A 1,153,433-nucleotide genomic window follows, 5' to 3' on the forward strand; every position below is an offset into this window, starting at 1 on the left:
GCCTCGAGCATTCAATCTCCAAAGTTTTATAAGTAATTTAGGAGAAATAACTATTTTATATCTCAGAACTCAGTTTTTCCAGCAGCTTATCTATGCACAGAAGTGATGTTTCTGTAGCCATGAAAACCAGTTGTGGAAAATCAAGGAAGTTAGACAACTTTGGATTGAAGAGTACTGAAGGTATTTTGGCACAACCACTTCTGAAAAGAGAAGATTGATTCAATTTTACATAAAATAACCATTAAAATAGTTACAGTCCTAACATATTTCAAAACACACATGTGTATATATGTAAAGAGAGATTTTGGAAAAAACTCAGAAGTCAATTTGTTGAAATCAGAGAGAAGCAGCCAGGAACATTTTCCATCCTCTGTACAGCTTCAGGACTTATTTTGTTTGTGGTTTGCTCTGAAAAGATGAAGCTTAATTGCTCTCAAGGCAAGAAAAGACACAGAGCTTTTCAGAGACTGGAAGTCATGTGTGTCTCGATCAGACATTGATTTATTTATTTTTCCTTCCCTAAAAAAGCAAGGGAAAAAAAAAAGGGGGGGGAGGGAAGCAAACTCTTGAGACAGAAGGAAATTGCTCTAGAAGATGAAGACAGGCTCCCACAAACATGTACACAGATGAATTTCGGGTAACTGAAGGTCCTGTTGTTGCATGCATGTTTCAGCAAATCAGTCACAGGCTTTCTTGCCTATCCACATTTTTATAGTGTTTTCCTCTCATTCCGATTGTTTTTGTAAAAACTGACAACATAGTCAAAATGTCTTTTGGAGCCAACCCTGCAAGTTTCAACAGTTTCACTGCCTGTAACACTAAATGCACTATTGGTTGAACACGGCTTTGCCACTTGTTTTAGATCCTGACCCTCTGATTGCGACTGCAAAAGTATCCCACACCCTTGGTTCAACTCTGCGAGAGCATTAATTGTCCCCAAAAATAAAAAGGGAATTTCTTGCATCTTCAGACATCAAAGACAAACCAAGGCAAGAACAGCACTGAAGGGATCTATGAATTACCATCTCCCTTGTTGGTGATCGCCTGTAATAGGTGATCATCAACAAGCTAAATTCTGTCTCTTGCTTGGCTCAGAAGATGCAGAAATGCGCCTTCCTAATACAGAAGGACCTCAAGAACGCCCTTCTGTGCGGGCCCTTATCAGGATAACTAAAGGGTAACACAGTCAGTCCATGACATCTAACATAGACAAAGAAGAGGAGGACCAGTCAAGGGTGGAGAATGTGCAAAATAGTTACACACCCGTTTCCTCCAGCTTTACTGTAAAAAAAAAAACCCAAACCAGCAAACCCAAACCCAGCTGATTTGTAGAGAAGCATTTGTCCTCAGATAGTCTTGATAATAGAGAGCCACTACTAGTTTCAAAAAGCAGGAAAAAAACGCAACAAACCAGAGCTAAAGAAAAGTTGTTGTGACCTGGTGAGGGTTTCATGGGCTGGCTGCCAGCTCTAAGTCAGTCTCTCAACATTTCCCGTGTGCTCTTTAGCAGCTGATATCAAAGTAACTGGATAAGGAGAAAAATAAGTATGTGTGAGGGGAACAAATGAAAAATCAGTGGGATTGAGGTTCAAAAAACAAGACTCCAGTGTAATGAATAACCTGTGTAATCATTACAAAATGACTCCATTTTCAGACACATTTATTTAAGAATAATTTTGCTTTCATCAAGCATAAATCCGGAAGTGGATTATACTGATCTGGATTAAGGGACTTCTTTTCCTCCCCTCCCCCAGAATAAGATTATGCTCTGAGGAATCATCCAGATACAAATATCGCAGTATAAATCCACAACCTACCTTAGTTTTCATATGTAGACCTGTGCTTTGTGGAAGGACAAAATCAGAAGTGATTGCTGTTATAAATGTTTTCAAATTATACTTTAGTGGCTGCATCTTAGTTAATGAACATGGCGATGGGAATAATTTGGAGGCTTGGGGATTTTCCATCAGTTGCCAACTATTGCTTAGTTCAGCAGACTCAGACCAGGGTGTAACCAGAGTGACACCACAGGGAAGGCTACAGCGGCTTTCACCTGGTGCAGAGCAGCACATCAACAGATTTATACTGACATATTTCAGATGCGTCTGCAGACTATCGGGATTATATTTAATGATTTGGTATTTTGTTTCCACGCAGCCCAACTTGGCCATCAGCATAAAGGGAGAGTGGCCCGGGTAGCCAGGGGTGCCCACATTTTTGTTTCTAGATGTTCACCCATGTGTCCAGCTGGAAGGTGGTCTGGGCCAGACTAGCAAGGCCCATGATGGAGGAGACTTTCTTTCCCCCTGCCTCGGTCCTCTTTATTGTCTGTGCCCCTGAAATATTTATTTGATAAGGCTGCGCCGCCTGCTTAACCAATCGCATCTTTCAAACTTATTTATGAGGGATGACAGATGGGGTTACAGTGCAGGGGAAGACTGATACATGATGAGAGCATATTACTGTGCCAAGATAGCATAAAATAATTATTCTTTGATTATTGAGAAGGAAGAGGCCTCTCCCAGCATAGCTAAACACACCCCGTTATCTGCTGCGTCTCCACTGTCATCAGTGCACGAGGAAGGACTGCCAAATCAGGGAAACGTTATTGCTAATTTGCATTGATTCAGCTTATAAAAATGCATCTACTAAAGCTCAGAGGTCATCAAGAATACTTATTTACAAGTCCCTTGGCAGAAATATTTTCTTTTTCATAGCATACCTTTCAGCGGCAGGCAGCACCAGTGAAAGTTTTAAACACTTCATCCCTTTGAGCGTTTAAACCTCTTTCTAATAACTATGTTAGTTCAGATACCACCCAGGCCACTTCCACAGGCTTTCCTGTATGGCTCAATCCAGATCCCCAGCCTTGCCCTTGCTCCAGTGGATCTGGATTTCAGAGTGCATCCAGCAATCCACCCACCCCCACCTCTGCATCCTCTTAGTGAAGCAGATGCTGCTCTCCCACCTCTCTTTAATCTCCAATAGCAGCTGGGCCTGGATAGGAGCTGGAAAAGGGCGATCACCCCACTTATAATGAAAATATACCTTTCTATGGCACCGCAAACAAGGGGTACTGATTTAAAATCCCAAAACAGGGTCAAGCAAGCTCTCCCTCACTGGGGCACGCAAAGCCTTTTGCAGTGCAGCGGGAGGCAGGTGCTTTTGGAGAGGAGTCAGGCTGCCTCTGCAAGGAATGGAAGCCTTTACCTGGCAAAGGAGGGACCCAGGAGAGCGAGTTGCCCGTCCTCGCTATTTCACAGGCCAAGCAGCTGAGCATCAGCCTTGGGGGCAGCGCTGGTTCATCCACGAGGCGCAGCAAGCTGAAAGAAGGTAGCTCCTCCACTTGTCAGTGACCTTAAATTTAAAAGGAGTGAGGCACTGAGCTCAGGAGGAGCAAGAAGATCCTGTGATGGGGGCACAGGATGTCCCTGCAGAGCCATCAGCTCAAGGGATAGACTGGCACTTGCAGCCTGGCCATTGTGGCCTTGCTGGGACACCCCTGCAGCACCATGGGATGGCAAATGTCACCTCCTCCCTGATGAGTGCATCCCAGCCCTCCCACCCACTGGCTTGGACAGGCAATGCTGCGGGTCCATCTTTAAAGGGTGATGCCAGGGGTGTCAGCAGCTCTCCCACCAGCATCTGCTTGGGTGGATGCAGAGGCACATCCACGCCACGGAGGCACCAGGGCCTCTCACAGAGTGACCCCACTCCAGCATTGTTTCTTTTATGTGGTTTCACCCTCACAGGCCTGCCAGAGATGTGATGGGGTGGGGGGAGGTGATGACTTCTGAGGTGGAAAAGCTATCTGCAGCATGTGCCGGCAGAAAGCATCCTGCTGCGCTGCATCAAGCGTGATGAGGTCTGGCAGGGAGTCGCATCTCCTTCCTCTTCTGAAGGAAAGTGCCTCAGAAATATCAGGCTAAAAGCTCTCCCCCCTCCCTTCCTTGCCATTAACAGCAATTTTGTTTAGCTGTTCACCCTAGGTGGACATCTTTTCATGTAACTTAACATACTCACTGCCTGAAAATAAGCTGTAGAAAAGCTGTTTTACTTGCTACGATGACTTCAGGACCGTATGCAGGGGCAGTGTGCCCATTCATACTTTTGTTACTATGGTCCTGACTCCCAGTATAACATGCCTGGGCACTGTACTGGTGATGAGCTCACAGAGGGATGTGATGGGACTGCCAAAGCTGCAGTGAAATACCGCTCCATCCCCGGCACACAAAGCAGACCAGTTACTGGACAAGGTGTCAGTGTCAACACCCTTGTCCTTGCCATTTCCAGCAGTTTGGTTATGTCTGAGCGTCCCTCATCTTCTCCCTTTGACCATGTGAGCAGCAGCCTTTGGTTGAGCCCCTGCATAAGAACTCAGCAAGTGGGAGCAGAGACATTTCCAGAATTAACACAGAAACAGGTAACTTGGCCAGCAAAGCATTCACTATCTAGCAATAGCTGCCAGGCACCAGTGCCCGATCTGCTCACTGTTGATTCATTCCCTTGTCTTCTCCAGATGAGGCATTTCAGCTCCTTTCCTCAGGGTCTCTGTCTACCACATTTGGACTGAGAGCCATTCAGTGGCTCAAGGGACACGTGGCCATCACAAGGTGCTGCTGCAGCATTGCAGCCCCTGCACCGGCACCACATTAGCTTTCAGAGTGATTAGTTTCATCTTATTTATTTTCCAAGGCTACTCGAGGAACTGTTGCCAGATGCTCCTTCAGGCTTGCCCTCAGCCCTTGCAGCACATGGATGTTTCTGGTGTTGGGGTCTTCTCTCCTGCCTCCATCAGCAGCTCTGGCCAAGCTCCCATGTCTAACCACAGCTCAGAGACTGGCCACTCACCCACAGACACCACAATGACACCGCACACCAGTGCTGGAGGAGGACTTTAACTGGATTGGTCTTTGTAAAGCAGAGCTGCCCCCTTGGGCAAGCCCAGCTCCTCCTGACAAGGGGGCTTCCCACCCGCCTGGGCAGCCCCCAGGGCTGGGAGACAGGCACCGTGTCTGCTCTTCCACCATGTCCCAGAGCCTGGCTTCTGGCTGTCCACAGACCATCTGACCCAGAGCCTGACCTCTGGTTGTCCACAGACCATCTCAGACCTTCTCCTACTCCCATGGGAGACCACAGCCACAGTACCACATTGCCTCCAAGGACCAAAGACTTGCTTCATCTTCAGTCCTGTCCAGTTTTTAATTTCTTCCTCATTCTTCTTGCTAGAAGGGACACGCCACCCTCCCAGCCGGACAGTCCCTCTAGCCCTTTGCTACCTAATCACTGTGTTCATCATATATCTTCCTGGTGAGGAAAGCTGTTTCTGCATTACCTCTAACATTTCTTTTTTCTTTAAATATAAAATCCCTACCATAATTTCCTTTTTTATTTTTTAAAGCTCAGCTACATTGTTAAGATCGGGAGCGTACCTGGAATCATGAAACTTCATTGTTAATCAGCCAGTGACTTTGGCTGGGCTGACATTTTCCTGGCTATTTTTAGAGTATGACTCAGACACTGCGCTACGGAGCCTGCAAGATCCCTGTGGGCTGATACCGAAGCCTCATTCAAAGCTGTGCTGAAGCATCACACGAGAGGGGAAGGGAGAGTCAAAGCGGGCAAAGGCTTTTGTTCACCCACCTTTGGGGGGTCTCTTTAGAAAGGCAAGTAAACATGGCAAACAAGGTGTTATGGCAACATAACGGGATATTAGGAACTGGAAGGGAAATCCTCTTACCTGGCTCTCACAGGAACATTTCCATCACAAATTATTGAGCTGGTGGAAACAAAACTGGAGCATTGTGAGTCCCTGCTCCTAGATGCGCAGCTGAAAACCCAGAAGAGAAAAATCTGAGGGTTGGTTTTGTGGTTTTTCCCCCCCCACCCCCCCCTCTCCCCACAGGCAGTCCTACGGGTAACTGAAGCCCCGTCCTCTCCGCCTGTATGAAAGTCCATTGCTCAAGTCTCCCTAGGAGTTGTTGTCATGAAGAGAAGACCCACAGACCCAATTAGTGACTCTGGTAGGGTCCATGGATACAGGAGCTATTGGGGTTGGGTGGGAGGAAAGGCTTTTCTGAACTGCCTTGTTCTCATGCATAACTTTGTTATGCATCGCTTGGGAGAGGGCTGATGGGGTTATCCTTGGAGGGTAGATTTTGCACCTTTTTAAATCCCTGTGTGATCTCTGAGACCTGGCTGTTGAAGCAGCGCATCACCGGAGGAGAAGCTATTCCTGCAAGCTGGGTTTCTCTTAAGGATGATGACACCTGAGCCTCCATTGATCAGCTTTAATGCAAGGCAAAAGTAGTCAAAACTTTCCAAGAATCAAATCCCTGGTTCCTGCAGTCCCTGGGTTTTATTTCTAATTTTTTTTCCCCCTCTTTCTGCTAGCAGAAAGTGTATTTGGTCTGAAGTGCAATGGAAACTCTGGCTGCCTGCCGGAAAGAAACCACCTAAGCAGTTATCTATTGCTTAGCATGAATGCCCTCAAGAACGTATCTGACCTGAGTGCAAGCAGGCAGCGAGCTATCTTTGTACCCAGTCTAGACACGGGTAGCCAGGAAGCTCCATGGGGGCGGTGGGGCCAGGAGCCCACCCCCAGCTCCTGAAGAGCCTGACCCTCTCTGTAGTCTGAAATAGGAAGAAATAAAAGCTATTGTAGGGGCATCCACAATACTAAGGTGCTATAATGCAGGCAGAAACAGTGCTTAGGGAAAGGTCGAGCTGTCTCCTTCCTATTGCCCGTCCCCCAGCTCTCATGCTTGCTCAGCCTGCTTGTATCCGTCATCTGGGTTTGCTGGGCTAGTGATTGCAGCCATGTATTAACTAGGGCTTGAAATTAAGAAAAATGCTTTCAAATGCAGCTCTGTAACACACTGCAATTAAAATTAATCATTTACTTAGTGTCACAGTGCTCCTGATTACCCCCTGATTGCAAATGGGTGTCACCTGTACACATCCAGGTAGCTGCCAAGCCATTGCAGCCATCCTGCTGCTTTGGGGGGTAGAGGCACCGGCAGGAGAGGGGCTGTTAAAAACATTGTCCCTCCTGCTGCCTTCCCAGCCTGCACGGCCACACGAGGCACCTTCCCTGCTCCCTTAGAATCAGAATTGTCTAGGTTGGAAGGGACCTTTCAGATTGAGTCCAACCATCAACGTGACACTGCCAAAACCCATTACTAAACCATGTCTCTAGTGCCTGCTCCCCTGCTTTCTTCAAGGAGCCAGTCTGTTGTTTTTCCCCCCCCTAGCAAAAGCAAGGGTTGCCTTAATTTCTTACTTCATTTCTTGGGCATCTTCCAATCTTATTGCATGTGTGAGATCCCTACCAGTGCTGGACTGGGAGGGAGGGAGCTGACTGAGCCTGCAGCCAGCCCCGACTGGTGGAGCCTTCCTCTAAAGTCAGTGGCGCTACATCGATTTCTTTCCGCCAAGGGCCTGGCACTCAGCCTGCCCGAGGAGATGTTACGAGCAACTCTATATCGAGACATAAAACATTCATAGCACGTGTAACTAGGCACTGCAGAAATAACGCACGGATGGCAGAAAGAATTTCACCTGGGCCCCACCAGCCAACAAGTGAGCAGCAGAAAGCTTTACGCCTAAGGAGCTTGTGTTTTTTTTTGTTTCCACCCTGTAAATATTTTAATTCTAGTTAGTACAACTACAAATGTTACTTGTGGCACCATCGTCTTAAGCGGCAGCAAATCCCACAGATCAATAGGATGTTGCATTATGGTATTTCCTTTCATTGCTTTTAGGTTTCGTGTCTTTCATGCCTTTTATCTCAGGCCAGGAGTAAATAACTACATGATTGTTTTCTGCAATGGTATTTTACACATCCCTTAAGCTTCCTGCACAGGCCGAGTAACACACATTTTGATACCCGTCTTTCATGGGGGTAGAAAGTGCTTTGCATCCTACAAAATTTATGACACTCTGGGTGCTTCTTATGGCAGATATCAGTTTTCCGAGGGCTGACTAAAAGTGCCCAAAGCAGACGCAGGACTGAACAACAGCTAAGATGAACCCCGGTGTGATTTCCAGCATCCCCAAGCAGCTGGGTCGGCAGGCAGCCATGGTAGCTCCCAAAAACAGGCTGCAAGAGGCACAAACCTCCGTATCCAGCGAGCTACTTCCCTTGCTAACGTGCACTGACAATGGGGGTTTTATCTTGTATCCCTGTAGGGGAAACTTCCCCACCATCACGTTGCCCAGGAACCCAGGCTTGTGATGCTCTGAGGGTGCAGGCAAACAGATGGTAAGTGAAGGTGGGTGATAACCATCACTGCAAGATGGTTATCTCAGCTGGGCCTGAATTTCTGTAGGTACAAACTGTAGAGAGATTCCCCATAGCCAAAGAGCAAAGCTTTTTGTGTTTGCATGTGTGTAAATAATAATAAAATCACAAACCAAAAAAACCACCCACCGCATTTCAAGCTCATTCAAATACATCCCAAACACAGAGAACCACCTTGTGATCAGCAAGAACCAGGCCAGGGTTGCGTGAGCACAGCCGACACGGAAAGCTGCTGCTGCAGAAAATAGCTCCTCCCGTGTGACCAGAATAAGAACAGTTGAAAACTTGCGCTAAAAGGATAGAAGGAAAAGAAAAACGCGCTGCAAAAATACATCAAAGTGACCACCGCTGCCTTTTATCGGCAATTTGCTGCCAACTCCTGGCCCAGGATCCCTCAGAGGGACACCGCAGAGCGGACTCCTGCCCTCCCCCTTCACGTACCGCCCAAAACGCTTTCTAGGGATTGCTCCCTGCAAAGGAAAAGGGAGTGGGAAAGGCACTGGGAGGCCTGTACAGCACCTGACATGCCCTGTTGGACTGTTTTGGATGATGCTTGTGTTTATCTGGTTTCCCAGACATGGGCATCATCCGGAGGCCTGACTCAAGGGGAACGTTTTTCCCTTGGGCTGGGACACGGGGAGGAAGATGAATCCTTCCACATGGGGCTTCAAGTATCCCCAAGGGTGGGTGAGCAACTTATTCAGGGCTCAACCCTGACCACCAGCTGGGGCATATTCCCTGCTGAAGCTGTCGCGCACACATCGGTACTGCTGGGGTGTAAAGAAACAAGGAGGCTGTGTCATCCGGCATGCCCAGGACCTGCACGGAGGAGGTGGCTGTCCCCTTCCAGCCTCAGCGGCTGCACGCCCAGCACAGATGCTGAAGCAGCACCAGCAGCAGAGACCAAGGGAGGCCACCTTCACATGCTGTGTCCTGGAGGACCAGCACCTGCTGCGCCCATCAGCGCTGCCACAAAGGGAGAGGGGTGTCCCTGAACCACAGTGGCCGTGTCCCGGGTGATGCTGCTGGGCTCTTTGGTAAGAGCTGTCTGTCACAGCCTCCTTGCTCCATGGTGCGTGGAAAGAGGGGTTTGCCTTCCCCCAGCGCCACAGGGGCTCACTGACACCCAGGGGCTTCCCTCCCTGCCCTGGCAGGGCTGAGGCCACCGGTTGAGCCTCCTGGATTTCATGGCCATTGCTCCCCAGTGCTGAGCTCTGCCTCCACGCTGACTCCAGCCTCTGGGATGGGCTGGGGCTGTGTGGTGGTGCAGACCTTACCCTGGGGCCACACTGCAATGTCAACGGCAGCCAACATTGCTTTAGTTACAAGAGCAGCAAGCCCAAATTTGCTCTTGTTTCAGTTGCAAGTGCAGCGAGCTGGGACAATCTGGCACTTTCCGACGTTGCCTACCGGGGCAGTGAGTCAAGACAATCTGGTACCTTCTTGTCCTGCTGCAAGCACCATGTGCTGGGACAACCAGGCACTCCCTCACCGCCCCTGGAACTCTTGCTGCCAGGGAAGCGCTCCCAAGACCCTTCCTGCCCAAAGCACAAGTCCACTCAGAAAGTTGCCAAGAATATCCGACAAGAATTGTGGCCACAATGGAAAAGTACTGACCAAAGTCAATCATCTTGCAACACTATAAATATCAATCCTATAGTGAGGCCCTTTGGAGCTTTCCGAGATCGCAGCAGGCTGCTATCCCATATTTCACAGTGTGATTCAGACCACCCACCAATAGAAGCTGACGAAGGAATAAGAGGTAGGAGTTTCAGACTGTCCGCTGTCAGAAGATGAACCGAAGAGAATGAGTATCGTTCAATTTCAACCATTGGGTACCAAAATATACTATAATCTGCAGAAAAGGAAACATCTTAATCATATATGAACCTCTATATCTCTTTGTGTGTGTATGTGATCTGATTTAGGAAACTCTGTCCTAAGTCTCACGTGAACCTCACCATTTTAAAGTCTTTAACCAAGTTACTGTGTTGATTATAGCAAATTTTGTTAAATCACTCCCATAATTGGCTGATGATTAAGTATTGTTAAAAATCATACAACCTAATCCTGTCTTAATAAATCTTAAACTGCTGCTACCTTAAAGTTGTGCAGGATCTTAAAATAACATTCGCGCCAGCCCCGGGCCCAGCAGTGCAGCTCTGCTGGAGCACAGGGCAGAAGTCAGGCAGCTTCCTGGGATGCGGCAACTTCTCAACCTGGAGAAGAGAAGGCTCAGGGGACACCTTATAGCCCCTTCCAGTACTTCAAGGGGGCTACAAGAAAGCTGGAGAGGGACTTTTTACAAGGGCATGTAGGCGATAGGACAACAGGTAATGTCTTCAAACTAGAAGAGAGTAGATTTATATTAGATATCGGGAAGAAATTCTTTACTCTGTGGGTGATGAGACACTAGAACAGGCTGCCCAGAGAAGTTGTGGATGCCCCATCCCTGGAAGTGCTCAAGGCCAGGCTGGATGGGGCTTTGAGCAGCCTGGTCTAGTGGGAGGTGTCCCTGCCCAGGGCAGGGGGTTGGAACTAGATGATCTTTAAGGTCCCTTCCAACCCGAACCGTTCTATGATTCTATGAACTTGCAAGTGTGGGTGCTGTAAAGCTACTGCCATTTGGTTACATTTTCTAAGCTCCTTTCCTAATTTTCTTTTCATAACTGTCCCGTGAATGCACACACCCAGAAATGCTCTGGAGTCCCTTCCATACATGAAGCCAAACACCTGCCTGAGTTGAGCATGTGGCTCTGCTGCTGCTCTGGGCTCAACCCACCATCGCCTGGGCAGAAGCACCCGCCCCTAATCCAAACCACCGCCCTGACGGACAATTCTGCAACCTCTTCGCCCTACCCAGTCAGTTCACGTGCAGCAGCATCACCTCTCTGCCATTGGCACATCCTGCCCCCTTCTTTCCTCCTTATTTCTTCTGTTTTGCAAGCTGGACTATGTTAGGAAAGGCACTGCGTAGATCAGATATTTCTGAATATCCCACTCCACTGTAGTTATTTTTAAGAGGCCTTTCTTTAAGGCATAACTCATTTGCAGCTGTTTCCATGCGATAATTTGTTGCCACAGGATAAGCTCAAAGTCAGGTCAACCTGAACTACAGCATTTACATTACATTAATACTTACATTAATATGAGTTACTAAATTACAGCACTAATGGAGAAAAAGCATGCTCAGGAGCATTTCCCCTCCTTCCCTCAAGACTTCTGCAGAATCATAGAATGTGTTGGGTTGGAAGGCACCCTTAAAGGTCATCTAGTCCAACCCCCCTGCAGTAAGCAGGGACACCTTTAACTAGATCAGATTGCTCAGAGCCTCACCAAGCCTTGAATGTCTCCAGGGATGGGAAGTGAGCAGTAAAGGAAATACAAGCATAACCTGAGGAACAGAGGGCTGGATTGCAACCTCACTGAGAGTCAGGAATAAAGCCATCAACACCTGTGGGGCTGTAACTGCAAACTGGGTCTGACCCAGAGGCTCCAGGCTGAAAAATCATGAAAAGGAAGGGAAGTTTAGGTTCCCTTAGGTTCTACTGTTGGGTCTTACATGTGCGGGAGACAAAGGCGCCAGCAGGTCTGCAAGCAGCTCGTAGGTCTGTCTCCTGCTGCCTGCTCCTCCATCAAACTCAAAGTCCTGTCCCATGGGTCTCCCACCAAGATACTGCCCCAGCCTGAGACACTGGTTGTCTCCGGCCACCAGCATCCCTCCATCAGGAAAGTCCCAAATGGCACCTCCCACACAGCCCTGCTGAGCTTGTGCTCTCACAGCTCACACCAGTGGTCCAAGATCATCCATTCCCAGCTCCAACGGTTTCCATTTAAAAAAAAAAAAAAAAAATATCGCAAACACTTCTTCCTTAATACAGACACAACATGCACAACACTGAATCCTCCCTCCAACCAGCTGAACCCCTGAGATCTTTATAAAAAAAAATGAACTATTGTAACATGTTGCTTTCAAAAGTGGCTTTTTCTTTCTTTTTTTTTTTTTTTAAAAAAAAAAAAGGAGGGTCAGCAGTGTCACCTCCTTCTGAAGGGGAGAAAGTGGAAGCAGGGGTGCTGTTTGAGCTTTAAACACTTTAATACAAACTCTCAATCAGGTCCTTGGAATAACTGCAGTTTCTGCAGCCCCTGAGCGGTGTCAGAGGACCACAGCCCTTTGAAAGGGGGTAAACCAAGTTCGTGAGAAGGGAGCAACAAGGATGACCACATTTACAGTAAAGTACTTAAAGCAAAAGAAAAGCATTTGACTCCCTGGCCTGTCAGCAAGCATTCCATAAACAAAAAGGCAGGAGTAATGTCTGTTTCCATCCAAATTAGAAAATAAACAAGATAGATAATATTTCCTAACACCAGTAAGAGTAACTGTATTTAGGAATACTTCTGGAATTACAATCAAGGGCAAGCCAAAGCAAGCTAACACTCTTCTGCTAGAAAGTCAAAAAATCATATTTATACCCCACATGCAGTTTGTATTTAATGTGTCACTCATGTGGCATCAGACTTCATATCTCAGAGATGGTCGAATGCGTTTCTGAAATGCTCCGTTTAACATCTCAGATGCTGGAGGAGCGAGATTCAGCAGTGTGGGTTCGCTCCTTCACTGGCAAAGTTCCATCTCGAGGGAGATGATCTCACCGCTGCGCAAGATTGGCATCTTCAACGCAGGAGAGAGAAACTCTCGCGGTCAGAGCGAAGCTGCTTCACCACTGATGGAGCCTGGCTGCCAATAAAACACGTGTACGGCGCTCAAACAATAACCCCTCCCCCCCAGGACATTAGCTGCTTCTGTGCCCTTTATCTGAGGATGCGCTCAGCCGGTTCACACAACGCTCCAGCAGCGATTTGCCCGAATTAAGCCCACACTACGCAACAATTGTCAGAGGTCCTACAGACCCCAAAATTGAGATGGGTTTGATGTCCTCAGGGCCTTTTAACACCGATCTGCCTGGGAAAAGCGACGTTGTGGCTCTCGCCCCTGCCCACACAGCCCTCCTGCATCGCCCACATGTAGCACGAGCATCGCTCCCGAGGGCATTTAAGGCTGAGCGGACACTTCTGCTGTGGACTTCATCCGCCGGACCACCTCCAGAGGTGGATGTCTCCCTCTTGGGTAGTGGGAGGGTTGGGGGAATTCATCAGGCTTCGCAGAAACGTGAGTGAAACCCACCTGCCCCCTTGCCCCCTACAGCCCTGCTCCGCAGGGGGGGCCGGGGAGGCACAGCTCAGCCTCATGGCCAGCCCAGGGGAGTCCTGCAGCCGAGCAAGACCCCAGCTCAGAGAAACACTTCCTTCTCACCCTGACAAGGAGCCAGCCACCAGGGACCCCCCCACCCCAAGTTATTTTGGGGGAAAAAGGTTTTCCCTTTGAATAAGGGATGCACAACAAACCCAGGCAGAGCAAGGGGTCCTTGGTAGCAATACACCAAGCACACTCACTCATAGAGCACTTTAGACCACAACCTGGGCAAACCACTCCAGCAAGGGAAAACCAGCTTCAAGGAAAAAAAACCCAACACATTTTCCTACCAGTCAAAGCACAGGCGAGTCCTTTCTTCACACCCTGAAGAACAGCTCCCCAGCGTTGCTCTGAGCCCTTTTCTTCCCCTCAAAAGAACACAAAAAAAAGCTTCTAAGGCACAGCAAGTGAAAGGAAACAAAACAAGCAGCACTTCCCCCAGCTCAGGGGGTTTGCTTTATACCACCAGCCCCCCCCCACCCAGGTCTTGCAATTGCCTTCCCTGCTTCCCCCCTCCCGCACACCTGGTTTAGCGGGAATGACCTGGGCTGGGCATTGCAAATGAGTAACCACACGCAGCCAGGGAGCTTTGGCAGCTGCAGGTATTTAGGGCTTCTCTGAGCAAAAGCAAATAGAGAAGTTTTTTTCCCTTGGCACTAACAACCTTTTCAGAGCAGTTTCACAGCTGAAAGTCAGTCAGGGTCAAGTCTCCATAATAAACCCCCCTTCTCTATTGTCCTTTAGTACTATTATTTTAAAAACGCCACCCTAACCAAAACAGCACCGTAAGTATCACACCTTTGTGCGATTCTCCTCAGCCACTCTTAGCTATTTTCTGACTCTCACTCCCAAGCCAGGCTGAAAGCAAAACTCATCTCCTGCCTTCCCAAAGCTCCTCCGGAGCCACCGGCGTGTGAACAACCCCCCCGCTGCTCCCAGGCAGCGCTGCTGGGAGGAGAAAGCATCTCCCCAGCATCTCTCTGCAGGTGAATACACACCAGGGTGGTGGGGGGGTAAAGTAATTCACACCCTGAGGCTGTACCGCCAGCCTGTGTTGTACCTTGCAGGCACGAAACAGCCTGGGTAGGTGAGGACAACAGCCCGAGCTGATGAACGGTACTGAAGCCGACCTGGATTTCATCTGAATTGTGTCCAGTTAAAGGTGTCTGTGTACAAATGGGGGTTTCTCCTGGTTGGGCTGGAATAGGACGTGAGATCTGGCACCCTACAATGGGCATCATGCTTCAGCTTGTGGGTTTTTTTCCCCACCCAAAGCCCTGCAAGTTCAAGTGCATGGTGACTCTGTCATGGTGACCCCAGGCCGGGTGACTCCGGCAATTCGTGCCTACGTCTCTTCCTCCACAGACCAATCCATAGCCAAAGCCATGACAAAATAACCCTTTTAAACGGCGTGGCCGTGTGCACAAACAGCAGCTTGCTTTAAAAAACACTCCTTTAGCTAAAGCGTGGCTGAAACGTGTCCCCTCCTTCACCCGGGGGTTGGGCTCTGGTGGGGGCCGCAGCGCTGGCCTCCAGCCCCACTCCTGCTGCTGAAGTCACCCTCACCAAATGCCCTCGCCGGGCTTCACTTCGTTTTCCCCTCTCCATGAACCGGGGCAGCAGCCCTGCTCCCCTTTGCCGAATCTGCTGGCCACCAGGCCAGACGGATGCGCCAGCGGCCACAAACCCAGTCGCCCTCACACCTTTCCTGGGCTTTCCCGCAAACGCCCCCCGGGGGACCTCTCCAAGTGGCTGTCAAGGGCTAATTGCAGCCTTTTAATTAAGCGACCCTCCGTCCCCGTCCGGCAGGGTGCTGGGCTGCGCCCCAAACCCGCAGGGGCTCGGGGCTTTTAGGGGGACGACCCGCCGCCGCCCCCCCCGCGCTCCCTCACGCCCGCGGAGGAGGGAGGGCGCGTCTCCCCGGCGCGAAGGAAGCCCCCGGGTGCCGGCGCAGGCCCGGCGCGGCCTATGGATTGTCGAGGCGGGGGAGCCTCCTGCTGGAGAGACCCGGCCAGGGGAAGGCAGGGATGGAGCAGCTCCCTCCGCCTTCCCGGCAGGGATAAACGCCCTTCCTCACTCTTTTTTTTTTTTTTTTTTTTTTTTTTTTTTTTTTTTTTGTGGGGGATGTGTGTGTGGGGGGAAACATTTCTACCTCAGCCATACCTCGCCCTCCCTCCCCTCTAACCCTCGTTCCTCTGCCTCCAGAAGCAGAGGCTTGGCAGACAACATGGGATGTCACAAACATCGTGACAGACAGGGGGTGGACTGGCACCCCCGGGCACCCCCGGCCTTCGGGGCTGGGGCGCACCATTTGCACTCTGCGTTGGTACCATCCGAAAGCCCATATGGGGCTGGGAGTGTTTCCCATCGTAGCGCCGGGTGATACCTTGGCTACGTCCCCATCTTCATCCTTCCTTCCTGGTGTCGTGCTCCGGTCGGGAACCCCCACACTGTCCGGTTAAGGAAAGGGCAGCGGGGTCTGGAGAAAGGCAGCGAGAACATGGAGAAGAGAAGGCTCTGGGGAGACCTTATTGCAGCCTTCCAGTACCTGAAGGGGGCTACAGGAAAGATGGAGAGGGACTGAAGGAGTTTAGTGATAGGACAAGGGGTAATGGTTTTAAACTGAACGAGGGGAGACTTAGATTAGATATTAGGAAGAAATTCTTTACTGTGAGGGTGGTGAGATACCAGAACATGTTGCCCAGAGAAGCTGTGGATGCCCCATCCCTGGAGGTGTCCAAGGCCAGGCTGGATGGGGCTTTGAGCAGCCTGGTCTAGTGGGAGGTGTCCCTGCCCATGGCAGGGGGTTGGAACTATATGGTCTTTAAGGTCCCTTCCAACCCAAACCATTCTATGATTCTATGCCAAGGCACAGAGCAGCATCCCACAAACACGACAGTGTGAGTTCGGCCCCTGCAGCTGGGAAGCGTTGACACCACAGGGATGTAACAGACCTCTCCAAAACCAGGAGTGGTGTGGATGGGGGCCACTGCCCTGGCGTTACTCCTTTGTGGGCATCTGGTCTCAGTTGAATCAGACACAGGCTCGTCGGGCTGCTGGTCAGAGCCTGCACAGCTGTCCCAAGCAGGGACTGAGGAACAACTTAATCTGAGCTATGGGCTCTGGCAGATGAGCTCTGGGGCTCTGACAACACATCTAAGGCGTTACCGCTCCCAGATGGCTGCTCTGTCCCTCTGCCAAGAGCTACCATGCTTCCTAGCTGGAGCAGGAGGAGGGACATCTGCCTGGGCTTCAGCCACCATGAGTCACTGCCAGCCTCTCCATGCAAGCCTGCCTTTGCTCTCAGGTGAGAGGATGGACCATAAAGCCAAGCTACTGAGATGTAAATGTCCAGGAGGATGTCCAGAGGAGCGATGTGGCAGCCTGCAGCAGAGGGTAGTCCAGGCACATGAGGGTAGTGACACTTTGCCCGCCTCTGCCACTGTCAGGGCTTGCTGGCAGCTTGTTTGCACGGGGATCAAAAGCTGAGGAACAAGAGTGTTGCAAAACTACACCCTCGCTTACTGAGCACTGATTTCCTATGGCTTACCTATGGTAAATACACCAACCCATTAGCTTTCCTTTGGGCCATGAAGTCCTCTTCTTCCCCCTGGGATCCCACCAGATCTCCCTGTGTTACAGAATGTCTTCTCAGAGTGTTTTTTCCAGAGTGGCTCCCCAAGACCCAGCACAGACCACTGTGTCTCCCCTTCGGGCACCCCACAGCGTGCAGCACAAAGCTTGCTTTCTTTCCTTGCGTGGTTTGGAGATCACAGGACAGAAGTGACCCTGGGTCGTGCAAATCATCGCACAGTGCAAATGGGGAAAAATTCCCTTTGAATCCCGAGTCCTCTCCATTGGCTGTGACAGGTGTGAGGGTCACCTCCTTGAATCACAGGAGTAAATACTATTTGGCTTATTCCTTCTGGAGAAAAAAAAAAAAGCAAAAAACCAGCATAGAGCAGCCCAGCTTTATTTGTGTATTTTGCCCAGAAGTGAATCCCATATACAGCAGAGAGTGACGTAACCCAAGCCCTAAGTATGTGCTTGTATCCTGGAATTAATTGCCTTACGCCCCTCGTTATTTATAGCCCTGCTGCCCTTTCCAGCAGCTCCAGTCTGCGTTCCTTCTGCTGCCTCCCGCCGGATCTGCAGCACGGGCGGCAGCTGTGTTGTGTGTGCAGATCACATTGCAACTGCGCACAGCTGCCTGCCAAGGAAAACCCGCCCCGCTCCCTCGCTCCCCTGCCCCGTTATTAAATGAAGGCAGAGAACAAAGCGGCGGGCGGGGGGGAGCCATGTGGGGAAGAGCGAGACCAGATTCCTTGGCTAGAAATACCTAAAATCTCCCTCTACAAGCAGCCCAGGGTTGGTTGCGGTGCGGAGGGCTTCTGTGCTTGGAGCAGGGCTGGTGGGACAGGGAGCTCCAGGCTGTGCCGCGGGTTGGGAGGGGAAAAATAATTCCCAGTGTTGCTGATAAAACCACGTTAAGTCACATGCGGTTTTCCAGCCCTGAGACACGTTGCTGCCCCTCCATCATGAAGAGCCAGAGCAACGCCCAGCAGGAGGGTGGGCGCACGGGAGCAAGGGGATTTGGGGGAAGCGGGTGTGATCCATCCCACGGCTGCTGCCTTCCTCACCCCTGGGTGGAATCCGAGTTAGAGCCCCAGCCGATTTGGCACCTCGATGCCTCGAACACATTGCTGCGGCTGGGGGAGAGGCATCTGTGCTGGAGGCACCGGCCAGCATGCATGAAATGTGGGCCAGGATGGGGCTGGCCAGGCTCCCACGGTGGGGGGGCTGTGGCTGGGGCCAGGATTTGGCCCTCCTTCAGGGATTCCTGTCTGCCGCCTTCTGCCTCTGCTGGAAAACTTTTCTTTAAGTCTCTTAAATTTCTTTTAGCAGGATTTTCACTGTGCCTCGAAGCTCTTGTAAGCAGCACACCTATGCTGGATGGCGCTACAATCCCTGGGGCTCTCCCATGTCCCCTCGCTCCCAGGGACATGGAGCAATGGCCGATCAAAGAGCAGCCAGATGACCCCTTGAACGGCGGTGCCATTCCTACCGAGGCATGGTGGAGCCGTCTGTCACCTTTTAAAGCTATTTTGACACATCATGCCCAGCGTCTGGGATGAGGCTGCAGCTTTCCCTTAGGGAAAAACTTTTACCTCCCCCCCGCCAGCCGCTGCTTTCTCATCAAAAGAAGCTGAAGGACAGAGGGGACCAGGGCAGTGACAGGCTGGAGCGGTGGCACGGAGGCCAGGCTGCCACTCGGGTCCCTTCCCCCTGTAGCTTCTGCCGCCGGTGACTGCCAAAGTCTGCAGCGTCTAAGCTCAGGATGAAACAATCCGCAAGTTTCACACATCAGGAAATGCCAGTTTCACACAGCCTGTTAGAAAACATGTACGCCACAGTAATCAGATTCGTTTTATTAAAAAACTTGCAATAAAATTCCTTGGAATTCACCATCTTACCTTCGAGAGTTGCAATATTTTACTAGTACATAATAACACAGTCTCACATATTTACATTATAATCCTCTATATAACAAAAATAGCCATGTTGTACTACTGAATAATGCTTCCAAATATTAGCCTCAACATTTTGGTGCTTCCCCCAGCTGAGTCACTGTCCGTGCTCTTTAGCATTTACAGTATATAATGAAGCAAGAAGGAAAAAAAAATTGATAAAAAGTGTGTGCCTCATAATTTCAGGCAAATCCCTTTAGGATGGTAGTTCTCCGACTCCCACATTTTTCAAGAGAGATAAAGTGCATTGGGGGAGAAGATGTATACGTTATAAAATATCAGCAAAGAGTTAAAGTATGTTTGCAATACTGTACAGAAAGTAACGCTAGGAAAAAAAAAAAAAAAGGCTTGCTTCACAAACTGCTACCGCGCTGTTTTGGCAGCAAGTCACAGGTAGTGGGGTGTGGGGGGGAAATAAGCTAACTCCAAGAAAAAGAAGTGCCTGTGCAAATGCCACTGTGTGATTTTGCCATGGTCTTTTGGTAGGTGTTTCACAAACCAAAGCGCAGCTGGCTGGAGAAAGAAATTTCTTTTTTTTTTTTTTAAACGTGGAGATGAAGGGTCGTTTCCCCAGTCAGAGGAAACACAAGATGGTCAGCCTGCAGAAACCCACCGCCTCACCAGCAAAACAGTTTCCGTCAAAAACAGGCTGCCATCCTGAGGGAGCCGCAGCACGGCCAGCGCCGCAGTGCCCGAGTGTGACAACCCTGTCACCCCCCCAGGCAGGGGCAGGGCCGGCGGCCTCCCAGTAAACCCACAGCAGGACTGACCAACTCGGAGAATTTCACTGGGACAGACCATTGTCTCCGAACTGGAAGTTATTTCGGTAGCTTTGCACTGATCCATGTGGTATTTGTTTCGTACGGGATTTTTATTCCCTTTCGAACATCGGCATTTGCTGGTATGGCTCTGCAGCGGCTGAGAAGGGGCCCAGCTGGAAAAAAGCTCTGGAGCCATCATCGAAAACCAGGATACTTCTGCTCTGTTCATGAACTGCCTACAAATGGGATGCCACATTTTTTTCTGTTTGCTTAGAAACTACTCTAAATAAAAATAATTCTCTTTTGGAAATGGATGGAATGTATATTTTGACAAGTACAAAACCATTTTAAATGTTCACTAAATACAAGGAACATCTTGCTATAAAAATAACAGACCCTCCCACCCACTGTCCCCTCTTTACATTTCTAATTATAAAACAGTACAGTCATTTCAGGTTCCTAACATGAAACAAGAAGTTAACGATGGTATTACGCACACAGACAAAACATTTAGATATTCGACATCTGAAATAACTGTATACATTCAGAGCAAACAAGCATCTTGATCTTGCTATTGTTCTTAATGCTACACAGGACTCAAGAATCAAGAAATAAACAAGAAAGGGAAAACGTTATTTCTTTTTTCTTTTTTTTCCTCTCCCTTTTTTTTTCTTTCCATTCACTCCAGAAAGAAATAACTTCCACCGATTCACAATTAAAATAGTTGAGAGAGACAAGATTAATTTCAGATGGAAAATTCATCTGTTGGCTTTACATTCAGAATCCACAACATCTTTCATTCATCTTTCTTCTCTATTTCTCCCTTTGAAATACAGCTCCAGCTCAGAAGGTTGGGGTTTTTTTTTTTGTTTTTTTTTTTTTCTTCCTTGAGAAAGAAGTGCCAAGGAAGGGAAGAGGAATGGAGTGGGTTTCCAGCTCGGCAGGGGAAGCGTGCGGCAGAGGGCAGCCGTCTCCCTCGCTCGCCGTCCCAGCCCGCCGCTGCCATCTGCTACGCAAACAAATCCAGGCTAAAAAGTCCATCTGGCGTTCCTCTTTCAACTGCGAAACTATCAATTAGTTCAGGTAACAGCTTGGTAAAATAAAAGCAGCGCTTGTGTTGGATCAATTGTCCCTGTTTAAAAAGTCAGCTAAAACAGCACCTCCACCCTCATTTTCCCTCGCCTCTAAAATATTTCGCGACACTGTTTTTCCCCGCTTGCGTTAACCAAGCCCATTCATTTCTGACATGCCGGTTGCCCCATATACGCTCACACGTTCTGCATCTATATTTGGCTTCAAATTGGAAGAGGGGAGATTTAGATCAGATATCAAGAAGAAATTTTTCACTGTGAGGGTGGTGAGACACTGGCACAGGCTGCCCAGGGAAGCTGTGGATGCCCCATCCCTGGAGGTGTCCAAGGCCAGGCTGGATGGGGCTTTGAGCAGCCTGGTCTAGTGGGAGGTGTCCCTGCCCAGGGCAGGGGGTTGGAACTAGGTGATCTTTAAGGCCCCTTCCAACCCAAACCATTCTATGATTCTATAAAACAAATCAGTCAATGCTCGGTGCTCTTCAACGAGGCAGCAGTCCTGGTCAGCACTGGATATGAAGCAGCTCGGCTGCCCTAAATCTGCCAAACCCCCATGGCCTATCTTTCATTAAGCCCTTAAGCCGAACTTTGGCTGGCTCCCTTCCCGCGTGCTGACACAGAGCAGTCCAACCTGCTACAAGAGACACAGGCAGCACGAGATGCAAGAGAGAAGCGGCGCAGCGTTAGATCCCATGATCCCCTTCCCCTGCAGCAAAAGCTCACGCAAGAGCAAACATTTGTGAGAGGGGCTGGGGAGGAACTGGCTGAGTTTCTCCTCCTCTTGACTCCTGCAAAATGGATGCATCCCAACAGCAAACCAAGCCCTCCCTCTTCTGTTTAGAGACTCGGCTTGTCCTGGCCCCTATTCCTAGCAGACCGGTAACTTTGGCCGTGCAACAGGGATCTACAAGAACAACAAATGGTTAAAAAAGTCCATTATTTCTAACAAACAGAAATCAATAAATGACTGTTGGTTTCCTTGGTTTGCACAGCCTGTAAATTCCTATTCCTGGCTTATTTCAAACTATATGCTTAGTCATGAGCTTTCCTACAGACAGAGACCATGAAGGAACGAGCCTCTTGTAAACAAAGCCTGGGAGATTCCCAGCTGCCTGGGCTGAAAGGCATTTCCCGCTGTTAGGCATAGCCTCTATCCTCATTTCAGCACAGACCAATTGTCACAGCAAGGACCCGCAGTCCAGAGATTTCCCTATAAAGACTTGTGCCCCGATCTTTGCCTTTTAACCACAGAATCCGCTCAAAGGGCTGGGGCATATATTCAAAGGGAAAAAGTTTGCAAGGCAAAAGTCTGCAAAATCTATACGACAACCGCATTCCAGGTTTAACAAGAATGGCAAATAAAACAGACTTCATGGAAAATCTGTAACTGTTGTTAAGCGATCTGCAGATACCTGCCAGGGCAACCCGTCCATATGCAAAGGTCTTCTGAGTTAGACGTTTTTCAAATTGGACAAGCATTTCTTTTTATTTAGCAGGGGGGGAAAGAAGGTGGGTTAACAGGTTTGACAACAAAACCTTTGGATCACAAAATGCATATTCTTTGAGAAAGATTAAATTCAAGAGCCGGATCCGTCTCTGGTGCTTGGGTTCATTTTGTTAACGAAGTAAGAATGTATCCCAAACGAGTCATTCAGCAAGAGACGAAGTACTGTCCTCCTTGCAATGACTTCCTCTGGACCTGATCCAGGGGTCATTAAAGCGGTGAGATCCGAGGGACCTCTTATCATCATATGTGATTTCAATAATTTTTTTTTTTTTCAAATTGCCTCTACAAAGCCTTTTTCTTTAGTGCCACAATCTCCCTCCTATAAAAAGTCTAAAATTGGCAGCTGCTTCCGTTTCCACTACAATACAGTTTCCATAGTCATATCAATGTACTTTTATATGCATACATGGCAATTTAATTCTATGGAATGCTTAAAGAATTAACTGCAGTGCTATGATTGTCCTGATCCTGGGTTTGAGGCTCTAAAGCAGTCATAAAATAAAAAAAAACAACACCAAATCCTCAGCGAGTGACAGATCTTTATCCCCACCAGAAAGGGTCAGCTGTGGGGAAGGGATGGAGAGGTGGTGCCTTGCACACCTGCATGCAAACATCAGGTCGTTTGCAAGTGCAAAATTCTGCCCATGTAACTTTTTACATGTCCTACCTATTGAACAGACCGTTGGGAAGGCAGTTTAGTGAAACCCATGAAAATCAAAGGACACTGAGAGTGCAGTCTCCGTCCATCCAAGTTTCACCCTGCAACCCAGCCTGAGCGAAGATGAGCGAATGCTTCTCTCACCGACTACTTGCTCATGGAAAAGAAAAGAGCCTCAGATGACAGGAGAGGAGGAGTTTGGAGAGACACAAGATCAACTTAGTGACAAGAGCATCTTTCTCAGAGAGCTGCACCGTCCCTGGCCCACCGGCCCTGTGCAGGAGGTGCCCCTCTGCCCCACCACCAGCACCGTGGGTGGGCAATCACAGCGTGTCCGCAGAATTATGTGCATGAGCACTTACTTGTTCGTCAGAGGGCACCAGAGGATTTTGGTTTTTTCCTGGCTGTATGCTAAAGGCTGCTTTCCCTTCTGAACAGGCAGTGTGCTGTGTCCCCAGCATCTGAATCCCACATATTTAATGCCGGAGCCCAAGCTCAGAGGGCAGCGGTACCGAGGACTCGCACCATGCTCAGGATGGGATTGATGTTGCCCAAAGCTGCAAATTGGGAAGTTTAATTTTACCCTGTGGGGAATCTCAGTGGAGAGACTTATGTAAGCAAAAACGTGCATGGGCACGCAGATCTGCAGAATTAAGGCTTTCATACATGTTACAAACATACATCTAGGGGTCTTAATATTTATGAAGCACCTCAAATTCCCAAGGCATTTCACAGGTTATATATACGAAGAACATTGTCAGCCAGGTCCTGCTTTAGGAAAACATTTCCATTTGACACAGGGGCTTAATTATGCTCATAGAAGACTTGTTGAAAATAACCTGATTTTGGTACAAGTCCAAAGTGCTTTGCTGAAGAAGGACGGAATAAAACATTTACTTAAGTGCTTTCCCAGGTTCTGGCTTCAGTGATGTGTAACCTGGCTTTGCACTCATTATCGCTTAACAGTGCTCAGAGCTGTAGAACACCTGAGGACAGGGACGGAAAAACATCTTTCCTGAGCGAAACTGCAGGTAGAACTGGGTAAACAAAAGCAGACAGACTCCTGACCCAGATTTGCCAGGAGGCCTCTTTTGAGAGACCGCAGTATGGTGATACGTAAAACCGTCTCAGCCAGCCTAGCACCCCGCCTCTGCCAGTGGCCACCTGTGGACCCCGAGGGACCACATCTGCTATGCGATACGTCAGAAAAGAGCATGCACAGTGCGAAATCCTTCACTAACTCCTAGAAATACAGGCAGGGTTTCCACCTATGTGATGCCCCTCTGAGCACAGCTCCCATTAATGATTTTGCTGGGCGTTTCACCTCCTCCCTTGCTTTTCCGCGGACCTCGCTTGCACTGCTGTGCTGTGGGTGACTCCGCTATGGCAACAGATAATTGGTCAATCTATCCATTGAGATTAACTTATTTAAGTTTGTGAAATGAAATGAAGGCTTCGCGACAGCTCCTCCGAAACCCCAAACAGTTTGGCCAGGAGTTTTTTGTCTGTGTGTGCTGGGCCGCAGTGGACGGATGTTAAAGCATCACTGACAACTTGGACATCGTGTTCGTGATGTTCCTGTGACATGTAGCACCCAGGCTCCAGCGCTGGAGAAGAAATTGTACCGGTGTGTGTACTTTCCATAGAGAGACCTGACTGTGTATAACCAGCTTCACTCTTTCCCCTGCAGTCATTTGAGATTAAATTCATTCCCGTGTTGAAGGGACAGTATTTGGTGTAAACATCACTTAAATCCCACTTCAGCATTATTTCCAGAGCTTAGGTGGAGCTGGTGCGGTACCTTGTGCAAACTCTCTTGTGTAGGGGTGAATTTCAGCATCGGTTCCCTTGACGTTGTGGGCCTTTCCCATAGCAGCAAGGAATAGAGAAAACATTAAAGAATAAGGAAAAAATAATTACAGAACCACAAATATTGGCAAGACTGACCTAGCTGTGCCCTCTGGAAAAATCTCTAACTTTCTTTTTAAACCAAGCAGATTTCCAGCTGCCTGTATCTCTTTAATTAAAAAGAGATATCCTTTCAAATGGCTTATAAAAATGTAACGGCACATTTCCAGATCGTGGTTTTGAAGGATGATTACGCTGTGCTCCTTTGCCTCAAAGTTACCCTGCAATTCAGAACATCCCTAAGAACATAAAAAAAAATAAGCTATAAAATGAACTGAGTTCTAACTGGACCAAAAAGCATGGAATATAATTTTTCCTTCTTCCTGTACTAAAGAAGCAAGTTGGCCAAAATTTTAGGGATAGTTCTAAACACATTTGTTCCTGAATAAGGTCTGACAAACCCAATTTTGGCTGGAAGCTGGTTTCCGCATCTAACGAGTAAATCCACAAGGAGATCAAATGCAGCAAGAACCCTAATAGTTGCATTTTGAGATGCTGCCATGACACCATCAAGTCAAAATGTTTGACCTCTCCATGAAATTTCGATGTAAGATGAATTGTTGATTCTATGGACTTACTCAGGAGGCAGTAATGTGATTCAAATCATCTGACTGTCAACGGAAACCATTTACTCTTGTATAACAGTAAGCTAAAAATGCCTCTCCACAGTTGAGTATTTTGACTGAAGAACGAAATCATACAGTGAACAAGTAACGATAACCTTTTCCCTGGAAAGCAGAGCTCAGGCTGAACTAAATAATCATCACAGGTCATTATTATTTAAGTGTTCCAATTTATGTTAGTTCTGTTTATTTTCAAATTCCCTCCCCTCTATCCAAAATATTTTGGTACATATACCTATATACAAATCGCAAGTATGCCATTATGCTTGCGACAATGTTGACAGGGATTCTGGAGGCCGAGGAACGACCTGAACTCTTGTGTTGGATAACAAGCGGGCAAAAAGTACCATCAAAACATAAGAAGTGAAATGCACTAAGAAGAAAACCCCAAACAAACCAGAAGTAAACATTCCAACCAGCTGCCTCCTGCTTCATTAGCAATTTCTGACACTGATCTCAGCATCGCCAGACCCTTTCTGAGAATATTCTCATCATTCGTGTACTGCACAGCTGTCAACAAGCAGCCTCTGGAAACCTCTCAGACACTCCTTTAGCCTACCGGTCAGATTTCGGTCTGTAAAATTAAGAAAAGACATGATGTTACACTAGATCTTCTTTTTCAGCTACTGAATGGTGACTTGAAGGAAGGCCATTAATGTACTGACAACTGCTAATAGCATAAAATATAGCAAAGGACTACAAGGACGGAGTGAAGCTTTAAGCTTTTCTTTCTCTCTTTCACACTGTACAATACTCGTCTATAGCAGAGCTCTAAGTAAAAGCCAACATAATGAAGTTTTAACCCAAATCTCAGCAATCTCTGTTAATTCATAGCTCTTTTACAAATAAAGGCCTTCAGAATGCACCATTTCCAAGGCTCCCACTTAATGGGAGCAGGCTTCACATTAATGCAGGGTGCTGGTGCACCGTCCTTCTGAAGCCACGTGTACTTCACGCAGAAACAACAAGGCAATGATAAATCCTGGAGTCAGATCATGAAGTGACCAGTGAACGGGAATTCAGATTTCTGGATTGAACTCTTGAAAAAGCTGGGGTCAGTCAACAAAAACAGAGCGTCCATCCATTACAAACTATAAACAAACAAACAAACAAACATAACAAACATACGTCTTTTCAAAAAAAAGAAACAAACCCCCAATCAAACAAGTGTAGAAAACACTCAAGCTGTCATTTCAGTTGCGTATTTACGAGCCACTGAAGAGTTACATGACTGCTCTCAAGCACGTGGGTAAACTGGAAGCGTTCATCTCCCATGTGAACAAAATGAACGTATGTAGATGATGAAACCGCATCCAGGCAGACACAACTGTTGCTATTGCTTTTCGTGACCATCTCAGAATGGAGTGTGCAGGAGTGACAGTGCTCTGGAGGCATGTGCATGACTGGTCCAAATCCTAGAAAGCTGACTCGGTCCCTCCCTGTGACCCTCCCCTGTAGTTTAGTGTTGGATCTCTGTTTGTTTTTCAAGACTTCACCTCTTCGCAGTCTTGATCAGTGGAAAGCTCCACATCGGACAGTCCAACCTCCATTGCCATAATCAATGAAATATCTGAATCACTGCTGACTGCTGGCTCCTGTTCATCTGTGAGGGTAGAAAAGACAGGAAAAGGGCATTATGGTCACATCTTGATGTCAACGTATCACTATTTTATAGTTCTGCAGATGAAAGGTTTCTCCACCACTGAGGTAGTGCTTAGGTTCTGAACTTTGCTCTTACTCAATATCCGTCTAAAGTATTTAAAAAATATCAGAAAGTTCAAGCCATTATTAGCGAGAAACATGATGGCAAGGAGCCTGGATGGGTAACACTTTCTTCCCCTCCTAATCCTCACGGGGCTCTCCATCCAGGCTCTTTCATCTCCACAACCTTCCTCATGTTGCCTGAGCACTTTCCTCCCCATTCCCTCAACATGGCATCATCATACTCTCCCCACAAAGGCAGCAACTTAAGGACAAAGTCACAGGCACCTGGTGGAAAACAGGAAAACATTTCCACCAGGAAAACATTTCTAATGGGAAAAAAATCTGCCCAAACTCTCATTAGGTGACAGAATCTCTGTTAGCAGAGACTTTTAAGAGCGCACTAGTAGGCTAATGTCTGGAAGGAGCAACAGGGTGTTGTTAGTTCTGCCCCAGGACTCAGGACCAGGCTACCTGCCCCCTCAGGTGCCTTCTCTCGTCCTTTTCCAGTCTCTTTTCTATTCACCCTTTTCTCTGATTTGAAGATACCTTGCAGGTTCTTGATCCAGGCCAAAGGGATCCACCTTAATCCACCATGATCCCAAATACAGTAAGAGTCAGATTATTGACTTTTGCCAAACTACAAGCGTAGGAGTAACAACTTGTTTTTGTTTTGATCCCACAGCCCTTACTACGTGTGTATTTAGTAGCAGATAAAGTCAACAGATTTTAAAGGACTAAAAGCTAATTTTCTTTCAAGAACAATCAGGAGAAACAAAGCACAGTGGATCTCTGGGGAGATTTTCAAAGGCACAAAAATCCCATAGGTGCCTGAGTCCCTGAGAGAAAAAGTTGATGGTTCATATTTTCAAGTGGCTTAATTACAATGACGATATTTATACTGTAACAATACAATGTATTTAAATCCGTGGCAGCTTTTCCTTTACATATTTTATTTTTCAGACAATAGAAGCAGAGCTTGATTGATGCTAAAAAGTCTAAAAGTTGAATATCTAAGAATTAATAAGTAAGAAACATTACAGAGGAGCCAGGAAAATAATAACTCCTCACAGTTTAATTATTCACTTGAAGCTAAGTGAGCACAATTACTCTCCTCTCAAGAGCTGCATGATTTTTAAATCTGTTTTACAGAAAAAAAAACATCTATTTACTTGTGCTGGGATTAGACCTCATGTTCTGCAGAGAATGCTTGAGCGGGGTCTGCATTATTCAAACTGAAAGAGCCAGTGCTTTCCTTTACAGCCCTGGATTATTTTTATACTCTCTTGATTGCAAGATAAATAATTAATGCACACAGACTCTTTATATCTGTTTATTTTTTTCCCCCTATCAATATGACAGTAGTAAAACATTTCAAGGCATTGCTTCTGACTATAAATGTTTCCACTGGAGGTGGAGGAAGTACGAACTGAGTATCTCCTGCACACTTCAGTGGGCTTCAATTACATTGAACCATCAGGTGAACTGCTGGATCCAAGAGTACAACAGTGCATCACATACACCTCCAAGACCTAAAACGTCATCTGTAGTGGTAACAGCTCCCCGAGCCAGAATGATGTGGTTCCAAACCACTGGATTATTTATCCTTCCTCTGTAACTAATAGGATTCTTAAAAACAATGAAAATGATGCTTTAAATGTTGACCTAAAAGCAAATTTACATTTGCGTGACACAGCTCCTGAGGCTTAGCCACGTTAAACAACTGCTTGGAGCACTCTTGAGAGAAAGGTGGTGTTCCTCCGAAGTAGCTGTGCAGGGAAGGAGGACTGGCTGAATGATGACAGCCACATGCATGCTGAAGAGGCAGGCTGAGCTGCCAACACCAAATGTCAGAGCATCAAATGAGAAGCCTTTATGGTGCTGGAATGGTATTTCAAGAATTGTTGTTCCTTCTAGGGTTGCACAGCAGAAAAAAAAATCTCAACTGAGTTCAAGAGAGGCAGATAGAACAGAAGCAGATTTACGGCTCACCTACCAACTGTCCAACCCATGTACAGGAGCAGCCGCTTTCCAAACCAGCAAACCTGAGTTTTACGTTAAAAATCCCATACAATTATTCAAATTCTTGGACCTCAGTCTTTCCGAAGTGTAGGCTTTGTAGTTTGTCTTCTTTAGGACTGAAGTTTAGGTCAGTAGGAACAATGAACATAGGACCCTAAAAATGCCCATGTCTCTGCCCTGGCACTGCTTTTCCAGTGCTGCAAAAGTGCCTGGAAACACGAACGCTCCACCTTTCTTTCTTGCTAACAGTTCCAAATCCTAAAGCTACAGCCTGCTGCTTCAGCAGAGTGGGGAGAAAAACTTGCGGACATCCCTGTCCCTTACACCTTCCCTTTCAGGGAAAGGGTCAGCATTGACCTTTCTTTGGAAGCCGCAGACAGCACAAGGAAATGAATGCATCCCTCAGCACTACCTGCTTGCTCTTGTGAACAGGAGTCCTACTGCTGACCCCAGCATGCACGGGATGCAACTCTGGGAAGCTGCAGAAGTGACACCAGGTACAGATCAGCTGTAGGTAACTCTGGCTGTAAGGCCTACAAACTGCCTCGCCGTGGCTCCCCCACGCAGCACAGGCTTTCTAGACTGTGGTGGCTTTTTGTTTTTAAGCCTTTTGGCCAGCTGCTCAATACCGTGAGCCAGCACAGTTAGTGACATTTGTTAAAGGCTAGCAAGCCTCAACTAAACTGCAAGTGCCAGGAGCTTAGCCTGCACGTTGCATCCCTGCTTTTTAGATCCTATTTACAATGGCAAAGCTTGTACAATCACACAGCTGCTACAGAAGATGCCTGACACACTCTTAAGAACTTTTACCACCTTTTTGCAAGTTTTATGAAATTTGCTGTTTTTCTTAAAGCCCTGAAGGAAGGTGAGGATCTCAACTTTCAGCGAAGATCTCAGTTTTCACTTAAAAATAGATGACTCTCAAGATGTAAAAAAGAAATAAAGAGTTTATAAAAACACATCCCTAATTTCTAGAGAGGTTTTATGTTGGAATATCTGACTTGTGATTTTAGATGTTTGAGACTGGCAATCCTGTCTAGCAACACACGCTTTAATACTTCCACTGTGTTTCACAGCACTTCATGCCACGGGCGTAAAGCCTTTTGCTTAATGAAGCAAAAGGCACATCCCAAGCTGCTTTTCAGCCTGAGTGCTAGTGCCTAGAGCAGGCAACTGTAGACCTTGCTGCCACATTCCTCTCATGTCAGCGAAACGCAATACACCACAGCACGCTGCCCACTTCCAGACAAGACTTTTTCCACTCGCTTATATTCCCTGACACACATTCGTTTGAGAGGCGCAATAAAACAGACTCCTTCTCTAGCCAGTATTACTTTAAATTTAATTATGCTGATGCAGGAAGAGTATCACCACGTAGATATGGAACTGCCCTACATAATAGTGGTACAGCCCTTACTTGCGGCAAAGTTCATTAAGTGATGTTTATATTTGAGTATAATTGCAATCAAACAAGGATGAAAATAGCTAATTACTCTGGTGCTTTAGAAACAGTAAGACTGCACACTAGTAATAGTTATCTACTGCTGCTGCTACTCCTGACACTTTGAGTAAGTCCGGAGCTGTTGTACACTAATAAATATTCCAAAAGAAAAAGCTCAGACGATGGGTTTCTAAGAATTTGATACTGTTTTTAAGAGTCTCGGGAGGGATCTAAGCATTCAACAGTGAGTGAAAAGTGCATTTACAAAAACATTCATCTGCCATGCATAGGTAAGCATACAGGCAGGGCACAAATCGAGATACACTTGTAATGACCCGCTCAAGGATGAGGAACAAGCTGGTCTAACTGTGGTGGGTTTTGCACTCATGGAGGCCTCACTCCTGCTTAGCCCAGGCTCCTCCCAAGAAGGCCACATCTGTGCTCTGATGTTCCAAGGACATGGGCAGTGCCACAGGGCTTTCCTAAAATTGCTCCTGCTTGCCCCAGAGGCTGAGATTTCCCTCAGGCTCACGGAGCTGGAAAAGCTGCAGAACCCCATGATTGCCCTAAAAGTTCCACAAGCAATTTGCACCCAGGAAATCAGCAGAAAAATAAGAATACACTAGAATGTTATACAGCAGAAGCTTCTCAGCATTGAATGCATGTAAGGTTTCTCTAAGATGACAGACTTTTTTCCTTCTCTGGACCTTCAGGTAGCTCTCTGCTATTACAGCCACTTGTGAGTAAGCAGAGAAGTATCGATCACTACATGTCAAATGAGAGCTGCCACCAAGTGTGTAATTCATCTACTGAAAGTGTAACTAAAGCCAGTCCTCCTATTCTTGTGGATTAAAAACACAGGACGCAGCAAGAAACTATTCAGTTGGGAGTCAGTCTCCCTTCCCTCATTTATTATCAACTCTCCATGAAATAATTCAGCACGCTCAGTCCTGCTCCACACACAATTAAACTGTTGAAGAAAGCTGTGCAGCTGCTAATGGTTTTTTTCATCTTATGAGAGACACAGGAATCAGAGGGTAAGGAAAAGCTGCTACCGTGCTATTGACTTAGGTGTAGCCTTTTGCCAAGCTATAAAGGTGAGCATTTAGCACAAAAAGCAAGTCTTGTTATGTGCAGATCTTCTGTTCCTGATGGTAGATGCACAGCTTTGAGGAGAAATGAATAATCATGGATTTCTTCATCTAATGAAAAGCTGGGGAAAATTTATCAGTTACTATCCCACCCTTAGCTGGCAGAAATTGTATCGCAGACAATGGGACTCTGCCTAAAACCTCGTTTTGACAATAAATATACAATAAAACTTGGACTTGATTTCACTATTCATTTCACATTCTCACTACTGTGAGATATACCTTATTTCAGAAATCTTCATTTTCTGAAGATAGAACTAAGCCAAAACCATGAAATCCCTTGTGACAGGTATGCTCTCAGATCTAGAAAAATATCAAAAATTTATGTGTTGGTGTGAACCTTATTCCAGTCTGGGACTCACTTCTACTAAACAAACATTGCCCCCAGTCACATGTGTCTAGAAGCATTTTGCTCCAGAAGAAGCCAGAAATATGACCATCTCCTGGAGCTCTGAGGACCTGAGAAGAAAATCTACCCAGGGTCATTAGAGGCATTGATACAGGACCTTTATCAAAATGGATTTTGTTCAGCAGGAAGCCACAGCGAACTGCCAAGGCAAGCAGTGTTACTCAGATTTTGTTTCCAGTATCAGAACAACCAGAACACTATTCATCACATTTGATTTATGACAGGGAGAGACATTTCTAGAGCCCTCTATTTATCTTTGTCTGCCCAAGAATGCACTTTACCATTACAGAGTTTATTGCTCCCTCCCATTGCAGCCTTGCCACACCATCACTTTGCTGCTTATAGTCTAGGAGGAGGAGCATGGTCCTAGGAAGTTTGTACCTCAAATGGCAACTCCTTCCACAACAGTACCAATCAAGTTTATTTTATAGCTAAGACCCTCTTCTTTAAGAAAAAACCTACCAACTCTTAAAATCATTCTCAAATTAACCATCCAACACTTCTTGTTGGATCATTTTATAAGTAAGTCTCAAATTCCTTCCATATCACCTTGATAATCGTAACGCTTTAGAACAGGCCATAACTGCGCTAACAAAACAACTGAAATAAAGCACACGGAAAAAAATGCCTATAAAATCTCTAATGCAAAAGAAGCAGTGGGAATATGTTTGAGAAGAAATGGTTATAAAAACCCCGTTCCTAGCGCGGTCCTTTTGTACACAGGGGCTAATAAAATGGATGAAGAACTCTGGCTGGCTACAATTGAGAACAAAGTACCGGGGAAATATTTCATTGCAGTTCCTTAGCATCAGAGAGAGACTTATCTGAGCAGCAAGGGGAAAAAGTACTTGAGCATGGTAACTGCTTTTGGAAGAAAAGGTTAGTCTTTTCCATAACTAACAAGCCAGAGCCCTGTGAACATGCTATCAGCAACAGGGCTTCATCCAGAGGATAATAAGGCAGACAACATTGGAAATATATTGCAAAGAATGCCGAAACATCATCACACCAGGAAGAACTAAATGTCATGACCTGGCGAGATTCATTTAAGCCAACATTTCAAAAATGTGTTTAACTGGATCAAACCCCTAAGCGGTTGAGAGACTTGATAGATGGGCCTGGATATGACACAAAAGACTAGAGTACCTCCCAAAGCAAACTTGCTTTTTTCTTCTTATTGAGTGAAAAGGCAACAAACTTTCTTCCCTTAATCTTTCTCTAGGATATATGTTTTGGGAAAACATACAGCATCTCTTAATGGAAAACAGCCAAAGACATAGCCTTGTCTTCAAGCACCCTGCAGTATATGAAGGGGTAACATCCTCATCATTCTAGACACGAGCTACTGAGATGGAGAGTCACGACTCTTCAAGGCATTCACTGATTCTGGGTACCCAGTTAAGACACCGTAAACCTGATTTTTCAGTTACAGCATTAACCTGCACATTGCATGCCTCAAGCGTATCTTCTACTAACTTCAGCTACAGCTGTAAGTACTCAGCACTTCTGGAAATCATATCCCAGTACCTCAAGTCAAGCATCAAAAAACGAAAGGGAAATTATTAGTAATACGACCAATTTTCTGAAGCCTAAATTTGGAACATTTTGCACTTAAGCAATGAACTTTAACATCAGTTACCTGAGAAGACATTTTATGTTTTGGCAAGACCAATAAACTCATTTTCATAAACAGCACCGAAATGCTATATCCAAAGAAAGGAAAAAAATATCTGTCCAAATAAGGCCATATGATATAAAACACATGGAGCCAATAGCAAACACATTTGCAGAAAGCTGAGCAAAAGGGGAAGAACGCATACCAGATGTTATTGCATGGAGACGGTTGGACCTGATTGGCTGGAAAAGCAAAGCATTTTTTTCATTTTACATTTATATCTATATCTATCTCTAATGAGTATGTACTAGCTCCTTAGGATTTTGTCCATGAGTCAGAACACAAGGCCTTTGAAATTCACAGCACGTATTAACATTATTTTGGGAGTCAACACTTTGGAGATCTGACTTGTCTCTCTGAGAGGCTGGCTGACATTTTGGGAACTCTTGATCAGCTGTCTTAGCAGGGAGCTGCCAACCCTCTCTGTGATATAATGAACATGCCTCTGCCAAGTATGACACAAGAAAACCTAGTATTTTTGCTTTCAGTATACTTTCCTCTTTCCCGTTACTCTTACGGGTCAAGCTCATCACGTTCCTGCCCTGGGACCAGCAGGGAAACTCCTTCTCTGGCCTAAATGCTGCCATATCTTTTTCTCTTCCCATGACTAGTCTTTCCTCTTTCCTATTGCAAACTCAGTCAAAATACAATCAGAAGGATTACCTGAACAGTCAAGGGAGTCATCACACTAAGGTCTCTTGCACCAATCTCTACGCTCTCATATCAGCTAATCCCCATATTCAAGGTCTTTCACAGTTTATCTGCACATCTGGTCTTATTCACTACAAAGTATTTTCTTCCATCTTTGGCTGACCCCATTCTTCACTCCCACACTCTCTCCTTGTTTGATCACCAGACAAGAACCACCCGACTTCCTTCACAACAGGACATCCGTCCCCTTAAACCTTTGCCAAGCTGCTTCTCCCTTCTCCCTCCAAGCCTTCCCACCGTCTGGGAGAGCGACAGCGGGATGCTGCTGCACACCCTCCTTACCCTTCACCACTGGCCATCCTCAGTGCCCAAATACTGCCCCAGGTGCACCTCTGGTCAGGACAGCATGGTCTTCTGAGCCCACAGTAAGTTTCAGAAATAAATCTGAATGGATTGCATTCAATGTACAGCCTGTTAGAAATAATTACTATTTCGATCATGCAGAATTATTAATGAATTTGATTGAAAATCAAAAAATGAGATCTCCCATAAAAAGAGAAAAGATTCAAAAATACTGAAGCACAGAGCTGTAACTACATGACAGTTTTGATTCTCAAGTACCTTAGTTACCTTTGGTAATACATTAAATAATCAAAGATCTTTAATTCTGAAAGAATTTGGCTACTTCCGGTAATATCTTTCTATTCCCTACACTACTCCAAGAGTCCTAAGGAACATTAAATTAAGTTTTCCATTTCATATTAAACAAAAAATCTAATTCAACTCTTCACCAAACTCACTCACAAAAAAAGTCTCCTAGACCCAGACTGAACTAAAATCACTATTATCGTGCAGTCCCAAACACTGCTACCAACATTTCATGTGCAGGTATTATCCTCAGATCATTTCTATTATTCTTCCATTTCATTTCTCGGTATGCAGACCAAGTTTCTGACTTAGCTGAAGTACAGCTCCGTGTACCAGCAGCATGACAGAGCCAAGCAGTGGAAGTCCAACCCCCCCGCCCCACCTCACCCTCCTGCCATCCATCCTGAGTCAGCTCTGCTATTCCTTTAATTGGCCCGGGAGTTGACTTAATTTTAAAAAATGTCTGCAGACTACCTTGGCAACGCTTTTTGCTAGGCTAGCAGCTGAACGGGCTGGCTCAGTCACAAGGCGAGTACTGCAGCCAACTCCAGGAATGAAGCATTCAGAAAGAGGGAAGGGTAAAGGGACCCCCCCTTCCTGCCTTGCATTCAACATCTGCAAGCTGTCCCTGCGGCGCCATGATGTCATACGTCTAAAACGTCAGGTGTGGCATGGGGACTGCTTTTTTACTTGCTTTTCTTAGCAGCTGCCTGGTGCTTAGTATCTCCTTGGTGTTACTGCAAAACAAACAGCATTGAGTGATAAAGTTAAAAACCATCACGCTTCATCACATTAATGGTGTGTAAGGGATACTGCAAGGATTCTTACAGGTGAGACGTCTGAGAGATACACCCTTTGAGCAGCGAGCAAACACCTTTAATCACACTGCCAGCCATTTAAAAATCTGAAGGAACAGCAGGTATGTGACAGAAGTCGAGTTAAATGCTGTCTGTACTAGCATGTGTTACACGCTACATGGCCTATTGGCAGGCTGTCACAATAAAGAGGGTTTTACATCCAAGAAGTATAATCACATAATTTAATCATCTGCATCTCAGTTTCCATAGGCTATACTGGTGACTGCTATTGTGACTGAACTTTCTTATTTATATTTGAAAAACCCGTGTCAGCAGTGTGCTCTGCTTCCTGCAAGCCTGAAAGGAGAAGGAAATTACAGCCTGACTCAGACACATAATGCGCTGGATTGAACGAGCGAGAGTGTAATGGTAAGAGAAACTTCAGTTCTGTTCTGTTCTTAAGGAACATAAGGAAGAAATGTCCTTTCACAGGGTGATTTACAGATGTACTGGCCAACACCACACAAATCCCTCAGAGCAGTCACACTGGAGAGGTATCGCAATACCCCCAAGCATGATACAATATTAAATCAGAAGACTCAAATGTAAGCTAGTGGTTTCCAAAACCTTTTTGTCTGGTCTGATCATGCCGCAGAGGGGGACTCCACAGCAGAAGCAGCTGCACAAAGCCACCTGAGATGGCTGCTTCTCAGGACTGGAGATCCCTGTTGACCCCACCTGCACAGCAGCTCTGCTTCGTCCTCCTACTTTGCACCCTACTCCTGACCAGAAGGAATGAGAAAAGGGATGCTCAACCCACAGGCATCCTCCTTCCCTTGGCGGCAACTGAAGAGCCCGTCCCACAGCACCTGCGACTGGGTGGTGGCCAAAGCTTCTCATTCCTGCATCAGCTCATGAGAAAGGTGGCTACTAGCCAGCGAGAATCTGCGCGGGGGCAATTAATTCTGAGAACTTGATGTGAAACGTAGGCTGCTGTGACAAGCAGAAAGAAAACCATTTCTGCCTAATCACTATGAACTGCTTCCTCAATTACAAGCATGCACACAGCTGTAACAGTAAACAACAGCTTGCTTTAAAGACAACTCCTGCTAATTTTCGAATGAGGGGGTTGGAAAAGCTCACGTGAGTCTGGCTGAGTTTGACTGTCATGGCGGCATGTGCGTGATTTTCAAATCTGTCTCTTTAAATGCCTTTTACTGCATAAGTTCTCAAAAACCCTAGGTCACTAGCAAAGCACAGTACTGAGGAATCATAAACTGAACCTTCATGAGCAGTTACAATGAACATCCTTGTGCAAAGACATCACAAAAATGCCCGTGCATGTATTAGACGATTTAATGAGAAGGAGGGGGCTGAAAAGCTCGACAGTAGTGGAATTACTTGAATAAAGTGCATGTGTATCTTCAGAGAATCATAGAATGGTTAGAGTTGGAAGGGACCTTAAATCTAGTTCCAACCCTGCTGCCAGGGGCAGGGACACCTCCCACTAGACCAGATTGCTCAAAGCCCCATCCAACTTGGCCTTGAGCACCTCCATGGGTGGAGCATCTTCTCTCCCTCTCTCTCACACATGGTCCTGCCTTCCTTTCCAAGGCTGCTAACACTCGGCCCCATCTGAGATCTCCAGGCCATTTGCAGGATAAAGGGACAAGTCATTAGCCCAGCATTCCTGGGCTCTTGATTTCTGTGCATGTCGCTAGGATCCCCTTCCTCACCACGCATCTGGTGATGGTAATGCTTGGCTGAAATTGAATTCCATTAGCAATGTCCAGAATAAAAATTTCACCCAGGGATGTCTTCTCATTAGATATGAAAAAAAAAAAATGCACACAGTAATGAAGCCAAAAGAGAAAAATCCCACAGTGGTGGTGGAGGAACCTGCATATTGGATACGTCCCTTTTACTGCTGTCACTAGCAAAATACAACTTTTAACAGTGTAACTTTTAGCTTAAGGGGAAAACAGTCTTCCTTTTTTCAGTAGAAGGAAACAACATGCCTGAGAACCAGCCTGGCTCTGCTGCAGCAACATCTCCAACGCCTGAAGCAGGGCGCAGCTGTGGGACCACTGTGCCTGCCAAGTCTGGGCAGATCAGTCCGGCATTCAGTGGTCACCCATCCACACAGCTTCAGCATCCTCCACGTTCCCCAAGGGCTGCCCACAAACAACAGACATGTGCAGAGACCATAACATTGTGTGTCACACTTCCCCCCTCCGCCTGCCCCCCCCACCCTCGACACCTTGCAGTGGAATCAGTGTTTTGCCTCCCACCAGCCACATGTGGGCTTGCAGGATTTGACCCTTTCTAGTCTCCTGTCACATGCTTACACTCCGACAGGACTGTCAGGTACATGCCCCCAGAAACCTGGGAGACATTTGACCAAAGTAACATTGCTTAGGTTAAAGATCAATTGTCACAAGTCCATAAAAATCAGAATACATGACAGAAACAGCACAACAACCCAGAGAACATATGTTCTTTTAACTTTACAGCACTGTCTAACCTGATTTAAACTGGACGGCTTAATTATATGCTTTGTCATAGGCCATGGCTTATCTACTTACTGTCGTTCAAAAGATAAAGATTGATTTATAAGCAATTCAACTGTAGAAAAATGTCTTTTAACAAACAAGCAAAAAGTAGAATCATGGAGCCTCAACCATACAGTGCCTCAGCGACGCTGTAAGAAATCCCTCATTTAAAGGCAAAGCACATGCTTTTCAGCCTCACAAACTCCACCAGGTACTGGGAGATGTAGTTGTTTGTGATGGCGTGGCATCCGCAACAGCACAATATTCTGCAGACAGGTCTGACGCATGTATTGGAACAAAGTAAGAATCTGAACAGATGACTACAGCCATACCCTATAGTTATACCATTTCTGCTATGCCAAGACGGGCACATGGGTAAAGAGACATTTTTCTGTCTACATGGAGCGGATGGTTCAATTGGTTAGCCAGGCATTTTTTGTCTACACAAAACATTTAAGAATTACTAGCATGATCAATTAAATAAGAACATCCAGTTTTCCATACCGAAGCAACAATTTCAGCCATTTATATGTGCATTAGCAATGAAGAAAAATAACGTGACAAGCTGAAGTGTCACTCCTTAATTTCATTAGAATTGCAGCAGGTTTTTTTAAACACATTCTAGATGCTTTCAAAGTAACATATTCTACTAATTTGAATCTCCTCCCTACGGGCTTCTTACCACATTCATACACTTCTCTACTGAGGAGCCTAGGATAATTTAAAAATTCTGCAAGGAAGCTTTCTTTAATATCCAGTTTCGCAGAATCTTTACATAAGGAAATTTTACCCTAATTGAAAACAGTGTACACTTCATTTCTAGTGCCCTGTGTTCAGATGTACTCTTGGTAGGTACTCGTGTCTGATCCTCCCTCATACACACAAAGGACAGCCCTGACCTTCACTGAGCACTGGGAAACACTTAAGATGAGTCACCACCAACTGCTGGAGCTACCATAAATGTCTCCTTTAAAATCAGTAACCTGAAATGCTTCCCTGTTTTCAGATTTTTCATCTTCTCTGTAGTCTAAGTGATGATGCTGCTTTAAAACAATAGCAAGGAAGGGTGGATAGTGCAGAAACCACGCTTCACAATAGCTTCAGTAGGACAATTAATTTAACACATGGAGTATTTCTCTTTACTTAAAGAGGAAGCCTTAGGACACCTGCACTGGAAGGGATGTCCTGGGTAGTTGAGTCTACTCTCCACGATTGTAGTGGCTGCATGACATAATCCCTTTCAGATTTGCTAGCAATTAGCATCATTCACTGTACAAGGTCCCCAGCTACTTAGTTCATCGCTTTGCCAGCACAGAACCGCAGCCGGATATCAGTTAAAAGCTATAATACCTGGTTTTCAAAAGAACCCTTCATGCAACACCAACCCACAAAGATTTAAATTATATATATATATTTTTTTTTTTTTTTTACATCCTACGATGACAGATGAGTTCTGCTGTTAATGTTCCTTTCTCTTAAACCTCAACAAGCCTATCAAACCTTGCAACACGTTTTACATTCCAGTGTATAATTATACAGTTTTTGAAGAGGAATTATTCCAGCACTGATCTTCCCTGCAGCCTACTCCATAGTTTCACTATCAGTAACATTTTCTACCTATGGTTGTGGCCGGTTTTCTGATTGAGAAGTGAATCTCACCATGGCCACAAACAAAAATGTGAACTTTTGTACTTAAGACTTCCTAAAATGAGAGCTTCCTGCTATTTGGATGCTCTTATATACCAGGAAGGTCCTTGTGTGCCACCGGGCAGTTGTAAGCAGAATGTACCTTCTGCCAGGCTGTGGGTCGGCATTTTGCACCCTCAAACCACTGCGGACATTCATGAGTTAGCAGGTGGGATATGACATTGTCAGCGCTGGTGCAATCTATAAATCTTTAACTGTGACTGAGTACTAGCAGGAAGAGTAAAGTAGATCTATGCAGCCAGAAACAGCCCACAGTTTCCAGCAGGAACATTTCCCAGGACTTCCTGCAAACTAATTTAATCTGTCTATGCGTAGTTGTTTTTATGAGAAACGTGGCTCTTCCAGCTTAGAAATCGGGGGGGAAAAACCAAACCCAAACAGAGACTGTATCAAAACCTTTTCTTTTTGGAAAAAATAAAACCTCTCCAATGTCCTTTGGATCTCCTTTAGGTTGCTTTCACAGTTTGCATTAAGGATCTAGCAATATTTTTGATGTAACCAAAAGCATTCTGTAGTAAAGAAAAATAAGTGCATTTAAAACTCATCACAAGCGCGTGAAATGGGGATTAAAATATGACTAGGAGGTACACAGAACCTCCTCCTAAAACTGTTTGTTTGGAACAGAAATGTCCAAAATGGTATTGTTTCTTGCAGCGGGGCTAGTGCACTAGATAAAATTCTAACAAGCTAGGCTGTGTATATTAATGCACATTCGCAGATAAGCAATAAGTACAGAACAACAATTGAGCAAAGCATTCCTAAAGAAAAAAGGTCAACAGTTTCTCTCTTGTTATGTTCATTTAAGAAATTTTAAATCAGTTGATGCCAATCTCCTTTTAATTGGAACATTTCTTTGACAATGCTGCAATAGCTCAACAGTTTAGGTTTTTTCCCATTAAAAAATAAATCTTTGATCTGCCATTGTAGCAGGCCTGCTATATTCAAATCTTGTCTGAAAATACATTTATAAAAATGGCTTATGTAAAGAAGAAAAAAAATCAGACTTTATTAAGACTGAAACCAAACTAACATGCATTTTAAGTTAAAGATTTTAAATTAATTTAATGTGAGTCTCCCTCTGATCCCGCCTCCTTCCTGCCTGTCTCCCTTTCTGCCCAAAACGAGCCTTTATGAAAAAGAACATAGCACAGTTTTACTTGACCTGACTCCTTGATGTGAAACCAAGAGTTTTGTCTCACCAGCCTAAAGCAAGAGTGCAAGATGCTCCCTCCGTATTTAACTAGCTCCTTTTGCTTCCCTTGCTCGTGGTTCACACAAGTAACATCAGAAAAAAGGTGAGCTCCATTTACTTGCTTACAAAATGCTAGATGTGACAATTCAAACCCAGAGAGGGGCAACCAGGACAATAAGCAGCAAAGCTAACACTAAAGAGGGAACTCAATCTCACCTAAATGCCACTGAAGGCCCCTAAGGGCACCTCAGCCCTAGCACCCAGGGTAATTTCTGCCCTTGAAGGCCTGGGTCTGGCTGGTAGGAAACCCAGCAGGGACATCCATAGAGACTGGTCTTAGGCTATATAAATCTAGGGCCATTTAGCATTTCCTTTCAAATAAGCTTGCAGTCACGGTCTAGTTTCAAGTGAACAACTTTTGGCATCAGAAAATCCCCTCCAAGCCACTGCTTTTATCAGGGACTCTTGCTAAAATGCTCACGAGAACATGAGAAAGGCCAAGATCAAGGCATCTGTTTTCAGTTTCTTCTCGGTCCAGTGTGCGGGGAAAGGTCAATCTAACTTTCAGCAAATTGCAATTTTACTAGAAAATATCCTCATTAGGTCACTTGGACACCGCCACTACTATCAAGACCTCCCTAACGCTCTACAAGTGAAGCTCAAATTGGAACAGTTATTTTAAAACACTGTTTCTCTGTGCTAAAACATTTTGTCTCTGTTTCAATGTTTTCAGTGAATATATACTCCCATTCCACCTTCTTTTGAGTTCTGAGCATTCATACTCTTCAGAGAGGCAGAAGAGATATTACCCTGTGCACCAATATGTACCTGGAAAAGTAAAAATAACAAAAGCTCTCTGAAAACCGGGAAACCAACTGTATGGCTTCAAAAGAATGTAAATGACTTTGCACTGGTTCATTATTATTTCCCTGGGGAACACTACTGTAAAGTTAGATTCAAAATTTTGTGACATTAAGTTCAGTTTTAACCCCTTCTGCTTTTCCTTTTCCATTCAAGTTCTTCACTTTCAACTCCTCTCGTTGAAAAGTGGTAGTTTCCAGAAGGTTCCCAGGCAGTTCCAGAAGAATATTTAGACCTCAGGAGCTTTTATTAAAAATTAAAGTTTAAAATATTGTTACATTAGTTATCTAGACTGGAAAGAGGGCTTTTAGAAGCAAAATATAAGTTTACAGCAAATTTTCAGTAGGAATGAATTACTGCAAACAAATGTAATCGTTTCCACCCTGTGGAATATGCAGCCATTACAGTAGTTGAACAAGGCACTTTTGAGGGTGAACAACTGAAAATATGATCTTTCTATCATAGCTTTTCTTCAAAACCGTTTTCTTTGAAGTGTATCTTTAGGCTGCAGGTTACTCAGCAGCTGGGAGCACAAGTTACGTCTCCCAGACCAGGCTGGCAGAGGGTCATTTTTCTAAAAATCTCCTACTCCGAAACTATTTTGGTCTTACAGACTGATAGCTTTTCATGCACAGAAGGATAATCTGCTGGTGCCACTACCTTTTCAAAAAGCAATTATAAAGAAGGAATAAAGTTTAGCAACATCTCAATTGAATTCAATATCCCATGCACATGAGGGCAAAATCTGAAGCGAAGTGTGTCGTATGTACTTGACAGACCACATTTGCTGGCTGTCTCCCAAAGAAACCTTAGCAGCTGAAAACGTTGTGGTATTCAACTATCTGCATAAGGAACTGGCAGATTTTAAAGCTCCTTTGTGTGATTTTTTTGCCCCCCACTGAGATGCTACAATTTAATAAAGCTATTTTAGCTAAGTGCTTTTCATATCCTGACTTCACCACTGGTATCTTTGTTCTATACATTTTCTATGCAATTTTCCTGCAGGAGTATGGTTTTTCATTGTCGTATAGCACTATGGTACCTAGACAGTGGACAAATTGACCACAGAGATCTCCAGGTAAGTTGTTTTGCACATTAATATATTCATTAACATAGGGTTTAATTGTTGCCACAACAGAGCGTATGTTCTTGCCTGCTCTCTGAGTGCCTCAGATACGTTAACATGAGTTAAAATGAAAAGAACAGTCAAAAGTATTGTCACTTGCAGAAGACAGTCACAAGAAAAGGCCAAGTTGGGTGGATACTCCATCATATATCTTCTGGATATCCAGATATTCATTAATGCAACTCTGATGCTACTGCGCACTGTGCTGAGTACCGCCTGAGTATACTCCTCAGGATATCAGCCTCGTCACTGGAGTGGCAAAGATGACATCTAGTTGGGTTAGATTATAACCACGTGGGTCCTATTTTCAACATCCCAAAATGCAAGGGCTTACCCACCTCTCCTGTCCCCCACAGGCTAAAAAATCCTCTCCTAACACTCATGGCCCGTAGTTGGATATTTCCTCTTGGATGCTGGGCTTGACCTGTTACCTACTTTTCTTCTCATCATTCATGTTTTCTATAAACACTCATAAGCCAGTTTCTCCATCTGACCTGCCCGTTTCAAAGCACCAGTTTCTGGCACTATCTTCACTTGAAACTGCCCACATCCAGCATAATAAAGAGGTAAGTTCAACTACTAAAGATTTAGTGAGAACTCTCACTTCTAGACGAAGTGACCTGGTTACTGTGGTAACCCTAAAGGAGCCCTGAAGCACCCTAATTTCTACTGAAGTCAGAGGTAAGTAACAAAAGAAAGAGTTGTTTCAAAAACACACTGGGACACGACTGATATTTTATGAGCAAACACTACCACCAAATATTTTTATCCAGGCTGAAATCATAAGTACTAGACACTGTATGTGGAAATCTGAGCTGTGGCCCCTAGAAGGATCTGGAGAAAATTTAAGCAGAGCAGTTCTGGATGCTTCTTGCAGGCCAAACATCCCCTGCATTTATCTATCAAACAAAAAACATCAGACAGGCACAGACCTCTTTCACCTTACCTGCCTCTAAATGCAACTCTCATGCTTTTTGAGAAATCAAAAGTGCTGGTTACAACACAAGAAGTACATGTGTACTTTTCAATACTTGTGAGAAACCAGACGGCTTCCATGTGCAAATGATTCTCTTACAGGTTCACAGACTCAAAGCCCAGATGAATAAGGAGAAACCCGTATATACCCATAACTGGAAACAGTACATCAAGCACAGCTTTTGCCTGGCTTACTTCTTTCATTTGAGTTACCTTCAAAGCGGTCATGACACTACGGGAGCACTAAGGCAAACGTACGCTCCGTTCTGAAGCAATGCAACCAGAACAAAATCCACGCAAGCAGAATCAAGGGCGACTGCTGCAGAAATGGCACTTCTTTCTATGAGCACCTCCTGTATCTCAGCCTCGTGTCTTACCCTTTCATAGGCACAGCTGCCTTTTCACTGTCTTCCCGCTAAATTGATTAGGTTTGTTTGCTTGCTATAATCTATGAATTTTTCAGAAGTGGGTCCATCAATTACTATCTGTGTACGTGACGACTGGTACAGCAGAGCCTGACCCTGGTAGGGGCCTCTGGGGTCTGCGCAGTACAGACAATTGTTACTTTGGCATTGCTTATCTGTCTGAAATAAGGGCAGCAACCAGCATCACTGACCCTGGACTCCTGCCTTTCCTCTGCCTGCCTGGATAGAGAGCTGTTGCTCAGCCTTACGTCTTAATTCTCACTCTCAGGTGCTGATCCAAGCTGGATCCTCGTGTCTCCCATTTGCCTTTGTTCCTGAATTGGTCAGAAAAAGATTGAGAATCACAGTAGCACATTGTATCTTAAACAGCACTTCTTGACAATTTTGGTGGAGGCTTGTGTGTAAAAACTGATGAGAATAAAAACTCCACAGACATCAGACGTGAGAATGAGTCCTAAATAATGAAGCAGATTGTATGCAAGATGCTGAACATCTCTCGCAAGGCAAGGCTTTCATTCTCAAGCATAAATCGAAGAGATTAGCTAGTATTAAGTCAACTGGTCTCTCTGCAGTTCAGATTTGTATTTCATTCTACATTATTTGTTCATTTTGCCTTAAAAGATTTCTTGTTCAATGTTTTATCCCACTGTCTGCTTAAGGCAGTGAAGTATAACGGAAGATATAAGCTATGTTACCAGTGATCCCAGTCCTCAGATCCCCTTTTCCCCTGCATGCGTGCAATGCACATTCAGAGCAATTGGGAATGATGTATCTAAGGACACGCTTGTGTACCATCACAGCTTTTACAACGGCACTTTTCCTTACTGAGTTACATCGTCATAGATAATAAACCGCTTACATCTCTCATATTCACTGACCATTAATAAAATGCCTGTATGCTCAGATATGAGCATTCAAATCAGATTTGAAACTTCATGCTTACTTTGCCTATTTGTTTATCCTCATTTCTGGGCAAAACAGACAGCTGTGTAGGGTCTAGTTGTGCTTGAGATAGCGTGCTTGCTTTTGGCGATAGTGTTGTGAAAGCTGGCTTATACGTCCCTCTCTTTGCTTGTGCTCCGTATTTCTTTCGTCCTGTTGTACTGGCACACCTACTTCTGGATTTCTCATCAGGGAACTGATCCAAATGAAAGAATACAAAAAACCCCCCAGGAAGAAACTGGTTAGGTTCTGGACTGGGCTCACACAGTAGCTGCACAACACGAACAAGTCATCTGGGACAGAGGGGGGCAAGCTGGTAACTGCCAAACATTCTATGTAGAGACAGACTTATAAATGGAGTTTCCACTACTGAAGGAGAACATTTTCCTCTAAGTCTCTCCCTGGAGTGTACCCACTGTGCCCCCTGACAGGGCCATAGACACAGCTCAGTGTGCCTGCAGGGAGGGAGGAAGACTGGGGAACCGACGGTTTTATCTTTGCTCTGCACACAACGTCAATGTACATAGCAGACGTGAAATAGAAAACAAAAACAAATTTAAACTTTAAATTTGCTCCTTGTTTCACAGCATTTTTGTACATCCCTTTTTGCAATTTGCTGTACAGAAACACCTCGCCTGTACTTCACATCTTAACATATGGAAAAGAAGAACAGTTTTATAACAGGAAAACTTCACTGTCTGTTCACAGAGCCTGGCAGGAGTCTTGTAGGTACATGCAATAAACCAGAACACATTTTTAGTGCCAGTTAGGTTTCGCTTGGTGACTCTTTCAAACCCTTGCTGGCCTTTCAAACCACCAATGCTATGTTGGCACTGGTGTGAGTCTCAAAACAAATCTAGGACCTCAGCTCACTGAAATGTTCAGTCCATGATAACTATTTAACGCAACATCCGCACCGGCTTTTAATAGAGCCACCAGGACTTATGTCATACTCCAGGCACATGGGACCCAATCTGCTCAATCTTTAACTAGGTCCCATCAGTATTCTGTCTCCAGGACAGTGTTAGGTGCTAATGCAAGTGTTAATAACTTTCCATATTAACTACTGTCTAGGGAGTTTTTCCACCTTTTCCTCCCCCTTCATATTCTGCCTAAAAAAACCCTATTAATAGCAAGGAGGAACAGTTAAGTAGTTGCAAGACATCAGTGGATCAGATTCTTATCATGCACTTTCATCCACTTCCAAAGGCTGATTATTCTCCACAAAGACGTTCTAGACATATACAGATCAAAATAATTACTTGATAAGTTATATTAATAGATTTAATGAAGAGCTATCAAAGAGACTTGAAAGTGTCCTAACAGTCACAATGAGCTATATGTTGACAGGGTTTTATGAAAAGAAGAAAATGAGAGGCAGAAAAGGAACCGCCGGTATTATCTAGACTGTCCACACTGCTGTACAGCCAGCCAAACTTGGTGGACTTTGCAGGCGATATGACACCTTAGGCGAGAGTTTGTGGTTTTTCATAGTAAAACTCCTGCCCATGCTTGCAGTAGGATTATTTATGGATCTTCCTCCAACTACAGAGACAGTGCTGGTGGGATTTCTGAGGCCTTATGCAGTGTGATGAGACATCCTGCTGAAGAGAATATAAAAGCTTGTCTAAATTGAAAAACTAGAGGTATTAACCAACCGAGAGCAAAGACTCGGGCAGTGCACATTATCTGATGCAGAAATCAGGAATTGTCCCATGGGCTGAGGGAGATGAATGGCCACGGGTGCTACACAAAATTAAAGAAAGTAGTAACTACTTTTTTCCTTGCAAGTGTCATCGTACAACCTATAAAATACCTAGGTGCTACTTTTCATCAGACTACCTTTTAAAAACATATCATTCAAACCCAGCTGAGCCTGACCCAAAGAATATTGCAATGCCCTCCTCAAATCCCAAATCCACCTTCCACTCTTCCAAAGCTGGCGCAGCTCAGAGCTTCTTCAAGCTCAAATCTAGCGAAGTCCAGCTCACGCTCACATCATCTGCAGAGCAGGAAATTCCACCTGCACTGAAATTTCCAAAGATGTTAGTATTTTGTATAACTCACTGCTAAAAATCAGGCAACACAGATTGCTACGATGCATTATTGTGGGAAAAAGATCCTTAGCTTATCTTCTTTCATACCCTCTGGAGAGCTGAAAATGAACAGGGTCAAAGCTGAGATGAACTCATGTATTTCACACAATTTTTTCACCCCACTCCCCCTTTCTTTTTTCCCAACTCCAGTTTTTCATTTTTTCCATCCATCCATTTTCAGCAACTGATTACAGAAATATCAAATTACAAGATACTCTCCCAGGATCCTGCACAAAATCCCACCACAGAGAGCAAACAGTAAGGAGTAAGTACTGAACAGACTTTGGGCTGTAGATATGCCCAAGGGACATGATGAAGGCTTGGTAGAAGCCAGCTGAGAGAAACCGCTGGTCCATTTTTAAGCGCTCAGTCCTACTGCACAGGAGACGCTTGGTTTAGCAAGGAACCCTAGGGATGGGCCTCCAAATGAAGTCCCATCCAGATGTTCACAGTACACCATGTCGCTAAGGGTCCCACGGAAGACATTATCTATTCAGGAGCATGGGGAGAAAAAGGGAGGGAGAGCAAGGAAACGTCTGCTGAGCATACACACGGAAATAAAAAGAAAAGCGCTGGTTGAGTTCCAGAAATGAAAATCTGGCCCCACTGAAGTAAATGGGAGGTTTGCCACCAGATTTCAATAGAGACAGGATTTCAGCCGATGTGAACAGTACTCTGGAAATATCCTCCCTCCAGACACACTGTGGGAGCTCTTCTGGCTCTGAATACGCACTGGAAACTCAGAAAGGGAAATTAAACCCAAAACACGACAACAATACCAGAATGATTAATCAACAAATAAAAAGGATGTAACAACAATTAAGCAAAAAGCATTGCAGAAGTGGGTGGAAAGAAGGCGGCAAGTCCTTTACCTCCTCAACCACTGAACTTTGCCAGGAATAAGGAGGGATGCAGGACTCGTGGTGCTGGGTACAGCGTGCCATGTCAAGACTGCACTGGAGGCAGTCTGCACAGATTCAATATCAAGAGGAAGAAAAACTTCTAGCACAAATTCAGCCTTAGAGTATGCTCCCGTCACTAATGCTATATAAAGAGGCCAGAACTTAGCAACTTCAGCAAAGATTCCTAGGAGCAATCAGCGTCATCGCTCACAAATTCCCAGGCAGACTAGTTCACAGAAAGGACACACTCAGCAAGCTCTGGCAGTTGTGTAACTATTGAGGATTCTGGAAATGAAAAATACAATGCCTGAATACAATAAACAGACACAATGCCTATAAAGCCCCATCTATATGACAGCTATGACCCAGTTACTTAACCTACAGTTGCTCTCTGATTTAGTTAGCATTTGGTTTCACACCACAACTATACAGTGGTGCTGGATGTTCCCCTTTCACTGGCTTAAGAGTTCAGGCTGCCAAAGATGCTAAGTCCTACCTTTCAGAGAACCTGAACACCCCAAATCCACGTAAGGCAGCTGGAGGGACTAATACCCATCACTGACAGAACTCAGCTCCTAACTCCCAACCAAAGACCTCTTTGCTGCAGGTCTCATGCAAAAAGGGACCAAACGGCACTGTTTCTGGGAACTACTGCAAACTGGACTACTTTGGATGTGATGATGACAGCACGTAGACTTGCACACCTGCCTACCGCTGACTAATATTCAAGTATTGTATTCCACTTTGAGACGAGAAATCCAGATGAAGATTCATGTCAACCTATCAATGATGGGTGAGTGACAACAGCTAACCAAGCATTAAACCAGAGTTACCTGAGTGGCTGTGTGTGACAGGCACAGTGTAGGCAGGCACACACCAGGGTCTGGAAGCTCCTAAGCTCCTTTGAGCTTTTCTCAGGACTCCTCTTTCTTCACAAAATAATGGGAAAGTTCTGTTTTAGGCAGCGGGTCCCAGCTGCTCCTGTGATGACGTGAGGCTCACAACTTTCACAGAGCTCAGGCCATCCACAAGTTTCCTCTCCCTGCTTTCTTCTCCCTCTCTCTCTCAAATAACCAGGGAAACCCCCTTTTTCACAGTCCTTCCCCAGACCATGTGGCCAGCCTCTTCAGGTGATGGAGATCTCCTGAAGCTCCACGGTTTGCTGACTCATTACCCGTGTGCCTGGACTGACCACTGGTCTTGGCGCGAGTCCCTTGTCCATGGGCTCTGCTGTCAGCCCCCAGGATTGCCTGGCATTAGTGACTATTGCCCAATGTCACTAAAAGTAAGGGCAAAACCAGATGGCACAGAGGCAAAACAAAGCATCTCGGCAGTACTCTGCTGGCTCAGAGCAAGTTTTTCACCCGGTCACTTGGCTGGCAACTTGGAAAATGAAGAACAAATGTGTTTGGACTGACACTGATCCTTCCACAGACTCTAGAAACAAAACTGGAAGGGAAGAGAGTGGCTGGAGAGTTACCGAGCTCTTGTGCTCCCTGGCTGCCTCAACACTATTGTTACCCCCGATGACAAACCAGAAGAACTGCTTCTTGTTGTGCCAAAATCCTGGGATGAAAAGCACGGACTACCCCTAGCGCTGGGCTTTGCACCAGGCTGCTGGCTCCTCTCAGCATGTGCCATGCAGCTGTGGGTGTAAAGGGCACACCACAGCCCTCCTTCCCAACTTCAATAGCGGACCTTGTAAAGAACAGCGGGACAAAGATAATTATCTGCCAGGGGAGCTACTCGCTTCAGGAGCATTAAGAGGGTACAGCCCAGTCTTTAGTCGCATTGTGGTACCATGAAGCAAAATCTTTCCTTCATGGTTTAAATCAGCCTCAAATGCATTTAAAAACAATTACTGGAAGGAACAAAATAACATCTCATTTTGAACAGCTCTTGCCAGCACTCAAGGAGGCTTGAGAAAGTTGTATGCCACCAGCTGACGGGCTGGCCACAGATGACAGCTGGGCCTATACCTTTGCTGCTCACCACTTGCTGGACCCAGGACTTAGACTGTAAAAGGACCAAACCTGAAGCCAGTACCTAATCCACAAAGAGAGATCTTAAAAATCCACTGCTGGGTCACTTGTCGCTAAAGTCGCAAGTCCAGCATTTCCAGAAGTTACTTTCACTGCCACGACACTGTCTGCAATATGAGGGAAAATGTGATTATCAAGTCTCTTCACAGAGTAAGGAGACTAATGTAAAATCATTTCAGCCTAGTCCCCTCATCTCTCTCCTACCTTTTACACATCATATTATTACTTGCCTTCTTTTTCACGCCCAGGCCCAGAGTAGTACCTAGAAATGATTGAAAATGTATAACTTTTTTCCAGGACCTATACTGACTCCATATGCAAACCTATATTTTATCACATTCTTCTACCTCCCTTCAAGTATATCTGATGATTTTCTACAATAGTCCTGTCAATACCAATACACCAACAGATATGTATTTTCTACTGATCTGCTATTTTACCTAAAAATAAGCATTTTAGATTAGTACAATCCTCACTCAAAACATCTGACAACATTCTTTTTAAGCTGTCAGAAGTAGGTTTTCAACAAAGAACATCATTTTCAGGAACAGAGACACGTGCAGATTTTTTGAGAGTTACTGGTTCAAATGGTGCCCCTTAAACAAGTGAAAACTAAACACATTGAAAACATCCAAAATTCTCTTTTTGTACAAATTGTCAGCGTTATTTCACTACGCTCAGGTTTTCAAGTACATGAACTCTGACCATCAGTCCTTCTGAAATGAGAAGGTCAAGTACGATTGAATAACCACATGAGCTTCACCTGATGTAAAAAGATAAAGGAAAGGCAAAACCAGAATTCAACATTCTTTTTCTCTTGACTGAAGTCAGTAAAAGTGGTTGCTGTGTTCACTATTTATTTTATAAGCCCAAAAGAATAACTTCCACATGCTAACAGGTAGCCCAGTGAGGAAAGACAGGCCAAAAAACATGCACTAATTTGCTTCACAAAGAATCCAGGTGATACATGACAGGTTATCGTGGTGAATGCGATCACTTACTATAAACAATCAATCTGAAGACAACTGTAAGTTTATATTGTTTAGTGTTGACTGAAATAGCTTGTTCTGTCCACACAGGGGACTCCAATCACAGTTTTCTAGTCAACACACTGATTTGCACCCAGGATGGAAGTGTTTGCGTACAGCAGAACAACATGATGCTTAAATTTACTTACCCTGTAGATTTCCGCTGGGCTTAAAGTAAGGCCATTGCTCCAGTGAAAAAGCCTTCAAAGGCCATGTTTCCCCACACTAGAGATTGGTTTGTGATTCGGGTTTCTAAACATTTATTTCAGTGCAAATTCTGCCAGAAAGAGGAACTTACTGCCTGTTGTGAAGTTCCCCTCCCCAACCTGGGGAAAGGAGTCTACGTCTTGGATGACTTGTAGTACTCCCACAGTCCGCACCGGGGGATCCAGGGCTACAGAGCTCTCGTTCACTGTTATATCGCTGGCTCCTGTTATCTGGTTGGTTGGCGGTCCTCCTATGGACGCTTCCAAGTCTGGAGGTATATCATCCATGCAATCTGCATTTGGCTAGTGCGAAGAAAAAGAAGAAAACTGAGCTTTTACCTGATAAAAAGACTTAATTTACCCGTTCCCACTTCTTTAGGGTTGTTTCCACTTTCTTTCAGTACTGAAAATGGCAACATATGATGAATAAACATGCACAGTTTGTTTGTTTTCATGTACATTCTTTATACAATCTGTTGCAAGAGAGACCCAAAGTATGCATTGGAAATAGTCAGTATTAAACCGTGTCACCTACAATCTCTAAATGTTCTTATTTATACTTTTTAAAGTGTTTGGGAGAGTGCATATTAAAAAAAAAAAAAAGGTAACTCACTTATTGATATGATCTGCTTGATATAGGCAGATTGCTGAGTCAGATTAAAAATGTAAACAGAGACAGTAGCTGAAGGGCAATGACTATCTTTTCCCTAAATATACATTTTATAGAGTCAATATCAGAGCTTTCAGGAATAGGAACTCAAGGGAACTGCCTGTGGGGGTGCATCTATGTGTGAGGTGCAAAAAATAGAAGCTAAAGCTGTTTATCAGACAAGTCTTTCAACATCATATAGCTAATAGCTAGAATTGATGCTATATTTCCTACAAAATAAAATTATGAGAAAAGAAAGACACAAGTAATAATGTGTATTTGAAGAGTATGATTCAATTAATAGCCTTTCTTGCTTTCTAATTCAGAGAGACCAAGGACGGAATCCAGTTCTGGGGTATTTAGGCACTTCTCTCTTGCAGTTACATAGTGAACGCACCAACACCTCCAGAACGAGCTGAGCTCTTCAAGCTTTCCATTGACCTTCCAGGGAAGCAATGAGAGGGGGCTGCGGTGCCTACCTTTCGCGCAGTATCCTTAGCATTCAGCGCCTGTTCACGAAGAGCACTGAGACTTCAAGTGGGCATTGGGCACCAAAGAGGATTGTTTGTCCAGAGACGCTATATCCAAGGCTATTTTCTACCCTTGATTTCTCTGGGCCTGTTTTAAGCAAGATGCTCTCGTTCATACAGCAGTGATTTCTATGGAGCTCCCCATAAACGTTGGTGACAAACACGCGAGTAAAAAAGCGCTTTTTCCTCTGAGAAGAAATAGATTCTTGTACCATTTGCCTATAGAACCAGGGGTAGTTCTCCCCAAGGCATGGAGAAAAATTGTTTGCATAACTATTCCAAGAACTGGGTTTTGAAGTTTTAACATATTGTAACAAAAACAAGGCTAAATCAGAAATGAGGATGCTGTTTTTCAGGGTGCAAAGCTTCCAAAATGACAAAGGGACGTAGCAAGGTTGAGCTGTAATTACGCAGATACCTTGTTAAGTTAGGAAACGTGAAGGTAAGTTGTTCCCATGTATCTTTATTGTCCAGAAGTCACACAGCTAATCGGGATCAGTCACTTAGGTTTTCCTCTAACTTCAGCGGTTGGAGTCAATGTCTCTATGTGATTCATGCCACCCTAAGGCAAGCGGTATGAATTGCCCCCTCTGCCTTCCCACTGCTCAGCACTAAGCAGAGATGGGGCTTAAGCTGCTAGACTGGAAATCCAACGTCCGGATGGCTAAAGTCAGAGGAGATGTACTCTGCTGCACGGATCTGATTTTTGCTATGCTTAGTTGTCTCACTTGTTAAGGCAGTTTTGAAAATCTCACTGACTGCCTATCTCCAACAGCAGGCACCTAGAAACTAAGCAAAATATGATACAGTGAGGGCTTAAACAGAGGCTTAGCTTTAAGCACAGGAGTAATCCCTTTGAACTCAGTCATAAAAGGTTACCATATGCTTACATTTTTTTGCAGAACCAGGAATTTAGCATGTTTTCTTTTTTCCCATATATTTCCTGTCTGATTGTTGCCACCTCATAAATATTTTTTCACAAATGTTCCTGATGAAAAAGGCAGGCATTTTAAACAATCCTCAGGTGACTTGTATCCACAAACTGAAGTTTGGGGTGAAAATTAGAATTGCTGTTGTCTGGCTCCAGCCTAATCCACAAGCAGCGAGAGCTCCTCAGAACCAGGATAAAGGCACATTCGGCTATACCAGGTTTTAATGAAACTCACTGAACCTGTGCTTTTCTAAGTGAAATACCAATCATTTATCTGTAGGACTTGGATGCAAAATTATTCCTTAGATCTATCACTCTTTCCCTTACCCTTAGTAGTTATAACAAATGCTTTCAGAATTTCATTTTTAACTGAAATTTGGCTTTGATGGCAGTGTATCTTAAAGAAAAAAAGCCGTTTTTTTTCTTTTCTACTCTGGAAAAAACCATTTCAAATTTTTTTCAGGGGGTCAGTTGTCTGTCCTTTGCTCTGATTCCAGTTATTCCTAGAATGGGCTTGTTTTTTTTTTTTTTAACTTTTAAACCTTTAAAAATGGGGGATTATAATTGAAAGCCAAACCAAACATTAAAGATGCAAAAATAGCAATGGTCGATACAATTAATCCCTTTCCTCCTGAATCATTTTAGTTGGAAAAAATACCCCAAACTAAGCAGCATACTATAAAACTAATGATATGAAACACTGATCGAAAAAAATACATTATGGCTTTTGCTGTCAGAGTGACCCAGATACATTTGCTAAGTTTAATTATATTGGTTTCACTCATTCCCTGCATGTAAGTGCTTTGAGGGCACAATTCCACTAAAGTCAAGGGAAGGCTTTGTATTGACTTCTGAGGGCTTGGCTAAGGCTCTTAGTGAATAGCTTCAAGTCACCCAATCTGCTGCCAAAAATGCAGCTGTCTGCACATCCAGCAGATATTTGCAGAAAAGGGGGAGAAGCAGAGGGGAAACTATTTTACGCGATACGATCATGCCAATAGCAATGTAGCTTTTTGAAAGTGAAAGACACTTTCACTCAAATATTACAGCCGAAAGAGGTAACAGTCTGAGCTGAATTCATCAGCAAAGACACAGTGGAAAAGGTTACACCAACCATTTGCTGATAGATAGCTAGTTAATACTCCTCTGTAGCTGCAGAGAGCCACGGTGAAAAGTGCAGATGTCGGGGTGCTCAGCTACCGTGAAAATGAGTGCAGTCATTTTGGTGCCTCACAGCAGCCTGGGCAATCTGGTTTTAGGGCAGATAATATTTGAAGTCTCTGTTACAAAGTAAATGGAGAGTTTAGATGTGAACTGAATTGAAACATTTAGATATTTGGGTTTTAACCAACCATCTCCTGAACAATCCTGAGTCTTCCTGCTAGATGAAGCACAATATATCCGCTGTCACACGAGCCAGCTCTTTAATAACAACCATAGGACAAAAATGCAGCTGGCATGAAAAAAAACCCAACATATTATCCCTGCCTATGGTAAGATTTCCTCATTCCTTCCATTGTAAAAGTCTGCAAAAGGACTTTGGCAAATTTGCGCTCAAGTCTCCCATCAGAGACTGCTGCCTGCCTAAGGCTGCTTTCCTGTGTGTGGAAATTTCAGCTAAAATGGCTCAGTAAGATTCAAGATTATGATTAGGGAATGGCATTTTGCTTTATCCACTCTACAGAAATGTTTGCCACCTCTCACTGAGAAGCCCTAGAGCTTTACAGCTTCTTCCAGGGAAATGTCCTTTCCCACAAGAGCCTACTGACGTCTGGCTAAGTTATGAGCCTCTGGAAATATCACTTCATGTGTGCTGACAGAGGCTGGTGGCTTATTCGGGACTGACAACCACACTCTACAAAGAGCTTTGCGTGATGCCGGGAAGCTCACGGTGGCACCAGAAAGCCCCCCACAGGACCGATGCTCACCCTGGGTTGCCCCCAGCTGGTGCTGGGCAGCGAGAAGGGTGAGGACACATAATTTCTGGATGGGTGGAGAACGCGTCCTGTGAGCTGAGCAGGGAGCATGAGCAGTGACACCAGGGCAGGAGCTCAAAAGGACAAAGGCTGGGCAGGAGGGGTTACGCAGAGGAGAAGCAGGAAAGGGGATGAGGTAGGACAGGGAGAGTCAGGAGCTGAGACATATTTTAGAGAGAGAAGGCAGAAAAAACAGAGGAAGAGGAGCAACTGACAGCAGTATAAGAATACTTAACCCCCAAGCTACCAGACGCTCTCAGACTCCCACTCCCTTTGCTGTCAGCCAGAGGAAACCCCTGACACGAAGGCTACCATCTGCTCCCAGTTCCCATGGACAACAGCTCCCACTGTAAGTCACCTCGAGGGGTAAGGCTCTACCATGCCGCTCGCCCTTCATGAACCTAACTGATGATCCGTGCTAGTGGGAGCCAGTACGCTTCCTCCAAATGATGGAGCGGGCTGTTTTCAGTTTGTTGTCTTAGACAATCTAGGGAGATTTTTACAGGAATTCATACAATAAAATCCCCTAAACAAACTTTGCCAGTGGACCATTAACATCCAAGCACTTGATTTTTAGTGTTAAGATAGACCAGCACTAAGGCTGAGTCTGAAATCTCATTTTGACCCAGTCGTTTATGTTGGTTACAGCAGTATCTTTAATTACATGCCCAGTACAATTATTTCCACAGAAGCTCCATGCAGAAAACCCTCAGTGCAAGGAGCAGAATGGATCCCCCTTCTGCTACGCAGTACAGAGAGAATGAGAGAGGGAGCTGAGAGAAGAGAAACGATGGCTGAGGAAACTGAATGGCTCTTTTAATTATTCCTGGCAATTAGGTCCTATACTTGCCATTACAGAGCTGTTCATATATAGTAAAAGCCAGTCATGTAAACCAAAACCTTTACACATGGCCTCTGGGTGTGTTATCCCTTCCCCTCGAGGTAGCCAGCCTCAGACAGCCTGTGGACACGCTGAGCCTTCAGCAGCTGTCAGTGTAGTCAGTGAGAGCTCTATTCGGGATGTAAATACTATCAGGCAGTACTCAACTTTCCGGAAAGACCTTAATATCTAACCACAGGCCTCCAAAAAGTGGAGGTCTGATTTGTCGATATCTCCTGAATATGAATCTGGATGAAGAGCATGTTAATGAAGTGCTTCGGTGAAAATGGGAATGGACCAGTGAGAACGCAGAAATCGTGTGGTCCTGCATGGTGAAGGAGAAAGCCATGGAACAATATACTGGGTAGGGAGAAGAAGTGTCAAAATCCTGGGTAACTGCTCACTGGCAGGCCTGTGAACTGAGACATGGAACCTGGGGAAAAATTACCATATCTGCCTACTCCAGTAAAAAAATACTTCATCACTTGCTACGGAAGCTCTTCTGCAGCAACCTGCTTGGCTTCCTAGTCTCCATAAAGACGAACTCTTGGGGAATGGCTGCATCATCTCCCCTAATATGTACACATGAGCTATTTTACTTTATATAGCTCTTTCATATGTGAGCTGGCATGTCACCATCTGTAACTGGGGAGGATATTTACAGCACCTGTTAACACACGGACCAGTGGTGTTTCGGTATTGAACTTCACTATCACATGGCAAGCCTCGCACGGTGTGAGAAAGTGACTCACTTCTTCCTGGAGAAGCCCCTGCGGTTCATAAACTGTATGGCAGCCAGGACATGCACTATATGAATGTAAACATGCAACTTAAAAAGATCAATTGCTTTGGCAGCTTCTAACCACATCTGAATGTTCCAAATAACAAAGAGCTTAACAATTTCTTAATATGTCATGTGGTCCGCCACACACTTAGTTACTGGGAGAAAGGTTCCCTAATTGGAATTAGGAGTACAGAGCTTGCTACAGATACCCTTTTAAGAGAAATCTGACAGAAAAAAGATCTGGCTCCCCAGAATGAGCAATTAGTTGTCCTCAACTAGTATAGCAGGGAAAATTTTATTTGCAGACCTTCTGCTTTGAGATTTGAATTAAGAGCGTGATTAAAAAAATAAATCCAGTTCCGATTTAAAACACAAACAAAAGCCATTTGAAAGAATCTATAGATCCACCGGAACACCAGTAAACAATCCTCTGCTCCACATAGCAAGCAACCAGAGCCACAAATCCCAACACCCAACTGACCCCCATACAGACACTCTTCCTTGCTAATAAAAGTAGGGTGCAGGAGAAAGGTAGAGTCAAAGATTTCAGCTTGTTCTCCCCTTAATAAATCAATGAATAAATCAATAACATGGCAAGAAGAGGAGGATGAGAACAGACAGGCAAAGGGCTGGGAATACATCCAAGTGGCTGGTGTTCCCCTTCTGCCCCAAGCGGCTGCTCTGCGAGTGCTTACCGGGATCCCTAGAGCTTTTAGAATATTCATTTTACACATTGGGCAGGTACGATGGTCTAACAGCCAGGGGTCTACGCAGGACTTGTGGAAAAGATGCCTGCAATGAAAAACAGGATATTTTAATTCAAATCCACCACAGCCCAATTTAACACTTAATACCAGATGCTTCTTCTGAATCCAGTAAAGTGAGAGTATTTCAAATGTGACCTCTGCAAGGACTGCAAAACTATATCCTATGTGCACAAGGCTAACATTATTTCTGCAGCATTTCAAGCACAGTGCTACTCAACTCAGTCTGGAAAAGACATGTACATAATCACAGAATTAGGAAAAATACACAAAAATGCATCAGCAAAACCCATATTCTTTAAATGTTAAAGGCTGCCAGTAAACAAAACCTGCTTGCTGGTAAAGGTAAAAATCACATTAGTGTTTCGTGATGGTTCTACAGACAAACATGATTACACATAATCTAAATGTGAAGCCAGTGGGGGTCTGGTATTTTTAGGCATAAGGAAATAAAGTGAATTAAAAAAAAATAATGCTACTTTTTATTTAAATGGAAAAAACCAGGATGCCGCTTTTTAGAACATTCTCCCTGACTTTCCTGCTCTATAGAAGTTGCCCATCAGCGTGAGCTCCTAAACAATTCCAGCCCTGAAGGGGTTTTTGCCAATCCTGTGCTCGGTCTGAAGTGACCACTAAGCAACTACCTGAGCCCTGTGGCTGCTGGGGGCCAGTTTTCTTAGACATTATCCAGGTGAAGGAACTGAAAGCTTCTTGCCTAGTTTCGCCTGACACAAACTGAGATTGAACATAGAGATATTCAGTATGTGTACCTGACTGACAGACTGTATTTTCTCTTGTGAACGTATTCTGTTACCCTGTGGTTATACAGGACAAATGTTATAAAACACCGGAATGTGGGGCTCGGGATTTAAGCAATGCTGTTAAGTGGGCCGAGCAGAGCAGTGAGGACTCAGCCCAAGGCAGCGAAGTTTGTTCAGCCCCACTCCTTCTGAAGAAAAGGAGGAAAGTTTCCGACCATGTACACAGCCTCAGAAATTATACTGGCATCTAGGAAACTGAAAGTTGATTTGCCTTCCTAAAAATCTTTTTCATAATTAATTGACTAGAATAGAACAGTTCAGTTAGAAGAGACCTTAGTCCAACTGCCTGATACAATAATAACTTAAAATTGGAAGAGAGTATTTAATTCTGAAATATGAGGCTCGATATACAGTCTTGAAGACTAATTTGCTTGTTTTGAAACACCACATAGATCAGTTCTAAATTTCCTTTCTAAGGCTTGCAACAGGTGTCCCACATTCTACTTGGCAGAGCCTGAAAGTCACGTTTCAGTCTGCTTCAGCTTCTACATTTGAGTAGTCCCCAGCCTGCCTTTGCCTGTGCTGCCACTGCCCCAGGTGCTCGTTGCCCCTTATCCTGTTCCTGGGTACCACTGAAGTGTCTGCCCCATCCTCTTGACACCTGCCCTTTAGATATTTATAAGCATCAATGAGAACCCCTCTCAGTCTTCTCTTCTCACTTAATGCACCACTTAATCACTTAAGAATCACTTAATGCACCAAAATAATTTTAAATATTTAAGTGGTACGTATTCAGCTGAATGGGTTGGCTGGTGTACTGTGTTGCTGCCTCTCTCGCACAAGAAGATACACACGGCTTTTCAACTTGATGGAAGATATTGAGGTGCACTTTCATCAATATCAATTTGCAACCCTGGCTCTTACTAACATATCAGCCCACATACTAGCTGGCTGGCTTACTAGCTGGCTTCAGTCCTAAATAACGCTAGAAATTCAAAGCCAAAACTGTGTGAAATCTCAGAATCTTATTCTTCTCACTGTGATGTTTTTTTTTCTCATTACTTCTAGAAGAAACAGGTCCTTTGTGAAACAAAGCTCCATGGCAAATTACCGCATTCCTCTACTTGGTCTGACTTCGCACAACTATGGGAAAGGGCAAATCTGTTCTTGGAAGTTCGACCTAGTCTAATTACATCAGTTGGCTGCAATACCAAACTTTGTCAAACCTCATCTGATCCTGTATGTCAACATGATTAACGCAAATGAAGTATCGTGATATTGGAAGTTTAAACCACTGCTTTACGAAGGCTACTGAAGTTCACAACCCCCCTTCCAAACAAGACTAGTCTTACTAGATAAAAACACAATGCACCAAATTTCGGTCTCCGTCCTGCATAATTCCTCCTTCCTTTTATGTCGGGAGGGACGTGTTCAGCACATCATGAGGCAAGCATTCTCAACAGGTGAAAGCATAAAGATACAGTCCTCAGGCATATGTAATTTTACCCTTAGAAGTCTAACCAACAGAATTCCTTGGGTGTGTTAATTCACAGAGGGTACCAAAAAGTCAATGACTTGCTTTTCAGCCATTTGAAATAACTATGAAATTCTCAATAGTGATTGCTTTTCTTTAATTATATACTCAAAATCATAAAGAAGGATGTTTAACTGCAAACATCTGAAGCACATTTATGCCAAAATAATCAGTACATTTACAAAATCTGAGAGACTTATTATTCCCTTGAAGAAAAAAACAGATTTGCAAAATCTGTTTTGGATAAAAAAAAATACGTAACTTCTATCAAGCCATTTTATCATAGACTAGAAAGCCTCCTTTTGTTTTCAAGTTGAAGCTTTGCAAGCCTCAGTCAAGCTGTGGTTCATATTACAGCATTTCATAATGTTTGTTAATCACCAAAAGCTTGCAACTTTCATGCCTTAAAAGACTTTAAAAACTGAAGTTTAGTGTTCCTAAAGTTGGCTTCAAAAAACAATATTCTAAAATAAATCCTACCAATGCTGAGTAATTTAAATAAATGACAGATCATGTCACTTTGCACTTCTCAATACTAAATTAGCACAGTGTATTATGGCTCTATTAATTTCAGATTTAATATGTACAACAGAAGGAACTTGATTATTTGACAGAAATCTACCGAAAAATGGAATGTTACTGAACATCAGATGAAGATTTGCATTTTCAAATTTTTGTACTGCATTATACAATTAGAATGCTCATAATATCTATTTTTGAACATGTAAACATTTGTGCAGAGAAGTGAGATGGCTGGCCTTGCAGATTTGGATTTGAAAGTTTATTTTATTCCTTATTAGCTACAGCACTATATACATGCTTATGGCTTTCAACAAATTTTGAATTGTTTGATGTCCTGATAAGTTTATCATCCAAAATCAGGCAAAATAAGGGTCAGCACAAAGTAAGACGAGAAAGCAACGGCAGTATTTCACTGTCACATGGTATGACAAAGATGTGAAAAGATCAACTGCAACAAAAATCCCCTCTCCTTCTGCAGTTCTGCCTGATGCAAGTTTTAAAAGGAAGGAGGGGGTAGAGGCATCATGGATGAGTTCAGAAGAAATGACCCGTACAGGGAGACAGTAAGAGGGATGTTTCAAGCACAGGCTCAGGACATGGCTTTGACAATTAAAGTCAGAGCTAGAAAAAATACGGCCTTTTTTTTTTTCCTGTTGTGTGCAACCACATGCATTGCAAAACTACATAGATTTGGAGGGGTTGGAAAGTTTCTCAAAAGAACTGCACTTGATTAGTTGAGGGAGAGGAAGGCAAGAGGAGAGGCGATGTCGTAACAATCCTCATACAAAACAAAGGCTTCCATATGGAGAAAGGAAACAACTGTTCTTCACCTCTCCTAGGGATAAGCAACACAATGATGAGTTTAAACTGCAGCAATCGAGATCCAGGTTGCACAACAGGAAAAGCTTCACCACAGTCAGGGTAGCGAAGCACCGCAATAAATTATGAGGGGAATTTGCAGAGTTTTCATCCCGGGAGACTGCAGAGTGTGTTGGAAAAAACTCCCAACGACGACACATGCACGGCCAGTGCCCCTGTGCCGATCAGAGGCGGTGGCCTCCTGGGATGCCTCCTGCACTCTTCTGCCACTGCACACGGCTGCGTAAAGCTCACAGAGCACAAAGAAAGAAAAAGAACCTCTAAATCCCAGAGTCTTTCATCTACTACTACCTAAATAGCACTTCGTATTTTTTAACTGGAGATTACTTTTGTTTGAAATGTGTTTAAATTTTCTTTAAAGCTGCAATTTTAAATACACAAGAAAAAAAATTTTCATTTCAGGCTCAGCCCATAATTATTATAATAATAACTCGATTGCTGTAAAACTATTGTAAAGCTTTCAGCTTGCCAACAATTTTGAGAAGCTTTTTTTCCAGATTAAGGGAAACTGTTCTCCTCCCACCTTCTGCTCCTAATCCCAACTTTCCCAACTGCACGCAAACCTAGCAGTCATGTCATTTTTCTCAGAAGAAAAGTGCGAGCTAAGAGAGAATGAGGCAAAAGCAGAAAGAGGTACCTCCCTAGGGACCCTGGGTAAGAGCATCAGTTGCCTGGATCAGACATAGGGCTGCAGCAGAGGACTGAGAAGGGTTTTGGTGAGAGACTGAGCAGCACCGTAGTATCCAACAGGAAGGTTTGGGCTTTTGGGGGTGCATGTACGGTATTATTTGTTTACTTTTGATGAAGAAGGAAGGACAAAAGAAACGACGAGGGCAGGTAAGAGGAAGGAATCAAAGGGACGAATGTGTGTGATGAAATAATTTTCACAGAAACCTGATGAAAAGAGAAAGAAGGAATAAAGCAGTCTCTGAAATCACAGTTGTTCATGGAATGAAGCTTCAGGGGAAGGGAACAAGCTGGAATGGGGTCAGAAAGCACATTTATTGGTGACAGGAATGAAACAACTGAAAAAAGAGCTTATGAAAAACTTGGTAGAGATGAGGTTGAAAGAATTATTTTGTGTCTCTGTACAAGTTTAGTAAAGTTAGTAAAAGTTTAGTAAAAGGCACACACTGGGAGCAGCAGCACCAGTAACTTCTCCAAAGACAGAGCAGAAAAGACAAAGGCGTTTTGAAGCTAGAGATGGAGGACAAGCAGAAGGAACTAGGGCTATGACAAGAGATGTCACTCCGGGAACAATGAACTTGGTTACATTTGATATTGTGTCAGTGGCCTCAAAGATAACTTCAGTGACGCTTGCTACCATTAAACATAAAACCAGCTGCAAGCCAACACTTTTTTTATCAAGTGTCAGTCCTTATTTATTTAATACATTCTGCAGAGTGAAGTTTATTAATTCAGTCAGTTGTGGGAGCTGGCTGAAGAGGACAGAGAGGAAGAAGCACAAGTTAACTGGAATTCTCCTCTTAGCTCGCCAGAGCAGGATACGTAACAACAGGCAATCCCACCGCCTGCTCTCTGCCAACAGAAAAGAGAGGACATTTGGGGAAACAGCACAAGTACTAGTAGACATAGAATCATAGAACGTGTTGGGTTGGAAGGGACCTTTAAAGGCCATCTAGTCCAACCCCCCTGCAGTAAGCAGGGACACCTTCAACTAGATCAGGTTGCTCAAAGCCTCATCATGCCTGGCCTTGAATGTCTCCAGGGATGGGGCCTCCCGCACCTCTCTGGGCAACCTGTGCCAGTGTCTCACCATCCTCATTGTAAAGAACTTCTTCATAATGTCTGATCTAAACCTACCCTGCTCTAGTTTAAAACCATTGCCCCTTGTCCCACTGCTACACGCCCTTGTGAACAGCCCCTCCCCAGCTTTATTATGGGCCCCCTTCAGGTACTGGAAGGCTGCTATAAGGTCTCCCTGGAGCCTTCTCTTCTCCAGGCTGAACAACCCCAACTCTCTCAGCCTGTTCTCATAGCAGAGGTGCTCCAGCCCTCTCATCATCTTCGTGGACCTCCTCTGGACCCGCTTCAACAGGTCCATGTCCTTCTGAAACGTATCTATATGACTTCAGAGCTCACCCACTGCAATATTGGCTGATGGGTTTTTGGCCCTAATTTCTTAGGCAACTCAGGCTCCACCAGCCTTAAAAAGAAATCTCAAGAAAAGCAGGGCTTTATACAGAGTGTGCCTGCTAGCACTGGTTTTCCCAGTACTACCCGTAGTACAAAGCAGCATCTTTCACATGCAGCTCTTGGGGCACATTTGTCTTTGCAGGTAAGAAGTTCTATGTCTTGAGCACCTCCTGGATAGAAACACTAAGGTCAGCCAGCACTGGAGTCATACGGTGCTGGCTTCTGTAAGGCTTGGTGAAATGCCAGCCTCTTATTAAACAGCAGTCTGATGAGGTTCCCACACTAGAAACTGCATACAGTTTAACTGAGGATGCTGGAGGAAGAAACCTACGGAGTCTGTAGGTCTTTATCGAGATATAACACTCTCCTACTCACGTAACAGAAACAGAAATTAATCTTTTTTTTTTTTTTGGATGAGAAGATGAGACTTAAAAGAGCAGAAAGAATCATGACTACCATTTCCTGTTTTGGAATTCCAAACCCATGTGAATGTGTAAAATACTGCCCTCACAATTCGTGTAGCGGGAAAGCCAGGATTTGTGAAGTAGCCGCTTGAGAAAGATCTTTGATTTCTTATAATTCAAAACTGCTGAGGCTCAAACTGTGAGTATTTTACAAGACAGTTCTGCTGCTGCTACCCTTTTAGCATGAGTCATTTTCTAGGCGACCTTTTAAGTCAGCCAAGAACTGAACATCACCTGTTAACTATGTGTTTCCTATTCACTCTGCTTGACTCAACGCTGTGGATGACAAAGTCTGACTGGAGCCTCATTGAATTATGAGGCGAGACACAAGTGAAAGCTAGAGCTCAGACATATTTTTTGCTGTTGTATAACTACCTCCAAAAACTGCCTGTCTCTATCATGCAAAATTTCCAAGCTTTATTATGCTTCTATGAAAACGGGCTTGATGTCAAACCAAGGTCCACATTTTCTGGTAATTTCTCATTTTTCTGTATTTCTGCTTCATGAAGTGATGCGTTTGTGTCTGTTCACAGAAAAAAAAAAAAAAGAGTTCACATGCAATTTGTCATTGTGGGGAATTTACAGTAGGTCAAATTTATGATTAATCTGTTGCTTTTTGTTTGCCATTTAGTGATGGCAGTAAACAGATTTAATGAGTCACATGAACAAAACAGAAATGGACAGCTTGTAACATTCAAATATCTACGAGGGAACAACACAGCAGGAAAAGAAACAAACATTTCAGTTTCTCAAGCCAGTGAATGTGTCTGCAGGAGAAGAAAGAAACTCTATTGAAAGGAAAAATAAATCTCTGCTCTGTATGTACAGAACTTGAGATTCCTATTTCTAGGGAAATGAAACACTTGTTCTTGCTCTCCTAGGGGAACCAGTGTTCCAAGGAAATTTCCTCAGAAACTGATTTCCTTAGAGAAATCCTTCATTAGCTAGCACTTCGCAGATGACAATACAATGACAGAGAGAGATGAATACAGCTGTTACAAGTGGCAAGAGGCTGCGCTCCTGTGTCACATCACTGTTAGTGTATGTGCTGCACAGGGCATGTTCACACGAGCGCAAGAAAAGAGAAAGAACAAGCCCAAAAGCTCTTCTTGTCACCTCCATGTCCCACATCCCTGAGAAATCTTCGTGGCAGCAATAGATAACGTGGTCTTTGTAACTTTTCCTTTTTGCTTTACTGTTTCTGCTCAGCACATCTCTTTTTATGGCTGGGGTTTTTTTTGGATAGAAGTCATTCCTTCCTCAGTGCCTCAAAATGGCCCAGGAAAGCAAAAGAAGTAGCTCCATGGGGAGCAAGAGCCTGCTCTATCCCTGGCTGCTGCACCCAGGGCTCACCTTGAAGTCAGGGGCAAATTCTTCCAAGGCATTTATTCTGGACTGATATAAAACCAGTGAGGAAGACAGAGGAATCAAAACCTTTAGTTTAAAAATCCTACTGAAGACTTTGTAATAGGTCCAGATCAGACAAAATTTCTGATTATCGTGCTAAGCTCAGATTCTCACTACCATTAATACTACTTTCACTTCAGGTTGAATAAAGAGACATTTCAGATATCTTTACCAACAGATTTTGAATAAATCAAAATGATAAACTCACCCAAGCTCTCAGGTGATCTCATCAGTGTGATAGCACGAGAACAGACCCCGTCTTGAAGCAGAGAGACTATCAGAGCTAAAAGCACCTTCAGCCTTCAACTTACCTGCAAGGCAAAATTCTGACAACATCATTGGGCTTGTAGCCTTCAATACAAACAGCGCAGTTATCAAAGTCTGGCTCAGTTTCCTACAGGGAAGAGAACATTCATCATTCTCATTTTTTGATTTTGTCAGGTAATTTCTTCATGCAAGAGCCTATGCGACAAAGTAAAATGGTCACTGACGCATGCTGCAAATCCAATAATGCATTTCAAGACAAGCATGTCAGATTATCCAACATTTCCAATTGGAAACTTGCCTTGGGAAGCATGCAGATTTAGTTAGCATGTTTTAACTTTCAGGATTTTCTCCATCTACACAGAATCACATTCTCCACTCCATTCCATCTTTAAATTGCTTACCAGTATTCCTCCCCCTGCTATGTGCCTGAAGGACACATAAGTAGCTAAATAAGCAATTGCCTCATTGTCCCAGTGGTCTGAAGGAATCCTCAGCACAGAGTTTCATTTGGTAATGAGCAATTTGAAAAATTACCTTATCACCCTTCCTGATTGTTCTGACTTGCAGCTTGCTGATTGCTTTCTTTGCAGCATCTCCAAGCCGGCGCTGTAACAGAAAATTTGCTCTTAAGCAAAGAGAATCTCTTCATGCAGAAATCATCACCTTTTCTCCCTAGGCTTCTTAATAATCTGAAGTGACTGTGCATGAAACAGGAAAGTGCTGTATAAATATAAACAGATGAGGTCAGTCATACTGTTATTCACAAGAAGGGCACAGTAGGTATTCTAGGCTCGCTGGCAACCCACGGCCGATGAGGCAAAGCTACTCCAATGGAGTTCCAGTGGAGACTGTGTGTGAGCCCATCACAACGCTACACTGCCTTTACTATTCCAGTGAGTAGCAATGTATGTAACAAGTCCACTATTTGGGTATCCTACCCTCTCTTTTTTTAATGACACTTGTAAAATATACATTATTAAATGAGGCCTGGGATAGTAAGCAGAGTGAACACTAGACTTAATATTCAGAAGATTTTTATTCTTACATTGTTCCAGAACTATTTCATGATCTTCGGCAAGACATAAGTGCTGAAAGTGAGCTGTTACTTTTTTAACCACGAAAAACATGAATAATCTTCTTTGCTGTTCTCTTTTCCTGCAATACAGAGTTGCCTACTTTATAGGAGGCGCGCACGGTATAAAAATGAGGTGAAAGCATCTGCAGTTTCTTACAGGTAAAGCACTATATAGCCCTGCAGTAACATCCTATCCATACAAAACAATTTGCTTGTTCTTTGCCTTTCTATCTTTCCCTCCAGTGGACCATGAACTGCTTACCACGTGATAACTGTTCTCCTGTATTTCCAAAACACTGTTACTGTGCTGGCAGGGTCACAGACACTTAGGATTAAAGTATGTAATAACAGCCTGACGCAAAACACCCTGTTCTCAAATGCTGAAGATGGAGATGCCTGCCTCTTGCTAGAGGCTGAGGACATTACGGGGCAGTTCACACAACCACTGCTCAGCAGAGCTACCTCTGCACCCTGTGCTACTGGGCTTGTGCCTGTATCAGGTCTCCAAGGACTTGGCTGCTCACTTGTGCTAACCCAACATCGAGGTGATCTGGAGACAGACTCACAGACTGGAAAGGTCTTTGAGAGGTCATGTACTCCCAACCCCTCCTCAAGGCTGGGTCAACTTCAAAGTCAGAGCTGTGTCCAGTCAAGTTTCTAGTATCTCCAGGAAGGGAGATTTCACAACCTCTGTGGATAATTTGTTCCAGTGCTTAACCACTCTCGCAGTCCTTTCTTTTTTTTCAAACATACAAATGGAATTTCCCTTGTTGTAATTTGTGACCATTACCCTTGTCCTTTCTCTGTGCACCTCCGAGAGTCTGACTCTGCCTCCTCTCCAACCACGTGTTTGTTATGCAGCTGAAGGCTGCAAGCAGAGCCCTTCCTCCTCCTCTTCTGCTCCCCTCCCGGCTTAGCAAGCCGAGCTCCCTCCGCCTCTCTGCAGATGTTGTGTGCTTCTGTCCCCACACCATACTGGTGACCCTCCTCTGGGCTCCCTCCAGTTTTTATGTGCCTTTCTCGTACAGTTTCATGCAGCAACACCTAGTCTGATGTCCTCTGGTCAGTTTTACAACAGTTCATGATATAGCGCGTCCCAATTTGCCACCAATAAATGACTTAAACTCTTCTTTTCACCACCCCCCCTCCCCATCCATGTTTCCAGCCATGTGTTGTTAGACAGGAGGGAGAGTTAGGAGCTTTGGTGACTCAGAAGACATTCAACTTCTCGGGCTGGGAACACCGCCTCTGCTGGAATTCAGAGGGGCCTGTCAGCAGGAAGCGTTTCCAGCTGGAGGGGGTGAGAGCATGAAGCCAAAAATGGAAGGAAGCTGGATTTAGTCTGTAAATTGAGACCTAATCACCATAAAGATACGATTAATAAATTACCACTTTGTTCTTCAGATTCAATTAAAATCACTGAATTAAATTCAGAGAGTAAGCTTATTGGATTGGAAAGACATGGGAGCCTGACAAAATGCGTGCAAAACAGAGAGCAATTTCAGATCTGGCTAAGGAGGTGAAAATGATCTTGGCTATCATATGAGAGTTACATATGAACTCTCCAGCATAACTAATAATTACATGTGAGGGAGTATCTTGTAGTTATACAACATCTTTTCTGTGGTACACTTTTCTCGCAGTCTCCCTTAAATAAAGGGATCAGACGAGAGCTGGAAACATTTCTTGCTAGCTATTTGTTTCTTTAATGTAAATCAAAGACAGACTGATAACACACAGAAAGACAAGAGGCATTAAGTCCTGCTTCAGGAATTGCTTGCGATTCCTTTCTATCATTATTATTACTTAAACTAATGAAATGTCTCAGTTCTTTTTTACATGTTCTTAAAGGGGAAAGGACAAGATTAAAGACTCGTGTACGTCTTTGATCTGCTTGTTTTCATGTTTGCTTTCTCTTATCTATCTTAAATAGACAAATTCATGACTTACATGCAAATGAGAATAATTTAGTTTTTGAAAGAACAGGAACATGTTGGAGTAAAGTCATACTTTCAGAGCATTCTTCTATTTGAATGAAAGGCATGCTATCACTAACCAATGATTTCCCCTAAAAGATAAGAGGCATTACAATAGTTTAAGGGTTTAAAGTGAGGCTTAGAGATTTACAATCATAAATCTCATAATCTCATTAGCAAGGCTGAACATTCAGTACCGGACTGGAAGGAGTTAAGCATATCAGATGCAGTGGTCCTGTGGAGATGGTGATACTAGTTAAACAGAAAGGACAGTAGCATGGAAAGCATCACTTGTCTCTTCCTGAGCAAGTAAATGACCGTAGATGCCGTGGAAGAGAAATTATGGTAAGTGCTTCTCTCTTAATGGCCTTACTAAATCGACACCTTTGCAGGGAGGAGATGGCCTTGTGCCTTCACAGAATGAAGTGCACCATCAGGATGACGTATCACACACGTCTTCTGTACCACAGGTAAAATTTCTGGACTCTATCATGGGAAGCATCTTCCCAAGGCTGCTTCAAAGATTGACGCCTCTATTCAATGGCCCAAAACTCTCATTCAAAGCCACAGCCGGCAGTCTTCCTTCTCAGATAACTTCTTGACCCCCTGCATGCTGCCAGTCACATACTAAAGTAGGTCCTTCACTGCAGGTTAACCCGGGATGCACAGCACCCTCCTCGGCCCCAGTGCAATCACTGCCTGCTTTGGCTTTCGCTATCCTGCAAAACCCACAGGCCCCACCAGGTTTCAAAATGGCTTTACGGAAAACTTAACAAGAAACCAATGGGAAGAAATGACATGGAAGAAATACGGTCAACAGGTCTGGCACTTACACATCATCCCCTTGCCATCTTCCCGTCTCATGGATGACAAAAAGAGAACTCTACTCTTACTTGTGAAATATGAAATCTGACACACTGACAGGGTGTCCTGGCTGTTACAGGGCTGAGACAGCAAGTCACATTTTGCTGAATTATCTCCAGGACTTAACTTCTAATGTAATTCCAAACTGCTTTCAATTAGTTCTGCAACCCGATATCTCTTGATGCAAAAAATTCCCACAGTCTTTCACAGAGAAACTCTCTCATCTTCAGGAGGGCTCCAGGAACAAGCCGCTGAGAAAGCACATTGTCTATGCTTCCCTTACACTAATTTAACCTCTTCGTATCAAAAAGGTGCATCATCAGGGCCACCAGCTACTTCCTGGACATCTTGTTAGGTGGGGAAAAAAGAGGCAGCCTTGGATTTTCACCCACATGAATATTACTACCTATTTTCTACTTCCACATGTACCATACAGTTATCTGTGCTAGAGATACTCTTAAAAATTAAATGTATTAAAATCAAAATTGAAATCTAACCATATTGGTAGCTGACACCCTGGCTGCAGGTGCACAAGCCCATAATGAAAGACAGTTTTGCGCTCCACTGCATTAAACTCCCAGGCGTGTTGGGACGAATGGGCCAGGGCATCCAGGGAGAATCCTTGAAGTCCTGATTCTCTGCTCATCAAAATCAGGCACCTAACTGAAGTGAGCCGTGTCTCTTCCTTTTGGCACAGGAACCTGGATTTGCACACATGGCGAGGAAAAGTGGTGGCTGAAGATGTACATGCTGTATGTCCAGGTTACATCTCACTGCGGAGTCACAGGAAATGATTCCAGGAGATTCTTCAGTCTTTCTAGCTGCCTCTTACTAGCTGGACTTGTTGCTTTCTTGATGGATAATTAAATCAGTTCCTTCTGGGTATACTGCTTAATCAGCAACTTATGCTGTGTGCAAGAAGGCAAATGGACCTGTGATGGAGGGTCACCATATAAAAGAGGACCAGGAGGCAAAGGTGGTTATGAGGCTTGACAAAAGGACACATGATGTTTTTCATGAAAAGAAGTTGTAATGGGTCACCTTGGAAGAGCCAAAATGGAAGATGACTTAAGGGGACTTGGATGACCAAGGAAAGATGTTCAGAAATCTTGCTTTCATGTAACTGTACGACACCCCTCCTTGCTCAGAGATAATGGCTTTTTCTGCCAATCGTATTTTGCGGTCAGCCACATTGTCCCATTCCCTCAGCACAGTGCCCAGACTACCAATCCAGAGGAGCCTGAGCTGCTCCTGGTAGCAACTCCAGTATCAGCCAAACCTAGGAAGGGTATGCATGACAGAGGTTAACAAAGAGGCAGGCATAGGTTCTTAATTGACACAGAAAACACAGGCCCTCACAAGCCCTTGTTTTAAAACTGTGCGATTTTAAATCATTCAGATGTCAAAATTAATTTAAGCGTTTACTTTTTTTTTATTATTTTTAACTGAAGTCGAATAAATGAGTCACAGTTTTTCGCACTTTCAGAACAGGGCAGTCAGTCTGCACAGTTAGATTTTATCGCACTGTGGGGTAGGAACTGATAGCACAACTTTCTCTGAATAGGCCATCTGATGCTCTGTTTATCCAAACATTTCAACCTTTGGATAAACTTTAGCTTGAGTACATTGAATACAAAGAGAAGGAAGCATCCTTCTTCAAGCTGGCCAGCAATGAAGGTGCTTACAACACATAAAAGGCTTTCCAACAAGTAAGCACAAACTCTTCATACAAACAGCCACATGCAAGTTATAATGCCAAAAGCTTTTGAGCGCAATGACAAAAGAATCTTGCTCCAGCAAAGCAACACAGTTTCTCTTATATATATCTGAATATCCGAGATATTAATATAGAACTTTGTGATCCCATCCTTGTGCTACAAGAAAATGTGTCAAAGAAAAAAAACAAACAAACAAGCAAGCCGAAATTTAGGGGAAGAAAGGATCCCTCATGGAAAGGGCAAGAACAAAGTGAGCTCTTCTGAACATCATTATATTCCATATAATTCCATATATTCCAAAAAGAAAAAAAACCAACAAACTACCGCAACTCATTAACACAAATGGTTGAGCTTTTTCTGTATATCGCTATCATTTTTCATATGAGAAGAACGAATAAAGAGATTAGAGTAGATGTCAGGCAAAACTGGATGAAGAAAGCACATGAAGAAATTCTAGTTTGCCCCATATCATTATTACAGCTTCGGCAAAAAATGAATAATAAATAATTGCTGAGGAGGCATGCTTTCTTACTCTTCTGAAGAACAGAACTAGTATAACAACAAAGTTATTAAAACCTCTGCGCAGGACAACTGCTTGTGCACATGTTAGTCTCGTTCAAACTTGGGAAAGAAAATACTGTAAAGGAAATCTGCTTGAACATATAAACCTACCAGTTCCAAACTATAGCATAGTACCTGAACGAGCTTCTTATTTTGCTGGGTTTCATGTTTATATGTTCTATTTACACTGCTAATCTGCCTGTATAATTATTTGATTGAAAGCACACTTACGGTACTCACATACATAAATTAGGCACACATGTGCTTTTGCAGCCAAAGCATCTAAAAATTACCACAGCCGTCACAGTCACAGCGAATCTGCTGCCAGTGATGTTTAAATTCCAGCTGGGATAGTCTCATTCTTGCTATCCAAAATTTCATGCTGTATATTTAAAAGGAAAATATATTCTTTCTGTCTGTAAATACAGAGCAGCTGCTGTCTATCTCAGAGGATGCCTAAATTTCAGTGGGGAGGGTGAGGGATCCCTATCCGTTGAGTATATATTACAGAGTGTGTGGCGGTACTTTTCTCTACAAGATGATTATTAACACTCTCAATTTTACTTTTTCTGCAGAGCAAGCAAGGCAACCCTCCCCCTGCCCCGACAATAATTTATTAAGGGTCCAGAAACATCTCTGAATTACACTACATTTTTTTTCCTGCAGTAAAATGGTTATCTCCTCAGATTTCATACATTGATAACATTTTCTACTGTACCATTAGAATGAAATGTAGAAGCTTCAGTTCTGCTGATGCTGAGATAGTTGCATCCAGACAAGAAAAGATTAAATTTATTATTATCATTGCTATTATTATTCATTGCTGAACTACCATAAAGATGCTCAGTGCTTTATAAACCCAGAGGGCCTCGGGACCTAGGGCTCATTCCCGCTGCTGTTGACTTCTCTCCAGCTCTATAGGTTTTGCATTTCTTTCAGGGGGGTCAGACAAGACAAGATGCCAAAACCAAAAGCAATGGTTTAATAATATCAGTGGCTATCACTACAGCACTTATATGTTCAGTGATGACTGTCAAATGAACCGGGACATGTTTGCCTTTCAAGCCCAGGACCCTTCTAAAGAAATATTAAACCGAAAATACTTTCTGTTCTTTTTTTCTTTCTTATCGCAAACCCCGGTTTCACACACAGACATTCACACACCTCGCTATATTTTCATCATCATTTTGATCTCAAGGATTATTAGTCATATATATTTCTATGTCACTTCGCTATATGTACCAAGGCAATCTTTTCACTAATAAACATTACCAACCTTCTATTTATTTCTTGTGTGTTTTGCATGGGAGAAAAACCCCATAATATATACACTGTATTTATTAATTTATTTTTTCCCAAATCCCATCTTTATTGACAGAAGTCTGGATTTTCCCAAACACAGGCATTTTTATATCCCCATTCTTTTAACTTTCTTGGTTTTTTGTTTTGGTTTATCTTTTTACCACACATTCACAATTTCCTCAACTTTTAAGCTGAAGCCCATGGTGATTTTTTGGAAACACAAACTGCCATTCCAACACTGCTCACCTGATTTCTGTCTCTGGCATTTGCGTAGCGGAATCGCTGGATGTAATAGAAGACCAGCCACGCCAGCGAGATGATCATCAGCACAATGAAGGAGATGGAGACGAACACCACAGAGGTCCGGCTGACGTACTTCTGCAAGTTGCGTGTCCCGATGGTTATGTACATCATCACAGTAATGTTCCTCTCCAGGAGGCTCACTATCTCTTTTCCTTTGGGTTCAGGGATCATTATTGCTACAACATCTTCTAGGCCTATCAGACAGGGGAGAGAGATAAAGAAACCTTAAGTAAATAAAGTAAACGGCCAGTAAGTAAGTAAACTTCCCAGAGAAGTTGTGGATGCCCCAATCCCTGGAAGTGTTCAAGACCAGGCTGGATGGGGCTTTGAATTTTTTTAGCAGCTTGGTCTAGAGGAAAGTGTCCCTGACCATGGCAGGGGGGTTGGAACTAGGTGATCTTTAAGGTCCCTTCCAACTCTAACCATTCTATGATTCTAAAACAGGCGAATGCCAAAAAGCAAAACAGTAACAAAAAAAGCTCTCTAGCTCTCTTTTCTCCTGATTTTCCTTCCTGCCTTTCCCTCCCTGCTTACCAAGAGGTACGTCAGATGGATGTGGTGAATGTTTCAACTGGAACCAGTTACACAATGTGTTCCTGTAAACTAACCTTGGTGAGATACGTAAAATGTGTTTCACGGGTTGACATAAACACAGATTTCCAGCACTACTGAGGCTTATCTAGACGATATTGCTGTAAGCACTGCAGAAAAGGAGACATGCTGCAGCCAGCATCCTTCCATCCAACACTCCATATATGTAGCCCGTTTTGCAGGGTCATGAGTCTGTCAGAGAAGCCCCTCCAAACTCCGCGTTCAGATCAGAAATACTTTCAATCACAGATCCCCCCATGGTTTCATTGGCCCCAAGGTGCCAAAGCATCACCGCCCTCGTCCAGGGCTGGCAACAGAAGCAGCCTGCAGGGACAAGAGCAGCTCAACACGTTCCCAGCTCACCTGCTGCCCCATGCCATCCAAGGCTCCCCACAGCTCAAACCCATGCAGACATTTGGGAGCCCCTCCTGGGAGCTGGACTCACCAACTGATGTAAGTTTAAGGTCTGAAGCAGTGTTTTATTCCAAAAAAAAAAAAAAAAAAATGCTACTGCAGCCCAGATCAGCCCCCGACACAATTTGCAGCATGGCCCCACAAGGATGTGAGTCAGCAGTCAGCATAGCCAAGGTGGCAAAGGGGTGTCCACTAATGGCATGGGACAGGGACCTCCTACAGTCCTGTCAACCCTTCTGAAGCCACGACTCTGTGAAACGGGCCCTCCACCAATCTATCAAGCCTCGACGCTGCACCAGCTTTCCTTTCTGTACAGTGCCACTTCATTTTACTTGCATCATGCACTGCTGAAACTATTTTTCTTTCATAATTTTATGTCCCCTATGTACATGACACATATAGTCTGAAATTACCTGGGATTGGGCAGCTTGTTAAATGCCTTTTCTGGCTTTATAAATAAACTATCACTGCTTTATGGTTTAATATTAGGGATATTCTGTTCTTCCACTCACAAAACAAGCACATAGAGAACTTTTATACCTAAACTATGTTTTGCAATAATCAAATCTGGAATTGTACTAAGCAACTAAGAACAAACAGGATGCAGTTTAATCTAGAAACATGCTAAAAACAGCAGCATTTGAAATGATCAGAAACTGGCATTTACAAAGAAAGGTACAAACTGGGGGTGCCTGAAGTCAGAGAGACGACGCTGGGGTGGGGTTTCAGAATTTCAGCTGAAATCCCAGGAAATCAGCCAGCATGTTTTTAATCCCACAGCTACCTCCATTTTGGCTGTGGCAGGAGGACAAAGTGTGGCCCACCTTGGGACATTCATGGAGGTGGGAAGGGATTGCTCCACCACGAATGGAGACATGAAAGGGCGACTTGCGTTTCCAACGGCATCCTCCTCCAAGCTGATATCCAACGTGAGCTTCACCGGTGCAGCACTGTGTCCTGCTCCTCATGGTCCAGCTCAGACATTTCTCCACCAAAACCCCCTGAGAGTTATAAACCAGGTTTTCAAAGGTATTTAAGATGCTGAAGACCTGGAGGTCTCTAGTATGATTTCAGATATACTAAAGCAGATAGGTGGGTGACATTCACTGGAAAACGCTAACCATGGTGGAAAATTTACCAAATTCTGCTGGGAGCCTGGATCAACTGGAGGTACTAAAATAGCTGTGACAGACTGCTGCTACTCACACACAAAACCTGCTGCAAAGCTGGGAACTGAACCCTCCTCTCTCAAGTTTTGGAGCAGAAGTGCAAACACCACCAGTCTTCCTCTCGTGAGGCTTTCCATCATAGCATCTTCCTGATTACAAACAGGCCAGTCAATGAAGAGGGGGAGCTTTGGATATCCATGATAGGAAACTTAACCTTTCTGCTGATACTATTCTATAAAGCATTAATAATTTTCACCCATTTCCCTTTATTCATCTAGTAAGAGCTCACCTTCAGCAGCCAAGATAAATCCACCTTTGCAACTCTTCTGCTACCTGTTTATTACAAAAGGCTAATGCAAACATTACCCTAACAGCCTAGGGGGAAATTGCCAAGTCCCAAAGTGGCTGCGAAGGGCACTGGTGCCATGCCAGTAATTTTCCTGCAGTCAATAAGACAAATTGTCTGGAGCAGTGCTTAGCTGTTCACATGCCTGCCTTTGTTCTCTTCTCTTTCTTTAAAGAAAATTAAAATTTTAAAATCACTCTACAAGAAAACCAAAGCAAACCCCTCAAACATAGCCAAAAAGAACCCGCAGTCAAAAGGCCCACAGCCGCAAATACTTCAACTCCTCTCAAAAGCCACCATTCTGATCCACTCATTCGTCCAGTACGGACCTCTAACATCATCTTCAGCACAACCTGGGACACTGTTTGAATGATGTTACCTGAAAGCCTATAAAAATGGGAGATACAGACAAAAACATTTTCAGTAGAAAATATAGGTAGTATCTTAACTGTTTAATTATCTTGAATCTTAAAATTTCTTTAAAACTTTAACATGTTTAATTATTTTTAATTCAACTGAATATAGCTTAGTATATTTCTGGAAAACTGTAAATAAGGGGCACAGGCCAGATTTTTTTTGGAAATAATAAAAAAATCACATTCATTATTCAATTATGAAATTAATATTTTTATAATAATAAGACAGGCACCCCACAGCAATGTCCTAACTTTCTTTAACAGTAAAGTAATGAAAAAGAGGGAGAAAAAATTTGTGATCTCCTGCATAGGTTTAACCTCATTCCTGTTCTTCATCACCTGCCTTTCTGATTAAGCTCCAGTGCAGCACTCTGGTATCAATTCATGGTGCAAACATAACTGGTTTTGAATCAGTGTGCAGCCGCATGCCTCCCTTCTCCGCTCTCTCTTCCTTATATCTCTCTGCCAGGATGGTCTACTGCCACCTTGGGCCTGGGGCCTTCTCAGACACTTTAAAAAGCACAAGATACTAAGTAAATTGCCATGGATATATGTTAAGTAAAATTGCGTTTAGAAAGGCAAAGCAGAAGACACAGCTATTGCAAGAGGAAAGCAGCTGCTTTTATTTATTCAAACCCTTAATGTATTCAAATTTCAGGCTATCTGGTTATTTTCTTGGAAAACATTACCATTTGTAATAAACCATTCTTGGAAAAAAATGACCAAATCAGCAACAAATAATAACCATGAATTATTTTTTAAACATTTTATTGAGTTTATGGTAATTTCTCCAAGGCACTATAGAGAATGCTATTTGATCAATCAAGTCTTAAGCTAAGTTTTGAATCTCACATATGCTCAATATTGGGAAGAAAATTAAAAATAAAACAAAGAAAGAAAAAGTAATTTACTTGTCTTTCGTCCCTTATACAACAATATGTTTGTATTATCTCAGTTTCAGTATCTAATGACGCACAAGAAGCTCTGACATACATGAAATCTACAGACATTAAAGAGGAGAAATAATGTAATGAGACATCAATGTTAGAGATGCATTTCTACGCCCAAGTACACATTTGTTCAACAGACTTCAAAAAAGAAAGTATCTGGTAATCTGTACTGATGTCTCCCTGGCGAGTTAAATGCTAACGATGCCTTTCATTAAACACACCCACAACGGTAACTGCATTTTGTGGCACTCTTGTTACCTAACACACTTCTTTTCTTTTTCTGGCCAAGATTAATGCCGAGTTTGACATGAATTTTTAAGTAGCTGTCAGGATGAATCAGAGATTCATAAATCAAAGGTATTCAGGCTGCAGTGAATGGATTTTTTTTTCTTCTTTTTTGGCTTAGGAAACATTTAACATATCGGTACTCTCTCCTAACAAGCCAATAACAAAACAAGTAAGGTAGAACTTACAGGCATTTGGGATGATTTAAGTCACTTTAACTTGCTGAAGCATATTCGCCTAGTCAAATATTTCTGTGTGGAGAAAATGTGCTGCTGCTCTTCAAGAGCCTATTCAGCTTCTGGGCTCTGCACCCCATGACACTGCGCAGGAGGGCCATCAGCACAGTCATCGGTGGGCGCTGGACCATCCTGGCATTGGTGGCTCCAGAGGGGCCATGGCAAGGAACTGTGGACAGGCTCAGTTTGTTTCCCAGTCACAGGGCCAAACATGTAGCCCTGTGGCCAATCCGTTGACTGCCAAACAGCCGCACCAAGCTGTGGCTGCTTTGTTGGCTCTGGAATGAATAGTTCTTGACATACTGAATCTCCCAAGCACTACACCTTCCTGTGTGGGTCATCCTGGGCTCTTCCTCACCTCAGCCTGCAGGAGAAGGAGCCCCATTCCCTTAACAAACTGCCAATAGCAGGAGGAACTGCGGAGCGAGGGGAGATGGAGAGCGAGCCTGCAGCAGGCACCAGCCGCCCGCTGACTGCTACACGTGGCAGCGGACGGCAGAGTTGCGGAGCAGTGATGAAGTGAGAGAGCGTTTCCAATGGCAAGACGCACACTTCGGGGAAAAAGACCTGGAAGACCCTCTCCAAACCCTCATCCTCCCCACACTGCTTGGCTATGGAAATACACTTCAGCTGGGATGCCTTCTAGGCCAGATTGCGAACTTTTTCAAGTGTAACTATCTATTCACTGGTGACAGTGGGGAAAGAAAGCCTTTAAGTTCTGTGACAGTAGCTTTTGTAGAAGAAATGAGCTGATTTTACAGCCAGAAGATGTACGTAAATTCTCCACCTTGTCTACAGGCTGTGCTGACAAACCTGTGATATTTCTTGATTTTGCTCTGGGAGTTTCAGGGATGATACTGAAAACAGTCCTCTGTTCTCCTAATTAGCAGTCAGGCCCCACAGTGGCAGGCTGATGCTTTAATGCTTTGTCAAGTTTTGATGGAGGGTCTAAAAAGTGGTATGTTTCTGACACATCTTAGAAGAGACAATCTAATTCTTCATGCTTGGCAACTGCCAGAAGTCAGTGAGAGAAATAATTAATTGAATTATTTGAGTAGAATTCTATTTTCGAGACATAGTCTTCTCCAAGATACCCTATCAAGATGTAAATAAGGATTTCTCTTATGTTGTACATCAAATTCTAGTACTAAAGTATTTCTTTTTACAGGTTTTGTAACTGAAAACTCAAACACTATTTTAATCTAAAATAGAGTTCAAAAACTGCCCTGATAAAACAGTGTTCATTCCCGCTCAGAGGCCAGGAACAGAACCCCCACAGGAGGGTGAAAGAACCTAAGTAAGTCTTCCTTTACTTCCCAAAGAAACGATTTCATTTTTAGGAATCAGTTTCAATAACTACCAGCTATTGGAAAGAAGCAAACGAAATACAGACCTAACCAATTCCATAGCTGTCCCATGCCCCATGAAATTATATGGGAAATGGTATAAAGGTTAATCAGATGGCATTTCAATTGAATTTTAATGCCATATAAATTGTTCTAATATTTTCATAATTGCAACAAGGGTTTCAAGTCTTTAAGACTATCCAATGAGAGTTCAGTCTCAGTTCTTCTGTTCTGTATGGTGCAAATATAAATTGACCGGAGTATCAGCTGTTACCTGGCTTTCTCCTTTAACAATAAACATAGGCTTAAATTACATTTTATTTGAACTCAAAAATTACTTTTGGAAACCAAAGCAATATTTTAGAAAAGCTGACTTCTGAGCTTCACCCATTTCAGAGAAGCTGCAGTGTAATATTGTTTAAACATCCTAGACTCTTACGTAGGCCAACTGGGAAGCACTACTGGTAAGAAATCAAACTGGGTAAAAGGACTGTTCCCTGGGGGGATTCTGCTTTATGAGGCATTCATGGCATTGGTCTCAAATTGAAGTATCAGTAAAAGAGAATATAGAAAAAATTGGCAAAGAAAAGACCAACACATAGTAAGTAACAATAATACATAGTCATCACATCATATATCATAGGTGAAATGACTACAGACTGTCATCTATAATCTCTTGCACAAACTGTCTCAATGCCAGAGGACTAGAAAGGACACCAATTTCTAATGAGCTTTCATAACAGATATGGGCAACTACACATCAGGTTGTCCAAAGTTATTCAGTGAGGTTTCTCACCAAAGACTCTTAAGCTTAAAAGGTGCCTCCGAATAAAACAGGAAGGGTCTCACATGAGAAAATAAGGGGTTAAAATACAGGATCTTGGTGTTACAAAACATCAGAAAGCCACAGAACACAAAAGACACCCAGGGACCACAGACTGCTGGAGGCTGGGTGAGTGATCCTGGGGAGACAGGACTAAACATTCACCCTGCACTTCTACTCTTTCCCACACAGCCGTTGTTTGCCATTATGAGAGACACGATGCCGGGACAAATGGACCTTTGGTCTCAAACCATAGACTTGCTTTTACATTAACTGGGAACTGAAAGTTGTATCTCCCCTATAGAGAAGATTAAGTCAAGTCATGACAGTGAAACAACAGGGCCAAAGTCAGAGGTCTGATTATGCCAAAAAGTCCCTCTCTGAGTTGGAGTGGAGAAACCGTACCTGTTTCTGTGGCCAGTGATGAACAAGAAAGGACTAGGGCTGAGGCAGTTGGTGCCTTTTGCTTCTCAAAGCCCCAGTTAGGGCTTGACCCAAGGTAGAGGGGTAGTTTGGTGGCTCAGAGCTGTGCACCACATATGTGAGCATCAAGTGTTCAGCTGCCGCCACAGGGATATGAACATGTGCACAAAGCAGAGGAAAGCAGCAGCAAGATGGGAGATGCACCTGCCAGCCTGGAGAGATGGACTGCTTCACCCTCCACAACACACCTGGGTCCTGCAGACGGGCCCCTCCACCTCTTCTCTCAGTGCCTACCCCAGAAAGGTACCACTGGTCACCACGGGCAGGGGATTGGCAAGGTTTTGGGCAGGATTTCACCCTACAGTGAGGGAAGGCTGCAGAATGGGATGCAGAAGTCTTTGCCCACCCACTCGTGGTGCTCGCAGGCACTGCCTGCCCCCAGGTGCCCCCCAGGCAGCAGCACCCCTCTGCACTCCCACCCTGCCAGGTGGAGGAGGAGGGCTGGAGCCAGGAAAGGAAAGCGGGAATGTGACTGTTCCCTGTCCCCACCGCTCAAACTGAGACACGCCAGGCAAGCAGAGATAAGCCCCTTCTGGGGTGCCCAGGAGGAAAAAAATGAGGGGAAAAAAAATGCAGGGGAAGGCCAGGAGCAAAGACAGCACAGCAGCACGTAGCCCCGTTTTTGTGGCTATCAAGCCACTGAAGTTATCGGAACACGAGTTTTCACCATATGATCTTTTTTCTTTTTTACTCTGGAGCCCTTGCTTTGCAATGACGTAGGTGCTTTCATCTCCCCCCGCCCACATTTCCAATTTGTTTTCATTCTCTGTTTAAAAGCAGAGAGATATTTCCTTCAACTTATCCTCTCCCTCATTTCCCGCTTCTCCTTGGCACCGTTAGCACTTGCCTTGGTCCTTTGCCCATCTTCCAAAACATTTAACTGTAAATCAGGTTTCCTTAAAAGGCAAATGCATCAACCACGGAGAGTGGAGCGACACCTTTTCCCTAGAGCACTTTTCCCATTTGTAAGAGAAGGAAACTCTTTTACGCAAACTATTTTTTTTTTTCTTTAACACAACCTTATTGTTATGAAACACTTTTCATTGCAGAGGCACAAATATCTAGTAGGATAATTAAGTGAGCTGGAAAGAAAAAAAGACCTATTGATGTTAATGACTGGGTACAGTATTTAAGTAACAGATACAAAAGTTTTCTATTTGGTCCTGAAGCGAACAACAATAACCTCCAGCAGAGCTGCTCTCGGTTCATTTCTTTCGATGCTAAAACCAGGAGAGGCAAGATGCTTCTGGCTGTGATCTTTCCTGTGAAAAGCAGTCTCAGCCACTGTTTATTACTGTTTAGGGACAAAGAAATTTCTGTTCATGTTTTTGTAATCAATGCTGATCTTGCCAAGGCTGTAAGAGCTCAGAATATATTGACTTCCTCTGATTTTATGCAGAAACTGCAGCAAAGGAAAAAGAAGTAAAAAGGTACAAACCTCACAAAATCCAATTCAGCATGATAGCTGCATTTTTCCTGGGCTTGGTTCCCACAGTGTCAGCTCATCAATCTGCTGAACCAACCAGTGCAAATGAACCAACGTGGTGTTACTTATCCGCACTTCATTACAGAATACGGGCGGTTCTCTGAGAGGTTTCCTCAGACCCCAACCCAGCCCAAGGCACAAATTTTCGAGACTCCGTTATCATAACCAGGATAGTATTTCATTATAACTGCTAATCATTTGTTCTGAAGACCTCCCCAGAAATCTCCCTTGGTTTCTAAACAATATATACGGTTAATGGCATATGCCACTTGTTATACATTCTCTGTTCTGGAACATGCACTGCAATGCTTTAGGATCTTTTCATGTACAGGGTGGCCAGATTCCTTCATGGAGGCCTTACAGCTAAGATATGCTCCAACTCATAGCAAAATATGCTATGGGGGTAATTTATTAGTGAAATACAACCTTTTCAGAGTTGTGGCAAAACACACCCACTGTCTAAAGCAGAAGCTGCTTTGCTATCTTCAGAGGAATTGTGCCAAAAGAAAATATGTCTTAAATAGCATCTTACGTAGTCAGGGTAAAGTACAACGCAAACACAAGCTAGTTACTGAGCCTGGCACTCTTAGAACACGTATAAATATATTTTCATTTACAAATGGGGAAACTAGGGCAAGCGCGTTGAACGACTCAGTAAAGGTTCATGAAAGATAAGGGCAGAGCATCTAAATCCCAGCCTCGTCCCCGACAGGCAAGCAGTGCCAATGCTTCTCCAAAAAGGTCGGATGAATAAGCAGAAGGGTTGGAGCAGCTCACATCTTCCCTGGAAACAGGGGCAGGGTTCAGCACAGCCCTGCCTGCCCGAGGTGCCCTTCCCTCTGCTAGCAGGGCAAGTCATCAAGAGCCGGTAGATACTGTTATTGTCCACTCCCCGCATGGGGACACGCACGCCGAGTTTGTCGCTGTATCCCCTGATTTAAACCCTCCCCCCTTCAAACTATGGATCCCTCCCCCGGTAAGCCCGGTTTTAGGTGAATCAGGATGCTTGCACAGCATATGGCATACAACCAGTTGGCGGATCACACTGGAATGGCTTAGGAATGCAGTACCCCTCGCAGTCTGTGACTGCTCCCAGAACACACCGCACGGGGAAGTGCCGGTGGCAGGAGAGGCTGGAGTTGGTGAACCCTGGCAAGAAGCACAGCTTCCAGTTGCAAACACCGGGCCAGCTACCTCCAGCACAGCTAACTGCAGCAAGGACCTCCAACTCCTTCCAAACTACAGATGGGATATGCCAACCCCACACACCTTGGCAATACATGAGCACGTTTGGTAGAACTGCAACTTCGAGTTGTGCAAAGATGCAGGGAATACTCAAAGATAAGATGAGGGAAACAAATTAACGATACCGGAAGCAACTGGAGCTGCTGTTTGAGTAATTAAATAACCTGGGTGGAATTATGTCCTGCTAATAGAGTTACGTGCTGTTTGCGTTTTGCAAACTTCATGAACAAAGAATATTGAAAACACACAGAAAATAAGGAAATAAGCATGAGACTATACACAGAAAAAATGTAGTCATTATTATGCAGATTAATTACAGCTTTTCATCTATATTTAGAGACAGAATAATTGATTTTTTTGATGTATTGACAAATTCCGCCCATTTACTCATAACATCAGAGAAGGCATTAAAAAAGTATTAGTGCTATATGTAAAATAAACAACATTTGACCCTAGAGAGTAACGTATCATTATGAACTTTCAAAGCCGTTAAAAAAGGAAAAAAAGAGAGGTAGAGAAAGACACGTATGCAGAAGTCTCATTTCAACTGAAATGCCTGACTTCTAAGATGACGTTTCAAACACTTTTAACACAGCTGAAAATACCTCTGAAACCCACGAGGCTTCATCTGCAACTCTTGCTGAAAACTATTCATTAAAAGAACTAGATGGGGACCAGATGAGGTTTTCTTAATCACCAGTTCTCATCACCGGTCCCCATGACTGGGACTGCATCCGTTCCCAGAGCAAGTCCGAGCAGCTTCAAAGGCGCTGAGGTACGTGTGGGGTGGTGAAGACCCCCAGGGCACCGCAGAACCCCCAACACGGTGCCGCTCTGACCCTCGATGTCTCCTCCCCATCTACCCCAGCACCTCCTGGGTGCAGCAGGTCACCCTGCCATTGAGCAGAGCTCCTACTGAAGTTCTTCCACCTCAGCACTCGCATTATTAGACAGGGACAGCTCGAGGCTGCCTTCATTTCTCCGCAATCCCCATCTCCGCCTGTTCATGCTGAGTCAAGGACTGGGCACCACAGGCTGCAGGCTGGAGGAAAAGGGACATGGTCACACTGTCTGCTGCTTGGAGAGGCACCACAGTGAACATCCTCCTCCTGCACCATCAAACCTGACAGTCAGAGTAGTCTTACACAGCACCTGTTTTTCTCCAGAGAAGATGAAGCTTCACAGAAGCGGCCCTCGGACACCCTTGCCTACAAATCCAACACAGAAAATCCCCAAACCAAGAGATGAAGACAACTCCAGTTGAAGTCACATACTACATCCCCGGTGGCTCTGCATGGACTGGACCGGTTTGTGGTTTAAAAAGCACAGATGACTGAAAGAGTAAAGAGCTAGAAAACAGCACAGCACATCTGGTGTGGTTTTAAGCAACATTGCTGGGCACGTTCCAGTTCAAGTGACCCCAAATTAGCTGGGCAAGGAACAGGTTTGGAGCAGCAATCTGGGAACTTTGTGAAATTACTTCAGGGGATTTCCACTCTCCTCACTCAGATAAAACTTCCCCCAAGGTACAAAACCACTAACTGCTTTTATCACTCTCTGCAGGGGGATGGGATTAAAAATAACTGATAAGAACAACAAATTAAAATGGAGCAAGAGACACACAACAGTGAAACTGAATGTTAGAAACAAAACAAAAGGACAAACAAACCAAATCTCAGGCAGAGGGCCAGGAACACATCAGCGGCATGAAACAAGCCCAATCTGAGGCAGAGTATCACCAAGACATTGTCAAACCCTCCAAAACTGCTGAACATCCCTCAGTGCCATTAGATTTTTGTGGGAGTTTTGTCGACCTCTACAATATGTGCCCTTAGTCATCTCTTTTTCCAAGCTGAATGATCCTCATCTTACTCAGCAGCTCCTCATATGGAAGCCAGTCCACACCTTTGAACATATTTTCCCATATAGGGGATGGGTAGGTTTGATTAATAGTGAAATGTTTGCCAATGCTTTTTAAGTTTGGCATCTTAAAGACTTTCCCAGGAAGAAAAACGGCTTCAGTCACTATGCTCAAGGTAAGTTGTAGCCACAAGCCTGAACCTTCTTCTTTTGTCACCTCATGTTAGTGTCATAGGGATGACCGATGACACAGGCCTTCATACATTATGCTAAAGTGGTAGTCTAGCTTTCATGTAGAATTAGCCCTTATTTGGTTTTGATCAGTGATAACAAAATCATTCAGAAAACCGCAAAGAAATGTGGAGGTGTCCTTATTTCTCAGTTCAAGTAACCCTTTGGTAAAACATACACTCCTACGGGTCCAGCAACCGCCTCACGTCTCTCCTGCAAAGCCACCTTTCTGCACACCAGCAACCCAGCACCGCACGTCTTCCAGGTCTGGGGAGAATGGGAAAGAAATTATCCTCTGCATGCTGAGGCAAGAGGGGTGGAGGAAGGAAAGGAGGGGAAACCTGCAGCATGGTGCCAGCTGCTTCCCTCGAAATGTCACCCAACTTGATGGCAGAAGGTTTCTTCACTGCCCCCAGCCTGGTCAAGGCCTTACACCAATTAGAGGGGAACATCTGTAGCCTCTGTTTATAAGCTATTAAAACCCCAAAAGCCAGTGACTTCCTGAATTAAACAGAGAAACAAAAATCAACCAAACACCTCAAAATAGAGAGGGGCACGTCTTACTTCGTTTTACCTCAGACATAAACAGGAATAATAAAGTCTCTCTTGTTTTTGCTGGAGAGATCTTGTTTGCTCAAGAGCCTTGTCAGGGAAAACTTCCATCCTGAGGATGGGGCAGAGCTGCTGAATCTTTGGCCTTCATTTTCAGGTAGTATGGTTAAAAGCCACTTAAAACTGGAGAGTTATTCCCCATACTGAAATCAAAAAGGTAAAACTAGTATAAATCAGACAAAAATCGGGGCAAAACCACATTATTCAGATAATAAAATTCACCCCCTCTCTCAAGAAATCAAGTTTTATTTCATTGCTCTCCAGCACTTTTAGTTTTGCAATTCTCCAGCTGTCCCTACGATCCCTTAGGGTAAACAACACTTAAAATGTCTAATGAAAAAAAAAAATCAAGTAGAAGATAAATGTTAGGTCTTTCCTACATTATTAACAGACATAAGCTTAATTAAAATTGGATTTCAAACTGATATAGTTAAATTGCCTACACCAATACAAACCAGGTTAAAATAATTTTTAAGGACATTAACTTCAGAGAATACGAGAGCTTTTAGAGTAAAATAAAACTCTCAGGACCTCTTCGTACATCGTGGAAAAGGTCTTGCAGGCAACAAACTCCATTTTTTAAATACGGTGACAGGGTTTTCTAAAGACAAAATTCAGTAACAGTTTGGTTTATATGATTAAAAAAAGAGAGACTGAATAACAGGAATAGAGACATAATTAAGAACAATTGAGATGAAACTGAGAACAAGCCATGTAAAAATGCTTGTTTTGGGGCGGCGAGTGGTTTGCTTAAGTATACTTCTAGATTTTTGTTTTGGTTTGGGTTTTTTTTGCCCAAGTGAGCTATCTTGGTGTTAGTTAATATTCCTCTGACTGATTCAACTGTCAGCTCCGTAGTCTGGGGTAGGGATGATTTAACCTTGCCTGCTACTGTTCAGTCGAAGTAAATAACCAACCTGAGCCCAGACTCACATCGCAAAATAAGGTCTGGAAGCAGCTAAAATTCTCTCTTTACCATCACAGCCACTGAGCTCTCTCTATGCCAGTGTTTAGCAGTACCAACAAGTTGAACTAACCTGGCTAGCACCATGGATTCTGCTTTTCTGCATTTGACCCTGTCTAGAAATGATTGCTTCCGATCCCACCAAAAGGTTGGATGTTATTTTCTGCAGCTGTACCACCACCATCTTCTCCCTCCAGTGGCTGTAAAGTAGTGGGTAAATATTATCAGCTTAGAGTGGGGCAAGGCACCCAAGTCATAGTGAAAATCCACAGTGGAGCTGGGAATCATAGAATGGTTAGAGCTGGAAGGGACCTTAAAGATCACCTAGTTCCAAGCCCCCTGCCCTGGGCAGGGACACCTCCCACTAGACCAGGCTGCTCAAAGCCCCATCCAGCCTGGCCTTGAGCACTTCCAGGGATGGGGCATCCACAGCTTCTCTGGGCAGCCTGTTCCAGTGTCTCATCACCCACAGAGTAAGGAATTTCTTCCTAATATCTAATCTAAATCGACCCTCTTTCAGTTTAAAACCGTCACCCCTCGTCCTATCACTCCACGCCCCGATAAAGAGTCCCTCCCCATCTTTCCTGTAGCCCCCTTTAGGTACTGGAAGGGGCTATAAGGTCTCCGCGGAGCCTTCTCATCTCCAGGCTGAACAACCCGAACTCTCTCACCCTGTCTTCATAGGAGAGGTGCTACAGCCTTCTGATTATCTTCTTGGCCCTCCTCTGGACTCCTCTGGAATGTAGCTCTGGGTTCCCCGACTCACCCACGCTCTAGTCTGCAAGTCCCACTTTCTGGCTCCACTAAAGCACAGGAGAGAGCAATCCAACTCAGGAATGACTCAATGCAGAATAAGGAGTATCTTCTGATACGGTAGGTCTTACATTTACTTCGTGAAACTCCCCAACACATATCTAGTAGTGTTCCTGAGAAAAACCCAGCCGAGCAGTGCACACCACAAGAGAGCCTGTTTTTTACATGAAATAGCTTAACGAAGCAGACTGAATGGCAGGGAGGGTTGTCAGGGATCACCTGTCCCCCTGAGGCAATACACTTTTCTTAATACACGCCTACAAGCGAGGTAGTGATTCTAGGCACCAGGAAGCCCTACTGGGCAAACAAATAAGGGGTAAAAGGAAAAAAGAAGAAAACAGAAAAAAAAAAGAGACTGAAACCTGGAAAGCAGTTCTTCTGGCAGGATAGCCAGCCAAACACAAAAGTGCCACATCAGGATGGAGTTCAAGGGTAACCTTGTGGCAATAAAAAAGTACGATCCTGGGATTTATAAACAGGAAACGGTGAGCAGAAGCAAAGAGCAACTGAGAGGAACAGCAGAACAACACAATCGCTCATGGCTGCAGAGAAAGCATTTCAGGGAGACCTGAAGAATGCCAGGAGCTTGGTTTATTGAAAACAGGACCAGGAGGTGACTTGATTATACGTATACACATCTATCTCTTTCTCGCTCCGTACACATGCTTTGAATGAGAGAAAACAATGGTTAGTAAGAGGGCCTTTGTCTACCTGGAAAAAGGCATAGCTTGAATCAATAGCCAGAGTCTTAAGGTCATCTTTTCAAATCAGAAATAAATTACAAATAAATCAAAAATTTTCAAACTGTGAGGGTGTTTAGACAGGGGGAAAAAAGTTTAACATATTCAGGCAGTGCAGGAGAAACTGACTGAAACTTGATTCTGTAGTAAACAGATCAAATGTGAAAAACATAAAAATCACTCCGACATTTCTTAGATGTGCACCCCAGCTTCTCAGGACCTTTGAAACTTAGGGATGGTAAACTTACTTGGTCTAATTTCAAACACACTCAGCTATTAGGAGAACAAAGTTTGACCAAATCTGAATTTTCCTGGGTTTCTTTCCGGGTGGACAGAAGTCCAAACAAGCATCCCGCAAGGACACGTATGTGCGTGTGTTTATTCGGTACAGTCACCAATACCTGCCATGGCAACTGTAACTCCCATTTGCATTTGGGCTTAAAGTAGCTCGACTGCTGAAATGAGATCATTTGATGGGAAGTTCAAGATCGCCAGACGTTGCTGTTCACACGCGACAGTCTCACTAAAGAATTCCTTAATACTTATTATTGAATTGGTCATCCCTGGCTCCAGGAGTGAGACTAGAGAGGCACCACAAGCTGCACATTACAAAACACACACGACCTTTCATAAGGTGATGTTCCAACTCGAGCACAGAGCAGAAATCCTAATTCAAAACAAGAAAGAGAACAAACAAAAACAAACTGAAAAGAGGAAAAAGTCCACAAATGAAACACAGGAGAAGTGTTTTTTCAGGCTTCAACTAGACGAGTGAACCATGTGAACCCAGAAATAGTTGGCAGTGTTAACCAAACCTCAAGCTCTGCAAGATACACCCACCCTTAGCTAAAACTACACATCAAGCCTGAAAATGTTTTGAATATGCAGGCCTTCTCACAGCAGAAAAAAGAAAAACAACCCTCAACAGCATGTGAAACTCCAAATGTCTTGGAGAAAAATATTTATACTTCTACAGAGCCACACTCTTTATCTCTCCTGATTTCACATGGAGAAAGTCGCTGGAATGCTTTCTAATGCAATACAGAAACAATTACGGTCTGGGACTTTAAGATTATTAAACCTATGTGGAGCTTGGATATGCAGCTTCTTTTAAAAATCTTTACAATGCACACCTTACTATGACAGTAATAGAAACACCTCAAAAGTGCACTTATAATATATGAAAAGCAAGTGTCTTATAAACCTTATTTTCTCACAACCAGTGAGGAAAGGTACGTGCTTCCATTCAGAAGTCACACACCTTTTCTCGGTAAGGCCAGTTTTCCCTGCAATGAAATGAAAGTTAAATCCCAAGCTGGCTTAAAATGAGGCAGAACCAGACCTTCAGTATGTAAGGCCAACTATGTAAGGCCTACATAAGAGAAGGAAAAACACCTACTATCACTGAAAAACCTGGGGGTATTTATACACTGCTCTTTAGACAACAGGTTTTAAAAGACTGGCTCACGGGCCTCATTTTCCTAGCACAGGATATGAGCAATTCCTATTGATTATATATGGAAGTTACAGACATCCTGGAGAAAGGGAACAGGGCCCCAGATGTCCTGGCAGGTGTAAGAGCAAAACATTTTCTTAAAATGCTACAGTACGTCCCAGCATTTTACGGGCTGTCATTGTCAGCAAAGTAGAACTGCAGGCTTCATGAAAAGCCATTTTAACCAGCGTCTGAATGAATCACTGCCAGATATATGCCCTGGCTAAAGCAACTCCACAATCTCATTTCAGAGATGTTATTTCCAAAGAGTTACTTAAAAGGAGTTATAATTATTGAAGAAAGTTCCCCCTGCAGACAAAGAAATCCCTCTTCATCTGTTCAGCGAATCCTTTTTCCGCTGTCAAAAGCATGTGGGCATGATGAGAAGAAAAGGGTTATAGCTCTGATGTGCCTTTCAGATATAACATCTCTCTATTTCTTTAAAGATACCATTATTTTTATGTCACCGTTATCAAATCCTCTAGAGCTGTATGCTTCATAATTGAATGATGCAGAGAAATTAATCTTCTTTACGCTTACACGCAATGCTGCTTAGCCTTTTAAGTATTCTCACTGGAAATGCAGATTTAAGAAAACACACTATTCAAATCAAGTTGAAATATCTCCAACCATGCTAGGATACGCAGCATGTACACACAACTGCATATTTCTGTTGGTATATGCTACATTGGGCAAAGAAAATCTTGTGTTTCTTAAAACCACTATTTATAACACTAGGGCAGCTAAGAGTAATCTCCTTTAGTGGAAATACCAGCCAACAATTTTGTTTCAAGCATTTTTCTTTGCAAACATTTTTAGTACATTTCTCCTGGAATTATCTTTATTCAGAGGCTCTCAAGATATTTACAAAGCAAAGGCTAGAAATGAAATCAAGAAATAAAACAGTATTTCCTGCCCCATGGGGAGGCACTCTGGACTAATCGGGCAATTACTGCATCACTTGAATCTACTACCAGGGATTAGCTTCGTTTCGCGAGAAGAGTCATCACCTCATGGAGGAAACACCTAGTCCTCATGTAGTACTTGAAGAGATACAAGAATCTCAAAGAATACAGATGATTCTTCCATGCTTCATTTGGAAATGTAAAACAAAGTCTGCAATTATCCTCTGCAAAAACCTCGGCATTATTCCGACAGTTAATGTAAAACGCTCAAAAATATGGCTTCTATGGCATCATTCTGCGCCTGCACAAGGCATGGGTGCACAGAGTGGCTGCCGAGCAGGCAGAATGGATCGCGTACCACTGGTGCGAGCAGTGACACAAGGCCAGGGCAGCAGAAACCAAGGAACGTGTGGCCACTTTCCATCAAAGCTGCTCCTGCATGAGGTGCCAAAGCTCCTGGAAAGCAAAACCGATTTCCTGAGAGCCCACATTCCTAAAGGATGATAATTCTGAGAATACAAGGATATGGTGGTTTTTTTAAATGTAAAGTTAGTGTATTATATACACATTTAACAATGATAATGTTGCTGTCTGTGTGCTTTGGTGTTTAAATCTGTGTCATAAGACAGCAGTACTGTTAACCTTCAGTCTTTCCTGCTATTTTTTCCCGATTCTGCTTAGGTTAGGCATGGCTTTAAAGCAGCCCACCAGTTCCGTAATTCTTGTAAATGTTTTGGGTTTCTTAGTATTTAGGGCCGTGCCTCAAAGTGCCACTTGCCCATGTTAATGTCAAGTTTGAATAAATCCTCTCTCACTTCCCTTTTTGTTCCTGTTCACCCAGTCTTGAAGCAATTCTTGCGCGGCGATTTAGCAAGTTCAGTGTTATTTATGACATGAAATGAAGAAACTGCAGAAATAAAAGAGGGAAATACCAAAGACTTTAAAGGAATTTAGTCAAAAAGCAACACACTTTATGTGATGCTCCAATTATATAAGATTACCCCAGAAGGCAAGCCTGGCAGTCTCAAAGATTGGTACATTCAAAGTCAACACGTACAAGTCTTCTACACCAAAAATATTCTCCAGACACTTAAACCTGGGTCAGCCACTTCCAGAAGTCAAAAGAGAATGAATAAGAAAGACTCAAAACTGAACGAAATTCTTCTCTTATCCAGACTTTCAGCGGTCATTTTTAAATGTTCTTTCAACACAGCACTGAGATGCAAACAGAGTATATCAACAAAGATTTCAGGTTTGTTAGTGCATTCTTTTAGACCTTCTTTCCTCCCTGCAGACGGACAACTGCTTTGCTCTATGAAGCACTGTCAGGTTACTAACAATATAAGATGGAGTCCCACGCATATGGTGCAGCCGTTTCAGACAGCATTTATTCCATCTACAAACATAAATTAATAATAATTAATAAATTATAATTAATAAAGATGCAAACCAAACACTTGTGCCCCATAAGAACAGTTGCTTCTACCTTAATGTGTACAGAGATGGCCTAAATGACTTTTTGACATCCTTTCCAATGCTATTTTTACATGATTCTCTCAGTTACTAGTTTGTAGCACTTACAAGCACCACGGTAGTTCCTAAAAATATTTAGTGGAAATGTACTTGCCAAAAAAAAAAAAAAAAAAAAAAAAGGTAAGAAAAAACCAAACAAACATAGAAACAATGCATTCTGCTTGAGACACTTCTGGAGATCAGTTGTTTGTGAGTTTCATATGAAAACCTGAATACAGCAATCTAAATGTTAGAGGATAGATAAAAAAAACACAGAAAAGTTAAACCTAATACTTCAAACATGGGATGCCTCAGGTTGGATGAGTCAGTTTCCAGAAAAGGAAAAAAGGGTGCTCAGGTGTGCTCCCATCAAAATCAATGAGCGGTCTGATTGAAAATCACAACATGGAATTAATGTCACCTCAACTCAGTTGGTAACAAGTTAGCTACCTCACGGCTCTTCTACACTCAAAAAAGATGAGATATTCACCCTCTGCAGATGCCTTCCTCTCCTCTTCGACAATAAATGGAGCCCACCTGACTCATTCAGATTAGTGGCCTCACTTTTAGATAACTTTGGTTAAAGAGAAAAAAAGGATGAATGCCCTCCAAAGCAATCCACCCACTGTCATTAAACAAAATCTGCGGGAGACCAAGGAACTTGATCTCCACACACTGAAGGCTGCCCTGAACCACAAAGCTGTTCATCTCAGAACAGACTTATTTGAAAAGTGGTCACAGAAAGCCCTCAGGGAATAATGACCATGCTAGTCAACACCTATTTGTTTACAAGAAGTGAGAGAAAGACCCAGAATGGAATACTTTTTTTTTATATCCGTAATCAGAGGTCAAGCAGAAGTGCATGTTGTTAAAACTACAGGCTTTGTCAAGGATCCAAAAGGGAGGTCACTGGGCAATTACCCCAGTGAGCCGCACTGACCTAGAAGTCTGAAATCTATGCCAGTTCATTATATCTTTATTCCCTGTACGTGTGGAGGTACACAGCCATCCAGAAATACATAAATACAAAAAAAATGCATGCAAAGATTTAAGGTCGTCTTCTGTCTGATTTCTTCAGACTTCGTCCTATTAGGAAATATTGGAGACAGCTTTTCAATCAGTTGTTCTATGCCAGGCAGATTAGACAGCAGAAAGCAGAGCACAAAAGGACAAACAAAAGCTGACTTTCGCGTAGCCCCAGAGAAACTGGGCAGAGCAGTCACCCCAGGGCAGGGAGTCCTGTCTCTGCCCGGAAGCTCTAGCCGGAGCAAGCTGGTGATAGCTGCTACACAAAGGTTGACTGAGAGGGCTACCAAAAATACTAAAGGCCAGTAGGACCTTTCACAAAAGAAAGCAGTTCAGCTATCACACTGAAGATCTACATCAGCGGTTTTTGCTGGGATGGTGATTCCCATTTCAGATTTAGCTGTGAAAAAGGTAACAACTGAGCCAAGTGATGCAAAGTGACTTCCACGGATCAATGACATTAGTCTTGGGACTTGGAGCAAAGTTTGGTTCACTGGAGCCTTGATTACAACATGAAGTTTTTAGAGCTCTCCGTTTTGTCAAGACCCTGGGAAGAAGTCACCCTAGAAGGAACTGGAACTCTCATATCACTATTATGTGATAACTACAACGCTGATTGAAAATAAGCCAAATGCTGCCAGGTTGTATATCGGTAACAGCTTCTGTAGTTGCTAACACACACCACTGCTGCAGCACAGTGAGTTCAGACGTTCAGTTTAGAGATTCTTCTATCACTACTCCTGACTGGGAAAGTGAATCCCAAAAGGTTTCAGAGGTTTGATAAAACTTTCTTGCGTTGTAGGAATAGAGGACTGCTGTATTACTCTAATGTGCTTAACCGCTGAGGTATTATCAATTCCCTGCCTTGTTTCTCCCTCAGATACACTTCAGTGTTAAATACAGTGTTCTTCGCTCGGCTGTAAATACCTGTGTGCATTAACAAGATGTCTGGATTACAGCAAATGCTGCCCTTTTCAGTTTCCTTATTTATTAAGCCACTCAACAGTTCATGTACATTACGTGAAGTCTTCCTGGGGAATTTGATTTTGAATTATACATGACTCTTCACATTTCTAGTCGCAAATACAATGCTTTTTACATCTTTCAGTACTTGTTTCTTTCATTAACTCCCTAAAACCACCTTGTTTACATTAAAAAGTACCATTTCTGCTCTGGCTAGCCTGTATTTTCTTCATTTTTAGAAAGAAACAGTTGGTAGAATTGAACTGTAGCTGTCAAAAGTCACTACTGAAAAGAACCTGTAACAGAAGCAAATAATAAGTATTTACATTCCCCTCACACACAGATAGTTAATCTTCAAAATGTCTTTGTTTGGCAACCATATTAGCCAAATGCTCTGATGGAAAAACCTTACTGGTTTTATTGGAGTTACACAAGTCTAACTAGAAGGAACTGCAGAAACTGCCCCTAAAGAGGCAGAATCCTGGAACTGTAAAGAAAGAAAACTTTTGTAGTCCTGGATCTTGGGCCAAGGTAGACTGATGCTGGGCTTCAAAATGAAATACAATTGGTGCCTGAATCACACAGGGCCAAAGGGGCGCTTTGTTTCAGTGGGGTTTTCAGGGCAGCTTGCCGAATCGGAGGGAATGAGGGCTGGGGCCGGATACCATGTGGCACTGCACAAGGTGTCTCTCCACGTTGAACACTTCAGAATGACAGATTCTGACTTAGAAACAGATTGATTGACTATGCTAACCAAAGAAGAGTGAAAGGGTTACATTTACAATAGGCCTAAGGGTTGGGGCAGGAGTCAAGAGTCATACATAGGGCAGACCCAAAAAATAATATGGGGAAAAAAAGCAAGCTCAGAGAGGACAAACAGAAGATTCAAGAACCTGGGCTGCTCAGGCCACTGCTGTTAGCCATCCTGTGGAAATGGAATGGAGAGGAGATGGCAGACTGCCACCTTTGATCTCAGACAGAGAAGGTTTCTCTGTGACCTTTCTAGCTCTTTGTCTGGAAGGTAAAAATCCACCTGTATTGATCCCATAGTCCACGGGGACTCTTTTCTGACTATGGAGGCTCCCAGATTACTCACAGCCCCAGACAATCCCTGAAGCCATCACGTTCATACCGGGACGCTATGCCCTCTCTTTCACCACCAGATTCAGAGTTTTTCCCAGTATTTTGCATCACTGAGACCTTTCAAAAGGCTTCTCTCAATCAATTGCCTTTAGGTTCTTCTAAATACCATGGTGAGAAGTATCATGCAATGTGTACACTCTCCATGGACAGAAATATCCAGATACAAATAACATAGGTATATAATGAGACAGGATGCTTCCCTACAGTGGTCAGGACAAGTTTAGCAGGTCCAGCTAAGCAAACACAGCATTCCCAAACAAAATACACACACTATGACCCTGTGACTCCACGCTGAGGTTTCCTGTTATCCTGGCAAGATTGGCTAGTTCTTGACTTGTCCCCTATGCTGTTACTAGTTCAGCCCTCTCTGTACTGGCTGAAATCTCGTCTCTGTGATGTGAAAATATGTTCTTACACCATTTACATACAGACTAAAGTGAAATGTAGTTCTGGAAAAGGCACAGTATCTGCAGTTTTAGTGCCTATTACCAGGTTCTGATTATATCTCAGCTTCCCCATAGCACCCACTGCAACCTGTGAGAACTGCACATTGTCTTAATTTCATTAGGCTTCTACCTCCTGACAGTTGCTACACATTAGCTAACATAATTTGTTTTCCCCTTGTGAAGAAGCTTTGTGAAAGCTGAAGCTGCAGAGTCTGGATTCACCCTGCACGAACACACTGCAGTAATCTATACAGATAAAGCACTTGGGGTCCGCACCAGGGTGCCCTTGTGATGTGCTCCTCAGCTGCGACAGTAATATGGATAAGAGACAGCAAAGCCTCTGAGCAGCATGTACTAGACACAGATTCATTCACTCTAATTAGACTTAGGTCTTCTCTGCCCCCCTCTACTGTCATGAAAAGAGAGAAAGACGACTACAAGAGGCTTCACCATTCAGACATTATACAAACTACCAAGCACTATATAAATTGGTACTCAGGAGCCATATCAAGCTCTACAGACTAATGGATTTAACTGAAACAAGGGAAAGTGCAATAAATTTTGACAAAACAAGACGTGTATTCCCACCTTGCCTCTAGGTGAGGGGGAAATAGGCTTGCTGCATAGTGTGAATATGGATGGTTACATACACACATATGCATAGAAATAATAATAGTAGTAGTAGTAATAATAATAATAATCTGTCTGGAAAGGAAAGGGGTTAACAGTAGCATAGATCAATTCCAGCTCATTTCAGAACTATTCTGTGTATGCTGAAAAGAAACGCACACAGATACAAAGGAAAAAAAAGGAAGGGGATTGTGAATTTAACCACCCAGGTTTTGGTCAGTATTAAAAGGTGATGAAAAAGGGTAATCACAGCCTTACAAGCTGGTCAAGGGAGACTGATGGTGATAAACTACAGCTCTGTTTTTTTTCCGTAAGGGAAGTTGAGGAGAAAAGCTAATGTGATGAACACGTTGGCTGTTAATGCCAAGTTCCATAGGCAACAGCCTGAAATTTAATCCTACGAATCACTGAAAGGAAAATGTTTGGTTGAAACAGCTTGCTCTCAAAAGTGCTCCCCCCTCCCACTCCGAGTCTGTTCCTGAATGAGCCGCTGTCGCTCAGCACATCAACAAAACAGATTAACTGTTAGATACTCTGATTTATGGAGGGGGGGGAGAAAGCTACCCACTAGCCATGCCACACTCTGTTAAAAGCACATGGCATAAAGGGTCAGAAATATAAGGCTGTACAGTGTGGTCCTCTTCTTGCCTTCGCACTGAGTTTGGAAGCATTTCTTCTCCAGCCACAAAAGGCAGAAGGATTTCATGTGGTGACAGTCAGCTCTTTGCCTAAAATGCCCACATAGCACAGGGGTGCTGCTCTCTGATTTAAGAGATCATTCTAGACCTATAAGCAATGCATATTATAAAAACGTGCCTTAAAAAAACCCAACCAACCAAACAACAAAAAAAAATCAAAGCAAAAACACCAAGCCAAAACCAAACCACCAAACAACACCTTTCTTTACTCTTAAATACATAAAACTGCGTGTATGCTTTTTGTGTTTTCTGAAGTATAGAGTTAAACCCTGGTAGCATGTCTTTTTTTTTTTTTTTTTATTTTGCTTTCAGCAGCTTTTTATTAGTTAAGCCTATTCTTCTCTATCCTTGCTATCCTTGCAGTGATCCTTTTCAATTGGTTTTATTTCTTGATGTCAAGTCAGTGTAAAGGGCTGTTGCTGAGTTAGAGAGATCTGCTTTTCTCCACCCGAAGAAGTGATTTAAATCATAAAGCACCTTCCAGGAAAGAAGCAGGCAACGAAGCAGAGCAGCTGCCGCTTTTCCGGAGCAGCTGGACAGCAACAAGCGGAAAACATCACAGCAATACACTGGCTTTTCAAAATTAGGACCTCAGTTTGCTTTTCATAGTATATCACATTCACATAGGTGCTAAGAATCTTGTTTGTTTTGACTAGGCTTCAGAAACAAACTATTATTCTGTGTGGCTTTAAGTGTTTTGTAAGTATTATAAAGTAAAGTAAGGTCTACACTCCTAAGTGCAAAAGGGAAAGGAGATGCGCATAAACATACTGCAAAGTACTGGATTCTTAAAGTCATACCCCAGATTACCCCAAACCACATTTCACGACAGAAGAACTTTTTATGGATTTAAGCAGTCATTGCAGAATTATTTAAGTGAAAGTTTCACCTTATTGATTTTTATTTCAACAACTCATTTATTGTAATCCTAAACTGAGGATAAGGGCCACTGCTTTTAGCTCACTAAATGTCCCATTTATTAGTTTCCTTACCGGCAAGCGACTTGCCCGTAGGCTGTGCTTCCTGGATTTCTTTGTTTCACTTTTATGTCTCTGGCTTATCTGCATTATAATATTAAAGCCAAACATTTTCACAGGACTGCCTTCCTGCTGCTTTGCACCTGAGGAAAGCTGTCAGTAAGAGGCCCTGCCCTGCTCTGTCTCTGTCCTGAGGACTCAAGCAATGACGTCTTCACAACCCAATATTCTGGGGCTTCACCTTTGAAGATCCCTATAGCCAGGAGACCTACTGCTACACAGGCGCACAGGAGCCTGCATTGCCAGCGCAGCGTGACACTTGGCTCTCTCTGTAGAGCAACACTCTCTGTACATCTGCACATGTAGGTTCTCTGTGCAACAAAGCTGCACGCTTGCTGGAAATCCCCCAAACACCTAGGAAGGCCCCAGCCTAAATTGGTCCACAGGAACTGTGGAGATGAGGGAATTTCACTCTATAAGCTTGTTCAGCACCTTGAGGGCAAAGGCAGAGCTTAGCACAGATACCTTAACCGTCATGGCTGGGTGGAGAATGGATCGAGAACAGCCCTGAGAAGGACTCTGGGGTGTTGGTGGATGAGAAGCTCAACGTGAGCCGGCAACATGTACTTGCAGCCCAGAAGGCCAACCATATCCTGGGCTGCATCAAAAGAAGCATGGCCAGCAGGTCAAGGGAGGTGATACTACCCCTCTACCCTGCTCTGGTGAGATCCCACCTGGATTACTGCATCCAGTGTTTTGGAGTCCTCAGGACACGGACCTATTGTAGTGGGTCCAGAGGAGGGCAACAAAGATGATGAGAGGGCTGGAGCACCTTTGGTATGAGGACAGGCTGAGAGAGTTGGGGTTATTCAGCCTGGAGAAGAGAAGGCTCCGCGGAGACCTTATAGCCCCTTCCAGCACTTGAATGTGGCCTACAGAAAGATGGGGAGGGACCCTTGATCAGGGAGGGGAGCCATAGGATGAGGGCTAATGGCTTTAAACTGAAAGAGGGGAGATTTAGATCAGATATCAAGAAGAAATTTTTCACTGTGAGGGTGGTGAGACACTGGCACAGGCTGCCCAGGGAAGCTGTGGGTACCCCATCCCTGCAAGTGTCCGAGGCCAGGCTGGATGGGGCTTTGAGCAGCCTGGTCTAGTGGGAGGTGTCCCTGCCCATGGCAGGGGGTTGGAACTAGATGATCTTTAAGGTCCCTTCCAACTCTAACCATTCTATGATTCTATGATCTGTGCAGGTTACAAGGGTGAGATCTGCACTGACAGGGCTTGGAAGGGCTATTTGAGGCCTATTCTCTGCAAATTTCATTTCTAGACATGGACTGTGATTTGTAGAGCACCTCCTCCCCGAGCTTGCTTCCTTGCAGTGGCATTAAGTCCATCTAAAACCAGAAAAGTAGTGATCCAGACCCTAAATTGTCAGTGCAAACTTGTTTGCCTTTGTTTAGCCTGTAATGTTATGTGCTGGAGGGGATGTAAGGCATCTCAGAACAGAATCACTGAAATTCTGAAGAACTGACAAAAACTGACGAAACAGTTGACTACATTGTCTAATACAGAGCAGTAAGTACAAGAAGAATTTAAGTACAGCCTAAGGAACTGATTTAGTGCATACGCAGGGCCACTAGATTACAGCTGAATAATAGCACTGACATCCTGTTGTGTGCATGATGTGCCCAGATGTGTGAAATAAAGTGGAGCTGCAGGAAAAACGACCTTCAAGCTAAAGTACAAAACAACTGGCCATGAGAACATCATCCATGCAACATATTGATGAAGAGACTAGAGCGAGAGGTGAACAGGTGCACATTTGGCACTCATTAAGAGTTAGTGCCTGCAATTAGTCAGAATCCTTGAACATTAATCCCAGAAATTCCCTGTTACAAAAGATGTCCAGTCATTTGGCCAGATGTTTCTCACACAGCCTTTAAGAGGAAGGGCCCTATGTCTGCATCGTAAATATTTGACTGTCTTAGTCATTCAACAATGGAAATTTATTTAGCCAATGGCTTGTTAATAAAAAGACAAACAAACATACAGCTTCCTAGGGATGTTTTGGTTCTTTGCCACACAAAAATTACAGGCAACATTCAAAGAAACAATACAGTTTCAGGGTTTTTTGGTAGGGTAGCCATGCATTTATACTGTCATAAAACCATCTCTGAAATCAAAACAACCTTCTCTTTAGTTCGAGCTAAAGTTGTGTAAATAATTTTCTGTCCGATGCCTTTAGTAATATAGAAATATATTCTTGGAATTATGTCAGGCAACTAAATAGCTCTTTAAAAATTAATCACCACCCCACCCAGTGTAGCATATATATTTTTTCTAACTATGCCAATAATCATTTTGAACAAAAAACCCAAAAAGATTCAGAAAGTGGAAGCAGACATTATACTAACTGGAAAAAAATCTCTAACAATGCTCCACAGAGTTCAAAATCTGTGAGACACTCTTTTCCAATGTTGAAAGGAAAACCAAAACAGATCCTATTCTTCTTGCAATGAAAATGCATTAACTTCAATGGAAATACAGTCAAGTTCCATGTGTGCATCTTTTCTCCCACTGCAGTTTAACTAGTGGGGGCCTGGCTGATTTCTCCATAAATACATAGTTCAGTTGTTCCTGGCTGCAAAGAACCTGCAAAGTTCCTGCACTTTTGCATCATTAACACACAAAATGGGTTCTGAGCCAAATCCTTGGATCTGGACACAATCAGCCTCTGAGGATTAAGTCCTTATCTAAGCAGAAAGGAAAGGTACCACCTACAGGGCCAAACTTCCAAAGATCCCCCGAACTTATTTTAAAAGCTAGTCAAAACCAGTCTTTTTTATGATCAAATGTCATCTGCAGTCAAGATGTTCTTATGTCATTTTAGACATATCTGTTGACCCCCAAAATTTTAGCTGGGGTTCTTGTCCAACATCTTCTTGGACAAAGAAGACTTTAATGCTAATTTCAGTCTAAGCCAGGAGAAATCATGAATGAACCCCTACTACACATCTGCCATGTCACACACCACGCCTCAGGCACAAGGTCTCGGGCATTCTGCATTTGAGGATCCATACGTAAGTCACCGTTGCCAAAAAGCACAAGTTGCCATTTGACTCCTCCAACATCTGTGTGTATGTGTGTGGCCTTCAAGGTTTTCTATACTATTTTTTCTTCAAAACATTAGCATGCGACGTCTCAGATACCTCCAGTCTGGTTAAGGCATTGCATTTTTTTTCCTGTTTATAAGGTGATTAACCAGCCAAAACTCTCAATGAAATCAGGACCACCACAGGTAGAAAAACTGCCGTCCTCTTCTCTTTTAAGCTAAGGAGATTTATTGCACGTGATTCTTCATCCCCATAAAAAGTTACTTTTCCTCTATAACACACTATAAAAATCTTTCAGTGCTGAGGCTCCTTGTATGTGAGGAAAGCCAAAGGGAGATGCAAAACCTAATAGCAAAGAAGCATGCCCTTTTAATGAGGTCTCAGGGAAAGCGTTTAAGTCCCTCGCTTTCAAGGCACTAGTTCAACAGAAGAGAAAACTGGGAAGAGACCACTTGGCTTCCCAACATCATTTCTTCAGTTTCCTCCTCCTGTCTGAACTGCCTAGCAGGACAAAGCAGGTAACTAGATGAGAGGCAGCTGGACTGAAAAAGAATTTGGACCACACCTCGTACAAAATGTCTTACATTTTCATCTTTTGCAGGTCTTCTTCATAATGCATTTCAAATAAGTAAATGCATGAGGCAGGAGAAAAAAAAACAGGTGGTTGCTTCTGTGCCCACTATCTCCACACAGAGCTTTGATATCAATAAATGAAGTTTTGTTAAAGTCAGGAAATGGAAGGCTGAGAGAAGTTCTGAGACAGAAAGGGTACATTTTATGAAAGATTTACAAGAGATATAGTCAATGACATTTTTCATCACATTGTACTCCACTGTGTTACACTATGCTCTCCAAAAACATCCACTGTAAATACGATGTTTTCTGTGTTTTACTTTTTGAAGCTTCTTACAGTGCTGCTTAGGAATCTGGGGTGTAGGAGGTCCACTGTTCCCTAGAGTGCAAAAGGCCGAAGCGCTGTGCACAGCAAAGACTTTCCCAACTTCTGCTAAGCTGCATTTGATAGATCACCTTGGTGTCATATCACTTTGGCCACTGTCAATAGCCTTGTTCTCCTCCATAACCACGTAAGTATTCGGTGGAGTTTACAATTTCAATACCCTGTATTAAAATACACAGTCTAATTATTCTCTCTCATAACAAACAGTTTTAAAGAAAGAACTAGTGATGTAGGCTGAAAATACCAGATGGATCAACTTCCATTTAAACCATAATGTTGCAGCTAAACAGAGCATAAGGTTGTCATTCAAATTTTGGGCCTAATCCTGCCACCTCTGCTATGCTACAGGAGGAACCTGACTGACAGTAACTACTGAGCATGAAGCAGGTGGTAAAATATGACATTGTATGACTAATAAGTAGGAATTTATCCTACCTTTGTGTTTCTTTGTCTGCTACGCTACTGTTAACTGAGTAATGGAAGGTACTTCTGCACACGTTTATTTTCCTAGATTTACTATACAAGCAACAGAAATCATTTTTCCAATGTCCAGTAAACAATGAACAAAGAAAACCTGTATACTTCCCATTTCTCTGACTACTTTCATCCCACAATCCTGTTATTAGTAAGATGGACTTAAAGGCTAGTTTTCTCTGGTGGGACAAAGCACAAACCAAACATTTCTGCACCATCCAGGCATTTCTGACATAGTCCATTTATAAATCAAGGCTGCTCTGCAGGGTTACAGCTTATTGCATCCAGAAAAGAGTATGGGAGAAAGAAAGCATCATTTTGTGGGCATTACCACACTAAAAAGAACTGGCAACAAACAACCCCTAACTCAGCTACTGGTACACATGTAGCAAATTACATTATATTAGAATCATATTCCATGTTAATGGAACATATAGGTGTTATTTAAGTAAAACCATCATTTTTTCTCCTAAGCAGATTTCAAGTATTAGTATATTCACTTCCCTGATGTCTGTTCTCATACTGCGTTTAGGCATAAGTAATTTCATTACAGTTTATTTCATAAAATTCGTTAAAACTTCTATCATAATCATTACAGGGTTTTTTTTGACACGAACAGTATTCTTCCTTCTTCTCTAACCAAAAAGTGGCTCAAGTCTAGGAGCAGAAACAACTGATATGAGGATTCATAGATCTGATGACAGATCAGACAACTAAAAAATTGTTCCCTGTAGAATGAATCATCCATACATTGATAAAAACAGTACTTTAATTTTTATTTAAAATATTAATGAAATATTACTGGAGAGTGAAAAATGAAACTTTCTGCAAAAAGTTCTATGAAATGTTCTGCCATTTCCAAGCACTTTCCTATCAAAAAAAAAAATCAATCCGCACTTGATGTGTTTTTTGCTTAAAAATAATCTCAAACAAAGTGTTTTCCATGTTCTAGATTAAAAGAACATTAGTCCAGCTTCACTAAATAATTTAGCCTTCAAAATAAGATGCAGTGGATCTTGGCCTTTTAATACCAGCTTAGATCAGGCTTCTCAGAGTGGAGGACAAAAAAGGAGGGGATCCAGACAAAGAAAGCAATTATGGGAACTGTACTGTAATTACAAAGGTCACTACTCACAATGGACATATGATCCACATTAAATATACAAATTAATATTATAATGGTTCATCACATTATGCTCTAATGGCAGAAGATCTCTCCTGAATTTTGAGTCTTGTAACTGAAGTACTCTGAAAACGTTGAGCCAAAAATATTCATGAGATTAATGAGAAGAAAAAGCATTTATTGTAAAATTACACCAAGAAGGAAAATAACTTTCTGCACTGTCTAGAATCAAGTCCTCTAGCAATATTTTTACATTTACCATGGGACAACTTCTTCAGCAGAAGGAAAAAAAAAAAAGGCAAGGCAAGGCAACTTGCAGTAGGGTTCAGTAGCAACAGGGCTCCCTCTCAGATACCAGGAATTTTCTTCACGATCAGCTTGAATAATAGTTAAGGGCCATAAAATTGAAAAGGCCAAACGTATCATTTATGAGCTGAAGAGATTTCAGGGTTTTTGTGTTAGGAGAAATAAAATCCTCTGTGCCTTTATTTTAATTTCTGAAGCACACACACACAAAAAATAAAAAAGCAGGGTGGTACAAATGCTGACAACTCTCTAAAGCATCACATTTGAACCTTGAGACTAATTTACATGCAAATGCAAAAAAACCTGCACCAAGACAAAAACTTCACAATTTATTTTATTTTCAGTGATGACTTTTCTTCCACAATAGCTCTTTAGAGTAAGAGAAGTCAGGTTGCCATCAGAAATGATACTATAAGTCAAGACAAGTAAAAAAAAAAAAACCAAAAAAAACCCCAAATCTTTTCAGTTTCTTCCCCTCCCTCCCTGATTTCCTAATTCTCCTATTTTAATGAAGTCTTAAAAACATGAGGCATCATATGTGACGAAACCAAGCATAAAGTCTCAAAGTAAATACCCTAAAAGACTGCTCAATCATCAAGCAAGCTCTTTTGAAATTAGCGCTGTATTGGAAAAGTTGGTCGCAGTAGAACGACAGAGATTTCAAGTGGGCAGAGTTATTTGCTTTCCACTACCATCATTACCTATCACAGGTTTCTACATGCAAACACCACAAAGCAGGAAATAAGAAAAAAAATGAAGACAAATAAGGGAATAAAAAAATAAAGAGAAAAGACAACTATAGGTCGGCAAAATAAAAAAGCTCAGCTTCTTTCCACTGAATTGGCCCTTTTATATTCAACATGTAAGGCTTACTATCGAATGTTGATTACCACTAGCTGTGTTTTTGAAGTCAATGGCTCCTGCACTTAAAGCACACATATGGATTTTCCCAGGATCACATATTATATATTTGATAGTGCTTATTCACAGACCTGGATGTATGTATCACTTCAGGACTTTTTTTTTAGTAAAAAGCAGTGCAAAATGAAAGTCTAGGGGAATTCAGGTATTCTTCCTTTTTATGCCTTGTTTTCGGAGAGTTTTGAATGAATAATTCATTAATACTCCACTGGGGAGAAAAAGAAGAAAGGAAAAAGGTACAAGAGCTTTTTCCTAGCACATACAAAGTGCGAAAGAGTGAGTTTTCAGAGCAAAAACAACAGCTCATCTTTCAAAGAACACATATATCCATAACACAGCAGAACTGTAATAAGTTATTTGTTGAAAAAGGACTATTTCACACTTAATTTGGAAGTTTCATTTCCTCAATGTAGAAGATGGTTTAAAAAAAAAAAGCTTCAAAGAAACACATGAAATGACTGAGAGGGAAAAGGCAAGGCTGACAACACAGTACAGTTAGTGTCTTAAATTTCTGTTGGGATTCTGTAACAAGTGCAGTTAATCTTATGACCTTGAATCATATTGTGGAAAAGTAACGAAAAGCTAGATTTTACCCAGAAATTCCACGTATGGGGCTCGATTAACTTCTTATAAACATAACTGGAAAACCCGACTGTGATGGAAGGTCTGAGTAGGGTTGGAAAAGTCATGAAAGTATATAACAAGCTGGTGGTTTTGCTTTCTCCCTCTTGACTTTTGATACGTGCCCATCCGTTCCACCTACAAACGTCATTACAAAGCAGACCAGAGGATACATAGCTCTGCAAGTCCTTCCTGAAATAAAACCTCACCGTTTTAGTATCCCACCTCAGAAGCCGTACATCCTCACACCTTGTTGTGTGTACACCTCAGGGTAGTGCCTGTGGGATGGATGACAAAGCATCAATGGTTGTGGGATGCTCCTGGTATGGGATGCTCCGTCAACCTCTTAAAACAGTGAGGGTGCTGGGCTTGTCCATAGACAGTGATGGGGCTGAGATGAAGCCATTCAATCTTTTCTCCTAAATTAAGTCCTCAGATAAAAGATGATCTGGATGTCAAGCAGCTAGATAAAAGTGCTAAGGGGGTGAGAAGACACTATGGAGGAAGGAAAAATTAAATAAAACCTCAGCTTCCCTTAGAAAATGTTTCTGAGCCTCAGAGTTTTTTCTGTGAAAAAAGAGGAAAAGAAAAGGCTTAAGAAAAAAAGCAAAAGCTTGAAATGACTACACTTCGAAGTCCCGCACAGGAAAGTGACAAGGAAAAAACCTACCACACTTTTTTGTCTCAGAATTGGAAACAGGAACTTAACTGATAGAAATTTGACTGCTGAGGACTGAAAACATTGCACTTTCAAACGGTTGGAGGCCTGAAATATGTGAGGATGTCTAGGGACGTGGTTTGGAGGTGGTTTTGTCAGTGTTAAGTTGATGGTTGGACTCGATGATCTTAAAGGTCCCTTCCAATCTAGACGATTCTATGATTCTGTGAACTGTAAGAGCGTAGGTAAAAGAATATTTGAAATAGACACAATAAGTGGATTACAGTAAAATTTGTAACAGGGGACTGAACTACTCACAGTGGGTAAGGAAGGGAGAGGAACATTAAAAAAATAGTTTTCACCTTTTCTCCTTTTACTTTCTGACGTCCCTGTGCAGTTATTCACCAGGAAAAATCATATCTTAACTTTTTTCTTTCTTTAAACAAACTTAACTATATTGGAATCAGAGCTCTTAGTGTATTTTAAGGAGGATTAATTAGTATCACTACTACTTCTTCCGTTTGGGGAGAACATTCAACACCCATAGTTCAGAGGACTATCACAACAGTTTTGTCCTCTGCAACAGGGATCCTAGTTTCTAAAAAGATGACATTACAGCAGCTTCCCTTAGCAGTGCTGAGGGTGAAAAAAGGCTTCTGTAAAGCACCGAAATGGAAAGTTCAAAACCAGTGTGAACAAAACAAGAAAATAGCTTATTTAAAAAAAAAAAAAAACAAAACTAAACAAGCAAAACGAAAAAAAAAGCAAAACATCCTCTGTGCAAATACTTGTGTTTCCGCCAGTGGAAACTGGGAGAGAGCTCACCGTTTAGTTAACCTGTCTTCACACCTGCCTACTGTTTCTATTCATGGTTTGTTTTTTTTATTCTTTCATACCTTTAATTGCACCATGAACTTCCCAGCCATGTCTTTGTTCTGGCAGGTGCATATCTCCCTCCTCCTTCCAGCTCAGACTAATGCTGGTTAAAATGCATGTGAGTAAATTCTTAGATGATGAGATAGGAGCATGTACCACAGGTCTTCTCACCTGACAGCAATGATCAGTAACAAGCAGACAGATATACTGATACACTAATGTTTTGGTAGCGCCAGACTTCATCTCCAGACATCTTCTCTTACAGGCTGTAAATGAGTCTTAATAACTTCACCTTGTCAAGGACAGGAACAGAATCTGTAAGTGATATTTGTCCATGACTGTAATATTAGCACAAAAAGGAACCTGAAGTTCACAAATGACATGTCAGAGAGGCAGTGGCTGCAACAGCGAGCTCTTCTGCAAGGGTTTCTCAAACAAAGCAGGGAAGTAAGGGTAACCACTAGGAAGAATATGCATGAATATGATGTTTGTGTTTAATGGGGGGAAAAGGGAAAACTGGAGAATGTAATCAAATCAGTCAAACATCCATGGCCATCTAAGGATATTAAAGATTTCTCTCAGTGTATACCTGCAACAAACGAGATGCCTAAATACCAGGCAAAGAGGGTAACAAATGATGCAGAAAAGGCCTATGTATAAAAATTAACAAAGTCGAGTAAATTTAAAAGACTATTTAGAAAGGATAAGTATTGTATGGTCAGCTTCATGCTGATCCTCTGCAAGTTTAGCGGTATAAAAAGTATAAAAGCGGTATATGGAATGTATTAATGAAAAAATGAAAAGAATAACAGCATAACAGATTTAAAGAAACATGGTTTGAAAAGCGGTTACATAGGCAGAACTGATTTTTATGGTATCACAAGGTTAGTAATGCCACTGATCTGCAAATATTAGACACTATCTAATACATGTTTTTGTCAAGAAACAATAGCACTCAACAATATTAAAACTATCCTTGCAAAGCAGACTCAAAAATCAGTCATAGTGTCTTTATATTATCAAGCAATATTCCCAACAATATTTTTTTCTGTGATCTACAATTAGCATAAGTTTTGTGACATACTTATTTATGGATCTTGATTGGATACTGATTCAATGTGCTAAATAACTAATTTGATTGCAACAGTTTTAGTCCACCTTTCTTCCTCATGGCAAAGTCCTAATTATTCTTCAGCCATGATACCTTTACTAACACCAGCCTTTGTAACACCCATTTCAAGTATGTGTGTCCATATACTTTGCTATTTAGAGCTAGGAAAAGAAAAAAAGATGAGTCGAGGGCTGCAGCACCTCTCCTATGAGGACAGTTGAGGTTGTTCAGCCTGGAGAAGAGAAGGCTCCGCGGAGACCTTATTGTGGCCTTTCAGTACCTAACGAGGGCCTACAGGAAAGATGGGGAGGGACTCTTGATCAGGGAGGGGAGCCATAGGATGAGGGCTAATGGCTTTAAACTGAAAGAGGGGAGATTTAGATCAGATATCAAGAAGAAATTTTTCACTGTGAGTGTGGTGAGACACTGGCACAGGTTGCCCAGAGAAGCTGTGGATGCCCCATCCCTGGAGGTGTCCAAGGCCAGGCTGGATGGGGCTTTGAGCAGCCTGGTCTAGTGGGAGGTGTCCCTGCCCATGGCAGGGGGTTGGAACTAGGTGATCTTTAAGGTCCCTTCCAACTCTAACCATTCTATAACTCTATGATTCTATGACCCTGGGGCCTTGTACAAGCATATACTGCACTGCCTTCAGCCAAAATGACTGATACTTTTCACAAGAGCTCCTAAAGTCACTGACTCCAAAGAGCTGGACCTAAATGCAGAGAGTTGGACCTAAATGCAGACTTGGAGAGACTTTGAGTACTCTTGCTCCCCATCACTCAGCAACCTCCTCTCCAGCTGCCCTGTGCCTGCTCACCGTGTCGGCACATCAACTCACTGCACACGCCTGGATGAGATTTGACACTTCTCCAGGCACTGAGTTGTCAGCTCCTGGGCATATCCCACAGCACCTGAATGCCAGTGGCCAGGGACCATTCACAAAACAAAATGGGCTTGTTTTATTTTTCACTTCCAGATACTGGAATAGGAAGATTCGGCTCCTACTGCAATGGCCTCCTTTGGTGAAAGAAATCATCATCTTCCCATTCTGTAAAAAGCTGCAAAACTTTAAGATGTTATTTTGTAGTCGATGCTATAACTGAAAAACACCACAGAGGTAAAGGAGAACATTAAGGGATATGGCAGCACTAAAAAGGAAATTTCTTTTTACCACCAGACGAAACACAACTTACAACAATATATTCAACAGCTTGCTTTCATTACAAAGTTAAAAATAATAATTCAAATGTACTGACCATGTGTTGCTGGCTAAGATCCGAGCTAACCTAGCTCTTGACAACTCGTTAAGAGTAATAATGAGTAACCTGGAGCCAGCTCTAGGCTTAGACAAACCAGTCAGATGCCCAAGACGGCGTTAGGTCAGGGAAGGGCAGAGCCAGGCCAGCTGTATGGTGACTCGGCAGCCAAGTGCTACACAAGCACCGGCCTTTTGCAGCTACGGCCCTGCAAAACACTCTCACTGGGGTCTTTGCCTCTTTGTTTTCACCCGCTCCCTTCTTGCCTCTCCCTTTTGGGGGCCCCTCGCTCAGGCTGGGCTGCCACAAAGCTCAGTTTTGCCGGCCACACTGAGCAGCGCTGACCTGGCTCAGCTGCCCCCCAAGCGGTGCTTGCCTTCAGCTTCTGGCCACAAAGCTGATTTGCTCCCAGGTCATCCTGTCTACAGCCAGATTTTTAAATGCATGAACTTCTTTAAATTCATAAACCTGGCACTCACTTCTCAGTAGCTTATCTAGATATTTCTTCCCGCCGCAGCATACATATGCTAGATGTCTTTCCATTTGGATTTTTTTTTTTTTTAAAGCGTGGCCTAGTTAGTGACATCATTGCTAATGACTCTCCAGTCATGGCTCTGCCGCATATATTTTCTTTACCTCTATTTTTGGCTTTATACTTCCTTGAAAAATCTCTCTTTATGCCAAGACCAATCTACTGCAAAACACTTGTGAACCATCAATTTGGTTCATATTAGTCATGTACAGTATTGACAAATAAGTGAGTGTGCAGACTGCAAACCCTTGCGAAAGGAATTTTGTTAACAAACCTAATGCACAGAACAGCAACGTATTATACCCAGGAAAAGATCTACAGAAAGACAAATCCACCCTGAACTACTTTTCTGTTACTGCAGGAGGAAAGTCGCTAACGTGATTTTCTGTCAAGAAACACATGTCAATGTATAAAAATCAGGCTCCTATATTTTAAGTTTCTTTAATTATCTGCCTGCTCCTCGGCACCTATACTCTTTTTATTTGCCTCACTCACATCCCCCCTTATCATGTGCTCTGGCTGTGCTTTCATTGCTGCCCAACACTCCTGGCATTTCTTAAAGAAGCCCCCCCCCCACGCCATTTCCTTCTGCCCCCAAATTCAACAGCCTGAAGAGAGGTGCCCAGTGCCGCTTTACATTCCTTACATATGTGACAAACCTACACAGGGCCAGCAGGTACGATGCAGGACCTCTGGGAGCCTAGTGGGCAGCAGAGTATGCTGCGACACCCACAAGGGTACTAGAGGTCTCTGATTAAGTGGCCGAATCTGCCTCTCAAAGCCAGGCATTTTTGCCTTGGAGAGTGGACACTTAAGTAACCCTGGTGGCATGCTTTCCATCTGAGGCTGCACGCATATAACCCATGTTTTCTGGCAGTACAATGCCCTTTTAATGGTTTGTCACCTGGTTTTTTTTTGGGTGTTTTTTTTTTTGTTTGTTTGTTTGTTTTTTTAAGATCCATGCCTTTGCAAAACTACGGAATCATACCACCAGTAAGGGTTTAAATGCCACTCCAGATGCGTAAATAGCGAAGCAAAGCCTGGCAGAGCAGAAAAGCAGGTCCTTTTGGTTCAGTGAACAGATGCTGTCCCATCTCATTGGGATCTCTTTTTCAGGTACACATTACACAACCATGCATAACTCTGGGATATACATCTGGAACTTCTGGTTTGTATCTTTAAACTAGTCTCCGTGCTTTTGTCTAAAGCATACCAATTGCAAAACACTTTCAATTATTTTAAACTTACCTATTAAACTGCAGCATTTCCATAACTGAAGCCTCCTAATTGTCACTTGAGAACATCAATTAGCACACAAATATACAGGGATTCAAGAGACAGAATGCTAGGAAACAGGAGTATATTGGAGGCTTGCTATTAGTTACTAATTATCATTCTCTTCAGAACTACAGAAAAAATACTCATCAGGACATGCCTGTTGGTGTTAAGCAACTGTGACAGAGACGCACTGCTCATGGAATGGGGGTCTGAGAGACAGTTTCCCCCATCAGCACACTGCTGCAATTCTAACGTCAAAATCCTGAGGAACCTCTCATCCTCCTGCCCCTCTAAAAGGAAATGATGGAGTGCTGGACCTTGGAAATTTCTCAACATTCTTCTGCGAAGCGTGTATGCACGTGTGTGTGCGTGCACACAAGGAGACAACAAAGTTACAAGGAAAGCACAAAGACACAAGGAGAATTCAGATAGCAGAAAACCGAGAGAGAGAGCAAGAAAAAAAAAAGATATCTGATAATCTTCAAATGAAACAGAACAGTAAAATAAATTTTCATCCACAGTCATCTCACTGGTCCCAGGTAATGTATTATTCAGCTTAGACTCAATTATTTTTCAAAACAGCAGTTACTTTGGTGTGGCACAACAGCCAAACAGCCTGATTCTTCCAGTCACACACCTATGAACCTTGTCCTTTTTTCTGACCTTCACAGACTTCACCAGCACATCAGTCTGCCCATGAGATGGGTTTCTGCTTAAGCACGAGAGGAAGAGTGTGACCTATTTGCAAAGGGGGCACAATGAGAACTCAGTTACAAAAGCAACCAGGAAAATACATGTAAATAAGCATGATTCCGGTTGGAAAGGAGAGGCGAATCACCGTGTGCACAAGATGACTCTAATTTTCTGTTTGTACCAACTCCCACTGCTATCTTTCCCCAAATGGAAAGTGGCAAATAGTGTGGCCCAGAAACCAGCAAGACACAGTGAGCGTTACCTAGAAGAGCTGTGTTTCGTTTCCAAAAGGCTGCAGGCATGTTCCTCATAGAAGTGTCTATCTAAAGCTTATACATGGAACAGGAGGCCAAATTCTGGGACTGAGACCTACCTCATTAGTGGAGCTATATATCAAACCACAGAAAAAGCAGTCCCATAGACAAGCGCATCAATTATGTAAGTATCCTCCTGGCAGCAGTTCAGCCTCTTCTGCTTCCACTGTATTTATATTCAGTTTATTTAAAAACTTCCTGTATGTCTATGTATATTTCTCCATGCATTTCTTATGCATAATTGCTGTTTGCTTTATGTTAGTTAGCTTTTGTGCTCTCCTTACCATGACCTGTTTGTTATTTAAAAAAAAAACAACAGAAAAAAACAACAACAAAACTTGCGGAGTGTTTAAAAGAAAAATATCTATTCATGGAAGGGGGAAAAAACACCATGTATGCAAAACAGTGTGGTGAAAAATACATGAAATTATTCTGTACTCTGTCCTGTAACTGCCTTTGTTATCTAGCTTTTGAAGAAAAGAAGCAAAACAGAAAGGTGATCATTCTAAAGATCACTCCCAACAAGAGTGAAAATGAAACAAACCCAGCTTTTGCAGCCAGATTTTTCTTATCAAATCCTTTTTTTCCCCATCAGCTTTGCCACATCACTACCAAACACGCTCATTTCTTTCTAAGACTCCAGGCAGAGGGAATGAAGTCCCTCTCCACCGTGTTCAGATTTAGCTGGGAACGGCGACGAACCAGCATCTCTCTTCTCTGCCCCTTCATTCCCAGTACACTGCATCCGAGCAGATTATTCTTCCAGTGGATGTTTTTCAGAGAGTCTTTCCTTGCAATGCTTTTTTCTGGCAGAGGCAGCGATTGGTCCATCCAAGCGCCAGGAGACGAAGCAGCAGTTAGGCAAAAACGTGATTGCAGCTGGCAGAGCGCAGCAAACAACGCAGGCCCATGGCACGCTGTTTGGAAGACAGTTCTCACAGCTTATGCTACTGTCAAATTTAGATTAATGATGCATTTTATTTTCTAAACAAGCTAAAATCCCTCCCTCCTTCCCCTCTCACTCGTACACACATACAGATGCTTCCATCGCACAACTCCCTGTCTCATTATGTACAATTTAGCTACAGCTCATCTAGAAGCTGATCAAGCAATCTTTTACACTGAACTGAGGAATTTGATCTGAAATAGGCTTTCAGAGAAAGGAGGAGTACTGTGCCTTTATACCTGACTACTCAATCTTTGCTTATTAAGCAGTACTAAATAATCTCTGTTTAATTCTATGAACTCAGATTAAACCTTCATCCAGAGATACCTTTCTGAGGGAAACGCAACCTCTTCTTTAAACAAATACACCTTCACAAGAATTTAAAAGCCAGATGTGGTTAAAAATATTTCATCTGCTTTTAGAACAGGAGAGGGGAAGATTGAAAAAAAGGGTTTTAAAGGGTGATTAATGAAACATTCCAGTAACTATACTATTGCATTGCTGAAAAGACAATGAAATTCAAACGTTTCCCAGCTGTGCTGAAATCACGGTACAGACACGGAGGCAAACCACTGCCACTATTGGAGTCTGCTGTCCCAGTTCCACCTTACGACCTGCTAGGAGAGCCTCTTGATTGTACCAGAAGCTCTGTGAACATCTGCAAGCTCTGACATGAAAACAGAGATCCAATATGAGAGATCCCACTTTAACAACATCATCCAAATTGGATTTTTGGACTGCAGATCTGTGTAGTTGCCAGCCTGAAATCTCTTCTTTTCCTTGCGTGCCCTCCTGCAGTACTTAGTTCCCATGAGCTAAGCAGCACTGAGGTCTTCTGACTGATCTGTATCCAGCATATTTCCCAATAATACAAATGAGTTAAAAAAAAAAAAGTCACTCCATTAAGTTCTAATAAATAAAAATGTATCTCTGATTTTCCTCCCAGTCCTCACCACTGGCAAGTGTACACTCACCCCTGGCAACTGGGGAGTGCGTGTAGTACAACTCCAAATGAGGAATACTGGCTCTCCTGAGTCGACATCTCCCTGATTCTGGTGCTCTGTGAGCTACTGGTTACAGGCTACAGCCGAACTGCCCAAACTTTTCAGAGGAATTATCAAAGTGCAAAATGAACGGGTATCAAGGATCCATCACTACCATCAGACAAATTACCCACCAGTAAAAACCTCAGAGCATGTCTTCGATGTTTTCAGAGAAGGCTAGATCCTTTACCTCTATCTTCCATTTTTTCTATTTTAATCCTGTTTAAAGAGTGTTATAAAAACAGACTCTTAATACACCCAAGACGTTTATTCCTGACCATCAATATATTGTACATCTCTTGCCCAAGTTCTCGTCTCATCTGTGTCCTGTCCTGTTGATAATCTTTTCCAGATTCATCCTTACCATTTCAAAGTACAGGATATCTCACGAGGGAGCTCAGTCTTACAAGGTTTTAATTTTATCCCACTGGGACTCGCAATCACTTAGGCACTTTACATGTTATTCAAATCCTCAGTATGCAACAGAAAGAAGTCTGAAAATGGGACAAAGCTATTGCACTGGAAACTCTCCAAAACCAGATCAATAAGTATTGGGAAGCTCTTGGTGTTCACTCTACCGCTTAAGGGACTGCAGGTCAATTCATTATGACTGCTATGATGTTACAAGTGTTCTTGGTACCTAGGCCTCCGTACTACTAATGAGCCTTGTTGCCTCTTAAATGACAACTCTCACAGAAACAATAAGCACTGCACATCCCCTGGACTTGGTAAAGGCTATTTGGTTGATGCTAAAATTAAAGAAAAGGGACAAAGCAAAGATGCAAAGAGTCCATAACTTAGTGATTTACAGAAACTCTTCCAACAACAGTATGCCCCTAGTCAAGTTAATTTTCCAACTTTTCACCACCATTCTGGTCTCCTGTTAACTGCACTCCCCTTTTAAAATTTATTTTCAATGCTCTGTGAAGCATAATCTCATTAATTTGAGTAAACAAAAAGATCTTTTGCCTGCTATCATCCATTCTTGCTTGTATTTTTGGCTTTTAGCTGCCTTTGCAATGAAAGATGAAGAAAGTGAATTTTGCTTATTTATAGGTATCTGTATATGCCTCTGAGTAACTTTGAATTAAAATTATTCCATTGCTGTAATAACCTCCTTAATAGGCCTGAATCACGGAGCACACCGTTATAGATAAGTAGTACTAAGGAAAATATGCTCAGGGATGAGAAAAAGGAGTCATTTGATCCAAATGGTGCAAAGGACTAGCTAGAAAAACTTCAAGCCTAAAATGCTTTTGCTGCTCAAGGTTTGGTATTATTAAACTCATGGTGATGTTTTCTGGGAGAAGGCAGCCTGGGGATGTGCTATAGCATATTTCAGGGTCAAAATCATTCTGATTGTTGAAACACTCAAAACTATGCCCTTAATTGTACACTGAAGCATTTGCACAGAGATAATCACCTTTACTTTGTTAATAGGTCTGAATTATGTCAAGAAATGGGCTTCTGAGGATCACGGCTACTTTCAAGTAGATCTGTGACATGCTTTTCAGATGGCCTGAGTAGCCACTGTTTCCACTAAAGGAAAAGAAGAGCCGCAACTGCTTAGCATCTCTCAAATAAGACCATGCATGCATCCAAAGTTAAATCACTGGAGGTCACAGCTGTTAACTATTTGCAACTTTTCATATCAAATTAGAGCATGCATAATAATGTAAATCTCATTAAAACTGACACAATCTGGAGCAGTGGTATGCAACAGAACGAACTTGCTATGGCTCAATGTGGTTAATGCAAGCAAATGAAGATTCATACCTATGCAAAAGGATGTGTGCTTAAAATGTAAAGCTTATTGCACTTTCTTTTTTTTTAATTTATTTCAGCCAGTACTGAAAAAAAACACACAGAGAAAACTGCCAAACTTTTAAGCTGAACTTGGCCACAGCAAAACCAAACTATTCCAAATACCTCATTACTAGATTTCTGTTCCACAGGACAGAGCAGTTTAGCAAAAGAAAGTATTCCTGATGATTCAGTTCAGAACTGAACAAAAATAGCACCTATATTATTAGCACAAACAGGTTTCAGCCCCCAAAATGTGCCATTTTGTCACCTGTGGTGAGAGGCTGTGCTGCATGCATCGTACTGTATACCCCCTTCTAAGTGATTGCTGAAGAGCACTGCAGCATCCTTTCGGAACAGCATGCCCTACCTGACTCTGCCCGTTCTCTGTAAGAGATTCAAGAGTAAATTCCTTCTTCAATGGGAGCTGGTGAGGAACGGCCTGTGCAAAAACTTACTGCGTAACTAGAAAAAACACTCACATTTATGTCATGAAGTATATGATACAGGTTTGTGGATTATTTTTCTCCTCAAGCTATTTGCGCTGAGGTAACTCGCTGTATTTTAGCTGTTCCTAAAAGACAGCATCAGTTACTCTCTGTTACACAAGTTCTGCTCTTGATTGTCTCTTACTTTAATATTTCTTGTTCAAATTCTCCAAGCGTGTTCATTTCTTAACTTGAGACCCCCGGTTGGGACTGGAAGGAGGAGGGTAAATCTGCAGAAGTTTCTGCCCTCAACTCCACTTGCATTTTTCCTGGTAATTTTAGAGCGGATGTGAGCACAACACGGTCAAGCCGGGCATCGATTACTATGGGACAAGTTAAACACTCATTTTATGAAAAGCATACCCTGCTCTCAAACATACTTCTCCATCAAGAAAATGAATATTGCCATTAAATAAACACACAAAACCAAACCAAACAACAAGCTCTCTGCTTGTTTAAATGCCTAAAAGGATAATTTCTCAGAGACAGAAGTCACCGTGCACTCCAATTTCGACTGCACTAATCTGCAGCACTTCATTTTGTATCTCACTGCATCAGCGATCATTTTCTCTACATTCCAGCAATCAACTAAAGTGAAGAGATAGACAGGATCTTTTTATGGCAAAGAAGTGAGTGCACTGGCATTCAGACAGTAAAGCTTAATCTGGAATTAAAGTCTGCGAGCGTGCCTTAAATGCCACTTCCACTGTTCGTTCACATTATTTTCTCCAAAGTTTTTCCTCTGAAGCAAATAGAATATGATTTTGAATTGTCTACCAGCATGTCAGAGCTAGAGTTAAGTGCACTTGGTTTAGATCGGGTTTTTTTGTTGCTGTTAAGATGTGTTCCGATCATTCCAGAGCTAACTAGTGAAACCATCCTAAAATAGCACTGTCAAGAGCTTACAAGGGCAGACGGTCATTGCTGCAATAAAAAGGACTTGTTGAAGAGCATTTCTGATTGAAGCAGAATTCTCAATTTATGCTAGACAAGGCACTTACACTTTGATTTGGAGCCACAGGTGCTTAGCACCTGAAAAAATTGTTCTAGTTAAGCACGAAGGGGGCGGGGGGAAGAGGGGGAAGATACTCTGGCTTTCATTACCAGATTAAATGGCATTCAAAAATAGATCAACAGTGTTGACAGACTGCCGAATTTCATTTTAGCTCGTGATCAAAATATATCCCACCGTTATTTTTATCCCAGAGCCCAGATATGGATTATTTTTTCAGGTCTGAATTTGATGAAATGTCTGATAAATAATACTCTTACATACTTTAATCTATTATAGCTATGTATTATTTTATAGGTACTGCCTTTCATGTATTTTTTAAAAAAAGTTATTAGATCATGAAATAGATATATATGTAACCAACAGTGTTGACATTATTTATTTATTTTTAAATAAAAAAAAAACCCTCTGCAAACCAACCACAGACCTACACAAACACACCAAGGCTGCTAGGCCATAGAAATGAAAAGCCCATAGTAGGTCCATGGATTTTCTAAGCAAATTGCTTTCTTTGGCTGTTACAACAGAAATAAATACTAATGCTAATACTAACATTTCAGACCGCAGTAACAGACTAGTTTTTACAGACAGTTCTATCCTGCAAGGAATTTCAGAGAAAAGAGACACATGAAGTTTTAACTAGCTCTTTTCAATAACTTGCATATCAAATGTTCTTAATCTACAAGTAAAATTATATCTCACGTTTAGTAAATAGGCAAATGGATAAGTCAAGCTTTTTTCTAGCTGTTAAGTCTTGGGAGACCTTCAGTACTCTCCAGTTTTCATACGGGGCTTCAAAGGACAATTAACTGTTCACCACCACAATAACAGACAGGGGCTTAAGCATACAGGCAGCCCCAACTGAACTTACTACCGCAGACAATTACCATCTGCTATGTTCATTTTTCAAAACCTTACAGAAAACTACTATAAGCATGAATTAATTTGACTGTATACAGGGAAGATATGTTTAGTAGAATAAGACGTGGCACCAAAGCTACTTTACACAATAGAGGCTCCCTTCGAAAAGCAGAATGGAATACTTTCTCTGCCTGTCTTGTCCCACACACTGACCTGCCTATTTCCAGGACTCAGCCACAGTTTTTACAAACTCAGGACTATGATTAAATGGAGATAGGATCTCAGTATCTTAAAACTGCATAGATTTTGAGATGCAAACTTAGTATCTTAAAATTGCATAGATTTCAATGTAGCAAATTAGCCCATCTTGCTAAAAAGCATTGCTGTTTTGACACAAGTAGTACAGGAAGTTGCATCAGGTTGTAAATATAAATTCATGTAAATATAAATGTAAATAATAAACTTCAATTGCAATTCTAAACTATCAAAAAAGCAAGTAAAATGGAAATGTTTTCTTTTTAGTAACTGAATTCTTTAAAGTATTTGAATCGTGATTTTTATCTCAATATGCAAATGTATACATAAAACCTGGGCAGAGGTTTTTTTAAGTTCAACACATGAACATTTTCTTGTGAGGCCCTATTTGCAAAACAGATTTTTCAGGATCACTTATACAACTTAGGAAACAGTTTATTGACTTTGCTACCAATTACATCATTTTTTCAGCAAAGCAGTTGCCTCCAGAAATACAATAAAAATGCCAACTGAAATTTTATGCTTACAATTATGGATATCACAATTCTTTCATGATACTAAGTACTCTAATTTCGCGTATTTCAGAAATGTTAAAAGACGGAACAAGACTATTATTCTTTAGCTAATCATAAACCTCCATTTCTAAAAGCCAGAAGAGCTCTAAATTAGCCAGGTGGGACTTCAACCAATTATCAAGAGAAATTGAGTTCTGGACTAAGAATAAGAGTGACAAACTTGAAGCTTAAAACACATTTAAAAAAGCTACAAAAACCAAATACAGGGGGATTAATGGAAGTGCCTTGTCTACCCTATTGTACAGACAGCATGATGTTGTAACTAGGACTGTAATTCCAGCCAACAGGCAAAGGACTTTTTTTGTGCCATATACTGAATTGCTGTTAAACACATTCACTCAGAGTACAGTAACTGGAATTGTAAGAGGTTATAATTGGAGTTCTTGTTCATCTAAAATGAAAACCTATTTCACCCTATTAAATTCTGACAGTACGACATTTGCATGTACAGAGAGGCCGACAGCTGTAGCATTAGAGCACATCTCAGAGCCCTCCATCTCTGAAGTATTGTGTGATTACCTTCTTTTCATATTTCACAGGGAAATTCAAACTCATTTTCTTCTTATTAACAAAGGCACAATGTTATAGTTACAAGCGCTGCAGAAAACGAGGAGTGTGTGATTGGCCCACACTGCTATTTTGCATAGAGGAGATAGGAAATAACCTGAAGAGGCTGCTGTTCAGGATTCTGCTCTAGCTTTATGGAAATGCAACTTGCAGCATTTTCTTCCTCACTGAGGACAATGCACGCCTTCCGAAGGTTTCTGCATCAGAGGACCTGTCTGCACCACAGCCCCCAACAAAGGCTTCAGCAGGCACTAGATAGGGTTCTCCAACTGGCATGAAAAGTACAGACAGGGCTGAATTAAAAATACTGAAGACTGGATCCACAATGCAGACAGTTCCATTACTTGTGCTTTGCCTTGCTCAGGGTTAAATCACGACCCGGGGGACCATTTCATAGCATGAAGCAACAGCGTGAAGATACGGTTAAAGAAAGAGCAGAATGGCTAACAGATGCCTGTGCTCCCTGGCACTCCGTGGCTGCTGCAATGGCCTCCTTTTGCCACGTTTGTGGCTGGGCAAGCCACAAAGGTTGCCTAGAAGTGGGTCTGCATAGTGACATGAAGCTGCCTACTTGTCAGGCTTTACTCCAGCGAGCACAAATAACAGTAACACTGAAGACACGGGGAGTGGGTGTTAGTGTGCATTAGTAAACAGAGTAGGAGAGGCCGGGAGTACACAGTCTTGCTGCTGATGCAGGCACTACTGATGCTCTTGAGCACTCACTGCTGTTATCCCCAGTCCAGGGTAACGCTGCTTGGCCTCCGCAGTTATAAACGCACCTCTGTTTTCTAGGTGAGCAAACCTTAAGCTGGCTTGCGGGACGACGCTTGGCCCTGGTTTGTCGTTGCGTATTCATTATATTAGTGTTACCTCTGCATATGCAGAGCAGAACTTAATTCCATAGATCTAGGGAAGAACAGGTGCTTTTTTTTAGAATAGTGGTTAAAAACCCAACTTAAAATACTTGTAGAAAATTACATTTCAAATACGCCAGACCATCAGCTTTCCTTTTCTACTGAATGTTATGAAACATTACAATAAAATAATTCTATATAAGGCTATAAACTTATGATACTTTTGCTAGATCACAAGCATTCAGCTGGGAAAATGAGTATAAACAGATGTAAAATCACCTTATCAAAGATAATCAAATCACCAAACTGTGGTGAAACAGAAAAGACCTTAGGAAATGCCATAATCCACTCATGGTCTGGTGATGATTCCTGTCTTGACAAATACTTCAAATCTTTTTCCTTCATAAGGATTTCTACCACATCCCACACTCCTGTATTTCTCTTCCACTTATTTTTGCTGTTATCTGTTCTTTCTTTGGCAGCTCCTGCGTTGGTCTTCTGACTCTCCAAACATCTGTAGCTTTTTGTCATTTCTATTTCTATTTCCTCTTTCTCAGCACTCATCCTGTTTGGAGCTCTGAATAGCTCCATAACATGCACGCCTGCCTTTTCACGAGCTTGTTCTCCTGGCAGTAACAGATGAAGCACAGTGTTGGCAACAAGCCTCTGATGAGTCAATGAAACTGTGCGAAATGATGGCACAGCACATGTAATTTTGAGACAATGTGCTACACAATAAAGAAACCTGGAAACTTGTTATTAGCCTCTTTCAGAAGGCTCCCTGTCATAGGCCCTGATACAACAGGGTACTTGACCATAAGCCCAACCTTAGAGACAAGTTGTGTCTGACTTCAGACGGGACTATTTCAATGCTCAAAGTTGGCTGTGCTGCAGGTAGCCTTACTGAGCTGAGCTATGTATTGGACAGTCAACTGTAATAGTGATTAAGTTTAAACAAACAAAAAATAAACAACTGCCTTGAGCCATAAACCGCTCTCCTGTGAGTGGCCACCAGCACTGCTAGCACTGTACGCGATGCCTTTGATACATGTGGCACTTAGAAATCTAATACTGGAAGCAGAAGTGGAATAAGATCACACCATACATTTAACTATGTTCGCCTCTCGTCTCTTAATGTGGTAACAAATTCTTTTTCTTCTAGAGCCAAAAACAAGGAATGCGCTCTTCTTACATTAAGATAAAATAATTGCAGCCAGAGTACGAGCTGCTTAAGATTTTATGACAATAGATATTTTTACTAACACTGCTTTCTAGCCGGTGATGAACAGCTTGACAATAAGCCTATACTGATACTAGAATCCAGTACCAGCTTTTTACCCCCCCAGCTATCCTCGCTGACCTAAGAGGCAAAATATTTCTCTCCTAAGCTGTACCTGATCTGTAACATTTGATGTACTAAAAGCAACATTTAATGAAGGTAGCTGCTATTCTCTGCTGTCTATCACAAACCTTTTGGTCAATTTTCCTAATACACAAAAACCCCATCTCGAATGCAATGCAAGCACATATTTTAAATGTAAAGGATGTACTGGACTCTGTGGGAGTCCAAAAAAGCCAAAAAATAACAATCCATGTTTACGTAATACTGAGGCCAAGTACTCTGATGCTATACAGATCTTCTGCTTTGCTTGATGTCTATTCAAATGAGATGTGGAAGTGTATTGAGTTGCATTTTTAGCATATTACATCTCCCATCTTCAAAATCAAATAAAAACCTTTTCATTTGCTGAGAAAAATGCTTTTCCACTCTTTACTGCGGTCAGTGAATACCTTCATTTTTATCTCCCCTTTTCAATTGCTACAATTTTCACCTCTGCCAAAATTACAGAGAAAAATCATGTTAATGAATTAATAGTACATCTGTGACAGGGAGACAGCACAGGACTAAACATAGAGTCTATAAAAGGATTTTATCATTTAAAAGGCATTTAAAGATGTCCAGAATCTTAACGAAAGATAGATTTATTCACCAAGTCATATTAAAAGTTGGATATCTCCTTTAGAACTAGATTTTCTATTTGTTTGCAATGATTTAATATCCGTTCTGTTAACTTACAAGAAAACTCACAAATAGAGCTGTGAAGAAATGATAAGGAGAAGATGCTGTCCACTGCCTAGACAGTGTGATACAGACAGAAACTTCATCAGATAATATTAGCAACAGATGTGCAGTTGGGTACTAAGGTACTAGACTGATCAGATACATCTCCATAAAATATGGTCTACCTTCTTATTACCTATACCTCTGAAACAGTTCAGGTCTATGCAGAAGAGAGTGCCAACAACTCTAGGTCAGGACTGACCTGGACTTTGAGTTTCTGGCAGCTTTTCACAGTTCTGACATGATTTACAATGTTCAGTTTCCACTCTTTAAGTGAACTTCTGGTAGGTCTGAAGAGCATCTGCTGATCTATAGCGGCTGGTGACTATAGGAGGGTGGAGCAGAAAATCATAATGGCTCCTTGAAGGTAAAACAAGGAAGTAAGTTATGTGCAGGAAAAGAAATGCTGAAGAAAACTGTTTCTAATTTTTCATTGGAGTCATAAAGGACAGAAGGAAGACGCATAGAGAGAAAGATGCAATTTTTAGCCTCAACCAGAAAGCTTACTTGGAAAGAGTTGCACTTACTATACAACTTATAGCTCCTACACATTTGACTGGGTATGGATAGGAGATGAATGGCCATGCAGCCATGTCATGTGAAAAATGAGCATGAACCCTGCATTTGTACATGCTATTAGGAATTATTAACATCCCCACCAGCACCAAGAAGCCACAGGCAGATTTACCTGAGATGCATTCACAGATTTTCCAGCATAAGTCACTGCTCTTCCCTGACCTCAGCTACCTTTCTTTGAAAATCTCCCCCTGCCCCTTAAAATGTTTTGGATAGAAAGACAGGCATTCTGCATTTAGCTCTACTCCATGTCAGAATATTACAGCTGTTCCAACAAGCTGCAGCTACTGAAACTGTGCAAGAAGATTAGTGACCACCTTTAGGAAAAGCATTGATTAAACATGATAAGGCAAGCACATGGCTAAGAGAGCAGACACATGCCCTGTAACAGTGTGGCATGTGACATGGCTTGAAATCACAGTCAGAATAGAGAAGAAAGAGACTGAAAGTGAGGATGAACTGCTACGGGACAGGAGGTCATCAAGAATATGATAGACATTCTACAGGATGAGACAGCTCTGCTGCAGCAGGGAATATCATCAAGCCAGCCGAACCACAGGGCATGCCAAGGTCTGGGGAGCGGGAAGCTGCGCTGGTGTGATAGAAGTGCTGTCAAAAAAACCCAACGTGAATGGCCTAAGGATGTATGGCAAGGAAGCTGGGGCATATATGTTACATGGACAGTCCCACACCCACATATGACATGAAAGTTATTTGCACTAATTTCAGTTCTTTGGTCCTCTAACAAAGCTATCAGCTGCTTTTCTGTAGCCCAAACCACTTCAAATGGCATTTGAATATAGAGCAGATTTATGTACAGGGTGTTTCTCTAAGCTGGAAGTTGAATGCAGAAACAGTGGAATCCTTTCTCGACTGACCTCAGATTAGGAAGCCGCTAAGGGGTTTTGAGCTTTGCCTGCACACTACTGCTCTATTTTGCAGACAGTGTAATAAACACAGCTGCACTTGATGCTCAACTTGAGACATAATCCATATGCAGTTCCACCATGCACTTTCTTTGGGAACAAAGACATTTTACAAAGTTATGGGCCCTCCTTGCCAATAGCTGCTTGTTCCTGCCACAGCCCCACCACTCACCTGTTGTTCAGCTGGGCCAACACCGTACTAAGGGACTGCAGGGTCAATCAGGCGTCTGATATGATCTAAAAACCAAACAAGACACTTTTCTTTTTTAATTTTTAAAAATCTTTTTAAAGCCCAGCTCATTTTGGAACAGCTAAGAGGGCAGAAAACTGCAGTATGGGAGTGGGAAACAAGTAGCTTGGAGGAAGACAAGGAAGGAAGAGATCAAGGGAGAACGGGGAGAGACCCATAAGACATCTGTGCGTCTGAAGAAAATACACTGGGTCATTAACACTCCTGTTGTCTCAGGCCTTCTGCAGACAAGCTGCGGAATATGTCCTACCTGGGGTCTTCATGAACACAGGAGAGCAGAGACTGAGAGCAGACACTGTGCCACGGACAGAAGAGCAAGAAAGACAGAGTAGACTAATGCAAAACTTCTAACAGTATTAAAATACATGCTTATATATGAACGTCTTGAAAAAATTTAAAAGTTTATTAAAATCATCTTGCAGATTTTTTTCAAAGGACATTTTCCGTTTCGACTCAGTCCTCTCAGAACAGTGACAAAAATTTTTTTCTATACAAATGTATACAAATTACACTAGAGACAGAGCCACTGCAGTGAGTGCTATGACTAAAGAGGCAGTATTCCCTTTTTGACTGCTTCCCTGTAACTTTTAGTGTCTCCTGAGTTAGAACCAGTTAAATTACCATTAGCTTAAAACCAGCAATCAGCATCTCATAGCATCTGGCTACTTGCAGAGTCACGTTATATGCAGTTCACAAGAAGCTATATTAGAACTTGACATGGATTTCATTCACGTTACAGAAATATATTAATCCCCCCACCTTGAACTCCACATGCTGAATCAATGTGCTAAATAGTTCTGATCGAGTGGCAGATTTGTAATGCTAATAATCCTAGCGTTCCTTTGATTCAATCCCAATCTAGTAATTTATCCTGTTAAAAGTCATAGAAAATACTTTGCAATCATTGCGCCCAAATAAATCACTGTATTTTCAAATGCTTTTAAAAGTAGCAAACTGCACAACAGAAGTCCGCCTCCTGATACTTGCTGCACAGGAAAACAAAACAAAACAAAAATCCCCGTACTTTCTGCCTGGACTCGCAGCGAGCTTTTTTGTAACCCTCCCAGAGCTGGCTGAAGGCATCCTTACACAGTCCTAATATCTGCCCCTACAAGTGTTTAAAATTAGCCATTCTAGGTGTGTTTTTGTGTACCAGATGCCTTTCACAAGTATCAGAATATCAGCAGATGAAACACCATTCAGTTGCTGGAGGCGTCGAAAAAAAATAGAGTGTATTATTCAAATTTTGTATTTAACATAAGATCTATTATTTCAATAGGAGGGGAGAGGCACAGGGAAATGCATTTGCTCCCACACTAGTTTAATGTAAGCATTCATTGCCTGGATTATGTTCCCCCTTCACAGCTATGGGTTGGGTTTTTTTGAGATTTATAAACCTATGAATTGGAAATGCATGAAGTAGAATTTCAGAATATATATTAAAATGATATTTTTTTTTTTTTATAAATCGAATTACAAGGATAGCTTATGGAAGAAGCGAATACAAGTAGACTTCAATTAAGCACGGTGGAAAATTTCAAAGAGTCTTATTGTAAAAGAAATCCAGACCAATCTTGGTGGGAGTTCAAGCACATGGAGAGAACCACAACTAGCAGAGAACAAGCCTGGAGCGGCAAGGTGCTGTGGGGATGGGAATGATCTACTACTGCTGAGAGAAGGGGACCCTAGAAGGTTGGAATCTGCTCCTGACACACGGCAAGATTTGGCTACGCAGCCCCTTTTGTCAGTTTCTCCATTCTTAAAATTGAAATTTTTTTATCCTTGTAAAGAAAATTATCCAAAATTTTAAAAAGAAGTAATTAAAAACAATTTGAAAAATTCTATTAGTTACAGATCCTGCTTGCAGAGAGATACCAGTAAAAAAAGTCTTTAAGTATTGTATTAACAATTGTGAACATCTACTTAATGAAGTATATTTGTTTGCTACCTGGATACTTGTCTGGCATTGTGGTCTGCCATGTGAACTGCTGCTCATACACGCAGCCCAGGGAAATTTAAGGAGCACCATCTGGGTACAAATATATACCAAGTAAAGCTATAAATAGATCAAGCAAGTTCATTACATGCATGAGGTACTTGCCCGCATGAGTATTTTCAGCATGAGGGCCCAAGACTGTTAAACTAATCTCTACAGTTTTCCTACAAACAACCTTGTCTTTTTAGCTGAGAAGCTAAACACTTTAACAGAATTTTTTAATTTCATATCTGAGCTTATCATGCAGTATACATGTCCAGATGGAGAAGAACACAGAGACCACTTTCTGACTCATTTCTAATCAAGCAGTTGGAACAATATGGGAACAACATTTATTTTATTTTTTGTACCCAGAAACTATGAGAAACTCATCTCCAGATGGAATCTCTTGCTTCGAGTACTCTGAAATGCTAACGAATAGAAGACAAATGCCCATCCCCCTTCTGTTACACCTATGCATACACAAGCTGCAGGACAGCATTATGAGTTGACTGTATAATGCATTTTATTTAAATTCTAAGACCTGAAAGGTTAAGGACTAGACCTGGCTGAGACATAGTTTTTCTTCCTCCCTCTCTCCTCAGTCCCTCCCAAGTCAGAAAAGCGCACAGAAAAAGGACTTCTTTAAAGCAGTCTAGACATTAAAAAAAAAAAAAATCCATTTTTTTCATTTTTTTCCGTGTTTTGCACAACTGCACTTGAAATGAACCCCATGCCACGTAGACTCAAAATAGGGCTGTTTATACCTACATTAATTGGCAAAATAATATATATATCAGATATCTACATGCCTTGGCTGATCTGTGAGTTCAAGACCAGGTGCGGGTTATCCGCTGTAGCCAATCTCCCTGGAGGAAGTTACTATTTTTAGAGATACATGTGTGTGAATAAGGAGACATAGACATACACTCACATCCGTATCTAAAAAAAAAAAAAAAAAAAAAAAAAGGTATTTAGATACCTAGATGGAAGTTATGTGCACAAATGGGTCCAAATCTGTTTTAAGCAGGCAGAGAGGCAGAGTCTTTTCTCTGTTCTGTTCCTTTTATAGGAATTCAGTCAGAAATAAATTCTTCTTAGCACACACTTCTCAGGCAAATTCACAATGCTTTACTCAAACGATCCCTTCAGTGTGTTGCATTTGCTCATATTTCTAAAACAAAGCATTTGTCAGAGTTGCCTGTCAGTAGTTGCAGGCTTCACGTTTTTGCCCACACTACGTTTTGTACAACTGTGACTGATGTTGTTATATGGTTTGTTATACGGTTACCACCATTTCTCTGTGAGATTTAGGCAAGCTTTGAGGATGATGAAAACAAATGCATGAAACATAACGCTGATACCACAGTACATTGCTAATTAGATCCTTTATTTTTAATACTCAAATGAATACCAGTGCAGCTCTCTTTATAGTACCTGCTGATCATAAGGGTTTTCCATGCTGGATCTATCTGCAATAGATAAGGTAAGTGCTATATGCCCCTACTGAAATCTGATTATCTGAACATGTACCAGGGCCAGAAATTTCAGATTAGAATTTTAGACTGAACGTGAATTTCATAACTCTTTAAATTACTTGAAACAAGATTTTGATATGAAATGCTCCAGATCTAAGATGTTCAGAAACTTGCATCAAATTTAGCAAATTTTAGTACACAAGACACAGCTGAAGATATGAAGGGGATGTATTTAAGTTGTACAGTTGACTCCAAGGTTTATTTTAAGCCAATCTTCAGTTCAATAATAATTTCTAGTTATTCTCTGAATATACAACTCAGATGCTGTATCATGCTGTTATGGACGTTTACATGCTATTTCATATGCCTGTTTCCCTTCCCCTTAAAAAGAAGAAAAACCAAAACAACCCCCCCCAAACAACAACCAAAAAACCTAACAAACAACAAAACACATGTAGACTCCCAGGGAGGAATACTAGTCGTTAACTATTGGAAATTTCCCTCTGCTGGTAATGTTCCTGCTGCTCATATATTTCTATGTTCAGATTGCATCAGAGACCAATTCTGCCCATATGTGAGAGGACGTGAAAGGAGGGTAACTCTATTTACCTTGGTTCTTGTATGACAGCTTATGTTCTCTCTCTTCATTTAGCTTTTATGCCTTGGATGACTCAGTGCCTAAGTACAAGCAGATCAGAACTACCAGCTTAAATTATGAACTTCAGCTACCCTGTTATTTCTATGCTGAATCACCTATCTGGATCTCTCCTTTGATTTCTGATACTTTTATGTAATTGTAACATTTCTATTAAGCATAGCTGTACATTTGATATTTCTGTCCGCATTTAGCCTCTTACAATTAATATGGATCAAAGAGATCAAAAGGCAAAGTGTCTTTAGGACACAGCAATGCCTATGCTAAGAGACAGAGATTCTCTCATTAGCAAACATCTCTATTAGCAAAGAGATTGACTGTGTTGGGGGGACTGTACTAAGGCATACTGAAGACTTACAAAGGGGTTAAACAGTCACAGATTGCCAAAATGAAGGTGCAGTGAAAACTGGAAATAAACCATTTGCAGTACAAATCACACCATTCAATATCTTGTCATCAGACCCTGAAAAGAGAGAGTGATCTGAAGCACGTTACAGGAGCCAAATGAGATTAACATACCAGTGGTTTTGAAAATCCCACAAGCTCTCAAAACACATCAGCATCACTCAAAACACAATGTGCGTGTTAGAACAAAGGCACTGAAATCGCCATGCAGTATTGCCTGCACTGTGGTCTCTTCAGCTGAACAGTATTTCCAGGAAAATTAAGAAAAAAGAAAAAAAAATAAATTCACCAACCAACCACATATTCCAAGATCTAATACGTAATCCTCTGTTCAGAATAAATTCAGTCTGTATTAAATGCCATCCTAACTTGGCCAGACTGGAAACAGGTAAGGAATGACCTCTGGTAGGCTTAATGTGGCTAGACTTTGTTTCTCTAACTATTTTTGTGACAACTGTCCACATCTGTTTGGTATGTAGGTGGAGGGTGTAAAACACAGATTCCGTTCCTTCATTGGAAATTGCAAATACTAATTTTGAGCATTCTCCTAACAGCCAGCACTGAAGCACTCCCCTCGTGATAAGGCTGTCATCATTGCCATTCCTTCTGAGCATACCAGTTAGTCAAAGAAAGGTGTGAAAACCATACTGCTCTCACCCTCCAAATATAGGGCAGGTCTTTCTGCAGGGCGTCCAGCCAGCACTTCTTGGAGATTTAGAAGCTTTTATCTCAACTATGACTTCTGTCAGGCAGACACCTCTCTTGCAGCTCTTGTGGACACGGCTGGTCCCTGCTCTGAGAGATGAGCTAGCAGGCACATGCATCTTGCAAACCAAGCTTTTCAGCCTCTTCCTGCAACGCAGCTCTAACACCAGCACCCCCCTCCCCTCAGATTCCTTTCATTTCACACAAAAGCCGTAAGCCTTGCAAGAACTAAATTTTAGCTGTCAGTAGATTTCAGAAAAATTTGTTTTGAAGCCCGCTGTCAGAAACACACACAAGACATGACCTGCTATTCTCAACCACTTCAAAAGGTAAGAAAATTAACTTCTCCCTATATCATAAATGCAGCAATGGCTACATAATTTATACAATCACTCGAAGCCAGGTGGACCTTTTATTAAATGTGCTGGAGAACTACTTACAGCTTCAAGGCACTCACAGGCTAGCCCATAATTTTATTCAAATATAAAATGACCTTAATGAAGCCCTGGTGTTGTCTGTCGTGCAATTCACGTGAAATGCAGACTGTTAATACTTCACCGAGACCGCCCGTGAAAGACTGGTATTATTTCTGGTGGGTTGTGATGAACGGGGCTTTTCTGTACTTGACAACAATGCGTTAAATGCTATGGGGGCAGCAGAAGATATCTAATGAGTTCAGGTATTTATTTTCTTGCTTTAACTACTTGGCAATGAAATCCTTAGGAAGTTTTGGCATTGACTCCAGCAGGGTTAGGATTTCAGAAGTAGAGGTTACAAATTAACGGCATAGGTAAGTGCATTGCTGGCAATCATCAAACTTATAACGCTTTTTCTAAAGGAAAGATTTGGGCGTTGGAATTTTACAGAATGGTTATTGGTTTTCTCTTCATTACACTAAAAAAATGTAAATAAATGAAACGGGGACTTGGGAGACTCTTAAAGTAATCATGACTAACCTGAAAGTTCAGAAATTAGCACATGAGCTGGCCTGAAAGCCATCTGCATAAAGAAAATATGGCCTGTGAAAAGTCAGTTTAAAGCCCAGTCTAATCCCAATACCCCATGTAAAAACTATGGAGACCATCATACTGGTGCTGGAGAATTTTTTTTTTCCCTGTGTACTTCTTGTGACTTTTCCAGCCAAACCATTTGCGTGCTTCTTCAAAGTAGCTAGAGAAGTGGATCTAAAATTCATCCACCTTCATACATTCTTTCAGTTTCCATGACACCAAGCATAGCATCCTTCCACAAGAAAAAGGTACAATCTCTTCATTGCTATAGCCTGAGGGTGCTGACATGCTGTGAATATTATCCCTTTCAGTGATAGGAATATTGCCATTATAAAGATGGAAAACAAAAATGAAATTTTAATTATTTTTTTTGGTAGCCGACTGAATATTGTGCACTTGAATAAATTCGACAATGCACTCTCAGATCCTGAAACTCTTGCCAACAGGTGGAGACAACTGTTGGATAACAGCATGAACATCAGGTTTATTTTCAAGTTAATCAAACCTGCAATAATTCTCCAATGGATGGATTCAAATTCTGTTTTATTAAATAAGGAGACACAGGAGAAGACAAGCTCGGGCCCGGGCCTGTGAAAAGTATAGCACTCACAGATGGATACTAATCACCTCCACTCCCACCAATGTCCATTCACATTGAGATTATGGAGGATCTTTGAGGCTTGTGCTGGTAAATACAGATTTGCAGAGCACTGAAGACACTACTGAGTCACCTCAGGTATTCATTAATACTTTGTGTATTATACATTAGTATTTGCCTGGTGTGGCAAGTCTTACTGTGATGTTAACACACTTATCATGGGGCATCCTTACATATTTAAAAGGTTGATAAAAGTCAGTATTGTATTATTTCCAGGCAGATCTCTTTAACTGAATATGGCAGTTAACTTGTTAGGAACGTCTAATGAAGGAATATCCATTCATTTTACACTTCCCTCCTCCTTGGTTACAGTTTCCCATCCTCTCAACATACCCTCAACAACTGCCCAAGTGGCTGCAAGGTCTCTTCAAGGGATGATGCAAAGTTTTATCTACTGGAACCAAATCTGCAAAACATTACAATAATTACTCCCAAACTGGAATGGGCGTAAGGTATGGAGCTGCTATGTATCTGATAGGCCTTAGGTATGCACATATTTCCAAATTAGGCAACTCCCTGATTAGCAAGAACTGTTGGGTGGCTATTCTAAATTACAAGAACTCCTCTAGCTCACCTAGCAAGTACAATTGACTAGTTGCTATAAATCTCTAAGCCATCTGCAAATAACTAACCAGCTGTCCACACTTGTCGCAGCTGTGATTGTTCCTCTGCATGCACTGGTAAAAGACATCAAACAAAACACAGTTAAGAACATACAGCATCTGGGTTTTACAGCATTTGGGTGGTCAACTCTTTCTCAGATCGAAGGGGAACAGTGTTCACTGAAAGTTGAGAGAAGCGACTTTGGTTCTTGCTGTGACGCAGACACGTCTGATAACCCAGAACTATGCGGAGAAACGTAAAATAATGAAAGCATCTCTTTTAATAGGCATTTACGAAGCACCTGTTTTATGAAACATATGAAGTATATATCTTGTATTTACAATAAGGCATTTTTATTTATAATTGTAAGGACCTTGACTATTCACGGTGCAACAGGAGGGCATAAAATCCCACAAGATTACCACAGTAACATTCTTAGTAATAAACCTCTGGGCTACATCAGACACTTCTACCTCTTTCATAGAAGACATTTTCTCATAAAACCACTTTCAATGACATTTAGTCACAGTGCTCAACTTCTGGCCCATTCTCAGCAAGAACTAAACATGATCTTAACTATAACCATTTGTGTAAACATCATCCCAAGCTGGGATATGAAGCATTCTCCAAATTACCTTAATATAATGTAGACATCAGAAATAATGTCTATCCTGAATTTTAGAATACCTACTAGTGAGTTTTATGACAGCAAAATCACTGCCTTAGTAAAGTGAAAAGTGATTTTTAAGTATCAGTCTCATTTGCAAATAAGAGATTTTAGGAGTTGCCGTATTGATCTAAGCACAGGGTGAGACACAGTTATACTTGCCTCCTTGCTATTATTACTACCAAACAGTCTACTGTTTTACACATGCACAGTAGCTCCAGTTTTGCAGGCTAATCCACAACAGATTGGTCTAGTCAGAAACAAAGATAACAGCCTTGTGATAAAGCTAGCAGAGTTATCTTTGCATTGGCGAAAACTGTTTCTGGTCTATGGACATAAAATAAATTGTCCAGAAAAGACCAACAGCAATCATTGGGCTGACTCAACACAGAATTGGCTAAGAACTAAGAACAGATTCTACACATTGAACGTACAAGATAATCAATAGAAGATATTCTATACTAAAAATTCATTGCTTGCTTTGTTATTTGTCATAAGTCTAAGAGCAGAAAGATGGGTATATAAATTAGTTAATGGGAATGATGCCTTTAATTATTGGAGAAAGAGTGATAGATCATGCATATTTAGAAACCAAATAATATCAATTATCTGTTGCCACTGAACTGCTAACAATTAGAAATTATTAATTCAGAAAAAAATAGTTATACAGTCATATTTTTTATTAAAAATAGGCTATGGGCTCTCGTAACTTCCATCTCAGTAAGTGCTGGTTAGTAGACTAGGACAGAAAAATAAAAGGAAAAAAAAGACTGACTGGGACGTAGATGGATAAAGAAAAGAGAATATCTCTAGAGGAAAAAAACCCAACCAAACAAACTATAGAACATTGAAATTTTCCTATGTGCTTTCTTAAGCATGGGTTAGCAGGCCAGGGAAGTAAAAAGGACAGATGAGTTCCCTGAAGAATCTATATGCACTAGAGGATCTCGACTGCCTTAGACATAGCTCTTTACTTTGCCATACAGTTAAGCTGTTTGGTAGCTTTCTCTAATTCACCTATGGATCTAGCTGGGCAATACTCTGTGAGCAATACAACCCTCCATACTCAAACACCAAGCAACACACAAAACTGCTAAAGGCAACTAGCAAACGCACAAGCTCAGGCCTGAGCACAAAGTGACTCCCTCATCATCTCAGGGAGCATTCCCACCACCTGTAAAGGCAGCAAGGAAAGACTGGAACCAACAGCAATGGGGCAACAAACAAAGATATTTCAAAGATCATGACACTGGGTACCAGTGAGAAATGGGTGTCAGGGCAGAACTGAGATGGGGATAAAGGTATATGGATTAGTCAATTAAGTTTCATAGTCTCTGAGAGGAAGAATGTCTCCCCACTGATGACGCCACAAGGGTCACAAGCTACTTCCATGGCTATTATCAACATGAATTCACTTCTCCAGGTTTCAGGTTCGTTCATGTGACTTTCATCTAATGGCTATTTTAGCCATTTCTCTGGCAAAGTCAATGATGATACTATTGGCTTTTGAAGTATTTCATCCCTACCTGTGATAGCTTTGCCACTCTGGGTTGCATTTAATCATGATATTCCCTTTTGCTGGCACTCAACATTTAAACAGAAGTTTTGGAAGAGAAAGACTTTCAACTTCTTTTACGATGTGAGACAGATGCTCCAGCAAATGCTTGTTTTGTGGAGGCTTACAGGCAGCTCTCTGCATTCGTTGGCTATCTTCAGGCACAAAAAATAGAAGTGGCTCTGACTACGTTTTTCTCGCAAGTGCCTTTTCTTGCAGCTTCCTCTTCTATAAACAACAGTCACAAAAAGTAAAAAAACCTGACATTAGTTCATCACTGTCACCCAGCTAAGTTCTTCCCAGATGATAAAGGACACGGTATGCAGAGATCCCGTCTTGAAAGCTGACGCTTCAGGCCATAGGGTTTACCTCTGCCTACTGTGCAGCGCTTCTGCCAGACCTGTTTTGACAGTCTCCAAGTGTGGAAAAGAGCTGGGTGGTAGTTCCAGAGAGGTACCGTCCCCAAAACCGTAAAGGACTACCACGATCACCTTCTCTAACCTTCCTTGTACACATACTACCACAATTTTCCCAGAAAATAGGATAATTTTTCCAGGACGTGACTTTTAGAGAGCTAGCCAAGCCCATTCAAATAACATTAAGTTACAGGCAATCGTTTAGGAAATCGCATCTTACTACAACCCTGAATTTGTCTCACTTCCACTGACAACTACTGATCCTTGTTATATCTTTGTCTGTGATGGCAATCTTTATCTCATACCAAGTACCATTCTCGTGTGTATCTAGACACAGTGCTAAAGTCATGCATATACACAGCAAGGGCCAAAGATCTTATAGTTTAGGGACCACACTATGGGAAGTCAGAAATCTGTTGGCACACTATCACAGGGAGAAGAAATCCAGCATTACAAACTTTAGTTCAATTTCTTTAAATATAGTTGTCATCAAATACACGCACTGATTCCTGCAGAAGTGTAATATTTGAGTTGGGAAGAAGTCAGGTCTGTGCTCTAGGGTGGAACTAGCATCCAAAGCTGGAAGAAGCTGATTAAAATGCAATATATCATCAAAAAAGGAAAGGGAAACCAAACTGTTTCTGAACCTGAAATTCTGAGACATGAAAGGTTTACTAAAATAAAAACTTTCTTCAAACTCAGAAATGCAAGATCTTTTCTGGAGAGCAAAAACTTTCCAAAACAGGGTGGTTTTTTTTGTTGAAAATCCATTTCACTACTAAAGAAAAAACAGTTTTGATGGAAAAATTCACAGTCAGGTTTTCTAGTACTCAGCAGCAGGAATTTAATCTTCTTCTGCAAAAGCATGAAAGAGCAGATCTTCCTCTTTACATAGAGGGGACCATAATTTAGTCTTTTAAGAATTCATGAAAAAGACTTAGGAGTGTTCAGCTCAAAGCCATTCTATGCATAGCAAATGCGCCGTGCCTGACTGGCAGTCTTCTGTTCATAAACGACACCGCCACACTTCCCGATTGCTGGTGTCCCACCTCTCCAAGCTGACCCCGAGCAGCAGACAGCAATCAGCAGATGTTCTTTAAACCCAGAGTCAGAAAGAGCATAATCCTACTATGCTTCCCCTTACTTTGTATGTAAAGCAATAGCCTTTGGCTATTTTTGTCAACATGGTAAGGCGTGGGGAGAAAGGAAAAAAAAAACAACAACCTAGAAGAGAGGAAATAGGTGCAGAGCACATGAAAAGAGATGTGAAGACAAAAAAATAGGTGAGAAGTCCAAGAGAAAGATTTATTGGAAGTGTGGAAAGTAAAGAAATTATACCTCCCCGAAAAAAAAAAAAAGAGAGAGAGAAAACTAAGTAGGAAATGAAGAGGCTAGAGGATTGAACAAAAAATAAGGCAAGACATCAAAGGCAGTATTTAACGAGACATAATGGATTTTACTCAGACAGCTCCTCTTCTCCAGTGTGAAGAGTCTTGATATAGTATTTAGTAAAGGTATGAATTTCATGGACAACCAGATGGTATTTCAAACACATGGACATATAAAGAGCGATAAGAGACCAGGCACAGAGATTACACAATCTCGCAAAAGCCGCCTCACTCAAGGAACACGATACTGGCAGGTAAAACTAGAAGACAGGGAGTGTATAATAAAAGCTTAAAAAGGCACAAGAGGGGAAAGCGTATTCTGTACAAGAAGCAATCATGAACGAGACTGCAGCATCAGACTGTTCTGTTTTAAAGATTTATTTTTTTTTTTTGGTATAAACACAGACGTGATTTAAGAATCTCTATTACAGAGTCTTCTGAAAGGGCAAAGGAACAGAAATGTATTTCTGTCTTCTAACAGAATATACTGAAACGGAAAAGGAAAAAGCATACTAACATTTTAGCTAGCATCACAGAATGTAAAACCAGAGAGATCTTTATCAGGTACTGATACAGAACTCTTGCATAATTGGAAAATCCAAGAAATCTTTTATAGTGAAACTTGTTAGACACCCAGAGCTTTGATAATAAGGGACTGGAATTGCTCTGCTAGTATGACAGTAACAACTAGGTGTAAAAGCTTCTCAAGTGCTCCACAAAACAATTTAAAGAAAAAAATAAAACCGTACAGCTTATTGTACTGGGTCTGAACCCAGCCAACCCATAACACATATACAACTAATAACAACACATTTTACACTAATCTTAAGATTAGACATATATGTTAATTAAAGGTGGATTCAAGAGCCTGGTAGGTAGATTCATTCTTAGTACTGCTGTGTAATGTCAGACACATTCAACACAACATAACAGTGACTGTGCTAGAAATTACTTTTTTGACAAGGACTGCAAGGTGAAACAATAAATAGAAGAGCACAGTTTAATGATGTGTGATTTACAAAGCTGGAAGCCAGAGATCAATGTGATGTATAATTCTTTTTAAAATACATATATTATCTGGTGAGATACTCTTACAATGACTTGCAGAAACAAGATGCCTTGTAAGGAGAGATTTCAATAGTAAGAGGCAAACCAAAGAGCATACAAAAAGGGAGGAAGCCCAATGGATGGAATAAATTGTGGGGAAGAATAACATCCTATATAATTAAGCCCATGTTCAGGGACAAACGATGATGGTTCATAGACAAATATGTCAGTAGTAGGGGGCTGTCTTGGCAGAGGAGCATACAGAGATATACTTTGTTATGGAGCACCCCAGTGCCAGGGGTCCCCTCCCATGATAAAGGCTTCAAGACACTATGGAATATAAATTAATTTTAAAAAGCTATTTCTCATTATGTGTGTAGCACAAGGGAGCACTCGACAACTCATCCTATTCCATGTATCCCTGGAGGAACTACATTCCTATGCAGATGTAATGTTTAAGAAGTATACAAGATATACTCAAACCAGGACTCCAGAGAATTACAAGGCCACAATTTACGTTTCTGTGCTTTGGGAACTAAAAAGATGAACATTTTTTTCCTCCAGTTTTGTCTCAAACTGAAAATAAGGTTAAAATAAATGGTCTACCTTTCCAGTTTACAGCAGGGGCTATTACATACATAGACACAGTTAAACACATCAAATTTGAGACTGAAACTCTGACAGACCCTTAGGTCTAGCAGTATAATTGAATATCACTATGATTATACTGTCAGAAGCAAATGAACAGGCACTTCACTTTATTGATGTTATTTCCAAGTCACTCTTCAGAGGGAAAAGAAATGAACAATTATTTGAAAAAGCTATTATATCTTTAAGTAGCAAAGAATCAAAGATGTTAGCTTTTCATATTTCAATGTAGAATAGCAATAAAACAAACAGGTTAATCTTTTCATCATCTCCTTCACTTCTCCTCAGTTCAGTTTTCTAAGGTTTATCTCAAATAATTTACTAAGAGGAGCCAAAAAATAAATAATGCCCTTGTTAAGCCTCTCTTGTAAAACACAGCTGCTGTGTTTTGTTTCATAAGCAAAACAATCTTTACAACCTTTCTCCACCTACTAGAACTGGTGAAAGAGGTGTTTCCACTCATCCATTTTTTGAACTAAACCCCATTGTTTCCACCAGCATGGTAAGAACCTAAATCAGTAATTTTCAACCTATCCTGGCTGGGGAATTACTTCTAAGGGGTCCATGAAATGCACTGAAGAACAGTAAGCCTATTATTGATGAGCCTCAATTCACAGCAGATTCATTCGCCAACTCGTAGGTTTATGAAGCTTGGCATCCACTAATATGGGCAGCGGGTCAGAGAGTACATATAACGCTGGTAGATTTAATACAGTAAATTTTAAAAATTGAGGTTTCACTCAAGTGATTTGGGTTTTCTCCTCCAGATAACAGAACCGTAGTTCTTAATAGAACCTTCTGAGATGCTACATCTAAATGCAGTCATGAACAAGCAGGAAACCCTGGGGGGTCTCTAACCCCTGCTCACCCACATTCAGGACCTGGTCAAACTGTGCAGTGGTTGACCTGTGGCCTACCCATCTAGTTTTCTTTTCCAGAGAAACCAAAAGACTAGGGAGGGAAATGAGGAGTGAGCTGGGCACAAATGAAGTCCTGGGTCACATCCCACTACGGAATCAAGACACAGCAGGGTAAGCCTGTTTGGACATAACATAAAGTTACAAAATATTTTACCTCCTCTTTCTTCTTGTAGTTGCCATATACTGCCCTAAATTGTGTGGTACCACAGATACAGTTGGTTTTAAACCTTATCCTTTAGCAGTTACGCCTCTGCCAAGATGACTGTGGAAGTTATGAGAATTAAATATTATTTCAAGATATAGTATTACTATTTAATATCCTCTTACATTTTACATTTCTTGCCTCAGCACCATTCTGCTGCTTACATAGACAGCAGTTGGTTCTGAAGCACCCCAAGATTCTTTCCCGTGAAAGGTTCTTTTCTTGTGAAAGATTCTAGCACTGTGAGGGTACTAGACGATAACGCTGTAGGATGCAATCCTGCATTAGTAAGGTGACAGATTACACGGACTACTCAGTCTTTTCTAGATCTGATTTCTATGAGTCAATGATTGTATTGTTCTCTCCCTTCTGTACCAAAGAAGTCATCAAGTGACCAGTACTCAAACTCAACTGAAAGGGCAGAAGTCGGGCTTGTCTTGAATGCTCTTTCTGTGCAGGTTAGCTATGCAGAAGTTATTGGGAAGTGGAGAAATCATTGGGCTATCCCTTCATAAAGATCTAACTCCTCATCAGCCTGGCTCATGGTGTAAGGAGGCAGAGGTCACTTGAAACTCAGTCATCTCACATGATAATGCGCTATGAGCTCCATCAAACAAGTGCGGCAAAATAATGGGTTCTTTTAGTCCTTTGTTTACATGAGAAAAGTAGAAAGTGCCCTCACCTCCTACCAGGAAAAGTGACTCTTAAAGTGCCAATACTGAACTAACTGTAGGTTTCTCTCCCCTTTTGCTGAAAATGTTCCTGTACTCTGTGGGGTACCATGTATGGGGGCAGCACAGAAATGTATCTGCATGAATCAGTGAGCTACAATGGGGTTAACATGCTAGCCACAGGCTGCCACAGTATTCTAAGAACCCAAGGTAACACATACCATTTTAAAGCCAAAACACCAACGGGACTAGAACAAACCACCACTTTATCAAAAGCAAGCCATTCTCCTAAGGACGGCATACCAAAAGGAGGTGCTCCAGATTCACGGGCAGCACTGAGAATCAATGCTGATACCGATTTGTTTCTGAGGAAGATTTTCTTCTTTCTGTGTCACTTCCTACTGCAGAGATCTGAAGATAGCACCTGTATGAATATCGTTGCAAACAAATGCTGACAATAACCAAAGAGCATGCAAAAAATCTAACTGCTTTTGCAATCAGTAAACTTGGAGGATCAATGCAATCTTCAATGAATCAATACTTCACCACTTTGAAGGGAAAGCTGTACCTTATGACTTGATCCAGAGCTCAGTGGACTTGCTGTCTTTCCACTGACTGCAAGCCAGTCGTGAACGTGAAAGAAGATGTGAGATTCAACAAGGCAAAAAGCATCTTATCTAACGACAAAACTCAGTGCCCCAATGCTGAAGTGGTTGTGCAAGTAGTGCTGCAGACTAAGGTTATTTTGTTGTTGTAGTTCCTATAGGTCAAATTCATCCTTTTAAATTTAGTTAAAGCTAAACCAGTCACCTAACATCACAAAGTCCCCCCACCACTTGGCATAACTGAACACATCCGCAGAAATGAAGTCTAGCACTGAACCACAGCAGAACTCGCAGGCAGAAGTGTGGCTCACTAGCAAACGCAGTGGGACAGCTTGTCGGCACTACTGCTGACTCTAGCCGATGTTATAAATCCTTGATTTTGATAAATATCGAGAACCAGTTTTTGAAAAACTACCGAAAGCCAGGCCTACATGATGGATCCAGGAGCTCCTCTGAGTTCCTAACACCTCCAAGTTCCACACCCCAGCCACCCTTCAATTTCACGATGGATAAGGCTCAGAGATGCACTAATCTCCATCTCCCTCCCCCATTGAGTCGCTTTCTATTAGGAATGAATCCTGGGTGCCTGGAACGGAACATAATTATGGCAGGCCCTGGAAGCCTGAAATCTCCAACCCTTGATTAATTGACACTTATCCATATGTAAATTCAGTGTGAATGCTCTCAGCACATTTTCCTCATTAGAATTCAACAGAAGTTTAGGCAAACAATTGTTTTAGTAAAGGAACAAATGTAGCTACAGTACTGAATTAAGTCTGTAAAGAGAGAAATCTTCAACTTCAGTGTTTAATTTGCACATCAGTACAAATCTACAGGGGAGCCCAAACCCAAAACTACTACCAAAGCATCTTAAAATATGTAAAAGGCAAGCCCAAAGTCATTGATCATGGAACAAAAACCTGAGTACAAGGGAAGAAACTGTTTTTGAACTGAATGCGCATAGATCAAGGCTGGCCACAGAGTATGTGTGGAGGGACACACCGGGTTTCGCAGTGGGATGGCCATGCCCTCCTCATGCAATCTGGCACGGACGTGCTGCACTTGAGGGCCAAAGAGGGAAGGAAGAAGTCAGAGTCATCTTAGGCCACATACAAGATTCATGTCTCAAAGATACAGTTGACACTTGCTGCCAGTCTGTACGAGCCATTACAAAAAACGAGGCATCTGCCCCTCATTGAAAACGGGCTGGTCATACGCGCAGCACGTGCATTGAAATTTGTGATGGCATGCCCTGGAAAAGCAGAATACGGAGAATGCAAAACCGCCTGACTCACACATGCTTCTGGTGCAAAATACTCAGGGTGCAATTTACTTCGCATAATAATCATATCCATTCTGTGAGATACTCTGCTGCACCCCAGGATTCAAGCTGAATATTACAAACTGTATTGAATACTAAAGATTTGACATTTACCCACATATGAATCATGTGTACAGTGGCAGTTACCATCCCTCCCTAGCCCCAAGCACCTGATAGATGCCCATGTTAGAAGTAGTCAACCAAGGTTCCCTCAAATAAGAGCTGGAGAGAGGGAAGTTCTCACCTTGACTCATCTTCTGGAAGGCTCCCTTACTCTACGGATTCAGAGCTGGGAGGAAGTGTTAGGACTTGTGCTACAACAGGTAGTAAGAATACTTCCAATTGATGCTAAGTTATTAAATGTAGACACTGTGGCTAGAGCCTTTTCAAACAGAAATAAGAGCTAATTTGTTCTGAATAAGAAAAAAGACCAATCAGAAACCCTAGCCAACATCATGGATTATTCCTCTGGAGAGAAAAAGAACATCCTCTATATTATTAGAGCACTCTTCTACTAGAAAAGTTGATTTTGGAGAAATAAAAAGCATCTGAAACAAAAATTCCAGATGCTTTTGTTCTTTCTCTGGTTAAAGCCCACTTAGTCAAGAAGCAAACAAAATTGGACTCACTGCTCTGATACCATACTTCAAACCAATAAAAATAAAGATGCCGGTTTGCAAAGGCTGTAGCAGATGATGCAAAAGCAAAGTGTGTCCTAGCACGAGAACCACAGAGCTCTGCACTCCCTGTCAATGCACATGTCACAACTCTGCCTCGCTCTTCTGGATTTGCAAGCAGTGACCTAAGTACAAGCTCCCTGAAAGCAAAGGCTTTCAAACACGGTGACTGAACTGGTTCAAATAGCACACTTTGTCTGTTCTGTCTGGTACACTATAAATAAATCCTGGAAAGCTGTATTTGAAGATTTCCACAACAAGCTCCGATATAATTCCAACCTGGTTTTGATTTGGGGTTGGCAGTGTTGTCAGGGTAGGAGGTCTACCAACCCTCCTTCGAATTCAAGAATGGTATCTTGCTACAGTTGCCTATAGGTTTTAAAATCAGGAGGCACCATGTTAGCAAAGGGTCATTGGCATGCACTGTAGCAGAAAACAGGAAATATAATTAAGCATACAGCTGTGAGGTAAGATCTTTGGCAGGAGAGAGTGAGCTTTGGGAAGAAAGTGGCAAGGGCAAAGCACTATGAAGTAGCACAGTAACGCGGTCAAGAAGGGGAATGAAGCATGGGGTAGAGATGAAGAGATGGGTGTGGAGGTGGGAGGAGCAGATAAAGCAGCACAAGGCGATAAAATGACAGTAAAAGAAAGAAGGCAAAGCATACAGAAGAGAAGAACGTATGTAAGGAAAAACATCTCTCTTAGGAGTAATAGTTCTTTAGTAAGGAAAGGAACCACAAGGTTACGCAACAGGATATACTGTTTTCTGTATAGAAGGAGTTTATTTAAGCTTATATGAAACCTCAAAAAAAATCTGTGGGAGAAAAGAAAAAAAAAAGAGAGAGAGAGTAACATCATATTTCTTTCGACTTTTAAATTGCTCTTTAGGTCATATTTCACCCTCCCCTCCCACCCCCCAAGTATTTTCCAGGATGGAATTTTCTTCTTCCCACTCCAGGATTTGGCGTGGGCAGAGCACCGCAGATGCTGCTGAACTCAGAAACCAAGAGCCTGATTCATTCTTCCCTTGAATCTTGTGCTATCATTTAGCCTGGGACCGAGCAAACGGCAAAGGCTGCAACTCAGAAAGATAGTTTTACACAGCTTGTACGTTCACTTTTTCTCAGCATAACGGTGGTACAAGAGGAAGAGTAAAGATAAATCCAGTTCTGAATCCCTGCTAGTTTGTCAAGTATTTAAGACATGTTTAATTATTTTCCCTCCTGTTCCAGCAGACTTATGTTCTAAAACTCCTCTGAGTTTTGACTGTACGCAGAGGGCACGTTTTCCCTAAGGTAAGGCCAACAACTATTTTTCAACTTCACAGAACAAAAATCCTGAAAATGAAGACAACCTCATACAATCAATCAAGTCCAGATTATTTTCTGCGAGCTTCATTTCAGCCTCTGGTACTGTACAATCACACTGCTGGGTAGCAATCCAGTACTCAAAAAGGATTCTCAGAATAAACTGTAAGGAGTCATATGACATAAAAGAAGCTGCCCCCAAAATAAGTGATACAGTATTTGCATTTTTGAAGGCTGAGGCCACTTTCAGTAAGAAAGATTTCCTGCTTACTTCATTTTAGACTTTAAAACAAACAAAAGCTCTAACATTTTAAAAGGTTAGACACATTTTTTACTCCCACTGTTTCTTAATAAAACACCATTTGTGTGGGAAACCAGCTTAGTGCATACTTTAAAAACAGGCAAACCATTAATTGATCCAGCATGTTGGCAGTTTTCGAGAAACTCACTAGACAAGAAAAAGCAATGCATCTTAAGTTTGGAAACAGCCTGAGATTTACTCTAAGGGTGCATAAGTATGCCAAGCTCCTACTACTTTACACTGCTTAGGATATAATCTGTGATACTTAAAGTACCAAGAAGTATAATCTGAACAGCTACTAAACCATGTGCAGGTTATAAAGCACAGTTTTAAAAAGCTCAAGAGGTTATGAGTTGCTTGTCTCACAAAACCAATGGAAAATACTAAAAAAAACCCCATCTTCCACCAGTCCTACCAAAGAAATGTGAATTTGCCCAAATAAACGGTTAATCTCTTAAAGAGACTGCACACAAGAGGTTCCAAAAGCGCTACTTTTGCATCAGCAGCATTACAGTGTTATAGTTAGGCAACAAATTGTTTTTCAGCATATCCATGCTAGCTAGTTTAATGTGGAAATTTAAAATGTCATTAGAATAACATCCTGTTTTTGCAGCCTTTCTGTGTTTCAATTTACCCCTAACTCTGCTAAGATTCAACTGGCATGAAACAGCTGGGCATGATTAGTTACTGGATGCAAACCAAACTGAGATTTCACAATAAGTGGCATTTTAGTCTCCATGGCATAGACTGCCGGTATAAAAGACCAGTGACCCCTGGCAGAAAACACCATCCCTACATATAAATGTGGCGATATGTTTTTAAAATAACATTATTTCAGATCGAACATTGGTACAAACCCAGCTTTTTCTGTGGGCATAACCCGAGGTTTGGGTTGTTTCCAGTGACTGGATTTCTGCTCGGTTCTAGTAGACGTGCACATGCTGGGACCTGAGCACCCATGTGCTGACACCGCGAGCACAAACTCCATCAGACCGTTCACGTGGGAGAGTGAAAGCCCCCTCAGTCTCGGACAAAATATCTCGTGTTCTAACCAAATCAGATACTAGGCATTCCTACTCGATCCCACAGCTTTTACACCATCACAGGCAAGACACTGTGTTCCCTCTTTATTGCACCTCCTGATAAGCCTGCACCATAAACACTATGCTTCTCCGCTTCCAAAGGTTTCAATCATACCCGATCCCACACGGCACCTGCCAGAGGATCCAAAGGACACAACAAAACATCGGTGTCCCACAGCAGGCTCAGGGTCCCACCCATTCCTCTGACTAGACCCAAACTTTACATCTCCCAAACTTTTCACCCCTGCAGCTCCAGCGTGCATTGCTGCTAGCTGCACATCCATCCTTCGCCACGGGAGCACGGAGAGGTGCTCCATGGCCCCTGGCATGGGCACTCACCACCCGGCGAGGCCCGCAGCCCACCCTGCTCCCTGCCAGGAGGTGTGAGGACACCTTCCACCCCAGCAGCTCCCACCCCAGGGATGAGGGACAGGAGAGCAGGCTGCCACGCACAGGAAAAATAGGGCCCGGCTGCCCACCCAGCAGAGACCTCGAGGTGCGGGCAGGGTGCCGGGGCTCACCTGCATGGGGCATGGTGATGGTCTCGTTGGCATTGCTGGAGCCCACGTTGTAGATGACCACGGCGGAGGCGTTCTGGGCGGCGGCGTGGCGGATCTTGTCCTTGTAGGTGCAGTTGCCCCGCGGGATGAGGGCCACCCAGCTCTTGCCCGGCGCCGGGGCGTTGAAGCGGGTGCCGGGGTCGCAGGCGTAGCGGTCGGCGGGGGAGGCGGAGAGGGCCACCTGCCCGCGGGCGTCCTGCTTGGGCGACTGCTCGCCGTAGCGCCCGCACTCGCTCTTCTCGCTGCGGAGCTCGGCGCTGCCGGCCGCCGGGTCGGCGTAGGTGATGTTGACGAAGGCCGTGTACCACTCCTCCTTCTCGGCAACGGTGAAGTCCAGGCACAGCAGATGCACGAAACAAAAGGACAGCAGCCATGTTGAGAGAGCCAGGCTGCGGCACGCTTGGATCACAGACATTGCCATCTTCATCTGCCGGAGCCCCCCCCACCCCGGCCGGCCCGGCCCGCCCCCGCCGCCCGTCTGTGCCTGCGTGCGCCTGTGGCGTGCCCCGAGCCGCCGGCTCCGTGCGGGGCGGCGCTGCTCCCGCCGCCGTGCGGGGAAGGGCGGGGGAGGGGGGAGCCCTCCCCTCTGCAGCCCGCTGCCTAATTCATCGCGGGGCCCTTTGATTTTCCTCGGGCTGGCCCCGTCTCCGCCCTCCCCCCGCCTCGGTCCCCCCCGCCGCCGCCGCGCTTCCTCCTGCCCGCACAGCTGCCTCCCCCGCTGCTGGTAGCCCGGGCGGGAGGAGGAGGAAGGCGGGGGGGCGGGGGGGGGAGGATTTACACGCACACGCAGAGAGGCGCGGCGCCGGGCCCGGCCCCCCCGCGGGCGCCCCGGGGGTGCGGGGCGGCGGGGGGCAGCCGGCGGCGGCGGCAGGAGCGGGCGGGGCGGCGGCGCCACCTGGCGGCAGAGCCGGGGGGAGGCGGCGGGCGCGTGGGGGGGGGTTAACATTTGGGCTCCACGGACACGGGTGGAAAAGAAGAGGTTAATTTTGACGCGGTGAAAGCCCAGGTTTGGGGATTTTTAATGACTAAACCACACACACCATCCCCCCGCCCAAAAAAAAAAAGTTTTGGCCAAGGCTCAAATGCCTTTCAAAAGGCATTTCAAACTCTACTTTGTGCAAGTGAGTAGCAAAAATTCTGCTTTTCCATAACTATGCTCAATAACAAAAGGATGTCTCACAAGATTAATATATATATATTGCCTATTTCAGCCCCCTTATTATTAAAATCTGCTGCTAGAAATACCATTCCCTTTAATTTAGATGAGACGCGTAAGTATCTCGCTAGTGTCAATATTTGCCAGTTCCCAGTTTATGTTCATAGGAACCACTGAAAAGAAACATTGAAGGAAAGAGATGACAGCCTTAACCACACTTTGCACACACACACGCTCCTTTGAAAAAGTTATTTCCCCGAAGCTGAAAAAAATGAATTTGGGAAAAAAAAAAAAAGTATAGGGGAATAAAATAGAGACGTTTACAGGGAAATACGGTATGTTGCCAAAAATTCTATCATCAAGCAAGAGGATAACCTTCCTTGAAAGCCCATTCCTGGAGAAGTGAAGTCAGCAACTAAGAAGAAAAAATTACTATGTAGGACTAACATTGAGAGGTGAAAGTAGATGGCGATCAACATTTATTAGAAAGTGTTGAGATTTCATAAAGGGAAGCAAAAGCCCTAAGGGGAAAATCCATGCCTGGAAGGGCTATGGGCAATAAAGCATTTGTATATTTGGAAGAAGTATTACTAGAAAAGAAGGCAAAAAAGGTATAAATGACCAGTAAATAGTTCGGGTTTATATTTGGAAAGAAAGGGAGGATGTGTTTGGCAGATTATTGACTCATAAAAACGAGGTTAAGAAGCATCTCCCAAGAACGTACAAAAACCAGCAGACCCGGAAAAATGGCACACATGAATCCCAAAAGAGTGGGCGGGAGGGCGGAGAGAATAACCAGCTCCCTGATGCTACTTCAAGTAAATCTTGCCGTAACAGGAAAATCTTGAAAGATTGAGTGTTTGGTTTCCTGGTAAGATCCAGAAAAACTAATTACGGTGACCAGGTAGTTAACAGGCCAGTTAGCCTAATGTTAACCATCCCCAAGAAAAACAAGAGAGAAAAAATCCAATCTATGGATAAAGTTTGTTTTTATGGGAAGTGGCCTGCCAAGCAAACACGACTTGTGCTTTTGCAAGGAAATTATCAGCATGGTTAGTAAAGTTACACAGCCATGGCCGTAACAGGTTTTTGTAAAGGTGTGGTATTCAATGATAGATGACATTCTCATTGCACGTGTAAACTATTAAGGACGAGATAAGATGAGCTTAGTTGAAACAGAACATGTTTTAATAGAGTTCAAGGCAAAAATACGATTCCAGGTGACCGAAACTGCCGGCCGCTCCGGAGCAGAGCTGGGGGAGTGTGTGGTTTACTCTGCACACAGGGGAGGATGTGGGGGTCAGAGTAGGCAGGAATTGTGCTATACTCCTAGGGAAAAGGGGCCTAAAGAGGACGCGCTTACCCTCAGATGTTTCCAAGGAGTAAGAAGTAGGAGTAGGGAAGCAATTTTCTCTCCGGATGAAGCATCAGTGAGACAGATACCGGCAGGTGTCCGGTTTTGGTATCTGCATTTTAAAAAGGATATTGAAATAGTAGAGAAGGTTAAGAAAGGAACCCTAAAAATAATTTGAAGTAATTCCTCTCCGGGGAGAGATTTCAGCTGCTCAATCTATTCAGCTTTTCAAGAAAAGAGGCACTGCGTAAGTATCATCACAGGGATATAACAGCAGGTACTAAAAGGCTCTTTCAGCTAGTGGATAAAGGCGTAACAAGAACGAAAGTTCAGACTTTAGTTGCAACTTTTGAGCAAAAGTAGACAATTAAACAGTGACTGTCCATTGGAGAAAAGTGAAACTGTCCTGGGAAGTGAAGGACCATCTATACTCATATTCAAATTAAACAAACAAACAAAAAAATACCACTGGAAAGCATGCTTTACTTAAATGCAAGATGTTAACTTTCTCACAATTAATTTATAATCTAGGGGTTGCTTCTCACCTTAAAAGTACTCCTGAATAAAAACAACAGAATATTTGATTACTTTTGTTGCTGAAAGCTGAACTATAATTAACTAGGTCAATGCTTTGACTTATAATCACCCAGCTTCGTGTAATGGTCGATGGTGGTTCTTCCCATATTATTTGTTTCCGTTCACAGGAACATCTGAGGTTCTCCCTTTGCCTGGCTCCCCAGAGCTCTGTTCTAGTCCTGGCACAAGAACATCGTACTTTCAATGAACCACCAAGCAGCTGTAAACACGTTTCCTTTCAGGCCAGCAAGACATTTGCCACCACCTTACCCTAGCCTGTGCTCTCTCCTTCATAAAAACCAAACCCTGTGACTTTTGTCCCGCTCCAGCCTCCACAGCGGCATACAAGGCACTCACCCAGCCTGATCACAAATCACCTTGCCTGGAGTACAGTGAAAAGCACACTCTCTACTTTTATATGCTATTGAAAATCACGTTACAGTGTCTGTAGCATTGGGGTAAGGGGTGTGTCTCCAAATTTTGGATGTTATATATGACTTTAATAACATATTACAAATTATCCTCCCCATGTTTCTGAAGGGAGAATAATTCCAGATGAACTATACCTTGTAGAAAGTTACAAGACCATCACATTCAAACTTCAGCATGTGAAAAGTGGTCAGAAAGTAGAAGAAAAGCAGCACGTGGGGAACTCCAGCTCCAGATTCTTGATATACAGAAACTCATAAACTGGATTTAGGTAACAGGTGATAATGAGCAAATGACACATTGAAATTCACTATATGACTACCTCTAGTTTGTGCCACAACGCTTTGTTAGATGGCCCTTTCACAAGGTAAAATTAATTATTTTATACCCTTTTTCGTTTATAAAGTAACTTGTTATGCTTAGATTGTGTTGTATTGTGTTTCTCTGCACACAAAACTGCAAACAATCTCAAAGGCAACGGCTAGAAATTGCTTCAGTTAATGATGAGGAATCTCCTCCAGGTTGCTAAGCCCCTCTGTTACGGAATCTGATGGTGACCTCTATCTCAGCCTGTTGGGACAATTGGTGCCAAGAGGTAAAATGGCAAAAGGTTTAAAAGCTAGGCTTTTAAAGACTAGGCTGCCTAAATTCTGCTGAAGTAGGGATTTACCTGGAAGTTAAGAATCTTAATCCAGAAGAATATGGAAGATGGCATTACATGGTATTGAAAAAGCCTGAATTAGGTGCATTGGCTGCCTTTACCATTAATGGAAAGATCCTCCAGCAAGCAATTCAGAGCATGCAAACTCGATGCCTTATTGTATATAGGACCTAGATACCCCCGAAGGTCAGTGACTCTGTGTTGAGCTGGGCACAAGAAAAAGCAAACTTATGGAAAAAACACACTACGGGGAAGGTCAGAAATCCCACCTCTCTCTCTACTCTCAGGAGGTTTCGGTCAGCAGCTCAGTTCCTTCTGCACTGAGTGTGATGAGTCCCCACAGGGGCAGGACCCCAGCAGGTGCCGGCTGGGAGAGACTTGGGGTCAGTGCTAATTTCAGTGCAGCCTGAAGGTTTCTTGATGCTGATGGACAGCAGGGAAAGTTTACTGAAAGACAATCTCTCTGCAGGTGCTCAGGAGAACGAGTTCTTTTGCCTTCCCTAGCTACGAGACTGAAACTGATTCTTGTTTACAGCTGGAGAAGAACAGAAGAGATATTAACACTGGGAGACCATACAAAGGCTAAAGCAATACCATCGCCTCACTCGATTGCTGCCAATACTGTGCTTTGAGTTAAAAAAAACCAATAAGTTTGTTCATTTAGAGAGTTAATTGAGCAATACATCTTTTCTTGACCTGACATTGTTAATACTCCATCCATCTTCTTATTCATATGCTAATAGCTATATTGCCTGTCGCTTGCTTTATTACAGAATCCTGCCTTAGATTGGAATACTGCTTCATTCTTCTGTAATATCGTTTGAATTACTATAGTTGCTAGTGTAGTTCTGGTTTCATTTATTTAGGTCAATTTAATATTCTTGATAATGCTCTGATGCTTTAAAGAAATCTTCAGAGTAAAGTTCCAGGAAAAAAACCAAACTGTGTTCCAACCAAGATAAACTCCTCATGGGAGCTATAGGAAACATTCGATAGAATTTACAGGGAAAGTGACATTTTCATTTAAAAATTATGAAAAGAGTTGAAAGGAGCTTTATCTTGTTTGATCCTTATTAAGTTTTCATAGTGAGATGGTGCTCCCTGTGTCCCAGAGGCAAAAATTGCCATGCCTTATCATGTTTGTTTAGTGTCTGCTTTTGTTATAGGATTTTTTTGTAAACTACAAGAACCCAGGAGACTGATGCTGACGAACATCTTTCTGCCTCTTCCTTCTTCTATTACAGCTTCTTAAAAACAAAGAACATCTAAAAGAAACATGTCTCCTTTCTGCAATTTCTTTCTCTTTGTAATAGCTCACTCAGCTCCCTTAAACCTTTACCATTTTCCACGTTTCTCATTACTCGCGTGTAGAGGCTTACTAAGCCCTCAGTCAAAATATTGGCTTTTCCTTTGCAACATAAAAATATCAAAAAGTTAGTTTTCTCCTGTTACTAGTTTATTTTCCTTGCTCTCCTATAAAGGGAGTTATTTAAACGTCTTACCCGGAGAAGAAGTGAACTGACAAAATGCAGCCCCAGCTCCGCGGGGTAGGCAAGGTGTCAGCACTGAGCCAGATGACATTTGCTGCCATCCCAACCGGGCGGTTTCTCTTGCCGTACACCAGTAACTTGATTACAAGTGCTCACCTTACTTACTGCTCCTTTCCTACCTGTCTCCTTCTAAAGCCGAGCACGTGTAACCAAATATATCAAAGGTCTACCAGGACCTAACAAGCTGCTGTTATTAAGCTTACCATCTTCCAGAGCCTACAGCATGGGGCAGAAGGGAGGGAACCACTGTCACTAGCATCAGATCCAGGCACCTCCATCTTCTTCCTTGAACGGTCAGTCAGACTGACTGGAGACAGCCTTTAGCTTAAGTATGGGATAAGGCTCAAATTTGTATCTCTGCACCTGTGCAAGCTGTTCTGGTGCTGGCAGACACACACGGAATGAAGCGCAGTTCTGCTGAGGCAGAATTTCTTAATGCACAAGAATTCAAGCTCCAAAACGGTGCCAGTTCCTAGTATTTTAATCATCTTCCTGGGGAAATATTATGAAAAGCCTAAAAGAAGCTGTAACTTATAATAGAGATTCTTTCCAAAAAACCAGACAAATGGGAAATGTATTAGACAAGACTGTGTAAAGAATGGAACTTGCTGCAGCAGCTGCACAGAAATGTGTGATTAGAGATCATCTGTGCCTCATGCTGGAAGTTCATGTGATCTGGAATGAAGAGAGTCATCCTAAGTGCTAGTGAGGTGTCTCATAACTTCTGTGGTACAATGATAAATCTTGGAAGTAGAGGTTGCCAGCTACACATCATTCTCTAATGCCTAAAAGAAATACAGAGTTCAATCTCTGTGCAGAAAAAGACATCGTCTATTGTGGACAGCATATATTAAATATTACTGCAGTTTTCAAATTAGTGGCAGAATCCTGCTTCACATTATTTTGGTCGAAACATATCAGTGAATATGCCGCAGAAGAGGTAGTATTCACACGGACAAAGTTACTTGCTCAACAGACATCCTGCGCCTTGCTCCTTAAGTAATCACCAGTGGAAGAGCGTGCAGAGCTACAAAATACAACTTCACCTCGCCAAGGCTACACCTCAAGTTCTGGCATAGTCACACTGAAAGATTTTCTAGTGGGAGGCTCAGCTTTTGAAAGGACATTTCGTTGCCGAAATGAAGCTATTAATTGCCAGCATAGTAGGCGTGTGAGAGGGTCAAGTTACACGTGCACATCCTAGCTAAGATTCAGAGACTGTGCTTACAAGTGGCATTTCCTTCACAGTGTTACAATTCCATAAAGCTACCACACTTGGATCAAAAGTTAAGTGTACACAGCGACGCTGAGATGCTAATGTTTGTCAAGACTTCCACCAACAAGGCTCTGAATGTAATAATGAAAAATAGATATACCCAGGATAATGGTAGGAAAGTTTATACGGCCCAATTCCGACAAACACAGAGATTCCTGGTCTTGCTTAAGAGACAGGAAGCATATACCTGAATTAATTGGGTGTTCTTCTATACTAATACACCTTGCTGATAAACTTCCATAGAGCATTTATACAGTGCCACGCAGGCAGCAAATAGAGACGCTTGGCCAAATGGAAGACAGTAATACATTCTGCTGAAAACAGATGTGTGAGGTTACTAATTGAGGTTTTCCAAGAGTGATTCCTGGGATTGATCATATTTAATATAATCATTAATGAGCATGGTGCATGCAAACAAAATGGGAAATTCATTGATGACCTAAAATAAGCTGCCATTGGCAAAGGAAAGGCAGGCATGTATGGAATACAGGAGAACATAATTGATCTGATTGAGAGAGATGTGATGAAATTCAATAGTACATAATGCCAGGTAATGGATTTACAGACTAAAAATACATATTTCTGCTCTTAACTGGAAGGTCATTGGTTGGGATACTGGTTGATGAGGATGTCAATGTCACAAAGATCCCATTAACTGCCACCCCCCCCAACCCCCCTTCAAATGTGGCCTTAAAATGCATTAGCAGACAGATCAGCAGTCTGGGGGGCATACTAATCTTCTCACGAGACCACAAGAAAGTCCACCTGGAGTTGGTGGTAACCACCAACCATAAGAGGAACCACACTTGAAGAAGACGCAGAAAAGGGCAGGTAGGAGAGTGAGGGGACGAAGAATCATTCATGAAAAAGTTAAAAGCTTGGCAACAAGGGAAAGGATGAAGGGGATATGACTGCTCTCTGTTGGTAATCAGGAAGACGAAATGCAGTGAAAGGGAAATAGCAATTTACGATTTGGTACTTTAGAAAAAGACTGCGAGTTGATCATATATAAATGAATACACCAAAAATGGAGGAAAGTTTTAAATTAACAGAACTGTGAAATTTTCTAATTACCTAACTGGAATTACAGAAGACACAATAAACTGATGGGTAGAAATTATTAAATGAGCGCATGCAACAGCAAGGTTTGGACTAGATGATCAAGGAAATCCCCTTTGTCTATATCCAAACCTAGCTTTAAAAGTTGACAGGATATTTCTTTCCTTTCCTTCCCCTAAAAATACCATAAATAGTATTATTGGAAGACACCAGATGGTGCTGTCACAGAGAGTCTTACAAGCTCAGTACACCCAGACTTTCATTCTTCCAGGTTATGGCTGAAATGCTGTGCAGCTGTGTCACATTAAGCATATTTTATGATGTTCCTGCATATGCTATTAAAGTTTGTTTGCTGCTCAGATCTGTGACTGAACAGGTTCTTAGAAGCAGCGCTACTGCTCAAAGGAAGTACTTTCATATGTAGATATTAAAATTCCTCTTCAAATGGTATTTTTACTACTGGTTTGAATAAAAATTGCACTGAATCCTGTGGATGCCAAGCACATGAAAAAGATGAGAGCCCAGGGTTTTGCTGTCTCATTTTCTTACTTCCTTCATTGGATCTTTCTTTAAATTCAGTGAAAGGATATTTGTTACCTGGACTGGGACTTAGACTACAGCCTATGAAGACTTCGAACACCGAGTTAAGGGAAAAAGTACATATAGTTGTTACTTAAAAAATTGATAGAGCTCAGATGGGTTTTATTAATTTTGGGCTATTACCATTTCTCATCCTCTTTGTGCTTTAGAACTCTGTCCTCCTATATGGCTAGTCTTTAAAAATTGAGTGTTCTGAATTCATCACTCAAATACTTCAGACATTACATTTAGAATTTAGATAATAGCCCTATCCTTTGTATCTTTTCCTCTTATCTCATACATTTATAAATTGTTTACCACTACAATTAGAATAACAGAGAAATGGTCCATGCAGGGTAAGAACTGATGAATGATTTATAAGTACTTTAGCAAAAAAGTCATTCAAGGAAGTTTGCTCATCAAGTTCTAGTTCCAATCTCTGATATGTTTTTGTTTTGTTAGTTTGTGTTTTTTTTTCATATAGAATTGAGCACAGCATTTTACAATAACACTGCTCTTTGTCTGACAGAGTTAAACTCAAATTGCTCAAATCCCTTTATTACATTGCACCTTTATTTGGCATACGCCTTAGTCAATATCTTGTCTAAAAGCTTCTTTTTGTGAAGAGACTAAAAGTTTTGTTGTCGTACAAGTCAATGTAATGGTTCATTATAACATCGTCTTGGGAAAAGAAAAGGTTTTTCTGGAGTCAGTATGGGTTTGTTTGTTTTTGTTACAGATTGCAAAGACTAATTAGGATTCCTGTAAGAGGGTCCATTATGCTCACCTATTCTGATTTCCTACAACGCTAATGATGTTATTAACATTTAAATTGCAATATTGTTTTTAATATCAGATATCATTCCTAGGTCCGTGTTTTATGAGACATTAAAGAAAAAAAGTATTTTTTCAACTTGTTAGCATTTTGAGAATTTATATGGGCTTTTATATTCCATTATACTTCTCAAACTTTACAAACTAATTTTTGATCTTCAAAGTAAGTTTGTAGAAATTCATTAGTTGACTCCTAAGCTAACCATGAACATAGGCAAAAGTTACTTCCACTATAAATCATTTTCCTCTTGCTATCCAGAACGTCAATAAAAACTAGCGAAACGTTTCAATAGGCGGTAAGGCTGCTCCACTCATGTTGTAGCTGACAAAAAGTATACGTAAATGCAAAACAAGCATTTAGAAAAGAACTAAGGTTCTTTTCTGTAGGCATAGTATAGCCTTTTTCTGGTTTCTTTACCTGGAATACTTTGTTCCTAAATGGAGTGCTTGGTTGTGTAATTGAATGCAACTACCTGTTCTGACACTTATGGGCTAACAAGAAGTTTTCTCCCCACATGCCTTCTTGCTTCCAAATAGCCTGGAGAGGTCGAAGAGAAATATTTTATTATATTCATCAAATATCAAGCTTTCCACAGTCCAGCTTTCAGCAAATCAGCCTCTAGGCAAGTGTCTGAAAGACAAGAGGCTGAAATGATTTGTCAGGAAGCCCTCAACCCTTTAATCTGTTAGGACCTCCGAGGTAGTCAGAGAAAGCAAACAGAGACTTTCTCTTCACCTTGAGGCAGGAGAAGCCTCACAACCTCCTCTCCTCACCATGTGGGGGCAAGTTAGGGCTCTGCGCCGCAGAGGCAAAGGGAAGGGAAGGAAGAAAGAATGTGACTGAGAAACACTACTTTACACTCTTAAGAGAGTGGTAGAAGATCACATGATTTGGCAATGTGTGTGTGTGCAATTACTACAGATAGCTATACTTGAGAGTTTTCTGCCAATGTTCTGCTTTTTAAAAAATCATTATTTATTATTATCTTTTAGGGGGGATTGGGGGATTCATTTGGCACCTTTCATGTTGCTGAAAGGTCTTCTGGATGAGTGTTCTCTCTTTGAGCAGGAATCATCTGTATCTTCCTTCTCTATTTTAAAGCAGAAGGAAAAATGCACAAAATGAAAATGCTCCGCTTCCTCTGTAAATATATTTAAAACTTTTAGGGCGATTATGTGGTACATGGTAGCTAGCGATCCCCCAGTACAAGGAAGCCCTCAATAGACATCCTCAGAGTTAATCTGTGGCCGTGGGTCAGCCCCCTGAGGAATGGACTGCTCATATAAGTGACTTCAGGCTGCTCTTGTGTTTTTGGTGCAGACCTCAGAGATTTGACCAATATTCCCACACAGTATTTTAAATGAAGATGGGGGCTTACAAGCAGTAGCCACAGTGCAGCATTTCTCTGCCTTTCAGAACTGGAGGGCTACTGACTCCTGGGGGAAAAAAAAAAAAGAGAAAAAAAAAAAAGAAGAAAATCCATCATTTGTATCCCATGCCTGTTGGGCACCTGAGGGTAGGGACAATGGCGTCTGTCGCTGACATGGGTTAGGAGCAGATTATGACAATGTTTGCATGTAGGCACTGCTTCATGCCTGATTGACTGTGAAGTAATGTGCACGTGTGGTGCTTTCTGAATTTGGTTTTCTTGCAGATGTTCTCATGTCCTGTGGATACTGATTAGTCCTGGACAAAAGGCTAGGTAACACCACTAGAATATTGTGCCCACTAACCACGGAGATACAGCAACCAGTGTAGCTGGAAAATAAACATATTGCATACTTGGTGTGCTGCAATCATTTCAACGCTATTTAGTTGTTGCCTTCACGCCTATCAGAGTGATTTGTGCCGAAAGAAAACTGCTTTCTTCTGGTGGTCTATTTTTTTTCTGATACTCGACCTAGTGATTTATTCATAGGACCTTGGAAATGGATGTATTTTTGCAGACATACAATCTATGTGAATCAGCATCCCACCTCTGAACGGTCAAAACAAGTAAACACATTGGAAGGTACAAACAGCCCTATGATACCTCTCATCATTGCCTCCAGCTCATAGTATACTGCCTTCCAGAAATGACTGTCTTAAATCTTGAAGCACAAGGTCTTTGTTTTGTGCCAGCATCAACCACCAGAAAGATGCACCCTGCAATACCTCATAGTCCAGTCTCTTGAGTTTTCCAATACTCTCAGTGACAATGACAGCTCATGGTAATGAAGTCTGTATGTTTCCAATCAAGCCTTTCTTCCCAAGGTCATTGAGAAGTTTAGATGTGCTCCTTCACGGATATACTGAGATTAGAATTTTTTTATATTGACTTCCCAGACTTCAAGCTACAGAATTCACATTAACGTTGTCAACGCATAACAAAAGAATGACATACCTTAGGTCTGTACGCAGCCACTGAGGGCTACTTACACATTGCATTTCACAGCATACTGCACTACCTAGCAGAGGCAGAAAGGAAGTCTAGCAATAATTTTGATGCTATACAAAAGAGACATAGTTTCCTTCCTCAAACCCACTGGTGGTTTAAATCACATTTCAAGTCAGTCAGAAGATTTTAAACTTTCAGACCACGGTCGAACATAAACAATTTCAACTTAAATAATACAAGCTTTTTACATGATCAAAGGTAATTTTGGAACTCTAATGGAAAATTGTAAGCATGAAGTATCATTTAAAACACTAGCCGATGTGAATTTAAGTTGGATTATTTACAAGAAAGTAATTTCAGAAATACATTTTTCACCAGCTGATGTAGAATGTTTAGTCTCTGTACTTCAGTCAGCATAAACAGGGAAAATATGGTACTTCCCTGTATACTAGCACAGTGCCACAACTTTTGGGTTGCACACATTTAGACTGATAGGAACATTTACCTAGAAGGCTTTAATTGCACAAAGTTTATTTGAGTTTTTGTTTCACTTCCATTGATTTAAAAAAAAAATCCCATTTCACTTAGAACATTAAGCCCAACATGAGTGAAATTCCAGCAAAGAGGCAAAACTGTACTGAGAGCTAGCTTGTACTCCCCACTTAAGTAAAGGACTTAAATAAGAATAGGTAGTGCTACAGCCAATGTTGCGACTCTCCCTAATTTAATAAAAATTCGAACTCCTTTATACATGGGACAAACCTGAAGCTTTACTAGATAACCACAAGAGGTCATCACTGCTCCATTAGAACAGTTTCTCTCCAGTCTAGTAAGAAAAACATTGATGTCTTCTCAAGTGTATTGGATTTTCTCAATATTTACACGAGTTAAAGAACTAAACATAAGACTGCACAACTAAGATTTTTTTGCCTTCTTCATTAAAAAAAAAAAGTTCCTGCAATAAATGTAAAGCAATTTCTTAAAATATGTGCCTTTATCTTTAATACATCTTTTCTCACTTGCCTTAAATTTCTTTCTTGAACCTTTCCACACACTCATAGCTCAACTTTAACACAAGAATCAAGGAAGAGAATATTATTTGGGACATTTTTCTTGCTAGGAGAAACAGCTACTTATCAGTCCAAAATAATGTATGGTAAAAAAATCACAGCTCATGTCCTTCCTTAAGAGATCTTTTGACCTTCTACAATCAACCCTGTCCCTTGTCCCATTCTCAACTTTAGAAAACAGTTGAAATATTACAGAAATGCTTCTTTTCTACTTTGTTATCTGATATGAGGCTGTCTCACTAACATAAGGAGGTAGAAAAGTTTGAAAACTGTTTTATACTCAGAGCCCTCCAAAGATTCTCTTACCCTGATTACATCTAAAGCTTGCCAATTTCTTTTCACATTATGTCTTGAAAATTACAGATTCTCTTAACCACACTTGCACCTAAAAATTCTATCTAGGAACCCATCTCATGTCTTGACAGGAGCTTCACCCATCTCATACATTTACAGGAGCTTCTTTTTGTCTTGTCCTGGCAAATGCAATCTTGCCATATTTAGGACAATTCGGAGTACTGCTAAAATAAGATCATCTTATCTTGGCCCTTTTCCACCCTTTCTTTATTTTCCTCCACTAAGTGGGACTAACTGTCACACCACAGTTTTGCTACCAACTTTACCTTGATGGGCATCACAATCTCTTTTGGGTTTTTCACTGCTGCATCCTCACCCACCTTGTCATCCCTCTACCCATGCTGCCAGTTTCTGCTGCCCACTCAATTTCCAAAAAGCACTGCCACGCTTTCTTCCACCTGCTTCACACAGAAGAGTGAATGACTGTCTTCCTTCAAAAGCCTCCTTAAAAACAATGCCAATTATTCAAATGGCAAAATATCAAATCCAATGTAGTCAGGCAACTGTTTTGCTTTGATCACTGCCAATTCTCCTTACCTCATTCTTTCCCACTCTTTTCTCACAAGCTCATCTGTATCCACCTGTAAGCTCTTTGAAGGGGAACCATCGTTCTGTATTTTCATCATCCCTTATGCAATGTTGTCTCACTCCATTCTAATGGCTCCTATGCAATGAAATCAAATAAGCACAGATTAAGTATTTAAGTTATGAGGGAAATGGCTTGCATAACTTATTTAATGTGTAGACACGGTCAGTCTGGGAATGGGTATAAATGTCAGCAAAGTCCATCTGGTTTCGAGCAACACAGTGAAGAGTTTAAAACAAAAGTATTATCTTGACTACAGACTGCCTTCATTTGGGACCTTTACGACTCCAGAGCATGTCTCCAAACCCAGTCATGATAGAGACAATATCACATTCACTGAAATCAACAGCAAACTCCCATTGATTTTCAGCAGAGCTGGGATTTCATCCTCAGCTAGGTAGGCAGTTTAGAGTCACATCAGCACAAAGAAATTGTTGTAGTGGCCATAGTCTCATCGGGTGATATCACCATGGAAACCTCATCACAGATCAAAGCTAACAATCCAGTACCATTCAATTAGCACCAGTGTCAGGCTACTCTCATGAGCAGCTATGATTTATTGAAATACTAAAAGCTTGCATGACAGATACTGCAAAAGGAAAGAAAACCAATTCAGTAATTTCATGGATATATTACAACATGCACATTTTCTAGCTATAGAGTATATTTTTCATTGTACTTTAAATAAAGAATTCCACAGTAAATATTTATTTCATATTTTATCCATGGCTGTCCTCATCTCACTTTTCCCAACCAGCATTGCTGCTAACTAACATTAGAGAAATGGAGATTCAAACTGAAAAATAATTATGTTGGGGAAACAATACAGACAAAATGTGTTAGATATTCTGAATAATTGTATACAACTAATGTATAAGAAAAACACAGTATTGTGGCTTACATTTGAAAGCTGTAATATACCGACTAGCTCTATCAAATAGATTACTTTTTCCTCACATAGTGTAAAAAAAAATAACCACCTCTCTATGTGAATCATAGTCTAGCACCCAACTACTCTGAATACTCTAATTAGATTGCTAGACCTGACAAAATACATTTTATGTTACGTCAAGAGGAATGTGATAAAAAATATACTGTCTAAAATTTTCTTATTATGGCTACTTCCTGTAGTGTAACAAAATCATCTCCAATTGTTTTACATCTCTATTGTATTTCCCATGAAAATTGCAACATACTTCACACAGGCAAAGTTCTCTTAATTCTTATACCAAATATTAGCTTTAACATAAGATTTCATATCTTCCACCTTCCATCAAATGAACGTTGTCTGCTAAATCATATTATGCGTATGCACAGATATTTTGTTAATTAATGCCCAGGTGTTACAAAGGTACACTAGCTTTCCTTACTCTGCTAAATCAGTTATTTTATAGCCAGAGAGACGAATCCAGCACAGTTCTGCAGTCAGTAGTAAATCTAGGCCCTTTTAGGTAGTTCAAAGTTCACTATTCCCTGCACATTTCATGAAATGAGGAAAAATTGATGACAGAGTTTTCACTCTTTTTTATTGACAAGTCCTATACAAAACCTTGATTCCTCCTGTGTTCAAGGGAACCCCCAAATTTCTCTGCTTCAATCCAGCACTTGAACCCAAACACCTCCCACCCAAAGTAACTGCCTTTCTTGTAGCTGTATCGAGTAATCCTTTGTCACATCTTCTCTCAGCTTATCTGTTCTGTCTGCTGATTCCCTGCAGATGGCTAGATAAGGAGCCAGAAAGTGCAGCTGGGTTTATCACTTAAAGCCACACAAGCTTTCCCTGCATTATCAAATTCTACAGGCATAAAAACTAGACGAGGGAAGGTGGCAAAGAATCCCAAGTGATAAGGGAAAGGGGTGCTATAGAGACTACACCATACCCTGCTTTATCTAGGGTCACTTTAAGAAATTGTGTTTCTTCTTCTTCTGCCTTACTTTATGCCTCCGTTACAGGACTTGGCTAGTGCAGACATGCTACATGAGGCCGTGCTGTACCATGGTACGTGCTGTACCAGCTGGCTGCCACGTACCATGGTTTTAGGCTGTTGCCTCTGCTTTGAGTGGTGCGCCTGCTACATCAGCGACATGTTACTCAGGAATACGACTTCATGAAGCCATTGCAAAGGGAGGGGCTGGAAGTCCCATCTGTTAGTGCCAAAGATTTAATCCAAAGTATTCAGAAACAAAGGGAAAAGAAGTCTCCTGCTTGCTTGCTTTCTGTGTGATGACTTTCCACAGCTGAGATCTTTACATGTTCCCCAGCTCGAGATGACAGGGGACTGCGTATCTTGCCCTTTTCTTCACACAGCTCATAGAAGCACTCAAACACTAAGCATTTTCTGGGGACTTCCTTTTCTTTCTTTCTCTTCCACAATTTCACTTTGCATAGTTTTGTTGAATGAATTACTATTCAAAGCAAAAAAGTAATAATAAAAGATACTTAGGAAGTTGAATTTCTTGCAGAAGAACAACTGCATTTTTACTTTTCCTCCAGATTGTAGGAATCAGCTCTGAAATCAGCATGAAAGGCATGAAAAGCTGCAACAGGAAAGGCAAGCACAGCTAGCAGATGAAAATGCAGAAAAAGGATTAGGCATGCAGACCAACAAGTGACCAGGGATTCACCACTACAACTCTATAACTACATGGACTGAGAGGGGACTGAAGTGCCAACCTTAGGCCATGCAATCAATCTTCCGCACTTGTTAGGGCCAAGGGCTGGAGCAAGGTTGCATCGCCAAGGACCCACAGCCAGAAACAGAAACCGAGATACCAGCCAAGTCCCATGAGCTCAGGACAGAAACCAGGATGCGAGCCAACAGACATGGCACAGCCACCACAAGCTCCAACTGCTGCCCAGCCAGAAGACCTCTCGTGCCTGCCCTGTAAGAGCAGAACCCCCCCTCCACTGCCAGTCACAGCGGGCGTACCCCTGGGATAACCCAGGGCTGGCTGAGAGGTTTTGCTCATCAGTCAGCTGCCAGCAAACCTCAGCTAGGGAAAACCTCGCAGTGCTGTCAGTCAGTGATTCGGTAGGCTGCAAGGATGTTATCTTTCAGTCAATAATGAACAAAAGCTTTAGAGGGCTGCTAATGTGCATTAGGCTACGGGAAGCGCCACCTTGTATCAGAGGATGAAGGTGGAAGGTCTGTGTGTGTAAAATTCCCCAAAGGAACAGCAATAAGAATTGTGTGGCAACCCATTTCCAAGCTGGATAATTTTATTTCATGTTTATCTGCATTTATCTCTGCGTCCTTCTTTTCCGAGGATGTCTGTAGTATTCCCGCACCCTATTTATTAGCTGCTCCACAAGAGATGTAGCTGCACAACAGAGACAGGGCAGCAAACTCTCTGCAGATAATATTTGACTAGCTTTCAACAACTGCTTTTATTTCAGCACTTTAGCACCTCGGTTCCAGCTTTGTTCTTAGATGGGCTGTGTCACACAGAGCTCCCTGTAAGCCTCTAGCGTACATTGCTACACAGGAAGGATAAAATATCAGCAATAAGAAAATTACTCAAAACTTTACATCAGCTTCACCTCAGATGCAAACAATGCCATCTGCCAGCTACCCAGACATTTGGATAAGATCAGCACCAGGCTGAAGAGCAACTGTTGAAATTGAATCCAAGGAAGTCTGATGTAATCAGAAGGGGTTACTGAAAGGAAAGAATTTATAATGTCTTTAACTTTCTTTCACAAAGAGATTCACAGCACAGATATTTACTTAACGCTTGTGGCTACCAAATTACGAAAGGAAAAACATTATACTATTCTCTAGCAAGTACTGCTTCAAAACCTGTATCTTGGCTTCTCAGGGTCAAACTCTGACACGCTCACCAACTTCATGACACCCATGGTGAAAAAAAACAGCCTTTTAGAAAAGGTCTGGTAAGTTCATAGCAGAGGTCCATTTACTCAGAGCTCAGCCTGCTGCAAGCATACCACAGAAGTACCTGCGCAGAAGTTCCCCTGGGCGCAGAGGGTGACTTCAGAGCTCAGATTCCTATTGTGAAAGCCCTCCGTGGGAAAGGGCTGTGACAGAGGGGACCCAGCACGCCCCGCTGGGGACAGCCGGGCTGGCTGCAGTGCTCAGGCCTGTGTACAGCCTGCAAGTGTTGCACCGTCTCTGCTGATTCCACAGATACCATGGTAACTTGTGTTTGAAGACCACTGTATAAACCTTTCAGCCATTCATTTCTTCCTAACTTGACCTCTGTGGATAGCCTGCAGGTGGCTTAATTCTTTGTATTGTATTAATTCCTGGAATGTCTTTACATTCATCTACAGAACGGCCTACTCACCTCATTTAACTTCACTTGTGCCATGCCATGGTGGGGTGGGAGTGATGGCATCTGAGAAATTAAGATGAAATGACAGACCTGCAAGCGGGGGAGGCTGTGACACAAAGGTGCCCTTGGGTCCCAACGCGAGATGGATATAAGGCAAGGCCAGGATGACAGTGGTGGCAGTGAGGCACAGAGGCAGACTGGGCAAGCGTCTTGCTGAAAAGTGCCAGGCTCAGTAGGCCTGTGTGAAGACACAACTAGGTAAAGTGTAATGTGAACATATGCTCAGCGCGTGAGCTCTGAAATTCTCTGCCTTGCATTCTCCCAGTACCTTCAGCAAGTATTTGCAGGCTGTCACTCACATTTTACACATACTCTCCTCATTGCCAAGTACCTCCAGTTCTCAACCCACCAATGGATGAACGTTACAGTCAACACCCGATACTGTGCAAAGCTAGACAGATCCACCAGTGACCGTGGAAATGCTTGTTGAGCTTGAGAGCGTCCCACAATAGGGGATATGCACACAGGACTCTGAACACATCACTTCTACCTTTCACAGAAGCGATCCTGTTTTGGTTTTACATTTTTAAGGATCTTAATTACAGGTCTGTCTTTGATCTTCCCAGGAACTTTAAAAGACCTGGGAGAAACTGCTGGGATGCTGAATTTACTTTAGTCCCTAGGACCTCATGAATAAATTCAGCAAGCTATGTTTTCTGACAATCCAGTTATTTGATAGCCTTGATTAAACCTTTTTAGAATGACTGGAGGCTCTGGATGTTATTTATTCATATTCAAGCACAGAAACAGTCACTCATGCATAGAAATCCTCAGTGACTCACAAAACGATGTGCTTACTTATGCATAGCAATCCTCAGTAACTCACAGACTGACACACTCCTGCCCAGACATACTTGGTAACATGCACAGTGACAGACTGGCCCAGAGCACTTATTTTAGAAATCCTCGCCGGCTCTCACAAGGGCCTCCTCTCCCTTGAAGCTGAAAACAAAACTCCCCAGCGACTCCAGCCCACGCTGCCAAACACGCTCATCCACCTCCTTCTCCGAGTTGAGCCGTTTCTCACCACTGTGGCATTTCCCTGCTGAGGGTTCCCCTAAGGTCGCTAATGCACTTATGAAAGGAAATCTCATTTTCACTACCTTCACATTTTAATATCTTAATGCCAAAGAGCTGCTGTTCTGCTTTTCGGGTTTTATTTTGTTTTGTTTTATATGGGAAATTTACATTAAACAAACATTGCATGACAGTCAAGGGGATGAGATGGCTCAGGGGATCAGTAATGGGCTGTGAAGCCTCTCCTTTCTAGGCCAGTGCTCCAATTCATTCTAGGCTGTTTTAGCTGGATTTAACATAGGGGGAAAAAAGCATGCTCACTTAAAAGGTCTGAGCTCTCCGAAACGAATTAGATTTAAAATGAACTGACCAGTGACAAAAATACCACTATGCAAATAAACTCCACCAAGCAGCCACTTGAAAAAAAACAAATAGAAATAACATTTTACTTCAGCTGGGTAATGATATAAATGGCAATGCTCTGGAAACATACTGACTGCCAGGGGCATCTCATCCATCTTCCAACCCAAATCTGTTGCACAACTAGCTTTTGTAGGATGCCTGGAAGGTCTTCAAGCTCAGAGTGGGTCAGACCAGGAGAAGCTGGCAGTGACCAAAAGTTATTGCTATCTAACTTCACTCATCATCATGCAAATAGCAAATTCATAACCTCAAGGCCTTATTCCTTGTAGACAAATATTGAACTTCATATAAAATACATAGCCGCATCCTAGGTGCGGATGGCATCAGACTGTCCAGTGACATGACAGCAGCAAGAAATATAATAAAACAAACAACCCCTCAAACACCTTGATGATACTTCCAGTGACCCATCAGACATGCTCTCAATGCAGAGACTGCGCATCTACAATGAGTTAGAGAGAACTCCATCTTGTCAAAAAGCACTATAACCCAGTAAAAAATAGCAAAGAAACCAGATGCCAGTCCAGGATGTTGTTTTCAGAAACCGCCTGCTTTTTTCTCGTCCTTCTTTTGCAGTTTTAACTTAGGTACATCAGTGTTGCAGTTTCCACCAGTGCTTTAAATAATAGATAAATACAATAAAATAATTGAAACAAATTCTTCAATTCCCCCTTATATTCCATCAAAAATGCTTTTCCTCACCTTTTTAACACCACCAGCACACTTGGAACACTTATTATAAAATGAAAATGTATTTCACAATATATCACCCGTTGATAAGCTCTAGCTCAGAGTAGGACTACAGATTCATTACTCCACAATAAATATAAATAAGGAGTTTAGTGAACATTGTAAGCACATGACTATTTACAGTGACACTTCAATAACTCTAAATGTACAGGTACTTGAGAAGCAATAGAACTGTTATTACAACTTTGTACTCTAAATGAAATCTTCCAAATGAGAATGAATAGAAACTATTGTCAGAATACCAACTAACAGCAGTGGAACATAACCAAATGGGTTTTCTAAATCAATCAGAATATTGGGGACTGATGCCCATGCCTAGAAATGGTTCCAAGTCTTGTTATTCATAGTGCCATAAGCATACGATTTGACACTCGATTACCTGCATTCAAATATCCTATTTATAATACAGGTATTACATCATCTACAGTATGAAGTTCAGTATGTGATGAATTGCTGCATGATGCTATCATAAAAAATGTAATCCTGTTCTTTATCCACAATGCTTTTCAAAAACACAGTGAGGACAAATAAGACGGGAGCTTGTTAAGTTTGTGAAAGAGATGATAAGAGAGAGCTCCCTGCAATATCAGGGAAGTGAACTGGTGATGCAAAAATTCTCTTTTAGTCCTTTGAACCGACAGCTAAACCACCCATGTTGTGTGCCATAAAGCAAACAATCTGTCCTTCAGCTTTCATTAGCTGAATAAATTCAGTATTTAATCCAGCCAGTGCTCAGTACCACTGATACTAGTCTCATCTAAATGGAGCTATAATTAGACCGGAAAACCATTCAGTTCATATTTGCATAAGATTTCTACAACCAAATTTTACTGAACAAGGAAAAGCCATAATTAAAGGAGAAAAATTGCTATCTAGATAAGAAGTGACACAAAAGAGGAAAATGTCACACGGCTCAATAACTGAGGAAAAACGAGGAACAGCTGAAATGCTGAATTTGTTAGCACAGATATTTCAGAAAAAAGATAGCAAACAAATACTCTGCCTCATCTAGGCCACAATCCAACTGCCTTTGAAGTCAACAGGATCCTCCTATTTAGGATCTTTGCAGGGAGAGTTGTTAAGCCTGGGAAAAGGTTGCCCGGAGCAGTTGTGCAATCTATCCTTGGCAACATGTAAGATTCAGCTAGACGAGGTCCTGGACAACCTTATTTGATGTGGAAATTTTCAGCAGGGGGCTTTGCTAGGTGACCTCCAGAGGTCCCTTCCAATCTAATTTATTGTGTTATTTTAATAATATCCATTCTAAATTAGAAGAGAGTTTCTTGTCATCAATGTACGAGGCTCCAGCACGGCTCTTCCATTGCTTAACCACTAGCACTCCAAACATTTTTTTTCCATATACCAGTCATAATTCCCCTTGCTACAGCTTGTGACTGTTGCCTCTCATGCTTTCACTGTGCACCCTTGAGAAAAGTCTGGCTCTGTCTTCTCTATAATTTCTCTTTAGGTTCTTGAAGACAACAATTAGATCTTTTCAGCCTTCCTTTCTCCAGATTAAACAACCTCAGCTCTCTTCATACATCACACAACCAGAGCCCCTGGACCTTGACACTCTCCCACTGTTGTTATCTCCCTCACACCATGTGGTCCCAGGCTGTAAACTTTCATACCCATTTGCTCTTGTGCCAGAATGGGCTTTTTCCTCACCCCCCTTACTTGCCACACTGATGGAAACCACCCCTACCCCATTTTGACCTTTTATTTTGCTAAATATAGCACATCTTTTTAGCTTCCTCCTATGTGACAGGCTGATTAGTTTCCTGATCACCTTCACAAAATTTCCTTCCACCTGGCTTTCTGAACTCTTTACACTGAATAAGGATAAATGGGTATTAACTGGTCCATGCTCATAAGTGGACTTGCAGGAAGTCCACAGGAATTTCAGCCCCTCTTTCTCCTTCCTCTCAGCTTTAGCATCCTCCAGTGTAACACATCTCTTAACTCATGGGGTACGGCTGCAGTTGTGCAGCCCCCACTTTAGATCAGGGCTGAACTCAGATAACTGTACCAAGTATTCTAGATAATGTCTTGTGAGACCTTTTTGGTACCACGCTTCCCTAGCCCTGGTGGAAACACCTCCTTCGGTATACCCTAGAACCTTATTTTCTTTGGCACCGACAGCTGGTGGGCACCCTGGGCAGGTGTCACGGCACCTAGCTTTAACTGTCTGAAAAAAGTCATCATCCTGTCCTCAGTGAGATGGTTGACCCCCTTCGGGTGCCCATCTCTCTAGAGGGACAGGCTGGACAACAAGCTCAGACCCACGAGCTCATCATCACACAGCTGAAGTTAGGTGAATTAGTCTCATATCCTGTCGCCAATTAAAGCATTCACATTTTTCATTCTCCTCTGTCACTTCCATCTGACAAGCCTCCAACACTACAAGAGAAATTCTTGTCATTAGTCATCTACTCTCTGACCTTGGGTTTTTTGTTTTTTTTACTTTTTCCATTTCTGTCACACAGGTGCTCCTATTTATTTCTATCAGGCATCTCCCTCTTCTTCACACACAAAGCCTCCCAGTGTCACATATGCAGCAAATTTATCACCACGTGCCAGCCTTTTGATGGGGTCACAGGGAAGAGAAACAAGATAATTTGCAACATTACAATCTCATAATGGAAATGCAATACTAATAACTTGCTACCGGCCAACAATTTTTTTCCATCGCAAATAACCATTGCTTACCCCTTTCATTAGAAAATGAGTAACTGATTAGTCTTGCACTATCCCCTCACCTCAGCAATCTTAATTAACATATGATAATTAACATAGGATACCTCATTAAATGCATTACCAAAATTCCAGCATTAGTTTTACTGCATCTCTTTCACCTTAAAAAAACAAAACAAAAAAGCCCCAACAAACTACCATGATAAAATGCTGGTCCGTTCTTTGCTGAAGTCATGGAAGAAATGTGAAAACATACAAGTTGAATATCATAGGAAAGATTAATAGATTTTAATAAAGAAGTTGACAATTGGGTGCACTCCCTGAATCGGGACTCTAATCACTTAACAGCAAATTCTTTTTCTTTTCTCTCTTTTTTTTTTTCCTTTCCCTTTTGATACATTTCACAAATGTTGACCAAACAAAATAATAATTCAGAAATTCCTTGGGCAATAATTTTCCAGGGCTAACGCTAGTGATTGTAAGCTTCCTTTATAATAGCAGGGGGAAAAGAAAACATGCACACAAAAAATGTTTGCAACACTTAATTCAAGGTGGCCTATTTTGGAATATTATATTTGGACACGCCAATTCAGTAGACGTCAGTAAAGATTTTTGCCTCAAGTTCTTTTCTTTGTTTCTCTTTTCTTTATGTAGTTAAATCAGCAAGGATAAATGTCTACAGACAAAATTATCTTACATCAAACAAATATTGACATGACTTTTAAGGTCAGTTGCTGCAAGGCCAGGATTTAAAAACAAATTAAATTTGATGTATGCCGTTTCAAAGGTCAGTTAGAAAGGTATATGCTGCACCCATTTTACAATGCAACCCCCGGGGAGGGAAACATATTGAATGCTGTGAGGAGACATTGCAATAATGAAGATAATTATGGTAATAGGTAGGTAGGCAATAGGGGCTTAATTAGATCAGAACAAGCATGTTATTTAGAGAAAAAGAAATTGCAGTGTATTAAATTAAAAGTAAATTACAACAACTCAGGTCAGTATTTATTTCAAGTTGATAGCTAACATGCTTTATTGTACCTTTAAAGGGACTGAGATATTACAGCAAAAGGCAGTAAAAATGTTTCATTGTCATCCAGCACAGTCCAGTGTCACCGCATATGAAGGTCCTGTCTCTCCCAGAATATTGCCATTCTGATAGGCTGTGCACACACTTCATTTCCTGATTTTCCTTTCTGATCTCAATAATTTTCAACACTAGAAGTGAGGTGGCATGAATCCTTTGTTATTACTTGAGTAGTAGGAATAAATAAGTGTCCACCCCCAAAATGTGCCCTCACTGGAAAAGAAGACTTTCTATGAGATGAGGAGACGAAGGAGTGAGTAAGGCAACTCTGAAGATAGTGTCCACATGAGCTGCTACACTGTGCTGCAAGGGTATTACTCAGCTTTGTCACTTGAAAAAGCAACCCCCACCTTCCCTCAGACAACTGTTCCAAGCACTTCTTCTCGCTGAATTATTCCTATTTAAAATGTTTGTGAATTTACTGCCTTAAAAATGTTTCTCTGACCAGCAGTCAGTATGTAATCCATACTGCTACTGCTCTACCCTGCCACATGACTCCAAAACGTGAACAAAAAAGGGAGCGAGGTGGAAAGAGATTGCCCAAAATTTTGTTGTTCTGCACCCTAGACAGCAATTTATTTTGGAGGGATTCTGATTTCTTACCATCCCATGGCCCTTTGCACAGTGAAACTAACTTTATGAGATGCATGGTGGTGTAGCAGACTAAAACAGGAGTGAAAAACAATGCACGCTGCAGGGTATGCCTTTAATGTGTAAATATCAACAGAGATGGCTGTCATTGCATCACTTACTTTACAAGAGTGACTTTCACTTCCAGTTCTCTTTAGTCTACAGCTTTTACTCTGCAGGTAGCACAGCTTAGGGTTAAGACAGTCACCGATATATCTGCTGTCATGCAAGCTCCTGACTAGACAAATACCTTTGTCAGGCAATGTAGGGAGGCCCTCATGGAATCTCGTGCTGTTTTCTGAGCTAGACAGACAGTGGCCATTAAACAAAAACATGACCGTTCCGATTCTCTGTAAGGTAATATGAAATGATGGTAGTTCAGAGACACACACACACTGTCCTTCCATGGCTTCTTTTACAAAGGTCACTGAAAACACCTTTAAAAATGAGGGTGACTCCCACTACTTTCTGCATGTATCTTTGACAAACAACAATAGCCCACAATAGTTCCCCAGAGAGTAGCCCAGCATTGCTAACGGAAATTCTATAAGCTCTAAATTGGCTATTGTCATCTAATTTTTTTTTATTCACTTATATTACAGCCCTAGGCCACTTTACCAGTTCTGAAAATAAGATCTTTTAGTGCTCATGAGTGAAGTGACTAACTCCTGCCATCTAGAGGGTGGTTTCTGGAACATAATCAAGGCAGATAACAGTTTCACAAGATAAAATAAAATAAAAATAAAATAACTGCTTAAAAGCCATTTAAGTGAGACTAAGATAAAAATCTTGTTTTTTTTCTAGATTTTTCCCTCTTTTTCACACGCGTTTGTTTATGTAAAAATGCCCATTCAAATGAAATTGCCACGTATATATATGAGTTCTTTCTTCAACAGTTCCATTCATTCATTAAAGTAGATTAGCTGACTAGGATAATTACTCTAAAATAGATTAAAGCATTCTGTTCACATTTTTTTCCAATGCTATATCACTTATTCTCACTGTGTTCTTGCATTCATGGCTGCCTAAAAAAGACTAGAATGGTCACAACCAGAATAAAAGAATATTAATGATTAATTGCATTCATTAAGAAAAGTGAGAATGGCACAAAAAAGCTCTAAGGTCTCAAAAAAGATCATATTTTCTACTTAAGTTGTTAAATAGCATGCAGCCACAGCTACTGACAATAGTTAAAAATTACGTCTCCACATGCTTTCTTACACTGGAGAAATGACCAGTGCTTAACTAATGAACTTATCACGAATTTTTGTCTTAAACAATAATGCCGTTTTCTGTGTGTCCCACTAATCTCGTGTGAAGATTACATCTTGAAGGAAAAGCATGACAAGCACACAATTTGTTGTGGGAGATACAACCCTGGCCTCCCAAAAGTTACGAGAGTTTTCCTGGAAAAGCAATAGTGGCCAGCGAATACCTGCCTCTCCCATTAAGCCAAACTCACATTCCTTAAGTAGCAGCCAACTTCAGTAAGAAGTGCATGATCAAGTACAACAAGAAGCAATACAACCACCTCACCTGAGTGAATGGATGATCAAAGCACACAAGAAATAAAACAGTGCCCTAGGACTTATTTATATGAAATATGTATCAAACACTTCCGAGGCAAAAGACTATGGAATACACAGGAATGTAACTGCTTTGTGATCCTTGCATTCATCTTCATTTAAATATCTATACGATACATCATCTAATGATTTTCACAGAGGGTTTTCTAGGCAATATGCACAAGAGCAATAAATATGCTTGTAGAAAGAACTTTTGATATTAAAATGAATCAAAGACATGCTTATGTTTCTACTTATGTTGTATGCCATTTATGAGGAGTTAAACAAGGACGCATCGCACATACAAAGAAAACAGACCAGCAAGTCCATACAGCTGTCTTCACCGCATACTTCATACTCCTTCACGCCCTATGTAGTATCTTTCACGAGTGCCAACCAAACCACGCTCCAGAGCTCACAGCTCTTGCAGAACTCAGGCAAGCACTGCTAGGTTACAGACCTCTAGGTGGCTGAGTTGGGAAACGAGCAGAAATTGCTGAGGAACAGACTGAATTCTCCTTCCGAAAGGCAAGTCGATCTGTGACAAAGTACGACTTGCATAAACTCAGGTGAGATAGAGCTGTGTACAGGGTTTTTTTTATGGGACAGATAATATTTCCCCTTTTAAGCTACATTGTATTCCTACCATTAAGATTAAACACTGTTTTGAGAACAGATGGAGCCACTGATGAAAGATTTCAGAGATAACTCTTCAGGTGCTAACCCATATGAACTACAATCACAACTATTTGTTGCAATTACTATGCCCTAACATTTGGTCTCTGTCAGGTGAAAGTCGTGGGGCAATCACTATGACAGCAAACCAAATTTGAGTATGGAACAACCACTGCACAGTAACATCCATGCAAAACATAAAAACTTTTTCAATGATTTCCCAAATACAGTGAAACCAACAGTGTATTTTAAGTGAGGAGAAAGATTACATTAATTAGGACCCCCAAAATAACACCAAAAGGGAATTTTGGGGATTTTTTTTTTTTTGTAATTCTCTCATTCTCTTCAGGACACAGGCATTCCTGGGACGATAACAGTTATGGTGTTTTTGGTTTTTTTTTAATCAAAGAAGATGAAACTGCATGCAAATGCAGTTTGTGTTCTAACACCAAGTACTTAGTAGCACACAGGACACAGGTGCTACCTACTCTTGCTAAAGAGTGCTGTCTTTAGTATCTATGTATTTACCATTTGTTATGATGTCTCCTTCCCAAACTCCGGCAACACCTTTTTCCCTGCAGAGTGGAAATTGTGCCCTTCCCAGCCGCTTGACATCCAACCCATGGACATTGCAATTCTGTGAGGACAAAGTGCAGATTTGCTATTTTGGCACTCGCTTCTCTCCCCGACTCCCGTCAGACAGAGCCCCAGCGCGCTTCCCGGCTCCCTGAGTCCCCATAGAATCACAGAATTGTCTAGGTTGGAAGGGACCTTTAAGATCATCTAACACTTTCAAATCAACCTAACACTGCCAAAACCACCACTAAACCATGTCCCTCAGCACCACGTCTACCCGTCTTTTAAATACCTCCAGGGATGGCGATTCCACCACTTCCCTGGGCAGCCTGTTCCAATGCTTGATAACCCTTTCGGTGAAGAAACTTTCCCCAATATCCAATCTAAACCTCCCCTGGCACAACTTGAGGCCATTTCCTCTTGTCCTACCACTTGTTACTGGAGAGAAGAGACCGACCCCCACCTCTCTACAACCTCCTTTCAGGTAGTTGTAGAGAGTGATAAGGTCTCCCCTCAGCCTCCTTTTCTCCAGACTAATGTTTAGGCAGGATGCTGTTGGCCTTCTTGGCCACCTGGCTCATGTTCAGCCCCATCCCTGCTTACTTCCCGCTCTGCCCCTTCGGCCTCCCCTCACCCCCGGGCTGCCTGCCCGACGTGCGGCACTTCTCACCGCCAGGACGGGACAGGCAGGACGGGAGAGGGCGGCTGCCCGCCGGAGGTTTGAGGTGCACGGCGACCTGAGGAGACCAGCCCGTCAAACGGCCGCCCTCGGAACCTTCCCGCCGCGCCGCGCGGGGCCGGGCGGGCAGCGCACCGCGCCGCTTCCGGCTTCCGCAGGGCCGCGGGAGGCAGGTGGGCGCTGAGGGGCGGCCCCGGCCCGGGCCCGGGCCACCCCCGCGGCTTCTCCGTCTGGGCAACCGACAGCGGTCGCTGGCTTCCTCAGAGATAAGTGCCGAGAAACGCGGAGCGCGGCGGGACAGGTTGGAAACGCGTTGCGACACGGTTTGGGGGGGCGGCGGCGGCGGCCAGGTAAAAATGCTAGAAATAAGGTAAAACAGCGAAAGCTGAAAATCCGCCATACGCGTGTTTTTCCAAAAGCTGATCTGCTATGGGCCTTTCACGGAACAGGCTTGAACCCGGTCGTGAGGGAGCGTCGGCCTCACGCTCGGCAGCCGTTACCGGCGGGACCAGCCGTTACCGGCCGGGCCTCAGCCGTTACCGGCAGAGACGAGGTGCGTTTCCAGAGGAGGGATTCAGTCAGGGACGTGCCTGAGGAAACCTCTGGGCATCTGTGCCCTCATCAGCGCAGCAGTCGCAGAGTATTTCACCACCTTGTCACTGAAAGAGGGACTAAGTCATTGAAATCACGTTGCTTTGAAAATTATTTAATTATTAGGAGGAATCGTGGGCTGGAGAGATATAAGTATGAAATACGGCTAATACAGCTTTTTCTTTAATATTGTAATCTTGTCTAATGCTTGCGAAGTGGTAAAAGAGATCATGTTGAATTCTGAATGAAATCAGATGTGACCCAGCAAATTTACACCGATTCCTCTTGAGATGAATATGCATAAGCTAGAAGCTATTTGGTGGTCAAGTACAAGAAGTCTTAAAAATACGGAAAGCCTCTTTTGGGTGTTAGTATTTGCTTGGCATGACAAGAATAACCCGACAGTTCCCCTGCCCCCCAAATGAATGGCTTGTTACAGCTGTTCATTATACTTGTGACAGCAGGGTGCTTAGCATATCACATAAGACAAGATAATATGACGCAAGGGAATGTCGTGCTCAGCACAGAAGATCCAGAAATCTGCTGGTGCAATCTGCTTTCCTGTCTGCTGCAAAACTTAGTGTGTGTCTTTGGGAACTCATCAAGGACAAGCTTCAAGGGAGGGGGGAAAGATAGTGGCATGGTATGAATTTAGATGCCAGACATTGTTTATGTATTTTATATAGCACAACCATCAGGTAAAATACACAAGGAACCATTGGAGCTGTGGTGGGAACTCTCCTGTCCTTGCCTGTATTTACCTTAGCAAATAATGCAGAAAGTGAGGAACAGTAGGTGAAACTTACAGTATGCACACAACACATTTTGGGACTTTTCCTTTGAACTACTGCTTACCTCTACACAGCCTCCCGATGTCTGAACTCTGCTTTCTTTGCCACAGTATCAACCATTAACCTGGAGGGTCACACTCACTGCTGCTGCTGCTCTGACCCAGTCACTCTGGGGCAATTTGCTCCGAAGTAGAAAACTTCAGATGGTGAAAAGCCCCTCACACAGAGCTGCTCGCAGTTTTGGAGTTCAGATGCTCTGTAGGGCAGCAGGGTCATACTTTCTGGGGCTGAGGAGGGAACCGGGCATGGACCTACTGTGTCCTGGGGAATTTCTCTTACAACAGCATCATAGATGAAAAGGAGGGTGCTAGCATGGCCGTAAGTCTCTGCCTTCAGCAAAAAGACTCTGTTTAAGCAAAAGGTTCACACTGTCTTTCCAGCAGGTGGGTCTTAAGCGAGTAGCTCACTGTAGGCATTTCTTTGGTAACTGGACCTGTTGTTTTAGGTTCTCCAGAGGCACTTTTCTTAGCCATGCACCTGCAGGGGAGCTGAACTGCATACAGATTCCTCTGGGTCTTTCCTGTCTGAACGGTGTTGTAGTGCCTAAATACAATTTTGGGTCATCCATCAGCCTCAGATTACAGAAGCGTTGCTAAAAGCAGAGGTAGAACATACTGCAGAGGCATTTGAAGTACTGATTAGTACCTTTAGAGGTGCGATACTCTGATTTGAAAGGAATTGCAGGTAAACAAAGTTTTTACTATAATAATTTCTGGCACCGTAACACTATTAAGCTCTAGTCAGAAAATAAAAAGATGGTCAATTCCCTAAACATTTAGGACTCGGGGCAAAGACAACAAACATCTTTAATGGAAGCTCAGAAGGAGAAAGTGATAGAATATTGATGTATAGGATGTTGTTATTTATTGGATGATGTTTGAAAGCCTGATGACTTGATAGCTTTGTTAAGAGGACCTGACATTGCAGTTTAGTTATTGACTTTAGTGCAACCTTCTAAAAACTACCATCTTAAAGATTTCTCATAATCTGTGTCCTCAGTAGTCATTGCGACAGTGTTTTTCATGAAAACAGTTTGTCATTTTGGTGTTTTCAGTTATGAGGTAATGTGAAGTCGTCAAGGTATAATACTAACCATTAGATTCTGTTGTTAAATTGGCATTTGAGCAGTTTGAAAATTAGTGTGCAACCTCATATTGGACTCCCAGTGTCAAAAATGTCACGCTGTAGAATAATGACAGTTGCCAGCAGGCAGCTCAGCAATACAATTTTGACTACAAAATATGACACTAATACAATTTAAACATGGTGCAAAATGCTACAGGATGAGCAAACTGATTTATGTGTGCTATCAAAAACAAATTTTAGTATTTGGTCAGGACAATATATTTCATTAGGAAAGTTAGGATTGTTTGGCTTATTTTATAAGACCTTTTGAACAAAAATACTAATCTTTCTTTCAATCTTAAGCTGCTACAATTCACTGCCTGTTGATGCTGCAGCTCACCTTACAGATGCCAGCACGCATGTCTACATGTCTGCTTGGAGTTAGGGATGAGGCTGGGAAGAGCAGGTACCTCCCATTTCCTCTGGCCAGTGGCCCCAGTAGCCACACATAGACCTACTGGAATCAGCAGAACCTTGCTTGGGCAGAGCTGTCCCATCATGTGGGCTGGTTTCTGCCAAGCCCCAAGTCTGTAGTGATTTTCTTCAAATTCCGTAAGTGGGGATTGAGATTTTAAGATGACACTTGAGTGTCAGTTGTCAATGGCTTGAATCTGCAGTTTGGGAAATCAGAGGCAGAGCAAGGAGCACTGTTAGATGTACTTTTAGCTAAAAGAACTGTGGGTTAGTTGTACAGTGCAATATATCTTGGGGAAACTTGCTAGAGAGGCCAGATTTTCAAAATGGAAGCACTGTCGTGAAGTACCAAAATAAGTGCTAAACACTTCCAAAAATTCACCCATCTTGCCATCTGCAAGGAAGTATGGTTTGGTAGCTACAGCTCGAAGAAGCTTGTCTGTCTGGTCCATAGACTAGGGAGTGTTTTTTTTAGAACTATGTTCAATAAAGCATTTTTTTTGTAGTGGAGAGATCCTTGCCTCTTCCTTAGCTTTTTTCTTATTCCCATGCTTGCTAAGCACATACCCCTGCTGCCCCTTTCGCTGTCTTCCCCCATCAGATTGTGCTAATCTGAGTCTTGGCGGTGCTTGTTGGGTTGGGTTTTTTTGGTTTTGGTTTTAACCTGTATCTGGTTTAGAATGTGACACCAACAACAGTTACATCAGCAGAAATGGGGGGATGATAAAGATGGAGCACAAGGAAGCGTGTCTGTCTTGAGTGCCTGTGTTGACAAGAGAAATTCTAACATCAGGCCACACCTTTAATCTCTCAGTTGTTCATTTCATGAAGTCGAGATAGTACTTGCCTAATTTATTATAAACACAGAGTAAACTAAGCATACGTGAGTACTGCACCGTTCATTGTAGAGGTGACAAGAGAACAGTGGTCTGATTGATTGCCTGATGGTCTCACCACTGTATTGCATTGGTTCCCTCCTTGAATGTTAAAATAGACCCATGCGTTGAACCAGATGGAATTAAATTAGTGTAAACCCTCTTGGAAAACAGTGGCATCTTCAGAGCAATGCATTTTTATCTCTTCATTATTGCTAATGTGCTAGAATGATAAATAAGCACTACAAACATCCCCTTTTCCTAGCTCTAAAATCTATATAATGACATTTTGTTTTCTAAGCCTTCATGAAGTGTGAAATTTGCATTTTTGCAGTACACCACAATTTGCTTACCTGAAAAATGCTTTTTGAGTGACTGAAGTAGTTAGTGAGCATGAGGAGAGAAGCAAAAGAGAAAGCGAGACAAATATTGTCCTGATTAAATAGACAAGCAAACCAAAATCAGAGAGGCCCATCACAAATAAACTTAATAAACATGTTTTTTTTTTTAAGGCAAAACACTTCAAAGATAGTTAAGCGTAAAGTTTAAGACAGCAAAGTCCTTTCCAGATCACAAGATTCTTCATGATTCATCACATGATTCTTCCTAAGGGACTGTCTCCTTATTCTACATTTGAAACGAAACTTTCAGAAAAGGAAATGAATGGAGATGAAGCACAATTAACATGGGAACTCCAAGATCCAGTTTTAGTGCTGCATGTGTCATGTATCCATGTATTTACAAACAAAGATGTGTGTGCGTTCATTACATACCTATTCTTTTCCCCCCCAGATAGTGAAAAATGCCTAAAAAGAAGACTGGTGCTCGTAAGAAAGCTGAGAACCGTCGTGAACGTGAAAAGCAGATAAGGGCTTCAAGAGCCAACATAGATTTAGCCAAACATCCTTGTAATGCTTCAATGGTAAAATAACCTGAAGTATTTTTTCTTACAATACTTGATTTTAAATTACGTAAAACCAGTGATAATACATTGACTATATTTAATGCCACTAGAATGTCATTCTTCCTACCATCTTTCCTTTATATTTAAGGTTACGCTTGCATCAGAAGTATAATACTTGAATAAAGAGTTTGGTTCCTAATCAGAACTTAATTCAGAGTCCCTGCAGGGTCTGTAAATTTTATGTATTTTACCTAGAATAAAAATAATTACCAGCATTTTATGTCTTTTCTTTAGGAATGTGATAAGTGCCAAAGGTAAGTATTTTTCCCCTTCTAAAACCAGTAGTTTAATATTAATTGGTTTCAAAATTTTACAGGTCTTTTTTTAATGCCTGCTTGCCTTTTTTTTTTCCCCTCCATATGCCTAGACGACAGAAGAATAGAGCTTTTTGCTACTTCTGTAACTCTGTTCAAAAATTACCCATTTGTGCACAATGCGGTAAGTAGAAATAATGAAGTAAAACATGCTATCCTCAGTCCCATCTGGGGGGTTAAACTCTCAGCAGTTAGAGTACCTTTGTCTTAAAGTACCTGTGTGATTTTTGAAGTAGGCTCTTTTAAAACTGTTGTGAATTTCCTCCTTGAGAGGAGATCTTGCTTGATCATGCGCTAGTGCGTATGCCGCTGACCCCCAGAGGTTTGCAAGTCTGGGTCATGGGCTTGTCTTCAGTATCTGCTCTTCAGAAAAATTTGTCTTGCTGCCTTTTAGGATTGAGAACATCTGTTGAGTGTTGCTTTATAACAGCAGCAAACTTAAAAAGGCTCTGACTGCCAGCAAGGTGACAATAAATACTGCTTTTTTTGGATAATATAATTTCTCATCAGTTTACTATCAGTTATAGCCACAGCACATTATTCACCTTGCATGGTTTTGTAATGTAATATGCTATTCATGTTATTTATGTGTGCTAGAGGGATGATGCTTTGAAGTCAGAAGAGAAGGACTCCTAGTGACAGAACTTGGCTCTGAATCAGGCTACAGTGGCCTTTTTTTTTTTTTTTAAACAGCTGCTTGCTTGAAGGGGATGTAATAATCATTTCATATTTTGAGGTGAATTTTGTTGTTTTACTGTTTCAACACAACCTTGCAGATTTTCAGTTTGTCATTAAGCAATTTGGCTGTTTTGTAGTTGACTTTCAGAGCTGCTGACACCTGCAGCTTCCAGTGCCTTTATTGGGACCTGCAGATACTGAGCATTTCTGGAAGACGGGTTGTTAGTGTGCAATGGCAGCGTGTCATCCTCCATAAGTCTTCCTTCTGTCATCAGGCAGTGAAGTACTAAAAACATGCTGTCTATCTTACACTATAATACACGTCTGAAGTTAACTCCTGTGCGTCGAATTTATCTTAATCTGCAGTATGTTTCTGGAGGAAAAGCGTTCCTGATAACAGCCAGAGAATTATGTTGAGTCCCAGGGTTTTCCAAGACAAAGACCATTAGAGCTGTTTGGTGCTTAATCAAGCATTGGGGATAGCCCCTATAAACCAACAGCATCTCTCTTGGAGAAGTCCCTAGGTAAGGTAGCTGTGCTGCAGTGCTCCAGACCCCATAATACTCCCCCCCCACTTCACGTTGCCTAGCTCAGCCCACCACCAGTCCCTTTTCCCTTTTGTTGTTTTCTCTAAGCAGGCAATAACAGAGACACCAAAGGGGTCTGTGGCATGGCAGCTTAAATCAGTGATGAAACTCCATTGCAGTAACCTGGGCTATCTACAAGATTATTATTTTTTTTTCTTGTATAACTGCATACAGAGTGTGAATCTTTCTGGTAAAGGCATTTATGTCAGAGGCAAGGAGTAGGGGAAAGTTGTCACCCTACTGCTTGCTTGTGTCAGAATGACTTTTAAGTGCAGACTGTGGCTTTTTCTCCCACCTGTCACCTGCATTTAAAGGGAATTATTTTGTCTAGGAAGTAATCTCTTTTATGGCTTTAAAAAAGAAAAAAACACAACACCAACAGCAACCAAAAAAGCAAGTATCCAAGTACCTGTAAGTAATTAAATCATCAGTTGCGCGTGTTTTGTTTTTTTTTTCCCCAGAGGGCTTCAGCCTTGTAGACAGCACATGTTGCTTTCATGGTAGCACAGAACTAGCAGCAGTTTTAGATGCAACTTTTTAAGATGTCACTGCTTGACTTTCACCATAATTTTGTTCTTTGGTTTGTTTTGACATTTGAAATTCTTGCCAATGCCTCAAAACACATAGCAAGACAACACATTGCCTCATTATCTCAGCACTGGAGCAAGAGATTTTGGCTGAAAACAGACAATAATTAATTTGATCTAAGGGTGATGTGAGGGTGGTTGCAGACATTTGTTTGCATTATTTTTACATAGATTTACAATTAAGTACAGGCATTTGGTTAAGAGTACTGTTCTTACGTGAATGTTCATTCTAAATTGTTTTGATTTTTAGATAATTTTCTTCTGGTTGCTTGCCTTTTTTTTTTTTTTAAAAACAGGAAAAACCAAGTGCATGATGAAGTCTTCAGACTGTGTTATAAAACATGCCGGTGTGTACAGTACTGGACTAGCAATGGTGGTATGTAGACAAAATTACAGCCTTTTTTGCACTATGAGGTCATTCTATGCAAGTCTTTCTGAAAAAATTAAAACAGAATTGAATGATAGCATGTACCATGCCAAGATTTTTTTTCTTTATCTTACCATCACAAACTGATTCTTCCCTTATACTAGAAACCCAAATTTTGCTTTTTTAGATTCAACTCTTGCAAACTGTGAAACACATCCTAGATGCTAACAGATCCGTGTTGGTGGCAGGCCCTAAGCACATGCGCTAACAGCGCTGGAGCTTCCATGCCCCGTAGCCAATTCTCAGTCTTCATTAAAATCTAGGATCATTCTATAGAAACCAGTGGACTTTTGCTGTCTTCTCAGTATTGCAGAGACCATCAGCATCACAGAGGAATCTGTTGCATGGCATTAGGGGGGAATTTTATTTAAAAAGAAGAAAATCATTTGGGCTCTTAGCAGAGATAGTCATTGCTTCTGGCCTTTGAATTTTTGTTCTTAGAAGGACAAGTTAATTACTCTGTCCTAGAAAGCAAGGTAGGACATGTCATAGCCTCCAGATTGTGTATGGACTAAACCTCTGTCCTGTTTCTGCCTCCATTTGTCAGTCAGCTTTTCTCAGCAACACAGCCCACCTTTCCAGTCTGAAGTTCCTAAACTCATTCCGTGTGTTCACTGATGCAGTATTTTCATCAACAATTAATTTGGATTCATCATTGTTTTCTTAGTTTTGCATGTATTTAATGCACACGGTAGCTTGTTACATATGGGCTGATGAGGCTTCTTAAATGCTACAATTAAGGGATAGTTGTAGTTTAATAAAAATGAAAATTAAAGAGTCCAACTTATTTCTAATGAGTTATTTCACCTTTTCTCCCTGCAGAGCTTGTGTTCTAATATAACATGGTTTAAAATCCAAATGAGCAGTTTCAGCTGTAAGAATCTCGTGGCATTTTTCAGATCTTTTTTTGAAATTGCATTTCTGCCAGAACATTGTTATCATTTATGGATCTCAGGTTTCAGCTGGAGGACACAGTTTTCATGCATAAGATTTAAGATAGGAACTGTAAAAAAAACAGAAAAGGAATAAGACAAGGTATTTTGCATTGTATTTAATCCTGCAAAAATGAATATCAAACAAAGAAGATGAACTGTGGAGCAGGTTAATAGGCATAGACATGCAGTTCATACTCTCGCTCAACTGGAATGAACCTACTGAGAGAAGAGATACTTGCATACATTCAGGGTTATAGAATAACAGTCTCACTCTAGGTATTGCAGAAGTCCCAAGATGATATCTTTCTGTAATTGCAGGGCGCAATCTGTGATTTCTGTGAAGCTTGGGTGTGTCACGGGAGGAAGTGTCTCAGCACGCACGCGTGTATCTGCCCTCTCGCGGATGCAGAATGTATTGAGTGTGAAAGAAGTGTCTGGGACCACGGTAGGTTGATCACACTTAAAATTAAGAACATCTAAATGATACTTTTCTCCTCACATTGCTTAGGTTACTGTACCTATAGTCTTAACATAGCATTTTAAATCTTCCCTGATTAGTCCTTACAGTAAGTTTGTTCAAAGCAAAGCATTCTCCCCATTTTCAGAGTAGACCTTATGCAGAGGGGAATGAAAACAACCTGCTCAAGAACATACCGTGCTCAACTCAGAAATGGTTATGTAAACTATTAACTATCTATCAGCTGAGTGCTTAACATAATTAAGCACTGCATCAGATTGTCAACACACAATTTTCTGCCATTCCCACTGTTTTCTTCTGCATTAGTATAGGTATTTGGATTCCCAGTTGCTTAGCAAACTGTACTGATCTTTGTTTGTGGAATCCTTTAAAGTGTTTCAGGTGTGCATCAGAGGTGAGGGGGTGGGAGGGAGGGAGACTGGGTAAGAGAGAATGTGATTTAAGAAAAATACTTAGTGCCATATTCAAATTAAAATGAAGGAAAGGACTAGAAGGTAATACTTGCTTTATATTTATGCTGTCTTGTATTGTAGGATACGTGGTATTTTTCAGTGTAACGATGGATGGCAATGTCTAATTTAGGACTCTGTTGAAGTATTTGTGACAGAGGGGAGAACTGTTCTTCAGTCAGAAGTACTGCCTAAATTGTTTGCAGAGCCAAACTTGATGCCTGTGCCTGTTGATGATTATTTAAATTGTTTGCAGAGCCAAACTTGATGCCTGTGCCTGTTGATGATTATTTTGCCTTGATAAATCTTTTAGGAGGCAGAATATTCGCCTGCTCTTTTTGCCACAATTTCCTCTGTGAAGATGATCAGTTTGAACATCAAGCCAGCTGCCAAGTTTTGGAAGCAGAGACATTTAAATGTAAGTTCGTTATTCATAGTCCTGTTCACCACAGCTAAACAGACTCTCCAATAGCTTCCTCTGTGATCCAGAATACTCTCCATCGCTTTTTCCAAATAGCTTTTGCCACCACTGGAGGAGGGGGCCTCTGTTTCTTATGTGCTTGCTCTTGATATCCCGTTATCTAGACTGGAGTTTTTCTCTCCGACCTTCCTCCATGCCAGATTGTACATGGCAGTCATTTTCCTGCCTGGCTGTTATAAGGCCTCCCCGGGAAGTTGCCTTTGCAAAAACCAGCCGTCTCTAAATTTGCAGTGTTGGCAGTGGCCAGGACTGCAGCAAAACTCCTGGAACTGCTGATGCTGCTGTTTAACTCCACAAAGCTCTGCAGGCGAGAAGGAGCTCTCTTCCACAATTCTGACCATATGATGAGCTATTTCTAGATACCTGTTCCTCATGGAAAACTGCTGCCCTAAATAACCTGTGTTAGTCTGGCTAAACTTTCCCAGATTGCTGTGGATGGCCTGTGTGTTGGTGAAGGATTAGCATCTGTTGTTTTTGCAAAAGAAGCAAGTCCTGAGGACGGGCATGACTCAGGAAGCAGTCAGCGAGTCATTCAGTGAGACAGGGTGAGCACAGAAGGAAGTCACAAAAAGAGTGTTCATCCAGAGCACGAACTCACTGTTGGTTTCTTCACTGACCAGTGGACATGTGTGTCAATAATGTGTCGAATGTTGATACACGTCCACTTTTACTGAGTGAAGAACAGGTAGCTGAAAGACTTTACGTCCTTTTGCACTTCAGTTCGTTGCGTGGACAACACTGAAACTGGTATTTGTAAAAGGATACGATGGCCATGCCTGAATTTGCTAGTCCATTACTCATCTCTGGCTGAAACACAGAAACTTCAAGGGTATTTAAAAAAATAAACCCCAGACCACAAACCAAGCCTATGCATGTTTGAAATAACTAATCTTTTGTAGTATTTCTTTTCTACCCACCATTAACTACTGTTTGGTTTATCCCATGAGGCAAGCGTTTATCCTTTCCAAAACTTGTATGCATCTATTTTGACTATTAAAACATTTTCAATCCTTATTATAGAAACTCAAAGTGTTCTTTATCATGTATAAGACTGTTTTTCAGAACTAACTAATCTCTTGTCCTCATCGATTTCTCTCAATTCAGAATATTTTTTGATTTCAATGTTATAGTCTGTCTCTTCAGAAATCTCTTACCTCCTTTTCATCTGCCATTGTTTTTTTTTTCCCCAACCAGTTATTTTCTAAGCCTTGATTAGCTTCCCTTGATGTATTCTGCCAGAATATCTTCCTGCATAGCAATATTGAAGCAGCAACAGCTGTTCCACAAGAATGTTTTTTCAGTGATTGTTGGAAGCTTTTAATTCACAGATGTGATGTCACACCCTGAATAAAGAAATGGCTTTTCTGAGGGTTTTCGGTGTGTTCAATGTTTCATGGCACAGTGCAGTCTTGATAGAGAGGCAGGACTTTCGTCAGTGTGTGGTAACAAGATTATGAAACCTGAACTTTTACAGTATACGTGATCTTTAAATGCAGTCATGCAATTGTAGTCTAAATCCCGTTCTAGCTGTGAAAAAGGTTCTCTTACTTTCCATCACTATCTGAGAGAAGTTTTGTTTTTTGTTTTTTTTTTAAAGTGGAGATACTCCAGAAGTGTTTTAATACATATGCATTAGCATTTCCAATTCTGTCTTTAAACACATGACAGACCACTAAATCCCATGGCTGTCCTGCTCTTGTGGAAAACTCATGATATTTATTACTTTGAATTAAAAAACTTTGTGTCACAGAGGGAAGGCAAGGTGGAAGGGAATGAGTACTTGCACAGACTGATAAAATACATATTACTGCTTCTTGAGGAGTAACTATTCACCCAACTTCCTGTTGCTCCCAGTTCCTGTATGGTTGCCTTTACTGTACTCCCTCTAGTGGAGTAAAGAAACCAGTTTGAAGCTTCAAGACAAGTTAGATTTTGAGCACCGATTCTGCTCTTTACAGTTTATGTGCCAGCTACAATTCTTTAACACAGTTGAGTAGATTTTCATATGAAGTCCCGTGCAATAAAGTACATTTCTAGAGGACATGACAGAAAATACAGAACAAACCAATTGTTCTAGGTTTGGAAGTTTGTGAGCTTTAAGGTCTCACATGTCATTTAACTCAGATACAGGTATTAAGGCTGCCATGCCATTGTTTAAAGTGACTGTAAAATGCTAACGCCCCTTCTTTTGACATTGCGAGAAAAGGAAAAGCAAGGCAATCACTTTATACCAAATTGGTTCCGAAACATCTGTTTTTAAAACTTTGGAAACTCAAGAAATAGTTAAACCTTTTCCCCTCTTCAACTTTTACTTTTTGTGTTGAGTTACATTACTGCAATGAGGTTTAGGCTTGGAAAAAAACTATCTAGTAAAATGGTACTGTATGGTAAAATGACTGATGCATGTTGCCAAAGTGCAGTTGTGTCAGGGAATTAGAAATAAATGCCTCAATTACATTATTACATACTTTTACAAGGTTTTAAAAACATCACAGATCCGTGGTTTCCAAGTACTGAATTTTACACGTTGATTTTCTCCAACAGGTGTTTCCTGTAACAGGCTTGGGCAACATTCGTGCCTGCGTTGTAAGGTAAAGAGTAAAGACAGTTGCAAGTAGCTATGATTTTAGACTTGTTCTCCTTAGCTTCCAAGGCTGATATCAAGCCTTGTCTTGTCTTCCTCTACGTTATTAAAAAGAATATTCATACTTTTGTATTAGTTTCTGAAGCCTGGGGCAGACTTATGGGGGACAAAGGGCTTTTATCTGTGTTTGCCTGTTAACCGCAAGCCAGTGTTGTGCATCCTTATGCCAGGTGGGGTGATCTTCATTTTGTCTAGCCCTCTGTGTTTTAATTGAGGTATTACCACGTTTGGGCCTTTTTGAAAAAAAGCCAAAAACAAATCCCTGGTCTCAAGCAGAATCCAAGGCTATGGAATATGTTTTGATCCAGCATAGAACTAAGAAAATTTTTAAAGTTTTTTTTTTAAAAAAAAAAAACAAAGTCAAGTGATGATCTGACCAGAAAACATTGCAGCTTGGATCCAATAGAAATAATCTCCATAGCTAATCCAGTTTTACACATGCACAGGCTAATTTGTTGATGTCAGGCCTTTGGTTTTACATACTCAGAAGTAATTTTGTATGAAAAGTTCCACCTGCTTCATTGTCAGCATTGCCCAGATTTCTGCGGGTGCTGGTTTATTGCCTGCTCTTACTTTTCTTACCCTCCATATGTTTCCCTGCAATCTCCCATGGCACTGATTTCATATTCCAAATTGTTCCTTTCTCCCGATATCTTCACTGGCACCCTGGTGCTCAACGTGTGAAATTTCAATCTCTAATTCTTGCCTTCAGGTCACTGCATAGTTATGTTCTGGCATACATCTCTGATTGTATTTTGTTTAAGCTTGTCAACGTAAACCAAAGCTTGCCAAAGCTCCTTGTGGCAGCACTATAAGTCCAGCCCTTGAGTATGTTACTTTCTCTGCTTGTTTATCTGCACTTTTATCCACCCTCTTCCCCAGGAAGCCATGAAACTACATTCAACACAAAAGTGGTTGCTCTGTGCACAGACTCCAGTTCCACTGCAGATAGAGCTCATTAAATTTTAATCCCAACTAGAAAAATCCTGCTGCTGTTAGATACTTTTTTGCCTGCTTCTTGCTGAAGAGTGTGCTTCTGCGATTAAAACATTTAGCCTTTTTATTCTCCTTTCACCCCATAGGCTTGTTTTTGTGACGATCATGTGCGAAGTAAGGTTTTCAAGCAGGAAAAAGGAAAAGAGCCTCCCTGCCCTAAGTGTGGCCATGAAACTCAGCAGACAAAGGATCTGAGCATGTCAAGTAAGCCTGCTTCTCTAGCTAACAAGCTATACAAGTACCACTGGTGACTACTTTTCTGCATAGGAACATTGAGTAAAGGCCGATTACTTTCAATTGTTTGGCAAAGCTTTGCTGCATTTGTTTGGGGAAGAAAATTTGTGTTTCTTAGTCCTAGAATTGAGCAGGCTCTCATTCTTAATCATTAATTGATTCCAACACAGTGAAAACTTTTGTTTAGTTTGAGGTTTTAGTTACGGAAAAATTGCAAAAAAAATAATCATTGCTTAAGCCTTTATTTCATCTACAAGAAGCCAGTTAATGAATTTCAAAGTGCAATTTGATAACATGCATACAGTCTGCCTCAGCCACTCTTGAATACAGTATGTATTGTGCCTGCAAAGCCCATCCAGTTAAAACTTTCCTTGGCTAGAGTACCAAAGGTTTATCCTAAAACCTAAGTCATGCTCTGAGGGCAGTTATTGTTTGTACAGACATGGTTGCAGAGGGACAGACTGCGTGTAGCAGAAAGGTTCTGTCAGAGCAAGCATTAAATCTGAAAATGTCAGATTTAGAAAAAGGCTGTCTAACATTGTATGCTTTTCTCTGAGTAGTGAGAAAGGACAGACAAGAAGTGTCAGATGCTCTGCACAAATTGCTGTTGAGGATTGAGAACATCATGATTTTTCTCTGCCTGCAGCACGCTCTTTGAAGTTTGGCCGACAGACAGGAGGTGAAGATGCAGATGGAGCTTCTGGTTATGATGCCTACTGGAAGAACCTCTCCTCCAGCAAGGCTGGAGATGCAGGTGACCGTGAGGATGAATATGATGAATACGAAGCAGAAGATGATGATGAAGATGACAATGACGAGGGAGGGAGGGATTCCGATACTGAGACAACAGATGTATTCAGCAATTTGAATTTAGGAAGGACGTATGCTAGTGGGTATGCACATTATGAGGAACCAGAAGATTAAGCTTAGTATGCTGGCAGGCTAAAAACACTTGGAAGGAGCCAAGCAGTGCTTCACTTGAGTTGTGTGCGTGCCAGTAGGATAGCTCTATCAGGTACTTATATATCAAAGTTAGAATAAAGAGTGTGGGACTTCTGCAGTAACTCCAGGTGAGAGGGTTTGTTTGGTTTTTTTTTTAAAGTATCAACCAATATTGGGTTTGAGACTGGGGGAGAAAACAGGAATATTTTTATTGCCCTAAGCAACTACAGTGGTTTTGTCCTTGAGTTACTAAGTATGATGGTTCAATGCCATTTCCCCCTATTAATACGAGAATATAGAAGGGCTGTACAACTTGTTTCCATTTGCTCATCAAAAATTATTTTTTACAATAATTTTTTTAACTGATTTCATAAAATTAATGTAGTGGTGGGTTGGTGACTGCATTTTTTTTTGTTCTTCACAATAAAAGTAAACTGCATTCTCTAATGAATTGGCATAAGTATTGATCTCCTTGAATAGTTGAAAAGCAGGTTGTGTACAAAGTGTAAATTGACCCCAAGATAACTTCCTTGTTTACTTAGGTAAGGCAGATCAATGTAGTTCTCTATGTACTTGAGCATTACTTTTCCAGCATTTTTAGTATTAGATGTTAATCTATGGGGCTGTATGCAGTCATTACAAGTGCACCCCAGATAATCAAAAATTCTATTGCAATAAAAATGTTGGTGTATCCTCACTGCTACTAAAATTTGCAAGACGATTTCTTCCTAGATCAAAAGGAGACAGGTTTCTTCTTTGCCTAAGCCTTCAACTCTTTCCTTCGCACACCTTACAAAGAAAAAAAATTGATAGGAAACAACCCCTGTATATGAATTGATACGGTAAGAAGACACAGGGGAGCTCAAAATAGAGGGTTCAAATACTGTTCTGTGCAAACACGCTGGTATAAGGCAGGTGATCAGCACATCTGAGCTGAGGAGGCAACACTTGCAGAAGTGTTTACAGTGATTCCAATTTGAAAATCAACATGTTAATTACCAATCTACACAGCTGAGTGATAGTATTTAGTTTTCTCCTGTAGGGAAATGTTGAGCCTGGTGATTTTAACAGCAGACAGATCAAGATTCAAGGGCAGGCACCTGAAGTGTTACTCCAGCTTTCTAAATGCCATGCTTGAATGCAAGAGCGCTATATCTTGTTATCTGTCGAACATCTGAACTGATTATAGAATTATCTACTTTTGTGGTGCTTCCTCTACTGTTTCTTAACAGCTAAAGGTCATATGCTGGCAGAGCATACCCTATTGAGAATAATTTTTAATGATGTTAGGATTGCCAAATGAGCATTTTCTAACAAAACAGGATTGAGGAACCTGGCCTTGATACTTCCCTCCTAAATGCCTTGCATCAAACACATGAAAGACATGAGCTGGAATGCATCCAAGACAAAACCAAACTGATAAACCGCAACTTGGTTATGGCAGCTGAGGGAAGAAGCTACTGGAGGGAGGGGCATGACCTGATCAGTGCTTGCCTTCAGAACGGAGGGGAAACCAGTTAATGCACTGTCTGAAAGCCAAATCCCCTTCAAAAACTGAAACTCTAGGGCCATCCAGTTTCATGTCCTAGCAAAGGCCTACCCATCTTAAATTATGTACCTGATAGATGTCTTGATTAGTCTTTTGCAAAAGCAAACTCGAAGTGAGGGAAGTAGGATGCCTGCCAGTTCAATAGTGATTACTTATTTGTGAAATTGGCACTTGTGATAGAATTTCTGCTCAACTTCATGCGGTCCAAAAACTTCCACGGTTGAGTCCATCTGTGGCTGGTCAGTTCCAGCAGCAATGCCAGTTTATTTTGGCTGATATTTCAAATACAAAACAAGTATATAGCAGTACAAAGTCTTACATAGGATTGAGGAAAGTATGTGTGTTTCTGCATATACATAAAATTATAGTGTTTGTGTGTCATTTATTAATATAATTACTTAACTGCACAAAAGTCCCCTTTAAGGTTCTTGGCTCTTGAATTAGATATTTCTCATATGAAATCTGCTGCTGTCACTGTCTGTGCCAAAGGCTGCTGACGTAACAGAATTAATCACCATAATCAGAGTAAAGAATTACTCGTTTTCTCATTGAAATGTCCTCGTGCTGATCCTTGCAATATCAATCCTCCAGAGCTAATGCATGTTCCTATGATACTGTCATAAAGGAAGGCCACAGCACTGCCCTACAACATCTCGGGATACCTGCTGTAATGTAGCAAGGTCACCACCCAATGGCCAGAGGCGTTTATTTGCTTTTTCTTTATACTGCTGCTCGTGCCACTGAAAAGGCCTGGCAATAGGGCCAAGGTATAAGACCTGCGGTGGCTGGTCTTCAAGGGGTCAAAACAAGCAAGTTTTAAGCTGCTTTGTAGTAATCCGGTGGAATTCAAGCTACAACAGACAAATGTGACCACGTTTTCTACTAATGGAGTTGGTCAATTTGTGACAGGACAGGCAGGATACGATGCTAGGGGTTGCCCTTTCTCATCCTTCTCTGCTTATTTAGTAAAGTTAAAAGCATGTGGTCTTTGGGGGATAGGTCCTTCTGCTTTCACAGAAAGTACATCATTTTGGTTGTCTTAAGGTAAATGGCAGGAAGAGGATGAAACAGAATGAACATGGATCCTGGCTTTATTGTAAAACAGGTCTGGGACAAACTTCCAATCTTTGCTGCTCCATTTTTCTTCATCGCCATTAGTCTACTTTGAAGTGTCTTGGAGGAGTGTTAGGAGGGCACTATTGCCATCTCTACACCTAAAATGTAAATTAGTGCTGCCTTTACTTGTTCTGCTGAATTCAGCAGCCAAGCTAGCTGTTGCTAAATCAGAAGGTGGGAATGCTGTGGTACTGATGATGTACGTTTTACAGCTCGCAGCATCTCAAGCTAATTCAGACACTGCCACAAACCACCAAGTACCTTCAGGTGACTGCTGAGCTGCTTCTGTCAGGGAGAGATGATTTTTTCAAGCCACTGGAGTCCAGGACTTAGCGCCTTGGCACACAAAAAACCCCCAGGCATAACTGCATGTTTTTAAGACTGCAGTACTGTGGAGTGCACTTCCTGGCTGGGCAAGAGTCAAATAAATATAATCATGAGATTGTACATGACATTGACTTTTCCTTTGAAAATCCTGTGCCTGATTAAGGGAAAGTCTGAGCTGAGTTTCAACATGTAGTCAGGAGTGCTCGGGAGTTACATGTAGTACTCCAGAAAACTGAGATCTTGATAAAGTTTTATACTTCCTTTAGTTTTTTTCCACCTCCTTGATAACCATTTAAATAAAGCTTATGTTGAATTGGAATCAAAATCACAGTAATATTTATGGTGCCTGTAGACCCTCAAAAAGAAGAGCTCTGGCCCCCTCTGTAAGCTCTTTTCTGGCCTTAGTTTGTTCTGGTGACAGCACCAGCCCGTTACAAATTCATTGGGTGCTTATGTGGATTTAATGCATTTCACACTCAGGTGTGATTTAGCACCTGTGACTGGGAGTCTTTTGGTCAATCCTGTTGCAGGGTTGCTGGGTTTTGTTTCCAGCAAATTAACATGAAGATCATTGTGATGTACTGAACAGCTTCACTTGCCAGTTGATCAAGTAGCAGGATGTGTATCGCTGAGAACTAGAGGACAAGCTTCAGAAGTGCTTAGAGCCCTGTTTGTTCAGGCAGAAAGCATATTAGCCTGTCTTTACAAGATATTACATGCATCTATCCAGGTCCTGATCCTATTTCCAGAGGAACCAATGGCAAAGCTCCAATTTATCCAAGTGGGAGCAATTTCATGATCTCTGGTACCTACAGTTCACCTTAAAATGTCAAGAGGTGTTACGGAACAAGCCATGAGGATAAGCTGAAGTGAAGAAGATGGAGCAAAGCTTAACATGAGGTTAATGTGCTAGCATTAGCATAAAAATATTTGTTCTAAATTTCAACAATTCCACTGGAAATTGCTTTCATGACTGAAAGAGGAAGCTGTTTAAAGCAGGAAGAGAGAAGATTCTGCGAAACACACTTAACAAGATGTAGAAATATAATTACTCATCTCCTGAAATTCTGCACGTAGTCCATAAATATTTGCTAAAAGCTCAAGGCAATTAGGACACAGACAAGTTTTATCATCTCTGCTTTGTAGGTACGTAAATAGAAAACACAGTAATTGACAAAAATCACAGCCTGAGCCAGCCAGTTGGCAACAGCCCTCTGCAGCTTGGACTCTCCATCTCCTACCCATGAAACTCTAGAGTAAACATATTTTATAACTAGTGACACTTCTTTATTAAGATTATGTTTACTGTAATTAGCTACCACACATCTGAAATGTGAAGCAGGGCCTAGTTTTTAACTTCCATAGCCAGGACAGGAAAAAAAACAAAACAGCAAGAGAACATCACAGATGTGAGGATCATTCCATGGAAAAGCCACTGGCTTCCCTTTGCTAAACAAACAATAGGCTCACAGGCCTGTACTTTGTCTTCTTTACTTGGTTAGATACTCATGTGCAATATGGGGGGGAATCACATTTCAGTGTCTCACCAAATTAAGCTACTACTAATAAGCACATAGTTTTGCTGTTAGTTTACAATCATCCCATTTTTAAGCACTGCACAATATTTTTTGAAAAGGAAAGAGAAACAAATTGAAGCACAAGAAAGCTTTTTATACCTATCTCTATTCCCTTCCCACACTAAAGTATGCTAAGGTGTTTGCTGCGTTCTTTTTAACCCCACTCCTGATACCAGTGATTCTTCCACAGTGTTCCCCAAACTTAACCTTAATTGGAAACTCACTTTGATTTCCTTCTGAACCGAGAAGTACTGAGTGCCTACAGGGCCTGAGTAATAGTTCGACTTCATCACGATGTTTCTTGACATCTGTTGTAGATTTACAAAACCACTGACTAAGTTTTATTTTAATTTTTTATTAGACAGTTAGAATGCCAAAGACCCACAATGTTTTTTAGCGGGTAATACAAGTATTTTACTGCTGTAGGTGCCCGTTGCTCTTCCTACTGTTTTATTTTTGGCATAGAGAAAGAGGTTGACTCTTTTGAAAGTGAATCACTGCTAGTCAGCCACATAAACCCTTGGGCGGCCTCCAGTCTGATTTAAATTCAGCACCTTATTTTGACAGCAGAGACAAGGATGAGCCCCTTTGAGATTTTCCCACCAGCAGGAGAGATGCTCAAGGACCTCACCTTTGGTGTCGGCATCAATTCAAAGTGGTGTCCTCTCCTGCCAGTTCAAGGTGGTAACAACTGAAATGTGACCTTTCACTAGATTACTTGGGAAGCCTGCAGCAACCCAAACACTGCAGCCTCTGCCTCCCTTTAAATGTGTAGCGGCTGGAAAAATAACAACTACCAAGCTGAATCCCTTGAAAAAGGTATTTTCACCCTACTTCTTCCTCAGGGATAACAGAATGTATCCACAAGCTTATACAGAAGTTATTATTACTGGTTTTTTCCTTACTAAAAAAATAATAATCTGTTCAGTGTGTATTTCAGTGAGAAAAAGAAACAACAACAGAAAGATAATAAAGATGTTACCCTACCAACTGCCGAACAACAAAGGCATACTGAGTGCTTTGGAAGAGGGGGATGCACAGACAATACCATATGCTCACAATTGGCTTTTTCTGCACCCTCCTCTTCAGCCTGGCAATACAGGCCAAGAAAGCATTACGCAGAGCTTAACCTCGGGGTCTTTGTTTGCCAAAGCATTAGCAGTTCCAAGGGAGCTTCAGAGGGAGCAAGAGGATTTCTTACCAGGCATGTAGTGCACACAACCACTGCGACCAGATTTAGAACATTAAGAATAACTTAGATGATAAATTGCATTCCTTGCATGTTCTCAGCACTGTCTTGATGTTACATATATTTCAAAGACGCCATCATGACTTTTACACGATAATACCACGGAAGTAGCACACTCCTCTGATCTACCATCAGAAATCATTTCTACACCAATAGTGCCAACATAAAACACAGCAGGTACCATCTAGATTTATTGCACCTTCAGAACACTGTTCTTGTCCAACACTTCACAAAGCCAGCAGCAAATTAACAGCTTAAGAAACCTTCCCAGCAAGCAATGTTTCTTACCTTGGTTTAGGTCAGACAGTTTTAGTCAACTGAGGGTGGACCTTGCACCCAACATACTGCCAGTACCAGAGCACAGATGCACACCCGCCGTCCCCTGGGCTCCATCAGCACTGCCCCACCACAGGATGCTCAAACCCTGCCCCGAGCTCAGCTACAGGGTGCAAGGACACAGGCACAACACCTTCTCACAGCCCTGCGTGGCCACCCTTGAAAGCGCCAGAGCTCCCTCACAAGGGAAACCTCTCCCCACCGCAAGCATTCCCCCTCTTCTCCAGGCCTGCGAACCATCTCCTGTTCTTGCCACCAGCTGCACCTGACCATCACCCTTCCCTCATAGAGAAAGCTGAATTCTCACTCACCCCACAGGCAAGAAGACCACAGACCAGGGTACCAGCCAACACTCCCCCACACCAGAGATACTCCAAGTTCCCTCCCCACTCCCGTGTTTATAACCTTCCTCCCCACCTGCACCCCGTCAGCAGGGCCCGGCTGGTCCCTCCCTGACGGGACAGGAGAGCGTGGCCTCTCTCTGCAGCTGGCCTTCGCCATCAGTCAGCCCCGTAACTACCGCAGCCTTTACCCGTTGCTGGCAGATGAACGGCTGTGGCCCCTCTGCACATTTGCAGATGCTGCGTGATCAAATACTGAGCCCTGCTACGTCTTCCTACTGCTTCAAAAGATAAAATGTTGCAGCATAAAGTATAAATAACATTTATCCTATTTAAAATGTGACAGATCTCCTATGCTATGCTATTTTATTACACCTAAAATGAACTTGCAGATGATGATATATATTTTCTACTGACCCTGGATGTTTTATCATTAAAATACTAGCACTCTTGTTACAATACCTTCATAATATATTTATATGACTATCTCAGCTTCTAGAAAACTAAAATATAACCTCATGGTCTTTTATATGCTGTAAATTGTCTTTGGGTATTAAAAAACCCCACATTCTAGCTGTATCAGATTATTAACAGCAAAATTGAGCCACAGCCCCTATGGTGCCATTTAAGCATATCTGAAAGTCTTTGTCCTGTTGGAGATGTTTGGTTCTCAGATAACCAGCTTCCTTCCAGCGTCATGGAGAAAGTTAAGAGGTCTTCCCACTTGCTCCATTGCTGGTCTCAGAAGCTGCAGCCCTTCAGGAGAGCATGTCCCGGGGTGACAGACGTTGCTGGAGCTGACAGACGTAGTGTTCAGCCCAAGCAGTGATCTGACCCGTGAAGCTGCAGGACACGGTATTTTGTTTCCAATGAAGTGCAGGTCCTTTGGTGAAATGTGCTAAGGTGAGAACAGAAGTCAAATGATCTGTTATGCTCTTTATGGGACTACTTCTAGTGTCTGCATTTTGTTCTAATATACAGAATATTGTCAAACCACATTATTAATAAACCTGAGGGAGGGTTTTCCTCTACCTGTCTCTTCTAGCCCTTCAGCTCCCCGTGTGCTGTGGTCCTTTGCTCATCTCAATCTCTGCACTTCTCCCTCCTGCCAAAGACCCCTCTGCTGCCCTCTCACCGTCAGGTTCAGTTGAACTGCAGGAGCTGCTGTCTAGCGCTTGGTGAGCCATGGCTGCGTCAGGATGAGCTGGGTGCCAGTGAGACACTGCCTGTGGACTGGGCGAATGTGGTCTTTGGACAACCTCCTCCTCTGTCTGAGCCCGCAGGACCTGGGGGGGAGGGTTGCCCACTCACTCCCAGCTGGGCGCAGACAGACCTCTCTGAACTGCGGCAGGGGCCACACCTTTGTGTTGCCCTTTTCCCGATGTTAGTGTTCCTTCTGGCACTAATATTGATCACCTAGTATGTGAAATCAAACATTTGAAGCCTTCTAAGTTGCTTTTGCAGTATGGTGACGGAGAGCCCAAGTACAACTCACTTTCATTTACCCAGAGCTGGCAGCTGGGAAGAGCAGAAGGCAATTCTTCTCTCGGGAATCTCAGCCCAGCACCAGCCACTGGTTTCCAGGGAGCCATTTCTGCCTAAAGAATCGAGTCTAATCAAGGACCAAGGCAAAGAGCACAAGCTCCAGCTGCTTGCGGAGCCCATGCTCCCCCGAGCAATGCCTCTGCACAGAGCCTTGCAAACCAGGGCTAACAGCACACCATATTTCTGTCTGAAGCTGAACAGAAAGACCAGCACAAAAAGCTGTTTGTGCGCTTTGCTTTTCTGCTAATGACAGGACTTTCCTACCTTCAGAGACTCAATATTAATGAATATATGTAAACGTAGCAATAGTGGCTGTGGTTTAAAACCCCCCTCGCTTAAGGCTCAGGTCAGATTGCCTCTGTGTTTGGTGTAGGAAGTAAGCAAATGATAATTTCCTGTCACTTAAATTAAGGGAGCGGTGCAATTGATCCTGGGGAAGTTAGAAATGTGCTGAGATACCAAGTATCCACTTCCGATCGTTGCTATATGAGCAACAAAATACCTTACATTACATTGCTTCTGAGGGCCCAATCTGAAAGTAGCTTTTCTAAACTCAGCTTTTGCATAGCGTGAGACCTCTATTGCCATCTTAACTGGAAATTTATGGCACCCTGGCTGAACTGTTTGCTATTACAGCCACACTCTGCAGGGAGGAGGAAACTGATACAATGCCTGACTGAAGGAATACCTTTTGAAGATGTGGAAGATTAAGTAGAGGTGCCAGGAGAAGGAATTCCCAGGTCTATGGTATACTGCAATATATTTTGAGGTGTTGGAGTTGCATGCCATCCTTAGTTCAGATTAATCCTGAGATCTGGGTGCAACAGAAACCCATGGTCTTCATTCTGATTTCTGCCATGGAAAGAGAAGTCTTTAATTTCACTCCTGCGTTCTGTTAGCCACTGTGAAATGTTTCATCGTGGCCGAAATGGTGAAAGCTGTTTCTCCATCTGTGCCTGTGAGCCATGAAAGCGCTAGCTTTTAATATAAATAAATGCGAGTTCTTTAACACTTTGAAGATCCAGCAGCTTCATAGAATTTTCTGCTTTTACTAATGCCACTAAACCAAACATTAAGATTCCATGTTTATCCCATTGCTCCTTTATCGGTAGAAGAGTAGCTTCTGACCAGATGGTCTTAAATTTGTGCTCCTAAATGTTACAGAACTTGCACTGTCAGGAAAAGAGGCCCTTTGTCCAATTTGCACGGAAAACAGTCGGTTTCTTGCTACAGGAACTGTATCACTGGCCAATTGAAAGAGCTCACGTAGTATTAATCTAGTTTCCGATGCATCCAGGTGATTACACGATAACTCAGGTATTAAGCTCCCTTTGTGATTTCAATTACCTACTCTTTATATGCCTGGAAAGTAACTATAAAGTTATCGGCATAAAGCTAATAAAGCAGAGAGTTCTATAAAAGTGGCAAGTGAGTTATTGCAATTGCTCCAGGCAACGTAACCTACTTCTGCATACAGTCGCAGATGGGAAAGGTTTACTCATTGCCTAAATTTTATGTGCACAGACAGAAAAGCAAAACACAAAAGCAATCCTGCTTCCTCTCCAAACTCAGTTTTTCCTTCTCCTCACTCCCAGCAGCCAAGAAAAATCAAATCAGTTGCTTTTAAAGGAAAGGAGTCTTGATGGGACTATACTGTAAGGTGAAAGAGGTGGTTATTAATTAAAATTATATTGGAGCTTAGGGGAGAAAAGTAACAGCCTAAAGATGTGGTGAATTTCAGAAAACCAAAATGTAGCCATTTTAAATTGTATTTTTATATTTGATTGATCAGGAAAATGTGTTACTTTAGAGATAAGGCAAAAGTTATCATATTGAGAGATGGTTTTTAGCCACACTATCATCTAGTTAAAATGATGCAGCACCCAAGGGCTCTGCCTGTTTATTAAAAGAATCTCTTTTATTTCCAGAAGAAAAATTAAAAATCATTGCTTCAAAAGCTGTGTGACAGAACTGGAAAGACAGAGTTACTTTAAGCCTGTGAAATGACAGGGGTCCTCACTCCGTCCCTTACGAAATGTGCTTGTTGGTCACACCAGCGGACCTGCTGACTTCGCCGTAACTCCTTTGCTGCCTGAGAGGTACTAACTGGAGTACGTCAGCTCCACGGTTCACATCTGGGGGGGAGGCTGGCTTTTGCAAACAAACACGATCGAGCTGTGAAGTGGTAAAAAAGCCAGCCCAAAGCCCATGGATGAGCCGCCAGCCTCCCCAGCCCAAGATGCCTCAGCGGCACCCAGCACCCGAACCAGGTGGGTCGAAGGTCCTCTGGGTATGTCTGTACGAGACGGCACAGGGGGCCTTAAAGCCACGTTGTGTGCAGTAGGGCCAACGTTGCCTCTCAACATCTGGCCTGATGTTGCAAGTCTGACAGCGTGGCTTCCTGACTTATTCACAGCAGAGGCTGAAGCCTCCCCTAAAAAAGCCCGAGCAAGGCCCGTGCTCGCTGAGCACGCAGCGCTTCGTTGTGGGGGGAAGGAGAGCAGGGTGTGTTGGTCTCGCTGCGCGGGACCCACAATTTTGAGCTCCAAGAGCGCATCGCACATGTCAGTTTTTGGAAGCATCAGACTTGCTGCACCTCCAGAGTGGGGGTCATGCGGGAAACCCCAGGTCAAGGCACGGTAACCTTCACAAACAAACTTCTTGCTGTGCTTGGGTGAGACTACTCACTAGGGCAAAACTCTTGCCAAGGTCTTACCTTTTCTTGAAGCAACAATGAGGAGAGAGCCCTTACTCTGGGCAACCGCTGCTTCATAATTACGCTGCTTTTTAGATCCCAGTGTGCCAAATGCAGAGGGAAAGATGGAGAGGTACCAAACGCTCTTCAGATGTGTTTGGTCTCCCCTGCCATTTCACAAAACCTGAAGACAGAATACTGTGAAAAGGGGATTTGAGGACTGGGTTGCCTTTCTTTTCAGCAGCATACTGCCTGCTTTTAATGTTTACTAAGCTTTTGGCTGTCAAAAATGTACCTGGCTGAGAGGTTTCTCTTGGTCTGTAGTCACTGCCACAAAGGAGTTGCTCCAGGCTCCTTTACCTTCCCTCCTGAGCTTCTCACAGACCGCTGCTGCTGTCCCTGGCAGCAGACCAAGGGGAAACAGCTTCAGTTAAAGCTCTCCTTGTAGCAACAAAACACCATTGATCAGCCACGTTCTGTCGGTGCCAACAACTTTTTGAAGCTGGCACTTTTTTAATGCCTGGTCTCTCTTTTTATTCAGGTTTCAGGTACGCAATGTAAAGAAAACCCCCAGAGAGTTGTTTTTCTTCATTTCATCCTTTGAGTTGTTTGAAAAGGAAACCTGCTGCAGCTGAGCACCCCTGAAAGCACCAATTCAGATCCAGCTCAGGCCAAGCCTGGGAGGTCCTTTCCCTGCCCTTCAGGTCTGTGGTCAAAGCAGAAGAAAATGTGCTGGAACACCAACCGAATAGCTAAACGCCCAGGAGAGTGAGCAGAAACTGTTCAGCAATGCAACCACAGAGTCAAGGTAGTCGGTAGATGTAGAAAAAAGGCAGCAGCACATCAAGATACGTACTGGTGAAAACTGGTAATCCATCTGTTCTGCCAGGACAGAGTGAAACGCCATCCTTAGGTGCTAGACCTGTGGGCAAAGTGCTAATGACTGAATTTTATAAATGCTGTTTGCAGAATAATAATGCAACCTCCTTTTCCCACTGAATGGCTATCGTATTTTCTTGAAAGGGTAAGCAACTCTGTGCCATAGGAATAAATCATAGAATCACAGAATCATAGACTGGTTTGGGTTGGAATGGACCTTAAAGATCATCTAGTTCCAACCCCCTGCCATGTGCAAGGACACCTCCCACTAGACCAGGCTGCTCAAAGCCCCATCCAGCCTGGCCTTGAACACACTCAGGGATGGGGCATCCACAGCATCTCTGGGCAACCTGTGCCAGTGTCTCACCACTCTCACAGGAAAGAATTTCTTCCTAATACCCAACGTAAATCTACCATCCTTCAGTTTGAAACCATTACCCCAAATCAAAAGTCACTCAGAAAACTACAGTAAATCCGAGTGCTGAACAAGGTACCCTTCACTGGGAAGTGGGCAGAAGGAGTCCGTGGTGTCCTACATTGCTCCCGTATCAACACATCTGCAGAAGTTCTCCGTACCCAGGCCAGCGGGCTGCCACCAGCTGGTTCACAGAATTGGGCACACCGGCCTGGAGACACCCAAACTGGGGATACAGGCCCTGGGTTAGTCCTCAGCTGCATCGGTGTGAATTCAGAGCAGTTCCTTTAACTAAACTGGAGGTATTCTGGATTTATACCTACATGCTTACTGGCAGGGCTTGGCCCGTTCCAGTGAAAGATCATAATCTTGCTTTCATCCCCATGGGATATTGACTTTAACAAAATACTCTATGCTTCATTTCTCAGCGTTGCAAAACAACTTAATGGATCATATACTTAGGGGAGCATTTCCATTAATTTCTGGCTTACATTCTCACTCTTTCACAACGCCAAAATGTCAGTGGCTTTAGCCTTTTCAATACTGTTTCCTCCGAGAGCACACAAGGAAAAAAGAAGGCAAAAAAAGCTCTTTTATTTAGCTAGAGCCATCCACATATTACCTTTGAGCATGGAGGAAGAGTTATACAAAGGGCCCTGTGCTTACCTTTCCTCTGAGCAGGCTGAGAACCCCACTTATTCCCTGATGATTGACATTTGTTTATTTCGCATGACCCTGATTCTCTTCTTGCTCACACATTTATCAAGCACGAAGGTTTGCTATAGCTGACGTCAGTGGAATTTGATCAGCCTAAAAGCAGAAAAATGTAAGTACAACTGACAGAAGAGGCAGCTTCTGAAAGCAAAAATATGCATTTGCTGTTACTGAAATGAGAGATGAAACTTGTCTATTTGCAGCTATATCCCTTTGAAGCATTACAAAACCCCATGAAAATCTAGATGTTAGAGACTGTATAATCACTTAGAGAGTTAATGTGCATAAACACATATAAAATGATTGTTTGCATTTTTTCCGCACAGCCTTTTTACTGTATTACTGTATAAATCAGACCTATTTTATTTTCACTTGCTAAGCCTTGTACTCTTTATAAAGCATCTCAGTGAACGAAATACATATTTCCAGATCCTTACAGCCTTAAAAACCAAATTTACTTGTATTTTCACGGAAATGCCTTCAAGAAATTTTTCTACAAAGCATATTATTCGAGATAGGACCAGGGGATTTAATGGCTCAGGATGTGATTTCCAACCTGTGAGGTGCATGACAAATCTGAGCACAAAAGATCACGTCATAGAAGAATAGCGAGTCTTAAGAGGAGAACTCGAAGCTCACCGGCCCTGTGCTGTTCCGGGGGCAGCTGCGCTAATGGCAGATACAGTTCTCTGAAGATCGTAATCTTTTTTCTCGTGCTCCTGCTGGTACCCATGAGCATATGGCCATCACTGCATGGATGAGATGGCCACAAGTCATACCCGGGCAGAAACTAGAAGAAAAATCACCCTGATCATTGGAAGCATATGGATCCAACGAGGCTTGAAAGCTGGGCTGAGCAGAGGGCTAAGGCACGCTCCGCTGGCAGCGAATGATGGTGTTTCTCAGAAAGGGGCGATCCTGGACTGGAAACTGATGTCTCCCTCATGCCAAGTGCAAGTAAAGGCTGGTTTACAGGGAACAGGACAAATTGGAGAGAGTGATACGGGAGATGCTGCTGCTGCAGTACTAAGCTCTGAATTTGGCAATCTCCCATGGAGAAAAGTCACTGACAGGTTAGGGAGAAGTTACGTGGCAGAGAAGAGAGGTGTGCTTTTTCTTCTAATTGATTAGAGTTCTATTAGACAGCAAAGCTGCTTTGCGGGCACACCGTGTCTTTTGTCTGCAGCAATGCCTTTGACTGCAGTCAGCAGAGGGGACTGATGCTGGGTGGGCAGGTGGTGAAGAGGTACCACCCCTCTCCACGTAAAACAGACAGTCTGGTCGTTTTTACTTGCTGCCCTTCCATCAGTCACGGCTCTCTCGGTTGGCCCGTGCATATTTGCCATTATTTACCCAGCAGCCCCGCAGATGGACGTTCTGCCCTCAGAGACCACGAACGTTATGAGCACAAGCGGTGCCAGGGAGGAGGGACCCCACGGTGTCCAAAAGTGATTAGCTCTACTTCCCAAAATGCGTTACAGCCCTTGGTCCTCGCCAATGACACAAAAGCTCTGGCTGTAATGTAGATGTCTGTCTAATGGGCACTGGGCTAAGACCAACAAAATACAATTCATACAGGCCACTGAACAGCTTCTGATGTTAATGACTTTCGATTACCACTGGCCCGAGTTGCATCTGTATTTTATTAACACTGTGTACAGAGTGAGTTGAATTCCAGATGGAGTACAAAGTACCTTTTTTCTTGTTTTGCCCATAATTGCAAATGCTAAAATTGTACTTGTAGCTGTTTTATGACTTGACATTGACCTTAAACTCTGTGCACTTGCTACAGTGGAATATTGCAATTTCCAGGGAGTGGAAAGATCATACAGAACTGGTCGATGCTCCGTATGATGCAAATAAAAATAGTACCATGAGTGTTCAAATAAATATTTCTTTCCATTTTGCCTTTGCATTTTTATTGCTTCCCCAGGTCACTTGAAATGAAATTGTCCTTCACAGGTCAAGCTACGGTTGGTTTGCAGACAGCAAGACGACATTGCTTTAAGATCATTAGAACCCTGAAGGTGTTAGAGCAGTCCAGATGATTTGCATTTCTGAGGGAAAGGCTTTTATTTCTGAACTGTTCACCTAGTATCGATTGGAAAATGTACCAGTTTTTTTCCTCATGAAAACGCCTGAACTCAGACTTAACAAAAGACATAGCCTTGATGTGCCACCTCTCTGTCAGCTCCCTGACGAGGTGCCCACCGCACTTTGGGTGGAAGTGGTGACAATGGAGAAATGAGCACTTTGGGCTGCTCAGTGGATAACCGATGCAGAGAGGAAGGAGGTGGGAGACCGCCATCTGCTCCGCACCACACTTCCCTCATGGGCAGGCAGTCCCTCCTGCTCAGGACCATTTTTTTTCCAACTTGCTGCTCGCTGCCGGCGTGCAGAGCTGCGCAGCCTCCTCAAAGTTTGAACCCGAAGCAGGTGTTTTAACGAGGCGCTCTCACATCCCCATCAAACGGGAGACCTCTGTGCCTTAACTCCCTTCTCCACTGTCCCCTTCAGCGGGGACGTGACGGGGACAGGACGGACGCTCGGACCACGAACGCTTCAAGCCACCAGACGCGCGGCGTGCCGCGGGGGCTCGGCCACCGCCGCCCTTTCTGGCCTCCAGCGAACCTGGGTCCCGCATTTTGCCTTTCTGCTAGGTTCCCTCTTGCCGAGCAGGGACCCTCGCCCCCGGGGACAGGGTGGCCGAAGGCGGGGGGTGCTGCCCGGGGGAGAGCTTCACTTCCCCGGGAGGCCTTTAGGTGTCTCCCGCCCGCAGCGCTTGCGGCGGCCGGTGCGGCGGAGCGGGACCGGGTGATGCCCGGGCAGGCAGCGGGGCAGGGAGGGAGGGGGGGCTGTGAAGTTGGAAGTCAGGCTCAGGGGACGAACGAGGCTGTGTGAAAACAGTATATGGCACAAGTTAATGGAAAAGAAAGAGTGCCTCATCGCTGGTGGAGACGTTATTACGTTTTTTTAAGGCGTTTATGAACAAATAAAATGCATCTACAGCTGGGGAAAGAGAATTGGGCCCCCCCCATGTTCCTCTCCCCACCTTTCAGCAATCCCCGTATTAGAATTTCAACACCGTTTTTCTTTGAAGTACAACCTGTATTTTAGTTACATTATTTCTGTTCAGGCTGTGGAAATAAAACTTAAGACAGTGTTGATTTCTCAGATCTGCTCAGAGTCTTTGAAATTTGCATTAGATTATCCTAATCACTTAGCCTCATTGTATATATTTATGCAAGCACTTTTGATGTTTAAACAGACCACGCTGTAATGAGATGTGCAGGGGGAAATATATACCCCAAAGAAAAGGAATGCTCTTTTTTCTCAGACCACATCTTAAACTAGAAGTTTTCAGACAAAACAGTGGGTCAATGCCTTCGGGACCCGAGAGGAACGTCCGTAAGGCTGGGAAGATGGAGGGATTGGCTTTGCCTTCAGCTGCAGCAGGCAGAGATGGAGTGGGGCTGGGTCCCTGCGAGTGTGAGGAAGGTGGCGAGGACTTGTCTTCTCACACCCTTCATCGTCACTGCACTCCCGGCCATCCTGACAGAAGAAATTGTCCAGCCTGACCCGTGATATCCAGACCTACAGATGCAAGTTTCTGTGGACCGAGCACAAGGAGCAGCTGTCAAGTCCCTACTCTACTGAATTCAGTGGGAATAGTAAGATATCCTTTTTTGGAGACAGCAAAAAGCCTGGGACTGCGGCGCAGTTGTGCTAGCTCTGACCATGACATGCACGCAAGTCTTGCAGGACCTGTGCTCCTGCAAGCTGGAGGCAGGAGAGCTGGGAAACATCGCAGCCCTATGCTTAAGTCAATTAATTTGGTCTCGGCGCTGGCTCTATTAGATCCAGAACGAGAGGCGACAGTGGAGACAGAAGCAACCCTTACATAGCAAATGTGACCAGGAAGAGGTGGTAGGGCAAGCCAGATGAAGGAGAAACATGTCTCTTGAGGACTGAAAAAGATAAGGAATCTTTCTGTAAGATGCAGGAAATTGCCAGCTATCTCACATGGAGTTTAGCTTCGCAAAGGCTAGGGATCATACTTCTATTTGCATGTTAGTATAGAAAGAACATTTGCAATTCAAGTAGTGTAAAGGAGGAATATTCTGGATGACCCTGTTGTTAACTTGATCTTACAATGAAATCGGTAGCAAATAATTCAGTATCCAACATAATACCCTAAAGACTGTAAAAAGCATGGTAAACTGTGTCAACAGAGTATTCATTTTGTAACTTGAGATAGTGAAGTTTGTGTGTAAGGACCTTAAAAAAAAGATGAACCGGTTCCAAGAACATACGCTTCCATAAACACAATGACAGATGAGAGCGGACTTTCTAACTCACACGCTGAAATCAATCTATCCACTTAGACATGCAAATGTCATGTTTTGAATAAGTCTAACATTTTGAATTGTCACCAGTGAAAACAGCTTTCTCCAAACACAAGCTGGATTTTTCAGCTATCCTAAGCTTGTAAACCATGTAGAGTCAAGGAAAAAAATAACCAAGAAAACTAAAACGTTCTGCTTTACGAGGATTTGGTGATCCAAAGAGTTTTTTAGGACAACATTTACCACTTCATAATCTTTTCACAAGCAAATATTTATAGAAGCATAGCTCCCTCCCTGCCTAGGACTAGATAGAATGGGGCAGCCAGGGCCTCTTGCCTGGGCTGGATGAGGAATGGACTCGTTGCCAGCGCTGGATGGGCCGTCACCAAACACGCTCACACTGCCGTCTGAGGACGCAGCAGGAGGAATACCCCAGGGCTTTCATTCCAACCGAGTTATTTCGTCCTTATTCTACACTTGCAAGTTATATGCCTTGCTGCACTGGTAACGAGATGCTGTGACCCATGTGAGGCACAGTCAGGAGAGGGAGAGGCTAATGGTCCTTTCTCACCTTAAAGGACACGAATTTGCGAAGCAATCAGAAACACCAAGAGATGATTAACTTTTCCCCCCCACAAAACTATGACAAAACATAGAAGACAGCACACGCAGCAGGAATCATGGGTGGGTTTTTTTTCCTCTCAGAGGCAACTGATTTCAACAGGACCATTTTGACTTACACCACAAGTACTGCTTCAGCTCCATGTCTGTAGAGGGAGAGGGAGAAATGCATTTTGATGCCTATCCAACATTAGCAGAAATCTCCAGTGGTGGACAGGTTCATGATAAATTAGGGCTAAAGCCTCTTGCTGTCACCTTCCAAACCTAAATGGGATCTCCTAGCGGTTCTACCCTGAAGTCTCACGTGCAGCCCTAGAGCAGCCTTGCAGCTTCCTTGTGACAATCAACTCTCTGTCTTGACCACCATGATCTTACTCAGATAGTCTAGGTGGTGCCCTCTCCTTTCCCACTAACAGATAGGCACCTAGCCTTGCATTTGGGATGAAAAAGGCGAGGTGCTCCAAAGCTCACGTCCAACTGTAAAAGTGCATTTCAAAGATGATCCTCATTCAAATACAGAAAATCTGACTACAAGCTGTGTGAACTCATACTGCTGATTTTTAGTGGCGACTTCTGTACATCGAGGAGGGCAAATGATTATTTTTTTCAACCTCTTATGATCTAAAGGAGTCGGAAGACTGCTTTATTTTTATGTCTGACAGTGTACAAAACAACACAGAGAAATCACACCTCACCTTGGAACTTTATCACACTGTTATTCTTCTGGGAGATGTTACAGTTTTTTCTACAGTTAAAACCTACAAGCTGCTAAAATTGCTGCCATTGTTATATGCTACTCAGACATAAAACAGGTCTGTGGTTATCAAAACTGGGCTGTAAAGTCAATGGGTGTGAAAGAGCTAACTAACTGTGAAGCTCTGGCTCTAGGTTACTTTCCAGGTTTGTCATGGAGAGGATGAAAGAAACATTTCTATTAGCAGTTCAAGTCTCACCTAGGTGTGTTAAAGCTGAGAATCATTAGCATGTTAAAGAACTGTGGTAATTAAGCTTTGAGTTCTAGTTCAATTTTTGGAAGAAGCAAATTCTTAAAACAATAAATATTTATGACTAGGATTAAAAGATGTAATGAATGGACAAGTGCCTTCAAACAGTTTCTGAAGATAGGTTTGCTCAACTTGCTTATTCCTAATGAGGACAAAGATGATGCCTGTACTAAGGAAGAGTGAACTGAGTGATTTGCTTGAGAAGTTTCCAAAAGTATTGATCCCTTTTCCTAAAATAACCTAAAATGATATAAAAAAAATCCCTTTCCTCTTAAAAAGAAACATATCAAAAGTGCATGTTTCAGCATATTTTCTCCCTGAGGATTTCTCAATCTAGAAAAGCATGGATGTTTTTTCCAATTGCCTTCAAAAGGTTTGCACGTCTGCCAGGTGGTTTGCATCTGATAGTCAAATGCTGCTGCAGAGAACCATCAATTCCTTCAAGGACTTGACACTGCATCCAATTTGTATCGCAAGTGACTGTAAAAGGAGGCGACTGCAGCTATTATTTTGTTAGATTTAGTCAAAACATCCCCAGAAGAGGCAGGAGGGCATGCTGGGAATTGTTTGATGAGCCTGCTGCGAGAATAATTACATGGCCAGCAGTTTGTTCACTTCATCTTTTGTAGCACTTTCTTAGCAGATTTTGTGTGGTTGGAGCACTCAGCTTTTTGAATTAAAGAATCTTTACTGCCATTGTCTCTTTAGCTAATTCCCGGATTATGCAGTCTCAGATAGGCATCCCAGGGCTGCTTCTGTGTTACATGAGGTATTAGAAAAATTAAAATACTTTTTTCAGTATTCCCATTCTTACTTGAGATGAAATTTTCTGCACCATAGCTGTGATTGAATTACAAAGAGTTGCCTGTTCCAGTTGCAATGCTTACACAGACCTTAGGCCCATTCGTGTTTTAATCCTCCTTCATTGAGCAGGATGAACGTCAAAATTTGCAGTTTCAACACCCCCTTCTTTTTTTTTTTGTTAACATTGCACATATAAACTTTGCATTTTTTTAAATGTAACAAGTTAAGCTTAAAGTTTTCAAGAGCAACTTAGGTACCAGGGCACCAAAGACCTGTTAGAATTTTAATTTGACTCAGCAGCTTTTGAAAAAAGAAATGGGTATGAGCCCCTGGAAGAGAGTACGTGAAAGTATTACCAAAATATTAATTCAGAGTTGACAGGAAATTTGAAATCTATGAAAGGAATCACATTAAAAGCTAGAAGCTGCGCTTATTCAACTGACTACAAGGGATCCATGATAGCTGAGGGTCTCTTTTATAAGGCAGGTAGGCAATTAAAAAAAAAGGTGGTACCAGCAAGCCCAATCCAGCAGACCATCCTGCCGAGAGCAGCCCAACTGGTCCTCTCTAGACCAGTTCTCTTCTCAGCTGCTGCTCCTGATAAAATAGATCAGCCCGAATATATCCTAAGCCAGCCCAACTCCCTGGTTTTCTCTGGTGGGTGTAGCACATACGCATTCATTCTGGAGAGCTGAAAAGCACATACACAGCTGTGCGTCTCTTGCTTTACGTACATTGAGATCACTACAAAGGAAGGAGGAGAAAAGGAAGTAAAAGAGGTAAAAATTACCATATCAGAGCCTTTTGGTGATGCATATACGGATAAAAATGTATTGCTTGTGACTGCAGTGAAATGAGAATCTGCTGTAAGAGAGTTACTACAATCTATCTCGTTTGTGCACTTGGGGACTTCAGAAGACTAACTTTATTGGAAAGGAGCTGGAAAAAATTGGATTGTTGGCCAAAGCTTAAAAAAACCCCACACCTCCTTGCTAGCGAAAGAATATTAGTATTCTCACAAAGAAGGTTTTATAGAAACAAGAAGCATATTTTTAAAGCAAAACTTCCTTTGATGTGAATCCTGCACAAAGCACAAAAAATATAAAAGGGCCTGTGGGATGCTATTTTCTTCTGTGCGCACTTCCCAGTTCCTCTCTTTGCTAATGGGTCACATGGGATGTGTCTTCTTTCCAGTGGCTGAACTAGGGCATCTTAGGAGGACAGTGGGGATAACAAAGATTTCCTAAAAGACATGCCGGTGCTGTAACCGGTTTCTCAAAGGGGGAAATATTTCTGTTTCGTTTTCCCATCTTTTCTGTTTCTGCACCGTATCTGCTTCACCTTGCAATTACTCGCACAGCTGAGTGTAACTTGACTTACCAGCCAGAAACAGCCTGCCCCTGACAGAAATCTGTAGAAAAATCCCAAGAAATTACCGTACAGGCAATGAAGGAATAACAGGTATATACAGTGAAAGTTTATTTTCTTTGTCCCATTCATTAGAAATTGTGCTTAACTCTGTATGAGCTAAGTAGTAGGGAAGAAGTATGAGAATTTATATCCCTTTTAAGTGTTTAGTAAATTAAGGCAATCCATATCTTTTTGAATAGTGAATATCTGTCAGAGGACAATGATGTGCTTTGTGTTCCTCATAGGATTATCTTCTCTTATGGTTTTAACTCCTGATCTTTTGAGTTCCCTTTTATTTTCCATTAAAAAGCCACTCTAGCTCAGGACTACATTACTTAAAACTAAATTTAATTATCATTTTATCTAACTTCTTTTATATTGAAGCAAGTCTCACTGATCTTCAATTTACAGTGACTTTAATTAAGAAAACCACCCAAAGCACAACAAAAAGAACGCCTAAAATCCTTTTGTAAATAATAGCTAGCTATAGCAGGATTGCAAATAAAAGTGTTTTGGTTTTTTATTGGTTTTTTTTGTTGTTTCTTTTTTTTTTGAGGAGGAAGGTTAGCAAGTTGGACATTTCATCCTTAACTTTCCTCAGAATTCTATTATTCGTCACTGTCCTATTTACCAGGTTCTTTTAGTGTCTTCTGCTGATATACCACACTAGCTAACTTTGCCTTAGTTCTATTGCTTCAATTCAAAGTTATACCTTTTAATATGCTTTGGAACACAGTTTTAGGAAGTGAGGAAATTTATTTCTATACAAAAACGGTCCTTCAAGTCACCATTACAAATATACATTACTGTCTGTTGGATTTTCCACTTTGTTTTTAAACTCACATGTTTATGAGTTATGCCCCCTCCTCTTACGCACTGTTCAGTACAGTCAATACTTAAAAATAACAAATGATAAAATTTGTCCTGGCGGAAGGAACATATCAAATATAAGCTGGCTAAATACTTTGTCAGCTGCTCATGTCAGCAGTTTCCCAAAATTGTACAAGAATTTCCATGAGAGAACAGTCTTAGTGATACCGCTTCACCTGAACTTTCCTCCCTTTTACAATCTTTTAATGTTATTCCTGCACTTGGTCATTTTTAAGGTGTTCAGATATCACTCAGAAATGCAATCTTCAATCTTCAACATTAAATCTAGTTTTGAGAAATGGTGAAAATTTGGGTTCATATGGTGCTTTTCTTGAGCTTCCTCTAGACTCAGTAATGCATTTTTCTGATCTCTATAGCCACGAAAGTCAGAAATTGAGAGAAAACATGCTGGGACTTCACCGAGAGCAGAATGTTTTGAAGATCCAGCTTAGATATTTCAGCGAGTGAGTCGTGAAGTTTAGCAGCAGCTCAAACAGGTCTGTGGCAAGGTATGTCCTCTTTGCATCACCCACACCTTGTCTGATTGTCAATGGGTGTTTAAATGTCTGTGCTTTCATTAGTTAAAAGGCTTTTGCAGTCCACGCTGACTTATTATTTCACAAATCTCTCTATAGTTAGCAGCATTTGCTGTTTTCTTATACGTTTTATTGATTTGGAAACCCCAATTCCAAAATACTCTGTGGCACAAAGACTGTGGGAAAACAAAAAACAGCATTTGGGGCAGCATGAGCCTCATTAAAATTCTTCAAAACTCTGCTTTTCTGCTTATCTCTGTCCTGCTGTTCACTGAAAAGCAGGCCTTGGCTCAAATTTTAAGGAATTATCTTTGATATCTGGGAGATACTGTATTTGTCATCTTCCCATGTTGTTTTTGGAAGGTCAAGAGCAATAGAAGAATGTTACATATAGATTCCCTGGTGGTGCAAAAATGACGTTTGAGCCAAGAGCATTGGAATAACAACTATGTCCCATGCCAATAACACTTTGGAAGTCAATTGGGATTTATTTTGTAAGCAATAAGTTGTATGCTAGCTGGAATAATTTCAATACAAGGAAATTTCTACATGAATCAACCAATGAAAAACCCAAACCCACCTTGTTTTTCAAGCTCCCGTTTTGCTTTTCTGAACAGTCTTACAGCAACGACAGCAAAATATTCTCATTGACCTTATGCTTTGGCTTGTTACCTAGAAAAATGACAAAAGCCATTCAGTTCCATGGGAAAACATGAGCAGAAATCTTCAGGACTATTTAAGGTTGAAATCTTCAGCTTATTTAAGGTTTATTTTAAGCAAAATTAAGCTTTTTTTTGTAAAAAAACCCACCCCAGCCTCTGATTATGATGTCTGAGAAGATGATACCATATTTTGTTGAGGTAGAACTTTCACAGCTCCGTCCTTGACTGTTTTCTTGCCTATTCTCATACCTACACTGAAGCTAGAGGTGTGCATAGTCTCTAGGTACTTCTAAGAAGTTTGAGGACACGAGTAGGGTGGCATTTGTCCTGGCATGCAGTAATGGAGAAGGAAATGGGTAACAAGGTCTAGCTGCAAAGGTTAACTTCCCCAAGATAAAATACCTCATTTATCATCATGGTCTAATACTGATATCGCAGTAGGTGAAAGCTAGACCCTGTCAGCCTTCTGAATTTTCAGCTGCATGGTGCTCAGTGAAGCTACCAGGACAGAAAGGCAAAGAAAAAGTGGTACAACTGCTGACGATGGATTTTGCTGTTCCCAACTCGAATAAGATCTTCTCGAATGAGCAGGGGTGGAGCGCAGAGCAGCTCACCTGCTCTGCACAACACACTGATACCAGACCTGCTTCCACAGCCCCATTCAGGTTCCCCTAAAGGTCTATTTGGGCCGTGCTGGTTAAGCGGTGAAGGGACAAGAGGCTCGGCTCAAAGTGCTCGGCTACGCAGCCTCTACACTGCCACCTGACAGGGAAGTGGCCCTTTGCTGGTGGGTGCGCTCCTGTCAGTGATGCTGGAAGTCAAGCCCACACAGCACGCAGGCAGATTTGTTTTGTGTAAATTGCCTCTAGGGTACATGGGCAGGCAACCTAAGCTGAAGTCTGTACCTCCGAGCAGGATCTGCGTGGTACCCCATGCTCCCCAGGAAAATGCCTACGGGCATCAGAAGCCAAAGATGACATGGAGAAGTAGGGTTTTCCTCAGGGATTTTCAGGGACATACCTCCATCCATTCTCCAGATGGGAAAGGTGCCAGTATCTTTCTTCCACAAACTGAGCATCAAACAAGTCTCTTTCAGCTGGGGGTGGAGAATCGCGAACAATGGAGTGTTCCCATCAGTTCTGGGTGAGCTAACGCCCTCAGGAGCGGGAAGACCCTTGTTTAAATCCTCCCCTCCTCTGCTACAGAGGGACTTGAGACCACATGTTCTCCTCTATTATCCCTCGCAGGCAAGTTTCTCCACTGAAAAACAAGAAAAAGAAAATAGGGTCAGAGTAAGAAATCAAGGAAGGGAAAATTACTTTCTTGCCTAGGGATGGGGAGATACTATACTAAGACTGTTTTTACTAATATAAAGCTAATAGCAAAAACAGAGCAGGGAAAAAGAACCAGAGGTCCCCTGAGACTGGCCTCTAGCAGGCTGAGGAATGACATTCCCCTTGTTTTTCTTCCTGACCAAATACAGCTGGACAATGTTATGAGGATGGTGTGAGTAAGAATGTGTTGATGGTTCCCATGCATTGTTTCTCACACATTTAGGTCTATAGGGTGCCCATATTCATAAGCATTCAAATGACCTAAAAACAAAAGAAGGAAAAATTACTGTAGGAAAATGCCAGTTACCCACAGGCAATGACTGAATAACACTAAATCAAACTCATGTCATACTGTAAGTAGGCTACGTTTCACTTTGACAGGCAGCCTTTTAATTTTTCACTTTGGGTTTTTGCATTTTTTTTTTTTTTTTAAAGATGTCAGATGTTTTTTACTGGTAACAAAGGAAAAGCTTACAAGGCTCTGTGAAGCCTCCCAAGAGCCATCTGTACATGGTGAGTTACACCAGAAAGCTCTGATTTAGATTCTTGTATGATTAAACACTACACTGTATAAACAAAGCAACACAACTTCATTAAAAGGTATTAATAATGAAATCCCATTATGGAAATTAATTCACATAGGCAGAAAAATAAGATTTTATTGCCGTCTAACAAGGATTTGCACAGGCAAGATTTTTTTCTTCATTCAACAATGTAGAAGATCACATTTTCTTGCTTGCAAACATAGTTTTGAAAACAATGCTGTAGAAATCACTGCCTCATCCAGGATAAAGCAACACACTGCTTCCAGGGGATGAAATACCACCCATATAGCAAAGAGAAATGTGTTTAGTCGAAGGTCAAATCAAAAGGAATGGGGTGGAAAGATTTCGTACTCGCCAGCAAGAAGTAAGTTTAATTATTCCACACTGCTGCTCATCTCATTGGAGGTAATGAGCTCCATGACAGTTCAGTAGCAGACAAAAGGAGATTCTCTCTTCCAAACAGAAAATTCAGATAGGATAAAAAAGAAATGGCATATGTTAAAAAAAAAAAAAAAAAATCAATGCAGGGAAAATTTAATGGTCTAATATCTCCACATTTAATGACAGAGATATTTACTATTTCCTTTGAGAAGTTACAAGTGCAGATCAAGTTATTTCGGACTAAAAATTTTTGCAAATTTATTCTAAAATCATAAACTTGCCAAAAATCCTACATCAGAAACTAAACAGTAAATCCACATTCTCTAGGTTGCTATACGCTGGGATGCGACTGGATGCGCACCTAAGTCTGGGAGCACAGGACAATGCCCAAGTTCTACCATTCAGATACAGCCTAGTTCTGTAGCAGTATTCTATGAATAACAACCACACAGAAGATGTGAAAAAGGTGGTTTCAGGTGAAGTGAACTGTGAAGTGTGAAATAAGCTTTAGAAAAGGCAATGTCTGCTGCAGGAGAGTTTATTTTCAGAATTAGTTTCAACATGCACAGGCTTACATACCTAGAGTGTCTGTTTATACAGATGTTTATCCTGGTGTGTTCCAACTTTGGAGACTTCATCGTGATGTCAAAATCAGGGGGCTGGGCTCTCAAGCAGGGAGAAAAGGGTTCCTCTGAAAGGTAATTCAGAAGAGGAGTCTAGCTTAGGTGGTTTCTATTCCTCTTTACAAAAGACCCTCTTCTCTGTTAATTAAGAAAGGGAGCTTTGCTCAGAAATGAGTGAAAATACCTTCTTACATGCCCATTTACTGAATCGCAGTATTCATTATTGTCAAATCACCAGGTGCTACCTAGCACAATACCTTACAGATTTTTATATATATATATATATACACACACACACTATATATATATATATAACTATAATAGACTTTGAAAAGAAGACATGCAGCAAGAGAATTTTGTACTGCAGATTGCAGCTGAAAACACAATCATCAAATGGCTTCTCTGTTCTTCAGTTCTGCCATTATTCTCAACAGGACTTCCTAAGTACTTGGGAACGTATTACCCTCTTGCCTTTATATTAAATAGTAACATGCCCAGATACCACTTAGCAGAGAATACCGTTTCCACAACTTTGATTCCTGGTAGGATCTACCTTTTTTGTGGAGCTTTGCCAACATAATTTAGAAATATGACCTTCAAGAAATACTTAGAAAGGAACAAGAGAAATGGTGTTTTCAAATGAAAGAGGTTCTTTTGAAATGAAAACCAACATGGAGTAAGCTGCTCAGAGAAAATACAGGCAGTGGTACAAAGCCCTGTACCCACAAAATTGGAAGAATCTGTAGTATAAATAGAAGTTTTAAGCCCTTTATAGCTCCTACAGGATTGCACCTCTTAAGGAAGATAACAAATCCAGATGCATTTTTTTTTTCTGATGGTGGAAAAAAAAATAATCAGATACCAGGATGCAATATAAAAGCACTAGAAACTAACATTAGGACCTTTAAAGGGTCAGTAGTCTTTTTTCCCCTACCTTATCAAAAGAGAATGGCATAAAAGAATACATTCTAAATTTGTCCCCCCCCAATTAATTTCCATATGTCTGTGATATATGAGTCAAGATAACATTATAATTGTGAGGCAAACAAACATTCTGTTTTCATAATGGGAAATTCTAATAGCTTGAGACTTTTTAATCAGAGCATTGAATCTCTGCTGCAGTACCAAGGCTCCTTCTACCAGTGGACAGCTGATTTAGTGACTATCCAGGCCTTTCCTGCATTTGTTAAATCAAAGGTAAAGGAACCTTCAAGACTATTACTGAAATTTGATCTCTTTAAGGAAAGCAATAGTGAATTATTTTCCCCTCTTTTATAGAATAAGTTTTATAGGTAATTAAACTGAAGTATGATTTTGGACATATTTACATTGCAGTGCTACTGGCTGCTGTTGTTGCATATGCTGCAACTGCTGTAGAGGGCCAAGAGATGCAGCCGCTCTGTCGACAGAAGCGCTGCAGTAGTAATGACAAATGGGAAATTTTCTCTCAGCCAGGGCACAGAATGTGAGTATCAGTGGCTGCTGCGCACTTTAAGTTATACTCAGGTGCTTCCTATTTAATCCCTGCCAAAGATAAAAAAAATACTATTATTATTTATTTACTTGATCTGTTATCCCATTGCTGGTTAACTGGCCAGAAACCACAAAATGCTGGCCTGGCTCCCCAGGATTTGCTTGATCAGCATTGCAGACTATGAGGCGGCGTAACTTTTTTCTCCCATCTCTGCATAAGGAACATGAAGCACATTCTTATGAAGTGAAGCAAACCCTTCAACCACCTCTAAAGCCAGGTTTTAAACTGCTGAAGTTATTGTCTTCTAATAGAACTATTTCTGAGAAGCTGGGGAAAAATGCAGAGACAGCGAGATCCCATTTTACTTCCTCTAGAGTTTTCTTCCAAGAGAGCTTAGTATGAAGACAGTGACTTGGTACGGACTGAAGCAGGTTTGCATGAGGGATTGTGTTTTAGTGTATCCTCATCACAGATTCAGCTATGGATACTTCAAGATTTTATAGGAAGAACAAGAATTCCAGAAACATGGACCTGTCTTAACATGAAGAAGCAAAGTAAAAATGGCTTGAATTCACACAGAAGAGTAGGCTTTCTACGCGCATGTTTGATTTTCTATATTGCCCTCTGTTAGCAGAAAGGTGCATTACTGGCAATGCATTACATTGTGCAGGAAAGCTGAAGGTACCTACATCCTAGGGCTAAAAAATTTCCAAACAGTCATGCTCACAGCACTCAAAAAAACCTACACAAAAATGAAACAAAACAAAACAAAACAAAAAAAGAGTCCCACACCTCAAGACAGTATTAAAACTACAGCCTGGTAAGGCAGCCTTACTTCAGCTCTATGGCCTGTTTTACACTAGCTCTGTGTGCTGCTTGCTACGGTATGATCACAGGTTTGTTTTTCCTTAATTGGAAACAAAGCAGCCCATTTTTAGCTTAGTGGATCTGAAGGTAAAACATAAGTCATTGCTCTGGTATTTCTCAGTTCCCACCTTCATCATTCTGAACCTGTGGCCAGCTGCAATTACCCTTGAAAGAGATGGAAAAGTCTCTTGTATGTTATCTTTCATCATGTTTTATGAAAGTAGGTAGTCAGGAAAAAAAGAATGCTATTTGTGCACTTGTTGAGGGACAGCCTTCTTTAGACACTGGGGAAATTATGCGCTAACTCTCCCTGGGGACAGTATTCCACAAAAAACCTGTGCTCAAGGTACTCCACATCATTATTAATGAGTTTGATAATAATTGCTGTTCACAGATCAAAGCTGTACTCTGCTGGGTTTTGTACACAGGTAATCTCTGCTTCACACCTTTCGTAAAACACAAATCAACAGATGGTGAGAACAAGAGACAGCAGAGATCGGTAAGGTAGGCAGTTCCGTGGTATGTGGCCTGCTATCAGTGCTTTTTCAGGCATCACCACAAAAGAAAATTTTAAAAGGGGACAAAACTTTTTATTCTCTTCTGTGGGTCACTTTGTGTAGTGAAGTAGAGCTGAAGAGACAGAACACTGATGCGTTCCCTTTTGTCTGAAACCTCACCAAGTCAGCCACCACAAACGGGGAACACCTAGGCACCTATGGTTCTTCCATGTACTGTGCTTGCAAACTTCAAAGTCAGTGACCTGTACTCCTTTGTGGTGACCCATTTAGCTTACATTGATGGTGTTGTGCCTAATGATACTGTTCCACTATTTCAAGCTCTATCCCTCTCTCGGGAAAAGAGAAGCACTAGAAAGGTTTTGCGTTAGGATAGATATTGCCCCGCAGAATTAAACACCCCCCAGGCTCTCACTCTTTCAGCCTGTTATGCAGAACCAATCTTGTGCTTGTTTTAGGTCTGTTTTGCCCATGCTCCTTTCTCAAGTCCACTTAGTGCACAGGCTTCCATCAGCAATAGTGCTGCATGCTGTCTACAAGTGTTGGGCAGATAAGAAACGAGAGTATCTAACATGGATAAATACAGACGCATATAAAATGGAATGGTAGGAGGAGGGATAACAAAAAAAAAGCCCCAACCAATCACAGACTGTGTACATTTTGGCAAGTTAGCAATAGCGTGTACACCTTCATCTGTCCTTTACGCTGTTTGAATGTTTTGTATGTTGAGAAACTGTTACCAAAAGAGCACATCAGCTGGAGGCATCACTTCAGGCATTTGCCTGAAGAAGCTGTCAAGGGGATACCATCAAAGAGGACTGGATGCTACCAAGAAAAAAGAAAGGGTTGGTGTGGGAATGATTAGCAGGGAAGAAGAAAACTGGAGAAAGAGACTGCATTTCAAGAAAGAAAAGAAACTGTGCATGCAGGGAGCAGGAGAACAAATATTTTCCTCAGTTTGATTTAAGTTTACTGAATGCCCTACAAGTGGATGAAAAACTCATGCAGAGGAATAAACACAAGTAATCCAGAATGCCTTGGGCTGGTTTCTCTGAATTTGTACCTCTCTTCTGCTAATTATAAAATAATTCATTTCTGTACCTCTCCTGAAGCCTGTGCATCTGTTTGGGCTGGCAGCACCATGCCCATGAAGATGTGACCTTTTGAGTCAGCGCAGTGACAGAACAGCATCTTGGGAACCAGCAGCAGCAAATGGAGCCGCTGTTCCGCATCCCTGTTTCCTGTGGACAGAGTGTTGGTACCAAGAAAGTGAGAAAAGCTGGAGCTCGCCACACAGCTGGATCCTACTGCCAGAGCACAGCAGGGATGGAGGCAGGCAATACCACCAACAGGTCCAGGCATCCAGCATGCTCCACCACACCACAGGGGACAAACTCCTCTCCTCATGGGCACAGTGAGCACAGCGCCCATTAGCAAGAGGCTCCCATGGCTAATTGAAGCTGCTGGTATCATTTTTGCTCACCCTTTTTTGCTATTATGATGACTGATGTTCAGTATCAAATTTATGTAAAAACTGGGCGTAGCAGGTAAGATAAGATTGCCTCAAACGCCTTAGTGCTTTTGAAAGATTTAAACCTAGAAGACAAATCTTACCTATGTTCTTAGGGAGTTATAAAATGTTACCTTTGTGGCTTTTACTTCTTTTTACATGCAAACTAGAGTAACACACTATTTTCTACCAACAAGTAAGGCTGAATTAACTGAGGACATAAGTCCCTGGTTACCCTGAGCAAATATAAGGGCAGACTGTTGTCAAAATGTGCGTCTGTCTCTTGGGCAGCAGCCTGTGCTTGCTTTGGTACAGAGCGATTGCAGAATCACAGCCTCACCTTTATTCATCTTCCCCAAACTTGTATTGTCTGGTGAAGACAAAAGAGAAACTTCTGACCCTGGCTTGCGGGCATGCCTTTATATGTTACCTTCACTTCCAGAGCCCCATGTTTCAGTCCTATTGAATATTTTTATGAATAGTGTCATAATATTGTCATTTGAATCCTCAGTCTCAGGCCCTGGCACAAGGAGTAAGGCTGTCTTGTACTATCTTGTACCTTCCCCACATTATTCCCTTTTCCCCTGTAGTCACCGGGTTTCCACATCTATGCTTTTCACCAACAAAAACATCATCACAACCTGGGGAATTTCCTTTCTGTCTGAGAATGAAAAGCAATACAAAATACTCCTTTTTGTTCATTCCTCACCCAAAGTTGACTTGTGTTCACATCTTGTTAAGAAACAAATTGCTAAACCAAACAAAAGCCAAAAGCATCATACTTTTCTTCCCTAGGACAACTCACTTGTTGACTCTTCTCAGCACTGACGTCCTCCAGGAGAGACTACTGGCTCCAGGTGCTTACAGTTCCTCTGGCTAATCTGTCCCTCTGGCATGGCATGTCCTGTCACCTCCCCTGTGCTATCAAACCAGAGGGGTTATTTCTTTCATTGTAGGTTACACATAACAAGGATGAATCCAACAAAACTACAATTTATGCTAAACAGAGATTGTAACAACTACACTCGGAAAACCCTCTGTAATGTCTGCTCTACTGGAAAACATCTCTTCTGTACAGTAAGGTAAAACAGGGATTCTATAGTCGAGAGTTTAAGCAATTGGTTGCAGAGAGAACTTTTTCTTTTTTTTTTTTTTCCCCAGCAAACCTGGATATTAGCTGGAGAAACATAACAGATTCCAATTTTTATTTGTATTTCATTTTTAAAAAGAGTGTCCCTTAACAAAATTATCATTATGGTGCACAGCAAGCATTGGTTTTTGCTCATATTGCACCCATCTTTAGGATTCTTGAAGTAAGCTTGGTATTATCAAGGCTTTCACTTTACTCAGATCAGGCTCACCGACATGAAAGGAAGTATTTCCATGAACGTCAGTGGGAGCTAGATCAGGGTTAATTAAAAAAGCCCAGCAGTTGTGTGAGCTTTTGCTTTTAGTAGCGAAATAAACAAGAGGATAAAAATTGAGGAACACAGTTTAGGTAGTCTTAAAATTTTAGGTTCCTGAACAAAAATCTTCTCAGAGGATTTCAGCTTATATGGCTTAGGACAGAACTATGGAAAAATACTGTGCAAGCTGGGAGGACTTTTATGCTGACATAATGGTTACATCGGGAATAACGAGTGAAACAAAAGTTGCAAAAGCTTGCAGATTCTAGCACAGGAACTAATTTCAACAATAAGAGGAACCAAAGCAGAGGGAACTGAAAGAATTAGATTAGCTTCATTGTAACCATTTCTAAATAACGACAGGCATGGAAACGCTCAGTAATTTTGGAAGAGAAGTAACCTGTGAATGGCAAAAGCAATGTTCTCTTTAATGCTCACAGCTGGCAAGAGAAAAGGCAACCTGTTCGACACAAATCACGTTCATTCTTCCTGCATACTGCCTTAGAAATCTGGCTCCTTTTTCTTTGGTAAATCTCTGGTTTCTGGTCTTCATTGTCTTACATGTGCACAATTGAAGCTTCCTTTTCCTGGTTTCAACAAATCTACTTTCTCTCCTTGCAAAACTATTTAACACATTGCAGTAAAAATTATCTTGCTGACTTACCACCTCTATTGTATTTTCACATACTCTGCATCCCTCATCTACCTCTTTCTTCTCCTAACGCATCAAACAAGCTCTGTACCTTGCTACTACCCGCTTCTCTCAAAGCACAAGCCGGTCAGCACTGGCTTGCAGCTGACCAAGAAGATGAGAGAGGTTCTCCAGCTGCTGGTGCTCTCCAATACTGCTCCTTCCTCTTTTGTCACGTTCCTTTTGCAAATGAAAAGCTTCCCGCAAAGAAAATCTATGAAGTCACTTCAAATCTCCGCTTAAGACTTACTGATGCCTTCCCACGCACGTAACACCTGACTGTGACTCATTGACCCTGTGCTGTCATTACTCCCTTTATACTTTTTCCAAACTCTCAAGCTCAGCTCATTTTCTTAGCACATACTCAGGTTACAAGATCTGTGAGGCGAGGGCTGGGCTTTGTTTCCTACAGTCCGTGACTGCTTTAGAAATGCTCCATTACGAGATGAGAGGTTAAGCCTCTCAGAGGCTTGTGCACAAGATCTCAGCTCGTGTAAAGCCTGGGACAAACGTGGCTGAAAGCCAGCTTCCTCATGTGCCCCGGAGAGTGCTGAGCCTGTATTTAGTTTTGAAAACATCCCTGGCTTTTCCCTTCAGCTAGGATAAAGCGATATGCTCCCTGGCCAGCTATCTCAGGGAGGCGGGAATGGATCACTCTGATACCCTAGGTTAGGAAGAGGTCTGTGAGCAGGCAACTGCTAATATCCTTTTGGATCATTCTATGAGAAAGAACTAAAGTCTTTAAAAGGATCAGGGACAAAAAGTGACAGTGCTGTATTTCAGTCCACTTTATTAGGCTGATATGCCTAAGGTTTAGTTTCCTCTCACTGCCTGCAGTCATTAGCTGCAGAGGCACTGCCAAAGCGCTGCAGGGTTCGTCACAATAAGAATTCTCCTCATTGCACCTTTTTACTCATGAAGAATTGTCTTAGGCAACCACTTGAAAAATAAAATAGTTGTGTAGCTCTACAAGGAATGGAGTTTGTGCACCTGGTTTTCTTCCCAGAGCCAAACCGCAGTCACCAATCTCATCACCGAGGGAGACGTTCATGCTGTGGAGTCTGCAGTCTCCAATCTTGCCACCGAGGGAGATGGTCATGCCTGTGGAGAGTGACAGCAGGAACAAAGAATGACTTTTGTGCGACAGGGAGAACCAGACTTCTGGGTAGCCTCAGCTCCTCCCTTTGCAGTCTTTTCAAACTTTTGGGGCACATATTAAGAGCTAGCAGTAGATATATAGGCAAATTTGTCACCAGGTGAAAGTTCTCACGTGACCAATGCAAGTTTTCTAATAAAATCCAAGATTTTTAATTTAAACGCTCTCATCGTTATTTGTGGAAGACTCAATGCAGCTGCACAGCAAATCACCACCCATACAATATTCATTGACCTCAGTAATTTTCAAAGAAACAGTGCCATGCAAGGTGCTCTCCTCTCTCTTAGAAAGGAAATAACAAATACATGCAACTAAAGACAAAAATACTAGGAAGAGTGCGTATATGCTGCTTTGGTGTGATCATCATTCTAATTAGCCGGGGACTGACAGTAGACCACACAACACTGAAATCATGGAGGAAAAAACTGAGTAAATGGCAAGGTCTGTTGCTGTTTTTTACAAGTCACTTAAATTCTGTGTGTGTGTGTGTGTGTGCGCACGCGTGCGCACACACATGTAAAGCCATATCCTGTGAAGTTAAGCAGAGAAAAGAAAAAGGAGGAGGAGTGGAGCAAAGCATCATTGCCAAAATGAAAAAGAGGTTTAGATATAAGAAAACAAAGGCCAGCAAGCAAGGACTTGGCCATCAAGCAGCAAAGGCTGCTTCTGAACAAGTGGTGACAAATTGCTCAATCTCCTTCCTTTCAGACTGAAAGGAACGGATGGCAGGGGGCATTGGGGAGCAGGAGATACGCCCTGTACAGATTTGGCAGAGGCCACAAGATCTCTAGTCTGCAGCACTTGCACATCCAGGTCACTGCAGAGTGACACACTGCTGACAGTCAACAAAAAGAAAACTATTTACTTCAGAGATTAGCCCTGGAAAATGGGAACGACCATCCAGGACCCAATGGCCTACCACAAAAGCAACAGCATTTCTCATTACTGGGCTCTTTCATGGAGTAATTAATCTTTTCAGAAAGCTTCTAGGCAGCGGACTCTTAGACCTGTCTCCCCTTGTCCCTGCTGAACGGCCTTTTACCAGGCAAGCAGCCCAAATCATCTGAAAGAGCGCGGCCTCTCAGAAATCACGGGCTGCTCAGGGCGAGTGAAGGTGGCAGAAGCAAGCCCTGGCAGTGCTGAATCCTGCCTGACCTCACAGGAGCCGCTTCATTTATAATTGCCTCCTCTTCATTTTCTGAGACTTAAATTATCACAGTGCATTTCTTCCTGACGAACATTTTAACACTGACATTATATTGCAATGTTAAAATTGGAATGTCGTTTCAGAAAAATCTACGGCCACCCATGAAAGAAAAATAAAAACTACAACAAATAAAGAAGTCAACATGAAAAATTTCTTGGGAATAATACAGAGGTATCTGTAAATAATACAAATACAGGTTTAATAGAAAACAGTCACACACAGAGATTGCTGAAAGCAACTACGAGAAGGCTGATAAGGGAAAAGATATGAGGCTACACATATAAATACTGAGGAAGAACAAGGACCTTATGATGTGACATACTCAGAACAAGCATATCTCTATAGCAGTGAATTTGGTAACATCTGTCTTAATCTGTTATAAGGGGTTTCCCTCTTTCCAAAACATCTGGGCCAGTGTTTACCATTTCCCACAAATCTGTTGCTTTCAATTATTTAAATACTAATCAAAACACAACACTATGGTACTTCATGAAATTAGCCCAAATGTCACAGATAGGTAGTATTTGGAAAAGGATTTTGTTATGAAAACCTCCTTTCCCACATCATCTTTTTTCATTCAGTTTTACCTTTCATTTCTAGTTAGAATTTCTCAAGATCCCTCTTCCTCTCACATCAAAACAAATTACAAAATATTGCACATAAATTTTCCAAAGGCTTCACCAAAGAATATTTCAGGTCATTTTTTAGGGAAAAGTGCAGTCTTCTCTTCACACCCTTAAAAGCTGGGTGCCTGGCAAGCTATGGCTGAGCACCCAGGGCCCAGTTGGTGCAATCACTTATGTTTTCTGAATTATGATGCTCTAAGGTTAGCATCCAGCACGGAAAGCATCCACGTGAGCTTTGTACTGCCGCCCAAGGGGCAGCTAATGGCAGTGTGTGGGCTGCCCGAGGCACAGCCCGAGAGCCCCAGCCAGGGCAGGTTGAGGGGCAGCGCTTGGGTGCACACCTCAGTTCCCAGGCAGGTGTTGTGCGTTGGGCTCTTCTTAGCCAGCAGATTTACTCCTCTGTGTTCCACAGAGAGCAGAGTCTGTAGCTGTGCTGCTGAAGCATTCCACATAAAACAAGGCACCATACACTGGGCAAAATTTGGGAGTCACTGGGGTCAAGACCACTTTTTGTCATCTTTTCAGTCTGCTAGAGCACACCTCCAGAATTCCCTCTGCTGCATGACCCAGACTGAGGACTCCAGCATCAGGGATGGTTAATCCCACTTTTATCTGGTACCTTTAAAGGCTGCATGAACCCTGACATTTCTTGGCATTTCTTTCTCACAATTAGAGCTCTTTTTTCTTTCCCCCCCCTCCTTTTTTTTTAAAGCAGCTGAACTGGAGAGAGGAGTCCATTTTAAAATGTGGCTACCATTAGGTCTTTTGGTGCAGGAAGATATGTACCACTGCGTATTCTTTCGTTCTCTGAATGACCAAGAGCCAGCCAGCAGTAAAAAAGATCAGCTGCACAGCTCCAGTAGTGACACGAGTTGCTTCAGTTGGAGCCCTTCTGACCGATATTTTTCTCATGCTTTCTGATTTTGCCTGTCACCCAGGACAGGCATCTTAAAAGTACAGACGGGCTTTAATACAGTATAATCCACGTACTATGAATTGTCCCCTGGATCTATCCAGGAGGTTGTTAAGTGATATGATCATTAAAAGAGAGCGACAGCCTCATACAAGATGGAGCACTGGGGAATATCAAGACCTAGGGACTGTCTGAGAGTCCTCCCTGACCCAAAAAGCACAATAGCAGGTGAGTGGAGAAATGAAACTAAGGAGTATCCCAGATTCCTTATTTTGATCTCTTTAGTTGAATCACTTGTACCCCACTTTTTGCTCATCACCTTGACTGCAGGCCAGGCCTGATAAACAAACCGGGTGACTCATTTATACACACACGTGGGAATTCAGTGGCTTAAGCAAAGCCCAGAACAAAAGATGGCTTAGATATTGCCACAAGAAACCTGGCTGCTCCAGGCCTGCACTACTTTCTGCAGCAGTGAATGCAGCAAGGACGAAGCACCAGCAAACAGCTCAGGGGAGAATTAAGCAGCTTCTTTATTTGGCTTGGGATATAGGTTTTACCTGTCTTACAGGGAATCAAGGCTTTGCTGGCAGACAAGGCACCTGCGTACCAGCAAATACATTCTCTGTAATGGTTTGTATTGGCATATCCAACACAGAAAGTCACCATGCTTCACAGTGGACAGAGCTACGATGGATCCAAAGCAGAGGCAGAGAAAGAGCTGGGAAGAGCTTCAAACAGGTCCACCCTAAATAACAGGCGATAGCTCTCTTACTGCAAGAACAACTTTCAAACTCAAAGGCCATCCTTTCTGAACCTCTGAGCCAGGTATCCAGAGAGCCACTGGACAGACCTCCATCCCTTCGAGTGCCTAGAGAAAGAGAAGGACATGCCTCTGTAAGACAGATCTCAGCTGAATACGCAGCTGAGATCTATGGCAGCTTTCCAATATTTCGTGGCTCCCTTTCTCCTACAGAAGGTGGGACTCAGCCAGCAGACCCGCTCTGACACTGCCTCACTGCATTTGAACTGCATGAGAGAAACCGAATAGCTATCTCAGCTTAGGGAACAGTCCAAAACAGTTCGAGTGCCCACAACAAATTACAAGCAGGTGTGCAAAGAGATGATACTTAATAATGCGTAGCCTAAACTATGGGCTTTGTAAGATTAACAGAACAGGGTGGCTATGTCTTGTGGATTCAAATATCTCTTGCCAACACATGGGTGCCTCATAAACACAGGAGCAGGCAGAGAAGGGACAGTGCCTAAATTTTCATTCCGCAATGGCACTCAAATCACAACTCCTGTCACTGACATCTGATAATGACTGATAGCCCATGCAAATTAGAATTCTGAACACAGAATAGGTTGTAGGGTTTTGTTTTGTTTTTCCTTTTTTTATTTTATTTTTTTTAAATTTCCTCAGAACACTGACCTGCTCTGAGGGTTAGCCCTAGGCAAATTGGTAATTTATCAGAGAAAAAAAACCCCAGCCTTTTCCTTGAAGGATATAGTTAGGGCACATTTACCATGGGAAAATATAGTTCTTATTTCGGTAAGAGATCCAGCAGCACACAGCGCATCAAAATGGAACTCTGTGATGTGGGGATGAGAAAAGGAGGTGCCTAAGCAATGTTATCTCCTCTATGTTGTCTTGAGATACTCTTCACTCTGGACTGCACCTATGGACAGTGTAAGAATCTCGTCTTAACTTTGGTCTACTCCTCACATGTTTGTAAGTGCTGTAGGGGAAAACCTCGGCAACAGGGGCCATTCTCATGGCTTGGGGTGGACTCCTGGTCTTCAAATGCTGGAAACAGCCAAAGCTACACAAAAAGTAAGGACCAAGTGGGAACCATTTCCCACAGAGGCCAGAGCCAAAACAGTCTGCTGGCTAAGGTGGAAAAAGAAAAATGCTAATTCTGTGGCTTCAAAGGTTTTTGGGGTTCTCCAGCCTCCCTACATGGCATTAGCCATGGCTTGGACAGACCAAATAGCAACACCTACTGCACGAGCTCTGCCAAGAGCTCAAGAGCACTTACTATTAGATATTTGTCAGTGCACGTCCACAGCCAATAACGCCAGGGCTGCGCATGATCACCCAGCAGTACTAATTTGATCTGGATCAGGCCATGGTAATTTTGGCAGATTAGCCAGGGTACACACCGCAGAGTGCTTTTTATGATGGTTTTGTGAGAATAAGCAATACCTGATCTGATATAAAGCATGCTAGTACAACATTAAGCTGTTGAAACTACTGCTTTTAAACAAATCTGAATTTTCAGGGTGAGCTTACGCTGGATCACTGCTGTGCATCATGCAGCCAGAACCTCTCTGATCCCAATTTAGAAGTTCTAAAGTTGGATTTACTATATAATCAATAGATGGCCTCAGCTGAACTCTTTAAAATGAATCTGTTCAATGCCCTGCATGCCACCCAGTATGCCGCTACTTAACTATGTCAGTAGAGAAGTATGCTTCACTGACAGCAGGAATTTCCCTAGCCCCTCTCCTCCTTGCCTCAGCAGTAGACAGAAACCCAGTAGGGTGAAAAAGGATGAGCATATGGCTAAATCCATTACCAACATTCTTATAGCATTTAACTTCTGTCCCTGGGCTTGTTTCAATGCAATTTGTGGTGCACCTCCTCTTTTTCCCAGCAAGGACAGCTAAGATGGAACATGTACACAGGCTAAAGCTAAAAGAGATCCAGTGGAAACGAGGGACACAAACTGAGGATGCATGTGTCAAGGGCCAGGAAATTGTCTACGGAAACATCATACCTCATAAAAAGATAAATATGCAGCTGAGAGGCAATGATGCAAGAGTTACGGGAAACAGCAGTTCTGGGGCCTGTTACCACAGCTACCTCAAGAAAAGAAAACACTAATTCATGTTATGAAGCAATATAATGAAGGGGAGGTTGTTCATGATGTGACTAATGCCTGCAAAGATACTCGGTTCACACGCGCACAGGCTACAGAAGCTGGCTGCCATTCTTGCAGCCAAGGTGTATAAACAATGGGCAGCTGATTGCAGCTGACATGTAATCTCAGGAGCACTGATAAACCAGCAATATTAGACTCTATAATTAGATGGAAGAATTAGCCTCATTTCGAGGCTAAACAGCAATTGCAGTGGCCAATACGACAACTCAGAAAAGCAAGTCATGCCATCATTTAAAACATATTATGGCTGATCTACAGAATATCAGTTGCAGCTGGCCAGCAGAGCAGGGCAAACCACAGGCTTTAATATTGAATTAAATACCATATTCCATTTGAAATACAAGGTGGAAGAGAATCAGGAAGTCTCTATTCTCTCACAAAGATCTCTCTAAAAAGCATCTATAATTTTAAGGAAAACTTTCTAACTTGTCTCCAGGACAGCAGATTCAGTTTAGAAGCAGACCCCTCTTTGTCTATCAGTCAGTCCAGCCTGGGCTGCCCAAACACAGGATTCACAACATGGAAGTTGGTCAAACCCAGGCAGAGATGCAAAGAAGAGCCATTGAAACTAGCAGCAAATGCTAGTTACAAATACTTCTCCAAAGCTGGTGTCAACCCAAAGCCACTGAGCAGCATAAATAACTGAGGTCACTCCACCTGACCAAATAAGGCTTCCTACTTCATACACCTGCGGCACCTGCAATATCAGGCAGAGTTTCTACTGTGACAGAAGATACAAATCAGACGCTCAAACCTTTGCCACATCACCAGGTACAATTATTAATGGAAGACAGGACTTCAGCTGCCTGCCAAGGGACCCCATGTCAACTGAACCAGATCCAGAGAGACTCATTGTCTTAAACATCACAACATCCCCACCTGAAAAGAGGAGAGGTCAAAAGAGAAGGTGCCAGGGTGTGACAACTATTAAATGTGCTGGGAATGGAATATTAGACTGAATATTCACACAGGCTGCAGGTGAGCAGGAATGAAATCCCCTAAACATTAGAATCATAGAATTGTCTAGGTTGGAAGGGACCTTTAAGATCATCTAGGCCAACCATCAACCTAACTCTGACAAAGACCATCACTAAACCATATCTCTAAGCACCACGTCTACCCGTCTTTTAAATACCTCCAGGGATGGTACCTCAACCACTTCCCTGAGCAGCCTGTTCCAATGCTTAATAACCCTTTCAGTGTAAGAATTTTTCCTAATATCCAGTCTAAACCTCCCCTGGCACAACTTGAGGCCTTTTCAGCACATATTCCCCTCCGGTGGAACCAAAGTTGAAGTTGTGCATAAGAGCACTGCACGTGGATGGCAGACAACAGGTACCTACTATACCAGAATGAAAGTGTATCTTCTCAAAGCTCCCCAAGCAGTATGCTCCCTGTGCACGCACACAGATCTGTAAAGAAGTCTGCTTTGCATCACACCGACGTGTGGTATGCACCTAGGACCAACACCTGGTGCAAATTTCCCACAGGTGATAAATATGCCATGCGAATATATGCTCCTAGATGTGTAACAGACTGCACAAATAAAATCCTGGTTCCTTTCTCTTTGCATTTTACTAGTCACTAAGGCACCAGACTGTCCCTCAAGTTCTTGGAATCATAGAATCATAGAGTCTTCATGGTTGGAAAGGACCTTTGAGATCATCAAGTCCAACCAAACAACCTACAATCTCTGCCACCAGAGCATGCCCTGAAGTACCACATCTAGACATTTCTTAAATACCTCTAGGGATGGTGACTTAACCACCTCCCTGGGCAGGCTGTTCCAGTGCCTGACCACTCTTTCAGTAAAGTAATTCTTCCTAATATCTAACCTAAACCTCCCCTGCCACAACTTCAGACCATTTCCTCTGGTCCTGTCATTATTCACCTGGGAGAAGAGGCCAACACCCACCTCTCTACAACCTCCTTTCAGGTAGCTGTAGAGGGCAATGAGGTCTCCCCTCAGCCTCCTCTTCTTCAAGCTAAACATGCCCAGCTCCCTCAGCCTCTCCTCATATGACCTGGTCTCCAGACCCCTCACCAGCCTGGTAGCTCTCCTCTGGACACGCTCCAGCACTTCAATGTCCCTCTTGTACAGAGGGCCCCAGAACTGAACACAGTACTCGAGGTGAGGCCTCACCAGTGTCGAGTACAGAGGCACAATCACTTCCCTACTCCTGCTGGCCATGCTATTCCTGATACAAGCCAGAATGCTGTTGGCCTTCTTGGCCACCTGGGCACACTGCTGGCTCATGTTAAGCTGGCCGTCCACCAGCACCCCCAGGTCCTTTTCTGCCAGGCAGCTTTCCAGCCACTCTTCCCCAAGCCTACAGTGTTGCTTGGGGTTGTTGTGACTGAAATGCAGGACTCGGCACTTGGCCTTATTAAACCTCATACAGTTGGCTTTGGCCCATCGATCCAGCCTGTCCAGGTCCCTCTGTAGAGCCTTCCTACCCTCAAGCAGATCAACACTCCCACCTAGTTTGGTGTCATCTGCAAATTTACTGAGGGTGCACTCAATCCCCTCATCCAGATCATTGATAAAGATACTAAACTGGCCCCAAAACTGAGCCCTGAGGGACACCACTGGTGACGGGCCACCAAGAGGATTTCACCCCATTAATCACAACTCTCTGCCCACAGCCATCCAGCCAGTTTTTAACCCAGCAAAGAGTACACTTGTCTACACCATGATTCGCCATCTTCTCCAGGAGAATGCCGTGGGGGACGGTGTCAAAGGCCTTACCAAAGTCCAGATAGACAACATCCACAGCCTTCCCCGCATCCAGAAGGCGGGTCACATGGTCATAGAAAGAGATCAGGTTGGTTAAGCAGGACCTCCCTTTCCTAAATCCATGCTGGCTGGCCCTGATCCCTTGGCTGCCCTGCACTTGACGTGAGAGCTCAATCAAGATGATCCTCTCCATGATCTTTCCTGGTACCGAGGTCAGGCTGACAGGCCTGTAGTTTCCTGGACCCTCCTTCCGACCCTTCTTGTAGATGGGCGTCACATTAGCCACCCTCCAGCCATCTGGTACCTCCCCTGTTGACCAAGACTGTTGATAAATGATGGAGAGAGGCTTGGTGAGCTCTCCCGCCAGCTCCCTGAGTACTCTTGGGTGAATCCCATCTGGCCCCATAGACTTGTGTGCATCTAGGTGCAGAAGCAGATCATTGACTACTTCCTCCTGGATTATGGGTGGGTTGTTCTGCTCTCCATCCTTATCTTCCAGCTCAGGAGGCTGAACACCCTGGGGATAGCTGGTCTGACTATTGAAGATGGAGACAAAGAAGGCATTAAGTATCTCAGCCTTCTCCTCGTCTTTAGTTGCAACTTCCCCCCCCGCAACCAGTAAGGGATGGAGATTCTCCCTGGCTCTCTTTTTGTTGATGTATTTATAAAAGCTTTTTTTGTTGTCCTTAACGTTAGTGGCCAAGTTGAGCTCCAGCTGGGCTTTTGCTTTCCTAATTTTCTCTCTGTATAACCTAACAAGATCTCTGTACTCCTCCTGAGTTGCCTGTCCCTTCTTCCAAAGGTGGTAAAGGTATCCTTTGAGGAACTGAGAGCCATTTAGTATATACTCACAAGACTTCAGCTATTGCATAAGACTTTCGCAACTTGTGAAGCTTTTAAAACAATTGGTTTACAATGAATACTGTAAGGTAAGAATAGACTCAAGAACTGGAATTTGTAAAAAAAGTGAAAAAAAAACAACCCACGCCACACTATGAGCGAGACATCAATTTTGAAGTATTACATCCTTTACAACAACTACAGCACCAGTTCTGTGCCCCAATAGGAGTCCGAGGAACAGCAGCACTGATGTAAAACTAATGGTCTATAACATACATGAGCAGATAAACACGCAAGTGCGCACGGGTGGAAAAAGTAGATATAATCTGTGCTGTTGGGCATGGAGCAATTCTTTTGCAACATAAAGCGGATACATGGTCTGCTCTCAGCAAAACATTGCAAGTGCACTGAGCGGAGACAGTGCATGTTGTAGCACTGGATATAGCACAACGACAACCGAGCAGTTCACTAACTGTAGCAGACAGGCATAGCAGGCACTGTTTCCAGGGACAAGCACTACCCCCAGATGCAGTGCTAAAGGCTCTGTAGAACTGTGAGCACACTCTCAACATATAACAGTATCTCTCCATTGGGCTTTCACTGAGCCAAAACACTCACAATCCAAGGTTGGCCATGCTGTCAGCAGTAAGTGCCAGAGACTGCTCTCTAAGGAGTAAGTAGCTGTCTAAGCAAGGTAAGATTTACTTAAAAGGGATAAAGTATAATCCGGAAAATTATGGGTTGGTTACTTCCCACTTGGGACTTCAGACACTTTTTGGCACTTCAACAACAATACTGGACTCAAGATCAAGTAGTAATTCTTCTGAAAGGAGCAAGGTGTTTACATAGTACTGCCCTGTTGCCAGTTCTTGAACTTTGTTGTTTTGAAGTTCACGTTGTTATCCCAAACATAATTTATTAGAAGAGACACTCCTATTTCCCTCCTGTATTTATCATGAAGACTCCGCCAAAGAGTAACATGGATTATCTCAGTTTTAGCAGCTATTGGCACATGTCTCATCTGAGGAGGACTAAACTCCAAACAAACTTTCCACTATTCTTTCAGGTTACTTACATGATTTTTGAACTACATTTTTTCCCAGTTGATACCGACAAGGTATGACACTAAGGTTTTTAAAAAGCTTTCTCAACAGCATTTTATAGCAGAGCTGTCCAAGACAAGAAATGGCACATTAGTGATGCAAAAAGCTTCTAACTCAGTAAAATGCTGCTCTACAAAACATTCCTCCTTCTTCCTTTTTTTTTTTTTTTTTTTTTTCTCCCATCCAGAAAGTAGCCTCTATACCCTTTCTGACTCTTTGTTGGTCTCTTCTGTTTCAAAGTTAATTTATGCAAGGTATTTGTCAAAGCTTGTTTATTGGCTTGCAATCCATGGAAATATTACATGCTATTAAAACCAGGTCAACACTGATTTAATAGTCTCTCTGGGAACTTTTATGTTTGGTCCCAATCTCCGCCACTGTCTTGCAATAGTAGCCTTGTTTCAGATCAGTGTCTGAGGCCAAAAAGGGAAGGAAAGCTTTTTACCCCTGAAACATCTGGAGTGGAGCCTTACCCACTCTCTCCAGAGTGCTTTGCAGTAATAGCGAGGAGAGATGAATGAAAGGGACTAACGAAATGTTACTCAGAGATACTTCTTTTGCTTGCATAGTTTGGGCAGCCCTGCAATTTAAACCAGAGCAAACTATCTATGCCCAAACTGGTCATGGAGGTCAGTGGATTTACTATTAGAACTGCAACTTCCAGGCTTGAGGTGCAAAGGTAGCCTAGAGTTCTGTTAAAACGTCTCTTGTAACTGTCTAGTGCGAAAAGCTTTTGATGCCCTCCTGAGAATCGAGATACAAGAATCCATTTAGGAGTCTCCCGTACGTGCAAGACCAGTCTTTCTCGCTAGGACCTGAAAAAAGAGCTACTTCAGCAATGCTGCAGAGCAGAAGGAAGGAAGAAATGGGGGTACGGAACAAAAAAGATAGATGGAAGGGCCTAGAAAGCACAGACCAGCTACTGATACTTATACCAGTCACTGTCAGGCGCTGGTGAACCTGGCTGCCCAGCTCAGCCTGCTGATGCTAAATGAGGTTGGTGTTTTGCAGAGGGAAGGTGCCGGCTCTTTCAAGATTCCAGTAAGAAAGGAAACGCTCAGAAAATTTGCTAGGACATCATTAAATCTTGTGTCCCTCCTGATGCTGGGAACCCTGATACGATATAGTACCAAACAGACCTCTGCTAAGGGCATGCTGATCCCTCAGGTGGTGATGTTCACCCCTCTAGGTTCAGCAGTTTTCTGATGGGGTCTTGCTCACAAAACAAATTCAGTAGTCATTGATAGGAATGAAGCCTCAGATGGAGACTTAGCTTTGAAGAGTCCCTTGGACAACACACTCTAAATATTATAATCTCTTTAATAAAGCTAAAGTTTCTGAACAGATGCATATAATATTTCAAGTGGGCAAGACAACGCACTATGAGTACTCTTGTGATTAAATACGTACTGACTACATGTACATTGACAAATTATGCATTGACTATGCACACACTGGTCATTTATACACAAAGGCATACCCCCAGATTAGCCATTATGTGGATCAGTAACTACACGTACAATAGGCTTGGAGAGGGGTGTGTGAATACCATAGTTGCCTTCACGGGTTTCATGAATTAAGCATTATGCGTTATCCTGGTTGTCTACTTTGTCAATGTTTTTCTTTTTTCCTTACGAAGATGTTATTGAAGCCAACTGACTCACGTTTGCATGTTGCAAACATTAACCCGTTGCACACTAGGAAACTGTGTTTAATATTAGAAAGCTTATGTGTGGAGAGCTCATTTTTCTCTCTTCTTTCTTTAATATGGTGTCATCTGCTATTACCAACTGATTTGTTGGTACGAAAGAAGAAAATCAGCTCATTATGTCCAGAAAGCTTAGACTGATTTCCTACATTTCTCAAGCTGCATTTCAGTAATGGCCCATTTAAATTTGCCACTGGTCCCTGTTACTGCCAGCCTAGTCATGGAAGAACAGTTTTCTTAAACATACTGTTGGAATCAAGAATAGAAGTGTGTTTCCCAGTGTAACCATGATGCTATGTATGTTTCAGTGGCCTAGCAACAAAAGTCAGGATCCTGTAGAGAACTGTCCATAAAATGTCCATCCTACCACAGACAGGCACAAATGGTTCAAGCAAAAATCCAGGCAAACCTCTCAACAAAGAGGCTACAAAGACAGGAGCTGTAGAACTTGGTGAAAGAACAGGGAAGGATTCAGAAAAAACAACAAGAAATTATAAACTACTTACTCATGCCTAAAATTGCACCTGAAGCACTTCTGTAAAGACGTGTGTAGTACCCCATGAACCTTCAGTCAGCTCATTTGTGTGAATGATTGAGCTCCTCAGATGGAAAGTTTGGCATACGTACAACACACATCTGAGCTTCAATTTGGTTTAAGTATATACAATTTTAATTTTTATCATACCTGTTCCTGGCTTTCACTTTTAGTCTCACAAAACCATTGACTTCTCCTTTTCTTCTGTTTTCCCAATTTTCTTTTCAGCTTTAGTTGAGTCTATGGGATAATAAAACGGATAGTGGAATAAGTGAAATATAGATATCCAAAGCAGTCCAAACTGGCTATACTTCAGCAGCTGAAGTGCAATTTGTTGAACTCCCGCTGAATTTTGTGCAAACGTATGCAGAAAGTGTGTTTCTTGGCTGATTAAGGAATGTTTCACATGAACCAGGTTAACTGCTTATAATACAAAGCAACCAGCAACAGTAACACCTGGGAACATTTCGTTTCTAATGCATGTTGAAGGAAAATTGGTTGAGCTTTAGCTGTGGAGAAGTCTGTAAGCAAAGGTTTTACACATGCTTTACCCCAGTTACAGCTTCAAGAATGCAGCTAAATATGTTGGAAATGAACAAAAAAAAAATAATCTGTGCATCTGTAATAGGATTCTTAGGCGGCTCTGACCATTTGGCTCTGATGAAGCAACATTTGTAAAACATTAGGGAAATGCCTCAGGGATAAAGCTCCTTCTCTGGTAGTCTTAATTTTCAAAGGGCACAAAAGAGACCAGAGACTGCTAGAATCTGTTGTCTTCAGTATCTGTGTTCCTCTTATACACCTTAGACTGCTGTTGGTTTTTGAAGGTTATCTTAAAATGAAGATCCTTCTTTACAGGAAAACATTCAAATGCTTCAGAGCTTTAAGCAAACGCACTACAGGGCCTCCCTTGGAGTGGACAGTGCTAACTGAAAGTAGATATGCAATTAGAAAGGAGCTTATGATAATACTGACTATACAACACAGTAGACTGTAGAATGACCCGGTTCAGGAAAATGATACAGCATGTACTTCATTAGCCTTTTTTTCCACTGAATAGCAAGATAAATGCCGTCTGAACGCACAATATTTTTTAACACCCCAGTTTTGAAAGCCAGGTCCTATGCTAATTTTTACCTAGAATGAGGTTAAGGAGAATAAGATTTATAAGGCTCAAAAGGTAGGACTTCTTTTGTTATGAGTCAATGAATGTTATCATTGGTTTTTTGTCTATTAATTTTTCATTTGATGGTTTTCCCTTTTAGGGATGACTTCTCACTGAGACATCGAACCAGTTTTGACACTTACATTATTGCCAAATCGTAAAGATGGTTAAGGACACGGTAGACTGACCATGAAAGTGAAAGAGCTATTTTGCTAAGCAGAAAAAGATGGCAGGAAAATCTTCTTAGACTATTCCCACTCTCTTTGAGATTGCACTAGTGGTCACTCTATTAGTCTTTGAAAAGCATTAAAATATTGGTACTAATCTAAGACCTTTAGAATACAGTAGATTACCTGTAGAAATGAAAATTTTCTCCCATAATATCATAATTTTTCTTCTCTTTTTTGTTTTTTTTTTATTTTTTATTTATTTATTTTTCAGATGACAAGCAATAAAGCTACATTGCTTTTTTCCATACAATTGGAAAAGAAGAAATCTAAATATTCCATTTATGCATCCTGAAAAAAATGTAAGCCAAAAGAGTGTGTTGTTACTTTATTTAACTCCTCAAACTTCATACTGTGGCAGTTTATCAACAAAACGCACTACAACGCTAACAGTTGCACAATAGCAACTCATAGTTCAGGAAAAAATCAGAAAGATAAGTCCACTTGCTTCAGACCACTAGAAAATTTTTGTTTTGTTTTGTGGAGGTTTTTTGTGTGTTTGCTTTTTTGTTTTGTTTATTTGGGGGGGGTTGTTTTTTGTTTCGTTTTTTAAGAGCCTGGTGGCAGTCAACCACCTGATATATTTTACTTGTAAGAGACAAAGCTCTCATATTGTGCTAGTAAGTGCTTCATTACTAAAATGAATTTGCCCCAAACCCATTAAAATCAATGGAAAGAAAAGAAGGAAGCGGGGGGGGGGAGGCAGATATTTGATCGATTGGGCAGAATGATGTGCATCTAACTATTAACCAGTTGTCAAGCAATTTTGCTGCTTTTATTGATTTCAGAGTCACATTATCATGACTACTCTTGGCCTCATACCATCTGCAAGGCAGCCTGGACACTTAGCTTCCATCCTGGCCTGTACAGCACAAACTGACAGATTACACATTAAATTGTACAGTTATGTGCCAAGAGCATTGTGCAAACCTACTGTTAATGTTGGTTTGTTGGAGGACATCAGAGAATGGTGTTTGATTCTGCAGAGGCATTGAAGTCAGCTGGGCTGATAACACTAGCCAAGGATCCGGTTGCACGTATGAAGAATACATCTGACTGACTTCAGTGAGGGCAGATCTCTCCTTGATCACTCTCACAAGGACTGAAGTTTGTATTACAGTTCTAATAATAGAAGTAAAAGTGAAGATATCACTAGTGCTCCTGATAATAACAGTTCTGCTCACATATTGGGTCAAGTTAATTTCTGAGATAATTCTAGCTGAAGCGGTTCAGACTACAACAGGCATTAATTTAATCCATTAGATTCGTCCATTACCTGCTATCTTGGGACATCCTTATATTCTGGCTGACCGGCATGAGATGTAACACATGCTGTTAGGAAAATAGCTGCTAATAACAGTGACTTTAGGGAAGTGAAAATACACGCTAACTGAATTCCAATGCATACAGGAAAATATGCTGGTAATTGCAGCAACAACACAGTAACTGTGCTATTGTCATACTGCAATGGCTGTGACAACACAGAGCATAAGGAACAATTGGAAATCTAAAGGAAAATTGAAGATACCGCCCCTGAAGAGGAAATCTACAGAACAATACACGTAGCTCCATAACACCACTTTACACCAAAAGCACACAAAAATATCTGGGAAGTACAACCAGGTACCTCATGTCACCATTTTTCTCATAGGCACTGAAAAAAACACTTATAAATCTCACCTCATCCATCTAAAGAGATCTCGGTAAGTACTCTACTCTGAAGGATGGATAAGCCTTTGAAGAAGTCATTTGCGCGCTACAGAGAAACTTAGCATGGGGCAAAAGAATAAACTGCCACTAAATATGTAACTCTGATTCTCATGTTCTACCCTAAACTGTAACTTTATAATATAGTCTGAGCTAGAAAAACATCATCATGTGAAAGAAGTATCCCATAAACCTCTCTCCCAACCTAAGGAAAATTGCTGCTGGTGGTCAGGTCAGACAAGTTTCTGAGTTTTATTTATAAATTTCCTTCAGGTCATTTGCTGATGAGGCTTCCAAACTATTGGTGCCATTTTTATAACTCTGTCAAGCTTTATAAAGGTAGCTACAGACTACCGGGTTGTTCTCACAAACGCAACCAGAACGGGAGCAGCACTTGCCAGTACCGATTGTCAAAAAGAATAGGAAGAGAGGACTCTGGAGTCAGGCCACAACAATGAAAAAGCAAAAAGAGCAAAGGGTTCTTATTATCTGCTTTGGGGATTTGTAAAATATGTAAATTCAGAGCAGCTAGAGATGTAATATCCACTTTCAGAGCATATTCGGTACCTGAAAATGAGGATCAGCTTTTTCCACTTAAAAAAAATAATAATCCAACACATTATACTTCGGTCCTGTTTTGAAAGAGCAGACGTTTAATCTCTATTGATTTACTCTACTAACCCTTTCCTTGTGGGCATTTGCTCAGCACTTGTACTCGGTTACAAAAGTGCTTCTTATATTCTAACACTTACGTTTCTAGTACTTGTGTTAAAGTGCTTTTTAAAAATATAGCAGTATCTCTTGTGCTTTTAATCAGACATTTGCATGGCATGACCCACTTAGATCTGCAGTTAATACTGTCAAGTATTTTGTTTTTTCAATTCTCCAGGGTAAGCAGTTACAGAATGGCAAGGCCACCTACACCACAAAACACCTGCCAAGCATACTGCAGAATCACTCTCTCTCAAGACACTTGAGCTGGGCTGAAGGAGGCAATAGCAGACGCGCAGCGCAAAACTGCTCAACATTGGCTGAAAAACAGTCAAGCAAATATTTCCATCCGTACTCTCCCTGACACATGGATTATTGCTAAAGCTTAAATTCTGAGACTCAGACTTAGTGATCGGTGGCACTATACAGGCTGCACCAGCTCAGCATTTCTAACACATAACTTCTCAAATCTTGCCAAGGGAATGCCATCTAAGTCTAAATGCCTCTTTGATTTCTTTAAGTTACGTATGAGCAGTAAAACAGTGAGAGAGTGAAATAACTTCCAAAAAAAGATTCCAGTTCATTTGTTGAGACTGACTGGAAACAGCCAGAACCATATCATGTCACGTTAGCCATTCCAAAGGCTATTCCCAGAAACACTGCCACCCTATTGCAAGACACTGTTCACCTTTGTGAGATCTTGGTCAACTTAATGCAATCACGAAAATCCATCATCAGGACAAAGTAAATGCAGTACAAGTACTCTAATGTATCATCACGGAGCTGCCACGCCATGCACTGATGTGCTTTCTCACTTTCAGGTCTTTTGGTGACACAGTCTTCCTGAAAAGCTGCTTCTGGCCAGCACAGGATTTCTAGAAATGTGTTCAATGCAACACATAACAGAGACGAGACAATGGATGGCTTCTTGGTGCACAAAGGAAACCTAATGGGAAGAGCAGTGTTTTGATGTTATTTCTAGTCCAGCAATTCCTCTGTTCCAGTGCTGGCTCTCATGGTTTCTGGGAAAGTAATGGAAGGATCAAGACTCTACTCAAGAAAGCTGGCAACACTAGAGTTGTTTGTGGCCAAGGTGGCCTAACACTATGTTCCTTTTCTCCTTTTTATTATCCCACTGTTCTCCACAAGTGCAAAATACACTTTTCTCATGAATGGCTTCTTCTGGCAACCCGGGACAGCAGTTCAACCTGGGACAGCAGTTCTTAATCTCTGCTAGATTAGTTTGCTGCCTCTGCTTCGGAAGAGAGGGCCTGGACGCTTGCTCCACCTTTTGCCTATACCAGCTGATCTAAGAGAAGATACCGCTTCTCCATGCAAACCTTGCGACTTTTATTCTGTGATAAGAGTCTCAACCAGACAGGGAAAAAGCTAAGACAAGGCATGTTCTACAGTATCCCCAGCAAGCTATTATAGATTGACTATTTAACGTTATTGATTTATACGTGTGCAAACTTAAATATAGACTTTATTAATAAGTATTTTGGTATCAGTTATGCAATAAAATCAAAGACTGCTATTAGTCAATGAAGCAAGCAAGCCCATTATATAGTTTCTGATTACAGTCTATTTAAGCAGACCATGATGACAAAAGCAGAGGGGCAACTAGTTTTGATCTACCTCAAAGTAATTTAAAAAACCTTCAAAATACCACAAAACTGGTATTGAAACCTGGACAAATACGTTAAGAATAGACCACCTTTAAAACTGATTGACTAACATCCATGTTTCTGTAGCAATTTCAGCAAACATTTCCAAAATCAGTGCAATTATTAAGTACATTTTCACTTTACACCCATATCTTCCCCCCCTCCCCCTTTTTTAAAGATGAAAAAACAAGAGCAAAGTTTTCAAATGACAAAATATTTCCTATGAAACAGCACAGACTGCAAAAAGTCTTCCAGAGAGTTTTTTTGGAGAGAAGCAAAGTGGGTCATTATTCATGCTTTTCTGGAAAACTGGTTTTATGAAAAAACTGTAGAACAATTACCTTATATAAAGGGACAAGATAAGGCAGGCTGGAACTGCACAGATATGAAAGAGAAAAATATTGATTGTCAAGATTTTGGTGAGTGCTTGACAGCTATCATTCAAACCCATTAAGTTAGCATCCACTTTGAGAAAGCAGAAGGAACGTTTCCTATAGGAAGCTTATTCAGAAGAAGAAATATATTTTGTTTGGATTATGAAAACTCCATCCAGGGACTCCTAGAAGAAGGCCACATTGCCAAGAACTGCGTGGGGCACGCATCTGCAACAGTAGCAGTTCTATGCTCGCTAAAGAATATAACTAACAAAGCACAGAGGTTGTAAGCTAGGTATGGGTGACAGCAGGAAAGGAAGTCAAAACTTGCTGAGAAATCTGTGCTACCATTACCCTGTCTCAAACCAGCAGTCTGGCAGGTGATCATGGAGTGTCATTGCACAGAAATGTAGCACCAATCAGCTGGAAAGACTATGGAAAAAAAAATAAAAATAAAAAAAAAATCAAGACAGTGTTTGTTGTAGCTAGAAGGTAACAAGTAGCTTATCAGTGGCAGTTTCTATGCCTGCATTTAGACAGAAGAGTTCTAATTTTATGTTATCAAAAAGTACATGAAGATATTTCTGTAAAACTAAAAATCGATCTAGAAGCACTAAAAATAATTTATCTTACAAAAAAAAAAAAACAACACAAAAAAACCAGAACACCACAGCTCTTACGGCTGCATTCAGTAAATATTCTACAAGAAGAAAATTCTCTTAGGATGTCCAAGGAAATAAGGAATATTAAGCAACATGGAAAAAAGGACTTTCATATAAAATTTCATATCAAGATCACTGAAGACAGTGGGGGGGGGGGAGACCTGTTACCTCCAGTGACGCCAAGATCATTCACAAGATACCTATGTTTGATTAGTATTGAAACAGGGTATTTGGAAACAAGCTCTGAGCTGGGAATCAGAGAGAGTGATCTAAGCAAGAATTTGTTTTTAATATACAGTGATGTTTTAAATGCTTTCAAATACTTGTCAATAAGCTTTTTCTTTTTGTGTCTTTTTTTCTTTCTTTTTCAAGGAAGAAGGTGTATTTCCTAAAATCTTTTCAGCCAGCTGGCTGCATATTGCCCAAAGTTGTCTCCATATATCTTATTGCTCTGGCTTTGTATCATATGGCTTTACAAACATTTCCAAGGTAGCAGAAATATGTGTTGTGAACAACCTCAGATAATTAAAGCAACACGAAAGAAAGTTCATTAAAAAATTCTCACAATACATCAAAGAATAATAGCAGTAAGTGCAGTGATAAAGTACTGCAGTCAATGTCACTGGATAGCTTTCCCTGCTGGATCCAAAAATTAACATTACTATTTCTGCACTGGAAAGTTCTAGAATTATTGGATTTAAACTGTCATTATTTTTTTGGAAAAGTCTAAATGAGCCAATATGAATCTCTAGCAAATAGCTTCATATTTGAAAGAAATTTAATGATAGGAGAGATAAAACATAGTAAAATAAACACAAAACAAAACAACAACTCAGCAAGTCACTGGAAGCAGGCTACTAGCGATGGACAGGCAGTGTCCACAATATTTTCCATTATCAAGTTAATTTCTGGTTTTTAAAGAAGGTTACAGCTCCCAGGTTCAGCCTTCTTGGGACACTGTAGAAGTAAACACCTGGATTAATTCAGTGGTTTGCACACATCAAGGAACAAATTTCACTTCCATGAAGTTGAGAGAGAAATACCCCTTAGCAGACAGAAAAGTATGATTGAAATTTTAAAAGAAACTACGAACCTCAGCATTTTTGTTGTATCTCTACTCTTGTCTCTAAGTTTATCTTCTGAACTATGACTTGTCAGCATCTTTTTTTGAGCTTTGTTTAGGACTGTATCGCACTGGCAACAATCTGACTTAGTTTTCTCCCTACTGCTCTTGTATTTATGAAGCTAGACCCAAGAAAAGGTTAACACGAACAAAAATGATACTGCAATGTAAGAGTTGATGCCCAAAGCTGTAATTAATACATCCCCACATTCTTTCCCTCTGCAGGCATGTTGCTGCTAGCCAGTATTTTTAACACTAATATTCATACGTCCTTCTTTTCTTGACTAGACTTGACTTTACATTTCTTCAGGCATTTCCAATTAGATTTCTGGACATACACTAAATTGCCATTCCTAATTCTCTATCTGAGCCTAGCTGGATTTCACAAACAAGATGGAAATTCTCCATCTAGTAGATGTTCTCACAGCACATTCATATGCCAAAAACCCCAGGTCTCTGCAAAACATTACGTTAACCTCATTCTTTTCAAATTGGACATTTGAGCTCAAACCCAAGCCTCCAAGAAGCTCAGGTTTTCCTTTGCTGTTCTTCCTCTGGCCAGTAGCAGACAGATTATTTAAGCATGCTTTTTTTTCAGTCTGTGCCAAAAGCTTCAGGCAGCACAGGCGTGGAATTGGGAGCAGCCTGCTGTATTTCAGGCAGACTTTATTTTCCTTCTTCAGGCAAGAGTCATAAACAACATTGGGTCTAGTTTACCAGTTAAAAAATTTCATTAGGGTTATTATACCTGTCTCTGGTTATACATATCACCTTCTAGAAAGGACACAATCACGTAGGAACAGCTTCATGAGGGAATGTGTCACCTCGATCTCAAAGCAGTCCAAAGCCAAGGCATTAGGCACAGTAAGTGTGAGGCTTAGAAATTCAACCGAGGGCTCACGCTGTACTCTCTACATCTGGAGCTACAGTATTAACAGGGATGCCAAACAATTAAGTTTGAATAGGAAAGAGTGACACTGTGGTTTTTATTGAAAGGAAGGATGCAATTAACCAAACTCTGAAGGGCTCAAAGCTGTGGCTTTGGACAGGGAGAGGTGCTAAGAAAAGGGATCCAAATGGCCTAAAGGGCCAGAAGCTTAAAATCCCCTGTCAGCAATTCAACATATATTCCTGCCCAAGAGATAGAGAAAAGTAAATGACATACATATAAAGAAAAAATCTCTCATTTTCAGAGGTTATATAAACATGTACAGACTTATTCATACTTAAAGAATCAAAGAGAAGTTATTAGTTGAAAGTTGAATAATATTGGACATCTGCACTGAATGCCAATAGGAATTTAGGTACACTCATTCCCCCCAGCCAGCACCAGAACTTTAAGGACAACCTTGCTATGTGTTCCCAAGATAAGAAGAGTTTAGAAGAAACGATGCACTAATCACAAGGTGACTAAACGCTTTCACACAATTTATTTGATCCATTCAGCTGGAAGTTAGAAAGGTCTTGCAGCATCTAGTAAAATCCCTGTTAAGAAAGGTTTTGTATAGGAACTTTTCTGGTCGTTTATTCTGCTGTTTACACTTAGAAATCGTCAAAAGAAGCAGAAAAAACTTCTCTAGCTTGTGTTGGAAGAGCTGCCTTTGTAGCACCAACAGTGAGAACTCCCACACAGAAAACATGTTCATGGTCAGTGGCGTTTCTCCATGTCAATATTCATTCGGAAGAGAGAACAGGCGAGGGCCACGTACAAGCTGTGCTTATGGAAGGGCTGATGTTGGCCTGTATTTAGTTACGTCCATTTCTAAATCCTAGATCTAAGCCATTCCCGTGTTCTCAGTATTCCTCTTGGTAATCAGGAAAGTACCCCATGAGAGAGGCAGAGATGCAGAGAATCCTGCTTTTAGATGCCTAGTTAGTTAGAATGTCTCTACAGTGCACTGCATCATTAAGGGATGAAAATACATGTTGCACTGCATGGTTCTCCCTGTCCTTGGCTATCACATCATTAATTGGAATTTAGGGTACTTAACACCTTGAAATACCTGTTTTTCAAAGTGTCAATTCCCTTAATGAGTCTGTCTGAAAGAGAGTATATCACCTATGCCACCTCCAAATTACACTCTAAATACCCAGTTAAACGATCTATTAAATAACGCTTCTTCTGGGCACACTCCACATTAAGGAACAGGGAGGGAAGAGGTGCTACAATAAATTTCACAAACAAAGACATATTGTCCAGGAAGGATTTCCCACATGAAACATTTGCTGTCCAGTCCTCTGTCTGCTTGCCTCCCCTGACTGCTGAATGCTACAGTGTTCCATGGACTGAACCCCAACCAGATAAGGTTCAAATTTCTGCTGCAAACTGTGACAACTTTTTTTAACTCTGTTCACAGTCAAGCTATGCTTCATGCACATTCTCATTTCTTTTTGGTAATAAAAGAAAAATAAAAGTCTATTTGAAAAGTTATTCTGAAAGCTGGGTAACAAATGCCAGAGGATTCATAAAGCTGGACAAAAAAACATCTTCTAATATACACAAGACAGAGTTAGTGTCACCAGACACAAAAGTGATCCATCTTCACATTTTGTTTTTGAAGTTTTAAGCAATAAAACTTGTTTGTAAAACTAGCATGGTTCAAACTATTCTATTTCTTGCTATTGAATTCAGGCAAACTTAACAGATACGTATGTATCAAACTGACATCATACTGCAGGAGTTTCTGAGATACTGCTTTTTTACCAATCCCCAATCCACCATTCTTCCTGTCATTCATAATCCAGATATGTCCCTTTTACTTACTTTTGAGCTGCACTGAGGATTAATTTTATTCATTTTATTATTCACATCTCATCCTAGCTCCTATCTGCCTTTAACTTTCACAGCTACTCTTCATTTCAATATGTCTAAAAGCACATTCGTGTCTCCTGGTTCCAGGAAAGGCTTCTGCAATTCCATCTGCCTCTTGAAGGCACTCAACTTTGCAAGATACTGACAGCACCTACAAGTACGGTGAGAAACAGCTGCAGACACAAAGCTATTCTTCCTGAGCCTTTGCTAGGGAATGCAGGAGTTAAGTCTTTCCCATGTCTTAAAATTGTCCTCTGGCAACGTATGCATCCCAGTGGATGTGGTAAACAGGGACAAGGGACAGATAGTAATTTAGGATACTTTTTCCACACATCCCTCTGAGATGACATGGAGCTTCTTTGCTGGGCTGTTTAGCCTGGAAGAAAGGAGGCTGAGGGGAGACCAAATCGCTCTCTACAACTACCTCAAGGTTGTAGAGAGATGGGGGTTGGTCCCTTCTCCCAAGTAACAAGTGATAGGACAAGAGGAAATGGCCTCAAGTTGCACCAGGGGAGGTTTAGACTGGATATTAGGAAAAAATTCTTCACTGAAAGGGTTTTCAAACATTGGAACAGGCTGCCAAAAGGAGTGGTTGAGTCACCATCCCTGGGGGTATTTAAAAGATGTGCAGATGTGGCACTAGGGACATTGCTTCACGGTGGACTTGGCAGTCTTAGGTTAATGGTTGGACTTGGTGATCTTAAAGCTCTTTTCCAACTTAAATAATTCTATGATTACTCACAGGATCTACTGTAGATGATACACTTCTTTATTACTATACTTGAAGTTAAGAAAAAAAACCTCAATGCTGTAACATGAAAGACCTACTGGGAAGAGGCATTGGAGTAAGATCAATATTTCTGAAGAATACATAGAATTACAATTAATATTTTAAATAAATGTTAGATCAAAAATTAGTAAGCCAAGAGTCTGGGAAGAAAGATCTACTGAAATGCATACTGATACAGAACTAACAGAAAACACAGAACAAGTAAAAGGAACAAAGTCACAGGAAAGCCTGTTTAAGGATAGGGCTGGAAGTGCAGGGGAGTAATATATCTAGTTTTTAATGCTGTAGTCCTGCTGCAGCTTTACAGGCAAGCACAGAAAGGGTATTCACACTGTTAGTTCTGTACAACTGTGTGAGGTGTTACTCTGACTCCTAAATTTCACCCTGTCAGATCCCTGCACAGTCACTGCAGAGGAATAAGGACACAGATGAATGCTTGGCTTGGTTTTTAGTAGGCAGAATTGATGAGGACAACTCCCTGTAGAGAAGAATACGGAGTGATGATACTTCAGCTGGCCTTCAGAAGCTAGCGGGAGTGATGCAGCTGTGCTAGAATCCCTGCCAGGTAAAATGAGCCCGAGGAAAGCTACAGAATAATTGTGTCTGGTACATGAGTTAACTTAGTGCAGCGACCCACATTTGTGCCACACAGCCACATTCTTGAGTCTTGCCTGCCTTACTGTCAAAGTCAATAGACAGCCCCCTTTGAATATCAGCCAGTAACACTAGTGCCTAGGACACCTCTCCTCTTTCAGCCCTTTTCCCTTTGCGTGTTTTCAGACAGATAAAAAGGAATATGATTCCTTTGAAATGAATGATATGAAATCATAATGATTTCATACTAGGACTACAAGGTATCAAACTTACAAGATGCTCCCCTCGTTATCTACCCGTTTGATTCTACTTTCAGGTAATATAATTTTAAATTATTCCTATTACCTCAATAGCTAAAAAAAACGGTTTTTTTTTTGTGGTGGTCATCCAAATTATCTCAGTTTTTATATGTACTCTATAAAATGCAGAGATGTGGCTTCTACTTTTAAAATATTGTGATATAATAATGGGATGGGTGTCTGTTGGCATTAGATGAAAAGCTGGTGATCAAACAGATGGAACAGTGTATTGAGATATCTATTGAAACTAGCGATGGAGCATACACATAAAATGTCCTGTTGGGTGGTGCACGATGGTCTCTCTGCATCTAATCCCTCCTGTGTAATCTGGCACTGTAACAGCATCTCCTGTTACATCCTTCCCCTTCTCTGCATAATGCAGAGAAGCATTACGTAGCTTGGACTAGAAAGAACCACTGCCCCGAGAAGGCTCTGGTACCTCAGGGTAAGGAAGCCTCTCCAGAGATCTCCTGCATACCAACTGTCCCTGCACAGTGCAAAATGCTATATTTGCACAGACAAATTATTAGTGTAGTTTCAATTTTATAGAAAACAAAAAGCAGTAATCTATTTTCCTGTGGCTTTAAGCAAGTTATTTACAAAAACAATCAGATGGGAGAATTTCAGCTGAAAAGATACATCTTGCATTCAGACCTACACAGTGAAAAATTCTTGTTACCCCCACTAAGTTTCTTCTAGTATTAGCGGGAGTGCTTCCGGTTCTTGAAGAGGAACGTAGCTTTAGCTGAAATCAGAGTAACACAAAGCACTTTCTCCAATTCAGTGAGCGCAGACAGCAAGGTCCAAATTTCAGTAACAGAAGCAACTGTTAACAATAGAACACAGATGCAAGGTACTTAACCCATCACAGCTAAGAAACACAAGCTGCAAACACAGGCGTAAGCTATTTGTTTTCAACAAGCAGGAAATTAATTAAGTGTGTGAAGTTGAGAAGCCGCCAGACATGTGTCCATACCTGTAAGACAGAAGGTTTCTGGCATGGTATATCAGGAAAGCAAGAGAAGTTGTTTTTGTATGTTCAGAGAAACAGGACTTTGACATACACAGGTTTATCTGACACAAGTACGTCCAGGTAAAGTCTACCTTTGTGCCATCAGTTGTCATCCCAGAAGCAATCACAAAAGGTCATAAATATTAAGCACTTAGGTCAAAGGGAACAAGTACTTATTTTTGTATGTAACCTAATGAAGTTACTTTAAATTACCTTCTAGAAATATTAGAGCATATACTACCAATGTGTTATTTGTATCTGGTACCAAGGAGACCCAGTCAGGACCCCAATATCCTCAAAAATAGCATCCCGGTTTGTATCAGAAATAGTGTGGCCAGCAGGACTAGGGAAGTGATTGTCCCCCTGTAGTTGGCACTGGTGAGGCCACAGCTCAAATACTGTGTTCAGTTTTGGGCCCCTCACTACAAGAAAGACATTGAGGTGCTAGAGCCTGTCCAAAGAAGGGCAATGAAGCTGTTGAAGGGTCTAGAGAACAAGTCCTATATGAGGGGCAGCTGAGGGAACTGAGGTTGTTTAGCCTGGAGAAAAGGAGGCTGAGGGAAGACGTTATTGCTCTCTACAACTACCTGAAATGTGGTTATAGTGAGGTGGGGGTCGGTCTCTTCTCCCAAGTAACAAGCGATAGGAGCGACAAGAACAAGCGACAAGAGAAAATGGCTTCAAGTTGCACCAGGGGAGGTTTAGATTGGGTATTATGGAAAATTTATTCACCAAAACAGTTGTCAAGCATTGGAACAGGCTGCCCAAAGGAGTGTTTGAGTCACCATCCCTGGAGATATTTAAAAGATGTGTAGATGTGTTGCTTAGGGACATGGTTTAATGGTGGACTTGGCAGTGCGAAGTTGATGATTAGACTCGATCTTAAAGGTCTTTTCCAACCTAAATGATTCTATGAAACTGTTCACCAGAGGTAAGGGTGACGTCGGAGCCTAGCAGCAAGATTTATAGAAGTCAGCAAGCCGAGTAGAAAGCTGTGTATTACACCTTTGTGGTGTGTAACAAAGGGAGGTAAGCAAGATCAAAGCAGTGCTCTGGGACGGAAAACCCTGTCTTCCTCTTCCCTCCCTTGAAATCTCTGGATTTGCATCTGCTGCAGAGAAGGAAGCCTCTAGAGACGTTTTCCTGCCTCAGTCTCTTTACCACTTTGGAGTTATCTTACTTTACCTGCCAGCTGTGGGCCAGTGACCCTACGAGGTTGTCAAGAATTTTGCTCCTTCAGCTTCCACTTCTGCTTTGTGATCACAGATTCTCCCCAGCACAGCCCACTATTGCTGCCTGCAGCTTGTCTTGTACTTACAGCTGGCTTTTCCCTCTCACCTCCAACTGTGAAACTGCATCCCTTCTTCCCCTTCCTTTACTTTGCTGCATCTCCCAAGTTCAGCATGGCAGCTACCTTCTCTGTCAGGTCACTGGAATACCTCCAATTCCTCCTTCATCAGCCTCTACATACTAAACCATATCTGAACTCTAGGCAACACCCTAAGAGAGCCATAGGATTTTCCAGAGCATAGTCAAGTTTACTGCCTCTCTTGAGTCAAATAAGTAGTCTAGGATGAAGGTGTCTGCAATTGCCTCCAAATTCACAGAAAGACGGTTGGTATTGGAGCAATATTCATCACAGCAATTTGACCTTATCATTTAGAGCCCACTAAAGAAGCTGTGGAATCCTTATTAAAGTAGGACTGTAAGGTATAACAAACTTTTCTTCAGAAATAGTATTGATTTAGACAGCCTCCTTGAGGAGGATGGACTAGGTGACCTACAGCATCTCTTTCAATCTTACTTCTCTATGATTTTCTATAATCTCATGGAGAGATTCTTTGAAGGGCTTTAAATTTGTGTGGGCTAAAAAGACAATTATTTTTAATGAGAGCCATGATTCTAGTCTCACTGTGCAACTTCAAGGGTGCTGCATAATGCTAAGTATATTATTCAGGTCCTGTGGAGCCTTCCCAAGTTAAAAAATACTGCAATCACTCCCTACCTGAAGTTATGTCCGAATGGCAGCATGGAGTCACTAATGACACTGACAGCTTTGCCACCCCTTTCTCCTGCTATTATCCTTCTATGTAGTGTTGGTTTTTCACTGTGTCTTCAGCGTACTTAGAAAAAACCCTAATGCTTCTACATATTTGCACAGGTAGGGAGTTTGACCTTTCATGGGGATTTTGCCTTAATTAAAATAGTCTGAAACAAGTGAAACAAGCTCCTTTTCAAAGTAATTGGATTAATGCAAACGTTTTCAGTGCCTACTTCAAACTAGTATAAATAGTCTGACATTAAATGAGGTTAAAAAGTCCCCTATAAACTACCACCACTGTTATTAAATTTAATTAAGACAGAACAGCAGGCAGTTTAAATGGGAGTGTTGCACAAAAATGGCAGCACAGAAAAATGACTCCAATGTTGTCATTAAAGCTAATTGGAAGCAAGGGTTTCTAAATGACAGTGTAATTAACAGGCTAATGAATACCATATTAGGATTGTTATTAACAATGAAATTTGCAAACATACATGGAAAAATAGTTAGGGATATCACACCATTAGAGATCTTACAAGGTAAAAGTCTACAAACAAATTATACAGCACTTTATCTGATGATGATACAATGCTCCAGCCATGTAGCAGTAATTAAACCTTTTGCCCTCTCACCCTCCTCTTCTACCAAATTAAGTGATAATTATTGTAGATTAGCTATAAAATGTATGCTTTGAGAAATTCTGCCATTCTAAGATTCTGCATAAAGCTCACCAAACTAACATTGTTTGATAACGCAATGATCAAAGTTGGGGGAAGGCCAATGATTGCATGCAGCCCACGCCCTGCAGCTAAAAACAAGCCACCTTTGGGATTCACCACTAAACAAATACTCCACACAGTTGAACAAGAAGGGTTCTGCTAAATTAGGCTAATGTAGTTTTATGCATAAATGAAATTATTTCCACTTTTAATAGGAGTATTTGGGCTGGCTACTTTACAGGAACTTATGCTAAATAGCAGATGGAACGGTGCTGGCTCAGATCTTGGAGACTGTCCTTTGCGCGGCTGTTTGTCACCATTTCAGTGCTTGAAGTGAAGGTTCAAGGAAAGGGCAAGAAGGATGAGAGTTCTTAGTGAGGAGGAGACCATAACGAGCAATGTAAAAGGTGATAAAATGAACAAATTACCTGATGGTGGTTTAAGATGTCTTGTTCCAGAAGAGCTTGGATGTGTCCACAGTGACCTTAAGGAACCTAGCATTCTTGCTGGCTTGAGACAGTCTTACTAGAAGATATTACAGTTGAACAAGCATTAGATATACCAGGCCCTTCTCACTGGGCATGGTTTGTGTTTCATTCTGTTGCTGAGGAATGCATTGCCATTTTTGAGCATGAAAACCACATTTGTAAGTTTGGGCTTAGGCATGTAACAATAAGTCCCACTTGTTCTGAGCCTAATTGTTCATAACTGATATTACTACTTTCAGTCAGGAACAGAGGCTCTAGAAAGCCACGTTTTGATTTTATAGGTTTTTCCATAATGCAAAGATAATTGGTTAATAAGACAGTAATTAAACAGACTTGTGACAGATCTTTGCCTCCGGTTGGTTTCTGCAACATTGTTATTTTTATATGCATTTTACAGCACACTCTTAGCAAGATGGGTTTATCTTCTGTTAAACTTGTTGACGTGAAGGACCAAGTAAAAAGACCTGTCTTTCAGAAAAGACAGACAGATATAATCTCAAAGTGCTTAGCATATTCAAATAAGTTAATGTTGTGTTCCCAGAGGCTACAAATGGACAAACATATAGGCCTGAAAGGAATATAAAGCCTGCATCAGAACAAAATTGCAGGATTTTAAAAGAAAACTGAAAGGAAAAAGGTCAAGTGCTGAATAAAAACTTAAGACCAGAAATTCAAAGAAAGATTTTACTTAACGAACAAACATTAGATAAGAAAATATGATGCACGAGTAAAGGAGTGCTTACAAAAAGGAAGGAAGAAAAGAATAATAAGTACTTTCCAGAAATTGTACCAGAATTATTTTCTTAGAAGACCTTGCAAAAACTTCATTTTATAAGCATTTTTACAGGTGAGAAAGGTTAAACTTCCATCAACAAAAAGATTTTTGAATGGTCAGATCTGAATATTCAGACTTCTAAACTAGAATATAAAACAGTATCATAAACAACAGGCTATTGAACATACACATGAAAAATTACACAATTTCCTCTGCCTCTACAAATAAGCATTTCTAGATAAACATATATCTCAACCTTAATTGGTCCATCCAAACAAACTGAAGCATATTGAACAAATTATCAAAACAGATCTTTGACTCAAATATATTTAGTGGAAAACAAGAAAATCAAAAACATCTGGAGGAGACAGCAAGAGAAACAAAGACAAGGGCAATTTGTAGGAAAATATGGTTTAAATAAATCCAATGTTTATGTCATGCCGCTTGACTCAAATATTGTAATTGCTGCGTATTCAAGATTTTTTTCTTCACAGTAACCATTGTGACCCAAAGAAAATTTTTCAGCAGCTACTGTTTTAGCAAGATTGAAAACATCGTCATCCTTTAAATAAAGATCTCTCTGCATAATCCTTGCTTCACAGTATTTGGTGGAGCCAGTAAGCTCAAAGCCATACTCAGTTGTGTGGACAGAATGAAACTCTTAATACATCAACAAAACTGATCATATTGAACCCTGAAGGAGACTGCATCTTGCAAGATAAGAATTAGATTATTTCAGCAGTTCCCAAAATGACATCCTGTCAAAAGATGAAAATCTTTGGCTGGCACATACATTTCTTACCTGTACTCCCTTGAAAGGGAAAGGTATACCTTTACTTTTAGGCTGCTATTGCGATCTGATCTAGTCACTTTATTACCAAATGAAGGCAAAAGAACACAGGTGTTAAAAGTCTTCACTTATGCAAATTACTCTAATTGCTTTGCTTAGTTTTCTGAATCTCTCGGTGTAGAGAAGCTCTTATGTGGGTTAACATCAAAGTTGTTACAACATGCTCAAACTTATGTAACACACTTTTTGGTTGTTGATGGAAATGTTAAAAAAAACGCACATTCACGCTACTGTGAAGTATGGCCTAAAGGAATCTTCCTAAAACTGGCAGCAAAAGCAGAACTCATAATTCAAACAACTGTGTTTTGTGATCGAGTCTTGATGCTCCTCAAAACCAGTGGGGAAAAAAACACTACTTGTTTCAATAGACTATAAAACAAATGCTTTTCATCCTTACCTCTGAGTAAAGAACCAGCTTAATCATGATATTGATAGAAACAAGATATGGGTTTATTTGAAGTAGTCAATCCTGTTTCTGTTCTGCTGTAGATTGCTTTAGTTGTCTGTAAGAGATTAACTTTTGTACAGTCCAGAAAACACATGCAGACACTGTTTTTAGCTAGCTTTCTGGCAGACAAGACACTTTTCAGCAAATGTATGGCTACATGGGGTTATAAGCATTATATCACACATTCACAGGCACAGAGTGGTCCTGCTTTTCAAATCACAGTATGTCCCAGTACTGTTGGCAATGTTCACCTTGGTAATGAAAACAACAATATGTCAAGAAATTGAGCACTTCCAAAGGGTGAATAGGTGGCAACTGCGTTTTGAAACTTCTGTGTCCACCCCTTGTGTGTGTGTAGAGTCCCCAGTTTTTAAGCATGGTGGGAAGGGACAAGGGGAGACGGAGAAGGGACTATGTCTGTGTTCCCCATCGAGAAATGTTTCCCTAGTACGTGTCAACCGATAGACACAATAGCTAGTTCTGTCTGCTGGAGCCACCAGTACTATAGTACAATTTACATTTTCTTCATACTGTTGACTAGCTTGAAAAATCAGTGATAAAAAGTATAGTTCACACTACTCTTTTCCTTATTGTTCAAAACACTTTGCTTCCTCGACAGGCTGCGAGAGTTGGGGTTGTTCAGCCTGGAGAAGAGAAGGCTCCAGGGAGACCTTATAGCCCCTTCCAGTACCTAAAGGGGGCTACAGGAAGGACAGGGAGAGACTCTTTATCAGGGAGTGGAGCGATAGGACACAGGGTGATGGCCTCAAACTGAAAGAGGGAGATTTAGATTAGATATCAAGAAGAAATTTTTCACTGTGAGGGTGGTGAGACACTGGCACAGGTTGCCCAGAGAAGTTGTGGATGCCCCGTCCCTGCAAGTGTTCAAAGCCAGGCTGGATGGGGATTTGAGCAGCCTGGTCTAGTGGGAGGTGTCCCTGCCCATGGCAGGGGGTTGGAACTAGGTGATCTTTAAGGTCCCTTCCAACACGAACAATTCTGTGTGATTCTGTGATTCTGTGAATATCCCATCAGTTACATCTAGTTAATTTATGGAAAGTTCTTCTCAGACCCTTTAGGCAATGAAGCCTTGACAAAATAAAAGCTTAAATTCTGTAGAATAGATCTCTATTAACTGCAGAATAATGCACGGTGTATGGATGTAAACTGAGCAAATAAGTGAATTCTTCAAATATGCAGCTTTTTGGTTTAGTATTCGTTAATATGCCTCATTTGACAATGGTTTCATTTACAGATGTGCAAGGGAAAACAGAATTGTAAGATGTATTTAGTCAAGGAGAGGAAGCTTATAAAGGTCAGCTCATGGAAAGAAAGAGGTAACTACATTATCACATAGTTTCATGTACTAGTCACTATGAATAGCATACAGTAAATAAATAGTAATGTCTAGGTTTTATATAGTACTCTTCAGTTCCACATGAAACAAAGCTAACATTTGAATTTGCAGTGCTAGCTCCGAATACATAAAAGAAAGTAATCTTAACAAAGTCAAGATTTGTTCACAAATCACAAAAGAATTTGATTTATGATGCAGTTCTTCTGTAGCAATTGTAAACTCATTTTTCGCTCAAAAGGTTAAGGAACTGGAGTTTCTGCATCTCCTTGAGGCGGGTGAGGAAATAAAAAAAAAAAAGGATGGGAAAAATAAGCTGCTAAATTTCTAAAAACCCTAACCAACCCCCCACCTGAAAATCTATTTTATCTGTTCACTGTGCTATCTGGCTAAGAGAAGTTAAGATACTTTTAATTAACTGGAGCTTGTCTAAAAACTTACAAAATTTAGTGAACTATCTTGAAACATTAAATCACCAAGCTCCTCTCACCGTTTACCCTTTTTTCAACTTGGAAATAATCTGTTTCCATTTCCTTTCAACATATCCTTTTGCCCTCCCTTCCTTTTTGCAATAACGCTCGTATATTTTACTAGAATGGTCTATCATTTCATACTGTCCCACACTGACCAGAGTCAAAGGTTCTAGGAAACCAATTAAGTTCATTGTGGCTTTTGGAACACAAATCTTTTTAAAGCTTCAAAGATATCATCTGCATATCTGCTAACTCCCCTTGCTAATCTACCACATGGAATTGTCTTTTCTTTAAAGTCAGCGCTTTCTCGTATCCTTGTGATTCCTAGATGTGAAGATCTTCCATAAATCCTTCTCAAGAAGTCCATGTTAATGGTTTCACCCAGAGGATCATCATCTCTAATCTTGACTTTCATACTTTAAAAGTACCTTCGTCTTTCTACATGACAGTTAATACAAAAGTGAACTTTTTCTAAGTGAAAAATTATCTTAGAAAACTGACCCTTTCTTATAAGTATCTATTCCATATATGCTAACTAGCATCCTACTGTTTATTTGTTATAACACCATGAGCCATTATAACAACAGAGAAGGAAGTTGTATGATATTTTGTTTTGGGTAGAAATGTCGTTTCCCTAGAAGTGAAAATTTCAAAATCCTCTATACTGGTAGACAATGATCATGTAGTAGCAAAACAGCAGGCTGTACCAATTTATACCAGCTGATGTTTCCTTACCTGACATGTGGTTCAAATCTCTAATGATTAGCAATTTGCTGGGGAAACATGTGAATTACAGAAGATTGCAGCAAAGTAAATTAGGGTTTTTTTTCAGTTCTTTTCAAATATTTTGTGGTATACTTTCCGCTGTAAACACCTAAATCATACTTTGAAAAGTAAGTTAAGAGTCATTATAAAGCTATAAGCCACATAAGAGAGCTTAACTGCTGGAAGAATAAAAGTGTACTGAAATTTTTCGAAAGCTTAATTAAAAAATCATCTATTGAAGTTGCCATATTTATCACTTAACAGCATCCAGTACACACTCAAATAAGTATATAAACAAAAAAGATTAGCCTGGGGGTGGCATGCCAATGGTGTGCTAGCAAGGTCCTTCGGTCTGCCAACCCAGCAGAGGTAGGGGATGGAGATCCACGTGGCAGTAAAGACAAAATGGTGATTGATATGTTAGAAACCAAGAAAGTGCCTGAGAACAGTCACGCAAGAATCAGGGCTTCTCCCCCCACAAAGGTGGAAGGACCAATAGCCCAACCGAAGTGCATCTACCCCAATGCATGCAGCATGGGCAACAAACAGGAGGAGCTGGAAGACACTGTGCAGCACGTGGTGGGATGACTCACACAACTGGAGTGCTGCAATGGATGGCTATAAACTCTTCAGAAGGGATAGGCAAGGAAGGAGAGGTGGTGGGGTAGCCCTGTATGTTAGGGAGTGTTTTGACTGTCTAGAGCTTGACAGTGATGAAAGGGTTGAGTGTTTATGGGTAAGAATCAAGGGAAAGGCCAACAAGTCAGATATCACAGTGGGAGTCTGTTACAGACCACCCAACCAGGATGAAGAGACGGATGAAATATTCTGTAAGCAGCTGGGAGAAATCGCATGATCGCTAGCCCTTGTCTCATGGGGGACTTCAATTTACTGGGGGACTTCAATCTGCTGGAAATACTTGGAGAGGAAACAGTCTATGAGGTTCCTGGAGTGTGTGGAAGATAACTTACTGACACAACTGGTGAGTGATTCAACTAGGGAATGCACACTGCTGGACCTGTTGTTTGCAAACATGGAAGGACTTGTGGGTGATGTGATGGTTGGAGGCCATCTTGGGCATAGCAATCACAAAACGATAGTTTTCAATTCCTGGAGAAGTAAGGAGAGGGGCGGGGTTAGCAGAAACATCACCTTGGATATTTACATACAAAGGTTTAATTGCTTCTGAAAGTGCAGCAGAGATATATCTAGGTAAGCATTCATGAACCAAATGTACACTCAGGGCCAAACTGAGCAGTGATACAACGAAATAGTTCTTTCCACGCCTCTGGAAGAATTGTACAAGGGACATAGTGCATTTACCACCAGATGCAAAAGGAGGCATTACCATAATTTTTAGGTACATGTATATTTTAAAAATAATGTACATTCACTTATCAAGACACCACGGCTGAAAATCACTTGGAGCTTCAGTGATAACATTTGAAAGTTTAACTTTGTTTATGACAGAGAACAGATCATGTCACCAAAAATAAAAAGTAAATTCTCATTAGCAGGAAAAGCGTAGAGAACAAATAGTGAAAAAATAGGACCAACTGTGAACAAAATGGGACCCCTGTTTAAGATCTGATGTGAGTGATTGTGACAGCTTGCAGAGCTTTTTGCTGCCTGAAAGAGACAAGCTGTCTGAGAGATCTTTGGAGGAAACAAGCGTATCACTGGGGAAGGGTCCATGTGCCCTCGCTCTGTTCTCATGCTCCCCATGTGCTTCTGGCCAGAGGACAGCAGGCAGGCTGCATTCTGGGCTACCAGACCTTTGGTTTGACTGTGTATGGGCTTCCTACCTTCTTCCCTTCCAGAAACTTTGACTGATGTGCTAGGATCCGAGGTGGTAGAAAACAGGCGCAGAGTAACTGTCCTCAAGATGGGGGCAGAAAGAGTGAGGGCACTACAGTCCAGACAGGTAGCCTGCCATGCTTGAAAAATCTACCAGAAGAAACTCTAAGGGAAAACGGAAATTGGAGGAAGAAGCAGCCCACACATTTTGTTATGGGCAAATTATGACAAATTATTCTTTCTTTCATGACTGGATAACAAGTCAAAATGATAGAGGAGAAGCAGTAGCTGTCATGTCATCTTGACTTCCGTAAGGCTTTTGACATGCTGTCATGTGAAATTAATATAAGCAAGCGAGGAATCTGCTATTATGAGGGGGCACAACCTGTTGGAAAGGTGGACTCAGGAGTGCTGTTCACAGAGGAACTTGTGTAATTGAAAGGAAGGACTGTGGGTAGGTCAACCAGTGTTATTCAAGCACTTTCACTTGTAATGCAGCTATCAAATGAAAGCTCTGCTGACAAAAAATCAGACAGTACTAAACAGAAGGAATGAAATGTTTTGGAAGGGAAGAGCAGATTGCAAAATAATCTTGAAAAACTGGAGAAGTGGCCCAAACTGCAACACACCAACAATGAGTGTAAAATCGGAGTAGTTAGATGCTTGAAAATGACATGGGGATAACCAGTTATGGCACAGCTACTGGAGAAGACAGCCAGTCACAATCAGCCATATGCCGGCAGAGTTGTGCAAAGGAAAAAAAAAGGGGACGAAGAGTAGCCCACACACAAGACAGGAAGAAAATCTGCTGCTCAGCTAGAGGCCAAAGGGCAGTCAATGAATCATAAATAGTACCAAGAGATTCTGAACAGCTCATAAAAATGCCCAAGGCATAAAAATACCCACATTTTCAAATTAACTCAGGATGACTAGGTCAGACAGAATGGATATTTTAAACACACCTTCCTTGCCCACTTATCCTTGCATGGAGGAACATCACTTCTGGTTCTGAGTTAAAGCATATAGTGCTCACTTTCCTCTGGTCTTCTAAAAGTTCTTTTCGCCCACCCCTAAGACCTGTCTCTCTGCTACGTGTTTTCTCATTCTCTCAGTTTGCCTGCATTTGCCACAGGATCCTACCTTTGCTGTGCACCTCTCTTGCATGCCATATTAGGCCACATCCCTGTGAAGTTCTCCAGCACACAGGAGGTTTTGAAGAGCACTTCAACAAAGTATCCACTAAGTGTGGTTTAGGCACACACGCTCATGCCCTGGTGCAGAAGGATTGACTAAACGACGTCACAAAACCCTTACAACTCAATTTTTGATCTTTTTAAACACAGATAACGTTAAAAATATAAAAAGAAGGTGCAATCACAGATGAAAGACCCATCTAAATTCGAAGGGCCAATCTCCTTATTTGGAGAAGAGGTGGGAAGGAGAGAAAGTAAATAATGGAGTACTTGATAAAAGCTCAGATCCTAACAAACACTTTTAGACATGAATATCCAGCATTACCTCCAGAATTACTATTTGCATGGCACAGGAAGCTTTCTACTCCCGATCAATGTTTATGAAGAGTGAAGTTGCTTCCTTATGGTAGCAGTGCTTGTCTTCACCTGGGGTAGTATGGGTCAACATGACCATGAACTCTAAATTTTGCTTTGGAAGGAAAAATGGATAGGTGGAGACTACTGCTATAAGAATGGAGTTATTCTTAAATTATCAGATGAATTATATTAGTATTTCTAGTACTTTTAAACTCTCAAGTTACACTACCTGTCCCTCAGCAATCACACAGTGGTCATTTACAGTCCCTAGGCAGCCTTGAGAAGGCCACCACTTTCATATATTCACTCTGCTTCTGAGAAATGAACAAATTAGCAAAACACATCATTTTAAACTCCTATTTCAGCCAAAGTAGAACATACAGGATTTATTAAAAGTTGATGAATACAGCTATTGCTAATTGGGGTGAATGGCAATGAACGGCCCCTGAGACCTTGTGATTTAGCATGTTGTGAACTTGCACCATCATCAAAATTTCAAATAATTTTTTTCAAATACATTCAGTGCAAAGACTTAGCCGTTCCTCCTTGCCAAAGATTAAATGGATCTCTTGCTCCTCTGGGGTGCCAGAAGACAACTGTGTTTATCAGATTCTTAGGTCTAAGCTTCTATTGATATGTGTATAAGAGTAGATTAAAATTGATTTCATACAGTCACACAGGAATGAAACAAGTAGAGCATGCAATTTTATGTATCAGCCACATGTAATGTAAATCTGGGAAATCACACCATTTCCACTGGTATAAATACACGGAAAGGTTTGCAAGAAAGTATAATATCAGCAGGAACTCAATTCTGTCCCTTCCCTAAGCCACACAAGATTCATTTTAAACTCGATGCTCTTTGGTGAATTCAGTGGGAGTCACTTCAGAAGGAATCCTGTGGTAAAAAAAAGCAAATGAGAAGATGTTGCCAGTAATTTACATATCTGGGAAGTGACAAGATATGTCAGAGTTTTCCATATCTGAGATTTTGGAGAGATTTTATGAGCCTTTCTCAGGTGACATCAAGTCCACTGATCTTCTGGAATATACCTACAGTGACTACTTATCCATGTCTTGCAAGTTCACTACTTAGTATCTTCATTACGCAGGATTTATGGGCTAGCATTACTATGTGTAGTTGCATTCTCACAAACTGAAATCTTTTTGAGGCAATGTATTTTCTCGAGTTTAAGCTTGATTTGTTTATTAAATACACACATGAAACCTGATGTCCACTTATCAGTACTTGAATTCTTAATTGCAATGTCCTCTACAGTCTCCTTATCTCTTTCATAGTGGTATAGTCTCAACTTTGTTCCAGTGAAAAAACATCCTTACTTCTAGTGATTAGAATTCAGTATATATGATTTTTATTTATATTTCAGCTATTTCTGGATGCTACTGTTTGGTTATATTTGACAAAGTACTGTCCAAGTAGCTTCTGGAGACACACAAAAATAGGCAAAGTGAGCAGCAATGGGTGGTTTGAGTCTCATCTCTTCAATAACGCTTTTTTACCAAAAAGTGCTTTTTTTCTGCCACGTTTTCAACTCTGCAGAGAACACCATAATCTATTGAGCACCTTTCATCTTTTATTTTAATGCACAGGAACTTTGATCCAAGCATACTGACAAAAGTTTTTGGCTCATTGTCAGTTTCTCCAGTTTGCACATTATTGTGGTGGGAATTTAAAGGGCTGCTGCTGCTTTACGCTGCCTGCTAGGACACAGCCCAGACGTCACTCTTTGGTCTTTCTCTACTTTGAACAACCTCAAGCAGACTGCAAATCCCCTTGAATAGTAACAAGAACTGCAAGTCATAGATCTGGGGTAGCTGGACATGCTGATATTAGGAGACACGGGCATTTTCACACTGCTAGAAGTCACTTCATACGCCCTGTATCTCTGGGAGGCAGGGACCTTCTCGCTTCCCTGTGGATGGGCGTGGCCAGGGTCTGAGCAGCTGCAGTGTCACTCTCAGCAGTCTCTGCTTCTGTGGGCAATTGTTTGCATCTGCAAGCCAACTCCATTTTGGACCTTGATACAGACAATTCATCTGAACTGCTGACAAACAAGTAGAGTTCAGTGGCCTGATATACCAGAAATACTGTCCATAAACATCTTATCTTCAGCTGTTTTCGGGGTACAGGAAGTACATACAGATAAATAAACAGGGAAATGGAGAGGACTGGAAATGCCCTGTAAATATGTCCTGCTACATGCCATTGCATGGTTTCCTACAATGAATTTCAGTGACTTAGGCCAGATAGTCACGAGGCAGAGGACAGAAGAATTCAGAGCGAGCAGTGGAGGTTAAATATGGGGAATCTCTATTCTTATGCATATAGAACACCTCTATGTCCCACATGGTGCCAGCAAAAGCAATGGCATACCATTCAGAGGAAGCTGCTGCTTCTGAATAACAGGTGCACTGGGGAAAGGTAAGAAATAACAGATGGGAAATATTGCTGGTCTGAGGACAATAAGCTATCAAAAAAACTCGGGACTGAAATGACAAACGACCAATTATTGATAGTAAATTTCAAAACACTATCTTTTCATCAACTAGTCAACGTTTTGATAACTCCCAGTGCATTCATCCTTTCAGTACATAGTATGTCACATATTAAGATTCCCTACAGAAAGCGCATTGATTTTTTCATGTAAAGGAGTGAGCAATATATTGTGGGATGATGTGGGAGTTTAATATTGCACAAGTGTGTCGTAACAAATGAAAAGGCTCTTTATATACCCTAGTAACCTGAAAGTGATGTGGCAAAACTAAAGACAACCTTGAATTTGGTATGACTCTGAATTTAAACTACTTGGAGAAAGCCCTTTCTTTCCTTTCAGCTAAATACAGTATGTTGTGCAGAGGCTCTTAAATTTCAAGTGTTTAGAATACATTCTCTCCTCGTGGTAGCTAAATATCTTTTTTTTTTCTATTTATACAGAAATTACTTTCCACTGAATGATTTCTACCTTTGCCACAAAAACTCTGACCATTAAAGAGACCAGCTGTATTACAGTATAATGAAACTATAAAACAGTATTATCAAAAGAGAAATATCATACATATGTTATGGTTACTGAGGAATAATCTTGATGGAATGCACATCATTACTCAGTTGCATTCTTTCCTCTTTCAGCCCTCTCTTTTGTATGTTATTTCTTATTAGTAGAACTAACTTACTTGGATTGTCACAAGGGTTAGGATCTAATTCTCCTGCCTTCCTGAAAGCTCCAACTCCAAATGGCAAAGTGAGCCTCAAAGCAGGCTGTTAACCTCAGAGAGGGTGTCTACGTGGACTAAGATTGAGAGATCTCGAGAAATTGTTTTGATAAATAAGTAGCTTTGAGGAAAAGAACCCCCCCTCCAAATGACTCAGTTTCATATTATAATGTAACATTTTGATTCTTCAATTCGCTGTTCTAGAATTTCTGTTAAGAAACACTTATAAAATGCCTGTCTAGTTAAAAAAAAATAATTGACTGACACGTGTTTTGGATGCTGTGCTTTAAACTGAGGTAAGGCACTGCTTTCAGGGGAGGATCCTGAGCTATGGATTCTGGTTGGAGGCATGGTCAGTGCAGCCAAGGGCACTTAAGCCCTCAAAAGGCTTTTCCCAGCCCTGCTAATTGGCTAATAATTTAGCCAGTGCCCTGTTCAGCACGTGAAACCTAGCAGCTAAATGTGCCTGACTCCCTGCACTGGGCTCCAGATACCTGGTTCAGAAAGTGCTCAGACGTCTGAAGTGAACTGGCACAGCGCTTAACTTCAAAAAAGCATTTGAGTAGAGAATCATTCCTATGAGAACTAGCTGGGAACTTAAATAAGGATTAGATTCACCAAGACTTTTGTGGATTTGGCATGTAGCTCTGTACATCAGAGACTACTGAGACAGCATTGACCGCAAGAGTTTTGTGGTCTGGCTGCTCCACGCAGGGCTGATTAACACAGAGAGAACTAACACAAGTATAACCTGAGAGATCCACTATAGTGAAGACATGCCTTTTGGGATGTTAGGCAGCTTTTTTGTTCTCATATTTATTTTATTTTTTGAAGGATTGTCTGCATCTATCATGCAATTTATGGAGCAACTCTTTTAGGAAAACTTTTAGGCTGCAATACTGCAAATATTTTGTCTAAATAGGATAGTGCTTGTTCACAAGGCATTAAACAAAACACTTCAGATTATCGGTTCCTCACATGACTCCAACTAAGAGCTGCACATTTCTCTGTGTTAGCTTCTTCCACAGATTCAGAAACATATACCTACTTATTTTAAGCATTAAATGCCCTTCCCTTTGTTTTGTTTCTGCTAACTTAGCAATTTATATGGTTTTGCTTGGAAACAGCCTTTAAATAGGAATAGTTCATGCTTAGTAACAATAATTGATAAATTATAACATGCCAGAAATATTGTGTATGCTTCTGAAAGGCAGAATATTAATGTCTCTCCAGATGTATCTAGAAATTAAATAGCATTTTTGAGATGCCAGAAGTTTTTCATAACCCATCTGAAGAGTCTATAATTTAAGGTACATTATAATTTAGTATGAAAAAAAAAAAAGAGACAGATTATCTGTAGTCCTATACCAGCCATGAAGCAGAAGTTACCTAGATTTTCCAAAGGCACACATTCCCACCTAGTAACACACTTAGTATATTACATGTTCTATTACAGCAATGCCTCCACCATAGAATTATTTCAAACTTGAATATTGGTTTATGTGTTGTTACAGCACTGGTGCAGGACAGTTCCCAAATTCAGTTACGTGTATGATTTGCTGAAGATTATAACTCCCAGAAATGCATCTTCCTAGCATAGATCAAAGACAGATTTATGTAAGTCCCTCATGATACAAGTTCTCCTCTGTCCTCTCCTGCTCAGGAGTAATGCCCTCTGCTGCTGGCCACCGTGATTAGAATCAAGGCTCACCTTAGTTGAAATAACACGCAGCAATGGTGAACGTTGGTGGGACAACCGGGATGTGACTCCTCAGAGGCAGAAGGCTGTTTCCTCCTGAGTCAGCTCCTCAGGATCCCACACTGGGAGCAGGGGGAGTCAAAGTTGTACCTGCTTATCCGCTCTTTACATCCATTCTGTCACCTAGAGGAAGAAAACAACAGTTCTTTCATTTTCCTATGCAGAAATTTACGAGGTCGATAATTGAGGGTGTAGTCATTCAGCCCTGCAGCAAAATTCAAACACACCAGGAACATTATAATAAAAAAGTATTTAGGGGGAGACGTTATTCAAATTGCAATTACTGTCCTCTGCGTCTGCCTGTACGTTTGGGTTCAGGTTCTTTAAATATTTTGGAATTCATTTAAAAAATAATTAAAATCACTATGCTTATCGGAGCATAATGGCTTATCAGAGCCCACACCTTATCAGAGAAGGCCTCCATTTCAAGACTTTTTGTTAAAAGAACTGATACCGAGACAGTAGGTGAGAAGACCCGTCTTTGAGCACTCAGAAATTTAGCAAAGAAAGTTGGCTCTGAGCTGGGTGGGTTGGGGGCCACCCTGAAGGCTCTGCAAGAACTGCCATTTTTTTCCAGACTACCTTCAGAAAATACAACATTTTTGTATTACAAACCACATCATATTGCTCTGGAAAAGCCTTCTTCCCTCCCTCTTTTTCACTCTTGCTCCTATAGCAACACTTCCTCTCCTGGTGTTCATCGACAAAACTAACACCAATTCCAAAAGAATTAATTTCATGAGAATACAGGCAAATTTTTAAGAGTACAGTAAACCCAAACCTGCTGACCATCGTGCAGCCACACAAATGGTTTAGGCAATGTTGCTTCAAATCAGGATGGTCATATTTGAATTTTCAGTTATCCTGTTTTATTTTCAAAATGACACTCACGCATCTGTTTTTACTTTACTCTTTCCATGATGTAAGTTATTCACATTCTTTGTCACTGTACTTATAATACTAAATAACAATTTAGTAGCTCATTAGTGACAGTAATTGCCAATATCTTGCCAAATAGCCTGTGTCCACTATAAATGAAACTTGCATAAATCAGAAAGAGATATTTTGCTTGCAGGAGAGCATGAGGATAATTTATGCTATAAATAAACACCTTGATGTGACTAGTAATGTTTAGATTACTATAAAACATCCCTTGTGTAATTAGGAATCCCATTTTTGTGTAATTAAGAAAATGAACCGGAATTGAATTTTCAGGGAATGCAGGTGGTATTGCCACCCTATTGCAATGTAATACATACTGACACTTATATTATTTTTATATACAACTATAATAGGAACAGGTTTTATATTAAGCTAGAAATTGATATATTTTAACTGCAGAAATGCCAGCAAAACATAGATCTTAAAAAAAAATAGAACAAATCCAAAGAGGTAGTTTAAAAAAAATAAAATCCACCCTATATACAGTATTTTCATTTTGCAGTGTTCAAAGGAAACTACTTGGAAAGTGATTTTAAACAAAATTTAAATAAGAGATTCTTCCCCTTTTCCCAGAGAATATAATTCGTGAATACCTAAAGCTCTGTGTGCTTGTTTTTGACTGTTTGCTTATAAATTTTTCCTAGTTGAGAAAATTCTGACAAATTTTAGTATAGCAAAAGTATCACATCAAAAAGCAAAGACAAATGGGAAACAATTTATTTTCTTTCAGTTTTTAACAGGGACAAATATGAGAGACTTTGGGATCCCCAGTACAAATACATGTATACATGTGTACTAAAAACCTTTCACTCTCGTTCTTTGGGCTGGAGTAAACTGAAGAAACACAGGCATTTGTGACCACTTTTGTCTTAGAAGAAGTGCCCTTATCACAAGGCAGCTAGTAAATGAGTATGTTCCTTTGGTTTCAATATTTATCTAGGCTGGTGTTTTTTCCTGCAAGGCTGGTACCTCTTTTTCACTTGCATTTTTGTACCATTCCACAGCAAGAATTCCAGCCAAGTCTGTACTTTTATTTTCTCTTTCAAATCCTGCACAAGTTTCTAATGCTTGTCCCATGTCTGTACAACTGCTTAAGAAGTGATATTAACACTCTATACGGAGACAGAGTACAAGGAGAGTGAGAAGCTGCTTTTCTAGAGACACAGTATCACGTGAGAGCTGAGAGTCCCTGGAGAGCTTGAAAGTGGGAGTTCTGCTTTTTTGTCATGTGTTAAATTGCTGGAAGGTTCTTTGCAGTGGTAGCGTCTGCAAACCAGATCCTGCACAGGATCTAATCAGCATGGCTGCATTTCACTTTGGTACCTTCTCTGCAGAATGGATGCTGGACCCAAGCATTGGACCACAGGATTACGGTGCACACCGGTGCTGAGAAATGGCAGCAAGCTGCCTCATGTAATGAATTCGGCATGCAGCCATCTAGAACTACTCTCTGGAAACACTCAGTTCCAGTCCTTGTTTCTCTCTCTTGTATGACAGCTGTTCAAGATACAGAAGAAGTCTTATTTAGGTCCTTAAGTAGATTTTCTGAATCTAGCTGTAATAGAATATCCCAACACAGGGAACTAACTGATATTGTTCACCAAGTGTTCCTGATGAAGTGTTGTTTCACTGAGAAACAGGAAGGAAACGCCCAACTCTAGAAACTCAGTAAGGAGACAGAGCCATTTCTAAAACACTCTCATTTAGCTGCAGAATATTTTTACCACCTCACAGAGTGTGACACGCACAGAATAACAACGAGCACCCAGAATAACACAGAAGAAGACAAAAAGAGGATTGCACAGAGAGGAAGTACTGTTTTCCCTGTTGCCTCTGGATTGCATGACCCTTACATAGGTAAGTGATGGTTCCTGGAAACCTGAGAGTACTCCTGGGAGCTGCTGAGCCTCATCTTCAGGACATTGAAGTTTAGCTCAAGGTAGAAAGGTTTTTCATCGTGAGGTGTCTAAGTAGGACTTTAGAATTACAGCTGCCAAGCCTTGTGATTATCGTAAGCACTAAACACCCACTTTTCTTAACAGATAAAATCTATAACTTTTGACTTCAGTGCAATTTGCACAGTATTTTTTCAGCTCCTTTACAAAGATCCTCTTCTGATGTCTCCTGGTCTTATGACACCTCTCTGTGCTGTATTCCCACAGAAAGCCAGGTGCTGTGCCTTTTGGAGAAGCTCTTTTCTGTCCTGGCAACCCTCTTCCATGGCCGTGCTCTTCTTTCTTGGTGTTGCTCCAACAGGCAACTTCTCTTTCCCTCCTGTGGCGGCAGCCCCAGTGTAACACCGTTCAGGCTGCAGAGAAGAGGAGGAGTTACAGCATAAAGCTACAGCGTTTGCTTTCAAGGTAAGCAACTCTCTGGAGCTCTGGTTGGGAGGATACATTTAAGCTACACAGCGGGTAGAGACTGTGCAGAGACAAGGGCACAAACTGTGCACTTTCTTCCCTTTATGGAGGGATAAGAGGTAGCATGCGTAAATGTCACTGCTTGGGGCAGCAGGCAGATGCCTTTTGTGTTTGTCAGTCACTTGCCTTCTAAATCACAGGCATATGCCTTTCCCCACGTTTTCTTTTGGGTTTTTTTCCGAATTTGAAAATTGCTCAGGAATAGCAGCAGGAAATCCCTATTCTCCATTATTTGTGGTGAGGATAATTTCCACATTGTAGTAGGTACAAACATAGTCCTGTATTATTATATAACAACTGAAAGTAAAACAGGACGGAGGAGGGGGTGGAGCATTTGCTGCTGTCACCAGTACAAACTTTATCCCAACTTCTGTGCCAACTTGCTGCACAGTTTTTCCGAGACTTGTGAGTATTTTACAACTTTTTAACATCCTCTTGGTTTTCTTTCTTTCTTTCTTGTATTAGAAAGATGAGGGAACTCATACTGCTTAGCTTCCAATTATTTAAGGTTTCTAAAAATCGTCTTGTAAGATTTGTTATCAATATAAAAGACATTGTTTAAGTATTGTATTTAACCTTCTACCTGGCACCTCTGCTTCTGCAGTGTGAGAGACATCAGCAAGTAGGGAGAACTGGTGCTAGCCACTGAAAATTTGTCATTGTTTTCTAACAAATTCACACAGCAAAAATGAGGAGAAAACGAAGATACTACTGTGAGCCTAGTTAACATAGCAAGACAGCCCTAAAAAATGGGAGAAAAGTTATTTACCAGCTTAGTGTATACCCTTGAAAGAGCATTAAATGTAGGCAGGGAACTGAAAATCTGCAGTCAAGTGGAATCCTACTGAAAATAGTGATACAGAGATACTGTAGCTGAGAGCAGTATAATAGAGAGGTATTGGGCAGCAGTAAACCTGAGTAAGCAAATGCATTTATGAGTCTGTTGTTAAAAATATGACTTTTCCCTCAATGAAACCAAAAGGTAGGAGTAAAAAGATATGTGGGGCAGAAACCTGTGAATGATTTTATTGTCAAAACCTGCAAAATTATCTCTGTAAAACCCAGTAATAGCAAATTTTCCTTACTGTGCCGAGCCTCTACCTTGTGATTCCTTCTGCATACAGCAGGTATATTTGTTCTGCTTACTTCTAAGAGTCTGGTGTTGCAGAACAAATTCCTGATAATTATCACAATATGTTTTGCAATATTTTCCAAATAGTCAGTAGCACAGCACTTCCTATTATGAATGTGTTTATTTCTAATTACAGTTACCAATTTATTTGACACGTACTAAATAAATGGAAAGGTATCACTTGGTTATTTTATCTTGGAAGGAGATACTTAACTATAGATCAACTTGGTACAAACAAATTATTGATCAATAGAGGCATTAAATTCATCCTTTGTGAGCCTACTGGACTGTTGTAAACTCTAAGAACATGTGGTACGACTTTATAGCTTGTCACAACCATTTTAGCTCTGCGAACTCACACAATAAAGGTCAACTTTGCCAGCTTTTTAGAGTGTAACATTATACCTTGCTGCCTTTAAGAATGTTTGAATTCTTTGGGAAAAAGAATATTACGGTGAGATCCATTCTGAGGCTTCTAGATTTTCACTGAAAATAGAGAGGGATAGCAGGGGAGAGACGTACAGGCTGATATGGAGTAATTGGATAGTGTGGATAACATAATGCTAGGTTTTCTTCTGAAGAGTGAAACATTCCTTCTCACTTCAGCTTACAGTCTTTTCCAGGCCATGGCCAGTAATACGTTTGAGCCAAACTTTCCAATATGAGGTGCAGGGTTCTGTCAGCTGAATGTTTCCCTCTTCTGTGCTCAGGGAGCTCAGCGTGCTGCAGCCAGCATAGCAGGGAGAAGGACAATTTGGAACAGGCCCTCTGTGACATATGTTGTTCTATCAAAACAATGTGTTTTGTTGTGTAAAGTAGACCACTGTTCTGCAAGCCAGCACTGTGTTATTGCTAGCAGGGAATAGTAAAGCACAGCAGTCCAAAATCAGTTGTTGGAACAAACTTGTTATAACGTCTGCATAGAAGTACATATTTTATACCTCTCCATGATGCGATCTTGTTGCTATATCCTCTATTTCGTCACTGCACCATCAGTAGGAGCTGAAACCCGGGAGAGTAAATACCCTTGCATCCATGTTTTTCATGAGGCCTTTCTGTGCACTTAAAAACTCATAATGGAAGATAGTGACTTTAAAGGTTGTACAGACTGTAATGCACTGCCATTCTCATTATTATAATACATTTCCAATTGTCTACACCAAATTACAATGTGTTAGGCAAAGCAAGAACATCTAAAACATGTCCATTTGCTGCGCATGCATGCGAAAATATTTCAAATTTTCAGAAGTATTTAAAAAGTAATTGCTCAGAAATGGAGGAGGGAAATTCCTACTATCAGTTATCTATTATCAGCTACTTATTACTCAGAGAAATGTGTATGAAGCAAAATCTTTTTTCTTTATAAGCAGTTCCCAAATTTAAAGACATTTTTCTCACTCAACTCAGATTTCTGATTCCCATTTTACGGGCTTTGATAGGACAGGAGTTTGTGCCGGGAATAAACGCTGACATATTAACAAACAAGCTGACATATTTGTCTCTGCAAAGACCAAACTCTGGTAGAAAGCACTATTAATAGGTCTTCGTGGAATATAGACTTAAAACTCCTTTTGCAGCAGGAGTTCAAAGGGACAGGACTATGTTGGAGGTCCTCAGTACCTAGACACACAGATTATTCTTTCACAGACAAAAGGACTTCCAATTTCATATCATTAATCCCAGATGAATTTACCTTCTCACTGCTTCTTTGCCAAACACTGAACCTTAGCTGTTGGTGCCCACCTCAAAGGTTTCTGTGTACTGAAGGCTGCTCTGCTCTTGCTGGGCCAGTGCCTTTCCCAAGGTGGATGCTGTGATCCAATGCTCAGAATGAACCTGAAGAAAGGACTATAAGAGAAAGATGTTTCATCCAAGCTGCCTGTACTGTATAAATGCAAGCAGAGATCCCACTTGGCCAGGGCTGAGGGCCACCTTCAAAATAATATTCTGCACATCTCTGTGAGAAGTCCAGTCTGGGATTATCTCCACATCCTTTAGCCAATCTGGGGCCTGTTCTGCACCATCCATCAGGATTTATGGGCAGCTGGGGCTGGATTTTTGTATCAGGATGACAACACAAAGAATTCAGGCACCTCAGGAGCTAATAAAAGCTTTCTGTCTTCCATTCATAAATTAATGTACGAGTGTAAAATAAGGAGACTGATTCTTTTTTATCTAAGAAATTAGTGAAGAGCAGCAGAAATACTTGGAAGCCAGCAGGAGATGTACTATATAATTAAACTGTTGTCCTTGCCGATAGGTTATTATCAGCAGGTAACAAGATATATGCATCATTACAAACCATCTTACAGTATTTCATGCTATAGCAGATGAGGTATGTCTTTACTGCTAGCACAGGGTGATCACTCAGACATTGTTGCCATTATAGCCGCTATAAATTGCAACTGAACAGTTTAATAGTTTATCAATTAACTCTAGTGCCAATGCTTAAAAATTCTTTACCAAAAAATGACTTATATTTTCACTCACTGAGGAACTGTTTTTAAAAGCCTGCTTTATAAAAGTACCTGTAGACTAGAAGTGTTGCCCTCTGTGACAGTTAAAAAAATCTTCTACCAAAGTTGCTAAACCAGCCCACCCATGACTTGAGTTTATCAAACATTTTAGGGTGCCTTTTTGTAAGCAAAACTACAAGTGAAGCAAATTTACTGGCTGTAATTTCCTTTTGAGTGGAGGGATTGCCGTATTCTAAACATCTAGACAACAATGGCTCCCACTGCACCTTTCCCTGGATGCAGTCTCTGCCAGAAGGCTGAGCGTCAAATGCTTAGTAATTTTCTTCCCTAGAGTTTAAGCTATAAACAGGGACAGTGTGGAGAAGTTTATTGTCTCTGCTGGAGAAAGGACTTGAGCTCATCAGTGATGTCAGGTCACCGTCTGCCAGAGATCCTGTTTGTGCAGATACAAAATATGACGATGCAGTTGTTGAGCTAATGATCTTGTGAACAACTCGTGCAGTAGAAGACCCATTTTATGTAAAGGAATAACAACACTGATAAGGTTTCACTCCACATATCTTATCTTAAATATCATATTCACTGTTAATATGTTGTTAACTATTATTAACATAGCAATTTTGTAACAAACATGATGAAAAATTAGGCATGAACTCTGTGGCCTCTTTTGATCCTGCACTGGCTAATTAAGAATTATGTACCAGTGGTGCCTGTGTGTATCCTTGGCAAGTGACAAAGTGTCACTGTCAGTCTTCCTGCAAGGGCAAGTAGGAACCTTACCTGCCCTTCCAGGACTAAGGAGAGGCATTGCAGGAACATGGAAATCTATGCACCTGACATCTGAAAGCTGCAGCTGGTTACTGCCACCAATCTGCTTGTAAGAGTAAAAGGTATCAACATAAGCATGTTTGTTCAAAAATAGCTCATTATATCTGTTTGTATAAGCCATACTGGCTCTCTCCCGAGTCGTGTAGCCTCAGTTTGAATGTCATTAAAATAATAGACATCTGCATACCTGTTAAAACTGAGTGCACACATTGTGCTTTTAAGAACACAGGAACAGGAGTTACAGTAATTCTCGCAGGCTTACATATTGTAGCCTGTGCCAGAAAAACAAAAATTGTGGTTTGTTTCCATGCTAGTGTACTTTGGTAATGGTATAGTTGCTAGGTGGAGTTTTTCTTAATGCTGCTTCTTGGCAGAATAAATGCTTCAAATAGCTTTTCGCATTCCTGAGGACAGATTGGTTGTGATACTAGAGTTAACATCATCAGTTGTACTCAGAGCTGCCACATGCAGCGTAGATCACCACCGGGCAGCAGAAGGAACAGGAAGGAGGGTGGCACTGGGAGCCCATCTGGGATTACACTGGTCCCTCTTCTGAACCTGGGGATTCCGGGTGCAATGACCAAGATGGGATGCTTGTGATGGCTAAAGTAATCACATAGGGGTTTACATGCTGCCTTGCTGCTTACAGCTTTCCTTCACTCATTTTATTTAATTTTAAATCTTTTTTATTTAATAAAAAAATGTCTACAGCCTTAGTTACACTACCGTATAGTAATTAGTTACATGGGCACAAGAAATGTGATTTTACACTAGCTAGAGTATTTATATATACAAAAAAATTAATAAAACTGAGGAAAACCAGGAAAAGCAGGTATTCTGTATTTCATGTATACTTCTTTTCCATGGCCCCCATATCTGATTTACTGCACATTCCTTGCACCATGTTGCAAAACCAGAATAATTAATTTTATCTTTTTTGGCCTCCCTTTATGGCACTTACCAGTGTAGCATCCAGTGCTTCTTGAACATGAATTAGTTCATTTTTCTCAAAGGTTCTGAAGGATAAGATCATGGGAATTTAACTTTACAAATGGAAAAAGATTGGAAGAACCTAATGACTTTGTGTCCAGTATGTGATACCTGGAGATGGATTTTTTTTTAAGAGATTTAGACAATCCCTAGGATTGTCTGTTTTCACATACAGCACCCAGTTAGTTCTGGGTGCTATACGTGAACATAGACAGCTGTGAGAACTCAGTGCTTTTTTGAACTAAGCTCTGTAGGGGGCACTCATTCCTTCCAACTGTATCATCTGCACTGGGGAAACATGCATCTGAGCTAGCTGACTGTAACAACTAGAAAAATATGTTTGGGGAGCATGAAGGATTTCATCCTAAGGGCAGATATACAAAGCAACCTAAAGTCAAGATTTCTTGTAGAAGGGAACTCAGAAAATTATTGTCGCTTTTGAAAAATCTGGGTTAAGGAACTTCCCAAATCACAGGGAGATGGTGAGATGAAGGCAGGGACAGGACTCTCTTCCTCAGGGCTGCATTCAGCTGCCTTTGTCATTGAACCCATACTTTTCTTTTTGTGATCTTCTTCCTCCATTTCTACACAGCTTCCTTTTTCAAATAAGGACATTTATGCAGGTGTTTTTTTTCAGGAGCTTGGTCCATTCGGTGAACAGAATCCATTTTGTTCATAAATCCTGTGAGAGAAAAAGGAAATCATTACATCATACTGTGATTAAAGATTTAATACCTCTTTAATATTATGAATTCATGGGAAGGCAGTGAGCATGGGACTGAATTTCAAGTTCTCAAGAAGAATATGCTTTAGTGTTCATAAATCCTCCCGCTTCTGCTACATACATTTCCTCCTTCCTTTCACCTCCACTCTGTCTTAATTCTTTGCTGTGCTCTCCATTCAGTCATGCTACTCAAATTCCACTGCTGTATACCAGCAGCATCACTGATCTCTGTTCCTAAGCCTTTAGCACACTGTTCCTGCAGGAAGCCTTGTTTTGTATACAAAGAGTTCTGTTTGCCTCTGAAGCTCTGACATGGAGTATGTTCATTGTGAAGAGACTGTGGGAGACCAACTGCACAGTGCCAAGAAATGTCTTCTGCAATTATGTAAACCAAGCCACTCATGACTTGGCCAAGTTTGTGCAGGTTTTCTAGGCTGCCAAACTGAAACACATTACTAAAAAGCACAGCTTTAATTAAATGTTTATAAAAATTTTCTTTATATGAAAGAAATGCATATTTCTGCTCATTTGTTTGTGGAAATGACTGAACTACTCTTGATGGAACTTAAAAGAAAATCACTAGCCGGAATAACTAATTCAGTGTAGGAAATTTCAGCTCTAACAATTTCAGCTTGACCAAACTAAAAGCAAATGAAATGGAGTCTTATTGTTTGAGACCTAGCTGCGGGAGGCCCTAACAAAACTGTAGGCAATAGCCCTTTGCATGTATAGAAATAGGACTGTTTTCCCAGCTCATATCTTTGAAATTATCAGTGCTTAATTTAATTTGCTAAGAAAATAATGCTTACACAATCACACATCTGTGCGTGTTTGCATATTTCTACCTTCCTCCTCCATCACATTTTTTAATTCTAGGCCTAAGTTCATTGAACAATTTAGATTAGAAGAGACACCTACAGATCACCTCTTCCAGCCTCCCACCTAAAGCAGTTCTAATGTCAACATTAGAGCAGGTTGCTCCAGGCTTGGTTGATTTGTTAATACCTCTGAGGATAGAGTTTCCACAACTTCTGTAGGCAGCCTCCTTCACAAACTTATTTTCTTGCAGATTGTGTCAGGAATCCTTTTAGGAAAAATACTGATATTAATGTCCAAATAAACTGTTCTGTCAACCTGCCGTCACCATTTTCTCCTGTGTCTCTTCAAGCTCTTGCTATGCATAGAAACCCAGTTGTCAGAACGAAACTTTTTCTTGTCTCTCCAACCCAAACACTTGCAAAATTTGAAAGCGAATCTAGGGGGAAAAAAGTTTCTAAAAGAGAAGGGAAACATTCCAAATAGGTATTATTGTATCATCTGTAAAAAAGTAATAAAAAGGGGAATGAGCTGGTTAGACATTTGCCATGATCCTTACTATGAAAACACTGCTTAAATGGAGGTGGTATACTGGATTGCTGCTGACTTGACCTTGGTTCCATATGGTTTGCCTCATGTATTCTCTTCTAATTTATTTTATAAAATAGGGGAGAACAAAAATAAAATTGCATACCTGGACTGCACTCTGTCTACGTAAAACGCAACTATTAAAAGCAATTGTCATGCTGTGTTGTAGTAATTAGGGGAACTCTTCCAGCCCTTTATAAAAAACCAGAATTTTGCTGATGTTAATGACTTTAATACTAGCTACCTGGACTACCACCTCTCTTCTGATTATTATCAGAAGTCACAAAAATTTTTCCTTTGATGACAATATACATTTTCCAGAGGGACCCTCTCCCCCCCTTATATTGCAGATTTCTATTTAGGTAAAATATCAATTATTATAGTGTCTCTATTATCTAGGTTAAAATAACCCTTGAAAAAAGTCTGTATCTTGTGTTTTCCATTAATTTAGAAGATTTATAGGGGACTTGCGAACGTTACTTATGAAATTTCAGCAACTTCCTGCTTTGAATGCTCTTAATATATGGGCTGAGGGTCACTCAGAATTCTATCGCAACATTACATATACTTATTTTTTCCATGTCTAGGTCCTACAATGTACTTTGCTGATCCAGATTCTGTGCTTCTGTTCTGAGTAATGTTCCAGCAGGCAGGATGCCGGGGATCGCATCACCAACACAAAACTCTGCTGGAGCATTGAGCAGGCTGAAGACTCAGGTGTGTGTCACTTAAACAACATGACATTTTAGGAAATTTCAGCAAAAGTTTAAATGTTATTTTTACAGACCATCAAGAAAACTAGGTAATACAGCAAATTTAAGGCTTGTAAACATTTCCAGTATTTTAGATGAGATCACCAGCACCCTATTATTTTCTGCTTTGGTTTTTCTACTCCTTGTTGTTCACTTGTACCAGAATTACACAGTAAATAGGTCTGGATTTTTTCACATTTGTGTTTTTCACAGTTTATTTGTGGCACAGCAAGTTCTAGCAGACTTTCCCTCTTGCTTGGCCATAATGCCTATGCCTAGCTGACCTTTTGCAACATGCCAGGCCATAACTCCTCTCCCTCAAAGATGTTTAATACAAGAGGAAAACCCTTGCTCATACTTGAAACTATAGCTTGTCTTTTCTGCTGGCTTACCAGCTGCTTTTCTGCATAGTCATAGAAACAATTAGCTCAAAACTGAATTAATCATTGATTACCCAATAGCTTCATATGACTTCATGGAAATACCAGAGTGATTACATCAGAATCTTAGCTTTTATTAAAAGCAGGAAAAATATAGCCCTCCTGATTATGGAGAAAAATTTGGAACTCAAACCCCACCACATATCTATGGAAAGTTGAGAGGATTACAGCAGACAGCAGCTGTTTACGGGAGAGGTGAAGAATATAGCCTAGCTAAATCACACACCCAAATCTCTCTCACGTATTGAGAGTCACTTGTTATAAGGTTTGTTTCTCACATTTATCTAATTCCTTACCATTCTGCTGTTCATATTCTGCTGGGAGACTGGGGTAAAAGTTAAAAGATCACTCTTAGGAGATCATGGTATCTTCCTCGTGTTGGCTGGCTTCAGTTGCCTGCAAGTACAGTGGTCTAGACTACTGCATGGACCTACTTATCACAGGCCTTTCAAAGTTACGCCATGTTACAGTGCTCCCACTTCTACACCTCCTTCTTTCTGGTCTACACTTCTACCATACCCTGCATCATACTCCGTCTCTCCACACCAGACTATAACTCCTGAGCCTTTGTCCTTACATTTTCAGTCTCCTGCCCATGTTCTCATTATGAAAAAGCAGGTCCTGGCGCTTCTCAGATGGTGCTGAAGATATGATATAGGATAATGACAGGGCAGGTCATGAGCCACTGCGTTGAGTAGATAAAAATTACTGCATGCTAGTTCTTCCACAATGATCACCTGCAGCACATGTGAGTCAAGTTAAGGTTATTTACTTTTCGAAGTCTGTAAAAACAAAAATCAAATGAATCACAAGCAAATAAGTTTCTATTTATGCTGAGCATTTCAAATACAAATACAGCCAGTGTTGTTTTGACTGTAATATTTCCCCCACTGCTCTTAAAGAATATAAAAAGTCATTACTCATGTAGCAAGATGCAGACAGAGGATTGTGTGACTATCTCAGTAAGCAAGCTTATTTTGCCCTTTGGTCATAGCAATGTTGCCTCTGTTATAACTTACCTATTTAATCTCCTTCATCCTTCATGATAACTTAAAAGAAGTCTTATGTCTTCTGGAAGCGATTCTGTTTGCTTCCAAAGCCAGTGAGTATTTTTAATACAACCGTACCACTACCCCTTTTAAAGGTGTGTACAAGTTTGTTTGTCTGGAATTTATGCTGTTACTTTATCATCTCTTAAATTAATCATTTTGTGCGGTTTCTCATATTTATACACACTGAATGATGTAGCTATGAAGGTACAAACAAAAAACCAATATCGTTCCCAATAGGACTTAGTATCTCAAACCAGGTGTAACATATAGCCATTAAAATCTATGTTGTGCCTGCTAAAAGAAATAAAAAGTGCAGATAACATGAAAATAGTAAATCATGGTAGAAGAGTCTACTATGAGGAAAAAACCTGAGCGGAGAGTGGATTCCATCCACTGAGAATATATTATTGTGCACTCTGTAATAGTTTTGTAAAGCTTTTTTTCCTTTAAATCTTTAATGATCAATAAACATTTGAACTGGATGATGATTTTGTAGTTGAGCTATGTTCTCGCTTATTTTTAACAGAGATTATATATAATATTACCTTAGAAACTACCACACAAAAGCTAAGACTATTCTGATAATGTTAGAAGTTTCAGAACAGTTTCCAGAGATCAGCTCAAAGAGGTATCACTCACTGCAGAACAGACAGGTAGCTACAACATTACCAGAAATTTAGGAACCAAGGTTCCCAGTCTGTCAGATCAGCCTTCCATTACCAAAATGACTTTGAGTAACAGAATCTCTGTCTGTTGGCCACTTTGCTATGAGTTATCTCTATGTGCTAGAAGAAAAGATGCCATAAACTAGAAGTTAGAATAGAGTAGCTGGTCCTTGGGAACTTGCAGGGGAAGCAGTCAAAGATATTAATCTACAGGCTCACAAATAATTACTTATCCTTAGTGTACCCAAGGGTGCTTCTGCATGCACTGAACTAGCTCCTGTCCGGTGCTAGCCTGTGGGCTGTGGTGATGCTCTCAAGTGGTGTTGTAGAAGGTCGTTATTAAGGAGGTTGATGAATAAGAGTTTATTCCTGACATTAATCTTTAATATAAACAGTTACATTAACATAAAAATGAGAACAAATAAATAAAGGGGGGAAATATACATTTCACCCAGTGTCTTGCTACACTAACAGCTACTAGTACAAGCAGAATTTTTCGTTCTCTTAAAATTTCTACAATAGTTTACCATATGATTTGAAACTACAAGTTTAGATTAAATTACATGTTAGCTGATTCATTATTCCTAATATAAGGTTCTCCAGCTGAATTTGAAAGTTCAAAGGCTGTGATAAGAGGATTCCCTCCCTCACCGACATCAGGGGCCTGAGGAAAATTTCTCTTTTTTTAAATTTTCTATGTCTTTCAGAGAAAAGGAATTAGTTTAGTCATTTCACTAAAATGTATTGTCAGGTATGTTTGCAGAGTTACACATGCATTTACTTTATCTCCATATTTTCGTCGCATTCTAATGATACCAAAATGTACTTTTTAAAAAAGATCACTGAAATGCCACCAGTACATCTAATTTATTCACTCGCTCATGAAAATGAAATAAATCAGCTCCGATCTTGGTAGTTAATTAATCTTCTCTGAAAGGTGTTAAAATGCCTGTTCTTTTCTCAGTTGGGTCAATGAAACTCTGTGCCAGTTAAAGTTAGGGATAGTTAGGCGTATTTACCTACTGAAGGAATAAAACTCACTGCACACAACCCTTGACTTCTGATGTTCAGGATATGTAGTTCTGTGAAGGACAACACAATGCCATTGAGAGTGCAGCCTTTTCAGTTTCCACTATTCTCTCCTGTCTCACTTTCCATCATCAATACATTAAGCACTTCTTTTTTTTTTTTTTTTAACACAATCAACTTTAGGTCTACAACTGGAACACAATTTCAATGCTTTTATTAGCTAATTTATACATTTGTATGAAGTTTCATATGCAGTATTTTGTTACACCTTTGTAATCATGTAGCCAGTTGTAAACTAGATTTATTCTGCTGTACTTTAAGCCTACCAAGGTTGTTGGGCAAATGAAAGCCTCCAAAAAAGCTCCAGGCATATTCACTCCCCTTATTCCCCCTCGAAGTTATTTTTAAGACAAAACACCAGCCATATAAATCTTCAGTATAAGAGTTAAAATTTCAGGATCAAAGTCCTGAAAAAAAAGAAACTAGAAGTGAGCATGGAAATTAGGGTGTAACTTCAATGGGCATTTCTATGAATTAATGCATAATAAATTTTCAATTATGTCATCTTGGGAAGTGAGATAGTTAGGCTAGAACAGGGTGAACATGCTTATTATGAGAGAAACTTCCAAGAAAAGCCAAAGCGATCCAGGGGAGTGTTGCTCTATTTCCTTTATGAAAAAGCTGCCTGTTGGAGATATGTCTCTAAGTTACAGCTTTCCTTCAGTATTTAGAGTAGGCTGCAGACTTGCCTTGTTCTGTCCTCGCTCCAACATCTCCAGTCCTTCAGTCAACTCAACAGCCTAAGCCTGAATTAGGCCTTTTTTGCAAAGCTGAATGAAGATGCGTTCTCTCTCCAAGCTTTCTAGATGGTGGCAGGAACAAGGGAAAACCATGGAACAGACATTCCAAACCTGATGAAAAATACAACTTTCATCATTGTTGCCAAGGAGAAATGGATATAATATTAATATATTCTGTTCCCTAGTTCCTGAGTGAGGATAACAAAGTTTCTTCCATAGAGAGGACCATTTTCTATTTCAGAACAACAGGCAAATCTCTATAGAAAGATTAATATTCCTTTTCTTACCTGCTTTGCTCACCATCCATTCCTGTAAAGATCAATTCCATTATCATATCCTGAAGAGGAATCAAACAACAGAAAGAAGAGAGAAACCCCTATGAAAAAAGGGAGAGGCATAGAAAATTGTCAGAAGACAGTACTGAGAAACACAGGAACATCCAGAAACAGCTGTTGGAGTAACTGAAGAAATGGTTGGTCCTGCAGGAGAATATTCCAGTTAAAACTCCAGAAAAGCCTTAGAACCTAAAATTAATGACATGCTGAGAGTATGCAAGATGAATCACTGACAACTGCACCTCTTTTTCTGTGTATGTCAAGGTCAGCAGATAGAAATACTATGTTTATTGTAGCAGAGTCTAACTCAAACCTGTGGCCTCGGTACCTGCAGGCATGCCCGCTACATCTGCATTGTTACTTTCAGTGAAGTTTGAAATATTTATTCTTATAGCATGAACTTCATGGTGTAAGGTTTGCATTGTTGGTATTTTGCTTTTGCTTTTTTTTTCCTGGTAAAAAACATTTATATTTGACAAAGGCTTAATGAAGCATCAGAACTTGTTTTTTAAAGGGACAGCTGCATAGAACCCTTCAGCTTCTGGCTTCCTTGCAGACTACCCTGGTGCTGTGCTCAGCTAGCAGGCGGGATTAAACTGCATGAATAAGAAAAGTCTCAGCGGTTCTGCTTCCCGGCCACTGCGGAAGTCCCCTCCATTGTTTTTGCTGGTATTGTGTCAAATAGGGAAAGTTTCTCAGGCACTTGAGGCAGACACTGTCTGTGTGTTACTGATTAGCCTCATAATTAACCATTGCAAACTCCTTTTCTACCTACCAGCAGAAAACTTTTTGGTCATTCTGCAACTTCTTGAGATCCTCCCTCCTATCCATTTTGCCTGGCGACTGGATCAGGGGCAGGGTAGTGGGGTGTAGTAAATGCTTGGGCCTTGGAACATTATGCAGATGGACTGCGAGACCTGAAGGGTTGTGCAGACAGGAGTCCTGACGGTCTTGATGTATGTAGCTTGGCAATCCAAACTGTGCAAATCCATCTGTCGTCCATGCGTTGCAAAATTTTGTAAGCCAAGATTTCAGTATCCACTTAACTGATGTAATCTACTCATCTACAGCCTTGGTGTTTGATCTGTCCTCAGCAAAGTGGTGAGCTAGGCATTAGTAGTAAACTATGCCCTGAGGTGGAACTATTTCCTCAGTATACCCTTTTAACTTCTAGATTGTCTCTAAGCAGATATTTATGATAATAAACTTCATTTCCATGCCACATAGTCATTTCACTATCATATCATTATCCGGCACAGCCTTGTTGTGAATCACCATTCTTTCCCAATGTTCACTGGTAGTTTCCTGAGCCAAGAAATAATGCTCTCCTGAATGAATTTGCTCCAGGAAAAGTTTATTCACAGCTTTTTTGCTGGAGGAAAGAGAGGAAAATGTCAGCATGGCAACTTACTTTCAAATGAAAGCAGCTTCAAGTGAAAGTGTATTAGCACTTCTTTTTATGAAGAAAACAAAGCTCCCTCCCTAAATACTCTAGAACTTTACTTCATCTCAAGACAGGTGATTTGTGAAGTCCCTTTGGAGGGAACATGGAATTTTGTTGGGTTGACTACAACCACAAACCCTCAGTGGTTTCTAACAGATATCCTGCGGGGGGCTGGGAGGGGAGGAAAAGACCTCATGGTGCCATTTGCATGTACTGATTTAAACAGCTATGGAAATAACAGTGAATTCTGTTATTTATAAATAAATAAATACAGATATATATTAAAAAGAGATTCGCCATGCAGATATTATCGGTCAGTTCTCTTGTCTATGCTATCAAGCAATTTCCAACTAAACTCAAAAAGCACAGGCTGCTATGAAAGTAATTGGTTCTACTGCTACATAACACAATGCACCAGACCATTTATGTCTCATGATACTCTTTGCAAAAGTAGATTTGGCAGCCTTTATGTCTTGGCTACATTCTTATGTGGGTAAGTATTTTCCTGCTCTCCTGAATGCCAAGTACGTGTTTCTTCATGTCTCCTTGTCACACCTTCAAGCAAACTTTTCAGCAAAGAAAGATAACCTTGATTTGTATGCTTTGTACGCCTTTGTTTCCTTAATTGCTTTGAAATTTTGCTTATTTAACCAGTTGTGTTCCCCAGAAATAGCTAGCTACCTAAAAGTAGTGAGATGACTCCTGTGACTTACAGTTTCCTACAGAAGCTATCTGGATAACTGCATGATTTAACTTTTTTTAAAAAAAATATTTATTAACATGTCCAGACAAACACAATATTATTTAATGGATTGCAGCTTTGAGCCTGCAGTTATGCTTATTTTGTTTCATACAAAAGAGATGTTTCTCACCTCATTATCCTGTTCCACATAATTAGAGAATGGCCCCTTTGTCCTGCTCTTTTGCTTCTATTCAGAATGCTGAAAGGTTGTGCCATGTTTTGGCCGATCTTAGACTTTCCCAGCATATTTTGGTGGATTTAGTCCTTCCAAGATACAATTCTGTGCTACTAAAGAGGTTTGATTTTAAAGTTCTTTGTAATAAATAATGTGAATTTCATTTTGCATCATGATACTACTGCAAAGGAGAGGTGACCAAATAATATGTCAGAATTAAGATCCTGAATCATATTAATCATCCACAATACTTCTCATCTCATCTGCTGTTCATTTGCAGATAAACTTGCCAATGTAATTTGAGAGGTATGCTATGGCATTTTAGACTTAAGTAATTTCTTCCTGTCTTTATTTGCTTTACAGCAGAATGTGCCTCTCACTTCGCTTAATATCGTTAATTAATTAGAAATAATTGGTGCTTCCTCTTCCCAGCTACCATTCTTCTTTCAAACATGAAGTGAGTTTTTTTTCCATTGTAGATATCCCATCACTCTTTTTCTCAGCTTTCAATATTATGACCCCTCCTTAGAATAGTCAACAGATGATCTTACCACACAGGATAGCCTGTTTGTTGGCCTCAAATCCTATATCTCATATCAGCAAATACTACATTATCTTCCTCATATTTAGTGAGCCCCAACAGACGTTTTTTCCTCTGCTCCAATCTGCTTCTGTTTTTTCCTCTGCTTCAAATTCTACTCACTCTGTCACCTGGGAGCATCAAGGGAAGTAACCAACAGGCCTGGAGATTACAGGAGATATCTGTGGCAATGGCAGATGAAGAAAGAAGCAGGAGAAAAGAATACATTCTCTGGATTGTAAAAGTTTGAGTTTGGCCATTTTATCTACCAGTCTTTAACAAAAAAATCCTCAAAGTTCCAAATAAATTAGGACTAAATTCTTGTTTTGTCAGCAGAAAACAATTGATTCGGGCAGTAGCAAGATCAGGCATAATCCAAATTTGGTGGTATCTTTTACTTACCCATTCTGCCCAGAAGCTCCCTTTTCAGAGGTTCTTATGAATATGCTGGCAACAGGCAATGATTAGATGTCCTTGAAAGTTTATCTTCTTTTTCATATCCTTTTCCATTTTAAGAAGGAAGAGGCCACATGCTGTTACTACAAGAGATTAAGCTGTGATATGCAGTTGTCATATGAGACAAATAGCTCCCTAAGAACGTTGAAGAATCTTCTCTAGAAGTGTTAGATACCAGGCAAAAAAAAAAAAAAAAAAAAAAAGATATTGGCATTTGGTTGTGTCTTGGAACTAGGAATTGGACTCCCAGAAGCCTCTTCCACTCTGTGACTAATATTACTGCATAATAAACCAATGCACTGAACAGTGAAACCCGGCCTAGGTGTCACTGAGATTTTAGCTGCAAAGTGTGTGTTTCAATAGCCAGTCTCTCAAGAACAATTCCACTGTGTGAGCACAGCGGAGAAACTAATGTAATTCCTAAGGAGCAGGATGCTTGTTCACCTGAAAATCCACACTGGCATTCAGGAGAATTCAGTTCACGTTCTGAAATCTGCACAAATTCTGTGTGTGACCAGGGGCCATTAAAGCAACGTTATTGTGTCTCAGTTCTCCAGCAATAAAAATGACATAACAACTAGAGAGAATACAGGGAAACCCTAGTGAAGAGCTATGATGCACTGGCTCTGAATTCCCCATGGGCACAAACCCAGTTGAAAATTCTGTTATGGGTACTTGCTGTTACCATTTGCATTCTCTCTAGCTGATCAGAACACAAAATGTGGCTCCTCTCTAGCATTCCAGCAGTTGGACACCTATAATCCAGGCAGCTTTACTGGCTTTCCCACTCTCTTCTGTTATTCCGTACTCAAAAACACGTGACTTGTGCGTTGTACTCAAAAAACCCTATGCTACTAACAATTGTTATCTTGGTAGGGGTTATCTAATAGTACCTGAACATATTATAAATATATAGTGATACAATAGAAATGTCTAGTGCATGTACACTACTGATACATTTACTGTTCAATTATCTATGAGACTTTTTTTTCCAAGGGAATCTTTGTGAAACTTTTCTCAAGTTCTACTTTTGAAGCAATTCCTTCTTTTTTCTGTCTTCGCCCCCTCCCTTTTTTTTTGAAGGACAAAATGCCCACTCATCTCCTGCCCTCATGTAACTGAAAATATCTCTCAGATTCATAAGATTTTATGGATGCCTGTAGATTATTTTGCATAATTTAAATGACACATGAATATTTCAGGTCTCATTTTAAACTGTGTGTGATTTCAAGATACATGGGTCATAGCGAGGACAAAGTAGTTTTCTAGTAGTTTTCATCCAGCTAAAGATGAATGACCTGACAATAATGCAAATTTATGTGCTGTGCATATGTGAAAATTTTTAACAAGAAACTAATAATTTGACCACCACTCTGAGTAAGGTACAGCATTGAAAGTGAACTGATGTATAAATGTCGAGAAGGCCAACTCAAGCTCTGTATTACACTTAGTGACTTTTCAACAATAACGTCATCCAACAAGATGGCTACTGGTGATCCTTTGTGCTTCCTAGGGTCTGAAGGTTTTTGTCAGTACTTTTCCTAACAGCTCAGTGCTTATACCATATCAAAACTATGGTACAGACTGATTTATCTCAAAGAAATTTAAGATACCTATTTTGATCTGACTTAAATATCAGCAAAGAAAAAAACCTTCATTTAAATCATGGATCTTAATTTCGATCTCTCTTTATACTTCAACTATTTTCTAAAGAAAGGGTCATTTTCTCTATTTCACATGACTACTAATAGTTTTGGCAAATTAAAGAAACCTTTACTTTAAATGTACTACCTAGTAATTCTAATGAGAAAAAACATAACGTGCCATATTTCTTAAGCAATTTCATAAGTCATCCACTCATATTCTTAACTGTGAGAATGTTTTTATCCTGTAAGATTATGAATTATGACTTCTTCGCTTGCTAGTTTGTTTTGTAATTTGCTTACAAATTTTGTCAGTCTTCATTCCAAAGAAATGGGAATGGAAGTAACATGCTCAAAGAATATTTGAATCTTGTCTTGGATGAGTTAAATATGAGTAGCTAAACTATTTCTGATGTAGAAGAAAAAAGGAGCATTCTCAGAGTAATAGGTTATTCTTTTTGCTCAGTATGCCTCAGATTTTCTGAAGGACAGGGAAGCACCTTTGGAAAAAATATGCAAGGCATTTGAGTAGTATAAATGATTCACTCTTACTTAAACTGGTAGAATAAACTGGTATTTATCATGCCTTCAGCTGACTACAAGTTTGGGTCTATGGGATGCAACTTTGCCATGTGCTCTGAAGAATTCTCTGCGTGCCTGTTTTGGTGCCAGAAGTAATCTTGAAAGTATGGTACACTGTCCCAGCTATTTAAACTTAGTAAATTACAGCCCTTCCATGTGTTTTTTTATTCATAGTTTGCAACTAAGAAAGAAGAAAGTTTGTTTTCTTGCTTTCAACTAGGTTGCTCAGTTTTGAAATAGCTATTTCAAATGATGAAAATGTTCTCACAGTGCCTGGTGAACTGAAACAAAAATGAATAGATTGAAACCACAAAGAAATGAGATACATTTTTTCAGGAAAAGGGTAAATACTGGCATTTGTTCTATTGTAATGTCTGGAAATAATATGTATCTTTACTCAAAGTAGTGACATTGTGACTTTTAGAAAACTCAAGCTGACCTAAAAAATGAAAGATACGTTCCCTTAGGTTATACAAGTTTGTAAAAGCAGTACACTTTAGAAAATTACATTATGAAGAGGCCTCATTAATTACCATCATATTTTAAGTTTAGAATTTAACATTGCCTGTCAAAATTGGAAAGGTAAGCTGAAAAAAATATTTACGTAGAAGAAACTGCTACATAAAATTCTAAAAAATCCATTAAAAAGCAGATATTTATCTATACTAATAAACAGCAGGGAAAAAAGGCTAGAGGAGTTATAAACTTGAAAACACTAGCCCCAAATGACAAGCTTTATCTGCATTCTCTTTTACTGGAGACAAGATATGTCAGGGAGCTATCAGTACGCTCTTCCTGTGGCATCCACAACTGGCTGCAGTTGCAGACGTCAGGCCTAGAGGCCTTTTGCTTACAGTCAGTTCTGCTATTCCTAAATTCAATGTATTTCTGTAATTCATATCAGGGCAAGGTACCTAATTTTTAACGGGCAAGGAAGAAAACCCTTTCTTATCTGCCTATTACAACTTACCCATAAGGTACCCATACTAGCTAGAGACCAGCAGGGGCTAATGAAGAGTTGTTATGTGTGACATACTTCTTACAACAGGATTTTCTGCAGGCATTTGAGTGTCCAGAAGCTATATAAAGAAGCTTTAATATAAAACAGGTTGTCAACAAGATGACTCCTGCATGGCTACTCCGATGCAAAACTGTTATTGGCTGCCTATACAGACAAAGATCAGTAATGTCAGTCAGGCTCTGAAAGCAAAAGGTAGAAAACCCAGTGGGAAAAGACCAGACACAGCAACTTGCAGGCTCAATACACATAATAGTATTAAATCTGGCCTAATTAATTTGCAAGAAAGACTTTCTGAGATGGCATACAGCAGTGGTACTGTAGAGTGGCAGGAATGGATAGCTTGCGTTGGAAAAATCAAACAGATGTAAAATTTTGAAAAAAAAAAAGAAGAAAGTTTTGTTTTCTGGGAATGAAATGGTGCTGGACCTGTTATTGCAAAAGTGTTGAAAACTTCTAGGTGTGTGTTCTCAGGAGGAGGAATCTAGTTCACTAGTTCAGAAGTTCAAGACAGTTGGAACAAAAATCAGTGAGCTCAGTTAGAAAAGTAGAAGTTCCTGATTTTAGGGAAGGAAAGTGTAAAATTCTTCAGTATACACATTTCAACCATACTTTCTGCTACGCTTATTATCCAGCTTGCATATCTTATGGAGAGGACACTAGCAACGTTGGTGAAAGAGCCTATTGTGCCATCTTGATCCTTAGAATAACTGTTTGCAATGATGGCAACCCTGGTTTTGGTTTGGGAGTTGCTGTAATCTCTGAAAGTAGTAAGAGTGTGCCAGTGTGCCCATTCTGACCTGAGATAGGTGTAACACAACCTCATTTTGTTCTGATTTTGTTCCCGTGTGGAAATAGGCACCCAATGCTATCAGTTAAGGTTTTAAAAAAAACAAAAGAGAGGAATCCTTACGTGGACAGTCAGCTGGTTCCTTGGCCTCTTGAGGTCCCACACTGAAATGCCCAGAGATTTATTATTAATAACATGAGTCATAGAGAATGCAATAATAAGACTTCCGTATAAAACTAAGTCTTAAGGTCTTCAAACATTTAGTCAGGGAAGTTTCAGAGGCCAGGTGGCCGCTTGGACTCATCTGTGATAATTCATGTGAATTTTCCTTATTACTTTCATTACAGTTGCATTCTGCCACATGTCTCTATGTGCAATATGCATGATGCCTATTCCGGCTTAAAGACCAGAAAGTGCCAGGATGTATGTGAATGGTCGTCTTTTTGGTGACTTATAAAACTGATTCTAGCTTTACCAACCATGTGGACCTGACGTGGTATTGGGGTGAACATCTGCCAGAACCAAACTTTGTTAGCTGTTCAAGAGAGACAAGAAAGTAAATTAGTTTGCAGTGTTGTGCTTCCATTCAGGACAATTAGATACCTTCCTTTGGCAGTAAGCAAGCAATAAGCAGGCGTGGTGGGAGAGCAAAAAAAAGCCTATATGAGACAGCAGGGCTATATTGGCTTCAGCAAACAGACTATTGTTCAGGCAAACAGCATGACACACAGTTATTAATATCTTCAGTAATTTTATATTTATTTTTTTTTTAAAAAAGAGACTATGTTTGTGAGGCAAATCAAACACTTTATCAGCCCTTGCTTAGAATGACATAGAACTAATTTCTAGCTTTACCATTCAAAAGTGGAGAAAGAAGCTTGCTTGAAAAAAAGATTATAGGGAAATATTATCTTTAGCTTATTCTCCTATGCCTTCCCACAAAATGGATGTAGCATGTTTACTAGACCAGTTCCCTACAGCTGAATCAGGCATTTATTTCAGTGGGAGCTGCTGACAAAAGTCCGTTTTGAAAATGAGGCTAATTTTTTTTCTATTTTATTGTTTGAGGTTGATCTAAAGATGTGCACTTTCCAATTTGTAAGAAGTATTAATTTTTCTGGCAGGCTGCATTATCTCCCAAAATGTTTCTTTTACTTAGCAAGATGAATCATAATTCTGTAAATAATACATATATATATTAATTTAATAGAATTGATTGACTTTTTGCAATGTGGTCATGGGTTAAACTTACAATGTATATTTCATTTCTTACAGTTTATCTTGTTTCTTGTATGAGCATATTGGAAACATTTGTTATCACTTAATTACTGTCAACAAAGTGAGTTGCTTTTGGCTTACCATCTTGTATGTTAAATCAATGAAGTAAGCAATCCCAGAGCGCAGACCTGCAATTTTATCCAAGAATTTACTCCTTTTCGATAATGTTGTTCCACCTAGTTTTATAATATAAAGGCAGCCAGGGATTTATTTGTGCTTTGTAGTATTGCCAATTATTGTATATACAACTGCTTTTAACATCCCCGTGAAGTACTCTTTTCAATCTTTTTAAAAACACTTTTGTGTAAATTAATGTACCGGCTAGTAGATTCATCTTACCCTGTCTGAAAGAATATTTGAAGTTTTTTGGATGAGTGCTGTGCTGCGCTGCGCTGTTAAGAGCTATGACTACCATTTATTCTTTTTTAATAGCTACGATACAGAAACCAGCTTAATATAGTATTGTTTCAGCTCTTGTTAGTTTGCACACACACAATCTCTTCCATTCCTCTATACGTTCTGTGTTTGGCTGCCAAGAAATGAAGAAAAACCTTCATCCATACAAACAGAAGAAACCTCAAATAATGACAACTACTGTATTGCATTCACCACTTGCATACATGTAGAAAAAGTGGTTCAGAGTGCCATCTCATGATTTGTTACGTTCCACAAAAATACATTGAAAATTTACATGAAAGGGGGAGGTTTCTGTAGCACACACTGGAGCTTTTCCAATAATCAATTTTCCTGTATCCTAAGGCAAGAAACTTAGGATGATTGCTCAGTTGCTGTAAGTCTTACTGCACTGTTATTTATAAATGATTTAAAGTAATATAAAGCAGAAATAATTTCCTTTCCAAATTTGTCTGCCTTTCCTATGCAGAAATATGAAACAAATCTATAGTTGCGATGTTTTGTTCTTCTTTATTTGAATCCTGATACTAATTTTTTCTGCCTATTGATCTGTTTATAATATTTCTTTTGGAAGTTTGTGTGCTGCTTTCCTCAGTTGTTCAATAAATCTGTTTTTCCCAGGTTAACATTTGATCAAACTCTCAGCCACTCTGGAAATGGAAATAACTTCAGTGGTTTCAGTAAAGCTATGGCAATTGACACATTAGGATTTCATTCTGCTCTTTAAAGAAGAGTAACAGCACAAGAAAAAGTAGAGTATTTCAAACTACATCCTACCCGCTTACTTCAGGATCCAGTAAATTCCAGTGAAAGTATCACTGTAAGAGAGGGTCATAGATTAAAATTTTCCTTTTAAAAAAAAGCTCTGAAAATACTGCATTACTTTACCATTTTGCGAACTGCAGTTGCTATTTTTAGTCTTCTATCTGTTACAAATGTGTTACAGACCTCTATTAGCATATGATATTATTCACAGCCTCAGAGCTGAGTATTCTGCTAAGTCTGAGATATTATTTGCCCAGCAGTTGCTCCTGTGATAAGTATTTTATGGTGTCAGGGTTTCCAACTTTTATGTATCAGTATGACATCCTTTCTCTTTTTCACTGTTTAGTTTCTGTGTTTGGCTCTGTTTTAGATGATAACATCCTACCCCTAAATCCACAAAATTTTTTTCCCTAATTATATTTTCATTCCTTGTTGGATATTTGTTGGCATGGCATAAAAATACCACAAATAATATTTACAGAGAGTGCTTAATAGCATATATAGATCAGGACACATTTTGCTAAACAAACTTCATCACTGACTAGTTTTGCCTCTTTTTTTTCTGGTGTTTTATTAATGTCCATTACGTTTCAAATCTCCTGTGATTCAACTGCTTAGTAATCCAGGAGAGTATACCCTGAAAGGCCTTTTCACTAATTATTGCATATTGCACCCCAAGGGGGGCTCTTTGGGGATAAATGGTCAAAGCTAACCATCTGTGCCCTACAAATGAGTTTTTTGCTGTGTACTTCCTCTTTACTTTACTAATTATTCCTTTAACTCACTAATTTTGCCACTACCAAAACTTGGGACTTCCCTATTTATCAATCACAGTGTTTGTTAAGCAAACCTAGCATTACTGTTGTGTGTGCTTGCATCAGGACAACATTGGGTTGATCTTTCATAATTTAATAAGTGATTGATACCTTGAGAAGACTGACATTACATGGAAGGAGTACAAAGAAAGACGCATGTATTAGCTTCATAATTTAATAAGTGATTGATACCTTGAAAAGACTGACGTTACACGCAAGGATGTAATAAGAAAGAAGCTTGTATTAGCTTTCTTTTCCGGCTGGATTTTGCCATCTTGCAAAAGATGCTTAAAGAAAAAAATCCGTAAGAGAGATCCTGAACTGACAGCAACAAATGGGTAAGCAACATGTTTGATGTCCTGGTCTCTCAATCATGTCAACCGGGACCTGGCGCCCCTATTTCGAGCAGAGCTATTAATGGAAGAGGCCTGTTGTCATGCAGTGTGCATTTTGCTGAGACTGTGACTGACAAAGTAGTGAAAGCAGACTAAAAGTTAAGCTCTTAATTTATATTATTCGTACTTATATTCAACTTGTAATATTTATCCCGAAATACTGCTGCACTTCTGCTGGTTTTCACTGCTACTGTGACTGTAAGGTTCTTTGGAAAGGTATGAAATCTTTCTTTGCACCAAGGACAAACTTCCTCTCAGGCCTATAGCCAAGTATAAGACACATCTTCATAAGGCAATGGTATGAGCCCCAGGCCTCAAGCATGTTTTGCAAAAAAAGGTCAAAGGAGATATTTAACTTCTTACATTTCAAATTCTTATGTTTAAGGTATTGAGTGGAATAGCAATGACTCTGTGACCTTTTGGCAAAATTTTCAAACAGGCATTGCAAACTTTACTTTCTGGCATAAATGCCAGTTAGCAAGAGCATATAGGAGAAGGAAGTCCTACTGGATGACTGTCAAAAGCAAATCAACAAGTATTTAAGCAAACCAAGAACATATAAATGCAAAACTTATTAAACTGAGTTTCCTGCCGTGCTGGTTACTGAGAATACTCTTTTGAAGGTCAACACTATTCACATACAGGCACACTAAGTTAGGAGAGTCACCACTATACAATAAAACCAAGGAAAGCTCTAGTTCTAGGGGCAAGGGGCTGAAAGGGAAGTAGGAATAATATTTAAAGAATGTCCAATTTTAAAATGACAGCTGCAAAAGTGCTTTAGCCTGCCTGACTAGCTAAATACAAAACTTCTTGGAAAGCACTTTAGCTTTGTGAAATAAAGACTTGAAGACATAACAATCTAAGGCATGTTTTGGCTCTCATCCAGACAAGCATTCAAGCATGTGATTTGGTTTAACACTCAGTAATTCCACTGACTTCCTTTCTGGATCAGTAAGTACAAGCTAGACAGAAATGCAGAAAACTTGCTCTTTGCCTTCAGACCTTGAGGAGGAGAGCTGCTGGTAACACCTGGTGGAGCTTGAGGGCTGATTTCCTAGCCTTCTATGCAAAGATGGGTAGGAAGGGAGAAGAGGAACTAAAACAGCTGTGGAATCATAATGGATTGGGCACCATGATAGCAAAGAAGCAACTTTTAAACATTTGCTTTATCAAATGGTGTTCAGAACAGAATTTACCAGAGCTGTAAAATATGTGTCTTTGATAGGTGGGACTAGCCTGTAGAAATTGGGAAAGGATTTAAGGTCTTGGTACTAGATTCCTTCATAGGAAAATATTACTTTCTGTTGATATTGGTGACACACAAATGAAATTACTCTCAAGGTGTGTTTAGATGGCTGCACCTATAGGTAGCATCTGCTACAGAGTTTCTTATTGTCTCAGAGTACATTAATGTGGTGTTTACCTCTGCATGTGTTTTTATCTCTGAATTCTATCCCATAAGAATAAATACATTCTGAAATTAATTCACATTCAGGGTTTTGTTTGTTTTGTTTCTCTTTGGTTGTTCCCTTTAAACTGTCTAGAGGAATTTAGGAATGAAAGAGCAGAGAGATCCTTCAGCGAATGTGCTCCTTTGACTTGCAATGTTTTCCAGCATTTACTCCATAACCAGGCATTAAGAACAGGTCTTTCCTCTAAAACTTACTCATGATCCATGAAAATTTGATTTCAAAATTACTTATTTAAGGGCTCAACACTGAAACCTCTGTCTATTTCAGAGGTATTGCTTTCTTTATGGGCTCCATTCCTTTTCTAGTCACTTCCATTAGTTTCTGGAATCTTTACTCTCCATGGCTTCTCTCCTGAAAAAAAAAAATCTAAAAAAAAAAAAAGCGCTTCTTTTCTAGAAGACTACGATACAAATGGGAAAAACATCTGATTTTCTTCCCGATCTTACAGATTCTGACATTAACAATGCTCTCTATGCTTCTGAGCATAGAGAAGGAGCTTGAATATTATGCACAAAACACAACCTTAAATACATGCAGCACTCTAGTTGTGCAACACTCTGTCCCCTTGAAAGGGATTTCCCTAGCACAAGAGGACAGAACAATTAATGAGAGTATCCAACAAACAGAGAACAACAGAATAAGTGCCACAGGATGAGATTTTGTTGGGGGAGGAAGCCAAGTTCTCTAAAAGGAGGCTGTAATTATTGTGGCAAAGGAGACCGCAGGAGAAGAATTGCAGAAACCATGCAAATGAATGGGTGTAGAGCTCAATGATGCATGATGTAGACAGTCCTTGAATATGTATTTGAAAAAAACACTGTATGCCTGAGATGTTGCTCAATAAAACTTCCAAGGACTAGAAAGAGTTGGAGGTGATGGTACGACTTTTAGAGGGAAATTTGCAGCAGTAACAGAGAAAAGAAGAGAGGATTTATGTCCCTTTACTTCACAAGAAGTCAAAGAGAAAGCGTTGAGGACACATATCTGTAGAACAGGGCAGAAATAGAGACTGACTAAAATAGGATAAATAATGTGTAAGAATAAGTCTATTGCACTACAGAATGAAGATGAGAAATGGGCAAAACCAAAACATTCCATGGCCACCAATTAGAGAAGAGCAACATACCATACACACAAAAAAAAGAAGGAAAACAAGAAGCCAAGGATGAACAAAAACGGAATAGAGGTTATTACAAGAGAGAACAGTCTGAGGAGGATGATTTGCTTACAGGAGTAAGGAATGGAAGGACTAGTGATGCCTATCAGCAAAATTGAGACCAGCCAGAAAGCCCAGAGGCAACGGGAGAAAAGGGCTGATCAAGAAAAAAGCTGTGTGCTAGAGGTCAAGAAGTTAGGGAAAAACTGAGAGTAAACAAATATTAAGCAAGTTAGACTTTGGGGGTTTTTTGGTTGTTTGTGGGGTTTTTTTGTCAGGAGAAGGCTTTTTGCAAATAGTGAAAGATTCTTCATACATTCCAGGATTCTGAAAGAATTGGACATAAAGTTCTGGCAGGGGAACACATTATTGAAGTATGAATGAGGCACCACTGTGATACAGTCATGAAAAAAAACACTGGCACTAGCCAGTTCCCTATTTCGCATGTAAGGTGAAAATACTAGCACCAGTTTCTAAAATCCTTCATGAGATCTTAGTGTGTTGTATATGTCTAGTCCCTTGTTTTCCAGAACAATGAAGCAGATGAAGATTGCTAGGAAGATCACAGAAAAGGAGGCAACTGTATTCAAGAGATTGCATTGTATAGTTGTAGTGGGTTGACCCCCGCTGGCAGCTAGCTGCCACTCACTTGGTCACTCCCTGCCCCAGTCAGACAGGAGGGAGAAATGGAAAGGGTAAAACAAAGAAAAACTCAAGGACTGAGATAAAGACAGTTTAATAAGTAAAGAGAAAAAAAAGGAAAAAAACCCCAAGTAATGCAAAAGCAATCACTCACCGCCTCCCCCCAGCAGACTGATGCCCAGCCAGTCTCCGAGCAATGGTTACCTCAGAAAAACTTCCCCCCTTCTTTTAATGCTAAATACGATGTTACACGGTGTTGATGTATCTCTTTGCTCAGTTTGGGTCAGCTGTCCTGGCCATGTCGCGTCTCAAACTCTTGTGCACCCCCAGCCCACTCCCTGAGGGTGTCAGGGAAGAGAAAAAGAGAAGGCCTTGCAAGCACTGTTCAGCAATAGCTAAAACATTGGTCAGTTATCAACACTGTTTTGGCCACAAATCTAAAACATAGCATCATACCAGCTACTATGCAGAACTCCATCCCAACAAGATCTAGTACAATAGTCTAGCAAAATGGAGGCTGAGAGCGGACTGCTGCCTACTTACTTATTAAAGAGACATCCTAATGAAGGAAAGCGCCGTTTTAGACTGAGGAACCGTATTGAAATTGTACACACACATAAACAAGTGGTGGCCAAGGACTTGTAGGTTCAGGACCTACATTCTCTAAGAATAAAAATACAGTTCAAAGTCAGCAATAAAAATAGGACCTTTGTAGATAACACCAACTTGCAAAGGAACTAAACTTTCTTAGTTGTGAATATCACATCTCAAGGTTTCACTGACAAATTTATAAGCAAATCATAAAGACATTTGGAAATATAGTATACAGGCAAAGACATGTGATTTTAGCTTTCAGTACTTTCCTTTGCATAAATATTGTAAAGAGCTACAAATATTTTCTTTTGACTCATGTATTATGGTTAGATTATAGTTTCTGTGACATCCAAAACAGCAAAATCAGCAAGTGTTTCTGCCTTGTTAAAGAAAAGTTTTGTCATTTGCTTATATGTTTTCTTCTTTAAAAACAGTACTACTGTGGCTTAGCTTTCACTCAGTGGTAACTGCTCTTAAAGCACTTGATTTTACTGTCATTATAGAAAACCAGCATTCCTTTACCAAACAGATTATTGTGTATATCATAACAGTTGCATTTTGGAATAACACAGGCTTTAATCCTTAACCTAGATTTGCAGGTTATCAGGACACAAGCTACAGATAAGAATATGTATGTATTTAAATATGAGCCGCTCCCTTGTCCAAAGTTCAAGCTTCCATAAAACAAGGGTAAGTATCAGAGACATAATGAATACAGAGAGCGATTGGTTAATGATTAAAGAGTAAAAGTGAAAAATTGGCAATAGCCAAAGAAATTTTTTACATTACAACAATGTGCGTTCAAGGCAGAAGAATAATTTTTCAAAGCATGTAAGTGAGCTAACATTTCTTACGTTGTTAAAGAATAGTGGATGAAATAATTAAGACATTCAAGTAGAAAATGGCCCTGAATTGTTGAAAGGAATGTGTTAGGTGATCTACTGGACATTAAGAACCTCTTTATAAACAAATGGAATACCCTTTAGAGTATGCATGTAGTATATTTTTTATACATTTTGCAATCAGTGAAGTTCTCTATTACTTATAAAAACTAAGCTTTTATTTTAAATTGGCAATGATTATTTCATTACAATAAAAAAGTTACCTACCATATTTAAGAAAACCAAAGATCAAAGTAACTACATTAATCATTAAGAACACAGTGTTCTATTGTCATCACAGTGAACAATTATTAAAAAAAGAAAACAAATGACAAACTAATGATAACCTTGGCCCATTATTCACTAGGTACTATAATGTATTATTTTCCTCACCTTGAACACTTTGTTCTACAGCATAAATTTGACAATGCATTTGGACTGGAACTCCCTCTCAAATCAGCTTTTTAAGGCTCCATAATAATAATTATGAAACACACAGCTGGTAAGTGCTTATGGACAAAACATAAGTCTTCTGTATTTTCATTTGTAGCCACCTCATCTTGTTTGATAAAAACCAGCTTGTAAAATGATCACAGTGTTTATCCACTGTAAAATATTTCTAATACATTTTAAATAATTTTGTTAAAACATGTTTTTAAAAATTTAACCATGGGACTAAAACATGCTTTCTTCAGCTGTATCCACCAAATCAGATTTTAAATGTTTTTAAATGTACTTTTAGTTTCCCCATAAGGCTGCTTTTGAACTTCAAATAAATTTAAAAGAAAAATGCCAAAACCCAAAATAGGATTTTTTTTAAGGATTGGCAAATTAAATCAAAAGTTAGTATGCAGATTAAAAAAAACACCAAAAAAACCCCAAACCAACCAAACAACCAAACAACCTCCCCCCCAAAAAAAAATAAACCAAACCAAAAAAGCCCCAAACCACAAAACCAACACTGTGATGAATTTCAGATAAAACAATTGTAACTGCGGAAAGGTTAGAGCCATTCTGGCATACAAAACGATTTAGCTCTTTTCACCATAGCCAAGCAGTTAATATTTCTTTTCCATTACATTCTTGTAAATTTGGAAAATATATATTTATATATGCTTAATATTTTCATTTTCATACTCACGTATTTTCAATTTCCATTTGTTGTGGAAACAGTAACAGGTTGAGTCTTGTTTTTAGACATACTTTGGGTAACAATAACGTGGCATGTTCCATACTGAAATAGTTCAGAAGATGGATATTACTTGCTCTGGTCTTACTGTAATTTAGATTATTTATCTTCATTTACATACTTCTTATTTAATAGGTGTTGGACACACACAGGTCATAAAAGGGTCTGGCACTGCTTTCCATTATTGAGTGTGGAATTTTATGTAATGATTAGGTTATTACACTATTTTAGCTGTATCTGTGGGTTTTGTAAACAAAATAATTGCAATGTATTTAAAACATTTTCAATTTAAGAGAATAACAAATATTTGTTACAAATACTCTTCAGAAGTCCCCTGTGACACATGTAAGTATTACTCTCCTGCCTTTGCCAGTGGATACTTTAATAAGGTGGCTTTCAGCAAGTTGCAAACCTGACAATGTATGGATTGACCACCCATTTTTGTATTTTTACTACTGTGCAGTGCTAGCTCTTATTTATTACATTCTCTGGACCATTTTTTAAATATTCACTTGCAAGTTAGTATGTAAATAAACCACTGATAAAGAAACATCATTTGAGTAAGTGAATATAAAATTGTTGCACATATGATAAGAAATAAAACCTTGGATCAAAAGCATAGTTGGACGATAATTAACCTAGCTCTGTGAAGGAAGTGTATCAGCTTAAAGTAAAGGGCTTGTGACTTTGGAACCAAGGTTCCCAGGCTGCACACAGTGAAACGTTTGCTGACGGTCAATGCACAGCTCACAACTCCTCCTTATTTCCAGTTGCCATATTCCACTGTCAGACTTCTTAAATGCATCACTTCTCACTATTAGATGTACATACACTATGTAATGAAGTATAAATATGTACTATATCTAAATATTGTATTTAAGATCAATAGCTATAACATTTGATGTATTTGATGCAGAGTTTCATATATACGCAACCACAATGTTGCAGGTAATGTTATAGGTTATTCACAGAATTTGGGTGGCAAAAGGTAGCCAGGAGAAAGGTCTCCAGGACGGAAAACAAAACAAAAGTTGTTTACTACTGTCCCTGCATTAAATTGCAGTCTGCAGTAGGAAAAGATAAATAACTAGGTAGTCCAGGATGAGTTCAGAATTTTGCAGCCTGTCTTCAGCATCTGATTTTCTATCAGCTGTTTTGTAAAGTGATTATATATTTCTGCAAGCTACGAATCCGTTGGTCTTTCAATCTACACAAAACAGATAGTCTTATTTTGATTGGATGTCTTGTCAAACGGGTTAATTAAGTCAGTATTAAGGCAAAATTCTGTGAAATCACATTGTGACAAGCTATTGTCTTGGTTGTGTCTTTCAGAAAACACACCTGAAAAGTATTTGTCTGCAATATCAGCTGTATCTTCTTCTGAACAGCCATTTCTTTTGCCTTTTAAAGACTGAGATGGGACTAATCATCTTCTTCCTATGGTAACTACAAAGGCAATGCTAATTAGACAGTAAATTTGAATTATTTATTTTTCCTATTACAGCTGTTACTTGCCTCCAGTTGCTTTAGAGAGTGGACCCTCTCCTGCCACAATATGCAGTCCCCCATTGCTTCACAGGCCACAGTCCCTTACTTTATTCTGTCTTTGGCGAGGCTCAATCTGGTCAAGAATGCATCTTGGCCCTCATCTCCAAGACAACCCGCAAGTTGTTGGAATTGTTGCATTTAAAGACCTCCATCAATTTCCATATGTCTTTGTAATGAAAAAACACCACCTGTGAGCATTTTTAAATATGTATGCTGAATTATGTACATGACACGCCTCCTTCCATTCTCACTCCAGTTCCCTGACTCAGAAAATTGGCCCTGCTTCTAGGGGCTACATGCCCCACCTGTTTTCTCCTTGTGCCCCTTCAGTCTTTACTAAGGTCTGACATTTCTCTCTCTTCTCCCCTGGAAAAAACATGGTAAGTGTCCTCTGATTCTTGTTATAACCCCCACCTTTTTTTCCTTTCCCAAAAATCTTGTCATTTTTGAGCCTTTGGTTAATGTTCAAATGTTTAATAACTGCTTGTTTTAAGCCAACTTCTGAAAACAGTTGGTCTGCCTTTCGCTATATTGTTGTATATTATTTATAGTACAGCGGTACTGAAAGGCATCCAAATTAAGGATCCAAGTGGGGATACATTAAAACTGCAATTCACATTCCAAAAATCTTCCAAGGAGAAGGAAATCTTACTTCCACCCTTTAGTGGTTCACTTTGAGCCCAGTCTTATCCATAGCAGGAGGAAGCTTTCCTGTACACAAAAAATTACATCTAAAATGACAAATAATATTTCTATAGGGCTTAAGGTAGAAATTCCATAGCAGCAGGGGGGAAAATTTTAGTATAAAAGACTTTGAAATTTGTGATTTTTTTTGTATACTTTAAAAGAATTGAGGTATTTTACATTAAGTAGTTGAACCTTTCTCTTACATTATGTTCTATTAAACTGGCCTTTTTAAAAAACAAATTGACTGTTTATATGGTGTGTGACTGAGATACGGTTTTTATGTATCTATATGATTTGATGATTTGTCAAATATACTTGCCCCACACATTTACCATAGGTATATATATACATGTAAACAATATAGCTATAGCATCTTAGTAATCTCTGACCTTTTTTCAGCATAAACGTTGTGTATACCTACTGTTTAGCCTAATGGTCATTGGATTTCTTCTTTTCTAGTGCTTGTGTACCAAAGACAGCAGCAGGTCATTGCAAGTGGGCAGAAGTTCTGAAAGATTTGGAGCAGATCAAGACATCCAAAGTAAGTTCATAAAAAAGTCAGCATTTCATATAATCATAGGAGCAGACGTAATTAAATATTTAGCACTCTACTCTGCTAAGAGTCAGTGACAGGGAGCAGGAAAAGGGATGGTGTTTGTATAATGCTGTTTTATGGGTGGAAGCAAAGGAATAGAAGGTTAAAGGGAATTGGAGTTGACCAAATACAGCAGACTCTAGAACTAAATATCATTTTCTTTCTCCCTTTTCCTAAGAAAAGGGGCAGTGGGCTTGGAAGTTAACTCCTTCAGAGAAAGTATTGTGGGACTCAATTCTGATGAGTCCTGCTCACAGTGAAGCCCATCCTGCAGGCTACTAGGTGGATCCCCTGACTTGCTGACCCCCAGTGCCCAGATGGATTGGGCCTTTGAACTTGGAGCTAATACGTCTTGCAGAGTTAGCTTTATTATCTCTAAATCTGCTAGTTAATGTCCATAATTCTAACTCTTGTTTTCTTTTAGGATATTGATGTCAGTTTATATACTGCAAATACAGATGAGGATGTAAGTAAACTTAAAATTTGACCACAACTGGTCTGATATGGTGGCTTCATTTCTTTACTAACAACTTTCTTCTAAGGCAGCCTTGGTCTAATTTGAGAAAAGTTTCAGAAATCAAATAATTTGCCTTGGAAGGAACAGTTCTGTTAGTTAAAGTGCTTATGATAAATTATGTAAGCAGATATTAATTATTTTTATTGAATCACCTGCTATAAAAATTAATCAATTTAAAGGGATGATCCAAAATGATCCTATCAAAGCAAACACTGCTAAAATAATGTTAGTATTTGTTTGTAATTTGAGGGAGGAAAAAAGTGACAAATACTTTGACAAAGTGACAAAGGTAGTTATTTAACACCATGCACTATTTAGTAGAATAAAATACTGGAGAAGCGGAATATGGAGAGTAACTGTCAGCATCTACCTGTGCATTTCTCTGCTGTTGTCATTCCTTAGCTTAGCAGCAAATACCTAGGTACTCTGAAGGATTTAGATTTCTAATAGTTGCAGATTATAATTTATTCTGCAAAGGATGAATTATGTTAATTGGTCAATATAATTCTTAATAAAATCAAGGAAATCTACATAAAATATAATCACCTTAAATGCAGTTTCCATAAATTCATTCCTGAAGAGACTTTTTCATGATCTGTTTTCATAATTCTCAGTCTGCACTCCATGGGACACATACATCCGACCAAGAAAATGAATCCAGCCAATAGCCCAATCTTAGCAGTCACCTTTGGTACAGCCCTGTCAGAATTGGCAGGATTCATTGCTGTGGTAGTAGCCTGCTTGTGAGACATTGCTTTCCTGACAACATAAACATTCACACAAGGACTGTGCAAAACACAGATCATATATGAATCCTGCACATAAAGAGTTAATGAAAGATTTCCTAGAAATGATGGACTGACTACCTCAGTGCAGAACAGACTCAGTGTGCATGCAGAATACAGCAATGCTGATATGCTCAGTGGATCTGGCAAGCTTGAGAAAGCAAGAGCCTCATGTGTCTGTACAGTTAGCCCTGTACATGACAGGAAAAAAGGTCGCAAAACATGCATCTCCACAGCCACACACACATTCTCTTAACAGAACTGAGCCAAAGAGGTCAATCAATTGTAATGGCTGATTTAATACCTGGTAATGTCAGGAAGATTTTCTAAAAGTGGGACAGTCTGCTATGCAAGTCAGACAACTTCAGACTTATTCTTGGGTTTATTGTTGACTTGATGGAGAAATTAATTCCTCTGCTTCTTTTTCTTTAATTTGTGAAATACAGGTAATATCTACTTTTTCTTATCCCCTACCTATTCTGAATTCAGATCTCTGAATGAAAGTGCTAGAACTAAGAATGAGACTAATCTAATTCCACTATGTTTAGCTGTCTCGCAAATTTCTATCCTAATTAATTATTTTCCTGTGTTCTTCACCGAGACACTACATTTCATCTCATCTTAGCAAATTGGATGGCCTTTACATTGTCAGCTCTCACAGCCAATCTTTGCCAATATTTAAAGTATTTGAATAGAAAGAAGACATATCCAGTAAATAAAAATGAGCCACTTCATGGTAAATTATATCTTACAGTCACTTACTCCTTTTTAATTGTAAAACTATTGCAACTTCTTTTTTTTTTTTTTTTCAGAAAGAATGCCAAGAACCTGTAATGAGATGCTTTTTCTTAGAGACAAAAGTGATTCTTCAAGAATGTCTTATCAAAAATTGTAGTAAAACACAGGATGTATTGAACATATGGAAAAATGGAAATGCAAGCTTAGAAAATAACAAGGTAAGTAACACCAACAGTCTGTGGAAAAAGGGCAAATCAAAAGCGTTTCTTCAGTAGGAGAAATACCTCTTTTGTTACATAAAAGGTGGGATGGTACAGGTGAAAGCAAATGGGATCCAGTTACCTGTACGTATGACAATGAAAAAGCTACACATATAGCAATGAAAAAGCAGAATTTAGTGGTTTTTAGAAAAACACTTTCAGGATTCTCATCAAAGCAAATACTTTTTACTGTGTACACGTATATAAGTCAGGGTGTTTGAATGTGTAAGTGTATTACAAATAACAATTTGTAACTTCAGTGTCTAAAGTCTGGTATGCTCAGACACATACAGAAAAGTATCCTAATTTTCAAAGGGACAGCCACTTGTATCTCTCACTGAAGTGTATCTTTCAAAGCTGATCCTACTCAGAAGGCAAGCCAGGAGCTGCACAGACCATAAGTACCATGGCAGCCTCCAGTAATGCTTTGCATAGCCATTGACTGCATTGGAGTTATTCACAAACCCAGGACAAACAAGGGTTAGTTTTCTATCACAACAAACAGATCAGTATCCTGCTTTACTACTGCATTTTCTTTTTCAGTCAAATTCCACAAGATCAGCAAAATGCAAAGAATGTGAAGAGTATGAAGAAAAAAATTTTACAGAATTTATACAGAGTTTCGTCAAGGTTATACAGAGGGAATGCAAACACTGACCAAAAGACAGAAGTTGGGAACTAAGATTCTTCCATGAACATCCTCAGAGAAATTACGTTATCACCAATAAAATGAAAAGAGCATCACTGACAATTCTACTTACATAGCAAAACACGTAAACAAAGAATAATAAAATCCCTGTAATTCACAATGTATTTGTAACCAAATACGTACAAATGATATTACTTATGAAATAAAAATGAAAGGAATTTAACAGGGTTTAAAGCTTCTTCTTGACTTAAAGTGTCTTTATTTGTAAGTCCACTGGAAAAGAAATCCTGCCTAATTTACCAACCTTTCAACAAAATTCTTTAAGAAATCTATCTCCAGCGGGAACCTCCTCAAGAACATCAGTTCAGGGCTAACCGAATGTGGTTTCAGAGAAAAGCTCTTCTTTTATTATTATTAATATAAAATCATCATACCCTGTTAAAGCATTTGGCTATAGCTATTTTTGTTATCTGAAATCTATCCCTTTACCATCTGTGCTCCTAGAAGATCCTAGCTCATCTTTCACTTCTGTTCTTATTCATGACTGACAATTTTCCTTGCTATTTTTTTTCTCATTAACATTCCTTCAATGAACTGGTGTCAAAAGACATGTTGAGGCCTATTTGTCTTAAAGGTCTATCGGTTATCTCTTAATATATTTATTTCTATTATGGTTTCAGGTAAACCCAATTACTTGTTTTGCCTAAGAATTCAAAGTAAAAAATTAGAATATTTATTTCAAGATTCTTTCTTGCCTTTTTTCCTTTTTATACAGTGGTAGCATATAGGTATTAAAGATTATCTCCAATCTTCTCAACAGAAGGTAATGCTGGTGCTTCGTTCCACTGTTCAATGACAGGACATGCTTTGTTACTTCATTTGTTACCTCTGACACAGACACTACCTCAGTCATTATGGTAATTGCCACAGTTCCTTTAGCAATTACCAAAGATTTCAACATAAACTTCAGCCAAAGAAAAGTAGCATAAATTTCATTCTCTCAATAAAGGAGGTGACCAAGTCTCTTACACACATAATTCTATGTGGTAGAAATCTTTCCTATGTAGTAGAGTTTGTAACTTTGGTCCCCTTTGGGGCTAAGAACTTCAAAGGCAGGAATCACTTTTCACCAGTTATTGGAAATCATGATAACTGTATTTCTAAGACTCAATGCAGTCACCCGTCCCCTGGTAGTTCTGAAATGTTTCATAGTCTTCTTTCAGCTCTTTCTAAAGTAACTGCTTTCTTCGTGATTCATAACCATGTCATACCAACTGCTATCCATAACAAGTAATTCTTTTCTCCAGGCACCTCCATTTCTCCATCTTCATTAGATAAATGGCTGAGTGATTCAGCTGTCCACTTACCAGGCAGGAGGTCTCAGTCTCATTATGGCAGCAAATACAGTGGCTGGCACTCCGTTATTGGTGGGTTACTCCCAACAGTCCATCTTCAGCACTCCGAGGAGCTGAATCTCCAGTAAACTAGAAGAGAACGAACACAAATGGGAGCACAGTGGATGTCATCTTCCAGGTGACTTATAGACTAACTGGTAAAGTCATAAGCACATTGATATCAGGATTAAACACTGGCAGAGGTATCACAGAAGAAATGAACAAATTATTTGCCACTGCAAAACATCAATGAAAGAAGTGTTTATTACATAGTTTGAATGGAGTAAACTGGTCCAACATTTTAAATTTTTCCTTAAAACAATGGTATGCATTGAATATGATTTTCTCTTATCTGATGTCACATGCACAGGCAAGGTAATACCAAGTTACAACTGTGGTCTTTATCAAAAGAGATAAAGGGATTTTCCTTATTTCTAGTTTTGAGGGACCTCCAGCAGTATTCATGATGGAAGAAACAAACAGCCCCTTTGCTCAGGTAGTTTTCTTTATCTTGGCCATTGTGAAAATCAGTTACCTGATTAATTTTACCCTGTTTTTCATTAAATCATTTACCAGTTGCAAGTATGTTAAATACTGAGAATTTGTCTTACCAGAAGAATATTGCTAACTCTGTGATCACTCTGTTAGCCACTTTTTGTTGGACATTGTCCATATCTCTTTTATTTCATAGAGCCAGAAAAGGCCATTTCCTAATCTTGTTCTCCAGTATTTCTCCTGGGGTTTTCCTTTTCCTGAGAGCTAAGCTGCCAACTGAAAACTTTACTACATCTTGAGTCCTATGGTTATAAGAAATGATCTGATCAGTATAAAGGATGGACTAAATTAAGGTCAGGTTGGTATTTATTTATTTAGTGAGGGAATTCATACGTGTCCTGAAGGAAAATATTCAATATGACAAAGACATGCATGAATCTGATCTGACTTGTTAATACTGCAGGTAGAACAGTAAAAACAATTCAGGGTGCCTACTTTTGAAGTAAGCATCCGTAGGTTGAGGAAGGTATTTCTTCTACACAAGGTCTAGTCATTTACTACCTAATCTTTTCCACCTGCTGTTGGTAAATGTTAAGAAAAAGATTAATACTGTATTTTCTCCAATTAATCCAACTCAGTTTGGGACTGAGGTGACTCATAGCAGAGTGTTTCTATGTTCAGAAAGAAAAATACCTTTTGACACCAGAAGATAAGAATAATGCGCTCTCACAAAAGTTTTGAACTACATAATTCTGTGTTCCTGACTTTGTAATAATTTAAAATCTATTTTTCCTTTCCTGGTATTCATTATCCATATTTCTGTCTATATTTTAACAGGATAATCCAAGTAGCACTAGTGCAGATGATGTCTGTCCAATGTACAGTGGTAACTGTACTTACAAAGGAGGGCAAGCAATATATTTGCTATATATATCAACAGGCATTCTCTATAGCTAAAGCAGTGTTTCAACTGATTCAACCCTTCAACCAAGGGTCCAGATCCAAAGTTTAATAGAAGCCAAGGAGGCTAACTGCTGTAGAAGCCAGTACAGTGTATGTTGATTTAAAGTCCTGAATGCAACAGCCTGCTCTTTCTTTGTTTTTCCTGCTGCAGCTTTCTGAACAGGCCCAACAGAGATTTCAAGAGAGATTCAGGTGAGGTTTTTTCCAAAGCTTAGTTCAGCACCTGAAAATAAGTGATACTGTTACATGCCTAAACAGAAAATGTCACTGAGTTACCATTGGCTGCACATTTTGCCAGCTATATTTTTGAGTACTGAATAACTGTTCCATTTCTCAGGACTTCTGCCTCTCAGTAGGAATGCAGGTGCAGCAGGTATAGGGATTCAAGTGGCTACGCTGGAGCAATAATATTAACCTCCTGTCACACCAGAGGATCAGTGAATCTTTCCAGAAGTATCATCTATTTTGTAAAGCAAAATAAAAGACATTTACATTTACAAAGAAAATTACTGCCCAGTAGGTTATGGTCTCCAGAAAAACTGACTAGGACAGAGGCATGTTGCAAATTAGCTCTCCTACGACACATAGCACTAGATAATCACATTACTACTGATTCCAAGTATGTAAATTACATGTACAATTGTCAGTCAACTCTTTTGTCTAGACAGCTGCATCACATACATTGTGGTTGTACTGTCCACTAAACCCAAACTAAGTGTCCTGTCATCCTTGTCAGTCTCTTTCTCTGCCTGCCATCCTTTCCTCGTTTAATGTGGGCAACACCACAACAGGATGGAGCTATTAATTTTAATTAATAATAAAGTTACCTAAGTTTAGCCTAGCTGTAATTATCGGTAACTCCAATATCATAAGTTTTGCTTTTCTCACAGTAATACTCAAAGGTGATTGAGTTGCCAACCTCTTCTTTGCAGCATCGTAAAGACAGGAAAAATGAAACATGCACTACAGGAACAAAAGCAAACAGGAGAAAGGAAAAGAAGTGAGAGGCACCTTAAACTATAACAGTGAAAGCAAAATTATTCCAACTCACTGTGAATCTACTGCATCAGTTCTTTCTGAGTAGTAGAATTTGGCAAGGGGCTGGATGGAAATAAGGATATGCCTACAATTTCAAGGTTAAACAGTAAATTTCAGAGTACTTCCCACAACTGCAGTCAAATCATTCATGTCTTCTCCCTAACAGGCACCAAAGGGGGCTTTTGGAAGACTTTGGAAATTCCTGAGACAAGGTCACGATGTGATGTCTTTGCAGGAGGATTAAGAATGTGGGAATGAACTAGCTGCTCACAAGCCAAAGCAAGAGACACAAACTTTACTGTATCCTTAAGTCAGTATTGGTGCTCCTGAGAATAGAAACAGCATTAATTTTTATCCAAAGTGGCCTTCACTTGCAGCTCATCCATACGAAGGTGTACCTTACGAGCAACAGAAACAGCATTGCATACCAGAATTTCTGTACAACATCAGGGACTGATCAACATGACACTGAACTGTACTTAAAAGGGGACTATTCCATAGTGTGTAAAGAGCTATACCTTTTCTAGAGGCAGAGAAGAAACAATTAAACTTTGCTACTATGCTCTCTATGGAATATTATTCACGCGCACTTAAGGAGGAAAAGAAAGCCATAAATGTATGTTACGTATTTTGCAAGGATAAGATCAAATCAGCATCTCTAAACTGTTTCCTTCCAACTGTTTTCCTCCAAAACCTGAAAATGTTGGAGAATTCTCATCTCCTTATCAAGAGGCTTAATTAGTCCGATAATCAACACCTTAAATAAAGACATAAAGAAAGAAAAATCTTCCAAAACCTCACTCCCTTCTGAATGCTTATTAGAGGTGCTATTTTCTTGGTCAAGTCAAGCTGACGAGGAATCAATTGGATTTGTAAAAATGGGGGAGAAGGTGGGCAAATACAATAAAGAATGAAACATCTGTTTAAATGACTGACTTATCTGAACCATGGCATAGGCAGACCACTACCTCTGAAAGTGAAAAATGTATACAGGAAAAAGGGATGAAGTTAGAACATTTCTATGAAATTTCTCTAGAAATACCTAAAGCTAAAGCAGCTTATTTTAACTTTAGCATACAAATGAAAATCTTATCCTGGTTCTCTTCCTTCCAACTCTGAAGCAGATTTTTCAGAGATGGATGGTGACTAACTATTAAGTAAAAGCTTTAAAGTCTCAGATGGATGGTGAATGGGGGGGAAGCAGTTCAAGAAATGTCAGGAGTTATCTAAGGTGTGAGACATAATCTTTAGAACATGTCCTTGTGGACGAAAGAAATGAATTGATGTAAATACGTTCATCCTCAACTAATTTATTAGAGTCCATTTGGAAAGCATATGCCCAACAGAAATGCATCATGAAAGAGTTCCTATCAACTGTGACTCTAAAGCTATGTCACCCAAGAAAAGAATTGAATCTTTCGTCCTATTCCTTCAAAATCTAATTTCCCTGGGGAGCACAAATGGGTTTATATTCCAATGGGATGTCCCCACAGTTCTTTCAGATTTCTAAACCCAACTATTTATTTAAAATTTGTCTTGTGATATAGCTAGTCTCTCATCATATTCAAATTCCCTAGGCAAGAAAAAACAACAGCATCGTTTCACCTCCAGACTGTAATCCCACAAAGCCCTGAACCGCATAAATTCTGCCCCTTTGTCTCTTTTCCTAGTGAGACTCAATACTCCTCCAGGCTTTCCAATTCAATATGCACAGGTCAGAGTCCAATGTCCATGTACAATTACAGAAAATCTGTAGTCACCCAGATAAACCAACCTGTTATGTGGCTTAATATATCCTCCAGCAACCTCACTTTCCTTTCGTATGTCTCACATCAACCACTTTTACAGCATAAAAAGGAGTATCTGCACTTTCTGTTGAGCAGAAGAGTGTTTGTCAAAGTTACAGGCTTTAACAAAGTTTGCAGCTGTCTGACACTCTTCTGCCTTACATCTCTTTTCCCTGTGCCATTAACTTCTTCAGCATAAAAAGAGGTTCAGTAACTCTAATTTCCTACTTTGTGATTACACTTTTATACAAAATACTACCTTCTTTAAAGCTGATGAATTAGAGCTGAGAATAAGCCAAAGTTTGTTCAGTGCCAAAACTTCCGATATCTTTCTGTAAGTGATTGTGCCTTTCTAATTAAATAAATGTGCATAATACATGATATGGAAATTATCTGATGCTCAGGGGGTAAACATTAATATATTTATAAAAATTGTATTTTTTATATATTAAAAAGCATATCTCTCTCTATATATAGATATGCTCTATTTTGTTTTGATTATTCAATCTTCCTATGAATCTGTATTTTCTGGCATTTTGTTTGCTCTATCCAGATGGTAAATTTACCATTATCTAACCTGCATTTATTTTTTTTTCTAGTAAAAAGAAATCTTTTTTTTTTTTAATGTTCATAGAATCATTATGGTTGGAAGAGACCTTTAAGATCATCAACTGTTAACCTAGCACTGCCAAGTTACCACTAAACCATGTCCCTCAGCACTACATCTACCCGTCTTTTAAATACCTCCAGGGATGGTGACTCATCCACTTCCTTGGGCAGCCTGTTCCAACGTTTGATAACCCTTTCCATGAAGAAATTGTTCCTAATATCCAATTTAAACTTCCCCTGGGGCAACTTGAGGCCATTTCCTCTTGTCCTCTCAATTGTTTCTTGGGAGAAGAGACCAGCCCCCACCTCACTACATCCTCCTTTCAGGTAGTTGTAGAAAGTGACAAAGTCTCCCCTCAGCCTCCTTTTCTCCAAACTAAACAACACGAATTTCCTCAGCCGCTCCTCATAAGACTTGCTCTCCAGACCGCTCACCAGCTTCGTTGCCTAGTGCCGAGTACAGGGGGATGATCACTTCCCTAGTCCTACTCACCACCTACTCACCACGCTATTTCTTATACAAGCCAGGATGCTGTGCCCTTCTTGGCGACCTGGGTATGCTGCTGGCTCCCATTCAGCCGGCTGTTGACCAACACCCCCAGGTCCTTTTCTGCCGGGCAGCTTTCCAGCCACTCTTCCCCAAGCCTGTAGGGATGCATGAAGCTGTTGTGACCCAAGCGCACGACCTGGTACTTAGCCTTGTTGAATCTCATGCTATTGGCCTTGGCCCATCGATCCAGCCTGTCCAGATCCCTCTGTAGAGCCATCCTACCCTCAAGCAGATCAACACTTCCACCCAACTTGGTGTTGGCAAACTTACTGAGGGTGCACTTGAACCCCTCATCCGGATTGTTGATAAAGATATTAAACAGAACAGGCCCCAGTACTGAGCCCTGGGGAACACCACTTGTGACTGGCCACCAAGTGGATTTAACTCCATTCAGCACCACTCTTTGGGCCTGGCCATCTAGCCAGTTTTTCACCCAGCAAAGTGTATACCCATCCAAGCCATAAGCAGCCACTTTCTCCAGGAGAATGCTGTGAGAAACCGTGTCAAAAGCTTTACTAAAGTCTAGGTAGACAACATCCACAGCCTCTCCCTCATCCACTAAGCAGGTCACCTTGTCATAGAAGGAGATCAGGTTTGTCAAGCAGGACCTGCCTTTCATAAAGCCATGCTGACTGGGCCTGATCACCTGGTTGTCCTGTACGTGCTGCATGATGGCACTCAAGATGATCTGCTCCATAACTTTCCCCGGCACTGAGGTCAGACTGACAGGCCTGCAGTTACCCAGATCCTCCTTCTGGCCCTTCTTGTAAATGGGCATCACATTTGCTATCTTCCAGTCAACTGGGACCTCCCTGGTTAGCCAGGACTGCTGATAAATGATTCAAAGTGGCTTGGTGAGAACTTCCGTCAGCTCCCTCAGTACCCTTAGGTGGATCTCATCCAGCCCCATAGACTTGTATGCATCTAAGTGGAGTAGCACTAAGTGCTACTCACTAAGTGGAGTCCCATTTCATCCTGGATTATGGGGGCTTCATTCTGCTCCCCATCACTGTCTTCCAGCTCAGACGGCTTGGTACCCAGAGAATAACTGGCCTTATTATTATATAAATATGCACATCTCTTTTATATGATGATACATTAACAGTGTTGCTTTTGAATAGACACTGGTCAAACTCTAGTATGAGGCTCTGTGCCAGAACATATTAAATGATGAGAACTGTCGTTATGTTAGAATATAATAACCATATTGTTTATGACACCCAATATAATCATAATCTAATAATAAAATAATGTTTTATTAAAATACAATCACATTGCTTTGTGTGTTCATTCCTATAAAGTTTATTTTCAATAAAATTCCTAACTCTGCTTGTTCAACCAATGCAAATTTTTTTTGTGGTTTGCACTGCACATCCAATCTATGTTGGCAGGTACATAGGATGAGCACTAGCCACATAAAAAATCCAGATGTTATCATTTTTGTGATACAAGTAAGGTAAAATGTTCCATCTACCACTTGTAATAAAGAGACATTTTTATTTATATCTGCATTTCACAAAAAACCAGGTATTGCTTTGTGAATCAAGTACTGACTATGAGAAGTTAAATAAGCAAAATTAAAAGATGGTTTGGTTTTTAAGCCATTGCAAATTATTTACAGCGAGTGTTCTAGCCTTCTAGAACATGCAGATTTACCAGTAGATATCTACAGGCTCAAATACACATAATATATTTGCTGAAATTACCTACTCATATCTTGCATTCCAAGCACTTTAAGGCAGGGACATTATTTTTGTTACAGACTTCGTTAGAGTCTTCAGGTGTAATCAGAATTTATCTAGTTCTAACTGGAACAGCTTAGAGCTTATCCACTTTCCTACATCAAACAGGTGAGCTTATTCATACACTACTTCTTATTTTACGTGTGTGAGTGTGTACAGGGTAGACTACCATATACCCTGATCAAGAGATTTTCAGCTTGCAGTCCACAGGACACCTAAACAAAAAGTAACAAAGAACAACAACCCTATTGTCCATCAGAAAATGTTCAATGGTCATCAGAATACAAAGGCATGAAAAACCCCATAGTTCTAAGGACTGCCCCCAGTAAAAATAAAAACATTTTAAGTACTCTGAATGCACTTTTTTCAGAAGTTGCTGTTGAGGAAAACAAAGAACTACAACTAAATTTTTATACATCAAGTTCCTTTCTCAAAATAGAGTTTTAAAGTACAGTGACAGTATTGCTGAAGGAATCTGAATTAGACCCGAACACAGTATTTCTGTTGTGAGATGAACAGAAGTTACCAGGTTGCAGCTTTGTTTATTCAATGCCTTTCAGGAAGCAACCGTACTGGGCTTTTCAAAATGAAATATTGCATGTCAGTAATCATTACATAACGTTAATAGCTGTTCTACCACAAATGACAGATCTCATTAAAGTGACAAAAATAGAATTTAAGAAAAATTTAAAATATACTTACATCACTAGAATGTATCTAATATGGCACAAACAGCGATAATGTTGTATTGTAGTGGTGTGCTATCTGTGCCATAGGTAAAACTGAGAAATCATTCTATTTAAAAGTTGTCTTTCCCAGCTTTTCTAACACTCATATACTTTCGGTTAGCTTGAAATCTATAGTCTTGCAGTAATATAGTAATATTAGTAATCCCAGGTTGCATCTTTGAAGCCATCAGTTTCCCAATGAGCCAAAATTCTCTCTCCCACCAAAAAAAAAAAATCCTAATATTTCTTAAAATTGATAGAGTCTACTGTTTTTAAGTGGAGTACAGAGAAGTCAAACCATGCTTTTGGCCAAACTCAAAGCATTCAAGTTTCTTAATATTTATTCAGTTAGCATTACCTGAAACTCCCCAGTCCTCTAAGGCTGCAATACTAAATAGCAGGTGTTCATCATCACCAATTATGACAGCTGGGAATTTCTTCTCCTCATTAGCCTTAATTATGACTTTTTACATCACATTTTGCAAGAATTCTTTTTTCTTCTTTTAGTCACGAGATAACAAATGAGAGATTAATCTATATTTCCTTTGGTTGTTCCTTTGGCAAGTGTGCTACAACTATTTCAAAGAAAATTAGATCATTATGAATAATTTCTGCAACTTTTTTCTGTAACAAGCTTCCTGCTTTCATGCATCATTCAACATTTTAAATTTTTTATTGATGTCTTCAGACAATATTTGTCTCTCTCACACTGCCTGCCTTAGGACAGTGATGGGGATTCATTTCACCCTAGACAATATTCCTAGCAGTAGGTATCAGGCATTTGGATAAGGTAACTTAGACAAAATCCCTTGGCTGTACTGTATTTTTATCACTTGACATAATTCCTTTTTAGGACCTCATCCTCTAGTACTTTATATCACTAATAAATTATGAAGATCTACCTGGGACAACTTAGAATTCATTGAATTTCTTAAGTTGTTCGTAAGTTTTGAGTTCTTTAGCTATGACATATAAGGTGCAGATGTTAACTATTTGCTTAAAGACTTAAAGTGTTTTTTGTCAGTTTAATGTCCCCCTTTTTCCCATCATGATTTTCTGGGATATTTGAAAGCACTGGTAACTCTGCATAGTCTATGTTTTGTTTCAGCACTGGTGAAGGAATCTCAAGCAGATAAACTTCCACAACGCAGGTATCAATTGCGTCAACAGGTGGGACATAAGCTTTTACAGGTATGTGCTTGTACACGATTTCCATTGTCTGTTGACTGACAGTAAGACCAGGCTATGCAAAAGATGCCTTTTCCTCCTCAATGGACAGGAAAAGGACACAATCACCAACCGCCAATGGTTCCTGAAACAGTTCTTTGGAAGTCACAATTTTTGACTCTGCAGCGGCACTTCTAGAAGTCCCATTAGCAACTGAGCACGATGGTGATGATAGATACCAGGCTATCATAGAACATGGGGTTTATGCAGATAATTTTCTTCTAGGCAAGTTGCCTTAAAACAACAATTCCAAAGTCATGTTCTCACAAATCTATCAAAGACCTCTATGCCTATCCAAATAAGCTGTCCCCAAGGCAAACTGTCATCACATCACAGCTTATTTGGGGGTGACCACGTGAATGAATGAATCTGCATCTAGTGCCAGAAAGCACGGAATATTTTTAAGCTGCAGTGACATTAAGGGGCAAGACAAAAAAGATAGCACTGCTGACAAATATGCTATAAGGAGTCACAAGGAAGGGGTGAAGGCATAGAAAGTAATATTTTTTTTTCCTCTGGTCCTTCAAGTTATTGTAACCACTAAATATTAAAGCTGACAAGATTTGGAATTCAGACACACAGACACACACCTGTGACTCCTCTTGCTAAGCTGTTAGCTACATCTTCCAAACCTGTAAATCATGACCAACTCAAGGTATACTGCGTGTTGAAAACAGAGTCTTCTTTCTCCCTGCCCAGCTACAAGTAGCATTTCAAGTGCAAGCTACCTTGGTAATAGTGATCTCTAACACCTGAAGGTACTCTGTAACCACCACACTCAACAAAACCCTGGGAAGCAGAGATACAAGAGTAACACAGAGAGTGAGAACTAAGTAGCATATGCATTTAGACAGTTTTCAACAGCAACCCATGCCATGAATACCTTTGATAGTGAACAATATGAAACAAGATCTGCCTTTACCTTTCCCACACTGAAACAGTTTCTGGCTTCATGGTAAAAAATGTTGTATGTACTTAATTTTACAGCCCTCTTCTCCTTAAGGGTATCACACTTTTATTTTCCTCTTATTAAACGCCCAGGCTACACTCATCTCCAACCTAATTGCTGTCAATAGCAAGACCACCCTAGGTTTTGCAGCTGAAGCAGTGCTGAACAAGAGACATATTAAATCTCTTGAGATGCATATGTGCTCCTTTCTTTGTGCCATGTGTATCCCCATGCGAGATAAAAATTTCACTCAGTTCCATCACAGTGAAGTCCTTCCAGACTGCATCATTCTCTCACTGCCAGACTGATTTAATGAAGCCCTCCAATATTCACAGTAGCTATGCCTAAGACAGTGAATACAGCTTCAGTGCAGGCAAATCTCCTTTGGATATGAAATCTGTAGTGCTTAAGGTTGTCTGTGCATTCTTGGTCATCAGAGTGAGTTTTGTTGAGCAAGCCATTCCAGAAGGGCATAATTATAACTCCAGGCAACCCTAGCTCTGTGTCAAAGTTTTCTGTTAATAAACTACAGTGTATCAAATAGATCAGTTATAACTACAGTTATAGCAAATAGATCTTTGAATTATTTAGTAGAACAAAACAAAAAGCCTTACAAATGTCTTTTATCATCCAAAAAGGCAAAACAATGCTCACCCAAAAAGTTGTTTCAAGTCCTCAGATGCTACCAGAAAGTATTCCAGATCAGTTTTTGCACAATAGTTAGGACACTGGGACATATGCTGTAACTTGAACAGTGCGGCTGGACATTTCTGCAAGGAAAAGATGTTTACCTCAAACAATATTCACTCACAGCTGTTCCTACAACAAAAGCATATCAACAGAGCTCATAAATCTATCCACGCTGGCTGTTTTCTCATTGTAAGCAGAGTTGCAAATTATTTTTTTACTTGAAAATATTTTCTAACAGAGAAATGTATTACATCATCAGAAACAGTCTTTGAAGCAACTTCTTAAGTTACAGCTTATAAGACTACTGATGTCCTTGTGAAAAGAAGATAAAAAATGTATGTCAAAATATGTGTGTTGAAGTAGTTTGCATTTTTCTCATGCTCTAGGAAAATACTGTGTGGGTTATTAGCACATGTAAAGAGTATATAGATTACATTCTCAAACTTTCTCAGGACTTCAGGGAAATTGAGAGTGTTTTTTATTCTGTATTACACAAAGAATTACTGGAATTTTCAACTTTCACTATCTAAAAAAAAAAACAACCTAAAGTTAATCTGAAGTGGCTCTCAGTCAATCCAGAAAATCAGCTCAATAGTAAAAATCTTGGCTATATCTAAAGTGATGAAGAATTTTCCAAATGATGTTCTTTGTGTAAAGGTAAAACTACAAATTCTTTTAAATACAAGGCAGTATTTCTGTGTAGTTTTTTTCAAGATTGCTCAAATACTACCTGATATGTACCTTTTGGCAATAATTTTGCAATCAATTGTACAAACTCATTCTTGTTTTGCAGTAATGGTAATAATGGTAAAACCCACGTTATGCTTGAGACTATTTGTATTTTTCGTTGATGAAAAGACCTGAAAGTGTCTTTTATTTATTAAAGTCAGAGTTGAGTTGCCCAAAATATATACAAGTGATTTTAGAATCAAGGGATTTTTTAACCTCATTTTTACCCCATTTAAAAATACTCAAAACTTTTTCAGAATATGTTCTAACAGGGAATATTACTGGAAATCTTAGGTCAGAATTTCTATAAATTCACTGTAAGCATCCCAGCTGTTAGCAATTAAATACATTTCTGGGAAGAAACCCTACAACATTCTGGGTGAGAGTAGAGGGTTAAATAAACAATAAAAAGAAAATATAAAAAAACTTTTGATAAACAAAGTATCAGATCTCAACTTGAATATGAGTCAGATGACTATAATTTAATTTTATTATCTTGCATTTTGTATGTTACTTTTTTGTCTGTCATCTCCTTTATACCCTCCCTTCCTGCATTTCTTTCAGTTAGGGATTAGGCCTTTAAAGAGGGCTCTTAAAATGGATAGTTACACCTTCAGAGTTAGACTGTATCTCCAGGATACAGACTTTAATTTGGGTTGTAGAGAATGACAATATCCTGCTTAGCATAACAAGGAAGATGTAGAGCAGTGAGGTGACAATTCCTTGGGTTGAAAAGCAGAATTGACAGAAGAAAAGAGAATGAGAGACAGTAACTGAGATGAGACGCTTAAGGTTACATTTCATCCCGAGATACAACTCTCAGTCAAAAGAATGATCCCTACAGAGAACTGGGAAACTCACTGATGGCCAGCCTCTTGATCCCAGGATCAAAAGAAAAGACCACTAGTATTTTCTTTAGTTAAAATAATCCTATTTTTCTTTGTTATTTAACCTCAAAGATATATAGGTCTTAAGAGCTTATAAAGGTCTTAATATGACATTTACACTTCGACTTCACTAGACAAAATTAGTCATCTTCTTTGTATCTCTAATAAAACAAATAATTTTTCTAACTTATTCTAATAGCCCTTCTTTGCAACATAGAATTGATATATGTGTAACATTTTTTCTTAGGGATGTATGTAAACATACGTGAGAGTCAATGTTAAACAATAGACAATAGATGAATAAAATACTAGAAGTTCTTGCCAGCTGTATACTAACTGTAGTCAACCAACAAAGAACCACTGAGCATCTTTAATCCCCTGCTATTGAAAATACCTAGCTAGCCCTCCAACCATCCAGCTAGATAAGAACCTTTCAGGTAAACACTTTTTTAACTTAAATTCAAATCCATTGTTTAGCTATAAAAAATGGCACTAAAATCGCTTTTATACTAGCACCAAATTTAAAAGCTGGCATTTCTGACCCAGCTGTGCTACAAATGGAAATTTCAATTACTGGATGGAGGAACTTCCCCGTTTTTTAAGCTTAGGGCTTGCTTCTGAATCAAAAGGCAATCATACAGGGCAATACTTCCATGGTGGGAACTGAGTGGATAACCTGCAGAGCATCTTCTAAGTATCCTTTCTGAGCCCATCTGTATGGTTCTCAGGCAGGACACAACTGTTCCACTTCAGCTTTTATCTTGGGAGACCATGGGAAATCCCAAGGGAACAGCACCTAAATTTAATCTCATTCCTTCCTACCTTTGCAACTTCTCAGCTCTTTCTCCACAAATACTCTCTCTGCAAATCATGTGATCAGCCTAAGTGGGTTATATGCATATGACAGCTGCTGGCTAGCAGTTCAAGGGCTGCCTCCCTTTGCTGTTATAGAATGGTTAGAGCTGGAAGGGACCTTAAAGACCATCTAGGTCCACCCCCCTGCCCTGGGCAGGGACACCTCCCACCAGACCAGATTACTCAAAGCCCCATCCAGCCTGGCCTTGAGCACCTCCAGGGATGGAGCATCCACAACTTCTCTGGGCAACCTGTTCTGGTGTCTTACCACCCTCACAGTAAAGAATTTCTTCCTAATACCTAATCTAAATCAACCCTCTTTCAGTTTAAAACTGTTACCCCTCATCCTATCACTACACTCCCTGATAAAGGGTCCCTCCCCTGTCCCTTCCATGCCTCTATAGAGTGGTAAAGCAAACTAGGTATGCAACTTGCACACAACTTTGGTTACACCAGCAGCACAAGCACTCAATCTATAGAGATTTTCTCCACCTCTCTGCAACTGACCCACCAGAGGCTGACCCCATCAGCCAAGAGTGCAGCAACTCTCTGAAAACATATTTAAGAACTGGCAAAAAAAAAAAAAGTCAAACAGAGAGAGGTGTGGCAAGAACAAAAAGAATGAGAAACAGCAGAGGAGAGGAAATATCAAGGACAGAGAAGGAGGAGGTGCTCTATGGCACTGGAGCAATATTCCCTGCAATTCATGGAGGACCCTGCGCTGGAGCAGCTGGATGTTTCCTAAAGGAACTGTAGCCAATGGAGAGCCCATGCTGGAGCATGTTTTCCTGAGGGACTGCAGCCCGTGGGGAGAGTCCATACTAGAGCAGGAGAACAGCGTGAGAGGGAAGGAACGGCAGAGAAAAACCACCATGCACTAGCAATCCTACCCTCCCTTGGTACCTTCCCTACTGCTACTCAGAGGTGGATGTAGAGGAGTCTAGAGTGATGGAATAAAGTTGAGCATTGTAAAGGGGGGACAAAAGGTGTTTTAAAGTTTTTATTTGCTTCTAACACCCAAATCCATTTTAATTGACAATAGATGAGATTAGTTTTCCCTAGTTTGAGTCAGTTTTGCCCTTTACAGTAATTGGTAAGCAATCTGCCTACCTTCATCTTGATCCACAAGCTTTCCCATCCTATTTCTGTCCCTGCCCTGCTGAGGAGAGGGAGTGAGCAAGAAGATGGGGTGGAGTTTGGCCCTTAGCTGAGGTTAACCCACTGTACTCATGCTATGCACTTTCAGTCTAGAACTGTTGCCAGTAGATATCTGAGCTTAGAGGCATGCAAATTACAGAGATCCCTAATCATACTTCACTGTACACAAATGACCTTTTAATTTATTATTCCATCCCCGACATGTACTACTCAATATATTCAGTGCATTAAATACATTTGGGAGTTGCTGTGGATTAAAGATTAGCTGTGACAAACTGAACTTTTCAACCAAGTAAGCAAGTAATTAAGCAATGCTGCAGCTCCACACAGACAAAGCATGCCTTTGAATAGCTATCCAAACTACACGGCCAGAAGTAATTCGTAGGCTCTACTACTAGGTTGGCAAAGTGAATAAGGATTCCCTTGTGCCCCCATTTCTATGTGCATGCAGTCCCAAAGAGGGTTTCTTACTATAGCCAGAGAACCAGGGTTAATGAACAAATGTGTAGAGACTTTTCCTCCCTACAGAGCCATCATACTACCACAGAAGAAAACACAAATGAGTTATGACTGTGAATGTCCTCCAACTATCAAAAGAAAACCTACTCTGGGAGATTAGTCTATTGTAGCTCTCAACAGTATTTGAGACTTAAGAAGTTGCACATTAGACTTTAATATTTTACTAGAGCAGTTGAAAAAAACCAACAGTGAATTACTGTGCCACATTCTGGCCCTTCACACGCTGGAGGATTTCCCAAACAACTTCTAGGATATCAAAGGGGATTGGCCAAATTAACAGCAGCAGTAAATACAATCGTAGTCTAGCTAGGTGAACTAATATAATGTCTTCTTGTAAGTGTTCAAGGGATACCAAGTTTATTAACAAAACCTCCTTGCAACACATGCAGTTGTGTGACATCTTTCATGGAACAGGCAGCATACGATAAATGATAATATTAGCTTAAATCACAACAGTATCTCTCTTTAAACCTGAGGCATCCCTAATACAGTTGTTAGAGTATCTGTTATTCAAGGAAAAAAAAAAAAGCAGCACTAACAAAAATAAATAAATAAATAAAGACGGCATGACAACAGTGTTAGAGCATTGGTCGACAAGGCAAGAGGAACTGACATAATCTACCTGGACTTGTGCAAGGCATTTGACGCTGTCCTGCATGACATTCTTGTCTCTAAATTGGAGAGACACCGATTTGAAAGATGGATCGCCTGGTGGATAAGGAATTGGCTGTATGGGTGTGCTCAAATACTTGCTGTCAATGACTCGAAGTGAAGACCAATGACAAGTGGCGTTCTTCAGGGGTTGGTACTGGGACCAGTGCTGTTTAACATCTTTGCTGATGAAATGGACAGTGGGATTGAGTGCACCCTCAGCAGTGGTGCAGTTGACACACTGGAAGGAATGCCATCCAGAGAGACCTTGACAGGCTTGAGAGGCACGCCCGTGTGAACCTCATGAAATTTAACAAGGCCAAGAGCAAGGTCCTGCAAGTGGGTCAGGGCAATCCCAAGCACAAATACAGGCTGGGCGGAGAATGGATTGAGAGCAGTCCTGAGGAGAAGGACTTGAGGGTGTTGGTTGATGTGAAGCTCAACATAAGCCAACAATGTGTGCTCACAGCCCATCCTGGGCTGTATCAAAAGAAGCGTGACAGCAGGCTGAGGGAGGTGATTCTGCCCCTCTATTCTGCTCCGGTGAGACCGCACCTGGAGTTCTGTGTCCAGCTCTGGCGGTCTTAAAGAAGGACACGGACCTGTTGGAGCAAGTCCAGAGGAGGGCTGCGAAGATGATCAGAGGGCTGGAGCACCTCTCCTATGAAGACAGGCTGACAGTGTTGAGGCTGTTCAGCTCAAAGAAGAGAAGGCTCTGGAGAGACCTTACAGCAGCTTTCCAGTACTTGAAGGGGCCTACAAGGAAAGATAGGGAGGGACTCTTTATCAGGGAGTGTAGTGATAGGACGAGGGGTAATGGTTTTAAACTGAAAGAGGGGAGATTTAGATGAGACCTCAGGAAGAAATTCTTTAATTCTAGCTCAAACCCCCTGCCATGGGCAGGGACACCTCCCACTAGACCGGGTTACTCAAAACCCCATGCAGTCTGGCCTTGAACACCTCCAGGGATGGAGCATCCACAGCTTCTCTGGGCAACCTGTTCCAGTGCCTCACCACCGTCAGAGTAAAGAATTTCTTCCTGATATCTAATCTAAATCTACGTTCTTCCAGTTTGAAGCCATTACCCCTTAGTCCTATCACTAAATGTCCTTGTAAAAAGTCCCGCTCCAGCTTTCCTGTAAGCCCATGACAGGTTCATTCATGTAAGGTTAAATAAAATCTGATTTTTAAAAACTAAACTAAACACCTTTTTTTTGGACTGAGGACTGCTAGTGCTTTTGTCACAGACTAACTGATTTTGTACTTTGAATTGTGGGTTATGACACTGTCTCTTCAGCATTGTTAAGTTTTTCTTGGAAAAAGATGTGGTATTGGGATCTTTAAGGGCTATAGCTTCCCAGAGATAGGAAATCTACAGGGCAGGCACTGCAGAAGAGCACATATTATTAAGCAGAGGTGGTACAACAGTATAACTGAAATTAAATTAAATGCTGAAGTTATCCTTAGAAATTGTGCCAGAGTGGTAAGCACCAAATATTGTGGTGAGCTGTTTTCAGAGTTATTGGTATATCTCTGCTTACAGAAAATTAGATTAAAAGATAAATTATCAGTCAGCAGTAATAGCCATTTTTCTTTTAAATTATCTGCTTTCCTGCCTTGTGACATTTACATGACTTACAACCATAATCATGTTTATTACCCAATCCCCTATTCAGAAATACACTACATTGTTACCTTCTCTGTTGCACTTGGCTACAGACTTACTAGAGCAGTTATTGAATAATTATAGACCAAGATATTTTGATAATTAAGTGATTCTCAATGTATATTTTTCAGAGCACAGTTTGACTCCCTAATGACGAAGATGTTTTGCAAATCACAACACCAAATTTAAGATATGTATGTCTCTGAAGAAATTTCTGAAAAAAGAAGTGGGAAACTTCACGGCACATTCATCACCAGTAGGTCTCTCTTACCCCAGAGATGGCATTGGGAGTTCCATCATCACACACACTTGAAAACCCATTTTACATGCACACAGCAGTATTTCAATTAGTAAATGAAAATCATAGCTTTTCCAGCACAAAGCTGCATTTTCTTTGATATGATTATCTCAAAAACATCCGCTCTATGCCTTAAAGTTTATCAGATTAAACTTTTTTCAATAACATCTAGACCTAGGATAGGGATCCCAAACAAGAATTGTCACTTTCTGGAGTTTTGTCTTCCCATGGAATCTATGCCTGATAAATAAACTGTCTTAGTGCTTGTTTTGGATTTCAACAAAGGGATCAAAATTCTCCTTGAACTTACATCTATAAGTCAAAGACTGAAAATAACCCTTGTGTTTTAGTGCTCTCACACTTTGTCCTTTCCTACTATCCCATTTTTAGTGTACACCTCAGATACTCCGTGATGAATTCCCAAAGGTGCATGTAGTGTTGTACTGTTGTACTTACTAGGAGTAGTATACTTAAGAAGTTTCATTTCTGGACTGGATTTCTGCTAGATCAAAGATCCAATGAAAATTCATTTAAGATCATAAAGAACTTTATACCTCTATTTTTCTAACAAATTTTAATTAAAATTAATAAAACTACATTTTTTTTTCAGTTGTATTGGGCAGGCAATTTAGTTGCAATAGTTCTTTAGCAACATACAAGCCTTATAGTTCTGCAGCTGTAAGTAAGCCTCAGAGTTGAGACTACTTTTTTGTCTGTAGAGCACCACACAAAGATATTGTCTATCTAATAAAGTATGCAAAGGAAGCAGATAACTATCATGGGATTGGACAGCAAAGATTTATACATTCAGTAAAGAGTTTGAAAATGCCATGAAACATTTGTCTGTTAGCCTTCAAGCATAACAAACACTTATCTTTGAATTCCATTTAGGTAAAGGCTTCATCCTCATAAATTCCGTTTTAGGAATCACAGAATGGTTGAGATTGAAGGGACCTCTAGAGGTCATCTGGACCAACCCTGCTGCTCAAGCAGAGTCATCTAGAGGGTGTTGGCCATAACCATGTCCAGTTGGCTTTTGAATATCATTTTTCTTTAACTGTAGCGAAGAAATAATTACAGCTGCTAGTTGATGGTGTCCTGGTTTTGTTCTGCAGTGATCACCAAGAAATGATTCTCTTCGTGCAGGACAGGAAAACAAAGTGTTAGTTATACTTTGTGTAAAATTTGTCCTGATTCCTACAGCATCCTGACTCATTGTGGTCTTTTAATTTAGACTGCTAAGAACAATATGCCAACATTACTATGACTGCGGACATGATAGTATATATGTGTGTGTATGGGTTATGTACGATATGTGTTGTCAATCTTAAGGAATGGTTTAAAAGAGAACTAATTTTTTTCATATCATGTTCTACACATTTTAACTAGATTGCACATCTGCTTGATGGTCAATAAAAGCTAGTATAAAGCATTTCAGATTTTAATTGTCACACCTGGATTAATATTTTGATAGAAGACTGCAACATTTTAAATGTTAGGGTAGATCAGAAATTCCCTACTTAATAGCTTTGTGTACTCTTTCCAGATTCAGCCAAACCCCCTTGACTCTCTTAGGTACTTAACAACAATACAGACAATTAAGCAAAATGGAATAGTACAGAGAAAATAGCTCACTGTGCATTAAAACACAGTGTAGGAATTAAAGACAGATTGATCTATAATTTCAAGATGATTCATTACTCGAATGTAACCAACCAACAGTTGATACTTTATATCTGATAATGGAATATTTCACCTTGGCATATGTTCCTCTAGCTAAGCACTGGAAAGAGTTTCCTTTGGGATCACATGTAAGATCGCTCCCTTTGTTCAAGTACTTTCTTTTGAACAAGCTTGAAAATACTTGAGCATGTTTCAACATAAGATTACTTTCCAGTCATACCCTAATAAAAAAAACTATTTACTGTTCAGCAAACGCTCACTGAGCAAACAAGAAAAGCCCTTACCCTTCACTAGCACTCTATTTCCCTGAAGTCTGATTTAAAGAATGTTGATGGAATGGGCAGTTCTGTGTAGCATTAAAGTGTTTTTTCAAGATCCCTATTTAGAATTTCAGAATTAAAGGAATGTCAAATAGTTACTTTCCCTATAATTATAATTACTTTCCAGCTGGAAGTCTGTTTGTAACTCCTTCTTTTCTCCTATCAGAATGCTTCTTATAGTAGGAAAGAAGTTGACAGAGCGTTTTAAGTATTATACATACTAACAACATGATGATTCCCCACTTAAACTAACGGACTATCTTATACCAGAGAAGACTAAAAGCTACACAGCTATGAAAGCAAAATTGAATGTTGCTGTCCTGAGGCAGAAAAGGGATTGTATTTTCAGGGGTCGAAGAGATGGCATGGGGAGCTGGAGGAGGGAAGAGGCTGGGAGAAGGCAGAAAAGTATTAAGATGGTACTCAGATTTAACTGAGTAGGCCTAGGCGCAAGCAGTTAGATATGGGGAAAGACTATACGTAAAAATGGAGGTTTAGGTCTTGTGCCTGAGGGACACTTTGAAAGGTGCAGAGCGGGACAGGGATCTTTCCCTTCCTCCTTCTTCAGCCTGCCCCTCTTCTGGCATGTTCTCACTCCACTCCACCTCATCCCATACCCCCCAACACATTCAAGACACAGAATTCCATCCTCCTCCCCACCTCCAAAGGCATCTTCTTACCTTAACATCCACCTCCTATTCTCCACCTCAGATAAACTAGTTTTCCCTTCCCAGCACCTTCCCTAAAAAAGGAAGGGCAAAGACAGACTCTTGATACTACAGGTCGAGTACAAGACAGGACCAGAAGCAGCACCCAAAGGATCTGGGGATCCCAGAGAGTGAAGCTTTCTGACCCTTTCCTGGCAGCCCTGAGGCAGATGTGGTGGTAGGGACAATGTCTGCTATGGACTGGGGCTACTTACACAGGCTGCTATTCTCTTCCTCATCCTCACGTAAGCAGACCCTCTCTAAGCAACAGCAGATGGGGTAAGGATGGATTGTTCAGACTCAGGCACAAGATAAACAGGCAGTTTGCAACACCCTACAGGCTCACATTGTAGAAAAATGATGATATAACCTTACCTGGGCAAGTTGTGTGTATACAAAATACTGTTTTCATCCTGAAATACTGTTAACTGTCCTTATTCTATCTTGAAAGAAGTTGACTGTTGAAAAGCAGTAGTGCATAGAAATTTGATATCAGCTGTATCACATTTCAGCCCGTAAAGGCAAACATGCATACAAGTGCTGTTATTATTAGAGGAGTGTGTTATCATAGAGTTCACCTTAGACAGATACTGACAGATGTCATACTTGCTTCATCAGAAATAAATAAGGGACATCAAAACCCATTAACAATCATAGACAGACATATATGCTTATGTTAAGTGTCCTTGGCAAACACAGATTCTTAAGGCTTGAAGTCCAATCTGTGTTACTCACTCTGCATTGATAGCCATTGAAGATCTCTGCCCTAGACTTTCCTGGCTATTCCCTTTGATAGCTGGCTATGCGTGTGAGCCTGCATTCAGAGTTGCAAAGAGCTCTGGGTTCATCCAATCTCTGAGTCAATTTTTGCCCTGTTCCTAAGTCTTCCTACCTAGGGAATCAGCTGATTCAGCCCAAACTAAAGCTAGATATGGGGCTAACATGCAAATGGCAAGAATGGCAAAGAGGCTGTGACCTGAGACACAAGACTACATGACAGCAAAAGTGTTGCCTCGATATCACTGTCAAGTCCCTTTCCTAAAACTGTATAGCCGCACTTTACTTTTCTCTAGTGACTGAAAGATGGAACAACATCATTCACTTCAGCAAGGATGTTTCTGTATTGCACTGAACAGGCTTTTCAAAGATAAGTTTGGATGTTTTCCTCTCTCACTCACAAACACTTGACAATATAAAACTTCTTTCTTAGTATTTTGAAAATGGTCCATAAGTGGCTGCTAAAGCACCTCGTAGAATGTGAAGAAAGCACCAGATTCCCATTAGGGCAATTTCAGATTTCTTTGGTTTGCTATTTAATTAGGATAAAGATTACTGCAACATAGAAAGACAACTGACAAAGAAGTTAGAGAAGCTGGTTTCAGGACGACGTGTAGGTTTAACACTTTTGCTCCTCATTCTCTCAGACCTTGTTTCCCACCTGTTCACCTGCGTGTCTTGCCCTCCTCTCTCCAGCACTTACAGCTCTGCTTCATAACATGACATTCTCCAGTCTGTCCGAGCACAATTTCAGGACAGACAGAGAAAGATCTCACCAAATCTGGAGCAGGAATTAATAAGGCATCTAACTTGGGAGGTCCTGCAAATTTTAAATATTCGTCACTGAATATAATACTTCACTGAAGGGGGAAAAAAAAGACAGTGAGGCGTAAGAAATTATTCTTTTTGTGGGGGAATAAAAGAGACATTAGTAACAGTAATGTCTCTACAGTACTTTGAATATTTAAAATGCTATATACTTTAGGTATTTATGAGGTTGATTTCAAAAATCACAAGCACAGGAACAAGTAATGGGAATGTGGTTTGCAGACTAATCTTAAAACTTGGCAGTCAGATTCCGAATGTCTACAAATTGTGGTCTGAGTCTTGACTTCATGTCAGTCTCCTATGAACTTCCTCACCACAGTACCAACAAGACTACTTGAATAAGGAAATATACTCCTATTTCATAATGATTACATATTATTTATTGCTATTATTGATGATCTTACTGTTATAATTATGTAAAGATGTTCATGAATTTAGAATTCACTATTTATAGTGATGATATACCTATTTGGAGCTAGTAGGCTTATTTCAAATGTATTTGTGTCCAGGCTTCCACAATAACCTTCTAAAGTTCCGTATCAGTAGAACTAATGGTTCATTACCTAGTCCGCTAATGCCCGCAACTGATTTTACTCACCTAAGTGATATAAGTGTTAGACATTACTCCTATTTCAAGACCGCACTACCTGCCACAGAGCCACATCAATTATAAATAATAAATGGCCTTTCAAAGGTCTTAAATTTTACTTTCATCAGGGGACTCCCTTTCAGAAGAAAGAGCAGTGCTTCTTGTTGCTGTCATTTCTCACATTATGGCTAAGGCAGTGATAATTCTGAGTCTTGGTGATGTTATTTTGTGAACTGTGACAAAACCGATTACAAGAAGAAGGAAATATGGAATCATAATGATGTTACTTATTTTGTATTGAGATAGGACTAGGAAGGCAACGAAAAGTAGAGGCACGTTATGCTATGCATTGTACAAACACAACGTAGTAGACAGATTGAAGAGATTACAGTCTCAGTAATTGACAGAGATTAGAGAGTAATTGATACTGAGTACTATGATTCTCTTTCTGGATTTATTGATACAGGGTGACTGTATATCTCACCTAACTTATTTTAATTGATGAAGAAATACTTCAAATCACTAATGCAAAGGAAGGAATCTTTGGTAATCCAACAAAGCCTAAACTTCAAGCTGCAGTCAACATTTATTAGGAAAAACGCTGTTTCTCATACAGAACAGTTACTGTATCTTCCAGTTTCTATTCAGTGGTGAATACCTGGGATCTGTGCTTAAAATACCTTAACACCATCAGCTACAATTAATGCTTTACATGTTTAGCAGACTAGAAGAGGCTCAACATGAAAAAGTTAATAGCCCATTTCACACACCCCTGTCATAAAGAGAGACAAAATCAAGCCCAAAGGAACATTGCTAGTCTCATCAACCCACTATCATCTGTAAAAAGACATTTTCTATCCCTTTTCTGTTACCCCTAGTATTATAAACAGCACTGCTAGTACAATAAAGGCCATGTTTGGTTTGAAGTGCAAATAGGGAAAGGTCAGATATTTTTTGTACAGGGAGTTTAATCAATGTTTCATGTGTAAAGGAAAACAGCCAATACTGCAGCTGCAGTCAGATTAAAATGTTGTTAGACTTCTTGAAGATCACAATTACCCCAATGAAATGGTTTTTCCCTGTTTCATATCTCAGTGTTTTCCTCATGAGCAAAAAGCAAACAATGTGAGCAGTTGGGCCTGAGCATGCGACCTTATGGTCAGTGGGAACTTTGCCACTGACATCAGTGAGCCCAGCAGGAATAAATCCAATACACACATTATTTCTGATGCTTTTCACTCTTCACTACTGGATCTGCTGGGATCTCCTTAAACGCCATACAAACATGAAACATTGATTTCCTTCAGTTCCTAAGTCAGCATCTGTAATGACTTAATTACAAACTTACTCTCTGAGGAGTTTTCTGTTGGTGATGATATCCTCCCACTCTGTTGTTCCTCTTCTTGCTTCTTGAACTGAATAGAGACCACATCAATTCAGCAGTTACTGTAGAAACCTAAAGAAAGCAGTAACCTTGGACTTTTAAAAATGGAATTTTCTAACAATTTCATCATTCTCTATTAAATCAAATTTAATCTTCTATAGATGTTGTTTTGTCTCAGATAGTTCAGGTCTGTACTGAGCAATAAGGTTCTCTTCCTCTGACTTATCTGCTTCTGTTACCTACACACGGCCTAGTCACCATCTAAGGGTAACAGTTACAAACAGCCCTATCTCAGTCTGTGGCACTATGCATTTTGTGAAACAAGTGAAAGATGAAAACTTTGCAATTTGTACTGTTGTATCTCTCAACCTCGATTGCCTTCTTTATTTTAAAATATGTTTGACTATTTTACTGGTATCAAATCATCATCATATCAAAGATACCAAATTCAAAAGAGCGAAGAGGCTGTGAATAAGCTGCATTGCTTTGGTTTTCATGTGCCCACAACTGAATTCTTTGGAAGGTCTCAATTTCAAAGTCAGGCTTAACCTCTGCCCTCATTTATGTCATCAAACACAGCTGGGTCAAATCCAACATAAAATCTTTATTTCATCCCTTTTGAAAAAGCAATGTGTGAGAAAATTAGGGGATGGTTTAACTGCAGTTTAACCTAAGATTTCTCAGCAAGACTAACTGGAAAAAAGTTATATAGTCAAAAGCAAAAATCAAATTGCCAAAGCAAAACATGTTATCTGATATGGAATGTTCTCATTGGAAGCAAAAAGTTTCCATGGTTGCCAATGCAGTCACATTTTGAAGGAACACAAAGTGTTTTAAATTGGAATATAAGGGAAAACCTTGTCTCCACAACGTCTCTCTCCCCTCACTGCCAAATGTGTTTGTTAAAGCTTAGAACAAATTCTAAAAGAACAAACTTGCAAAAAATAGTTGTTATTATCTGGAAGTCCTATGAAATGGTGTTGAACTGTATAGCAATCTTTGGGGTGTGTTGGTTTTTTTAGCAGAAGTATTTCTTTTTTTCTGTCACTAACAACTTAAATCAATTAACAGAAGTGTACTATCTTGTATGTTTGAAAGACTATACTTACTTAATAAATCCTCTTCTGTAATCCAGAAAAAAACCCAAATATATGTTTTCAGAGAAATTAATTCCTATGTCATGTCATGTCACGGTTTGGGGTTTTGTTAGTAGTTTCTAAAGAATACAGTTTTTAAACGTTGTCTATAAAGTATATCATCAACTCTGTGTGTGTGTTACGACATACATGCTATAATGCGCATAAAAACATGCATGCTGTAATATATAGTAGTGTGTCTTTATGTATAATGCCTATATAATAGTATGGATAGATAGACAGCAAAACATGATAATCAGTGTAATGTTCTAAAGTATTGAGTATTAAGCCTGAATGTTTCTTCTAAAAGCACAAAATCACAGACAAAAGTCTAAAATATGCAAAAGACCTGCATATGGGTTGCATATCAAGAACACATAAAAGCTAGAATATTTATTCAATTATGACTCCTATTTCTTCAAATTTTCCCAAAAAACTCACAAAGGAGCAAAAAATATTCATGTGGGATGGACCTAATTATGAATGTGAAAAAGCTCACATTGGAGGTAAAACCTACTCAGTAGTATCTCTCAAGGCCCTTTTATCCTACGCCCTGCCTGTTGGGGATAGAGGCAAAGCATCTTAAGGGGAAAAGCAGTCCTTTGAATTAAGTTGAAGGACCAGCAGAGTACCTTCTTGGGAACTTTGCCATTAAATATTACCACGGCAAAAAAAGATTATGATTAAAAATTGGGTCATTGGTCAATCAAGTAAGCAAGTGCAAAAGCAGAGATTAAGTGAGTAGGAAGTGATTTAAATCACTTCCAGCTTCCCTAAGGAGAGAACCTGAAGAACCCAGCTACAGCAGAAGGCATATGTTCAAAAGCTGGCTTTGGCCGGTCCTCCAAATGCTTAGGATCTCAAGCTGATGGGACAATGCAGAGAAAGTCTTTGCTTCCAGCACAGCTGTTGTTTCCTTCTTTCTCCAGTGCCCAGAACATGATTCAGAGCAGAAGCTACTCCAATTATTTGTAACAGAAACAGCAGATAGATCGTAGACACTGCTCATGGTTTAGAACATTAAAAACATGACCAAAGACAAAGAAGTGCATGTAAATGCACATTAGTATCCCTTGCTTTCTTTTAGCATTTTTTTCATAAACCGAGCAAGAACAAACTGCAGGCTCAAAGACTAGTCCCAGTTTGAGAATTTTTTAAGCTGACATTTGAAACTGTAGATCTGGTTCAAATTTTCAAACAAATGTATTTTGTCAAAAATACATTTAACTCTGATATTTTTCACCAAAAAAGTCTTTTGGAAAAAAATGTTTCTGTGGGTTGTTTTTTTCAACTTGTTTACAATCTTTCAATGTATGAAATCACATTATGCAACTGAACTTCAAATGCTTGAAGTGAAAAACTGAAAATACACATATGTCAGAACCATACATCACTGGAATTTATTAAATGAAATCAAGATTTATATTTAGTATTTTGTCATCTAACTCAATTCAAAACAATTTTTTGGTTGCTCAAACCTTTAATGTGACAGAGTCTGCTTCAAGACCCACTGAAAGTAGTGGATCTGATCCAATCTATTTCAATGAGGCTTCCACCAGATCTCATATACTGTAGAATTATGAGATATTTTAGTTGCTCAAACATAAAAAACCTCAAACGTTTCTTTTTGAAATGGAAGGAAGGATTCATTTCTCTGCCATGGACAACTCAAAGCATAGCCTAATTTCAGTTGTTCCTTGACTGAATAGAAGTCCTCATTTCGTTCTTTACACATTGTACACTGTATAAGTAGACCCCTTGTAGGCACAATTACACATTAATTGACTCATTTTTATTGATATTTATAAAGTCATAATCGATTTTTTTTGTATTGCTTTTATATACTACGGTGACAAGTCACAAATTTTTTATAACAAAAATGTGAATTTATTTTTTTCTAACAGTTTAGTGTTATTCAAATTCCTCTCCTTCTACAACAAATATGACTTTCACTGATGCCCTGTTTAAAAAAACAAAAACAAAAAATCCCACACAAACCCCCCACATCAATGTATGAGCAGGAGGGCTCTGAATTGGCTCCCATTATCTCTGAACTGGTAGTTTCTCTTGTGATAATGGTACTTACCTGGCTGGAACTGCATATCAAGATATCTGTAATCTGAAAAAACTGAGCTGTGAACTACATTAATCCTGTATTTCCTCCTATTGTTATTGAAATGAAACAAGTAGTAAGAAGAAGCCTTCCATCCCTAAGGAAATGACAAAGAGCATATTTACGATACATTAGTAAAAAAGCATATTTATTCATCTTGCATTCTTTTATGATACAGTAATTGCTTCTCTGAGCTATTGCCAAATTCTGCTGGAAACAGACTGGCTATCTGATCTCTGAAGTTCCCACAGACTTTGGGTCCATGCGTCTCTCTGACTGAGGTCTTGATCAAGTTCGTTCACTGGATGACTACTAAAAGGTAAGTTTTGCACCCACATCTGAGAGGTTAGTGAACGGTAAGTCCAGCCCTATTTTGAGTCAGGTATCAAATCTGAGAGGAGAAGCAGTAACTCTCACTTGAGTGGCAGTTAATCTAAACTTCTGCTATAATGGACAATGATGTCATATCCCCCTTTAGGGCTAAAAAAGAGGTTAGCTGAATGTCAATGATACTAGCCTCATACTATCCTTTGGTACGAAGACCTTCAGACAACAGATCTCTGTCAGGAAGCAATGTCTAGTAGCTGATAAACAGTAGGAAACAGCTTCCTAACATCTGCCACCAGAGGAGACCTTCACATGGACATATGAAGGGGCCAGGTAGAGTCCATGTGAATGCTGCAAGTTCTTGTGATGAACCTGTAACTACACTTAAGGTCCACATCATCTTGCAACTGAGCACTGGCACATTGATGCTAGAGATATGTCACACACAATATTGTAGTGATACTCAGACATCTTGGCAAGTGATAGTCTGTGAACCGTATTACTGCTCTATGTTCCTACTCTGTAAATGTGTAAATGTAAACACTGTGTTTTCACGGGTGACATGTTTTCATGAATATACTCTACAGAAGAAGTACAGTCAGTTCAGTCAAGTCTGTATTCAGAGAAAGCCGTTTACATAGACTACACTAAATCACTTGAAGCAAGCCAATCATTTGAAACCTGGTGCGAGCTACATAAACTCCATACCACAGAGGATCAAGAAGGTTTCCAGCATATCGGTCTCTTACTTTCTAACCCCCACAGCAGGAAATCTATCCAAACATCTTGCTCCTAATCATTGAAATGCCTGTTCTCTCCAGGTAAGGAGAAGGCAGAATACAGAGTATAGAGGAACCTCCATTTTGCTCCCAGAAACTGCTGTTCTCTATGCTCTGTCTTGAATATCACAACACGTTCTAGGTTAAGGTCCTCAAACTTAGAGAAGCCTTTGACCCTGCCTTACCCAGAGGTTGGAAGGCGCATCACATTACAGACAAGTTTGACGTTGTAGAGCACACTGTCGTAACAGCAGACAGGACATAAAATAACTGTAAATAACTTCCCCGCTTCTAATGATGACTGTGCTGATTCTGTGCTACCTTTCAAGTAGAAAAGTGATGACATTCCAGAAATAATGTACTTTCATGGTCCCTGAAGGAAAGACAAAAAGCCTCATAGAAAACAGACACTTTAGAACAATAAAGGTGATCTGAATTATTTGCAGGCCAGTTTTATCCTTTGCAACTTTCCAAGATAAAGATAGTAGGAGAGAGACCTATCTCCAGCCTCAGACACTCAGTCCTGCTTACATTGATCTTTTGTGCTTCTGAGAATCTGAAGTTCTGTCTCTTTTAACTGCCTTTAAAAATAAAGTCATTAACTTTATCTCATAAGGAAGAAAATGGTTACGGCTTATTTACGTCCTCTAAGGATCTAGCCCAACATCTTGTCTAAAAAGTTCATTTCATTCTGCCTAGTTGTCGGTCTAAATTAGCTCTAATTTTCTTTGTTATTTCACTGCTGAATATATTTTCCTATGAAGAGATGGGGTTTTGAGCATGGATTTTTTTTTCTTCTTTGTTCAACTAAGTTCTTGCTAATAGCAAAGTATCTGTTCCATCTGGTGAGAACCTAGAGGAATTTAGGCAGTAGTAAAGACAAGGGTCACAAGTTTATGCATCAATTTTATTTTTAAGAAAACAGTTCTCCTGGAGCTGTTTTCTAAAAATTAATACACATCAAATATGATAGCTGAGGGAAATAGGGAACATTTTTTGAATAACACCAGTTTCTCTTCATTTCTGTTTTACACATAGATGTAATGCTCTCTGACACTATCGGCTCTGAACTGTACTTCTGTAGTATATAATAAAAAGTCATTTAATGATGAAAGTTTAAATTGCCTTCTGGAAAAAAAGACTATTGTTGTGAAAATGAAGGGGGTCTTTAAAAAGGAAGGTTAAAAGGCCATTGTGTTATGCTCCGGAATAATCTTAATAATCTTAATTTTCACCATTTTAGTGCAGATCTTGAGATTCTTACACTTCCCTCTCCATTCCTTTTTCTCAGAATTACTCCTTCCTGTGAAGTTCAGAGTCCTGGTGTGTTTTATCTTCTACAAAATTCATTTTTTTCCACAAAATCCTGTCACAGCATAGATAAGCATATTTTCAGAGCTTAATTAATAGAATCAGGATAACAAGTATATAGATCTCAGCAAGACAGATACTGTACCAGAACGGCCCTTCAGAAACCTGATCTAATGCTTTCCTTTTTTCCTTTACTTTTCAGAAAAGTAAAAACCATGATACCCTGAGGACATGAAAACTCTGGGAGTTTCACTCCCAGAAGGCTTCAAGCAGAATGGCATAAGCCCTGCATCAAGTCATCCTTTAAAGGAGCTCAGTTTTAATCTACACCAGTCAGATTCTTTCCTAACATAGCAACCACATAAATGCGATGCATTGTTTTTCTTTTAAAATTTACCATGCAATTGACAAATCTCCTATGTGAAGCCATGACAAAAAGAATAATTATTGTGTTGATCAATTTTTTTTTCTCTCACTAGAAAAAACAGATGTTACACCTCTTAATCGGAATCCCGGGGGTTTCTTTTTTTTTTTTTTTTTTTCTTTAATGTATTCTTCCAAGTGCAATAATGGCTTTTCTGTCCTGATCTGTGACTATTCCATACAGGAAACAAGGAGGACTTAGGCTAGGTGTATCTTGTCCTTGTCATGCTCAACTGCTAGACGCTGTCTTAGTACTGCGACGCACACAGCCAGTGACCCCATCTCCAAAATACTCAGCTGGGAATGCAACAGGAAAATATTTCAAAAGTACATACTCCCTGCTTCCTCACACCCTCTCTCCCAGCTTGGGATTGTTTCACTCCTATCTTTCTGTTCCCCAACCTGCTTATCTAACATAAAATAGTGTTGGTACCCCACAGCAACATATTAAAACAATCTGCTTTCTGCTGCTTTCATGGATAGTCCCCAGCTCTGATGAAGATTTTAAAAAGGGACACACATTCCTTAAGACCATTGAAGGAAAGATGGCTGCCATTCCATGCAGGAGGAGGACCTAGGAACACCTCTGCCAATTCTCCTTGGAAGAAAGTATTCCCATTTAGTCCCTGACATTTTGGAAGGCAAGGAGCAGCCTTTCTAAAAGACACCTGGTACCTCTTGTCCCAAGTGGTAGGTTCTTTTTCAAAATCTCTTACAGTTTCAGGAGTGGGAAGCTGGATAAGTCTGAACTTTCACCAGAGATCCATCCATCGTACCTGAAGGAAATTCTTCTGAGCTCTAAAACCTAGGAAAGAAATTTAACAACAGATTAATCTGCCAGCTAGAAGCATAATCAAGTTAAAGGCAAACTCCCAACTCCAAGTCTTAATTACAGTGTTATGAGCTGCAACTAAAGTCTCCTGAAGACCCTGCTGGAAGCACTGTGAAATTGCTTTCCCACCAAAATGGCAGAGGGATCTAAGAATATAACAGTTAGTCTGTCGCATATCAGAAGCCCCAGTCATAGAAAAGCGATATTGGCACTGTGACTGTCTTCATTACAAAAATAACTCAGTAAGAATCACCTGCTAATTAATTTATACTACAGCTGTCTGTGTTAGGCTTCCAGAAAAGACCAAGCTTTGTGGGCTTTTTTCCACTCTCTTTATTTACAAATTAAGTAGACACTAATGGAGCTGCAACATGCAATCTGACAACATCCTGTCGGCCAATTCTAAGAAAAACTTTACCTCCAACACATGGCTAAAACCTAGTAACATTTTCCTTTATATGTAGCAAGTCTCTTCTCTTTTGGGTGGTCTCAACTTCTAACTTCCTACCTGTCCGTTTAAAATTCTAACTGGAGCAGTCATTGTCACTTTCTGACATAAAGTGGTCCACAGAGCCAGTAAAACGTTACACGGTGACCTACATAGAAAACCTGCGGAGCCAGCACAAGGGCACAGCTGAATGCTTTGAGATGCCTGTGTCAGTTCTTGTAAAGGAATTCTTGGTGTTACCACTTCACATAGAGTTAGCGTTCTGCAGAAGCAAAGCTGTACACATAATGCAGAACTGGGAACAATCTCTGTGGTGAATTATTATTCACCTTTGCTTACCTTAACTGAAAATCCTTGCTCGATGACCTGCTGGCACTTACACAGAAAAAGAATATAGGGTAAGACCTCATTCAGCCATCCCTTTTCAGAATCAGGTATGTTTAAAATTGTAGGGAAGAGCAGACCTCTGTTGACAGTTACAAAAAACTAAAATGAATCTTCAGTGAACCTTTTCTTTTCACTTTTCGACAGGCACACAACTTGAAAGGAATGCTAGTGCAGCCTATTCTTTTCTGATGAAGTTATTTGTGTGACACTCCTTTTCCAGTTGTCAGCTTCTCATGTGTCAGAGGAAGTATCATGTATAAAGGACGCACGGATGGTACATTTGTGGGGGATTACGGGCAACCCTCTTTGCTTTAATGCTTTTCAAGAATGTGTATTTCTTTTTAGAATATTCATCGGACTTGGGGAAAATCCAAAACTATTTGTCAGTGCCTTCAACAAGGTGTTTGTACTGAAATATTCCTTTTCTCTGTAATCCTAGTTTCTATGTGAAAATGATATATGAAACCGAAAAACTCCAAACCCCAAAACCACACACTAAACCCTAAAACATATATTAAACATTGAAAGGAAAACGTTTTCTTTGTTATTCTTTTATTGATTGTCAAACTTATCTACTAACCCAGTTTAGACAGTTCTCATTCTACTCTTAAGGGGTCACCAGCAGAAATTTTTGTGCACTGGTCAGTCATACCTACTTTTAGAAATCTTTAGTGAAATCACGCAACAAAAAGAAGCTACCTATAAAATAAAAATCTTTTATGTATTACCATAGGTAAATTAAGATGGATTTTTACATCGTCTACATGGAATCCTTTCTAAAATCAGTAGGTGTCAGAGAAACACACATATTTAGTTGCACAGATTTAACATCAAAATGGAGTCCCAGCGCTAGCAAGCAGAGAAAAGATGAAACCACGTTTTTTCTGAATGTTACTCCACTTTCAGTCCTTATTAATTAGTAAGGAGAAATACAGCATTTTTCAGATATTTGTCATTAAAAATTGTTACCAAGATTTCTGTAGTGATAGGATCACATGCTCTTTTTTCTATTACACTAGTAGCTTTTGTATACCATGTGTTATATTGATTTTCTCCTGAGAATATATATGTGGTAGGTTTGGTATGACATTTCATTGCACTGATTTTGAAGATAATGTGTAAATGAATGGACAATGATTTGTTTTGTCAGTGAACCAAGGCTGAATGATTTACTAGTCTTACTAGGATCCAGAGAAGATTTGATGTAACATGTTAGGTGATTATTTTCAGGAACAAATTTTCTCACCCATATTCTTTTCTAAAAAGAAAATAATATTTTCTAAACAGTGATAATTAAATGTGCTGTATCAGCTTAGCATGTTTTGTGAAAAAAAAAACAAACCATTTTTGCCGAGAGAATCAAAAGTTATCAGTCCAGTAAGCCATAATAACCAAATGGACCTCAGTTGATTAATTTTCATTTTATGATCAAGCGTGGCACTTTGCGTGGCTAACACAGTTGTTTTGTCCCCTCAGTTGTAGACATGGTACTAAGTGATGTTTTCAGCTACCATTAGGGAATTTGCCTTGATAGATCCAAACCTTTCTAGAATATAGCACATTCTTCTTTTAAGTGCTGCAACCTTTGAGACATGATAGAGAAATTTCAGTTTGAAAAAATTAATCCCAACAAATCCTTTTTTATTGGGAAAATAGATTTTCATATTTATCGTACTTCAGGATCACAAGACAGATATTACTCTAAGAACAGGCTTTGTTAACTACATGAGAAAGTCCTATTGTATAACCAATGGTGCAGAGACAGGATAAACTGCATAGGAGAGCTTTTGCTTGAAATTTAATAAAGCCTTGAGGACAATTCCAGATCATTAGACCCAACTCTTTCACATGCCAGTGAATTACATATTACAGAAATGACTTGTAATGTGTCTAAAGCTTCCAGTTAAAGCAAGAATGTTAGTCCTTAAAAAGAAGGACTGGTCATGCTGTTGGTAGGGAACAGGAAAAACGAGATCTTGAAAGCCTTGCAAGATTAGGAATTTGCTTGAGATATACCAAGATAATCCCAGAAAAGATACCACATAAAAAGCCAAGAGCAAATAAATAGCTCTGTGGATGAGATACGTATCTCTTGGATGTATTCCTTGGTGTCTGCTACAATGTCTGCCGCAGACAAAGTTCTCGCTGGTGAACGCAACTTCTGCCACTGCACTAACCCAGGTGCCCAAAAGCCACAGAAGCTTAATGTCTCTGACACTGTGATTTTTCTGTCATTTCACTAAAATTAACCAACAAATTCTGAGCTTATTGGAGGCCAAAACCAGACATGACTACATAGACCTTGTTTACTTCAGACAGCAGATTAAAACATTTTTAAAAGCATCTGGTAGTCTGACCTGTGGAAAAAAAACCTAGCTCAGGAGTTCAAGATCACTGGGAACATATTAGTAGGGCATACAGTCAAGGCATTTGAGAGGGGCCTCTACACCATCTCCCAGCTTGCTTGCCCTATTCAGTGTGCCATCTACAACTCTAAGTTATCTTATCTTGGATGTTTCAGAGAAAGGAAAAAAATAATGCCAGAAACCAAGTTAAGCATGAGAGGAAGAAGGATTGCTTCAGGGACCTGACTGAAGTCCTGACACATGACAATTGATTGCAGTCAATATTACAATTGATTGCAGTCAATATTTCAATGTGGAGACGGAAGAGTTTCATCCCTGTTCAGGACCCGTGAAGAAAGGGAATGAGCACAGCTACTCAGATCCTCCATACATACCAATCGAAGGACCATTTTATCCTCTGTCCAATATGAGAAATAAACGTGTCTGAGAGAGACCAATAGCCAGCAAGATCATTACATCACTCTGCAGCTCTGGGATATTGCTAGGCTCCTGCTGAAAACAAAAAGCCCATCCTTCTCCCTTGCCCTACTGTAACATATATTGTATCTCCATATTCAAATACATCTACATATAATAAAATTCTATCCAGCCTTATTGACAGACCTATTGAGAAATGAAGCACATTGAATTCCACAAAATTCACATAGCTTGTCTTCTGCCTAATCTATGTAGCCTATTGTTTGAACCCTCCTTTCTATTAATTTCCATTTTATGCAGACACAAGAACTGAGCACCGTATTTTAGTGGCAAGTGTATGCTGTGCATACAGGCAATGCACTTCCATTGTTTCTACCTAAAAATTTCTTATGTGTTCATTCCACGATGGCAATCGATCTTTTCCCAGAGCATTGCACTGAAAGCAAACGTTGAGGTGATTACCCACAATGTACTAAAGAGAAAAAACAAAGCAAAACCAAAAAACAAACTAAGTGTTTCCACACACCCTTTTGCACAGTTTAACACTGCAGGTTTCTAAGATGATTCAAGGAATTCATGCAGCACATTCCTGTTCAGACAAGCCCTTTTCAAGTCCATGACTTCAGAACAATACAGGTCACAATAGGCAAATAACAAACTGAAGAAAGATTCAAACCTGCAGAAAGCATGTCTGCCATTCATTATCACCAGGTGCCCCTGCAAGACAACATACCTGATTTTCAGTTATGAAAATCTTTACAGCAGTTACCAGAGTCAAAACCCCACTGCGCTGGAGAATGTGAACTTTATTCTGCTATATGTTATACTGAAATCAGTCTGTTTCTAGGATATGTGCTTTCAAGAAGACAATGTATTGAAATTAAAAAAACGAAAGAGACGTTAAGTACTTTGTGTTGACATTTTACTAGTGAAAGGGGAAAATGTGTTAAACATTTCACTTTTATACCCGAAAAGTTTGTAATATTTTCTTAACTTGGATTCCTCTGGTTTGGGATCTATACCAAGTACTTGTGTACCATTCATTGTATTAGTATCTGAGAGTTCCCCCACCCCAAGAACTTTAATCTTAAAATAGCTCTGAGAGTAACAGAAGAGTCACACCAGTGGAAATGCTGGCACAGAAAAGTCTATCTGGCGTAAGCTTGCAAATAGGAACAAAAAATTTGAACCTAACACACGAGGTGGGGGGGCACAGTGGCAGGACATAGTAACAGAGGCAAGAAAACAAGAAACTCAAGGCACAGTCTATATGGTAGCACTCCAGCTGTATGAGCTTAGGAGCTGTGTAATACTGTTCTGCTGCAGATTTCTTATAGATTTGGAGGCAAGACATGGGAAAAGATTGTTCCTTTCAGCTCAGATAGAGCAACACTGAATGGTTTAATTGTCTGAGCTGTAAAACAGTCCTTTTGTCAAAGCCACTTCTCACTAATTACTTGCCTGCCAAAAATATATTGCTCATTCCATTCTTTGTCAGATGTAATTGATGCAAATTCAGTTTTATACCAAAGTATTTGTTGTATATATTTTGTGACATCTCAGTTTGACAGCATGCTATTAAATGGCAAGTGCTGTGATGTAAAAAGTATAGTTATAATGAGTATTCATAACTTCTGTATAAACTTACATCTGATGCCTTATATTTCAGAGGACATGAAAGTATTCTTCTTTCACCTTCCTCCCAGCAAACAGGTCTGAGCCAGGTAAGTAGCCAGAGTCACTGCCACAACTTGTCAAGCAGAGGTTAATGGACTCGAGGGCACTTCTTGCACTCAGCTGACTGCTGCTATGAGGGCTGTCACTTGGAAAGTGTACTGTGATGATCTCTAAACTTTTTTGTCTCAGTGTGTCAGTTCATGCTTGGCTAGGACTTACTGCGCTGTTCAGGGCACTGCGGGCACGTTTCCCATATAGCATCCTGCCCTCCTTTCAGTGACTATTCTGGGTCTGGCGTGCCCTTAATTTTTTCTAGGTCTCTTTCTAATCTCTCTGTAGCTATTCTCGTCCCATGATTTCAGACCTTAATCTTTTCCTAACACCCACATTTGATTTTAAAACGTTCCACTTGGCACTTGCCATCTTTTGAAGAATTCTCACCTGCACTGCCTACAGCCTTCTCATGTCTGTTTTATTTTATGCATCACCTTCCACTCCAGAGAGTAATACTATTAGTGCAGTGTCTGGATAAAGCTTCACTTTGATATCAAATGCAATGTTTTATTATACTGTAATTTTGTCGATTTCTCTGCAGCACTTAACAGTTAAGAGGTATCTCTTTTTAATCTCAGTGTTGGCTGAACCATTGGAGCTTATTGAGCCCCCTGGGTGCCTCCACAGGTCTTTATATTCTGTTATTTCTTGGCTGGGGCATTTCAATATTCTATATTTTTTCCTATTTGCAACCACTTGATCTTCTTGACACTTATATTAAGTATAGTAATCCAACTACATGGATTTACTGCCCAAGTTGAATCCAGTTTTCTAAGAATTATCACGATCAATTAAATGTGTCAACTGGTTATACTCCAGGATTGTCTAGCTTTAATAACTGGAATAGAAGGCTAGAAAAAGAGGAGAGTATAAGCCAAGTTCCTAGCTGGTGAAGGGATTTCATGAAGTGAGGGGGTGAGAACAGGGTACAATGCAGAGTTACATTTTTTGTTTTAGAAAATGAGGGTTACACATGTCCCATAACAAGAAGAATCAATAGCTGCTGCTGTTACCAGTGTAAAAAAATATCTATGCAATCTGAGTCTAAGGTTTCTCTAACAGCTCCTACAACGTCACATTCTCTAACTCGTCCACATTTCTCTTTCTGTGTATGTCCTAATATCACATCAGATAACATCGTATCACACCAAGCTTTTCAGCTGTTAACTGATTTTCCCCTTCATGGTTCTAGTGCCCCTAAAGCTATTTCTTATAGTTTTTTATAGCAGTAGTGATCTTATGCAGAAAACACCCTATTGCTTTGTTATTTCTATAACACACCCCTCTTGACTTTAAATGCATCCAGAGAAACAACCAAGATAGCAAACACCTTAATCTTCATTCTCACTTTTAATCTAATTCACGGGTCAAATCATGACCCTGCATTGTCTTACACCTGTCCCCACTATAAAACCAACCATAACTCCTTGATAATAACTTTCATAACTTTTAAAAAGTATTAATACTTTATAGTATTAATCCTATAGACACTTGTATAATTTGCATCAGCATAGACACTTTCCACACAGTTAGTAGCAATGTTGCCTTTATCTAGCCACCCTCTACTACTTTCTGATCTTTACCTATTTTATTGCCTGAATCCTTTATGGGTTTTTTGCCAAGGTGTTATGTTCCCTATACTCCAGTAGTGAGGTTCCATTCCTGCATTAAAAGATTCATCAACCTCCGTCAGGCAGAGGTGGTTTGGGCCTCTTGTTTCATCATAGGAAGCAGTGGGTTTTGCGGAGAAGGATTAAAAACAAATACAGGAGCAGGTACATGTGATCCAATGCTTTGCTAACATTTATCTAACTGGTTTTTAACAATTCAGCTGTTTTGTTCTTGTCCTGTTTTTAACTTCTCCCTTGCCCTTTCTATTCTTTCTTCTGACAGTGGAGCCATATTGGCAGCTGTTCTGTGCGCAGACTGCTGTGTTCTTCTAGCTGTACAGCAGTAATTCCCCTTCATCTCGCAGAAAAATCTTACTTTTTGTCAAAATAGCAACTCCTCTAACATTCAGAGGAAGTCTTTCTTAACCAATTGCATCACTGACTAACATATGTTTCTATATAGTCTAACTTTTTGTATAATGTTTTAAGATCTTGATTCCTTTCTTGTCTCCTCTAGTCTGTTGAGCACCAGCTTCTCAGCATCAGCTTTGGTGGACCAAACTCTTTGGCTTCTTTGCAGCTTTGTACAATGTTTGGGGAATTTTCACTGCCTCAGGAATGCTCTTTACTCATTATTTGTGTGGTTTCTTCCCCATTTGCTTCCTCTGCTATATTTTGTGTCAGACTGCATGTTTTTATAACAATGCATGCGTTAAGAGCAATGAATTACGCTTTAACAAGTTAGTATTCAAAATGTCTGTGCAATGCTGGTGGTAAAACAGGCATTACCCTCATTGTGCAGGGAGGCAGCACAGGTGTTGAACTAAGGCTGGAAGGTGATAAGGTAGACTCTACACGGAATGGATAGCGGAAGCACAACGGGAATTTGGAACCTCCTAGCTGCCAGCTGCCCGCTTGCTCTGACAAGCCACAGTGCTTTCCAGCTATACTGGGTTACCCTAGGGAGACTGAATGGCATTGTTAAATCGTGTACAGTTGAAGCAACCATGGGCCAATTACCCTCAGCTGCCAAATCTTCCAGTACAGCACGTCCTATCAGCACCAGTTCACACATTAGCAACTTCCCAGGAAGGAGGCAGAGAGATCTCCTCACATGCTATCCTCTAAAAGAGAAGAGGGGGCGGTGGGCAGTTATGAGTACCTCACATCCCCAGAAAAGAAAGAAACCCCAAAAGTCAATCTGAAAAGGAAGGTTCTTACAGTCATTTTGACACCTGCAGAATACATGCTGTCAGCACAATCACTTGTAACTGAAAGCATCAAATACAGTCTATACTAGAAATTGTAATTCCATGTCACAGCCAGAGTTTTGTCTTTCAGTAACGCAAAATGGACAAGTAATTAGCCTGTCATTTTTTACGTTGAAAGGTATTTACGAGGCAATCACTTCATTTAATTAAAAATGACAATGTTAAAAATAAAATAAAAGTCCTAAAAGTATGAGATTATTTGTCGAACACCTGTTTCTCAAAGAAAAGAAAACCCTGAAAATGAGATTAAATCAACCAGATTTTTTTTTTCTAATGTTAAGAAGTTGAATGTTATCACACAGGACTTGGCAAAAATTGATCATTTGTGAGTAAAGACTTAGTAGCATACAGAACAGAAAATACAAAATAGATCCTGTTAGTCCTGCTGCAGACTGGAAAACCAGAGCTAGTTGTTAATTGGCCAACTTGAGGAATTTTAGAATTCCAGTAATTCCAGAAGTCACTTTGGTGGCTAGTCATATTCCAGGTTAGATTTCTGATATCCAAAACCATAGTCTACTACATAAAATACAGTTGAAAATTGATGGTCAGCCACTGAGAAAGATGATCTTATATTAAACGATTTGATAGCAGGTTACTTGAAAAAATGGGTAACAAAGCAGTAGGATATGGAAGAAAAAAAAAAGAAAATAAAAAAGACCAATGACCAACAATGTTGCATGCCAAAGTTCTCCAGCCTGCATTAAGAAAGGCTGTTTTCTTCAGCGTTCAGCTGAGCTGGTAGAAGAACCCTGAAAATAATCTGGTGTGGTTGTCTGTAGACTCTGTAAAGTCCTTAATTCAAAATACAGTTTTAAACATTAAGAAACTAAGATAAGCATGTCAGTGATACAGGTAGCTCCTGAGAAGAGAAGTTCTAGACTATACACCATGGAAGGGAAGCATTCCAAAAAGTTCAGAAAAATACTGATCTTGAACTTCAGACCATTGAAAAACACACTTACTTATTAGCTAATTTGAAGATACTTGAATTTGGAGAATTGGTAAGGGACTCCCTGTTTTACATATAAGCCACAGAAGAGTTATTCCAATCAGAAAATAGCATAAAAGTTTGTTCAAGACATGCTGTGCTGAACGTCTGCTACAAGCACAAAGATTATTGCTTTCTCCAGCAACATAGAATCATAGAATCGCTGAGGTTGGAAGGGACCTTTAAGATCATCGAGTCCAACCTTTAACCTACCCTGACAAAAACCACTTCTAAACCATGTCCCTAAGTGCCCCATCTACCCTTTTTTTAAACACCTCCAGGGATGGTGAATCCACCACCTCCCTGGGCAGCCTATTCCAATGTTTAATAACCCTTTCAGTGAAAAAATGTTTCCTAACATCCAATCTAAACCTCCCCTGACGTAACTTGAACCCGTTTCCTCTCATCCTATCACTTGTCACCAGGGAGAAGAGGTCAGCCCCCATCTCTCTACAACCTCCTTTCAGGTAGTTGTAGAGGGTGATAAGGTCTCCCCTCAGCCTCCTCTTCTCCAAGATAAACAACCCCAGCTCCCTCAGTCGTTCTTCATAAGGTTTGTCCTCCAGACCCCTCACCAGCTTTGTAGCCCTTCTCTGGACACGCTCCAACACCTCAATGTCCTTCTTGTAGCGAGGGGCCCAAAACTGAACGCAGTACTCGAGGTGGGGCCTCACCAGTGCCGAGTACAGGGGGGTGATCACTTCCCTAGTCCGGCTCACCACACTGTTCCTGATACAGGCTAGGATGCTGTTGGCCTTCTTGGCCACCTGGGCACACTGCTGGCTCATATTCAGCCGGCTGTCAACCAACACCCCCAGGTCCTTTTCTGCTGGGCTGCTTTCGAGCCACTCTGCCCCAATCCTGTAGCACTGCATGGGGTTGTTGTGACCCAAGTGCAGGACCCGGCACTTGGCCTTGTTGAACCTCATACCATTGGTCTCAGCCCATCGGTCCAGCCTGTCCAGATCCCTCTGCAGAGCCAACCTACCCTCAAGCAGATCAACACACCCGCCCAGCTTAGTGTCATCTGCGAACTTACTGAGGGTGCGTTCAATCCCTTCATCCAGATCATTGATAAAGATATTAAAGAGAACCGGCCCCAGCACCGAGCCCTGGGGGACACCACTTGTGACCGGACACCAACTGGATTTAACTCCATTTACCACCACTCTCTGGGCACGGCCATCCAGCCAGTTTTTTACCCGGGGATAAAACATCTCCAGGGATACTTGCAAACAAATGTCCTGATTAATCTGCTGTGAATTCTATAAGAAATTTAACAGCGACAGAAACCTGAAAGATTCCTCCTCATTTTGGGGATGTCATTTGGATCAATCCATGCTCAGGCATAAATGGGACAAAAAGGCTAACTGTTCACCTGAAGAGCGTTACATCCTTTCTTGTTCCTCCCACCATAAATCAAGGAAAGAGTTATCTGACTCCTACTTTGAGACCTCTGTACCCAGTGGTAGTTACAGATACGTCAAAAGGTAAGTATGCTTGACAGAAAAGGACCTTCAGGGAAAGCAGTCAGCTGTATCCTGACAAGTGTCAGATCGCTTATAAAACTCTTGGGTATGCCAGATCTATGCATTAATTACCTGCAATGGACATCTGCTTCTCAGAGGTTCCAGCCTCCTTCCCTATCACACTCTCCACAGATTTTTCATAAAGCCAAGTGAAGGAAAACAGAAATAATTGTATCTGCTGTTATGTTGTTTCTCATCATAACGGTCCAACAAGGAACAAGAGCTTTCCTATGAACTAACTACCATCTGTAAAAAGGATAAGCTGCTGAGCGGACGCTGCCAACAAAATCAGTTTGCCTGAGGGAATGACAATGTTAGAAAGCCAAAAGGAGTATAAAACATCAGGACTTAAATACAGCCTGATCAACACTGAGTCTCTCCAGGTATTTCGTTTAGAGAAAACACTTGCTCATACTATTAGCTTTGGCTTACTATTTTATGTAGAGGTGGCAGCCAGGAAGTCCAGAGAGCTACATTTCTCATAAGGAAAAATCCACCTTTTCTATCCTTACCCCTTGAAGCCCTGCTTCCCCTTCAGGCTGGGTAGCGATGGAGGAGTTTCACACATGGGTTTTCAAGATGGTTATGCAGATCTTCAAGGAGATAGCTTTTCAGCTGGTTCTTGTTAATAGGCAGAACATTTGTATGTCAAACAGAGCATTATGGTATTGAAGAGTTTCCGAGGTGCAAGCCTTCTACCCATTTAACTCAGTAGAAAAATAATTCTCACTGCTGGAAAGAAGACAGACTGTTGCTTTTTCCAGTGCTGCAAAGAAGGCAAGACTGGTGCTTTTACAACTCCATTATTGGGTAAAAAATGCCACTGCTTACAGCAGTTAATCTACTGCCAGTCCCACTTTGTCTAAGAAGATGGAACACATAATCCCAGGAACCTTCATTTACCTAAGCAGCTTTTTGGAATATATTTTTTAAATGCCATAACAGCAAGAGGTGAAATAGTAGAGTTATGCATTATGCTTCCAATGCAGGAACAAAGCATACAAAATAAGGGAAAAATTCCAAACAGCTCAATACAATTTTGGGACAGATCCAGTCCCAGCATTATCATTCTGAAAGCAAAAGATTTTCCTTGTCCAGCATCAGAGGCATGACTTCTTTTTTCTCAGAAAATGTTCAGTCTACGAAGGTAGAGCTAGACTCAAGTTGCTCAGCATTTCCCAAAACCAGACATCAGGGAAACAGTTGCCAATTTGCACCAGTTAATAATAAAGGACCCATGGATTCATTCACTGCTCTGTCCTTCATACGTTATGGCTTGCAAGTGATTCTTTGGAAAGGTTTCTTAATCCTCCTACCTTTCAAAGTACAATTGACTCCACAGAGCAATGGAGAGGGGTTAATTATGAAGTCCTATGCAAGCATTCGGCTGTTTTATGAGTCTTTAATGCACATTCACCTTTGAAATTATTTCAAATGCAGAAATATCCTGAGCTGGATTTTAAGCGTGATATTTTGATAAACCACCGAGTCCTTTCTTCTGGCATCATTCATGCCATTTATTTCATAATCTGCATGGAAGGGCAGTGTGGCTCAAGTGTAGGCCATCTCTGACACCACTTACTGTCAGCTAGACATGGGGCTATGCCCAGCCCTGTGAAATTTGCCCTCTGACACTCTCAAAGCCTGTAACCCCTGCACATGCTCCCCAGGTCTCAAGAAAGGTCTCAAGCTGCACTCAGGCACTGAGTTTTCATGCCCAGTGCTGGGGTTTGAGTAAGCTTATTATTTCAAGAGTATTAACTTGGTATTAGTATTAACATTGTGATTACTCCTTAGAAAACCTTCCTTTTCAATACGCTGAGTCTCTGTTTGTGGATTAGTCTTTCTTTACTACTATTGTCGCTGCTATGGACAGGACTATTTAATTATTTTTATTAAGTCTCAATCTCAAAGGTCCATAGAATACCACAATAAACAAATAACACAATAACAGTAAATCCATATACTATTAGGAGCACACGATACAAATTTGGTTTATGTCAGAACATAAACCAGTGTGATATGAACAATTAAATTCTGGGATTCTTTTCTAGATTCTCCAGCATAGGAAAGCTCTTGTTCTTTTCTCCAACATACCAGGGAAACTATTAAATACAGGGTTAATTTATAAGTACAACTCTCTCAGTGTGGATATTACAGTCAGTGCGAGCTATATCAGACAACTATGGATTTACTGTCAGAGGACTAGAGGAACACAGTCCCATTTCCTGCCTTCCACCACTAGGCACAATACAAACCTGGTTATGAAACGGGCAACTAGTCTGAGACAAGAAAATGGTCTTATGAAACCAAAGTTCATAAGACACTGATTGACCCATTTCATGAGATTTACAGTTTGCTCTCATCCCTTCCTGTTAAAACTCAGGACTTGTGGAAAAAAACTCCCTAGCCATAAAACGCAAATAACACCCCCATCCCCCCTTACATTCAAGTACTGAAAAGGTACTCCAAGGTTTGCAAATTCAGCACAATGTATATTTATTAATCAATAATCTACATGGAAACTGTAAATTCTCATATAAGCTTCTGGACAATGCCACAAGGCATTTTGTAAAAGCCTACAGCTATGAACTTTTCACCCTTCATTCCCCTAACTTTTAAATGAGTATATCAATTTTAGCACAACATATTTTCCGTATTAATTCTTCTATGTAACCTTTGAGTGCTCCATACCCAAACTTTGTATTCGCTCTATTTTATGGCATATGGTGATTCCTTTCTACTATCATAATATAATCTGAGAGGAAGTGAATACAAATTTACTTTCATGAATGCTGAGAAATGAGGGAACCAGAGCTTGACAGAAAAACACTAACTACAACACAACTCACGCTAAATTGCAAGAACTCATTACACTTGGTCTTTAAAAAAAAGCCACCTTAAATATAGAAGAAAGGCCAGATTAGCAGAACTGTGCTCAAATGCGCACAGACCATACCTGTTCTATGCAGTTTCATGCTCTTTGATGGAGAGAGTCTCAAATCGTCCTACAAACATGCTTCCCTGTGAGGAACAGAAAAGTCATCATAGCACTTAGATGAAAGGAGTCCTGAATTCGGTATTTGTGTCACACTTGTGCAAGATGCCCCCTTCAGCTTTCTGTGATACTTGTTTTTGAGGGGGAGGCAGAGTGGGGGGGAAGAGGAGGGAAATTCTTATTTATTTGGTGCAGTTACACTCCTTCTAGTAATTATTACATCTGGTCAGTCACTTCACCACGGAAATCCATCCTACAAGTGCTTAAAAAAGCAGTGGATAGGATTATAATACCCAAAAAGTGCCTGTCAAACCACTGCCACTTAGTTTGGTTTGCGGCTAAACAAAAAGTCATACACAGGCAGGGTGATGTGTCTTTCTATTATTCTTTATCAAGTGTATGGTTATAAAAAACCAATGCCTTTGACAACTCAGAGCTAGGGAAGTAACTTTTACAGGTAAAAATTGTTATGTATCAGTTTCAAAATAAATACTTTGAAAACAAAAATTTATGAAAGAATGACAATATTTCCTTCTATTATAAAACATCAACGTAGACTGAACAAGAGGAAAACTTCACCCCAGTGTTGGACACTATGACCAGTCAAGTCACTTAGAACCTGGCCTCACAATCCAGTTTATTTTAGCTTCATTTCTGCAGGCTTTTTGGTACAAGGGCTCTCTCTTCATTACACATAAGTTCACAGTGGTAGGCAGAGAATTATCAATTTCTGAGCAGATCCAGTAGGAGTTATCACCACACAAATAAAAGCAGCTGAATTATCTTGGGGGAAGAATGGTGGCATATTCCTCTGGAGTTCAGTTGATTATTTAGTTATATTTTATTTAATGCTGGAGCATCTGAAACTCAGAACCAAAGAATTTTCAACTGGATACTGCCCAGACATGGCTACTAATAGAGGGCTTTTTTTATAGTCTTCTTTTGTGGATTCAACAGACGCTTATATCAGACTTAGCTGGCCACCACATAGACAGTTTAACACCCACGCAGCTCTAGAGGTTTTATATGTCTATAGCTTATATTAACAGAACCTCTATGCCCACAGGTTCTGGGAATTCTGAATTTACATATATGACTCCTGAGAAATTACACCATACTGTAAATAAAAATCCTAGTCCCAAAAAACCAAAGAGAAAATTCTATATGGGAAATGAAGAGCCAGGTTTTACTGTTAAGAATAGACTATGAGAAAATGCTGCCCTGAAGGGAAGCAGCAGTTGATACAGAGTACTAGAGACTCTGGGAAAGAAAGTGGAGTAAAAGGACCCAAAGATAGCACTGACATTACAAACTGTCAAAACTCAGCAGCTTCACTGCACAGACAGTAACTGCTACAGTGAATAACTTTGTTGACAGGTGACTTCCTGAAGAACACGTGAGCATAAGGACAGCTTTCCTTTCCAATCTCCTTGTTTTCCTTCAGTCTCCCTCTCCTTCTTACTAGAACTCTGCTAAATGATCGAGGGGTGGGGGGGGTGACAGAGGAGGTAGGCAGGAATAAAACAGTCAAGAGAATATACTAGTTGTATGTGTTCTTACCTTTCTTTTTTACCCTTGGAGAATATTTATATAAAAGAGGTTTCTCTTTGTTCCAATAATGGCAGCACTGCAATAAAAGTATATAATGGTTCTACTCTGTCAAACACAGTGTAATGTATTCTCATTCTAAAAAGCCCTCTCTGCTTACAGTTCTCCACAAAGTCTTTGCTAATGCTATCCATTTCATACAGACCATTAAAACTCTTGATTGTCAAAGCATAGAGAACCTTCAAATATAGTGTTTGTTCTTAACTAAAAATAATGTTTAACAGCTTAGCTTATTGTGTGGTTCCACTTCTGCCGGTCAAATCTTTACATCCTTACTCACAAGATAACTCATTAAAAGCCATGATAAATTTACATATAAGCTTTAAAGGTAAAAGATGAGATCCTGATCCCCTTAGTAAATTTTTATTCACACTTTATTCAAGAATGACACTGATACATAAGTGCAGAAGAAAAAAAATCTGAAACAAGAATTAAAGAAAACAGACGAATCACCACAGAAAATCCTACTTCCTTGAAAACCGTTCTAATTTTGCCCCTATATGTTTTTACTTACTGATCTGAAACAAAAATAAGTGTGGCTTAAAACGAGAGAGAGTCCACACAGCCTTTACAAAGACTTATCTATACTGGTTAAAGCAGTGCTCCTGTTGAACGATACAATCTGTGCAGGAATAAATGCTCAGGAGGGCCAGTAGTCTGTTCAGAAAATGTCCTATTTCAAAGTGAATGCAGAACCTGAGGAAAAGAACTTGCTTGGCTACAAAATTTCAGCAGCATCAGGAACCTGCCTGGTTCCATCTGTGCGCCTGCTTAAGCCCACACTGACAACAACAACATAACTCAGGGAGGAGGTTTAGTGCCACCGACAACTCCCCACTCTCTGACTGTCTGGTAGGCTCCTACTTTTGTCCTATCCTAGAATCTGATTTTTATCTCTGACACACTTAGGTCCTAAAAATGACTTGATTGCTTTGTGCCATGCTAGGACATTTGTGCCCTGATCTTCCTTAGCGTAGGCTAGAAGGGAGAGGGAATCAGGTGCTCCAAGACAAAAAGTTATACTCGCATTTTACAAGGAAACATTACCGTTAGTAGGTTATTAGGGCTTATGCACTGAAGAATAATAAAAAGTATACCTAGAATAATGTTGGACCACATTTAGAGCAGTTTATTTAGTTCAAAGAAATCCAACTTAAATTGTTTATTCAGGAAAAGCTGTCAGGAAAGAAAATACTTAACTATACACACCATTAACAAGTATCTTTTAACCAGCTCCAGTTGGCAGCAGTTAGAGAATACCAGGGATATTTTTATTGCCATTATTTATTCCTGTAAGGGAACAGTAAGCTCAGAAAGCGTCCTGTCGCAGTCTTCTCTGCTTTTAATACCCCTGAAACTAGAGTGAACTTTCTTGCAACATATTTGGTGTATCTTGCGACAGCTGAGTAGCAACATGGAATGTGACCTCCTGTGCTACATCTTCCCTCCAAACATCCTTCCCAGACCACTACTGCTGCAGCTCATTTGTTTCCTGAAAGATTCACTACCTGCAGCGTTCCAGAAAGATTCAAGTAGACATTAGGAAAATCCTTCCAAGATTAAAAATAGGAAGTCACTGGGATAAATTTGCCTGGATTTTTGGGCGGGGAGTGAGGAGAGAGGATGCATTGGATTTTCTTCCTTCTGGAACCTCAGTGGTATGCCAGCAAGTTAAACATCACTCAGGAGTGAAATAGGGAGGGAGCTGGCCTCTGTAAGCCCCAGTTTTCTATGATTCAATATGCTCTCACATCAAAATGAGAATTTGTTCAAGGATGATTCACAGCTTCTTACGAAGAATAAAACCAGGCCAAATCTGCAAAAATCAGATCCATAACCTACATCCTGCAAAAGCTAAAGTGGACGAAGATTCAGAAATCAGGATTCAGGGATCCAGCTCTAAGAAAACTTAATTTTTATATAATATTAAGTGCTGCAAGTGCTAGTATCAATTCAATGGAAAACCTGAAAGTTGCAGGTAATGGACATATTTTTATGGCCTAGAACCAAGTAGGTAGAAAATCAGACCATTCCCAGTGGCCCTAGATATAAACGATGAATGAGCTGTGCTAATTAGCTTTAACTTACAAGTGCAAATCAGGTTAATTAAAAATAAACTTTACTACATTACAACACTGAACACATCCCTTTTCTTAATTCAAATACAGATGAATGGATACAGCAAATTAGATCTATATGCGTTCACTGGGTTAATTAAAAGTCAGGCATTCATCTCCAGAACCAGACAGAATTTTTTATTTCTACAAGGGCTGTTGGCAACTCAGGATTAGGAAAAAAAAATGAAGAAGAAAAAAAAGCAGCTGATCTCTGATGAAGTTAAAAGGTTCTTTACACCAGGTAATCTAAACCACCGCTGACGTGAGAAATGTTGACTCACAAGCAAAGGCGCATTAAAGCCTACCACACCCTGTCCTCTGCACTGTCTTTTTTTCTCTGGAGATTACTGCATCGATAGTATGAACTTCAGTCTGTTGAAGCAGCCTAATACCAATGTAATTTTACCTTTAATACACTGAGCTACAAACTGCAGAGGTTCAGCTGCATGGCATGCAATTAAGACAGCCTGGTCAAAGGGAGCTCAGGCCAGGGACAGGGCAGGCAGCTGAACACAGTGCCATCAGCCCCTCTGTGGCTATGGGCCGTTGCTGAGACATGTCACTACTGTCCATTTGAGGAAAATCTATGCCCAAACCTCAGCCTTTTAGCTATAAACAGTCTTCTCGCCAGGGTGCTGCAACTTATTAGAGACTCCAGCGTGCAGCTGAAGCAGATTAGCTACACTTTGCTCTTATTTCTGCACCACGGGCGTTTGCACGCAGACAGGAAACCATTCCTGAATAAGTTTATTATCAGCCTCTTGTTTAGGAAAGTCAGCGGCACTGGACTAATGATTAATTCTGTACCTAATTTTTAATATGTTCTTGTTGGCAGAGGCTTTAAATACCCCTTCAGAAGTACTGAATTCTCTCTCACCTTTCCAGGGATATTATTTTAAGAGACTACAAAAGATGCATTCCCTAATGTGTGACACAATCTCTTCATACGGGAGCTGTGTGTCAGGAAAAACATTAGGCAGACCTTGTCTATGTGGGGAAGCCCATAAATCATCTTTTTTGGCAAAAATTGAAGTACAGCCACATCTTAACTAGCCTCACGGAGGCTCTTCAAGTGAAACCTGATCCAACAGAGGCAGCAATTTTATTATAATTTTTCCGCTTCCTTCCTCCACTAAGTGCACAAGATAGCAATATAGATGCAAGAAAACACAATCTGTATGATGTAATGTTTTTCACAAATGCTTCCTCTGTAACAGTTTTGGCAAATGTAGTGCTGTGCACTCACACTGATGGCCTCCAATGCAGTGCAAAGCAGAACATCTGAACATTTCTGGACAAAGAGGCTGAAGATGGGTGGATAAACTGCTGCTACCTAGGGGCCCTCAACTGCCTTCAGTCCCATCAACTCACTGCAACAGCCAAAATGTCAAAATTCACACCTAGAACTGGACAAGGTCCATTCTTGCTAAATTTGTGCCATTGCAATGTGAAAAGATGCTCAAAGTACACGAGAACTGGAAATCTGCATGAGGTGAATCCAGTGAGAGAGCAAGAAGTTGGCATCTGTAAATTCTATCCCAAGCTTAGTTATTTCAGTGGACTATGAAATACAGTCAAGGATGAGGGCTCTGTTCTGACAAGGCTACAAAACCTATGTTGGTTTATTCGTAAAGCTGAGATAATTGAGCAATAATTCCTTTTATATTTCAGCCACTACTTTGCCTGTAAAACCAGTTGATTAATTTAACATACCCCAGAATGCAGAAAACTGGGGCAAAACATGCTTCTTTAAAGTTGTACCCTTCACTTGAAGGAAAATTGTTGGGGAGTATGAAACTAATTCTAAGTGCTAAGTACAAGTGAGGAATAAACTTTAATTATCTCACTGTTATAGTTTTTAATAGAGATTTATTAGCAATCAGTTAGCGTGACAGCAGGTTCCAAATCTTTCAATGCTGATATGAGGACAAGGAAATGTAAAACCTATTTCATTGCAAGGGAAAGAAGAGATTTTTAAACAAAACCATGGATCCAGAATACCCTGCATACCCACATACTGAGTTTTCTTTAAATAAAAAAAGACATGGATGAGGCAACATAGTCTAACTGCAAGTACCTTAATCATGAGGATACTACAATTGTGTATTTATCATTAACAACCTAAATTTGGTAACCTACAGCTTAGTAACCTAAAGGTAAATAACGTATGTGTTTTTGCAGCACTTGTTTTGAGGGAGAGTCAAACTTTTTGGATTTGAACTTTATCATATTTCGGAGACAGATCGGATCATAGTTTCAGATAAAATCTTTCCTCATCAGAAAGCACCTGACATTCCAAATCAACTTTGTCTCAGATTACATCAAGTCAGCATTCAGTGCTGAATTGTGAGTTGTACAGAACCCATCACTTCAATGCCAAAACAAAATCACCCAGCTGGGTTCCTCCTTACAGCAAGTGAGCGAGTCTGAAAGTGTTCTGAAAAATTCACTGTCAGCATATTTTGGCATTAATAGACAACTCTTGTTGAAGATGTTCTGATTTCCCTTCTCACTCCCATCTTGCTTTTATGTCAGATGAAGAAATATGCCACTGATGTAGTCAAATTGGTAACCATAACTTTGTTTTGAAGGGAGCGAATGAAAAGCCTCATTTTTGTTCAGGTTACATGCACTTCTAAAAGACAAAGAAGCCACAGGAACCTACATAGTCTAGCCACTCTACCTGAAAAATCTATAAAGAAATAAATGTTGCAATTTTTTCAGGTGACAAAATTACAAATATGTGAAGAAATGAGCTATTTTAACATGTTTTAGGTTGTGGGTTTACTTGAAACAGATTCTTATTTACCTTTTCATATGCAATCACTTGGAACTGAAAGATGGAAGAGTTTGGTTCAGTTTGCGTATGCCACACCGCTGAGGGCTGATCACGAGTAGGAGAAAGGAGGGGGGGAAATGTATAGGAATATGTTCTCCTCTTCCATCCCTTGGAAGTTTTAATACATATTTTAACACTTTAATTAAGCTTTACTGTGTTTCTATTATACTTGTATGCTCATTTGCAGTCTTGTGCTGAGCGGTTCCATTTGAATCTTCCACAACGGTGATACCTCCTACAGTATCAGAGTATTACCAAGTATTTTGCTCTCATTAAAACACTGGACAAGGGTTTCAGTGCCATTTCATCCAGCTGGTTGGGAAAAGCAAGGGGAAGTTTACCTTTACCTCCTCCCATTACTGTCTACTCCCCGGATAATTTGATCTTGCTGGAGTTGTCCCCCTAAAACTTCTCCTGCTGGAGACAGCAGCATAAGGTCCTATGGGAATCAGTCATAGCAAAAAATATTCCTCCCACACATTCACCTCTCTGCAACATGCAGGCCCACTCTGTGCACCTCCGTTCTGCCCCAGCATTTGGTGGAAAGAGTGGGGTGTGCTTTCAGATGGCAGAAGAGCAAAGATGGAGCACACCCCATCAGAAGCACCCTTATGAATCCTCTGTTGAAGTGGAGAAGACGTACAAGCAGCATTGTCCTCCTCTGAGAAGGAAGTGGTCAAGGAAGAGGCAGAGAGGAGAAAGGCAGTGAAAAGCAGGGACAAGAAATGGATATCGGGATATCACTGGCTGCAAGTGCCATTGCATACTGGTTAGAAATTTAGAGCTGCAGTACTTTATGTAGTGGTGCAATATCAATACTGCCACACTCCACTGGTTTCCTAGAAGAAACTTACTTAGTTTATGCAACACTGAAATCTTCACTGACATGGGGGGAGAGATATATGTGAAGCAGGCGACACACATGAAAATCCTGACTCTACTGGAGTTAAGGATACCAAATTCAGACCTTAGGAGACACTAGAATTTATTTTTTGTTGAAATAGTTGGAAAGATGCTGTAATATACAAAAGATAGAAATACCTTAAAAAAATTACTTCTCCATCTATTTTTTTTCCCAATATAAAGAAATCTTAGTTCAGAGAGAGACAGCTAGGAAGTGGAGCACACTATTGGTCTGTCATTATTAATTATGCCCACTTCTGCTTCAGTGCGAGAGAAGTGTGTGACAGAGCACTGGCAGCAGTTTTGCTCTTTTAAAATAGCACTACACAATTTCACTAGGTTAAAGAGCTCAATAGCATTTAAAATACACACACATTCACATTTATTTCTTAAAGTATTTCCTTGCCAGCCAGGTTTTTCTCAACTCTAATGAGGACTTCAGAAACAGTTACACAGTCTTTATGAAAGCTTTATGCAGAGGGAAAATGCCAGGAAAGGTAAACTTAGGTCCTTGGTGTGAAATTAGCTGCTAGACTGCAGCCATGGAACAAAGGAGAAAGTAAAAGTTCTAGACAAAATTAATTGTCTCTTAAATGCAGTGATCAAGGATATAAACTCCATAGCACCAGGTGACAGAAAATTTCAAGCTAGTGGGAGCAAAAAATATAATGATTGTAACTGCTAAAGACATGTCCACCTCTGTACGTGAAACTTAAGGCATGAAAATCAGTGCCTTAATAGCAGCTCACTCTAAGGAGGAACAGTCAATACCAAACTACGCTATGTGTCAATTATCTGCTTAATTGTCCCATATGTGTCACCACACACACCTTTTAAAGGGTTCCAAACAAATTTTTGCCAATTGTTTTCCTCAGCAAACAGACCTGTCTATGCTCACAATGCATTTTTCCCTGGTTTTCACTGCCTTTTTATACAACATAATAGTTAAATTTTGTAGCTCAGGTGACTGCTTCTTAACTTCTCTTTCCTCCATGGCCAAGAGCAAATTCTTCATTACTTATACTTGATAATTGAAACAAGCATCTCCACACTATTGTCTGTTAAGTACAGCAACACATATTGATCTATAATTGAAATAAATGAGTCAATTTTGCTTTGTTTGTACAGATAAGTAGAACCTAGAACTCTTCTGAGAAAAGCAGAAAAGATTTTTAAAGGCTATGAGAAAAACAGTTAAATTGTCCCCTCAGGACACATTGCAGCTTCTGAAAATACTCTTGCACTGCTAGACTCAATAGCACGTTGTAACAGATCTCTGCACAAGCTCCATGAATTTCTAGCTGTGTAGTCTTAAACTATTCTGTGCATGGAGCATGGAGAGTGCACAAAAACAAGGGTGAACAATACATTTTGTGGAAACATTACAGTGGCCACTTCTGGAATGTAGCGCACCGACAATGTTAACATGCACTTCCCCTTTTCCCAAGATGTGTGGGTTTCCACTTGAAAATATTGTCCATCGTAAATGTCTGTGTTTGGTTTGCACCTCTGGACCTGAGGCTGCTCTATCCTCAATCAAAAATCCTGATGCTACAGTGCCAGTGCTGTACAGTAATTGTGCATGTGTCTATTAATGTTGGACACAGCATCAAGAGCTTTACACGCTTTAAAGACCTGTATGTCTACAGCTCACCTTCACTATGTAAGTACGGACATACACACGGAGTCACGCACTTCCGGCACAGACAGTGTTCATTGCACGTTTGTAATAAAACTGCTTTATCTGATAGGTTGGGTAAGCATGTCACAGTGTGGTCAAAAGGAGAAAACCATTTTCTAACTAACTCTAAAATGCCTTAACTTTGGCATTAGAAACCTGGTGGCATTATGGGACTATTTCATTCCCACGAAAAGCCATGGTGTTACACAGAGTCCTCAGACCCAACGCACCTGAGGAATCCTGTCATTCTCTGCTGAACTCTGGTGACATTGCCAGAGCCCCTGTAGTCCATATGACTAAAAGTGATTTCAGAATCTTGGCCTAAAAGTAGTGTCACACATCGACTGATCCTACCTAACTGCAGAACAGGAGATTTTCAAGAACTTCTGTTCTTTATCGTGTCCTCAAATTCCTCAACTGCTACCACAAAGGAGTATCCAAAGTCTTCATTACATCAATGTCCTTAGAAAAAAACTAAGATAAGATTGCTTCCAGATGAGACAGGGTTTACAGCCATTTCATGGGAAAAGAAGCGGACAGATAGCATGATTCTGTTGAATATACCATTGCATTGCAAATTCATTTTTATCACATAGCCCAACAATTATTTGGAACACAAGAATCTTAACTTGTGAGGATGCTTAACTTGTATGGTAACTGCTGTCTAACTACAGTGAATTATTTGCTCTTATGCAGTCATGACTCATGGCCTGTGAATAACAAGAATCAATAGCGTAAGAAACTTCTAGTACATTGCTGTATTGTGCACCAGAATACAAGCTCTGGCCTCCAGCCCTGGCAAAAGTTCATCTCATTTCAAATAAAAGCCAAACATTAAGCCTTAAGTATTTGTTTTAGATCCCATATATGTCAGGTCGTTACAGCTTGTACATCATACGGTAATTTAATAGACTGTATATGCGAAAGAAAAGGCACTGCTACACAGAGGTGTTTACTAAATTCTAGTGCCTGAACAAACATTTTATATAAGTTTTACATTTGATATGTCACATGTGTATTCACCTGAGGCAATATGTCCAGGAAATGTGAAAAAAACAGTATATCAGTGTTGAAAATCCACATACCTTATCAGGCATCATTGATTTTGTAACCAGGCTTACAAGGAACTGAAATCTGAGGACCACTGTTGCCTGAAGAGACAGATATGGCTATTTAAATTCCACATGCCAAAGGGCCTGATTTGGTTCCTGACAAAGAGTTATCAGGAAGGTGGCAATAAGGCAACATTGTCCTCTACAGTGCTTGCTGCAATATGATACCCTTCTTAAGCTACAGAACAAGAGGCTACAAACAGCAACGAAAGAAAATAGGCAACAGTCTGATCCAAAAAAGTCTTTGCCCAGTGGTAACTTTTCTTTGTCTTGATGCGTAAATGCTAAGTGAACCCCCACCAACAAACTCAAAAGAAAAACTGATTCATCCAGGTAACACCCACAATGACTCTCTGCGTTCTAGAGTTCCGTGAACTCTGGAAACTCCAAGAGTATGAAATTGGGGTGGAAAAAAGTTACAAACCTATAGATTTTTAGGCACCCATTAATTGTTAACAATAGTTTCTTTTGCCATTTTGTATCTGATATTTGTTGGGTAAAGCAAATGTTTAAAAAGCAGGGTGCAGACAATGCCAAGGAGGCAACATTTGCAGTTTTTACTTCCTGAGGTAGCATATTTGAAGGAAAAGAGCCCATGGATCCTAGAAGAACAAGCCGACAGGTTCTGCTGCAAGAGCCAGCAAAGGCTGTGACCCTGCAACGGCCGTATTTCGTCAGTTCAAGGAACTTAAATGCTGCTGGGTTTATAGCCAAAACCACTACCCACCTATAAATATCCTGGAATCTGTCGCAGGCAGATTGTTCTCAATTGCTCTTTTCATTCTGTAAAGGGATCTTAGAAAAGGAAAGAGAATTAAAGGTGCTTACGTTTACACAAAATGAAGGACTCTGAAGTTGCGACACTCATACACGGTGTTGCCATCCGCGACTGTGCTGCACAAAGAGGATTGATGTGGTCCCCTTTGGAAATGCGAACCGCTGGCTAAAATGTCCCATCCTCCAAGGCCACGGGGAAGGCACAGTGTTCTCCCCTGAGGCAGAGCAGCCCCTGCACCCCCCCAACCAGCCCCCCAACCCTGCCATGGCTCTGAAGGGGAGCTGCCTGTGCCTTCCCTCACACAAACACATCACAGCAGTGGGAGACAGACCTCGTGCCACAAATTTCACTAGAAAAAGCTGGGTAGTTTTTTTTGGTTTGTTGTTGGTTTTGGTTTTTTAAGTAGAAAGTATACTTAGAGCTCTGATTTTTAAGGCAAAAGCAGGAAAGAATGTTGAAATTGGATCTCCCTGTCCTGCCTAGCCCCTCCTGACAAGATGGAGTCTTCCCCTCAGGGTTCTCCTCAACTCACCAACAGGCCAGGGGGTGGTTTCCTGGGTGGAACCACCACACAGCCCTCCCAGCCCCTCCAGGGAGAAGCCTTCTTTCTGTCACGGCCTCAGGGGCTCCAGCTGTGTGTCCCCAGGCCTCCTGCAGCCCCCCCGAGACTGTGACCTCCTTCAGAGGAGCTGCCTCCCACACACACGCTCCAGAGATCCGGCCCCCCCCCCCCCCCCGCCCCCCACGGTCTACCCACGCCTTCCTTCCAGAAGGTTCTCCCGCCCCTGCAGCGAAACAGCCCTGAGGAGCTTTGGCAAGAGGGTCCCAGTCAGCTGTGCCCCCCCTCAGTGAAGAGGACTAAGACTGAGCTTTGGAAAACCCCCTCAGTCCGTCCCTGACACACAGAGAGTCCATCTTTGAGGAGGGTGGGTCAGAGAGCTCCCTGCGTAATGGCGGCCGCACCCTGAGCAGTGTCAGCTCAGAGGAAGGTGAGGTGCCGGCTTTCACCGGGAGCTTTTTCTTCCTGCTTATCTGATTGCCTGTCAAGCTACGAATTAATTTACCAAGGTATATGCGAAAGACATCAATTCTCCAGATATTAATGACGTTCCTTTCTGCCTACATACGCGGCTCTCCGCGAGGCACTGAGGAAAGTGCCTGGATCGATGGCTTCCCTCCGCTGGCACCGGACCCAATGTACTCTGCTTCGCTTACCATCGGAGGAATTAAACTCAAGGCAGCTTTCATAGGTGATTAAATTTGAAATGTATATGGAAGGGCTGAGAAACTGAAAAAAAATAATAATCACCAAACACTGCCCCAACAAAAAAACAACCTTTCTGTGTTCAATCCCAAGAACATTCCTAGGGGGAATTGATTTTGTTTGGTTGCTAAAACCCTCTGTTTAAATAGCTATTCCACTGCTGTTCCAGTTCTTAGCGTTTAAATGACAGAGAAGTAGAGGTCATTAAAAGAGGTTTCTCAGAAGTGCTGAATATTCACTATTCCACTGACAGGCAGCAACCTCCGAAGAGTGAATCTTCCTTCATCTTCCTTCCTTCGAGAGGGAAGGAAGCCATTTTGTCAGGGTGCAGGCCAGGGGAGATGTGCGGCAGCCAACCTGCTGCCGTATATTCGAATGCCATTGCTTTTTATGGCTGTGCAGATGTGAAAACTGCCAACAAATTTCTTGTCGGCACTGCTGTAAATAGTCTGTAATTTCAGTGCAAGTCTCGGCAACTTCTTACACTTCCTCGAGACACAGAGAAGCAGGTCCTTGAGGAGAAGCCTTCAATATTCGGTATTCATGCTGCTGCTTTATTTGACACTTTAATCTCACAATCTGGATGTTTAAAGCAATATGGCTGCTCATTCTTTCTCTTCAAATGGCGGGCTTGCGTTCCCTCCCACAGCCATTTGTGGCCACGGGGCTGGCAGGTGTCGAACTGATGGCCGTACTTGCTGTCTGTCCGAGCAGCTTTCAACAACGATTTTTTTAACCTTTACAGGTTTAAAAGCTCAGCATTACAACTCAGCACATGTTTTGCTATTGAATCAGCACACAGAGAAGGAGCCAATAAAGTCCCTACATGAAATTGAAAAGTGCATATTTTATTTACCTTTCATTTTGAAACTTCCTTTCACAGAATAAAAATTCAAAGCAGATAAGCAGTTTGACCAATAGCCAACTATCAATATTACTGTCTTGTCTGCAAATGGATTAAGGACTACAGTCATAAATTACTTATTTTTAATGTCACTCCAGAGTGAATATTGTTGCTGGCTAAATGCAAGAAGTGCTTCCTGATTATTAAAAAGCATTTTTACTACTGAATTTTTGCAGACTGGCAACATAATGCAGACTTATCCAGACGACCCCCTGTTCATTTCCTTAAAAGCAGTTTTTATCTTGCTTTTGCATACCTTGAGGATTCTTGGAAATTCCTATTCTAATACACATTTTAGGCCCCTCCTTGCTTTTTTAACCAACAGGGTTTGTTTTTTTTTCCCCACAGATGAATGACACTGACAGCTGGCAGCTGCTCTGGCTAGGATTCAGACACCCTAACTTTGACTGTAGGTGTCTAATCTAAACTATTTTCCAGAACTCCCCATCTAGTCCCTTCCTAACTAGAGGAACAAACAAGAAACTGCTGCTGGTTTTGCCTAAGATACTTGGATACATGTGTAAAATTAAATCCTTTGCTTTTAATTTATGTTATTTTATCAGTTGTGATAGGATCCAACATGACATAGAACAAGTGCACAACTTTTTTTCTGATATCCATCTTTTTGGACTACTGTTTGTCTTGTTGTCTTGCTCTCTCTGTGATAAATTCAGATATAAATAACCTGTTATAAAACTTTCTGCAGGGAAAAGAAACAGTGAATGAGTTATCAACTACCTACAAATGTAACTAATAAAATATGGAAGTACAATAAAGAAAATATCCATCTTAAACCACATAATTTTAAAATTTGGTAGTCTTCATGATACCTAATTTATCAATGAAAAAACGCAAACATCTAATTTCCTTTTGGAAAACATATATTGATGTGTAGAATTCATCACAATTCCTTCAGATGATCAAATGAAATAAAGCGGCATTAGATTTAGATGGCAGTCTCAGAACTGAGATGGCAATGCATTAGATCTTGCATCATTTGCAAAATCTCAGTACAGTTAGCAACTTGGAAAACTGTGATCAGTAGTATTTTCACTGCTGAAGTCTATGTCTCAGCCTCAAGAATATATCATTGCAATGATGGTAATTTGCTGTAGAATAAGGCACAGAGAAAAATGTGTGATGTCTCTGTATTCCCACTGGTGCAGAATATATATATACATAGTTATGAAGAAAAATATATATTACTGTGCACTACACTGATCCCCTTATACTTTTTGCCCTTTTGCTTTATGTCCTTTTCTAGACAGTGGAAGAGGATGAAAATTATCAGCCAATAAAAACTGTAGCAAATACCAGACAAAGTAACAGAGGAGTTTAACATACAGCTGGCATTCCAAGGTCAAGCTCCTGTGACACAGATTGCCTTAGGAAAGCAAAGGTATGTAAGTACGAACATCCAGCTGCTTAAAACAGGAATAGATATAACACACTTCTGTCTACCTTGTGTGCTGAACTAGAATTTAAGTTGCGTTAATTGCTGTTCGTATTCATTTTGGTGTTTCAATAATATATTACATTAATAGCAGATATTATGACACATTTCCTTGTCAAACATAGTCTTGTACTGAGCAGTGCACTGGGAGAAAATGATTGAGAAAACTGTTGAAGTGGAAAAAAAAGTCTTTACTACCACGCAAGAGAGCTGAGCTTGCTGTTCTAGTTTTTAAGTTTTAAGCATGCTGATCAAAAATGCCAACACCTAAGATACTGAAAGTTCCTGACAGATTTGGCTGATTTTCCTAACTTTTTTCGTTTGTTTAATATCTGATTTCTGATGGAATGAGAAGTGGGTTTTTTTCCCAAATAAGAAGTACATTAGGTATAAATTCTCAATTGACCTATGGCTCTATCACAAATTGAAAATAAGGAGTCTACCAGAAAAACCATAAGTTGTCCCCCCCACACAACCCCGCCCCAAAATAAACCATACTTTCCAAAATGAAATTTAGGGCAAAATTAGAATACTGAAGAGTGACATACCTTGTGTTCCAATTAATCAATTACTTGCTTGATTAACTGATTTTAAAATTTACATAATGACTTCACCAAAATCCTGGTTTGGATTGGATTACAAATAATATTGTAAGAATGTTATTTACAAAGCACATTTTTTTTATTTTCCTGTTTTCATATTTATTGTTCTATTTGTGTTCCATAAGCTTAGATTAACTTCATATTTGAGGGTGCACACTTTATTCTTACAGCATGTGTTACTTCAAAACTTTATTGGAGGACCAGGTAGTTTTCTGCTAAAGGGTAAATGAAGCATGTGCAGCCATAAATGTGAAGTTTATCTATGTTCATGCTGCCTTGGATGCAAGACATAAGCCTGAGTTAAAGAAATCGAACAGAAAAGTCAGAACAAAATGTGCTCTATACCTGATAAACAAATGCGCATTTTGAAGAAGGTAAGTGGCAATTATACCTGACATTTCCTGAACTGCATTTCATTATCCTGCAGACGATTAGGTGGGTAGTTTCTGATCTTTTTGGCTCATGTTTAGAATAATTTTGTTACGGGTTCCAGGCTTTGGTTCTCTCACTGGAATCCACATCATAACTTCGCCTTCTTAACAAAATTTCTTGAAAACTCATTTTAAAACATAAATTTTTCAAGCCTTGGAGAAGCAGATGTTCTACTTAACATAGCCTACATCTGAAAAGGCTAATCTGTGATATTATCCTCACTGTGTAATAAAATCTGAACTGATTTGAAGAGCCTACATTTTACTGAAGTCGCCTATATTTGCAATTGGCTAGGCATATCAAAAACAAAGCTGTCATGCAGAATTTTCTCTTCGTGAATCTCATTCCTGCTTTGGAGGTGTCATCTAGTAGCATGACTTGCACATAATATTCACTGAGCCTGCATTTACTTAATTTTTAGAGTACTCTATTGAGCAGTTCTGCAAGTGCTCAAAGGGCAAAGCTTGTACAACATTTCTCCTAATCCAATTATCCATCCAGATTCCCAAATTTGTAAACAAGAAACAAAGGTGGGAAGGCTAGATTATAAAAAAATCTGGCAGAGGAAAACTAGGTACAAGAGGATTCAAGTGGCGTCATATCTCTGTATTGCTGATGGTGCTTGAGTTTTACTGAAAGATGTATGAGTCAGATTCAGACTCACCAGAGTATCTATTCAAAGGTGGCACTTCTCGTATCTGGTTATCTTTTGTAATACCATCCCTTCTGAGAACACGAACTCGTATCTGCTTGAGTAGATCATTAACCATTAATTAAAAAGAAGCCAAGCAAGACAAAAAGGTCAGGACATTTTGCAGACCACAGGATTATGGCAGTTTTTATAATCCTTGGAGGCACAACCACAGACAATGAAAATATTCAAAGATTATTGGATCCATACAGTTCCAGGCCTAGCTAATATGCCACTACCCTGAATGAGGCATGCAGAGCAATTAGTTAACCTGTGTTTGAACACATGATCTTGTTTACTACCATTACTGAGGCTCCATGGCATCAGTGGCTCAAGGGCCTTATGCAATCCATCAGCCTTTGGGGTTATTTGAACCCTTGGTGCTCGAACTGATGCAAGGATCTACATGTGGATCTGGCTGCTGGAAGTGGAGCACAGCTATGAGAACAAAGATCTCTTCATAGGCCCATAACTAAATAGCACTGAACTACTAGTTTTCTAACTGAAAAAAAAAAATAAATCTACTAAAGTAGATCAAGAATTGAAATATTTAAAATATTTTATAATTCTCATCGCAGAAAAATGTAAGCAGCATGTCCTAGTCTCAACGATGTGCATTATTTGTTTAGAAGACACTTTATACCAGCTTCAAGTAGTAGTCAGCTGGAAAAAGAATCCATAATTAGGAAATGTGCCTTTCAGGGCACTAATCATTGCAAAGGATAATTTTGAGCCAGCATCATTGTAATTACAAGACAAATCTATTGACTCAGTCACAGTAGCTTCCCTTCAAAACCTATCACTTCATAGCGGTCTCTTTCTCCGGACACTTAACAGCCTTGGCAACTGGAAGTTGCACTTCAAGCACTGAAATTAGTGAGAGTTATCTGCGATGCTGGCTTTGCAGAAGTCAGTATCAAGTATGTAGTCTGCTTCAGGCTCTTGAACAGAACAAGTGAGCATTTTTCTTAACTCTAAAATTCCCCTTTGTACCAATGGTTATTTTGTGTGCGTGCATGCAGACGGTTAATAACTTGGCAGGCATTTGTAGTCCCTTAATACTGCTAGAAGTCGTAGTATTTTCTTTTTAATGATGTCCAAACAAATTTTCTGTTAAAAAAAACTGCGTAGTAGGACAGTGGGAAATGGAATTTAGCAGGGAGATCAAAAGGAATTAAGTGCCAGAGCTCTGGCCTATGTGGTCGTAAAAATTGATTTGACTTAATAAGTTTAAGGCAAAAGGGAATTGCATTGTGTTTCCTGTTGATTTTTAAAAAAGTTTGGGAGCACACCTTCCCTACTGATGTCCATTAACTATGCCCATGAATACATAAATATAAACTGGGTGCTTCACCTTTTTTTTTTTTTTTAACTCTTATCAGCATTTTCTAGCTAAGGACACTAACTGGATTCACACAAAAAAACTGCTAACAGCTACTACTTTCCACTCATACGAAATGCTCACTTCTTTTTCCCATATTGATATTAAAAAAGGAAGCGCCCTGATTTCTTTTTAAATTTTTTTTTAATGAACTTCTGTTTCAAAAAAAGCATGGAGGTGGTGTATCATTAGAAGGTAAAGGTAGCTGTTAAAAGTACTGTTTAATATTACTTAATGGCATTTTTTGAGTTTTGGGGTTTTTTCAGGGTGAAAATTAGCTTGGTTTGGATCAAAAGCTTCTGTGGAACATTGCAAATATTTAACTTATCTAAACATGCAAGTACTTTCTGTTTATATTAGGTCTTGTAATCAACCTCTAAAGGGTCTTTTAATCTTTGGATGTAAAATCCAGAGACACAATCATAAAAAAACGATTGCCTTGACGCATTCTTGCACTCCTTACCTTCTCAGTTAAGCACTGTCTTGGTCCCTTGCTTTTGCGAGAGCATAATAAGCGGTATGACCATTTTTCTGCAAAATCATTTTGCCTGTATGAGAACGTACACGCACGATACCTGCTTGACCGAGCAGCCACAGCTCTTAAACAATCCCATCATTTGTTAAAGGACATTTTTCATATATATGTTGATAAACTGGTAGTCTATTTCCATCATAGCTGCTACCACAGTCACAAAGCAACAAGGTATTCCAGCTCCAAGAATATCTCAGGTGGAAACATAAGCTGAATGCAGGCTAAAATGCAGAGCTCAGGTTAAGACGTGACCTTTCTTATCTGTCCTTGACTAGTCAGAGCTCTTTTTGCTCCCTGATTTTATTACACCTGTTTATCTGCCAGGTGTTTGATGTACATCCCCCTAAACTTAACTCTGAATTCCTTGCATAATCATCTAGCCGTACAGTTGCTATATGTAATGAGAATCCAGGTGCCATGGTGCACTATGGGGTGGGGGGGTGGCTGCACTTGCCTGTTGCTCCCCAGCACTGAAACATCATGCATGGAACTGAGCGGTAAGAAGGCTGGGAATTATTGAGAAGTTTCCTTTGGGATTACTGAGCTCCAGTTGAGCCTGGTTGAGAGCTGCCACATTACAGAGCAGGCAGCAGAATTTGGCTGCTGGAAACAAGTCCTGTGTGTGTCACACATTAACACCATTCTCATCTTTGTGACAAAGGCTCTAAGTCTCCACCTGGAAACAGAACGAGGTCAGATGAGCCAATTTATGAACATGCGTCTGACACATCCTTTGTCACTATTTCCTGATATTCGGGTCTTGTTTGAAAAACACTAAGAGCCAGGCTATGGCATTTCATTAACTTGGGCTCCTCTAGCCTTTCCCTTACCACCCAACATACCCGAGAAAAACTAAATTAAAATAGAATGTGTTGAGAATCTACCTTGATTTATCCTGTCCTGACTTAAGTAGTACCGGGGAAAACAGAATTAAGATGTTATTTATGCAATGTATTTTTTCCTTTATAAGTGCCCAGGCAGGCTGGAAACCTATGTCTTACTAACAAAACCAGACCCCATTCAGATGCTTTTGAATATTTTACTGCACATATCCTTTCTAAAGGGACCGCGTTAAAGGCGTATATTTGCTTCTGTGTGCAAGTTCATTAGAGAGTTAGCCATATATTACAATAATTCACAGGAAACTGCCATCAACTTTTATGCACACTGAAAGAATATTCACAGATCATGGCTATGAACAAGCTCTTACTGTGTGGGGCCTTGTACAAACAAAATGGTTTTGCCATCACTGTTCTGAACCAAAGTCCAGGAATGTGAATGCTTCTGAACCCTCTCAAAATCTGGTCCTTGGAGTTAGTTTCTCACCTGAAGTGCCCCATTTCTGACCCTTCACTTGTGAATAATGACTTCGGGATCAGACCTTAAAAGCTTTTCTCTGTTTCAAAATTTGTTAAGCTTTACACTGCAAGAAAATCTCTAAGGAGTGATATCACCCAAGGGGCAAATTCTGCTGTGGCAATCAGCGCTTATGTATGACAGTGTTCTAATTCTGTTCAAGTCAGCAGTTTAAACTGCTTTGTCCTGTAAATTACAGCAGTCACAAATTATTCTTGCATGAAAAATGGATATCCATGTGGACTTTTCTGCAGAAAGATGAAAGGAGCCTAGCAGTACTTTTCGCTTATTCTTATGCTGTTATTCTCACAGCCTTGCACCTGCAGCCCAGCACTGTTGTGGCTGGCGCTTACGGGAACTGATTGCCACTGGCACAGAATTCATCCCTTTATTCCCCCTCTTCCTGCCCCTCGGTTGTAGCCTTTGATTTTCATTAGAGACCCAAAGACACACATGCACAAAGCCTTACAGCCTGTCAGCAGACAGAACTGCCCTGATGGAGGCCCACTTTGATCAGTGCCGGCAGCGTTATGAGCAGGAACAACCAGCCAAGGCTGGAGCTCTTAGCGCTCCTGACAGGAATGGCAGACTCAGTCCGGGAAACACCTGCCTCCCCAGTGAGAGCTGCTGGGAAACATCTCCCCTTTCCTTTTTCTCTCTCTCCTTTTGTTATTTCCATAGAAGCAACTTTTACCGTTTGAGTCAATATATGCCACCAGGCACGGTACAGGCCCTGCTAAAGCTTTGCTCACGTGAACCTATCTTTTGTGCAACACTTCCAATAGCAAAACTGTATCCAACTGCTAGAAATATAACAAGTTCAGCTTTTGAATTGATCTTCTTTAACTGCCTTTTCCCATCCTACAGTATATAAAAAATATGCAAGTGTATATATAATATGCATATGTATACACATATATACACACATGAACAAAATCTCAGCTACTTTTAAAATTCAACTTCTTATCCCAGTTTATTTAGAAGCAGTTTACATCTTCACTAACAATGCCAAAAAGCTTCCCTGCAGCAGAGCAAGAGTACTTCTCATTTATATACTGGGTTAGACAGCCTACACAGAAATGCATAGAGTCTGTTTATTTGGGCAAAGCAAGCAGCACACACTTCAGTTTGCACGTAGAACCTATTGCCCTTAATTCCATTAACAATGATTGTCACAGAACTATTAGGGGCTGCGATCCATACAAGACTCAACACTAAGTGCACGGGAGAGCTCCTGGCAGAAGCAGCATTTCTGTACATAGGTTCTCAGTGCCAACAATGGACAGCCCAGTGTAGACCACTGAAGACTATGGTTCAGAAACACCAGGACATACTTCTACTCAAATATGCCCCAAAGTAACTTTGGAAAGGGAATTGGTGAAAACATATTTTAGTATCATACTACTCTACCACCTCAATACAGCTGTAGGTTCTTTCTCCTTTTCTCTCTTACATTGTCATGAGAAAAAAGTGGTTCCCAATTGACATGGAAGATAAAATCCATAAGCATGCAAAGTGAGACAAAGTATTTTTAAAAGACTGTCGCTTTTATTAGTAAGAGACAAAATTCCTAGGCTGAATGCTAACAGCTTTATAACTTATTACCATTACTACCACAATAACTATTAGTTCCTGGTGCTTTCTAAAGGTTATCAAGAACCTTGCAGGTAATTAACTCTCATCGAATATATCACAGTAAAACAGATAAACATACTAACACATAAACAGAGAAAGTAAATTATGCAACAAGCTTCTAATCATAGTACTGATAATACAGAGGGTGAAACACATTTTATTATATACTCCAAAAGAATTTCTATTTGCTACATTTCAGCCAACCATGGAGAACTTACCTTTCCTTGTGATGACAGATCATACAATACATCTAGTTATCAACAACAACTCAAAATAAAAAAGCACAGAAGCAACTCTTACTTATTTTGCAAGGTCTAGAATCCGGCATTAAGGTGGTGAAGGCAAAATACCAGCCAAAGCATGCTACGTTGCCTTTTTAATAGCCTTCATTATGAAAGACATTGATTCCACCTCTGTTACACCGAATAACTCTATGCAGATCAATAGTTATGTGAAAGGGGTTTCCTTCCTTACGGGTATGTGAATGTTTTGCTTGTTTTCAATTAGAAAACGCAGGACTCACCTGGTTCTGAGACGAAAGCTGTAGTAAGACTTGGAAAAATAGAAACAACTAATTTATGGTCATTGCAGACTTCTTGCTGTTGTGTTGGAGCTTTTCTTAAATACTTGCTCCTAGCAGTGACGGGAACTGTGGGTGGGCTTCCACTGCCTCCTTTAGGAGAGAAACCGCTCTCAGCATCATGCACAATCTGCCCTCTGGGCAACACCACCATAATGAAAATGAAAAATGAATAACAAACAAAAAAGTCAGAAACATAAAAAATAAACATCACATTTATTTAAATAAAAATATACACACAGTGTACAATGGACATGGCTTACAGACAGCAATGAAACAAAAATACTAAATCCTGAAATATAAAAAGAGTTGAATTGCTATAGTTGTGCTTCATTTCTCTGAACAAACACACACTATGGACTGAAGTCCTTTTAGTGTTACTTATACATAGCCCCATGTGCTCCAGAGTGTGAGACAGGAACATTACAAGGAACAATTACACAAAATGAAAACAAGTATCAAAGTAACATGGGATTTTAGAAATTTTGAAGTCAGACCATTCATAAACAGAAGTGCTGAAAACTTTTAAAGTACTTTGCATGCATGGAAAGAGTACAAAATACCACTGCCAATAGTTGGAGACCTAAGTAAGAGCAGCATGGTCCAAATCTCACCACTCCAAACCCCACAGAGATCCAGGGCGCTCTATTATCACAGTCAGATTTCTACCATAACTCTTTCTCCCTGTCAGCACACAAACCCCAGGCTTTATGTTTCATCTCTTTGGAATACGATTACATTAGTTCACAAGTGTCTTCTATTTTTATTTATTCAGAAGTATTAAGTTTCACATTTATTTGAGCAAATGCAAGGTTTTAATCTTGGATCATGAGTATTGTGCTGAAAGTCATCGTTGTTACATTACTTATTCAGTAAATGCTATGAGAGAAAAGGCAAATAAATGTTTGAGTGCTGCAGAGTGTAAGCTGAATGCTCTGGCAACACAACAATCAATGTGTTACGTGACCAAGGAAAAAACCCCAATGTTCTAGAGACTGAAGTCTGGGAATTTTCTTTTTTTTCTTTAAAGAAGAATTTGTATGATTTTTTTTTAAATGTGCAATTTAAGCACTTTGATTGTAAACATCTGCTTTTAAGCTGCAAATATGTGAAAAGCAAGATGCAAATTCATGTCTCATGGCATTGCCTGTACAGCACACTTCTTTACAATAAAAAAAAGCATAAATATAGATACCAATGGTTTCCAGTTTACAACATAGCCAACTGACACAATATATGTTGTAGATTGTTAATTGATTACATACGCAAGTAATTTTGCTGCATAGTTTTTAATGCGATTTCTTTATTACAACAGTTGATGTTCGGTGCATTTTCAGCTTTTTCTAAGTGGACCATAGGATTTCCTGGAACTTGTGTTTAAAGTAGAAATAAAAATAAGCTTATTTTCTGAAGCTCATAATAGGCATATTATACAGTGGACTTCAAAATGGTACGTTGCACTTCTTTACACTTAAATTACTAGCGATGATTTAGAATACCATTACATTTTACGTCACCTCAAATAAGTGAATTTTCATCAGGACTGATTGACTTAGACACAGGAAGTGTTTTTTAATTTCCTTATTTCAGTTATATAATGCCAAAATTCAGACAGTACAAAAATTAACATTGCAAAGGACTTCATTAAGGCTCTTTCTCAGTTAACATTTTGTTTCTGCTGTCCTCCTAGATTATTTGTTCTTTATAACACATAAATTGCTCGTATTCCAACAAAATACACAACTCCACATGGACAAAAAAAAAATAATCAGATAACATAATTAAAATGTCTGTTTCCTAATTGCTCCATAAAAGCCGAAGTATAAACATTAACAAGAACATATTTTAAATTCCCTCAAAGAAGACTTCAGAAAAAAAGACCTGCCTGCTTAATAATGTCAGGCCTACACATGTTATGTATTATAACAGTACTACAATCATCTCTGAGAAAAAATGATTTTAACTTTCCTTTCCTTATTTTTTTGACATTTTATACTAGCTCTTTATTTAGACACTAGTCTGTGGTACACCCCTCCCCATATAAGTGTGTAATGCACTGTACAGATATTCAAAGCTAGAAGCCCTTATGTCAGGATTCCTCAAGGCAGATCCTGATGACCTTATTTCTACAAATAATATATTCGGTGAGTAGGACCGGATTTGGCTTTAGATGCCAGATACATTTTTGAATGTTCATCTTCTAGCCCTTGAGAACTGCTCTCCCCTCAAAGCAGATTATTTTACACCTTACAAAAGTTTTAAGAGAGCAGATATGGAACCATCTTCTGTGAATCCACCACCAAGATCAGTATATTTCCTTTAACGCTTTGCAAAACAAATGGTGTAGATTGCTCATAAAAATTCATTTGCTTAATTTTACTCCTCTGATATTCACAGTGAACTATAACGATATGTGCACGACCTCACGATTAGACTTCTCTGTTAGGCATTCAAACAATGCACAGGGCTTGAAGCAGCTCCTACAAAGAGTAAATGTACTCCAAGTAACATAACTACCAACCTGCAGCAAAACCCCCTTTGTTTCTTCATAAAAGACCAACCAGAAAAACCACTAATTTTGAATCCATGCTTAGCTGACAACTCAGCTTTGACAACACAACCTTTGCCTGTATGAACTGCAGTAGCCCACAGCAGGCAATGACCAAACAAGGAAACATCTGAGCCTGTTTCAGTACTGAAGCAACAAGGCTCTTCTAGGAAAATTGGAACTGCGTCAGCGGGTTTTACAAGGGTCTCATGACCTACAGAATGATGTTCCAATCAAAACATTGGCTTGAAAAAGTTCAGCCTTATTGAGCACAAAACCCAGACTAGTCTGCTGTAATGGCCCAAGCTCAATGAAGTTTCACTGCAGCACACTGATGTGGGTTTTGCTTTTCTTTCTTAATTATCTTTAATAAATAACAGATCATTTAATTTCACAAGAACATACTGGGAGTGGCTGTTAAAACAAAAAGGACAGTAATCCAATGCCTTTTTTTTTTTTCTCTCCTCCAAAAATGTGGCTTCAGTGTAGAAAACATCTTCAATACAAAAGTAACATGACAGTGACAACAGCAATTTAGAATCCAAGTGGGATTAAAATGCTGAGGTGAGATCTTGAAAGACTGTTTTCCTGATGATAAGAAAATCTATAGAATTTCGTATTTTGAACTTGACAGAATGCCTATGGGACTAAGATAAAGAACTACAAGAATCTATAATACCCACCAGTGAATACCATCCCCACATAGACTTTTCCAGATTGTTTCAGAATTACTGTAGGAAGGCCAGCATTCTCTATTGTACATCTGTGGGATTATTACACAGGTACATGAGGAATTTATGACTATTTCTAAACCGTACATGTAGGGCTTTTTAAGCTAATAATAAAACATGGCAGATAGTGAGGGCTACTGCAGCAGTCTGACAGAACAAAACATTACTTTGCTAAGAACATTTATGCTACATAAATCCACAAAAAAAGTTTTTTACAGATCAGCTACGTTTTAGTTGAAGACCCAAACACAAATTTATGCACACGTCCCCCCACCCAATGAGTAGTGTCCATTTCTACACAACAGGAAAAAAAATCAAGGCATTATATTCTCATCTGCCTGAGCTTATCTGTGATGCAATGCCAACTCTTCTGACTTCTGTTGTTGAATACATTCCAGAAGAACAAAGAAGTCATTCATGTTGGCACATTATATAATAGAAATATACAACACATGCACCAAAACGCTATTTAAAGGACCTACTTTACTTTGGAAAAAACCTCCCAATTAGTTAGGTAACTACATTGTATACGTGAATTCCTGGCTTCACTGAAGTCAATGAATATTGGAACAAAGATCTCTCCCTGATGTTCTCCTACTAGCCCCAAAGCCTGATCTTGCAAATATACAAGATGGTTTAATTTCATTCACAGGACAGATAATTTCTGCGTAATCGCCCAATCAGAGTTTGCAGAATCAGGCTCTTTTAGTAATTTTACTATTATTTTACTAGTAGTTACATATTTATACCCAGTAATGGGCATTAATGGATTAAAAAGAATAAATTATAACTCAGCGGTGCATCAAGATTTCTTTGACTTCCATAGGAGCAAGCAAACATTAACTTCTTTATCCATGGCAATTACAATTTTCTACAAATGGTCAAATTCCCCGTGCAGTGTCATTAGGATAAAATTCTCACACTTCTGCTCTAGCTATTTTTTCCTCAAAATGAATGCATTACATAAAGGTCAGTAAAGAGTGAATATTTAGGGTTTTTTTAATTGTATTTCTGTCTGGCAGGCAGAAGGCAGCAATAAATAGATACAATTAGAAAACACATGTTCTTTGCAAGGCAAAATTTCAGGACTAACACAAGCTGGCAGAAGCATTGACATTCATTTTAAAAGCTGACAGTTCTTCATCCTAGAGGGTCTACATGCAGCATTATAAATTTGATATAAATCAGCTGCAGTGGATAACTAGTCCTAATACAGCAAGTTACTCATAACATTTATCTTAGGCTTTGTAAAAACATACATGTTTTTATAGCCTAAAGATACATTAAGTCTTGGATATACAACTCATTTTCCCTACCACTAAAGAAAATTTAGTTTTAAGGGTTTACAGTAAACAGGAACATGACAGACCAAATTCAGGTCACCTTACTTGAAGAATTAATCCCCCTGATTTCAACGTGATCTATGTGAAAGTGAAATAAATGGTATTTGGCTGTGGTACAGAAAGCAAAGAGTGATACATCCAAATGAACTGCAAGAAATCAGAATGGAATTACTGAAATTACGGCTGTAATTACTGAAAACATATTATGAAGTTACCATGCTTATGTAAAGTAGCTAAATGTAATTAACAAAATTATATTTAGCCCAGGTATTAACATTAGCACCTTTCATAAACACTTCTGTGAAGGATTTAATTATTAGTGATCAAGACCTTGGTGCTGTGCTGGTTCCAGAAATCCCTATTTCCAGCAGTAAAGACCCCTTAAATCAAATCTCAGGTTCTGGTTCAGAGTCAGAATGCCACCTTCCAGATTGCTAACCTCAGTTCCTATAGCAAATGACATTTCCCTTTTTAATCTTTGATCAAACGACCCAAAAAACTAATTCCAGCTGGCTTATGAGTCATACTAAGCATCAGCTTCACAAAGAAAAGTTGAATATATTTGGTTTTGAGACTATTCAGTCCACTGCTTTTTCATGATATTTTATTTCATAACGACTAATTGGAGTTATTTTAATGTAAAATAAAAACCTGATAAAAATAACACCTCAACTGGTTACACATTCCCAATTAATAAGTCATAAACAGCGATTTTTATATTCACTAATTAGCGTGATGTATGTTCCTGATTACGTTTTTGTTAAACTTAGGTGTCAGCTTTTCCATATGTCCCTTCTGGAGGTCTGTAGTACTTTGGGAAAGCCATCAGCTGTATCATGTTGAATGCATACTTTCTGCATTTGACATTCTTCAGTACATTCTCTATGCGGCATCCTTCTCTAGTGAAAGGGGGAAAAAGTACAACTTCATGAAACACAGAATAAATAAATATGCTTTATTTGTTCATTGCAGAGTTTCAGCAACAGTTGAAGTAAAAATAACAAAGATTCAGCTCTACATTTTTGTTTTCCACAAGTGATGATACATCTTACAAAATTAAATCCAAGGCCAGGCCCAGTACAGTTATTGCCCTCAGAAATAGGTGATAAGATTTTTTTCCCCCTAATATATTTGCCCTTGAGGTTTAAAGTTTAGTAAAAAAAAATTAAATACTTTAATGATACATTTTCTTCTAATTCCAGAAATATATTTGCCTTTTAAACCTTCTTATACTTTTTTCAAATTGTTTACTATATGTGTGAGAGTACACGTTGCCCTAAAAATGTGTATTCTAGAAATAAGGCATTTTATTAAGTCTGGCCATAGAGATCTGTGAAGGAAAAGTTTCATCTCTGCTTCATTTCCCGTATGTTCGGCTTTGCAATGAAAAAAGGAAAGAAAAAAGAGAGAATGGCTTTTCAAACAGCCCAATCCAACTCTCTGCTTTATAAAGGAAGGATGTTTGTTCACATACAGTACAAAAGTCACAAGTGCCAAAGTGGTGCATCAAGACATAAACAGGACTTTGTTAAAAAGAATATAAAAGTGTCTTGAAAGCAAAAGCAACTAAAGCAACAATTACAAACAGGTTAATTCCATTACAAACCAGAACTTACTCTATTCCATTTAGTTACTTGACAGAAAAGGGTTAGTTGTAGCAAAGTAATAATCATTTGTTAAACAAAAAGATCCCATCAGCTAATAACAATGAAAATAACACAATGAAAGTTAAGTCTCACAAACCACCACCCTGTAATATTTATCTAGGGGTTAGTTTGTGCTGTGCAAATTGTTTTTTTTTTTGTTTTTTTTTTTTTGTCAGACTAATTACTCTGGGAAGAGGGTTCAAGCATTCAGGATTCCACATCTTCTTGTATACAGTGACAGCATTGTAAATGGGCTTTCTTTGAGCTAATTACAGTGGGAAAGCTTTATCATGAACAGAAAGAGCAAATCAATTCACTCAATGCATAGTATACTTCTTAGAGTTCAGAAAAAAAATAACAAAACATAGTACATTTCAGACATTTGTATCTTAAAGACGAATTCTTGGGGTCTGAGACTGTAGAAATATTACAGCATAATTCCTTTTTCTAAAGTTAGTTTGTTGCTATTTGTAGAAAAGAAAGGAACACAAGTGAAGTTTATTGATATTTGGCTAATAGCAAAGCAAGACTTAAAATAAGCCACACAACCAGCAAGTGTGAGCTGACAAGCAGCAAGGCGACAGGATAGAAGTGTCGAGAAGTTGGCTTGTTATCAGTTAGACAGCCTGTTTCGGGATCATCCGATTCATTCAGTGCTCCCTGGGTTTGTCTGCTGTTAAACAGGGGAAGTTAGGAACAAATAGAACAGCATTTAAACAGCAAAGAAAGCCAACACGTAGGTATTTTGACAAAGTGAAAGTATATAGCCATTTTGATGAAATAGATTTATGCTAAGTACTTCCAATAGATTTATTGTGTTCTACAGCTGACCTGGGAAGCACGATGACTAGGTGGCTAACATGTTATTAAGCCTGCTAGGTGCCTCGGAGTAGTATTCACAAGTTAAAATTAAATAACTTATGAGATGAACTACAGTATCACTAAAATGAACATACACACTGAACAGAAATTAAATAAGGAAGTTTAAAAAAAAAGTTAAGGAAGCAAAGAAAAAAAAATCACAAATGCATCACAATGCAACACTGACAAAAGAGTGTCTCCATGGTGTTCAGAAGCTTTTCAGTCCTGTTTCACTATCTATTAGGAAATATATAGGCAGAAATAGAAAGAGCACGTGCCCTTATTTGAAATATTTAACAACTATTCTAAAATAGTTTTAAATGACGGTAAATTGACTTCTTCAGAAGTTCATCAGTGATGGCGACTCAATTTTGAAGTCAATAGCAGTTCTTCGTATTTAAAGGCTCACACCTACATTCCCATAAGAAAGTTATCTTGTAGTTTGTTCAGTCAACTCGGTTAGGAACTGATCTGCTTACAGTGAAGTTCTATTGATTCACTGTAAGCTGTGCGGTCGTTTTCCTGCCAAAGCAGCAGGGATACTTTCAAATCACTGCCAGCCTCTTCTATTGTAGTCTTGGTAACTTCTCTAACAAGTAGAATTATGCATACTTTAACTTTACCTCTTCAATCCCTCTGAACGTAATTTTATTTGCATACACTCAGGAGTATGGACTGTTTATGGACTTCCTTTGACAGTAAGGACTGATAAGATTTTTATTTTTCTATTTACTATGAATATTCTGGGATGGAAAGGTAACTCATCATTTTTCTCTGTTGACTTAAGAATATACAAATATATGAGTTTACAACACAGTGCTTTTTCAGAAGCACATGTCCCAGGTATGCTGTTTTTTCGAGAAAGAAAATGCTGTCAGACCATAAAGGGGCTGTAAGACAGTGAAGGTAATATCACACGGCCGCAGGTAAAATGAGAAGGGTACATCAAAGACAGCAGCAGTCACTTAATTTTACAGAAAGCCTGCCTTCTGACTCAAGCATTAAAAGACAATGTTGAGTTTCTTGAGTTTGAATAGCAAGAGAGGCGCAAGAACTGCATTTACAGGTGGGATCCTAGCAAAGGGGCTGATCAAAACCATACCTTGCACAATTTTCCTTTTAAAGAAGCCTTCCATAAGTTAATGTTTCTTTGCTTTGAACATTCAAACTGTATGTTACACTAAGAAAGAGGACAACCCATACTACTTTAAATAGAAAAATAAAAGATAAAAAATAAAATCCCTAATATTTGAATCTAGGTCAAAGCAATTACTGGTGTCAGTGTGTCCGCTGCTTTTGGTCTACAGTTTTCAAGTGTCTGTGGATACAACTTGGACAGAACTAAACTATTTTAGACAAAATCCTCTCAGAAATTGTCAAGGAACAAAGCTAACTGTAGGTCATGCTGGCATTGTCAACACTGTGATTTACACTGAAATAAATAATTTCTGTGTTCTGTATCAGACCACTCCAGTTAACACCTTTGTCCTAGGGTCCACCCCCAGAGTTTCCTTCCTCATCTGCTCACAGTGATAACATTACCATTTGTGATCAGTTGCGAGGACTAACTGTATTGCTCTTTGTTAATTTTCTCCTTTATCATATATTTCTACATACTTTTAAAAACATGCTGCTTGCTGTTTTTCCTTTCTTAATCTCTACAGGATCCCACAAGTCTGCCTCTTTGACCTTTTGCACTGTCCTCTCACCCCTTTTCTACTCTTCAAGGTGAATCTGCTGGTTTCAGCTTACCCCCAAATTATGCCCACAATCAAGAGCTGTAGCTCAACCCTCACAGTCCCCATCTATTCCTTCCCAGGCACAGAGCCCAGGTGCTTTTTGGACTGTCCTTATGGGTGTCTTCCATCACAGACTTCTTATGTGCCCCTATGGCAGAGTGGATGCAGAAACTGAATTCTTTTTTCTCTAAAAGATCCATCCAATTCAGCATTCAGTGAGCTTGCACAGACACTGCATTAGCCGCTGTTAGGTACTTCATTCCAGAGAGCCTTAGCTTTGCGTGCCAATAGTTAATTCTAAGCAGGCTGAGTTCCACGCTTGCAGGTTGCCCCTACAGGGATGAACCCTCCTACCTCTGTGGTGTGCCTTGTTCTGTTTTGCTCCATATCTCATTGACAGTGTGACTGTCTTTTATCTATGTTCCTACAAGTCCCATTAGTATCGGTGAGATTTATTCAGATGTAATGACGGAAATACAGATAAAAGCCATTTGTTCTTTTTTTTTTTCAATAGAAAAGCCCACAGTACATTTGTTCTTTGATATGCTGAAAAGAATGATCAGTGTCTTTCAACATAGAAAGTCCTATCTTCCCCCCAGGAAAACCACAGTGAACAGCTGATGCACAGGGACTTCTGTTCCACAAATTAGTCACATCATTCTATGCATGATTCAATAAGACATCCTCAAAATAGAGCAAGAGGATCCAACGCCATTGTTAGCTACCTAAGAACAGGCTGAGCAGAATACCTAAACATGCTTTCAATTTAAGAAGAATATTTGATCACGGTCAGATGCCTTGCTAAGCTCTGGTAATACTTTTCAAACCACTGCAGTGACAATGTCTTCTAACATATCTTAAAGTGTTCTCCGCAGTGACTAATGTATCTAGTTAAACAAAGCGAGGCCCTGCACCCAGCTGTCAGCAGCGTGACAACGCTGCTTCCCCTGGCTCATCAAAACCTGTAGAAGTTTTACTGCAAACAGCATGAATCCAGCTGGTGCCATGTCATCTGGATTTATTTGGCTTCTGACTGACACTCAGCACAACCAGAACAGAGCGATACCTGACCCCATTATGGGGCGAAGGTATAGCCAGAGTTTTGGATGTTCTCTCCATCACAAAGCATACTCTAACAGCTCTGAACTCACACTAAAGGAAAGGAAGACGATGCCCAAAATATCCAGCAAGTTTTTATTTTACACACACACACAATTTCAAGAGGAATAGTGAAAGCTTCTAAATCTGTAACATCTGGGGTAATGAACACCTCTCTAACCTATGGTACTATTTTTATTCATTTACTTTTGAATTGTTCATTTGAGGCTTACAACATAGCACAAATACATCATAACAGCCAAGGGTGCTGTAAGTTTAATGATGATATAACCGTTTCAGCCTGCCTTCTATCTCACATGGTGTTTTATCATCTTAAACTCCTATTGGGATAATGCTGCATGCCTATCAAATGAGACAAAGGCAAAACAGCAGGTATCTTCTGTTGGTTTTAAATTCAGATGATAAATTGTTTGAACCTCTTAAGCAGTGGAGCAGAGACAACGAAAATGGTGTGAGGAAAAAAGAAGCCTCTCAAGAGTCCTTATAAAGTCAAGCACACATACGAGGGCACACTCTGGCTTTTGATTATCAATCACACTGACACCCCTGTGCAAGATTTTTGGATGAGATGCATTTTTACACTTTGGGATATATGCTTCTCTTGTTAGAACTTTTCCAACTCCAGCTATTAATTATACTGGAAATGCTGAAATGTCCTAGACCAGTGCTTCAGGTAGAACAGATAGGCAGCCTTCTATCAACACAATGATCCCGTGTGCTATCAGTGACTTCAGTCTGAATTCATGTCTTACAGCACATGGAGTGAATTCTCCTTTTTTTTTGCAGACAGACTCAAGCAAGCAGTTTCTGGGCCTGCTGGGTTTTTCTTGTCAAACCCCAGTGCCAGCACAGAAAAAATGGCACAAGTGAGATACTTCTTTTTAACCCCATCCAACAATAGCAGCACAGACGTTTCTTCAAATAGAAGGGATCGCTAACAGTTCTCAATCTTACACAATTTTGCTTACTTACCTGTTCTTTTCATTTAAAACTATCATAATAGTCTTAATGTTTTAAGAAGCAGCTTCTCTAAAGAGTGTTTTCAGCCCTCTCAAAGATTATAAACAGAATACTGTCTGCTTGCTTTGTTAAAAAAAAAAGTTTTTGGAGTGAAAGCAGGTAATTTCTACGTTGTACATGTTACTGTGATTCACTGAAATGCTTCAGAGAAAAATCAACTTATTTCAACACACAGCGCTACAGTTCTAGAAGGTAGCCTTAACTTTTTCAAAGGGGAAAGATGGAATCCTTGTGAACATCTCCTGGCCATTATGAAGATGCTGCACTGTAACATCTAGAAGAACAAAAAGTGATTGAGAGGGAAATAAATAGATCTCAGCCTAGCACTGGAGGATTGCTGAATCAGAGCAGAACTCAGATAAAACATATAAAGGAATATTGGGCAACAACCTTTTATGTTGAAAGATAAAGTTGATACAATAAAACCTCCATCAATTTGTAAAAAATAAAAAATGTTTCTGCATTGTTTCAAAATGGAAGATATAGGAAGGAAACCATCAGAGACATTTTCTGTGTATCAACGATCTTTACAATAATTCCTTTTCTGATGCATATTGTTGCAAATACATTACACATTTTTCCTCAAATCTTGATGATATTAAAAAAGTAAAAGATGCTAGAAATCAATTTTTGCTGGTTATATGATCCTATAATCTCTGCTCTGGTTCAAAACAAACAACTGGCATTACTGAAATTGATGATCAGTCTCAGATTTACCTATGCTGATTAATTCAATCAGTTATTTGGAGACAGCTGCTATTTAAACATACACCAAACCATACAAACAATCTAATATGTTTATCAAATTGTCACACTACCCCCTTCTTCTTTTTGTTTTACCTTTTGTACTGCAAATTTTTCCCCCATTCTTTTTGCTTTAGTGAGCATCCTCTATTTCCCTACTCCGTTCTTCTCTCCCTTGTTTGGTTATAACACATTACTTTCCTAATGCCATTATTTAGGCAATAAAGAGGAGAGCACATCGTATAACATGAGGCTTGTCCACTGAGTTTGACCAAGCAGCAGATTCATGATGTAGTCATGAGGACATGACACCTAGATCTTTAAAAATAGTTAATATACAGTAATTCAGGTTTTTTGCTGTTACTATGGGTTCCCAGTCTGAGAGGAAGACATTAAGTTAAATCTGAAATAAAATTTAGGAAAATATCCATACTTTAAAAAAAAAAAAACAAAACCAAAAACCAAAACAGAAAAAGGGCACAAAAGCATGTGCTCATCTATTGTTTACTAGTGTGCAATGATAAAACATCAGAGCACTATTTGTTTGTTCACATGATTACAGCAACAAAAATAGTTCCCAAGTTAGGTGTTTTGTTATTTACCAAAATCGGAGAATATAGAAAGAGCTCAATTATTGCTTGGCATATAATAAATTTCCTGAAAATACAGTACAGGTTAAACGACATCAGTCCATACCTGACAGTTTCATTCCAAGAAGGGGAGGGTCTAAGATAAATATTTTGACTACTTCTTTAGGAACACAATTTTTGTTTCAATATTGCCCTATGTTAGAGAAAGTTAAAGAGAAAGTGCTGAAATATTAAATGCTAGGTTAAACATTTTTAGTTTGCTTAGACAGCATTTCAGACAGATCTGAAAAACAGAAAAATTTCCACTTTGGTTCAATCTGTCCCAAAATTGTTGACTCACCAAAGAGAAAACCCCCTACTGTTTACTTTTAACATACCATTAACTCTGAAGAACAGATGAAAAGGCAGCTTCAAGCTTTATAACTAATATGCACAAAACATATGCTATTTGATAATATACATCTTCATCAGTGTTAATCCCAGCCTTCAGAAATCTCTGCTGATTGCAGAAGAATTAATATTTTCCTTTGTGACTGATAGAAAACACCTGCAGGAATGTTTTTTCCCCACAACACTGAAGAGCAACTATGTGGTAAAATAGTAACACTGACAAAATTCATACAGTGAAAATATAATAAAAATAAACAAAACATTTCAGTTAGAATCACAACAACCCATTTTCCTCACTGCTGCTTTTAAGACACCTACATTAGCAGTTTGAACCCACCCACAGCACTTCCCTGCCACTGCAGCCAAGAAGCAAAACCAAGTTCATGTTACATGCCTATGTCCTCTTATCTGCCAAAAGAGTTTGCTGACCAGAGGCCACCTCGTGGGAACAGTCCTTTGGTCGTGCCAACTCCCGAACTGCCCAGGAACCACCTAGGAGTGCGCTAAAAAATCCACCAAAATCATACCAAGAAACATTTCATAATTTCTCTGTATAAAATCACTGAGATCATGTCCTAGAAACATTCCCCAGTGGTTTTTAATTTACAAGCATGGGCTGAGGCTTCAAGTCCTGCAAAATCATTCTGGTAACTGTGTGAGGGATTAGCTTCAGAACTGAGAAGTGATGGGTTTGCGGAAGAGATTCTTTTTTACCTGTCAAGACAGCTGAGTGGTTTTTGAAACATGATTCTCACCTCTATTATGCTCTAGCAAAGGATTTGCTGTTTCATTCTACTATTTACCAATACTGCTGTGCAGTATTACACATCGATTCGACAAAGGCTTCTCTTTTTATCAAAAAATACGAATAATCTTCACAGACACTGGTTCTAATAATCTTCCCAGACACTCTTCCATAAAGTATTAGGATTACATATATGGGAAATTCTCAGGACAAGACTGCAAAATCTTTCCTGACAAACATCTCTTGCACGATTTGAAATTCAATCCAATGTGCAGCTAACATTAAAGCAACTGTGATCTACACCTTTGTGCAGGAAAACAACCAAACCACAAGCCAAATCTCAGGTTTCTTAGTGATCTGAGCGTGTGTGAAGTCATGATGACTACATCCTTCACGTAAGTTCTGAACACACAAGACATTTCCCTTCCATAAGGTTATGGCACTAGTATAATTGGCTAGTGAGTCACGCTTATTTCCAGTCTGTTTCTGTCATAGCAAGGGAGTTTTACTAAGGATGTGATTATACATTCAGCTCACATAGCACAGTGAAACATAAACCCATGGTAAATTCTCTCTTCCATATGTCTAATCAGGTTTTAAATACTTTCTGTTGACCATGAAAAATCTTCATGAATCATCCCTTTTCTTTTGGCAAAGGCTTTTTTTAGCCTTTTTTTCCCCATGGTGAAGGCAAGTGGAAAAGCTGATTTAAGAGGTAGAAAAGGTTTGCTGTACAACTAAACAGTCATGTGTGAAGAATGATGCTTGAAATCTGACATTAATTTCTAGATGTTCAAATCTATGGGTAGGATGACAAAATTAAGGTCAGAGAGAACTGTTGGTGTAAACAGGGGATCACTTAATCTATGTTGCACTTGTAATTGGAGTCATTTTAAGCAAGGAGGGTGTTGAACAGCAGTAAGTATAAATTTGAATATTTTGTCGTAGCATTTTATACCTGCAACTTTGGTTTGAGATACACAAAAGGAGGAATGTGACTGCTTCTGATTAATGAAACCAATTCACATAATCTCTTCACGGGATTAACCAATGTGTGAGTCATAAAATAAATGCCAGGAAAGATCTGAAAACTACTCTTCCATTTCAAGTAAATAATGCCAGTTCATTCATTACTTTCAACCAGCATACTGATACTGTTGGTTTGTTTTTTTTTTAAAACACAGTTTGAGATCTAATCTGTTCTGATCCCTGCCATTCTTTGAGCACTAGTGCCACACACAGCACGTAGGTGTATTTATAGGGAGTTTAGTGCACATGTAGATTCTCCAATCACAAAAAAGTCCACCTAAATCTGATTTTAGCTAGTGCGCAAGTGCTGGTACCAGGAGCACTAAATACAGCAAAGAAAGCTCCCCTACTTAGGACGACCTAGCCAAAAGCGCATAAACTGGGATGCAGACTGTAACAGTCTGGAGATTGCACCCCAACAGTCCTATCAATAAACCACCTTCCCTTCTCTTTCACGGGGTGATTTTAGTCATAACTAAAACAGTTCTATAAAATGCAAGCAACATCCTATTTGAATCCCAAATGCACTATATTTTTCATCCACTTCATTCAGAGCAAATGACAAGGCTGGGCTGAAATTCTCATGAAGTGCATTGAAAACATTTGTTGCCCTTTCTGGTGATAGGTAATATGTAGAGACTTCGAAGAACAAACTCTTTCTATTGGAAATTACAAGAGTGAATGTGACTGTTTTCTCTTTACTAGTTTTGGTACACCATCTATTTAGAAGATGGACGAAGTTTTTTGGAGCCTGTAGTAGCAGTACTTTTCTTCCCCAAGTAACAAGGAGAAGGACTGAAGCTGAAATCTTGTAAAATATACAAATGTGCTGTTTAGAAGCTTTTTCTCTTTGTTGTCACTACTCATGTTTGTTAGGAAATTTTTATGTGGAATGCTGCTGCCAGTTTCTCAGTAATTCAGACGTGCTCTTCCAAACTCCCTTCATCATCTCGGAAAGTGAATATTAGCATAGACCATCACTTTATAAGCAAAATAGCAAAGCACTGATGGGGAGAGTGAAGAGATGAAAACCCATACAGTTTTGCTTCTACAACTTCCAGAAAAAAATGACCTTTTGAAGATTTGAGATCACTATAGACTAAAGATTCAATAAGCAGTGTATTTACCTCCTGCATCCCTAAGCCTTTACTAGCAGCAAGGAGTAAACAAACAAATTATAAACTCCGAGCAAATATCTTGCTCTCTATAATAATGCTACATTTTCCCCTACTGTTACAAAGAAATGAAAGATATGGTTTGGCTCGTTGCAGTCACAGCAATTCACAGTTTGCCAAAGATCAAAGATGCAGCTCTCAAGATATGCTCGAAGAACTACGTTCAGGACTCCCTGAACAGAAAAAGAAGAGCTCACTACACTGGCAGTATCACTTAATGATGAGGTAAGTCACTGACAGATGAAAAAAAAAATGCCAATTTACTTCTTGACCTGGATTGAACTATCAGATACATATAATTTATTTTTTTAAATTATTTTTTTCTATATTGCAGACTGTATTCTCTAAAATGTGCAATCAGTAGTGAGGAAGCATTCTCACCAGAGTTATCACTACAATGCCTTGGGAACTGCAGCTTGTGAAAAGCTACAGAAAACGGACAATTCCTGCAGCTTTGGCGTCTCTGAGATAAGAGATATGTGAAGAATGAATGTCCCCAAGCACATCGCAGCAAGCTGCATGTGGAAGTGCAAAGCAGTACAGCAGTGGGGCTTTCCACTAATTGTGGTAATTGCCATCACCTTCAAACAAGCAGAATGTATACTTTTAAAAAAATGCTTATAACTGGGGGAAAAAGGGTGTTCTACTATGAAAATTCCAAAACATGTAACATAAAATTGGAAACATCCAAGATTTTGTGGAAAACTTATCCACTTATAATCTATTACTATTTTCTTCTGAAGAAGCGGCAAGCCAGTAGCAACATTTGAGTATTTCCTTCTTTCCTTCTCCAGGATGGGACATGGAAGGTAGCAGGAGGGTATAAACCTTCCCTCACTGAGATGGTGGAGAGTTATCTCAGTCTACAGTGTGTTCTACTCTATTGTGTATGCTGGTTATTTTGCATGCTGGAAGGGAAACAGTTTAAGAAACATATCAGTAAGACAGCATCTCATGGTGCTCCTACTTTAGATATACACTGCATCAATTTTCCAGAAAAAACCTGTCTTGAAATAACTTCAGTGTCCCTAGAACACAACACTGAATGAGAGTGTGCTGGAGGCAATTTCAGTACCACCTCTTTTACACTCTATAAGAACACAGTTCTCAACCCAGTCAAGTCTGAGAGATGTTTAATCCTGGTATTGCTTATGTTTCTGGTCACGTTTTTCTTTAATCACTAAGAAAAACTGTAACACTTATTCACATGCGTAAGTGTTTGGCTTGAGTAACTGCGAGCCAGAGGCCAGGTGGTCAAACAGAAAAATCTACAGTGCAGCCAGAAAGCACGTAGGTTGTTAATTGGAAACACTTCATCCTCCCCAAATGCCCGTTACCATGGCAGGCCTTAAGAAATTCTGCTTCCCTTTTAATTTCTAATAAATGCTAATGCCCTTCAATTATCTTGTAACATATCTCACATTAACCTCCCTGTGAATGATACTGCCTTTCCGGGCCCAGTGAGATGTGTCAGCATTCACAGTCCTCTCTAGCGCTTGCTCATGGCCAATGAACTATGAAACAGTGCAGCCATCTACTCTAGCCTGAGCAGGCTGCTGCTCTCCTTGTCTTTTGGCTAATACTGCATTTCTGTGGCCATTGCACAGCATTTACCGGCTTCTCATAACTAAACAATTTCCCTTTTCAGCATACATTTACTGCACTGGTAAGAACACGGCAGAGATCAAGACTTTTAAACTGCTTAAATTATCCTCTGCCATGAACACAAATATATATGGACAGGTATGCAATGTTCTTTTAAAAAAAGATCTCAACCATTCTCATAGTTTTACTCTCAATTAACCTTTACTAAAAACTAAATCAGGTTCACATCACCTCACCAGAGCCAATACATGGAAAGGATGCTGGAATCATGCTTGTCTCATTTTATTAGGATTTAATTCTGTGTTAGTTAGAAATAAATTCTGTAATGTGCTATTAATGCACTGCTACTGACAGCTTAAATACAATCAATAAAACACAAAAGCTGCAATTAAACAACGAAAGCAATTTTTAAAAATTATCACTGCCAAGCTACAGGCATCTCTTGTTCTCTCATTAATATACACAGGGGGCAGAGTTGTCTCGTGCACAGTCTATGTCCCACCAGGTTAATAATATCCTTCCTACTCTCTTACAACATGGATAAAGCAAACATGTAGCAGAAATGTTCTAAACTATTTTTGTTCAGTTTTGCTCCTTGCATGAACACTTAAGGATGGCAGATACGAGATTCAAACGAAGCTAAAGGCATGTGACTGCAGGTCAGCAATTGCACTTGTCAGATGACTATGTACATCAGTGCAGACTGAATATTTGGTGCATAAAATAATGACATTTTCACAGGTATGGTACATAGTAATGAAATACCTGCAGAACACTGTAGAAAATTTAAAACACCATAATACATCCTAAACTGGAATTATTCTGAGCTAGTGGAAATTTCAGTAGAAAAATTACAGTTTTACACTGGCCCAATAATGTTCTCTTGAGTTCAGAATAATTAACAACTGAAGTAGTAATAGACAATCTGAGGGTAAGGGAAGAGTTATCTACTAAACATTTACTTCCCTAAAGAGGAGATTACTTAGAAAGCTTTCTCTCCCTCCAATTCATTCAAATGATTAGCTGCATATTTTGACTAAAGAATATTAGCTGTAAATAAGTTCTTTTTCAAAAATAAATATATCAGATCACGGTGGTATAAAAGTTAGAACAACATTTACTGAAGAGGTTTTGAAAAAACAACTTCTACCCATCTGTCTACTTAAAATGGCTAAATATTTGCAGAATTCATAGCATTCCCAAAATTCTGTAAGCTAAAGTAACTATGTGTCCAGAAGAGCTATCAAATTAAAAAGTTAATATATAAAAATACATACAAACAACAATTTATGATAATGGCACTTTAAGTACATTGCTTAATGGCTACTGCTGTCTATATAAGCCAGGAAACTAACAAAAGTGGACTTTTACTCCCAAAATATCAAAATATGCAGTAGTTATTTTATTGTATAAACTAAGCAGATAAACAAAGGAAGCATTACAAATGTTGTAGTGGCTGAAGGTTAAACAGCAATTTAACAATGCACTAGTAATTTCTTCTACTTTTTTTTTAAAAAAAAACCAAAACAGCAAAACCCTTCTGGCTTCCCTGACCCTCATGATAATACATAAATCGTTGTCCAGTGACAAATTTATGTTTAAAACACAACTGGTAGTGTGCAGATGCCAGCAAAATCTCCCCCATGCTAAGTTTTGCCCTCCTACCTTTATTTTACCTTCAGTTGTTTACTGCGACAACAACAAAATACACTACCAAGATCTGATCCAAATCCTTCAAAAGGCAACACATCATATACTCCCTAACCCAGACTGGTGAGTCTTTAGGTGCCAAATTTTACAGCCCAGGCTTCCCATATGTCTACAGAACATCGACAGGATGATTCAGAGCACCTAAATCAGGTAGTTAACCATCCTCCAAGGGGCATACCAGGAACATGAATTCTTAACCTAGATATTCATACGATAGGTATCTAAAGTTCTACGATAGAAACAGCTTGATTATGACCATTGCACTGAATTCAAAGGGCTTTGGAAAAAATGTCTCCAACAGTTAATTGCCTAATGTTCCCCCTGCCCCAGTCTTTACAGAGCATTATGATCTCCAGCCCATACTTGCGCTACCACTGCATCGCTTACAAAATGAACCACACAAGCCTTGGATTTTCTTTCCACCACCATAAATACAGCTGAACACGATGGCTAACAACATAAACTTTCAAGCTTACTTTGACTACTGACTATTTTTAAAGGACAGTCTTGATTTTTCTCTGTAATGTGAATAAAAGAAAGATTTATGAGCAAGCAATTGTCTGTTTTGGGCTATGTTACAATGTGGTACAGAACATTAAGCTTTGCAATAAGATTAAATGTCTTTTTATTTCTCTTTTGGCATTTCATACCCAATGGAGTATGGATAGCAAGTTTAGAGTTTTTATTTTTGCCATAAAAGATCACTTGACTTTTTCCTCTCCATTGTAACGTGTATTTCATTTAATAAACTTTATAATTAAAAAACCCCTACTAAAAACACTTCTCTATTCAAGGATTACAATTCAGAGGGGGTTCATTTAGTTCCATTAGTTTTAACATCTGTGTTTTAAGGTGCAGATAGCTTCAAAAGTAGCTACTGAGGTAATACATTGCTTCATTTACAAAGGAAATTGGATGCTTAATGCATTTTGTAATGCAGTAATAACAATGCGGTGGTATTTGCATAAATCAGCCCACTGTAACAGCAGGTGTTGGTCCTGTCTGGGAAAAGGTCTTTTGACTTCTACGAGCCCAGCGTGGGCTCATTATTCCATCTGTTTATATTTTATCATAGAGATCAGTGAAGTCCCCACTGCAGAAAGGCACATTTGGGGAGGTTTGTTACCTCATCTGTGCCTAGAAAAGCCAAATGCACGGGCAGAGGATACTTTTCAATTTAGCTAATTGCGTGGACTGTTAGTGAAGAACAGACTGGCCAGAAAGGACCGATGACAGCATTCTAAAGATCTGCATTCCCTTCCGTGCTTGCGATGCGGCTGCTCAGAGCGGAACATGGGACAGGGCTCCCCAGAGACCTCTGATGGCAAATTTCTAGACAGCTGTAGCACAAACCAGTACTTTCGAAAAGACATACTTGTCCAAATTCAAGGACTTTGAGGGAGATGGTGGCTGTTATCACCACAGTACCCAATGGACTGCACAGCTGGAATTGTGAAACACGTTTTTGAGTTTTGCTTCCTAAATGGTTTTAATTGGTTTCATCATTCTCTGTTTCAGAGGATCAGTCTCTTTGTCTTACTAACTCATTATTTGCTAGAATTATCACATCATGATAGTTACAATGATTATATTTTCTTCTTTTGGGTATGTATTTAGGTAGGTCTTATTCAAACCTAGGAGCTGAATTCCAAATGTTCTTACTATAGTAACTGTAACGGCAAGCAAAGCAGAAAATTTCAGTTTTTAATCTGCTTAAGAGACAAACACTCTCAGAACAGAACCATGTCTGGAAAATACCTGTACTGTGTCTAAGCGCTTGTATAAGCATGCAGGAGATAATCAAAACTGTGAGTTCAAGTTCATTACCACCTCATTTTAAGTTTTACCTTGGAATTAAACTTAAATTGAGACTGAAATGAGTTTTGTTATCCCTATCATGCTGCACGGAGGAAGATTCTTCATGACAGCAGGAAGAATGATTGCCTTTGGGACTGAAAACATAGAATTTGAAATACCTCTGTCAAAAAATAATTTAAAGAAAATCAGCTAAAACTACAAATACCTTTCTGGACCACTGTGCTATATGTTTTCTCAGCACCCTCTTACCAGTGAATACCCATTGTCTGAAAGCGATAAAAAGTGTCTGATTTGAAAAATACTAGTACACTCAAGTTTCATTATCCTCCCTGAAAAACCAACAGTAGCTCTATCACATTATATGAAGTGAGCAAATTTTCCCAGCACTTCTACCTCACTAGAATCTTCATCTACAAACAAGTATCTTCATCTAAAGAGAGTAATCCTACAGGGCAAACCTACAGGACATGAAGATCTCAGGTCTTTTAACTACATTTTAATTGACAATCAAAGCATGCAAAACAACCAGAAACCACAGTGACGCAGAAATAAACTGTTTCTTGTATTGGAAAAATATTTGTAAAGTTTGTAAGCCATTTTTTAAAATTCAGTTAAGTCACGTATAAAACAGCAACTTGTGACAAAACGAAATGCAATGATTCCTATGTTTCTACATTGTCTTTGACTATAATTGTGTGTGTGTGTGTGTGTGCGCGCGCACGTTATGTGCTATACCACACAGAGTGACGTAATAAGAAGGCAAAACTTTGCTGTATGCAATGTTGCCTTGTAAAGGCACCACCAAAAAGTGATTTCAGTCCTCTTATCCAGAAAAATATTTTAATTATTTTCAACCTACCAGATTAAAATTACACAAATTACAGCGAGACAGACAATAACCTTGGTCACAAAAAATATTCTAATACTTCAGTAGAGCAAACTAAGCATGAAGCTTAGCCATGTCCACCCTAAGAGTTTCATGAAACAATGTCATTTTCCCTTCAAGAAAGGGCAGAGGAAGTAAGTCGCAGTAAGAACACAAGACAGTATCTTACAGAATGCAGCAAGGCAGGTTAATGGGGGAAAACCAATCCTACAAAAGTAAAATGAATAACCCTCTACTTGGCAGCACCTCTTGGGCCACCTCCACTGCACAAGAGGGAAAATAAACAGCACAATAGAATCATAGAATTGTTAGGGTTGGAAGGGACCTTAAAGATCATCTAGTTCCAACCCCCCGGCCATGGGCAGGGACACCTCCCACTAGATCAGGTTGCTCAAAGCCCCATCCAGCCTGGCCTTAAAAACTTCCAGGGATGGGGCTTCCACCACCCCTCTGGGCAACCTGTTCCTGTGCCTCACCACTGTCATGGTGAAGAACTTCTTCCTAACGTCCAGTCTGAATCGACCCGTCTCTAGTTTTAATCCATTCCCTCTGGTCCTATCATTACCCGGCATCCTAAAAAGTCCCTCACCAGCTTTCTTGTAGGCGCCCTTAAGATACTGGTAGGCCACTATAAGGTCTCCCTGGAGCCGCCTTTTCTCCAGACTGAACAACCCCAACTCTCTCAGTCTGTCCTCATAGGAGAGGTGCTCCAGCCCTCTGGTCATCCTCACGGCCCTTCTCTGGACACGTTCCAGCACGTCGATATCTTTCTTGTAGTAGGGGCTCCAGAATTGGACACAGTACTCCAGGTGGGGTCTCACGAGGGTGGAGTAGAGGGGGAGAATCACCTCCCTCAACCTGCTGGCCACGCTTCTCCTCATGCAGCCCAGGATACGATTGGCTTTCTGGGCTGCTAGTGCACACTGACGGCTCATGTTGAGCCTCCCGTCCACCAGCACCCCCAGGTCCTTTTCTTCAGGGCTGCTCTCAAGCCAGTCACTGCCCAGCCTATATCGGTGCTTGGGATTGCCCCGACTCAGATGGAGGACCTTGCACTTGGTCTTGTTGAGCTTCATGAGGTTGGCATGGGCCCACCTCTCCAGCCTGTCAAGGTCCCTCTGGATGGCATCCCTTCCCTCCAGCGTGTCAGCCGCCCCACACAACTTGGTGTCGTCAGCAAACTTGCTGAGGCTGCACTCTATGCCACTGTCCATGTCACTGACAAAGGTGTTAAACAAGAGCGGTCCCAGTACTGATCCTTGAGGGACTCCACTTGTCACTGGCCTCCACTTGGACATGGACTCATTGACAGCCACTCTTTGGGTGCGGCTGTGTCCTGGTTCCGGTGGGGATAGGGTTAACTTTTCCTGGTATTCCATGCCATGTGAGCCACGCCCACCCTGAGCTGCCGGGGGAGGGGGCAGGAAGTTGCTGCTTAAAAGCGGGCTGGGGCGGCCCCGGTCCGGCCGGCGAGCGGCGAGCGGCGGGGGGAGCGGCGGTTCCGTAATCGCGTTTGTATATTCCCCTATCCGTGTTGTTGTTGTTGTTGTTGTTGTTGTTGTTGTTGTTGTTTGCCTGTTCCCTTTGCTGTTCTGTTAAACTGCCTTTGTCTCAACCCAAGAGTCTTGCCTTTTCTTACGATTCTTCCTGTGTTTGGAAGGCACGAGCGAGCGACACGTGGTTCTTTGTTGCCATCTGAGGCTAAACCACGGCAGTCCTTTTGGCGCCCAACGTGGGGCTCGAAGGGTTGAGATAACGACAGAATCCAACTAGAACGTGGAAAAAACGGTTTTGGGTTTTTTTTTGTATGCATTTATTTTATTAGGTAAGTAGTCACTGGTCATCATGTTGCTTGGTTTGTTCTCATGGCTGTGTTACATAAATTCCTATATGGCTTATGTACTCCCTGCGATGCTGTTTACCATGTCTGGAACAGGGATGAGGATTATCATTCTGCTGTCCTGTGCGATATCTGTTTATGATATGATAACATCACTGTTCAGACGGCTATTTTGGGGTGTTTATGCGGTTTTGCTGTCCTGTCCGTACATTGGACACCGTCTCTCAGAATTTGTTAATAATTTCCCCAGCCCTTTTGCCTCCCTTTTCTCCTTCGGGTCAGGTATGACAGCTTTTGAGAATTTTGAATATCCTTGGGATACTCAAACTAGCGTGTTCGTAGTGCTATGTCTCCTGAATACGTTCCAGGTCTTGTTTTGGGTTAAGCGACTATTTAAGACTACCACCCGGAGATCTGCTCCGAGGCTGGATAGTCAGGGGTGGCATGGCATGTGGGAGAGCATGGGCAGGTACCTAGAGAACTACTCACCTCCAATGGTCTGGGACTTCACCCCTGAACAATTACAGGACCCTGATAAAGTGGTAGAATATTTGAAGGGAAAATGCTGTGGCTATTCTAGAGAGGCACAACTCACCGCGCTGTGCTGGGCCCTGGCCAGTATCTACCAGGCACTGCTCAGAATTATGCAGCACCCTCAAGGGGAAGAGATGGAAACCAGACCTGCGGCGGCCCCTGCGGCTGCTGCAGCCCCTGCTGCAGCCCCTGCGGCGGCCCCTGCGGCTGCTGCAGCCCCTGCGGCAGCCCCTGCGGCGGCCCCTGCGGCTGCTGCAGCCCCTGCGGCAGCCCCTGCGGCAGCCCCTGCGGCGGCCCCTGCGGCTACTGCAATCCTTGCGACAGACACTGCGGCTACTGCAACCCCCGTGGTAGCCACTGCCACTGAACCAGGGAACCAACCCATGCCAGTATCAGTTGCCCCCATACAGAAGAAGAAGTACACAAAGAAATCAGTTCGCTTAGTAAGAGATGATGATGAACCAGGGCCATCACGAGAGCAGGAGGAAGAGGCAGAACCAGAGATAATTACTCGATCCCTATCCTTGAGTGAGCTGCGGGATATGCGAAAAGATTTTAGCCGACTTTCAGGCGAGCACATTGTCACCTGGCTGCTCCGGTGCTGGGATAATGGGGCCAGTAGCCTGGAATTAGAGGGTAGGGAGGCCAGGCAGCTGGGATCCCTGTCTAGGGAAGGCGGCATTGACAAGGCGATCGGGAAAAAGACCCAAGCCCTCAGCCTCTGGAAACGACTCCTGTTAGGCGTGAGGGAGAGGTACCCCTTCAGCGAGGATGTTGTATGTCAGCCAAGCAAGTGGACTACCATGGAAAGAGGTATCCAGTACCTGAGAGAATTAGCCGTGCGGGAGATGATTTATTATGACTTGGACAATGCAGACTTACCCACAGACCCTGATGAGGTGCGATGCACAAGGCCCATGTGGCGGAAGTTTGTACGGAGCGCACCATCATCATATGCCAACTCCCTGGCAGTAATGGAATGGAAAGGTGAAGAGGGACCAACGGTGGATGAGGTAGCTGGCCGGCTCCGGCGATATGAAGAAAGTCTCTCTTCCCCCCTTGTCTCAGCTGTGGAGAAACTGTCGCGGAAGGTCCAGCAACTTGAAGAGAATATGTCCTACTCCCCACCTGCACGGGCCAGCATCTCAGCTATTAGAAGCAGGCATTTCCCCACTCAAGAGAGAGAGTACAGAGGGTACACACCACGAGGCACCCTGTGGTTCTACCTGCGGGACCACGGAGAGGATATGAGGAAGTGGGACGGACAACCTACTTCGATCCTGCGGACACGGGTACAGGAGTTGCAAGGAAGGACAACCACAAAAGGGGATCCCTCCAGGAAAAGTGCCGCCCCAGTTTCCAGTGGGCCGTTCCCCAGACAAAGCAGAAGGCTTGATCTTGCTTCTGATCCTCTTGAAGGAACTTCCAAGTCATTTATGCAAGAAGTGAGTAATGGATACTATGACCAGTATTAGGGGGGCCCTGCCTCCGGCCAGGTGGAGGAAAGGGATAACCGGGTTTATTGGACGGTGTGGATTCGATGGCCTGGCACATCAGACCCACAGGAGTATAAGGCTCTAGTGGACACGGGTGCGCAGTGTACTTTAATACCATCAAGCTATAGAGGGGCAGAACCCATTTGTATTTCTGGGGTGACAGGGGGATCCCAAGAGTTGACTGTACTGGAGGCAGAAGTGAGCCTAACTGGGAATGAGTGGCAAAAGCATCCCATTGTGACTGGCCCAGAGGCTCCATGCATCCTTGGTATAGATTACCTCAGGAGAGGGTATTTTAAGGACCCAAAAGGGTACCGCTGGGCCTTTGGCATAGCTGCTTTGGAGACAGAGGAAGTTAAACAGTTGTCTGCCTTGCCTGGTCTCTCAGAGGATTCTTCTGTTGTGGGGTTGTTGAGGGTCAAAGAACAACAGGTGCCGATTGCTACCACAACGGTGCATCGGCGGCAGTATCGCACTAACCGAGACTCTCTGATTCCCATCCATGAGCTGATTCGTCAACTAGAGGTTCAAGGAGTGATCAGCAAGACTCGCTCACCCTTTAACAGTCCCATATGGCCGGTGCGAAAATCTAATGGAGAGTGGAGGCTAACTGTAGACTATCGTGGTCTGAATGAAGTCACGCCACCGCTGAGTGCTGCTGTGCCGGACATGCTAGAACTCCAGTACGAACTGGAGTCCAAGGCAGCCAAGTGGTATGCCACGATTGATATAGCGAATGCATTTTTCTCAATCCCTTTGGCAGCAGAGTGCAGGCCACAGTTTGCTTTCACTTGGAGGGGCATCCAATACACCTGGAATCGACTGCCCCAGGGGTGGAAACACAGCCCCACCATTTGCCATGGACTGATCCAGACTGCACTGGAACAGGGTGAAGCTCCAGAACATCTGCAGTACATTGATGACATCATTGTATGGGGAAACACAGCAGAAGAAGTTTTTGAGAAAGGGAGTAAAATAGTCCAAATCCTTCTGAACGCTGGTTTTGCTATAAAGCGAAGTAAGGTCAAGGGACCTGCGCAGGAGATCCAGTTTTTAGGAATAAAATGGCAAGATGGACGCCGTCAGATTCCAATGGATGTGATCAACAAAATAGCAGCTATGTCTCCACCAACTAGTAAAAAGGAAACACAGGCTTTCTTAGGTATTGTGGGTTTTTGGAGAATGCATATCCCAGATTACAGTCAAATTGTAAGCCCTCTGTATCAAGTAACCCGGAAGAAGAATGATTTTAAATGGGGTCCTGAGCAACGACAAGCTTTTGAACAAATCAAACAGGAAATAGTCCATGCAGTGGCCCTGGGGCCAGTCCGGGCAGGACAAGATGTTAAAAATGTGCTCTACACCGCAGCCGGGGAGAACGGCCCTACCTGGAGCCTCTGGCAGAAAGCACCAGGGGAGACTCGAGGTCGACCCCTAGGGTTTTGGAGTCGTGGATACAGAGGATCCGAAGCCCGCTACACTCCAACAGAAAAAGAGATATTGGCAGCATATGAAGGGGTTCGAGCTGCTTCGGAAGTGGTTGGTACAGAAGCACAGCTCCTCTTAGCACCTCGACTGCCGGTGCTGGGTTGGATGTTCAAAGAAAGGGTCCCCACCACACATCATGCAACCGATGCTACATGGAGTAAGTGGATTGCACTGATCACGCAGCGAACTCGAATGGGAAACCCCAGTCGCCCGGGAATTCTGGAAGTGATCATGGACTGGCCAGAAGGCAAGGATTTCGGAATGTCACCAGAGGAGGAGGTGACGCGTGCAGAAGAGGCCCCACCATATAATAAACTGCCAGAAAATGAGAAGAAATATGCCCTGTTCACTGATGGGTCCTGCCGTATTGTGGGAAAGCATCGAAAGTGGAAGGCTGCTGTGTGGAGTTCTACACGACGGGTTGCAGAAGCCAGTGAGGGACAGGGTGAATCGAGCCAGTTTGCAGAGGTGAAGGCTATTCAGCTGGCTTTGGACATTGCTGAGCGAGAAAAATGGCCAGTACTTTATCTCTACACTGACTCATGGATGGTGGCAAATGCTCTGTGGGGATGGTTACAGCAGTGGAAGCAGGGCAACTGGCAGCGCAGAGGCAAACCCATCTGGGCTGCTGACCTATGGCAAGATATTGCTGCCCGGATAGAGAATCTGGTTGTGAAAGTACGCCATGTAGATGCCCACGTACCAAAGAATCGGGCCACGGAGGAACATCAGAACAACCAGCAGGTGGATCGGGCCGCTAGGATTGAAGTGGCTCAGGTGGATCTGGACTGGCAACATAAGGGTGAACTATTCATAGCTCGGTGGGCCCATGACTCCTCAGGCCATCAAGGGAGAGATGCGACATATAGATGGGCTCGTGACCGAGGGGTGGACTTGACCATGGACACTATTGCACAGGTCATCCATGAATGTGAGACATGCGCTGCGATCAAACAAGCCAAGCGTTTGAAGCCTCTTTGGTATGGAGGGCGATGGCTGAAATACAAATATGGGGAGGCCTGGCAGATTGATTATATCACGCTGCCACAAACCCGTCAAGGCAAGCGCTATGTGCTCACAATGGTGGAAGCAACCACTGGATGGCTGGAAACATACCCTGTGCCCCATGCCACTGCCCGGAACACTATCCTGGGCCTTGAAAAGCAAGTCCTGTGGCGACATGGTACCCCAGAGAGAATTGAGTCGGACAATGGGACTCATTTCCGAAACAGCCTCATAGACACCTGGGCCAAAGAGCATGGTATCGAGTGGGTGTATCACATCCCCTATCACGCCCCAGCCTCTGGGAAGATAGAACGATACAATGGACTGTTAAAAACTACACTGAGAGCAATGGGTGGTGGGACTTTCAAACACTGGGATACGCATTTAGCAAAAGCTACCTGGCTAGTTAACACCAGGGGATCTAACAATCGGGCTGGCCCTGCCCAATCAAAACTTCCACGTATTGTAGAAGGGGATAAAGTCCCCGTAGTGCACATGAAGAATATGCTAGGGAAGACAGTCTGGGTTAGTCCTGCCTCAGGCAAAGGCAAACCCATCCGTGGGATTGCTTTTGCCCAAGGACCTGGGTGCACTTGGTGGGTGATGCGGAAGGATGGGGAAGTCCGATGTGTACCTCATGGAGATCTGATTTTGGGCGAGAATAGCCAATGAATCAGATTGTGTGCTGTTATAGCAGTTTCCTCAAGATCTACATCTTCAGCCTACAGACTGCGTGCATGAGCCACACCAGGTGCACCAGTCACAAGCTCCGAAAAATACAGCATGCAACAGACCAGCACCACCCAGCATCTCACCTGCCCTGAGAGACTGTTCTAACAGATGGAGCCCAAAGCCGTGGATTAAAAGAACTCAACGGACACTTTGGAGGGATGACCTATAAACTAAGGGTATTATATGTGTGTATATATATATATATAACAGGGGAAAGTGGTGGCAATTCATTGGAACCTGCTGGGCATGGCATAGATGGTATGGAATAAGGGGTGGATAATGTCCTGGTTCCGGTGGGGATAGGGTTAACTTTTCCTGGTATTCCATGCCATGTGAGCCACGCCCACCCTGAGCTGCCGGGGGAGGGGGCAGGAAGTTGCTGCTTAAAAGCGGGCTGGGGCGGCCCCGGTCCGGCCGGCGAGCGGCGAGCGGCGGGGGGAGCGGCGGTTCCGTAATCGCGTTTGTATATTCCCCTATCCGTGTTGTTGTTGTTGTTGTTGTTGTTGTTGTTGTTGTTGTTGTTGTTTGCCTGTTCCCTTTGCTGTTCTGTTAAACTGCCTTTGTCTCAACCCAAGAGTCTTGCCTTTTCTTACGATTCTTCCTGTGTTTGGAAGGCACGAGCGAGCGACACGTGGTTCTTTGTTGCCATCTGAGGCTAAACCACGGCAGGCTGTCAAGCCAGTTCTTTATCCACTGAATTGTCCATCCATCAAACCCATATTTTATCAGCTTGGAGACCAGGATGTCATGCGGGACAGTGTCAAAGGCTTTGCTCAGGTCCGGGTAAATGACGTCAGTTGCTCTGCCCTTGTCTATTGATGTTGTGACCTTCTCATAGAAGGCCACCAGGTTTGTCAGGCACGATTTGCCCTTGGTGAAGCCGTGTTGATTGTACCCAGTCACCTCTTCGTTATTCTTCTGCCTCAGCAGTGCCTCCAGGAGGATCTGCTCCATAATCTTACCGGGCATGGAGGTGAGACTGACTGGCCTATAGTTCCCTGGTTCCTCCTTCTTTCCCTTTTTGAAAATGGGGATGATGATTCCCCTTTTCCAGTGAGTGGGGACTTCACCAGACTGCCATGACTTCTGGAATATAATAAGAGAGCGGTTTAGCAACCTCATCCGCCAGTTCCCTCAGTACCCGTGGGTGTATCACATCCGGTCCCATGGACTTGTTCACTTTCAGGTTTATCAGACGGTCACAAACCTGATCTTCACTTACAATGGGCAGTTCTTTCCAACCCCTGTCCTTGTCTTCTGTGACTCTGGGAGTGTGGCTGGAGCCCTTGCCAGTGAAGACTGAGGAAAAGAAGTCGTTGAGAACCTCGGCCTTCTCCATATCACTTGTCACCAGCTCTCCCGTTTCCTTTCTGAGGGGGCCCACACCCTCCCTAGTCTTCTTCTTACCATTAATGTACCTATAGAAGTTTTTGCTGTTTCCCTTGATCTCCCTGGCTAGGTTTAATTCTAACTGAGCTGTAGCTTTTCTCACCAGGTCTCCTGCTGTTCGAACAGCTTCCTTACATGCCCCCCATTCTAGCTGTCCTTTCTTCCACTCCTTATAAAGCTTCTTTTTGTGTGACAGTGTGTCCAGGAGCTCCCTGTTCACCCATGCAGGTCTCCTAGCATTCTTTCCTGCCTTCCTCTTTGTTGGTATACTTCGCTCCTGGACACAGAGAAGGTGATCCTTGAATACCGACCAGCTGTCCTGGGCCCCCCTTCCCTCTAGAGCTTTGTCCCAGGGCACTTTGGCCAGCAGATCCCTGTAGTGGTCTGACATGTACCAGTTCAATTTAAGAATGAATTCAAGTAGCCTCTTCACATGGCAAATGATGTTATGTGACACTGAAATGTGTAACAGAAATGTCGAACTATATTTAAAGCAGTTGTGTACAAATTTGCTGATAATACCATTGTAGCAGCAAATTTTCACAGAGAAAGAGGACATAGGGAGCAACACAGTAAGAAAGCAAGAGCGGACTTTATTTGGTATGATGTTGAGGGAGGACTAGCCACCAACACCCAGGCAGTATCACACCAGCTCAGCAGTGTCCAGCAGGCAAAGAGGCTTTAACTGCGCAGCCAGCACTGCTGCACGTGGTATGTCAGCATGAACCCAAGTAGCAAAAAGGAGTGGGAAAAGAGAATTATTAATGTGCAGAACAGTGAATGTCAGCAATGAACCCAATTTGTAAGCATTGCTATTGCACATTCAAGTACAGCAAGGCAACTTTTATTTAAAAAGAAAAAAAAACCAGACAATGAGAAGAGGAGAGGACTGTGTGGTCATGAGTAAGTGACTTGACATGTCTACAGCCTGTTTCTTCCACTGAAAAGGGAAAAAGATACAAGTGCATTTCTTTATCTCACCCTTTGCTTGTCAATTATAAGCTTTTTGAGTCAAGAACATTTGACATTAAGAAGTGTTTGCACATCTGCTGCAATCTCAGCTCTTGACCTACTTCCAATACATTTAACTAGTGATTATTAAATGAAAGGCGTTTAGTACATATGCAGCTTACCACATTAGTAGTTGCTACATGGGTGAGAAAGTGAAGAATACAATACGAATAAGAAGTGATAAGGTATTAGAAAGTTTCACATTTTCTTCAGGAAATGAACTCATGATACATCTTTTTTATTATAAGATGAGAGAGGAGACATCTTAGAAATACCTAGCAACATAAACTAGTAGCAACATATAAGTAGGATAGAGCATATTTTAAGTGCACACTGATGACAACAAAAGTTGAAACAGCGAACACTGAACATGTCAGAGACTGTTTAAAACCTCATAAGTATTCTAACCAGTTATAACCAATATTATCAAAGCAGACTGTTCTGGAATTCCAAATCATGGACTTTTGAGAGTGAGATATTATTGTAACTGCTTGCCTTTGCCTGATGCTACTTCGATGATTTCAAAAACCAGCCAATAACGCCTTTGACAGAGTGCCAGTTTAGCCATTTTTATTAGCTTTCCTGAGGCATTCAATGTAACAGCCATTTTATTAGCTGAAATAAACTTAGAACAGAAAACTTAGAGGTCATGCTAGCCTTAGGTTAAACTAAACGAGCTACAAAGAAAAACCAAAACTCAAACTAAAAACCAAACCAACCTAGACTAAAGGTGTTGATTTTTATTTCCTGGCTGAAATGTATTATGAAAAACATTCCAGAACAACCTACTGTGGACACTCCTATCTTCTGCTTATCACACTAGCACAAGGCAGTTTGCTGGAAGTTGCTCAGCAAACCTTTCTGTTGCCAATTACTTGGTATTCTGTAGATGATCCACTGTCGACAGTTATGAATGAGTTATAAGTAGATTTAAATCAAAAAAATAAATCAACAACTTTGGAGCAGTGAGGAGCAATTTTTGCAAAAAGCATATAAAAAAATCACATTATTTTGCCAGGACTTGCCACTTTACTCAAGACACAACCTGTTAATCAGATGATCCTAGAGCAAGGTCTTTCTTATAAATATGTGACTATGTGAGCAGATCGCTCCTTAATGCTTTCCTTTTTTTAGTAATCTAAACAAGTTCTTCCTGTCTGACAAGGTTGACTGGTGTGGGTCTGTGGCTAAGGAGAAAAATATTTTTTTAAAGCAAGGCGCAGGTCATTGATCTGCTGCAGATGAAAATTAGCTGCTGCCTTTTCAGTCTGTCTTTCTATAGAAGCAAAGGTTACATGTTAGCGCTTGGTGTGAGGGGAAGGAAGATGCATTTGTGTATTCTCGCAACCTTTGTGCACATTGACCGAGTTCAGCTAAATTCAAACGAGGGATAAGAAACCTCAAAGATTATTATGTTCTCACCAGCATAAGGAAATACACACTCAAGCTGCAGAGAGTCGTGGTAAAAGGGGGAGGCTGTAGCATGAAACTGAAGCTGCTTATACATCAGGAAACCCGTACGATGAATGAGGGGAGTAGAAAGAGAAGGACATTTCTTATAAATGCTCAACTGTGGAAAAGCTTCAGTTGGACCTCAGACAATCATTCCCCAAGACAGTCTATAGCCCATGAAAGGATACAGAAAACTTCAAACCACCCTAAAAAGAGACACAAACCTGACCTCATACTCCTTCAGTGAGCTAACTATATCAGTATGGTAAGCTTTAGTCCTGCCAATAACAGTATTTATATTAAAATTACAGATGTTCAGAATCTTTCAAGAGTTATCAAATTACTCCCCAAAAGTGCTATTCTCTCATTTAAGGAATAAAAAAAGGAAGGCTACAAATAACTGATTCAAAAAAGAATGATAGTTCTAATACCATGATACTATGAAATCTTTTACACAAGGGTAAAGTGAAGCTTCTGAGTACCACAGGCAGAGGTATCTCCTGCCTCATTAACAGGTAATCTAACTAGGAGGCTGGTTAGAAATATGCCCCACATATTTCATCCCATGACAGAAATTACAGGGAACAGTGATTCTCATCCTTTGAACCCCCTGGTCTACGGAACTTGAACCTTGGCTAAGCCTTGCCTGGGATCCCAGGACCCTGCACAGGTAGAAACTCTGCTCTAGCACCTTCCTGGGGCATTAGGAGCACCTCCAACAGAGGAGAAAAGCCAGGTGCTTCTCCCACTGCTGGAACACAATATGCATGTGGCAACATCTGGGTTGGGGAGAGAAGATAAGCTGGCAGGGAAATAAGTTCACAGCGGGGCACAAACACAGCACTGCAGATGCACAGCCAAACCAGCGCCCAGTCATTTTGGCATTAGGTATGTTTAGGCACAATACAACTACAGCACCACTAAGCCCCAGGGTTGCAGAAACCACTTTAACTGTTATAACGGTGGGAGTCAACAATGGAGTGATTTGGCTGTGCATTTTGGGAGGACTCCAACCTTTCCTTTGCATTAATTCCCTTATGAACACATACTTCCTATTTATACAGATTATAGTAGAGGCTTAGGCTATTAAGAATGCAAGTTCCCAAAATTATCTCCCAAATTTATCTCTGAATGGTCCAGAGAACAGGATAGCAATATAATGCTGCTGACTCTGTTATTGGGTGTAGTTCCTGCCAACTACAGATAACATTGTGGAAGTAGGAAATCCATAATAAGTACATAATAGCCCAAATGGAAACTCCTTTGGCAACTACAAACAGCTACCAGGACTTGTACTGCAGGACTTGTACTTGTACTGAGAAACAACTTGTTGCTGCTAGTTACGCCAGGGAAAGTCTGCCAGTGCTTCCTGTAATGATGAGGACACATTTATGAAATGTCACCCACGAAAATCAGGGCTGCCACAGAAAGTCACAACTAGAAGCCACTACTGAAACTCCCTCCTGAGCTGAGCTGAGCAAGGCTACTGTCAAAGGAGTTCTTCAAAATATCATATACCAAGGTGATACTGCAGGAGAGAAAGAAACAGGGAAGCACTCACAGGAAAGAGGAAATAGAGCAGCAGACCAAAGGAAAAAAATAATTAAAAAAAAAAAAGCAGGGAGCTTATGGAAAGAAAATGGAACAGGGATGCTAGATGAGAAGAAGATTATCTGATCAGGGAGTATTCCTACAAAAGAAACTAACCTGGATTAAAGAAGCCTAAAACAAGAGCAAAAATATACCTAGAAATGTCCCTGTTACTTGTTTTCTACATAAGCCAACCGGAGCTGTAGCCCAACACTGCATCCTCTTGCTCCTGAAGAAATGCAGAATCTTCTACTACAAAACAACCTTTCTGGAATAGCAGCTAGTTCTACTCTTTTCTGTGGCCCCTCCAACTTCTCCACAGTCTGTACATGGCTGGGACTGCAGGAAGGAAGTTACGAGCTCTCCCTGCCCGTGTTATGTTATTCTGAGAAGAATATAATTTCAGAGGCAGATAAGTTCTTGGAGAGATTGGATCCATGATAGTTTTAACCAACTATTGTATACTATTATTACCTGCTTATTCTCATTTCCTCCTCCTTTCTTATCTAAATTTTAGACTTGGCAGTGGGTTTTTTTGCCTGAGAGATTTAGCTGTACACCATCAAAACCACAATAATTCAGCAGTGGCACATGGAACAGATAATAACTATGCATACAGGACTTTTGCCCCACTCTTTCCCAGAAAATCTTAACAGAAGTGAAATATAACAGGAAGAAACCTAGTATTACTCACTGGTGAGTATAACACATCTAATTTCTGATTTCAGGTAAGACCTAGTCTTTCATGGAAGTTCTGAATAAGCAAAAGTATAAGCACTAAAACACCAAATGAATGAGGCAATTAATGAAGTCTTCGATAAACAACCAGAAGAATCTCAAAAGTGAACACCAAACAATATTTTCAGATAATATAGATGCTAGATTTGCCTGACCATGGCAGGTGAAGTCCAGGAAAACTATGGTCCTGTCATCTATGTCACTGACAGAAGAGCTTTTTTAGGAGTGCATATAATATAGCGTAATCACTTTTTTTTTTTTAATTAATCAAGATGCAGCGTTAAAATTGAATACTGCACTATTAAGCATCCAGACACAGACTGAGGTACTAAACGGGAAAGCAGATTTATTGGATAAGGTTTTTTTGTTTGGCTCATTTTGAAAACTAAGCAATCATGCTGTGCACTTGGCAATTAATTACACATCTTTCTCACTATCTATACTGAATAATTAAAACATTCACTGAGAGGGAAGGCGTAGCTCAATTCCCTATATTCTCATTTGGGTCAAGATACGGCAAATACTAAATATGGGCTAGTTAGCAGATCGTTTACCCTGTTGATATCTCAGTGAGAAATAAAAAGTACAAATCAGAGCAGGGTGAGTTTTTGATAGGAATTCCATTAAATCTAGTTCTCCTTTGGAGAACTGTGTCATATACATGCTTAAGTCAAAGGGCAAGGTCTCCCTTCAGCAAAAAGGTCACAAGGAATCAAGATTTCTTGTCACAAAGACAAAACCCAAACATGGACAAACATTTTCAATGGAAAAGGAACATTATTTTTTTTCCTGTAATACGCCGCAATTGATTTATCAGTACGTTTTACCACTTGGTAGTTCAAATTTACTGTCAGGTTCGGAGTCCTCTTGATTACCCACCTCTCGTACGTCATCAATGAAGGAGAAGCAGGTGCATTTCAAGGACTCACCCACATAATGCTGGTGTCAAAAATTAGAGACAATACAGATTGCTCATGGTACTACCTTCCCTCCGCGGACTGATAGGAAAACTAAGCATTTACTTCAGAAATTCTGGTTTACTGCCTGCTGAAAAGCTAAGTGTTTCGGTGATGTAGCCTGGGTCACATCTCTAAATATTCCTTGCAAAGAGTGGCAAAGGTTTTTACTTTTTGCCCTTGAACACTCCCTTCCTCCCCAGTGATTAGTCCAAGAATATTATTATAGGTTCCAGGCAAAGGGCAACTATAATTAAGGTTACACAATGCTTTCCATTAACATTCAATTGTTAGTTCATTTTGAATGGATAAAATTTAAACTTACAATGTCATTGAAAGAAGAAAAAAAATACAGCTGCTTTTTATTTTATTAATTATTTTTTTGTGAGATGATTACTAGTACTTCCATGCTGAAGACCAGGGTTTGATATTCTGCACCAAGGCAATAAAGGTATGAGAGATGTAACTACTGTACGAGCCTGCTCCTGCAAGAATCTCAAATCACCTCTTCCTAACAAAGACTTGTTAAAATTCAGCAGGTACAAGCTTTGAGGATTCAATCTATGCTGAACGTCTGCCAGGTCAAGGGGTTAGACAAGACTTTTCCTTGCTGCTCTCCCAGGCAGATGATGACTGCTGTAATATGAAGCAAAAGCAATGAGACAGGGGGACTGGCTCTGCTGTTCTTTCCGTATGGTTACTGAGGCTAACGCCCCAGCTCTGAAAAAGAGACAGACAGAGGCAGCCACACACGCCTCGGAGGAAGGAGCAACCAGAGGAAAATATTCAAGCAATACTCTGGTGAAAAAGAGGAAGATGAGAGAGTTCTCACAAGAGAGTTCTCAGGACTCTGACTGGGGTGCTGATCAGAAAGAAGTCTGAAACTAGTATTTGGGAAGAAGTTGGAGAAACGAGGTCCAGGAGAAATGAAACTTCTGTAGTCAGCTGGAGAACATTCTCCTGCAAAAGACAGACTTGAACATCTGACCCCAGTGAAACAGACAAAATGCGTGAGACTATAGTACAAAACAACTGCCAGTTTTACTTAATTTGCCCATGCAGAAGCCTGAACCACACTGAAGATCTTCCTGAGTCTGCTATGGTGCAAATAAAGTGTGTTTGCATTTCCTCTTTCTTTCTTGGCTTTTTTTTTTCCTTTTAAGTCTTAAAAACCAGAGAATTGCTTTAAAGACAAATTATAAAGATCAATGTTGTGAAATTGTGTACTTGTATCAGAAAACTTGAGATTTAACTCAGCCCTTACAAGCTACTGCTTGATACTTTGTCTGCAATGGTTGTCTGCAATTGCTCACCTCCTTCCAGAAGCGTGATCTTTATTCTAAAAACCTTTATTCTAAACAGACCTTTATTCTAAAACAGCCAACAAAGTGCCAATTGCATTGATTCTTATTACATCTTCTGACCATCCCTCTCCATTCTGTTTTCTTTTCCTCTGCAAACTGTTGCTATTTAAGGAGTAGTAATTTGGTTTTAGAAAACAAAATTTATAGTTGTTCAATGCACCAAAATTGGACCTTACTGTTACTTAATGCCAGGCCTCTTTCAATACATTAGGTAATGTAAATCTTTCCATCTAAAGACTGTACCTCAAAATATAAACGTTAAGTTTCTAAGTTTCTGAAGAACCATAGAATGATGGAAAAATACATGTTGGAAGCCAGGCTCTCCATTTTTAAGTTTTGTTTCCACTGTGCTAATACTCAGGAAAAAAAAAAAAGACGGGGAGGGTCAGATAGGCTGGAAAAAGAACAGGTAAGAGAAGAACATGTGCTAGGTCTTCTGTGTGACCCGTCACACACTGCACCTATTGCCACAAGCTCGCATGGGCAGGGTGAAAGCTGGGAGATGGCAGAAAGGTGAGGAAGACCTGCACGTGGATTCCAGTCTCTCATCCTGACCAACCCTTTGCTCCTGCTTCCTAGTCCACGCAGCAATCACAACACTGTGGTCTTTGGTACAGGCCCTTCCATGGCCAAGGTCCATCTCAGCCTGGACCTATGGATTCTGTTCAGAATATCTGAAAGTCCCTGATTAAAGAGCTATTAATCTATCTTTCCTTTTCAACTCGCACAACTTAAAGACGATCTTTAAGAAAATAGGGCCTCAAACATCTATTTGCTTCATAATTGGGCTATCAAAAGCCCACATCTCGTTGCCCAGACCATTCACTCTTTGTGTATTTGGGCTTCAGTCATATTTTTGGATAGGCAATTTATCTAAAATAATCTGAAATATCCTTGACTGCTGTTTCAGGTGAAAACAGTGTGTCCTGCATTGAATCAAATTTTGTATTCAAAGTCTGAAATATCTGACAGGTATCGTGCCCTGCCAAGAATGATGGTACAGCTGAAAGCCTGGAGGCTTCACCATAGACAGTGGATTTGTCATTTCTTTTGCTTGCTTTTTACTTTTGAGGCTTTATTGGAAACATGCTCAAAACCCAGGAAATTCTGAGGTTACTTGCTATGCAAGGCCTCCAAAAGGAGCCCTGTCACCGAAATATTAAAATTAAATAGGTTCAGAAAAGAAAGAAAAAAATATCAAATTAGTTTTGCAGAACTGTTTCATAGTGTGCTGCCTACCACGGTCCAACCTCCCTTAAGCAATGGCCAGCTCTAAAGATGAAAAATAGAATCGTGTGACAGATACTGCAATGAACTTGGGTAAATCAGTTTTGTCTCTCTACTGTCTCGTGGAATACAGTTAACATTGAACGACAGAAAATATTCACATATTGGTGAATGAAAAAATAAGAATATCGATGATAGCAAAAAATGATGATTTGAAAATGGCAGCAACATTATAAATACGATTTTAGTATGCTGTGAATTGCAAGCACTTCATACAAAGGGGATAATATATGGATTTTCCTCATTCTGTGCTATGCACGTCACTAAGATCAATGGAACTCACATACATATACCAAGGAAACTATAATATATAGAATTATTTATGGAATAGCCGCTTCCCATACACATCAATTGCAGCATCATAATGGCTAGAGTTATGCTCAGAAGACAAAATCATATATTATATATTGTAAGTGATAAAGCTTGAATTCCTATTGTCATTTCACCACATTTTTCATAAGCAACAGGAAAACTAATGGAAGGTTTTTTGCATAGCTTTTTTTTTTTTTTTAAAGAAGCAATAAACATCATATGCTTTATCACAAGACACTGATTCCACTTACAAACTAAGTCATTAAATAACAGCTACCAGCAGTATTTTCCAAAACAGTGCTGTGCAATGTACATTGAAGCAAAAAACTGAAACATCTGAAATTGCCTCTGGTTTGCCCAAAATCCTAGGGACATCAGAGAAGCCAAAAAGCAGCAGCACACAGAAGTCCAGCATCTCCAAACTTCTGGTGGCAAGAAAGCACAAACCCATAAGCACATGCTTCCCTTTTAGAACAGTCACCAAAGCTGCGTCAGCACCGGCAGCAAAAGAAGAAGCTTTACAACTACACAGGCACCTTTATAATTTTCATATCTCAAAATTACGGCATTTCCAATAAAGGCTGCTTTTGAATCGCCATTTACTTTTACAACTCACTTTGTTTCACAGTACTCTCCATCTCCTACTGTTAACTCTTGAAAGAAGCCTTTCAAAGATCAATCCAGTCTGTTAGGATTCTGGATGTTAAAATTGAATTTTTCTTGTCTACTTGTTCTCTTGAAAGGCTTAAAAGTGATTTGTGGCAATCAGCATACAGGGATTTGAATGACAGAGTTTAAGTAAATGATCTAGAAAAGATTCATCAGGGGAAAATTGCTAAAATTATAAATTAAACAGCATAGTTTTTCTCTGTCTGCTCTTAAAACAAAATAGGTTCTTTTAGATGTGAAAATCATTCTAAAAGCTTCTGCAAGTAGTCAATGAAAAGCTTAGAAATGCACAGCATAATCTGTCAAATAACACTCTGCAATAGTAATCAAATAAAAAGAAAGGATAAAAGGGCAAGCATCACAACAACTACCAAACAAGTCTGTTGACCTCATTCACACAAACCTCAAAAACGTAGCTGCCAAACTTCCCTCAAGTAAAATACAGGAGATTTAGTTGAAACACCATTATATCTCTTCCTGCGGAAATTATGGCTTTTTTCCCCCCCTCTCTCTTTTGCCTGGCTGTTCTTTCCTTCCCAGATTACTCTCTCAAATTGCCTTTTTTCTGCAATTCACCTTTCTCCACCTGCCTCTGAGAAGAGAGCCCAGCTGGAGGGTCCGTGCCACGCTACCCAGTCAGCGGTGGAGCCGGGGGGAAGCCTGCCTCGCTTCCGGCTCTGCTCCACAAACACCTCCAGCAACAGACGGGCAGTGGGGAACGGGAAACAGTCCCCAATGAATGTCTGTAGCACCAAAGAGACCAAAAAAAGTGCCCAAAGGCAGCTCTTAAAATTGTCTGACCAACTCTCAATGGGAGTCCCATAGAGTTAAGTACTATGTCTCCGCACTTGACATTTTTATTCTTCTGTTTTGCATTTTTGGGCTTTAATTCACCAGCTCGTGAGGAAAAAAAAGTTGGCGGCTCTTTTTAACCTTCAGTTGCGTGAACAGTATTATACAGACAGAAACTAGCATAGGTAAAAGATCTATTTATTTATTAACGTGACGGTACAGGTTATTTTGTATGCTACCACCACTACTTGCGAGTCCCTTGCGTTAAGTCCTAGACAATCCTACCACCCAACTCAAAATTATTACCTTCCATCCAACACAGCATCTACTTCAGTTCAAGGCTGTTTTGAATTCATTTACAGGATATTAGCAGGATAAAGCTTTTCTCTGTTTAAAACTATAGCAAAAACATAGCATTAACATTGTTGTGATGGGGTTTCAACGTCCTAAACCCATCTGCTCATTTATTTTTTAAGTTTTCTCCAGATTTTCTGGGCTTTCCACCATTCTTTTGTGACTCCAATTTATTGTTACCTGCAAATATAACTACTGTGCTAATCACCTCAGGTTTCAGATCAGTTATATGATATAAAAGCTTACACTTTAGTCTACAAAAACCTATTACAGTTTTGTATTAACAAGTAAGTTTGTATAAATATCAGGTCTTGCTTTTTTAAAATGAGGTTTATATCTGTGAAACTTTTCCAATCTACTAGTCAATGCTATTCTAACATAATAATGATTTTATAGAACCAGTTTTCCTGTGTCTGGTAATTTACTGTAGCTTACACACTTGTGTATTTACTGGAGACAAAAAAAAAAACCAAACATATTTGAAATGCCAACACAAATGAAATTTAACATGGAAAACTCAGAAATTTTTCAATAATGATAAAACAGGTAGTTATGAAAGACTGCAGACAAGTCATTCACTCACTGAAATACTGCAGAGACTGTGGGATTTATGCAAGTTAATGACACATACAAGATTATACATCTCGGTTTAATACAACACACTACACTAATACCTTGCAAACCAACTCCGCATCTGAGCCATCTCGCTCCTCGGCTCAATTACTCTTTGGAAACATTACGTTTTTTCTTTAGACTATCTATTGTAGCCAAAATACAGAGGGACCCTACATGTGTAAACGTATGGTATTAATCTAGACATTAAACCACTAATCTGACAATACTAAATATTAAGATCAAGAATTATCAATTACAGACTTTAAACATGATTGTTTTTCTTTGCAAATCCAACATACAAGCAATTTTTGTTTCATATAAGTGCAAGATATGATTCATTTACTTCTTTACAGGCTGACCAGAATATTTTCTATTAGTTTAGCAATGACCTTTGTTATATATTAATTTGAATGTTGTGGATACATTTTTTTTTAAACTCTTATAGAAAATATAATGCAGTACTCATTAAAGCCAATGACGAAATTTTCCTCAGGGAATATAGCATCTGGATTCATTTTATGATCAAAACTTGTTTGCTCAATTATTTTTTTTTAATTCATCAAAGATTCAGATAATCAGAAATCTTTACATCTTTTAATTACACATTCCTAATAACATCAGCCTCAATTTCTGCATAGTTGTAATTTAGAATGAAACATTTATTTATTTAAACACAGTAAAGATTTTATCAGATATTAGTGGTAACCACCATCAGTCCAAGCCTACTTGGGTGTTTCTTCTATTTTTAATAACATGAGCTAATAAGAATAGCCTTCTGTAACAAATGCTTATTCTGCTTTCAGAATATTTGTCTAAATTTTATACAAATGATTTAATGAGTATGTAAACATTTTAAAAATTATTCTTAAAACAGAAAATAACACACTTTTTTTATACGGTCATAGAATGTTGTTAAAATTTTAAGCTTTATGAAAAGCCTAAGAAATTGTTAAAATAACTCCTGTTGGTCAAATTCTGCAGTCAGTGAAGTGACGCTTAGGAGGTTTCACATATCTATCTCAGAAACTGTTAATTAGTGATAAAGATGCAGTTGCAAAGACGTTGCATGCACAAGTGACTCACCAGCTGGCATGCTGCTGGTCAGTCCTCTGCTAAATCGGGACTGGGGTCTACTGCGCATTTGCAACCGGCTTTAGGCCGTTCTGAGCCGTAGTTCCTGGCTTAGCTCAAAACGCGAGGGACATGCAATAACCTCCACATACCTTCTCATACAATCCAGCGCCCGAATAAAGAAGTCTTTGTGAAGCTGATGCTCATCCCTCAAGATGGAGCACTGCTCCAGCGTCACCGACATGGATGTCCGGTCTTTGGCACTTTTGCAACAGGTGAAACGGACTCCGTTCAGCTTGCGGCAAATCTGAAACACAGGCGGACGTCAAAGCGTTGCCCTTTTCACACCTTCTGTTCTCCACACACTAGGCAGACCGTGAAACTCCCACAATTTTGCAATCACAGGCAATGGATGCAGCAGACTACAATACTTCTCAAGAAGAAAATAGCTTTTAAAAGGTAGTAACTCTAACTTGAATCACACGGCTGCTGATGTGTGTCTTTGCGGTTAAATCAGTTATTACTGCTGCCTTGGGGATTTTCATATTCCAAGGATTATGCCCATGCTGGCCTAACACAGTGCCACAAAAGGTGAAAATGTGCTGAAAACAACAGGGAATTTATCTTTTGTTTAAAAATTTGCAGCAATAATACTCTGCAAAAATGGCACCAAAAGATTATAGCTGCTGATCTATAGCCTAGTTCTGATTTGTCCAAAGCACTCATTTTAAAAGCAGATCTTCGGGGCTTTCATTAGCCAGACAAGCCTACAAATAACCTGCCCACTGAGGAAAAAGGAGCCCTTATTGATTTTAAGAGAGCGCCGCACACAATCACGTACTGCAGTCTCCATCAGGTGTCTCTCCCGCCCACTCCAACACCACCCCCCAGCCAAGTGAAGCAAGAAACCGACAGTGGATGCAACAAAAAAAACACAGCAACAAACCAAACCTATTCTTAGTCCTAAACATTTTAAGCAAGTCACTAAAATGTCTACATGTACTACAGCTTACCAAACCATTGCATTGAATTTCCTGAACTTGAAATAAAAAGGTATTTGTGTTAGTCTAGACTATAAAAGGGAAAGTTTCTTCATTTTTTCCTCACTTGAGGAATTTTTTCTTCATTTTTTTTCCTCACTTTGTGACAACCACCCAATTTTCAACGGGTAAGCTGTTCAATCTGTGACTCAGAACAATTAAAGCTTAACAGAAATGACTGCCATGGAGTGTCTACTTTCACTGTACATTTTGACAGAATTATAGGGGAAACATGACATATTTTTAAGGATAATTTCTCACCTTAAGAATCCATCTGTGGTTGTACCAGCCCATTATTTTATACTTTGGTTTCAAACAGTATTTTAATACAGAAAGAAAAATCTGAAGGAGAGCTGGTGTGCCCAAATGTGGGCTTTACCTTTCCCCTGATATAATCTGTCCTGAGAAAAGGTGGCACTTTGTTTTGCTTGCTCCTATGCCTGGACAATCATAGCTATAACTATCAAAAAAGGAAACAGTTACGAGAATAGGGCAAGGCAATAAATCAGAGCAGTTAGGCCCCATCCTAAGGAACTTCTCAGCTTGGCCATCAAGTTTTCACTTGAGATCTTGCAAGATGAAATTGGAACGTGATCTTCATAATCTCACTTCAGAAAATAAGCTCTTTTTTATCTGTTAATTGCATTCTCAGAACTTCTATTAAAATTGATGGCCCAGACAGCACTTAAAGTCTTTAAGGTCTTTGCAATATCCTGGTAAGGACGATCTCAAAAGTTGAATCCAGGGAATTAACAAATTGAATCTAACTTTGAGCCCAAAGAAGTACAGGCTAGTAAAGGAGAAGCCGTGAGTGTTTCTTCCCTCCCATAATTCAAGATTTTAAAACTTAAATCTGTTTAAAAATTTGGAAAGTTGCATTGGGATTTAAATAAAATGCTATGAGACATTTTTTTAAAGAAAGTATCAAGCAGGTCTTAAAACGCTGTGAAAGAAGTTAACTGCTTAATTGAAGAGATTAATTCTCTTTACACTAGTCTCTTTTGAAGTCCATGAGTCATTGTGACTATTCAAAGTGAACGAGTCATAAGAAACAAACCAGGTAATTTATTCTGGATGTGTGATGGCCTCTGATGCAGGGAATGGAGACTAAATCCCAAATCTGGACTGACAGCGTACATATAGAGTGCTGGCTAGTGAGAGTCAGTTTGGAACCGAGAAGAATTCTAGGCACAACAACCGAATGACCATAACCACAAACTTATTTTGCATTGAAGTTCGGTACAAACGTCTCAATCATTTTAAAGTGGATTAAATAGAAAACAATCAGTCAACTTAAATAAACAATTAAAAAAATCCTTAGATTCTGATTTAAGGAGAAATGTAGGTTAACCCGATAGGCTGGCACAGATAAATCCTCAGAATGACTCAGTTCAAAGTAGCAGCAGTTAAACAAAGTAAATAATTAAAATGGGCCAACACAATGATCTGGTGCTCTAGAAATCTAATAAGGGACGATACCAAATGTATCATCATATCAGAACGCATAGTTTACAATTAGTGTCCAGCCTGAATTTTATCCTCGATTTTGCTCACATCTTCCACAAATATATTTAAGATATAGGAGGAAGAAAATAGACTTAACATTTATTAGAGCTTTAGAAGAAAGTCTCCCTTAACGAACACAGATTTAAATGATTAGGATTGTGATTAAGTTTAAAGTGGGGATGATAAAAGGATATAAAACCGTGAAGACTAAACCAAGGATAAATCAATACTCTGATTATTTCTCCTGATATAAGACAGAAGATGCAGGCTGAAGCTTAGGAAATAAAAATACGTAACATTGAAATCTCTGTCCCATTATATTTAGAATAAGAAATGTTTGTGATACCAATTTGCAAAAGTTGACTTTTAAAACGCAGATGTTTTCTCACAGTCCCATTACAACGGGAATTACATGCAGGTGCAGATATATACAAGCATATCCATGTATAATCTCATACATCTACTGCAATAACAAAGTGATATCCATGCAGCAGGGAATCATGCCTTTCCAATAAACAAATGTAACATAGCATTAGCAGTGTGTAGATCAATGGCTCCAGAAATACTAATTTCAGAAGGTTACAGTAAGGTAACATAAAGAGAAACAGAATACAGCAAAAGAAAAATCTGAAACAGTTTCTACGCCCAAAGAATAATACCCTTTACCCATGAAACGATTTTCAGGGAATCCTGAATAGATGGTAGAATACAACTTTCTATACCCAAAGATTAAGTAAATTCTGCCATATTCTTTGTAGCTCATTTTACACTATCCTGTACTGATTTATCTTCTACTTCTTTAAAAAGCAATGTTTCATAGTAATTGCAGAACTGGTACTGCAAGAAAAGCTTATATTTTCACTCACAACAGATTTATACTGCAACAGCATGTGATAATATTTATTAACCACAAGGCAAAATGTTATTAGCAATATAAAAAAATTACACCGGTGTTATTAATACAAAAACATAGTTAATATTGTCTTGTTCCTGGTGTTAATGAAAAGTCATGGAAAATTTTATAAATATTTTGTATGAGACATTCATTTGCCTTGAAGGGTATATGCATTTGAAAGTTCCCCAAAACACAAGGTCTTGCTTCAATTTCAGTACTTACCAAAGACTCAAGTCTTTGCTCGTATAAATGGGCAGAGACGCCAAGGGTACTTTTCTAAATCTAAGACAATTACCTGGTTGAATTTCACATTCCTGAAAAGCTTGAGCTCTTTATAAATATCTGGAGGATGTTTTGTTGTTTTTGGGGGTTTTTTTAATATGCATGTGCAAAACCAACAGAATTGGGCAACAAAACGGAATTATGTGAATAAAGCAAAGTCAGTACGATTCGTTGTTTGATAAACATTTTTCTTTGTTCTCCCTGTGCCCAAACATCTGCTCTTTGCGTATCTAGCTTATTTTGTGTTGCTATCGGTTCCCTTGCAGTGGCTGTCATGGTGACACTGGCTAAAAACACCCATAAAATTTGACTGACTAGAAGTTGTACTGATACAATTAAATACTTATTCATAAAACATAAGTACCCTAATTAAAGAAATTCAAAAGTTGAGTGCAGCAATATTAAACAAAAGCCAGAGCAAGTAATCATGTTCTGCATCATTCCTCAAGGGTTACGGACACTAAACAACAAAAGGAAGATATTTTGAATAATCAAATTTTATATTATCAAAGAATGTGTATGATTTTAAAAAAAAAAAAAGTTAGTAGCTGAATACCGTCTTCCCTCTTTCATACGAGGTGGTGTATTTACAGCTATGTGTGATTGTCCAAGGAATTCCTCTGCCTAAAAACAGGCTCAGTTAGCTAAAGGAAAAATACGCTCCAAACAAAAAGCAAGCCTCTGTTACCCTGTTACACAACTTGCTGAGATAAATAAAAAATCCTGCATCTGTGACAGAAAAACACCAAGCAGCAGCACAGGGCACAGACTGCCTGGCTAGAAGCTCTGCAGAAAAGGGCCTGGAGAATGTAGGGGACAAAGCGACCAAAACCATCTCTTGCATTGAATTCTAGCCAGTTCTACCAGTTAAAGTGAGAAAAAGAAAATATCTGTAATTTAAGTGTAGGAAGAAGAGATATATTCATGAGTGGGATGACAGGCCATCAGAACGGAAACGTTAGAGAGCCATTTCAGCATATCTATCTACTTTAATCATTGAGTTTTCCAATCATATCCTTAGAATCCATTACACTCAGACTATCAGCAGGCATGTGAAAATTAGTTCATCATGTGAATGTATTTGAAAGAAGAGAGCTTACCGTCGCAGCCAGCCACATGATTTCTACATTCTTTCTCTTTTTGGCCTGGATATTTTGATGGAGATTTTCTAGCAATCCCTTTAAATCATTTTGTTCTTGAAAATGTGGTAGACCTGGGAAAATAGGATGATAAGGTTGCTCATTTTGGTAAGGTTGATGGTAGTTATGCTGAATAAAGAATGCCCATATTAAACAACAAGTCTATTATTTACAGCCTTATTTTGGAACACAGGATGGAAAGTACATGCTAAATATTTAGGGAATAAGCAAATCTTATTTCTTTCTAAGTATTGGGTAATTATTGTCTTCCCTAAGATCTTCACCATGGAAAATTAAACTGTCTTCAACTTTTATCTTATAAATGGATGCTGAAAACATTCAAATCTCTGCTATAGTTCTGTTCATTGACTATTATAGACATTCAATGGAAATGAGCAGAGAAATAACTGAGTGTATTAAAACCTGCTTTGATGAGATGATTTTTTTTATTTCAATAAAAAATATTTTGCTTTCTTTTTTCAAAATAGAACACCTCATTTTTGTTTTCAAATGATGTTTTTGTTCCTAAAATAACATAACAGGAGGGTTAAACATCACTAAATACACCCCCCAAAAAACCCCAAAACCAAACCACCTAACAAAGGCTATTTCTCCGTCTGAAATTAAGTGGGACTTTAATTTTGAAATAATAATTTCAGGTTTACTTAAAATCCAAAATTTTACCTACTTTCCCTGGGTATGACAGCTGAGCTGAAATTTTATTAATCATAGATGTCTAGAGGGAATTCAAGAATAGACAATTTAATTTTCTCTTCTGCTTTATGTGATTATTTTTTTTTTTATAGGAGGGTTTTGTTCTAATGTTACCTTTATCTTCATTTTTGAAAACAAGTAGAAAGAACCAAAACCTGTTTTTTCAAATTATTTCTTCTTATGGTAGTGAAGCAAAAAGAAATTTAATAATAGTTATCACCAAATAAAGGCTCAGAACCAGTTGAAACCAAATTAAACCAAACTGCTAAAGTGATACATTTTTCAACAAGAAAAAAAATAGGACGTTCCATCCAGTGGGGAAAAAAAATCCCACCCAACCCAAGTCCCAAACCCTAAGATTTATATTCAATTCAAAGAGTAAAAATGAGGCAACTACTAATGCAGGTCAAAATCCATTCTCCTAAGCTGATCACAGCTGGAATGATCCCTCTTATCAACAGGCTTTTACCTTTTATCTCTAATGAATTCTGCAGTTTCCCTTATCCATCATTCATAGTAAGAAGTGATTTAAATATACTCAAAAAGAACTATTCTAAAAGTATCTAAGTTGCCTTACCTTCATAAAGGTACTACCAAAAAGAAAAAAAAATGCAGAAAAAGTACATTCAAACTAGTTTTGTAATGATCTTAATTAGGATTGTTTTACCTGTGTATTACAATTCCTGATCATAACAATTAGATGATGCAGAGCATATCTGCTCCGCCTGGACGCGTTCCTGTGTAACCTGCTCTGGGTGACCCTGCTCTGGCAGGGGGTTGGACTAGATGATCTCCAGAGCTCCCTTCCAACCCTATGATTCTATTCTATGATTCTATATAAAAATAAATCACAACCTGCTAAGACTATTATACTGCATCTGCCTCTAAAACACATAGCATACAACGAGTACTCTAAAAGGATGCTTCCAGATTATGAGAACGTATCACTAGGTAAATGTTCCTTCAGTTCACAGCAGAAAACGCATCATCTCAGAGAGATGACCTCACCGTAGGTAAAACAAGACCCTCCTAATTTATAATATTGCCAAATGAGCTGCATCTTGACTGGATGGGATCGATTGCTTAAATTCCTTGTGTCACAAAGTAATATTAAGCTGTCAAATCATTCTTGCAGATTATAAGGGGGAGAAGCCTGGAAGTTCAAAACAGACTCATAGACTTCATGTTGAAAATGCAGGTACTGCTACATGCGTTATGATGCTATGGAAGAAAATTTTTATTTGCTTGCAGGATTCCTAAACCTGGCATGCATCCCTCGTCTCACATGGGGCAATACTTTGCAACACCGATTTGCTGCGGGTGTTAGGTATCAAACCAGCAACACCAAATATCACTCACGACATAGGTTTCTCTGATTTTATGCTTTCAGCTGCTTAAATTGAGTTCTAAGCCATTCTCTTCAATTAGTACTAAATACTACTAAACAACAATCATACATTTTTGTACCCTTACTATCATTAGCTATTCTATAAAAGCAACACTATTTTGATGCCTAAACCAGAACTACATTTGGTTGGCATTTTTGGTAGGAATCTTTCTGGAAGCACATTGTTATTTATTGTTTTCAGAATTTCCCATTAGAGAATTAAAGAGATTCAGAAACAGGAGAGTGACAGAGTGCATATTTATCTAAAAGATGACAGGAAGTCATTGTTTGGCATATGTAGTTACACGCAGCTGAAGACTTTTAACAATTGGGGAATAGAGCGAAAGCTAGGATATTACTGGCAATGGGAATTACAGAGATGAGAGAAAAACTAATAGCAAAGGTGGCAATACCTTTATGAGAGTGGAAAATAGAATTTTTTAAAATGCAATATATAAATGAAACTGCAGGTAAGTCAGGCTGCCTAAGGATGGTGGATGCAATAGCCTGGCCTTGCAAGTCCTCAAATTCTGTCTGGCTTTACGAGCACTATTTGTAACTACCAGCTTTGTGAACCGGGTTCTGCATTTATTTTATAGCACAGATCTGGCACTACAGGAAACTGCCTGGAAAGGTGTGACAAAACCATCAAGGAGCCATCAATATTGAATGGCTCTCACTTGGCTACAATACCAGGGCTGCTGGCAGCTGGAATGGAGGTTTTCTTCCTAAGAACTTGAGCACAGAGGTGGGGGAGCAGAGGAGGAACTGAAGTTCTCCCCCAGCTGAACAACTTGGAAAGCTTCACTTTTTTCCAGGGACCTGATTTAAAAGGCACGTTCCTCAAAGCCCAAAGAGTGACTCTGTATAATGGCAGGGAGCTACTGGGAAGGGACATGGAACAAGGGGCTGCTTTGTGTTCCGTAAAAATTTGGACAAAGAACAGACTCAGATCTTAGAGGTAGAGAAAAAGCAAGAAGGTAATAATAACCAGAAGAGACATGATGAATTAGACAAGCACAGTTCTCAAAAGCCTGCATAGTCTGGAAGAAGGCCAGGAAGCCTGTGTGGCTCACTAATAATCCTTCTGCAGGAAGACAGTACAAGGGTTAGTTGCTGTTAATGAAAAGCAGCCAATACTATCTGCATGCAAATTTTTGCTTTTATATAATCAGATCCGTTTAGGAGGTAGCAGATCTACCTTAGACCTAACCCCAGATGAGGTTAGTTTTTCAGGATGCTTTCTTGGCAGGATTCCCCTAAATTAATTACTAACTTCTTGTATTAATTTCTCTGTAGAAATCCTAGAAATACTACAGATGTGGGTGGATGGGTGGATGGGCATACTGCCCACCATTTAGTAACAGAGCTTTCACTTCTGTCAAAATTATTAGCAAATGAAAATCATCCTGATATAAAAGATAAGCATGTACACATATACAACGACACATTACATATAACTACAAGTACACACATGTAATGGATAATTTGCAAAAGTAATCAACCCAAGGTGTTCGGTAAGAGAACAGAAGCTTTGCAGCAGTATTCACTGTGAGGAGTTACACACGTGTCCTGTAGGATGATAGATCTTTAGATTCAAAAGATTCACACACAGCCCTCACCCAAGAGGAAGGAGCAGAGACCTAAATCCAAGCTATTTAAAATCAGGCTGTAAAATCTGCAACATTTGGGAATACAGTTTTGGCATTAAGACTGCTTTATCAGGATTAGATTGATACAAATAGTCTTTTCAGTGTTTGCTTTCAACAAAGTAACAGAACAGTAATGTTTATGACACCAAATTTCTATAAAATTGGAACATAGGGCCTATTCTAATAGAATCATGTTATTAATATCAGTGACGTTATGATGTGGCTCGCTGCTTGCATTTCCATCTGCAGATTTCTCAGTGGTTTGCCATACCTTAATACATATTCAAAATAAGAATAGAGGGAATGACTGAAACTGATGAAAATTCCCACCGAGTATTTCTGTACAAATATAGTAGGTACAGACTGTCCTCTACTTGAAATATTAAAAAGCATATTATATTAATAATTTAAAAGAGCTGTTTAGTTCATCATTACTCTGTTTCACTCTCCCTGTAGTTTCTGCTATGGCCTTGGGCCTGCAATGGCTACTGACTTCAGCAGGGCTCTGTACAGGCACAAAGTGTTTAACTTTATGAAAAAAGTTATGGGATTGAGGCCTAAATCTAAGAGCTGCACCCTAGTATTGTGCTAATATTACTATCTTAGAATCTTTTGCTTATCAGACTTTTTCAAAGCCATTTGGCTATTGCATTACTTTGTACTCACAATCAGGAGGCATTTTTTCTGTAAACAGCTTGTAATATTCTTTTAGAAGTTCTAAGTTTTCCTGGTTAATGTTCTCCTGCAACGTGGTATCTCCAAACCTGTAAAAAAAACCATAGTAAAATGATGAAAAAAAACCAACAAAAAAACCCCACAAAAAAACCCCAAACCAAAACAGAGCTACATTATTCTTCAGAATGATTTCTTTGCATAACGAAATAACTTTTTTTTTCCTAGTGTTGAAAGTACTAGGTTTTTTCAAACGTACGGTTGCTGATCTTTCATGTGCTTTGGAACTAATATTTGGGAGCGAAGTCATCACTCATGGATAATTCTTCCGAAAACTTATGGACAAGTAGTCCATTTACAGACAAACATTCAATGAAGCACATATTCTTTGTCCCTTCACAAAGCCTGAATAAATACAAGGGCTCTTTGTGGGAACTTCAAATGGCACCACAGGCAAGTTACACCAACCCCTACCCCTTTTGCTGCTGCTGTTGCTTAGGTATATTAATTTCTACCAGAGCTGGACAATGCTGAAGCCACACAAGTTGGAAGAGATGCAAGTGTCAGGCGGAAAACCTTCTGAAGAACCAATTTCTACTCCGGTCTGAGAATATTTGCTATAAATTGATTACTTCTCTGGGCCCTTTCTGCCCTACACTGCTCCTGAGTTGTTAGTTATCTTGGTTTCTTGTGTCTGAAACTAATGAGAGAACCATTTCTCTGCTGTTGAGCAGTAATTTCACCATTAAGCTTCACAGAGCTGTGACCCTCAGGCCACCGGACTTCAGCTGTCTGCATTTAAGCTTGCTGCAGCACACAGACCTCAGCGGTTGCTTTGCAGTGCTGCAGCTGGCTCAGGAGCATGTTACGGGGGGCTTCTTGCAGCAGTCAAGTCTGCTGGGAACACATCACCCAAATCCTCATTATCTTGCACCTCACAGAAAACCCGGACAACAGCAGAATGTCGTTATGCTTATCCATGAACTGCCTATAGCTATACGGGCAAATATCTTTCTCTCTGAGATCAAAATTTCTACAACAGTCAAGTTTCACATATGCTAAAAAAAAAAAAACAAACAACCCCAAACCCACTCTCCTGGTACCTCTACTACGAGAGATATGAATGAGTGCAAAGACAGGAATGTCCTTTAGGCAGTTATGGCCAAGTTTTTGCAAGTCATCTTTAAAATAGCATTGAAATGAAGAAAAGGAAGACAGAAAAGGAAATGGAGGAGTACAAAGAGAGAGGCACGGACAGGTTAAATGAGAAATTCAGGTAGACAAAAGGGGACACAAATCAGAAGATACTAAACACACTGCTACACCATGCAGAAGGGAATAAAATACTTAAATGGACCAAAGAGGGAAAAGACTCAGCTACTTCCTCAGTAGCCGTTGCCGCGCTGCGTCACGTGAGGTGAGATATATTCTCAACTGTGCTTTACTGAAAGAAGAGATGTTTGCATCTAATAAAGTCACATTTTCTAGAAATTTATCACAGAACCTTATTTCTATTCTCATATTCATTTTCCCACAAAAAAAGCGCCTTTTACCAAAAAACATGTGCAGTGTTTCCAATCTCAAAGACAAATGCGCAGTTTTAGGAGTTAAGCAATAATTTTTAATTAAGTCTAATGTTTACACCTGTAAGTGCATGCGGACAAGCTGTTTCTGCATGGAATAATCCACCTTGCTTTGCTTGACAGGTATAGGTATTAATATATATCTATATTTATAGGTATACATATATTAATTTTTCATTCATGGCTTTCTTTGTGCACAATGTAAAATCACCACTGTGAACAATGCCATTTTTCCAGCCACTCCACCTGGAAGCCAGACATCTTTTTACACTGACTCCTCTACAAGTCCTGGTATACCCAGGCTATTTCTACATCTTGTCAAATCTTTCTTCAGGACATTTGTGACATATATTCTTTCCTGCCTATCCCGACCATGTATGCTCTCACAAACTTGCTTCTTGGTTACTGCATACTCCTTTTCTCCAATTTTGGAAAAATGTGACATTTCCTAGTCACAACTGTTATGACTGATTTTGTTGGTTTTCTATGCCATCACTTTAGCCATGTCACTCCTCTCACAGCATCACTTTTCCCTTCTTTATGGCATCAAGAACAAGCTATTTTCGTTTTCAAGAATGTTTCAAGATCTCTAGCCAACTACTCAACATTTTCACTAGTAAAATGCCAGTTTTTAGTGCCTTCTGATTCAGCCTGTCTCCCATTTCAATTTTCTACCTTAATTTTCTCACACATCACCACTCTCAACTCAGAGAAGTCTCCCATAAACATCCACAAAGTTACCCGATGGCACTCCTTAGAAGTCTTCTGTAAAAGACTCCTTTTACTCTCCCGTCTATAGAGAAGAGGACATGAAACTCCTGTTGTATTTAACTTCTTGCCTATTGTCCAAATTAATGGTTTTTCACTGTCTCCCTCTATTTCCCCAGCTATGCTTTTGCTTCTGAGTTTGTAGTGAATGCAGTCTAAAGATATGTGTTATGTCTCTTGGATGCTCTGTTAATAAAACCAGTAAAAAAAAAGAAGTAGCTGTCTCATTGTTGATGTCTACCTTACAGTTTTAGAATTGCACAAACTTGGTAATTTACACATGACCAACAGATACACTTCTCTTGGAAGAGAAAATTAATAGGTTGGTGAAACTTTGATTATTATTTTACTAATTAATTAGTTTCCGACAATCTTTTCAGAGGAGCAATATTAACACATCAGAACTTTAACATCAGCCTTCACGTTTCTACAAACATATTACTAACACAATTCCCTATTGTTAACTACCACTCCACAACCCTGGAAAAAAGCCCTAAAAAGCTGAGAAAAATGTCCAGCACCTTCAGCCCCACCTTTAATAATAATTTCAAATTTTCAAACTCACGTTTGAGAAGCCCAAAGTACTGTATATGAACAAACTTCTACACTCATGAAATAGAAATCCATTTTATATTTGTACACGAAGGAAACTTGGAAACTGTGTGGAATAAAGTCCTGCACATGGTCACATCTTCACTTGGACTTTTTCATTATTTTGCATTGCTTCATAGCTTGTGCTTATTTCCTTTAATATATTTTAAAATACGCACCGAGTCAATGTTAGATGGTACAAGAGCAAATAACAAAAAAGATTTATTTTTAATCCTGAGAGATATACTGTACTAGCACGGCATACCTGGACAGAAAGCGGAACATGATTTTTTCTTACCTCTCTGCAAGTGTTTGCTGTTCATTGATTCCAACATTAAAGAGTACTGGATACATGCGAAGTAGCTTTCCTTCTTTAATCTCTTGTGGCAGCAACTCAAACATCTTTGCTGGAAGCTGGACCTCTATAACATAATGTTCACTAGGAAAAATAAAAGTAATAAGGATGGGAATATTGATTGTTTTGCTTGAAATTATAACCTTTCTAAATTATAGAGAACATGTAGATTTATAAACCAGTTCCTCCCTTTTCCCCTTAATTGTATTGAACCATAAAATGCATCAATTCAACTTGCTTGTTTTAAGAGCATAACCAAGCTATACAGAAAAAGGCAGGTATATATAATTATACACTGTTGATACTGACTTCTTTACTGAAGTGAAAATAGGACTAGAGATGAAAACAGTAAAAAAAGTTTTCTGCTACTGAAATACCAATGAGAACACCTCCACTCTTAAAATGCATCTTGCTGAGTTACAAAAACAACTTCCTTTCAGAAGTCACAACTCGATCCTGCATCCACTCTAAATGTAATATGAGCAAAAACCTTTCACAAAAGCCCAAAGCAAAATTCCCATTTTCTTCAGCGGCTGGATTTTCTCCCTGGGGATACAAAGCATCACCAATAACAAAATTGACTCTGTGAAGATAATAATTGAAGGCTCATTACACAAACATGAATCCTATTTTAGGTGAAGTGATATGATATATAGCAGTTCTGGTTTTATGTTTGTGTTTGGTTTGACTTTATGAAAAACATGTCACTTTGGCTGCCAGTCCAAATTCTGATAATGTGGAACCCTCAAGTCGAATTTCACCTGTCTTTGAGGACTGAGGCCTCACCCCCACAACAGAAACAACAGCATGCTGTTAACTTCGTTTTTATTAGCTTTCTCTCTGGTACTAGAGCAATTATCTAAGAAAAAAAGAACAGACTAGAAGCGAATCTGTTTGACCCCAGGATTTGTCATTTTAATCATCCAAAGAGGCCCAACTGATAACGAAGACTGAAATTTTCTCTCCTGCATTTGGTACACCACCAAGAAGGAAGAGTATTATAGCAACAGGAGGATCTATAGGCTACCTACAAAAACCAGGCCTAGGAAGTCACACAGCTTTTGCATGTAAACTTAAGATGGAAAACTGTACTTATTAAAATAATCTATCATGAAGTCTCTCCAACGGATTTTAATCAGTCACATGCTTGCTAAAGAATCAAAATACGATCTGGATTACCCAAGTGTAGAATTTGGGGGAGAAAAGGTAGAAAACCTTGAGGAAAAGGGGCAGTTTCTGCAGTAGCTCTGACACCCTTGGCAAGCTGGAAGTGTTCGGATAAACAGCTTCAGCTTAGAAGAGCTGCTGGTCATGTTTGAACCTCTATCCTGCCCGTATATCTGAGAACTAAATGAAATGGATCCAGTACAGACTTGCGACTGCAATCTATTTATAATCAGCTTGGGCAACAGCATATGCCTTGGTACGGGCTGGAACTAGTGTCTAATCTTTGAGCAAATGCCAGATACTCCCTACTGAGGGGGGTTATCAGTTTTGAATGGAGGATACATCTCTCAGAGGAGGGGGGGAAAAAAAAAAAAGGAAAAAAAGAAGTAGTTCTACTCCCCATAAGTCTATTTGGTTTGTGTTTTGTTTAATTAATTCACCCATTTGAAGGAAATAGGAGAGCTTAGAGGATGACATTAAAAAACTCCGTGCAAATGATCTTTGCACAGCAGCATTCATTCTCAGCCTGCAAGTGAGCACTCCCAGCTGCTGCCAGGCGCTATCAGAACATTTTTCTGTGATGGAGTGCTTTCATGAGGTTGAGAAGAAATGTTGGTTTAGTCTAATTCAAAGAACATACACTACTGAACCAAAATGCCACCAAATCACTGCATTGCTACATTTCACACCTCCAAAATCACGACAAATCTTTCAGTGTGTGAAAGAACATTGAGAAATGCTGACCTTTAGACATGATAAATTAACATCGGTACCATTCGAGAGCTTCCCCTTGCCCATTTTTTTTTTCTTTTCCAAAACGTTTTTTGAAGTCTCAGAGATAATCCTTAGTAACTTTTAAAAATCTGTAACCAATTGCACAATGAAAACCACCCACTTCTGATCATGTAAGGAAAAGGCTATAAAACTGTGACAGAAAGCTGTCTAGGAAGTCCAGGAATGGTACCGAAGTTGGGTGGGGAAAAAAAATGAAACATGTAGTTTCTCTCTTTTATGGTTAGACTCAGTGCAGAGAGATACCAGGTGACTTTGGCATGAGATGGATAAGGCAGCTACAACATTTTCCAATGAGAAGGAAAAATCACTACATAATTTTTAACATCTAATGATCTCTCAGGAAAACAGGGTAGAGAAATCCAGCATGCTTAAGAGAGTAAATAATAAATCATCATCTCTTTCAGAATGAATTGTATACATTTAGGTATTAAATATTTAAACGTATATGATTTCAGTAAAACAGGACTGCTTACGAATATCCCTTTCTTTGACTTTATTTGCCTTGTTCTCTGGTACTTTTTATCATCACATATGAAGACAAACAGTATCATCACATATAGAAAAACACTTGCAGTCCTGTTAGAAGGCTTCTAAGGATTACCCCCAACCCAGCTGCAGGTCATGGACCCTGCAGCCTTTTGCAGTTGGCTAAAATCACACACTCTTAGTTCATTGCAATAAACACAAAACAAGTCATTTACATGCACCTTTATTTTGCAACAGAAAAAAAATGCACACATGGTCAGTCACTGTATCTCAGCTGGGAGGTGCTTTACCCAGCTGCTTCTTTCAGTGACAACTTTTTAGATCACTTCCATGCGGCTGTAAGTGCTAGTCTGATCGTGGGCTTCGCTGAAAACACGCTATCAAACCTTGTGATGCCTCAAAGTTCATGAGCACAATCAAATCCATTCTATCAAAGAATTTTATAAAAGTAAGTGTTAACTACTTTTGCCTATAATAAAAGCACCCGAGTGCTTGAACAGAACTGCACTTTGCCTGGATGGTGGGGGTCAGCCACCCACGCCAGCAGGGGAGTGCAGTGCTAGCCAACGCCACACTCCTTGGACTGACCTGTTTGTACACACAGAATCTCAGTCTCAAGCACTTCCCTAGAGAAACAATTACAAGTGAATACCCTGAACTCTGCAGGATAAGAACTTGTAGCTTAATTTTCTGTCTGGCATTTCTACAGTCTTTTAAGTCTCATTTTATTGAGCCACACCATATAGTAACTAATATGATCTAAAAATTGTGGAGTTTTAAAACATTAGTTAGACAATAACTAGGTTTGCCACTGTCTTCTCTTTTTATGGTTGACTTCCAATACTGTCTGATAGGAACTGCCTCATCACAGCTCTAACAGTAACAGCACTCCTTCACAGAAGCCTTAAAGATTTTTATTTTTTTGGTCTGATACCAATTCCACCCAGTGAATACCTGCCAGTAAGTACAGTACAGCAATCACAGGCTGTAACTCTTCTTCCTAAAGACTTGACTACTCCAGCAATCCAGAATGCCTGAGGCAGCTTAAAGCTCGAGTCTCTTTCAAACCCGGGACCTCCTAGTGTGACAGTTCAGCGTACCACAGTAATGGCAGCATGCCAGTAAATGTAGCCGCTGGATTTTTCAAGATTTTTGACTGCTGTGATTTACAAAGGATGTATTTCTTCTGTTTTATCTACACACCATAATTATTCTTAATTATTCCCAATGTGTTGCCTATCATACTCTGGCCTTCCTGCTATTTATTTCAATCCTTTCTTGGAAGGCCTACAGGATGAGAGTGAATCATCCAGAATAATTAAGTAAATCGGTGGTGAAAGCCCCCTTCAGAGGAGACATATCTTTTCTAAAAGTTGCTGCTTTGAGCGGAATTTAATTTACAGTAATCTTACAAATAATGATACTATTAAGGAAGTGATTTCTGCAAAACAAAAAAACATTCGGAGCTTCACACTGGAATAATGATGAAGATGAAAAGCCCATTCCTCCTGTGTAACAATCTTGTTAACCCTCTTATAGCCACAATTAGTGAAGTATTTCAGTTTATATCCTGATATTCAGCAGTGCTTATGTGAGACGCGTATTGCATTAGTGGCTTTATGCGAGGATTTCTGCAGGTTGCGTCCAGTGTGATCTTCAGGAACTAAGATAGGTTTCATTTTTCAAAAGTGACCACTAAGTTTTGGCATCTGAGTTTTTCAAGTTTCCATCTTAAGACCATCAAGGTCTAACTCTCAGAAATGCAATTTCATTTGTCACACTGAAATACAAGTTCTGGACACCTCAAAAACAAGGTTTCTTCAGTCAGAGGCCACTTTTGTAAATACTGACCTTGTCACTTCTTTTTGATTCAGTATCTATATATGAAAAATGCAACAGGAACTCTGCACAAGCCAGACACTGCTTTGATTAATTTGTATTAATAATTGGAGCTTTTAGCTTTCCATCAGGAAAGTAACCCAGAGTCCATATTACTACTAGCTTTACAAATCCCTACTACCTCATTACACCTCCATTCGCCTCATGAAAAGTAAAACTACTGCACTTTCCATCTAATAGAACTCAGCAACAAGAAAATCATTATCTGGATTTTCATGTGCTACAGATTAAAACTACGTGCCATGGACTCCAGGAAACAAAGTTCTTACCGCCTTCCTGTTATAATAGGCAAAAAATCTTCTGATTTGGCTTCAATGACTTTAAACATTACTTTCTGCAAATCTGAAATTCCCACAGCCATGTCTTCTAGCATCCCCGCTTCTTCACCTATACGAAAAGATTACAGAGGTTATTAAAGAGTAGACAGATCAGTCACTGAATAGGCCATAGCAAAGCAATATGGGGATTATATTTTCCAGTCTGTGCATCTAAAAATCACAGCCTTAAATCCACATTAAAGTAACCTACATAAAAGCAGACTGATTTTTAGAACTGCTGACAATTCTCTGTGGCCTAAATGACAACTATGAGTATTAAGCGCCTCTGAAAATCAGCCTGCTCTATATGTGCATAGAATAACCTCAGAAAAGACATTTTCCTCTATTCTGAAAGTGTTTTTAAAGACTGTCCTGCTGATGGAGGACAAAGGTTTTGAGAATAACAACAGCGAGTATCATGCAAAAGGGAGCCAGACTGCAATCTCCAAGTGAGGATCTGCAATTGCCTGTGCATTAAAGAGCTGCACAAATGCTAAATCCGTCTACTTTGGTCAAAATCTCTAATTTGGGGAAGGTTTCCAATACACGCAGTTCAAAGCATTTTGAAACATACGGCAGTTTCTGCCTCCAAATTTCCTTTTTAATACCTATCAAATGATGGCATCTGTAACAAACTAGGAATTAAACCGTTTCCAAGCTGTCTTCACATCACCAATACTGGCACAGTCAGGGCAGAGGCTGAAAGAATCACTAATTGTTTAAATCTGCTGTTTGGGTTAGCTTTATAAACCCGCCATTTTGGGTCAGGCCAAATGCCTATACAAATGGAGACAGTTTTTATTAAAACAAAAAGTTCCACCAGCCGCACTAAGGAAGGAGTCTTCTGTATTTAAGACAATGCAGTTCAGCACTCTGCATGGAATAATTAACAACTAGTGTTCTCAGAGGAACTGAGAGTAAAATATATGAGTAATTTTTGATGCAGAATCCACAACACAGTATCAATGACTTCAACTGTGCTATGATATGGAAGCCTGCTCTCTCCTAAGGATAATATTTGTTGATTCAGTCAGCCAAATTACTGGAAGCAGAACAGAGATTAAAATAAGAACCTCCTGGGATAAACTTCTGGTCTGGATGCATAAGGAACTTAGTCCAAGAACAATACTTACTATACGTACTAAGGAGTCCTTCATATTGCACAAGCAATCCAACAGTATGAAGCTGTTGTAAAAATCCTTGATCGTGTAAACCCGTGTGCAATTTGATTATAAACCCACACACCAATCCAGCAAGCTATAAAGACAGCGAAAAAATGTGAAATTAACAGATGTGCTGCTACAACATAGTTGAAATGAGGCTTGCTATTATTATACACAACAGAAGTAATATTTAGATATTTGAGAAAACAGCATAGATATTTCTGTTTAGTGACTACATAGATAATTTCATATTATATATTATTGAGGCATTTTTTGCTGTAAAAAGCAGTGAAATATTCCCTTATTTTACATTAGATAAGCTTCATTTGTTTTGTGGGGTTGCATGTTATTTACACTGACATAAGTGAGACCAGAATCTCCGCCGGCAGGCTATAAACACACAATGCTGTGAATTACAATGGATTTGAAAGCAGTTAGACACCTAATGCAACTGAATCTCCTTGGCAGTTGCACCCTCACTCCTTAATTACTTTAGGAAAAACATATAACTTAAGGGAGAAAATTAGATGAATCATTTAGAGAAAAATCTATCTGGAAACAATGATCTACAGGAGAAGATCAAAAGAACTTCAGTTATTTACCAAGAGAGGACAAGTCTGAGAAGAGACATGCTAATAGTCTTCAAACACATAAAATACTGCTACAAACTGAAAACAAATAATCTGTTCTTCATTTCCAAGGTGACCAGGAGAAAAAAAAAATACCTAGCCGGAATAGCAGCAAGGAATATTCAAGGCTAGACTTGAGAACTTCACCTATGGGTGAGGATACTGGCATATAATCTAGGAAGACTAAAAATACTTTACAGCTCCTTCTTTGTGCAAAAGGGAGATTAGGTAACCTTTCCCAGTCCATTGCAGACCTAATTCTCTGACTCAGTGATACAGTTACTATGGATTTCCATTTACTATTAATTTCTCTATCGCATTACAAAATACATAAGTGGATGTAATGGAAAATATATGAAAAAGTTGTGTTAAATTGGACAAAGAAAAAAAATCAACAAAAAAGAAAACCAAAAACACCGGCATGAATAGTATACTTAATTATAGCAACAGTAGGAGATAAGTGACAGAAGACAACATACTGCTTGACTAAAGACGATGTCTCTTCTTAGGGTCAGCATCAAACATTGTGGCAAACCACAGGCAAGTTCCTGGAGCAGAACAAATGCCATCGATTGCTTCGCCCTGGTCACCACCTCTCCCATGCAGTCCTTCAGCGTAATCACCAGGGGATAAAGCTGTTCATACCAGTCACCTAGAACAAGACAGACCATCCGTTCCAAAAGGGAAAACTTGCAGTGAAAATTCTTTCCAGAATGGAAAAAGGGCTGCAGTGTCTGTGTAGATTGTCCTATACTTTAAAACAACCCCGCAGCTCTATCCTAACCGTTGGTTGAGGGAAATGCCACCGGATAATATGCTTAGAGGTAGGACTCAAGCTTACCGCTGAGACTGGGGCTAAATCCTTGGTCTGAATCCAGCTATATCCGGAGACGGTGACATTTTAACAGACCTAACTTCTCTGTAAAATTCGCATTGAAGTGTCATAAACAGAGCACGCAGGGATACATGTGAAAACTCATTCAGCACAAGATAAACACAGTGGAGATGAAGATCTCCTGTTCTTTCCAGCACTGACAACTTGCTATCTAAACAAATGAAGTACCACAAAAAAAAATGGGGGGGGGGAGGGGGATGAGCCTATATTTAAGAAAAAGTGGATGCTGGAAGGCAAAACAAGAAGAAATAGATATCTGGAAGGATATTATCTGTTTAACGTACAGGCTGGAAAAATACTAACCTTCAGGTCACTTTCCTTCTTCTTTTTAGCTTCTCTCTATATTGTTCTCTTTAAATATTTAGAGATATTGAACTCATTATTTTTTTAGTTACTTTGAGCAGAGAGATTTAGAACTATTTTGTAATACGTTTTGCTCTGTTAAAGTATATGCTAGGAACATCAGAAAAAACAAGCTAGTGAAATGCTTGAAAAATGAGACTCCTTAATACATTACAAATGAAACAAAGTGATAACTAGGAAGGGAGGAAAATCAGAGCAGCTTACTCAAACTTGCCCAATTACCCAAGCTTTTCCTGAATTTTTCAGGATTTAATAAAATCAGACCTGCATTGTAGTTGCATATGGTTTTGCATACCCCTCTAAGCTGAGCAAATAATAATTAAAAAAATCTCACCAACCCTCAGAATCTACATCTCAGTTACATTGTTATAGTTTAAAATGAAAGAGAAATCAACACTCCAGAAGAATTTATATAAAAATAGGGAGTGTAATCAACTTAATATAGTCCATCACTGACTCATATTTTCTGTAGATTAGTGCAATTAAGAATCAATGATAATTAAAATCTGTTCAATTTAAATTGTAATTAGGTGGAAGATAGCAGCACGTTGTTTCAGGTAACATTCTCAGTCAGGCCAACGGAAGACTCATTAGTACTGAAGAAGTTCTTTAGGCAGGAAGACGTAGCTGCCTGTTTCAAAGTCAGTTTGGCTGGGATGCAGATAAATATGTAAATGAATAAAACTGTAGCCAAGAGGACTGGAGAGAACTTTGAAGGCCAGGAGAAACTGCAAAAAATATAAGGTGCAAGAAAGAGGAAACAGGAACAAGGACAGATCAGTCACAGAGAACAACTTGGATTCCTTTGCAAATAATGTCTTTGTGGTCAAACGACGCGTTTTAGCACAGTCATACATATTTAAGTGTGAGTAATACAGATTGAAAAACCGTTCCCTGGAAAACGGCAGTTATGAAGTTGGAGCCATTGTGAACAAAACAGAACATAAGCCATCCCCAGTTTCATGTTCCAGCAAAAAAGAGGTGAATTTATACATGCCATTGACTAGGAGAGTGCTGATACACTGCATGCCAAGGTCTGGTGTACACGTTTTAAAGAGACTACTGAAAAAAAATGGAGAGCTTGCAGAGGAGAGGTACAAAGATTTAGAGTTTAATCTCCTTAAGCCTATGAAAAAGGCTGAGCAGCAACTTGATTTCCCCTCTCCATGAGGAGAAAATAACAAGTACTAACAGGGATGTTTATTCTAGGGAATAAAAGCAAAAGAACAACCAAAGGTCGGAGGCTGCTGTGAGACAGTCAAATTTAGAAATAAGGTACACAACAAGGTGTGACATTACTGGAAGTCGGACTAGACAGACCAGACAATCTAAACTCTCCTATCGAGTCTTAAATTGTAGTACTTTATTAAATTAATCAATAAATAAATGTCAAGGAAAGCAACTGCAGCAGAATAAAATCAAAAGATGTAATGCATACCAAACCAGTGAACAGGGCTGTATGTGATTAGAATGGAGTTCGTTGTCTGCTTCTGTTTTGAGCAAATAATGAAAAAGATCATATCTGGCCACTTTAAAGTAGACATCAAGGTACAGCTAATAAACATCTGTTCCACTTTCATGGGAAAGCAGAGCTGGATACAGACACAGCCAAGGATCCTGTAAGTACAGTGACAGCCAGGGCAAGGGAGAAAAAGCTGAATTTCTAGAATTAGCCACACTTCGTGAACCTGCTATTACAATTTTAGTTTACGTGGATAGGGCTAAAGAGCTTTACTGATACTCTTTTCCATAAAAGAGGGGGTCACATACTGTCCATAAGACACATAACACTTGGATCTGTTTCTACTGAGCGGCCACTTAACCACTCAATCTGCGCTGTGTATTTCTGCTCCTTTATGAACGTAACTTTGTATTTGTCCTTACTGAACTGCATCTGAATACTTCAGTGCTCCATTTTATCAAGATCCATTCTAATCCTGCTCCCGCATCATCCATATTTCATAAGCCAAGTCAGTAATGAAAATATTGAATAATACCGGACCCGGAACAAATGTAAGTGGATTCTACTTCGTGCAGCCCTCCAGATTGGCAGTAAACAACTGATAACTACCTTCTCTTATGATTTTCCAAATTATTTTGCACATACCTTGTAGTAGCTTCAAAATCATTTTCTCACAAGGATTTTTTGGGGGAGACTACATATTTGGAATACTAACTTACTAAGATAAATAATTTTTGTCAGTCGTAGTTGCATTAAGAAGGACTTTGATGATTTGAAATTCTCAAGACCATTTTTTTCATTAAAGGACATTCATGCTAAATATATGAAAAATAAATCCTATTGAGTATTTAATGTCCTAAAGAATACAGAGCTTTTCTTGCATATGCATTTTGTTTTGTAGAAAACAATAAAAACTGTAAGTTTGTAGGAAATCTTACCCTAATGACTGAGGAAAGATAAATTGTTTTATTATAGACTATTAATAGAATTGTACTTGACAAAAGGAAAGAAGACAAAATTACACCCTCATGTGATTAAGTTATCCATAACAATCTTCTACTCCTTGCTCACACTGGAAATTCTTGTTTACAATTAGTAAGGATGTCCGATCCCCAGAAGGTGGAGCTAGTTAGCAAATCTAAGAGGGGGCTTGCATCGTTTCTTGAAAACAGTATATTTATGAATGGACTAGTATATTCTCGTGTTTATCCTTCTATTTTAAAGCAAGTTTAGCGTGTTAAGATCAAAATAAGAGGTGTATCTCAGACTGAGGTCTTGGAAGAAACAACTCTACAAAAAAACCCTATATAGCTGCTCAATCTTTGGTCTGTTAAAATCGCCATATGTCACTCGTTATGCAGGATATCTTGTTGCAAACACTGCAGCAAGAATATAAACATTAACAGTGCACAAGGCTCCAAACACTCATCAGAAGCACACACTTATAGCAAATACTGCAGCTTTTAAGTTGCTCCTTGAAACTGAAAAGCACTGTAAAACTGAAGTTTGTGAAACCAAAAAAAAAAAAGCATTTTATTTGGAAGCTTACAAGTAAATTCAGTAGAATTTGGAAAATAATTTTTTCTTGTATGCAAGGTATAAATATGGAATACTAATAAAATTCATAAAGAGGTATTATTTGTAAAGGGAGCTTTAAAATCCCAGTCTAAATTCAGGTTTATATTATCCTGACCTAACTTGCCACAACATTGCTGATACGCAAGGCTACTGTGTGGTTACGAGCTACTGCTTACGTGTCTAAAAGAGTTTGGAGAGAGGTACAAGGTGCCCTACAACTCCTCCTTCATGAAAAAACTGGCAGTCAGCTCACAGTCAGTTGTTGCTGGAAAGACGACACAGGGGGCCCACCATGGCTCAGGACCTCTAGTCCTACAGAGACTGATGACACCTTTGTAGAATTCACTTCAAGGACTTACACGAGTACCTTTTAAGTTACAAGTGCAAGATTTGCGTCCTCTACACAGTGGAAAAAGAGGGAAGAATTAACTGAATAAGCAATCATCCCCAAAAAGACATTAGAAGCAAGAATGGAAGCAACAAGGAGACAACATGATGGCTGTTAGGTTGCTAAAATGACAAGGGCAGCCTGTCCTGTTTGGAATATTTAGCATCCAAACAAAAGAGTCAAAGCCTACTAATGAAGCAGGGAAATGCAATTCAAAAATTGTGCTAGTCAGCCACTAGAAAGGAAATTAAAACAAGGAATAAAAGCCAAGCACATTAACATGGAAAATGGAGGGATGAAATTAAAAGAAGCAGTATCACCACAATGCAGTTAGTGTAAGATTAAAACAAGAGTATGTGCAGCAAAGCATTGAGTAAATACTCCACTTACATTGCTAACAGAGTGTTGTGGGAGTTCAGTTTATGACAGGATTTGCCCTTTGCTTGCTGGAAAATGCCCTTCAGTCCCATGTTCTCTTAATCAACACGCCTGCCCAGGCAAATGACCTGCTTAGCACCCAACTAGTCATTTCTACATGCTAATATTCAAGTTGCAATATGTCAAACTCCATGTTAAATTTGATAAAGTTTGACAGAAAAGCAAGCTCCTGCTCTTTTCAAAGACAGGCCCATTGAAGTGCTTATTAAGATGTGCTAGTAATCAAACAGGAAAAGGCCTAAGGCTTTGGATTAGCACTCACTCCTATCTCGTTTTGCCCTGGCGACACAGAAAAAAGTCACTTGTGTCACTGCTGTCTGCACCACCTAAAAATCAGTGTATATCTTTGATGGCTTCAAGTCACCTCAAAATATAAATGGTATTAAGTTAAAAACTAAATATGGAATTAAAAGTAGAAGAAAGCATAACGTCATACTCTTAAAGGAACAGAGTATGTATGGGAATGAATGTAACAGCAACTATCCACGATTTAGAATCACAGAACAGTTTAGGTTGGAAGGGACCTTAAAGATGATCAAGTTCCAAGCCCCTGCCCTGGGCAGGGACACCTCCCACTAGACCAGGCTGCTCAAAGCCCCATCCAGCCTGGCCTTGAACACCTCCAGGGACGGGGCATCCACAACTTTTCTGGGCAACCTGTGCCAGTGCCTCACCACCCTCACAGGAAAGAATTTCTTCCTAATATCTAATTCTAAATCTCCCCTCTTCTGAATTTATTTTTTTAAGGGAGGTTTAAAAACTGACTTAGTTCATGTATTCAACTTTGCACCATAAAAAGGTCAGCTTCCTACTTCATCTTGCCGCTCAGCTTTTGGAGTTCAGTTTAACTCAGTATGAGGCCTCAGCTCTTTGAGAAAGGAGGAGGTTTTAGCTCATAATTCTGCAGCATTTCTCACAGGAACACCAAAACCCTGCAAAAGTCTTCCTGGTATTTCTGCAGTTAATATAATAGCAGTCTACTTCGCATAGTTTGAGTGTCCAGAAAAACAAATTTGAATTCTTGGGGATATATTATTGTAATTCTCTGAGATTTTCTATACTGTTGCATGAATTAATAGTGAAAATGGAAACCATCTAATCATACCAGTATCTCAGCAGCTTTAGTCACAATGAAAACAGAAAAAGACGACAACAGCAATAACAGACGTAAAGCTGAGGAAATTTAATATACTCAAAACATAGGAGTAATGGATAAACCTTGCTATAGAAGCGTTGTGCAACTAAATATTCTGATGTCTTGTTTAAAAAATAGGTTTTTTGGCTACATATAGCCTAGTTAAGGACCCTATCAAAAAGAGAAGGATGATATAAAAGTAAGAAGGAAAAGAGAAAAAAAAAAGTGCAGAAATAGAGTTGATGCAAAGACAAGCTTAAGAGGACAGGAAAGAAAAATGCGAGGAAAAGGAAGGGAAGCGAAAGTTGCAGAAGTGTTTTTGTTTCCTCAAAATAAATAGTGTCTGCTACTCAAGCGAACACAGACCAAGGGAGAATTTTTCATCTTCCTGACTAAATGATAATTTACAGTAAAAGCTCTTCTTCTGAAGATGCAAACAAAATGAGAACACAGTTTTATTTCACATTTCTACCAGCATTGCATTGGGAGGGATGCACTGAAAGGATACAGTGTCCATCCCTACATCACTGAAAGACAAAAAGGTTTAATCTAGACTTATACAGTCCCCACCAGCTATCAGGTTATTCAAGAAAAATTAACCCACGTATGCCCGTAGCAATGTGGCTATGAACAGATGTTTTGAAATATGGCAGCATTCCCCAGGTGCTCTTTGCTATCGATGCTGAAGGTCACCATTGGCCAATTCATCTGCCCAGCAACACAGTTTATGATTCCGTAATTCACTTGAGGCAAAATCCAGGTGCAATCAGGCTGCCAACTCATATTGTTTGAGATAATGTGGTGGATTTTGTATGTAGCAAATTAGGGAGTACTCACCCAGAGCCAGTGGAGGAATGGCTGGGTGATAGTTGTGACGGTGCGGTACAAGGAGCAGATGGAAACAACAGCCTCTTTAAGCAGCACAGCTAAACATGGGGATCTGTCAGGGGCTGTGTAAGCATAAGAGCAAACTACTGTGTTTCACTGGCACCTCTAATGCTGCAGGACAGACTTTCACATTCTGACTCCCATGGAAAATGAAAAGGCAAAAATAAAAAGAATTTAATGTTGTCAAATAGTTCTCCAAGGCAAACCAGCCTAGAGTTAAAATAATAAAAAGACACCCCTCTTTAAAATCCATCTGCTCTTCCTGATTTATCCTGTAGAGAAATCATAATCCTGCCACTGATGAAACCATAGCATGTTACCTTGGTAACTGATAACTCAAATTCAGTCTTAAGAATACACTCAAAGGTCATATTGCACAAAAAGTTAGGCTAAGGAAGGTATAATTCATGTTGAAAGGTAAGTACAAGAAAAAAGTGCCACCGATATTTCTGATTACAAAGATTCCATACAATAAATATAAGCACGTTGGGGAAAAAAAGGATAAGATCACACGATGTCAACACTGAGACTGCAAATAAAAACTATCTTAGGAAGCTCTGAATATACATTATGACAACATCTATACTTACAGGAATGTGCTATTGCTCAAAACCATCAAATTATTGTCATAACATTTTCTACCATGTGTGCATTCTTTGACATCTTTTTCATTGTTATATGCGTGAAAAAGAATTGTATTAAAGCAGTTAGGTTCACTAATATAAGCAAACATTTCATCTCATGCTTTAGGGAATACTTTTCAATGTTTTGGTCAAAACCATGGTTATTCCCCATTTTTCTTACTAATGGCAGCACAACTTTTCTTTGGATCAACTCCAGCACTGAAGCAGTTTCAGACTCAAAAATCTATCTGTGCCCAGACATTTGCAGTGTTAATTAAATAGATTATGCTCAAATTATGGTATAATATACAATCGTCAGATATGGCAAGCTTTTCATATATGTAATGCTTGTGAATTTTGTGTAGCATAAAATTCTGTAATTTTAGAAACGTAACTATGGGTGTAAACACAGTATGATTTTATATCTAGGAAAACGTTATGAACCCATACAACCAGGCTTCAGATATAAAATGGAGCAGAATAAAGGCAGAATCTATAACCCTAAACTTAGAATCTCAACCTCTATGTAGGTGCTTCATGGTGCATTCTCAGGGCTTCATGTCAAACTTAAGAGAGGGAGGTGCAGAGGAAAACAAACATATAAAACCACACTCTCACAGCGAAGTGAAGCATGAAAAATTATGGCCCCAAAGGTTTTGAAAAACCATTAGGCAACCACGTTTGGCACACACCTGGACGGGTCTTCAGAAAGCTCCATCTTTTAAGTCCTATAAAAGAAAGCAATTTTAAAACACCTCCCTTTCTACGTGACCTTGAAAGTAGCCCTATAAGCTGTCAAAGACACTGCATGATGCTCTCATGAAAACATCATTAGGAAATTATGTCTTCCTCAAAAAGCTGAACATGAAAACAAAGCCATCTGCCCCACAAATCTCCTGCAGTTCCCATGTGATGGTGTGTTGCAGAACACTCAGCACAACTCAACAGAAGCACTGACTCTGCTCTCACAGAAGGGCACTTGCACTGATTCAAGAGAAATAGGGAAGGCCCTCAAATGAGGGAAAAAGACAAGAATTTATTTCGGTGCCGTAACATCTTGATATTTTTTGTGTCCTTGGCCTGTCAGCTCCAGAAGGCAAGTCCTCATCTGAATGAAACACATCTATAATTTTCTAACCGTTACAATTATCATTATTGCTTAGCAAGAGGTACCTTTCATTCTATTTGATGACTACTTTTTATAGTACTTAAAAGGAAGTAACTTTTAAGTTTCTTTGGCTTTGTGAGCTAAAAGCTCTAAGCAATATTTCATTTGCCTGGGTAGGGTGTGTGCCTGGATCAAAGGTAGCAGCACACTTCTTTTGTAACTACAATCAAAGACTCAAACGGACCGGTTAAATACATTTCACGGCTTATACAGAATAACAGAAGTCAGGAGGCTGAAGAGAGCGAAGGAAAATCTGTAAACATTCACGTTGCTAAGCATGTCAGAAGGCATCCAAAAAGAATTATCCTAAATCATGACTTTTTTCAGACTGGGGAAGGAGGGGGAAACCTGAAGTTTTGCTCCATAATTATGGACTACAGATAAAAAACAGTACATGCGTTTCCATGTATACACATACAAATGCACTGCAGCAACTTGGGGGAAGTTTGTGTGAAAGTGTCCTACTGCTTTACCTGCAAAACATTGCTAACAGACATACTGGATTTCTGCTTACAATAACAGAAAAACCTATTAGTACCAGGGGGAAGAGAAGGGAATTACACACAAGAACAAATATTCAATTTTGTTCTTTTAATCAAAATCAGTGTGCTTGGGCTCACTTTCTAAAGATTTGATCAAGTTGACAACTACACCTACCTCACTGTTGAATATCTGTACCTTCTTATCTGAAAAAGGTCTGAAAAACGTAGAAAGTTAACTGTGTGGATACTTTGTACCTGCAAACAAAGATAATATCGTATCTCTCTCTAACATTATAGGGATACTTGCCTGCTAGATAGAAACTCAGAGAAGCAAACAGGTAAGAAATACTCTGGTGTCTGGACTATTCATACAAAAACAAGCCCAACACATCTAGCACTGAAAACAAGAATTCCAGTATGCCAGCACAAATCTCTCATACTGGTAAAGATGCTGTTGTTGCAGCTGCATTAAAAATCAATAGTACAACCAAAATCTGTTGCACAAAACTCAGCAGTACTACACAAATAATATATAGCTAAAAACCAGTTTAATTCTTGTTATGTAAGAAATGACAAATGAGTTTTCTCATAACTTCAGAACTCTTGATATAAAATTATGACATTAAAATCTGAGGGGTGAACAGAGCATGTGAAGGAAAACATAGGATAAAATACACAATTGAAAAACACAGCCAAAATTACACAAAGCTTCATGAAATAAAGTGGTTGTACGGGGGTTGTGTGTTGTGTTTTTAACTGGAGTGTGGCAGAAGAGTTGGTTCTGATTTCCTTATATTTGGACTACCATCATTATCACTAAGGAGCTGTTTCATTTGTTGCAACATGCTTGCATATCAGAAAGTCTCGTCAGAGTTATGAAGCAGATCTCATCCACGCTTAGAGAAAGCAACAAGGAATGTAGCCATCGGAGAAGATAAGAAGATTTAGCAACATGGACCTGCTGTGGACAAAGTTCTCTTCACACCATCTCATGGAATCACTCTAATTAGCCTTCAGTATTGACACAGATTGACAACTGTATTCAGGGAAAAATGAATCTTAGCAAATCAGAAAACAGAAATCGGTATATCACATCAGAAAAGTGGAAGAGAATGACGCTGAAACAGAATGTTCACCTTCCCTTACAAGTTTCTTATGGGGTAAGACACGCTCCAGCTTTTTTTTCTCAAAATGTTATATTCAAGTAAAATCTAAAATAAATGAAACTACATCAACCTTCAAAGGAAAACACTGTGGTTTCAAAAGGTTTTCATTGTAGCACAAAAAAATTGATCATGGCAAGCCATTTGAGCACACAATGGAGCTGTAATTTGATAAATAGCCTTCCATCATTCAAAGCTACACCTGTGCAAAACCTCACTATCAGCACTCTCATCAAATATGCTATTGACTCTTCTATATATCATTTTTCTGTGACTTTTTCCATTTTTATTTACTGTAGTCAATGATTAAAAAAAAAAGTTCCTTACCGCCTGTATGCAACACCTTGCAATCTGCTGCTGAAGGGTCATTTTCACTCTCTTTACTGTTGCTGACGTCTTTTTCAAGCAGTCTGTCCACCATGGCAATAACGCAGTTTAAACTCTTCCCCACATTGGCCCACACTCTGTCCTGAAAAGAGTATAATTATCACTGCACATTACTGAAGAAGAAAAAAAGAGACAATACTAACTTCTTATTAACACCTTAAAGCGGAGACAGAGATGTCCAAATTACTAGAAATATTACTAGAAATATAAGGTGTCAGCATACTACCATTTTTCTCATTCTTCAGCCTACTACCAGCTTAAGCCTGCAATGTAAATGACGGAACTGAAACTGGGTTTTTCATACACTGTGCTTCAAACCCTATACGAAAATGCATGCAAAGTTTCAGGTCCAATGACAAGGAACTGAGCAGTTTGTTTATTTGAAATAATACAGTAGGAGCGTAGACATTCAAAGCCTCGCCAAATCAAATCTCATGTGCAACTGCCAGTTTTGCCATAGTACTTGACAATCTCTTTTTGATGATTTAACATACCCTCTATTTTATCATGACTTACTCTGTTAAGGTGAACATAAAATTAAAGGACTAGAATTAGAAACTTGCTATCATGACATGTTTATTAGGTAACACAATCTCGATTTCATTCTTAACCTCTCACACAAACTGCGACCATCACACTTAACTGAGTTTATAATAAATATGAGAATTACAGAAGTAATAGAGCTATCGAAGAAATTCTACGCAAGTGGAGAACAAAAGAAATAATGTGAAATGAAAGAAAGAGCCGTTATGGAACAGAGATACAGGAAGGGTCCTTCAGGTGCTGGATGCTGCAGAAACCAAAGCTCTTGCACCTACTTTTGTGGGGCTGAATAAGAAAAAGGAGAAAAAGGCAAACAGTACAAGAAATGAGGCTGTACAAAAGTCAAGGCAATCAGACTAAAACCAAAACATCACAAACTCACAAAAAATGTGTTTTAATGCTGAGTCATTCTGAAATTAATGCAGAGTAACCAGAGTTTGCTTGAGGGTCAAAAATGGGAAGATAATTTCACTGCTCCTCTTTCTACCTTATAATAGCCAGAAGCATTATGCATACATCAGGCCTTGAGGCATAAAAACAGAGTTGCAAGAGACAAGAAAAGAGGTTAAAGAAAACTGAAAACTCAGAGAAATACCATAGTTCCATATAAATGGTAACACTTGGAAGTTGGGTGAAGGCAAAGTTAGAACTACCACGAAGACAAACATTTAATCTAAGATTTATTTTTAACTATATGACACACTTAGGCCATTATCCTGACTAGAGCGGATCTGATCTTTCCCTGTTCTCTCCACTTAATGGCACACCCTGTGACAAGCGGGCATCCTGCCCTGAGGGACATGACACAGGCCTGCAGACAGCAGCCTGCACCTGCTCAATCTGTACAGCAACACAGCTGCCCAGACCCGATTCCTGGAAAGATCTTGTAGGGCTGCCTTAAGGACAAGGGAGCATTCAGTGTTACAGGTGGGTGGATGTGGAAACTACGGCTTCATCCTCTCCCCAGATAAACCCATGCCTTAATCATACTATGGAAAAGCTATTGTTGATTTAGAAGAGGCAAAAAGCTGGTCACTCTTATGCAGAACTGCATTTAATCCACAAATTTTATTATTTTTAAGTACTGCTGCACTTTTAAGTACAATGCAACATGTGGAAATATCTTCACCTGTACGCCTGAAACAAACCATTAGACACATGACTATCTGATATTCACATGTGTAGATACAATTTAAAGCCAAATATCTGATATTCACATGTGTAGATACAATTTAAAGCCAAATATCTGATATTCACATGTGTAGATACAATTTAAAGCCAAAGACAGAGGACAGGTATAGATTCCTTCAAAAGTTCATCCTGTATGTACCTCAAGCGTTCCTGAAAAATATTTAGAATATGGGTGAAATGATTGATTTCCACCGCCCACAACTATTGTTTTGGGGAGAAGGATTCTACGAAGAGCAATGAAACACTGCAAATAGTAAAAATTCTAGCCCGAAATAGCTGCGAGGTTTACCAGAGTAGCAGGGAATTTCAGTCTTTCTAGTCACTGGAGTTGCTGAGGTATAGGAACTCAAGCTGCTCAGCGTGGCTGCAGCAACGTAATTTCCCTTCCTCCCTCTGTTGGGGGAGTTTAATCCCAACACAAAGAGCGTTAAACTCTTAATGAGCATCTGGAGTTATTGCACAAGCAACACAAATATGAGCCCTTGTTTCACTTTGGAAAGAACGCTTTTCTCTTTTCAAACCAACTATTAACCCAGCATCAAGATGATGTCTATACAATATTCACATAAACATTCCCCGAGGGTTTAGAAGCAAAATTCATCAACATCTGTTGACGGAAAGCTCACTCTTATTATTGTATATCTGGCTTTTTTACAGATGGGCAAGTGAGAGGGAGCAAGGGCTTTGGCATCACGAAGCTGGGCACTTTTCTTAGGAAACTTAAAAATAAACCTGTAAAATAATTGTCTTCATCCACCCAATTCAAAAAATGTAATTAATTTCCATCCACTGTGAAAATATTACTAAAAGGCAATTCAACTCCCTCATTTCAGAGAGCAGGCGTGGAAACTATTTTCTTGTCATTGCACCTGACTGGATGTCATCCTCCTAAGCACTGCACAGCGGAGCCCCAGAGCCTGTCTTTTTGTTTTTACAGGATTCTCAGGCTTTCTAAATTCACTACAGAGCTCCTCAGTCATCTCTTGTCCTTCCATATACACCACTACATTTGCGTGCTTTACTTGTGCCAAGTATCACACAGCAACCACATTCCCCAGTGCTCTGAAGATACGGTGTCTCCTTCATGCGGGTTGATAGACATATACTAACTTAAGGTGCTTTTGAAGTATGCTCATAGATAACGCAAATAACTAATGTGCATGATTAACACCCTCTTGTGATGCGACAGTGCTTTGGAATGGAATATATCATACACAGGTCAGTATTTCAGACCCGCGCCCAAGTACCGTGTCAGGATTTGCACACAGCTTATTGGAAATGCCATTTTATCTGTCCTTTGTAGCTCCAAACACATTAACCAGTCAGTCAGAAATGTAGAGCAGAAACGTCTCCAAGTGGCAATGGGCCCACCTTTTCTTGTATTATACATGACAACATGCTGTGTTCCCTCCTGCAGGGAGGTTCTAGGATAGCAGAAGCAGCTGGCAAGAGGAGAAGAGAATATCTACCCAGAGGCACTGTAAAACTCTCAAGTTAAATATTTTTCCTTCAACGGTAATGCCTACTGCCTACGTGCAGTGCACCAATATAAATACTGCTGTCAGCTATTCTGGGATGAACATTTGTACTTGGTATCAAAGAAGAGAGGTGCAACACAGTATTGCTATTGAGAAGGTGGCTTTTTGGAAAATACTGGTCACTCAGTGAAAGGGCACTCTTCAGTTAAGAAATTGGGAGTTATTCCTTAAAGGTATATTTGGATGCCAGGGAAGGGGGTGGATCTCACCTAGTTTTTAAACGCTGCCTTGAATTCACTTTTGTGATGGTGGTTAAGATAATGCAGTCATTGGAAGTGGAAGGAACAGGGTCAGCTTAGAGAGTTGTTGGATGTCACTGATTTAGATTTTGGGCAAAATTAAAATTGAAATTCCAATTGTAAAATGCAACTCTAACACTTATTAATAGCGGGAGGGGGACACACCCCAACACTGTGCATACAAAGCAATGTATCGCAAAGTTTTTCTCCTTTATAGTTGACTTTCAGAGTAAACTAAGCATTTTTTCAAATTTTACATGTGATTATTCTTTCTTTTTTCATCATGCTAATGACAATTTGATCATTAAAGGCTGCATTATTCATTCCCGCCATTGAGAGAAAGAACTGAAAAATAATGGAAGCCTACTCTTTCAAATTTACAAAAAACCAAAATTTCTCTAAGATTTATACTGCCTCACGTTTGACAGTGACTCTGACTCAGTTTAACTCTGAAAATACTTAAAGATACACTTAATTTCAATCAAGCAGGTAATCTTACTAATTCAGTGGAAAAAATAGGTAGACTTCAAAATAATGTGCTTATATGTTTTAATAGATGAGGACCAAGCACCCAGTAGAAACAAAATTTTTAAAAATTCAATAATGAAATACAGTAAAGCTAGCTTCCCTGCAGAGACAGAAGTACTAAATTAAAACACAACTGGCACAAAAATTCTATTTCTCCAATGCTCCGTTTTAACAAATCTATTGTGATATTTATTTTCCTGAATGTTTCAACAGTTGGAAACAAATATTTTGGCTTTCATTTCAAGGAAAGAAGAACCATTCTAGCCCCTCAGGTTGTTGAGAAAACATGAAAAAGTGAATTCAAAGTTCTAAACTCAGAACACAAATAAAAGAATGAGTTATTTATTTATTGTTTAAATCTCATGACTATTCAATGCATGGGGTTGGAGATAATTATCTTTTCTGTAGAATAAATAGATTCTTCTTCCCTTATTTGTGATATGGATAAAAATCACAGTTCAGGTGCAAGCACTGTGGCTCACACATGTTATTAATTATTTACAATAGAGATTAATATGCTGGCATCCTTTACGTTTATGAGAATACAGGGATGAACTGAAAGTATGAGCCTGAACTGAATAAAAATAGCTTGAGTTCAGGGTCTATATAACAAAGAAGCAGATCTATTATGAACACATCCACCAAAATAATTAATGTATAAAATCTCAGCCATATAAATAATACATATCTTTGAAAGATATGCTAAGAATGTTAAAATCTAAAAGCCATGATTCATTCTTTTATGCAATCTCAGACTTCCTCTAAGAACAGAGTTTAAGGGAAAACAGCTCTGTTTTGCTAAGGATTAATTCATGTGTATTTAAACTATTTATATTCAGTCTTAGGGGAAAAACAAAACAAAAAAACCCTCTCCTCATAATAGTGTATGCCATTCCAGTCTCCTTACATCTGCCTAACTAGCAAAAAGAACTCAAGTAAGAGCAAAGAAAGACTATTTTCCTGTCTGGGCAAGCAGATACTCATCATCCTCACTGTTATATGCACAACCAAGCAGTCACGTAGAAGCACACTGTACTTAAGAAAATTCTTTCAAGTTAGTTTCAAAATATACAATGCATCTGAAAAATATTAGTTCACGGTTTTGCAGTCTTTCCCCCCTCCTCCCCCCTACAATAAAATGTACACTTAGGGCTTGTATTTGTTTATGCTGATTTGTAGGGTTTAGGATTGCATACCAACGAAGAAATTCTGACTACTTACCCACTCTTCCTCATCATACTCGGAATGATGGGGTATAGAGTCCTGTCTTTTAATCTGAGAAGGATGGTCCTGATGCTGTAAATCGCCCCCCTCCTCTGCGCTGTTCCTAGGCACGGCTGGTTTCTTAAGGGGACAGCCAGGCCGGGCCGTGTATAGTGCTAAAAGGGCACTTCTGACCAGCTGATCCTTAAATGCGTGCACAAATAACTCTGTCTAGAAAAAAAACACAAATGAATGAAAAGGTTAGACCAAAGAATGCAATACTGCAACATAGCTATTATAACACTAAATTACCCTTAGGCAGAGTGGATATTTGTTTCAGGCCAGCCTGAGAAGCAGAAAACAAAGTAGACCAACAAATAATGAGGAAAAAAATCAAGGATTTTTGGGACATCATCACATTCTACAATCCCATTGTTCTAAAGATTAACACAAAAGTACAGTATCTGTCATAGAGATCATCATCTTTTCACACAATCCTATTTTATTAGAGTTTCAAATTTTGCCTGCAGAGACGAGTCTCTACAAGAAGCAGTTCCAAGAGCAAGCAACCACTGCTCAATAATTTCTGACTATGTGTCAGATAAAACATAACTAACAAATTTAAGGATCTTCTTAACTAACAACACACTACTCTGCTGAAATTGCAGTATCTGCAAAAGCAGTGTTTCCAGAGATAAATTTTGGTACGTGTAGGTATCTACCCAGGTATCAGGGCAGGTGATGACGCCTGATTTCTAGCTTTATTTTACTTATTTTTAAAGAAAGGAATCCTTGAAGTAGTTTTTCCAGGCTCTCTGAGGATGTTATTCAATCACTATATCATTTTTCTAAACCCTTCTTGTTGACTCTGACAGCTGGAAGTTTACCGTATTTTTAAAAACCTCCAGCCTCCCTGCATTATTTATTTCCCTTCCTCCCCAGTGTGAGGAGGAAAATGCTTGCTGTATATGGTCTTTAGCATCTCAAGACTCTGTCTCCACGTAACAGCACTTGTTGTTGCCACCAGTCTGCCACACGTGCCCATCTCCTGCGGTCACACACTACGTTAAACAGGATTCATCTATGGGAGTGGGGAGAGCACGTACCCTGCCACCATACCCCATCCAGCACATCCCACCCAGACTGCCAGAGCTCCTCTCCCCGGTCACAGGCCCCGGTTCACAGGTGACGATGAAACACTGTTCCACATTTCCTTCACAGCACAATTGCCTGCATTTATTTACCCCAGGTCAGTGAGATTTACTTGCCTTCCTATTTAACCCAGAACATAGTGGACTGTCACGTGCAGATTCAGATGCTGAACTGCCTTTGTGCACACAATCCTAATTAAACAGGAAAAGTAGGTAGCTAAGAGTCAGAGCAACCAGCCTAAGCAAGCAGTCACACAAAGCTAGGAAATGCTAGAAATAAAGGTTGTCCAGCCAAGCTTCGTTCAGCCCCTTCATGCTTCGTATGCAAAACCGGGAGGAGAAGCAGCAAAAAAGTCCCAACCAATCAAGTTTTAAGTGTCAGCATCTATCTTCCTGGAAATCTTTCTCCCAGTGTTTGCACTTCTTACTCCTATTCTTATTCCATCCCTTTTTGCTAATACTTGCTCCCCTTTTGTATGCCTCTGCTCCTACACAACTTATTTTTCTTGCTTTCCTGTTTCAACACCCCCCAAAGGTTTAATGACACTTAGACCATAATGCTCTAAATAACTGATGGTTTTCTTAAAGCTTCAGCTTCTGGGTTAGGGACCTGCTTGAGAAGTTTCTGCCTTTTACCATTTTTATGATGTTTAGGAAAAAGCTAGTTTTGATCCTTAGTGGTTGCACATAGAAAGGCTAAAAATTTATTGCAAATAAAACTCAAAAATAAGAACCTTAGGGATATCTAAGCTAAGTTACAATTTTTTAAACCAACATCAGGACTTCCTTCAGACCTAATTTAGGATTCTTTAGTGATTAGGCTTGGCAACACGATTCATCTCCCCGGCAATTTTACCAGACCCATCCTGTATCCTCCTTACTAACTTGGTGCCTGAGGGAAAGGGTGCTTAAACAGAGACAGTTTTCTTATATGCAGCCCTTCAGGTCTGCCTCATGGCAGTCCTGAACTGCACTATAGGACAATTTCAGTTTTCTACATTTTCAGCCTCCACATGGTGCATACTCAGAGAATATGTAGTCTTTGGAGAACATTGCTAGCAAATCCTACCAATCTTCTATAAAGAAGAGGTGACTTGAGTCTTGTAGAGTTGCCTTTTCTTGCCTGGTAACAGCAGAGCTCCCCTTCAGGACTCTTCTACAGTTCTACGTCAAGAGAGTGCAAATGACTTTACTTGTCTGTCCTTAGAAATGACAACATCAAGGTTTTGCTGAGGTTTTGTACCTCCCCTCGCCCTCAAAATCTGCTTGAGATCGTTTCAGGTCTCTGCATCAGACATGGTAGACTCAAAAAAGCCTTAAATTTCAGACAATTGTATCGGACAACTTAAAGTAAGGAATGCCCACTATGATTGAAATATATATTAGGTAACTATCTGAAAAGTTTAAGTAATTTAATTTAATATAAATATTTTACAGGGAAAATTAGTTTTAAAAAGCAAACTGCCATGGGAAGCAAACCTCCGTTTTTCCATATAGAGACTAAAATGCTTCTGTATCAAGGATTCCATTGGTTTAACAACAATCTACATTTTAACTACATTTTCCTACAGCTCAGTACAGCTAAATTTGCAGAACATCACTATTTATAAAATTGTATTGAAATCACAAAACAAGTCTATACAAAGGAATGGAAACTTTGCAAATTCTTTTAGATACTTGACTAAAGAATATTTCTGCAAACAAAGACAGGCATAGCTGGAAAATGAATTTATCAAGCCTTCTGCAAGCTGCAAATGCTGATACACTTGTCGACAGCTACAGGCTTCCTTAATCAATTAACAGAAAGTGTTGATAAAAGGTTAGTCTCAGGAAAACACAACAGTAAATTGCAAATCATATATGGAGAAGTAAAACCATGATTAACATGAGAAAATAAGCTCAATTTAAGAAGCAGCAGTGGAATTATTTGATTTAATTTTCCACTTTCAATGCATGCAGCCAGTCCTTCCATTTCTAACAGAAATACTTAACTGTAATTCACATTATTGATAGCTCAGGTATACTCACTGCTACCTAATGTTTTTAGAAAAAATTATTCGATATATCAAACTTAACATTATCTTAAAATAAGAAGTGCTATGCTTTTTAATAAATGAGGTAATGAATCACCAGGCAAATCATTTTTACAACTTCTTCAAACAGCTGTTTAATTTCTAAATTTCTATCAAGTTAAAATGTAACAGAACATTTCTTTTTTACATATAAAAAGTATACAAAATGTGGGAGAGCAGAAGCACCTCATACGCCTCAAGAATACAGGTAGGCATAACATAATTCTATGCAGAAGAGCATGGCAACCTACCTTAAATATAACCAGGAACATGCTGTTAGCCTTGGTTCTCCCATACCAGACTATATAGAGAGGTTTTCTTAGGATATTGAGATGATGCTTTGTATTAACCGTGAGTGATTTAATTGCAGCACTGTGTGCGTTCACTCAGTGTAGGTTTTTGAAACTTAATATCAACCTTCCCTGAAGTGGTTTCTTGGTCTTTCCTCTCCTCCCCAACTCTCTTCCCTCCTTTACAAGCAGCTGTCCCTCCACACCAGCTTCCTCAGCAATGGTCCCACCTCCTTTCTCAATTATCATCTTCTCCTCAGAGTACGTTTGGGAATAGACAGTGAAGTATTCAACTGTTTATGCAGCAGTTGCTTAGACAATTCGATTAATCTCTTCCAGCAAAAGGTAGATTGAAACTATGGGCTGTCAGGTGGACTATATCAGTTGACACTCCTGCTTCCACTTCTGGAAGCCTGTGCTCATATACTAACCAGCAATTTAATCCTGGCCCTGAAAAGTTAATATGAACATACACAACTGAAACACCAGCTATAAATTTAAAATATCTGTGACTTTTCCAAAAGGAATGGATTGTCTTTTTTGGCCCTTTTCTGTAGTCAGACTCCTCAACGGGCTATGGTTCAAACACTGGGTTAGCATCACAGCTGCCTGCAGCTACCATCCACTCCTCCTGCCCAGACAGGCAAGGGTGGTGAGGGCAAATGGCTGTAGCTAACATACAGATTCCTTAGCAACCGAGTCTCGAGGCTTCAGAGCAAACACTTCTTAGTTTGATTTGCTTTACTTATGCACGCATATTTCTTTGAACTAACCACTAACAGAGCACCCCCACTTTTTCTCTGCACAGCTAAAAATTACCTCCTTCAGTACTACATGGAAAGGTATGCTATAATTGCCACAACCGCCCCCCCTGCTAAATTCCTCCCCTTCATTTCCAGGCTGAATTCTACTTTCCTGTATATTCCTGACATTCATAGTGACTCCAGTGTTCTCAGCGTTACTGTGGATTTACACGTCTGTAACCGAGAGCAACATTTATCTCCCCCATGGCTCCAATGCAATGCCTTCACAGTATGTGGCTGAGCTCAATATTCAGATTTGAAGCTCTCCCAGTGAACAACGTACTGCTGGGATAATAGTGCTCAACAGACCACAGGGGTTGCCACTTCCCAATAGTTGAAGATATATGGAAACGGTTATTGACAGTGTTATTAAGCCACATTGAGATCACATTACAGAAGGTATGGCCCATGAAGCGATGGGAAACTTTTTTCAACCCCTCTGGTCTTAGCCATAGTGCTTAATATTTTTATAGTATAACATATGCTTAAAGGTACTTCAGACTTCAGCTAATCTCCAATATCACTCTGTGAGACAGGTGGAAAATATTATCTTCCTTAACTTAGAGCTAAAGAAACTAAGATGAAGAAGGGCCTACAGCTACAAAGGAATATAACAGGAGAAAGAGGATTAAAATTGGAGACCTCCTGGCGCCAGCTTCCTAGCTTCTCCTTCCAGACTGCATCACCATTTCTGATCACGCTATTATTCTAAACCTTACGCATAAACCTGGCTTGAACTACCTCCCACAAGCAGTAGTTTGAAGTATCACAGAAAAAGAAATAAAATAACCTTTTATCATCCCACGAAATTATTTACAATAATCTATTTTTGATAAACCCCAGTATGTGGCCACTAGAGGATAACAAAGACATATGAAATTAAATTAATTATACTTTCAAATAAAGACAACCTTTATAGATTTCATTAATTTTCTACATGGAAAGCCTACAGAAATGCTAAGTAATATTCTTTTTCTGATAAGCAACATTTTGAAGCTTATTTTAGCAGAGCTTATTTAACATTTCCTGATGCTGAGAAAGTCAATTTATGCAGAAAAAAAATCCCAGCAGTTAGAGACTTGGTTATTCCGTTTTCCATTGCTGTGAAGATTTGAATCTTACTTTTTCTGAAAGCATCTTTAAAGAATTCTTCAGGCTGTCTGGAGAATGCTGGCTTGCGGAGTTAAGCAGCAGGTCTGCATGGCTTGATATGAGAGGTTGTAGATGATTGATGTTGCTGAGAACTTCTTTTGCCTTGGCTGTGTTTTCAGGTGAATAGTAAATACACTGGTATCCAGTACTGTAATAACAGAAAGAGTCACATAATGTCAAAATCATTTCTGCTACTAATAACAATGCTTAATGTGATAAAAATCTTACCACTAGTTTTGTAAAAAATACCTGAACTTCACCAATATCATTGAAATGCTCTTTCCTTTAAGGGTAAAACCAAATCCTTGCTTGAATACTAGAGGATAACAGACTGTCCACCACTAAACTCACCAAGTAGTACTGTTCAACCTAATCATCGCTTTGAGTGATTGATCTTAACATAAGAAAAACAGATTTTTATTTATTTAAAAACATGTAATTCTGGAGAAATGAAAGGTTTGACCAAGTCAGGTAGTAACCACAAAGAGTCTAAGGCTCCTTATTTTTCCAGCTGAACTCCCCATCACACTATTATAGAATCACAGAATGGTGAGAGTTGGAAGGGACCTTAAAGATCCTCTAGTTCCAACCTCCCTGCCATAGGCAGGGACACGTCCCACTAAACCAAACTACCTTACTAATCGATCAGTGGCCCAGATTATATTTTTATTAGCATCAGTGATGTCCAGGAAGTTAATAACCAGAGTTATTTCCAATAAAAACCATGTGTCTAATTTGCAAGAAAAGACACAGAAATGAGGTGTGGGAGTTAATTACTACAAAAACACACAAATGCACACTGCAAACTTCCTACTTTCCTTTCAATTGTTCACAAACTACTGCAGTTCTTTTGCATGACTTCTTTTCCTAACCCTCATTTTTTTCCCCAACACTTACTAATTATGCAATATCCTTTTCTACCATTATTCCAAAACACCATTTTCAACAGCATGCATACACCTGCTGGTTCTTCTCTTTAGTATACATCTCCCCACCTAAAACTCTTGTACATAATTCTTCCCTTCATAAAGCCCTCCTGCAGTCTTTCAGAGAAACTAACTAAAATCTTTTGCAGTTTCAGATTAACCTGTAATGTTAACACAGGAAAAAATATAACCAAGCAATTCCTGGAATATTACTAACGCCACAGCAACGTACATAATACTCCCCAGTTGTTTCTGTATGTTATCTCCCTTTTCTCTTGTGTATTTTCATTATACTTCCTTCAGTCTTTCCACCCTTTACCCACTGATTTAGTTTTTTTCTTAATTTCACATATCAAGACCTGAGTTTTGACACTCATGCAATCCTTTGAACTTCACGCATTGCTTTTCATTTCAGTCTTCTTCCAGATCTTTTTACTCCCCCATTTCCCCTTTGTGTCTTCTAGTGTCCCTTCCGGTTCCTCCTCATTAGTTTTCTACGAATTAGAAATTAAATTTAATTCTATAAATGACACATGCACATTCAGAAGTCCAAATGAAGTCACTTCTATAAAACTTAACAGGCTTAAGTCTTTTTGCAAATAAGGATAGTTTCAAGCAGTCTTAAAATTAAGCCTCTTTCTTAGATACTTTCTGAGTTACAGTCCCAAATTCCACAATACCCCATCCTGTTTTTCTGTCTTTCACCAATGTCTCCATTTTTAGATACAATTCTTTGTGAAGCCAGTCAGGGTGAATGGCATTTGAGTCAATGAAACTTCACCATGATCAGTGATGCTACCAGCCACACCAAAATTACTCTGCATCTCCAATTTGCAGTCCACTACATGAGTTGCTAGACTGCTCAGTGCAGAGGTCAGAATTCTGAATATTTCAACAAAATGAATCATATAAACTGTCTCTTCTAATGAACCGGGCAAAAACCCATCCCTCTGAGAAATGAGGAAACAGCCTGTCATGGTTTAACCCCAGCCAGCAACTAGGACCACACAGCCGCTCGCTCACTCCTCCCACTCCCCTTCCTGCCTGTAGGATAGGGAGAAGAGGGAGAAAAGGAAAGGGGGGAAAAAACCAACCAAACCTCATAGGTTGAGATAAAGACAGTTTAACACTAAAGTAATGGAATAGGAATAAGAATAACAACAACAGTGGTAAAAGAATATAGAAAATAAAGAGATACAACACAAGATGCTCTCACCACTTGACAATCAGCTGCCAAGCCCGTGCCAAACAGTGATCGCAGATCCCCATCCCCTGGCCAACCCCCATTTATATACTAAGCATGATATCTATGGTATGGAATATTCCTTTTGGCCAGCTTGTCCTGTCTGTGCTCCCTCTCAGCTTCTATTGGAAGCTGAAAAAGTCCTTGACTAATGTAAGCATTACTTAGCAACAACTGAAACAATACGTGTTATCAACATTATTCTCATATTAAATCCAAAACACAGCAGCCACTAGAAAAAAAAAATTAACACAGCCACAGCTCTACCTTCAAGGTGGCAACACTATCAGTGAAATGAACTTCCAAAGTTAGATCTACCTCTACATTCACTGCAACTCTCAAGCTGTCAGTACACAAGGCAGGGACAAAGAGTAATAGTCTATGTTAATTGTAGTGAAGACATAGTCTTCAAAGTCTTGAGACTTCACAGTGCTGAATAATCTTCTCTAATTCCCTTTCAGGTTTCTCCCTCTCTTTATCAAACAGGCTTTTTGCAGGCTGAATCTGGCTAACACTGTTATCAAGCTCACCATGCACATACTCCTTTCTGGGATTCCCCTCAGCCTTTAATTCCCAGATCATTTTCACTGATCTCCCACCGCTCTAAGCTTCACTGAATATTGCAAGAGAAAAGTCACAGACAATGCTATAAGAAAAGAAAGAGGGAAGAGAGATACTAAACCTGTGGGTAGTTCTCATTCTAATAAAGTCAATCATAGGTTTTAAATAAAGGAAATAGTGAAGAGAGAATGACTCTTTCTTCAGAATGAAGCGTTCTATGAGACCTCATTATTTGGCTAATTTTAACATTTCCTGAACCCCGGAAAGCATGAGACGACTCCGAATATTCAGTTTCTTGCAGAATTTGAGGGCAACTTCCCCTCTTGCCCCCAGAAAGATAACACATAATTATTTTTCAGAAACAACATGTTTGGGAGTACCTGAAGTTTCAAATTGTTGTCTCTGGACACTTTTGCACCTAAGACTAGCCTGAGATTTTCTATGGCTTTACCATTCATAAAAAGACATTACTACTTCCAATTCACTGAAATTAATTTCCTTATAAATAACTATTTTCAGAGCTTGCTGGTGCATATAGCTATGGTATATAAGTAACATTACTTAATAGAAGCAGCTGCAAATAGAACATATGGAGAAACTTTTCACAGGTGTCCTAATGCAGATGAAGGGAATTACAGGTACGAAAAAACTTTTGCATTAGGGCAAAGGCCACATGGGTAGGTCCTGTGTGTGAAATCAGCAGCACTATGAAAATCTACCTTTGATACATAAAATATATTATTAGTCATGTACCTTTATGAAAAAGCCTGTAATAATGTCTTCTGGGTTTAAGTTTCAAAGCTTTCACTAAGCATATAAAATCTCACTTAATCACTTCCATATATTGGCACCATCATTAGCTATGTACACATGACTGTCAGTGGTCATTTCAGTTTTAAAATTGCTTTAATGACATTGTCATGTAATTTGAATAAAGATTACATTGACTACATCTGCAATTTTAACTAAGTTAACAACGTTTTTGCCTGAGAATAAATACTGCAATATGCTAAATGTCTAATTTTTAATGACACTCTGAGTAACTCCACTCCTGCTGTTAACTGAGTAATTTGTTTGACTGAGTTAAATTGTCACCATCTGGGACTGGGTTAAATTCTTTCAACAATGAACATTTGACCTCGCATTTTTCACGGTCAAAACTGCAGACGCTAACATCAAGACTACAGTTAAAGCGTACACAGCAAGAACATCTACCTCCAAATAACCTCAAGCTTATGTACATTACTGAAGATACCAACTCAGTGGCTTATTTGTGCATCACATGCATTCTGTCTAAAGTGGGAAGTTATGATCAAAAATAAATTGATTACATATAAAAAAATCCAGGACAATTCACTGCCTCAGGAAATAAGACTAAACCATATGATCAGTGCTGACGTTTGGAAAACAGGCCTGAGAGACATCAGAAGTTCAAATGAATTTTTAAAGTTTCCTTACGATTCCCTTGCAAACTTTGAAATTCTAACTTTGAATACTGAAGAAAACGAAATTATGTTATTAGTTCTGTCTAATCTGCCTTTACATGTGAAAGTCCAAATCTCCACAAATCCTCACCTTGAAGCAGCGGCTGAGGCTGTAATGCACAGAGTGTCTCTTGCCGCTCTTCTATTTCCTCTTCATTCCTAGCTGACCCTTGAAATAACTCTACATCAATGCCTTCAACTGGTAAAGGGACATGAGTTTCAGTGAAAAGGAAGGTCAAGATGCCCTTCGATAGCCCTCTAGAGACCTAAGCAGAACAGATGCCAGAGTGGCATAGGTGAATCTCATACTGAATCTTCTGAGGAAGACACTCCAGGAAGGTTGAATGCCTACAGAAAGCTTTCCACTGTTCTTCAAATTAATTTTAGAGTATCTTTACATTGGTGGAAAGATGCAAGTAGCCTTTAACACAGGGGAGAATCTTTTGCAGGGGAACCAAGCATGGTTCTTATCAGAAGGAAAAAGGTACTGTGCCTCACTGCAGGCCTGAGGCTAAATGGTGCCTTTCAGTGGAGCCTTTTCCTGGCAGCCTGCTGAAGTCCGCATTACAAGAAACGCTGGCAAAGTCATGGATCCAATCTCCCCTTGCTGCTCCTAGAGTCCATCTATACGGAACAGTTTCTTGGTCTCTAAAACATGCAGTCTTGTCTAACTTTTGCATGTAAAGCTCTCCCAACTCCTTCTTCCCTTCTTTTTCCAGCCCCAGACCCCTTTCTTTTACACCTGCTTAAGGAAATCCTTCAGGCAATTCTGTTCAGAGAACCCAGTGGCTGGAAAATACTGTGATGAGCTTTTTATACCTCAAGGAATAGCACAAACTTTGGCAGTTTCTCAGCGAAAAACCTTAATACATTGATTTTATGGTCAGCGAAAAAATGTTCGTCTCCATGAACTCTAGTCTTTCTCTCTCACACACGCATAGATATAGGCATACACACTTACATACACAAAAAAGGGGAAAATTAGCAAAGAATAACGTCTCAGTGAAAAGTGCGATGCATGAGAGGCTGTGGTTTCCCTTCGAGAATAAAGGTTACCATCAGATCAAACAGAAATCATTATTATTTCAACATCTCTGGGATCTTCTGTGAAACAGTATCATTTCAGGTTCCTTGGAGAATGGAAATGGGTTGAACGTTACAAAACTTGGGTAACAGGAACCCTGAAGATCTCAGCATTAACAAAATCTCTGGTAATGAGTATGTTAGCAAAGGAGTAGACCTCACACCTTGTCAAAAAACCTAGGCTTCATCAAACAAAAAAAGGGTCTTTTTCGACACTTCAAACCCAAATTAAATTATTATGGCTTAAAAAAAAAAAAAATCAACAGAAAATCCTTTGCAGTACTATTCCAGCTTTAAGCTTGTGCTAATTTAAAGCAGGATTGTTTCTAAAGAACTTACTAGAAATGATGTACAAAACCAGAGTGAATCACAGCACCTAATGCAGCTTGTGGGACACCTCTCTTTTTCTTGATGGTTAGTACTGGGGCGTTAAAAATCTTGTAATCATAAGTCTAAGCATTTTGGCTAAAGCACAGATCATCAAATTAGATTTTAAATAAGAAAAAAACGTCCTTGGTGCACCTTGAAAGCAATTTATGAACATTTCAAGCAGTGAGGCATTATATGGGTATAACTTACAGAATGTCTGCCTTAAACGTACCTGCCCAACTGAGGTCTAAAAATAATAATTTGCTGTACCACCTAGACTGATGAGAAGACAAGCCCTTCCATTTGCTGGAAGGAGAAGCAATCTATACTAGCAGGACATTAGAAGACTGAATCTGAACGCCTGACTTTCTCTTTTAGTTAGAAATAAGGAAGGAAAAAATAAAAAGCAAACCAATACTGCATCATGAAAAAAACAATCTAAAATAAATGTACACCATACAGAGGTAATTAATATTCTGCAATGATTTAGCATACCTTAATCATCACGCTTCAATAATTTCAATTTAAATGCTATCATGCCTAAACAAGATTAAAAAGAAACAATCCATTTTTCTTACTGGTCTTATGAAGTTCAGTACTAGCTAGTAAAGGGACAGACATATCAGAGTCATGCCTTAAAGACATACCTGATGTTTGCAGTGGTAAAGCCTTTTATTTGCCTCTTTTTTGCAGATAAAGAACAGTACAGATTGTGAATGGGTTATAAAGCAATGGACCTGGCTTCAGATCACATACCACTAAGTCTTATTTTTCACCTGAAAGAAAAACTTTTCTGCCTTTTATTTGAGATCATATTTTTTAAAAATTTACCTTTTTTTTTTTTCTTTTAATATGACTCGCTTGGTGGTAACAGATGAGACAGGAATTGCAAAAATACTGTATTTTTAATAAATATTATACAAAAGTGTATATTCTCTGTAATAGAAAATATGCCAAAGCTATCTTCAGATACACATTTTCCACATTCTTCTTGTCTTGACAAACTTTCACGAAACATATGTTTCACTCCTGTTTTGGTTTGGCAATTGCAAATGCAATTACGCTTTTGCAAAGTGGGACATAACCTTGCTACCAGTTAACAGTTCCTCTTGTCTTTTAATTCCACAAGTATAGGTTTGAACAAGGAATATTGTGTGATACGCTGACACTGCTGAATATTTCAATAAGCTGTTCTAATAATCAGCCTGAAGGTCAAAGGCATGCAAGGCATTCTGTCACGTGCACTAACAACGTCTTGAAAGCTACTGGGATCAGCTTGAGAAATAATCTCTTCCCACATCTTCCTCTAGGTCTTCAGCTCAGGTAGCCTACAGGAAATGGCTGCTTAATCTGCATTTTTTTTTTTCTCTTCATTTTATATTCTGTCTGGCATCTCAAAGTGTCACTTCTTCCTTCAACCGACTCTTCAGAAAAGCTGCTCCCATTGTAAAACAGAAAATTTAAATTGTAAAAGCTGCCCCTGGAAATGTTGTGTCCTCAAAGCACCCTCATGCAGTTAAACAAACAGGTGCATACAAAATAAAGTTGTCACTGCCACAGCAAAAGAAATTTCTCTGTGGTAAGAATGAGAATGGTCCTTTCTTGTATCTATTTAAAGTAGACCCACTCTTGAATATTCAAATAAGTGAGATCATATTCAGAGCTTGTTTTCTCCTGTCTTTCGTCTCACACAAGTTTTTCTAGTGGAAGGAAAAAAAAACAACATGTGGAGTTCTCTTTGAGCTGCCCTCAAAGATAGAAGATGAATTTTGGAGGTCTCCTTCTTACTACTTTGTGGGAATTCACACACTAAGTGACCATTTCTTCAGGTCTGGTAAGTGATTCACTAAAAATTGCAGTCCCTTGCTTTTAGTGCTCAAACTTAAATTTGCTAGACTGACTCAAGCTCTTTTTTTTAGGAAGATATAACCAGTTAGCCTGGTTATATCACCCTAAAGACAGACTTCTGCTCTCCCAGGGGTACAAAGAAACACAAAGACTGCTCTGGCACAGTAAAAGTCCAGTATCCTGTCCTTGAAAGTCACCAAAAGACAGGTGCTTCTGAGGGATGCAGAAAAGTCTAAGAAGCAGGGCAAATATAAGCTGACGTGTAGGCACTTTGAAATAGGTATGAAATGCCTTGATAAAACCTGCACAAAGCTTTACCCAGTGCTCCTGAACACAAACCTCTATCAACTTAGAGGTCTACAATGGTTGAGACAGTGAAATAAGAGTGAATCAAAACGAGAAGAGGCTGTGCTGCACCAAGTATCCTTTGCCATCCTAGCCTTTTGACATGTAACATTCCACAGGATCCAAAGAAAGGAGTCAAGCCCATCATCTCCCCTCCCCTGTAACGGGCAACTAAGAAAAAAGGTCATTGTCTAGTCATTCTTATGAGATACTAGGTCTCTTGCCCATAAGGTATTTTCCCTTTTTTCTCCAACAAACAGAAATCACAGGTGATAATTTCAAGTTTGCCTCACAGCTATCCTTCATTTTGGGAAATCACATTCTGCCAATGTGGATATGCTGCAGGACCGTGCAAGTGAGAAACGGTTCATTTCCTGAAAGCTGAACACTCTGATGGCTGGAACGGCAAAGTTCTTTATATCACATATGACTTAATTTTCTTCTTACGAAATACAATAAAAAACCCCATTATATACTATTGTAACTCTATTAATCAGATAGTTAAGTAGCAGAGACTTCAGAAATGTCTTTAGACATTTTCTCCATCAGGAAGCATGTACTTCATAAGCCTCTATATCATGGGCATAAGGCTGCCTAGAATAGTCTGATAGCAGAATAGGTACCTGCTGTTAACACAAAGTCCATTCATGGGTCTCAGGTAATCAATGATATTTGTGTTTCATTGGCAAGTTTTGTCACCAGAGGTGGCCAGGGAAATGAAGGATTTTAGAAGATTTAATGGGGTTTTTATATCATGCAGTGCAAACAGAAAAAATAATAATACACTTTTCAAAGCAAATATATCTGCTGGTTTTCCTTTGGTTTTAGCATTGATGTAAACTTTTAGTCAACCCAGAAGTCAACAGTAGATTTTTATGATTTCTCCTTTTATTCTTTATGATATTGTACCTGTGAAACTTTTTTGAGCATTGAATATAACGGAATTAATTTTCTATGGAGAGTCGGGATGATTCAGATCAGCATACATACAGTCCTTCCTGCATTCCCTTTCGAAAGCTGTGCCACTGATCGCACGGGGGTGGCACAGTCAGTCCAAGTGTGGAGCAGTCTCAACTACGGGTGCTGCCAGTGACAGCTGCGGCTGCTCAAAACTTTTTAACAGCCATAGTAACAAACACAAGCACGTCCAATTCTTAGTTAGCAAAATATGCAACCGACACTTTTGTACATGTTCAGTGGTTAACGAAGCATTTGAGTACAGCAATAAACTGAAAACCCAGTTAAGGCCTTTATCTTTGCTTAGTCTCATTTTGGCTTTCTGAAGAATAAGAAAAACAATATTTTCTTATTTACTTCCCAGGTGTGCTAAAAAGATTTTTTTGTTAGCATATGCCCAGGGCTGTCAGAAATGAAGATGCTACCTTAAGTTAGTGTTTCTTTATTGAAAAATTGTCTATAACTACTCTCCACTTAGCACAAGAACTACCAAAGAGATATCTCATTCTGAACAGCATGTTTTCAAGCACTGATATTCCTCAAGCTTCATGAAATACAGGAAGAAAGTTTCATAATTCTGAGTTCATGTTCAAAATAAGCCTTGACATTAAAAGTAAATTGTGCTTCAATTTTGCAGTCCAGCAAAGCAGGGAAGATAAAGGAAATATTTCATGAATTAATTCTTGTCCAGTCCTACTAGATTTTAGTCTTCCATGAATTCAGCAGGGTAAACTGTTTTGCTACTCAGTGAGCTCATAATATTTTCACGTAACCTTAAAGATATTTTCCTAGCTACTTACAAAAATACTTACTTTCGTCTTTCTGCTTCAAATTTACTCAACAGTTTTCGGAGACCACCATTCTTAAATCCTTGGAAATGTGCTGCCGGGGCTCCCACAGTGATGACATCATAGAGAGCATCTGGAACAGAAACAGACAACAGGGAGATTTCATGTGCCTATGCCCAAGGTATGGCAACACAACCTCCACTCTACAAGACATGAGGATGAGTAGTCTATATTATTTCCAAGGAATAATTGAGAATCTGTGTCTCAAGGAAGCCCAAGAGTTAATCAATCTTTCCATACAGCCACCTGCACACCTTAGAAAGTTTATCTGATTTATTGTTATGTCTAAATTATATGCCACAGCGTAGAACAATATTCTAGCTCTGCAGTTTACAAAGCTGCCAAGTAAATTGGCCCTTTGTGTATTTCACTTTATTACCTCTTCCATTATTTAACTTCTAGTCATGTTGAGATGCACAGATTCATGCATTTTGGAGTCAAAAGAGACCATTATGATGGAATAGTCTGACTGCCTGAATAACACAGGCTACAGAATTACAGCTAATGATTCCTGCATCAAGCTTATGTCTTCTGGTTGAGTGAAGGCATCTTTTTTTTTTTTTAAAAAAAAAAAAAGGAGACATCTGATCTTGATTTAAAGACTTCAAGTGACAAGTTTGATTTTGTTTAGCTTCCACTTTCCAATATAATTACCTGTTTAATGCTAAATTGAAGAGCCTTCTTCTACGACAGACACTTATTTTTATATATGCTCATGAACACAGAGCAAGTCAGTTGTTTTCAGTTGAAAAGCTACCAGAACAGGAAATAAACTATACTATTGAAATTCTTGCTGAGACAACAAAGTGTTGTTACTCTCTGTATGTACATTGTGACATATGGGATGAACTTTTTGCATAGGTGTATGCTTACAGAACTGGAGAGGCAACACCTTTTTAAAAAACTGCCTCTCATTTTGAGCTTGTGATTGATTGTCAGTGCAGAGATGAAGATTTAATTACATCCCAAACCACAATAACTATTCCTTCAAAGTTTAAATTTACATTTGAAGAATTTATGTTTGCACTAAGCAGTACTGGTTTTGTGCTGAAGCTCACTGAAGATATAAAAATACAGGTCAGAATGTCTCATTCTTAAAAAGTATTTCTACAGGAAACAGTAGAGGAATTTTTTATGTGTGAACTATTTTATCCATCAGGGAAGCTTACCATGTAAATTAAAATCTAATCCTCTCCTAAAATAGAACTTTTCTTGCATTCTGATGATAAATATCCCTAGAAGCAAGAACACTGTACAAATGATTCACAGTTAATGAACTATGTTTTACTTCCAGAGCTGAATCTCAAAGCATATTCACTCAAATTGATTTGAACTCTAATGAATTGGTGAGTCTTCCATTTCCACTTAAAAGGAAAAGTGACATAATTTCATTAGCCTCAGGTGAGCTTCGAGATTCTTAAATAGCCCATTCTTTCAGGTCTTCATAGAGATTTATCCATAATACATAATCTTGGGCTATTAGAGCTCCACCGGTACTTGACAATAAGTAGTTCTATTGCTTTAAACAATGGTGGCTTGAAAACAAAATAAGAGATGAACCCGCCAGGTTAACCGAATAATGGCTTCTGACTATGTTTACAGATAACTCATGAAACTACAGGAAAACATTTAAAAGATTAAACCCTGGTGCTTTTCCCAATTCTGTTTTGAAAATAAATAGTGACCCTGCTTATAACTACTCTTCTCAGCATGGTCAAGGAACAGCTGATTGAGACACAAACACACTCGGAACTGCTGAGTGCCTACCCCATGCAAGCAAACATGGGAAAGTGAAGATGGGAAAGTGAAGATGGCAAAGAAGAAGAAAACATCTACGACCCTGGTGATGGGCATGGGGCAGTCTCACTCCCACTCTCCAGGGCATAGTACACTGGAAAGCACTGCAAGACTCAGGAGGAATGCCTTGTGATGTGCTCCATGTACACATCAATGCAGCTCCTTGTGAAGGACATGCAGTGTCAGCATGAGTGCACTGGTACAGGAATGCTCCAGTAACTCGGAATCATCATGCACCTCAAGAACTGAGTACTGCTGACAACTCTCTACAGTGGAGACAAAGCTGAAAATGCAGCAGAGTGTTGTAGGAGCTGTATCATATTGTCAGCGTGCTCCCCCAAAATTATTAATTAACAGATGTTCAAAAAACCCTCAACCCTTCCTCAAATAATTACTTTGGAATTTGAAGGAAGAAAATGCCGAAGATTAGAGTGTAAGGAAGTTGAGCTTTATATCAATCATTATTTCATACTAACTATTCTGACTCAAAATACACTCACCTCCTACTCATACAAGTGAAACATTAACACCAGTTACACACTCACCAAAAAAATAACAATTCCTTCACTGTGCAGAAATATAAACTACCTGCTCATCGCTCCTTCCAGAATAAAACACAGAGCTTTTGCAACATGGTGACAACCACAGCAACACAGTAGAAGTTCCATAAACCTAAGCTTTATCAGACCAATTTAAAGAGTTGGGGGATTTTTATGTCAAGGAGAGCTCAATCTCAAATTTGAAGCAACCTGCTTGCCTTCTCAGGAACCTATTTAGTATGTAGAGAAATTAAAAGAGCTTCCCATAACCAAGGTGTCAGTCTTCCAAAAATACGTGTAAGCAGAATTTCCCTGATTTTAAAACAAGTTTTTTTGTTAGCATTTTGCAATCTCTAAACTTGAGTGTAACAAGAACAGTGTTATCTAATTCTCATGTCAGTGAGCATCAGCTAAAGAAAAAAGGGAGAGTTTTATAATTTAAACAAAGTTCTAAATTTAGAAGATTTATCTCTTTCTGTACCCTTTTTAATTATGGATTAACCATATGCCGCAAGCAAAGTGGTTTTGGAGAAGAAAGGAGAAAATTCATTAAAAACAAACCAAAATTCAAGTAGTGTAAAAGTTGTGGGTGATTAAGTAAGTGGCATTTCATTCCACTTTTTTATTTAGCAAATAGACACACAGTGCCCTGTTCCCAGAGAGGTTTTCTTTCAAAGACATAAAATTAAGGTTCTGGCCACCTGTAGTCATTAGAAATCTCAAAATGCTCTTGAGTTAATTAATTAACTTCAAAACATTAGCTAAATTAAAATTTGTGCTGTCATTCTGTCTCTATAAATCCCCATCTTGTTAAAATGTTTGGAGGCACCGTTGTTTAGTAAAAGAAATAAGAAAATATTGAACTAATACAATATCTAACAGACAATCAGAAGTCCCCATGTTCCAACTTGGAAGTGGATGAACATCAGCAGTACACAGGATAATACTCCGATAATTATTGTTTGTACTTACTGTTTTACAATCTGCTTAGATGCAGAGCGTATTCATAAGGCAAAAAACTTACAAGAGTGTAATTTCCATGTTTTTTCAGTGACAGCAAATTTAATAGATCTCAATTTATCAACAAATTATTCACTGTACTATGATTTGCTCACATATATGTATCAATATAATCTTTTGTCTGTAAAGGATGCTCCTAAAATTATAGGCAAGTAGCAGCAACAGAATTCTGTATTAAACAGAATCAGAGAAGACATTACAGAAAATTATCCCTCTTTCCAGAAGTTATTAACGTTCGCAGTATTTTCAGCATAATTGGTGAGATATTTTCACTTAATACTAAGCAAATGCTTACGTGGTACAGGATAGCACTGAATAGGCTGATTTAGTCACAAGCAGCGCTGGGCTCAATAAGCTTCCTAAAAAATAGGATATATTAAGTTTAGAGGTAACACTGTTCTTAATGGAACCATGCAACTCGCATCCCCTAGGCTGGTGAGTTCATCCCAGCAATCTCTGGGAGGAAATGTATTGTGCTCTATCACTATCTCTGGTGGTACAACGGGGAAAAAAACCCCACCTTAGAAACAAGACAGGTAAGACTGGCTTTTACACTCCACTGACATTACGGATCATAATGAAAAATTAAGCCGATGCCCTAGAAGGACGTGAATCTTACTGAACATTGTGCAGTGTGTCAGTATGAATCATGACAGTATTAGTTCTGCACCACTACAACAGAATATTTTTAACCACGCATAGGTTACCAATACATTTCAGTGAAGATATATTCTGCAGTTACTTATTTGTTTGAAGCTTCATAGAAACAAAATGAGCACAAGACACCCTGGAACTTAATAGAAATTTTGTTAATCACGCCTTAGTTTTCCAAGATCTGTAGTCAGTATCCAAAGCTTGTGGCTTCAGAAGATGAGGAAGAGAAAACCCTTGCATAGCTTTAACTTTGGACCTGATTCCTAAGTTTCAGCACAGACTCAGGACTTCTGATCAATCTCAGCGGCAGTGTGTCTGGCTGCGGGTTTCAGAACTTGTACAGAAATGTGAAGAATGGGCAAGCTGGTCACTTCTTTGATCTCATGATTTACTTAAGTGTAGTCCTCTATGGACAGTACACACTCAGTTGCTCTAGAAATATTCCAAACAACGTCCAAAACTTGGGGTATAGAAGCAGATGCACAGGCCGGAGAGAATGAAACCAAACCCATCAGGAAGACAGGCAGGTTCCAGATACGTAGACAAAACACAGGCAGGAAATATCCACACAGAATGTTTCTAGAGCCCACTAAACAAAGTGAAAAATTAAACACTTTAAGTACACACAGAAGTACAGATTTTTAAATAATGAAGTTGGAAGCTTGATTTTGATTTTCTTAAAAAAGCCAAAACAACCACAAAACAAGCCAAAAACACAAGAAACAATCTAGTCATACAAGAAACCTCCTGTATCAAGCCATACTGCATGAATCTTACAAACACGCTAACACTGTACAAACTTCACTGATTGGCAAAACACATGCAACACGATATGAATCTCAGGATTTTCCTTAAAAGTCCCTGTATTTTGTGTGATATTCTTTTCTCCTCAGCACTATTCCAAATCCATGTAAGCCCAAATTGCACATAAATTTGCTAAAAATTACAAAAAAAAAAATAAAATCAATTTAACGCTATTACTTTCCATACTTTTTATCTGTAGCATTTTTATGTCCTACTTACAAAGTTTAACAAGACTGTTGCCAGTCCTATCATTAAGTGAAAAATTCAAAGTGACCAAGATTCAACTCTCTAAACAGAATACCTTTGAGTTCTATTGTGGTTTTAACATTCCATCTGAAAGCATGTCCACCTAATGTTCACCCTTGAGACCAGATATATAAATTATTTACATCTTAAAAAGGGCTAAAATGGAAACCATACCTCTCAGTTGCAAGTTTAATTGTACTTCAAAGCATACCTTGTCACACTTAGGGAATTTCTCTGCAGATTATACTTTACCTTTCAATCGAGGACTATGCACGTGCATTCTTTGCAGATGAAGATTTATAGGGATGAATTCTAGTGTTTTTTCTCCTTTGCTACAGCTTGATTTGAAGGAAGAACCTGAAAAACAAAAGTTTAAAGAATCATTATCTTAAGCACCCAGCAGATGTTTTGTCTTCTTTTAATGTGAGGACAATACTTGTATGTTAGGAGTCTTCTTTAATTTACTTTTAATGTGTAATTGTATATTGAGAAGAATGGTTTGCTAACCGACTCTCAGCATGTATCCATATTGGAAGCAACAAAACAGCTTTTAATTCAAAGAACAATCTAATTTTTTATTCTAGGTGCTAGACTTTTTTTCCTGCTGTCTGAAATCGGTCTGCAGTCTGCTGGAAACAATGTCACAGTTAATGTGCATTATGTTTATTCTGTGCTAAAAACACAGGGGTACCACGCTATGATGGTACTACGTTTTCATCCAGCAACATTTTTTTCTTAAACCAAAAATACTACATTGACTATGCGTTCTTCCTAGGAAGTTCAAGTAAAGAAACATAAACTACCTTAAGAAAAGCTATAAATTAGTCTTCTTTCTAAAAAGCCAGAATCACAAGAAGCACAATAGTCTGGAAAAAACTAAAAAAATCTGGTTGTGTACTTCAAAAGTATGAGATTATGAGTAACTCTATGGTGGTATAAAGGAATATAATTAAAGCCTAAGGGTAGGAAAATGTAATTTACCTGGAGATATTTGATACAGCATATATAAAATAAAAGGGTATAGGTTAGGAAAGAGGTGGTCCTACCTTCTCACTCAGGCAGACCAAGATTTACTTAGACCATTTTTTCAGCACCCTATCATTTTGCCAACTATTAATAATTTGGACTAAAATTCCTCTCATTCAAATAGTATTAAAAAAAAATATGTTTGGGAATGTTCAACCTTTTCTTGAAAAAAAAAAAAGATAAAGGAAATATTTGAAATTCTTCTTTTTGACTTGCTCAATCAAGATTTGCTAGAGGTTATCTATTGAAACTGCCATAGATTCCAGCAGGACAAAGCATTGAGCCTCCCAATGCAAACCACATTGCCAGAGGGCAACGCTCCAGACAAGCCAACCCTGCTGAGGCTGCTACTTAAGCTTAGTAACTTAAAATAATACTTTAACAAAGACTAAGAGCAAAGGTAGCAAGAAAAACAATTGACAGGAGTCAAACATTCAGATTTGATAGGAAACGTGGGGATGCGGGCTGAAACTAGGAGTCATTGATGATGAGGAACAACAGTGGGAAACCTGCATCTGGAAAGCGCAGAAAGAAAAAATTATGGGAGCAGTGAAGGGAACTCAAACTGTAACAGAAAGGAAATGGGAACAGCACAGGCGAGGAGACTGTAAATCATTAGGGAAGAAAACAAAAAGGGGGCAGATTATTTATGAGAATTCAGTTGAGACCAAGATCAAAGCTTAAGGAGTAATAACTGGATCTGAGACACGGAAACACTGGCAGACTAAGAGAATAAGATGACAGTGGATTAAAAGGGACAGGCAAAAGAAAAGTAGGAAGGAGAAGAGCCTGCTCTCCCTGGACTACACATCTATCCTGAGCTGGAATAGAACACATGCAGCACTGCTGAGTCTCATTATTCTTTTCAGGGAAGACCTGTGAAGCAAGAATTCCTTCCCGTCCCATGCCAGAAACGCATGGGATAATAACCACCTATTGCTATCAGTTATTCTCAGGTTACTCAGGTATGAGAGATCCATGCAGTGGAACTAATATCTCAATCTGCATTTCCAGTATCATCCATGTGATAAAACTAATTTTGAGTAGAGTTAGTTTGTTTGTTTTTAAGTAACTTGGTAAATTGTATTTAAGGACCAAGAAAACTACATTCCCTCTATTAAAATAGTTGTTAGTATTGTTGCAAGATTAAACTCTTCAAAGTCAGGAAACACCAGAATATAGAAGCAGCCTTCATCTGACATCCACCTGACGACAACCTGTGAACCAGACTTCAGTGACATATCACACACTAGCTTTTTCCAGCTCATTGAGTGTTTAGGGTCTTTGCTGCTCACCTTAGAAGCATTTTGTTTCCAACTTCTACTTCAGTATCTGGATTCAAATATATTGCTCAAGCCTCCCACAAAGACAGGATTATTAATTTCCTCAAACCTGTCTACTGCATGCATCACTACCGTTTCTAAGGGCTTTGCAAATATTTTTAGAATAAGCTTAACTGGCTGAGCAAAAGGGTTATAATTTTATCCATTGTAATGGCAGAGAATAACTTAAGGTCGAAGCACTTAAGAAACAATGCATCAGTATGAGATATGGAGGATCTCATTCTGCAGAGTAGGAATTATAATGCAACATCACATTCCATTTTGGAAACACGGCTCCCTCTGAGCTGAATTACACCCGTAAGTACTGAGTACTCCTGCAAAACGGCTTGCGGCTATTGCCAGCCTTCCAAAAATAAGCATACAGCATAACCACTTCTGCAGTCTGACTTGCCTAGTGTCACATAGGAACTTTGTGACAGAGATAGTGCCCAGTTCCCCAGAGCAATAATCAATTGCCTCAACCTCAATTGTCTTTTCTTCTCCTTTTGGATAAATAACGAATAATTTTCAGTTTGATGACTGAAATGGGGAAAAAATATATATAAATAATTGGGAGGGGTGTGTGTGGGGAGAATAAGTCACTTCAGGTCAGACTAAAACAAACAAAAAGAGTTTCAAAGTTCTACTCCCTCCCCAAATCACAAAATTTGTGGTTTAGATCAACCTGAAATGATTTGTTTTGATGTTACCTAACCCTTTTAAGATTCCTGTTATTATGTTTCCTTAAAATAAAAATACTTGGCTTTCTCTAAAATTCTGCCCCATTTTTGAGGATAAAAGTGTTTGCCAAAACAACTCAAATTTGACATAGTATTAACTTCCTTAAGCCTCCATTTTCAGCAAATATGCTACTAAACCAAAATTGCTGTCAAACACTAATGCAGTCTCCTGATACTTTCACTGCAATCTCTCAATTTTAAAAAGAAATTAAGTGGTCTGCTAACATTCTTCTCCATTAAATTCCACAAATAGCTCAGCTGAGCCTGAAGCAGGTATCTCTCGAAAACCCAACGTGTCATTGTATATGAGGAATGTGGAAATATTTTGGAAAAAAATTATTTACAGATGCTATCTCCCCTTCTGTACACTGCTTACGAGTGAACAGTCTTCCCTAGTGCTGATATAAAAGGAGACTGGAGATATTTGCACCTAGGTGACTTACAATTGTTGGTCCTTCACAATTGTTTGTGACAAGATACAAGTAAAAAGCCCCTTGTTAAAAGAAAGTAATTGTTCAGCAAGTAACAAAGCAAAGATGGTAAACACATTAACCTTAACCTTGCTTCTGATGTATCAAGGAAGGAGAAGAGTGTCAATGAGTTGGTGCTTCCACATATCTCCGTCTGCCAACATGGCAGTGAAGCAAAGGCAGAGGCAAAAGCACTCCGTGGCTTTCTAAGAGGAACATGCCCAGTTGGCCTTGTCTTGAAACAAGGCTTCCCAAAATAGCAACCTGACTCAGGAGTTCTCCATCTGAGGCCAGATCTAGTTTAGAAAAATCAACCTTGTCGAGTTCTTAAGTAGAAGTACTGCTGATCCCAAACTACTGCTGCTAGGATGGGTGCCTGTTTCCAAGCAGATCCGGATCTCCAGCGCAGATGCACAGGTACTCCTGAGCACTGCAATTTTCAAGCTGTTTCAGAATGGAGAGAAGCACCTCAACCCAAAGTCAGGCAACAAGCTGACTAAGATGAAGTGAGAAACCTACAAAGGACGAACCATAAAGCAAAATCTTTTTTGGCGTGAATCTCTGACAATGGGTAAGTAAAGACTGTGTTGAAATATGTTGACCTGAGAAGTCTGAATTAAAGTTGTACTCACATCTCTAATCATAGCATTTTCTACCTTGTGGGTACTGAAATTTCCAGTCCCTACAATGTTCTCTCAACGTTATTTTTTGTGCAACTACAATATGAAGTCAAACCTATGTCTGTCTTGCTTTCTTATCAAACACTATAATCTCGTTTTTTAAAGTTATTATGTATGCTGTTTATAGAGAAGAACCATCTTCAAATGGGAATGGAAGAGGAACCAGGACATCTTAAAACATACAATAAATTTATCTGCATCCATCCTATTCCTTTGGAAAAAAAAGCAGTAGGGACAAACTTCTGAAAACTGTTGCAAAAGAGATTAATCTCTGTTTCATAGAGAATTTCAATTACTTGTTGTAAATGATCTAGGAAGCAAAAATAAACTGGTTAAAGGCAAGTTACAGACAGCAGAAGCAAATAAGAATCTGTTCTAGATTTTGTTTTACTTTTGGGCAGCCAAATCCTACATTACCTAAAGGATCAAAATGCAGATTTGAGGTTTTAGGCTAGCTCTACACACATATAGACAGTACATTCAATTGAAAAAATGTTAGATCTCTATGGAACAACTTTAAAGGGACACTCACTACTCAGAGGATTTATCATCTAATTTAATTTGTGATTTAATAAGAACAAAAATATGATAGCGCAGGGTTAAAAGTAAATATTGTCTTCATTAGAAGAACTGTGCCATTATTTGGCTTTAGAATGTGCACATATCCCACTGATGACAATGAAATCAGTTTTCGAATGTTAAAGTAACTTTTCACACAAGATGTAAAATCAGTGGATTTCCAAGTATAAACAAGTATCTTACCGGCACCATGCTAGTAATGGGCGAAAAAAAGCATTGTTGAAGAAATGAGATTTAAAGCATGTACCTGAGTGTTGGCCTCCAAATTAACACCTCCTCATTATTTCTCATCTTCACTACAATTATTATGTTGCTTTGATTTCTGCTTTCCTTTGTTTTTGGATAAATGTTCCTACTCTTTTTTTTTTTTTTTTTTTTATATGTGCTGGTTCTGTGCTCCTTGATAATCTCAGGTTCCCTGGTCTGCTGCAGTTCTCTCAAATCACTGTTAAGATAGGTCATTTAACATCACCAACCCTTTTCAGATTCACTTGGCACAATACAGGCCTTGCAGGATTTACGTTTAATATGTTACATTCTCTTTTTTTTTAAAAAAAAACTCAAAACGTCATTTCAATATTTTCCTGCAAGTGATAATTATTACATTGATTCCTTCACAATCTGTATTTATTGCCTTGCATATGACACTTTATGGAGTGTTTTCAAAATGTAATTGGCAAGGCATTAAAAAAAAAAAAATTAGTTAAAGCACAGAAACATAGGAAGTGTCATAATGGATCAGACAGTAGTCTGCCAAAATCAGAACCACAATAATCTGATGTAGTAAATACAAAAATTACACTTTTGCAACAAAAATGCAAATTTTTATACATTTAGTGTAACAGATGAGCTTCCCCCCGCCCTGCATTTAAGTAGATGATCAACTGCTCCCAAAATGGTTAGTTTCAGTTAGAGACTGTTGTTTGCTCATAAACTAAACCAGGCTTTCTCTTTTCCTGTGACCAAGAAAGCTGTTGCAAAGCAATCTGGAATGAGAAATACCACGCTCAGTCCTGTATTACAAGATGATGGATAAATGACAGAAGTACAGTTTTAATGCCTATTTTGGAAGGGAAAGATTGGTGTCTCGCCTATTAAATGCAGCAGATTCATTACAATAAAAGTAAATGCACCCAATTCTCTATAAGAAGAAATCATTCTGCTATGCGTTTTGGTTGTATATTGAACTAAAACCTGATTGCTCTGTTTCTCAGTATACACAAAAAAAGTTTTGTTTGAACTATGTAGAAAGCTACAAATAATTAAGAAAATACTGCAAATTCTCCACAAATATATACCAGGTATTTCAAAAGATGTTATCATCGTTTTTACCTCTATTTTTACAAATATTCATAACTATAATGTATCCCTTTTTTAGAAATATTCTAGGTTGCAAACTTATGTACATGTAACACAATGCACAGTGTTTACCTCGGACACGCACACACACACACAACTGCGGAGTAAAGCCATAGTGGGAACATCTAATGGTGAGAATACCGGGCGAAACAGCATATCCAAGCAATAATGGCAGCACGGTCATCAAAAACACGTATTTGAGATAGTGAACGTGAGGAATGGCGTTAGAAATATGATACCAGCAAGAAAGCAGCAACAAAAACAAGGCCTCTGTAGTGATTCAGAACAAATGCGCCCATTTCCTTCCAGGACATGTCAAAAACCAGGGGGAGAGGGCGGTGTGCACGAGCAGGAAGAGGCAGAAAGGCATGCTATAAACAGACAGAAATCCTTGTTTGCTCAAAGTACAGTGTTACTCAGGAAATAATTCCAGCAGTCTCACAATATAGAAAAGAATTCTTCTAAGTTCCTTGAATGATTTGCGAACAATCAAAAGAAAAGACATTCAAAAGAAGAAATAATTTGTTCTGCAGTCTTTTCGTGTTCTTTTTACAAGTAAGAATTACTACAGGAGGAAAAGACCAGCTGCCTTTTCTGCCCATTTGTCACTGATGCTGTCTTATCCCACTACAATACATTATAGTCCCTGACCAGAGGACTCCGGCAGATACTAACTGAACAAGCATCCAGCACACATCATAACGTAAAACCACATTTCCAGATGAAATATTAAAACACGGCAGCACATACTGCTATTTCTGGACGGAGGACAGACTGCCCGTCCCACATTAATTCTGTGCTTTTCTGGCACCATGTGGGCAATGACAACTACTACGCTGAGGATATGCAAAGCATAGCTAGATGTTACTGTGTCTGTTAAATGCAACTTATGTTAGGTTTCAACAAAACCTAACAAAACTACCTCGAAAGCTGGTTTCAATTGGCAGGTGGTATTCAATACTAGCAGAGCAGTATATTCAAGGAAACAGGCAATTAAAACACACCCCTCCACTTCTCCAATGGTTTATTTTTTTGGCAGCTGTGTAAACATGTACCATGTTAACTGTGAAAAGCTGATGAAGTGCATGAAAAAAATTTAGATGAGGAAATAGGGCACCTGCGAGTACTTCAGAAATAAAATTACTAAAGATATTTCATTTTTCTGTGTTTTATTTCTGCTGAATATGCCACTATTTAATAACAATCAATCTAGTTAATTCTTAACTGCTCTAGAAGAGGAGAACCTACTTTCATAGAACCATCGATTTGTACCTGTATGCTTTCCAAGCTCTGCAAGAGTATCCTGGTACATGCTCAACATCTGATCACAGTGAGCAATAACACTTTTGCGCATGTTGTCCCAGTGAGGAGCAAGTTCTCCCAAGTCTTTAAGTTCCTGATTCCTGTATTAAAAGGCAAAAAGAGAAGGCGCCAATTAACTCATTAATCCATTAACATTAATCCAATCAATCCAAAACCAGTTTGTTAAAAAATATCAAAAGCACTTCGTAATTCAAATGAAATCTGTTTTCATGACACTTGTAAAATCTGCTGATTTCAGCTCTGCTATTCAGCCCGACAATAAAGAATGTCAAATCAGAGAATAACACAGTAATTTGTGTTCAAAACTCATCTGGTACAAATGCAGTGGCCTGCAAACTGAAACATTATTTCTTCCCTGGAGGTAAGAAGGCTTCCAGGCTCCAGAGAGCTGTGCTCACACAAGTAACTTTTTCTAAAGAAATAGTAAACACTATTGTAGAGAATACAAAGTTTGCTTCTTTTACAATTCTTGCAGCGTAGCTGTTTTGATACACTCTACTCTTGGATACTTTCATACACATCATAAACACAGTTTTAGCAGCGTTTCTACAAATGTCGGTGTAACCAAGGCACCACAAACCAAAAAAACCCCACCGGTCCCCTAAGACTTAATCTTCAGCCTTACAGCTGTGTTCATCAGGCCAAAATAGCAGTGTTATGGTAACCAAACATGTCACTGAAAATCCAAAAGGAAATCCTTTAGCAAATTATCAGTTTTCCTGTACACGCTTGAGAGCTGACCCGAGTGAAACACAGATCACTTTAATTTCCTACACAAACAAGCATAGTTACAGTACACCGAGCTTTCTGTTTGTTTTCCCCACTTGCAAAGCAAGTTCATCCTACATCTATCCCCCAGAGCCCCTTTGGGGGACCTGCTTTTAAAGAAACTGAAAGGGAAAGATCTCGAGTCTTGTAATTGTGAAATCTTGGAGAAAACTTGTGCACCACAGCCAACTACTTTTCCTCATTTTCCTCAAAGTATCAAGCAGACTGTTTCACTGCAACTCTCGTAAGTCTCAAAAAAAGACTCCTATGAGGACAGATCTTGCACATAAAAAAAATCACTGAAGAGAAACGAAAAACAGAGGGGGCAGAAGGGGGGAGACAAAGACCAATGAGACTGCAGCACAGGAACATAGAGCTACACTTACTGCAACAATTCTGACCACTAGCCAAAAAGTCTTAAAATTATTTCTTAAACAGAAAAGCCCCACACTGATACACTGATTTTTTTCCCCGTCATTATTATCTCTGCATTAGAGCGAACAGAATTAGAATGAGCTATATGGTCACAATTCTGCTCCTGGTTAATATGACAATCAAAATTAAACAGATTGCACTGGAAGCAGAATTAAGGCATTTTGTTTATACGTGTCCTTGAAAGCATCAAAATGGAAACAAAGATTACAATACGTGAACTCGTTGGGAGTTTACTAGTGACATATGATTACTTTTTTCCATTTCATTCAACCTGAAGAACAGAAGTAGGCGAAACAGTTCAACTTTCCTCCATCAATATGAACTGGTAATGCTGTACCATAAGAATCATCAGCAGGGAGGACAAACCCACCATCTTCCTTGCAAGTTTTTAGCAGCTTAAAATGAGATATCCCATTAAATGAAAATCTCAGGGCTTCCTCCTAAGAAAAGCTCATAAGATTTGGCAGGGTATCCAATTTTATTTATTTGCAGTGAAGATATTTTGGCCCTTGATATTTATGTTGTCTTATTTAACAGTTTTAGGAACAACGTTTGGATCTAGGCTGAGCTCCAAAACTCTACTGCTCCTTGTATACAGGAATATAGTATTCTGCAGAGGCTGGAGAAACACTATACAGGGAGTGGCGGGCACATCAATATGCCACATTCAGAGCCCTCCGTCCCATGAAAAACCCACTGTTGGGGCTCTGTCCCCTGCCTCTGTCTGAGCCCCCTCCTGGAGCTGTTGGTGCCATGCCCAAGCCAAGCAACAGCAGGAATAGAAATCCCTTATCTCAGACTAAATTATCCAACCAAAACCCAAAACTGGTTTAACTGGCTGACTATGAGTTAACTGCATTGACACCAACAGGCACGGAAAATTCAAATCCCACCACATTAACTTTAACATGTTTTCAAAGATGTGTTTTCCCACCCGATTGTTGTTGACAAGGTTTGTATTTGTTTCCTTTCAGAAACACATACATATCACTGAAGTCAAAATACAGCCACCTAGTATGTCATAAAAAGACACATCTTATCTGCAATGTTTTAATAAAGGAAGCGTGCAGTTTTATAGTAATCTTGAGCATTTTTAGCACGGAAATTTTAAATACTACATTTTCTAAATTTATTTTCATTTAAGAATTCAGTAAAATCAAAACCATGAGATAACAAGATTATACAGCATAGATACTATTCCTCAAAAAATAGCCTTCTTTCACATTTTATATCTTTTTTTCAAATGCAAATATATAAGACACAGGATTTAGATACTATTTGTCTTGTGATTTCTTACTATTTGTCACTGCTGTTGTTGATTCAGTACAAGTCTGAGTTATGGCTGAAAAAAGAATCATCTTTCCTGTAACTAAGCTCCATCAACAATATTACATAGTACCAAGCTTTATTATCATTATCGTAAAGGCCCCTCCCAAAAGTTAACAGATTGAAGAAACATAATATTTTTCACATTTTGAAGTTTATAGTTCATACTAATAGGCAAAACAATTTTTTAAAAAAAATCTTTAATTTGTTTTAGTGTTACTATAATACTTACACCAGAACTTATTTCATTGAATAACTTTAAAAAACACACTTCAACCAGCAAACCTGTCAAACAATAATCTTGCTACAAAAGAAAATTAATATTTATAATACATATTGGTTCTACAGAGGGCAAATCGGTTACTGATTCACCTTTTCAATGCGGCCATGGAATTTTGAATAGCTTGTCAACAGAGCAGTAAGCTCAGAGCAAACTCAATGTTGTTAAAATAGAGCTATTTATCATCTTCTTCCCCCGCTCCAAATCCCCTCTCAGAGCCTTTTCCAGGTAATTGCGCCCATCACCATGACAGATCGTTCGCTCAACATCAACTTCAACCCTTCTTACAGAATCAAATCCAAGCTTTGTCTACTACATCTTGCTGTTCAGCTCCTCAAACTGTCTCCTGTCTCATGCTTTGCTTGAGTTTTGGGTTTTTATTTTTAAGAACACCTCAATTCTGTGAGGAGTACTTTGAACAAGTGTTCAGAAATTATTTGAAGAAAGTCCTAATGTTGAAATCATGTTCCCAATGAACTTGTTTTTGCAAAACTACCACTAGCTTCAACAGTCCAGACACCATTGTGAAAAGCACAATAAAAACCTGTGGTCAGTGACAATAAAATCCAAATAAAGCAAAAACCACCAGCAAGATATTAACATGAGCAAGATGAGTCACAAGGGGACATTCCCTCAAAGAACTTTTTTGGATCTGATTATTCTGTCTCAGAAAAGGGAACATCAGGAATAGCCATTTGTATCATTAAAGACACAGCATAAATCTTCACAAATTCAAAGATGAAGTTGAAAAGATCAGTGTAATTATATGAAGAAAAGATAATTAAGAGGACATACCATGAAAGCACATAAACCACAAATGCTGTATGAAGACAAAAGTAGTAATTTTTGATTCATTCAATTTCAAATATCCAGTGATGCACTTCCCAGAGAAGAAAACATGACAAATTCGAAACTGCAAAAAGGAAGTGATTTTTGCTTCCACCAAGCAAAGTTCGCTTCTGAAATCCACACAAAACCTCAGACGTAAAGTGCTTAGCAGGATTTAAAACAAGATCAGACATTTCTGCAGATTATATTTGCAAAAGTGTTATAATATTATAAAAGTGACAAAGTTCTGAATATTTATCAAACAGGAGCTTTGGAGTAAATATACACCATAAGCCTTGGGGCATGACTCAATCACTCATAAGTAAAGGAAGCTCAGAAGCTTCCTTCTAAGGAAAGGAGCACAGGAATTATTTTTCCGAGTGAATTTTACTTTAAAGTGTACATGTTTATGGATAACAATTTCATCTCTTTTTTTTGTAGACTAGAAGCAGATAAAATTACTCTCATTTTTCTTTACCACAAGTTATGGTCCTGTGATATACAGGCAATAACCCATCAAAACAATATAACATTCTCTCCAGAAATAAGAATCACAGCCTTTTTACTATAGCGTTTCTAAACGAGACAATTACTAAGGAGGATTTAATCCCTTCTGGGGAAGCTATCACAAAAATGAATAAAAGGATATTTTTCTTTCTTTTCTAATAGTTTTCATTTACAACCTTTGAAAACAGTTGCTGTTTTTATCTTCTTACAGAATTTCCCAAAACCATTTCAGGTTCTGGTAAGCCTGCCCTGACAGGTAACAAAACCCTAAAATGTAGGTTTTGCCTGCCCTTTGTGTGCCTTAAACATTTGTTTAAAAAACAAAACAAAAAACAAACAAAACCAAACCACTCAAAAAAACCAACCAAACAAAAAGCTACCAAACACATTAAAAATCTTTTAAAACCTGTTTCTTCTATGTATACGTGAAGAATACACTGGGATTTGCAAAGGCTTGAGAACAGTTTATACTGTTCCCAAGAGCTGGAGACTTTAAGTTCCTTTTACATTTCTATCCACCACCATCGCCTTTTATTATCCAGAAGCGTAGACAATATATAAACTAAATTAAACCCATTTCTTCCTTCCTGCATTAAAACACTTTCCCTTCCTTGGATATTTTATTACCTGGGTTTATATCTGAAAGACTCAAGATCTTCAAACAGCATGATCATTTGAGGTTAGTTCTATGATTCACGTTTAAGAGCAGAAGATAGTTCTCCTGCACACGACTGCAGAGTCTCAAATACAATAACAACCAGAATGGCATTTGTGGAATTTACACTTTAATCCTAAATTATATTTTAGTAATTAGTAACGTAGTATAGAATTGGTTTAGGTGTTTTTTGCTTGATTGTTTTTTAAATCTTACTATTTCATCAGGAAACACTAGAATCAGCTTAAGACAATGTTGCTTCAGCTCTATCATATAAGCAAAACCATTTTACTCTCATAGTTTATATTTATAACTTCCTTTCTTTCTCTCAACTTGGAATGATATATGTGGCAAGACTAATCACATTATTAATTGCATGATTGCTCAAGCATTTAAATAGTTTTGTGGGTTTCTGTTTTCTTTTTTTCCCCAGTTTATTAATCGGAGTGCCTCGTTCAAAATAAACAGTGGGGATCTTTATGACACAAGCAACATAATAAAACTGTACAAAGTTTTTAAATCGCCTTAACACCTCTAATTTATATTCTCTGCACCCCCACTGACATGAACTGACAAAATTACACCCAACTTAGTGCTATTAGACCCATAAATACTGGTAAGTGCAAAATCTCTAGTTAACAACATAAAAATTCAAATGCTTTTTGTGATGACAGAATTTGAGCATGTTAGAATAATTATAATCTTGAGAAAAAGATTATTTTTTGCTTTGGCTTTGTATTGTCCTTCACTATATTGTGGGAGGCTCTAAGGAAACCTACAAGTTATATCGTTTGCTCGACACGGACTTCTTTGAGAACGGGGCATGCTGTGCACAAAATATAACATCTGGAAATTTTAGCAGCCAGTCTCTGAGAAGCATTGCTGACTGGTGCAGGATGATTTTCTGCAGTCTTAAAAGCTGGGTGGATTTTGCAGAAAACATCAACAAAAAAACCCAAACCTCTCAGACAGGACAGTCCGTAGGTAGGTTAACATTTCACAGCTTTTAGCGCTGCCGAATAATCACTTATGTTATGTAGAGGTAACTATCACAAGGCAAGTCATGTAATGTTGCTCCATTCCAATGCACTACAATTTGAAACACGCAATAACTAGGTAAAGTCCAGCAAATTTTACTTCCGTAAGTCTGATATGAAAACTCCTCTTAGATTTCCACAGAGAACCATCTTTTCCAAAAATTATTTACTAACAGTGAAATTAAGATGACAGAGAATTGCACAGTGTTCATACATTACAATATATTTTATCCTTTAGTTTATAAATTTATGGTTTTTAGCCTGAGCATGTTTGAAGGAGGCAATTGCCTAAACACTACTAACAAAAATTCAGGTTACACTTACATTCATATACTTGTATTCCTCTACGCAGTAACTGATGGGAGAATAAGAGGAGGAAGGTTTTGCATCCTTTTTGATGCACAATGGGGTAAATACTGCATATTCATGTATTTGAGCTACACTTTACTGACAAGTTTGGGGATTTTTTAAGTGTTGAAAAAACGACTTTTTTCAACATTTTGTGCAAGGTAGTTACTTAAGTAATGTTTTAAAAGTCCTTAAGTGGACAGCATATTGCCAGTGCTCATCTAAATGTGGTTGGTTCAAAGAACTTCAAAAGCCCTAGTAATTTACTCAGAATAACTTCTTTTTATGCTATTACCTCTTATCAATACAAAGCAAAGGTTCGGAAAAATCAATGCCTACTCCCAACACATGGCATTTCTGCCTGGGTCTCCATTTGTCTATAGAAGTTGTGTATTAAAAGGTAGTAGAAAAACATACATCTTTCAGACAGTCTGAACTTTGTCCTCATTCTGTAATGTTACAAGAAAGAAATCAAAAAACATGCAACCAGCAGAGATTTGCACAAGAAAAGGTTACTGGAGTTCGGACAGAAGAGCCATGCCCAATGCAGGAGGAAGCCCAAGTGTGCTTTGTACTCTGGAGAGAGGGTTCAAGGGAAGTTCAGCAATTTATCCTTGAAATTTGTTTATGGGTTTGACAACAAATGCCATGGGCCAAATTCAGCCATAAGTAAGAGGAATTTCAGGCAAAGCCAAATTTGATTCCAAGAGACTCAAAAGAGCTTTAGTGGCAAATCTGAAAGACACATACAGATTCTACTATAGCTTCCTAAAATCTCTTGCTGTGCTCATCTAGTGCAACACAAGTTACATCTACAATTGCAAGCTTAGATTATATGGGTCAACCAACTTTCTGAACAATTACTGTAAACTACCAAGTCTTTTTTATAATCATTAGGTTCGAAGAACTACTTGGCTAATCCTGCATGAGAGATGCAAAATATCTGGACAAGATTAGTGTAAAGAAATATTAAAACCAGGGAAAAGGACTCATTGGAAAACCTCGAGGAGGAAACAGATATAATTTCTTAATAAAAAACAGCAAAGCAGACTGTATGACCCTTATCAGAACAATAAAAATTACCACATAGCTCCTATTTAAAGTTCTTCCAAGGTTTGAAGGACAAAATCTTTAATGCATACGTATCTTTAAAAACGTTATTTAATGCTGAAAAACAAAGCTAAACATCCTTAGAGGTTACATATTTCAGAGTATCACTTCAATAAAGTTTAGTTAACAATGAATACTGTAGTTTTACCAAGAGATAAAAAAAAAATCTTAAGAGCTATGAGAAAAGGGAATTTAAATTACAATTTAAAATACAATACTGAATGGGATTAACACTTGGATATTTTTTGATAGGCAATTGCTTCAGACCCGACCGTATTGAAGCCACAACAGGAATAAAATAAAACAAGCTGAGGATGATAAGAAGTGGCCTCTGAGACAAAAATATTTATTCTTTTATACTAATTGGGGAAAAAAGATGCAGAGGAGAATACTTCACAAGAGAATAGCCTCAGGATGGTACAGCATAAGTTTTGTATGAGTTCCAGAACTAATATAATAACATCCTCCTAACATTGTTTTACTACTTTAAAAACGTAAGGAGTCCACAGGAGCACACATCCTTGCAATTATTTTAAAAAGCAAAGCCCATACAAAGCTGAAGCTCCAACCTACATGCTTATGCAGTGATACACAGATGCCCCTATTCCCACTGTCTGCTAGGTATTCTACCACAAGTAGTTGCTCCTCTTGGTTGGTCTTACCTCCTTCCTCAGACTGATACAATTACTTTGGCTCTTTCTCTCGCACCCACACTTCCTACCAGGCTTGAAATGCTAACCACATCGGCGGCCAGGAAAATCAGAACCACTTGCCTCAATCTTTGGGCAGTGTTTACTTCTGTTTCTTCCTCAAAGCTTTTCTTTGTTTTGCTGACTATTGAATAATCATTAAAAAAACAAACCACGGTGATTCTTTACTGTGACTTTATCCGAGGAGGTGAATCCTATGATGTGAAATAACAGCAAGTGCTATTACTTGCATTATGCCTTTGGAGAGAATAACGCAGTAGTAGTAAAAGTGGTTAAAGTAATCCCCTAATATTTAAAAGGCATTTACCCATGGGGCAAATGAAAATCTGGGAAGTGGATGAACTGTGCAAGTCATCATAATCCATTTTTATTGCTTACTAAAAAAACTTACACATTAGTATTCTCAAACAAGATCAGGCCATAAATGCCTAAACTTTATTTTATTCATTTAATACAGTGTATTATAACAATTCATACGATTTTTATAACCCATCATCACCATGCATAAGTATTTATCAGTCCATTGACTTTATTAAAAGCAAGATTCTGGTCTCCCCACATGCTGTTCTGTTGGCATAAAAAGATCATACAGAAGCAGTGGATGGGGTGAATAAAAAAGAAAATAAACTCCTATTGCAGGACAAACAACCACTGTAAACAAACACAGGCAACTCCCTCTGATGGAGGGAGTTGCCTGAAAGCACACAGGACAGCTTTGGGATGCAGCACTAGCTCCCAGTGTTACTCTTATACATGAGACCAGATGCCCATCTATGAGTGAGGCAAATTTCATGGGGAAAGTCCTTCTTCTACACCATCCATTATGACTGGAAAAAGAAGATATCTCTCAGGGAAGCCCTGGACTGCTTAAAATATTGCTTTTTACGGCAGTTGTATCAGCACAGCTTACAAGTATCCAAGGACAGGCTGCTATTTTAGTCGCTGCAGTGGGAATTTGGACATACAAAGGATTTTAGGACATTTGCGCTCCCTTATCCTCTTTTTTCCCAAGCCATAAATATTGTAATGATCCTCAGATGTCCCTCCTGGTTACAAGGCCAAACATGAACAAAGGTTTCAAACTTACATAACTTTGGTATCCTTTTCTTATGCTAACTAATTTACATTAGTTAGAGGAATGTGGTTTATATTCTCATTGCTTCTTTACTAACTACAAACATGTCATTTTCCATTGCTTGCATAATGTTTGTCTGTGATATTAGCACTGCCCAGACACAAAGCCAAAAACACTACAATGTAGTTCATGCCCTTGTCACGTGTTGTTTCTTTATAAAACGCTAACTTTTCAGAATATTTATATTGTTAACCTAATGTTGATGCTTACACATTTAAAGTCATGACTGTGCTCTAGCACACTTCATCGCTCAGAACTTAGGAAGTCACTGGAGTCCTTAAAATTCTGAGCAATCAATTCTGTTGTTCAGTTACAGCTGTAAATTCTTAGCAGCCAAAAAGATCATTATGTTTTGCCTATTTCAGACTACAAATTAATATTTTTACCTCATCACTTACATTATTCCAACTCAGAAAAATAAAATTTAGTATTTACTATTGCTACTTCTTCATCCTTACCTTCTCATATCCTCCTTTATGTGCAGATTGATCAGTTCTTTAGGAACATGGAAAGAGAGGGTGGTCTCAGCCATCTGTTCCCGGATCCGCATCCACTTGTTGTCAGAAGTAGGGAATCTATATAACTTACAGATCGGGTTTTTTAACACTGTGGAAAGGAAAAATTATATCATTGCTTTACTATGGTCATGCAACTCCGAAAATTTATGACAACAATTTCATCCAAAAATAATACATTATTTCCTCCATGCTTCTAGAATTAATTTTAGAACCATTAAAATTCTATTAAAAATATTAAATTTTTATTTAATTTATTATAGCAGCATGTGGAGGACAAATTATTACTAGCACAGTAGATAAATCACATTTTACCCGCACAGTAGGTATTCTGTGAATTTAGCATTTCAGTGTAGTGAGAATGTAAATTGTGTTCTCTATTCTTACACTTAAGATACAGTCAGGAAAAACGGAATGCACAAATAAACAATGAACTCACAATACTGTCAATGCTATCCCTTACTGTCTGCTAGAATCACTCACGTTCCTAATAAATTGCATGGGACAAGTGAACAATGCCTCAAAGTTTATCTATAACTGGTGCATCTTCTCCATGATATGCACACACGGAAGTTGTTAACACAAATAGATGGTGTGCATCTACATTAAAGTAAAATTGACCATCGTCATCGTCAAGAGGATGCCATTTCAGAGTCAACTTGATGACTGACATGGTCAAGAGACTGCCACTACACAGAAATAAATATAATAATCCTGTAAATACCTGACACACACTGTGACAGGAAAAATCACTTTACTTGATGTCTTGGAAGGTTATGTTTAAAACCCTGTTTAACACTGGGGTTTTTTATTTTAAAGCTCTAACATGTTGGCTATGTTTCCATCCAGATCTTACAATAATACTCTATGATAAAGGTGGGAAATTTATACTCTCTCCTTTCCTTCTTCCCCGCCCCCAACTAATTTTCCAGAAAGAGAAAATGGGGGAAAAGCCAGGAAAGAAAAGTTTTGTTTGACTACGTTGATAAGCTTACTTGGAGACAAATGATTGTCATTTAACACACACATCCACTGCTTCCTAACTCAGAATGACTTTGGACAGCCATCCAAATCCTCCAACAGTACCCTTCTATCAGCCTTCTGGAAAAAGCTGCCTTAGAGCAGGCTCCCATTGATCTGTCACGGAATGGTCTATAACTCAGAGGAATGCATTTCCCATGTGCGCTGTGAGGAAACTGTTGCTGTCAAAATGACATCTACTAATAGAAATTTCAGCTTCACAACCCACTGCTACCATTATTGCCTATGTAGGCTGATTTATAGAGAATGAAAAACACAGACTAAGTTACTGAAGATACACAAACTGTCTTGTCTATCTAATCAAACTGTTTTTTAACAGAAGTCCTTTAGGAAAGGCCTAAAACAAGACCACAGATTCAAAGATATCTGTAGTAAAACAGTTCTTCGTAACCCATAAAGAAAGGAATGCTGTAAATAATCATGTTTAAGCAATTGCAGATATCTTGTTTTCTATTCCCATCATTCTACCGAGATGTCTTTAATTGTCAGTCTTCGATGAGAAACTGGAAACCTTTTTAGGGCTCATTTTGCCTTTTTTTATTAGCGATTTCACTTACAAAAACTAAATTCTGATTTACTGTTATGAAATAAGCCTAATAGATGCTTGATAGCTATAGCAAATGAGTAACAGCATTTTTTTATTTACTACTAATGCCCAAAATACCTCAATGTTCAAGCATCTTTACACACATTTTACAGCTTGAGAATCCTCACCACACAGACTTAACTATTGTCCACGACAAAAAAAAGCATCTCCAAGTCCTATGCCTATAATCAACTTACAGCCAGTGTCTGGGCTTTATCACTTGATTGAAACATGCAATGGTTTCCTATTTACCTCCTCTTTTGCTGAGATTCTTCTAATTAATGAAATCAGTTTTCTCAATAACACTAACAGCCTCTGTCAATCCACAAAGTAGCTATATGGCACAGATCATCTTCCATCAATAAGACAGGGAATGACAATCTTCAGATGTCACAGAGAGCTCAAGAAACTAAGGCATAACTCAGGTCTGTGCTTAAACAGAAACCTGCCAAAACAGATAATAATTTTGGGTTGTTTTCTTTTTTTTCGCTTGTTTAGGGTTTTTTTTTAATTTTTTTCAATTTTCTTTTTTTTTTTTTTTGTAGTGCCAGCTGTTCACTAGGAAGCAGGCTAATACTTTTTATCAGGACATTTCAAATGATGATACCCCAAGACACAAGAGGCTCTTTTCTCTATTTTACCTTTTTATATCTACTTCCTAAGAAGTTATCAAAGGATGTTTTTCCAAGAAGAGCCTTTAAATTTGCACTCAGAATCTATTACATTCAAAAAATTCACATTTGCCTATGAGAACCTAATGCACATACGTAGCTCTGCAATCTCTTTTCCTCCCATCTCCCCACTATCACTACCACCATCCCAGGAAAAAAACCAAACCAAACCAAAACCCCAACATGACTGCAGCATAATAGCAAGGGAGACTAGGGATCACTTTGAAAATGGACCCAAAGTTGTGACTTTTTATCATTGTTACAATTATTAAACTACTCTTTGGGTACTACCTCCAAGTCTGAATTTTCCGATGGGGATAATCTCAAGCATGTTGCAAGTTTTAAAAAATGGCCAGAACATCTCTCCTTCGGTTTATGAAAAAAATTTCATTTACAAACTCAGAAAAAAGTCTGGGAATTTTGTTTTCACAAGGAATCCAAATAGTTCCCATTTGCAGTACTGCTAAAGCTTGAGATCGTCAGTAAGAGCTGCACAGTACTTTATGTTTTTCTTATAAACAGAAATATTGAATGCATGTGATTCCATAAAAATCTCAGATGTATTTTCCTTTCCAATTGCAACAATAATTGCTTTCTAATTACAACAAGCTGTCTAAAAAAGAAATGCAGAAGGCATGTAAAACCACCCAAACAGTAAGAATGGCAAGATGCGATTTGACTTTTATAAAAAGTAGTTATTAAAATGAGTGAATGTTTCCTAAAGGTAATGCTTCCTGTATTTAGACAGTGATCACGAAAGGCACTGAAAAAGAATAACATCCAGACGAACTGCAGTGGTTAAAAAGAAACAAAAAACCAAACTATTTTAAAAGCTTTTCTCCATAGCATGAAGCCTAAAAGCCAATATATTTAACCATCCATATTTTTGTACAGTCTCATTTTTAAATTTAAAGACACTGTGCTTTTTATTCCATGCAATATCCTTCACACTGCTTCTCCTGCAAATAAAATAAAAAATTAATAAAAGACTGAATACTCTGTTTTCATTTTTGTTCCATAACAAACATAGATCAAAGCATAACGTTGCCATATACTAATTTACTAAGTGTTTCTATTTATATCTTCCTTTGTATCACAGGTGTGTTATGTATATCATCTCAGGAAGAATAATTTCAACTTTCTTAATTTTTGCTAAATTTCAATTGCTTTTATTCTCTTTTTTATTGTAAAGTGCAATATGTTTACATGCAAACAATTGGCAAACTCTCCAGTGTTATAAATAAATAACTGAATTTTGAGACATATAAATTCAATCTCTTGGGGTATAAATGGAATAATGATAAGCCTTTGTGAAATATGATACTCATTCCTACTCACTCGGTAAGTGGCTCGTAACTCACTTGAGGGCTGCGAGTTCCTTATATTAAGATTTAAATTTCAGAAGAATGCTACTGTGCAGCTATGCCTACAGGCTTAGAGATTCACATAGGGGTATTTTTTCAGTTCCATAGTTTTGAAGGCCTGATAAACAACACGAGACAGAAGGAACCAGAAATCTTTACAACCATATACACATGTACTAAATGCATATGTATATGGAATATATACTGTACTGTAGGTAGTTCTGTATGTAGACAGCAGGGAAAGTAGTGCAGGCAACGTTGATGTTATTGCTTCTGCTGCATTACTGATATTGTTCCTTTCCCTTCAGTCCTTGTTTTTGCTTGCCTCTAATTTTGCCACACTGAAATTTGTCTGGCCTAAACTGATTATTTTTTTAAGTTTTCAGTTAAGATGGTCCAGATGCACAGAATGCGGCCAGGAATCTGCAATTCTGTACTTTATAAACTTGATTTCTGACAGTAAATCTTTTACAGAGATGTGCATTTTACTATTATCTATGACAATCTACCCAAGATCTGACAACGACATAAGCCTTGGAAAAGAAATCTCAGTACGTAAAAACTCAAAACTTGAACTTAACGCCTCATACATGCACCAAGGGTCTACCTTTTTTGAAAATTCTTGCATCCTTACAACCAACAAAACTGTGCACGTGTGATTCATATGTTTTTTGGGTGGAGATGTGTGTGGCACAATACCCTTAAGATGAGCACTGGTACCCATATGAGAAAGCCAGTCCCCAGGCAACACAGAGAACTTTGACCCACATGAAGACCAGTCATAGAGGCATGCTGAGGAAGAAGTCTGAACGTCTGGGCAAAGAGGCTGAGAGTATAAAAGAAGAGCTAAAATTTTCTAAGAAAAGAAATTGTGAATTCAATAAAAAGAGTGGGATTGACAAAACCTGTAACTGGTGCCAGGTGTCAGCAGAGAAGTGGAGGCAATGCTAGGGCGAGAAGAGGAAGTCACAAGTACAGGAAACAGACTGAAGAATAAGTATCTATTAGAACACTCTTCCTGTGACTGAAAACTCTTTCCAATATCCTGCCTGCTGTCATTTCTTGTATATGCATCTGCAGTTTTGCTCTTTCCCCTCAACTCTTTTCAAAAACAAAAAATGGCAAAAAACCTTTCATGGTATGTTTGACTTTATAAACCTTAGCAATGCTGGGTAGGGTGGGGGTTTTGGTTTTATGTTGTGTGTTTGTATATGAGGGCAATAAATGTAGAAATGTTAAGAGTTGTCTAGATATACTGTAGAATCACGTGCAAATACTCATGACAAAGTAAGCTAAACTTCACCGTTCACAAAACTGACATCTACCTTGGAAGTTCCAACAGTTCCAACAAAGTACATTGCCCAAGCTCCATCATTTCCTCATCAAAAAAAAACCCAACAAAAAAATCGCAATCAAACCCACCCAACAAAGGGAGCAAATTGAAAAGAAACAATTGTGAATCAGTAACATTTTGTCTGAACAGAAATGTCATTTATTTAAGACCCACTTATCTGGATGACATACAGAATCAGAATCAAAGAACGGCTGCACTGAGTTAGACCAAATGGTCCAACCGGCTCTGTACCTTGTCTCGAAGAAGAGACATAAATAGATACCTAGAGATGCAAGATACTCCCCCTGCCTCCAGCTGTTTTCAGTTCAGGAATTTCCAGAGCCAGATGTAGTTCCTGTGCATTTAGTAATTCTCAACAAATATCTTTTCCACAAACATACCTAGTCTCACATTGAATCAATGAGAAGAAATGGCAGTTCTGAAGAAAAATTTTTTTCCCTGCTTCTGATCTAGTCTCAACAAATCACAGCAAAAAACTTACAGCTTTCATACATACATGGAAAAACCTATTTTATGGAGGTTTCTAGTGCTTCCTGCAGACTGCAAAGCTAGTCTAATAAGTCTGCTGTCCTATCAGTGAAGTCATATGAAAAAGTTTCAGTAAGGGTTTTAAAAGGTTTCAAAACTTCAGTAACATTTCTCTTCAACTGTATGCAGCAAATACCCAGAATTCCTGACAGCGCTGTGGTTTCAGATGACCCATATAACTTATTTGTGACATTGTTACTGCAGAGTAATGGAGATTCATAAACTTGGGCTAATAAAACTTTTATAGTGCAGCATATCAGCATGTAATATTTCTCAGTATAATGAAAGAGAAATAGATCTATTCAACACTACACTCAAGCCCAGAGTTGACCTAGAATTGAGAATGCCTTGCCAACAGCTTCCTTCATTTTAGAACATATAGCTTCCAGTTCAAACTGAAATGGCCACTTCATCAGCTATGAGAGAGAGATTAATTCTCCCGGGTATTCAGTTGCAAATAATGCACAATTACTTTAACAGGACGTCATGCAATGACATGACAAAAACTTATGAGGTTAATTCCATGCCCACCGAAGTCACTGGCAGTCTTGAAAATCATGGAACAGTAAAGACGTTGTAGTGGGAGATTTTAGCAGAAAGCATAATTGACATTTCTGAAAGTTTTCCTCATGTTTCTCAGGTACTGTCAAATATGTATAAAACATTAAATATTAAACTTTAAAATCTGTGCATCATTTGAAGAGCCTTTTAAGAGCTCTGCCACAAATCTTTGTGATTTTTTCAGGATCTGACATAGTGTTGCAATAGTCATCTTTTACAGATGTTAGAATACTTACCTGCATTTAATGAAGGCAAGTTGTCTTTACCACTTATGCCTTCAGTGGCTGTACATTCACGAACCAATGCACACTACAAAAGAAACGCAACTGTAAATGTAACACATTCAGGTGTTAGAAGGAAATTCATAGCAGGTTATAAATAGCAGACTGAAAAATATCACTGATAATATAACTTCTCAATCCTTAATTATAATTTACATTTTTCTCTTTATATTTCTTTTCCAATATACAGTAACACAATCAGAATTATAGCAGAGAAAATGGCAAAATATGATCAGCTATTCCATAATAAAACAGGTTTCCTACCAATACAATGGCAGAGGTTAAAATAATTTTTGACAAGTTCTGTGCTTTCTGAGAGGTTTTTTGACACGGCAGTTTTCACATGCACAGTGTCAGAAACCACTCCACGAATTTTTAAACAAGGGAAAAGTAGAAACCACAAAAAAGTCTTTAAAATGTGCTTGCAGTTTGTGATTAAAGTCATTTGTTATACAAGTGAATTGGAAGATTTCTTTTATAAGATTAGTGTACAAGAGTATAAAAAGTTTATGGAAAAAATCAACCTGTGTAAACCTATATTAAATGTACTAGGATGTATATTTTTAATGCTCCTCCTCCCCTCACTCAGAAGAAAAAACCCAGATAGCCTCTAAAGGTGATAGGGAGCTCTGTTCTCAGGGCTTCCCCAGTTTATAGATGTCCTCTTGCAGAACTCTAAGCAGAGACAGACATGATGTACTGTCTACCAGTTGATATCTCAGATTGCATTTAACTCTCATTTTAGTCTTCTATGAGGAAATCCCTGGAAATAGTTTATCTATTAGCAAACCTAATTCAGAACTTACTTCTTTGAAGTAATTCAATAACTCTACATTCTCACAATTGCATCCACACTATGAACATAGAAACTAAGACTCCATTACGCAACACCATGATACAACTAACCCATAAAAACTAAGGACTCCTTTAAAGACCACAGAAAATACAGCTCTCACAAGGTTGGTCTTTCTTGACAAGTATCAGAACCCCCTAAAAGATGTTATTAAAGCCTTCTGGCTCCCCTAAACTAGACAGAGCTCAAATAATTGTGAGAAGTCTCATTCCACATTTTGGAATGGAAGAAAAGCAAAATGAAAGAGAAGGCTGAAAAAACAGTTCACGCTGCATATCTAGTATGAGGGCTGCAGAGGCAGAGATACCATGAGGAGGCAACTCTGTACAGGTCTGTCAGTTGCCATCAGTCAGGGATCCAGTTAAAGAAACCTTTTCATTAACTGCAAGTCATTCAAGCTCTGATTTTCTCGTTCTGAGCAGTCATTTCTGAATCTCTCCCAAGCCCAAACCTCTTGTCATCATAAGAGACAGCCCATCCATTCCACCCTCCCTCCTTTTGGTTCTCTGCTCCTCTCAAATCCACTCCCCATATCATCTCCAGCTCCAGTCTCCACCGCTTTTGCCTGCAACAACCTGTCCTACTTCAGAGCATTTTCGCTCTTTACGAGCCCTTCTGTCCCTGCTCTTGTCCCACACCGTGAGCACCCCAACTCAGAATCCCTAAATACAGCCTCTGGTCAACACTGCCCTATGCTAGCACCCTGAGGCACCATTGCTGCGCCATCCCTCCCGTTGATTTTCCCCACCACTGTGTGCTCCTATGAAATGCAGCTGAACCTGCCCCTTCGCAAGGTTCACCTCTTCTTTGGCTTGTCTGTCTGTCATTCTGTCCAGGTTTGCAGTGTTGTGGGCACAGGTTGCACATAAAAATCCACGTGAACAGGACTTCAAGGGCAGAAAACAGAGGAACTGTCCAAGGGAAAAAAAGGTCAGATTTTATGGTGTCTCTATGGACAGTTGTTTGATCAGGAGTGATTAATTATGGTCAGTTGAGGTCAAAATCAGCTCTTTTTTTCCTAAAGAAGGGGAGGGACCGAGAATATGAGGATAGATTATTACTCTGTACCTTTTGTTGAAAAACTATATTTAGTTTAGGGAGACTAAGTTTACATAGTAGTTTATTCCAGATATTTTTGATCAAGTCCTTAGCCCAATTTGGAATTAGTAATTTAGGCATTTTGTACAGCTGATCATTCTAATTAATTTTGTGCAGTGAACTGAGTTTCTACCTTTTGGTCCTGGGCATCAGTTGTGATGTGGTCTGTTTCCCCATCCTCTAGCTCTCCCATCTTCACAAGATTGACTTCAATGGTACCAACTGTCTTTCCACCATCAGAAGTCCTGGAAAAAAAACCCATAACATTGGGTTACCTGCAGCATTGCACTCCTTCAGTAAAAATATTGTCTGTAAACATTTAGTCCCCTCTCCATTCTGTACAGCTGCAGTCACCTGTTATTTACAATCACAAAGGAAATGTTAACAAAGGGAATATTGTATTTTCTGCAGATTCTTTATAGCAATGAAAGTTTTCATCACGAAAGTAAGGATGAGTAAGTGCTATAAATGGTGGAAGAACCCAAAAATATTGCCAAGTTTTCATTCTAGACATTATTCTGTCTGTGGACCGTCAGAGAAAGGGCTGTAACATACCCCACTTACGACCTGCAGTCTCACTGCACAGTACACTGCTTTGTTTCCTAACTTAATCTGCGAAGAAAGGACATGCTCAGTATAATAACAAACCTCCTGCTAAACTGAAATAATGACACTAATCTGAATGTCACTTTTCCTTTTGTACTCCCTCTACAGAGTAATTATTCAGAATCAGTCCCATTTCTTTAACTATATGACAGAAGATAATATAGTTTCAGGTGAATTCCTTTATCATCATCTCCACAGTTTACTTCCAATGAGGCAAAAATAAATAGCAATTTGGATTTATATCTCCAATCAAAGAGCACTGCTCACTACCTTTTGAAAGAAATAAGGGTTTAAACTCCAAAAAGCTACTGAATGCTTTTTCAGTAGTATGTTTCAGTACCAGTATTCAGTACCAGCTTTCACTGGTAGCAAAACACAAAGGTTAACGACACATTTCTCTCCCCGGTTTATTCTGAACCGCTGGATTTTTTGAAAGGGAGGAAAGAAGGGCAACAGATCATTTAATAATAACGAGGAAAATATAAAAACAGTCACCAAGCAAAAATCAGCAAAAGGAAACGACGAGAATAAGTTTAGCAGAATTGCAAAAGCACAGAGAAGAAGAATGAAAACAAATGGGTCTGGGGCAATGCTGTGTATAATCTCAGAAGTGAAGATGAAAAGTGATGAAGCCGTACAAAGGAATACAGAGAAGAGGGACTAGAGGGCTGGCAATAAAAAAGAAAAAATTACTTTCAGAAACAGTAATAATCCTTGCTGCAGAAAAACATAGAATCATAGAATGGTTTAGGTTGGAAGGGACCTTAAAGATCATCTCGTTCCGACCCCCCTGCCAAGGGCAGGGACACCTCCCACTAGACCAGGCTGCTCAAAGTCCCATCCAGCCCAGCCCCGAACACCTCTAGGGATGAGGCATCCGCAGCTTCTCTGGGCAACTTGTTTCAGTATCTCACCATTCTCAAAGTGGTCCTTCCACCTGGGGGGCATGAGCCAAGCCCTCTGGGAAAGCCTGCACGTGGCAGAATGCAGCAAGGCAAAGCTGAGCTGGGGCTGCCCTGCCCAAGAGTGGGAGACAATGCTGCATGTTGGCATGGTGCTGGCTCAGGGGCTCTCAGTGATGGAGAGGCGCAGGGAAGCTGTGGATGCCCCATCCCTGGAAGTGTTCAAGGCCAGGCTGGATGGGGCTTTGAGCAGCCTGGTCTAGTGGGAGGTGCCCGTGCCCATGCCCATGCCCGTGCCAGGGGGGTTGGAACTAGATGATCTTTAAGGTCCCTTCCAACCTAAACCATTCTATGATTCTATGTCCCTTTCTTTGCATTGAGCTTCCACGATTTTACATAATTTGCATTTCTGCATGCAGCATAAGGCCTTAATTAAGTCAGACTATGCCAGCTCTTTACACTGAGTAAAGTTAAGCACATACGTTAGTCTTTTCAGGCATGAATACTTATTTATCATGCTAAATCAAAACTTCCCTTTTTTTACAGTAAAGTCTCAAAATATGGCTACCCCCCAAGCTTCAAATTTAAATAATCATTTTGGTTGCAAACCATTATGCTTTAATATGTGACTCAGTAGAATACACTCATCTTGCAACTATACAAATTAAATATGTACTTATATAAAACCTTACAAAATAAACATAATTCTTCATATTTTACATGTGCCACTACTTCCTTTGCTCTAAGCCAAATTCATTACTGACAATAAAATAAGGGAACAATTAAAAATGAACAATTCCAGACAGCCTTGCAACCAAAGAAGCCTATGTTAATTAACAAAGTATACAAAAGAAAAGTAATAAGGAAGAAGGGTACCATGTCCAAAGGGTGTTTATAAGCAAAAATACATGATAATTTTGAAATGCATGAGAACAACTTAGGTGTCTTCTGCATGAAGAACATTCCCCTGAGTTGCTACAGCTTAGTGGTTTGACTTCATTTGTTTTCTCCTTCCTGTGGCAAACCAGTACACAAACAAATGGACTACAGCATTTCCAAGGAGAAATGTATGTACACCTTTAAAAATCAGAGTAAACGTGTGGCTGTAAGACTCAAAATTTTTCAACAGCTTAACACGTCCTAATCAAAGTGTCAAGTGGATGACCTCATTACCAGGCTGACTTAAACATGCAACAGCACTTTGCTGTTACCCTGGTCTGAAAGGAAAATATTGCACCCATTTGACTTCCAGAAGTAAAATCCTACCTATCCTTTTTTGTTTGGAATACATTTTTCTGAGGCCAGAGAGACCTGCAAGTCTAAGACTGACCTACATAAACCAGATCGGATTTAAAATTACATCAGGGTAAATTAGGAGTATAAACAAATGTTGAGCAAAACGGAGCTCAATTTGCAAATGAACTGATACAAGCCAACGAGGCATGTTGCCTGAGTAAAAATGAAATGCCAGTTACGCTTTCACAGCCCTTGTCTCCCTTTTCTTTAGAGCACTACATGTTTTCTATCGTTGGTATTTTTAGAGGCTTGGCCTCAGTACAGCAGCGAGCACTGCACTGCCTGCCCGCACAAGTAGCCATATGTGTTTGGAAGCTTTCTCCATCCACGTTTAAAAAACATGATTGACCTAATTTCACTTTATATCATTTTTTTCAAGGATTTTCTTCTCCAAATCACTCCTGTTCTGGTCTAATACACATGTAGTATTACAATCTGAAATACACAGTATCTGCAAGAGAAGGTAATGCAATATAATAGAAGTAAGCAGTGGGACTGTTGCATTGTAGCGGTACTCTTTCCTCTATTTCTCTTATCTGTCCACATGGAAATATGGAAACACAATTTAAAAACAAACAAACAAACAAAAAACCCCACAAACCAAAGCTTCTTTTGAATGCCACAGGCACACAAATCAACAAAAAGCCCTATAAATGTCCAGGGAGAAACTGTCATTAGCTGTGTCAGACACTGTGAATTTAAAACACCACTGGTGCATGAGAGTCTTCAAACAACAGACATGTCAGGCATTTAAAACTTTAAAGCAACATCGTGAGCTTAAATTTTGCTTGAAAGAAAATTAAAAGGGAGAAACAGAAGTGATGCAGCAGGAAAAATATTTTAAAAAATCCTAGCAATCACACTTAAATAAGACAAAAATATGTATTATTTTACTTTGCACTAAGAGAAACGGTATGGCATATATACACTTCATACCATTTGCCTGGACAGACAGAAGAAGACAATCTCACACATACACACTGTTCAACAGACCATCAGGGGAATAATTAGTTGGTTTTAGGATACTTCATAATGCATTAGGATAGAATCAGCATATTTGCTGTGGTTTAATAAAACTGAAAAGTGCACTATGCTCTCGCATGGTGCAGTGAAGATTGTCCCTGCATCAAATTGCTTACAGTCATGAGACAAGATGTACTATAGACCCACAGGACAAAGGATTGCACCTTGACAAACCCGCATAGGGACATCGGGGGAATACAGCAATAAGAATTTAAAAAGTGCCAATGTGAAGAAGCCCACATATGGCTCAAACTCCAGCTGGCTTATGGAGTTGAAAAATTGCTGATTATTTTTTTAACAGCCTGGGACAAGGAATACGAATGGCCTGATATCTGTCCACAGATCATCTGCACTTGGAATATGACCAGTGAAAAGGAAACACAGTGTTAGAGGAGTGATTTCTAAACCAGATGTAGAATCCAGTGCCATAGGGTGCAGGCTTTGGCAGCAGAGCTGACGGTGTTTCCATTTATCCCTAACCATCCAGTCCAACGTGACTGAATACTGCAGTGCTCACGCCACCTACCACAGCTATAATCCTGTGACACTCTGCACGCACCTAAGCAGCAGTCACCAAGGGCCCATATTCTGATGAACCTTGTGGGGGTGATGCCGAGGGAAACAGTATGTTTTGAACTTTAAAAAACCCCAAACTTCTATCAGTCTTAAAAGCAACATTGCTGTTCTACTTGCTGAGCCAAACCCAGCGACTTTTGAAGCCGTCATGAAATCTGCTCAGGTTTAAAACCACAGTTACTTAATAATACTTATAATATGAATTTAAAGTTTATTATACACATGGATTTCCTTACCGTCCCAATTCCTTAAGGATCACCAGGTCAGTATCAGTTCCCTCAAACGTGAAGCCAGCACCATCATGAGCGGCAGGAATATGTGCCCACTTCAATACTTCTGGCAATAAAAGATTGACCCCCAGGCACCCAGAGAGAAAGAAGGCAACAAGCTGGTGGTGGAAAAGCAAGTGAGCTACATGAACTGAAAGCAGCAGCCATTTGTCTCCAATGCTGCTCTCATCAAGTCTCACTGCTGCATGTTGAATATGCAAATTTAGGCCTGCTAATTGGTTCCCATGGCCATACCTTGCTTCCAAAAAAAAAAAAAATGGCTCAAGAACACAAAGAAAAAGAGAAGCAGACTGTGTATTTGCATAGCTGTGTTAATAATAAATGACAGAGTGACTGCCTGAAAAGCAAACATTCAGTCTAGCAGGCAGCCCCTTTCTCCAATGCATAACACACAACAAATGCGATTAGTACAGACTAACATGCAGATTCTCATAAAATAGTTTTCTCTGCTGATGCAATAGATTTTGAAATGTGCAAGCACAAAACTATTGTAATTGCATAGAAATGCTTATTCTGTGAATTCACAGTGGAGCTTATTGCAATCTATACCGTTTTTTAAAAAGGCCACTGGTAAATAACATTGTATTGCATTCTAAGGTAAATAAACAAAGTTTTGCACTGTTCAATTCCTTCTCAGTTTTCATGATTTCAATGTACTGTTGATTAAGCTTCATGTCAAAACAAGTTTTGCCTCAACTGCATGGGAGATCTTCCTGCCTTATAAAGCCAAGCTGTTGCTCACCTGCTTTCTGTGGTGGATGACATGACATGAAGCAAACAAGGAACAATTTCAGGATGGAGACCAGTAAAATGCATTGTAGGCAGACTTGTACTGAATTTTAATAGGGAAAAGTAGCTAAATATATAGTATTTTATAGTCACCACTTTCTAAGGAAGTTATATGTACACAAACTACTGCAAATCTTAGTGTGCTGCTTTCAAATTCTCTCTAGTTAGTTAAACATTGTGAACATAACTACTACTGAAGTGCAGCTACATGTCTTCTGGCCCACTGAACCAGGAAATAGGTTCAGTCCTGAACAAGACTAATGAAAATAAAACAGCTAAAAAAAGCAGATTGACAGGCGAATAGATATTGTCCAAGAGGTCAAGTACAGCCACATGTCTAAGGAAAGTGTGTAGAATACAGGATTGACAGACATCCACAGGCACGTTCTCTGAGATAACCTGGATAATTCATGCACTTCCATCCTAGTTGTTCTTTTTGAATGGTTAGCACCATCACTATAAAGCTCCTGCTTATAGGGGCCAAAGGATGTGAGTGGTATTGATATTACCCTAGTTTCGTATTGAAGTAGCCTACTTACACTTTTGGACTGTCTACTAAAAGGAGCATCTCAGACAGATGGACCTTATTTTTACAGAGAGCACAGAAGAGCACTATTACCTTTTTCCTTTGCTGCTTCTTCCATGTAACTTACTGGAAATCATACCAAAATCACCCAAGCTAAAGAGGACTTTGCTGGAAAAAAGGGTAAACTACCACCACAGGGGATGCAGTTAATGGAAGTACTACTTGCTGGCCCTATACAAAAGGCCATAGGCCTCAACCAAGCAAAAAAACCCAAACATTAAGTTGTTCTTAAAAGAAAGGCATGGCAAAAAGCTCCTCTAAACTGAACTTAAACTGTAAATCAGCTAAAAAAAATAAAATATCAGTATTAATTACTAAAATGGCAATCAGTATACCTAACTCTTATTTACAAAGAAAAAACCATGTGTGCTTACCTTTTTTTTTTCTTTTTAAATTGGATACACTGCAACATATAGTCAATATTGAGAACTATTTGCTATTGAATATGGCTTTTGTTTTATTCAATAGCCCATTTTATCCTGTTCATCATCACAACCCTATGAGAAAGCTGGAAGCAAGTGGTATTGCATTACCATTGCAAAATGAAACATCCAAATCTATAGAAGGCTTTTCTGGTTTTATAAATTTCATATTGGAAACTGCAATCCCAAGTCTCTAGTAACTAAATTCCTCTGCCAACATCAGTTTTGTACCTTGTCAGCACCGAAGCAGTTCTACAAATTGACCTGTTCAGGTTTTGATGATTAGATACAGGACCACACATCTACAATAAACACTCAGTCATCACCTTAGGGCAACTCTATTGAGAAGAAAGGACAACCAAAATAAAAACTTCTTTTGTTTGTAACTTGTGTTCCTAATCACTATTTAAGGCACAATGGTGGGGAGAAGGAAAAAGGCAGAGCATGGTATGTCAACAGTAAGGAACTGTTGTATGCCAAGATGTATGCCAGCCCTCCACAAAATAACTGAGAAAAATACAAGAATATGCCTTTAAAAACACTTTTATAATATTACATTGTACCTCAGAAAGACAATGTCAGGACATAATAACCGGGAAAAAAAACAGTGAAAAAGTAACCAGATTCTATAATTACGCCAATATTTACAGGGCACACCAAAGAGCTATTTCCGGATCCTTAAATCTCTACTTCAGATCTAACAAAGGAATAACTCTAAATCACAGGCACTCCCTAGTAAACTCCCATCCAAAACAGGAATTAAACAGAACTGCATGCTCTGACAAGCCCGTTGGTATATCCCCTATTCTCCTGCAGGGTGCTAGTAATAGTAGGGCAATCAGAGTAAAGCAAGTTTAGATTACTAGACTGCTCTGGTTAAACTGCCATTGAAGAAATGCGGATAATTTCTACTGATTTTGTGATGCTGAATAGCCATTATCAGGAAACAATCCCACATTTAAAAGGTTAGGATTTTTTCTTAAAAAAAAAAAAAAAAAAGAAATCCAACCAACTAAAACCTACCCTTTAATGTATCTGCAAATTAATTTGAATTGGTATGATATTTTGTCTTCTAGCATTAGCTGCACAAAGAGAACAGACAAGACTAAAAATATTAATTTAAAGCAAATCTGAAAAGGCTTAGAAGTTCAGCTGAGGACAACCTGTCAATCTGTCATCTACTGCTTATTCGTTATCCATATGAACTTTTTGTTTACAAATTAGATAGGTTAGGTACAAAATACTTACTCTTTTCAAAGTTTCCTGAAACTTTACATTCTGTCAATCACTGTGGCACCTGTCAGACATGTTCTTTCAGATCAAGTTTTCAATATGTCAGAGAGGCAAAGTTGTCCCAAAGAACTTGAGACAACTTGAAATTCTCTTAAGAACAGACTCTTACAAACACTGCTAGTATTTGTTTATCTAGCCATACATTTCCATAGAGAGTAGTCAGTTCACATTTTATCTGATCGGTTTTGTTTGTTAGAAAACAAAGTTATCTGCTTGTTAGGCACAGTATTTTCTATGTTTGGGAGAAATTAAAATCGAGGCATTTTGTTAACTTTGCCCTGTAAACTACACACATGTATGCAACTACTATTGTTATAATAGGAAGGCAGGTGCAGTAATAAAACCTAAATACTTCAAGAAGTTTCCGTTTCAAAAAAATGCAGCGTCCTTGACATAGCGACAGTACCACAACATCACTGAACAAGTTGTAATTTGGGCCTTCAGCCAAATCAAGGCTGGCTTCACGTGCACAGGGTGAAGAGCGTAACACAACTTCTCTGCAGTAACTATGTACAATATTTCAGGCAGAATATATACTAGCATCTCAGTTTTCCTAGTCACAGCTTCTTTTGTCCCATAATTTAAGTAGAAACATGGTGAGTTTGCGTAGTTATCTGTGAAGCCTACCTGTACCTATCCAGTAATCCCAAATAAGCCTCCATTGTGCTTGCAAAAATCAGCCCAACAAAATCCCTGCACTATATAAAGTCCAATGAATTCATTCTGAAAAACACCATCTAAAAGGTTTCCCCTAACCTTCCAAAAGTTTTGATTTGTATCTTGATTCACCTTAAGCCATGCAAGTCAGTAGCAGGGGTGAAAACTGCATTTTTTTTCTTCAGTGCACAGCTTTAAGAAATATCTGTTCTGCCCAGCCCTAGTTCTTGAACACTGGCTCCAACTCTCCTGCAGCTCTGCACCCTGTGTCACTAATTAACATCGTACATCACACACACTGCCATTGGAGTTTGGCTGCATGTAACAATAAGTTTAGGAGACTGCAATCGATTTCATGAGAGAAGCCTTGAGTCACTAGGTCCACCATCTTCAAACATGCCTAATAACCAAACCAGCAAACTTGTACAGTGTTAATTCTTTAAACCACACGGATTAAATGAAAATGAAAACCTTATACTCCTTTTTAAAGGAAACTTTGAAAGAACATCCCCTACTTCAAATTCCCCGCAATTCTTCTGTAGGTTATCGCACCAAAAAACTACTAACCTTTTCTAATCTGATACATAGCAAGCTCCAGCTTAAAGAACTGGTATCTCATTTTGACTTTGCGCATGGCAGAAACAAAAGCACTTCAAGTTGACATCCAATATACCTGAAGTAATACGGAGTTTCAAACACAGTCAAGCAGCAATCATCAAATGCCACGGGTTGTTAATTCAACAAGGTTTACCATAGAGGAAAACACTTACCTGAGGGTAAGGGTCAACTGTTGTTCCTTTGACTTTACCAAGTCTCCTACTCGAAAAGTTGTACAGCCCAGGAAGCTTCGCTACAAAACAAAGCAGAAAGAAAAAATAGCACCTCTATTAAGTTTTGAATTGTTATTTTTTTTGGTCTCACACTTTGAAATCTTTCTTTGGTAATATTATATCCTAATATACTAGTTTGACACACTATCCACTAGAAACTTTTTATGCATATGTAGCGTGATTATCACGCTAAACTCTGGTTTTATGGGCAGAAATGCCTCTCTGTTTCATTACAAACAGTCTGACAACCTGACAGGTTGTAAAATGTATAGCCATAGGAAAATTTTTGTTCAGTACAAGCATTTGCATTTTGCATCTTTTTCTTTCTATATTTCTAATTTCTAGATTACAAGAAATGCTAAGTTTTCAGTGTTTCAGTTTCTTGCTACAGTTTTTCCTCAAGGCACTACCACATATGTATTCCAAATATGAATGTATCTGCGAAGAAGGTATTTTTACATTGAGTTCTGTGCAAGTTTATCAATAGAAACGTTGCATTCCTCTAGTTTATGGCAGTATTTGTAACTACTTGTTTCCTTTATTTCCATTGTAAGGTGGACCTATTCGTTGCAGTACAAGTGCAGAGAAATGGACTAATGAAACTAGAACATCTAAAGTTAAATTAAATTAAGTTGTATCTTTTCCTTCTATCAAAATCACCTTCACACATTATCAAGAAAATAGCGCAAAGAGGAAAACAAATTCATCTTCTTTTGCTTTTTGGTTATTTTTTACCCTCTGATCATATCCTGATCATATCCTCCTATCTCATTTGGTCAACTTTGGCCAACAGTAGCATTCTTGCCCTGGGAACAATGGGAAAGAAAATAACACTCTACAGCCATCCTTCTATCCATTTATCTTTCAAATATCACTTGCTCTTAATAAATTATAATGAGATCATAAGATTATTGTTTTATTACAAAAATTCAACATAAGTAGTATATAAAGTTCGTTTTTATTACATCATAGTAATGTTACTCTAGTGTTGGAATGGCAAAGTAAAATTCCAGGGTAAATTATATGTGCTTTTGGATATACAAATTCAAGAAGAATCAAGTTGCTCTGAGTCAACACATGCTGCATGGAGAGAGCAACTTTCCCCTTGAGGGAAAAAGAGAAGAGAATTTGTTGCTACTGAGAAGCGTAACTTCCTCTGGTAAAAAAAACCCCGCAGCCTCCTTTCTTTCAAGACGACCAGCTGGATATTGAGTATTTGGATGCTAATAATAAAGGTCTACACTAAGATAGGTTTTATTGCATATAAAATGCACAGTTCAAATCATGATTCTCAATTCACGTAAGCACCAACACTGGTCTCCAATTTGGTAAACTATGTCATCAGTTATAGCTCATTCCTATCAATCACACAGGCTTAGATTTCCTCCGCTTTGGCACTTAAGCAGCAAAGGAAAAAAAGCATCAAGCTGAGAGTCTAGGGAAGGCTGGGAAAACTGGATTTGGGAAGTGCTAAACGGGAAGTAAGTAAGGAAAAAAAAGCCTATAGGAAATACATAGAGAAAAATACTGCAGTCATACCAGCAAAGATCATGGTTACTTTTCACTACCAAAATGAAACATGTACTTTTACAAGAAATATGTCCAGGTGTGATGCACCGCCCTGCAAGAGTGAACATACAGATAGTTCTCTCTTCCTTTAGATCAGTCAAAATGACACTGTTTCTTCACTAAAACTCTATGGTGGCAGGGTTAGCTCAGATTAATTATCTTCTTACAAGAGCATAACCTTCTCAGTACAGCGAGAACACATTCTGCAGCACAAAGTCTAGATAGCAGCCTTTATTATATTATATTATTCTGGCTTTTCATGGCATTTGAGTGCTTGTATTTGCAACCTTACTATTTGGAAAGAGGAAGAGGGATATTTGGAATGAAACTGATTAAGTTGGGTCACTTGGGGCTTCTTTTTGGAGCATGACAGAACTATAAATTCATTTAAGAATCCGAAATCGGAGTCCTCACATGATGAGGGCTAAGAAGAAATTACACTGCTCTCACAATCTAGGAGCCTTGGTCATTGTACCCACTGACCATCTGAGTGTCATATCTAGTTCTCCAGGGTCATGAAATTAAAGGTGAATAGGTTTATGGGCTTAAAAAATTCTACTAATTTGTCTGTTTCATATTTTTATGCTGATTTAGAACAAATTTTCTTCACCTGACAATGCAATTAGAAGTTATTTGCAAAATTAAATAAAATTGTGAATGATGCCATGACCCAACTGAAGAGAGTTATGCTAATGTTCAAGGGGTCTAATTTCAAACAATGCGGGAGAATATTTTCCATACTGACTTAGATACAAATAGTCTACCCTGGGGCCTGAACTGGCAGTCTGCAAACCAATCTAACTTTGCACATGTGACTTGGAGAGGCTTGAAAAGTAGGCTTTAAACAGAACTGCTGCTGTAATGCTAATTACAGAGTAATGTTCCTCTGTAATTTTGCTAGTGGGGTACTTACGATTATAAATCCGAAGATATGTGCCTTGAGTAGTTTGATGAATAATCTCAGCTAGCCAAAAAGAAAAGTCTCTATAATAGCTATATGAAAAGTTGAAACACATCGATTATTTCACTAAGATTGAACTTACTGCCAAGCTACAGATTTTTTTTCAAACACTAGCTAAAGTCCTGGAAACTATGCCAAGGAAGCCCTAGTAATGCAGGAAAGTCACCCCAGGATAAAAATTTTAAAATCCAGTTATTTTAAATGTTCACAGACATAGATCTGATACCTTCCCAGATGCTGTTTGGTCTTTCATTCAGCTCTAGCAGGACCAACATTTCCCACCCCCATGAGGCATCCATATTACCTGGGATTTTCTTGCCTTCTCAGATCCAGAAATTGCAGCCCTTTGCTGAAAGTCCTCCAGACCTTCCCAGAAAAATAAGTCCTCTATATGTCACCAGTGTAACTTCTTAAAGTGAAGCCAAAGGCAACTCCTACAGTAGTGTGTTTTATACTCTGCACATGAAAACCAGAAGGTGACAGGCCAGGCCCATTGAGGCAATGTGATTCCAAGCTCTCCATCTCATCCAGTTTGCTTGTATGGCAGTAGCTGGAAGTCTAGATAGTTGTGTTTGCCTCAGGATAATTTCAGTTGAAAAGGATTTTCGAGAAATATGTGAATGCGATTACATCAATCACTGAGACTATTACTCCTGCCTTGACTTTTTTATTCATTTAACCTAACTTCTGCTATTAAAAAAGCTCGCCAGCTCCTGTTTAGCAGTTAGGTAGAGCCTCATTTCTCTTCATTGGCTGTCTGTGTCTGCTGATGAGGTGAAAAAAAAAATAAATCAATAAATGAAAAAAAAAATTGCTTACTCCAACATCTGCTCTTGGCTCCTTGTGATCAGGTAGGACACTGGTGCGGACCTGAGAGAGGAAGGAAAAAAAAAAAAAAGACAAACCAAACATTACCTTTTTGTTGTTACTTGCCAATAAGAACAAGAAAAGTGCTCATGCATTTTTTCCTCATACTTTCTACGTTTTGGAGATAAATTTAAAGGGAGGTACACATGTTTATATAATTTAATTACAATAAATTAATATTTTAAGCACAGTATCTTGTGGAGATAGTGTAGAGAAAGTCTCTCACCACTACTCATTTATCATTCTGAACTTTCATGATTCTGTAAAGGGAGAAAGGCTGTGCTCAGTTGTTCCTCTCCTAAAATCAGACTCTTTGGCTCTAACTTGAATGCCAGAATGCTTCATCTAGAGTTGTTACCTGGAACCAAAATTTTCAACCACAAATGAAAGAATACAGTACACTAAAAAGTTAGTATTTTCTCCAAATAAGTACTTGCCTTTGCAGGTTGATCTGCAATAGACATCCTGATCCCCAGTCTCACACAATGTATGGCCCTGTCTCCTCCTACCACCTCCTGAGCGTCTTTAAGGTGACGGGTATCTGCAGTCATTCATAGAAGGGAAGTCGCTGTAATTCTCCCCTACACGGGACCTCCAGTTGTCCCTGCGTTTTCTGCAGGGTGGAGCTGCCGTTGTACACAACCGCTTTCATTTCACAAGAGAAAGTATGGGACAACCTGACTCCCTCTTACTTCTGTATTTCCCAAAATACAGTACAGGTTTTGGCAGGGTGGGCTTAGTGTCTATATAATTTTATTGTTGAATGTTGGTTGAGAACAGAGAACTGATTAAACCATAAAAATGAGCTAGAAAAGGTATAAGAAAACCTCTGTAACACCTCTCTAACAAGCCTGCCTGAGCCAAACTAGCCTATTGGATTAACTTGCTGGTAAAAGGATGCCAGCTTCAGCAACACGCAAGGGAGGCATGTACTGAGCATTCACATCTGCTCGATTACCTAGCCTAAATAACAGATATCCATTTACAGCACAGCCCCCTAAGGGCAAATTTTTGGCTTGATGTCAAAGTAAAACTCAAACTCATTTTGCAAATCTGTCCACAAGAGATGCGTTTTGTCCCATGCCCTCAAATGAGACCCTTAATTCTTTTACTCTAGCTGCAACTTACTATACAAAAAGAAAACCCTCCTTTAAATCAAAGATTGTTGCTATCCTAAATACAACGTGTTGTGAGAAAGGGCCAAAAGTCCACCCCAGAGACATGACCAAGTAGCACCATAGCTTTTCTCAGTCAGCTCCCTTGATTCTTTACAGTGAGAACAATTTTTTTCCACAAAAGCCTGAAGATAGTAAAGAAATGCTACAATTAATTTAATGAGGGCCAGCATACTTTAGAAATCCATGGGAGTCTTCACTTGGATGTAATTTTACATTTGGGATTTTTTCCACTAATATAACATTAGTAACTCCAAGGCATTTGGCTTTATAAGGAACACTAGTACAAAATTTTCGACACAAAATTCCTATTTAAAATTTACCTGTAAATACTTCAAGTCACAAATGAAAACAAAATTACTGATATTTCTTTGTTGGTGATACCTGTCTTACCCTTTATGGGGCTGGGGAAATAACTTACAGCAGATTGTTTCTTAAAAGAAAGAAGGGGTATCAATGCCAGACCAAAAATTCAATGTCATTTTAAGATGCTAAAAAGCTGCTCTATATGCTAGCCTCAGACAGGTAACATCTGGGCCAACATGGAACGCAGGTATTTCCATTTTCTAATTATTATGGATATTTATTCAAGAAATACAAACAAATAATTTAAGAATGAACCTTCCTCTTCATCACTGATTTATAGGAAGATGCATTTGTAAACCAGAAGCAGTTCAGCAAGCACTTGAAAACATTTGTAATTGTTTTTGCAAGATAATAAGGTGTGCTTTAAAGCAAGAGGAAGCCCAAGTATCTTTTATGCTTATTGAAATCAATTTTATTCATTCCTTCTTTTGCTGGATAAAGTCTCAGCTCAGGAGAACTTATTTTTGCTTTTCTGACCCAGCAGAGAAGTGGAAAGGGATGTCAAAACCTGACAAACCTACAGGATAAGCCTTCCATATAGCATAAACACATTTTGTAATTCCTAATGCAGTTAAATAAGGAAAAAAATTTCTGTTCCTTGTTTGCAGTTCCAAGCTCAATTTCATTAGTGTCACAACAAAAGTAGTAGAAAAAGTATCCACAAGCTTCAGGTTTCAGTTCTAAAATACTCTTCGGTTCAGCTACTTGGTTTTTTGTTTGTTTTCATTTGGTTTTAATCCCTTTATAACCAGTAGTCACATAGCCAAACGTACACAAATACTGCGTTTGGTGGGACTGGCATGAGATTGAGCCTCTCTTCTCTCTGAAATGTATTCCTTTTGAAAAGAAACTGGATTTTTTGGCCCAAGTGCATGCGTTTTTACTTTTTTTTTTTTTTTGAGAAACAGTTTTAAAATGTTAATTAAAAAGAGAAGTCGTGTATGTAAATACATATATGGGAGCTATAGTCTCGTCCCTTTCATGTTGTCTATTGGTTGAGTTCCCAAACTTACTTAAACTCTCAGAATACTGCAATTATCAGAGTCCCATTACAAGATGTCCACATAGGCCCAGGCAAGCATTATTACAAACACAAAATCAGACTGTTCACAACCAAATATAAAACATAAGAAACAACTCAGCTCTAGTCCCAATCCACAAAACGAAAGCGGGCGGGGAGGGGAGAGAAATACAAAGCATTTGAAAGAGCAAATATTCTCCCAGTACTTTACCTGATTAAACAAGCTGCTATACTTTTTAAAGCCTTGTCATAAACCAACTTTCCCCTAATGGCCCCAATAGCATTCTAAAAACAACTACAAAATATAAATACAAACAAAAAGGCAGATTTTAATCCCAAGTATCCATTATTCTGTTAGAACGTCAGTTTTCTCATTATTTGCTCTAAGTTTTCCTGAGCAAAATGCAAACCCCTGAACAGTGGGTTTATTCAGAACTGGGGTAAGATTGAACTTCCCTGGAATAACACATGTTACAGCCATGATTTAGTACAGCCGTGATGTAGTAATATAATACAGCTATCTTGTATACACCACAGCTTGACGTATCAGGAAGAACACTAGTGCACTAGAACGGATATGCATGATATGTTTCTTTTTCTTTAAATCTCATATAGAGCTATATGCAATGAGTAGCTATTCTTATACTTTCTAGTGCATTTATCACAGATGTATCTAGGTGTCAAATTTTTCTAGGCCTAAATACTAAATTCAGCTTTAATTAACTGTCCTTTAGTATAAGACAGCTTTATATGATTAGAAAGAACATTTCTTTCAGTCATTCATGGCAGACTTAGACACATTCACACACGCTGTCAAAGTTCAGCAGACTGAATCATTATCATTACTGAAACTTTTGTGCCTGCCCTTAATTAAAGCCTTTGCATTTCAGTTTATGATCAAAGGCCACATTTGGAAGGCACTTTTTTTGCAAAGAAATAATGCTAGCTCCTTTTCTCAGTTACTCTAGAATTACCTCATCAAATCACCAGTGGCTTCCGCTGACTTGCCAGTACTTATTGCTGCTGGCTGCTCAAATGCACTGTTCTGTCACCACTGTTACGTGCTCCCGACATCTCACAGTAAGTAGGTATCCACCACATCAGGCAAAGAGCACAGGATAAGAGGGACTACTGAAAGCAATCACTGAAAAATTGACTTAATGCTCTTTCAATATAGTATCTTCCTGGAAGGCATTCACAGCTCTGCTCTCGCAGTATAAGAACACAACATGTAAAGAGAATTTTACCTTTACGTTACCTGGAGGTGCTCTGGGACAGTGACCACCAGCACCTTTCGTACGCCACAGGCCATTTTGCCCAGAAATCAAGCACTGAGCTCTGCTAACACAACCTGCCCAGCTCTGCAGACAGCTGCTATGGATGGGCAGTCCCCACCCTCACCACCACCGCCTGCCCGCCAGCCAGCCGTGCTGCACCACCCGTCTGACTAGGGGAGGATAATTCTTGTTAACTTTTCCGTCAAAGAGGTTTTAGCTTCACGTATATGGGCTGGATGAGCTGAAAGTGCTGAAATGGCTACTAGGTTCTGCAACGATACCAAACAGCTTTTATAGGACAGATCCCATTCCAGTACGTGCAGCAAATTTATTTTTAAAAGAAGATATTGATGAGACACTGCACGTTTACCAGCTATTTATTTTCACCATATAGATTAACAATTTGCTAAATAGTTCGATCAACGTAACGCAGTCAGCAAAGTAAAACACTTCCATCAATACTTTGCTGGATACCTGCTTATTGGATGGAGGACATAATGCTAATACAGTCATTTTCCAACTTTTATTGCATAATTATTTCTAAGAGTCCATATAAAGCAAAAAAGAAAAATCTTTTACCAATAGTCAAACATGTGGTATTGCAGGGTTTACCATGCCAATGGAAAAATTGCTATGCAGAGAAACTAACAAATGTTAAAATTAAATTCAAGATGAACACAAGTAAAGGGAACTTAAGCTATATCAACTTTACTGCAACACTTTTGCAGTAGTATAATATACATATTATGTTTATTATATAATGTATTAATAAAAATAAAATAAATAATTAAAATATTATATATACATTGCCCTACTATATGTGTGCCCCTATTATTTGCTCTATACCAAGTGACAGTTTCAGCTGTTTATTTATCTAAAAGGGTCAAATAGAAGGGCAGGTGTATCTGCATATGGTGGGATACTTTTCATAGACAGTGTTTGATCATTTGTGCAGCTCTGTACTACAGGCAGGCAATCTTTTCAAGAAATAACATGAGGATAATGGAAAATACGAACTGTTTCAGTCTCTAGCAATAATCATAAACTGCTTTCCTTTCCAACTTCTCTACAAGTGAGTATTTTTTTCTTCTCTCTGTAGGCTGCATCTTTGTATGCTTTCTAGAGAAGAGTACCAACACATAGTACAAGATAAGCACTATGAGATGTCTCCAAGCAAAGACTGAGGTTAACAGAATTTAACAGTTTATGTAGGTGCATAACCAGCTGTATGAATAACCATAGAATCATAGAATGGTTTGGGAGCAGAAGAAAAACCACAAAAGCTTTAAGTATTTGATTACAAATACAGCTTTGTTTATTTTTACAGCTTGGGCATATGATCAGAATTGCCTTCAAAAAAACAGATAACCACAGTTCACAAACAACAGATTACTTAGCTCTCTCTGTATTGAGTGCATCACAAAAACCATGCCACCTCTGCAAACATCCAAATAGAAGCTGGAATAGACCAAATGACAGAAAAAAAAATCTATATGTTTTGAGTACTCTAGGACATGCCACAGAGTGTCTGATGAGATTTACCAAGGCTCATTAACTCAACATGATTGCCAGGCATACCAGAGCCGTACTATCTGGCACTGTGCCTCTACGCCAAACACCACCAACCGCATCCATACAAAGGCCACTGTAGCTCAGATTCCAGGAGGAGGTGACAGCTTGGGAACAAGGCCTGCTTCAGCATGGCTCACACCTTCAGCTGCTGGCACTCAGTCTGAAAGTTACCAAACACAGCTAAGCACTGACTGTACTGAAGATGTGCTAGGAGGAAAAAAAAGGCAGCTCTTGTTAATGCTCTTTCCCCCCAAAAAGCACTAACATCACATACGTAGCTTCTTCCCCAGTATGCTCCAAAACTGAAAGACACAAAGCTGAAAATCACACGTTTGAAACACAGTTATAACATCCTCCCTATACCTAGGTCTATTCTCTTCCACTGCTATTCATATGATAAATAACTAATCCTTGAAGCAAAGTCCTAAGTTTGATTTATCTCTTGGAGTCAACGTAAATATGAAAAAGCTGTCAAATCTATCCATATAAATCTAAATAATCTTTAATACGTTTTCAGTGTATGCAATGAAAAAATAGAAGGAAGAAACTGTTTATTTACCTTGTTAATGTACAAGCATGACCACTAGATTCAATTTTTTTTAACCTATTTGAAACAGCTTTTTTTTCCACACTGAGAAAGATCTGTCAACTGTAAGGTTATGTGAGAGTAAAAGTGACAAAGAAAAACAGTCTTTATAAATTAGAGATAATTAACATTTGAGTCTTAGCACCATTAAAAATAGATGCTCTTCTGCTACGAGTAATTAATTTGCTCTATATTGAAACTTGGGGTACACATACTCTGTCAGTATCAGTTGCTCTAGTGCATTGCTTTTCAAGGAGAAGAAAAAGCCATGTATTGCTGCACGCAGTTAACTCAGCGAAGAGTTAATGCAGACCTCTGCTGCAAAGCATCCTTCTTTTGCATGGTGAGATCACTGTCACTCCCCTCCTGAAGAGCTGCTAGCCGGAGATGACCTTTGCACTGTGCTTTCAGTTTGCGCCCGTGAAGCGACACCTACAAGTGATGGTTCAAGCATCGCAGGAGTCTGAAACGCCATCTGTTCCCAGCTGCAACGCATCCAGCCGCGATAGGGAAGCGACACAGCACAGAGTCCCCGCCAGTGATAAGTCCTGACTGACAGAGGCAGCATGGCACTGCGGGTTGGTTGGTTGCTTATTAGTCAACATTTTTTTTTAATTTTATTTTTTTTTAAGAGGTCGCATTTTTGCAATCATTATAATAACCACTGGTAGTGAAATAATGAAATACAGGCTTTTTCCTCCATGTCTCAGTTCTTTTGAATAAAGCCCAACCATGTGAAGAGACCTTCTGTAGTCTTATATAGGTACTGAATAGTCTAGGCATTTCCTCAGTTATAATTGTTATATAATATAACACCATGTTCTATGAAGACAGGCTGAGAGAGTTGGGGTTGTTCAGCCTGGAGAAGAGAAGGCTCCAGGGAGACCTTATAGCAGCCTTCCAGTACCTAAAGGGGGCTACAGGAAAGATGGGGAGGGACTCTTTATCAGGGAGCGTAATGATAGCATGAAGGGTAATGGGTTTAAACTAAAGATGGTAGATTTAGATTAGATATTAGGAAGAAATTCCTTACTGTGAGTGTGGTGAGGCACTGGAACAAGTTGCCCAGAGAAACTGTGGATGCCCCATCCCTGGATGTGTCCAAGGCCAGGCTGGATGGGGCTTTGAGCAGCCTGGTCTAGTGGGAGGTGTCCCTGCCCACGGCAGGGGGGTTGGAACTAGGTGATCTTTAAGGTCCCTTCCAACTCTAACCATTCTATGTTTTAAGTCCTTAGTCATTACAAACAGCCAGTAGGCTGGTTGCTCTTTCTCCTGCACCCCCCACCTCCATCATAATTTCCAGGAATCACCCCTTTAAAGTGTTGCATACTGGGAACAATCCGCAAAATCTGAAGAGTAAAAATCCCTCTCAAAGTGCTTGTGATACCTGCTCTTCCCTGCTTGCTTTCACTGTGAAATAAAAGTCACAGAAGGCAAATTCTAGCTTCTATCAGCAAGCTACTGATGGAGCATTCCTAAGCTTTTTTGACTATTCATTTATCTGGGCCAGCCAACAGGGAGCAGTTACTTGCTCAAATCCGAACACCTCAGGCTGGTTATTACAATTCCACTATCCAAAGATCACCGAGACAGACTCCACAATCCAAAAAACACCAGCAGTTAACCGCAGCCAGGGAAACCCAGATGGTCTGACAAATTACATCCCAAAGAATACTCACTCCAGACTGATTAAGAAAATAGGATGTAGAAATACATATATAGGCTTTTCTCTCACACTTTTCTTCCTCCCTGCCCCTCATCTAGCTGTGCATATTGCTTGGGCAAAACATGACTATCTGGCAATCCCTCAGTCTGTCTGTTTGAGCATCTTGCTCCCCTGGAGCAGCAGACTATCACCCAAGTGTTCAAGCTGGAATTCCAGGGAAAAATGCCTTCCTAGAATGAAAGTATTCAGCACTGCTCACAGGGCCTGAGGCAGCTGGATGGGGGGGGGGGGCGAGAAAAAAAAAAAAAAATCTCATTTCCATATGAGTATCAGAGAATCTGTGCCAAAAAAGCATGCTAGAGAAGCCAAGGAAAGAATTTGTACTCTAACCACTTATTTCAGGGGACACTTGAGAGGATACAAGCCAAGGGTAGTGAAAAGCATACACAGTTGTCTGACGAACAGCCAGTCAACACAGTCTCACTTCAGTATTATGATGCACAACATAAATTAAGGCAAATATGGCTTGACCAGTCAGATGATGAGTTCAATGGCAATATAAAATTACCAGAATGCAATCTTCTGCATCAAAACTTGAGTAAAAATTGCACTAGGACTCTGAATATCTTGACAAAAGTGAATTGAAATTCACATTTTTTTCTTCACTGAATAAGCAGTCTATTTTTTGAGTATGCTTTTTATTTTTATTTCATTGAAATGCTTCTGCATTTCATAATTTGTATCTATTACCATAAAAATCAGATTAAGTTCTTCAGAAATCTTACTATAAATTGAACATGACACCATTTACATTGATGAACCAGTTACCTACAAGAAACAAAGTTTGTATTTGCATTCAGTATAGGTATTTTCAACACGCCAACAGATTGCAACATTTATTCCAATGGCAGAAGGTTATTCACATATTAAACACCAAAAAAAAAAAAAAATCTTGCTGCCCTAAACAAGTCCAGACCTTTCAATACTCTATAGAAAATACACCTTGGTCTTCTGACTCACAGGAGCATCTGAAAAGGAGAACTCAAGATTTAACACCCTCTGCAGCTGGAGCAGTCCCCAGGACATGCCCTCCACCCAAGTTCCCTCTAGAAGCTGATTATTATCCCTCTGCCAATACCTGACTGCGTTGCCTGCTGGGGACCTTAAGTTCAGTATTTGGAAGGAGTTATTTTTATGTGAGGTACAGAACTAACCAACTACCAGCTCCCACAGAAGCAGAAAATTGTCACAAGATTACCCAAAAAGAAAGTTAAAGATTTTATCGCCCCCCACCCCCGCTTTAATGTAAATTTTTAACTTGAGTTTTTAAATTTTCAAGTGAACATTTAAGAGCAGTTCTGCTCATCTGGTCAATCGAGACTGACCAGCTTCGTTTCCCACCGGGTGTCACCCTCAGGGAATTCCAGTAGTGGATTTTCCCTGCAGTTACCGCTACACACAGCTGCAGCAGTATCACCACCAGAAAGAACTTTTGTGAAGAGTTAAAATGAATAACAGCGTTTCCCTCAAGTCTGTGCCATGTTTACAAGCAATGCCCATCCGTCAGTATCCTGGACATCTATAGGAGATGTTGAGAGAAGCAGAGAAAGCTGCTTCAGCTCTACCATATGAAAGAATATACACAGAGTACATAATTTCCAACTAATCCCACTCCCCTCAAAAGTGGTCATAAAAGTTTAAAAAGCAATCAAGAGCCCAATATTTTAATAAAAAGAAGTATTAGCAACACAGGGCTGTAAGAACCTCCAAGATCATTTGTTCCAATGTTTTCCTGTCACAGACACCACCTACTAAAACCCCCTTCACAAATTTTTGAACTACACCTTGAAGTTATTTGAATTTCTTCTCCCACCCTTCTGACTGGAAGGTCATTCCAAAAAATGATTGCTATAATAGTTCAGAGTCATTTTCTAATTTGCAGCCCAGCATTATTCATGGAGAGTTTATACTCATTTGCTCTTCTGCCAACACGGTCTTTTAGCTAAGTAATTATTTTCTGTTCCTTATACTGGTCTCCTGATGTATTCATAAGAAAGGAATCATATGCCCTCTCATACTTCATTTTGCTAGGATAATAAGCCAAGCTTTTCCAATACACTGTCATACAATAGGCTCTCCATTCCCCAGATCATCCCATCTGTTGCAGACCTAATTCATCTTTCTTGAACACAAACGATCACATTACTGACAGCTTTCCAGAAACGGCCTAACGTGTATATATTGAATGTAGTTCCCTGGATTCATCTGGGAATCCTGTTTGCCTCTCTCCGCTGCATTAGATCCGCTTCTCAGTCATACTTTCATCAACTAATTTACCTGCGTGTCCTTCATTTAATTTGTTTCCAATGCATGAAGTCTTAGTTCATCCAAAAAGTTCACGTTAGTAGAAGATATACTTGGACACTACTGCTTTTCATCATATTTCTATTCCAAAATGAGTGCCTTGAAGCAGCTCTGTGGGTAAAGAATTCTCTCAGCTGGCAACCCCTTTTCCCTTAGGAGACCGGGAGCTTTCTGCACGTACCAAATTTCTCTCTAATAAGTGGAAGTCTGAAGGACTCTCACATATATTTCCAGAAAAAGCACAGAAAATAAGATTTATCAATAAGGCTTTTTCTTTTGTTCTTATGTCAGTTTGTGGTAATGTTTGAAAAATAGTGGAGGCTAAGGTCTGGTGGAGGGATTACCTAACAGATGGTAATTCACTTCTGGTTTGGGGAACTCTGGGTAAAATTGCTCATCAGATTTACAGTGGTAGAAGGCATAAATATAGGTTAGACAGATGAGAGGGAGTACATAAATATTTTTTTTTCGGGTTTGCTATGAGCTCTATTTTCTTTGCCTTAGTAGACAGGATCTATCTATTAATAAAAGTCCGTTTTAGCAAGCTTCTAGCTGTACTTGCCTAGAAATTGGCCCCTCCAACCTGTAGAACAGCAGTACTGTCGTGAGAATGATTATTGTGTTCAGGGCTCCCACATGCTTTGTCCGCATTGCTAACAATCCATGCTTGAAAGGGAGCAAGGAATTTTCTCACAGGAACCTCCAGAAGTTCCTGGGAAAATAAACATTCCCAACTATCCAAATATAAACATTCCCAACTATCCAATTATAAAAATTTCCAAAACTACAAAGAAAGGCTGTACAAATTCAATTTTTTCATTTGAGAAAGCATTTTGTTCATGGACTAAACCAGTTAAACCTGCACAACTGGAATTAAGTTCTTAAGTATATAAATACTCAAACAAATAACCTATTGCTCAGCCATCTCTAAGCAAACAGACAATCTTTGATAGTGCTCTGACCTTTGCACAACCACCCTCTCGTCTGAGATGAGAAACTGAAAGGGTATTTATTTATTAAATAAATTCGCTGCTGGCTTCAGAAGTGATTTCAAGATAGACGTCTCATCTCTCTCACAATCTATATTATTTTCTGCTTTAAAGGCAAGAAGCGGGTATCACCGTGGGCCTATTTTACTCTGCAGCAACCTAAACATAGTTTTGTACCTACAAGACAAGGCAGAAAGCAGACATATCACACAGTTCCTTTGCTTCTCAATACAAACTTGTAGCAGAGACAAGTTTACATTAAGAGTACTTCATTGTTTTATCAGTGAAATTGTATTCATAGTCACTTCCACATAAAACGCACATGATTTTGATCTCAAAACCACTTTACAGAAAGACTGGTTTTCCTCACCTGAGAATGTGTCACTGTGCTTAACTGCCATATTAAGATAAACCTTCCCCCACACGCATTGTCTTTTTTTTTTTTTTTTAAAGCATAACTGCAATCTGCAAGACATGGCAATCCTTCCCTATAACATGATCAAGATCTTGCAGAGCTCTAGTTAAAACCAAATAAGCTATGAGCTTATTTTGGTCAGAAAAGTTGATAGTAATGGCTGCCTCTGATAAGTAATTAAATTCTGATTCTGATGAATCACAAACTGTTAATAATGACTTTAGGTAACTATTTTAAAGTAATTGTTTCTTTCATAATTTAAATACTGATGACGCAAAAAGATCCTAAGGCTCAAAGTAAAACTCCAAATATATTTGAATATCTTCACTACTTAAAGAAGAATAAAATAGATTAACTTTTCCTAAAACTGAAAAGTGGTAATTGTAGGATTGTTTCAATCATGCTTTATCAGCAAATAAACAGGAAATATGAGGAACAGCATTCTCAGAAAAGATGTTTAGGTCTGAAATTTGACCATGCTTCTGTTTCTAGAAGTCAGTTATAGATTCTTTCTTGCTTTTATCTTGCAACTTCCTATTTGGAAATTCAGCAAGATAACGTTTTCTGGGAAAAAGAGCATCTGTTATTAGATGAGCTGATACAAGATGGAAAGAAACACACAGCTTCTTTTGGCACACAAAGTCTCTGTCAGGAACACAAGAAAGCTTGTGCTCCTGAAAACTGCTTTCCTCCATCATATCTGCTTGTCAAACAAAGGGCTACCTACTCTTACGGACCCTTAGACCACCCCCAAAATTACCATAAGTTCTGTAAGAAAACAGACACTCCATGATCTTTTCTAATGTTTCAAAGCCAAGCTCTCTGCATTCTCACCCACCAGACATATTTTCAGTCAGATATCCAAATGTCAGCCACAGCACTACAGCTTATTAAATGCAGTTGCCACAACCAGGAGACAGGAAAGTTACAGCACAAACTCCGGTGACAGCTTTCCTCCCTTTCATATTTTACACGCTGCTCTTTCACTTCTGGTGCACAGCATAATTTTTCACTATCGCATCCTTTGTTGCTTCCAACAGCGCTTTGCTGAGATGACATCGCTTGCTGACTCACCCCTTACTTCCTCAGCAAATGACATGAAATACTGTAGGGTGCAGAGATTTAAAGTCAGTGTCATATCTCAGGATACATACAAATTGACACCAGAAATGGGAACTGGAAATTTCAAAAAGGCCCGTATTTCAGTGCCAGTGAAGAGAAACTCCAGTTTTAAAAAACACTCTGCCAGCAAACACCCTTAGCTAGTTTACATACAAAACCAGTCAACTCATTAAAAATTGAGTTGGTTTGGGGAGCTGTATGAGGTTCTATTTAATTTGGGTCCAGTACTAGGTAAACTAGCTTATGGAAGATACCTGCATTTTTAATCATTAACAGTTCTCAGAGAAATCAAAATTAATATTAGAAATTCACTAGAAAGTGAGCACACGAGTAAGGGATAAAAAAAAGCACACACACACACTTTAGCAGGGATGATTTTATGTCATGTAGATTAGATGACACAGATTTGATTTCTGTCTAAATAAATCAAAGGAACTGATATATCTTGCCATAGATGATGTAAATGTGCCTAACATTAATGGCTGACTACAGATACTGCAACACCTTGAGAAGGAGTTTTGAAAACAAGTAGGAGGTTCTATCTACTTAATAAACACCACATAGGCTATATTTCTAAAAATGTATTAGTAGCCTTATATATCAAAATAATTTTAATTCATCAGCTTTGCATGAATGGCACTAGTTACACTCAAGCACAAGTAACATAGCAAAGCTCTGCAAATGCAGGGTTTAGCATAATGAAGCAGTGTTCATTTTTGCTTTATCCAAGTAGAGAGCAACTTACAATTTCTCCTCACTCCTTCCTCCGACACTCAGTAGAATCTTTTCCCCTGACACAGGGAATAATTATTTATAAAAGAAAAGCATTTTAATACAAGATAAATTGTACGAATGGTAGTTATACATGTAAAAATATGGTAATCTCTTCAGCTTGAGGACAGGTTGTGATATAGCGCCCTGAATTGCACAGCACCCTATGTGCTGACAGGATGGTGGTAGTTCTAGAAAATTAATGTTTAGAGGTTTACACTTCCACAACTCATATCTAAAAGTGAAAGAGATATATGCAACAAAGAACAGCTTATATGTGAAACAGTGTGTATTCATTGAGCATCTTCCAACTCATACAATAAATTCTGTATAAATTATTACAGACCCTCTGCATCCCGCGTGATTATTATAATAGCTGCCTGAACTCAGCCATCTTGCAGATGGGACCTTTAAACAAAAATTAGAAGCAAGACAAAAACCCACTGGATAAAATGCATGAATCTTTATTTAACTAATTCTAGCAAGCATTTCAAGACATGAACTAATTTAGCATGAATGTCAAGGCTCTTGTGCTGAGTGTTCTAATAAAACCCATGCAATTTCCAATGTTAAAAAAGCCACATCCAGCAGCTGAACTGTACTATTTAAATTCAGAAGCAAACCCCCCCAAAAAACCCCTAAAAGTTCAAAACAAAACCAACCACGAACACTCCCCGCACGCATTTATGATTATTATTTTTTTATGCTACAGGGAAGCAGCCAGGATGCTTATCTAGAACAATAAACAGCCACATTTACAAATGACAAAAGAAGAGTATGGGACTGTAATGAGCGCAATGAATACTGAAGGTATTGGGATCAACTCTGCTTAATGTCTGTAATTTATTCCATCTATGAGTGGAACAAATGAGAAGAGGATAAAATAGCTGACAAGAAAGTAGATATATGGAAAATTAAATTCAGAATCAGTCATGTTAGAGTAGTTATACGACTCGTGTGTCATACTTGCACTTCTAGCATCAACTACTTGAAATGCGTATGTACGTGTGGGACTAGCTTATTTTGATATTACAAATTTAGTCTGTCTCACCAAGTGATACGCTGTTATTTAGTAATACTCCATTTTCTTTATTGCTGTCATATCATATCGTTTTAAATTACTAATAAAATGCAAGAACAAATATTTAATTGCTATTGTGCTACGGGTAATGTTAAATATTGTATTAATCAGTAGCTTTTTCCCAACAATTCCCAAAACAATTTTTTAACTGAAGACCACAAAGAAATCTGGATATAGGATAGGTAAAATTACCAGAGAAGTAGGCTACAAAAAGCTATTTGTATTCCAAACAAAAGTTGAGGAACATGAGAAATGGGATAAAGGAGGCGAGGAAAGAAAGGTCCTGATTCAGGAAAGCATTCTATTTTGAGGTATCATTTCCATGGCTCTCTAAACACCATTGCTACCCCCAATGAAAGCAAAGGAGAACTTAAAACTAAAAAATTAAAACAAAATGTTTCAATTTTACAGGCAATGGATTAATCTGAATGAAAAAACTTGATACTTTTTAAGAATATACATAACATCGTGGAAATAGAGTGTGATTTAACAGACATTTTATAAACATTATTTGAAACTGCCTATATAACAGGTTATTACATCTTTCTGAAGACTGAAAAATCCCATCTTCACACGTATTCCCCAACTTGGTGATTATTTTGCACAGCACTAGTACCATCAGAATTTGATTTAAATGAATACTAAAACTTTTCCCCCTATTTCAAAATCTCCCATAAAGCAGGCCTAGATTTATTCTATCATTTATTCGCAGTAATTTCTCAAAAGAATATAAGGGGTCAAAATGCACTTCAGTATTTTGACTAACAAAACTTTATTAAATAGGAAAATATTTTAAAAATAGAATGGGTTAAGAATTTAACTGCAAAAAAAAAAAGTCAGCAAAATCAAAATAAATATTTCCATACAAATTTGCTAAAATTTACTATAATTTCTTCTATTTGCACGTAAATGTGAGCAACACAAGAAATCGTCAGAGGTACAAGAATGAAAATGAGAGGTTAAACCAAAGCATACACATTCTTTATTTATACACCTTCAGTGGACACAGCCTAAAAGAAGTTAATTTCTTTCTATTGCATTCTGTGATTTCATGAAGTCATTCTGCTCAGTTTTAAGCACTACAGATCTTGAAATAATACCTAATTTAATACTGTTGCAAGAACCTTAACTCCAAAATTGTCAGCATAAGCATCATCACAAAGCAGTTAATAAAAAGCATTTTATTAAATTCTGTATCTCCTGTTTTTGAAAAGATCAGAGTGGAATAAAACCAACATTAATGATCTTCAGTAAATCACTCCCTGCAAAAACTAATACTTGGACTTGTTTGAACCTCCACATCTAAAAATAGCTGAATATTCTTTTTAAAGGAAAGCCCAGCATTGATTCAAATTGCATGTGAGGTTTTAGCTCCAGATAATGTTTGGATTAACAAAATGTGCATGACAGGTCTGATTTAAACACTCCAGCTTAAAATTCTCATCCTCCTACACAGAGATCATGGCACAGGAAGGCAGCGAATTATGCACCACTCTCTACACCATCATCGCTACACAAACCTGTGAGCAATCCGCAATTGCACGTATCTCAAGAGGGACAGTTTAAGGGCATATGAAGGTCCCACAAAATCACAAGAAATCTCAAGGTTGCTCTGAGTTAACGATGCTTGCCTTCTGTCTTGTATACGAGAGAAGAAATCAAGACCCCATGAATGAAATTAATGAAGAATGTTTCACAAACACAAGTGTGACCAAATTCCAGACCCCTGTGGGGAGAGGGGAAGCCTGCTCATCAGGCAAAATAGCAAGTACTTAAAATCTAGAAGCATTTATCTCATAGAAATTATTTCCTGATCTACATTCACCTCTGGAAAGACATCTAACTTCTATTTAAAACTAAATCCCTGTGCCCTCCAGAACTGAGGACCTACGCTACTGTAGTCCATACCATAAATTCCCATTGCCAGTACTCTGCTCCCCATGTCCTTCCATTTCTCTCATGGTAACTTTTGGTTTCTGCCATCACAATTTAATTCAGCTGTTAATTTCCTTTCCCACATAGCATCTTTGTTCTCAGCCCATATCAATTTCTTCCCACGACAACTGCGTACAGGAAATGCTGCCACAGTGAAACATGCAGTTCCTGAAACCGCGTCTTGCTTAATAGCTCACCATCGCTCACGAGAAGACACAAAGAATGGTATTTTCAGCCTCTGTCAGAGAGAGAATCAATTCAGATTCCACGATACCCAGAAAACACCCAGACCCTGCTTTTCTTCAAAACTCATATTCCAGCTGCAGTGTATCTACTTTCTGGGGTCTTTTTCTCCTAGAGGAGAGAATGATTTTCCTTCCCTCAACAATGAGATGAACACAGAGAGCTGCAAGTCCCTGCAGAGGGAAGTTGATATTTACATCTCAGCCTTGACAATACTAGTAAGGATCCCACACCAGAAGCAATTTTCCAGGATTTATGCACTCCCCCGACTGGAAAGTTTCCTAAGCTGGTATGCCAAACTTTCACTCTTTTTCATTCTTCACTACCAAGAATTTAACATAGACGTTTGCCGCAGAAGTTTTCTTTTCATATAATTTATTGTGAAGTTTTACAACTGATGTGTAAAACGTATTAACCTATTTTATATTACAGGCATAAAAAGAAAACACACTTAAATAAATCCCTTTATTAAAAAAAACCCCAAACATCACCATTTCCCCTTTTGCAGTTTTATTTGTAAACACAGCTGGTAGAAACCTCCAGAAAAGACTCACTGATGCTGAAGGACATGCATCAGAGGACCTACTTTTTGGTGCATCGTTTGTTACTTCCATGGATTACCCAAATGACAGAGGCTATTTCACTTCTAACTTCAGTTTCTACAAATAAAATACTAGTACTCCATAATTTATATTCAAACAAACTTAGTTTTTCCAAAGGCAATGTTAAGAAGCAGCAGTTGGAGGTGTCAACATCACCATTAGCATCATTAGTTTTGTGGCCAAAGAACCGCTATTAATCCTTCTCTGTTCCTGTGTGGATTGAAGATCACTTTATAATCATGCACTTCACTTGACAAGTGCCTACACTCAAGAGATCTCCTGCCAGTACTACAGCTACCATCAACACCCAAATAAAACTCCAGAAGAAACGGTTCAAAAAGTCAAATCTGGCAGATTTTTATTTTTCTCCTGCTAAAAACACCACTCTTTAAAGTGACAGAGAATTATGCATGTTTTTAACCTTTTGTTAATCCACTGTGTTAGAGATGCTAAAGATCTCTCGAGAGCAGAGCTACAAACTATTCTTGTTCCATTTAATCCAGAAAAATAAAGACAGTATCATCTCAGTAAACTGTTCTTTCCAAGAAAGAAAATCTGCAGACTGACCATCATTTTGTCTTGAAAACATTTCTCTGTAAAGACAAGCATCAGTACCTAATGAATATAATTTAAGCAAACCACACTTCCTGAGCAGAGGCTCGGTTTGTTTCCAGCAGTGCCTCCATATAGAACAGCAACAACAAAAGCTGCTTCCAGTTACGCAGTTCAATTGTATTAACAGCAATATTTTTTCCTCTCACTTTTTTCTCCCCTAAATTTCCCACATCCTCCACTGATAACAAACAGTCCCAACATATGCTTTATAAATCCTGCTCCACTGGCAACCCATGAATCAACTGGCAAAATAATTCCTCTTGCATGCAGGGCACAGCTAAAGGTTGCCCTGTGGCACAGGGCCAACATAGTTTATATGCTCGTTCTTGAGACACTAGGAGTCAGCATGGTTACACTGAACCCCTTCTCAGAAAAGAGCTCTACTCCTTTCTGCATTTTTTTTTCTTTTTTAAGTAACCAGGAATTGAAGTAGGCTCTGTGCTTGACTTACAGCACCCAGTTCGTGCTCATCAAATTCACATCACAAAGGAAAGTCCTCTCCGCTTTTCTAAACTTTCACATTCACAGCCTTTTTCTATTAAAGCCTTTGCAAACTGGATCTGCAGAGTTTCAAATTCAAAATGATGAAAATTCACAAATATGCCTTCCAGATTTCTTTTAATACTCGCACAGCATGCGGCCAAAAATATTCCTGGGTGTTATATACCAGCATTTATAATAGGGTTCCATAGAAATTCTTTGTTGCACAAACATGTAATTGCCGTACTTATAGTATATATGTCATTTTTCATGAAAACACACACACACCCCAATCTGAGTTAAGTGATTGTTCTGTAATCTAGTCCTGACTTTCCTGCTTTTTACTTACAGAGAATAAGGTCTGTTCTCTCCACGTATGAAAAAAGAACTTCTCACAAATGGCTTTGTGCTTGTGCAAATTACAGGAATTCCTGTACAACTGATCAGGAGAGTCTGACACCCACATTTCAGGTTGGTTTTGTTTTTTTTTTTTTTTTTTAAAAAAAAGTCATCTTCACATGTTTGCATATTAAAATGCACACCACCACCACACTCAAAAAAGTGAAAACAAGCCACACTAAATAATCAAGGTGAAGTCCCCAGGGGCTAACTGGCAACAAAGTAGGACAACACAAAATATTTCAGGGAAGGTTATACGTAGTAACATTTAATTTAAAGGTAGCTCAATTAGGTAGCTAAATTAAATGACAGGTCAAATCACATTCCTCTTCACCTTCCATAGGAAGAATCTGTGGAACTCCCACCCCAAAATATCCCTTCCTGCCACAAAAGGTTAATAAATCCAGAAGCTACATCAACGCTTCAGGTACCAATTCTTTGTGACAGACCCCATTCATTTCAGCCAGATGGATGAACTCTAGCCACAAAACCATTAAAAGAAAAATTCTCTCCTTCTACTAACTTCATTACCGTGTGCTTTTAAACCTTTGAGGAAGAAAAGGAAACATGTTACGGTCTTGTTATTTGGTTTAGCTGTTGAGAAACTGGTTTTCAATTATAGCATTCTTGCTCCATCCCAGTCAGCACTCTGCACGTAGAACGGTCGGGGGAAAATCAGTAATGTTCCCTTCTGCACACACTCCCAAGACTGCCAGAGATGCTAAATTCCCCATAAGTAATTTATCGTTACAAAAAAAAAATTAAAATATTCCTTTCTGACACTTTTACAAGGAATGTGAACAGTGCCATTTCAAGACTCCTCACTGGCCAATGCAGTCAGAAAGCCACCTTTTGGCAGCAGCATGCACACGGCGTTTAGGAAGAGGTGAAATAAAGTATGCCCAGCCAAGTGCAAATAAGTTGTCACACCAGGATGAGAACTCAATTCTAACACCACTGGCAGCCCACTGGCATCCCGAGGAAGAAAGAAGAAACACTTAATTTTCCCACTCAGTTAGAATGCAGATCTTTAATAGCAGAGTAGCTATCAGCATTACCTAAAAGCAGGGATATCCTTTAACCGGGAGCAAAGGACTCAAGCTGAAGTTTTAGAAACATCCCAGACTCCATGCAACAACTGCATGTGGGAACAACCAAACAAGGCAAGGAGTAGTGTATTAAGGGCTCCAAACTGTTCTAAGCTTCTCATCATTCCTCTGTTTAAAATTATTAATGACAATAAAAATGACAGACTTTTGTTAGACGAGAGAGTTTCCTTGCAACCAAGTATTGACAGAACATGAAAAAGTGTACACCTCTGTGGCATTTTTTACAGTATCTGCTGTTAAAGGGGAAAGTTAACTATATAACACCTTATTCATTTCTCTAAAACACCTCGGTATTTCCCCCATTTTATTGGGGCAAAAGCTCCTCTCTATCTAGCCACTACATTGGAGCTCTGCATCTTCAGACGTTAAGCTTGGTTACCTGACACACTGATCCTAGCAATGTACACAAACAGATTTAATCTCATGCACTGGGGGCAATTCCATAAAAGTCAAAGTCTCTGCAGAACAGAAATGAAATATTTGTGACTTGTCTGTGATAACATAGCAAGCCTGGGGCAAAATTAAGAGCATCGGTTCTCATCTCCCATTCCACATACCACAGGATTACTCAGCTTCCTTCCTCTGTTCGCAGTTGGGGGTACCCCCCAACAAACACATTTATGTATTCCAACTACTGTACTATTTTAATACCTCTTCAAAGCCCAAGACCTAATTGAAACCATCCAAAAAAAAATATGCATCTCAGCCATACAATCCAGCTGGGCAGGGCTACATTAAAAGCCAGGCTCTTCAGAGACTTCTGATGTGTAATTCCCATACTGTCGCTCATCCAGCAGGCTATTCAAGTGATTTATCTCCTCAGAGGATTTAGAAATATGGTTAGCAAAACACAATGGGCCTCTCAGAGCTATGAGCATCTTCTTCTTCTGAAGAAAAAAAAACGGGTGCTGCCTTAGGACAGAAGATAGACTATATATGAAATTATTTAAAGAGCCACAGTTGCTTAACCACCTTTCTTTTGTAACCTCAGATCCTGTTAATACACTAAAACCAGTTTCTTAACTAGTTTTACTACTAAACCAGTAGTTAGTCTAGGGTTTTTTAATGATAAATTTAAAATTATTTTGGAAAACATTGAAGTTAGATTCAGTGAAAAAAATTGTTATGTTGTACATCACTTTTTCAAACTTTTTTATTCCAGTTGTACAATAGAAATGTTTTCAAGGAAGATAAAAATAATATTTTTAATTCACAGTTCAAAATTTTGGGATTGAAAGCTGGGTCCCACGCCTATTGGTGTCAACAGAAGTTTTTGCACTAGCTGCATACTTCATTTCTGTTCTCCAGTAAAAGAGCAGGAAATAGAAAGTCAACACTTTAAGAAGTGAGAAATGTCTTCATTCCTTGTATTTAAGAAGGCTCTTTTTGATGTTTCTTTTATAATAATGCCTCTTTTTGGCACGTCCACACTAAATTGAGCATCTTAACACTTAATTTTACTTCTACCTCCCAATTCCCTAAACTCAATGCCAAACACCAAATGATGCAGCAGCACCACTGTCATTGAAACAAACCATGCAACTGCAGTTACTTTACTGCTAAGGTAACACACGTGGTTTCTGCAATGGTTTTGATTCTAGGAACACCAATATACCAGCATCATCATTTCTGCCCTAACAATGTCTAGGCTGCTAATAGCTATTTTCTTCAAAGCTAGCAAAACAAGGGAAAAAATATAAAAGGAGACAAGAAATTGATGCCAAAACTTCAGAATTCCTAGACCATAACAAAAAGAATGAAATCACAGTATCATTTTAATTAACTGTGATACACTTAATTGGGAATAGCCCTTTCACCAAGATACCTCATGGGAAAATGGATTCAGCTAAATGCTGGATGGCAGCAATTTAGTAAGGGACGTACAGTCTGAACGAAAATTATTCTTAACAGGGAAAGAGTCAATAAGCATAATGAAAAAAGTGCTGTTTAACAGGCATTTTCCAAACATGCATATAAATACCTCATGCTTTTTGTAAAATAGGTACTGCCTAAAACAATTAAGGGCAGCTCATAGATGTGTGAATGTGAATTAGAAGCAAACCCAGGTCACTGAAGTAACACCACTACAAAACCAGGGGCTTCAGGTCTATAAAAGAAAATCTAGTGTAAAAAGGAACTTAATCGAAATTAAGCCAAATAGTAAATTTTTATTTTAACAGCTGAAAAGAAGTCTTATTTTCATAGCTTAAAACGGCTTAACAAAATTGGGGGAAAAATGGAATTGAATTTTATTGCGATATCCAGTACATTTACTGAAGATGAAGTGTATAATGCCAAATCACAACAGAAATTGATACAATAAATTGTTGGTCTGTGTTTTCAACCTCATCTTAAGATGAGGTTTTGTTACTTCAATGCTGTATCTTACATGAAAAAGATTTTCTCACTAAGCAGGCAAAGGGGGAGGACACATTCTGAGAACCCATGATGAAAATTCAGGAGTCTGTTTTCTTAAATGATGGGTTTACCTCTCAGCAAAATTGACCCATTCTTTCCTTTAAGTGCAAGAGCAGAATCTTTGTCTTTGAGACCTCCAAAACTGTGAAGGAGAAATGCTTTACACCAGAAATCTACCTAAAGCTTGAAACCCCTATTTTCTCTATAGAGAAACGAGTACCTGTAAAACACGAGAAAAATTATGCAACAAACTGAGACCCCATGAAATGAATTTTTCTGCAGATATTGAGGTGCTTCCTGAGCTTATTAAAAAGTTTGTTGTTGCCCCAGTTTAAAAAGCTCATGAGAGAACAGTGTTTCAAACATACATAAGCCAAATTTGATCATAATAGTTTTGTTATTTCAGGAAGACAATGTAAAGTTAGGATGGTCCAAAGGAGATTTTCTATCACTTGACCAGACTTCCAGCAAAAAGAATGCGATTCTGTGCTTTAAAGAAATCTGTATCACTTTCCAACACATTATTCTAGCTCAGTGTTAACACCAAAGCTGCTTAAAGAATCATAAAACCGAGAAGGGGAAAAAGGTAAAGACTGAACAACACTGATATGTAGCAGCATGTAAGACCACCGCAGGGTTTTGATCAACTGTGAGCCACCTAGAACCACCTGCTGCCATTTGGAATGCACCAACAGGCTGAGATCCAAACAGATTTAAAGTTGCTGTCAGAAACACTTTGCAAATAAACTGTGGGAGGTACTAAAGGGAAATATAGCTACGTTGCCCAATTTAAAAAGAAAACCAAAACAATGAGTTACATGCCTAACCTGGAAAGTATTTGGGAATATAAACCACCAATTAATATAAAATCATGAAACCAGAAGCTAATCCTGCCTGTTAGACTCTTAAGATTAAAAATGTAACTGTAGATCTCAGAAAGATCTCACAGATGTCAAAACCTCTCAAATATGCTAAAGGAGAAAAAAAAACACAAAAAACCACCAACCCCACGCACCACTCCAGAACCCCATCAGTTACAATCCAGACCGTTGCAGTTCTGGATCTTCTTTTTCCTCAAGTCCCATCAGTTCACAGCGTTTCATGCTCTTCATAGTTAGACTTCTCCATCATCAGTAGGCTGACAACGATAGTGGATAGTCTAGTTGGCATCTTACTAAAAGCTGCAAGTTATTCTACACCTCTCCAGTAATTTAAGATTTAGTCATGACTTTGCATTCCACTGACTGGGTGACTGTGTTACTGATGGTTGCCACAACATTTATACGTACATATATTCTTATTAGAAAAATACATGTGTTCATTAAATGGAGATCAAGACGACTGATTTTTTATTTCCTTTCAATAAGATAACTGATCGTTTAGACAAAGGAAATGCAGTAACTCTTATCTTCTGGACCTCAATAAAGCATTTGATATAGTGCCTTTTCAAAAATTATTAGTCAGTTGGAAAGAAATTAGAGAGATTAACAGACTGGCTAATCAGGAAATGGTAGGGTTGAAACAGTAGTGAGGAGTTCCTTGAGACTCAGTGGCAGGGCTAATTTTATTTCAGATTTTCACTGAACACTACAGCAAAAATTGTAGAAGCTTTATAATGAAATTTAAAAGGCAGAATCTATAACAAGTAAAACCACAATGGGATACGGAAAGAATTACACATGGAAGATGTGGGTAACAGAAACATAACCGTATTAAGTACAAGGTGATGCATTCAATTAGTAACAACTAGCACTTCCTCTACAAGCTAGAAGCACATTAGTTCAGAAAACACAGCAGCAGAAAGACTTCAGCGTATCATTGATAAGCAGGCTGAGTATGGAAAAACTGAAAAACAACTGAAAAAAAGCAAATATGCTTTTCAGATATATCAGGAAAGGTATTTCCACTTTATCAGCAATACTGTGTGCACTTGTCAATATTGAAGAAACAGGATTAAGAATGCTGGTGAGAATGGAGCACCAAATTTAGGTATGAAGACTAAAATTTATTTAGGATCAGAAAACAAGAGCTAAAAGAAGGTATGATTATTTTAAATGAATGCAACCATGCGTTAACATCAAAGGAAGGAGAAGATCTATTTAAACTAAGGCAGTATTTCCCAGACTTTAAAACTGGGGCTGTTGGATATTAGCTAGAGAAGGGCAAGGGACCTTCCAATTTTATGTTCTCACTTATATTTGACACAAAATACATTCTTAGTACACACTGATAAAATAGATAAAAGTCACTGTCTGGACACTGGATAATACCAAAACCATTCAACGACAGACCACCTTGTGACTCAGCATAATTCTTTCTCTTTCAGAAAAAGATTAATTTTCAACTTAACTGAACACTCCCTTCCAAAAGACCATATTTTTGAATGTAACTGAAAAATTGTAAATCCCCTTTGAGCTTTATTCCTCTTGAATTCTTTTGGGCACTGCTTAACAGCATTGCCCTGAGGGCTATGACTGCTATTCTGGACCAGAGTAGAGATACGCTGCTCTGAAGCCTGCATCATTTTTAACCACCTAGCCTGTGTGCATCCAATATTCAGTAGGACAGATTCAGAGAAATCCAAATTCCTGTTTGGTCCTGAGGTGCATGAATGAATATGAGTATTGTTCTCCTGTAATAGTTAGAGTATTGTTGTGTTAATTACATACATCCATATGATTGCAGGATCAGTATTTTATCCCCCACGCAACTTTCCTCATTTCTTCTTATCAGCTTATTCTCCCTTTCTAGTTACTTTAAATAGAAAGTAAAAAAAAAAAAAAAAAAAAAAACCAACCAAAAAACCCCACTCCCCCAACAATCTAAACCATCACACTCGAGCACCTAAAAATGACTACCTAGTTTTACAATTCATTAAAAATATATTCATTTTGACATATATTCATTCTGTCATAATAAGAGATTCCTGCATCAAAATCCTCATATACTTGTAAGAGTTTAGCGTTAAATCTTTATATATTTAGCCTGAAGCCAGTTTTTATGCCCAACAAAACTCAGAACAGGAATTTAGAAAGGACATGCTGACAGAGCTGAACTTTCATAAATGTATTCTCCCTGCTGCATTAAACACTTAATTTCCTTTCCAGTGGTCCTGTATAACAAAGATTTAGAAGCAAAGGATCACAGCCTTCACAGACTTCCCTGTGACTCTAAGAACAGGAGTAATGAAGACATTAGTTATATCTCAGTTCAAAAGTTTAACTGCTAAGCTTGTTCATTAAAAAACAAGGGCACAGGTTTAATCCAAATTTACTAATTGCCTTCAACCCTTTTATTTTTTAAAAACCCCCTTTGTCACATATTTACTGATGCTTCCCTTCTTTCAAAACAAAAATCTTCATTCTTTTTCCAAGACTGAAAAATCATTCAGATTCAGTGCACCTGTTCTCACTGTTCTGAATGGTCAGTTCAATTTTAAGATGGTTTTAACCCACTGAACTAGCCAACATAAATCTTCGTTCCCTCTAGAAAACAAAACCAAACACAGTGTGAATACACAAATTTTACACAGCATAGTAAAAAGAAGCAAGGTTTTGAACTGCACAGTTCACGTACAAAATACAGAAGACATTATGTTATTTCTCATTGTGAAATTAGAACCAAATTTATCAATTCCCTTCTCTTCAGGCTTATAAGACATTATGTTACAGTAACCATCTGTGCATTCACATAAAAAGAAAGGTAAACAGATTTTTTTGAATGACTGTGAGTGACACAGTGATATCTACTTAGTTTCCCAACAGAAATGTGATAGAAGCTGCATATCACATCAGTAGTATTTTGGAATCGAGTCCAAAATGTTTCAATAGAAGCCGTCTGTTCTGCTGAACTACTACTTCATTACAGTTATGGCAGCTTTTTTCTAAAAAGAATTTATCTTGATGCCAATGTTGCTGATTGTCTATAAACCTGCCAGACATGGGTTTCCAGGTTCTATATTCCAAAGGTCCTCCTACCTGATCTTCAGTCCTCACAGTATTTGTCTCACTGTACCTGGTACGCTGCAATAAAACCTCAGTTCCTCCCCTCTTTTTTTCAGGGCCTATCAACCATATAACTGAATTTCTTCAACTCAATTTCATAAAATAATCACCAAGGCTGGTCACTGGATGCTGAGACACCTGTCTCCCCCAGTCTGCTCCAAGTCCCCCTGAAAGCATGTTTCATTGTGTAGGCCAATATATCCCCCACCACCATCTGACTGTAGAAGCGCTGTGATCTATTTTTCTACTAAAAGCAACTGTTCGGAGTGGGTCTGAGGAGTGGTCTGATGGCCAGGAATGTGTTCCATCCAGACCATTGGTCAATTAACTCTTGAAAAGGTACTTGGCCTCCATCTTGAAAGTTCATGGAGCACATGGCTTTTGTGTTGGCACGTGAACACCTGTACTCTAACAGAGATGCTGCAGCGGCCACCAGTCTGGAGAAGTTAGGGTCACATTTTTTAAATGTATGTTAAGTCTGAAAAAGGTGCTGACAGATTTCCTCAGGCAGCTTTAAAAACGCCTCACTAGGTACAGGGAGACTAAAAAGGATCTCAAGTAGTTAAAAATGGAAAACTGGATGCCTAACTTGATTAGAATCCATACAGCAGCCCACCAGCATCTTTAGGTGTATAAATATCTGCAGTCTGAATATCTGTATAAATTCAACCTGTAAGCCTTACCTTAATCTTCAGCTGCATTGAAAGTTCTAATATGGAGGGTAAAAAAAAAAAATTAAAAACTCATGTCTGATTCCTAAAAAGCACCTTAGACAATCTGGTACTGTTCCGGACCTTTCAGGTTCTTTCCAGTCCAGTGTATAAGCTATGATTTCCTCAATGACTACTAGAGCATATGTCTAAGTAGGTTAGTTGCATTCTCTATCTCATATCAGGAAAACTGCCTCTTTTTTTTTTTTTTTTTTTTTTTTGCACTGATGTGGTACATCTATGCCAAAACACAAAAAGTAACAGATAAAGTGACATGAAACAAACGGAGCCTCTCACAAATTACATAAGTCTAACCCTCAAGGTGAACAAAAATTATATAAGAATCAACTCAGTCTCTGCAGCTGCCAACTGAACAAAAATTATTCCATGAAATCCATGCCAAAATATTCTCTTTTTTTCAAGGGTAACATGTCTTGTGCTTTAAAAGACAACCTAACAAGGTAGGACCATGAAACAGAGGCTGTCACAAACTATAAAGCCACTGAAAAAAACCCTGTTGTTTTTAAAGCACTTTTTAGAAATCTAGACATTTTCCACCGGACCAAATAAAGCTGACTAAAATCCTTCTGTGACGTTTTTTAGCTCCTCTGACAAGTCTTTAGAACTACTGCTTCTGCAGTGCCAGCTTCCTGCCATGCTGGCTGCCCCCGTGCAAGCTGCATTAGTCAATAGGGGTGCTGGGGAGGCCATGGCAAACCAGGTTTCATTCACCATTGAACTAACTCTCCAAGTTGCTGGAACTGAAAGATAGGAACTCCCAAGAGCAAGCAACACGAGCAAAGCAAAAGTTCATAGGGAATTTAACAATTTCCATGAAGATCAGTGAGGCATCCATCCTTCCTTTTTCTCTTTGATTTTTTTCAACAAATTCCCTTTCAGGACAGACTGCTGATTAAGTATCCTGTTATTTCTGAAAACACTAGATTCAAATATTATTTCTGAAGACATAATTAAGTAAATTTTCATATACATTTACGGTACAGAAAATTTTCATTAAGATGACATTTTCAGAATTAAATTACACCCAGAGTACAATTCAAACGCTATAAAATTACTAACAGCTCTGGGGGTGTAATGCATCCTACTAACGTAATGCAAACGTCATTTTCCATCGTAAAAGCTGCTGCAATTAATATTATCTTTAAGACTGCCAGGAGAATTCAGTTAAACAGAACGTCACTGCTCATTCTGGAAGCATTTTACTTCAGTACATCCTCGCTCATTGTGAGGATTTACTCCTTAAGCAGGAGTCTGGTTCCCTGTGTTTTGGCCACGTTCTTGACTCAAGTAGTTATACCTGTCTGTCAAAAGCCTCCCAGTACCTTCAGTAAGGTATGACTTCAGCTTATCTTCAAGCAGTGTGTAGTGTTAACAACAGTTTGACTAAGAGATGGCAACTCCAGAGATGAGTACACTTAAGTGTATCTCTCTCTTTCCATATAGAAACCTCATTCACACCTGACAAGAGGGACTGTTTCCCTGGTGCAATACTGCCGTGAAGACGCACCTTCTGCTGGAGGTCTGACAGCATACTGAAGACAATGTCTCAGTTTGCAAAATACTTCTGAGAGTTTTCCTAAAAATAACAAGCACTGCACATAAATCTAATTTACTGATGTGGCTGGGTCTCTTCAACAGAAATTCTAACGGACTCACCTGCTTTCCACGGTGTAAGCACATTAACCCATACTACAGACAGGCTTGTCTGAGGTCTGAAGCTGCCCAAACAGATCAAGCATGAAAGGAAAAGCACTGTGGCCTTTTCTCCAGGCACACCCCCCCCTCAGTAATTTGTGTAGCACTGACTTTTCAAGCGTCACTGTTGGAAGCTACGTGGGCAGGAGCTGAAGAGCCATGAAGATCATGGGTTCAGCATCCTCCAGCTTACTCCAAAGACATTTCATTCCCTTCGAGCCTACACGTTATATATAAGGATTTACACAAAATTGAGTACAGAACGCTTACCTTCAAGAGGCACGCACTTGGCAAACTTTGCAATGGTGCTACACACAAGATAGAATGTCATAAGAACAACCAAAATTACAGATAACTAACATTTGGTTATATCTTCAACATTACATTAATTACGTGCTGCCATGAGACTTTTATTTTAAAAATAGAAGGATATGCATGTGGCTTTCTTCAGACTAAGAGGGCAGTCACTGTCCTCTGCACAAATATTTTCCAGTCAATAAAGTTAATATTCGGTATCAAAATATTCTGAACGTAGTAACACTTTCATAGAACCCCAGAAGAGACAAGTGGGAGCACTCACTGCGTGCAGCAAACAACTTTGTGTTTGGACTGATACCACCAGAGAAATACTGCAGTCACACATCGCCTCCACTTTCAAATTAGAGACATTAGAGAGAAGGACTGATTAACAAAACTGGTAAAATTCCAACTCTGAATCTGAAGCTAACCAAATGTAACAATAAAAGCTGTACTACTTCAGTTTTCCTCTCTAAAAATGGAAAGGTTATGGAGAGACAGTATACTTAATTAGTGGTTACAAGGACTGTATAGATTTAGAGACAGAAAAAAAAAGCACTAACAAATAAATAAGTAAATAAAGATACCCGATATGGTAGCCTACAGTTCAGCTTTTTGCTTTAAACATCCTGAAGAAACTATATCTTGAAAAGTAGCACCTTTTCTAAAAGGCTGCGTGACTGTAAACACATGTGTATGCGTTCCCCCTGTATACATAGGAACTCTTTTATTAACATGTCGTAGACCTTCAATGCTATTCAGAAATTCTGTAGAGAGTTTTCACTTTCCTTCAGATTTTGTTCTATTAATTTAACAGACAACATACAGAAAAAAAGAGCACTAAACAGCACACACTGCTCTTTTAGACCATGGGGAACAAACTCCAATCTTTTCACCCAGCTTATAAAACAAAACACTGAACCAGAGTTCTGAAAACCAGGAGGAGGAAGAGATGAAAAAGGAACCACTTAAGCCCTCTTCTAAAAATGAATTTTAAAAACTTCATGTAAATACATGCACCTTTCAGAACTTCAGCCTTCTCTCTTGCAAATGCTATTATTGCTCAGGCATTAACCTATATCCCAGGCTGCAAGCAGCATCCCGCCCTCAGGCTCCCTGCCAGCCCCAGCTCCAGAAATCATGCCACATGGAAATTTTGACTCACCCAGCCAGCTAGACCTGGCAAGCCGAAAGTACCATCAGGCCAAGGACCTTACTAGAAACAGTCCCTTTCCCCCTAAAAGCATCCCCCCAACAAAACCAAACCAGAACTACTTCAAGAGAAATCGAATATACAAGGTGACCATTCTTGGGTCTTTTTTAAAAACACTTAAAGGCTGCTTTGTCTAATATAACCTTTTAAAACAGGTTTCATTTCATGGAAGACAAGAAAATAAATTAACTTTAGAAATTTGAGCCAAAAAACAAACAGCTCCACAAAAACACTGTACTCTTTGGGAAGGTGAGAAGTTATTACAGGTGAATGGTCTTACAGCATCAGCATAGGCTAATTTGGGAGAAAGTGTTTATCTGCTTAAAATAAGTGCTAATAATAGTGTAGCATTATTACATTAATTCACAACAGTAATTAAAACGTTTCCCTCTTTGAAAAAGGCAACTTAAATATTTCATTGAAAAATTAAGTGGCTTTAATAAAGTATTATAGGCTTTCTCTCATAGTTTGGACTAAAGCTGAATGAGCCACAAATAAATCACATTAAAGAAAAACCACAAATAAAATGAAATATAGTTATTTGAAATTACTATTTTGGTGTAGGTAGGCAAACTACACACAATTCAACATTCTCTGAATATGATTTTTTTTTTTAAAACATAGTAAGAAATACAGTTGCATAACTCATCATTTTGCACTTGCTAGTGTTACCAGTATATATCGGCTGCATTTTTCTAAGGAAAACAAAATACATGCTTTACTTACAATTGTTTTAGCTACTAATGCTCTAAGTTCGATGTTTATAGAGGCTGAAATTGAATTTGTTCCCCCTTCCCCAAATTTCATACTCGACATCACACATACAAAAAACATTACCAGTTATTATATTCAGTGTTACTATATTAGCGACTGTGGAAGCAAATGACACTACCACCACCACTTAACCTGAAAGCCTCAGGCACAGAAAACAAGAGCGTGCAAGTATACGGTGTAATTACATGAACTCTGGAAAGCAGTTGTAGGGAAACATGTGGTCACCTTCGTTTTACCTGAGCTTCATACTTCTAATCTCACAACTTTTTAGTCTTTGTATCATTCATATTTTAGGTAATCCTGTATCTTGCACTACGAACTCAAGTGCACTACAAACTCACTCTTGAGGCTGCACAGTATTGATGGGTATTTCTCCACTAACTCCTTCCATGGCCTTATGTGTGTCATTACTCCTTCTAATAGCTAATATCAAAGGAATTAGGACTTGAAGCCCACTTCAGAGATCCATCTCTATTTATATGTAAACAAACAAATCCAGTTCTAACTGTATGCAAACCTGAGACAGAAAGGGGTGGGCTATTTAAGTTCGTAACGTATCAAAGTTTGGCCACACTTTCTACTTCAATCTCTTGCCTCTGCCTATGAGTGTCCCTCCCCCCAATACTTTCTTCCTGTCTCGTCTTTACTAATCCTTTTGCTTGTCCAGCTGCTTCCTGTCTCCCACCCATCACGTGTCCAAATCATATTTCAGCAGCCATGAAACAGAACAGCCAAACAAATTACTTCAGTGTGGTGTCCCATCTAAGATAGCAACGATGGGACTACTTTGCTATGCACTATTAGGTTGGTCCTCTAGAACACAACTAAAACAGACCCTGAGATTCTTCCTAGCATCTGCCTCCCAACAGGCACTTTGTGTTGGGATGTTGGCCAGACACTTACTACAATCTCTTTCTCCCAAGTTTCCAGGGCTGGATAGCAGTGGAGGACGACGACAGGATGTTACTGCAAAGCAGTCCAGAGGTTGCCTCAGCAGCTCATTTTCAAAATAAAGTTGCTTATTTACAAATTTTTGTGCTCTGCTGATTTGGTGGGGGAAATGGTAGAGAAAAACATCTACACGCTCCCAAACCACATATCCTTACTTTTATCATCTCTCATTTAGACTTCATAATAAATGTTAAAACCACCTGAAAATATATGTTTGCTTTTCTTTGTAAAATAAAGCTTTGCCTTTTATTTCTAATAAAGCTATGCAATTTGTTTCAAACATATAACTTTTTCCAAGTCTCTAAACCCATATTAGAATCACAGAATTGTTTAGGTTGGAAGGGACCTTTAAGATCATTGAGTCCAAGCATCAATCTAACGCTGACAAGTCCATCACTAAACCATGTCCCTAAGCACCACATCTACCCATATTTTAAATACTTCCAGGGATGGTGATTCCACCACTTCCCTGGGCAGCCTGTTCCAATGTTTGATTATTAAACTAGTTGCCATTGCTTGATACTAAAGTACCTATTGCATCTGATTTCGGACAGTGCAACCTCAGTTGTGGAAAATGCCAAGCAGTCAGGATGCAAATCGCCTGGTCTTAAACAGCCAGGACTTACAGCACTGGACTCCCAAACTCAGAACCAGCCACCTCCATTTTAATCAAATATGAAGTGTAATGCTGTGCAGGTTAACTTACAGCATCTCAATAAGCTGCTATAAATGACAGCCACTCACTAAAGCAGCAAAGAATTTATTTTCCCTTCCATTTGCAATAATTCAAACACATCAACAATTATAACCTACTCAAAAGAAGTGTCTAAGCTATACAGCCTCGTTAGATTCACAATTGTATCACAGACGTAGAACTAGTAAATACAAATTTAATGACAATTTCTCTTAAAAAGGAGATTGACAATCCAGAATACTTTATGTTACTTTAGCTAAGTGTTCAGGTCATAAGAGGTATGAACTACTTTTCAGTTTTTCCTTTGTAAATGACAGATTACTCATATTCAATAGTGTTTCAATGGATATGTCCAGTATGTCTAACTAAAGGTGAAAAAAAAATGAGGTAACTCTAGAAACAGCTTCATCCAAGATTTTCAGAAACACTAAGAAAACAGCATGGTCCATCTCAGGCACAAGAAACAGGCTGCACTTCTAACAGAAAACCAAACTGCAAGTCTGGGGGAAAAGTGAGCTGGCAGGAAGAGGGGCAAAACAAACCAAAACAAACACAAATAATAGTTTGCTTTTTCAAATTAGATGGTGTCCCTTCACTTCTTGTTCCTCTCTCTCCAACTCCAATAGATAGCTCGTGGGTTTTGGGGGAAAGATTTAAGGCAGATGCTAAAAATGCCAGTATCCTACTTCTGTGGAGCTTAATGCAACTGGAGCAAACAGGTTTTTTGTCTTTGTACTGAATGCACTGCTGATTATGGTGTTTCACATGTCTGACTAAAAACAGACGCGAAAACTTTAAGCCCTCAAGTCCTTCCTACAGGAGGCTGTTCTTGGGGCCATTGAGCAACTACCTGAGGAATGCTTAAGAAAGGAGGAAGGGAAAGGAATCCTCCACTGTACTACTACAAAATACTCCGTACTAGGGCTAATTCAAAATCCGCCAGGAGAGGATTGCTAACTGATAAGGCCAAGGTTGTCTTAATGGACAATGAAGCTCGGGCCACAAGTCTCGCACAGTATCGTACATACACAGAAAAAGTCTTTCAGAAAGCCTTTTAGGAACACGACGTATGTACCTATACTTTAATGTATACCGCAAGGACAGTCTTTCTTCTGCCATACCCAAGCCTGAAAGCCATTTGGGCACAGTTAATTATTCAGAAACTTCCTTGTCACAGGGGTGATGTTATTTCAGAAGAGGGTAGCAATAATTGGGCAGTAACTGTCCAGAGCTTCCACATTCAGAGATAATTTCTTGAGCGAGAGCCTTGCAATTACTTCTTTTTGAAAAGCTGCCAAGTTATTCCCCAGGAACGGAGGCAGTGAGAATCTATAGCTATAACAAATCAAGGACCTCCATGCTCGATTTCACTAAGGCTGCTGTGTGTCAAAATCCAAGCCTTCCGAGCATCTCAAAGACATACTGACTGCTGCCTTCTACAGGAAATAAATCACATTTGTCCCACATGATGCAGATTTTCTGTCAGGAAGCAGACAATCCTGGCTGAAGTAAACTCAACAGAGAAATGGTTTTCTCCCAACCCAAACTTACGAATCTGCATTTTAAGACAAAACAGATCCATACAGCTGCTCATAGTGCAGTTCCTGTTGCAATCAAAGGAATTAACTTTTATTTCTCAATGCGTACAGAAAAAAAGTTTATACTCTTGACCACTTCTTGACAAGCAAAACTTCTGAAGAGTAAAGTAGGGAACATAAAACTGAGGAGCTGTGATCCAATGCTGCCTCTGGTCCTGCTTCCAGATTTTGGTGGAAGTAGCACAGACATAAACCCACTAGATAGTAACACCCGCATAATTTTGTGCTAATAGATCCAGGAGAGAGAAAGTAGTACACTCCGCTCTTACTTCTATTCCAGAGAGATCCAGTAATTTTCTTTGTATCGCCTATCAATAATATGGTGACAAATGCCCATAGTCTTACTGTAGAACTAAAACCCAGAACAATGTACACAACCATACCTAACAGTCAGACACACAAAGTAAGACGACTTCAGCCTCCACCAGAAACGATTGTACATTCCAAGTCAGATCAATGTAATACACACATCCTGAAAAGACCTTTGTCTTATCTCACAAGAACACATACACTAGAATTGGTGCAAACTTACTACTCCTTGGTGCGTATGACAGCATGCCTGCCTATCAACTTGTAAACAAAATGTATTTCTCTATTTTCTCTCCAGTGAGAGCCTTTTGAATTTCATTTGAAGATGGCTCAGGTGTAACTTTTACAGTCAAAACTGATAGAACAGTCTTTGCTTTGTTTTCGCTCTGAACTAAGCTACCTTGATAGCTCTATGAACCATTACAATGGTTATGTTCCAAATGCTGTGCCTTACTGAAATACACTGAAGCCTGCAGAGAAAGCTGGGGAAGAAAACCAAAACTAGGGGAAGGAAATAAGTAAAATAAAAAGCCATAGTGTTCCCTCCTCTGAATTGCGGGGTGGGGGGGAAGAAAAGAAAAAAAAAAAGAAATCTTAAAGTGGTTCGGATAATTGTGACTTGCAGCTTTTTCATTTCACATTAGTGAGACTGCATATATGACAAAGGATTTAAGGATAATAAGACTGCAAGAATAAACACCAACAGCTGCATGGTACTGTAAAAATCTTCAACTATTCTTTCTTTAAAAATACCATGACTGTGATGAAAAGAACTCCAGAGAAAAAAAAAAGAAAAATCCATGACATTCTCAACACCCCAGAATGATTAAAAAAAAAAAAAAAAAACACCACCAAAAAAACTAAGTATAATCATACCTAATGTCACTGTGCCAGTCACTCCTTGGTAATGATCCGTGATCTCAACAATAAGTAATAAATTCAAGGTGAAGGAAGTCAGTTTACTCCTCAGTGAAAGGAAATCTCTTTTATATGCCATAAAGTGCCATAACACTACAAAGCAGATGCTACTCTGTTCAACACAGTAACTGCTTTGGACACTGAAACCTTGAGTTCAATTGTTGATGTTCATAATGTTCATTCAATGTTGAGATTTTGAGAGAACCAAATGCACTAATTTTTGACCACACTACAGACTATATTTGTCCTTCGTTCTCATGGCTTTGTAGCCATCACTACTGAAGCTGCAAACAGTTTCTTAAAAAACTGCATTTTAGAACACAGGGTGGTTTTTTTTTCCCCCCCTCCCTTCATGATCACACAATCCATGGTGAATAGGACAAAACAAAGAACAGATCAAAACAAAATTCTCATTTCTGGCATGAAGAAAGCCAAGCATGGAAAATTTCAGCCACTTGGGAATTTGTTTCTGTAATATACTGCATAATGATTACATAAAGAGCCTTTGATTACTGTAAAATTCAATGATACATGCATTTCTAATGGCACTGGAATTCCTAAATGATTACACAAGCCTTTCATGTTTATTCATCAAATATTTAAAATACAACATAATACAAAACATTTAACTAGTTTACTCTGAGAGCAATTTAACTATGCTCTTCTGACGAAAACTTGCTCAAGAAGATAAAGCCTTGCATTACATCCAGCGCATAAGATTCTTACTTGATTTTTAAATAGAATTATTTGCTCAGCTTTACTTTATAAGTACAAATGCAAACATTTACTGGTTCAAGCATATCCACAACTGTAAAGAACACTTTTGTGAGACACATGGTAGAGAGAGAAAAATCTGTTCTAATAGAGTGAATTTGTTCTGTTTTCAATTTCCCACAATACGCACCCCAAAACTTTAAAAGAAAAATCTGTTTATTAGCTGATTGTAAATGCCTACTTTCATAACACAAAAGCAAGAGCAGACTTACCACCACTCCATATACATTTCTTTTCATCCTTTCAATCCTTAATGCATTTAAATATATTAAATATTATGCAGAAATATTTTTGCCACTGAAGGACAAGATTTTTAAATATACTGTACCTTCTATTTTACATCAATATTTATAAGTGCCTTTCTATGAAGGAAGATAGCTGAGAGTATAAGAACCAATGTGTTTGATTTTCAAGGCGCTAAAAAATTAAGATAAAAATATTATAAAATAAAAATCAAAATAATTTCAGGAAGTCATTGAATTATTTCCCTTAGTACTGAACCAGGCTTTTAGAAAAATGGAAATTCCTTAGCAGAGATTGAGAGGCAGAAGCTACACTATTAACATTTTTTTTTTTTTTTTTCCCCCAACACTTAAAACAGTTTCTACAGTTAATGAATTTCTATTAAGGTACAATTTTGGCTGCAAGTAAAGAAGGAGGCATGAACATTTTTCCTGCAGTATAAAGACGATTACTTGTAATAGAGTATTCTAAAGCCTTATTTGACAAAAGCACACAAAACATGAAAAATTAAACAGAAGTAGTTCACAGTCGTGATTTTTCAAGGAGTTCAATGTATCCACTTAAAGTTAGAAATGCTTTTCCATCAACAAGAGAGGCATCCATTTGAGGGATTATTTTCCAGCTAAAGAAAATACCAAAAATTAGTGCAATAGGTACAAATGGAGCTTTCCATACAGGAAAAATAATATTCTTAAGTCTTTTGCTTTTTTTCACCTGCAGGAAGTGCCTCTCATTTTTAAACTACCCATCAACTATACGTAAACATGCCGACTGTTGTGTGCATAATCATTATAAGTAGCAACAGCTAAAGGCAAACGCATCACAAGTTTCTTGAATTTGATTTCCCTTTTTGTACATTTTGGAGTTTGTGCTGGTGATGGGACTAGCTGATCATTCACCTGACAAAAAACGGAAATCACCAATGAGAACTGACAAATCTCAGGCTTTGAGTCTTTCAAATGTTCCCATGTTGCTGCATTTAGCAAAAGGAAATCCTTCATGCTTGCAAGTGCCTGGGCTGCCCATGAGGGCCCACCCCTCCTGAGATGCTGCTCCTCCAGTGCCTTGTCCAGGGGATGCCCGGGACAAAAGCACTGGGAAGGAAAGCAGATAAACCTTTTGAAAGGACAGAAGGGTATTCTTCAGCCTGAGGTCATGTTTTCACAGCCAGGTGAAACAGCCGGCTTAGTTAGCCACACTAACTAAAGAAACTCTTCCTCTATTCACTGCAGTACACAAATTTCAGAGGCAAACATCCCAGCCTTCTATACTAGGCACCCACACCTTGAACCCTAAAAGTTGTCATTAGAAATTATAGGGCAGTGCAACAACCACCTTGGATTTGTTTGACTATTCTGGTGTGCTCTGTGCTGGTCTAGTCAGGGAACGAGAAATTAAGGATATCTGAATACGCACATACAAAGTATTCATGGAAGAATGATGTACTTGCAAGCTTTTTGGACAGTGCTACAGAGATTGGAACAATCTTGCCTATGTTACTGAAATCCTGAGCTGGTTAAAATAAAATCACACAAAAATGTTATCATTTACTATTTGGTTCCCTTATTTCTAAGCAATTTCCAAGGCAACCCTTTACATTTTCGCAGAGTACAATTGGTCTCATCCCTATTTAGTTTTACAACAGTTTTCCAAAAATCACCTCTTAGAGCAAACCTTTGCCTGATGTGAGGCAGCAGTAGCATTTGATTGATGGAGTAGGTAGAAAAGGAGAAGAAAATGGAAAATTGATGAACAGTAGATTACAACTTTCCCTGAAGATACAGCAATAGGGAGGGGTTTGCCTCAACTAGGAAACAAAATAATAAAAGGGTAGGAGAAAAAGTAGGAAGAAATGTAGGATGCTCTCAAACAGAGGAAGATTTTTACAAAGTCAAATCCTCCCATTGAATTTTCAAGGACTGGGCACGAAGAGCACTAAGGCTACAAATGGACTTTAAGTCTATACCTGTGATTTTCCTGGTCTTGACACTTATCCTAAATTCTCTTAGAGATACACTAAGACACATGAAACCTTATTATAACCTCAGCCACTTCAAAGAAAGATTTTATTTCAATATAAGCCCAAATGAAAGTCAGCAGTTTGAATTTTCCTTTATGTATCCGGACTTTTACAAAATACTGAGAAAAACTGACAACAATGCTCCAGGTGGATTCCACATGCACATGCCCAGAAGAATAAAAAACATTCCACCACACACACCTCTCTAATAATGGCACTTAGTAAGAATATACAGTTTGACACAAAAGGAAAACTAAATCTATCATGAAGTATATATTTGTGAAAAAAATACATTACTTTGAAAAGAAACACGAATCTCTAAAGCTTTATTGCAAGTATTCCTATGGGTAGGACTGTGGTACTGTACACCACTGCTCTACTTGGAATGAGGTAAGAGTTTCTAATTTAAGGCAGTATTTCTCTACCAATCCTGCAGAGATGATAGTGAACAGAACTGAGAAAAGGAAGAATTTGAAGTGCTTTTTCTTTAAACAGAGTAGAGCACTTTCAACACCACTTCAAGTTTTAAAGAAAAAGAAAAACAGCTTCAGTAGTTTTAGTGTTCACAAGAGTGAGGGACTAAGAGCACTCCGGTACAGCCAGCGTGCAGGTAGGTGATGTACAAGTTTTCACATTTATCTCTGCTAATGCATTTCACATACCGCTCTGCAGCGTCCCTAATATTCAAGCTGTGGGCCCCTTCAGCAGAGAGGGCACACCACACTAAACTGCGTGGTGGTTTCGTGATACAGATCGATGCCCACAAGGGAACGCAGAATGCTGTCACTTCAGATTTGGCTTCACGACTGAACTCAAAATGCCTCTTCCGTGACAGACAGTCTTCATTTCCCACTTACCCTAGTGCAATTTAGTGTTAACAGGGATACTTGCAATATCAAGAAACACACAAAGAAAAATATTCTGTAAATTTTCATTCATAGTGAGCAAGTTTAATAGAAGATCCAAACCTCAACAGTTAAATGCCATGTAATTTGAAGCCTAAATAATCCAAAATTGTCACTTTATAACATATATTCCCACATCCAAAACTACACTTTATCCCTACTACTTTTAAAATTATCAAATTAATCTAATTTTATTTTCAGTGATTAAGAGAAAATTTAGGAAGTAACAAATGCAAGAGCAGACCGTAGAACGTGTAATATTTCAACTGCCTTATATACATCCCGTTTCTCCTTGCTCTCAGGAGACAACACTAGGGTAGTTTTTTATATCTTCGATATCATATGTGAATTCCAGTAGTTATATCCATCCAAAGGACATTATATCTACTACCTGGTCTTAAACAGCAAAAGTATTCATTAAGTCTCTAACCCTCGTTGGTACACGAAGTCTCTGTTGTTGAAGCTTCTTCTCAAGCTTCCTAGTTTCCATCTCCTCCTAAAGGTAAGGGCAATCTGTGAAGGGGTGATGCAGAGACCAGCTACACAAATTTGTCACCGGCTACAGAAAGTTGCTCCTGTCCTCACAAGTGTCCAGCACTTCTCCACGTGTGGATCAAAAGGAGATGGCCCGACTCACTACATCACAACAGTGTTTACCTCAAAATCTTGTTGTATTAAAACAAACACAATCCCGTCATACAAGATGCAAACATTTTCAAACTCACTTTACAGATGGAAAAGTCGGTGTAGTAAGAATTTAAGCTGTAGGTGTAACTGCATTAAACACAAATTAGATGTAGATGTGGCAACAGAAGAACCAATCTCAGAAAACAAGCAAACAAAAGCCTCACCATAACTAAATGTTACAGTACTTGCCTAAAAATACAGTGACACTGCTCTACACAATGAAGTTCAGAACACTTTCTGCAGGACACAAGTACATATATTCTAACCACAGAACAGAAAGACCGCTGCCTCCCAAATTAGTCACTAGACATTTCCTCCCCTTAATGTAACACAAATTCACCTATTTTATATTTTCTGTGGGTCTGTCATGTGGCAGTGGTACCTGACTTGCGCAAAGCGGTATTTTCAAAGAGAAGAAATCCAGCTTCACCTTTAAAGCTTGCTAGACCAAACTGGGCAAACCTACATGCTTACCGGAAAGATAAGAATAGCATGGAAAAATGGTACAGAGCTAATATTTTATCAGCATAAGAACCTCTAATTCCAATTTTCTTGGACAATGACTTAAAGAAGAGGTGCAGCCCCAGCATTAAGACAAACCCCAACTATCTAAAAAAAAATAATCTTAAAGACAGTGCAGCTCAAGCCAGTGAAACATAAATTTGCTTATGGCAGTATGGGAAGAAGATCTTTGTGATGTGGAAACAGATGTCACTGTACATTTTTCAGAATATGGCACTATGCACTCCTTTGTATGCATGGCTTCACTGGATATATTTAAATTTTATTTCATAAACACACTCTAACTTCTTTAGTCCAACTATATCAAAATAAAGTAGGAATAGCATGAACACTTACCGTAACCAATCACCCTAACTTAGGAAGACTAGCCAAAACAAAAAATTTGTGTTTCATTATATTAGAAAGCCTCAATTACAGAAAGCCTGCCACAGCCAAGATATAATTATGGTCATCATCAGACAGACATACATAAAATGTGAAAAGTGCAGTTAGAGTATTCAGTGTGTCAAGCACAGTGAATGTGACAGCAGCTGCACAGTACTTTAATATAATTAAACTGCACTTCTTATATCATGTAAGTTAAAAGACAGACAACAGTGAAGTTAACTATCTGCTTTCTGGTACAGGAATTCAAGCATTGCAAGGTTATTTTAAAATCTTTTTTAAAAGGGCAGCACAAGTAGCATGTCAACAGCTCCAAAAAAAGTTCTGGTTGTCTCTCATGGGGGAGCACCTCCTTTCACTTCAGCATTATGACCTGTGTGCACAAACCAAGCAGCATCTAATGATTTTTGAATTATAGCAAAAATCCAATGGGTTTGAAAATGAGATCTAATTCTCTTCTATTGACAGAGGCAGGTTTAGGCAGAAAACAAGAAAATGCTTTACCCTGTGATGTACCCACTGCCCTTTCCCCGCCTTCTCTACCGGCTTCTATTTGTGGCAGTAAAATCCTGCTGAGTTTAATTAATGCACAGAATTCACTTCCTTAAGTTTAATTTTAATTACAAGAGAAATAAGAAAAGAATAATTATATATTTGTGACAAGGGATATTAGTTACTTTGAACTAGTTAACTGAAGTAACCAGGAGTAGTATAGCCCTGATGTGGGATTTCTTATTACTGTAGCTTTTTGCCCAATTTCTGCAAAAATATTTTGCAGTCAGATCCAAGGTTTATTCTCACTCCCATAAATGCTCACTTGTATGAGCTGGTGGCTAGTCTGGGAGCACGGCCTAGAAAAGCAGAGCCTACCTAATAGCCTTGGATTCTCCTCCACCCCCAAGTGGATTACCTGTCTGTTTGGAGGAATAGTGGGGCGACCTGTTGTGGCCATAAGCTGTGGCAGCAATTTTTGAGGACCAAGAAAGCCAGCTTTATTGTAGCTTGGATAATCAGAGCTGTGAAGCTACAGCACTTGGAGCAGGCTTGCTGCCAAAGCGGCACGTCCCATTCCTTGGGCCATAAAGCAAGCACTGAGGTCTGCGCAGCTGCAGCTATGCTGGTAGCAGCATTAAGCTATAGCTCATTTAAACCTGACTTTTAGGAATCTATATATACCTCCAGACTCAAAAAAAGTCACCTGAATTAACAGAAAAGTGTGATGCCTTCCAATTATAGGAAAGAAAGTCAAGCCATTAGTTTTATCGTCACTGATATTCTAGGATGTAAACACAAGTCCAAATATTGCCACAAATGAAGTCACAACCTTGGTGGCCTGGGGTCATTCACACATGCTACCTTCTACCTTGACTTAAATCTTACAGCTCATTTAATTTTTTCTTACCTAAATCTAGTTTTAAAACAGCTGAATATTAAAAGAATATGTAAACCAGAGCTGGGATTAACATTTCTGCCTACAAAAAGGTACTATAAACTATAGATCTAGAATGTTTTACATAGGAACTACATAACTGCTGTGACAAAAGAGGAAGGTATTCTCTCTTCTGACTTACAAGCTACATTAAAGGGATTCTCTGGGAGAGACTCCAGTTCTGTACTACAATTGTAAGGAACAGTTATAAAACGTTCTTAAAGTTTGTAAAAACTTATCAAATTATATTCATTCTCTAGGCTAGATCTTGCCCTGTATAAGAGGCATAGGTCTGCAACCAGAAGAGGAGTAGTACAGGAATAGCTCTATGAATCAAGTCCTCTTTTTTCGCTTACAGATAGGATATTATTTTCCATCATCTGTCAGTCACAATAGAAACTGGAAGGGAAGGGACAAAGCCAAGCTCCTTTCACTCAATTCCTTTGTCTGTCTGCAGGTGACAACTATTGAATAAACAGCAGATCCCATTTTAAGCCCCTGTAGTCTAAACCATAACCAAAAATTAACACATACACATTGTGAAAATGTGTGTACGTGCCCCTTCCCTGGTTATTCTTAAAGAGAAAAAAAATACGTTACTCTATAAACTGAAAGAAATCCAGATTCTATGTCTAAAATTTTCCACACATTCCCATTAAAAAGTACAGTGAGGAGATGGATCCGGTCTGGTCCAAAGTTTAAACAACCATATCAACTATTTTCTGCCTGAAAAAAAAAAATAAATTAGAAGTCCTCTAAACATAACTTTACCTATGTAAACAGTTCGAAGACAGTCTCAAGTTGTTAAGTTATGCCTTTAATTTCCTTCTTATGGATTACGAATACATACGCAGTCAGGACATGAGCTTGCATGGTCTTTAATCGTACTGGGGGCCAATTACAGATATGTAAAGAGCAATTCAGCTAATTAAATACAGGTGCCAAGGACCATTTTTGATGCCCAAGAGAAAACTATCAGCTGGACTCCATCCACCACAGAAGAAAAACACATATCTGCCACAAGTCCTATGACATTTCCTAGCTCCATAAGGCTTAGATCACCTGGAGCACATCAAAATGGCACTCAAGGTCTATATTTGGCAGTTAAATCACTCAAATAGTCCCATTGACCTCCATATATCATCTTCAAGTGAGTAACTGTTTCTCAGCATAAAAAGCTGACAGTGTAACCAAAAATGTACAACACTGATTCACCTTTAGCAATGACACAGAAGATCTTGGGCCCTTACAAATCAATAATAGCAGCAGCCACAGGAGAGCGGCGGGTATCACCACGCAAGAGATTAAAATAAATTATGATTCTCTCTCTCAAATATCAGGTTACAGGCTCTATTATCATTCTGGTTTGGGCATATAAGAAAAATATTACCAGAAACATATTTCTGAAAAATTATTCACAGTGCTGTTATACCAGCCTATTCCATTTGTTCTCTGCCATGAAAAAAAGCATGCAAGAGTAATCTTTTATTTGCCAGGAATACCTGCGCTGATTCATGTAACCAATTAAACAATAGTAAAGGGTCCATCTTAAGCACATGGTTCTCTATTCTCTAGCATAACAACAAAAAATAAAGTACATTTTAGGTATAAGAGAAGAGCAAAACCAATTCTACATAAACCTATTTCCCCAATTTGCAAGCTTGCTAAAGAGAGTCAACAACATGGCAAGAAACTTAATCCTTAGTACAATTTAGGCAAGAAAGGAAGCCAAGCACTTACCGTGTCTTGAGATTTATCTTTGACATCATAGACTGTTAGTTTTATTTTAGTCTCCTCATAGATGGGGTATTCCGGTGGGAATGTCACACCAGTTAAAAACAGTGGATCTCTTGTACCCTGTGTAACATGAGTAAACATTCAGTAAGGTAACAGCTGTGCAATGTCTAGTATGCCATTATGGATGTACAGGAACTGTGGGCTCATTAAAAGAAGTTCGCTTTCTATAGCGGAGAGATGTGAAGAGCTAGGTATTATCCAATCAATAAGAAAATAGGACTACTTTAAAACTTTGTCAGGAAAGTTTAAAAAAAAACTTCCAGGATTTTTTTTTAAACTGGAAAAGATACTAAGTGCTTCTGAAACAAAGCCTAGCAACATGACTTTAAACAGCTCAGCCAGCAGGTATCAGTATCTGGAATATAACCTGTAATAAACAATCCTTTTCTTTCTCCCACGATACTGTCTGGAAGTACCACAATTTCTTATTAATTTAAATGAACTAAAGATATAACTTACACACACATGAAAAAAAAAAGATACCTTCATTAAGTCACAATAAAATGTCTATAGAAACTCCCTGTATTACATTAGGGATACTGATTGCGGGGGGAGGAATTAAAATAACTCTTTATTAGGCAGTAGTGGAGTAAGATCATTTTCCTGTGCTTCAGAACATTATGATTACATCTAAAAGCTGTACACGTAAGTAACTATATCATAGCTTCAGACATACAAACACTTAAGTGAATCACATAGGGTGCTGTTTATAATTTCTTAATGTTTAATTATCCTTAATTTCCAAAGATTACCAGGCTAGTATCCTTAAATTTTCTATTAAGTACAATGAAGGATTTTGCATGATAAATGTAATTTCTCTTGAAGAAAATAACTTTTCTGTGCCCCTGCCTTCCCCTCCCCCAAAGCTTGACTATGAGGCTGTGAGCCTTGACACAACAAATTCAGGGATTTATTCAGATCTAGGACATTGTGTTAGGAAATGCAATTTCTATTAAAAAAAAAAAAATCAAATATCTATTCCATCTTCTGCACGACATCATTCCAGACAGTCTGCAATGAAACATCCTGATCAGATACAAGATATTTGAATTAAGCAGTTTCAGGATGGTTGATGGCTGAAACCGTAATAATTTAATTAGTAGTTGGTTGAAACCGATTGTACAAAAAGCTCATGTGTTTAATAGTTAAAACAAGCCTTTGGCAAAATTGTGTGTGTGTTTACTATAAGACTTCCCTGTTCTTAATGAGTCTCTCCAGTAAGCGAAGCAAGTTACACCTACATTGCCTACTCACACTTAATTTTCTCTGTGAACCATTTTTGCTGTTTCTGACACTGATGCTTACAGGGCAAAGCGAAAACTAGCAAAGCAGCCTCAGACAACTTTTGCTGTAATATGTGATGCAAGTTACTAATTATTTTATATAAAGTCACAGACATTACATACACACACACTCTTTTCCCTAATTATAGAAGTAGGCTAATCTTTTTCAAATTGCAAAAGCATCAGCTTTCCATTGGAAAAAGAATAACAAGAAACAGATAGGGTAACAGACCACATACTGCACATATGCTTGTCTGTAATTTAAAAATACTTTTCAAACTCACTGTACTTTTAATTTAATTTTACTTCGCATTGCCTTGTCCTTTCATGAGACCAAGTATTCCCTGTTTCATTCTAGACCTATGTCTGGAGAACCGGAGTATTCTCTATGCCTCTGCTTGGAACAACAGAGCTTTCATGAAAAGCCAAGTTCATTTCTAACTGTTTATCCTGGTTAAATGCCAAGAACTACAGAGCACTCTTAGGTATGCTTTACTAACGGCCAGAGTGCGCTTGTCTTACCTAAGACCATGCACTAACTTGTTTCATTTCTCATTCACTTTCTATGGAAGAAACGAGCAATTCATTAATCTACATGTTAATTGAATAAGAAAGACTCTCACCTCCACGATTTCAGTGCTTGAATACCTCGTCAAAATGTGCTCTGCTGGATGTACCACTGAGACTTGTATAAACGTATTCAGCTTCCGATCACGGGTAGCAGCCACTAGATCCTTGCATGCTGGAGACAGTACAGAATAAAAATAAAATACTCAAAAGAAAATTCTGGGAAAACGCTGTCACAGACACAGGACGAAACAGACTACGCTCCGGCTCCAGATCAAATCTCTAGAGACAAGCCGATTTTACAGAGGAAGTCCCTTGGAAGTAACTTACAGAAATAGGAAGTCACATGCTGCAGAACTGCACTGAGATTTCGTTTCCACTAAAAATACTTGCAGCTTCTGCAAAGCTCCCTGCCAGAGGCTCATCAGCTCCGGTATATGAATGTGCGTGCGCATACGCACACTCTTACACACACTGCAATAGTAGGTAATTTTACATAAGCGCTCATTTAATTTGCCACGAAATCACTTAGCAGCCTAACTTGATCATCTCTTGTCTGACAATTTTCTCAGTACACGACCATTTTAAATACATTCTAAACCAGTTAAATGCTATCAGTGATTAGGTTAGTTTACATAGTCTGAATCTCATAGTCTATATGAACTTTTTAGTAGAATTCTCATTGAATAAAAATCTACATACCTAAAAGCAGACGGCAAAATAACCACTTCTTTTGCCAGTGACTGGTATATAAACGAGAAGAATAACTGTATTCTGGCTATATGACATCATTATTAAAACTCATTCTACCTAATAGAGAAATTCAGTTCTTATTTAATAATTCATTTTTATCCTGGGCTCACAGTCATGCAGGTGACTGAGTTTGCTCTTTAGACCGGCACACCTCATGCCTTCTAATCAAAGGGATGAAAGCACCAAAGGAAAAAGGGAAGGAGGGGGAAAGAAACAAATGCACCATTAGCTGCTCTGCAGAAGGGACGTGGACTAACGGGGCATGCACTGGCTCAAAAGCAAATCCCATTCACCTTACATTCTTCAATAAGGAATATGCAACGCTGGATACTGTGACAGGATCTACCCGGTGCTTCCTGCAGCGCATCAAACTACACTAGGATCTTAGAAGCCTGAGGGAAGAAAAGAAAAGCCTACGGTTTCGGAGAGGCTAATTGTCAAGAAAGAGCTGAGGACATTTTCCAGGAGTCGTTGCCAACTGGGGGCTTCCTCAAGTGCAGCTGACCTTTAACATTTTAAAAGGTGAGTCAGATTATCCTCACAGCAAGCAAACCTGGTCTGATGAGAAGCCAAGGCAAGGAAAGCTCCAATACATACAAAAAGCCAACTCAGCTTGGTTTATACTTTTATTTTCCTTTGGGCTTTGGACCTGCTGCTTGAGGAAATAAAAGGAAAACTGGATGTGGCTTTTTTACCACTCTTCCATAACAGTTCAAAAGGAACAAGAAAACAATTAAGCCTAACCTTCCCAGAATATTTTGAAGTTTTTGCTTTATCCAGAATTGCCAATGAAATCCCTTGGTAGACACTTTCAAACTGACCCTATCATAATTTGGTGTGGTACGACTGGGATAAGAATAAAAGTTTGTGGATGATGCAGTCTTTATGAAACAGCTGACATAACAGCATCAGAATTGAATAGCAAGTTGCCAGCAACTCCTTGCTACTAAGGCTCACCACATTATTGAAATGACTCTAAATATTAGCACTACTTAATATGACCTGAAGAATTATATGAGCAGATTTACTGAAAAGCAGTTACCAAAGCACAAAAGGTTGGGCAGATACGTACAAATTTGAACTATATCCTCTCTAAAGCTGACCACAGACACAGTACCAGATCATTGAAATTTCCAGATACAGCCATTTCCCCTCCACAAACCCTGATCTGATGCCACCACCCAGTCTTTAAATGTTCTGCTCTATAATCATGTTTTTAGAGTATAGCACAGTAAAGTAGTTTCAGAGGAATGGTGAGAGAGCTCATGTTTACTACCAGAAGCTGGAACACTGACAGATATGGTCAAATTTTTCATACGCACCACAAAGGAAGGCTAGCCAGCTCAATGGACCTCCAAAGATGATAAGAATACATCAGAAGGGAAAAAACAGAAAAAGACAGAAACTTAGGAAAAACAAAACGAAATCCCCCAAAAAAAACCCCACCAGTGACTCTGTCAGGAGCCCTACAGCTGAACAATTGTAAAAAGTACTTCTGCATGATAAATGCAGGTAAATCCCCTGTAAATAAAGGTTTGATTTACTTGCGGGATGTCTCAAAGACATTAACTAGATGCGACTAATTCTTTTAGCAGCCAAGAGCACGGGCTTTTATCCTATTGATAAACCTTTAAGAATAGAAAGATGATTTGGTCACCACCTTGGTGATATCTGAGTACAAAAGACAATTAATTTCTGTGATGGGGAGGCAATCTAGTCATTAGATCATTTTCCTGTAAAAGGCCGCTTAGCAACATGATCTTGAATTTCATTAGGTAGAGTTGGCATGAATGCAATTCATCTGCGTATCTCCAATAGGGAGGATCAGCACAAAGTATCAGAACTCTTTGGGAGATACCAGTGCAGAAGGATAAATGAAATAAAACGAAACCTGCATCTACTTTGATGACAGAGTCTCTAATGTGACATTGGGCTGCTTCATTCACAACTACTGTTTTAGTCAGAGAGGATATTCAATAAGGTTGTTGCTGGCAGAGAACTGAAGATTTGGTGTGACACAGAATTTGTCAGCTTGAGACACAGTGCCTCACTTCCCTAAAACCAGTTCAACTGAAATGTTTAACATAACATAAGTACTACTTTTAAGCTGATGCCAAATAATAGAAGTTCGTTACAGCCTGTTCACAGCCTGGCAAGCTCCACAGCACCACATTGCATTGTTGCCCTTTGAACCATTTTACTAGCAGTATCTTAGGTCTTCTCAAAGAAACAGTCAACACCCTTTGGATAAAGTGAAACATAAGGCTGTGAAATAGATCTGTTGGGCATTGTTGACGTACTACTCAAAAAGAAAATGATGAAAAGACAAACATGAAAGGCATGCTAAGGCTGTTTTCTTAACTGCAAATGTAACACAGTGAAAGCAGGTAACAACATCAATACACCTTCCATCATAACCTATGCCCAAGCAGACCATACACATAGGTCACATTTCTTTTCAGTACTTCACTATGCCTGAATTAATTTTGGACAAATTCATCAACACAACTTAGTGAACTGAAGTGACAGTTTGTACTTACTTGCCAAAAATATGTGAATGTACTCATTGTGACTGTTGACTCAGGGTGTAAAAGCCTGAGTCATCCATTCCCCTGGTGATCCCATCTCTGCTAAGCCTATCAGTGTACAGTGAATGTTTAAGGAAGAACTGTATTAGGAATAATTTATGCTTTTATATCAACAAAGAAAAAAGTTAAGATATCAGGAAGACACAACCGTGCATATTAAGCAAAGAAAAATGAGGAAAGACAGCAAAGAAATCACTATGTGTAGAGCACGATGAAAGGCTGCAAGGAAAAAGAATTGCTCTAAAATATTTTTACAAATACTTAAAATATTTTGCAAAATTCTGCAGTCTACATATAAAACTGTCTTACCATTTAAAATGCCTTAAAACAGATAACATTTAATCAGTGTTATTCTTCAACACTTATTTTCTAAAGAATAAAAGCAAAGAGAATATTAACTCTCATTTTGTTTGCATTACTGTTGTTGTTCCACTACTAAAACGGTAATATTATTCCTACATGAATTGCAGTAAACAACTGCTCCATCAGTCATGCCTGTACGTTGTCCTGTACATTCCAGTACCACGACGAGGCACACAAATCACGTGTGCTGGAAACGCAAACCGCACAAGTAGGTGCTTGATTCTCGAGTTCTGCCACATTCGATATTTCACTGTTCCCTGTGCTGCACTAACATGCTGGCCGTGCTCTTCATCCTCCTGTGTGCATGCATGCACACGTAAAGACAACAGAAAGAGTGGTTACTCTTTCCTCCAAACCAGGCTATGCTGTAAACACAGTAGAATCTTGCTTCACAGTTTCAGTGACCGATTCATGGGATCAGGGAGAACTTTCTGAAAACGTTACCTATATGGAAGAATAGCTCACAGAGAGAAAGACTAAAAAAACCCCTAAATTACTATATAAAAATTAAAAGGAGAAAAACAAACAAAAAAAGCCCCAAAAAACCAAAACAGAAATAGTCTGGAAATTCATTATCTACCTTCCCTGAAACTATAACAATTCTGACCAGGCGTTGAAGCACTGCTCCAAGCACTAAGCTCACTGGGGCCAAAATAAATTAATCTGGCAGAGAAACAGGGAGATGCAGCATCTCCCAGAACTGCAAAGGATCCAGCAGTTGGAACGAGCAGCATGGGCAGAGGGACTGAAAGACATCCTCAGCTCAGAGTTCACAGAGTTGTTTGGGAAGGAAGCCAAGGTCTAGCCCAAAAATTGGGAAATGGCACTGAAATTGCAATGTTTACTTTTGTTAGTGGGGGAAATTACAGCACATTGGTGAACATCTTCCCAGACTATGGATTCACACAATATGTGAGCATTAGCCTACATGGCAATTTGTGAGGTAGCTTTTTGTCTAACCAGTGACAGAAACACCATTTCCCACAGCTTTGTTCCTTCCTGTTTTCCAAACCAAAAGAGTTTCCAAGAGGCCGGCAAGGGAATTAACCACCATAGCCCTGTTGTCTCCAGGGAACGCTATTTTGTATGTTCCCAAAACAGAACAGCAAATTAGTAGTATCTAAAGACAAGGGGCATGGGAGAAGAAGCCTGTGTGTCTCATGCACGTATATATGTGAACATAACATTCAAAATTTTTCTTCATTTCACTGGCATTGCAGCAGCATTATTATCCCAAAGCAACTTAGTTTATAAATAATAAGGTACAGTCTGTCTTGATAGACTAATTAACTGAGGTGCAGCTATTCCTTAGTGGGCAAAAGCACACATTAAATAAGAGAACACTACTTTCAGACCCGTGCTACATGCAGAACACTAAAGAGTACACAGTTTTCTTTCCTCCACCCTGGGGGGGTGTTGAGGAGGTTCTCATGAGGCACATGAGAAAAAAGCGCACATCACTGCTGCTTCTGCCTCTGCTGAACACACAGCACTAACCAAGCTTGCTGAAAAGAATACCTTCAAGTCAGGGACACATAAGGGCTTAGGAATAAACCAACTTCAGAACATACGGGAAAGCTTTGGCCATACTTTCGAATTAGGAGCGTAAATGCAACTGCGAGAGGGATGAAAACAGGACAGAGATGTGCCCTCTGCATGGCAAAACATGCCCAAAAGCAAATGAGACAAATGTTTGAGGACAGGTATTAGCACAGAATGGTGTAAATGAGCACCCCTCCAGCTAGCACTCCATTAAAAAATATTATTAATTGGTTTATCATAAATGCTACTGATTAGTTGTCCCATTCATGTGTCAGCAGGAATGCTTCTGTTTGCTGGTGTGTAAAGAACACCTCTACCTAGGGACCAAAAGAACAGAAAAGTAACTCCCACAACAATTTGCATTGTGGACTCCCAGTAAAATTCACCATACAACACTAAATATCAAAGGATGCAGCCACAGGAATTATAATATCCAAGTTATTGCAAAATGAGGGCACAGTTACATAGTCATGAAACAAGTACGTACTAGGAGGGACAGTCATTAACAGTAGTGACTAAAACAGATGCTCTGACTCAGGTAAACTCTGCAATGAAAAGAATCTCTACAGAAGAGAAGACTACATTTGGACCACATATCCACTGATTTTTACCTAAGAAAAGGTCCAAGATCACTGTTCCAGTCTGAGAGGCTTATATAAAATACATAGCTGTTCTCTGGAATGTACAGCTGGTTGCTAAAGTAACCTAGTTATATCTCAAGGAAATGCACATACATAACAATTCATATCCTTTGGGGGATGCCTGTAATTAGCAGCAGGAAGAAAATTTCTACCAACAGTCCAAGGAGAAAGAGATGACAGAGAAGTCTTATAAGATGAAGCATAAAGAAAGATATCTCTATGACATCTCAACAAATACAGGTTTGGTGAAAAAAAACCAACAAAACACACCACCACCCATATTAGCAGTACTCACTGTAAGCGATATATCAATATGCTGTCCAGAAAAACATCAATCATTACCCACTTAATTTGCAGCTAAAAGAACACAATTATTTAGGAGTCACTGAAACGATACATGAGTGCTGCTGGGGGAAAATGCTGTAGGCCAATGGAGCGTAGGGACAAGTGATCGTGCCCAGGAGTTGAGGTGCCAGCTGCACTCATCATCCTATTTGCATATGAAGTGATAAATCCAGTTAGAATTACCACTGTGAAAATCAGAAGTGATCTATTTCAGACTAAGTTCTGCCCACCCTGGGTTTTGCAGGACTAAAGAAATTTTAGGTTTTGTGTCTTTCGTGTTTTACTGAAAGCCTCACACTGGACTAAAGCATTAAGTAGAGCACTTTCAAACTGTGTCCTTCTGCTTTCTCCAAGAAGTTGAAATAAATGCAACGGCTTAGACTGTAACTTTGCATTGCCATTACCAGCAACAATAATAGCCATTTCCTGAGTGTGGGTTTCAATTCTTCTGACGTGTTAGAACAGGCCTATTTCATATTGCAGCTTTGCTATTCAGCCTGGACAACCCCAGATATTTATAGAGTTTAAGTATGATAGATGCAAGAGACTCAGGAAAGTGACCAACTGGATCACCGTACAGCTCACAAGCGTCGTATTTCCACTGCAGAAGTGAACGCATGGTTACATGTGTTAACCATCCATTCAGTACAATTTACATTTTGGTAGTGCGTTAATCCATTGCTAAGGTTCTGTCCCATCACATTCACTGCTAACGACCATGCTCCTCCAGCTTTATTTACAATTGTGTATAACTGACTTTCACCACCTCTGTGCTCTAGACTTAAGCTACACAACGGCAACGAGGTCACAGAAGTGAATTTCTAGCTTTGCTCAGAACAGCTGGCTTAATTTAAGAAGTTATCAAACAAATTGCCCTTGATCAGTATTTTTAAACTCCTTTAGTTTTTTGAAACTATATCTGAGAATGTCTCTCTGTGTACCTTTTTCATGTAGTGCTATATTTAGTCATAAAAATGTAGTTCTTAAAAAAAACCAACCCTGCACTTCCTTACTGAGCACACTGTGGCTTTAACAGCACAGACAGCTCTGTTTTTCTGAGATGCTGCAGTAGTCTAGTGACAGCAAAGCAGAGCTCCTGCTGTTGCTTTAGAGTCTCAATTATTCTCTTTGCCTTCTGTCCAAAACTATTCTGCTCATGGTACTGCTTGTTAATGGTATTTATGCTCAGATTTGAAGGTGACTTCTGTTCTCTGGTGAGAGATAATAAGGAAAGAAGAAAAAAAAATGCTTGAAGCCTTACAAAAACTTGCTATACAATACTACACTCCAAAATATATTCATAACAAAAAGGATTTTGATACTGCTATTCCAAGGCTGTAATTTATTTTGGTATTGTTGGTATTTTAGAATACCAAGAAAGAGTTTACATCTCCTGGAAACAGAGATAAATACCATTTCCCTCTTCACCTTTTCCCAATAGTCTCATATCAAGTATTTAATAAAGAAGTAAACTTGCCGTAATTTCTTTCAGAGATTTCTCACTATTCCGAAAATAGAGTGGTTAGAAGTTTAAGTACCAGCTGAAGGATTAGAAGAATAGCAAATGGTATACAAACTTTTTCTTTGTACTATGAGTTTATTTATACTATAAGCTCATAGCAAACATCTAGAACCTGTAACAATTTCTTTCAGATTTTATAAATAAAACATATTCTGCTGGTTCCTAACTTTGTCCATCTCTTCAGAAATAAAATAAATGTACAAAAATATATCAGCAATACCACAAGAAGATGAAAAAACCCAAAAGTGACAAGCCTCTCTCAAAGTTTTCAGTCTGCCACATCTGTTTTTATTATAACAGCATACATTGCTTCCTTTGACATAAGCATTTATACACTGCTATACCAGTTGTCAAGTGAAGCATTACGTGGTTTTGATCCTCAGTGTGCAGTATTACTTTACAACACTGTAGAGACAGTTTTTTTCTCTAATATGTAAAGAAAATTCATCTGTTGCGTAGCCTTGCTCCAAATCCATGTAATCATATACATCTTTACAACATACATTCAGGTTTGGTGAGGAAAGAAGCTTCCCTTGCAAAATAAAGGAAGGCTGTCAAGCAACACAGAGTCCAGCAACTAGAGCAGACAACAAGCTTCAGAAAGAACTCTAAACAACCTGAAATCTTTTACGGTGCTTCTTCACTGCAGTATGGGTGCTTTGAGCAGCTGTAAGTGAGCTACTATGGCTTCTGGGGAGAAGTCTACCTACAGGAGCCCAGACTACAGTAGGGAGCAGTCCACCCTGCTTCTTTGGCATGCCCTGCAGCCTAGACAAGACTTCAGGGTCCCACAATTATGCTGCTATTACTACCAAGCTAGCTGATGTTAACATTGACCTGAGTACCCCTGAACAATAGTGCAGTTTCAAAGGCTGCGATAAGGATGTCCCTTTTACATAAGCTTCTCTGGAGCTAGCTCTCTAATTAATCATAAACTAATTGATTATGTGGCCATAGCCCTGTTGCCCATGAGATACTACTAGTGAATAAAACTATTAATTTCTTCTTTAAGTGAAAATGTTACATAGTAAAGGCAATCCTGACGAAGGTGCCAGGACAAGATGCAGTAGGGAGTTAAACAATAGTAACTCACAAAAGAAAAGACTGACAATAGTTAGACTTGCAAGCAAAGCTATTGCTCGACTGTCTAATTGAACATCCTTTAAGATTCATTTGTCTGAAAAGATTTGTGTTCCTTCCTTTACCATATGCCAAGGATGGAGCTTCCAGTGAAGGGCAAGGAAGCAATGTAGTGTTGATCAATTTCACAAAGATTCACGAAAAATAACACCACCCAAGGGAGCACGGCAGAAAGGTTTGAGCACTGCAGTACTCTCCATGTGTAGCGTGCAAACGAGGCACAACACGGCCTTTAAGAAAAGTAGGCAGGGTATTAATCGAGCTGCATGATTGTACTATTTTATTTTTTTTTATTTCCCCCTCCCGCTCCTCTGTTGGGATGCTATACACTAGCCTGATTCGCAATTGGTTCTTGTTGCACAGGTGCCTGTCAAATGTTGAGAATGGACTAGTGAGTCTTTGTCTAAAAAGAGAGTCCTCTACAGAAAATAGAAAGCAAAGCGCTAGTCCCTCCAATATACCAGAGGCCATCTTTTAGCAAAACAAAAAACACACTCTTTGACGTGTCTAAAAGGAAACCAGACTAAGACGTACGTCAAAGTCAAGGCAAATAAGAGCAAGACACAATTTTAATCAAAGGAGGAAATAGATTTCTGCAATCCGGAACAATCACTTTTAGCCCTGTAACGATTAAATTTCCTAGTCAGGAAATGCATGATAAATGCTCAGTAATCTGCATGCAAGCTGTAGTTAAAAGGAGAAGATGTTCTAATATAAGACGGACTTGTCTGAAAAGGTGGCAATTCTGGATTAATACCTAAATTAGAGATCCAAGTAAGGGACAATGCTTTACTCCTCAAGCGATTTCGAGACAGCCATTCTGACATATAAATTAAGATCGCTTTAATAGTATGAGACCTGCATGAGATAGCAAAGTATAACCTCTTCATAAGGAATAAAAAAAAAAAAATTGTATTTTTTTTTTTTCACATAAATGACAGAGTCCAGAAATAATAAAAGCTCACAGATCAAGGGTTGTGTCAGAGGACAAATTTCAAGGAATCCACCTCCCATGTTCATTTTGTATTCATTTCTTCACATATCCTGAAGAAATAACCTTTAATCCTAAACTTCCTCAAAATGTACATCTCAACCATGAGAACTCTGTTGGAACAGACAAACAGCCTTTAAAAAAGTACAGAGTAACAAATACCATACTGACTGTAGCTGTTGTGACACTTAGATGTCATTTTAAATTAACATTTTTAAAGCAGCATATACATTTGCATTTCCAGTTTCTTCAAAATCAACACTGAGCTCATCTCCTCAAAGATATTGGCCTGTAATTACTCTAAATTGTTAACTCACATATTTACACAAGGTCTGCAGCTTGTATTTGACACAGATCTAAAAGTGGGAGACACTAATGACTTCTACAGAGCAGCACAGCCCAGCATACCCCATGCTAAACCAGAAAGGTGGATCCTTATACTATAAATTTTGTCATTTCCAGCAGGAGTTTCTTCAAAGGTGAAAAACGGCTGTTTACGCATGTTACAATAATATGTTTGAAACTGCCTTAGTTTTGATGTGTTAACATATGTAAACACATAGAATCATAGGTTGGAAGGGACCTTTAAGATCATTGAGTCCAACCATTAACCTAACACTGGCAAACCATCACAGGGCAGCCTGTTCCGATGCTTGATAAACCCCTTTGGTACAGAAATTTTTCCTAATAGCTGACTTCTTGCCAGAGAAATAGTTTTAAATTATTTCAACTCCTTTGTACAAAGACATTTTAGTTAATGATTAAAAGGAAAAAAAAAATATAAAAATCCTTCACTTGTCTCTGTAGAGAGACTCCCTGGCAGATTTGAGATTTAAATCCAGAATGACCTAGGTATTGCTGCTTTTTATCGCAATGGGAGCACGTTCAGATCTCAGAGTTGAAAACAGTGCTAGCTCATTTTAGTTTTTAAATGTAGTTCATTTACAGTCCTGCAGCCAACAATCCTCAGCTTCTTAGGTGTGAAGAATTCCAGTCTTCAAAGAACTCTAAGACCAAATTCTTCTTAACTCATCGTAATGAATTCTGTACTCATTCAGTCTCTCAGAAATCAATCTTAAATGCAACAGGATTTCAGATTAAAACGTCAGCTTTAAGACATTTTGAACATTTGAACTATATTTCACAAGATAGTCAGGCATTTTTTAAATTTAGTTCCATTTATTTCATCTCAGTTTCATATTCCACACAACAGGAAAAAAAGCACAATAAAGATATGGTTGATCACCATTAACTGTACTAGAAACTTTATTATCCACAGGAAGTGGGGATAAAACAATGAAGAAAAGCATTCTTAAGCATTTTGTTTTTTACCAAAGCCCTTCCAAGCACATCAGGTCAGCCTGCTTGTCATGCTGCATCAAGTGTCATGTAAGATTTTGTGGTGCTGCATTTAGGAGAACTCTGTTTTTTTCAGGGCCTGCACGGGAACTTCATTTTCAAGTCAAACCTCACCACAGGACATGCATTTCAAAACTCCCCAAAATAAGTGCAGCTGTAACTAATGTGTTCAAAAGGGGACAAGGACTTCAGTCCTCATTATTTAGATGCTTTGCTTTTTAAGGAACTTCTGTTTCCACATATGAGGATTAAAAAAAAAGTCCATTGGGAAATGTTTTATAACATCAGCAGGTTCGCTGATGATACCAAACTGGGTGGGGTGGCTGACACCCCAGAGGGCCGTGCTGCTATCCAGCGTGACCTGGACAGGCTGGAGAGCTGGACAGAGAAGAACCTAATGAGGTTCAACAAGGACAAGTGTAGGGTCCTGCACCTGGGAAGGAAGAATGTCAGGCACCAATATAGGCTAGGGGTGGACCTGCTGGAAAGCAGTTCGGAAGAAAAGGATCTGGGGGTCTTGGTAGACAGTAAATTATCCATGAGCCAGCAGTGTGCCCTTGTCGCCAAGAAGAGCAATGGCATCCTGGGCTGCATAGGGAAGAGTGTGGCCAGCAGGTCGAGGGAGGTCATTCTCCCCCTCTACTCTGCACTGGCGAGGCCATGACTGGAGTACTGTGTCCAGCTCTGGGATCCCCAGATCAAGAGGGACAGGGAACTACTGGAGAGAGTCCAGCGTAGGGCAACAAAGATGATTGAGGGACTGGAGCATCTTCCGTATGAGGAAAGGCTGAGAGAGCTGGGACTCTTTAGCCTGGAGAAGAGAAGGCTGAGGGGAGACCTTAGTAATGTTTACAAGTATCTAAAGGGTGGGTTTAAGGAGGATGGAGCCAGACTCTTTTCAGCGGTTCCCAGTAACAGGACGAGGGGTAACGGGCACAAGCTGGAACATAGGAAGTTCCAATCAAATATGAGAAAAAAAAAAAACTTATTTACAGTGAGGGTGACAGAGCACTGGAACAGGCTGCCCAGGGAGGTTGTGGAGTCCCCTTCTCTGGAGACTTTCAAGACCCACCTGGATGCAGTCCTGAGTAATGTGCTCTAGGCAATCCTGCTCTAGCAGGGGCGTTGGACTAGATGATCTCTAGAGGTCCCTTCCAACTCTGAAATTCCATGATTACTGCAATTATTTCTATAGGCATATTTAGAGATGTATTTAACAACTGCCATTTGAAAGATAAATGTTTAGTTAACGCAGTGCAGTACCATTAGAGTCAGAGAAGAGCTATCAAGCTTTGAATTGCTTACAAATGTTTCAGTTAATATATTATCGGCCTAAGAAAACAGAATTGTTTCATGTCTGTTTAGTTATTACCATTCTGCACAACAAGAAGCATGAACTACATGACTACTGCAATCTGTAAATAATTGGCTCACTTTTTGTCTCCCAAATAATCTATAGTATTTTGCAATTATAAAGTGACTTTATCTTGAAGAAGACACACACAGAAGGAAAGAGATGTGAGGAATTCTCCAGACAATTCTTCATCAAGTGTTTTACAGACTGGGCTAACGGTTAGAAAAGATCAACTGCAAAAAGTGACAGTAAAAAGTCAAGCGGTAAACACACAAAAAGACAGAGATGTCCATAAGTGGGTTTTAAACAGAATACTCTCAGCCTCCACACACCTGCTACCTAGCTTTGGAGGTATTTAAAGTCTCCAGGTATTTAAGCTTTCAGCTGTAAGAGGTCCCTACATGCCTGCAGGTTGGCTTCTGGGCACATCCCAATTGCCTCAGCCTTGACAATGCTGAGCAGCTCCGAGCCCATCTACAGCCTTGTCAGGATGTGCAAACCACAGACCTATCTTGACAGTCTCAGGCTGGCAGGGCACGGCTGCTAGTCCACACTCCGCAAAAACATCACTGCCGATTTCCTTCACAACAGACCCAGCGGGAAGGCTGAAGGAGGAATGGTGCCAGTGCCCCTTTTAATTCGGTAGAGCACTGGACCAGAAAGAGGTCAGCCACAGGGCAGATCCACAGGTTTATCATTCTGCCCACCTCTAACAGCAGCTACAAACCACAAAAAGTTGCCAATTATCACACAAAAGTGCATACAGATACTCAAGTCTTGCTCTTGAAGCTGTAGCACCTTGATTTAAAAAAAGGAAGACTTACTGGCAGCAAGTGTAGAGGGGACAAAAGGTAATTTGAAAGATAATATCTATATTTTACATACATTATTTTACATTCAGTTGTCACTGAATTTGGGTCACTGTCCACAGTCACTCTAGAACTCAGGTCCACCCCACTGGATCAAGGGCACTAATCACTAAACAGTCACCCTCAGCTTCTTCTGCCTTTGACACAAATTCTTTTATTTGTGGAGAAAGGGGGAAGAGGTTCAACTCAGGGGAAAAGTGTCCATTTCAGTTTTATTCCTGTCCAACACCACTGCTGCAAATAAATATTCAGTAAACATTCTACTTTAAGCTTGCATTTTCCAAGTATTCCCACTAGTAAGTCTTCCCTCTGAGAACACACAGAAAAAAAATAAACAAAACTTTGCACGCAAACGTACACAAAAAACCCCATAAAAGTGAGCACTAATAAAATATTATCCCAGGCCAAGAGCATTCACAAAACTTTAATTCCACATTTTATCAACTCTTTCCAGGCCTAACTCATTCTTTGCCCAAAAAGCAAGGCAATTCAGGCTGCTGTCACATCCTTATGTGAAGCACACCAAACACACCAGAAAGGATTCAATAACAATGCAAGAGTGGAAGTTCCCTAAAACTGCTCGAGTCCACATAGATGGCAATAATTTTAAACAGTCTAATTTCTACATAATTATGAGGGATTATTTAGAGGTCACGAAGAATTTCTAGATCAAGCCAATAGATATTATCAACATACGGTACAGTATATGACAAGAGTCCATTGCAAACCAATCACTAACAGCAAGCTCGAAGCAGCCTCAAAAATCCTCTTGGGAAGTTACATGACAAATCCCTGCCACACAGATCACAGAATCAGCCTTGAGTTTATCAATTCCAATCCCCCTGCCCAACCAGGGTCAGCTACAGCTAGTGGCCCAGGACTGTGTCCAGTTGGGGTTTGACCATCTCCAAGGATAGAGACTTCACAACCTCCCTAGATCATCTGTGACAGTGTTTGACCACCTTTCTCAGTAAAAAAAAGTTGGTGTGAGGGGGATGTATTACAATTGAATTTCATATGTGTTTAACTTCAGTCCATAGTCTCTTGTTCTTTCATCAGGCATAACTGAGAAAACTCTGGCTCCCTCACCTTCAATTTCTCCCACCAGGTATTTATAGACACATGGATAAGATTGCCCATGAGCCTTCTCTTCTCCAGGCTGAGCAGTCCAAGCTCTCTCAGCCTCTCCTCACACGAAGGACGCTCCAGTTCCTTAATCTCCAGTCCCTTAATCAAAAATGTTAATTCTGGCATCCCAACTGACTCTGTCCAATAATTCCAAAATACAAGCTATTTCTCATACCTGCCTAGAAGAGATCCCAGGACTGTAACGGGCATTGGACAGCAGCAGAGAAAAACAAGATTTCGGTCACAGAAGCATAAAACCAGGAATACTACAATTGACTCTTAAGCAAACCTAGTGGTACACATGTTTTCTTCTTTAAGTACAAATAAAGTTTAAAATTTTAATGCTACCTGACATTGTAGTTTGATGAAAAAAAAACCCAAAATACCAAAACACTGCTACCAGGAGAAGCAGCGTCATTTTAAAGGATTTATGAAAGTTTAGTCTATTCTTAGTAATGAAGCTGTGGAGTAGACAAGTATCTATTGCTGAAAACATTCTGCAGACACTGTATGTCTTCTAAGCCTCCCTGACAACAGCATGGTTAAGGAATTAAAAAAAAAAAATTAAAAAATCAATTACGTCCTGAATAGTTAAAATGTCAGCTTCCTGGGAGGTAAGGAAATGTTGGAAGAAAGCAGCAGTGCCAGGACTGCAATCCAAATCTCTGTTGTAGGTAAGGAAGTCTTATAGAGTTTTCTGTAAGAGCAAAGGAATAACTCATCCTTATTTGGCTTGCTGCTCTGTGTATAAATGTCTGCAATAGAAATGACTCTCAATAAGGACCTAAATAGTCCTCCTCATTCAGACCAGTTTCTTGGATCCACTGAGGAATCAGTCATGGACTCATTATCTATCAACTAAGCACGAAGCAATCAGGTCATAAAAAAGCTGTACCTGGGGACATGTTGGTCATGCAATGGGAGAGTGGGCTCAGCGCCAGCCTCATCTAGGAAGATGCTGCCATAAAACTTCCATAGCAGAGAACTGCTGGGTAAGCCATTGTTCTCACCTTCCCAGCTCAGCCATTGAACTCACATACACCTCTGCCACTCGCTCTGTTCCACCACTCTGGCACCCTGAAGACTAAAGGTGTAACAGGCTCCACGCATGTCTACACACAAACACACATCCCCCCTCAAACCAAGTCTCATAGTGTGAGATCTAAGAGACCTACACAGGAGGCATGCTTGGGAATGTGAAGAGATTTCATTGCAGTGAATGAGGTTCAAAAATTGAACTGGAAAGAGTACACAGGTTGGCAAGACAAATAGGAGAAAGTATGCACAGTAGGAGTATATTTTGGGGGAAAAGCAGGAAGAGAAAAATAATGAGGAAAAAAGAGCAGCAGCATGTGCCAAAAATAACTTCTCTCTAACTTGATGATCTCTAATCCTATATTCCTATGAACTAGGTTAAAAATACCCTGGAAACACAACTTTTCAGTTTCATCAGAATAATTTAAAAGTTTATGCTACATTCACCAGAACACTCAATACTTCAGAAGCCAAGCGTTACGCTTGTAAAAAGACTGAAGGACAAACTAAGGTACCTATAAGTTGTTTGCTTGGGTTTTTTTTTAATGTCCATGTGTGAAAAATTAATAAGATAGCCCAATTTTGACAGAATTGCATTAAATCTCTACCTACATCTATCAATACTTAAGTAACTCTGGAACCCTTTTCCTAAGTAAATTTCAAGAAGGCTTACAAGTTCTCATAAAGATTTCTGATTGCTTTGACTATTTTACCTCAGAAACTAGAATTAGTTCGGGCAAAGCAGCACGCGTAACCTTATTGGCAAGGAATGAGGTAGATGAACCCATGCTAAGACTGAAGTGTTGTAATTAATCCGTAATTAACCTTACTGGGGCACTGAAGCAGCACCCAGCCTCACAGAGAATATTGCAGCTTTCAGCATAGACACAACCTCATCCCTTTGAAATTTTGGATAGAAGGAATTTTGCAAACACGAGACATTTACAAAGTCTATGAGAAAAATGTGAAGCAAACACAAAAATATAATTTTCAATATCAAGAAGAAACTAATTATACTAAGAAGCCTACCAATTTTATTTTTTTAAGATTTGAAAAACAAAAATCCCTCCTAGTCTTATCTTCCTTTTTCCCTGTCCTTGTAAGTGCAGCAGTTTGCTAACTCTGACAAGATTTCAGAATTTGTACATTTCTGGCAGAATTTAATCCTATTATCTGCTCCATCACTCGAGCACTAAGGTAATAAAGCCCTGTCTCTCAGAATGGTTAAATTCCAAAAATCCCTTTCAACTGTTAAATAGCTTTTCAAATTCACGTATCTACAAACTCCTGTCTAAACAGATTAGCCATACCTATTCAAAATTTATCTCTAGATAAGTGCTTATATCAAAACATGTGAGAATCTTTATTCTGTTAGATTTAAAAGTTTCCCTTAGTTACAGTCCTGATTTACACACATTTGTATTTAACAAGGCTGTCATCCACTTTCTCCTGGTAGTTCAAATACAGGTTTTTTTTCTTAAAAGCAAAAGCTTCCAGAAAGAGAAGCTACTTAAATTTCATACAACAGACTGGAAGAAAACTGCCTGAAACCCAGTTTGCATCCGGGTTTACCAATATTAATACCCCAAAACATCCTCATGCTACTTACTAACCAAATAAGTACATCAGTGGAATCCTCTACTCCATCACACTGGAATATGCTCAATCAGTAATGATTTACTCCCTCATGCTGGTTCATCATGTGCTCCAACCCACTTCAGAGCAAATAAATATCCCTGCATTTAATGAGCCCACTGTGGTGACTAACTGCTACATATCACAGTGTAATGTAGAATTTTAATTTCTAGAACCTACACAGAAATTGAATTTACGCAAGCCATAGCTATTTAATGAATACCATTAAGTAGCAATGGATACTGACAAATTGAAAATATTTCTGTGACTACTTCTATCAAGAATTACTTCTTACTGACACAGAAACTAAGTAGATAACTCATGCAGTTAACAAGAATGAGTAACGCTACACTAGATATAATGGATTTGCAGCAATGAAACAAATTTTCATATATGTGAACTACATATATAGAATAGATATCTATAGAACTCCATATACGGTTACACAGATATTCTTCAAAGAAATATATTTTATCTGTAAAGTATATTATATTATAGATATAATTTTTCAGATTCTCTCAACGTGTGAGAAGCAGAAAGAACACTAACTGAACATCTTCCGAAGTTTCATTACCGGGGATTTTTGAGTCCTTGTATATTCAGCAACACAATTAGTACAGATTAATATTTAAGGTTTGTGACAGCATGCTGCTTCTCTAGCTGCAATGCAAATGAAGAAAATCCCTGCCCTAAAGGGATTGAAGGGTAGATTTCTAAAATTATAGTAACGCTTATGGATACAGATTTGAAAATCTGGCTTAATTCTCTAGGACTCAAACCCAGCATACCTGGAAAAAACTGAACAAGGACTGAGTTTTTGAAAGGACTCTGGTTTTGAGCTTTTTGTGTCCCCCCCCCATTTTCTGGATTTCTTTTTTCAAAATTTTTTCCCTGCATACACAACACATTCTTAAAAGAGGGTTTAATGTAGTGAACATTGTAGGTTAGCAAACCATGATGGTATAATACTTTATGCATAAAGCGAGATGGAATATAACGAATGAAATTGGAAAGACAAATAGAGAATGCAGGCTGACACTGTCCCATGGAATGGGACAACCTTCTGCAAGAAGGAGGCTGAATATGCTCATAAACAGAAGAGTCATGCAAGACTAAATGAAGGCAAGATTTTAAAGGGAAAACATACCAATATATTCCCTTTGTATATTTAGTTACTTCAGTAGTGGCATTATGACTACTTTATTACAACAAAACGGCCTAAAATTACCGAGTCATAATGGCAATATCCAGACAGTTCAGGCAATACCACTGAAAAAGACGACAGTCTTTTTCTCCGACAGGGTATGCAGCATGCAAAATTCAGGAGTGATGCTTTACTTTATAGAGGTGCATAATGATGAAATCTCTAAAAAAACCCAGTTACTTTCAGTTTGGCTATGACATAAGGGCTATGACAGAATCCCAAAAGCCTTCTCAAAAGTTAACAAAGTACTGCAGGAGAAGAGGTGGATAAAGACGCATGTGGAGTCCTGGCAAATCCATCCTCAAATCACTTTTCAGCAGTGTTCACATAATGTCTGCATATAATAAAGAAAGCTTACTATGAGCGCCACAGAATGCAGAAGCACAGTAAGGTGACCTTACTCAACTCAGGGACACTAATCTAGTGTCTAATCTAATCTAATCCATCACTCAACTCTAGGTGATGCAATTTATCAATTTGCTTGATATGTCTTATCCTGTTCCACCATCAAATGCTGCCGAAAGAGAGAGGACAGTATGACATCAAAAGTGACGGGCATTCACTACCTTAGAACATTTTTGGAAGGTAGTTTCGCTTGTTTTAACTGCACTGAAATCGACTGAAAGTTAGATCAAGTTCACCTACATAAGGTGGGGGAAAAAGGAAACTAAGTCAAAACCACTCAAAACATGCCAACACAGACTGGGCTGGAAATTCCTACCCCTTTGGGAGGATCCTTTCTGTCAAAAAAAGTTCATCCTAGCAACACTGAGCTGCTAAGAATAAAATGCATTTACAGCATCTTATGCTGCAGTGAAGAAGTCTCAAAACAGGCAGAAGCCCAATAAGCGGTTCCCAGGGGAAAAAGATCATTCTTTCCAATCACATGATACCTTTTCTACTTCCTTAATTTCTTCTACCCAATTTAACGTATCTTTTATCTATTTTTTGCTATTGTTGGGAAGAAACAGCATCTAATATACATCAGTAAAACTAGGAAAAAACCCTGACTAGCTAGTTTTGTGGAGGATGAGATTTGTGTGGGACCAGGAAAAAAAAAATACAGCAACAGTTGCAGTTTGATTCACAGAGAAATGATCACTTTTCTTTTTAAATTTACTCAAAAGTGTGACAATGACTTTTTTTTTTTTTAAATTTGGCTAATACAACAAAGTATCAGTTATTCACCACCTTGTAACATGATGAAGCAGAATAACTGAGTTACATGGAAAATTTTTCTACGATCAGGACTGTGGCTCCAAGTTTGTGGTATGAATAAAACCAGTATTTCTGCTTATCACTCTTCTAGGCACAGCTGCTGCCGAAAAAGCTCCAGATTATGTTTCAGAATGGAAAAAAATCGTTTAGTCATGGTCTTTGAGCAGCATCGATACACCATTTAGGTTCAGTATGCAAAGTTAAATTTGCTTCAAGACCTTTTCCAAGGGATGTCATCATAATATTACTCAGGGAATAATAAGACAGTGAAGAATAAAAACTTCTGCATTTAGAAGTAGACAGCTTGTGTATCAACCCACTGTTTCATAAAATGAAAAAATACATACCCTAAAAATTTTAATTTTTAATTCTTTCAACTACTTGCTGAAGTCTTCTATGAAGCGTGCACTATTTAATGAGATTTTGTAAAAGGACATAACCGTCAGATTTACATTATTCCATATCTTGAAAACTATAGAAGGTTATGCCACAAAAAGTCCATCAAGTTTTACTGCCCAGACATAGTTCCCAAGAAACTGAAAGGTTGTGGAGGTGCTAGACAGGTGCTCTCATTAAAATTAGTACCTGAATATGCCTATGACACATGCAGAGACACTCTGTTCTATACAGTTATCTAGATTATTACACTACACCCACAACTGCAATATTCTTTGCTCTCTATTCACAACTCTAACCAATTAGACAAATTCAAAAACACTGAAATGTGTCAAAATGAATTCTACTGGTCATTGAGGGAGTATCAAGCTTTCCTTTTAGACTATTTTTTCAAATGTATTTCTCCATATTAACCTCATGTTCATTACCAAGTTCATGTTTGAGCACTTTGACTACCAACTGTGCCTCCTGCCCTGCTCCCTCATTTTTCTGATTGAGTTTCTTGTGCTGCTTTGTCGGTTCATCTGACATGCAAATACCTTCGGAGGTGAAAGCTCTTAAAAACTTCACAATAGTGTTCACCAATACTCATAATATAATTTATTTTCCATAGCTATTACATAATGCTTCAGCTAAGTTCACATATCACAAAGTAGCTGAAATGAATGTGAAGCCAGGAACCTATTCCATATTTAGTTAGATCTGGGACTCAAGGGCTGGGATATTTTAAAGATGCAACCAAGAACAGTAACTCCAAAACAAACATCTGTTAAAAGAGCTAACCCTGTGCACTTCAAAGTCATGGGAAAGATTCTGATCAGCTTTGCTGTTTGATAGACTGGTTTGTTATTTAGGCCCAGGATCTGTTTTTATTCCTTTCACTCTCTTCCTCCTCTCTACTCAGCACAGACTGACACATGCTACCTCCTAGTGCTTGATAAAACAGCACGCAGAACAGAATGACTTGAAAAGCCAAACGACAAGATAAAGTTTTAAAAATAAAACTTCCCAACAGTCACAAGGTTCACAACCCAACCATATTTCCAAAGAGTCCTCGGGAATATAAAAATCAAAAATCTTGGTCTAAAGGAAGCTCTGACTCCAAAACAATATTAAAAGATCAGACACACTCCTGAAAATATTGAGTGTATTGCAGTAGAAAGCTATAATTCAGAAAAGTTTTATTGTTTGCTTTAACCTCAGCTTTACTGAACTTTAAAATAAAATTAAAAAAGGCAATATTTTGGACATTTTATAAAGAGAACACTTTCCAGAGTGTTACAGATAAAGAATGCAGCAAGTTAGCTACCACAACAGAATACAAGCCCCTAGCAAAACTTCTAAATACCATTGTTTCAAAATCTAGTCATCAGAACTTCAAACATTGAAGATCAGTATTTAGATATACTATCCCTAAATAAAACTCATAATATTAGGCAGCACCCAGGTATTATTAAAAAGCTATATTCTGGTTTAGTTACTGGAGAGTTCCATTTCTGAACGTTATTTATTGACCAGCTAGTGACAGAAGAGTTACAAAGTACATTTATGTGATAACTGACAATTTTTTTTGAATCTAGTTAAAAACATGTATATGTTAACTGATACAAGTAAATGTCTATTTGCGTACATATATATGCTACTTAACTAATATAATATTGGTTTTATAATGCATATGAACAAAATTACAGATATAAGCCATTCTTTCAGGGCTAGAGACCAGTTTTATAGGTTATTAACTGTTAGATTTGCCTTCCAAATTCTAAATGCCAAAGACCAGTCTAATCAAGATGAAGCACCTCTATGGAGCCCTAAGATTTGGTTACCTATGGCAGCAGTCTTCTTGCTTGCAGCAAATCTCTCTCTCATCGCTGCTTACCATGCTTTGGTTCACCTCACAGAGAGATCTTTGACGTCCTTGGTAGCTAAAGCTAATGCCGAGTCTTTAATTCGACATAAACCAAGGCTTCAAAAGGTGGAATCAGCCAAGCAGTGCCCTTGGCCTGCCAAGCAGCCAAGGGGCAGCTATCCGGTTCAACTGGCACGGCAAGGCAGTGCATGTTTCCCCAATGCACGGACCAGGCTGTCAGAGCGAGAGTCCCTTCCAGCCCCAGCAATAACCAGGTGAACAGCACAGAAGACATCTTGACTGGCTGCCCTCGGGAGAGGCATTTTAACCGGCTGGTTGAGCCAAACAGCACATGCATCCTTCCCAGAGAAATTATGCATCCTTCCCAGATAAGTTGTTCCTCTCACTGATCAGCAAGGGGTATGGTGATATTCCAGTAAGAAGGATAACTGTTACGATAAAATTGAAGTCTTTGATAGACCACTCAGTCACTGAAGGTGGATACTCCTAATACAAATGCGTTATGCTTAAATATTCAGTATTAATTTTAGGATCAAGACACTAAGAATCAGCTTTACATAACTGCCTACACTGCCAAATATCCCTGACAGGCAAGACACGGACCTGTTGTAGTGGGTCCAGAGAAGGGCCACAAAAATGATCCTCCTGTGAGTACAGGCTGAGAGAGTTGGGGTCGTTCAGCCTGGAGGAGAGGAGGCTCCGAGGAGACCTTATTGTGCCCTTTCAGTACTTAACGGGGGCCTACAAGAAAGATGGGGACAAAGTTTTTAGCAGGGCCTGTTGCAATAGGACAAGGGGTCATGGCTTTAAAGTAAAAGACGAAAGATTTAGACTAGATAGAAGGAAGAAATTTTTTACAATGAGTGTGGTGAAACACTGGCACAGGTTGCCCAGAGAGGTGGTAGATGCCCCATCCCTGGCAACATTCAAGGTCAGGCTGGACGGGGCTCTGGGCAACCTGATCTAGTTGGAAGATGTCCCTGCTCATTGCAGGGGGGTTAGACCAGATAGCCTTTAAAGGTCCCTTACAACGCAAACTATTGTATGATTCTATGACATTGGCCAGGAATACCAGTCAAAACCAAGAGGTTTACACTGTTACTCTTGCTACCTCAGCAGCAGCAGAAGTCAATGTATAAGATCACTCACAGAGCAGCAATGACTCAATCAGTAATGCCGCAGAACAAACCACAGAACATAAATTCCTACTAGAAACAACCAAATGCAAAACACAAGCACTGACACCATGAGTGAACAGAGCTCCATCCGACACGAGCCCAAACAAGTCTGAAAATGGCTTTACATCATTTTTATGCTTGTGCCTGCTGAGGCACATTTATCACTGAAAGCAACTTCTCCTGAAGTACGGCTCATCTAATTTGCAGTCACTGCCTGCAGCACCATCCTCCCTCTCCTACGCCACACCAGGGTCATTCTGGGAGTTTGTTATCGCTGGAGCATAGCAATTACTAGCCATGCCCAAATACTACAGTCGCATCACCTATAAAACGCGTATAGAAAGGCACAGAAAAGTTAAAATAGCTCTTAATTATTATAGCATGGTAATTCCCCAACAGAGAACTAGGCCTTTCTTCCATGCCAACATCTAACAATTTCACCAGAAATAGTCCCTACAGGAAAAAAAACTACTCAGAGTTTTTATAATGCTGTAACTGTCTAGTTTTTTAAAGGCATACAGGTAAAGCTACCCAGATATAGTTCAGGGAATCTAAAAATGATTGTATCAGACAGAAGTTCATCAGCCCCAAAGGGCACAGTGTTAGGGTATCAGTTTTTAAATCAGCATAGCTACAAGCAGCACACAAGCCAAGCGTAACCCCGTTCAAAGGACAGGGCCAGGAGACAGGTTACCACGATGGAATGAGCAGGGTGAGAAACTGCAGGCACGTCACTGATACCATATTTTTTGCTGTGTTGGGGGGGCTTCTGAGGGAGATTTGCTGGTAGATAATTTAAATGCTCCAAATAATGGAGTTTGATTGATTTCTATATAAAACCCTGCTGACGAATGTCTCTATTTTCCCCTGCCTCTCTCTCACATACACACACACTCTTCCAATAGATGTTTTAAAGTGTTTCTATCAGAGTAAATATAACAGATATTGAATAGCACTGAGTAAAAGTTTCTCAGAGTACAGCTGTACAACATGAGATGCATATTAGCAGGTTATATGAATGCAAAAATCATAGCAAATTGGAAAAGTTTTAGTCATTTTGGAATGTACGCAGCATATAGCATCAAATATTTCAAAAGATACATTATTTGCAGCTGTGTTATTTTACCAGATACAGCAGCTGTGAATAATCATAGAATCATATAGGTTGGAAAAGCCCCTTAAGAACATCGAGTCCAGCCATTAATCAACTGAATCTAGCTATTATGCTGTATACCTCTTAATAGAGAGGGAGGCTTCAGCTGAAAGAACACCTCCTAAAACAAAGTTCTCTTATATTATATACTATACTAATATATAGTTCTCATATGCTAATTACTTATACTAAGTAAAAAAAGAGAAAATCAGGTAAACATTTATATTGACTTCTCTACAAAATAATCAATGATTTTAAATAAAAGTTTGTTCTAAAGGGACAGTACTTCTAGCTGAAAAAAAGATATAATTTTAAAACTCCATCTTAAGTGCCTTGCCCCAAATAAATAATATTTCATAAACAACATTCACAAAGCTATTGGGTAGGTTTTCAGTTTGGAAGAGCAGCGTAGCATTAGAGAACTCAATAGATCTTTAGCCATTTCAACCAATTAAGAATCTACAGTCATCATTTTGAAGACATGCACAGGCACACCTCCTAAGGAAAGGAATCAAGGTTCTACTTTTTTTAAACAGGTAACATGTTCCATTGTATAACTATATGTGTATACACACACACACACACATATATATACACAAACATATATATACACACACATATATATACACATAGATATAGATATAAACTCTTCATGCACACAGGCTGTTGCAATTCCAAGAAGTCAAAATTGTATCTTACCAAGACTGAACTCCAGCTTTGGCTCATTTGCAATTCTCTGAATACCTTTCAAGGTTAAGGAAAAAAAAATAAATTAGAAATAATGTGATTTCAATGTCTAGCTTTTTAATACCTAGTAAAACTTTCACGTGCCTAATTCATACCTCTAACTACCTGCCATTGCCACGGGAGTAACGTTTTATGTTACAAACTTATAGTGAAAGAGACCTTTGCGTAAAATACTTGCCTAGAAAATAAAAAAAGACTACTTTTGAAGAATACCTCTTTCTTTTTAATAGAAACTTTCTGTTGCTGGGAAAACTAAACAGCCTTTCATGGATGGGTACTTGCAAGATTTTCGATCACAACAACTAGCTATTTATCTGTTTAAAAATATTAAATCCAATAACTCTTTTTTATGTAGGTATATCATCACATTAAAAATGGAAACGAACCATGTGTTCTGTGAAAGTATGTAAATCAGGTCAATATAGCAAAATATATCTCCATGTTATTGACCTACATACAAATTGTAAAGCAACAAAACTAACTTCTTTTTGTTGGAAAATAGCATGTGAATTCCTTTTCTCATATACCAAGGACAATAAGAACATTTTAATTCCTTCCATTGTGGAATTATGTTCTAGTATGTATTTTACTGCAAAGGACAGTATTTTCTTATTGTGCTAGGATAAAGGAGCAAACCACAGAGCTGCAACAAGAGAAACATAGGAAGGATAGTTAAATAACACTGAGCTGTTCATCCTCTGCGGGATGTAATTGGATCACAACTGCAGTTCCAAGGAACCTTGCAGAAATTAAACTGACTGTTGTTGACATTTATGTATTGTCTTCAGTGAGCATTATTTAGTATTTTTCAGTGTTGAAGAAACTGGTCAGATGGGAAGGACCAAGCTGGTATTTGAACTGGACCGCAACATTTTTGTTAAAAATTAGAAGTAATTAAAAAGAAGATAAAAAAACCAACATAAAACTCCCCCACCAAAACTAGCTGGTTTTGCTCCACGAAAACTTGGTGTTGCTGAATAGGTCTAGTTTCATATTGTTCTTATTACTGTAGCTAATCACTCAAGTCTGTGCAACAAAAATTACAGCTGCAGAGCTTAGAAATGCCTTCGTCAGTAAGAAACAACAATAAGATATTTTTATTTTCTTTTTTTAATGAAGTCATAACAAATTTCCAAGTTGAATTCTGCCACTAGCAGTCAGCACCCTGGTCTGAAACTCCTTTATGAATATGCTGGATACAGACTTGATTAAGTAACTGAGCAACTGAAATGCAGCGCACAGACTCCAGTGTGCCAAACATGACTCAACATATGGCTTCGTGCTTTCAAATCCCCAGAGTGCTTTTATATCACAAAGAACAACTCTGTGATACTAATTTAAGCATCACTAAAGCTTTATACATTTATCAAAGCTTCCAGACTATATTTTAAATAGCAGTCCATACAGGACAAAAGGAGAAAAGAATATTTCTAAGTAAACAATTTCTAAGTCTTATGAATAAAACAGATTAGCGAGAAAAAGTCAGAAACACAGTAATCACACATTTGTTCCCCTGAATGTTACCTGTATAAATCAAAATATATCAGGTAATGATATTTAAAGATAATCTTAATCAGTTTGCTTCCTCTACAACTGCACTTTGTCAAGCAATAAGTTAAACACGATTATGTACCCTGTTTGTGACCCTATCCGTGTCACAGAGAGTAGGCCATTTTTATTGAACCACTCAATAAAATGAGTATACACACTTACTTGTAAACTGTGGCTCTCCTAGACTGTCTATTTGGGATGAAGGAAGAAAATGCCGTGCTTCATCTGATGATCTCTCCTCTTTGATTTCCATGATCAGCCTCCGGAGCTGCTGAATTTTATTCTGCAAACCTTCCGAGTTTGCCTCTCCCAGTGCCACAGCCCAAGATTCACAGTCCGGCTTTGATGCAGCTTCAAGGTAAAGATCCGGTTCTCCACTCTGAAACTCTGCACTCAGAAAACACAAACACAGTTTTTAGGAACTCTGATTCAAAAGGGGGAATCATGAAAATATTGATGTCACGCATAATTAAAACCACCACACACACATTTCTTTTCATGGTCACAGAACCATGCACCCCATCCACCTCTTGAATCAAACCCCTGTTCTTTCATACTCAGTGCAGTACTAATTCTATCCACAGAGTGGTTCCAAAAGCAATTAACATATTGCTAAACTAGGTGGCAGAATCAAACGGAAATGGGAAATCCTTTTTTAGCACAGATTCTGCAGTCTAGCAGGTAGCTATCAGAGCTGCTCACAAACAAGAATTTGATTTAGCAGGGGCAGCAGACATGGTTCTGACAAATAGCAGGATTCACCAGAATGAATATGTCCATCATTTCTTCTGTTAGAGCACTCCGTTATGCTCAGCCTCTCATTCATCCTTGCCAGAATACTGCTCACCAACACATGCAGATAATTTAGCATGACATAGCTCCTCTGTGAAGACTCAACAGGTTGTATGGGGGAGCTTCTGACCTCATTACTATCCACATGTTTTTTGCTGTTCTGCCTGAAGTCAAATTGTTTAATGGTCAAATTTTCTAAGAACAAAAGAAAAAAGGGGGAGAGAAAAAAAAAAGCTGAAACTCCCAAGGAATCCAGGTAAGTAGCAAGGGTCAGTGGTTTGATTAAAATTAGCCCAGGAAGAAAAAACACCTCTTAGGCATTTAAAATTCTGTGGTATAGACGGCTTCACAGAGTCACAAATTCAATGTGACATTTAGTGAGACACACACTGAGAAGAGCAAACTGGGAAAGAAAGAAAAATCAATGCTTCTTTAAAAGAAGTTACCAACTGATTTAGAAACATAAAACTCTATAAAACACCTGTGCTATTGTATTAATAGGGACTGCAGTGTTTCATTGGACATCAAAATCATTTTGACCTAAATAAGCCATAGATCATATTACTGGATGAAACAGAACACTTAAATGTTTTCATACTTAGTTCAAAATCCAAGTAACGTAGAAAAGTTTTTTTCAATACAAAATGAACTTAAATTCCCTTTTACTAACTTGAGTATTTAACCTTGGGCACTTACCCACATATGTTATTCTAAACCTGTTTGCACTTCATAAACTGAGCATCTGCCACTTACAATTAACTCTACTTTTATTGTTATGGGGGGAACAAAAGATGCAAACCTCAAGTCTAGAAGCCTCTTAAAACTGTACTGGCACAAATCCCTTTAGAGGTGGGACAATTGTTCTGTCTGAGGGTGGATCTAAGGAAATCTAACTGTGTGCCTGCAGCTGCTGCTAAGAGTGCTGGATAAGATTTCACATACCAGTTGGACTACAGAATTCAAGAGGAATGACTGGGAAGAGCAGCAGAAAGTGGGGGAACATCTTTCTGGCTTCACAGGCAATTTACGAAGTGCTAATAAGAATTCAAAGTCTCACTTCTAGCCGCGGTTGAGTCAGAAAACAAGGTATTCAGTTCTTGAGACAAGAATATTTAAAATCAGAGGGAACTGCAGATGTTCGTCAAATCCTTGTTTACACAAAATACATACTTGTCTTGAGTGACCAAACCTGAACAAGCTGAGCTTTACTGTTTGTCAAAGATTAATTTAGAGACATAAAAGTTTCAGCTGTAAGGTCTCGTATGATCTGCTACTGCATCTGAGCCATGAAGGCAGGAACCTTCAAGAAAATTGGTCATTAGAAAAGCTAATAATTTTTTGGCTTCTCCATTAAGATCTGCAACTGCACACTTGTCTACTTTTTTCTGTCACTGACCCCCATGACTCAACAAGTTTGTTTTCATTTCGTAGTATTTTGGAACTACCAGTGGAAAAAAGAAAGAGGGGGAGAAAAAAAAAAAAAAAAAAAAAAAAAAGAGGCACATAGTCAACCAGCATCAAGACCAAAATTAACCAGCAGTCATTCTAATAAAAAAAAAAAAAAAAAATACAGGCATGCAAAGCACCTGCTTGTACCATTCAGCCTTTAAAAGCACAGACAATTTTAATAGAAGCAGTTTGGATATCCAAGATACCTTAGCTAAGCAAAGGCTGTCAGACAAACAAGCCTACGCTTAACAAGCAAAAATACAAATATATAAAGGTGTTCTTTTCTTTTTGCTCTTTATTTTTAAACGTAAATAGGTACGGTGATCTTGCCTTGAAATATCCTACCACTAGCTAGATAAAACACATCTGCTTTGGGAGGAAATCGATATTTTGCAATTGAAATCATGCTATTTATATGTACCTCAGCTGTGGAAATCAGACTGCCAAGCACAAAAGGCATACTGAATCACCCTTAATGTGCATGGAACCAGAAATGGATAGTGAAATGCAGTAGGAGTGGGCATAATTCACTGTATTCTAATCTAACAGGTGCCAGTTTTGAGATCTGGAAATTCATTCTAAACTATCACTTCAAAACACTACAGTCTGCTATATTTAGATCTTTGGAGTACTCTGACGGCTAAGTTAAATTCTGAAAAGCATATGAAAATATCTGAAAAATATTCATCACTGCAAATGTAGAAAGTTTTATTCTACAGATCCAACAGTTGGTTATAGATTTCCCATACTGTTTCAGTGCATGTAATGTTTATGCACGAGTTCACATACTAGAAGAAACATATAGAAATTAACATACATAGAAGAAACATAACATTGGCAAAAATGTCTGCTGCAGTAGAGGATCACACAGAAAATAATAATAAAGATCATTATCTCTTTGCGTTTCTCTCCCAGATTGTTATGTTATTTTACATCAGACGCATATAGTAAACCCTAACAACCTTAGACATTTAGTTCCAAGTTTCAGTAGGGATACAAAATTTTTATTTTCAGAAAGACTCATTTCAGCTAACAGACCCACAAATATAATGAAGGCCTCACAAGAATGGAGGACATATCAGCGGAATTATGTTTGTATTGAAACATCCTCAACACAGGAGTATTTCATGGGTGAACAAAAGCACTATATACTTTACAATTAAGGAGTTACTGTAGAAAATACAAGTACACAAGCATCCTTTGTTATGCTCTCTTACTGCTGACATGAGTTACCATGAGTTAGTTTTGGAAACAAATCTTGACCTTTTGAGGACACTTACTATTGACTTCAGTGAGACCAGTTCTTTTTCTGGTGTGCATTCCTAGTTTTACTGTTATGATATAGTTTTTGAATAAAAGGATATCACGGAATCACGGAATCTTCAGAGTTGGAAGGGACCTCTAGAGATCATCTAGTCCAACTCCCCTGCTAGAGCAGGGCTGCCTAAAGCACATCCCTCAGGGCTGCATCCAGGCGGGTCTTGAAAATCTCCAGAGAAGGGGACTCCACAACCTCCCTGGGCAGCCTGTTCCAGTGCTCTGTCACCCTCACCATAAGGAAGTTTTTCCGTGTATTTGAACGGAACTTCCTATGTTCTAGCTTGTGCCCATTGCCCCTCATCCTGTCACTAGGAACCACTGAAAAGAGCCTGGCTCCGTCCTCCTTAAACCCACCCTTTAGAAACTTGTAAACATTAATGAGGTCCCCCCTCAACCTTCTCTTCTCCAGGCTAAAGAGTCCCAGCTGTAAGTCCCAGCTATGTGTAAGATCTAAGAACATACAATACTAAGAAAATTTCCTAGCTACTTGGGAATCTGCAACAGCAGAACATAATTTTCATCTTAGTGCTGGACATCCCTAGTGGGGTTTCAAGTCCAGTGGCATAAACCCAGGGAAGAAATTCACAGTTAAACACAATGGTTTTCTTTGCAAAGCATTCAACTTACTAGCCCTAAATTCAAAGCAAAATGGTATATAGTTCTGTCTTCCATCTCCTTTTCTTCTGGAACCAAAGGTGGTCTACATAGCTACAAGAACCAACGTAGGATCTTTTGATAGCTTGCATAAACTCAAAAAACAGAAAGAAAGGGAAAGATTCCAAGATCAGACACCGGGATATTGATGTAGCCTACAGTAATCCAATAGTGCTTATCCTGATAGTAGGTTTGTATATATCTAATTGAAATCACTATCTAAATCAATATTTTTACAAAGCTTTGTCCTCAGCTACTCCCAAGATACTTCATTTGTTTCCTGGAACCTAGCAGAGTACTAAAAAGCAAGAGTACAGTAAGTAGTATAGTCTAGTTGCATTACTACAAGAGCAAATCTAAAAATGGGTGAAGCCAAACATACTCTTCATATTTGCCATTAAACACTAGTCTGCAATTGAAATATATAACCAGCTATCAAAATGTTTCTACTCATATCTCTACACTGTTAGTTCAGTTTTGAACTGTCTAGTTGAAAATAAATTAACAGTCACAACTACTAGCCTCAGGACAGGTGGGAAAAAAAACCCAAACCACCAAATATTACTAATTCTAATGCATGGAGTAGCCTCTAAACGTTAGCACTGACATGGATGACTTGGATAACACAACTGGCACTTGGATAACACATCAAAAGCAAGCTAACACCGAGGCATCATTGGTGAAATTTGTGGAAACAGATTCTATGGCAGAGCATTCCCCATTTGCTCTACAGCAGCAGGATGTAGCGCTTGGGACTATAACAAACTCACATCTGCTTGCCCAGTAGTGTTGCTATATGCACATTTTGAAGGAAAGTTTTGTAGTCAAGAAACTGCCCGACTTCCACAGTGTTTAAACATGTTCAAACTTCCTTGACTTCCCATCCCTTGACACACAAAGTGGGCAGAAACAGACATCACTTAGATTGACATTACAGAAAGCTACTGTGGTCCAAAGGCTATACTGCTTTAGGCACCTTCTTAAGTGGAGATACCTCACCAGCAGGTCCTTGACAGCCTTCCAGCTGCTTGCCCACCTTGCTGCTTTTCCTTATTTCAGTATCAGAGACTCAACCGGAGGCAAGAGATGAGGAAACAGATAGCAGAAAGCAAACACACCTGTTCACAAAGCCTTTTCTGATCAGGACCCTGTTCACCAATGACTCTTTTACTGAAGCATGATTTCAGTAAGACTTTCTCCCACAGAATCCAGCATAGAAAGTTATGGTCCCACAGGACTTCGCAGCTCAAATAAAGCTCAAATTCAACCTCCCAGCTCAAAGAGGACTGCTGTCAAGTAATGAAATAGCACAAAGAGAAGCTGAGATATTCCCAATGGCACTGGAAAGCCTTTTCTACTCTAACCCAACTGTCTAAAGTCGGAATTGCATTTTGGTGTTAGTTCCATCACCCTCAAATAATTTTTTTGTTGTTCCCATTATTTTGTAATGATACTTAAATTTCCCAAGTCTTTCAGTCTACCAATAGCAATTGCCTCTTTCCTCTTTGAGAAAAAATGCAAACAAATTTCTTGTTAAAAATGTCTTAATGATGTCCCTCTTAATTCCTAAAGTGTACTTGATTGTATCTTTAATTGTAATCTCTTACACAGAAACTTGGGCTTCTATGAAACCAGAAATAATGAATTGAGTCAACAAAAAAAAGCGTAGGCAGTTACTGGAGTTAACCCTTGTCTTTCAAAAGACTGCAGTTTAATGGAAAAGCTTTTAAAATATAAAATAACAAAATAAAACAAACATATTTCCAAGGGTAGGGAGAAAACACTTTGGTTCTAAAGCTTTTGCGTTGGTTATTAATTTTCATTTGTTTCTTAAGATGGCTTTATTGTTATATTTTGCTAAACATGTAAAAGTAATAGGAAGACTGATACTCTATGGCTTGCTTGATTTTCATTAGTGAGAGTTATAAGCATAAAATAATGTTTAACAGGGTAAAAAAGAAATTACTGGCAAGATTTAAATAAAAACAAGTACGAAGCACATCATCAATGTCCAGGATGAAAGCCTCTCCTTTTCTAGAGGATCACTATTTTTTCTCCTATCCCAATATGCAAAGTAAAGAGAGTTCAAAAAGGTTAAAGGCTGTGTCTCTTTTCACACACACACTAGCAAAAAGTAATTCAGTTACCTCAGCAGTGGAAAACGGTTGAGAATATCAATAAGCCACCGCCACTCTAAAATAGAAAGCACCGTCACAGCTAACCACTATATGCTGTAACAAAAGTAGAATGGAAGCTTTGATACGTAAATTATATCCGCAGGATATTTCTAATACAGACATCAGAGGCTTTTAATTCACAAAGCTGACTGAATTCTATATGCTGATGCATTTCATGTTCAAATTAGTAGTGATGAAATCATCCCATGGTTACTCATGATGCTATGTTAATCTTCCTTTGGAAGTTAAATTTTCAATCAAAGATAAAGAATTTAATTAAAAATTTTATCTTCAGTGTCGGCTTTTTTTTTTATTTTGCAGTGCTGGAATAGACTTATATAAAAGTTGTCATTATGATCTCCATTTAAGTCCCCACAGAAGCTCACAAAGAGCCTGAGGTATCCGAAATGAATATAGCATGATACCTCAGGTTGACTACTGCAGTATAACACCTTGTTTCTTTTAATATCTGCAGGCTTTCACACACTCCACATTGCTTTTCCCCTTTCATTATATAAACACCACACCTATGCTGGAAGCAAAGCAGACCACACAAATATTTCAAGACCACAATACTGAAAAACTGCAGCATTCACCAAAAGTACCAAGTGCGGCCTTTGCGAAGCAGTAGACCGCTCTTGGTGGAAGGAAGCGTATCACATCACTGGCTGCACCATCAGTTTACCTAAAAAAAGGCAGGATTCGGAGTTCTTGATTCTCTGCCTAGATCTGCAAGAGTAACTTTAGCCTATGCCTCAGCTATTCCATCTCTAAAACCATGAGTGATAACTGACCTGCCTTTCCAAGGCACTATCGAAGGAAACAAAAAGCTCCAACTTAAGCGGTTTACATACTGTAAATAGCTAAGAAGAATGCCTAAGGGTATTCCTATACACAGGCCTTTTTTTTCAACCTGATGCCCTCCAATATGTTTGAGATGACTGTGACGTTGCATCAAAAGCTCTGTTTTCTTCCTCTCTTCCCTCCCTTTCTCCTCACGGCTGACCAGCCCTGCTTGTACGTTAGAGCTCTTACCTCCCTAGTTCTCACTAAGGGACCACACAGTAATGCAATTAGTACAGTCTTAAAGGAATCTCTTCTCCTGAAATACAGAAGAGATATACAGACCTCCTCCTTCACCCTCATGCTTCACCCCTGGGGCTGCAGCATGGTGTCTCTGCAGGCTGCAGGTTTCATGGGGGTTTCTCCAGGAGCTGCAGGGAGATTGCTGCTCAAGCGCCTGGAGCACCCCTCCCCTCCTTCTGCTCTCACCCTGGTGCTCGCAAGGCTGTTTTTCACTTGTTTTTGCCCCCCTCTTGCTCCTCAATGGTGGGCTGCATTTTACCCTTCCTGAACGACGCATTCCCTGAGGCGCCTGAGGCAGCCCGGGCCGCTCCTCACAGAGGCCGGCCTGCAGCCCCCACTGCCAGCACCTGGGCACGTAAACCCAGCAGAGTAACCACCTTTAAAAGGGTTTCCAAGGTCCAGTAGAGACATAACTATTCTCTAAATAGCTATGATTATACATGTCCGTGTCTGGTGAGGCTACAATGCCTGCCCGTATTGCACAAGGTGCAAGCTTACATGGCGCAAACATGGCGGTATTGCTGAGGAGATTCCAGGGCAAGGCAGTTAACATCGTGTTGCTCAAACATTTCAGTGCACGGCAGCAGCTTTCAGGTTTAGGATCCTTTAGGACAAAAGGTTTGAAATGCTCTCCTTATCACACCTTCCGTGATTTCAGGAATGAATCGCGCTTCTGTGAGCTGCCACATTCAATCAGATCCATCTGACACCAGTGTTTGGTCTGTTCTGCTAATAGCAACTAGTTCACATTACAAGGGCGTGAAAGCAACCAGCCACATACAGAGCCATAGTTCACCTAACAAATCCTTCTCTTCCCTTCCGTGGTCTGCTTAGAAAGCTTTTGAGCCTGGCTACTTTGGGAGCACTCCACTTGAAGCACTGACAGGATTATCCGCTGTGACTGCCTGACCTCTTCCATACTCCCCTTCTGTTTCAGTGCCCTCACCACCCCGAGGCAACAATCAGCTCCACAATATCACTAGACATTGCATGAAAACATCCTTCTCCCTCCATGTTTACTCCACTGCCCTTTAGTCTCCAATTAGTCTCCAATTCTCACTCTTACTCAAGTCTCCTAGGATTCAGACCACCACTCAAAGAAAGATGGAGACAATCAGCCAAAAGCTCAGTCTAAAACCCCCCTCATGTTTCCAAGTTGAACCCCCACCTGATTTTCTTCATCTTGCAGCCTGCAAGACGAAGAAAATGTCCCTTCCCAGCTGCACCACAAGTTAAATCTCACAGATCAACTTTGCCTTCTTCCTTGGAGCTTCTGCTGTGTTCTGGCACAGCTCTCCTCCATCTGTTCCACAAGGAATTTGACATTGTAAGCAGGTATGTCCTCCTATCCTGCTTTCACCCAAATCCTTTAAAGTCCCAGATACAGATTTTAGAGCTTTTTTTGGCTCCCAGTGGCCAATGGATATATTCTTGTGACAATGCAGATAGTTTTTCATGATTGAAACCCCCATTGACAAAGATCTCTCTTCTTAGTTCCTGGGTTTTGCTTTTGTCCCCTCTTTTGTCTTCAGAATTTTGTTCTCTCCTACAGTACATGGGTTATTATTTCACTTCTTTTGGTATTTTATCCTCACTCAGTACACAGTATATCATTTTCATTTGTCTTCAGTTTTGTTCTAATACATTGTAATAGTCTGGCTTGCCTTTTCTTTTCCAGCCCAACAAATCATCAGCCAGGCTCTTGTCCTTGGTCTCCAGCACAGGAAGACTGCCAAGTTTAAAATCCATTTCTCCTCTACCTGTCTGACTCTTCCTCTATCTTCTGTTGTTCTTCCTTTGGTCACGCCCCAGGCACTGATCATCATTTGTTGGCTCTGCATATCTGGAGTTTTCTGTACTGTTTCCTCTTTTCTACTTTAAAATGTTTTTAGAGGTGAGTCAGAACGCCACCCTTATCTCAAACCAAACTACCAACCTTCAAACTTTGTTTTAGAAAGGAAGAGAAATTGCTGCCTGAGAGAGAGACTAACTACGTAAGTATATTTCTCCCTCCACACGTATTCACAGTCTTTTTCTCCATAGGCAGCCTGAAGTGTTTACTCAGTACTCATTGTTGTCTACTTCCCCAGCTTTTGGACTTAAAATCTGCCAGTCTCGCTGCCACAGAAACTGTCCCATTTGCAAGCTTCAGAATTAATTGAAAGAATCCTGTCACCAATTACAACTGTATTCTTGGTTCAGTTCAGCAGCATTATATTCAAGCAAGAAGGGAACTGACATGACTGTCTTTATACCCAAACTGTAACACCACTGCCTCATAGAGCTGATGATTCCAGTCAGTGAATTGGAATCAATAAGGGCATAATTAGAAAAGTCTCAATTTGAGAGCCAATGGTAATCAATCAGCTGTTCTAGTTCAGCAAAGCAATGCTTCCAAATCCAGAAAGCAGTCCTGTTTAATGCAGTGCCTCAACATCGGGCACAAGACATACAATTTAAGTCCACTGCTAAAGACGCAGTATTTGAGCTATTCCCCAGAATACTACCCAGAAAGGGATAAAACCCACAATGAATGCATTTTGAGTCACTGCCTTCTCAAATGTGACCAAACACTTAAGAATCACTTCAGCAGGTGAGGACAAAAGTTAGCATTAATGCAACATTTTCCTTAAGGGGACTGGAGATTCTGGTGAGTACAAAAAGTGAAGGTAGGAACTTCTACTAAACGTAAAGCTGGCCAGCAAGCCCACAAACGCAGCATAACCTTTTTTCTCCCCTGTAGCTAGTTTTACTAGCCTACCAAAACTGCTCTTAGACCATTACAGCTGACATAAATGGGCAAATTGATCTAAGGACTTCAAAACTCTGCAGTGGTATCAGTAGGAATCTAAGTCATAACAAATTTCTAACACAATGGATATTTGAGTTGTTCCTGCAGAGAAAACTCTATGTCAGCATTTTTTCCAAATAAATTCTTTCCACTAAAATACTGATTCTGATTTCTATGAAAGAACTAATTTTTTTCCTACTGTTTTTAACAATTTTATTAATGAAGAGTTGACAGAAGCTGAGAAAAACAGGAACCCCTTCATTTAATAGGGAGGTTGGCAATGATGAATCATTCAAGAATAAGATGAACTGGCAATGCATCAACATAAATCCCATATTGTACACAATACATAATGAACCAGACGATTAAACTTCTATTTATTGTCAGAGGAAGAAGATGACATAAGACTTTCACTTGATTTTAGAAAAAGTAAATCAAAAGCTTTTAGGATTTTCTTTTTAGGCATGAATTCAGAGAGAAGCAGTATTTAGATGTACGCATCTAACAGACAACAGGATATATTTTAGCAAAGTTTTTAGCGAAGTTTCACGTCTGGGTGGTTGGTTTTTGTTGTCATTTTTGTTCACAGAAATAAAAAAAATTCACACTGAACATACTGAGCTGTGTTTTACTTACTGAGAACTATTGAAACATCTGTTTTACTCCTGAACTCCACAACCCAGCAGCGCTCCAGGATTACCACTTCAGAGGCTTCAGAACTCTGCGAGACATAAAGATGACAAAACGTTAGGATTTGGAACCTGACGGAGAAATCCTTGTTTGGCGGTTCACATCCGACGCAATTTGTACATGTAAAGACAACAAAGCATAACAGTCACTAGATGGATACAGGCATGCGTTAATTACTGATCTGTGCCATCCTACTTCAGCTCAATGAGCTGGAATGGAAATAAAATGTTAGAAAAGACCATGCAGGAAACTAAGAAAAAAGGAACTCAATAGTTTATTTTTTTCATATCATAGGTATTCAAAAGTTTAGGTGCCACTTCATTCCTAAGCAAATCAGACAAGCCCAGCTCATTCCAACTTCCATATTTACTAATAAGTCCGAATCAAATGTTGTCTTCTATTCAAACAGTAGGATGATTTCAAGTGAACAAAATAACATGCAATCTTACAGGAGGCATTTCTCTTCAATTTTCATTTAAAAGGGATTTCTTTGCCGTCACTTGAAACTTTGAATGTTGTCTCTAGCTATGCAATTCAAATGACATTAAGTGATATGGACCTATTGCAGAGCGCAATATGATACAAATTACCGCTATCATTTTTTGTGAGTCCTCTGCAGAGAAGATGCAGACTCTTCTTCTAGTTTAGTAAGTGTGACTCATTTTTCAGAAGAGTGAAGCTATCAATCTCTCCCTCAGAATTAATCTTTTTTCCCTTAAAACTTTTATTATCCATTTTTTATCCCTAACATCTAGTAACAAATAACCCTTAGAATATGCACCCATACACTTCCTCATTGCAGGTTCCCAATATGAATGCCGCAGAGCTCATTCTCTACTTCAGTGAGTTTCTGCAGGGATGAATGTAAATTCTTGTTTTAACTTTCCTTCCTCACGTACTTCTTTATTCCAAGTGATCCTAAAGATAAATTTTTTTTCATATTGTAGATCGATTTTACCAAAAGCATGAACTTTAGTTCCACATATTTGACACTTAATGAATGACTTCATAAAAAAAGTTCATATTTCTAACACCTGCCTAATACACACAAGTTTTCTTGTCTGCCTCTTTCTCTGCATTTATACTGTGTTATTTGGCCTGCCAGAATCAGACTCAAACTTTTTGCCAGGAGTTTCACAATCATTTTTAAACGGGTACACCTTAATCCTGCATTTTCTCACAAAAAGGCCCTTTGCTTACCTAGTAATAACATTGTCTTTCATGAGCAAAAAAGTGAAAACTTAATACAGTAGGACTGTAAGACTGATCAGTAACAAACAGGTAACATTTCAGAAAGTCTAACAAGGATGTCCTTGAGAAAGTCTATATTTATTCCCTCCCTCCCACCTTTTACCACTTACTAAATGAATACTCCAAACCCAGTTATCAAAGCACAAATCAACATCCAAAGCTGACAAAAGGTTAAAATAAAACACAGGCGTGGGGAAAAAGCACACAATGTTATATTGAAATATGCCAGAAGTCAAGACAGAAAGTTTAATAGACTAAGAAAAAGCAATCAGATTTCTCTAGAAACCACTCGTACATTGGCTTCTTTGAAATATTATTCAGGCTGGGCTGGTGTAAAAGGGATGTATTGTCCTGTAGACTGAAAAACAGCTAATTGATTGGTTTTTAAAAAAAGAAAAAAGAAAAAAAAAAATGGGACAAAGTGGTGAAACAGTGCAGTGAGTCTGGGGAGAAATACCAGTGCTACATTGGGAACTTTTTTATTTACAGAATGCAGCAAGTCAAGCATACATGGTAACCCAGAGGCAATTCGCAGGTGCTCTCAAGCGAGGCGTTCTTTGAGGTTCTACCAGGGAAAGTAAAATACAATAAAGTCTTTATGAGAAACAGCTAAAATCAGCTTGAGAAAATAGGCAATAATACTTCAAAAAAAGAAAAAAAAAACAAAACAGCAGACTAATTAGGAAGAGTTCTCTGCTGCAATGATGCTGATTTTAATTCTTTAGATTTTGAAGCAAGATATCAACACTGATGTAGTCTCCCAGATAACCCTCACCTGTAAAGTGGATAATGCAGCCCTATTCCTCCAAGAGCTGGCAATCTTTCAGAGAAGGTATGACCAAAAGAAGGGGTTTATTGCAGAAGTTAATAAAGGTCTGAGACAATTTAACACTCAGCTGTGAGTATGTGAAAGACTCCCATCCAGTCTCTGTCCAAAAAATAGTCAATCAATTCTAACAGCTTCTCCCGTTTTCATCCCTACATAAAATAGTTCCTCTGCTGACATTCATGCCCCACAAACAAAACATGCAAACATGACAACCCCCTAGGCTTAACATTTCCTCCAAAACATGTATATGCAGTAAGTAGAAGCCTGTCAGTATATGAAAAGAAGCAACTCCCTGTTGGATGGCTTTCAGACAAGCCAGGTCTTCGGAAAGGCTGGAATGAAGAATCAGAGTTTCCATGCAGTTTGCTATAGTTGCCAAGACTTAAAGGCTTGATGTTTGGATTTGTATATGAAAGGCATACATATAATACAAACAAATTGGCAAGTGGTTAGCAAAAAAAGAGCTATCAAAGAATTAACAAGGATTTGTGTTCATAAGGTTTATCTCACAATGTAGTTGACGTACAACAGCCAACTACAAACACAAGAGAGGACGGTTCGGAGTATTTCAAGCTTTCTGCATTTTAAGACACTAGATGCTGCAGCACAAGAGCCTCTTTAGAGACAAGTTACTCCACTCCCTACACCAGTGGAAGCTGGAGTGAAACAGTGCTGCAACTTCAAATGAATCTGAATGCTTTTCCAAGATACACAATCAAGTACAGTGATCAGAGGATATGCACTTATGTTTTCTGTATGTGAGGGGGAACAAGAAGGGAAACAAGAAAAAAAGATGAAAGAGCATAAGGCTGCCAGAAAAGAAAGTACATGTTGCTGCAAAACATCTCCCACACCCTGACACAAAACCGGAGAAAAAGACCTTCAGAATTTCTATTATTGCAGACTTTTCATCATTTAGATGAGCTATGCTCTGTCTGTCACACAAAAAGCTAACAAGAAATTTATTTACAAATAAAATGACAAAATTGCAATCAAGGGAACTGTTACGCGTATATGACCGAGATCAGCTTTGTTTTTCAGTATCTGAAGAGATCCAAAATTTCTCTCTCACTTTAAGTGTTTAGTATGAGCTTTTTTGGACTACCTATTATTTTATTCTTCTAGGTTTGATTTTAATAAAAAGGTAACTTCTAGTGATCTGGTCTTTATGCATGGCAAATAAGATCCAAATGAGAGCTGTAGTAATGTGTTACAATCCAACATACCGGGTTCTTTCTTCCTACCATTGGTAATTTTGGATAATTTTTATAAAAAACTTACTGGATCAATCCAGATGCCAAACAGCAACTACACCCTGAATTGTTCCATCTTTCTTAAAATACTGACAAAGTCTACAGGCAGCAGAACCCACCCCACCACCCCCCAGGTCAGCAAATTATTTGAGGAGGAAATTAAATGATTAATGATCTAACTTAAATATCCTAGTAAAACTGCTAAAGTAGAAGAGCGACCAAAACCTAGAATGAGCAGAAACCCTTTCAATTCACTGCCAAATGATTTGCCAAGTTTTGCTATCAGCGTGCTGTTATAAATCCAAAGTACTACTGTACTACCAAATCCACTAATGTCTACTGTAACTGTCATGAATTTCAAATCAGAGCAGTGAAGACATCCCTGTTTCTGCGGAATCTGTGCCTAAAACTGAAATAAGAGACAGTCATACCAAAACACATGAGCAGGTGTCTGCTAACTGCACATTCATACCTACATAACTGTACACAACTCCTTTTAATGTGAAGAAGCATAATTATATTAAACTGGCAACCATCACTCGAGTACCTAGCACCAGATTCACGAGCAATCTGAAGTGTACACTGTGCACAAGATACACATTTTGAGAAGTTTTCTGAAAGAGTAAAATGCAGCATTTTTGCAGTTAGAAAGCGTAAAAATGAAAATCGCTTTCCACAGCAGTGATGAAAGCACACAGTATTTGAAATTACATTGGTACATTTTTTTTTTTTCAGTTGTTTCTAACTCTCTGCACCAAATTTGTAACTACACTATTGCAGATTGCAGCCTGACATTTTTCTTTGGACTGGGAAGTAAAAGGAGCTTTAAAAAAAATGAAAGCACTGAGAAACTTTTAAAACTGTCAGAGTGGGATGTTTGAGCTATTTCTGAATTCTTGTAGATCTGACTTGATGTACCTTTGCGGGGGGGGGGGAGGAAGTGTGTCATTATGAAAGGGTTTTACAATAGCAGATTTCTCGCGGGGGGGGGATAAAAAAAAATAATCAATCTACTGTTAGCTATATCAAGTCAAGAACTAAACTGACAGCTAAAATGAGAAGCGACATTCCAAGTAACTCCTCTGTGTTAAAACAGTAAGTAGAAAAGTAAAGCTACAGCATTGTAGAAAAAAAACAAACACTGCAGAAAGTAAAAATTCTTCCCATAACACATTATAAAAAGCCTCCACAGTCAACCAGGGGTAGGTAGGGGCATGTGTGAATTTCACAGTTTAATTTTTTAAAAGCTTATTTTTGCAAACTTGAAATAATTAAATCGAAAGTCTTATAGAGTAGGGATGCTACATACAGCAATATACTTATCTTGCTTTTCAAATCAGTTATTTTCTGACTGCATTTATAAGTATTCATACAATAAAAACAAGTTAAAGAGAAATTTTACAGAAAGGTAACAAACCATAAATAAATGGACAAAATTATAGTCACACAAAAGTAATGCAGAAGACTATGCTATGGCACAAAAAACCCCATGAAAATACTTTCAAAATGCGAATGATGAGAGTTGCTTTCAGTTCCTGCTTTTATTAAAGAAACTATTTGCAATAGAGGAGTTTGCCTGAAGGGACTGCTAGCAGCAGGTGAAGTTTATCAAAGTCGTTTGAACCCACGTCATCTCTCCCCAAAATTGCAAAGTCATCACTGTCCACCACTTATTAGAAAACATATTTAATGCCTTCATTGGAATCCTTAGAGGAAAAGTTGGTGACTGAGGAAACCTGAAAGACCAGGTATTTGGATACCGACAAGGCTGCTTTCAGTGACATACAGGCTAGGTGCCTAACTTGCAAGAATGGAAAGCAAAGTGAAGTGCTTACTCCTCAACGTGGACTCTTTCCTCATTCCACCATGTACCTACTTCCCAACTGTGAAAACCTGACTCAGAAAACCTCAGTTTCCTCAGAATCCTACCAAAGGCTGGCTTCCCAGGAGGAGAGTCAGAAGACAGTGAATAGGCACGGCCGCTATCTCTTGGCATGCCTACAGTGCAACCAAAAGTCTGCAACACACACACACAACATATAATGGTATTAACCATTATATGGTTAATATAATGCATAGCCTAGTGTTAGCATAACTAGCTCTGACACCAATAGCAGCAAAGTCCTAATGGCATTAAAAATGGCACAAGCTGTACAACTTGCCTATGATCCTCAGTTTTTACAACTTCACAGGTACTGGCAAATGAGCTAGTCAGATTGATACTAGCTCAATAATGCATGCATGAGCTCAGGTCCCGCTTCTGACTGCGCTATAAACATTACCACCTACATTTGCTATTTCAGTGTTAGCACAGATAAAGTTCATCACTCGACAGTTAAAGCACAGCTTTTTCATGTATACGAGCAAGAAAAAAGCAACAGTAATTTCATTCACAAATAGAAAAGCTAATAATCTTAAAATGTAGGCAGGTACGATGTCTTTTTACAGCAATATGTCCAAATAGATCAAAATGCACTGTTCTAATTTTGAGGTATGAACAAATGACTGCATGATATATGCAAGCATATAATTTGCAGAATTAAAAACACCCCTTTAAATGTGGTCAAGCAGTATTCAACAATCTGAAATCTTCTTTAATATTATATATTCTTCTGCCATATTAATATTCCCACTCTATGTCTCTTAACTATCGCAAAGCCTACGACCCAAGCTTCATTATAAGGAAGAACGTGCTTCCTGGGCATCTGATGAGGTGCTTCAATTATTCCAGACAGGCTGTAACCTGGTAGTTCATTGCAACCACCTTTACAAACGGTCAGATGACGGAAAGAGACTCAAATTGTCATTTTCAAAAAATGCCTGACCCCCTATGATTAGTCCATCATGCAATGCTACCAGATACCAACTTCATGCTGACAATATAATACCGCTAATCTGCATTTGCTCTGGAAAATGTTGTTGATTTACATCACAGAACAAATCCTGCAGAACAGAAAAGTACTTTTAATAGACTATTACCTTTAACAAATGTGAATACCTAACCAATAGTAATTTTCTTTTCAGTTTCAAAATGCATTAGTAGTAATAATAATAATGTACAAATACCCATTCTCTTAATTCACACCCCACATTCACTCAGTTTATTATGCATGAGCATAATTAAAAAATGAAAATTAAACACTTTCTACATTCTAAACACAGCTTGAAACAATCTCAAATTACCCTTCCTACCTAAAAAGTTAATTATATACAGTTCAGATACGAATTAGTTAAGTTTTTCGAAGTTATATTTTGGTGCAAGACTCCAGTCCTGTATCACAACACATACCTCGGATAATATGCTTTTTTTTTAAAAAAAAAATTCTCCCCCTTTGTTCTACACTTTTTGGCTGTCATTTAAAAATGGTGTTATTAATCTCTGGCTCAGTTCCAAATGTATTGCCTTTTTACTTCAAAAATAGCTTAAAATAAGAATTAAATGTTAACTGTATTTTAAAATTAGGTATGACAGCTTAATTACAGCTTGTATCATTTTCAGCAGTACCAGGGAAGGAAGGAAGGCAGAATACAAAAACAGTATTGCTACAGGTATTGGGTGTTTGTAAAATGCATTATCTTTGGATATTTAAAAGTGGACAATGAAGGATGATTCTTTCCACTGGTAAGAATTCTTACAATTCTTACCATTTTATTGCAAATCTTGCAACATCTGGCATAACTTTCAGTAACTCTTGGTTTCTGGAGCCACAATATCACAAGATTTTACTCTAAATCTCAGGCTTCCTGCAGGAGGGGGAAAGTATTAAAAAACAAAAAACAAAAAACCCAAAAAACCAAACACACACACACAACCAAACCACACCCCAAGCACCCTAAACACAATGTTTCCAGAGATGTTTTTATTGCTTTTTAAACAATGTGCATGATTGTTAAGCCAAACTCCTAAATTTTCAGGGCCATGACTTAAATCTTCAGGTGGTAATACCACCCTTATGAAAGAGGTACAAACAAAATTTCCTTGCCAAAGTCAATTTGAGTCACAAGAGCTTATATCTCTCACATTAAAAGAGGTTCAGATGAAACACCTGATTATATAAAATTACCCCCTTTCTTCAGGAAGCCCAAGGAGTGAGAACGATGGGAAGACCACCAGCCACTCCTTGCGGACAAATTCTCTGCCAAGTTCATTGGGCCTTATTGATGCAGGGAGGTATGCATACCTCTGCAAAGTAAAACACAGCTTGAAGAAATATTTCAGAAGAATGCAATTTTATTGTCTGCTAGAGGAAGAAAAAGAGATTTCACTGAAGCGTTTGAGAAAATAAACGTTTTACTGGTTTGGGTACGGTTGACTAACAAAAGATGACACATTTTTCTTGATATTTAGAATGCATAAAGTAAGCTTACTAGTAGCCAACATATTATTACTTCCTTTTAAGTAACAATTTCCAGTTGTGAGTAAGCTATTAAAAAAAATAAACTTAAAAAAAATAGATCAATGGATGTACTCATTGCACTCCCTACATGAGAACAGAAGTCCTACCTAAATGATTAACAAGCTTTATTTGGTCATTTCAATTCAGTACCAATTTCAGCCCAAATGATATTGTTCCAGCAAGACCCAGTTAAAAGAAACATCATATTTAACACTAGGAGAGTTCTGGTTATTTGTCTTCAACACGTGAGAAATTGCAAAAAAAAAAAAAAAAAAAAAAAAAAAAAAGAAGCATTTCACACACCAGTAGCCAGGCCCAAATAGATCTCAGTGGAAAGCCAATGCACATATAGATCTGTTAGTCCTCTGGCAAACTCTGCTGAGCAAGATTTTACCAGGTCCAATTGCCAAAGGACTGAAGAAGCACAGTAGGATAATTATTGCACTCCATTGCTATGCTGTTCCCCTTGGTGTTGAGAAGAACAAACATGACACAGGACTTCTAGAATGAAGGCACCAATGAACCACTGGAATGGGACCAACAGGCAATACAAAGTCCCCTCCGCAGCAAGCAGAAGACCACTGTTATGAATATGAATATATTTCAGTAAGCAAGTAAGAAGGAAGTGGACAAAATCCCAAGAGCTGAGTAGACCACTAGGAGCAACGGTTCCCTGATGCAGGGTCTGAACATGGGCTGTGAAGCCCCTGCAATAAAGAAAGTGAGAAACAAACATCTTTTCTGGCTTGCACTGAGTCATAGAATGGTTTGAGTTGGAAGGGACCTTAAAGATCATATAGTTCCAACCCCCCTGCCCTGGGCAGGGACACCTCCCACTAGACCAGGCTGCTCAAAGCCCCATCCAGCCTGGCCTTGAACACATCCAGGGATGGGGCATCCACAACTTCCCTGGGCAACCTGTTCCTGTGCCTCACCACCCTCACAGTAAAGAATTTCTTCCTCATATCTAATCTAAACCTCCCCTCTTTCAGTTTGAAACTGTTACCCTCGTCCTATCATTACACTCCCTGGTAAAGAGTCCCCCCCGCATCCTTCCTGTAACCCCCTTTAGGTACTGGAAGGGGCTATAAGGTCTCCTTCCAGAGAAGGCAAACTCTTCTCTTCTCCAGGCTGAACAACCCCAACTCTCTCACAGCCTGAAGTCCCAAGCTATTAAACCCATGCTGAAATTAATTTAGCTACAAAAGCGCCTAAAAAAAGACTCATATCAATCAGAAAGGGTCGCTGTTTGCAGTCCCCAAAACATGACAGGCACAGAAAGGTGAGACAGCAAGAGTTTATGAGTAAGGAAGAGAGGAGGGAAAGGAGCACGTGCTGGGTATAACACATCTAGCCCACAGCCATAACAACTTCCTTCACTCCCTAGCAGTTCCAGCTAAATTATGGTCTTCATGTTTCTGAAACTGCTTGCTGAAAAGCTAGAGGATGCTTGCCACTAAACTGTATCAGGGAGGGGACAGAGCTACACCGTGTGCCTGACCAAGGCATCCTGATGTGAAGAAATTCAGAAATTGGGGGGTACTATGACCACTCTCCACTCTCTTGGGGATAGGTGATTTTCAACTAAAGGAAACCCTGCAGAATGCTCAACACAAGTTCATGAAAGGGACATTTTGGACAATGAGTGTTCTGGAGACAACAGTTTTCTTTACCTAAGCTAGTTTATGTTTTCCTCACAGATTTGAAATCTTCACAGTTCAGATATTTAATTCTGATTTAATTCTAAAACAGGGTACCTATTTGCCAGAAAGTGTTTAAACAAGAGATGATCCCAAATTGATGGACAAAATGAAGAAAAAGGAAATGGAGAAGGGGAAATATGTACTTGGACTAATTTTATTTAGTAACTTACACCCCTTCATTGTAAAGCAATCATCCTTCAATTGCCATAATTTAAGTTATTAATTTCCCTAATTAATTCAAAAAAGGAGTTTCTTCTGGCTTTTTTACCTAGCTCTTTATTCTGAATTTGGGTCACACAAGTGGCAGGCATGCACTGAACTCCATCCAAACTTTCTTACTTCTCTGCGTTACTTGACTGCTCTTCTGAAACACGAGCCTTAAATAAGAACACTGGCATAATTCACATTTAAAGATACAGACCGAGACTGTTTCTTCTGCCAGTCTCTGACAGACAGTCAAAATACACCAATTTTAAAAAAAACAAGCTATCTAGAACTTTAGGAAGACATAACATTACAAGTGGCTCAAGCTATCAGCAGCTCTGATGAAGGCTCTGTATTTTCAGATAATGTGTTATCAATGCACATAAAACCAGTGTTGAATAGAGCAATCAGTAACAGTAAGTTACTGCAATAAGTAACAGCTTTGTACCTTTATTATTGAAGATAAATAAAAGGTCATCATTTTCTTTTTCAGCGACTCTCCCCATCAGAAAACCAACTTGCAAGCATCCAATCATAAGAATTGGACGTAGTCTAATACTTTTACTTACAAACAATTACAGTTGTCTCCATGTTTGACTGAAGTTTATCACAGAATGGTTGAGGCTGAAGGTGGTCTGGTCCAACCCCCCTGCTCAAGCAGGGCCACCGAGAGCCAGTTGCCCAGGACCGTGTCCAGACAGCTTCTGAATATCTCCAAGAATGGAGACTCCACGGCCTCTCTGAGCAACCTGTGCCAGTGCTCCATCACCCTCATAGTGAAAACATGTTTCCTGACGTTCAGAGGAAACCTCCTGTGTTTCAGTGTGTGCCCATTACCTCCAGTCCTGTCGCTGGGCATCACTGAAAACAGCCTGGCTCCATCCTCTCTGCACCTTCCCGTCAGGTATTTACACACGTTGTTAAGATCCCGCCTGAGCCTTCTCTTCTCCAGGCTGAACAGTCCCAGCTCTTTCAGCCTTTCCTCATGTGCCAGATGCTCTAGTCCCTTAATCTTTGTGGCCCTTCACTGGACTCTATCCAGTATGTCCATGTCTCTTGTACTGAGAAGCTCAGAGCTGGACATCAAGCCCAGAACTGGATATTTCTTATATTGTAACAATTTCATAGTTTAAATGATTTCATGACTTACATTACTGCTATGATTTTACTGTACTTTATGCAGTGGCTTTCAGTACTGCAAATGCCTGAACTGTCAGCAGTGCTGCACATAGTTTGTCTTTTTTTTTTTTTAAAGGTAGAACACAGGTTTCAGAAGTAAACTAGTAATTTAACCAGCATAATATGTTATCACCATTTAACAGCTAAGTCAATACTGTGAGTTAACAGCCTCTCTACCATTACATTAATTATAACATAGCTACTGGCTATGAAGAGACCCCTCAAAACCCCTCACCTCTGGATTTCAGTGTCAAGATGCCCTGACCACAGATTTGCCCCCAGATGTTTCACAGTAACCCTGTGAATTCTGTTATGTCCAAGCCCATGCATACTTGACATAAAACCCTACATGTAATGTTTCCAAGAGAACAGCTGTATCAGACCAAAGACCCGTTATTCTGCCTAGAACGAGGACCAAAATAAGCATTCAAGGAAGAGGAAAAGCAGGGTAACCACATGCAGTACTCTCTCAGCCCCTGGCTGTTTCACATCAGGTTTTTTCCTCAGATTCACGTTCCAGTCACTAACTCTCAATGATGCTCCTCTTTCTGGAGAGCGCCAAGTATTTTTTCAAATACATGTCTATTTTTAGCATCTGCAGCATCTTATAGCAAGCAACTCTGGTATTTCCACTCTGTTTCATAAAAAACCACTGTCTTTTGTTGGTTTGTAACCCAGTTCCTATTGCTTCGTTTAACATCCCAAATTCTTGCACTGGAAGAGACAATGAACTGTTAATCCCTGTCTCCTCCTTCAAGCTGATCACGATTTTGCAGATTACAATCAGAGACTACCTTAGTCACCATTTCTTTCCCAGGCTGAATAGCCTTTCTCTGAAACTTTCCCAGCTCCTCTATATTCTGTAAGTTGAGGGGAACTGAGCTGCATGGTGGATCTCTACAGAGTTCTCTGCTTTGTTCTCTCCTTCCCAAACAACTCCTAACATTCAATTTACTTTTTGACCACAACAGATCATCCATCTCATCTTCTCAGACAACTCTTAACTCTGCACAGATCTCATCTGGAGGAAAGGTGGGGGGAATTATCTTAAAGCCCATTGATTCTATGGGAATTTTTTATTATTTTTCTTCAAGTGCTGCTTCACATTTAGTCGTGTTGAATTTTATCTGCTACTTTATTGCCTAATAATTTAAGACTTCTATGGTCATTCTAAAACTACTCATCCTTGGCCCCCCTGACTTAACTATTCGGGAAGTTTGTATCATCAGACTGTCTCACCTCATTGCTTACCACCTTCTCAGCGTTTATGCACACGCGACAGGACCAGCCTCAACAGATATCCCTGCTGATGCACTCCACAGCAAGAGCTGGCCAAGTAGTTGTAGTTTCTAGATTTTGTATTTTAGTTCAACCCGTTACCATGCTAGACTTCCCCTCTCCTATTACAATGTAGTAATTGTATTATCTGTATCAGGAGGTGAAAAAAGCTACATTAAAAGGCAAATGAAAGTTGTAAGCATATATAAAGTAAACAGATACCGTTGCTTATGTAATCATTTTGCATGCGCTCTTGGGAGTGAAAGATGTTTTCAGGGATCATACAGATCATCGATTTAAATGATGCACAAACTGCATGTGCTGTTATTCAAATACACTTAAAATATGAACATAAAAAACACCACAAATGACAGCAAAAACATGGTATTTAAAAAATATTTCTAAAACAAGACCAAAATGCATTCCACTGGTTGGCATCCAACAAGTAATATGCTGTGAAAATTACAATGCTTTACTCAAGACATAGTTTCATGATCCACAGAACTCCAAAAAAACCAGCCTCAGGATAGAATTTTAACCCTTCATAACAAAATACCTTTCTTCATAGTACCTGTTTCTTTTCAATGTAAGTCTATGTTTTCCCCCACAGGTTTTCCCAAAATGAAAAATCAATGCAAAATTCCCTATATGCTATCAACTTTTCCCACAACCTTAGAATAAAAAATTGGAATAAAGCCATTGCAAAAGTTAAGTGGTTTGAATATTTTTAATTATAAACTGTAAGTGCTAATATATCCAATGTATGTATAGTAAAGATAACTCCTGCTATTCCAATTCCTTGGACTGCCCATAGTGATGCTCACTTTTATTTGAAAGCAAGCTATGCTTTTCCCCCTTGAGCTTTAATCTTCTGCACAGTGCATTTGAAAGAAGCAAACAGAATATTTTTCAAGATGCTCAAGACTCAGTAACTCAGTGTGCTACAAGATGGGTGTTGTGTGATTAGCTATAGTCCCTAATAGGATCAAAAGAACTCCTAGCACACCTGTAAATTGTCTCCAGGTAGCCCTTGCCCAACATCAATAAATTCCAACTTCTAAACAGAGAAACAAGTAAGACAAGCCTTTTCATTCTTTTTTAAGCTGCTTCATTTTAACTTCCTCTTGCGTCCTCCAGCATTTGTTTTTCCTCTCCTCTCTTTTTTTGAAGCTAAAGGAATGGCAGCCCTCCAGCTCACTCCCAAGCTCAAAGGGGTGTAACAAGGCATGCCAGAGTACAGCTCTGCCTTTAACCTGCCTCAGCAGCCACACCAGGACCAGGCACGTCTGTGTTCTTTGTAAGAGTGGCAAAATTAGGCCCTTGGTATTCTATATGCACATCTGCTCTATTTTATGTTTGAGGAAAAATAAAACAAACAAAAAAACGCAGACCACATAGGAACCCAAACCCGTTACGGCCACCGAAAGATAAGGGTTTTTTTTTCTCCCAGAGAAACTTTTCTTCTCATATTCCCTCACAACCGCTAAGTCACTGGACATAAAAGGCAGAGTGAGCAAGCAATTCATGTGTGGGCACACAGAGAAAAATCATCTAGGTTATAAACTCTCAATTTAGAAAAATTACATCATACTCTGTGAAATGAGAGAGACTTACTAAACCTCATTAGTTTTAGTTTAAAAGAAAAACCACTCCCTGCCTTACTGATTAACAAGATTATTTTATTTCAGACATGGTGCTGACTCTCTGATCTTCTGGATTACGTCTCAGGGAGTCTCTCACTAAATGGGATTTAGTAAAATATTCGTGTGACAAACTGTAGAAGTTAGATGCTTGGGAATTAGAAGACAAACATTGGAAGCAGCAAGAATAATTTTTAGTCAGTTGAATACTAAAGGAAATGGTGGCATCTCACAAATATTAAGCCCATACTACTTTATTCTTAATAAGCAAATTTTGTATATAGATTTTGAAAAAACAAATAGCTCTGCTCAAAAAAATGTTTCTTGCTTTGCTAGAACATCATGTATTCCTATTGTAGGATATTTGTAAGAATGGTAACTAAGCATGAACAAATGTTTAAAAAAAAAAAGTATATTCATGCAGCCTATTGATTGAGGAAAAAAACCATCCAGGTACCAGCAGGACACTTCTCATAAAATAGCTGCTTCATCTTTAATCTCTCAGGCCATCCTCAAGGGAAACCTACGCACCACTTCTCAAATATGAGCTTCAGAACGGAGGCTGCAGTTTTGCAGGCAACTAAACTGACGTAACAGCTAAAATTCATAACTCTGCTAGATACCAAATACATCCAGTGGGCCATAAAGTAAAAGTTATGGGCTCAGTGTGATCCCTCCCTCCACAGCCAGCTCCTCACACTCCACCAGCTATAAACTGCCTGTCTCTTCCCTTTAGGAGGCGACTGCTTCTCATCACCTCCCTCCACCAAGAACACCCTATATACTCTTCTCCTGCCTCCCCTCCTAGGAGCTACCTTTCCTTTCCAAGACGGTAAAATTGATCCACATTTAATTGACCAATGGTCTTCACCTTCTATTTAACTTTGAATACAGATGTTTTATTTTCAGACCTTGACAAAGGCATTTGTGATCAAGAGCTTGTCACTTCTCAGCTGTCAGTTGGTCTAATAAATTCCATACGCTCTAGCTACTGATCTTGATTATGTTCTCACATCATCACAGACACACCACTGCTATCATCACTCAGAGTAACACGCACAAAAAGAAAATGGGAGTCATGAGCCCATAGAAAGAAGTTTTACGAAAGACATTTTTAACAGCTAGGAGAAAAAGATCAATAGGTAAGTATGTGTGAGCAAGAAGCATACCTACTTGTTTGAGAGGGCACACCATAGCACGTTGAAATTCAAACTTGATGTACAGTGCAAATAAAGTTTTCAAAGATACCTATCAAAGTGTAGCACTGGGGTTTCTAACCTATTTACCAGAAACTCTTTTTTAAATAACGATCAGTAAGTACATTAAAGCAAACTTTTATCTATACTTAGACCTATCCACCTGCTCTCTGCAAATAAAATCTTTTCTTTCTACACTTTACAAAAAAATCAAAGTGTATTTAAAAAGAAAACCATAAAATTCAGCCTGAGCCCATGACTGCAAACTCCAGCTATGCAATCACTACTTGAAGAACAAAAAAGGCCATCTGCAGAAGCTACTATCGGTCTTCCAGATTGTCAAATATCTAAGTGTCACATTCTACACTCAAAGCAGAAGCAACACCAGAGGCATTACAAGGTTAGTTTACTCCAACGCAATTATCCAGAAACCGTCTATTGATTACAGCACCAACAGGCCCTAAATATTTCTTTATTTACATCTAAATACTATTTCAATACATTTCATGTGCCTCGATATAGTGTGGAAACTAGGGTCTACAGTACTGGCTACGTACTGGCTATAAACAGCAAACGTAGAACTGATAGTTAAAATTAATGGTGAGTGACAAGTTCTAACATGCCTTAAAACAAATATCCTTCACAGAATCATAATAAAAATATTCAAACCACTGATCCAACACATAGGTATTCATAATCTTAAAAAACTAAATTTTTACTTCCATCTTCTTAAAGCATTCTGCTTTAAAGATGGAGGCTTTCTTCAAATCGATCTACTAATTAAAGTAATTCAGGTTGTTATACTCATTGGGAAAACACAGCTAAATGATTAGTGCTTTTACTTCCAGACAAACTTAAGTTTGTGGTGTTATAAATGACTTCATTAAAAGTCTGTGAAGCAGTTCCCATTTAGTAGCACGTTTATAGTGACACAAACAAATTTAAGTTTTGAGTTGTAAAGAACTACTGCATTTCCTAAAATAACATTGCATGTAGAGTTACGGTTTTAAAGGAAAATATCGTGACTGCTACAAAAGAAAACCTGGATTTCAAATGAAAATAAAAATCAAACAAACAAAAAAAGCACCCACAAAACCAAAAAACTCCACCCACCAAAACCCAAATCACAAACAAAAAACCTCAACACCTTAGTGAAAGTAAATTTAATGGAAAAAAAATAGTAAAGAAAAATATAATAATTCCAGAAAATCCAGTAGATTAACTAGTTCAGCTCAGAGTTGTCCACACCTTCAGCTAGAAGCATATCAGCTTATTTCCAAGGTACATGTTGATACTTGTGCACACTAAGTAGATTTTAGACAGCTGACCTGGTTATCTTTACTTCAAACAGTAATAAGACAATTTAGAATAGCCCATCTTTCACGTAGGTGAAAACAGAGCATCAGTCTTCTCTCTAATCCATTTTCATCAGTCTCTTTAAAGGCCACTTTTACTGAACATTCTTAAATAGAAGTAGTTGACAGAAGTGGAAAATCTTCCCCAGCAAAGTATATGGAGAAGAAACGTGGAGAGGAGTCACAGAGGTAAAAGTTAACATGTAGAGTCAAGAAACACTTGCTTTTTAGAAGTAGAAATGGCTTTTTAGAAGTAGAAATGGCTTTTTAGAAAGTCACTTTAAAAACAAAAACAAAAAAACACCTGTTGTCTTTAAATTCCACCATGTGGAGCTGAGGAAAAAGTAAAGCTATTTCACAAGGCTATCTTTGGGTACTAATTACGCAATGAATGTCAGATTTTACCATCACTGAGATAATTGTCTCAATTTGCTTCTAAATTTGTTCCAATTGCATACATACTATACTAAAAACACTGCCTAGTAAAGAAAACAGAAAAGAATAGAAATATTTTGAAATCTTAGCTGTCTTCCAGGGAAACAGTATTGCTTATCACCCCAATTATGTCAGTATCTTGCAAAAATTCAAACTGTTAATTTCCTAACCAGATCACTTTGACAGAAAAAGAACATTTACATCACAACATAACTCAGAAAATTAAACTTAAAAAATACTTAAATAAATAAATAAACTACACAATAATTGTTGCATCTGCGCAAAGGCCCATCTAGCACAATATGCATCTATGACGGTGAACAAAAGCAAATAAGGAATTCTTTAAGAAGAGAGCAAGCACATTGTCATGTGCTATCTCCAAGCTTCTACCACCCTTGTTCAGGCACTTTTCTGAACAAATGGGTAATTGTGTTTAACGAGTTTGTATCGATTGCGTTCGCCAATATGTCCACTTCTTCTACATTTTATAGAAATAGCCTCGATTTTTTTCTGGCATTACCTTTGATTTTATTTTAAATAACCATCTACAAAAGCCATTCTTCTAGTGTGTTGTCCCCCACAACAACCACCAGAGAAAACAAAAATAAAATCCCCAGTAAAACCATGTTTGAAAATACTTGCAAATATGCAGAAAGCATACAACACAGATACTCTTCATGCAACACAAAAGGGCAACACAGATGAGTAAAAAGTTCCTACAAAGAAGCTACAGAGATTCCTTCCATTTTTACCTCTGAAAATTTGAGCTTGGCTACAAAACACAAATCAAACTATTGCAAGAACCCGATCCGAATTTGTAGGAAGTGTTTTAACCCTGTGACACATTTGCTAAGGCATGCTGTGCGACCTTGTTTGGAGAGAGCAATTCCAGTGGACTGCACAGCAGACCATCCTCAAGGAAAAACCGAGCTTTATGTACAACGTACTGATACACAGTTCTCAAGAGTCTGTGCATTTTAGCAGTCCAAAGGACAAGTCACAGTTTGCCAACAAAACTATATATAAACAAATATTCATTGTAAATTTCATGACATACTATGCAGAATTAGGTTAAAATTACCTCACCATAAATGAGAACTGTTTTCAAGACTAATCACAAATGCATTAGTTTCTTGGGAAAAAGAAACAAAGCAACATTTTAGACATCGTAGCATAGTAGACTTGCTAAAAAGTCTAAACATACTTGCTAAAATTCACTTTCCTTTGGTGTTTTTTGCTTGTTCCCTCCCCCCCTTAATTTTTTCTCCAAGATGTTGGTTCATATTGCACTTGCAGGTCTTTACACAAAATGTTCTAAACTCTTGCTTGCAACCAACAATGATTTTACCACATGCTCACTGAGCAAGCATAGGATATAATAGCCTTCATCTTGCCCTTCTGCTATTTTCCCCCTTCTTTGATCATAAAAAGACAGCTTCAAGTTTCTGAAACAATTATTTCAAATATTTAATTACAGATTATAGTAATTAACTTCCCCAAAGTCTTTTCAGAACAAAATTAAAATACATTCATGACTGTTATTAAAAGAAAGGTGCAGCTGAAAGCAGTGGATTAATGATGATGAAGCTGTATGGTGTTCCGGAAATGTCAATGCTTATTGCAACAGAACAGCCTAGAAACACTTTCCAGAAGCAAGTTCAACCTTCATCTGGGCTTCTCATTCTGATTTGAAGCTGTAATTACTGGTCTCAAAAAGGGGAGGGAAAAAAAAAAAAAAACCCTAGATGTCATAGTTTTAGCACTGATCTCAAACAGCAAACCAAAACCTTTGCAATGTATGTTATAAATGATTAAGTGCAATTGCAGCCACAGTACCCTTCCTCCTCCCCCCCCCCAAAGAAAAAAAACCACAACCCCCCCAAAGAGCCAAATGCAACGCATTTTTTTTTCCTTACGGACGTTGAAACAAGCCGTAATCCAATTTCAAAAAACTGTTTCCAAACTTTGTATAGCTTTCATTTGTGTGCAAACACAAGGAAATACGTCCACAAAACACTGCAACTACACATGTAAAGTATCCACCTGCAAACAGATCCATATAGGATGCTAACACATTGCGTTACACGTTTGACCCTTTGTGGTTTTAATAAGATTGCTCCTTTGCAATGCTGCCAAATCCTTCACAACGGAGTTTCACAAGCAGTTCACATGCAAAGCAGACACTTAGCAAGCAGCAAAGCGAAACGCTCTCAATATAAAATAAGTTTAATGTTATTTTTCATGTTTCCACTTAGTAGTTTTATTTATATCTAGAGCAAAATAGAAAAAAAATGGTTTCCCCAAAAAACCTTTACAAACAGTTCTCTCATTTAACAGCCTCATCACTGCTTTGGCATTTAACCACTCCTAGAAGCCATTTAGCGCTTCATATACCATCTCACTGTAACTGGTGTGCCTTAAACACTGAGTGAAGTATTAGATATACTCCAGGAAACTGATCAAAATGACATAGCATAAAGGACAACCAACAATCTAGGGTATAATAAAATAACAGCACATTAAAGAATTAGTACAACATTTATACTCAGTTGCATAGAAACCCCGTGAAACTACTTAGAATGCTGACTGCAGTACCCAATATGCCCATCGTATTACTACTAATTTAAATGTCAAAGTAGCTAACAGTGACTTTTCAAAGTGTTACAGAAGATGTGTGTTTACCATAATAAGGTGCCGTAATCACATTTGATGAGGGATGAGGAGAATTACCAGCTGAACATTTAATATACACAATTAATGAAACCATTTTGTTTTCTCCTGTCCACCCCTACACTTTAGGACATTGTAAGCTTGCGAACAGGCTGGTAAAATAATATGGTAGGCACAGCAACACTGCTGCACGTGCTTTTTCAGTTCTCTTGGTCAAACAACTCTAAATCCCCACGAACCAGCACCCAGAGATGAATGCTCTCATGTCTGTGTGGTCAGTGGACCAAAGGAATACAATGCCCAACTATGGTCTGATATTCCTTCCTGGAACTCTACTCAGAGTGGGAATCAGAGTGGGAATACAAACTATTTCCTTCTCTTTTGAAATTTTAAAGAAAAGGAAAATAAAAAAAATTAAAAAAAAAAGAAAATGTAGAGAACTCCTACAGATCTCTTCCAAATTCCTGTTTTGGGGAAGCCGGCAGCCACCAGTTCCTCTCCCTTTATCCACTGAGCACATTAGCTCTGGGGCCCTGTTTCCATAAGTCTTCACAGGCCACAGGTCCTGGCCCCTCTGCTGCCTGCATCTTTGCGGAGTTTGGGGCAAAAACGTGAACAAAGATGAGTAATGTTGACCTTGCCAATGAAGTCCTCAACTCAAAAAATTTTTTAGGAAACAATAGCTTTGACTAAGCAGATACTTGTCCTTGTCACATTGGCATTGCCATGGACTCAAATCCAAACTAAACCATCAAAAAATTAGCTAACCATAGTTGACATTTGGTAAAACTTCTAAAAATAAACTAAAAGGAGATAATTGTAACTCCGTTCAGATTTTCTCCTCTCTAATAGTCTTCCTCCTGCACAAGTCTGTTATTAGTACTTATCGTCTGTAACAGGCAAAAGGGAGACTTGATAGTCCCACAAGTCCTACCTTCTTGCATAAAACAAGCTTAGCATCGCTCTGGACAAACGCAAAGCAAGTATAAGTCAAGGTACAAGTGTTGCAGAAAGAGGAGGTAACATGACCACGCAACCAAACTACATTTTGACTACCTCAACGTACAAGACTCATAGACAAAGATCCTGGGCATAAATGTTCACGAAGAGACCAGCAGGAGAGGAACGGAACCGACACAAAGCAATAAGCTCAGAAAAGTATTTCAAAATTGAGCACTGGTGCTGTGGCTGACAGTAGTATTTGTAGTCAGGGCTGGAGAGAGGGAGGGGGTGTCTGCACATGCCTCTTCACCAGTACCCACACCAATCTGTGTGCTTTAGGCGGGGGGGGGGGGGGGGGGGGAAGAAAAAAAAAAAAAACCCAAACAAAAAAAACCAAACCACACACAACAAACTTTCAAGCTGGTGAACATGAAACAATGTATAAAAATTGATAAAGATCAAGCAACATGGGATCAAAGAACATTTTACCTGTGCACTTTTTTTTCTCTTTACAATTTGAATTAGTCACTACTAAATGTGTGCCGTAAGATTAATAAAAGAATCCCATGTGCAAAACTAAATTATACAGGACAGAATATTACTTAAAAAAATCTGACTTTAAGTGTCATTTCCAGAGACAATGAAGCACATCTGAAGGGCTTTTCTGTTTCATTTTTCTAAAAATATCAATAAACCAAAGAAGAGAAACCAAATTTAGGACTTTAAGCATTTTTAAGCTTGTAGCTATAATTACTCTGTTCTAAGGATTCAATATAACTGCAGTAATTTCTGAGAAAAAGAATGAAATTAGGCTCTTTCCACCTAATCTTTCTCACTATTGCCAAGGATACAGACGATCAGGTCTTTGTTAATCCTTTACCACAGAACATCTCTTGAGATAAGTTTCTCACACAAGCAAGAAGTCCTCAAGTAAGAGAGAATCAGCTTTCAAGAACATCTTATCCAATGCAATATATTAAAAGATGAGAACTATGGCTAACATTTAACCTCTTTTGCTGCTTCTAAATTGACACACACTGAGCACTTTCTTAAACGCAGCTAGAGTTTAATCCAGGCAAGTGGCTAGGAATATTAAGCAGCAGTATCATATCCATAAGTTTACACACATAACACACAAAAATAAACCTAAACTTTCAAGGCCAACTCTTTTATACTCTTCTGTCAATAAGAACAGCATTGGTATCCCAACACTGAAAAAGGACCAGGAAAACCACCAGAACCATGTGTGATTTATAAGAACTTTTCCCATTAAGACATTTGTCTTTTTCCAGAACTAAAAAATACATATGTAAATAAACTTTTCAATAGTCACATTAACATAATGGACTGTCTTTTTTTTTCACTGGGCTCTCAGAATCAATAGTTTTCTTGCATACACACTATTTAAAATATGTTTTGCTAGTATTTCCTGGCTATGACATAATAATAATTACCCCAAATAAATGAATCACAAATTATTATGTTTCTTGTGCCAATTTGAAGATTCTTGCATCAGTTTTGAATATGTATTATCTGGAATTAAACTCTATACTATGTTTTGATTCTACCTCATTATTGTTCGGGTATTTTTGGTTTGGCTTTTTTTTTTTTTATTAAAGGGAATGCCTAAAACAACCTATTAGATTTTTTGCAATTTTGGGTTTGCTATTGCAATATAGCACCCTGCAAAAGAGTTTCACATAGTTTATTTATCTTCAGGCACAGGATTTATCCATCATGTCTTTAGACCTTAAAACAGCTGAACTCTGTGACAAACAATGGTAAAGGCCAACTTGAGTCTCGAATGCCAATGATGGGATCCTCCAGCCTAACATTATCACTACAACTATCTCGCTCTTTAACTCAAGGTCACCAGAAAAGCCTAACAAATTTTACAAACACAACTAACGTCAAGTAATATTAATGCAATACCATCCTAGATGATGAAGAAATAAAGGCTAAATCCAAGCTTCAGCTGTCTTTCTCTATTTAATTTCCTGTTTGCATTTTCATCTTCTGAAAAGCATACTATATTAGTGAGGGAATATGTTGAAATTTTACTATAATTATCACTAAATTAGTTTACCCAGCAAGTAACACTGTAGTAGACAGAAATATGGAAAGGCTTTTTCTTTTCTTTCTTTTTCCTCCCCTTCATGCTAGTGACTGGATGGTAACACAAAGGGGTAAGGATACAGGGGTACATAAAGCATACTGAAGGACCCAGGAAGTCTCCTAGACGTGTACAACTCCCATCACAATTTCAGTTCCTATCCTCTACTGAAAGAGATGCATGAAAAGGCCACAAGGAAAGGAAATGCAAGAGAAGAGAAGGAGCTTGCTATACGACATGTGCTTTCTAACACTTCCCACAAGCGAGTCCAGAGGAGGGCCATGGAGATGATCAGAGGGCTGCAGACACCTCTCTCCAAGTGCTCTCCAGACTCCAGCCAGACCTTGTATTCCCTTCCAGTATCTGGAGAGGGCCCTACGAGAAAGCTGAAGAGGGGCTTTTTATAAGGGCGTGGCTACAAGAACATAGGACAAGGGGTAATGGCTTTGAACTGGAAGAGGGTCAATTTAGATTAGATATTCAGAAGAAATTATTTACTGTGAGGGTGGTGAGGCACTGGAACAGGTCGCCCAGGGAAGCTGTGAATGCTCCATCCCTGGAGGTGTTCAAGGCCAGGCTGGATGGGGCTTTGAGCAGCCTGGTCTAGTGGGAGGTGTCCCTGCCCATGGCAAGGGGTTGGAACTAGATGATCTTTAAGGTCCCCTCCAATCCAAACCATTCTACAATTCTGTGATCCTCCTCTCCCTGGGCTGCTACCAAATGCAGTCTTACCTTCAGTACTAGAAAACATAGAAAGCCTGGTGGTTCATATATTCCCCAGCAACTGCTGCTGCTTTGTAACAGCCTAGCTTAGTATCAACGCCACTTTCATTTGAGTCTGACAAACTTCCAATGCATCAACCTGGAAAAAAACCCAAACCCCACACATTCATTTATATAATACTTAATTTAATGGGCTCCCTTCATTAACCATAGATAACAGTTATGTAACTACTTGCCCTATTTGGCCTTGACGTAGAGTGTGTAACGCGGAATGTAAATCTTACCATCTTGCCATTAGTGAAGGCATCAAAATTACTTGAAAAGTTAGGTTGATAACTGAAAGTACAGTAGATGTTGTGAAATGTAATTTCTATAACAAGCTCATCATGAAAACATATACCCGCCCACATTTTACATTTTAAACGAAAACATCTCTTATGCAAGTATAAGAGTTCAAGATCAGCGCCCAAGCTCAAGATCGGTGCATCCCTATGAGTAAGAAATGAAGCAAAGAAGGCAGGAGACCTGCATGGATGAGCAAGGAGCTTCTCGAAAAACTCAAATAGAAGAAAACAGTTTGCAGAATGTGGAAAAGGGAACTGGCCACTTGGGAGGAATATAGGAACATTGTCAGAGTATGCAGAGATGCAATGAGGAAGGCTAAGGCCCATTTGGAATTAAATCTGGCAAGGTATGTCAAGGACAAGAAGGGCTCCTTCAAGTACACCAGCAGTAAAAGGAAGACTAGAGAAAATCTGGGCGCCCTGCTGAATGAGGTGGGTGCCCTGTTGATAGACGATACAGAGAAGGCGAGTTACTGAATGCCACCTTGGCTTCAATCTTTACTGCTAAGGCCAGCCCTCAGGAATCCCAGACCCTGGAGGTAAAAGAAAAAGTCTGAAGAAAGGAAGACTTGCCCTTGGTCGAGAAGGATGAGGTTAGAGATCATTTAGGAAAACTCAACAGCCACAAATCCATGGGCCCCGATGAGATGCACCCACGAGTGCTGAAGGAGCTGGTGGATATTACTGCTAAGCCACTCTCCATCATCATTGAAAGGTCATGGAGATCAGGAGAGGTGCCTGAGGACTGGAGGAAAGCCAGTGTCACTCCAGTCTGCAAAAAAGGCAAGAAGGAAGACCCAGAAAACTACAGGCCAGTCAGCCTCATCTTCATCTGTGGAAAGGTGATGAAACAGCTCACTCTGGATGTTGTCTCTAAGCCATGTGGAGGAAAAGCATGTTATCAAGACTGGTCAACACAGATTCACCAAAGGGAAATCATGCTTGACCAATCTGATAGCCTTCTATGATGGCACGACTGTCTGGGTAGATGAGGGGAGAGTAGTGGATGTTGTCTACCTTGACTTTACAAGGCTTTTGACGCTGTCTCCCATAACAAGCTCATAGGTAAACTTAGGAAGTGTGGGTTAGATAAGTAGACAGTGAGGTAGATTGAGAACTGGCTGAATGGCAGAGCTCAGAGGGTTTTGATCAGCAGCGCAGCCTAGTTGGAGGCATATAATTAGCGGTGTTCCCCAGGGGTCAATATTGAGTCCAGTCTTGTTCAATATATTCATCATCAACCTGGATGAGGGGACAGAGCGTACCCTCTGCAAGTTTGCTGTTGACACAAAAGTGGGAGGAATAGCCGCCATACAGCAAGACCTAGACAGGCTAGAGTTGGGCGGAGAGGAACCTAATGAAGTTCAACAAGGGCAAGTGTAGGGTCCTGCACCTAGGGAGGAATAACCCCATGCACCAGTATAGGTTAGGGGTTGTCCTGATGGAAAGTAGCTCTGTGGAGAAAGACTTGAGAGTCCTAGTGGACAACAAGTTGACCATGAGCCAGCAATGTGTCCTTGTGGCCAGGAAGGCCAGCAGGTGGAGGGAGGTCATCCTCCCCCTCTACTATGCCCTGGTGAGGCTGCATCTGGAGCACTGTGTCCAGTTCTGGGCTCCCCGGTTCAAGAAAGACAAGGAACTACTGGAAAGAGTCCAGTGGAGGGCTATGAAGATGATCAGGGGACTGGGGCATCTCTCTTATGAGGAAAGGCTGAGAGACCTGGGTCTGCATGACTGAGAGGGGATCTTAGCAGTGCTTGTAAATATCTAGAGGGTGGGTGTCAAGAGAATGGGGCCAGCCTCTTTTCAGTGGTGGCCAGTGACAAGACAAGGGACAACGGGCACAAACTGGAACACAGGAAATTCCAACTCAACATGAGGAGGAACTTCCTTCCTTTGAGAGTGACAGAGCACTGGAATAGGCTGCCCAGAGAAGCTGTGGAGTCTCCTTCTCTGGAGATATTCAAAACCCATCTGGACATGATCCTGTCCAACCTGCTCTAGGTGAACGTGCTTTGTCGGGGTGGGGGGGTGGGGTGGGGGGAGGATTAGACTAGATGATCTCCAGAGGTCCCTTCCAACCCCTGCCATTCTGTGATTCTGTGAAGGCTGGAGACAGGTTTTTCACCTCTGAGCTACTTTAGGAAACTTTTGTTTTAAACTGATGGGTAATGCAAGCAACAGACTCCTTGGACATAGCTGAAGAATCTGTCCTGACAGGCAACCACAATATAAATGGCAAGAGTAACTGCAAAAGCCACAGCAACTTCACATTAGGGTGCTAATGCATGGTAACCACATAACACCACCAAGGGGAGAAAACCCTGCCTCCACCTCTGTGAGTACTGCAGAAGTAACAGCAGAGCCATCCTCCTAAACGTCACCTGCCACATGATGCACACCCCACACTCACCAGAAGGCAGAGTCTCAAGCAGCAGCGCCTGAGCGTGACGCTGGAGCACAGACAGAGGTGAGCTGATACAAGGACGTGGACAGGTCCAAGTACAAACAGCCCCATAAAAGATGCACATTATGGACATGTCCCAACACAAATGAAAGTGCACATCCTCCAGAATCTCCGCTGAAGTCATTCTATGTGACACGGAAAAAACCTCCCTCCAGCACCTCACAGTAACTTTGTGGCTAATTAGATTTACAGTAAGTATAGCGTAGCCCTACAGCCAGCACAATCACTACCACTAATGAGGCGGTGAACACTAAGAAAAGGGCAGGACTTCGTACTAGCAGCTCCACTTCTGAGGAAAAAGTACATGGAGCTGCATCCTTAATGGCAGACAAGGGCAGAAAATGCAGCATGAAACAAATTACTTCAGTACTTCCCTGATTTCTTCTTCCACTTAAAGCTCCGGAGCAGCACAGCAGCATTACAGACAGCTGAACGTAACAGGAAGTGTATGTGCCGCTGGTTTCTATTACAATTACTAACCAGCACTAAACACCTGCAATTCTCCCCAATTTAAATAGCCTCCGTATTTTAAGCTTCCCAGGTTTTCAGTATAGAGGCAGAACTTTGCACCACGACTGAAGACAGGCTGTCGCGCCCAAACAACTGCAGGCAGCTGTGCTGGGCTCCTTCCAGCTGCTCTCAGCTCTGCATGAATGCCACTCCTGATAAATCCTCTCAAAAGTGGTGCCAAACTCTATTTAAACTTCAAGAGGTCATTCATTGCTAATTCTTTGAGTGTACCAGAATTTCAGCCTTAACTAGAGCCATGCTGACCTACATAAGGCCCGCACTTTGGCATAATGACTGTAAGTTACTTGATACATGGATATATTATAATTTTTTTCATTTTGCCAGGAAAAAAAAAAAGGCATGTTTTACAAAGTAATTGCCTTGTGAAATCACTTTTCTTCAGTACATAAACTGAAACAAACTGTGCCCAAAACACAAAGACTTAATCTTAAATTACTAAAATTATCATCACTGCTATAACTGAAACAGTTTTGCTAGTTTGCAAAGGCCATAAAAAGATGGTGTTTTTCTGAAAAATTATTTATTATAGGTAAGGCTACAGTACAAGAAGGTGGCAAGGAAACAGACTCACAATCATGTGTTACCACCTTCTGTAAGTTTTTATTGGTATATAAAAGTTGTTAGGAATAAAAACATTTGAATCAAAGATGCATGCTAGAATTTGCTGCTGTTAAGCAATTATCAAAGATCAACTATGCCAAAAACGTGAAAAGATAAATGAGAAGTCCCATTTGGTATTTCCAGTCTGGGTGAAACAACCTGATGTGATTTGGCAAGTGTAATAAAATTCTGTCATATTGAGATCACTCTGCTTCTGCATCACTGGGTACAAACTCCTGTTAAGCTTTTAGGCTCCCTTCATTCTAGGTGTTAATTTTGACCCAGTTCCAGCCTCATTAAACACAAGTCTCCAAATGCTCTTTTTTGTGGAAAAAAAAAAATACAATTCTCATGTACAAGATGAAGAAATAAGCTCACTCTGGTTTTCAAATTAGTAATAAATCAGCCACGCTACATTTCAATACAGTGTGGTGACAGACAAACCTTTCTAGGATAAGCCTCTTGTTCCCATTCCTGCTCCTTTGTGTTGGGCAAATAGGCTGCAGCAGAACGAAAAGGCCCTAAAGGCCAACATCCAACCTGTAAGAGACATTTCCTTCAAACAATTGAACACATACCCAGGAGCAACAGTCCTCAAGGGTTTGGAGGTTAAACTTGCGCACTTCCCCGATCTGCCCAGGCTAAACTACTACCAGTTTGACAACGCCTCCATAAAAGCTCATACTAGACAGGCTGCTTTCTCTGTCAGCCTGACTTCAGACTTAGCAGCAAGAAGACAGTTCGAAGTCTTGATCCTTGATGGTGCAGATCAGGAACACATGGCACTCAGTCTTCCCACGTGCAGAAGATGGGATGATAAGAGATGACAAGAGTAAGAGCTTTTCTGGGACTTAAAAAAAACCACATTACAACATTCACCAGTTTTGTTGCAACTAAGAAGCTCATTTTGCTGTTTTAACTTCTACTGCATTATTCTCTGTGAAAACTATTGCACAAGGAACTTAATTTATTTTTTATTTTTTTTTATTAAAGGCCCTCATTTTTTCCAGCAGGGAACGTGTATCATCAAATGAGGAAACTGCTTTGGTCTTCACAAGAACCCTCTGGAAGTATAAAAAAAAAAAAAACAGGTACAGAGAGCAAGAGGGCCAACATACTGTTACGCTTGGAGAAAAATTACTCTATTAAAACAGGGAAGATGCAAAAAGAGAACTTAAACTACAGCACATCAAGTTCTGTGAAGCATGAACATTTACACATACACGCACACTTTGCAATAATATAGATATACTTCGCAAACCTACGGATTTGTTTCTCCAATTATTGGGCAACTTTTTGAAAGAAAGTTGTAACAATCCTTGAAGCCTTCAGTCTCGAAACTGTTAATTTTTTTACCAAGTCATTTTTGCCTTTTTTTTCTTTTTATTACTTATTTTTACCACAGTACCACAACCAACCATTACATAACTCTTCGAGGGCCAAAACTCCAGTTTATACCTGTAAGGGTGGCAAAACTCCCAGCTTCATCTGACAGTATCCAGTGTAGTCCAGGACCAATTAAGAAAAACAAACCAACCAACCAACAGGCACCCACACCAAAAAATACCACACACAACATACAAATACAAACACCACAGTTAAATTATGATTAACACCACTACTAGCAAGTTTGGTTACTCTACTACATGATCTATATTCACATTTCATGTCTTCAAAGCTCTCACTATTAAACATCTAGAAGAAGCCCTAGTGTGACCAAGGGCCAAGTAGCTCTTGAACTAAGGAAGCCAGAGATTATTTGGAATGAGGGATTTTGGAGCTGCCTGCCACAAAATCCAACAAATTCAGGGTGAAGGAAGCAATGCAGCTGGGCCGGTATAATTATCATCCATACGCAGGTATATCACAGTATCTAGTTTTTCCTGTCCTCCCAAATAGTAGTCTCCTCCCCCTGTACTGACATCCTATTAAAAGAACACCATCAATTAACTAATGGCATTAAAGTAGTTTGAGTAAACTTTTCTGGGCAAACAAAATTAAAATAAAAAGTAAATGAAAGACACCAAACAAAGCAGAAGCGCAGTAACAGACACAAAGCCTTGACCAACACCTTGTACTCCTGGCTGGAATAACCACCACCTCTATTCCCCCGCAGCTGCCAGCAGTTTCTGAATGCACGATGCAGTCAGCTGCTTCAGTGAGATCTGAGGCTCTGCAAAAAAAGTACTTCTTAATCCCGATGGCTGCACGATGTCATTGTAAATCCAAAGAACATCTGCCCCACTGCTCGCTGAACAGATACACAGTTTCATTGTGGTGCAAGGTAATGTGAGCTTGCAATCTGCTTCTGGCGTCACCTGTTTTTCTTCAGGAAATAATCACCGTATTAACATTACGAACTGCCAAAACATTTGCATAAAACAACAATTAACTTTAAGAGAAGACACATGCCAATGCTAAAGTTGACAGTTATATGATTCCACTATGTTGCAGTGGTAAGACTTGGATTGAGACATGAAGACAGACATGTACGATTAAAGACAAAGATCACGGAGCATTCTTAGTAGTATGTTTACTTTATGTTTACTTTAGAATAAATCCCGGATATTACATTCAAATGCCACCTACAGTGGTAAAGCACTTAATTGATTTGTATAATAATTTAAAATAATTTTCCATGGAATATTTGGAATGACAACTCTCCAGATCCTGTAAGGCTAACTCTGCTTTACCACTGTTTAGAAATTCCCCACAATATAGAAACAAAAGTTCTTTAATTTTTATAGAAAAAAAAATAACACATTTTATTTCACTTAATTTTTAGAGAGCAGAATAAAGCCAGTATCTTCAAGTGAAAAAAATCCACAAAGCTTTTAATGGTGTAATCAATAGAAAGCATTCAAATCCAAGATCAGTCCCAAAGAACGCACTAGTAACTACAAACTCATTTCAGTTTAGAGATTGCCTTCTGGAACTGTGCCCACACCACTGATGATGTCCAGGAATGAAGAGGCAGCTTAACATAGTAGAATTGCAGCAAACAGAAACCAGAGTCCTTACCCAAACCAATATAAAATAATTCAGGTTATCCTATTATTTCATGAGGACAGCTATTGAGATTATGAACAACCTTTTCTAGAATCTAACAAGGTGTTAAGCAGATGCTCCAAGTGAACTAATTAAGCAACAAGGCTCCACTTTACTAGATAACCAGTTAGAGATGCTGGCTGATTTTCACAATACCTAAAGGTTCTCTTCTTAAATACTTGACAACTTGAGCCCTTGAGACAGCAATCACTACAAGCAATATAATCGTCACAGTTCAGTTTAGATAAGTAGCTAGTGACAGCAGTGTTTCAGCAGAGCAACTGCTATAATCATGTTTCAGACCTCATTCAAACAACTTTTCACTGGAGGTGAAATCGCAGCCACACGCAGCAAAACCCAGCTCTGTCTGAAAACATAGAGAGGGGTCTCCACATATTTTCAAAGTTCTTTTATATGTGCTGTCTCCCACCTAACCAGCATGCTGCAATTACATAATACGAACCAGCTGCAAGCTCATCAAGCATCTCGTGTCCTTCACAAATCAGCTTCCGTACAGCCATCAAATCAGAGACTATTAAGGTTTCAGTCATACAGTCCTGCCGTACCACCAATCTTTCTCCCAATTAGCTCAGAAACATTACAGATCTACATTCCTTTAGTATCCCCAAAACCTCATTAATTTTTCCATCTAGACTAACACCTGTCTCCCTCACACCTAAGAAATCTTTATTTACAACATTAAATACTTTCACTGTTATCTAAGGGTAAGAGGAGTCAAAAAAAGTCCTTCTGTTTGTTCAAAATCACAGAGCAGAGTCACTGCCACTGCTACGGAGAGATCCAAGTGATAACCCACAATATGCCTGAAGAGAAAGCGAACAGCTCTACCAGAGAGACTTAGACCAATAAAAAATAGATTAAAATCTGGAGGATGCCTTTGAAAGGCTTAGGAAATTGAAAACCACAGGGGCAGGACCTGTTATTTGAGAAGTTGAGATCAGGCACTCCTCTGGGAAGATCCTCCCTTGAGCAAGGTTCATAATTCACAAATTCAAATCCAATCAAAGAAGCAGGGAAGAACTTTTCTAGAACAATTGATTACTATTAAGCCTCATTCTTGCTGAACCTGGCAGACTCTCATTAGCAAAACCTCCACTCTATGATCACTCAAGTGATACTAGCTTTTAGAGGCGTCATTCGGCTGTTTTAAGTCTAGTTACTTTCAAATCTGTTCATAGAATCATAGAATCTTCATGGTTGGAAAGGACCTTTAAGATCATCGAGTCCAACCAAACAACCTACAATCTCTGCCACTAGAGCATGCCCTGACGTGGCACTCAGTTTGGGTTTGTTCTTTTTTTACTATAATCTTTAAGACTATCCTACATTTTCTAAGACAAAAAGAGGACTCAAGTACAAATCCCCAAAACTTACACAGTTTTATTGAATAAAATTGTAACCTCTTAAAAAAAAATTCAAATAAACCAAAAAACCCAACCACCAACCTCAGAGTCTGACAAGCCATTTTCCATTAATTCATGAATTGAGGTTAAACAGTGTATCCTTCAATCCTACTTACTAAATTGTCTGATTAGTCCTTAAAAAAAATAAAGTCATAGAAGTAACATGACATAACTATTCTAAGTAAAACAGGTACAACAGTTAAAAGCCTGCTTTGTCTCCTGTTACATTCTCATCAGCCCTGTGTCACTGAATTGTTTTGCCTTTCTATCAGTTCCTCTGTATATCCTACCATCTGATGTATATTGGTGACTACTTTTCCTCTACTCCACCCCTACTTGGCCATACCATTGGGGGTTTTTAAAGCAGTACCATTATTTTGCTACATGACCATGTGAGCTTTCTAAAGTAAAGATACTACTCACTTCACATGATGTGCAGTGTAAAGATACTAAATTGCACGGCACATTTTCAGACCTAGAGTCAAAGGCCAAAAAGAACTACAGCTGTTAACTTTCTTTTGAAATATGCTTAAAAAAATAATTTAAAAAAAAAAATCAGTAATTCACAATGAAGTCTGAGGCTAAGACAGAAACTTCATAAAGGCCTACACTGTACACAAAAAAAAAAAATAATTCAACTATTCTATAGAAACATAGATCTGGTTCTTTTTTCTTTCTAATTATTATTTTGATAGGTTCACAAATGGGGAAAAATTTCCACGTCCAACTCAAGTTCACAGCACAATGCAGTACTTAGAAAAACAGTATCTCTTTTTAGAATTCAAAAAGAAGGATTTATTTTAAAAATCCAGCTGGTGCTTTTGAAAGAAGAATAAACTGCTTTCAGTTTCCTGATACAACTGCTCTTCAGCCCAAAGCAACAAGACCTAATCTTCCCACAAACTGGCCTGTCCTTCTCACATAAGAAGAGGAAGTCTCTTATGTCTCTACATGCCACTATGGGTTCCACAAAATCTACTGAGGTTTGGGCTGAGAATTTGATTAATTTTTGCAAATATTCTAAAAATTCATGGAGCACAGCTATAAAGAGAGCACTGCAAAACAGAGAATATTAGAACAACACTAGCCAATAGTAGCCCCCAACAAGCGCACAGGAAAGCAAAACTGAATGAACTGCAGGTGTCTCATTAGCTTACAAATTTAAAATCAGCCCCACTGTGAATATTCTCATCCTCCTCAGGCAGGAAACTCTACAAAACTAAGGACATTTCTAGTCCTGAATGAAAAGCGTGCACATGACAGTTCACCTCATTTGTAATAAGCAAATGGGGGGGAAAGAACAAAAACCACTGCTAGTTTTCTTTCTTATACTTGACCTCGGTCTTTCAAGTGACTGAAGTTGATACCTGCATGAACTACAGCAAAAAAAATTAGCCTGAGTGTCTTATAAGTAGAGAGAAAATCTTTTCCTAGTTTCACAGCATGACCTCAGCCAACATGAAGTATATGGAAGCTCATGGTAATGCTACTAACAAACTACCACTGGAAACAGGCCTGAAAAATCAAGGAACTATGACCTACTTTTGTAAATAAATATCTAATGTTTCTCAACGTCCCGACTTAACAACTCAATAAGATACTTTTGTGCTCAGAACAGTATCAACTGAGAGGCTTCTCTAAAGTATATCTTATAATCCTGAATAAAACATGCAAAGCCAGCCAATCTGATTTCTAGCTTCCAGGAAGCATAAGGTTTCTCAGATGAACACGGAATTTTGAGGAAAGAATGAACACAGTTGAGTTCTGCAATTCAAAATTAAGAAGTTAATCCTAAAACAAACTGGCTGTGAATGCGTACCTTCAGACACTCAGTACCCAAGGTCTGCTCTGACCAATAGTCTTTGATGAAGGTTTAGTCAACTTGGTTCACTGTTTTGTGTTACAACACTCCACCTTCCAGACAGGACTTCAGTTCTCCCTCTTAACAGACACAACTGATGAAAAGTAATCAAGATTCAAACGATTAACAAAATTTTAAACATAATAAAAACAAATGGATAAGTATATCCATTTATTTAGAACACAAATAAGTTAGCCTTGTATCTTACCAATAACAGATCCAGCTATCTCATAACACTACCTTAACTCTCAGGGTTTTTCTTTCACTGCCTGCTTCATCAGATAAAATGCTGTTTATGTTGCTTGGGCATCATAACTTGAAATCCACTGCAGCTCTCCCATATGCAAAAACTGGTATGAAAGACTATTCATCCATTGTTGTAAACTGCTTCCAGATCCTCTTTCAGATGAAGACATTCTGAAAGAACAGACTACTTTTTAGGTTTGGGGAGGGTTGTAGAAGAACTGTTCAACTAGTTTTATGTAATATCATTCACGGAGTTTTTCTGTGATATCTAGCCAAATCTTCTCATCTTGCAGGAGAATGTGACAAAGAGTAGTACAGACACGAAAATAACACCTGTAGTTTTGAGAAATGGATAATCTCTAGATAGACCTACAATTCAGAGAAGCTGTACCGATCTAGGACTATACCCATCTGCAGTCACAAATTAAGATATAAAATATTAAAGATTTAATCCAACAAATAGCTACCAAATACATTCTAAAAGCATATCAAAACCAGGCTTTCCTTATGCAAGCAACTATTAATATATCCTACCAATTAATTCGCATTCCACTTGAACAGGAAAACAACCAGAGACACACATACACATGCAAAGTACTGTTCTAGGGCTTTTTTCCTGAATCAGACCATGAGTGCACACATGAAGTAGGTGAACTGTGAAACTATCTTGTTGCTCATCTTAAACACAAAAAGAAAGTGCAACAAACAAACAAAACCCCAAACCCTTGCAGTGGTGTTTTGCTATTAAAAGTTGTCGTTTTCTACACCGTCAGCCAAAGAAATTCTGGACACCATGTAATATGAAGTCCCTGAAGAGTCAAACACTGAAAACTTGACCTAATTCTGCCACTGGCCTGCTGTGACACTGTGGCTACCACGCTTCCTACATAAGCTGACAAGATGAGAGTTGCCATTGCACTCTACTAAAGCAATTAAGGTTTATCCACTATTGTGAACATACTGCAAGGAGGTGACACCTTCCCTAGTTCTGCAACCAAAAGAAACTTCAGAACTGCATTACCACCACTATTGCATTTGGGGATTTGCCACGATGAGTCCTGTTGCTAGAAAGAGAAACTTCAACCTGAAATCTAAATTATGGGGGAGGGCTCTACTGAGCTCGGCTCCTCAGTGGAACCCTGCCCGCTATTGCTCCCCCTGGGCTGAGGCAGGAACATTATTACCTTGCACAGAGGGCAGAAAAACACGTAAAACAATTCTACCCAAGTTGCTATGTTAGTGCTAAAGCTACTTCGGAAAGAAAGCACTGCCTAAATTCTCCATTACACATGCGGTGCCGGGTCACACAGATTTGCTAGGCAGAGGACTGCTCTTTGTATATGAAGATACAGGCCTAGGAGCTGCTAATATTCTGTTGGCACCATTTGGTGAAAAAAGCTGGAAAAGAGAGCATACAAAATACTCTAAGAATGATACGTTGTGTGCTCACACACAAATGGCCTTTTCTGACACCCTGGTCCCCTAAAATACTACTACCTTTAATAAAGAAAAACATAACTTAAGTATTCACGGTATTAACAGTGACATCACTTTTCACCATTTTTACTGTATCCCACCACCTCCTCCCTTTACTTTCCTCCATTGTCAACATCCAACTTGTAAATTTCTTTATTGTTTCAAGGTTAAAAATTTCACTTTTGCAGATAAGCTTACCCTGCAATGCAAAGATAATAATGGGATTTGCAAAGTTTTCAGCTCTGAAGTGAAGAAACTTTGACAGACCTTACAGAAATATTTATTTCATTCATAGCCATAAGAGAGCTAATATAGAATACTAGTGGGAGCACTATTGCCAATGTAAGAAAGAGGCTGAGAACCAGAGCTCAGTGGAAATTAAAGGGATAAGATGCATGAAGCAGAAATAAAATTAAATCCAGCTTGAATACATGTAGAAAAACACACCTGTGGGAAAAGAACCCAAAATATGAATGTACTTGCTAAGAACTATTTCTTAGAGATTATGAATAATGACAGAATTTCCAATACAAGTATTAAATGCACCGTACTATTATGGAAGCTAAATGATTTGTCCGATAGGTAAATGGGACATTTACCTCCCTTTGGGGCTGTAACAACAATACAAGTTTCCTTTCATGCCCTTTAAAACAGTCTCTCTGCCCTGGAGAAATCATTTTCAACCATTCATAAAATGTTCAGTTTTATTCATTTTACCACTCTCCTCCTACTATTAAACAGGATCTTTTCGCTTTATCTCCCTCTTCTCCTGGTTCAAAATATACTGTTCTTTCCTTCAAGGGATAGACGCTTTCCCTTAAAAGATCATCAGCTCATCAGAGCTGAGATGGGAATTACTTCGAAAATCATCACGACCTTCCATAAGACAACAATAAAGGAGAAGTAAATAGAACATCCAAGAATGAACTGCAGATGATTACCCAGTGACTCACAGGAGTATAATCAGACAGAAAAGCCAAATTCAAACAATTTGGAAGAGCAGTTACAATCTTTCCGAAGTGTTTGAACTTTACGACCGGTATTTACCTTAGGAAAAAAACAAAACAAAAACGGTCTTGTAATTATATTCAAGTATTTTGCATCAAATTATAGAAACTGTATAGCAATTATCTGACAATTACATCTAAAATATCTTTGAGCTATTTTTTTAACTTTAACTTTTTAACTTATTTTTTCCATCCTTTTCATACAGTCTTTTAAGTTATATTAAGAATATATTCACCACCTTATATGACGGATTTTAAGCTACTCTTTAAAGATCCTCTTTTTGTCTTGGAAAAAACCCTAAGTGTGAAAAGTATTCAAATTTTAGTGACATTTGGCTATATGGGTCTTCACTTTCATCACAGTATCATTAAACATTTATTGCCACACCGACCAAATTTCCTTTTCTTTTCTGAAGACATAATTGGAAAATCAGCCCTAAGTTCTGAATGAGCAGCCTTCCCCCTCTCCACTTCAAAAGTGGAAAATAATCAGACTCATTGAAATATACAGCATGCCACTTAAAAAAAAAAAATCCAATGAAAGGTAACATACTTGAGCTAAAATATGCTTGGCACATATACAAAAGAATCCAAAGATTAAGAACAAGAAACTAAAATGGAAAGAACATAGTTGACTAGAAGACTCAAGTTTCTTAATTCTCTCTCATTTAAAAAAAGATGTCTGCATGCAAGGTACAAACTGATGAAGAGAATTGTTCCAGCAGCAGGTACAGTTGACTGTATGGTTCCAGAAAGCTTCAAATCCCTGGTGCCGTGCCACTGCTGTCACATTGTAATACAAGAGCCAACCTTGCAACAACAACAAAAAAAATCACTTAGAGCAGAAAACCTTTGAAAACTATAAACGTTAAAGGGGTGTGACTGCAGATAAATAAGCCACCTTGAAATATTCTTCAGTTTTCTTAGGATGGCACCACCTCACCACTGGCCCCAGGTTCTGATTTTACTATATTGAAATGATACCCATTAAGAAGCTTCAAAGCTACTTTGAGAAACAAGCCTAAAAAAAAAAAGTTCAAAATGGTTATTTCAAGTCTTCTTCCCAGATGACTTAACTCTGGAAAACATGAATGCCTGCTTCTCTACTTAAATGCATTGGCTGGACTCCCATACAACTCTGCTGCAGTTAACAAAAATAGGAAATCACACTTCCATTTTTCATCTCTTTCATGAAGGCTGCATTCAGAGAGACAAGAAAAAGAGAAATAGAAAGAAGAAAATCAGTTTCAACACTTCTGTAATGACTTGTTCCAAAACATGGGTTTAGACTACATTTGCTTGAGAACATAAAATTACTTCTCTTGTGCATTAAAAGCTGTATTTATACAGTTAGCCTGCTTATAAACCCAATGATGAAATGATGAACAGTGCCTACCAGGCCCAATTTTACACTGATGTAGAGCTTTGAAAACCCTTTAAAAAAAAAAAAATTCCAAAGAGGGTGCATTAAGAAGGATAGAACCATAAGGTATACTGAAAAATACTACGGTCCATTCCACAAGCCTAGCCAGGTTTTCCAGCTGACGACTTCATACTCGCTTTTGTCACAAGAGACCAGTATATCGTATACAAACATCTGTGGGTCAAACATATCCCTTGCAATTCTTCAGTGACTTAGGAATTACACTAAGAATGAATTAAACCTCAGACTTCAAATTTTGTATCAAGTTACAGTCTGTACATTCAGTAGAATTGCTGCTAAAACACAGGCTGCTATTTTGTTGTAAAAATTCTTCTAGGATGGAGACAGAAAGACAAGATAATCTTATAATACCGTTAGCTATTCTACACTTTACAGTACATAAAACAATTTTCTTCCTTTTATAACTTCAGTTGATATAAAAGCATAGCTATTAACAGAGCGCCTTCTTGCCAACAAAGATTTCTACTAGACTTACATGAAAGTCACTAAGTGATGAAAACTAAGCCAATAAACTTTTTTTAAGGTTACATACACCACCTATCAAAAACAACTACTCCACCTCAATAAGTCGCCTGTAATATATATCCCTTATTATAGGGTTACTGTCACCCCATCCAACAAGACACCAGCACAATGCTTGCATCTTTCCAGCTGTGCAATGCGGAGGAAGCCAACCTGAATCTACAAAAGTTGATAATGTCCAAATCAAATGAAGTCCATCGTCTCGCTTTGTATTTTCCACTTACAGTATCCGATTTCTGTTCCTCTATGGTTATGAACAACCTCTGTAAAGCAGGTCCACGTACCCTCCACTGGCTTTTCCTGGAGAAAGTTCCAATGTCTAGCTTTACCCATCAAGACAAAATCATTAGCCAATTAAATTTACACATGAAGCCATTAAATACAGAACACCATTTTCCTCACATAGCCAAATAAAATATTAATTTCTCACATTAAAACAGGAAAAGAGGACTTTTCTTAGAAGCATCAAAAACTGGGGTAAAATGAGGAAATAAAACAGTGGAAAAAAAAAAAGTTGAATTCAGACTTGGCATAACAAGATTTCTGTCTCTGTATCAGCTAAGTCTACCTAGAAGAAAAATTGCAAGAGAAAGAAATGGTTCTTATAGAGGCAGTCTCTCTGTTCTTTAGAAAGCCCCGCCTTTCAAATTATAATTTATGGACAGGAACCAAGCAGTAATTCCTCCAGAGGTTTGAAGAGTGGTTCTGACAAGATTTACATAATTTAGGATCCCTTTGGCTATGACTTCAAATTTAAATAGACTATTTCAGAAATGTGACAATACAGCACAGTACAAGCTGGCACCATAATAGAGATAACTACTTCCACTGGTTGAACAGAAGAATCTTAGGCAACAAAAAGGCTTAAGGGAGGGCTTTTTGTTGGGGGGATGGGGGCGTGTTGGTTGACTGTTTTGTTTTGTTTGGTTTTTTTAAAGAAATTTTAAGCAAGTCACTACCATAAGGTTTCAAGACCACATTTACACTAATACACAATTTTCCAGTAGGGGTAGTTCAGTGGAAGCCTTAAAACAGATCTGAAAACCTCAAATTCTAGCCAAATCTAAAAGGCTATCTTATTGAATTGTCTTAAAAGGTGGTTTCCAGTTCCAAAACCTAAGGTTAAATACTAATAAAAGAATTTGAGCCACCCTACCTCAGCATGCAGTTTTCAGTCTCCATAATGCCACATTTGCTGTGTCCAGTTCTGAATGGCACATAGGGGTCCGTTTTTAATTCCCACAGCCGCCAACAAGAATACCAAAACACAGCACCACAAGCAAGTATAAAATACAGATACTCATCCCTTGCAATAATTCCATATATCATCTGAACAAACAGCCACAACGAAGGTATTTTGTACGCCTCAGTGAAATCAAACAGCAGGTGGTAAAGAATTCAACAATCCACACAGAGAACTCCAGCATTTCATCCTTTTCTGTATCACCAAAAGCAGTATCACCACAACCTTCAAAACCCACTAACATGTCATCAGCATGACCAGTCGTAGCAGGTCACACATATTATAGGTGAAAATTGCAGTACCTCAGATTAACCATGGACAATAATTGCAAACCGCAGCTGATACAAAACATCCGTATATTCCAAGGATCCATCTTAGCTTTAAAACCTTCCCCAGAACTGAGAAAGGTGACCAAAAAGTATCTCTGTTACATTTAGTACAAACTTGCCATTTTAAAAACAAGACACACACACGGTTCACAAAGCTGTATACAGATTTGTGGGGTCTGCATACTCTTAACCCAAAAGGTATAATAATAGACTAAACGATGTCTCCAAATTACAAAAATACAGGCAAACATTGGAAATTTAAAGCTTACAAAATTTCACATGTTTTGACATATGTTTATGGCACACCTTCAAAAAAGGTAAGGAAAAAAAATCCTGCTTTCTAGTAGGCGGTATTTCCACTTGAATTTGGGAATCTATTCCCATGACACATGAGAACGCCCTACATCCATCACAGCCCAAATATCTTGATTTATTTATTTTTTAATTAAGAAACTCAACTAATACAGCTCTGATACATTGGTTTTTCATTCTGAATATTTTCTCTTTATTTTAAAAGACATCTCTCATTCATTCACATACACAACAGCATTTCAGAACCTTTCAACAAGAATGATTTAGATTAGCTACTCAACAGCTGGCCAACCCCATCACATGCAGGCAACAACCACTTTAATCACCTCATTACAGGAATTCTAAATTCACATAATTGTGAATTCTATGGCCATTTTACCTTAATTATTCATGTTATGGTCAACAAAAAACCCACAACCCATCAATGAAGGGTTACTAGCAAAATTAAAAAACTCCTGTAGGTTAAGCATTTCCGTTCTAATACCTAAGCAAATAAATACTACAAAAAGAGGACTTTTTCATGTAAAGATTTTAAAACTGACACAGTTCAAAGGACATACTACTTGAACATGGGATGTTGCCAACAGTGCAGAGGAATCTGCAATCAAAAGAGAATCAACAGCTTCAGAAAAGCAATTTCCAAAGCATCCACTGATACTACACATACTGCATTTCAAAGGCCATCACAGTACTCATTCGCCCTCAACAGGGTCATTCAGCTTCTGTCTCAGTGGAAGTTGAGAGCAGACAAGCAGAACACTAGAGTTACTGCCAAATGAACAGGTTATGGACCAGTATCGCCTCTTTCAAATCAGCAAGGTCCTCATGTACCATTTCACAGTGAACTTGAGGTTACAGAGAAACAGAACTCATTTCTCTCACAGCCTCTGCCACTGCTTCTAATGATTTAATATCGCACTTGATTAACTCATGTGAAGTCTGACCTTAAGAATTGCCTGGTGACAGAGGAAACTGGAAGATGATCTGGTCTAAATCAATGGCCACTATTTCTCCCCAGACTTCTGCTTTTCATTAGCTCACCACCTCTGAAAAGTCAAAGAAAATTATTGTACAAGTTATGCCTACACTGTTGGTGGGGCATGGATTCAAGAACATGTCTGGTACGTCCCGTAATTCAAACTTTGCATATTCACGTGGCAGCACAACTGAGTTTTTTCTCCACCACCACGTTCTGTTCCGGGGCTTCCTCAAAATCTGCACTTCAGCGTATTTGTGAATCCCAATGGACTGAAGCCAGGCAATTTGCTCAAAACACAGCAGACATGCACAGAGGGGCTAAATCAACAGTTGCCTCTGCCAACAGAAACCTTGATCAGACTTTTTAAGACTCTCTTGACTGAAGGTGTCGGTCTTCAAAACGAGAGCCCCAGGAGAACAAAAAGGACTTGAAATAGCAGTTTTACAGTAGTTAAAAACCTGAAATGCATTCAACCATTAATATCCTTAAAGCCACTTGTGATATTAAAAAAAAAAGCTATGAGCAATTTGGCATTATTCCACGATTAAATAATTTAAATTTCTTATCTCATTTGGAATATTATTTTCCTACTGCGTTTAGTGAATAAAGTTTCTTGAAAGCAGTGACTGCCTGTCTGTCTGTCTTTTAAAGCTCTCAGACAGCTGAAGCTCTTCTTCTTCTACAAAGTTATTTTGTAACTTTGATCTGGGGAAATAATATGATCATAAAAGCAGTCCGCAGACTACAGAAACATTCTTTAATAACAGTCTCAGTCATCCGGCATGTAAAGAGCTTTCAGGATTTTTATTTTTTTTAATAGTTTTTTTAATAGCAAGCAAGTTGACATTATGAAGTACGTTACGTTTCGCTGTCTTCTGTATAGCAATTCTAATTTTCATTTCTGTTATTTCATTCCCACCATAATTTCTCAATGTTGCACAGAACTGTGTTACAGAAAAGGTGAAATAGCAAATATCAGTATCTGGCATCAGGGACATACTGTTCAGATCACAGGCAACCACAGCTAGATCCCCAAAAGCAATACTTAAGATACATTAGACAGCTACATATTTATTTAGCCAACAGAGGTTAAAAACAGAGACTAACTTCCAGTAAGCAGCTCCATGTACTAACTGACTTTAAAATTACAATGCGCTACACTGATTTAAAAACAAATAATATAAAGTAATAATTATAATTAAAAAAACCACAGTCTATGACAACAATCTAATGTTACTGGTGTTTAAATCATACTAAAGACCCCCAAGTATGATCAGAAGAGTTTTGACGGTTCCTGGTCTCAGTAGCAACCCACATATATACTGTTGAAGACTCAAAACTGTTTAAAGTCTAACTCAGAAGCACAACAGATGCACATCAGAAAGTCAAAAGCTAAATTAAATACAGTTTCTTCCAACCAGGCCTCGTGAGAAACCTCAATGTCCCAAACTATTTTTCAGGGCTCAACTAAAAGATGAGTTAGAAATCCTCTGCTTCTGTTTCTCTTGACCTTAAATAGGGTTTTGTGAAGAACACTGAAAGCAGCATCTTTTCAGCCCCAAGCCTATCAAGTGGGGTATGTATGTGAAGTGACATCTAACCAAAGATAACAGGACAGTTCCACTACTTACCACTGTGGTAGATAAATATATCATAATTTTTAAAGATTATAAGGAAAAAAGCAAAACTTCCATACTCTGGAGTTAACCCTTTTGAAATCTCCACTAACAGAGGTAGAAAGAAACACAGTCTTTTATACACAAGGGAATCCTTCCTTTAAAAACGGAAGTACACGTTACCTAACTGTGAGAAATTCATCATTTCTGAAAGAAAAATCTATGCAATTAACAATTCTTCACAAGATAGATGAGAACACTCCTCTGACCTAGGTCAGAAAAATTCAACAGACTTATTGTAATGGTTCGTATTTTGGAAGGCTAACAAAGACAAGAGGGAAAACACTACCTTGGGACTGCATACAGTGAAAAAAGTAATTTCATATTCACAGAGGTTATACAAAATAAACCAAAGCTCATTTATGTCACTTGGACTCCCCTTAAGGCCCCGTGCTGCTAAATGCAATAAAAGTACCTTTTAAATTTCCCTTCCATACAGGGGAGAAAAATATAAAATAAAAATAAAAATAAAAAATCACTTCCATCTACTCGCTTGAAGCAGGTTGTCTTCCAGCCATGCCCACCCTTCCCTCTCCTGGAGGCAGTCTTTGCTCATGAGGTACCAACTCTGCATATGCTGGAAGAAGAATATTACCCTTTTCTTCAGATTGTTGCTTTTAGATATTTAACCTGAATTTCAAACTAATTACTTTGATCAAATAAATTAAGGTTTCCGTTTGCTAGTTCCAAGGCCAACTCTATCCTAAATTACAAGACTCAATAAAATAAGTATGAATTTGTATGAATATTTGTATGAATAAGTATTATATGAATTTTGATAACTATTCTATGAGAAAACACTATAAATACACACTATTTAAAGACAGCCTGCAGAGTTTGCACTCCTGGGCAATTTACTCACACAAATTAGGAGAAATTCCAAGTTCTCACCTAACAAGCAACAATTGCGGTTGTACAAACAAAGCCATGCAGGGTGGTGACACTGGTAGGGAAGAACCTTACAGAAGAGGCCAGTGTGTATAATCTTAGAGCAAAAATGAAGGTCATCTTCCAGCTGCAGCCTTCTAGACAGCTAGCGTAGTCAGAGAATGCAAGAGATTCCTCCCACTTGCTCTGCTCAGTCTAGCTCCAGATCTGCTCAAATAGCTGTTTCCCTATTCTTTCAGCTTGGACAAAGTCTTATTCAAATCTCACAGCCCCACATAACATGTTTGCATGGAAAATTGAGGAAAAAAAAAAAATAATTTCAAAGTTACAGTTTAAGATTTAGAAAGTTCTCAGTCGATGAATGCAGGATTGCCAAATGCAAGGCAGATCAGCAGTTTTCCCTTGAAAGCAAAACTTGTGATGCAATCTAAGATAAAACAATAGTTTGCGCTATCTTAAACAAAGGAGAAAACCCTATATTCTTCTCTGACCCAAACTTGGAACAAAGTGCAATTCATACCACTGTTGGACTAGTAATTTTGAAACATAGTGTTTTCTCTACTAGAATACAGCTTTCATTCTACTCAAATCATTTATTCTCTCACTTTAGCAGAGGATTAATTGGAGGAATAGAAGAAAGGGATATTTGGGGGGTTTTGGGGACTTAATTAAAAATGTCAAGTACATAATAGACAGTAAAAGCATTCATAATTAATGCCTATAGTGGTGACTTGGTTGGAACTTATCACAAAAGTTAGGGCTACTGCACATTTTCATTACATTTAGAATTATTAGTCTTCCGACCCACAAAAGGAAGACAAAGCGTGCCGCCCAGCTGAGTGCCACAGGGAAAGCGCAGGTGGGCGACCGACCGAAGGACTGATATTACATTGGGGCACACATTTGGGCAGAAGTCTTTTCACTGCACCAGGTTCTGCTGGTTTATTATTAAAATCTGAAAGAAATGGCCCTGGGATCAGCAATTCATTTCTACATGCCAGGGTATTATTTGATTTGTATACGTAGATTTCCAGGGGTGATTTCCCAGCTATTGTCAAGGCCATTAGACACCATCTTTCTTCACTACAGTGCAGGTCTATTAGCATAGCAATATTCTTATGAATTCAGAGAGCCAAATCATGTGGAGAGCTGATTCCTAACACTAGCTATATTATTTCTATTATCTCCTTACAAAGAAAAAATATCTTATTATATCCTAGCTAAATCTGTAACTACTGGAACTGCTCCCCATTTCTTTTTTAAATGTATCCATCCCTTTTCCACATGCAAAGCCCACAGATGTAATTATTCAATACCCTGAAGTATCCTGAAGAAAACAAGCCTGCTTGCACATTGAGAGCTCGACCTAACGAATTGAAGTAGGCCCTCTCTCTTAATATTCTGGTGTTCTCTGAAAGGTTAGAGAATAGTCCGCCCAAAACCAGATTGGGATACCTAACCTGTGCCTAGGAAACTGCTATGTGGGTAATTTTTTCATTTCCATCTGGTCATTTTTAGAATCTCCCTTTAATTCTAAAACAGATTGCCTCCAGAAGAACGAAAAAAAAAAATACCTCTGAAGGTAAAATTTACTAGTCGTCAAAATTACCTGGCAACTATAAAATTCTTGGCTAATGCTTTTCCATTTTACAGTCCAGTGAACATGACAGAAACCATACACGTACATACATGTATTTGCAGAATCCTTAACCAACTCTCCTCAATCCCTCCCACAGCGCTCACAAATGGGCCAATTCTTCTCTTAACACATATTCTTCTCTTCTGCTCACCTATTCTACTGTAAGAAAGAGGATATGACTGAAAAAAATACAGTACTTCATCATCACATATGTGCATTTTAAAGTGAAACTCATTACCTTCACTGAAGTCACAGCAGTTACTTTGGTATCGTGCCAGCGTAGCACAGAAAGTATTTGGGCATAAAGGCATGGAGGAACAGTAGGTAAACTATACTTTCCATTGATCAGGTCTGTACAGCAGACAGCTGGCAGCATCTCCTTCATCTGAGCTCCTCAGCTCCACAGAAATAAATTAAACACTGCTATAGAAAATGGGATGGAGGGTTGGTGGAAGACATACCCAAGCAAAGCCCTACCCTTGACACAAATCACTCCTCCACTCCCCAGCATACCACCTCATCTACCTGAAGGAGGAAAGGCTGACACAGGTGGGGTTTTTCAGGACAAGTGAACTTCCAGAAGAATTTTCTTCAGTGCAAAGGAAACACCGCTGCCGTGTCCTCTATCAGAAGGCAAAGTACAATAAGGACTACACATTATTTCAAAAAAATGAACAATTACTTTAACAGCATACACACCTGGTATTCAGCATGACCCAAAGCATTTAGATATTTTGTTTAGATAAATACTTCAGATAGTTTACAGGGGAAAACATTCATGTTAAAATGTACACTTAGCAGCATAAATTTGAGAATGTCAGTTAACTGCCAGTACTAAGGTGGAGAAAGAGGCAGGATAACTATTAAGGTTAAAGCAACTAACTTTGCCAGTAAATTATGAGAGTGTACCAAGAAACAGGGCAAACTAAACATGCTTTTAAAAAAAAATTTAAAGAAAAATCACTACTCTGCCCTCAGTCAATTACAAATAATAGATTAAAAAAAAAAAAATGTATGCAGCACTTGCCATCAACATTTTAGAAGCCTCAGCAGAACAACAGAATCCCTTATTTTTCAGTGCCCTGAAAACTACGACTGTGGTTTAACTACACAGCATCTTGAGGAACGTGTAAACAAAATAAATTTTAAAAAATTCACACTGGAGTGCAAAAATGCTCACAGTTGGTAGCGCATGTTAACATCCTTGACCTTAATCAGATTATTTTAAGCCACTTATGAACTTGGATTAAAGGAAAAACAGTAAATTACTCTTCAGAACGTGTTTTGAAAAACAGTAAAATACTGGCTAGTGTAGGATAAGGCTGGGGTGGTGCTTTTCAACCACCCCCTCTACATTACACGGTGGATCCCAGTTCTGTCACTCAGACAGAAAACAATAAATGGGGAGCTCTGTGGCACCTCTCACACACCTAGAGAGAAGAATAGAAACAACTTTGTACTATGCACTGTGTGCCGTATATTGTTCTCCTGTAGGAAGATTATTCACTCGCAATAATTTGGGAAGTTTGAATGTGGGTCTGTGATGCCTTCTCCCCATTTCCCTCACAGCACGTCCTTATTGGTACACACATGCGTGCACGTGCATGCATACACACATAAATTCAAATACCTGACTCGAAAAAGCAACATCTCGAGATGCCACATGTATTTTTTTCAGGCAGCCATTTAGTACAGAAAGGGAAAGCAGTCTGCTGCATGCTTACAGAACCTCATGCACTAACCGATCTAGGGAAAATAATCGGTTACACTAATCTAAACACTTAGAGCGAAGACAATGATTGTCTCTAATGTAATCAGCATGCTGCTTAGAGCACAAATTTACTCTGGTACTTGTAGCAGAACAGAAAGAATTCATCCACAGTAGTATATACCCAAATCACTGTTTCAATTTAAAACAAAGATTTCTCAAAACAAAGTGACCAAGTTCCAAGAAAAGTTTCCAAATTATTGCTTTTCTGATTTTTGGGACATTTAACACTGATTTTTTCCACTTCTAAAATCCCGTTACCATGAAGATTGAATTTATATTGATTTGTTTATATTAAGAAGTATGTGATGAAGACATAAGACATGGCTTAATTAGATATATAGGGATTTTCCATGTTTCCAATCTCTACATGGTGCTTCTTTGCAGGCGTAGAGCTCTGTGCAAGAGAGTAGAGGGGAACAACAGACAGGGTAGATCTAGAGCAACTCTTTGGGGCTAGAAGGTGCAACACAGCAGATCAGAGACTGTGCAAAATCATACGGTTAGTGCTTCTTCATGACCTGCTCGTGATACTAAGGATACTACAAACAATATAAATGCTATCTTCATTCCCACCTCTGTCCTGCACAAAACACTTGTATTCCAAACCTTGAGACTATCAACTCAAAAAGCGCTCAAAGAAAAATTAACCTATATGAGGTTATTAATCACCACATGAAAATTTTTTCTTCTCTCTCCTAAAACTCCCCAAATTAGAAACATGTGTAAATGCCAAATTTCAAAGAGGAGAGCTGGGGATGCTTTCAACAGAATAAGAACTGAAATGAGTGAGGAAAAAAAGTTGATATACTTGCCTGCCAATTTATGAAGACTTCACGTATTACAGTTACATCATCAATGGCCTTTGCCTATTATGCCAGAGTCTCACGTGGCATTAACAGATGCAGATCTGCTGGCTGAAGTCAAACTGAACTAATTTAAAACCAGTCAAGGTTCAGCTGCTTTTATTGTCCCCTCACACTTTTGGAGCATTTAATCCTTTTGGATGATGGTGCAAGATGGAGGGCATCACTCTATTACTGCTAAGTCTACAAAATAATAAAACTTAAAAAAACCAAAAACCCACAAAACTAAAACCAAAATGAATAAAGCTGAAAATATTAGAATTTGTTTTAGAATCCACAGCAAAATAAATAAATCCATCTGTTAAAAATATTATCACTCATAAAAGTGTCACCTGATTGAGCAAGCGATTTTCACCTGGTATAGTAGGTGACCTTCAAGAAAACCCCCACCTGTCATATCATATTTGCGCCAAACCTGCTGTTCAATACAGCAACCGTACAAAATACTGCTGGCAATCCAGGAGTCGACCTTTTGCTTTAATCTTTCACTATTATTTTTCTATATAGAATACACTAAGTAGATACAGTTTTCCATTCCAAATCCTTTTTTTTTTTCCCCTTCAAATAAGGAGTTTTTTCTGTGTTCAGAAACAGCATTGTTTTGTTTAGTGGGTTTTTCTCCCATCTTTATATTCTTTCACATCCATACATTTATAAACTGCATACTAATGACTAAAGATTGTTTAATAAAACAATCAGTAACAAAGTTACACATATCAAACACCTACTTATTCATGGCCAGATTAGAGTATGAATTTTGTTTCCCACAGAAGATTCCCAAATTGCTTTGTACATCAAGTTAGAGAACAAAATTAAAAATAAGTGCAGTTGAAGAGACCTAAAGCTATGAAATGATTGTTGAAAGCAGTTGCCAAATTTTCTGTATTGCAAACAACTAATGCTTCCATCCTAGATGGATCAAAGAAAACAAATAAAGAGGCTTTTAAATAACAAAAGCAAAACAACAAAAAAACCCACTCACAAACAGAAGGAAAGCTGGATAACGGACATTTCTTCACTCATTAAGTTTGTACAGAATTCCTAGAATTGTTGGGGGGAATTGGTTTGGTTTTGTTTTTCCTGGAGTTTCTTCTGCAACATCTAGCTCATGGGTGGAAGTTGCAGCTTGTTACCTTCTTAGCCATCCATGGCTACATACTGTCTGCCAGGGTCTGGCATCGACAACCCGCAGTCCTGGAGCCCCACGACTGCCTTTCTCTTACTTTCCATTTATTTTGCATTTAAATTCCCATCCACTGCAGCAAAAGCATTCTTTAAACATGCCAGTTCCCCAAAACAGATCAATTCATGACTCTGATTTATGTTTTTGTGAGCAGTTGGAGGGCTTTTGTAACTAATTTATTATTTTGACAGGTATTTACTTGACAGCTGATTTGCATCATGATATTTCTTACTTTTAGCTGAAAAGAAAAATCTTATTTACTGTATTTCTTTCAAAGGGTACTGAAAGAGAACTGATCAAGACAAGAAAAGCCAATGCTTCAGCAGAGGCATAAGCCCTGGAGAGGAGGAGAAGTTAGTCCCAGTGTAATCTTTGACAAACAGGTCAACACAGAGCCTTCGTGTAACTAAGAGACAGCTGTTCCATAGGCTTCCTACCTTCAGGGAAACAGCAGTGGGCTCCAGAGTGAGTACAAGGGCAGCTCTTCCAAAAACACCCTGGAGGGCTGGTGGAGCAGATGCCTCCCACCTGCCCCGCACACCTTCAACCCTGCCCCACCCCAGGGAAAACTCAGGCAACCAAAGAACTATCCAACTCGAGGGATGACCTCAAAGCAAAAGTTTGCCTTTCTCCCAGACAGCAAAAGCCAAACACCGCTCCTCCTGCACTGCCTGCTTGGCTTAGTCTTGGTCCCAAAAGACCTTTTGGACAACACTTCTCAAACTTTAACTTATACAACTAATTGAATAAGATGGGCAAGCCTGATACTACATATATCTTTAAATTTAGTGTTTGGGGAAGCAGGGGAAAAAGGGGGGAAAAAAAAAAGAAAAAAAAAGGAATGGAAAACCCACACACTTTCTCTCTGCAGCTCTTGCCTTCTGGTTATAAACAAAGCATAATTATAGCCCTCTTCTATAGAGGCTGGGTGAAAAATCATAGAAGTAAAACAAATTAGCACAGAAGACAAGTATAATGTAATTGCATTTATACTGCAGAAAACTTCAGCACCTTGAATTTTTTGGCTAATATTGAGCAGAGTTTTAACACAACACTGTAATTTGCTTTGAAGCAGCAATAGCTTTAAATTTTTAAACAAGTTTCCTTTATTGAAAATTAAATTTAGGAGTGTACTAAATTTGAAGTACCTCAGCTTTTGAGTTATCATTAAGTGCAGATTTAATTCCATACCCTGTATTTAAACTGAAAGAAACTCGAGAGCTTACTGTCAATAAGTCAACACAAGTCACAGCAAGTTCTAGCAGTAAAGTCACTGTCAATGCACACAGAATTATATGCGACAAATTTGCATTCTTTTAGCAGCAAGAAAAACTGCAGTAGTCTTGCAGCTGTAGCCCAATATATCTTCAATTCCAAATATTAAGAAATGCTCTACTTAGAGGTGAAAATTTGCTGGCATTATAAGTTAGGCTACTGATTTAGCTGGTTTACTGAAAAATAATTAGGCTCAAAAGGTTAAATTGGGTGCAAATTGTTAAAGTTTGATTTAGGAGGCACAGTATTTCTTATTGCACGGTGAACGATGAGTGGGTGTTGAATTCATTCAACCTATTGAAAAACTGGACTCTTCAGTGGATGGAAAAAGCAATCACAGTTTGTTAACTGAACCATTTCAATGTTTCCCATCCTTACAACATCCTTTCTAACATACTTAAAATATTCCCCACATAACGTAAATAATAATTTACTTTAATAACATGGCAAAGAATTAATTCATTATATTAGTTACTAGTCTTTCTGCCTTGATTAATAGTTAGGGATAATGATATCCCTAATGATTAACATACAATAGTAAGAGTCACAAAATATGTCAAGTTTAATGGCTTTTTAAAAATTGCAACATAATATTGATATGCCTCATAATGCTGAAATTTTATAGCATCTGAAACATGGATCACATGAAAAATAACAAAAAAGGCCAGTAGAAAATGAAAACAGAAGACGGCTAATCCAGAAAAGGATGTTGGGATGAAAATGGAGAAACTGGACAAAATAGGAGAACAAAGAGAGCTATAGGGGAAAATAAAACTAGGAGGCAGATGGAGAACTGGGGTTTTCACACAAAACTGAAAGAACCAACCTTTCCCTCAAGAAACAGGGAGAAAAAGCCAACAGAGAGATGAAAAGAATGAAAATGGCAGAAACAAAAAGACCTGACTAAACTAAACTACGTTAAGTCCCAGATGAGGCAACCAGATTAAAAGAACAGCTGAAACAGATAATATCCCTGCAACAATTTGACAAGAATGAAGCCCATGGAAGGGGCTAAACAACTTATATACTAGGGTAGAGAAAATCCAGTTTGAAGTGTTCAGGAAACAAATGACCCTGGCATCTGAAAAAAAAAGGACGATCAGTCCAATATTGCCTATATGGTCAAGTGCTTACCACATGGATGGCGCATTCCCTTAGGAGGTCTTCATGCTTAGCGCCTTGGACACAGGAGTCTGGAACACTGACTTCCTCTCAGTCCCTTTAATGAAAGCAAGCCCACACACAGCAAACTGCATGTCCAGCTCTTACTTGTAGAAATCAGGAAGAAATTGAGACACAACAATATACAATATCTGCCAGAATTTATTTTTTTTTTCTTTAAAGAGCGACCTAAACAAATGCTACAATGAAGAATTAATTATAGCAGTCATTGCTCTAAAGGTCTGATCATCAAATTCTGGACTGCAGGATCAAACTGGTACAGAGAGAGTGACCTATTCACCAAATCAGAGCCAACTCACCTGCGATTTCTGCAGTTTCTTAAGAACGAAAGGTCATTTGATTCTACTGAGAAAAGTCAGTATGCAGAGGGCAATGCTATTACAAGAGACAGCAGGCTGCCCTGCTACTGGAGAGGGAAAGAGAACCACAGAAGGTAAAGCACGTTCTGTACATTTTGAAAAAGCACGCCTTAAGACACATATATTCAAATTCTATCTAAGCATGAAACGAATCCATAGAAAGGATTTAGATATCTTCTTTTATATTCATCACCTTTAAAGTTGCTGTTTCTCTAGGTGCCATTCTTCACTGAACCTTACTGATCCTCTTACCCTACATTTTACATTAAGTAACACTAGTCCATCTGTGTTCCTACCCACAAAACAAAATATTTTCTAAAATATCCAACAGTCATGATCGTTGGAGCGTGATTTAACAGCACATTCATCTCCCATTTGGGAAACTTATCTACTGAAGGAGCACTTTCTCATCAACTACTTCTACTGTGACAGATACTGTCTCCATATCATCCTAGGAAAACCATGGAAGAGGAATGAATATCAGCATTCAGTTCCTGGAAAACAAACCAATTCTGTTGTTTGTCTTTCATTCAGTTGCAGCAGCAAAGTAAAAGTACACATAGTACAGCTGCATGTATTCGTAACAAGGAAGAAGAACAAGAACAAGACCATTTCAAAACCTGAAAAGGTTCGGTCAAGTTGCCACCTTCCTGAGGTCTGCAAAGCACAAAACAAGACCTACTACAGAAGCATACCACATTCCTGTACTGTGGTAATCCTTAATTAATCCGCAACTGATATCTGTGCAGAAAACACAGATCTGTATCTGAAATCTTACGTTAGTATTGTTGTAACCATCACAATTATGCAATCTTAAGGTAGCTCTGTTCCATTTTACCTTTGTTCCTTCACCTGAAAGATGGTACTCTGCCCTGCTGTTGGTAGATTGCAACGAAGGATCTTTTTTCAAGCTAGTGAGATCATCAAGCAGGATTTTCAGTGCTTTTATAAACAAGTTCTCCCCTCAATAAAGGGGAAAAAAAAGCACAGTTTACCACTATTGTCATTAATAAGCCTAAAAACTTGTCCTGAGAATTTACAAATAGTCCTGAGATGTTCCTGATCTATCCAGCCAGATACCAGATTCCTAGCTTAAGACACAAAAAAATGTCCTTTTAATGATTTCAATATGCATGATGTTCTTCACTTATCTTGATTAGCCACCTTTCTCATTTATCCTTGATACATTCAATGTAATAAAGCACATTGAATTTTATCTTTCTGTTCAGTACATATTTTTAATCTTTATAAATATATTCAGCACACACTTTATTTTCCATTTTCCAGTGCTTTAGAATTGTCTTAGCCTTAAAGAAACAGCTTCAATTCTGTTATTTTATCAGTTTTATGTCATTTAAAAACAAGTGTTTTCATGATGTGGAAAACTGTCTTTCATCCTGTTAGCTCATTCTATAATTTTAACATGTCTTATACTATTTGGACATTTTTCCCACTGAAGAGAATATTTAACACAATTAGTTTGCATACAGTATGTGCATATCTCACTCATCTAAGAAATCAATGTAACACTTATACAGCAATGTTGAGTTTAAATTTGAATTATCTCATCTCAAATGTTTCATATATTAAGGGCATAACCCTAAAAACATTAAGCCCACAGTACCCTCAGTGAAGTCAAAATGAATGACATATGGGAATAGCATGGAGAGCCTTATCCCTTATCTGCCTCTCAGTTATTGTAACCTCTATTACTGGTAGACAAATACAAAATTACACACAAAGTTTAAACTGACATATTGCTGACATCAAGTTATTAAATAAAAATCAATTGGTTTTCTTTGGTATGTAATTTTAACTAATAAAACAAGCTGGACCGCGCTACAAAACTTTCATCTTAAGTAAGACTATGGGCAAACATAACTACACATTTGTATACAACTCAACCACAAAATCTAACGTCACCAAAAAGTACAAAAAAGACAAGATAGTCTGAAGCATGTGATACAGTCATCTGTAACAACATGAAGGAACACTATTTTTGGCAGCATGCACTATTCCAAATAAAGTTGATGGACCACATTTGCTGTACTGGGTTATCATTCAGCTCTATAATTTGAAAGTATGACACTAACATACACTATTCCTTTAAAAATTTTCAAAGAAAAAAGTATATCAACACTAACTGCAAGATAAAGATGCCTAAATTATACCTTTGGAGAGCTCTGCTTAAACACAAATGTTTGCTTAATGGAAAGTTAAACAGAACTAGACTTGGAAAATTCAAAGTTTGCTTGACCTATATTATCTTTTAATTAGAATATAATAAATATACCTTTTGCATAACAGAGCCTACCAAAACAGTCAGTATTATGGAATTCCAAAAACATACTCATTCATTAAATAAGAAATAAAAAATGTATATGCATTTAAAAAAAAAAAAAACTCTCATGTGAAGTATGTCAAAGGATACTTTTTGAAAGTAAAAAAGTTACTACAGTTACTATATAAAGATTTCTTTGCACCTATGGACTTTTGAATCTCACTCCACCTACTTTCAACATTTAAGTTGTACCAATTAAAGGGAAATTTCCAAATAGTGAACTCGGTGAACTTTTAGAGGCATCCCGACCAACAGAGTAATAAGATCTTAAATTGATTATTGAATTGGAGGGACATGCCGTTGTCTTCCTTTGCTAAGAACCTGAAAGAGTTTAAGGAATTTTACTGAGGTGTTTGCTCTGGAGCATGAACTACAGTCCTATCTTGGGAACTGAAGATAATTGTTAAATTTAAGATAAGAAAGTTAATTTACATGGCTAGCTAGTACTTGACAAGTCATATTCTATTTAGTGCTGTAGACCAAGCAGTCTCTAGTGTGAGTCAAGCTGGGGGGAAACAGAGTAAGGCAGGGGCAAAACTGCTCCTTTTTTTCACACCCTTGTCACTTGCTCTTCTCTTACCCCCTTCACCTGCACAAGATAGGACAGAATTAAACCCACAAAAGATCCACAGAAAAAAATTCACACTTACTTCTGGAATTAACATACTTAATTCCTACTTCAAAAGCAGGCAATATACATTTTCACCCCTAGGCTTCCATTTTTGTCACAACAGAGTAAGATGAGTAACATTAATTAGTAGTAATATTTTAAACAAAATTAATACATCATATCCATCATATTTGTTAAGTTTATGCATATTTTGAACAATCACAAACTGATATTCAGCAGCATTGCATAGTTTAAGTACTAAAACATTTCAGAATGAGCACTACCCTCCTTCGGACGAAATCAGAACTAGCAGTGTCTTACGATCAGCTCGTTACTCTAAAGACACCAGCATTCATACAGCATTTCTGCCTTAAAGACAACCAAGTCTGCAACCACTTATCTGATGCATAAAGCTCTTCTCAAAAATTCAGTAATTACCATCACCAATTCCTGCTGTATATAGTATCAACACCACCCTTTGCCCTGGCTGACTTCTCATTTACACCTTTCTTTTTATTTTTTAAACTAAATGGAGGGATCCAGATGCAGAAGATCATGTCATGTAGAACTGTTGTGATAGCAAGTCATGTAGAACTGTTGCGAGAGAGGCCTTCCTCCCAATTTCTGATGTATGTTTGCATAGACACACACAAATACACAGTGAAATGGCCATCACGCTCCTCGCTTTTTACACTGGTTTGTTGAGAAGGTTAGAAATTGTTAGAAAGCAGCTTCCCTTAATCTCCTCCTAGAAGTACAAGGTACAAGTGTGTTAAGGCTACACTTCATCAGAGCTAATCAGAATTAAAGCTATGTTACAATCTGCCAATCCGGGGAAAGCAAGACACCTCATGAAGACAGTCTGGCAAGTTCCAGCTAGAGCCCATGGCTTCCATGGGTCTTGAAAGGTGGCCTGGCCTAAGGCCAGCAACATCTACAGCCTCCAGAGCTCACAATCCAAAAAACAGGTAGTAATGTGGAAAGAGCTGCCCAGGAAAAAAACAAAACAACAAAAAAAAAAAACCCCACCAAAACAAACACACACACACCCCCTCCCCGAAATCTTTCAAGGAAAAAAAAAATAAAAATAAAAATCTATCCAACCAATCTATCCTTCTGTTACTAGTTAATTGAAAATTCTGTGTTTACGCCATTTTTACAGAACACCTCACTAAAATTCTACTCCTTTTGTACGTGTTTGCTTACTTATTGGACCAGAAAATGTTCTTATTTCAGGTTGGGTGGAAAAAAAAAGTTTTGCCTCTCTAATTTCAGTCTTTTTTTTTTATTTGAAATGTAAAAGGTCATTCACAACACAGAATGCTGGCAATATATTAATGCAAGGGAATGAATCAAAATGGGAACACCTGACTCTGAACATTTCTAAAGTTTAATTTATTTTAAACCACTGCCAAAAAGTAACATTTTTTTCCCTTGATGTTATTCTCCAGTTCATACCTAAGTATGTCTTTTATAATTCTGAAAGGCATAACAGCCAGCAATACATCAACGTGAAAGCCGCAGTTTCAGATATTCCATTTCCCTATTTTACAAGCCACAACAATATTACTTAATAGGCAAGAGCTGGCTTCCTTCAAGTTTTCTAGTCACTTTGGATAGGAAAACATATATTCCTCCACAAGTAGAACATTTGAATATTTATGGTTTTGGAACTCCTGCATGACTGGAAAGAAAGGAGAAGGAGCCAGCAACATTTTAGGACAATACTTCATTGAGGAGATATATTCACCCTGTTCCATATTTCACTGGTTGTTCTAAGGAGGAAAAAAAAACAAAACAAAAAAACACACCCACAAACCCGCTTTTTTGCAAAACAATAAATATTTAGAGATTCCCCTTGTGGGAAACTTTAAGCAAAAAACAAAGATCACATACAAGACTTGATACCAGGATATTTTTTGTAGCTGCATAGCCCTAAAAATCACTTCCAACTTTAACAGAATATGCTTCTATTTTTAAATAGGCAAAGTTTTAAAAGTGAATGGTGATATTTAGTCTTTCCCGTAGAAATGGGAAGAGGTGTGGAAAGTCACATTTAGAGATCTGAAGCTGTCATCAGCAAGATTCCACTGTTCCACCATTCCACCAAGAGGGTAATTTGACATTGTTGGCAGGTTCCAGCCTATATCTCTGGGAGTGTCCTAGAAGACAGCAGTCACAATTTAGGTAGCATCTAGCATCAGGAAAAAAAAACAAAAAACAAAACCACTATAACCTTCTTTCAGGGATGGGAAGTCCTTGCTGATAAGAAGCAAGAAGGGCAGAGGTAGGAATAATAACCTTAAATGGGTGAAAGGCAGAATTCAGGGCAAAACTGCCTTGTCTTTAGTAGCCTCTCCCATGAGGCAGGGAAGCAATAAACCCACTTACAGCAGCAACACCTAGACAATCCTGATTCATGATACACAGCAAGAAATGAAGCAAAGACCAGAAAGCATCTACTAAAATATCATGGAAACACAGTTCACGTTTCCTTAATCAAAATTACTAGAATACATAAGCTCACTTCTGTTGATAACTTATTTTACCCTGTAATGCTTACATACAAATCATGCGGTTTTCTTCATAAGAGGTAAGACTTTGCTTTCAGTTTATGTTTTTCTACAGGGTGAGCAGGGAAGAATGTTTTAAGATGTGTGACTACAAATGTCTAATTTAGGAATACAGCTCAGCACTGAAAGGATCACTACAGAGATTCTCTCAACTTTGAGCTTTACAGTCAAATATAAACACCTTCTAAAAGGAAGGTGGAGAATAAGGCATATAATCAAAAAATGGCATAAGCAATTAAGAAATCAAGTAACAAATTCATTATAGTTCCACCTCCTCCTCAATTTATCTACTTTGTATAAATTAAAACACATAGTCAAAACCTCTTTTGAAAAAGAATGAGAAGAATATTCCTCCATTCAACAGAAAAACATATGTAGGATACTGTAGAATGGGGCTGAAAGCAAATTACCTTGCATGTATGCAAAGAAGATTTGGCTTCCCTGTTATTTAAGCGATGGCTAAAGAAACCACTCTGAAGAATATTCCCAGATGCTTTCGAGTTTTGGAAGATGACAAAATTGTTAGCATTAGCAGGTCAGACACATGCACAACTTCTTTCCAGCACCAAGCAGAAAGAGAATGAAGACATTTCTCTCCAAACAGCAGTCTGAACTAAGTTTTCAAATGCAAAAATAGTGATGTAGAGGCTAAAAGTAGAGAGGGTTGGCAGACTTAGACAAAAGATATTTTCATCTGGTATGGACTGAGGGTGTTGGGGAGCAGAGACACTGAAAAAAAATCAGTGAACATACTTAGAAGACCAGCTTGTGACCCCACGTCACAGAAAAGTGGTCAGACTAAAACTATCGATAAGGAAAGAAAAACAATACACCAGGGAACCAGAATGGGAACAGATGCAATTAAAATGCACCTCTACAGGATAAAAACCCAGTTTGGGTGGTCACTGCCCTCTCCGGAAAGCTTTACTCGACTTCATGGATCAAACGCAACCAGACCATATAAAACATGACCTGTGGAAAACCAGCCCTGCACATCTTTTAGAGTTATTATATGCAATCTTTCTAAAGCTTAACATTATGTCAATGCATGTAATAGCCTAGAGCAAGCAACCAGGTTGGTAGCTACCCTGGATCATCAGGTCAAGGGGAATTTGTTCAGGCAAAATACAAAGCCTTTGTATCTCTATTCAAGAAATACACATTTTAATCCAAATTCAGATCAAGATTTTAGATGTTTCCTTGTGCCATTTCTGGCACTGTTCGCTAATCAATAGTTTTTATTAAAGTTTTTAGAATACCTAAAATAGTCATGCATTCATTTTATGGTAAGCATGCAAAAATAAAGTCTCAATGCCTTTTTTCCCCAATTTTTCTCTACCGGTACTGAAAAATCTTTATTCTTTTATCCTAGAAAATAAACTATTTGTTCTGTTAATAGTAATATATTTATCTGAACAGTTTGCTAAAAAAATAAAATAAAATCAATGGATGAATATAATTATTTTTTAATAACAATGGAAGAGCCATAGCTCAACGTTAATCTTATGTAAAATTAGTTACAGTGAAGCAGTCTCTGAGCGTGCAAAGTGTGAATGAGCATCAGGCTGAAAATCAAAGGGAAAATCTGTTATATCAGGAAATGGCAACATGAATTGTATTGCCCAGACTGGATCAAAGACTACCAGGTAAATCCACGAGCTCTGGCTGCAGCCATGGGAGCGTAGGCCATGACGGGAATCTGCCTAAGCAAGACAGCTAGCAAATTAGAGGACAACTGTGCATGAGGATTTTGCTCTACTACTTGTCCCCATGAACTCTAAAGTAAAAAATAAAATCAAATTAAAAAAAAAAAAAACACCAACAAAAAAACCTGACACCCCATACACACACAAAGCCCTGTATGCCTGCAGATTCCCAGAAGCAGAAGCCTGCCCTAGATGTTTTTCTCTTCTCCCCCAGCTCCAAAGTTTCCAGAAGCAGTGGAAAGCTATACTGACAGAACTCGTGTCAGAATAGAAAGGGCAGAGGACTGGGTCTTCATGTGTTCTATGACATGGAAGGACAAGAAATTCTGAACTTCCTTCCAGGTCTTGCATTTCTGAGTCTGCGACGCGATTTGGATATTTCTTGTAATTTCAAGATCATAAATTTTAAAATCTGTAGGATTTTGCCAATCAAAATCTACTATCCACTATTTTGGAGGGGAGGGGGAACAAAAAAAACCCTGAAACCAAAAATCGTGCGAAAGCTTTATGCTTTATTAGGAAGATGAGTTAAGGGGAGAAACTGTATTCTCTTCCTGGTTTAAAATCTGCCAGATAAAACTTAGCCTATTTATCTGTATTGCCTTTCTTAAGAATAATCCTTCTCTCTGCAGAGAATAGTTTAACAAAAATAATTTTCATTTCAGAACCGAGCAACACATCAAATAAAAGCAAAATAAATAAAAAAAAAAATTGCTTCTCTGCAGGCCACAGCCTGCGTAAGTTTTCTAGCAGAGGCTATCAAGCTTCCTTACAAAGGTCAAACGTCGGTGGTATTTAAACCCTCTGATTATTATTAATAGCCTATGACTTAGCCCACGGTGCCTTTGCTATAATGTAACAGCCCTTCCCAGCACTAACTCACAGTGCCACACAGGACACGTGTATCCAGCAGTCCAGGTGGAGGGCTCAGACGGCTTTCCACTAAGAGCCCACAAGCTTGCCCAGGACTACGGGTGAACACCTGGTAGCTGAAGCCCAGGCTGCTAGAACTATGCTGCCACCATGTCAAGCTAGGCAGCTACGCTTACGGTCACAAAAGCTAAACACAGACCTTTGCATTGCAGCATAGACAGAGCGTCACAGTTTTTCAGGCTTTTGGTGGCACAGATTTAATTCCCGCCTGCAATTCTCCCCAGTCTTGATTATTTAGCATTTCCAATAATTATTTAAAGTGTCTAGCATTAACACATATTAAAAAAATAGTCTTTTCCCTACAATTCATGTATTTTTGTATAGGCTAGAAAAACACCTAAGTTTTAATAGTGACTGTTGAAGTGTTAATTATTTTTTCGCCACAGGAATTCTGTTTGTGTCCTAGTTTCTCAGCACAGTCCTCAGCCCTAAAATTACTTCAAAACATTAATATTATAGCCTACAGAATGGTGTTGGTTTATTTCTTTTTCCACATGCAAATTAACTGAATCTGTGAGAAAGAAGTCCTGCACAGCTTGTTCCAACCAGCCCCAGAAAAAGTTTCAGATCCTGCCTTTTTAACACAATCATACTGTGATCACTGGGGACCACAAAGAGAGAGATACCAAGACAAAACAAAGCAAGCACCAATAGTTTAAAACCATTTTTAAAAGTGTAAGATAGGTCTTCGAAGTGGTCAGTGAGATTTGCAGAATCAATTAGAAGACTTTGCCTCCATATATGTCCACACAATGGATCAGAAAAGAATGACTGGCAGAAAAAACCCAAAACTCAGGGAACACAGAAGTACTTCCCATGAGCCTGACAAAAATTTCCATGTTCATTAAAGAGAAATGCAGAGGAAGTTACAGATATTCTAAAAAAATAACTTGGCTTCTGCTAGCTGCCATGTGTCCAGCATTCCAGACATAAGTCCTAACTACTTAAAGTCTGTATAAAATTTCCCAAAAGAAGAAAAGAAAACAACAGGGTCAATACATGTAAAAAGAGGAAGGACACATCCAGGAAAACCTATACCACCCTAATGCTTCTTTCTTCCCATTTTATTCTGTCTCTTCAGCCCTTTTCACCTTAAAAAAAAAAGTTATAATTCCTTATGGCAGCATATATTTCAAAGAAATAATCAGCTTATTAATAAACTTTGGAGTTGCTTGAGATGGCCATACATGGCTATTAAAATAATGTTGAACAGAGTGGAATCTATCAAAGCTTTGACAGAAGCCAGAGCAAGTTCATCAGACCATAGATAAAAAAAGTCTTGCTCCTCAAGCATGGAAAATCTCATCAGTAAAAACTGATCGTACGCTGTATTTATTTCTCTAAAATCCATTTTAAAATGCCAAAGATGTTTGCCTCTTACTGAATCCTATTATGCCCTTCGACTACATTGACATTAATCCTCAAAACATCCCATTTGAGTTTAAATCTGTTTAACCTTCCTATGTATCCAGGAAATATCCACAGAATCAAAGACTGTGTCAGCTAAAAGCAGTTCCACCTACTCATTCTGAAATGGGGGTGTGTTCCTGGCTATTCTAGGAGAAGGGGGGAATATTATTTTTAAAGGAACAAATTATTTTTTTTTTTCCTTTCTCCTCAACTTTGTAGCACATCAACAAGCCACCATCATCAAAATAACTCCTGCAAAAAAGGAGACCGACTGAACAGCTGCAGATTCTTCATAATCACTAGTAAATCTGTTCAACAAAGCAGTAGTGCTGCATCCCGTAGTCCCTACTCCAATGAAATCAAACCACCTGATACCGTTAGGACACAGGAGCTTGTCACTCAGGTACCATGCTGCGGTAGTATCTGCAATGCACTTTAACAGAAATAGAATTAATTGTCATCCTCAAAAGACTTGATCCATTAGCACTAGCGTGTTAGGCTGTGATAAAAAGGAGACATCATTGGCAACGCTGAGGCTTATCTTCTCTCATGGGAATACTTCAGAGCGTTCTTATATTAGGACAGCTTTTATACCCTTCTGAAACAGTACCTAGATATCCATTTTTGTTTCACAAGCTTTTGTGTTCCACATTTGTTCCATTCTTTATAAATATTGCTCTAAAGGAAAGGTCAACGGCAAAAGTCTACAGATACATTCAATATCAGGCAGACTTTTCAAATAGTCAAGATGAGCCAAAGCCCAAGAACTTTAGTAAGTCAAGAACAAACTAATACACCACACAAAAAACCCACATCACACAAAACAAAAACACACCCACCAAAAAAAACCAAAAACACACGTTTGGCAAAACACATAACCACTTTTATAACACTGGACTTAGAATTAGCTATCACCACTTGGCAAAGAAGCTCTGGTGGCACTATGGAGAATTCAGCTCAGTTCTCAGGGTTAGTCAGAAAAAGAAAAGGGAATAGTAAATAATAGTGCTTAATGAAGACACTGAAGGAGAAGGCACTGTTTTGTCCTTAACAGTCATTAGTAGCTGCTGACAAACCATATGTGAGGCTAGAATAGCACTCCAGCCTTTCTTATAAATTAGAGTCACTCAACTAATTCAGGGAAAAAGAAAATAACATTAAATCTTGGAGTTAGAGATAGGTATAAAACCCAGAATTTTTCTTCTTGGCACAGCCAGGAGCCCGTGGAAGTGCAGCTACTCTATACCACTATCCAGCTGACCTCCTCTTTCTCTCCCCTTCTGGTCCCAGTGTGACCAGGACCTTGTCTTCACCACGCTCATCTCCATGCTGATACCAAGATGACACACAGAAGTCACCCCTCATCCCCGCCGTAACCAAGTCACGGCAGCTGGGTTGTACAGTTCGACCCTCAAGAGAGGAAAACAGCCCCTCCTGGAAGCACTTTTCAGCAGCCATAGTGCATTCTCCTAAGTCAACCCTTCTCAGGAGGGCAGAAAAGAAAGGATGTGGGCAGAACAAAACAACCCTTTATGCTTCAACGTCCTCATGGGGCAAAGCGTACAGCATAGATGAGGCTGCTCTCAAACTTGAGAGCCACTGCAGTAGAAAAAACTAGAAAAAAAAAATGCTAGTTAGGATCACCTGGGATCCAATCTGAAGAGCAGCTCCCTGATATACATGTATATATATGCACGTCTTCTCCTCCCTTCTGCTAAATACAGCCTTCACAGATGAGTATATGGTGGGGCAAGCATAGACTAGCCAGAAGATCATCTTTGATGGTACAAGGGGCTCTACCCACGAATCCCTTGGTCTGGCTGGCATCAATCACTTTGCAGCTGCAAGATGACTCTAGCTGTACATATACTCCTCTGGTTTCCCTTCTTCTCTCATCATCCTGCTCATAAAAGCCTCAACTGAGGTTAATCAGCAGCCCCTGGCTTCAAAATCCTGCTTTAGGCCAAAAATAAAACCAAGTTTTGCCCTCAGTAAAGTACTTCAGTGGAGTGTTTTTTCTAAGGATTAGTTAACATTAGCATAAGACGTTCATTTGGCTGGTAACCTAAAACCATTATCTGAAGAGATTGCTGCTGCCATCTACTGACAACTTCCATTATAAACAAAATATAAAGCAACTTAAAAGAGAGGTTATATTCTAAAATGAGCCAAACTGTTTCAATAGAAGAGCCCAGCATGCACAAACTGGCAGCCAGGCTACAACAGCTATCCAACAGGATAATGAAGCATGAATAATACTTCATAACAAGCACAGACCCCTTTCAGTGAAGGCATCATTTAGCAATAGTACCCTGACAAACTGGTTTACTGTCTTGTACAAAAGAAAAGTGATGCAATCCATTGGGTTTGGGGTGGGGTTTTTTGTTTGTTATGTTTTTGAAATAAAAGGTGGGTGGTTTCTTTGACTAGTAGTCACTCAGCACTAAAGAAATGTAGGTATACCATTTCAAAGATCAGCCTTTAAACTTTCTTTCACAACATTTTCTTTTAGGAGTAATATCCCAGTCCAGATTAACATGATCAAAAGTGCCAGTTCCGTGCTTGGCTTGATACAGTTTTCTCTTCCCAAGGGGCTCTTCACTGGAATGCGCTGTGAAGCGAAACAGTTTCACAGGGCAAGCAGCTCTTCCAGCTACAGCCCACACCAACTTCAAAACACAAACCAGAACATTTCTGTGATTCCCTTCAGTGCAGAGTCACAGATTGCAGCAGGAATCGTCTCTTAATGTAGCATGTTAATCCACCGGTATTATTAGAAACCTAAGGATGGAGGAAGACTTTCACATGTTAAGAGCTAATATTCAATGAAGTAACTGCCAAGTATTTTAGTTGGAGTTTACTCAGCTAGAGACTGCTACACATTGTCCGCTCGGCACTTGCCCACAGAGTTTCAAAGCCTTTCTTGTTTCTAATACAGCTATCAGGTCTTCTCTCACCAAAACCAGACAGCTTTAGGAGTCATCTCTAAAAACCGAAGCTTGCATCATAAAAATTCTTGCCCAAGTCTCCCAAAATAGCTATGGAAGCTAATAGAGTCCTGATCCTGCAAATTTACCTCAAATAGTGAGGGCCTACTCAGCCCCAGGACTCTCTCCGCAGTCACGCGTGAAGCTGCCCAAAAAGAACATCTACCAGCCCCGACACTCTTTGAGAACCACCACAGAGTTCACTGCAACACCAAATACAGCAAGAGCCAGTGAACCAAGGCAGAACCGCACAGGTATGCTCTATAACCTTTGTTAATTACAGTTATCTACCCAATTATCTATTCCAAACAAGAATGGTGCTTGATTACTGCCAATTATGTTATTGTAGCGTACACAATTCCATATATTACACAATTATAACATACCAATTGCTGCAGGAACAGTGGAGAACACCAAAAACTAAATAAAATAAAATAAAAATAAGATGTAGCTAATTCTATTAGGTAACACTTACAAATTCAGTTATTTGCTCAGATCACATGATTATATACATCGCCAGAGCATTTACAAATGCAGATCAAGGACCACAGGACCCTATGATATCATCCAGTGTATATAGAACAGATGTTAAACCACAAGAAAGCCAGAGAGTTTACACAGCACAGACATGCAAGCCCACATCTGCCTACATGACAGCCCGTCAACATTTAAAAAAAAAATAATAAATAAATGGCATTATCATTGTAAACTTCTTGTAAGCATCATAGTAAAGAAGATTTGTAAAGGCAGAACTTAAAGGCAGATAATGAGATTACACTTTTTACTAAGTGCCTTGTTTCAGTACTTCCTTGTTGGTTTCAGAGATCTATGAAAGCAGGCACTGTGTGCTGGACTCAGCTCAGAATCAGAACTTTAAACAAAGAAAAGGTAGCGTACTGGAGACTAGGAACTATCTTAACAGTGAAAACAACGAGCTTACAACAGGAAGGATGCAACAGTCAGATGCAAAGGAAGGAGTAACAGTCAAAAAAAAGCCTAGGCAAATAATTTTTGCAAGAGCATTAATGGATATAACAAAATCTCATCTTTCCCAAAATCAGGAGAAAGATATTTCAGTAAATGAAAATGCAAAATAAGATTATCCCAGTCCAGAGTTTTAGGTGATAATGACATAGAAAGCATGGTCTATCTTTAAAAGAACCTACAAAACACAGACATAGACAGAGCGTGAGTACTCAGAAACACATTCCTGTTGAAAGCAATGCTAAAAATGGTACAAGCAGCAGGAAGAGAAGTGATGTTTGCTTCAGCCATCAAAAGCAATGGGAGGAAGAACTTGACAGGAAAGATTAAGCAGCTACTGGATTCCTGCTGAAACTGAATTAATAGCTAAATGCACAGGAAGAGGTCTCTGAAAGGCAAGATGATAGCCTAGATTGGACAAACAGGTATTGACAAACTACATGCAATTTAGTACTAAAAAATATGTGGTTTAAGTCACATTTTTCTCATATATGCTTCAACTCTAGATACAGCACATCATGGAGCCCGCCAAGAGAACCAAAGTCAAAGGAAGAAGTTGAGAATGACCAGGAGAAAAAAGGAGTCACAGTCAGAGGGTGAGTTGGCGTTAGAAATGGCAGACAGTTGCATGAACAAGAGAGATGTTTCTTAGTTCTCATTTGGAAGAGGTTATTCAAAGGAGATCAGTAAAAGACTGATCTGTAGAGTGCAAGGGACAGCAATGGGACCGGGGAGGAAACTGGGATGGAAATGTAATGGGTGACACTGTAAACAAAGTAGTAACAGACTTCAGGTATCAAAGACAGCAATGGGCACAGCTGGGGAAGCAGGCAGGTCAAGGACAGGTAGACACAAAAAAGGAAGGATTAAAGCATGCTTATGCCATGAAAAAGCTAAAGGAAAGGAAGAAGTTATGGAATGAGTTAAGCAAGAGATGAAAGCAGACACAGAAGAAAACCAGAAGACAGAATGGAATTACCAAAGCAAGCACAGGTTATGAGAAAAGTCTGTCTCCAGACTTTGGAAGGGAGGGCTTCGCTACCTGGAGAGCAAGTAAGGAACATCTGGAGGCAGAAACAGAAGCAGCAAGATAAGTGAGGGAATTAAAGATGGCAAAAAGGCAGTAGGGCTTGTGAGGATCCTGTTAAGCTGAAAAAAAGAGATATAAGATCTTTCAGTTCATAATAAAAATAGGTGCAAATAATTATTCTTGTTACTTGATGGTTATAAATTGTATTTTCAAGTACTGTTGCAAAGTAGACTGCAACAACAGTCAGCACATATACCTTACTGGTACTGCACAGACTCTCAGTAACAAAAGCTCAGCATGCCCTTGCTATCCCACAGACACACACTGTTCTGGTGTCACTGGGCTTGCAGTGGTCTGCAGAACTCCTAAAATATATGCGTCTGGGTCAGCACTACAATTGCTTTGGAGGAACAGCTACTAAGGCAACGAAGGGTTACACTTGTCTACTTACTGTTCTGCCCCAACTATTCCAAACAACTTCGTGCTCCCCACATTATCTCTTCAAGAGCAGTGTGAAGACAACAGCTTCCTCCCTTCTAACACTACATTGGCATTATGTACATCACGCTTAGGGGGGTTTTAAGGCTAGAGTTGACAGCACTTAACTAGCACAGAGTTCTCTGCATAGCATTCTTCCAGTCCAATATGGCTAAAAAACATCAAGAAATCTTGAAAAAAAAAATAATAATCTATTATTTAAATTAAGGCATAAAAAAAAAAAAGGAATTCTAAAGTGCCTTTACAGTACAACATAAGGGGCAACACAACTGATTATTTAAAAATAGGCCGGACATAAGTAAGGGACTTTAAATATATAGAAGATATCTCACTGACTTGAATGCATGACTACGGTAACAGGACACGATACCTTACTAAGGCAGGTTAAAAAGCCCACATTGCAACATGCCCTCTCTCACCACAACCAAATTCATTTGAGTTCTTAACTGAACACTGCCTGATACTTAACCTATGCATATGCACATGTGCGTATTGTTATATACATACAAAAACCTCATTCTAACAGTAAGAGGACAACCCACATCTCAATTAAGTGGAAGCAGAAGTACATGCAGGCTTGGGGCTGAGGATGCTCAGGAACACACAAAGGCTTTTGAGCCATGTAAGGGGTGATACAGCTTCCAGATCTGCCTATGCTACAGTTTGGTCATTTTCTGCTTCCTTCTTTGTTTAGCACACTTCCTACTGTAAATCAAAACATTACAAACACAGCAACAACATATTTCATTGAAGCTTACTGAAGGGATATTATATTACAGACATAGATTCATTTACCTGCTTATCAGCTTACAGAATTTGCAAAACATGGTCAGAACCAATACCATACATGCAGTATTTAGCCAAAAAAAAAAACACATCAGCAATGACATTCAATCCCAAAGCAATAATACATAGTGTGGCAACACTTATTCTGGCTGCTCAGACCTTCACACTTAAACTGATACAGAGCATGCTCTAGAAAATTGAAATCACTGCTGAAAAATGGTTTATAAAAAGTACATCCTTAGCCAGAAGAGACACTTTTATTTCAAGATGCCCTGGAGAGATCACTGACTTACAGAATGCTAAACCACACACGCAGAGAAAACTCCCACAGTCCAACAGACCAGAAAAGGCTCCACAGCTTCAATATAAATAAAGCAATCTTGATCTGTAAGAATATTTAAAAGATATCAAACTGGAAAGGAAAATATTAAAGCTATACAGCTATGCTGAAATGATGAAAATACATTGTGTATGCCTGTCTGACTGCAGACAAGATTCATTGATACATTCTCACAATTTTATGGCAGAACTTACATACAACTATGCCACGAAAAGCTGAATAACATTTTCACAGCTGCATTACAATGTAATTCACATCAGAACCTCAGAAGTATGTCATTATTCTATTATTTCTACCTTGCACGTGGTTCTCCGGTTATTGATTTATGAGTCAATCTGAAATCTTACTTTGAGGCTTTTCTGCCAACTGTTAATAATACATTATACTTGTGATAAATGCTGTAACAACATAATTTACGTTCAGCTTTCAGAAACATTGCAAGAAAGCTTGTGATTATTGACAGCACAACCATTTAGATTTGCTCATTAATCTTGTCTACAAAATCTTAAGCCCAATAATGCGTTTGGTTTAAGGAAAGGTAATTCATTACAAGAGAAATCTGAAAATATTCCCCGCATTTTACTTAATTCTCTCTGGCATTGGGTATATTATAGCACTCCAATTTACACCTGTGTAGTTAAGGCTGTTATTTCTTCAACATTAATCCCTTGGTTTTAGGGGATTAGGAAACAAGCATATAGATTGACTACAGTATGAACATGCCATACAGGTTTGCTACCGCAACATTGTTTAGATTAGAGAGAAAAAAAAAAGACAGGTTTATAACTTTACGTGTGAAATATGACTGCTAATTTAAGGTACTTTCAAGCACTCATAACAGCTTTTATTTTAAATACGGTCATCCGTATAACTAAATTTCTTTCCTTCTATATGGTAATTTTGAAAAATCAATACATCATAAAAGTCTTAAAAGGCAGCATTTCACACACAAAAGCAGCAAGAGTTTATCGAGCCAGTGCATGGACAAACTGACCTAACAGATTGGAACAGTTACCTCCACAGGATCATTAAACCACAAACTAAAAGATTTACACAATAGACACTAATGACTCTCCTAGAGAATCCACTACAGACTATTGATCAAAAATCCATTTTTAAATAAATTCCTAACTACATATTCAAAAATAAGTAGGAATGTCAAAATGTTTATTCAATAGAACATAATAGGCCCTCTGGAGCTATTACTGAGGTACCAAAAAGTAATTGTACTTTTTAGTGTATGGTTTTATGTGTAGATTGCAGAGTAATTTACAAAACCAGCCGAGTATCAGCATTACTATTTGGGAATATTTGTATATGGGGAAAATGAACCATAGATGGGTAAGGCAGGTTCATTCTTTACTTCAGTAGCAATTACTCCAAACTCACACATATATAGCAAACAAAGTTTAGGGTTTTTTAACCACAGGTGTTGGGGCGGAGGCGAATCCAGTCCTGAATTGTCATGAGAATTAGAAGAGATTGAGACAGGTTAAAGTAATCTGTTTGCTTCTTTCTTGGGGGGGGGGGAGAACCAACAACAACAGAAAATTATTCCGAAAGATCAGTGAACAGAAAACAACAAGGAAGTGACACAGCATGACATTTGATATAAAAATATGCACTGTTCTTTAAAAAAAAAAAAAAAAAAATACCAGAGAAAACCATTGCTATAAATTCTGACCTGTAATTAAAAACAAAACCAGTAGACAATACTGCAATCCCCAAAGAGATTGGAAACTTCTAATCAGAAGTCCCCTCCTATGCCAATGAAAAAAAGCACATAAATATATAGTAACTACTATACGCATTAGCAACTGTTGCCCAGCAATCTTCCTGTTTCCCACTCACATGAGTTCTGGAAGAAACTACCTTCCAGGCTGGAATTGGGTAGCATCTAAGTAAATAAGTAAATAACCCACACACTTGAGGTGAGGCACGTATCACTTCCTAGTTTCAAATGTTAACTGTTTTGAAAACACTATCTAATAATACGATTTTTAAGTATTTTGGACTAGGATCCATTAGAATTGCTCCAAAATTAGCATGATGTCCAAGTTTTCTCTGGAAGCCCTGTCACACACTCTGTTCCCCAGCCCAGGCACACGGCTAACCACGGCTTTAGGGAGCACAGTTTCAAAACTACTGCCTTCAAAAGCATCATATACTGACTGTGTTTCATAGGATGCAAATCCACACATCTTGCTGCTTCCTGAGAAGTGGGCAGAAAGCCTACACATGTAAACTCGACGTTTTAGGACTTCACACAGGAAGGTATTAACAACACACAGTTCCCACAGGGGATCGTATCTGTGGCTGGTTGACCTTGACAGGCTGCCAGCCACCCACCCAGCTGCTCTCTCACTCTCCCTTCTTAACAGGGCTGGTGGGGAAAATAAAATTTAAAAGCTTGTGGGTCAAGATGAAGACAGAGAGATCGCTTACCAATTACCATCACAGGTAAAACAGACTCGACCCAGAGAAAATTTGTTCAGTTTATTGCCAATTAAAATAGAGCTGGATGGTGAGAAACAAAAGACAAGAACTAAAGCATCTTCCTCCCACCCCCATTTTTCCTAAGGCTCAACTTCACTCCTTCATTCTCAATTCCTCTGTCTCCTCCTCCCTACCCTTCAAATGGCACAGGCAGGATGAGGAACGGGGTTGTGGTCAGTCTGTAACACTTGCTCTCTGACACTCCTTCCTCCTCACGCTTTTCCCCTGCTCCAGCATGGGGGCCCTCCCATGGGCTGCAGACGTTTAAGACCTGCTCCAGTGTGGGTCGTCTCCATGGGCTACAGTTTCTTCCAGGAGAATCTGCTCTGCCATGGGCTGCAGATCATTCTGGACATATCCACATGCTCCGGCATGGTCTCCTCCACAGGCTGCAGAGGAATGTTTGCTCCTGCACCTGAAGCAGATCCTTCCTCTCCTTTCCTCTGACCTTGGTGTTTGCAGGGCTGTTCCTCACACTTCCTCACTGCTGTGCAGCATTTTACTCTTTCTTAAATACATTTTCGCAGAGGCACCACTTGCCTTGCTGATGGGCACAGCTGTGTCCCATGGTGGGTCTGTTGCAGAGCCTCCAACCTTTTCTCACAGAGGCCACTCCTGCAGACCCCTCACTACCGTAACTTTGCCACCTACAACCAATACAATATGGTAGGGACTTAATCTGTAAAAAAACCACAAAAAACAAACCCAAAACCAACCAACCAAAAGAGTCACACACACCCCCCAAAAAACACAACCCAAAACCACCCAACTACCCACACACCACAACAAAGTCTACAAAGGAAAAAAATTTCACTAACAGATGCTGAATTGTGCCTCAGGCCTACAAGTAGGTCTACTTAACCCACTCAAAGTCCAAAATAACCAACTCCATTGCTAAACTAAAGAAAATAAATGTCCTTAAGATGCCTAATGGGTTATTCTGCTGCATCCAAACATGATCAAGGGGAGGAATAAGCCACATTTTTTCCCTACACTGAAAACGTACTGCCACGCTACTTAAGATTTGCGGCACAGATAAGTCGGGAAGCATCCTTTGCAATTTCTTAGAGAAGATTCTTCTTATACAAATAGTATAATTTATGTACATTTGAACTAGAATGAAAGTCTGTCATTAAGCTTTAAGCATTTGTATACACAGACTTGCACGTGCCTCTGACAGCAATTAATGAATAGCAGCAAATCAGTCTTCATTTCATGACAATGACTTCTGGAGTTAACTGTTCAGCATTCAGATGAGCTTCTAAAACACAAGAGTTCCTTTTCTTCTGTGCCAAGCCATGAGCAAAGTCAGCTTCCAGCAACAAAAATAGGAACACGGCTTCATCAGCGCTGTTCTGGGCACAACTTTCACACACTACATTACTTGAATTAGCAAAGGTTTCAGTAGGTTATTAAAAAGCAGAAAGTTGGTAACTATGCTTATTAAGATACTTAATAACTTTTATAAGACTATTTTTGGTTATTATAGTGGCAAACTTCACTCCCAAAATTCAAACTATGATTTCCTGTTGCAAGAATCTGCTTCAGATTGGATGCCTGTTCATTTCTAGAATGAGATAAGGAAGAAAGAAAAGAAAAAAAAAAAAAGGAAATACAGGGTGCGTTCTTTTCTGTCCTCACAGCACACAAATTGCTTTGGTTTTACTTAGTATGCCTATAAATTGCACCCTTTGAAACAGGGATTTGAGACTCAGGAGAGATCAGTCTTTGTCAAAGAAGCTATCCTTTATAGTACCCAGCAGACGAAGCCTCTGAAAAGGACCATTTCACAAATTCCTAGGACATAAGCTGACTAGGAAGTGCTACACCATTTAGTTTGATCTATTGTAAGACACTGCCCTTTAATCGCTCAGTGGTCTCTGTACTGAGCCTAGGAAGTTGTGACATTTTAAAACAGCACCCACTGTATCTCACCACACTTGGGTTTCGGTGGCCCATCATCCTGTGATCATTTGAATTTGTCCAACTTCAATGTCCTAGTTTTTCTCTAATTTCTCTTCCTAATTAAAGAAAGTACCTGATAAAACCAGATATTGAAAGCACTTTGACATTAATCAAGTTACTGGTCTTTTTGATAAGCTAAAACTTGTCAAATCTTCTGGTTCCTTCCATTACTTCTGCAAATTGTGCAAACTTCTTTAAACAAGGAAACCAGAATGAGATGCAGTTTTCTAGCACAGATCTAGACATAGAGATAAAAATCACCCGTTTCACACAGTTCAGTCAAACCACAGCATTTCAAGGGGAATCCACATTTATTTACTGCAAGCCTAAATTATTTCAGTAACAAGCCATTAATTCATGTCTCATACTCCAAGTTTCTCAAAATACAGCTTTGCATTTGAACAGCCTGAGCGGACTTAGTGGGTTGGTTGATTTGCTAGTCCAACTGAGATTGACTCAGTCCATCCATCTACACATTAAAACAAACAAAAAAACCACCACACACAATATGAACCTGAGTACCAATCCATACTAGTATAGCAACATTAATTTTCTAAATTTCCAGAGCCAAACTGAGAGCTACGATTGATTTCAGCAAAACTCTCCTACTCCTCTCTTCACAGCTGCAAAGTTGATCAAAGTATTTCCTGAAACTGCTTTAAAAATGCCAGAGGCTCCCATGAAAACAGGATGCCTGGAGGAACGTGGAGTAGAAGAGAGTAATTTGAAACTTAAAGCCCTTTACTAAAAATAGTTTCTACAAGACGTACAGCAGAACAATGATATATGAGGGTGCGACAAAGGGGTGCCTTGAGCTTGCTTTCATCTACATAAAACTTGTTGTTCCTTTTACCACCCAGAATGCAGCCATATGAAACTCAAGCCAGAGAAACCTGTACATCATACTGTCGCGTTTTGTTTGCATACATACAGAAATCTATCACATGCTCCTGAACAGTGCTTTGAAAGCAAATACTGCTTTAAAAGTATACCATATGTACACATTCATCACTATAGCAAAATCAGTCACTATATCACGTTGAAAAATCTTTCAAATAGAATATACAATCTGTCAAGCAGTACTATCATTTCCATCCAACTGCTGGTTCATACAGTGTAAAAATATCCTAGGAGCCAATGCTACTGTTACCAGGTAAGCATCTCAAGCTCCACACTACTCCCTAATTCTTTACAATCCAGTGCTATTTTCAGGCAACTACAGAAGCAGTGTTCGTAATATCAGACAAAAAGGGTAAGAAAAAGAGCAATTCCACACTTTGCGCTTATTCCTTCCAGAGGATGCGTGGCCTCAGCTCCTAATAAAGCCAATGGCAAATGAGGGCACTCAGCAGCTCCTGCAAGACTTCCATTGCATGTCAGGGTCACACCCTATTTTAATGGGCCCTTCATTTTAGGCATATAATTGCTCTTCACAACAAAGGAAGGGAAAATAACACGACTCTTCATAACAAATTTATTTACAAAACCACCCTAAAAAAATTGCATCTTCAACATTACAACAATACCTCATTTAGCTGTGAGATTTTGCTTTCATTGTTCCAGTAGATTTGGTGGAATAATTCTGGATTTAGATCCGTGTATGTTATGAGCAGAACCCAGCCATAGACTATTTATGATTCAGCTAAAGGATGTTGATATCATGAAGAATACCTAGTGTTATAGAAGGCAAACAATGGATTTTTTTTTTCAACTCCACTATTCTAATAATAGTGATTTATTTTTTTTCATCCCTAAAAGCAAAATGCCAATAGTTATCATGAAAAAGGATTACTCAAGTTGTTACAGATTAGACTAACACATCAACAAAGTCAGTAGGAAAATGAATTACCTTATTTTTCATTAGAAAAAGCAGATTTCCTTTCAGTCGGCACCATCTCTCCCTCGGTTCTGTATGCAAAGAAGTAAGAGATTAATAAAAACAACCCTTTGTCTTCACACATTAAATGCTTCTTAAAGAAGATGCATTAGTTATAAAGGTCAGAAAAGAAAATCATTAACAACCAAAAAAAAGCCAGCTTCACTCAGCAGCTGCCTATGTACAACATGCTGTTAAATGCCAAATAACTTCCCAGAAGGTTTCTTCTACTCTGCAGCTGAGAGAATTGGTGACTGCGGCATACACTCAACAGTGTTTTCTCTGCTTTTCTCCCTTTTCCTCACATGGGAGCAGAAACAGCCACTTTAGGATGGAACGGCTTTTGCTTTCATCATGTCAAGAGATGAAATATAATCCTTGTTAAGACACAGAAACATTTACTATTCCACTTCAATTAGAACATGTTAATCTGAATTTGCAACTTTCAGAAAATAAAAAAATGAGCAAACGAGACCTAAATATTTACAGTCACTTTGCTATTACTATTTTACTACACTTTTTTAAAGTGCTTAAGAACAGGAATAACAACGTATTTGTGTTTATACACACATGCAGGCACATAATCAAACTTTCAAGAACAGGGAATGTTTCAGAACTTTAGGGTCAGTGAGTAGGTCAAAAAACTTTAAAGAGTTATTCTTCCTAAACTAGCCATTTTTAAAATGGCATCATTTTTCTTTTTTAAAAAAGCACTTGTAAATATATATATATATATATATATATCTCTGTAGGTACAGACAGATACCTATTATGGACGTATGCAGATATCTATTATAGACATATACAGATATAGACCTCACAGACAAATGTCTTTTTAGACATTTCTTTAGGTCTTAGGGTCTCTTTAGACAAACCCTACATCACTTCTTAACAGAGGAAGGAACAGGTGTTTGGTTTTGGTTTGTTTGTTTTGGGGTTTTTTTTGTTTTGTTTTGTTTTTTTTTTTTTTTTTTTTTTTTTTTAAACACAAGATGTATTCTTTTTTATTTTTGAGAAGGCACATGAAACCCCAAGTCTCCAGACAGCAGCCAGCCTCAAATTGCTAAGGAGCTGGAAGAACAGCTGTACCCTAAGGTCATGTTATTCCACAGTTGCCTCTGTGAAACTCTTGTACTTCCCTCAAAGCTGGCCACCACTAGAGACATAATATTGACCAGAGGGATGTCTTATTAGAGTAAATAAATAAAATTCTCTTTTACTCTTGATAATTTCAATTAAGATGTTTGAAACATTTGAAAATCAGAATAGCTTTTCCCCCACAAGAAACTAGAAGGTTGGACTGGACTTACAATAACTGTTTTCAGTTATAACATGGGGTGGTTTTGGTTTTTTTTTAGAAAAGGAATTAAAGTTCCTGGATTTTCCCAGACCTACTAAAGTGCAAGAACGATACAGAAAAGAATGCAATATAAATTGATGCACATCCGCCAACTGAAAAATCTAAACACAGCTATCAAATCTGAGTATGTTGTTTTACAGTACAAGTACAGGACTCTACTAAGACTAAATTCCATCCTCCAGAAACCTACAGGCATCAGAACAAAGGAACCCTATCACATTAACATTGCAGCGTTTTCTAATAAAATATATTTTTATATAGGATTGGGAAAGTCACTACCTCATAAATGTGAAAAATAAGCAAGTCCAAAGATTAATCAGACTAACGATGACAAGTCTATCAGTGGATAGTGTATACAGTGACAAAAACGCCTCGAGAGAAATGACCCTTCTCTCAAGGGGTCATAATTTGATTGCTAGGAGCCAGGTGTGACTGGGCAACAGAAACATCCTACATATGCCTAGTTCCTTAAAACACTTTCACAGAGTCTACCACCACCGACCACAGCACAGGCAGCCCATAATACTGGGCCAGATGACTGTTTGGTCTGTCTCTGGTCAACCTAAGGTTTTTAGCAACAAATATTAGCACTCAACTTATTGGTAAGGGAAGAAAAATTCAAAATGTCCTCATAAACATCAGATAATGACTGGACAGGGCTTGATATGCTGCCTTCGATGAGAGCACAGGGAGAGAATCCTGTTGAGGAACCCCAAAGCAGCCAGAAATGGACGCTCACTGGCACTCCGCCCAGGAAGTTTGCCACATCCTCTACAGGGAACTCTAGCCGTTTCTCATTATAAAACGTATAAAATATTCTGAAAACATGGCACAAAATTTTCTCAGCCCCTTACTATAATTGAGTCTTTGCTGGTTTGAGGTGGGTTTTTTTCTTAATAAAATATAAGTAAATATAATCACAATGAAGATCAACTGGGACAAATGAAAATAAAACATTTGCTATTGCTGAAATTATTGTATTAGGACTAATTTTACAGCTAAACAGGAGCTATTTCCTAACAGCTACCGAGGGAACAGACATTTATTCAAGTTTACAGGAAATTGAAAGACATTTAAAATATGATCATAAAAGCCTGAAGAAACCTGCAAAGGAGGTGGGAAGCAAGCCATGGAAAAATCTATAGTAATAACACAGTTTTGAAGGGTGGGTCCCGAGGAACTAGATATCTAAACTTTAAAACATGGCAACTAGTCACTGGTGACTAGCAATCACTACTAGTAAAAAACCCAAGCTTTCTTTACAGAAAAAAATATTAATAATAATAATGTCAAGGACTGAGTACTGTTTCTCAGGTATATGACAAAGGAAACTTGAAAGCTTGACCAAACTAAAGAGCTGGCTTTAAACTTCTTTATTTAGAAAGGTATTTAGCACCACTCAAGCATCACTAATGAAGAAAACTGAAAACTCAGAGGCGTGTGCGATTAGTGAAACTGTAAGCTGACAATTGCAGAAAACATGCGCATCAACCACGGGTAGTTTTCAGTGAAAGTCATTTTTACCTATTAATTTTTCATCCCCGACCACTCTGCAAATCTTCAGTTTTCCTTCCTTGTCAAAACAACCCGACGGTCGCCTGGCCAGCAAAGCCAGATCTTTGGCATTGAATTTCATGAGGTTGCCAGGGAAGAGGATGAAGATGAATAAGAGATGGAGGAGGACAATGATGATGCTAGTTAGTTTGTTGAAGCAGAGCAAAATCTAGGCAGCAGATATGAAGGTCAACTGAAATATTAAAAACAAAACAGAAAAGAAAACAAGAGATGCTGCTGTTTATTGTGATTTCCACTCTGTTGTGCCCTCCAAACGCTGTACTTTCTTTCATAGTACAGAGCAGAGCAAGTAATAAGGAAAAACCCCAAGGTTACATAGGTGACACCGTCTCCCCACACACTTTTTAAGAAAAAAAATAAAATGTAGTTTTGCTTCCCAGTGCTTTTATAACCTCATGCAGAAGATGCAATTTTCTGCAGTAGTTCCACAGTTTATCAATGCTACTAAAAATATATTTTGTCTATTGGCATATAAATAACTAGAAAGCTCAAATATGCATTCATGGGGAAGGGGAGGAAGATTGCTTTGTACTTCTGTCTCCTTCACAGGAACAATAACTCTAATAAAATACAAAACGTTAACTATAAAAGTTCATCACATACTCAAGTATTCATGTTTTGCTATACTAACATATATTTGTTTGCAAACAAATATTTTTGCCCAAATTGCAGTTAATACTTAGTTAATTGCAGTTAATTTTACACTGCTGCAAGGCTGAGAAAATAAGTCCAGAAAAGTAGTTCTAAATAGATCTTCCTTTTAATGCCCAAAATATTCTATGCTCTTAATATCCAACCCCTTTGTAAAGGCCTTTCTCAAAAGCAAGTTATTGCAATCACCCTTATACAACCAAGCAACAGAAGTTTGTCAGATAGCTTTTAGTATTCCTATACCCTTTAAAAAAAAAAAAAAAAAGCACCCAGTCCTCAGCACGTGGAATTCAGAAGCCGGTTTCTGTCTCGAAATCAGAAGCCTTTGTTCTTCAGAAGACAGCACTCACGTCTTTATCTCACAGAGATCTACAACTCTTAACAACTCCCGATCAAGTTCCTTCCAACTGTGGAGCTGAAGGACAAGTTACATCTTCGGCACTGTATCTTGCTGTGGGCCATTTCATTCCTGCTTTTCCTTTTATATTCACTTTCTTTGCTCAAGTTTATCCCTCAATCAATGACTGCTGCTGTATCCTTTAATTTCCAATCACCAACCACAGCCAATTCCAATGGCACTACAACAGTGAAAGCAGACCAAGCTTAACTATTACTTTGTACATATGAAATATGGCGGAGCCATAAATATGATGCTCAGAAGACAAATCTCCAAGTAATTTTTTCCCCATAGGAAGGTTCTAGAATTCTGTGGAGAACTGCCATAAAGCTAAAAGCTCTTTTAAGTTTCCCTTTCGTTATCAAATACCCTTGTAAGCAAGAAAAAGAATACGTGCAAGCAGTTCCAACACATATCTAAGCAGTAGAAGGTTGCAGCTTCGACTTTTCCATTCATTCCCGCACATACACCTTCTTTCTTTTTTTCCCCCTTTAGCATCAGCAGCCATACTTGTTCTTTTAAGCCCACCTTCATGCCTTTGACTCCATTTCATAATCTTGCTGAAATTATAACCTCTTAACCACAGAACCTGACCTGCAATTCACAACATACAAGGATGCTACTGTGCCCAAAACGAGCTACTGACTCCGACATAGGCTCCATGCAGGTGCAGCTGGCTGCCTAAATTGACTACAACTGTGGAAAGATGAGTCATACAGCACTTACAAAAAGAATATTTATCATACACTGTAATCTAATACTACAAGCATATTCAGCATTGAAGAACAAATCCATCGGGAGGGCAGGGGAAGATGCTGGCTTGGCCACATGATACAGAAAACCCAGCCACGATGACCCTCGCAGAAGGCTTACTAGGGCATACAGGGATGTTGGGACTGGCAACGCGTATATTCCTACCAGCCTCTGTATGCCAAGTGGAATTCTTGGTTTTATTTTACAGCCACAGACGGTATTTTTAAACAACACAGCACACAGTGTTTACAACACGCCTATTTGTTGTTAAAAAAAAAACAAAAACAAAACATAAGCTTGGCAAGGTAAATATTTTTAGTGATCTCCAACTGTGCACTGGGTTTGTTATCAGCTGGTCCAATTTTTGTGATCTCCAACCGTGCACTGTTATTGTTATCAGCTGGTCCTCTCTCAGGCAGATATCTCACACACCTTTCACATAGCTCACTGGTAGCCTTCTTGTTTTAGAGAACACAGTTCTAGAAATTCAACTGCGACCTACTTAGTTATTGGTTTGTGAACTAATCAGTTCCAGTCCATTTCACAAACCCCCTATAAATCCACCCTAAACAGCATCTTCAGCTACATACGGCTACTTTAGATTGCTTCAATCTTTTTGAGTAGCGTGGAGGAAGTCAGACCCTATCAGTATGGTCCCAGACGGAAGAGTCATTGAAAACCATTAATAACAGAATAAAACATATGCTATCAAAGCAATGAAGCTTACTGGCTAAACTCTAATTATGCTTAAATGCAGTAATTACTGTTAATACATGGATATCTGTACTCCACATAGAACTGCAAAACAGAGAAGAGCAGGGGACAAGACAAGTGGTAAAACTGCTATTAAAAAAAGCTTTTGCTTTCCAGCAATGGAAAAAACAGAGTCAGGTAAACAGAACATTTTGGGCTTCTGGAAAGGCTACGAAAAGGAATAAAGAAATTCCAGGAGGAGATGTGCATATTGATTTTGTTATTTTTTTCCCCCCAAGGGAGATGGTGTGTCTCTTGCACTCATCTATCAGTAAAGCAATAAAGGTCTAGAAATCCCTTTTATCACATCTGTGCATCACTTGCTCTGCATATGAGCCATAACATGTAAATCATGTGGGCCAGTAAGAGTGGTACACAGCAGTTAAAACCCTTGAGACCGCATGCTTCGGTACATATAAGCCAGTTCCAGTCTTGAAATGCAAGGCAGCTGGGCCGGCAGAGTTCCACAGTGATAATAATCAAGGTGCCTGTTCCCTGGAAATCTGCCAGAGAAGCTAAACTAATCTAACGATGTCTGAATATTATTCAGACCTAAAGGGCATAAAAGATCATGAGATTCAAACTTGGATTTAACTTAGAAACTCGATGACCATCCAAAGGTGATCACAGCCAGTGTTGACACAACAATAAAATTGAAGGTAAAAAAATAATAATAATAATAATTAAAAAAACAATAGAAATGTCTGTCTACAGCTGCAGCCCTGGGTCTCCTTGAAGGAGCAGAAAGACTTTTTAGCTCAATAATCTACTTCCCTTCTGGCTCCATTTCGGAATAAAGCTGTCAGTCAGGGAAACTACTTAGTCATATAGTGCCTTTAAATGTTTCTCCCAGCTAATCTCTTTCCTAGCATGAACTCAGATAGGAAAGATAATATCTCCAGTTATTTAATACTGGTGGTTCAAGAGACAGGCATTATTTAATACTTGCGGTTAGAGAGAGGCATACTGAATCTAAAGTCCCTCTCAACATTTTTCCCCACACCACCACCACAACCATAATTTATAAGGAAACCAGACCAGTCAATTACTTTGTGAGTGGCCAGGAGAGAAAGAGGTGGAGGAGTCTACGTCCTTGGAAGCAATAATTTTAGAACAGAGGACAGTTTTGACAGCTCATGGACCACAAAATTTATGAAGTCTGTTGGATGTCCCCTGTTCCCCCACATTTGCAATTATAGTTTTCATGATCACTTTCTATGGACATGGAACCATCAAAACTATTTGATTCATGTGATGCAGAAAAAGAGCAGATAAATACTGTAACTGTTAAGCACCAAAGTTGCACATTTTTGATTATCACAATGAGAGAAATATACATTTTTAATCACTTGAAAAAAAGATGTAAACCCATCTCTTACCCTAATACATAAATATTAGAAGGCAATCAGAACTAGTAGCGCGTTCGAGCAATCTTAAATTACAAGGAAGTTTTATCTTGCAAGACGTGCACAAAATTGACTTGAGCGCATACCACTAGCAGGAAAAAAAGCTATACATTGAAACAATTTGCAACTGATCTCCAACTCTTGCACCCTGCAGGACAGCTACTAAGAGGTATTTTGTTAGTTTCAGATAACCACCAAGCTGTAGGTGTTCAAAGCAGTACGCGCAGGAAATCACTGATGCCAATAAGAGAGAGTAACCACCTTCACGACTGCATACAATGCCCTGAAACAACATTTTCAGCACTATCTTTTAGGTTCCAAGGTTTCTTATGAATCTTAAGTGCAGTTCAACATTAAAGAAATTAGCACATACCACCTTGCAGCTTTCATTAGTATTGCATTTAATTCTAAATATTTTGGTAAAAGTGTTAAAACACAGTCTTTGTAATGACGCCATCTCCTAAACCTCTAAAACAAAGTCAATAAAATTGGCTGCCCAATTTCACTAGTTTAGCAATTTCAAAAAGAAACACACTAGAACTCATGTCTGCAAGTCCTCAGAGACCCTGCCAAATACATTCTAAATTTCCCTTCTCTTCCTTTGAAAAGATACAATATTTTTAGTTCACATCATTTTGTATTAAGAACTTCTTTAATCTTTGGAACACACACAGTGCAGGAAACAGCCTTCAAAAGGAAAGCTGCAAATTTAGTCCATGATTTTGTCTTTGAGAATGATATTCTTTTTAAGCAAAGTGTTATTGCTAATTCCACATACTGTCTCTTTATCTCACCCATAAAGTAATTACTAGGCCATGAAATATAAATAGGACACATTATGCCCCCTCCCATTAAAATTGTCCATTCTATCACTGATCCCTGCACAGTCAAACAAAACACTGAGTTTTCTATCTTGGGCTGAGGAAATAAGAGTGCTATGCAGAGTCAGCAAAAAGAATTAATATATGGCAGGAGTTTCAAATATGCAGATATATTGATATATCTACATGAAAAGTTTGACAATCTAAACTGTATTTAAGTTTTACCTTGAAAATTATTACCAGGTGATTAGGGAAGCAAACAGCCCTGGCTTACACAAATTCAGAGACTCTATTCCAAAGAAGGTTTCAGGGGATCTGCAGATGGGAAACAACACAATGGGATAAAACAGTAGAGGAACATTTGTCTTAGAACAGAATCTTCCTTTTAGTTTTGGGGTGGGTTTTTTTCCCCCACTAAGGTAAGATAGGCAAGATCTATATAACAAACATCACTAAATGCTAGGTTATCTACAGAAGGTATCTATTGGCAATACAAAGTTATTTCTTTCTATATGAAGTTAAAGACGCATATCAGCCAGCTGCACACAGTCAAGCTAGCTGATTGTACCCGTGGAAAATTTCAGTTTATTTCTAACTTTTCAATCTCGTCACTACTGTCTCCTGGCTATCTTATTTCCTACTAGCAAGATCAAAGCTAGGCTGATCATATATTGCTTGTAATTTTCACTTGTACTTTGGTAAGCTGCCAGTACTGTTGTAGTTTATTTGAACAGATTATCATCTTAAATTAGTTCAAATGTTGCTTCCTATCATTATCAGCCATTATGGCCTTCCAAAAAAAAATTGGAATAAAAGATGACAGGTCAGCCATATTTAGCAAGTTTATCAGTCATGTCACTTCCTAAGACACCCTCAACTGAGCTTTCCCAGCTTGCATAAAACAACAGTAACCTAGAAAAACAATTTTGAAATTTTTTTTGTGTACAAACAGAAGGTAACAGAAACTTTAAATAGTTATCTCTTTTCTCCCCAATAGTACCAATGTTCAATTGTATTTTATGCTGAAACACACGCATACCATACTGTAATAACTTTTATGCGTTTATCCTCCCTAAATTCTCACATCTGTCACCCTTATCTCACAGTGCCCTAAAAAAAATAACTGAGGATCTCCAGCCAACAAGAGTCTCCCTAACCATAGCCGGCCCTTCTTCCAAGGGAGGCATCACCTTGCAATGGCGTAACACAGTACCACATAAACCAACCAACACCCTTGTATCAGTATCACTACTGTCTGCAAGCCCCTTTTAAAGTCTTAAAACTCACAAGACTTTAAAAGCAAAGTATCTATTGAAAAAAGCTGTGAGAGGTGAGCTATTCTATTTGGAGACAGATATTTAGAAATAAAATGCTGACTTGGATTTAAGGTCTTTCCTTCAGATGAAAAAGAAAAAAGAGTAACCTCACAGAACAGCTTTGTCTTCCCTTCAGCTGACAGACTCCCCAGTCAAGCAAATTCATAAATGATTCATGCAGTTTCCCAGAGTTCAGGTGTGACCTTTCAGAAGAAGAGATATTCTTGAATTTTGCTACCCCTAAAAAAGGTAACAGAAATAAACACTTGCTGTGAATAGGTGTAACCTGGCACACCCACTGAACGACGTACTTCTAGCTACTGATACTGATCCAACTGAAAAACATCTCTGTGAAAAAGAAGTCGTTTATCAATTGTGGGAGTTGCCCCATGTGGTTCACGGCTTAACAAACCCTGCCATGCAAGGTAGAGGATTGAACAAGAATGATCCTGCTGCTTTCGCCAGCGACTCAAAGTCTTCAAACTGCACCTTCCGTCAGGCTGTGCTTCAGCAGCCACCATCCTGGCACTGGCGCAGGCTCCTGGGGAAAGGGAGCCCTTCTTCCCCACGGCAGCACTAGGACCGGTGTAGCCACACAGTCAGCTTAAGGAACTTATCTTGAGAAACAACCCCTAATCAAGCTGCTCCCTGATCAGACTGCCTACCTGGCTGCAGAAATGTCAGTGCCAGCCCATCACAGAGGACAAAAACGTGCACCCGTAGGTAATCTTTCTGCAGATGACCACAGATGCGTCAGCTTAGTATGATGATATAACTGCGGCCTTAGGACAAAATTCACGTGTAAAGGACTTTAAATGTAGTCCTTACGCAACAAGATTCCTGGCAAATCCAAATTAATCCAGGAGCTTTTCTCAAATCTCCAACTATACTTTCAAGCAAAACTGTCTTAAATTCCTCTTTCTCCCATGTCTGCTCAGGTGACTGCCTGCCCAGACACTGCTGCAGAGCCAACTGCACGGGCTGTAACTTTCTCTTGGGCCTGCAAGAAAGCTAGATTATGGAAGTTATCCATCTTAAAACCAACGCTTAAAAACAAATACCAGAAGATTAAGTCAGTCTTCCAAAACCCTATTGAAAACTGACGACATCAATTGATGTTTCAAAGCCATCAGCTACGCAAAAATGACTGTTAATATGAATTCAGCCACTACCGTGAGACTGTGGTTTCAGAGCAGGTGGCCTCCAGCTAAATATTAGCATTTCAGTTACTACTTAGTTACAAGTTTATTTACGCAGCAGATTCCTTTTGGGAATGGACACATAAACCTTTTGTAACCTGCCATTTCAAACAAAACGAAGAGGCAAAGCAAACCTGAGTATAGCATAGCTTATTTCACCAGGAGCTCCTATACATGTGACAGTAGGTAAACCAGCCTGGAGGAGGTAGTGAGCTGGGACCACTGATCCCCTAAAGAAAGGGATGAGAGGAGGACACAGTAACCGGCTTCAAAAACATGTTGCACTGTATTAAAAGTGGCAACATGCTCCATTCTGCAAGATACTGTATTTGAGTAGCAATAACTGCAACTGTTGCCTCTAAAAGACTTATTTCCTCTCTTTTCCAATATCTATAAAGATGCAAAAGGTAGAGGTAAACTTAAAATACAGCACTGCTATAACATCAATTTTACTGGTCATTTTTACTATAACAGACAAATTACTGTACTAATACTGCAGCTTGTACTCTGTAAAATACAGAGGGGTGTGATTACTATTTTTTTTTAAATCTTAAAAAGTTTGCAATCGCGAAACAATTTTGAATTTCTTAGCCTTTTTTGCTTTGCCTCATATCCTAGAGCCAAACAACTTCGACAGTCTTGGCATCTAAACTGACAGCAAGAAAAAAAAAAAAGAAAAAAGATTACTACATTGCTGAGAACACATTGCTGAGAAAATATAGCAATGAGAGTTTCTCTCTGCTTCTCCTCAACCCCAAAATTTATGGTATCTGAGGTTTATCTAAGCTATAAATATTAAAAAGATTTTAACAGAGGGTTTGAGAGATTTGGGTGGGGTTCATTTGAGCTCTGAAAAGATTTTAGCTACAAGACAGCTGAGTCAAGTCGCCCACAAAGTAAAATACAACATAATGCCATATTTTAAGATTAGAGGTATAAAGTGCTTGGAACAAAACCCCTTGGCTGAGTTTCAGACAGCTCCGGAGTTCACCATCATCTTTCTTTTGGTATTAACAGGAAGGAACCCCTCTTACTTTTTATAATTGTATCAATTCTGCTTTGGCTGTCTTTTACCAACACAGTCTTCAAGAAAATAACAGAAGTGTTTTTCCTTACAGAAACTTCAACGCACCTGTGAAGACCCACCAGAGGCTTTGATTTTACTATTCCAGAGTTAAGGAGAGACCATGAGCTCTCCTGCTCCTGCACTTTCTAAGGGAAACAGATTACTGGGTTTCCCTCAATTACCTCTAAACTGACAGAAGGAAAGCATTGAAAAGTAATATTTGATAACGATAATTAATTTGAATAATTGAAAGTCAACAAAAATACCAGAAAAAAAGATAAATCTTCGTATGAAGTACGTTCCCTACTTAAATACACTGCTCCTGAAAGTTCACAAATATCTGGTTACCTGCGTTTCTAATTAAAAAACTAGTATCACTGTTGAGAACATAGTTGCTGAACAAATAAATCTAAGAAATGGTGACTTAGTGTTGTTATGTTAAGGAAGAGCAAGAAATCATTTTAACTGTGTCTCAATGATTTAATTTTTATATGCAATGGAAGTCTCAGTTCAGCAGAAACTATTATGTCATCTGGAGGCAAAGCAAAATTACAGAGCGAAGAAATGCAACAAAACTCATGGAACACGATAACCACTACGGATGTTACTGCTTTATGCTGATCTGGCAGCTACAGCAATTACAAGCCATTAATTGACCTTTTGCCTGAAGATCAACAAAATATCCTCAATTAGCAGATTGGAATATAGTTTATATATTTTAAAGAATCAATAAGACATATCAAGATGACTTATAAGCTTCAAAATTATTTTTTTTAAACCAAGCTGCTGCTGAAATCTCCCTGAATTCATCCAAAGTGACAAAAGGTTAGAAGAAAGTAAGAGGAGATAATTTAGAACGACAACTTGAATCCAAGGCCAAAGAACGATACAGAAGGCAATCAAGCTCTCCCTATTCAATTAAGATTAGGACTGCTCAACCCGCATATTTGCAAGTACAAAAGCTCTCTTCCTTGGCTTACTCCATGGTGACCTATGTGACTGCTGATTTTGTGGCTGCAGAATTCCTCACTATTACAACCTTCAAGCAACACAGACACCATGTGTGGGAAGTCAAAACCTACTAACACCTTCCCATGCAGACAGGTAATTCAGGAAGTGTAACACTTCACTCAAACTTAAATTTCCTATTTTTGAATAAACATCATTACACTACCTGTTTTCACTAATATGCAACTTTTCACTAGCTGGGAACATCGAGAAAATAAAAAAATACTGGAAAATAAATGAAATCTTAAAGTTAGTAATTGGGCAATAGAGTCATATATTTAACTGGATTTCTGCATACAGTTATCTACTCTGTAATATATGACACCCTATTCTGTTCAGCTATAAGTGGTCACGGGCAAATGTTCTGCAAATATTTTTTTAAACCATCTTAGTCCAAGAAGCTAGAACTGACAAATAGCCCAGCTACATAAAACCCACCAAAAATACATGTTTTTCAGATTAAACACCTCATGCAAAGATAATAAGTTCACAGCAATAACTTAAAGAAAAAGAAGGCTGCCACAGTTATACACAAAATACAAAATTAAAGAATTGGTTTCATAAGATATTCATGCTCCTTATGTACAGAATTATTCGGGTAAAGAGTCCGTGATATCAGTGGTATGATACAATTACTACAAAACAGGTATGTCTGAATTAAAGAATGGCTTTGCAGTAAACATGAAGCATAACTATGATTTTCACTAGAGGCAGTCCAGTGCTGAATGTTTCTGTGATGAAAACCGAAGGTGCACAGTAGTACAAGCCAAGCCCCTTGACACAGAAACCGAGCTTGCCTCAGGACGTGAATGGTTGGTAACAGGCTCTTTTCCATCCCTAGTAAAATTGTACTCGATTTCCCGGCCTGGAAAAGCTGCTCAACATCTAACTGAAGGATTGTCACTTACATTTTAATCAGACCTACATACTTTGAAGGATTCATAGCTTCTAAAAGACTCTCCGGGCAAGAATAAACAGGGAAACCAGCCTGAAACAGAGAAACAGAACTTAGAAGGGGACCAACAAACCCAAAGTACAAAAAATTTGACTCTAAAAAGGCAAAAAAAAAAATAAAAAAAAAAGAATATCCCCCAGAGCTTCAGCTTGCAAAGCTTTGAAGAGGTGATTACAAACAGGCTATTCCTTGGTCACACTTGCATTGTTTGCTTTCCTGTCATCCCGTCAGAGGCAAAGGAGAACACCTACAGCCTGGCCAGAGCTTTGAGTAAGCTCCTCTCAGTCTGGGTAATAGTAAGCTTCCGAGACCTGTTTGCAGCAGGCAGCGATGCAGCAGCCAGGTCTCACAGCCTCGGAGAAGGGTTTCACACAATAAGAACAGTCTGAGGAAGATGCCTTCCAAGTAAAAATGGGGAAAACATTATTTTATTTATTAATAAAAATTATTTTATTCCAAAAAATTGACTAAACTCCATCCCAGTCAGGACTGGAGCAGTTATCAGTGCTTACTAGTGACATACAGCCAGATATTGGAGAAGAATATACTCATGGAGTGACTATATAACAGTGCAATTAATTCAGCACAAAAATAAATTTGAATAATACCATAATGAACTATCTTCCTCCTCCTCACTGCATCATTCCAAGACAATTTTATTGCATCACTGCAGACTTGTAGTTATTTTCATCTTAACTACATTTGCATACATTAGCAGGATGTGAACCTCTTAGGATTTAAATCTTTCAGAATGAAGGCTTTCTTTTGTATTAAATAAGCAGGAATATTAGGTAACTTATGAAAGAAAAATGTTTCTCAAGAAAGTGAGGCTAAAGCATTTTCTAAGAAATGCAGTTTGAGAACATGCTTCAAGACTGTAGACTTCATAGAAAAAGCCACCAAAGAATAACAGCTGGACTGGGACACCACAACAGAGAGGAATGTTTGGTGACAGAGAAAGAAAGAACCAAATATGCCAATGCGCTTTAAAGGTGACAAGCAGGAGAAGTATCAAAGTTAATGATCAGAGCTGAAATAGTGACCCGGTCTGGCCGGGAAAGAGAAATTAGAGTTGGTGGGAACAAGAAGGAGTGAACATATGTCAAAGACCATGGAGAGAGAGCAGTTTGTGGGAGCCGCTGGCAGACCTAGAAGGGTAACAGAGAGGTAAGAAGGCAGCACACCCAAACTTCTGGGTCCAGGCCAAAAGAGACAGTTTTATGATCCACCCACATCTTCTTCCAACTCTAAAGAAACCCAGGTGAGGTGGCTGCTCGGTGGATCAACTGCTCTGCTGCAGCTGTTGGAGGGGAATACTGTCTGCAATTGATGCATTACAGCCTTAAAACCGTTATTTCAATTAGAACATCAGTTGCTTACAGGGTTTTCTCCTCGCCCCCCGTTCTTGAATTTTCAGACATTAGACTAAACTATTTTGTTCACCTTGCTTGAAGGCAGAAGAGCAACTTGTGCAGGGATTTAGACAAAGAAGTTTAAGGAAACTTACATTCTGCTCGTAAATAGCTGTTGCCTTTGCCTAAAAAAAACTTAAAATTTGCAGATTGCAAGCATGTACGCACACAAATAGTATTTTACAAAAGTGTTCCATTCAATTTACCCAGCATAGGTTGTTGTGGTTCCCTCCACCACACCATTTCACTGTGGTGTATCAGTACCTTACAAGCGAGACAAAAAAAACATACCCATAAAGGACTTGTAAACTGACTCCTTCCTTAATTTCCTTCAAGGCAGTCAGGCAATTAGAAGTACGTTAGTTGGAGGATATGCACAGTGCCACGTTTCTCTGGTTGTTTCTCAGACTTAATTGTCTCCTTCCCTTGCCAGCACACAGATTTTTAAAATCAGTAAATACAAAAAAAGGAAGACTGAAATTTTGCGTTTTGATTTGGAATGCCACAAAGACGGCACTTTCTTTGTACCTTCTAGGTAAATATGACCAAAACTTTAATTTCTGCCCAACATTTCTCTTTGGGTTTAAAATATTATTTCCACCACCACCACCCAAGGAGTAATGCAGAGCCACAAGACTTCTTTATTAAGCCATTTACTGTTTATTTGCTTCCTCAAAAAACACTTTGCTAAGCTTAATTAGTCTATGGATACGTCAACTGATTTCTCCTGCTCTACCAGAATAGGAAGATTCAACCTCTATTTTACTCTAGCAGAATAGTATAACATTAACTTAAAATCATGATGTAGAGCGATGCATAGGCAACTCCCTTGCCATTAGCACAAGCATCAAGACCAGTCACATCAGGCTCTTTGTGCAGGTGGACAGAAGAGGTGTGAAGTCTGGAGGGGCAGCAGGTAAAGGAGGGGTATTATTGTTGCCCCTTTTTTTTTTTTTTGCTGCTCCTTTTGAAATGTGTGAGAATTAAAGACTCTTCCTACGATTACCTTTCAAGCACAAAAAATTACCGAGGGTCAGAAACCTGTCAGTTATAACATCATCTGTTTTAAAGGTCTGAAGTCCTATAAAACATTTATCCTGACATGGAAATGAAAGGTTCGGGGGCAAGTCTTTATGTAAGTGTTGTAATGCGTTTCAACTTAATTGGATTTAATCCTCAAAAGAAACTGTAGTAAAAAAGTTATTCCTTGTAAAGCTTGTAAAGATAATCCAAAGAGACAAATTGACTATAACCAGTTACTTAGGGTTTCTACCAGACACCAGTCAGTCAATGGAACCCAGAGAGCACACGCTGGGGACACAGGATTAGTCCAACCACGCTAGAAAGAGACCTCTGGGTTATCAAAGCTACTAATAGAGAGCAACATCAGGCTCTAATCCTTTTCACAACATATATTATTGGGCTCAAACCTAAAAGCAGCTAGCTAGCTTTGTCTCGATATCCCCAAAGGAATATTGTTCCAGCACCAGCACATGACTGGTTTAATGGCAAGAACCTTCTGTAATTTCCAGACTAAATGTCTTAATGTCAAAATTATCCACATTATTACATCAACACTGACCTTTACCTTACATTTATGTTCTCTACTTTCCCTTCCTGGAAGTGTCAAAGCAAGCCAAGTTTTGGGTTTGTTGTTTTAATTCTTCCCCTGCAGGGAATGCCTTCCAGTCCTCACAACCCTTCCCTAAACCCACCTCAGGAAAACATACAGGACCAAAAACATATAAATACTCAGGATACACAAAGTCCAAGTTAAAACTACAGTGCTCAAAACCAGCCCCAGCTGTTCTTGGCCCCATGATTTATTTTCAAATTTAAAAAAGTGTTAGACCTCCCACCCAAAGCATCTTGGCCTTACCTACCATTATCAGAAAGAGTTGCTCTCCAGCTGATATGCATGAAGGTAATCTCTCACAATACATCAAGTAATTTTAACCTTTACACCATTACAATTACCCATTTCCAGATCCAGCGCTGCATCTACTTCAGAAATCTACCAACACCCCAGCAGAGTCTCTTACCACCTTTCACTAAACTGACATCAATCTAAGCAGCTTCTGTTTCACTTACATTGCCTCTAAATTATTAGAGCAAAGCATCATGTATTATAGTGCTATTCGATAACCTCTATTTCTAGCTTTCCTGAAAAAGTTGTATCCTTCAATATTCATGTTCTGTCATGACTGCTATGCTACTATCTTATGGCTGTGGTATCCAGTTCAGTATTCTGCAATTCAAATTATTCTATTTTACACCCCAGGCTCCAGGTATGTGCACAGAAGTGTTTCAGCTTTGTTTTCACTTCAGCTAATACAACCTTAACTGCATTCAAAGCTGGCATAGTCATAACCACTGGTTACATTACCTGACTACTATCCTCAGAAATATTTATTGCACTTAACTTTTATTCTAATAATTGCCCACTCTTCTGTACAGTTACATCGCTGCTGCTGTGCTGTCCTGAGTTTCCTACCTCTTTTCACGTATACTTTAAAAAAAAAAGTTATATGCATGCAAATCTAGCACATTTCTTAGTTTTAAATTCTTCTTCAGCAATGGCACAAATTCTCAATGCCAGCAAACTGTTTCTCCAGGGATTACAGTTTGAGTTCATCTTTTAAAAGACTTCTCTTCTACTAGATGCATTTTATGTGCTCAAAATTCCCAAAGCCTTTGTGCAGGACCAGGTCTCAAGTAATCCATGACTTTGTTATCCTGCTACATCTCTTTCTTTCACGGCCTGGGAGAATTCTGTTCAGTGCCAAGTGAGCCTCCACACGTCCATGCAGCTTCTCCAGTCCACTGGACTGTTCCAAAAGAAACCTTCAATATTTCTACTGTCTGCAGAGTCACAACATACATCTGACATTACCCTTCATTAGCCAGATCTCTCTTCAGCCTTGTTTTATAGAGCCACAAGCTTCCACTGGTATACTGAATAGACACGTCATAATGAAGTGGATTTACCATTTTGTCCAGCACATCTGCATTTGTATGTATCCCCATCTCTCCATTCCTCCAGTATGTGACTTCCAGCCTGTATGCTTTTTGTCTACTCATGACAGAGCACCACATTAAACAAAACAGTTAGCAAGCTTAGAAAAGAGACACATTGCAACTTAACAGTTCTTTCATCTTCACCGCGCCCCCCCCAGAAGTAAAACAAGTTATTACCTTCACTGCCATCGGTTACCTGAAGCTTCTAGTGGCTCATTTTCTAACCATTAATAAGGAGAGGAAAAAAAAAAGAAAACCAAACTCTCACAGGAAAATACAGGGCAGGCTTATTTCTAAATATTCTCTCTTTTTAAAAGTTACTAAACGTATTCCTCTGGATAGCAAAAAATCCAAGTATCCTAAAAGAAACCGAAGTTAGAAAACATTCAGACTGGAAATGGGCTTTCATCACTGAAAAGTATGAGACACTTCAGTTCTATATTCACAGCAAAGCAACACAGTCTTAACTTAAAGAGCTGCAATGGTACTACCATAGTAAGAAAGCTCTGAATCTCAAATGGTGGCTTGTCACTTTTCTTCTATAACAATGAAGAAAATCGTGACAGTGCATGAAAGCAGCAGCCACAAATCTGTACACTTCCACACTCCCCACACGTAAAACAAAGTCAGAATAAGAAACAGTAGACAGCACTACCTCTGTCACTAGGAGGTATTGATAGAAAAAACAAGCTCTACTTACTAAAAGAGAATGCGAAATGAAAAACTGTGCAGAATATAAGCAGCAAAGACAAAAAGTTGCAGTTTCTCATGGCATAGAACAGAAAAATTTAATGTAACAACTCTGTTCTGGATCCTTAAGACAGATTTCTAACCAGTCCATGTAACACTCTAAATCCTTCGAGATGATACTATTTACTAGATGCTTTACATAAAGTCCAGAAAGTTATGATGGAACACTAATTTTATTGGGCCTATTTATGAATTGATAGTACTTTCTTCTATGAAGAGAACAGCAAATCAGAACAGCATGTATTTTCTGAAGATATTTGGTCTTCATGTTTTCATTAGGAAGAACAAATGTTATTCACACATACTTAAAGTAAATACAAATATTTTTCCTCATTTTACATGCCACTCAATCTCAGTAACATAGTTTGTAATAATAATATATGACTTTTAAAGAAAAGCAGCATATGACTTTTAAAGAAAGACAGCATCTCTCCTTGGAATCTTTTCCCTTAAACTCCTTACTGTATCTTCTTTCTACCACTATGTTTTGTTTAAAAAAAATAGTGGAGGGCAGCTGCATGTAACCGTAACAGTACAAGTTTGGTTTTACCAGCACTTGGCTTTACATACAGAGAAGATGCAAACAGGAACACTAGCAAAACACTACATGGATTCAATACCAAATGTATTTTGGTACTGAATCCAAACTTTACGGACCATGAATTACTTTAGTGTTCCCCCAGCTTAAGCCCCATATTCTTGCTGGAAAACTAAATATATGCAGATACCTTTATCAAAAAGCTTTGAGTCAAATTATGTAAAATACTGAGCCTGTTCTCTGGATACAGACTGTATCACAGAAACCTAAAACCCTAAAACCAGAGTTACAATTGCATCTTTTGATGTACTAGAAGTGACAACATTCGTTATCTCCACTTACTTCATAGCATCTAAGAGCTATCTATCTATTCACAGGACAGAATCTCACCCATTTTACAGAAGGAAAAAGAAAAGCCTGTCATCTTTAATAAATTTGAAATGCAACTCAGTCACCACTTCACTCATCAGCAATACAGAAACGCAGTAACTGCTACAAACACAAGAGGGAACACAGCTTCTACCACAGCTGCTGAAAGGGCACAACCGAAATTCTCCCAGGGTGTTTCATGGCCACCAACTCACTCCTTCAAGAAAGCCTGGCCGTACTGCAAGCAGTAACATAACCCTATTACTTGTCTACTCAACCTCACTTTTCTAGCAGTTATTTAATTTCAGGCACAGTGTAAGCCACAGGTGCTTCACCCTGACAAAGTCTGAATAACTTGCCTATAATATATAATCAGACAAGTCTAGTTAAACAAGAAGAGCTGCTTTGATGCACACTAGACTTTTCTTAAAGGTAAAATAATAATTCTACTGTAAGTTATTTACATTTGGTTTCTAAATTATTTTTCAGCAAATGACAGAGCCTGGTTAGACGTACCACTTCTCCTTGAACACACACACACACACACATAAATAAAATACACTTACCTAACTTCTTACTAGCAACCTTGCTTCTTGTCATTTTTAAACATCTTACTATTTTAAATGCAGTCTGATAACCCAGATACTGGTTACATTTATAAGCACACAGGTCAGCAAGCTTCTGGTCTGTCTTTGACTATCTGTATTATTAATTCCTTTTTTTTTTTTTTAATATTTAATTAACCCTTTTTTTCCCCTAATCTGGTTGCAACTTTGAGCTTACTTTGAAGACAAACTTGGCAACTTGTATTTCACAAAAATTATAAGAGATGGAAGTTCCGCACAGACATTATGCTCAGACTACTACCAGTTCTCTATCCAGAACTGTTACATACTCAGATCTAGTTCACTGACGCAGGTACCAGACAGTCAAATGATAGGCAGGAAAGAAGCTGCATGCATGAATTGATGGGGTTAAAGGAAAAATGATTTACTGAAAACCTAAAGTAGGATTGATCATAGAAAGGATTAGTGGGATGTATAAACACATCTGATATCTAAATTAATCCATCTGGGATTAAGAGACCAACTCACTGACAGGAATTCTGGGTAGTATTAGATGAATGACTGAAAAATCATTCTGGATTTAGCCTGGCATTAGATGGCAGGTAACCCTCAGTATGCCTAACTCCATCTGTATTTTTTCAGACACAACAGGAACCAACTTGTACTGGCCTACAACTTGCTTATTATGAATCTTATAAATTTCAGACAACACTGAACAACCTATTCGACTGCAAATGGCCCTTGTGACAAAGGGAGAAAGTCTGGAGTCTAGATGTATATCCTTAAATGGAAACTAATGAGGATTACTGGTAAAACCTTTAGACTTCCTAATCACTTTAGCAGGTTTTGCATGTATTACAGCAATTTGTACTTCAGCCTATAGAGAATGGTATATCCTCAGAGGACAGGAAATACTAAGGCACCAAGTTCTGCTATTGAAAAAAAGAAGAAAAAGACAAGCTAGTCCCAAAATAAAAGGATAGATAAGGAAAGGTATTAATTCAGTGCTCTCATAGGGACACAAAACCAAAGAGCTACTAGGAAAAATAAAAGAATGGAGATAATGGAGGGGTTATTTACAAGTAGACAAAGTACAAATCCATACTTTAACTTATGAGCCTCATCAGTAAGTAAGGTATAGATAACTCAAGATTTCCTTCACTGTAGAGCTCTGTAGATGCAAACAGGACAAAAACTTGCATATTGCAGGATTTATTTTTGTTTTCTGTGGAGTAAGGCGAAAAAAAAAAAGGCACAGGGGAAACACAAGCCCTGTGTGACAAGAAACATCTAACAAATAAATCTAACATGATGCTGCAATGGACACCTACAGTTATTTTCACAGGACTTGCATAGATGAAGAATTAACGTTAATACTATTAACAGTCTTTTTAGAGCTAGCTTCAACAAAACCAGCAGATTTTTCATGCAATAGAAGACCCCACTGATGTAGACAGCACATATTTGCCATAGTTCTCTTTAGGCTGCTACACAATATAAAACCTATATTCCACTGATGATTGCTCCATAAGGGCAGACAGCTTTTAGATACCTCTCAAAGCTTCCTCTTTATGAGCCAGGACCAGCCAGAGCATAGAAACAAAAAGAAAAATACTGTGACTCAATACATAATAGTCAATAATTACTTTTAAAGGGAAAAAGATTACACCCAACTACCTTATCTGAGCTTAGTGCGTCAAGACACTGATGTTGATTGCTTCTGCTTTTTCCCCTCTTCCCTGAGATTTTTATTTTCTACAAAGCTTACTCTCTCCCTCTCAAATAGGCTTTGTTGAATACAGCAGTAACAGTGTTAAATTGTAGTACTCCTAGTTGCCTCTCCTCCCTGCTCACAGAAGGCACCATCCCCACAGCAAACAGGACAGAAATAAAGATCTGCTGACCCTCAACAACTGTTATTCAACACAAATGAGCACTGGTATCAACACAAACTAGAACACCTGGCTGAGATCAGTAACAGCTGAAGAGACAGAACTCCATTTGTTTCTGCTGGCCAGCACTAATGACACAATAAACCAGTAAGGACAGTAGCTTCCCCAGCCACTTCAGCAAGACACAGCAGAGCTCCTCCTCTGCTTTCCACTCTTATTTCACATTCCCCTGTACTAAACCAAGGGGCAGGGATCTCAGGATGTTGGGTAATAGGACTTGGGTTTAATGCATGAATGTTCCCTTTAAACATGGATGAATCATAATCCCTGCAGGTTATGGTTTTCCATACTTGCAAAACCGCTCCTGATGGGATTAATTCTTGTAATAGCATAGCTGATCACTGCCATTAAGCAAATAAAAAAACAAAACACATAAGAAAGCAGATAAATGTATGCAAATAAACAATTTCCTAAGACCTGAAGGGACTCAGTGCCATGTTGAGAGGATGGCACAGTTTTATTTCTTAGCCTAAAATTTAAGCAAAGCATTCAGAAACAAACAAATCTCTCTGCCCACCTGGAGTACTGATTATCTAAGTCCAGCTGCCTCAGTATCTAGGTTGTTTTCCCCTGCCAATCTTCTCCAGACACATTTCCTTTATGGGAGCACCTAATCTGACCCACTGAGTCTGATTACAGACTAGATGTGGCTAACGACGTGGCTAACTATAGACTGGTGTCACCCTGTTGGCAGTAAACTAAATCATTACTCAGCAGAGGTCTTTACAAGGTGGCTCTATATTCCTCAAAACCTTAGTAGATAAAACAGGCCCTGGAAATCACAGACAGACGATAGTGCTGCGATCCTGCAAATGCTTTGCCTTTCAACGACTGATCAGTCAATGTACAACTTCTACCCACTGTACAAGACTGTACAACTTCTATCCACTTTTGCTTCTCTTACACCATAGTTCTCCACCGTACATGTTTTGGTTAACTAGGAAAAGAAAGAAAACCACCTAAATCCTACTTCACTTTTTGCATTCAATCAGCCAACGCATGGTATATTTGTGGAGCAAATATTTCAGACATATTAGAAAGGTCAATGATATACTTAACGAATTGTGAAACAGTTCTGTTTACTCACAGGACTTTCATTTCAAAGGGACAAAATTCTGGTCCTACACATTGAGCCTTGGAAGAATCACAGAGTTCTTGGACAGAGATTATAGGCCTGACAGCTTGATTTATTCATTTTCTTAAAGAGTTGCAAAGGCATTAGATGTGTCTGAATGCTCATGCCTTCCAGAGGAAAAGTAAAAGTAATTTTCCATTTCCAGGATGAAAATGGCACTATAAGTAGTATGTTCTCCCACTTTGATGAAGAAATTCGTTTCCGTACAGACTGCCCTGACTGGAAGGATAAAAAGAATGGAATAGCTAACTAACAAACACTTCTGGTCAGGAGACATGCACAATCAGCAATTTATTTTTCTGCTCCTTACATTCCACTGCTGCTACCAACACAAATCAAGCTAAGCTGAATGGATAATGAAGCAAAAAGCAACAACTGATCAACTTGCTGAAATTTTCTTCAGAAAGAAAGCTTATATCTAAGTATTATTGATACAGAACACAAAAAAACACCATGAAGAATCAGTCAAATTTTATTAAAAGGTTCCATCTAAAGAAAAAGTGGAAGGTTAATTTTGAGAACATTTCCTAGTTAAATTCACATTCTCAGTAGAATATTCATGCTACAGTTTCACTTACAGAGGTGAGCTACAGTTTCACTTACATTTGAAAAAACAATTAAAACTAAAATTGTGAGTTAAGTATTCCTCTTAAAAAAGTGTTCTTAAAATCTGGGGAGCATATTGAATTGTGTATTATGTATTCTCAGCAGTAAGGAGATCAAAAATACAGGCACACAATTCAAGCAGTCTAAGAGCTTTAATGGACTCACCCCTGTGATAAGATAGAAAGGGCTTCTGGGCACCTACAGCTCAAAAGAAAAGGTGAAAAGCTGATAGTTTCATAGTGGCACAGCATGGTCTGACACTGGGATGAACAAATGCATGACAGCTGGTGTTAAGAGTCTAAGTAACTAAGACTTGCCTTTCATTAATGGCATTAATTATGGCATCCTGAGCAAAATCTACATAACTCCAAGATACGTATCTAGAATTTCCCATGCAGTTTCAAATACTGTTCTTCCCTTTGTCCTTAATGGTGGCTATGTAGTTCTGTTAAATGGCTGCTGCATTTCATCCCAACATAATAAAGATAAATAAACAAATAAAAATCCAGCAACAGAAAAACTGTCACCTACTAGTATATAGCCCAAGTATCTGGTTGCACGGTATTTGGAACCATTTCGAAGAGAAGGGGAAAGGAGGGGAGCAGTACCTAAATTAAATATTTCACTTCTCTTTTCTGGGCTAATCCTTAAAAGAAGCCATAATGTGGCTGGCAGTAAACTAAACCCTCATCTCCTCCGCAACAAAATGGTCCTACATCCCTCTTCACGCTAGGGAGAGAGGTGCTGGAAGCCAATCTCAGCATGAGAGGAGCAATTTACCCAAAGCACCTTATGCTTGGACTAATCTGAACAGCACAGAGACTGAGGCATCAGCTCAAAAGGACATAAATTAGAGCAATCCCAATTGACCCTGAAGAGAGAAACGTAACAGTTTAATCTTCCACTGTCCCAAAATCCAGTACTGTACTTCAGATCTTGCACTCTGGAGATGATGATCAGTGCTGGGACATCTATTTAGCTAACAGAAAAAGAGCCCTGAAGACAAAACATATCTCAGGTTTCTCAGTAACCCTCTGCTGCCGACAGCAGTGCTAGACTGACTTGTCACAGAAGACAGCTGTGTCACCAGCTGCCATACATCAGAGGTGGGGGACACAGTTCTAGGACATTTCATACATCTTAAGATATACCAGCAGCATTTATGCTCTCTATTTACTCTGAAACAGAGCATTTAAAATAAAAAAAATTCAGCAAGGATAGCTTACCTCCTAATACCTACTTTGCAGTTACCGTGTTTTTACTACAAGTCTTTGCCATTCCTGGCCAGAGCTGAGGTTGTCTCCTCTAGGTCTGATGCTGTCTGGCAGTCAGTTTGCTGGTTTTCTTACATGGCAGCCATCACTCAAGATGATTTTACTGAGTGCTTTGTTCATTTATTTTGTTTGCATTTACAAGTCTTCAGGTTAAGTGAAAGGCTAAGTACAGATTCAAGCACGCAGTCCATATCTATTTAAATATATGTCAAATTTTTGAAATGCTATCATACCAAAATGCTTCCATCAAATCCTTTATCCATAGGAAAGGAAATAAAAGGAGGCCTAGCCTGAGGTCAAATTTTACAGTCATTAAATGAGCATAGCTCCCACTGACAGCTGCATTCTCTCCCATTTTATTTCATTTCCACAGATGCTGATAAAACAACAGATTTGACTGGTAATTTGCATATTAAAACTAAAGGAAGAAAAACACTGTAAAAAGTGGTTAAAAAAAATACAACAGTTAATTTTTGATCCATAGATCATTGGCCCAGGAAAGTATAATTTGCCTTTTTTTATGTCATCAGGGGACTCAATCCCATGATACCAGTTCTGCCCCCTTCCCTTGTTGGGTCTGCTAAATTATGCTTCAAGGAGTGAAGACTACCAGTTCACCAGCAGCCGCCGGCAGATACATACAGATTCCAACTCAGCACTGCACCTGATATAAACTTAACCTTTTTTTTTTTTTTTAAACTAAATTATGTATTCCAGTTACAGCATTCAGGAAAATTTGTTGGGTGACAAGTCATCCAGGACAATAAATACACTGCTGTCCTGTATCAAGTGATTAAACAATACTCCTATCACTCTCTTATATCATATGGTGGAACTCAATACTACCTGTAAAGGCTTTGCATGCTCTTCTGTGTCACTTGTAAGAAGTGACAAAACAAGAGAAACTATTACAAATAAGATCTTGTTATCACCTTCTCATGGCACTGGGTTACTGGACCCAGACTAGGTAGATCCAGTACAGTCCACTTAGAGTAGGGGAAAACACAGCAACCAACCTTCATTTAAGAAGATACTGACTTTAGCAACAAAAAAAAGAAAGTGTAAGCTAGTGACTACCAGTAGATTATCTTTTATTTCATGCCTGTCTACAATGCTTTTCTAAGTCTTCTGATATTCTGATGATCAAATTTTCATTTGTTCATAGAATAAAGCTTTCTCTCCATCTAACAAATTATATACCACTAAACATTACTGCTACCCAAGTGCCTTGTAACCAAACTCTCCCAGTAGGATAAGAAATCAGTCTTAATTTTACAGATTAAGATTGCATAATTAAAATTATTTATTCCTGCATTGGATCAAAAAATTACAATTACTCCCCACTCTCTGCAAATGGAAAAGGGTAACTGGATTGTAATATTTTTTTTAATTAGCATTTTGATTACAGTTTGCACAAGTTATTTTGATAGTCATGATGCAATTTATTTGTAGACTATCCAAAATAAATTGCATTTTATTGATAAACTATATTAAAATTTTAAAATGTTTTATTTTATATTTGAATGTCATTTCTACACAGGCATAGGAATATAAGTTGAAAACAAAGGACTGCTTTTGACATGCAATTGAGAGAGGTTTTTGTTTGGGCTTTTCTTTTTAAAAGGAAGAGAAAAAAAAAAAAGAGAACAGTTATCTGTCATGCCCTGAAGTAAGCTACACTTAAGTTTTATAAAGAAAAACAAAGGCAGAAACTAGGAGAAATACAGAAATGTCATTTTTCCCCTTGTTCTCCCAGCATTTCTGTCATTTCTCATTTTTCTGGTCTAAGAGTTTTTCAAACTGCCCAAAGGTTTGTGCAATCAACTTATTTGCAGCTGCCCTATCACCATCAAAAGCAGGAGACAAGACATATAATGAGACAGTTTATCTAAACTTTGTTACTTTTCATTTGATTTCCTTAGTCTAAAACAGCATGCTCAACTACACTTCAAACTTTCATCTTCTTTTCCTCATCACCGAATTAATAGAATTTGTCAGGAAAACAGCCTCAAAAACTGAGGAAGAAAACAATTAAGACAGCAGAATGAACAGAAGGGCTGTCAACTTCACCTCCAGCTTTCCAGGCTATCAGTGCCCATCCTTTTCATCCTTATTAAAATATTCTCATCCTGATCCTTCTTACCTACCTCCTCCTTCAATTGTCCCTGGCTCTCATTAAAGGAACTACTTAGTCTTTCTTCCCACAAAGCTAGATTTCCACCATTTCCAACATAAGCTTTCTCTAGAAAAAACACTCTATTCCCAAATCTTTCCCAGATAAACATGGTAATTTTTTTCCATATAGAGGCAGAAATTCTCTATGAGGCTGTACCTAAAATGCTCTGGAACAGTTTTATGTACTCCACTAAAAAAAAAAAAAAAAAGGCAGGGGGGGAGACATTTTCCAGCCAAAAACTCTATACTTTTGCGTTGAAAAGAATTAAACCTCCTCCATTCAGTGTGAAGAATAACATTACATTTTAGCTTAAGATAGGAAAATACCAGTTTAAAAGACACAAAGAACAAAAGGAAGAAATGCTGAACGCATCATTTCATTATATGGCAATACATAGTTCTAAACAGGTCATTAAATAATTCTTAATGATACTGTGTAACAACTAAGCCAAAAAATAGGAAACTGGGCTGTCAAGCAGCTGAGAGCACAAACAAAAGTGCTCCAGCACCTTCAGGGGTGGAGGCACGGGAGAAATCAGAAGAAATCTTGCAAAAATTTCTTCAAAAAAGACATTCAAATCACAACTCACAGAAAGACATTTATAAAACCACCTGTGTGTTCTGGTTTTAATAAGGATCCAGATTTAAAACTGAAGACCTTAACCGAGGTCAATCTCTTGGTCTGATCTGCACCTTCTGTTCCAGTTAAGTCATCAACTATGACCAGCAAACTGCCCTGCAGAGTGAAATTCTTATGAACATACATCTAAGGAGACAACTTGCCCACTATGTGCTACTTCTACTTATGCACTTCTGTGAATGAAGAATAAAGCTGTAAAGTATAGAGTGCCAGGGACAGACCAGCACAGAAGTATGAACTGTGACAACCCTGAGTTTATTGTAGTGCTGACACAGAAGAGAACTTTCAGCTTTATTTTTCAGGATAAAGGTAATTTTTAAATCTACAAATATAGATCTTAATCTAAATTCCTTCCAACTCAGTGTTTGTTTAGTTCCAATGTAATCAAACTTCTGTCAGACACATACAAAGGAAGATTTTATACCTTAACCTTTAAGCAAAGGGTGATTAATAAGCACCAAAACTCCAAAGGAACTATGAGAGATATCTAACCTACCTCATCTGCAAAAATGACTTCAAGCTATTTCTTATGACACTGAATTAAATACTAATGTTCCTTAATATTACTCTTAAGAATTCTCACGTTTTAAGTATTAAATCCACAACTAAAAGTAAGATCGGAAAATTACTTGCAAAAAAAGTGTTAGATAACTATGCCCTCTAATAACATGAATTTGAAGTTGAATCTAGTTGCTATTATCAAAAGTAACCGCCCCAGTGAGCTAGAAGAGATACACATGCACATGCTTGGACTCAAAACATTTACAAAATGATGTGAGAGAGGCACAAGGTAGTGGTACAACCAGACACACCAGGAAAATTGTTACATACTGTTAATATAGCGTAAGCACAGCAGCAGAAGCTTCTTATGAGAATGCCCATTTCTCCCTGTTGGTCTCACAGGCATGCCTATGTTTTCTCCCTTGCTGGCCTTCGGGCACTCAGATTTATATATGTTCATTTATACATGAGCACTCAGTTCTAGCTTTTTCTCCCCAACTACAGTAAAACAGTCAGTGACTAATGCATCTACACAGACCAGTAAGAATGCAATTAATTTATGAAGTAATGCTGCTATTTGCAAATACCACATCGCGTATTCTGTAACAATTTAGGAAACCAAGTACAAGTAAAAACGTTACTTCAAACTGAAAGCTTAAAGTATTACATTGATTCATTCTGAATTTTTAGGCTAATGGTGATTTTAAAGTTTTGGATTTGGCAGCCCTAGTTAATAGTCCAGCCTCAAGCCCGCACAAACACTCATCCTTACTTGAGCAACTGAGTGTTTCCCCAGGCAATCCAGCCATTTCCATACACTTCCCACATGCTAATGAGTATTTTCAGACAGTAATGCTGTAGCCACGATGGTGCAATAACAGACAAGACAAGGCTTGCAGGCCAAGATGGCATCCACACCACCATAAACTGCATAAACTAGCGTTTGCTTGATTGCACAGACGATGTCCTGCTCAAGCTCACTCAGAGACGAGTGATGACTGTCCAGAACAACTTTATTATTTTTTTTTAATAATTTATCTATTAGTTTCTATGAATATTTTGAAAATGTTGAAAGTGCTGGACCTGAAATCACACCTACTGAGACTATACTTCATACAGAGCTTGAAGGCCTCACCTGCCTCTTCTCCCTGATCTTCTTTCCTGCCCTTAAAAAAAAAAAAAAAAAGCAAGCAGCAAATTTCCCATCTGATGCTCTCATCCATTCACTTCTTATTCCTCAGCCTTAATTATTCTGTATAGTAAATTACAGGAGGAGGATGTCTGGCTTTATCCTATTATCCCAACCACATATGGTATTATTTTATCTGGTCATAACATGCAGACTAGTAAGGATGCAGACTAGTAAGGGACGACAGAAATTTATCAGGCCGTTCTGAATCCCCTAACCAAATCCCTGGATACATTGCGGAATAAAAATCATAGTAATGCTGCCCAGGTTAACTTGTCTGCTGATTAAAACTCCTATTCCCGGTGGAGTTTTGAGGAGACTGAATGCCACAGGAGTTACTAGGAAAAAAAAAACAACTGGATTCACACTAATTTTGTAACACTTTCAGCTTTGGGAGCAGATGTCTCTCTCAACACAGTAACCAAGGGGAAATATGGCAAAAAATATTCTCAGATTTTTGTATCTCAGATTAAAAAACCCTCCATATTTTCCTCCCTTCAAAAATAATTGGTCCTTTCCCTCTCACATTGCCTGATATTGAAGAGCCATTCATTCCAAATCGCATAGAATACAAACCAGGGCAGCTTCAAGCTTCAAAACTGTTGGCTTCACAGTTGTCTAAATTCATCCCCTACTCCAACATGGCACTGCAGCTCACAAAATGCTTCTTGAACAACAATGCATTTTCCACGTGATTTGGGATTTGTTCTCTGGTATGCTAATATAAGTTAACTCTGTGATTCTCAAATGTCTGTCTGCTTTTACTCTGCCAGTTGTAAAGTTATTTGTATCTTTACTATGGACCAACACTTTTTTTTTTTTTTTAATAATTTTCCAGACTGTATGGTGACTTGCTTACTATTCATTCTTTCCTAGCCCAATTAAAAAATGATAAAAAATCTCCACTGGATGCTGTAATTAGATAAAGAAATAAATTCTAGAGGTTGGGTTGTGGTTTTTTTCCTTAACTTTTAAATACCTAAGCATATTTTCTAGCAGTCAATATCTCATTAAAATTACCATTATCCATAAATGAGATAAAATATTTTTTTTTCAAAGAAAAAGCCTTATCAGACTCATTGGTAGAAGTTAGAAAAAGCAAACTTTAATTAGCTATTTATCATCAAGACCAACAGAGAGGTAGTTTTATACCTGTGGAGTACACAGTAAATACTAACAAAAATGTCGTAAGGTATTTATCTTCCAATAAACAGAAGAAAATGCAATTCCTGCTACAGATGTCAGGTTTCTCCTTATTGGGAAAAGGAAAATTAAATATTTTATGATGATAAAAAAGGAATGAAGTACCAGGTAGTTAGGATAAAAAACCAACAGCTTTTGCACACCACACTCTTTGTACATTCTTAAAGTAATGCCAAAGAAACTTTAGAATGTTCCCTTTCTGAAATGTTGCACTTATAGGCAAAGTGTTAGTGTCTGTAGAAAGACTAATGGTTTTCCAACATATTTCTTTGATAAATGGGTTAACTTAATTAGATTTTTTTCTTTCTTTTTTTTTTTTTTTTTTTTTTTTTAATTAATTTGGTCCCTTGCCTGGAGCAGCCAGCGTTGTTTACCCACAATGGCCATGAAATTCCCTGTGTTTGATGGTTTAATTATCTCCTCCTTGCCTGGTAATTCTTTTAAGGCATTTCTTTTTTTTTTTTTTGTGCAGCATAGCAAACAAAAAGAATTATCTGTCTGTCTTTCTCTGCTCAATCTTATGAACTTACTTACACTTTGCGTCCGCCTCTTGACATATGATGACTTTTAAGGTGATGGACTAAGGCAGAGTTTATTTTAAATATAGTATAAATTACTTATTTTCAGTTACCTGAGCCACTGCAGTCCACGACCAATACAGACACCTGCTACTCACCGATATTACAAGGTCTGAATTTTGTTTACTCACTTGGTTCATCGTCTGTCAGATAGAGAAAATTCTACCGAGAAGAGCACGGCAAGTTACATGCAACTCCCACCTCAACTCTACGTCCTGGCTTACACTGTCTGATTCTGTTAGTAGTCTGGGTATGATAAGAACTAGGTCTGAAAGCTACAAATATCCTTCACAGGGCTAGAATGGGAACGACACTACTTGGACAGAAACAGAACTAGTTGAAATATCACCATGTATGAAGAAAGAGCAAAAACCAGTATCACTGATGGTAATAAGAGGGTAGGTTAACTGTAGTATGTCAAAAACTTTACATTTACAATTTTTCTTCACTAATGAACACAGGCATGCCGAACACTTCTTCTTAAGTTCCAAAAAATAACTATGTGCACTTTTCATCAAAAAAAAAAAAAAAACACAACAAACAAACAAACAAACACACCACAAAAAACTGTCTGCTTAACAGTGTGTGAGAACAGGATTTATTTTAGTTCAGGTCTGCTTGACCAACAGTAGTTCTACATATAAAATTTCAATTACATCTTCATTAAGAATTGAAAGAAACTAAACTTGTTATTATGAACAAATTAGAACAAACTAAAAACTTTCTGTCTATCTCCCAAATACCCATCAAGACTAACACTATGGGACAGTTTGCAAAACAAATCCTGATCACTGAATTACCAAATGGTTTGGATTGGAAGTGACCTTTACAGATCATCTAGTTCCAAACTGCCTGCCGTGGGCAGGGACACCTTTCACTACAACAGGTTGTTTAAAGTCCTGTCCAACCTGACCTTGAACACTTCCAATGATGGGGCATCCACACAACTTCTCTGGGCAACCTGTGTTGCCCAGTGTCTCACCATGCCCGTGGTAAATAATTTCTTCCTTATGTCCAATCTAAATCCACCACCTTTCCACTTAAAATGATTACCCCTTGTCCTATCACTACAGGCCCTGTTAAAAAGTCTTTCTCCACCTTTGTTATAAGCCCCCTTCTTATAAGTATTGAAGGGCCACAGTAACGTCTCCCTGGAGCCTTCTCCAGGTTGAACAACCCCAACTCTCTCAGTCTTTCTTTAGAGGAGAGGTGTTCCAGCCCTTTGATAATTTTTGTGGACCTCTTCTGCACCTGCTCCAACAGGTCCATATCTTTCCTGTGCTGAGGACTCCAGAGATGGATGCAGTGCTCCAGGTAGGGCCTCACCGAAATGCGAGTCCGAGCCTCAGCCCAATGAGCATTTTCAAGATTGGACCTATAGTTTCTTCCAAGATCTCTGACTATCCTGTCCCTTCTGTGCATTTCCAGAATCAACACAAAAAGGGCTAGATGACTAGTATTTTTTTAAATTTAATGTTTATATTTAATTTGTAAATTTAAAATTTAAATTAAGAAAATTTTTTAGAAAACAAACCCCAAAAGCCAAGATCTTACAAAGTGGTTCCTTGAGCTTCAGTAAACTCAGAGCACTGCAAACGGGGTCAGAATCTGCTCCCATTACTTAGGGAGGTGAGAGATATGTGACATTGCTGACTATACAAAGGCTCTTTTGAATTATTTACTACAGCAGAACTAACAAATCATCTGGATGTAAAGGCGCAACACTGCTCCAAATACAGAAATGAAAAACTACGGCCATAACTGACAGGCTGGTATTGTCTTTTAAAATTGCTCTAAAATATATCTTCTGCTATGTTTTCAGTATTCTTGCACTTTGTAATTCAATTTTCTTAAAAATATTTCTTCCTTCACCTTCAAACTATAGTTGGAGACATTGCTCTTTCAGAACACAAAAACAGATTCTCAAAGATGATGTTTTTCAGAACTTAGAAAGTATCTATCAAGAACATAAATTCCCACAAATGTGGGCTACATCAGTATTTTATTTTAAATAGGCAAAAGGTACGTAAGTTTTGGGGTGTTTTGGTTTATTTTTTTTCCCCCAACCGAACAGTTCATGAGGACAAAGCTAGTCATATTTTTGTATTTAACAAAAAGATGTAGCCACAAACATCAGGTAAAATTCCACTTTACCTGTACTATGTTGTTTTGATGAACTAGATCAGACAGAGGAGGAAAAAAAAAATTTGATCACTGCTTCAGGCAAAATGCCCAAGCATGCCATTCTATTGTAATACACCAAAATTGATTGTTAAGGTAATTTCAGCACACTGAAAATGAGTAACTGTAACTTTTCTTTTGAAAAAGAATACAGTTTTCCTGCATTCTCTGGTTGATATAAATCTTAATAAATATTCACAGATAACTCTAGGACACCTCATTAGCAAGCTGTTCAACAAGTTGAGCAAGTGCTGAATTAGGTATTTTAAATAATTATTATACATGTATCTTCTCATACTAATATGGAAACAATTGTAGCATATTTCCTAGTGGAACATCAGATTTATTTAAACATGATAGCCAACAAATGCTACCCCCTGGAAGAAGAGCGCAATGTTTGGCTGTACTAGAAAAATAAGTGGACAACTCCAGACGGGTTAGCTTCCCTTTGTCCCCACGGCTCAGGTAAGAGGTGATTTGCTCCCAGGAGCTCCAGAGGCTTAAATCTGGGACTCATCACCTTGTTTCCAAGATCAGTATCAGCAATTCCTCCAACTCGCACCCATGACCACAGGTAACAGAAAAGAAAGCTTTATCTGCAACTGGCAACTAAATCACCTAAAAAAAAAAAAAAAAACCAGAGGAATTTTCTCCTACACGTGCAAAAAAGTTTTTACCTTCCTTGTAACACCACACTATGAAGAACCGTAAACTTGGAAGGTTACTTCAGTAGTCTAATGCATCTTTGGTCACACAGCATGCCACAGGCATGATACACTCAGTAGCATCCTAAACACTTAGACAGCCACGAGATCCATTCTCAGGAGTAAAGTTTCAGAGAACAAGAGAAAAAGCACATGGTCCTCAAACGATAGCCAAGTGCTAACCCAGAACAAAAATATCAGGAAACTGCATGACGAACCTCCAGGTTGGGGAAGGGGGCGGGGACTGCTACCATCACTCCTGCATAGATCAAGCCTCCTCAGCTCTTTTAAGAAATGCAACCCTAAAATGGACAAAGGGATTTCAGTTTCCCATGATCACAGTTGGAGGTAAGAGCATTGGACGCCAGATCACACAGTTAATTTCTGGAGTATTTTTATAGGGGTCTAAAATAAACTGCCATTTAATCTTGCTTCAGTGTCTGTACTCCTTTCGCCCTGTGAGTCAGTCGGTGACTTCTCACAGTATGCTTTTGCCAGGGATCTGCTCTGTCAGGTTCCCAACACCTCTAGAGCAGTCTTCAGCTGCAAATTGTAGGACAACTCCTATTCACATTAATATGGGCATCCACAACCTTTTTTTTTTGGGGGGGAATAAACTGAAGTTTAACATGCTTTTTCTTTTGTGCAAGGTTACCACAGTTTGTCATTCAATTAAGAATGTTAATCAAAACAAACAAACAAACCAACCATCTGTGAATGCCGAGCCAAAAAGATCCAAACTGAGATGTGGTATCTCAATTTACACTTGGAGTTCACGCAACAACTAAGATTCTGAACTGCCAAGGAGCATTTACACAACATTTGCTTTGCTGCAATCTATGAATGATAAAAATTAAAGCTGAATTTTCAAAAGACTAGATAAATGTAGAAGGACACTTCTTACTGTGTCCCTCAAAGACCCGTATACACACATGCAGTATGTCTCCAAGCATAGGTTTGCTGGAACAGCTACATCTTCTGCTGGTAAATCTTTCACATTATCTTCAAAATACTGATATTACAGCTATCAATGGTACCTAACATTTTCTTCTGACAAAAGGATTACAGTAGTAGCAGCAAAGCAAGGAACAGGAAGCACAGAACACTCCTACTGTTTTACAGTACTTTTCTATCTTCTACTTAAAAGGAATCATTATCAGAAGTTGGGATTTTGTACAATATTCTTTCCTCAAACATATTTAGCATGTCCTGACTTATACCTTAAGCACGTACAGTCTTCCTAACTTACCACTAGATTGATTACTGATCAATTTTATTGCAAAGTTCTACGTATATTTACATATATATTTTGACAGTCTGAGTACAGTTAATAATCCCAGCATGTGGATAGCTTTGCTTTTTTCATATGCAGTTCCAAAGAAGCTATTGTGACTAGGCTTTTCATTTTTGTCAGAGAAAGAAAATCCAATTTATAAAAACGTAAAGCTTTCACAGTGTTACATCAAACTGCTTTCTAATTTCACTTGCAAATATATAACAAAGCAGTTCAACAACTATGCACACAACCTTTATAGGTTCGGTCCTCTCATCCCCCTTGCTTTTTATGCTTTAGTAGGGAAATCTATCTCTAGGCTATCACATTTGATGGTACAGAAACTGATTTAAAGGTTTGTTGTAAATGTTATTTTCTTCACCTTGATCAGAATTTTTGTATAGTCAGACATTGCTAAAGGAAAACTTTGAAAGCACTCCAAGGTTTACTAACAAAGGATGTACTTTGCTCACAAACAGCTATCCTAACGCCCATTCTCACTGAAGCCCCCTTGCAATGCTTGATTAACATTAAGATGCGTTTGGGTTTTTTGAGACTCATACATTGTACCATTTTCAAAAAGACTGACATCACAGCAACTGGTTTTATATATATCACTTCACACACATAGACACTTTCTGTAAGGGAAAGAAAATAAATGGTAACAATACATGCAATATGAGATCAGTAATTTGCCTTGGAGATTATGTACAATCAAATTTATTTTATTTTAAAAAACCCAACATATACATACCAGATCATCCTAGGTGAATGATAAATAGTCACAATACAGCTATAAAATATTAAAATGAACTCTCACCCATTGTTGTTTTATTAGTTGATGGCTTTTGTCCTACAGTTTTAAAATATACATCTCAAATAACATTTAAAAAAAAAAAAAAAACCACGTGGTTTTCCTAATCCATAACTAACTACAAACACAAGCCAGCTAACCAAGACTAAACTGTAGACTGAATTTACAGTATGCCAGCTATCTTACAGTAACTGCCCAAACATATTCTCTTACTCAAAACAAGGTAAATTCAAGAGAGACTTAGACCATGAGAAATAAGTGACCTCATATTTAACAGGAGTACATGCAGTAAAAATACGCTTATCTATGAACTGAGACATAAATGTGGCAGCTTCTACTGGGTTTGTTAAGAATTCCAAATGTCTTAGAGCTTCTTCATATTTTACACTGCCATCTAGTGTAGGCTATATTCATACATTCCAGGCTTCCAACTGTCAGCAGCTGAGGTATCCAAAACCAAAAAAACTTCCATAAAAACAGCAGCCACCGCTTTTGTTTAAATTACCTAGAAGCTACCAATTCCTAGAAGGAAAAGGCTACACTAGCCAGATGAAACAAAATACCAAAACTTAAAGCTATCTGACACCAACAGTAGGAAAGTCAAAAAGAAAACCTAGAGATACAACAATTAACAATAATATACATATATTTTTAACTAGATGGTTAAACAATTATCCAATATGATTCATTTGAATGGGGGAAGAAATACTCAACCCACACACTTACTTGGCTAAAGCAAAAAGGCACTTTTCATACACACTCCAACTTTTAGATTATTAATTTGAAAAATTAAAGATCTCATCAACCAAAAGTATATTTTTAAAACTATAAAAATAGTAGACTGACGTTACTCTGAACATCAAATACAGTATTTCCTACTCTTTGTACCAAATTCTGTTCTCATTTACAGTACAAACTGGAATAACCCATTCAAGCGATATATTCCAAAATTATGTCACTATAGCAGAGAAAATAATTTCATCCTATGAAACTCAGATCTACTGATACCCGTTTTCTTTAGCCATTTACACATACACAAAGCAAACAAAATCCAGGCAGAGCAGTGATGTTACTGCTATAATAGAAACACTGTACAATACCAAAGTGTTGATGCATTCTGCTTAATGCTCCATTTGCACAGCAGTAAATACACAAGATACCAAGTCGCACTTAGCGCCTAGACTTTTATACCCATTTTCATGTTTTTGAGACATTTTCATAACAGAAATATGCACCCTAGGTTCGGTGCATCTTACTAGCATTGCTATAATGTGCTAATATCATAGTTTATAAATAAACAAACAATACAAAAACCTGATGGTACATGAGAAACTGTCAAAATACAATAAGAGCTTATTTCCCACAAGATTTTCTCCCTCTTAATTGTCCATTAGACATCCACCTCTTACAATTACAATAAAAAGGGAGTTTTTTTAGTGCCTCATATTTGGCACTATTTGCCAAATTAGCATTTTTGCAGCAAGCAAGAAACTCCTATTGACAAGTGTACAGCTAAGAGAATGAAAGAAATTGATAAACGTGGGAAGTGTTTTAGTTATGTATAAATGGTAAGTTTAAGAGAAAATGCTCCCCAGACAGTCTTAGCCCAGACAGACTTTATTACTGTACTGATGATAAATTTTCTCTGAGGTCACAAGCATAGCGTGAAATTTCATAGAAACAGGACATACACCAAAACAAAAAAAATCCACCAAAAAATAACAGATGGATTTGATTTTTAATGTCATGGCACATAGTAGCAGAGCACAAACTCAGCCTAACAAGAAATGAACTTGATAAACAGCATCACATTAAACAACTTTGACACCGTACTATGTCAAGTAAGCACCATTAGCTTGTGTTGTCTTCCATATTTTCATTAGATAGAGCCTTCTTCAACATTAAGAACAATCTAAAGGAACCTGTGGGGCAAATTCACTGACAAACAGGAAGAGGCTTAGTTTGTCAGGGTGAGGCAAAAAGCCTATTAGCATCCTAACCTATGGAAATCAGTGTTGAAACCTCCCGTGCAACTACAGAGTTGAAACTACTGTAAATGGAAAAACTGTCATGCCCAGTCTCTTCTGGATTCAGAAGGGTAGTAAGTTCTATAAAACTTCGATCTCAAACACCTTAGAAGCAGAAATAATTCTACATTTTTAAATAGTGCCACTAAAGACATTGACATCAAACAATTTAAAACCCATTGCTGAAATGTGTAAGCAAACTTTATCATTGTAAACTTGAAAAACCTACAGAGTAAGCAAATACAATTTGTTCTATTCACTCCCTCTTAAAAGGCAAATTAATAAACGTATCGTGTACAGCATAAGATGCCCACTTCACTTTTCAGTATGTTGTCTCATTATACCTTGCCAAAAAGGTATACAAGACTTGGAAGACAGACAATATATCCTGTCTCCTAACAGCAATTTTCAATAGTAAAATGCATTGTATAAATCTGATTTGCTGTTTGAGATTCTGCCCATCTTTAGATAACTTATGATGACAGAAGAAATGGGAAAAACACCTCTTCCCTGAAACGCTCTGCTATTGACCTGAACAAATTAACTGAATCTACCTTTGCAGGTTATGGGGAAAATATACTGAAGAATCCTCCATCATTAATTTATAGTTTTTTCACTTCTTAATACTCAGCTGGCAAGCAGTTAACATAGTCTTCCAAAGAGCAGGAAACTAAAATTCACAAACCTTAACTCCTTTTTAGCATTGCCAGCGTCGATTTTGTATTAAGACAAGCAAGTCTTTTTAATTAAAATCCTCTATCACTGTGAAGGCATCTACGAGCTAGAGTCCAGCACCACCGCCCTCAAACCTTGCACAATCCAGCTGGCCTTTCAAGGTTTGTCTCAGGTTTTCTGTAAGAGATCAACTATCCACAGACAGGAGAGCCTGATAAGCTAACTGACCAGATCCTTACCTGGATTTTACCTGGATTTTTTAAGAAAAAATTCTAAAGGGCTGCAAGAGCAAAATCAACTGTGACTGCTCCTAAAGAATGAGATGGAGAATCTGGGACAAAATTGCAGACAGACTACCAGATTTACAGGTGAAATTAGGAAGCGTGGGGAGGACTCCTAAACCCTGGGTAAGTAGTAGGAAAAGACCAAAGGCTTGGTGAGGCCAGGACTGCCAACTCTCCCCAAATAACATTTCAGCCTTCCGTCCACACCATGTTTTGACACATGAAGTTAGATTTCCAAGTTATTTTAAAAAACCAAGGAAAAGTATTTCATAGAATTTGATTTATATCGGTCCAGATTACTTCGGAAGAAGGAATCCTTCCTCAAAAGTGTGATAAGTAACATTCGTCATTCATCAATGGAAACAACAAAATATTAATGTAACGCAAAAAATTTTATAAGCCAAACACAACTAGCCCTTCCTAAAAATTTCTATCAGTCAGAGCATTTGGCATACAAGAAAGGTTATGAAAATATAAATTAGGGAGAGAAACATTGCTAACTGCCCAAGTGTTTAAGAATGCTAGTTCAAGTTATCATAAATTTTGAAGAAACATTAATGTTGGAAGTAATCGTCTGCCTTTCAGTTTGTCTCACTTAGCAAACTTTCTTACTTTCTCCTGTAAATCAGTTACATAAATCCAAAAAGTATTGTTTTTGTATTTCTCTGCAGGAGTCATATGCTAAAAATACACATCCATAACAAGCTAAATAATTCAGCAGACATATCAATCCCACTACTGTTCCTCAAAATTCATAGTGAATTCAGGCCTAGGCCTATTCAAACAATTACTTCACTTGCAAACTATCTTCCAGCCTCCACTCTTTACTGCCAACCAGCAGCACTGTCCTCCACAGACTGACTTCAATGCTCCAGGCAGGTGATCTACTCCTGGGTTTTTTTGGTGGTTTGATTTTGGTGGATTTGTGGGGTTTTTTTATCTCCTTGTAGTACAGTAGACCAGGTGCTTCCAGATACAAGCACAGTATTAACCATGCATTTTGATTCACAAAACCTTCACTTGATGTTGTGAAATCTTCAGGTCGGATCAGAAGATAAGGAGACAGTCATAAGGGAGGATCTGTAGGAGGCACCTGGATACACCTGCTCAAACTGATATACCTTAGCCTGAGGAAGACAGAACTCTTTGATCAAAAAGAACTAAGGCAGCCTCACAGATAAGTCTCTCCAGAGAAACCAGAGCAAAAGAGAGATCAGGAGCACTTGCAAGGTTTGAGGAACCCATGGAGAACTGGAACTTGAAGCTTTAAGTAGTCCAAAAGAGCCAGTAAAAGAAAAGCTTCATTTTAAAGAAAGATTTAATCTTATCTTGAGCACTGTAGAAACTGTCAGAAAGCAGAGGAAAAAAAGCAAAAATAGGGCTCTGAAGTAGTAACACCGCCACATGCTCCCACTAATGTGATCAGGGCTGTAAAAATCTCACGGGGCTAATTTCTGCCCATATTAATCTTGTGGCTTGTATCTTAATTTTAGTGGAATTATCAGAATATGTGAAGTAAACAGCATTCAGTCCTGCATGGATAGTTACAGTAATGAGGACTTGCATGCACAAACCCTATCCGATATACAGGTTCACAGGACAAAAAAACCTAAGATACCGCAGGGCTTTAAAGCTAATTCAAATTTAATCAAGTAAAGTAAAAATAACACTTAAAAAAAATAATCAAATGGCTGAAACACTGCCTTTTTAAAGGCTTCACACTTATAAATACTTATCCAAATATAAGAAGATTTGTTAGTAACCAATTATTTACATAAACTCTTGCTTTGATACAGACCAAGAAACAGACATTTTCCCCCATCATTCTTGCGATGTAGACATCCTTTAAATAGAGATAGAGAGTGTCTGTAAACCAGTGAAGACTGAAAATTAGTCTCGTTTTTGAGACTCAAAGCCAGATTTAAACGGCATATATATGGACTGATTTTAGGATATCTATTTTAACACATCATTAATGGGTAAATAAACAAGTAAATTTCTTCTGGCAAGGAAGAGAAATGGAACCATAATTACGCATCAGATGAAGATATAGCTCCACAAAGACTTCATCCTATTATTTTTATTCCAGATAAGGCACCGGGTTCGATTTGGGGACCAGGCAAGCAGATAGCACAAGGTCTGCCATCCATGCTTCAAAATCTGAATGTCATTTTGGGAAACAGAAAACAGAGCTCCACTTGAACACAGTTCAGAAATTAAATATCATCCCCCATCCCCCCTTCTCTGGCTGATACAATTTCAAGTTACAACTCTACACAACTTGTAATTATATATAATACCTTTCTTGTGGTTTCCATCACATTTCAGCAGCCGCGGTTGTTTGCAAGATGGGGATGGGTACCCTATAGCTCAATTACGCTACCGAATTAACCCCTTGGCGGCACCTACGGAGCCTGCCGCCCGCCTCATCAGCCAAGTACCCCCGACTTTCAAACATGACAGAAAAACCTTGCAAATAAGGTCCTGCAGCCCCCCCCACAAACGCCCCCTCAGAGGAGCCCCTGCTGCCGCTGGGCGGGGGGGCGGCCCGGCACCGCGGGCACTGAGCTCCCCGTCAGGCAACACCGCCGCCGGGGGAAAGCGGGAGAAATCCCCAGCAGGTCCCAGCTGGAAGTTTTCCCGGCAGCCCGGGACCCTCCGCGCCCCTCGCTGATGCCCGGAGAGCGGCGGCAGCTGCAGGCTGGGCTGGGCGGGGGTTCCCCAGGGCGGCCGGGCCGCCTCCCTTCCCTCAGCCCCGGCCCCGAGGGGGCGCGGAGCCCGCCCCGGAGGCGGGAGAGTGGCAGCCGCCCTCAGCGCACCCCGGGCCGGATCGCCGGGCTGCGGCGGACCCCGACGAGAGCGACTTAGCCTTCTGCCGGGGCTGCGCACCCCTCGCGGGCTGTATAACCTTAAGAAACTTGATAAGGGAATAAAAGGGAGGGACTCTGGCGGAACAGAGTCCCGGCTTTTAATCTCTCCTGACGCGCCGGAGCCGCCGGGGAAATAAGGAAACAAAACCCCCGCCAGCGGAATGAGCCCCCGCGGCCCGCCCGCCGGCCCCGAGCGGCGCTTACCTGGCTGGCGGCGGGGCGACCGCCCGCCCGGCGGGGCGACCGGCGCGACACTTTCCCCCGGTGCGTGCGTGTGTCGTTCGGTGGCTGGCGAGCTTGCTATTTATAGTCCGGAGCCTCCAGCAGCGCGACGGCGAGAGGAAATGAAGGGCTGAGCGCCCCGGCAGCCGCGCCGGGCAGCCAGAGCCGAGCCCGCGCGCCCGCCCGCCGCCACCGGGAGGGCGAGTTGCGGCTGGCTGGCGCTAGCCGCGGGCACAGGCGCTCCCGCTCCCCCGGCGCCGCCCTCGGAGGAGTCTCCTCCCAATGTCACCGGAGCCCGGCGGCGGCTCGGCGGTGGCCCCGCAGGTAGCGCCGGTCAGCCCGCGGCGAGGAAGGGAGAGCCGGCGGCTGCCTCCGTCTCTCTGGTAGCCCTGCGGCGGGCAGGCAGCGCGGCGGGGCTGAGGCGCGCAGAGGTGACCCGCTGCTGCTGCTGCTGGAGGAGGCGAGACCGACACTGGGGTGTGGGAGGGAGAAGCCGCCGCTTGCCATTCACCTCCTGCCGCCCAGAGGGAGCCCGGCCTCCGCGGCCGCCTCTGCCGGGAGCTGGGAGGCCGTGGCGGGAGCCCGCCCGGCCCGAGGGGACGGCGGGACGAGACGGGGGGTCCCTCCCGGGGTGACAAGCCCCTCACCGGGCTGGAGAGCGCTGGGCACGGTTCCTCAGGGGAGCGCAGCATGACCGGGCGGAAACGTTAGTCACTTCCCCTTCTTGGAGCTGAAATAGGTGGTCCCCAGGAGGCTCCGGACGGGCTCCCTCTGAGCTTCAAAAGTTTGGGGGGCGGGGGATGAGGGAAGCCCCGTCCTGTCAGCGAGGGGGGTGGGAGCGCTCCAGGAAGTGCTAATAAGCATTGAATCATAGAACGATTTAAGTTGGAAGGGACCTTAAAGGTCACCTAGTTCCAACCCTCTGCCCTGGGCAGGGACACCTCCCACTAGACCAGGCCCATCTCTTGAACACCTTCAGGGATGGGGCATCCACAGCTTCTCTGGGCAGCCTGTGCCAGTGTCTCACCACCCTCACAGTGAAAAATTTCTTCTTGATATCTAATCTAAATCTACCCTCCTTCAGTTTAAAACCGTTACCCCTTGTCCTGTCACTACACTCCCTGATAAAGAGTCCCTCCCTGTCTTTCCTGTAGGCCCTCTTTAGGGAAGAGACTGTAAGGTCTTCCCAGAGCCTTCCCTTCTCCAGGCTGAACAACCCCAACTCTCTTCGCCTGACCTCCATAAAGCTGGCCTTTGGCCCAGAGGGAGCCACAGCCCCCTCCTCCCAGCACCGCAGGCACAGGGCAGAGCCCAGGAACAGGCCCCATTGAGGCAAGGCGGTGACCTCTTGTGCTTTGCTCCTTGTAAATAAATGACTTTGCATCAAAGCTGTGCTGGGCTCTGCGTAGTCAATCCAGTTTCCTCATGAAAGCCACCTCAAGAGGCCCTGATGGCAGAGCTGACCCTCAGCCTGCACGAAGCTCAGCTAGTAAGTGCTGCATCTCTGGGACATTGTCTGAAAATTGGTTTAGTGTGTAAGGCAACAGAGGAATTAAGACAAGTAATATGTAATGCATCTTACTCACTTGATAATAATCTTCATATAATCCAGTTTTTTATTTCGCTCGCAGTTAGATAAATCCCACTATTTCAAACTTCAATTAATCCTATTGAGACTACTTGTGCGTTATAGCGGGACACCGTCGGGGATTTGAGCTGCGTAAGCAACTCCTACGCCACCATACACAAACAACTGAAGTTAATACAAATTAGATAGCTACTTTAGCCTACTCAATATCACGTGTTACAGGGTTGGATTTTAGGGTTTCCTATATTTTAATTACTGCAGTCATCTACAGCATACCAGGACAAAGCCTGACAATGATCTGTGCAAAGCAAGATCGATTTAGCTTCAAGAGTTTGAGGTCAAAACAAAGTTATACAGAGAGACAAAATTGGGAGCAGAGGGGAGCTAAACAAATACTTACATTATAAGCTAGGTAAAAACTGGAAGGAAAACTCCAAGGCACAAAAGAGAGAGATTTAGCCTCATCCAAACAATTAAACAGAAGTAATACACAAAAACCTAGCTTGATGGAACTACCCATTTATGTAAAGCTGTTCATGCATAAATGTTTGCAGAATCAGGCTCATATTGAACAAACCATTGTAATGAAGGAAAACTGACTTTTAAATTAAGAGATGAGTCTCTCGAGTATCTCTCATGAACAATATTATGCTTCTCACTACAGGAATTTCTTCATAATCTTCCTTCTTGTTCAATTTTTAATGTTCCGTAGCATAACACATAGCAGAAAAGATCCTGCCAGCATAGGAATCGATACCAGAGTGCCACCAATGAAAATCCAGCTTGTGAACAGGGAACTTGCAAAACTGAGCTAGATGTAATTCAGTAGCGTAAGGCAGTTCTGTCTCTCTGCTCCCTTAAAGAGCTGACTACTACTCAGGTTTAGTCTGCAGTTATTTTTCAAATGAAAGCAATCCCAAGCTCTTAGATGTGTTCAGAACTGAGGACAAAGTCTGTAAAATTGACGTCCTGTTAAATTTGGAAGGAATTGCTGTGAGAGCGCCTGCTTACTTATTTCAGTAATGAAACCTTAAATACGTATAGCACCGAACATACCAGGAGCAGTTATCAGAAGTATCATGTTGAAGTAGACTTTTTCTTGGGCAATGCTTTGTTGTACAGCCGGTCACACTGCAGACCACAGGAAGGAAAAAGGCTCAATTTTAGATTACTCTTATGTTAAGATGCAAGATGTTACTGGAGGATGCCTGTTCAGAAATTTACCATATGTCAGTATGGAAAAAAAGATAAGATAATCAGAATTTTATCCCCCTCTGAAATGTTTTTAAATGGATATATAGTCTAAAACTCTCTTTCATCATACAGTAAAAATTTTCAGAGCTTGAAATTACACTTAAGCAGAAAAAATGTCATCTGATGTTCAAAACTACTGAGCTCAAAGATATTTCAAATGTGTTTCAATACTCCCTGGCTCTGAAAATCACATTTCTTTAAGTGCCTAGATATGGATTTAGGGTTTCTAACTGCATTCACTCAGGCTTGAAAATTTTAGCCTACATATATCTGTGCTTCATAATAAATGTATCAGAAAGCTTCAGACAAGCTATAAAAGCATTCTCAAAAAAGCAATGCAGACTTGAGCCATTAGAAGATGAGACACCAACCTGACAAAGTATTTGGCTGCATAATTCAACTTATTCTGGTATATGGAAAGTAGCATCTGAAGCCTGGGCTTTAACAGACTGTAGTAGCAGGAGAAAAATTAAAATGAAACACCTACTGGGGCAGTTTTTTCCTGTTGCTCACTTACTTACTGGTATTTCCCAACATTTTCCAAATCAACATGCCTCTTTCTTTAAAATCTCCTTTTCTGCAATCTCCCCAACTTCTACGTATGACCTCCTATATTCCACCTTATAAATATTAAGTATATGTAAGCTTCCTGGTGTGTTACTATTCTGTTTGACTCTCAAGTCAAATCAAGAGCCTCTCACTTAGTGAAAAAGGTGAGGATAAGAAGATAAGGGAGGGAACAAACAATAAATTAAACTGTGACAGGCTTAAGACTTCCCAAGGGAACAGCACATGGAGCTATTGGAGAATATCCCTGCTCTGCTACCCAGATTCAGTCTGGCGAGCAAGGTTTATAATTTCCAGGCCAAGGCCCGGGATCAAAGAGAACATTAAACTATTAAAGAACTTGAGGATGAGAAAAAGAAGTAGGATTTAATGGCCTGTCAGCAGCTGGAGTAGAGCCACTCTGATGGAGAAGCTCTAGCAAGCTATCTGAGTCTCCCAGTGCACAGGGTGAAATCGCAGGTTGATAGGAGCTTACTAAACTTTCAAGGAAAGGCAAAGGTTTAAGCAAGAGAAAATGCAAATCTTTATTGTTATAGGCCTTTGCTCAGAGTACATTTCGAGGGATAAAAATGGTTTGTTTTCACAAAGCTCTTTTGTGTTACCTTTAATCAGCGTTCTGTATAACAGTTTACCAAGGGACAGGAGTTAACATACACCAAACGCAACTGGGTCTGCCACGCTAACCTTGTTAGGAAGCAGGGCTGTGTCAGCCAGAGTAGTTCAATTTAGGCTCAGTATCAAAGGGGGACTGAAAAGGATCTAAAGTATTCTGTATTCCCAAGCACCGAAACATCTTTGAAGGCACAGCTAGGGTAAAACTCCAGGGCTGCGTGTTCTCAGGACAGTTAGTACAAATGACTGCATAGCATAATTGCATTGCTTCTCCATACTAGCCACAATACAGCAAAAAATATTCGATTTATACCTGCTTTTTAACTGCAAGGAACTAGGGAATCAAAAATTAAATCCTAATGAGAGCATAAACTGTTCCTGTATCAGTGGCTGATCACTCCTTCCCCTTAAAGCCGCTGTCCTCCTCGTTGTGGAACCAACAACCCTGCCTGAAACCAAAGGATGCTTTGGCACTGAGACAAAACCTAAAGCACCAAATGAAAATCAGCAAAAACACATCCTAAGCAGGACTGAACTTGACTGCTACAGCCTCCTGCATAACAGCGTCACTGTAGATTACTGCACAAAATTGAAGTCTGTGAACTATGTCAGGCTCTTAACAAACAGAATCAGTGACTGTGAACTACAGTTTGGCTCTCAGTGCCTCACACTTTGTTACTTACACTAATGACAAATATGTGCAAAAAGTTACCCTGCTAATTGAATCGTGATTTATACCCAATATACATATTACAGTGCAGCTACAGAATGACTGCAAAAGAAGCAAGAAGATGGTGAACTAGGTCCTGTGAGGGGACTGATAGCCATGCTTTACTGAACAAGTCCAAGTCTTGACTTCACAGGTTGCTCTGCGTGGGCAATCAATCATGCCCAGTGGCTCCAATGGGGCTTGTGCAGGCCACTGCCAACATAAAACAACTTGCAGGATCAACACCCGCCAGAGAAAGAGTTGTATAACTAATGTAACGGATGTGAAAGTGAAATTGAGATAAATACCATACTACAAAAGACTCAAGAAAACAATGTCACAGGAAAACACTTCCTCAGTTATCTGAAATGATCACAGACTTTTCATCAAAAGACAATGAGGAAAACCAATACAGAACTGCTGGAGAAAACGACTGCAGAGATAGTATCATACTGTGTACCAAATGAGAGATGGGTGGTAGTGTAAATGATAAAAAATCCCAAACCAAAATGAAGTCTTGTGCTGAGTAGATTGCACCTCCTGCTGAAAGGCAGATAGATTTCTTTCCCTTACACTTTGGCAATGTTTGTTGTGTTTGTTTTACAAGTAGGGAATGATTGTAACAAACGGACCCAACTCAAATGTTTTTCTGTGCGTTGGATATATCATGCAAATATTTATCATCAATGCCAATCTGAACAGTAATTTCACTTTTTGCCCCACTGTCAGGAAAAAGTCAGTCTTAGAAACCCCAGACAAAGCACTATTGCACTATTATTGTTCTCTTTTTCAATAGCAGTTTCTCTGAGTTTCATCACCTACTACTGTGCAAAGTTTACATAAAACCAGAGTTCCAAAGGACAGCAAATGTGATTTTATTACTAATATGACCTTGGAACTATTATGACACAAAATGCTGAACAGCATAAGCCCACTCTATTGTTCAAAAAATGATAATGGAGTGACTTTATTGTAATAGCCTCTGCATCAGGTAGCCTCTCATAAAGCTTGTATAACCACCGTATCACATGCTCTGGCCACTCTGACAACAATGCTGTTGTGTGCCCAGGCCCAATCTGGATGAGATTTGCCAGGCAAGACAGACATAGACATATGCAGATCCTGAATTAAAGACTGTGGAGGCTGCAGCCAAAAAAAAAAAAAAAAAAAAAAAAAAAAAAAAAAAAAAAAAGAGAGAGAGAGAGAAAGTTTTAATTTAGTTTTCTGCTCACTTTGCACCAACATGAATGACTACATGGCATGGAAGGCTTTAAATTATCAAGATCAGCGATTAAATTATTGGTCCAGTTCCATTAGTACAAACTCTGTAGACTTTAGGGATCTTTTTACTGACCTCTACGCAGGGCAGAAGCCACAGTTTTTATTAGGTCTACTAGTACTGTATGCCATCTTTCAGGCCAAATACGCTGTTACTGGATGTTGCACACTTAACCTCTGCCAAAAAATCACACTGCTCTATTTTATCTCAGAAGGCAAAAATACTTCAGCATCTTTCAGCAATACTTGTTTGGGACAGAAGGTGAAAGGCCAAGCCAGCACTTAGTTTACTGTCTAAAACAATAAAGTCATCAGACAAGCTAAAATGGAAGCAATACATGATTCCCTACTTGCTAACAAGGCTTCGCCATTGCTTTTTTCACATTCCCTACATAGGCTAAATTTCAAGGAATGTTTGTACAATGCCAGAACAGAGCTATTTTAAAGTGTTGTGTTGATGTCCACCAGAAAACAAAATTAGCTGTCAAGAAAATTTCACAAAAAAAACCCCAAACCCAACCTCATTCTTATGGCTTTAAATGCAGTTTCATGGTACTTTTTATTTCCCCACAACCAGTTTCATTGTTAGAACCATAACCATCTCCTACTTACAAAAAGAGTATTATCAATCTTCTCCTTTAAAATTCTGCCAAAAACTCATGGGAATTTGGTTTTATGCTAAATTTAATCCCATGTTCCCTTGCCTCACCATTCAGAGACAAAACTGTCCTCTAGGATAGCAATGCCTACAAGAAGAGTGGCCCTGCCAATGGCCAGCTGTTCCCAATTCTCTCATTTTCCAAAGGGACAAATTGGCAGAAAAGAGTTGAGTTCACATTTGCATTGCCCTTCACTGGGGTAATTATTTATATCACATTATATTGAAGACAACTTTCTCTCAAACCATGATGGAATTCTTTTTTTTTAACTTTGCATGGTGAAAAATAAGAGGTTTGATGCGATAGAAAACCAAGCCCTTAGAGCTTTCCAGTGCTTTTGGTGGAGTAGTTCACACAGTAGTTCACACCCTCCTTTGAAATAGATTTTGGCTCCATTTGTGGCAGCTGGTTGAAGATGAGCAACATCTAAAAAACTGAAAATTCACAAATGCCTGCCAGATTGAAGTAGCGTGATGATAGGATACCTTATCATCAGTAGCTTGATAAAATGATTATGTGAACTCCGTTCTCATTTAATATGTATTTCTTTTTACAGCTGCATACATATATCCTCTAATGCATACCCTGCAAATTGATAGCAAGAGGAGCACAACAAGATACCACACTTGTCTAAAGAAAACGAAACACTTGAAAACTAAACAAAATAATCTAAGCTGAAGCTTTAATAGATACTCTTCCATATAAAAGCAGGTTTCTAGAGCTTGAGAAGAATGTTCAGAAATAAGGTGTGAATGCAAATAGAAAAATACTGTTTACAAGTTGCATTTTCTTCCATTTACTGACCATTCCCTCTTGCTCTGGAAAGCGGTCCAGGCCTGCGTGCCAGGTGGAGCTGATAACAGAGGGAGTGCTTTGTGCAAGTCCATTACCTTGTTGAGCAGCAGATTTCTGAAGCAATTTTTGCCTTTAACATAGACCTTGACCATTTTCCCAGGGCATGGTGCATATAAATAAAGCCTGAGGTGGTAAATTTCACGGCTCCTGGCTGAATTTCTGACATGTATAATGACAAAACCTTAGAGCTGTGGGCAAACCTCATGCCCTGTGCCACGACACTCCAACCCCCTCACATCCCTGCAGAGTAACCACTGGGGAACTCACTCAGATAAACTAACGTAAAGCTTCCAGCATGCATTTTTCTCTCACCGCATTTCATCCGTGTATCAAAGGGAATGTCATTGACAACAAAAGTAGATTAACTACATCAAATACTGACAGGCGAAATCAAGGACTCATAAGATATATCCAGTGTTCAAGTCAGCGAGCAAGCAGGTTCGAATAGCACGTTGCTGGCTGATGCAGGTACGGCATCTCAAGGGAGACATCTGAAAGAGGGGCTGGCTCACAGCTCCATGGGAATTCCAGAAGCAGGGAGCTTCTGTCTGTCTGCCACAGAGGTAAGATGCCACCAGTCAGCTAATTGGCAACATCTCATCTCTTGAAGAGGAAACCTCCTCTTGGTCTTGCTGAGCTTTTACTGAGCTCCTGCTGTCACACTTTTCCTCTAATTTAAGACAGAAAAATACAGTTCTAACACCCCTTGTTTGAAAATTTGCTAGCCCCTGTTCTAATCAGCTAACACTTAAATCACAGCCGTCTTGATTTCTGAGAAGTTTTACTTGTAGCATAACTTTCTATCACCATTTTGTGTTGGCTTATTCATGTACCTGCAAGGCACCCAGGCCTGTGTTGGACAATGATTTTCCTTCTGTTTCCTACATGTTGGCAGACCACATGCAGACTTTCACCCCTGATCTTTTTATACTGGTCACAGCAGTACTTTAAAAAGGATATATTTTACTACCTAGATGAGCAATCACTTCCAAAACCCTTTGCAGCGTTTTCCTACCCAGCGTGGTTCAATTCACAATTTGATGCCATTCAAAAATAGCAGTCTCTTGTCTGTGTATGATATTGCAGCCTGTCTTAGGCTAAATTAAATGTTTAATCTAAAATCATCACTGCTTAATGGTCTATTCTTTTCACTGTACTGCAATTTAAAACACTAATACAAAGAATATTTTGGAGAGCTTAATATATGCCTAGCTGATTATGCCCCTCACTTCTCATCTCCTGATCTTTGATATATTTTGGATTTTGACCCTGTCTGTCCTGTAGGAACTTGTATGTAACATGAATCGACTGGCTAAGAGCTAATGATGTTCACTGCTTAAAGTGGGCCGTACATTCTGCTGGCCAAGGTCTGTTTCTTCCACGGTGTTTGGAAAGAGTATCTGCCTTGCGTTGTAAAATAAATGAAATAAATGGAAATAATTAGTACTTGGTGATTGATGGTGAGGACAGTGGGTTTTAGTTCCAGCGTTGTCACAGACCTGCTGCATAATTTTAAGAGTTTCATTTAATTTGTCTGGATCTGACCTACTTGTAAAATAGCTATAATCTCCCTCACTGACCTTACAAGCTACCGTTAGATTTGGGCCCAGGCTATAACTGACCTTTCAGCACTTGTGTGCCATTCAGGGTATAAAAAAGCATTTTGCCTTATGTCCCTTATTTTGACCAAGAAGAATTCATTACTTTTGGGGAAGTGTCAGGGGGAAACTCTTTTCCTTTGTGTGCCGCAGGGCAGTAGATTGCCTCAAAGAGCTTAGGAGACAGTGGCATCATATGGAATTGCTGGCCTAAAACGGGTCACAAAGCTTAGGAAGGAACCATATTTTCTTTGAGTCTTTCTCAGACTGTTGCCTGTTTCACTCTCCATGCCTAGGACAGATTGGCCTTAATTGAGGCACTTAGCACAAGTTAATATCCTCAACCAACAAAGTCTACACAAGAGCAAAGTACTATTATTATTAATTTTCAGATGAACATATTTAAAATAATTTAAGTCATGTGTCAGGTCACGTGAGAAGTCAAGCCCATTTTTATCAGGAATTAATATCTCTCATCTTCTCTGGTTAGCAGTAGATTGATTTCAAGAACTACACCCTGCTCCTTCCTGAGTTTTATCTAGGTCATCTTGATACATGCAATGCAGTATCCCACTGAATTTAGCAGAGTTACTCTCATGAAGTTTTAGGACCTCTTTCTGCAGCTCAACAATAAGAATATTTAGCTCTATGCTTCATGTATTTGTCTGCAAACATTCTAATATCTTGCTGATATCATGAAAAATAAAGGATTCTGTGTCCACATAGAGCAGATAGCTATATAGCACATCTAGTTAGAGCGAAACATTTTTTCTTGTTCATTCTCAAAAAAATATATATTTAGTAGGTAAGTAACAGTAACTCCAGAGTGTGTTAATTTGCTTGGTTGACTGCCTATAGAAAAATGTCTTCAGAATAAATACTCTTTCAATTGTTTCAGGGTTAATTAACTGTCTACCACTATTTTTGTAAAGGCTACTTAATAAAAGGTAACTTACTTCCACATTAAAAGTAAAAATCCATTACAATACAATGTTTGCATTCATGCATTTTATTTTTTTTTTGTCTCTTTTACTAGTTAACTAACATTAGTTGCTAAGTTGATGTTAACTTTAGAGTTATAAAAGCACATCACATGCTCCTGGAAAAATATTTTAGCAAGTGTAGATGGTGTTAATATGTAAAATAACTCTGTAACCACTTCCTCCCTGTTATTTTTAGGGACAAAGTGAGATTAACTGGTGTACAGATATATTGCTTGTAAGTCAAGCAAGAAAAGAAATACAAAATACAGCTTCTTATAGAAGTTTTAAGTTATCTACATTTCATACATTGTGTCAGAGCCTGTTTACTTTTTTTTTCCTGCGACAAATTCAGAAAAATTCTGTTGGATCCAGCTGAACTATTCTGAAACTACAGCAGTTGACTGAGAGCAGGATTCACCCACACTATAAGAGATGTCTATGTAACTGCCTGCCAACCAATCACAGGCGGGATTTACCTTGCACCTTTAGCATTTCTTGTTAAAATTACACAGCAGAACCTCAGGAAACGTGAACCAAGTCGCCTAACGCTGCGGTGTGGGCTGGGGAAGGAGCGAGAGATGAGCTGAGAAGGAAGGATGGGGGTGGGCAGCAAATCAGAGGCAAATGCTCCATTGCTCCTCCACCCTCAGGCCAGTGTGACAAGTGTTGTGGCTACCTTGTCTTTTCTCTAGCGTTATTCAGAGCTCGTACGAGCAGCCCCTGTTAGAGGGTCTGATGTTGCTAGGATGTTGGGGCCAAGGGAGGAGAAAAGCCTGTGCTGCACAGGGCACAGGGGCAGTTTTGTGGAGAGACAATAATCCTTCAAGTCAACCTCAAAACATTTTGTGGGGAATGAAAGGGTAGAGTAAAAGAGGTGAAGCAAACGCTGGCTTCCACTGGGTGATTGCCCAGCAACCTTTGCCACGGGAATCTGGGGGACGTTTCCTTCTTCTTTCTTTCAGTCGAAAGAAATTCAGGTTCTCATAGAATACTTATATTCCTACTGCAATGTATATTGGGGCAAATACTGATTTTCTTTAGGGTTTCCCAAAAATCTCATTCCAGGATATACATATGCTTTACCTTTCCTGCCTTTTGTGTCCAAATAGTGGTCTGCCCGAGGAGGTTGCTTTCAATTTACTTTAAATGAAGAAAGAAAAAAAAAATGGAGAAGAAACAATGGCAAAGAAAAAACTATGTTGGAACTATGGAATTCTGGGTTTGTATATTATGTATTTGGAGACAAATTCTCCTTTAGGTGGAAATAATCCCCCCAGATGAGAAATTTTTTCCAAGCATTTATTGGATGTAAGAAATAATGGGTATAGATTAAACAGAGTCCTTGAGTCAGGGCTGGTTCACCTCTGCCATGCTCAGAGGACATGCAGAATAAGCTCCAACGTGCCAGCAAAAGACAGGGTGTCCCTTGTGGCTTGAAGAACAAAATTAACCTGCATGTGAAACTGGCTAGAAAGGAAACATATATACTGGATAACATTTATACCACAATGCTACTTCTAAGTTAGCCATTCATTTTCCTCTCCTTAACGAGGGCAGGGGTTAAAAGACAGAGAATGAACAAGCATTTCACAATTAGAGGTGAGAGTAGGACAGCAGCGTACAAGGAAAAAGCCTATGAAATTGCTACCAGTAATGAGTCTCCAAGAGCTTGAGTCTATCGCATGCTGCCACTAGCGCTTTACTTTCTAAAGGAAACTGCTGAATGCCGTCTCTCTTGATTACACCTGCAGAAATGGATTTCTTTTCATGCTCATTTTCATATTAAATCTTAGAAAGCAAGGAGAGCTGAAGTATAAGACAACAGATTTCATGAAGGAAGGTGGAAGTATGTCAGGGCTTCTTGCCATTCACTGTTCAAATGTTTATTTTTCTTGTAGATTGAAACTTTCCTTTGTATAGCTGACATTAAGGCAATCATATCAAAATTTGGGAAAGTGATATGACTGCAGAGATAATCTGAGCAAGGACTGAGAAGCACAATAAGATCTGATGCTCTTCTAGGTGTTGCAGTCCTTCATTTAGCATTGACATTTATTACCTGAACAGCTATTGGCAACAGCATCTTCACTTTCTTGCCAGATGCATTCTGGTGCACGATATTTTCCTTGTGACAAAACTTGTTATAAACCAAGGAGATGGAAGATTAAAACAATGACCATAGTCTTATCAAGGGATTCCTCCCTGAGACTATAGGCTTAGTTACTGTGCTGTTAAACTTTGTATAAAATGTAATAGGATGCTTTAAATCTCTGAGTACAATTTCTGTAACTATGTTTGTTGGAAAAGAGAATACAAAAAGCTATCATAACATGAAATACTATCAAAACATGGTAGTGTTGATTTAGATACCAAGTTTATGCATTTCAGCACAGATGTAATCTACTCTGATCGGCACTGAGGCATTTATTCCTCTTACTTTAGGATTTCTAGAAGAAATGGTGTATAGAACAGTAGTAAACAAGTCTGCTGTTTGGAAATGGTACTCGGATAAATCCACATGCCACTACAGTGCTGTTAACAAAGGTAATAGTGTAATAATAAAAAGGTTAAAATGTCAGGAAACATGTCAAAATGTTTCTTTGAAATTAAACCTGTAGTCGCTGATTGGGTACACGCATTCTAGCATTTTTCTCACCTGACGTTTTGTTTATGCCATTTTCCAGTCTGTGAGATCAGGTAGTATGCATATGAAAAATATTTATTGCATTCTGTGGTGCAATATATCCAGGCAATCGAATCACTATGTGTACATTCCAATAAAATAAGAAATACATTCCTGAAGTTCCTTTATTTACCAATCAAGCAAAACTCCTAAAAATGCAAGAAAAACAAACCATCTCCAGATAAAGTAGTAGTCTAAAATCTCTGATATGTAGTGTTACAGCAAAACCAGCTTGTAAAGAAAAACAATTTTCTTTTTTTATAAATGGTGGATTTAGGGAAAAACCAATTGTCATCTCCTGCACCTGGTGGTTGGACTGAAATACCTATTTTAATTATATTTGTGGATGTTCAGAAATATTGGCAGGGATTTAAAATACCCATAACTGAGCAGAAATGCTACCTTTGATGATGGCCCAATTTTGGCCCATATAAGATGATGGCATAATGGCTGTAGGAAATATTTATAATTCCTTTCAAAAATCTGAAATAACATGAAACCCGTCTTGGTTTCCCTGCATTACTGTGAATGCGGGTCTATCAAAATGTTCAGCCTGGGCATATTTATTGCTTCACATTCAAGCATGCAGGATTTACCATTTCAAGATGAAATGCAATGTTTATATATGCCACTTCAACTGTTCTTATTTTCTCCTCATCGGATTTTCAAGGAAAATCCAAAAAGAAGTTCGGAGAGAAACAAGCTGAGAGAGAAAGCAACCGATCTTCTGTCCCCCATGAAGGAGGAGCACAGCAGCTTGTTCAGCTTCGGTGTGAGCTGTACTGCAGTGTGGGGTGTCCCTCCCTTCTACACGATTTCCCAGCCAGCAGTTGCCATAAACAACATTGTAATATTGTCGTGTTGCAAGCACGCTAATCATGTCACACATTTGGATGATAGCGCAAACAACATAAATGTCTGTTATTGCCACAATAACAGTTTCAGCGTAGGAGCCAAGACAAGGAAGAATAGAAAGTGAAGAAAATAAGGCTGTTATACAGAGATCATTCTAGTTACCAGGTGAAGAACCACGTCCAAGAAGCTGCTTTTCCCTTCACAACAACCTAGGCAAACCTTCACTGCCTCTTGTTGAGGCGTATTTCTACAGCACCATTTTTCGTTCTGCTCTAAATTGATGATTTCGTTGATTTATCTGGCTTTTTGATGTGACTGGCATTTATTAGAATAGTGAAGAGATATGGGACTAGGCAGAACAATCAAGAAGAGGAGAGGTGAGAGGAAGTGTGTAAAAAATAATAAAGCATTTTATGGAAAAGGTTCATGGAATAATAAACTATTAAAAACTTCCCTGGGGTATTATTTTTATACATACTGTACAGTTTAATAGAGAATTGTAGTGTATAATACAAGTCAAAAATCTCATAGAAATAACACGACTCTTTAGTGGGAATAAATGTTTTGTTAGAGCAATTTCTAGGGCATTCTATTTAATTTCTTTAGAAATGAAGTTATTTTTCAGTAATGAAGAAATAAAACTCAAAAAAATATACATCCAACCATCTTGAAGTATGTACCCATTAATGGTGCTGAGCAGACCAATGCTAAGCAGAACATTTTTAGTTGATTATTATCACTTTAACGGTGTAAACTTTTTAGTGCATTTTGTTTGATTTGAGTTACCGTTACATATTATGAATAGGAAAAAAACAGACATATAACTACATGCAGTTGTGTAGTCAAGGAAAAATGCCAGTCAACAGAGTGAGTCTTCCTCTAATTTGGCAAAATAGAAATGACCCACTTCTGCCTGCCTTACCACAAACCACCAGATTTCAAGTATAGACAACACTTCATTTTACCGCTGCCTCACTGACCATAATTCAAAGAGGTAAATATATTTTTGCCTCTTTAACATAAAAACTAGGCAAATCATTTTCCTCTAATGTCTCTGTTCCTTCCTGGTCCCATCGAAATAAACAAGGTAAGTTTGCTATGAAGTATTCCTTTTATTTGCTCTTCAGCTAAACATTTACTGGTATGTTGTAACTTGACCATGCTTAATTAAAATGACATAAATGACTACATAAAGACCAGTTTGTTCAACCTGTTCTTTGGAGATGAGATCATAGGACAAGGAGGCAAATTTTGCCATCCTTTGTCATGCTAAGTAGTGCCTCACCTTGTTCATCCTCCCCTGGACATGCAGGGGATCAGTGGCACCGTAGCAGAGGACCAGGAGCAGCGGTGGCAGGACACAGCTCTGCACTGCGACTTCCTGAGAAGTCCCAAGGAAGCAGGGAGAGGAGCGCTGTGGAAGGAGGAGCCTGGGAAGGAATGGTGTCTGACAGTAACACTTCCTTTCCTATAAAACATGCTTTTTCAGCCAGTTCAGCTCTTTTGTCTGGAGCAGTGTTTGCAAGCTGGGTGTCACAGTTTCCCCAGTCTCTGCTGAAGGGGGGTGGCCCTATAGAGCCTGTCCTCCCTACACACTTCCAGCTAAATCCAGACTCCTCATTTAGGTAATCCTTGCAAGATTTCCCACAAAATAGGCATTTATACATTGTCCCTGATGGATGCCTCTGCAACCCAGTGCTAGATGGGTAGATGCAAATGGATACAGAGTTTTAGTAATGTGTTAATAAAAAACCCAATTACGATCAAAATACTTTCCACAAGGTTAACATAAAAAGTGATGTGTTGAGTTAAATTACACTAAGGAATAAATGGCAAATGCCTGCTTATATCTGTAAGTGGGGCTTTCATGAATAATCCAGCATGCTTGCTAATGATAATGAAAGTGCCTGTATCTTATATATGAGAATTACTTTCCGCCTAGTCTCTGCAGGCTAAAAGCTTTGCCTATTGTTGCACACCATGGTAGGATGAAGAACCGCTAAGGCAAGGCTTGATTTTTATGTTGATAGCCTACTGCAGTTAGAGGTAAGTTCTTGTTATTTGCTTTCCCAAAAGCCCACAAAAAATGGTACTGCACACCTATGTCACAGTAAAAAAGATGTTTTATATTTCTCAGCTAATGAATATCTTTTAACAACATATATCTAAAAACTAAAACCAGCCAAAAATGTGTAAAAAGCAACTCTGTTGGTTACCTCTATTGTGCTGGCCTGGTGGAGTCATTACAAGGGGAGGCCTGGTTTTCAATGCAGAATTCAGCTGATACATGTAGTACCACACTAATTTTAAAATTTACATCAGGAGGTGAAATACAGAGCTGGTGGGGAATAATCAACTCTTTTTATAGAAAAATTATACTGACAGGAATAACCCCCCTGAATTACAAAAGTGAAAGCAGCGTGGCCGTGGGAACAGATTACTGGTTAGTCAGTTTATTAGGGCTTCTAGAATTTGTAGCTTACCCAAGAGACACTGTAGTTACAGGCTAATCAACTGGAAAAGATATTTGAAGAAAAAGGATATCCTACTTGATATAGTTCACAAAGCATTAGTTAAGCCTCATGAGTCTGATGGACAACAAATTATTGTTGAAACAGCTCAAATCTAAAGAACATTTTTCTGTGTCATTTGTTTCAACTTGTTCTTCTTTGTCACCTAAGATCAAGGAAGTCGCTCTGCAGCACACATTTATGGGCCACATCAGTGACAAGTTTATTCTCCTACCATTTCACTCGTACTTTTTTCCCGTCTGAAATAAAATGGGCAGGGACTACCTCTCTCGAACAACAGCAGATTTAAACTGGAACAGCCTGCTGCTCACTACTCTAAGACCATTTTACATTGCTCTGGCAGCATAAAAGAGACTTAAATGGATGTAAAAGGGTAACTTACTTTAATTCCCCCATTATAGTGCCATTGATGTATAAAGCGGCTTCACAGTAATCAACAATCCAGACCTAAATGTTAACTGTTACAATTTTATTGCATGCATCCTATTGCTACAAATCTGTGACTTGGGATATTCGGTCCTGTTGCCAAGACACAGGAAGATTTACAAATTACAGCATGGTCTCTACTGTATTATCTCTATCTATTATGTGGGGTCAAAGTATGCAGAAACTTTGTATGATTAGCAAATTGTGGCTAAGCATTTTAATTCAATATTGGTCTGTCAGAAACTCTCCAAGGCACAAGATGACATGCCAGGGTTTATTTGCTTTGTTTGCTAGACAAAGATTTCTCTGTGAATTGCTCTGGATATATATTTTAGCCAGAGGAGCTTCAGAAAGGCTTTGAGATTCATATTGTTCTCAGTATAGGTTTGGCTTGAACCTCCAAACATAGCATGGCCTGCAACAAGAAATTGCTTTGACCTGTTACTGATATAATATTACAGAAGAACTTAAGAAAGCCATACAGGATTGGACAAAAGATCCAGTTAATCTAGTATTCTGTTTCCACCCAAGGTCAAACGTGGATGCCTGAGGAACACGATGAACATACATGGACCTCCCGTGTCTCTCCTACCCTTCAGCCTTTGGCAGCTCAGGCGATTCCTGAACCAGACTTGGTTCCTGGGCACTGAGCAGGCCTGTTACCGATTGCATGAAAACCATCTCCTTTGTTTTGAATTTGTCTTCTCTTTGTTCTATTTGATGCCTTTTTGTTCTTGTAGTGGAAGAAACTGTGAACAATCAATCAGTATCCACTCTGTCATGTCACTCATTGGTTTACATACCTCAGGCATCTCTTTTTTCAGTCTGAAGGATTCCCATCTATTTAATCCTGCCTTCAACTGGAGTTGTTCCAATAACTTTGACAAGCTTGTTGACATTTTATGAACCTTTCCAGTTCTCCTACATCCTCTGAAACGCAGGGACCAGAACAGTGTGCCGTATTCAAAGGTGGGAAATGGTTCTCTGTTGTGTGCTCAGTTCTTTTCCTCACAATTTCTAATTCTAGATTAACTTTTTTTGACTGCAGTTGGGCACTGACCAGAAATTTTCATAAGACTGTCTGTTACAAACTCAAGATCTCATTCTAGTGAGTGTCACTAGTAGACACAGAGTTTGTGTAAACATAGGGTTTTTTTTTTCCCTTTTACGACTGAGTTACATTGAATTCCAATTGCCATTGTGTTGTTAATAAGATAATGGGATTTTTCACCAATATTTCTTAACTGGTTAGTATTATCAGCAAAGTTTTTCATCTCACTGCTCATCGCATTTCCCAGATTGAATAAATTGCACAGCATAGATCTCACCATTGATCCCGCAGAACTCTCCACCGGCTCTCTCCACTGCCAAATCATTCACTTACTCCTATCCCCTGATAACAGTTGTTAAATAATTTTTTACCCACGCAAAGATCTTTCCCCTTATGCCATTGGTTTCATTAAGAGACTTTATACATAACCCAAAATCTTCTGGAAACCTGGAAACCCAGGTGGACTGCATCAACTCAATCACCCTAAACTGAACGTTTAGAAAACTCCAAGAGGCTTGTGAGACACGGCTTCTCCTTACATCCACCATTGGTTCTGAGGGAAAACACCACTTCACTCATTTGCTTCTTAGGTTAATGATGCAAACTCTTTTCCTGCATGTTACAATTCCAAAAACAACAAAAAGAAATAATGCAAAGGAGCAATCTAGATATTTCTTTCCTGTAATCGTTTCTTTTTTCATTCTGCTATGGGAAGGAGTGATTTGGTCCATGGACAGCAGAGGAAGGAAGGGCTTCAGAAAGCTCTCATCAGTGGTCCAGCTCAGTTTCCCCTGAAAGAGCTGAGTCTGCTGAGTCTACTGAAAGCAGCCAGATGATGAGCACTTTTGAAAACACCACCCTACACATCTTTTTCTCAGACAGACAGTTGTGGAGCAGGGCATAAAATGTCTGAAATTTCCTTTCCCTGGAGGAAAGTCAGCAAGCCCTGTCTCTCAAACTGCATTGAGGGACAGCTCTCTTCTCCTTTTCTCATTACCATACCCTGATTAGAATTCAGTGTAAAGATCAGTGATAGCAGGACTGGTTCTGGTTGGACATTTTTAGGCCACAAATATGCTGTTACATAATCAGATGATTTAATCTTTTCATAAAGATGCATTTCTTTATCATAAGAAGATACAGGGTTTGTTTGCTACAAGAAGTAATTGTTATACTTTAATAATAGAAGTCTGGGTTGTTTATTCAGAGTCAAGGTTTTTATGACTCCTGAGCCAGTGATGCCCAGTAATTAGATCTGTAGCTTTTCGCTCCTTATTATTCAGTGCTGCTGTATTAGAAGGATTACATTTATATATCGGTGAGCCAAAGAAGATTTTTCTTTTATGAATACTGAACTTCTGAGAGGTTTTTTGAATTAATAACAGTGGAATTAATGCTTTGAAGGCATTTTTATTAAAATGGTGATCTCAGTGGACACTATGCAGTAGCGTTGGTTGAAAAGTAGGACATACGTTAGAGAGGAAATTCAAAGATTTTTTATATTTGTTTTAAATACAAGTCAAGGCAAAATGTCAAAAAGCTCCCTATTTTTCATGAACCAACATATTATAAAATACTTAGAGCTGATAAGACTCAAACTTCTCTTTAAGGGTGCAAAAGAGTAAGCGGCAAATTTGAAAGAAATTCTTTTGTCCCTTCCACAGCAAAATGTTTTCATTAAAGCACCTTAAAGAATGTGATGAGGTTGATACATTGTCCTGCAATGTTTTAATTCACTTCAGACAGCTCTTTCCAACAGAAAAAATCTTTGAAAAACTTCTGAGCAGTTGTGTTGTGCAGTGAAACTGTGGCTCACTCTTGCAAAGATGCCAAATTCAGAAATGTTTCGCTTGAGATATGCTTCTGCCAACCTGTGCAGCATTACCATTGTGACACGATACCACAGGGTCGAGCCTTCACTGAACTAGCCACTTCTCTGCAGAAGACAGAGACTGCCCCATCCCAAGCAGCATGCAGTTTAAATGCGGTCTTTCTCAGTACATAGAAAACAAAGTAAAGTACAGCACAGAGACAGCAGATGTGAAGGCAGGAAGTCTGTGGCAGAGCAAAGACATGAACCTGTGCTTACCCTCAGGTCAGTGCCTTGATCAAAATACTATTCTTCCACTTTTCATTCACTTTCAAGTCATGCGGCTTGTTTCTGTTGAACTTCAATTTTGGACAAAGCTCCCCTCATTTTTAACTGTGAGTCTATCAGAAATACTTATTTCTCTAGAGATTATTTTGGTTTATTTTTCCTAGAGCACTGGAAACTGCCATTCACCTTCTGAGGTTAGTGAAGAATCATAAAATGGTCCAGATTCCCTTAACTGCTTGAGTCTTACTGCACAGGAGGTGATCAGAGATCTTCTAATGGGGATCTAAACCACAGGGGATTAGGTGCCTTGAGATATTGTTATGGACACGTCACAGACCTTTGATTTATAGAAAGTTCCAACAATGGATCACACTATGTGATAAATATGCTGTTCATTTTTCATTAAAAGTTTTGCTACCATATGCAGAGTCCAAGTGCTTAATAACTGTTTTAATCAGGTGCAAAAACGCTTCTCTAGGTCAATATTCTTGATAATGGTGAACTGACAGATACTTCCTCCCTTTATAAATATTATCACTGTTCAATTTTTTTGGAGATTTTATGATCCTATTTGTTACAGAGAGTGTGCATTCTTGGGCAAAAGAGATTTCCCTAAGGGCAGGATAACAGCTAAATGAAATGTAAATGCAGGGATTGCATTAAGATATCATACAGCACAATACTATAAATATTTTAAGGCAGTCTACATTCTATGTTATGATGTGTGTGTGAGGGAAACTGACCCAAATTTACACTGTTTTAATGAAGAATTATGTGATACTTAACAATTTATTGATGCTTAACAAATACGATATAGTTCCAAAACATGCATAATACCCAAAGAGAGAATATTATTTCCGGACAGCATTTCTAAACCAAATGGCAAATGTGTACATTTCCTCTGCATCCTACAAGTACAGAAATAAGGAAACTGTTGCCACTTACTAGTCTTGCTGTCTAATGGTACATCCTTGGCCATAGCTTTTACCTCAACATAAGAGATACTACAAGTATTTCTGTTTTAAAACAATGTGGAAATAAGCTGATTATTGCATCCAGAGCTAGCCAGGGTATCTAGGATATTAGTGTGGATGCCCAAGTAAGAGAATAGTGTCTAAAACCTCCTTTTCTTGGTCACTTACACATTTAAATACACAGATTTAGATACCATGCCCCAGATCTGCCATACCTGGGGCCTATGCGTTCATCCATGACTAGCAAGGACAATCAGCAAAAGACACTTTCTACAGTTACTGAGGAGAGAATAGGGGATGGTAACTTCTGCTCCTCCATCTCACAGCTGTTCTTCTCACCTGTGCTTAACCTCAGGAAAAAAAACCCAGAATATAACCTTTTTGTGTTGTAAGAAACAACCCTATATATTGTGCAACAAAAGGTTCAAATATCCATGACATTTCCATGTATTATTCAGGGCTTTCTTTTTCCTGATTAAATTTTCATCTCTAAGACCCTGATTTCATTTTGCTGGATTCATGTATTTCAAAACCCCCAGTTGTTTTAAACAAAGATACAGATAACTTGTCCTTTTAAAAATACAGAGCACATATGATCTGAAACAGTCCACTTTTCATGTTTCCCAGAGCTAAAGGCTTTTTTACAACTACTTAACCTCTTCTCCTGATTTACATAAAACGTTTATATGCCACCATCTAATTCCATGGCAATTTATTTTTCCTTCTATATAGGAGTAAAGTAGTAATCTTTTTCTTTTCTTTTTTTTTTCTTTGAAAAATTGAATAACAAATCTGTGTTTCTGTGCTATGAAGTGAATAATCTGGCTGATTGCAAAGGCTCAAAATGATTCCTTAGGAAATTCTGTATACTTTTTTTTTTTTTTAAAGAAACATCCCTTTTCTACAAAATGGTCCCTCCAGATTAAAGTAGTATTGCTGCAGTGGTTTTGGACATTGATTTACAATAGAGCTGTATATTGTTTGAAAGAAGGAGGTCTAGAGGGCAGAACTCACAACAAAGCTGCTCTGGCTTTTATAAAGTCAATAACATGTTGCAAAAAGCCCTGTGCTACAGAACGGCTTGAGTTCCCTAATGGGAAACCCAGTGGCTCTCAATCTTGTGCCTTAATGTACCTGATATTTGAACTTCTCTCTCCACACCTTAATCATGAAGGCAGTTTAAGTCAACGCATATTACCTTGCAGGTGATTAGTGAGGAGCATGTAGGGACAGTCAGCTGCCATGGCTGAGCCACCACAGGAAACCGATCACTCCGAATCATCTCTCCCAGCATGGGTAGTCGAGCCTGCAGAGGAAGGATGCCAAGGAGGTGACGTTCTACTCGGGATTTGCCTCCCACTTCTTTCAACACAATCTCCCATTTCCCTTGTAATCCCCACACTGGATTACAGATGGAAATAGTAAACCTAAATCTATTCATTGTACAAGTAGACTTTCAACCAGCTCATTCCTCTTGCTCACAAAAACCTGCACCCCCAAAACACACCAAGAAGGGGAGATGGTGGGCCTGTGGCATAGACATCTCTTCCCCATCTAGCCCTGCCTTCCTCTTGGCTTCTGCACTCGGCAGTGCTCCCCACCACATTGGTATGCTTCAGTGTCCTTATCACATTAACTGAACATAAATGACTACAGAGAGGAATTTAGGTGAAACAAAGGATTTCCACCAACCTCATGAAAGGAACGGAGAGAGGAGAAGTTTTGTTTGTTGAGTGCTCTGCCTTCACACAAAATCTGGAGGCAGTCCGCAGCTGGGAAGAAGCAAGCCCAGGGCCTTTGTCCAGCAGCTACCTCTGTCTTTAACTTCCCATCTCTCTCTGTGCCGCTGTTTATGAAATTGTAATGATAGTAGTAAAACAAACGCAAATAAATAATGGATGGATGAATACATCTTTGGATGAATAAATTATGGGAGTCACACTGACTTTCAAGAGTAAGAGTTGTTGCAGTTCATGCTTGAGAGGGGCTGTCATGGGGGGATTTCTCCTTGGATCCACCAGCACTCACACTGCTGTGCTGCAGGCACCAGGAGCAGGGTCTGCCAGGAGGGAGCAGCCCATCTGCAGGGGCAGGGACAGGGACAGGGACAGGGACAGGGACAGGGGCTTGCCACCAGAGTACACGGCAGGCAGGACAGTGTGAGAGGCAGTCTCCTGCAGCCAAGGCCCTCGTGGGAGGTAAGACTCCTGAGCAGAAGAAAATATGCATTACAAGGTAAAAAAAATCCCAGTAATCTACATTAGTCCAAAGTACCTCTTCATTTGCTGCTGGCATCCAGAGGAAGCTGAGAAAGGCACCTGAAATCAGTACCTTCCCAGCCCTCCCAGTAGCGCTTCTCCTAACTGTATGCCAAGCCCTGCAAATGAATTGCTTCACTCTCCCTTTTTCCCTATGGGGTTTTCCACCTCTTTCCTTGTAGCTAAGGAGAAAGCTTCAGACTCCCTGCTAATGTAAAGTGTCATAGCCCCACAAGCTTCAATTTTTCCCAGCAGAGGATCAGATGTTGATATAGCAATGCCAGAAAAAATAGGATCAGATTCATTCCCTACTTGGAGATGGCAGGAGCTGTTGGGGAGTCTCTGATAAGGGAGCTGAATGAAGCACAAACTTCAAAATGCTCTGGACTGCCTTTTTTTGCCTCAAAATGGGAATAAGTCTGAACCAGTTTCTGAGTCAAACTGCAGCCAGATATGAACCAGAACAACTTCAGTCACAGATAGACCTTTACCATGAGGAACTGCAATATTAACTGGTTCAACTCTCTGCCCATGGAAGAAAGTCTGGTGAGGAGGTTTGTGCTGGTGGGGTTGGGTAGCTATGCAGAGAGCAGATAGCAGATTGCTACGGCAGTCTGTGTCAGGAGGGTGCCAGGGCAGTTTGAAGGACATAAAACTCACGGACTCTCCTGAGAGGCACCACAGGTATCTCTGGTGCTGAGACACACCACCACCTCCCTTTTCCAGCAGCAGACGAACCACGCTGTTGTTTAGGGAAGATGTTATATGATCTTACCCTTGTCGAATATGCCTCCAGCATATACCAAAATACTGAACAAATTGCCACCAGTACAGAACCAATTCAAAAGATGGACCTTTTAGCTCTTAGCACAGTCTAAATGAGTCAGTGGTGGACTAAATCAGTTTGAGCACCCAGGCAGATGCCCCCTTTCACTGCAGTCCAGAAGCAAGACTCTGTCAGCAATTGCTGGTCTTCAGGAGGGACTGGCAAAATATTGCATCATCCCTTATTGTATCCAATCTTTTGCTGAAATCCACCTGGTTGCGCTGAAGGAAATACATTACTCAGTTATCTGACATACTCTCAACTGTTTCCATTTTACTAAATTTACTAAATTCTTACTAAAAATTTGGGAGCATCTTAACAAAACATGCTTGTCTGCATATGCTCCCTTCAACAAGAAAAATTCTATTCCAATTCAAATTAATATACATACTAAAATATATGCAAACTTTTAATGGTAGATTCTTCTGTTAACCATTTGTATAGTTATATAGAATGCATATATAGTATATTTTATATATAGTAGTGTGTATAGTATCTATCATAGATCTAGTATGTTATAGTATACTATATATACTCTATATAGCATATACTATGTATAACTATGTATCATATATATAGTTAACACAAATTTTATGTAAATATAATACTTTGAAATTATTTGTATATACTGTATGTACTGTTTGTTAAGATAATTCAATATTTAAATTGATAGAATTCTTTGGCAAAGCATAAACATGCAACACCGCTTTCTGCAGAATCATAAAAGAATAATTGATCTTTCAACGCAGATCTATCGTAATTGTCACAGAAATCTCTCTAAAGCATGCAATACAATATACAATAAACCAATCCAAATGTAGTGAAGCTGGAATATTAAATAAGATATTAAATTTATAGTAAAGGAACTCAACCTAACAATATTGACAATATTGCTATCACGAAAAAGAAGTTTTAGCCAAAATGTAATTACTAAAATGGGGCACAGAGGCAATAATGTATTTCAAGAAAATGTGTTACTCTTTAAATTCAACCTTTTCTTTTCCTAGCTGATCTCAACTTCAGGTTCTAAGGCCTCCATAATTGCTAAAGGTTATTATGTTTTCTTATTGCCTGATAACAAACATTTAATTACCTTGGTGATAATTTCAGCACAAAATGCTTTAGAAATGCAAACTGAATGAATCATCACTAACTCAGACTGTAAAATAAGTAGCTAAAAAAATATGTATTGCTTTAAAATATAAACCAGCAAGTTGCAGGTCTCTTTCAAAGGCAGACCAAAGAGAATTTTCAGAAAGCCAACAGTAGCTAAAGCTCAACTTACAGCAGGCAGGCAACTTTCATTTTACATAACACGAAAAAACTGTAACGGGTTTCGTGATGTATGTGGTTCCATTTTTACAGGGAAAATACGCTGCTAAATTATGTCTAACCTGAGGCTCAGATGTGCCTCCATGCCCTAGCCACATCCTGATTCCTCTTTGTTAGGCTGTGCCTCCATTAAGCCCTAGATCCCTTGCTGTGTCCAGCATTTTGGGGAATGAAACTTAGGTACCTGAGCCAAAGGGAAGAACTGTTATACCCGTTACACTTTAGATGTCCCTAATTTAGACACCTGAGCAATCAGGATTTCTCAATGTGCATAATTCCTCACAGTCTTGATAAAGCTGAGGTTTGTATCAAAAGGTCCCGCCACATGTCCCAGGTTTTGGCTGTAGTCTGCACAGATTCCCTGCAGTGCATGAACTATGGACATTACTCTTTCTTCTATGCAACCCATAGGCTGAAACTTATCTTTTATTTACATTTTTTGTATGTTACATTGGTTTATGTGGAAACTGGTCTTCAAGACCAAGCTGTGTGTATGTACCTCTGTGTGTATTTTCCATTCCATTCCTTCAATACTATTTTCATGTCCTGACCACAGTTAATCTAACGTGAATAAGGTTTCTACAAGTTTTGTTAATATAGACAGCCAAATAGAAAGGAAATCCTACTCAAAGCCTGGACTGAGGGAAAGGCAACAACATGCATTCACACATTATTAGACACTGGAGAATCTATGTAGGGGACAGAGAGAGACTGGGATACTTTCAAATGACACTACAATTGGGGAAACATCCCATTAAATTTACACCTCCTAAAATCTATGCTAAAATCAACCAATTATGATTGAAACCCAGACTTCATTAGTTTCAGTGCTCAGAGAAGTCATTGTTGTCTCCCCTTGGATCCTACTTTGTCTCCTCCATCCATGCCACACAGGGACTTCCAGAGAGGAGCACACAGCTTACCAATCAAGAACAGTGAAATTATTGAATGGAGGGTAGTTATACTCTACAAAAATACTCTACATTTATGTAATCGACTAGCTCACTCATGAGCTTTGTCCTATTTGTTAGATCTACGCTTTTAGCCAGAAGAGGTGCTGCTTTAAAACTAAATGACAGATTATTGTATGAGAATTAATACAATTAATACACTGACCAGAACAATGGTCTCAGTACCTTGTCCATGCTCCTATGATATCCATGTTCACCTCACAACTTTTATTTTATAACCATTTCTACTATGTTGTCATATTCAAAACAGAAAAGGCAAACTAATTTTTGTCACTCTGTAGTATCTTATGAGCTTTGACATTGAACTCAAAAGGATTTACCTCTTAGCTGCTTGTAAACTCCCCAGTGAATTAAGAAAATCATTTTGTCTGGAGAAAGCCTGAAGGCCTTTAAACTACTCAGTGCATTCCAAGACACTTGTTTAGTTTCTCCTGGTAGCTTCTTTGACAAAAAGATGCTGAATTTCAAGAAGGCAAAAAGTGATTTAAATTTGCTGATCTTTTTGGTGGGAATTAAGAATGCATCATCACAGTTGCTATTTTAGCTGTAAGTCTTCAAAGCTCATGTCTTTAGCATCATAGGATCCCTGATCTAAATTATTTTTTCCAAGTTCCAAGGTCCAAATTTCACCCAATGCAGATTCACAGTGAATATGACTTCCTTGCATGCTATATGTGTTACTAAGAAGACAATAGTATTTGTAATATTCATAAAAATAATATAGTAACAAAAAAAGAGAAAAATAATCTTTAACAGATGCTCTGTAGTAACTTCAATAATTTAAAAATACCCAAATAGGTTACCTTTTGCTGCAGAAATATGTGATATCAAAACTAGCTCCAAGTTAATCTCTGATGCAATTCTGATTACATCAGTTAATATGCATCAGGGATAATTTGGCTCATAGCATTCTGCAGTTTCTAGGCCCTTAATTACAAAAAGACTGCATAAAGCTAGACCTATTAAAAAAAATGTCTGCTATTTCTGAACAGCAGAATTTAGTTTCAGAAGGGGAGCAAAAATTATTTGTAAATGTTCTTCAATACGCCACTCACTGGTCTGAGAATACTACTCTTCAAATTTCTTATTAAGAAGCTGATATATTGTGATCCCTACTAAAAACATTGATACAAAAGGTGATTTCCAGTTAAGATGGCTGCAATCTTTGTGACCTGATATGTTTGCAATGTTAGATTTTAAATACTGGAAGAATTTCCCTGGGCAGATCAGATGATTCAAGGACTGATTATGAAATGTCAGAGAAATAGCAGGTTTTAACATGGTAATGGCTGATTGTGCCTGCTTCATCACCAAAAAAAAAAATAAAATTAATATTGAAGTTGATCCTGAATATTTCAAATTTTTCTTGTTTTACTCAAATGGTTTAGACAGGAGGTAAGTATTAAGCAAAGATTTAAGGAGAATACAACATCCTAGATCTGTTACACCAGTAAGGATTTTAGAAAAAAAAAATCAGCTTATTTCTTTATTTAAGATGTGTATTACTGCTTGTCTGTTATCCAATGCCAGAGACTACCAGGTCTAGAAGTGTTTCATTTGTTTCAGTCAAGGGCACTAGGTGGCTTCTCAGCTAAAGCTAAAGCTGAGAAGCTGGACTGCTTGCTTTTGGGTGTAAGCTTCTCCCTGCCATCATGTGGTGGCTGGGGAATGAGGTGGGGTGCAGAACAGCAATGCGTGCCCTTGTCCCTGGGCACACAGCGCTGCTTCAGCTCTGTCTGAGGCACTGCTGGCTACCTCGCCACCACGCCAGCTGGCCCTCAACACCAGTGCCAGATGAGAGAGGGCTACCGTGCGCTGTCTCTGCCCCCTACCCAGCCCAGCGGTGCCAAATGGGAACATCCCATTTTCTTGTACTGTGCATCATTTATTATGTGCTTCCTTTAAGAGGAAGCTAGAGTTTAAGACACAAATATGGGGGTTTACCCCTGTTTGCTGCAGTTTCTGGAGTACAAAAATGCCTAAGTGGAGCCCAGCAGCCTGTTTTTCTTCAAACAAATGCTGACTTAAGCTGGTAGCTCACACATAAGGATTGCTTAATGATGCATCAAAATCTTTTAAGAACAGAGGCAAGATTGGCAGCCAAGTATGCTAGTGATTTTGTGTTGGGGTACAGGCAGGTGAACAAGATTATTCATCTCATCTGACACCTACCTTCTGCCTCACTTGTATATCGATTTCTGCATGAGCTATTTCTAAACTAAACCAGCTACCATGTGTGCATTTGCACCCCACACCATAGAGGCTCTCTTCACTTATCGTCAGATTTTCTAGAGACCACTCAGCCTGAGTATGCATTTTAGTTAAACCAGCCATTAATGCAGATGGAGAATGAACTTACAATGGTGAGGGAAAGTAGAGTCTGTGATAAATGCATCTAGCACTTTAGACACTTTAGATTCCTCTGGGACAGCTGCAACATCTTTGAGTGATCACCGCATCATCAAGCTGTGGATCATAGGTTAATTGGAAAGTTTGCTAATGCAATAGTTGTACTGGGGCTATGAAGAACAGCACTGCTTCTTTGCACCATTTTACTTCAGATACTCTAACCCTTACTTTCACTAAGAAAATCCAGTGACATCCAAAAGCTGAAACAAAGTATCATACTTGTTGGTCTATTCTGAGAGCTACAGGGAACTGGTTTCCAAAACTGGTTACAGATTTTAGGAGTCTTTTGTTCTTTAAAGTCACCGGACCAAATCCTGCCTTCCTTATTCAAATTGATTAAACAGATCAAATGCCCATCAAATTAAGTAGGAATTAAACATGAGTTTCGCCTCAGCAAAGAAGGAAAAGACAACAGGACTGAGCTCAACAGTAATTCAAATCCCAGGTAAAAACTAAGATGGTTTTCCTGAGGGGATTTTCTTTATGTATTAAGCAAGCAAACTGTTTAACAAGTTCTGACGTGTATGTTAGTGCCACATACCTGCACAGCTGGCATACTTGCCAAACAATCAGATGCTTTTCTTGTACTGGGCTCAGTTTATAAGAAAAGAAAAAAGTAGAAAAGTAGACTTTCAGGCTTGAGCTTTTGAGGTGCAAAGGACCAACAAATGATGATGACCACCTTGCAGGGGGGTTCCTACACTTCTCTACACTGAGTGGCTTTCCCCTCACTGGAGTTCAATTACTGTAAAAGAGCACAAGTTTGTCCAGCCAGCACAGCACAGCAGTGCTGAACGCTGTTTGCCAGCAAGTCAGGAGCCACAGGTTTTGTTTCACCTGTTCTAACAATAGTCATCAGCAACTAAGTTTAAATGCAATCAAATTGGACCAGATGCAAGAAGATGCCTCTATGCAAGAAGAAGAGAGTGTAAATGTGTGTGACTCAGATATGTCTTTATTTAGATGCACCTCTACCACAAAAGTGGTTTCCTGAGCATGAAACAACTAATTTTCTGAGCTCTGCAAGGTACAATGACTATTACAGAGGCTGGAAAATGCACAGCATATTGAAAAAAATTAAATTACAAGTCCACACAATAGTAATTCAATTTTCATTTTAATGTAAAACAAGTGGTTAAAGGCAAAGGGTACACATCTTAGTATCTACTAGACTCTTACTGTAGACTCTTATTCCATTACTTGAAGCTGTGAGTTCTTAAATGTCTTCTGTGAAGGACAAAAAACCTGCATGTCTGAAGATATCAAATCCCTTCCTTTGTAGGAAAGAAAGGTTTATCTGAAGAAGATTGTCATGGCAAATGTGACTGATAACATGTCAATACGCACAGCAAGTTGGCCCAAAACAGTGAAAATAGAAATCCCCTCCCAGACAGTGGTTTGCAACAGGCTCCTCTCTGCTCTCATTCCTCACAGTAACCCAGGATTCTGGTTAGCAAGAGGTTTTTGAATTCTGTAACAAATTCATAGTAGATGGTTTCCACTGTGGGATATAAGAAAGAAGGAGAAAAATGATAGCTTGTATAATGTAATGGAATATCCCTTTCATAGTAACACTTCTTTCTTGCAGATGTGCTACAACCTAAAAGCATTTGCATCAAGGGTAGATCAAAGGCTGCTGGTGACAGAGATTGCTATGGAAGGGGAGAGACTGAGTACAAAGGCTCTTTCTCCACAGCTGTGTCCACTACTCTACTAAAATAACACCACTGGATGTACCTAGCCAGCCTACACAGCCCAGCCTTGGGTTTTTTGCCCATCAGTTTGGTGCATATGACAAATGATCAGGAGAAAAACGTAGGTGGGAGGTCAGTACAGGGCTTTGTTTCTAACAGCACTTGCAAAACCAAGTGGTTTCTCAGAAGTATGTGGTCAGGGCAGGGGGTCAGAGCCCACCGCAGGCAGCTGAGAAGCTCCGGGAAAGGCGCCTGCCTAACCACATAGCAAGGTTTCACATGTGGAGAAAGCTCACTCCTTGTCTCTGACTGTCTCTGACTGCTCAAGTCAGTAAAAATTACCATGTTTTAATTGTAATCTATCACAGCGGTCAAAACATATGGCCAATTAAATCTGGGATCCCTGCTGTATATCATAGCAGGAACTCTATGCATCTCTTTCTTACTGAAGTGTCTAAAATGATAATCCAGACTCTGGCCGGCTCCATCCCCTTTGGGCTCCTGCAAAGAAGAGACACTGAAAAATGGACCAACTTCCCTAGAGAAGAACCTCATCACAGGCAGCCTTCGGTAGGCAGAAAGGTGCTGTAGCCTACGTGCAGCACAGTATCTGTACCAAAAGCAGGGAAAAGTGGGATAGGGCTGTGCTGCACATCAGGGGAACCTCGCTGGCATTAGATATGAGCAGAACGGTTTCTGTTTTATACCTGAAACTAGTCCTGCATCCCATGGACAGAAAGAACGATGGTCAGAAAAAGTTTCCCATTATTACAGTTATTTCTTTATAATAATCATGTTTTATTAAAATTGTATTATTTTATTATATTTTTATAATTATTTTTATTCGACAAAGGGTGTGTTTCTGTAAATGCCCTTGATTGGTCATCTTTGTGTTCAGGGCTTTTTAAAAAGTGATAAAGTCATTCAGATAAGGTTTCTATTTATTGTTTCAGCTGCCTTCTATCTAAGGTAATAAATTAATAATGATTTTGATTGTCAAAACATACAATACATACACATATGCAAACATAAATCATTTCAGCAACCATATTATTGCTAAGCCACTATCCAACATATTTGAGAGGTCGTGGCAGACCAGTGAAGTTCCCACTGACTGGAAAAGGAGAAACACAACCCCCATTTTTAAAAAGGGAAAAAAGGAAGACCCAGGGAACTAAAAGCCAGTCAGTCTCACCTCTGTGCCCGGCAAGATCATGGCACAGATCCTCCTGGAAACTATGCTAAGGCACATGGAAAATAAGGAGGTGATCTGTGACAGCCAACATGGCTTCACTAAAGGCAAATAATCTCTGACAAATCTGGTGACCTTCTATGATGGTCTTACAGTGTTGGTGGATAAGGGAAGAGCAACTGACAACATCTGCCTGGACTTGTGCAAAGCATTTGACACTGTCTGACATGACATCCTTGTCTCTAAATTGTAGACACACAGATTTGACAGATGGAGCGCTTGTGGATAAGGAATTGGCTTGATGGTTGCGCTCAAAGGGTTGTGCTCAATGGATCAATGTCCAAGTGGCAACCAGTGACAAGTGGTGTTCCTCAGGGGTTGCTACTGGGACTGGTGCTGTTTAGCACCTTTGTTGGCAATATGGACAGTGGGATTGAGTGCACCCTCAGCAAGTTTGACAACACCACCAAGCTGTATGGTGAGGTCAACATGCTGGAGGGAAAGGATGTCATCTAGAAGGACCTGGACAGGCTTGAGAGGTGGGCCTGTGCAAACCTCATGAAGTTCAACCAGGCCAAGTGCAAGGTCCTGCACCTGGGTCAGGGCACTCCCAAGCACAAATACAAGCTGGGGAGAGAATGGAGTGAGAGCAGCCCTGAGGAAGTCAACTTGGGAGTGTTGGTGGGTGACAAGCTCAACATGAGCTGGCAATTCTTTACTGTGAAGGTGGTGAGGCACTGGAAGAAGTTGCCCAGAGAAATTATGGATGCCCCATCCCTGGAAGTGCCCAAGGCCAGGCTGGATGGGACTTTGAGCAACCTGGTCTAGTGGGAGGTGTCCCTGCCTATGGCAGGGGAATTGGAACTAGGTGACCTTTAAGTCCCCTTCCAACCCAAAACATTCTATGAATCTATGATTCTATGACTATTTTTTACTACTCTACTGTTAAAAATAATGCTGAAAATTTATTACAAGAATCCATATGAAAGCAATAAAGTAAAATGACCATAAAACAAATCACATATTTTATAGAAAATAGGAGTATAAACTCACTTTGTGTGAGGTTTCTCTGCTGCAAAGCAATTTTTCATTTAAGAAAAGACAACTCTCTGCTGTGTTTAAGCATCTAATGTGTTCAGGTTCTTGCGACCCATGCAGGAATGGGAATAGGTTTTATTATTTTCAATTTCAAAAAGCTTTACTCATCACTGGTCATGCTACCACAATCTTTCAGTGCCTGTGGTAGAGTAACTTCCCGGTTCTGGTAAGTTTGCAAAAGTTATCCCTTCCCTTTTACATTTTGAAGTTTCAGGCATTTTGCATACACCTTCCTTTAGCTATATAATATCTCAATTTCCTAATACCCTAGGGCTACTTCATTGATCAAACTTTTGGGATGTGCTCAAATGTAATGCATAAACCCCACAATTTAGGAAATTAAAAACAAATTTAATGCTACACTGCTTTAGAGAGACTTTCAATTAATTCAACTGAGGTAATATTTCAGGTGTTTTCTTTTGAAGAAGCAACTTGGAGCTCACACACTTCACAAAACACTGAAGTGTGACCTAGGCTCCTTTTATTCACCTTTTATAGTCCCTGATTTATAGCATTATTTGATTCACATTACAGGAAATATCTATGAACATCTCTTGGCAGTAAATTCAAATTAGATCAGTCATGTTATTCCAGCTTATTTTCCCTATTTTATTATAGGATACTGAACAATGCAAACATTCTTATTTAGCAGCCCTATGCTTTATCGTATAATTCTGTCCCTAAACATATGTTTGCTATCTGAAGTGGAATGCTCCTGTAGCCAACTGCATAAGATCCATGAAATACATCATTGCATCTTCAGAGGACACTACACCCTTCTGAGTCATTTTTATGCAATGTAGTTGAAGGGAATTTTTTCTGTCCAAGCTCTACTCTTGTAATAGCACGTGTTGTTATTTTAAAAATGCATATAACTATTCATCTTGACAGGCTAATAAGGTGCAGAACTAAAACCCTCTAAAATTCTTTTGTTTTACAGTATTTAGTGGGCTACAGTTCTGTTTATTACTAAGCTAATTGTACAGTATTCTCTACAATTAGAGAATACCTTACTAATAAACAGTCCTGCAGAGCACTTGATCTACACTTCCTTTTTAAAGTTGCAGACAGTGACAAATTAGACGGAAGGAGCTGTCACTTCTAACTTGAATTCAGTAGTCATAGACAGCTACAAAACAGTTGGTATAACCTGTTACTGGGATGGGGAGAGGAGAAGTGAGCACAGGAGGAAATAACGCAAAAGGAACCAGAGGTGCAAAACCTTTCCCTTCTCATCAAATAGAAGTAACTGTTGTTCACATAAAAGCTTACTGCTTTAAGGATATGAATATCAGTCCCAAGGAATTTGTAAAAATATCAGGCTAGAGCATACCTTCTTTGAAGCTCAACATTTAGAGAATGTGTTTTCTCCCTTCACTAATTTTCTTAGCTCTTGGCTGTCTTCCCAGGCAGTAGTTTCTCAGGCTAGTGTGTTGTGATCTAAATGCTAGGCTGGGTTGTAAGCTAACTTAAAATGCAAAGTAAAAACCAGTGCTTTAAAGTCAGCATTTTCTACCTATTAAGTGTACTGTTTCTCCTAAACAATTTGTGAATTTGCTCACAGCAGTCACGCTGTTTCCCTGTGTAATTACTCCATTAGTGTTCTGATAACAGACCTATGTATAGTACTGAAATCCTTCACTCTTCACCAAACTCCCTGTTGGAGTCTCTGGAAATTTTGCTTCATTAATGTTTTTTGGTTCAAACTCTTTGCAGTCAGTTGTGGGTTTTTTTCCCTTTTTTTTTTTATTTTTTTTCTGAACCATCTCGTCTGATAACCTGAACACAATTTCTTCCAGACTCTCTCAGGAGAGTTTAAGCAAATGTCTGTTTGTCTTTTTTTTTTTTGCACAGAAATAGTCACAATAATTTAGTGACCTGGTTACACTGCCATAAATCTGGACTTATTTCATTGCTTTGAAGGAGCTAATCTGCATTTACCCCTGTATTACTGAACTGAAATCCAGCTCGGTGGGGCTACTCATGTGGAGGATTTGGTCCTTGTAAAATCTCATAACATTGTTTAGCAGCTATCACATAAATAGGAATGAAAACATAATCCTGAGCTGAAATCTAAGCAATTGACAATATCTTTCAGCATCATGCCATAGAGCAGCAAAAGGATTTCGTTATAGCAGCTGGGCCAACTGTCAAAATGACAGGATGCACTTGATTTTAAGCTTTGGTTTCACACACTAATCAAGCTGTATTAACACAACGACTGCTAGTCTTTCGCCTTTTCCCCAGGTCTAGTATATGGATGGAGCAAAAAGAGATAATGAATTTGGCTGTCTGGTATAAACAAACCAAACAACAGATACCTCTACAAAGATTTGTAAGGGTCAATGTTTCATCTTCCTCATCAGAGAGATCATAACTCCAAAAACAGATCAAAAGGTTTGGTGAAAAGTTCAAAGGGAAAATATGATTATTTTCTCAGTTTATTTATTTACCTTTTAATCCTTTCTTCTCTCTTTTCACTGCAATCTCTCTTTTCTCCCTATCTGAGAGTTTGTTCTGGAAAAATGTCCTTCTGTGGAGGTCTTAACTGAAGGGCAAATCCTGAGAAGTCAGGGGTCAAAACTCATTCAGCTCTCCTCTTACCAGATTTTCTGTCTAGCTTCAAAAATATTATTCCCTTAGTATTTGAGAGTCTAATTATTGTCTCTTCCAGCAGTTTCTGGGGCACCTGTATTTTGGATGCTTGTCAATACCTGCTCCACTCTTATGCAACTGAGAGCATGGCAATCCCCAAGCCTTGCAGGTGGGGACGTATCTTTTATTTCATCCACAAAATTTCAGGTAGGTAGAACAGGTCCTAAATCATGGCTGTGGTAAGTTCACAGCAGCACCAGGTAAAAAGCATGGGGAGCTCATGGCTGTGCAAACTGGGAATGGCAATTACATATCTAAGAAAAGAAATATGAGGCAGTAGTAAATATAGGTCAAAAATGGATATAGTACCAGAATCCCTTAACCACCCTGATAGTTACATCTCTGCCTGTAAGCAACAAATGAGTTATGCACAGCAGTGCTAAATAAGAGAACAGCTAAAAGCTAAGAACATTTTGAGAAGGGCAGAGGAGGATAAACTGTTTCAGTCTTGGAATGCAGACTCCTCTTTATTTCAATACCAGTCAGACTTACTCCTTTGCTCACAGAATACTGAAAACAAAACACAAGGTTTCATCTCCTTGATCAGGAGCTACTGGTGTTAGAATACATAAGACGAGATTAAATTGCCATGAAGGAGCAAGAGAAAGTGCTTTTTTATTATTTTCTTTTTTAATTCATGTAATACTACAATGTAGATAAAAAGAAGGAAAAGGTTTATCTGGCATAACAGGCTGAGCACTGGATGTTTAAGGACAGCACTAGGTGAAGTGCAGTCTGCCTTACATCCCTCTTCCTGTAGGTGGTAAGCCTGGTCCTCAGGCAAGTCTTGCAGGGATGCTGGAGAGACTTCAGAGAGAGAAGCTGGGTGGGATCAGAGGAAGAAACATGAAGGAAAGACTCTAAACAGCAGGCAGACACAAAATGGGACAGTCTGAAATTTCAGGTGTCCTGTGTGGTGTTTGGGGTGGGATGAGGGTCCATTTCCTTGTGGAAAGCCCTCATGGAATTAAGAATAACAGAATAAGTCTCCCCATGCATGTTTAGGCCAGTCCCAGCATGCCTACCCATATTTCCAGCTAATGGTGTGCAGCCCAGCTCCATCCTGGAAGACACAGATCCACATTAATGCGGCAGGCCCAGGCTAGGTCTATGGGATAACATGGAGTTCCTTGTGGTGGCAGGTGCTGGTCACCATCCTCCCAGAATGGCTCCCTGAGTGATCTCTTTGGTTTGCTGGTTTTCCCAAAGTAGTTGATTTCCCTCAATAGAAAGTTGATTTCTGCCCCACATTCACTGGGGTAACGTGCTTCCTTTTGGTTAGGCTGGCTTAGGGTTCAACATTGAGGGGGAGTCAAATCTGTATTGAACTATGGCTGTGAAAATAAAAGGAAAGCAATACCAAAGAGGAAGCAGACAAAATGCTACAGCCTCTGACACTTTCAGAAAACAAGTAGTACAGCCATTTGCACTAATGCTAAACTGGTGCAGAACACATATAAAACTCTATTAAATCTACGTGGTGTCTTTTAACACCCACTTCTAAAACAGACTAGAGCAATAGTGACCTGAATCTTTCCTGTCTTTTTCTCCACACAAACTACAGTGACTGAAATGGACTCTCACCTTCTTCTCCATTTACCTAAGACCCCTTATAAGATTTCAGCTAAGCCGTCAACATTCTGTGTTTGTACTTATTTTTTTATGTTCTCTAAAATCCTACAACTTGTGGGATAGGAACCTGCTACTTGGCACATATCTGCTGCAATGTGCTCTGCACAAGCTATTTCAGTAATTAATATAAAGAAGGGAAGAAAAGATCCCTTCTGCTTAATGGCTGCTCGGCCCCAGATTAACTGTGTAAAACATATTAAGACCACCACAGAAAGTGAAATCTAGCCAGAAACAGGCTAGCCCTCCCTGAATTATGAGTGATTTTTCTCTACAGTCACTTTCTCAAACCAATAAGCTGTTCAAATGAAAGTCTTCTTACTTAATGGGGCCGGGGGGCGGGCAGCATTTATCTACCATTGCCAAATAATGAACACTTGAGAACAAAACGGAAGTATACCAGGATGCTAAATATACAGATAATCTCGACAGCCCACTGTTTATTCTCCTTCATAAAATTAACTGGTAAGAATGTGATTACGCTCTAAGTACATGACCAGTAACAGGAGGAGAAATATCGTTGACTGCATACTATAAAAGAAAGGATTTTTATGCTTCACAGGGGAGGTAAATGCTACTGACTTATGTACCAGTTGAGCGCGGGGAAAATGAGTCAGCATATTGGAGGAATGGAGCTCTACTCGCCATCATTCAGTGCTTGAGGATGCTGGGTGCAAGATTGGAAGTAAGCAAAAGCTCCTCATTTCTTGCGTTTGTGCAAGAGAGGCAGTCCCATGGCCCACCTAGGAAATATTCCTAATAGAAACACCTCTGTAAAATAGCAAAGAGACAATATATACTTCAGCATAATATGGAAATTACTTTAGTAGAGAAAGTTTTAAGTAAAATGGAAATTGTTATTATAAGTCATAGTTAGACTATTTGAGGGGAAAAAAAAAAGGGCTGCTCAAAAAAGAGTCCTTACTGTTTACATCCCAAAAAGCCAGAATTAATTGCCTTCCCTGTAGGCAATTTAAGTAGAAAGGGCAAGGATTCAATAAACATTGTGACTGAACTGCCCTTTAACGTCTCAGAGATGGTGACTGAGCATAAAGGCACTTTGAAAGAATTGTCTAGGGGAAGTGAACATTGTCACTGCCTCTGCTGAATATCTTCTGTCAGTAAAGGAATTCAGTCTTGAAGCCTGCTACCAGCATCTTTTATTAACTTTGGCGAATAACTGAATACAATGTTTATCAATCAGAAATAGAAAAAAAAGCATGGAAATATATATATATATATATATAATGCTGGTACTATTGCCTACTGGCACATTCAGGCACTATGATCCCAATTTTCAGTGCCTGCATGTATAGTTTCCTACTGTTTTATTCCTTCTTCTTAGGCCAGACATGTCATACATTTGTGAGTCATCTTTTAGAGCAGCTTTCAGACTGTCCTAGCATCAAGTTGCAACTGAGAACATCACCAGAAACATGCCCTGATAGCCTTAGCTCTGCCATCCTGCACCCAGCTGCACTCTTGGAGTCCTAGAAGTGGCAGTGAAGCTACATTACCTGTGCTAAACCATGGAGAAGTCATCTCCTATATAGACAAAAAGCTCTTGGAAACACTTGTGCCCATGATGCGGGATCTAGCATGAAAATATAATAATTTTACAACTTAATTGCAATAAAGTGACCCTGAACTGATTGCTTTTTCAACCCTCTCACCTCTCTCCCCTGTCCTAATTTAAAAATTAAGCACCACCCTCACAGGATCAGCACGATCAGCCAGAACCGATGAGCTGTGAAGTGAGGGGCATGGGTGCAAGAGCCCATGTGGCAACAAGACCATGGCACATGCGTGGCACTGCCATGGTGGGGGGGCAGGGTGCCATGCTGTACCCTGGCCCCAGTGCCCGAGGGCAGGGGGATGCACCGGTGGAGGAGATGGGGCCCAAAGTTGACCTAGCAGCTATCTGGGGAAGCTCAGCTGCTTTGGCTCTTCCATAAGAAATTACTAACACTTGAAACATTTTAGTCTTCTGTTGGGGGAAGGAGGGTGTACCGCAGTGGCCAGGGTGCAGAGTACCCATTGCATCGGGAAATGAGCGTCTGACATAAGCCTGTGTTTTTCCAGCAGTTCCTATAAGCAAGCTTGATTTCAGGCACTCATCTCAAAAATGAAATGAAAAGCACATTTTGCACACTCCTGTCAATGTTTAAAGGGCTCTTTTTATATTTACACTTCCCGATTACAGTTACCTCCGTAATAACTTACATTCCAGTTCTCCCAGTTTCAGCAGGAATGAGACACCTCACAGGAAAAGGAGGTTTCAGGAAGTGATTCAGAAATTGGTATTATCGCTTGTATCTGTAAAGGCTTGTTCTTTCAGCTATATGTTTGGTTTTGCATTCTGGCATGTAAGTGTCTGCTAAGTATCATCTCACTTTACCAACATGGTTGGAAAACACAAGGAAGGGGAGAGGAGTGGTTTATAGTGCCGCATCTCTAAACAGTAACAGAAAAGATCATTTTACGTGTGAAGCTTTCTGCAGCATGCGCGCTGCCCAGTTGAGAAGACATGACCCAGATGATTGTCCCTACATTCAAATAGCAAACCCTCAGATTTCTAAAAATATTTTTAGAAATTTTTCCCCTTGCTGTTTTAAATTGTTTTTAAATCTTTTGCTTCTCTGGTTACATTAGATGTCTGCCAGCCTCACTAGAATTCTTGACATGTTTCTCCAGAATGACCTTTATCTTATACTGAACAAAAAGCTTCAGAGAGTAAATATAAGGTCTTCCTTACCATTTCCGTGTTTATTTTGCTGCAAGCTACATCTGATCACAAAACTGACACCACCCTCACTTCACAGGAATTTTTCTTATTTAGAAAAAGAGCAAATAAAACAGCACAGAGAAATCAAGTCATAACAGATACCGACTGCACAGTGTCCTCTCTCCCAGTCAGTAATTAATCACTTCCTCGGTGCTGTGAGAAAGGGGCATCGAGTTGCTGAAGGTGCCTGATTTATAAAGAAACCAACTAAGAGATATGATGCCATGCTGTACTTGCTGGAAAGGTCCCATAAAACCAAAAGATACAGAAATTTATATGGCTAATAGTTGCTTTTATTTTTTGCCCTACAGAGCCTACATCATTTTGGAGGCTAAAAATTAAATCTAGAATAAATGAGGGCAAATTATAAAGTACTCCAAGTTCCAGAAGATCACCCCATGTGACCTGCAGACTACTGTACACCTCAGAAACCCTGTGAGGTGATGCACAAGGGCTTTACTTTTTCCCTAGACCACCTCCTCTGACTCCCTCGGCATGCACATGTTGATGGGGACACTCCGCCAGGTCCCTTACCTTGGGCCTGTGCCCCACAAATTGTATTTACTCCTCTGGCCCTGATGGGTCAGATAGTAACGAAAGAAAGAGAAAACATCTGCCCCAAAGTCCTGAACCAACAACTAGTGTTCGTTATTTTATATTTTATTAAGGGTAAGCAGCCTAGCACAGGTACCCTGATGTGCTGTAGCTGGTGGGCCTGTTCCATCTGCAGACTGAAGTGGCTGTGATGCTCCTCACCTCTGTCTTGCACAGTTATGCAGTGAGGCTGTGAACTGTTAGATTTTACAATGGCTACAGTACAGTGGAAGATTAATTGTGCTACGCATGTAGTTTGTATGCTAGTTCTACAGGCAGCCTGTTCTTACATTAGCTAAAGTGATGACTCCTTCACCATAGATATCAGTGGAATGGAGATCAGACTCTGTGTTTGCAACTTTTGCATTCCTCATGCTGAAATAGGCCACGTACAGGCAGTGTTGTCATTTCTTATTAATCACAGGTAACATAATTCTGGTCACTGCTATAGGCTGTTTTGTCGCTATATATAATCTTGCAACTTTCACACAATTTTTGCAAAGCAAAATAAGAATAAGGAACTAATCCCTCTCAAAATGTCTTATGGCTTTGAGGAAGAGAGCTTTATCTACGTGTCTAGAGGCTAATTGTTCAGGTCCCAGCTGTTCTGCCAACTGTGGTTAATATTTTTCTGCCCTTCACAACACAAGACATTACATTCAATAGCACAGTAACTATTATTCTCCAGTTCTGCAGAAAAAGGAAGTCTAAAAGTCATTTAGACAGCATTGAAACTAGGACTGACAGGCCAGTAAGGGATCTTGCATAGGTTGAGAAGTCAAATCAGATGCTTCTAGAATAATTTGCTCCCTATATGTTGAATTAACATATGACTTCAAAATTTGTACTAATATATCTTTTATGGCTCTACATTTCTTACTTCAACTGACAGCATCCAGTCCTTTAAGTACGAGTTGTGGTGCCCTCCAGGCTTAGCTGAGACTGTGCTTCTCAGGCTGCAGTGTGCACTCCAGCAGAGGAAGGCCAACCACCCCAAACCAGTACACCAACTGGCGTGCAGACTGGTGCTACTGACAAGAGTGGCACGCAACAAAAAGGAAGAAATAACATTAAGCACCCTTTGTCCTAAGCAGCTTCACTTGTATTCCCAGAAACAAGGTGACTGGGTCTGTGCAAAATCCAAAAAGATTACGGCTTAATATAATAAGCCTCTTCCCAAGACACGAAGTGTGGCAAATGAATGATACAGCCTGTCACCTCTTGATACCAAATGAAATCCTGCCCGGCTCAAGAAAGGATTAAAATTTATTCCCAGCTAATTGATGTTTGGAGTCACCGCACTAGATTAATCAGTCTCAGCTCCAGCTTCTGCTTCATGTATTTGCCTGTGCAGCTTTGAGGTAGTTTTTTAGGTCAGGCACAAACTTTCACTGTGTGTTTGTGCAGGGCCAAGCACTAGAGAGTGCAGAGGCCCCCGGAGAACTCCCAGTTGTAAATCCACTGTGGGGGGCTGCAACCGATTCGGTCTGAATTTGGAAAGGCTAGCAAAATTATAATGATCTCCCAGGGCCAGGCTGGTGGGAGTGCACAGAGCAGCAGACAGACAAAAAAGACAGGGATTATTATCGTTTAGTGTTGTGGGCTTTGGTATAATTTTGTGATAGCCAACATTTTGCTGCTGTTGGTGGTATAAAATAGCGAGCTGCCATAATCAAGTATGTCCTTTGTCCCAAAGTACAACAAACCCAAATGTAACCACAACTGATGGAAACTACAGAAAAGGAAATAAATTTAAAGAGGCATCCCGGAGAATTTCAGTAGCTATTATGCCTATCCATTTCCATATTTCTTCTTTCTAAAGTAAGAGTACATAGTGGTGACTGGAAAATAAAGTGGTTTAATTCCAAGCTGGGAGAAAAAGGCAAATTATTGTGATTTTTTTAATTAATCAAAATTTTTGTAACAGAAGTTCACAGTCAAAACACGTCAATAAATTATAAATGTTTCAGTTCTGTTAATTCCTGCAAAGACATTTTAAATAAGAGCAAAACCCAAGACACTTAATTCTGTAGCTGTTAAACAAAACATTTAAATGTTTGTTGTGGTTTAACCCCCGCCAGCAACTAAGCACCATGCAGCCGCTCGCTCACTTCAGCCCGGTAGGATGGGAGAGAGAATCAGAAGACAAAAAGTGAGAAAACTTGTTGGTTAAGAAAAAGTTTAATAAGTAAAGGAAAAGCCGCACACACAAGCAAAGCAAAACAAGGAATTCATTCACTGCTTCCCATGGGCAGGCAGGTGTTCAGCCATCTCCAGGAAAGCAGGGCTCCATCACGCGTAATGGTTACTTGGGAAGACAAAACACCGTAAGTCCAAACATCTCCCCCCTTCCTTCCTCTTCTCCCAGCTTTATATACTGAGCATGATGTCATATGGTATAGCATATCCCTTTCGGATCAGCTGGGCTCCTCTGTCCTGGCTGTGTCTCCTCACAACTTTTTGTGCACCCCCAACCTACTGTGTGGTGTGGGTGGTGTGAGGAGCAGAAAAGGCCTTGACTCTGTGTAAGCAAGCCCTGCTCAGCGATAACTCAAACATCCTGTGTTATCAATCAACACTGTTTCCAGCCCAAATCCAAAACATAGCCCCATACTAGCTATTATGAAGAAAATTAACTCTACCCCAGCCAAAACCAGCATGATGTTTTCCAAAATATTTCTCCTCACTTTAAAATAAAGTTTCTTCAAAGTAAAAGATATAATGAGGAGGGGAGAAGAACTACCAGATAGAAATTTGTTTCTTTATAAAAACTGTTTCAATAAAACGCTTTTGATTGATTAGCTTTAAGTACACGTGCTTCTTTGAAGTTATCTGGAGAAAAAAGATGGACATCAGAAGGATTGAATGATATCAGAATAAAATTCCAGTTAAAGAAGGACAACAGGCAATTCTTTCTGATTTAGAGGTAGGAGTGCATTAGTACCATTCTCCCCTTTGGGGGACTGTTTACCTTCAACCAAAACAACCCTGTCTCAGTTTATGAGAAATTCAGGATGAGCTGCCATAACAAACTGCCAATTGCAATTCAGTCAGGATTTCATCCTACTCCAAAAAACAGCCATCGTAAAAATTTTACATTAGAAAATACATCCTGTTACGGTGCTTCAGGGTTTCATATTATTCCAGCTATTTCTTCCATTACCAGCCCTCAGTCCACCAATTCTGCCTCAGCAGCCTGCAAGCGAAGTGTCTCTCAGAACGTCTCCATGTCGTACCTAAAGTGTTTCCAGAGCAAAAATTATGTCTTTCTGGGCCCCATTTGGAATCTGTAAAGTGTTTCTCCCTGCACGCTCACACTTTATGGCCATTACACATAACTCTTCCTGCACTTCCATTAACATAGTAGACAGAGCCACTTACAATGAAAGGGACAGCTGGTACCACCTGAAGTCACCTTTCCACGTCCTCAGAAGGGCACTGCATTCACGAGTCACACTTGAGAGATATTCTTTGTATTCACCAGGATTATGTGTATCTGTTAACATTTCCTAAGTGAACATTGACAACTCTATCTCACTGTAGAGCTCCAAAAGATGGGGCTGTGGGCACACATCTGTACCACCCATGCTGTAATCCTACAATCAGTCATCACATAAAGGTGGTCACAGCAGCAGCAGCTGGTTATGTGAAGGAGGGTTCCTAGGGAAGTATTCAGTAGAGTTTTAGTGGTCTGAATTGGAAGTAGGAAAATGTGATTGTAGGCAACTGCAGATAAGCTGGATTGTATGGGTCGTGGACTAAGAATTACTGGCAGATTCCAAAAATAATAGATTTGATCCAGTCGTACTAAAAGGTTTACAAACTACCTCATGAAACTTTAATTTTTAGAGTCACTCAAAAATGTAAGGACAAGAAGAAAAAGTGAGTTTTCCTTGCAGTCTCTCACCCCTTGAAATCTGTTGGGAAATGTGCAGGTATTTCTTTCTCCACCCTTCTGAGAAGGCCAGGAAAGGGAGAAAAGGATATTTGTACCAAGGCTGCATTCTTGCTCCAGTACCAGCTTTTCTAACAGCTAATGCATAATACAAAGTTTATCCTGACAAGTTGTTTGAATATTGCTCTCTGAAAGCATGAAGTACTGCAGTTAAACCTACAGCATTGATAACATTGCTGTGTGCGCTGGAGCCAATTCCCAGCTGCCAGAAGCTCTTCCAGGAGGTGCTCCTTCAGTGTATTTGTAAACACCTACACACACCACTGAAGAGGATTACGGAGATTTGTGAAAGGGGAAATAAAATGCCTATAAAAAGAAGCATTTTCTTATTAGATATGGTTTTTTTTTCCTTCTAGGGTTTTCATTTCTGGATAACATAAATAGAAATATGGTAAACATACTTCCTTGATTAATCGACTCATGCCTGCTGGCAGGTAAACTCAGTTTCTTTCATCCATCTGTTCTATCATCTATTATGACTACTATAGCTATGCTCCGTATAATTTAAGGAAATTTCAATATATTTCCTTATACTGAATTTTTTTGCTGGTAAACCAGCAACACGGGACATTGATTAATAAGTATTTTATAATCCTCAGACACATTTAGTAAACCACTCTTCTACTATAGACTTCCATCAGACAAATAAATAGAAAGAACAAGGGAAACTACACATAGCATTTGTAATAAAATCATTCAAATTACTATAATTTAAAATGTTTATATAATACTAATACAATGGTTGATCATGAGACAAAAGGAAAAAATAAACTGTCACGAAATTAAGAAAACCCAAAAGGTCATAAAAATTAGCCTTCATATACGAAAACCTAACTACATCACACAAAAAGGATTGTGGTGATAAAAAAAATGCATCACAGATTATTTGTTCCATCTGTATGCTATTTGCCACTAAGCACTCTATCAACATCATGTGGTAATATCACACTGCTGCAGGATTATGACTTAACTCTGCTAGACATTTACAACAACAGAACAAAAAGTAGCCATTGTCTCAGCCCAAAACCTTGCTGATGGGCCAGGTAGTACTGGCTTGGAGGTTTCTGATGCAGCGTCAAGATTTTCTTGTTGGAGGAGAGATTACTGTGACCAAGGTATTTTCCAATTGTAATTATGTACATTGTATCCCGATTTGGTAAGTAACAGATCTTCGCTTACTATTTTCTAAGGAAAAAATCTCAGAACCCTATGTTTCAAAAGAATTAAAACAGAATTTTCTTTCTGGACAACTTTCCATCCCTATCTTGTGTTCTGTTACCTGGGAACCTTGCTGTCATAAAGCGTCACCTCTGTGCCCAAGTTAGTAGGAATCAATTAAAATGACACCCCAAAAGTTAAATACATCAGTACCCAGCCGCTCTGTAGTATAAAGGAGGCCCTCAAGAAAGGTTCAACATGGCAATTATCCGCAAAAGCCTCTGAAACATGTACAGCTCCAGCTGATTTCAACAGGAACCCGGCTTATTGTCTCAAAAAAAGTTTGTATCAGATGTGTTTGTTAGTTTATAAATTAAAAATATTTCTTCTCCTCTACCTCCCCTTCTCTCCTGCCACCCGAATTACAAGACCCTTTGGACAGGCTTAGGAAACGTTAGCTAGGTTATCTTATCTTCTTCTTCTGCACCATGACCAGTATATGGGCTTTGAAGGCCAAGCTACATTTCATGGAAAGATGACTGAACTGGGAGAAACAGGTGTACTGCACTTTTTCCTATTGAGATTCAAATAATATGTCATTTGCACTCTTAGAAACAGATGATGACATAAGCAGTGTTTGATCTGATGTCCTTTTAATGGAAGATATTATACCAATCGATCCATGTATTTATAAAAATGCACACATTCCCTTTCGATTTTATTCAGCACTCACTTGCAGAGATATGCTAAAGGGAATTCATTTTCTATATCAAATATACAAAAACAGTATCTTTGGGATGTTAGCACCGAGAACCATAGAAACATGAGCTCTTTCCCACCATAAAAATACGTCTACTTTGCCAATGTTAAATAATTTCTAGCTTGGTTCTCTGAAAATGGGATGACAAAAATAGTTCCTACTTCAGCAACAAATTCACTCCTGAAGAGTCACATCTGCTGAATTTTAGTGATAAAAGCAAGTTTTCTTCATGTCAGACCCTGGCGCTGTAACAGGTAAGAGCATGTGCTCTGAAATCCAAGGACAGAAGTCTGATATATTTTTAAATGAAATAGCAATACTTACTAAAGAGTGGTGCCCGTAGGGCACTGAGAGCCCTGTGCTCCCAGTTCATGGCAGTGGCAGTGCAGGCTGCCCAGTAGTGCAGGAGTGTCACTCGTTAGACATCTCCGGCTGCCATTTGTTACCAAGCAGAGATATATGCAGTAGAGACTTTGTTAATTAGTTATAAAGGTTACTTTTCCACACAGACACAGAATGAAAGTATGCTTATTTACCTCTGATTGTATGTATTATTTTTCAGTGTGCCAGTCATAGCTGTTAATTAAACACAGCAGCTCTCGTAAATGCAAAGATGGGAACTAGGGCTCCGGGGCTACATATGCACACATTTTTGTAGCTTCTAAAAAAGCTATGTAAGAACTTCACTGAATAAGCTAATGATTACAGTAGAGGACTGCGGGGCCTTCCTAAAACGATCTTCAGCAGTGAGGGAGGAGGGAATCCCCTTCGGCAAGAGGGAGCTCCGGAGGGAGAATAGCCATAGCAGCTCTTTATTTAACAGCTTTTTAGCCTCCAAAACTCCCTTAATTAACAAACTCGGGGAGAACGAAAGAAGTTACAGAGCTACAGCCAACCTTCCCACCCTTGGGCTCTAATCCCTTTATTCTTCTGTCAGCTGGCTAGTCAGGTGAGAGAAAATATTTGCCATTATGTGTAAAATCTGAGTCCTCCTACGCTCAGCAGAACTCTCACCGTCTTTGATGGGATCAGGGTTAAATTTTGATTGCAAATCTCAATATCTGGTCTTAGGATGATCAGAAGCCAACCATTCAACTTTGAAAACATAATAATCAGGAGAGCTCTTGACTTGCTTTTGAGTCACCATGAGTCAGCCACCAATACTCTGGCTCAAATGAAAATGGGAGCCTCTGTTTCTGCACAAAATCATGGAAATAAATGCTTCTGCATGACACTCGGGGCCTTTCCTTCAGCATGCGTCCAGCGCAGTCCAGTCCTGCTGGAAGTACTGGCTGGGGAGGATTGCCCTGGAGAATCCTTTACATCCCACAGGAAGATCAATGGCGCAGTGACCTTGATGAGCATACACCTTCTTTTCAGAAACTCTTCTGCTGGCAATGGAAATAGGGCATCACCCCGAAGAGTGAAAAAGAGCTCAGTTTCACTGCCTCTACACAGGTGGTGGTATTCACTGGTTTAACCACTAAACCATAATCACAGACACAGAACCATAAACATAAATATCTGCTGGAAATACTACACTGGAGTTTCATTTTAGTAACTGCTGTTTGGCTGTGTTCAATGAAGTAGATTAAAATTACTTTTCAGTAGTCATTTCCCATTGCTTCCAATGCCTTTGTCCCTCATTCAGGATCAGAGAAGTAGTAACGGCGTTGATGGTAATGCTTTCACAGTTTGTATGGCATAGAGAGTTTTCATATAAGGAAGAAAGGAAGTATACATGAATAAGATAGTGAACGCTCAAGGGAAAGGGAAGAGGAAAGTGATTTAGCAGAGCATTTCAAATGTTTTAATAAATCATAAATTTACACTGAAATGTCACTTCAGCAAGTTTCCCTTACGCTGATCACTGAATGACAATATATTCTTTGTCTGTGTGTATATGAAAAGCTGTAAAGTGCTGCTATGTTTGCACAGCATTTCTGAGGAAAAAATACTGATTGGAGCATAAATATTTCCAATTTCTACTACTACAGGTCTTTTCACATAGCCTCTCTTAGTTCAGCATAAGAGTATTGTAGAAAGGAAAATGAAATGTTACAAATGCACAATATAAGGCAGAGATCTCATTCAGAGTCCCTAAAAATATGAAATCCAGAAAAAACAGGATTCCTATTATGTTGAAAATGGAACAACTTTATGCTCTACTGATTCTTTAATGCAGCAGATCTTGGAGAGAAGATGTAAGATGATGCCATGCAGAGATGCAAGAAAATATTTTTTGAAGTGGAAGAATCAGATAAATCATGAATCACCAGTGTCATTGCTAAATCTGCGCATGCTCTCATTGCTATTTTTAGATCACTGACCACCATCCTACCACCCTTGCCCAAGGATTTTAAGTACTGTTTTCAAAGATTCAGAAACAAATGAGACAATCAAACAAGAGAAATCAGCATAATCACCACAGTACTTTCTGACTTTCTCTTCTGCTCTGAGCTGCAACTTTACATTTAAAGCACTATTCCACCCCAAAATTTAGAGTTTTAAGACAGAAACTATTTCAGATTCAGCTACAAAACAACTGATGGATGGATGGATGGATGGATGGATGGATGGATGGATGGATGGATGTAAAAATCAATAGGAATGTGTATAAGTCATCAGGGATAAGCCGGCTACCAAAGATACTGAAAATCCCATCTAGTTTTGCTTCCACAGAAAAGATTCAACTGTGCCAAAAGCAGATATTGTAATTAGCACATTTGATGTTGTTTTACAGATAACTCTCTTTGGAAGATAGATTATAAATGGTTTATCTTTATGCATGTTCCTGCTACATTTCAAGATTGCATTGCTCTGTACAGATCTATCTCTTAATGATGCTAAATTCAACGAGATTCAAGAAAATGCATGCTAAAAAGACCAAATACTTTAAAAAAACCTTCCTTTTTGAAATGTGCTTCCATTGTACTACTGTAAGCATTGTGTATCTGAGGCATCTGGACATAGCATAATTTTCTTAAACTTTATGAAATAGCCCAAGACAGAATTTCTACTTTGTCATCCCAACTTGTCAAATGTTTTATAACCACAGAATCAGAATGATGTAGGTTAGAAGGGACCTCTGGAGGTCATTTGGTCCACTGCACTAAGCAGCACCAACTTCAAATTCACACCCAGCTTCAAAACTAGACCGAGTTACTGAGGGTCACATCCAGTCCAGTGTTGAATATCTCTAAGGATGAAGACTCCACAACCTTCCTGGGCAGCCTGATTCAATGATTGTCCAACCTCATTTTTTTTCCTAGAATCTATCTGTAATTCCCCTTGCTGTACGTTGTTCCTTCCTTGAGTCCACACACTCTTTTGGTTCCCTTTAACAGGGATTGAGGTGAAAACTGGGTACAACACAAGACCACTTTTGTTGCTTTAGACAACCGTGGCATTGCAATAGTCCTTGCTACTTGCATCCAGAATTTCTTACAAAATATATTTTTCAAGTACATAATCTTAAGGGCTTTAAGTCACCTGAGGCTTTGCTGAGACATAGACTTCATGACTGCATAGTGGCATCTTTGATCAGCCTGTTGCAAGACACATACCTGGTTGGCAGGGAAACAAGTTTTCATTGCTAATACTGAGATCTACATCATTTAGTCTAAATTTTTTAGCAAAGAGAAGATTAAGATAACTTAATCAGTCTGAAGTCCCTTGAAAGAAGTTCATGAAAGAAGTTAATGCCTATCTCAGAAGACGAGAAGAAAAAACACTGGTTGAGAGTTGGTAAGTTATTTTCTGCCTAAAGCTCGTATAGCCCAAGGGAGAATTTGGAATGGCGGCAGAAGGGAATGGCTGTTTTTAAAAGAAAACATTGCTGACGCAGGACTTCACACGACTGAGATTATAGCTTAGAGTGGGTAAGTATAGATCTTCTCAGATGTTACTGTGGCAAAGCACCACCTAGATAATTAAGTGAAAGAGTCAAGGAAAACTCAAAAAGACATGGGACGCACAGTGTGCTACTTCATTGATCTCTGATCTTTGTCACCTGGTTTACACAGCAATATGAATGACATCTGAATGAGAGTTGTCCTCTACATTTTCCATGGAATGTTTGGTTGCTGTTTCTGTAAGGGAAAAAAAATAGGCTCTAGGTATTGGCAGTTTGACATAACAGTTTAGATTAGCCATTGCACCTTGTAAAATAATTAGCCTGGAAGTGAAGAATCAAGCTCAAGAATGTGCTAAATGGAGCAGTCATCCAGCAAAGTGAACAGAGGAAGGATTTTGCCATTATAGTGGAAGAATCATCGAAACATCCATCCGTCCAATAAAGAAGGAGGCAAATGAAATATTATGTTTCTACATGTTCTGCTGTGTGATCAGAATAAAACCAAGAAAGCTTACAGGATATACTGTGTAAGTTCCACTTGTTGCTGTATGGGGCATCATGACTTTTGAGAGCTACTATAGCAATAAAAATAATACCAGGTCTCAACACCATAAGGCAATTTCTGTGGAGCTGAAGATACACATGTATGAATAAAGAAGACTTCAGCATGGCCTAACAGAACTAAAAGTTGTGAATGGGACTAGTAAAACTGATATAAATAAAGTTTTAATGCTAGCAAGACATTTACAAGCTAGGGGAGATAGCTCCACGTAGCCTACTCATTGTTTGACTAATGAACTCAGACAGCTATTCCATTCAAACACCAGCAGTCATACAGAATAAATTACCAAGTAACCTAAAGCAAACATAAAATGAATTCAGTAAGTGCAAGTGATGGCTTGTTTATTTTGGTGAGAAGGCAGAAAACACACCTAATAAAAAAGTAATCTGCACATGCAGACCTCTGACTGTAGCTAACACATCCTGGGGCAGCACTGAAAATGCTCAATTTCATAGTTATGAAATAGTCAGCAAGCTGATTAGTAGGAGACAAAGATTGTATTTAAACAAAGATTGGCTTATTGATTCTGACCAACCTCTCATCAGTTTTATCTCAGGCACATTCAGCAAGCAGGCTTTCTTGCTAGTGGCTCCTTAAAGTAACGCTCTGCCCTGCCAGTAGAAAGGTCCTGTCCTCCAGGATTACACAGGACTGCTGTCCCCTCCGCTCTGTCATTTGGACCAAAGTACAGTGTGCAGGGACAACTGGCAGGAGATTTTCTTCAAATGCGCTCCCCTGATCTGTGCTAATGTAATGCTTGTGCTAATGTGGATGTACTCAGTGTATCTAAACAGCTCCTGTTGTGCAGTACAGCCCCATCTACTGATGCGAGTATTCCCTAGATAACAGGACGATTCTGCTGCCTGGGTTTAAGCAAACATTTCTGTTTCTGTAGGAGTGCTGGTATCATTAGAAGACATTCAAGGAGAGGAGCACAAGGAGCAGGAATGTGATGTTAAGAAGCCTGAAAAACTGTAGCTCCAGTTTACACAAATGACAAAAGAGGGTGCTCAAAACTTCTTCAGGAGCAGCATGACATAAACTTCTGAGTAGCCCTAATCAAAGGCAAAAATCCATCTGTTAGCACTCTGTCGAAGTCACACCAAGGATGAATTTGACCCCTGGTGGAATGGGAGCATAATCAAAAGACATTAAGGGAAAGGGCTTTAATTAAGTAACGCTTAACAGTAGTTATACTATTTTTATTGTATTACTGTATTTTTGTTATGTATGACTTATTCTTATTCATTCAGTGTTATTATGGTAATATTGCCTAAGTTGTATAAGATTTTATTAGCACTTTGTCTTATTTGACAGCTTTATTCATGCACCAACTCAAGAGATTTTATAATTGTACTTTCCAGTACTAATATATTCCTTTACGAACACCGGAGTACGGAGTTATAACAATACAACTGAAGGAAAAAGAACCTAATTTTCTTTTTACACTGCAGAGGTGATTCTGCTTCCAGCAAGTATGAAGAATATCATAGTTCAGGACCTCCTACAGAAACACAGAAAACTTTTTCAGTGGTCTGCTAAGTCCCACATTTCAGACTAATGCCAAAAGAGGAGGAACAACTTTTAATGATCTTGATGATGATGCTAAGGTCCACTAGTATTCCTCAGGGAATGATATTCAGCTGCCCCAGAGAGCTACCTCAAACCCTCAGGTTTTCCTGTAAACTGAAGGAAAACTATTTGCACCCTGCTCTAACCCCCACTCTCAGAATCAGGCTCACATAGGGTGCCTGATGTGGAGAACTGCTATTTTGGCACCATACATTCAAGCAGGCGCATGCTAACTTCACAATAAAAATGGCTCTATCTTCAAACCTTCTGTGCTGAAACATTCATCAGAGTAGACAGGACTACCATTTTTAGTAGCACCCCACAAGCAAGCAGCCAGGTAGGTGAACAAAGGAAGGCAGTTGACAAGTAAAAGTTTCCAGTCAGGTTTTCTTCCCCCAGGTGCAATGACACTGAGACCTATGCGTGGACACAGGGGTGGAAGGGGAAGACACATTGTGTGCCTTAGCTTTGGCTATGCTGGCTCTTCTACCATCATCCCCGAGCAGAGGTACAGATAGACCCTATGCTGAGAAACCCCAGATGCAGTGGGAACGCTCCCTCTCTTCTCCATCCTTGCAGAGAACAAACTGTCTTGCAGGTTCTTGGAGACTGTCCACAGAGTCTCAGAGACTTGTTTATCCCCCAACGCACTGCAAGTGCTCAAGTCCAGACTGTTAAAGCCTTGGATTATATTTTCCATCATTCTTTGGGATTTTCATCTGTTCTTTGAGAAACAATCATTCCAGTCTTGCCCAAAAGATTCTCTCTTTCTTTATCCTACAGAGATATTTTACCTTTCTACAAGAAATTAATTGCCCCCTTTGTACAGTTTACTCTTTAACTGGGGAAAGACAGCGGGAACCTCTTCACCTCCTGTCTTGTCTTTCCCGCTCATGCACTCATGCTTGACAGGCTGGCATTTAGAAGCCTACAGAGGTCTCCTGGTGATGACCTTGCCAAGCAGACAAGCCTATGGTCATGTCCAGCAGATTAAACCATTTGGAGCTTTCTCCAGTTAATTCCTGTATTGTCTTCCCTATGGCTTCTAGGTGACGCTTTTTGCTCCTGATTTTTAACCACGCTTCCATGATGGGCTTATTTTACTCAGTGAAGTCAGACAGCTCCCAGCTAGAACTGGATTTCACACATCAAAACTTTTCAAGCCTCACCTTTAAAAGGAAGACAAATTTTATTTTCTTTACATAGTCTTTCCCTGTAATTATTATTAGCAGCAAAGAGCAGTTACTTTAATACAGTCAAGCTGAATAGGCAGGTTGTTATATATTTCTCCTGTGAGAAAAAAAAAGACATGAGTATATCTTTCATTGATAGATATTTGGTTTTTAGATGTCACCGTGATTTCCAAGCCTTTATTCTTTGGGTGGCTTTTTTTGAGTGCAGCAAGACCTGGCTTCTCCCTTAGGAAAGGAAGCTGGGGGCAGTGGGGGCTACCCACAGGGGGTCTGTCAGGGCAGGGTCTGTCACCCAGGGCCTGTCCCACCACCCCAGCCAGGAGCAGGGCAGCTGTGGGGGGCTGGAGACCAGCCTAGCTGGGGTATTGCTGGGGCAGCGGCTGTCCTTTCCATGAAACAGCCCATCTTCCTCAGTCGGCCACTGCTCCTGTGGAGACTGATCGTGGAGACAGACAAGCTGACTGATGGAGACAGAGAAGCAGACAGTGGAGACTGCCCTCAGCCCCCCCGCGGCCATTCTCAGGAGACCTGGGTCTCCCGTGCCAGCTCACGTTTTGTTATATTGTCTGTGGACAGCCTGCAGGGGGGAAGAAAGGGAGAAAGACAAACCTCTCCTTCCACTTGGGGAAATGAGGTATGCAGAATCCTCACTCCAGACTCAACCTGAGATGGGAAAAGGCTCAGCTTGACAAATTAAATGTCATCAGTGCTTCAGATGAACACATTCATCAGCAAAAGTGTTTTTCTGCCAGGTGCTTGTACACTAGACTTTGGGGGAAAGCAAGGGGAACTGAAGAGACAGATATGAAAAATAGCGTTTTTTCCATGGCTTTGCAGTGGCAGCAACATGCAGACATGTGACCGCAGGACTGGCCACACCACTGATCAGCTTAAAAATTGGCATTGTGGTACCTCTAATTCTGCAACTTCAAAACATGCAACCAGCTTACCGGTGCTGTTTTGGACAATGTTATTTTCCTACCAGACCTGCAATGGAAAACCATGGATATCCCAACCTGCTCCACTACTCCTCAGCCACACTGGAGAGGGATTGCATGTAAGCACCGGTTCCCACTACAGCCAGCGCATGCTGCATTGGAATGAGAGAAGCGTAACGAACTGAAAAAGCTCACAGCTGCATGGGCATCAGCAGAAGAAAGTATGCCATTAAGTAACAAGTTGATACGCTTTATTGGCTAATGTCTAAATTTATTCCTACTCAAACGGACAAGTACCTGCATTAAGTAAAAAGCTTAGTGAATACATTAAATACTGGAAATAAAACACTAATATTATTTACAACACATGGTGATGTGGCCTTATTATTTTAAGACAGTAGTGGCTTTTCTGCTAAAAACTTTGTGACTATTACAATTTCTAATTCCCACACTATATCTGAGTTAAATTATCATGAGTCTCAAAAACTCGTGAAATTAATTGGAGGAATTTACAGCCTCAAAAATGTGTTTTACATGTCTAGACAAATCTGATTATCATCATGCCCTTCAGAAATATGTTATATATTCCCAGCATGTCAGATTTTACATAGCATTAGCATTAAATGTGGTCTAACTTCAGCTGACAAGTCAGAGAATAATGATTAGGATGGATCTGGTAATTTATTTCAGTTTTAAGAGATTAATTATGCTAATGACAAGCAAGGCAAGGTATTCGGACAATGGCATTAGATGGTTCTGGATAAAAAAAAATCTTCATTTTATGTCAAATATATTTCCAAAAATTATTTTCAGTACCATAAATAAGTAAGGTAAAATAAAAACCAAAAAAAGAGGAAAAGTTCTCATTGCACGGAGTCTTCTGAATTGGTAGTATCATAGAATCATAGAATCTTCATGGTTGGAAGGGACCTTTGAGATCATCAAGTCCAACCATACACACACCAAAAAAAAAACCCAAAAAACAAAACAAAACAAAAAAAACCCCACAAACAAACAACTACAATCTCTGCCACCAGAGCATGCCCTGAAGTACCACATCTAGACATTTCTTAAATACCTCTAGGGATGGTGACTCAACCATCTCCCTGGGCAGGCTGTTCCAGTGCCTGACCACTCTTTCAGTAAAGTAATTCTTCCTAATATCTAACCTAAACCTCCCCTGCCACAACTTCAGACCATTTCCTCTGGTCCTGTCATTATTCACCTGGGAGAAGAGGCCAACACCCACCTCTCTACAACCTCCTTTCAGGTAGCTGTAGAGGGCAATGAGGTCTCCCCTCAGCCTCCTCTTCTTCAAGCTAAACATGCACAGCTCCCTCAGCCTCTCCTCATATGACCTGGTCTCCAGACCCCTCACCAGTCTGGTAGCTCTCCTCTGGACACGCTCCAGCGCTTCAATGTCCCTCTTGTACAGAGGGGCCCAGAACTGAACACAGCACTCAAGGTGAGGCCTCACCAGTGTCGAGTACAGAGGCACAATCACTTCCCTACTCCTGCTGGCCATGCTATTCCTGATACAAGCCAGAATGCTGTTGGCCTTCTTGGCCACCTGGGCACACTGCTGGCTCATGTTAAGCTGGCCGTCCACCAGCACCCCCAGGTCCTTTTCTGCCGGGCAGCTTTCCAGCCACTCTTCCCCAAGCCTACAGTGTTGCTTGGGGTTGTTGTGACTGAAATGCAGGACTCGGCACTTGGCCTTATTAAACCTCATACAGTTGGCCTTGGCCCATCGATCCAGCCTGTCCAGGTCCCTCTGTAGAGCCTTCCTACCCTCAAGCAGATCAACACTCCCACCTAGTTTGGTGTCATCTGCAAATTTACTGAGGGTGCACTCAATCCCCTCATCCAGATCATTGATAAAGATACTAAACTAAACTGGCCCCAAAACTGAGCCCTGAGGGACACCACTGGTGACGGGCCACCAAGAGGATTTCACCCCATTAATCACAACTCTCTGCCCACAGCCATCCAGCCAGTTTTTAACCCAGCAAAGAGTACACTTGTCTACGCCATGATTCGCCATCTTCTCCAGGAGAATGCCGTGGGGGACGGTGTCAAAGGCCTTACCAAAGTCCAGATAGACAACATCCACAGCCTTCCCCGCATCCAGAAGGCGGGTCACATGGTCATAGAAAGAGATCAGGTTGGTTAAGCAGGACCTCCCTTTCCTAAACCCATGCTGGCTGGCCCTGATCCCTTGGCTGCCCTGCACTTGCCGTGAGAGCTCACTCAAGATGATCGTCTCCATGATCTTTCCTGGTACCGAGGTCAGGCTGACAGGCCTGTAGTTTCCTGGACCCTCCTTCCGACCCTTCTTGTAGATGGGCGTCACATTAGCCACCCTCCAGCCATCTGGTACCTCCCCTGTTGACCAAGACTGTTGATAAATGATGGAGAGAGGCTTGGTGAGCTCTCCCGCCAGCTCCCTGAGTACTCTTGGGTGAATCCCATCTGGCCCCATAGACTTGTGCGCGTCTAGGTGCAGAAGCAGATCATTGACTACTTCCTCCTGGATTATGGGTGGGTTGTTCTGCTCTCCATCCTTATCTTCCAGCTCAAGAGGCTGAGCACCCTGGGGATAGCTGGTCTGACTATTGAAGACGGAGACAAAGAAGGCATTAAGTATCTCAGCCTTCTCCTCGTCTTTAGTTGCAACTTTCCCCCCCGCATCCAGTAAGGGATGGAGATTCTCCCTGGCTCTCTTTTTGTTGATGTATTTATAAAAACTTTTTTTGTTGTCCATTATGTTAGTGGCCAAGTTGAGCTCCAGCTGGACTTTTCCTAATTTTCTCTCTGTATAACCTAACAAGATCTCTGTACTCCTCCTGAGTTGCCTGTCCCTTCTTCCAAAGGTAGTAAACCCTCCTTTTATTCCTAAATCCCATCAGAAGTTCCTTATTCATCCAGACTGGCCATTTTCCCCGCCCTTTAGACTTGCAACACTTTGAGACAGCCTGCTCCTGAGCCTTTAAGATTTCCTTCTTGAAGAGTGTCCAGCCTTCCTGGACCCCTTTGCCCTTCAGGACTGTCTCCCAAGGGACTCTCTCAACCAGTGTCCTGAACAAGCCAAAGTCCACCCTCTGGAAGTCCAAGGTTGAGGTTTTGCTAACCCCTCTCCTGACATCGCTACGAATTGAAAACTTGAACATTTCATGATCACTAAACCCAAGACGACCTCTGACCACCACATCTCCCACTAGTCCCAATAGTCTACTACTCCCACTACTCCCACTAGTAGAGTATTTTGAGATGAAATGGAATTCCTACTTAGCCAAAAGCAATTAGGGACACAAAATTCATAGTAAAAGTGCAGACCCAGAATCTGCAGAATTATAAATTTGCCACATTAATGGAGACGCCTGTGGACATTATAGGAAAAAGTGGAGCTAAGTCTGATTCCTGAAGAAGGTATGAATTTTGCCAGTGATTAGTGTGAACAAGACAGATCTTACTAAATACACCCAGAGAGAAGCTCAGGTTATCACTTGCTGTTTCCCTGGTTTGCACCTAAAGCCAGGATGGCTGGATTCCTATTGTCTTCCCCAAAAGGTAAAGCTGGTTTCAAGGTTATTGGTACACTTGTTTGGGGCTTTTTGAGAAAGTGGGTTATTGCTATTGCTCCAGATCCAGAAGTGAGATTGAAGAGCTCCCTCAAGAAACACATTAATTTAATCCAGCTGAAACTGGGCAAGGCACAGCAGCCGCTCAAAGCAGAGGGCAGGTTGTAACAGGCAGCTTGAGACCTGGATCGCACTCGATCACCCAGACTAGGATCCAGTTGTGTTAGTTACTGAAAGCTCCTGCCAGTAGGACTGTCTCATTATCTAGATAAATGTGACGCACAAAGCTATGCCAGAAACATCATATGACATAATTCTCAATTTCATGTGAAAAAATAAGGTACAGAGGGCTTAAATGTTATGCTAGTGGTTACACAAAATGAGAATTGAACGTGCATTTCCTATGGGCAGTGAGCTCCTGCCCCATGTCACCTAACATGCAGAGAGGACAACAGCTGGGATACGAGCACTTTACCCACGCAATGTCTTAGGTACAACGCAAAGTGCTCTGCAATTAGTAATTCTTCCAAATATTCTGCAATATTACACTCACCTACCACTCACCTGTGTTGGTCAATGCCATTCAGAGGATATTTTGTTGGCTACATGGACATGAAAGGAATTATGTTGCACATAAAAGCAGTTGTGCCATTATGCATGCCCTAAGCTTTGTCCTGTCTCAGTTTTAATTAATATTAACCAATGCTTTGCAAGGACAGGAGTAAAGCTGCTCTTCTTTTGAATCCCTTCTTTCTGTAAATCTTTCCTGTCCCAGTTAAGCTAAGCAACATTCTTACAATGCTTTTTCATATGAAACTGTCACTATTCCTTAAATGTGTTACTATCTACCAATTACCATTTTTTACCGCTCATAACACTTCTTTCTTTTTCATTAGCACTTTAAAATATTCACACGTTCTACAATATCTCATTAAACTGGAATCCTGATTATTTCTATTGTGCTAGCAAGTGTGTCACTGGCCCTATAATGGTTATCTTCTTCCTATTTTAACTATCCAAATGAAGCAAAAATCAGTTTCATTTCATTCTTTCCAGATGAATCCCAACTCCTTTTATTTAAACATCCCTATTTATACTTATTTCCAATGCTACACTATTCCACTGTAATGAAACATCTTTTCATGGCATGTCCTCTGCAATCCATCAGGACATAAGCCTGCATACTACAGCAAAACTAGGAACACTATGATTTGGTAATCTCCACCCCATTCAGAAGCTCTTCTTAGCACCACAGTAGCAAACAGTCGCTGTGTGGGTGGCGTACTTACATGTTGCCAGACGCACCTATACTCATGTAGTGTTCACTTACTTTTTCCCTGTCATGCAAAGTTGGTGCATAATTATTTTGTCACTGCACTGTGAAGCAAGCCATGCCCTAGTACATGCTGTAAAAACACAAAATGGAAAGAGTAGTCCAGTTCTTGAACACCGAAAATGTGAATATGAGCCAAGAGAGAAGAGATAACAAATACATGGACCGTGGAGGTAATAAAAGACAATCAAGGCCAGTAAAACAAAGAACAATCACAGAGAGCACACTGGAGCTCTTCTGTAGGTATTAGATCAAGAGGTAGTTTGACAGAGAGTCACAAAAAGAGAATGAGGTGGTTTTGCAGATATTTATGAGGGTGTGTCAGATGGAGCTTCATCAGGAAAAGTGTGTTTACACAGGAGGATTTTCAAAAGCACCTAAGTCATTTTAGAACGTGCACCCTATTGGCTTTTAGTAAGCCTGATACTCATAAAGCACTTTGAAAGTGCAGGGTGTAATTTCTTGTTCTCCTGATACACTTTTAAAATACAGATAAATTATAATATAAACAAAATCAAATTGCTTTACCAGATAATGTCAAGCATAAATCTCTGAGAGTCCCAGGTGTTGTAAAATTATTTTGCAGCCTTTGGTGAATCATTTAAACTGTCTACAGTGATGCCTATTTCACAAGCAAGTTGTGGGCCACAATGAATCTTTCGCAAGGGCTTTTATGTTCAAAAGCATTGGGATTTGTGGAGTATTGGTAGAAAGCAGGACTCACAAGTACCCAGTAGTGCACATTCAGGCATGGATGTCTGGTTTGGCAGCACTGCTTGAACACAGGTAAAGGTCAGCTGGCCTTAACCATTCCCTTATCATGGTGGGTTGAAGGCAAGAGGATGTTCATGGGTCATGGTTCAGTTTTGAAGGAGACCTGTCTAATACTGATAGGAAACAAGAATTTGAGTGCTCTGTGCAATCAGATGTTGCCTCAGAGGAAGGGGTGTCTTGGCAATCCCTTCCAACCTGCCTTGATCTACTCTGAGAGGAAGATACTTCTCCAGCACTAGCAGAAATATGAATGCACAGCAGGTAAATACTAGCAGGAAACTCGGGAAGCGAAGCATGAGCTAGGAAGCTGTTACTCTTACAGTGATAACAAGCAGTGCAAGAAACAACACGAGACACAAATCCTTATGTCAGAACCAAGGCTCTGACTGGTGAGATGCTGGACTGGAAAGTGACTGGCCTAAGGGAACAACGAGGGTAGGAAGTACCTTTGAGCTCTCCCCAGGGGACCGACCTAAGCCAGATCTTTGTTGAAAAACTGAAATGGCAATTCTTTTTATCAGAAAGAATGCTCCATGTATTTGTTAGGTGTCTGATTTATATTAAGCTAAATAAGCATTAACAAACCAAAAGCAATTTATAGTCACTTAAATAAAAATTAATTTTCCTCTCTGTTATCCAGATTTTCCTACAGTAGTTTATGACACTATAAACCTTCTGTGATTCTCTTATTGCCTTTAAATCATTCTAGGAATACTCAAACACATGTAACAACTACAGGAAAAAAAAAGGATGCATCTTCTTTTTATTTGGATAAGTTCTATATAAAGCTGTCAGTATACACAATGTAATTTTTAAAAAGATGGGGCTGGATCTGCCTCATTTTTTAAAATGTTTTGGGCCACCGTAATGTGTTTTCTTTTTTTCATAATGTAGATAATAGGTAGTAGAGAATTTTGTCTTCATTTAAAAAAAATAATTATTTTTGTAGATGTATTTATGCTTTGCATGAAATGAACTTCTACTTTAAATGGGTCCTCTCCCAGAAGAATGAGATCATTGAAATCAGGGCAGAAAAGTCCATAGTACACCCTGACACATGATTCAACATAAATAAGCTCTACAAGCTTAGTATATTTTCCCAATCATATGTTATTTATAACATTGAACATTTGCTTCTACGCTGCACTGTTCAAAGCATTTTCTTTCCAACCAATTTCAGTGCATACAGAGCACCAGAAAAAAATCTGTACTTCCCTCTGATTAAAAGAAATCTGACACTGAAACTGGAACTGATTGAGACTGCGCCCAACTGTTCAGAGAACCAATTATTTCACACATTAACCTAAGCTCCCCTCACTAGCTACTGTAAGCAAAGAACATGTCAGATCCTGGTTTAAGATGAAGACAAAATACCACCGCTGTTGAATTATCACAGGCTCCATCTGTGCCGAAATTTAAAATGGAATCCAAATTAAAATGTGTTTACACAATTTCACATTTCAGAGTATACATCTGACCCTGCATTGTTTTTCTATACCCCACAATTCTTTTTTTCATGGATCTTAAGTAAGCCTGAGGTAAAGAAAATTTTCTTAGTGATCCAAATTTTTACTAAAGAATTCAGCAATTCCAAAAAATGGTTACGATCCCTTTTGTTGTTACACATTTGAATTAGTGCATGCAACACTGCACAAAGTGTCAAAATATGGACAGGCTGGCTTATTTTGGAAGATTATCACAGACTCCAAACCAAAATACTCTGAATGAGATATATTACTTCGTGGCGAAAAATTCTTCTGGGGATTTGAATATTGGAGCTGAATTCAAAAAGCAAAAAAACCCACAATCTAATAGGTAAATGAAATAGCAGCTGTGCGAACTCTTCTAAAAAATCACTAAACTGCATTGACATTTCTGGCAGAAGATAGAAACTAATTGTACATTCTGATTACCAGTGTGACTAGACTGTGTCTTAGGGCTAAATTACTCCTTGTGATCTGCTCACTTAAGTGTGAAATCTTCGAGGATGTCTGTACAAGACCAACATAATGCACTTCTTATGCTGTCCCTGATTTTGGAGGATCTATGCTACTGGGTCTGCATCTGACTTTCATTAAACATGTTTTCACGTTTGCACAAAATAGTCTTTATTTTCTGTCCCTTGTTATTGTCCAGAGCTACCGAGCTCCTTGTTTCACAGTACTTCATTTCTGGGTGAACTAATTCAGTGTACACAATGTGTATGATATCTGCAGTGTTTCAGGATTCCTTGAGCTGGAAGTCAAACACCTTTGCTTAGTGTTGCAAGGAAACAAGGCGTATGTGGCCACGTCCATGTGTCTGCCCTCCTCTTGCTCATCATAAGCACTAGAATAGAAGGGCTGATTTCACTTGAATTTGACAGGAGGTAGAGATGTCAGAGATGTAATGCTTTAACACTGCAGGTGGACTCTGAAAGCCAATTTGACCTGATCACATAGACTTTCTCCGGGCAATGAAGGACCTATCTACCCCACAACAAAGCATTGTGCAGTGTCAGAAGCAGCAGTAGCCCAGCTGTGCCCCTATGAATGAAAAGATTGCATTGCTTATTATTTGAGGCGGGGTGCAGACACACCTGCTCAGGCTGAAACTAAGCTGGGTATCTCCACCATGCAATGTAGGTTAGATGCAGTCAGAATGATGACTGAGGATGAAAGGGACCTCTGTCAGACATTTTTGACACAGAGTGTTTACTGAATAATTCAGAGTATTGTGAGCATAACCAAGGAAATATTGAGTTGGTTATCGGCACTGACATTCTTTTAAAAATGAAACATGAATAAATTAAACAATGATTCTCTTCAAAACTGTAAGCAACAGCCGCCAGGAAAGAGGAAAGAGTCAGAAGGGAGCTAATGTGAAACTGTAGACATCTGAAGTTTGCCTTAAGGTCCAAGAAGTATATTTTTAAATAGAGACCCAAAAAAAGATGGTAAGAGAAGTTTATGACAGATTTACGGCTGATGAGCCCATCTTGGATTTTTCATGGCTTCTCAGGGAGAAAGAAAAATCGTGGTTACGACCAGCGACAAAATTCTCAGACCCTGGGAAAATCAACACTTAATCTTTGGCAAAACAATTAGAACAAAGCAAGTCATACAGTCCATGAATTGTATTAAGCCTGACCAATGGTATTGACAGCACTATGCAAGTAAGAGAAAATTCAGATTCTATGTATGCTATAAAAAAACCAAACAAACAACAACCCCCCCCCCCAAAAAAAAAAAAAATGAAGAAAAGCACCAAGACCTCAGAGTTTAAAAGTGGTGCGCAGATCTTATATGCTGTAGCAAACGCAAGGCAAACGAAGACACAAACCAAGATGCAAAACATAGTGGATTACTTCACTTAGAAGGGTCTGCACATGTCAGTAAAGACCCAGGCAATGATGACAGTTGAGCATTACAGCAGTCCCACTGAAAACTGTAAGACTTCTTTTGTGCCACATTATCAGGCATATACTGAAACACTTTGCTTTGTTAGCTCAGGGCAAAGGATTTCATACAAGCCACAATGCTGGGTTAGTGAAAAAAATGTTATAAATGTTAGGTAACAACTAGAAAAGGTACACAGAGGTGCCTGATTCCTCACAGGATGTATACATCTCTTAATACTGGCAAATCCCCAGGCTCCAATAAGGTGACGCACCTCTTTTAAGGTACACACCAATCAAGCAATGGTCATATCTCTCAGGGATAAACTTTTTGTTCTGTGATACTTAACTTCCTACTTTTTTTTTTTTTTTCTGGATCCCCCACGTATTTTTGGATTTGCTTTTAATGATAATGAGCATTTGGTCTTCAGTTATTCCTTCAAATATCATCCATAAAATGTATATCCAGAAAATCTGATAGCATGAACATCTTTGATATTTGGTCTTGGACAAATTACATTCTTTCACAGTATCCTTTACAATGCACATGGATAATATATGAAGAAGGAGACAGCAGAAACCCGTAAGTCTGAAAGGTGATTTGCACTCCTCATATGAAGAAATGGCAATAAAAATAGGAGATTTATGAAACAATTTCCTCCTTCATTAAGCAGCAGACATTCTAAGTGTCAGCCAATGGCTCTAAGGATTTCAGTACTGGTTCTGCCTAGTGTCTCATTAAAAACTGATAAAAGAAATAGCAGTCTAACTTAAGCTAAACCCGCTACTTTCCCAAATGAAGTGTGCTGTCATATTTTTACAAATTTGAATATATATTTATTTGGATGCATGTGCAGCTACTGAACACTTCACTAAAATTTTAGAAATATCACAGAGTGAAAAACTTGTTAAGTCAGTTCTGCATAAGATGCAGTGCAGTACGAGGCTTAATATTTTCTTCACCTACTGAATCTTTTCTTTCTAGAGAAAGGTGTGATATCTGACACACCTTTTGGGGCAGATTCAATGAAGTATGCATCTCTGACATAGCCTCACAGCTGACTTCTGCAGTCCATATTCTGTCTAATTTCTGAGTCACAGATGACCTTGCAGGGAATCTACTTTTATTACTTTCTGTCAGATATCTGGGCTGATGTATAACTCCATTTCTACAAACAGGCTATTTCCTCAGCAGGTATCTGAATTTTATCAAATGTATCATTTCTCAATGGAAGCTCTTCATATAGGCACAGTATTTGAAAGACACAATCACCATTACAAATTCTGTTCCTGAAAATAGTATGTATCATTGCATATAAATTCCTACATAATGCCACATTTTCATACGAACACACTCAAGTTGCATTTGTATTGCAAATGTATGCATGCGAAATAGGCATTTGCACAAGCAAAATAGATAAAGGATTGCACAAATTCAAGGGGTTTTGGCATAACTTAGTCTGATTCTTCATATTTAAACATCTAGCCTTACACATTCTAAACATTATGCAGTTTATGTCAACTTTAAAATCTGGGACATTTACTTTGAACATTTTGTGTCATGCAAGAGAAGAGACACAGAGTCCCCAAAAGTTCACTTTTTAGACTGTCAGGGCTTTGAAAAGTTATGTGCATCTTACCGGTGAAACATAAGCTGTTGGGATATACATTGCCTCTGGGTAGTTGCTGTGAATGTCTAGGTACCTTAAACCTTCCTGACCACTGTGGGTCTTCACTGATGTAATTCTAAATTTCACAAAGACATCAGTGAAGAACCATCAAGTAGAGTCCAATACACAGCTAAGTTTCCAGTTGTCAAAATATCAATTAACCACCATTGTTTCACTGTGTACATTCACTTTCTTCAGGGTGTGCAATGAGATAGACATCAGTGAGAACAGTATATTTCGTAACAAGCAATTTTTGTTTATTCATGTAACGGAGATTTGAAAGAAAGATCTTGTACAAAAATTGCCAGTTATCCTTTTGAGTAAAGGAACTTAATACAAAATACACTCATCACAGTGGACCGGCTGAACCCCTTACTGAGACAGAGTACTTAGTAAAGAAGGCAGATGTATCTAGCAAAGAAACCTAAGTCTAAACACAGTATTTCAGCCAAACTAAATCTGAGCCATGCTGAACCACAGAGATGCTTCTTATTCCTGGAAATTTCCAGTGGCAGATGCAGTCTATCAGTTTATCTCATTTGGATGTGCCTGCCTTTGAAGACATCAACTTTTTGGTCCCCCAGTCCACACTGCATGTCTTTTAATCCCAACAGAGGCCTGAGCCTCCTCAAACTTTTAGTGTCTCAACCTAGCACCCAGGCGGCTTATTGCCACATGAATGCTGAGGAGCTACCTGGATCTCGTACCACTGCTGGACTGCTGCCTTTATTCACAGTTGTTAAGTCTGTTACTTGGCTGTAGCTACAGATACCCCTCGTTTTCAAGGCAATTACTACACAGGTCTTCTGAATACCAAATGCAATCTCTGCAATGCCTTTCTCTTACAACAAGAAAACTAATACAGAATTAGTAATAAAGTCACATTCAGTCAGCTGCTACTCCTTGACATGGCAAATATATATATTAGATATGCAAAACTGAATCATGACAAATTGTATCCACAGGAGACAAAACAGCTCTTTCAAATCAAAGCTTCTCTCCTCAAAAATAAATAATTGCATCGTGATAACCAGTTTCAGTAAGACATCAGGGCCACATGCTGTGCTGTCTTGATTTTTGGATAAATAAACCTGTGCCCTGTTGTTTACTGGATGAATAAACCTTTGCGACACGTGACTGTACAACTAGAACATGATGACTCAACATTCGGGCATTTTTAATCAACACTTTGAAAATTAAAATAATTAATACCTGGTAAACATTATCTAATTGAACCTTAGAGTACTCTCAAGTACCTAGCTATTACTATTTAAACTTGACAAATATCGACCCTGCAGTTAAATAAGCTGCTTGCAGCCACTGATGGAGTTGATATCAGAGCCATGATTAGCGCTCAGAAGCTCCTGACTCATGGTGCAGTTTCATGTTACGGTGAAACTGATCTAACAGCAAGTCGTGACTGAAAAGGGAGTCCTGCTCGCCATCTCTTTCAGGCTCCTGTTGCCCGTCTTACACTAGATTTAGCAGTCATGCAATCAGACAGCCAAGCCACGTGACACTCAGTGTCAGCCACCCTGAACCTACTGCAGATATAGAAACATAGAATCATAGAATGGTTAGAGTTGGAAGGGACCTTAAAGATCATATAGTTCCAACCCCCTGCCCTGGGCAGGGACACCTCCCACTAGACCAGGCTGCTCAAAGCCCCATCCAGCCTGGCCTTGAACACACCCAGGGATGGGGCATTGACAACTTCCCTGGGCAACCTGTTCCAGTGCCTCACCACCCTCATAGTGAAAAATTTCTTCCAAATACCTAGTCTAAATTGACCCTCTTCCAGTTTAAAGCTGTTACCCCTCATCCTATCACTACACTCCCTGACAAACAGTCCCTCCCCATCTCTCCTGTAGGCCCCCTTTAGGTACTGGAAGGCTGCAATAAGGTCTCCCCAGAGCCTTCTCTTCTCCAGGCTGAACAACCCCAACTCTCCCAGACTGTCTATATATATATATATATATATGGGGATCCTACCTCTTAGGGAGCGTGAATTCACTCTACACTTAATCTGGATATCTCTGTACATCAACAGGAAGTCCAGCATGTTAGACCTGTTCCTGTGGGTGGCATAAGGAATGGGCAGATGTTGCATCTGGAGCCTCACCAGCCCTTAGGATGGCCCTGCAGGATGTCCCCCTTACCTACAAAATGTTCTGCTGGAAAGCAGTCATCTTGTGCGTAAGGTATAAAATGTCTGTAGGCTGACAGGGTATCTTTAATCCAGGGTTCTTAATAAAAAGTTTCCTTTCTGCCTTACTGTTTTTAACATTTCTGAGTTGTTAAGAAGATGCCACCATGGTTAACCTTCTGCTGCTATTTGTGCTGTTTCACAGTAAGAGTAATTATCATTCAGGTTTGCCAATAATCTTTGGTTTTCATGAAACATGACTGGGTTTTTTTCTTTTTCAGAGAAAATATTTTGAGATATATTTTATTCAGTGAAGAATTCACTTATTTTTCATTTTGTCACAACTTAGTAATATATTTATATATAGAAGTTGTATTTCACAGAAAACAGAGGAACAGTCTGTGTTCGAAAATTTAGCTCATAAGCATATATTAATAATTGCATATCTAATAGTAAGGTGGTAATTAGTATCATCCCCACAGATCAGGTTATTCTTAGCTCTGAGGTCATAATCATAGTCAGTGACTCAATCAACCAATCGTAACTCTTAACCACTTTGTTTTCATTGCTAGTTCTATTACTTGAAATAAGTTCATTAAATAAGGAGTATGCATAGATGGTCATCTGGATGCAAGTAAGAATACTATTTCCAAGCTCCTATGCTAGAGGTACCCTACCCTCCTTCCAACTATACAGCTCCAACCATCACTTTTAGGTTTTCTCAGGGTTATAGATTTTCAGACCTTTCTGTGGCATTTTTTGAGAAATGGCCTCATCTATGCAGCGACTGCTGTGACCAGGCTGCTAGGCAAAATGCTCCTGGACTGTCAGGAAGACTGTTCCCTCACCCCAAGCAGCAGGCACTGCCTCCCCTACTATCCACAATGCTATGTAAACAAAGGACAGAGCACTGAAAATCCGCTCAGACCTTTGACCTCTTAGCTCACTGGAGCCTCTGATCCTGCTAATCTGCAGCTGCTCGTGCTTTCTGCATTCCCCGTATCTTCATGTGCCTGCAAGCCATCCGTATGTCTCCAGATTTTCAGATGGCCATTCCAGCTCTTTCACATTTGCTTCTCTGCTATTCATGGCAACTGCTCCTCTCGTCATCCCTGTGTTTTTCCTATGCCACTGTATGCCCCATGAGCCTGACATACCACCTGCCTTTCTCCATTTCTCGTCCTTTATTCTCTTTCTCATGCACCCTGACATACCTGAGCACCTTTGCAGCTTCTGACGCCTCCGAGCTTTATTTCTCCTTCCATTATCCACATGATCCTCTCTCCAGTTAAGGTCTCACTTTACCCCTTTCCATATACGTGTCTCTGGCATCTTGATTTCAGCCCTTCCCTTTACTTTCAGAGTTCTGGTTGGGCTCCTGAGTGGACTCCTCTCCCCTTCTGGCTTCAGAAGATACCATGAATAGTGCTATAAAAAAAAATAAATTAAAAAAGAGAGTTTGTACTAGTGAACTTAAGAAAATTAAAACATTCCTGGTACAGGTCATAAAAGGCAAAGCATTAAGCTCCACAGGTATACAAGGTACATAATTCAGCACCTTCTTCAAGGTTAATTTTTTTATGGATATTAACTACAAAGTCCTTTTGGGAAAAAAAAAAAAGTTAATTTAGATATCATTCCAATACAGTACACTTTACAAAGATAATTTAGATAATTAATATATTGGTGGCAACGGTCTCTGACCTTTGTAAACTTCTCAGAAAAAAAGCCCTTGATCAACACAATTTATGCTGGAAGGTAATGACTCAGCACTTGCAATTTCTTTTTGTGCACACTGATTTCTGGAACTAGGCTTTACATATGTAAAGAGCAAACAGAAAACTGGAGCACAGCGGAGCAAAGTTAAAGTTATCTGAGCACTTTAACTGAACCTTTGAAACATTTTATAAACAGTGGACTCAATTTTCAAGTTAACTCTGAACTTCTTGGTTTCATGTTTTGCTTTCTGACAGCTGTATTATCTTACAGCTGTCCCTGTAGGGTTTGTGGGTATCTTTTGTTACCCTTAAGTTAATAGTATCTGTTGGCAACCTAAACTCCAGCTCAGGTTCTGCACCTGTTACACATCAAATAAAATCGGGGATTAATTAGGCTCATTTTCCATACTTTCCTGATGTTGAATTACAGGTATTAGTGAACCACATAGGACAAAGGTGTTTGTACTGAGAGGACCAAGAAGGCTCTGCCACCACACCCAGTTTATGTGACCAGTGAGCTGGCCTAAAGGATTTTATTTGATCAAGGAAGTCGAGTTTGGCTTCCAGTGTGCTTACAGCCAGCGATGGTTTTGATTCAATTTTGTGACCTTTCTTGTTACCTACTTCTCAAGAGATAATACTCAGTCCTTGGAAACTGCAGAACTCTTTTTTTTTCTCATGCTGGAAACGTATTCTGGTATGAAAATGCAAGGTATACTAAGAAAATTTGTGTGTTCAAAACCGGAGCTAAACTGGTTTAAAATGAGGGATAAGCAGGCTTAAATAAGGATGGGAACACTCTCACAGTATGTACACACATACATTGACAATTGACGGTGACTGCTACTCCACCTGTTAAACAGCAAAGGCTTCTCTTCAGAAGCGCTGCTGGTTACAAGTGCGCTTACAGGCGAGCATGAGTGACAAAGCAACAAACGCCAGTCCCAAGCGGAGAGGACGGGCTGTGCACGCAGACTAACGGCGGGACAGGCCTGGCCGCTACCTCACCACAGGGAGGGGTACCCCCGCGACTGCAGACTGAGTGATCTGGGGGCCGGCCAGACCTTACACGCTGGTAAAAGCTGAACGGCACACACTAGTTTCAAACCGTGCGGCTCCTGGAAACCCTTCGCCGTGACCGAGCCGCCGCCATTCCCTCACGGCCGGCACTCCCTGACGGCCGCCCGCCCCTCACGGCCGCCCGTCGCCCCGCCCCCTGCCCCGCCCTGGCTCCCCATTGGCCGGCGCCTCAGCGAAGAGGCGGGCGTTCCTCCCTCGACCCCCCAGCGCATGCGTAGTAACCTCCCCCATGCCGGTTTCCTGTTTGCGCCGCTCCACTTCCGGGTCGGCCGGGGAGCGTTCGGTGACCGCCGTTGGGACCGTGGCGCTGCCTGAGCCGGGGGAGCGGGGCCGCCGCTGCTGCCGCCGCCGCCCGGGCGAGGGGCGGCAGGGAGGGGTGGCCGCCGCCGCCCAGGCGGCATAGCGCGGCGGGGCGGGGGGAGGGCCGCGGGGAGGCGGCGGCGGCGGCGGCCTCCTCCGCCGAGGCCTGGGCCGGCCCGCCGCCGCCGCCGCTCGGCCGATGCGCCCGGAGCGCCCGCCATGGACAAGATCCTGGAGGGGCTGGTGAGCTCGTCGCACCCGCTGCCGCTGAAGCGGGTGATCGTGCGGCGGGTGGTGGAGTCGGCCGAGACGCCGCTGAGCCAGGCGCAGTGCCGCGCCATGTTCGCCCTCAGCACCCGGCTGGTGCTGCAGGGCCCCGACCCCTTCCAGCGGCAGGTGGGGCGGCAGGTGCTGGAGGCCTACGGCCGCTATCACCGGGACGAGTTTGAGGCCTTCTTCAACCGCGGGCTCGTCCTCGGCCTCCTGCAGCGCGGCTACGGCGAGCTGAGCAACCGCGACCCCGCCATCCTCGACTACATCCAGGCGGGGCTGCGCCTCATCATGAGCTGCCCCTCGGTGCTGGAGCTCTTCGAGCTGCTGCAGGTGGAGGCCCTGCGGCTGGTGTGCGAGCGGCCGGCCCCGCCGCTCTGCGCCCGCCTCTGCCAGCTGCTGGGCGACTTCCCCCAGTGCCTGCCCCGCGGCAGAAAACTCTCCCTCGCCTTCTGCCAGCAGCTGGTCCGCAGCATCGCCCACTTCCAGAGCCAGGGCAGCCGGGAGGCCGAGCTGCGACTCTACGTCTCGCAGGTGACTCAGGTCAGCGGGCTGCTGCGGAGCGTCTGGAAGGCCGAGCCCGACACCCTGCTGCCCTCCTTGCAGGAGCTTTTCGCCGTCATCTCCGCTGCCGGTGAGCGCCGGGAGGGAAAACGGGAGGGATGTGGAGTAACGCGGGCAAGTGAGGAGAGCCGCAGGAAAAGCCCTGCCGCCAGTGTCTGTCGTTTTGCAGATATTGCCTTGGAACCATCGCTTCCTCGCCCAGATACTAAAATGTAACTTTTTGGCCGCCAAGAAAGCAAAGCCTTTATTTTTATTTATTTTTTTTCCTGCAAAGAAAAGCTAGAGGGGAAATGGAGATATATTTAGCTGTAAAACAGCGTGTTTTTTAGAAAAACTTCTGTTGCAACACTTTAAATCACACACTGGAACAGAGTTCTGGGTGTCCTGTTAGAAAAAACTAAAACTCTTGGTATCAAAAGCTAATCATCCTCCTTGCTCCCTCCAGAGGGGTACCATAGGTCTTGGACCTGTTTAGTCTATAAAGCTGGGGTTTATGTAAGGAACATATAAAACTTGGGTGTTGTAGGGAGGATTCACTGCCTGAGTAATTCAGATGCAATTGTAAATAGGTCCTTTCTGACCTCAAAGATCTATGAAGTACTGTATTAGCTCACATTGGAAAGTGCCTTTGCTGTTGGGGCACCTGGGAAACTTAACATTATATCTTGCCTTAACTGGTGTGGTTAGCAGACAGTTGTTGGGTTGTTAAGGACATGGGAAATATCAGCTGCATTAGGCTTAACATCAAGTATGATAAACAATTGCATGGTACTCCTTTTTAGAAAAAAAAACCCACCTCTGTTCCAGTGAGGGTGGAGGAGGAAGTTTGCAGATTGTCACTTTCTTGTATGGGTATTAAATGAACGACAGGAGTTTGTAATTCAGCACTATTCATTGTACTTAATCCATTGAAACTTTTTTGTTTTGGTTAGTGATGCTGTAATGTTAGTTGTAGGATAGACTCATTGTTGCAGAACTTTACAGCTAGAGTGAAACTGTAAAATAGAAAATAAAGCTTATTTTCTCTGTGGGGTTTTCTTTTTAGGTTCTTATGTTATGTTGTGTTCAACTGTTACAGATACTTCATTTGAACCTTCTGTTGCACTGGCAAGTCTTGTGCAGCACATACCATTACAGATGATTACAGTACTCATCAGGAGCCTTACTACAGATCCAAATGTGAAAGATGCAAGTATGACTCAAGCTCTGTGCAGGTATCGTATTTCATTGTAAAAGGGGGGAAAAGTCTCTTTTTCTTATTTTTGCCTTTTTTGAGGTTATTTGTCACTTAGGTTCCATTAAAAACAAACAAAACTACTTCCTTTTAAAATGGTATTCTAAGATATGTTCTTTAGCATATGAAGGTTATATATATTTATGATGCTATGGATGTTACTGGTATGGTTTTAGTTTAAGGCTGCTGCCTTCATTGCTAATGTGGCTTCTTTCTCATGCTTTGTTGGGTGGATGAAGAGGGTTAAATAAAAACTAAGAGGAAGACAGGTGTGTTCCTTTTACATGACATCTTATGTTTAGATCTCCTATCTTATGGGAGGTGGCATAAATAGGAAACTTCATGGGGTTTATGATCAAGCTGAGAAATAAGGCCTTGTTTTTAGAAGATCAGCCTTTCTGCTTTTCCAAGAAGCAGAGGGGCTCTCTCACGATTGTCTTACCCATCATCTCCTCTGAAGAGAGGAGATGCTTAGAAATGAGTTTTACTGCTTAGTTTTGAGGGGGTTTTTTCCTGCTTAGATATCTTCATGGCTTCTTAGTAGTAGTCACAGGGGACAGCCTCTATTTCCATCTTCACTCAAGCCTCCAGAGGTTCTTTGGATGTTCTTTGAATAATAGAATAATAGGAATGATGTAAAAACAATTGGATATTATGCTTCTTTTCACTAATCTAAACATGAGTAAACATTGAGATTAGTAGCACTGTTAACAGAACACCAATTCGGAATTACAATCTTCGTTAGTATCTTCAGATATATGAATAATAGAGGTGCAGAAAGATGTCAGTGGGATAAAGATGAAGACCTTGAAGTTTTTTGAATTATTTTTTAATTTAATAATTTAATTTAATTTAATTTTAATTTTTTAATGCCTGTGGTGGAAGCTGTTATTGAGAACTGAAGGGTAGAAGAATAAGTAAAGCAGTTAAACAGGAGGCTGTTAGAAATTTGTATTGTTTAAAAAAAATAAATTTAAAGTCTTGCAACTAAAAGAATTTAATATCTGCTATATTATTTTTTTTAACCACATCCATTTGAGTGTAGTGTAATACTTACACGTTCATGTAGTGTAGCACTTGCATATCTTGGTGAAATACTGAGGTTTTTTTCTCACTGAAAACATTCCTTGTATTTACATTAAATTGAGAGGCCATATTTAATTTGAAAACATAATTAATGAGAAGCAGCAGCATTAATATTGTAATTTGGGCTAAGACATGTTGTTCAGGGACTTTAAAAGAATGTGCTTGACTGAACAGATTTTAACAAAGCTGTGTGCCCAGTCTAAAATTCAAAGCTGGGAAATTCAGAAGGATTTGTGCATACTAATAATTTGCCAGTAATGTGCTGGTGATTAATTTTCGTGTTAGTGTAATTTTACTATTTGTGTTATTACCTGCTTCAACACGATGTGATCGTATAATTGTAGCTTCAGAATGCCTTTTTTGTATGCCTCTGCTAGGGAAGTAATGCAGTACTGAGCTTTGGGTATAATAGGAGCTGTTGTTATCAAATAAGTGCTCTTTCTTAATAGTAGCTGTGTGGTGGGATTTTTCCTGTTGTTTTTGAAAGGGGAGTGCAATCTTGCTTGCCTTGTTCATTCTTTGAAGTAATACTTGATTTTAAGACCCCCTAGTTCTGTTCCATGGAACTTACATTTAGGTACCCCTTGTTATTTTTGTTTGTAGATACTATTATGTCAACACCGTATCCAGTTTCTTTTTGTTCATCTGTCAACCCTTTGCAGTAATTACTCTCTTCTGGCTTAGAGGAGTAATTGTAGAGAGGATAATGCAGCTGGAATGTCTGGAGCACCAAGTGACAATGTTGTCATCAGGCTTGCATCATTCCCTGGAGATGCAGAACTCCAGGCACAACAAGGTCTCCTGACAAGAGCCAGCAGAGCTTTGGTGACTGCAAATTAGAGATCTTGTTGTTCACTTCCTAAGGGTAACTTTCATGACGCTGCAGAGTCTGTCTAAAGTAGAACACAGATTAGTAAATAATCTGTAATTAGAAGACTAATAAATTGAATCTGTTCAGTGGGGGGTTATATTAGGCACAGGTTCATGTAAGAAAGGATGCTTGCTTTTTGGCATCATTGAGCTGTTCTTAATTGGCTCAGCTGTTTCATGAAACCTTATGTGAAGCATCAGTGAGGAAAATCAGAAAATTGTTGAATCTATTCTGAGATATATGACTAAGGGTCTACTTCAGAGGTCTTGAGGAAGCTGACTGCCTATACTCAGTCTCTTTACAGGTATAATGCTTGTTTTGCTTTAACCCAAGTATCTTTGTTCAGAGAAACTGAAAATTTTGCAAAGAAAAAAATCCATATGAGACCAGGCCCTCTGCCCTGTTGATAAAAATGTAAAATGTTGTAAAATATGTTAATTTGGGGGAGGGTGGGGTGCCTGGTAGTCTGAGGATCATCTGTTGTTGTTGTTTTGGTTTTTTCTAATCTTAGGGATTTGCACCTGAGCTGCCAGATTCTTTGTCAGATGTGGCTAAGAAGATATTTTTGTGAAAGAAGTTACTGTCTGAGGTTGCACAGCTAAATTTTTTTCTATCCAGAGATATGAGAAATACGGTCCTTATGAGGCACATATATGGATAGCAGACCTCATTTTAGGGTGATATGAGGCAGAAAGTCCTCTTGAGGCCTTTAATGTTCTCTTAATCTGGCCAAACACAAAAAAACATCTTCTGGGTTTTTATTCATGATCATCATGTCCCATATTAATATCTGCCTTTGTATTACAAATGTGACTATTGATTGCCAACAGAGCAGGAGCCAAGTAAATGCAATGCAGACGATTTAGTGACCAAAATGTCTAATCTTCACCTACCATGTCTCAGATTTGTTGCTTTTTCAGACAGTTTAAAGCATGTCTGCAAGATTACTTCTGTTTCTTCTTCTGGCTTTTGTTTCTGCTTTTAAGAGCAGAAACACATTTTAATGATGGTAATTCCATCTTATCAATTATCCAGAGACTGAGTCTTCTCTTCACAAGGTTAATCATACTGAAATGATAGCTGTTGGCCTATTAGTAACAATGTTGAATAGTTTAGTAGTTAATTATACTGACTAGAGATGACATGGGATGGCCCATCGTGTAACCAGAGCAATGGGGTGGAACGTGGGAAGACCCAGCTCCCACCCAAAAGCACTATTTTTCATTTGGAGCTTGTTGATCAGTGTGGTTGAAAGTGCATGTACTATAAAGATGGTAATCAGATATTTTAGAACAATGGTTCTAATGTAGGGCTCTACAGAATACACTTTACTAAAAAGTTAATTAAGAAAACTGAATATATTGTCATTAGGCTTAAATTAACTGCAGGTGTTTGTGCCACTGTTGAAAAACAGCAAGCCTACAAAATGGCGGCGGGGGGGCGGCAGTGAGGGGAAGTTTAAAGATGATAGAGCTATGAGGTTTGGGAGCTTTTTTTTAGGTTAAGGTTAATTCTTTGTAGGCAAATGCAGTTTGGGCCTACTTCTTTGATTCCCCCTTTTAGAAAGTATATGGAAAGGGTGCTCAGAATGACCATGTTTGTATTTAACATCTTGAGGTAATGAGAGCTTTGAGTAAATTCAGAGCAATGATTATTATGTCATGTTTGGTTTTTGTAGTAATATGGAAGAAACCCAGTAGGATCTGTGCGTGATTGTTCAAAAGGCAGTCCTAATGATTCCTTATTTTAGAGAAACCTTTGAATGTTATGTGTGAAGATAGTACATAATTCTAAGATATATAAATTTTGGAGTGTGTGAACTACACATTTTTCAGATCCAAATTATAAACTCTATGTAAATTTTAGGGTGTTTTGGTAATACGATATGCCCAGAATGCACGTCTGGTGTTGCTAAAGACTGTGATTTTCTTTTTAGTTTGGAATCTGAAGACTGAAACCTTGATTTCAGTCTGTTTAGAGCTCTTTTAATCTCCAGGAAGAACATAGGGGCAGATACTTTTCCTTCAGTTCAATAATCACTAAATATGCCTATTTGTAGTGATAGTGACTATTTATTGGACTGATTACTTATAACCTGCTCAGTTCTGTGCTAGAATTTAGCCTCTCAATCTTTATGAGAAGCTTTTTCAGAACAGAAATAAAGAAATATACTTCTAACTTCCTGTTTCCATTGAATTATAGAATAGAATCATAGTCTTGTGTTACATAGATTGAGTGGAGCCTTTGGAAGTCATCTGGTCTCATCCTGCTCAAAGCAGGGCCAGCCTCAAAATCAAGATGTTTTTGCTAAGGGCCTTGTCCAGTCTAGTTAAGAGCTTTCTGCATGGATGGAGGGGCCTCGGCCTTACTGTATAGCTTGTTTCAATGTCTGACCACCCTTGTGGTGAAAAATTTTTCCTTCCACTTAGTTAGTGGTGCCTCATCTGGTTTGAAGAAGGGGATCTTGTGGACAATTACAGAAAATCCAAAATATTGCCAAGTAAAATCTCAAAGAACAAAGTCTAAATTCTATGTGTAGCTGGTATGTCCTTACGTTATTGTCTGTGTCCGAGAATTGTTTCACCTAATCTGCCTGTCTGCCTTAAGTATCAGTATAAACTGTCTGTTAATTTAGAAGGCTGGAATACCCTTATCTTCTGTTGCTGATGTTTCACTATATTTTCTAGGCACAGATAAAGTCCCTTCACTTTTCCTTTTTCTTAGCTGTAGTGAAATTCTTCCTTTTGGGACACATGTAGACTCCAGGCTGCTGATAGTTATTATAAGATCCTTATAACACCTGCTGCAATGTATTTAAAATGACTAGATTTTACCTTTTTAACTGAGAGTGTTTGAGCTGGCTTCCAGGAACGTAGTTCTGAGTTGAAGAGGCTTCCTTTTCAAATTTAAACTTAATAGTTGGTTTTGGTCTGGTTTGGGATAAAAGGTGTAGGAGGGCAGGTTCCCAGGTAGAGGTGCTCTTTCACCGTCATAGTAAGTTTTTGACATAAAATAAAAATGTTATCTTAATGTCTATAAAACCAGGGTTCATATTCTTAAATTACAAGTAACATTATTATACATAATATTTCATTTTATATGCCTATATATTTTGGGGAGATTGTATTTACTAGGTCGTTATTAATTGCAGAGTTCAATGACTTGAGATACAATTAAAATTATTTTACTACTTGCCTAACATTCTTGCATTACTTCTTGTGAGTCTCTGTGTAAGCATGTAACTGTCTGGGTAACATGTAGAATCTCTTTGTTGAGATTAAAATTAGTGGCGTATTGGGGTTTTTTTTTCTTGCTATATTCTACTTTTGATTTTTTTCATTAATATTTCAGAATGATTGACTGGTTGTCCTGGCCTCTGGCACAGCATGTGGAAACATGGGTGATTGCACTGCTGAAAGGACTGGCCGCAGTCCAGAAATTTACCATCCTCATCGATGTCACTCTGCTCAAGATTGAATTGGTATGTTGGAAAAGAACATTCACAAGGAATTTGTAACAGCTACGTGACTGTGTAGCATCTTTTGTATTGTGACAGATGTTAACTTATTCTGCAAAGACGATGTTGCACATAATGACTATTTGGAGATCTGTTTACATTGTTACTGAAAATTCACTTCTAGATTTACTGACATAAATGTGGGGTTTTTTTTAGGTCTTTAATCGACTTTGGTTTCCTCTAGTGAGGCCTGGTGCTCTTGCTGTCCTTTCCCACATGTTACTTAGCTTTCAGCATTCTCCAGAAGCTTTTCATTTGGTAAGTTACTAAATAAATAGTTTTCAATTCTTTGAAATGTCATTCATATGTGATTTCTAAGGTAGGTGTAAAGAGTAACAGAATTGATGCGCTTGGATTTCCGCTCTGTTTCAAAGTTCTAGAATCAGATTTCTGTGGTTCAGACACTAGGTTTTCCAACTTGCAAGTTCAACCACTTAATCTGTAACTAGAAATAAGCATTGATCTTCCTGGTACATACCTATTTCTGGCAGTAGTATCTGGGCACTGCATTCTGTCTTTGACCATATACTTCTGGAAATCCATTTTACGTGGTGTGAAGTCTACTGATAAAATTGGGCTGCAAGTAGACTTTCAAGCACAACTATTTTGGGAAAACAGATAACCAATTATCTGCTGCATGTAGCCTAGTCACCCTGGATAGGTGCGTGAGACTGAGAAGTACTTCACTTTAAGAAAGCTACGCTATCTATATTTCAATGGACATTGGGCAAACTGAAGGATACTATTTTTAATGGCCACTCTTTAAAATGCAAGTTCACCAGTTGAAGTGGTAGATACTAGGGTATGATGATGACTGTTCGTATTAGTACAGCAAGATGTATAGTGACTTTGCTGTTCTTATACTCAGCGTTTAGTTTAAAGTTTAAGTGAAATATGGATCTTTCAGACTTAAACTTAGTAACAGCCTGGCATGCTGTTTCTCTAAGTTGTCCCTAAGTCACTTAGGCCTGAAGGGTTCACAAACCCTTTGATAGTGTCAGGGTAATTGCCTTATGCCTGTTACATTGGTTTTTTTAATGACAGAAGTCTAAAGTTTCTCTCTCTTCCCTTCAATGCTCTAATCTTGGTATAGGGTAGAAATTTGAGTCACAAATGAAAGAGCTAAGTAGCTTTGAATATGTTCAAAATGTAAATATTTCGTATATTTACAGCCTTGCATTTCTTCTTTTTTCCTGAGAGAGACAAAACGTTCATGAGAAAAATGTAAAATGTGAGAAGACTTATGCTAGAAATAGGCGTTTACTTTGACAAGGAAAATTTCTACCACAGGCTGCATGCAGTACTGCATAAACATCTGTCTTTGGGACTTCATCATAACCATTTTCCCTCCATTTTAAATAACCTTCTTCACTATCATTTTTTGAGCTACTGCTGCCATTTAGTATCCTAGAATATTTTCCTGCACTTAAGCTACTTGTTTACTTTTTATAATAAATGGTCTGAATGTAAAATTGTTAAATGCACGTTTGATAAATATAAATGAATTTATTTTGCAATGCATCTGAGTTAACACTTCCCTGTTCTTGAGCATCATCAGCATATATGACTTGGGGGTTTTATAGAAGAAAAACACTCTGTCTTTCATTTATGGTGTAGAGCTTATTGTGATGTGTACTACGGAATTCTAAAATCTACTGACATATAATATTTTAATTCAACCTCAAGCCAGAAGTGATACTTCTGTATGTATTCAAAGTGTAATTTTCAGTATTATGCAGCATGCTGTAAGGAAGAATATCGCTTTCAATTTGAGAGAGCTGACAACCTGTACTTCTCTGTTCTTCCCATCTGCTTTGTCCCTGCAAAATTACCTATCTCAGATGTACTTTATACAAATCTCATTCTTGGAGCTCAATAGTTACTTTTTCATTACTATGTACCCACATTTATAAAGTGAAAGAGAAATTTTTCCTTGTGACTTTCACTATTGACTCTGTAGTATGTTGAACACTTAATCTTGTTGGTTTCATTTTTAAACAGTGGATATCTTGCTTACCAAAAGAGTAGGGTTTGTTTCTCTGAGATGTAAAAATATTCCTTATACTTAGGGAACAACTGATACTTTAAAAAAAATGGCAAACAAGTATTTTGCACCTGGCCCCTTTTACTTTGGTATTTTGAAGTATATTGTTAATTGTAATTGGTATATTTTCCTAAAATTATGATGTTCTTATAATTTCTGTTCTGCGTTTCATGTTTTTACTACCAAACAATTGGTAAGCTAATTTGTGATATGTGATTCCATCCACTTTCACAGTTAATCCATTTTGATCACTTGGAAACTGACAGAGGCGTCTAAAATGTTTTAGGTTCACAGTCAGAAGTCCCTATTCTTTGGGACTGCATTGAAATAACTTTCTACTTGGTGTTTTAAGACCAATATAAAAGAAGTCTCATGCATTAAAAAATAAAGACAGAGCTGTGGTGAAGGAGTAAACATTTCTGATTTATACCCAATTTAAAATGGTAATGAATCTGAACTCAAATAGATTACCATCTATATGGTAAGCTTTTTTTAGCTCACAGTAAGTTACTGTTTTGGTTTATTGAGCTTCTCTCTCTCACTAGGTGGAGCTGTGAGCCAGTGACAGTCCTGTAAACTGAAATAGCATGAATGTATTCATTGGCTTCAGACCCTGAGCATTAGATTCAGTTTAAGGAAAATTGAGAGGTTTGTTCTAAAAAATGTACCTTTGAAATTAGAACAGGATACTGTACTGTTAGTGATGGCACAAAAGCAAAATGTTTGCTGTTAATATCCTTATGAGTGCCTGGAACACTTCACCATTTAAAATCTTAAAATGCATTTTATAAGTTCATGAAGTTCTAAGACTCAGTAAGTGAGCTAAAAAGAGCATCGAATAATAAATTGTGCTGTTGGAAAATTGTCATGAGTAAAGAATAATGCATGTTTTTTCAAGTCATTGTTTCTCAACCAATTCTTATTTATGAACACAAGATCCCCTGTCATTTGCCATGTGTAAAAGAGTGAAGTTGTTTGTAGAACTAAAAAAATGGAAAAATGCCATTAACACCCTTTGTTTGTTTGTTTTTCCCATTCAGATTGTCCCACATGTGGTCAGCTTGGTTCACTCCTTCAAAAGAGATGGTTTACCTTCCAGTACAGCCTTTTTGATGCAGTTGACTGAGTTGATACACTGTATGATGTATCATTATTCAGGATTTCCAGAGCTCTATGAACCCATACTCGAAGCTGTTAAGGTATAGTAAGAGGGTGGAATGTTTTTGGTTTTTCCCAAATATGAAAGCTATAATCCCATAGATCTAAATTCTTTAAGAAGAGAGCTAACCACATGATCTAATGTCAATTCTAACTGTTTGGAATACGCTAGAAAAATTGTCCTGAGTGTCCATATGATTATAGCAGGCTTTAATAAAAGCCTGAAGTTAGGTCCTTTATTAAAAGTACAATCTCATTTCTTAAGACTTATGTAACTATTAACATAATTTTGTGAGGTTTGTTCTAGGCAATTCATTTCAACCCAAGCTAGGAGCTGTAACTCTTCGAGTACGAGTTCAGAGCACTGATAGGACTGAAGAGAAGTAGGTTCTGAAGAGTACTTGGCATGGTGTTAATCTTTGGCTAGCTCCAAAACGCCATTATTAAGCACTACGACTTAATGCTGCAGTCAGAATTGCATGCCAGTTGGGGTAAAGGATGCTGGCCTATGCTGTTTCAAAGCAAAATTTGGCTTTTTTAGATGAATATTTAAGAGATAATGCACTTCAAATAAAAAGAAAAATTAAAAAAATGCAAAACAACACCCCAAACCAAATAGAATAGGAAAACCAAAAAACTCACTTGGGTATTACTGCCTGATTTCTGATTTTATAGCAGTAGTATTGCAGTTAAATGTTTTAACGCTTAAAAAGCCCCTGTCAATTTAATTCCAGGTATTGTGGACTTTATTCTTTCATTTTTACATTTTCATTTGACACAGCGTGAATGTATTTCTAGCAGAATAGAGGATGCTTTAGGGGTCTGTTAAAGCTTGAAATTTGAGAGGTAGTTTTTGGTGGCAGAAAGGATTCTGTGAACGTGCAAGTCAAAGGTGACCACCAGCTCCTTACTCCTGCAATTTGAGAGTTAAATAAAGAAAGCTTTGAAGAAGTGGGCTCGGGGGTGGTAGTTGTACCTTTTAGGTTCTCAGGGATAGCAAGACCCTGAAGGAGAATATAGGAGCAAGTGAAGATACAAGACTGCTGAATGGTGGGACCTATTATAAGAATAAATACAAAAGCCTATTAATGTGTTAAATGCTTCTCTTGTAGGATATGCCCAAACCCACTGAAGAGAAGATTAAGATGATTCTCAGTCAGAGTGCCTGGACTTCTCAATCCAGTTCTTTGCCATCTTGTTTATCTAGACTTTCTGGAAAATCTGAAACTGGGAAGACAGGTCTAATTAATCTAGGAAATACTTGCTACATGAACAGTGTTATTCAGGCACTTTTTATGGCTACAGAGTAAGTCCTTTTGAACAGCTCTTTTCATTGCAAATTAACTATTGCAGTTGTTGCATTTCTACTTTTCACAGAATATTAACACGTTCTGGGGTCTCTCAGCTTGCCGATTGCTTTGTTAAAGTCCTGCTCTGTGAAACTGCAGTTTTAGCCATTAAAAAATCCTGATCCTTCTGTCCAGTGTCAAAAGACAAGTCCCATTTTCCGTATTGTTCTTGCTGTCTTCGGGATTGTAAAAGTTTATGGTGATGCTTCTCTTATAGTCTGGAAGCTTTTGATGGGGAAAAAAAATATTTGTCTGTCTATAGCCCACTCTTACACACTTAAATGCTTTAAGAAATCGGGTTTTTGCAGTGTTAGTTTTTACTGTACAGTCGTTTTGCATCTGCACTAGAGCAGAATCCAGGTATTGAAGCGAAGTGATAACTGTTTTGCTTTCTTTCAAAGTGAAGTAATTATCTGAGCTGGAATGATGACTGTGTTCTTCTTAGAAATCCAGCAAGGAAACTAATTTATTTTTTTTCCAGTTTCAGAAGACATGTTTTATCTCTGAATCTAAATGGGTGCAATTCACTAATGAGAAAATTACAGCATCTTTTTGCATTTTTGGCCCATACCCAGGTATGTCAGTTTATTGCATCTGCTGCCTTTTAAGCTGAGATCTATATACCAAAACTTAGGAACAAACATGATGCCATGGGTGTCCTCTTGAGCATATTTAAGATACAAATATGATATATTTGTAGGGGAATGAATCTGCCTCCAAATTGTCAGATGGTGTGGATGGACTTAGAGAAATCTGTATTTCATAAGTAGAACATCTTGTTGCTGGGTTGGTTTTATAAAAGAGCAGTAACAGGCTTTCTTTGAGAAGCCAAAATGAAAAAATCCAAATTGATATACAAGTTGACTTCATGTAACTTTCTATGACAAACTGACTTTCTGCCATGATTTTTACACTAAATTTTATTGTAGTTCAAATTCTAAAGTGAACTTTATTAAATGTTCTGAATATTTTGCTAGTGCTTGAAAGACATAAGACACTTTTGTTCTCTCTGATTAATAACAATAAATCTGTTGTGAAGAGCACAAGGCTGGATCACCTTAAAAATAAATTGGTACTTGTGAAATACCGGTGTTGTTCTGAAGAAACAAAACATTTTTTTTAAGCTTGCCAGCAAGAACAGTAACTGCTATTACGCAAAACATCTGGTTTACACTCGCTACACATTTAATATTTGCCTGCAGGATCCACTACTTTTATCTTTGTACTAGAGGTGATTACTCCAAAAAATAATGTCTCTCTCTTCCTACGATTAAGTGATTTAAATATTTGCATACCATGTGTTTCATACAGTTCCTCCAGAATAATATAGTCCAAAGTTCAGTGGTCAATAGCAAAATAATATAACCAATTTTTTAAGTAGTTCTTGTGTAACCTTGTCTGTCCCTCTCTTATGTGAACAGAGGGAGGCATATGCTCCTCGAATTTTCTTTGAGGCTTCCAGACCGCCATGGTTTACCCCTCGATCCCAGCAGGATTGCTCAGAATATCTCAGATTCCTGCTAGACAGGTACAGTTATTGTGCTATTAATGGGAATGAAACTACAGTCTTGCCACATAACGTTGAACTCGTAGGGGCAGTCATGTAGCAGTTCCACTGCCTGATATCGGACCAGGAATTCTGGGCCTTGTTCCTGGCTGTGTCTGACTTTCTGTATGGTCTATGAAACACTTCTCTTCATGGGCTTAATCTGCAGTAAAGTCTGCATGCTATTTTGTATCCCCGTTGTTTAAAGCAGGTTATGGTGGTAGTAATGTTCCATTTTTGCAAATCTAAACTTGGGTGTTAGAGTCATGGTCTTGTTGTAAATTAATGTGGTTGCTGAAAGCAGTTTAGTGGTGCATCTGGAACTTGGTGACAGCTATATTTCTTACGGGTCAGGTAAGTCATGAAGAGATGTACATGCATTTATAACCAGTTTAATAAACAAGCAAATTATCTGTGGGACAGATAAAACAAAAATACTTAAATTTATTAGTAGCCCTCTTTAATTTTGCTTGCTGAGATGTGGCTTAAGCAATATTGCTTTGACACATTCCACTTCTGGAGAAGTTTATCTCAATAGTGAAATAGTGTTCTCTCTTCCCCCTCCCACCCGTCTTGGGTTTCTTTTTTGGTTTGCTTTTTCTTGCTGTAGTTTCTTAACTTTCTTGGCTACAAAATCCTGACCTTTTCTTTTCTTTGGAAATAGTCTGGCACTAGATAAATAGCTACTTGTTCTCTTACAAAATCTGACATACAGAACCAGTCAAATGGAGAACTGATTTATTAAGATAATGTAACGCTAAATAATAAAAACATTGTTTGTTAGGGGTTTTTTTAATACTTGCCAGTTCTCTCAGTATATCTGTTGTGTTCTGTTACATATAATGAAACCCACATTAAATACATTTGTGCTTCTCTCATAATCTGTTTTTGACAGTACTGACCAGTATGGTTCAGCTTGCTTATATAAAAAAAATAACAAATAGCTTTTTTTAATGTAAGACACTTCCATCCACTTAACTATCTATATTTTTTAGCATAACTGGAAAAAAGTCTGAAATTGTGCAGCAATATTTGTTTGGAAAATAGCATAGCTACTTGGATTTATTTTTCTTTGTCTTCAGGCTGCATGAAGAAGAGAGAACCTTGAAAGCATTGTCTTCAACAAAGACTTCTGAAAGTATAATAAATGAAGAGTCCCAGACACAAGAAGCTGTTCGTAAAGCACAAGTATTTGCTGAAGCGCCTTGTATGGGAAGTGAAGAAAGAACTCTGATAGAGAAGATGTTTGGAGGAAAATTGAAGACTACTATATGCTGTTTGAACTGCAAAAGTATGTCTCAAAAGGAAGAAGCTTTCACAGATCTCTCTCTGGCTTTCTGTCCTCCAACTTCCCTGGAGAGTGTTGGCCCAAAATGTGCGGAGCGTTCTGAAGTGAAAGACGACTACATGGTGCAAACTAATACTTCAGCAACTAGTCTTGCTGGAGAAACACCTCCCAGTAATTTGGAAGCAAATGGTGGATGTGACACAATAATGAATGAAGGAACCATAAAAGAGTTTTCTACTGAGCCAAGCTCTGAGAATACTACAAACTCTGAACTCAACAAAGTTGAAGATAATAGGGATATGTCTCAGAGGCTAGTAGGTAAAAACACCCTGTCCGTTACAGACTTACTGAATTATTTTCTGGCACCTGAGATCCTTAGTGGAGACAATAAGTATTATTGTGAAAAGTGTGCCTCTCTACAGAATGCTGAGAAAACTATGCAAATCATTGAGGAACCTGAATACCTCATTCTCACTCTTTTGAGATTTTCATACGATCCAAAGTATCATATAAGGCGCAAGATCTTGGACAATGTGTCTCTGCCACTTGTTTTGGAACTGCCAGTCAAAAGAGCAACGTCCCATCTATCTGTAGTTTCGGGAGGTTGGTCTGTTGGTGTTGAGATTTCTGATATTGGAGAAAATCTTGCTAAAAAACTGAAGCCCTCAGGTGCTGATGAAGTGGCCTGCCCACAGTTGGTGCCCTACATGTTAAGTTCTGTGGTGGTACATTCTGGTGTATCCTCTGAAAGTGGACATTATTATTCATACGCTAGAAATGTTACTGGGTCAGGGCCTTCAGGACTCTGCCACCAGTCTACAGCTCTTTCTTTAGTTTCTCCTCAGGATAAGTTGTTGACAGAGGAGAGTCCTTGTACTGTCGTAGAAAATGAGCTGGACACTGAGATGCCAAGAGAATGGTTTCTGTTCAATGACAGCAGAGTGACATTTACCTCATTTCAGTCAGTCCAGAAAATTACCAGTAGATTTCCAAAGGACACTGCTTATGTTCTGTTTTACAAAAAACAAAACAGCACCTGTGGCTTCAACACCAATACAGCAAATGGACTCTGGGTAAATGGAGACCCTCCCCTACAAAAAGACCTCATGGATGCAATTACGAAAGATAACAAACTGTACTTGCAGGTAAGACGGAAATTGTATGTGAAGAGTGGTCCCCTTAAAACTCACAGGAGACAGTCTAAAAGAAAGAAAAAGTTAGCTTTTAAATATTCTGGTGTAGTAACCGTATAAATCGCCACTCTCACTTCCATCTTCATGCTGCTAGACAGGTTTTGTAGCAAGGTTGTCACCATTAGATGGGAAGCGTCAAGGAAAATGGCTTAAACTCATTTCAGTTTAAATTTTTAGTCAAGATGCTAGTATAGGTCGTTCAGCGCTTGTAATTCTATGCAGAAGAAGCTTTTCGAACAGTTCTAATTTTTATTGCCTTTAATAAATTACAAGAGTAGTTAAGTATGTTTAAACTTCTTAGCAGTGTTCTTACTAGTGTGTTTTCATTTGAAGAGAAGGTTACTTGTAAAATTTTGTACCCGAATGCTAGAAGACTATAATTGAAGACCGGATGCTATTGACTAGATCACTCTTTCCCTTCGCTGCCTCTGCCTCCCTCTGTAGGACCGCCACTGCCAGCTGCACATTCCCTGTGCTCCGAGAACTTCACGTAGCTGTAGTTGCGTCTTTGGTTGCGGTTACAAAAAAACCACTGTTCTCTACACTTCAGTATTGTTTACTTTGAGCATTGCTGCTGTGTTTGGACGGTGTAACAGTAAAATCCTGTGTTTTACTGTATGCTCTTTGATGGGTTAAGCTGTTCCTGTAAGAGCTCAAGGCCTACTCAAATTAGAAAAACTAGGCAAATTCAAATTAGGAAAGAACAGCAAAATCTTACTGGGAAATCTGTTATAATAGCTGCAGGTATTTTAAAAACATAACCAAGAGAACTAACAGTTTAAATTGCAACTCTGCTGCTATTTTCAGACTGTGTGGTTAAAGCGTTTGTGTCCTAACTGTCTTTGTTGATACGCCACCTCTCTTTTTGACTGTACAGGATGGCACAAAACATGGCTTCTTTATCATCAATCTCAGATCATAGAATTGTAGAATAGTTTGGGTTGGAAGGGACTTTTAAAGGTCATCTGGTCTAACCCCCTTGCAATGAGCAGGGACACCTCCCCATCCAGCATAACCTTGAGTGTTTCTAGGGATGGTGCATCTACTACCTCTGTGCGCAACCTGTTCCAGTGTTTCACCACCCTCACTGTAAAAAAAATTTCTTCCTTCTATCTAGTCTAAATCCTACCCTCTTTTAGTTTAACACCATTACCCTTTGTCCTATTGCAACAGACCCTGCTAAAAAGTTTGTCCCCCTCTTTCTTACGTGAAGTACTGAAAGGTCAAAATAAGGTGTCCCTGGAGTCTTCTCTTCTCCAAGCTGAACAACCCCAACTCTCTCAGCCAGTCATCATAGGAGGGATGCTCCAGCCCTCTGTTTGTTTTTGTGACCCTTGTCTGGACCCACTCCAACAGGTCCATGTCTTGTGCTGAGGGCTGCAGAGCTGGACACAGTACTCCAGGTGGGGTCTCACCAGAGTGGAGCAGAGGGGTAGAATCACCTCCCTCAAGCTGCTGGCCATGCTTCTTTTGATGCATCCCAGGGTATGGTTGGCTTTCTGGGCTGCGAGTGGACATTGTCAGCTCATGTCCAGTTTTTTATCCACCAGTACCCCCAGGTCCTTCTTGGCAGGACTGCTCTCAAGCCCCTCATCCCCCACCCTGTATTGATACCAGTGGTTGCCCTGACCCAGGTGCAGGACCCTGCACTTGGTCTTGTTGAACCTCATATGGTCCACATGGGCCCAGTTCATGAGCTTGTCCAGGTCTGTTGCCTTCCTTTCCTGATTTCTTACACCTGGGGATTGAGAGCTCTTGTGCTGTTTGGAAAGAGTCCTTAATGATCTGCCACCTCTGTTCTGTTCCCTTGTCCCTGAGAACTTGTCCCTTGTCCTTGAAGGGCTGGAATTTTGCTTTCATAAAATTTAGGGTCCTGACTTTACTTTTCACCTGAGTCATATCGCTCAGGACTGCAAACTGCACCAGTGCATGACCACCGCAGCTGAGGCTGCCTCCAGTCTTGACATCCCCGATTAGCTCACTTGTGTTGGTGACAATCAGGTCCAGTATCGCATCCCCTCTGGGGATGGTGTCCATTACCTGGCTTAAGAAGCTATCCTCAATGCATTCCAGGAGTCTCCTGGATTGCCTACAGCTCACTGTGCTACTTATCCAGCAGATGTCAGGGCGGTTGAAGTCCCCCAGCAGGACAAGAGCCTGTGAGTGTGAATGCCTCCTGTAGCTGGAGTAAGAAGGCTTTGTCAATAGGCTCCCCTTGATGAGCAACCTGTAGTAGACACCAACCACAAGGTTCCCTTTGTTGCCTGTGTCTAATTCTTTCGCATAAGCTTTCACCCTGCTTGTGGCTATTCTTCAGAGATAGCTCATAACACTCTGTCCATTTCGTGATGTAGAGAGCAACCCCTCCTTCCTCACCTGTCCCTTCTGAACAGCCTGTAGCCATTGATAGCCCCACTCCAGTCATAGGATTCATCACATCAAGTTTCAGTAATGGCAACTATGTCATAGCTTTCTAGGAGCAGGGTGGCTTCCAGCTGCTCCTGTTTGTTGCCTGTGCTGCATGCATTGTTGTAGAGGCACTTTAGCTGGGCTGTTGGCAGTGTTGCCTCTTAGAGGAACACCCCTTAGTTCTTTTGAAGTATTTCACTGGTGTTTTCCTGTTGGCTCCTATTACCTCAGGAGCCCCTGGCTCATCTCTTTAAGACTTCAAGTGTGCTGTAGTGTAGCCAGCATGCCTCAGAGCAACAGGTTGAGGGGCCTCACTAGCACCCTGTCCGTGTAACCTTGGCATGTCATCCCACAGCTTGTCCTATTGAATTCAGTGCTTGCAGTCACACATTTCAGTGTTATCAACAGGATAGGTGATCACCTGAGTATGAATAACAGGCTTTTTTCAAATCTGAAAATATGCTTTAGCCATATGGAATAAGCAACATTATCAGGATGTTGAGAAAACAATTTTTTAAATAATAAAGTTATTCTTAATGTTTTCAAGACCATTTTGATGTAATTTCTGGAATCGGTTAAGATGTTAGTTAGTTTAAGCTTTTTGAGAACTGCTGTATGTCTAGAACCAGTGAAAAATCAATGTGAACTGATCAAACTTAGTCACTTGGTGCATATATACAAAAATTGCTTTTTGATAATATTCCATGCTAAAGTTTTCTCTACAGAATATGTAGCTGAAATTATACAATGTGTGCCGTCATTTTCTGTTATAGCTTACAAGTGAAAGCCAAGTTTGTAGTTTCTTGAAAACCTTACCTTTACAATTAAATAAAAAAAACCAGAAATCCGCTCAAAAGAAAAAAGTATTTTCTAAGTATATAGTTTTTGTTTAGGATTTTTAAAATTTATGATCTTTTACCCACTTCTCAGTTTTGGGTTGTTTAGTATTGGCTTTCTTTGTAGTGCTTTACTAATCTCAGAGTTGTTGAGATCCTGTCCTTTTCTCAATTGAAATGAGGCTGATCAGAAATGCTCAGTTATTGTTTTTCTCAAATTAATACTACTATTGTGATTCACTGAATTAGATTATTGTATCTTTGAGAAGTTGCATTTAATTGTTTTGAGTTCTGAATTAGTATTTTCCTGTTAAATTAAGAATATATTCTTCTGTCCTCAGAAAGCCTTTACTTTTTGGAAGAAATGTTCCAAAAAATTTCTAGCTTACTGCTTTTGTTTTACTATTGCATACCAGTTTACCACATGGTAAACTAAAATGTTTTCACTTTAAATAACAAAACATGCAATATGGGTAGCTCCCACTCCAGTTAAAACAAATTAAAAATCCCATTCTGAGAACAAGTGGAAGGCAGGGGGGATGCTTTGCGTTATTCTCAGTCCAGAGAACTGTATTGACTATGAAGTTTTACTTATCTGATTTAGTATTTGCTGGGATAAATATAATCAGTCCGAAAACATTGAAGACTTTTTTTTTTTTTAGAAACAAGGATATTTCTTGCAAAAATGCCAGTGGTGTATGTTATATTAGAACAATCTAATGTAGGTTAATATTAATATATGCCTTGAGAGCAGAAAGAAATGTGCTCATTTAGCACAAACTACTGCACAGGAATAAAGCATGAAAGATCTTAAACTGCTAAATAGTTTCACTTTTAACATTGAAAACACAAATTGTGTGGGGTTTTTTTTTTATTACTAATACTCTGTCAAGAAACTTTAAAAACTGATAATTCAATCACTGCTCTGTATTTCTCTTGTGTGTGCGTATATGGAGAGATACCTCCCATCCATTATAGAAAATGTTTTGTGCCCAGTAGCAATGAAGCTAAGATCACGACTGAAGTTTATCCTATTCTCAATGCATTATGGCTGCTTCTGAACAGTATTTCAGTGGTTGACAAAAGTTGCGGTTGCAGCTTATTTACACTCTGTACCAAATGTGATGCACGTCTCCAGAGCAAGTCATGTGCAAGGTGCTGTGGTGCTGCTCTTCGTAGTAGTGCTTCTTCTCTCGGCTTGTCCCCTCTCTGTAAGGAAGCCTAGTGACAGTAGAACAATCAGACTGCTGCTAATGGTATTGTGAAAGGTACGTAATAGAAGACATACATAAAGTAACTTAGCTGCATAGCCATGCCAAAACCTTGTGCTATTCAGTAAAGCAAACGAAAATAAATCATGTTTCTAGCTAAGTCTGGCAAAAAACTCTTAGCTGTTAATTTCTAGTGCTCTTCTTGTCTACAGTTTTAAGAATTTTATTTTAATATAGCATAATCCGCAAAATTATTGTTGGTGCGTATATTCTTTTGTGGTACAGTTTGTTAGGTAAAGCTCGACTACTGGGGTTTAAGAGGTATAAAGTTGCCAGAAAACAGTTCTTTGGAGGGATGAAAGTGAAGGAGGGAGTAAGGAAAACTCCATTTTTGGTTTGGTACTGTGCTATATTAAAACAAATGTCTTTCTGAAATATTTTACCCCAAAAAAGAAAAACCAGCCCAGGTGCAGCATAGCAAGTCTCCTGCTGTTTGTTTTTGTGAAGAAATTATGTCCTAAGCTAGTCTCCCACTGTTTGGTTTTGAGAAGAAATTATGTTCTAAGCTAAGCAGTTTTGCAGTGTAGTTTTTCAACTAAACAAGCCATTTATACAAGGCCTGCTATTTTAATCAAATTTTTCTGTTGATTCCTGGGTACTGGAAGTGAGAGTTCTTCATATTCCCTTGTTATTCCTAGTACACTTACTTAGATTTTGATGTGTTTTATAGATAGCAGATACACAACAATCCATATATTGCTGGAGATAGCATAATAGTGCCCTTCAGGAATATGGCAGCATATCTGTGTAGACAATGTCCTTCAAATATCTTTTATATAATTTTGGAAATGAGTATGCATTTCAGTCCTTAGTAGAGTAAAATAGTTTCAAACTTGGGCTGTGTTTTTCAAAAAGGGCAGAGTAATTTAAACCCACAAGTACCATTTTTAGCACCTGTGAAAGTACATGGACAAGCCTAAGTTTAGTGCTTTCACGGTAGTATAATACGAACAGTCTTCCAGGTTCCTGGCTCTGTTCCTTGCTTTTACTGGGAGGTGGAGAAGAAAAGGAACAATTCAAGGTGACCCATGTAATTACTAAAACCCTGTTAAAATTTCCTCCCAGTGCCTTTAGGGAGGTATGTAGTGACGAAGTGTCATGTGAAGGAGGCTATCAGCATGATGGTGCCTTAGCACCTGAATGCTTTCATTTTGTTTCCTAAAGCAAGCAAGCTTGTAAAGGTCTGCTGTCTTTTTTTTGTCAGTTTTCCAGAGCCCAGCACCTGCCTTCCCTCTCTCAATTTCTGAAACTCTCAGTCAATTTGAGAAAGGAATGCTAAAGAAATTGCCACAAGGTTTACGAAACTAGATGGCCAGAGACAAAATAGTATATATCTCTAATGAGGGAGAAGCCTGTGCTCATCTTCTTAGATATCTAAGAAGCCACAGAGGCATTTAGCTGAAAAAGCAGCTGGCAGGAGGCTTTGCTTTCTTCTTCCTGCTACTTGTGCAGGTACTTTTTCCAGGAGCTGACTCTGATTTTATGGAGTGCTTGAGAGTTCCCTTGACTTACTAATGTTAAAACAGAGTTAGAGTAGCAATAACATTTGAAAGTTAAAAAGCTGCACTGCATGGACACTGACTAGCTTGTCCATCTTCTTGCCTTTTATCTGGGTATGTTGTTACTCTATGTGGTTGATTGAGTGGAATAAAAGTCTCTTATTTAAATAATTAACATTGATTTTAATGGTCTTACCTTTCTACTTGGCAACCAAGAACAAGGGCCTCTTAAAATTGCTAGGACGAAAATGCATGTAAAACATATCAGAGTAATGTTTTGTTAGCTTGTGAATCAGCAGTAACATCCCACGTTGCTATAAAATACAATTTTAGCATAAATGTAAATGGATTTAATTATGATTCACATATACTTGCTGATGTTCAACGAAATTGTACATCTCAGATTGGCTGTGGATGTTCAACTTGAAGTTCAACAAAGCCATTCAGACTTAGGAGTCTGGAAGTTAGTGATGATGCTTTAAAAGCTGTTTCAAAATTTACTAGAAATAAGCTGCTTCAAGGACTTGAGTCTTTTTTTTTTAATTGTCTTTATTCTTTCGTTTCAGGAGCAAGAGCTTAGTGCTCGAACACAAGCACTTCAAGCTGCCTCAGCCTCGTGCTCTTTCCGACCCAATGGATTTGATGACAACGACCCCCCGGGAAGTTGTGGACCGACAGGTGGAGGAGGAGGGGGTGGGTTTAGTACTGTTGGTAGATTAGTCTTTTGACTACGAAGACAACCTGGAATACACTGGTTCCGAAGCAGCCCGGTACTGCTGAGGACAACTAAAATACTGAACTTTGTCAGACATTGTACCAAGCTTTGAGACTTGATCCTTGTTCAAAAGCAAATGTTGGGGTGTTTCTGGTTATGTTTTATTTGAAATAAATAAGTGCATAATGGAAAAAAAAACTACCTCTTAAAAATTCAGTTGCTTTTATAGTAAGATATGCTTGCCCAAAAGACAGAAAATGGAGATTTTTTTTTTTAAGTAGTTGCTAATGACACTGCATTAAACTGAACAAATGCACTTGGATCAGTTTCTATTGTCCTCATCCACTGAATGAAGAAAGCTCTTTTTTTTTTTACTCCTGATGGTATTGTCTTATGTAGAAATCCTTTTCAGATGGGCTAAACTGCATACATAGTCTCTCACCCCCACCTTATTTTCAAATCTGGTACCTTTATGGATTTCCAGAGGTGATGCAATTTATAATGAAGGCAATAACTTAAATGTGACATGAGACAGTACTTTCCAGATTAAAAATTATTCAATATATTTCCAGTGTAAATGCAAAGAGGAAAAATAATTTATAAATATTTGCTAAGTTGTTTTCCAAAAAAGTGCATGTTCTGTAGGAACAATGTTTTTAAATAGAAATTATTAACTTTGTAGCATTTCTGATTTGTTTTAAGGATTTTAAAATTATTTCAGGGAATATATCTGCTCTGTATTGGAAAGGAAGAGATTCTGTATGTGCCTTGCAGTACTGTAATTTAAAACAAACTTTCTGAGGCTGCAGAAAAGGGGAAAAATGTGTTAGTAGTCAATTATTTCTTTTGTCAGTATTAGAAATCAATGCGTTTATAGAAAGCTATTAGGTTTCCAGAAGTAAAAAGTCTGGTAGTTTGAAATGCAGTGTGTTGCCCATTATTTTTTGATTAAAAAATACATACCTAGTGATCTATAACTTTCATGGCCTGCATGGCTAAGAAAAAGCCGGTCATAAATACTGCTTGTGAAATCGCAGAGAGGCTATCTGTATTAATCCTTGCTGAGGATCTGTGCTTCTAAGAGTCCTTTGAAGTTTTGCCTTCTGATTTTGCTCGTAGTGAGAGGTTTCTGGTGAGTTCAGATTTTAACTGTCTGTGGAAGACCAAAATGATGCTGTATATGGAGCAGCGTTTGCTCGTTGGGCCAGCAGAGGTTGAGGATCCCCTCTTTTAGTCTTGGCAGGAATAGCAACTTTTGTTTTTGATGTGCAATGAGGATAAGAAGTAAAGGAGTTACACTGTTTAATCTGGTGATTAATTCTTAACTTGAATAATCTTATAGTGAAGTGTAAATTTATTTAAAGTATTTTTACAAAATTCTGCACTGTTTTACTGTGGTTTTATATTCTACTAGGTGACAAAGTGCATCCTTAAAAAGCATGCGAACCTGGCAGGTGATAGTTATCTGTGCAAAATAAATTTCTTAGAAAATGCCTTTAAAAAGCATAAAGTAAGTTGAGAAAATTAAACCTTGTTCATATGGTATCAAATATATGGAATTTAGTCTGAAAGGTAACTTAGCTTGCAAGCTATTTTTATATTATCACTAAAACTATGCTATTTGCTCTGCTATAGGTTTGTATGTTACTGCTCAAGAAAGCTAGAGCAGCTCACTTTCATTCTTTAATAGTTTCCAAGCTTTGTTTTGACTGTAGTACCTTGGCTTTGACCTACACTTCCATTGCTATCTCAGTTGTAGGTCTCTGAACTGGGGTTCAGCTGTGGAAATGTGGAATGTTATGAGACTAGTGTGAGGAATGTTCTCATTTCATTGTCCTTGGACGAGGTTTTCTTGAAAACTCACTTCGCCTTGAAATTCTGTAACTTTCAGTCTAAGAGGGTTTTTTATTTCCTTTTAGGCTTCTCTGCCAGTTAGCTCTGGTTTTAAAATGTTTTATATGACAGGTTAATTTGTCTTTTCTCTCTGAAATTGAGGACACACTAAAAAGCTGCCTACTGTTTGCATTACAATGGGAGTATTTTGTCTCTCTGTATGAATTTACTATTCATTTTAAAGCACTAGTAAGTAGAAGCAGGGGCAAGTGTTTTTACTCTATATGAAATCATAATTTTGTAAAGGTCAGTCTTGTTTTTATGTTCTCACAGTAAAAATACAAATTATGTAGCCTACCTAAAAATAATGTGCAGTATGAGTTTTGTATACCTATTGTACTATATTTCATGAGCTCTTAGAAGGCTTTATACACCCTTGTTTGCCTGTTCTAAATTAGGTGTTAAATATGGAGATTTTATGAGAGTAATGCCAATAGGGTTGGATCTCCTTAGGTATAAAATGATGGTATGTCTCAAACTGAAAATATCTTCTTTCTTTCCCCTTGTTGACTTCTGTTGACGCAGTTACTTTGGCTTTTACAAATAGATTTTAAAATTCAAAATAACTATTTACAAGTCTGCTTGCTGACCTGACAACCGTCACAGGCCAATTCATACCTAGCTTGGAAGGTTTCAATAAAACTAGTGAAAGTGGCGAAGTATCTCACACTCTAAAATGTACACTTTTTTCATTGTTTACAGTAATGGTGTTGCATGCTCCTATCTTTTGGACATAATGTGAGAGAACAATGTACATATGGTACTTTGATTTCTGTTGCCTGTGAATGAATGCTGGATGGTTTGTTTATTGATGTTTTTGGCTCCATTCTTGATTTGTTTTCTAAGTTGAATTGGTAGAAAGATACAAAATACATAACACTGTTTCTGAAGCTTAGGTGTTTTTGTTGTTTCCTCTCATGAAAGATACCAAACTCAAAGACTTTTGACTTTTAAAATCACGTTTCCTTTTAACAAGACAAATTGTGTTTTGGCTTTGTTTCAGTGGAGTTGTACTAACTTTTGTCCCTGTAGTTCATTTTGTACACTTTTTTTCCATCTGGAGCATTACAGTAGATTACTGTGAATGTCACCCCTATAAAAAGTGATTACAATGTCTACAAGCCCATTTATCCAGGATGAGGAGAGAAAAGGCTGCTTTGGATAACCACACAAATCATGCCTTCTGGCTCGCTCTTTTTCCTTCCTTTCCCCCTGTTCCACCTTATTCCCTACTCTAGAAAGTTAAATATCTTATCTTCTGTATGCTTTGGAAGTTTATTTCCATGGGTAAGCCTTTCTTTTTTTTTATCCTGTAGCAGGAAGATTGTTTATGGAGTCAGAATGCTACTTTTTTTTTTTTTAACAAATGACAGGTGAAGGGTGGAAGCACTGTGAGCTAAAGGAGCATTAGAACAAAAGCAAGTGGGTATAAACTTTCTGTAAATAAGATTTAGATTAGAAATGAAGTTCCTAATTACCAGAACTAATTCTGGAACAGCCTTCCAGGCAGAGACCTGCTTTGAAGGAAGAGCCAAGTATGTCTATGAAAGAAATTAAATGCAAAATGGTGTCTGAATAGTAGGCAACTAGACTTGATAAACCAGAGGTCTCTTCTAGTCTCTTCCTAGAGTTTTGCACTTCTGTTGGGCTCCCCAGCTTGACACATTGCCAGTTTTGTTTTTGAGGCTCAAAGATGAAAGTGTAAATGAAGGGAACACTAAACTGTGACATAATAACAACAAAGATTGACTGCTCAATTTTGGGTGCTGTTGGCCTCTGATTTAGGCGTGTGGGGCATAAGAATTATGAAGCAATAGAAAGTAGAAGGTACGAAGACTTGTGATCCAAAGAAATGTGCTCAGTTTCTAACACAAGGACCATTCCCTAGTTAACAACCTACTATGGGATATAATGGGTTGTAGCACTTGATATCCTCAGTAGGCTGTAATCAAATGTAAACTTTTGGTCTTTTTCAGTGGGTGAGCAAATGATCTGTAATCTAAATGAGATCAGAACAGGTGATCTTAAAAATTTCCATGTTCCCTACAGCCAGTCATCATAGGTCTACCTTAACCTGAATTCACAACTATGAGTAATATGCTCTTAAATCATATAGGTGCCAGGTCAAATGTAATAGTTGAGAACCGAAAACTTGTGATGCTGTTTGGCTTGTGTATAACACTATGTTCTGCATGGACTTAAGAACTAGTGAGTACCCCTGTTTCAGCAGGTGGTTTAAAGGGACATGGCCCATAAGGTGAGCTCTGGCTGTGGTCAGTATGCTGGCTGTGATGTGTAGGGTGGCATTTGCTTACCACATGTGCTTCTTATTTTTTATTAAATGTACATGCATCCCCCCCATTCAACTGTGAGTCTTGCTTCTGCTTGAATGAAAGTATCTAGATCAAAGGGAAAACAAACTTAAACCTAGACAGAGTGAAGCAGAGGTGAACACTCTTTAAATACAAGATGCTGCTTTCTTATTTAAAACAAGTATTTTTTTTCAAAGTCTGCTGGATTCTAGTCAGGTACGTTGATTCAGGACACACACTTCTTGTTCCTTTTTTTCAGTGTGGGTAATATTTTTAGGAATCAGTTGAAAAAGTGCTGGAATAGGAATGTCAAAACACACAACCTGCCACTGCTGCCTTGGTAAACAGCCTGCTACCACATGCACAGAAATGCTGGGATTCTTTCTGGCTGGCTTCCCCAGATGCTAACTGGGAAGAGCAGCTGGCGCCTGTGAACTGTGCCTTACTGGGTGGCCATTCAGGACCTTCACCATCATCTCTGGGTGGCCAGAGACAGCCACCCTGGGGTGCTGCCTCAGCATGTGTCTGCCATGGGGGCTGCAAGAGGAGTCTGAGGTGTAACAGCCAGCCCCACTGCTCAGGCGCTAGCTTAAGTGGGGCACAGTCCCCAACCCCTTCAGTGACACCTCAAGTCCCAGAGCAGGTAACTTGGGGACCCCTTGCAGCCCTGACAGAGACCGGCACCTGTGGCAAGCAACATGTGGAGTGGGAAGGATGGGCAGGGGAGTGGTGAAGGAGAGATGCTGGTGCAAGAATGGTATGAGACTACCGAACTGCAAAAAGGAAAGCATGGCTAGAATCTGATTTAGAAGTTGGCTGTTTTAATGGTAGTTTTACATGTATCTGCTATAAAGTTGTAACTGTAGTGTAATTCCACCAAAGGATACTCTGTCAACAATGCTTTATACCCAAGCCTAATCCTTCTAAAATTTCAATTATATCAGCGTGCTTGAGCAGAAAAAAAGCCTCTCAGGGGCCACACTGAAAATATGCTGCTGAGGGGAATATTTCAGATTGACATTAAAAAATTAATTTAGCAACAGAATATGTGATTGTGCTAGCAGCTATAGTGTCACACAGCATCCTCGAGGCCAGTGGTCTCCAAACTTTTTTTTTTTATTGCATGCCCTATCAGGAAGAACTTCAAGTGTGCACCCAATATATCTATATTTATTTATTTATAAATTATATATGTACTACTGTCCTAATATATTATATACATACACAAGAGTAGAAATAGGAAAAGTGTGAGATGAAGATGAAATAAACACTTTTTAAATTATTTAAAATTCTATTTATTAATGGTACAAAAAATGCTTTCTTCTTGCACCCAAATGGATTGTCTTGCACACCCCCTGGGGTGCATGCACCTCACTTTGGAGACCATTTCTCTGGGCTATAGTCTTGAAAAGAGTTTTAACTTGATGGGAACAGGTATCAGAATTGACCTGTTCATAATAGTGGTTTCTTTTACTTGGTGAATATAGGCTGTTGTCATTACTTTATGCTGCATGACCATGTTTTTATCTGTGGTTATTCTAAGTTCTTATAAAATTTGATGCAAGGGCTGTGAACTGTTTTACCACTTGTTTTCCTACTGTGTGCACTAAATAACAGCCTTAGGTGGTTTGCAGAGATGCAAAGCCATTCCAGCTCTGAGAGGAGGCCATATCCCTTGCCAAACGCAGGAATGTGTTAGTACTTGGCTTTAAAGGTTAGTACCATTTTTCAACTGACTCGCCCTTCTTCAAGTGTTCTCTAAAGAATTGCAGTATTTAGTGCTCAGCTCCTTAAGAGAAAGTTACTTAATTGTCTTGCTGTATGTTTCATGGTGTTTATTTATTGAACTAAGGTTGAAACAATTTTTGCAGTACGCCTGTTCTTAAATCTTGTTGTTGTAAACTGGCATAAATGTTTAATAGTATTTCATATCAATTTTTAAAAATGGATGGGGCAAATGGGTGTTTTATTGTACACATGTTGGGCTACATAAAGAAGTCAAAATATATATTTTTGAATGCCTCAGAAGCTGTCTGAAAGTACCTAAGTCATTATGTGTTTGACTTGAGTTGAATGATAGATGTTCTAGTAAATATAACAGTGGTGGGGTTTTCTTTATTGGAATTGTAAATTATATCTGTAAATATCAGCTTGAAGGATCTCACGCAAAAACATGGAAAATAAGTCAGAGCAGAGAACTCCTAATGGGCCAACTAGATCTGGAGAACCAAGTCTAGGCAGTAGCTGACTCATTATTTCAGTTGCAGTGATATGACAGTGTTTCATTTGAGTTGTCTTCTCAATTGGTGTTACTTAAATTTTCAAAGATGATGAAATTACCTTCAGCTTGTTGAATTAATAAAGAACATCATCATTGGTTAAAAATGTAGCTGTCTCAATGAACATGGAACTTATGGCACAGAAACATTCAGCCCTCCTGTAAATAAAGACAAGGTTCTCAAAGGCCGTTTTCAACTTTTGTGTGTTTCTCCTCAAGTTTCCTCAGACTAAAAGTTGAAAGGATTTTTTTTCTGGGTTTGGTTGTTTTTCTTGACTACAAAAATACCTAGGAAACTCAAACCAATTAACAGCCAGATAATAATCCGTAAATTACTCCTGGGTGGTGAATTGTGTGAGAGGGAAGGGAAAGGTTTGGGTTGCCCTTAGAACGTGTAGTTTGAAGTTGAGTCTCCTGTAGTTGGCTGCCCACACTTCCCTCTGGCATTAGAAACAGCTGCCTTTATGTGGTCTCAGGATTAAGCTTGGTGCTGCCTGTGAGGAGAAAATCGTGGGAACCTCCCCTTCATCCAAGACCTATTCAGGCTAATTGAAGAATTAATCTCAACCTGAGCTATTTCAGTTTTGCATTAAGTAACTTGAACCTGCTAACTGTCAAGGTAGAGGACAGATCGAGCTTTACCATAATAAAGGACCTAATCATAACTTTTTTTTTTTTTTGGAAAAAAATAAATGCTTTGGCTCCAGTAGGAGCTGCTAGTTCTCTGCTGTGCTTTAAAGTCCCAGGGCTGCAAGAGGTGTTTCTTGCTGATGAGACCAAGAAAACAGCAGCTACACAGAATTCTGCAGGGAAGGGAATTGGCTGCAGTATAAACAAGCAACTAGGTGGATGATTTCATCATTTTGGGTTTGTTGGCTGTATTTTGCATTTGGGGATTGATGTGAATGAAGATGTGTGAGGACAATAAGTAATATGAATCTGAGGATGTGGAATAGAAAGCAAGCAGGCCTCAAGTAGTTAATTTTTTAATTTCTTAAAAGCAGTTGCTAACATTTTTGTGGAAGAAGGATGGGTTCCTGGAATGGGATCCTAGGTAGTGTCAGTGTAATCTTGCATGGCAGCCTCCAAGAATACTGCTGCTCCCGTGCTTTCACAGGGTGTGTTAAGGTGGAAGGCATGTATGGAAAGACAAATGTGATTAGTACACTGGGCCTGAAATGCAGCCTCTGGTCATTGACCACACACTTCAGTGTAGTCATAGATGAAGAAAGAGCATTTCCTTTGTCGCAGGTGTGGAGGAGCAGAGTGTTTCTTTCTGAAACTTCTCATTTTCCTGGGAGCAAATCTTAACATTTGTACATTGTGGTTAATAGTTCTTCTCCAGTTGTGAATGAGTAGCGTAAGCCACAAGTTGGCAGAAACTGCAAGTGAGTAAGTTTGTAACTGCTGATTTGATAAGGCTGCTTTTAAACTCGAAGTCAGCTCATCTCCATCTTGCTTGCTCCCCTTTGGTCCTAAGGATGTAGAGTAGCAGCTCTTTTGTGTTCTCCAGCTCACATTCTGGGAATGGGAGGAATGCTCGGATTTGGAGAGGATTTAATGAAAGGAACTTAAGTAGAGGATTTGAAAAAAAAAAAAAAAAAAAAAAAATTTGGGGGGGGTCAGGGTGAATCTGGGAAGAAATGTGAGCAAGAGCTTCAGAGTGTGTGGGTATGCAAAGCTGTGGATTTCCTACTCTTTTTGAGACCAAAGAGGAGATGTTTAAGTAAAATCTTACCAACTTTCACATGTCATGTGTACACAAAGAAAAACCATGTGGGGAAAAAGTATAGCAATCATTTGGTCAGGGTAATTGTGACCTATTTGTGTTTTCATTAGTATTTGAGCTAAACTAATGCCCAGCCTCTTATCTGTCTGCATTATATTCAAGCAGATTTTTTTTGGACAAAAATAAATATTTGAGGTTTTGTCTAACTTAATCTCCTTTGGAAATAGCTATTTGCTTTTTTCCACATAATTCTTCTGCCTGAATATTCTCCCCACTTTTTGAAAGGATGATGCACATTCTCTTAGAGAAAAAGGTGTGTGTGTGTGTATAATAAGAATTAGTCCAATCTGATGTGATAGGTATCTTATTTTAGGTCGTAGATGCCTCACCCCTGAAACTTCCTTAACCCCAGAATTTTTTAGGATAGGTATTCTTCAGATCATTGGGACCCAGCAAGGTTATTCTCTTTACTCCCCTCCTACTTTAAGTGCCTTCATGAAAAACTAAGGGGATGCAGCCAGAGGCTCACTGGGTAAGAGAAACTGCAATATCACTAAGCAGGGAAAATAGTAATTTAGACAGCTTTCTCGCAGCTCTGTGTTTAGTGATGGCTTTCACCAGTTCTGCCCCATCTTCTTGTATTCTCCACTAAATAAATTCAGTGGAATAAATTGTCATGATACTTACGAAATGCTTCCTGCTATGGCTTCATGAGTATTGTGGTGTTTTCCCTCTTCACATCCACTCTCCCCCTCATGCCCCTTGCGGCTGCCTTGTCAACTGATGTTCACCTCTCTGGGACACAGACTTTATCTTCTACACTGCATGTATGTCGGTACAAGGCTGTATGTAATAGTCTTTCTTTTTTGGTTAGCTTTTAAATGCTACTGTGATAAACTTACTTCCTAAATGTATCAAATGTGTGATAACAAAAATGCAATTAAAGAACTTAAAATTTACTATTGCATCTGCATAACCTCATGTGACTTTCTGTAAAGCCTCTGTTTTGCGTGTGAAAACTCAGGCAAGTAGCAGTTGCAGTAAAAGGTTTTGTGTTTCTTCAACCCTTTAAGAACTCCTGCTAAGACGTCTGTATGCCCACTGGTAGAAGGAAGTAGCGTAGTAATAGGTGTGCATCAGGTATTTGTAGGGAATTGCGTTATTAAGGGGTTCTCACAAAAGCCAATCACTACTCACTTTTTATGCAAAGGCTTGTGGTTGCAGGTGCTCAAACCATGAACACTTCGATGCCAAATTAGGTGTTTTATATTTGGCTCTGAATAATGCTGAACCACAGGGCAGCATGTCCATTCTGCTGGTGGTGGGGTTTGGTGATTTGGTGTTGGTTGGAGGGAATGGCAAATTATGGCTCTTTGTTCAGATGGAGCCATAGGTACTGGTGGTGATGGGGGGGGGGGGGTAACAGAAATGTTGACTTTGTTTTCTTCACCTGGAAGTCACAGTCAGCGAAGTGACACCACTTGGTCCAACTGCTAAGTAGAAGCTTGCCCTGTATTTGCAGGCTATGAAAAGTGATGACGAAAATTGTTTCGTGACTTCCAAATGCATTACTACTTTTGAGGGCAGAGGAATTTCTGAAATTGAATTCCACAGTTGTTAGCTGTAAATTAATCTGTGCATATGGATATAGTATGTGAAGAATGGGAAGGAATATTTCTGATTAAAACTACTGACTCAAGTATTCTTGCACCGTCTTGCCTGTGTTGTTTTTTTTCTGTAGTTGACCTACTTCAGATATCAGAGTTGCACCTTCAGCTGTGATTTATTTTCAAGGACTTCTGTACATCCTTTGTTACATCACGATGTCAGGTTTTAACTTGCTTTGAGTAGCATAAGCTTTTATAAATGTAGTCCAAGTATTGTAACTTAAATGTAAGTGGTTTTACACCCTTTTGTTACTGAGGTCCCTGATGTGCTATATTAATTTTGGAGTAATTACACGTTTATCCAGTAGAGAGCACTAATGACACTACTATCTTTTAGTTGACATTCCTGTCAAATTATTCATTGTTGTCTTACAATTTTGTGCTGTGGAGCACTGGGCTGGGGTTGGGACTATAAATTTTTCTCTAGATCAGTGCATGGCTGATGCTCTGCTGGAAGTAGTTTGGGAGAGAAGACTGTAAAGCAGGAGTCTGCAGGGGATGCTAAACTAATGTTTACCCACAGTTTGGAGTCGCAGCAATACTCCAGTCTCTCCTTTGCATTGAATAGCTAAGTGAAGGCCTTTAACGAGGAAGCTGATCAGCATCCCTCTTCGAGCGGCTCGTGCCAGGATTGTCAGGATAAATGCCTGACTGCTGGTGCCGCAAGTATCTTAAAGGTCTCAGGGAAGCCAATGGTATAATCAAGGTAGTTTCTGCCTCTTTGTATGTAGGCAAAATCTTAACAGCGGTGGCTAAAAAAAAAACCCAGACATTTATATTAATAATCTTTTAGTGTCTGCCTTTACTTTAAAGCCAAGACAGCAAAGCTGGACATGAGATAGCTTACTGAAGCTGAAATTCTAGAGTCCTCATGGTTGATGTAGCATGAGTGAGAAAGACTAACTTGCATTTGAGATGTCAAATGGAGTTTGTGGCCAGCAGTTTAAAAATAACAATCCCTTTATTCACTTTGTGAGGAAGTTAGATGGAGCCAATGAGGAATCATAAACAAACCCATAAAAAAATGTTTCAAAATAACTGGGAGAGTATCTTAAATGTGTGTCCTGGGCAAAATGTCTCTCACCACGCTGCCCAGCAGTCCAACTGCTTTTGCTCATAATAGCTGAGTGAACTACTAACCGTACTTCTGGAGCATGAAGATGCTGCCTGTAGGAGAAAAAGGTGTTTTAATTCTCCCTTAGGGTTATAGAAGAATTTTAATAATGTGACCAGTGTAAATTAATCTTCCTAAATATACAGGTGATCTGAAACAATCACACTGAGAGAAGCATGAGTTATAGTAATTCATCTCAGTCTTGCATGAATTTAGGAATAACTGTCTGGAGGCAATATCTTTATTACACTATTTGTAAGGACTTAAAGGAAAAAAAAAAAGCAACAGACACACTATGAAGCTGAGCATGAACTTGTAGTATTACCTCTAGGCTTCTTGTATTGGCTGATGTTTTGTTTGAGTTCGGTTTAGAGACTGCAGTATTATCTCGGAAACAACTCTCAACTTTTATCCTTGCTACTTTACTTCAATAGATAAGATTTTATACAACATGTGGAGAAAAAGATCTAAGCATGGGTGAGATAGTGTATTTATCTAAGTAAACTTTGTGTCTTCTAAACATAGAAAAATGCTATTTTTTAATGATATAAGTCAAATTGGTATGGAAAATCTGCTTGCTTGGGGGAGAACATTTATTGGTTAGAAGAATTTCAGGTTTTTCTAAGTGAAAATGGGTGCTTTTAAGAGGGCAGTCATAGTTGTTGCTAGTAGATACATGAATTTTGTGTATTGGTTTTTGATACCAATGCAATTTTGATGCAATTCATTAATGCAGCTATCACATCAGTTCTTTCTTTTTTGCTTTTAATTGCATTTGTCAATTGGTCCTAAAATCTACCATGTGGTAACAATCTGCATTAAAATAGTGGCCTGCCTGAAATTAATGGGAGTCTTGCCATGGACTTTGGCAAGTCCAGGATTTCACTCTGCTCTTCATCTTGCATGACTATTGCTATTCAGGGTGTGGCAAATATACTATATTCTGCATCCTGATTTATGTGAGCATTTGCTGAGCAGATGTTAGGGAGCTAAACTTACTCATTTCAATCCATCTCTCCTATAGCAAGTGAAAAAGAGAGGCCAGATCAGTCTCAGGTGTGATTCTATTCACTTGGGATGCTTATAGAGATTGCAGTTTCTGATGAGTCAGAAACATTGTGCTGAATTTTAAAAATGCAGCTGTAAAGTAAGCAAGGATTTATTACTTCTGTTGTTGTGAGCGAGCTGACCAAGTGGCGAGGGAGGGGGTGAGTGGCTGAAAGAGAGCGGGGGCCAGGTGGGTGCACTGGGCTTCCAGTTCAGCTGCTGATGTGGTGTTCTTCCTACTCCAGAGCATCACCTCTTCTTGAAGCGGGGTCACCACCCAGGCACCTGTGGTGAGGGAGAGTGCCTTCATATGTATCAAGCACTTGTTCCCATTTCCCAATAAGCATTGGCCTAAAGATACAAAATAAGATTAGCCCTTACTGATTAGCTTAAGAAAAATCAGTAAGAAAAACCTCCCCCTTGCCAGTCTCTTCTCCTTTTTCATTTGGAAAATACCTTGTGCGCTTCATAAGTTCAATAACCTTGTATGGGGGGGGAGGCTGTTTGTCAAAAACACAGTTTACAATGAAGATAAAATAAGAACGCATAGCTGGCATATTTTAGGCAGAACCCACTATGGGAGTCACTCCCACAGTTATGTCTGGTGCTCGCCAACTCCTACTGAGCCTGGTATTTTCCCATTGCATTGTTTTTACTGATAGCTTCCATTCAATAATAACAGAAATCTTTGCAAGGGTGAAAGAGATTAACACTCGTTATAATTGAGTAAAGAAGTGTTAAGTGATTTCCACAGCCACTGAAGAATGTGTAGCCTATATGATAAAGTAATCTCATGATTTTTATCTTTGTTCTTTAGTGAAAACAGTTGGTGAACATTTTATCCCATGTTCAGATATAAAATAAGATCTTTCCTGTTTTGAATCTCTTCTGGGGAGGAGAAGTAAATGAGGGAGGAAGGCTGTGAGAGATAATTACCTAAATGCCCAGTTCATAGATATATATATAGTCACAAGACAAAGCCGTACAGGGTTTTGTGTCACAAAACATGGAGTAAGTTTTTATGAGTCGTAATAGTAATGAAATAAAGCAGTCAGAATAAGATATTCTTTTTACCTCGTGCCATCCCAAGGAAGACTAATACGTGACAAAAACTGTTTACCTATTGCTGTTTAACTGGGAATTCTTGATGTAACAGCAGTGGACAAAAGCTGAGATCGATTTCTTGCCGGAAAAGAAGAGTGTGCTTGAGATAAGTTGCCTGCTCCGTAACATCCCCCACTGCAGAGTGATGTTGTCAGCCTCCAGCGTTCAGACCCTTTAGACCCCCACCGCTCTGTGAGTGCAGAAGAGCCACAATAATAAATGTTTCCATCTGCTTCTGCTTAGGAGTTTGCATCTCATCCTATCCTCCGCAGTGATCTATGCACTTGAGACAGCCAGGCGGGACTATTTCCATTAGCAAGAACCAAGATCACACCCTGAAAAGCCCCATCTGGTCCAAACCTGCTGTAGATTGCCTGCTGAGCAATGCAGGTCACTGTAAGATCATCACACTGATGTCCCATACGCTGACAAGGTCTTCTTCCCATACGTTGGCTGTCTTGCTGTTCCGAGCCCTCTGCGGGATTCGCCCCGGCAGCCTGAGATGGTTGTCCTTTTGCGTGTATGGCTTTCTGCAGCAGGTGTGTTTCACTGTGCAGTAAACGTAGAAGATTTGCATATAGGAGCCAGAATTTATGTGCGAGTTGGACCTTGGCTTTGGAGCTGTGCGTCAAGAGAGGTACAAGAATGACCACAGGCTCTGAAGGTTTGGCGTGAAGCATTCAACTCCTTCAGTGAGCTTTCTTTGTTTGCCCTGCTTCTCTTTCCCTCCCCTCCAGCCCAGCCGTCCAAGTCAGGTAATTTACGCCTACCTACTGGAAGGAAGGAAGGAGAGGTGATTGATGGTGTTGTTTTTAGCTCTTGCAAGGTGCTCGGAGGCTGCGGCAGTGACTGCCAAGTGAGAACCTAAGCCTATAAACACCTGCAAATCTTGGTCATGCCTCAACCATTTGTGAATTCTCTGGGAAGATTAAACACATGGGAATAAAGCTTTGTACTACATCATCTCATTCCTGAGTCTGCTTAATATTTGATTCATGCAGAGATAGGAAGTTGGTGAATGTTTGGTTTAATAAGCGCTTTTAAATTTGGGGCTGAAATATGCAGTTTACATAGAAAGTCATTTGATTTTGGGGGCAGTGCCTTATAAGCTCCTCATAAACTCTGCAGAGCAGGGACCATGTGTACGGCAGTGTCTGGCCAATACAGCTTTACGCGTAGTTTTTAGATCTGAATTTTCTGTGCATAAAATCATGTTATTGGCAAAATTAGTACTAAATAGTAGTTCATAGCTCTGTGGAAAATGTTTCTTTTTTTTTTTTTTTTGAAACTGCTGTGTTGTGTTTTTTTTAAAAAACAAACAAACAGAAAAAGCCAATCAGAGTAGCATGCCAGTACTTGTGTTAAGGTTTCTAAATTCCACAGTGTATCTTTCAGTATGTTCCTCAGTCCCCCTTCTTTTCCAAATGATCTCTAAGAGCCTGTAGAAGCCATTTCTCCTCAGTCTTTAACTGTACTCTGTCTCTCTCTGTCACAAACCCTTAGAAATCAGCTGTAAGGAGTGGGGTGTGCATGCTGACCAGAACCCACTTCTGTTTCAGAAGACATAAGCTCATCAACATATTAGGAAATAAATTTAATTCTTGTGTCATCTTAAAGATGCCTTATATTGCAAGTAGGAGTTGAATGTTTTCAAGAAGTATAATAAATATTAAATGTAATACAGTGCCCAACCCTTTCTGCAGGTGAGCATTGACCAGCATAGCGAAGACGTGGAGAATTACTTGTGTGTAGGAACTAATCAGACTAACTCAAATTACAAATCAGACTTAATTGATAGTTTTGATGATTCGTAAGCCCACAAATGTGTTCTAGAGTCTTAAGATAAAGTTTCGTAGGTGGATGAGCCAAATAAGCAACTGGCTGCTATCAGAAGGGACAGATATCATCCTGTCCTCTCCTCTTACCTGGAGCTGGCTTCGGTGTTCGTGACTACATTTAAATCCATTTAAAGCACTTAAATGCCTTTCTATTCCGCTGAATGTTCCCACAGATATTCTGGCTTGCTTTCAAAACAGCGTGGGGTGGGGTGTTGGGTGGTTTGTTGTTGTTTTTTCTTGGTTTTTTTTAAGTTCTGCTGGGATAGTAAATTGCATCAACCACCTTTGCAATTGGACAAGTGCTGGTGTCAGCACAAGGGAGGGGGTGACCTGCGCAGCTCGGGAGGGAAGGGAACGGGTTGAGAAGAGATGTTGCAGAAGGGGAGAGGGAAGCCTACCATTTGTAGCAGGGCCGGCATGTTCATTTGGCTCAGTTTTACCACAGTGTTATATATTTGTCCTTCTGTGTATTATAGACGTCCCCTTCAGAAAGCTAAAGGAGTGGGGAGATGTCTTGCCTATTAAACGAAGGATGCAAAATCCTGCTATCTAATTAATTCACTAAGGAGATAGATGTATCTTTGTCTCATACTAATGTGTGAAGAAGATGTTAAAACTTGCATTAGCAGACAGAAGGCACCATAATAATAACATTAAGAATGGACCTGACCTGCTTTTGATTTATTAATGGCTCTAGTGGAATTTGAGCTGATTTATCAAGATGAGGCTTTATCGTGCTCAGTACTTCTACACGAATAGCCCATAAATCATTTGTCAGTTACATCTCATTGAAAGTTATGTTTTGTTGTATTTTTTCCTCAAACCCCTGTAGGCATAGAAAATTGTTTTGATCTGTGTTCACATGTAATAAAGCTCATTCTTCTCTCTCCTCTTCTTACTGTATTTTGGTTGTGTCTTTTTTTTTGTTGTTTTTTTAAGATTAAGGATATCCCAGACCTGTACCACCAGTAGTATTAGTTTGAAAGGCCCTGAGTCTGTGATGCTCATATAGCGTTTGAAGGCTGCACGTGGGCACTCTGAGGTGCTCTGGGAAACCTTGGCATTCTGGCTCGCTTGGGTCTTACTGTTCCAAATGGCGGTGGGTTAAAGTTTTTCTGCATGTTTTCAGAGTAAGGAAATTCTGCAGTTTAAAGGTGAAAACTTGTCTCTCTAACGTTACTCTATTGTCTTGCTTTGCACTTGGTGTCTCAGCAGTTACTTTTTTTTTTTCTCAGCGCTGTGAGTTCAGCAGTCCTCTTACCACTCGCCACCGCTGGAGCTGAGGGTTATTTTAGCTCACTTACTCAGCGGTAACACACACTCCGTCTTCCGCGTACCCGTTCCAGTATGTCTGCCTGAAGCTGCAGCCTTAATCTTCACCTCTGAAGGTACTTTCACTACCCAGCCAGGTCTAACATTTAATATGTTTCTCAAGGCATGTTCCGCTAAAAGCATAGAGATGATGGTGGTTTTACTTCTCCTTTGCAAAAAGTACTATACGGCCTCAACTAGTGCCCTCAGCCTCCCAGCTTTCCTCCGCGAGCGTGGTCCCCACAGCGGGAGGGTTTCCACACCTAGTGCAGGATTTGACTCTGGAGTAGGAGCACAAAGAAAGAGGCATTTTTCATGGTTATCAGCAGACAAATGGAAAATGGCCTCATGGTCTGGTGGCTAGCAGGGCATGAGGAGAGGGAAGGACAAATGGTGGCTTTGTGGCTTTGGATTTTGTTTTCTTCTTTTTTTTTTTTTTTTTTTTTTTTTTCCCCTGCAGCCAGGAACCAGCATTTCTCCTCTGGACCATGCCTCATGAAAACAACAACAAAAAAAAGAGGAAGCACTCACTTAGAAATAATTGACATAGGGAAGGGAAATATTTTTTTGACAAACAGATACATTTTGGGGGGAGGAAGAGGAGTAGAAGAAATAGAATAGCCTGTTCTGAATGGGTGCGATAAGAAAACTGCAGATTTAGAAAAAGCTACAGGCTAGGAATAAGATGGCCAAATGCACTAATCGAAATCAAAACCCTGCCTAGTAAGTGATAGAGGTGGTCGCAGCAGACTAAAATTAGTAAAAATACAAGCTAAGGGTACCAGGAGGGGAAGATTGCCCGGAGGGCTTTTGTATCATAACTTTTAATACCTCAAGGCAAGCCAGTGAGAAAACTGTTCACATGAAGGGTGGATTGGCAGCGCTCTTTCCAAAATATTATTTTTGGGCCGCTCATCTCTTGCGCCTGATGACGTGGCTTCAAGGAAGGAGACTGCACATTTGTATAGCATGCGAGTTCCTGAAACCATTCTGAGCCCTGGGGGATTCTTTATATGGTAACCAAAACCAAGCCAGAGCTGCTAGTAAGGACTATGTCCTCCAGGCAGTACTTGTTATTCAGCAAAAACAGTTGAGCATTTCAGTCTATTTAAGGTGTTTTTTTTCCTTGGACCCTTCAGTCTGCCTGCCTGTCAGCTATGTAGGTAGTAGACAATGCTTGGATTGCTTGTTCATGGTTGGGTTGAAGTGCTTTACCGCATTCAGCCCAGGAAAGCCTAGCCATTTTGTTTTGGTGTTCAGTCCCATCCTAGGATCTACTGGGAGGACTGGTATGTCCTTCAGCATAGTAGGCTTTTATTCTACATGTGCACCCTTGGCCCCATCCGAGCTCCTAACAGCATTTTTAGAAACTGTGTGCTGACTAACGATATCTTTCTGGACTTGTCATTTCCTTTTGTCAGATTATTGTGGGAGAAGGTGAGAATAAACATCTCAGTACGATGTATAAAATTTGTACGCATAAAATGCATGCAAAGTGTAAAATCTAAGCAAGACAACTGTAACCCTGAGACAAATAAAGTTAAGAGCGATGGAGCCTTATATTGCAAAGCCAGTGTGGGGATTGAGTTAACATGGGCTCCCAGGGAAAGGAGAAAGAGGACTTGGCACAGATCAGATGGGAAAAGAAGGAATTAACTGTTGAGAAGAAGATAGTTAAATACATGGATGAAGGTCCTGGAGCAGAATCCCAAATCACCTTGCATAACACTTTGGGAAAGTTGCCCATGATAATTGTACACCCCATACGGAAGTCAGGAAGAATTAAAAATAAACAACAAAACCATAATGCCTTAAGAAGATAAAGTAAATGTATAAAACTTACAAAGTATGCCTGTTTTAAAACATTTTATAAAATAACTTGGGGGACTGTTTAATACAGTGTTAAAATAACCTTCGGTCAACAGGACATAGTTGTCTCCATTTCTTTTTATTTTGAGTGTTTATATCAACAGATAGGCTTCATACAGGAGTTTTAAGTTACTGTAACCATAAAACAGAAATTGGAAATAAAAATACTCACTTTGCCTAATTTAGACCACTGACAGAGGAGGTCAGATTCCCCAGGCTTCCTCCATAGCTGATGGAAGGAGGGCCGGTGGCTTTCTGAGAAGATTTAAAGCTCATAGAAACTGAAACAGCCACCATAATTTTCCAGGCTTGACCTTAGAGAAGAATCTAGGTGAACTATTTTTAGTGCCTATATCAATGTAATTTTATGTCAGTGAATAGTGCTGACCTAAAGAGGTGATTAGAAAGTAAACTCTCTATTTACCTGGTAGTAATTGGAATCAGTTTTTTTGTGTGACTAGTTTATATATTGCCAAACAAAAATATGCCGCAAAGCAATTTGTGTATAAGTAAAAAGCAGGCCATTAATCCCGATGTAACATCTTATTGTTTGTAAAAAACTGACCACTGATCTTTAAAAGTTACTCAATATATAAGAAAATGCCCTTGGATTATCTCAAGCATGATAAGCATGATCTACTGAGAGCACCAGTAAACATTCACTTTTTCATGATCTTGTTATCATAATCTGTCTTTTGCTGTCTTTAGATGAGTAACTTAATAACAAATGGCTGAAGGTTTTTTTAGGTTTCCATAACCGTTCTTCAGATGCTTGTGTCTTACTTGGTCACCAGGAGTGGCACATAAGCCAACGTGTGAGTTGAACTGCAGAATTATTGCCAGTGGTTGTGCAGTTTCTGTACAAAATCTCAGCTTTCTGGAGTTGGAGCACTGACAAAAACATTGCTTAAACTGTCTGTGATCAATCTAAGCAAGGAATAGTTACTTGGCAGGAGATGCTGAATTAGACCTTAAATAGAACATGGTAAAAGTTCCTCAACTAACCTTCGCAGCACGATGAAACAGGAGAGAAGTCATTATACACGTGCTTCAGATCCCTGGGAAACTGGGGTGGAGTGACCTGACCAAAATTGTGTTGCTTTTGGTTAAGCTGGTAGTTGTGCTCTCACCTTTGTCAACTTCCCCATGAAGAATAAAGGGGAAGCTGTAAATTGCTTATTTAACACTTAGCAGGCAAATAGTTATTTAGAAAAAAAACCCTGGTGTGGGTGTAAATGCAGGATCTTTGAAGTCTGTCTGTGATTATAAGTTATGCATACTTGTGGTCAGGGGAATCTTTCTATCTAGCATGTTTCCAAAGTTCAATTTTTTAAAATACAGCTATATTTAGTTTTAAGAGGAAGCTGTTCTGAATGCCTAAGCACATATGTCACTCTCCTCATTCAAAATTGTATATTAAAAAAAAAAGAAGAAATTAATATAGAAGAGTCAAGTTGGACTGCTGGGCTTTTGGGTCCAGCCTTTGTGAACTTGAAACAAGTGACCGTGTAGGGAAGCAAGCTAGAAATGTGGGATTCCAGCTGAGTTTCTGAGTGAGCCAGCTCATTCTCCTCTTTTCAGTCTAGAGAAAGGATTTATATTTGGTCCTGTATGAAATTTAAGTGCAGACAGATATGCCGGCAGAACTTTGTATCTAACCAGGTAGATGGATTTACAGAAACTGAGATTACATTTTTTAAAATCTTGACCTAGAAGTGTTGCAGCAAAATTTTGCCATTGAAAGTCAATAGACTACTTTTATCCCTCTGGAAGATGCTCTGAGGGCTGAACTTTTGTTAAAAGCTTTGGGATTTTATGGTACTTGCGCACATTGCAAACTCCAGAGTTTCCTTTTATTCCTTTTTTCCCCTTCCCAAGTTAATGAAAGCATAAGAAACCATTCGTGATGTAAAGCTCTGGGCTTCTGTATTCTTTGGAAAAGCAGATGACAAGGTACTTGATCAGTGGAAGACCAGGAAAGCAGAAAGAGAGAAAAACACTCTGTATTTGTGTTTACATAGACAGCAGAAGTAACAGGATTTTCAACTGCAGAAGAAAATCACGTAACTGTCTCAAAAACTTCATAAAGGGCAATATAAATGATTAAGAATCAGATATCAGTTAAAAATGGCATCTGAAATAAGCTGCTTTCTGCAAAGTGAAGAATTCTTTTTTAAAAATCTAGAGCGGACAGAGTGGTTTGTTTTGCTGCCTTAGCTGGGGAAGTCTTAGTCCTAGTCCTTAGTTTAGTCCTAGACCGTCCCCCCAGGTCCCCCCAGCAGGACACCCACCATGATGGACATCCAGGGTGCTGGGGGGGAATTGTGTAGTTCGCATGCTAATAATCGTCAGTGACTAGATCTGGCCCCTGAAGCTTACATGTACACGGGGAAGAGGAAATTTCATCTCATTTGAACTGGGACTCACTGTTCACAGAGGGTTCGTCCTTTTGCCCTTCTAGGTATGCTCTGTGTAACTCTGGCTGTACCTCGTTTTCATCAGCTATAAAACAGCAAAGTTAATTATATTTCATCTTGAAGAGTTACGTAAATGTACAAATGACTGAAGTATTATAGAGATGGCAAATATATGGGGGAAAAAAATAAGGATATGCATTACCGTAAATCTTTATTTATTGTACCTATTAAGCCCACAGAAATACCTTTGGCTAAAAATGATTGTTCAGTTGAACTGAAACTAAAATGTTTCTCATTTCTTAAACCAACGTTCATTAATTTACAACGTGACTGGTTACAGGTTTCTCCTTTGGAGAAAAGGTCAAACATTTTGAAAAGGTGTGTTACCTTGGCTCCTGTGCTGCTGTCTGCCACCACTGAGGAGCTCATGGCAAAGTCCCCGCTAGACCATGAAGATCCCTTCTCTTGAGGCTAAAATAAAGCGATCGTAAAAAGGTATGCAACCTTGTAGGTGCACTTTGAATTGTATTTCTCCTGTCTTCAGAGTCCATAAATAGAATGGAAATTCAAGAAATGAACATTTCTTACCAAGAGCATTTAAAGACGGCATGTTCTCTTATGTAAGCAACATGTTTTCAATAAATTGTTTCAAGCTGTACAAATGTGTTTGCCAATCCTCAAAGCAATCATTTGCAGCCAGTTTTTTTGGATGATAATAAGATTAATGATAAAATAACACTGAAAACAATTTTAAAATAACCTTAGGGATTTAATATAAATCCATAAAAACAAGGAAATTCTGAGTTAAGGCAGCCAGAGTGTATTTAACTTAGTCTTGTTTTGCTTCCCGACTACAGCACATACGATCATTCGTTAGGCGAAAAGGCACCCTTGATAAAAGTACAAACCATATGTGCTATTTGAAAGAGCTGTAAGCACAGCAGTGCTAAGAGGATGCTGTGTTTATCTCAATTACAAGTGGTTCTGTGTGTTTGTTAGAATGGGTCGACAGTTTTAAAGAAAATATTACGTATTTTATTTTCTCCGCTTATTTTTTAATACTGTGTGACTAACGTTACATCTAATTGTCATCAGCTTTTTGCAGTGCCCGAGTTCACAGTGTAACAGTGATTACTGTAGCCAGACTTCAGTTTTCCTGAAATAAAAGGTATCAGTTGTTGTATAATACATTACAATGAAAGGTTTCAACTTACCATGAAATCATTATTATCTTTGTGTTAATGTAATATCTTTGCTATACTAATATTTGCCATAATTATTGTGCAAACAGTGGTTATACTTTTTCAAGATAAAATATACTAATAATTTCATACTATTTTTGTTCATGTAAACAGTCAAGAAAGAAAGCCACAGAAAGACTAAGCTGATATTGGAATAGGTCCGATCAAATACTTTCGGGGAAATTAATGTGCCTATTAACACCATATAAAGTTTAATCTTGGTGGGCAACTTTATAGAAATACTGTGTCAAAAGAATGTAAGACTGTAAGTCCTCGGCCAGAAAGTCCTTTTCCCGTCTTAGTTGTACTCTCCCCACAGAATGCAAGTTCAGATATGGGCTGTGTGAGACCACTTCTTTCCATGTTTTTCGCAGGTAGTCTTTATCTTGTACATTCCCTATTCTTTGAGTGCCTGACTCTAAGAACTGAAACAGATTTGCAGGAGTCTGGGAACATACAGCTACAGCTGTGTCAAACCATGTGCTCAGAAAAAAAAAAAATCAAATTTTACTTCTTGGCTGAATACCCCAAAACCAATGGATACGTTTGGCTTTAAACTTCACATATCTCGGATGCAAATGTGTATAATGGAGATAATAATACTCACTTTGCATGGGTTTTATACCGTTTGGTTTTTTTTTTAAAGGAGAGTTTTATGCCAAATTTCTTAAGCTTATGAAAGATGCAAACAAGGAAAATTCAACTGTGTAACTGTACCGACAGTAACAGGATTTATTGGCAGGCTAGAAACTTTAAATCTGCTGCACAGGCCTGCAACTTGATCTGAAGGAGCAATTATTAGTGGTATTAGGTTATAAACCCTCCTGTTTCAGAAAAGCCTTATGAGGTCTAGTGTGCTCCTTGCCGACAGCATCTCTGAAGAGTTATATTACGAAGTTCTGGCAAGTCATAGAATCACAGAATGGTTCGAGTTGGAAGGGGCCTTAAAGACCATCGAGTTCCAACCCCGCTGCCATGGGCAGGGACACCTCCCACTAGACCAGGCTGCTCAAAGTCTCTACTGAACATGTGCAAACTGCAGTTTTTCCAGACTCTTGCTACATCACTCAATTTCATTTGATTTTTCAAAGGCCAATCCCTTAACTCCCCCCACACCCTGAATTTCTAGTCCCTGCTCAAAGCTACATGTAGGCTAGATTTTTTCATGTGGATAATATAGCGTTAGGAAAATACCATTTCTCTTTTCAGCTGCATTCTTGGAAATTAGTATGGGTTTTGGCAGAAAATTTTATTTAAAAAAAAAGACTGAAGAAGCCTCATGGGATTAAAAAAAAAAAGTCAGGTCAAAGAGTTAAAACTGCAAAATTACAGGCAATGCAAAAAGGGGTCTTATAATGAGAAGGCTGGGGCAGCTAACATAATAATGATCCTACTATATTAGTCTGTAATTAGATCATTTCCTTCTGAGATGGCCAAGAAATAAATCCCTATAAATACGAGCTTATGTGACACCAGTGATGAGATAATATCGTGTCTCGCAGAAGTCATAGCCTGAAATCCAAAGACGTAAATGTGTAGAGATATAAACTCCCACCTCAGATATGGATGAACAGCACTTTGCACCACCACCTTCTGAAGCACCCAGGCGTGTGAGGCAAAGGGAGGTGTGAAATTATTTGCCCCCCCATTGCCCAGCAGATGGACAGCCAAAACAGAATCCAACTCAGTTTTACACCAGACCCTGATCTAATTGCGTGGTACCCATCAGAGGCTGGATGTTTAGACATGTGCATGACAGAAATGAAGGGCCTATATTTATCCTTTTCACGCTCAGAGTTGGGGATTTCTGTCATCTCCCAGAAACTATGAGCTGCAACTTTGCTTTCAGAGGACAGTACTTCCTGAAGTGATGTTATACATTGATGTCACAGGCAGTGCTGGCTGAGTTTGTGACGTCAACACAGTGTCATCGGTTTGGCTAGGTACTACAGACCTCATGGGAACAGAACATCTTAAGGCTTTGCAGAGCTCAGGGTGGTGCTGTGGGGATGCTGAGAAAAACACTGCCGTCTGGGCAAGGCATTATGGGACTAGCAGGGAGCAACCCTGCATTTGGATTGACAAATGCTTCCCACCATAAAAATGTCTTTGGACCTATCTGGGAAAGCTGTAATTCTTCCTTTGTGTGTGGGAAGCCACTGAAACTCAAGCAGAGAGAGCACCTTGGAGCCAGAGGAGCATCTCTTCTGCCCCTCACGCCGTTTTGCTCAGGTGCGGCCGAGGCACACACTGGTTTCAGCTCAACTTAAAATTTTGCCTCTTGCACCCTTGGTAAAATGGCAGAATCAGAGACTCCAGGTTAACAAGCGACGATGACATGGCCAAACAGCTCACAACTGAGAAAGAAGAAGGTCTTCTGCTGCTTCTCTCCTTCTTTCCTCTCCTGGCTGTATTCCTCTGCCAGTTCAGTTTTTGCCAACATTGGCAACTTCATGCTGTGCCCAAATTCACTAATCTGGCAGAAAACTACTGCTACAACAAGAACTCCCATCAGTGAACATGCTGATTCGATTCAAGGGAAGATCCAGCAAGGGGGACAGCCAGCGCGAGGAAAGAGGTAGCATTATGCAAGAGGAGGAAGGAGGAGAAAGGATGAGGATGGAGAGGAGAGCAAATTCTCTTCAGTGGCTGTGAAACTTTGCTTCAGCTCAGCCTTTTGGGAAGCTGGCTCCCAGGCCAGACCTAAACAACAGCATTTGGTCAGCTCGGAGCTCTGGGAACATATATCTTCTCGAAGGACATGGGTAGAGAGATTTAGGTTGGATATCCTGGGCAATTTCTTCAGCTTCATCACTTTGACACAGGGTGATATATGTTGGAGGAAGAATAACCCCTACCATAAATCTTCTCCGGTTATTAATTATACTTGTTCAATTTTATGGCAGTAGTGCATATCAGAACTCAGCCCTGTTCTTGGTGGTGGCTTATTACTGGGTCTTCAGATGTTAAAAAAAAAACAAAAAAAACCCCAGGAAATAGCATTCAGAAATCAGATCATTAGATGAAATATATTTAGGAAGTGCTGAAATGCTTGAAAACGCGAGTCTTGAGGTTGTTGTGAGCGTCCTTAATTTAGTCCTCTTGTGTTGTGTGCATTACGGTACCTTCTTCAGTGGCATCATCTCATCATTATCTTTCCTGCAGCTTCCCTTCACATGCAAAAATTAAAGATTCTGTGTAGGCTTTGGATGGTGAGTAATAAGTAGGTCACTGGCTGAATTGTGAAAACTAAAAATCTACAGCTATCAAGCCCTTTGAACAGTTAACTCTGTACTTAAAGGCAGACTCTGGTGTGAAAAAATAGTTTTTAGCCATAAAACTAATGCTGTTATCACAAAGCTCGTGTGGAAGGGGGCTGAACAGCAATTGTATAGGCAATCTAAGTTTTGGCAATACCTGGGTTTAAAAGAGCTTGATTTTGCCATCTTAATTGTGTGGGTGAGGCCTGCACAATTGCTTGTGTGTCATTAAACAGTCCAGAAATGAATAACCATTCAAAAGGTCTTTCCTATGTGTATTGTGTTCTTTAGTCCATGAGGATTAACTCCTTTCTAGGCAAAGCTTCAAAAGAGAAAATTATGTACTATTAAAATAACTCATTTTAGAGTTTCATATTTTCACTTAGATCTTAATCAAGCTATTATTGTTATTAAAATATTCTGAAGTGAATTCAGATTTCATAAATATGGATTTATTTTTTTTCTGAGCTGCTTTTGCGTGCAAAGCAAGTTAGAAATGTGCATACAGCCTCTAATGGGACTTATTGGTTCCCATAGTATTTACTTACAGTTTCTTCAGTGACTCAACTGGAGACCCTAGTGATTTCTGAAGTCTTTGCCACATTTATTTTGCTGAGGTCTCATAAAGTCCCAACTGCAAGAGAGTCTCTTGCTAACTCTTCTACATCTAATTTTCTCAAGATTGTCAGAAAGGTGCATTAAAAATCTGAGTTAAATTGGCAAAGCAAAATGAAGTCACTTGGGATAAAGCTCCCATTGCGTGCTTAAGTCCCCTTTTTTATGGGTAAGTATTACAACATTCTCACAACAGGGATGGATTGTACCCTTTAGCATCTTTATTTTTTGTTTTTCTTAGTTTAAAACTATATTTTAATGTTTACCTAGTATATCTAGGATTTTTTTAATTGAGCTTTATAATAACCGTCATCTGTATGCCCACAAGCCCAGCAATTCTGTACTCTTTGCTTGCTTTTGTGGCCTTTCAGTAGCTATTAGTGAAAAGCTTTGCATACACAAATACACAGCAATCTTTTAACTGAAGCTCAAATAGAAATAACCGTTTCCCCCCTTCCACACACACTTAGGCCATTCCTTCTCCCCAGCATTAATTTTGCCCCTGACCTTTGGTTCCATTAAAGTGTATTTGTGATGAATGAGCCTGTAATATCTAATGTATTCAGGACATTATACACCAGGCAGTAAACCACAGGAGGAGGCTGGTAATTGCTAGATTTCTCTCTTTGGGGTGTTCCAGTTGCCTTCAGCCATCCAACAGCCTTCCACTCCTGCAGTCTCTTGTGTTAATGTTTGTTTTTCCCCTTCAGTTCATCCCCGAGTCTGTCCCAATTGCCTTTTCTCTGTTCTCCATTGAGTACCTTCTAATTTTCTTTTCTTTTTTTTTTTTAATCAATACTTCTTCTAGTTAGCATAATGAGTAAAAAATGCGTGGGACGCAGGTCTCTTCCCTCCAGGTGACCGCTGCGAGTTTGTAAGCTACAAGGGCTTTAGAAAGCTGCAGGCAACGTGGCTTTGGGACATCTGGTAGCTCGTGGCTGCCCGCAGCACAAGAGTCTGATACCCGTGCAAAGTAGGGAAGCTTAAACCTGGTTTCAGTTCCCACTTACACCCTTTGAATCTGAAATAACCGACTCCTGATTTATAGGGATGCAAAGGAGAACGGAAACGAGCCAGTAGCTAAGAGCTCCTCTTGCTGGCGCTGTTACGTGTGACGCCAGTTGGCTACCGGGTTTCTTTTGGCAAAGACTTTTACAACTACAGAGTTGCCGAATACATCCGATGCACTGAAAGAAATTTTTTTTTTTTTTTTTAAATTACAGAACTAGCTTGTTGGAATTGCTGTTTAAATGAAGTAAAAATGCTGGAATAACTATAAAATACTGTTTTTGCTGACTGAATGTAAAGTGACCATAGGAGATAGTTGAGGAAAATAAGCACTATGGTAATAAAAAGAACTGGTATACTGGTTTTGGCTGGGATAGAGTTAATTTTCTTTGTGGTAGCTTGTGTGGTGCTATGTTTTGGATTTGTGACCGAAACAGTGTTGATAACACACCCATGTTTTAGCTATCACTGAGCAGTGGTTGCACAGCGTTGAGACTTTCTGTTTCTCATGCTGCTCCACCAGCAAGTAGGCTGGGGGGGCACTGGGAGTAGGGAGGGGGGCACAGCTGGGACACGTGATGTTGTGCTCATCAATAAAACCCAAGGAAAAAGAGGAGGAAGAGGGGACTTTGGGGATAAGGCATTTGTCTTCCCGAGTAACTTAGGTGTGATGCTTTCCTGGGGATGTCTGAACAACCTGCCTGCCGATGGGCAGTAGTGAATGAATTCCTTATTTTGGTTTGCTTGTATGCGCAGCTTTTGCTTTACCTATTAAACTGTCTTTATCTCAATCCATGAATTTTCTCACTTTTGCTCTTCCCATTCTCCCCCCTGTCCTGCCTGGGGAGGGGTGAGTGAGGGGCTGTGTGGGGCTCAGCTGCCTACTGGGGTTAACCCACAACAAAAGAATAACAGAATTATACTCCTGGCTGGGTGCAATTCTAAACCACTCAAGAGTCCCAAGAAGCAATGTTCTCCAGATAATGTTTAAAAGAGGACAGGATTGTCCCAGGATCACAGAACGGTTGAGGCAGGCAGTCACCTCTGGAGGTGGTCTTCTCCAACCCCCTGGTCAAAGTAAGGTGAACCAGGGCAGGTTGCCCAGGTCCATTCCTGTGGGTTTTGATATCTCCAAGGATGGAGACTCCACATCCTCTCTGGTCCCTCTACAATTTTGTTTGGGAATAGCTCATAACAAGAGCTAAATAGAACATACTTGAACATACTGTTTTTCCAGGAATTTAGGAAATATTAATTTCTATTTTTCTAAATAAAATTCCAACCTTAAACTTGCCTGAAATAGGTGAAACATTTTGGAGCAATTATAGCTGACTTTGAAAGGGTGTATTACATGCAAGATGGATGGTAAAGTTGCTTCTTTATTCACTTGCTCCACTTGAGCTGCTCTAGAATAATTTTTCTCCATTTTCTCTATTTGCTGTCTTTAGTGACCTTGCTTTAGCGACCTTGAAAGTATAATGGGCCAAACTCTGTGCTGTCATACATGGGATTGGTGCCAGTAATAATAGGTCTTTTTTTCAGTGATCTTGACAGAGGCTTTGGTCCAGTGTTTCCCAGCAGTGCCGCAGAGGTCATGCACCTGCTCCCATTTTCAGTGCATCACAAACTCAGGCGTAAATGTTCCGTGGAGTGCAGAACTACAATTACATTTCTTTTTAAATTAAAACAAAAAAAGCATTTCCTCTCTTTGACAGACAAATGGCTACCAGATTAAAATGTGGTTGAATAAGCTTTGCTTGTAAAACTGGTAATATGATTATGGAGTATTTTGCCTATGAGTAATGGATTGGAATCCATACCTATTGGACAGAAAGTTGATTTTCCTAATTTATACCACTGTAGCACTTCCAAAACCCCCTTTATGGTGTGGGTCCTTTTATGCCATCGCCAGAAGAAGACACATACCCTGCCCCTCCTAAAAAAGCCCTTATGGTCTATAAATGAAACGAGCACAGAGAGACCCCTGGGGGTATAAAATAAAGATTTTTAAAAATAAATAGAGCATGCCATGGCCCCAAGATTTGTATCTAGATTTTTCAAAATTCAGAATTGTTTTAGAGCTGAGCACTTACCCCACAGCTAGTTTTAATTTGAAAATTAATTTCCTGCCTTTTTTTTTCCCTCTCGAGGTCTTTTTAAATAGTAAATTAAAACTAAGTATTGCCAGCTCTACCAACAACTTTGCCTTTATGGATATTCCATGAATAACTTTCACTTAACAGAATAAAGTAAAAAAAGTAGTAAATTCAACCTTTCTTTCTCCCACTGTGCAGTCCACTCCCTTGCACAGAGTTCAGCTCTCAGTCCAGACCACCCACATCATGAATGAATGTTCTGATCTTGCCCTCCAACCACCTGGAACTGGATAACTGCCTTTTCAAATAGACTACACCCTTTTACTTCCTAATGTCTCAGGTATATTTTTCAGTACTTAAACACTTTGCAAACAAGGGTAATAATCCACTGCACTGCTATAATTATTACTGCAATGTTTACCATCTGGGGAAAAAGCAAAATACAGGACAAAAGCTATCAGCACACAAAATTTTCACTAAGCTAACATTACACCTCATTATCCATTTCTGCTCAACACAAAAGTCAAGCTTTCTACAGGGAACCCGAGGAATCAGGCTTGCACGCCTATAATTCCTGTGATTCTGGAGCCTGCAGAAATTTGGGGGTATGTAACCTCTTTGTTCAGAAGACTTGGTGTTATTGGTTGGTGCTGTAGGAGAAACTGGTGCATTGAATCTGCACAATGCCTTGGTGACTTGGGCTTCCCAAATCTGTTAATAAATGTTCTGGAAATTTGACGTCTCTCGGTGGCTGTTGTCACTCACACCATTCTTACATGTTGGACAAGAACCAGCCTTATCATTCTTAGGACTTCCGCTCTGAGGGAGGTAATACTTGAAGGGAATGTCCAAGCTTGATGAGGCTGGGATGCAGTACCATGAACTGGGAATGGAAGGATCATTGAGATATCTCTCTGTCTCACAGGTCTGTAGGGGACTTTACCTTCCTAATGCCTTGGCATGCCCACTGAGAGCAAAAAACAGGCTAGAACGATACAACTATAATTATCAAAAGATATCTAAAGGGTCCATTCCCATCTGCCTAACAACTTCAGAGATGAGATCTGTGAGGAAAATTACCATCTGTGGTCTGTGAAAGAAAGCACTTTAATTTCGCATCTGCTGGAAGCGTACCTGACTGCGGGAAGGGCCAGGGAGAAGGGTCCTACACAAGGAATCATCAAGGCAAACTCATGAAAAATAGCAATTATCTATGGAAATACCATTATAAGTTTCTACTTAAGAGCCTCTATTTCTAGACGCTGTCACGGCATCAGCCATCACGATTGTCCACCATTTATTTCTCTACTTGCAACCTTTGTTACATTCAGAGAAAACAGGAGAAATTTTTTAGAAGGTAATTTGTTCTAGTGATATGCAGTGCAGAAGGGAGAGGTTTAAGGAAAATAAGAAGCTGCTGATAAAGACATCAGAAGTGAAATACTGATCAACACCTAAGTACATAAATAAAAGATCATTTACTGTAAATTATGGACTTTGATCTTTGCGTCAAATTCAACCATCACGTAACATCAGTAATTGACCTGAAGGATTTGTTTGGCTTTTATTTTTTAAATGTTCTCATCTTGTTTCTGGAAAAAAGATGTGATAACAGATTTGCAATGGGCTGACCTACATTCTTCAAGTTTATAATGTCCCAACCTAGCCTGCATTCACATTCCAGTGTCTCCTCCTGAATAAACCAAAGCACCTTCCAGATGTGGTTGATACACTGATTATACTCTTGCACTGCAAAAGTTACATCAAGATTTCTTAATCACAAGCATTAGTTTTTATTTAATTTAGGATTTTGCCTTCCAGTAAACTCATCTTTTCATAGTGACAAAGCCAGTTCTACAAGGTGCAAACTGGAAGCCCTTTGAGGTTGATTTCCTGCCAGATTGACTCCTCCCGGAGTCAATCACCGCTGCATTAGCATCGGGAGGAGATATGGGTTGAGAGGATTGCAGACCACCATCAAGCCAAAGAAAGGGAGGAGGGAGAAACACAAACAAACTTGGAATTTTCCAAAGTAATCCTTCATTGTATCCTGGCTTATCCATTTTCTCTTTCACATTAAAATCTCCCTAGGATACAGAAATGTCTACATTTTGGGATTTTTGTCGCAGTATTGTCACAAGAATTATAATTCAGCGCTGATGAAACAATGAAAACTATGACAACTTCAGCTGGAGACAGAAAGAAAAATATTTTTTAATGCATCAGTACCTGTTTTGATGTGTTTTAAGGTAAAACTCAGCTCCCCATACAGTCGGGGCTTTAGAAAATATGTTAGCTATTCACAGGCCTAATATTTTAAATTTGTTCCTCTCATCATTCATGCAGGAGGCTGAACGATATTTAAGAATGGGTTAATTTATACAGTTTTTCCTAATACGTGTAGAAACATAACCTGTTTTCCCAGACTAGGTAGAAGCGTATTGCAACACTGCATTTTAAGCTGCATTCCACTGCTTGGAAAAGATGTACTTAGTCCTTTGGAAAAGATCTCTAAGAAGTGAGAAATTAAAAAAATGCTAGCCTCATCGATTTTTAGAGCCAATACATTTCCCTTTACTTGATGGTTGCCAAGAACTTTTATCCACTAAGAGTATACACGCTTACATATATTCATTTTGCTTACACAGATCTATACACTTCGAGATTGCCAGCCGTTACCAGACTGCAGAATGACTCTTACGCAAACTACTACTAACCTCATCCCTCAGATCCTACAAAACCATCCATATAAATGGAAGCAAATTTTGTTAGATTAACTGGCTACTGAAGGGGGAAAAAAAATCAGAAATCTTTCTGAAATTATAAAAATGGATTTAACATAGTTGGTATAAATTTGACAGCCCTAACTCCAATGTATGGCATGACCCTTGCTTACGTGTCAACCTGAGATAAGTCTGGTGATATAATATTGTGATAATATGATACCTTCCTTTCTAATAACTGGAAATTCATTGTATTCTCTATGTTCACATTCAAATATCTTTTTCGTAAAAGATTGTTTTTCTTTTGGTGTCCCTCAGACTTTCTTTACGCTCTTTCTGTAGTACTTCGCTATGTGAGCTGCACAAAGATTTCTGATAATAACCTTTATCAAATGACTTGCTTTCGCTTCTCTACCGGTTGTCCCCTCCCACCTTGCTATGATAAGCTTTTTATAGTTATTTCCATTGCTGTGTCTGATACAATCGAAGTATATGTCCGTGGCTGCGAGTCTATCTTTTTCTAGCAGTGTTGCTAACATTAGCACTCTTCTTTTTTTCTGACCAGAAGGCACACAAGGATATTTGCCAGCACCACATTTCAGATTATCCCATTTTCTTCCTTTCAACAACATTAACTTCTTGTAATTCAAATTCACAAGGCCCTGTGGGAAAAGCAAGCCTTTTCTCAGACATTTTGAGATGTCGTGTTTTTATTTTAACTCTAATTTTTGTAAGGGAAACTAGCTGAACATGCTGTTCCCAGTTTTTCCCCAGTTTCTTTGGAACATCCTCCTTGGCTGGCCACACGTGATTCCAAATGAGCTGAATCTGTTATTCATAGTGACTTTTTGCTTGCCTTTGACTTTTATTTAGAGTAACTCATTTGAATTTTCTTTCTACCCCATTCTGTGATGGCTCTTTGCTATCTGATTTTATTGACTCGACTGTTTGTTGCCTTGCGCCCGTGACTGACAAAAAGAGTAGCATGCCATTTTCATTTCATAACTTGCCTCCTTGTCAGCTGCTGATAGTGGAGGCTTGTGACAAGCTCAGCGAGGCACTTGGAGCCTGTCTTTTCCGTGGACAGTACCGAACACAGCTTACTCCAGACCTGTTAGGGAAACTTCCCCTCCAAAGTGCTCCCTGCCCTTTTCGGTGACACATTTATGATTTCACAGCAGGCACTCGCTCATACCCAGGGATGACAGTTTGGGTTCTGTTGTTCACTTTGTTATATCCTGGGTGCAGTTCGCTCAGCTGAACAGAAATTATTTGCATGCAGTATCAAGGAAATCAGGCAGCTATTACAACTCCTCTGCTCCTCTCTCCTCAGGGAGCGCAACTCCTTTCATCCAGCCGGTTAGCCAATTCCCAGACACCTACACAGCCAGCTACGCAGGACCGGGAGAGATCAATATTTTGTTTGCCAGTTGCTTTTCACAACAAACTTTCTGGTAGATCCTCTCCGCCTGGTGCTTTCCCAGGCTCCCTTTTCAGAAGAGCAGACACCACTTCCTCCTGTCACTTTGGTGGCTCACAAGGCTGGGTCCAGCTCTGCTCCTGCCAGGGACCGAGCAGCTACAAGCCGTCCATGGCATCCGCAGTCTGCAGTTTGCATCAGGCGATGCTAACACCAGGCTCACAGCCCTCATACTTCCTTCCTCCTTCAAGAAACAGGTGTCTGGCCTTCAGATCCATACATTCTCTTCCAACATCCTATACTACAAACAGTTCTGCTGAAGTGGTCAAAATGACATCTCTGCAGTATCTCCAATAAAATTCTAACACCAACTGGGTTCTTGTGATTTCCAGCTGGGTATGATAAAAACAAGCTCTTTTTTTCCCCCTGTTGTTTTTGTGGTAGTCCTCTGCATATCTGCTAATTGAACAGAAGAAATTCCCACTGTTACATACAGATCTTCTGTTCTACATCTATATATCTATACATATAACATCTATATGGGGTTTGTTCAGCCTGGAGAAGAGAAGGCTCTGGGGAGACCTTACAGCAGCCTTCCAGTACCTGAAGGGGGCCTACAGGAAAGCTGGAGAGGCACTTTTTATAAGGGCATTAGTGATAGGACAAGGGGTAATGGCTTCAAACTGGAAGAGGGTAGTTTTAGATTAGATATTAGGAAGAAATTTTTCACTGTGATGGTGGTGAGGCACTGGAACAGGCTGCCCAGAGAAGCTGTGGATGCCCCATCCCTGGAGGTGTCCAAGGCCAGGCTGGATGGGGCTTTGAGCAGCCTGGTCTAGTGGGAGGTGTCCCTGCCCACGGCAGGGGGGTTGGAACTCAATGATCTTTAAGGTCCCTTCCAACCTAAATTATTCTATGACTCTATGATAAATATAAGCTTCTCTCACACATATTATGATATTATTTGTTTGCACAAATTCAGAACAGTCCATATTTCAGTGCAGATGTCACTACATTTTCCTGCCCCACGTGTTTGGTTCAGCACTGTCTTAACTCAGCCAGTAGCCTTGCTGTGTGCCTTCCACAGAACAATCTGTCATCCATTTGTCTTGCAGGGGAAAAGTCTTATCACGCAGCGACACACATAGATTATTTTGTTCTTGGGAGTTTGCTTTGGTTTATTTTGTCCCAGTGGAAAAAAAAAAGAAGGAGTTTGTGGCTTCTGCTGTGTGTATCACCTTTCCTTCAGCAATATGTACTCCATCAACGGAGAGAGAAGGGGCGATTCTTTCAGGTACTCTTCTGCTGGATGCTGCTTGAGGTAGTCTCATCCTCTCAATGTGATAGCCAGATGATTTGACTGCTCTCTTGGGAAACTTTAACAGTACAAATTTTCCTGTTAATTTTTTCTCTGGAAAAATTATTTTAAAATAGTGTGCTGCCACACACCAGTGCAAAAAGCAGATGCCAGTTTCTAACAGCTTTAGTACGTATGCATTATACTGACATTTACTATTTAAACACAGTTCTCATCTGGAACGATGTATACTTTGAATCATATATGTCTGAAATGCTGACTATTACTCGAAGTCATCAGAAATCTGTCTATTTGTCTATTTTCATGGGGTTTCTAGTAGAAAGTGCCAAGTGACCCCAGTTTAAGATGGGCCAAGAAACATTTCTTTGTCTCATTAGGCCCCCTGTGTGTCTGCTTTCTCCAGAGGAGAAGCAGAGATGTGAACCTCCCCTGCCATTCCCTCCTGGGTCAGCCTAGGAAGCCACCTTTGCCCCGATGCAAGGGCAGAGGTGATAAATTGCCCATCTCCATCCTGTGGAGCGAGGCGCTGAGTCTCTCTCTCTGCCCCTCAAATCAGCGTGGCCAAGAAATGCTCCCGTTCTGCGAGGAACACAGAGAGCACAAGAAGCGGTAGAGGAGTAAGAAGACGGTGGACCAGTGGGAGTGGCCCTTCCTGCGGCTGTAGGGCCAGCAGCTTCACTTCGCAGCTGCCCTTGCTTCCCCTCTTCCCAGAACACAGCAGGCTTCAAAGCACAGCATAAGTAACCAGAATAAGTAAAGAAATTGACTTAGTTTGGGTTTGGTCAGAGTGTTTCCAACCAAACTTGGCATGTTGGTTGTCCCTTCTGGGGAAAAAAACCCTGCAAAAACAACCTTTCTTGGGAATACACCATGCTTCCTGATGGCATACCTTCTGAAAAATAGGAAATCGTCTTTGTCGTATAGTACAAATCCCAGGTGGAAGAAATCAAAATATTTCCCACATCCTTGAGTGACCCTGAAAGGAAAGATTTAACTGTCGCCTGCCAGTCAACCAAAGAAGAAATCAGATCTTGATCTGATTAGATCAAGACTGTGCATTTATTAGCCCCAGTCGTCCTGGGCAGAGCTACCGAGCACCAGGACAGAGAAGGGGTGATACCTGGGGTCCATCAGCCTTGGGGTTCACACCCGGCCGTACCGCACTGTTCTGCAGGGTCCTCTGCTCCCAGCGTGAGAGCAAACAGGAGTCCCTAGGCAGATGGCACGGCACAGCCAGGAACGCTACATGATGGGGAGGCAGAAAGTTAGGCACCAGCTGATCGTGAAGGCAAACAGCAGAGAGCGAAGATGAAATCAAATACGTAATGGGGCAAACGAACAAGTGAGGGGTTAATATGCAACTAGGAAAACAAAACTGGAGAGAGAAAGGAGGAAGGCAAAGGGAAGGGTTAAAAAAGACTGCACCAGAAGGCAATTTACTATACAGAGGATAAAAAGAGAAAGTTGGAGCCCTGGGTCCAGACCTTCTTTTCACAGCCCTAGGAAAATGAGGAGAGCCAGTATGAATCTATGAGTAGTGAATCCAAAAACCAAATGAGGGAAGATAATGGTAGTCCTGTAGATATTTTAGTGAACCTTCTGAAGTCTTTGAAATGCTGACAATGACCAAAGATAACATTAACTGATAGCTACTTCGAACACATAGGCAGAAATCCTTCTTTTAGATAACCATCCTGCTCATTCCTTGAAAGATCCCAGAAAGCAGAAAGGCTTTCTAGATAGAGTTTCTTACATATCATAGATAGATATTAATTTAAGAGGAAATTAATATTTTGTAAAAAAGTCTTATTTTAAGTTGAGTTTTACTTTCTGAAGCATCAGTTGTCTTTGAAATGAGTTAAAGAAGTTGGAGTGACCAGAGTTCAGCCTGAGTACCACATACTTACTCTTCAGCCCCAAAGTGAGAGGAAAAATATGTTTAGTTTTTGTTTGCTTTGCCTTTTCTGTAAGGGGTTTGGGGAACACTCCATAACTTCCCTTGGTTAAATGTTGTCTGTGCCATTTCACCAAGGGGACAACAGTACGCAGCTGATCTTTCTCTTCTAGGGAAGGGGTTGATTTTGAGGTTAAGGGAGACAGCTACTGGAAAAGAATCCTATTTAATAAAGAAACAAGCAACTCGTTTGGCAGAGCAGACAAAAAAGGCCTGACAAAGGAGCAATAATAGCGTTAACCTCAGCCTGTGTGTGGTCCACAGATGAAGTGTTTTGAAAGCCATGGTTTGCCTGTCCTCACTGAGCGGGGAAAGAGAGAGAGAGAGAGAGAAAAAAAAACCCAGTGCCATTGCTGCCTGTGAAGTTTTTGTCTTGTTACAGGAAAGGCAAAGGAAACCATGAGGCCAACTTACTCTCTGCTTGAGATTGAACATCCTATTCTTGTGGTCATGGCAAAAAACTAAGCAGTGGTTTGGGCTTCCAATAGCCCCCACCCCAAGTTCTAGATTTCACTGAGAATACCCTGAGTTTAACTAACCGCTTTGTTCCTTAAATCATTGTTTTTCAAGGGAAATTTAATTTAAAAGATGTATTTTTAACTGAGTGAAATCCTATGTTATGCAAACAAAATTATTATTGTTTGAAATAATTCCCGTCTTGTCGGGACTATGTCCAGAAGTCATATTTTGTCAGAGCCAAGCTGCAATGGAACGACCAGCGTTCTCTTCCAAACCCAGTAATCCACGGCTTCAAGGGCCAAATCCTGCCTTCAGCTCCACCACTGTACATTCAAAGTTACTCCACTGACTTCACATTTGGCCCTATATGTGGAAAACAAGATTTCACCTCCGTGTCATGTTTTGCTTAATTTCTTCTTGGATTTCTCTTTGTCCATTTTGCTCTCATATTTAAAAACAAGAATTTAATCCAGCCAGTAGATTAACTCAAGCAATAAAGAGTCCATGTAACGTGGGCCAAAAAACAGTAGAATCTGGAATGTGCTGGTGCCTGGAACAGAGGTCCAAGGCATAAAGTATCTTTTGCTCTGGCTGACGGGAAGCTCTCTCCTATTATTTTTGTATTTTTGAGGAAGGGAGAGCAGCCTAGTTCATGCTATTGCATGAATTAAAATATATTTTAATTAATTCCGAACACCAGGGACTGTCAGCTTTAAGGATCTTATTTCATCATGTTTTTCAGTAAATTGTTACCATGATTTGTTCTGTCTTAGGAGCCAAACTGAGCCTGGCCCTTATGTGTGTGAGGGTAATGAGGAGGAGGGAGTATAAGTTACCAGCCTTTCCCCTCGCATGGCTCGCACAGAAGTAAAATAAAATTTCAGTCTGTGCCTTCCTCCATTTCCTTCTTTCCTCCCTATTATGAAAAAGGAGGCAAAGAAACAAGTGGGAAAATAGTTTTGCTAACTCGAAGTATTCCAAAGTCATGAGACTGATTGAATGATAAATTCATGTGGGACTTAGGATTCATCTTTCCAAACTTTTGTCTGCACCCAGGAAATCTCAGACATTTTTAGAGAAGGGTGGAAGCTGGGGCTGCAGATGTCCCCATGTTGACATGTCTCTGGAAGCACGGGCTGTGTAAAAACACAGAAGTATGAGATTAGGCAACAAACACTGTTTTTCAGCTCCACACTCATTACTGGAACCGGCCAGACTTGCATGTGCAGGGAAAGAAATACAAAATAATCCTGTCCCAGAAAAGCAATTCCTTCACTATGCATGTGAATCCAGAAACCTATGACATGATTTATTGTTTCCTTAATGGAGATTAAAACTATCAAATGTGTTATTACAAACATTTCTTACGGCCAACAACATCAGAGGTGCAGAAGCAACTGCAAAGGATTATCAATGGTCAGCATATTTAGCCTGTGGGAACTACCTAAGCAAAATATGTTTTCATATGAACACATTGCCTCAGGGTTCACACCCTAACTTTGGTTTCTATTGAAAGTGCAGATACGTTTGATCAAAAATTTAGCAAGGCTGCCTTCCCATATCAAAAACATATTCCTCTCCATTAACCGCATTCCCATCTGCTTTTTATTCCATCCCTGGTCTTGTTCTGTCCCATAAAGCTTTGCCTTGCTTTAGATAGTTTTGCAGGATTGTGTGTGAAGGAGTTTCTATTTATTGTTGTTGTTGTTATTATTACTATCGTTGTTAGGTACACCTTCACAGGGAACGGGGATGCTGAGCAGAAGGAGGAGGGTGAGAAGCAAATGGCAAAGTAGTTAGCTGCTTTGCAACTCTTCCTACAGCAGAATCTGTACTACTTCTTTCCACCTCTTATTGAGAAATAGGAGTCAAAACATTTATCGTACCCCAAAGGAGATGTTTCACGCAACGCATTGCTGCAAGCTACTGCTCCAGTTTTTTTCTAATGAACAAGTCACTGAAAGTTATCTTCCTCCCATGTCTTCTTATAGCAAAAGTTCCACGTATAAACAGGTGACGAGAGAAATGGAAAACTTTTGGGGAAAGGAAACTGCTCCTGAAAGAGTTTTATGATCACTCTCCAGAATCTCAGGTCGTTTGACTGTAAAAAACTGTTATAATTACTACTTAAGCATTTTCTGATGAGATTTTTCTTTGCAACAATACTGCTTGTGGCTGCCATGACTTGCTCTCGTGCACAGAATAGTCAAGGGCTCACCACGTTCTGTTTCTCTGTGCTCTCTCGGGCCCTTTGTTGCTCATGGGGACGCCCAGGAGGAGCGCAGCGGCACATGGGGCAGGCCTGGGGCTGCTTAGTGTAAATGCAGCCCGGCTCCAACTTAGCTTGGAGGTAGGAGGAAGATCGATCTGCTCCTGTTCCCCAGGTTAAATGTGTTCTAATACAGATGGTCTGAGAGAGTCTCAAATGATCTTCCATCAGGAACACTTGCTAATTACGTTGCATTGTTGTACTAAGCATGAATTTCTTAGAAAAGCCTGAAAAAGACTCTCCCCCTTCCAGTAAATAAGCTCTTCCAAAGCTTTCTCCAAGACGGTAATAAGAGAAGAAAGGAACTGGGATGCCCTGAGACACTGGCTAGTACATTTTGGGAAGAAACAAGACGGCATTATTTTTTCATTTCCAGTACTGGTCTAAAATAAAAACTCAGGATAGAAAATTACACTCCAAACATTCAATGATAAGGCTATTCAAGCTAGGTTTTCATTCAGTTCAAGGACCATGCAGAAATTGTTATAGTGCTTATCAAAAGAAATAGTCATGATCACTTAGACAAAATAATTGCCTTTGACCTTTCCCTTCCTAGTGAATAGTCTTCCTTCTGAAGAAAGCAGACTTCCTAATGGTGGCAGTTCTCCAAAATGGTATAGAAGTGCTTATTCATTAATGACGTGGAGTGATTATCATTGGAAAATTCGTATTAGGTTGGATTTTTGCTATTTTAAGTCAATTGCAAAAAGCCCAATCCTGATTTCTTTCACATGAAAGAACAGACAACTTGAATGAGAATAAAAAGAGCCAACCCAGCAGAGAGCAATGCATCCATCTCATGGATACAGCACTTAGTGCTTTATCCGTGTTCGAGGCAGGTGCACAAACAGGTACGTCCCATGGCTCTGGTCTCCCAGCCAGGGGAGCAGTCGGAGCATGATGTGGCGCCTGTGCAGCCCTGAGCACACAACGCAGCCTTGTCCTCACACAGATTTGGGATGCGATCAAGCTGTGTGACAGGAGCTAGATGATGGAAACCACTGCATACACAGACAACCTGCACGTTATTAGCAAGCCAAATACAATTATATAATGTTGTTCTTATTTATTGCTGTCATTCTGTTTGTTATTTAAGGCACAACTGGCCTGCTCTTAAGACTAGTACAAATATCGAAAGAGGACATGTCTGGCCAATGTAGCTTGGATCTTGATGTACGGAGTATTGCTAAACGTGGTGGGGCTAAAAGATTAAATATATGTCATTTGCGCAGGAAGAACAAAATGCTACTTTAGTCCAGCAGGTGTTATTGTTGTTCGCGTTATTCCTATGCCTAGAAGCATTGGCACATCCCTAAGGAGGACATTGCTGAGCTACCTGCAGTTCAAATGACAATGAATCACAGTGGTCTAAATAGTGAGTCTAGATAGCGAGTCCAAATTGACTTCACTGCCACTGCATCAGTGTAACGCAAGGCACAATTTTGCCTGTGGGTGGAGGCAGCTCCTTTAGCGGCAGCTGGGTCAGGTGGCTGTTCCTAGCCCTGCTCCTTCCCCCTTGCAAGTGGAGGGAGTACCTAGAGCTACGGGAAGGTGCAACTGAATCCTCCTTTTGCCCTGGAAATCTTGGCCACTGGATGTTCCCATGTTTCCAGCAGGCTTCGTTCACTCCAGAGCTCAGGAAACAGATTTGCAGCTTCCTAGAGCTGCAAGATTTCTCAAAAAGATGTTTCTCCTTTGGCGTTTTCCCTGAATTTGAGCCTTCACTTGTGAAGCCCTCTGCCAACGGGAGTTTCCACTGTGTGTAAATGCACGGCCAGTGTGCACACCAAAGTCTGCACAATCACTGGTAATAAGGGTATTCCTTTTTAAGCCTTCTGCTGGTGAAACAGTGTCTGACTAACAGTATTAATTTTTTATATGGAGAGAGCTACAGACTGTTACCATCGATTCTGCCAATATGTAATTCATTCATCCAAAGCAAAGATATTCTTTCTTGGAAAGAAAAAGAAGAGTTGATGCAACTCAAATTTGGTATGAGCCTCAGTCTATAAGCACTCTATAACATACCATGGTGGAATGACGTATTACATGGCATGTGATACAGCTTACTGCTAGCTTTAGAGAAAGATTACGGCTAATGAGATAATCTTGAGCAGCACTTCAGGCTTGGCTTACTGTTTGGGAAGATTAGGTATGATAGGCATCTGAGTCTGTCATGATACTAAATCAAAAGCTATTATGGTATCGTTAAAGCTCATGGTACAACCAGGATGACATGGGATCAGTAGGATTCAAAGGCCGTGTGAAAGACTGTCTGCCTTTGCCTGCTGTTGTCATTAGGTTTGATGGATCCATCCTGGGAAACTTCACCTCATGGTAAAACCTGTGGCACAAAGCCACCCTGGAGCACCTTCAGCTCCTCACAGCCACTGCAGAAGACAGCTCTGTCTCACAGGCCAGCCTCTTCTTTCATCAACTTTCCTCCCAGGTCCTATGTGCCACATTAGACCCCAGGGTGCAGGGCATTCAGCAACCAGAGGGAGGAGTCCTGAAATTTGGATGCAAAGGCAGCGTGTCCTCTATTGTCCTGTGTGAGCAGAGAGGCTGTGTGGTTACCCCTGCCTTACTTCTGTACAGCAGGACCTATACATGATAAAAAGCAATGCAGAACAATGCATGAAGCTACTACTGTTAGCACTGATGTGCTGCAGTAGTGCTAGCACTTAATCGTTTCAGGGTCATTTGGTATCGTGCACACTTACAATTTTGATTACCCTATGGTATATTCCCCACCACCGAGGAAACATCACCACAGGGGTATACACCTCACCTCCCCGGCCACAAGTGGCAGCAGCAGTGGCAGGTCTGGGTGCCTATAACAATATGCCCACAAAGGCTTTGCAAACTTTTATTAATTGTTTCAGTGTATGAGAAACCCATAAATAAAGAGTATTGATTATTTCAGTCTTCTAAGCTTATTATATCTGCGGATACTGAAAATGCTTTTAAACCCAGGAGATTATGCAGGGCAAAGCTCCTTCTGTGACGCTCTGGAAGATTACAGGAATGTAGTTATGGATATACTCACACATGCACCTTGGTGGTGTTCCATACATTTGCGATGACTTATAACTCAAACTGATATTCACTTTACTGGATCTCTTAGAAAGCTACTGACCTTTTAAACTCTGTTGTTTTGCCCAAGTTATGTTGCTGATTCCCATGACATACAGGCTTTCCTGATGTGGGAGGTCTGCTTTGGTTGATGATGGTGCACGAAAACTGCCAGCGTTAAGAAGTTGCGCTGTAATTATATCATATGTACGCATAGCCCTGCACTCTGCAGGAAGGAATGCCAAACTACTTAGGGTTTATCAGTTCCCTATCTACGGGTAAGCTAGGAGAGCTGCTCTTCTTATCTTACCCAGCCCATGTTTCTGGAACTGAAGGTCACAAATTCCAAAAAGCTAGATCACAACATGGTGCGAGCCTGTGTTTGTGTCTGCGGCCTCTTACCAGTGGCATCTCGTGTTTAAACTGAATTCCTGTCAGCGTATATATGCTGCCTTGAAGCGAAAAACATTTTCACCTTACATAGAAAAGATAAATACAGCGACTGAAGCATTACATGGTTACTTGCGGCTTCCCAGTTACTGTGCTTTCCACCTTTTCCATGCCAGTTACATCGCGGCAAGTGAGAAAGGTCCGTTTAACAACTGTCATATACGGCATTTATTATGGACTGCAGCTGTTGACAGTTATGCAACTGGGATGAAATGCATCCCCATAAAAAGCTCTCGGATGAGGCCTGTGCCACCAACACAGTCTCTCTCTAAATCCTCAGAATAGACTCAGGTAGAGCACGCAGCAACTAGGAGTCTATGTGCACGACTGTGATCCGAGACATTTCAACCATGTTCCATAATATTTTTAATGTACGATCCACCTACCCCAAGCAATTTCACTTCCCCATCTCTGGTGCTGTCTAGGCACTTTGGCTAGGAAACAGCGAACGCAGCATGTTTCTCGTTGTGCCGTTTTCCCTCAGAGAAACTTAGGAAATTGCATTTTTTAAATGCTGAGTTGCGGCTTGTTTAGACCAAATACTAACTTTGCACCATGATATGGCCCCTAATTTAAATTTGCACTTTGTTTTCATGCAGTTTTGAAGAACGTGCCACGCACTTTCCTCCCTCAGTTCAGTGTAATGCAAAATTACTTCAGTTCCCACTAGCTTCAGCAACTCGCAGGACATTCCTTTTTTTATGCTGAGATTTTGGCAGGGGCCTTGCGGTAACAGCAGTACAGATGCAAGGTCACGTAAGAGCAGATTTATAGTTGCATGTGAACTTTTGGGTGTTTTAACTTCACAGTCATGATGTCCTCTTGCATTTGGGATTTTCACTGTGTTAAGTAGGATAAGCAGGTGTATTTGCAAGCACATCCCTTTTGGTTGCTTATGCAAATGCGAAGCTGGCACAGGTTAGCATCTGCCACTGGTACAACTGGGCCCGTGCGCGTGCTGTATGTTACGCATATATTCTGTGCCCTGGTATTGCAAAGCACAGCGTGCTCCCCCAAAATAGCTCACCTTATACCAGTGGAAGTCTGCCCATCTGGGGAAGTGTGACCGAGCAGTGTGCATCTGCGTGCTAGAGTAAATAATTTCATTCGGTTTGGAAAGATCAAATGCAAGATTCAGTAACACTCTTAAAGTCAACAAAGCCGACCTGTAGCACTAGGTCTTATTTTTATGCGCTGGCTGAGGTTTTTCCTCAAACACTGCTGTTCTAAGCATTTCAAAATCAAAGGCCACATTGTTATTGATTATTTTTCGCCTGCTTGTAGCAGCAAGGACCAACTCGCTACTGAGCTGGACAAACACAGGCAGTGTGAGAGCAAGGCATGGGAAAAATTGGCAGTTGCTTATGGCAAGAAGCTGATCTGGATGAAAAACAGACATGGTTTTATGGCATATTTTCTCTCTACCAGATCTCCGTAATACCATAATGAGCACCGCTGTCGCACTAAATTCCTGCTGTGAGTCAGGGAGGAGTTGAAGCAGAAGAGCCTCCGACACGGTTGCCCCAGTCCCGCGTCTGCCAGGAGGTGTAGCAAGTACAAGCCCCCAGGACTCGGCCACACAGTTGTTTATCCAAACACCCCTCCTGCCCCCCTGGGAGGAATGAAACTGTCTTTAATGCCTGAGAAGTCCTGGAGTTAGATCTCAACACAGGGCAGAAAGACACTCCCTGCCTCAAAAATTTACCATCTAAGACAAAAAAGCCCCAAGGGCAATGCAGGCACTGCACTCTCCTTCAGCTTACAGCTCCTTTTACTTTCCCCCATCCTTACTTTTCATTTTTGTGTTTTAATCTTGTCTTTGCTTGACTAATAACATCCTCCACTTGTCCTATAGTACATACATCTTCCTTACTTGCCTGCAATGTAGTTTTGTGAATGGTGTATCTAGATTGATACAGAATCAAATTAAAGGAAAATCAGTGTTGCCCATTAATATCAATAGACTCTTAAATCGGTTTCTTTCATGCTTTCATGCTCTGTTTTTATTAGATATTTAAGTCGCTGTGTTCTTATTAAGATTACAGGATGTTGCAACTAATGGAAACAAGCCATTGCAACAACTTTGACATTACTAGTCAGGAACAGTTCACATTTCACAAACCTGTTTTATGGGAGCCTGTAATTATACATTAGTAAGAAAATATGAACTATATACAGTTTGTATGCTTTTCAATTTTCAGCCAGAAAATTTTAGTGTAGAAACCAGATCATCTTCAAAGGGAAGAATGTGCTATATTGAACCAAGATACTGTGTTACACTGGAAGAAATTAACTGCATACCCAGAACAGAACAATCCCTTCTGGCAAGTGAAACTTTCATTGAGCAAAATGTGGTGGTGCAAATTTTGCCGTTTTGCAGTAAAAAGTGCCTGATTCCTCCACCGAGATGGAGATGTATAATCACTGACAGGCATAAAAGCGATCAAGGTCATAAAATACAGCTGAGGTTATGATAATTCTCCTCACGTTATCATGTGAAGTGATTTCAATTCACTTTTAACCTTTGGTTAGGTCCTTAGATAGGTCTTTATCAAGCCTGTACATGCGTGTAACAAATTAGACTTTAACTTATTATCAGTATTACTTTATCTGGCTTTGCTCAATTAGGTGTGTTGGGCACTTCTCAAATGGGATTAAGGACCTCATTTTTCAGTCCCGTAAAATCACCAAGAGCTGGGCCGGCAAGAGGAAAAAAGGTACCATTGCACCTGACAAGGCAGCACCGTCCTGCAGTGCACCGGGAAGGGACACTGTGAGTGTTGGGAAAGGCACACCAAAGCTGCTCGTTTCCTGGAAGAGTCTTGGTACTGTGGAGCAAAAGTCATGGGCTCACTGCCAAAAAGAAAGAAAAAAAAAAAAAAGGTAGAACTCTCATATTCTCTTGAAGTCTGTAGCTGTCCAAAAGTTTGAAAGTTTGCGGGGCTGTTCTGTGTTCCCTGTCCTCTCTCACTACCCAAGCTGTTTGCAGAAAGAAATCTCGGACTTACCACCTTTTTGATGACAACACTCGATTATTTCTAATTTGCTGCCTGTGGGAGGCCAAGGATTAGCACAGAACTTAGTGTTGCAAACTCAGATCTTTCTGCTATATGACTGAGTTATCACGTACTAGGTGACTGCGGTATTACATACATGTAATAACAGACGTTATTCTTATGGAAAGGTTCACAACAGGTTAAAACATGAGGGGCAGGACAGCTTTCACAGAGGGAGCTGACTGCGCACAGGCAGTTGCTTGGGACAACAGGATGGCGATAGATCATAGAGTCATAGAACGGTTAGAGTTGGAAGGGACCTTAAAGATCATCGAGTTCCAACCCCCTGCCATGGGCAGGGACACCTCCCACTGGACCAGGTTACTCAAGGCCCCATCCAGCCTGGCCTTGGACACCTCCAGGGGTGGGGCATCCACAGCTTCTCTGGGCAACCTGTGCCAGTGCCTCACCACCCTCACAGGAAAGAATTTCTTCCTAATATCTGATCTAAATTGATCCTCTTTCAGTTTAAAACCATTGCCCCTCATCCTATCACTACACTCCCTGATAAAAGAGTCCTTCCTCAGAGATGGGTCACTGCCCTCCATCTCTGGAGGGCTCCAACCCCACTGCCTCTTTCTACAGTTTTTGGCTAACTCTATGTGCCTGGCCTCTCCACCCTTCTGCTGTCCTCCCACCGCTCACAACACCCTTCTCCCACAGCAAGAGAGTGAAGTTGCGTGAAGAAGAGTGAAACCTCTCTCTTCTTCTCCAGAGGGGAGTGAGCTGAGGTGCCGCATTCATTTCACACCCCTGGCAAGGCACGGCCTCTTGACAGGGTCGTGAGCGCCCTGTCACACACCCTCTCCAACACTCAATGCTGGAATCGTGTGGCTGATCAAGTAAGCAACAGTTTTACTTCTTACCGTGCTGGATGACCTAGGCTTTGTGGACAAGGTGATGGCCTGAACAGTGAACTGGGGTTTTGTTTCCTTTGACCTCTACCTCGCGTTTCAGTCCCGCCAATGAGATGGGAAAAGTTCTTAGTGAGGCAAGAGAGGCAGAGTCCCTTCCTGCTCACAATGTTTCTCAACCTCCTGAATCTTCCTGTTGAGCCTTCCCAGCCACCCGTCCTCCTTCCGGGCACGCGGTTTAGCTTTCCTGATAAACTGGAGGTTGCTGCTCCTTCAGGATGAAGACAATCATCTAAGTCATTTTTGCCCTTATCTGTGGGAAGGCAAAACTTGAGTTTGCCTACATTACTGAAAAGCCTTGTCCTGCCTCTATAGAGAAAATTCACACATTAGAAATATTGAGAAGGAAATTCGGAAATTAACACATTAGAAATACTAAGAAGCAACAAGCATAACAGTGAGTTTTCTTCAGCAATGCACTCTCCGAAGAAAAAAAACAAGTCAGTGCTTTGCCAGACAAACAGATACAGTGTCTGTGGATTTTGTTGTGAAGTCACCCATTGGTAACTTTAAGACGCTGGTCTTAAAACTTTATGTTCAGGACAACATACTGCATATGGGGTTGTGGATGAGCTGTTTTCTTTATGGTATCTCCTTTTTGGGGACATAATGTGTTACAAAAAAACCTGTTTCTTCCTTCTCTCCTTCTTGCTAAAGTGTAGGGCAGCAGCACACTGGAAGAAACATCACAATTAAACCAAAGAAGTAATGCAGTAATGTTTGGCCACGTTATCTGCTTTTATTTGCTGACAGTCTCTCCTAGTGGTGTAGAACCTGGCACAGGAAGGGCTGACTTGCTGTGAGCCTGGCTAAAAACACCGGCTACCTACAGGCCAGTCTTCAGCTGCTGGTTTGCACCATTTTGATCAGGTCACAGCAGCCCCCCAGCTCCCACCGTCTTCCCACGCGCTGAGGAGGTGAGTTAACCACGGGCTACCCCATGTTTTCCTGTTTGCATCCTTCTCTCTGTTTTCCAGGAGGATTTTATTTGGATCAGTGATTTCTTCCACTTATAAAGGAAACACTGCTAATACACCTAGCTTCCAGAGGAACAGGAATACCCGGAGGAAGCTTTCAAGCAATCTAAAAACACTGGGAAGAAGAAGCATTAAAAAAATTAACATTAACATTTTTAAAGAGAATTCTATTAGGTGCTGCCCTTTAAAAAAACCCAAATCACTACCCAGCAAAATTCTGATCAGAATTGCTTTTTTAACATCCAAACTCTAAAAGTTTTAATTTTTCCTCAGGAAAAAAAAACCACCAGAGAAACACTTTGTGAAATATTTGGTGCATGTGATGAAAGACCTGAATGATATCTGAGGCCTACACCAATGGCCCTAGGATGAACCTCAGCGGAGGGCCTTTGTCCTATAGTATTTGTGTAACAGCTACTGAACGGCAGGAATGCCTGTGCCTGCCTGCCTGCCTGCCTGCCTGCCTGCCTGCAACAGTTACTGTCCTGGAACAGATTTCAGCACACAGCAAATGAAGCGACCAATTCAAGATTATGCCATAATAGCTGCGCCGTAAAAATGAATCTACGAAAATACATATTTCGTTCATGAAATACCAAATCCTTTGCTAAGGGCTTACATCTCAAAAACCACAAAGAGCTATCTGTCTGTGAAAGCCCGCAGTAAATATGGACAGCTTACAGATGAGCATAAGATTAATACTCTAGAAAAAATGGTGACATTAAACCCTTTAAAATATGAGGTAATAGTCTCCAGTAGAGGTAGAAGAATCAATAAGTGGAAAATATTTATTTTGGGGTCAAATGTATCTCTTTCACCTACTCATAAGTCTCCTGTGAATGGCTTAATTCATGTTTTTTGCAAACTGTGGCTTGCTAGGGAATTGTTCATGGTGACTATTCACGTATCAATATTGGAGTTGTGTGGCTGATCAAATGAGCAACAGTTTTATTTCTCACCACCTTGGATGACCTTGTGGACAAGGTGATGGCCTAACCAGTGAACTGGGGTATTGTTATCCCCAAGGAGACAGTGCCAAGTGGAGGGACAGAGATAGGAGTGAATATATGGCGATTTTTAGGAAATTTAAACTTTTGCTTTTAAATACAAGCAGAACATTTCATCTGTTCACCTGCAATTTAGAAATATTTTTCCCATCCTTTGATTTTTTTTTAAATTAAAATATTTTTTTGTGCCTGGAAGAAGTAAGAGGCATGTGGCATTTCTGTTACACTACCAAGAAGCTACCTCTTAACACTCCAGATCCATGAAAAATGTCAGAGAGGGATCATTTTTGTGGCAAGGAGAAGAAGGAAAAAGTTTTTATCTTAGTGACTTTTACTGAGCTCTTCAGATTTCATCTGAATTTTGCACTGTTGGTAAGAATGAGTCCATACCTGTCTCAAACTTTTCTCTCCGCTGTCCCTCAGACTCATCTCATTGTGTATTACTGGCAACTCTGTCCTCCGGAAGTACTGGAAATAATGCACGAGAAAAGGAACAATCTCCCTAAACAGTGAACCTGATCATTGTAAAGCTATGTGTAGTTGTCCTTTCCTCCGCTTTTTCCTGGACTTGGCCCAAGACATCCCAAAAAAGCAGCTGGGACCCCACTGTTGTCCTGCCATCCTCTTTCTCTTGCGTGTTTTCACATTGTCTTGGACATTGTGTGACCTTGGGACCAGGTCTTTCTCTTCCCCTGACAGTGGCATTACACATTGTCTAATCTGCCAGCTCCAATCTGATTTTTGTTTTCTTGTTGAGGAGTACAGAAATGTTTGGAAGATGTAATTGAAGCTCAGGCAATATCTTATGTTCCACTCACTTAGCTAGGACAGTCTGCTTTACTCCACTACAGTGCACTCCTGATGAGATAATAATTCTTGCCGGAAAAGACCAGATTGAGCCTGAAAGGATTCAGATCTGCAAAAAAGATTCTTGTGATGGAGTAAAAGTCCAGTGTGAAATCTCTTAAAATAATGATAATAATAAAAAATAATGACAATCTTGCAAAGAAAAAAAATCCACGTTCCCCTGTTTGGAAAGGCAGAAAAGATGTACACCTTCCTGGTTCATATTTTGGGGTTTTTAAATGATGGAGTGATCTTAGATATTACGGTAGAGATAGATAAAATAATGATAACGGTAGAAACACATTTAAATCTCCTTAGCTTCAGGCTTTGGAAGTCTCAAGTGAAAGCACTAAAGGTTTTATAAATAACTACAGAAAAATTGTGCCTCTCCTGTGTGCTCTGCCTGAACAAGACTGTCCTGGCTTTACTGTAGTGTTTGACTCTGGCTTTCAGACATTTTCATCCAATTTGTAAATTCATTAGTCCTCCCATCCCTGATATCGATATAGGCTGAGGTTTTTCAAAATTCCCCAAAACGCTCAAATGAAATAAATAAATAGATAGATAGATAAATAAATAAATGTAATTCCCACGCAGAAGTGGCATCCACCTCCAAGAATATGGGTGCTTTTCTCACATGCTAAGGTTTCGTCTTGCCTAACTTCATATGTCACAAGCATGGCTGTCTACCTCTGAGCTAGTTGTCTAGACTCTTGTTTATAGTCAATGGAGATAAACAAGCACTTCAAGAACACAGTTCACCTAATCAATTTAGACATCTGCCTTTGGAAGAGATGAAATACGTCCTAGTTGCCTATATCTTGCCACTGACTATAAAGGAATATGCAAACCACCACGTTGTAGGTGACTACAGTGAGATGAATCCCAGCCTAGACGACCTGTACTGCCAGTTGGCTGAATGTAGTGGGGCTCCCCTTTGGCTGAGGCTGCAGGCAAGTGTCAGGACTGTCCCTGAAACTGCCCTTACTCCAGCAGGACATAGTAGTGTTGTGAAAGGCTCGCATCTCCTATTCTTCCAGTAAGATAAAAGAGAAGTAAATGTGGCTGGCTGAAGAGTGACTGCTTAGAATGAGCGCAAAGCATTTCTGATGGAGGCATCCTGAAGACTGCAGAGAAGATAATTTGTAGTGGTGCTAATTTCTCTGCAAAGTACCAGGTCCCAAACAATGTGAGTCTGGCCCCTAAAGTGTCACCCTGTAGTCTGAGAACATGTTAGAAAGGCACCCTCTTGCCATCGTCTCTGTCTTGTGATGGTAGGTCCTTTCTTTGCAATGTTCAGAGCCATTTGTGCGTTCATTAGATGGATCTCTCCTCAAAAGCATCTTTTTTTACCGCCTAATTTCCCTGGTTGTGACTGGATGTTCCTACTGGGTATCAAAAATATTCCAAGATATCTGGTGACCTTAATTTCTGGTTTAAATTATTGTAATAATTAAAATTTGGGAGCACTGCAGCATAGTTCTTGGATTAATCTGTTAGGGGGAGACAGGAGCTTCAGCTAGGCACATCTTAATCCTGCTTGGCATTCAGACATTTTTCCTTCTTTCTTCAGATACTTTTAGGTAATCTTTTGATTTCCCTACTTTATTTTCAAAATACCAGTTGCAAGGAACTGCCTAAGCATGGGGACTCGAACAAAGAAAGGTAAGAAAAAGCGGAATATCTGGTTGACATAACTTATTATTATACTTGCATTGTAAGCTGAATTATTGAAATTGTTGTGTTGTATGAAAAGGCTCTCCAACCAAAATATTCTCTGATATGAGCTTGCTTTTTTATGCTGTAACAAAACCCACCAGCCTGCAATATGCTCGTATTTCCTGCCTCTTAGCCTTTACCTGCTCCCCTGGTATTCTACATTGCAATAAATGTATCTTTTTGGAGGTCTTCAGTACATTTTCCACCTTGTGTTTTGGAGGACAAACCATGCTCTACCAAACAGCTTGGGTGATGACTCTTGCCTATGCATAGCATTGGAGTATTGGTCTCTTATATGACCACGCATTAATTTTTTTTTCCTGAAAACATGGTCATTCTTATTTCTATTACAAGACCAAACCAAACGTGCCTGAACTATTAAGTTTCCATTATGCTGAACTTGTAAAATGCTTGCTATGGTAGAAAAAGTCCACACATTTTTAGTACACGAGGACAGGTGCAAAGGTATTGTCCTTCTGGAGGGAAAATCTTGCTGATTAATTTTTGAACAGCACAGACCCGAGGAAGTTTCTGCATGGCTGGCCAACCAGCCAGTCTGCTCCTTCTTCCTTGCCCGCTCTAGAAAGAAAAGGGAAATTCCCTTGCACGAAGTCAGGTAGTCAACTGATCCCCGGGCAAAAAAACAGAGGACAAACATTTACCAGTGAATTTCCATTCCAGAAGTGGGAAGGAGAGTTTTCTACAAAAATCACAAAGAAAATCTCAATGTATTGCACCAATGCAGAACTGAAAAGTTCTGCAGTACACCCTTGCCTTTATTTGCCTACATCAATACTAAAAGGAATAATAGAAAAGAGACAAGAGGTAGCTTAACCAGTAAACAACCCTGAAGCGTGTGGACATACAGCCATCTCATTTAATTATGTCTGGTTTGTATTACTTTCCTCAATCTCTTTGCCAAATAATCCAAATAACTACAATCTCAAAGAAACAGTAGACAATGTCATCCACAAACGGACCAAAATAACTCTGTAGATTAAATTTACCTGGGAATATTTCTGAAAACAAAAGGGAAATATCTGAGATGAAAACAGATGTCTAAACGCAGGTTTTTTTCAAGCGTAAAAGAATCTGTCTTTTTGCACTGATTCATTGTTGCGTAAACACCTAAAGATGTTTTGGGACATAGTTTGACCTGCAAATTTTTTTATTAAATTAATTTTTTATTATTTGATTAGGTTTTTTAACAGAGTGTTAAGTCTCTTGTGTCAGAATGAAGCACAAATTTTGTTTTCAAATGTAAACGGAGGGCGTAGAATAGTTTAGGGATCACTATCAGGAGCCAGAGCTGACTGTGAAACTGCAGAGGAATGCATAGGTCTTCATACTGCAAGTAGAATACAAAGTCAGGTGTTGTGGCGAGCGGTGTCTTCTTATGCGAGTCCAGAATTTCTAAGGTATTTGCATGAGAAATTAGCGTCATTTATAGTTTTAAAAACAAACCCATATGAATTTAATCTCCTCTTCTATCAGCTCCTGCTTCCTTTGTCGAGGCGGCTTGGCAGGCAAACCACAGGCAAATGGATTTCCACATGACCTACTTTATCTGGCGAGATATATAAATAGTCTACTCCAAAATTTTGGAGAACCCATTTAAACCACTTTGGAACGCACTCGTGAAAGAACACGAAGTCAATGGAGGAATGAATGCGTCTCGCGCGTGTGCTTGTGGAAGGGAGGCGGTAGCTGAGATGAAACCACTGTCAGAGCAGCCTGAACTCCAGCGCAAGGAGCTGGAAGGTGGCACAAGCACCGTGACCGTGTGCGTAAATTGTCACATAGTAGGGCACGGCGTCACCTTGCTGGTCGAAGTGCATTTTATTCAGCATTTTTTGGTACTGCGTAGTTGGTCACGGTAGCCGATCACGGTACTGTTTTGGATGGCAATGGCTATGCGGGATTTGGAGATGGCAACACGGGGAACTGTGCAGTAGCTGGGTCTGAAGTGGTTTCGGTGCTGTAGGCAGCGAGGATGGATCCTTTCTGAGCTCCTTCTCTAGCTGCTCTGCTGGGCACATCCTCTTCTTGGCCACAGGCAGCTGCCAATTGCATGCTCCTTTTTAAAAACTGGGGGGGAAACCCCTGCTCCCTCAGTAACCAAACTGTCTGCAAAATGGCTGAGGGCAGTGGATTGTTTTCTTGCTGCTATTAAAAAAAAAAAAAAAAGAGGGTGTAAAGCAAGGGAACCTTGTTTGAAAAGTAAGGTGGCAATTCCTCATGAACACCAACCGTTCACAAAGCAAAAGAGTGAGACTGATCCTAGTGGGCACATGAGACAGCTGCAGCTTTTTAGGCCGTCGCTGATACCCTGGCAAGGCAAAGAAAATCCTTTTTCCTCCAGGATTGGCCTTGTACAGAAAGACAAAAGACCTCCATAGTGCAATTAATTGAGCTCAAAGGACTTCTATCCTCTGGGCTTCCCCGAGTAACAGAACGCTTGTACAGAAATAACCTGTGGGGACAAAGTGAGGGGAGAGGGTGGTTGTGTCCTGAGGTAGGGGTACAGCAGCCCCGCAAGAAGTGACTGCCCCGGGGGGGGACGCGGCACTTCCAAGCACAAGCCATATTGCAACAGAATTTTGAAACGGAGCACCCTTCGTGTTGTTTAAACTTTAAGAACAATACCATAGCAGGCAAACTAGCTGAAACATTCATTCTTGATGGAGGCCTTTGCAACTTTTATCCTAATTTCAGGAAATTATGCCCTAGCCTAATTTAGCTGAGTGTAAGGATTTTTCTACGCGGAGAAACCGGCTGGCATAATTACTCCAGTTGTGCCCACTACCCTCTCTTCAATAGACAGTTTTACGGCTGTAAATATGCAGATGTTAAGAGTCACACGGAAATATTGTGCTGTTTATGCATTTCATTAGTGTTCTTAATTGCTTCGATTTACCCTAATACAGAATGCCTAAATTATGAACTGCAGAGCTTTGCTGGTTATGCACAGAAATCCACGGTATTAATATTGTTGGTTTTGCTAGCTGTTGGCTTCCTTGAGAAGATGGGTACAGCTACGTGCAGCCCTCTCTCAAGATGATTAGTGGGAGGACGGGTGGAACTGTGAACAGGTAACTCAAATGGTTGAGAGCAGAAAGGGAAATCCACTGCCATGACTAGAAAGGCAGCAGTCCGTCAGACAACACCTTAACCAGTCATTTGGAAACCTTTTTTTGCTGTATTATTTTTTCTTCAACTCAACAATCCAATAAAACATTTTAATGTCCAGTGTTGGGGCTTGTGATTAGGCTCAACAACAAGGTATGATCTAAAAATCAGTTTTTATTACTCATTATTTAACTCTATTCTTGACATTAACTCCTTTTCCCGAACCTATGATTTGTCATTATTTGGCAGGGATGAAACCTACACACAAAGTTTGTCTCTGGATAGCTATTTTCAAGAAAATGAATTGGCAAACTAATATATGATGAATATATGAAAACTAATGCTGGACTCTGGGCTAACACCGGTCTCAGCGTGTTTTAAAATACAAATGTAATGTTTTGAAATTTGACCTCAGGGACAATTTTGTGTCTTTGGACCAGATAACTCATTTGGTTGGTGCCTCCATAGAGTCTGTGTAAGCCAAAAGACTCAGGCTTTCTTTGATCATCCCTCAAGACACGGGTTAATTAATGGGATTTAAATGAACCATTGGATCATGCTACAACACCCTAATGCTAATGGCATTTTTAGTAAGTTCACACTGATTCTACATGTTCTTGCTCTGGTGATACTGAATTGTATCCAGGTTTCTAAAGGAAACTGGAAAATTTTGTAGTCTTATCTGACACTTGCAAAGAACCTCAATTGTTGAGATTCTTAAATAACAGCATTAGTGGTTTAAACAAAAGAGATATACTGAAATCGAGCTTGAAATCTAAACCTAACAGTCCAATTTGAGTTTGTGCTTACCAACTGCACGCATCAAACCACTTTTTTACTCTTTCCAATAGCCCCATTGAGGCAGCTGAAATGATGATGTGCAGAAACGTACGTGAGGATGGTTCGGATGCTAGGATTTGTGCACTTTTGACATTGATAAAGCCAAATATTCACCTTTTTTCTTATTTTCAAATGTTTTTGGCAAAATATCTTCTTTGACGGTCTTTCTTTTAGTGCATGTTAGTGTTTTACCTGTCATAATTATCATGAAAAGATTTGTGGTGAAATTGGTGCACTGATTTTAATTACTCGAGGCTTTCACCTTTATTTTTCCTGTTATTTCTCCAAATGCCCCTGTTAAAACGCTCCAGCCGCTGCTTTGTAACTTTTTAATGCAATATACCTTGACGAATCACAGCAAGCATCGCAGCGCTCCCTTCAACAACGGCACACTAGGGGGACTATTTCTCTGCAGTGGAAGAGTACCGGTGCTAAACAACCACCACAGCGGTCCCATGCCAGAAGCCATGGAAGTCAAGTAATCTGTAACCAAAAAAAAAAAGGAAAAATTTTTTTTTTATTTGGAGATCTTTTCTGGGAGAGTGGAAGGACAGAGAGCACCAACAGCGGAGGTGTTGAATGAGTTTGGTCTTTCCCTTTTAATTGAGTAGAGTTTAGGATTGTCCTGTCTTTTTTTTTCTCGTTTTGTTTATTTTTGGGGTATTTTTCTGTGCGAAGACAGACCAGAAAGCCCTGCGCGGAGGGGCTCTCCCAGGAGAAGAAAAAGGGGGTGCGAAAAGGCACCGCCCGCTGGGTACACCCCCGGCTGCCAGCGGCGCTGGGCCGGCTGAGGGCGATCCCCGCCGCCTCCCGGCAGCCGGAGCTGTGGCGGCGCTCGCCTCGCCCCCGGGAGGTGCCGCCGCCGCCGGCGGGGCCCGCTGGGGGGCCGCCCCGCGACCGCCCCGGCACCGGGGGCCGCGGCCCTTTCCCAGGAGCCCGCCTCGTAGCCCACCCATACGCCACTTAAAAATAACGATACCACAAATACCGCTGATCAATAAGCAGGCACGAGCCGACGAAACTTGATATTATTTTTTTATTTTTTATTTTTTTTTAAATTTTGGTGGGGTTTCTGCAGGGAACGGTGCTGTGGAGCGGAGGGGTTCGGTGTGGAGGGAGGGGGGGGTGTCTGCAGTGGGTGGGCACTGGTTACTCCAGGGGTGATTTAAAATCCCTCCGACGCTTCTCTCCCCGCTGAACGTGTCCCGCTTGTCGCCGGCCGGGACCCCGTTACAGCTTCTTACCGGGGAAGCGCCATCGCCCCCCGCCCCGGGGCAGGACCGCACCGGCGTTTCGACCTTCTGCGCTCACACCCCAACTGTTTAATATTTTTTAATTTTTTTTTTTTCTAAGGCAGTTTCAAACTCGCTAAGAGCAGTTTCCTTTAGGCAACTTGTTTTTAAGGCAGTTTTCACAGGGATTTTTGGCTTGTTTTTTGTTCCTCCCATCTCCCATTGAACGATCCTGCGGGGGGGTCCAGAGGAATCACCATTTCAGCCGCGATTTCTAATTAGCTGCTATTCCAACGGCCACCCGCTTCCCAGCACCGCCCTTCGGAACCCAAAACAAACCCACCCCGCACCACCCCCGGCCCGGGGTGAGCTTGGGGCGGCGGGCGCGGGCCGGTCCCTCACCCCCTTTCCGGGCCCGTCCCCTCCCCGCCGGCCGCGCCGCCGCAGTCCCCGCCGCCCGCCGACTACAGCTCCCAGGATCCCTCTGGGATGCCGCCGTCCCTTCTCCTCCCCTCCCCTCCCCTCCTCTCTCCCTCCCGGCCCTTGTTGTTTGAAAAGGCTCCGGCGGAGTTTTGGGGGGAGCCGCCGCGCCGTGGCTCCTCCGCCCGGGGCGGTGCGGTGCGGTGCGGTGCGGTGCCTCCGTCCGGCGCTGTGGAGAAAAGTGGGCTGGGGGCGAGGAAAGGCGGGAAGGGGAGAGGAGGGGGACACACGACGCCGTGAATACCAGGGTAAACCCCTCCCACCCTCGCTGGGAGGGAGAGGACTCAGCCCCGGGGCTAGACCGACCCAGCCACCGCCCCCCGCCCCGCCCGGAGGTGAAGCGCTGGCCGATCGCCTCCTCCCGGCGCCGGGGGGAGGAGGAAGGGGAAGGAGCAAGTCCGGGGAGCGGCGGCCGGCGCGGAGCTCGGCCCGGCGGCGGGGCGAGGGGAGGGAAGGGGAGGAGAAGGGGAGCCCCCCGCGGCCCTTCCCCGGCGGGAGGGTCCCGGCGGCGGCGGGGGGGGCGGTGCCAGCGAGGCGGGGCGGCGGCTGGATCCTGCCCTGGGACGCCGGAGCCGAAGAAGTTGCGGCGGGGCGGCGGCCGCCCCTGTCGTCTCTCCCCGATGTTCGTGTGACTCGGCGGCGGCGAGGAGGAGGGAGGGGGGGGAAAGAACCTCCCGCCTCAGCCCCGCTCCGGCTGGTTGTTGTGCGTGAGAGACAGACAGGCACACACACACCGCTCCCCCCGTCCCGCCCCTGCCCTCGCCCCGCAGCCCCGGGAGGCCGGAGCGGGCGCGGTGCTGCCGCCGCGTCTCGGGGCTCCCTCGGCCCGGCCCGGGCGCCGCCGCTGCCGGAGGAGGAGGAGAAGGACTGCCCCGGCGGGCAGGCGGCCCAGCCATGAGCGGCGGGGAGGTGGTCTGCTCGGGCTGGCTCCGAAAGTCACCACCGGAGAAGAAGTTGAAACGCTACGTGAGTGCCCGCTCCCACCCGCGGTCCCCGTTCCCCCCCACCTCAACCTTTCCCTTCCCCGCTTCTCCCCCGCCGGGGCTCCCCGCTCCCGCCCGGCCCGGCCCGGCCTCCCTGCGCGGTCCCTCCCGGCCGGGCCCGGCGGACGAGCCGCCCTCCCGGGACTGCTGCCCGGTGCGTCCCGCGGGGCTTCCCCGCCCTTTATTTTCCCTTTTTTTTTTTTTACTTTCTTCTTCTCCTTCTTTTATTTCTTTTTCCCCCTTACAAAAGGGGCACCGAGCGGTCAGATGTTTCTGCCCTGCTTTTATCGCCTTTCTGAGGGGAGTCGGGAGAGAGGGAGGGGGGCGGAGTTTTTTCCGTCTTCCCTTTGGATCCGGGCTCGGTGTATATATATATGGTGGTTTTTTTTTTTTTTTTTTTTAACGTAAACACTTGCCGCCGCCCCGGTGCTGGGGTCGGATCGGAGGGGAGGGCGAGGGGCGGCCCGTAACCGGGCTCGGTGCGGCGGGACGAAAGTGGCTGCGGGCGGGAGAGCGGCCGGAGCTGTCGGGCCGGAGGCGGCGGGAGCCGGGGATGCCCCGGGAGCCCTCCCCAGTGCGGCCGGGGGAGGGGAGGGGGGGGGGGGGGGGCGCTTTGCCCTTGGGACCGGAGCCCTCATACATTGGGGAAAAGGTGGGGGTGGGAGCAGGGAGTTGGGAGAAAAGTGCCTTTTTCTCAGTTGAAGTCGAGCCCGCTGTTGCTCAGGAGTAAATAACGTTGGCGAGAGGCTGCGGCGGAGCTGACACCGAGTCCGCAGGAAAATGGAGCGTGTTTGCTGAGAGGGCAGATTTCGTGACAGCGGTGCCGCCGTGCGCCGGGGCTCCCGGGGCTGGCGGGGACGCCGTCGAGTCACGTAGGAGGAACGGGGTGATGCCAGGAGTCATCCCTGCCGAGCCCTCTCCCCTTGGCACCCTTGGGACGCCTCACGGCATCTGTGTAATAATTGGTACAAAATGTTGGGCCACCTCTTCTTTTTTTTTCTTTTTTTTTTCCTTCCTTCTCTTCCTTTTCTCTTCTAAAACCTTCATTTAGCCGGTTAGGTGGTATTTAAATAGAAATGGCCTTTATAGTTACCAGCGTTTCGGTTTTTATTTATTACTTTTTTTAAGCAGCTAAACCTTCCAATTCATTTGAGAATCTGTGAATGTGGGTCTTAATGTCACCATGTTATTTTCATCTGTTAGTGATTAACAACCACTTCTCGAAGAACTGTTGCTGTTACAGACAATTTTTTTTAAATGCAAGGAAATTGGTGAAATGAGACTCTTTAGAAGTGAAAACATAATATTAGGGGTAGCCTGTTCCCTGGTTCCCAATGGCAGAAATCCTGTTCATGCAAAGGACACAGGATCAGACTCGCAAAGGTAACATCCTGATGGGTCATGGCAGGGCTGTGCTTCCCTGCCCAATCGGACACGGGCAGTATTTTTGATGGATCCTACACGTATGTGTATATATTCACATGATGCTGCTTTACCAGTGTGTAGGAATTAAGAGCAGTATTAATGGTTTTAAAGTTTGAATAAATTTCCCGCTCAGGCTCTAAATCATGTACAGTTATGCTGCTCATTAGAGGAGAGTGTTGTAAGCAAGAGTTTGCCCTCATAAGTCTATACCATAAATCAGTCCCTAAATATGCTAGCTTTTTTCCATGTAACTGGCCTTTTGCTGTATTTATAGCTCCATTTCCATACTGGAATAAGATCAGAACCTTTGAGAGGAAACCCCTGACTACAGCGTTGCTCAACCCCTATCCTAAAGAAGTAATTCCTTAATTTTCCCTTGAAAGGGGGATCTGCTTTTTGAGGAGGTGGAGTATTGGAGTGATAGTATGCCAAGCTTCTATGAGCATGACCTGGTTTAGCATCTGCATGCACTGTAGGCCGTAAGGTCATAAGTTTAAGTCTTGCACGTTGTTTCAGACTGTTTTCTGCTTGTATAAAAGAAAGGTACTGTTTAAAGGAGGTACCTTAGTACCTCTGAATAATAAAATTCCTCCTGCTTGTCTGTGGTGCCTGATCGGTTGTAGGCTAAAGGTTCATGCTCACTTCAAAGACCTAAAAGTGACCTTGACATCACAATCGCCATCTTCAAGCAAACAAAAAGTTGACGTACTTAAGACGATGAACTTTAGCTGAGTGCACTGATTGAAGTGTTGGCTTATGCTCTCTGTAATTCTATGCTTAGACAAAGGCACAGAAGAGCTGTGTTTTTTTTTTAAAGCCGTTATTTTATACTGGTGATATTTCAAGAGGCTGCACCAGACGAAAAGATGGGAAAGTGATTTCAATAGGAAACTGCTTTTCTGCAACGCATACTTTTCACATATATATATGGAAAATTGTAACTTCACGCTCTATTAGCTTTTGCATGCAAGTGTTGGGGCAAATCCAGGTTACCATCTGGGAAGGGAGATAAAAAGTCTGAAATTGCAGTTAAATATGGTTTCAGTTTTTAGGAGGGGTGGAAAGGAGCACTTTGAAGCTAGTACACAGACATATGTTTCACAGGGACTTCAATTTTTAGTTTGAAATGGTTGGACACGGTATTAAAGCTAGCTTACAATCATTTTGAGGCTAAAAAAAAAAAAGAAAAAAAAACCAACCCACCCAACCCTGTCCTGCAGGTGTGAAAATCAGATTTCCTTGACTATATACCTTAATGCCATGGATGTCTTTTCCCCCCTTAAAAGGACTCCTGTTTTCCTGTCTTGTTTGTGCTTTTTTTGGTACGGAAGTAACTTTCTGATAACCATTGGCACCTGGTGTTGGTTCCCCAGAGCTGGTATTCAGAACAGCTTGTTTTCTGGAATAGACTGGTCATTTCCAGCAGCAGATCTCTGGGGAAAATACAAGTAACTTCGGGTGTCAGCTGTGGGTCGGAGATGAGGGTGTGGATTTGGTAGAGAAGAAGGGGAAGGGAGCTGGGGCTAAACCCTGCACAGGTCTCTACAGCCTGTGCAGCGGTAGCACGAGTACATGAAAGAACCTGTTTGTTCACAGGGAATGGGGGACTGCTGGATTTCACAGCTTCTCCTGCCCTCTGTATTATTTTCTTCCCTCACTTATCCTGTTGCCTTTAGCTTTGCAGATGTTTACGCCCTCACCTTAACCGTATTGTACTTTTTCTGCTCTGGTCCCCTTATTTTTGAGATGTAATTGGAAAGCCCCTTTCTCTCCATCTGTCCTTTAAAAAGTGATGGTAAACCTTGGCTTTGTGGTTTTCTGCTACGTTGCAGTTCTGCTGTGCACGTGCCAGTTAAAATAGCTGATTCTTTGTGGTAGCAGCATAGAGGATTTTGTACTGCCATTATGCTAAGAAACCACCAGATATTTAAACACAGCTGTCCTTGGTAAAGCAAGGAAGGAAAGCTTGAGGGAATAGGAATCGGTCTTTTAAATTCTCTCCTAGAGCTACTACACTTTTGTCTGGGTGGTGGATGGGGCTCAGTATGACAACTGCATGCGCTTAAAATCAGGATTTCAGCATTGATGGTCAGTTTCTGGAACTGGTTTGTAGAAAGTCTACTGATACAATATAATAATTCTCAGTATTTTAACATGTCCCGCTAATAGTGAAATACACTTTATTTAATAAAAGGTAGAACTTCATCAAAAGCATCTCTCATAAACTATATTGGGAAAAGAGAAAACACTTTTTGGGGTAAGTTGCTTCAGATTTGTCTGTGTCTGATAGGCATCCCTGTGCTTACAGGAGTTCATAAGGTGATTTTGAAACCTTCATTTTGATGTAGTTATTACTAAAAATGCTTTGGTTATTTGACCACTCCTATTGATAGTGCATTTAATTATTTAAAAACAAAGGGTTTAAAAATGAGAAATAGGCTTGATCTCCTCAGGACATAAGGGGCTGTGATATAATTCGGACGAGGCTACTTATAGCATCCTCTTACTTATTCTAAAGTTCTCAGTTGTAGACGGTGACTAGAAAAGTGCCAGACTATTAAGCTGGTTATTGATGTTTGAACTATAGGCTAAGACGATATAGGTGCAAAAGTAACAGAAGTGGAATATTTTACTATGGTTTTGTTTGGCTGTTGCTGTTTGGCACTGATCACATAGGTGCCTCTTCTGTCTTGAGTAATATTTAAATGTGCTAAGATATGTAAAGGTGTTAAGAAATGTTTTATTCAGCAGAATAGCTGTAATCTGGTAAAAGCTGCAGTGCCTGACAAAAGCCTTTTTTCTGGAAGGTACCTGTTTGCATTAAAGCTTTTTTTGTGATCTTGCATGAGCATAGTGAGCAAACTTAAGAAGCCAGTTGGTCTACAGAAAAAAAAAAAATACCCAAGATGAGCTTGTTTGACATCATTCAGTGCTGTCCCAGTAGAGCTGGGTCAAATTAACTCAAGAGATTTGTGTAATCGAGTAACATCTTAATATTCTGAGCCTGATTGTGCTTGTGCTCCTCCAGGAGCTGCTGAAGACCTTGTGGGAATCAGTGTTCTTGCAGAAACCTTTCCTTCTGGAAGGAAGTCTGTCCCTTCCCTTCTGCTATGCACCGTGCAGGAACCAGTATTTTGACTTTTGATATTTTTAAATACGGGTTAGTAAACCCTAAAACATGAATTCCAAAGCATGACTAAACATAGTGCTTTTGTTGATTATGGAAGGAAGTCGCGTTGTTTTGAGTGCTGACTGAAGATACTGAAATGATCTCGGGTAGGACTTCAGGGGTATACCTACCTCCTAAGCTTGCTCTTTGGGTGCAGGTCTCACTCGAGGAGCATGGAACTCATCGTACAAGTATTTATCATCTTTGACAGGACATCAACAGCTGGTGTTGACATTGCTGCCAAAGCCACAGCACTGTCAGTGCCTGACCTACAGTGTTTGAATTAATTACCAGTGGATGGTTTCAGAGGGTAAGAGCAGGTGACAGCACATAAAACAGATTAAGAAGTCTAATATACGTGTACTAAGAGAAGTCTCTTCTGCTAATTATTCTAATTTTCACGTAGCATACCACACTGATGTGCACTGTTAATTTAAATGTTTTTGAGCTTGGATGGTCAGGCAGTACCTGAACTGTTTGAACGCTTCGCTTCTTGGTGTAGATGGGAAAGTTGGAGACTCAAGTAGCAGAAGTTGTCCCGTTCCTTTTGAAGTGCATGCGAACTGCTGGACATGTGAAATACGGCAGATACTCTATAGATGTTTCTTGATGTGAACAATTTCTCTTAACAGCTCTTAAATAGTAACCCTTAATTTGCAACAATAATAACAGAGATGAGGAAACAGTGTAATTCAGACTTTTGGTGATGTTGAAGATTGTTCTCAGTTGGGTGTGTAGCAGTTTATGGGTACCCTCTTGCTCTGCTGCTGTCTCTTGGTAGGTGTGTTAATAAGATTTGGAGCAGCTAATTGCAGGGGATTACAATTCAGTGAAGAACTAACAGGGAGCAGGGGGGGGAAGTAGAAAAACTGTCTCCCACTTTCTTGATGCTGCAGAGTAGCTGCTCCTCCACATACGCGCAAAGTCTTGCAGCATTGAACATTGAGTATAAGCGGCATACGTAGTAACCAGAGGAAATAATGAAATACCATGGATTTAACTTCCAATTATACGCAGATGACCTTGTTTTGCATGCCTCTTAGTCAATTGTAAGCCCAAAGCAGCTGTATGAAATAAATGTGAATTGGATATATTGAAAAAAGAATGTTTTTATTGGACAGATTAGCTTAAAAAAATAAAAAAGTACAGGCCTTGACTTTCAAAATGAGCATCGGTTCTGGAGGCCTTTGGTTGACCAGGTCACTCTTTTAAATGAGAGATAATCCTTCCATTTTCATTCATCTTTCTTGGTGTTCAACAGTGCCTTATTTAAAAAGAGGAAAGTGACAGACATAAAACTGTTTCCAGTGTCTTTTTTCTCTCTCTTTAAGTTTTAAAAATCTTGGAATGATCGTTTGGACACTTCTGAGGCACTTTTTGTCTCTCTTTGACATGACTTTTGGATCAGATGATTAGAATAAAATGTAATCTCTTACGGGTATTTAGGACACATTTATTTCCCATTAAATATGGCCATGGCTTTGACAAAAGTCTTGGCAAAAAGTAAAAGGAACACCAGTGATGCAAAAATGTAGTAATTTTAAGGGAGAAAGTAATTTTGTGTATTGTAGATGTCTCTGGCTTGGGTATCTCACACTAATTTAGTCTCGCTAACACCTTTTTCTAGTCTAAAAATAGATGTCACCAAACTATATCGGGTGAAATATTTTCTTAAGTCAAGAAGGGGAGTACAACTGATGAGGTGCAAGTTTTCTTTTGACGTAGAGCAAATAAATATAAAGCAAAGATACCCCTCCTTACTTTTTTCATCCCAGCTTCTTTTGTTGTGTGGCAGTGACAGACTTCTTGAGACTTTTTCAAAATGACCTTAAAATTTTCCGTGCTCCAGTGACTAATCATTTTATTGCCAATAGAAGCAATTTCAACTGTTGCAATTTAATTGCGGTATTTCATTAGGAGGGACAGACCTTATGTCATGCAAATTACTTGAGCAAGGCAGGCAGAAAGATCAGACAGAAAGGGATAATCTTGTCAAGGCAGGTATGTGTTGTGTACAGGTGAATATTGTTAGTCCAGTGTAATTGCTGCTGTTGTAGGGACGCCGGTGTGAGTTCAGCTCCTCATATGTACAAAAAAGTATTTCTAAGGCAGTACTATCGGTTTTTTTGTTGTGTGGGTTTTTTTGTTTTTTTGTTTTTTTTTTTTTTTTTTTTTGTGGGGGCGTAGGGGGGATTCTGCCATCTCCAGACCGAAACTAAAGTAATGTTTATTCTCAATTCCCCCTTTATCAATTCTTGATTAGGCTGTCGCAGTTCCTCTTTTATGAATTCTTTGGCCTGTTTAATTTAGGAAAAGTGTTCATAGTTGTCCAAATAGTGTTAACTTTGTAAATATTGCTCAGTGCAATATGCTGGTTGTATTTTTGTGCTTTTTCTTTAAAAAGAAAACTGGCTTCCAATAGAAGGTTATGTAGTCTGGGTTTTGTGCTTGTGTTTGGTCTTGCTACCAGCTGTTGACAAAAGTTTTGTTTCTCGTGATTAACTTTTGAGGCTTTTTGGAACATGCCATACCGCTTTTAGTTGTGAAAAATAATCTTACGTTATGTGGTATCTGACTGTCTCCTTAGCAGTATCCAGCAGGGAAATGTTTATAAGGTAACTTTCCCTGAGATGAAAGAGCCTGAATTAAGTGTTGAACTCTGCGACCATGGTATTTTGTTGGTGGTGTTTTGGGGCTTTTTTGTTGGTGTTTTGCGTTTTAGTTTTTTTTTTTTTTAACTGAGGAGAAGGAATATATTTAATTGCATTTTATGCACCAAAATTACAACTTTGGGATAGAACTCCCTGAGGTTACGGTGACACATTCTTCTTCCTTTTTTTTTTTTTTTTTCAGGTGAATGGCAGTTATTTGGGGTAAATGACAGCATGATAGTTGTCTCTTTTGGAATGGGTGGTATCACAACATGTAATTAAAACAAGTCAGGCATTTATGTCCATATGGCCTGTGTATTATTATACATAATATCTGTACATAATAATACAAATAACTATGTGTAAAAAACATACCTTGAAAAAGAGGTGATACTTCTGCTAGGAGACTGTGCCAAGTCAGTGTACTAGCTTGTTGCTTTTGGACAGGTGAGTTTAGGCCCCACATCAAGAACTGAATTAAATGAAAAAGTTTTGCTCGTTCTTATTTTTTACAGCAATTTATTGGCAGAATGATTTAAAAAAAAAAACAACACAGAAAAAAACCCCAACAACAAACCAACAAAAAGTTGTTCTTCAAGAGCCATGCTTGGTCTTTTTTTTTCTGAGAATTTCTAGGAAGCCAGGAGGAAGCTTTGCCTTCTCTGCTTTTAAAAAGGAGGTAATGGGGGATGTCGGATGGGGAATCTTGATGTGGGGCTGTGCGCAGGCCAGGCCAGGGATGGCGTCAGGGTATCGGGATGACCATGCCTAGCAGAATAGAAAGCAACCTTGTCTCTTTGCCTGTTTTCCAGCTGGCTAGCTGGTCATGTGCGGGTTGCCTTGCTGCTTTATAAGTGAAAACAAGGCCAGATGAAACCCTTCGTGGCGGTGGAGATAGTGGCTGTCGCAAACCAAATCTTGTTCCCCACCCACTTCCCAGGGCAGCCAGCCTTGGGGCAGGGTGATGGCAGATCTGCTGCCTACCTTCCTCCGGGGTAAGCCTGTCTCCACCCCAGGAGGAATGCGATGGGTTTCAGTGGTGCCATCCAGCACGTTCCCATTCTCCGGGGTTATGGCTACCACCGGGCTCTTGGGTATTTCTTGCCTCAAAAGAAAAGGACAAAAAAGGAAAACAACACGAAAAGAGAGAGACTTTGGTTTATTTTTCTATGTTGTCTGGGGCTTGGGGTTTAAAAACCAAATAAACCTTCTGTAGGTGTTTATTGCTGACAGTAGAAGTTCACAGGATTAGATTTGGGGTATGGCAGGAGAATACAGGAAGCTGTTCAAACACAGTTAATACTCCTGCCTTCAAATAGACCTTCGATGAAATCAACGCAGAAGAATTACAGTCCGTTTGGGACAGTTATTAAAAAGGTAAATACACACATGATATCAGATGAAAAATGGATTTTAAGTTTCGAAATGGAATGATACCCTTTTATAAAAAAAGAAGCAATTCTGAAAATAGTGTGTCAGTTTGACATTTTCCCTTTGTATGAAAAATAACTGCACTGAGTCACGTAATGTGCTAGACAAATGTTCCCATTCACACTTAATGCATGTTTCTTTTACAGTTTTCTGACGTTTGTGTTTCCATGTAGATTCTTAAGCAGGATCAGATGTGTTAGAGAAGCTGTGCCTGGTTTTGGGGTGGTGCAGGGGAGGATTGATATTTTGGAAGGACTGCTTTTTGAAACCAATTGGTGTAGAGCATGTAAACAATTGTTAATCTTGATGAACTCCAAAGTTCATATACAGAATCTAGCAAACAGTTATGATTTAAAAAAAAAAAGCATGTAAATGTTTGTTGTACCTAAAAATATGGTGAAATACTGACAGCAAGTCTGCTCCTTCCCAGCAAACACTGAAAAGTAAGGACCACATTAGGAAAGAGATGGTGAGGATAATTTATCTGATGCTCCTAGTGGTTACTGTAAGGATTAGTATTGTGTTCTTTTTATCAAGAAACAACTAAGGGAGAGAATGTCAAAGTAATGCACAGGCTTGAGGTGAATTGGCAATTTGTCTGTGTGTGGTTTAATTTAAAAAAAAAAAAAAAAAACAAACAACAAAAAAAAAACAAAACAAAAAAAACCCACAAAGGGAGAGGGGAAGGTATGGAGTGCAATTTGAAACAGCAGAGGCTGGCATTTCCCAGGAGAGAGGGGGGCAGTGGAGCGCTCTGCCCTGTGGTGTCCATGTTGGGCGTGCAGGAGATTCCAGGGGGCTTAGAGAGAATCCTCCTGCTGTAAGCGTAAGCGCTTGGGGGTCTGGGATCTGACAAGAGGAGGCTTCTAAAATGTCGTGTTGTAACCAGTTCCTTTGGTTTCATCTATGTGATCCCGTCTTTTCCTAATTGTGGTTGAGGTGCTGGAAGTGTCAGAGGTAGGGTACGGGTGTGATTTCATCTGCCAATTCTGCTTTCCTAGAAAGTAGTGATCCATATGAACTTGATTTGAGATTTAAGCCACAAACTGACAAAAATGCATCCCATTTGAATATATCACTTGTTATATAATTCCATGAGTTCTTCAGTGTTGCTCTTCATTAAAGAAATGTTTCTTTCTTTCAATTACGTGTTATACTGTGTGATGCTCTCATTTGTCAGTTTATCATTAGATAAACTTTTTGTTTACAAAATCCTTTCCTGTTGCTAAGGGAGATAACTTTAAGAAGTGCAAGATTGGATATAAAGTATAAAAATAAGTGTATCTTCCTGGATCTTGCATGTCCCAATGCATTCCCATTTACTGTTTCTGCGTAATTACTGCTGAGATTATTTCCTTCATGCTATGTGGATAAGTTTTGCAGTCTACTGACTTCTTACTCAGTGTGAAATAATGCCCTTAAAGCTCAAAGCTGAGGTCATGTCACGCTCTTAGTTATGACCTCTCTAATACAGTTGTCTGTGTGCACAAATGAGGTTAAATTACATAAGCTTGTCAGCACTATGAAAATAATGTAAGTTACCCTTCACTATGAAAGGTCCATCGGCAGACAGAACATACTTATATGCACTCAGGAGTCAGTCATTACTAAGATAAAACCTGTTTTTCCCTTTCTTGAGTTTTGGGGAGAGGAAAGGAGAAATGGGGCAGAGGGTCAAGATAAAAAGTGAAGAGTAGCATTCAAATGGCTCATTAGTGTAAATTGGGAAACTTAACCCTGTGTGGTGGGTTGACCCTGGCGGGGCACCAGGTGCCCTCCAAAGCTGTTCTATCCCTCCACCTCCTCAGCTGGACAGGGGGAGAGGAAATATAATGAAAGGCTCATGAGTCAAGATAAGGATGGGGAGATCACTCAGCTATTACCATCACGGGCAAAACAAACTCCACTTGGGGAAAAACTAATTTAATTTATTACCAAGCAAATTGGAGTAGGATAATGAGAAACAAAATCAAATCTTAAGAATACCTCTGCTGCCCGCCCCCCCCCCCCCCAACTTCTCCCTTTTTCCCAGGCTAAACTTTACTCCTGACTTTCTCTACCTCTTCTCCCTGAGCAGTGCAGGGGGACAGGGAATGCGTGCTGTGTTCAGTTCATCACATGTCGTCTCTGCCGCTCCTTCCTCCTCAGGGGGAGCACTCCTCACACTCTTCCCCTGCTCTAGCATGGGGTGCCTCCCACCGGAGACAGTCCTCCGCAAACTTCTCCAACATGAGTCCTTCCCACAGGCTGCAGTTCTTCATGAACTGCTCCAGCGTGGGCCCTTTCCACAAGGTGCTGTCCTTCAGGAGCAGACTGCTCCAGCGTGGGTCCCTCTTGGGGTCACAAGTCCTGTCAGCAAACCTGCTCCTGTGTGGGCTTCTCTCTCTGTGGGACTTTAGGTCCTGCCAGGAGCCTTCCCATGAGGTCACAGCCTCCTTTGGGCATCCACCTGCTGTGGTGCAGGGTCCTCCATGGGCTGCAGGTGGGTATCTGCTCCACCATTAATCTCCATGGGCAGCAGGGGGACAACCTGCCTCACCAGGTTCTTCACCACGGGCTGCAGGGGAAGCTCTGCTCCAGCGCCTGGAGGACCTCCTCCCCCTCCTTCTTCACTGACCTTGGTGTCCACAGAGTTGTTGCTCTCAGATCTCACTCCTCTCTCCACTGGTGCTTTTGCAGTAGTTTTTTCCCCTTCTTAAATAAGTGCTACCACCATCACTGATGGGCTCAGCCTTGGCCAGTGGTGGGTCCATCTTGGAGCCAGCTGGCATTGGCTCTATCAGACACAGGGGAAGTTTCTAGCAGCTTCTCACGGAACCCACCCCTGTGGCCCCCTGCTACCAAAACTTTGCCATGCAAGCTCAATATACCCTCATCATCCCAGGATAATTTTGTCCCAGGACACGTAACTACAGAGTTTTCTGCTATGGTGTGTACTTCAGTGCTAAGTTAATTCACACTCCTTTGCATTTTTCCTTGACCTGATGGCTCTGTTTATCTGTGAATCTCTGCAGCTCCAGGGGGGGGGGGGAAAAAAAAAAACCACAAACAAAACACAGTGCAGGAATTTATTGTCTGATTTATAAAGAGAGTGGCAGGAAGATCTTTACTGATTATATAAGGGAGGCACCATCATCATTACATAAATTTGATAGTGTTCTCTGGTGTTTTCTTACAGTGCAGCCATAACTGACTGTGGCTCAAATCTTCTCGTTTGCTGTTTTAGCCTTGGAATGGGCACACTAATTATGCAGACTGTTGCTGCAATTTAACAAACTTAAAACTTTCGCTAGATATGTACTGCTGGTTGGTCTAACAAACTGTGGAGGGGAGGTGCAAAGTCATAAGCAACACTGCTGAGATGCTCGATTGCTTCCAACAGCTGCTGGGAAGGCAGCGCTATTCCCATCGGGGTGCTTCTCCTGTTTTCTGCTTACGGGAAGAGGTTTTCCTATCAATCTCTGCAACCAGCATCCGACAGATCTGAAGTATGTTCCTGCCTCCCTTAGCTGGCTGTAAAATGACCCTTCTTTTTGTCTGCCTTGGATCTTTTGCTTCTGGTAGCTGTTGATTAAAGGGAGGGCAGATGGAGTTCTCCTCTCTGAAATCTCTGTCTGCTTAAAGAAAATAAGGAAGACCGTGATCTGTCCTTTCCAACTGGGAGACTGAGCTGGACAGATGTTTCTTACTCAGTGCTAAGGAGGAAAGTCCCTGGCCAGGGGCTCTAGGATGAGGGTTAAAAGGTGAAGAAATCCTACGGGGGCCTTCTGCTGTGATGATCGCTTCAGCCCTGCACAAGTGAGAGAGAAGATCCAAACCTTCTGTCTCTCATGTCCTTCCCTCCTCCTCCTTCCTCTCAATGCAACTATCTTCTGTTTATTTTCCTACTTTTAAATTGCATAATTTAGTCCTTCCTGTCACTTCCTAATGTCTGAATCATAGGTAGACCTTCCTGCCTGCAGTAAACAAATGTTTTACTCCTGGCACCTTTCCAAGCGTTGAAATTGTGTTTATGGAGGTTGGGGGGTCCCTCCGGCAATGTGCTTGGGAAGCCAATTCACTCATGTACAGGTCGGATAAGCTGCTTACTGCGCGCTTCTGTGGCCAACTGATTTCCTTGTCTTTCCAATCTTCTAAACTGATGTAGCTGCTCGGCTGATCAGGACAAGCAGGTGAATGGTAGCAGATGATTAAAAACAGAGTATAAACAGCGGGTAACGAGCTTCTGAAGTTAATAACAGTAGCAACTAGGTTGCCTCAAGTCTTGCTGCTGTTAGTGTTGCCTCTTCTCTCCTCTCTCTCATGCCTTGCATGTGCCTATGCTGCTGAGATACACGGTGTCTGCATTTAACCAGTTGCTTGTGATGGGCACTGTCTAGTGCTAGAGTTCTGCTCATTTTTTGGATTCTTTCACTGCAAGGCAAGCAGATAACACAGGGCCATTTGGGATGCGTGGTCTGCTTCCATCAGCCTGCTGGGCCTCTTGGGGCATATTTGTAAAAGCGGCAAACTACGAGTGTGTCATCCTCACTTTTCCCATTATTACTCTAATTTCTAAGCTTTGAAAATCCTTCATTTTATTTTTATTTTTGAATTGACTGTGACTTCACAAGGATGCATAGAAGACCCAGCTAACACCCATGGGGACTCGCCACCTCTCCCGATGCACTTGCACTCTCTCTTCACTGGTTTCTGTCCTTTATGGGGAAAACTCATCTTGAATCCTGATAGACCAGCCTCACAGTGTGCTGAATGCTACAGCTCCTACACTGCAACTGCATGTGGAACTATTAAATGGACTTGGTAAATGGAGGGAGGAGGAAAGATCCAGTCCTTGTTTTTGCAACTTTATACCTTCCCATCCATCTGTGCATCCTCACTTCCCTCTCTGATTCCTCCTACTAAGATGGGAAGAAGGTGAGAATAAGACAAATATATTTAGGACAGACTAGATAAGGTAAGAACACCCTGAATGTTATACTGAATTCTTAATCGTGCTTTCTTGTAAAAGAGAGAGAGCGCGTGTGCCTTCTTTTCAACACTTACAACTTACTTTGATTGCTGACTGTGTTGTATACAGCCTGGGAAGCATATTCTCCATGCAGATGATTTAAAAAAAAAAAAAAAAAAAATTGGCAGGTTGTGCCAATAAAACAAAGCAGCAGAATATTACCGTAGCCTAGTTTAATACCAGTTTCATAAAATACAGTTGAAACAAAAGAACCCTGCTGTTACATGCCATAGGAATGCCTCGCGTTCCAGTTTCTCCTGGCTGAGGTTGCATGCGCGCAGGGGCACGGGGTTTTCCCTTGTGCCATTTGCTCTCATCAGTAGAGGAAAGGATGGAGTTCCTCACAAAGATAAATTTGAGAGATTTTGGACCTGGTGCCTTGTCTTAGAAGTTGTGAATGAGTTGGATACCCTTTCTGTCTTCGTTGCCTACTTGCACTGTTTGCCTATGTGTAATGAAAGAATTTACTTTTCTTTCTGCAATAGTGGGAGGAGTTACCGATTCCTCTGGTTGGGGTTGAAATGAGTTTTCTGTATTTGCAGTGTGAAAGTCATTTTCTTGAGAGTGCAATTTGCGTCATGAACAATGCTAGGGAATCGGGAAGAAAGAGGTGTGATGGAAGACATATCCTGTTTATAATATCTTCTAGTCTAAAATGATGGCAACCTGTTTCTTAAGAACACTCTACCACATGGGAACTGAATGTGGAAACAAGTATATGAATATATTTTAACTTTATCTGTTTGTTACATGCATTTTGGAATTCTTGAAACTAAATACTACATATTCAAATAAATGCCATGTTAAATAACACAGAAAATACTTTTGTGTCCTTTGTACACTGTATGGTGAAAGTTTTGCTGAATCAGAAGCAAAAATGTAAGGGTTGGGTCCTGTAATTATAGCATTACAGGACCTGTCTACTATTGCCTTTTAATTTAAGCTTGTAATACAAAGTGTTTCTGGTTAGAATGAAGATAACACTGACCAAAGTATAATGAAACCCAATTTTTAAATCATTTGCATTACTTTAAGTTCTCTTGTAATGTTCCACAGTAGTATTTTATCAGTTCTAGTCAATAAATATCACATTGATGTGCAAATCTTTTCATTTGAACTTGAGGTTATTAAATTATACTCTTGCATTGAATTTCAGTGATTGCATTACTGCTGTTCATCTAAGGAGATGACAATCTTGACACCTCAAAGGATGTTGGGCTTCTTGTCTTCTTAAAAAGACATAAGTAGTATTAAAGTCAAATTTGGTGGAGAGTTGAGTGATTTTTAGCAAATAGTTAAGCAGTGCTTCTGTGAGTTGCTTGTGAAATTCCAGTAAGTCTCAATTTAAAGTGCAAATATTTCTCCAGGCAATTGAACTACACAGCCTGAAGTTTCTATAAAACACCTTTATAGTGTTGTGAAAAAAATCACACTAAGCTTTATACCAAAACTTATAACTCTGTGAGCAAGTGTAAGCCAAGAAAATGGTTGAGACTGTAGTGGAAATGTGCTTTCCCACGAAATAAAATCCAGGGATGTAGCCACTGTAATTGTGCAAGAAATTATCATAAATGTGATGTCATAGTCTCTGCAACTTTCTGAAGGGGTAGTCTGATTTTGAAATCAACCCAGTAGTGAATAACAAGCCTCTGAATTGGCCCAGACAACAGCAGACATGTCTGCATCATTTGGGGAAAGCAGTCATCTCCTTAGAGAATTAAACTATTTCAAAATAGAAGTTGTTGACTCAATGTGTTAATCTTGGCTTTTCATGAAGAAGTGCAGCCTCTCACACTGATTAATTTATTTTTTTTAACTTTTTTTAACAAATCCCTAAACTAGTGGCTACATAGGTAAAAAGAGACCTATTGTAAGAAAGTAATAGTTTCTCAAAACTGCAGTTACTCCCCAGTAGCACTCCAGCAACTACTTATTTATCTGTGGAAAAAGGTCCCCAGATGCAGATGCGATTACAGGATTGTAGCTTTTGATTTACAAGGGTAATTTCACAGGCTCACCCAAGGGCATATTGTGAAGATTAGGCAGAACCCAACCAATCTTCAGGGTTTCAATAGCATAATTCAGGAACTCTGTTTCGAGTAATTATTATAAGTGACAACAAGGACGTATTGCTTGAACTCTAGCTCTGTTAGTCATGTATTATCTTAACGTAAAAGAAAAAATGAGAGAGTCCTCTTCATTTTATAACAGTTCTGGATTAAGAATTAAGTATTTTTTAACGAAATTATTTGAAAAAAAACCTGTTGAACTTCCATTGAGTGTGGTAAAACTTACCTCAGTGTCCAAATAAGGATATATTCTAAATACAATAAATCACAATGTGTATTTTTCAGCTTCTGCCATAGCTTCTTGGTGTGTATGTAGTAATTAAAACAATTTAAACAGCTTAGAAATGAATGACATGCCACCAAAAGATATCTCTCTGCCTTTCTAGTAGGAAAATCTTCACACCCATCCCTGTATCCTTCAGGCAAAACCCTGGGTAAATAAATAAGCCTTGCAATATGCCCAGGAGGTCATCTGTAAGGGGGAGGCGGGAGCAAAATTCAGAGCCAAGAGCCTTCCCAGAAACTATCTACTGGTACATCTCCCTGTTTGGGAAGCCTTGGCTTCTGCCTGGTTCAGTCTTTCCTCATGACTTTTACAGATGTCTGCACAGGCCTACAGGTGACCTTTTCCAAGCTGATTCTTGTGTCAATAGTTCATTCATTCTTTATCTTTTTTTCCCCTTTCATCTTTATTCACTTTAGAAACAATCAATAACTCCTTGCTTGAGTTCTTGTATTTAGCCTTGTGACACTATATGTTGCTACTCTGGTAACCTGATTCATGGCTCCACTGAAAGGCAGTAGTCTTATTATTTTTTTTATTATTTTTTTTCCCTTTCCTTTCCCCTTCTTTCTTTCCTTTCCCCTTCTTTCTTTCCTTTCCCCTTCTTTCTTTCCTTTCCCCTTCTTTCTTTCCTTTCCCCTTCTTTCTTTCCGTCCCGTCCCGTCTCACTTTCCCTTGGGGATCTGCAGCTTCTGTGTTACCTTGTATCTCTTCGTCTTTGCTCTTTCTTGCCATTGACCTGTCCATGGATGACTTCCCATGTTCATTTGATGTGAGCTTTACATCAACGGCACATGGTTCAATCTCTCTGCTCCTAAACGCTGCCTCTTCGCCTCTGACTTGTCTTCTGTGTACTACTATCATTAATGTTTCACTACCAAATGAAGTATATCTTCTGTTTTCTTGGAAGTTGCCTTTGCAGTTCACATTCCCTACTCCTTTAAAATATGCCCACATTTTCCTAACAATTAAGTCTCTTGACCACTAGAGTTGCCTATTCCAGGAACACGTAGATGACACAGCCCACCTTTGCCATTGGGTGGGCATGTAGACTTTTTCCAGACAGAACCAACTATAGCTGGTGTTGTGGTTTTTTGTGAGGCTTGCTAACCATATTGTAGATCTCTAAATGCAACAACTATTTTCTTCATAAATTCATGAAATTTGGACTACTTGAGGTTGTATTTAAAGCCTTTCATAACTGCACTGCATCTCTATAGAGACTTATATCTCATTATTTTTCCTGTCTGCTCTAACAGATTTATCTCTTTGTTTTTTAAATGCTGTGCTAAGTTTGGGAACTGATTAAACTCTTTTCTGACCTATTAGAACTTGAGTATTTTATTTTTCATTCAGTTCTTAATTAAGGCTAATTTCTTCTATTATTTGTACAAAGGATTTGTAGGCTATTCTATTCACTTGTGTATTTTTGTGAAATGCTCCTATGTTTTGTGAAATGCTCCTATGTCTAGAAAGGTAAGGTTTGCTTTTGGACAAGGAGAATGTTAACATTGAATATACTTGTTATTCTGGGCGTGTTATTTTTTGACATGTTATTATTTCTCATGTTTAAAAATTATAATTATAATCCCCCCCATGCTGAATGGACATGAACGCCTTATAGAGCAAAATAATCGAAATAACTATTTCCCCCATTTTTTTGCTCTTATGATGGTACATTACTCTGGGAAGGAACTGTGGATGATGTTTTCAGCAGAGTTCAGGCTGAAAAGCTGTCCCATCTCTCTCTTTGCTTAGAAAGCATGTAGCATGCTTTAAACATAGTTGTTCTTCTTTAGTCTAATGTGGGTAGAGTGAGAGATTCTTCTGTAGCTAGGACTTTGCCTATGTGGCGATCCATTAAGGCCAAAATGGCTTGACTTTGGGCGTAGAAACAATTGACAGAATACAGACTGGAAAGCATGGGAATTATCTGTGCTCTGTTAGGAGCTCTGCCAAGATAAGCTGCTGTCTTCTGTATCAGCTGTAAAGTTTCTTTGTGGTCATCCTTCAGCAAAGCCCCAAATAGCGAACATGATTTGAATTCCATTGAGATACAAAAGCAAACACAAATATGAAAGCCGACCCTGGAAAGAATGCAATTTTAACTATAAAGCCAAGTTTTCTTTCATTTGATGATCTCACTACTCTAATAATAAAATAAATATTAAAAAAATGAAACAACAAACCCAAACAAAACAAACAAAAACAACAAAAAAACCACACCCGAAAACCCAAAGCCAGCAGAATTCACCACGTGGATTCCCTCATCTGAAGGGGGGTAAAAAGCTTTGGAGTCTTTGAATGCTTCTTACAGCATCAGTCTGGTCTTCCCTGGACTTCCAAGCCATCCTCTTGGGAATGTCTGTCAGATACTTCTGTCAGATACTCGCCTCCCACCCTCCAGACTGCCTGTGTCAGGCAAGTCTGAAGTGATTTGGAGATCAAAGATGCCTTTACGGTGGCGATATGACCACTAGGGCTGCTGCTTTGTGTTTTCACAGGTCTTTAAAAATGCTCTAAAAATTATGTGTAACAAAATAGAAATACTTTGCACAGGAGGGAATCTGTGTATTCCAAATGCCATAGTGTAATCCAAGCCTGGTGCTGTTCAGTAGGACATAGTTGCATGAGCCGCCTCACTGGGGTCCTGCATCTGCCGATGTAGTTCAAAGCACCAAAGGCTGCTGCTGCTGGAGTTAAAACTTCTCATAGAATCATCAAATGGTTTGGATTGAAAGCGACCTTAAAGATCATCTAGTTCTAGCCCACTTGCCATGGGCAGGGACACCTCCCACTAGACCAGGTTGCTCTAAGTCCCATCCAGCCTGGCCTTGAACACTTCCAGGGATGGGGCATCCACAACTTCTCTGGGCAACCTGGTCAGCCTGTATGTTTGAGTTTTGCAGTGACTATGTTTGGGGGAAAAGGATAGAGCTGTCTGCATGTAGATGTGAAAGTAATCTGCAAGTGGTCCAGAGCTGTCTGTGCACTCTCGCAATTGTTCTGCATCTCTCTGTGCAAGGTGCTCCTGGACCGGGTGGATGGAGAAGGTGATGACTCCTTATTCTTCTGATCTTGCTAACCTGCAGTGTTCTCAATGGGAATAACTGGAAATGAAGAGGCTACTCAGGTGTAATGAGGTTTAACTAACGTAACCAATGTTTCAACTTGTTCTACTGCATGTTTGCTCTGAGGCTTGTTTACGTATTGTATAAACCAAACTTGCCTGTCTCGTTAGGTGAGTGTGGTTCAAGTCTGCAGAGCTAAGTGAATGTACTGTAATATCTTACATAGCATTAACAAAATATGCCCCTGTGGTATGACACATTAATGGCATACGAAATTTATATGCTTTTGAGACACACCTTATCATGGTGATATCACTTTTTTGCACATTGTGGGAAATCAGTCATACTCAAAAAATAACGTAACCATCCTTACATAGTTAAAAAATACATCAAAGGCGGGGTGCAGGGACCTGAGTTCCTAAGAAAAGTAAATTAGAGTTGAAGATTTTCTTATCGATGGTCTTTGGGCTTGTTCTGAAATGAATTGAAAATGTATGTATTGATGCACAGTTCGTATCAAGCAAGGTGATTTTTTTATTTATTAATCCCCCTCCCCAAGCTCATTGCTGCCTTGGTCTTCGGTGAGCTTTTGGAGCTTGTTATAGGAGTATTTTTGGTATTTCATAGAATATAGCTAGTATGAACAACTTCTTTCACTGAGAAGACCTAGCATGAAAAGAATTTAATAGTCATACAGCATAACACTTTCAATGCTAAGGAAAAGGGTTCCAGTTTCATTATTTTTCTTTTCCTCTTGGACTAAGCTTAATGAGTTAATACTAAGAAAAACTCAGTAAAGAATTTTTCAAGTAAGCCAGTTAGTCAGAGCTACTGTAAGTTGATCGGTATTCTGTTAAACAGAATAACATGAAATAAGTCTGGTTTTGAACCAAGTTCTGCAGTTCATATATTTTTTTGCCAGTTCATGAGAACTGCTCAGCTATAGAATCTGGTCTGTTGTGAAAGTGGGGGCTTTTATGCTCAGAATTGCTTTTTGTTGTCCCTTATGAACATTGGCATGTAACATCTGTGTGTCTCTAAGAACGTGATGTTTCTCAAACAAGAAATTTGAGGTTTCCAATAAGAGAGTCGTATCAGAAATGCTACCTAGATGAATTGAGATATTTAATTATAACCCATTGATTTAATGACTCTTGTAGAAAACTGTTTTGACAAAAGAGAAATATTTAACTGTTATTTCTGTCACAGTAAAAAATCTAGATATTTTAATTTTAACATGAAAACAATAATTAAATTTATTCCAAAGACTAAAAAACAGCTCCACTGAACAAAACACTTCCAGATTATTTTTTTCCCTTCTGCTCTCCCCTCTCCCAAAAGGTTGGAAGGAAATGCAGCTTCATAATCTTGGCGTTTCCTGATTTTTTTCCTATTTTGATAGCCTTCCAAATGCGCATGTCATGGTTTGCTTAGGGTACGTTGTCCAGAATTTTTCAGGGTAACTTAAAGCAGAGATAGTTAAAGTAGAGATAGTAAGCATATACTCATGTATAGCTTACCTTGTGGCTTGTATCTCAATTTTCCCGTGTAGTTATCTGACCTTCTTAATCTGTGTTACTGGAAGAAGGTTTGTGCAAAACACTGGCTTTTATAACAGGAGAGGCCATGACCATAGTGATTTTTATCTGGAAATAGTGTCTAGGAGGCAAGATGTTCCCTTGTTTGAAACTTCACAGTAGATTTTTTTTTCTCTCATAATTTCCATTTTCAGTCCAATTGTTTTGAGTGTTATGTAAGAAACCACAGTCTTCAGACTACACTGATGTTAGCCCGGTGTGTGGGTACCATAGTGATGAAAATCTGGCTTTCCTCTGGGATCCAGAGGTGATGGTGGAGCCAGTGAGGAGCCTGGAGTAGTGTGAAGATGCTGGACTTCACAGTACTTTATTGCACACTCTGATATTTCTGTGTGTCTTGAGTGGAGAAAGCTACAGGCAGAAGTTCAGCCCTGAAGTAAAGGAGGTTGTGTGATGGGTAAACTTTTCTCTGGAGTAGGATAGATTTGTTTGTCTAGCAAACTGGAGGTTGTAGAGGAATTCCTTGCTGCTCTTAATGCCCTAAATTGAGAAGACGTGGAGATGAATTGAATAATGTGGGCTGAGTGCACTATGGGTGATTGGATGGCCTTGTATATTTACATTTGACTTATTATAGTATAGTCATTCTTCTTCGTCTTCTAAAATTAGCAAAGCACAGCACAATTATAATACTTTCATGCTTCAGGATAAGCTTTGCATTTCATTAGTTCATTGGTTCTTATTTATGCTACGTCAGTTCAGGAAGAAAAAAATGTTAAACTGGAATAACTTGTTTTGAAAGTTCAGTACAAGTGTGTGCTTTCTTCATCTCTAATTTTGAATCTCCCACCTCTTCTCTTAATGTGAAAGTCTGTTTGCCTCGTCCTCTATGCTAAGTTGTAGACTTCACCATGGAGCAGCATCAAAGCGGTTTATTTGCTTTCAAATACATGTATGTATTTGACTAGAAGTTTTTAGTTGACACCCCACTAAATCCTCCTTTTTTCCTCCTCCCCCACGCAAATATGTTTAGGGCAAGATTTACTGGTAAAAATAGCAACAAGTTAGAGGCACCTTGCTTGAGCCTAGTTATGCTTTTCACTCGAAACTGGTGTTTGTGAATGTCTGAGGCGCGGCGGCGTTTGCCACCGAAAGGGCTGATGCTGGCCCAGCAGCAGCCTGCGGAGACCAGCTGCTGGCCACACGGGCAGCTTCTTTCTCATGATAGGTTCTTTCTCAAGTTGTGGCCTTCAGTGACGGTGAAGCGCAGGGGCTTCTAACTGCTTTGTGAGGAAATCTGGTCGGTGATCTGAGGGCAGGTTTTCTTCTCCCTACACCCCGTACAGCGTAGGGCTGAAGGCTGCTCCCTCCCTTCCTCCCTCCCTGCCCAGCTAAGGTCTCTGCGGGGCTCTGTCTTACCCTGGTTTTCACCTTTCTACCAAGTGTGGCCAACTGTCCGGAGCCCCCCAGGTATGCTTGCCCGCCTGCTTTGGGCTGGCACCACCAGTTTGCTCGTGCATCTTGTTATATCTCTCCCACCTGGGCTGGACTTGAGCTTTGCTGGTGGGAATGGCGGGTGCAGAAGATGCCCATGTTCCTATGGGAAGGCAGGCTGCCCTGTTTATCTTCCTTCAACGCCACTTTAAAGGTAGCTGGTGAGGAATGCACGCTCTTTTCAAGATCACAGTCTTGTTGTATTTTTATGGATACTTTGAAAGGCAAAAGAGCGTTCAATTGGGTTAGCGGGCAAATAAATGTGTGTGGCCCTGGGGCCTCCTGTGCTGTTTGAGGGTTGTGCTAACGTACCTTTCAGACAAAACCAGAAGGATGGGATAGTCAGCAGTTGCATTTCTCCTTCTTCCGTGACTTGTTGCAGAGACTGGAGTGGAAAATGAAACACTGGCGCTTCAGACCACTCTCCAGAGTGTGGACACATACTTCATCGTAGTATCTTTCCTTGCAGTTGATGTTAATGGAAGTAACCTTTTTTGCCACACATTTTTCTTGTTCACAGGCTTCTATGTGACCTTGTAGTGAAGTCATAAAAGCTTGAATCTTTGCTATCGCAATCCTTGCCATAGCAACATGCGTCATAGCCGTATAATTATTTATTTAATGGGTTTAATTATGAAAACTGGGAAAGGCACTTATGAAAACTGGATCAGGTAGGAAAAAAAAAAGCACTAGTTTTAAAGTAAAAAAAAAAAAAAAACCAAAACAAAAAACCCAAAAGCACTTTCCCAATAACGTGAGACAGGAATAAGTTAAGTATTGAGGCCTTTGTTTTAAACTACTTTACTTTCCCCCTTTTTTAATTGGTTTTTTTTTTGTCCTCTGTGCAAGAACCATGCAGCTGCTTCAGTGATTTTTTTTTCCCCTCCCCCCTGTTTGCAGACCTATAAATACATTTCCTTTGTCATGTTGTTTCCTAAGAACTTTGCTTCCAGATAGCTTTATTATTTAACATTTTTCATCTTTGAATTTTGTACTATCATGTAAAAAATAATTAGAAATCCTAAAAAAAAATGCTCTTTACTAGTCTGTACATTTCAGATTGTCTACAGCTTTCTCTCCTGGTCTTCAGAAATCAATTTTGCTACTGACAAGCCTTCTTAGAAAAAACTCTCTACAGGAATAAAATTTACAGTATTTAAGAACATATAGACACTAGCATACTCGTAAGAGTAGAGCAACTATGTATTTTTTGTGAGTGCTATGCTCTGCAGGATTTCTTCATTTATTATCATCAGTGTATACACCAAAAGTTAGATGATCTGCACCATCTTGCAGTAGCATACTGGTGGACTGATATCTGATTAATAGTTGTTCCTTTACCTTAATTCATGAGGGAAGAAGGAAATAAGACAACTTTATTGATTCCACTTCAGACTTACTGACATGTTGGGAATCTTTCAATTTAAATCGATAGATACCTCGGTAGCCGTGGCAGAAAAATACCTGGACTCCTGGCAGAGATGCCCATTCCTGTGTCTCTGCCTTCAGGCTGCGCTGGAGTCTTGAGTGAGACTGGGAGCAAGTGGAGTGGGAGCATCAGAGCAGGTCTTGCCAGTTTGGGATTTTATAGACAGTTCTTGCTACTAGTACATTAAAGGCTGGTTGCGAAATACGACTTGGTGACAGAGCAGTGAATTGTTAATCCAGGATGGGGCTAGAATTTCAAATTTGTGAACTTTTGGCATGGAGGGAAGGGTGGGGTTTTGGAAGGAATTTAAGCAGTCAGATTGTGATATAAAACGCAAAGACTTTTAACTGAATAACTCAAAAACTAACTTGGAATAACTTTTCTGTTGAAGTTATTACTTGACTCAGAAGCCTTCATTAGTGAATATTCCTGCTCAGGCCTGATGCATGGAAGCAGAATTTCCTTTTTTGTTGTGTTTGTTTGGGTTTTTTTGCAATGCTGAAATGTGAAACCTTTCCTGTTGGCATGCTGGCTGACTTAACTGCTTCTTTGGTAGTCTCTTTCTCACTGTGTAGGAAGAGGAGGCATCCACTCCTCTGCTGTCTGTGCAGAGCTTTGTGGGACATAATCTTTTTTTTTCCTTGGGAAATTACTTTTTTGCTTTTTATTCCACAGGTGTGATACACGTCTGTGTGTAGGACCCACAGACTGTTAACAGTGTGTTGGGAGAAAAGTCTTGTGTTAATTGTTCCAGCTGTTTTGTTCCTGTTGTATCTTCTTGGCTGACTGTGAAATTATGCATTTTGGGATTGCAGTGCATATGAGAGAGTGCCTTAGTCTTGGGACTTGTCTTGCGGCATCACTCTTCATAAGGGGAATCAGCAAAACCCTTTTGGGTTAAAAACAGGTGAAAAAAAAGTAGTTGTAAAAGTAGACTGTGGGCTGGGGAATGCTTGCTGGTCCAAATGCTGTGTGAGTGATGGACATACTGTTTAATGGGTGGCTGCAGGGGCCCGAGGACCACTTCACTTGTCCCCTGGGCTGCAATAGCGGGGCCTCAGAAGTACGGTTTTGGAGCTTTCTGAAGTACCGAGATAGACTTGGTGGTGGTCCAACAAAGCATACTTTTATATTCCTAATTAATCTTTACCCTGCACTGAATCCAAGTGTGAATTTAACATTCACGATATTACTCTCGAAGTTTCCCTAGGCCTTCAAAGAAAAAGCTATACCAAGTGAAAAGTACTAATGCAAAGGTATGCAGAAGTGTGTACAAACTTGTAATGTGTCTCTCTGTGCAGCTGTTTTGACTTAAACTAATACTGTCTTCCTTAATCAAGCACCCAAATCTTGTAGGAAACTTGAAGTGGAAAGTCTTCAATTAAAAATAACAAGAGAGCTCCCGTTTGAAATCACTACGCTGTATTGTCAAATTGGATAAGCAAGAATCATCTGAGATCTTCCACAGCATGCTGTGGGTTTGCCACTGTTGCTGAGGAGTTCAGGAGATCTTGTTGGTGGCTGGCTGGTATCTCCAGCAGTTGCTTCTCTATGAGGTTGGACTTACCAGGGCTCAAAAACTTGTTATTTGGGTCTAGTGCAGCCTTTGCATTTGGAAAGGCAGGTGAAGTTCTGACAGTGTCCTCTCTTCATAAGTTTTTCCTCCCTTTTCTGGAGCAAAGTGGTCCAAGTGGACTTGTCCAAAGTGGACAAGTCTGTCACCACTCAGAGTTTGTTGTTGCTCTGAGGCAATGTGTGTGTGTGTATTTTTTGTCTGCAGCAGAAATGTAGCACATCCACAGTGGAGCTCTTTGCTGTCTCATTGAATGACATTTTAAGAAAAAATGATTTTGTAAAACAAGATATGCAGACGGACTTCTTTCTTTGCAGTTGCTTATCTCTGCTGGATTACTCTTCTCTTGACTTGATGAATGTTTCTCCTTCAGAGTGAAGCTTTTGTTCTTATTTTGGGCTCTGAGCATAGAAACTTGGAGAGTAGCTGGCCTGCAACAGCAAAAGGGCTGTGCTTGAGAGGAGAGGTGGTTTACAGGGAGCTTTAGAAGTGAACCTACACCTGGTGAGAAGGGAGTGGCGGGAATAACTTGCACCTAAGAAAACAAACAAAAAACCCCCAACAGGAATAGGAGAACTTTGTAATTTTACAGTCTCTTCCATCTGCCTAAGGCAAGGTCACTAAATGCGCCCTTTGCTTCCATAAAGCTTTCACTTGGTGTGGGAAGCCTTAGCTTTATAATCCAGAAACTACTGAAGACAAACTGTTTCTCCCACTGCAGTCTTTATCTTTTTTTTTTCTTGCCTGTATCTTGACAATTAAACTGTATTTCTTCAGAGGAAGATCAGATGTTCTTTTAATGTTGCAGCAGAACTGTACCACTTAGCCATGTTTTGATGCATAATGTAATCAGCTTGATTGCTTTTTAATATGTCATTCAGACCTACAGTGGCTGTCAGCTGGGCTGAATCTGTTCTCTTGGGGAATTTCAGTAATACTTTCTAGTGGTTCACAGCACCTGGTGGTAACAGCAGGGTTTTTTTTCAGGGCTGAATCTGTGTCTCTGGGGTAAATGGTGACCTTACAGGGGAAAGCTGAAGTGAGTTGTGGAAAAGGTGCTGGGTTCTTGGTCTTCCCCTCCTGCAGTGAGGAGGGGAGGGCTGAACGGAGTGACGGCTCTGCTGCACTGGTGTATGACAGGCTGAGGGATGCTGGGTACATTCCTTGCAGCTTTTCTCAGGTGGAAAAGCTGAGGGGGATGGTTGGCAGCCTGGAAGCTGTGCTACTAAAAAGTCTTCCTTCTTGGATACTAGTTGTGCGTGGCTCGTTATGGTTTGATCACTGCAGAACTAGTACCAAGCTGTAACAGCTTTAAATGCTGTTCTCTTTACTTTGCAAATCTCAGCAGGTTGCATTAAGAGGCAGGGTTTTCATTTTTTGAGTGTTTTGCTCTTGAAAGGCTTTATTGACAGTATAAGGTATGAAAATAAGGCGTGCATGTGGCTGTGTTTTTTTCTTACTCTTCCCTATTTCAGTGTGGTAGCATAACAGCTTTTAATATGAATATGATCTCACTAAAATGCCAGCTGCTTGAATGTGGGACCTTTTGATTGTGTTCTTGATTAATTGTGAACTAGACAGGTTTGAGTAATTAAGATTTTCAGTTTTCTTATTGGTATGTGCTGGTCCTAGAAGATACAGGTGCTTCCATTTCTCCTTCATTAAAAGAAAGTGTTAAAAAAAAAAACCCCACAACCCCACGTGGGCTCATTAGAAATCTGCAAGTGACATAAGTATGAGATTACATTTGGTGTTTTTCTGTGTTTGCTTGCTTAAGCATTATGTCTTAAGCATTCAGAGATCTTTCTCGTAACAGCAGTGTGCCTAGTTTTAAACTTCTGTGGCAAGATGCTTGGCTGCAGCTTGAATGAGTTAAAAATGGCGAGTAGCTGTTTTATATATACTGGGCAAAAAAAAAAAAATCTGACATAATGAAGTACTTGTGAAGTGTCCTTAAGGAAAAAAAAAAATTCTCTGTGTGGGAGTGTGAGGAAGGATTTAAACTGAGACAGTCAGTAATCCCCCTCCCCTCTCTTTAAAGAAAGAAGGCTTTCCAAGTAACAGTGGAGAAAAGAATAAGTATCACTAATTAGGAAGACTTAAGAGAAAGAGTATTATATAAAACAAGACTAATAACTTGCCTCTTCAGGCTGATTTCTGCACTGCGTGTGACTTTATCTCACGTAAAATATAGATATTGGATTCTTATGGTCATGTCTGCTTCTCTGGTCTTTCGTCCTCCTCACTCTTCTCTGTAGAAAACTTCTTGGCGAGGCTATCGATGCAAATTTGACCTTTAAGTTTTCGACTGAACAGCTCGTGTATCAGGAAATAGCTCAGAATGTGCGAGATAATTTATTGCGGGAATTTGGTGCATTTTATCACCCTGTGAAACTTTCGGGGCCTTCTCGAAACCCCATCTCTTTAAAATCTCACCCTCTACTGTGAGGAAGTTGTGCTTGTGAGGTGCTCGACGGTGTGGCTGGCGCACCTTGGCGTGGTGAGGCTGAGGAGGCTGGGCCCGGTCGCCTTGTGGATGCCTCAGTGTTTGAAGTGACAGCTACACAACAGGGAGGGGGGATGTCTGCCTGTCTGGTTTTGTGGTTTGTTTTTTTTTTTTGTTGTTGTTTTGAACCACATCGTGGCCTGTGTTAGGTGGCACAGCAGGTGCCAGGGTCGATAACGCTGACGCCGGGTGCGAGCGAGGGGGTTTCTTGCTGGGCTGCCTCCCGGCAGCAGGGCTGGGGGTGGGGTGGGGGGCTGAGGGAAGGGTGCAGCCCCCTCCATTTTCTCTCGCCGTCCCCCTGCCTATCGCTTCCATGGCCCTATTAATATGGAGCAGTTGAAGTCACTCAGTTGGCGGTGGGCCAGGCCGTGCTGTATGTGCAGCCTCTGTGAAGACCACTCTGAGGCGCCGGGCGGTGGTGTGAGGCCGAGAGAGAGGGAGAGGGGCAGCGCCGGGGGAGAGGTAGGTCTCGTCCTTCTGTCCTGCCGCCTTCGGCCTTCCCAAACCCTCCTCACGCGCTTGACATTTCCTTTCATCTCCTTACTAGCCTCCCTTCCTATCCCACTGGGATAATTTTACTTTCTTTCTGGTTAGACAAACCGACGCTGTTTTGTAAGCTAATGGTCTGTCTCCATTAAGTCATTAAGCAACCGCGTTTCATTGATGAAAGTCTCGTTGAACGGACTTGGCGTTTAAGGTCAGTAGACTATCTCTGTATAACAAAAGGGCAGGTGTGCAGTTATAAGCATGTCATTCAAGCCAATTTATTACTATTATTTTTTTTTTAATTATAGCAGGAGTTCCTTTGCACACCACAGCTACTGGTACAATAAATAGAAGTTAGCAATTCAGTTCATCTTGAAAGTTTCTGTATTTACCTGTTCCTTTGGAAAAAGTCAAGCTTTTTCAGTCAAGCTTTTTTCCTAAAATATTGTAGAGGGTACTAAACTGTGGTGAAAAAATCATGTGAAAAATGAAGTCATCTTGACAGGGATTTTGTGTCATAATTCAATAATCCCATTTCACAAGCCTAGAATTTGGTGTTTCTCTTTGCTTGTAGTCTCAGTGACTTTTTACTTGGGTGTAAAGAGACTTTATAGGTGCAGTGAAACACTAACTCAATTTACTACAGTGTTTAATATGCTTTTCCTTGAAACAATGTTGGTCAACTTTTAGAGCTAATGCAATTCCTCATAATCTTTTTATGAGCTCTTCTCAAGAACTCTAACAATAAAAGGGAGAATGTTTAAAAACATACCACAGAAAGCTAATGAAAAAACCCCAGTGGGTTATGCTTTCTTAGAACATTTAGCTTGGAGGGAAAAAATCCTATTGGGGGTTTGCTAATCGTCTAGATTCTCATAACTATCTGAAAAAGCCTAATAAACAACTGAAATACAGTCTTTGCTAATAAAGTAACTTTTTAAAACTTGTGTGATACCGCAGCGATTTGAGTTTGTGTTTAAATCTGTGACTACTATCTTATCAAGGCTGTTGCAAAACATTTTGTTTCTTCCTAGTGCATTAGATAGATGTATCTGGCAAGTGACTCACTCTGTGCTTTTAAGAAAAACCCTGTCATGGGCAAAGAGAAAAGAGGAAGGAAAGCATGTTTTGGAGATGTCCTACACACTTTGTCTCACTCCCTGTGAGGAACAGACTTTTTTTTTCCTCATGCAGCACCGGTGTTAAAGAAACCGCTGTGAGATAATGTATTGTCCAGAGATACCTGGTGTTCACTCCTCAAGTGAGGAAGGGTAAAACTAATCTTGGCTGCTGTCACATTCCAGGTACTGGTATTCTCATTCTGAAAATAAACTTAACTATTGCATTATTTCTGCTTTTAGGAGTAATTGTACTGACTTTGCTTTAAAGGAGGAACATTGCTCTGTCTATGCCTTCAAATTCACCCAACAAATTACATAGCAGTAACGCTCATGTGAAAGGTTGTGTGGGGTTTTGTTGCGTGTTTTTGTTTGCTTTTTTTGCATTTTTTTAACTGTAGACTTTTGGATATGTGCTTATAGGGATGGGTTCTGAGATATTACTTGATTTGTGTAAACTTCTGTATCTCATACATGCAGTTTTTACCTGTAACTGCCTTTTTTCCTGTAAGGCTTGAACAAACACTTTCCTCTGACTGCATTTAACTATCCAGTTAAAAGCATAGGAGAATAATTTGAAAAGTATGTTCTGAGTAGCAGGTCTCTACAACAGCCCATATGAAAGATAACTAGGCCTTCTTATTCAGGTGTCAGGATCTGATAGTAATATAAAATGGGAATATCTGTAGAGAGAAATGAAATAGTTTCCAGTCACTTATTTCAGTGTGACTTAATCAGTCTTTCTGTATGCTTAATAAAAAGAAATACAGGGTATTAAATTAAATGGCAAAGCAGAGGGGACTGGGGAGATGGCAAGTCATTTCACCTTCTCAGTCTGTCAAACCAGATAGCATAAACTGAGAGTTTGAGCTGTCTTGTGGTTTTAAATATTTTCTCTGTGTGTGCTTCTCTTTGTGTATATATATTTTTATTATTGTTCTTAGGACTACCAGGAGTATCCCTTGTGCCTTTTTACAAATAGTCTATTTACTCTTGGATAAATAGCAGCCTCATTGCTTCACCCCGGTATGGATTTGTCATCAACAAAAATTTCTACTTATGCTCTGCTCTTATCCATAGTTCTTAGATTAATTATTTGTAGCTCTCAGATTGTAACTTCCTGTTAAAAGGCTCACATTCCTATTGAAGTATTTCTTCCCATTCTTCCATCATCTAAAGACAAAGGAAACATGATGCATGACAGGAGTTGGTGCTTTCTCTTCAGGAACCAGTGCTTTCTGCTCATGTTGACTCCTTTCAGTTGTTTGACCTACAAACTTGGTTTTATTCCACATTAACAGCATTACAGTGGCAAGATCGGTCTGTCTTAGCTAATACATCCCTAGTAAATAAGGTAGAGGTGTGTTTCCTAGCATTTGAAGTGATTCAATTGGCTAATACCATGACAGCTGAGAAGTATCTATCCAAATGCAAGAGTTGTTACAGTTTGGACTCTGTGTGTCACCTTTTGTTGTCACTGTTGATATTCCACACGTGCAAACCCAAAGCAAATATGGCAGCAGGGGTTTTGCCTGGTGGTTTTTTTTGTTGTTGCTTTCTCTTTTTTTTTTTTCTTCACTTCTGAAAAGCTCAGAGCTCAGTTTGCTCTTGGAGCTACTGTTGTTTGCGCTGGACTGCTGAATGTCTAAAAATGGACCAGGCTTGTGGTAAAGCAGTAGTCTGTAACCAAAATTTTGGAATTCATAGGTGCGGGCAAGATCTCCTTGAAATTGCAATGCTACTTTTGGACCTGCAAGTGATAGCAAGAATAGTTCAGAGGATATTTCAGGAAAATTCCTTGCATGTGACACAAAAGGGAAAGAACAGCACGTAAAACAGTTCCTTGAATGTTTTTGTCTATGTGTTGCCCAATGAAGAGCCATCTACACTTTACCAAATATACGAAACTCGTTAAAATTAGTAAAGCTTCTTTTTGGATAATCCAAAAAAGAGGATCCTTAACTTTGTATGTGGCTTAATTTTCAGCCTCTCCAACTATTCTTGGTTTTATCAAGACCAAGATTTTAACTGAAAAAAAAAATAGGATGCTCTACTGTCACTAGCACGAACTGTAGTAAGCCTCGGCAGCATTGAAGCAGTCAGTGTAATTCTGATTTATTTCTTCACCATTTTTAGAGGACACTCCCCCAGAGAGACTGTTTCCTTCATTTAAATTCTTTGGCTGTTACCATTTAGTCTGAGGAAAACACTCATCCTTATTAACATGAAACTGAGATTATTTTGATTTCATTCATCAGAAAGAATTCCAATTTCTTTCTAACAGGACGCTACTGTGAAAACTTACTCTTTAAAACCAAGTACTTTTTTTGCATTGCAATTTCATCTGGGCCTTGAATCAAAGGCAATTCTGTTCAGCCTACATCAGCTTTAGTCTGTGAAACTTACTCTCTTTTTTTTTTTTTTCCCCTCAATAGTTGGGACAGTGTGATCAATTTTTCTGTGACTTAGTATCCTAATAATAATGGCAGTAATGAGGAGATGATGAATTGAGGCAGTCACCAAAAGTAGCAATCAGTTTCTTCCGTAAATGACAGTCACAGTGCTAAAGTACACCAAGAGCACTCATAGTCCTAAAGAAACACATCAGTAACAGTTTAAAATCACAGCACCACATCTTGATGGCATCTTTTGTTTTCTTAATGGAAGAAGTGTCATCAGCATCTTATTGGACCAATCTTATTCACCCATTTTTGCAAATTGGTAGCAGAAGACTTCTAAGATTCCTTTGTTGGTTCTGAGATGTAGGACACAGCTAATTTGCAAGCTACTTCATTTGAAGCTTCTCCATTAGAGATAATGCATAATCATGGTTAATGACAGTATTTATTATAATAGTATAGTCTGGAGCTGCATCAAATAGTGATTTGTTACTCAATTCTGCTGAATAATTAGGTTGTTCCAGTAATCACCCTGTCCATGGTTATTTCTTGCAAGAACATCTTGCATTGGACTACTTCTGTCTGGCTTGTCATCTGTGCACTGATATAGCTATAACTTGATCCTTTCTTGGACACGTGAGATGCCTAGATTGTACAAACCATCACCCTGTTTCCTGACTCCTCCTCCTCAAAACAATTCAACTGTTGAATATTTTCTGAACCGTGCCAGGAAATAGGACAATTCTTAAAGAGTTCATCCGTTCTATCTTGCAGGATCTTTAAAGTTAAGGCAACGCTTTCTTCTTTATTTTCTTTTACAGAAGATGCATGTTACTTCCAAGCAAGACTAACCTTAGGCTTGTGTGACTCTGTAATGGCAAAACTTACTATGCAGAATTTAGCCACCTCTTTCTCTACACGCCCCATCATTACCAGTGTTTTGTTCAGTTTACACAATTATCTTGTGTAGATAAAACGAATTACTTTTTATAAGTATAATTTAATAAGCATTTACACAATATGGTTTAGCTTAGATGACCCTTAATCACTTGTGATTCAACTTCTTGCATGAGCAAATTTGACAGTACTTATTTTATGGAAAACACAGAAATGAAACTTTAAAATTAGAGCGTAAGTTAGCACAACTGCATAATTCAGACAACTGTGTGTCATATTGAGCAATGCCGGGAGGACAGTTGATTGCAGGAAGTCTAAAAATACTTTAAGTTCGTTGCTTCATACACACTTGAAGTGGCTGGAAACTCAAATGTATGCCTGTTAATGCCCTACAGCTTGCAATTCCAGGATTTGGAACAGAGAGCCCCTATAGAAAAACTAGTGAAGCTTTGAATTTGCCTTTAGAATAATGTGGTTGGGCGGTCAACCGTCTCATCCTGTGCAGAGTTATGACCGTTTCTCTTTCCCCTTGTAAACATCTGGGATTGTGATAATTCTCTAGATCACCTCGGAAAAACAACAGGACGTTACACTTGCAGGAAATCAATTGTTGTTCTCCCTCTGCTTTCAAAATACATGTCTGCAAGCGTGTGTGTGTGTGTGCAGCCATGCACAGCTGGCGGGAGATTCTTGAAGGGTGAGCAAGAGTTGTTTTCTTTATGATCTTAAGAGGAGCCTCTGATCAAGTATAAATAAATACAACTGCCTTTCCCTTTTTGATACTTTGCCTTCATGATTCTGTCTTAAGATATAACCGCATGCAATCTGTATGGGGAGCTTTCCTGCAGATGGCCTCTGAAAATTGCGGCACCAGAAGTATGTTCAGTAGGTGGTAAGGTGTGCGCTGCAGCACATCTCCCTCCAGAGCATGAGAGGGCACAAAGCTGGACCTGTGTAGGCAGGGCTTTGCACAAGTACAGCTTGCTAATGCTAAGTTACTTCATCAGGTCTGTCTTGGGGCTGATTAATCGGTTTTCCCTCTTCTTGCAGGTCTGTTTCTTCCATGATGCTTTGCACCTGGAACAGCTTAACAATGCATATGTGTTGTCTCTCGTTTTATGCATGCACTTTAGTGCTTCCCCCTCTTCCACAAAACCCACTGCACTTTGTGAAATATTTCAAGTGTGCTTTTAATCAAGTTAAATTAATGAGACTGTTCTGTTTTGCTTTTTGACTATAAATTTATACCATAAAATCTTATGTAGTTTCAATTCGTATGTTAAGGAATGACTACTTGGTAGTCTTGGAACAATGGTTGAAATCACTGTCTTACCAAATGTTGGTAATTTATAATTGTAAAATCATGTTGTTTCTGATGTATGCATACCATATCTCTGTATGTAATAATGTTTAACAGAAATTAGGGGCAGGAGGCAGAGTCCAAAAAAAGATGTTATCCTTTATTTTCAGACCTGAATCTGCACTACAGAGATTAGGAGATATCGCAGGTTGCTTATTAGCAACATCTCAGGTCTAGGGTTCATTCTGCTGGAGCTCTGCTGCCTCTGAAGACTTGTCTAGGCCAGCTTTTTATTTTGACTATTAGTAAGACAACGCCCTAGAGCTTGTTACTCTTCAGATGGTCTGTCCCCTGATAATGGATGTTCACTGCTCGCCTGTCTGAGAGAGTTGGTTGGGGAATAATATCAGTAGAAGTGATCAGGCTTCCTTGCTCTGAGCTGTTCAAATACAGTGTGTTTATCAGCCTATATATATATGTGTGTGTGTTTGTGTCTTGTCTATTGCTGTTCATTTAGGTTTTTCAGTATACTAGACAGGAACTGCAAGGGCAGGCTGAGATACGCCTTTTTACAGACGTGGTCTTGGCGGTGCCATAGAGCATATATGTTGAGGTTTGTGGTTCTGAACTATATCCATTGTAAATCCTGTAGGTGAGGTTTGAAAGCATGCTGGCCTAAGGAGCACCTGCACTTTCCCAGGACAGACTCTTTTAAATATGCAAAATTAAAAAAACACCAAACAACCCCAATCCCATACGTAATGTGGTCAAATGTCCATCTCCAGAAGCATTTTCTCATCTTTAAAGTTTTCTGTGGGTGTAAGTTCCAGTACAACTTCACACTCTGCTTCATCATAATGGAGTCAGAAAGAAATTACTGTCAGGTGGGAAGATATTTCTTAAAACCTTCTTTCAACATTTGTGCCTATTGCAATGCCTTGGTTAGAAGTGTGGGGCAATCTGTAGGTTCTAACAAACAAAAAATGTGTCAGAAATAGCATGTTTTTGTGACCCAAAATGACTTTCTGACATCAAACATTATTATGGTCTTGTATACCAAACTTGACATAATAATTTCTTGATATATGGCAGTAATTGAAAAACTCTTTTTAATTATTTTTAAAACTACAGTTCACAAATCCCTATTTCCTGCTTATCCTGTGCTGCAAATCAGTTTCTTCCTGTCTTTCACACTTTTCCATTCACTGGTTCCTTACATGTTTGTGCAATTTTAGCGTACTTATAGAATACCTTGTACTAGGAAAAGTGTTTTAGGAACTAGGAGATCAATAAAATTAAGCAAATTCAGAAATTTCATGAATCTGTTACTTAGTTTCTATCAAAAAGAAGACTATTTCTTAGTTTAGTCTTAGTCTATTCTGAATGATGGGTCACCTGCATGAATTAATTGATCCCTCATCCCCCCCCCCCCCGCCCATTCCAAGTTCTCAAGAAAAATGAGCAGAAAGGTGAATAATGACTTGGTATGTTCAATAAACTTTTTTTTTTTTCCCAGGGCAGCGTATTTTTCTTTTCCTTTTTTATCCTCTGAGCACTCTTGGTGATTCATTGGTGTTTTACCATTATGAACAAATACTTGGATATCTGTATGATGCTTAGACTGAGTTTAGTCAGCAATATAGTGTGCTTGTTTGAGTGTGCATGCCTTTCTGCTGTGAATAACAAAAATGATTCTGGGACAATAATAGTACCAATGATAAATGAATGACAGAAACCCAATAAAGTCTGGACTCTACTATTAGAAATTAATTCTTGCATCCTAACGCAGCTTCCCTAGGCTTTATGTGACTCTCCTACCTGGGCTTAGAATTCCTTTAACCTAAATGACAGTTTTATAGAACATCAAACAGAGGCGTTAAGCAAACAGCCTTCATACAAAGTTGATCTCTTTTTGGTATCTTTTCCACACTGAGAGTGCAACTCGTACTTTTTTGACTTTTCATTTAATTAGCATTTTGGATCCCTATGGAAACTAACATAATAACATCAGGAATCTTATTACAGATAGACCAACCAATGAATTTCAAAGTTTTAGGTTGCCTAACATCTCCCATTACAGTATTGTCTTAGTTAAATCATGTTTTAACTAGTTGTGCTAATGACTTTGTCCTGGATGTCTGTTGTAAGCAGACTGTGTGTGAGAAAAGGAGCAAAAATGAGATAATTATTGGTTGTTTAAGGAAAATGTCCTTCCCTGTCCTCCCCTCGCTGTTAAATTCTTTCAGTAGCAAGGCTGAGAGACCCTGAGAGGCATTTCAGTATTTTTCAACAGGAACTTTTTGTGTGGGGTGAGAAGGAACATCTTGATTTCAGAAGACTGTTAGCAGACTTTTGGAACATTGCTCTAATTTGGAAACAATATTAAGTTGCTGAGTGGGACAGAATTAAATATTTAGGTCTGTTAAAGGTGCAGAAGTTTATAACCAGACACTTGTGCATTGCTAGTGTTCCATGCTTAGAGAGACTACATTGCTCTTTCTAGGTAGATTTCAGTGCTATGCAGAATAATAATACTGCCTTTAATGCCAACATTTGATACTTCAAATGGAGTAAAACATTATTAGAGATTTATTTATTTCCTACTCGTATTTCTTGGTGAAGCTAATTCAAATGCATTTTCCCTCCTCCACTGTCTTGTCTCCTTTTTATCAGTGCACTTATTTTGACAGAATGGTGGAAGAAGCAATGCCGCTTCGTAGCTAGAGTTTTGATTTTGCGCATTTTCTTAAACTATATTAACAGTTTAACCTCAAAGTGGGGACAATTCAAGTTGTGTAGTTGCTTGTCTACTGCTTTGCTCTTTCAGTTGTATTCCTTGTTTGGGGTGTCTCACAGACCATTCAAAATTGCTTCATAAACAGTGGGTGATTTTATTGTTTCCATAAAGCTGTTGCTCAGTAGATGGTGTTTCAAATGGCAAAGGATTCGAAGGTCTTTGCTTATACAACCTGCCCTTTGGCTTGTGCATTTGTAGCAAAAATAAAACTTCAAAACAGTCAGCAGATACAGTGTTTGACAGTTGCTTGATTATTTATGTATTCACATAATTACTGAGATTGGAACAGACCTCTGGAGATGTACTCCGATTCCCTTGCTCAGAGCAACAGCAAGTTACTCAGGACCGTGTCCAGTTGGGTTTAAGCACCTCCGAGGATGAAGACCTCTCTGGGCAACCTGCTCCAGTGTTCAGGCATCCTCACAATAAAAAAATCTTTTCTTATGTTTAAATGGAATTTCTTGTTTTTCAGTTTGTGCTCATTGCTTCTTGTCCTCTTACTGGGCACAACTGAGGAGAGTCGTACTCTTCTAAAGTCTTGTCTTTACTTCTACCCCAGGCATTTACATGCATGGATAAGATCCTTTTCTTCTCTAGGCTAAACAGTCCCAGCTCTCTCAGCCTCTCCTCACATGAAAAATGCCACAGGCCCCAAATTATCTCTCCAGCCTTTCCCTCGGCCTTCCCCAGCATGTCCGTGTCTTTCTTGCAGAGCCCAGAACTGAACCAAGAGCTCTAGATGTGGCTTACTGGACTGAGTGGAGAGGAAAGATCGCCTCTCTTGATGTGCTGGCAATGCTCTGCCTAATTCAGACCAGGAAGCTGTTGGCCACCTTGGCCATGAGGGCACATTGCTGACTTATGGTCAGTTTGTCTACCAGGGCCTTCCCTACAAAGCTGTGGTCTAGCTGGCTGTCCCCCCAGCCTGCATGGATGTTTGGTTTTATTCCTTCCAGGTGTAAGACTTTGTATTTCCCTTTGTTGAACTTCATGAAATTCTCATTGGTCCATTTTTTCAGCCTGTCGAGGTCGCTCTGAATGCCAGCACAAGCACCTGGTGTATCAATTGCTCCTCAGTTTTGTATCATCTGCAAACTTGCTAAGGTTGCACTCTGTGCCATCATTAGTGAGGATACGCAATGGTATTGGCCCCAGTATTGATGCCTGGGGTACGCCGGCAGTAACTGACCTCCACCTGGACGTCATGCTGCTGATTGCAAGCCTCTAAGCCTGGAAGTTCAGTCACTCTTCAGTCCACCTTTCTGTCCACTTATCTAGCCCATATTTCACTGGATTTGCCTATGAGGATATCTTGAGAGACAGTGCTGAAAGCCTTCCTGAAGTCAAGATAATTAAAAGTCACTGCTCACCCATAATCCCCTAAGCCAGTCATTTCGTCAGGTTGGTGAGGCATGATTTTCCTTTCGTAAATCCACGCTGACTGCTCTTGATCGTAGTCTTGTCCTACATTTGTTTAGAAGTTTGAGAAATACCAAAAGTGTTAACTCAGTATAAAAGTAATCAAGTCTGGATGAGAGAATCAGCATGACCCAGTTTTATATTCTATTCTGGAGGGTTAGTATGTATTTGGGTAGCAGGGGTAAGTTGTTTGTAAGTCTCTATTTTCTTATTTGAAATTGAGGGCTATTTGCCTTTACTTGGGATGTGCAAAGATGACATCTTACGAAGTGTGAAGTTACTGAACTGCTTGGGTTGAGTATGTTTGTGGAAAAGCAGAGGAGAAAATGTAGATGCTTTTTAAAATACGGTGTGTTTTGTCTGGAATGTCAAATGCCACAAGGTTACCTTTTGGTGTCTGCTCTCTAAAAAAAGGATTACTCAGGCAAGTGGCCCGAGTCAGATCCTGGCTTCAATTGGGCCAACTGAGTCAGTGGCTTACAAGGCAGTTAACTTCGGAAAACAAGGTCAAAAGACATTTTTCGCCAGATTGCTGTGCTGGTTTTCCCTTTTTACATTCCTATTTTAAATGAATATCCTGGCAGTGGACTGAGATGCTTTCAGAAGAGTTTGGGGATACTTGGTCCAGCAAAGTGACCTGATAATGAGCAGCAGGGTTGTAAAGCTGCTTCATATTAGGTGTGTGTGTTTGGTTTTTAGTTTTCTGTCTTTTTGGTTGTTTTTTTTTATTTTGAGATTCTTGCTTTTTATAGGTTGTGTCAAGTTTTAGGTGGTTCTTTACATTTCCAATGTAAATACGACAAGATTATAGTCTTATGTAGTCATCTGGTCTCCTTTATTTAATTTCCATTCCCTTTCCTTCACATTATTGAAAGCAGCTAATGGTAAAAGGATACACTAGAGACTAAAGGATACACTACTGTTTTGGGTTAGGGAGACCTGTTTTAGAGTCCACAGTCATGTCTAGATATGTGCAGCCTTTTAAAAAAATAATCATATTATTAATTATGTGTTAATATCTGTGCTTATGCTTGTGTGTTTTCCCTTGCATTGAATGAAGACGTATTGAAATTCTGTTAGCACTGATATTTTCAAGCGCTTTGGGAAAAATGTAAGAGGTAAAGACAGTGTGATAAGGTAGTGCTAATTTAACAGATGTCTTACACTTTTGCCCATGATTCTTGCCCTTCTTTGAGCAAGCTGCTTAATCTCTTGTGTGTAAAATGATGATACTAGAGGGGTTTGTTTTGTCTTTCAAGCTGTGTATTGTGGGTAGATTTTTTTAGCTGTGTACAACAACAGGATCCCTGTGTTACATAGAAAGGCATCAGAACTCAGGGCCTTTTTTTCCCTTGCAACCAAAGAACAAAATATAGACTCAGTTTAGTTTTAATATTTAGATTTTCTCATTAGCCTCACTGTCAAATAGAACAAGTTTTATTTGTATGTGTGTTATGTTACTTTGAGGTTGAATGCTTCTTGCTTTGGTAAATGAATGATATTTATTACTATAACATTTTTACATTGGTAACAGTAAAACAGCCAGCGTGCTGTACATTGTGAGCTCCATTTGATGATAATTGTGGAGGCTCGTGTTTCAGAAACAGCAACTACCAATGTTCTATCAAGCTTTATGATTTTCCAATGTGAAATTTATTAACAAGTAAATTGTTATAAGCAAACTTCATGTTCTCCATAAGGGAGCTGTTGTACTCTGCTATGAATGAGCATAGAACATCTGTAAAATTTAAAAACGGACCATGGCTTATAACCTGTTGGATAGAAGTGACGTTAACTTTAGGACTGGAGCTAGCGATGTTTTCTGTACCATCGTGGCAGTACCTAATTCACAATTTTTTTTTAATCCTGTGAGGTAGAAGCTCTTCACAGTTCTGGTTTCTGTGCATGGCAGTAGGAGTGGTAGCAGAATAAGCCGATTAGCATGATTGATACGGCATGTCAGGGGACTGCCATAATGGGCTACCATTGAGACTGCATTGTGAAACCACACACGGATGAGGTAATCTCATTAGATGATTAAAATCTTCATTGAGTCTACCAGATTGCAGAGCTTTCAGTTGTATTGCTGTTGGGAACTGATGCTCAAGAAGTGCAGTGCTCTCCTTGGAGTGATGCTGAAATGGAGATCTTGCTGGGTTTTTCTCCTGGATAGAAGTCGCAGCAGCTGGAGGCTGATGAAGGACGTTCCATCTTTATGTGTTTTACAGTAAGATTGTGGACGATGGTGTCATTTTCTTTTAAAGTCAGTGTCGGGCTTGTGCTAGTTAATTTTTATCATGCTTTTCTGCTCTCTGCAAAATTATGCAGTATTAGTGCTAAAAGCATATGTGTCTGCTTTGTGTAACTTCCTATGTCCCTACAGCAAAGGTGAATATCACAGTGCATATCACAGTCCTGGTTTTATGAAGTAACTGTGTTTTTCCTGAAGGTTGGCTTTGTCTTGACCTAGGATGAGTTGTAGTGTAAGTGTCACTCCTTATCCTCTTGTCTGGTGGTATACAAACAGTGTGGCAGGCAGCACATGCTCACGCTAGAGCTGGTGGTGCACAGAAATCCTATCTGACTTGGTCATAGGCTACTTGTTTTAAGGAGTTCATTGAAAAACATTGAATTTCAAATTAAAAGTAGTATACTCAACTAGTTGTATACTTGAGCTTTGTTTTTCCTAGCAAGGTAAAATGAAAAACAAATGTTTCTGATTCTGTGACTCCAGTGTTACAGTGGTTATAATGCAGGGGTTACTAGAACAGAATTTTGGAGGGTCAAGGCTATTATTCTAAGACTGGCAGTAACTACTGTTGCTGTATAGTTGGATTTTTATGTATTAAAAAATAGCCCGGTTAATCTGTTGGGGGAGTGGGGGATAGACAAAGAGAAAAAAAATTTCTAACTTCCATTGCGTGTTGTGAGCAGTTGGTCCATTTCTGTTGCTTAGAGGAAGTACTGTATGACATTAATAAGTATATATGCACATCCAGTGAGACAAAAGCACAGATACTGTATTGTTTTGGCAAGGGAACCTCAGCGATGTAATATCTTCTGAACTCTGTTGTCAAATGTGGTCTATTTATTCAGCAGTACTGCAAGGAAGTGATCTTTGTCTAAGAGCTATTTAGGATCTGGTGTCAAAAAAAAAAACCCAAAAGAAAAATAAAAAATAAATGAATGAAAAAAAAAAAAAACCACAAAAAAAACCCCCAAAACCAAAGCCAACACAATAACAACAACCTGTTCCAGCGTGTGAAGAACTGGGGAAATATGCACACGGCGAGGAGAATGTTCTTTCATGTGTATTTGACAAAAAATAAAAATACAAACCTGCACAAGTTACTAATGGGTTATAGACAACAATATTCTGTGAAATATGATCAGAGCAAGTACGCACTAAGTTTTCAGGTTTATTTTCCTAGTTTAGTAAAAATGGCATAACTTACTTGATGATAGGAGGCATCATCTCGTGTGATTGATTTTAAAACTCAAGGTTATACTGGATATCACTGATATGCAAATGAGAGGCAGGCCAGTACGCAAAATCAATTTGAGCTTCATCAAATATTAAAAGCTGAAGAAAATAAATGAACTAGCAAGCATTACAAATTTGTTTATTTCCCCCCTTTTAAACTGTTCACAAAGCGTTGTTTTTGTGTAGTTAAGTATATCTTTCTGTATAGTAGGCTGAAGTGACTTACTTGACTATTACAATATCTGTTATGTATAGGTATGGAAATGTTTTCCATTTCAACTTTAACTTCTTTCAACTCAACCAGCACACTTAGAGAGCATCTCTAGGTTTCCTATTCAGACACCCTGGTCAAGTCCTGATGTTGCCTGAGGTGTTTGAGGGTACTGAGTTAATGGCGCTTCTTTGCAGTTACTTTTTACATTATGGGCAAAGCAAGGCCTTGGTACACAGCTGTATTTTGCTGGCAAAGAACCTGTTCCTCTGAGTAGAATTTAAAATTGTGGAGTATTTTCTGTGAAACAAGGCAAGTTGTTTTGATTATGAAAATAGAAACCTTCTTTGTTGGTATGACTGCAACACATCTTACGCTTTCTAGAGTGTCTGCCGTCAACAGAGGAGAGCAAACCATAAATGAGAAACCTCACAAGGCCCTTTTCAAAGGGAGTGAGTTACTGGCTTTACTTCTTCATGCAGTTTTCTTCTTTCTGCATGTTGAGTCCACTTAGAAAATGAACTCACAGGGATGATATTTTGGCCCCATTGACTGTTGGAACAGTGAAGTGACTACAGGTTCACCAAGGCAGAGTGCAAGCTAGGGAGAGTAATCCGTGATTGTATTTGTTACTCTGCATTTCTTATTTAAAAGTTATAACTCTTCTTTTGCTTACATAAGATGGTTGTAATAGCTGAAAAATCCATAATCTCCGTTGGCTCATGTACACTTGATTTCAACACTGTATCTGTAAACTGAGTGCCCTGCTAAACAACTGTAAGCAACCTGTCTAAAGACACTTCTCCTTTGATTGAAATGGAGGGGGGATATCTTTTTTAATGTAACTTTTTAGAGAAATATGGGGTAGAATGAAGAATTAGGGTCAAGTGCCTGAGCTGTTACAGAAGAGGTGGGGGGGTAATGCTGAGCCCTTCTTGTTAGAGACAAAGTGGGAGATCTGGCCTACCCAGAAAGTATGTTTTGCCCTTATTCTGTGTTCATAAAGAAAACAAATAGTTTTCTATAGTGAGTAAAATTTTGCTGATGGCAATTTTGTGCTTTGAGCACTAATTTTACTCTCACTGTAAGAAATCTACGTCCAGTGTTTATTTTGCCTTGAGTTAAGCATGCTGATTGATATTACTTGATGTATCTGTCTCCGTATGAAATGTTCATGAGTTATTTTGCTGATTATGAACCAACTCTTGAGCCTTTCTTTTTTCTTTTTTTAAGGAACCTTCTACACGTCTTAAAATAGCGTGTTCACAACATATTTTGCTCCACTGTTGTTCTGCGCTGTTTTCTTCCTTTCCACCCCCTGCTCCCTCTGCATAACAGCCCGGTGGGTGAACCCGAGCAGCAGCTCTTTGCTGTTTCTTTTGTAATCTGTTTGTTGAGCTGGCTGGCCTGCCTCCAAAAGTGCAGGAGCATGTTTATACATCTAGCCTAACAATAGTATCATAACACCAATTTGTTTAACCTGGGCTGGAAATAACAATCTAAATATTGTGAATCAAAGAGAAAGCAGGCATTTGTATATGCTTCTCTACCCTGTCAGCTCATTTCTGTTGTGCCTGATAAAATCACTGAAACTTCTCTTTATGTTCTGTGGGAATTCTATCAATTCTGTTGGTGTGATGCGATACCTCTTTTAAATGCTCAGAGAAGTTTAGCTATAGCTTTTCCTCCAAATAGCATCACATGCTGTCATCACCTTGCTCAGGCAGGAGGTATTTAATTTTTATGTCTAGTTCAAGCACGTGTTATTGCAGAAAATCCTCTATCCCTGCCACTGTAAGGAGGGTATTCATAGTATAGCAAACTATTAAAGTGTTCTCCTATGCTTTTATTGCAGTGTTTGAGCAGGGTTGTGAGGGGTGGAAAGCACACAATTAATACTGGTTATGTTTATTCGTCACAAAGTGATTAACAAATGGATTGATCAGGATATTTTGGTTAAGGTGCCAAGACTTTGGTATAAGTGGTCTTTAGTATTACTTTGATGCAGTAACTTTGATCACCAAAATAATTTTCCTCTGGATTGAAATAATTTGGATGGTGTCCATCAGTAGCTGATTCAAGTGGTCCTAGCAGTATTTAGACTCTTAACATGCGTTAGGGCCTCATGCTTTAAAGTTTATAGTTTGGGCGGGGGGGGGGGGGGGGGGGGAAGGAAGCAATGCATGTTTTTGAACCAAAATGAAGTGATACTAAAATTTGAACACTCTCGCTTTATCATCCCCCCCTCAAATTCTTCTGATCTTCACTGTGCAGTGATACAATTTTGCTTTAGTAAAATCTGAGTTGATTTGCCCAATCTGCTGAAGTCTGTCTTATTTTCTCTGAAAAATTTTATAATGGAGAGTAAGAATGGTTGTTCCTGCCACTTTGGCATGTCAGCCTGTTATCAAAAGTGAGAGTGTATTTGTTTCCCTATCACTCAGTCTTTGGCCTCCCTGCCTATCAAGAAAAACGAGTGCTCTCAAATCATGTAGTAGCTTCAATGAAGTGGCACCTGCCTGATAGGGAGCTGACTGCAGCAGTACAAATAATGTGACGTTCGTAGGTGTCTTGTCTTTGCCGTCGGTGACAGTGAAGATATAATCATTCTACATCAGCGGTTTCTAAAATTACAGTTTGACATTGTTGTTATTGGTCTTACCAGTTCTTCTGTCACGATTCACGTCGTGAATAAGCAGCTTAAGCTCTGCAGCTTTCTAGAAGGAAGAGGCTGGCAGCAGAGGCAAAACCAACGTGTTCAAATGTGAAGGTCAGCTGAGTGTTGCTTAGAGTAGCTATTTCTTTTTTTTATTTTTTTTCTCTATTTTCATTAGCCTTTTGGGTCTGGGAGAGGGAGGGTAGATGGATTGGCTGCGTAAGCAGGGGAGCCATCCACTTGGAGACCTCAATATGTGCCTTACATCTGTTTAGCATTGAGGGTAGACAACAGCTTAGGAAACCTGCGTGAGATCTGATGCTGGATGTAAAAGCGCGCCAAGCTGCCAAACCTCACCTATTTGAAACAGAACACCCTGGCCTCTCTCACGTCAGGACCACTGGTGGGCAGGAGGGAGGTGTGCTCAGGGGACCTGGCGAGTGGCACTTGGCTTGGCTAAGCAGCATCCCTCTCGCCTTGCTGTACCCCACAGATAAGTGGATCCTTGTCGCACAGCTGGAATTCCCTAGGGGAGGAAGGACTTTGGATGTCTGTGTAAGTGGCGGGGAAAAGGAGAAGCTTCCTTTGTTTGCTTGATGTTTGATACATTGTGATAGTGGCATATCTTTTTTTTTTTATATTTGTATTTAAAACCAAGTGAAATCAGTTGTGTATCTTACTGGGTTCATATAAATGGTGTTCTGATATATATTTTTGAGAGTTGGAGAATTTTGTACAAGATTGTAAATCTTGTTTCTGAGTTCAAGCCTCTTGCTGTTGCCCCAAAGCTCTTCTAATTTTAAGGATTAAAAAATGGTGATCTTTAGAAATAGAATACCCTTTTTCAGTGTCATTATGATATGGATATTGAAAAATAATCAGTGTTAGAGCAAATGGGGCAGTCATTATTACTTGTGAATAGCTCCAGAATGAAAAGGGTTAAGTTACAAGTTCAGACAAAGTACCTGCTGAGGTAGGTTGTTTTGTCCATTTGAGGTTACCAGCTATTAAAAATATTTTCAAACTGATACTTGTGTACCTTATAATTCTGCTAGATGACAAACAAAATGTAGAAAAACATGTTTTCCCCTTTCCACAGTTACATTGTTCCTGAAGTGCTGGCAGTAGTAAGAGCTTCCAGCCAGTAAACAAAGTAGATGCCATTTAGATGTATAGAAAGCCAATAAATAAAGTAAGAAGGCATCCAGTTTTAGAGTTTCTTTGCTGCCTGTAAGTTAAAAATTAAACATTTTTTTAGTAAGTGAAACTAGTTATGAAACTCTCTCAAAAAGGTGTAAGAAGCAGTTGGGTAATGCAGTGCTTGCTTTTCATGTCAAAGAGCAAAACTTAAAACTGTGAAGTACTCTGCAAGCCAGATAAGGTAAAAGGACTGTAACACTTGAATCTGCTCAAAACTACAAAATAAATAATAAAAATCGGATGGGGTTTAAGTTCTTATAGCAGTGTTTGTGGTTTAATGATAGATTATTTTTTTTAAATCTGTTTTTAATGTTTTTCTCTGTTCCGTGATGTGATCTAATACAAATGAAGAAATGAACAATCTCACTGTACTGAGCACACAGCAGGCTAATTGTTCACTTTTTATCTAGTGCACAGAGGAGGAGGGGAGTGGTTTGTGATGAGATCAGAAATTCTAGACAATTTTTATTTTCCATGATTCTCTTAGTTACTCATCAGAAGGATGCTGTTATTAAAAAGAGCAGCAACAACAACAAAAAAACCTTCCAAAAGGATAAATGCTTATAAGAAGAAATCCTTCTTAACACTAAAAGGTGGAGATGAATGGTGGTATTTAAAATGTCTTGTGTTTCTGGGCATTTCCTAGATTACAGAGGTGATCTTAAAGGGCCCTTTGCCTCATCTTGTTCTTTATCCACAGAAATGCCATTTAAATTATTTATCCTTAGATGATACCAAAGATATTTGTATTCATCATCTGTCCAGATGCACAAAGGATGACTTTTCTTATCATGCTTAGATGAAGCCTTAGAGGTGGGGTGCTCTTAACTGAGCTCAATGTGAAACACTGGCCATTTGGTAAACTAAATGCCCTTTGACTATTAGGTGGTGAGATGCAGGGGACTGTTCAGCTGGGAGCTGCAGCACAGCTGTGGTAGCTGGCCTCGGAAATTAGGGCCAAGAAACAAGTTCCTTCTTCTTTCATGATACAGCTACATAAAGATATTCTTATTTTTCTGTGTTTACTTACTTTTTGTCATATGATAGTTACAGCAAAAGAGTATTAGTCAAAATGACAAGAGCTGTGAAGTGAGATTTCTCCCAGCAATTGTTGAAGGAAATGCTTTGTTTTTAGAGAAAACAACATAGAGCCTCCTGTCTTTTCACTTAGTTAAACTAAGCATATAAACTTAATTCAAGATGAGTCTGGGAAGAAGCATGTTTATGTCTGCCACTTCTAGTTCTTTTTTTTCCTTTTCTTCCCCTCTCTCAAATATGCTAACTCCTTAATTTATTAATTTATTTTTTTTTAAGTGAAGGCTTCGTGGGCTCTGGGGGTTGGCCATTAATTTTAGGCCATTGTGTGAATGCTAACTACTTAAAAATAGTCCTGGAGCCAACCTTGCTTCCTCTCAGGGTTTATCAGTTGGAAGCATCTTCTTTTTATCCTATGTGTAAGCAAAGACCTCTCTGGATTGATGATTTGATCTGTATAATGGAAAATCTAGGCAGGATATCCTTTCTCTGTTATTCCTTGGTGTGATGGCATCAGGTTGTGTCTTAAAATGGGGGAAGGGAAAAAGGAGGATCCTATTAGCAGACAAAGTGGTTTCAAGGGACTCTTAAACTGCAGGCTTGCAGAGAACCTTGTATTTACTCTCCTTGTTGAACCATTTGTGCTTCAAGCTACTATTATAACGTGTCAGTGGTGGCTTCTGCTGTGATGGTCAAGATTTTGCTCCTGTGCAATATGTTCATCTTAGATTTGGGGGTTGTTGTGGGTACTGTGCTGAAATATATCATGAGAAGGGCTTCCCCATGGTTGTTTTGAGAACTTACAGACCTTAATGAAATAATGCATTGACAAGGTAGATCCAGTCCAGAAATGAGGTGCCTGAGCTTCCCCTGCCAAGAAAATAATATTTTAGTGTAATTCCATGATTAAAATGCCTCTATGTGCAATAGAGGTGAATGCTTGGTAAAGTGTGTGCATGGGGTGGCAAAACGTACTCAAAATTATGTTGGAACATTATTATGACTTTGCATTTTGGCGTGCTTGTAGCTATTCCACTGTTATACTCCCAGCCTGAAATTTTGCTTGGCATTTACAAGGCAGAGGACATTACCAGCTTTTGTGATTGTGGGAGAGCCTTTGATTTAGTCGTCTTGTGTTCAGGACAAGGAGTCTGTGTAAAAATGACACTGACTCTTTATTCCCCACCGTTCCCTTCTCCAGAAAACACAGTATAGCTCTTAGACAAGAGGTGAGTCCCTCTCTGAGTGAGTTCATTCTGCTCTTGTCATCATGACCCATATGTGTTGTGGTACAACCGCAAAGGAGGAACCTGAGGGCTCTGGGGAGGGATCAGAGACAGGACGTGATTGTGGGTTTGCAAAATAATGATCGGCAGCTACTTGGGGTGCAAGATGAAAAACATTAAAACTAATAAAAAGAAATGCTTCAATTGCCTATCTGGACTTTGGAATCTGTAACCCTCAAGTGTTCATGTCAAGATGTTAGTACAATTTAAAGCACATGAATGTTTTACTGGTAATGAAGATATTTATGGTGTCATTGCTTGGGCTTTTACGTGAGGAGAAGATAAAAGATCCTTCTACAATACAAAGTGCACCTCACCTACTTAGAATTAGCAAAGGTGCTTTTCATATTAGCAAATTTATTTGTGATCTTTTTCACAATTTTTTATAGCTTTAACTGCAGTGTTTAAATGGACTGCTGGTTACATTTCTTACCAGAATGTTGTATTATCTGAGGGATGTATAGTTATACCTATGATTGATCTAAAAGCTCAGATAAATAAAAATATTTAGAAAAAAACCCAACATAATCCTGTAATAAACTTCTGCTGCTATTCTTTAGACTGTCATAAAATTAAGTTCATTGTATATAATAGCCTAATGACTATGACTTAAATGCAGAATCTCAATACATGCAAGAATTTGTACCTCTGATCTTAGTGTGTTTCAGAGTTTTTAGCCTTGTTCAAGCTGGGATCTCTGATAAATGTTGTAAGTCTACGTAGATAACGTGTTTTAAACAACTGTTGAAAAACCAAAGCAAGGGAAGTTTTTCAAATCTTAAGCCCACCCCTCACATATTAAATCATTCGAAATCTTACAATTGCTGTTATTTTCAGTCCATTGTGTCTGCTTCCTGTTGGTCAAAGGTTATGAGGATAGGGTGGTGTAGAGGGAGGTTGTAAGCCGGCAGGAAAAAGAAAGCTTTGCTTATTTTGAGGTAGACACAACTACAGAAATGGCCAGGACATTGCTTAAATTTTCTGAAGACTTGAAGAGGTAAACTAGAAAAAACCTGTTCTCGAGGTAAACTAGAAAAAAACCTGTTCTCGGTATTGTTTACATTTTGCTTTGTAACTTGGGTATATGGAGAATGAATTGCAGTAAGTAAACAGGGTCTTCCTTAAAGAATGTTATCCTTTTGCTTGAAAAATTATTTTTATTCAAAAAGAGGTGTAGCTTTTGTTTCAATTTGCAAGTTGACTTGGTAAATTCTGTTTCTGAAGTGCGAGCCTAAACCTTTACGTGTTTGTTCCGTTGTATCACTAACTCAAAAAAAAAAAAAAAAGTTTTATGCCACAACGTGCAAGTCGAAGCTCTGTGATGTATTGCTTCGGTACGTTATGGGCATACGTGGGCATGCGCAGGTGTGTTAATGCAGCCCTCTAAAACACTTAGTTTATCTTAATGTTTGTATCGTTATTCAAGAACCATCTGTAACTTCTTGGCTGTTAAAACACTAGCGCGAGCACTTCAGTTTTGTCAACAGGGAGGCTTGTGGCCAGTCACCATGAGCAGACGCTGGTTGTAACTGGGGCTTGGTCCCGGCGCTCCGGTTCCTCCAGCTGGGCAGCGCAGCCTTTGTGGTAAGCAATTGTGGCAACAATCCATTCGAGGGACTTGGTTTCAGAACAAATCTTGATTCAGAAGGTTGCTCTTCTGGGGTGGTGGGGGAAAAAGAGATAATTTAATTGGTTGTGGTGGTTAAATTCTACAAAGCTGTTGATCCTGTTAATGTATGACATGATGGTACTGTTACAGTCTAGGAAGCGGTAGAATACTTTTCTATGTGAGTTCATGAGAGCAAGGGGAGCATTTTGTAAGCTACTGAAAGTAATTGTACTGAAGCATCCTAATTTTCAAGTATGCTGGTATGTAGTTAAATTTGCTATTGATATGTGATATAACTGGGTTTTAAATTTCTCAACCACTTTTTTTTTTTGCTACCAATGAGTTATTTGAATCTAAAAGTATATTGTTTGCAATGTTGGAAAAACAGTATTTTTGTTCTAATAGAAGCTCGGTTTAATTAGCAGAGTAAAAACAGTTTATATAAGATAGTGTCGTACAAATAATTTTGACTTGGTGCTTGTTTATTTTGAAGTTTTTCTCTGGGGTTCTTCAGGTCAATTCTGCTCAGAAAAAACTCTGCTCAGCGTAGTTGGTGAATATTCTCAGTCATTTAAAGTGAGAATGTATATATTGGACGCAGTGCTGACTTTTACTTTACCTTAGCAGCTTTGCCTTAGCTTTTGCTTTTCTTAGCAGCTCTTCCTGCCATATCTGCACACTTGCTTCAGGCACATTTTTAAATGGAAAACCTAACAATTTTGGTCCTAAAATGTAAACACTGAGCATGCCTTTCCTAATTCTTCCCCTTCCCTGGAATAAGGAATTCCTTGCAATGCCTCACGGTATTTAAAAAGTACTCTGTTGATTCTCCCTGTAGTACCTTGGCAGAACAATAGATTTCCTTTAGCTTTCTCTTTACTATGCCTGAGTGAAGTGGCTTGAATTAAGTATCAGTCCTTTCATTGCTGTAATAGTGGCTGGCTCATTTACAAAAGAGGCTCCTGCTTTGGTCTGCAGATACTTGATTTGCAAAAATGTCAGCTAGTGTACCTGCCTTGCTCTCAGAAGGAATGGATTAAGGATGGAGTGTCAACATGTCCTAAATTTAATTTGTAGGGATTATTTAAAATGTTGTCTGGAGTTTCCTTTGGAGACTTTTCCATGTGTGTTAATGGGTGTGTAAGAGCTTTTTTCATTATGCATACAACTAGTAGCTTAAACCAGGTTAGTTAGTTGGGAGGCAATTTGTAGAAATTATGGGTTATCTTTGCACCATCCTCCTTAAATCATTGTTAAATCTCCCTTAGTTCATCATTCCCCATTGAAGTTTGAGAAACTGACTCTTCTGTCGCTCAAATTCCCTTTCTTTTATGGGGAGTACAAAACACAGTATTTAAGCCTATGAATATTTTGTTTGAAGAGATGGTGTGCAGAATGCCCGGCCTCTGTTGTCATCTGCAGAAATCCCTGTTTTGTATGCAGCATGAGCATGCTTCAGTGATCCGAACATGAAGCAGTGAAGCATGTGTTGTATGTTTGTTGAAACTGCAATGTCCTTTGAAGGATCCAAAATAGTGTCAGGAATTGCATGTTTTTACACAGTTCTAGTGTCTTGCTTTTCCTTTTATTTAAGCCTTTCACAGATAATGAAGGTAGATATCTACACAGGCAAGTAAGAATAAAAAAAAAAGGCAATCTCTGAATCTGTAGAAAATATTACAAAAAGCGCTGGGCTTGTGATCTGGAAGAATGGGGATTTTTCACACCTTGTTACAAACGCCACCTTAAAATGACTATCTGTGTCTTTATAAATCATAATTTTTTTATTTTTCTGTGCATTGCTCTCATGCAACTTGTCACAACGTACACCCGTGAGCTCAGGGTAGTGGAACTTAAGTCAAACACAGTGTGCTGGTCTCTTCTCTGACTTGTCCTGTTAAGGGGCTCTTGTCAGCACTGTAGTAATCCTTGTGAGAGGTAATGTACAGACACTTTCAAAAAAAAAAAAGAAAGGGGCAGAACCTACCTTGAATGTTTTGCTTCCTTAGATTAAGACTTGTGGGGGGGAAGCGACTTTTAATTAAGAGCTGATGAAAAGACTGAAGCCACCTAAAAAAACCCCTAACAAATAAACCTTTGTTTGATTACACAAAAACATTACTTTTTAAATACATCCATCTGATGCAAAGCCAAATTGTAATCTGGTTGGGTGATCGTACGTTACTATCACGGAGGTTGATCTTTAGGAAGAATCTGAAGGAAGGAGATCTTGTGCCCTTGCTTATTGATTCAGGGAACCTTCAGAAGTTGAAGAAAGATGAGAGATGCGGGAGAAGGAAAAATGAACCAAATCTGGTATTTTTGGTAGAGCAAGGCAATGGGAGGTGACTTGCAAGAGGGAGGGAGTCAAGTAAGTGCATAGACTTTCCTAAGAAGAAAAAGCCTAAAAATAGGAAGAGAAGCTCAAAACTGCAATAAAGCAAGGGAATAAATGGAGAACTTTAAAATAGAAGGTGATGTGACTAGAATGAGAGAAGGGAGATTGTCCTGGCAGTGCTGTTTTAAATAGGAGGGATATGGGAAAGACTAGAGAGAGAGAGATGATCAGAACATGCTCGTCATCAGAGAAGAAAAGATGAAATTTTGGAAGTGCTCTGAGAAACAGGGCAGCAAACCAACAGACAAGGTAGATGTGTGGGTAAGGGACATACAACAGATATACTTCTCCTTATTTTGTGACGAGCGTCATGCTATAACAAGTGCTGTTTTCATTGCTGACAAAGCAGTGAGAGGAGATGGCAAAGCTAATATCTGTGATGGAGAACGTGTTTCTGGCAAGGCTGTTATGGGGCTATATCTTAGCCACGCAGGGTGGGTGGTGTGAAGTGGAACAACTAGCAGTGATAAGGTGAGTTTGTGACTGATCAGAAATGACAGAATATTTGTAGGCACAGGAAGTGGGTAAGATGATGCAGGAAGATGGAGGGATGATCTGGTCACTGGTCCTCGCCTGGAGACAGTGAAATGAGGGCTCAGGTCCTGCCTCTGCTGCAGATGTCAGGCTTTATTGCTCTATATAGCTCTCTGAAGCTCTGGGCTCTCCTTTGGTGAAGAGATGACGACAATTCTCCACTGTGCAGGAATATGGCAAAGAGAAATTTGTGCTTGCCATTAGAAAGTTTCTGACATGCTACAGAAAAGTAAGTATTTCTTGAAGTGACCAATGTTACCAGTCATAATAAGGATCTGTTTAATGTGAATTAGATGATACAGACCTGGCTGCATAATTATAGTGGGAACAGGCATAAGATTTTTTTTTTAGAATAATAATAATAAAAAAGGCAAGAACCCCCAAGCAAAATAGAAAGAACTATGAAAATATTCAGTTAGGTTTTGATTCACAAAACGAAGCAGAAGTTAATGCTACGTTGTCTGAATTGTATTTTGCGCCTTTTTTTTGATGCTTTAATTAGCGGTGTAAAGCTGGGAGATTAGTTCACATGCTGAAATGTCAGTTAGGAAACAGTGCTCACAGTAAAGCTGTGTGGAAGTATTGTTCTGCTGTATTTTCAGTGTTTTCTTTTGTTTACTTAACAAGCTAAAGTTAGAATCGACAGCACAAGACTAGAAAATGGTGACAATAGTTTGAAAACAGGAAATTTTGGCCTTGTGTGTATTCGGAACAGATGATCAGGATGATGGCCAGGAGAGTGGAAACTTCCACTGAGACTGTTTTTTCCTTATTTTGCTCAGTGAGAAAAGATGGTGCTTCCTGGAAAACAAGTCTTAAGTATTTAAAGAAAGTCCTAATGTGTCCAGTATTTTCCTCGTATCACATTTGTTTATTTTGCAACAATCTGTTTACACTTCTTAGTATTTAATGCTACTAAAAGTAGAATGGTAGGACTATTGTCAAATCTTGGAAATGCAGTTTCTGCTGTTAGAATTTAGATACTAAACATGCTTTTGTGTGCTCAATTTAGATGTTCTCTCTTATGTTTCAAAAAAAAAAGAAAAAGAAAGGGCATCATTTTTAGGGAAGAAGGTGGTAGTTGCCAGTAGGTGTTGTAGGTGTTATGACAATGGTTTTCAGAAGTAATGAGTAATTACATATTCTTCAGTTCTGGTGCTCATGATATGGCCTTTAAAAAAATAAAAATGAGAGGTTTTAAAAGATTTCCAGAAAATGCTTTCTGAAAAACATCCCGTAGTTTACTTCCATGTAGAAATATACAAGTGTTAATTTCTCAGGGAAAACGTCAGCTGAAATTTTGAAATTTCACCACGTTGGAGTTAGTTCTGCAAGCCTGAAGAGTAACAAGTGGAAAAAGTAAAGTTCTGTACTTGAAGCACCGTTACCTAACGTCACCTTTTTTCGCTATTTCCCAGCAGTCCTCCCAAATAAGTGCCTTGTGGGATGAAGCTCATCAGTGACAGTTGTCAGTGGTCTGTGCCTACCACAAACAAGATTTTAAAAGAAGCATAGTGTGAAGGAACACATATTTTTATTTCATTTGATCTTCTAATGGGATGCAGAGGTCTGAAGTGCAAGCTGGTGAAGCTGCGATGAAGAGAACACCTGGACGCTAGAAATGTGGGGGCAAAAAAGGAGAAGAAATACTCACCTTCTCCTGTTCTTAATCCTTCTTCATGATGTTTGTCAAAAACATGTAGTAATTTCACTGTTGTTTAACCTTTGCACTGGAAAAGAAGTAAAGGGGGAGGGATAGATGAAATAGATGGGAGCAAAAGGTGTAAAGAAAATTAAATCTTGATCCTAGCAGACAAGTGAAAAGACCTCAACAGTAGGTTCAGGACTTAAACAAATGTCCAGGAGAGCATTCTGAAGTGACCTTGGGCTGTCTTTTTTTACCCTAGTTCTCTCTGATTTACACTCTGCATGTCTTCTACTGACTTTATAAGTTCTTTTGGAGAAAGGAAATGTTTTGTTATGTGTTTGTGAAACATCAGGTGTTCTTTTGGATCCTTCCTTGTGCCCCTGGGTGAGTCACTTGTTTCTTCCAAGTCTTGGTGGACTTCTCTGGGAAAGGAGGATGCCAAATACTGCCCTTCTAAAGTATTTGTTGTGGAGTATGGAGATGGAAACCTAAGCACAAGTGTCTGCACGCTTGAGAAGGCCCAAGATTTGTAATTTTATTCCTGGGTCTAGTGGTCATACATGGGGGAAGGATTTATTAGTGGTATTACTGGAGTGGAATGTAAGTGATACCCTCTTTGGCTTAGCCAGCACTCAACAATTTTGCAGGTTTTTTTGACTGGATGCTACCCGAGAGAAAAAAAGATGTTAAATGTGCTAGGAGAGGAAAATCAGCTTTAAAGGACATGAGGATTATGGGTCATAATACGTAGCAAACCAAAGAATGAGAGTTGACCAGTTTATCAGTAAGCAGAGTTACTTAACCACATGAGAACAAATGTTGTAAAAAAATTGGCCAGAAAAAGTTGTCTTTGATTTAACATTCCTAAGCTTTTATTTAAACGTTCTTTTAAAAATGTAATTATTTTGGCCTCTTGGGCAACAGCTTGAGGAGATCCAAATGGAAGGTTAAATCCTTTTAAAAATTTAAATTATCTACACTTTCCTGCCTCTTCCTCCTTCCTTTCCTTCTCCATTTACACATACATCCCCTAGTTCCTATATCTTTGAACTACAGCCAGCAGCTGAATGTGGTACATTTCAAATATATATGACTGGGAAAAAAATAATCCGTAAGTGTAAAGATTAAGGTGAGTGTAGCTACTTCTTCAAGAGATATTCCTCTTGTAAGGAGATTATATTGTAAATCCTGTGTACTGCATACAGGTTTAGCTACAGTTTAAAAAAAAAAAAAAAAACAAAAACAAAACCCAACACTATTAAATGATGCTTTCTGCCAATTTTTCAGCTGATTCACTCGCTTTTAAATCAGCAGTTTGCATATATGTGACTGGAAGAACTAATCCTAGGAATTTCTTGGTTTTGCTTTGTAACCTACTCAGAATGCTGTGTGAAAAATACAGAATTCCACAATTCCTTTGATCATTTGATGCTCGGTGGGTGAGCAGCTTGTCACATTTCAGACTATCTCAAAAACAAGCAAACAAGCTTGTTTCTATAGTTATGATGGTCTCATGATACGATGGTCTCATGATACAAACAGGACAATGTTTGGCAAGAATGGTGATGTCCTATGTTAGAGCAGCTGATAGCTTTGCAGCGCAAAGGAGACGACAAGCTGAAAGGCACACAAGGCCTTTCTTAGTCTGAAACAAAAGCAGCAAACCTCGTTAAACCTTGTTTTGTAATAATTTACAAAGCCTACACAGACTTTGGGTGATCTGGATTCCCATGACATTTGCCATACTAAACTTTTTTAAAAGGAACAATTTTACTTCTGAATTAGATATTTGACCTGCGTGCAGTACTTTTGTAACTAGGTGATAGTATATTTATAAAATATATGTTTAAAACCCTATTTATGTTGATAGCACACATTTCATAAATATGAAAAAATCTTTCATTAAAACAAAACCACCTTTCCTCTATTTGCTCAAATATCTTTCCAGAATTAAATTATAGTGATATTAGGACAAAACGTGTAAATCCCATACTGGCTATTTTTCGACTTCTCAAACTTAACGCAGTTGACTTTTAGCACAGAAAACCAGTGCTTGATAACGTATGGCTGATAACATCAGTAACGTCACAGATAATTAGTACATGTAATTTTCCTCTGACTTAAAACAGTTGCATTGTTTTTGGTGATTATAAGAAATAGAGTGTAATGTGCTCTGTAAAAGAAAATGCAAAATTTTCAAACAAGAATGCCCAAAGGGTTAAAAAAAAAAAAAAAGATTAAATTTGCATAAATGCGTATTTGCACATGTGCATGCTCTCTTTTAGAGATTTCTTTTTGGAAAGCGGTTACTGAAGAAGCTCTCTTCCTTACACATATAGCACACCATTCTGTACTTCAGTGAGGCAGTATACAGCTTTCGTTACAATGACAAATACTGAAATGTTAAAAATAGATCAAGCTTTAAGAATCCCAGATATTTTCAAATAACAAAGAGTGATTTATGTGGGCTCATTTTGCACTTTGACGAAATATAGAGGCGCTTTTGTACTATGATTAGCAAGGGTGCTGATGTCAGTTTGCTTGTCTAGCTTTAAGCTTTATTCTGCTGCTAAATTGTGCTTTGTACTGTAATCCAGAGAACCTTTGTATCTGCCTTATTAGTGTGTAGTTTATGGAATTGCTTTTGTTTTTGAATATAATCTGTGCCAGTTTCAGTGAGTGTGACTCATTATATGACTGAAATAAACATTCACATATGCACTATGTGAAAACTCTTCAAAAATAGTAGCAGGTGCTGGTAGGCTAAATTCAATGTTTTAAGTACTTTATAGTTGCTATTTTGTAGCCTGAAGGGCTGAAAGCAAGTTCCGTTTAGCTCGTTGATTTTCTGAATTTTAAATTTAAGAGTCCTTTTTACTCAGTGCTCAACCAGAGATTGTCAGGATTGCTGCAAATCTTTCACTCCTTAGCACAGCACTAGAAATAAACTTCTAGAAGTGGCACGCTTGGTTCGTACAGAGTTGGTTCTGGTGTTGTGTTGGTTTTTTTTTGTTACACAAATTGTGGGACAAAATGCATCGTGCTTCTCAATTGCTCTTGTCTTTCTCCTATCTCTAATCTCTTTCCTCCTGACCCAAGCTTTAAAAATTTCATCTGAATGACTGCAGGCTGAGGTTAAAGATAAAGCTAGTTTCTGAAGCAACCTAATTTTGCAGTTTGATTTGTAACAGTTATCTGCAATCAACCTTGTCTGGAGAGAGAGCCTCCGATACTGAAGTTTCCTGTTATCCCAACATCTAAGTTGTCACTTGATTTGGAAACAGGAAACAAAACAAACTTTGCCAGTGTCTTTCTGGGTTGCTGCTAAAGAGTGCTTATTAGCTGTGCTACTAGAAGATGCTCACATTTGAAATCTAACTTGAAGGGGTTTCATCTGTTCCATCTTCTACTTCTGTGTTTTACTGGTCACCCAGTTAAAACGTACTGCTACCATGGAAATAGTTGCTTGAGACCTTGACTTGATTCACACAGTTTAGCATTTAAAGGCAGATTCTGTATTCACAACTACAATAAATAGACTTGTTTTATAAAGTATAAAAGTTATCTGAAATAACTTTTAGAGGCTTGGTAGTTGGAGAATGGATCACAAGCCTTAATTAAGCTGTCTGGCATTTTTCCCTTTCTCCTGCTTTCTGTATTATCTTTTCATAATAGCTTCCTAAGCTCGATACCCAAAAAAGGCATGCCCACTTGACAATGAGGGTTTTGTGAGTCTCTAGTATGAAGCTGACGGCGCTAGTTCGAAGCTGGAAAATGGCAGCGCAGTTCTCACTCTTTCTCCTTTATGTCCTCCCTCCACTAGGTTGTTTGAAGGTAACAACTAAATAAAAATGAAATGGAAATGTTCTTGTACCTCAAGAAAATGGGTCTGAATCTTTTCCTAATACATAGCAAGAAACGTATTACCTGTTTTCAAAGCTGTGTCGCAGTGTGTAAAGGACATCACATGTCTTGACCTCTTCTGGAACCATCCTTGCTGATTTCATTCCTTTCCTTGGTTAGCATGCAGCCAGGGCTGGCCAAAAGGAGAATTCACTCACCTGTTTTTGTTGTTTTTTTTTTTTTTTTCTTACGCAATTTTTTGTCATTATAAAGGATTTGCTGGTGACCTTGTTTGAATATCCTAAAAAAGTTTTAAATGGGATGCCTTGGGGCATGGTGCGAGTCTGCGGTGTAATGGGCAGTGGCTTGGCTACTCTGTTGATTTGCCTTGGTCTGCAACTTTGCTGAAAAGCAAAAAAACCAAATGGACAAAACAGTGATGGCTCCCCACTGTGTCCAGGCTCTACTTTCAGATTTCTAAGTGCAGCTCTTCTAGTGGGAAATGGCAGTACCTTTCTTCTACTGTGCCCATTATCCTGGCATTTGTGCACATAAGGAAGCTTATAGCATAGAATGCTGTGTTGCTGGTGGAGCTGAGGAACCAAAATGCGGCTAAGTGAGGCAATAAAGATGCTGCTGTTAACGCCAGGACAGTTGTATGCAAACCTTGGTTTCTTGGTTTGCGTTAGCATCTTTGGTGAGAATTGTGCCAGGTGGTGGAGCCCATGGGATTGAAAGGCAGCTGAGGATTAGTTGGAAAATGAGGCATTTTAGTTGTGCTTTTCTTCTGGACCAGCTTCTTTCTCTCTGCAGCAGCAGGAAGGCTGGTATAACAAGCACGGCATCAGATTGCGAAACGTATTTCTTCTTATGTGGTGAAACTGTAACATTCGGTCATTCTCTCCATCCCCATCTCTCTCAACAGTTTCCAAAATAATAATGTAGCTCTTTTTCTGTAAGAAGTACTGTTGTAGAAATATTATGAGGTTCTGAGTTTCCCTAAGATCAAGGCGTGCACACGATGTGAGCATTGTCTGTTCTTTAAATGCAGGTCTCTATCGTTGAGTATCAGTGAAAAATTCAGAGTTAAAATGCATCAGCCTGAAGCAGCAGACATTGGAAACAAGACATTATGGAGCACTTAAAGGCATATTTTTATTTTGTCTTTCCCATGCCTATGTCAGCTTCCCTCAGAAGTTTTTTGTGTGTGCTTTTTTCCCCTCTCCTGGTCGCCTCCCCCCTTTTTCTTTACTCCATTCAACCTTTCTCATGTTGTAAACAGTGATTTAATTATATGTCCCCTTCTTAAAAACCAAACTCAAATAGAGAAGAAATAAACTTTTAAAATAGGAATTCACTCATCCTCTAGTCCACTGCTGTAATGATATGTAAATAGATTGTGTTAAATGTAGGTAACTGGTGTGTAATCTCTTAGTTATAATTTATCTACTTATTATTACTGTTTTCAACCCAGGTTGAAACCATACACAAAAGGTAACAGTCTGAAAGTATGATTTCTTCCTTCTAATTTTTCTCCCTTTTTTTTTTTCTCTCTCTCCAATTTTCAGGCATGGAAGAGGAGATGGTTTGTGCTTCGCAGTGGCCGTTTAACGGGGGATCCAGATGTATTGGAATACTACAAAAATGACCATGCCAAGAAGCCTATCCGTATTATTGACTTAAATTTGTGTCAACAAGTGGATGCTGGATTGACGTTCAACAAGAAAGAGTTTGAAAACAGTTATATTTTTGATATCAACACTATAGACAGAGTTTTCTATTTGGTAGCAGACAGCGAGGAGGAGATGAATAAGTGGGTTCGATGTATCTGTGATATCTGTGGGTTCAACCCTACAGATGAAGGTAAGTTCTGTTGGTTTTGCTGAGAAAGTGTGTGATGCCTACATGCGAAGAATGTTTCAAAGATCAGATTACTATCTTTAGTAGCTGGCATATGTTTTAAAACTTTTATGCATTGGCTATGAAACGTCCTTGTTACTCTGACAAAAAAAGTAAGCAGGACAGAAGGAGATATTAAGAATTTGTTACAAATTAAGTGTGCCATAAAACTTGGATAGTGCTCTTCTGTTTTGCATGATGTTAGGTCTTGAGAATATAGGAAAAACCTTTAAGTAAAATCATGCAAAACAGAAGATCATAATAATCATCAAAGGAATCCCATTTGGTATAAAAACGTATGGTTATGCAAGCAGGAGTGAGTGCAAAATGTCAGGTTTCTAATATTACCATTTCTCCGTCTGCTTTGCATCTTGGAAAAAAAAAAATAATCCGCCCCCCACCGGCTGAAACAAATGAAAAATAACTTGTAGTTCTCCACTATCCAGCTCTAATCCTACCAAAATAGACGTTGTGTGAAAGCAGCTTGTAGGAAACAGGATGGTGTGTATAATTCCTACAAATACCTTGTGGCCATTGCTTGTCATGAATCCATCCTTATTTATTTACTTATTATTCCTGCATTCCTTGTGGAGATTAGCAGGTTGCATGACTTGTTGTAGCTCTTTGCACAATCCAAAGAAAAGATTAAATAGGAGCAGTAAGAGGGTTAGAAATAAAGTATGCCTGACTAAAGGGGCTAGAATTAAATCCCTGGTTTTTTGTAGGATTGTGGATTGAGTGAGGTGGGGAAAAAAAGGCTTGCATCTCTTCTACTCCAGCCAAATCTTCAAAAGTGACTGGAAAATATTGTTGCTGTCTGAAGAGAGGCCTTTTTCTTTCTCCTTATCACAGTTTTGAACTAAAATTTTGTCACAAAAACTTTGTCTGTGAATTACCATTCTGGTAGCAAATTCAGTGAAGGGTACTTGTTTTGACAGTTCCAACATGTTTTCATGACATCCTGAACGTAACCGAGAGCACCCACAACACTAAGAGCGTTTCTAAGAGCGATTGCCATGTGACTCAATGTTCAGTTTGCCAGGCATCCCTTGCATACGGGAGAGAGGTAGGCAGGTGGTTGCTTTTCCGTGGATAATACACTAGTTGCCCCAGTGCAGCTGTGGGCAGGAGGCGCTCAGAAATCATTGGTTCTGGGGACAAACTGGGAATCTGGGAAGTAAGGAGGAGATGTGCTTACCTGGCAGCTCTTGTGTATGGGAGAGTGCAAAGAAGCACGTGTCCGTTGGGTGGAACGGAGATTTAGGGTCCCCTCAAAGCCATGAGGCCTTTCCTTGCTGAGAGCCAGTGTATTGTTAATCCTTAATTTTCAGTTGATGTTACATCTCCTGTTGAACTGAAGATGAAACATACTATGAATGCAGAGAGAACTAACTATGCCCTCGCTGTCTGTTTAGACCAAAACTGGTTTTGACTTCAGACAATTGTATCAGTAAGGTATCCCCGTTGTACTCTCATCGCGTGTTTCATCTTTGGCATTTTTGTCTGAACTATCCCAACACCTTTACTTTACATAACTGAGAGCTGAGAGTACTGTCTCTTTTATGGGTTTATTAATGTCTTGCAATGTGTTGAGGAAGAATTAAAAAAGGAAATAGGAAAGTTGGTTGCTTAGTGTCTGTTTATTGCCAAGTTCTTATTTTTACAAGATAAATCTTCCTACTAATGTAAGAGCAAATCATAAACGTACTTTGTAAAATCTGTGTTGACCTACAGTTTATTCTGAGAAGTTAAGGAATAGGTGAAGTTCACTGTAGGCAATAAAAAAGCACTATTAATATGGAGCTAAACAAAAAGAGATTGTATGGGGTGTAACCAACCTACCCTTTAGCCTATGGAAGCAGAAGATAGTTTTATTTGAAGTTGACAAAATGTCTCTTGCCAGACTGGTCTTGCTCTGAGAGTGGTGTCATTGGCATCCTTTGCTTGATCAAGGACTGGGGGCACCAGCGGCCTATTGTTCCTGCTGCTGTTTGTTTGGAAGCCCAGTCCAGTTGCCTCTTTGGACTTACAAAGTGGTGGTTAGTGCTATTAGAAAATGAATATGGAGTTGTTGTTTTGGTGTTAGGAATGAAGGAGAAAGAGTTAATCATAACTGTGGAGAAGCCAAAAAAATGAATACCAGTTCAGACTAGCTCTGAGCTGCTCCTTCCGTACTTGGTGAAGACGTAGAAATTCCTATGATGCAAAGTTTGTATTTCTTTTATTCCTTTTCTTAAAAATGAATGTTCACACTAATTTCTAGCTAAATAATCCTATGTTGTGACCTTCCAACTAGAAACTGGTTTATGCACATGAAATCTGTTCATTCTGGAGATCTGCAATGTTACATTTATGTTTGGACTGAGTAGATAAATTTATGTTCCATAGTCGTATTTACAAGCCATTCAGTCTCGAGCTTTCTGATTGCATCATAGCATAGTGTAATCTGTAATAATTATATTACAATTATATTATATGACTTTTTATAGGGACTTCCTTTAAAGGAAGGGTTTACAGTGATTTAGGTCTGTTAAAACAAGACAGAAACATGAAGAAATTTTATTTTTTTTTTAAATAAGCTAAATAATTGTTCTGCTTTTGTAAAGAAATTTATGTATACTTTTTTGATTTTCTTCAGCTAATGCTTCTTGTTTTTAAAATGGAAGCTGTACAATGTTTGTTTCTGTAGCATCTTTCTTTTTAAAATGCATCTGCAAAGGTGGGGGGAGCTACACGTGAGTATGGGGCTTAGTTTTACCACCAAGTTTCATACTCCACTTTTAACATTCCTATTTTCTCTGTAAGGTTGTAATATGATAGATCATTTAGAGGTTTAAATGTAAGTATAAGCAAAAATATGTTTTGTGTGCTTTGAACTCCAGTGAGAGATGTTCTGGGATGGAGAGTCTAAATGGATGTGGGAAATGACTATTCTCCTCTGCCTGGTGCTGTGGAGACCTCAGCTGAAATAACGTGGCCTGAGCATCTAGAAGGATGAGGATAAATGTTTAAAGAATGGTAGAAATAGAGGAAATGGATTTTTAAAAGTGGTCAAGGAGGAGAAAAGTTGAAGGATTTGTTTTTCCCAAGTAGAAAATACTGACAGAAAAGCTGTCTTTCAAAGTATAAAAAGCTGTGATAAGCAGGACATGGATAAGTTGTTATCTGAAGAGAGAAGTAATTTGTTTCTCTTTTAGTGAGTTATGTAATGATAAAGAAAAATCTTCTAAGGATATTTAAGCCCAGGCTGTGAAAGCCCTTCCCTAGAATTCAGTAGATGTCAGTGATGAATGTTTTATACGTGATCCAGCTCCACGTTTCTGTAATTTAGTGAATTGCGTGCTTGGCAGAGCAGGGGAAGAAGGAAATAATCTTACTATATGCAAACATGTTACTTGCATGTATTCATTTGAATAATGATAGCAATAACAAAGTAAACCAGAAGAAATAACAAAGTAAAGCAGAAGGGAAAAAAAAAAGGGGGGGGGGGGGAAGAACAAGACATTGAAATCTACAGTTACATTTACACAAATAATTACATGTGGTAAAGAAATCGTAAGGACTGTGCTTTGAAAGAGCTACAGCTTGCTTCACACACACTTTCAAAGTTTGCAGTATTTCTCTTCAGGCAGCTGCTATCTGGTATATGCCTCTTACGCCTTCTGCATTTTGAACAGTAAAATTATTTTCAAATAAGTTTTTTTAATTGTGTTCTGATAATACGTGCACTGCAGGTTGATTGTAGCTTGGGTGCAGTATCAGTGACTGGAGGGATGAACATAACTCCATCTTCCCATCCTGACTCCTCATGTTCTCTCTAACACTGCGTGGTCAGGCATCACTGCTGCTACGCCCTGTGGGAGATCTCCCTATCGGATCAGGATACCCCTGTGCTGCCTGTCACGCAGGCGTGGAACAGAAAACAGGCTCTGCCACTAAGAACTTGCTATCTGCGATAAGAGACATCAACATAGGAGCAGAGGCATGGGAAGAAGTGAAAGCAAATAAGGTGGTTTTGCCCATTGTGTCAGATAAGTAAGTGGTCTTAGTGCTTCAGCTGTTGGGCCATTGTTGAACTCTGGGATTTTCGAGAAGAAATTTTCAGGGGGTCTTTGATAAATAAATATTGGACGTTACAGCTGTTTAGGGTGCACGTCCTGCATGAAGGGTCTGCCTCTAAGAAATAAAAAATGTTCTCCTTTGACAGCTTTAACAAGTGGATGATAGAGGCTGGCGCACCTGGCAAATCAAAATCACCATCTCAATAACATATGATGAATCTTAGAGACTTTGGTCATGAAAGGGCTCAAAAGTGAGGAGAAATAGCATGATCTTGTAGATGAAGGGAGGGAGGCTCTGGAGGAGAACAGCAGTGACAGAGTAATAAGTTTTTAAAAAGTCTTTGCAACAAAGTTGCACCATAGTGATGATGTACTTAATGATGAGTTGAGATTTTTTGTATCTCTCACGTATGATTAACTAGAAGGAAAATCAGCTCAAAGATGAGATGCCAGGAGGATGAGTGACCAGCAACCTGGAGTGCAGTAAAGAATAACATGAAAGTACCGACTTAACCATTAGGAGAGAGACACCCCCCCAGATATGGATTGTGTTGTCTTAGAAGTGAGTCTGTAGGTTTAGAGGTAATAGTGGCACAAGAGCATCTCTTATTGTGGAGGCTTTTTTGGTTGCCTGCTTTGAGGAGGATAATGGCCACTGAGGTGTACAAGCAGGATTTTTTATTTTTTTTTTTTTTAGGGTGAAATTGCTGAGAGAAAGGTGATGATAGACTGTGAAGAAGGCTGTTAGAGTTGCCATATTTCATCTGGCAAAATTTCAGAGGAATAATAAAATTAGAAGAAGGGGGACCAGAGAAGGACCTGAGATTTGTCATAGCGGGTTTGGTAGAGGTGTTAGCTGGTGGCTAAAGAGCTGAGTAAAAGGAAGCAAAGCTGAGATAATCGTTGCCCGTTTTCCAAAGGAGAAAGAGAAGACAGCAGAGAAGACACCTTAGTCTTCAACTTCAGATGATGGGGGTAAAGGATGAGTCGCTAAGTGAGATGATGATGAATAGAGCACAAAATCCGCAACAGTAGGTCTTCCCTTACCAGTCTGTGAGGAAAAAAAATACATGTATTAAAAAGATACAATTTACTATCAGGATTAGGGTTGGAATCTTCATCTTGAGTGTTTGGGGTTATCTTCTTAAGCTGCCAGCTGCACGTTACAAAAATTCCTATAGAAGGTGATTCTGCTCTTCCTTGAGGAAAAATAAACTGAATCTAATATGCCTAGGTAATTAATTTTCCCTGGTTCCTACTGAACACCTTTTGTGGCATTAACATCACCTGATGAGTTGCTAGGAGAAGGGTGGGTTGGAAAACTGTTCTGCAGATCGCTCGCTCTCAAGTAGTGAGGTGCTGCGAGGCGGTACGGGGAGCGATGAAAACCTCTCTGAAGCACAAAGGTGCCCACAGCTCCAGGCATCCTGCTGCAGCTCCAGGCATCCTGCTGCAGCTCCAGCTGGGTCAGCTCACCATGTGGCTAGAGCAGCCAGCTCTGCCGAGGAGAGCTCTGGGCCTTTTTAGTGAAGAAAAAGCCCAAACGTTTTAATGTGGTGGGCTGCACTGTTTCTCTTCACAAGCACCTACAGAAGTTAGGCTGTAACAGGACTCCTTGATTATTTTTCCTGCGTCACCCAGCCTGCGTACCATCTGAAGATGGAGAGAACAGGCTACAGATGTTTCTTTTTTTTCCCCCCCTCCTTTTGAATGAATAGTCTTCAAAAGAAAATTGCAGGTGGAGAGGGGGAAGAAATTCGGAGTGGAAATGCTTTTGGTATTTTCGAATTTTAAATGGGTAACCAAAAGCGCAGCGTAAAATTACATATGAACTGCAGATAGTAAACGGCATCTAAATTTTAGATGTAAGCTCTGAAAGCTGGAAACTTCAGTGTGTGATGGGAACTTGGAGCAGTCAGTCATGTTTCTGGTTTGGATGCAGGAGGCAGGGTTCTCCTGAGCATAATATACAATGAGCAACTGCTGAATTCTTCATTAGTGTTTTTTAAATAGGGTATAATGTTTGTCTTCAGAAAAAGAAAGATATTTTGAGATCATATTAAACTAAGAAAACAAAAGTAGGAAATGCAGAGGAACTTTTTATTAAAGTATTTAAAAGGATTTTCTCTGGGTGTAGCAGAAAGGTTCAGAATTGAGGCTCGCTGCATAGATTTCATATTGATTGTAAACTGATCACTTATGCTGAAAACCAAACCCAGGCTAACGTGTCCATGCATCTTCTGGGCTGGATCTGGCTCACATCTAATTGAGTTAAGTATGCGAACAGAGCAAGTGCTTGTTTGTCTGTGCCTGTCAGCGCGCACATGCTCGTGCTCTGTGCGTGCACAGGCACACGTGTGGCCCTTTGATTCCAGGATCTTTCACTTGAGACCATGTAGAAACTCCAGCAGCGTATTTCAGGATGTCTCTCATTACATTAAGCAGCACAGATAATGACTTCACAGATTTAATTTAAAAAAAAAAAAAAAAGTCCTTTTAAGGATTAAAGTGGAGTAGGTTTTTTATTTATTATTATTATGGCTCCCACTGTTGTATCTGTAAAATTTTGTTCAAGGTTATTATTTTAATATTTTGTTGGCCATTGGTTGTTTTGATGATAACATCTGCATCATAGTAAATGGATTGAATGAAACATCTCAGAAGAAGAGTAGAATCACACGATTGCGTATCTGTTGCTGATTCACTGTTACAATGGGAAAATCCCGTTTCTATTTTAGTCTTTCTACCTACGATGTGCAAAGAATGCATTTTCTTACTTTGATTGCAATTTTGACATGTAAAGAAATGCTTGCAGTAATGAGGCTTCTGTGTTTTGTTCACTATGAGAATATTTCAAGTATTTACATAATTAGAATATTAAGAGACTACATATCATAATGTAGAAAACAATTTAATTTTTGCTCTCATTAAAAAAACCAAACAAAACATAAAACCAGACCTAAATGTAAACTCCCACACTCAAGTCTTCCAGATTGTTCATAAAGCATGGATATAGGAACACGTGGAATAAAGAATCTTTATATAGTTAAGAAGGAGAGAGGGGAGCCTTTTGTTACTCTTATTCAGAAAATGTTCTTTTTACCTCGTTAATTTTATTATTGTTTTATTACTGAAGCAAATACAAAAACAATTATGAGGAAAAAAGTACAAATTCTAGTGAAGATGATGCCTGTAACTGCTCGTAACAAACCGACTGAGAAAAGACAAAGCTCTTGCCCTGTTTTGAGAAAGCTGCTTGTTCTAGCTGTACTGAATGCAGGAATTATAAAAACAAAATAGGATTCTTGTTACGCTCATTTGCATGTTAAATATTCTGGATGTTTTTCCAGCTCCCAGTTATTTCAAAGCAGTCCGAGTGTCTGAGCTCTGGGAACAAACCAAATGACTTACAACGTTCTTTGGTGTGCAGATGACCCCTTCCCTAAAAATCTGCTAGTCCAAAGTGGAGCAAGTTGATGATTGTACTCTTTGAAATCATAATAGGCTGCTGGGAGAAACTCGCTCCTTCATATCAGCTTCTGAAGTATGTGGCTAAAGACAATATTTGAGAAGGTACAGATAGGCAAACAGCATTCATTTGCTCAGTGATGAAAGTCGTTAACATTACTGATTTCTTCATAGTCAAACTTGAAATAGCTTGAATGTGTAAAGCAAATAAGAAGAGCCCAGCAGTGAAGTGCTTTAGACTTAAGTTCAGTTGCTCTTTAAATCAGGCATTAACCCACACTGTTTAACACATACAAAATGCCTATATGAAGATGAATTTCAGATCAGAAAGTAGTCTCTTAATAGTTTAGCACTCTCTCCACAAAATTAAAAAAAAAATAAAAATCCCAACCAAACCACACAAAAAACCCCCACAGCAGATCTGTAGGAGGACTCAGGGATTTTGTCAAGTGGTATCTGTGGCAAAATAAATGAGGCAGCACATCACCAGGGTAAGTATCCCTAACAATATGTTAACATTAATGGGCTCCAAATCCTTGCTCAGAGAAGAGATCATGAACCTTCTGGACAGTGACACCTTTAATACTCAGCAGCAATCAAAAGGCAAATGGTTTGGATAGGAACAGAATGAATTGCTGCTGTGTCTTTGTGAATCAGTGTGTCCCAGACTTTTTTTTGTGCATTTTATGCAGTAGTTAGTTTCCCTTCTCAGGAAGGAGTTAGTAGAGCTGGGAGAGGTGAGGGTGAAGGGAAACGAGATCTGCAATGAAATGGCTTCTGTACCAAGAAAAATTAAGCAGCACCAACTCAGTAAAGCTGCGTCAAAGTTGTGTAAAGCTGGGAATTGGGATTATGAGTAGGAGGCAATTGTTCACTCTTGTGACAGGGAACTACTGGAGCGAGTCCAGCATAGGGCAACCAAGATGATTATGGGACTGGAGCACCTCCCTTATGAGGAAAGGCTGAAAGAGCTGGGACTCTTTAGCCTGGAGAAGAGAAGGTTGAGGGGGGACCTGATTAATGTTTACAAGTATCTGAAGGGTGGGTTTAAGGAGGACGGAGCCAGGCTCTTTTCAATGGTTCCCAGCGACAGGACAAGGGGCAATGGGCGCAAGCTAGAACATAGGAAGTTCCATTCAAATACACGGAAAAACTTCTTTACAGTGAGGGTGACAGAGCACTGGAACAGGCTGCCCAGGGAGGTTGTGGAGTCCCCTTCTCTGGAGATTTTCAAGACCCGCCTGGATGCAGCCCTGAGGGATGTGCTTTAGGCAATCCTGCTCTAGCAGGGGAGTTGGACTAGATGATCTCTAGAGGTCCCTTCCAACTCTGAAGATTCCGTGATTCCCCTGAAGATGGGAGCTAAAGGACATCAAGTGAAACTATCAGGTAGCAAGTTTAAAATAAAAGGAAGTGTTTCTCCATGGAACTACTGACACAGGATGATAGTGGAGGTCAAAAATATACATATACTCAAAAAGGGTAGGACAAATTCAGAGAAAAGTTTTCCAGAGGCTGGTTGGCATGGACTGTGAATGCAGCCTCTGCAGTGGGGTGCCCCAAAGCTGCAGAGCCCCATGCAGGCTCCCCTTGCTGCTTGGGCTCAGTCTGTCTGCAACAGGCCACTGTTGGAGATGGCATCATGGGCCTCAGAGACTAAAGATCTGAGCCAGTTTATTTAGCCCAATGGTCTTCACCACCTTGCCTCCTTTCACCAGCCAGCCTTTAATTTCTGTTTCTTTTTAGTTCTCTCATACACGCACTTTTTTCTTACTCCCCCAAGGATGTAACTCTTTCTTTCTCCAAACTTGGTGGATGCGTTAGTCCTCTTTCAAGCCTCTTGATTTATTTATTCCCCCCCCCCCCCGTGGAAAGTTACCCTTGAGACTTGCTGCTCTTCCTGGGAATGCTACTGCATGGTTTGTTTAAATGCTTCAGCCTCACGTAGGCATGCATCTTACTATATACCTGTTGAACTCTCCTAGCTGCCTCTGGTCTAATTGACACACCCGTCTTCCCTGGAAGCTGCAGTGACGTGACGTTTGATTTCTTTTTTCCCCTTGTGTGAACTTGGCACCAAGGAGATCTAATAACGTGAAGGTCGTGTGCAGTCAGGGACAAGGAACAGGGGGTGGGGATCATGGTACATCGAAGCCCTTGAGGATCTTGTCTGTAAGTGTGGACAAAGAATTATAGTGTATCTGGCAGGAAACCTTTCTTTTCTGTCTTACTCATGCATAAATTTACTGGCATTCCTTAGATGGAGGGGACAGGCCGGAGAGCTACTTGTCCTTTCTCCCACTGTGTCTTTTCCAGGAGCAAGAAATACATTCTTGGTGGGTCCATTCAGGCACCTCTCTGTTCCTGCTGTCGAACCCTAACATTAGGGGAATAAAGAAATATCAGCAGGTGCCTCAAATAGGTGTCTTCAAGCTCTTGATATTCCTAAATAATAGAAAATTGTTCATAGTTTAATATTCTAGCATGCAGTAAAGAAACCATTTTATTCTTGTGTGTGTGCGATCACTGGGTGCAGTCTGGTTTTACCTTTGTTCTGCTAACTAGTTTGATGGATAGGTCAGGCACAGCCTTTTATATAAAACCTTTTATAAAAACTTTTTTTTTTTTTTAGGTTATCCTACCTTTTCAGGTAGGTTGAGTTGAGGAATTTTCATACACCCAGACTTCTTCCACCCACATGGGTGTGGTGGGATTTAATTTCTGAGCCTGTGCAAGTGCCATGGGAGTTCAAAGCAAGTGCTGCTGTACCTATTTCCACGTCTAAATCACTCGTACCTGATGTACACAGGACTGGAAGCAGGAGGGCTATGTTCTGGTCTGCTCATCTGGTTCTTCCCAGGATAGCGCTGGGAAGCAGAAGCTGGATGAAGTTACTTTGTAGTGCATAGTTGGCCTGTAAGCCTAACAGGAGCAGACTGCACTGGATAATAATATGTTCACTTAAACCATGCTAATAATCAGCGTCCATTCCTGGGATGTGCAAACTGGAATGTACAATGAGTTGCAAGTACAAGGGAGCCTTGATAATTGAGGAACAATTTACTTAATTATGTTGGTTTTAGTCAATGTATCATTAAAACAATGAAAAAGTTAAATGATTGTTTAATGTTTGACAGTGTCAATATTTTCCAGTCTCCCAGATAATTTAATAGTGAGGATACACGTATTTGGAAGGAAAACAAAAAGTTGCTCTAGAATATACATGAAGAGGAAATTGATAAGAATTATAAAGACAAGGTTATTTAAAAAAACAACCACAACAACACTTCTCCCCCCCCAAAAAAAACCCAACCCAAACAACAAACCACAACTACTTCGTTTATTGCACTAAAATAGAAAGTTTGGGTATGTAATGAGGGGGCTTAGTGGAACATGGTACTTACTGTACCTCTGCGTTATTTTTATAGTCGTAAGCGATCTTCCATTGCAAAAGCACCATTTTTCCTGTTGCTTTTCAGATATTGAGAAAGGCCAGTTCTTGACTGGTGACTAATCTCAAATGCTGAAGTGACCTTGGTCAAAAAGGGATGAATACGTGCAAGTGCTGACTCAGGTTACTGTATTCAAGTAATTACCTATGAGCCTTTGTCTGCTCTTGATTAAAACAACAGATTTGTGTTTTTAGCTGTCTCACTGCAGCTGCCAGCATCTTTGTTCTTTCTGTGACCAGAAAACAGGTTAAATAAGTTACTAAATAACGCATAACCTCTGTTACCAAGGTGCACTTAAGGAATTGATTACAGTTTGAAAAAATATAAAGATATTATAAAGATTTGTATATAAATACCCTGAAACAAATGTTAATATCCAGATGTTCTCATGTCCGCTTATTTTACAATTTTGAGTTAAAACCCCTGACTTTTCTCATCCTCTGTCACTAAAAATTTTTGGTGGTGGTGTAAGAATGTTTCTTCATTGTAAAAAGAATGCTTTGCTTCTATGTTTGCAGACGCTGTGAAGCCACCAGTCAGTTCTTTACAACCATCCGCTGAGTTACCCTTGCCCATCAACACTTCACCGCCTTCCATGCAAGCAGAATCTTCCCTACCTCCTCCTTATCAGCTTATTAACATCCCCCCACTGGAGTCTTCCTCTGGTCAAGAAGATCCTCAAGATTACCTACTCCTAATAAACTGTCAAAGTAAAAAACCTGAACCTATGAGGTAAGTGACATTTTTTTTCTTAATAACAATTATTTGTATTACAGGCCAAGAATGATTGTGCTAAAAGCACTTTTTTATTGCTGAGTCATTGGACATTTGGATGCATATAATCTGCAGGGCGACGCTGCCTGTAGCTTTTGCTTCTTTTCTTTCTATGCTTCAACTTCTTGCAGCAATAGTAATTTGATGGATCAACACTAGACCCATATTGCATTCTTCAGAAGTGTGGACAGCAATTGCCAATAAGAAGTATCAGATAAATGTAGTGATCCAAACATTTCATTGTAGTTTGGAGTGGTGCATGGCACACGGCAGAAAAGTACCCTTTCTTTAGCCACAATCTGTTGTGTTTAGTCCAGTCTGGGACTACAAAAAGCTGGAGAAATTTAGCCTTTCTCCCTTCTGGTATTTGGTGCCTCAGTTTTGCCAGTTAAAGTTTTCATGGAAAGGATTCACTAAAACATACTGATATTTATTATCACCTGCCAGGTTACCACATCACTGAATATAGCAATCCTCGAATGGCATATTTGTTGACTATTACAACCGTGGTTCAGAATCTCTAGCAAGAGTAAAAGATAATTACTTTATGATAACTGAGAATGCAGGAGACTTAAACCACACAGTTTCTGTATCCTGAATTTTGACTTTTTCCAAATAACAAATATTTAAAAACAAGCTTAAAAAAGCCTTATTTCTTACTGAAAAAAGAGTACTGACACAGTCAGTTTTCCAGAGAAGTGTGCATTAGGAAATTTTAAGGAAAGAATTGAAAATTTCTTCTACTGAATTAAATGTATATTTATTTTCTCCAACTCCTAATTCTAACTTGAATAGATGCACAGCACCTCCTGCATAGGAGGATATGATATTTATGGTAGCTACCTGGGAAATATCACTATGTTTTTTCAGAATGGATCATGGCGGCCATCCCTGGAGCAGGCTGCCCAGGGACTTAGTGGAATCTCTGTCCTTCAAGATTTAGAAAAACCAAACCAACCACAAACGAACTTGACTGGACAAGCTCCTAAGGAGCCTCACCTGACTTTGAAGTTGACTTTGCTTAGAGGTATTGGAAGAGCTGAACCAGATAATCTCCAGAGGTCCCTTCCAACCTTGAGTATTCTGTGGGAGAACCTTATAAATCTCTCTGGCAAGCTGCTTTTCTGCAGTAATTCAAAATAAAATCTGCTGGGGGTATTTCCAGAAAAATAAACAAAACGTCATTTTTTTTTTTTTTTCCATTGCAGACAAGTACATGGAAGGCTGAGGAAAGCTTCCTTTGAAAGTGTTTTCATGAGTATTTCGCATACTCCCTTAGGGCCATACCTTTTAATGCTGGTGCATTCTTCATGAACACCTTGATGCTCTGCCAGTTTTACCTGTGCCATGTGCTCTCGGCTCCCTTGGCATTTTTATCTTGCTCTGTTGTGCCTGAGGAGTTTCCTGCTCCGTTTACTGATGATTGCATGGTAGAAAAGTATCCACCCTTCACAATCTTTCTTATAAAACAGAGGAATGAGACTACAGATCCCCCAGAGTATGGAATGTGCGGGTTACGGGCAGCACGACGTGCCCCAAAGCCTCCTGCAAGAGCAGGGGAAACTCAGTGTTTCAGTATTTAGTGATGTTTAGAAGCTGATGGTGCCTGAGAGGTATGTCACTGTTCCTGCCAAAAGGTATCAGAAAGTTTGGTACTGTTTCCAGAATGCTTTGGCAGAGAAATGTTGACTTTTCACTTCAGCACCCTGGCTCATCAGAAACATGTTGGAGCGCCCATTTGCTTCTGCGAGGCATGGGCACAGAGTGGATTTCTAAGACTACCATATGAAGTGTGTTTTTTAGGAATGATTAAGGTTGGAATGTGTAATTGACTTTCTCATCTGACTTCGAGTTGTGCGATGAGTGGGTTAAGTAGAGGGAGGAAAATCTGAGGAGACTATAAAAGGGTGCACAAAATGGGGTAAGGTATAGAGGCCATGAATAGCCTGGGGAATTTCTTGATGAAGACACTGGTGACAAGGAGAAGGTATTTGCATGTTGGGGAAGGCAGAAGGTCCAATGGAGATAAAATGCCGAAGGAACGGAGAAAGAACTGAACAAAGTGTTTGGGAGTGTAGAGGTTGTTTAAATAAATCATGTTTTTATAGGAATATTTGAAGACAGTGAATCATTGGCAATGTGATTACTTGGAAATTATATGGGCTTAGTGTATTATATTAAGCAAAATTCACTAACTAGCTATGTCCTTTTATTAAGAAGGCTGTAATAATGAAAATTCAGAATAATAGTTATGCTGGAGTTTCAGTTCTACCTAAAAGTTCTGCTTATGTTTCATGTCTGGTACAGCAGGTATTCTCCTGGATTTGGGCTTGAGTATAGAGGATATAGACCTTTTCGTATGGAATTGGAGCTTTGTGTATCTGTGTAGCGTGTTACTAAGATGATCATTTAGAGGGCACTCTGTGTACTGCCCCAATCCACATCATTACAGGTGAAGAAAAAATTAAATAGCTGCATCATTTTCCTATTAATTTCCAGGCTTGGAACAATTCAGCTGTGTATTTCAATCAACCTTTTTTCCTTAGTGGAAAGTGCAAAGCTTAATAAATGTAATTAAATAGGCAGGTACTGTTACTTGAATGGTTTGTTTCTATGCCGTTTTCACTTTAAAATTGCTGCTGTGCAGAGGGAACATGTTCTGTTCTGATTTTGCATGTTACTTTACGGATAATCTGGAAACCGTTGCATTTTATTTCACGGCTTTGGGGTTCTTTTCCGGGTGAGGTGGGTAACTGTGAAACGTAGAGGAAGTACCTGAGCTGCCTTTTTGAAATCTTTAAGAATTCTGGTGTTTCAGAACTAACAAATAGTTTTGAAATGCTTCATTACGGTGTCATGCAATGCACCACGTACTATTGTGAGAATATCTGGGACGCAACACTTGCAGCTGTAATAATCATGCTGTATTTTGTCTAAAATAGTTTTATGCTCTAATCACTGTTGACTCGAGAAAGACCATTGTTCAACTGTAGCATTTAGTGAGATTTTAAGCTTCATATTTGGATCCTAAATGAGAAAATGCAGCCAAAGACTGTTTCCAAAATCCTTATTGTTCTGGCTTATTTGAGAGGTATATTGAAATACTAAACGCTGTCTTCCTCATCTTTCCTATGTTTATGAACCAGCCAAGGGTCACCTTTTCTCTCAGAAGAAGGGCAGGAATACCTGCTATTAGAAGATTTTGAAAGTAAAAAGATTCCACTGCAGTGAGTGAACAGTAGCCATTCTTGGAACGCGTGTGAGAAATTAATCACAGAGCCATTAACTTGCCTGAAAATATTGTTTGTTTGAGATGCATCTTGCATGGTGTTCTGTGAGTTTTAACAGAAAAACTATGTAACTTTGGCTTCCATTTTCTGGAAATAGAGCTGGTTTATTATTTATTTATTTATCTATCCACATTTTTACTATGCTTGCTGTTTCTGTCCCAGATTGCTGGCACACAAGAGCAGTCTTGCTGCCACTTTGTTCATAGTATTCTGTTTAATCGGTCATATCAATTTCTGCAGACGGGAAAAGAATCGTCTCGAGAGGATGAACGGTCAAGCCAGGCTGAATACAGCATATTCAAAAATGGGATGATTACCCCTCAGACTGCAGCACTTTTAAAACTTTTTTCCTGGGTGTCTGTCAAGGAGTAGTTTTTAGTACGTGGAGGCAGGCTTTTTATTGGGCTTCCCCTGCCTCAATACCCCGCATCTTCTCTGTGCATCTTTACTTCCAGTCCTTGTAGATCAGCATGCTGTACAGTTATCTCTTCTTGATACCTGGAGGTGTCCAGTCCTAGTGCTGTGTAAGGAATAGTTCAGTCACTATAATTTGCAGATATGATGCCCGCATGTGATAATGCTGAATTCATGTCACAGTAATCCTCTGCTTATAGAGTGTGAGGAGTTTTCATTGTGTTATATCCAACTTTGCCATTATTTTAAACTGAATCGTTTAACCAATTGTTAATGGAATATTTAAGCCAATTGATTTTTTTGTTGAGCTGTTCTGAAGTGCGTGGGGAAAAATTACAATTTTCAGGTACCTTTCTTAAGTGCAGAAGTAATCAAGCATCCTGCATCTGAAATCCTTTTTTTAAAAAAAAAAAAAACTAAAAAAAAGAAAGCAGGAATAAAGTCTGTTCCTGAACCCTAGTCCTAACCTAAATTCCCTTGAGGTAACATGAATCAACTATGCATAGTAGATTTTCAAAATTGTACGTGGTGTTCTTATCATCAGTGGTTAATACTGACTTTTGAAAACCAGGTAAACTTCAGAGGCTGGATTCCCTGTCTTCGTTTTGGTATATACTTCTTTCTTGGCTCATGTTTCAGACCATCTTCAAACTTTGAGTCTTGCAAAATCAGATTGGTTACAACCCATTCATATTTTGAAAACTATTTCAATAGACTAAGAAACTGATCCCAAAAGATTACTTCTAAAAATGTGAAGCGAATCAGAAATGGCCTCTTATAATGTAAGTTGTTGCCATCAGCTAACCAAGTGACAGGCCTGACTGCTTCATGTGTTGTGCTTTTTGAAAGTCTTCTGTTTTCGCAAGTGCTTGTGGTCAAGAAAAAAGAAGCAGCATTCACTTAGACCCAGAAAAAACTCCTAAATTTAAAAATGATAGCATTTGTTGCTTACGTATGATGGGTAATCCTTAAGCACTGGCATCGTACATGTGCTGTTGCATTTTGAGCTTTGGTTATATACTCCTGCATGTTTTTGTAAGATAAATGTAGTGGTTATATTTTATCTCTGTAGTTTAGGAAGTTGGTTTTTTTTTCATTTTAAAGTACATCATAGTGAACCGGAACTAATAATTTTGGTTCTACAACTGATTGTCAGTGTCCAGCTTCCCTGGACCACCCACTTTATTTTTATAGCATCTAAAATACAGATTGCAATCCTTGCCATACTTGCCATACAAGTGTATTGAACGTCCAGTGGTTCGTTACTGAGTTTGTGAAGCTCTGAGGCAAAGGAAGTAAGCTAGTAGCCAACAAGAGATATGTTTTTGATGGTCAGCATCCTAAGGAATATAGGAAGTTTCACTTCCTTGGTTGTGCCAAGGATAAATACATAATGAGAACTTTTGCTTCTTTTTTTGGGGATCTGTTAAACTAGATGCAGATTAATGTTCAGTCACCTAGAAACCAATTCTGACCATTGAGAGAGAACTTAAATATATGTTTAAAATAGTAACCAGAGCAAAATTAGTGTACTTTTTCTAATGAAAAAAAGACCCACACCAAAAAAACTAAGCACAAGCTAACAGAAAAAGTTGATATAATTAAAGCCGGAGAAGAACTCTCATGAGCCGCTCAGACTGATGGAAGATTGTATCTCTGCTATTAAACAGAACAAAAACCAGTTGGTTAGGTGAATGACATTTTTCTTGACTGCAGATGTCCAGTCGGAGCTAATCACGTGTGTTCCCTTGATAGCTGGCAGAGAGGCACTTTGGGAGTGATTCATCGGGTTTAGATGGATATCTAAGAAGACGGATCGTGTTTCACACAGTCTCTGTTTCTCCAATGACTGCAGACGAGACCTAAATGAATAGCTAAACTGGATTCCTTTCTCCTCAGGTTACCAGAACCCTGGCAGATAAATCCAGCTGTCCCTTAGGAAAGAAAGTTTTGTGCAATCTTACCGACAAATTGAAATTTGAATAATAAATTCTGGTTGTGATCACTTTGAGGTAGAGAGCCTCTTAAAATAAGGGGGAAAAATGCTTCTTGTGGTAGTCATGCTGTTGATTTTCATGTATTTTATTGCTCAGAAATTTTGTAAACTGCATGGTCCAGTTGCTTAATAGAACTTAGTAGTATAGCAGCTATTCATTGATACACACGCATGCTGAAATATTTACATACGTGCTTATAAATTAACACAATGATGTGGTACTGTGGTCATGAAAATAGGAAATATCGTGATATGATTGAACAAAAAGTGAATGGACTGCATTAACTTCACCTGTGTTAGTATTTTGCCACTGTCTTGACTTTCATTTAAGCAAGGAGTCAGACTGATAACAGAATTTCTGTGCTTGGAGCAAGGTAACTGGGGAGGTTTATGAAAACAAAAAGATTGCAGTGTGTTTACTTTCCATGTAAGGTTACTGGTACTGGTCGATACTGGTCAGTATTAATGAGTGCTATTCTCATAAAATACAGAATTTCCAAAGAAATCAAAGGTAAACTACTGTGCAGTTTTATCTAATGACACTGCCTTAACTTGCATTCAAGGCAAAAGCACTCTGTTGCACATACATCCTATGGATTTCCCCCCCCCCCCCAAAGAGCATGCTATCTTCCTATTTCTGTTCTTATCTGTTATTTCTCTCTTTTATGCATTTTGAACCAGTTTTATGTGATCAGTAGATAACTTGAGGCATGCACTTAAGAGTGTTACAAGCAGTTGTATTTTTTCCTATAATATTTTTTTCATACTGATTAGAACTAGCAAGTACTGCAAACCCAAGGATTGAGTGTATTATTTTTAGCTTTAACAATGCCATTAAAGTGCTGCTAGCTTGCAACATGGGTTAAAAAAAAAACAAAACCAAAAAAACCAAAAAAAACCAACAAAAAAAAAAACCACAACAAAAAAGCCCAGGAAAACAAACCAGCCCCCAAACAAACTCTGCTCCAAATTGGCATTGTGGAAATCACTTGCTTTATGAAACATCAACTTGTTGTTTAGCTGCTGCTAAAGCTCCACGCTTGTGTTATCCGTTTCACATGCATGGATTTGTATGTATTTAGCTACTTAGGGGATCCTTCTTACGTGCTACTGTTTGTTTAATAATTGAGTTCCTGCATTTCATTTAAAAAAAAAATTGGAAGGGACTGATAGACTTTAGAGTTGTTTACATTTAAAATGTTGTGTTTATTATTTGTAATGTTTGTTTTTCTTTATACGTTCATCAACATTTTTATCTTACAATCTTGCGTGTAGATCTCATGCTGACTCGGCGAAATCCAGCTCTTCTGAAACAGACTGCAATGATAACGTGCCCTCCCACAAAAATCCTGCTCCGTCAGCGGGCAAGCATGCTGTGAATGGCTTTTTTCAGCAGCAAGGTGTCTATGACTCTCCACCTTCTCGTGCTGGACAGACACTGACAGACTGCAGCCTTTATAACCTTCCCAGGAGTTACTCGCAGGATGTTTTACCGAAGGCAGCCTCTCCATCTGGGACTGAGGCGGAAGGAGAGCAACATGTTTTCAGTACCCCGTCAGCATCATCTTCATTAGATGCACAGATGAGACACATCTCCATTAGCTATGACATTCCCCCCACGCCTGGAGGTACTTATCAGATTCCACGAACTTTTCCAGAGGGAACGTTGTCTCAGACTTCAAAACTGGAGACTATTCCAGATATTCCTCCACCTCGGCCACCAAAACCTCACCACGCTGCAGATCGATCTCCTGTGGAAACATGTAGCATTAGTCGCACTGCTTCAGACACTGATAGTAGTTATTGCATCCCCACAGCAGGAATGCCACCCTCACGCAGTAATACCATTTCAACTGTAGATTTGAATATCTTTCGTAAAGGTCAGTATTCCATATTTTATCCTGCTCTTCCAGAATTTCCATGCTAAATGATGTAACCTTGTGATGACTGTGATATGAATGATACGAATGGGCTGAATGATACGAGGGGCATTTCTAGCCTTTAAAAACAAGCACGTAGCCCTTCACAAAGCAGTCTGTGGTTGCAATGCTTAAAATATGTAAGAAAGAGGAAAAAGAGAAGACACGGTATTCCAGGTGTGGTGTCACCAGAGCAGAGTAGAGGGGCAGAATCACCTCTCTCGACCTGCTGACTATGCTTATTTTGATGCAGCCCAGGGTGCGGGTGGCCTTCTGGGCTGCAAGTGCACATTATCGGCTCATGTCCAGCTTTTCATCCACCAGTACCCCCAAGTCCTTCTCCTCAGGGCTGCTCTCGATCCCTTTATCCCCCGGTCTGTATTGATACCAGAGATTGCCCTGACCCAGCTGCAGGACCTTGCACCTGGCCTTGCTGAACCTCATTAAGTCACATGGGCCAACTTCTCGAGCTTGTCCATTTCTCTCCTTGTGATAGTTGTGTGTACTGCAATTTTAAAGTAAAATTAAAGTTGTTCCCTATAGTCACCTAAATGTTGATATTCCAGATGTGCTAGTGTATTTTTTTTTACCATTTTTCCTTTAGCAGCTGGGTGTATTTTGGGTCCTATCAAATCTGGTGGAGCTACTTTTACTGAAAGAATTTGGTGTTTCTTGGTTGTGTTTTTTTTTCTACTTGTTTTTTTGTTCCTGTTCTTATTGTCTCAGATTTAAACTCAAGAAATGCAGTGAGAGGTAGAGATTGGGAAGCTAATACTTAACATAGCAATTCTAGTCTTGTTAACCACTCTTGGGCTGAGTTTCATTTTTTTTCAGGTTCCTGAAGCAGTGGGCATTATAGTGTTATTTTTAAAGTGAAATTTTAAACTGGTTAGAGTCAATGCTAATGTTGGAGGGGATTTTAAAAGGAGATTTGTTTGAGTTGTGCTAGGTATGGGATGGGAGGCTGAAATGAGGAAGGGGATGGGGACAGGGCTTTTAGAGGAGGCAATGTGGAGAATGGGTGTGATCATACATGCACACAGTATTATCCTGTTTGTCATTCATTTTGTAGGCTAAGTGTAATAATATTGGTCATTGTTAGAGTTTTAAAATGACAAAGTAACACCCTGCAAGACCCTTGTTTGCTTTGCTTATCTTGTCTCATTTTGCTAAGTTTGTAAGTAAGTACTCCTACACTAAAGCTGAGATTGTCAGCCTGAGGAAAAGTACCCTTTCTGAAAATACCATTTTAATTTGGCGATTGATAGCAGACGTGTCTATTTTTCCTCTGAGGTGGAAATCTCAAAAAAACTTCAGAGCTTTTTTTCAGGGCAAGATGGGGATAAAACCCAGAATTTGCCCACGGTTTCTGTCTTGGCATCAGGAGGAGGGACACGCCTCTTGCAGGGTAAGGCAGCCTGGTGCCTGCATGGGTGAGCAGGACCTGGGAGCCAGATGCCTCTCAAACACCTCTGTCCACCCAAGAAGCAGCCACAAAGCTGAGGACCTGCTTAATGCAGACTGATAAGAGCCAGGACCCTGAAAACAGGGAGATCTTTGGTTCTGTAGCAGTTTGCTCAAATGGAAAGCCCCTGGAGACCGCTCTGGGGAGCTGAGAGCAGCGATTCACCTGTTCCTGCAGCAGATTGAATCCTCTTGAATCAGCACTTTCCAAGGGAAGGGCATTCAGTCAGAAAACTTCTCCGGACCCTAAATTACATCTGCAGTTTGTTTATTTTAGAATAGGTTTTTCATGAGGGCCCAGTCTCTCAAAACCCACTCTTACACTGAATTCTTATCCCTGCCTGTTTGAAAGGAAGACTTTGCTGCTTCTTTAAAAGGAAAAATTACTTTTCCTTTTCTTGCAGTAGAAAAATGCCACTATAAGATCTTCAAGTTGTGACTGATGAGTGCTACGTTTGTTTGTCAACACAGTCCTCTCAAGTATATAGATAAAATCTATGGGCCAGAGCTTCAGGAGGTGTGTTTGTGTGCTCTCAGAAGCAGACAGTAAATAACAACAGGCTCTGGATGCCTGGTGCCAAGTGACAGAAACAGGGATGATAAATAGCTGCTTTCTCTTCTTGTTTCTTTAGAAATTAGTTCTCAAGACTGTTATGATATTCCACGAACGTTTCCGAATGACAGATCTAATTCATTGGAGGGCTTCCATAACCACTTTGTAAGTATGACTTGATCTGATGAGAGGTGACAGTGCTTGAATGTTCTTTGTTTCCATGTAAAAAAGCATGCTGTACGGTGTTTGTGATTTTTTTTTTCAGTTTCAGTAGAATATATTAATCTGAGTAGATTAGGTTAAAAAGCTCATATGATTCACAGCTGATTGCATAACTTATTTTGTTAAAGGAAATATATGTTAATTCTAGAAAAACAGAAGCATGTTGACAGTGGGAAGTGTTTCAAGTGAAGAACTAGATGAAAATTATGTCCCAATGAATCCCAACTCTCCTCCACGACAGCATTCCAGCAGCTTCACTGAACCCATCCAGGAAACAAACTATGTACCAATGACACCAGGCACATTTGATTTTCCGTTATTTGGAAAGCAAGTCCCTCCTCCTGCTCACATGGGTTTCAGGTCCAGTCCAAAGACTCCTCCCCGACGGTCAGTACCTGCTGCAGAATGTGAGCCACCACCAGTGGATCGGAACCTCAAGCCAGACAGAAAAGGTGAGGAAAATGTCCAGTAGAAGTTGATTTTTGTCGTCGAAGAAGATAGCATAGCTCTTCAAACTTCTGATTAGCAGAAAATTATCATATTTTTAGAAATTCTAACAAAATAATTTTTATCCTGTGAGATAGCTGTAACATAAGGGAATCCTAGGATTATTTTTAACCATATTAAAACATCACCTTTAAAAGGTCCCTTCCAACCAAACACATTCTGTGATTCTATGATCACAATAACAATGCCAAATACAAGCATAAGTTTAAATTTTATTGTTGTAGTTACTAATGAAAAATGACACAGCATTGCTAACCCTCAGAAGTGGGAGTTATAGTCCTCATATGTAGAAGGCAGCTTGTGATGGAGAGAGAGCGCACAAGGCAGTGGATAGAATACAAATTTATAGCCATAGCAATGCTTCCTACAGGATCAGTACACATTTTCATTGTATGAAGTAGAAGTTAAAAGTAACTTATTTAGGTATTTTAGGTATTTGCTTTTGATGTAAACATTGTTAGAAGAAATTAATTGTTACAACACGAATGAGTTGTATATTGTGCTGCTTTTTAATCCTACTCAAAGTATGCAGTAGTATGCACTGATAAATAGCTTAGACTTTCCAGTTAATCTAAAATGTTTTATCAGCCAGCCTACCTATCAGAAACACAGGTAACTGCTTAAGGAACTTATTTCCCTACTACGTGGTTTTTCAGGCAAGGTAACTTTCTTGTAGAAGTGGGAACTAAAGAACATTAGGTCAAACATCTGCAGTATTTTGTATTTGAGTAAGTCCTATTTTAAAAATAATGTGCTTGAAAAATTGGTGTTTACACTGAGAATGGCTGAGTTCATTTTGGGGAAAACTCAATGGAAAATATTCAGATGATTCAAAATATTCACTAACTAAACCTTTAAATTAGTTCTTCTACCACTAAGTGAAAACAGCCTGTAATTAAGTGAAGTAGATAATGTCATTATCTGTGTCAGTATAGATGATCTCAGTATAAAATGGGAAGTACCACATCTCATTCTGGCTGTCCATCTTCAGAACATGAGGCATGGGCTTTTTCAAGACCTTGGCTCTCTACTTGGGTCTAATTGTTTCCATGTTACCAGACAGTAGTTTTGTTTAGTTCTGAAGAAATACTGGACAGATGATGAAAGCTGATACTGGAAAATATTCTAAAAATAACCACTGAACTGCTTTAACATATTTTCCCCGACTGGCCAGTTTGTATATTTTACTGATAAAGTGTTTGACTTTCAAAAGTAGTAAATTTCTATAAAAGTAGTAAATTTCTCACTTTTGCTGTTGGCCATGCAAAGCAGTCACACAGATGTCTACGGGGGCACATCTCTCTTCTTCAAATTGAATTAGTGTTCCGCATTCTAAAAGTCGCGTGTAATGCTACTGCTTTGCTCCTGTCCTCAAATGCTTTACAGTTAAAAAGACCTAGCTAAAATCAGAGAAAATATTTTTAGATGTACTAACGTACCTCTCAATGAGTGTAGAGTGACTGGCTGTACTTTTTTGCCTGTAGACTTCTAGAAGCTGTTATCACTGTAAAATAATATGATTATTTAATATAATGTAGAAGATTAAAATATAATTTTAAAGTAAAACTGTCCCCAAAAGTAAATATTGTATAGCAAATGTTTAGGGGCTTAAAAAACTTTTGTGAAGATCTCGAGTTACCAAGAATGGTAATGATTCTGATCTATCACTGTGGGTTTTATCTTAGTAACACACATACGCTGGCTCACTCAAATTTTATCGAGTGTACTACTACTGCGAGTCTTCCATTGTTGTGAAGAGCAGATACGATGACACATCGGGGTGGTAATATATCCCCATTTCAGTAGTTGAGTTCTCCATGCAAATAACTCCATCCAAAAATACCTTTGGGAAAATAAAACTGCAGTTCCTTTTGAATTAGAATAGGATAAAACTCTTGTTTTAGTGAACCCTTACCTAACGAGAGCAAGGGTTTGCTTTGTATTCTACAGTGTCGCTTTTCCAGCTTTTAAGTTCTTGTAGTAACTTCTGTTATCAGGTTGTTTCTGCTTATATAAATGTACTACAATGGTCTTCTGCTACAAATTAGTGCATAGAAAGTATCAAGGCGGCCAGAATGTTCAATAAAACTTAGGCAAACATGGAAAGGGAGGAAATGGTACATAAAATAGTTACCTTCTGGGTATTGATCCTTTAAATGTTTTGGGGGTTTTTAATATGCCATTGGTTCAAGAATTTCTGTTGAAGACCTCTGTGGCTTCTCTAAAAGATAGTATTACTGCAGAGATCAGGTGTGTTGGTGATAAGGCCTTCAGGTATAGGAGGGCCCATCTCACATTCTGTCTGAAGAAGCTGCTGTATATTATTATTGGCTACAGATTGCTGCAAAAATAGTTTTTGCACTGCCTCCAACTCACAGTTACTTTTTGGTAGCTCTCCTTGTTACTGAGAAATAATCACCATCACCTTTCACATGAGCATTAGCTCTAGCTCAGTAATGTTTCTGTGTGGGCCAGGGAAGTTTGTTATGTTCAGTGCTAAAAATGCCTTTGACAAAGAATTAATGCAGTGAAACTAGCACATAAATGAAGAATGCACTGCTTTTTGTTGTCAAAATGTATATGCCTAGCATCTCCTCTATTTTTCTTTGGTTTAAGGGCATATTGCTTACAGGCAATATAGTTTGACAAGGGTAGAAAACGAAGGGTTTGGTGATGGCAATGGCCATTCTGTTGCATATAGCCGGCTCTCCCCTCTGCTCTTTCTGTTTTGTAAACCTGAGGTGAAACACATACTCAGTTACTTCTGGTTCTGCTGTCTTTGAAGAATGATGTGCCAGGCAGCAAAGATCTGGCAGTCTATCAGCAGCAGTCGCTGTGTATGTATGTGTATGTCTTTGCAGCTCTGATCTAAGCACCTGACATTCTAATTTATTAAATTGTTAAAATTCTCCAAATTTTTAAGAATAGGTAGAGTTATACAGAAGTAGCAACTGTGACAGAGGACTGAGTTATGAAAAATCAATAACATGGGCAAGCTAAATGTAGGTAATAAATAGGTCTAAAATTCACTAAAGTGCATGCACATTCTTGTGCGGCAAGCACTTGTGCACCCCTGCCGCGAGAGCCTGGGGCTCTTCAGTCTTCCCACCTGTAGGAGTAGCCTGAGCCAGGAGCCATGGTGAGCTATGAGATACCCTGTGTCTTTTCCCACCTGTTTCTAGAAGAGCTTTGTTTTTAGAAAATGGGTTAAAAAATAGTAACAAATTTTAAAAAAATAAATATATACAGTCTTGAGATGACACTACATTTCCATGGAGTTTCATTTTTCTAGCTCACGGCTGCCTCTGTAAATGCGGGGAGCTTCCAGTATTTTGTGGAAGTCTTGAAAGTAATTTCAAAATATGGTGTTGGCTTCCTGCCCCAATAACTTGAATCAAAGTGCTTTATTGTTTCTTTAGAGAAGCGTACCAAAAGGTAAGTGATATATTGCTTGGGAAAAAATGGAGAGCGTTTGGCCAGGTGCTTTTCTGCATTCACCTGTAACTAAATGACAAAAATAATTTCTTTTTTAATTTGTTTTTTCAGGGTGCTGTTCCTTTTATTACAGAGAACCATTTTCTGTATTGATTTTGTATTTCTGCTTTTTGGCTGCTTTAGCTTGCCATGGTTGCATGTAGTCATGATGCTAAATTGGAAGCATTCTTGCTAGCAAAAGGTTTCAAGCGGAAGAAATATTGCATCCATCCATGCAGTTGGGTCTTACTCTTTGCATCGTTCAAAGACTGTGACTGGTTCTGCCACAGAGCGATTATGTGATGTTTGTTTTGACAGTTCCTTCCTCAAAATACCATTTATCCAAGAAGGAGCAGTAGAATTCAAGGTGCCCAAATGCAGTGAGGTAGAGTCTCCCTAGGCAGCTAAGGCAGCAAAGGGCAGAAGGTTCTCTTCTGCTCCACCTCGTTCTTTCCCTGGGGCTCTTCAGAATATCTGAAAAGGGCTGTGAGGATCCAAAGGCAGTGGATCCTGTGATCCCCATCCTGCTGACAGCTTGCAGGACTGCAGCGAACATTTGGCTGCTCCTCAGGGAACCGCTGTGTGTAGCAGGGCAGGTCCCAGGTGGCTGTGCTGGCAGTCCACAAGGCCTGACAGAGGTCTGTGAGTCTAGACGATCTTAATCTTCAGTACAAATGTGACGTAAGTCAGAGATCAAGGAAAGTGCATGGGTCAGAAATAATAGGGGTAGGGTGTGAATTGGTTTTTATAGGTCAGGAGGCAGCTTTTGGGAGGATGGGGGGGTGTCTGTGAGCCTCTGGGCATGGTAATGACCCCCTCCTGCCCCACGATTTATTTCCAGGGGTATGTTTTGTGATCTTAAAGCAAGACTTTAAGACCAAACAGCTACAAAATAAGATTTATGGGTTTTTTAAATACTTGTTTAGGTGCTGTCCAGAAGGACTCCTTATAGCTATGTAACATTTAGTGTGTGTGTATCTCATCTATAAAGTTCAAAGCTCTTAAGAAATATGTGCTACCCATCTTGACTGACAAATTGTACTTTTCCAATATCTGAATCAAACAGTTAAGTCAATGATGGAATTAGTGATGGTGGAATTTAGTTCTTTAAAGTCTTGGTTTGATGCCCTACTTACTGTAACTTGACAACTTCTTCTTTCTGAGGGGCAGCATGTCTCTCTACTAAAGTGGGTTTTTTAAGCTTCTGAAAAGAAATATACGAACAGTGGGCATATGGTTGAATTAACAATTCATGACCGTGGTAGAATGAAAATCAACAGTTAAATCTCATTCATTTCAATATAGTGTAACACTGCCATTTTTGTAATGCTTTTGATCCATAGCACTTAAAAACACTTTACGAGAGAGTTCAGTTTAGCACAAATGCTGGTTCAGGGTCATGGGGAGCTGTGATACAACGATGCCCTCAGGATCACTAAGCCGATTGCTGTCAGAGCCATTAAAGAACGTGGGATTCCCAGCCTACAACACGGTACTGGACTTTGCTCCATTTGTCTCGTATTTGCCCAAGTATTGTTAGAGTTTAATTGTATTCAAGATTATTTTAAACAATATTTTCAGTCCTAGTTTTGTGTTGGATTGCACAGATTATGTCGCTGATGGCAAGAATAACCAATAGGCACTGTAGTGCATTTTCACCTTTATTTTTTTACAAAAGGCTTATCTTTCAACGAAAATATATCAGCATTTAGCCTGAGATGCTTCCTGCAACTTGAGTCCATACCATTGCCTTTAAAGGAGGCTGCAGCTTGGCCCTGGTAATTTTCAGCCCAGCAAGCGGTAAACTAGGATTTAGAGACAGTGAGTGATGCACATGTTTCTTCTCATGCCAACAAAATACCCAGTTGCACCTTGAAAACAAGAAAACAAACAAAAGAAACCAAGGGAGAGGAAAAAAGTTCTCATGGAGTTGGGACTTGTGATATTAAAAATGTTAAAAAATTTTATCTGGTTCTTATGGATTTTTCTCATTTAAGACATTACAAGACATAAATTTGTGTGGTTAAACCACAAATATGTGGATTGCTTATAAAAAAGTGGCTGCATCTTTGTCATGACTACTCATGAGCATCTCCCAAACAGCTTAACTTCATAGAAAAATCCAATTTTCTTTATTTAAGAGCATAGGCCCACTTTGAAGTTGTGTACAGAGCTTTCACGTGTCAGGAAGCCTCTGCCACATTTTGTCCCCTATAGGACCCACTGTGATGCTTCTGGATGAACAGCATAATCACTCGTTGTTGTAGTGAAGTATGATGCTATAAAAATCCCAAGCAAAGTAGGTAGTTGTTAAGGAAATTAAGAACCCTCATTAACCATGAAGTTAGTTATAAATAGCCTGGTGAGCAGTTTCCTTGTTAAATATTTACGTGTTTGTTTGTCTTGAGTTGGACAATGTGAACATATTGCACAACCCGATAACAGCAGAAGCATGACACCATCCTGGAATAAAACTTCGAGAGAAACAGTTAAGGCATTAGTGACAACAGGAGCTCACATTTCTTTAAAAATAATAATAATTAGAAGTTGGCAACTCTGCAGTGTTCGATGCTATCGTGATGGTCTTGCGTGTTTTTAAATAAAAGATCACTCATTTTCTCAGGCTTTAGAACAAGTAGGCATTGAAAAATTGTGAATGGTGATTTTAATCAGCAGCAAGAATTGAGGTGTAGGTCTGTTGAAAAAGAAACTGTAATTTTCATGATGACTTTTCTGAGCAGAAGTACTGTTCATTTTGCTTTTAAGAAATCCAGGTGTTTAATCTTTCCATTTGCTCTTGAAAGCTGCACCTCCTGTTCATTCTGTCTGGGAAATTTAAAAAATAAGATTTTGGGGGATGTTTTGATACTTCCTCAGAGTTCCTAAAGCAGTCTGAATACAACTTTTTTTTCTTCTCTTTCTCCCCCTCCTCCCCACAAAGAGCTCCAAAGACTTTCATTTAGCTGCAAGTGACGCTTCCTCCATGGCTGTACTAAATTACTTCTACAAGGCTTGTTTTCACTTAATAGCTTTAAATGAAATTTATATAGCTCCTTGCTACGATACACCAGTCCTTAACTTGCAGCTGTGATTTGTCTTACAAAACTTTGAAATAACAAATAATTTCAAGTAAAGATTTCGTTTGGCTGGCTGCATCACAGCTGCGAAGGAAGCTATGGTTTGCTGGACATAATGGTTTTAAAAAAATTAAACATGAGTTTTCTGAAGACAAACTGCAAGACTTGCTCTGATACGAGCAGTAGAGATGGCAGTGCTGAACTCTAAAGATGCTAGGGAGAGCAGGAACAAGAGAACATGGGTAGTAACACCCCATTTTTTTTTTCTTCCCTCCGTACAATTTTTGGTTTCTTCCCTGTGTGCCTAATGCCTTTTTAAGGAAACGTATTTTTTGATATACGTATTGTCATGCTATTCCATTGGCCTTTTATAGACTTAATGTTAGCTTGATTTTTCCAATGAACAAGTTAAACTCTGATAGTTTTTTGTGTTTTGTTTTAAAAATAAAAAAAAAGGAAAGCAATCTCAAGTACAGTATCCCTTGGATTTCATGAACCTTAGTGCAGCTTTAAACTACTAATCAATAGACACTCCAGAACACTGTATTTTGGTCTTAAAACACTGTCTTTGTTATTGAATGCTTTTAGTTCATCATGCTTTAGGGGCTTTTTAAATACAGACGTGTAGAGTTACTCACAAATTAGAGCAGTCAAATAGTATTTAGATGATTAATAGCCTTGGTATTCTCTGAATAGTTTTTATGACATTAGGCAAATATTTCATGAATACCAGTGAACCTTAGCTGTCAGATGCAGCTGGACTTATAATCAGATATTTTTTCCAATTCATTCTTAATTTCTGGAGCATTCAAAGTACCAGTGCTCTGAGAGAAGTTAGTTTGAGAAGATAAGATGTCCAAGAAAACTGGAGAGCCTCTCTTTAGATGACTGCTTTTTATGTTTCATAATATTGGAAGAATAAATTGATTTCAGTTTGGTTTTAGTGTCTTAAAGAGACTGTAGTTATCACCATCCATGTGGTATCACTGACCAGAACTAAGCATTTTATTGATATTCCTGTTTGTTGCTGGGTACTAGTATGGAAGTGGATATGAATGTTGTATAACTAAATACATGTTTCTAATTAGAAGTACCTTGGCAGGAAATAGTCATAATAAAAACAGAGATGAAAAAGCAAATTCAGGATATTTGTAGAGCTCTGTGCTGAAGACCGTGTACTCGGGAATCAGAGTTCATTGGGGTGAGGAAGAGAAGGAAAGGGGAAGCTATTCTGCAGAATTGAAAACCAAATAATAAACCCTGTGGGAGTAAGACCGTGAGCTTCAGCCTTGTTTTTTAAGGAAAAATCAACAGTGGTTCCGAGTACTGGAATTCTTGGACCTCAGTGCAAATTTCAGTTTCCGCCAATTACAGGGAAAAGGAGGCAAGATGTGTATTTTTTTAACGGAAGTGGAAAACTGCTGTTAGTTATGTCTCTCTGAAAGTACTTTTGTGAATGTAGGGCACTTATGTGGCTGTTTTTGCCTCTTGCTTTCCCCTTCCTATTCCAAGCAAAGCACTGCTGTAGCGTTCTTGCATCTGATCTCCTTGTCTCATGAGGATTAGTCCGGTTGGCCAGGAAACAGCATTAACAGATCATGCATTTCTTAAATTTTATGTCACATTAGTAGATTTACTTTAAAATTTTAAGCCCTAAATAACTGGTATTTAAATAGAGCGTTGGCCTCTTTCGTGAGGATGTTTGCAATTTCCTGACGTAAAATCCTTTGCCAGCAAGCCGTGGAACAAGCAGGCAGTCAGCAAAGAAGCGTTCTTAACAGAAATCTTGTTTAATACTAGTGCTTTGAGGTGATAGCCCAAAAACAAATGAGGCTCTTCAGTGAGTGGCTTAAGTCCTCAAAACCAAAAATGTTAGGACCCACCTACTCCGATACAGGAATTTTCTGCAGTGGGACCCCTTTTTTTGCCCCCCCGACGTTATATTCCAAGTGGTTTATGGAAAACAAGAAGAGAGAATACATTAGCTGATGGAAAAGCCAAAAGGTTTTTCAGTTTAAACCATTACTTGAAACAAAACCAAAGTTGTGAAATGGAGTCTTCTCCTGGTGACTTCTCAGACAAAGGCAGCATTGACACACACCGAAATGCCAGGAGCAGAATTCATGCCGTCTGAGTGCACTCTAACGCTAGATCCATAATCGCTTGTTCTGCTTGGCAGTTTTCACAAGCAGCCATTTGTTAGAAAAATAGACTTCATTAGTGATTTTTCAGCTCGGAGTGCCCTTGCACAGTATTCGTCTGATAGAGCGTGCAGAAGCTGAGCTTCTCTCTCCTGGCTGTAGCACTTTGCATTTCACAGGTGGTGACTTGACTGAACACTGAAAACATCTAATTTTCACTTCTTGTTTGGTTGGTTTCACTCACCATAATTTATTTGGTTTTTTTTTTTTTCCCCCTGTAGGTTTGCATCCAGTGGTGTTGCAACACAAGTTATTTCCTTTTCAGTTAAAAACAAACAAAATATATAAACCCTACATATATTTATTTTTTTACACAGATTTATCTTTCCCAGAATAGACATGTAAGTTAAAAGTGTTGTTTTATGTGAGTGCCTAAACTCATGAGGCAAATTTGGGCCTGCAGGCCTAAGCCACGGGAAATGTGGTCCACAGTATTGCTGGTATTGGAATGCCATATGGAGCCAGGCTCTCATAGAGACCTACTGTCCTTCCACCTTTGCTGAGCTGATTGGAAGAACAGCCCTATGGCACTTACCTATAGTGGTTATTTCTGAATAGAATAGATGTTGGAGACCAGTGTGTTGTACAGCTGTGAGGTACTTTCTCCTCTGTGTTGTGTTCGGGTAGGATGGGCTCCCGGAGAAAATTAGTGAGGCTACTTGGGAGCAGCACCAGGAATTTCAGTCGCAGTACTGAAGATATAAAGTTCTCAAAAATAAGTATTTCTGTTCACAGATCTGGCTTAAGATAGTGACAGAACTGCCAATTTTTACATAAAGAATGGCACTTATAAAATTTCCAATGGATTTATTAAAAATATATCTTTTGAAGGAGTAAGGGATATTATTAAGGGCTTTCTGTGCCTTAACTTGTGTTACTTTATCTTCTTTAATGAGCAAAAACAGGGTGGAGGAATTCTGTACTACAGTCACAAATAAGTAACCGCAGTTTTGTGACTGTGATCCCCCTTCCCCTTTTCCTTTGCCCGGTGTCAGGTCTTTTCTGTTGCACAGCGTAAGCTCCTCAACAGCGATTGGGCCTTTTGATTTTTGTTTGGGGGGGGGAGTGGGGGGAGGAAACCCTGCACAAACATTTTAATTCTCTGTGACATATTAAACTAGAGGAATTGCATTATGCTGGCTGGTTGGTAGCAGCAAGCTGTTTTGCCACCAAATTTATCTAGGTTGAACGGTCTTTCAGCAGCAAGAGTTGAAAGCTCAGTGAGTTTATTTTATGCTGGAACATTTTGTATGTTCTTGTCTGATGCAGAAGAGAAATATTGTAGGGACCTGTACTTACTTATATAGCACTTCTGAAAGTCTCAGAATGGTTTCTAAGTGCTAAATTAAGTGAGGCAGGCAATTACATAATATCCACATTTTACAAATGGGGATAATCATAGTTCAGGAAGGTTAGCTGCACGAGACCACATTAGCATCATTATCAAAAGTAGAAATAATGAGTCATAGCCCTGACTTCCTTGTGCTTATCTTCTGTATTATGGGTTTCAGGCACTTCAGCCTGTTTGACTATAAGAACAGAGAGGTTATAAAGTACACACTGGTTAAATAATTTCATTAACCCTCTTACTCTACTAGATTTCTCACCATACTTACGATCTGTGTTCATATGTCAGTGCATTGATTGGCATTTTAAATTGAGTTGTATTGGGCCAAATTTCTTTTAAATCCAATTACAAAACTGTGGAACACAGAGTTAATATGATTAGGTAATGACATTCTGCATCAAATTGTTCTTAATAAAAGGTGTTTGAATTTGAACTCTTACATTTGTTAAATCGATTTTAAGATCTTGGTCTTTTTATATAGGCAAGCTTTTATCATAGAGTTGTAGGCAAGATACTTAAGAATATCGAATCAGCTGAGAATGAGCTATGCAATGTGTTGGGTCATGCTTTTTGACTTAGCTCCAGTCAGCAGCATACTTCACAGAAATGCTTTGTGTACCACTTTACAATCTGGGTCTTTGGTCACCATTGCCCAACTGTGCTTGGTCTTTTCATCAGCACTTCCAGCCGTTTATTTTGAAATTGGAAAAGAACTGTCTGTGCAAAAATCACTTCATGTCCTTTTCTTTTTAAGGAAGTTGCTATGCAGCATTACTAGTAAATAAATACATTTTGTCTTACCTGCATGGTTTCTCAGCAGCACTGTGTAGAAGTTAAGATACAGTACAAAACCTTTCTGTTTACCTTTCTTGTTGTTACTTGATTATTCCCAATACTTCAGTGATAACAGTAATAGAGCACTTCATATGCAAAACCCTTGGGGTAGAGATTTGCAAACTTCTGGTGTTTGTTGCCAAGTTTATTTTTCACAAAGTATTCTCACTTATTGCTGGTAGTACCAGCCCACATCTGAGTCTGTGCCAGCCCTTTTCCATTTTGTGCTGTAGGGCAACTTTCTAACATAATCAGGCTTAAACTTCTCATTTGGTTTATTGCAAAGATTTACCTTTCATATGGCTTCATGGTGTACTACTTGAAGGCACTCGCCTTTTCTAATATTAACACTTTGTCAGCTAGACTTTCATGAAAGGTTAGGGTTATTGTGCACTATTGATATATTTATTTAAAATAGATAATGTGACCCGAAACACTCACAGAGCTTGGTCAAGTTGGCTAAGAACTTTCTTGTTGGGAGAGTGGTTATATTACTGCCTGTAGGGAGGTTATGGACTCTGTTTTCTTAGTCTGTACTCTTCACCTCGTTACCAGTTTCATCTAAAGTGTTATGTTGTGTGATAGCATAATATACGGGAAAATTATGCTAATAACATGATAGCATATGATAGCTGAACATATTGGGGAATATTTAGTGCATCTACCGCACTTGTATATAGCTATATACAATTTCAAAAAGGTAATTTTTTGACAGCGTCATTTGTGGTGGAGGTTGGGTTGTGCCATGGTGGAGGGACAGTGTGCAGGCTGGGAGCTTGGAAAGAAAGTCCCGCTGTGTCTGCAGGGTCGGAGAGGTAGTTTTGGTACGGACAGATACGGACCTCTGGGGAGCAAGTGTAACAAGTGCAGTGTGGAAAAAGATTTTTGGGGCTTCTCACAGAAGTGGGAGATGCACAGGGGATAGGAGACATCCCAAGAGTTATTACTATATCCAAAGTAATATTGTGACTAAACAGGATTTAATTTCTTTGAGGGTACCTCACTTTGCATCTGAAACATGACTCTTCTGTCATGCTAGATGTTCCTCAAATATGAAATTTTTTATGTCATGCAACTTGAAACCAGCTAATTGTAATGATCAGTTACAATATTGGTTGATGCACTTTTTTGCCTTTTTGTACACTTTTTATGCTTGCCTCCGACAATTACTTGCATGCGGTGTTTTCTTTGTTTCTGGTTTGGTGCTTAAGCCCTTAGTATGAGAGCTAGCTAGACTGTAAAACTCTCCTTCGGCAGCTTGCTTATGCTTGTGGCGTTAACCTTTCTGCAGGGGGTTGTGCTGTTTATTTACAAGATTCCATTTTCCAGTTACAAATAGAATTTTATTAAGAGAGTCTTCTTTTTACCAATTAGGTCAAAGTCCTAAAATTTTAAGACCTAAACCACATGGTTTAGAGCGAACTGATTCACAAACCATAGGTGACTTTACTACAAGAAGAAAGGGTATGTACTTTAGCACTGTATGTATATGGAGCTTTATAAGAATAAGTAAAACAAAAATTAAGAAAACTGTTATTCTAGAATAACTCTTGTATAGTCTTTTTTACTTCTATTGCAATCTAAGATCATGGATGAGTTTTCCTTGCCAAGCAAAAGGTTTCCTATACAAGGAATTAAAGTCTTTCAGGCTGAAACAGTGCATGGAAACATTTCCTTGACATTAACATGGGTGTTCTGATCGCTTAAGTTTTAGCTGTTCATATTTTGGATTTATTTTTGCCTGTTTATTTAGAAGCAAGTATATATGGCTTACCTGTAAGTTGCTTGAAATAACTTTTGTTAGGCAATAGCCTGAAATCAGAGTTTACTTGAGTCTCCTGCTGTTGGCTAAACACTGAAATAAAGCAAAGTATTGATCCTCTGACCATTTACTAGTACAGAGATTCATTTATGCATCTTAATGAGCATTGCAGTTAGTCTGATGGGCTTTATTGAAGGTGCTCAGTTGGTATAGTCACAAGCAGTAAAGGCGATTACAAATAACGTTAATAACCTCATGGGAGTGCCACCGATCATACCTTTAGTCGTTAAAGGCCATTGGATGAAATATTCCTGCCGTTCTCAGTGGGCTCTGGACAAAGTCCTGACTCTTTCTGCTGAAGCAGCCCCTTGCCTGCCGATTACACCTGCCAGGTATTCTCAGGATTTTACAGAGGACTTGAGCAAGCTGATCATTTTTGTGTCACTCATGCTTTGGTATCATCTTGCCTACATCGAGTTCAGTTCTGCCACTCTTGTCTCGTATGATACGTTATATCTTGAGATAGATAAGTGTGGTTCCTCTTCTGAGTCGGTGGTGACAGCTTTTTATGAGCAAGTGAGTTAAAGTGGCAGAACTACTGGAGTGGGCTTGATATGCCTTTGAGTGCATAATTATGACTTCTTAACAGAGAAAAGGAGAAGACTGTTTGGGATACTATGGGATACTAGAGACTGATACTTATCCGGAAAATTCGAATCAGTCCTTATGTTCAATATATGATAGCTGACTTACAATAAATTCAATCTGAAGAGTGAGTATAATGTATAATGAGTACAGTTCTGCTTTTTCCTTGTGAGACAACTGCACTGATTAAGCAACTAATTTCTGTCAGTTCCTCATCTGGTCACGTATGACAGCTCTTACTGCACGTGAACTTGTGCTACATGCCTGACATTTCATCTTGGTAAATCTGCGAATAGGCAGAAAACTGGTGGGGGGAGAGGGCAAGGAGAGGAACGGGCATGGTTGTAATGACATTGCATTTTATTTTCTAAAAAAAGTTTTGGGGAGGATAAAGTTGAGATTCAAACTGTGCCAGCAGTTTGACTGTATGTGATAGAATAGATGATACTTTCTATTTTTTTCTAACATTTAGGAGGGGTGAAACATACAAGCTGGAGGGAGGGATAATGCATTTCTCACTAATACTTTATTTGTGGTTCTGTTCTGAAAATGGAATTTTAAAATGGCAGCTTTTTTAGAACAATGTTAGCTGTCATGAATGGCAAAACATGCGGCCACTCTGCTTGTCTGTTGGTAAGTGCTGAAGCAAGACGCACACCTCTTGGAACTGAACCTTGGTCTTGGCTCAGCTGTCACTTTTGCAAACTTAGTCTTAGCTGCAGATTCTGCCCACGCTTTGAGCTGTGAAACCTCATCAGTAAGGGCACAGGTATGCAGCGAGGGCAGAGTTTGCATAATAATAATTGTCCATGAGCCAAGCAAAGTACCCAGAGTTGGCTCTGCTGACAGTTTAAGCTAAAACAGCCCATCAACCCAATGGTGGGCTTGTCAGTTCAACAAGTCATCGTGGCGGAGTAAAGAAAGAACATGATGCAGCCATTTTCAGAGTCTCTTTTCAAAACAGAATTACTACTTACAAGTAGATATTGCAAAATTCTTAAATTGTGTTGTGTTTGTTTTTTTTCTAATTGGCCTGGCTTTTCAGTACCTGGAAAGATTAAAAATATAATTTAAGGTATCATGTCTGAACAATGTCTCCTTTTCCTAACTAGTGTTTACTATTTAAAAAATAGTAATTTTTTTTTTTGGTGTTTGAAAAGCTATTAAACTTAAGTTTGTTTAGGAATGTTCTGTGCTTTAAGATTGTCTGTTTCTTGTATAGCAAAACCAGCTCCACTAGAAATAAAACCTCTGCCTGAATGGGAAGAATTGCAAGCCCCCGTTAGATCTCCTATCACCAGAAGCTTTGCACGAGAGTAAGTTTCTTAGCTTTTCCTCAGTCGGATTGTTTTTGTTGGCTGGAGTGTTAATAAATGTGTGTATATCTATTATATTGTTAGCCTGTGTGATACAAATTGAGGTTTCCTTTGGAAGTGTGTGTCTATATGTGTGTGTATGCATATATGCACATGCGCATTGAAATGAAGTGTATCCATATTAATTTTTATTTTGTAATATTAAATATAAGGGACTGTGTATAACTAAAAAATGTAACATTAGTAAACTTGAATGAAAACTTCAGCTCTAATATGCTTATTTTTGTTGTTTACCAGGAGGTTTAAGATATTCAAGATGTATTGTTTGTAAAATAATTCCTGGTAATTAGCTCCTCCAGGTTTCCCATGTCTCCCAGACCGGATTCAGTTCATAGCACAACTTCCAGCAGTGACTCGCACGACAGTGAAGAGAATTATGTATCCATGAATCCAAATCAGTCCACTGAAGACCCAGTATGTAAAATCTACGTCTTAACTTCTCTTCCTGTGCAGTCCTTACTTTTAGATCGCGCAAACACAGATCCTTCCACTCAACATCACTCCCTTTATACTTATTGATCAAAATAATAATAAAAAAAAATCTCCGTAGAAAAATTGTAATTTTGGTAAGAATTCACTGAAGAAATTAAGAGCATAATCATATACAAAGAGAATGGTTAATATACATATCTATTGTACAAATCAGTTCAATACATTACCTTTTTTTTTCCTCTTCACTAGAAACTGTCTCCTCTTGTCTGTAATTGCTTGTCCTGGGCTACACACCAGTTCAATATTATGATATCAAGGGAAATAAACTCTCTTAAGACCTCTGAGACAGGCTTAAAAACCTTTATTAAAAGGACATCTTCCAAGAAATGTGGAAGGGACAGGATTGATGTTTGTTGTTTACATTCTATAAAAACTGAGCTATGTGTACTTTTATTAAGCTTCTTTCAAAAAAGAAGGTAGGAGGGGTCTTTGTGTATTGAATATCTGTATTTTTTCCCCTTTGGGGGAGAGTTTTCTCAGGTAATAAAGTTTCAGGTACTCAGCTTGCAGTGCAAGTAAGTGAAGAGCTTTTTCTTTTAAGTTGCTGTCAGCCTTTCCCTTGTTTGGTTGGGGGGGAGGAGCGAGAGGAAAAGAACCACCAATAATAATATTTTAAAGTAAGAGTAGCGGTAGACCTAGGCCTAAACTAAAACATGGTCCAGAATACCCCCAAAACACTGGAGGAAAACCTGTATCTTGAGCTCACCTTTTTGTTCAGTATAGTTCAATGCATTCACCACATCTTTACAGCTTGGGTTCTTAGTTGGGAATACAGCAGCATTTTTCATCTTCAAAGCATTATGAAAGACCTTCTTTGGGGAGGGCCTGTCTGGCACCTTTTTTTCTTCCGTTCATTTGTCTGCCTTCTTATATGGCATGTGCTATCCCATTTCACTACAGCCCGGACTCTCCTCCTCTCGCAGCGCTGCTTGCTTCCCCCATCCCCTGCCACTGCGGGTACCCCCCCCCACCCCCCGCCGATCTCCTCCAGTCTCCCTCCCCTTCAGCTCACCATTGCTGCCTCTGGATCCTGCCTCTTAGGTCCCCCCTGAGTGAGCCACTACCGCTGGCCTCTCTGCGGCAGCCCTGACTCGGTGCAAGCCCACTAGCCTGGGGAGCATCCTGGCTTGTGCTTGGTACCCTATCTGGTCTGCCGGCAGTGCAGGCGTGCTTCCCGGGTGAAGCGCGCTTCAGCAGTGGGGAGCCAACGGGGGTAAAAACTTGACTGCTCTCTTGCAAGGGGCATTGGTAAGTAATCGGTAACGTCAAGTTTTTACAGATGCAAGAAGCATCCCGTTTCACACAGAGGTTTAGAACCGCCTACGCCCGCAGTTCTCCCTGCAGCAGAATGGCAGTTCAAATTGGGGATATCTGTTGATTCCTACAACGCCGTTTCAGGGGTTTAACTTCAGTCCAAGTCAGTATAATTAATATCACAACTCAGACGGCTTCTTGTTAATATCTTCTGTTTGCTTGCACCGTTCATTCTTTAAGGTTGTTCTGCAGATTTCCTTTCATTTTCACTTATGTATATTTAAAGTTTCTGTTTTCTAATGCATATGTTCTGCCTGTCTAGTTTGTTTGAAATAACAGATTATTTTTTTGTTTAAAGAGTTTTTATTTATGCTGGAAACATTGATTGAGCCTGATTTTTGTATGTTAAATATGCAGAAATTTGTTTAGAGAATTTGGGCAACAAAAACGAACTTTGTCTCAGTTGTCTGTCTTTGTCCTTGTTACCGCTTAATACTACAGGAGTTGGATGATACAGATATAATGGATAACTTCCATTTAAAGAGCCCAGCCCATTAAGCTTTAACCCATAAAATACTTTATTTCCTAGAGAACCTGAATGTTTCCAGATAACTCAAGGCCTTTGTTTTAAAATGTGCCAATTACATAGACATTTTGGAAATTTTTATTTGTTCCAAATGCATCTTAGAAAGGAGCCCATACTTTCTCATCTTTTTCTGTCATCAGCTTCGAAGCATCTTGTTTGGACGTGTCATACTTCTGTTTTATTTAATAAAATCGGCAATATTCTGCTTTTTCTTTCAAGTTGCTGTCAGCCTTACCCTTCTGTCTTTCCTTCTGCCTTCCTCTTCATTTTTTGCTGACTGCTGCCCTCTGTCTTCCTTTTTTTTCTTTATCTTTTAGAGAAGAGTCCTTCTATTGTACTGTTCCTATAACACCTGTTAAGAGGGAGGGATCAGGCTGGGAGAGGACAGAGGAGGTGAGGTTGTAAAAGTCTGGGCTAATTGAAATTTAGGTATATGCAATATATATACAATGCAACTTCAGTTCAGGCAGCCCTACACAAATTTTCCAAAGTTTTAATCTTTTGGTCTTATCAATTGAATAATACTTTTTTATTTTCAGCTTAGTCATGATGGCTTTTGAATGAAATGTAAAAGTTTCATTTGGAGTTTTGCCACTATTGTAAGGCTGAAATTCGTGTAACATATTTAACAGCAATTTAAGGAAATTTGCTAAATTTGAGGTGTTACAACTTCATTTAAAAAGAACAAACCACACTCCATTTTTATCTCATTATATGAAAGGGACATTAGGTGGAAGGCACAGATTGGTTTGGTGGCAACCTTAAATTTGGGGGGTTGGTTTTGGGCTTTTTTCCCCTTGTTGGCTTTCGACTCTGTCCCAGTTTTGACTTAGAATATATCCCCTTGTTATACAATGTCAATAAAATGTGCGTGGTTTAGCTGATTGCAAGAGCTCTCAGTCAGTTCTTTAACCTTTCATATTTTGTCAGTTTATAGTAAGCATATTTGATAATGTGGACCATTAGCATGCAGGTTTGTAGCTGAAGTTATTTATATTATAATTTCAGAATTTGTTTGGAAGCAACAGTCTTGATGGAGGAAGCAGCCCTATGGTAAAACCTAAAGGAGATAAACAAGTAGAATATTTAGATCTGGACCTAGATTCAGGAAAATCTACCCCACCTCGTAAGGTAAGCAAATCATCAACTCTTGCGTTTCTGCCATCAAGAGTTTAAAATTTCTTCACAAGTTGTTGCTGGGAAAGAGGGAGCCTCCAGCAAGATCATCTTAACTAGTTTGTCAAATGGTCAATTGGAGCACTTATGTTGGACCTTTCAGAGAAGCCTGTGTTTGTTCTATACCAGTTTGGGACGTTGACTTACTTTTTGTTGTTAATTTATTTTAACATATGTTTTTCATTCTCCCTTGCCTTTCCCAGAAAAAGAGCAGCGGTTCAGGCAGCAGCGTGGCAGATGAAAGAGTTGATTATGTTGTGGTTGACCAGCAGAAAACGCTAGCACTGAAGAGCACACGAGAGGCATGGACTGATGGGAGACAGTCTACAGAATCTGAAACACCTACAAAAAGCGTGAAATGAAAATACTGCTTTTTCTTTAAAGAACAGAAAGAAGTGAATTTGCAGAATTACAGAACCACAGTGGCAGTGTTGTTCGACTGTACAGTACCTGATTCACTGGTGTGTGAATAGGTTCTTGATCGAATACGATGGCAGCCAAAGGACACTTTGAATATATCAAAGGAATTTTAAGATCATAAATTGGCTCTGTGGTCTCTGGAAAAATTGCAACCTGTAAATAACATGTAAAATAGTATTGCTTAGCTTTCAGAAAACCTTTTGTTCTGTAGTTAACACATTTGTAGTATTACTATGTTTATGCACTTTTTCAGTTACCGTGTTGGTTCAGGTATTCCCAGTTAGTGTACCTTAACGCCTAATTCATCTGGAGAATTTTTTTTTCCTTACACTACTATTCCTTACAATTTTAGGTTAATTAAGCTACATGTAGATACAGAAATTAATATTTGAACTTCATTTTAACAATTTAAAATTGATTTTGCGGAAATACTTCACAATTGAATAATCTACTTGAAATGCCAAGAGACGGCCATTAGTTACATACTTGTTTATATTTAATACACGCAAGATTATGTGGAAGTCTACAGGTAACCTTCCTAACAAAAATTGCTGTGAGTTAATAATAATGAACTGTACTGGGTTTAGCGCTACAATCCTGGCTTATATGTTAGTTGTTAGCGGTGGAACTTCTATTGTATTTTATTAATGACAGTGTTCTGTGTTCAATGGGTGAAGATTCTGCAGGGTGGGATCTTACACTTTTAAAGACTGAATAATTAAATATCAAGTAAGCCTGCAAACCACTGATGGCATGCAGTAATATTGTGATCTCACACTTATTAACAAGAAATAACCTTTATATTATTTACAGAAGGTAGAGTATATAAATCAGGTACGTACCAAGCACTATTGTGCTAATACACTGATCAGGTTTAGACAATGAGCTTTAGTTTTGTACTATTTAGAAGTTCTAATGTCAGTTTTCAGTTCAAGATTAATGGGACAGTTTGACATTCACTGTTTGTAGTACTAGCAAAATACTGTGATTTTGAATTAGACATTAATTCAAATGGAAATACTATGTTTTGACACCATAGTGCCCTTCTTACGATCTCTATTTTACTTTAATCTCCTGCTTGGCCTTATATTTAAATCCCTATGCAACTGATATTTTATATCTCTGTTTTTAAAAATTAGATAATATACTTAAACGATCCCCTTGTAATGATCCCACTTGTTGCTCTTTCCTGGTACAGGATTTTAAGCTCTGTATACTGTGATCCTTTATTTTACTATGCCAGTTCCAAATAATAATCTGCCTTGGTTTAGAAACGTTTTTTTGTTATTTGGAAGAAGATAGAGTTCTTTAAATACATGACTGAGTTAGGTCTAGATAGAAAACTTACTAACACTTTTTTTTTTTTTTACACAAACACCCTCAAGTAAGCGGTTGGTTTTATTTTCCCACCCAAATGTTTTATTTTGTCCAGCTCATTTAAAAGTTGAGCATAGAGCTGTGTTGTTTTCTGGCATGTTGGCCTTAGTACTGTGCCTAATCTACCATTGGTTGTTTCTCTCCCCTCACAGCCACAATCTACAGTATGTAAATTATCTTATTCTTAACAAAGGTTCTTTTTAAATTAGTAATATTTTGATGCTTTGAATGTTCATTTTAAAAAAGAAACTAAACACAATGCATTTTGAGGTGAATTTTAAATAAATCAAGTTGTTCAGTTTTGATGTGTAAACTCTGTCCTGTGAAACATCAAACCAATGTTAAAGTGTCTGTGAAGGCACCAACCATGCTTCTTCAAAATTCTAGATTACCTCTTAGTACCTCGCAAAAAAAAAAAGTACAGCTAAAACAATTTTCAAAATGAATCTCTGATATCAAACCCTGCACCAAGCAGCTAAATAATCTGAATTCCCAGTGTTCTGGGAGCCAGAAGTGACGTGAGCCAGGGGACTTTGATGGCTCATTCAAAAGTAGCTCAAATTCCTAAAGATTCTGGAGCTATAGCTCAACTCTACTTTGACGGTCTTCCTATCTAATAATAAACTGTTCTTTGCTGATGCTACAGTTGAAGCACCCATAGGCATGGCGAGTACTTGGTAACTAATGTAATGATAGTTTTGTTTTAGGATGCTGGCTTTAAGCATTTTATCAGTGCAATCGCAGCAGTGCATCTCCACTGCTGAGATGCCTGTAATTCATTAACAGATGTGGTTGGATAATCACTTTGCTGTTTATCCTACATAATTGTTTCGGTGCTTGTCACTGGGGAGAAGAATCTATGCTGTGGACTTCTGCACTTGTGTGTGCACCCAAGGAGTAAGATGATCTTGGAATATTTCTAACTCATGTTTCTTTATTCTCTCAATAGATGGGAGAGTTTGAAGGAGAAAGTTTGGAAGGGCAGCTCATCTTTTCCTATCCCTAGCCCATCTGTCCATGAAACATTTACCAGCTACACAACCATGTATTATTTTTAAAACACTTTGGGTTCTTGTAATCAAGCAGGGACACTTATATTTAGACATCTATACTGTTTTTTCAGATGTTGTGAGCATCTCTGATAGTGAAGTATAAATGCCTAAAATAATCGGTTTCCTAAGATGGCTTCTCTTGTTGAGCTAGTGATACAAGGTGGTTTTGCTCCAAGTTTGCTGATATCAGTCCTTGGTTTATAGATACACTTATTCTTTCTTTGTTTTAAATTTGGCAGCATTCACAATGTTAATTGTTATTATGATTGAGAATCCACTCTTAATTTCTAGGCTTTTTGCCTAACTTCTGTTAATGAAAACAGCAGTTTTCAGCCTGTACAGACCATATAATGCTAAGTAATAGTCTGAAATTTCTCTTTAATTAGATCTCTAAGCAGGTTTCTCCCCCTACTTCCAGCAATATATTTTCTCTATATACTTGTCCAAAATATGTTCAGAATCAGAGCCATGATACTAACTCTGGATGATACATCTCATTTTCACCTATAAAGCTGGAGTGGGGCTTCATGCTGCAGGTCTGTCTGAGCTCTTGAATCGTCTAAGGATGTGAATATTTAATTGAAAATGTGAATCCTAGAATTGTAGGTGTTAGAAAGAAAGCTAGGCTGATGTTAGCCTTGTGTAACTTAGTTACCAGCTTTGTGAGAACGCCTTTAGTTAGAGGGATGGAAACCCCAGTAGATATTGGTGCAGAAGTAGTTTGTGAGTGTTGTTCATCGGGTGTTCTTTGTCAAACAGGTAAGTTTGGTTTTGTTTCACTAAAACAATATGTTAGTCGTGAATATAGTTTTCATTGCTGTATGTGTCATAGAGTCATTTTGAACTGCAAATATATGTGTGTAATAGGTCTTTTACACAACCAAATACACAAAACCTTACTCACAAAAATCAAAAGCAAAACTTACCACCTTGTGCACTAAGATTGACTAAAGATGGTTTGGTGTCACTTTATGCTATAATCCGAACAACATGTTACCTGCCAAGTACTAATGGACACACTTTTACCCACTGTCACGTAATCACTGTTACCTCATAAAGCCTAGATGCAAACACACAGCTGTTATGCTAAAAATTTGTAAAGTGATATTGAAAAAGATGAAACGATAAAAATGTGATTGCTAGTCTTTTTTACTTTGAGGTTTGTATCTATGTAAAAAAAAAAAATTAACAATCCATTCACGTGTGGCAGTTGTGACATAGTGCCACACGTAGGGCATACAGACAAATTACAGTCTTGCTGTTTTAAGTAAGTAATTTAGAATTCCTTGCTCCATGTAGCTAAATAGGGAGTGATGGGCAGCTCTGTAGCTTTCCCATTGCACTATGAGCTAAGCAAGATTTTTATCACAGTGAAATTTAAGCTTAGCTACTGACTGCAGCAGTCAATTTTATATATATATATATATATGTATGTGTGTGTGTGCGCGTATATATATGTATAGTAGTCTTGCAAAACTGCTTTGGAAACTTAGAAGCCCTGGACAAACCTTTTCTTCCCTCCTTTACTGTAGAGGTTTTGTATCATGAAAAGCCAAAGGATATTTATTTGCTCGAGAAAAAGGTATTGCCATACAGTATCAGTGTGCAATTTTAGAAAGCAATAATATCACTTAATCTATTTGGATATTTTACACCTATAGCTCCTAAGAAGCTGAGCACTGTCCGCAGGTGAACTTAAATTTGGAGATTATCCTCTGTATTTCTTGTATCTCCTCTTGGTCTCTGTGTATTGTACCAAACACCACTTCTTAAGGTTTATTTCTTGTTGACTGTTTTATGACATGGGAATTACTTATGTGGTCCTCAACCACAAAAAAACGTGCTTGTCCGGCAATTAGTGTAATAAGTGTTCCACAAAAACACTGTGTTGATTGGGTGTAGACGAACCAAATACCAAGTGATGAGGTTTTTGTTTGGCTTTTTGTTTGAACTGAACAAGCAATTTGGGTGCGAGTCTCAACCTGATAAGGTTGCGGAGTGGGACAAAAAAGAAAAGGTGCTTGAGATGGTTATGAACAAAATCTTTCACGTGAAAAGTTTCCCAGATATGTTTATGGCTCAGCATCCTTGATGTTAATTTCCAGTAACAAAAGTGGGAGAAAATAGCAGATATTAGTTGAAAGTCTTTTGCCATCTCATCGATAGATAAACAGAGCTGGACTGTTCTGATGCCGGGTTTTCTTTTTAGATGGTCTTTAAAAGAAAAGTCCCATGTTTTATTTGAAAGGGACAATCTGTGTTTGCTTCAGCTTTTTTATAAGAAACAAGTTAGCTGAAGTGCACAGTTGTGTAATCTGCAGTGTACACACATAACTTAAGAAACATTAAACACTTTGGTAAAACCAACTTGCAAAATGAGTCTCTCACTGGGATGCCAAATTTAGTAAGAGAGTAGAATTATTTTTCAGTTTCTAAACTACAAGGCATGGACCAATGCCTTTTACTTCTGTGTTTAAGAACAAAAAGTAAATGTTAGACAAACGTGCTGATTTTGAAATGTTTTAGTTTACTATGGTAAAAGGGAATAGAAAAAATCCCATACAGTTTAGAACATAAAATGCAATGTTGTTAAAATGGAGACTAAAATTTTTCTTGCAGTTACAATATCACTCTTGAAGATTCTTACAGGATCCATCATTGTAGCCAAGCCTTTTCCTGGTAAGTTGTATCTGCCAGGAATCAATAAGAAAATGTGTGTCACATCAATTCGGAAAAAGGCCAATCCTACTGTCATAATAAGATTTTATTAAATGCTGTTTGAGGTTCTTTTTGGCTGGTGCTGGGTGCTAGTGGGGGGTGGGGGGATGCAACTTGATTGCAGTTTGGGAGAGGGTGTAGAAATCCAGTCTTCTGAAGATGTTTAAAAGGCACAATACAAAGTAGAACCAGGCCTACTGTTACTTTTAGGATCAACTGAGCACTTTTAAGTATGAAATAAAATGCTTTTGATTTGAAAAAATAAAAGGCTCACAGTCGGGCAACTCAAATGTTTTATTCAAGCTTAGCTGTAGACGTTGCAGGAGAGTTGAGTTGTTCTTGAACTATCAGGAACTAGCTAGTGACTAGCTGTAACACCGACCAGTGCCACGGGATGCCCAAGGAACAACACTTAAAGCTACAGGTGAAGTATAGATTTCTATTCTAAAACCCTGTTCACAGAAAATATGTTGGTATCTGCAAAGCTGATCTTTGGTACTAAATGCGAGCCAGCTGAAAGTTACCTTCACTACGTTTTGGTTTTTTTTTTTAATCAGATGGCCAGACTAGGAGGAAAGTGTGATTATGCCTTATTTTTCCTGAATTCCTACCAGATTTTAAATTATATAAGATTTCATATTTTTATGATATTTTCAGGGAATATATTTTAGGGGAAGGAATCGCTACTTGTTTCTGTGCATTCGTGCTGTGGATTTACACACTTGTAAACTCTGCTGGCTAATTGAAATGTTTGTTTAGGATTTTTTTCCCTTACCTGTTAGTGGTGAATGGTGCTGGCCTGGGATTTCTGGAGATACCTCAGACTGGCCTGCTGGAGTACCTCAATTTGAGCCTGGAGTTAATTGCATCAAAATGGGTGATTCAACCCTCTGCTGAGGTTGTCTTCGTAGTAATACATATCAATCATGGTGTACGAATTTAGTTATTTTTAAAAAATTAATCATAGTTGAGACCAAAATGTTGAAACAAATGGTGTTCAGAGTTAGGGTCCATAATCTCAAGTTAGACCTGGAGCAGCATTTTTAAACGGCATTAAGTGTAACAGGGTTGGAAGTTCCCCAGGCAGACAAATCCGTTGTGTGATCTTTTGAGGAGCAGACTTTAATATTCAAGGCACCGGGGTATGCTGTTGAAGTAAGTGAAAGTTCCAAGAACTTTTTAAAAATAATCTACTCTCTACCCAGGGATGTAAATACAAGTTTAGAAACAAAATTCTAATAATACTGTTTGTAACTATTTTTTTTCCTGCATAAATTAAAGAAGTGAAGATTCTGAAGACATTTTTACTGTTAGCTCTGCTTACTGACAGCATGGAATAGACTTTAGCCCTTAAAGAACTTTTTTAAAAAGAAGGAAAAAAAGTAAAGGAGTCAACCAGGACCAGGATTTAGCCTTTGATCTGCCTTGCAGTGAGCTCCCTTCCCCTTGTACGCTGTGGAGTGAGTGTAGCTACCCCTGATTCCAGCGCCCAGCTTTAAAGCAGGGACAGAAATTCTGTGGACAGTGCCAGAGAGGCACCAACAAGCGGCGCACACAAAAACTATATAAAGAGTTGAAGCAAAAAATTTAGTTTTGGAGAGGGTTGATGGGTGGTGGTTTTGTCTCCCCCTTGTAAGAGGAATGGGATAAAATTTAGGATTGGGATGCAAGTACACTTGGTGCAAGCCTTTACAGGCTGCGCTGCACCTTGCTGTGAATTTGATTGTTCACTCCCAGTTTTTTGTGGCAGTGTCTGTGGTCTATGTTTTTTGTATTGCATTTGGTGTACCAGGTCCCTCTGGTCCAGGGCCATCTTTTAAAGTATGGGACTAAGGATCAGACAATGTTGGCTCCCACCCTTTCTTGAGCCACCCATCCAAGCTGCCCTGTTATATAGTCCGCTCAGAAGACTTCGGCAAGAAGCCGAATAGGTGCTGATTTATGGTCAGATCTGGTCTTGAACTGTGAGATGGTTTTGTGCGAGCTTATTCCAGACCCAGTTTTTGTGATGATGCACTTTGTGGTGTGTGACTGGCCACACATATTCATTAATAGTTTCAACCTTTTTTTTGTGTCAAGGTGTATTTGCATAAAGGTTTAGGGATAAATTTCCAGTTGATAGTTCTAAGATCTTTCTTGAGGTTTTCTTTTAGTACGTGCATTGTGTAGGAAGATGGAAACTTTAAATTAAACAGAGAGTTTAATCTAAAGTAAATGGGATTAAATTCTCCTTTAAAAACAAAACAAAAACAAACAACAAACCAGAACACAAAATAACCACTCAGCCCTCAAAAAAAGAGAACTTGTTTTCAGCTGTGTATCTTTATTTAGTATCTTCTATAGTCTGACTACCTTCAGGTAAACCACAGCCATGCGGACCTTTTCTGTTTCCTTCAGAAAGCATCCCTTCTGAGCACTGTCAGTTCTGTTGGCTGGGGCTTTCTGCTCAGGGCAGCTGAGATAACTTTGCCTGGCTGACTCCCTTCTGGTCAGGTACTTCTCTAAAACTGTATCAGTTCCGGGCACACAATCTGTCAGATTTTTCTTTTCTCTTAGCAGTTTTTATCTCCCCTGCATCACAATGATCTGAATACATGCTGTTACGTTTTCCCTGAGACACTTAGTTCTTTGGTGAAGCCTTACTTTGATTTCCTGTGTCTTTCTGACATGATTTTTTTTCCCCAAATATTCTGTTCAATTAAAGGAGGTTTAAAAAATGATTACTTTTATAATAGCTGCTCTGTTTTTCATGAACGAGCGGACTTTTTTTAACATAACAAATAACCTCTGTTGTTATTCAGAATAATCACTAATGCAGAAAGGAATTCAGGTGATATATACAAACTAGTAACTCAAAAGAAGCAAATGTAGCCTAATACAAAATGTGTGTTCATGTCTAATACCCAGGACTTGGGAAATACACATGGCAGAAAGCAAGCATAGTCTACAGCGCAGATAAGAACACACTATTTTTGCAACAAAAAAAAATATGTATTGGAAGCCCCTGTATGTCCTATTTATTGTGGTACTATAGTTACAGATATTTGTCAATATGAGTTAAGTGTCTAAGTGTTTTTCAAAACCGTTTATGAGTATTTATTTAAGTATCTAAACACTATGGGGAAAATTGGCCTGGGTCACAACTGAGAAGAAACAAAGCAGCATAAGATAGGCAAGAAAACCATGGGAATCAGATTAAGATGCTATGGCAGAGGGCTTGATGTGGCAAATTTGGGTGTACAGGCAGATACCTGTGTCTATGCGGAATCCCACTGGAACCATAACTTTCAGGGATAGAATTGCAGATGTAGTTTAAATAGAAAAGTTAAAAGTATTAAGTCTTGCTTAAGAAAACTCATTTTCACATTTATCCCTACCCTTCAGTGAAGTCCAGGTCTATATCCGACTTCTTAAAATCCTTTTTTTGCGCTAAGAATGACAGCGCCAGGAGGAAGTCAGGTGGCTCAACGGCCGTGCCAGGAGATGAGGAAGTGACTTTTGCATGTTTGCTTGCGTTCTCTCTGGTTGCTGTCCCGTATGGCAACAAGTGAACTTCATGGGTGCGAGAATCAGTGGAGAACCTGACCAGTGAGAGGGAGGAGAATCTGGATTTTGAAAAGGGAAGGAACTGTGTGTGTAATGAAGTGTGTGTGTGTATTATTTTATCTATAAAAATGTAGTTTAGATATTAAAAAAAATAATTTTTAAAAATATTTTTCCATTTTGGCAGAGCCTTTTCAGTCACAGCAGCATGCAAATAAAACCAAGAAGTATTTTATTTGTTCTGTGTTTCTTCTGTGAGGGTGCTGCTTGTTACAGAATCTCCATTCTTCGAGGATTTCTGTAACAAGTATCGGCAGTTGACACTATATGGGGTTATTTTTTTTGCATGGGTACATTTTATTGGTCAGAGGGCTTATCTTAAACTGGCCACAAGCAGAGTCTGACATGCTGTGTGGATGTGTTGCCCTTACTGAATTTTCACTGGTTTGTGGTTGTGCAAGATGTGAAAAATTTTTGGTCTTCATGTGCCGCTTTTTTTGTAGTCTGCTGTTTGAAGAACAGACCTAAAACAGCAGGCTTACAAACGTTCATTACAGTTTGTTTAAGCCCTGCAGATGAACTCAGTGGTGTTTATTTTGTATGAAACATTAATTTTGCTAGGATGGTTACACTGTAATTTGAACAACGTCAATGGAATCTTCACAGTACTCCAAATTTAAAGAGCACATGGGTAGAAATTTACACACAGGCATGTGGTAAACTCTAAAACATTTTTTCCATTGCGTTAAGGAATCCACTGAAATTAATGTATGGTATGTTTTGCATGTGTTGATTTTCTTTTTTTTTGTGCATTTTTGGGTTTTTTTACAGTGAAGATCAATGCGTTATCAGTTATGGTGAAGCTATACCTTTGTTGATGGGCAGAGATATTTTTTTAATTTGTTTTTTAACAAACATGGCATGATTTGGATGGCTGATTTGATTGTTGGTTCTGTGTGTGTGTGTGTATCACCTGTTGCCTGCAGCACCATTAACCTGAGACTGGAAGAAAAATGATGGTGACAGAAAAGCGCTGGTTTTGAAGTAGGCCTAATTATATTTGCATGGGATAGTCCATCAGTGCTGTGAGGGGGCTAGAAAAAACTGGCAGTATCTAATCTCACTTCTGTAGTATTTTTACTTTCGCATTTTAAACTAAACCTTACAAAACAACAAAACCCCCTAAGATGAATGCAAACCAGACTCTCTCCCCTCCTACCTTCTTGAATCCAAATGACAGCCATATGTCTGATGGTGTGACCACAAACAACACTAGTTCATTCCTTTCATTTCCCAAACTTTGGGAAGATTTACAGTGTTGATACATGTGCAGCAATGTCTATTAGCGTAATTGCTGCACAGCTAATAGCATCATTTAGAGTTGCTCTTACTTGTGGTGTTTCAATTTCTTGTTTAACAAGAAGTCATCTAAAGAATATTAATTAAAGTTATGATTATACAACTGAGCAACAAAATTGAAAGACGTGTCGCCTGTGAGATTTGACAAAAATGTGTAATTAAACGGTTCTTTACTAACTTCATAAGCATGTTAATAATTAGTCGTCTCTAGAGTTTAGTACTGGCTGAGGGAGGATTTTTTGCTTTATTGTGTATTTGAGCATATGTTGGCGCTTAGCACATTAGTAACCCCTGTCATGAGCTTCTTTATGCCGTTGGTTGCTTTTAATTTAAGGTCTCCATATTCGGGCTCTGTATGGACTGTTAGGAATTTGTGTGTTCATCTTCACATTAACTTGGAAAGTCCTCTTCCCTGTTTTGGTTGGGGTTTTTTGGTTGGGTTCTTTTTTGCATAGTCTTTTTCAGGACTTTAAGAAATTTAGAACCTTTAGTCTTACTTTCCACTTTTGACAAGAGGTTTGGGGTTTCTTTTTAATTATTATGCCTGCCCTCTGTACTTGTTGGAAGTCTAACAGTTTGCTTTATTTTTGCCTCTAGTCAAACCTTTTCCTCTGAGCACGGTGGAGATTTCGGTAACTCTTTCTGCCATTTCACAGCATGGTTCTCTTCACTTGGAAATAGCTTGTCCAAAATTCTGATGTAGGAATTGACTCCTAGTGATATTGCTCTCCTGCAGTGATATAGGGTCCATGGCAACTTCAAGTGAGTAATAATGAAATAATGGATGATTAGAGCTAGAGTTAGGATTTTTGTTGAGAAGTGAATCATCTATTCAGAAGCATTTGGGTGTATAAAACTGTATTTCATTACTATCCTGTGAAGGTTATCCAAAAATATTCATATGATATTGCAGGTTGTATATAACTGCAAGAGTAATTTTTTTTTCTTTTTTTTTCCCTACCTCTGATGTAGAGAGAAAAAAAAAATCCTGTTTCTATTGTGGAATTCGGGTTTTGGCTAGGAATATTTTTTGATTTTTGGGTTTTCATCTGTCATAAGTCATGACAACAAGCAGTGAGAAAACACACCAGTGAATTTGTTATTAGTTGAGAAATCCTATTCTAGGAAAATTGAGTTTTTTCTGGGAAGTTATTCTTCTGAGTAGTTTTTGCAGAAATGAAGTGACACAATATTTTGGAAATGTCAAAGCTAATAATTTTAACGTCAAGAAATTTTACAGGATGTCTGTAATAAAAAAAAACAAACAGCGGAACAAAGAGTTGTAATAATCATCGCAGAGATGGTCTCCACTTAGCTACTACCTTCATGGCAACAATAGTTTCTTAAGACGTGGGAGACGCAGCCTCACAAACCAGTGGAGTACACTCACTGGCTGCATTACTTGGGAGTTAATTACATTAATGCTACTTGTGAATGCAGGCCTACCTACAAGTGCAGGAGTACTTGTAGTACTTGATGTACTACCTACATTTGCAGGAGTAGATCTATAGAGCAATTCAGTTGATGTGGCGTACCTGGTTGTCTACACTGTGTACCATTCAGGGGACTTCTGCTTCAGACTAGCTCAAGCCTGGCCGTTTGGACTCTGCTGCTGTTAGCAGCGGGAGTGCAATAGCGGTGCTCTTTAAATTTACCTTCCTGTTCAGTTTCATCCATTTTGTGCACTCCAGGGTTCTTCTGGGACGTGGTACCTGGCAGGGTGAGTCAGTGAGGAGCTCTCCTTGCCCGAGTGAAGGTAATGTGAGTGTTGATGTGCTCAGTCATGTCCTACAGCCAGGGGTCTGCAGCCCATGATGGCTTCAAGCCAGGAGCGGACACTATGTTTTATTCCATTTGTCTATAAAACTGTACTTCTGTACCTACAAACCTCATCTGGCTCCTCCAGCCAGATAAAGTGAGGGAAGGGAAGCTGAGCCGTTAGCTCTGGCACCCATTTTGGTCAATGTTTAAGTCTTTTTTTTTTTTTTTTTTTTTTTATTTGCAGTTCTCTCCTGCTGGAGTTGTTCTATTAGATAGACCTGAAAAAAACACGTATTTATTGATTGCTCTTTCATAGCAGTGGTGTTGTCCTTGCGTTTTATTTTGATGAGGGTACAAATTACATTTTAGTAATAAGACTTAATTATCTTGTCCAGATAGCAGTGTTGTGATGGTATTTAACTTTAAATGTTAAAAGCAAAAGAGACTGGCTTCCCGATACATGCTAAAAGCTCTAACAAGGAACCCATGCAGGTCAATTTTCATAGCATCATAGAATCATCTTGGTTGGAAGGGACCTTTAAGATCATAAGAGTCTAACCATCAACCACCACCAGACCATGTCCCTCAGCATCATGTCTACCAGTCTTTTAAATGCCTCCAGGAATGGCGACTCAACTCAGGCTGCCTGTTCCAGTGCTTGCTAACACTTGCAGTGAAGAAAGTTTTCCTAATATCCAATCTAACCTCCCCTGGTCCAACTTGAGGCCGTTTCCTCTTGTCCTAATTTTCAACAAAGATGTGTTATTTGTAATGTCACTGTAAAATGCAGTGCTGTTATCCGCTTCCATGCAAAAGCAAGCCCGGGCAGGCGCCAGCGGCCCTGTGCCCTTCAGCCGGGGCCTGTGGCGAGGTGCGAGCCTGAAGCCGCCTGTCGCTCCCTCAGGGCACTGCTGGGCGACGGGGCTTTTTTGTGGCCCCTCAGCACGGGCCAGGGCTCCGCCGCCCCTTCGCCTCAGAACTGAGGCGCGCGGCGGCTGGAGGCCCCAACGGCCCCTCCGCGAGCCGGCCGTTGGGCGGTCGCGCGCGCTCCCTAGCGCCCGCGGCGGTGACGTCACAGCGTCGCGAGGCCGCCTCCAGTCCGGCGCGAGGCGGCGGCCGGCGCCCGCGCACTGGGCCCCGCCGCGCCGTTCCGCGCCGCACGCCGGAGGCCGGGCTCTCGCGAGAGCGGGGAGCCGGCTCGGTTCCTGGTTGGTGGGCGCCCGCCGGGAAAGCCGGGGCGGCAGCGGGGACGGGCCTCCGCCGGCGGCGGCGCACCGGGCTTAGCGCGCTGCTTAGCCTCCGAGCACCCCCTCACACACACGCACGCACCGGGGCGGCCGCCTCCTTCCCCCTCAGCGCGCAGCCAGCCGGGCTCGGGCCCGGGCGCCGGCAGAGCATTGTCTGCGGCGGGGATCATGTCCGCCGGGCAGCAGGCGCTGCCGCCGCCGCAACCGGACGAGCCGCCCGCGCCGCCTCCGGGCGCCAACAGCAGCGAGGCCGCGGGGACGGCGCCCTCCGCCGCCGGCGACGCCGAAATGGAGGTCAGGCGCTTTCCCCCGGCGGGGACCCCCACACACACACCCCGACCCCTCTCCCCGGCTCGGCGCGCTGGGCCCCGGGGACGCTCCCGGCTGCGTGGCGGCAGGTGCCCGCCATGAGGGACGGCGCCGGTGGGGCGTCCCCGGGCCGCGTGGGGCCGCGGGAGACAATGGAGGGGCGGGCGCGGGGCCGTGCCGGGCGCCCGGGGGACCCGGAGGGAGGGAGGGGAGGACGGCGGGGCCGGGGAACGGCCCGGTGGTGGGGCAGGGTGTGTGTGTGTAGGGGGGGGGACGGGACGGGACCTCATTTCTCCGCTTCACACACACACACGCTTCTCCCCTTCCCCCCCCCCACCTCCGCACACGGCCGCCGCGTTCCTCCGCGGGGACACGGGGAGGCCTCGCCGCCAGGTCACTTCATTTATTTATCTTCGAAGCGAGGTGACGGGCGGGCAGGGGGAGCCCCCTTCGCTTCCTCCTCCTGTTGTGGAGGGGCGTCCGCCGTCTTCCCCCCCCCCCTCCGAGAGATCTCGACGGGCTCCTTGCCCGCTCCTCGCAAGTGGCCTTTCTCTCCTCGCCTTCCTCCCTGGAAAGCCTTCCCATCGTTGGTGCTTCCTGCGTCAGCGATAAGCATGTCCGTGTTCTAAAAAACAGTAACGTTTTTCTCTCTTATAAAGCTGTTCAAAACTTTTTTTTTTGTGGAGTGAGGCGTTGTTTTTTTGGTTTGGTTTGGTTTTTTTTTTTGGCAACAGGTGCTTATTCCAGAAATTTCAAGGGGTTTGAGTGATTTCCTGGAGATGCAGTTTTTTTATCGCAGCATTGTTTCTTTAACGATACGAGGGAACTGGTTGGTCCTGCTTTCATCGCTGGGTGTTTTGTACTCTGAGTCATGCCGCACAGTCAAGCCTACTTGATCTAAATAAATTTGCAAATGCCATATTTCGCGGATGAGCAAGTAGCCAAAGCACTGTGGGTAATAAAGTCCTGCTCGAACCTGCAAAAATAGGGCAATTCCGGGCCGGGGCTAAGTGCATGGAGGCTGTGAAACGCGTGCTTTTGAGGCGCCCGTGTGCGAGGGCTCTCTCCGGGCTTGCCAAGTTAGTTCCTTTTTGCGTGGGGAAGGGATTACCTTGCGTAAAGTGACGTTTCAGTTGAAGTAGCTTCTTGGTGGTCGCGGTCGTCCGAGAGACTGCTTTTCTCGCTCTCCAGCTATATTGCGAGGTTTTGTCATCTTTATGGCACGTGACAAGATCAGGTGGCGCGCTGCTGCGTTTCTGTGTTTCGCATGTTAGGCGTTTCAGGAGAAAGATGAATTTCATACCGAAATTCAAACGGTCCTGTGCTTGTGCTGACTGGTAGGTGGGTGTCGACTAAATCCAGTGGGAAATGAGCAAGAAGATTTGGGGATGAGTTTAGAAGATCTTTAGCCGTAACTTTTTATGCTCAGTTCTTTATATTTTGACGGGTGAATGAAACATTTGTGGTAGGATTCTTCTGTTTCTGCACGCCTTACCTACCAGTTTTGTGAGGAAATACCCGCCCACAAACATCCCCTGTTTCTTCTGCCTTTGTTTCAGGTTGTTTTACTTTCCTGTTCCTTTGTTCTACGTTGGCCAGTAAAGACTGAATTTAGCTCAGCTCTTATGAGGCTCAATTAAGCACATGGTTAATAATGATTTTGAAGGCATCTCGTTTGTTACCTTTTCTCACCCTTTCAAGAATTATTTTGTAATATATTGCCGTAGCGTGGTTTACCAGAGAAGGATCATCGTATTGTTTTTGGTTGGTTTTAAGAACAGAAGATGGAATTACATGTGGGAGGTGATGGGGAAGGAGTTAACCTAATAACAGGAGAGAAGAGGATAAAAAAGCCCTGATCTGAAGAATAATTGAAGGCAGTATGTCAAGGATTTGGCCAGAAGGGGATGAGGAAGGACTGCCCCCACCCAACCAATTTTTTTTCTGTTAGTAATGGTACTATTGGCGATAACAACAATTATTTGATTTGGTAAACTAAGTAGGAGAAAAATGCATTTTGTCTAAATTCCTACTCTGCTTGCAGGACAAAACTGCAGTCAGGTTCTCATTTAGACTTGTTCCCTTGGTACAGAACGATGAGGGATCGGGGTAGTCTGCAGAAAGGAAAAAAACTTGAAACTATTCTTGCTTTGAGACTGGAGCTAGTTCTTACACAGTACAACTTTAGCAGGATTTTGGCTTGGCACCCTAGAAGCGGCATGCCGAGCTCCTGGACCACAGCTGTATCTCTCATTCATATTGATGTGATGCTTTAATGATGGAGCTAAATCGGATTACAGAGATCTAGCTCTGTCCCTCACCCGCTGGCAGGGATCTTTGATCCATCTCCAGGTAATTTTACAATAAGTAATAGAAAGCTGACTATATCAAAGCAGCAAAAGATGGCTGTGCTATCTGATGTGGATAGATAGTAATTTGAAACAAGCTTACTCTCCTTTACGTGGGTGTCTTCCCTTTTTCAGAAAATAATTTTTTTCTAATTCTTTTTCATCTCAGGAATCTTTTGATGATGCCTCACCAGGAAAACAAAAAGAAATCCAGGAAGCAGATCCTACGTACGAAGAGAAAATGGTATGTATTACTTGGAAATGTGTACAGCTATCCAGTACTTATGCAGTTGCTTAAAATAGACTGAGTTTTCTGCTTGTTTGAAATCTCTTCACATGATTTATAAAACTTTGTCTAGTTATTCAAAAATCTGTAAGTAACTTGAAACCAAAACATAGGCAGAAAAAAAACCCTCAGACCCTTTTCCTTTTTATCATTTTGTTCGCTGGTCCTCTCCTCTTTCTCCATTTCCATTGCAGTTATTTGTGGGAATAACTGTTAATGTGTTTTGCTATTTCTAGGAAGTATAGTCCTAGCAGCTTTGAGGTGCTCTAGATTTAGAAGAATGATATAATCGGAAATATTCAAATGTCTTAGGGGAAAAAAATGTAATAAAAAATTGTCAACTTGCTTTTGAAGTTATCCATAGAGTTGTCCTTCCTGTAGGCAAGGGAGGTTATGAAGAGTTGAGTAGTCACTTTCTCAGTCAGAAATGGAAGGATCCTCTAGGAAAGTGCCCATAAGTATTTAAATGGCTGCTGCCTTACTTTCTCAGTGTATGGAATCAGTTGAAGTCTAGGACCTTTTTTATATCACTTTTATATTCCAAACTTATTTTTGAACTACAGGAGTAGCAGTCCTTTGTAGGAAAAGTATATTAATTTCTGTTTTGGGGGGGGAGCAGTAAAAAGAAAGGTAAACCTTGGCCAACTTCTCAACCCTTTTACTTTGTCTAGGCTGAAAGGGATTTTGTTAGCTTTGTCTAAAGTTTAATTGTTCTTTGTGAAGCTCTAGTTAGAGTGCTTGAATTTTGAAGATGGGTGATTCTGTGCTTCATGGGTTAGATAGGAGAAAATTTACTATTTTCCTTAATTTTTTGTTTTTATATCCTGGATATAAGAGATGGAGCCATCTGCTGCTCCCTGTTTTCCTTTCTTCCTGTTCGTAATTGCAGTGTCTGTGACTGCATGTGGAATTTCTTCATAGGAAAGTGAAACCGACTCTCGTAATTTGCTACTTCCTGTGTTGTTTCTTCTTGCCATTGAAAATAACCCAGTTGTCTTCTGCTAATTGCTTTGTGCTACTTCCTGGCAAACTGAAGGAAGTGAACTTGGAGTTTTCTCTTCTGGTCTCTAGACAGGCACGATTACAAGGAGGATTGTATTTTACTGTTGCAGTAGTCAGAAGATGCACTGGAAAAGAAAACAGGAAAAGTTTCTCTGTTGGTAGAGGGCTAGCTCAAGGTTGCAGAGTACAGACTGTTCTTGTCTGTGTCCTGTCTTAAAAATACAGATGTTTATTAGTCTCTTAAAGGAATATCCTTAAGCACAGTGAAAATGAGGGGGATGTGTGTGCAGCGCCAAAACTTGAACAAGATTCCTCACTAAAATTTTAGAACGAGGAAACTTTTGCAATGCACTCTACGTCTCATCTACTTCTCTTTCGCACAACCCGTGAAACAATACTTAAAAAATAAGGGTCAGCAATTTGGATATTAGTAAGATCTTACCTAGTTTAAACTTCAGAAACTGTTGCGAAGTAAACAAAGAAACAAACAAAACTATGAAGAATAGAGAGGAAAACCTTAATTCAGTGGGTATGAATTGTAGCTATGTCAATCAAGCTTTAGATTATAGTTAGAGTGAGTCTGACTCTTCTGTGGTACGTACAGGATCTCTTTCTTGGTCTCTTTCTACTCTATCCCGCTGTCTTTCACTTAGTGCAGGAACTGCTTGCTTTAAAGAGGAGAACACTCAGAGAGCTGGCATTGCTCTTGCAGAAGTCTGGAACATCTGTTCCTTTTTACTAAGAAAAGTGACTTCCTGAAACTGTGCAAGTTGCTAAATACCAGGTTATGTTGTGGCAGCTGGCAGAATGTCAGAGTGGTTGCTGCTAAGCTTGGAACTGTTGTCTGTCTTGATTGTCTGCTCTGAAGTCTTGATGTGGCCTTGGGAAGGTGTGTTGATCCCAGATGAAACCTGTCTCAAAGGAACTGAACCTTTTAGATGCTAATATTGTCTCCTGTAATCTTTTCTGCACAGCAGAAACAGCAACTCATATCAAAGGGGGCAGTCAGACAAGTTAGGCTGAGCATATCTGAGAGGTCTCTGCTGCTGAAGTAGGTGTTCTGGCTTCCAGCTGTGGGCTCTTCTGTCCTTTCCGCCCCCTTTCATGCCAGCTCTTTTGCTTATCTGACACCATAGTGAGGTAGTGTATCTCATGGAGCAGGCAGGAAACTAATGCAGTAGAAAATAGTTGTTGCCAGGTCAGTGAGATAAACGAGTTCATTGAAGAATCCTGTGCATGCTGGGTGGGGTTAAATTTCTGGAAGTGGGACTATCGCTTTTGATAGGAGATGGTTCTTAAGCGAATTCTGGCCATGTCCGGTGATGCTCACACAGTCCTTATGCCAAAGCCAGATTGCAGTCTTAGTGTAGGTCTGTCTTGCAACTGCGTAGCAAAGGTTAGCCGTGACCCAATGAAAGAGTATTGAATCTCTCAGCAACAGTTATATGGTTGACATAAATCATCTCTTCTGTCTTACTGTAGGTATGTATATGAAGAAATGTGAATCTATATTGTTTAAAAAGCATTTGTTAGCTTTTTCTTTTGAATGAATACATACTGAAACATCTCACACTTGTTCCACTTAATTTTTCTTGTCAACAGCAAACCGACAGAGCAAACAGATTTGAATATCTGTTGAAGCAGACTGAGCTTTTTGCTCATTTCATTCAGCCCGCTGCTCAGAAAACTCCAACTTCACCTTTGAAAATGAAGCCTGGACGTCCACGAATAAAGAAGGATGAGAAACAGAATTTACTGTCAGTTGGCGAGTGAGTGATGTCATGTAGGCCAGCTTGTACTGTAATTATGGATTTTATTGTACTTTAGAAGCGTAAGTTAAACTTGCTAGTCTTTTGTCCTGTTTTGGTGTGTGTTTTCTGCTGTATAATTGTGATGTTTTTCAACTGCCCACCTGTAAGTTGAGGGTTCTTTAAGAATTCTAGGAGTTGTAAGAATTTTGTGTTGGTGGTAAAGCACTATCATGATTAGAAGTTTTCCAGCATGAAGAAAAGCGGGGGAAGAAAAGTAGAGCATTCATGGCTTTAAGTTGTAAGAGTTCACAGAGAACATCAGTAGACTGTGTCTTACAGGCGGCCTGAGATTCAGAAGTCTAGAAATTTGGATTGCCTTCATTACAGCATATATGGCTCAGTATATCTAGCGTTTGGCAGATGTTCCAGAACTCTCCAATACAGTGTCATTCCCTGTCTTGTAGTTAAAGGCCAGTACTGATGCACACAATTTATCCCTTTCTAGTCACTTTTCTTTAATATTTGAGCCTGCTAACAATGTAGTCACCTTACTAAGTGGCTCTAAAAAGTTAAAAAGCAGCATTTCAGTTGATCAGCTAAACACCAGTTCTTTTGAAGAATCTTGCTAGAAGCTTCTTTGTGCGTTTGCGTTTTTGTACTGCAATGACGTTAGATTTGATTTTGGAACAGTTTCACATCTTTTCAGATGAGTCAGAAACTAACTAACTTTCTTGCACTTTTTCAGCTACCGCCATCGTAGAACAGAGCAGGAGGAAGACGAGGAGCTGTTAACAGAAAGCTCCAAGACAACTAATGTCTGCACTCGATTTGAAGAATCTCCATCATGTATGTTTCCTCTTTTTTGTTTTTGGTTTGATTTGTTTTTTTTCCCCCCTGTCCTTTTCCTTCAAAATATTGTCTGAAATGAAGATTATTTATGTCCTTCCCAAGGACAGTGAATAATTCTGGGGAACAGGAGAAGGAGGAAAAAAAATCCAGCACCAGTCTAATGGGACAGAATGTATTAGCGAGGCACTGTTTATTTTCTGTCAGGCTAGAAAGATAGCCCAGTGGGTCTCACCCTTCAGAAATCCAGTTGCTATACTTTAATTACCAGGAAAGAGCTACCTGTTTTTAAGTCTGTCATCTTACAAATTTTACGTAAGTAACCAATCTTCTGATACAATTTAAAGTACTTAACAGCTTCCAGTTCATTTAAGAGAGAATCCAGTATTCTGTTGTTTTAACTTTCAACTGTGTTCTGATGTGGGGGGTTCTGGTAGAGTTAGAATTTATATGTATTTTGGGTTTTTGCAGAAAACAAAGCTATTGGAGCAGCTTGCAGAAACAAAATTAACACGTTGCTGTCTCCAGTCTGCATTGTCCTTGGAATTTACTACTTGAATTTGTTCTATAGCTTAGATCATCGGTGTCAATTAGCAGGCAAGGGGTGGTGAAATGCTTGGGTAAGTTTTTACAGATCTTTTAGTCTATTCTTTCATGTCTTTTAGATGTTAAATGGGGAAAGCTGCGTGACTATCAGGTTCGAGGATTGAACTGGCTCATCTCTTTGTATGAAAACGGCATCAATGGCATCCTAGCAGATGAAATGGTATGAACATAGCCCATGTTTCTGAGGACTTGTGAGCGCATGCGATACAATACAATTTTAGTTCAGCTATATATATGGGTTTTGTAATAGCACAAAATGCAACATATAATTTGCCAAATCTTACTTTTCTAGTAGGTGTGAAGTCACTAATGTTAAAAGTGTCACAGGTGTCTTAATTGAAATAAACCACACAGAAATAGAAATAGGCATACGAAAAGACAATCTGTCAACCTTTAGAAAAATAAAATTTAATAGAGGGGAGTTGTTCTATAGAATGAGGTGTCCTCTATTTTTTTTTATCTAAATTGCAGCTATTTTGTTATGGTATTCTCAAGTGGCCCTTATGAAGGGAGTGTCACGTATGAAAAGAGTAACAAATGCGGGAACACTTCCTGTTGTTGTTAGAATAAAACAGACAGCAGGATATGAGTGTCCTGTGTGGACTGATCTCAGCAGCAAGAGCTACACCAGTGGGAAATTTTCTGGGAAAAATGATGCAAAAAGAGATGTAGCTAGAGAGCTGTGTTAAAATTTCCTTCACACTGTGACCGTTGACGTTTCAGCCAGCACTGTTAGCTTTTGCTTCTGTTTTTATTCTTTTTCCCTGAAAGAGGAGGGATGAATGCAGAAGAAATTGTAGTAGTTTGACAAGCAGATACATTTTTGTCCTCTGAGTGATTTTAGTTGTATCTGTTTTTCATAAGGAGCAGATAAGAAAAAACCCAAAAATCTAATTATATTTCAGTATATTGCATTTCTCATGCCTTCTGGTAATTTCTTTTTTGTGTAATAAAACTTCTTAAAGATAAATTAGAGACAAATGAGTTTAAATTATTGTTCAGTAACGTGTTTAATTTTGAAATAGATCAAGGATAATACAGAATATAGATTCGACATATGTGCTTACGAATAGAGGAAGTTTTTTTTGCTGAGTACTGTTCTAAGTGGAGCAGGCTTGTTTTAACAAAAACAACTGGGAAACTTTGTAAGACCTTGGATTTGTGGTATTCCAAAATCCATCTTGAGGAGTTTAAATATTTACATTTAAATATTTTTGGATTCATTCTTAAATTTTAATCCTTTTGAACTTACTAATGCCTTTCACACAGCTTGCAAACACTTTTCCGCATCTTACACCAGGTGGAATGTGGTTATTTTGAAGACAAAGACTTGAGTTTTGGAAGCAAAAATAACTTGCACTGATGGTTTTCGGGTATCTTAAATCCCATATGTTCGAGTCATAATATTTTTTAATTATTTAAGTGATATGAATGATATTTCTGTTGAACAAAGAACAGAGCACTTAAGAGTACTTCTAGAGAAGCTCAGTATTTGTTTTCTTCTTTGACATATGCAGCTGTTTACACGCACATTTGGCTTTCTTCTCACAAGAAGTGACATCATGTTGTGGCCAGTAAAAGCCTCCTTACAGAGTTCTTAATTTATTCACTTTATTTCAAGTTTAAGAGAATGCATATGTCCAGCTTGTAAAGTTCATTGACCTCTAAGTAAATAATTTGAGTACACCCTACTCTTCAAAACAAAATTTTATGAAATACTGTTTTCTGGTACTTCTAAGAGCTGTCTTATTTGAAAGGTAAGGCAAAATTCTAACTTCGTAATCCAAGGTTTGGAAATGGTACTCCTATTACTTTTTTTTTTTTTACTAAATGTGGGAAGCCATGCAGGCTTTTCCAAACCAAGATTTTGATGCCTTTTGTGAGTAGCACTGTCTTAAATATATCCCACTCGTTTGTTCAGGCTGCTGTGTCTTCCATGTTGTACTCAGAGCTCCCTGTTGGGCTTTTTAAAGGTGTTTCCTGTGAGATTTTTTTTCTGACACGTTAACATCTCTTACAGGGTCTTGGGAAGACACTGCAAACAATTTCTCTTCTTGGGTATATGAAACACTACAGAAATATTCCTGGTCCTCACATGGTGTTAGTTCCCAAGTCCACTCTACATAACTGGATGAATGAATTCAAGAGATGGGTACCTACACTTCGAGCAGTTTGTTTGATAGGTGACAAAGACCAGCGAGTAAGTTTTGATGCAGTTGTTTTTCCCGTGTAAATCCAGCATGCAATCTTGCTGTCCTTTACCTTTCGTTCAGAGGGAAGGATGTTACTTGGATTTGTAGTGGTTAAACAGTAAGACCAACAAGTGCTACCTACTTAAAATATAACCAGCTTAGAATTCACGTGTGTGTTGCCCAGCTATTGCTTCATCACTTTACACTCATAATTTCTTGACCTTGAGAGAGGTTTTCTCTCTCCTTTGGTGAAGACAGTACACCGTGTAGACCAACAAAACCCTACAAATCTTAAAATAGGAAAATAAAATGTTTCATGTAAAGTGCTGTCATTTGTATGAATATATAAATCTGTAAAAAAGTAATTTGTGTTCTGCTCTATGTAGTACAGTACGTCATATTGCTTGTAGCAGCAGTTCTTAAGAGGATTATGGGGTGTGTCACTAAGGAACTGTTCTGAAAGCAGTTGTCATCTTAATGTTGGAGGGGGCAAAGTGGGCTGGTTGTTACAAGTGGTATGCAAAAAGTGGTTGTTTGGCTTGAATGTTGTCAATTAAAAGAGAAAATATTGTTCAGCCTCTTCTGGCCTTAATATTTCAGTCCTTCTCGTTTTATTACTTCCATATCAATTCTTTGCTACTTTTTTTTTTTTAGCACAGCAAAGAGAACTTAAAAAAGATTGAATATGGTGGCACATCTGTAGATTTGTCAACTGGAGTTACCCATTTATTTATGGAAGGAAGAATTATTACTGGTGCCATTAAACTTCTGCCTTTGTCAGCAGATTTTTTTTTTTATTTTAAGGGCATCTAGCTCTATTATCAGTTTGTTGGGTTAGAGAATAGAAAAATATTGATGAAACTTTAAATAGCCTGGAGGTCATTGGTCCAGGTGTGATATCTTGTGATTTTTATAGTGCATCTTTTTTGAATCCAAAAATTCTTATTCTTTCTTCACTGTGTTTCTTGCGTATATGAGTTAAGTTCTTGACATTTATACATCTCTGTATTTTGAATTCTGACTAATTACTGTGTCTGCTTTTAACCTTGGATGTCGGTGTTCTAGAAATTGTTCAGTTAGCCAAATAAATATTCAAACCCTACCTTTTTCTAAACTTAAATAAAACCCCAAAGCAAACCTACAAAAAATTAATTTTGAGTTCTGATCTTATAGTTCAGCTACTGAAAACCTCATGTGTGTAGGGTAGTCGTCTGCAGTTTCCAAAGCCAGAAGTTAGAGCTGAAATCCCTTCTCTGCTCTATCCCAAGAGTTTTAGGCAGCTTCAGCACTGACAAAATTGTCAAGCTTTACAATGGTTGTGTGTTATATTGCCTCTATAATTAATTTTATCTTTTCTTTCCAGTTTATTAGCAACATTGTTTTAAAATTTTAACAGCAGTAGCGTGTTCTTTTCGTTTTAGATTTGACAAAGCCTCAGTAACTAACTGTCACCTTGTTGTCTAGGCTGCCTTTGTCAGAGATGTGTTGTTGCCTGGAGAATGGGATGTCTGCGTAACATCATATGAAATGCTTATCAAAGAGAAGTCAGTATTCAAAAAGTTTAACTGGAGATATCTAGTTATAGATGAAGCCCACAGGATTAAAAATGAAAAATCAAAGGTAATTTATACTTTCACTAAAGAGAGGGGTTTGTGTGAGTTATGAAGTGGTGGTGTGGGGACTAGTAATATTTTTATATTTGCTCATGTCTCAATGTCCTTCAGTTATCAGAAATTGTGAGGGAATTCAAGACTACAAATCGGCTGCTGTTAACTGGAACACCACTTCAGAACAACTTACATGAACTCTGGGCGCTTCTTAACTTCCTTTTGCCAGATGTCTTTAACTCCTCTGAAGTAAGTTCTCATTTCTGCTAATCAAATTAAATTAACTTTGCTGGGTTTGACCATGTGTAGTTACCAGTATTAGTTTTTGATAGTGGTGGATTGGCCGTTAGAAATGTTTCGAGAACTGTGAAGTACAGTAGGGTAGACTGTTTTTCTCAGCGTGGCCGTTTTTAAGGGCTGTTACGAGCTTAGCAGATACAAGAGTTATTTAAAATCACAATGGGAAGGTGATCGCTGCTGCATTTCAAACTAGGTTTAAACATTCTGATGGCTAAACCAACTAACTTTGTTCTTATGTTCAACTGTAAGTTACCTTATTGTTTACCTAAGACTTCTTCCCTGTGAGTTGGGAGATGCTATATAATGAGGAATAGACTTCACAAAGTGAAGCATGGGCTTAACTGTTTTGATGCACTGGGAGTGTAACATCTGTAGAAAGGGAAGCCTTGTGGTGCATTATACCAAAATTTTACTTTTCCATTTTTCATCAAATGCCGCAGTAGTAAACTTCTTCTGGATGGAATTTTTCCAATGGAGTGATAAAAGTGAATCTTTTTCGACAGAAAAGGACTCGCATATTGATTTTTTTTAATTTTTTTCCCCTCCTTCCAATGGTATGTAGGTTTTGAGGTTTGTTTTGGAAGATGCTGTGTTATAGAGGTTTCCATAAAAATAGACCAAAGTGGGTAATTTGTTCTTTTACTTACTGCCTACGTAAGAATCACTTGAGTTGTATTTATTCATCATTGTAATGACATTGCACCTTGAAAGGTAACCTCTTACATACCAATGATTTTGTTGATACAGGACTTTGATTCATGGTTTGATACAAACAATTGTCTAGGGGATCAAAAGTTGGTGGAACGTCTCCATATGGTAAGTCTTTCTGCTTTTTGTGTATGTGTTATGTTTATCTAAGCTAGGCTCTAAATAATTCTTCTAATGACAGAATATTAGGCTAAGATAGCTTATTCCAGAGACTATCGTAGACTTTCAGAATAGGTTGTTGAAGCTCAGAAGACAATCTGTTTCTTGAAAAGGAAGCTGTTTTGGAGGGGAGAGAAGGGTCGATGGTTCTGGCTTTCAGGGTTCTGAAATGCTTACATTAAAAATATTGTCTATGAAGAGACTATAAATATCTCAGTCAAGGAAAATCAAAAAAGAATCAGGAGGCATGGAGCCAGCTGAAAGATGATTTTTTTGCCTAATTTTTGAGTCTTCCAAAGATGGTACATGTATATTCCCGTGTATAATAATCTGTCCATATAGTTTGCTTTTTCAGATGGTCTGGTAATAGTTCTGGTGTTTGAGCATTTATGACAGAGAGCATCTGCACCGCTTCTGTCTGTTGACCTGTTCAGTGTTTCAGTTTCTAAAATACGTTTAACGATGCAATCTCTTTCAGGTGCTACGACCATTCCTTCTACGTCGCATTAAGGCTGATGTGGAGAAAAGCTTGCCTCCAAAGAAGGAGGTTAAAATTTATGTGGGTCTCAGCAAAATGCAGCGAGAATGGTAATTCACGTACTTGATTAAGGCTCAGAAGGAATGTGCTGCTTGTGACTTGATTATTGTGTGGAACTTGATTTAATTCCTTCTGGTGTACTCCCAACTCATACATATTCCCTTGTGACACTTTCGTGATGACAAAACCATGCGTATCAGGGAGAGTTACCTGATTAAGTGAGGGGGGAGGGTGAGCTTTTGGCTATATTTATCATTTAAAGAAAGGCCGATTTCATTTGAGTTACAAAAGTTCTTCTGTCTTTGATGTAGGTATACACGAATCTTAATGAAGGACATAGATATATTGAATTCAGCTGGGAAGCTGGACAAAATGAGACTGTTGAATATCCTCATGCAGCTGCGAAAATGCTGCAATCATCCGTATCTCTTTGATGGGGCAGAACCTGGTCCACCTTACACGACAGATATGCATTTGGTCACCAACAGTGGCAAAATGGTAGTACTGGACAAATTGCTACCGAAGTTGAAAGAACAAGGTATGCGTCTCACTGGTGGTGTTTGAGAGTTGCTTGGTTCAGCGATTAAAAATGAAAGTAGGTGCTTCTTAATGTTCCCTGCATTCTGAGCGAAAACCAGCAGACTTTAGGCAGGATTATTGTTGGTTTCTGGCATGATACCAGCTTGTCAAGCACAGTGTCTTAAATGGTTGATGCAAAAACAGTTTGTGAAGTGCCTTCGTAAATAATGGGATCAATAGTCCATTATGGCTAAATTGAGATGGCAGAAACAGCAGTTGGTCTGGGCTTTAGATTTTCTTTCTTAGCATTATTAGCTGTTTGGACCATAATCCTGTGGCGTTTTAGCCACCCCTTTGATTTGCCGTGGAATACCATTTCAGATTTAAGGTCTTCACATGGGATTAAAGTCAAATCCTTTGTGAAATGTTGGTCTTTCTTGCTGGATATGATTTTGGGCAGCACCTGAGTGAATTCTTTAAGGCACACAAACATTGGGGAACACTCAGTTACTTTAAATGTATTTGATAGTAGGGACATAGCTCTGGAATACATTACTGTAAAACTCAGTCGCCACAGAATTTTTGATTCTGGAATAAATTTTAGCTCGTTATTTTAATGAGTATGCTTACGGAAGTAACTTGGCTAAAGGAGTGGAGGAAAGTTTGTGACTGGGGAGACATTGCAGAAAAGTAAAACTTAAGTCCCAACCTCAGCCTTAGGTAATACAAAAGTAACCGGTATTTTTGTATCCAGGTATCATTCAAGCAACTGTGGCGATATGCGTCATTATAAGACTACAAAAGAGGAATTCAGTGGTTACAGTGCTTTTTTTATCTTGGTTTCTTTCTACTATTAGGCTTTTTGTTGAGATGTGGCAATTAAAATTGGCCTGGTCTTAAATCATATGATCATCTTAAACAAAAGAGAGGTCATACTAGACCTTGAGTCCAAAGGACAAAAAAAATCATGCTAGGAGAATATCAGGGCAAGCGGAAGCTTTGTAATATTCTACGTTATACTTAAATCTCAACTAGGTTGGAAATGGTTGTGTGTATCTGTATAAATTACTGGCTATTTTTTGGAGGTTGTTCTTGGCAGGTTAAGTAAACTGACAAGTCTTTAAGAAGAACTTACTTTATTTCTAGTGGTCTTAAATCCAAACCAAATACTTCAAAATTTCATTCTTTATACTCCTTGATGTTTTTATATTTGTGTTGTCATCTTACTCTGCTGCGCCTGGTAACGTTTTGATAAGGAGTACAACAGAAAACAAAAGCAAAAAGGCAGCCGCTAACTAGACTCCAGTATATAGTGAGGCAAGGAAGCCCCATGGCAAGCACAGGAGCCTGCCAATTGGTAGCCAAACAGCTGTAGCAGCCATGAATTTGGTCTAGCACGCTCCAGTCACATCTGTCGTTACCTGGAACCCTTCAAGCCCCGCATTGGCCTCCGAAAAGTTGTGGTTTAGCCCCGGGAGGCAGCTACGGCCCACACAGCTGCCGTGCCATCTGCAGCTGCAGCCCTGTGTTATATAGTGGGTTCTGAAATTCTAACTACTTTTCTTCCTAGTATATGGAACTGCCCTCCTTCCCTTTCTGGTAATGTAAACTTGCAGAGTTGGGTAAATCTTCAGTTTTGGTGAAAACATAAGGAAGCTTTTTACCCAAACAGGTTCGAGAGTCTTAATCTTCAGTCAGATGACCAGAGTGCTAGATATCTTGGAAGATTACTGTATGTGGCGAAATTATGAGTATTGTAGACTGGATGGACAAACACCACATGACGAGAGACAGGTATTTAAAATTTTAAGTATTTCATTTAAGAAAAATAGTACTTGTGAAACATTTGGTTCAACTAATATATGTTCCTTTTATTTATTTAGGCATCTATTAATGCATATAATGAACCTGGTAGCTCAAAATTTGTGTTCATGTTGAGTACACGGGCAGGAGGTCTTGGAATCAATTTGGCTACTGCTGATGTTGTAATTCTGTATGATTCAGACTGGAATCCACAAGTCGATCTCCAGGCCATGGTAAGAATCCAGATGGAAATTGCATGTTGGGTTTTTTCTTCTCTTTCTCATAGAACTTTGCTAGAAATGTGTGTGTAGCATGATACAGTATTTCCAAAATGAACTGGTAGTTTTCTTGGTTTAGGACAGGAGCAGTACTTTTAAGACTGATTTTCAGTTCCAGTGTAGCTTCCGCTCCGTGGAACCTTTCGTCGCATTTGGGATATATATTTGGGATCTATTGGGATATTTATGCAGTGGGAAATGCCGAGTGCATGCTACAGTACTCTTAGCAGTATTTAATGAGAATAGCCTGTTTTGTTCCAAAAAAAGAAAAGATCTAGCATGGTATGTGTCAATCCCAAAACTATAAAGCTTTATTTCTGTGGGGAGTAGAGGTGAATGTGTTTGTGTTCTCTGATACCTTGGGAATGAGACAAAGAAACGCTGAATTAAACTTTCCAAAGTCTGCTTTTGTGGTAGTAAGTGAGCAAGCTCCTTATACCAGCTGTCTTTAATTTATTTTTTTTAGGTAGATTTGCATGTGACTGCAACCTAGGGAGTAGTGTGAAGTGTCACTACTTACCAAATAAGAGAGTAAAGCTATTTAAAAACTACCAGTGGTTTTTTTTGACAAATGAGGCCTTTCAGTGACAAAACTTGGAAATTTGATTTTAATTATTTCAGTTAAGCTATAGGTTCTCAAATAGTCTAGCAAAAAATAATTTCAAAAGAATGATGGAACCGATGTCTGGAAGCTAAAGCGAGACAGTTCCAGCTACCTCGAAAGGTGTATGGTCAGAGCACTAATTCTTACAGGGGTTAATGATTTGCCAGTCAGGTGAGGTGGTGCCTTGTGTTTCTTGAACTATTCATGGCACAGCTGAACAAGTTTGAGAAGGGTACCTTTTGGTCAGTACAGAGATAATTTCTTAAATAATTTGAGTTTTTACAGAAGGTTACATAAGGTCAGAAGCATCCAGTCTTCTCCCCTGTGTGATTTAACAAAAAACCAAACCCAAACGCACACTGGTTTTAGTTACGGCATCTAGAGACATATGCACTGTTGATGTTATTGAAAAAAAACACCCTAAAACTTGCAATGCAGATAACGTGTTATTGTGGGTAGTCATTTTAACTGCCTGTCTCTAACGATTTAACTAACCCATGCTATTCTGTTTTGTATATTTGTATGTTGAAGCTAATCAAAATTGAAGACTACTTATATAGTCAGACTGGAAACCAAGTACTGAATTTTTTTCTTACCTGTTTTTTTGCCTAGGATCGAGCACACAGAATTGGCCAAACAAAGACTGTTCGAGTGTTCAGGTTTATCACAGACAATACAGTGGAAGAAAGAATAGTGGAACGTGCAGAAATGAAACTCCGGCTAGATTCCATAGTCATTCAGCAAGGCAAGTATATGAAGGCAATTTGTTTGTAGATATGATGTGATTCTCTTCTTTTTTTTACAACTCGTAAACCATGGTGAAATCAACTAATTAGAATTAGTGGGAATGTTGCTTTTGCTTCAGCCAGACTCTGAAGATAAGAGCGCAAAGGCCTGATCTACTGGAAAATTTATTTTACTGTAGGGATAGGCTTTTCCTCACTAATTTTTTGATTACCTCCCTAGTCATACACATGTACAAGTGCATGTAGTCAGGTTTGTGGGTTTTTTTATTTAAAGCGAATATAGTCAGGTTTTTGTTTGTTTTGTTTTTTTTTTTTTTATTTAAAGCACTCAACTTCTTTGAACTGTAGAAATTCTTGCATTGGAGAATGCCTTGCCTTTTTTTAACAGACGGGGAGAAGTGATGACAATGTGTAACCTTCTTGGTTGACTTGATTGGAATCGGTAACTTTATTTCTGAAAAAAGGATTCAATAAGGTTTGCACGCGTCTGCACATGTGTCTGCATGTGTCTAGAAACTGTGAAAACATGCACCATAACAAAGCTTATCTGGAAGACCTCACATCCAAAATGATGTGTGTTGAACACAATTCATGTATCATAAAGCAAATGTATGTGGTCCCTGGCTAGATTTTGCTGGCTTTGGGGTTTTTTTTCCTCTTTTTTTTCCCCTCCCTTCATTGGGAATTTCCTTTACTGAGAGGATATAGCTTTAACTTTGAAATGTAAGGGGGAGACAAATCATGTAGTGCTCCTTCCTTAATGTGAACTATTCGGTTAGTTGCTATCCTCCAATGCTTTTGTCTTCAGGAAGGCTGGTGGATCAAAACCTGAATAAACTTGGGAAGGATGAAATGCTGCAAATGATTAGGCATGGAGCAACGCACGTGTTTGCCTCCAAGGAGAGTGAGATTACAGATGAAGATATTGATCACATTTTGGAAAGAGGTGCAAAGAAGGTGAGATAACATTTTGAAAAAACCCACCTGTAGTCTTCAATTTGATGGTATAGATAGTATATCCCTGGATGATAACTTGATTGTAACTGGGAGAATAGGGGTTGTTCCTATTGAGGGTTTTCATATTGGTCAATTGTTTGGTTTTTCTGCTGTTGTAAATGAGATGGTTTATAACGAAGTACCTTTCAAAATTGCTACTCTTCTTCCAAGACTGCGGAAATGAACGAAAAACTTTCAAAGATGGGTGAAAGCTCACTTAGGAATTTCACAATGGATACGGAGTCCAGTGTGTATAATTTCGAAGGGGAAGACTACAGAGAAAAACAGAAGGTAATGTTTAAATTTCTTTTGGAGTAAAGCACTAAGTTGTATGATTGAACCACATTTATTTAAGAAGTGTTGGTTAAAATACAATATAATGCATGAAAATAGCGTATAAGTTTTATTACTTATCTAATGAAGTAGATTTAAACCTAGTTTTACATAAAACTTGTAGGTGGTCTGAACGTTTTGCAAGGCTTAGTCTTAATATTTTTTGGGGTGGTGGGATTTGTTTTTATAGATGGCATTTACAGAGTGGATTGAACCACCTAAACGAGAAAGAAAAGCCAATTACGCTGTGGATGCTTACTTCAGAGAGGCTCTTCGAGTCAGCGAGCCAAAAGCACCCAAGGTGAGTTGACTAATTAAAAAAATATAAATTGTTCAAGTGTGTGTGGCAAATGGTTAAAGCTGAAAGTGAGAAATTGGTCTTTATTCATAAAAAGTGCTCCGTTCACTTTTATAAAGTGGGGAGGCAATTTAAATTTAGAAAAATCCAGAGCACATGAGACAAACTTCTGTGAGAAAAATGTAAGAGCAGGATGAAATTTCTAAGACATTGGGAGGGTAAAACCAAGGTGTTCCTTATTTTATTTTTCTTTAAGCGGCTGTGAACTTTCCGTACCTGTGGAATATTTTCTTACTGCTGCTCACAACACCTGAGCGTTGTTGAAGGGGATGCACGTGTGTGACTCTTTCCCCGGCCTCCTCCTCCCAACAGACCCACTCCCCTTTTCTCACAGGGTGTTCGCTTTTAGAATTCTTCATGGTTGGAGTTGTCTTCGTTGTCTCTGGCATGGTGTGGCCTTTTTTTGGTTAAGACAGTGCATTTTTGTAAAAATAAAGTGCTTTTTTTTCCTCATAAACTTGAAGTCAGATTATTGGATGTGAAAGGGAGTCAAATACAAACTTTGTGTCTATTTCAGGCACCACGGCCTCCAAAACAGCCAAATGTACAGGACTTTCAGTTCTTCCCTCCGCGCCTGTTTGAACTATTGGAAAAGGAGATTCTCTACTACAGGAAAACAATTGGGTACAAGGTAATTGAGGAATTCGTGCATTGCAGCAGAGACTATGTACTTGGTCTGCCTTTCACGCTAATTTAAATGAAAGAAAATTATGTTGAGCTGAACAAATGATTAGATTATACTAACAGAAAAGTGATGATTAGCAATTATCTGTGAAAAAGTAATAAAATTTTACAAAATGCGAAACCTTTCAGGTACCTCGTAATCCTGATTTGCCAAATGCAGCCCAAGCACAAAAGGAAGAGCAGCTTAAGATTGATGAGGCTGAACCTCTTAATGATGAAGAACTAGAAGAAAAAGAGAAGCTTCTAACCCAGGTATAGTGGGGTCTTTAGCAAAACTGAAACCAGCTGAAGCTTGCTTTGTGTTTTACAGTGTTACAGGAACATCTCTTGTGTTGATTCACACATGCCGCAGTTAACACAGCTGCACACTTTGGTTCTGACTGAAAAGGTTAGCATTAGGTTTGTTGTGGGCCTGGATGCCTTTGAAGAACGTGCACCAAATCAGTGCACTCGGCTCCTACTGAATCTGACCTACGTTCTGCGTGTTTTAAGCCTGAAGAGTAAGACCTAGCCCGGTGTCAGAGCCTGGCTTCCCAAGCTTGCATTGACTGCAGGCTGGGACATCTTCCCTCAGCCGTGGGGCCTTGCAGACTCGCTGCACAGCTGGATGAGCTACTTTCCACATTATTTAAAGTGTATCATCTGCTGCCAGCCCATCACTCCCATGTGGAAGTGAGTCCTGCAGGGTGAAGGGGTCGGGTTTCCTAAACTGCCTGGTAGCAGCAGTGTCCCTTTCTTAAAGAGGATATGAGCTGAATAGGAATATAATTAGGTAGCATGTACATTTAAATTTTAAACAGGTTACTGCCCGTTACACCTTTTTTGGGTATTATATTTTCATGGGGTATTTTTGGGGGCATGGAACTAGAGGACAAGGTCTCCTTCTGAGGGAGAGTGACCAAGGAAAATGGCTGATGGCATTTGGTAGGCTTTTTTGACAAAACAGAACCATTATAGAGACTACTGCTTCACTTGAGGGATTTTTCTTCTTAAAAAGTGATCCCGCGCTCTCTTTCAGAGGCTATTGGTAGGAGTCATTAATTTATGAGCTGAAGACTCTTATCCAAAACTAGTAGGTAGTCAGAGGCCACGCGCTAATCATTATGGAGTATTTATTTAGATGGAGTGACTGCAGTATAAAACCAGGTTTCCTACTAACATTGAACTGCAGAGAACGCAGAGGTTTAATATTGTTGGAATGATGGAAGTGTTACAGACAATTTTAAAGAAATCTGTTGAAACAAATTTAGAGAGAGACAAATCCTGAGCTTCTGTGCAATGTTTCCTTCTGATTGCTATACAGGGATTCACTAACTGGAATAAGAGAGATTTTAACCAGTTCATCAAAGCTAATGAGAAGTGGGGCCGCGACGACATTGAAAATATAGCACGGGAAGTAGAAGGAAAAACCCCGGAGGAAGTCATAGAGTATTCAGGTGAGTTGCTTGTGAAGCAGTCAGCTCTGTGAGTCTATCATCTCGAATGCTGCTTTCCTGGTGTGAACTGCCTACGAACACGGTACCATCTTCTGACAATTTCTTAAACGACTCTTGAAGACTTTCAGGGTAGAATTGTACTGATGGATTTGGGATCTACTGATCCAGGTTTTACCATGTTTAGCCCCTGCATAATTAAAGCTGTAATAAAATGTGCATATAAACTGTTACTGACTCACTTTAATATATCCTAAATCTAACTGGATAGTGCTGTCTTCAATTCTTGTTAATTTTTGCAAAAAGAAATGCGAGAAACAACGCTTAACTGAAGTTTTACTTTTCCTTGCATTCACTAACCAGTAGTTTTCTTGAATCTTTACACCTTTCTTTCCCCATCCTCGTCAAGAGTGGGCTACAGTAAGCATTTTGTGTCTGAATATATAATGGCTATTGGGTTTCGTAACCCAAGTCCACTTGGCTGCTTACCTCTGATGTCTCGGAAGTGTTTCCTACTGCAGTGCAGTCGCAAGGTCCCGGGGCTAAATTTTTAAAGGTATATAGCAGCTTACAGATGTGAAAAAATATTTTAAAAACCAGTTTTATTTAAACACCTAATTGTCTTTTAGACACTTGCCCTTGTCTTTGGCTACTCAGTTACCCTCCAGCTTCCCTCTGTAAAAACGTATTGCTGTTCTGTTGTATCAGTTTCCATTTTAAGATGTTTTCTTTGAGAAGGAGCTTGGCTACCAAAAACCTTTCTGGCCCGTATCGCACCTCATTTAAACCGAGAACCCCTCTATCTGCCCCCTTCAAATAGCATTTGTAATACTGCAACAGGCGATAGGGGAAGTGAAGGTTCCTTATCAGGTAAAGGCAGGCCTATTTCTATACAGCAGCAAGTTCTGGTAAAAGGAAGCAACATCTTTTTTTTTAAGGTACAAACCCCCTAACTTTTGAAATGCATGATAAGAACCTAATCAATTGTTCTTTTCTTAGCTGTGTTCTGGGAAAGATGCAATGAACTCCAAGACATAGAGAAGATCATGGCTCAGATAGAGAGAGGAGAAGCCAGAATTCAGAGACGAATCAGCATAAAAAAAGCACTTGATACAAAGGTATCTATCTGCTGTGTTTCTTGCTTCTTTTATTTCCCTGTGCCAGTGAGGCGAGATGCAGCACTCTTACGTCTAGCCAGCGTTACTAAAGGGTGAAAACAACAGGTTGGGCATGGAATTTGCCTCTTTTGCGTATTCCTCAGCAGTTGCTTCCTATAGCTTTTCCATTCTATGGCAGCGCTGTCCTGGCTGACAGCCACGATGAGAGCTCCAGGTACGGCCTAACCCGTTGTTCGTAACAATCCTCTTTATCATAGGACAATCAGTTCACAGTGCCATATAACACACTCCCACTAACTACATGCTTTTTGAAGAAGCAGAAATTTTTTTTGGCCCTGTGTAACTGAAAAATGTATATATATTTATACATATATATTTTTAACAAAAATATATTCTGGTTATATATATGTTATATACACACACACACATATATATATGTATGTATTTAGTGCACCTAAAAAAGGGAAGACTTACCAAGCAGAGGAGGCTTTCATCCTGATGTGTTTCACCAACCAGGGTTTCATAATGAACAGATTTGCAGTAAATTAAGACAGTGTATCAGAATTTTCCCCCCACTTCGGGGTTGACTAGTTAGTTATCTCTTGTAGGAAGTCAGGGGAAGAACGGCGTCTGACTCAATTAGCCAGAATGCAGCTGAACCGTGTGCTACAGTCTCGCATACCTTGTTACTCTTACTTTGACCATTCCTGAGGTTTTGCATATTAAAAAGGATCATTGCCATTAATCAAAAGATCACAGAAAAAGCTGTCTGTTGTCTAACCCACAATTTACCAGTTTAGATGGCGTTGGTAAATGCACCGTGTAGAACTCCCAGTTCCGTACATGTGGTGGCTTAGCACTAGAGATCATAAAAGATCTTGTTTTCTAAATCGGTGGTGTTCGTCTGCCTGTATTCATGCAATGTACTGCTTTCATAGAAAACAATTCCATACTAATTTTGAACTATTTCTTAGTTTTATATGATCTTTTTTGTTTTGTTTAGATTGGCAGATACAAAGCCCCTTTCCACCAGCTGAGAATATCATATGGTACTAATAAAGGGAAGAATTACACTGAAGAGGAGGATCGCTTTCTGATCTGTATGCTTCACAAGCTAGGATTTGATAAAGAAAATGTCTATGATGAATTAAGACAGTGTATCCGAAACTCCCCGCAATTCAGATTTGACTGGTTTCTCAAGTCCAGAACTGCCATGGTATGTATTAACCTGTTTTGCTTTTTGTTCATGAATGCCTGGCACAACACAGTTATACACCAGGCTAATTAAATAGCTTCTGAAATGCTGAGGTATGCACATGTACACAATACATTACATTTTTATAGACTTCCCAGCACCTATAGTGCGTGGCAAATGCAGTAAACTAAAAAGTTTGATGGGAGGAGAAATTTGAAATTCCAAGATACCGTTTTTCAAAATGAACCTCAATTTGAGTTAAATACAAACATACTCGAGAAAGCAAACATCTGCGATCAAATCCATTCCTGTGAATCCAGCCAGTAACTATCACAAACTATTGCATGCCTTTTTTTGCTCTGCCAAGCTATAGCAAAAAACTTACAGGCATTTCTAAGATGATTTTTACATTAAGTGGCTGCCTAATGTAGTGAGTGGATATGTTGTGCCATTTAGGAGCTGCAAAGGAGATGCAATACTTTAATCACCCTGATTGAAAGAGAAAACATGGAACTGGAAGAAAAGGAAAAGGCAGAAAAGAAGAAACGTGGACCAAAACCATCTTCGGTAAGATTTAAAATGTTATTCCTGTGGAAAAGCTCATTTGAAGATGGGGTGCTTTCCTAATTGTCTAGAACATGTGATATCTAAAGTTATTTAAAAACAACAACAAAAAACTTATAGGGCAACGTCAAGAGCTGCTTCAAGTTCACGCTGTCATTCAGCTAGTACAGTTGTGGATGTCAAATAAGTTTAGGTTCTAAATTGTAGCTCACATGCTTTGGAGCTGATAAACTTGTTACGTTTGGGATCACTGAGTTGGTACACTGTATAGGTTCACCCTGGTAAAATAAACCAGAGATTTATTTGGCATTTTGATTATTTTTATCCCTAAAGAAGTTGTATGTTTACCACTGAGGGATGCAGACCATTCATCCCACTTTGAGAATGCTACAGGGTCTGTTTTCAGGTGTTCCTCTTTGTTTCCTCTGCCGTTTGCCATCACTTTCCTGGTATGGGGAGTTGGCCGGGGAACTGGCTTCTAGAGCTAGATTTGGGAAAGCAGCAGGTATGCTCAACTGCTCCCTTTGCTGACTGAAGTCAAAGTATTGCTAAACACACAGGCCTGTTTTGTAAAGGAAATACCAACTTTACCCATTTTCTTGCCTAGATTTGTTCGAGGAGTTGTTGCCTAAAACTGTCATATCAAAAACTTAAAGCACAACTTACTTTGCAGATGTGCAGAAATCAGTAAAGTTAGGAGTGATGGATTAATAAGTTTTTTTAGAACTATGCACAGAATATTTAAAAAGGTATTCAGAAATACCATTTCATAAATAGGCAGCTTGGAAACATCCTTATTTGCTTCTATACACTTTTTACCTCTATAAAATCATTCCCTTCAGAATTGGAAGAATAGAAAAAAACCCACAGCTATCCTGAGGAGGATGTGCATATCTGTCATATTACAACATTTGCAATTTATCACATTTTCAAGCTGCTCATCTCCATCTGCTTTGACTTAAAACGCATTGCTTGCTTACAGTCTTTTTGTATCACAATAACTTGCTGAAAACTTACCTTACAGGCACAGAAGCGCAAAATGGATGGTACTCCTGATGGTCGTGGAAGAAAAAAGAAGCTAAAGCTGTGAATGCAGAATTTTTGTAATCACTAAATTTAAAAAGTAGTTCTTTAATTTACGGGTCTTCATAAGATGTACTGTATAATGCTCAACTATTATGTCATTAAAGGACATCGGGTTCATCTGTTTACTGAACTAGAAACATAGTACTTAATGTAGTTTCACTTTTTTAAATGCAACAGCTGTGCTGAATTTTTTTTACCATTAACACTTGAAGTAATAAATAGTCTTCATTTATTAATAAAGCTTCACATGACTTCTTTTTTTCATCTTTGGGTGTTGTGAACACTTTTTCCATTATGATCAATGGAACTAGTTCTGTTTTCTTGTTACAAGCCACCACCAGTCAAACCCTATTTCTGGAAATACTGTGGCTCTGATCTTACCTTTATTGAACTTAGTTTTACTACACAAATACACTCTCCTCTTTGACATTAGTGGAAATGTCAGGTATTTACCTCAAGAACTAATGATCAGAATACATACAGGTTGGAACAAAATGATAATATTTTTCTACTGAAAATCGCCGCCAGAAGAAAGGTTAAGTCAGTCACGCTGAGGTTTGTACTTAATTAGAATGGCCTAAGAATGGTAGAATTGTTTTTATTGGCAAATAGCAACGAGTCAGAACAGAAAATGTAACAATATGTAAAACACCCCACTCCTCTCAAACAGCTGTGGTAAATGCAGAGCCAGTCTTGATTCCTGTGAAAAGAACACCTCTGCCCGGGTGTGCGAGATGGGAGTTGTCTGGCAATCCACGCTGCTCACCGAGCCAAACTCTGCCATGTGCAAGGGTTTCCTACTCTGGCCTTTCTTTTGTACGTACCTGGCATATAATGACTGAGATGAAGTGGTATATTTCTCAATGCCATCATCTAATATAGCATAATTTTGGAATTCACTAGAAAAAAAAAACAACAACAAAACAGAACGAATGCTCAGTTTGCGTTAAATAAGCTTTGCTTGGGTTTCGCCCTTTTAAGAACACGTATCAAAAGGCATCAGTGTTGTTTAAACAGGGAGAGATGCATCCCTAGAAAAATCAGCTTTTTGGAGCTTAAGCATTTAAGCAGAACTAGACTTAAGAAAAAGCTGAGAATTCAGGTGGATTTCACGTACAGCAGCGCCGTTCTTACTAGTACCTTAATGAGTTTCTAGTTGCAGGTGACTGATTTGCAGACACCAGCTGAAAACAGGTTGAGTGACCATACTTTGCTCTTCAAAAAGTCAAAGGAACGTGGTCTGTACAGCAGTTAACAGCAAATCCACCACACTTTACAAGTTGAATTGTCATGGCAGAAGACATCAGTCTAACTGCTTACACTAAACAAAAATGGGTGAAGCTTTACTTTAAAAGCATCCCTTTGCAAAGCATCCCTTTTCACAAAAAAAACCCCAAACACCATCACAAACCCAAACCACAATAAACCATGTTTGCTTGTTTACAACTACCCTAAATAAAAACCTTTAGAGGAAGCAGAAGGGAAAGATCTACTAAGTAGCTGCTAACAATTCTCAAGTGCAGTATGCAGAAAGGAACTAAACTTAATCTCCCCAATGGCAGCCTGCTACTTCCAGAAAATTCTTTTTTTTTTCCAAGTGGAAGTAAAAAAACAGAGCAAAGTATTTGCTCTAGATGGTACAAGTGTGTTCCCCCAGTGCCATCTGGCAAAAAAGCTACCTTTTAGAAGTATTTGTATTTTGATGCTATAATGTCTGTATCAAGCAAAGGAAGATAGGCAATTACCGTACACTATGGGAGAGTGGCCGTAATTATGCTGAACTACCAGAGTGTTTTTAAGCATGTTTGAAAGCACGTAATGCCAGCACCTAAGCATTAACATACTATTTTTCTAGTGTGGCTTTACAATATAGTTCTAATTTGCATTGATCACATGTAATGCTCCCCTTCTTACAGATAATTGCAATTACAGCCTTACCTGTGTGAGTCTCCCACCGCTGTCCATATGTCTGAGGTCCTCATTAAAATCTGAGACAAAACCGTTGGTATCACTCATTTAAAAGAACACCATCATCTACTACTTACCTTCCATTCTAATACTACTACCTTCTTCTTTCCCCCACAATAATTATTTTAAAAACCCCAAAACCCCAAACCAGTTATATGAAAGCTAGATACCGTTACATGTAATTAAACCCAGTATCTTTCTAAGCACCAATCTTTCATGGTGGATATAAGGCACATTTACAGCTGCATATATTCAAAACATCAAAGCAAAACTAGGGTTGTTTTTTTTTAAAAAAAAAGAAGAGAAAAAAGCACCAACTCCCATTCATGGAGTATGACCTTGAATTCTATAAGTAAGTCACTCACACACGAACCTAGTACACACCAACCCTGTCAGAAATAGCTGCCCATTACAAATCATTGGACCAGCTTTGGAACCGGAGCAGCCAATGGTCTGTGCAAAGGAGTCAGCCAAGAGCTAGATACGAGAGTCTGCTTTTTGGTGAAATAATATGTGAAAAGTCGAGCACCCAAGAAATTGGCTAGACTTCTGAGCTGTCGCTGCTGCTGTGCCGTGTGGGCATAGTGTCACTGCTGCGGGAGTGGCTGATGGGCGCTTTGCTTTTCCCAGCAGGGGCCTGTTTCCTCTGCTTTAACAAAAACAGAGTTACAACTACAGTGCAGACAAGAAAGAGCAGTCCTGTCAAGCCCCCGCTAACGGATACGATACTGTTCCCAGAGTCCCTGCTTGTGATTTCCAGAACTGGCCTGTGATGCGGCGCTCCGGCTGGGACCACGTCTTTCTGGATGATGACAGCTCTGTCAGAACGGTCAAGTGCAATATGCTGAATATTTGTGCCCCTGTTTTTATCTGCTCCAATGTCTTGCATGAAGACCGGGGTGTCCGGGTTGGCTCTTCTGCTGCGTTTAAAGGCTGTGCTGCTGACTCTTCCTTTAGCAGAGGACAACACGTGGTGGTAGTCAAGACTTCTTTTGCCATTGTGCCTGTGTGCATTTTCCTTCGATCGGACCGTGTAAATAGTGTGAATGTACCATTCTCGGCCAGCTGCCACCTTAAAAAACAGCAACAACTAAACACATAAAGCCCAACAAATGAGATCTACCCTGTCATGCCCATTTACTGTAAACTGGAAAACACCAAGCATCAGATCCATCCAGACAGATGTCCCAAGTTTGCTGCCAAATGGATCTAATTAAAGTCAACGTCAGAAATAGGCACTTGGAGATAGGATTAATCTTTTCTTAACCCAGACTGCTGAAGTAGGGCAGATAAACTTTGTTCTAAGAGAGCCTATTTCTTTCTAGTGTTAATGCAGAAAGGCTACCGCATTTACCTAAAAAACACTAGTCTTACTTTAGGCAAGAACCACCCCACTTCAGGAGCCAAAAAAAGAGACTTCAGGAATTTGAATTAATCTGACTTAAAGCAGGATGCAGAGTTCTCTTTTTTTTTATTTTTATTTCCTATTGTATACAAATTACCTTTTTTTTTTTTTACCGATTGCAAGAAAATAAAGTCTAACTTCTTAGCTTTCTCCTCTGTAAAAAGGCCCTCATGGTAAGCTGAACCAGGGACTTCTGCTCCCAGCCACAGGTGTACATGTCTGCAACAACAGCAAGGCTGCAGGAGGGTAGCTCAGGGTTAGAAAGCAACGCTGTCATTGTTTCCGCACTGCTGGAGAAGTAACAAACTAAATGTGCTGCTGAAGCCTGTTGCTGACTATCACAGTGCCCGTGATTACCTGCATGCTCTGTTCTCCACCTCAGTCATCATTTAGGATGAAAGAATTTCTGTGATACCCTTATCAGACAACATACCTGGAAGAGCGGAGCAGATGACAGGCTAAAACCATCAGAACCAGGCTGTTTTACTAGAGGAAAAGCATCTGCGTGATCAGCTGCTAATGTAGCATGGAACTCCATGTTTCTGAAGGCTCTCGCTTGTGTCTCGGGTTGAGCTTTATCCTAAAGGAAGTAAGTTTAGTATTTCCAGACGCGGATGGAAATCAGGGATCTAAAAATGCACGCTACCATAACTCTTTGTTTACGCACCAGGATCTTGAATCTGTATAAGAGGGAGGGTGAGTCAGCCAGGCACCCGTATTCCTGATTGTTTGGGCTGTACTTGGGCACGTACCCATCGGCGCCGGTGCAAAGGAACACCTTCTCGATGTTGCAGCTGAAGGAGTCACCGAGATTCTGAACTGGATCCACCATCACTCGGCCATAGATTTCAGATCCTAGTAAAACAGATGAACACATTTTACATTATACCAACCAATTTAAAATTACTAAATCAAGTTATTATCAAACCATTGTTTTTAAAATTTCTCAGGACAGGAGTTATCTAGCTTTAAGTGTATTTCCCTTTGCACATGAAGACAGGATGTTCCATGGCTGTTACTACTAATTTGTCATGAGCTTTACTCTTATTTTCTGTTACAATTCGTACTCACGTGTGGTTCTTCCAGTGCTGCTCTTTTTTTAAGCAAGCTTTTCCCCTCTCTTCACTAGAGGGCAACCCATATTCATGTATAAGGAACTATCCAACCTGATAGCATTATATTAAGCAAAATAAAGTTCTTGACAGGACGTTTGAGTTTCAGACTGATAATTCTAATAAGGGATCAATTAAAACCAAAACTATTTCTGGCCCAACACTGCCATTACCAGGAGTCTCCCTGGAACCTGATGATGGCTCCAGTCAGTGAGTGAGTAGAGTGTGTGAGAGCACCTGCCCTGGGCCAGAACTCAAAAAACCATAATCAAGCATGAGTCTGAGTGGCTTGGCTGAAGCCAGCTGCAGTTATTCTGCATCCCGTCTGCAAGCGAGAACAGCTGCATGACCAAGTCAAGGAGCCTCAGGTGTACAAGTGTTCAATTCCTGCATTTCTGACTAGAATAAGCTACGCACTGAAATTAGTTAGATCCCTTAAAATGGGGCAAAATGTTCTAGTGTGGGCAGGTTCAAAGCAAAACAACCAGAGTGAGAGGAATATGTGATTATGCAGTAACTGAGCAAGAGCTTTCAGAAATGCAGTTTCAGATATATGCACCTAAATTCTGCACTTGCCTTTGGAATGCTTTTCCTCTCAGAGCCCATAAACAGGACCAAAGCCTGTTTCAATTACACTAAATTACACCGTATTTTAGTGCTTCTCTATTTCACTTTTCTGCAGTGGAAATACATAGACCATGCAGGGGTTATAAAACTAGTAAAATACATATTCAGTTCTTGTTAAAAGTGGTTCTTGTTTTATCTTCCATAATATGCTGAATAGAAAATTGACTTTTTACCTTTGGTAAAGGCTACATCGGCTCCTTCTCCAAATCCCATTGATCCATCAGATATCCAAAGTTCCTTTTTGGACAGCAGAAACATTTGAGTATTTAGACTGAACTCTGTTGCCACCGGGTCACTGACCTGTGTGGAAAAGTGAAATTAAAGGATCAAAAAAAATGCCTTGGCTGTAGCTTTACAATGATCATTGCACACTCTTGCCATAGTAGTGATGTGCTGATCAAACCTTTCAGCTGTACACGGCATTTATAAGAATCCCTCCTACACGCAAACATACATAAACCTCCTGTTGTGCTTCTCATCATGACCCATAAAAATACTCCATTGGAGTGCTTTATTTCAACGTTGCTGAGTAAACCAGCAAAAGATATCTGTTTCCTCAGATACAGGAGAGCAACGTATCTTCTCAGCGACACTTGCAAAAGTTACCAGGAGAACCGAGCTGTGGGCAAGAGGCCAACAGAACCAGGTCAGGACCAGAACCTAGCTCAACACCAACTTGTTTCCCCTGCTCTAAACACTAATCCACATGTTCAAGCCAATGGGCACAGGATGGGAAACCTCATCTGCCCCTACTCACCCCCAGGTGCACTGTGCACATTCCACCTAGAACCATGTTCCTACACCTAGAAGCTGCCTGCAGCGTGCCCAGAAAAGTAACACGGCCAATGGCCCACGCCTGGAGACAACACAGGAGCCGCCCTGCAAGTAGGCTGATTCCTCTGCTGCGATGGTGGGTCACCAGCTTTCTGCCTTCCCCACCACAAACACCTTGTGGCCGCAGGAGCCCAGGAGAGCCCAGCACATTCAGATGGAGGAAGCACCGTGCCAAGGGTCTGTGCCTGCCCTGTGACTCGGACACTCTGGAATGCAGCAAGACCCACCACACAGGTAACGGCAGGAAGACGTAGAGGGGAACAGAAAGCGAATGGCTCTCCAACACAGAAATAAGGTAAAGAATGGAACTGTCTCACACCACTATTTAATATTCTTGACCACAACAAACCCGGCATTTAGGGTAACAGTCATAAGGGTGTGATTATATACACAAAATTAACTTCATATGGAAATGCCACCACAACTCCAGTTATTTCCTTCCTCATCAAATCATTTCCCTCTTGCCGTGTAGCATTCATGTCCTGCATTACAAGGTAGAAGCAGGAAGATTATTGCTGCAGCAGTATCTTTAAATTAAATTCAACACCAATTGTTTGGGCAAACAAGATGGAGATATTCGGTTAATTTGCATGTAATACAGTTGTCTCCACACTTGTCACACATGCCATGCAACTGGATAATGAAGCAGGAGGCTAAAGACCAGCTCTGATTGTCAAAAAGGCTGAACGGCTCTGACTGACGCTGGCAAGGCCTCTGAAGTATCCAGTACTTTTGGAGAAAAAAATACAAATCAGGTCATTTTTTATGTATTGACTGAAGGACGGAATATTAGACTAAGAGGTTTTAAAAAGTTTGATACGTCCACTGGAAGTTAAGTCTCATATTCAGAGCTGTTGGTCTCCAAATGCTGTTCGAGTCATTCCTCAAGCTAACTGCAACAGAAAATCTGGTCTTTGTAACAGTCCACAATAGTAAGATACTGATATTTGGTACAGGAAAATTGTCACAAAGCCACACTAACTCTGAATGCTTGAGAAAAGGCCCTCTTGATACAATTATATTACATTGAATCTCAGTTCTAAAAATCCACCTCAGGACTACAAGCTATTTTTGAAAACAATCTTGCTTTGAACTAAAATTCCTTCAGACCTCGCCTTTCCAAAAAAAAAAAAAAAAAGGCAGTAAAGTACTTGGGAATAGGTTGGACTATGAGGTAAATAAATAGAAAATGAGGATTTTAGTTACTGGGAAAAAATGAATTTAGTTTGATTTTATCTCACCTGAGAAGATGAGTTCTAGAGCAATCTACAAGCACTGTAAAGCTCCTTCGGAAGCCACCTTAAATGCCCCATGATTTTCCCTTGACAACTGGTACTGGATGGCCTAACGTCAGAACCTCTCTTCCAGTGGTTACAGAACACCTGCCTTTCAGCCTAAATTCACTTTCGGCTGGTTTTGCCCATGAGGCTTCACACAAAAATGTGTAAGTCCTAAGCAAAATATTGTACCTGTTGGAACCTAATGTCCATATCAAACGCAATTGGGTCCTGTGGGTTGCAGATGATGGGAAGGGCATATTGCCGACCAGGCGCAGCAGTGCAAGGGATGAATTTCACAGTGTAAGTACCTGAGTAATCTCGTACCTGGGAAAAGATTAGAGACACGAGTGTTTCTCCACGGTCTCCCAACAATGACTTTTTCAGCTCACAGATGCAAGACACTTTTAAGCAAGCCTTTCTGCACTACTAGAGGCGCAGGCTTTGGGGCCACAGTAGTTCCCACTGACTCCTGAGCTCAGCAAGAGTTAAGCAGCTTTGCCACATGCCAGGAAAAATCCAGCTTCTCAGAACAGCAGCAGCAACACCTGGATCAGTTTCCTGGCAATGCCAACGGAGATAACGTTAAGGCTAATTCTTCAAGAAAGGCCACATGTCCAGCACCGGCCCGCTCAATGAATGGTGCTGGCTAGTGCTTGCAACAGCATGGGTTCAGGCCTCTGAACTCAAGCTCCAGGGACACCAGGGACTTCTGATCGTTCATTAGGTAATGAAAATATGTAACTGCATCCAAATGAGCTGATGCTTACTCATCTTAAAGTGCTGAGGACTGCAGGGAAAGCATGTTAAAAACTGACGTTCCCTTTGCTTCCCTAAGTTCAAGTCTGAATGCAAACTCACAGCAAAGTCAGAGATAAAACTCCACTGCTGCACAGGCTGGTGGAAGGTCGGCTCACTTCGTAATAGACTGAGTGTAAACGTGAGGCCAGGGTGGTCAGCAGACATCACCATTGATGCCAGAGATGTTCCTGAAACAATAAAAGGCAAATTATAGTTTGCCATAACTAATACTGATGCCTGGCGTGGTATAAAATAAGCACACAAAAGCAAAGAAGCAAAAAAAAAAAAAGGCAAGAAATTAACTTAAACCCCAGAGAAGGAAATTCCTGTTACTTATTCCCCTTCCACACTGAGACAGACCCTTTACTGTGATACCTTTCTCCTCTGCCAGGTGGACAGCACTACAGAGAGATACTGTGGCTAGCACAGGTGGACAGGCTGGGTACACACCTGGGTGGGACATCACCAGCTGGCCCTGGAAACGGATCTCTGTTCGGAAATTCACCACTAGCCGCCCTTCATCGTTGATCCGCATACTTGTGGGATAGAGGGAGCCTGGGGAGGAAAAAGCCAATGACGTTACCACCAATATTTCCCAAGTGCATTTTTTAAGGAAGGCTCTTCATATATTTTCTGCATCTGGAGATCTGAAACACTTTTCCTAAACCCCGGTGCTCTTCACAGATATTAAACCCTGTCACATTGATTGTTTTGACACAGATCTCCAAACCCACCAACTGCAGAAGAAATGGACTCTTTTACACCTGCTAATGGTTCAATCCATTAAGGCAGATTTTTTTTTTCTCCCTTTTGCTGACATAAGACCGGACTCACCTGAAGTATATCCACATATGCTGCTATAACAGAGTGCGGTCAGGAAAAAGAAGGGCTCTGGGACTTTCTGTCACACACAAACCAAGGCTGCTCACTCCAGTAAGGTCCCTTTTGCAGGCACTTCCTCTGCACAGGGCTATGTAAGTGGTTCCATTGCCCTGTAACTGTGTACCAATTCAGCACTGGAGTCTATGTCTCCATAAGAACTTCTGCTTTAGAGTTGGTCTATGCGTTAATTAATTAAAAGCAGCATGCAATTGCGGGAAGATTCAAAACATATTGTTTAGTAACATGGCATTAAAAACCAAACGTAACTGTCCTTTGGGTGGGTTTTTTAACTAAGGGAGTCAGTTACCGCTTTTGAGGTTCTGAAGGCTAAAAAGTATCAAGTTATTGACCACACATCTCATCATCAGAACGTTGAATAGGATGGAGTTTAGACACGACAGCATCTGAAATAGGTCACCTTGCAGCTCTGATTCAGGAGGGCTGCCTATCCCATCTTTCCACAGGATAGCTGTGTCGTACACAAAGGTGAGTCTCAGTTCAGACTGCAAATCAAAATGTCGCCAGCCACCAGTGGCAGCAGGGGAGTGGAAGACATAGGAGACGTAGAGAGGCACCCGCAGAGTTACATACGACTGCACCAGATTTAAGACCTGAAAAACAATGAACACATAGGTTACTGCATGCAACCTGAAACAAAATTACTTGCGCTGCCAACCTTGCATTCTCATGAACTGCACTCTTTAAACCTAACCAAAAAAAAAACTGCACAGAAACATATTTCATCTATTACTGACATCACTACTATTTCAGGTGCTGTAAATCACCTCACTTGATAGTGTCCTCAAATCTTTGCCATTTTAACATAACAAGGTTCATACCTCTCCAAAATAAGGACCATCTATAATTTTGTTTTACCTTGGAATTAAAAAAAAAAGCCTTCAAAAGAAACTTCATAGAAATTGAAGGTGGCCTAAATTAAAATTCCAGATCAGAACCACCAGATTCCTTAGGCATTCAGAAATTAAACTCAAATTTAGAAATAAATCCTGTAAGTAACACATTTACAATAGATTGAACTTTATGGATTATGGCACCCTGAAACACTGCAATTTAAAACTATGGCCTGATTTAAGAAGGTCTCTTTCTACCAACCAACCAACAAGCAACCAGAACTGGTGGCTGAACAGGTAATTAGTAAATAAATCTTCTTTGGCCACTGAACATCAATTGAGAAGGTAACAGTGGAGCACCTACAGAATGGGAAAGCATCAAGCCACTGAGCGAAGGCTGATTCAAGGTAGAGTCATCACAGAGGCTCTACAGCCCCCTGGAATTTCCTCTAATGTAAGAGCAATTGCTGTAGGGCACTTGTGCATTGGGTTATTTTCCAAGTAAATGCAATGTGCTGTCAGACACTGCACAGGGGAGCCACCGTGCCTGCTTTGTGACTGATGTTGATGTAACTCATACCAAAGACCTGGAATGATGGCCTGTTTTACTCAGGAAAATTACATGTTTGTTTGTTCCTTATCAACTAAGCTTCTATTTATAAAATCTCACGTACTTGACAGCTCTGCCTAAAGCCCAAACACTGTAAACCTAAATTAGAGCTCCTAATTTAAAAAGCTTTTTTTTTTTTTGTAAAAAAGCATGATTTATGTACCCTTAGAACACACTTCCAGGGCCAATAACATACTTTACACACATGGTTTACTTCTATAGAGCAATAAAATTGTAGTCTCTTCTTTGAATGTCACCCATAGGCTTTGGGTGATAGCATAAGCATGTACACAAGTTTGGAACAGCTCTGCAAGTTAAAAAAGCAGAGTTTCTAGAATCCAGACTAGGAACAACAGCAATGCAGTAAGCTGTGCTCAATTACTGGGAAGATGAATCATGTCTGTGCATAGAAATACAGTCCAAAGGAAGAAATCTGTACTTCTAAAACCCATTTGTGCTAAGGGAACACGTATCAAACTGCCTGCATAGTGACTAAATCCTTTCTCATGCAATCCTTAGTAATGCTTTCTGTTGGATTTGTGCTTCCAAAGCCTCCTGTTGAGAGAGGGAGGCGCTTCAGTGCCACATACCTGCCCATCCGTGCCAATGGAGCCGCCGCAGTCTGTCAGGAGCTCAGACATATCATAGTAACTGTTGAACTCCCAAAGGCAAGCCTCAAGGTTGAGGTTCTGGTAGAAACGCAAGGTTTTGGCAGACCGCAGAGCACTGCTGTACTGGTAAGGTGACATTTCTCCAATCACTTTGGGGTTCTTCGTTTCCTCTGTAATAAACCCATGTTTGGTCTGTATCTCATTATAGTCCAGTAGGTTGGAGCACTTGTGGTGTCCCACACGAGTGCCGTCTGGGCTAAGCGTTAGCTCAAAGTTGGACAAGGGGCGCGTGGAGATAACTGGCAGCATTCCTAAAACATAAATGTCACATGACCCATTAACAGCCTGAATGAAAGAGAGCAAAAATTAATTAACTGCTTGTGAACATATTTTTAGAGCTGGAGTCTGGAAACATCGGAGCTAAGGATGCCCAAGGTTTCATTCATACATTAACCTTGCAATTGGCAAATTGTTCATTAAACATGGATTATTCACTGTTCTGCCACAATCCAGCAAACAACTGTGGAGACAAAGCTGTGGGAGAGGAAAAGTCCAAAGCAGTGCGTGTTAATTAAATGGTCACTCTCACTGCTTGATGCTTACCATCCATATGGGGCATGGTGACTGTTAGTCGGATCAGATTGGGATGGTCAGGATCACCTGGACCTGTGTAGCAAATTTTAGCTGAGAAAGGTTCCGCTCCTACTGTTCCTGGGATGCGAGGTTGGCAAAGACCTGAGCAAAGGGGAAAGACAGATTGTGAGATGCCTGTTAAAATGTGTCATATTTCCGTTAAGCAGCTTGGAGATGTCTGTCCATAGAGGTAGGTCAGAAAAATGCAGAAACACCAACGCTAATTAGGGAGTTCCTCACATGCTGCCTGGTCTAACCTCTAGAGTCAAGAGGTCTTCTTCCATAGAGGCAAGGGTAGCACTGTGGAAACGTTTCAATGCCCAGCAGTGACTGAGGAACCTGACCTCTTCCTGGTAAGGATTTGTTCTTCCTCCCCAGAAATGGGGAGATGGTAACTTTACATCAGCATTTACCTTGGCAGCCATCACTTCTGAGGTGAAGGGCAGGGTGGTTCACAACTGCATCTGAGCTCTTGACACAAAAAACAGGCTGCCTGAGGGGATTCAACATCCTGCAGACAACAGCTAACTAAAATACATAGGGGCAGTTTGTGCCGTTCTGCAGGGTCCATCACAAACACTAGAGAGGTGTTTCAGGTTCTCTCTTTTTCTGTGTGTGACTGAGGCAAAGATAATTTCTGATTAAATTACGTAAAGAACTGGCACTTTCAGAGCATAGCAGTAAATCCACAGAGGAGCTATGGTGCATAATGGCCACTTTAGACCTATAAATCTAACACTTAAGAGCCTCAAGGAACCTTGAAAACTTCACAGGCTACTGCCTATCTTCCTAACGACAGAAAGTCTCAAGGAAGCTGCTTTTCAGCCACTGAGCATGAACACATCTGTGTAAAACCTTGATGGATTTCAGTCCGGATTACGTGCTCAAAAACTTCCCTTCCTTCCCCAATTTGTGATCTTAACAAAAAATACTGCCTCCATCCACAAGCCTTGTCTTGTCTTGTTAACAGGCCACTGCCACTACAACAGGACCATCACTAATACCCTGGGTAACACAAAAGTTTTTCAGTTCTTCCCACATAGTTCGATCCTACCCAGGGGTTTTGCACTGCAGCTGGAGGAGATGGAGGTGAAGGACTCCACGTAGCAGAGGAGATGTAGCAGAAGGACTGAACTGCACAAGACAGAGAGCTGAGGAAGCACAGCATAACCCACTTGGATAACTGGTGAGCTATAGTGCTTCTCTTGCACAGTGAGTATTTAATTTATAGAGCTAAAATGAAATAATTCAGTCTAAAGAGACAGAGAAGAGTCACCTCCTAGCACCCAACATTTTGGCCCCTTGAATCCTGAGATGCAGTAAAGTCAGGCTCCTGCTTTAATTTGGGCAGAACACAACTTTAAGGTAACTCCCAAGTAACTGTTCTAATCACTAACTGATTGAGCAAAAAGATGCATTTTCCTCACCTGAATTTCTGAGAAAAAACCAACAGATTAGACATGCACATCTAGATATGAATCACAGTTAAGAAAGCTGAGGGATGTGGGCGAAACTTAGAATTAGGACGTCCCCTTACCTTCTGAGGCATAGCCTAAGTTCTCAGCAGTTATGCATGCAGTGCTGCAATATCTGAACTTCCACATGGATTTCATGCCCCCACTCTTTTCTAGCACCTGTATTTTAACTGTCTTTTGTCTGCAGGTCTTTAGACAACATCAAATTCAATACACCTACAGTCTGCTCTCAGTGTCAGTAGCTGTGTTGTTTAAACTAAACCCACATGGAAATAGAGGTGCATTTGAAATATGCATACTGATAAAAGCAAAGGACCCAAGACTGCACAAGTAAAATTCTGCTCTACTCACTAGTGAAATTAGGTGTAAAAAATCATTATCACCTTATACCCACCAATCTTTTACACACAACCTACGATGGGCACAAACTCTTGAAATACCAGAGCTGATGAGATGATTACAAGATGCTTTTGCCTTTCACTAGCAACAGTCTGTACATGCATGAAAAAAAATTAACTAACATATAAGTTATGTTATGTTAGTTAACATAACAAAACAAAACACCCCATAGCAGACCACCATCAGCTGCAAACACTACCTCATCTTTTCCCAAGAAAGACTACTTAATTCTCATCATTAACAACTTACCGTCCTCTCTGTTTACTGTATAAATGGGACTTAGCAGCTCCAGACCTGCATCACCATTAGCATTCACAGCTCGAGCTGCACACTGAAGCCTGGAGCCCGCCTGGAAGTATATAGAGTCCAGGGAGATGGATTTGGTGCTGGTAAAAAAAGTGTTGGAGTCCACTTCCCTCATCGGGCTAGTGACACCATCACTCCCACTTGGAGCACTGACAAGCCAGCGGTAGAGCGTGAGAGTATCGTTGATGTTTTCCATGGCGCAGATGGATCCGGTTTTGTCGTAGTCTGAATACTTGGGATTGCATGCCTATGGGTTGGTATTTAGACAAAATAAAGAGGGTTATCTATTCTGACCTACACTTGTTCCAGGCAAGGTAACTGTTAGCATTATTCTAACAGTACCGTGCTTATTACTAAAACTGTATCAGCAAAATAAGACCGTCATGCAGATGCACTATTTTCCCCTTAATTGAAGGGATATGAATGAATGCCATGGGGCTTTTTAAACTGAAAATGAGAACAAACAAACAAAAAACCCAAACCCCAGATAGCAGCAAGTTGCTCTTATGATTCATGTGTCACCTCTGACCACGCAAACCTGGAAAATGCTAACTACAAAAACTGAACTCTTATTTGACAAAAAAGTCAGTTTTTCCAAATTCAGACATCCTAGCTTGAAAAAATCCCAGTGTGAAACCACTCTAATAAATTAGAAATTGCTAGAAACATAAAATGAATGGCCTGAATTCATACATCCCTGGCAAAGAGTTGCCAAGTTACAACTGCACCCTCCACAGTAATCTGTTGCTGCTTCCCTGGCAGAATCAAACGGGAGTTAAGATGCATGCGTGATTTTTGCTAGTGCAAAATTCAGCTTTTTGGTTTTTTTTCTTCTCAAAATCATCCTTGATCAACAGTTTAAAACACTTGACTTTACACAGAAGCAGCAGGCACACAAGTATGTGTCCCTCTGCCAGCTCTGTCTGGGAGAGCAGTCTCCTGCAGATGGGACAGATGGCTGATACCAGAGGCTGTTCAGTCAACTTTGCTAAAATCTGCTCCTCAGCTGATTGTGGCACAGCTCTGCTCGCAAAGCCCAGGATGCGAACAGTTTCTGGAAAGCTCTGTATGGCCCAGCCACAGACCTATTTTGGGCAGCACTCATCTCCTCCCCACCTTCCTGCTGGCTTGGCTTTGGGTTTAGAAAACTGTATTTTTATGGCCCTAATTCCACATGTCCAAGTCACCCCCTGGAACTGGTTATTAGTTTGACAGCCCAAAGCCCAAAGACCTATTTAGGTCACCAAGAAACAGTCACTCTAGAAAGCTGTCACAGGTTTAAGGGTGTTAGTGACCCTCTCTTGAAAGCTCTCATTCTCGAAGTTAGGTCAGCAGAAAGACTTACACAAGTGCCTCTGACACAGTAACAGCCTACTGCTTTTAGTTGCCATTTTCCAGAATTGAATACTTTTCCAATTTTCTGACATGGTCCAGAGCATGGAATGAGTAAATTGGACAAAAGCATGCAGAAACAAGCCTTACTGTTACACAGACAACAGGATAGCCAGTTGGAGGGTGTGGATTCTCTTTGCTTTTGGCAGTATCGTCATACATCAGAAGTGAGACAACCTGGGGCACAGCTGGAAACGTCACATCTGCAACACTGTCCATTTCTTCAATGTATACAGTGGCTTTACTCATCTGTGTTGAGAGAGAGAAAAGGTTATGTGTACTGCTGAAAATAAGGAACAGAGGGAGAAAGAGAAGTAGTGCCTGCAACTTAATTTCTGCCACCAAGGTCATTCTGGTTTTATCCAGGATTCTTTAATAAAATGGTGATTTGTATTAAAGAAGATGCACTCCTCAGTGGTTTTTTTTTTTTAAGTTTTCCACTTAAAACCTGTTTTCCAGCAACTAGTTAAAAATTAAGGAAGAAATAATTCCCCAAACACTAGGAAAAGGGAAATAAAAATATTCCAAATTTTCTGTAACTAAAAAAAGTTAGCCTTGGCAAACAGTCAAACACATACCCAGTTGCTCACTCACTCCCCACCTTCAGCATGGCAGGAGGAGTAAATAGGATGAGAAAGCTCATGGGTTCAGCTAAAGACAGGGAGATTACTTATCAATTACTCTAATGGGCAAAAACCACTCAACTTGGGGAAAATAAATTCAACTTATTGCCAATTAAAGTAGATTTGGGTAGGAAGAAACAAAGACAGACGTTAAAACACCACCTTTCCCCCTTCAGAGCATTTTTCCATGCTCAACTTCACTCCTGACTCATCTACCCCCCAAAAACCTTGCCACAAACATAAAATACAGAAACAAACTCCCAAACTCTCCTAAACTAATTCTAGAGACCATGTTGTAGCTTCAGCCTACATATCAATTTGATCTCATTTCACAGCCAGTTTAGGTTTTTACCAACTTAATTATAAAGACTGTGTGTTAACTTTAGAGCCTCTGTTTTTAAAATAGTAGCCTACACATTTATGAAGGTATAATATACATGATGTAATGGATCCCAGGGCCATAGTTTCTCTGCATGTAGTAATTTACTGTATGTAGTACTGAAGTAAGAAGTTGCTTGTGTTTGAGTCAAATTAGATCTTAAACATAGCCCAAAGTGGCAGGCGGTGCTCTTCAGAACTGTAGTAGCTCCAACACTTGCTGTGCTCTCTCTCAAAATAAAGGAAGAAATGGGAGACGAATCTATGCCCGTCTGTCCCCATTTGTGCCTTCCTCCCTGCCCACAGACCTCCTACCATGGGGAAGGGTGAGAAGGCCTCACGGAGGTGTACTTGGGCACAGAGCACTGATCAGAGCACCACAGCATGGCTGCAGCTGATGCTGCCACATCTCTCCCCACATGTTTAGAGGGGGACCAATACAGTCTCTCTCTGTTATACTGGGTCTCTAGCAGCCAGAGACACTATTAATACAAAAAAAACCCCACCCTGCCAATCACAGCTTCTTGCTTTCATTTTTAATATTTTTATATCTTTTGATGTAATGGGAAAAGTCAGATGTTTCTACAAGCCAGTTAGTGCTGAGATGTACACCAATAACTTGGAAAGAATGAGAGCGCTCTCCACTGCCAAACTCTCTGTGAAGCACACAGTGGGTCACACATAAAGTTTGAAATTGCTTCTAGACTTTTTTCAAAGTGTCTGGATTTACAGCTAATTTATACCAGTATTTGGACAGGTATGCACTAAATTAACCACAGTAGCGTATGAATACCAGGCTGTCATGCATGCTGTGAGTACATGTTTTTTTAGATGTTTTTGTACAAATAAAAAAAATATCATTAGAAGTGGCAACTTTTTTTATCAATAGTGGTTACCTGTGTCTCTGCTACCATGTTCTCATCAGCTTTCAGGTGGACAGTAAATGCTTCTCTCATTTCTCTTATGCCATCATACAGAATCTCTACTTCAACAAAATGCTCAGTTTCTCCTTCTCTGAATTCAATATCTGATTAAAAAACCAACCCAACAAATTAATGTAAAATCAAGAGCCAAACAACTGTTTTCTTTGTCATTTCTGTTCAAGTAACATATTTTGCTGCAGTAACATGTTTTTGCTCTATGTAAAATGTACTAGTAGACTGAGTTGTCTTCAGTACGATGTTCAGAACAATCTGATCTTCAGTACAATGACCAAAACTAACCCACTTTCACTGGACAGAAAAAATAAATACAAGTTGGTATCGATAATTTGTTGGAAGACTTAAAATGCTATAAAAACATAATATCCTGACGTGATTTTGCACCAAGCCAACTAGCTTTCTTCCAAACAGTTCCTGGATACAGTTCAGAATTAGCATGGGCCATGAAGGCAGTTTTCATGCAGAGATCCTGCCTCAGTGGCAAAGAAAGCTCAACAGAGTGGGTCTGCATGCCAAGGAATGGTCCCAAGTACATTATTATACCTCATGCTCCATTTCCACTGCATATTTAATATAGCAGGATCGAAAAAACTGCACTTTGAACTGAAAAGTCAACACACTTGGCATTAGGTCTTTAGGAGACATATTCATGAACATGAAATTGCAAGACAAGAACGGTCTATTAGAAACAGGCATCTGTGGTCCTTCGTCCAGAAACCAAGTTGGGATTGTTATTTCTTGCTAGAAGTCAGGATGAAGTGGTACCCATTTTTCTGACACTAGCCCTTAGTCAATAGCATGAATACTCAAGAAATGACAGACCTTATGGGTTCACTTTACTCAAATTGTATTCAAGGTCATAACTCCCCAGGAGACACTGTGGAAGAGTTAATCCTCTAGGGAGTTTGCACAACCACCAGCCTGTAACTGTTCCTGTGAGGGTGACACTCCATCAAAACCATGTCACCAGGAGGAAAACAAAATCCAAATTCAGTGGGTCACAGAAAGAGGATATGGGTCTGTAACCTTGAGGCTTGGACTCTTTCCTGGGAGACAGGAACCTGGGTGCCAGCTCCCAAGAGCAGGCTTTTCTATGAAAAGCATCCCACCACTGGCAACTCCTTACTGTAAGAGCTTAGGGCAGGTCTCTCTTCTATACTACAGGATGATGAAAGCACAATAAATCTAGACAATTGCCTCAAAATAGCAGAACCAGGAATGTGAGCGTATTTCTGTATCACCTTAAGCTGTCTATCATAACAATACCCTAATCCTCTGCCACCTCAGGGGACCTGAAGGCAAAGCTCAAGAACTACATCCTGCTCAAACATGTGACTCAGACAGATAACAACTAGAGCTAGGCTGAACTTTCATTCTTATGAAGAAATCCTGAGTTTGCATTCCAGGTTAGGAAATTCAAAGTAGCCCAGAGCAAACAGGATCTCAGCTCCAAACCAATGCTAACGCAGTCCCTTACAGGTCCCACAACTATCTTGCAGAAAAACTACAAAAGAAAACACTGAAATCTCCCATTCCAAAACACACAAAATGAGGCAGGAACTCCTAGTCTAAAGTACAGTACTTACCATTTGGTTATCAAAACAAGAACTCAGCTCCCTGTCCAGCACTCCATTTGCAGGAAGGCACTTTCCAAACTAATGCTTCCCATCCCCACACCCAATGAAGCTCTTACCTTCTGACATTGGATTGTAGTCTTCCCCTGAGGTGGCTGAGCCATCCTTAGTGTGCACTCTGACAACAGATACTTTAGAGCTATCACCAAGGCGTAGAACATGGATTCTTACTAGTGCAATTCCTCCAGGTTCCTGAGGCTCCTGAATGCTGTGTTTCATTTCAGAGAATTTAATCACCGGTTCTAGACAAGGAAAAAAATACACAACAGAAACTTAAGCATTAAAAAAAAAAAAAAAAATTTACTTATGTCAACTAGACCAAGTGCAAATACCTTATACAACAGTGGATAGTCCAAAGGAAATGAGAAGGTCATAACAAACCTGAAAATTCAAAGTGATTGTCTGGCTATTAATTTATTTCATTTATTGACTGCTGTCTTGAATTATCGAAGTGAAAGATTTTGGAAACTCTAATTCAGACAGAAGTTTGTAGCTATTATGAAAGGGAGAATACATGATCCCCTGGTGTTTGCTTTAGTGGAGTCTAGAGTGAAATATTTAGAGATAAAATATGTTTAGCACTTGAAGAAAGCAGTTACTTTTATAAGTTACTTATTCTAATGCCTTGTCAAAGGTATGGAATGAATCTGATTTTCTTAAATAACTCTCTGTGACTTGCAAAGAGTCCACTTCTCAGCATTATCAATTATATTATTTTTTTCTTTTCTTTTTTTGTGCATGTGAATTTGACCCAAGGCATCCATGATTCTTTCAACTTAGTCAAATCTATGACTCTCTTATGAAAGCAACACATATAGAGCAATAAACAGAATGGAAATAAACATGAGAATTTCTCTTCCCATTATCCCAAAAAAGGCAGAGCCAGTGATGCATTAAGAATAGATTAAAAGGGTGCGAATTCAAAACATAAAAATAAGATGCTTGACAGTTTTTTAAAAAGCTTGATACTGGGCACTTTGAAAACTGTTGATCCAAACACTGAATGGAATTAGTCCCATTTTCCCATTTGCAGCTACATACACAATCAACAATTAACATAAAACTCACTGTCTTCTTCATCCTTAATCTTGATCACAGTCTCTTTCTGATCCCCAATGGAAGCACCAAATGTGGAATCACTTTTTGGTGTTCCAAGCACCAATCTGAATTCCTCCTCCTCCTCATAAATTACATCATCCTCCAGAGATACCACACAGGGCTTCTCAGTTTCTCCTGCAGAAAGATATGAAGCAAGGATAAGACATTATCTTCATAAGAGTACAAAAGACCAGGATAAAAACAAAACAAAAACCCCACACTTTTTCAAGCTCGCCATTGGAAAGACAGTCTCAAGAACATGAACGCAGAGACTAGCACCGACTGGGACACTACATTTTCTTGTTGTTTTTGAGTCAATCTCTGCTAAGGAAAAGTCCTATGACTCTGCCACAATAGGAACTAGGCAGCATCCCTTGCGGCATTCAGCAGGGTGCCGTATGGCAAGGAACCTGCTGCTCTGATTCTCCTCTGCTGAAGGCACTGCCATCAGTATTATTCCTGCTTGTTCTCATGAACAAGTGCTATGCTCAAAAGTGTAGCAGAGAATGCTCAGTATTACTGAATTCCTTATTGTCCAACTTCAGCCATAAAAACCTTTGAAAGTGCTGCTGCAAAATATTTGTTAAATAGTCCTGTGGCACCTTCTTCATCCACAGAAGCTCAACTGGCATAAACAACTCCCAGAACGTCATGGAGGTCTAGCTCCAGATTTCTTGTCAGGCAAAAGTAACACATTATTTTCTAATTCCAATGGGAAAAGCTTACCTGGGAGAAACACCACTACAGAATCATCTGTATTTGGCCTCTCCTTGTAGTCCATCATAACTTGGGCAGAACCCTGGCGAGTATAACAACGCACTGCGGATTTATGGTTAATGTCACCGCTTCGATAAATGAGGGCCACCAGCTGTTCATCTTTTTCATTTGCCACGTACATTGGTTCTTTGAACTGGACTTTGGGTACTGACAATAGAACGTGTTACACAAGTTGAAAAGGACCCTCACGCGTGCTTTTTAGATGAATTCAAATACTTTTCTGGTCTACAGCAACTAATTCCCAACTTAATACTAATTCTGTTACCAGTCTTCTCACAGTAGCTAATACTTGGTGATTTTCTTTAAAAACAGCATTTGAGCCACTTCAGAGCTGTGGGATTATTTTCTATAAAGCAATCTCTTTTACTTTTGATGCAGAGAGGAAGTAGGTGCACAAAACCACAAGGGCAAAAAGGGGTGATGACCACAATTCCATCTCCGCTGAAGTCAGTACCATACTTTGCACTGAATTCCACAAGTGAATATTTCAAAGTGAAACTGTAACTGCTCTTCAGAGTTCTGTTTGAGAATGAGCTTTCTAAAACAATATAGCTTCTTTAAGTCTTTGAACTGCAGTGAATTTGCAGAAACCTGAGCTGCTGAGAGTCAGCTTGGTTTATTTAGCGAGTGCTGGAGAACCTGCAAGTGGTGCTGTGTTGAGCGTTGTTTACTTTTAAAGTTTTACACCTACGTTTCCCCACCCCCCTTTATGCTCCTCTAGAAGAGACAATACAGTTACAGCTTCATGCAATAGTAATCCGCATAATTATTTGAAAAACTTAGCTCCCTACAACTTCTGGTGTTCGAATAACTACTAGGGGGAAAAAAAGTTAAATCCCTACAGCCTTCTCTACCTTCAAAATGAATATTCATTCAAACAAATAGCCTGATACACCAGGCATAAACAAATGTACTTTTAGCTGATGACACAGTTCTACTATTATGTCAACTTGTCCAAAACAGTATCTTCAAGTGTACAATGAGAAGGAACACAAGCCAGAGTAAAGAACCTGCACTGTAGCACTAAGTTCCAACTTTAGGTGTAGCACACAACTGTTAATCTTTATAACATAGTTGGGTGAGTGATATATCACACTACTTATACACATAGTAATTTATCTTACTGCCAAAAAAGCCCTTCCACCTTCTAAGTGCACTTAACACACTAAAAGGAAAAACCCTTGGAAAAACTCTCCACCGCTCCCTTTATACTTACAGTCAGTGATGGTGTCATTGATAACAACAGTAGTTTTGCCAGGCTCTCCAAGCACTGCATTCACGGGCATGCAGAGAACTAGTTCAAACTTCTCCGGACCTTCCAGAATAGGCTGGCCCAAATCATCAAGGATGATCACACGGAACACTTGCATGTTGACTCCTGGTGTAAAATCCAGGCTACGGCTGATGCCCACATAATCAACTCCAGCTGTTGAGGAAGCAACAAGACTTGTATGGTTAATTACTACTATATGTCAACATATAGTTGTGTATGTCATATACATATAGTCAACATCGCTCATACATTTGTGAAATGTGTTTGCAGCTGTTTCTATTTCTGTCCTGGAGAAAACCTAATTTAGATTTTTGTCACGTGCAAACAAATTTGGGAACAATGAACATACAGTGCAACTCACAGGCAAATACATATCTGTATCATCATTTACCCTTTATGACATCAGCATAATCAAAACTTCTTTAAGATCCCTTAAACTGCAGAGTAACAGGCTACGGCCTCAACAACACACAACAGGCTTGATGTCCACAGCAATTTAACCCTTTTTCTCAACTCTGGACTACATACGTGAGGTTTTACTTTTCTATTTACCTCTAAAGGAGCAGATGGCTGTCCCAGCATAATTCCAGCTGTACCCTAAGAAAAAGTATCTTGCACTAGGCTAGATCACAGAGCTTGAAAATCATGCTGTTACCACTGTCTCATGCCTAAAAGAAGCAGGCAGACTGACTGCAGGCGAAAACACCTAGAACAATGTGTGTGTATATCAGACTATTAAATCTAAACTGGAAGATGTATAATGACTTCACTTTTTCTTTCTGCTTGTTATCACCTTGTTTCACTGAGATTCTGACTATTCCCATAATTTTGCATTCTTTTTAACCAGAGTGTTCCTCCCTACCCCATTTTAAATGTTCTACTTGTTGTTTGTAATGACAGCAATTCTTTCCCTTCTTTGTCACGCTATGTTGAAGTTTACATACTTAAAAGCAACTGTGCCTTTTTCTTTTACACATCATTATGCAGCCTCCAGATTAGAGGCAAGGAACACTTATTACTTATCTGCCTAACAGCTGACCTCCCTGGTTGGCTGTTTGCATCATGAAGAGCTACAATTCTTGCACAGGTTTTGTTCTTTCCTTAATCAAACACTGTGTGCATAGGCATTTCATATACAACCACATGAATATTTTTTGTGTGTAAAACTATAAATACTTGGAACTAGGAGAATATTTAGTGCAAATATTTTTTTTTCCAAATCTCATAACTAAGCTTTAACAGAAATTATTTAAAAAAAAATAATGCTATAAATACAAGATTAGAAATGCAACATTATTGTGCTGCTTTATACACAACACAGAAAATCCCGTAGGACCCAATCATATTTCTTCACCTGAATAGTGAGTCTTCACATATTCATCACATACACTGTCTATTTTGCCAACCACTTCTCTGTTCTTCAGTAACGGTAGTCAAATTATATTTCCTTCAATCATACATGCACCATTACTAGTTGCTGTAATTCTTTGTTATTTTGGTAGCAAATCTGATCACGTATCACATACATATTAGAAAAGACAATTTTGCTTTCAGCTTGGTTAACATGAAAATTGACGAAGCCTTATCTGTCTCTTGCCAGCGTGTCATCAATTTGTTGGGCTGAACAGAGAAATTCTCATTAATGCAATCGATTTTCTTGACACCCAGCAGCTATAATTGCTCCTTAAAATTAATTTAGCAGCTAGCAAGTCAGGCAACATATTTAAAAAGTACCACAAAATTTTGGCCAGTCTTAGTATTCCTAAAGTCTGATAGGGAAAATAACTTTTCATTAGGACCGAGAAATAAAAATAGGGTTTTACAGAAACAGTCACCAGATTTGGGGTATTTTGGGTCAGTGTTGGACAGAGAAAATCCTTGGAGGTCACACTATTGGTGCCCGCCTCTCCACAGTAACTGAGAGACCCTAAAATCTCAGAAACACCAGCTTTCATAGACAAATTAAGCTTCCTTGGCTAACATACTATAGCATAATTTTAGGACAACTGCAGATCTATGCTTTAAATTCAATTTTATTCCAGGGAAACACAGTACTATAAAGACAATACTCTCTCTATCACTCTGTTTCTCCCAATGTCTGCTATCAGTTAAGGTGTGAGTAAATTAACAACCATTTTATTCATATCTATTCTCCAGTCTCCATCAGAAAGTGAGTGAGTTTAGCTAAGCTGTCTTTACCACACACAACGAAGTCACAAACATCATGTTTTCTACCTGATAAAGCCATGTCTGATGTCTTTTACTTAACTTTTTCACCCCATACGCACACTGATAAGAGTGAATGCCAGATAACCCATTTTCATGCTTACATACTCTAAAGAAACCTGAGCGACATTTTTCTGAGCAACTCACCCTCTGCTGACACTGGTTCTGTTTTTCGGGAATGCACCGTGACAGAAGCTGCTTTGGACAGATCTGTTCCAGTCCTCCAGACACAAATCTCCACATAACCAGCGCTTTCATCCACTTGATATTCAGTGTTACCAAAGTACAAAGCAGGTTCTAAATACAGAGAGAAATGCGTATATTTTTGAAAGAGCCTCTTTTGGCCTGCTCTTGCGCACATGTATATTTAGTGCTTGAAATCTCCAGTCTGACTTTCAGTGCTCCAACTCTGCAGCTTGATTTTTAATACGTTAACAGCTGCAAAAAAAAAAAACCCAAAAAAGGCATTACCAATTTCCCATTGGTATCTGCATTCCCATTAATATCTACTGTCCACTTACATAAATATTACTATGCACCTGCCTACCGCTTAATGTAAGGGGTTTTTTTATCCTTTAAAAAACAACTAAACATTCCTTGAATTAAATAAATAAAATATTATATCTATATATTTTTGATCTTACCTGTAGTGGACAGACATCTTCCACAGCCAGCTGTTCAGGTTACAGGCTGTTTACCTTACCATCTGAAGTAAAACGGCTATTTCAAAAATTGTGACTATGTATCGTAACACAGATGTAAGACACGGGAGAGTTCTTCCGTTATATTTTTGTCAGGCAAACCAAACCAGAATTTTTTTTTTAAATTTACTAGTGAAGCAAATATCTATCTAAATATACCTTCCCTTCTCCCTAAAAGATAAAGGCAGTTTGCAGGATTTCAAGAGTTTAGACTTTTTTTTTTTTTTTTAATTGTTTTCAAAGCATACATTTGACACGGATGTGGCAGATTAAAGGTTACAAGCTGTTTTTTTCTTCAACGTGGTAAACTGACTTTAGTTATTCATAGACAACACAAAAAGTCGCACAATCCAGGTCATGGAAAAGGTCAATATTAAATTGGGTTTGAGCAGACTCTGTTGTTTAGCATAAGAGATCAAACATCACAAGACTGTCTCAAACTAGTGCCAATTTAGCTGCCTTTCTGAATACTCATCAAGAAGAATGAAGAAGCACACACTGGAGACACATTATACCTGCTGCTTTACTAAGTAATGGATGGAGTCTGCTAAATTCAATACAGGGCCTCCTTTACTTTTGTCACCTAAACAATAGTAAGCTTTATCTTGCTATCAGTATTAATAGAGCCTGACACATTTTTCCTGTGTTGCATATTACTACCAATCTACATTAACACAACATAGAGAATCTCTCCAATACCACAGCAACATTATTTTAGCACAATAGCCAGAACCTTCTTTAGTAGACCCGCCGCAGTTGCACAAAAGCGCGGCACTCATCTAATACGCTGCATTTCTATTGTACCTCCTGGGGAAATTCAAAGAACTGAAAAGCTTTAGATGTCGTGATTGTTGTCTCCTACAGCTTGGGAAATGGCAGCTTAGAGTAAAACACCACGGTCCATAACGAATTTTTAATTTTTGGCTACCTGGTGTTGTCCAGAGCTCAGTTTATTAGTGAGCTTAAAGGCAGTTTTATAGAAGGGACAGTTTCCAATGACTCAATATGCCAAGTAGAGCACAGAAAAATAGACAGGCTTTTCTATATAATGTGAAGCAACACAATAATAAAAGTACCTCATCCTAGTAATAATTTTTTACATTCTGGATCTCACCTTCCCAAACCCAAATAAATGTTCTTTTGCCAATGGGTGAGAGTATCTAGCAAAGTTCTTTTTTCAACGGGGACAGACAGCACCACTCAGCTAATTGAGAATTTTGTTATTTGCCTAGAGGCACTATCTGCTTCCTCCATGTATGTATAGAAACAGCAGAATACCATCTGGCCTGTACGTATCTGAACATTGCCACTCCAGCTTACAGGCACCTTTGGATACTTACTGTAATTTCCTTGAGACACTGAACTGTGAGCTTTTGTTACTTTACCATCAGAGCAAACCCTGATAATCACAAAGACTTACTGCAGAAGCAGATGAGGTCTTCAGCACACCGTACTAAGGAAGGTATAAGTGTTATTTAAGCAGGACTGTATTAATTGTTATTTTCAGCCTTTTGACGGTTACCTTTAAACAGGCTGAAACAATTCCTTCCCTAGTCAGCCCAGCAGGATGACAAAGCAAATCTTTTGGATGCAAAACTCAAGAGAAAGGCTAGAGAATTAAATCAGACACTTGACGATGGGTTAAATAGTTTAATAAAACACAAAACTCGTTGAAAACATGTTTTTTTTGAAGGACAGATCTATTCATCGGGACTGTAGGACTTACTTCTAGCTAAAAATCACAGATTTTGGGGGACTGAAGATGTTGGCTTTCTTCTTGAAAAAATCTTTTTCAATTCCTGAAGTATTTTTGTATTTTAAGAAAAAGGGTATCACAACTGAAAGTCAAACTGAAGGTTTGATTTTATGTCAATTAAATACTTCAGTCTGTTTTCAAAGAAAATTTTGCTTTGCCTAAAGCAGTACCCCAACACAAACTCTTCTCCCCACCTTCCTCCCACCCCTCTAATCAGCAGTTTTAATGATAAGTTATTTGCCAGTTTTGGCATTTTTCCCCCTGTCGTGACAGATACATTTTGAAGATGATCACATTCCTTTCCCACCAGCTATGCATTTTTTATTGTTGAAGTGCTCCCCGCATGGTGAGGAGAAGAGTAGGAGTCTAAATATGCAAACTTACATGCCTTTTTTTCACAGCTAATGGATTATCAAGTGACCAGTGATGCCCTGTAAGTTGTTACAGTTTTGTTTAACCAACTTGTGTAAAGGACAGAAAGAGTAATTCTGCACAAGGCAATGGCAACGCTCCAGATTATATCGGTGTCACAGGGATCAGAATCCTACTTCAACTCAGTGGGCAGAAAAATCACTGGGGTCCCCCCACCAAGAGTGGAAAAATTATTTGGAAAAATACAGCTTGGCATAAATTGTTACAAATTTTGTCCACATTTCATGAAGAAAATTGCTGCAAAGTATTTACTCTGGCAGGAGTAATCATGAATCTTTGTAATGAAAAAAAATATTATTTATATATTTAAATTAAAAAAAAATATTTGTAATTTAATTTCATCTATTCTTTCATATTCCTTCTTCCCTTCTGAAAGAATTGTCCAAGATTCTAGATTTAGTTTAAAAATTAGACTGGTTAATTTTCTCTATTCACATAGGAATCTACTTTCAAACATCAAAAATCCATCAATTTCCCTTAGGCACAGCTTAATGGATTTTCAAGTACAGGTCGTAAATTCTTTTGAAGTTTTAAGAGATCAAGCAGTTCAGCTTATTGCAGTCCATGATAACTGTCTTGAACTGGCCCTTAAATACCAGCCTCATTAATTGGGAGAGTAACTTTTTTCCCCTCCTTGAATGTGCATACTGTGTCTACAACTATATGGACTAAAACATTATAACTTCAGATGTCAGTGCTGTTCCTTTTGATAACAAGCTTTTTGTTTTGAAATATGGCTTAAGGAGATGCAATAATCAGTAATTATTCTTATTACAGTCATCTTTCCCATTTCTATTATAGCCACCATAATTTGTCATCTTAAATTGTGCTAAGGTCTTCATGTCTCCTGCTGAGAACTTGAAACACTTGCTGCAACAATCCAAAGTTTCTCAATCTTATTGTATTATCAATGAAAAATACTGAGTAAGCAAATACTTTTGTTCATTTCCAACACAAATAGGTGAAAATAAGATTAAAAAAATAAGTATCTGTATGATTCTTTTTTAAATCTTTCAGATGAACATCTTTCCCACATAAATATAGTACAACGAGAGAAAATGGATCCTTGGATACTGTGACCAGTGAAATTCAACAGCATTTTTTGCGTCTTCAGAGTTTCTGAAATGTCCAATCTATATACACCTACTCTCCCAAAAATGACAGCGATAATAAGCATGAGTCAATAGGCTATTAAACATGTTAAGGAAGATGACACTTGTGACTTAATTATTACAGCACATTAATCACTTGTCTCTGAAACACAACACATTTTTATTATGAAGCCCAAAGATAATTAAAAAAAAAGGAAAAAAGAAAAGTAGTTTTAAAAGTGGAGGTCATTCATGTATTTATACTCTCTTTTCTTTCGCTTTTAGGATGGTCAGTGAAGAAATCATTACACTAATTACCAAATATTTAACTAAGAAACCAGAACAGCATCTGAGCTAACTGGTAATCTTTAGCAAACAATAGTGATTTCAATCACGAAAAGCCATAAACTATCAATTTAAAATGGATTTTCCTTCACAAAATAATAGCTCTAAGTGTCAGTTTGGCCTAGAAAGCCAGTCAATTTTCTTTTTTTTTTAAGCTGTGGCCCTGAAACCTTTTCTACCTACGATGCCACTTCAATACACAAGCAAAGAGCTAATGTGGATTTCCGCTTGCTTAAGAAAACTACAAGCTGCTGTTTGCACCTATTTCTTCAAAGTTTACTGAACAACCGGACTCTTTGTTCAGCCAGACACGGACAGCGTGCTCCCAGGCACCCACATTACAGGAAAATGATACACAGCTGAGAGATTACTGGTTTAGCATCAAGGGTCCACTACAAAACCTGCATTGTTCTTTGGCTCCGAGAGACCCTAGATCAAAGGACAGACATTATGTCTTGACTATTAGCTTGCTGTTTATTTTTCCTTTTAATTCTTGAAATAACACTTTCCTTTACTTAAACATTACTATAATGTTATGAGAATGTGGAGTCATAATTAATTTTCAAGATATTTAAGTTTTAAACTTTTTCATGCACTAAGCTATACGGAACTGGTGACTCTGAAGACTCGAGACCTAATAATGAGTTATTTCTGGTTTTTACGTGCGTGTAACATGACTCTGTGGGGAGCTATGGGTCTTCACTTGAGGCAGTCTGTGGCAGGCCTCTCCTTAGGACATTGACAACAAAATTTTAGGACCCTCTTCTTTATAAAGTCTGTTTTCTCTTTAAGGAATCCCTGGGTATACACTTCTCAAACCATACTGCAAGCTTTGATCAATGCCTTCCTCCATATAATGCACAAACCATAATCACATCTGAGCGGAGAAGGTAGAAATTTGAATGCTTTAGATGCTAAATAGGGGTAAGTTTCTACAATTGTAGTCTCAGAGATGAAAATAGACTCATGTACAGAACTAATACTGAAAATTTTCATGTATTTCACAGAAAAAAAGTCACCGTGCTTTATTTTCCAGTATAAAGCCATTATACAGAATCATTTATTTTAAAATGCAGCAAGATAACGCCCTTCAGAGAGAGAGACCTAAGCAGAATATATGCAAGAAACCTCAAACCCTGAGACAATAAACCCAAGAAACTGCTTTCTCCTCCATCCTCAGACACACATAGCACCGTGGATACCAGTGATCTCACAAGTTTTATGAAGCTCCCATGAGACATCTCAACAGAACAGCCAGCAAGACAAAAATAATTTCCATTCTTGCCTGTGCACTGCTATCAGACTTTCAAAATGGGAATAGTGACTAAGAGAATTTAATAATGCCTGGTATTTTAATGCCTGGAATTTAATGCCTGGAATTTTAATTGCCTGGTATTTATATCACCTTGTGGCAACATTATCTTTACTGATAGAACGTTTTTTCTGAAATATATTCTAAACTTTGTGAACCACTCTCTAAAAATATTTAAACAGCAGTAATTTCACTAACACACTCTGACAACATACCTGACTGCTTTCCTTGATGACACTTTAAGTGGCTTTCCTTCTTGCTTTAAAGCTTAATGCACGTAAAAATGTTTCAGATCACTTAATATATTCTTCAACTTTCACTGACATGCGAAAGCACTAAAATGATTGACATTAAAGTCATGGCATTTACATACAGCTTTCTTTGGCCTAAGAAACTCAAGCTTTTTCTCTCCAAAATTTATTCTTTTTTAAAAATTGGTGACAAGAAATATATTTGTTACTTCAAATCTTACTAATGCTAAGCAATACCAATACTAATACCAAGCAATAACCTGCTTTCTTTGTATTCGATCACTGTGAGATGTGGAATGCTGTGAATAAAATTAGCACAAGGTATTTGCTTTTATGTGTATCTCAGGGAGCATTCACAGAATCTCATCGTGGGTGAACAAAAGAGCAAAGTGATCATTCCCAAATTACTTTTATTTAGAAAAAAGTGTGAGGAGTATTTCCTGTGTTGCTTGCTATAGCAAGGAACACATTCATACTGCATATATCTGTATGTGGTCAGAGCTGCACACTTTTCTACGCTGTCAAAAGGCCTTATCTTACTATCAGCAAAATCTCCACTGACTGCACTGCAAGTCTAACACCTCTCCAGGTATTTAAGCACTTTGGATGCAATTACTCAAGTTTATCTGTTATATTGCCCTTTACTCAATCACAACTATATTTTTACCATCTGTACTTACACATAAAGGGGTTCAGACCTCAGAGCTTGCCATTACACACAAAGGACTATGCCTAGTACTTTTCTGCAAGGTTACCTATTTTCTATTTGCACTGTTAAGCAATTCATAAAAATGTAAAATTCTGGAAGTGGTGCCAATATTATGGACATTTCTGTAAAAATTTGTAATATAAACAAAGCCAATAAATGCAAAAATGTGTATCATGTTCCAGGTTCATTTATATTAAAGCTAATCATGGCCTGAATCGATGTTAATTTATGCTGTGTATAGTCACTTATCTGTACAAGTAGTTTTGGAACACTATCAGATCTTAATAATAAAATTTTGCATTTTCCTTTTCTTTTTCTAGGGCTGGCTAACGCAGGATTACTATTATCCCTTAATGCTGCAAATAATTCTATTCATATATATTAAAGTCTTTGCCTCTCAATTTCTTTCTTTTTCTCCTTGTAGGGTTCCCTGGCCCTTGTTGTTAGAGGCATTACAGCACATCTCATATGACCAACTTGACCAAAGGATTGTGCGAATACAGTCACATCCCAAATCAAAGCTGTGCTCAACTTTTTTCCAATTGGAAAGAGGCACTTTCAAGCTTATTATTGCCTTATTCCTTTGCTGAGTCTAACAATCATTCCAAGTTTGGTCCCACTATTAACAAAAGCCCCAAAGCATTCATCTTTCAGACACAACCAGGCATATGCCTGTGAAATCTTCGTTTTCACTTTAACACTCCTACAGTGCTAAGTATATATACTTTTCCGCTGCATGTATGCTGACAGTACTGTGTATTAGAAATGTTTGGTGGATGAAGGTATCATTCTGCAGAAAAAGAAAACTGATGAAACTTTACTCTTTGAAACACAAATTTTACCCATTTGAAAAAGAAGGTTGTCCAGTTTCTTATCAATCAATCCAATGCCAGCAGTGTAAAAGCTGGAAAAGCTGTCACGAAAACAGAATGGCAGCCTGTTTCCTGTCTGTTTATCCAAAATGGAAAGTCTTACAAAGTGATGTATTCTTAAGAAACTTTTCATTTCAGAGCACACTCTAACAAATTGAGCTTAAGCCCTAACCATCTTTCCATATGACATAGGCTGAGTTCGGAATTACTCTGAATTTATCTGATGATAGGTTTTTTTAGTATTTTGCTGGATGGTATTCTTAGAAAGAAAGATTTGTAACAAAAAAAGAGAGAAAGCTATAAACTATCAAAGTTGTGCTGAAAAGTAGAAGCATGATAATTTTCTGTCAATTGATATAAAATAATTACCTATATTGTAATTTTGCTTTCTATGTATATCAAAATAATTTTCTCTCTATTAAAAACTGCATAGAAAGCAGTTTTGATCTGCTGATAATAAATAATTTTGTTTTCCATGAAAATAAAAATCTGGTTATTGAGTCTGGTAAAGAAAATAACTCTTTCCTTGCCCCAATGGCTTAATTCTGCATTATTTTCCTTCCTATTCTCTGAAAGAGGTAAAGAAGCCTTTTGACAAATCTCATCAAGCTGAAGGCCATGATACTCTTATTAACTTCATTCTTATGGCAAATTCACTTCTGATGTAAATCCTTTGGCCTCAGAGAAATTACACCAGTGATAATTTTGGCCCATTCATGTTTCATTTGAGAAAACAACATTTTTCCCCTCATCAATTTGACTGTTTTGACTAGTTGATTTCTGGAGGACACACAAAAGGGTAGAAATAAACAGTAGCTAATAGAAATATTCTCCTGGATCTTTAGCTTTATACTTTTCTTCATATAACAGAATGAAAGTTATTTTTTTATTGCAGGACACAGAAATCAGGCTCCAAATTCTCATTATTTATGAAGTGAATCAAAAGCTCCAAAGAATCAGCTCAGTATAGCTTCAATACTGAACCTGACCACTATTGTATAACATGACTTTGTCTAATCAATGTACAGAACTCCTGCCTTATTTAGCACAATTATATTCACAATACCAGATTAGCAAGACAGATTTCAACAAGGACTAAAAGAACAAATAGAAGTATGACAATAAAGTACATGGCTTTTCTTCTGCTTCTGTCTAATAGTATCAATTCTTGGACTGAATTCTGTGTCTCCAAATTTATAATAAAAAAGGAAGAGTTGCACTTAAAAGTGCACTAATCTTGACACACTGGGAATTACTGTGCATGACAAATTAGCCTCTATTAACTATTTCTACTCTTTATCTTTATCTGATAGCATACAAATTTTTTCATCCATAACATTGACACGGAACTAATCCTATACCTGTGTAAACTACGGTAATCACAGACTCTGCTGCAGTAACAGTAAATCTAATCCTCACAGATTTACCTCAGATCTGTAATATCTGTAATAAAATAGTCATCTAAGTCCTATGCCAGTAAAGAAAGTCTAATCCTCAATTCCTACTGCAATAACAAAACACTGTAAACTAAAGTGCATGATACATATTATACACTGTGTTATACACAGTTCAATGTTTGTTCTGCCAGTTTTTCTACTGAGTAAGCAAATCCTGTACTCAAGTTTTCAGCTGTTCAAAAAACTAAAGCACAGTGGAAGAGATTATTTAATCAGCAAAACTTTCAAAGAGGAAAGTCCCAGCAAAGCAAAATTGCTTCTTCATACTCACCATCATCTGTGTCAGCCAAGATTATTACTTTGGTGCTTGGGAATTCAGTGCCAATTTGGCCACCCACTGGCATGCTCAGAGAAACATTGAAGGTCTCATCTTCCTCATAGAGAGAGTCATCAATAATGACAACACGACAGATTTTCTCAGTCTCATCCTTATCAAAATGAACAATGCTGCTATGATCTTCAGGACGTGAGATGTAGTCAGAATAAGACAAGACCGTGGATGGTACTGTGCCAGTAGCAGAAGCTATGGGGAGAGAGGGTAAAAAATGAATTACAGGGACTCAGGACTTTAAAGAAGCAGAACAACAACAGCCCTTTAATGAAACAAACACAGAAAAAGTATTTTATGCTGGAACTGACTAATAAATATGCTTTGGTATCAAGTTAAACAGAAAAAATTCTTGCTATTTATAATACAACTTCTCCAGTAGCAAAGTGGCTCAGAGGCCTCTTATTATCACCCACAAAGCCCTCACGAAACCATTTCTGCTCATGATTCACTATTATATCCAGTTATTTTTGTGGAGCAGCACTTCAACCAGGTGAGAGAAGTGAGTCAGCTAATTAAAAAGAAACACAACAAACCTCTCAAAAATACACTTCGATATGAATTGGGTAGAGCACAGCCCCATCAGCAGCTGAACAGTCACAATAAAAAGCGATTTTGTGAGGGAAGAAGAAAAAAGTGCAAGAGTAGTTAAGAGAGGCAAGGGGCAAAACCTCCAATAGGTTTTGCTGTTGAAAGATGAGGACATGGAGCCACAGCCGATTCAACATCACACGCGACTGACCACATTTTGTAACACTTGCACTGAAAAATGGCAAGATGTTTTCCCTTTTCATTTCTGCATGCTATTCTTTCATGGATCAGAATGTCTATGAAAGTCACTGGGACCTTAGGATGAGGACTCTTCCTGAACAAATTAATTTGAACTTCACATTTACTTCATTGTGTGATTCTTAGAAGGCGGGGGTGAAAAAAAAATTATGCTGTGTTTATTTGTGTGAAATACTTGGGGTTTTTTTTAAAAAGTAAGCTTATATGCAATATGAGCCTAAGAACTGTTGTTGATTTGCACTACCAGCATCCTTGTAGCCAACTGGGATGTCACTATCTGGTTGGGTGGAATGCTAGCCGGGTGAAAACTGGCTAGATCACCAGAATCAAAGGGTGGTGGTTAATAGTTTGTACTCCACCTAAAGGCCAGTTACAAGTGGAGTTCCTCAGTGGCCTGGCCTAGGTCCACGGGGATTTTCAGGGGCAAAAGACTGAGCAACCTGTTCCCACCTCACAGCTGCCACGGCTTTGAGGAGCAGATCTAACTGGAGACCTCTCAAGGTCTCTTCTAAACTGACCTAATTCTGAGTACCTGTGCAATCAGGTGGCCTGTTTTCCAGAGGTTGCAAGTACACACAACATACATTGATTACCTTCCTTTAATACAGACAGGGGTTAGCAATGTGTTGGACACTTAATCTTTCTCAGCCTGCTTAATAAATGAGAGACAGTGTCATGTTTACCATGCTTATCATGTTTAAAACTTTGAGAAAAATTATTTTACTGCAGCATGTTTATGAAAAGCTACATGACAACAATGACAGCAATTGTGCATTTGGGTAAGCGGCTAGCCTTATTAAGGCCAGACAGGTTGGCAGCCTACAAGGACAAAAAGCCTTAAGTAACTGGGTAAGATTTTCTGTGCCTCAATACACAACAAAAGAGCTTTTAAAAGCCTTTATAAGCCCTTATAAGTCATTGATGAAGGAACAGATGACCTCTGAATGCCTGACACACTGAAGATTCCTGACAACCAGTCAGGCTGACTCTTACAGGTAAGGGTAAAATAGAAACAAAAGACGTTAAAAGGATTTTCTGAACCAAAAGTTTAAATAAGTCACAAAACTGAAGATGATCCTCCATTTTCCCTGCCCATGAAGCATACAGAATGCTGGTATCTCAAGCTGTGACTATCTGATAGAAGACTTCTATAAGAAAACCATTTTTTTTCAGTCAAAACTTCCATATTTCACTGCTTAGAATAAATGCTAACCCATATCTTAAGCCTGGTTTTATTTATAAATGCCCATTACATTATCTTTATATTTTGAATGCACATTTTAGATTTGATTAAGAATTATCTGATATATTTATAATATCTCATATTTTTACAATATCTAATTTTCTCTCCTCTGCCATCCCATTTTTCAGTTTATAGTAGGCTTATTTTGTAGTCAAGAACTACATTCAGAATACTTAAGATTCAAATGAGTTGAAGAAAGAATCCTACTATCAATTACCTGTCTGTATTAACTATATTATTTGAGTGACAACCACCACACTGAAAGTCAGCGCACCACCACAAACTTAAGTTCACGCATCTCTCTATATCTAGTGAAGACATGGTTGTGATCTGAACTTTATAGCTGGCCTCTAACCTAAACAAAACCCCAAAATCTCGTTTGATTTTAGAAATGGTTTAGTTCTGAGTCTACATCTTTTCTCTGCGGTTCATGACCAACTCCATACATCGCCTTCTTTCATAATACAAATGAGTTAAAAAGCATTATTAAGCAGATCATTGCTTCATGCAGCCTTATGTTTAAACAAAAAGTGATACTCTATGCCTGTAGTCTGGCAATTTTGAAATACTTGTTCTTGCTGAATCAACTGAACCCCTGACTTGGCTTCCAGCTACATAGTCTAAAAGCAAAACACTGACAACAGGAACAGCCCACCCACTGGGCACCTCAGTTCTCATTCAGGGTGTATACAAAGGTGCAAGGATCAGTCAGATCCTCAACAACAGGAGAGGAACAGGTTTTAAAACTAGAATAATCCTTTTTTCCCTTCTAAACAATCACTGCAGGGACAGGCATTTCCTCTTCAGCAGGAAAAGCTGCAGCAAAAAAAATGGTGCCTCTTTGAAAAAAGGTATACATATATATACACATACTTATATATACATATATGTATACATATATATATATATGCGCGTGCACACGCACACACGCATATTCTTACATTTTTGGGCTTTAAAACACTCTTCAAGCACAGAGCTAGACATACGTAAGTTGCCTGCAAAAATCACTTGTTCCAGCTACTGAAGTTACTGGCAATACTTGCTGACTAACAACTGCCTTTGCTCTCTTACCTAAACATAGATATTATGCTGAACAGTCTGTTACCTAGCTAGATAACATACCTTGGTGTGTAGCACAAACAACCATCAGTTCTTGACTGACATCTCCAGATCTTCTAACAGGAATCAGCAGTTCACCTATATCTTCCTCTACTCTATATTCCAGCTGAGGAATATACACTGTAGATACTGAAGAAAAACATGATGAGAGAAGGGAGGCCTATGGTTGAACACCTGTATGACATTACAGAGTGTGAATTTAGCCAGGGAAGGGATTTACTAAGAAATAAAATTTCCTTACTCAGCTAAGTGAAGCTTTAAGACAGGGCTGAACCACAAGAACAAAGACAGATGAGTTATACCAGTACTCACAGGACCCACAGGCGAACAGTACTGCACCTGATCGCAAATTCTAAGGGTACAAGAAATGATACATACCATCACCAGGATCCACGATTTCAACGGTTGCTATTGCTGGACTCTCAAGGGCAGCCATAACTGGATCAGACAGAACAATTTGGAATGTTTCAGATGCTTCGTATTCATTGTCTGCAAATATCCTCACTCGCCAGGTAGCCAAAACCTGTCCTGGATTGAACTGGACCTGTTTCTGAGGTTTACCCTTGAAGTCTTTATCCTTTACTGCTGTACCATCTTTGGTTCCAATACCTGCATAAAAATTCAGAGGAATTATTCTCCATGCATTTTAATATTTTCATAAAACTAAAACAACCACAAAAAATAGTTTTAAAAGGCTAATCTGGCAGTTATTTACCTTCAGAAAAAAATAAGGATGGTTATATCACACTTTCTCTAACATCGTTGCATAGCTCAAAAAAAAATTGGTAATAAGGGTAGGGTACTGCCAACATTTGTGTGCATATAGAATTGTATTTGCATGAATAATTCCATTGACTACACCTGCTGGGCACTTAAAACCTATACAAGCATCAACAAAGTTACTGAGGCTTGAGGTTATTTATGAAATATGAGTGAACAGAACTGTTCAACAGGGCCAATTTTCCCATCTATATAAAAATTCATGGAAAAAGTTTTCCAGTTAAGAAATTTATTTATCTCAATTAAGGTGTTCAAGGCTTCACTGAAAGTGTAATTTAGTCACCCATATAAAAAAAACCAAAACAAACAAACCAAAAAACAACCCGATCGCTCATCTTTTTCAAAGAGTAATTAATCATTGTATGTTTAATAATTTGTCCTTACTGCTTCCGTTACTGCTCTGTATCTGTGCTGCACTTATACACATTTAAGATCTACGAAGTTCTTTTACCACTTCTCCCTGTACATTAAATAAGCCCTAATGACTTTTGCTGTCTGTCCAATTGTTGCTTCTGCAGATGCTCTCTTAGTTAGGTAAATAACTGGACATTTGATGCGGAATTGCAGCTCAGTGTGACAGAACAATGTTTTCAGGGTTTATTGGGTCCACCACAGTACACAAATTTGCTCCTTCTCTCCCACTTCTCTCCCATTTTTTCTTCTTCATGGAAATCTAAACTGCAATAGCTAATCACATATCCATCCTCTCTACTGGGGTATTATCCAACCAAAAACTTTTAATTGTACAGGTTTAAAAGACTACGCGTTCTCGTCTCAATAAAAAACACAGAGGGTAGTTGCATAGAGGTTCTAGGGCTAGAGATGAATGCAATTAGTTCAAAGTTAAGCAGCAGATGAGGATTTAAATCAAGGTAGGTTTTGTTTGCTATTCAGATCAGATGGCTTTTGCTGCAGCATGAGTTCATAAAACTATGACAAACCATGAATGTTTTGAAAGAGCAAAAACAATATACAGAAATGTGAATATGCCTTATTGGAAACTCATATGTAGGATGCTACAACTGACATAAGGATTCATTCAGCTTTTGCTACTTAATGCAGCACACCCAATTTTAATTTTTTTTTAATTTTTTTTTTAAGGTGAGACTGTATCAAACAAAAAATATATCATAGGAATACAGAGAGTTGTTACACATTTTTAAGCCTGGGTATTTTTATAGCTAGGTTTCTCATTTTTTTTAATCAAAGGGGCACACATACTGGCAGAAACCAACTGTGGATGCAATGAAACGAAGATCTGTAACTCACCATGGGGTTTTGAAATTCATTACTGCCTTTGGGTTTCAATCCAGCATTAGTTCAAATATATTAGCATCTTTCTATAAAGGTTCAACACCAGCAACTAAGAGTCACTTTACCTCCCCAGCTGAGAATGATTAATCCCTCTCAAGTCAACAGCCTACATGTTTGTTGGAGAATCTAATGGCTAGCAAAGAGCTTCGGAAGGCTGTGGAGTATGAAATCATTCCTAAATGATTTAATTCCTAAATTCCCACAGTTTTTCTATTCCACAACTGCTTAGGTTTTAAATGCCTGATTTAATTAATACTCAGATAATAGCCCAATATATTTGTGTTGCACAAAGCAAGTATTGTCATACACGGGTTTAAACTATAAAAACTCTAAAACTTTGAACCATTTTTCTTTTTGTTATTAATTCAGGGAGAAAAAGACCTTTCCGTTCTGTGCTCCTTGAGTCGCTCCATTGGTGCAAAGATTTCTGTGTTTCCTATTTACTTCGCAGAGCTGTCACGATTGGGTACTCTGCTATCCCATGACAGCACACTTGTAACTTCAGTGCGCTCTACACCTGCCACCTCTGCTAGCAGAGGACCCTTCGAGAATTTCTAGTAGCTTTCAGATTTTCACATAGCTCAAAGGCCAGCACAACACTGCCCTTGTAAAGTGAGAAGTTGTAACTAACTTCTCCACAACTTGGTTCTGCAAGCAAAGATCAGCTACTTCAAGAACTTGGTTCTTTACTTACAGCTAAAGTTAATGTGTTATGTAATGTATCCTCCTCCCAAAATAAACAACGCAGGGTATCCCAATTTCTGTTTTGTTGTCTGGCAAGTGACTTCAGGAAAAAGACACTGGGCAAACAGCAGAAGTTCATTTTATTGATTTGTTCTTACAGCTACTAATATACATACTTGCTTAGATTTCTGGGTGGCAGCAGTGGAAAACGAAAGACAGCCATGTCTGAGCGATAAAAATCTATACCATTGTTATTCTCATTATTTGGCATTTATTATGTAAACAGAGGAACAAGCAACTATGGAACAGCTCCTTAACAGCTGCTTTTTCTGGTGCAAGAAGCTTCAAACATTAAAGATTTACTTACTGATAAAAGAGGTTTCCCGCAAATATCCTCTGCGTCTGATGGTCACCTCCAGAAATTTGGAGTTCTCATCTACAACGTAGTTCTCCTTCTCCAGTGAAATCCAAGCCCAGTTCAGTCGAAAAGGCTGGCTCTTTAACATGTTCCCCCCTGTGTCACAGAAAGAGTATCCTGAATACTACATATAGTGCACAAAACAAAACTAGAATTCCCTAAGGTCATTGCTGAAGTATATTTATATCGCCTCAGGACAAAACCAGCCTGTTTTTTCACCTACAGATATGAGGGACAGAGGGTGCATCTCATGAACCGCAATGGTCAGCTCTCCCAGATCTTCCAGAGTTGACCGGCACATGTCTTCCAAGAGGCTGGAGGCTAGTTCAGGGGTCACAGCCTGTGTCGTAGCACACCAGCTCCCTAATTAGGCTACCTATTAACTCTCAAAGATTACTATTGCAAAGATTATTTCTGTCAGGAGTGGGATTAAGCTGTGAAAATAACTCTTTGGGAGGCTTTAGGTGGGTCACATTGTAGTCTCGCATTACCGACTCTTTTTAACAATGCTAGTATGCGCCCATCAACAACAAACACAAGCACAAGCTGAACTCAGCATCGGTAAATGAAGGCAACACGTAGCATCACGTAAGGAAGATACCATATCATGAATTATATATTGATTCATTGTGCAAAAATATTTGGAAACAGCAACAAAGCTTCTATTCTTTGCTTTCAGGAAAATAACTCCCTAATAACAGTAGCTATTTTGTATTACACAAAGGAAAACTGGAAAAAAAAAATCAAATTATTAATGTAATGCTATTTAAAATGTACGAAGCCAACAAAATTTAGGTAGTAATTTTCTTCTGTTTTGGAAAATTATCTCTTTAGAAGTATTCTGTAAAATTCTTATGTGATCTGGCAAATCCCATGTTTCTACACAACAAAGATTATCAAATAACAATTGGTCTTGAAGCCATAAGGTTACATCTCATAATTATTTTTTGTAGCAAAATTAGGCCTTATACTGCATGCAGTATGCTTTGTAATGCAAGATTATAACATATAATTTCAGAAAGATTTCACAGCTTATAGATAATTGACATGGTTATAGACAAGAAAAGAATAGACAAGAAAAAGGTTGTTCACATCAAGAACTAATAAAACTCTGCCTTCGACTTCTCTGATAATTTTCCATATAATGAACAGAAATTTGCAAGAAAGAGTAGTTCAGGTATTTAAGAAGCCTGTACTTTCTGAAACAGACAATTTAATAGAATAGAAAATTGTATTCTGCTAGCATTTGGGGGGGTTTTGTTAAAAATTGTGTTGGTTAATATTTTTCTTTTAAAATAAAAATCACATTTTGCTCTATAATTATGTCCTTCTGTTACAGAATGGTGACAACATCAGATCAACTGACTAATTCAGCACTGGATAAAATAAGCACGAAGCTTTTGGAATAAAGGATCTAATTCTCTATTTGTGCCCCGTTAACATCTAATCAAAATCACCACATAATTCTCATTTGCTTTAAAGTTGCAAATTCTTATACTAACATTATCTCTATGGGAGTTGCCCCAGGCTCTCAAAAAGTGTAGGGCAAAGTCCAGCACAGGATTCTTCTGCTAACCGGAAGCAGCTCTAGATTATACATTGCAAGTAATTCCAGTAATTAGTGAGATTACAGCTGCATAAAACCTGTGCGTTTGGATTCAATTTCAAGATGTTTTCAGTAGTTACAACTTGGAATTAATTGTGCTTTCGAACAAAAAAATGCAAGTCATTCAGCAACATTGTGAAAAAAGCATTAAAAAAAACAGATTTCTGAAAAATCACCTTAGTTGCAAGCTGAAGTGTAAATCTATTTACCAACTAGAGTATCTTCAAAAACTATTTAGCTGTTAGGCTACTGCTTTGGCTGACACCCTATTGCTGCATGTCGGCTGGAAAAAGACCTCTGAAAGCATACTTCCTGGTGACCACTCCCCTATAGAAAATAGAAAGGCTTCTTTTTATCCTAGAAACATCCCGATGAATTACATTATTTCTGCTGAAAAAATGCTTTTCAGCATGATCATTATATTTCTGCTAGACATCTTTCCTGGTGGCTGTTTGTTTCACAGCCTTCATCTCTGGACAGAGTTCAGTGGTTTTTTTGGTTTTTGTTGCCCCCCCCCATTTTTTAAAAATAAGTCTGAACACAGTGTGCTCCAAATTAACAGACTTATCATCTTAGAAATGAAGGAGACTGGAAAAAAAGTGAAACTCTGACTTAAAGGCTAGATTAAAACCAAAACCAATCAAAAGGCTCACAACATGAAAAAACTTTAATTCAATAACAAATTCCTGCTAAACCACCCAATTTCCTTCTAGCCAACAACTGCAGTCAAAAGCTAGTTCTCAACTGTGAAATTACTGATGAACTTCTATATAGATCTATACAAAACTAAAATCCAGATGTGATGGATCCACCTGCATACTTGTTCCTAGTCACAGGTACCAACATTTCTGTCATCCGTTTGCACTGCAAAGCCATCCTACACACATAGCAAGCACATACAGCCTCCTCCTCCGTACATATAAAACACACTTACATGTGTAGGTAAATACACTATTATATATGACTGTTTAGCAAAGACATAGTCATCTCATTCTTCAGGTATTCTGCAGATGTTTTTCTTTTGGAAATGCCTGCTCCTACTGACAGAGCAGGAAGGGCTTTAGGGAGGTTAATCTGCAATATAACTATCCTCAGACTATTTAGTCACAACCTAATGTTGCTGAAAAACTAAAGTAAAACACCCCACAAGCTGTTATCCTTAGTGTGCAGCACATGCAAAAAAACCATAGCATTGGGAAGCACTGTGAGGAAAAAAAAAAGCGTATTCCATATGTTCACCTATAGCATTGGCAATCCCAGCACAGTATGTATCAAAGGATCTGGTGACTTGACTGCTGGAGCTGATGATACAAAGCAGCCACGATGAATCATTAGAAAATGTCTTTGAAACGCATCACTTTTCAGTGGTATGTATATCACATCCAACTGAACTCCATACCTGGCTTTTTGTGAACTCCTGCATTAAACAAAATGATCCCAAAAGCAGACCCCAAACAACTCTGTAGGCTTAAAGTAGGCTCAAAATAGACTGATATAATCTCCTATTACTGGGAACATCATGGAACTCAGCATCCTAGAAAACAAATGTCTGGAACACCCCTTGGCCCTGTCTTTTAATATGCAAATAGAAAAAAACCCATTCATACTCCTAGAAAATTTTCTCCCCTTTCCAAAGAGACATCTCATTTGGTAGGTGCACTTCCAACAGCAGGTTCCCAACCTTGGCCTGCTTAAGTTCAGTGAAAACAAGGATAGCTGAGAAACCTGTACTATGCCCAATACTAACGCGAGGTTCAACACTTGTTTACTGCCTCACCGCTTCTTCAGCCATTCCTTACTTCAGAACTGGGAAAAGGCTAGAGCAGGAGGTGGTTAAATTTTTAAGGTAATACACTTTCTGTAGTTTTTAAGAGATAATAAGTGTAGTCTAAGGAATCCATTCTTTATGTTAAGGATTTATTATTTCTACTTTAAAAATAACAAAGAGGAGAACTTTATTCTGTAAAGTGTGTTCCAAATATATGCCTAAATATCTGTAAACCACAACTTCATTAGATTAGTTGCATATGCTTCAGAAGCTGTAAAATATTGCAGCTTCCCATTTTGCAATTTTTAGGAAGAATATATATGCAGGGGCAATTTCTGGAAAAATTAAGCATTCATATTAAGTATTTCACATTTGCATTTTTTCCGAAAAAGAAAACACTAAAAATGACAGCAAACTATATCTTAAAAATAGGCCAGTATGAAATTAGATGGTTGCCAGTTCTGCAGTTATGATAAATGGAGGCACTCCAACACGATATTATAATTAATAAGACCTGTAACTCTTTCACTCCACAGTACATCAGCCGTTTCCTGGCCAAAGAGGGAAGCCTGCAAGTAATGTCTCCTACCATCAGCTTCATAGACCTAACAAAGCCAGAATGGTTTTCCTCATCAAAGAAAATTTCATAAAAACCTCCTGAGTTTAATAAAAAAGAGCTCTCCATTTTCTGTGTTTTCCCAAAAATACTATCCCAGTTACTGCTGTTTTGGTCTTATTAACCCTAAGTAAGTGTTGATGTCATTCAAGTGCTATTAGATCTTGGGGAAAAAGACTAGATTAATACAAAAAGGTAAAAGTTAGCCATGTGCTTGGCACATGGGTCCTGCATGCTATGAAACATAGATTTTCTTTCTGTAACCCTCACAAGACAGCGTAAACATATATTTAGCACTTCCAAATTAGTAAAGAATAGTACATTAATAACAAAATTGCAGGCCACTTTCTTTCTTTTTGCTCTAGTGAAAAGTCCATCTGACCACCACCTCAGACTTTGGTTTAGCTTGGGTGGTTGGCAGTGTTTCTATCAGTTCCTTCAAGTGAAGTTGTGTTTCTTTACAACAGCTGCTCTGTGGATAAAAGCATATTTGCAGTTGGCTTTGATTTGCTGGATAGCTAAAATTTACTGAAAGGGATCAGAAAGACAGAAAGCAGTTCAGGGGAATAAACAGTGAAGGAAATAAAAGGAATGAAAAGCTGGAGAAGCACAGAAGGAAGAAAGAATAAAACCCACCAGGTCAGAAAAAGAAAGTAAACATACATAGGTATGAAAGGGAAATAGTTCCAAATGTTGGGAAACTTAAAAAGGGAGATGAGAGGGAGGGTAAAATCCAAATTAATTAATAACTTCAGATAAAAAATTAAGAGATTGCAAAGTCACAAATGGGCACTCATCCCCCTACTACCCAAAAACCTTCCAAAATTCTTGGGCAAGGGTCAGGAAATGTAGAGTTTGTTAGGAACTAGGCAGTTTTTCTTTTTTCTTTATTTTGAACAAAATTAATCTTGTACGATGGCTCCAGGAGGTTTTTTTTTTTCAGAGAAGTCATGCTCCAAGAAACTAAAAAAAGAAAAAAACAAAACAAAAAACACACACACACAACAAAGCAAAACAATACTCTCCCCTGCCCCAGATATCTCATTTTCCCCTGCATTTACATTGATGCACTTAGAAAGGGGTTTGTTAATTTTTTTGTTGTTGTTGTTTGGTGGGGTCTTGTTTGTGTGTACCACAATATCAGGCTGTACTGCAACAAGTGAATATTCTCCATCTGGTATTTGTAACGAGCAAACATTCTGGCTCAGAAGGAACAAGTGTCTGTTCTGAGCAGGCCAGCTAAAACAGCTGCCATTAATCCCTAATCTTCTTTTATCTTCCTTCCTTGTCTGGCACGCACAGGAGGTCTAACATGCTACTCAGACAAGCAGCAGGCAGGCATACTACTAGACACAAGAAAAGTTTGTTCTCACAAAAATATTTTCCAAGAAACTTTAAATAAATAAATAAAGAGTCAGCAGTCACATCAGACTGAAAATTCAGAAAGGGACTTACTGTTCCAAAAAATAATTTAATTTTTAAATTCTAGAAATTGTTTCTATAAAATTAATATTGTAAGCACAAATTGCAAAATTAGAAGATGTAAAAGAGGACTAGTTCTTTGTCTTTACTTTTGATGTAATTAGTAGATTTTCCTCTCCTGAATGTCTCAAGAGCTGAAATAACAGCACAGGCTATCAAGCTAGAAAAAACCCCCACTTTTTTCACAAAAAAGTAATCTTTGGCCTACTCTAAGCAGCTACTTTTATCTGAGCTAAAGGAAAATCTAGAGAAACATCAAATTATTGGTGAAATGGCTTTCTAAAGAAATGCATCACTCTGGTCTCCCAAATACTTAGGTCTGATTATAACATAAATTCCATTTTAAGGACATGGAAGTGTTTCAAAAAACCTTAGAGTTGACTTTGAAGAAGAAACAAAACAAAAACAAAGAGTAAGAAAGTTATAAAATCACTTTTTTAAAAAAAATCTAAATACAAAATACAGAATACATGTAAATACATGTGATACATGTAAAAGTATCACACTTCTTTAAGTGTATGCAAGTCAAAAATAGGAAAAAAACTGTAGGTGTTAGAGCACAACTATCAAAAGAGCAAAAATTAGCTGACAAAAAAGTACGCCTGATCATTTTGAGTGCACAAATCTAAAACAGTGGTACCACACCACACGACCTTTAAATCAGTATTTAATAGGTCTTTTACAATTCATGCCTGATTTCAGTTATCAAGAAATTTTGAAGCCTTAATGCATCTACATAAAACTGCTTATACTGAAGATTTTTTTCCTGTTTGATACAGTTGGACAGGGGGGTTAAAGGAACAGGCACACTGTTGTTCATGTTTCATTGGAGCCACTTTCATTATTGCAGCCTGTGGTGGAGGGCTGGCGTGCACAGGTTGAATTACCTCGGCTTCTGCTTTTAACTCTAACCCAATTATAAGAATTTCATCTTTTCATCCTCCCAAGTTCCAAGAGACCTGGAAGTTGACTAAAAGATTTGTAATATGAGAATGACGAACCAGCCCCTGCAGTGAAACATGAGGCGAGCCTGTGCAGCAGACAAAAAGTCATATCCCACCTTTGCACTCATCCACCCACCCTTCCCTACTCCCGCTCCAGGGTTGCAGTGTATTGTTGATGTAACAAAAACTACATACATTTTACCCAAACCTCAAAACCGATCTGCTGCCATATTCTCGATTAGGAAAAAGCGTTACTTCATTTGTGACTCCAGTGTTTTTACTCACGTTCTATTTAGAAACACTCCATTTTTAGAAACAGATGGAAAGTTTAAAAGTGGGGAGTTCTAGAAGGGGAGATGTGGCAGGGACTGAGAGCGAGCTACTGTAGAAGGATGTGTGCTACAAAGGCACAAAGACACCCCTTACCACCACCCAAGGAATTTCCAGTTGTTCCTGAGAGCAACTTTATATCATTACAGGGATACAACAAAATTTATTAGCGGTCATCCACATACATAGTCTCACATACTCTGCTTGTTATGAGTTAAGTCTAACTCCCACTCCTCATTTAATTTAAGAACAAATTAATCTTTATGTAACCAGGTGGCTCAAACAACTACCCTGAAATTAGGCTTATGGTCCAATAAAGGTATATACAAGACAGATGGGAAGTAGCAGTTTGCTAGCTATTATTTCACAAAAGTCTCTTTGTCTGGAAAGACTCAGAGGAAAAAAAGAGAAAGGAGAGAGAAAAAAAGACAGACAGAATAAAGGAACATCAGAATAGTGACGTTAACAACAACAAAAAATAATATTAAAAACCTGGAACATGCCCCTGAGGGAAGCTAATCATTCAGTCATTTTTCATATTCATTCAGTGATTTTTCATATTAATTTGAACAAGCAGAAAAACGAATTTTTGGCTAACCAGTTCTGTGCCAGAGAAAATGTTCATCAAAAAAAGGAACCGAAAAATGTCCTTGTCACTTGTTTGCTTTAGATGGTTCTTGGATTTTTATTATGCTGAAGACTATTAAGGAAGTACACTGTGCGGAAAGTGATGAATGTTCCTTGAAAAATGTTTCTAGGTAAAGTTAATGCCAAAAAGTCTCTGCTTTTCTGGACTGTATTTGGCTTGAAAGAAGTCATGGCAACTGTGGGAATCTGCTCTTCCACCACCATCCTTTTTTGTATTAATTACATTAAAAACTATATTCCAAGGAATCATTTTCATTTACATGTTTAGGTTAATTACAGAAACTACCTGCCACTGTAGAAGCATCAAAATCAACAAATTTATTTAATTAGACAGTCTAAATTGTGCAGTATTCAGTTTACAAACTATCCATACACTGAAGACCATTTTACCAGAGAATTCTCCCAGAGCTTCACAATAACAAACACATTCAAGAATTCAGCGAGCCATTTGAACTGGTAAACTAGTAAAACTTATGTGATACATCCTTCACTAGAAATTTCCTTACCCAGCCATCATCTTGCATATACTTATGGTCTGTCTGGGCTTTGATCCTAATCCACCCTAATACATCTGATCTAGCTTAGGCTTCCTCAGTATCAGTTCTTTCAAACAGCTATGAATCCATTTGCAAGCTGTCATGTCTGATTACCTATACAAATGATTTGCCAAATCGCTACAATATCATGAGAACAATATACAGAATATGATTTTTAACAACAATTCTTTTATCATGAAAAGATTTTTAACAACAATTCTTTTATCATGAGCCTTACAGACTCAACTTTTGAAAGGGCAGTATGATAAACACGCTTTACAGTGCAGCCAAGGGAACACACATTTCTTTTTAAAAAATACTCTTTAAACTTCTGTCCTAGAAACTACATTTACTTGGCAGAGAAAATCTTTGGATCTGGTCTTAAATTATCCCCCAGCCCTTTTGCTAAGATGAACTGAATCCGAAAGAAATCTCTAACCTGTCAGTGACAGGATATCAGCTGAACTTTCAGTCTCCTTCACAACAGCTCGATCACCACCTATGACTGTGCTAGCATATAACAGCAACAACAATAATAAAGTTATCTGATGCCTCACATTGACCAAATTAACAAAAGGTATAGTGACGTGTTCCAGCCATGATAACTATGATGAACTGACCACGCATTGTAGTCTTATTGAATATAAAAATTCAAAATTTACTACCTGGATTGGAAGAAAACTCCACAAATATTTCAAGTGAACCATGGGCCTGATTTTCAGGTAGACTACTCTTTGAACTGCTTGATTACATGAAGAAGCTTAAATTTGTTCACTATGCTGGGACAAGATCAAAGTGATATAGATAGATATATACAGCTGAGTGGATATACATGACAAACTTAAAGAAGGTTGTTCTTCATGTGTTTGCTCTTCAAACAGTACTCATCACACAGTTACAAATGCAATCCCTGTCTCGAAGAACAACAATTCTTTGAATCTGTCTCATTTAGCAGAAAGCAGGAGGAAAGATCAATGGATGTATTCATTCCACCCAAAGCTCCTGCATACTCCATGTTGAACAAAATATAATTTCAGTTATACTGTTACATGGTCAGTGCCAAAATGCATTACATTTCATATCTGTCAAATTAAGTAGAGAGGAAAGATATATTACCAAGTTTATCATTCTCTGTGCAAAAATAACATCATGACTGACAACACACATGTTCAATGCACAAAGGATGCAATTATCTTATGCTAATCATAACTCAGAAGCACAGAGCTTTCATTATAAACACAAAGCCTCTACATTTTCCAAAAGGTAAATTTCCATGTGTGCTAACATGAGATAAAACTACCCATCCATAATGCAAATGGTAGCTTTAACCATAAATTAAGTTCCTCTGGTGATTCAATGCTCTTTTCAACATACTTTACTATGCTTGGCATTTCAGGTCCCTGGAAAAGTTGAGGCTTCACAGCAAGACCTTGGAGATGTTGTAAATCAAGGATCAGTGCAAGAGATTTATGTTATAGTTTGACTTTTAAAGTGTTCCAGCAAGAGGCAGCTTACTGACCCATAGTTCGAATCTGCGGGGTTCATCAGCATGATGGCTGTCTTGGGAAGTTATGGCCTTCATAATTCCCCAAATTACATCAACGTGTCAAAACTAGGCACCACAGTGGATACTACAGGCAGTCATTAGGGAAGGCTTCTTAAAGTGCGATACTAGGTAGAGGCTGAGGCTGAACAATGGACAGTACCTTTGAGAAGTAAAAAAGCTTTGCCATCTGGGAATGATAAGAATATATTTTTCTTTCCTTATCTGCAATCACAAAGAAATGTCATAAACCTCTATAACATCAGGAAAAGCAGCTGACTAACTTCAGAGATATTTCTTTCCTAGATACGGCTAACGTGATTGTTGCTGACCTGTGAAGCCATTTCCTGCACGACACACTGGGTAAGAAGGGCACAAGCCAGAGTAATGGACAAGAACATGGCTGACCTTGGAAAGTTCAGTCTCATCACTGGTGCCAGTTAAGTTGAAATGACACGAGAAGTCAAATACCTTAAAAAAGTATTTTCCTAGTCACAGCATTGGAAGTGAAAATGCTGCACTCTTCCTCCCCATTCCCAGCAATGATCAGCCAGTTGGGACAAGTCAGTGACGGTCCTGCCTTAGGAAGAGCACAATGGCTCTTTCCTTTGTCTGCATGCAGGATGAAGCTAACAAGGGAGAGTATGGGGCCGCCTTCATCAAGATGAGTGCTATCAATGCAGCAGCTGTGCCCCTCATGAGTTCTGGAGACTCAGAGACTTGCCTCTTGGGACACAACCCCCTTATAACCTTTGGAAGATACTGCTTTGGAGTAACGTCTGGTCTGCATATTCTGTCCATTAAAGTACCTTCACTTAATTTTTTACAGATGAATAACAATATGGAAATGCATTTTCTAGTGTTTCAGAATAGATGACTTCTAAGAACAGATAACAGGCTGAAACAAATGGAAAATATTAGACTCAGATATCAAAGAGGTTGATGCTGTGAAGCTCTGTGCTGATACTGACAATGAACTTCAAGGAAATTTAGGTGAAACCAGATTAACAAGTTTGCAACTTGTCATTATTTCAATTTTCCTTTTTGCATAATTCAGTTTGAGTTATAAACATCTAAAACTGAATCCCATAGTATCATAAAAACATTTTGAGTACTATAGCAGATGCATGTTGAATAGAACAAGCAAATTTGTTTTCTGTTTGAGACAGGCTTATTATATGGAACAAGTTTATATGTTTTTTTTTCTTTCCCTAACTTCTGGATAGCGACAGAAAAAGAAATAACCACACTTTCCTGAATGTATCACACATGTAAATGTCATGATCAATACCCAATAGAAAAGCACATAAAAATACTTTTTAAACTTATTTAGGTCTATGTTATCTATAAATACCTTCTAGATTCAGATTTTGCACTTTGATACTATACTTCAATTCCTAATTGCCCATCTATGTGTTCAGATGATTCACCAGATGTTAAGGGAATTACAGGGGAATCTCTACCCCTCTAATTACAAGAGCTTAAACTAGGAGCCATTTCATAACATTTTGAATGCACATTTAATCCTCATGCTTAAAATTCCCATCACTGACAATACTTATGGAACAGAAATATTTTCCTTTTAATAAAACTTTAAAGACAATTACCTACTTATGCTGTCAAAGACATTAGAAAAACAAATCACAGTCCCATGTGAACACAGAAACAGTAGTTGAATTTGTTTTTGCAGAGCTTACAGATACATAACATAGGAAAAAAAGGAATGAGGTAAAGAGGAATTGCTAAAAGGCACGTAGAAGAAAAAAATATGAGATTTGAAAGAACCAAAGGAGGATAGTAGACTGCCCAAGGCACGTCAGATCTTCAGGAAGAACATCATGGACCATCAAGTCATCAATTTGTGAAGCACTAGGAAGTTATATCATTTATGCATGTTCTGTCTGGAAAACAATCCTCCTTATGAGATAGATTTGAGAAATATTTACTCAGTATTTTTTAAGCAATTGAAATCCAATATTACCAAAGATGTTAGGTTAGCAGACAAAAAGAAACTAACTTTATCTATTGTCCAAGGAGTTGACCTACATTATATCCCCTAAAAAGAAAAGATTCAAAATCTAAATAACAACATCACTTTTTAGAAAGAGATGCTTAATTTATTAAAGATGCAGGAAGGACAGAAATGTTCAGCAGAGACTTCTTATTGATAGAAGCAGACTGATGGCCTTGTACTACGAGAAGCAACTACTTTCTAAAGCAGCACAAGCCAATTTCTAAACTGCCACTAGAAAGGATTGAAAACCATATTTTTAAAAAACAATAATCCCATGTACTCTTCAAACACATGTAGTATGTGCCAATAATAAAACAGCTGGCAGAACTTACTCTTTTTCAGAAAGCGTTATTTCTAGATGGGATTAACAAAGGTTAGTACTCAGTGGGATGCTAATCTGTTCCTTTTGTGATCTAGGAGCACAACGTCTTTTGTGGTAATACTTGATAACAGATTGCTAAAAAAAGTTAAAAAAAGGAGAGTCAAGAACAGGGGAAAAATTGCTGAACTATGAGAACTGCTCCATAGGCAGAGTCTATTAAAACAAACACCACATTTCAATACCTCCAACCGCAAAGTTTTACAGAGATCTTTGTAGAATTTATCAACATATAAAGTACACAGTATGAATAGAATGAGGCACCTTGTCCTGGAAAGCTGCATTTCTGAAAAAGACCTACCATGCAAAGCAGAAAAAAATATCAATAATAAATAATCTTCCGCTGCAATAATGAAGCTAGAAAATCCTTTGTTTTACAAAGGGGAGAACAGCAAGTAGGAGCTTCAAGGTTATTTTACTTCTCTACATTACTAAGAACTAGAATTCAGCACCCAGTTCTGCTTTCTACAGTTGAAAAAGGCCTTTGAGAAAATGGTGTAGACACAGCAAAAGGGACACAAAAATAATTACTGCCTCGTTGAAAAAGTATTTCATATTAGCAATGAAGTACATATAGATACCTACATTGTGTAAAATAACGCTGTGGTAAAGAAATGTGACAGCTCTAGCTGGCAAATAGGTTTACATAAAAAAGCAGCCCCACCTGCAGAGATACAGGTTTGGATTCTGACTGGACTTCAAAAGCTCAGTCAAAAGAAAGCCAAAAGGTACTTTGACTGCAGAGCAGAAATATTCTTTCTAGGAGAAAACCAAAAGGGATAAAAAATTCTTCAATCTAGCACTGTAATGAGAAGAATTTGTAGCCCAAAGGTGAAATTGGACTACTCGAGCTTTTGGAAACACACACACTTTCCTCGGTTAGGATGATTAATTACTAGAACATATTAGCACGGAAAGTTTGGCTTTTCCTTTTACTTATTCACGCTTTTAATCTAAAAATCAAGCCTAGATATTCTATGAAATGTGTTAGTTCAAAGAAGAGACTTCTGGACTCAGCAAAATAACTGCATGAAATTACCTGGAATACACAGCAGAAGAGAGCAAATGACTGAGCAAATGACAGCTGCAGTGGTAGTTCAAAATCGTAAAGAATAATGATAGAACCTAGTAGCGTCAGAGCACAGAGAAGAAAATGAAACTGGAAATGTTCAAATACGGATGACCATTAGCCTCTGTGTCTTTTTAACTCTCAATAAGGACCACCAAGCCCCTCAAGATGTCAGTAATGTTCATATACATAGTGGGGAGGTAAAATAGACAAACTTTTGAATTAAGACTTTCTTGTGCCCTGCAATTTAGCTATTCTCTCCCAGGCATCTCACATTATACAAGGTGTTAAAAAGTAAACTTTGCTAACTATAGTGGGAAAGAACGCTTCATTCTCTTCCTCTTATTTGTATTAACAAATGCCACATGCTTTCTTTGTGTCCTCTATTCCAGAATGAACTGTACCAAATCCTTTAATCTTTCCTTACTGGTAAAGTTTTCTAGATCTCTGGTGATTCTCATTTCTTCCCCCAAGATGATTTCTCCAGTTTTTCTACATCTTCACAAATTCAGACAAAATTTGTACAAGAAGTCTAGTAAGCGGACTTATTAGCAGTGAGTGGAGCAATTATTTCTTGCATCTTTAAAACAATACTGTCATCCAGTTCCTCTAAAAACAGTACTGTCATCCAGTTCCTCTGTTCTAGTATAATTGTTCTCCATTACACAGTAATAAAAATAAAATTTTGCATCAGCAGAAATGGTATCCAACACCTTGGAGGGAAGGATTAAAATAAAAAAAATAATAGATAAAGCCTTGTCTTCAAGTGTGTAACTTTATTCATTTGGAAAATCTAGCTTTAGAATTGAAAACACCGTAGAGTTCATATCTTGAAACTGCAACAGATGAAGAGATGAATCAAAGCCATGTCAGAAACACTTCAACGTTTTCATTCCACAATTGCTCAGGTCCTCTACTTTCATCAGAAACATAATGCCTTTGCAAACAACTGTACCAAAATAAAGCCTCCCCACCTAACGGCTTTTCAGTCTTGAGGTCAACACAGGTAAAATGCATCATTCAGTGCTGTCAAGCACGACAGCAAATTAGACCACACCAAAACAACATTAAAAATGGAAGGCATTTTCCCACTGAATTCAAAAGATTCCTGCAGTGCAAGATATTTGACAAGCTTTGTTGCGTAAGAATTCATACATCTTTGCTGACTAATGTTTTCAAGCTTTATTAAAAATGAAAAGTTTTTGTAAACTCCTTAAAAATTCTATTTAACTTGGGAGACATGTAGCTTTGGGGTCTTTTTTAAGGCTGCTTGGAGATGGCTCATCAGTTGGAAATTCTTTGCCCCTTAAATGATGCACTTCTGTGTCTGAAAGTGGTGAAATTATACCTCTGCAACATGTTTTGCAAAGTCTGCAAACTATTTTCAGATTTGTGGATGTAGGGAGAAAGATGGACAAAACCTGCGTACTAAAAAGATGCAATTTTTGGCAAGAGGATGGTATACTGACTTGCATATGGTAACACAAACCTGATTTGTAAAATTATTGCTAAATTAGAGAAAATCTTACCTACATGTAAAAGTAGACCATTGTGTTAAATAAATACAGTCATTAACATGTACAAACCTCACCAGATATTAAGTTTGACCAGTAACTACATTCTGCCAGTTAGGCGATTAAGTTCAAACTAAGAATTTCTAACAAGCTGACGTAAGTGCCATATTTATGCTACAAAAGGAAACAGCAAAACACCATTTAATTCTGCCAAGAGATAAGTTTTTCACTTGCACATTGTGCATTAACAAGATTACTTATTCTTAAGTGACCAGATATTGTAACTTTTCTAGATTTTATAAGGAAGCATGTGACTTACTATATTGTATCAGAAACTGCAAGAACTGTGTAGCTCATAGAATTACAAAAGCCTGTATTCTTCTGCCTTCTTAGGTACCACCTTCAATCAAATCCCTGAGAGATCATGCAGAATTAAGGAGACGCACTCCTTGCCTAGAAAAACATTAACAAGCTTAAAGATAAAAGGCCGAGGCTCCTTATATCAGCCTCAGGGAAGCCTGGATCAGTCCCTGGATCAACTCCCTGGCTGAAGAGCCTAAGTCTTTGGAAAGAAAAAGCTAAGAAAAAACGTGGAAAAAACACATACTAGCAGACAACTGCTAGGTTTTCCTCAGGGTTTTCACCCAACCACACCTCCTTCATGCAATTTATTTGCAGTAGCACCAATCATATACAGGTGAGAAGGCCTCCAAGTAAAATCGCAAAGTAGAATTCATAGCAAAGCTCCTGCTACCTTTAGCAGGGTCAGATTTCCACCCCATGGACCTGGGACCACATCGAGCAAAAAGCACAGAACAAATTCACACTTCAGATCATATTCTAAATTTTTCTTTCTACAGAGCTATTTTTTAGTAGCTAGAAGTGCATCATATAATATTATCTTTAAGATTTTATGGATTGCAAATACTCTTCAGTGTATTTTGGTAGCATTCCTTTATCTAAAGTGAATTCTAAGTTTTAGAATTGCATTCCACACAAGGTTTGCAAGAAGCCTGAACTAGTCCGACAAAGTTCACATCAGCAAAACATTGTGGCTTTCAGTATCACCAAGCTCTCATTACTCTTTTGGCAGCAGTAATTGAAAACAAGGTCTACAGGGCAGCAATGACCGGAGTGTCAAAAGGTTAAGTGTACTCAAAAACTACAAAATAAAAAAAAAGGTGAACTCTACAGGTAAATAAAGGAGTTACTCCTGCAAAGTATCACTGCACATAAAACAGGTGGAGAGGCATTGGACTAACCAGTCTAACTTGGCTAGAAAATCACCAAGGAAAAAAATACTTCTGAAATCAAATATGGTAAAGTCAATAATAACCACTCTAAGCTTACTGCATGTCATTGCTCCATTATAAATCTTTGGACAAACTTAACATGATGCTCACCCCAGGAATAAATCATGAAAACCAGCTGAACCTTACCTACTTTGTACTGAATTTGTACTAACATTTGGTCTGTGAAATTAACTGCAGGCTCAACACTGAACACCCACAAGTCGGAGCTGCCAGCATGCATCAATAATTAGTAGGTTAAAATTCCAGTACTTCTGCCCAAATCTTCTGTTTAATGGCAGGAATGGGAACAGTTTCTCAAATTAGAGGGATCGACTTTTCTGAAAGCTGCCAGCCATTCTTCTCACACATATCACTGATAAAGGTTTCCCAGCAGCTCTCCTAAATAGCAGGACAAGTAGTTATTCAGATAAAGAACCTAAGGGAACCTTTTCTACCCTCAGAAGTTAGACAAAATGCTATTATTCCAAACGTATACTCTCCTGTTAAAGGTAGAAACTTTTGTCCAGAAGAACCTGATTGTGTTTGTGCAAGGGGAGTGACAAGACAGAGAAAAACATATGCATTTTCTCCTCACATTCGGTACACGTATACTCATGTGTGCCTCATTGCTCAGTTTTCTTTGTACTGATGCAAAATCAAATGCTTTTGAGAGGATTTTAGAAGATAGAATACTAAAACATAGAAAATAGCAGGCTTTTTCTTGAGGCTTGCTGAAGCAGTTGCAAACTGTACTAAAGCAGTGGATGTTTTCTGTGCCTGCTGGGCCTTTAGGTATTTTTTCCTGAGTTGTACAACAGCTATTACAGTTGTGTCTTCTTTCAGGCAATCCCTTGGGAGGTAACTTCCCCTGAGGGAATAAGTTTAATGTATTTCTAAGCACCAAAGCCATCAAAAGACTAATCCAGGTAGAACTGCTTTTAAAAGCATTTCCTTGTGCTATAGTATTAATGACAGCATTAACTTTTCAACCTTCTTTCCCACACCAAACAAGTTTTAAGCGAACTTCCAGATGTTACTTGCTCAGCACACCTTCCCATAGCCACGTACTCTTCCTGTAGTTGTGCCAGTCACATGAACAACAACCCTTCGGTCAGTGCATACTTTCATTATAGGCATAGCTGTGCACATTTACTACCACAGCTTTTCTTACTCTGTTTGTTGGTATCTGGAACAGACAGATGATGAGGTAATCTAGCTGAAAGAATCACTCCATTTATCAGAGACTGAAAATGCTGTTAATGAAAACATCTAGTAACTGACTCCCTTTGTGTCCCTGGGTGTATAAGGAATAAGAATTACCATCTGTTCAGTCATGTCATTCTTTTTCCCCCATTGTTTCTCATCATTATTATTGTAGCCCATTTAGTCATGTCACAATCCGTGAAAGACTTGCATATTGATCAAGTGACAGCAAAATAAGATGTCTGTAAGAAACATAGGTAGCAGTTCACAGCACCTTCTCGTCTGTGCCAAGTGAAATTGTAAGCAAAAATAGACAAAGAATGCATATCCAATCTTTCTGCAATTAATAGCCCCATTTGATTTTAATTGCAGGTTGCATACTACTTCAAAAAGAGCTAGAAAATAATTGGCTTGTGAAATCTAGCCTGTTTTTTCCATCCCCCTCAGATGGTGAACGTTCAACCTTTTTCTTTCAGAATAACCAGAGGAAGCACAAACCAAAAGCCATTTTCAGCCTGTCATAGCTTTGTCTCCCATTTACTCTACTGGCTCCTAAAAGGGAAGATCTTTCCAGCTGTAAAGTTGCCAAGGATACAAAGTGCCAGCCATGGGGAACGGGCTGGTGCATTCTTTGCTTATGAAACAGGTCTTCCAGTTTCCTGAAGCCCAGTGTAATGACAGCTGAATGAAATTATTTGCTTACCCAAACCTTAACTAAAAAGAAAATACTCTCTTTCAGGCTATGAATACTGTGCACATTCCCAGCTGCCTAGTATTCCACTGTCCTTTGCAAACATGAGAAACTTGCCCCTGACAGGATCACAATGAACCAGAGGTGTGGTTGATCTAGTAATTGAAAAAAAAATTTTATGCCCCTTAAGCTACATAATCTTTCATATCTGAGCAAAGTGACAATACCAAATGTTCAATTACTTCTTAGGCAATTGAAAATAAGCAAGTCGCATTTCATTGTTTTGCTAACTGATACCCTCAGTGCACTGCCTCAAAAGATTAAGTGTTGCCCTAAGACAAGGAAAACACTGAAGTCATATCCAAGGTGCTCACGTTCATCTTCAAGTCATAAAATGAACAGGTTCATTTTGAACAGCAGCTAATCAAAATGTCTTGGCTAACCAAATTGTGAGATAGTTCTTAATCCATAACAGAATGCTTATTTCTCAGGCACATACTTCTCTGTGGCTGGATTGGTTTATAGCAAATGGTTGACAAAAAACTGCAATGATTTATACTGCTACGAGAACAGAAACAGACTGATTATAGATAGAATGTACTAACTGGTTTTCAAGAGATCAAGACACACAATTTCTGGTTTGCAATAACTGGGATAGGAAGCCTTAGCAAACTCAAAGAAGCTATTGCTTTTCGGTGACTATTGTCATAACTATCAATGTGTATTTCTTTTTATCGAGTCTGTCAATTTTGGACAAAATATTTTAATGGTGTTTCAAGACTTGCTTTGAGGCCCGTTAGGAAATACTCACAAATGTAATTTTCTGTCAAATACTGTGTTAGAATGCTATTCTGACATGTTCTATGCACTGAGGATTACATCAAACTAGTACGGAAATTTACAGAGATTATTGTGGAGGCAGATCCTTACATAGAAGATATTTAACTAAATTGCAAACTTATTTTATGACTCTTGCTGTCTGCCTTTAATTAAAAGGAACTTCTGTACAAGTTTGATGAATTCTCAGTGAACTTAATTCATGTGGATAATTGGGGAAAAATACTGTAGCCTACAGGAAAGAAAAACAATAAACAAACAGAACAAAACAGATTTTAAAATAAGAGTCATCAAAGGAATATGCAAAAAATGCAACATACACATATCAGTTTATATAAATAATCGCTGGTCCACTGAAGCCTTTGACACAATAACTATCTACGCAAAACAGGGATGTGTTTCTGTATAAATAAGAGCAAAATGGACTTAACCAGCCTATCTTACCATTTTGCCAGGCTCTCAGCCAAGATCTAGATCAACTGAACTCTCCTTATTTAACAAAGGTTAGCATTAATTTTCTCTTTTGGTTCAGTAGCTGGCCATGATTCCAAAACCATCAATGCTCCACCTTGCACAGTTGAATTTTCTCAACATGCACAGCTGACCACAAGGGACCCACTGTCACTGCCAACAGTCCTCCATAAAGGCCACTGAACAAAAAGCATTGTGACAACAGTATATCTCATTAAGAGCTCATAGCTTGCCATAGCAGTTTGCATTAATTGTGACATTATACCTTAAAATGGACAAAATATCCTGATTTGTGTTCCTATGTGTTCATGGCACTTTCACACATTACTTATAAGGAAATAATAGATGAATTGTTTGTTTAATGTGAACAGTCTTCCAGATGGTGTAATTTTAAGATATGTATAATTAAGCATCTTAATCTTACCATTGTCTTCAATGGAGAAATAGAAGATGTCACTGGTAGCATTATTACCTTCCTTCAAGATGTAGCTGATCTTCATTTCATCAATATCAGCTAAGAAAAGAATATGCTAAATTAATCATGATAGAATTTTACTACAGAATATAGGACACAGTTCATTCTACCTTTACTATTTGATTACTTATTAGTAAGTCGTCTAATTTGTGGATAAAGCATTTCAGCAACCAAACTGGTATAATGTGGCATGGCTTCTTATACAGGTCTATACTCAAAGTCACATCCTTGTTTCAGCACATTAGGAAGAATTACTTTGCTATAAGTAACTAGAATCTATCTGGAGTAAAGATCTACCCAATTTTTAAAGATAAATTTAACTTTAATCAGTTTTTTAAGTTCTTCTATAACTTACAAAACTGTTGCAGGTACATTGTCATTGAATATGAGAACATATTAAACAAATCACAAATAGGTCTAAAAGGGACCTTTTTTTTTTTTTATTTTTTAGACCAAATTTTTATTTGATATTCCCAGAGAACAGGGGAAAAACACTGGGATATTTCTATTACACTAAAGTTGCAGGTTATTATTCTGTGCCACATTTCATCTATATGAAGACTTCAGAGAATTCTTCTGCTTTTATTTTAGTTAAATAAACAACAATTTCATTTGATATAAAAACATTTGAGACATATGTAAATGTACTTTATGATCCATTCAGCATTAAGCTGTTGTAGAGCTAATTCTGATCTTCCAAGATATTACTCCCCTAGGGTTAACAGTTGCTCTTGTTCTGGTATGGCAGATTTGGGTGCTTTCTGTCAACTGAAAATGTATGAAACATTCTTGAAGGAATGGCAAATGCTTTTTCACAACACTAGCTTGGCAGATGAACTGCAGACCTTTTAAAATAAACTGTGTTATCATAATCTTAAAGCTACAAGTTTGGAAGTTATAGATAAATACATAAAATGGAGATAGAAGATTTTTTCTCTCCCCAGATTGTTTTCTCTTGCAAAAGAAAGGTAACATACTTGAGCACATAAAAATAACGGAGACCTCTAATCCTATTATAGTGTCTAATGAGAATTTTGGTAAACATTGTCCTCCCTGCTGATAGTCAAAGAACCTTGGAAGTAGGCCAAGTCTAGGCTGGAAGTTTCCTTGCGAGCACTTTCAGCATACTATTCTATCCAGGACAGATGAATGACGGTTCTAAACCCAGTAAACTCCATAAGATCAGCTGGAGCACAGGAACATTTATAGAAAGTCTGGCTGCTGTCACTGCGCCCCACCATCCACTGAGGCTCTTCCCTCTGCATCCAGGATGGTTTGGTGGAGCTGACCTAAAGGAGGCCTCCCTACCTACTGAGCTTTCTCTGTGGAACAGAATCACACAAAACGTCACCCAAACTACTGAGGCTACACTGGGTGTCTCCTGCCTTTTTTTTTTTTTTTAAATACTAGATCCAGTGATGTGCAGACATGTTAAGCACTTTTCCAAACAATTTTCTCTGAAGACAATAGTGATTTTTGGGCCTGGGTTTAATTTCCAGGCAGGCAAATAGGTAATTCAGTCTTCAAAAAGAAACTGGTGCGGGATCTGCAAATCACCAGATTGTATCCCATCTTCTTAGGAGCAGCACCGTGCTATGTACACAGTAAGATGTGCATTTAACACAGCAGGAAACACATTAATGCATGCGCATACAACACAGAACTGTTCTATTGTATCTTCACAGATAAAACAAACCTTCATTTCTAAAATACATGTATTATCATTCTGATCATTTGCATATACTTCATAGTTTAAAACACGTTCTTTTCTAAATCCCCTGAAAAAAAAGATTCAAAAAATATAACACAAAACAACAGCTCATTGAGCCCAATGTTTATAAGCAAATACAACCGTCAGCACCAACCTTGTGTAAATGTTCTAACGCTCTCATTTCCAAAGCCGGTATTAACGACAAAGCCATGCTCCGGCCCATCTGTTATTTTGTATTTCAACAGCTTGTGCGGACTGTCTCGATCCTCTGCCTTTAGCGCCTTACTAGTGATCAGGAAGCCTAGGTGCCCCGCTGGAAGCCTTCTCAGAGTAGGGGCACCCTTGTTCACCACTAACTGTGGTACTCTGTTGTCCAGTGAACTGATCTGAATCCTCATCATCTGGGGTTGGTGGACCTCCTTGACAGTGTCAGGGAAAACATAAAAGTTTGTGTGGGTCCCATCAGTCACAGAGAAGGAGAAACTATCCTGGTTGGTTTCCGTACCATCATGTCTGTAGCTGATAAGATTCTCATTCAAGTCTTGTTTGGTGAAGCTGGTGACTGGGTAGCTGTTGTTGTACAAAATCTGGCCATGCACCGGAACCTGAGTGACTGTGAATAGGAGTAAATGGTCAGGTGTATCCCCATCTTCCATAGTCAGCTCAAAAGGGGTGATCAACCTGGTCTCCCCTTCCTCAACAACCAGGTCACCAATAGTTAGAATTGGCTTTTTATTATCCACATCTGTGATGAAGACCCTGAAGGTACGGAAGACTGGGTTACGGCCATCTGTCACTTTGAACTCAAAACTGTCCATCTTTACCTCATCCTCTGCAGTATGAATGTAGTAAATCTTGTTGCCGGCAAGTTGGAGTTGAGTAAAGGAAACAACAGGTACTCCAGGACTGTCTGAATTCTCTAGATGGCCCCGGGTTGGGGACCGGGTGACACTGAAACGCAAATTTTCATCAGGACTGTTAACATCACTTGTGCTGAGCAGATCAGTTGTGAGTGTCACCTTTCCACCTTCTTTCAGAGTTACACCCTTGTTGATCACCTCTGGGAAAACTATATCAATGTTACCAACAGTAATATAGAAGTACCTGTCTATCAAGGCATTAATGCCATCAGTAACATCAAATTTAATCAGATCACGCACTCCAGGTAGGCCAGTATGAACATACCAGATAAAACCCTGGTCTAAATCATCTTGTGTGAAGTTTGTGCCTTGCGTAATGTTGTGCAGCACTTCCTCTTGTCTGTTCAGATGCTGTAAGAAACCCTGCACAGGTGCCAAACGGATGACATAAACAAGGTTCTTGTCCTCTGAATCAATGTCTGTGGCTTTAAGGTCTCGACTAGAGATGACCTTTGACTTGCCAATCTCTACTTCCAGACCATTGTTGATTGCCATCCTGGGGGTCTCATCATCTACCAGGATCACCATAATCGGCACATTTTGCTCCACTGTGTGGTGCCCATCTGTCAGCTGAATTTGGAAGCTATCTTCTTTCGTCTCCGAGTCATCATGTTCATACACAATGCTGGAAGCCTCCCGGATCTCCTCCAGGGTGAAGCTGTGAACAGGCACAGTGCCTGTGGACAGCTGCTGCACAATCTGCCCATGCTTAGGAGGGACAGCAATAACAAAACGCAGTTCATCTGGAGGCATGTCTGCATCGGCTCCATTGAGGATAGGGGTGTCAATCACCAGGCTCATCCCCTCAAGCACAACAAATTCGTTTACAAACAGCTCTGGCTTTTCATCATTGGTGGGGATGATGACAATGGGGAAGAACTGGTGAGGTGAGAAGTTAACACCATCAGAGCATTGGAAAGCAAATCTATCCTCCATAGGCTCCAGCCCTTTGTGAATGCTCTGCACGTAGTTGACATGGCCCAGGCGAACATCTTTGATGGAAAAAGCACTAATGGCAGTACCGGCTCTGGACTTCTCAGACCCTGGGGCTGGAGAAACATTCTCCAAATAACCTGAAGTGGACTGAACTGTGACAATGCACAAGATGTCATCTCTGGGAGTATCTATGTCCTCCACATCCAGCTGATCCAGAGTTAGAGTACTCTTCCCTCCCTCGAGGACACTGAGTGGCTCTGACGCAACCATCACTTCAGGTGCAATACTGTCCACAGGTAATATAGTTACAGCCACACGCACCCTTTGTACTGTGCTGCCTCCCACCACCCACTCACGAGAGAGGTCAGAAATGGTGAGATTGAAGGAATCATACCTCTTTTTCAAGCCAATCTCTCCACTGGTGTGAGCGTAGGCTACCGCTCCGCTGATGAGGTCGTGCTGGGTAAACTTTTCTGATTGTACTCCATCCACAAGGATGTCACCCAGCTTGGGTGGATCCTGCACAATGAAGGTCAGCATCAAGTCATCTGTATCCTCATCTGTAACCTGGATAAGCAACGTAGTCATTTCAGTAGCACCATTTTCCAGGACATCAATGGCTGCTCCCATCCACCTGTGACCACCAGGCAGAGCAATACTTGGGTTTTCATCATCCACAGGCTGCACAGCAATCTTGACTGTGATTGGCACATGATGGACTCCATCACTCACTTCCAACTGATAAGAATCACTGTCAACCTCATCACCGCTGTGCCTGTAGGAGATGCGCCCACCAGCAATATCATCTAGCAGGAAAGATTCCCCTTGCACTATCAGACCCTCCTCCAGATAACGTAGTTTGCCATGCACTGGAGCTTGAGTTACAGTGAAGACAATCTGGCCTGCAGATGTGTCCTCATCTGTGGCATCCAGTTGATTGCTGGTGAGAAGGAAGCTGTTTCCCTGAAGTACAGCGAAGCCTGTATTGGTGATCTGAGGTGGTCGGTTATCCACTGGCTGCAGGAAGAGAGTAAAGGTACCTTGTAGAGAATTGCTAGCTGAGTCCTCTACAAGGAATGTGAACTGAACCACTCGTGGTGTGATCCCCAGCTCCTGATCTGGAGGTCGATACGCCACCTTGTGGTGGTTGACTTGGGCTTGGGTGAAACTTTTAATGGACACCTCAGGACTGTCAGCCAACACAATCTCTCCAGTGACCACAGAGTGGTTCTCATCTGTGTCAGTTGGGGGTGTCAGTAGAGTGTACTTCAGCTCCCTGTCATCTGTATCCAGATCAGTGTACCGTAAATAGTGCTTCTTAAAGACAGTCAGCTGGTATTCCTGCACTGTCATCTGCAGGCTAGTACCTGGGTACAGCGCAGGTGGCAGGTTGTCTACCGGTTGGACTTTGACAGTGAACACATGCTCCCCTGACCAGTTAGGGGGGTCATTGTCATCCTGCAGCTGGAACACAATGCGGCCCATTACTGGGCTGGTGCTGTGAGGTCCCATGTGCCTGAAGAACAGCCTCCCATCAAGGATGTCCTGCTGCAGCCACTCGTTCACCACCCTCTCATATATGTGTTCATCCTCCACAAAATGCCAGGGGGAGGAAGAGGAGTCACTCTCCAACCCTGCTCCACTTTCTTTGCTCGCATAAGAGGCTGGTTGCTCTGCCTGACGCAGCAGCAGCTCACCAAAGCGGTAGGAGTGTAGTAGGGACATTGCAGAGTCCCCGACCAGGACAAACCGGATAGAAGCATCGTCAGAGTCAATGTCTGTGGCACTGAGGACAAAAGGTGAGATTTGGACAGTCTGGTGCTCACTCAGCACCAGTCCTGTATTTGCATTCAGCAGCGGTGGCTGATCATCATCAGGAGCAATGGTGATGGGGTACAGAAATTCAACCTGGTGCTGCCCGTCTGCCATGCGGAAAACAATGTTGTCACTGTAGCTGTGCTCACTACCATCATGCTGGTAAATCACCTGCCCTGCTGCTAGCTCTGCAGCAGTGAAATACTTGCGGCTGGGCGGTACACCCAGTACGTTGAGTTTCCCATATCGCAGGCCTCGTGCGACCCAGACCTTCACCTCTTTCAGATTGTCCTCATCACTGATCTCCAAGGTGCCAGAGAGGGGCCGTGACTGGCCCTCAAAGAGCATCAGCTGTGGGCCAGCCACATGACTGAAAGTGGCCACAGGGGCCAACGTGTTCATGGGCTTTACCAGGATCACAAAAGCAAAAGGCTCTGAAGAGGCACCTTCAGGATCCAGAACTTCCATTTCCACCTGGTAAAGCCTCTCCTGGTCAGAGTCCAGGGTAGGGGGCTGGTAGGCAATTTTCAGCTCCCTCACCTCCTGCTGCGAGAAGGCAATGAGGGGGTGGCTGGGGTCATCGGTGCTGAGCAGGAAGCCTTGCTGCCGTGGGTCACTGGGCCAGGAGGAGATGAGATTGAAGACCAAGAGGTCCGGGGGGGTCTCCAGGTCCTCTGCAGCCAGCATATCCAAGGTGAGGGCAGTGAGCGCAAACTGGTCCACCTCCATCATAAGCAGCGCCAGGAAGCTGGGCTTGGGTGGCGTGTTGTCGACCCCTTCGCGGATCCGCACCAGCACCTGGAAGTACTCCCACTGCTCCGGGCCAGCGGCGGGCAGCACAGACACCCGCGCCGGGATACAGTCCTGTCCCGGGGTGGCGGTGGCCGCCGTGTGCTGGTAGCGGACCCCCGCTTGCAGTACGGCCGAGCAGTCCTCGCTGTAGCCGGCGGGCAGGGGTCGCCCCTCGGCATCCAGCAGCCGCCCGTAGGCGGGAAGGGGGCCGGCGCCGGCGGCTTCGGGGGGCAGCAGGGTGAGGCGGCACCGCCAGCCGGGCTCGCCCTCGGGGAAGCCCAGCACCTTGCCGTCCAGGGGGACGCTGAGCCCCCGCAGCTTCTCCACGGGCAGGGGCAGGTTGCGGCTGAGCAGACGCAGCTGCTGGAAGAGCACTTCCACCTCCAGCGTGAATGGCACGACGAGGGTCTGTCGCGGCGAGTCGTAGCGGAGCTGGAGGCGTAAACGGTACCGGCCGGGGCTGCGGGCCCCGAAGTGGGTGTAGGTGACCTGCCCGCGGGCGAAGGCGCAGGGGAAGCGTGAGGGATGCAGGGCTCCGGCGCGCTGCGGGCCCGGCCCGCTCCCCAGCACTGCCACCGCACACCTGTCCCCCGGCCGCACCCGCAACACTAGGTCCGCCGCCGGGTCCAGCGAGACGGAGCGGCCGAGGGGGACGCGCAGCCCCCGCTTAGAGACCAGGATAGAGGAGGCATCGGGCTCCAGGGGGGGCTCCGCCGTCCCCCGTGCACTCAGGAGCCCCAGCAGCAACACCGCCGCGGCCGGAACCCCCCGTGGCCCCCCGGCCATAGCCCGGCTGCTGCGGGCCACCCTGCGCTCTGCGCCACTCCCAGCCCCGCCGTGGCTACTAAAGGGCCGGGGCGGGGGCGCCGCCCGGGGTTTGGGGGTGGGGGGGAGAAGGGCCCTCCCCCAGCGCTGCTGCCGGGGCCGCCGCCCCCGGCTGAGGGTCGGAGGTGCCGGCACGCCGCGCACGGCGGCAAGGTGCGGGCTGGGACGCGAGAAGCCCGAGCGACCCGCGTCCCGGGGCGGGCTGGCGAGCCGGGGCTTGCTGGTCCCCTCGCACCGCTCCCCTCTGCCCCCGGACCCCCTTCCCGGCGCAGGCACGGCCGCAGCTTCGGTCCCTCGGGCGGTGCGACAGCGAGAGGATGCGGCGAGATTAAGGGCAGAAAATAAGGGAGGCAGATGAGAGCCGGAGCGAGCGGGGCAGAAGGAGCGAGGCGGAGCTGGGGAGATGTAAGTAGAGGCAGAGGGGAGCAGGCACCTGAGGCGGCCGGCGGCAGCCCGGCAGGCTCGGCCCAGCCTTCCCGGGCGGGGGACGGGGCTCGTCTCACTGCCGGGATGGAGGAGCCCGCACGGGCTCCTGCAAGAGCCTTGCCCCCCAGCAACGATCCGGCTGAAAACCAGAAATACACGTTTCCTCCCGAGGGGGAAGCTATTTCAGCGCGGAGAGGAGCAGATGCAGAATTTCAAAGCTAACGCGACCCTCCCTTCGTGTTGTAGAAGGGGCTTATTGATATTCCATCTTTTCGAACAGACGGAAGTTTCCTCCCCTTCACCCCCAAACTTAGCATACAGTGCATGCCACGTGCGGACAGTACCGGGGGAGATCAGTAAAAGCACACTGACTGTAGGACGTTTGCTTACTGCTAAGCAATTTCTTACAGCTAGAAAAATTAAAGCAGCCTACGCAGTTTTCACTTTGCTTGGGACCAATCCTATTCAGTTTCACTTGCAGGTGCTCAGTTCTTGCTCAGGCTAGATAAAAATGCTACTGGATTTTAAAAAAACAAAGTTTCTGTTGGAATTACTACTGCAGTTTTAATATTTTGGACACTTGTCCCTTTAAATAGTTACTTAAATTTAAGATGCTTAAAGCTTTATTTACTGTTTCTGATTTTTTTTTTTTTCCCAAATTCTCAGGAAAATATCAGCAACTTACTGAGTCCCACTGTGCATGAAGATTAATTGCTTACCCACTCTTAGCTACCATAAAATAGGATTGCGCTTTTCATTCTTAAGTGTTTTCCTTGTGTTCTGGTGTATCTTTTTTCACATCAACACGTTCGAAAAAATGAAGTGCACAGGCAGTAGTAGTACACTTCTCTGGTTTAGTACAAGATTTATACAGTCATTTGCTATTAATTTATGAATGGCTTTTTTTTTTTTTTAAGCATAAGGACTTTTCATACGGGAGTTTCCATGTACACTAGACACCACAGTACTCTGTGGAAATGTTCTCTGTAGTGAGGACTAAGCCCCTGGTGTGGTCGTTACTAACAAAGTTTTACTGGGAATTGCCCTTTCAGGAACCTAAGTATGTCCAGATTATTTTTCTCAAGCCAACAGGGTATTTCTTGACAAATATAACTGGACTAATCAGTAACAAAGATATTGCTGAATAATCACTTACAGACAGAAAGGGGTTTTCTGTTCTTGATAGATTCAAAGCCCTTATGCCAAGTTATGCTCTTTGGTAGAACCATGTAATCAATAACCCAAGTTATCCACTGAAACCTGTGTGTATATCTTCACACATACACAAGCATGCAAAGCTCACAAAATTTGCATTTTTTTCCATCCTTAATCAAATCTAGGCATTTGTTCTATAAGGAACAGTGCCAGTGCAGAAGGTCTGTGTAAAACTCAGAGATTATATGCTATTTCCATCAAGTGTCCTGGAAGGTAAGACAAATTTTCCCATTAAAATAAATGGAATGATGAACATGTTCAATTGCAATTTTTAACTCAAGAGCATGTTGGGCAGGAAAAATTGAGGAATTGTTTTCCCATGTATTTATGCTCAACCTGCTTCTATTGTTCAGTTTGTTGTGAGGTAGTATATAGTTTATCAGAAATATGAATGTACACCACAAGATGAATTCATTAAAAAATGGATGATGTATTTTGAAGTTTTGGAAATCTGACATTAAAGTGGTGACAGACTAAATCCAGACTGCATGCAATGGTTCTGACCACCTTGCTCATACCTATTCTTGCTTTGTGCACAGTACAAGAATCATTTTCTCCCTTTTCTGTTTCACTGGCTTTTAAAATATTTAATCTTTCTTACTTTCTTATGTCATTGAAGCCCAGTCCTGTAAGCATGTAGACACAGGGGCTCGTATTACATGTTAAAATTGGCAGAAATGCTTTCATATCTACTTGCAGAAAAGCAGTGTTTGTTTTTCCAGCTCTTAGGACCTGATTCAAAGCTCTTAAGTCCTGCAATCACCTTTCAGTTGACTTTGATGGGTTTTGGATCAATGTTAGTTATACGAGATATTTAGAATCAAGTTCAAAGAACTGTTAAACAAAAACAAAGTTTTACTTGCTGAAGTAGCTTCATTGTGCCTCAAACATAGCCAAGTAGCTGCCTTCCTACACTCATATTCCAGTTTAAAAAAACCCTACTGTATTCAAATATTAAGCAAGTTATGACTAACAGTAGAGATCAGACAGTCAATAAGACATGGATGCTTGATATCAGTGAAAGATCTTAGACATCTTGATTTATCACCATTAGTCCAGTGTTATGGTAACATAACGACAACTAAAAAATGGAAGTTGTCTATTTTTCCCCCCTCTGTGTTTTACACATCTTTTATTAATACTCCCTGTCCCAAATTAGGCTGAAGAACATTTCTGCTCTACATCCACATAAGAGCATAAGGCATTCATAGCTAAGAGACAGCCCAAACCTTGATGCAGCAAAATATAAACAGCTATGTCTTCAAGTTCAATGTTTGGGTCATAAAAAAAAAAAAAAAGGAAAGGAAAAAATAGTTGCTTAGAGGGTTCATTAAGCTGGAAAAGAGAATCTCCACCTGTTCCATTAAAAAATTATATATCTTAGTTTAAGTGTTATGCTGATAAATTGTGTTTAAAAAAAAAGTGAAGTAACTCCCTGCAAGTGTTCCATTCTGAATCAAAGTTTTCCTTAAAATCACACAACTATAATTAATTTTGGATACACAAGCACTGATGCACATGTTAACCTCTAGTAACCAAGTAGGTTGAGCCAATCTGACAGTTCACTGTGGCAGACCTCTGAAGTGTTGAGAGTTAAAATTTCAGAGCCAATTACCATGGCAATTATGACCTGCAGACCAAAAGAGCAGATGGATTTTCCACAGAACTAGACTTACAGTAATCACAACGAGTTGCTTTTTCACAGCCACACAAATATACATCAAACTGCAACCAGAAAAACGTTTGAGTGAGTATTTGCCACATAAGTGTTGTGTGAGCACTTTAACAATACGTCTTCCAAAACCTTTTTCTGATGGTTAGGTTATTTCTCATGCTTAACAGTGAGCATTATAAGCAAGTCTTAACAAGCATCAGTTAAGTGCGTGGAAATATACAGAGGTACAACAATAGATTGGCATTTTTGCTTACCTTGGGCATTTGTTGCCCCGTTGCCTCCAAATTCACCATTGGTTGTATGGCTCCAGCCTACTCCAGTTTAAGTCTCCAGTCTTGCTGACTTGACCCTTCAGTGGTCTGGAACAGTGTTTTCCATTTAGCTTAGTTTCAAGTTTGGTTTTTTTTAAAAAGTATTAAGAGAATACTCAGCTTCTAGCATTAGGTTATCTTTTTGTATATCGCATCTTGAAGTGAGGTAAGAGGACGCATTTTCTTGGATTGATCTTGGAGATACTAGTTGGAGGGAAGGGGCTCTTGAAGGTATTCCAAATCAGAAAACATGAATGAATCTGAAAAAATAATCAAAGCATAAAAATAAGTAATTTATTGAATTAACCTAATGAATATAACTATTTTGCTAAGTCCATAACACCATCTGCTTTGTTTTTCTTTTAATATATTTGTTTCATTTGTGAATGGCAGTATGAGATGCAGGAATAACCAAATTAGGTATCTGTTGCTCACCCTGGAAGTAATCAGATCTTAATTCCATAGTGGTAGTGTCAGTCAAACACCACTTTGTAAAGCTCAGCATACTAATACTACTTTGACTTAACATGCTTTTAATAACAATAAAAGTCAGCAAGGGCTCCATTTAAAAAAATTCTACCTTATGCAGATGAGATGCCCAGGTTTGGAAGCATCAGGATCCTGCCCCATATCTTATGAGAGCTTTTTCTGTGTGATCTACCTTTCTTCTGCCCACACACCAGGTGCCAAACACCCCTGTTTGGAGGCTGTGGGTAGTGCATCAATCCCTGGCACTGCACCACTGGGGTTTCTGCATGCATACTTGCATTCGTCGGCCTGCTACCTCTGAATTTCATACAGGGCTTTGCACACACACCACACACAAATTAATGTAGCTCCAACACTATCTGTCATGTTTCTCTTCAGGAGATAAGAAGAACTCTACCATGTGGCATTACATGATGTTAGGACATATTAAGCTATGCTGTGTCATGCCACAAGGTTTAACCGGATGAATGAATGAGAGCAAGCATGCACCTACACTTTCAAGCAGCAGACTTGCTGCACTTAACAGCTCACAGGGAACCAAGTGCCTAAGAAGAAAATAGAGTGGATCTGCAAGATCTCATACTAGGAGATAAATGTCCCTGTTCTGGTAAAATAAGATTAAATGCTTCTGCTGCACCTTCTGCAATGCTCTCTACTGGAAACAGTTGTCCTGATCAGCTGTCTATGTGCGTATAGATAAATGTGGGTGCGTATGTGTGTGTCTATATGCACACACTTGATTTCTAAAACTCAGCAGCTGCATAGGACTTTGGGGATGGCAACGCTGTAGTCCTTAAAAACCTCAAGAACTAGATCCAGGTAATAAACCTGAGTTCCAGGCTAAGGCCTTAGCATTGCACTAACTGAAATTCTTTCTTCTGTTGCATTCTAAACACCTTTAGAAATACTCATACAAGTTTAAAAAAGCAGAGGCGTAACTTTTGGAGTAGAAAGTATCACTGAAGACCCTTCACTAAATTCAGGGTACGTAACTATCCAGCAGAGAACAAAGCCTGGAGATAAATCAGCCCCTAGAATCTGGCTGGTTTGGCTGTATAGGTGAACACCCACGCAGTCAGAAGAACATCTGCTGTAGCTTCCCATATAAAGCATTTACTTTCAACGTTTGGGTTTTTTTGTGTGGTTGGTTGGTTTTTTTTGTTTTTTTTTTAATAAGTGTCTAAAAGCCCTTTCACAGTTAGTAATAAATTTCCATCCAATTTCTGCACTAGCTGAAGTCAACATAACGAGAATAGCTGGGGATTCTTAGGAACTTTATCATGAACCCAGAGCTATCCACTTTTGCACCTTTTAGAGAGAGATCTGTTAGGGTCAGTAGACTAACACTACATGTCTAAGTGGAATGCTAAGAACATCCTCAGTAAGTAAAAATCTGCTTTCAGTAAGGAAAGGAAAAAGACTGCAAAAAACCTAAGATCAAGTTAATTTGTACAGTGTTTAATTTGCATAGTTTTATGTTTCACTTCAAGTAAGTGAACTGGAGATTCAGCAGATGCTTAAGTGTTTTGTTGTATTGGTATAATGACTCCTTGCTTTTTAAATAATTAGAGGAAAACAAAAGTATCCCAGAGGCTATTTAAATAGTGAGAGGAATAACCTTAAGACTAACATCTTTGACTCGAAATTGGCCTTCTATTGAGGGATACTGTGACCTTGCACACTTATCCATTCTTGCTTCCTTCCCCCAATCAACGAGGATTTACTATAATGCTTGAGATAACAGTCCTTAGGTATGTTTATCTTCAAAGGAGACCATTCGCACTGAAGAGCACAGATCCACGAGATGTACTCTTTCCTATTTAACCTGATACTGCCAGTCTTGCAAGATGCAGGGACATTTGTCAAGGCCCACCTCCCCAAGTTTATTTCAAACAGACAGGAAGTCATGGCATCCAAAATGGTCATTCATGCAACACCCCTCACCCCTAGTCAGTTGAAGTTGCCAACTTACATACTTCATGTTAAAGCACCGGGCTCCTTGCATTCTGGATGAGCAGATGTGACAAATGAAAGCAAACAAATGCACTAATTTAGAAGCTTTTCATGTAAAATTATTTTAGGGTTAAATCACAGTATTACTATGAGGACATAAGGTATTTAAATCCATGTGTAGGGTGAGAAAGCTCCCTCTGAAGTTTATTTAAATAAATTTATGAATGGTCAGTCTTCACTTAATATTGAGAATGTTCCAACATTGTACAAGTGCACAGGATAGCTTCATGATGTTCATATAACAATTTTGCATATTATTGTAAAAATTCAATTACTAATGAAGAACTGTGTAATCACTACAAACAGTCACAAACTTTGTGATGAAGTTTCCTAAGCAAACAGTGCATGACCAACTAAAGGTACATACAGGTTCTTCCTTCTGTATTAACATTGAAAATATAAGCACTAAGTAGTCCATCTATAATATTCTTTTCCTCACAGATGAGTTAGTTCTTAGTCAGATGCAATTAAAAAACAAGTAGGCATTTTATATTGGAAGTAATTGAATACTATTCAATTTTTAGAAAGGTTTATTCCAGTTAAACAGGGGGACAAAAATGATGCTGCAGCTGCCATCGTCAGGACCTCTTTAGGCCCTCTCCATCTTGCAGCTGCAGAGCACAAATGAAGTCCAGGAGCTCCCCATGGAATGCTCCAATAGGCATTTCATACCATAAGTTTCCCCTACGATAGAGCCAGTGGCTTCATTGAGTTTGATTGACAAGGTGGAGCAATTGGGCAGTGACACATACAAACATCAAGGAAGCTCCCCTGTGCATAAGGCTCCTAAACTCATGGCTTTGCTGTCCCTTTGCTAATTTGCAGTAGCATACTGGGGTACAGAGACAAGGCTTTCAAACAGTTACGGATTTTGAAAAGACCAACTTTTTACTCATGTAATCTTAAATGTTAGTGTCAGATCCAAGGCATTCTGCCCAGACAAAACGGTATTATACCACAACGAGAGGGGCAAACGACAAGTCTTCGGTATCTGGCTACAGACTCCAAATACACCCTTGGGCACTTCTGCCTAGTCCCACCCTCCTCCCAGAGACAGGTTCTGCAGAGTGAAGGGGATAAGGTAGTCACCTAAAATCATGTGCTCCTGCATACATACCAATTCTACCCTGTACAGCAGTAGGAGCAGCATTTACCTTTAAATGCATTGCTAGACTGCCTGATTAGTACAGGCACATAACAACAAAACCGACTACCCTCCAAGAAAGTTAACACCTTATGGACCTCAAGAATTGCATCAGAACACAAAGGTAGAACTAGACACCTGGAAGGCGAGAGGCATATTTTGAACCAATGTACTTTCCAAATCAATTTAATGTAGTTAGAAACCCATGAGCATATTTCAGTGACTATCCATGAAAATAAGATCAGGGATAAATTCTCTAACCACACATGGTAGACCACAGCAGAAACAGATACTGACTTACACCTCAATTAAGAAAGCAAGACCATGACCAAAGGCTAGACACTGCTGTTTCATACATTCATATTTCTATAAATATATGCAACATTCTAAGAAGTTCATTATGTCCATCTATTAAAACCGTACTTATATACAAGTGTAGCGAGACCCCAATGGTTATGTGCACCTCTGAAGAAGCATAGGAACAGAAATTAGCCTTTTATTCTTCTCACTTAAGTTTCAAAAACATTTAACTGTACAAACACTTCATCTGTGTTTGATTTCTGGTGGCCAAGTAGCTACCCAGGCATGTTTACTGAGTGCATGGCACAGGTTTCCTTCCCTCCTTCACGCTGCAGGTGTTCCCTCTGTGACATTTCCTGATTTTATAGAAGATATACAGACAAACTTCTGCCCAGGTAGGTCAGGTTGCTAATTTATCTATCTAATACTCTACTGCCTATAATCTTCCTTCTGTCTTAAATAAATAAATCCCAAATCATGCATTTGGGTTCTTTGAAATGAATAGGCTAGTCCTTCTCTTCTTAATAACTCTTAATAGTCTTTAGAATAACTAGGAGAAGGTCAACAAGGTTGTTCACATGAACACTACCAACATCAGAGAGGATTACAGAATCAATAGCTGCCCTCAGAGATCTGCTCAGGCAGACTGGCCAGCCTTTCATGCAAACAGCCCACTGTACTCCAGGCAAAACTCCTCTGACAGGAGAAATGGCTGGAAAGCTTTAACTCTTTCACTCACACAGAGAAGCTGCCAGTTCATCTCTGTGTGTAGCAGATGCAAAAAGTTTGCAGAGTAGAACAGGAGCACATTCATGATCCACCGTTCACTGCAGAGGTTAATTTGAGAGGTGTGAGCTCCTCTAGCTGTCACCCTAACAGAAGAGAAACTATACAATTTTAGAATGTATCTCGCCACCTATGAAAGTTGGTAAGTATGAAAAAATAGACAAGAAAAAGTCAGTCAATGGAAGTTAAAGAAACCTTAAGCTAAAGCAAATGCCATGCATTTTACCACAATACCAAAATACAGCAATAAATTACAAGCATTAAATATTTATGGATATAAAAGGATTTTTCTTTAGATCACTTACAAAAAAGTTATAAGGTATTGACACATCTTTCAGATTTCATCACTGTAAATTCTATTTCACACGAAACTGAAGTGGCTGATACGCCAAATATTTAATCTGTATCTTTGCTCTAACTCATTCTATATCAGGATGGATTACATAAATTTGGTCTTCTACAGCAGTTTGTCCCATTTTATCAATTGGTTTTGTTTTCATCAGATGTTACCTAGCAACTTTACTACAAAAACAGCAAAATTTTCTTTAGATCCATTCTTTAGCAGAATACAATTTGATAACTTTGTGCACCCACAATTATTAGAAGCTACTGCCACTCTGGAGACTTGCTCCCTATATTTACAAACAAAAAGCAGTTGAATGGCTCTAAGAATTGGCCATTTCTCATATTTTAAAGGAGAAAATGGCATGATTTTTTTTTTTTAAACATTTGATGACTGATGGATTAAGAGAAGTTAACATACTGGAAGAGCAGTAGGATTGGTCAGAAGTCTTAGGAAACTGAAATCAAGTTAACCCCCTGTTTTATTTGTAAGAGGCAGCATTTTCATTCTGTGAACTTTTGCATTGTTACATTTTAGTGCTATTATCCTTTTCCTAAGTGTAACCCAAAACATAGGCATCTGAGCTGAATCCTTCCCTGAAGATCCCCAAGCCCTGTAGCAACTATTCAAATTGTTCTTATTTTGATGAAGAAACATGGAAGCTTACACAAATTAAAACCAAACCCAACATTTCAATATCCTACTATGAATGGACTTCAAGTTGTCCTGTATTTGTATCAGAGTTTTTCCACACAGGCTTATCCTCAACAACATACTGGGGATTTTTGGCGTGTGATGTGGTGCTACATTGATGCAGTGATACGTCTGCTTAGGACCTATGAAACCAGATGCTACAGGTCTTATCTGCACCATCTGCTCTGACATAGATATCAGAGGATCCTAGTTCAAATTCTAGCTGTTCTATGTTAAATATAAAGAGGATTTAGTTGGCTCCTAGTCAGTGATGCCTAGGGAGTCGTATGCACACTCCAATATTCAGGGGATCTGATCTATATCTTTCTTTGGGACAAAGATCCTTGTGTTTCTTAAAAAAAATTAGAGAGAGAGCTCATTGCTAGATTGCTAGTACTTTTCTGAAATACTAATTCTGTGAAGTGAGAAATAGTTCGTACTTGTTTAGCTTCCCCATAAAGCAGAAAAATAAGAGTATTCTAATGTTGATGCTAACTATTTGAAAAACAACCCCCTTTTTCACCACCACAAAATACCTCTACCCATATGTAATATCTAAAAGATTCTAGAATTAGCCTTCTCCTTCTTACTGCATTGTTTCTATTTATGCTAAATGAGAAAGTTATTCAGATTCATGGGACAAAAGAGGCTGAATGTAGGTGCTTGTAATATTACCAAGCTACTCAAAACAACAGAGATGGAAAGAGAATGAAAGCAATAAAACCACTTTTCAGGGTTTATATGTCAAGTAAGAGTAGACCAGAGTTCACCTGGAGGTTTTGCTTGTTTTCTTTTGTTGACAAAAACGTTCTCTTCCAAATGAAAGCACTGATTTGACAGAAAAAACAGCTTTTCAACACAGACATCTACTTCAGTGGTATGAAGTAGATACTTATGATATGGAGAGTGCTAATTAAGCCAGTGGAACCGGCTGACTCCAGGCAGGACTCAGGAGACAGGTTCAAGCCCAGGCTCCAGGCAGCACAGCTACATGGGAGAATGGTGCCCAAAAGAAAACCTGCGGCACATATTCCCCAGGCAGCCTGGGCCAAAAGGCAAAGCAGGCACTTGAACACAGGTCTCCCAGAGGTCAAATTAATATCTAGGCTAGACTAGATCAGACGAATCCACTCCCTTGGAGAATTTCGGGTTACCCTTAACACAGCATAACACATATTATTAAGGCTTTTCCACTTCTGACATCTCAGCATGCAGTTTCTTGCCTACTGTGGCCACCACATTAATATAAAGAAACAGCAAGAGACTTGAAAAATTCACTTTTTTTCATGCCCCAACTTTGAGAAAATAGTTTCTGACTTAGGTCTTCTAAAACACCAAACCCATAAAATCTACTAAAACCCCCATATACAGGATATATATTTGGTGACATGGATGTCCAGAGTAGGATGTTCATGCACCCTGCACACGCACCTAAATTAGCTGTCACACATTCCAAGGCACAGTACAGATGCTGCAAGCATCACTAGAAAGGTGCTGCTCAGTGAGAGGATATGCAGTAGAAACAACTAATGCCATGTCTCCTCCTTTTTTTTTTCCACACTGCTTCCCCAAGAAGAGTCACCTTTGCCTTTTAATGAGTACATCTGACTTCCCACACACACTTATTTTGTGCAATTATTCTTCTATCAACAAGAACTGGCACAATGCAAGTAAAGGCTAGGCAACTTTGTGAAAAAGAAGACTATTCACAGTAAGATTAAACAAATACAAGGACAAATACAAACACAAATACAGTTACAGCTTGAGTCTGTGGAAGCTGATGCTTTAAAGCTTTTTCATTAGTCACATACAATTATAGTTTTCATTTAAAAAGTAACATACAAATTTACTCACTGTGACTACAAAGTATAAATACCATCTTAACCCTGATAATAGCTTAATCAGTAAGAGAAAACAGCTATACTGATTTATTCGGTGATATAAAGTCAGAATATGTCTGTCCTAGTTTAAAGCAAGTATGAACATCACACAGCGTTTTAGATTCAACTGTTCATGTTGTGTGCCCTAGGTCACACAAGGAACCTCAGTGGTACCAACACAGGAGCCTGTTTACTCTCCATCCACAAACAACACAACTCTAACTGTTCCAGAGAAGCAGTGAGCTTTTCCCAAGGTCAGAAGTCAGACCTCTCATGGTGTCCTCTAAGGGTTCAATGCCTAGGCAGTTGCTGGTTTGTAGCATGTGTCAAAAGAACGCTCTGCACTGTGCTATTATCGTGGCAGGTTTTAGCTAGGAGCATAACCATGATGTGCTAGGAGCTCTGGCTAAAACAAACTTGGCTTTTACATTAGAAAAACAATCTCCTAAGAAGTGGAATGCTACAGACCTTTTTCTTGTTCTCTCCCTTGATAAAACAGCATTACATCATCTGGCCTTCTAGTGTTTCTCAGTAGTCACAAACATTTTGGCCAGTCACATAGTTTAAAAGGAAAAGAAAACACACACACCTTAACCAGAAAATAAACAAATACGATATATTATAATGACATATATATGAGACATAATATGAAACAGAAGCTAAGCAAGGAACAAAATTTTTAAGAGTAATTTGAGAGATATTCAATTGTGTTATCAGTAAAACAAGCCTTCCTAAGTTTAGAAATGCAAAACAACTGAGAGAAAACTTACTAAAATAATTCAAATCAATAGAAAGAAGAGCTGCCTACCTCTACAGCTGATGGCAAATGCTCATCTTCACAGACTTGTCAGTGCTCTTTTAAAACTTCCACGCTCTAATGTTAGTTTTGTCTACTGAACTGGTGACCTCTGCAAACCACTGCTTTAAGGTCTGATTCTCCTGTCAGGTGTTAGGAGCTGGTGTTGCTGAGCTGACCTGATTGGCACCAGCCTTCATTTACACCTGGGGAAGGGAAGGGGCGGCACACCCCCACCCCAGCAGCTGCAATCAATGGAGTCATCGCATGCATGAAACTGCCTTGTTGCTCCGAGTTTGCCAGACCAGAGGCTAAATAAGAAAAGAAACAAGCTTTGGATCTGAACTACCAAATTCTTTGGGTTTTTTTTTGTTGTTGTTGTTTTTTAAAAGCTTATAGATTTTGGGAGGAAAAGTCTTTACAGCAAAACCTTCTGTAATTTGTAGCTGCTTTGAAGGTAGAAAAGGAGGTTTTAGATCACAGAACAATCACATTATCACAAAGAGATTATTGTAAGTCTCCCATTACAGACATTGAAGTCCTTTATTTATTTAAAAAAAAAAATCCCCCCCCAACACTCTGAAGTTACTCCCTCATCAAACCTTCTTCTTTCCCCATCCTAATCACATGTTTGGAAACACTGAACAAGGAGAGCAATTCATTTCAGGCTGCAGTGTGCGTACAAGTCCTCATCATAGCTTGTATTTGCAAGGTATTGATTATTCTCTATTTACAGCATTGAGTGTCACAACAGGTTTATGAAGTTATGTGCTTTGATAAGCCAAGATGCAAGCTATTTTGACTTAGTTCCTCTGGCAATTATTTAAATCTTTGATTTGAACAACCCTCAGAGGTTACGTGGCTGAAAGTTCTCATCTGAAGAATACCACTACTGTACTATAGATGTACTTGCATATTTCTAACTACTTAGTTAACCTTAAGAGCATGATAAAGTTTATTATAAACAAAAGTACGCCACAGCATGATATTTTCTCAAAGCCTTTACATTTCCTGTTTCCTAAACTCTCCCTAAAGGTAACACCTTTCTTATTACCATAAATATTAGAAATCTGCACAGCCAGTACCTGTGCTTGCCATTACCAAAGCTACAAAAAGGTAGGATCATCTTCCTGCTTCTGTTAGTTACTGTCTTGGTTATACATACAACATTTGCATTAACCTTCTTAATCACACTTGAAAACTCACACTGAGTTATGCTCTGGGTCTGCCTGCCTTCCAGGATACGGGCCTGAATTCGGTCATCTTAAATGCATGTTTTCATGGTCTTTTTACCCTTATAATACTAGAAATTGTAGCACTCATATGCCTCAGACTGAATCCACACATCTTTACACACCCGTATAGCACACGCCCTTAGATTGATGTTACGGTTTTCTACAAGCTTTTCTTAAGTGAAAAAAATTATTCTTTAAGTAGCAAAGGGTTATATGTAATTTTTTGCACGTCTAGTGTAATTTGTGCCTCAATAGTTTGCTAGGTAGGATTTCTAAACTCTTATAGACCAATTTTTTCTGAAAAGGCATGAAAAAGATCTGCAATTAGTATTGCTTACCTAAAAGCACGCACTTTAACACATTTTCTTAATTAATATACAAAATAGCAAGGGCATCAAAAGAGCCTGGAATTCTTCCTAAACTATTTTAGCAAACCAAGTCCACCATGATGTTCAGGGCAAAAACTCCAAATAACCAAAACCCTCTAAACAAACATAAAGCATTTCTAGGTCTCAAAAAACATTAATTTTCTTTTTTCAACTAGGTTTTAATTGAACTATCTACCCTGAACTGAGATTTATGACCTTTTGATAACAGTAGAAAGCTTACAGCTGGCTATTGGCATTTCTTTGTCAGTTTTTGCTGTGTCTGCTATGGAATAATACAATACTTCAAACTGAGTGCACCAAACATTAATTGAAGCAGTAATAAGCAGGCAGAGGGTATTTTCTGGACATTAGTAAATGACCGAGAGAAGCCCATACGCTTGGGATTAACCTTAGGTGCTTATTAACAGTTAGGAAATACCCTGCATGCTTTGCTTTTTTGCTTTGAAAGATTTTAAAGAAAAATATCTCTTGTTAGGGTATTTTAAAATTAACAATGGTTTTGATCAACAAATATAATACAGAAAGTTTCTAAATATTACTTATATTTTTAAAAATGTGGGTGTTTTGTATTGCCTTAGCATCATGTTCAGCAAATATTTCTCAATATAATAAATTTCATCTAATTAGTGGAAAAACTCATTTACTACCCATAAAAGAACTCTTTTGTCCCTGTAGCACTATACCTACCATTTCTTCAAGAACTTTTAGAATCTAAAGGATGCATGATAGCTGTGTGTGAGACTCTAAAACCTTAAGATTTAAAAAATACAGCTATTTCCATCCTGCCTATGTTTCTGATAAGTTGCCTGCTCATCTTTGTATAGCAATGAAGAGGAGGTTTCTGCCACCAGACATACAAGTTCTCGTTATCTGGCTTTAAAAAGGTATCTTGAGACATATTTGTTCTGCATGCTAAACTTAGGGTTTGTCAAACAAAAACATTGTATAATCTCTAAGCACACGCTAACAACAGAGTCCCAAGGTCCTGGACACACAAACCTGTTAACACTAGTGAAACACTGGTCTCTCTGAAGTCAACAGGAGCTTTGCAGCCAAGTTCCACAAGAACGTGGTTCATTAGTATCAGACTTTTGTATTTCATCAATTTCTTTGAACACCTATTCTGCCTAAAGTACAGAAAAATATCTTTGCAGGTTTCAGATATCTGCATGTTTATCAAACAGGTATGTTTAGGCCAGACAGCAAATACTTCTGGAGTAGCAGGTCCTGAGAAATGGAGAACACTGCAAAGCTTCACAAAAAGGTATTTTGCTATGTTGGGACCATTATGTCTTGCAAGGTGAGCACAGGACCTTCTTTTGGGCAAGTTCCCATTCCCTAGCATACTTGTCTACAAATAAGGTTTCATTTTTAATGACATAAAAATCCTAAAAGTAAGTAACCACAGTATGAAACACTTTTTCACCTTTTAAGGGAACAAGAGTTGGGATGGCAGTCATTTGTTTAATTTATTTCCATTCATTCATTTCTATTGGTGGAAAACAGATGAAGGGAAAAGAGGCAGGCATTTACATTGAAATCAATAGCACTTCTCCTACCATTCCTGTTTAATTCTTCCCTGATGTATAGAAAGAGATTCCAACTATACTAGCACAGGTGTGCACATCCCATCATTTCTGCGTAAATTTTTGCCCACACAACTTTGGCGGTTAAACAACCGAATTTATGAAAGTGGTACAGGGCTCCGTCTGGCTGTGCCTATAAAGTAGCTATGGCATGTAAGAAAAGGAATTCAGGTCAGAGCCATAAACCTCATTCAGGAAGAAAGGTTTAGTTACAACATGATTGAACAAGGTATTTCACACAGTTTGCCAATCTGTAATGGTTGCATGCATGTGCTAGATTGGCATGAACTCCAGACCTTGCCCTCATCTCAGCTACCCTGGTCTCCTATTGCCTCCCCTGAATACAGCTCTACCATGGAGGCGACCTGATCCTTACAGGACAATCTCACTTGGCTACACCTTTGAGGGCATCAAGACAAATTCTGCACCGAGTCTCAGCCCAGTCACAGTTCCCCTAATGATCGCACTCACCCCCAAGTTCTGCTCTCACTTTCCCTGGATCTGCTCTCAAAGTCCTCTCAAGTTGTTCCTGTCACATACCCCAGAGGTACACAGGTCACTGCAAACCTCCTCTAAGCCCCTCATAATCCACATTTATGGAGGACGAGCTATAGGGCTTAGGGGGGTCTAAATAGTTTGGCTTTTTCTCCCCAGTAACACAAATTCTTGCAACTTTGCTCCCCCAAATTTCCTCACAGCTGGCCAGCTGACCTTCAGTCACCCACTTGAAGCTGCTAATATTACTCAAATCTTCGACAGGGGAAGGTGAACCAGAGCAGACGCAGGTGCAACTCAGCTCCAGTGTCCTCCCAGGGCCAATCCACCCTGTGATGCTACCAACAGTCCAGAAAACAGAGACTCAAGCTCCCATGAATCTTGTCATTAGATCCAAGGCAAGAAAGGCCACCAAAATTACCCAGAAAAAAATTTATCAATAATTGCTTACTAATCATATTTTTCTGAAGATGTCTTAGGGGTTTTAATTGTCTTTATGTAAGAGAGAAGTGTGTTGAAGTTAAGATCCAGCTCCAGTATACTATACATCGTTTGAGAATATAATATAGTTGGCCTTTGAATGGAAATTGATATCAACACATAACAACAATACAATGCAATAGTGTTCCTCTACAAACTAAAACTACCTATGAACAGGAAAAATGAACAGGCAAGCCAAAAAAGAAGGTACTAGAGTTTAACTTACAGATTAGATAGATGTGATCAACGTAACCTACAATGTAACCTTTCTTTTCTCATCCTCAGAGAATGGCTGCTTGTTGTATTTGAATTTAAGTGAACTAATTTTTTCATCAATTTTTATTATTCACAAATGTTGTTAGTTAACGCCATACTTCCAAAACAAAAGAGGAAACATTTGTAGGGAACTATGTACAGTGAGTGCCTGTTTGCATAAGTGAATACACTCTCCCTTTTTCACCCCCCAAAAAAACAGAAGCCACTTTCCTCCTATTCCTTTTTCTCATAGAAAACACTGAAAATACTGAGCCATGTAACTGATCCTGCTGTCTGCTCTGTAATCTCTTACATGTGGGCAATAACAATGCTTTGCTTTAAATCAGCCTCATTTAGAAGGATCATAGTGATTTACACAGGTAAGGAGAATCAGTAGACAGATTCAAGTAACATTACTTAGTTAACAATAACACTCTGTTGGCATTGACACCTAAAAGCATTTTACTAACCTTGTTCTCCTTGACATGCTCTCTTTATGGAAGCAATACATAACCTCCTGTTTTCAGAGACTTCCTGGATATCTGACTACTTCATCCTCACAATTGACTGACTTTCTTGTACCTTTAACCTATGGTTTAACAAATCCTACTTGTGTCTAACCTCTTCTCAGACAGCCAGTAGGTCCAATTATGTAACTTGAAAATTTCTGCAAAAGAGGTAAAACTCCAAACTCCTTTGCTCCTATTTGAAGTCCTACCATACATCTGTCTTCCGGCTTTAAAATAATACTGTAATCCATGGTTACGGTACTCAGCAAAAAAACCCAGAGTGATCAATTACAACAAGGGAACAAACACCAAGTTCTTTCATACTTAAATCACAATTCGATATGAAGCATAATGGCATTTGGTTGCCTTGAAAACCTGTCTTCAAAGCTAGTGAAACAGATAAGCACAGCAAAGCCAAACCAATACAGTAAAACTCCGGAGCTTAGCAGAATACCTCACACACACTTCTCCTGCATCCAGTCTATTAGCCAGGTAGAAGGATAGAGAAAGATAATTAATGTACACATTCAAATAGGGCAGAGAGAGCAGGGCAGACCTGTTCCCATCCTCTCTGAAAATGGCAGAGATAAACAGCACTGGCTGCATGGGGAGAAAGTCTCATTTCATTCCCAGTACAGTACCACATCCCAGATGTCTCACAAAATAGCTGTCCAGCTGAGACTTCTTTCTCCCAGTGCCACCTCACTGACTTAGCTCTGCTTACCCACGTTCCCAAAAATTTGGGGGACCAGTTACAAAATGGGATAGTTGTGGGTACTGACAACTATAATTTGAAATTTTAGCCTGCTCCTCTTGGGAAAATGTCTCCAAATGCAAAATGAATTTGTTAATATTTTGTTTATTCTAATTTTCATTATCAATATCTTTTTTTGCTTGAATATGGCCCAGTGAAGCACATTCCTGAATTCTGTGGGTCAGTCTCATGTCTACAGAATACAAAAACCCCAAGATGGGATGTTGGACATAAGCCCTCCTGTGCACAAATTCTTGCAATATCACTATGTGGCCTCCTTATATTTAAAGTCCCTTGTAGGATAGCTCTTCAAACTTCACTGTCAGGGGCATTCCAGACACAATATTATTCAAAGGTGGTTCATAAGCTGCTTACAGATTTTTAAAATAATGTGACAGGTCTTTTTCCAAAACACACAAAAGCCAGAAGACTGAGAGTGAAGGCTGAAATAGCAGGCCTAATCTTCCTCCTCCTGTCTGTGTCTAAGCATGATGGCACGTTTAAGTGCAGACATACACCTGCAACATACAGGCACGATGAAATAAATTAAAGATGGGTTTTCAGTCCTAATCCTAATTTCATGGGGTTTTTGCAATTTAAAACACACTTCCAAACCTGTTTTTCCCCATAGTCCTTTGTAGCAATAAAATTGACATAAGGTATATAGAAGAAAGAAATTGTGTTGAAAATTGATGGAAGGCCCTATTCCAGCTCACTGATGAGATTATCAGGGATAGATCTCCCCATTTACTAGGCAACCAGATGGCCAAACAGCACTTCCTTAACATATTGATCATCCATTTAAATGGAAGGTGAACTCCTTTAATGAGATTCACAGAAGAATTTCATTCACAAAACAAGGGTCCTTCACACTGTCCTTCATTTACTATATACCCACAAGAAAAACTGGTGGAAATATTCAAAATCAAAGACAAACGATTCTCAAGAAAATGCCAAAATTAAGTTTCTGCTACAGATGTATCATGGGATTCAAAGCATTCGCTCATGCATTTAAAATTAAAATGCAACAGCCATCCCCCCTAAACCTCACCACCATTCCAATCTCCCCTGTTATATAGATAGAGAGGGCTAGCAAGGGCACATTAGCCCTTCTTCTCAGACTGATTCCTCTTTTTGCGCGGGAAAAGTGCTGGAAGTCTCATTCCAGCTGGATCTGCCGGCAGGGGAGCTGAGCCCCACGGCTGCTGGGTGGAAAGGGCAGCGGTGGGAGCCTGGCTTGTTGCTGTCACTTCTCGCTGGCTGGGCTGCGCTGGAGTTGCCCTCTGCCCCAGCATGTCATACTGACTTGTCTTCTAGTTGAGGTACAAGAAGGAAAGAGATGGCCTCTTTTACTCTGGCAATCTTGCTGCACTTTCATTAAGATGGTGCACTACAATAATTGTGGACAGAAAATAAAAATAAAATTGGAAAAAAATTGGAAAGGAGGAAACAGAACCACTGCTTTTCTCAGCCTTCTCTTGTTCTCCACATGTATCACTACAACTGCTCATTTTAGCTCTTGGGTCCCATGTTTCCAAGTGTCCTAATTTCAGGCTCCTAATTTCTACTCTGTTTTTTAAAGGAACAGGGAGAAATATATTAATAAATAAGGCCCAAACCCAACTTGAGTTAGGGCAAGGAAAAAACAAGCCAGCGTAGGACTAAGGTAATCCAGCTCCTTTGAGAATTCAGGCCAAAATTCTCATTGCCATTATAGACCTCATAGCCTCTTCCTCTCTTTGAGAGCTAGTTGACACAAACTGGGCTGTCTGCTTTGGGAAACTGTGTCACTGTAATTTACAGGATCAGACAAATGTCTTTAAAAATAGTATACAAAAGCAGTAAGATGCATACATCAGCTTCATTGCCAAGTCCAAACCCCTGCCAAGATGGGAAAGATAAATGAAACTTCTTCCCTTTCCACTGTCTTCCTTCCTGAGTACAAATAGACACGTGTGCGCACATGCACAGACACACATAGGTTTTTTTGTTTGCTATGGGCCACATGTAGCTTGCAAGGTCTCCTCAGCCAACAGACATGAGGATCAATTTTTGCAGTGAGGAAATGGAAGCACTGGTGCAGAAAACCAGTAACCCACACAACAATTTAATGAGAAAAGCGTTGATAGGGAGCCTTACTATTAAAACAGAGCATAATACATGAGTACAGTCCTAACAGCACTCAAAAGGAAGAAATCAATGTATACACATTCTCTCACAGTTAAAGTGATTTGCAAAAAGATAAACCTCTAAAGGTGTACTGGAAGACCTGCCTCTTGTTTCAGGAGCTTTAAAAGCTAGTGTAGAGAGCAAACCTGGTGACTGATGGGTCAGTATAAGTATTTGTCAGTTTGAAACACTTCTCAAAACTGAGAAAGGAATCAACATGCTGCAGGTATACTGATCTTCCCCTCTCACATGCCCAAGAAGCCATAAAGGCCTTTCAGATTTCAGCATTGTCTTGGAGAACCTTCCCCAGCATGATAATCTGCCATGACTAATAGAATAAAATTATGCAAACCCCCCCCCCCGAAAACATATTAAATAAACATTTCTGTAAATTCCCACACACAAATCCAGAAACATCAAGAGTTAGAATAATCTTCAGATGGAGGTTGGACTGTTTCTTCTAGGCTGTGTTAATACCTTACAGTTGGCAGCCTGTAAGAAGGGCTTCAAATAAAGAGAGAATAGCACGTGCAAAAGCTATGGCCTAGGAAACAACTGAAAGAAAGGTTTAAATTTAAGCCCTGTGGACAAGGAAGTTTATACTAACACACACAAGTTTAGATTTTGCTGCTGTAGAGGACACCTTTTGCCTTTATGCATTGCAACTCTACCAACTTCAGCACTGAAAAGAAGCTGTTGAGCAGAAAGCTGTGAGGAACCAAAGCTCAATGCCTACTGTCAGGTCTCTTGCCCCAAGGATAACTTTGATAAGAAACTTTGAGGACGTTATTATGACAACCATGCAAAAAAATTCAGGATTACCAACACAGAGCAAAAATCAGGTGCAAAATCAACCTAAAAATTTTTTGCAAGTGCAAAATACTAGACCAGTATACCAGTGCAAAAATATTTCATAAAGCTGTAGACTGCAATTAAATTTTATAAATAGTTTTTCTCATCTGAGACTTGTTTTATGTCTTGGTGAGGTTTTTAATAAAAAATGCATACTAAGACTCAGCTATGATAAATGTAGTAAACCACAATTAAGAATATTTCTATAAGGTCATTTTCATTTGTTTATATCATTGACAAATGTTAATTTTAGGCTGAAATTCAGTAAATTTGTTTTGTTTGAGGGACAATTTGCAAATGACGTTTTAGATCTGTACTGTGAGCTAGGTTCTACTCAGAAGACATTCTTACAGACTATGTTATATATAACTGCACGATGTGCTCTGATTAAATAATTAAACAGTTGTCGCCCACAACATGCAGGTTATCCAGTAGCACCCCAAAGGCCCAGAAAAACTTCCTCTTCTCTTTTCCCTTCCTTCTCTTTGCACTGTTGCAAAGCAGCCCTTTGCAACAGTGCAAATATAGAGAACAGGAGAAAAGATAAGCAACAATTTTGGAACAGTAGAGAGAAATTACACTTTATATTCCAAGTTATTAATCTTATCAGCTCAGATATTTCTGTATTCAGCTTCCTAGTCCCCAGATTTAATTGTGGTCCTCCCACAATAGTAATTTACTTCATAGATAAAAATAGCTATGAGTAGGGCAGTAGTTCTTCAGCTGTTATAAATGCAGCTCTTATACTATGAAATAGTTCCCCTAAATATCCTGTCTGCTCAAGTGGCAACAGGACATCAGATGCTTCAGAGTTGTGTTTGAAAAATTCAAACATGAAAACCAGAAAGGAAACAAGATTTTTTTGATGATTTGGATAAAACTAAATAAAAAAATTATGGTTATTCTTGTGAAACTAAAAACAATAAAAGGTTTTGCAAAATAAAAATGTGGCCGCCCTGCAACTAAAAACTAACTGATGAGACATCTCTGCTCCTGAAACAGACAATTCAAAACACTTGAATTTTAAGGTGTTTGGGTTTTGTTGGTTTGGGTTTTTTTGGTTTGTTTTTTTTTTTTTCTTTATTCCCCATCAGCCTTCAAGAGTCTCAAACTAAAAATTACACCCTTGCATGAAGGAATGACGCTGTACTACCTTCCATAAATGTCATTTCCTGACAGCAGATTTACAGTTTCTTGTGAGTAATTGTTAGTGGCCATAATCTAAAGGCATTTCTTTGGCATCTAGTTCTCATTCAGGTTTACCTGAATTACTAATCCAAAAGGGTAGTTGAGGGTCTGAAGTTATTCCCTGCGAGTCTTGTACTGTTTACCTGGTCCCTTGATGCCTTGGGGAAAATGTTTTACATCTATTTTCTTACTTTAAAACATTCTATTTCTTTCTCACCCCCTGCCTCCCTTCCCTCCTCCCCCGTGATGTAGGTTTGACGAGTTTTCCTGTCTCACAGCTGAAGCTGTTTCAGGTTCTGCTTGAAATCACAGAGATACTTCATGTCTCTTCCCTCTGATCCTTTGGACCTATACATTATGGCCATTCCTGCCATTCCTTCCTCACAGCCTAACATCTCATGTAGCTTTCTGGGAGCATATCAATAGCTTTCCTTTCCACAGCCTTTTTTTTTTTTTTTTAAGGTTAGTTTTTAGAGGATGAACTTCTGACCGGTAGTGATTAATGGGTATCAGCTATACATGACAAATTTTCTAAGCTGGAAAGCATCCAAGCTTCATACATTACTGAAAGTCAAGTATGCACTTTACAGCACGCTCTGCAAATTAAGTACTCTGGCTGAAACGAACCCAGGAAGCACCAAGAAGCTAACTCTGCCTGCATAAGTATATTCTATGTTATGATCACAAAAATCTTGCTGTTTAAAAAGACATGATACTTCTTTGTTAGATTTTATCTTGAGACACTAGACAGTAGACTCATTATTAATGTGCAATAATAAACTCATATAATTAACATACAAATTGATAGTTTTATTTACATTTTCCCCCAAGGTAATGCTTCTCTTTTTCATTATAAAAAATAGCCTAAGATCTAAACTACAGTTTGTAGCAGCACTACCTCAAAATAAGATGAATAGTCTGTTGTCATTTAAGTTTAGAGACTGTTGGACCTTCAGGATATTCTCACAACCTTTTGTGGTGAGCAATTTTTAATTCATTAAATATGTATGCTAGTTATTAATTTTTGCACTTTGTTGATTTCTCCTCCCACTCAGGTCCCCTTACTTATATCCAGTTTATACTGTTTTCTTCAGATCTGTTTCTTTGTTTGTAAGAAGCAAAAGCCTATCACACACTGCATGTGTCCACATTGGAGTCACAAGGATAGAACTCCTACACTGTTTACATCGGATAAAAATCAACTATTTTAAAAGCTGCTTTGATAGTCTTTAAGAGTAAATAAGATACTCTTGCACTGAAATAATTCTACCTGACATTTGTAAAATATACAGGACAAAAGCAAACTAATTTTGCATTCTGAAACTACATGGTTTAAACCAATTTTAAGCAGCATTGCAATACCATCAAACAGCCATCAGATGTAAGAATTTGTGACACAGGCAGAGTGATTTAGACTTGGACTCTGAACACCTGTTTATAGAAGTAACTGGTTCCAGGTACTGCTTTATGCAAATACTCTTTAACAGAGAATTAGGGAATCATTTGGCCATGGTGAAACTTGTTTGTAGATACAGGCAAATATTCCTTCCAAGCAAATTAAAAAAAAAAAAAAAAAAAAAGAAAAAAAAAAAAGGAAAAGCAAGTAGGCATTTTGTTTGTCTTAAAAGTCTTGCCATATTTTACCTGAGAAATCTCAAGTACACTGAGCTTTCCCAAAGAATGAAAAATTAGTCTTGCAGTGCCAAAGCATGGTTTTTTCAGCTGGCTATGTACATAGGAACCACAAAGTCATGAGGCTGAGGAAATTTTGATCACTTTTATGTGTCTGGGATTACTGCAAGAGATATCCAAATGTCCTATTTAGCAGTAGGACAAGATATTCCTTAATTTGGAAAGAGATCTTCCAAACTTGTTAGCATATTGTCTAAAGTTTGCAGTGGTATGGCCTCACTGGTTTTCACCAAAGTATGCTGCTGTAAATTGGAAATTTGCATCAGCAAACTTTGTGGGCCTTTTGCTTGCTTTCCAGCCACGTAACTATGCAAGTTCAGGCTTGCAGAATGGTACATTTCAACACCGCAACCACCTGGACATCTGCACCAAACCCTGGGTATTCTCCCTTGGAACTCACATATTTTTAAGTGAAGCACAAGTGTCTGATCAGACATAGAGTTGGGCTGATACACTGGACTAAGGTCACTGGAGTATCTTGTTTTACGTGATCCCAGGTTAGCAATTAAATTCATTCAGGAAATCTTCATGACTGTTGCACTATCACTTCTTACTGTTTACAGTGTATCTTTTTGCTTGCATGGGGACACTGGGACTTCATCATAATGGGGGAAAAAGTTAAAAATTACACATCTCTCTCACCAAACTTCAAAGAATAATAAGAAATGCCTCCTTTCTCAAGTTTTCTCAAGTTCTGGGGTTTATATCTGATGTTATCCTCAGGAATTCACAAATTACACTACTTCCACCGCTCCATCCCAACCAGCATTTTCCGTATGCGTTGCACGCATGTTTTCACACTTCCCAAGCACCAGCCATTGCTTCCCATGCAGAGGGCTTCTACTGCTTTGCAAAGGTTCACTTTGTTATTTGGATCTGCCCACATCTTTGGTAAACTCAAAAGTTTATGGACTTGTCAAATTAGAAAAACCCTCCTGAGAAAACTGAAAAACAGTTTTCTGGGGATGGTGGATGTCCTCCAAAGGGGGAGAATGGTATAGCAGGAATTTGAACTGTTATGTCTCCATATATCAAATGAGCCCCCCAACCACCAGGCTAACAAAAACTGAAAGATGATCACAATATTCCCTCCCTTTTTTTCCTTCCCAAATATTTTAAACTTTCTCATGTCACCTGCATGTGGAATAGGAATTTCATTTGAAATTGCAAATAATTTCATAGGCTAGAAATAGAATTTTCCACATAGTTTCAAGAAAATAAATGAGACAATGGTATATCCTTTAGTACTGCTAGTGTTTGTTGGTTGAAAAAGAACAATCTTCCTTTCCCTGTCTCCCGATTCCCTCTAAATGAAGTTACGAATACATTTTACTTTCTGTATGCTACAGCATTGTTCCTTTCTATGTTGTAAGACATTTGCACAAGAATTTAACTGCTTTAACTCTAATCACAAAACAAGTATTATCACAACATTTTCATACAAGATCATGGTATTAAGAGGACACTAGTAGCTTGGCAAATATATTAATCTGGCAAAAGGACTGCTTCCACTCCAAGACTCCCAACTCCTTTCTTCTGACATGTTCGTCATGCCCCAGTGACCTTTGACTACATTAGTTTCCAAAGGCCAAGAAGCCAATGGAAAAGTAGTCGTTAGCTACTTATTCTTCTCACCAGATTGAAGATTTCATTGAAAGGACTTCTGTAAACTGCATTTAAGGGCATTTTAAAACATTTTTCCTTTTAAAGGGAGAGAAAATAATTTCAGTCGTTATGCTTTCAATAAACATGTCATTTTTCCCTCTATTTTAAAATAAAATGAAACTATAACCCAATTTAGTGATCAAATAGCCTTTCTGGAGTAAACAATATAAAAAAACCACACAGTCTAAATACAAGAAATAAAAAATACCATAAAAAAATGTAAACTGTTGCATTTCTCAAAGCTGACAACTGCTTTTTGAAAGCAAAAATCAGGGGGAAAAAAAGAGACCAGCAGGCATAAGTATTCAAAGCAAAGCAAGAAAAAAAGAAAAGTGTCATTATTTGAAAGTCCCTTTTTTATCTCCCGGTTGTCCCCATGGTCTAAGAAGCCCTAATACAAAAAATGTTTGGATGCAATGTAGCTTTTTAAGAAGTGTATTCAGTGGTCTATTTAAATTATACTAATCAACTCATTAGAAAAGGGAACATACAAATTCTTGGTTTCAGTATTCTCTCTGAAGAATGCAAACAGCTAACTTTTCAAGGCAGCCTTAAATATCTTTCATTCTGAGAGAGCAAATTGCTTTGGGTTTAGGAAAACTCTTCACTGCCATGACAGGTAGCCCATCTTCTTTAATTTATTTGAAAGCTGAGATAAGACAGGGCTCCCATTTCACCGAAAGATACGGGTGAAATGGTGAGTGGTTTACTTTGCATTTTATTACAGGTCTTCCACATTATTTGAACAATAGTAACAGGCCTGATAGGACCATAATTTACTAACTGCTTTTGTCAGAGAGATACTCGGGAAAGCAACCCTAGAGCTGAGGTTGTAAATGAGTATAATTTAGAGGAAATAAATGAATATGAAAAGGAGTTCTATGGCCATCAGGAACTAATGAGATAAAACTCTGTAAGCAAGCCAAATACCCTTAAAGCATTCAGGCATTAAGCGCAAGCAAGTTCTTTAACCAACAGTCAGTATTCCTGAGTAAACCACAATACTTGCTATTTTCTACTACTTTCCATCCCATGTGCAACTATTTGCATCTCATCAAGCTTTTCATAGAAGCTATTTGCTAGCCAGTGTGGGAAAAAAAAAATCTCATTTTAAATATTAAATACATTCAATGCAACACTACCAAGATTCCATTATAGTTAATATCTTCTATTGCTTCTTTGCTTGCTACATCAATCCTTAAGAAAACTTATATTTCACTCCCCTTGATTCCCCTGCTTTTCAGTCCTATATAGTCACTATATATTCAATATACTTTGGGAAGTATTTGGGGATAATTTGGGGATAATCAACGCAATAAATTATCTGTGTGCGTGTCTGTCTGAATCCACGATGTTTCCTAACTGAGGGGTCTAGGTGATGATCGCTCACAGCCAAGTAAGTTGTATTCTCTGGCACTTAAAGCCTTCATTGGAGAGAAAGGCATTAATATTTCTGAGCAAGTACAAGATATTTTCAGTATTTTTGCTGTAGATAGGGTTTAAGGATATTGGCAGTATGTATTGGTAGCTGGAAAAATCAGATAAATTTCCAGGCATATATGTGATTGTATACAACCATGCCTATGAGTGTCTAATTTTCCCTTTTTTATTCAGTTGAATTAATTGGAGATATTATCTCTACCTATAAACTTTATCCTGACAGGTATCTTTGGCACTCTGCCTTCTGCACCATTGTCTTAGTCAGGTCTCATTCATGCCTGTTGTCCAGGGCTGGTGCCACACGTTTTCCCAAACTGGTGAACTTGGGCACATTTTCTTCTGGATTAAAATTAGTGGCACACGGCAGATCTCCATGACTCTGCAAGCAGGGCTGAACAGGAGCACCACGACTAGCTTCTGCGGCTGTCACAGACCACCACATCCTTCCTCTTGGGTCCCTAGATGGGCACCTCCTCTCATGCTCTATAGATTGGTTGACGTGACAAAACTCCATTTAGATTTTGTCCTCTAATGTGCTGCAACTTATAATTTTTGGAAATGCTACTCGGAAAAGGCAGCAAGGCTAAGAAAGTCCTCCTGAGACCAGCAGTTTAACATTATGCTAATTCTAGGCAACATCATATTTTGGAGTGGTATTTTCCCTCAGTTATTACCCCATGAAATGCCAGTAGTGTTGTAACACCTGAACTAATGGTCTAAAACTGATTCAAGATGCTTGTCACTGAAAAAGAGGGAGAATGGGGTTTCAGCTGAGCTGACCTCTCTAATCATGTGAGACATGCTCAACCAATTAGGGACATAGGATAAATACCATTAGACATACACCACTGCATACATCTTAACACGCACATCTTCTCAGGGTAGTACTTCACTGACAGTCAGATAGAGCAAAAGGTGACCTCTTCACGAGAAATCTGTGAATTAAAATACAGGACTGGCAATGGCTCATTTGCTATTATTAGTCAAATTTGAGTCAGAAAATTCAAAGGTATTCCCTTCAATCCCAATATTTCAGGCTGCTTTGCTCAAGAGATGAAGTTTCCTTGGTAATAAAATACACAATTTTCTTTGTCTTCCATTTTTCTCCAAGTAATGGTTAATATTCAGAACAATCCTTGTGACAGCCCTTGTAATGAGAGGTCAGAAGAACAGTGAAGAGGGATCAACAAAAGGATTCTGGAGAAGGTTAACAGCCCAAAAGATCACATTTCAAGGACTTAATTAAACATGCGGTTGTTGCAATAATGGAATAAAAAAAATAATAAAAAAAAAGAATTTAGTTCTTTTGATATTTGACTGTTTACAGCAGGGAATGGATTCCTTTGTCATTGCTGCTTATTGCCAAACTACTGCAACTACCAGAAAAGCAGCTATAAAATCTCTGTGGCTGTGCTCTCTCCTTCAGTAAACAGCTGTACATTTTTTACTGTATTCTCAGAAGTTGCAGGAAGTGACTGTTGTTTATTATCTATTCAAAACTACATATTGCTGTGTCAAGAAATGTAAGTTGCCTTAATGGTGCTGAAAACAGTAAAATATTTTTTTCTCTTGGCTTGATTTTCCTGGGACCATTCTGCCACCTGCCTACAGCTGAACAGAACTGTAGAGAATACTATTAATTATTAACATTTGCAAAAGCTAATTATGTTATACATATGCAAAAATATAGGCTGAAGGCATCAACCAGTTATGATGTTTCTCCATCTATATCTTGTCAGGAACATATTTGTAAAAGCTTTAGTCAATTGACAGAAAAGATGCAACTGAGGGAAGCTGATGCAATAATTTGTGGGGTAGAACATCACCTGAGTCATTCATGTCACAAGCAACTCCCACTGCCATCAACTTTGACAGCTGTCAGATTCTTCAGCATGAGAATTTTCTGTTTGCCAGTTGGGTGTTGCTCTTCTGCCCCCTTCTAAATGCTTTTATAGCTTATTTCACCATGTGAAGAAACATCTTGCAATTCCATTGCCTCTCAAAAAAACATCCTTCCTTCACGCTCTGTGGGAGGCACATCTGACCAAATTATGTAAAAAGAAGACAATCTCTGATGGTAAACTGAGGAATTTCCTAACCTCTTAAAGTGAAGAAATACCCCATTTTTTCTCAAATAAATTTTCAAGACTGTTTAGGAAAACCTTGTATTTTGTTTTCTTTCTTCAATTTTTACTTCCAAAGTTGTCTCACAGGTGTTATACAGGATTTGGGAATATGGATTCTTTGTCGCAGAGATTATAGTTATTGAAACAGCATTGAGAAACAGGCATTTTGGAAACAGATTTCTCTAGATATCAAATGAGAATGAGTGCAGATGGATGAAAAGTAGTAGTGTCCAGATTAAATTTACATCAAATTTTAATTTTCATTTAGAGAAATATAGTCCACCTATAGCATATATCTCAGCTGAATTTCTAACATCTTTTACAACAACTTGACTCAAGGTCAAGTTGTCTTGAACAACTTGACAACTAAAGAACTGAGCTGGATAATGATTCAGTGCCCTAGTTCCCTATTAGCAGTCCACCTGTGATAAGATGCAACTGTAAGCCTGCATAATTCCTGAGGGAATAGTGCCACCACAACACTGTTATTTTTACAAAATTGAAAAACACGTAGGTCAATGTATAAATTCTTAAGTAATATTAATGTGACCTGTTTTCTTCAGGCTTCACTTTTTCTCCAGATGAATGAGATGGTCTAGTCATGTAACGCTCTCTCCAGCTGTATTCTGATTGGTTTTATGCATAGTAAGGTCAAACCTTTTGAATTTCTCTTCTAGGTTTTAAATTAATTTTAATGGAACTTAATGAGCCAGGTTAATTCATCAATCTTATTCATGTTTACATGGCGAATAACCGTGGACCTTGAGTAAGGCTCCAAAATACCCCATACAAGTGAATAGGTGTAATACACAATAACAGTAGGAAGACATTTTTTCCCTGTCAGTGTGTCCTGAGAAGGAAAGAAAAAAAAGCTAACTGGGTGAAGACAACCACGTGCTCCCAGAAATTACTATCAGTTTTGGCACAGCATGGCCACATCTGGTTTTTACCCATGACATCTTTTGCAAAAATTTTACCTAAAATTCATCTAAGTTATTTAAGTCTTTAATTAGAATCTGTTGGATTTCACTACTTTTTCCATAGGAATCAATTGTTCTAGTTTAGATAAATTTTTAATACCATTATTATAATATTGCTAATGTAACCATTGAGCCGTTATTTTTTCCTAGCACATCTGAAATTCCTATTGACAGTATTAATTCATAATAATCACAACACCAAAGAGTATCTGGTGGCCACTTCTACTTGATACTCAGCTACTTTTATTAAACTGCCTCTGCCAAGTGATTGCTAACACGCAGCTGAGTAGGACGAGTAAAGGACTTACACCTAACTGAACATCCTCTCCTCACCTTTTTGGTCTAGTGCATGAAAAACAAATAGTCTGATTTTAAATTATATATGTATGGAACATTTGTAATTTATACCATAAACTGGTTATTTTAGGAAAGTGGACCAGACCATATTTAAACACAGACTGTCTCTATAATCCGAAACAACTATTTTCTAGTAAACCAAGGAGAGTTACTCAGCTTGCTAGGAGCCCTAGTTTTACAAATACGGATCACCACTCAACATTCTAATAAATCCTCTTTCTAGTCACGTTATTTTAAAACAAATGCATCTTTCTAGATCACTGCAATGGTGTGTTGTATGATTAATTTAGTTTTCAGAACTTGCACATCAGTGAAATTGAAGCATGTTGTGAAATACCATTACTTTTCATTCCATCCTGACACTACATCATTGCTCTGCCTTGTGTTCACAGAAAGTTCTGACTTTAAAGACTGGATCAGCGCTTGTTCCCCTTCCCTTTCTCCTCAGTATGAATAAACTGCAGCAAACCTTTTGCTGGCACAAGGTACTGACCTAGTGGCGCCCTCCTGATGACCTGAGATCCAAGTAGCATATGCATATTTGCAAGCTATTGCATTGTGGGCACATCATGATCACAGTTTCCTTGGAAGTCAACCGGGGTTTATCTTGAAAGGAACAGAGTAAGTATTAGGTGACAGATTCAAGCAGGTAAATTTCAGTACTACTGTCAGTGCAGTAATATATCAACTTCAGAACTTACTTCAAGCATGTTTCCATTTGAAATTGGAATTTTGCATATTTGCATATTTAAAATGTAATCCCTAAAGGAATTGATGCCAGGGACCTGAGTTATATTTGCCTGGGAATGTATATACTCATTCTATACAATAGGTAAGTTGTGCTGTGATTCAGCCTTGTATCTTCTGTGGTGACTGATATAAAGCTAAATCTTTATAAATGTTTATTTTGTGTAGCTTAGATTATTCTATTAATATCAATCCAGAGCATAACACTTGTGATACTTCTGAGAGAGAAGAAAAGATGGGGAAAAGAAGGTGATACCAAATTCTGCCTCCCAGGCAGGTCTGTCTAATCCCTGTCAAAACTGTATCCAATGACACAATGCAGCCGTGCGTATTTAAAGATTGTCAAGCCTGGCATGGGCTTGACAGCTGGTCACTATTCGGAAAAGGCAGCCTGAATGCAAGTAACTAAAGCTTTCACAGAAGCTCATGACTGAGTGCTTAGTTGATTGAGAAAGTGAACTCATTTCAGACTTGTCGTTACGGCCACCTGACACAGTTTGAAGTGAAAACTGCTCTTATAAGCTAGCAAAAATTTTTCTCCTATGACAGAATAAAGCTGTAAGAGCTGTACATAACCCAGCAAAAAAAGAGGAATATATCAGTCTGCATCAGGCCATTTTAAGTATCAAGCCTATTATGACATGTTTAATTACCGCACAGTTCAACAGACTCCTGCCTGTGCAAGTTTATCAAGTTACACAAGGAACTGACATTTAGAAACTGCTTACTGAGCACATTACATGACTAATTTCTTTGGTCTAATATGCTGGCCGCTTTGTATTGAAGTTTGGATCTATGGTGAAGGAATTAGAGGCAGCTGACCCAAGCACTTTCATCTTTCAGGGCTTCAGAAGTAATATACTCACCTTAATTACTCACCTTACCTGCTTTATAGTTGTGTTGTGTTTTTGTGAGTAATGACTTATTTTTAGGATCTGTTTAGACTTCCTGAGGTGCATGTTTATCACATAGTCAAACCTATGTTTTGCATATGACAACTGTTTTACTTGTTTTACCATGTCTTAATCATGACATCTTTTAAGTTCAAGAACCAAGAGAAAGTATAAATCTAATGCCAGAAGTTTTGCATGCTATCTTAGTGTCAGTTCTAAGTATTAGTTCAAGTTTCTCAGCCATAAAAATAGACAATCCTGAAATAGTGCTAAGTTTCTGTAATACCCTTGACAATCTATTTCTAGCCTTCTAACCTCAAGGTAGGAATACACATGGCCCAAGGGGGAAAAAAAAGTTCTGATTGTTTCTGTGATTCTTTTCTCTAAACTTTCAGTCACAAGTTTTGAAAACTGGCAAAGTAAACAGCTACAAACCTGCAAATACTTGATTACCACTCTTCACATCTATACATCCAAATCCCTATAGTGGCATTTCAGGACTGCCTCGCCAGTTCCCTATCAAAGCACTTTATAAGAATCCCCGCTCCCCGGCCCCTTGGACTTCAAAAAAACGCTTTGTCCCTATTGTATGATAGGTTATTAGAAAACCGAGTGCCACATGTTACTTCTCTCAGTGGCTTCTTCTTCCCACAGACTATTCAAAATTATTTATTTTTTAATCATGATGCACTCTTTCCTGCAACCAACTTGAAATGCTTAAAAAAAATAATAAAATAAAATAAAGGCAACTTCTTCTCCAGAACCTCACAGCTTGTAGCACCCACTCCAATACATTTTAACACATATGAAAGTAATATAAGGAGATAAACATATTAAAAGATAAGACAATTATACAATCTCACACAATTATGTTAATCAAATGCATATATTTGTCTGGAAGAGCAGGAGCTAAATCAACAACATTCTGTATCCTTAGATGAAGGCTAAGTTTGGCTTATGTAAGAACGAATAACTGTTAATGAGGAAAAAAAAGGAGATAAAGAGCATTATTGATATATGATAACACTATGTATATATACATGTATATACCTGGCTAGAATTTGGTCTGAAATGCTAATTTAAAATCTGGTTAATACTAAATCAACAAAAAGAACTGGTTTTCGAAAGCATATTATAGCTTGTAAATAATTAGGTTTAACATCTACTTTACAGTAAATTTCCATCTGTTTTAAAAGTGATAGGTAGATAACTGTCCTGCTGTCATTATCTCTATACTTTCACATATTTGTATCCTGTGAATAGGCAGACAGATCTCTCTGTACTACATGATGGATGAAAGCTTAAGATGGAAATCTGAGCCAGCAATCATTCAGGAATGACAGACAATTCCCAGAGCTTCCCTCAGAAGACTTCATCTCCAGAAAAATTTTAGGACAATGGTCTCACACAGTAAATCCTTTTAAAAACAGAAAGAAAAAAAGAATACTATCAGAAATCACCTGTAATATCACTTTCATACAGGTACATGATAGCTTGTTGTCATTTAATGTATTCAATATACATGGTTACACACAGAGGGCTCCTCTGGGACTCAAATCACTGGTGTTAAGCTTCTCCTTTCCACCTGCAGTGTGTCCTTATAAGCAAGCTTAATGGATTTAGAAACATGTGTAAAATGTCTTTGCATGTGCTACCGTAAGTGGAGGCTTTTTGATTAGCAATACACTGCAAAAGCATTATGAAAGCACAAGCCTCCTAACATTTGAAATCCAAAGTGTATTTTCACTCCTAAATGAGCTGAGCGTTGGTGTCAGATCCAAGATTATGAACCAAAGATCCCATGCACACAGTAAGTGTGGGGATATTTTAATTACCATCACACAGACTAACTGCAGTGCCAGAAGAATGCAAAGGTTTGGTCTGGGGTCACCCAGCCTGTCAGCAAAAGGAAGCACAGATTGGGAAGCCACTTTCACAGAATACTGTGTAGAGCCATTAACTGTTGTAGAAATACTTGCAGACATGGCCCGGTGCATTTACCTTGTGCTGTTACACATAAACTTCCCACCTCAGTTCTCCAGTTACTAGAAAGCATCTGCTTTACTAAACTAACAACTAATCTTTGGAAGATGTGCTTGAGGCAAAGTCAACGCACAGTGTCACAGTTTGGCTCAAGCAATAGCAGTAGAAGAGTCAATATTAACATCCTCACAATTTCTTTCCTGAGTACTTCTATTTTAGTCTATTATAGGCTGAACAAAGATATCTCTTGTTTTTAAGCAAAGCTGAGTTCAGACTCCATCCAGGGCATACAAAATTATTCCTATTGATTTCACCAGGTTTTTGATCAGGCCTGTCAAACTGCACTTGTCAGCTAAAACCCACATACATCCTACCTCCCCCTAAATGCCTGAAGGAACTGGAAGGGCAAAACACACTCTGAGAGTAGATTTGAACAAGTATACCTACTAGTATTAGTAGCATTCTGTTTGCAAACAACATTTCAAATAACTGGAGGGAGGCTGTGCAAAAATGCAGGTATGAGAAAGGAGGGGTCATATGGACAGGGACCTATGTTGCAGGGAAAAAGATGTTTACAAAACACTTCTGCATTACTCCTGAAGACCCTTGGTGAGGAAAAGTATAGTACAGTGACACAGTGCTCTTCCTCTTCTGTCCCTTTCCGCTTAACTTTCCTGTTATCTTTGCAATCTACTTCTTTGCTCTTCCTTTTCTCCACCACCATTAATTCCCTTACATACTTATTTACCTCACACAACCTGCTTGCATTTGTACACAAACCCACCCTATGCTTTGCCTATCAGAGACTGCCCTGGTGCCACCTCTTTGCCATCTTTCCCTCCCAAGGTTACTGACACATGCTTAATTCAGCAACAGTTCGGAAGATGAGGAATCATCTTTGAAAAGTTAAAGCTTTAATATGAGTGTAATGGAACATCGCAGAGTTAGAAGTGAGGTATAAAACTTACTGGAAATAAAACAACATGATTCAGAGCAAGATTTGGATGGTTAAAAATGCAGCTAGGTGTTTATAGAACTTTAAATTGCTGATTTTTAAAATACTTCCAAAACTTTCAGTCTACATGTCACACAGGCCGATCAAAATGCTGACCTCTCTTTCCTTCCTCCCTCATCCCTCCAGTTTTTCAACTGGCATGGCCAAGAACTGTAAAAAATGCATATAGACTATACCATCCCTTCAAGAAGGCCCACAGAGATTTTAATTAGGGTCTGCTGGTCAATTTTGGGTTTGTGACAGATGACAGATTAGCAGCTGCAGGGAGTCAAACCTTCTTTTTGACTGCTTGCTCAGTCATCTTTATTACTAGTAAAATAGAAGGTGTCTTTGAACCGAAAACTACAACTGGAACAACAGATAATATCAGCTCTTCAGAGCATCTGTTCTCTAGCAAGGTTCCATAATACACATGGAAAATCAATGGACTCAAATTTCAAACAGAATCACAGTAGACATTGAATAAAACCAACATTATTGAACTTTTTGGACAAACACTATTTGTTACACCTTTGGATGTATTTTCTGCTTCTTTTTTTCAATCACACTGGAAATACCATTCACAAGTTTCTTACAACTGTAGAAAATTAAAAAATAAACTGCACTCTTTTTCATATAACTTTAAGATATAACAGAGATCACAAATTAGCTTTGTCCCACCTACTATCTGAAATAAATGATGAGAAAGATATTTATAGGTTTCAAGGAATGTGGGAATTTAACTCATCTAAATACATTTCATATTAAAAAAGACCAAGTTATTATAAGACTTTGGACTTTTTTCCAGAAAATTCTGCAGCCTGAATGCCTCAGTTCTAAAACATATCACTGATTCTGGAAGAGAAATACTATTTCATTTTGATACATATTTCAGTTCTTTGTCAACAGGCTCTCTACTGCCAACACTTTTTCTTTGCAGAGCACTGGTCTCTAAATTCAGAGTTGTAAAGAATGTTGTGGTGAATTTCGTTAGTTCATTAGTAATTAATGAAAGGCAAAGAGGAAGGATTACGATCCTACATTACCACACAGGAACAACCACCCAAGCAGACAAACACACCTCCCATGTGATAATTACATAGCAGCTTTGGTTCCCAGTTTTATATATTACCTCACCATATATCATCTTGATTTAGGCTTTCATGGGTGCAAAATGATTAATTTAAAATAATGGCAAATGCTTCAAAGTCCCATACTGTCTTAGAAGAAAAAGATGCTCCAGCTGTATGTGAGCAGAGTTTATGGAATATACTGAGCAGGAAGATCAAATGCTTCCAATGTTGACGGGTACTGGTTGCACAGGCTGCTTCAAAAGGAAATGCCTTTTCAAACATATTCTTTCTGCATATCTGTAATCTCTTTTCTGGCTAAATTCACTTCCTCTCCCATACTACCATTACTGTCAAGTTTTTTAAAACCTGAAGTGTATCACATTCATTCAGTCATAAGCTTCACCAGGACTCCTGCCCCAAAGGACTGGCTTGGGAACCTGCAATGTCATAATAGTTTTGCTGTTATCACCTTGACTCAGTTCCTCTTTGTCACTGAGAACGTCTGATAAGAAGAATTCCCTTCAACTTGTCTACATAATTGGGCAGGAAACGCTCTTCTGATCTAACAAATGTTTCAGTCTAAAAGAGTATTTCCTTTTCTCAGCTGCTGAATTTGCTTTGCTACCTCCAGTACCTAAAGAACATAGAGACACAATGACTAACACATTAAGAATGATTACATCACTGACAATCAAATTACTGCATTTCTTTCACTGGCTTGGGAAATGCAGCTCAAATACAATTCAAAGTAGTAAATGGTCTCACTGGCAGCAAGGATTCTGAGATAACCTTCTCTGAAACACACCAAGGTTACGTAAAAACCAACACACCCAAACCCCTCAAAACCTTAAGCCACAAAACTTCTCTTCATAGCTCCATCCTTTCTGTCTTTGTCTCAGAAGCAATAAGACTAGCTTGCTTAAATGCTGCCTCCTGTCTTTGTGTTTACACGACCCCCCTCATTTGGAGACAAGGCAACCCGCTCATGGAGAACAAGAAGGCTTCTCTTACTTCAATTACCAGAAGCTGCTAGAAAACTTGTCAGGAGTGAAACATCTTTTGTCTAAAGCCAACAACACACCACTGTTTTTTCCGGCACAAACGGATAGATCTGAGTAAGATTAATTACTAACCTGCAGCAGGGCTTCTCAGCTAAAAATGAGTTTTGCAAGCTGTTATGCATCCCCAGCCTCCAGATACTGCTTGTTGAAGCAGTGGTGATTTTTTAAATTTAAATCTCTTTAGCCCCTTGAATGGAGTTTCTGCAGTTACATTTTATTCCAAGGAACACCAGGATGGGAAAACGGTGAGCATGTTACAGACAATATGACTTCAGGTGGTGGCTAATGGTAGGATCCTACTTCCCTGATAGGCCAAAAACACTGCTGAAAATCTGGACTTTCTCCAGTTACCCATAACAAAACAGCTTTCCCAAACCTCATGGGAACCTCTAAGGATATGTTCATAGAACTTCAAGAAAAGTACGTGTTCTAATCTGGTTTTGCTTCAGGCTTAGGCTGGGTTTGGCGTGGTCTATTGATAGCTGCTTCCAACAGGGGTTTCTGGTTTGCATTTTGCTTGCTTGTTACTTTTTGTAATAACTGTTGTTTTGATTGCTATGGAACACTGTCTAGCACCAGACATTTCTCAGATCTAAAAATAAGTAAATTTACAGTTGCAACATAGTAGCACTTAGCTCATTCTTCACAAGGCAGTCTGCAAAGCACTCCCTGGTAATCTAGGGCTGACTGACTGAATAGCTCTAGCTCTTTCATTTTACACTGTTGCATCACAAAAGAAAATGAAAATGCAAACATCTGGCTAATTTCTAATCAAACAACTCATGCATTCACAACTAAAACTAGAGCTCTGATCTCTGTGACAAGGAGCACAAAGTGAAAGCAGTGCCTCTGCCATCTCTCTGTAATGGACTCTCACCAGCTCATTACAGAGGAGCTTTGAGCATTTCTTGATGAAAGTCCTACCAACTCTTTGCCGCCCTTCAACAATTAGCTTCATCACAAAGCTGAAAATTACCTTGGCACAGAAAGGAAGGATAGATGAGAAGATGGCTAATTCATTAACTCATTTCATGGGGCCATTTCCACACTCTCCTCCTTAGCCACTTGAACATAAACCATGAATGAATCTCAAGACTCTACATTCTGGCTTAGCTAGGGTTGCCTCAACTCAACTATATTTGTCTTGCCCTGTCCTGTCTTTTCCCCCCACCCCACACCTTCATTCTTCACTGGACTTTTGCCAGGGAATTTAGCTCATGCGGTGGAACAACATCCAACTATACACGTGCCATGCGGCAAGGTCCTGTGTAACCCCATCCCAGTCCCATGACAAGCGCCCCAGTATCGCTACAGCTGTACCAACTGGACAGGGATGGCTATTCAGAGGTTTTCTAGCCTCTCTGCAGCACAGAGAGAAAGAAGAAAAAATTCTATCATGAAAATTCCCTGTGGGATGTAGTATGAATGGGAATTAACAAGGCTTTCTACACTGCAAGAAATATTTCTCATTCTTAGAAAGTGTGAAGGTTAGACATAGCAAGCTGCCTGTTTAGAGACTGCTTGCCTGACTGCTGTTTAGAAGAGCGTGTTTTTTAGTTTGTAAATGTTCCATAAATGCGCAATAACCACATTATCTATATGGCAAGAGAAGAGCATAGGCCTGAAGGCAGTTTTATTATTGCAGAAATTTTTACTTATTGCCACAGCTACAGTACAGCCATCAAGCAGTGGAAGTTCAGTATATAAGAACATAACTTCCATGCCTGAAGATCTCTCTATTAATTTGCTGTTTTAAGAGGACAATAGCAAGTGTTTTATCCTTTCTCCTACAATCTAGATTTCTAGCCATATGAATAGTTGTTCGACTGTATGATTACTCAGACGCTCTCCTGCATTTTAATTTACTGTACTGTACTCTGTGCTTCTTCATGGTGAATAGTTACACAATTCCATTACTTTATTTTATCTCTGAGTAGCTGCAAATACAGATTGATCATTGTTACCAATCCAATTCAGGAAGCAGTTAACTGATTTCCTGTTATGACAAGGTCCGTAAATGTTGCCAATGTTTTTCAAAGCAAGTACTTTTGCCTAAAGTCTCTGAAGAGATAGTTAAAACCAGGCCAACCTGATGCTTCAAATTCTGGTTTGGATTTTGTTCTCTACCTGCCTGCTATCAACCTCTATTCTTGATATGAGCGAGTTCAGGTTACTGTATCACAAGGTTTTCTCTGTTTGCTCTTTCTACTCCCCTTAGGCTTATGCACAGCACAGATTTTTCTTCATTTCCCTGTAAGAAATTTCTAACAGCTGTAACAAACATCTTAAGGACATCTTAATTTACAGAAAAGAGGAAAACAAATACCTACTCTTTTGGCAAATCACCTGTAAAGTCAAATATTTCTGTCTGCATGAGAGCTTTGCTACACTAACAGTAAAATTCCGAGTTTTATGCTCAATTAATGAACTTTTTAATTTGTCCTACCAAATGTATTTCATTCCTTTTCATATCCTACGGGTTAGAAGTAACGTTTACATGTGCCCAAGCAACAGACTTGGATCAAAAGTTCAGCTTGTTAATCACTGCTCTGCTTCATAATCAGTTCTACCCAAGAAAGTATGTTGTGCAACAGACATTTCCAATAGCACTTGCCCTTAAGCACATTCACTGGCACTTCAACTCAGAAGCCTTTAGAGAGCAAGAAAGAGGCCTGTTAAAAACTTACTGACAATTTAATAGAACTTGTAAACAATCTTATAGAGAGTAGAATAGCAGACTTTTCTAAAGTGACTCGAGAAGGGGCATTGTATTGAGCGATGGACAACATTTACATTTACTGGAATGTAGTTTTCACAGCAGTCTCTATAACTTCCTCTGGGGTTTCCAGCTTCAATAGCTGTCTACATTTTGGACTTTCAAACTCCAAAGAGTAAATCTCTCTTTAAGTTTATTTTGCCCATACCAAAGGTCTGACAACACCACTATAATCTCTTAAAACTGACAGATTTTTGTATTTGAAGACTATGCTACCAACTCGGATTCTTTAATAATGAAGATGACTTGGTAAAAATGACAGAAAGGGAACATTACATTGTGTCACGTCCTCTTTGTTTATTCTGAGACTGCATCTGTAAGACTTCATGCTCCAAAGTGCATGTCAATGTGATCCTTCAAAGACTGAGCTAATATTTGAAACCTGTCATCTCCTGTAAGTGTTGTCACACTTGGTCTCACGTCAGGTCCACTAACATGTGCCTCCATACTGACCTGTAAGTCTATAGCTGCCAACGTATGAAAAGCAAGTCACATGAAAAAATGCAGGATTGAACATTCCAACAGCACTTCACAATGTATTCATTATTTGTTTCAAGAGCTCAGCAAGTATGGAAATTGTCATCTACTATCTCTCTAAGCAGACAAACCATTTCAGGCCAGGTCCAACAAATGCCAATTATTACAGAGCAAGAAGCAGTATGGTAAGACAAAGGGTCAGATGCCCTTCTGCTTAGATTCTGCTTGGCTCAACAGGGGGAGGAAGATTTTAATCTGAATGACTCTCACAGACCCCTTGGACTACTGTACAGAAGTTCCTCAGGTCTGCACTGTCCTTTGTGAATGTATTCCAAAACTGTAGAGATAAATGAGATGTTCTCACTTGGGGATGCCAGGAAGCCTTTGCCAGGTTCTTGGCCATATTGCACTGGGAGAGACAATCCCTGAAGTAGCGATACTGAGCTGTTTTCTTGTCGTGTCAGCTCACCTGTTCCTACAAATGTAATACTCTTACTAAAAGCTAGAGGATTTTTTAAAGAAATACCTTCTATTGTCTTTGGTTCCCTTCCTTCAAAACGGAGTTAGATAAATCAAGATGCTGTCTGTTCCCATGCTGATTTTCCTCTTCCTCCTCTTGCTCCTGCAAAACATATGTTCTCCAGTTTATATAGAAGAGAAAAATTACTTTTTCTTTTAGTTCTACAAGTCAGCAAGGCAGTGCTCTGCATCTTCCCCTGACCACCATGAAAGAAGAAAGATTTCTGGCACCCCATTAGGAACACCCAGAATCATGATGTTCCCAACGGTTCATATAGCAATATACATAGCAGGGTTTCGTTTGTTACTCTTCTGGCGTACACTCATTTCATGTTGGCTGGCTCAGCGGTATTTAGCAATTGTTCCTTGCTTATGTGGAAATATTTCTTGGATTACAATTCAGTCTCTCTGTGCAGCTTATTTGTTGAACTATGTGGTAATAGAAATTTTATTTTGCCCTTAATCACTGTTAATAGAAACATAACCATGACCGAACTATCTTGGATATACATATGATATTCAATATCATGCATGAAAAAGGCATTGTATTAAAAGTTTCTATTGAGTGTCAATGGTTTTAGTTACTACCTATAAAATTACACTTAATGAATCCCATAACATTTCACTTACTAGCGTTTCTGTCCATAACAAATACTGAACTGGGAACTGCAAAAGGAGTACCACATTGATTCTGATAATAAAAGAGTTCATTGCAGTCATACTACATAATCCTACATAACTTGCAGTTTCCAAGTCTGTGATCCTTTGATGCTTATTTGGCTACAAAAAGAAAGCCGTGTCTCCAGAAAATGAAGGAAAGGAAGGTTGTCCTGGACCATTTGAAGTCTGAGAATATTTGTTTCTTTCATTGCTTACAGCTAGGCTTGTAAAGGATCAAAAAGATTTTTGCAAGACTAGCTTAGTGTAAAGGCTTATTTCTGATTTGTAGCACAACCAGTGACCATAAAGAAGGTATTATCTTTGAGAAGCAACTGCACACAGTAATTAAATAGCAGACTAGAGATCGTTTCATACAACAGGAGGAGGGAGTGGAGAGCTGTTTCAATATGAAAACAACTTATCTATGTATAGTCTTAATTTTAGTCAGAAAGTTTGAATTCACCTAGAAGCTAAGATCTCTGTTTACCGAAACCTTCAACTACTTCTTACTCTTTTTCACTTGTTCCGGAAATCAGCAGACACCCAGGTTGCCATCAATGACTGCATCTGATTTCCTTCATGAAGCCATGCCTAATTATCCAAGCGGAACACTAAGAACCAAGACAGTAAAACAGATCAAAAAAAAGTTTGCAGCTTCATTCTACATTGAATTTTATCTCCATGGGAATGAATTTTTCCTCCTACTAAGATCTGGAGTGAGTGGTATAGTATATAGAAATGGAGAAGAATTCCACTAAACAGTCTTCTAACAATCCTTACTATATTTTCTTATTTTCAGAAGTGCAAAGCAGCAGGATGCACAGGCAGCTAAGCCCAGAATATCAAATACTGTTGAAAGAATGGCATTTGGATCCCACACAAAACAACAAAAGAGACAATGTCAGACTAGGAATGCACGATGAGTCCTGTTTATGATAGATTAATACCTATGCATCTGAATTGAAAACAAGATTGAAACAAGGACAAAGACAAGACACCTGATGCATACTGCTTCAAAGAAATTCAGATCTATTTTGGGCCTCATTTAAGTGAAAGCAGTTTATATTTCCTGATCAGACCCCCGGATCAGGGTTATGTCATACCCAAGTCAGTGGCCTTGGAAAGATGTAAATGGGCTGTCAGCAGACTTAGGGGTTACGCCAAGACCAAGGGAAGGGAACAGAGCTTGTGCTGAGCTAAGGGTACAGTGAACTTGATAAGGAAATTCACATGTGGCATCCTATTGTGAACATAATTTTCTTTTGGTAAAGAAATTAATTGAATGTGATCTCTTTGAATCACAATTGAAAAGTGGGCTGTCTAATGACAAAAGTATTGGACTTGTGGGATGATGAAAAGAGCAGTCAGAGATCCAGTCTGAGACTAGGACCAGAGTCCATGTGAATAGAAAGGATTTTCAAAGGAACATAAGTGACCACCTGAAGTGCAGTTTTACATATGGAAGACAGACAGTACCTTCTTTTTATTAGGGGAATCCTAATAGTGAATAACCTACCAGTGTACTCTGCTGGTTTTGGGTCTGAGCTATGCATTTACATCTCCTAGGTATTGTACCCACACCCCCCATTTTCTGGAGAAGCACTTAGAGCTAAAAAAGGTACATCAGCACCATCATTTTCACTTTTGCTTTAAAAGAAGGTCTCCATGCACATATTCTGCGGGGGACCCGATCCTACCTGGAAGTGTTGAGCATACTCTATCTACTAGACTGGGACAGATAAGAATTTTTAAAATGTGAGTCCCAGGTGGCAGATGATTTTTGTCCCCAAAAAATGAATGTGTAAACCCTGGGTATCCTCGTTAAACTTGCAACACTACTAATTAGTGTCTTGCAACTTACTTCACTTTCAAGCTGCCTACATTGTAGATTCAAATTTGTACTCTGCCATCCTCAGGGAAATTGATATTTAGGTCCAAAGCAACGCAAGATTTCTATTTTAGACTGTACTCTCTGAGGTACCCTGTAGGTGCTTATTTAGAGTACGTGAGCAAACAAATATCTAGACATCAAGGTAACTGCATGAAACTTCACCTAGCCCTTAAAAAATAGTCCAGCCTGTAGAACCTGAATATGAAATATCTGCAGCACAGCAGGCTTAGAGAAGTGGATTCCGTTTATATTAACTAAAGTGTTACTAGATCTTAAGCGATCCAAGGTCACAGCCAGATCTAACAGACTCTGTGACTGCAAGCCAGCCTTGCTTCACACGAAGATAGTTATAGACAAGGTAGTGTGCTGTGATGCTGCAAAGAACCACCATAAACATTCCCTGAAGCAGCACTGTGGCTTCAGTACAGAATAGGGTCTCAGCTACTCAGGTGGTGTGTACTGCCATGCAAAGGTGGCCAAAACTAGTTTCGCATAGCTGTGCATCGTATCACATTCTTGAAGGATACAGATCTTTAAGGTCTTATGCTACAATGCCAGCAGAAAGCACCAGGAGAATGGAAACATGAAAAACAAGCTCTTGAGCTCTGCACTTAATTACCCAGCTATAAAAAAAGAAACAGACCTCTGCCTCTTATGGTGATAACTGCTACGAAAAATACTGTGCATTAACAGTATGTAAAGTGCTACCTAAAAAATCTTCACCATATTTTCACTGCTTACTTGATAGCTCTCAAAATATTCTGACTTGGCAAAGGGTAGAAAACTCACGATCAGACAAATGGTTTCTAAGAAAAAGCTTGATTTATGACAGATTCTGTTTAATACTGTTTACAAAGAATTCTGCTGCTGGGAGAAATTGATCTTGGCACTGACATGTTAACAGAACGCTACCAAGGGTGAAAATGAACCATCAACATCAAAGCTACGTGAATGCGTAAGTAGTGCTGGCTACTAGGTTTATAAGTAGATGTCCATATTGCTATATCACAACTACTCACAGTGATGCAAAATGTTTGTAGGAAGAGTTATTAGTGCTACTGAGAATATTCTTTTCAACCTCTTTACATAAATAATAAAAATGCCTGGCTTTTTGCAACCATTTCTTCCTGCTAATTACCAGGGTAATACGTGTTGAGCTTAGGATATTTTAAAACCTGAAGAATGCAAAAGATAAGGACACCTGAATTCCTTATGAAGAAGAAATATTCTGCTTTTTAAGGTGCTTTAAGGAACAAGATGACTATGGATTTCAGAGTTTATGTGGGTATTGGTCTGCAGCTACTCTGCTACACACAAAGGACAGGCACAACGGAATGAGTTTACCCATCTCTCTGACCTGGATTTATCATTTAGTAAGACCATAAAAGAAGAGATGACAAAAGTGCTTAGTTCTACAGTCGTCAGCACAAGCGTTAAGTGATTTTGTTTGTTTGATCTCTCAATCTTTTTAAGTAGTTACTAAAATCCACCAACATTCTGTCTGCATTAATTCTTCCTATGTTGAAGGGCTCGTTGTGATACAGTATTGCACCCCCAGTCACTGAAATAGACTTATAAGAAATTGGATTGCATCTCAGAATCATATAATATTGAAAGATTTGCACAATAATAGGAAAGTCTCATGTTAAAGTAAATACAGTCATGAGCATATACTGACAATCTTTCCCTTGGATTTTGTGTTTATTTTCCTGATTTCTGTTCTCTGACTATGGGCTACAGAAGAGAACTATCTGACTCTTCATCGCATAGCATGAGATGTTTCTGTTTTCACATTCCCAGGTACAAATCTTGATCCTGCAAAAGCTGTGCTGGACCTTTATCAATTGGAAATATCACTTTCTCTTTGTTGGTAGAGATACGCAAGTAAGCTTCTGACAGTCTAAGTACAACATGTTCAGTGGAGACTTTCACCTGCCTCTAATCTGAAGACAGAGAAGTACAAACCACGTGTGATATGTCTAGGGAAGGGGAAGTCACTCACTTGTCATCAACTGATAAAGCCACAGAACAAGATTTAACTCCTGTTTTGCTTTTATTTGGCTTCTGGCTTATTTTTCTAGTATGAGGGTAACCACTTTTGTAGCAATCATGTTTGCTAAATAAAGCATCATGCTGCTTAGCTGCACAGTTTTCTGTAATAAAGGCATTTATTTTCCTGAATTTTTATTTCCTCTTCTCCAAAACACTGACATTCTCATTTAAGAATGATCCTATATATTAAGAAAAAGGCTTGCTTTGTACCCTTCTAGCTTACATATAAGGCTGCAATTTTTAAAACTTTGGAACTAAGCTAAAAGTTACTTGCTTGGGGAACACGATGATACAATAAGATATTAAGAGAGTTAAGAGCGATCATGATACATGTTAGAATTTGGTCTCAGAAGGAAACGTGAGAAGAGGGAACACTCAGCTGATAAGGTTCTCTTAGTAGGAGTCTTTCATAAAGGCTTTTTTCCATCTGTTTCTCAGACATTTGATGTTTATTAAAACAACATATTTCAGCTAGAACAAATAATAGCTTTTCCCTTTTACTTGCGATTCTATTATTACAATACATCTAGTTCCTTATATGTGGTGAAATACTCCTCCAAATAATCTGCAAATCGAAGCATGCTGTTTATGCCATATGTGAGCTATATTAAAAATATGTTGAAGCAGATGAGAGAAATTATGAATATGCTGCACTTCACAAGAATCTTTTGGACACTGCCATGAACAAAGACAGTGCTTGCACCTAAAGTTCCTCCTAAAGGGAAAGAAAAATATTCTTCTATATGAAGTCTAAGCACGTGAGACATATGTCTGTATATTTAACCTTCCAAGAAACAAACGACACTATTGTCACAGCTTTCCAAATCCCAAGTTGTAGAAACCCTTCTGGGTTAATAAGAACTGACAGCAATTGTAGCAGTCAACACTGCCCCCCAGTGTGGGTTGTTTCAAATTCATTCTACAATGGCTTCCTTTTTCAGAGTTAATAAATACAATTGGAGTGCATTGTTGAGTACGTCATTCCACGACTTAATTTTATTTTAAGAAAATAATTTTAAAAGCTATTAATTATCAACCATTACTCTCCTTCTGTCTATGAGTTACTGCAAAAATATAAAGGAATGTGTAAATACAGGAATATTGATTTTATGACTTATATTTGCTTTATGTTGTGTTTAGTATTTTTAAAAAGTGCTACAGGCCCAATGGATCAGCTTCACAGATGACGTATAATACGGCGTGGATTTGCTTTCTATAATTATATTTTTATCTATTTTATCTATATGCAAATTTGATAGTCCTTACAGAGGTCTATCAAAAAGCAGGGAGAACGTACTCATTTAAGCACATACCTGTCTCCTCAGTGCATGCCATGAGCTTGGGCGTGAGAAGAGCAAGTGTATTTGCATATAAGGACCTAACCAAAATGCACTAGGAGTCTCTTCAGTGGACTTTGTGAGAGACAAAGGAGTTCATACTTCCATATACTGAGCGCCCTAACTACAATCTAACACAAATCACACAAAATACATCCAGAAAGTGTCAAACTCTACAGAAGCGGTTTGCTGAAATCAAGTCTTCAGAAGGCAGCATTATGAGCCTGTGAGCAACTGCCCTACTGCACCATCATCTCTGTGCTATGGACCACCACACAGACAACCAAGCTAGTTAGAATTATCCCAACTGGGCAAGCAAAACCATTGTGAGCTTAGCAACAGGCAGAAACATTTTGCAAGAACCTTGGCAGATCTTTAAAATACAGTAAAGAGAATCAAAACACAGTTACACTACCATCCCAGCAGGTTTCTGATAGTCCGCATAGTACTAAAAACAACAAAAACAAACCACCCCAAAACCTCTTTCAAATCAATAACCCCCTCCACCAGCCTCAAAGTATAAGGAACTGTTGAATCACATGTTTAGAGATTATCTCACAGTCAACACACCACAAATATATATGCAAACAAACATCTCAATCTCATTTAGAAATAAGTGGGATTGTTACAGGCATGGCTGATTTTAATTTACTACTGAATTATCTTTTTTCTGTCATTCATCTAGAATATACCACTGAATTTCAATCCTGAATTGCATTAAAAGATAACATTAATGCAACGCTAAGTTAGTATGCTCAAGTACTCCCAAACAACAAGTTGCGGAATGGTTAATTTACCCACATATTCTCTGTATTTTTTATTAACATGTTGAACTGGAGTTTTGAATGAAACTGGAGTTTTCATAAGGAAAAGAAGGGGTTCCTAAATAGTTTTGCTGCTAGCAATTGAAAGACATTTTCCATAAATTTTGGACTGATCATCATTTCAGATCACCTATGTGTGCCTGCAAGATTTCAGTATTTCTACCATTGCAGAAAGCACTGCAGAGAATAAATCCTGTAGTCTAAAATGCATACAACTCTGTGTATGAACCCATACCTCAGAGATCAAGGAAATGGAGCTGGTCAAAACCATCCACCTCAAGGACTGCTTTTTCAGATTTTGTGCAAACACTTCACTACACTTCTGTGCGAACACTGTGCTACATTCCTGTGTTGCACAGTACATTATTTTAATATAAAGAGGCATATATTTTCCTAAATTAAGACACTTACCAGAATTATTCAAGGAAATGGTAGCATGAAGAAAAAGCTTAGCACCAAGAGCAGTGTGGTCTAAATACAAACTATAGTATAGTAAGTCCAGTATAAAATTAAATTGGAGCTCACTAAAGGTTACTTTGATATTAGTTTTCCTAAGAGCACCAATTACAGTATGTATGGTGGAGAACTGCAAGTATTACGGAAATACAGCGTTCTGCTGCTCTGGGAGGAATAAGAAATATGCGTTTGACCTGCATGCGTGGAGCTGAAAATTTATACTGAGACTTGGGGATGGGGGAAAGGTAAGTCCCAAGGTGCTAATGACAAGTCACTAAATAGCATAAGACAGTCAACCTGCTGTAACTCTCTACCGAAACATACCACAGAGAAGGTGGCTGGAAAGCCCATTACAGTCAAGAAGTGAGGTAGGCTACGATTTCATCTTCAGTGGTCACAAGAAAAATGAATGATCCCATTGTTTCCAACCACTACAAAACAGCTGTTTTGCGATGCTGGTGTTTGTAGCTGTAGTTGGCCACCAGGCTGTGAAGTAGCCATGTTCTCGAACACCCTCCTTCCCTACATTATGTGGTGCAAACCCCTCAGTGCTGGTGCACACCATTGCACTGAGTTCCCTGGTTTGGTTTGTATTTCATCAGATTTTTTGAGTAAATAAATTCTAATGGAATTGCAGCTCAGCTTGGCTTCTCCTCAACCCCCTGCTGGCACCAGCAGTTGTTCCCAGTCTTTCTATTGCCAGCAATACAGGAGGTTTCATGCCAGGCAATTGCAACTGCTTGTGTCAAGGGTCAGCTCCATGGCCTCTTGTCTTTGTCACCAGCTCTCACAGCTGGCTGGCATCGATTTATTCTATTCTTTCACTTTACAATCAGCTTGAGACTTTCTTCCACACAAAGTTTGCTTCCTCCTGCGACCCTAGTAACCTTTACTTGAAATAATTTATATTGCTAAATCCTGAGGTAGTTTGACTGTGCCCCTGGGCACCGATTTAGTTTCTGTGTCCTTTCAGCAACCTTGTGTGTGTATACACAGTTGTCAGATGCCATCAAGTGGCAGAACACGTTTCAGAGTTTTCTATTCTGCACTGACATGGCCCCAGTACCAACCCCTGGGGCAGCCCACTAATGACTGGCCTCCAGCTGGACTTCATGCTGCTGATCACAACCCTTTGAGGCCAGTGACTCAGCCCGTTTTCAATCCACTTCACTGTCCACTTATTTAGTCTGTACTTCATCAGCTCATCTACAAGGATGTTACGGGACACAGTGTCGATAGCTTTAGCTTTGCTAAAGTCGAGGTAAGCAACATCGACTGCTCTCATCTCCTCCATCAAGCCAGCCCTCCCATTGGAAAAGGCTACCTGGTTGGTGAAGGATAACTTCTCCTTTATAAATCCTTGCTGATAACCATCTTGTCCTTCTTATGTTTGGGAACTGCTTCCAGGATGAGTTGCTCCATCACCTCCCCAGGGATCAAGGTGAGGCTGACCAACCTGCCATTCCTCGGATCCTCCTTCTTGCCCTTCTTGAAGGTAAGGGTGACATTTCTTTCTTCCAGTCCTCCAGAATCTTGCCTCAGGAATCATGACTGCTCAAAGATTATTGAGAACTGTTTCCTAGTCACTCTTCACACAACATTAGGAGCATTTCTGTTCTGGATTTATTAGTTGTGGGCTCATCATTCCTCATTTTTAAGGAGGCTATAATAGCACTGTAGAAAGCAATCCCCATTTTTAGTTTTTCACAGATAAACCTTTTCACTGGAGCACCGATGGAATAAATACTAATTTACAGATTACTAGTCCCAAGGTGCTAATGACAAGTCACTAAAGAGCACAAGACAATCAAACATATCACTCCATCTGGTGGAGGCAAAAGCTGAATGTCTGCTTCAACAATGACCATGAAACAGAACCATTTTGCCATTGTTTTGCATGCTCCCTAAGAAAAAGACCTGAAGGAAAAAATGCTGGTTTTGTACTTGACCATTCTTCAGAGGCATTTCTTGACTTGAAATCTGAAACCAGTGCTCTGATCATTATCTTCCAACACAATCTTATTGGCCCAAAGTCATTCCTGTGGGTAGCTAGAGACCCCCAGAAAAATGGAAATTCAAATACGTTCAGGAGTGATGATAAAAGTACCTCATTGGGCAACGTTGTAAGAAATTTAGTGAAACCGGGGTCATGGTATGGTATAGTTCTGTAGCTCTTAAACAAATGAGTTCCCTTAGTAAAAAAAAATAAAAAAATAAAAAAAATGTTAATTCATAAGCCTTATGCCCCTCCACTTTTCCTCAGGAAACTGTAAATCTCCAAGATGATAAATCACTTTGCCCTTCAGTTCTTTTAAGTAAAAATGCTGAAGTCCTATTATGCTTTCCTAGGGCTCAAGCTACATAGAAAAAAGTGGGAGAGCTTTATGCCCTGCAATGAGCCTGTGGGGAGGCACTTCATGGCAAAAGTAGGAGAAACGTCGTACTACAGACCCAGTCAGAGAGCCCTGAAGTAGGCTGTTCTTCCCTTTGAAATATTTTTTTCTTTCCTCCCACTTAGGTCTATCTTTGCATAATCTCTTTTATTTTGTTCAAGTGAAGCAGCAAGAAATTCCCCCTCCTCTCCCTTTTTTTTTTTTTAAATTGAGAATAACTGCTGGTACTCAGCCTCTGGTGGGAAAAAGCACAGACTGAGGCAGAGTCCTGGCTCACTTCTCCCACATTATTCACTCTGATGCAGTTAGAAGCCAATATGCACTAATTGCTGTGATCTCTCCATTTGGCTTTTAACTTAAATAGCCGTCTGTAGGAGAATCTCAGCTGCTTTCAGCAGCCAGAAGCACTTGAAAACAGCAGCCCCCTAACATTGTTTAATTTTTACAACTTTGAGGTCACGAAAGAGACCACTAACTGTTTCAATGAAACTCCATAGGATGGGCTTGGCTGGATGATTTGTTTCTGCTTTAGGATTTAATTTGAACAATATGGACTTTTCCCCATTAGCATAAAATAAATCAGCACTTTGCACCAGTTTCCCACGCATCACTTTCAACAGGCTGCCAACATTAGGATCATGTGGATAGATGACAAGCACTCAAACTACTTATGTCTATTAAGAGTCCATTGCTCACATCAGCTCTTGGTTTTGATCATTCTTTAAGTTGTATATCACTGTTACTTACTTCCCACAGTCACCAGGTTTAATATACACACATGCCTTGTAATTCAGCCACAGAGCATATTTAGACAGTCATAAATTCAAATCAGGTAGCAGGGGCTTGAATAATATAAGACGTTTTCCCTCAGTAAGGCAGTTATTTGAAACACACCATAGCTGTACTTGCAAGATTTCAAGCAGATCAAGTATCAGAATCCATATTTCCCTTCCCCAACTTTCCATATTCATGTTAGCACATAAAATTCTCCTTTATATATATAAATGATTTTGTTCCATAAGTCTAACTGAGATAACTTTGAGATTTACTGAACTAAAGTCCAGTTACATTAGTTCATCTTCAAAATAACATGGGATGAAAAAAAATGATCCAAGTTAATAAAAGTCATTGTGCTAGCTGGAAAGAACAGGATATTTTTCCATGAAAGACCTTCAGGTTTCTCCCCCCACACACCACCCCTTGCCTTATTGCACTATGCCACAGGGGACATCACAAGGAGACAACGAAACACAAAAGCACAAAAATAGCATGTTATGGATGCCCCTATCTCTTATTAGCTGTACCACCACACACCCTTACCCATCATGAGGCACACAAGGCCACATGCAAACTCAGTTTAGTTTAGTTCCACACAGGTGGCCTCAGCCCCAGGGCCAGCATCGTGCAATGCAACATGGCCGCCACCCCAGCATACTAATCCAAAACTGCCCCCACACGCTCTCCTGCCAGCCCTCGAGGCTCCGTGGTGCCCCCAACCCCTTCCCCACAACCCTACCCTGCTGTGAGCTTTCTGCCTTTGGCCACACAAGGCACCCCTCACCCTCAGGGAGACGAGCAGCGTCAAGTCTGTCTCCCCCTGTAATGGCGGGCCTCCTGCCGTAATGGCGGGCCTCCTGCCTCCCCTCAGGGCAGGCAGAAGGGCTGGATGTACGATCCACCCATCCCATCCCATTTCTGAGGAACTTTTAACCTCCTTCTACCCAAAAGAACAGGAGCAGCAACTCACCTCGTGCTGTGGTATGCAGCAACAAGATTTTTCAAAAAGCAAACTGGCTTTTCTGAGGGAGGGCACCAGGTGCCCCAGCTGGCACCAATCAAGCTGATTACCCGGGGGGCCGTCTCTGCAGGGGAGGCCAGCAGCAGCCTCTTCAGACATTTTTAAACTGCCACCAGGGAAAGCCCAAATAAGACAACATTTATTATCTGCACGAATCAATATGGTGCTGTGTAAGATGCTGGACTTTTCCATCTCACCATTAAAAAAAAAAAAAAACCAAAACAACAAAACCCCAAACGTTTTCTGTTATGCCTATGCCTATTACATTTCTGACCCACACCTGATACTGAGAAGGGGTGAGTCCTGCCAGAGGACTTGCTAGTCATCACGCTGCCAGGAGCAGTGTATTTTTTGGGGAGAGCACAATCCCACAAGGCAGAGGTGTTCCAGCCGTCAGCCTGGTGATGTGCAGAGCTGATTGATACCCTCGGTGGAGCAAAAACAGTGTTTGAACTTGCTTTTACGACATAGAGGAGCCCCACTGGGAATCCCTATGACTGTCTTCTGTAAGAGGCAGGTTCAGTGATAATGCTGGATGCATGCTGGGGTGGGGGGAGCCCTGGCAGTTTGGGGATCTCACACCAGAGAAGCTGCCGAAAGCCCCGACTGAGCTGCTGCTGTACCTTTACAGGTCGTCTCAAACAGCCCACGCTTTCTCCTCTGGCCTGACTGGGTCAGGTAGGATCCCTCCAGTGGTCACCCTTCCCATGGTCTGCTTTTAAATACCTGAGCCCAGTGGAATCCGCCGTCCTGTCGCGCACCAAAGGAGGCAACATAGAAAGTGGGTTCACACCGAATTGGCATGACGGGAGCCATGAGCATCATAGAATCATTTAGGTTGGAAGGGACCTTTCAGATCATTGAGTCCAACCATCAACCTAGCACTGCCAAAACCACCACTAAACCATGTCCCCAAGCACCATGTCTACCTGCCTTTTAAATACCTGCAGGGATGGCAATTCCACCACTTGCCTGGGCAGCCTGTTCCAATGCTTGATAACTCTTTTCGTGAAGAAATTTTCCCCAATATCCAATCTAAACCTCCCCTGGCACAACTTGAGGCCGTTTCCTCTTGTCCTACCACTTGTTACTTGGGAGAAGAGGCCGACTCCCACCTGGCTACAACCTCCTTTCAGGTAGTTGTAGAGAGCGATAAGGTCTCCCCTCAGCCTCCTATTCTCCAGGCTGAACAACCCCAGCTCCCTCAGCCGCTCCTCATCAGACTTGCGCTCTAGACCCTTCACCAGCTTTGTTGCCCTTCTCTGGACTCGCTCCCCGCAGTCCGTCTCGCACTCACTGCTCAATACATTTCCTCACCTGCAAAACAAAGCTACCTAAGTACCGGCAGTTTTCAGTTGTGCAACCATGAGTTCTGCATACTAAGAAACCACTTAAAAATAACCACATTTTCTGGATATTTTTTTTTTTTTTTTTTGTGAAGTGGGTATGTCCTAAACTATCAATGAGCTGAGACACCGAATATAAAAGTTTGGGAAGATTTAAAAGAAAAAAAAAGAAAAAGAAAGACAAACGTAACCAGAAACTGAACTAGGGCATAGGCAGGAAAAGCACGTGACTCCTGGCTGTGGGTCCAGCAGACAGTGTTGGTGATCTGCTGGGTGTGTCTGTTGTGGAGAGACTTTCTACAAACAGTTTTGCGAACTACAGCAGAGGTTCAAAATATTTACAAAACATTCACAAACACAGACTGTCATTCAGCTTTCTACACCAAGGGAAAATATGTATCCTATCCACGTTAAATGGCTTTACCTATACTTAGACTTTTCTATAATCATCTTTTCAGATACAGTTACCTCTGCTCCAAATTATCTGTAATGCTTCTTGTCTGGACCAGTCTGTATATTGCATATGTAAACTTCTATGCCATTTTTAGTTAGGAAAGAAAGATGGACTTGCTGAAGAAAGAAGTTGAATATGTATCTAAATACCACAATAAAACAAACTGCAGATGCTTCTCTGAAACCCATGACAGATTAAATATGCACATATTTTTCTAAACACTTCATATTTCAATTGGCAGCTATAAGCCAAATTATTCAGCCTAACCCCAAAACAACACTTATACAGAAGCATCAAAGTTTCATGCAGAAACATTTTTTGAAAATGAGGGGATTTTTTTCTTGAGACCTTACATGGATACACTAAACATTTCTAGATTTTTTTAAATATATAAAAATCAGATGCTGTCCACCTCCTAATCACCAAGGTCAGACAGAAAAAAAAACCCAAATTGCTCCACATTCACATCTGAATTTTTCTGTACGTACAAAAACTTCATGTTGTACAACTGTACGAGCAGTTTGGATTGAACCAAATTTTGAACTAAAGAAGTAGCTTCAGAGTTTTTGTTAACAAATGATCATTTCTCCTGTACCCCCAGATAATTCCAGCACAGCTGCAATCAGCCTTCTTGGATGCAAAGTCCTCCTTTCTTGCGTTTACTTGAGATTTCAGTGTGGCAACAGCTCAAAGATTTTTTTTTTTACCTTGGTAGGAGTGCAATGTCTTCAAATTGTGCATATGTTTGTATTTGCAGAGGAGGTTACAGCTGGAAAAAAAAGGGTAGTTTTCTGTTTTATGGGAGGAAAGGAGAAAGATGGGTGGCATAGACAAGTAATTCATTAAGATGCAGAAATCCCAGTTCTCCACAGGGAAAAAAAATAAGCTTTTCTTGAAGATCTTTCATGAAACAATTTGTGGGGTGTTTACCATTTCAGTCTCTTAAAGAGTGATAGCTGCAGATTTACACAATTGTCTGACGTGGCCTTGAAATCTGAGTTCTTCTTTAGCCTGTTTAAGGCCTAAATTCCATACCAACCAAGTAAAGACAATTTTGATCAAAAAGCTGTTCCACCAGCACATGTGTCCAGTGTGTCGTGGTTTAACCCACCATCAGTTTCTCTAGGAAGAGGCTGTCTTGCTTTTCTGCATAATGGTTTATTGGCTAACACCATTGCCTGGGAAGTGGAAAATCTGTGTTCTAGGTTTTCCTAACCTGAAAGGCTCTGAACGTACACCTTCCAACTTGTAGAATTGTATCTTAAGCAGCAGGTGAAGGCCCTTTTGGGAGGGTTAAAATGCCTATGCAGTCAACGATGCCAGTCATGGGGCCAGAAGAAAAGTAGGCAAGTAGGACTCTGTGTGCCCTCATCTGAAAAAGGGCACAGTGGGGATTATTATACTCTGCTACCAGGCAAGTGCGTGTATTTCACCCTAAAGTGCCCCCGGTTAAAAACCAGAGGCTTATATACCTAAGTGGGAGAACAGCTGTCAAGATTCATCAATATTGTTGGGCCAAACCTACGCCCTACTAGAACTGATCAACTTCTTAGTTGCTGCCTTTTTGTCTATTTGACTTTAATCTTCAAGTAATAGTATGGCCAGCCTTCTAGGGAGGGATGAAAACCAAACTCACTCTGAATTCATAGTACCCGGTCGCTGGATACAGATTCAAGCTACCTTTGACGGATGCAGCCTTGAAACACAGCCCTGCCCTCTTACTCTTGCGGCAGGTGCTGTAGTAACCATCACTGTAAGGGGTGGGCAGACATCAATAAACTGTGTTCCAGGAGACCAGGGTTATGTCCTGGGTGACTTTGGACAGGCTACTTCACCTTAGTTTGCCTCATCCCATTAGTTTCAATTTTGAAAACAACAATAACAAAAAACCCCAATGAGAACAACCAAAAATAAACCAACTAAAGCTCACTGGTTTTAGCTACATTAAATCTTTTCTGCTTAGCCCCATTTTTCACTTTCACCCCTGAGGTACCATAGATTAGGCAGAATAGACACAAGAGATTCATGTTCTACACTCAAAGGAGGGCAGGGGTGAGGAAGACTATTTTCTGTGAAAAAAACCCCAAAGAATAATTTGGATATTTATTTATTTTTAAAAATCGTAGTATTTGTATCCCATTTCAAGCAAAAATTATGTACTACTTAGTCATTGAGAGTCTCTGGAAATTTTCAGTGACGTCCATGGTAGGCTGATTGGAAGAATTGCTATAAACAAAGAAACAGTGTTTCGCCCAAACATCTAGTCAGGTTTTTCTGGAGAAACTGCCATTTGAATTCTGCTCTTAGTAGCCTGTCACCCTGATATAATGCACACCACCACCACCACCCCCCCCACTGTAAATAATTATATTTCACACACTGGAGTACAAAATTAGATTTCCCTGAAATTTCTATCTGTCCATCAGTCTCACTTTGGTTTTGCGGAGACATGCTCATCTTCCTAACTATCATCTGAAGAGACCATGATGCTTCATTTGCTGATGAAAATGTGCATGTGCCATAGTCATAGTATTCACGCACATTTTTCTTTAGATACTTCTATTATGGAATCCCCAGCAGGTGAAAGAAAAACTTCTATTAAAAGAGAATTTTGTATTTTTAGAGAACTTTAGCTCCTTTGCTTCATTAAATGACTGATAATCTCCATGAGCACCATGCACATTGGAATTGTTCAGGACACAGCTTCCAAAAATTTGAGCCCATTCTAGAGTTTAACTTTTTTAATTGGAAGGGATTTAAGTTAGGTTAACATAGAAATGAGTGAGGGAGCAGAAACTGGCTCCAGTTTCTCCACAAAAACCACCACCAACAAAAAAAACCCTCCCCCACCAAAACCCCAAATATGAAGGTTTAGCAAGAATTCTCCTAACGAGAAGAAAGATTATTACTAATCTTTCACTTAGGGACATACCGTGCGTCATTAACTTGTATTGCATTTGATTGTTGAAATCCATATACATGGCCATGCAAGCAGACAGCAGAGCTGTTGCATAGAAATCACCACAGAAAGGGCTTCTACCATTAGGAAAAAAAATAAGACTCATATTTAGAAATACCTAGTCCTTTGCACAGAACTCCTATTTCCTTATACACCCTCAGAGACTACGAGATTTTCTATTCCATCTTGTGAAGAAACATTGGAAAGAAGAAGTTTTACTGAGCCGATTTCAATCTGAACTGGAAATACCAGTTCATTTGGATTTTTCTGTTAACTAAAAAGCCCTCAATGAAAAAAAGAAATTGGTAGGTATCCTCTAACCGGCAGGCTGGTACCAATATACTAACTTAAATATAGTTGAAGCCTGTGCCCAACAGCTGTGTTTGCAAAGCTGCTGAATGTACAAAATAGTTTGTTTTTTTAAAAAAAGGAGAATGCTTACATCATCAATATTTGGGCCAAAACAGCCCGAGTTCGGGATTACTTAAAACTACAGTATTGTTTTTCCCATTATGAAGACAGTCCTTACTTCCAGCACTTGGGTAACACATAAGCTACTATTCTGAAACACGTGGGTCCTTTCTAACATTTGGACACTTCAAATCAATACTCGTGACTTTGGTTTGCACTCCTCTCTAGTTTTGCAAGGATAAATGGGGAGTTGCTTGATTTCACTCTCTAAATCTCAGCATTTCCTTTCCACTTCCTCTGTCTCACACCTCCAGCCTTCCAACGCTCCACCTCCAGTTGCCTTCCCTCACTTCACAGATCTCTGCTTCTCAGATTTCATCATTGTTGGGTGCTTACAATCTTGGCTGCTTTCAGCCTTCAAATCTCAATTCCTCATCTGTTCTTCTGGTCATTGGTCTTTGCGCACTCTTTTTGCTATTTCATCCTTTATACTCTTCTGGAATTCTTAGACCTACTTCTTCCACTTATGTAAACTATTTCTAACCCTGATCTCTGCCCTTGCTTCATTCTTGCCCCCCGGGCATCTGACATTGTCACTAAAGCCTTTACATCTGAACCGGAATATTTATCCCATAGACTTGCTTAATCTCTCCATTTCATTTATTCTTCACATGCTCCCAGCTCTCACTTCAAATTGAAAACACAGCTTTTTGCCGTAGCATTTCAGAACTGCACTTTTTGATTTCTTACATCTTAGCAAAGAGGGGCATCTGTATCTGTATTATTTATATGCAGAAAGCATTTTGGTCATGCACTTTGTGTGACTACATAAAAATTGCATTGTTCTGTGTCTCCATACCACCTCTGAGGGTTCCAGGATTCTGTGTGGTGAAAAAGCACAAGGGAATTTTGGAAGATCATATTTTCCACTGACAGCTCATTCTGAGCTGAAGTGAGTACACACAGCAGTGACATTTTTAGCTGTGAGTCCAAACGAATTTTTTTTTGTGGTAAAAGCCAAGCTAACCCCAGTACTCAAAGGCCTGCTGCTATATCCACTTTCTTCAGTTAATACTTGGCCCAACCATATCTACCTCTAACCTGACATTCAGCTTCAGTTTTGTGGGTTTTTTTGAATTTGGCATAATCTGCAGAGCTGCAAAATACTTAGCGCCAGCCTCCACTAGTCTGGAGTTGTCATTAAAACATACCTAATATGTCTTACAGACAGGAAACTGGAGTTTCTGTGAGAAGCAGATATGTTCTCATAAAGGCTGATCCTGCCATCAGGCATTGCCTCACGAGGAGCTAGGACTGATCCGTAGCACCTCGGTCACACAGCACCCAACCTCGCACCCGTGTGCAATGCGTCTCCTAGGGCAGAGGAAGGGATGTTGCCCTGTTTCTTAAGCCTGGGTAAAAAAACAGTAGGAGAAAGTTCCTGGTGTTTTTCTCCCACTTGCATCAATGTAAAGGACAGAGAATGAAGTGCCTTAGGAGAAGAGCATTATAAAGCATGTTCCTTGATGAATACGGATGAACTCCCTGATGTAATTTTTTTTGACTGGATTTTGTCCAGAACAGAGCAATAAACAGAACTCATTAATTCTAACATTAATGAAATCCATGTAGGTTGGGCTCAGAGTTGTCAGAGTACCTGAACCCGTTATGAACATTTTGGAGAAGAGCAGAGACAGGGATTACAATCTTGTCATAGAGTTCATGACTTTCTTCCAAGACCTTTCTGCTCAGCCCCGTTCATGCTAACATCTCATTTCTTGCATTCTCTGTGAACGCCCTTCATTTCACATGAAATAACAGTGCATGAAAGAAAGTTTTAAGACTCTGGAGCCAGGAAGATGGAAAGTACAGCTTTTTCTTCCTTGCTTGCAGTAGTTGTTTTCTCCTCTAAACCCCAGCTGTTAGTTTTGCACAGTCATATCCTGAGTCGCCAATTCAAGCTGTTTTACGAGATATGGACAACTGTACCTGACGTAACCTCTCAAACACACTCCATTGCTCGGATTTACATGTATGTAAGTGGAGGGCTTCGCTGCTAACCCCCACAAACACTTCCACGACTGGCAAAAACTAAAGCAACTACCTTTATTTTGGATTCCAGATATCTTTCCGTTACTCCTCAATGGCTGTTTCTTACATTTATGGGCATGCAGATTATTTAGAGAGCTCACAAGACAGCATTGTTGTGCATTTCACAAGTCTGCTCACAAGAGAAGAGCAGACAGCTCAGAATGACATACAAGTTGCGGTTTTGCCACGAATTCATTATCAGTGAGAAAGTGGCGGCCTCAGCTGGCATTGGTACATCAAAAAACTGAAAGCTCTAACTTGGCTGAGGACCAGAACTGGTGGGCCATAAAAAGGTGGCAAATCATCTATCAATGTTCTGGATAATTGCCACCTGAAGTTAAATTTTCAACTATTTTCCCCACTAGCATGCAATCCTATTGGTTTGCCAATCGCATTTATAATTAGCACATGCAAATCTGCTTTTTTTTCCTCAGCTGGCTTCCTAGCAAATACATGTGTATAGGGGAAAAAAACCATGCCCCTTATTGGTACTAACCAAAAAGGTTGTAGGTAAAATCTGTGCATGAGACCTGAGATGCAGATTTCCAAAGATACTGAAACACCTATGAATACTTCTAGAATCAGTTTAAGTTTCCTGACAAGAAACTAAGTAGCCCATGACCAAAGAGCCTCACATTTCTGTTTTGTTTGGTTAGCATAAAATGACTAGAATGAAGTTTCTTCATCTCGGCTCCACCAGCAGAAGCTCATCAGGAGCCTATTGGAAAGAAACAATTTTGGATTTCCAGGGGAAACAATGTGTCCATTTCTGACGATCTGACAAATTTAGATTGCTAAATTTCATTGCCACAGCACACAAATCAATTGTGATTTAACATCTTAAAGGTCTAAATGGCTTTAAAAAATGACATATCTCTACCCAAGACCATTATAAACTGCAACAGAAATTGAAGCAACATTAAAATAACTTTTTAAATCAGGGTCTGAATTGAGCACTGATTAAGGCATTCTGTCTCCCTCAGAGGAAGGCCCAGAAGAAATTATTTAAAACTAGGAACAGGCAAGCCCTTATAAACCCTTTAATTCTGACTTAAACATCCATGGTAACTATATATAAATGACAATGGCAGGAATTTTGTAAATGGTGGTGTGAATACATAATAGCACCTATACAATCAAGTGAAAAGTAGGACAGAAGTTTGCAAAAACTAAATATGAAGTCACGTTTGGTTTTTTTCTATCCTGTCCATCCCCCCATCCTGCTCCCCTCCCCCCCCCCCCCAAAAAAAATACCTAAAACACCAAACCCAAACCAAACCCCACAACAACAGAGTTCTGTTTAAATTGAATAGAGGGAAATGGAAATGACTGAGCACTGGCACAGGCTGCCCAGAGAGGCTGTGGCATCTCCATCCTTGGAGATTGTTCAAAGCCTGTCTGGACATGGCCCTGGGGCAGCAGCTCTAGGTGACCCTGACCGAGCAGAGGGGTTAGACCAGATGCCCTCCAGAGCTCCCTTCCAACCTTAACCATTCTGTAGTTCTGTGATTCTGTGAAACGTACAGATGCTTCCACACTAGAATTCAGCAAAATGAAGTAAGAGTAGTTGGTTTGTCCAACCTTAAACAGCAAATCAGCAGAAGAAACAATTTCTTGTGAAGCTGGCTGCTTGTACGGCCAGATTGCTTTTTGATAGTTGTAGGAGGTACACAGAAGGAGGACATCTATGCCAAACTATGTAACAGGAACCACCTCAGTAGTTCCCTTTGCTGAACAATGTGACCTAAACATTATCATTCATACCACTAAATCACTTTGTCCTGCCACCGCTAAGCTACTGTTGAAATTGCTTTCTCTTCCCCATTGTCCTCATCAGCTAACATTTTCTTCTTCATGCGTTCACAAATTTGCGAGCTTTACTTTGATGTGAGGCTTCTTTGTTGGCTTTTTTCTTTTTAGACGAGACCAAAATAGGCATTTCCTGCAGCACAGCCACTTGAGATTCCTTCCCTGTCTTTTTAAGTCTCTCCTGACTTGCTTCCCTATCCCAGTCCTTTCCAGTCAGTGCCCTTTTGAGCTTTGAGTATTTCAATTAGGAGTGTCTAGGTGCATGTGCATATGTAAATCTTCATTTTAGATTCTGTTCTCACTCCTGATATATATCCCATGTTCTCTTCCAGTAAGCCAAGGCTACCGAGATAAATTTCTAAGGGGGAACAGATAGTCCTGGCTCCACTTACTGCAGCTGGTGGCCACGTTCTATTTTCTGGCCCAGCAACCCACCCCTCAGTCTTTCTCTATATTCCTAATTTGTTTGCTGCTTTTCATCCATACTGGGTACTCCTGCAAATGCACATCTGAAAGCAAACTCTTGGAAACTTCAGTCACTACAAATCCCAGAAACTGATTCAGCTTCTTAAACAAAAGTATTACAAGTATGTTTTGAACACAAATTTAAAGGGTTTAGTAAGATGAAAAAATACCAGGTAGGCATCTTTTAAAAGGCAGGGTTTTTTCTCCTGCCCAGCTCTACATCTTGCCTGATTGTATGACAAATGCAAATCCTGAACAGAATATATTTTTAATCTTCTTTGAAAAGCTTAAACACGCTATCCCCTAATTCCAGTTGTATATGTTCCTTGTTTCCATTTCAGTTTAGCTACTAAATTAAAGCTAGCCATAACCTCCTCTATCTAGTACTGAATCCTTGGGCTTCAAAGAAGTTGATACTTCCTTTTTTGCTTTTAAAGCTTTTTGAAATGTCATTATTTTTATGAGAATCTTTCCGATGATTACAGGCTATTTTTCTATCATCAAGGTCTAACATTGGTCTTGAAATTCAATATGCAGATAAGAAAGCAAATGCAGCCTTCTGAGTCACCCGATGGTCTCAAGGTGCTAAGATTCAAAATGCAGAGGTGATGAATTCATTCTCCTAATCACAGTAGGATCTGAATTTGGGATACCATGTTAATCATCCCCACAATAATCCCATCTTAAAATGTACTTCTTTAATGCCAGGATTATACATCTTGATCAAAATGTATTCTCGGGTTACAACAGGGTGCCTATAACAGGGCACAGACAGACTGCCAAGGTGTAATGAGGCTGATGGATGAATAACAATGTCGCTATTCATATACCCTGCAGTCCCTGCAGTATCTCAGCCATCTGCTGCTGAAATTGCAAATCTGTACTGAAGAATGGTAAATTATTTTTTCTCTTCTATTATTCAGACAGTGCTTTTCATTTGCTATAACTTGCAGGCACTGGATCTATGCTTACTTATTCTAAGTGAGAATCTGAGATCAACTTTTTACTGTCAGAAGACACTTGGCAAGCTCTGAATTTCAACTGTGAAATTATATTCCTTAAAAGAATATGCCTAACCGGATAAAATTTTAAAAGGAATTCCTTTGTTAACACAAATGAGATGTAAAACTAGAGTTTTAGTTGTAAAGAAGTTGTATGGGAGAAGAAAATAGCAGCACAATATCTATAGCACAGAGCAAGAGAAATGAAGCTCAATAAATTGCTCACATGAATGGTCTTGATGACTGCAGTGGACTACTGATGTGAGAAAATTCTGCACAGTTTGGCCCACAGTTACACTGAAAATTAATTTGTTTTACAATTTTACAAGTCATTGGCAACAGTTCTCCTGAAACCTCCCGAATGCTCTGAGCTTGACCCCTGAGAAGCACAAAGCAGTGTGGCTGACTTCTGGAAAGCACACATAGTTGCTTAACACCAGTTAATGTCAGACGCTAGTATTGCTGAACATTACAAAACCTGTGCTAGTTGAAGAAGTGGTCTTTGTGCAAAGATTAGATTTTTGCCAACTACTACAAATGGGGGAAGAAATAATGCCAAAATATATTTTTTCCTATAAAACAGCAGCTAGTTTACACTTTGTGATTCACACTTAGAATACTGTATCTACAACTGTTTACTGTTTGTTGTCACTAGATTACTGTAGTTTACTGCCATCCCAGAGTGCCCTGTTAATAGTAGGTATATATCTGAAAGCCTGTTACAGTCGCTTACTGACTAAACAGTAACCTCGGTATATTTTCAGTCACTGCTAATATCAGTGATTGTATTCTGTACAGAAGAGACGGAGCTGAAGTTGGTTTTGTTTCACATAGTTATCTTTTTCTGATGTTGTCTTTTATAAAGGAAAACACAAAGCATTTGCACAAGTTCAGCCTCCAGAGGTTCCTCCCCACCTCAACCCTTCTGTGATTCCATGTGCACAAAACTTCCTGAACCTAACAGCGCACATGACTCTCCCCTCATGGGGAACCTTTTATTGAATAAGCGGCAAGTTCCATTACCCCCAACCACTCTGCAACAGCAATAAGAGAAAGCACCAAAGCATTCCTGTTATACGTACTGTGCCCTGCTAGAACAGAGCTTTTTTCAGGCGCTCACCACTTCTCCCCTGATGATCTTTCTCAGAATCCAGGATTTTCTGGACTTCTATCACAGCACAACCTCTAGGGCTGATATATTCTTGCACCTTTACTGCCATCATCTGCAGTTTCACAGAACAAGGAGCTTTCTAGACCTCATCTCTCATTTTTGTAGATATCTGAAATTTTTTCACTCAGGGAACAATCATTGGGCTGTAGTGTCATCCCTGGTAATGTTCGTTGTGGAACAGTATTCATGAAGTCAGTTAAAATCCACGTCCCACAGTTCAACTGTTCTCACTTATTCTGACAGCTGGACAGGAGGCTACCTCCTCAGTAAATTCATGACAGCTCAACAACTCTGTTAACCAAAGTACGTGAAACACAGAAAGTTTTCTACATTACTTACACATCTCTATGTTTACCTGCCCAGTCTGTACTGCTTAACTTTCAGAACTCCTGCTGGAGACAGCTAAAAAATATAACAGTCAGCCTGCTGAAAATTTTAAGTAAAGGGTCCTCCAGAAATTCCTTTTTCCTTTTTGTTTAAACAGAGGTACAAAACCGCTGCCAGGTACACCTGAAATACATACAAAGAAATTCCACTAAAATTAGCTCAGGCATTCCACTTATTAAGGCTACACTACAGCTATGCAAAATGGTCCCTCACCTCCCAGATTTCAGGAAAAATTCTCCTTGTCTGGAGTCCCTTTGATGGCACAAAACTGGCAAAAGCACCTCTGCTTCATCTTGTTCAAAACACCCTTTGTATGCAAAAAAAAAAAAAAAAAAAAAAGTTACGTCCAGCATAAGGTGAAAAAGAGGGCGTTCACGGGTTAACTGAGGCAAGGGAGGGGCACAGAAGAACGTATCTCTACAGGGGGATGTCACCCAAACCCTATCAATGGGGCACATGAGAATACACCCCTTGCTGCTCCTCTACACAGACTGTGGTCCCCAAATCAGACAGCACAGATGTCTCACTCCGGCACTTCTCTCTACCCTCCTTGAGCACACATAGGATGGAATAGAAAGCCACAGTCAATTATTTGAACAGTATCAAAACATGATTATGAAGTGATGTCTGAGAGCAAAACTTAGTGCTTTGAAAACAACTGGTTTGGAATTCTCTGTCAATGGACCCATGTCTTTCTATCAAAGGAACAAATGGTATCAACAAAAAGTGTCCATTTTGTCTCCAACATGGTTGCTTCCAGCCTGGTTCAAAGCTCGCTAGCAGGAATGTTTATGAGACAGAAAGTTATTTCATGTGTTTGTGTGCATGTCTATTTAACGCTTTGCTTCTTGGCAAGGACTGCCGAAGGACAGAAGCAGTCCTACTGATTTTTGACAATTCACTGCAGGGTGCTTTCACCGTCTTGTTTGAGATGGTGTGAAATGGCCTGGCAGCGGTGATCACACCTACTGTCTGTCTAAATAAAGACAGACAGACATATTGTTAATAATACCCTGGGCCCTTCAGTCCTTTCTCACCCTGTCTCATATTTACCATCTACAACATTCTCTTGTAGGTCATGGATTCTAACTTTTGTAAATATTTTGTAGAAAGTGTAAAAATTGCAATCCTTACCTCAGAAAGTACAGCAAGCTTACCATTTTCAGTCTCCAGTTATTAAATGCAAATGTGCTCTCACATTTCTAAGTTTTAAATCAATGTATTATAAGCAACACTGTTACTCTGGGGGACAAAGCAGTTATTCTGGAGGTTTATAATGTCCTGAATGCCATGGAAAAGGGAAAGACTAACTGTCCACTGGTTTTATTCATAGTAAAAAGATGAAGAGGACAATGAATAAGCCTATTAGACAGCTGATTTAAATAAATAAAAAAGAGAAAAAGAGATGAGGTGTGGAACTCATGTCTTCAGAGTGTTGTACAGATCAAGCCTGCACTGTTTAAAAGGCAATAAATTTGAGAATATTTGAATGCACAGGGAGGAAAATTAATCTACACCTGCCCTAGACTCATCTTTTTCCTAAGGCACCCGTTACTGGGTGCAGGGTACTGGGCTCAGTGGGCTCTCAGCATTTTCACTTTTTGCAAGTTATTCACAAATGGAGCTAGCTATTGCACACAGCCACCTAGCTGTGGTATTTTTTAGAAACTGGAAATTCAGAGCTTGAAGGGACCTATTACTCAGAGACTATTTAATACAGCCTTCTTCGCACTGTACCAGGAATATGGGTGTTTTGTGTAACATGTTCTTAAAAGTAATCTCCACTGAGCAAGATTCCAACAACAGTTTGGATAGTTTGCTTTTCTGTTCTTGAGCTCAAAAGATTTCTCTGCTATCTGATCTAAAACTTAATTTGCAAGAAATAAGGCAGTTCCTTCTCATCTTTCCTATACTAGAAAAAAAAAGTATGAATACACTAACTAAAAATGGGCTTACCATTCAAATGAATAAAAGGGCCATGAAACCATAGGTAGCATGTACCGCTGGTCTGCCTTCCATGCCCCCAGATTCTGCAAATCAGCTTTCCTGATTTCCACAGATTTTTCCCTTTCCATTTTAATAAACACTTCACCTCCCCTGTCTCATGCCAATCCCCTCTTAACTTTTCTATAATGCGTGCCTCATTTCCAAATCAGAGCCAGCGAACACGGTTCTTTGAAGTTTTCTGTTGCCTTATTGTCTAAGCCTGCTTTTTCAATACCATCTCCGCACTGTTTCCCAGCAAGCTGCTGCTGCTGCCATCTACCCCATCCGCAGGCAACGCCTGTCAGTCTCTCTGCTGGTCAGCATGCAACGAAACTGCAGTGCAACGAGCCAAACACACCGCTTTGCGAGTGCACGTGTCAGGCCATATGTTGCACAGGCTCCATTGACACAAATAATTCCAAGTTCATAGGTAGTTTAACTGCTAAGTAGTCAGCATCCACTCTTGGGTGACTGGTCACCCAAGCTAAGGAAATTTTTTTGATTACTTCAGCAATCACAAACATTTTAAACACTGCAATAACACCACACAAACACCAAAAGACAAATATTATTTCTAGTACACAAATTCTGTAAAAGTTCAGATAAAATACAGCCACTCCAAAAACATTTCCAAAAGCAGAATCATTCACACAGAGGCTTGCAAACATCAATTAAAAAGTACTGTAAACATGGTTTATAGGAATTGTTCCTGGCAAATGAACAAATGCTTGTTATTCTTACTTCCTCTGCATTCACCTGACACTGTTTGGCACCATAATAAGCTTTTAGCAACAAGCCTTTACGCTGGTAAGCTGGTTTTGGCCCAAGCCAAATTCAGGAAACTAGAGCCTTCCAGGAGCCATTCTCAATAGGCAGTTCACACATATACAAGCATAAACAAGGGCTATTCCAGCTAGTCTCAACAGTAGCAATGTTCCTGTGCAGGTTTAATTTATTAAAACAGACATAGCCTAAGTGTGACATTTTCTCTAACTAGGATCTCTTTAATTTCAAGAATTTAACTTTTTTGAAGATACAGCTCTTTAGGAGTGCTGTTTAAAAAGCTACAACTGAGAGGACTTTCCTTTCTTCTTTCCTCCTGAAAAGGACATAAGAAAAGAAAAACATGAATAATGTTACTTAAGGAAGAGTAGGACAGAAATACACCTAAATGCGATACATAACAGATCAAATACACAGCAAAGGCCATAAATACCAATGATTAAGTTTCCCAGAGTCCCTAGTATCATACAGTTCTCAGAACTGGATTTAATTACGGTATTGATGAGGAAAGGGAATTTAAGGCTTGAGGTTCTGCAGCAGTTTTGTCTTTCTCTTGTTATGCTACAAGGCAACAGATGCCACGTCAGGTGGCACTGAAGAACCTCCCTGGTTTTAATGCTTTGCTTAAGAGCTTTGACCAACATTCATCTGGTAACGGGATTTTCTTGTTAGCTGCCATTCCAAATGATTTTGGAGTGATTTCAAATGCTGACTGAAAAAGGGAAAATTACTGACTCGAAGTCCCATGGTATGTGCGGGTCTGCCATACAGGTGCACAGACCAGAGGGTCATGCAACAGTTCTGCCGTTGTCATTGTAATGCTCTTTCATAAGGCCACTCGCGTTAGTTCTCATGTGTGGAAATTCTTTCTAAGTACACTCCAGGTTCACCAGAGGGGACAGGATCCATTTCAGCCGAACTTCTCTGTGCAAGAAATACAAATATGTTATTATCACTGCAGTATGCATCTGAGCTACACAAATACAAAATCAATAATGCCAATATAGTACTAGTAATAGTTCTGCTGATATTTTTCCTTATGTCAACTTGTTTCATTAATACAGTAGACTATTTTTTTGCATACCTGAATCTACAGTAAATGTTACTGCATTTATCCTTTATTATTAGATAAGTTACCTAATATTTTAATTTTTAGCAATATTAACTTGTCACAGATAAGACTGTGGTTGCAAAATAACTAAAGCATCCAGAATAACTCAGACAGATAAAACTCTCACTTGAACTGTTCAACTGTCATCTCTGATGCGGGACCTTTAATGACAAAAGCTGTCATTAAAGGGAGAATAAAATTGCAAGCCAGGAACTATTCCTACTAAAACATGAGCAGGTACCACCCAGGAAGGGAGGTCAGCCAAAGTAAATTAAACCTTGATTACAAGATGACTAATTTTAAGAATACCATCCAGTGGCAAAAATATCCCAGTTTCCACTGGGAACTACGGTGCAAATAAACACCAGAAATCTGAGTAAAAAGGGAAAAAACTGTGAAGCTGACACTGCAAATTCTGTAATATATTCAGATAAATACATACAGATAAATATACATACATAAACAAATATCCAAAGGCAAAAACTTGGACTTACCCTTCTTCGTGCATACAAAACACCAACAAGTAAAAGAAAAAGCAACACCACAGAAATGCTGATTGCTGCCACTAGAAGAGCAAAAAGAAAGGTACCCATGACTCTAAGCCACTTAGAAAAGGAAAAAATACCTACATTTGTGCTGAATAATTATGCAGCATAAAATGGTTAAATGCAACACTAAAATCTAGTCTTTATTATCTTTATTTTTCCTACAAACAAAAATCTCATCCAAGTCTGGGTTTGTACAGAAATGAACCAAGCACATTACAGCTCATTACAGTCAATGATTTTTTGGCAGGGCAAAGTACGTGCTATATTCATCTCCAATCTTAATATACCAACAGTTACTGCTGCTCACAATATTATTGGTGCTACAGATTCTACCGAAAGAAAAAGACCCAAATACTAATTATGGTAATAACAAAGTAAATTACTACCATTTAGTCTAGTAGAATGATACTCTTACTGCTAAAATCACCACAGAAATATCATGACTTGCAATTAAGGAGCGTCTTTAATACTCTTTTATAAAAACAGAATTTTTCAGGCTAGTGTAGGCAAGTTCATATATAGCTTTTGTTTTCCATAACCATTTGCAATAAAAGAAGTTCAAAACTTAGGTAAAGAAAAAAAATTATTTAAGCAGAAGTATATATATTGAAGTCGTCAACATACCTATAGTTGAATGGTGGCCTTCTGTTAAAAGGAAAAGAATGAAAATTAGAAGCATGAGAAAACTACAACTATGTGTAATAAAGCTAAAGCTGTTTTCCCCACCTTTTTTTAGGTGGTTACAAAGCATTGAGTTTACAGTCAGGTGCTAGAAGGAAACTAACTCATTATTTCCTGCCAAAGATAATAGATAGCAGCTATTAACTACTCTGTACCTACATTCACCATACTTGCACACTGATTTCTGTTTACTCTCCTTCATACGAGCTTTGCCTGTTTGGCGGGTAAGGCTTAGTGTGCCAGAGCAATCTCATGTATTTAGAGAGATGTGCATTTACATATATTTGTACTTAGCATAACTAAGTCCCAGTCAGAACAGCAGCTTTCTTCAGATCTTGCCATGCTGAATGCAGAAGCAAGCAGGTAAGACCATTGCCGCCAAAAATTTCCTTGTTTTTGCCTTTCTTCCATCTTCACCACTGAGCCTCCAGTAGCGTCTCAGCGTAAGAAGCACAGAGAGAAGACACGTGGAAGAAAGAGGGCAAGTAAAATTCTTGACTCTTCAGCTAGCAACAGTGCTTTAGCAGCTGCTTCAGAGCCCATCACCACACGCAGCCCCACAAACACAGGAATTAAGAAAGCATTAGCATTCTGAACCCCTGGCCTGTACATATAAAGTTTCATGCAGTGATCGTAAGAGCAAAGATGGGTCTTGTGAAAGCAGTCACTTCATAAAGCCTCCAGAAAGATCAGCAGAAGCAGGGTGTTACTTGGGACACAGAGGCAGGTGCTGGTGATCCTGCACACACAGATGTCACAGAAAGAATTAAGACACTTAACAGTTTGATGGGGCCTTTTTCTGCTATTATCTTCCTCAATAGTTTTCTTCCTTTAGCACAGAATACCAAGCTATCCACTAATCATGAAAAGTGCCTGACATTTTATACTAAATGACGTATTTTCTGATTCTTGATAGGCAATTATTTAGGCTATGTTATTTGAAATGTCCAAAATATTCTTTGTGCTTCAGCTTCCAGCTCTGTAGAAACAGGGGGAAACCTGTTTAAATCAATCACAGGGTTATAGTGCTGCTAAACTGGTTTGTGTTTGCAATTTTTTTAAGGCTTTTGGATATAAAGAGTCATTGGGTGGAAAACAACAGCAGAAAAATGGCACAGTGTATTCACAAGACTTGGGTGTGCACACTGAGGGAAGAACTGACCCAGAATTTGGAGGAAACAACAAATCAAGAAACAGACCTGGATGGTGATCGTTCCCATATGGTGGTGTTTCTGATGTTGTTTCTGATTTAGGAGCTTGCGTGACTGTGGAAGCAGGTATGAAACTATGTGATGGTGTTGCGGTTTCTGCAGATGAGAACATATCTGTTGTTTGTGCAGCAACATTCATATTCTTGCAAAGATATCCTAAAATACATAAATAAAAAAATATTATTGCTGGGTTATGCCATATCATATATTATTAAGGTTGTTTCATAATTTCAGTTATAAAATCCTGCTTTCAAATGCTCATAACTTGGACAACCTTGCCTGCTCTTTTACATTCGGAATGTTGCCCTCCATCTGACTTCTCTGTATGAACATTTCAGTTGAAGTTGTTAAGACATTTCTCAGAAAAAGTTTTGAAAAACCAAGACTGTCATTTACTCAGCTTAAAAAAAATATTTTCATAGATATTCTTCTCAGATACTGTTTCCTTGCTTTGGAGTGAGAAATTGAAATCCATAAAGGAACAGAAGCAGAGATATAGCCTTTACTAGATTTGGGTGCTCTGCGAAAATTAGCAAAACCATTTTCATTTGCTTTGATGGGGCTCAATAGGATACAGCAGCTAAATTCACCTGGGATGTTTACTGATACTCATCCTCGGTCTCACTTTTCCTCTTGTCCTATAGGCTTCTCAAATGGGATGCAATCGCATTAATACAGATGATGACACTCGTTAGCTTGCTGCAGTTAACAAATGAAAACACCCTTTCTTTCACATTCCTCCTCAACTTCAATTGCAAATTTACGAAAATAATTTGGGCAAGGGTGAAAGATGCTTTCCCTGAACTTTTTCTGAATGACAGGAAGAGAGGAAAACTATATCCTCTCTTAAGTTATTGGAGCATTAAGCAGATGCTTTCTTACACAGTCGCGGTTGTGACATAAAAACCAAACTAAAAACATCTTCTATGGAAGCAAGTTTAGCCAATAAAGTTCCAGGAGGTTCCATGTGGGAAGTAATTGACTCTGAAACAGCACAGGGGGGACAAAGCTGTGCCATGTGAGATTCTTGGACATATGAGTTTAAAGAATAAAAAAATTAATACCATCAAGCATCTTACATAATTCTGGTCTCACCCGAGATCTTATTATCTGTAAAGTTTTATATAAAAGAATTATATCTGGACAAAATATTCACAGCTTCTTTGGAAGGGAGAAAACAGATAGGACGAGGGGCAATGGTTTTAAACTAGAGCAGGGTAGGTTTAGATCAGACATTAGGAAGAAGTTCTTTACAATGAGGGTGGTGAGACACTGGCACAGGTTGCCCAGAGAGGTGGTGGAGGCCCCATCCCTGGAGACGTTCAAGGCCAGGCGTGATGAGGCTCTGAGCAACCTGATCTAGTTGAAGATGTCCCTGCTTACTGCAGGGGGGTTGGACTAGGTGGCCTTTAAAGGTCCCTTCCAACCCAACACATTCTATGGTTCTATGATGTTGCAATAGAAACCACCAGCACTTACAGGCAGATGCTGCCTCTCTCTCTAAGAACATGCTGCATTTGTTAGCAATGGGTTTAAGTCGCTCAGTGGTTAGGACAAAAACTTGCTGTCGTTTTGAAGCTTTCAGAGGACTCTGCCAAGCAGAGCACAGCTCAACAGAGAGGGCCTGGTGATAGGTATCTCCATGAACTCCTTTGAGGAGGGACAGCAGAAGTTCTGCCCTGCCCTCTCCAGAGCACTGTAGGTTGGTGATAAGAAGGCCCATTAGCCAACCTCCCCCTCTTAAAGGCACAGTGCTGCCTTTAGTGGGACAGAGGTGTAAAGACGACAGTGCCTTATGTCTTCACACCAACCTAAGCCTATTTTTTTTTTCTTTTTCACAAGGAAACAACGTTCTAGTGAAAGTTTATGAAACCAATACATTCGGTCACAAATTCTAACTGCTAAACTTAAAATCCTTTCATTATCCTCTAATGTTAGACAAAATTATGTAAGGGATTTCTGTTACATCATATCCAGTCACAAATTCTGAATATTAAATATAAACATTTTCATTAGAGAGAAATGATCCAAGGGGCCGGGGTCCTGCCAGTCCGAATAATGCAAATGGTGCAGTTGCGAAAAAGTTCATGGAACTCGCAGGGTGAGGTAGCATCCCTTCTCACTTCTACTCAGTAAATTTACAAAGCCTTTGTGGGATGATTAGGAAGACCTGGTGCTTATTGTTAAATGCCCCGAAATCATTCAATTTTTTGCTTTCTTCGCAGCATCACCGAGATATTGCTGCTGTACCCGCAGCTCGCAGCGCTGACAAAAAAAAAAGGATGAGGTGTTATGTTATCTCTCTCTCTAGTTCTACTATGGATTTTTAGAAAAAGGATCATTATTGATATTAACATTTCCTTTTGTCATTCATTAATGAATCTAAGATGACTAATGTCACAAGAAGTCTTACCTTTTATTGGCGTGTGTGTCTTTCTGTACCTGCATGGGAGTTCTTTAAAATACAGCAACCTAATTTATTCTTGAAAACTTGTTATTAGGGGTGCTACAGATATTTGTATGGCAAAATAATTGTATGCTTTTTAAATGAGTTATACCTTACTGATAGAGATGTAACGAAATCAACCGTTCATGTTGTACAATGTAATAATGCATAGAGAAAACACCTTCAATGATTGTACAACAATTTATAGATCAAGTCGTATGAATTAACACTTAGAATATACTTAGGAATATCTTCAAAAGTAATTAGAAGCATCAAAGAGAAAGTGATAGCTGAGAAAACAAATATAAAGAAATGTTCACTCACCTGTAAACAACAGAACGAACAGAGGTATTGCCTGACGCATCTTCATTTTTTCCTTTTGTATCTGGAAAAGGGCAAAACCAACAGAAAACAAACCTGAAAAATCCCCAAGTCGCTGTCATCCCCCCCCAGCCAAGAGGCTGAGGCCGTTACCCCCTGAGGAAAAAGACCTGGAAAGCCCCACCCCGCTGCACTTCCCAGTTCTGAGCTGCCCATTGGCTGAATCAGGCCCTTTCCTAACACAGCTGTTGCACGGGCTTAGGTGCCACACCGGCTCTGTAACTCCAGGAGCTTTGGATGCTCTAAAAAGAATTTACTTTCCACCAAATCAAGTGTGCGGGGAGCACAAAAATTACGAAACCAACAGCTAAACAACAAGTTTTATTCCTATGTAAAACAAGTTCTGAACTGTGCATTTACTAAAATACTTTAGTTGTGATGAGGATATTCTCTTATGTCACACCTACAGAGAGACTTTGTGTAGATCTCAAAGCTCTTTGCAAGCATGGAAAATGTATCCTTTCACAGGTGGAAAAGCCTGCACACATGGAAGTCGATACCAAAAGCCAACTATTTTCTTTTGCACTAGTCACAGATCATAATATATTCATTGCCAGCCTGTGAAGTGTAATGATTAGTCACATACCTTGTCATTTAGGATCATTTAAAGACACAGTACTATGCTTTACATAGTTGCTTCCCAAATGCATCTCAAAATTGTTGGTCGATGTTCCAGGTATTCTGACATGGGTATGTTCTTCACCTGAGGGTACACCACAGATGATGCTCAGTTAACGAGTGATAATTTGAATAACAAGGAAATAAATTTGTCAAGTAAAAGGAGTTTGCCTGGCAAACTACCATCCCACTCTCAATAATGTTGCCCTCTTTCTCTGCTGAGACTATTTCTTTCAGAGCATACAACAGTACCTCACTTGTGTCTCCATGGACCCCTGCACTGTACTACAACTCATTGTAGGCTTTTCCTGGGTGTTCGTCAGCCATGAACCTCCACATGTGAAAAACACGCCAGTTAGACTTTCAGGAGCGACAAGGTGCTGTCTCACCAATCAGTAACAAAAACCCCCACAACTGTTTCCAGTTCTTCTATATGAATAAATTGCCAAATGGCACTAAACCCAAGCAAACAGTCGTAACAAGCGTTTGGATAGACACCTCCATTCCTCAAGACAGCATAATGCTTGCAACAATGTTACATTAACAGCTTTTTTTTCCAGTGCACACATCCTTATCTTTTCTTCTGAACATCCCTTTATCAGGTCATAGCAGACCTTTGCAGTAAGAAATGCTGGCACAGAGTTTTCTGCCTTCCAAGTCTATTGCTAACCAGCAAAAGAACCTACTTTCATTATCCACCCTTTTTCTTTCAAAGACTGCTCCCAAACTGTTGTGTAACAGAACTTTTATTCTCAGACTTTGTTTGAAGAATATCTCCAGTAACAACTACGTTTTCTGTCCCTTCTAATAATACCTTATGAACATTTTTACTGAAGTAAGACATTAATATCTTCATGCATCTCCTGTGTACACCAAAAAAAAAAAAGTATTCATGCAAATTCACTGCACAAGTGGAGGACCACAGCTCCTTCTACAGCCAATGGAAAGAGGCAATTCCGAGGGAGAGTCCTCAAAAGGCACTGTGAGTTTCTGAAGTGCCAAAGCCTGTCCATCAGTTCAGATGGATCCTAGGAAAGACTGGCCTCTTTTGCCTGAAGTCTGACCATGTAGTTATCTTGTCTAAAAGCTGTCCATTCTGCCTACCTTTTCTACCTTCAGACACTCACTTGTAAACACTGAGGAAGGAAAAGGTACAAACAACGAATGCACCCACTAACAGGAGAGGAAGAGGGTATATAAAATGTGTAGGGTGCTCACTTGCAACTTAAGATAACAGAAAGCTTCCCTTGGACCACAGAAGAGCTTTGTAACCCATAAAGGTCAGCTCTGTATTGAGAGTGCTTCTGTTTCTCCTGGCTTAAAGTGTAAAAGCCTCAAGCCCACTGTTCCCTGACAAAAATGTCTCAGTAGTGACAAAATCTCTTTCCAATGAACACCTTATAAAATGGTACCAAAAAACCAAGACCTCCTCTTTAGGAGAGACTCCTCATCTAGGCGGCCTGACTTACCAGGAGTACTAATCCCTAATTATTTCATGACTTTTCCTGAATTATTGCCTGTCACATAAGTGCTTTCAGAAGGAAGGACTGGGAGTGAAGTAGTATATATAGGAGAAATTCTTCCATCTCTTTACAGAGGTCAAAAGTTTAAAGGAGAAATATATTTAATGCTTTAGGATCACTCTGCATTGTACCAAATTCATATTCAATAAACATCATGCCTACTTGATCACCTACACTTTGCTGAAGGACAAAAGTTCTATACAGCGTTACAAAAGAGGGAAAAAGATACATACATATGTGTGTGTTATATAGATATATGTGTCTGTATGTATGTTTTTTCTAACTACTTTCTCTTACATGCTGGCTTTGGAAAGTTCAGTTTCGAATAAACAGTTCCTGTTAGTGGCCAGTTGGTTGGTCTCTCTCTCCATTTCTCCTCATACTTTGCAGCAAACAATTAGATGTTATGCCACAGGTGTAGGTCCTTTCCCTATAAGCTCCTCTCTTAAGTTTTGAGATTTGCTTTGTTTGCTCCTATTAGAACTGCTGGCGAAAAAACCCTAAAATCTATTTTTGTCAGCATGTTTTGATTTTGAAATAGTTTCGGGAATGGTTCAGTTCTGATAAATCTCTTGATAGAAAACCATTAAATTTCTGCCTGCCTAGAAAGCTGTGCTCCCAGAGTTTGCCACTTCATGACAGACGTACATGTGGATTATTTTGGACTTGGGAATGCACAGAAGCAGGATGATGATAGGTAGCCCCACAGCCAGGATATTGAGAGTTCCCAGGTATATTACATGCAAGAAACAAGTTTAGAAGTTTTGACTGAGAAGGCATATTTCCCAGATTTCCATCCCTTTGTCATCTGGAGGCTGAAGCGAGCCTTGAAATCCTGGGATGTGTGGTTCAGCAATACTGTTCAGTTGCATTTGTGGCACAATCCAAAAGCAAAGTAAGGTGCTTAAATGGAAGTCATGTATCTCTGAAATCAAGCACAATACAAAACCTATGGCAAATCAAACAGAATTGCTTTGTTTTGTACAAGTGATTTATACATGAATTTGGCTGTGTGTGCCAAATTTTATTTATTCTCAGTAGAAGTCATAGGAACAATAATTAATTTAATTGACAATGTTTTTATTAAAAAAGTGGTCAGTAGTTATCATGGGTTGTCTGTCTAAAACATACTTGATGGACACCATATGATTCCACATGGGCTACCAGAATGTGCCCTACCATGCTGTGGGCACTCTACAGATGCCTGACCAAGCAACAATGCTTGGTCAATTGCTTCAGCAATGCTTGAGCCTCACAGCTCTGACTCTATATACCAGACGCATAGCCTGTAGAAATCTGGATTCAAGCACAGCTGCCTGAATGAGTGCTTAGGACTCATTTGACCTGATCCCAGGCCAGTCGGTTCAGATTAAATTGTAATTCTGTTCTCAAATGCAGAGACGAAGTACTGAGAGGCTGTTAATGTATTTGCCTTTCTCCCTTGTAGGGAATGCGAGTCTCCTCATCACATACAGATCTTCCCCACAGGAAATAAACAGCCAAGATGTCAGTGGAATTGTCATTGACTGGTTATTGACTGCTGAAGAACGGATGAATTTTGCTTCTAGTCTGATTTTATGATGTCGATCCTTCTTTCAGTTCCTACATCCCTCTTAGAGCCCATATTCTCTATAGAATGCCCTTAATCTTTACCCCTGTCAATCTCTCTACTCTGGTTGCCATATCTTTCATTTCTGAAATCTGCTGTCATTGCCATTGCTAGCAAGAATGACAGAATGAATCCAGTCTTCTAATTTTAAAAAGTGCCAGAGCAGCAATAGATGCACTGTATGACAAACAACGGTGATTTAAGAAACAAACTGGAAGCGGGGGAGAAAATTCAGAAAGCCACCTGTAAACAACTTTGCTGAAACCGCAAAATTAAGAAGCATTTTGACAGCCCAGTTTTCCCTAGTAAGTAGTCTAAATATCTGGAACCCTTCTCCAATGTTTTTCAATTCCATAGTCTCATTTGCAGTCATTTTCTTGTCCTCACACATTCAAATACAGGAACCTCAAGATTACTGAAGTGACAGCAAATATAGATACAAGCAACAGAGAAATAATTAGCCAAGAAAACAGACCGCATTCATGGTGGCAGCAAAGTCTCAGTACCCTGAAGTTCAGGTGAATGCAGGCCACTGGGTGAGCGTACAATTGAGCTAAGGTAATGCAAGGAAGAATTTAAATCAATACACTTACCAACTCTTCACATAAGTACATTAATCATCAGTAACAAAGAGTTATCTGCAGTGGTTGACGTATTGCCAGCATGTGCAGTCCTGCCCTGGAGGAAATGATCAGCCATTAGCATCATTAGCTACTGCCCCTGAGGAACTGAATTGTAAAAGGTAAGAGTTCCATCAAGGATGAAGAACAAGAAGCAATGAAGCATAGCATCTTACTACTATAAAAGTCACCCCTTCTCTTTCTACAGCCTGCTAACCTATAAAAGTAATTCTATTTAACATAAAATGAAAACTTCTAGCTTTATGGGACAGAAAGTTTGTCTCCAAATTTGTGCATAAAGAAGCTGTTTTCTATATGCTGTAAAAAAATCAACTGTCTTTGGTAATAAATGTTCTTGGCAGCAAGTACTGGAGAATATTATGAAATTATCCTTTTGGAGTAACATGCAAAATGTCTGAAGAGTTAAATGTTTTTCCAGTGACATCAGTGTCATGTGATCATAAAAAAGCTTGTTACAGCATTTAAAAAACATATGGCCTGAAGTTCTAAAATTTTGGATTTTTGCAGACTAATATTGCCAACAGGAAAGTGCAAGTTGTAAGTTGAAAAAACCTCTATGTTTGCTCTGCACCTCACGGTAATACTATGTTATGTCAAAACGAATCAATGCATGATTCTTTCCATCTTTTAAACAGACCTTTTAAAGTTAATTTAAAAGAAGAATTCACTAGGAAGCACTCGCATGACTCAGAGTTACCAGCACTGCTTTGCATGCTACATAGCAGGTTAGGTTCTACTTGCAGAATTCGATTGTTACTATTTTCAACAGTGCAGAACCCTCCATATATTTAGAAACCTCTCAAGTATCACATGATTGCAAATCGCAGTTTTTGCATCACGCGTCACAGACGTTGATTTTCATGTCTACACTACTGTATGTTGCTGGGAGCCATGAATGATGCAAAGTAGCAGTTTGGTATGAACAGAAAATTATGATTGGGAAAAATAAAAACCATTAAATTAGAAACTCTATTACATTTAATGATCTACTCGCAAGAAAGCTTCTATTTACTTCTAAAATAATAAGTAACATACCTCCTAAACCAACAGACCTTTGTAACAAGGTATTTCTTATAAGGTGACTGAAAATCATTGCTGCTGCAGATTAAGTCACACACATTGTAGTCTACCCGTCTTTTTTACTGGTCCTCATACAGATATACATGTACACGCACACTTAATGGTTCTTTTTCCAGGTGAGGCTAAGGAGGAGCTCCAGGGATAACCCTGCTGAATTCTCCTTAAAATTATTCCACTGAAGAAGCAGGGCTTATTCCCCTGAGGAACGAGCTGCCAGGATCCCTCTTCTGCAGGTTCTCATGGAGCTAGTTGCCATTAGTTGCTGACTCGTACAGTATTCTTGTTACACAGTGTCATCACCCACAACCGAGGTAACTGAACGGAGCAGACTTCTTGAATCATGGCGGTTTACGACCAACCCGTTTGTCACATGTGGAAGAAATTTTGCTCAGTCTGATCCGCAGTGACTTACTGGTAGGTTCTCTCTTGAAAATTTATGCAGCACCTAGCAGATATAGGAAGTGGAGGTAAGTAGGTCATTCTTCTTCCTGCTTATCTTGGCATAACTACTGACACCATACAAGAAGTCTCAGAATTATGGACAGCAAGCAGAAATCACTGCTGTCTTCCACCTCGTATTTGGAGAACTTCAACATTCATCTTATTAGCTTTGCCTTCTGAATGAAAAGCAACACGTTGTCCTTTTACATTAACTCATTGTCCCAGCTGTCTGTATTAGGGCACCAAATGTTGTTTAATTTGAAGAAACTGTCCTCTTTATACTAGAAACTGCAGACATTGATAACACAAAATTTCTGTGTCAAAGCATTTTTAGTTTCATTTAGGTCTGTCTTGTTTCTCCAACCTACCAAAACTATGGATTCCCCATAACGCCTACAGGAACAGAGGAGACTGATCTGTATATTGAGTTAAATTCCCTCGAAGGTATTCCACAAAATGATCCCATTTATTGAGGAAGGATCTTTCACAGGCCTGGTGAAAAACTAACCCCTAAACCAGATGAAAGTTTGCCTCCTGTAGCAACAGCTCTCATTTTCGTGCTTCCATGTTTGTTTTACAGTGGCATAGTCCTTCATTCACAGGCTGCAGGTAGTAGTTTGAATTCAACACCATATACAAGTTGCTGAAGTGAGAGACTGTCAGCTATTTATTTTTTCACATATGAGCATTTCACTCAGGAACTATAAAACGCTTCATCCTCTCCACATTTTGTAACGGAGAATAACATTGAGCCCCTTGTGTTTTAGTTCCCTTGATCTATTGACCACACATTTTAAGGAGAGGCTGACAGCTAGCATGTCAGTTATTTTCAGATATCTGTCTCTGTCAAATTCAGAAATCCCAAGAAAATAAACGAAGTGCAGGATTATAAATACATGTGAAATCAGAGCTGTCATCACTCTCAAGGATTTTCCATTGTGCCTGCTGCACTATTTTTAAGCTAAGATTTCCCAGATGTTTAGTAGGAATGTTTAGAGAGTAAAGCATTTCATTTTTCTGATGGCTGCAACATTCTTAAATTTAACCTATTCAAAATTGGGTTTCGTAACTGATTTGTTTTTCTCAAATGTATAGGTGAAATAGAATAATAAAAAAAAAGGTTAGTAAGCCTTCATAGCTCTTGATGGCCTGAAAGCTGTTTCAAATTTTCAGGTATGCTTAGTTATTCAGAAGAATAAAATGTGACAGAGACCCCCTGAACGGATGCTCCTCGTGTGCTCACCCTGGTCTTCAGAGGCCCGCTCTGGGTCTGTATCGCTCTGAGCCATAGAGGAGCAGAACAGGAATTAGACTCCACGTCGTGCTCCTTCTGCTAACCAGCGGTTTACTGAATGCAGCTCAGACAAGACTGATGTAAACTACAAATTTTAATTATGGTTTAAAAAAGGAAGAAGGAAATTTTATCTTATTTTACCTTGCTAATTGATATAACTGAATACCTTCAGCTTTCTCGTCAAACAGTAAGTAAATATAGTTTGAATATACTTAGAAACCTATGCTGGTTGAGAATGTTGACTGACACATTTTCTACATCCCCTAAAATGGTTCATTTTTACTTGCTTTTTTTTGTTAAACTGCGCTTGGAAGGAAATTGGACTCCAGCTGAAAATATATAAAAGAAAAGTTCTAGAACTAGTAGATCTTATATCTTTACACTCAATGAGCTGTCTGGTGATTTTTACTCTCATTCAAACTCAGACTATGGATGATCCAGTCACTAGCGTAATCTTAAAGGCAGGAAATATCCCCTCTGAATCCTCATAAGAGGCTGCTATTGTCAGATAGGTTTAAGGCATCCACAGCCTGCAGGTGCTTGCACAGTGACACCCCCACCAGAGCACTGCTTTGGCTTTCTTTAAAACACCAGTAGTGCACATTTACTACTAGTTTTCTGTGTAAGTTTTTTTTCTTTCTTTAATTTATAGCAGTGACTTATCCCTCAAACTAAGTTCCCAAGCTTCAGATTCAGCTGTGTACAGCTACTAGGTATGACATGGGACATATGGCAGATATGGAGTATTAGGGTACTGTAAGACATGCCAAGTGGCACTACACATGGTGGACAACTGAATCAAGCCCTTACAGGAAGCCTAGTAATAAAACGCTGTAAGAATAAGCAGGAGGATCTACTATGATAGATCAATAATCCCCAAATATATATTTTTTTTTTCACAGACTCTCCTGAAAAATGGGGACTGAGGCAGGTTTCATCTTCTTCAGGTTATGTCAGGCATGACAGGCAAACTGTGTGTTACAAGGAGGGATGATGAACAGGCTCTCAGGGACAAAGGGGCTAACTATGGCACCTCCCTTTCTGTGACACGTGAATAAACTGGTAGTAAGTTGTACCCCCGTACTGCTTCCGAAAGCGTGCCTCTTGTGTTCCTTGGGCAATGTGTGCAGCGCTCTGGATTGCTACCACCTTACGGACTCTAGTCAGAAGACCACTGCTAGACAGCCAATATGATAACAGGATAAAAATGTTTACCTTTAGAATGTTCTGCTCACGTTTGAATTAAGAGTCAAGCTTTTTCCTACGCCTTTATTAAAATAAAAAGTTTTCCCGTTCCAAAGTTTTGCTGTACTTTGTATACAGTCAGCTACTGTAATTTATTGTCATGTTAAGTTCTTATATAAGCTGCAGAAAGCTTAAAAGGTTGTAGCTAGGTGGCTTGTGTTCGCTGCCCATAGTCATCAAATTACGTCAGAAATGAAGTCATGTAATTGGCTTTGCCACCCAACACACAGATTTTAAGATTGCACTTATGTCTCTCTATGTGTAAGTGGATTTGGCATAGTTTATATTACAGAGAAGACTAGCTTCTGTATACACCTCCTTTTCTTCCCACACTCTTTTTCTCTTTCTCACACATACGTACACTTGCTTTTACTCAAGAGGTGTTCAGTAACTATAATGCTAAAGTTCTTTGACCCTAGGCCATTAGCCCTCTCGGGACAGACCCAATAAACAACTGAAACGGCTAAGAGTTTTAGGCATCTGATCTCCGGAGAAAACACCAGAATTCTGCAGAAGGTGTCTGTGCGGTGATGAGTGAGATGAAGGCAAGTCGGAGAGGCAATCTACAGAGCCTGCATGCTGACCTGTGTCCTACCATCTCGTAGGAAATGTTCCTTCTGCAACAGCAATGGCTGCCCGCAGCACTGCAATGCTGAGCCTCTCTGTAGCTTAGACACTTGACACAGCACTGCAGGAAGATGCCTTCATTCATCCAAGATTTTCAATTAAGAATCCATCTCAGGATCCTTCTCTTTTAAAACGTAACCAGAGAAGAGGGCAACTGCCCACCACTTCTGTAACAGATTACATTTCAGAGCACTCAGAGATTCAATTCCTTTATCAACCTGAGAAGACTCGAGTCCAACTTGCCAGTGTCCTTCACCACCACCAAGGAGATTACTGTGAGTCTTTCTTGTGAACTTGGATTACAGTGCAGCAAAGTGCTTAAGAATGGTGGGCTGGATGCGAGAGCAAAACTCTTCTTGCTGTTGGTCAGGGTACAGTCTTGGAAGGAGAGATCTGAGATTCCCAGCCCTGCTGTAAGCATAATTTCTGTATTTGTTTCTATTACAATACACATCTACAAAGTATTAATGCATACATTCAGATAGTAACTCCTTTATATATAATTTTCTAGTACTTCTCTCTAGTATGCTTCTCTTGGAACATAGTTTAATACACTTATTAACACTGTTAAACATGAATTATTTGTTATTTGCACATCACCAAGTTAACATTAGCCCAAAAAAATTTCTCATTACTTAAAGTCTGAGTGATGTGCAGATATCCATTTCAAGGGAGATATCCATACATCCTTTAGAAGTTAGATCTACTAAAGCACTTTGCCTCAGTGACATGGAGTGTCTGGACCTTTGTACCTACCCATCGCTTCCATAGGTGACAGGAGAGCTGTGAAGTTCAAAACTGCTTCGCAGTTTGATCACCGTCCAACGACATTATTGTGAAGGAAAGACATGAGATATGTTTTCCTACCTTTATGCCTTCCCATTGGAAACAACAGCCTGATCTCATGACACAGTGTGACATTAAAAGAAATGTCATAATAACTAAAATCTCAAGCTCTGAACCATGGTGGTCTTTGTGCAGGTACTTAGGCATCCCATTTTCTCAGCTAAATTCCAACTGATGAGTAACAACGTTACCTACCAAAGCCCCATGCAGGGCTTGGAGGCCATCCTGGGCTTCTGCACTGTAGTCTGCACTGGCTGAAGCATCACATTTCCAATGTAGCTTTGGTTCCTTTTCACAGAGTGAAGAAGCGACAAATGCCTGAAACGGATGATCCAAATGTGAATATTCTTGCCCAGTATTCATTTTTACAAATAAGTAATTTTCTAAAGTCTTACAATTAGCATAAATCTTTTTGCTACCCCTAATACACTAAGTTTCTGTATTATTACTCTGCATTTAAAATATTGCAAACTGAAAGCCGATGTCAGAATTTTTAGCATTGAAGAAAAGGACACTACTGTGCTTCACGTTCTCGCAAGGAAACGCTTTGGAGAAACTTTGAATGCCTGTTCTCTTCCTTGGGCACTAGAGGTCACCAGTGGTACAGACACGGAGAAAGGGCTCAGGTTTATGATCTTCGTTAATACAGAGAGAGGCCTCAATCCCTCTCCTGTGTCTTTAATTTAAGTTGTTACTGGAAGTCCTTTGGCATCTCGATTTTTGGAAGAGCGAGAAGATTAAACTATTTCTTTCAAGCGCGATATGCCTCAGATGTATAGCTGTGTATCTATTTGAAAGGGATGGGTGTCTCTTGAAAATATGATTTATTCGTCCCTCTGATACTTGAGAGTTCCTTGGCTGATACCTGCTGTATTTGAGCTCTGAGTAATGTTGTTGAGACAGAACCACAGAACACCCAGCAGAAACACATGTTGTTTCAAACGAAACAGCATGGCCCATTTCAAGAAAGAAACAGTGCTCCTTTACTGGTTCCATGTGTGGCGTGTGAAGGGTTCACTGAAGCAGAACGTTCAAGAACACCAGTTGCGTTTTTTGACTAAGAGACCACACCATCTTTTAATACATTCAGGACTTTCCATTTCTATGAGTGACACTTATGACAAAATACCCCAAGTCCTCTTGCCTGTGAAGAGGCTCAGAAATGCTTAGAAATCTGTGCGCGAGCACAGCCATTCCTTAGAGAAAATATATCCAGCTTTTAACCTCTAAATGATGGAAATTTGCTTAAAGTATTTTTTATCAGATCAGCAGTTAAATTTAACAACCATCAAGTTTATACACTCTATCAGCTATTTATATAATGCATGATACTAATATAATCCTAAATAAGAAGCAGGTTTTTTCAGCAATGATTCATTTTATAAAAGCGTTGAACTGGTCCAGTGTAATAAACATACTGCCACAATTATGGAGACTGACTATAATCAAACAGTACTACCTAACAGAAAATCTTCTTGGTGCGTCGAAAGTTATTCCCATGTTAACTATCAACTCAAAGATTGTTTTGTCAAAAGATTTCATAAGATTTTGGATATTAAACCTATCACAGATTGAAATTTTGGTGAAAAGTCTATTGAAACTCTATGAACCCTGAAACCTGCAGTAAGTAGCAATACCACACAGGCTTTTTCATCCTTGTTTTCTTCACCGAGATTTCATCTAACTTTGAAGTCCTTTTACTTTGAGGTGCAGTACATGAAGAATTTTTAAAGTTACACAAAGTTAAAAATTAGGCAGGCAGGAGAAATCTTAGCCTTGAAAGAAGTAAAAACAACTGGACACTATATGCTACATATTTTCACTACTTTGTTTAAAATAGCATATTGATGTACTTAAAACACTTCAGATCCGTGTGTTATTTATGATGCTGTAAATATACGGAAAAGCATGAAAGTCACATTTTCCACTGCATCCAAGGAGACAAATTTAAAATTACAGCTATTGGAAATCTGTTTTACGAGCTGTGTGAAAGGTGTAGTTAAATGCAGTGCTATAAACTTTGGTCTACAATGCCCTACGTATTGTGACTCCTAGATAGTGTTAAAAAGAAAAATCAAACTAGATTGAGACTTCTGGCTACATTCTGGTTTTTCTACATCCTTCAGAAAAGAATATGAAAACACATGTGAATCTCGCCCACATCTTATACATCCTTGTATTAGCAAGACACAAAATAAGAATACGGCAAAATACAAGTTAAAGCACTACTTGTGATCAAAGGTAAGCAGGGAAGACAGCTCCGCTCAGCAGGGAAGACTATCAAGGGGTTGCGTGAAGCTTTGTGAGTCACGCAGCAGATCTGGGACACAGAACTTGGTGGAGGGTCTTTTCTTCTGAGCTCCTGCAGCTTCTGCTCACGGGCTTTTTTCCCTTCTCTCCTCCTCCTTCTCTCAGTAGCCCACGGCAAGTGTCAGCTAAGTGTAAGGGGAGCATAATGTGGCACAGCTATAATACTGCCATGCCTGTGCCAAATCCAAGGCATTTTTTATACCAGGACCACGGCACACGGGAAGGAAATGAAGCACCAGAAATAGGTGAGAACTGTGCTTGCCTGGGGAATTCACCACAGGGCAAATCTAATTGCTTTCAGCTTCTTTTGGGCAACCCATCTGTGTAACGCAGCATCAATACGTATCAGATACAGTCTTCACTGCCCGCAGTATTTGTCCAGTATTCTTTTACTTGGTGTATTCATAAAAAGGTTGGTACCAGTGAAGAAATGGAGTTAGATATTGGATTACGAGATACAGCTCAGTAATCACTCTACAACAACCACAAGAAGAAGTTAGCTTTCACCTGCATCAGTTCTCTGTTGCCTGTACCCTGTAGTCAGGGAAGTGTGTGTTATTTCGGCACAAATGCTGGTGCTGGCACAAGACAGCAAACACAGGAAGGGACGGATGGGACCAACCCTTCTGGCAAAAGTCTGAATTAGCTTGACAGAAAAGTCATCATTGAAATGTATGTATTTTATGAATGTGCCCGTGAAAGACAGAAGTTGGCATCAAAAGAAATGAGAGTGGGCCTTAAATTTCCCCTTTAACGTAAAAACATCCAGAGGTGTTGATATTCAGGATATGCTACTAAGCTCATTCCGTGCCTTTGTGGATGTGGGTCTCAGCAGAGGGTAAAGGCATTAGCATATGAGATGGGGCTATGTAGCTGGGTTTGAGGAACCAAGGATTTTTTCTTTGCTGATCTCAGGGAAGCTTCTGACATTTTTACTGCAATAATTTACTACAGTTTTCATATTTGATGAATATATGTAGGTCCTGGAAAAGCTCTTCTGTATTTACATAAATCTACTATAAATAAGGCTCATTTACCTTCATCCACCCATCATATAGCTCTGGAACTAAAGGAAGTAAATATTGGACCTGGCAAATACAGTATTTTATGCCTCTGGTCCCTTCCCATTTTCTTAACTTTCATCATCTTCCAAAATTATGCTTCTATTTCAATTATTCAGTTGTTGCGTTGGGGTGTTTTTTCCCCCTAAAAAAGTCTGCTTGATGAGAAAGCTCTGTTCAACTGGAAAACAGCATTCTGATTAGGAGAATATATGTTCAGGTTGGTGAACCCAACAGAAGGGCCAAGTGCATCAGTTTTCGGATTCCTTCCTCTAAGTAGTTGAAACCCTCACTGGTTGCCACAGGGGATCGATGCGTTTCTCAAGTCCTTAGCCTTGCTCTACCTGCTTTGCACTGACCTTGCAGAGTAAAGTAGTTTACTTGGGCGTATGTGGCGCTGTCTACAGCTCGTGAGTAGCTCTTCTCACCTGGGTCAAGGTCTGTGCTCAAATAAAAGAGGCTGCACCCGTCACCACATTGGCTCAAGGAACCTGGCTGCTCGTGTTTCTTAAGAGCTCTGGCTTGCTGAATAAGTCAGGGTAGCTTTTGGCACACATTAATTGCTTAGACTTGAGACCTGAGCACACAGCCCTGCAGCACCAGGGAGGTGACAGAGGTGGCTTAGAGCTCCCTGTGTGCTTTGTCCGTGAACCTTAGCCTGCCTTTCCAAAGTTGTTAAGGTTTTCCACCAGACTTGTGCCATACCAGGAGTGAAGTTAACCATCACGGTTACCTTTGCTGTCAGAGCCCCTGCAGTCAAGGCAGGAATGCAAGCACAGGCTGATAGCCAGCTATCCCGAGACTGTATAGCTGCCGGACTTCAACAGAAATCAACTTGTAACACAGAGACTATGTTGGTGGGGGAAGGGACAGCACTCTATCCATGGCCACCCACTGCCTAGAAAAAGTCTGGCAACAGGGGTGTTATTCTTGTTCCATTGGCAATCGTGGGACTTCTGCTAGACTTGATCCTAAATGAATGCATTTTTCTGACCCAGAGTCCTTTTATGTGGTTCGGCATGGAAAAGTGCCATGGTATTTGTCACAAAAAGTCCTCGCTGGCTAATCTGTTTTTAGGATTGTTGATGGTTTATAAATTAGAATTATTAGTCAAACATTGCTCTGTGTGTGCAAACTCCTAGTACAAACTGGCGCTATAGGGCCAGCATGGAACCACCTTTCTATCCATGGCAAATTGTTTTGACACAAGGGAAAGGTAGTTGGAGCAAAACCAGAAGGGCACATAAGCATTTTACCCCTGACACATACTCTAACATATCTTAGTCGTATTGGCCACAGAACATTTATACATCTCGAATAAAAGTGAACTTCTTACATACCAAGGCCTTGGCAGGTCCCATGTAAATATGCCATATGCTCTGTGGCAACTAACTGCCTTGTTATTTCTCCCCATGTTAAACAGAACAGGGACACATTAACAATTTAGAGAGGCAAAAACTAGATGGGTCTGCTAGTTCTCTTTAATCAAAGGACAAGTCCTTCAGTAGGGCACCAGCCTGCCTTTCCTAGGCACACAGGATGCCCATCCTAGAGGTGAGCTGACAGAGGCATTAAGGGGTGAAGAACCCCTTCCCACGTGCGTGACCATAAATCCCAAGTCAGGGAAGTTCTGTTACTGACAATAGACTGAAATAACAAGAAAATGAAAGTTGGCAGGCACTTATGTACATCCAATGTGTGGCTGTGCTAACCCGACTTTCAGATGTCACACTGCCAGATTCTCTTACTCCCTTTGTATTCCAAACTCCTTGTTTATCCAATTAGCATGCGTAAAATCATATATAAATATGAATATGATGCTAAATTCTATGTCAGACGTATATCTGAGTCTTCACCCACAGAACGTTCAAAACAACAAGAATGTCTCAACTCCTATAGACCCTGTAATTTTTTGTCATTCCACACCTGGCTGAGTTTTGGAGCCCCTTTGCCCATTCTCTGAATGGAGCTTCTTACATTAAAATGTTCCTGGTGAAACGCAGAGTTGATGATAAACGTAAACCCAATGTGGATTAATTTTCAAAAAAGTTGGGAATTTTTTTTGCCTGTGTTCCTCCCTGCCCCTAAAATTCAAAGCTCGAAACTCAGAAATGGGGATGTCATCAAATGTGGAAGAAAAAGACCATGTTAGCTACAGGACCACTGTAGCCCTAAAAGTAGGCCACCTTCAACTGGATGATGTTTCAACTGGAACATGGATCTTTTGTACTAAGTGCCATGTGAAAATCTGTCCCTGCAGCTGTTGGTAACTATTTTTTGCATCAGACTGGTTCTGATAAACTTTGTGTCTATTTTTTTTGTCATATCCACACAAACAGATATTCACAGCTTTGGGAGAATGGCTTTCTTGACCCATAGTTTTTCTGGTGATGGAATCCAAATTCTGTACATTCCACTCTTCTTCCAGGAACACTAACTACAAAATTAATACAATGTGCAAAACAAAGGACAAATCTAAGGATCAAATGGGGTAAAAAAACCCACCAAACTCAAACTCCTGTTTACACTAATACAGAGTTGAACACCACAGAGTAACTATGCTTGCCCACTCAATTTCATTTAAGAACCTACTAAATATAGTTGCTTTGATATGCCTTTCAGCAAAAGGATTTCACTCTCTTTTCTTTTACAAGGCAACCTGAAATATGTTATTTGTTTTGTGTTTGGCAAAAGATATTAGAAAGATTAGAAATGTTTGTATTATTCACAGTCACATTAGAGTGAGAGCATATGGCAGCTGCTAACTGCCTAGAATTAAAGTAAAAATTCTCCACTGAGCTTCCCATGTACATATACGTGTGTGTGCGTATAATAAATAAATATATATACACACACATACAGTGTATATATAAGTATACAAGGTCAGCTTCCAGACAATTCCTCTAGAGCATTCGATACAGCTGCTGATAGAAGCAAGGCTACAAAGCTCTATGAACAACTGGTAAATCTATAGTGTCAACTTTTCCTCGCCAAAATTTGTTGGGCAAGTGCTCATGTAGGGGAGGGTGCTGAAGCAGTGACCTGAATGGCCTGAACCTTCACCTTGCTACACAGACAGAACCCAGCACCATTTTTAATCCTTTTCACCTCGCAGGGGAGAAAGGATCCTCAGAATTGTGTCACCTATCTAAAAGATGTGTGTATGTCTGAGTGGACATCAGACTTCCTTGGATTCCTGGGCAACGGAGGCTTTAATGGCATAGTGTGAAAGGAAGGAAATGCTGTCTTTCCCTACTAGTACTTGATGTTGTTTTTTTAATCTAGCACTATCAAAAGCCAAGTTATGACACACAACTAAGAGAATTCATTTCATGTGAAGTCTATGACACTGGAGATGTGCTCAGCTTCTAAAACACAAACAGAAAAAAACCCTATGGCAACAATGCCATTTAATGTCTTCTAATTAACATTCTTGTTTCCTTGATATCAAACATCTCTAAAGTACACGCCTGTGCAGACTAGAAAACCTACTGTATCAATAGGCAACAACGATGTGTGAAGTTGAGCCCACGCTCTATGTGTGCAGACTAACATAATATGCACAGAGTGCATTCGACCATGTATGTTTTACCCTTGCCTACAACTACAGCTAACTGAAGATAAGCACCCATTCATTTGCATCTTTTAGAGGTACACATTGTCAGGAACACGTAATTTTCAAAGTGTTAACAACATGCAAACTTCAGAAATTTGCAGTCACAAAGCATTATTTTATTTTTTCTAAAACAATTTGAGTATGTGAAAACAGCAAAGAAAAATGTAAATTGCTGAAAAATGCAAACTCATAGGCAGACTGCCATTTACAATAATGGGCTGAATCTACCACATAAATCTACAGAAGAACTGAAAAAACTTAGAGCCCATAAAGTGGCTGGGGCTGAACCTGAGACGTTAATTTGGTTAAAATATTTCCTGCTTTTTTGGGTCTTCGTTGGCTGGGGTTTTTTTGTTGTTTTCGCGGTTTAGTTCACCTCAGTCAGTCAGTCCAAGTTACAATTGTGTTTTTTTGCAGTATGGACACAGCTCAAGTGTCAAGCATAGTGGTGATTAATACATCCATGTTTTTCCAAGTCTGGCTAAGCCTATATGATCTTTCTTTCCTTTCTCTT

General features: G+C 39.8%; 8 protein-coding genes across 43 annotated transcripts; 5 read left to right on the forward strand and 3 right to left on the reverse strand.

Moving 5' to 3' along the window:
• Positions 1–18,960: 18,960 nt before the first annotated feature.
• RNF150 (ring finger protein 150) lies at positions 18,961–175,108 on the reverse strand. 12 transcript variants are annotated; one of them, XM_054201964.1, is made up of 13 exons: positions 174,897–175,108; positions 174,246–174,354; positions 173,503–173,580; positions 160,472–160,598; positions 160,255–160,335; positions 149,178–149,280; positions 146,620–146,971; positions 74,426–74,676; positions 67,218–67,289; positions 66,728–66,810; positions 58,624–58,720; positions 52,271–52,481; positions 18,961–27,232 (listed from the first exon to the last, which is right to left on the reverse strand). In XM_054201964.1, exons 4-13 carry the CDS (start codon positions 160,558–160,560, stop codon positions 27,114–27,116), a joined length of 1,458 nt encoding a protein of 485 aa, XP_054057939.1. In that variant the 5' UTR covers positions 160,561–160,598; positions 173,503–173,580; positions 174,246–174,354; positions 174,897–175,108; the 3' UTR covers positions 18,961–27,113. The 12 variants fall into 12 exon arrangements, with proteins under 12 accessions (XP_054057939.1, XP_054057940.1, XP_054057937.1 ...); XM_054201965.1 differs by having other exon boundaries at positions 173,503–173,596; XM_054201962.1 differs by lacking the exon at positions 173,503–173,580 and having other exon boundaries at positions 174,964–175,106.
• A 15-nt stretch (positions 175,109–175,123) lies between these two features.
• ZNF330 (zinc finger protein 330) lies at positions 175,124–189,995 on the forward strand. 4 transcript variants are annotated; one of them, XM_054201974.1, is made up of 10 exons: positions 175,124–175,273; positions 179,621–179,750; positions 180,027–180,046; positions 180,160–180,230; positions 182,255–182,334; positions 183,639–183,765; positions 184,561–184,665; positions 187,273–187,319; positions 188,455–188,572; positions 189,249–189,995. In XM_054201974.1, exons 2-10 carry the CDS (start codon positions 179,631–179,633, stop codon positions 189,524–189,526), a joined length of 966 nt encoding a protein of 321 aa, XP_054057949.1. In that variant the 5' UTR covers positions 175,124–175,273; positions 179,621–179,630; the 3' UTR covers positions 189,527–189,995. The 4 variants fall into 4 exon arrangements, with proteins under 4 accessions (XP_054057949.1, XP_054057951.1, XP_054057950.1 ...); XM_054201976.1 differs by having other exon boundaries at positions 175,125–175,242; positions 179,625–179,750; XM_054201975.1 differs by having other exon boundaries at positions 175,163–175,322.
• Positions 189,996–267,520: 77,525 nt separating this feature from the next.
• IL15 (interleukin 15) lies at positions 267,521–304,097 on the forward strand. 4 transcript variants are annotated; one of them, XM_054201978.1, is made up of 9 exons: positions 267,521–267,854; positions 268,160–268,357; positions 276,560–276,689; positions 296,601–296,699; positions 299,412–299,521; positions 300,774–300,855; positions 301,334–301,375; positions 303,024–303,167; positions 303,753–304,097. In XM_054201978.1, exons 3-9 carry the CDS (start codon positions 276,627–276,629, stop codon positions 303,864–303,866), a joined length of 654 nt encoding a protein of 217 aa, XP_054057953.1. In that variant the 5' UTR covers positions 267,521–267,854; positions 268,160–268,357; positions 276,560–276,626; the 3' UTR covers positions 303,867–304,097. The 4 variants fall into 4 exon arrangements, with proteins under 4 accessions (XP_054057953.1, XP_054057956.1, XP_054057957.1 ...); XM_054201981.1 differs by having other exon boundaries at positions 268,254–268,357; XM_054201982.1 differs by lacking the exon at positions 296,601–296,699 and having other exon boundaries at positions 267,532–267,854; positions 303,753–304,095.
• Positions 280,669–777,675, reverse strand: INPP4B (inositol polyphosphate-4-phosphatase type II B). 6 transcript variants are annotated; one of them, XR_008466517.1, is made up of 37 exons: positions 707,726–708,410; positions 668,412–668,634; positions 665,501–665,559; positions 591,102–591,186; positions 580,359–580,583; positions 578,598–578,642; positions 553,671–553,789; positions 551,708–551,824; positions 507,566–507,616; positions 504,157–504,236; positions 495,080–495,191; positions 492,951–493,023; positions 486,553–486,700; positions 476,905–477,035; positions 469,709–469,813; positions 464,361–464,469; positions 454,703–454,880; positions 449,283–449,495; positions 443,963–444,104; positions 433,532–433,704; positions 432,394–432,517; positions 431,213–431,330; positions 426,540–426,680; positions 423,294–423,391; positions 418,836–418,948; positions 414,165–414,319; positions 371,562–371,755; positions 335,846–335,975; positions 332,304–332,427; positions 329,046–329,153; positions 315,995–316,110; positions 305,226–305,342; positions 298,032–298,124; positions 288,599–288,639; positions 284,389–284,525; positions 280,998–281,086; positions 280,669–280,821 (listed from the first exon to the last, which is right to left on the reverse strand). XR_008466517.1 is itself a non-coding variant. In XM_054201960.1 (31 exons), exons 5-31 carry the CDS (start codon positions 668,521–668,523, stop codon positions 335,923–335,925), a joined length of 3,273 nt encoding a protein of 1,090 aa, XP_054057935.1. In that variant the 5' UTR covers positions 668,524–668,634; positions 673,469–673,558; positions 729,663–729,770; positions 775,996–776,209; positions 777,322–777,675; the 3' UTR covers positions 333,727–335,922. The 6 variants fall into 6 exon arrangements, 1 of the variants encoding a protein (XP_054057935.1); XR_008466518.1 differs by lacking the exon at positions 707,726–708,410 and adding an exon at positions 669,464–669,488; XR_008466520.1 differs by lacking the exon at positions 668,412–668,634.
• A 336-nt stretch (positions 777,676–778,011) lies between these two features.
• Positions 778,012–803,981, forward strand: USP38 (ubiquitin specific peptidase 38). 4 transcript variants are annotated; one of them, XM_054201801.1, is made up of 11 exons: positions 778,012–778,783; positions 779,792–779,927; positions 785,256–785,385; positions 785,578–785,679; positions 788,506–788,664; positions 789,736–789,929; positions 790,454–790,547; positions 791,394–791,500; positions 792,601–793,951; positions 798,383–798,512; positions 800,581–800,695. In XM_054201801.1, the coding sequence occupies exons 1-10, from the start codon at positions 778,099–778,101 to the stop codon at positions 798,467–798,469; spliced, it is 3,045 nt and encodes a 1,014-aa protein (XP_054057776.1). In that variant the 5' UTR covers positions 778,012–778,098; the 3' UTR covers positions 798,470–798,512; positions 800,581–800,695. The 4 variants fall into 4 exon arrangements, with proteins under 4 accessions (XP_054057776.1, XP_054057777.1, XP_054057775.1 ...); XM_054201802.1 differs by lacking the exon at positions 800,581–800,695 and having other exon boundaries at positions 778,013–778,783; positions 798,343–798,384; XM_054201800.1 differs by lacking the exon at positions 798,383–798,512 and having other exon boundaries at positions 778,014–778,783; positions 800,581–803,981.
• Positions 803,982–857,467: 53,486 nt separating this feature from the next.
• On the forward strand, positions 857,468–960,703 carry GAB1 (GRB2 associated binding protein 1). 11 transcript variants are annotated; one of them, XM_054201805.1, is made up of 12 exons: positions 857,468–858,362; positions 917,918–918,212; positions 929,748–929,961; positions 933,150–933,230; positions 936,979–937,583; positions 939,719–939,804; positions 940,010–940,313; positions 952,677–952,766; positions 954,932–955,025; positions 957,735–957,810; positions 958,426–958,548; positions 958,797–960,703. In XM_054201805.1, exons 1-12 carry the CDS (start codon positions 858,291–858,293, stop codon positions 958,953–958,955), a joined length of 2,199 nt encoding a protein of 732 aa, XP_054057780.1. In that variant the 5' UTR covers positions 857,468–858,290; the 3' UTR covers positions 958,956–960,703. The 11 variants fall into 11 exon arrangements, with proteins under 11 accessions (XP_054057780.1, XP_054057784.1, XP_054057785.1 ...); XM_054201809.1 differs by lacking the exon at positions 957,735–957,810 and adding an exon at positions 955,376–955,499 and having other exon boundaries at positions 857,471–858,362; positions 940,103–940,313; XM_054201804.1 differs by lacking the exon at positions 957,735–957,810 and adding an exon at positions 955,376–955,499 and having other exon boundaries at positions 857,473–858,362.
• An 11,267-nt stretch (positions 960,704–971,970) lies between these two features.
• SMARCA5 (SWI/SNF related, matrix associated, actin dependent regulator of chromatin, subfamily a, member 5) lies at positions 971,971–996,679 on the forward strand. Its single transcript, XM_054204321.1, has 24 exons — positions 971,971–972,364; positions 974,897–974,971; positions 977,618–977,784; positions 978,512–978,612; positions 979,278–979,378; positions 981,239–981,418; positions 982,875–983,030; positions 983,135–983,266; positions 984,065–984,133; positions 984,663–984,772; positions 985,034–985,260; positions 986,914–987,035; positions 987,125–987,277; positions 988,539–988,675; positions 989,485–989,629; positions 989,840–989,959; positions 990,192–990,302; positions 990,877–990,990; positions 991,173–991,295; positions 992,347–992,479; positions 993,476–993,594; positions 994,598–994,810; positions 995,246–995,356; positions 996,378–996,679. Exons 1-24 carry the CDS (start codon positions 972,239–972,241, stop codon positions 996,441–996,443), a joined length of 3,111 nt encoding a protein of 1,036 aa, XP_054060296.1. The 5' UTR covers positions 971,971–972,238; the 3' UTR covers positions 996,444–996,679.
• Positions 996,680–996,936: 257 nt separating this feature from the next.
• On the reverse strand, positions 996,937–1,062,551 carry FREM3 (FRAS1 related extracellular matrix 3). The gene is made up of 24 exons (XM_054204310.1): positions 1,057,457–1,062,551; positions 1,055,541–1,055,630; positions 1,036,123–1,036,269; positions 1,033,356–1,033,586; positions 1,032,981–1,033,106; positions 1,029,770–1,030,021; positions 1,020,720–1,020,869; positions 1,018,290–1,018,499; positions 1,017,023–1,017,220; positions 1,016,267–1,016,431; positions 1,015,258–1,015,440; positions 1,013,520–1,013,650; positions 1,011,713–1,011,871; positions 1,010,174–1,010,477; positions 1,008,021–1,008,152; positions 1,007,397–1,007,728; positions 1,005,764–1,005,956; positions 1,004,914–1,005,018; positions 1,004,524–1,004,651; positions 1,003,855–1,003,989; positions 1,001,725–1,001,851; positions 1,000,480–1,000,667; positions 1,000,246–1,000,392; positions 996,937–999,479 (listed from the first exon to the last, which is right to left on the reverse strand). The coding sequence occupies exons 1-24, from the start codon at positions 1,062,549–1,062,551 to the stop codon at positions 998,949–998,951; spliced, it is 9,459 nt and encodes a 3,152-aa protein (XP_054060285.1). The 3' UTR covers positions 996,937–998,948.
• Between the last annotated feature and the right edge of the window lie 90,882 nt (positions 1,062,552–1,153,433).

The sequence above is a fragment of the Rissa tridactyla genome, chromosome 5 (genome assembly GCF_028500815.1).
Source record: "Rissa tridactyla isolate bRisTri1 chromosome 5, bRisTri1.patW.cur.20221130, whole genome shotgun sequence".
Taxonomy (NCBI): domain Eukaryota; kingdom Metazoa; phylum Chordata; class Aves; order Charadriiformes; family Laridae; genus Rissa; species Rissa tridactyla.

What these genes read in the sequence shown, in the direction of transcription:
- RNF150 (XM_054201964.1), bottom strand. Translation starts at nt 160,560, where the DNA reads ATGATGAAAATACAGAACGATGGTTCCCCTTCAAAGAGCTTACAGGTG. An exon ending in ATGGGTAGAGGGATGACAAG is followed by an intron (nt 149,281 to 160,254) that starts GTGGGTGAGGAT and finishes TTTAAAATGCAG; the next exon opens with ATACCAAAACCGGACACCTG. An exon ending in ATGCCAGAGACAGAAATCAG is followed by an intron (nt 67,290 to 74,425) that starts GTGAGCAGTGTT and finishes TTTCTGTTACAG; the next exon opens with CGCCGGCTTGGAGATGCTGC.
- ZNF330 (XM_054201974.1), top strand. Translation starts at nt 179,631, where the DNA reads ATGCCTAAAAAGAAGACTGGTGCTCGTAAGAAAGCTGAGAACCGTCGT. An exon ending in GTACTGGACTAGCAATGGTG is followed by an intron (nt 182,335 to 183,638) that starts GTATGTAGACAA and finishes CTGTAATTGCAG; the next exon opens with GGCGCAATCTGTGATTTCTG. An exon ending in GGAAGCAGAGACATTTAAAT is followed by an intron (nt 184,666 to 187,272) that starts GTAAGTTCGTTA and finishes TTTCTCCAACAG; the next exon opens with GTGTTTCCTGTAACAGGCTT.
- IL15 (XM_054201978.1), top strand. Translation starts at nt 276,627, where the DNA reads ATGCCGGGGATCGCATCACCAACACAAAACTCTGCTGGAGCATTGAGC. An exon ending in CAAGCTTCCATAAAACAAGG is followed by an intron (nt 296,700 to 299,411) that starts GTAAGTATCAGA and finishes TGTGTCTTTCAG; the next exon opens with AAAACACACCTGAAAAGTAT. An exon ending in CTAATCATCTTCTTCCTATG is followed by an intron (nt 299,522 to 300,773) that starts GTAACTACAAAG and finishes CTTCTTTTCTAG; the next exon opens with TGCTTGTGTACCAAAGACAG.
- INPP4B (XM_054201960.1), bottom strand. Translation starts at nt 668,523, where the DNA reads ATGAAATTCAATGCCAAAGATCTGGCTTTGCTGGCCAGGCGACCGTCG. An exon ending in AGGAGAGCCACAGTTTACAA is followed by an intron (nt 578,643 to 580,358) that starts GTAAGTGTGTAT and finishes TAACCTTGAAAG; the next exon opens with GTATTCAGAGAATTGCAAAT. An exon ending in AGCTTTCGTCTCAGAACCAG is followed by an intron (nt 335,976 to 371,561) that starts GTGAGTCCTGCG and finishes TTTCTTTCCTAG; the next exon opens with GTTTTAGAGCTCAGAAGAAT.
- USP38 (XM_054201800.1), top strand. Translation starts at nt 778,099, where the DNA reads ATGGACAAGATCCTGGAGGGGCTGGTGAGCTCGTCGCACCCGCTGCCG. An exon ending in CTCTGCTCAAGATTGAATTG is followed by an intron (nt 785,386 to 785,577) that starts GTATGTTGGAAA and finishes GGTTTTTTTTAG; the next exon opens with GTCTTTAATCGACTTTGGTT. An exon ending in ATAACAAACTGTACTTGCAG is followed by an intron (nt 793,952 to 800,580) that starts GTAAGACGGAAA and finishes CTTTCGTTTCAG; the next exon opens with GAGCAAGAGCTTAGTGCTCG.
- GAB1 (XM_054201804.1), top strand. Translation starts at nt 858,291, where the DNA reads ATGAGCGGCGGGGAGGTGGTCTGCTCGGGCTGGCTCCGAAAGTCACCA. An exon ending in TTTGAATATCTTTCGTAAAG is followed by an intron (nt 937,584 to 939,718) that starts GTCAGTATTCCA and finishes TTGTTTCTTTAG; the next exon opens with AAATTAGTTCTCAAGACTGT. An exon ending in ATCAGTCCACTGAAGACCCA is followed by an intron (nt 955,500 to 958,425) that starts GTATGTAAAATC and finishes TTATAATTTCAG; the next exon opens with AATTTGTTTGGAAGCAACAG.
- SMARCA5 (XM_054204321.1), top strand. Translation starts at nt 972,239, where the DNA reads ATGTCCGCCGGGCAGCAGGCGCTGCCGCCGCCGCAACCGGACGAGCCG. An exon ending in TGGAAAGAGGTGCAAAGAAG is followed by an intron (nt 989,630 to 989,839) that starts GTGAGATAACAT and finishes TCTTCTTCCAAG; the next exon opens with ACTGCGGAAATGAACGAAAA. An exon ending in GCGAGCCAAAAGCACCCAAG is followed by an intron (nt 990,303 to 990,876) that starts GTGAGTTGACTA and finishes TGTCTATTTCAG; the next exon opens with GCACCACGGCCTCCAAAACA.
- FREM3 (XM_054204310.1), bottom strand. Translation starts at nt 1,062,551, where the DNA reads ATGGCCGGGGGGCCACGGGGGGTTCCGGCCGCGGCGGTGTTGCTGCTG. An exon ending in CGTTAGAACATTTACACAAG is followed by an intron (nt 1,055,631 to 1,057,456) that starts GTTGGTGCTGAC and finishes TTCTTTTCTTAG; the next exon opens with CTGATATTGATGAAATGAAG. An exon ending in TTTCTCCATTGAAGACAATG is followed by an intron (nt 1,036,270 to 1,055,540) that starts GTAAGATTAAGA and finishes TCTGTGACACAG; the next exon opens with GGGGGAACATGTTAAAGAGC.